Source organism: Diabrotica virgifera, chromosome 4 (assembly GCF_917563875.1).
Source record: "Diabrotica virgifera virgifera chromosome 4, PGI_DIABVI_V3a".
Taxonomy (NCBI): domain Eukaryota; kingdom Metazoa; phylum Arthropoda; class Insecta; order Coleoptera; family Chrysomelidae; genus Diabrotica; species Diabrotica virgifera.
In genome coordinates, this window is record NC_065446.1 from 104,497,072 (window position 1) to 105,437,303 (window position 940,232).

Below are 940,232 nucleotides of genomic sequence, written 5' to 3' on the forward strand. Positions count from 1 at the left end.
TCTTTTCTTTTCTATCCCGATTAGGAACCATTAAGAAATATTTGAAGCCACGAAAGTAAGTAATTAATTTATAATTCGCCCTGAGATTGAAAACATATTGATATGTGATCTGGTTAATTAATTAGATTAGTATTAATACATTGATTAAATTAAGTGACATATAAGAATATTATCTCATATCAATAATCAAGATCACATCAATATATATATATATATATATATATATATATCAAATGAAATAGAGAATGTGGAGAAATCCCCTTACGAATAATTCACACATCCACCATTTTGGGTTGGGAAAATTTTTTGAATAGAATTAAAAATCCAAACACTAGTTCTTAGAAATGTGTTTCGCCCTCTTCAACCTCTCTGGGCTCATCTATATATATATATATATATATATATATATATAAATAAATAAGCAAAATCATTGGCTAATACTCGTAAAGTGAATGTGAATTTAGTTGGAAATTATTGGCTAATACTCGTATTATATTATATTATATATATATATATATAGTAAACTCTTTCTTTTTTCTTCTTTTTTCCTTTTTTCTCTTTTTTTTCCTTTTTTTCTTTCTTTCTTCTTTTTTCTCTTTTATATATATATATATATATATATATATATATATATATATATATATATATATATATATATATACATATATATATATATATATATATATATATATATATATATATATATATATATATATATTAAGTGCAGTTGACCCACTATATGGTAAACATCAGCCATTGTTTGTTGAGTACTAATACCTCAAAAATAGTGAATTAGCATCGTTTAAAAATAGTGAAAGTGGTCCAGCAAGAACATTACACTATCCACTAGCTGGGTAAGTGTTTGCCAAATTCAAAGTGTCCAAATAGACTATTAATTAGAATTAGAATTACACAAAGACTATATGTATAGACTTTTTATCAGAAATTTATTTTCAAATGTTTTTATTTTATTATTCTTGGGTGCGACTCAATTGCACTAGACAAGAAATATTAATCATCCATTTATAAAAATGTTTTTGGCTGGAAATGGGAACGGATCCGGTCCAGTCAACAATATATATAATGCACAAATGAATCAACCCTCAAATACAATGATACCAATGCAACCAAATCATCAATATATGCAACAACACAACTCTGTATCAGCAGACATGATGCACTATTATCAAAATCAACTCCCAGCTCTTCCAAATATGTACACTCATCCATCTAATTTCCAAAATTTATCCTTACCTCAAATGAGCCAAAACTCAGTTCCTCCGCAGCCAGAGATACACTCAAAAACTTTCGAAGAAGGAATAGATTATTCCCTACCGTCCTCATCAAGTGACGATGAAAACATGGAAAGTGATGCAAATGCTTGTCCGTGGCAACAACTAAAAGAGTCGAGATCAAAAAGAAAACGTAGAAAAATAGCAGAAACTACTGAGCAAGGTGCTTCAGTAAGCACATCTAATAGGTTTCAAACTCTCTCAGAAGAAAACGCAGATACAAACCAAATCCATACCAGTAAAAGAAACGATGGCAACCCAAATACCCAAACGAAAGATCCCAAGCCGCCCCCTATTTATGTTTGCGGAGTAATAGACTACAAAGCAATGACTGACTCTATAGCGCAAGTTACTGAAGATGAAACATATTTTACTACCACTCTTCCTGAAAATGTTGTTAAAATAAATGCTAAAACACCTGATTCTTATAGAAAAATAATAAATTACATGAGAGAAGAAAAAATAGTACACCATAGCTATCAACTCAAACAAGAAAGAGCATATAGAGTCGTCCTAAGAGGTTTACACCATTCTATACCCTTACAGCAAATAAAATCTGAATTATTAAGGCAAGGCCACACAGTCAGAAATGTTTTAAACATCCGGCACAGAGTAACAAAAGAGCCCCTACCATTATTTTTCGTCGATTTGGAACCAAAAAACAACAATAATAAAGTTTTTAATGTGGAATTTATATACAATACCAGAATTAGAGTAGAAGCTCCGAAACACAAGAACACCATTGTGCAATGCACTCGATGTCAGGCATACGGACACTCTAAGTCATACTGTTATAAACCTTATAAATGTGTTAAATGTGGAGGATCACACGACACCAAAAGTTGCACAAAGCCGAAAGACACACCTGCAACATGTACTCTTTGCAAAGGCAACCACCCAGCGAACTATAAAGGCTGCACTGTTTATCGAGACTTATTAAAAGCAAAGAACAGGAATAACGACACAACTGGACCTAGAAACACACAAGCATACATAAATCCCAATCCAGCACTGCACCAAATGACTCAACAATATGCGCAAAATGGAATGAATTATGCTCAAGTAACCTCAGGAAACATCAACAGACCAAATAATGGTGAAGATTTAACACACATGATGTCAAGCTTCTTAAATGACTTCAAAAATCTATTTAATCAACTTCTGAACCAAAATAGCATGATCCTGAACATGCTAACATCAGTCATTAGTAAAATAACGAATTAATGGCTCCATCAATTAGAATAGCCGCCTGGAACGCCAACGGGCTACCAAACCATGTACAGGAAATCACAGCATTTTTAAAAGTAAATAAATTAGATGTTCTTCTCATCTCAGAATCACACTCAACCGAAAGAACAGTAGTAAAAATCCCTTTATACACAACGTACCTTACTCATCATCCAGATGGAACTGCTCACGCAGGAACAGCAATTATTATTAAATCTTCTATTAAACACTATTTCCTACAAAATTAAGCCACACCTAAAATACAAGGAACCATACTAAAAATAGAAACATTTACATGGCCACTTGCCATTGCAGCAATTTACTGTCCTCCTAGACACTCCATATCAATTGAAGAATACGAGACCTTTTTTCAAGAACTAGGACCCCGATTTATAGCAGCTGGAGACTGGAACGCCAAACACACCGTATGGGGATCGAGGCTTATAACACCAAAGGGTAGAAATTTATTGGCGTGCTCGCAGAGAAATAATTTAAACTTCCTTTCGACAGGTCAGCCAACGTATTGGCCGACCGATCAAAACAGGATTCCTGACCTGCTAGACTTTGCCGTTATCAAAGGTATCTCAAATATACATTACAAAATAGAACCCAGTCTTGATTTAAGTTCAGATCACACCGCAATAATCATAACACTAAGTACAACTGTAATTTGGAAGGAACCTGTGGCAAAACTCTGCAATAAAAGAACCAACTACCAACTGGGAACAATTTCAAGCTATTATTAACACAAATATAAACTTAAAACATCGAATTAAAGAACCCCATGAAATAGAAAAAGCAGTGCAACATTTAACAGAAGTAATACAAGATGCTTCATGGAAGTCAACTCCAGATGATAAAAAAATTACCACCCATGATCATAACATTCCTTTACAAATTAAAGAAATTTTAAATGAAAAAAGAAGAGCTAGAGCCAAATGGCAGCGGTCAAGGAATCCCCGGGATAAAACACAATTAAATCGGTTAACACATCAACTGCGTACAGCTTTAATCCAGGCCCGTAATGATACTTTTAAATATTACGTCTCCAACCTAACACCTAATGACGAAGCTAGGACAAATAATCCCCGGACAAATAATCTCGGACAAAAAATCCCCACAAATTATCCCCGGACAAAAAATCCCCACAAAAAATCCCCACAAATAATCCCCACAAATAATCCCCGGACAAATAATCCCCGGACAAAAAATCCCCACAAAAAATCCCGGACAAAAAATCCCCACAAATTTTTTTGGACAAAATATCCCCACAAATAATCCCGGACAAAAAATCCCCAACAAATGTTTTTGCTACCGAATAGTTCTCTAAAAGTTTTCCCGTGAATGTAATCGACGCAAATGTTTTTCAGCTTCAGTGCATGAGAGTTATAGCAATCGCCATGAAACCAGTTTTCTGCACGAAAATAATGATTAGCGATTAAAATTAAGCATACATTGTAATTTCGATTAACAAATGTCGAATTCCAATTGTGAGTTTTTTCAAAAATCGTGGAAGATATGTGGAATAAGCTAAGGCTTTGGGAATCATGTTGTACTTATTGTCTATTCGTGATGATAACTGCTGGTCCAGAAAACGATAATCTTGATTGTAATGCAAAAAATTCTGTTCCTTTTTGTAAGTTTAACGTCAAAAATATTTAGTCATCATCATCATCATCAATGGCTATAACGTTTCAACCTTTTTCTAGGCCGCCAGACTGCATCTTTCCACCTTTTTCTAGGTCGCCAGACTGCATCTTTCCATCTTTTTCTAGGCCGCCCTACAGACCTTCTCCCATCTTGCCTCTCCCCTATGCAGCCATGTCTGATTTGATTTGTGGGTAAATTTTTCATGTTTTTTTATGGATGCACACAGATCCTCAATTACCTTTTCTAAAAACCTGATATCGAATATTAATGAACATAAATTTGTTTCCAAAACCAACAAAAAATCAAAATAATCGAAAAGCTTTGTATAACTTTCATGGCGATGCGATGCGTGGAACGGATTTTTCACATTAGTGTAATCAAGATTATTGTTTTCAGTATAGTTATCAGTTATTATCATGAATAGACAATGTTTTAAACAGAGTTACTCAAAGCAGAGTGATCAAAAGATTTAAGCCAATTACAACATGATTCCCACAGCCTTAGCGTATTTCCCATATCTTCCACCATTCACGGGAAAACTTTTAGAGCTATTAGACAGTAAACATTTCATGGGGATTTTCTGTCCGGGATTTTTTGTGGGGATATTTTGTCCAAAAAAACTTATAGGGATTTTTTGTCCGGGATTTTTTGTGGGGATTTTTTGTCCGGGGATTATTTGTCCGGGGATTATTTGTGGGGATTATTTGTGGGGATTTTTTGTGGGGATTTTTTGTCCGGGGATTTTTTGTCCGGGGATAATTTGTGGGGATTTTTTGTCCGGGATTATTTGTCCGGGGATTATTTGTCCGGACCCCCTAATGACCATTCATTATGGCAAGCGACCAAAAAATTCAAGAGACCAATAACATCTATTCCACCAATTAGAAACCATGTACACCAACAGAGATCTGGAAGGCCATAAATAAAATAAACCCTCATAAGGCTCCAGGTTATGACTTAATTAATGGTGATGTACTAAAGCATTTGCCTAGAAAAGCGATAGTCCTGCTAACTATTGTATATAACAGCATGATAAGACTGTGTCACTTTCCTATTCAATGGAAATACGCACAAATAATTATGATTGCGAAACCGGGCAAACCGCCTACAGAACCCTCCTCCTATCGTCCTATAAGCCTTCTACCAATAATGTCAAAAATTTTCGAAAGACTTTTTTTAGTCCGAATTCTCGAAAGAATAAACATAAATAACATAATACCTGACCATCAATTTGGCTTTCGACAGAACTACTCAACAATACAGCAGTGCCATAGGATTGTAAATTATATAAAAGAAACTTTAGAGGGAAAGAAAATGTGTGCGGCAGTATTCCTTGATGTGGAAAACGCATTTGATAAGGTGTGGCATAAAGGCCTGTTGTATAAAGTGAAAAAGAATATGCCTAATGAAATATACCTGATATTAAAATCATATCTGAACGAGCGATTTTTCCAAATCAAAGTAAATACCTCACTTTCCAAATATCATCCTATACAATCCGGAGTACCTCAAGGTAGTGTCCTCGGTCCCTTCCTTTATCTCCTTTACACTGCTGATATACCTGCTGATGATGACATTACTATGGCCACATTTGCCGACGATACAGGAATCCTTACATCAGACGATAACCCAGATAGAGCTTCTAACAAACTGCAAAACTATTTAAGTTCACTTCAAACATGGTTAACAAAATGGAAGATTAAAGTAAACGGTGAAAAGTCTTCACAAATTACGTTCACAACAAGAAGGATCGACTGTCCACAGGTTCATATTAACAACATTCCTATCCCCTTAAAATCAGATGTCAAGTACCTGGGACTCCATTTGGACCGAAAGCTGACATGGAAGAACCATATCAAAACCAAGAAAGCTCAACTAAATTTAAAATTCAGACAAATGTATTGGCTGCTAGGTAAAAGATCCCAGTTATCATTAGAAAACAAAGTATTATTATACAAAATTATACTAAAGCCGATATGGAGTTATGGTATAGAGTTATGGGGCTGCAGCAAACCGAGCAACACTAAAATACTGCAAACTTTTCAATCAAAGACGCTGCGCATGATAGCGAATGCACCATGGTACGTCTCCAATATAACCATCCATAATGACCTTGGGATACCATTCATCGAAGATGTTATTAGACTACAGGCAACCAAAGCCCAAGAAAGAAATTTTGCCCATGAAAGTCAAACTATTCAACAACTCTACCAGCCGCCACTTGTGGGAAGAAGACTGAAAAGGACATGGCCAGAGGACCTAACTAATTAGGTGTATTGGAGAACCATCGATGGATGGTGCCCAAAGCATGCCATGATTCAAGACTTTGCTACTATTTGCTAAATACTCTGTGTTGTAATTGGAGTAGATTGTAAATTTGCACTTAATAAAATGAATATATATATATATATATATATATATATATATATATATATATATATATATATATGAAATAAAACGAAAAGATTTCTCTGGTGTACAGAAGAAACCTTTTGAGTAGCGGCCGTGACCATGTGAATTCAAAGTCTTGATAAAGACGATGAAACGACAAAAGATACCTCTTTGTATCACAGATTTGTCTACAAAGCCACGTTATTCGCTACGCATTCCTCAATACGGAGAAACCGTGGTAATATGAAAGAAACGGCGATTGCATTTTATTACACTTCGACCACCACCGACATTCTACACGACGTGTTTCAAGGTAATATCAACCTCTCGTCAGGAATGTCTAGGTGGACAGTCGAAGCGGAATAAAATGCATGGGGCCTTCCTGGTGATAATAAAACAATCAGACTTCAGTACACTAGGTACGACATCTATATGAAATAAAACGAAAAGATTTCTCTGGTGTACAGAAGAAACCTTTTCCGTAGCGGCCGTGACCATGTGAATTCAAAGTCTTGATAAAGACGATGAAACGACAAAAGATACCTCTTTGTATCACAGATTTGTCTACAAAGCCACGTTATTCGCTACGCATTCGTCAATACGGAGAAACCGTGGTAATATGAAAGAAACGGCGATTGCATTTTATTACACTTCGACCACCACCGACATTCTACACGACGTGTTTCAAGGTAATATCAACCTCTCGTCAGGAATGTCTAGGTGGACAGTCGAAGCGGAATAAAATGAATGGGGCCTTCCTGGTGATAATAAAACAACCAGACTTCAGTACACTAGGTACGTGAACGGAAATGTGCTTTTTTTTATTTAACTGTAAGATAACTGAGTGAACTAGATTCTACAGCTCATATAGATTAAACGAAATGACTGAGCAAAATACCAAAACGTACAAATAAGTCAATTTGCATAAATTTGTTATTTCCTTAATTGAAAATACAGCTGTTGATAATTCCTATATAAACATACTTGTTTTTGTAAAAAAAAGTTAAATAACCGCGTCCAAAGTTATTAAAGTAGTAATTATACTTTGTGGTATTTTACTAAGTACCTATAAAATTAAAATTTAGAAAAACAAAAAACTACATATCTTAATTGGCAAATAAACCTGGACTATTACTCCAATTTATTTTTGTGCAGTATGCTGCAATATATGCTGCAAACTGTTTTCTCCATTACTCAGATAATTGAAAAGAAAGTTGCTCATGTCCAAGAAGTCCATCTGATGTTTGTAGACCTTAGAAAAGCATATGATAGTGTCCCGCTGTTTAAATTATGGGAGGCACTGGAGAAAACAAATGTAAATATAGAATTGGTTGAAACCGTAAAAACGTTGTGCTACCAACAAACAACAAAAATTAAAACGGGAAATCATAACACCTGGATTCACAGTAACTAAAGGACTAAGGCAAGGATGATGTATCTCACCAACACTATTTAAAATATACCTCGAAGTAGCACGCAACAAATGGAAGAAAAAATGTACGAATATGGGCATACCACTAACGGACTCAACTTTGGACACGCTGTGTTTGCGGATGACCAGGTGATCATCGCACAGGACTCTAAAGATCTTAGATACATGATGCGAAAACTATTAGAAGAAAAAAAAACAAAAAACTAAGTTTTCAATCTAATAGCACATAAAACAACATCAAATAATGCTATTGTACATCCTACCAGAGTGTAAACAATGGGAACCTTCTCTGGTAACACCTCTGAGGCTTCTACAATTTGCAAGCCATAACGGATGCTGAGACTAAGAAGGATGAGGGAATTTTACAATTTATAATTCACGTCCCATCTCCTCAGCGCGGTAAAGTTCCAACGAAAATGGTTCCCTTCGTACTCCAATCGGAGTAAACATGTAAATCAAAAATGAATATCCATTTTCAATTTCGTTGCAACACGAAACTACAGCCGCATCATTATTCCAGTTCAATCAGAGAGTGCACCAAGCACCTCTACCGGTTTCGAAACTTATTAGTCTCTCATCAGGAGGCACATATGCTGCTCTCTCTGACCCAACTAGGACAAACCCCGGCGTGCAGTCACGGATTGCAACGAACGAAATGGCAGGGATGCCCTAGCGGCAACTGCTATAAAAAACTAAGTTTTCAATCTAATAGCACATACAACATCAAAAAATGCTATTCTACATCTTACCAGTTTCTTGATAGCAGTTGCCGCTAGGGCATCCCTGTTATTTCGATCTTTGCAATCCGTGACTGCACGCCGGGATTTGTCCTAGTTGGGTCAGAGACAGCAGCATATGTGCCTCCTGATGAGAGACTAATAAGTTTCGAAACCGGTAGAGGTGCTTGCTGCACTCTCTGATTGAACTGGAATAATGATGTGGCTGTAGTTTCGTGTTGCAACGAAATTGAAAATGGATATTCATTTTTGATGAACTATTAGAAGAGTTTACAGAGTGGGGTTTAGAAGTGAATATGGAGAAAACTGAATACATGAGTATTGGAGGAGACCAACAAATCCTCCGAGTAGAGGAAAATCAAGAAATAAAATTATGTGAAGACAACAAATACCTGGGAGTAAAGATCACTAAAGACGGAAAATTAGATGCAGCTATTAAGGAACGAAATATACAGGGAAGGAAAGGCATATCCTTACTGAACAGCGTACTGTGGGATAAAAACACCTCTAAGGAAAATAAAAGAAGAATTTATAACACCATAATAAAAAGCATCACAACATATGGATGCGAAGTTTGGCCCCTAAAAGACAGAACAGAGAAAACGAGAGAGTCCGACAAATCATGGGGGTTACACATACTATTGTTGACGACATTCGGATGAAACAACTCAGATGGTACGGACACGTAAGGAGAATGCCGGAGAATAGAATACCAAGACAGATCCTCGAATGGCAACCAAGAGGAAGGCGCAGACCAGGAAGGCTCAGAAGAAGTTGGAGAGAAGGAGTTGATAGAGAAATCAGGGACAGAGAACTCGAGGACTATGGAATGACAGAACGAGATGGAGATTGGAAATCGGAAGACGTCCAAGAACGTTGTGAACCTATATTATATATCTATATATATATATATATATATATATATAATATCACAATCTATATATATATATATATATATATATATATATATATATATATATATATATATATATATATATATATATATATATATGCTTTCTGTTGTTTTCCGGGTTTGACTCCGCGTTGAATAATTTTGGTTTTGAGAAAAACCATTATTTTGACGACGTTTCGGCAAGATCTCACTTGCCATTGTCAAGTCAGGTAGTTCCGCTTCTCGCTGTTGCTGGAAGTAGACTGAATTTTTATTCACGATACCGTCACTTATGTAGTTGATCCTGATGCTGCTGCTGCTTGCCCTGCGCGAACTCTGGCTCTTGTTATTGGTCCGGTGTAGGTTGCAGTCGTCGGAGGGATGTTACGCGTGGATGTTGCGGCCTGATTTATTTTGGTCTTTTTCTTCAGTACCGTTTTCCATGTTGTAGGAAGCCGCTGCGCATCATCTCTTTGGTTTAAGCCGTTGGGATTTCTTTCAATTTCTATCGATTCTCTGATTTCCCGTTTTCTTTTTACTTCGATGTTAGCTAACATCGTTGTTTGGTTAAGGTTTATTGTGTGTCCTGTATTTGCGACATGTTAAGCCAGGGATGACGTGGTTTCTCCCCTTTCGATAGCATTTCGGTGTTCTTCTCGTCTTACATGGATTCTTCGGTTGGTCTGTCCAATGTACGACTTTCCACAATCCCCACACGGAATCTCGTATACACCTTGACTTTCTAACGATATTTTGGTTTTTGGTGTTGGTAAAATAGTTGAGATATTTCTGTCCGTATTAAATATCGTTTATATGTTGTGTTTTCTCAGCACTCTCCCTATTTTCTCTGTCGTACCCTTCACATATGGCAGAATGGTTTTGCCGATCGGTTTATTGTCTTCTGTAGGGTCCTTATCTCTTCTTCGAGCAATTTGAGCTTTTTCGATGTTGTATGTTGAGAAGCCGTTTTCTCTTAACGCTGTTTTCACGTTATGCATTTTTTCATTTTGATGTTCTTGGTCTGTCAGTCTTTCGGATCTTGTAATCAAGGTTTTGATGACTGAATGCAATTGTGCAGGATGGTGGTGTGAAGCAGCATTTAGATATCTATCGGTATGTGTCGGTTTCCGATACACTGTATGGCCTATGTGTCCGTCTTGTTTCTTTATTATTAACACATCTAACAATGGAATTTGATCGTTTTCTTCCAGTTCCATGGTAAACTGAATTTTATGGTGGATATTGTTGATGTGTTCTAAAAAAGCCTTTAGTTTTTCTTCTCCGTGGGTCCAGATTATAAAAGTATCATCCACGTATCTAAGCCACAGTTTGGGTTTGTATTCAGCTGTTTCTATTGCCCGCTGTTCTATTTCCTTCATAAACAAGTTCGCTATTACTGGTGACAGTGGGGAACCCATCGGTGCTCCCTCAACTTGTTTATATCTTTGTTCCTTATAGATGAAATAAGTGTTATTTAAACAGTGTTTGGTTAGATTTAGTGTATCCGGTGATATTGGATACTTTTTGCTTATGATGTCCAGTGATTCATCTATAGGAACATTCGTGAAAAGTGAGACTACATCGAAGCTGACTAGCAAATGTCCCGGCTCAAGAGTCCATGCCTTGTGTACCTTGGGTAGGATTACCACTGCGACCAATTGTGAGCTCCATCGGATCTCCTTTACAACCGCTGGCGAAATTTCTGGCCCAACAGCTGCAACCATACGCGGAAGAAGCAGATTCTTAGACCAGATACACAGATACAGATACACTAATGAGTCAGAAACACGTGTCTGCAGTTGCATTCCATCTTTTTTATATTGTTGATTTTGTATTCACATTCACATTGCGAGTTATTTGCCAATGATTTTTCTTTTCTATGTTTATAGTTCTACTCGCTTACTTAACATCCTGTATTTCATACGGTTTTGGCTTTTCTTTCGTCAGGTAGCTTTACCTCCGTGACTGTGTTGGTCGTCGCCCTGAAAGGCAGGGTCTTCTGACATTGTTGTTACACATGGTAACATTGCTCCTGTAGTGATCCTTTCCCAAGTTAAACTGCTTCATCTTCTAACTTGGCTATACTGGATGACGACTAATGAGTCAGAAACACGTGTCTGCAGTTGCATTCCATGTTTTTTGCCAATGATTTTTCTTTTCTATATTTATAGTTGTACTCGCTTACTTAACATCCTTTATTTCATACGGTTTTGGCTTTTCTTTCCTCAGGTAGCTTTACCTCCGTGACTGTGTTGGTCGTCGCCCTGAAAGGCAGGGTCTTCTGACATTGTTGTTACAAATGGTAACATTGCTCCTGTAGTGATCCTTTCCCAAGTTAAACTGCTTTATCTTCTAACTTGGCTATACTGTACTGATGACGACTAATGAGTCAGAACCACGTGTCTGCAGTTGCATTCCATCTTTTTTATATTGTTGATTTTCTATTCACATTCACATTGCGAGTTTTTTGCCAATGATTTTTCTTTTCTATATATATAATGATGTTGAATAATCGAGTACAAATATAAAAATAAATAAGCAAAATTATTGGCTAATACTCGTAAAGTGAATGTGAATTTAGTTGGAAATATATAAAATGATGAAGGGTCATCATTCCATACATTTCTGTGCAACTATATACACAGGTGTTTCGGCCTATTTGGGCCTCATCAGTATGGTGTAGCAAGTTAAAAAAGTTGTATGTTAATTTGTAAAAGGATTACTACAGGAGCAAGGTTACCATTTTTGGTCATATTGTTAGAAGACCCGCATATCGCAAGGCTACAACTAACACTGCCAAGGAGGTAAGGCTACCTGAGGAAATGAAAAGCCATAACATTATTAAATAAAATGATATTGAATAATCGAGTACAAATATAAAAATAAATAAGCAATATTATTAGGAAAACGTAGGAAAACGCCAGAATTCGTGGCTGAAATACCTGAGCAGATGGTTTGACCGCTCATTCGCAGAAATCTCTCATGCAGTGCAGTGGTTTCCAAAGCTACAATTACTATTTGGATCGAAAACCTTTGAAAAGAGACGGTGCAATAAGAGGAAGATAGACTCCGTCACGGAGACTTGTCGCATCAAAGAAAAGTGAAGTATGGGGCTTCGAATAATTGAAGAGAAGACGAAATACATGCTCGTACCCAAAACTCCAAGACCAAGAGTAGCAAAAGAATATAAATATATATGGGCGGTAATCACAGATGACAACAACGTAGAAAAAAGGTCTCAGTTGTCTAGTTGTTACATATGGAATTGAAACATGGACTCTGCATCAGCGGGAAATAAATAAGCTGCTATTTGAAAGGACAGATCTCAGAATTATATTTGGCCCTCAAAAAGATGAATTGACAGGAGAGTGGATAACGCGTCATAATTCTTAATCGGTGACTCTGTGTGGTACTAAAAACATCGTTAGACGTACAACAGCTAACCGGATAAGATGGACAGGTCATGTGTTAAGATCAGAGGAAGACATAGTGTTAAAGACAGAATTTTTTGAGAGACCAGACGGTAGAAGATCAGTACGTAGTATGCTGTCCCAGAAAAAGATGGAAGTATGAATGTTGAAGCCGATTTATCTAGGATTGGGGTAAAACAATGGGAAATGGAAGTGCAAGTTCGTAGAAGATGGAGGGCTATAGTGGATACGGCGAAGACTCACCCCGAGTTGTAAAGCCAGTCAAGAAGAAAAAGATATAACAAATATTCCGGACTTGGATATGTCCCAAAAGTGCCTGTATTGCCAATCCTGTATTGTTCTGAAGCTATTTTTATATCAGTTTATGTTAATTACTATCATTAATGGCAATTAAAATAATTTAGTAAAAATGGATAATGCCTACCTGTAAAACAACATATATAAACATAATAAGCTGAACGAGTTTTCACATTATCCACAAAATTCGTATTCAATTGATGATATACCCAACTTTTCAAGTTGCTGTCACCCATTTCTAATTTTTTTGTGTACTACACAAGAATGTGACCAAGAATATTTATAAACAAGAATATTTTATGACCAAGAATATTTTATAAACATTTATTTTACATGCCTGCAAATTTATAATTTACTTAGTATCGTATTTTGTTCACAAACATTTTTATCAGAATATTTTTTCAGAAACAAATTCTAATTAACATAATAAGTAAGCTATTTAGGTTAAATGATAATCATTGCATTATAGCAACGGGAATTAACAGCAAGAATTGCATTTATATCGGCAAGAAAGGATATTATACCTTCACTAAAGTAGGTACCTATACTTATCAAAATGAAAAAGAAGCCACTAACTTAATTTAAGGGGAGGGCATGGTTTGAAATCAACATTTCAAGCACATTTTTGTGATTTTTTTGAAATTATACTTCTTTCATAGGCGTAACCAGGGGGGTTTGGGGGTTATAACCCCCCCATTGTGATGTACTTTGAGCTCTATATGCTTAACACACCATTATGTGTTGCTGGCAAATTAAGCCAGTTTGAATTTGTACCCCCCCCCCCTCCTTGGGATCATCCTGGTTACGCCGTTGACTTCTTTAGGCGCGTTTGGGAGTTAATGTATATGTGCGCGAATTCATCAAAAGTCTTGGTCCTGGGCGCAGCTGAAACGGTATACGTGCTCTGATTGGGTAATTACAATGACCTGTCAATAATTGTTTAATATGCCGGTTATGGGTAAACAAATGTTGTGTATATTAGTTTTTATTGTTGTGAAGACAAAGAAAAGGTAAGTTTATAATTGTAGTGACTTTTTAAATAGTTTTTAAAAGCAACAGGTACGTAATTGTACAGAGAGCAGAGATGGAACTGATCACAGACTGGTAATGGCAGAGATGACATGGCGAAAACCTGTACAACAAGAACAGATATAATACAGCAGAATAGCAATAAAAAAGCTAAAAGATTAACAAAAGATAAGGAGATATTAAGAAGAAACTGATAAGGAGTTCAAAATGGAGGAAATAAATGGAGGAAGAAAGAAAATAGAAATGGATATGGAGGAAAAATGGGAATAATTTAAAGAAGTAATAATAAATCAGGCACAAGAGATATGCGGCAATCTAACAGTCGGAAAATTAAAGAAAAAGACGGAATGGTGGAATGCAGATATACAGGAAGAAGTGAGGAAAAAGAAAAAAGCATGGAAAAAATACAATAGCACAAGAGAGGATCAAGATAAAAAAGAATACCAAAAACACAGAAACATAGTGAAAGAACTAATAAGAAAGGGAAAAAAAGAGAATTGGAAGAAGTTCGGTGAATCACTAAACCAAAATTACAGAGATAACAACACATGCTTCTGGAATAAAGTAAGGAGTCTAAGAGGAAAGAAAAGAACTCAGAGGAGTAAAAGACTAACACAACAAACTAAAGGCAAATACAACAGAGATACTAGAGGTGTGGAGAGAATAAGTACAGAAGAATTAGAAGAAGCGATAAGTAGAATAAAAATAGGAAAAGCGAGGATAGGGAACGAAGGAAAGAAGTGGTTGCTGGAAATAATGAGAGAAGCATGGAGAACAAACAAAATGCTGAGAGAGTGGGAAGAAAACTTACTGATCCCAATTCACAAGGAGAAGAATCCAACTGTGGAAAGTATAGAGATATATGCCTCTCATCAGTAGTGTTCAAACTATATACGAGAATAACAGAAAGAAGATTAAGAACAGAGGTAGAAGAAAAACTAGAAGACGAACAAACAGCATTCAGAGCCAAAAGACAAACAGTTGACAACATAAGCATACTACAAAATATAATAGAAAAAAATAATGATCGGGGAACAAACATATATTATAACCTTCATAGACCTTAAAGCAGCGTTCGACTCAGTAGACCGGAAAGTATTGTGGAATACTATGGAGGAGCTGGGAATACCGAGGAAACTATTAGAGATAATTAAAAGTACGTACAGTAGAGTGGTGGAAAAAGTACAAATGGGAGGTAGCAGATCACTAGAATTTAGAATGAACAAGGGGATAAAACAGGGAGATAGCCTCAGCCCACTCCTATTCGTCATAATTATGGGTCAATTATTTAAAAATGTAAAAATAAGGACAAATCAGTTAAAAACAATAATAGGCTACACACACCTAACACCAGTTATGATAGAAGGATTACTGTATGCGGACGACGTCGTTCTCATAGCAGACAATCCGAGAAAGATGCAACGGCTAATTGATGTATGGACTGAGGAAATAGAGAAAATGAAATTAGAAATAAACATCAGCAAATGCAAGATGATGAAAATAGGTCAGGAGGAGCAGGAGATTGGAGGCGAAACACGGTAGAGGACAAGAATTGGAGAGGGTGACGGCCTACGAATACCTGGGCACGATAATATCAAATGACAGAAAGCTAGACTTAGAAATTGCCAATAGGACAAAGAAAGCTACGAAAATATATTATGCGATTAATAATACGATACTGGGAAAAAAGAAAATCAGTCAGAAAACAAAAATACATGTATATAATACAATCACAGTACCAACTCTTCTATATGCAAGCGAGACATGGGTCACAAATAAAAGACATGAAAGTGCCATAAATGCAGCAGAAATTAAGCAGCTGAGAAAAATAGCTGGAAAGACGAAGATGGACAGAGAAAAGAACGAAAACATCAGAAACGTGCTAAGCCAGGAACCAATAGAGAAAAAAATTGAAAAAAGAAAACGGAATTGGTTTGGACATATAACTAGGATGAACGAGAACAGACTAGTAAAGAAGGTGACAGATGCCACAAGACAGGGGAAAAGAAGAAGGGGCAGACCTAGAAAGGGGTGGATGGAGCAAATCGAGGAAATCGGGACAAAGAGGGAAAACAGTGCAAGAGATGAAGGAAATGGCAGGAGACCGGAAGGAGTGGAAGAAATGGGTAAAAGATGGATAGGTGATACCAAAGTCCGACGCTCTTATAGGGCATAAGGACAACGAGAAGAAGAAGAAGTTAAAATTTTTACCAACAGTTATTGTTCAGAAATCACTTCTTTGTGGCATTTTTCAATGTGTTTGTGTGTGTTTTATTCTTTTATATTTTTCAATTTTGGTATTGTTTTAATAAAAATTTTTGGTAAGTAGTAAGTATTAAAATTAGTTTAATATTTAAATAAAATATAAATAAAGTCTTTAAAGTATATTAATTTCGTTGAAATCATATATAGTCTGGGCTGATTATCGGAGAATAGGCCATTTTTGGGAAAAGTTATTTACCAGCAATTTTATTGCAGGAATCGAAGCTCATGATTATATATATATATATATATATATATATATATATATATATATATATATATATATATATATTAAGGCTATGGGTACATAATTCGCAAATATTTTACGTGTATCCCTACTTTTTCTGTCTTTACACGGCAAATTACGCGTAGTAAAATTCACACTGGTATGGATATGTAAACATTACTAGAATGTCATTCTACTTGAAAATGTTATTATTAATTTCAAGAGATGGGTTTTGAATGTTCTTGGATAACTGTTATTTTTATAATTGGAAATTATTAATTCAGTTAATAAATGTGATAATTTTTTCACTAACTATGTATTCAGTGATTGTAATAATTTATTTGTACAACAAAGACTAATACTCAATCGAGAAAAGAGGAAAAGTGTTAAAGTGATTTTTTAATAATATATTGTTATGGAACGCTAACCATTTTGAACATCTTTAACAACAATATACTTTGATCACAGAATATATTATCCTGATGTATTCTCTGCTTGGATCTTCCACAAATAATACACAATAAATAACTTTTTATTAAGTTCACGTGTTAAATCAATTATTTATCAAATACACTATATTTCAATAATATTTAATCAATAACTCAACATATTCCCGATGCAATGTCAAATATTTAAAATTGTCACTGATTGTCAGTGTCTGACTGACAATATATGCTGACAATATTATATTCGGCTGAGTGCGTTGTAAGACAAAGATAGATTTGGAAAATATTACCACGGCATTGTGTTTATTTTTTTCGAATCCTGAAAAAACCAATAAATATTTTGGAAAAATTTAAACGCAGAATGAAAGACTAAATTATTACCGAGGGCCGAAAGTCCCTTAGAATAAATAAAAAGTTTATTTTGAATGATATATTTGAAATTAAAAATCACACTAAATTTTCTCTTAGTTTTTCACCCCTGTAACTTATTAAAATAAACATTATAGAAGTTCTCAGGGACTTTCGGCCCTCGCTAATAACGTGATCTTTCATTCTGCGTTTAAATTTTTCAAAAATACTTATTAGTTTTCTCAGGATTCGAAAAAAATTAATCCCCATTTGAATTGCATTGCAGCCGAAAATACGTACCGATCCTCTTAATAATATAGGTATCTGCTCCGACGACAATGTTCATCGGAAAATGCGGGTTTTCCCAACAAAATCTTTAAATTTCAAATAAAGTTTTATATAAGTAATTATCTACCAATAATTAAATAACTCGGTGACATAAAAGCTTTCTTGGTTTAGATTATAGTTCCAGAAGCCGGTGAAAAAGCCGACGAATATTTTAGCAACAATTCATTTGTTAATTAATAATTTACGGTCGCAATAATAACCAAAATAATTATGATACACTGATCAAACTTTGAAATCTTATAAAGATGAGATGCCTATTTAATATTTTGTCGACGAAATATAAATTTTTTATTTTTTTTGCATAATCTTTAAATGTTTAAAAAAATAGTTATAAACAAATTAACGTTTCTCAGAAAGTTTTTATTATATTCTAATTTTAAAAAATAGGTAAAATGCGTATTTCAAAGATCTTGAAAATGAATGCTTTAAAACTTTTTTGCAACCATTTGCAAAGTAAACATACGATTACTACGTTGTTTATAATTTTTTTAAATTCTTTCAAAGCGTAAAAGTGAGTTTAAAGTACAAGCTAATTACTTACAAAAAATATCGAATATTAGTTTAATGGTTATATTTTAATTAAATATTATAAATATTTTTTTTGTAATTTACACGCGCGAAAGTAGACTAATACAGTACCGTAGCTAAAATTTTCACCCGAAGCGACGACCGCCGCGCGACGTAGAGTAGTTAATAAATAAAATTATGTATTATAACTCGTCCACATACACAACTCGCGCGAGTTTAAAGCGTGTCAGTCGCTTAAAGTGAACATTTTAGCTCCGGCTCTGTATCAAGCCTACTTTCGCGCTAAAAATTACAAGAAAAACATTTTTAATCTTTGATTAAAATATAACCATTGAACTAATGTTTGATATTTTTTGAGAGTAATTAGTTTGTACCATAAACTCACTTTTAAGCTTTGAAACAATTAAAACAAATTATAAATAACGGTGTAATCATATGTTTACTTTGCTGTTTCATAACTTTTTTGTAAATGATTGGAAAATTTTTTAAAACATTCATTTTCAAGACCTTTGAAATACGCATTTTAAGTATTTTTTAAAATTATAATATAATAAACAATTTCTGAGAAATGTTAATTTGTTTATAACTATTTTTTTAAACATTTAAAGATTATGCAAAAAAATGAAAAATTTATATTTTGTCGAAAAAATATTAAATAGGCATCACATCTTTATAATCTTTCTAAGTTTAATAAATGTCTCATGATTATTTTGGTTGTTATTGCGACTGTAAATTGTTAATTAACAATTGAATTGTTGCTAAAATATTCGTTTAACTTTCACCGGCTTCTGCAGTTATAATCTATACCCAGAAAGCTTTTATTTCACCAAGTTATTTAATTATTGATAAATAATTACTTATCAAAAAAATTTATTTGAAAATTCGAGATTTTGTTGGGAAAACCCACATTTTCAGAGAAAAATTTTCGTCGGAGCAAATCGGGAAAAACATGCCTTTATGTAGAATTAAATTGGGGTGAATTTTTATTTCAGTGTTTTTGGTGTAAAGTTAAAATCTTCATTTTGTTAATAAAAAAAGTAGCACACTGTCTGCGGACTTTGCATCCTTATATTATTAATATATAGGATCATAATATTCGATTCCAGCAATAAAATTGCTGGTAAATAACCTTTCTTTGTACTTTACTAATTAGACCAGCGTATTATAATTTTTTTTTCAAAATTTAAAGATTATGCAAAAAAACTAAAAATTTATATTTTGTCGATAAAATATTAAATAAGCATCTCATCTTTGTAATCTTTATAAGTTTGATCAATGTATCATGATTATTTTGGTTATTATTGCCATCGTAAATTGTTAATTAACAATTGAATTGTTGCTAAAATATTTTCGTTTAATTTTCACCGGCTTCTGGAATTACAATCTATATATACCAATAAAGCTTTGATGTCACTAAGTTATTTAATTATTGATTAATAATGACTTACCTAAAACTTTATTTGAAAATTAGAGATTTTGTTGGGAAAACCCGCATTTTCCGAGGAAAATTTTCGTCGGAGCAGATCGGAAAAAACATGTCTTTATGCAGAATTTAATTTCGGTGAATTTTTATTAGGGTGTTTTTGATGTAAAGTTAAAATCTTCGGAGTTATAGAGCAATAATTGAAAAAAATACGATTTGTCGGCACCATTTTGTTTATAAAAAAAGTAGCACACTATCTGCGGACTTTGCATACCTATATTATTAATATATAGGATCTTATAATTCGCTTCCAGCAATAAAATTGCTGGTAAATAACTTTTCCAAGAATTTTGCTAATTAACCCAGAGTAATAATAGAAGTATAACTTCTTACATGCGTACAAAGTACTCACATTCTTTTTTTTTAAACTATCGTACAACTATTTTATTTTTATATTAAATAAGCATATTAAATCCAATTCAAAGAATATTCAAAAAAATTTCAAGGAAAAATATTGAAAAATAAGCCAGCGTGGCAAATTTTTACAGACACCTCCAAAAAAATGGATTTGGTGGTGGACATCAGAACTCGCCACTGGATCATGCGAAATAAAAAATTCAAAAATATTATAAGTTTCTCGAGGTAACGCGGTCGAGATTTTTAATTTTACCGATTTTTGAGTTCTTGGTATCACTCGAAAATCAAAAAAGCGAAACTTTTTGTAAAAAAGGGAGAAAATCAACATATTCTTTATTGTTAAACAAAAAGTAAACATAAATCCAAATATATCTCGACAGCGTTACCTCACGAAATGTCCAAAGAAAATCTATGCAAAATTTAAGGTGGATTGGCCTAGCATTTTTTGAGTTACAATGTCCACCGCCTTTGAAAAAGCAGTTTAGATTGCAGTTAAAGAGTTGACAACCTTTATTTTCAATTTCTTTTTGACTGTCAAATCGGAAAGTGATGTACACCCGAATATGTGTTTTGAATCGCGGAATAATTTACAACAGAGAGAGGGAACATTTCTCACTACACTCAAGCGTGCTGACGCGAAACCGCGGCAAAGCGAGTCTATGGTGGGGATATTCAACATGCTGTATCTCTGGTAATTTTACTCCGATCAAACTGAAATTTTCAGAGAGTATTCTTGTAGTTATGCTCTCTCATTTACGGAATAAAAAATCGAAAATTTTAAACTATACCCCTTACCTCCACCCCACCCCCATGGTGTAGCATGGACACAGAAGAAAACGAACACGGAAGTATTGCGAGAAATGAGCAAAGAATACGAAATAATAAAAAATAAAAAAGTTACAATATCTGGGACACGTAATGAGGGGACAGCGATATGAAATGCTAAGACTGATAATGCAGGGAAAGATAATAGGAGAAAGGAGAGTGTCATGGTTGAAGAATTTATGGGATTGGTTTAAATGCAGTTCTATAGAACTCTTCAGTGCCGCAGTGGCAGTAGATAGAGTGAAGATAGTGATGATGATATCAAACCTCCGATTGGGAGACGGTACTTAAAGAAGAAGGAACTTAAATATGTACGTCCACCCAGTAGACACATTTCTTCTTTAAGTGCCATCTCCGCGACGGAGGTCGGCAATCATCATAGCTATTGGTATTTTAGAGACGGTTGCTCTGAAAAGTTCATTTGATGTACATCCGTACCTATCATTCTTTCAGGTTGCGCAGCCACGATATTCTGCGTCTCCCTATGCTTCTCTTTCCTTGAATCTTTCCCTGCATAATCAATTGGAGCAAGCTGTATCTCCACGTGTAATATGTCCGAGATATTCTAATTTTCTTGTATTGATGGCATTTAAGATTTCAATTTCTTTATTCATCTTTCTCAGAACCTCTTTGTTTGTGACGTGTTCTGTCCAAGATAATTTCAGAATTCTTCTGTACACCCACAGCTCAAATGATTCTTCTTTTTTCATTGATGCGGCATTCAAGATCCAAGCTTCCATTCCGTAAAACAGAGTCGAGAAAACGTAGCATCTAGCCAACCTAACTTAGGTCCAACTTCAAATCTCTTGTGCAGAGCACTTTTCTCATTTTGTTAAAATTCGCTCTAGCCTTTTCTATTCTAATTTTCTGGAAGTAGTCATTGGTGGAGTTGATCATTGTTCCAAGATATGCATATTGGTCGACTCGTTCGACATTGGGTCCGTTTATGAAGAGATTCTCGTTATTTCTTTGAGTTTTCGATATTCTCATAAACTTTGTCTTCTTGACGTAAATTGTTAGACCGTATTCTTGTCCAAACTCCGCTATTCTGGTCACCAGCCTCTGAAGATCCCCAATATTTTCGGCTCAAATGACAGTGTCATCCGCATATCCAATATTGTTAATGGGAACTCCATTTACCTTTATTCCAGCTATTACACCCTCAAGAGTTTTTTCAAGATTTCTTCCGAGTAGGCATTAAAAAGAATTTGCGACGACACGCATCCCTGTCTCACCCCACGTCTCATTTCAATTTCCTCTGACAGCTGATCGTTAACACATACTTTTGCTCGTTGGTTATAGTATAAATTCGATATAATCCTGAGGTCATTGTATTCTATCTTCTTCGATTTCAGGACATTAATTGTTTATGTCGTACTTTGTCAAATGCTTTATCATAGTCAATAAAACACGCATACATATCTTGACTGACGTCCAGGCACCTTTGTATTAGTATGTTACGTGAAAAAAGAGCTTCACGAGTTCCTAGATACATATAGTTTTTTATAATGAAAAAAAAAACAAGTTTCTTATCTTCGTTTTTTCCTGTATTCAATAAAAAAGCAAAATTTGATAACATTATTTAAAGTTACAGGGGGAATTTCTTCTTAATTTAGAACAGATTTTCATTGCTTGACTTTAATTTTCCATTCCAAAAACCAATCTTGTATTCTATTAAGATACGCTTGAACGAGATGCGAGACATACATAGGGTCAGCATGTGAGGCTAGGATTGCAGTTGCAGTAATGCAGTATCGTCGGCAAATGTTCCTAGCATCATTTCTTAATTTAGTAATTGCTGAAAAAATGTTAATATCAGTATATCACTGTTAATTATCTTGTAGCATATAAAAAAAACGAACATTTCCATTCAATTCTTTATTATGTAGATATTTTTACAGATATAAACCTTCGATTACAAACAGGTGCTCTGTTGATAAGTACAGTTTGGTATTGAAATTGACACAGAAGGCCATCAGCTTTAACCAGATCTCCATCCAAATCCTGCTTCATATCATATCAACATTTCAACAGAAATAATCAGCTAAAAAGTCTATCTAACATCGATTAAATCTTAGGACTAGTTTATAAATCTAAAGACTTAAAACCTGCCCACGAAGAAAGTCACCGGTACAAAATAAATACAGTACATTCAGTAAATTTGCGCCCTGAACAAAACGTATACAAACGTACAGATAAGGGTACATCATTGGTAGGTAATCTATGAAAAGTACCGAGTTGTTTACAGATACACTTGGTGATAGAACGACATGCTCTTTTTCCATATGGCGATATAGGCCTTTTCATCAGACATTTTTTTCGTACTGTTTACTATAAACAAGCATGTTAGGTTAGGTTGCTGACAAGTAATGAATGATACCTAACCTCTCAATTCTAGATTAAAACAGTACGACAAACATAGCAGATGCGCACTCGCTCCTCACATGATGAAAAGGCCTATTGTCTACTGCTGTCAGTACTATCTGTCATCTGTACTATCCTACTTGACACCTATACGCACAGAATAAGCCTAAAAGCAGATAGGAGTAGCTTTTAAACAGGCAATTAACGGTTGTGATTAGATGTGATCTTTTTCAATATATTTTCAACGCTTCTTATTTGTTTCGGGAACTTGTCATACGTTGTATAATATTAATATACGACAAATGAAAAGTGCCCGAAACAAATGAGAAGCGTTGAAAAGCCCTATATGGCGATTATGATATTGTTTATCTACTGTCAGTACCGTCTATCACAAGTCATACGTCACTTAACTTTAACCACGAAGAATAATCTTAAACGTAGCGTTTAAATAAGCAACTTAGTATACATGTTCATTTTAAATTGAAAGTAAATGTTTTCAAATTAAAAATACGCTAATAATATCGAGATAGCAATCTCTGCATTCTCTGAAGAACCACTAAAAAGTGGTGAAGTCGTCGATAAGAGTGCTGGTTGCGCTCTCTGAACTAAGTAAAAATTAAGACAGTTTTGACTTCGTATTGCAACTGAATAAAAATGGTATAAATTTTTATTTTATATTAGTATTACTCCTTTGAGTAACATAGGTCCATTTTGCGTTGGAATTTACCACGCTGAACAGACGGGGTCGTGAATTGCAAGTTTTAGAATTCCCTCTTATCTTCTTCGCTTCAGCATCCATCTGGCTTGCAATTTTTAGAAGCCATGGAGGTGTTACCAGCAAAATGGTCCAATAAGTTTTCAATTAAATATCTTTTAAAAACATTTTTAAATATTTTTATTAGGATGGAAACTTTGACTTTTAAAAATACCCTATTTTTTTATTTAATTTGATGGCTTTGGTAAAGACCAATTAGCAAGAAAAATACTCTATTAGAAAGGTACTCTTTCAATATGTCAGGTATGGTATTTCAGTTCAGTAAAGATTGTGATTTTTAATTGAAAGACCTTCTTTTAAAATAAAAAATATTAAACCGTGTTCACTGTGACACTTAACAATTGTTACTAGAAACATTCTCTTTCAATATAGAGACGCTGATATTGTCTGTCAACTGTCAGTGTCATATGTCACTTATTATATCATCATCATCATCAGCCTCTCAATCCACTGCTGGACATAGGCCTCCCCTGTTTGCACAAGCACAAGATAGAAAACACTTATTATATGCCGTGTTCTTTATCACAATTTCTTTTTTGGCTATGAGTTTCGACGGTAGCGCTCTTTCGCGGTTTGAAACTTGTATTTTTCTGATAAAATTGGTGTTTGTGAAATATACAAAACGAGAAAAATAGATATTTATCTAAAAAAAACATGGATTATGAACTGAAATATTTTTGTAACCTGATTACTGAACGAATACACATAATTAATAGTAAAAGTAATTATGTTTTTTTATTTTATTTATTATAATTTTAATATTTAATATATAAATTCGTGCGACTGGATGACTGCTTACGCAAGAGGCCATTGAGAGAAAGAAGAAGTTTATGTGAAATTTAGAGGTTACCTCTGTTTTTATTGGCTGTAAGTTTCGTCGGTAGCGCTCTCTCGCGGTTTGAAACTTGTACTTTTCTGATAAAATTGTTCAAATGCTTTTCTCAATTTTTTTTTTGCCTTCGCATTGCAACTGAATAAAAATGGAATTTTTATTTTATTTTTATATTGGTCGTTACTTCTTTGAGTAACTAGGTCCATTTTCTGTTGGAATTTACCAGCTGAATAGACGGGGTCGTGAATTGTAAGTTTTTTGAATTCTCTCTTGTCTTCTTCGCTTCAGCATCCATCTGGCTTGCAATTTTTAGAAGCCATGGAGGTGTTATCAGGGAAATGGATCAATAAGTTTTCAATTAAAAATCTTTTAGTAATATTTTTAATCTTTTTCATAATTATTATAATTTCTATTAGGTTGAAAACTTACTTTGCCTTTCAGTTGCCAGATGACGCTAGTCACCTACTCCATAAACGTCAGTTGCAATGCGGGGATAAGCTTTCGTGATTTTGTCACTTCGGGCAGAGAGCAGCAGGCCTACTCCTCTCTGATGATGACTCCAAATAGAGTCGAAAATCGTCGATTTAGAGTGCTGGTCTGCGCTCCCTGTTCTAAGTGAAAAATAAGACGGTTTTGCCTTCGCATTGCAACTGAATAAAAATGGAATTTTTATTTTATTTTTATATTGTTCAAATTCAATGCACAAAACTGCCACTAACAGCGCTGGCGAAAACTGTCAAATCCCCTCTACTCATCGGCTCACAGCGAATATGCGTAATAGGGCTTTTCATTCACAGTCATTTGTTTCGAGCTTCTGTCATATGTCGTATAATCCGTGTATATTAATATTATACACAGATTATACAACATATGACAGAAGCTCGAAACAAATGACAATCGATGAAAAGCCCTATTATTTCAAGATGGAAATAACTGGTCAGTTAAAAACATTCGTTTTTTTCTGAAGCGGCTTATATTCACTGAATGCATATTTAGTTATTTTTACGGCCATTAAAACTATTTATTGCAAACAATCTTACATTGTTTTAGTCAAAGTGTTGAGGACAGGTCTTTGTTTAAACTTAAGAAATCTGGTGAAAGAGATTCTACAAGACGTTCTCAACTACTACAAAAAATAGTCAATGAAAATCACATCTATAATAAAATATGTCTATGAATAGTGGAGATTGCTATACAATATTATCCAAAAATAAGTATCACACTATCATTTAACTAAGTACTCTTTTATAATAGATCATCTAATAAGTAACCAAAGAACTTTTCTCAAGACAAGTTCGTCCAAAGAACAACTGGTTGGTGCTGCTACTATAGAGCTATTATTCATAGCCGCCATTTTTTTTCGTACACTTGACATATGATGTATATTTATATAATATTAAACGTCATATTACGTCAAGTGTACGAAAAAAAAAATGGCCACGATGAATACCCCTATTATGCGGGGGTTAAAACGTTTAAACATCTTCCTATTAGAAGTCGCTATCATGTGGGATTCAGAAATTTTTATCAGATTCTACTGAGCATTTCACTCAACTAAGCTTTATTTTTAAACCAAGAGGAGTAAACTAAAAAGACAGATTCACACCCAGGAAAGTCATTAGAAATATCACCAAATACATCTTCTTTTTTGGTTGTCATAGGCCTTTGACGGTAATCCATAAATATTATATTATACTAATACATCATTAAAGAGTTCTAAAAACAACCGTTTTTTTATATAACAACAGACTGAAAATCTAAAAATTAAAGGAATAACGCAGAAAATACAAAAAACCGCTGATATAACTTAATTAACCTATGAAATGCCAAAAGTGTCAAAATTTTATAAATGTCATTAGTGTCAAAATTTGATAACAGTGGAGTAAACTTGCCTGGAGTTGGACCAATTACAAACAAGCTTTTACAAACAACCAATTAAAAACAGACTATAGTTTGTAATGATTTTATTAAATTTTAGTGGATGATACGCACACAGAAGAATGCGGAAGTATTTTGGACTAAAATTTCAGCTATAATATCAAATATCTCTTTGGAAGTACACCACAGTTATACAATAAATTGATTATTTGACGTTTCCGATTCTTGACTGCAAAGTAAGTCACCGAAAAGGCCAATATTGTATGGAAGAACCTATTTCCACCATAAAACTCTCCTCTCTGTGTTATTACGATGAGAAAAATAGTTCTTCACATCAGAAAGAAAGCAGAAAAGTTAAAAAATATGCATTTAGTAGTGTATGCATGTAATTTAAAATAACATGAAATACAAAACCGAAATTAACAGGCAAAGAAAATTCTTGATTGATATAATGAAATGGTCGATTGATATATTAATCGATTAACATCGATATACCATGTACGTCATTCGATATATCGATACTAACACTTTTTTGAGTCAATTTTTCGTCATGTAGCAGCCGTGAAACTTAAAGCATTTGAGATGTGGCTTTATAGAAAAATGCTAAGAATATCATGGACAGCAAGGATCACGAACAAGGAAGTCCTAGGAAGAGTGAAGAAGGAACCGGAGATTGTATTTATGAGAAATCAGCACCGTTACTCACTGCTGCAGTCCATATTGCAAGGTAAAGTCAAAGGTAAGCGAGGACCCGGTAGAAGGAGAATATCATGGCTGCGGAATTTGAGAACATGGTTTAAGAAAACCTCAATGGAACTGTTTCGAGCCGCAGCCAGCACGGTTTTGATTGCCAATATGATTTCCAAGAACCGAAACCGATAGGAACCAGAAGAAGAGGTAGTAGCAGCCGTAAACCAGTTCTTCCGCCGACAAAGACCTCCAATCATCTAAACGTTCCAAAAAATATAACTTACTCCACTATGGTGTAATGTTGACAATATTAAGATTTTATTTTCAAGCAGGTACATCTCAAACTAAAATTAAAAAAAGTTAAACAAGAAAAATAATTTACAATACTGATTTTATACTTTTGCAGCGAAATTATTTTTTAACGTCTATTAAACTCTTCAGATTTTTATCTCATAATTAAAATATTACTAACAACTTAAAGAGATATAAGTGAAAATAATCATAACTCGTTAGTCTACTTTGGAAGATATACTTTTATGAGAAACTAGAAATGTTCGTTTCGTCGAAAATGTCAATCGATCACCATCCAAATGGTACTTCTATATACTTTTTATATGCGAGAGGCATACTAGAGCTATTCAAAGAAAGTGGTGTAACCTTTTCAAAAAAATCATTCTTCTTGTAGACGGCCTATGTCAAAATTTCAGTCGAATTGGACTACGAATTGCTGTTCCATCCACCGTATTCTCCAGATTTGGCCCTACACGACTTCTTTTTGTTTCCAAACTTGAAGAAGTCACCCACCGGGCAGACATTTAAGTCGAATGAGGAGTTCATCGCCACCACGGAAGCCTACTTTGCGGACCTCGAACAACATACTTTTCAGACGGGTTAAAGAGGTTGGAGCATTGCTGAGTCAAGTGTATCAAGATTACGTTCAGAAGTAAATCACCGCTTTTCCAAAAATTTTGTTTTCCTTTGGTAGGCTAAGTACTTATCGGACCGCCCTGGTAAAAGCTTGAGAAAAAGTCAAAAAAGTAAAAAACCTCTTTTTTAACTGGTCTTTGAAAGGCCAAACCAGCGCAAGAGATTTTATATACCCTGGATATATCATTTAAAACTTCCCTTCCGATCTCATGGAAAGAAACAGTACGAAATAAATACTTGAAAACATCCACAAATTTATCATTTTCCTCTGTCATATAAAACTGACAAGAATACGCAGCTGATTCGGCAGATACCCAGCTAACTCACACTCATTGTCAATTTTTTTGTGAATTCCTAAATTAATAATACCTTCGAAAAGTAGACTAACGAAACAGTATTAAACAAAAATATTACAAAATGATCAAAAATGGTAAAAATACTAAGTACCTAAAACGTAATAGAATAAAATCACACTTAAGCTTTTCCGTTCATCGGCTTTCCATTGAGGTTGCCATGATTCACGTTGTTGTATAGCTGTTTCATATTAGAATCACGGTTTTCTGACGTTGGATATTTCGAAAAATCCGAATCTGAAAATAAAAAACATATATAAAGGTTTATTTCCTATGTAAAATCCAGAGAATTCAACATCGCAATATATCTGTGATTCATACATTATAATAGTAAAGCTTTCAACTTAGTCAATTGGAGTTAAATGGGACAGGTGTTGTCTGAAATGGGATCCCGAATCATCTGATAAACACTGCTAATTAAAAGCCTATACAATAACAATTATGCCAGAGTTAGAATAAACCGAAAGTTTCTGGGTCACTAAGGGCGTGAGGCAAGGCTGCATACTAAGTCCAATTCTATTTAACATATACATAATATGGTGAAGGGATAATGCGGAAAGTCACTCAGGACTGGAACGGTGGCGTCATTATCGGCGGGAAGAAGATTTGCAACTTGAGATATACAGATGATACAACCATCCTTGCTAGTTCCGAGGTTGAACTGATTCACTTGCTATAACGTTTTGAAGAAGTAAGTTTAACGATGGGTCTCAAAAATAAACAAAGACAAAACCAGAATCATGATATCTGACAGAGCTAACAACAATCAAAATCATCTAACGATGATGAAAAATATCGCTGTTGTAAAGTTGTGTATCGGGGCTCTGTAATTACTAACTAGGGGGCTGCACTGAAATTAATAAAAGTTTGGAAAATACATATTATATTTTTGCGCTACAGATATCGGAAAAAGTTATTTGAACAAGTTGTTCCAAATAATATTATAACCCCACATACCAAATTTCATAACAAAATTCGCACTTTTAGTTTTTTCATTATTTTTACTCAGGACCCTAAAATTCGTTATACCGAGATGCACGCAACTGAGGCGAGAAGCTAGCCAGCCTCCCTTAGAGCAAGGGCACACCAGGCGGCGCGCGTCGAGTCGACGTCGAGGCAGCTCAATTACACATGGCGCGGTGTAACAGCGGCAGCCAAATTTAGTCGCGTGTTGGCTGCTGTACGATACGATGTCTGAAAGTTATGACGATTTGTCTTTTGTAATAAATGCAAGTTTACTTTACCTTAGATTAAAGAAAAAAAGAAACGCAGATATTGGATACATTCTATCGTAAAGGAACGAAAGTATAAGGAATTTTTTACACATTATATAACGAAATTAATATAATAAAGGCACAGAAGTTTTTTAATTTTACAAGAATGTCTAAAAAATCTTTTCAGGAGTTAGTAGTAAGTATTAAAGAGCCATGTTCAAGAAATAACACCGTTATGAGGGAAAGCATATCGCCTAAGAAAAACTATTTATAACGCTAAGAGGCTGTCTATTCTATGGTACGCCACTGAGCAAATACAGGTGTTAAATTGATGCCCCTTTATTATACCCCATTAATTGGGAAATAGTGATGTTTCACAAATTAATATTAATAAAAAAATTATTCAAAATAAAGTCAAAGTACGTATCGAGAAAGACGAAAACCAGAATATGCAAAACCGTAATAAGAGCAACAGTCACCTACGGATGTGAGACATGGGTGGTAAATAAAACAGAAGAAGAAATGATAGAGAGTTGAGAACGGAACGTACTGAGAGCTATTTTCAGGGGAAAAGAATGCAGATACAAAAGACGCCTGGCATAGAAGCACCAATCAAGAATTAAGGATGCTTTACAAGGAACCAAGTATAATAAGATACACAAAGTCATAAAGAATCAGGTGGGCAGGTCATGTCGAGGGGATGGATAAGGAAAGAATGCCAAACATGGTACTGCTACGAAGACCAATTGGGACTAGCAGACGAGATAGACCAAGAAAAAGACTGCAAGAAAGTTTCAGGAATATATAGTATCGGTGGAAATTATACATTGGAAAGAGAAGGCGAAAAATAGGATATAGTGGAGAACCATAGTTCAGCAATGTTTACATAATAGACATAAAATAAAATTATATTTATAAGTTATTAGTATAAACTGTATTATGTAAAATTGTAAATAAGTACAAGGCCCGTAGAGCATAATAAATAAAATAATAAATAAGGTAAGATAACTGTTTTTTATCTTTATTTTTATGGAGTCAATAATTTTATCTTTATTAAAGTCAATCCTTCTGACAAATAATTTAAGTCAAGTCAAAGTGGTCAATGGTTACAGATTTGAAAATTCTTTTCGACTGTTTGTGAAATTAGGTTCAAAGAGTTTGAAAAATAATTTATTTAGTAGATTATTTTTTTTTTCCAGATAGAAATGTACCTAATTAAGTTGCCCTTTAAGCTATAAGGTAAAAAAATTAAAAATACAATGAGTCCCATATAAAAATAATTTGATATGGGAGTAAAAAATTCAAGTAAAAATATAGTTTGAGTCTGTAATTTCCATCATTTTAAACAAGATTTGGCAACACTCACAACAAAATTCGCTAGAAAACAGCTCAAACGTCTGTGTTGTTGCCGTCGAAGTCGTAAAACCGACTGGCGACATATGGTTTCTAGGATGGGTCGCGGTAACGCCGCTGCAACGAAAATTTTAAGAGCGCCTGGTGTGTGTCACTGCATCAAAGTATAGTAGGGGATGCGTCGCTTTCGACATCTCAGCGGGGGTTCAGTCGACGTACGCCGCCCCGTCTGTGTTAGCGCTTAAACACTACCTCCCGACCGAGTCTCCTTAAACGCGGCCGCGCTGCGCGGAGCATTAGCAACGGAGGCTGGCTGGCTTCTCGCCTCCTTCATGCATCTCAGGATAACCCAGGGTCTTGCCTACAATAATGAAAAAACTGAGACGCCATCATGCTTTTTATTTTTAATGCTAATGCTCCGTGCGTATGGATATTTAGTGATAATGTGGAATTTACACGTTGTATAATAGCGTTGATTGATAAATACGTTAAGATACGAAACCCTAAGCATTATTTTGTTGTCTTTAAAACCTGCCCGTATAGTGGCGCGCCTAGCTTAAATTTGTTGGAACTAGCCTTAGAGGGAAGTGTAAAAGTCTCCCTACTCAAGGAACTAGCCAAGAACACGCGGTTATTTTACGTGGCCCGTATTCAAAATTTTAACGCAGCAGTCACTATCATATTAATCTGTATTAATTTTTTTTGTTTTTGTTTCTGCAAAAATGTTGAAAATATAAATTGACTATAGAGTTTTTTTCACTAGTCTTGACCTCACAAGTAAATACTTTTCGAGTTATTTGCGAGTGAATATATTCATTTCTCATAAAATAGTACGTTTTTAGACGGATTTTCGCAAATAACTAAAAAAGGAAGTATTTCACCAAAAAAACATTCATAGCAAAAATACAGCTTATGAAAAAGTGAAAAAAATGTTTTATATAAATATGACATATTACGAAGTCGTAGACCCAGTAAAAGCAGAGTTGTAGCTAATGAAAAGTAGGTTCTTATTATTTGTCAAATTCAAAATTGAATATTTCTACATGAAATAACCAAAAAATTAAGAACTTTTCGGGGAAAACTCATCATAACTTTTTTAAAAAGTTTAAAATAAGCTTTATTTTTTTGAGTTTCTAGTATCAGAAGTAAAAAAGTTGCGCACAAAATAAAGTTGATCCTTTTTTTTGTAAAAAAATCTAAAAATCACCTCCTAATTAGCATCTCAAATGAAATTAATCAGTAGCGCTTCATAAGTTACTTTACGTATGTATGCTTATTATAGAGGATCTGTAAGTTTCATCGGTTCATAGTGCTTATTTTTGAAAGGCTGTAGTTAAAAAGGCTTCAATGAGTCACTAATCACGAGTATATGCAAATTCGGAATAGCCATATCTTAACCAATTTTTGTATTACAGAAAAACAAAATATTCAGAAAACCAAAATCTTTACACTTTGGGATATTTCGTATCACAAGTTATTTAAAAAAAAGGCATTTTTTTCAAAATAAAAAAAATACTGTAAAACTAAATTTACGATGAAACTTACAGATCATATGTATTATAAACAATACATAAGTAAAGTCACTTGTGAAGCGGTAACAATAATTTGATTTTATTCGTCTTGAAGGGCCAAACGAAAAACACAAACTATTTTTTTTGTTTTTAAATCGTGTTCTGTTGTGATTTATAGCAAATTTATAGCACCTCTTTCGAAATAAAAATTTTATGCAAGTTCCCTTTTAGAGGGTGATTTTCACGCTTTTTTAAAACTATTTTTACAAAAAAGGAGCAACTTTATTTTCAGCGTAACGTGCTTACTTTATGCTAGAAACATTTTTAAAAACAAAAACAAAGCTTTTTAATCACTTAAAAAAAGTTGCGATGAGTTAGCAAATTTATAGCATCTCTTTCGAAATAAAAATGTTATGCAAGTTCCCTTTTAGAGGGTGATTTTCACGCTTTTTTAAAACTATCTTTTACAAAAAACGACCAACTTTATTTTCAGCGTAACGTGCTTACTTTAATGCTAGAAACTTTTTTAAAAACAAAAACAAAGCTTTTTTAAAGAAACGTGCTTTATTTTTTGGTTATTTCACGTTGAAATATTCGATTTGGAATTTGACGAATAAGAACTTACTTTTTTAGCTACAACTCTGCTTCTACTGGGTATAAAGACTTTATACAGACATTTTTTTTTATTTTATATAAAGTATATCTTTATTGAATACTTTTTTCGATAAAATACTTACTTATTAGCGCAGTCACTTAAGGTTTTCACCTCCGATTTCGTTGAACCTCCATCGATTTTCATGAACATAGGTGAGTAATTAGAAGATACCTCAAGGAACAAAGGTGACATGATGCCAACTTGCGCTTTTACCCTGGGGGTGGATGCCACCCCTTCTCGGGGTGAAAATTATTTTATTAAAAATAATACCATAATTCGATAGAGGGGCAAATTATAAGCAAAATTTGTTATATAAAGTTATTAAAATAAATCAACACTTTTTGAGTTATTAAAGACCAAAGATTTTATTTTTTCGTAAAAAAATGCATGTTTTAAATCGGTGTTTCACGTATAAATCAAAAACTATAAGCTTTTACAAAAAAGTTATTATAACTGAAATTGAAGATAATAAAAAATTGAATACATTCCTCACATAAAGAACTAAACTAATGTTAGTTCAAAGTGAGTTATTGGCAATTGAATGTGTATTTTTTCGATGAGTACTCAAATCGTAAGTATTCAAGCTTAAATAACGGGAAAACGATTCAATGTATAAAATATGCCTGCTAAACATTTGCCAAAGTACTTTGGAATACCTATCAAATGAGCTTCAGAACAAGGTAATAGCGTCAAAATTAAGCAAGTTATAATGAAAATAAAAGAACGGTTTCGAATTTTTTAGGAAAAAGTGAAAAATAAAACATACGCCATTTCCACGAAAATTAAAATTTATAGTAATCCTTACTAGAACTTCTTTATATTAGCATGAGTAATGTTTTCGATAATTTTGACCGGTTTAGAATGCATATTTAAAAATTATATATAACCAAATTTTAGTTTTTTCTGTGCCAAATATTTTACCTATTTTACTATTTCTATAGGGTAAAAAATAACCGAGATAGAAACGTTTAAATCCTAAATTTTGCTGTGGGAACCATGCAAACGGGGTCATTTAACCTTTTATTTAAAAAAAATAAAAGGTTTAAAAGACTAGATTCAACGTGCTTAAATAGCACTTAGAATTAACTTTCAAACAGTTTTTAGATAAACCTAATATCGTAAACAAGAACGGAGTTATTAAAAAAAAAACAATAACTTTTTTTGGAAACATTTTTAAAAGATAAATTTCGAAAAAATTTTGGAGCATAAGTTTTAACGCTATCAACATCTTCGGGGGCTCATTTAATAGATATTTTTAAGTACTTTGACAAATGTTCAATAACTTTATATTATAAAATGCATCAATTTCCCGTTATTTCAGCTTGAATACTTAGAGTTTTTTACTCGCGGAAAAAATATATATTCAATTACCTTATAACTCACTTTTAGTTAACATTAAAAGGTTTTTGTAGTAAGGGGTTTATTTCATTTTTTTTAGTTTCAATTTTGATAATAATAACTTTTTTGTAAAAACTTACACTTTTTGAGTTATTGATGAAAAATTGGTTAAAAACATGCATTTTCCTCAAGAACAATTAAAATCTTTGATCTTTAATAACTCAAAAAGTTTTGATTTATTTTAATAACTTTATATAACAAATTTTGCTTGAAATTTGTCCATCTATCGAATTATGGGATTATTTTTAATAAAATAATTTTCACCCCCGAGAAGGGGTGGCATGCACCCCCAGGGTAAAAGCGCAAGTTGGCACCATGTCACCTTTGTTCCTTGAGATATCCTCTAACCACTCACCAATTTTCATGCAAATCGATGGAGGTTCAACGAAATCGGAGGTAATAGCTCATATCCACCTTCAGTGACTCCACTATATTGTGTTATTTGCGTAAAACCGTCTAAAAACGTGTTTTTTTTTTGTTAAAAAATGAACATATTCACTCTCAAAAAACTCGAAAAGTATTAGCTTAGTCAAAAAACTCAATGGAACAAAACTTGCTACAATTAATCAGTTTATCCACTTGATAGATACTATTAGATAGTATTAGACTTATTGATATTATAGCTACCTAGCCTTATACAAAGTGGATTTAGAAAGTCCACATCTACATTAGACAGCCTAGTGGATATTGAATCTGTAATTCATGGGTCATTTGGATGTGATAAAGTATGTTTGGCTTATGGCTATCTTTTATTATATTTTATAACGCGTGCCATTTGGGGATTAGATATAAGAATTCTATTAAGTTGGCCAATTCCAGGAAATATAAAATTTATTAGTAATTTCCTATATAGACGAAACTTATTCGAATAGATAACGTTCTTTTAGACTCAAAAATCCAATTAAATGACATTCCTCAATGGTCTACTCGTTGCACTTTTCCTTATTGCAATCAATGACATCGCTAAATCACTTAACCCACTAGTCTTTTAGAAATTAGAGAATTGGTCAAACACTACTGGCCTAGAATTTTCTCCCACTAAAACGAAAACAATAATCTTCAGTAAAACTCCAAAGAAGCACATTATACTACCAAAAATCTACCTAAATAATTTCTTCTTCTACTTTTTCTTTTATATAGGCAGTACTGCCTGTTTTTCTTCAACGGTGCCTTTCATTCTGTCCCTAAATTGTCATTCCATCTTTTCCTTGGGCGTCCTATACTTCTTCGGCCTAACGGTGACGTCCCTGGCTATTCTTACTATCCTTGATTCAGACATCCTGCTTATGTGTTCATTCCACTCTTCTTTTCTGTTCTTTACCCAGGTATTTATATTGTCTACCCCACATATGCGTCGGATTTCCTCACTTCTTACCCTGTCCCGTAGTCCTTTTCCAGCAATCCTTCTTAAAATCTTCATTTTGTTGGTATCCAGACGTCTTTGTATTTTGCTTGCATCTGGTCTTGCTTCAGCAGTGTAAGTCATAACTGGTCTAATAACTTCAGTCAAATGATTTATATATTCGGTCCTTTGTTTCCACTCTAAGGTATTTGTTTTTTCAAATTGTGTCGTTTAGGCATCCGGCCGTTCTACTGGCTTTAATTATTATTAGTCTTTAACCTCTTCTTCGATATTATTGTCGGCTGATAGATTAATTCCCAGGTATTTACTTTTATTGCCAAGTCCAATTGGCATGTTATTGGTTCTTTGGATGTTACTAAGCTTTTTGTTTTTTGGGCTGATATTTTCATATTCATTTCTTTTGCGTTAATGTTGAATTCGTGCAGTAATCTTTGTAGGTCGTCTTCGCACTCTGCTACTAACACGGTGTCATCAGCGTAACAGAGTATTTTTATCTCTTTATCGCCCATTTTTTACCCTCTTTTTTTCTTCACTTGTTTTATCATTGCATCCAGCGTTATGTTAAAGGGTAGAGGGCTTAGTTAATCTCCTTGCTTGATTCCTGTGTTTGCTTCTATATGGGTTCTGTTATTATTCCATTGACTTTCATTTCTATTTTATTTCGTACATAAATGTTTTCAATCAGTTTTATAATATCCAGTGGTAAATTTTTGTCATATAGTAGGTGTATCACGTCTTTTCATTGCATTCTATCAAACGCTTTCTCTAGGTATATAAAACAGAAAAACCCTCGCTTGTTATACTCTAATGATTTCTCCGCTATTTGTCTTATCACAAAAACTGCATCGTTATGATCTTCCCCTTCTAAATCCTTGTTGTTCAACCGATATATTTATGCACGCCATTATTTTCTTCATCAGTATTTTTGTTGGGAGTTTCAGTATAGTGCTCTAATTCAGTAATTTATCCCTCTATAATTACTGGGGTCTGCCCTATCACTTTTCTTAAATAACGCTATCATCTGAGTGGTACTCCATTCTTCTGAAATTCTTCATGTATTTATTATTTTACTTATCAGGATATTCAGTTCTTTGTGAAGTCTTTCTCCTCCGTATTTTGAAAGTTCATTAGCTATTCCATCTTTCCCTGGCGTTTTTCGATTTTTCATCTATTTTAAGACGTTCGTTATATCTTCCTCTTTAATTTCTGTTTGCTCATCCGATTCTAATCCTGGTTTTCCAGTTCTTCATGATTAGCTGTTTGATACAGGTTTTCTAGGTAAGTTGTCCATGTATTTGTATCAATATGTTTTACTTCTATCAATTCCTTCATCTCTGCTGTTTGACCTCTTATCATTTTCCACATTTTCTTTTGCATCCCGTATAAGTCGTGCTCCATCTCTTTTGAAAATGCTTACCAATGTTCTGTTTTCTTCCTTCTTACTATTGAGTTTAACTCATTTCAAACTCTTTTATATTCTTCACATATGTTTGTCTCGTTCTTTTGAATTTGTATTCTAGCTAGATTTTCTTTTTTCTTGGCATTTTATTTTTATTTCTTCACAGATCCATGGGGTGTTCTCCTTTTCTTTCGTATATGTTTACTTATCTTACGTTCTCCAAGTGCGTCCGTTGCTGCCATTTTCATATTATCTCTAATCTTCCTCCAACTTTCTTCTATGTCTTTATCTGGTGTTATGTAGTTTTCGTTCACTACTTTTTGCAGTCTTCTCTGGTATAGATCTCGTGTTGACAAGTCTTGTGGCTGTTCTACCTTTATTCTTGTCTCACATTCAATAAGGTCTTTTTTCCTGTTTTTTTGTAGATGTATTCTGATTTTTCCAAGTACTAGGTTGTGATCACTTCCGATATTAGCTGCACTTAAACATCTTATGTCTAGTACTTGAGAATGATGGATGTTTCTGTTTGTCAATATATAATCAATATCGGATCTGTGTGCTCTTGTATTTTTGAATGTATATTTTTCTTGATCTTTGTGTCTGAAGAACGTATTGTTTATTCGAAATTCGTTCTGAGAGCAAAAGTTAATAAGTAGTTCCTAAAGAGTTTATAATAAATTATTCAGAATTGATTAACTTCTTGGGAATAAAACAGGATAATCGTCTATCTTGGTAAGACAATATACACTCACTCCGACTGTAAGCTCAAACGGGCTCAACTTAATTAAAAATGTCTCTCATAAACAATGGGATGTCGACGTCCCAACTCTTAGGCAGGCCGCACATCAAAGAAACATGAAACGTAAATTACGTTTCATGGAAATAAACCACTGCTAAACAAATATATATCCGGCCATTTATGAAACTCTCCGAAAATAGAAATGTGTCATGAGCATGAATCATGCTCGTTTCATTGGTAGGCGGACTTTGAGATTTGTTTAGCAGTGTTTTCTTTTCATGAAACATGTTTTTCGTTTCATGTTTCATGTTTTTAGTTTCATGTTTCTTTGGTGTGCGGCTTGGTTTATGACTGTTCACTGAAATTTGGGTTTCAACCTGAGATACAGTCGGAAAAATGAAAGAATACCCATGAACGAACATATAAAACACGCTGTATTTTCCTGTCATCATGTCGCAAAGAAAATTGTCCAGCGCAAGTACATGTAATAATAATTATTACATGTACCTGTGCTGGCCAATTTTTTGTGTGACACGGTGACAGGAAAATACAGCGTGTTTTTTATATTCGTTCATGGGTATTTTTTCACTTTTTCTACTGTACAATACGCTAAAGTGTTACGTTTGGCTTGTTCTCTTGTATGTAATGAAAGCATGGATAATAAAGGCCAGCTCCACTAACAAACTTGAAGTCTTTGAAATGAGGTGCCTGCACCGAATGCTTAAAATATCATGGACATACTTAGGGACATATTGCGAGGAGAACGATATACTTGTCGGCAACTGGAACTCGAAGGAAATATAGAGGGTAAGAGAGGTCTAGAAAAAGATGTCATGGCTGGGTAATATTCGGCAAATGATATTAATGAAATTACTCTTAATAGAATAATGTAATCGTGACTATCTAATATCTCACCTGACAATACAATGCACGGTGGACGCCTACGCAAAAATACACGGCACCTTTAAGAAGTAAAGTTAATAAGAAATAATTCAATAATTATACTTAGTCACTATTTTCCCCCTAACTCGGAAAATATCGACGGCACGAAAAAACTTGGAAGAAATTGTTGGAAATCGCGATTGCAACCATTCACGAGTCCTTACCATTTTTCTCTCGAAGAGTTTAAAGTGGCCGAGCGGGTTACTAAGTCAATTTCATTTAAGTAAATACGTTTGCAATATCTTCAAACAAAATATACAATTATCAGAAGAGACTGTAATTATTAACGAAAATAACTACCTATTTTTTTATCGAGATTATGAGGCAAATAAGAAATGTACAATATCTAAAATCACCGAGTGAGTATTTTTCTCGTTAAATAAATTTTTTATTAAATAAATTATATTATTATATATATTATATAAAATTATTAAATAAACTTTAGAATATTTAATGATTTGTTTCAAGAATTCAAATTAGAAGACAAATTACAACTACAAAATTATTCTTGCTAATTTAAAAACGAGTTTAGAAAGTAATACATAGGTACACTCCAATAATTATTTTAAAGATTGCTATTGTTATGGTTTAATGAGAACTCAAATTTAAATGCATCAAAAGAATTAAATAATTTTTATTTTAATCCGATCGACCCGACCGACCCCAAATTCCGATAACCAAAGCTACCTGAATACGTCTCATCGTTGTCTCAGGTAAATTCAATCTCGCACCTAGAAAGCTGCTAACGCCATCTATTTCTAAAACCACTGGTGTCGTACATAAACGATCATTTAGTTTCGTATCTTCCAGTATATTTATCAGTCAACGATAATAGTATAATAGGGCTTTTCATCGATTGTCATTTGTTACGAGCTTCTGTCATGGGTCACATAATATTAATATATCTCCGTCATACGTCTTTGATTTGTATCATTGGTATACTATACCAATAACGTATGATGTAGATATAGTAATATTATGTGACACATGACAGAAGCTCGAAACAAATGACTGTGATTGAAAAGCCCTATAGTAAGAGTGCTTGTTGTTTTTCGCGATTCAAAATAAACAAAAAAGTGTAGCGTGTGTAAAAAATTTATGGGGAGGCTAAGCCTCCCTTGCTTCCTCTGACGAGCAGCCACTGGAAATAACTATGAATAAAAAATTAACTCTGGTACGAAGTCTAGTTTTTCCACTTTTCATTTATGCATTGGAATGCTGGACCCTTATGGAGAAAGATAAAAAGATTATAAAAATGTATTTGAGACGTACTGCAGAAGACAACTGCTGATAATACCATGGATGACCCAAAGAACAAATTAATGTATCTATCCTGAACTAGCTAAACATAAAGAAAATACTAAGAACACAAATATCAGAACAAATAATACTCTATTTTGGATGTGTGCTTCGAAGAAATGGTCTTGAAAAACTTACCACCCAGGAAAAGGTAGAAGGCAAAAGAAGTCGAGGTAGATCTACCACACGATACACGGACCATAGTGTTGCTACTATGGGCGATCCATTGTCAGAATGTGCTAGAATGGCAGAATATAGAGATACATGGAGGAACATTGGAAAAATCAGCTAATAGCTTCATGATATCACGATACCTACATCAGGTTAACGACTAAAAATAAAAAGATTTCCTGGGTGTCAAAAAGACCTCACACTGTCTTGTAGATGCCATGACTGATGTCATGAGGTCTTTTTGACACCCAGGAAATCTTTTTATTTTTAGTCGTTAACCTGATGTAGGTATCGTGATATCATGAAGCTATTAGCTGATTTTTCCAATGTTCCTCCATGTATCTCTATATTCTGCCATTCTAGCACATTCTGACAATGGATCGCCCATAGTAGCAACACTATGGTCCGTGTATCGTGTGGTAGATCTACCTCGACTTCTTTTGCCTTCTACCTTTTTCTGGGTGGTAAGTTTTTCAACTTTTTCAACCTGGGTGGTAAGTTACATATATGTAGATATTACCAAATACTATTGACTGCAATACATCCAACTCCCACAGAAATCTGAAAGCACGTTGCCACTAGCGCCACTGTCGGCTTGAGTTGAACTACGTTTTGACAACGTAAAATTTGATGTAAACATTCAAATTTAATTTTATAAATTTTTGAATAACGAGCTAATTTTGCTAAATTAAATTAAAATAAAAATAGTTCAAACACTTATACAAAAACAATAATAAAGCAATTTTATAAATGTAAGGTTAGATTGCTCTGGTTATCCTACTCATACCGCTAGATGGCGCTATTTTTTTGCTTCCTCAAAATTAATGGGAAATGTCAAGAGTTGTATCTATTACAGTCTATAGTATTTGATATTACTAACCTGTAACTGATCTGCAGAACTTTTTAGATGTCTTCCAGTCTTCCCTTAGTGATAAGTTGAACATGGAATAATCTGGATTACCCGTCACTTCCTTCTTGATATTTAAGAAGCTTGGTAGAGTTTTTAATAACTGCTGGTCATCCAGAGCTGAGTAGGTTTCCAAGAGGATCATACCTCGGCATCTAAAAAAGATGTTTTTTTATTACCGATATTACTTATGCGCAAGTACTAATAATTACCAAACCAGGGTTGGCAGGTTATAAAAATAAAAGTTGTTTTAATCATTCTTTTTTTCATTGTTTATTACTATTATTTTATAAAATAATTTATTGATTTTTGAAGTATTTAGACTTATAACTTTGTATCAAATAAACCTGGTTTAAGCCAAATAAACCCGATATAAACCAAAAAACGTTTTTTGGTTATTTTGCAAAATAATTTATTGCCAGCGACTAATTTTTCTAAGTTCTAAACACAGGTGTATGGAGATGGGCCCAATATTGATTCTTCTTCTTCTTCTTATAATAGGCCTCTTGGCCTGTTCCTTACCGATTTTGAGCTTGTATTCATAGCTGTGATGTTGACTGCCAGCTATCTCGCCACCTTTTAAAGGGCCTTCCTATTGGTCTCTTGCCTGTTGGTTTCGAATCCCTGGCTATATGGGCTATTCTCTCGCTGTCCATTCTCGTCACATGCTGATTCCACTCTCGTCGTCTCTGTCTTCCCCACCGTACTATATCTTGTATGTTACAGAGATCTCTTATTCTGTCGTTCGGTATTCTGTCTCTGTGTTTTGTTTTCCCAGTTATTGACCTCAACGTTCTCATTTCTGATGTTCTCAGTATCCTCTTGGTTTCTGCTATGTCACATCTTGTTTCTATCGCGTACGTCATGATCGGTCTTACACATGATTTGTATATGCGTACTTTCCCTTCCAGCCTAATATCTTTGTTTCTCCAGATGACACGTAATTGACACTCAGACATCCTGACACGTAATTGGCTTTACTTGCTTGCTTTCGGACGCTCCCTTTAACATCTCCATAACTACTATCGACTCCCAGATATTGGAATCTCGAGACTTGTTCAATTAGTCCGTTGTTAATTACTAATTTGCATCTTATGGGTTCCCTCGACACTATCAGTCATTTTGTCTTGGCTGTTGATATTTTCATGTTGTAATTCGCTTCGCCACTGTATTGAAAGTTTGTGCCATACCTACAAGATCCCGAAAAAATTTTTGTCATTATTTTATTACTAAGCTGTTATTTTTAAGTAATAATATTGAGCGCCATGCACGTGGTAGGCGGCCGTAAATGCGAGTGCAAGTAAGATGCAAATTGGACTGCCGGAGTGGCATCTCTCTCGCACTCAGCTTTTACGGCCTACTACCACGTGCATGGCGCTCAATATTATTACTTAAAAATAACAGCTTAGTAATAAAAGAATGACAAAAATTTCTTCGGGATCTTGTAGGGGGGGCATTAAACTTTGATTTAGTCACTGCACTTTCTAGTGCAAAAGTGACTAGTCACTTTTCTATAAGAAAGGATCTTATATCCTTTTCCAGTACCTTTAATGTTTTCTATGATTTTGTCCATTACTAAATTGAAAAGCAATGGGCTCAAGCAATATTTATTTGCCACCACATAAAATTTAAAAAAATAATTTTTTTTTAATGTTTATTAGGTTATAACATATAACAATAGGCACATTTTATCTGAGAAATAATGGCATGAAGAGATTGTGACCAGCGCCACACATCTCAAAAAATAATAATATTTAAACTACACTTTTATTTATTTAATTTCTTCCTTTTAATTTAATTTTGGCATAAAAATTACACATATTAACTGGTCTATAAAAATATTCACTCAAACTGTCACTGTCAAACCCAGAAGTGACATGACAACATAACCTAACTATTTTATTTTGATTTGGAGCATTTTACCGGGTTTATGAAATGCATATAAAAACAGTTGAAAATAATGACCTTAATAAGAATAATTGATTGGACGTGTATTCTTTTGATATCGATAATATTTGCCAGCCTAATTACGTATTTGTTAGCAAAATTGCACTTCTATTTCCGAGGAAAAACGGATATAATTGAAAAATTATGTGCAGCAGTCGCAGACAAAAGTATCTTACAATGTATTTTTTACTTGGAGAAATATCCTGAGTACGTAAATTCGTTTTCTAAAAGTGGTTACACACCATTCTTAATCGCATGTGCCAAGGGAAACACACAGTTAGTCAGGATAATGTTGAAAAAAGGTAAGAAGAAATAGGATAACTGTATTCTTAAATATTTTTTTAGATGCCTATATAGATAGAATAATAGCTATTTTTATACAGAATAGCCTTAAGATGAAGTTTAAAGAATCTAATCTAATATTGTAAATATTTGCTGTTAAAGTCTCTTCTTATTATCTCCACCATCTACTTGTATGCAAAAACTACTTTTTTATCTCCATCCATCCAATGACACTACAGCCCAAATCGGGCCTTGCTTGATTGCTTCAGCAAGCTTCTCCAATCACTTCTATTTCGTTCTTTTTCATGAACCCATTGTTACGTGGTTTTGGCATCCACATATACTTCGTCTTCCCATCGCTATTTTGGTCTTCCAACAGGACTTTTTCCTTGCATTAAGCAAAATTCCGGGGATTCTATTCTATTTTTTTTTCATAATGCATGCGGACCACGTGCCCTGCCCACTGTAATCTCTGCAGTTTAGTGTATTGTGCTAGAGTTGGTTCAATGTATTGTTCGTATATTTCTTTATTATACCTAATTCACCAGTTGTTAGTTTCACTTATTGGGCCCAGTATCCTACATAATGGTAGGGGAGCCCAAGCGGGGATTTTTGCATTTACTCGAGCGCATCAGATTATCATATCGGGAGAAACCTGGTGCCCTGCAGATGTACCTCTACCATATAGTATCCTTAAAAATACTCGAAATTGTCAGATTAAGATAAGGTAAGTTAAGGACATGCAAGACAGTGTATATTTCAAAAATCTGAAATGGGCATAGTTAAAAAGTTTCACAAAAAAAGCGAATAATTCGCGAAATGAATGTTAGATCGAAAAACTAAAAAATACTTGTCCAACATTTTTCAAAAATCTATCGAATGATACCAAACATGACCCCCACGGACAGGGGTGGGGGTAAATTTAAAATACAATACAAATACAAATCCTGCGATATTTCGCAAAATAAACATTAGATCGAAAAACTGCAAAATACACTTAATCAATATTTTTGAGAAATCGAATGTTACCAAACACGACCCCCCACGGAGGTGGGGTGGGGGGTTACTTTAAAATCTTAAATAGGAGCCCCAAATTTTTATTCCAGATTTGGATTCTTTAAGTAAAAATAAGCAACTTTTATTCGAAACATTTTTTCAAATTATGGATAGATGGCGCTATAATCGGAAAAAACGATTGTTGGAAATGGAAAATTAAATTTAAAATGGAAAACTTTACTTAACTTTTTTGGTTTTAGGACCTACTCTCCACAACCCAATAGGTCCCCAAAGCGCTCGAGTGACTGCACATTTAACATACTTCACTCCCCTACTATAATAATTTTCTTTCAAACACGTCTAATGCATTGGCAGATTTTTGTGTCAGAATGCATGTTTTACAACCATAACTTACTATTGGGACCGTGCAAGTTCGGCAAAGCGACCCCTATTTCTATGCTCTATACTAAAATTCGCACTTTTAATTATATTGGCCAATTATATTAGTCCTGGTTACTGGATAATTGTCAAGGCCATAGTCCAAAAAAATAATAAGAAGAAAAAATAAGATTCAGGTTATGTTATGAAAACGTCAACAATTGTATTTAGTAAATAAAATTAGCTATTAAAATGCAGTACTGCAAGCAAAATAAAATTAATTAAATTTACCTTTATATAATAATTGCATATCATATCAATATTGTGGAGCAATATATAATTTTTCTACTTCATTGACAGAAGGTATGAAATATACGTCAATTTGACAATTTCAATTGACAATAAATTATTTAAGATAGTTGCAATATTTCTCCGCGACTCGCGCAGGGTCGTTTCTCGTTTCCCCTTCCAAGTACTTGCACACCGCGAATAGGCATGATAACGACATACAATCTCTGATATAGTCGGTTCGCTAAACTCAGACACAACTGGTTAGTGATTTTAGTAAATAATTTTGACAATTTGGTAAAATTGGCAAAAAAATAATTACTAAATAGTTAATAATTACGAAATAGTTAGTAATTTTGCCAATTTTGGCCAAAAACAAGAAAATTACCTACTAAAATCACTAGCCAGTTGTGTCTGAGTATAGCGAACAGACTATACATATTGCAAGAAACAGAGAGTTAATGGAAAATGTGATCACTAACATCCATTAGTGGATTTGCAACTGAAGAAGAAGATGATTGTTTTATAGACCTGGAGGTTTGTTTTCCGGTGTACATCTCACAATTTGAATATGTGGCCCATAGCAAAATAGGCTTTATTTGCCAGCATAAGTCTTCTATTTATTTCCGGTTCTTTTTCATTGTTTGAGACCAGGTCCATTCCCAAGTACATGACTTTTCATCTACCTATTTCAATTAACGTTCTGCCTAAATCTGCTAAGTACTTTTTACATATTGATACATTTTTGGCATTTTAACGTGTCACAAAAAACGATTTTGTAGAAAAAGCATGTTTCTTTTCATGCGTTTCTTATGCAGGTATGATTAAAACAATTCTGGACATACGTTTTTAAAATAGTTAAAGAAAAGGTTTAAAGTAATTCTAGGCTTACTACACTTTGGCAGTACCTTCTAAACAATAATAGAGTAAATGTCACGTTACTTTGCCAAAAATGTATCGAACAAGAATGAAACCTTTATTGGTGTTTATCTCAAAATGTGACATTTCTTGTTTTTCCCCTGTACTCTTCAAATATTTTACTTTTATGATTTTAATATATATGTATTATTAGGTGCAGATGTAACCCTGAAGTCCAAGAACCATGAATCTGCATTCTACTTAGCAGTCATACACTGCATGGCACACCCTCATTCTCGAAATGCTTCCTGTATTCGAGAACTGTATTATGCTGGAGCCAACATAGACGAACCCAATGACAAAGGTTTAACGCCTCTACAAATCACAGCCTTCTTTGGACAAACTCCTCTCGTCATTTGGTTGTTGAGGAAACATGCATCTACGAACGTGTTCCCTAGTCCGTATGCTATTGCAAAGTCACAAGGACATCTTGACACCGCAGATATTTTGAGCAAAAAATATAGACTTTTTGCAATTCAATTTTAAGTTTAATAGGTATGTTCACTGTGCTAGAATTCTTCCTCTAAAGACCTGACCAAGTTTCGCCTCGCAGGTTTTAAAAATGGATCTTTCAATGATGTTGCATATGAGCTGGTAAAAATGATGATTATGTTGCTACTTATACTTGTTAGAAGACCTCATTTCTGTAGGTTCATCATCAGAAAATGAGTGCAGATTTTTATCTTCATCTCCTGAACTAGAATATGTTACAAACCTATTTGCTGAGACAAATCTGAGTGTTTATGACTCTCAAAATCAACAAACATAACCTCAAGAAATAGTGACTTACTTTACTTTTATTCTTAACAAAATAAACGTTTTGTAGAGAAAGAAAACTAGTGCTGCTCATAGTGACTAATTATAGTACTATTGTAAAAGCCACTTTCACTCTAAATGGTACTGTCAGGAGATTTTCAAAATGAACTTATTCATTTTTTGAAATTTTATGACTTATGCCACTTTGATTCTAACCGGCTCATATGTGATATAATAAATTCAATAAATAGATGTACTTAATGTTATCTTCACTACTATAGTTCTGAAGATAATTGGTTTCTTTTGTGAAAGATGTTTGTGAAAGCAACTATGATTTAGGATACTCTGTATATACTGTATAGATAAGGTTAGAAATCTTTGAATATTTATTTTGTTAATTATTTTTGATATGAAGATACCGTTTATTGAATAAAAACCATTCCAAAGTAATTTTAACTGTTTAAATTTATTTCAGCATTCGTGAAAGGTTCTGCCAGTTTGACTGATTTAAGTTTTTGGACAGTCAGACTACATGTCAGTTTGTACACAGTTCTTTGTAATTACTTTTTCTGACACAAACTGTATACAAACTAACATGTAGTCAAAAACATACAATTGAGCACCAGCTAGCCAATCAACTTATAGGAGAACATGTAGTAGCAGTCGAATGGGGCCATTTATCAATAAAGGAAGATATATGTCGGTAAATTTGGCAAAATAATTACGAAAGAAGGCTACCAGCATTGTTGGAACAATAAACCGAGCAAGAAAGAATATTCCGCCATCCATAAAAAAAAAAAACGAAAATATGGAACTGTACAAAACAAAAATGTTCAAACACGAAGACTTGACGCTATCGGTATACCAGGGAAAAACGAACAAAGATGTTCTAGTGGTGAGTTCTCTACACTCAAATAATAAATAAGAACAGATAAAAAGAAGAAACAGGAAACCATTACCTTCTATAACCACAAAAATGCGGATTATAAGTTAGAGATCTGATGACCAGGCAGTATTCAACCAAATCAGCTACAAGAAGACTAAGGGCAGAATAACATCAACAAGGGATACAAAAAAGTAACCAAATAAAAAAAGAATGTGTGTGTACTTTGTACGCACGTAAGAAGTTATACTTCTATTATATAATTTCAACGAAATAAATATACTTAACAGTTACAATACAAAAAATTAACAATAATTACCAAAAATTAACCAAAACATAACAATGCAAAAAAAAGTGTATGAATCGTCCGGGATTTGAACTCGTGATCTCTCGATTTCTGGTCCAATGCTCTACCAATCAGGCTATCAAGGCGCCTGTTATTGATGTTTCGGATATACATAATTACACATCACAGTGACAAGTGAAATATAAAAATAGATATTTTATTATTTTAAACCCAAGGAAGACAAATCCAAAGACACAAAAATTATAATAAATATGTAATACATTTACTAAAAAACACTAATATATTATTTTAATGGCTTATTTGCGCTGATACATAATTTGAAAGATTAGGAACTAAACGCCATACTGTCTGTGTGCGCATGCGCGCAGTATTATGAAATTTTACTCTCAATCGCGCCTAAAGAAGTATAACTTCAAAAACATAGACTATGCTATAAAGGGAACTGCAACAAAAAAATTTTGTTATACCTATATGTAAAAAATTTGTATGTAGGTCTTGTACAAGCAAAATAATTAAAAAATTTTGCTGGTTCATAAATTTATGCTTGAAATAAAGTAATTCGTATAAATTAATTAAATCATGTATTTTTTCAAGGTAGGTATTAAGAGGATCGGTACGTTTTCTCGGCTGCAATGCTATTCAAATGGAGATTCATTTTTTTCGAATCCTAAGAAAACTAATAAGTATTTTTAAAAAATTTAAACGCAGAATGAAAGATTGCGTTATTAGCGAGGGCCGAAAGTCCCTGAGAACTGCTATAATGTTTATTTTAATAAGTTACAGGGGTGAAAAACTAAGAGAAAATTTAGTGTTATTTTTAATTTCAAATATCTCATTCAAAATAAACTTTTCATTTATTCTAAGGGACTTTCGGCCCTCGGTAATAATTTAGTCTTTCATTCTGCGTTTAGATTTTTCAAAAATATTTATTGGTTTTTTCAGGATTCGAAAAAAATGAACACAATGTCCGTGGTAATTTTCCAAATCTATCTTTGTCATACAACGCACTCAGTCGAATAGAATATTGTCAGACACTGACAATCAGTGACAATTTTAAATAATTATTTGACATGAATCTGGAATATTTTGAATTGTTGATTAAATAATATTATATATAGTGTATTTGATAAATAATTTATTTAAAAGTTGAACTTTATAAAAATTTATTTATTGTGTATTATTTATGGAAGATAGAAGCAGAGAATACATCAAGATATATTCTGTGATCCAAGTATTTTGTTGTTAAAGATGTTCAAAATTGCAAAAAAGTTTCCGTTAAAAGTTATTCCGTTTATTAAAAAATCACTTTAACACTTTTCCTCTTTTTCGATTGAGTATTAGTTTTTGTTGTAGGTACATATAAATTATTACAATCACTGACTGAATACATAGCTAGTGAAAAAATTATCACATTTATTAACTGAATTAATAATATGCAATTATACAAAAAATAACAGTTATCTAAGAACATTCAATAGCCATCTCTTTAAGCTAGTTATGACATTGTCAAGTAGAATGACATTCTAGTAATATGTACATATCCATACCAGTGTGAATTTTACTACACGTAATTTGCCATGTAAGGACAGAAAAGGTAGGGAAACCCGTAAAATATTTGCGAATTATGTACCCATGGCCTTAACTCAATATATAAGCTTTTTTCAAGTAAACAAGAATGCAAAAACGTCTGGCGATCGAAAATTTTAATAACCGTCATTTTGACCGCTCTGGTGCTTCTAGGTATGCAAAAATGCTGGTGCTTCTAGTGTTGACAAATTTTCAGCTTGCTATTAAACTTTTTTTTGGTACGCGGGATCCAGGCCTATAACTTTTGGATCTTTTCCTAGACGGATGAAGCGAAATGTGACTGCATATTGTAAAGTCCTTTTCGTCTTCTTTATTCGTCGTCTCTTGTCTTATAAAATTGTAAAAGTCAGAGATTTAGGATGTTACCAGAAAGTAGTTCCATGAAAAGTTCAGATTTAAATTATTATTTATTATTTTTAATAAATTTTGTATCTGCCTTAAGCTTTCTTAAGGAACTATCCTAGAGTAAAAGTACGAAATTTATATTATACTTTTTTTGGGAATTTCTAAAATAAAAAGTACTGTACCAATTGTTTTGAAATTTTGCATGAGCATTTACTATAAAAAGAAGTATACAGGGTGATTGATTAGTGTGAGGAAGCTTAGATCTGTTATAGTAAAAATCACAAAAAAAAGTTATTGACAAAAATTGTAGGCAGCTTTAAACTCCACATTTTAAAATTAGTTACAATCTTACAGGGTGTTTTTTAAATGGACAAACTTATGTTTTTTAAATGGAACACCCTGTATTTTATTTTAAATTTGAAATCTGATTCAGTTCCACATCACAACAATGTAAAGTTTTATTATAGTATACCGGGTATTTAAAAAGTTATAACCAATATTACCTGAAAATCGTATCAAGTTTAACTCCCTGTATAATTAAAAAGGAGTATAGGAACATTGATCTATTGCAACCATAGTTTTTTAATAATTCTTAAAAATTATAAAACATATTCGTTTTCATAATATTCGTTAAATCAAATACAGGGTAAGTCAAAATGCAAGTACATTATTTTCTTGGTAATTTTAAATAGAACACCCTGTATTTTATATCACTATCGAAAAGTACTAATATCGTACTTCAAATTTTATTAAGTACTCCCTATACCTAAAGTTATCAGTTTTCTAGATATTTTTATTTTTCCATCAAAGTATTAATTTGGTAGATATTTTAACGTTTACCAATAATTATTATTGTGAGTTGGCCATGATTGATTTGACAGAAACTGACAGTTTGACATTATTGTTTATTAATTCAATATTGGGATACACCGCAAATTAGCAACAATTATTATTTAGTAATTCAGTAATTAATTCAATTTAAATTAGCAATAATGAATTTTACTACTGATGAAATGGTAGATATAATCTGGATTTTGGGGGAATGCAATAAAAATTCATTACTATCAGCTAGCATTTATTAAGAACGGTTTCCAGATAGGCGGCAACCTAGACAAGATACATTTGAAAAATTGAAAGATCGATTTAACCGCACTGGTTTAGTGAATTATGAAAAACATAAACGAACAAAAAGTAGTGTGACAGAGGAAAACGAAATGAGTGTGTTGATGGCAGTTATAGAAAACCCACACACAAGTATAAGGAGTATTTCCAATGAACAAGAACTTAGTTACTACTCTGTTCAAAACATTCTATCTAAAAACAAGATGCACCCTTATATTCAAAAGCACCAAGAATTAAATAATGATGATTTTCAGAAACGAATAGTATTTTGTGAATGGGCCTTAGAAAAAATTAATGAGCAGAGGGATTTTTTTGATTATGTCCTATTGGGTGATGAAGCTACATTCCATCGAAACGGTTCTGTTAATAGGCATAAATTTCACTACTATTCAACAAGTAATCCATACCACATAGTAACACATAATCAAACAAGATGGTCTCTAAATGTGTGGGGAGGTATCGTCGGTAACCATGTAATAGGACCATATTTTTTTGAAGATAACTTAAATGGTGAGATTTATTTAGATTTTATCGTAAATCAGTTACCGATATTATTAGAAGAGGTTCCACTTAATATACGTGAACAAATGTGGTTTCTACATGACGGTGCTCCTGCGCACCACAACGAATTTATACGTGGTGAACTTAATGATCAGTTTGGTGAAAGATGGATCGGACGGGATGGACCGGTAAGGTGGCCCTCAAGGTCACCAGATTTCAATAAAATCATTTTTTTGGGGTTACGTTAAGAACGAAGTATATAAAATACCTCCAACAACAAGGTATGATATGAAAAATAGAATCCGAATTGCATTTCAAAATATTTCTTTACAAATGCTTAGTAATGTAAGCAACTCTTTCAATGACCGCTTTCAAGAAGTATGCATAGATGTTTTGGGAGGTCATTTTGAACACCTTACTTAAGTAAGATAGGTTAAAATTACTAATTAATGCCAAACTGTCAGTTTCTGACAAATCAATCATGGCCAACTCACGATAATTATTGGTAAACGTTAAAATATCTACCAAATTAATACTTTGATGGAAAAATAAAAATATCTAGAAAACTGATAACTTTAGGTATAGGGAGTACTTCATAAAATTTGAAGCACGATATTAGTACTTTTCGATAGTGATATAGGGTGTTCTATTTAACATTACCAAGAAAATAATGTACTTGCATTTTGACTTACCCTGTATTTGATTTAACGAATATTATAAAAACGATTATGTTTTATAATTTTTAAGAATTATTAAAAAACTATGATTGCAATAGATCAATGTTCCTATACTCCTTTTTAATTATACAGGGAGTTAAACTTGATACGATTTTCAGGTAATATTGGTTATAACTTTTTAAATACCCGGTATAACATAATAAAACTTTACATTGTTGTGATGTGGAAGTGAATCAGATTTCAAATTTAAAATAAAATACAGGGTGTTCCATTTAAAAGACATAAGTTTGGTCTGCCACCATCTTATGGAACACCCTGTAAGATTGTAACTAATTTTAAAATGTGGAGTTTAAAGCTGCCTACAATTTTTGTCCATAACTTTTTTTTGTAATTTTTACTATGACAGATCCACTGAGCTTCCTCACACTAATCAATCACCCTGTATATGTAAAACAATTTTCATAAAAAAATATTGAAAATTAAACGATTTATGCGCCATCTACTGACACCGTGAAAATAAAAACATAGCTCCACTGCTGCAGTGATTGGGACTAATAGAGACCCTGAAACATAAAATTTCCAAGATATTATTGAAACATAAGTTATTTTCAATAGTAATACCACTAGTGATTCAATTTTCGCGATAAGTCTGTCGATTTACTTCTAAACGAAACTGAAGCGGTGTTTTCTTTAAGCAACTCAGTTGAGTTTAGAAATAAAAGACAGACTTATAAGATAAATTAAATCACGAGTGGTATTTTATTAGACTATTTCACGAACAAAGTGATAGGTCAAAAATTCAGTAGAATGAGAGGAAGGAATTTAATAATAATACATTTGATCTAGGTAACCCAAATCTACCCATTTTTTGAATAATTCACAATTAGTCATAATCATGAAATATTTATTATAACTATAAATAATTTGTTATAATTATTTTTTACCTATAACAATAAATAATTTGTACACGAAAAAAATACATTATTTTCGACTATAATTATTATAAACGGTGCAATTGTAAAAATTTTGAATAGTATGACCGTTATTAGGTGGATACAATGTATTGTTGCTATTATTACTTGATGTACTTGGAGTATTCCTAAAAGTATTCACTATGTTCTGATGATGTTCGGCACTATGATGTAAATTCGGTTTCATCGAGTTCGAACTTCCATGTCCAGTAATTTTCATAGCTTGTTGCTCACTAACGCCAGATTGTAGTAACTGACTAACTGCAGTGGCACGATAAGAGTGATTCGTTATTTTCACTTTTTTAGTGTCTAATCCTATCTTTTCTGCAGACATTTTTGTCCATTTGGATATTGTATTAATACCAATAGGACAATTCTTGTACCAATTACTATTATTATATTTATTCCACTTGCCATTCACAGTCAGAAAAAGTCTATCATTGGTAATAGTTTCCCTTTTCGATATAAGTTTCCGGTATAATCTCACAGGACACATTTCAGGATTCTTCAAATTTTGAGTAAGCCATTTATTATCTGCACAGTTTTTATCACCACCTTGGCGGGTTTTGGAGAATATCGGGTTATATGCAATTCTGTTTGTTAAACAGCCTTTGTTGTTAGTCTCTTCCTTGAAAAAATGTAACATGGAAAAACTTGCTTCGTTACCTCTCCAAGCTAATTCTACGGCAGCTATATGAAAAAACTTCTTTTGGGTCCCTCTGGCGTGTCTTCGTCCCAATGTAAGCACATATTTTTATATTCATCCGAAGTCATAGCGACAGAACTCATTTTCCTTTTATCGGGTACAGTTTGCAACAATTTTCTCTTACTATCACGAGCCGCTCTCGCTTCCTTGAAGGTTATATCTTTGAAGGGATCAATATGTCTCTGATACTCACAGAAATATTTTTCTTGTGCCAATTTTGCAGTAGTGTTCCATATGGTTTTAATAACACTCTCCTTGTAATCACTACCATCAATTTTTCGCATGTTGAAGGCCCAGTCTTTTAGAATGAATGCTAGTCTTTCGTTGTTATTTTCTGCATCTAATTTGTAGTTGCGATCCAGGCAGAACATCATAAATTGTCTCCATATATAAGATTTAGATTTTCTTGTGTTACTCATATATTTTCTTCCATGTTTTGGTTTATAACTTCGTTTGAAGTACTACCGAAACGACTCATTTTGACGTATACAGCTACAATAATTTTTTTGGCAAACGTCAAACTTTGCTTTGCGATCGGTATCCATGGTTACGTCGTTGAAAACACGAAGCTGATAGACCAATCAGAATTGAAAGACAGTTGGGTGCTTTCGCGATAACACAAGCTGTCTTATGGTTTGTAATTGGTCAGATTATGTGAAAATTTTAAGATGAATGAAATAGTCTATACCATCAACTAGGAGTTTTTTGATCGGATAAAAAAATGTCAATTTGGCGGTTTTTGAAACTGAAAATGTTTTAGCTATCCGCTGTGAGCTCGTACGTAGAGGGGATATTTATAAATTCGTGAGCGCCAGTCGTGACAAGTCTGTAAACGTTTACCGGAAATTTGACATAAATGTCAAAGTGATTAATTTAAAATTAAAATCAAAAACATTAATTATAAAAAATATTAGTTGATCAAAGCTGTGGTATATATTTTTACCTTAAATATACTTATGTTTTAAATACTGAATTTGCGTTTTTTAATGTTCTGTAATATGTAATTATAAATTAATCTTGGCGCCATCTACATGATAATTGTGAAAGTATCCGAAGTAAGAAATTAATATTTTCATCAATAGAACGTCAAAATGATTAGCAAAATCTTAAAAAAATATATCACAATTTAATTACTTTTTAGCGTTGTAAATATTAAACGATAACAATTAAATAATAAATTTAAAAATTACCGGTGAAAGTTGAATTAGTAACCGCTATGAGCGACACCAGCGAAGCTCAGAGCGTATATTTAAAAAAAAATTTCAACACTTTTTCAACACGTCATTTTTCCAAATTTTAATATTTTTCAAAAATCCTAGTTGATGGTATAGGAAATAATTTATATTTCAATAAGAACTTTGAAATTTTATGCTTCAGGATCTCTATTAGTCCCAATCACTGCAGCAGTGGAGCTATGTTTTTATTTTCACGGTGCCAGTCGATGACGCATAAATAATTTAATTTTCAATATTTTTTAATGAAAATATTTTTTGTTTTACATGTACTTCTTTTTATAGTAAATGCTCATGCAAATTTTTAAAACAAAAAAATACACTTTCTTCAAATAAACTTTTTTATCCGATGCCTAGATTTTGTGTCATTTTGGAACTACTAAAATTTTTTATTTCATTAGTAGTTCCAAAATGACACAAAATCTAGGCATCGGATAAAAAAGTTTATTTGAAGAAAGTGTATTTTTTTGTTCTTCTTAATGGCGGTACAGGCTCGTTTTTTAATATTGTATTAAATTACAGAGTAATTTCCACATATTAATATATTTTTCAAATTGGGCTCTGTACCGCCATTCTTTATTATATTACGAATACGTGTGCCAAATATCTCGAAAAAATATTCAAAATTACAGCCGCAATCTTAGAACGCGTTTTCGCTACCTGTTGATCGCTACTGTTTCCTCTTAAGCTTATTTGCCTTAAGCTATCTTTATTAGAATCTATGAAAATTGATAAATTAAAAAATACAGATATAATTCTGAATGACCAACTTGAGTCAAACAGCTCCCCACTCCTCAACCTATTCAGTTAGAGACTTTAAAGTGCAGATACACAGTAAAATATATCACTCGAGAAAGGCACATTAACTTATACATATGGCATGAAATACCTACCTCGGATGACTTGGCTGTTCATAGATATCCAATTGGAAGTACTGATTATTCTCGATAAAGCATCTGCGTCTTTTGTAGATCGTGAAATGAGTTTTGTCCTTTTGTGTCAATAAATTGATGTAGTCACGATGAGCTATCTGCGTTTTCACCTCGATAACTTGTCCCCCAGGATGATTTTGTCTGCGCACAGTGTGAATGTAACTGTAGTGACCTAAAATAGAAGCTCATACTTTAAAACTCTTGCAGACATGTTTATACCCATCAAATTAGGTGTAAATTTATATAATCTTATATAACGGGCGTTTTAAGACGTACAGAACTTTAAAGTTGGCAACATGATTTTCAGTGAAATCTACTTTGAGCTGCCATGTCATTTATGTTTAGGTTGGTCTGCTATTTCATTTCGTGATTAGGGAAAAACGAATACAAGAAAAAATCAAACTAGAGTCCTTAGAATTTGAAGAAGTAACACTGTGAGTAACAATAGGCCAAACCAGAGAAAGAATGCCAGAAATAAAAAACATACTGGTAGCGAATAAGTTTATTTTGCAAATAAAGAATTACTTAAAAGCAAAATACTGACTAATAAAACTAAGATGGACATTTATAACATCTTAATTAGACCAATATTATTATATGCAGCAGAAATAATTACAATGACTATAAGAGATAAAGAAGACTTAAGAATGGTGGAAAAAAATCATGAGAACCATACCGGGACCAATCAAAACAGATCAAAATGAATATAAAAGCAGAGATGAACATTAATAAAATTAAAAAGTAGAGAATATAATAGAGAACTAGATGGCTAGGTCATATCTGACGAGCAGGAGATGAAGCAGTGACATACGCGATAATAGAATGAAATCCAGGAGGAAAAAAGAAAAGTGGAAGGCCAAGATCAAAGGGACTAGAAGACCTGCGTGTGAGTTTTAAAGTTCTATACATTTTAAAAAGTTCTATACGTCTTTGGGACTAAATATAAATGTTCAAAAGAACAAATATATAGTCCGTTCGCTATAACTTTTCCCATGCGGTACGATTCATTTTCAATCAAATTAAGTCAAAATAGAAAGTAAAACGTACGCCGATGTGGCTAGTATATAGTATACAGTATACAAAATGTATAGAGTGATGAGCTTGCTAATAACCGGCAAAATAGCGCAAAAGATGGAAAACGTATTAAGTTGTGAGATAAAAAGAAATGAAACTAGTCGAGCTGGGAAATTTAGCGATATTAACCTAAAAATTTACATTATATTGATTGTTTCCCACCTTTAGACGTATCGGACGAGTTTAGCAACTGCCACTGTCACAGTGACAGTTTTAGTTGACATACTCCTCTGATATGTATAAAGGTGGGAAACAATCAATATAATGTGAATTTATTTGTTAATATCGCTAAATTTCCCAGCTTTCCTAGTTTCATTTCTTTTTATCTCACAACTTAATACGGTTTCCATCTTTTGTGCTATTTTGCCGGTTATTAGCGCGCTCATCACTGTATACACATCGACGTTTGTTTCAATTTATGTTTTGACGTAATTTGATTGAAAATGAATCGTACCGCATGGGAAAAGTTATAGCGGACGGACTATGTGTATTGCACCAGATCAAGCAACCCGACACCTACAAGAATAATAATTGACGACCTAGAACTGGAAGGTGTCGACACCTTCATATACTTATGCTCGCTGCTAACTAAAGATAACAATGTCAGTGAAGAAATTAAAAGAAGAATAGTGCTCGCCAAAAAGTGTGAGGCTACCTGGCTTAAGAAGACAGATGGATTCAAAAATACCTAGAAAAATTAAACTGTCTACAAAACACTAATAAGACCAGTGGTAACATATGGTTCAGAAACTTGGTCACTACACAGAATGATTAAGAACTGCTCAAACGTTTTGAGCAAAAAATCCTAAGAAGAGTATATATTGAGGGATAAAAGAGCAAGGTTTGTGGCGCAGGCGTTACAACTTTGAGTTGTATAGAAGTTTTGGAGAACCTGACGTAAAATTCATTAAAGTACCACGCCTTAGATGGATAGGACATGTAATAAGGCCAGAGGAAGATGCCATAGTCAGAAAAGTTGTTGACCGAAGAGGGCCGATGGGACAACGAGCAAAATGAAGACCGAGACTTAGGTACCAAGATAACTTAGAGAATGATTTAAAATCTTTTGAAATTAGAGCATTGAGAAGAATTGCCAGAGACAGGGGCGAATTGAGGATTGATCTGAAGAAGGCTTTGGCTCATATAGAGCTGTAACGCCACTGATGATGATACATCTTAAAAAACCCCGGTTAGTACTAAACAGTTTTATCAAAAAGCATATGGTTGTCAGTTTTTCGGCCTGCCTACGTGCTAAAGCGTCAAATACGTGGGCTATAGATGTAGTTATTGTTCTGTGTAAGAACTAGCTATTATGGAAGATTTTAGTTGACACTTACCACACAGTAGTAGACTAAACAATGACAAAGGCAAGTTCAGAACTGGTATCGTTATAGGTTTTATGAGCTGAGTAAGCTCCGAAAAACTTATTTAATTTGTTAAAAATAATTTATCATATCCTTCATATCACTCAACTCACAGTGGCGATACTCTTGAACAGTTGAACGATGCTCTGTTTACGCCTATATATTTCAGTTCCTAACTAGGTCAGCTGTCATTTTCGCTGTCGTTTTAGCTGTTAGCTGTCGTTAGCTAAAAGTGGTACTTATATGTGTAGGGGCGAATTGTTAGTGTGATGAGGAAGTTAAAAGAAAATACCTGATCACACGCAGTTCCTCATATATTTGTATCAACAATAAAAATAATCATTTGACATTTCTAACAAGTTATATATTGGAAGATATACGATAACATAAAAAACATTTTTTTACCAATGACTAAAGTGAGCGGCTTTTCAAAGGAGGACGCTAGACAATCAATAAAGATAACAAGATTGAGTTAATCTTCAAAGACCATGTACATCCTCTTTAGTAGCAGGAATCAACCAATCCTATAATTAACCCCAGTCAAAATTTTGTCAAACGGGTTACTACATGGTCAATCGTGCTTGACACAACCTTCTCAGCAAAACAATTAAATCATCTAGAGCCTCCTTAATTCTAGATCGGAAAGAATATGATTGGCCTAACAAGTATATAGAAAATATAAGCAACTATAACACATCTTTAGTTGATATTTATTTTTTTTGGTTTATATATTCAGTTTTGTTTTATTTTGTCAATATAATCTCTACAAATGCAACCAAAAGTTCCGAAACTAATGTTTGTTCGTTTATGTACTAAGAAATACATAGAAACACAAAAGAATACGATTACATAAAAAAATTAAACATGCCAGAGTATGTTGAGAAATTGACAGAATTGACAAATAATATCAGATATGCGGACGATAGTCGTATTTGCCAGTAGTATCGATGAACTTCAGCATCTTATGGACAGGGTACAAAGTGGTACAAAGAGCGAGTGAAGAAAGAGGACTTAAACCTCAACATAAATGGATGCTGGTTAGCAAAACTCAAAAACCTGCCAGACAATTGAAAATGGAAAACCAATTGATTCAACACATTGACTGGTATACAATCCGTCTAATTTACTTACCGTTGTACGTCATTATTTACGTTAGAGATCTAAGTTGACATTGTTGCCCAATTACAAAAAATTCTTGAATTCATTTTAAATCAAATACATCACATAATTTTTGCGGAAGTGGATTATACAGCAAAACAAATTAATATGCAATGAAAATAAATAAAAACTTTAGAAATAGAAAACAAGAATTAAGTTGTAATCTAACGTTAAAGTACATAATAAAAACAGTAAATATAAAGAAACAAATACTTATATGGTTCTTTTCATGAGATTTTTCAGTGCGTCACAGTTTTTCGATTTCTCTCTAACGCATTAAATTGTATGTGACAGAAAAAAACGCACGTCGCTGATTACATTTCGCCGGTGACATTTATAACATTTAATCTAGTTGTCAATAGATGGCGCTAATAATATAATATTAAATAATATTATCTTATTCTATACAAAAAAATTTAATCTGTACAATTTATAAGACTATACAAATCAAAGAAAATACCATTTTATAAATGCAATAAACACAATTGATTTGTTTTTATACCAAATTGCAAATAAAATGTGATAACTGTCAGATTTAACTAAAATGTCATGTTAGAATAAATGTCATAAATGTGTATTTATCACGGACTTTTTTTCTATCATTTGTGACGCACTGAAAAATGCTCATGAAAAGAACCATAGTAAAGAATAAAAACAAATATGAAGTGTCATCACCGCAACTGTCAAATAAATGTTAAATTTATGCCAAAATATCACCTTCCTTCGATTACAGTTACAGTGTGTTCCGAACAAATGTGCTTCATAAAACTTCATAAAAACGCTTTATAATCCATTTATACAAATTAAATGAAAAATATTATTGTGTATTTCTTTAAGTTAACATTAATAGACATATTTAAAGATTATTTCTACGCGTACGTAATAAAATATGTCTAGTGACTCGGCAAATGCCAGTGTACTCGGCAAAATGATTCTAAAAAAGAACACACCTACCGCCTAAATATTTCGTGTTGATATCATGTGACGTCACGGGCTATGACGTGGATGATGTGCAACGGTAAGTATATTAGACGGAGTATATATACCTTGGAACGGTCGTCGACACGAAATGGGATCAAACAACTGAAATACGATCAACCTGAGAAATATATTCATCCATTGCGACACATTTCTCCCACTAAAAATACGGCTGCTAAAATGCTATGTATTTCCAGTCTTGCTGTATGGCGCAGAGGCCTGAACAATAACGGAAACATTAATGAGGAAGCTGGAGGCATTCGAAATGTGGGTGTAATGGCGTATCCTCAAAATATCCTGGACAAATCATACCACCAACGTAGAGGTATTACGTCGAATAAGAAAACAAAAAGAAATCTCTTTCACAATTAAGAAACGAAAACTTGAAGAGCTCGGTCATATTATGAGACATGATAAATATCGCATACTTCAACTGATAATACAGGATAAAATATAGAGCAAATGCGGACTCGGGGGAAGAAGACACTCATGGCTTCAAAACTTACGCCAACGGTTTAGACTAATATCGATTGAGTTATTCAGAAACGCCGCAAACAAAATTAAAATTGCTGTCACGATAGCCAACGTCCGCAACGGACAAGGCAGATGATGAAGAAAAAGAAGAAGTATGTCAAACTCGACTTATACTAGATTTACATAGAAGATGCAGTCGAAATAAACAAACCAAGACGTTAAATGCTACTAGGAGCACTCCCGAATCATAATTTACAATGTATAAACTTTGGAAATCATGATTTTGATTTACAATGTATGTATATACATTGTAAATAATGATTCGGGAGTGCTCCTAGTAGCATTTAACGTGTCTTGGTTTGTTTATTGCTACTGTATCTTGATTGTAAATTTAGTATAGGTACGTCGGTACGTATCTTCGCCTTTATTGGTTAAAATTTGACACAGAACGTAATATCTTATATGACAATTGGCGTAGAATGTGACATCTTATGTGACATTTTATGCAGAACGTGACATTTATGTGAAACGTAACATTTTGAATACTTTCTTAGGTAGGTTTTGGGACATGTTTTCATTTCAAAAACATATTCTTTTATGTTAGAGCAGTGGATTATAAAAATACTGATATTAAAAAATGCGACTTTTACTTAGATACGATTTAAATATCTATTTGATACCAACCAAAGACGGTGTTCTTTGGACATAATATACTTAAACGATATATCATAAATATCTTGCTTTACATAATTTGCTTCTCTCACCTTTCTGGCCTCTCTTCCTCAATCTAACTTGATTAGGCGAATTAGATTGTAGATAGTTATGCACAACTTCGAAGTCCTGAAATGGAGGAAAGAGCAGGTCGTCCGGTAAAGGTCCCTCGACCAAAAACTTGTGTTTTCTTGAGTTTTTCAGTAATCTGTCGCCGGTATCCAAGCCGATTTTATGGCACACTGATACGATCATCCTTCTGATTTTTCCCTCGAAGTCCGTGGAGTTGTCGATGACGTCGAAGTACGGGTGGCCAACCCAGGCAGCGGCTGCTTTGGTATCAAGTTCTCTGGCTAGTTCCACGCCTTCTGAGCGACAGTTGTGATCCTAAAACAATAGAAGGTTTATATTACGTACTGCACCCATACTCTGGGCTAATTAGCAAAATACAAGGAACAGTTATTTACCAGCAATTTTATTGCTGGAATCAAATTTTATGATTGTATATATTAATAATATAGGTATGCAGAGTCCGCAGATAGTGTGCTACTTTTTTTATAAACAAAATGGCGCCCGAAAATCGTGTTTTTTTTCAATTTTTGCTCTGTAACTCCAAAGATTTTAACTTTACACCAAAAACACCCAAATAAAAATTCACCGTAATTAAATTCTGCATAGAGACGTGTTTTTCCCGATTTACTTCGACGAAAATTTTCCCCGGAAAATGACGGTTTCTCCAACACAATCTTTAATTTTCAACTAAAATTTTAGATAAGTAATTGTTTATCAATAATTAAATAACTTGGTAGCATAAAAGCTCTTTTTGCATAGATTATAATTCCAGAAGCCGATGAAAATTGAATGAACAGTTTAGCAATAATTGAACTATTAATTAAAAAATTTACGGCCGCTATAATAACCACAATAATTATGATACATAAGAATAACTATGATTTTTGTATAAAAAGACACTGTACCTATCTGATGTACTTTACAGAATTGAAATTGGACTATTTAAGCGGCCTCAGGAATATTTTAAAATTATAAACAATTTTTTGGCTTATAAACAAACAGAATATCTCGGGAAATATTAAATTGAATTAAATCACGAAAACGACATTGGAAAAAAAGCGGCAGGACGCTTCTTTTAAAAGAAAAAACGTTTAATTGTGATGAGTGATTCCTGAGATACAACCGGTCAAAGTTGACCGGCATTTACGGCAAAGATATAAACAATAGGAGGCTAATTTTCGAACCATCACCTTTTTATTTTTATCCTCTCTCTTCACACAAATTTTTATTTCTTTAAAATAATTATAACATATTATATTATTATAATAAAAACTATCGATATTACGAGTGAAAATTGCCAAAAATAGCAAAATTCCAATCAAAAATTAGGTTGGAGAAAATGTAATCTCAAAGTTCAAAATCGGTATACGTTAAAAAAATTCATTTTCTCGGCTTCCTATGGAGCAATTTTCTTCATTCATTTTTTGTTCCCAAGTAACTCGAGTGGAGCCATCTAACTAACGCATTATTAAATAACGTTTTGTTATAATAAATTTATTTATTGTACCAAAATTTTTAATTTGTTTAAATAAATACCTATTGTTTAAATAATTATACAGCCTTCAAATGAGAATATTTGTTTTTTTAACGTTAAAAGGTACACTTGTAGTAAGTTTATCTAAAAAAAAGTCTACAACTGGAAAAAATATGTAGATTTCTTTTCTTATAAATAAATTAATCTATTATAATAAAAGTTTATTAGATGGCTCTACTCGAGTTACTTGGGAACAAAAAAAGAATGAAGAAAATTGCTCAATAGGAAGCCGAGAAAATGAATTTTTTTAATGTATACCGATTTTGAACTTTGAGATTACCTTTTCTCCAACCTAATTTTTGATTGGAATTTTGCTATTTTTGGCAATTTTCACTCGTAATACCGATAGTTTTTATTGTAAATATATATGCTATATAATATAATTATTTTAAAGATACAAAAATTGGTGTGAAGAGAGGATAAAAATAAAAAGGTGATTATTGGTAATTATGGAAAAAATTATTGGTACATACTAGAAAAGGTAATTATGATCATATTGTTTATATCTTTGCCGTAAATACCGGTCAACTTTGACTGGTTGTATCTCAGGAACCACTCATCACAATTAAACGTTATTTCTTTTAAAAGAAGCGTCCTGCAGATTTTTTTTTTTCAATACCGGTTTCGTGATTTAATTTAATTTAATATTTCCCGAAATATTCTATTTGTTTATAAGCCAAAAAATTGTTTATAATTTTAAAATATTCCCGAGGCCGCTTAATTAGTCCAATTTCAATTCTGTAAAGTATTGTTTATATATATATTTATATATATATAAATAATCAGATAGGTTCAGTGTCTTTTTATACAAAAATCATAGTTATTGTTATGTATCATAATTATTGTGGTTATTATAGCGACCGTAAATTTTTAATTAATAATTCAATTGTTGCTAAACTGTCCATTCAATTTCCATCGGCTTCTGGAATTATAATCTATGCAAAAAGAGCTTTTATGCTACCAAGTTATTTAATTATTGATAAACAATTACTTATCTAAAATTTTAGTTGAAAATTAAAGATTTTGTTTGAAAAACTGGCATTTTCCGGGGAAAATTTTCGTCGAAGTAAATCGGGAAAAACACGTCTCTATGCAGAATTTAATTACGGTGAATTTTTATTTGGGTGTTTTTGGTGTAAAGTTAAAATCTTTGGAGTTATAGAGCAAAAATTGAAAAAACACGATTTCACTTTGGTCTTATTTCGGGTCCATGTATTTTTCTTTCTATCAGTTAGCTTGATACCCAGCATCTGCCTTTCCATTGCCCTTTGATTCTTGGCCTTCTTTTCAATATTTTCCTTTGTGAAGGTCTGTGCTCCATATGTAAGTACTAATAGAACACATTGATTATATACTTTTGTGCGGAGGTATTGGGCATATTTCTGGTTTTTCAGGATATAGCTCATCTTTCCAAATGTCAGCCATGCTAGTCTTATTCTCCTTCTTATCTTTGCTGTCTGATTCTTTGTACTCAGTTTCATTATTTGCCCTTGACTTTCTGTATTGTACTTGTTCCTATTTGCATGGTTTCGTTATCCTCTTCTACGTTTGTCATATATTTAGCAAAATATAAATATATTGCAAGATACAAAGATATTATCTGGATCCTCTCTCTCTCTTTAATGGAAGTTGACATTGTATGCTAACTGTTGTTTTCCTTGATATGACTATAGCTCACACTCGTATAGTATTGTCATCAGCTTCCCTATTTTTTCATGCAGTGTTGTCAGGTTCTGTTAAATAAGTCTTTCCCGGGTGGCTTGTATACAGAGCACATAGTAAGAATTTTTACATTGTTGAGTTCAGACGTTAACTTGTTCTTGTGCAGTCTTCTTCTTTACGTGACGTTTATCTCCGCGACGGAGATTGGCAATCATCATTGCTATTCTGATCTTATATGATGGTGCTACTCTGAATAGTTCGATTGATGTGCATCCGTACCATTCCCTCGAGTTACGCAACCATGAGACTCTTCTCCTTCCTACACTTCTCTTGCCCTGGATTTTCCCTTGTATAATTAATTGAAGTATGGTGCATCTTTCATTACGCATAACATGCCCCAGGTATTGCAGTTTTCGTGTCTTGATGGTTTCCAATATTTCCGTTCTTTTGTTGACTCTTCTCATGACTTCGTTGTTTGTTATATGCTCGGTCCATGGTATCTTCAGGATTCTTCTATACACCAACAGTTCAAATGTTTCCAACTTTTTAGCAGTCGACGCGTTAAGTTTTCATGCTTCTATCCCGTAAAGCAGAGTCAAGAAAATATAACACCTTTCCAGCCTAACTCATCAAGTTTAATTTCAGTTTATTTGCACAAAGTAGCAACTATCTTGTTCATTAGCTTTTGGAGGTCTTGGAGGTTGTCCGCTATTATGATAGTATCGTCTGCATATCCAATGTTGTTAATTGGCATTCCATTGACCTTTATTCCTGCCGTTTCTCCCTCGAGAGCTCTTTTCATAATTTCTTCAGAGTATGCATTGAATAGTAGTGGTGACAATACACACCCCCTGTCGCACTCCTATTTTAATTTTGAACTCTTCTCATGTGTGCTCGTTAATCCGTATGTGTTCCTGCTGTTTATAATATAGATTTGTTATAATTCGAAGGTCATTGTAATGTATTTGTTTTGCTCTCAGCAATTCATCATTGCATATGCTTTCCTGACGAGAACAAAAGAGTTCGAAATGGTCCATAGAAAGATGGTAATGATCTCTGAATTGAAATTAAGTATAATGCCTTTTATCTACCCACGGTTTTACTCACGTATCGAGTACGAGGAAGCAGATTTGTTGATATTTACCTCGGTGAATTGATATGTTGTGGAGTGCAACTATGTAGACTCCCCATGTCTCTACATTCATCACCCTTTTCCTTGCAATTTTTAGAAGGATGGGGAATAGGTATAAGAGAGAATCTGCTTCCGAACCAAGAAATCCAAAGATTTTATTATTTTTAAACATTTATTTGTTTAAAGATGAAGTCTTTTGGGTTTCGACAGTTTATTAACATAATTATTTATAGGGAGAATATTAGTACTTACATATGGAGCACAGACCTTCACAAAGGAAAATATGGAAAAGATGGCCAAGAATCAAAGGGCAATGGAAAGGCAGATGCTGGGTATCAAGCTAACTGATAGAAAGAAAAATACATGGACCCGAAATAAGACCAAAGTGAAAGATACAGTGCGTCCATAAAGTAACGCATAAATTCATTAACAGCTAAATAAACAACACTATGAGAAATTTCCGAAACAAGTTGATTTTTATTTTGAAATTACGATTTTTTGACATATACAATATACTAGTTATGTCATCCGTCTAGGCGTGATGACGTAATCGATGATTTTCTTAAATGAGAATAGGTGTCATGTGATAGCTCATTTGAAAGGGTATTCAATTCTCTATTCAGTAATATAAATATTAACATAATTATTTATAGGGAGCTTGCAAAAATAATTTTTTTAAACTAAATTAATTTACACAAAAAGAAGAATGTATGTAATTTATTTAATCATAAATACATTTTACTACTGTCAGAAAACAGAAAAAAAAAATTATTTGGAAAATAAACATTGATTTTCGCTTAAGTGACATGTTCAAACTGCCAAGAGTAGGTGGGTGGCAGCTTTAACATTGAATTTAAGCTAAAAGCAATATTTATTTGTCAAATAAACATTTTTTCCTATTTTTTACAACAGCAAAACGTATTTTGAATTAAATAAATTACATACATTCTTCTTTTTGTCTCAATTAACCCTCGTAAGGTGGTGCTTAGATTCTTACGTAAACAACGGTGCGGGGTGCATTTGCACCCATCTGTATATCCATTTTTTTATATGTGAATGTCGGGGAAATTGATTTGAAAGATAATTAGGACTTGTTTATTATACCAAAAACATAAATTTACAAACAAAGTACTCATTTCTCCTTTAAAAAAAAATTATTATCATTGCAAGACAAATACATGAAATTTTTCGCATGGTGAGCAACACAAAGTTTTTACACACAATACAGTTATGCGGGGACTTTCGGTCTTTTTTCTCTGACATAAGTAATAACACCGACCTTGTCCCGTAGCTCTATTAGCTCCAGGTGGAACATAAGAACCGTCGAATTCAGGATATGAAATTTTCATCATTTGCACCCTACAGTCAGTTTTTCAAAAAAAGCACGTAAACGCAGAGTTTTAAATGCTATAATGGGTGGAATGCGTTTAGAATTGCATTTAATGCGAATAAAAAAATGGACAAAAATAAAAAAAAATTATTAAAAACGATAGGTGAGAAAAACAAGATCTGGGGTGCACCTGCACCCCGCACCGCCTTACGAGGATTAATTTAATAAAAAAAAAATTTTTTTTGACACCCTGTATAAATAATTATATTAATGTTTATATTACTGAATATAGAATTTAGTACCCTTTCAAATGAGCTATCACTTGACCCCTTTTCTCAAAAAATTCAATTTCGTCATCACGCCCAGATGGATGACCTCACTAGTATGATATGTACGTCAAAAAGTCGTAATTTAAAAGTAAAAATCGACCTGTTTCGGTAATTTCTAAAACTGTTGTTTATTTAGCTAATAATGGATTAATGCGTTACTTTATGGACGCACTGTATAAACAAAAACAAACATGTAGCAACTCTCAAATGGAAATTTGCAGGATACACCAGCAGACAAAGAAACGAAAGATGGAATGAAGCGATAACTCACTGGAGACCTTGGGACTACAAAAGAGGAAGGGGTAGACCACATATGAGATGGTCGTCACCTGAAAAGATACGCAGGGACCAGATGGGACAGCATTAGCACTGAACCGAGAAGAGTGGAAAAATAAGGGGGAGGCCTACGTTTTTTTCTTAGAATTACTTTTTCCATCGAATTACATGTAGTCTTGTCGCCAGGGGGGGTACAACGGCCTTCTTAATTCAGATGGACTTACCCAAGTTTTTTTATGTATTTTGGCCCGTAGAATACGAATTTTTTGGGTAACAGTTGATCCGGATGTCGATAAGATTGTTATAAACAAAGAAGTTGAGGAATTACATGACAGCGATTTCTCGCAAAACAAAACATTTTTTTGTATTTTTTGGGTCATTCTAACCAAAAAATGTTCCTACAAGTTTTTTCGTAGGATGCATAGTTTTCGAGATAAACCCGGCTGAACTTTCAAAAAATCGAAAAATTGCAATTTTTGAACCCGAATAACCTTTGAATAAAAAATAAAATAGCAATTCTGCTTACCAGCTTTAAAAGTTTGAGTCAAATTATATGTGTTTTGAATATTTGCATTGCTACAAATTTATTTTTTGATTGTTAAAAAAAGCTATAAACACATAGTGTTTCCCGTGCCTAATACATGCGTTTTAATGCATGCTACGTAGAAATAGCCCCGCTTGCACTCTCATCTCCTCTACCTACTCGTTTGATTTTAAATGAGAAATCATTGAAAACATCACTCAAGCACTAGGTGTTTATAGCTTTGTTTTAACAATAAAATAATAAATTTTTAGCAATACAAATAATTAAAACCGATATAATTTGACTTGAACTTTCAAATGCGGTAAGCAAAATTGCTATTTTATTTTTTAATCAAAAGTTATTCGGGTTCAAAAATTGCTATTTTTCGATTTTTTGAAAGTTCAACCCCGCTTATCTCGAAAACTATGCATCCTACGAAAAAAATTGTAGGAACATTTTTTTGTTAGAATGGCCCAAAAAATACAAAAAAATGTTTTGTTTTGCGAGAAATCGCTGTTATGTGATTCCTCAACTTCTTGGTTTATAACAATCTTATCGACATCCGGATCAACTGTTACCCAAAAAATTCGTGTTCTACAAGTCAAAATACATAAAAAAACTTGGGTAAGTTCATCTGAATACAGGAGGCCGTTGTACCCCCCCTGGCGACAGGACTAATGGTTAAAATGTAATAAAAAATTCCCACCCTCGAGATGGGGTGGCAACCACCCCCAAGGTTTTAGCGTATGATAGCGGCATGATATATAAAATGATCCTTGGACTATTCCCTACCTTCTGTGAAAATTTCAAGTAAATCCATGCTGGACGAAAAAATTGTGAGCCAAAATTCTTCATTTCCTCAATCGACTATTGGGGCCGACCGACCGGCTCTGTACCGTCATACAAATGACCGACTATAATAACTTTTATTTATATTTAATTTAGAATATGTGTACTGATTTTCAGCCTTAGTAAATGGATTTAATTAGCTTCGTAGGAAAGCAACTTTGATACCCTCTCAGTAACCCCTGTTCTACGTTTCGCTTGACCGACCGCAGTATGTTTCTCTACACACTCACAGTAATCAACTGTGAAAAATCTAGCTTTAATAAATTCAAAGAAATTTTTCAGCGCTGCCTCTCCGTCTATTATGAAAAATAACAAGCCCCTGGTGTTGCATATAGAGCAAATCAAGAAGTTTGGACGAAAAACGTTACATTGAGTTTAGAAATTACTTCTCGTTTTATGTATTGAGAAAAGACGAAAAATTCATTGTGGTTTTAGGCCAGAGAGATCTTGTACATATTGAAACTCATATCCAACACATCGAAGACGGGTATTAAAGACGCCAAATATCCATCTGGGGCAGTATTTGTAAATAAAGATATAACAGCAAGAAACACCAACAGACGACTGGAAGTTGAGTGTACTGTGTCCTCTACACAAAAAGGGAGACATGATGATGTGTGATAATTATAGAGGCATCACTATACTCAACTTAGCATATAAAGTGTTGTCCATCGTATTGTACAAAAGACTCCTCCCCTACACCGAGCATATAGTGGGAGGATATCAGTGAAGTTTCCGGCCTAATAAATCAACAACGGACCAGATATTCACATTGAGATAGATCCTTGAAAAACCCTAGAGTTCGGCGTCGACACCCACCACATATTCGTGGAGTTGAAAGCCGCATACGACTTAATTAATAGAGGTAAACTTCTACTTGCTATGGTAGAATTTCAAATAACGCTTCATCTTGTCCAATTAACTGAACTTACACTCACATAAGCAGAGAGCATGGTAAAAATCCAAAACGGTTTTTCAAGAACCTTCCATTGCAAAAAGGGACTAAGATGGACTATCATATCTCTTATTTAACCTGGCATTAGAAAAAATAATTCGAGAGTGCCAAATTAATACGAATGGTACTATCTTTAACAAATCAGTAGTTAGGCTTTCTGATAAACTACAGATAACAATGTCAATGAAGAAATTAAAAGAAAAATAGTGCTCGCCAAAAAGTGTGGCACCATGGCTTAAGAAGACAGATGGCCTCAAAAATACCTAGAAAAATTAAATTGACCCTCTACAAAACCCTAATAAGACCAGTGCTAAAACATGGTTCAGAAACTTGGTTCATCATCATCAACCCGTACGCGTCCACTGCTGGACATAGGTCTCCCTCAGCTCTTTCCATCTTTCTCTGTTTTGTGCGGCTTGCATCCAGTTGCCGACAATACGTTTCAGATCGTCAGCCCATCTGGTTGGTGGTCGTCCTCTGCTCCGTAGTGCTTCTTCTCGTGGCCTCCACTCGACAATACGTTTTGTCCATCGGTTGTCTGACAATCTGGCGACGTGTCCTGCCCAATTCCACTTGAGCGATGCGATTCTTTCGACGGCGTCCGATGTTTTTGTTCTACGACGTATTTCTTCGTTTGGGATTCGGTTCCTCAGGGAGACACCCAACATCTGGCGCTCCATAGCCCTTTGAGTTATGCGAATCTTGTTCACTACCTTTTTTGTGAGTGTTAATGTTTCCGCTCCATAAGTGAGTACAGGCAATACACACTGGTCAAAGATTTTCCTTTTCAGGCATATGGGTAAGTCCGATTTAAATACATAGCTCAGTTTACCAAACGCTGCCCAGGCTAATCCTATGCGACGTGGGAGCTCGCACGTCTGGTTATCTCTTCCCAATCGAATTTCATGTCCCAAGTACTTATAAGATGCAGTCTGCTCAATATTCATTCCATCAAGAACAATATTACGATTTAGCACCAGATTAGTCATTATTTGCGTCTTGTTGATGTTAATCTTTAGTCCGACCTCTAAGGAAGCGTGATATAACTTGTTCAACATTATTATTGCATCATCCATACGATCGGCTATAAGGACGATGTCATCTGCGAATCTCAAATGACTGAGCTTCTCTCCATTTATGTTGATACCATATTCGTTCAGATCTGCCTTCTTAAAACTGTGTTCTAAAAGGGTTGTGAACAGCTTTGGTGAGATGGTGTCTCCTTGCCGTACTCCTCGCTGTATACAGAATTTATTTGTTTGTTGATCAGATAGTCTTACGCTAGCCGTTGCGTTGTGGTAGATATATTTTATCATGTTAGTATAGCGATAATCTATTCGGCATTCTGTCAATGCTTTTAACATTTTCTGCTGGTTTATGGTATCGAACGCTTTCTCGTAGTCCACGAATATCAGTGCCAATGGTTTGTTGTATTCCGCAGACTTCTCGATCAAGTTTTTTATTACCAGTAAGTGGTCGTTAGTGCTGTATCCGGATCTGAAGCCAGCTTGTTCTCTAGGCTGATAGAAGTCTAACTTAGCCTCCAGTCTCTTTTTGATAATTTTTGTGAAAAGTTTATATACGTGTGATAGCAGACTGATAGGACGGTAGTTTTTTAGATCTGTTATGTCACCTTTTTTGTGCAATAAAACAATGACTGCATTGTTCCATTGAGAAGGCGTTTTTCCTTGGTAAATGCATTCGGTGAAAAGTTTGGCCAAAACCTGGATAATTTTATTTCCACCTTGTTTGATTGCCTCGATCACTACTCCGTCATCGCCAGGGGATTTATTATTTTTCATTTCTGAAAGTGTCTTTTTAACTTCGTATGGTGTTACTTCTGGCATTAATTCTGATCCCTGGTTTGTGATTTTGGACAGGAGCTGATCTTGCCTTGCGTTGGTGCTCTCATACATTTCGCGATAAAACGATTCGACAACCTTAAGGATTTCAGCTCTATCCGTAGCAATGCTGTTGTCTTTATTTCTTATTCTGTACATATTTTTGTTGCCAATGTTATTCGTATTTCGCCGCAAAAGTTTTAAACTTTTGTTTTCTTGAATTATTTGAGTTATTTCTCTTGTATTGTTTTCTCTTATGTCTTTTCGGATTGACCGGTGGATATCTTTATTTAATTTCTTCAGTGTTGTGTAGTTGGAGTCGTATTTTTCCGTCAGTTGTCTTCTTTTACTTATTAACTCTTTGGTATTTTGGCTTAATTTTTCTTTATGGGTCACGACCGTCGGGCAGCACTCCCTTTCGGTTTCTTTAAGTGCCTCCGTTATGAGATTATTTGCTAGTTCGATGTCTTCTATTTCGTTTTCTAAGTCTTGTATACGTCTGGTTAGTATATCTTCATAGAGGTCGTTGTTTTCTGGGGGAATCCATTTCTTCTTTCGTGTTTTGAAGATCATCTTTGTTCTTTCCAAGTTGACATTTAATTGTATCCTTGCTCGGATTAATCTGTGGTCGCTTCCTATCGAAAATTTGTTAAGTACTTCAATATCTTTAATTATTTCTTTTCTGTTCGTTATGATAAAATCTATCTCATTTTTGACACTGCCATCTGGGCTTATCCATGTCCATTTACGAGGCTTTTTATCGAAAAAAGAGTTCATCACGGATAAATTTTCCTGGTGTAAGAAGTTAAGCAGCCTTTGCCCTCGTTCATTTCTTTCGCCGTAGCCATACTTGCCCATTGCTACTTCTGCATCATCTTGTTTAAAGCCCATTTTCGCGTTAAAGTCGCCCATAACTATTGTGTAGTATGCTGGTGTAGTATGTAATGCTGTTTGTAGGTCGTCATAAAATATTTCAGTTTCTTCATCCGAGTGGCTAGTCGTTGGAGCATATGTCTGGATTATCTTAAGGTTATATCCTGCATTTAGTTTGAAGATGAGGTACACAATCCTGGGACTTATGCTGTTAATTTTAGTTATATTTTGGGCGTGCTTTCTATGTATAATGAATCCTACTCCACCATTTGAAGTGTCTTCTTCTCCTCTAAAATGAAATAAGTGCCCCGATTTAAGGGTAATTTGAGCTTCTCCTCTTCGTCTGATTTCACTGAGGCCGATGATGTCCCATTTTATTGTTTTCAGTTCTTCCTCCAGTTCCATCATCTTCTGGTCCGATATAAGAGTTCTAACATTATATGAGGTGATATGCATTTGTCGTTCTTTGTGGTAGCCTGATCTTTTCCGGGGATTCATACAGCCAGTTTCCGAAACGTTATTCAAATCTCCGATCATCTAATCGGCTGTCAGATTTGATCAACTGTTAACCTGTGATGGGTTTCTCAAACGCCAATTATTGTAAAATTGCATGATCATAGATCATGTAATCGATGATCTGACATACGATTTGGTAGCGATACTGTCACAATTGGCTGTTATCCTTCAAAATTTCAATTATATTAACCTCTAAATCCAAACTTGTATCTTTAAATTCTAAAGGTGCATTCTCTCTTACGTACTGTCACTTTTGTTTGGAGCAAGAATTGAACGAGAGCATTTTAAAAATGAGGCTAGGTAATGTGACGAGAGTTAGAGATATAAAACAGTTTATTTATGATCTATAATATTTTATAATCGTATTTTTATTTTTGGTCTATATATTTACTTTTATATTTATTTTTAATTTATTTACCGTTGTTTTATTGTCTTCAAAGTTAGCTGCTATAATTTCTCACACGTTTTCCCTCTTATTTACATCGCATAATCATTATGTTCTGCATTTTAGAGCTCTGGCCTCTCAAAAAATAGCTCTATGAGTCTAGCATCCTTGTTATCTTACATTTTTAAAAGAAAAAAAATATAAATTATATAATCAAATATAAAAAATGTACGAGATATCCATGTTCTGCAAGTTAAATAAATATTTTAAATTATTTCTTCCATAAAAAAATCTTATTTTTATTGAATAATATCATTTATATATGTGTTATTTGACAATTTTTTCCCGGTATTTTTTAATTACAGTAATTAAAAAACTAAAAAAAACTCTTAACAGTCCGTTAATCGACGGATAGTCGCAGATTAGGTAACAGTCCATTTTTACCGCCGTTTGACAAGCGAAACTGGTTAATCGACCTTTCGGAGACTCAAAACACTCATGATCGGCTGTTAACTAACGATTAATCTTTTGTCAGGTGATCGACTGTTGTTAAAACCAGTTTGGTTGACGTTTCTGACGCATTTAATCTATTGTTAATCGTCGATTACATAATTTTTGAGATGATCATCCTTTCGGAAACCGGGCGTTAGCACCCTCTGCTCCAACCCTTTTCCATCCGCTACCTTGGCTGGGGGTGTTGGAGCCGCCGGAGACTGAGGGCCGTTCAGTAGTTTCGTCTTTCATGGAAATTTGCCTTTGGGGTTTTAGCCATTAAAACGCTACGCTTGGCTAGTGCGTGTTGGCGAGTTGGTTAGGATGTGGAAGGAGGAAATGGTGGAGATGGGAATGCTTTGGGTTTGGACATGGTTTCCCCGGTAAAGGGATGTTGGGGAAATCCATGAGCTCGCGTAGGGCAGGTGTGCTATTCCTGAAGTAGATCTATTCCCTACCGGGATCGCAGAGAAGTATCTACCCGCTACCGCTTGGTAGAAACTTGGTTACTTACACAGGATTATCAAGAACTGCTCAAACGTTTTGAGCAAAAAATCCTAAGAGTATATATGGAGGGATAAAAGAACAAGGCTTGTAGCGCAGGCGTTACAACTTTGAGTTGTATAGAAGTTTTGGAGAACCTGACGTTGTAAAATTCATTAAGGTAGCACGCCTTAGATGGATAGGGCATGTAATCAGGCGAGAGGAAAATGCCATTAGTCAGAAAAGTTTTTGACCGAAGAGAGCCGATAGGACAACGAGCAAGAGGAAGACCGAGACTTAGGTATCAAGATAACTTGGAGAATCATTTAAAATCTCTTGGAATTAAAGTATGGAGAAGAGTTGCCAGAGACAGGGGCGAATGGAGAATTGTTCTGAAGAAAGCTTTGGCTCATAGAGCTGTAAAACGACTGATGATGATGATGTAGAAAAGAAACACTTACCTCTGTGGAATAAAATTCTTCCGCACCCTTCGCTGCTGTTACCATGTGTATTATTTGGTTATATCTGTTATCCCTTAATTCTACATTATTCCAGGCGTTACCTCTCATGATAGTCTCCCATGTTTCTTTGGCAACAACTAAAAAAATATATATTATAAAAAAGAACAACGTTTTTTTCAAGATGTAATAAGGACTCGTATATCTTGAGTAAACATAATAAAAAACGACACGTGTCACTTGGGGTGATTGTACGTCTGTTTATTACTGAATTGTTAATATTTTTTGTTTTTACTAACATTTGTAACATCAGATATGCAGAAGACACTGCCATAAGGACAGAGAGTCTAGAAGACCTTCAAACCCTGTTGAACGCTATAAAGAACGAATGGGGCTTAACAATCAACGTAAAGAAAACAAAATGGAGGGAGGTCTGAAAAATTAATATCAAAGACTCAGTACTTATTAGATAATAAAATCCTGGAAAGGATGGAATACTTTAGCTGGGTAGCTGGATTGACTGTAGGGTGGAAAGTGACAAGGAAATTTTAACCAAATAGAACTTGCACGAAAAAACTTTAATAACTAGCGTTCTGTATTGTGCAGTAGAAGTTTGTCATTAACCACACGTTTGAGAATAATGAGGTGCTACGTCTGGTCTGCTTTGTTTTATGGATGTGAAACTTGGACAACAAAAATAAAAAATCTTAGAAGCGTTCGAGTTGTGGTGTTACCGTCGCATTGGGAATACTTAAGCCACAATAAGTTAAGTTTATTTTAATGTTTACATTTCCACTTCGAAGATCGTTCTCAAAATACAAAAAACGTTTTTGTAAAACATCAACAAATTTGAAAAAAAACATTGTTATCCAATGTGCTACATTAATTTTAAAGACAGGTTTATTTAACCGAAGTATACAAAACAAAAATAAGTATGAAATAATTTAGTTGTCACAAGGTTTTTTCTATACCTATTAGTCAAGTTTCTCAACTGTTCACCTTGTACTTGGCAAATAATAGTTAATAAGACCAAAATAAAAATATTTTCTAGATCAAATATTTTTAAAGGTCATGACTAACATTTATAATAATAAAGACTGAGACGGATTTGGAACAAATGATCACCTACAGAGCATTAAAACGGTTATAGAAAAGGCTGGCTTTTGCAGATTTCCATTAAGCCTTTGACACGGTAGAATTTGACAAAATCCTGGAAGCACTACAAGCATACCGCATTGACTACCGATAACCGATAAAGGTTAATTTACAATACATACAAGAACGCAACTATGTCGATGAAGCTACATAAAAACACGGATCATAACCCAATTGCCAGAGGAGTCCGACAGGGCGATACCTTATTCACATAAACTGTTTACGGCAGTACTAGAATATGCTTGTAAAAAAACTTAACTGGGAAGAGAGAGGCATTGACGGTAGAAGATTAACAAATTTGAAATTAGCAGACGACATAGTTTTGTTCTTTGACAACCTCAACGAGATATGTACAATGCTACATGAACTTCAGCTAGTGTGTGCCAGTGTGGGTCTTAAAATAAACATCTCCAAAATAAAATGGATGACAAACCTAGTACCTAGCGGAAATATCAATATAAGTAAATATCAAATATCAATATAAGACAAAGAAGTAGAGCTGGTGGAAAAATACATATACCTTGGACACGAAATAAAGATCACAAGAGCCAAACAAACATGCGCACTACGAAGAAGAATAATCCTAGCATGGCCAGCCTATGGAAAACCCAATACCAATTTCTTTAAAACGTAAAACATTTGACCAATGTGTGTTACCTGTGATGACCTATGGTGCCGAAACTTTGACATTGACAGCTACAACTTCTAAAACGCTGCAAATCGCTCAGAGGATAATGGAAAGGTCAATGCTGAGTATATCGCTTCGTGACCGAGTTAGAAATGAAGACTTAAGACGAAGAACAGGAGTTAACGATGCAATTTCGCGAATTGCCGATTGAAATGGAACTGGGCCGGACACGTCGCCCGAATCAGTGATGAAAGCTGGATGAAGAGATTACTTGAGTGGAGGCCGAAATTAGACAAAAGAAGTAGAGAAAGATCTCCTACTCGTTGGACTGACGATCTCAAGAAAATGTCAAGAAATTGGATGCAAAGTACTCAAAATAGAGCACAATGGACAAAAATAAGGGAGGCCTATGTCCAGCAGTGGACGCAAAGGGCTGGGCGATGAGAAGGATTTCTTCCACAATTATTAAACTCTCGTTTGTTTATATTCGAGGCTATTAATACAATTTATAAAATATTATTTAAGAATGAAATTATGTATTATTGATCAGTAAGTATTACAAACAATGTTACATTCTTTGTAATTGAAAACTAATCGAGGAAATGTACAACTATAATTGAGAGAAGGTTAGATTAGATTCGATATCAGATTAAAATGTTCAAGCAATGTTTGTGTCATCGTAAAACAATCTAGCCAGATGATTTCTACCGAAATTCGAGAATAACTTTTAGGAAATTTATTAGCTCTTTAGGAAGGCATAGTCAGTCGCGTATGGAAGCGAAACATGGACGCTAAAAAATAAGAGAAGTAAATAAATTGGTGATGTGGGAACGTAAAATCCTTCGAGTGATATATGGAACTTGCAAAGACAGCGTAACAAACGAATGGAGGCGCACACACAATAACGAGTTAAAGTCTCTCTTCGGAAAGGAAAATCTAGTCAGATATATAAAGGGCAATTGACTAAGATGGGCAGGGTATGTGATAAGCAGTAACGATAATAAGCAATGTGTTTTGGGAAAGGTCAGATGGGAAAAGATGCAGTCATAGAAGATCTGGAGAAAATGGGAGTGAGACAATGGGAAATAGAGGCACAGGAGCGACAAACATGTAAGGCAATAGTAAACGCGGCAAAGACTCACGAATAGTTGTAACTTGTAACACCATCGATGATGATCAAGGTATTCCTCCTAAACTGCTGGTGAAAAGCTAAGGATATCGTTTCAAAGTGTTCAACAAAATCATTTTCTTCCTCTTCACTCCAGGGCTTAGGAATTTCTTCTCAGTATCTATTCTTGGTGACTTTAACACCAAGGTGGGAAAAACTAAAAATGAACCACGTTTGAGAGATATTGTCGGGTCATTTGGCTTGGGCATTAGAAACAACAGAGAAGAACAGTTTGCCAGTGAAAACAATCTAGTGATAACAAATACAATTTCTAAACACCTACCAAAGGCAGAAGGCTAAAGACCAACAGGAAGATCTCCAACACGATAGGCAAAATAAAGAATCTTGTGGGAAAATCCCTACATGAAGCTGTCCAACAGGCACAGGATTGCAGCCAATGGGACATCAAGCTAACAATATTTAGGGCCAATTTCTCATATCGAGTCCAACTCCAGTTTAACCTGAACTTTTAGTGAACGTCAGTTTGAAGTCAAAATCGTCTTTCTCAATTCACGTTCAACCGATGGCAGTTTACACTTGAACGATGCTTGAACGCTGGAATTCGGCCGTTCAAAGATTTCTGAACCCAGTTCAGATGATTTCATGGATTACGCATGCGTTGTATTAACACGAAACGCTGTCATAATATAAATACATATAACCTATTTTATTATATTAAGCCTAACGATAAAGGATAACATTATTTTTGTTTTTATAACATTTATTTATAACTATTAAAATGACTATCTGACTATAAATACTTAAATTTAACTTTATTCAAAAACAGCATAAAAAAGGTAGTTCAAAATGGCGACAGTTTTTTACTTTTTGCAATCTATTGGCATTTCTCGAAAGCTGTAGAACGTGCACTGACATGAACGTGCAATGAGAAATGCATTCCAAACAAAACCGAAGTTCACCGGTGAACCTGGTTCAACTGAACCATAGATTACCGCAGGTATGAGAAATCGACCCTGTCAACGCGTCGAGTGTCAATGCGTCCTGACAAGGAATAAAAAAGTGAGGAGGAGAAAACCAAATCTGGATCTTTATTTTAGCTTCTTCTTTATTTGCCTTGTCCACTGCGGACGTTGGCTATCACCATAGCAATTTTAATTTTGTTTGCGGCGTTTCTGAATAACTCGATCCATATTAGTCTAAACTATTTCGTCCGCGTTTGCTCTCTATTTTACCCTGTATTATCAATTGGAGTATATGATATTTATCATGTCTCATAATATGACCGAGGTATTCAAGTTTCCGTTTCTTAATTGTGAAAGAGATTTCTTTTTTGTTTTCCCATTCGGTGCAATACCTCTACGGTGGTGGTGTGAGTCGTCCAGGATATTTTGAGGATACGTCGGTACACCCACATTTCGAATGCCTTCAGCTTCCTTATTAATGTTTCCGTTATTGTCCAGGCCTCTGCGCCAAACAGCAAGACTGAAAATACATAGCATTTTAGCAGCTGTATTTTTAGTGGGAGAGATATGTCGCAATGGGTGAATATATTTCTCATGTTAAATGTTGCTCTGGTCTTTTCAATTCTAGATCGTATTTCGGTTGTTTGAACCCATTTCGAGTTGACGACTGTTCCAAGGTGTATATACGAGTCAACGTGTTGAATTAATTGGTTTTTTATTTTCAATTGTCTGGCAGGTTTTTGAGTTTTGCTGACCAGCATCCATTTTGGAAAGCCAACAATATTCCTGAAACGTGAAAGAGTGTCAAAATGTCCTCACAAGGGATAAAAAAGTGAGGAGGAGAAAACCAAATTTGGATCTTTATATTATCATATATAAGATCTAATGGCATTAGAAAACAAAAACATCCAGAATATCTGGAAATGAAGTCCAGATGTTGAGAATGTTGTCTTCCAATCCTAATATAATGTCACTCGTCCCAGATCACGATATAATTAGTGTGAATATTTGTTTTAGTTGATAGAAAACGATTAATTACGCTACTTTTAAACTTATACTTACATGCTGAAGCATCCATAGCCCCCCTATCACAAATTATAAGACAGTTTCGTTTGCAGGTTTTTCCAAGTTCAAAAAAGGTATCTTCAATTTGCAGCATACTTTTCAATAAATTTTCCTGGAATTTCACACCTGTAATAAATAAATATTTACAATAATTGTGTAATCCAGTGAATAAAAAATGGGAATGTATATACAGCTATTATTGTTTGTGGCGAGTATATTTATTGCGCATAAACCACAATTTTTTTTATGAAAATCGATTTTAGTTTTAGTGGAGGATCTTGTAACAAGATAAAAAGCAGTGTATCAAGCCCATCATCTGGCAGTTTGTAATAATAATTTTAAAATATGACAAACACAACAGAAAAAAAAACAACTTTTCAGGTTAGAATTGATTATAGTAGATTTATTTATCGTAGATTATGGCAGTGCCCATTTACGAGCTGTTCAGATACTCGGACTTCCTAAGGCGGGTCCATTGTATCACCCCTATAATACGGACTAGGCCAGTGGTCGGCAAAGTGCGGCTCCGGAGCCGCATGTGGCTCTTCGGCTGCTTAGGTGCGACTCTGGCACAAATATCCACGGAAAGCGCAATAATATTTTCCTTTCAAAAATTGGTAGGAAAAACATTACATCTTATTCTGATAAATTAGCTTTTATCACACTTACAAACTTTAGCATTTGTCAAAAATCCTCTTAATGCTACAACAGAGTTGAAATTTTGAAATTGGCATTCCTTTTGAAATTGGCATTAATAGCTTTGAAATACAATTTCTGGATTTGAAAACAAGGATGTATGACCCTCTAAATTCGAACGTCTTTGTGATGAATTGGAAATATTGAAGAAGAAAAATATTCACAACACAAGAAGTGGTCTGCTTTGAATGACCTGGAGAAGGAAGACATGATCATTTTCAACGCTTAGAATAATATTCTTGATTCTTGTAATCAGCTAAAAAAGCTCACGTTTGCTATTCTTTCCCTTTTCGGTTCTACATATCAACATTTAAAAAAAAAATGGATTTTGCGCCAACAATTTTGTAAAAAATACAGTGTTGTAGGAAATAAAACCCTACAAAACGAAAGAAAATAGAAGTTTCTACGATGATTAGAAACGAAGATACCACCAAAAAAACGAAAAACACATTTTCATTTTTTGGGGGGTTATGGATGGGGCTAGGGGTTTAAACATTTTTTTGGTCGAATACTTTTTGATGTAGAACATGTGGTTCTTTTATTTTTGAAATATCGCTGGGAGCATTTTTCACTATCTTAACCGACTGACTAGACCCTTCAGTTTTATTTAGCGTAATAAAAGCTTGCCGAACAAGCAGATTTGGCTCCCAATTTTTTTTAAATTGTTGTAATGTTCATATTTGGCTATTTGGCTACAAAGTTTGCCGGCCACTGGACTAGGCCCATAAGAGCCTGGCATTCGGTGTTTTGGGTGCCCAGGCTGTTCCGGGCTGTCATATTATCATCTGATAGAATCAGCAGCTCTTCTTACCGTTCCGAACGTCTAAGATCCGTTCACATGAGAGGCGCTTAACGCGCCATTACAACTACATCCATTTTACTTGAGACCGTTCACATGCTAACGCGTGTTTTAATGACGTAAAACGCGCGTTAGCATGTAATCGGTTTCAAGTAAAATGTATGTAGTTGTAATCGCGGGTTATCAAAACGCGCGTTAAGCGCTCCTCATGTGAACGGGATCTAATCCTTTAATAACCGTATGGCCTCACAGAACGTTACCACTCTTTGTGCGTAACTTTTTATTTTGCTCGGTTGCATAAAGGCCGAACACAGAATCTGCCACCTCTGGTAGGCCAGTGCCGGACACTTCCAGAGGACATGTGAGGAGGTTTCCTCATCCTTATCGCATAGACAGCACCGTAGACTATCCGCCAATCCAAGCAGATGTAGATACAGCCTGAGTCTACAGTTTCCGGTAAGCATCCAGATCGCCAGAAAGCATCTTCTACGGTCTAGAAGGAAAAATTGGGCGGTAAGACTTTTGAATGGCCCCACTATGTGGAGCCTAGCCTGTCTCATACCTCCACCACTGGCCCAGGAGTCCTGGAAGTTGACCTTGGTCAGCGCAACATCAGCCAGTGCACTCTGCATTCAAGAATCTGCTTCGAGATGACTTTGAGTGCTTCCAGAACAAGCAGAAGCGCTGCTTGACTGTCATATCACATAGAAATTTTCCTGTCTGAATAAGCCGCGGCCGGAATATCATCTTCTGAGCACATACCAGAATCACAAAGATCTCGGTCTGGAAGACCAGGTGAGACTGTCCTGACGAATCAGTGCAGGTTCTCGTTCCAACTACTCATTCCAGTCAGGAAATTGAACCAAAAAGGAGGATGAGAAGTCAAATTGGGGGGTCATATTGTCCTGTACCGTAGAAAGCACATGATAACACCCGATCATTTTCATTGTAATATAAAATAAAACTAGACTTGACTGGATTCTCAAATATAGGCATAAAAACATACTTTTTATAGTAGAATATCAAACATTTGTTCTAGAATAACTTAATTACTTTCAATCACGATTAGATAATAAAAACATAATTCAAATAATATCAAAAACCGCTATATTTTATATAGCTATAATAGTTTCGTTTAAATATTGTCTTGTCAAGCCTGATCGGTTTTCGTGTTTAAATATAATTTATCTATATCGACATTGGAAATTGCTTTGCTTTAGTCCAGGCTGTATGCTCGCCTCCGTTAGATAAATTATTCCGATTCGATTTGTTTGCACAAACTTACTCAAAAAGAGGTCTTTATATTGTTCGTCCACTCTAACTTTTCCCATGCGTCACGATTCATTTTCATACAAATTAAGTCAAAACATAAAGTGAAACGAACGTCGATGGGTAGATATATACATTTTGTATATGTACTGTATACTATATACTATACACATCGGCGTATGTTTTACTTTATGTTTTGATTTAATTTTGTTTGAAAATGAATCGTGCCCCATGGGCAAAGATAAAATGGATCTACTATAACGAATCCACGGGGTACCAGGCGATACCGTGGTCGGAAAATTGTTTAACCTTCCGATGACCAACCTTGTTTGTTACACGGATGACCAACGGGGGTCAAAAATGACAATTGACAAAAAAATTAAGTTGTTTTAAGAAATAAAATAATGTAAACGTAATTGTAATGTTACTATTGTATCAATAAATGATAAATAAACATTACCAAAACATATTTTTAATTAAAACTGAATAAAAACAGGAATTATCATCCTGAACTTGGAACTAAAGAAATTTTAAAATAGACACTAATTTACGTCGCCACAGGTTTAACAAACAATTTTTTTTTCAATATTGGAATGTTTCTTACATACAATTCCACATAATAGAAGGTATTAACTTAATATAAAATTGGACCATGGAAGGCCAAGGGAGTTCGTCTTTGACCCCAAATTCAGAAAATATTTTCTTTTTCGTAAAATATGGGGAATTTTTTTTATTACAAAATATGAGGGTATCTAGAATGATATTAAAGTCAAATAAAATAATAATGAGTTTAAAATTGACTATTTTACTAGACTGTTTTTAACTGATAAAACGGCATAGCAACGCTTCGTTTCCTAGTGACAAAACTCCTTAACGACGTGAAATCTCAGCGACAAAATTATGACAGATAATAAATAAAGATAAATAAATAAATAAAGAAATAAAGATTATATTTCGTTGATATGGTGCATTAATTGTCTCGTGAAATAGTCTTGTCGAATATCATTCGAGAGAAAATTATTTCCGGCAAAATTTTCTCCTGGTTTCATTCAAGTTCGTTGCCTTTTGGTAATTTTCGCTTGTGAAATTTTGACAAAATCACTCGACTGACGTCTCGTGATTTAAGTCAAAATTTAATTCGCGAAAATTGCCAGGCAACAAACTTTCATACCAGTCGAAAATATTGCCGGCAAAATTTTCTCTCTTGTGATATTATATACGAAAATATTTCTGAATTATTAAATAAAAACTTGCATTGGGGTCAAAATTTACCCCCTTGGTCATACGAAGGTTAAACAATTTTTTTCAAACAAATTCGAAAAATAAATTTTATCACTTCGTACAAATTTTTCTTAGGATCTTTCGTTTATTATTATGAGCTCTTGTGATTTTTCTCTAAAATTGATTGTTGTTGAGTTATACGCGATTTAAAATTTGACAAACACGAAAACAGCCATTTTCAAGGCTTAATAACTCGGTTAAAAATTATTATTATGGAAGTCAGAAAGTGACCAAATTAAAGTTTAAAACTTTATTTCTAAAGTAACTAAACCTTATTTTTAATCATTAACAATGAGGGCTAAGCGCGTCAATGGTGAGTGCGAAAGAGATGCACCATTCCGTCCGTCCAATGGTGCTGGTGCATCTCACTTGCACTCACATTGACGGCCGTTAATAATTAAAAATAACAGCTTAGTAATAAAATAATGACAAAATTTTCTTCAGGATCCTATAGGGGGGCTTTAAACTTTGATTTGGTCACTTTCTGACTTTCATAATAATAATTTTTAACCGAGTTATTAAGCCTTGAAAATGGCCATTTTCGCGTTTTTCAAATTTTAAATCGGATATAACTCGACAACAATCAATTTTAGAGAAAAATCACAAGATACCTTTTTTGCTCAGAATGACCCAAAGAATCTAAAAAAATATCCGAAGTGCAAAAATTGATTTTTTGGCACCCTGAGGATTTGTTATAAGAACCTCTTTTTGAGTAAGCAAAAAACGAATCGGAATAATTTACCTAACGGGGCGAGCATATAGCCTGGACTACTTATTTATATAGATATTAGCAAGTAATGACGTACATTTTTTAATCTGATATTAAAATAACATTGTTAACATATAGTCCATTTTTTCACGGTTTTTGCTCTAAATTTTAAAGAACCGCTTGGATTGACATGAAATTTGGCATACGCATAGATAACATGTTGAAGAAAAAAAGTGATATGGTGCCGATGTGTGCTTTTGCCCTGGGGGTGAGTTTCACCCCATCTCGGGGGTGAAAAAATATATGTTCGAGATAAGTCCCGAAATGGATAAACTGACTAATTTTAAGTAACTTTTGTTCTATAGAGCTTTTTCGCCAAGTCAACACTTTTCGAGTTATTTGCGAGTGAATATGTTCATTTTTCAACAAAATAACCACATTTTTAGACGGTTTTTTGCAAATAACTCAAAAAGTAAGTATTTTGTCGAAAAAACCGTTCTTAGCAAAAATATAGCCTATAAAAAAGTAAAAAAAATGGTGTAAGCGTTAGGTCTCTGGATCTCGTAGAACCAGAGTTATAGCCAATGAAAAATAGATTCATATTTACCAAATTTCAAATAGAATTTTTCGACGTGAAATATCAAAAAAAGTAAGCACTTTCTGGGGAAAACTCATTATAACTTTTTTAAAGTGTTTAAAAAAAGCTTTATTTCTCTTTTTACAAGAAGTTTCTAGCATTAAATTTAAGCAAGTTACGCTCAAAATAAAGTTGGTCCCTTTTGTTTTTGCAAAAAAAAAACCGGGAAGACCACCCCCTAATTAGCAATTTAAATGAAATTAATCGTTACCGCTCCACAAATTATTTTACTTATGTTGTGTTTATATGATCTGTAAGTTTCATCGATTCAAAGTGCTTATTTTTGAAAAAATTTGGTTTCAAAGTAAAATTTTTAAAAATTTAAATTTTGAAAAATATGCTTTTTTTCAAAATAACTTAAAAATTGTTAGAGATACAAAAAATCTCGAAAAACAAAAAAAGTCAGATTTGCTTTTCTGAATATCATGTATTTTTTTGTTTTTCTGTTAGACAAAAATTGATTAAGATTTGGTGTTTCTAAATTTGCATACATTCGTGATCAGTGACTCGTTCAACCGCTTTTAACTACAGCCCTTTCAATAATAAGGACTTTGAACGGATGAAACTTACAGATCATATAAACAATATATACACGAGTCAAGAAACTTGTGAAGTCGTAACGATTAAGTTCATTTAAGATACTAATTAGGGGGTGATTTTCTCGATTTTTTTACCAAAACCAAAAGGGACTAACTTTATTTTGAGCGTAACTTGTTTAATTTTGATGCTAGAAATTTTTTTTTATAAAACAAAAATGAATATTTTTTTATACACTTTAAATAAGTTGTAATGAGTTTCCCCCGAAATGTGCTTCATTTTTGGTTATTTCACGTTAAAGTATTCCATTTAGAATTTGACGAATATGAACCTTTTCTTTCATTAGCTATAACTCTAGTTCTACTAGGTGTAGAGACGAGATATATACACCATTTTTTTTAAATTTCTTACAGGCTATATTTTTGCCAAGAATGTTTTTTCGACAAAATACTTACTATTTGAGTTATTTGCGAAAAACCGTCTAAAAGCGTGGTTATTTTGTTGAAAAAATGAACATATTCACTGCCAAATAACTCGAAAAGTATTGACTTAGTAAAAAAACTCTATAGAACAAAAGTTACTTAAAATTAGCCAGTTTATCCATTTCCTGACTTTCTTTGGACGAATATTTTTTCGCCTCCAAGAGGGGGTGAAAACCACCCCCGGGGCAAAAGCACATATCGGCACAATATCACTTTTTTTCTCTGACTTGTTAGCTAGGTGTATGCCAAATTTCATGTCAATCCAAGCGGTTCTTTAAAATTTAGAGGTTTTGCAATATTTTACCGTTAAAGAACGGACTAATAGTTCTGACAGATAATAAGAAATAATGACTAACAATTTGGATTGGGTTTCTAATTTATCTTTAATAAAAGATAAAAACCAAATCAGGCCAGCAATCTTAAAGTAATTTTTTTATTGTTTACATACACGTAATTTATAATTTCGTAACAACTTTTGCATTTTTTCAACTGTTTTATTTATATGTGAATATAAAAATTGCATCATTCAAAAAATGTCTAGTCACGTCCTGTAGTTATTATTAAAGACATATGATACCTTGTTCCATTTTTGTTGTTGTTTTTTAATTATTGTTTTCAGTTTACAAGTAAACTGGACAAAGGCTTGATTTGCTTCTTATTTTCGAATACGGATTTAGATGAATATAAAATAAGCATCAGAAGATTTGGAAGTGATGCGTTGAAGAAAATAAAATTCTGCTAATAATTTTCATGGAGCACTAGAAGATATAACATAACGGAAGGTGAACTCTACGTCAACCAAACCCCAGTAGAAAGAATGATGCACTACAACTACCTCATCATCATAATAAATGAGGGGTCCGGCAGTAAAAAATGGTAAGGGGCAGTAAAGAAGTTTTGAGTTTTGAAGTGTTGAATTTTGAAAAAAATATTCTTATATTTTTTATTAAAAAATATAAGAGTATGAAGCATGTTAAAACTAGCTGAATATGTTGTTAATACGCAGGGCTGCTTTATCCATTAGGCAATATAGGCAGTTGCCTAGGGCGGCAAAAATACTGTACAAAAATATTTGTATATTGAAATTAAAATCGAATAACATTTAAGTACATAGTACATCCACCAATAGAATATAAGTGGGCATTCATTTCTAGAAAACAAATTGCATTTTCTTAACACTATTCATTCAAAAAGGACAGAAGTCGTAAATTTATAGATTATTGGGCCGTCGGCAGCACCGCAAAGGCGACGGGCGCACTGTTCTATATGTTTTTAACTGAATTCTTTTGGGTTATTCGTGGTTGAAAATTTGCCATTTTCATTGAAAAATGTCGTCTTTTCGGACGGTTTTTTGCGAATACCTTAAAAATTATGCATTTAACAAAAAAAAAACTATAAGCTTACGAAAAATCAAAGAGATTCGTTCCTTCATAAGTCTTCTAGTGATAACCTAAAAAGAGATATTGTAGGTGAAAAGAAATTTTTTTTGTGCATGCTCAAATGGATGTGTTCAACTTAATAACAGAGAAATGGTCGATTTTAAGGGTATAATGCTATCAATATCTTTTGTAAGTACTGCCCGAAAAGACCTTTAAAACGACCGCACTGTTAAATTTCTAATACATTCAAACTAAGCGAGACATGGTGCAACAAAAAAGGATGACTAATTTATTTTAAGATAAAATGCGAAGTATGTATATTTATTTTAACCCCTCATCCACCAGATTTAAATGCATCGTTTTGCATCGTAATGTGATACAGTAATGAAAGAAAAATAAAATTGTTATCTAAAAGAAAACCTACATTTTTGTAAGGTATTTTTTACGTATCTCTTATCACTTTCGAATTACATGGAGAAAAGGGAAGATTTTTAAGAAAATTTAAAAATGCGCTCTATAATTTGATCTTTTTCTTTTCAAAAACCATTCATTTTAAACCCGTCCAACTTTTTGAATATAGAAATAACATTATAGTAGAAGGTATTCTAGAAGAAAAATGATGCATTTAAATTCTGGTGGATGAGGGGTTAATTTTAATGGTCTCATTTTGCCTTAAAATACATTAGTCATAAGTTTTTTTGTACCATATCTCGCTTAGTTTGAAGTAACCGACATTTAACAGTTCTCGTTTTAAGGTCTTTTCAAGCACTACAAAAGGTATCGTAGCATTATACCCCTAAAATCGACAATTTCTCTGTTATTTTAAGTTGAATACACCGATTTGAGCATGCACCAAAAAAAATCTTTTTCCACCTACTTCTCTTTTTATTAAAACTAGAAGATTTATGAAAAAATGAATCTCTCTGATTTTTCATAAACTACAAAAATGTTTTATATAGTTTTTTTCGTTAGATGCACAACTTTTATGGTATTCCCAAATAAATAGTATCCGAAAAGTGTCATTTTTCAATGAAAATGGCAAATTTTTAACCACGAATAACTCAAAAAGTATTGAGTTTTCATAAAAATTTATAAAACAGTTATTGCTTAGAATTAGGTTTCTCTGGCCACTTCCAGTGTTAGTTTGATAACAAAAATTCCACCCCCGAGAACGGGTGGGAACTACCCGTAAGTTAAAAGCGTCATAGGATATAGCGTAGACTTTGTTTCTTGAGCTATTTCCTACTTACAGTGAAAATATCAAGTAAATTGATGCAGTAAGATGGAATTCGGAGCCAAATACCCTCACTGACTGCACTAATAGATACCTACATCATTCATACATGAATGCATTCACTTAAAGGTTCATTTGGATACCACGATAAAATCACCAATCACCAATAATTGACATACCTAAATATTTAAAGAAGAGTGGATTGAAAGATATTTTCCCTAATTTTGATATTGCTTTGCGCATTTATTTGTGCCTCCCAGTTGCCAACCAACGTGTCCGCTGAAAGGTCATTTTCGAAAATGTTAAGAATTTAAAATAGTCATGAAAATAATTTCCGATCAAGTATGACGCAAGAACTACTTAACAATTTGTCGATTTTGTCCATAGAAAGTGAGGTAACAAAGGTGATAAATTATATGACGACATTATAGATGATTTTTCCAAAGAAAAATCAAGAAAGAAATCTGATATGATCGAACTGGAATGACAATTTTTATGTATTCTTCTTTAAATAAAAAAATCTGCTTTCAATTTTTTTTTTCGCAAAAATGGTACATGCTTGAAGGGCGGCTACTAGAGAATTGCCTAGGGCGTCAATTGACCTAAACGCCAAAACCAAATATTTTTTTATAATGATTAATTAGAAAAGTATGAAAATATGAACTACAACTTAACATTGTTTACCTAAAATATTTGAAATAGTTTAACGTAACGTGTTAAGTGGTGTTGACTTAACATAATTTGGTAGGTACAAACAGCTGGTATCAATTCCCAAAATGATTTTACATCTTTCAGGTTTTCTAAAACGTTTAAATAAAAATAATAATACAGCGCTGGAGAGAATTTATTTTCATGTTTGCAAGTAAAAAATGTTAAGTTTTTATGCAAAGTGAACGTGGATGTAAACAATGTTAAGTACATCCCTCACCATTTTTTACTTGCGATCATTTATTCTAAGCATATAAAGAAATTGTCTTCTTTGTAGAAACTTGACCAAGCTCTTCACTAAATATTTGAAATTCAGGATCTTTATCTGAGTTGCAATCATCGTAGCTTTCAGAATTGTCACTGATAACAGCAAAAAATTCATTTAGATTTGAACAACCTGCATTATTATGGACACATAACATTATTTTCATGCTTATGCATGTCCCTTAACAAATTTTAAGAAATTAATTTGGCTCCATCTATTATTAGGAGGATAAACTAAGTAAAATTTTCTGCTTTGCCATGTCCCTTGCCATCTTTTACATACTATTTCGCGAAAAATCAAAATTTGTCCCTTACCATTGTTTACTACCGAGCCCCTCAAATGAAGAGTGGACCAACAACCAGGAGATAAGAGTGCGTATCGGAAAAGCTAAATCCACCTTCATCCGGATGGAGGCCTTCTTCAAGAGCCACAACCTCTCTCTTGGTATAAAAGTAAGAATGCTCTGATGCTACGTCTTCTCTGAGCTTTTTATGGCGTTGAATCGTGGACCTTTCACGAATATGTGTGCAGAAGATTGGAAGTATTTGAGATGTGGCTGTATCGAAGAATACTGAAGATTCCGTGGACTGGCCGAGTCACACATGGCTATGTGAATAAAGATCTAGAAAAATGAAGTACCGAGAGGTACTAACTGACCACCATCAAATCTCAAAAATTACAATACTTCGGACTATACTTTAAATTCAATAGGATTGTCAGGGCGGACATTCTGTATTTCGTAAATACTTGATGGTAAGCGGCTATATATTTAATTTTTATTGGCCCTTATTTTCCCTTATTTTAAAAATGTTCACACCCCGATTAAACTACACTCGTCTCTCGTCTCAGGCCTCTCCAGAGGCTATCATTTTTAAGCGATACCCTGACAATCCTATTGAATTTCGACTTTATAGTGTTGGAAAATTCTCGAGAATGAAAAATCGGAGAATATTTTCGAGCATATTCTCGATATGGAGAATTTTCTGAGAATGAACCCCATGACGCACTTAAGAATATTGTTGAAGATGAAAAATAGGGTTTTAAAAATCATGATCTTATATACAAAGTTATGAGACGAAACAACACTGTTCTTTGTATATAAAAAAATACAAAAACAACAGAAAACACAAAATTTCTTTGATAAGAAAATGAAATTTTCTTCTTAACAGAAAATAATCGATGTGGTATGATAAAAGATGAGACCTCAGATTCAGAATCTATTTCTATCATTAGCTCATCCTAGTCATCTACAATCTGCATTTCAATGTACTGATGAGTTGTGGAATTTTGTTTTTCACGAGTGATTAGCTCAGTCATGGATTGGTCTACGTCTAACAATTTTAAATTGTGAGCAATAAAAGTTACCTTACGAGCCCGTTCAGCAGTGAGTCGGTTTCTTTAGAGGAGTGGATAAAAAAACCATAAGTACTGAAACTTCTTTAAGTCGCTGCACTGGATGAAGGCATGCTTATATCAACTACTATTAGTTAATTTGGTTCCGAAACATGTACCTTTTCACCATATGATTAAGTCTAGTTTTTCAATTGATTTTACAACGTATAGTTTTCCAAAAAATCCCTCCTTAGACCGATAAAGTGCCAAATCTGCCATTATTTCAGCCGACTCATCACCATACTTTAAAGTTGCTAAATTATCTACAAACTCAGTTTCCTCAACTTGTTCTTCTCTGTTTAAATGAACACCATTCTAAATATTTGCACGTTAGTATTGCACCAATACTAATAGTAGCACAATTCAATTCTCAAATAAGAAAGATAACCATTATTCAATGTTACGCACCGACAGAGGTAAGCGCAGAAGATGAGAAAGAAAATTTCTACCAACAATTAACAGATACTATCGGAAAGGTGAACAAAGGAGATATACTAGTAGTCATGGGAGATCTGAACGCGAAAGTTGGCAAAGACAACAAGGGAGTGGAAACATGCATGGGAACACATGGACTAGGGAATAGAAACAACAATGGAGAGAAACTCATAGAACTTAGCCTAGAAAACAATCTTGTCATTGGAGGAACGATTTTTCCACACAAAGACTGCCACAAAATAACCTGGATATCACCAGATAATAAAACGCAAAATCAAATAGACCACATTTTGATTAATAAAAAATGGAGAAGTAGCCTTCTAGATGTACGAAATAAAAGATCAGCAGATGTAGGAAGTGATCACCACCTACTAATAGCAGAAATAAAAGTAAAAATTAAAGCAAAACGCGGGAGTAAACAATATAACAAACGAAGAAGATACAATATACAACGACTGAAAGACAGTGAAACCCAAAAAATGTGGAGTAACAAAATAAAGTTGAACACAGAAACTGTAAACAACACACAGACAAATATAGCAAACAAATGGGAGATGATCAAAGAGGCTGTACACCAAACCGCACAAGAAGTGTTGGGCTACAACGAAGAAAAGAAATCAGAGTGGCTAAGTGATAACACATGGCAACTGATAAAAAAGAGGAAAGACTTAAAAGCCGAACTAAGAGTATTAGTGTGATTGTAAACATGTGCACATGGGCTCCAGAAAATACGTGATTTTATTGTGAAATACGTTAAATTTAGAGGAGAAACTTATACCTATCAAAAGGAAAATTCCAGGACTTTCTTATGAAAGGTTGAGCTCAAAAATATAATAAGATTTGACATCAATATTGTAAATATTAAGCAAGTATTAAATTGATAGTAATTAAGGAAGACTGATAACAACTGACTAAAAACTGATCTGACTTTTTTGTGTCATTACCAATTTATTTGAAGATAATTAGAATTAGGCCAGGAGTTGAGGTGACTGATTATTAAGATAATAAGACATTATATTTGGAAGATGGCAAGTGTGTGCATTTGTTTTTATTGTGACCGGGAGGTTAAACCAAAGCAAATTTCCATTGAGTGTATCACTTGTTGCTCATGGGTCCATAAGGGATGCACGGGTTTGACTAAAAGTGAATATGAAAAAATCTGTGCTGACTTTCGCAAAACTAAATCGCATAACTGGGAATGTAAAGTATGCAAAGAGACGGTGGTGAAAAGATTATCTTTGAATTCTGCTTCAAATAGCCGGAAAAATTCGGTATCAAAAGAAAGTGCTGACAATGGAAAACAGGTGCCCAATGCTGATTTTTCAAGTCTACTGTGCAATACTGTGGATGCTGTAGAGAGTGAAACTGCAATCAAGGATGAAATAAATAATTTATTAAAGAAAAGTACCACTACCAATAAAGATGTACTAGTAGTTATTGTTCACATAATTAACCTATTGTTAAATCAGAGGACTGAAGTGCAGGCAACAATAGATACAATTAAAGCGTCTGTAAAATCTAATGAGGCGAAAGTTGAAACTTTAGAAAAGAAACTTGAAGGGTTACAAGAAAAAATTGAAACCATGTGTGGAAATGGAAGTGAAGAGATAAGAAATCAAAGTGTATCTATTATCAAAGATGAGCAAGATATGTTCCTGGAATTAGAAGATAGAAGTAGTCGATCTAAAAATATACTAATCTATAATGTTGATGAGAGCCAATCTAAGGTTACTAATGAGAGAATAGATCATGACAAGGCAAATATTCGAGAAGTACTAACGAAACTGGAGGTTGGAGCAACTGAGTTTAAGGTTTTGAGGGTAGGACGTGGTAATAGCAGTAGTGACAGGCCAAGACCACTTAAGGTAATTTTTCAAAATAATACCACAGTGATTCCATGTCTTAAAAACAAACATAAGTTGAAGCCATCGAGCATATTGATTAAATCAGATCTTACTCAAATGCAACGAAATCATCTCAAGAAATTATATGAAGAACTTGATAGGCGTAGAAGAAATGGTGAATCAAACTTGGCAATACGATACAAGAATGGTAACCCGTTTATTTCAAAGGTAAAAGAACAAAACCACCAGAATCCAAAAAACTCCCAAATGCGAACATAAGTATGAATAGTCTATCACTTTACTACCAAAATGTGCGTGGTCTGCGTACGAAGCTAAAGGACATATATTTGACATCCTGTTCAGCAACATATGACGTTATTTTCCTAACAGAGAGTTGGCTTGGTCCTGAAATTAAAAGTAATGAAGTTTTCTGTGATTTATATACCGTATACCGTCGGGACCGTGATCATATTTCCAGCGAGAAATCAAGAGGAGGTGGAGTGTTAATTGCAGTTAGAAGTGATATCAGTTCTTGTCTAGTGGAAATTGCCAGTTCAAATGTAGAACAGGTTTTTGCTGGAATTACTATTAATTGCATTAAATATGTTTTTGGCTGTGTCTACATTCCGCCCAGATCTAGATTGGATGTTTATTCCAATCACATTGATACTGTAAAACTAATTATGAATAAGTATAAAGATTCTAAACTAGTATTATTTGGGGATTATAATCTACCAAATCTGATATGGGACGGTGAGACGACTGCTAAAAATATAAGTAATGATACTGAAGTTTTGTTTTGTGATGAGTTCAATTTTTTAGGATTAGGTCAATATAATTATTTTAAAAACCAGTATGACTCAATTCTTGATCTGTGTTTCTCTGATACTTATTTAAATCTAAAAAAAGCGGAAGCTTTAATGACGTGTGACAGGTATCATCCCTCACTTGAAGCATTAATATTATTTGATAATCAATATATCAGTTTGGAAACTAATATTTATTATAACTTTCACAAGGCGGATTATGGTGCCTTGAATAATTATTTGCTTCAGATCAATTGGATTGAGTTGTACTGTTTAGAGGATGTAAATGACATTTTAGATGCTTTTTATTCCATTATTTGGAACGCAATTGAACTTTTTGTACCAAAGATATCTGTAAAAAGATCGAATTTTCCTGTTTGGTTCTCATCTGAACTTAAGAGTAAAGTCATTGCCAAAAAGATTGCGCATAAAAAATATAAAACTACAAATAAGTATCACCACTATATTGAATTTAAAAATTTGAGAGATGAATGCTCATCACTCACTGAGCAGTCTTACAATGCTTACGTTTCAAAGATGGAAGTGAGAATAAATGAGAACGCTGGTGAATTTTGGAAGTTCATCAAAAATAAAACCAACGGACATGGTGCTCTCCCTGGCTCTATGTTTCTAGGTGAGGAAAGTGAGAATGACGAACAAAAAATAACAGAGTTGTTTGCGAAACATTTTGGTACTGTATACAGCACTTTTAATGGTAAATCTCTGGATAACCTGGAGAGTAATGAAATTTTCTCACAACAGCTGGAGGTGGAAATTAGTAACCTCGAAGTCACTTTTGACAATTTACTGAATGTGTTGTTGTCATTAAATGTCAATAAAGGGGCTGGCCCTGATTTGATACCGAATTTGTTCCTAAGAGAAAGTGCAGTGTCCTTGTGTGAACCATTAGTATATGTTCTTAATAAATCTCTCCAGACGGGAATTTTCCCGAACAGATGGAAACATTCCTTTGTGTGTCCTATTTTCAAGGCAGGAGATCATAGTGATATCAAAAATTATCGGCCAGTTTGTATTCAGTCAGCCTTATCTAAAGTATTTGAAAAAATGGTTTTGCCAAGTTTGGATAATTGTTTTAGGAACATTATTACGGACAACCAACATGGATTTGTAGGCGGACGTTCTACTCTCACTAACCTCTTTTTGTATATCGATAGTATAGGTACAGCAATGGATGAGGGTTACGAGGTGCACTCTATATACACCGATTTCAGTAAGGCCTTTGACCTACTAGATCATAATGTCTTAATTGCAAAGCTGAGAAACTTTGGTATCACTGGTTCTTTATTAGCTTGGTTTACTTCGTATTTGCAAGGAAGAACATTGCAAGTAAGATCAGCAGGCTGTGTTTCTAATGGATTTGAAGCCGTGTCAGGGGTTCCGCAGGGTTCCCATTTGGGTCCTAAGCTTTTTCCGTTGTTGGTAAATGATATTGGTAGGAACTTTAAATCTGAATATCTGATATTTGCAGACGACTTGAAGATATTTAAATGCATTAGGTCAGAATCTGATTGTGAGGGTTTGCAGAGAGACTTGGATTCTTTAGTACATTGGTGCCAGGAAAATAATCTTAGATTGAATGCTTCGAAATGCTCATATATTATTTTTTCACGTAATAAGACCACCAGTGATTTTAAATACAAGATAGGAAATGTGGATTTATCTAGGGTTCAGGTAATTAAGGATTTAGGTGTGTTGCTGGATAGTAAGCTAAGTTTCGTGGACCATTATGATGCCATTATTGCGCGTGCTAATCGGACATTAGGGTTAGTCATCAGAATGTCATATGATTTTAATAATTTGTTTGTAATTGTGAGATTGTTTTTGAGTTATGTTCGTTCATTAATAGAGTATTGTTCAGTGATTTGGAGTCCAAGTTATGAGAATCACAAATATCGAATTGAATCGATTCAAAATAAATTCGTTAGATATCTGCGGTATAGATTAGGTACTAGAGGAATGCAATTGAATTCCAGTCAGGTCATGCAGATGTTTCATTTGCACCGTCTAGAGGATCGCAGGCGATACTTTGACCTTAATTTCGTATTTAAGGTGTTAAATGGTATTATTGTTGCACCTAGCATTCTGGGTCGAATAGATTTTTATGTTCCAGCTAGGAATTTGAGAAGATGTCCCTTGCTATCCGCTAGATCGTGCAATACACGTCATGTAGAAAATATGCCTTTAAATAGAATTGTTTCTAGTGTAAATGAGTTTCCAAATATAGACTTTATGGGAGTCACACTAAATGCTTTTAAAAGGACTATTTCACGTGAATTATTTTAATTTGATTTTAATTTTTTGATGTCATTAGTTTAATTGTAAGTAATGTAAGTTAACTTGTGTTCAATGTTTAATTTTGACTTTTAATTTTAATTGTAAAATGGAGTTTTCCGTCAATAAATATTAATTTAATTTAATTTAAATAGAATACAAAAATTAGAAGATAGAATCAGAATAACCCAAGATTATGCAGATACAAATAAACAAGTAAAAAAGAGCGCTAGAAATGACAAAAGAAAATGGACAGAGAAGATGGCGCGCTTAGCAGAAGAGGCAGCCGAAACAAATAATCAGAGAGAGCTATATAGAACCACTAAACGTCTTGCAAACAAGAACTTCAACAGTGACAAACCACTAAAAGACAAACAAGGACAACTGCTTACAACAACTGAAGAGCAAACACGAAGATGGCATGAGTACTATAGCGAGCTTATGACAGAAGAAGAAAATGAGCCGCCGTTCCAAGAGGGTAACGACGTAGAGCCAAATGAAAATTATCTAAGGATAAACGAGGAAATTCTAACGAAAAAAGAAATAGCTGAAAGCAATCCGGCACCTGAGGAACAACAAAGCAGCGGGAATGGACGATATCCCAGCAGAACTGTGGAAAGCGGACACTGAGAGAACCGTGGACCTAATAGCACCATTATTAGCAGATGTATGGACTGAAGAAATCCTACCTAAGGAATGGAATAATGGAATTATAGTCAAGCTTCCAAAAAAAGGGGACGTACAGCTATGCGAAAACTGGAGAGGAATAACGCTGTTATGTTCCATAAATAAAATATTAGCATTTATTGTTCATCAAAGAATCAACAATATAATAGACAAAACTCTCAGAAAAGAACAAGCGGGTTTCAGAAGGGGAAGATCCTGTATAGACCAAATCTCGACGGCAAGAATCATCGTAGACGAAACTATAGAGAAGAACGCAGCCTTGATAATGGCCTTTATAGACTTTGCTAAAGCCTTCGACAGCATAAAACATACAGCCCTGTGGAAAATCTTAAGACTAAATAGATTACCTCCAAAGATCATTGGAATAATCAAAATGATGTATCAGCAAACAACATGTCAGGTATTGCATAAAGGGCAAATGACAGATAAAATACCAATTGAAGTAGGTTTAAAACAAGGTTGCATACTGTCACCTTTGCTCTTCAATATATGTCTTAATCATATACTGGAAAAAACAATTGAAAGAAAAAATGGGATCCCTTGGAACTACCTTCAGAACAAGAAACTAGCAGATATGGAATACGCAGATGATATCTGTTTCGTAGCGAACACAATAGATGATATGAAGAACATGTTAAGGAAGCTAGAGGTGAAATCGGCAGAAGTGGGTCTTAAAATCAACACGAACAAGACAGTAGAGATGAGAATAGGAGTAACTAACTGTGACAAACTATACATCAACCAACAAGAAATAAAACAGGTTCAAGAATTTTGCTACCTAGGCAGTATAATCAGTGCAAAAGGTGGAGCTCAAGCAGATATTAAACAAAGAATACGAAAAGCACAACAAGCCTTTGGAACCCTCGCAAATATATGGAGATCAACACAGATCAGCCAAAATAGTAACGTGAGAACTGTGCTACTTTATGGGAGTGAAACATGGGCAATAACTGACGGAAATGTAAATAAAATCCCAAGTTTTTGTAAATAGATGTCTACGTAAAATTCTAAAGGTATACTGGCCCAATATCATAACAAATGTAGCACTATGGAAAAAAACCAAACAAGAACCCATCAGAACAACAATAAAGAGGAAAAGATTTGGAACTGGCTGGGACACACACTGAGGAAAGAAAATGCAGACATAACAAAACAGGCACTCAAATGGAATGCAGTAGGACGAAGAAGCAGAGGACGACCGACCAAAACATGGAGGAGTACCGTTGAAGAAGACCACAAAAGTATGAAGAAAACCTGGGGAGAAATAGCAACCATGGCCAGAAATAGAGGAGAATGGAGAAGCTTCGTGGATGCCCTATGCTCCTTCACGGAGTAACAGGATTGGATATATACAATATTGCACCAAAACAATAAATATTGACATTGTAAACACCCTTGCTAGTGGTTCATGGGATTGGCAAAAACAATATACACTAAGCATTAAAATTAACGCACCACATTAAAAATGGGACATTTTTGATGTCTCGTATTTCCTAAACTTGTTGTCCGATTTGAGTGATTTTTTAGTATATTATAGCTTTATTCTTTAAGAATATCGATGTAATAATATTGTTGCTAAACAGGTTTTTTCCTCAAAGTTTGGAACACCCTGTGGAATATTCTAGCGTATATAAAATATTAAAATTAAAACTCAACTGTAGCCTTAGGGTCTTAGGCTTTCTTAACATTTTGCTTTTTGATTCATTCGCTTATGTTGGATAATAAAAAAGTTAGGTACTTTAACAACTAGCCATGTTCATCAGTACAGGGTATTTCTAAATAAGTGCGACAAACTTTAAGGGATAATTCTACATAAAAAATAATGGTCGTTTGCTTTATAAACATATGCCCGCAAATGCTTCGTTTCCGAGATACGGGATGTTGAATTTTTTCTTACAAACTGACGATTTATTTATTGCTCTAAAACCAGTTGAGGTATGCAAATGAAATTTGGTAGGTTTTAAGAGGTGGTTATTGCACATTTTTTTACATACAATTAAGAATTTTATATTCACTATTGGCGTGCATAAGGGATGTATCTAAAATGGTTATACCCGTATGCACGCTAATGGTGAATATAAAATTCTTAATTGTATGTCAAAAAATGCGCAATAACTACCTCTTAAATCGTACCAGATTCCATTTGCATATCTCAACCAGTTTCAGAACAATACATAAATCGTCAGGTATACAAATAAAACTTTGAGGAAAAATCACATTATCATTGTTACACCCGGTACTGCCCGGTAGACAATGACACTTAACTGTTTAGCAACAATATTATTACATCGACATTCTTGAAGAATAAAGCTATAATATACTAAAAAAGTCACTTAAATCGGAAAACAGGTTTAGGAAATAAGAGACATCAAAAATGTCCCATTTTTAAGGTGGTGCGTTAATTTTGATGCTTAGTGTATCTACATATTTTTTAAATAATAATAATTTGACCCGTACCTAGTTTTTATTTTTGTCTCGGTTTTTGAAAATATAGAAAATTTTTGCCGAGAATATTCTCGAGAGAATTTTCTGGCCGAGAATATTCCCGAGAATATTCTCTTCTAACATCACTACTTCGGACACATTATACTAAATGAACGCAGATATGCCACTCTACAAGGAAAAATCTCGTCAAAATAAGAATATTGTTCATATGTGTTTTCGGTGTTGCTGTATGGGGTGGAGGCCTGGACCTTGAAGAAAGAAATAAGCGATCGACTTGAAGCATTCGAGATGTGAACCTACCTAAGAATATAAAAAATAAGTTGGGTAGACCGAATAATAAATGTTGAGGTCCTCAGAAAGACGAAAAAAGAAAAGGAAATCATACAATTAAGATTAGAAAGTTATAATATCTCGGCCACGTTATGAGAGGGGATAAATATGTGATGCTACAAACCATAATGCAGGGAAAAATACAGGGAAAACGAAGTATTGGAAGAAGACGCATGTCCTGGCTCAACAATCTGAGAAAGTGGTATAATTGCAGTTCCATCGACTTGTTCAGAGCTGCAATATCAAAAGTGAAAATACCTGTGATAATTACTAACCTCCTTAGAGGAGACGGTACCCAAAGAAAAAGAAGACAAGGAAAAATATTTGGAAAACGAAGGCTTCAGGAAGAAGAATATGCTGGTAAAAAAACTCAGAATCTGGTTAACACAAAATATGTGCAACTTTTCCGATAAATATTGCCATGATAATCGCCAACACTCACCAGAAGTAGGCACATCAAGAAGAACTAGAAGTAAATACAGAAGTTCGAAGATAAAAACGGAGAAAGACAAGAATAAAGATTGGCAAGGAATCTACGAGTACATCGAACAATATATAGAGGAAATCTTCTTTTCCGAGGCATTCGCCTGGTTCGGACACATTGGGATGTACTTTCAGCTCTACCTATACGCTTAACACCCCGATTAATTCCATACCCCACAGAGACCCTCCAGTAGTTGTAACCCCCCCCCCCTTTAGGATCATCCTGGTTACGCCGTTGTTCGGATATCCTCCATTTTGAATTCTTAATGATCTTTCTTGATTTTTTCCATCTTTCTCCGTTTGCTGCAACTCTGAAGCAATGGTTTAGTGGGGCTCCACTGTAAGGTTTGTAATGTAGTCCACATATCTTGTGTGTTCTTCCCCGGGTTCTCGCTTCTTGCACCGTTCCCTGCAACGTCAGCCTCCAGCAGAATTGTCTGGAGAAGCTCAACGAGCTTTTCTTCCTATTTTAAGTAGTCCACATATCTTGTGTGTTCTTCCCCGGGTTCTCGCTTCTTGCACCGTTCCCTGCAACGTCAGCCTCCAGCAGAATTGTCTAGAGAAGCTCAACGAGCTTTTCTTCCTATTTTAAGACCTATTTGAAGGATTTGCTGAAGATGGGAATGAATGTGAAGTCATAAAACCATACAAAAGAGAAAACTGGAATATCTAGGCCACATAATGAGAGGGGAAAAGTAGTCCCTGCTAAGGCTCATAAACCAAGGAAAAATCTCGGGAAAAAAAATGTGGGAGGTAGGAGGAAATTTAAGGGAGTGGTACGGGTGCAGTACGGGATAACAAGGTTAAACTGAACCTCTTTTCCAGTGACTACCGTTGATAAATAATGTTTTTATGTGATCTACCATACTCTTGTACATTCTGAAGTAGTCTCCAAAATTTCAGACATTCATTTACACTTAATACATTCGTAGGAGCAATTTTTAAAAACAACGAAGTCACTCAGAAATGTGTCTCATTAACACGTCCTCTTATTAGTGCGAAAGCGAGTGGCTTTCTCACTTACATCTTTGAAGAGATGAGAATGTGGCACGATACAAACGAAAGAAACATAATTGTCATAATAATTGACCCTAGATGACGTCACGAAACAGAAAAAACTACACAATGCCTCAACTTCTTACATTAATCTTGTGCTATACAAAACTAGAAACTCTGAAAGGGTTATATAAATAGAAAGGTATTTCTTTTTAATCCTGTTAGAAAGATTCAATCGATACTTTAAAGTATGTTAAATTAGATCTTAGTATTACTAGCTTAGGCTGATTTATTTACTTACTAATGTGGGGAAGTCCTCGAAATTACAATTTTAAAATATTTTGCATATTTAAGAATATATTTTTACAAAACAACAATAACACGAGACACGAAGTGATTATTAATTGTCTACTATTTTAATTCATTAAATCTGAATCTGGGTTATGATAAAGTAACCCGTTTTATCTTGTCTACTTCTGATTTAGACAATAGACACAAGCAAGCTTAAACAACAAATAAAAATAATACCTCCAACACGAACTACATATAAAATGTAGTAAACTGAACATACATATACACCAATGATATTGACGAGCACTGGAATCGACTAAGACTTTGTCTACTAGAACCGTGCAAAGAAATACTGAAGACTTCCGCAAAAAGAAAAGAGGAATGGATGATCGACGATATACTCAATATGATGGAATAACGGATACAGTGTAAGAACAAAGATAACAATAAATACAGGGAGATTAACCACGAGATAAGAAGGATGATAAAGCAGGCAAAAGAAAAACGCCTTGAAGAGAAATGCAAAGAGATAGAGGACCTTCAAAAAAGATACGATTTATTTAATCTACACAAGAAAGTCAAAGAAATGGCAGGATTAAGACAACAAAATCTCACTAGTGCACTTCTGGATAGACACGGGATTACTATAACACAGACCGATGAGAAAGTACAACGCTGGGCAGAATACATAGACGAACTGTTTGATGCAGTGCCGGTTTATCCACTGGACGCTTGGGGCGGGCGCCCAGGGGCCCGGGCCCCATAGGGGCCCGTTCCTTTTAATTATAAATAAATAAAGTCGCTAAATAATTAACATATTCTCCGAAAAAAGTCTCATACGCAGATACGTCAGTACACTGCAAACGCCTTTGTTCTGTTACATCTCTTCACGCCTATACACAGTGTCGTAGCCTAGCCCCACAGGGGCCCCGTGTCAGTGTTTGTGGCTGGGCCCTTTTCCAAAAACTACAGAAAGTTGTCAGATTTCGCCATGTCACTGTTTAAAAACTACCCAGGTAGTGGGTAAAAACTGTGTAGGTTATTAATCAATGGCCATGTCTCGAATTGTATCCAAAATAATCGCACAAACGGATTTTTTTAGTTTCTAATAATTTCATTTTGAATTGGGGGTTAAATATTAATTTAAGTCACTTTTCGGCTTTAAAATAAGTTCTTTTAAAATAGGAACAAAATAAGTCCTTTAAAATAGTTAAACGAAAGACAAAAATAGATATATAATATATAAATCTAATTTATAGATAAAGAATAGGTTATTCTCGAAGATGCCAATTCCCAAACAATAGGTACACACTCTTTCAAACATTCAAAAGTAAAGCGATTACAAAAATTGCAATTTGACATTATACAGTGACCTCTAAGGCTAGCACTCCACTTGGGATTTGTAGTCGCAGCGACAAAAAAATCGCTGTCGCAGAAAATCTAGAGTCTAGAAAATTAGTCGCTGTTTTCAAAATCGCGAATTAAATGCTATAAGGATTATAACATCAGCTTTTAGATGTTTTTTTAATCTAGAGTTAAAGAAGAAGTGAAGACGTCAATTAATATCTACTTTATGCGAGAAACATAAAAACGATGTTGATGAAACCAAAGAGCACTTGCATAATGAAATTACCCATTTTGTAACGGTATGCCAAATTTTGACTAAACATCATTTATGAAAATTCATGAATTTATGAAAAATTTTATTCTTCCAGGATGTAAATGCAACTTTTCCCAATATTTTAACTTTACTGCAAATTTATTTGACGATACCAATTTCTAATGAGTCAGGCGAGCGGTCTTTTTCGGCTTTAAAAAGAATAAAAACATATTTAAGGTCAAATTTGGGCAAGAAAACCTGACGCATTATCACTATTGTATATAGAGAATGAAGAACTGGAGAAACTGAATTGTGATAATGTTATATGGCAGTTTGCGAATGCCAAGTCAAGAAAAAAAGTGACCTAATTTTTGTCTTTATGTTTTTTTATAATGTTTTCTTGCTTGTCATGTGTTGTTTTGTGGAACTTTCTGTTTTTTATTTATGTTTTTAAATGTATTTTTTGGATTATTTTTTACGTTTGCTATTCTTGTAAAAAAATATTTTATGGATTTTACAATAAACCTTTGCAGTTAATGCATGTGTTTTCTTGTTAAAAAACTGACAACGAATAACAATTAAGGGGCCCCTAAATCTCCAGCGCCCAGGGCCCGAAGTTAGGTTAAACCGGCACTGGTTTGATGATGAAAAAGGAGACCTGGAAAACATAGAACTTACTTCAGAAGAAATAGGTCCAGATATTACAAGAGAAGAAATAGCGCACACATTGAAAACAATGAAGAACGGGAAAAGCCCTGGACCTGGCATGCTTCCTACCGAATTAATAAAAATTATAGATGAGCAGCATATTGATGTTCTAATACTCTTGAACGAAATGTATAGCTCAGGCGTATTACCCAAAGAATGATTAATGTTGATCTTTGTTTGTCTCCCCAAAAAGAAAAACACAAGAGAATGCGCCGATTACCGCACCATTAGCTTGATGTCCCATGTGCTAAAGTTGCTACTGAAAGTTATCCATAACCGAATATATCATAAACTGGACATAGACATCAATAATGCACAATTTGGGGTTCGCAAAGCCCTAGGAACGCGTGAAGCTCTTTTCTCACTTAATATCCTAATACAAAGGTGCCTAGACGTCAATCAAGATATATATATGTGTGTGTTTTATTGACTATAATAAAGCTTTTGATAAAGTACGACATGGACAATTAAAGAATGTCCTGAAATCAAAGAAGATAGACTACTGTGACCTCAGGATCATATCTAATTTATATTATAAGCAACGAGCAAAAGTACGTGTTAACGAACAGAGGAAATTGAAATTCCACGTGGGGTGAGACAGGGATGCGTATTGTCGCCAGTTCTTTTTAATGCCTACTCGGAAGAGATTATAAAAGAGGGTGAAACAGCTGGAATAAAGGTAACGGGAATTGATATTAACAACATTAGATATGCGGATGACACTGTCATCCTAGTCGAAAATATTGAAGATCTTCAGAGACCGGTGAACAGAACAGCGATGTATAGCCAAGAATACGGTCTAACAATGAACATCAAGAAGACAAAATAAACGGAACAAATGTCACACGAGTAGATCAATATGCATATCTTGGAACAATGATCAACTCCACCAATAATTACTTCCAGGAAATTAAAATTAGAATAGAAAAGGCTAGAGCGAATTTTAACAAAATGAGAAAAGTGCTCTGCATAAGAGATCAGAAGTTAGAGCTAAGAGTAAGGTGGGCTAGGTGCTACGTTTTCTCGACTTTATTTTACGGAATGGAAGCTTGGACCTTGAATGCGCATCAATGAAAAAACTGGAATGATTCGAGTAGTGGGTGTATACAAGAATTCTGAAAATATCATGGACAGATTACGTCACAAACAAAGAGGTTCTGAGAAAGATGAATAAAGAAATGGAAGTCTTAAATATAATCAAAACGAGAAAATTGGAATATCTCGGACATATTACACGTGAAGAGAGATACAACTTGCTCCAACTCATTATGCAGGGAAAAATTCAAGGAAAAAGCAGCATAGGGAGACGCAGAATACCGTGGCTGCGCAATCTGAGAGAATGGTACGGATGTACATCAAATGAACTTTTCAGAGCAGCCGTCTCTAAAGTCCGAATAGCTATGATGACTGCCAATCTGCGTCGCGGAGATGATACTTGAAGAAGAGACGATCAATTTCAACTGAAGTTTTTTACTTCGATGTTAAATTGGTATACAGCCAACTCCCGGAAACCAGAAGAACTTAGAAGAAATCTTTCATCCTTCAGTGAATAACGGTCATTACGAGCAATATTTATAGAACAAGAAAATACTGAAAATTTAATAAAGAATCTTTTCGAAAATCTTTCAATGACATCCAACATTTACAAAAGAAAATCAATAAGCGCCTGAACTAATCTAAACGACGACAAGGACGTAGGCGAATTGGTTTTTTTTATGATTATTTTAACGCAAATCGATCATCTGACTCATGATGTCAGAATTACCGCAAGTAACAAAAGCCAATATCAATATTTTTGTTTTTACTCCGATGATTACATACACAAACCAATAATCATTACTTTTAAACGAAACCGATTTTAAATGTTTGTTTTTGTTAAAAATAAATACTCGTATATCGGCTACATACATAGTTATAATAGTTATTTATGAAACAGTTCATTAAGTATGCTTTTTTGCGCACGCACGCGATATTTAGAGCACGAGCGACAACGGAGCGAGTGCTATACAAAGCGTAAGTTCGCAAAAAGTACTTCACGCACAGTTTCATACAATATTTTATCTATGATGAACAAATAAAAAAACTGTAACTCATCGTCACTGGAATTTATTTCTATTCTACAATTTTTAGAACTTTGACATTTAAAAATTCTAACTTCTTTCAAACCACAAAACTGTCAAAACTTTTGTCGTAATTTATTGCTCATTATGTCATCACCATGACAACACGAAAGTTAAGGATATTTAATTATATGAAAGTGTATCAAAAACAGTGCGAAAAAGTAAGTCCCATTGTTACTTCACGCATTGCTATCTATAATTATATAATGACAGTTTTCACAAATTAAAAACTTATACACAATATGACATAGAGTAGATAAAGTATTTTATCGCACATTTTCAACTGTATCTACATCTACATACATTTTACAATTTAGATAAGGTGTGAAGGGCATATGACAGTGTAAACAGAAACGCATTATACAAAGCCATGATAGAATTTAATATTCCAATACACTTAGTGAGATTGGTGAAAGCATCCCTCTCAACAGTCGAGTGTAGGGTTAGATCCCCCGCAGACTGCAGACTTTTTATCGGCCGATAGTTTGGTCGGCTTCTTAATTAGTACAGAGAGGTTGCATATGCGCACATTACACCGATTCAGTATCGGCCGATAAAAAAGTTTGATGGGCCTCCCGATTGCCTTCAAACTAATCTGTCGGCCAACTATCGGTCGACGGTTTAATCAGTATTGGCTAAGTAGGACTTATCACACACGCCGATTATTTTATCGGCCGATAGTTCAATTCTCTCCTAGTTTTGGTGTCCGATACTCGTGCCGAGCGAATATTTTTGTCTGTCTAATTCACAACCGTTAATTGTAGAAACTGGGTGGTCCAATTAGCATGACTAGTTCATTTAGAAGCACTACAATAACGATTAGTAAATAGCATCAAGTCAGTATAAAATATAGACTACAAATGAACGTTAAGAAAACCAAGTTCATGATTTTTTCTAAGCAACACACAGTAGGAAGGCTAGATATCGAGGGAAACACGAGACAGAGTGAATAACTACAAATATCTGGAAACCTGGGTAACAGAAAACAACGACCAAGGTAGAGAAATCAGGACACGCATCGAAATTGCAAGAAAGGCACTTATAAAAATGAAAAAAATGTTTCTTAATCGAGACCTTCCTCTGGAGCTGAAAATAAGCCCTAAGATGCTACGTGTTCTCGACTTTGTTGTATGGAATGAAAAGTTGGACACTAAAGGTCGACAACATAAAGAAGTTGGAAGCATTTGAGATGTGATGCTATAGAAGGATTTTGAAAATACCATGGATCCAACGAGTTACGAATGCAGAAGTCTTAAAAAGGCTACAAAAGGATTGCGAGGTGATAAAGAACATCAAAACAAGAAAGCTGGAATATTTGGGCCACATTACTAGAGGTGCGTAATATGAGATTTTAAGAATCATAATATGTGTGTGTGTGTGAGATCCTGGCATCAGACAAAATCTATTTGCCACAAACCATGTAAATTTTTAATTATATTAATAGTTCTTAGGCCCCCATATAAAATTATTATTTATGACCCGTTGAAACTTTTTGTACTTGTTATTTGGGTGGAGTCGGACAAATTTCGAGCTTAGCGCATCATGGCAGTGGGGCGTTTGTCTGTCAAGCGGTCACGAAGTTGTCAATTTTATGCAAGAAAAAAATTTATAACCACATTGGTCATTTTATTTTAATCAATGGTTTTTATCATATAAACAGCGAAAATAATTTTGTCGGACAAAAATATTGGGGCATATGACGCGTCGGACACGCTAAAGATGTCAAATTTATGAAAAAAATAAATCTATTACCACATGGATAATTTTAACGGTATCTACCATAAAACCTTTTTACAATAATGTGGTAACCTTGTCGGACAATTTTCACGGGGCATATGCGCAGTCAGACGCGCCGAAGATGTCAATTTCCTGAAATTTTTTTATTTACAACCATTTTTCCGACAACATTAGTAGGTTATAAGTAATTATATTCTTAACCAAAAAATCAAAGTGTCGGACAAAAATATTGGGGCAAATCGACAGTCGGACAAAAAATTTAATTTTTATTAGTAAACTATACTTTCAAACAATGCTGCGTTCGTGCATCCCTTATCTTTACAACCATTTTTCCGACAAAAGTAGTAGGTTACAAGTAATTATATTCTTAAACAAAAAATGTAATTGTCTGACAAAAATGTTGGGGCAAACGAACAGAAAACTTAATTCTTTTAGGCTATCGACGAGGAGGTATTATCAAAAAAAATTTTCAAACAGTGGTTCTCGGTTACTTTTCAATCGATTTAGCTGATAATTGGTACACACACTAAGTAAAACATTTAAAAGGGTATGACGTAGATCTGAACCCAAAATTTTCTTAAAAAATTTTCCGACAAGAGGGTCTGATAATTTGTGTACATACTCCTTGAACAACGACAAAGATCGTTCTGTAGTTTTTTTTCTCGAATTAAAAAAGAAATTCCGACACATGTATCAGGTTATAAGTAGTTATATTCCAAATCAAAAAATCTAAGTGCCCGACAAAATATTGGGGCAAATCCAAAGTCGGACAAAAAATTTAATTTTTATTAATAAATTATACTTTTAAACTATGCTGGGTTCGTGTATCCCCTATCTTTACAACCATTTTTCCGACAAAGGTAGTAAGTTACAAATAATTATATTCTTAAACAAAAAATCTAATTGTCTGACAAAAATGTTGGGGCAAACGAACAGAAAACTTAATTCTTTTAGGCTATCGACGAGGAGGTATTATCAAAAAAAAAAATTAAAACAGTTTTTCTTGGTTATTTTTAAATCAATATAGCTGAAAATTGGTACACACACTAAGTAAAACATTTAAAAGGGTATGACGTAGAGCCGTACCCAAAATTTTCCTAAAACATTTTCCGACAAGAGGGAAAATTTTAGAAAAATTGTGATCTGATATTTGCGTACATACTCCTTGAAAAACGACAAACATCGTTCTGTAGTTTTTTTTCTCCAATTAAAAAAAATTTCCGACACAAGTATCAGGTTATAAGTAGTTATATTCTAAATCAAAAAATCTAAGTGTCTGACAAAAATATTGGGTCAAAACCAAAGTCGGACAAAAAATTTAATTTTTATTAATAAACTATACTTTTAAACTATGCTGGGTTCGTGCACCCCTTATCTTTACAACCATTTTTCCGACAAAGGTAGTAAGTTACAAGTAATTATATTCTTAAACAAAAAATGTAATTGTCTGACAAAAATCTTGGGGCAAACGAACAGAAAACTTAATTCTTTTAGGCTAGCGACGAGAAGGTATTATCAAAAAAATTTTTAAAACAGTTTTTCTCGGTTATTTTTGAATAGATTTAGCTGAAAATTGGTACACACACTAAGTAAAACATTTAAAAGGGTATGACGTAGAGCTGTACCCAAAATTTTCCCAAAAAATTTTCCGACAAGAGGGAAAATTTTAGAAAACTTGTGATCTGATAATTTGTGTACATACTCCTTGAACAACGACAAACATCGTTCTGTAGTTTTTTTTCTCAAATTAAAAAAAATTTTGCGGCACATGTATCTGGTTATTAGTAGTTATATTCCAAATAAAAAAATCTAAGTGTCCGACATAAATTGTGGGGCAAATCCAAAGTCGGACAAAAAAATTTAATTTTTATTAATAAACTATACTTTTAAACTATGCGGGGTTCGTGCATCCCTTATCTTTAAAACCATTTTTCCGACAAAGGCAGTAAGTTACAAGTAATTATATTCTTAAACAAAAAATGTAATTGTCTGACAAAAATGTTGGGGCAAACGAACAGAAAACTTAACTCTTCTAGGCTATCGACGAGGAGGTATTATCAAAAAAAAATTTAAAACAGTTTTTCTCGGTTATTTTTGAATCGATTTAGCTGAAAATTGGTACACACACTAAGTAAAACATTTAAAAGGGTATGACGTAGAGCTGTACCCAAAATTTTCCCAAAAAATTTTCCGACAAGAGGGAAAATTTTAGACAACTTGTGATCTGATAATTTGTGTACATACTCCTTGAACAACGACAAACATCGTTCTGTAGTTTTTTTTCTCAAATTAAAAAAAATTTCCGGCACATGTATCTGGTTATTAGTAGTTATATTCCAAATCAAAAAATCTAAGTGTCCGACATAAATTGTTTGGCAAATCCAAAGTCGGACAAAAAATTTAATTTTTATTAATAAACTATACTTTTAAACTCTGCTGGGTTCGTGCATCCCTTATCTTTAAAACCATTTTTCCGACAAAGGCAGTAAGTTTCAAGTAATTATATTCTTGAACAAAAAATCTAATTGTCTGACAAAAATGTTGGGGCAAACGAACAGAAAGCTTAAGTCTTTTAGGCTATCGAGGAGGAGGTATTATCAAAAAAAATTTAAAACAGTGTTTCTCGGTTTCTTTTGAATCGATTTAGCTATAAATTGGTACATACGCTAAGTACAACACTTAAAAGGGCATGACGGTGAGTTGTACCCAAAATTTTCCAAAAAGATTTTCCGACAAGAGGGAAAATTTCGGAAAATTTTCTAAAATTTTGGAATGTTCTCTACGTTACGTCCTTGTAAACATTATAAGGAGTATTTCTACAAATTTTCAGTTTGATCTATGTAGATCTAATCCAATCTTAAAATATAGGAAAAGAGAAATATGTCAACCATCCATTTTGGTACAAGGGTGTGGATTTTACGGCCATTCCCATTTAGGGTCTGTTTTTCGTTCTCGTCCCCAAAACTCCCAAAAATTTCGAAAATTTAAGTCCGACTTTACGGCTTCTTATAGTACTGAACATTACCTTTCCAACGCATGTTTAATTTTGAAAATTCTTCTCTTCTTCTTCTTCTTTTTATATAGACATTACTCTGTCTGTTTTTCGATGTGCCTCCAGTAAGTTGTCATTCCATCTTTTTCGTGGTCTTCCCACTGATCGTCTTCCTATTGGGGAACCGTCTCTGTCCGTTCTTACTACTCTATTTGTTGTCATTCGGCTTATGTGGTCGTTCCATTCTACTCTTCTGCTTTTCATCCAGTTATTAATGTTGTCCACCTTGCATCCCCTTCATATATCTACACTTCTAGCTCTATCCCACAGCGTCTTACCATTGATTTTTCGCAATGTTTTCATCTCTGCTGTTTCTATAGCTTTTTTTTGTCCTTTCTTTATCAGGTTGTGTTTCTGCCGCGTATGTCATTATTGGTCTGATGACTCTTTTGTAAATTCTGCCTTTCACTTATTTTCTGATGTTTTTATTTCTCCATATTGTTTCATTCAGGCAACCTGCGGCTCTGTTTGCTTTATTCAATGCTAATAGGAAAATAAAAATTTTAATGTCAAAATTATACAGAGTGAGGGATAAAAAAAATTGAACGTAATAAATGAGTGCTGAAAGGCGTATGTGGCGCCCTCTGGGCAATGCATAATATTTGGTAGGGAATTTAGTTTCCTCGACCCAAAAAACCCCCACATACCAAATTTCATGTTGTTATCTCATACTTGTCAGGAAATATTCAATAATAAATAAAAAAAAAGTTTAACTTTGACACCCTGTATCTCCAAAACGCCCCATTATTTTTGTCCGACAAGTGATCCAATATGCATTACACATGTAAAAGAACAGTACAAAATAAAAATGACATCTGTGGTAATAAATAAAAAATTTTCAGGAAATTGACATCTTCGGCGCGTCCGACTGCGCATATGCCCCGTGAAAATTGTCCGACAAGGTTACCACATTATTGTAAAAATGTTTTATGGTATATTCTGATAAAATTAGCAATGTGGTAATAAATTTATTATTTTCATAAATTTGACATATTTAGCGTGTCCGACGCGTCGTATGCCCCAATATTTTTGTCCGGCAAAATTATTTTCGCTGTTTATATGATAAAAACCATTGATTAAAATAAAATGACCAATGTGGTTATAAATTTTTTTCTTGCATAAAATTGACAACTTCGTGACCGCTTGACAGACAAACGCCCCACTGCCATGATGCGCTAAGCTCGAAATTTGTCCGACTCTACCCAAATAACAAGTACAAAAAGTTTCAACGGTGTGGTCATAAATAATAATTTTATATGGGGGCCTAAGAACTATAAATGTTTTCATGTTGTCTATTTCTTTAAACTATACCGTTATTTTTGCATTTCTAATAAAATTAATGATGGAATCTAGTACCGATTTACCGATTTATCTGAGGAAGAAAGGAGAGCTGTAATATTTGGCGGCATTGGACACTCGTGATGAATTAGTACTTGATACAGAATTGAAGAAGATTGAGAGTTCAGAAAACATTCTAGAAATATATGATTTAGATCACCAATGGATACATTGTCACAACTACAGACAGGAAAGTTAAGAATTCCAATTTTATATAAGTGAGATGGAAAGCGACCATGGTTCAATTTTAAACGAGTCAATACTGACCTTTATTTGTGCTCTTTTATAATTAAAGGTGAAATGAGGAATGTTTTTTGGAAGTGAAGGGTGAATACTGAAATAATGGTTTGTAGATTTATTTGCAATTCTTTTGTAAACAGTTTCCCATTTCCTTCTAATATTAGGTTTGAGAGCATTATTCAAATCTTTTAAATTAAATACTTTGTCAATATGGTGGCAACTGTGAATACTTTTTGCCGCTATATCCGCAATTTCATTACCTTCTACTCCGCAATGTCCTTTCGTCCAAATACACGAAACAGTTACATTATTTTGTTTAAGATCCATAATTAATTTTTTAATGTTCAAAATTATATGTTTAAAGCTCATAATGCAGGGCAAAGATCCATTAAGGGGAAAAGATCCATAGGTAGAAGAAGAATTTCCTGGCTGAGAAACTTAAGAATGTGGTATAGTTGCAGCTGAGTAGATCTTTTCAGAGCAGCCATTTATAAGGTACGGATCTTTTATAAGGTACGGATAGCTGTGATGATAGCCAACCTCCGATAGGAGAAAGAACTACAAGAAGAAGAAGATCATTGAAGCTGGCTATGAGCTATGATCATCCGATAAAAGGCGAAAAACTTTTTTGGGTAATCAAGTAATTTAGAACACATTGTGTAGAATGTTCCAATAAATAATAATCTATCACCCAGAATTCATCATCATCAACAGCTGTTCCATCCATCGTCGGAAGTAAGCCTCCCTTAGGTGTATTCATTCATTTCTGTTTGTTGTTTTTTTTTTCATCCATGTGTGGCTAGCCATTCAGTTGATGTCATCAGAACATCTTGTTTGAGGTCTGCCTCTACTTCTCTTGATTATCCTTGGTCCCCATTCAAGAATTCGCTTCATCCAACGGTTGTCTTCCATTCTTCCTATGTGTCCTGCCTAGTTCCATTTTAACATGGCAATCTTCTGGATTACATCTGTTATTTTTAATCGTCTTCTTATTTCTTCCATTGTGAATGGGATGCAGTCAATACTCTCGGAATCTCTTGGTTTTCCTCATCCATTGTATGAGAGCGATAATAACATTTCTGGATAATTTTTGCTTTGTGTGACTACTCACTTGAATGGTCAAATACCAACTTTAGTACTAAATCGTTCGAGAATAGTTGGTCGACAGTTGGCTAGTCTGCGCCCCTTTCACCAACCCGACTGTTTAGTTGGCTCGGTATGCGCACTAACAGCCCAACCCGACCAAACTATCGGCCGATAAAAAGTCTGCAGTCTGCGGGGGCTCTTAGAGTGCAGAATAGAATATCAAGAACTTTCCAGATACAGACAGGACTTCGACAGGAAGATAGCCTATCGTGCCTTCTATTCAACATTGCCCTAGTAGTCCAGTCGGGTTAGACGAATAACAGGCCTAACCTTGCATTAGGAGCTGCCCCAAATTTTATTTTTCTAATCTTTACGGAGGGTCAATATTAGTATAAATTTAAAATCTCGACTGAATTCCACCGTTGCGTTAGCCGCCATCTTGATTTTAAACGAGAACCGTTTTTGCTCAATATCTCCGCCATTTTCAATTTTTTGACAAAAAGTATAGAAACTGAAATTGTTGAAAATACGATTTTCTATAATTTCATTTATTATAATTTTTTTCGTGCGGTCGATATTTTCCGAGTTATGAGGGGAAAATAGTGACAGTTGGAGTATAATTATTGAATTATCTCGTTTATTATTAGTTTTACAACAAATATGTACCTGTACAAAAATGAAGAAAATTAAATTGTACACAATTTTGATCTCTTTCATTTTTTTGCTAAAATTAATATTTAAGGTAGTACGTATGCGGTAATGGCGCGAGCGTAAGATCGGATTGATTTTATAGCAATTGTTTTTGTTCAATATCTACGCCATTTTCAACTAAAATTGTTCAAAATATAATTTCCTACAATTTCTTTTTAACAATTTTTTTCATGCGGTTGATATTTTCCGAGTTATATGGGAAAATAGTAAAAAGTGGTGGGGGGAGCATAATTATTGAATTGAATTTTGTATCCGAGCTGCCCCAAATTTTATAATTATATCCTTTAGGAGAGATCAATAGTAGTGTAAATTTAAAATTTCGACTGAATTCCGCGGTTGCATTAGCCGCCATATTGATTTTAAATGAGAACTGTTGTTTCTTAATATCTCCGCCATTTTCAATTTTTCGACATAAGTGGTGGGAAAGAAAATTGTTGAAAATGCAATTTCCTACAATTTCTTTGGCACAATTTTTTTATACGATCAATAGATATTCTCCGAGTTAAGAGGAAAAATAATGGAAGCGGAGGGGAAGCATAATTATTGAATTGTCTCATTTATTATTAACTTTACAACATAATTGTACATAAACAAAAATAAAGAGAATTATATTTTATACAATTTTTGAAACTTCCAATCAACCAAACTAAGTATATAAAAGACATAAAAAGACATTATATACATTAAGTTCACTTAATTTTATTAACTAGCGGGTTTTATTGGTTAAATTTGTCTGTCGATATTTTAAGTTTTATGTCAGCTAATATATCGTGATGTTCCAACAATTTTTTTTCCCATTCCTCCCTTGTAGACCCGCCACTGGTTCTCTCGAAAAATTGTAGTAAATCGTAATTGCAACAATTTCAGTTCAAGCGTCGTTTAAACACAACGATAAGTCACAGCAACTAGTTGTGATGACAAGTTGAAACGCTGTTTAGACGCTGCGATTCAATGCGATACCACCTTCAACCCAACTCCAACTTTGATAAGTTGTGCGATGCACCGTTTAAGGATCGTTTAAACACAGCGATATATCAAACAACTTATCAAGGTCAATCGAGTTGTTGCAACTTATCATTGTGTGTAAACGGTGCATCGCACGACTTATCAAAGTTGGAGTTGGGTTGAGGTTGGTATCGGATTGAATCAACTTGGATTGAATCGTCGTGTCTAAACGGTACAGCGATTTATCATTGGGGTTGGGTTACCGGATTAGAATTTATTTACATATCCAATTAAATGTACAGGGTGATTGATTAGTGGGGTAAAGCTACGTAGATCCGTTGATAGTAATAGATAGCAATAAAAGTTAATAACAAAAATTGTAGTTAACTTTGAGATTCACATTTATAAAATTAATTAGAATGTTACATAGGATGTTCGATAACATAGTGGCAGACCAAACTTATTTTTTTTTTATTGGAATACCCTCTATTTTATTTTATATTCAAAATCTTCTTAACTTCGCCATTACAAATGTATAAAGGATTTTTATGTTATACAGGGTATTTTACAAAGTTATAACCAATTTTATATGAAAATTGTAACAAGTTAACTCATTGTATAAATAAAAATAAGCACAAAAGCAATGGATTATTGATGCCATTTTTTTTATTTATTTGTGTTTTGTGTTTTATTAGCACTGGTTTTTACAACCAACTGGCCAGTCAATTTCATAATAATTTGTTTTAGCCTATAACTTATTATATTACTAAGTCAGGGGAGTAATGTGTAGTGTGTGTGTTGAGTAAGTGTCTTGTTACTTTGCAAAGTCGACGTCATTATTGTCTTTGCAAAGAGACGCTAATTGTATCCGAACGTCTGCGGTCACTCCGGTGAGTACCGAGATCCCACAAGGACAGCAACTAGTTTCATTTATGTATTAATTTATAATAAACGAAAAATTTCTGACCCTGGTGAGATTCGAACTCACGACCATTCGGACCTTTCGAGCGCTCTTACCACTGAGCCACAGAGGGGGTCTTTACAAATATTAAATGACGCAGAATTGTCACCCAATTTTATAAAAAAAGTTCCATAAACTACTAATTTATCGTTTTATTTGGCACTGGTGGTATTTTTAAAAGACTAAAATAAATGATTGAATATCGATACAAATACGATGAACCCAAATTCAATAACCTGAAACTCTAAAAGCCTTTTCATTACTAGTGTATTCGTAATTATTTGCAGTCCCAGCTGTAGTTAAGTGGTGCAATAAAACAATAAACTTGGGTCTGGGCATATCAATATCTTGGGTGAGAAAAGAACGTGAAATATCACGTTTTGCCGTTTTGCCCATAAAGGGATTACAAAGTAATGATATTTGGCCCACCTTTACTTGATAGTATTTTCAATATTTTCTGTTTGTGTTGTTGCGCGGTCAAAGAAAGACAGAGTTTCCGTTTCAGTCTATCTTAGTTTTTAAAGGCGAAATGGCAGAAGAATTAAAACAACCTACTCCTCGAGAGTTTTTGACTGAGTTTATTGAACTTTATAGAAGTCATACGTGTTTGTGGCTCGTTAAGAGCAAAGATTACTCCGACAGAAATAAAAGAGATATTGCATATGCTGAGCTCGTAAAAAAATTCCAGGAGTTTGATTCATCGGCAGACCGAAATATCGTTATCAAAAAAATTAGTGCATTACGTACGGTGTATAAGAGAGAACTGTCAAAAGTTGTCAAATCGGAAAAATCCGGGACGGGCCAGGATGATGTGTATAAACCTAGTTTGTGGTACTTCGACCTTCTGCATTTTCTGAGAGACCAGGAATCTGCAAGACCTAGTAGGAGTACCATGAGTGATGGCAATCCAGAAACAGAACAATATGTAAGTAAAATCAAATTTTTTTAGGTACCTTTAACAAAATTTAGACTAGGGCGGATCTGTGAAAAACTGTCTATTTTTGGATGTGAGAGGTGGCATTCGGATTTTTGCAGAAAAATTTAGGTGATAACTTCAATAATAATAATTGACTTATGCTGCCTTCCAAATATGCCCGAAACATTAATAAAAAAAAGTAAAATATTTAAAAATTACTAAAAATATGGATTTTTTTCTATTTTCTTTTCTTATAACTTTAAACCGATTCATTTTGGAGCAAAGTAGTAGCAAAATAAAATAAAGGTAATTAAATTTCCTGTGATATGCGCTGGTTAAAAATGTGTTAATAAAGGGGAACGGTGTAAAATGCAAAGTTTTGACGCATGTCAAAATTTTCAATGTGTTTTAAGGTACCTATTAATTTTTTTTCGAATCCTGAGAAAAGTCATACGTGTTATAATTCAGGAATTTTTGAAACCTATCAGATGTTGTAAATGTCCATGTGAGGAATAACTTCTACTAAAATGTAACCAAAAATTTTAGAAGCTTTTTTATTTATCACGTTCTTCTTGTATTAAATTTGCAATTTGTGAAGATTTTTAATTTTGCTGCTAGGATATTCATTTTAGAGAAAAAATTAGAAATAAAAAATTGTATTAAATTAAAAACCTAAAATTTTAGCTATGGTAAGTTTAATTTCGTTAATTATTTATTGCAAAACAGCCTGCGAAACGTCCAAAATGGCCGTTTTTGCAATTGCATTATTTATTATAAAAATAACTTTTTTATTCTTTAAGGCTGTAAAATTAAGATCTTTCAATTCTTAACATAAAAAATATTTGTAAAGCCCGATTGGTGAATTTGTTGCTTAGATATTACAAATTGTTTATTTCGAGAAGTCAAATATCGAAGGCTATAACTTTTTTGAAAAAAATCGTAGTGTTAATTAGATCCACTCTCCTGCTAAAGACTTATATTTTCATATTCTGATGTAAATAAATGCCTAAAACATTTTTCAACCTCTTATTTCGGGTTTGAAAATAAGGGCGCAAATTTCGTTATAAACATTTACACCTGAAGCGGCCCCTGTACAGTACATCCCATTAGTTTCTAACTTGCAGATTACTGTTGCTGAAGAAAAAACGAAGATTTAAACCAAAATAAAAATTTTCTATGACCAACTTAGCAGAGATAATTGTTTTTGTCAATCTAAGGGCCGGTTGTTCGAACGCTAATCAGCAATGATCACTATCAAATATTTAATTACTGTCACCAAAACTGTCAATGTCAACTTTTATTGGATTGCTGAAAACATAATTGATTAAAATTATGAGATTAGTTAATCAATTAACATAACAATTATTAACATAATTGATTAAGTAATTTCATATTATGTTTTCAGCAACCCAAACAAAGTTGACATTGACAGTTGGTGACAGTAATTAAATATTTGATAACGATCATTGTTGATTAGCGTTCGAACAACCAGCCCTTAGTGACTTTATTTATAACAAATAAAAAATATTTCACAGTCATTGACTGAAGATAGACTTATACAGGGTGTTTCATTGGGAAAGTAACATACGTTAACTGTAGAAAGAGGACACTTTGGCGGTTTCAAAATTACCATACCTACTCAATGGGTCTTCCTTCATTAATAACAGAGATACTGGGTGTTTTATCTATTTTGCCATTTTCTTATTTGGTTCATAACTTTTTAACCACACTGTATATTTATTTGATATTTGTCACGAAAATATTCTTTAAGGTGTACAATCAATTAATTTATTTACAATTGTAAAAAATCCAGGTCCGGATTAAAAAATATTGGAAAAATATCCCGACCCAAAAACAACACCCTATATATTAAAATTTTTTTTTAAATATATTTTGCACATGAAAAAAAGGATAAAAAACTAAATTTAGTGATTTTTCTGGTAAATGATTTTTCTGGTAAAATTTTGAATTTGAATTCTGAAATTATGTGAATTGCGAGAGCTCGAAGTAAAAAAATTAAAATGTAACTTAATTTTAATTCATACCATTATTTAATCTAAACTGGTAAAATGTTAACATTTCAGTGTTTTTTTATTATGGCGACAAATTATTCATAAGAAATATTCACCTTTAATTAACGAATAAATAATGAAGAGTCCACAAAAAATACACAACTTTATGTATTCAACGAACTATCGTAAAAATTAAAAAAAAAACAGAAAATTTTTTCTGAAAAATAACTTACCAAAACTATAGTAATTGTTCAAAATGGCCACCACCTTGTTAAAGGAAAAATCTTGCTCATTTTGTTATTTATCTGGCTGACTTCCTAATCTCGTCAGGGTTATTCTTCATTTCTTGAAAGGCGTCTGGAATCCGGTCAAGAAGTTCTTCCCTATTATTTATTTCCTCGTTATAAACTTTGGATTTTAAATATTCCAAAGTTATTTTACAGCAAATTTTTTCTGTTTTTTTTAATTTTTAAGATAGTCCGTTGATTAAAGTAATGTATTTTTTGTGGACCCTTTATTTATTATTCATTAATTAAAGGTGAATATTTGTTATGAATTATTTATCGCCATAATAATAAAAAAAACACGGAAATGTTAACATTTTACCAATTTAGATTAAATAATGGTATTAATTAAAATTATGTCACATTTTAATTTTTTTACTTCGAGCTCTCGCAATTCAAAATTTTACCAGAAAAATCATTTTGCCGAAAATTAAGTATTCCACTAAATTTAGTTTTTCATCCTCTTTTCAAATGCAAAATCCATTTTTAAAAAAATTACTGTACAGGGTGTTTTTTGGGTCGGAACATTTTTCCAATATTTTTTAATCCGGCCCTGGATTTTTTATAATTGTAGATAAATTAATTGATTGGACACTTTAAAGAATATTCGGTGTTAAATATAAAATAAATATACAGTGTGTTTAACAAGTTGTAAGTCGTATTTCAATTTTTTTTCTACTTCGAGCTCTCGAAATTCGTATAATTTCTGAATTCAAATTCAACATTTGACCAGAGAATTCATTTTGCCGAAAATTCAAAGTATACCACTAAATTTAGTTTTTATCCTCTTTTCAAATGCAAAATCTATTTTAAAAAAAATAATGTACAGGGTGTTGTTTTTGGGTCGGGATATTTTTCCAATATTTTTTAATCCGGACCTGGATTTTTTACAATTGTAAATAAATTACTTGATTGTACACCTCAAAGAATATTTGCGTGCCAAATATCAAATAAATATACAGTGTGGTTAAAAAGTTATGAACCAAATAAGAAAATATCTCGGCAAAATAGATAAAACACCCAGTATCTTTGATATTATTGAAGTAAGACCTATTAAGTATGGTATTTTTGAGACCGCCTAAGTGCCCTCTTTGAGTGTTACTTTCCCAATGAAACACCCTGTATTATCTTAAAATAAAAATTATTTTAATTTAAAATAAAATTACATTAAATTCTAAATTATTGTGTCGGTTGCCTATCACCTAACTTGTTCTGCAAAAATCGGAATGCCAGCTCTCACATCCACCTCAAAGTAGATCCCCCATGGTATATTATAATAAGTACAGGTCGATAACAAAAAACATATTGAAGAACATCCCTGGGTCTCAAATGATCTTCTAGTTTACTTAATATACTTTTCACTAATTAACTATAAATGTCAAACCTTCAATGCAAATTTTTCTTGCCAAGGAACTGATCCCTCCCCGTTAAAATACGTACAGAACTTTTCTCGAACGGTTTTTGCTTGTTGTAAAACTTGACCTCCTGAACTTCTATCGAGATTGTGGAATTTATCGGGATGAGGCCTTGCACCTAGTTGCTTAGTACCATCGATAATATCTTCTCGATCATAACTTTTAGGAGAGGAGTAATTACATGATTTTTTCATCAAGAAGTTGTGCAATGCACAGCAAGCAAGAACTAGTGATTCGATGGTTTTCACATTTAAGTTTATTGCAGTGTGAAAAATACGAAATCGTGAAGCTAAAATTCCAAAACTGTTCTCAACAACTCGCCGTGCCCTCGATATACGATAGTTGCATATTCTTCTCTCGTTATTAAGGGACTCCCGACCGTATGGCTTAATAAGATCAGGTCTTAATGCAAAGGCATCATCCCCGACAAAAACATATTCCAGGTCAAGATCAAAGCTAACTGGTTCGGGCCCAGGAATGTTTAATTGATGGTTTATAAGTTTTTCGTAGAAAAGAGTGTTATTGATCACACCTCCATCAGATATTCGACCGTTCGTTCCTACATCACACAGTATAAATTCGCAGTGAGCGTTTGCTATGGCCATCAAGACTATACTGTGTGTCTTTTTGTAGTTGAAGTAATAGGAACCACTATCCTTTGGTGGAACAATCCGGATATGTTTACCATCGACAGCGCCCAAACAATGAGGAAATTGCCACTTCTCTTCAAAATCTGAGGCAATTTTTAACCAGTCATCGGCAGTTTTAGGGAACTGAAAAACAAAAATCAATACAAATTTTAAATTACCAATTAAAATATAAATAAAAGTTTTAAATACAAATTGAATATAAATTCATATACAACGTATCTCAATCCATTTCCTCGACCACAACTGAAGAACTCTTTCTGTCACATGCCAAATATAGCCGTTCATATAGATCAGGCGGTATCTGTTTGAGTTGGGTAAATTGTATAGGATCTAAGTTTTTTGCTTTAATCGCTTCCAAATAATATTGTCCATTAACTCACGGTACAATATTGCAAAACCTCCAAATTTTAAAAAACCGTTTCCATTGACATGAAATCTGTCATACACATAGCTAACATGTCAAATAAATATAGTGATACTGGGCCGATGTGTGCTTTTGCCCAGGGGGTGACTTTCTCCCCTTCTCGGGGGTGAAAAAAATTACATTCAAAATAAGTCCAGAAATAGATAAACTGACTAATTCTAAGCAACTTAACTTTTGTTCTATAGAGTTTTTTTTTTCACTAAGGCAATACTTTTCGGGTTATTTACGACAATATGTTTAATTTTCAACAGAAAACCTCGTTTCTAGACGATTTTTCGCAAATAACTCAAAAAGAAAATATTTTATCGAAAAAAATATTCTTAGCAAAAATATATCCTATAAAAAACCAAATAAAAATATGTATATATGAAGTCTAGATACCCAGGGTCGCAGCTAATAAAAGGTGATTTCTTATTCGTCAAATTCAAAATCGAATATTTCGACGTGAAATAAACAAAAAAAAGCACTTTTTGGAAAAAGTGTTTAGCATCAAAAGTAAACAATTACGCTTAAAATAAAGTTGGTCTCTTTTTTTTGATAAACAAATCATCTCCTAATTAGCATCCCAAATGAAATTAATCGTTACCGCTTCACAAGTTACCTTACTTATGTATTGTTTATACCATCTGTAAGTTTCATCGGTTGAAAGTGATTATTTTTGAAAGGGCTTGAACAAGTCACTAATCACGTGTGCATGTAAATTTTGAAAAGCCATTTCTTAACCAATTGTTTTGTATAACAGAAAAATAAAAACCCAAAATATTCTTAAAAGAAAAATCTAAATTTTTTATTCTTTGAGATTTTTGGTATTTTTTCAAAAGTAAAGAAAACAATTGTTAACCCTTTACAACCAATTATTTTCAAAAATAAGCACTTTCAACTGATGAAACATACTAATAAGCAATAGGTACATAAGTAAAGTAACTTGTGAATCGGTGACGATTAGTTTCATTTGGCATGCTAAGTAAGAGGTGATTTTCACGATTTATTTTACCAAAAAAAGGGATCACTTTATTTTGAGCGTACATGGAGCTTACTTTTGATGATTCGTGAAACTTTTTTAAAAAACAAAATATAAAGATTTCTTAAACGCTTTACAATAGTTCTATTGAGTTTCCCCCGAAAAGTGCTTCATTTGTTGGTTATTTCGCGTTGAAATTTTCGATTTGGAATTTGACGAATATGAATCTACTTTTCATTAACTATAACTCTGCTTCTTCTGGGTCTACAGACTTCATAAATACATTTTTATTTAAATTTTTTACAAGCTTTATTTTTTGCTAAGAATGTTTTTTTCGATAAAATATATCATTTATATATAATCGATAAAATATATATTTATTATAATTTATTATAATAAATATACATATTCACTTACAAATAACTCGAAAAGTATTTGACTTGGTGAAAAAACTATATAGAACAAAAGTTGCTTAGTCAGTTTATCCATTTCTGCCCACGCATTGGCCCAAGCATCAGTTTATTTCTTTGACATGTAAGCTACTATGTGTATGACAAATTTCATGTCAATCCAAGCGTTTCGTTAAAATTTGGAGCAAAAACCGTGTGTAAATGGACTATTTATTAAAAATGATACTACGAGTATTATCACTATGCGTATGCTTCAAAAGGTGGGCTAAATTTATTATTAAACAATTTGTGAAAAAAAAATACTTGAAAATTCAATTTTTTTCTCCTTTTCATTGCTATATCTCGGATGATACAGCCTTTTTAAATTTTAAAAATTTTCTACAAGGTCAAGTATGATTTACCCAAATGAGGGTATTTTGGAACAGATACCGCCTGCTCTAATAAGTTTAGTGGAAACTGATAATGTTGTTTTATTTCGAACAGGAGGATTCAGAACATATGCATCTACCCCATTCCCAAGAAGGAGAGGTGGCTCTTCCAATGTCAGGTGATGATAGATGTAGCACGTCACCATCACCAAACGCTAAGTCTAAAAAAAAAAAGATGCTGAGTTCGGCAGATGAGGTGATAGAGCTAGCGGGAGAGCGGCTAAAAAATATTCATCCTGATGATGAGTTCGAAGCCTACGGAAAGTATGTAGCCCATAAGCTACGTTCCCTTAAACGAACCCAGGCCATATTCGCGAGAAAACTCATAAATGACGTGATTTTTGAGGGGGAGCTTGAAACACTCTCCAAAGATTATAAAGTAATGAACAGTCAGCCATATAACCCCCAACTTTACCACCAACAACCCTACCCCCTACCCTACATCTCGGGAATGCCAGACCATCCTTGGCCTTTCAGTTCCAGTAACAATATTTTACAGCATCCAAACTCTGCCACACTTCCCTACCCCCAAACTTTCAACCGTGATACACCCGATGTATCCAACATGGCACTGCCTAACGATCCAACAAACTCTGCCACACTTCCCTACCCCCAAACTTTCAACCGTGATACACCCGATGTATCCAACATGGCACTGCCTAACGATCCAACAAACTCTCCCACACTTCCCTACCCCCAAACTTTCAACCGTGATACACCCGATGTATCCAACATGGCACTGCCTAACGATCCAACAAACAGTCCAAAACAACCCTGACCCCTGAACAACCAATATAAATTTCGACTAATCAATTGATAACAATGTTTCAAGCTTCTTTTCAAAGTTATCGGTGTAGTAGGACATTATTTTTCATATTCGATGATTTACTACTTTGTTCTATGATTATTGACTTTATATTGTATCTTTATGTTATCTTTTATTACGTTATGTACTTTTTTATGTTTTACGATTATTAGTTTTATAGTAGGGGAGGAAAGTAGGCTAAATTTGCAGTTAATCGAGCGTTATGGGGAACTACTGCGTTGTGAAGATTAGGTCATAAAACCAAATAAAGTTAAGTAAAATTTGTCATTTAAGTGGGGACTTTCCATTTTAATTTAAGTTTCCATTTCCAACAATCATTTTTTCCGTTTACAGCGCCATCTATGCATAATTTGAAAAAATGTTTCGAATAAAATTACTTATTTTTACGCCAGGAATCCAAATCTGCAATATAAAATGGGGGCTCCAATTTAATATTTTAAAGTAACCCCCCACCCCACCTCCGTGGGGGGTCATGTTTAGTGTCATTCGATAGATTTTTCAAAAATAATGAATACGTGTATTTTGCAGTTTTTCGGTCTGATGTTTATTTCGCGAAATATCGCGGGGTTCCTATTTGAAATTTTAAATTGACCCCCACCCCTCTCCGTGGGGGTCGTGTTTAGTATTATTCGATAAATACTTAAAAAATATTGAACACGATTTTTTAGTTGTTCGATCTGACGTTTATTTCTCGAAATATTCGCATTTATCTTGTGAAATTTTGTGACTCGCCCATATCCTTACGCCCCGCTCAAACTGGATTTTTGGATTTTTGAAATATACACTGTTCTGCATGTACTTAACTTACCTTATCTTAATCTGACGATTTCGAGTTTTTCTAAGGATAGATTTTTTTTCGGACCCCCGTTAACGAACTCCTCTGTATTAAAATCCAATATATGGTAGGGGTACATTTACAAGGTACAAGGTTTCTCCCTATGTTATAAACTGACGCGCTCGAGTAACTACAAAAATCCCCGCTTGGGCTCCCCTATCATTATAATGTATTATATTTCATTATTTTAAAAGAAAATAGAAAACTGTTCTGTATAGAAAAAAATGTTCTATAATAAATAACACATACCTGGATAAATTGTTGTAGTACTTTATAAATAGCTTCACAGGTTTCTGGGATTATTGAGCTCAGAGATGGTTTAGAAATGGCAGTTGAATATTCTATGTCCTTCAAGGTTCTTCCGGTGGCAAGGAATCGTAAGGTAGCTGAGAGTCTTTCGTGTGGGGATATCGCTTTTCTCATTAAAGTATCATGTTTCGTAATAAACGGAGAAACTAAGCTTAACAACTCATGATACGTCCCCTCGTCCATCTTCAAATAATTTCGCCAGTCGTTTGGCTCATTACTCAATTCTTGCATTAACTTCACATGAGAGAATTCCCTTCTCATTAGTAACCACTTGCGGCTCCACTTCGATCTGGGTTTTCGCGAGTTTTCCCTTTTCTTTACTACTAAACATCCGACTAATACTGACAGTAATACTTCCTCCATGGCTACGGCTTTACTGCGATCGATAGTTGTCAACAACGTTTAGGAATAATCTCGATAAATCACAGCAACATATGGCAGCGTCTAAACAACGTTTGTAACCCCAAAACATCAGTCCAGTTTAGTAAGGTACTAGTACACTTTAGAAAACCAAAAATAACAATTTTTTTCTCAGAACCTTTATTAAAAATGAATATAAAACGTTTTACATATTAATACCTAACTCTTATAGAGAACAAAAAATATATCTTTTATCATTTATGCACGTATACTAATATTGTAGAGGGCGCAAAAGTCGAGGCCTCGAAAAATGATGGCCAACAGTTAATCTCAGGATTGGAATATCCGAAATAAAAAAATCGTACAGCATTTGAAAAAGGAAGGTTTCTTACGTGACAATTTACCACAATTTGACCAAAAAATAAAAAATATAAATATTTTTTAACCATGAAAAACTGAAAAAAAAAACGAGCGATTTTTTCACAAAAATTTTTCAGATTTCCGTAAAATCTTTTTTTGCGGAATTTTTCACTAAAGGTGGTAAATTGTCACGTAAAAAATCTTCCTTTTTCAAATGCCGTACGGCCTACAAGCACTAAAACTTCAGTCAAACAGTCAGAATTCGTGGTAAACAGTTGTTGGTAATAATCCGATACAACTTCTGGGAAGTAAGTACCTAATCGGACTCTTCGACTGTTATTTTTCAAGAAGCAGGTACCTGATCCCTTGATCACGCGTTTTTATTACTTTTTCTTTTGCGTAGACAGACGAATAGGAGGGAGTGTTGTATACAAATTAAAGTACGGTAATGGTACTTTTTAATAGTGATATAAAATACAGGGTATCCCATTTAAATTTTACTGAAAAAATAATGTACTTGAGTTTTAACTCACCCTTTATTAGATATAAAGTAAATTAGCAATATCAATCATTTTTAAAAATTTTGACAATAAATAAAAAAATATGGCATCAATAAACCATTGCCGTTGTGCTTATTTTTATTTATACAGTGAGTTAAACTTGTTACGATTTTCATATAAAATTGGTTATAACTTTGTAAATACCCTGTATAACATAAACAACCTTTATATTTTGAAAGTAACAGGATCTATTTGTTTAGGATTAAAACTAGTTGTAATTCATTGAAGGGTCTAAAAGGGTCTAGGTCCCCTCTTCAACTTGTTGTGGTCAACTTATCACAGCGTCTAAACAGCGTTTCAATCACAGCAACTTGTCATCACAACTAGTTGCTGTGACTTATCGCTGTGTTTAAACGACTGTTTAGACGCTGCGATTCAATGCGATACCACCTTCAACCCAACTCCAACTTTGATAAGTTGTGCGATGCACCGTTTACACACAATGATAAGTTGCAACAACTCGATTGACCTTGATAAGTTGTTTGATTTATCGCTGTGTTTAAACGACCCTTTACACTTTTTATCGAAAAGTTGAAAATGGCGGAGATATTGAACAAAAACAATTGCTACAAAATCAATCAGGTCTTACGCTCGCACCATTACCACATACGTACTACCTTAAATATTGATTTTATCAAAAAAATGAACGGCATCAAAATTGTACAAAATTTAATTCTCTTCATTTTTGTATAGGTAAATATTTGTTGTACAACTAATAATAAACGAGATAATTCAATAATTATGCTACAACTGTCCTCATAACTCGGAAAATATCGACCGCACGAAAAAAATTATAATAAATGAAATTATAGAAAATCGCATTTTCAACAATTTCAGTTTCTACACTTTTTGTCAAAAAATTGAAAATGGCGTAGATATTGAGCAAAAACGGTTCTCGTTTAAAATCAAGATGGCGGCTAACGCAACGGTGGAATTCAGTCGAGATTTTAAATTTTTACTAATATTGGCTCTCCCTAAAGATTAGAAAAATAAAATTTGGGGCAGCTCCTAATGCAAGGTCAAATGCTATCCCGACTGGGCTATAGAGAAAACTATTACAGAATTTGGAATAACAACAAGAAGGGCCATTATTAATAGGAGTGTACAAATACTAGCGTATTGAGATGACATTGATATCATGGCAAGAAGAAAGGCGGACCTGTGTCAATCGTTCACGGCACTGGAAGCAGCAGCAAAAAGAATGGGGAAAGTTAATATTAATAAAACTAAGTATATGAAGGTCTCAAATAACAATCAAGAAGCAGAACCTGAAGATCTAACGGTTGGAACATATACTTTCGAAGGAGTAAGACAGTTCCTATATCTAGGCTAACAAATCAATCAAAGTAATACAGTAACTGCAGAAATTAACAGAGGTATATATATATATATATATATATATATATATATATATATATATATATATATATATATAGCAAACAGAGCATACTATGGATTAAAGAAACTTTTAACATCCAAAATAGTCACAAAAAGAACAAAAATATTGATATACAGAACTCTAATCAATCTCGTTCTCACTAATGTCAGAAACGTGGACGATAACAAAAAGTGATGAAGAACGGTTAGGCTTAGGTTAGCTTTACCACCTTTATAGTGAGCCTAGTAATGGTAGATCTATCAAAATAAACAGGTGGAAGACGACTTGCGAGTGTTAGGAGTAAGTGATGTTGATTGTAGTTTCTTTCCAGTATTCGTTACAAATCGTTACTTTGATTACTATGATTACTTTTGTATTTAAGTACCGGTAATCATATCGAGAATCGTATTTCTCAGTAGGTAGGTATTTTGTATAGGTATTCCGATATAACAACGACCTTCATCGATCAGTTTAAGGGATAAAAATGATTTGATTACTTTTGTTACTTTTGTATTTGGGTACCGGTAATCATATCGAGAATCGTATTTCTCAGTAGGTAGGTATTTTGTATAGGTATATATATATATATAGATCTAGATAAAAATATAGGGTTCTCGAATTCGATCTTTGTTAATGACATACATTACATATTTTATCTCCATTATATCCATTTCATCTTATATCTTCTCCTCACCCTCACAGTGTGAGGCTCTGAGGCTCACACCCTTAAAACGCTTCATACAGATAACGATAATTGATAACACTCGTAAAATACCGGTCCCGTCTGTTACTCGCTGGGATACGATTGGTAGAAAGTAATCAAGTGTACTGGTTGTAGACACAATAGTCGTTACTCGCTCTGATACGATTGGTACGAAGTAATCAGAGTAATCAAAGTAGATACAATAGTCATTACTCGCTCTGATACGATTGGCACGAAGTAATCAGAGTAATCAAAGTAACGATTTGCCTCTCTGTATAGTAATCGTTACTTTCGGTATTCGTAAGTAACGAGTATACTTTGCAACGAATAGATACTTTTTCAACATCTCTATTAGGAGTACGAAATTGGGAAACCAATGCGAAGAAAAGAAGGAATGGAAGCTGATTCTGGAACAAGTCAAGATCCACCATGGGTTGTAGAGCCAATGATGATGATGTGAAAGGGATATATGCGCATATTTGCTCCGTTTTCTGTTGCTAGCCAAAAGTCCCCTCCCTCCTCGTATCTCGTTTTCTGCATTGATATGTATGGTCAATACTTTTGTAAGGAACGGAGGCCTGGACATTCAACATAACACTGATGAATGAGTTTGAAGCCTTTGAACTCTGGCTTTATTGAGGGAGCTTGAAAATACCTTGGACAACCCACACCACCAACGAAAATGTTCTGAGGAGAATAGGTGCAGATAGGGAGCTGCCCAAGTATCATAAAAGTTACAAAAGTTAGCTACCTGGGACACATAATGAGAAACGAAAAGTACCGCCTCGTGCAACTGATCATCCAGGGTAGGATTGAAGGAAAGGTAGACGCCAGACTTCATGGCTTAGAAATATCAGAGACTGCACCGACCTTCATTTAACATCTTTGTTTAGAGCCACATTGGACAGAGGCAGATTTTCCAGTATTTGCCTCCACTAACGGAGACACTACCACAAGAAGAAGATACTTATAATACAAAGATACTTATAATACATAGTGAAATTTTGAGGGAGAAAATAAACGGACGTATTGTTCTCAAATAGTCATAACAGGTGACGTAATAGTGACAGATGACGTTATAGAGCCACTTTGACCGATAATTTTAAATGGGACCTTTTGGCAAGTGATATCCACAATACCGTCCTTGGCTCAGGATCAAGATATCAATTTCTCCGAATGGTTAAAAGCCCAAGTACAGGCTATGAGAGATTCAATGATAATCTACTATTAAAAGTCCCTTACAGAGCTACATCAAAATCACAGAACGTTTTCGATCTAAAAAGATCACCATCAGTGCTGCTAACAGGTTTATAACATGCTGCGGCACCAAAATATGTGGGTAAAACCCTTTAAAAGTTGAACAATTATGAAAAATTTACGTTGTTTTAATAAAAATTATGGTTAAAATTGTCCTAGATATACCCGGTTGCAAAAATTTGCAACTTTTCAGTTCCTCAGTTGTACTATCCGTAATGTGAAGACATATCCTCCAGACTTGAGCAACCTACCTGTTATGTGGGAAGTCCTGTGATGCCTGGTGCTATATCTAGGACAATTTTAACCATCACTTTAGATTAAACATAACAATGTAAATTTTCATAATTGTATAACGTTTAAAGGTTTTTACCCACTTATTTTGGCGATTCAGCATGTTATACACCTGTTAACAGCACTGCTGATAATCTTTTTACACCGAAAACGTTCTGTAATTGTTATGTAGCCCTTTAAGAGACTTTTAATAAATATATAGATACATTTTATACAGTTGTAAAGAAGCAGGGATCGACGGAATAGATGTTGAAATTATTGAAATATCTTGGACAACAAGGTAAACAAGAATTAAATGACCTACTAAATTTAGCGTGGACAAACAAAAAAATCCCAGAGGATTGGAACATTGCAATAATACTGCCTATACACAAAAAGGGAAACACTAAAGAGTGCAGTAATTATAGGGGTATATAACTTCTCTGCTCAGCGTTGAAAATCTACGAAATTAATCTAGAAAAGAATCTACGAGAAATAGTCGAGCCTCGACTAGCAGATATACAAAATGGAATAGACCATCACACAGCGTACAAGATCATACATTTACACTACAGCAAATCACTGAAAAAACACTGTTAAAAAACGATACACTGTACCTGGCGTTTTTAGATATGAAAAAGGCGTTTGACATGGTCAATAGGGAAGGAATATGGCAAAGCCTGATAAACAAGGAAGTAGACGAAGAACTTGTAAGTGTAATAAAGAGTTTGTATGTCAACACAAAAAACCAGATCAGGACAAGTAACCTAATGTCAGGCGAGTTTTCTAATAACGATGGGGTTAGACAAGGTGGAGTGCTGAGCCCACTGTTATTTATTTCTGTTATGGATGAAGTTATTAAAAAGTGTTGGAAAAAACTAAAAAATGCACTAAAGGGTATAGAAATCTGCAGCAAATAAAAATTGAAGCCTGTGCATTTGCTGATGACATTGTTTTAGTTGCAAGAACTGAAAAGCCTCTCGCAGATAACATAGGAATCTGGGCAGAAGAACTAAAAAATTAAAACTTAATAATAAATATGGAGAAAACTAAAGTAATGACAATAGCCAACAAAGAAGCGACTGTAAAAATTGAAATCGAAGGGCAAAAAATCGAGCAAGTAGACCTCTTTTAAGTATTTGGGAATAATGTTAAACAACAAAGGTACACAAGAAGATGAAATTGGAAACAGAATAAAATTGGCAACGAGAACTTATTATTCACTGTATAAAAATTTCCTAAACAAAAAGGACATATCGAGAAAAACCAAAATGACAGTATTAGGTCTGGATCCCGCGTATGAAAAAAAAGTTGATTAGTAGCAAGCTGAAAATTTGTTAATAGCTTAAGGGTGTCTAGTCGGCCAAACTTTGATATATAGGAATACTGGAACAGGGGAAGTTTTAATTGTGGAACAGGTTAAAAATTTGGAACGGTCAGACCACGAAAACGTCACATGTATATTGTCCGACAGAACTTCCAATTGATTTGTTACTCTTTCATTAAACTCTCATGCAAAAATCAGGCTGCTATTTATCACCAAATGGGAATTATAATGAGTGGAACACGTAGAATATGTCAAATGACAGGAATTATGACAGGTGATAAATATAGCAGTCTAATTTTTGCATGAGAGTTTAATGAAAGGGTAACAAATCAATTGGAAGTTCTGTCTGACAAAATACATGTGACGTTTTCGTGGTCTGACCGTTCCAAATTTTTAACCTGTTCCACAGCTAAAACTTCCTTTGTTCCAGTGTTCCCACATATCAAAGTTTGTCCGACTAGACACCCTTAAGCTATTAACAAATTTTCAGCTTGCTATTAATCAACTTTTTTTCATACGCGGGATCCAGACCTGTATATAAAACCGTATATATGCCAATTACAATATATGGGGCAGAAAACTGGGTACCTACTAAATGACAGACAAAGAAAAAGATTACAAGCTACAGAAATGAGATACTTGAGAAAAGTGGTGGGAGCAAGAAGATTAGACAAAAGAAGAAACGAAGATATAAGACATGAACTACAGGTAAAATCGCTCAACGAAAAAGTTGAAGAAAAGAAGTTAAAATGGGCTGGACACATGATAAGAATGAGTGGTGACAGATAAGTGAAAATGACATGGAAGGCCAAAGCAGTGGATAAAAGCACGAGGGGCAGACCAAGGATAAGCTGGAACACTAGTGTAAACGAAATACTTAAGAAAAAAGGAACATCGTGGCAAGAAGCAAAAGTTTTAGCAGCAGATAGGAAGACGTGGCGTAAATTTGCAGAGAGTATCATATAAAGGAGAAATCCTCGACACCTAACGGTAAAAGAGGCAATCGATTATGTATGTATTTTATATAGGATTTTACTAAATAAATTTTTTGTGATTAATGGTATACCTACAGCCAGCTACAAGAAATTATTTTCTTTGTGGATTTTGCTTATGTTAATATCTCAAGAAGTAAGTGATTAGCCACATTAAATTCTAGTGAATAGCTAGAGAATGGAATATATATGCAAAATGCATCTTTTGCATATCTGGCATATTTTGCATAAATTTCATATTTTTACAGAAAATTGCATAATATTTATCTGCATATTTTTATAAAAAAAAAATGTGTAATGCCAATATTTTCTGAATATGTCGACCTATTGTCGAGGTTTTAAGTAAACTGGGAACAAGAACAATTAACAGTCCTAATTCGGGTTTTCGGCAATTTTAATTCATTTTGTGCCCGTTTTTCGTGCCGGTGAGTGTATTTTCCAGATTCTTGCATCTTAAACGAGATGCTGTGCATATATTTTACGTTTACAAAAAATTGATGATATTGAATAGGTTGATTGTGTGTTTGTTTTTCGTAAAAATCCCAGAATGTGCCTCTAAATTTCCAACTAGTGTCTATCATACAATAGTTTACTTAGCAAACTTTCAACGTGACTTCTAAAAATACGCTCAATGACTTGACAGCCTGCCAATGGGATAAGGATCTTATTTATATAATTAATTGTCTCAGACACTGACCTTCCCATTATTCTTTTTTTTTTGTTTATAACAATCGCAACTGTTTTATAACGACATTTGAAGGCGGGGGTTTTTCGATAGTCCAATCGATGGTGTAGATAAAAACTGGATCATTTGTCTGCCTTTATTTCTGTCTGTCTGTCGTTTTAATCCCATTTAAGAGGAAAGGATGCGGTTTTCTTGATATAGATTCTATTTATGGAAAGTCGGCGGTTTACGAGTATTGTAAAAATACCTACTTTATGTAAAAACACATTTGATATTGACCCAGACAGTGGAGTCAAAAGATGATCCTATAAATACAAAAAAATTATACTGAATAACAACGAATTGGAATACCCCAGAAAACAAAGCCAAACTTGCACTTGCAAGCACATGTAGTATGTTCTTTAAAGGTAAAATATTGCAAAACCTCTAAATTTTAAAGAATTGCTTGGATTGACATGAAATTTGGCATACACATAGCTAACAAGTCAAAGAAAAAAGTGATATTGTGCCGATGTGTGCTTTTGTCCTAGGGGTGAGTTTCACTCCGTTTTGGAGGTGAAAAATATATGTTCGAAATAAGTCCGGAAATGGATAAAATGACTTAATTTCAAGCAACTTTTGTTCCATAAAGTTTTTTAACCAAAATAATCGCGTTTTCAGACGGTTTCTCGCAAATAACTCAAAAAGTAAGTATTTGGTCGAGAAAAACATTCTTATCAAAAATATAGCACGTAAAAAAGTGAAAAACATGGTGTATATATTAGGTCACTATACCTAGTAGAAGCAGAGTTATAGCTAATGGAAAATAGGTTCATATTCGTCAAATTCCAAATCGAATATTTTAACGTGCCATAACCAAAAAACGAAGCACTTTTTTGGGGAAAACTCATTTTAACTTTTTTAAAGTGTTTAAAAAAATGCTTATTTTTGTTTTAAAAAAAAATTTTAGCATCAAAAGTAAACAACTTACGATCAAAATAAAGTTACTCCCTTTTTTTTTGGTAAGAAATCGGGAAAATCGTCCCCAATTAGCATTTCAAATGAACTTAATTGTTACCACTTCACAAGTTTTTTACTCGTGTACGTATTGATCATATGATCTGTAAGTTTTATCGGTTCAAAGTCCTTATTTTTGAAAGAGCTGTAGTTAAAGGGCTTGAACGAGTCACTTATCACGAGTGTAGGCAAATTTAGAAAAACCGAATCTTAACCAATTTTTGTCTTACAGAAAAACAAAAAATGCAAAATATTCAGAAAAGTAAAGCTGACTTTTTTATTGTTTACGATTTTTGGTATCTTGAACAATTTTTAAGTTATTTTGAAAAAAAGCATTTTTTTAAAATTAAATTTTTTAAAATTTTACTTTAAAACCAAATTTTTTTAAGATTAAGCACGATTGTATCGATGAAACTTACAGATTATATAAACACAACATAAGTAAAGTAACTTGTGAAGCGGTAACGATTAATTTCATTTAAGTTGCTAATTGGGGGGTGATCTTCCTGATTTTCTTTTGCCAAAACAAAAGGAACCAACTTTATTTTGAGCGTAACTTGCTTACATTTGATGCTAGAAATTTTTTTTATAAAAACAGAAATAAAGCTTTTTTAAACACTTTAAAAAAGTTCTAATGTGTTTTCCCCAAGAATGCTTCACTATTTGGATATTTCACATTGAATTATTCTATTTGGAATTTTTCGAATATGAACCTATTTTTCATTAGCTTTAACTCTGCTTTTGCTAGGTATAGAGACCTAATATATAATACACCGTTTTTTTTTTCACTTTTTGATAGGCTATAGTTTTGCTAAGAATATTTTTTTCGACAAAATGCTTACGTTTTGAGTTATTTGCGAAAAACCGTCTAACACCGTGGTTATTTTGTTGAAAAATGAACATATTCACTTGCACATAACTCGAAAAGTATTGATTTGGTGAAAAAACTCTATAGAACAAAAGTTGCTTAAAATTAGTCAGTTTATCCATTTCGGGACTTATCTTGGACATATATTTTTTCACCCCCGAGATATGGTGAAACTCACCCCCAGGGCAAAAGCACACATCGGCACCCTATCACTGTTTTCTTTGACATGTTAGCTATGCGTAAGCCAAATTTCATGTCCATCCAAGCGGTTCTTTAAAATTTACAGCAAAAACCGTCAAAGAATATACTATTGAAAAATCGAAAAATTATTGACCGTTACCTTTTAACTGGAATAGCTGGAAGAAGTCAATAGAAAATGTGTACATCTCGTGGGTATCGAAATTTTTATTACTTATTTTTTCATTAATTTCAATATTGTGAAAGAACTACGCATTTTAGATGGAAAAGTTCATGAGACCACACAGGTAGAAGAGTGTTAGGAAGACCTACTACAAGATGGATTTCAGATTACAGGAATCTGCTAAAAACAAATGCCGAACTGATTTTTGAAAGAAATGATCAGAGATAGAAATATTTGGAAATGGACACACGACCTGACGAGGACCACTACTCTTTCTCTCTCTCTCTCGATCTCTCTCCGGGGGCTTACGACTGAAGAGACAGAAAGATGGAAACCTGTCCATCAGGATATCCTATACCAGAGTCTCCTTTGACCTTTGGGGTGTACAAGCAGTATAAAAAGGGTATGACGATGACCAGAGGTTGTAAGAAGTGATTCTTTCCCGAAGAAGTGATTGACAATGACCAGATGGTTGTAAGAACTCATCTCTAGATTTCTAGATTACCTCTAGATCTTTTCTTCTTTTCCCAAGAAGAGTTGTCACCTATTTAATCCAGAAGAAGTGATCAACAGTGACCAAAGGGTAGCTGAAGAAGAGATCTACAGCTAAGCGATCACTTCTTACAAGCCTCTGATCATTGTCGAACACTTGTTCGGGGTACGTATAATACATCATACAGGCAACAAATAAATAGATGACGACTCTTCTTCGGAAAAGAAGAAGATATCTAGAAATAAGCGATTAATTCTTACAACCATCTGTCATTGTCAATCCATTTTTCGGGAAAGAAGAAATGTAGAGATAAGATAAGAGTTCTTACAACACTCTGGTCATTGTCGATCACTTCTTGTATACCCCCAAGGTCAGAGGCTCTTCTGGTCATCAACATCGCAGACTCTGATGGACAGGTTACCAAAGAGCTCCAGCTCCAGAGCACCCACTTGCTAATCTACTGATGGATAATGTGATTCCATGGGTCCTTGCATAGAATATTTCTTTTTATTTAAACAAAGCGAAATCTAAAAGACAGAAGTAGGTACTATAGATTTCTTCGGTCGGAGAGCAAATTTTGATTAATACCTTTAATGTGAGCGTTCTACAATTTGCAAGGCACGCAGAGCGATAAATAGCATACATGAGAGAATCTACACTATGCATTCTACGGTTCATCTCGTACTGTACATCTCGTAACGCGACAGTTCGTAACCGGACAAATAGTAACGGACAATTCGTAACAGCGACAGTTCGTAACGGCGACAGTTCGTAACTATACAAATTCGTAACGTCCAAATTGAATTATTCAGTTTATTTTTGTTAACGTGGAAACTAACTGACTGTGAATTATTACAGTTATAAATGAAATTATGTTTATCAATTTAACCAATCAGTATCATCAAATCAGTATCACAAGGTTTATCATAATAACAGGTATTATAATCTTTCTAATAATAAAACACTGAAAACGTTTGTTTTCTATATTTCCACAGAATTTATTATAACTAAGTGACTACAGCTGTTTCGGCAGAGTGCCTTTCTCAAGTGATAAAGTTTACAATGTGTTTGCCTTTTTAAGTCTTCAAGTGAAGAGGTTGAGGAGTGGGGAGCTGTTTGTCTCGAGTTGGTCATTCAGAATTATATCTGTATTTTTCAGTTTATTAATTTCCATAGATTCTAAAAAAGATAGCTTAAGGCCTTTATTTTGAATATGCAGAATTTGAAACTCTTCATTGAAAGAATGATTATGATCTAGAAGGTGAAGTGCGTATGTAGAAGTGTCTGTTTTTCTATTGTTGAATGCCCTTTTGTGTTCTGCTATCCGTTTGTCAAAAGTTCTGCCAGTTTGACCGATGTACGTTTTCGGACAGTCACCACACGTTAGTTTGTACACACCACTCTGTAGTTGCTTTCTCTTTCGGCTTTTATTGTTCTTAATATATTTGCTTAAGTTGTTGTTAGTTCTGAAAGCTGGTGTTATTCCTTTCTTTTTTATGTACCTGGCTATTTTTGTTGTTATCTTGCCAGTATATGTGAGAGAGCAGAAGGTACTGGGTTCTTTCTGTGGTGGTGGATACACTAATTTCAGGGCTTTCTTATGGAGTTTTTGGTTTACAATTTTGTTAACTGTTTGTTCGTTATAGCCGTTGTTTACTGCTATTTGTTTAATGTTTAGTTCTATCTCGAAGTTATTTTTTGTCATGGGAATTTCTGTCAGTATATGTATCATGCTATGGTAGGCTGCTAATTTGTGTTGTGTAGGATGGGATGATGAATTGTGTATAGTTGTGTCAGTATGGGTAGGTTTATGATATACGGAGAACTCATGTTTGTTGTGTAGTCTGGAAATCGTTACATCTAGAAAGTTTATGGAGTTATTCTGTTCTGTTTCTATTGTAAACTTAATATTATTATGAAGTGAATTAATATATGATAGAAATTGGTCAAGTTGTCTGTAAGTTCCTGTAAACCATACTAGTATATCATCCACATATCTCCACCAATATAAGAACTGTTTAAATACGGGATGTTTAGAAATTGTTGTTTCAAGTTGGTTCATAAATATATCTGATAGCAATGGTCGAATCCATTAATTATTATAATCTTTCCTTTACAAAATGTTTACTTAGAAAGTTGGGAATGTTTAAAGACGGTTGTCGGCTTAAAGATTTCACGAATTAGTTCATTATTACTTTGTTTAGGTATATGCAAATTTAAGGAACAATAATAATAGGGATAAACAAAAATATTGTTAAAAGTTTGTATGTATTTAAATATTTTCTTGTGTTTAAAGACTTTTATATATTCTGAAACACAAAATATAAAATGTGTTAAACATATTTATGCCGGTACTGATTCGTTAAAATGATAATAATTTCAATTATAACTGTAATAACAGTTAGTTTCCACGTAAACAAAAATAAACAGAATAATTCAATTTTGATGTTACGAATTGTCCGTTACGCATTTGAATAGTTACGAACTGTCGCCGTTACGAAGTGTTGCTGTTACGAACTGCCGCCGTTACGAGTTGTCCGTTACCACTTGTTCGGTTACAAATTGTCGCGTTACGAGATGTCTGGTCACGGCATTATACACCTGTCTACTTATCTGGTGTAAAATCTACTTGTCTATACTAAAATCACAATAAAAATGCACTAGAAATAAACAAACCAAGACACGTTGAATGTTACGAGGAGCACTCCCAAATCATGATTTACAATGTATATGTTATGGTAAGTGTGATTAATTGGAAATTATTAATAATTGCCGGCTACTATTAATACAAACCGAATAGCTAGGTAAAAGTAATAAATATGCCAGAATTAATCACATCGACCGGTAATTATTAATAAATCCCGGATTAGAACGGTAAATGTGATAAATTTCAATACCGTCAAGTGCGTAGAAGCTTGCGGAGTGTATTAGTCACTGCGACATACCAGAGCTAAATACGGCGCATAGCGCATACCACACCACAGTGTTAGTCAATTTGTAGTCGGGAGCGGCCCCTGTGTAATACGTTAGGTTTGTTCCAACTCGATACAAAACCGTTCTTGAATCGTGGCGCGCATGCGCAATATCGAATAATTATGCGCAGTAATACATTTTTCGTTACTGCGCATACTCGTAACCGTTCAAGAACGGTTTTGTATCGAGTTGGAACAAACCTACTATTTAATATAGATATTAAATCCATCCATCCAATGGCACTACAGCCCAAATCGAGCCTTGGCCTGCTTCAACAAGCTTCTCCAATCATTTCGATTTACCGCTGTTCTTTTCCATGAACGCGTTCCCAGGAAGTTCCTGGCATCCTCATCGATTTCGTCTTCCCATCTGTTTTTAGGTCTTCCAACAGGTCTTCTTCCCTGCATTCTTGCATTCATCAATTTTCTGGGGATTCTATTCTCATGCATGCGGACCACGTGCCCTGCCCACCGTAATCTCTGCAGTTTAGTGTGTTGTGCTAGAGTTGGTTCGCTATATTGCTCGTATATTTCTCTATTATACCTAATTCGCCAGTTGTTATTTTCACTTATTGGGCCCAGTATCCTACGTAATACTTTTCTTTCAAACACATCTAATGCATTGGCAGATTTCTGTGTCACCACCCAAGTTTCGCAGCCATAACTTACTATGGGCCTGATTATTGTTTTATATACCCGGAGTTTTGTTTTCCGGTGTACGTCTCGCGATTTGAATATGTGGCCCATCGCGAAATAGGCTTTATTTGCCAGCACAAGCCTTCTATTTATTTCCGGTTCTTCTTCATTGCTTGCAACCAGATCCATTCCTAGGTACGTGAATCTATTCACATGTTCTATATCGTCAATAAAGTGTTGTTGCGCCAACGTAGGTTTCTTCCGCTGCATTCATTGTTCTGCTCATTATGTTTATATCATCTGCGTATGCTGCTAATTGGGTAGATTTGTTTGTAAGTATGTTATTTCCGCTCACCGTCAACCGTCTAATTGCATATTCAAGAACAAGATTAAAAAGCGTTGGAGCCAGTCCGTCGCCTTGTTTCAGTCCTTGCGTTATCGTAAACGCATCAGTGATCTGTCCTTGAATACATACCTGTGCTTCTGTTTCTGTCATTGTCATTTGCACTAGTCGTATTAATTTTGATGGTATGCCAAATTCTTCCAATATATTAGGTAGAATTGTTCTATCTATTGAATCATAGGCTTGTTTAAAATCTACAAAGAGATTGTAAACGTCCATGTCATATTCCCATGCTTTGGCTAGTATTTGTTTAACTGTAAATAGTTGGTCAATGGTAGATCTATTTTGCCTAAACCCTGCTTGATATTCCCCGATGATTTTTTCCGTGAGAGGTTGAAGTCTTCGATTAAGGATGTTTGTGAATATTTTGTATCCCGAACAAAGTAAAGAGATGCCTCTATAATTCTGACACAACAGTTTGTCTCCTTTTTTATGAATAGGGCAGATTATACTTTTCTTCCATTGTTGGGGAATTTCTTCTTCTATCCATATCTCTCGTATTAGCTGGTACATCTGTTGTGTCAAATTCCTTCCTCCTTGCTTGAGTAGTTCTGCCGGTATTTTATCTATTCCCGGTGCTTTATGGCTTTTTTGTATGTGGATTGCCGTTTGGACCTCCTCTAGCGTTGGGGGTCTAGTTAATTCATTTTCTTCTCCATCTTCCCCCAGCTCTTGTTGTTGTACCTCCTGCCGTGCCTGCTGCTGCCTCTGTTGTTGTAATGGTGGTTGTGCCCCTTTGTTTAATACTTCCTTAAAATATGTCATCCAGGTTATCTTAATTTCGTCCATATTGCTAATGATTTCACCCTTCTTATTTTTGCAGAGGCTAGTCTTCGGTTTGTATCCCTGTCTTAAACGTTTAATAAGATGGTATGCACTACGTGTTTCGTTTTCCTTAAACTCACTCTCTATGTTTAGTATCCGTTGGTTTTCGTACTTTCTCTTTTTCTGCCTGCACAGTTTATCTGCTCTTCGTCTTTTGTTCTCAAATTCTGTTTTTCTCTCTCTAGTACGTCTGAGTATGTAATTCTTATGTGCTTCATTTCTTTCCTGTATAGCTTGTTTGCATTCTTCATCGAACCATGTTTCTTCTCTCCGTTGTGTCTTTGTTCCTAGGACTTCTTTCGCTGTGTTTAGTATGATACTGCTTATGGTGTTCCATTGATTTTCTATTGTGGAGTCTGCTCTGTTTTCTTCTAGTAATTTTTCATCCACTGTTCTCTCAAATCTTTCTTGTACCTCAGGGACTTTTAGGTTATCTAAGTTTAGTTTTTCTTGTTTTGGATATTTTTCCTTTACCTGTCGACTGATTTTGCATCTAAACCGTGTCTGCACTAGTAGATGGTCTGAGTCACAGCTTGCGCCACGTCTGCTTTTTACATCTAATATACTCGTCGCCATTCTTTTTTCAGTCAGTATATGGTCTATTTGATTTATTGTGTTTCCGTCAGGTGATATCCAAGTGCCCTTATGTATGTCCCGATGTGGGAAGCATGTCGAACTGATAATCATATTCTTTCCAGCTGCGAAATCTATTAGAAACTGACCATTCTCATTTGTGTCTCTATGCAAACTATGTTTCCCTATTACCCCTATGTGCTCTTCTTCTTCTTTTCCGATCTTGCCGTTTGTGTCGCCTATCACCATTTTAATGTCGTTTCTTGGTATTGAGTCATAGATTCGTTCTAGATCTTGATAAAAGGCTACCTTAGTGTCTTCTTCCTGTTCATTTGTGGACAATGTACATTTATAAGGGTTATGTTAAAGAAATGCGTTTTTATCCTAAGCTTGCAGATTCTTTCATTGGTGGCTTGAAAATCTGTTATCAGGTGCTTCATTTTATTATCTACGATAAAGGCTACTCCAAATTCTTTAGTTCCTTCATCTTTACCGCTATACAGTACAGTGTGTGTTTTAGTGTCCCGGATACCTTTTCCCAACCATTTAGTTTCTTGTACTGCAGTGATTCCTATTTTATATCTTTTCAGTTCGTGTAGAAGGATCCTCTGTGCTCCTGGTCTGTTTAGCGTTCTGACATTCCATGTCCCCAGCATAAATTCCATATTCCGTTGCCAAAGTCGTCGTCTTGATATTCGTCCATTCCGAGGCCTGTCTGAAGGTTTCGTAGTAGTACTTTTTTACAAGAATAGGTTACTGGCCTATCGCCTAACCCCCTTTTCGGAGGACCATTTCTCCCTTCCTCGTCAGCCCTGACCCTACTTTCCACTGGGGTTGGTTACCCAATCTCCGGTAAGGTTGCTCAGGTTCTCCAGGGATCACCCGTGCAGCCCAAGCCGCACTTCGTGGAGGTGAGGATAGGAATTGAGTAGGAGAGGCTAGAGATGCTAACTGGAAACAGCATCTTGTATTGCGCTTCACTACCCCATTTGAGATATTAAATACATAAGCCTAACGTAGGGTTAAAAACATCCTTACCTCCTAGTACCTTATCCGAAATCAAAAGAAAATTTATAGAGAAGCGATAATAGCCAGTACCGGCGCTAGGGTATAAGGCGCCCGCCTGCAAAACTAGCATAGGCGTCCTTCGGTTTCTTTTAAATTAGTATTTTGTATAGCACCAGAAGAAAAAAGCTCAATTTGGCGCCCCCCCAAACAGGGGCGCCCGCCTGCAGTGCATCCCTTGCAGGCCCGTTATCGCCGTCCCTGATAATAGCAGATCATTCTGATGACGCTGATGATGGAGCAAAGCACCGTGGTGATATGGAACTCAACAATACAACCGAGGATTCACAGTTAACGAATATTGAAGATAACACTAACAGCCCAATCGAACATAATGCGTGTGCGATAATTGCTGTCAATGAGGAAGACAATTTAAAGAAAATGGGGAGACGAAGAAGATGGCACTGCAATTGACAAAACTTCAAAACAAAATTCAGGAAACTCAGGATCTTGCTAAACAGTCACTTGTAAAAGAATCTGACAGAATCTTAAAGCATTATAATGATAGATACACTGTTAAAAAAAGGAGGTCAAAGTGTTAGAGTGCGAATTCCAGAAGTTAATAGAGCTAAGGCCGATAGCCGAAACATTATTGCCATTATTATTTCTGTTATAGATGAAAAACTATACAAGCTAGGCAATAAGCATGGCATTTAAACCAACTTCATGCAAGAAACGAATTTACCATCTGCTAGGAAACACTTATTTCAGTCAATGAAGCGCCTGATACTGAGATAAGTGAGATAAGTCTCAGTGAATGCGTTTGTAAAGATTCGAATTTAGGCAGTCAAGAATTCCGCCACTGGCGCCACTGCAATAATTGTAGTGGCCAATGCGATTAAAAACGCTGCAAATGCAAAAAATTAAGGGTTCTTTGTAATTCTAAACTAAGTGCCACAAGAGACTCCTATAAAAACAAGTAATTATAAAATAGTAACTTAAAGCCTAATGCGTGTGTATGAGTTTGTTTTTATTTATAACGTGTCTAGTTGAGTTTTTTTATTGATAAGTTATGTTTAAGTGTTTAACTTTATTATGAAATTTCATAAATAAACAATAGTGAAGCCCAAAATGCGTTTTTATTACATTAACCAGAATTGTTAGGAAAGTATTAATAATAGCCGGTAAATTTAATTATAAAGGCATTATTAATCACATTGACCAGCTGCTACGATTACTATTAATATTTACGGGTAATTATTAATACAGACCGGATTTATCACATCAACCGTAACATATATACATTGTAAATCCCAAATCATGATTTATAATCTATATACTCTATATACATTGTAGATCATGATTCGGGAGTGCTCCTCGTAATATTCAACGTATCTTGGTTTGTTTATTTCTATAATACATTTACAATCAAGATGCAGTAGAAATAAACAAACCAAGACACGTTAAATCAGTTAAATGCTACTAGGAGCACTCCCGAATCATAATTTACAATGTATATACATTGTAAATCCCAAATCATGATTTCAAAAGTTTATACATTGTAAATTATGATTCGGGAGTGCTCCTAGTACCATTTAAAATGTCTTGGTTTGTTTATTTCCACTGCATCTTGATTGTAAAATTAGTATAGTGCATTTTTATTGTGATTTTAGTATAGGTCTACTTATGTCTGTATGCCTTGCAAAATTTAGAAGGCTCAGATTGGGCAGTAATCAAAAATTTGCTTTCCGACCGAACAAAACTATACCTAGTACTTCTGTCCTTTAAATTTTTCTTTGTTTGAATGGATGTCGCTAATGCGTTCGATAGCAAATAATTCTTTATTATTTTGTTTACTAGACAGATGGATTTCATTTTGCTTCTGGGTACACCACAGACAGTTCTGACGACTCCAAAAGGAAGAAATATATGTCAATTGGTGGTAGCCCTTGAAACGGATTAAATCTTAAGTTGTCTCTTACTTACTTATTCCTCTTCACTCCATGCGGAGCATAGGGCGTCAACTGTCTACCTCCATTCTGTCCTGTCCTTTGCACTAATCTTTATTTCTGCGCAGGTTTTCCCAATAGCATTAATTTATTTTTCCACACTTCTTTTCCACGTTTCTACGGGTCTACCTGGTCTTCTCTTGCCATGTGGTGTGTATTCTAGGGCTTGCCTCGCTATGTCTGTATCAGGTCTTCTTAGTGTGTGCCACATCCAACTCCATTTCCTTTTGCATATTGTCTTAGATATAGGTACCTGGTTAGTTCTTGTCCATAACTCTTGGTTTGATATGCGGTTTGGCCAGTAAATGTTAAGAATCTTCCTTAGGCATTTATTTATAAACACTTGCATCTGTCCGATACATTTTCTACACACTTTCCAAGTTTCTGCTCCGTATAATAACACAGTCTTCACGTTGGTCTTGAATAATCTTATCTTGGTTTTACTTGTCATCTGACGTGAAGACCACATTTTCCTTAGCATATTGAATACGTTTTGAGCTATTCCTATTCTCCGTTTTACGTCCTCCTCCGTCCCTCCTTTGTTGTTCAAAATACTGCCTAAATAGTTAACTTTCTCTACCGTTTCTAATTCCGTGCCTCCCAGTGATATTCCCATTTCTCTTGGTGTATTTATTTTCATTATCTTAGTTTTTCTGACGCTTATGTTAAGTCCGACCTTCTTCCCTGCCTCTGCTACTTTTTCAGTTTTGTGTTGCATGTGTTGTCTTTTTTCTGTTAAAAGGCATATGTCATCTGCAAATTCCAAGTCCTCAAGTTGGTTAAAAACATTCCATCTTATTCCAGTCTTATTACTAGTAGCCTTAGTCAGGATCCAGTCGATTACTATACTATCAGGAATAAGGTTGGAGAAAGTTGTCTCTAGTTTCTTTTTATTTAAACTGCAATTTCTACCATCTATCTAAAAAATCGACAGATACATAACGAGTGCAACTAAAACTCAATTAAAGTGTTTGTAAAAAATATTATCTCTTACCAATTATTTATAACAGCTAAATATATTGACATTATATAAATGTTTTTTAGGTACAGTTATCTCCACAATATTATATAACACGGAGAAATGGCTGGTTTTGATTCGTATACACGTATCTTATGCAGCTGAAGGTCAGCCACAAAAAGGTTGACAAAAAAAGTTAACTCTAAAAAAAGAAATTTACTGGTGAAGAATTAATGTAATCAAAAGACAAACATTGATATGCATTACAGTACTTCGACCTTTTCTGTGAAAGTTGGTTTCGGTATTTTTGTATTTGTTAAAGATTTCGGATAATTTTATAAATAAAAGTGGAAAAAGTACATCGCATTCTTTCTCATCGGCATAGGGAACTCTTTTTTAGGAATGACCTTTATACAGGGTGAGTCATGAGGAACTGTACATACTCCTACCTCGTATAGAGGCCCCTATGGGGAATAACAAATGACCATTAAAAAGTGTCTGCTCCCATTGTTTAATAATATACAGGGCGAGTTTCGCATTTTGACCGAAATTTGTATTCGTCATAATTTTTGAACGGTCAGATCGATGTGTCTCTTATTTTGGTCAATCGTTACACTATTGCCACCTAATCAACTGATTTATTCAAACTAGAAAAAAATCAGGTCGGCTTTAAAAAATTAGTTCGTTTGGGTCTTAGAAAAAATTTCACCCTGTATAAGCTTTTTGAAAACTCTAATATGAATTTTACAAATTAGACAAATAGACAATTAAAATAACATATTTATTTTTTTCCGCACACGATTGCTTAATTTTTTATAAAAAATCAAATTTGATTATGAATTAAAAGTTTGGTAAAGTGAACCATAGATTTAACAAAATTAACTTTTAGTACCAAAATTAATTTTTTTTGAACACATATTTAATTTATGTTACCACCAATCAACTGATTTATTTAAACAAGAAAAAATCAGGCCCGGATTTAAAAAATAAGTTCGTTTTGGTCTTAGAAAAAATTTCACCCTGTATACGCTTTTTGAAAACTCTAATATAATTTTTACAAATTAGACAAATAGGCAATTAAAATGGCATATTTATTTTTTTTCCCACACGATTACTTAATTTTTTATATAAAAAAAATCAAATTTGACTATGAATAATTAAAAGTTTGGTAAAGAGAACCATAGATTTAAAAAAAATAACTTTTATTACAAAAATAAATTTTTTTTGAACAAATATTTAATTTATGTTATCACCCAATCAACTGATTTATTCAAACTAGAAAAAAATCAGGCCCGGATTTAAATAATTAGTTTGTTTGGGTCTTAGAAAAAATTTCACCTTGTATACGTTTTTTGAAAACTCTAATATGAATTTTACAAATAAGACAAATAGGCAATTAAAATGGCATATTTATTTTTTCCCCACACGATTACTTATTTTTTTATTAAAAAATCAAATTTGACTATACATAAAAAGTTTTTGCATAGATTTAAAAAAATTAACTTTTTTTACAAAAATTAATTTACAAAAACAACGTTTTTCTTAAAATTAAAAGTTTGACCATTTTTTTTTCTATAACACGTCTAGATCTAAAACTTCCCATAACACTTCTTTTGGACTCTATAGTTTAACATAGACGTGATCAAATTGATAAATTTTAAATTTTTCCACCTAATTTTTGCGATTTACAAGTCTTGCGATTTGCAACTTTTACAAGACGAAGACTGAAAGTCTACAACAATTTTCATAGTCTTCACAATGGTAAGAGGTATGTGCTGTAAAAATTTCAGAAAAAAAATATTAAAATGGAACAGAGTTGTAGCGAGTTAAACCGTGAGTTCATTTTTTTTTTCATTTTTAGGTTAAAATTCCGATTTTGACAAATTTGATTTTTTAATAAAAAATTAACTGGGGAAAGTTATATATCGTTATATATCATTTTAATTGCCTATTTGTCTAATTTGTAAAAGTCATATTAGAGTTTTCAAAAAGCGTATACAGGGTGAAATTTTTTCTAAGACCCAAACGAACTAATTTTTTTAAAGCCGGACCTGATTTTTTTCTAGTTTGAATAAATTAGTTGATTAGGTGATAATAGTGTAACGATTGGCCAAAATAAGAGACATCGATCTGACCGTTCAAAAATTATGACGAATACAAATTTCTGTCAAAATGCGAAACTCGCCCTGTATATTATTAAACAATGGGAGCAGACACTTTTTAATGGTCATTTGTTATTCCCCATAGGAGCCTCTATACGAGGTAGGAGTATGTACAGTTCCTCATGACTCACCCTGTACACATTATACAGGGTGTTAGTAAATAAGTATGAATAACTTTAAGGGGTAATTCTACAGGAAAAAATAATGACAGTTTGCTTTATAAATATATGTCCGCAAATGCTTCGTTTCCGAGATACGGGGTGTTGAAATTTTTATTTCAAACTGCCAATTTATTTATTGCTCTGAGACTGGTTGAGCTATGAAAATAAAATTTGGTGGGCTTTAAGACGTAGTTATTGCGCATTTTTTGACATACAACTATGAATTGTGTATTCATCATTGACGCGCTTACGGGTAATAGTCTGAATTTTTTTAAAGAAAAGAATAGTACGCCACTGAGGTATTTCAAACTAAAAATTATTTTGAAATGCTATGTTTAATTTATAATAAGATTCCTTTCTTAACTTTTTTTGATATGGTGTACCGGTTTTATTCCAAAAAAAATAAACCATTTTGGCGCGTATTTTTCACTTTCTAATGCGAAGTACATCATCAAGAACTATTTAAATACTAATCTAAAACAATAACAGAAATATTATTAATAAGATTTTAAATAGGTGCAAAGCTACAACAAATGTTCAAAACGACCTGCTTTAGAGGTGACAGAAGAACTGTATATTATTCATCATTGGTGCGCATACGGGTAATGGTCTGAATTTTTCTTAAGAAAAAAAATAGTACACCACTGAGATATGTCAAATTAAAAATCCTTTTTGAATTCCTCGTTCAATTTACAACAAAAAATCTTTCTTGTCATTTTTTCAAAAATCTTAACGTTTACAAAATATTTGAAATAAGTTTCTATGCATATGGAAACTACCTCCAATACTTTGTAAGCGTTAAGATGTTTTATTTTTTGTAAAAAAAACGGCTCTTTATATGAAAAAAAAGGCAAGATATATTTTTTGTCACAGATTATAGGAGAAATTCAAAAATGATTTTTAATTTGACATATCTCAGTTGCGTACTATTTTTTTCTTTAAAAAATTCAGATTATTGCCGTACGCGCGCCAATAATGAATATAAATTTCTTCTGCCATCTCTAAAAGACGTCATTTTGAACATTTGTTGTAACTTTGCACCTAATTAAAATCCTACTAGTAATAATTTCTGTTATTGTTCTAGTTTAGTATTATTATTAAACAGTTCTTGATAATGTATTAAGAAGTGAAAAATACGCGCCAAGATGTTTTATTTTTTGCATAAAAACGGAGGACCATATAAAAAAACTCAAGAAAGGATTTTCATCATAAATTAAACATATAATTTAAAAATAATGTCTAGTTTGAAATATCACAGTGGCGTACTATTTTTTTCTCTAAAAAAATTCAGACCATTACTCGTAGGCGCGCCCATGCTAAATACAAAATTCTTAATTGTATGTTAAAAAATGCGCAATAATTACCTCTTAAAACCCACCAAATTTTATTTTCATAGCTCAACCGGTCTTAGAGCAATAAATAAATTGGCAGTTTGAAATAAAAATTTCAACACCCCGTATCTCGGAAACGAAGCATTTGCGGACATATGTTTATAAAGCAAACTGTCATTATTTTTCATGTAGAATTACCCCTTAAAGTTTTTCATACTTATTTACTAATACCCTGTATACAGGGTTCTGTATGCAGTTGAGACATGGACCCTCAAAACATCACCAGGAAATAATTGATGGATTCGACCGTTACTTGATGGAAGTTCATTTTATCTCACAATAAAACACTGAAAAACGTTTGTTTTTCTATACTTCCACAAAATTTATTACAACTATGTTATTACTACAGCTGTTTCGGCAAAATGCCTTTCTCAAGTGATATATTTTACAATGTGTTTGCCTTTTTAAGTCTTTAACTGAAGAGGTTGAGGAGTGGGGAGCTGTTTGTCTCGAGTTGGTCATTCAGAATTATATCTGTATTTTTCAATTTATTAATTTCCATTGATTCTAAAAGTGATAGCTTAAGGCCTTTATTTTGAATATGTAGAATTTGAAACTCTTCATTGAAAGAATGATTATGATCTAGAAGGTGAAGTGCGTATGTAAAAGTGTCTGTTTTTCTATTGTTGAAAGCGCTTTTGTGTTCTGCTATCCGTTTGTCAAAAGTTCTGCCAGTTTGACCGATGTAAGTTTTCGGACAGTCACCACAAGTTAGTTTGTACACACCACTCTGTAGTTGCTTTCTCTTTCGGCTTTTATTGTTTTTAATATGTTTGCTAAGTTGTTGTTAGTTCTGAAAGCTGGTGTTATTCCTTTCTTTTTTATGTATCTGGCTATTTTTGTTGTTATTTTGCCAGTATATGTGAGAGAGCAGAAGGTACTGGGTTCTTTCTGTGGTGGTGGATACACTAATTTCAAGGCTTTCTTATGGAGTTTTTGGTTTAAAATGTTGTTAACTGTTTGTTCGTTATAGCCATTGTTTACTGCTATTTGTCTAATGATATTTAGTTCTGTCTCGAAGTTATTTTTTGTCATAGGAATTTCTGTCAGTCTATGTATCATGCTATGGTAGGCTGCTAATTTGTGTTGTGTAGGATGGGATGATGAATTGTGTATAGTTGTGTCAGTATGGGTAGGTTTATGATATACGGAGAACTCATGTTTGTTGTGTAGTCTGGTAATCGTTACATCTAGAAAGTTTATGGAATTATTCTGTTCTGTTTCTATTGTGAACTCAATATTACTATGAAGTGAATTAATGTATGATAGAAATTGGTCAAGTTGTCTGTTAGTTCCTGTAAAGCAGACTAGTATGTCATCCACGTATCTCCACCAATATAAGAACTGTTTAAATAAGGGGTGTTTAGAAATTGTTGTTTCAAGTTGGTTCATAAATATATCTGATAGTAATGGGCTTAGAGGATTACCCATAATAAATCCTGCACTGTTGTTTGTGTAAATTTGATTATTGAATTCAAAATAATCTTGATTTATGCAAATTTCAAGAAGGTGTAAAATTTCAGATGCAATGATCGGATTTGTACTATTATGTTCTAAAAGGTTTTTAACTAAAACAAAAGTTTCTGTAGGAGGAACACTAGGAAAAAGATTTTTTACGTCAAATGAAATTAGTCTGGAGTTGTTGGGCAATTGAAAATGTTGTATTTTATTAACTAGTTCTAGTGTATTTTTTACGGTGAATTTAGGTGAAAATTTAGTGTATTCTGTAATAATATCTGACAGTTTTTTTAAACCAAAAACTCCATAAGAAAGCCTTGAAATTAGTGTATCCACCACCACAAAAAGAACCCAGTACCTTCTGCTCTCTCACATATACTGGCAAAATAACAACAAAAATAGCCAGATACATAAAAAAGAAAGGAATAACACCAGCTTTCAGAACTAACAACAACTTAAGCAAACATATTAAAAACAATAAAAGCCGAAAGAGAAAGCAACTACAGAGTGGTGTGTACAAACTAACTTGTGGTGACTGTCCGAAAACTTACATCGGTCAAACTGGCAGAACTTTTGACAAACGGATAGCAGAACACAAAAGGGCTTTCAACAATAGAAAAACAGACACTTCTACATACGCACTTCACCTTCTAGATCATAATCATTCTTTCAATGAAGAGTTTCAAATTCTACATATTCAAAATAAAGGCCCTAAGCTATCACTTTTAGAATCAATGGAAATTAATAAATTGAAAAATACAGATATAATTCTGAATGACCAACTCGAGACAAACAGCTCCCCACTCCTCAACCTCTTCAGTTAAAGGCTTAAAAAGGCAAACACATTGTAAAATATATCACTTGAGAAAGGCATTTTGCCGAAACAGCTGTAGTAATAACATAGTTGTAATAAATTTTGTGGAAGTATAGAAAAACAAACGTTTTTCAGTGTTTTATTGTGAGATACCAGGAAATAAATTGGAGGCCTTTGAAATGTGGATCTTTCGGAGAATCCTAAAAATTTCATGGATATCGCATACCTCAAACGAAGCAGTGCTGCATAGAATAGGCAAGGAAAGAGAACTTATCAACACAGTGAAAGTTAGAAAAACATCATACCTAGAGGCAACATATTGAGAAATAATAAGTACCAATATGCCCAACTTATAACGAAAGGTAAGATCGAGGGAAGGAGAGGACTAGGAAGAAAAAGACTATCGTGGCTCAGAAACATCCGACAATGGACAGGGCTAAATTTTGAACAGCTGAAGACAGAGAAGAGTTTGCAATTGTAGTAGCCAACCTCCATGGAGACGGCACTTGGAGAAGAAGAATATACAGGGTGATTCATTAAGAATGTCCAACCTCTGAGTTGTAGATTCTAGGCCCCAAAATATTATAATTTAACCAAAATCACTTAAAATGTGGCTAGTTACTGAGTTACAACGTGTTTTATTTCAAAATTTATTAGGGCCATTCCATTTCAAATCACTCAATTTTGGAGAAAAAAAAATTTTGGACCTCCGATTTGTCTGAAAATTGGTATATAGCTTCTACGGGACGTAAAAATAAGATATTTAAGGTCAAAAAATTTTCTTCTTTTTTTCTGAAAATGTTATTTTATGCGATTTTACAGTGATTTGGTGTTTATTTATACAAATTTGCATTTTCTATCGAAAAGTATCAATGGAAAACATAATATTTTAATAGAAGTGACTCAAAAATGTCATTATATGGCATTATAACAAGTTACTTAGATTCAAAACAAGCTTTTGATCAAATTTTATAGTGTAGAAAACGTTAAAATACCGTTTTTAACATTTTTCTCCATTCCCAAAATACATCATAATCGATTTGGCTGAAAATTTGCCCACAGATAGACAAAACATAGGACTTTAAGTGGTGAGAAGGATTTGAATTATATTACAATACCAAAAAAGTTACATGCAATATTATAGTCAAAAATATAGGCGTCTACTGTAAGTACAATTAACTCGAAAATATCGACCTCACGACAAAAATTGTTAAAAAGAAATTGTAATATGTAATTGTAAATACGATTTATTTGGAACAATTTCAGTTCCTACCATTTGTGTCGAAATTTTAAAAATGGCGGAGATATTGAGCAAAACAGGTTCTCCTTTAAAATCAAGATGGCTGCTAACGTAACGGAGGAATTCATTCGTGATTTTAAATTTAGGCTACTATTGACTCCCCTAAAGATCAGAAAAATAAAATTTTGGGCAGCTCGGCATTCAAGGTCAAATGCTATCCCGACTGGACTAATATATACTTTTGAGTCTGATATTACTGCATGTAACTTTTTTGGTATTGTAATATAATTCAAATCCTTCTAACCACTTAAAGTCCTATCTTTTGGCTATCTGTGGGCAAATTTTCAGCCAAATCGATGATAATGTATTTTGGGAATGGAGGAAAATGCAAAAAACGGTATTTTAACGTTTTTTACACTATAAAATTTGATCAAAAACTTGTTTTGATTCAAAATAACTTGTTATAATGCCATATAATGACATTTTTGAGTCCTTTCTATTAAAATATTATGTTTTTCATCGATCCTTTACGACAGAAAATGCAAATTTGTTTAAATAAACACCAAATCACTGTAAAATCGCATAAAATAACATTTTGAGAAAAACGAAGAAGAGGATTTTTTGACCTTAAATATCTTATTTTTACGTCCCGCAGAAGCTATATACCAATTTTCAGACAAATCGGAGATCCAAAATTTTTTGCCTGAGTGATTTGACATGGAATGTACCATTAACTATTTTTAGCCAGTACTTAAAAACTATTTGACATATCCTTGGCATACTCGGCAGAAAGTGTAGTTACTGTACACCCTACTAAATTATGATAAACAAGTGTTACTACCAGAGGCGCACGACAGGGGACAGTGAATGGTTGATTCTTCCCAAATTCTACGCCACTTGCGGAATGGCTATTTTAGCGCCATATTTAGATTCTTCAATACTTTCTATGTAAATAATATACTCTTCGTTCGTAAAGATAAAGTCATTAGTTTTCGAGATATTTGAAGTTGAAAATGAACCGGCACAGCTATTTTGATTAATGTATCCCCTTCATGGATAGGTAACTTCAAATATCTCGAAAACCAATGACTTTATATTATGAATGAAGAGTATATTTTATGAATGAAGAGTATATTATTTACATAGAAAATATTGAAAAATCGAAAAACTGCGCTAAAATAGTAATTCTGGCATGGCTTAGAAGGTAGGAATGGTCTGGTATTAGCCAGAAACGTTTATTAACATAATTTAGTAGGGTGTACGTGTACAGTACCTAGACTTTCTCAAAGTATGATAAGGATATATGTCAAATACTTTTAAAGTACTGGATACAAATAGTTAGTATTTAACCCAAATCGCTTAAATAAAAAGTTAAAGATTGATTTAAAAATTATTTGAACTCCATCCTTATCGTCGTGACCCGTTAAAATGGCCCGGTCAAAACAGCCCCGTCAAAAAAGCCCGGATACAAAATAGCCTCGACAAAATAGCCCGTAAACAAAATAACCCCGACAAAATAGATCGCACACAAAATAGCCCCGGCGAAAACACCCTCGATAAAAAGTTTTAACTTTTAACGGAGTACCATTTATTTTATCATAACTTCAAGAATTTAATACATTCCCGTCCAAAACATTATTACAACATATCCCAAAAAATTAGTAAAACAATACTAACTAATAATTCGATAATGTTTCAATATAAAAATTAAAAAGTTCAGTATATTAATGACATTAATTCGAATATGATAAAAATAGTTATAAATAAAAAAATAATAAAGAATTGACGTTTATATTTACAGATTCTATGATATACTGCGAAACTGCGAAATCATCGTAATTTTCAATTCGTGTTTTAGCTCTTCGGTCTTTCAATGATTTCTGAAGGGAGGTTATTTGTCGGGGTTATTATGTGGGCGAGCTATTGTTCCGCGGCTATTTTGTCTGTAGGGTATTTTGTCGGAGCTGTTTTGTGTGCGAGATATTATGCCGAGGCTATTTCGTCGGAGCTTTTTCGACGGGGCTATTTTGACGGGGTACCCCTTATCGTACTTACCAAAAAGTGTAGGTACTGTACACCCTACTATATTATGTTAAATACATGTTTCTTGTTACTACCAGAGGCGAACGACAGGGGAAAGGGAGTGGTTGACTCTTCCCAAATTCTACGCCACTGACGGAATTGCTATTTTAGCACAATTTTTAGATTCTCCAATACTTTCCATGTAAATAATATACTCTTCATTCGTAAGGATAAAATCATTAGTTTTGGAGATATTTGAAGTTATACATGAAGGGGCTCAATACATTAATCAAAATAGTTTTACCTTTCATTTTCAACTTCAAATATCTCGAAAACTAATGACTTTATCGTTACGAATAAAAAGTATATTATTTACATAGAAAGTATTGGAGAATCTAAATATTGCGCTAAAATAGGAATTCCACCCGTTGGCCTAGAATTTGGGAAGGGTCAACCATTCACTGTCCCTTGTCGTACGCTTCTGATAGTAGCCAGAAACGTTTGTTTATTATAATTTAGTAGGGTGTATAATGACAAGGATATGTCAAATAGTTTTTAAGTACATACTGGCTAAAAATAGTTATAGACCAGTAGGGATCTGCGAAAAAAACGTCTATTTTTGGATGTGAGAGGTGGCATTCGGATTTTTGCAGATAAAGTTAGGTGACACCTTCAGTAATAATAACTGACTTATGCTCCTTCTCAAATAGCCCGGAACATTAATAAAAAAATTAAAATATTTAAAAATTTCGAAAAACATCGATTTTTTCTGCTTTCTTTGCTTATAACTTTAAAACGATTCGTTTTGGAACAAAGTCGTAGAGAAATGAAATAAAGACATGTACCTAATTGAATTTTGTATGATATACGACTGGTAAAAAATGTCTTAAGGTATTACCTTTTCTGCAATATAGGAATAAATACAAAATAAGGGGGCAAAATAAGTCTGTTGTTATTCAATATTTTTTAACCACTTTGGTGGCACTTAGAACCTTAGTAATTTGCTTAGGAAATTCTTTCTAACATACTTAAATCGTGTACCAAATTTCATTAAAATCGACCTAATAAATTTTGCATAATAAATTTGCAATCTAAATGTTTTTACAAAAGTTCAAATTTTTTATAATCTTTCTGAACAAAAAGTAGACCATTTAGAAGTTGGCTAATTTTTTTACATATAAATAGGTGCTCTACCTATTAAAATCGGATTATTTAAGGGGCCCCAGCAATGTTTTAAATTTATGAACAATTTTTTGGCTTATAAACAAATAGCTTTGTTTAATAATAAAAAAATTAATTTTTAGCAATGCAAATAATTAAAACCGGTATAATTTGACTTAAACTTTCAAATGCTGTCAGCAGAATTGCTATTTTATTTTTTAATCAAACGTTATTCGCGTTCAAAAATTGCAATTTCTCGATTATTTGAAAGTTCCACCGCGTTTATCTCGAAAACTATGCATTATACGATAAAACTTGTAAGACCATCTTTTGCTTAGAATTACCTAAGAAATACAAAAAAATGTTTTATTTTGCGAAAAATCGATTTTATGTAATTCCTCAAGTTCTTTGTTTATAACAATCTTATCGACATCCGGATCAACTGTTACCCAAAAAATTCGTGTTCTACGGGTCAAAATACATAAAAAAAAAACTTGGGTAAGTCCATCTAAATAAAGGAGCCCGTAGCACCCCCTCTTGGCCACAGCACTAATTTGTTTATAAGCCAAAAAATTGTTTATAACTTTAAAACATTGCTGAGGCTGCTTAAATAATCCGATTTCAATTCTGTAAAGTGCATTAGATAGGTGAAGTACTTCTTTATATGTAAAAAAATTGACAAATCTTTGTATGTTCTAGTTTTTGTTGTGCAAGATTTTAAAAAATTTTAATTTAAAAAAAAAAGTTTAGATTGCAAAATTATTATGCAAAATCTAGTAAGTCAATTTTAATGAAATTTGGTGTACGGTTTTAGCACATTACAAAAATTTTCTAAGCGAATTAGGAAGGTTCCAAGTGTAACCTAAGTGATGGAAAATCATTGAATAAGGACAGGCTTGTTTTGCCCTCTTATTTTATATTTATTGCTATTTTGAAACAAGGGTGATAAATTAAGACATTTTTAACCAATCGCATCTGATAGAAAATTTAATTATCTTTGTTTTATTCCTATAGGACGTTGTTCTAAAATGAATAGTTTTTAAGTTATAAGCAAAAAAAGTAGAACAAAAAACGAAATTTTTTGAAATTTTTAAATATTTTATTTTTTTTTATTAATGTTCCGGGCATATTTGAGAAGGAGCATAAATCAATTATTATTATTAACGAAGTTATCACCTAACTTTATCCGCAAAAATCTGAATGCCACCTCTCACATCCACCTAAAAACAGATCCTTACTGGTCTATTATTAAATTTTGAAATAAAACACGTTGTAACTCAGTAACTAGCCACATTTTATTTAAGTGATTTGGGTTAAATCGTAATATTTTGAGGTCTAGAATCTATAACTCAGAGATTGGACATTCTTAATGAATCACCCTATATTTTTTATTTTCTCTCTTTTATTTAATATTTTTTATATACTTTACTATTTTTATTGGGAATTAACCACAATTTTAGTTTAAAATTTGTTTATTTGTAAATTCGGAAATAATGATAAGAAAAACAATAGGTTAAGCGCATTATTTTTTGTAAATTGTTTATCTCTCTTGTTTATGTGTCCAAGATATAAATTGGACTATTAAACAAGATTAAATTCTTGATAATAATAATTGTCGACACAAACTATGTACAAATACATAAACTTAAAGTGTATTGTTCATAAATATAATTACGCTAATTTAACCTTGATTTACGGTCGCACTTACAGGTAAATTTTATCGTTCTCATGTAAATAATCATAAAATATATCTCTGTGTCAGTTAAAAATGTTGTGCGAGATTAACAACGATATATATAACCGTGATATGTATAGTTGGGTCCTAAAGTAACTGATAAAACTTGATAAATGTTAAAATAAAATAAGGGTGACCTCCAGTCATTTACATATCAGTGGCGGATCTACGGGAGGATAGGGGAAATCTCCTAAATTTGCATCGAACGAAAAAGAGCACAGCAATAAAAACAATAAAAATTCGAAAGTTTCAATATTCGGCCATGTAATGAGAGATTCAGAGAGGTATTATGTCGGTATTATATAACCTTCTACATCTCATAATACAGGAAGAAGAGGCCCATGCCGACGAACATCCTGGCTCTGAAATCTCCGAAAGTGGTATCAAGAGACATCTGCTAAACTATTTCGAGCTGCCATAAACAAAGTTATTATTGCCAATATGATTGCTAACGTTCGATAATCAGACAGGGTACTGAAATAAGAGAAGAAGATGTAATTTTTCGTTATCTTTTTTATGTCTTTTGCTTGGTGTTTCATTGGAAGTCCCCCTTCCAAGGAAAAATGTTCCTCCATATCTGACATCCAAATGTAGTACGGGCATTTATAATTTGTTTAATCTGTTTTGTCCTTTGTCCAGTGTGTGTTAAATGTTGTTGGTTAAATTTGCCATCACTCCCATCAAACACATGTCAAAAATGTTGCCATTTGTACTGACTCTCTAGATTCCTTATTATGCATTCAGAAAATATTTACTTATCATCCCCTTGTCCAAAATATCCATCACTCTTACTCTTACCACCACCTTTCTACATTAAGGGGATCGGTACATAGTTTCCGCTCCAATGCTATTCAAATGGGATTCATTTTTTTCGAATCCTGAGAAAACTAATAAGTATTTTTGAAAAATTTAAACGCAAAATTAATAGATTACGTTGTTAGCGAGGGCAGAAAGTCCCTGAGAACTTCTATAATGTTTATTTTAATAAGTTATAAGGGTAAAAAACTAAGAGAAAATTTAGTGTGATTTTTAATTTCAAATATCTCATTCAAAATAAACTTTTTATTTATTCTAAGGGACTTTCGGCCCTCGGTAATAATTTAGTATTTCATTCTGCGTTTAAATTTTTCAAAAATATTTATTGATTTTTTCAGGATTCGAAAAAAATGAACACAATGTCCGTTGTAATATTTTCCAAATCTATCTTTGTCATACAACCAGAGACATGTTAACCGTAGACAAGGCATACTGAGCAAAAAAGCGTAACGCGCGGCAGTCGATCGGTGGTCTATATATCTCTTTTTACTAAGCAATACCGCTCATATGACGGACAAAGATGGCTAGACCACTCAAAATGAATATTGACCAATGGCTTGATATCGGAGTTACACCTCGATGCACAGAGCGGCCCATAGCTAGCCTCATCTACAGGCTATTATATCTATGCATACAACGCACTCAGTAGAATAGAATATTGTCAGCATATTGTCAGTCAGACTGACAATTTTAGATATTTGACACGGCTTCGGGAATATTTTGAGTTGTTATTAAATAATATCGATAATGTATTTGATAAATATGTAATTGATTGAAGACGTGAAATTAATAAAAAGTTATCTATTGTTTATTATTTATGGAAGATCCCAAGCAGAGAATACACTAGGACAGCGGTTCTCAATCTGTGGTACATGTACCACTGGTGGTACATTTCATTTTTTGAGGTGGTACACAAAACGCAAAAACAGCCAAAATAAGCACCACTATTATAGTTAATTAGATCGCCTAGTTAGATATGTATTTCAGTTAAGTGGTACCAAAAATAATAAAAAGTATTTGGTGGTACATGACACAAAAAGATTGAGAACCGCTGCACTAGGATATATTCTGTGATCCAAGAATGCTTTTGCATGATTGCCGATTTCGATTTTTAATCGATAGTTGTTCAAGTAATCAATATTGAATAAGTACCTAATTACTAAATCTGTAAAGTTTTGATTTATGTTTCTTCTTCTTCTTCTTTTATATATGCAGTACTGCCTGTTTTTCTTCAACGGTGCCTTTCATTCTGCCCCTAAGTTGTCATTCCATCTTTTCCTTGGGCGTCCTATACTTCTCCTGCCTAACGGTGCCTTGTCCCTGGATATTCTTTCTATCCTTGATTCAGACATCCTGCTTATGTGCTCATTCCACTCTTCTTTTCTGTTCTTTACACAGGTATTTATATTGTCTACCCCACATATGCGTCTGATTTCCTCACTTCTTACCCTATCCTGTAGTCCTTTTCCAGCAATCCTTCTTAAGATCTTCATTTCGTTGGTTTCCAGATGTCTTCATGTTTTGCTTGTATCTGGTCTGGTTTCGGCAGTGTAAGTCATAACTGGCCTAATAACTGACTTATATATTCGGGCCTTTGTTTCCAATCTTAGGTGTTTGTTTTTCCAAATTGTGTCGTTTAGGCATCCGACCGTTCTACTGGCTTTAATTATTTGGTCTTTTACCTCTTCTTCGATATTGTTGTCGGCTGATAGATTAATTCCCAGATATTTGAAAGTTATTACTTGTTGTATAATTTGATTGCCTAACTCCAATTTGCATCTTATTGGTTCTTTGGCAATTACTAAGCTTTTTGTTTTTTAGGCTGATATTTTCATATTCATTTCTTTTGCGTTAATGTTGAACTCGTGCAATAATCTTTGTAGGTCGTCTTCGCACTCTGCTATAACACGGTGTCATCAGCGTAACAGAGTATTTTTATCTCTCTATTGCCCATTTTGTACCCTCTTTTTTTCTTCACTTGTTTTATTATTGCATCCAATATTATGTTAAACAGTAGAGGGCTTAGTGAATCTCCTTGCCTGATTCCTGTGTTTGTTTCTATGGGTTCTGTTATTATTCCATTGACTTTCATTTCTATTTTATTTCTTACATATATGTTTTCTATCAGTTTTACGATATCCAGTGGTAAATTTTTCTCATATAGTAGGTGTATCACATCTTTTAATTGGATTCTATCAAACGCTTTCTCTAGGTCTATGAAACAGAAAAAGGCTGGTTTGTTATATTCTAATGATTTCTCCGCTATTTGCCTTATCACAAAAACTGCATCGTTGCATGATCTTCCACTTCTAAATCCTTGTTGTTCATCCGATATATTTATGCACGCCATTATTTTCTCCCTAAGTATTTTTGTTGTGAGTTTCAGTATAGTGCACAGTAAATTTATCCCTCTATAGTTACTGGGGTCTGCCTATCACCTTTCTTAAATAACGCTATCATTTGAGTGGTTGTCCATTCTTCTGGAACTCTTTCTGTATTTATTATTTTACTTATAAGGATATTCAGTTCTTTGTGAAGTCTATCTCCTCTGTATTTTAAAAGTTCATTAGCTATTCCATCTTTCCCAGGAGCTTTTCGATTTTTCATCTTTTTTAAGGCGTTCTTTACATCTTCCTCTTTAACTTCTGTTTTCTCATCCGATTCTAATCCTGGTGTTTCCAGTTCTTTGTGATTAGCTGTTTGATAGAGGTTTTTTAGGTAAGTTGTCCATGCATTTGTATCAATATGTTTTACTTCTATTAATTCCTTCACCTCTTTGCTCATGCTCTTTGACTTCTTATCATTTTCCACATTTCCTTTTGCATCCCATAAAAGTCGTGCTCCATCTCTTTTGAAAATGCTTCCCAATGTTCTGTTTTCTTCCTTCTTACTATTACCCGGATAAAAGTGGAGGGTTAATAGGAGAGGTTAGCAACCTACCTATCGTAAAATGAAGCAATGCTCAAAGAACCAACGGGATGATTTATGTTTTATGAATATAATTGCAAAATACTACAGAATTTCACTTTCTGACATAAATTTAATTAATAATAACGTAAATTTTGTACAATATTTTTAATAATTAAAGTAAATAAATTTTAAGTTCACTCAAATAAATAATTGATTACTGCCATCGACCGCTTACATTCAATCTCAGTTAATTTGATTAATCGCGGCAGGTAAAGTAAAATTCTTCTTTCAGTACAATAAAGTGTTACTTAACTGCCGCAAATGGCGTCAAATGAGTAAAATAATGAATGACTTTAGTGACGGTTGGCGATAAATTATTTTAATCGCTGAATATATATATATTCACCGTTCTTAGGCGTCAACGCCCTTCGGTAGGGATCTATGGGGGAGTATAACCGAGCCGCAAGCCCTTATCCCTTGCCGTACAGCTCCCTCATAGGTCGATCAGATGCCCGCATATTCCAGTCTAAGCGCCAGATTCATATTTAGAATTTTATACTGACGCGTTAGCCTTTTTGTTTTTCCGATGGCCTGGCTTGGGCTTGAACTCTCGTACCTCACGGCGAAGTGAAGTGCGGGTCAGCCGCTAGTCGCACTGAGCTATCCGATCGACTGAATATATAGTTTGTGAAAAAAATTTCATATTAATTAACTGGATTAATAATTTATGCAATATACAAGTAACGGTTATCCAAGAACATTCAAAAGTCATTTTTAAGTTAATGGTGACAATGTCACTGTCAAATAATCTTTATGTACATAGCCATACCAGTGATAATTTTACTACACGTAATTTGCCGTGTAAAGAAAGAAAAAGTAGGGATAGCCGTAAAATATTTGCGCCTGTGCTCTTAAACACTAAGCTCACCTTCATATGGATTCCGTCTCACATTGGTATACCTGACAATGCACTCACAGATCAACATACTAAAACTACTTCAACAGATACCACGTCAACAAGGCATATCCAGATTAGCAAAGACTTAAAAACAGAAGCGTACAGATTCAATAGGAGATTATGGCAAACCCACTGGAGCTCCTTAAATACTTCATTCCGTGCAATCCAGCCGTCATTGTACAAGCCTCTATACACTGACCCACGGGACTTTCTAGACAAGACCTTTCAATTATAAGAAGAATCCGTATAGGCCATACCCACGGTTCTTAGACATTACTACGGTAGCCTAAATCGACTAACCAATGAACATTAAGGGTGAGATTACGTCACGAGAGTTTACTGTCATTTGAATCGTAATATGATTTTTTTCGAATCCTGAGAAAACCAAGTATTTTAGAAAAATTTAAACGCAGGATGCAAGATTACATTATTACCGAGGGCGGAAAGCCCCTTAGAATAAACAAGCAGATTCTATTGAATGAAATATTTGAAATTAAATATCACACTTCTCTTTTATTTTCAGCCCTGTAACTTATTAAAATAAACATTATAGAAGTTTTCAGGGACTTTCAGCCCTCGGTAATAATGTAGTCTTTCATTCTGAGTTTAAATTTTTCAAAAATATTTATTAGTTTTCTCAGGATTCGAAAAAAATGAATACAATTAAAACACATTGAGAATTTTGACATGCGTCAAAATTTTGCATTAACTCAATGTAAAATTCTGAACTGTTGAATTCCAGCTTCCCTAATAATTATTGTACATCAAAAGACATTAGAAACTATTTGTAGATGATTGAAATCTGTATTGGAAATAACTGTTAAAATTGGTCTACGTAATTAAACATATTCCAAAATTTTGTAAAAATGTAATATATTTTAGTTTTCAGCCCAAACTTAGGCCACACACAATGCAATAATGTTCACATTTTTAACCTGTCAATATTTTTATTTTATCATCTATTGTTTAAAAACAATACAGTTGATAAGATACCCTCAGTTGCGGAGAAAGGATTAATAATAAAGATTTTTTTATTCAGTCAATGGTGTGAGCACTGTCAGTTAAAAAGTAACGTGTGGCCTTACTTTTACACGCATACCTATTGTGGCAAATGTATCATATTTTTCAAAATTTTGGAATGCATTTAAATCGTAGAACAATTTTAACTTTTGATTTTAATACAGATTTTAATTCTCTACAAGTATCCTCTCATGACTTTTGATGTAAAATAATTAGGGATGCAGGAATTCAACAATTCAGAATTTTACATTGAGTTTCCTATGGCCCTTTTTACGATTCACCACCCGGTATAAGATAAAATGTGTACTATTTGTCTAATTATTTCATAATAACACAAATAATACACATATATACACAATAACACACATTCAACGATCGAAAATAATTTAAAAATATGGGAATGTAAACTCTTGTGACGTAAAGTCAAAAATATAAGTCTCCCCACCACCGTCGGACAAGACAACCGTAATAAAGTCTAATAACCGTGAGCCATACCAAACTATCACGCAGCTTCCTAATGACATCAGATGTCCGGCCTAACTGTCAAACATGTCAGTGCTACCTAGCAGTCAATTCCATTCTTACCGAATGTCATAAATTCAGTACAATAAGACGACAGCTAGAACTCAAACCGCAGCTATGTGAAATACTCAGTGACTCCAACCAGTTAGACAAAGTTTTCCAATTTTTTAAAAAAAGTACCACTATATCATAAACTGTAAAGCATTTTTATATAGTATTATGGTGACAACTTATTAATGCTACTATATTATGATAACTTATTAATGCTACTATACCTCTGTAATATTATTTGCCGAGTTGCATAGTTGCCGAGCACGTAAATGTAAATAAAAAAAAACGAATGTCACATTCTAATAGGATACCTTCCTGATTTGACGAAGCGTCCCTGATGATACTCTAGGAGCGAAAGTATACTTGGGCAAGATTTAAACTAGGTGCTCGATAAGTATATGCCTTTTATTTTAATCAAAATTAAGTTTATTTACGCAGAAAAAGTAAAACTTATACTTCTATTCTAAAAATTACAAAAATATAGTGTTAATGTTCGAACACCACTTGATCCTACTGTTCGTCAATGTCTTAAATAATATTTATCCCGTATATCAAAAGTTTCAACATTTATTGCTGTCTACGGTATGCTTCTGCACTAGTTAATGGTTGAGTTAGAGAGCAATGGACTCTTCAATGTTAAAACTACGTGCAAAAAATGTCTTTTAATAAGCCATTAAAACAAGTTTGGTTTTTTTTATGAAATGTTTTAGTAGCCAAAATGTATGAATAATAAAAAAACTTACTCTCTCTTTCATCTAGGTCTGCAAACTTGATGCCTCCGCTGAAAATAAAACAACAGATCAATTAATAACTAGGTATGTAAATAAATCATTGCATTCATCTAGAATAAACTGAACTTAAATTTGTGAAAATTCTTCGTTCAAAGCCTTGCACAATTGCCAATAATCTGTAAATTTAAATCAATTTAAAAATAGTAGGTATATATTTTCGCTTCTAAAATGTTTTTGATCGCTAAAATTCATTTATTTAACGTAATAAATAACGTAATAACGTAAATAACGTAAAAGATGGAACACATAATATATTGTGAAGTTAAAAGAGATGAAGGTGACTAGTAGAGGTGGAAATTATCGATATAAACGTATAAATTAACATTACATTACATAGTTTCCCACCTTTAGACGTATCGGAGGAGTATGACAACTGTCACTGTGACAGGAGAATTTTATAAAATATTCCTGTCACAGTCACAGAACTCTAAATGTGAGAAACTCTGTAATGTAATGTTAATTTATACGTTTATATCGATAATTTCCACCTCTACTAGTATCATCTTGTAACGTTACAAACATCACATCTTTGATATTTGTTTTTCGTTTCACTGGCGCCCAAGGCACTTGTCTTATCCGAAGAATTGAACGTTGAATTTTGGTTTGGTGCAAGCATACATGTTATGGGTCAGAAAACTACTGCCAATTTCAATAATTTAATATATATTTCAACATATTTAATTTAAATTACATTTACAGTTGCAAATATTGGTATTTTTAACATTTGGATACTTTTTACCTATTTTTTTTTGGCTAATTTTTATAGTAGAAATCTTCACTTAATGTCCACATGGCATTTTTTCTGTTTTTTTCAATTTAACCAGTTTTTTGGTAGTCTTCTTTCATTACTTTCTTATTTTGTAGTAATTTTTCAAAACCCAAGAGAATCTTTCCATATATTGTCATATTATACATACTTTTTATACGTACTTTCTTTTTACATTCTTTTTTTACACATACTACTGTGTACTCTAAAGTGCATTTAAATCTTGTGTTATTACCTATTTTCAATTAATTTTTACTTATTCTTGCATTTCCTAGTTGTTTTCTTATATTTATTACCCATTTTGTATAACTACCAATAATTTTTGTCATTCCGTCATACTTTTTGTTCAGATGGTATATACTACTTTACTTGTATAGTAAAGACTGGGACAATTTTCAAGTTCTTTTCTTTCATTGAGTTATTTTATTCTTATTCTTCTTCTTTACCTATTCAGAATATTAATTTAAACCGTACTTCTATTTGTGTTGAATCTCAAAAATTTTTGTTCGTAAAGCATGATATTTTACATTTTTCATCTTTTTGCATTATTGCACTTATTTAATTATGATAAACATTATATTTAACATAATTTTTCTTTAACAATGCCCTATTTATTTATATATTATTCTTTATTATTTTATTTTGGGTACTTGTACTGATTTTGATACGATTTAGAGCAAAAGCCTCATCCGGCACTTGTAAGTTGTGTATGGCTTATATAGCTGCATAGACACCTAGTGTTTTTTTTCCTAGGGTACATAAGTTATCCATACGGTTGGGCCAGATCTATTGACTCTGAGTTCCGTTTTTTGGTGTTAATGACTGTAGATATACAGTTTAATGCTGTATATTATTTTTAGGATGATGTCTTTTATAATTTTTTTTCTTTTGGAGTTAAAATAATTCTATGCATATCTACTTTTAGAAACCTGGTGTAGAATTATGGCGCTTTGAAGTATGATTGTAGTTTAGCTACTAGCATTTGTTATTTTTCATCATTTGCAAATCATATTTATGCATTTTTATACATACAGGGTGTTAGTAAATAAGTATGAAAAATTTTAAGGGCTAATTCTACATGAAAAATTAATGCCAGTTTGCTCTATAAACATATGTCCGCAAATGCTTAGTTTCGGAGATACGGGGTGTTGAAATTTTTATTTCAAACTGCCAATTTATTTATTACTCTAAGACCAGTTGAGCTATGAAAATGAAATTTGGTGAGTTTTAGGAGGTATTTATTACGAATTTTATGACATACAATTAAGAATTTTGTATTCATCATTGGCGCGCCTACGGGCAATGGTCTGAATTATTTTAAAGAAAAAATAGTACGCCACTGAGATATTACGAATTAGAAATTATTTTTAAATTTCACGTCTAATTTATGATAAAAAACCTTTCTTTCCTTTTTTTCATATGATGCACCGTTTTTATGCAGAAAAATAAAACATCTTGGCGCATATTTTTCATTTCTTAATACATCATCAAGAACTATCCAATATAATAATACTAAACTAGAACAATAACAGAAAATATTACTAATACCATTTCAACTAGGTGCAAAGCTGCAAGAAATGTTTAAAATGATCTCCTTTACAAGTAACAGAAGAATTTTATATTCATCATTGGCGCGCGTACGGGTAATGGTCTGAATTTTTTTAAGAAAAAAATAGTACGCCACTGAGATATGTCAAACTAAAAATTATTTTTGAATTCCTCGTTCAATTGACGACAAAAAATATTTCTTGCCTTTTTTTCATATGCGGAGCCGTTTTTATGCAAAAAAATAAAACATCTTAACGTTTACAAAGTATTTGAACTAAGTTTCTATGCATATGGAAACTACCTCAAATACTTGGTAAGCGTTAAGATGTTTTATTTTTTTCTCACAATAAAACACTGAAAAACGTTTGTTTTTCTATACTTCCACAAAATTTATTACAACTATGTTATTACTACAGCTGTTCCGGCAAAGTGCCTTTCTCAAGTGATATATTTTACAATGTGTTTGCCTTTTTAAGTCTTTAACTGAAGAGGTTGAGGAGTGGGGAGCTGTTTGTCTCGAGTTGGTCATTCAGAATTATATCTGTATTTTTCAATTTATTAATTTCCATTGATTCTAAAAGTGATAGCTTAAGGCCTTTATTTTGAATATGTAGAATTTGAAACTCTTCATTGAAAGAATGATTATGATCTAGAAGGTGAAGTGCGTATGTAGAAGTGTCTGTTTTTCTATTGTTGAAAGCCCTTTTGTGTTCTGCTATCCGTTTGTCAAAAGTTCTGCAAGTTTGACCGATGTAAGTTTTCGGACAGTCACCACAAGTTAGTTTGTACACACCACTCTGTAGTTGCTTTCTCTTTCGGCAGACTGTCCGAAAACTTACATCGGTCAAACTGGCAGAACTTTTGACAAACGGATAGCAGAACACAAAAGGGCTTTCAACAATAGAAAAACAGACACTTCGACATACGCACTTCACCTTCTAGATCATAATCATTCTTTCAATGAAGAGTTTCAAATTCTACATATTCAAAACAAAGGCCTTAAGCTATCACTTTTAGAATCAATGGAAATTAATAAATTGAAAAATACAGATATAATTCTGAATGACCAACTCGAGGCAAACAGCTCCCCACTCCTCAACCTCTTCAGTTAAAGACTTAAAAAGGCAAACACATTGTAAAATATATCACTTGAGAAAGGCACTTTGCCGAAACAGCTGTAGTAATAACATATTTGTAATAAATTTTGTGGAAGTATAGAAAAACAAACGTTTTTCAGTGTTTTATTGTGAGATAAAATGAACTTCCATCAAGTAACGGTCGAATCCATCAATTATTTTATTTTTTTGTATAAAAACGGCGCCTCGTATGAAAAAAAGGAAAGAAAGATTTTTTGTCGTAAATTGAACGAGGAATTCAAAAATGATTTTTAGTTTGACATATCTCAGTGGCGTACTATTTTTATCTTCAAAAAATTTAGACCATTGCCCGTACGCGCGCCAATGATGAATATAAAATTCTTCTGTTATCTGTAAAGGAGATCATTTTAAACATTTCTTGCAGCTTTGCATCTAGTTGAAATTTTATTAGTAATATTTTCTGTTATTGTTCTAGTTTAGTATTATTATATTGGATAGTTCTTGATGATGTATTAAGAAATGAAAAATACGCGCCAAGATGTTTTATTTTTCTGTATAAAAACGATGCATCATATGAAAAAAGGCAAGAAAGATTTTTTATCGTAAATTAGACGTGGAATTTAAAAATAATTTTTAACTCGAAATATCTCAGTGGCGTACTATTTTTTTCTTAAAAAAAATTCAGACCATTGCCCGTAGGCGCGCCAATGATGAATACAAAATTCTAAATTGTATGTCAAAAAATTTGTAATAACTACCTCCTAAAACTCACCAAATTTCATTTTCATAGCTCAACTGGTCTTAGAGCAATAAAAAAATTGGGAGTTTGAAATAAAAATTTCAACACCCCGTATCTCCGAAACTAAGCATTTGTGGACATATGTTTATAGAGCAAACTGGCATTAATTTTTCATGTAGAATTAGCCCTTAAAATGTTTCATACTTATTTACTAACACCCTGTATATTTTGTTCTCTAGTGTAGATCCCTGGTATGCATTTGATGGAAGTAACATTTGTATTATGTATCATTATCTCTCTTTCTTTATTAACTTATTGGTTAAGTCTTTTAGGACTAGTTTTATGCAGTTTTTTCAAACCCTTTGGTGTAGAACTTTGTCTTATTTGGCTTTCCATATAGTTGGTACTTATTTTTTAATGGTTTATCTATAGTTGCACTTGCATTTCTTTTTATTATCTTTTATTTATATTATCTTTATCTACTTATATGCTTTTACTTATCTTGTTATATTAATTATTATTTTTATTACCTTACTTTCGGTACTAGAGTTATCCAGAGTAGGTACTTGTTATTTTGTTATGAGATTCAGTTCTTAGTAGCTCCATTAGTTATTTATTTTTTTTTAGGATGTAATATCCATTTTATATTTAGTTAAATTTGGTTATATGCCTTTTATTTTATATATGTAGATACCTGAATATTTGCAATTCATTTTTATAAATACCTACATTATTTAACTTTGATTACTAGTTAGACTTTATGCTATAAGCGTTGACTGATAAATATACTGGGTTGACTATAAATATCCGTATTTATCAATCAACGCTATAAGTCTTAATAATTTTAAATTGATTACATTTATTTTTTTAAAAGTACATTTGTTTTTTTTTATCCAGAGATACTCTCTGAAGTCATTTATTTAAAATAAATGAATTATTTTAGTGTGATGAATACTATAATTCATTGGGTATTATTTTTATTTTCCCCAGAGTAACATCTGAAAATTATTTTGATACTTTAAAATTTTTTATGATTAATAATTTAAATTAACTATATACATTGACTTAATAATTACTTTATTATGAGTATTTATTTTTGATTTGTTCTGAACGATTACTACTGCATATATTTATTTCTGGTTAGAACTTTGTCTTCTTATTTTCTTTGAGAAAAATTTCTCACCTGTGTTCGAAATTTTTCTGATGAGTGGAGGGAGTGTGTAACATTCTTGTTATCTTTGAGAAAAACTTCTCACTTGTGTTCAAAATTTTTCTGATGGGTGAGAGGAGTGTATAACGTTACAAACGTCACATCTTTGATATTTTATTTTTAAATAATTATTTTACTTTATTTTCTCTAATATTTCATTAATAATTTTCTTCTATTTGTTTTACCTGTTTTCTTCGTTAAAAACTCGTTGGCGCCCTCTTTTATTATCTCCTTTTATTATCTTCTATTTACTATATCTCTTTTTATTTAAATCATCAACTGAACATACTGAACATACCCCGTATTCTTACTCTGTAAGTAACTGCTTTCAATACGGAACATGTCCGCCACTGCCTATGTCGCACTGTCATGAAGTGTCGTGAGCGGCCGTGGGTAACGGCATAAACGCTGGCCTCATACGCCAGTAGACGTGGGTTCGATCCCTGCCAAAGACAAACCATTTTCATTTCCAATAATGACACGAGCCGTCTCACCGTGCCTCGGAGAGTACGTTAAGCCGTCGGTCCCCCTGGGCTAGTGTACATCGACACTAGTTACTTGAAACAGGGTTAAAGATGTAATTGGCGCTGGAACTATCCGAAAGGATCTCCCCGGCAAAAATGCCATACGATATTATTATTATTATGAAAGTGGCACTTCATCCTTCATCCCTACCCGCTGACACAAAATGAAAATGGAAGGGACAGGGAAAATAAATCTATTTAAAGAGATGAGCCCATAAGATCCTATCTATTTCCAGACTTTCACTCTCTTGGGGTAAGAAATTATTATTATTTTTTTGTAATCACAGTTCAACATCTAACAGTCTTTCTAATGTTTTTTTTATATCTAACCTAACCTTCAAATGTTTAACCATGTGTTCTGATATTTTAGTTTTAAATATTTCTTTCTAATTAACATGTATGCACATTTAGTAATCAAAATTTTAACTATTCTCCTCATCTAAATTTCATTTAATTTATTCTTGTCATCTGCTGCTCTTTCTGACGATTAGAATGGCAGACGGCACACGTTGGTTATTAACTTTTTGATTGTTGATATGTGTTTTACTGTTACAGTTTTTGGATAAGATCAACCTTTCTCCCTCCGGGAGCCTCAAGAATCAAGCCATCCACACCGGTGATGGAACTAGGGCTATACAAAGATTGACCATGACATCCGGACTACAGCACCCAACATCTACAGCTGCAGGGGCCTAGGGCCGAAGATCCGCCCAGGCCTACAAGAAGTCTACAGCAGTACCATACGACATCAAGAAGTTACCATCAGCTACCAAAAGCCATAAGTATAATCCAGAATTGTTAGTTTTTGGCAAGAATTTGAATATATTTGTTAATGCAATTTACTAAGTCATATTTTTATTATATCTTTATTGAACAATAAACATGATTAGTTAAATATTATTGTTTTGTTTGCTTCCATTCTAAATTTTCAGAGTTCATATCTAAGGTTAGGACAAGACGAACACACACCTGAGTGACTGAGCTAAGCTAAGGGTGTAACGATGGCTATCTTGGATGATTGAGGTTGTTCGAACGCTAATTAAGAAGTTGATTATAATTAAGTCCCCTTAACAACCATCAAATAACAACACCCCTCATTCGTACGTCAATCAGTTGATTGTAATCAATTATGTTAATTATCGTGATAATAATTAAATAATTGATTGCTTAATTAATTATTAATTATCATAACAATTATTAACATAATTGATTAATAAATCTCATAATTGTAATCAATTATGTTTTCAGCAACCCAAAGTTGACATTGACAGTTGGTGACAGTAATTAAATATTTGATAATGATCAGTTGATTCCATTTTTGATTAGCGTTCGAACAACCGGCCCTTAATATCACAATTATAATTACATAGGGCCGGTTGTTCGAACGCTAATCAAAAAGTTGATTATAATCAAGTCCTCTTAACAACCATCAAATAACAGAATCCGTTGTTCGTACGCCAATCAGTTGATTGTAATCAATTATGTTAATTATTATCATTATGATAATTAAGATAATTTATTGATTAATGACATAATTGATTAATTAATTATTAATTAACAACAATTATTAACATAATTGATTAACTAATCAATTAATCTCATAATTGTAATCAATTATATTTTGAACTGTCAATGTCAAGTTGACATTGACAGTAATTAAATATTTGATAATGATCAGTTAATTCCCATTTTGATTAGCGTTCGAACAACCGGCCCTAAATGTATTATTAGACGTAATGCTAAAAAAATCAATTACTGATTGATTATCCAGGTTTTTACTTTTAATATTAAAGCAAGTAGTCTGTGTAACAGTATATTTAAGTATATTGATTATATTAGTTATTAAAAAGATGAAGTGTAAGAATATGAGAGATACCAAAGCATAGTGATTGTCCATTAAATATCCATAAGCACGAAACCTATTGTAAGTGCTTTGCTATTCACTATACAGTATGATTAGTGTGACCAACTCCAATTCAGTCGAATCCGGGACAAGGCTGAAAAAAGTACCTGAAATCCGGGACTTTTCAATAAAAATCGGGCCATTGTTTTTTTCAGAAGACGATAATTATAATACTTCTTCTTCTCGTTGTCCTTATGCCCAAGAAGAGCGTCAGACTTTGCTATCACCTATCTATCTTTTACCCATTTCTTCCACGCCTTCCGGTCTCCTACCATTTCCTTCATCTATTGCACTATTTTCCATCTCTTGGTCCCGATTTCCTGGATCTGTTCCATCCACCCCTTTGTAGGTCTGCCCCTTCTTCTTTTCCCCTGTTTTTTTGCATCTTTTTTCAATTTTTTTCTCTATTGCTTCCTGTCTTAGCACGTTTTTGATGTTTTCGTTCCTTTCCCTGTCCAGCTCCATCTTTCCAGCTATTTTTTTAAGCTGCTTCATTTAATATATTCTCGTAGCTTTCTTTGTCCTATTTGCAATTTCTAACTCTAGCTTGCCGTCGTTCAATAAAAATTAAAATTAAATTAAAATACAGAAACGAAAAAAGTCCGTCGTTTTAGTTTTCGTAGAACTATAATACCACGATATAAAATGCATGCGTTTTGGTTTTGGATGTAGTGCTAATATTACACTATAGAAATTGTCGACTTTTTTTCGTCCCACCAATTCAATTTGCTGTGAATTATTTGAAGAATAACGTATTTAAAATTTCAAAATAGAATTTTACCAAAACGTTGAAAATTCGGATGGACCGTAAGACTTGTCCGGGATGCCGGGACACGACTTTTTATTTCGGGCCGTGTCCCGGATTTTTCAGACTAGTTGTCACACTAAGTATGATGCAAATGTTTGGAATAAATTCTTTATTTCATAAGCCGACGAGTTCAAGGAAAAATCCTGAAACAGGTCGATTTTTATTTTTAAATTATGATTTTTTAACTTATATATCGTACTAGTGACGTCATCCATCTGGGCGTTATGACTTAATCGATGATTTTTTAAAATGAGAATAAAGGTCGTGTGCTAGTTCATTTGAAAGGTTATTCAATTCTCTATTCAGTGGTATAAGCATTAACGTAATTATTTATACAGGATGTTCAAAATAATTTGTTTTGAATTAAATTATTTGACACAAAAAGAAGAATGTATGCAATTTATTTAATTCAAAATACATTTTGCTACTGTCAGAAAACAGAAAAAAATGTTTGTTTGATAAATAAACATTGCTTTTAGCTTAAATTCAATATTCAAGTTGCCACCCACCTGCCTCTTGGACGTTTAAACATTTAAGCGAAAAGCTATGTTTATTTGTCAAATAAATTTTTTTCTGTATTTTCATAACAAGAAAATGTATTTTGATTTAAATAAATTATATCTTCTTTACGCGCCATCTCCGAGACAGATGTTGGCAATCATCATGGCTATTCTGATCTTAGATGCTGCTGCTCTAAATAGTTCGGTTGATGTGCATCCGTACCATTCCCTCAAGTTACGCAACCACGAGATTCGTCTCCTTCCTACACTTCTCTTGCCCTGAATTTTCCCCTGTATAATCAACTGAAGTATGTTGTATCTCTCATCACGCATAACATGCCCCAGGTATTGCAGCTTTCGTGTCTTGATGGTTTCCAATATTTCCAGTCTTTGGAATTCACTGGTTGACTCTTCTCATGACTTCGTTGTTTGTTACATGTTCGGTCCATCATATCTTCAGGATTCTTCTATACACCCACAAATGCTTCCAACTTTGTACCAGTCGACGCGTTAAGTGTCCATGGTTTTATCCCGTAAAGCAGAGTCGAGAAAATATAATATCTTGCTAGCAAGTCTCAAGTCTAATTTCAGTTCTCTTGCACAAAGTAGGTACCTTTCTCATGTTATTGAAGTTTGTTCGTGCTTTCTCTATTCGAACTTTGATTTCTTTGGAGTAATCGTTTGTGACTAATTATTGTGCCAAGATCGTACCGTCTGTACGTCATCACTCATCACGCACAGCCGGATGCCATCACTAGTATGATATATATGTCAAAAAATCATAATTTAAAAATAAAAATCGACCTCTCGGGATTTTTCTTTTAAAGTGGCATATTCTCGAAAAAATGAATTTATTTCATAATTTTGAACCTCTCTGTATACCTAAGTTTCGTTGTATTGATTGCAAACAATTAGGTACCAATCATTCTACGACTTATGTATTCAAATCAATTATTATTTTGCGTGATCAATTATAATTCAATCAAAACCACAATAAATATAAAACAACCCGGCAACAGTTTGACTTTGTTAACGTTTTATTATAATGACGCAGTCATCATTTTCAATTTATTGTTATCGGAGAGCCCACTAATCGACAAAATAAAAATATGCTAATAACTATGTTTACATGATACTATGATACAAGAACTGATATTCAGCGACATTCAGTCTATGAACTTAATCGTATCTAACAAATATTTATTGTTAATTTATTATTAATGATAAGAAGCATTATCCCCCATTATTATAGTACACGAGCGGCACACCGGCACACCCCTAATTTGAGGCTTAGAAATCGAAAAAGCGACCATAAACAGTGAAAGATATGAGATATGGACTGCTGCAACTAATCTTGCAGGGAAAAGTAGAAGGAAAGCGAGGACCAGGAAGGCGAAGAATTTCCTGGCTGAAAAATCTACGTACGTGGTTCAACAAAACCACTGAGCAGCAGCAGTGTGCACAGTATAGATTGCCATGATGGTCGCCAACATCCGAAACGGATATGTACTTCAAGAAGAAGACCATGATAGGTGAATGGCAAATTTTTATTATTTTTTATGTTTTCGAGGTCGCTGAATCCGAATATGTAGTTTATTTTTATCTAGAATTAGTGGAACATGTTCAAAAATCAAATTTTAAGCAAAAATGCAAAAAACCAATTTTGGTGATTTTTCAACTTTAACTCACTGAAAATTCAACTGTATCCTGGATCCAAATAGACCAGGGCATTTAGCACTAAAAACACCCGAATAAATAAATTTTTAAATACAGCACCTAGAGACTTGCAGTTTTTTGCATTATGTTCAGGATGACGTCAGGAAAAAAGTCTACTAAGTCAAAATCAGTAAACTAAGGAACAAAATTTATTATTGGGGTGGTTTTTGGGGTCAGACCTAACCCCCGGATCACCTGGTGCCCAAGGTCACGGCAAGAGACGTCATCTTCTGGAGTTTCGATGGTTTTCGGCATTAAATCGATGCAAACGGATTTCTCACGGGTTTTGGGGGTCGCTAAATACGAATATGCCATCATAATTGACATCCGGAGTACCTGGTGCCCAGGGTCTCTACTAAGGCACGTCATCTTCTGGAGTTTCGAGGGATTTTGGCACTAAATTGATGCAACTGGACTATTCGGGGGTTTTTGAGGTGGATAAACACGAATATGCCATCAGGACAGACCACTGGATCACCTGGTGCCCAAGGTCACTGCAATGGACGTCATCTTATGGAGTTTCGAGAGCTTTCGGTATCAAATTGATGCAAACGGATTACTTACGGGTTTTTGAGGTCGCTAAACACGAATATGCCATCAGAATTGGCCTCCGGGGTACCTAGTACCCGTGGTCGCTACTAAGGCACGTCATCTTCTGGGGTTTTGAGGGGTTTCTGCATTTAATTGATGCAAATGGATTCCTCTCGGATTTTTCGGGTCTCAAAACACGAATATGCCATTGGAATTGAATTCCGGAGTACCTGGTGCCCAGGGTCGCTACAAAGGCACGTCATCGTCTGGAGTTTCTAGCGATTTCGGCACTAAATTGATGTAACTGGACTACACGGGGGTTTTTGAGGTGATTAAACACGAAGATGCCCTCAGGACATACCTTAGGATCACCTCTTGTCCAAGGCCACTGTAAGGGACGTAATCTTCTGGAGTTTCGAAGGCGTTCGGTATCAAATTGATGCAAATAGATTACTTAGGGGTTTTTGACGTCGCTAAACACGAATATGCCATCAAAACAAACCTGTGCACCTGGAGCCCAAGCTCACTGCAAGGGGCATCCTCTTCTGGAGTTTGAGAGATTTCGGCATTAAATTGATAAAAATGGATTACTCGGGGGTTTTTGAGTCGTTAAACACGAAGTATACGCCATCAGATAATCACTAGATACTTCAGAATCCTTCATCTAAGTCATACTCGTGTTCAACAATCCCAAAAACCCAAAAGTAATTTGTTTGCATGAATTTGGTACCGAAAACTCACGCAACTTCAGAAGATAACGTGCCTTGGGCACCAGGTGCTCCAGTGTGTGTTCTAACGGCGTATTCGTATTCAGCAGCCCCAAAAAGCCATGAGTAATCCGTTTGGATCAATTTAGTACCGAAAACTTTCGAAACTATAGAAGACGTCCGGTGTCCGTTCTGATGGCATATTCGTGTTCAGCAACCCCAGAGACCTATAAGTAATCGGTTTGCGTCAATATAGTACCGAAAAACCTCGCCTAGGGGATGACGCAGGTGCTGCGATGGTCTGTTTTGATCGCATGTTCGTGTTTAACGACTTTAAAAACCCCCGAGTAATCCATTTTCATAAATTTAATGCCGAAATTCCTCAAAACTTCAGAAGATGACGTCTCTTGCAGTGACTTTGGGCACCAGGTGCACAGGGTGTCGGTTCTGATGGCATATTCGTGTTTAGCGACCTCAAAACCCTCCAGTAATCCATTTGCATAAAAGAAAATATATGCATAAGAAAAAAAACCCAGAAAATGAAGTGCCCTAGTAGCGACCCTGGACACCAGGTACCCGGAGTTCAGTTCTGATGGCATATTCGTGTTTACCGACCCCAAAAAAACCGTGAGTAATCTGTTTACATCAATTTAATGCCGAAAACACTCGAAACTCCAGAAGATTACGTGCCTTAGTAGCGATTCTGGGCACCAGGTACTCTGGAATTTAATTCTGATGGCATATTCGTGTTTAGCGACCCCAAAAACTCATAAGTAATCCCTTTGCATCAATTTAATATTGAAAGCATTCGAAACTCCAGAAGATGGCGTCCCTTGCAGTGACCTTGGGCACCAGGTAATCTGGCGGTCTATTCTGATGGCATATTCGTGTTTGGCGACCTCAAAAACCCCCCAGTAATCCGTTTGCACCAATTTAATACCGAAAGCCCTCAAAAGTCCTAAAGATGACGTTCCCTTGCAGTGACCTTGAGCACCAGGTGATCCAGAGGTCTGTTCTGATGGCATATTCGTGTTTAACCACCTCAAAACCCTCCCGAATAGTCCAGTTGCATCAATTTAGTGCCGAAATCCCTCGAAACTCCAGAAGATGACGTGCCTTAGTAGCGACCCTGGGCACCAGGTACTCCGGATGTCAATTCTGATGGCATAATCGTATTTAGCGACCTCCAAAACCCGTGAGAAATCCGTTTGCATCGATTTAATGCCGAAAACCATTGAAACTCCAGAAGATGACGTCTCTTGCCGTGACCTTGGGCACCAGGTGATCCGGGGGTTAGGTCTGATGGCGTAATCGTATTCAGTGACCCGAAAAACCCGCCAAATAATAAATTTTGTTCCTTAGTATACTGATTTTGACTTTATTTTTATATTTATGCAATTTTTGATGCATTTTATGCACTTTACAGTGCAATTATGCATTTCTACCCATTTTTGAATAGCAGACTTTTTTCCTGACGTCATCCTGAACATAATGCAAAAAACTGGAAGTCTCTACGTGCTGTATTTAATAATTTATTTATTTTGTGCTAAATGCCCTCGTCTAAAACATTTTGTCGTCAGATTTCGTTAATTTCATGTTTACTTAAAAAAGTTGAATGACAAACTTTTTAGTTTATAATCTTAACCAACACAGCATTAAAACATACGTCATGAATAAGTTTTCTGAAAAATTTCCAGTCAAAAGATGCAGTAGGAAAAAAGTTAAGTGACTTTATAGACGAGGGGCACATCCCAAAAAACGATTATTTCTCGAGATACTGACCACGGTGTGGTGAATGGCTAATTTTCGTCATGATGTTTTTCAGGGTGTTGAAAACGAAAATGAGGTTTATTTTGAATTGTATGTGGGAAACATTGTTAAAATCGCAATTTTACTCTAAAAATAAAAAAAATGAAATCACGTTTTTTTGCGTTTAACTCTTTGTTACAACTCTGTTCCATTTTAATATTTTTTCTGAAATTTTTACAGTATATATTTCTCATGACAATGGGAGACAAAATTTCCCTTTCTGAAGACAATGGGAGCTGTTTCAATCCTTAAGTCTTATTATAATAATAGGTATGAATTTTTTAAAGTAAAAGGTGCAGATTTCTGAATTGTAAATTTAAACACAAAAGTTGAGTGACAGAATTTGAAATTTAGAACCTTAATCAAGTTTATGTTAAAATATAGAATATAGAGTACAAAGAACAAAATGTTTTATAGAAAAAAAATGGTGCAACTTTTAATTTTAAGAAAAACGTGATTTCATTTTTTTTATATTCAGGGTAAAATTGCGATTTTGACAATGTTTCCCCACTTCCGATTCAAAATAAATTTCAGTACCACCGAAAACATAAAGTATGACAAAAATTAGCCATTCACCACACCGTGGTCATTATCTCGAGAAATAACCGTTTTTTGGGGGAGTGCCACTCGTCTATAAAGTCACATACCTTTTTTCCTACTGCATATTTTGACTTGAAATTTTCCAGAAAACTTCTTCATGGCCATGTTTTAATGCTGTGTTGGTTAAAATTATAAACTAAAAAGTTTGTCGCTCAACTTTTTTAAGTAAACATGAAACTAACGAAATCTGACGACTAAATGTTTAACAATTAACATCTCTTTTAATTTGTATAAACATCTCGGATAAATCTCATTGTTATTTAAATACTACAAAGATAATACAGTAAAATTTTCAAAAGGAAATATTTACAGCGACCAAAGATACAGCGGGTAAAAGTTGAAAAATCATCTAAATTGATTTTTCCAATTTTTGCATAAAATTTGACCAAAATTGGCCATTCACCTTAAAGTTGATTTTCGTGGTCGGTATAACGTCGTTTTAAGGGTTGCTGCCGCTCGCCTATAGAATCAGGAACGCTTGAAATGTATTACACAGTCCAACGAACCTGAGATTTACACCAGGGGAAATAAGGCAAAAATATACCATGTTTGGGACACTTGAGTAGCCAGGTTGCAAATGGGGTTTTTGGGTACTATATACCTAATACATTATAAATACAAAAATGCCCGTTACAGTTTGGACGAGAAATTTAGTTATTAACAAATAAGGGTCAAAAATGGGAGTTTTTTCGTTTAAATCGCTGCAGGTAAAAATAGGGTAATTAAATATCTCATTTAAAATATTTTTCTTTTAGTAAATGAGCCAAGGTTTAAAATAGAGTTTTTTGAATTTTGGCTCGATTATTTGTTGCTTCGGATATTGCAAATTAAAACTAAAATTTCGAAAATAAAAAATTTGCTATAACTTTTGCGAAATGAATTTAAGACTTTCATATTGCATGAAAAGTTGAGTCGAACAGTCCACACAATGCACAAAAAATTTTAAGACGATTCGTCAATGATTTTAAATTTTATTCAATTTGTTTATCCCAAAGAGCTTTTTTTCGCAATGTTATTGTTCAGAAAATAATAATGATATAGCAATTCTGTGGAAACAACATGAAAGAAGAATAGTAATATTTTCGACGCATTTAAAAAAATCATTAAATAGCTATTTGTATAACAAGGGAGGAAAGTGCTACTTTTCCTCCCGAGAATGAAGTTTACAGTAATCATTCAAGGGAGGAAAAGGCACTTTACTCCCATGTTATACATATGGTTTTTCCACTTTCCTCAAATAACAAGTAATTTTTTCATTTTTACTTAATTTATTTATGTAACTAACCAACAAAATTTATTAGAACTAAAACTAACAACAAGTAGGTACAATATAACTGTCAACTGTCAAATATAAGTCAAATTATTAATGTAAACATTGTTAAATCAAAATAACAATTTACTGTTTTTACCATTCTGCGAAATACAGGGTGTATTATAAATAAACGTTAAAATGTATAGATGCTTACGTAATAGAAAATAGATATTGTACAGGGCGTCAATAAGTTATATTTCATGAACGAAATACCATGACGTCAGTTTTACTTTTCCTCCCTAGGGAGGAAAAGTACAACTTTGCTCCTTACAATCAGTCCTTACAGTCCGGAAAAGTATACTTTCGGTAGAGGTAGGTGGAAAAAGTCATTTATACCACTCCGAAAACATTTTACTAAAATAGAGTCATTTTTGGCTTATAAACAAATTGAATAATTTTGTTAATATTGACTGTAGGCTAAAACTACAATGGGATTTGAAAAACTGGTATTTTTATACGAATTTTCAAAGAACAACTTTTCGCCTAGGTTAATTGCGGTCAAAGTTAGCCACTCTTTTTTATTTAATTGACGGCTACTTTGCTTATAACATTTAAGCAACCTAACTAGAGCCATTTTGAAGTTAAAGGTACATAGTTTATGTGTAAAAGCTTGAGTAAACTTTGAACCTAAACAGAGCGGTTAATAAAGTTTTAAAAATGGCGTCCTAACGGAATGGATTCGTGGTCGGTGGAGGGGAATTATTAAAATCCGTGCACTCATAAAATGAAACTGATTCTTCAAACATATGCTGCGATTAATATCGCCGGAGCTTGTTAATGGATTTTGATCATATTTTTTTTAAATTTGTATGTACTCGTAGTCTTATAGAGTACGTTATGTGTACACATCCCCACCTAACATTACAAAATGTTAGGGGGAACACCGCTTGTCAGTTAGGGATATGAAAAATAGATTACGACCGATTCTAAGACCTACCGATTATACATATATAATTTCGTAAAAATCGGTCAAGCGGTCTCGGAGGAGTATGGAAACTAACACTGTGACAGGAGAAATTTATAGATGTAAATATGTAGATGGCTATTAACAAATAGGGGTTGGTGATAGAAGAGTGAAAATTAAGGGTTGTATGTATTTTTTAATTCTACATCATATAAAATTAAGGTAGACAACTGTGTCCAAAAAAATAAAAAAATGTCAGGGGGGCAACCCCCCTTATAACTTATGGGCATAAAAAATAGATTAAACCTATTCTTCGTCTTATAGGATATACATGTAAAATTTCATAATCAGCCAAGCCGTTTCGGAGTAGTATGGTAACTAACACTTACAGGAGAATTTGATGTACATAATATATAGAAGTAACTGTGAATTAAATAATAAAAGTGGCTAACTTTGATCCTAATTAACCTAGGCAAAAAGTTGTTTCTGAAAATTCGTGTAAAAATACCAGCTGTTGAAATCCTAACATAGATTTACTCTATAGTCAATATTAACAAAGCCAACAATGAATTTATAATATATGAGTGTGATTTATATTTATAATATGAATAATATAATTTTCCGCAAATCGCCAGGAAATTTTGACATTCCTGTCAAAATTTCTTGAAGAAAAAGTCAGGACTTCCTTACTGTAAGGAAATGTCATTTCCTTACTGTAAGAAATGTCATTTCCTTACTGTAAGGAAATGATATTTCCGTACAGTTGTTAGTGTTCTACATAAATGATAGAAAACACATTGCTATTAAAACCTTGTAAATTACCTTAATCATTAAATTTTCTTTATCTGGAGCTTCCTGGATAAATTTTTCAATTTCTTCCTTCGTTAAAATCTTAGATTTCTTTGCCCTATAACCTTGAGCTTGCCGTTTCAATAAAGAACGAAGTTTTGAGTATGTAGATATATCTACATTGTGTTTAAGTGCAAGGGTTGACTTCAGCATTGAATAATTGGCCCATAATGTTGAAGATTTCATCTTTAAACAAAGGTCTAGGAAGTATGCCATTACAACATTTTCTGAGAAAGAACTCGTATTTTTACTCATGCGATAATCCATAAAACGTCTGTATGCATTTTCGTACTTTTCTCTTGATTTCTTTGGCAATAATTCTAATGAAGCAGTATTCACTGCCTCAACCAGCTCTGGAGGAGTCCCAGGAATGGAAATTTCATCATCACTTATCATTTTACTTTCGAGAACACCAGCAATTAAATTTATAAGCGTCAAGTTTGACAATTCAACCTCAATACGTTTCCATAGTAACCCAAGTAATTTTATTAGGAATTTCAAAGCACCATTTATTTGGGAATAAAATTATCGCGTTTTTTTTAAATCAATCAATATCTGTCGAATTTTAAACGATTTGCGGAAAAATAGTATGTTTACCTCGTAGGAAAAGCCACATTCCTGGACTCTGTGTTGCTAAGTCTCGGCTTGCGCCTCGACTTAGCAATCTTCACAGTCGTCCAGGAATGTTAAGCTTTTCCTACCCGGTAAACAATGTACTAATATGAGTTTATAAGCCAACACTGAATTTATTTTACTAAACTGTTTTCGGAGTGATAAAAACGACTTTTTAATGATTTTTTTCAATACATACTTTGAAAATATAACTATTCTTCTTGCATGTGGTTTCCACAGAATTGCTATATCATTATTATTTTCTGAACACTAACATTGCGAAAAAAAGCTCTTTGCGATAAACAAATTGAATAAAATTTAAACTAATTTACGAATCGTCTTAAAAATTTTTGTGCATTACATGGAATGTTTGACTCAACTTTTCATGCAATATGAAAGTCTTAAGACCATTTTCGCAAAAGTTATAGCACATTTTTTATTTTTGAAATTTTAGTCTTATTTTGCAATTTCCGAAGCAAAAAATGATCGGACTAAAAATTCAAAAAGTGCCATTTTAAACTTTTGCTCATCTACTAAAAGAAGAATATTATAAATAAGATATTTAATTACTCTATTTTTACTTGTATGTTAATACTATGTTAATAATTAAGTTTTTCGTCCGATCTGTGACGGGCATTTTTGTGTTTATAATGTATTAGGTATATAGTACCCAAAAAATCCATTTGCAACCTGGCTGCTCAAGTATCCCGACAAAAACCTTATTTCTCTGGGCTAATTCAGAAAACAGAGTATACTTTCGCGAATATTTTTGTGCGATGAATACGAAGCTCGAAATTGCCGAATTGGCTCATGTTTATGAGATATCCTAAGTTAAAAGAGCAAAAATAGCGGTTTTTAACTCTCGTCATTAGAAATGGAAATCTCCATTCTTTTAACCCTTAACCACTGACATGCGGTATGCCATACCGCACCGAAAATATATTTTGTTGTAAAACGTGTGTTATAATGTTATAAAAGATTCCTAGAACACCATCTTTGTACCTTAAATGGTGTGTAATTGTACCTGTACCTGCTCTCAGGAAACATCCATAAACTACGTCGTAAAAAAATAAAATAAAATTCCATTTTTATTCAGTTGCAATGCGAAGGCAAAACAATCTTATTTTTCACTTAGAATACGGAGCGCAGTCCAGCCCTCTGAATCGACGATTTTCGACTCTTGTTGGAGTCTCATCGGAGAGAACGTAGGCTTAGAGTATAGAGTATAGAGAAGCAGGCCTAATTTCTCTCCGATGAGACTCCAACAAAAGTCGAAAATCGTCGATTCAGAGGGCTGGACTGCGCTCCGTATTCTAAGTGAAAAATAAGATTGTTTTGCCTTCGCATTGCAACTGAATAAAAATGGAATTTTTATTTTATTTTTATATTGGTCGTTACTTCTATGAATAACTACGTCCATTTTCTGTTGGAATTTACCAGCTGAACAGACTGGGTCGTGAATTGTAAGTTTTTTGAATTCCCTCTTGTCTTCTTCGCTTCAGCATCCATCTGGCTTGCAAATTTTAGAAGCCATGGAGGTGTTACCAAGGAAATGGACCAATAAGTTTTCAATTTAAAAATCTTTTTAGTAATATTTTAATATTTTTAAATATTATTAATATTGCTATTAGGATTGAAAACTGCTTCATCTTTCAATAGCCAGATGACGCTAGTCACCTAGCTCATTCACGTCAGTTGCGGTGTGGGGGATAAACTCTCGGTGTTGATCGCTTAGAGTATGGAGAAGCAGGCCTACGTTCTCTCCGATGAGACTCGTCAACAAGAGTCGAAAATCGTCGATTCAGAAGGCTGGACTGCGCTCCGTATTCTAAGTTGAAAATAAGATTGTTTTGCCTTCGCATTGCAACTGAATAAAAATGGAATTTTTATTTTATTTTTATATTGGTCGTTACTTCTTTGAATAACTAGGTCCATTTTCTGTTGGAATTTACCAGCTGAACAGACGGGGTCGTGAATTGTAAGTTTTTTGAATTCCCTCTTGTCTTCTTCGCTTCAGCATACATCTGGCTTGCAAATTTTAGAAGCCATGGAAGTGTTACCAAGAAAATGGACCAATAAGTTTTCAACTTAACAATCTCTTAGTAATATTTTAATATTTTTAAATATTATTAATATTGCTATTAGGATTGAAAACTGCTTCATCTTTACGTCGTAAAAATTTTGGACTTCTTAATACCCTCCCCTCCTTCTGTCGTAAAGCGTCGTTTACAGTTGACCCCCCCCCCTCATACCGAAGTCGTAATTGCAACTCATAACCCCCGCCCCCACTTTTTAGTGATTTTTTTTTAAATTCCATGTTATTTCTGGATTTTTTAAAGTTAGCTATCAAAGTTTATTTAAGAAGGTATCCAAATCAGTATTACTATCTAGTTCATTAATGTCCGCATACTTTTTTCTCTCAATTCACTGTACAACTAATTAGCTTTATTGGGACAAAAAACAATACTTTTATCGGAGTTCCTATGCTTTCTTAACTGCATCATATAAATCTTGATACTTATTTTGTTTTGATTTCAATACCATTTCTTTTATTAAGTTTAAATACAATGTACTAACTAAATAAAATAGAATATTTTATTTCTATTCTTGTAGAATTGTTTCACACAGAGTATTCAGTAAATAAATGAACAGTTTAATATTTATTGCTTCCAGACGTTGTTCTGTACCGGGTGTCCCAATAAGAATGGCGCTCGGCCATATCTCAGGAACCGTTTATAGTACAGCTTTGGGAAAAAAAATTTTATAAGAAAAGTTGCCTCGAGAAAAGCCTGGAAATTATTTTCATAATTGTAAGTCCACCGCTAGAGGGCGTAATTGAATATCAAAAATTAAAAAATCGAAATTTTACAAAATTTTCCTAATGAAAGGGCACTGGAAATCCGATTATCGTATTCTTTATAAAATTCTGCGCATATTTTATTTCACAAGTTTAAGTCTACCTGTGGAAATAAAAGGTGGGGGTGAGTGGGAACTTTGTTATGAAAAAATCGCTGTTAGTCCGGTTCTGCTTAATCGACTTTTGCAAACTTAGTCTTGTTCAAAACAGCTCTTTTTCGTCAATGTAATAGTTATAATTTGGAAACAGCCTATTACGTAATATGCCGGCTAGGAGGCGCTATTTATTTTCTTTTTAGAAATCTAGTTTTCTTTGCAAAATATTAAATACAAGTATGTATTTTTTTTCCTGTATTACAAAATTAGACCAAATTAGCAACAGAATACCGAAAACGGCATGTCTATAGCTTTTTTCTATCTCGAGATATCTTAAGAAACGTGTAAATTTTAAACATAACTGTTGCTGTCATATAAGTGGAAATATATAGAAGCAAGCAGTGTGCTATGAAAAAAAAACAAAGAAACATTTTTCAGATGTCACTGTTTATAATAAATCAAAACAAAATATGAAAAACTCTACTACTGGGGTGACGTCTTTGGGGATATTTCATTGCATATATTCTAGCCGCAACAGTTGCATTTCTTATGCATTCAAAGAATGTGGCTATCATGTAAATGCTTCTTAGTTTGTAAGAATCACCTTGAATTTCACTCTGTATAAATTTTATATAAAATTTAATAGAAACAAACCGCAACAAACCATCAATGCACAAATTTTTATGTTTTACTGATTTGACACATAATTTGACACATGATGACTTCTTGAAGTTAATACTTCTAATAGTTCTATTTTTTCCATAGCACACTACTTGTTTCCACTTTGACTTCCTTAACTTAGTTTACCGGTGACAATAACAGTTATGTATTTATCTTAGTTGGGAATAGGATAATTGATATTAAAGTATAATGAAATAAAAATTAAAAATTTGTGTAGAAAATCTGACGTTTTTACATTTTCTACGATTCATCGAGAGAAAAGCAAATGCGCGGAGGCAACAATTCATAAAAATTTACATATTAACGCTATTTTTTTGGTATTATTTTAAGTATTAAAATTAGTGTAATATTTAAATAAAAACAAAATTAAACTGTTTAAAATATATTTATTTCGTTAAAATCATAATAATAGAAGTATAACTTCTTACTCGCGTACAAAGTACACACACCTTTTTTTTGTTATATTTTATAGTGTTATTTGTCTTATTGTTGTTTTGATTCATTATATACGGTGACATCTGGACAATGTTCCTTTGATTTTTTTCATAGCACATTACGTGCTTCTATATATTTCCACTTATATGACAGCAATAGTTATGTTTAAAATTTACACGTTTCTTAAGATATATCGAGATAGAAAAAAGGTATCGACATGCGGTTTTCGCTTTTCTGTTGCTAATTTGGTCTAATTTTGTAATACAGGAAAAAAAAATACATACTTGTATTTAATATTTTCCAAAGAAAACTAGATTTCTAAAAAAAAAATAAATAGCGCCGTCTAGCCGGCATATTACGTAATAGGCTGTTTCCAAATTGTAACTATTACATTGACGAAAAAGAACTGTTTTCAACAAGACCAATTTTGTAAAAATCGATTAAGCAGAACCGGACTTACAGCGATTTTTTCATAACAAGGTTCCCACTCACCCCCACCTCTTATTTGCACAGGTAGACTTAAACTTGTGAAATAAAATATGCACAGAATTGTATGAAGAATACGATGACTGGATTTCCAGTGCCGTTTCATTAGGCAAATTTTGTAAAATTTCGATTTTTTAATTTTTGATATTCAATTACGCCCTCTAGCGGTGGACTTACAATTATGAAAATAATTTCCAGGCTTTTCTTGGGGCAACTTTTGTTATAAAATTCTTTTTCCCAAAGCTGTAGTATAAACGGTTCCTGAGATATGGCCGAGAGCCATTCTTATTGGGACACCCGGTACAGAAGCGTTTGTTTAAATACATAGAACAATGTTTTATTGTTTGTTATTCTGTACAAAACTGCTAGCAATATTATTAAGGCTGTGAGTGATAAAAACGAAATGAAAAGTATGCGATACAAGTAATATACCTACTAATTCTTTTTAATTCTAAAATAGGGTATATTTTTTATATTCGTGAACATCAACCGACGTCGGATGTACACTCATGGCCCCCTCCCCCTGTCGTATACCGTCGTAATAAGCAAAGACCCCCTCCCCCTTTTCAACGACGTAGTTAATGGATTTATGGATGTTCCCTCAACTGCTGCACTTGCAGTATGGTTTAGTCTTTGAGCTACGTTGACGTAAAGTATTCTTGCGGTATCACGTACCGCATGTCAGTGTTTACGTTTCTATAGGTAAAAGTAGTCCAGTGTATTCTTTCACTGACTTTCTCACTAATGTCCCAGATAAGACATTTTCCGGTGTTTAACAGTCTTTAGCAGTTCTCTATCTTTGTTGACTCTCCTTAGTACTTCTTCATCAGTTTTTCTTGCTGTCCAAGACATATTCAGCATCCGTCTATCTATGAATTCACATTTCCAATGCTTCAATTCTATTCATGATCTATAATTTTAGTGTCCACACTTCTGCACCATACAAAAGTACAGACCAAACATAGCACTTAACCATCCCATGTCTTAGTTCTAAACTGAGATGATTATTGCAAATAAATGACTTCATTTTCATAAAAGTAGTTTTAGTCATTGTTATTCTACGTTTTATTTCCATATCTGGATCTAGCTGGTCTGGACCAGTTTCAAATAAGCGTCGTTTAGACACAGCGATAAGTCACAGCAACTTATTGTGATGACAAATTGCTGTGATTTTTTGATGATTGAAACGCTGTTTAGACGCTGCGATATGTTGCTGCGATTTATCGCGATGTGATTGACCACAACAAATTGAAGAGGGGAGTATTGTGTACACTTTACACCCTTGAAAAAATTATAACGAGTTTTCATCCTAATTAGTGTTGCCCAAAATCAGTCTTGGTCTTGTTCTTGCGTTTTTGCAAGACCAAGACCAAGACCGCCTAATTTGAGCAAGACCAAGACCAAGATTTACCGTGCAAAATTTGAGCTAGAACAAGACTAAGCCTGCAAGACTCTTGCGTCTTGCAATTAGAACTGAGAGTCGTTTTATGAAGTATATTAGTTCGGGTATATTCTTAGGTAGGTACTCTATGAGAAGCAAAAAAATTGTAAAATTGGACTTATGCGCCTTACGAACAGTACCATAAACAAACATACATTCTTCGCTCTGAAATTAATTGACCAGGTTTTGAGAATAGCCGTCCTCTATTCTCTATTCATAAATTAATGAATCGAAACTTTTTAAAAATATGTAATATGCTGATAAAAAATATACCTACCTAATAACTAGTTCATTTTTTTCCTTAAACAGTTTTCTTGGAATTTAAACACCACAAAAATCATATCGATATATAGAATAATAAGACTATTATGTATATTTTTCTGCTGAGTGTGACTACGATAACGAGACAGGCTAATAATAATAACAGATAATGCCGTGCCGGCTATACCGTGTAACCAAATACCCAAATATTTAGTAAAGGTATACTGTCTACGAGGCATTCAACAAAGAAATATTTACAGTGAAATACTTGGAAAACAAAAGGACGTTTATAAGCTGTTTTTTCTGTAGGTAGTTAAATTAAATTGGTCATTTGTTTTATCAATCGACTGTTCTTTTGTAACTCTTTGGTTGATATACACTACTCCAATTTGATTTTTTATTTATTTGATTTTAATGTTTGATAATAATATAGCCTTAATCTGTATAAATATCGCTGTAATAATATTGTTTCTAGACAGGTAAATTGTCATTGTATACCGGGTGTACCAATCAAACTGTATTTTTTTTTCTCAAAGTTCGCATCACCCTGTGGAATATTCTATCATTTATAAAATATTGAAATTAAAACCCAACTATAGCCTCATATTTTCTTAACATTTTGTTTTTTTATTCATTCGCTTATGTCGGATAATAAAAAGTTATGTACTTTTTTAACTAGCCATGAATTTTCATCAATACAGGGTGTTTTTAAATAAGTATGGCAAACTTTAAGGGGTAATTCTGCACGAAAAATAATTTGACAGTTTGCTTTATAAATGTATGTTCGCAAATGCTTCATTTCCGAAATAGGGGGTGTTAAAATTTTTCTTACAAACTGACGATTTATTTATTGCTCTAAAACCGGTTGAGATATGCAAATACAATTTGGTGGGTTTTAAGAGGTACCTATTACGCATTTTTGACATACAATTAAGAATTTAATATTCACCATTGGCGCGCATACGGGTAACATGACCCGTTTGTTTAGAATTACTCCTTAAAATTTGCCATACTTATTTAAAAACACCCTGTATTGATGAAAAACATGGCTAGTTGTTAAAATACCTACTTTACTGTTATCCAACATAAGCGAATGAAAAAACAAAATGTTAAAAAAATATCAGACTGTAGTTGGGTTTTAATTTCAGTATTTTATAAATGCTAGAATATTCCACAAGATGATGCTAACTTTGAGAAAAAAACACAGTTTGGTTGGTACACTCATACCGATAAGGTATCCGGTACCTATACAACAACAATTTAACTTCTAGCAACAATATTATTACAGCGAGATTGTTAACGAATACGGCTATATAATATTAAAAAATTACTTAAATCAGATAACAGGTTTAGGAAATTCGAGACATCAAAAATGACCCATTGTTAAGGAGGTGCCTTAATTACTTGGAGAAGTGTATAATTCTCGGTTTGGTATACTGTACCAAAATGAGAACTGGCATTATGAAGGGCTATGGGAAAGAACGATGAATGTTTATCTGCAAGAATTTTCGGTAAAATGAAAAATAAAGTTACATATTCATTGTTTTTACCCCTTGCGTCCAATCTTGTGACGTGATTTTAAGACGATTATCATATTTATTTCCCCTTGTCCATTCCCAGGTTGACAGTACTCTTTCTAAGCTAATCGATTGCACAAAAATCTCAAAATGACCAAAAATTGACATTCATCCTTTTTCCCTCTGACCCTTCATATTGTGCACATCTGTCACCGAATTAAATGCTTTTCAAATCACACATTGTTAATGGTAAATACTCTAAAAAATACGTAAGTTCCTAATAAACTTTGGTTAGTTGGAACATAGACACGGATCGCTTAGATCGTAGGTTCAAACCCCACCCGGTGTCAGTTGTTTAGATATTTATTAATTTATGTCCATGAACCTAGCAGAGCAAGGTTAGCAGAATGGAATCAGACCAAGTGCATAATTAGGTGCTAATTAAGTACCCCAATCGCGAATTTAGTGCTCCTTTTTTTTTAAATTATGAAGTGTTCTGCCAGGTACATATGAACTCAGCAGAGCACAACCATAAAAAACATCAAATCGAAAAGTGACCAAGCTTATAATTAAGTACTAATTAGGTGCTAATTTAGTACCCCAATCTCGAATTTAGTGCTCCTTTATTTTTTAAGTTATGACATGTTCTGCCAGGTACATATGAACTCAGCAGAGCACAACCATAAAAAACATCAAATCGAAAAGTGACCAAGCTTATAATTAAGTACTAATTAGGTGCTAATTTAGTACCCCAATCGCGAATTTAGTGCTCCTTTTTTTTAAATTATGACGTGTTCTGCCAGGTACATATGAACTCAGCAGAGCACAACCATAAAAAACATCAAATCGAAAAGTGACCAAGCTTATAATTAAGTACTAATTAGGTGCTAATTTAGTACCCCAATCGCGAATTTAGTGCTCCTTTTTTTTAAATTATGACGTGTTCTGCCAGGTACATATGAACTCAGCAGAGCACAACCATAAAAAGCATCAAATCGAAAAGTGACCAAGCTTATAATTAAGTACTAATTAGGTGCTAATTTAGTACCCCAATCGCGAATTTAGTGCTCCTTTTTTTTTTTTAAATTATGACGTGTTCTGCCAGGTACATATTAGCTCAGCAGAGCACAACCATAAAAAACATCAAATCGAAAAGTGACCAAGCTTATAATTAAGTACTAATTAGGTGCTAATTTAGTACCCCAATCGCGAATTAAATGCTCCATTTTTTCTTTCCTTTAAGCCATGTTCTGCCGGGTACATATGAAGTCATTAGAGCACTACCTCAAAAAATCAAAAAAGTCCAAACATACCTATCTTAAATTTAGGTGCTAATTAGGTGCTAATTAAGTGCCCTAATAACGAATTTCATGCTCAGTTTTTTTTCCAAATTTTGGCGCTTACTGCATTCAAGTTTAAGCGAGGTCAGTACAAAGTCAAGCTGTTGAAAAAATCATCAATACAGTTGCTGGCCTATCTCACATTTGAGTGCTAATTAGGTGGAGTAGACATAATGTAGTGTATCTCGATAACCGCACTACAAAACTGTACATATGACGGTATAAAAGCAAGAAATAAAAGGAGCTCTAAATTCACGTTTGGGGTACTAAATTAGCACCTAATTAGTGCTTAATTATAAGCTTGGTCACTTTTCGATTTGATGTTTTTTATGGTTGTGCTCTGCTGAGTTCATATGTACCTGGCAGAACATGTCATAACTTAAAAAATAAAGGAGCACTAAATTCGCGATTGTGGTACTAAATTAGCACCTAATTAGTACTTAATTATAAGCTTGGTCACTTTTCGATTTGATGTTTTTTATGGTTGTGCTCTGCTGAGTTCATATGTACCTGGCAGAACACGTCATAATTTAAAAAAAAAAAAGAGCACTAAATTCGTGATTGGGGTACTAAATTAGCACCTAATTAGTATTTAATTATAAGCTTGGTCACTTTTCGATTTGATGTTTTTTATGGTTGTGCTCTGCTGAGTTCAGATGTACCTGGCAGAACACGTCATAATTAAAAAAAAGGAGCACTAAATTCACGTTTGGGGTACTAAATTAGCACCTAATTAGTACTTAATTATAAGCTTGGTCACTTTTCGATTTGATATTTTTTATGGTTGTGCTCTGCTGAGTTCATATGTACCTGGCAGAACACGTCATAATTTAAAAAAAGGAGCACTAAATTCGCGATTGGGGTACTAAATTAGCACCTAATTAGTACTTAATTATAAGCTTGGTCACTTTTCGATTTGATGTTTTTTATGGTTGTGCTCTGCTGAGTTCATATGTACCTGGCAGAACATGTCATAACTTAAAAAATAAAGGAGCACTAAATTCGCGATTGGGGTACTAAATTAGCACCTAATTAGTACTTAATTATAAGCTTGGTCACTTTTCGATTTGATGTTTTTTATGGTTGTGCTCTGCTGAGTTCATATGTACCTGGCAGAACATGTCATAACTTAAAAAATAAAGGAGCACTAAATTCGCGATTGGGGTACTAAATTAGCACCTAATTAGTACTTAATTATAAGCTTGGTCACTTTTCGATTTGATGTTTTTTATGGTTGTGTTCTGCTGAGTTCATATGTACCTGGCAGAATACGTCATAATTTTTTAAAAAAAGGAGCACTAAATTCGCGATTGGGGTACTAAATTAGCACCTAATTAGCACCTAGTTATGCACTTGGTCTGATTCCATTCTGCTAACCTTGCTCTGCTAGGTTCATGGACATTATTAATTTGGTTGGTCTTTACTATGGCTGTGATATTCTTCTTCTTCTTCTTATGCAATTCACTAATGGATGTTCGCGATCACGTTTGACCATTTTTCTCTATCCCTTGCAGTATGTATTAGGTCTCCTATGTTTTTTAGTCCTGTCCATTGTTTGACATTACGGAGCCATGACATTTTCTTCCTGCCCACTCCCCTTCTTCCTTCGATCTTTCCTTCAATTAAGGTTTGCAGAAACTGATATCTTTCATTTCTAATTATGTGTCCCAGGTATGCCGTTTTTCTCTGTTTAATTGTGCACATCAGTTGTCGTTCTGTACCAATTCTTCTCAGGATTTCTTCATTTGTTATTCTTGCGGTCCAGGGAACTTTAAGGATTCGTCGATAGATCCACATCTCAAATGCCTCTAGCTTATTCATTGTGTTTATTTTTAAAGTCCATCCTTCCATGCCATATAGGAGCACCGACCATATATAGCATTTTGTGAATCTTATTCTTAGGTTTAGGTCAAAGTCAGAGTTCGTAAAGACGTTTCTGAATTTCATGAATGCACTTCTGGCTCTTTCTATCCGACATTTAATTTCCATATCCGACATCCAGTCTTCACATAGCCAGGTTCCCAGGTACTTAAACTTTCTTACGCGCTCTACATCTTGGTTGTTATATGCTAGTCTTGCATTTTGATGTTGACATAATTGACGGCTGATTATAAGGAACTTTGTCTTTTTTATGTTGATGCTAAGTCCCATGTTCTCGCTATGCTCTCCAATTTTATTAAGAAGGTTTTGGAGGTCTTCTATATTGTCTGCTATTAAGACCGAATCATCCGCATATCGTATATTATTGACCCAGGTACCATTCACTTTGATGCCGCTTTCGCATTCCTCAAGAGCTTCCTGGAAGATACTTTCTGAATATAGATTGAACAGTAGTGGGGAGAGAATGCATCCCTGTCTTACACCTCTGAGAATTTTTTGAGCTTGCGTTGTTTCATTGTCCACCTTGACGACAGCTGTTTAATTCCAGTAAAGAGCCTCTATGCAACGAATGTCTTTTTGATCTATGTCGAGTTGTTTCAGTATATGTACGAGTTTATGATGTTGTACTCGATCGAAGGCTTTTTCATAATCTATAAAGCACATCATTACATCTTTCCTTTGATCGTAGCAGTTCTGAGCTAGCACTTGGGTTGCAACTAGTGCTTCCCTGGTACCCAGGCCTTTTCGAAATCCAAATTGTGAGCAACCAATAACCTTATCGCATTTTGTGGAGATTCTGTAGTGAAGAACTTTGAGGAATATTTTTAAAGAGTGGCTCATCAGACTTATCAGTCGGTGCTCTTGACACTTTGTTGCGTTGTTCTTTTTTGGCAAAGGGATAAAGGTAGATACAAGCCATTGGACAGGGAATTTTCCTTTTTTATAGATTTGGTTGAAAAATCTTTGGAGTATCGTAATTCCCTCTTCATCTAACAATCTGAGTAACTCAACAGGAATTTTATCAGGTCCAACTGCTTTCCCGTCTTTCGAGGTATTTATTGCTCTAGTAATTTCTTCAATTGTGATCTCGGGACCAGATAGGTTGTTAATATCTATCACTTGTTCCTGAACGACTTCTATCTCAGGCCTCTCGTCTGCAAAGAGATTTTTGATGTATTTTTCCCATATGAGTTTCCTCTCTCTATCATCTTGTGCCATTTTTCCTTGTTCATTTTCTAAGTTAGAAAATTTCTTTTTTCTGTATATTCCAGCTACCTCCTTTAGTTTCTTATGTAGGTTGTGGTCATCATGTAGTTTTTGTAACTGTTCCATTTCCTCACACTGTTTCTTTAGCCACTTATTTTTTGCCGTTCTTATCTCTCTTCTTATGCGTTGTTGTTGTTCTCGATATTTGTCTCGGTTCCCTTGGTTTTTATGTTTTCTTCTTTCTTCGAACATTGCCAGGATTTCGTCAGTCATCCAACTTTTCTTTTGTAGTTTTTGTTTATAACCTAATTCTTTTTTAACTGTATCCGTCATTGTTTCCTCTATGGCTCTCCATGTGTTATCCAAATTAACTTCTCTTTCTAGTTCTACTTTTGTATTCTTTGTTAGTTCTTTGTTTAATTTCATACTTAATTCTCTTCTGGTATTCTCATCTTTAAGTTTAGCATAGTCTATTGTTGGTTCTGGTTTAGGTCTCCTCATATTAGTGATTTTTATTTTTATTTCTGCTAAGAGAAGGACATGGTCTGAAGGAACATCGGCTCCAAGGTATGTACAAGTTCTAGTTATTGATGATCCAAATCTTTTGTTAACCATTATGTAATCGATCTGGTTTCGAACTATACTCTCGGGGCGGTCCGCTGGGGCTTTCCATGTATATAATCGTCTAGGTGGTAGCTTGAACCAGGTATTAGATATTTTCATATCTTCCTCTTGGCAAAATTGATATAGTCGTTCGCCTCGGTCATTTCTCTCTACCAGGCCGTACGGGCCTATTAAATCGTCGTCTCTGTCTCTCCCTATCTTGGCATTAAAGTCGCCCATTATGAGGTTTACTTCATGTCTTTTCACGTTACTAAGCAGTTGTTTAAGTTCTGCGTAGAACATTTCTATATCTTCTTCTGTTGAGTCCGATGTTGGGGCATAAACCTGAATTATGTTGATATTGACTGGACTGGCTTTCAGTTTGAGTAAGGCCATACGGTCTGAGAGTGGGAAGAACTGTATTACCGATGCAGATAATTTGCTCGTGATTATTATACCTACTCCCTTTCTGTGGTTTTTATCCTGGTTTCCAGAATAGTACATAACTACCCCTTCGACAGCACACCTTCCTACATCTGGCCACCATGTTTCTGCTATCCCCAAGACATCTATCTTCAATCTCTTTACTTCTTGGATTACGTTAGTCAGCTTCCCAGCTTCATACAAACTTTGCACGTTCCATGTTCCGATCTTCATTTTACTTCGTAAGTTCAATTGGGTTAGGCTTTTATCATTTAACTGCGTTTCCCCGGAGATCCGATTGGGGAACTGTTTATAACTCCGGAAATTTTATAATTAAATGACGTCATTGTGATTCTCTTGGGATAATAAGTAATGAAGGTGGTATCCCGTTGCCTTCCTTCATGCCATTTCTTGGCTTGAGTTTCGGCCGCCCACTCTGGGTCAGACGCCGTTTGTAACCGCCCACTCTGGGTACAGACGTTACAGTTTCACCATATCTGGTTACCCTCACTTAGTTTAGTCTGCAGACCAATGCAGTTGCCCGGGGTGTGGCACGTGGAGCCATAAGTGAGAGTTAGGTGTCTTGCGAGGACCAGTTATCAAGAACCATCTCCTGTCTATGACACTCGATGTGGTCGTTCCGATAAAAGGTACTACCTCTGCAACACAACCCTACAACCCTGTGATATTAAAGCTTAAAATTGACCTACTCTGTTACATTGTTCTAAGATATGTAATAGGCTAGTGGGCAACTGCGAGACTTGCAAGACTCTTGCTGCAAGACCAAGACGAGGTGTACTGTCGCAAGACCAAGACCAAGACTCTCTAGGTCTCGTCTTGGTCTTGCATTTGGGCAACACTAATCCTAATAGATCCTGTTAACTTCATCACAAAAATATAAAGGTTGGGTATGTTATACAGGGTATTTACAAAGTTATAACCAATTTTATATGAAAATCGTAAAAAGTTCAACTCACTGTATAAATATATAGCACAACGGCAATGGTTTATTGATGCCATATTTTTTTATTTATTGTCAAAATTTTTAAAAATGATTGATATTGCTAATTTTCTGTATATCTAATACAGGCTGAGTTAAAACACAAGTACATTATTTTCTCAGTAAAATTTAAATGGGATACCCTGTATTTTATATCACTATTGAAAAGTACCATTACCGTACTTTAATTTGTAGGTATACAACATTCCCTATGTCTAAATTTATTAGTTTTCGAGATATTTTCATTTTTCAATGGACCAGTAGCGTGGCTACCCAGATCACTAGAATTTAATAAACTGGACTGATTTTTTGGGGTTTATTTAAGGATGAAGGTTATAAAATGCCTCCAACAACAAGAGAGGAGATGAAAAATAGAATACAAATTGTATTTCGAAGTGTTAATTTCCAAATGCTTCTTAGTGTAAGTAACTTATTCAATGACCGTTTTTAGGCATGCATATAATGTATTAGGTGGTCATCGGTCATTTTGAACAACTTTGTAATTACATAAATATTTAAAACATAATTTTTTCAAAAATGTTGTGTTTTGTGTTTATGTCTTTTTGTAAAATTTTTTACTGATAAATTATTTTTCGTCCTTTATTTGTTACATTGGTACATTTACATACAAAAGTAGTTTTTTTGTTTTCACAAAATGTTTGTTTTGTGTTTTTTTTGCAAAATTTATAACTAATAAATTATTTTTCTTGTGTTTTTTTTTGTAAAATTTAGTACTAATAAATTATTTTTTTTTCTTTATTTGCTACATTGTTACATTTATTACCAGATTGATAATGGTAGGGGAGCCCAAGCGGGGATTTTTGCAGTTACTCGAGCGCGTCAGATTATCATAGGGGGAGAAACCTGGTACCCTGCAGATGTACCTCTACCATATATTGGCTTTTAACACAGGGGAGTTTGTTAAGGAGAGCCCGAAAAAAAAATCTATCTTTAAAAATACTCGAAATTGTCAGATTAAGATAAGGTAAGTCAAGTACATGCAAAAGATTGTATATTTCAAAAATCTGACGATTTGAGCGAAAAAAAGAGAATTGTTTCACAAAAAAAGCGAATATTTCGCGAAATGAACGTCAAATCGAAAAACTAAAAACTACATGTTTAATATTTTTAAAAAATCTATCGAATGATACCAAACATGACCCCACACTGAGAGGGGTGGGGGGCAAATTTAAAATTTTAATTACAAATGCCGCGATATTTCGCAAAATAATAAATAATAATAATAATAATAATGGAGTTTATTCGTAGCAAATAAATTATACAATAATAAACTCAGTTCCTCACTGAAGTTGTACGTAAAAATAAACATCAGATCGAAAAACTGCAAAATAAATTTATTCTATATTTTTAAAAAATCTATCGAATGATACCAAAGACAACCCCCCACGGAGGTGGGATGGGGGTTACTTTAAAATCTTAAATAGGAGTCCCAAATTTTTATTACAGATTTGGATTCTCTACGTAAAAAGAAGCAACTTTTATTCGAAACATTTTTTCGAATTATGGATAGATGGCGCTATAATCGGAAAAAACGATTGTTGGAAATGGAAAATTAAATTAAAAAATGGCAAGTCCCCACTAAAATGGAAAATTTTACTTAACTTTATTTGGTTTTAGAACCTAACAATCACAACCCAATAGGTCCCCACAGCGCTCGAGTGACTGCACATTTAGCATACTTTGCTCCCCTACCATAATGAGTAATCGTAAACTGTCAGTTTTAGACAATCCAGTCATGGCTTACTCAAAATTTGGAAAGTTTTAGACCCGTAATTATTATTAATAATTTGCTCTGAAAAATGAAAATATCTCGAAAACTAATAAATTTAGACATAGTTTTATAAATTTTTATAAAATTTTTTATAAAACAATAGTTTTATAAAAATTAAAGTAGATACGGTAATGATACTTTTCGATAGTGATATAAAATACAGGGCGTTCCATTTAAAATTACTGAGAAAATAATGTACTTACTTGCGTTTTGACTCACCCTGTATACAATAGAAAGAAAATTAGCAATATCAATCCTTTATGAAAATTTTGACAATAAATTAAAAAAATATGGCATGAATAATCCATTGCTTTTGTGCTTATTACCAGAGAACGGCAGTTCTCGCCAGTGGCGCACACCTACACCCCATACACGCGACACTATATAGGGTGAGGCAGATAAAGGGTCTATTAGAAATATCTCGAGAACTAAACACAACTGAATTATGAAAATTGGAACAAGGGGGTTTTGAAGACTGATCTATTTAATGAAAATATTTTCATCTACTTGGTACTTCCGCTTATACCGGAAGTTGCTTATAACTTCGTTTTTTTTAATGGGACACCCTGTATATTTTTACATTTTTGGATTCTCTTCGATTTCTTCTTTCTTAAAATATAAGGTTTTGTAACATTATACAGGGTATGCTAAAAGATAATTACGTTTTCTTATTAATTTCGTAGCAATATTCACACCCTGTAGGATTGTAGTAGTTTGACATAATAAACTGTATTTATGTTCAAATGATTTTTAATATAGTCTAATATTGTTAACAATTATTAGTATAGCTAAATTTTTAATTTTAGTATACAGGGTGGGTCGAAACTCGGAATGAGTATTTTCTGAGTTTTCTTAAATGGAACACCCTATATTTTAGTATTGTAATAAAATGATATTTCACGGTACTTTTTTATTTCTTAAGCATTCCCTATACCTAACTGCTTTAATTTGTGCTTAATTGTTAATCGTACCAACAATCTTAACTTCGATGGTATTTTGATAGCTCAACCATTATTGGCAATTTTAAGTATCAGTCTAGATTAATATGTATTTACTTCCAAAAAATTATTTGTGATTGAATATTTTCACGGCCAACCTAATACAATTTCACATATTTTGTATTGCAATTAATGTTGGCTTGAATCACCAATAACTCACGAATTAAAGCAGTTAGGTATAGGGAATGCTTAAGAAATTAAAAAGTACTATAAAATAACATTTTATTACAATACTAAAATACAGGGTGTTCGATTTAAGAAAACTCAGAAAATACTGTTACAATTAATGTAACATGTTTAATTTTTGTTTAAATTTAATTTCAAATTTCTTAAAAATATTTTCAATATTTCGAATTAATTGCTATCCTTTGTAGTTAATCGTAGACAGTACCACTTTCTGTCAACTTGTTCCGATTCTGGCTTTAAACACGTGTCGCTTCGGCTAAGAATTTAGTTGTGTTCTATCAATTCACGGTGTCTGTAAGTATGCTAAATTTAGATTTGTTTCTTTGCTCTAATGAGTTTTGTTTTTTCCCGTAGAAAAAACACCAATCAGGTAAGGGGGCGAGACCTATATTCGTTAAGGCCGTTAATTAGCCTAATCCCGAATCCCGTCTCTGGATATATTTTTGAGGATTACCTACTACCGGTATTATAATTATATTCTGGATGGAGTGCCTCCATATTATTTCTGGTTTCTTCCCGTATTGAAGATATTTTGTATGGTTTCTTCCCGTATTGAGGACATTTGGTAGGAGTTTGGTTTGGAATATGGATTTTATGGCTTCTACCCAGCTTTGAGCCCGATTTTTTTTATGTTTGGTTGGGTCCACGTGTCATGGAGCATGGCAGATATATTCAAGTTAAGTACAACATAGTGTGTTAATTTTGCGAGCCTGTTAAAATTTAATCTGAGTTTTTAATTACAAGTTTTTTTAAATATATGTATAGCTATTCTGTGTGCCTTAACATATGGTAACTTTTTATTGAGGTAATTTTTATCGAGTGCCCAGGCAACAAATTATCATATAATTTTTTTGTCTGGTTGTTATAAGCAATTCAAAGGTTCAATATAGATTTGTACCAATCAGCCTTGTAATTACCTTGTTATATATTGAAAGATTTTTACGTTTTTGTTTAGATTATTTGCCATTAGTTGTTGTAAATTTCATATTAAATTATTTAACACTTTTTATACATTTCATTTTCCATTCAGGAATTTATATATTACTTATAGTCGAAAGAATATTTTTATTTCTCAATAAATATAGTGTTAATTTTCTATGAAGGTATTTGTTTTTTTTTATCTAACCCTGGACGTATTTGTTCAATAGGGATCCAGGAACCATAAATATTCTTTTTGAGTTTTGGTTTAGAGTAGAGATTTAGTCAATTTTAAGTACCTTGATGGTATTCTCGGGGTACAGTTTTTTTTTAATAATTGAATACCTGGCGCCCTTGAAGAATATTTATTGGTGAAGGGATTCTTTTGAACCTCTTGAGGAAGAAGCAATTTCCCTAAGAGTATACTCCCCTTGGAGATGTAAGAGTACTCAGTAAACTTTCAGTTTTATAGCCGGAGCTTTTAAATTGTCCAGTTTTGAGTAGTAAATTTCTTCTTTTGTAACAGAAATTTTTTATTCCGTAACAATACTCATTCCGAGTTTCGACCAATCCTGTATACTAAAATGAAAAATTTAACTATACCAATCATTCCTAACAATAGTAGACTATATTAAAAATCATTTGAATATAAATATAGTTTATTATGTCAAACTACTACAGTCCTACAGGGTGTGAATGTTGCTACGAAATTAATAAGAAAACGTAATTATCTTTTAATCTACCCTGTATAATATTACAAAACCTTATATTTAAAGAAAGAAGAAATCGAGGAAAACCCAAAAATGTAAAAATATACAGGGTGTCCCATTTAAAAAAACGAAGTTACAATCAACTTCCGGTATAACCGGAAGTAGCAAAGAGACCAAAATATTTGTATTAAATAGATCACACCTCAAAACCCCTGTATTCCAATTTTCATGATTTTCTTACCTTTAGTTCTTGAGATATTTCTAATAGGGCCTTTATCTGCCTCACCCTGTATATACACGAAATTTCCGATTTTCTAAATCTGACTGAATTGAAAATTGGGCCAACTTCCATCTTAAAGTTCAGAAAAAGACTCACCCATTCATGTGTCAACCATCCATTTTGGTCCAAGGGTGTGGATTTTACGGCCCTTCCTATTTGGGGTCTGTTTTTCGTTCTCGTCCCCAAAACTCCCAAAAACTTCAAAAATTTAACTCCGACCTTTGCGGCTTCTAATAGTACTGATCATTACCTTTCCAACGCATGTCTAATTTTGAAAATCGGTTACACCGTTCAAAAGTTACCGAGCTCAGAAATATGAGTCAATTTTTATTTAAAAAAGGGAAAATGTTTGTGGATATGTATGTATGTATGTATGTGTGTGGAAAAGTTAAACCGATCTGATTTTTTTTCTGTGTTTAAAGAGGGGGTGAGGGCCGATTCAGAACCGGTGTAGTTTGTGAGTTTTGACTACCCATAAGCCAGCTATAGGACTTGGTAGTTACAAAACGGCATATTTTTTGGCGGTATATATCTTCGGTTCAAGAAGAGACAGGAGACAGTAAATACACCAAATCAATAGCGTTGAGTTAAGCTTTCAAATGGTGTCTAAGCTGTCAGGATCAAACATACACACGGCTCAGTATAGCCGAAAAACTAAACTTTGAAAATTTTGGTTTTTCGACAATTGCTCAAAATTTCAACCTCGAATTACGCCAATAACTGAGTGTTTGTAGAAGGACTCTAGACGAATCTAACGGTGTATACCTTATATCCGGGAAAATTCGAATTTTTAAGTTATAGGCTTCATAAGTATGATCAAATCTATTTCTTATGAGGAAAACGGTTTTTCAAGCTCAATAATTCCTGTAATAGCTTCAGTTATCCTACTTGACCTTAGATGCATAAGATACTACTTGTCAATACGTTTCAAACTCATGTTTAGTGAACAAAATCGGTTAAGCCGCTTAGAAGTTATTAAGCTACAAAAGTATAATCCAATTAACGATTATTCCCTAAATGGTTTATGTAGTTGTAGTGGTTACGACGCTAATTTGATCTGGTAACGGGCAATCCGAGTTCATTTACCGGCCATCCCAATATTTTTTTCAATATATTTCGAATAGAAAAAAATCTAGTGTACATTCGATGCACACTAGATCATTTGGGAGATAATGCGACAAAGGCGATCATTTATAAAGCTTAACGTGTACTCGAGAAACATTGCAATCAACTTTATACATTTAATTTATAAATAACTTTGAAAAACTCCTGATACAAGAATAAAAAACCGCTAAACGCCGTAAAAATGAGTGGCGCATACAATATTCTAGCTACAAAAGATCTTATATTAATATTATGTGGCGCGAAAATGTATTTTCATTTTGATGCAAAATAAAATTTTAGTTCTATTTTAAACGATTTTTCCATAATATTTGCTAAATTTGAAGTAAACGTGCCACAAAAGAGTTTCAAAATTCAAACTGTATTAAAGTTACTCTTTTGTGGCGCGTTCTACTTCAAATTTAGCAAATATGGAAAAATCGTTTAAAACTAAAATTTTATTTTGCATCAAAATGAAAATACATTTTTGCGCCACGTAATATTCATATCAGATCTTTTGTAGCTGGAATATTGTACGCGCCACTCATTTTTACGGCGTTTAGCGGTTTTTTATTCTTGTTTTTATTTATACAGTGAGTTGAACTTGTTACGATTTTCATATAAAATTGGTTATAATTTTATAAGTATTGTCCTTTTCATGAGCATTTTTCAGTGCGTAACAAATGATAGGAAAAAGGGTAAGTCCGTGATAATACAAATTTATGACATTTATTCTAACATGACATTTTAGTTAAATCTGACAGTTGTCACATTTTATTTTCAATATGGAATAAAACAAATCAAATGTGTTTCTTGCATTTATAAAATGGTATTTTCTTTGATTTGTATAGTCTTATAAATTATACAGATTATATTTGTAATATTATCTAATTAAAAAATATATTTTTTTTATTATGGCGCCATCTATCGACAACTAGAATAACTAGAATAAATGTTGTAAATGTCTGTAATCACGGGCGTGCCTTTTTTTCTGTCACATACAATTTAATGCGTTAAAAAGAAATCGAAAAACTGTGACGCACTGAAAGATGATCATGAGAAAAAGAATACCATGTATAACCGTTGTATAACATAACAAACCTTTATATTTTTGTAATGGAGAAGTTAAGATGATTTCGAGTATAAAATAAAATATACTCGGTGTTCCATTAAAAAAACATAGGTTTGATCTGCCATCGAACACCCTGTAACATTCTAATTCATTTTGAAATGTGAATCTCAAAGTTGGCTACAATTTTTGTCATTAACTTTTATTGCTATATATTACTACAACGGATCTACGGAGCTTTACCCCACTAATCAATCACCCTGTACATATAATTCTTATAGATGATAAAAGTATTTATTATTGTTGATTAATTGGCAAAGCCACATACTATCAAATTATAATCATTATCAAATAAATGGTATCCATTTAATTGGATATGTAAATAAATTCTAATTCGGTAAGATTCTCCTAAATTGATTCAACCCAACTCCAATTCCGATAAATCGCTGTACCATTTAGACACGACGATAAATTAAAACAACCCGATGTCGCTGCGATGCACCGTTTACACACAACGATAAATTGCAACAACTGGATTGATATCGATAATAAGTTGCTTGATTTATCGCTGTGTCTAAACGACGCTTTTAAGAAACCATATTTCTAGTTAAATATCAATAGAATACAGCTTTATGTTTCTAGTATCGATTTATTTTTATAATTCCTCAAAAATAGTAATTTTTAATGATTTCAAAGAGGGGCGGCACTTAAGTTTATAATTAAATATTGTTTTGAAACCTATTAAGTGATTTGATATATTGTATATTGTATTTCCTGATTCACAATGAATTTTCGTCATTTTGGGAATTCCCATTGTGTGATAAAATATTTCTGTTTTGTAAATATTTAAACATCATTTGTGGAAATTAAATAAAGATACTGGATTATAAAACGAGCGCTGCTACGTAAGTTTTGTGATAGACATCTAAAAACAAATAATACATATTTTCGAAAATATTTTCAAAATACTTTTCTCGATTCTCTCTCTAATTAGTTGGCAAATAGATGTTAGAACAAATAGACCTTCTACACGTTATGTAATTGGCGAAATGACAAAAGACATCATTGCGATTTAATCCCGGCGAATCCACATGGGAGCAAAATGGAAAAAATCACACACCATTTATAACAAAAAATATTCGAGAACCACTTAGTTAGTTAAAGTAGAGAACAATTAGAAAGAATTTTCAAGACAGTAACTAGAACTACCATCTTAAGGCAAGCCGCACACCAACGAAACATGAAACGTAAACCATGAAACATGAAACGTAAAACACGTTTCATGAAAATAAAACTCGGCTAAACAAATCTTGAAGTCCGCCTACCAATGAAACGAGTGTGATTCATGCTCATAAAACATTTTTATTTTCGGAGAGTTTCACAAATGGGCGGACGTCTATTTGTTGAGCAGTGTTTTATTTCCATGAAACGTGATTTACGTTTTATGTTTCTTTGATGTGCGGCCTGCCTAAGCCAAGCCGCACACCAAAGAAACATGAAACGAAAAACATGAAACATGAAAAGAAAAACATGTTTCATGAAAAGAAAACACTGCTAAACAAATCTCAAAGTCCGCCTACCAATGAAACGAGTGTGATTCATGCTCATGACACATTTTTATTTTCGGAGAGTTTCATAAATGGCCGGATATAGTATATTTGTTTAGCAGTGGTTTATTTCCATGAAACGTAATTTACGTTTCTGAAACGTAATGTACGTTTCATGTTTCTTTGCAGCCTGCCTAAGAGTTTTAGTTTTAGACCGATCAAATAAAATTAGAATACATACATGCAAATCAAAATGTAATTCCATACAGGTTTTTCATACATTTTTTTTATCAAAGTTTAGGTCAAAACAAGAAAGAAAGAAAGTATATGATTCATATGAGGGGATCATTGTTTAAATAATTAAAAATGGGTAATTTTTGTTCAAAATTTATTTTTTTAACTGCTGCGGTAATTCATGTTTTTATTAAGGTTTTTACAATTTTTTTTCTGCAAAGCTGAAAAAACAATCTTTTATATAAGACATACTAAATTAAATTTGACCCATAATTTATTTAAATAATTGTAAATACAAATTGAAAAACAAATTTTCAAAAAAATTTTATTTGCATTATAAATAAGCACTATAAAACATTTTGTTTTTCAGAAAAAGTTGCGCTGTGGTACCGGTATAAATTGAAAAAAAAAGTGTTTGATAAATATTGAGTAGTTTATGAGATATTTAATTTGTTTATAAAAAATTGCCATTTTTTTAATTGCGAAAACGCGATTGTTGCCGATAGAGTATACAAGTTTTTAAGGTCTCATTTTTTTTGCTTTTATGCATATTTTCGATAAATGTATTGACAAATCGAAATTTCAATTAAACACTCCTCCAAAATGGCGTTTGAAAATTGGTGTAATTTGTTTAAAATTTGTTTTTTTAATAACATTACCGGGATTAAAACTTTTGAAATTATTTTTCGATATTATTGTTGGTAATTTTTTGACACATTCACAAAAGAAAAATGATTTTCTAGAACCATTTTTTGCCGAGATAGCTTTTCCAAGTTTAAAAATTCATAATTTGTTTATTTATCAATATTATCATTTAAAAGTGCGTGATTACATATATTAATCCTACTGCTTAACAATGCCATTTATACATATAATAAAACATTGTAGAATATTTAGAAAAATAATGATTTTCATAGTACATTAAATTAAAACTTTTTGCCTGAAAATTGGCGGAGGAGTAGTTTGCAATATATCCGTTAATAATGAGCCAATTTCATTTTTTTTTTTTTTAGTAACATCTGCATGACCATTTTTGCAATAAATATTCATTAATTTGTTATAAACAATATTTTTTTCAAAAATTTTTTTCTCTAATATTATGATAAATAAAAGTTGGCACCAAAGATAACCACAAAACAGTATAAAAACAAATTTTTATTTTAAGCGTTTAACAAAACAGTAAAATTTTGTTAAAGAAACATAAAAACCTTTTTCTTTGTACAAATCATTGGCAAAATCTCGCAAAGGTAATGTGAATACAAACGAAAATATATAAAAAAAAATGGAGGACAACCTCTATATAAATATATGTATATAAGTGAATAAAAATTAACAAATATATACACTATATACACAATGTTTAGTGTACTACCTGTTATAAAGATTATAAAATTAAATGTAAAATACATAGGCATATATTTTAATATTGTACAAAGAAAAAACTCTAACAAATTTTTAATGCTAATTCAGTATTTTGTTATTATTTTATAAAAAATCTTTTGTGTCAATTTTTATTTATCACACCTAGAGAAAAAAAAATTGTTTATAACAAATTGACGAATATTTATTGTAAAAAGTGTCACTTACATGTTATTATTTTTATATGCTACCCTGAACTAAAAACAACATTAAAATAGGTCCATTATTAACGAAGATATTGCAAAGTACTACTGCACCACTCTTGGCAAAAAGTTTCATTAAATGAAAATTATTATTTTTTAAAATATTCTAAAATTTTAACTCTATGTATAAATGACATTGTTGAGTAGTAGGGTTGATAGATGTACTCACACACTTCAAAATGTTAATATTGATAAATAAACCAATTATGAATTTTTAAACTTGGAAAAGCTATCTCGGCAAAAAATGGATCTACAAATTTTTTTTCTATTGTAAGTGTGTCAAAAACTACCAGGGACACGAATATCGAAAAATAATTTTAAAATTTTTAATCCCGGCGATGTTATTAAAAAAACAAGTTTTAAACAAATTACAATAAATTTGTCAAAAATATACATAAAAGCAAAAAAATGAGACCTTAAAAACTTGTATAATCTATCGGCAACAACCGCGTTTTTGCAATTGACAGAATGGTAATTTTTTATAAACAAATTAAATATCTCATAAACTACTTAATATTTATCAATTTTAGCGCAACTTATTCTGCAAAACAAAATGTTTTATATTTTATAGTGCTTATTTACAATGCAAATAATATTTTTTGGAAATTTAGTTTTTAATTTTGATTTACAATTATTTAAATAAATTATGGGTCAAATTTAATTTAGTAAGTCTTATATAAAAGATTGTTTCTTCAGCTTTGCAGAAAAAAATTGTAAAAACCTTAATAAAACCATAAAAATCGCAGTAGTTAAAAAGGTACATTTTGTGCAAAATTTACCCATTTTTAATTATTTAAACAATGATCCCCTCGTATGAATTATATACTTTTATTCCGATGGGTGAGTTGCTGGAATTTAATTAAAAATTAATATAATAAAACAAACGGTAATTTTATTGTTGTAACGAAAATGTGTTTTCGTTTAGGTCTCTCGGAGAGGGTCGAGTCGGTGTGTGTGTGTGTGTGAATCGTTCGAATGCTGTGTAGTAACTAAAGAAAAAACCACAAACGATAAATATGTTTGTGTTTCTTTTACTTTGACCAGCTGTCAATAAATCACTAGGTCTGGCGTACACTTTCGCAGTTTTAAGAAAACAATTTCGATTCATTCTTTGTTGACATAATGGTCTGATATGATAACTAATTTATGTGGGTGAGGAAACAGATGTTGACAGAGTAAAGCCATTTCACTCTTAGCATTTTTGTGTTTAATTTAATGTGAATTTCGAATGACTAAGCTGTTCCGCTTTTGAGAAAAAATATTAAAATTAAAATTAGCGGAATAGTAATTCGAGCGTATCGCTATACTTTCTTGAAAATATCTTTTGTTTGGACCTAAACTTTGATAAAAACATTATTCCAACCTGTACGCAATTACATTTTGATTTTATTTTATTGAGCTATTTAAACAGTTTTAGTTTCTATATGGGTAGGGTAGAATGAAAAAACTTATGCACATTCATCCAAATTTTTTTTGTCTACTTTTATTTATTAACACTTTAAGTAAAACAATTTGCAAAAGAAAGCCTGATATTAAAGAATGAAGTTAAATTAATAAATGAAAGATTAGAAAACAGAAAATAGAGATAGAATGAATAACAGTAATATCTAACAAGCTGCCTAAAGCAGGTCAGTCACGATACTGCGGTGTCGTTCGACAAAATCGTCGATGATATCAATTCTGCAGTACTGCAGTATAGAAACCAGTTTCTCTGTGGTCAAATTGTACCGACTTTGTTGGATGCACGGTCACACACGATCAAAATTTTTGTCAATTGAGATGTGGAATTTTTCGAGATGTGAAATTCCATAAACAAAGGATCGACCTATTTTATGAAATTATCCCTTGTTTATATAATTTCACAACTCGAAAAATTGCACATCTCGATGAACTGAATATTAACGATTGTCTTAGATACTTTGTTAGAATATACTACAAGGGCTAAGTACTAAGAATAATAGAGCACAGCAGAGAGATAGTGGATTCCATCAAAATAAGAAAACTACAATATTTGGGTCATATAACACGGGGTGACCCATATCAACTCTTAAAATTCCGCAGGGAAAGATTCAAGGAAGGCGCAGCATAGGTAGGAGAAAAATGTCCTTGAGTACAGCTCAACTGAACTCTTTCGGGCTGTAGTGTCAAAATTTAGAATAGCAATGATGATTGCCAACCTTCGTCGCGGAGATGGCACGTAAAGAAAAAGACTACAAGGGATACCAGGAAATGAAAACCTTTATAGAAAGAGAATTAGATGCACAGGTCATCATCATCATCATCATCAATGGCGTTACAACTCTTCGTGAGTCTTTGCCGCGTTTACTATTGCCTTCTATGTTTGTCGATCTGTGCCACTAATTCCCATTGTCTCACTCCCATTTTCTCCACATCTTCTTTGACTGCATCTTTCCACCTTTTTCTAGGCCGTCCTACAGGCTTTTCCCAGAACACATTGTTTATACGGCGATTGTCGTTTCTGCGTATCACATGCCCTGCCGATATAAGTCTATTGGCCTTTATATATCTAATTTTCCTTTCCGAAGAGAGGCTCTAGCTCGCAAATTGTATCTGCGCCTTCATTGGTTTGTTACGCTGTCTCTGCAAGGGCCATATATCATTCAAAGGATTTTACTTTCCCACACCAGCAATTTATTTACTTCTCTTTTTGTTACCGTCCATGTTTCGCTTCCATACGTGACTTCTGGTCGTATTATGGTCTTATACAGGGTGAGTCATGAGGAACTGTACGTACTCCTACCTCGTATAGAGGCCCCTATGGGGAATAACAAATGACCATTAAAAAGTGGCTGCTCCCATTGTTTAATAATATACAGGGTGAGTTTCGCATTTTGACAGAAATTTGTATTCGTCATAATTTTTGAATGGTCAGATCGATGTGTCTCTTATGTTGGTCAATCGTTACACTATTACCACCTAATCAACTGATTTATTCAAACTAAAAAAAAATCAGGCCCGGCTTCAAAAAAATTAGTTCGTTTGGGTCTTAGAAAAAATTTCACCCTGTATACGTTTTTTGAAAACTATAATATGAATTTTACAAATTAGACAAATAGGCAATTAAAATGACATATTTATTTTTTTCCCCACACGATCACTTAATTTTTTATAAAAAAATCAAATTTGAGTATGAATTAAAAGTTTGGTAAAGTGAACCATAAATTAAAAAAAAATAACTTTAATTACAAAAATTAATTTTTTTTTAAATATTTAACTTATGTTACCACCCAATCAACTGATTTATACAAACTAGAAAAAAATCAGGCCCGGATTTAAAAAATTAGTTCGTTTTGGTCTTAGAAAAAATTCACCCTGTATACGCTTTTTGAAAACTCTAATATGAATTTTACAAATTAGACAAATAGGCAATTAAAATGGCATATTTATATTTTTCCCCACACGATTACTTAATTTTTTATAAAAAAATCAAATTTGACTATGAATAATTAAAAGTTTGGTAAAGTGAACAATATTTACTAGAAACCAGATTTAAAAAAATTTACTTTTATTACAAAAATTAATTTTTTTTTGAACAAATATTTAATTCATGTTACCACCCAATCAACTGATTTATTCAAACTAGAAAAAAATCAGGCTCGGATTTAAAAAATTAGTTCGTTTTGGTCTTAGAAAAAATTTCACCCTGTATATGCTTTTTGAAAACTCTAGTATGAATTTTGCAAATTAGACAAATAGGCAATTAAAATGGCGTACTTATTTTTTCCCACACGATTACTTAATTTTTTATTAAAAAATCAAATTTGTCAAAATCGGAATTTTACCATAAAAATAAAAAAAATTAAACAACGTTTTTCTCAAAATTAAAAGCTTCACCATTTTTTTTCTATACCACGTCTAGATTTAAAACCCACTTCTCTTTGGACTCTATGGTTTAACATAGACGTGATCAAATAGATAAATCTTAAATTTTTTCACTTAATTTTTGCGATTTAACTTTGAAATTCACGAATCTGCACCTTTTATTTTTAAAAATTCATAACTTTTATGAAAAGAAGACGGAAAGTCTACAACAATTTTCATATTCACAATGGTAAGAGATATGTGCTGTAAAATTTCAGAAAAAAATATTAAAATGCAACAGAGTTGTAGCGAGTTAAACCGTGATTTCATTTTTTTTTTTTCAGTTTTAGGTTAAAATTCCGATTTTGACAAATTTGATTTTTTAATAAAAAATTAAGTAATCGTGTGGAGAAAAAAATAAATATGCCATTTTAATTGCCTATTTGTCTAATTTGTAAAATTCATATTAGAGTTTTCAGAAAGAGTATACAGGGTGAAATTTTTTTCAAGACCAAAACGAACTAATTTTTTAAATCCGGGCCTGATTTTTTTCTAGTTTGTATAAATCAGTTGATTGGGTGGTAACATAAGTTAAATATTTGTTCAAAAAAATTAATTTTGTAATAGAAGTTAATTTTTTAAAATCTATGGTTCATTTTACCAAACTTTTAATTATTCAGTGTCAAATTTGCTTTTTTTATAAAAAATTAAGTAATCGTGTGGGGAAAAAATAAATATGCCATTTTAATTGCCTATTTGTCTAATTTGTAAAATTCATATTAGAGTTTTCAAAAAGCGTATACAGGGTGAAATTTTTTCTAAGACCAAAACGAACTAATTTTTTAAATCCGGGCCTGATTTTTTTCTAGTTTGTATAAATTCCAAATGTTGATTGGGTGGTAACATAAATTAAATATTTGTTAAAAAAAATTAATTTTTGTAATTAAAGTTATTTTTTTTTTAATTTATGGTTCACTTTACCAAACTTTTAATTCATACTCAAATTTGATTTTTTTATAAAAAATTAAGTAATCGCGTGGGGAAAAAATAAATATGTCATTTTAATTGCCTATTTGTCTAATTTGTAAAATTCATATTATAGTTTTCAAAAAGCGTATACAGGGTGAAATTTTTTCTAAGACCCAAACGAACTAATTTTTTTGAAGCCGGACCTGATTTTTTTCTAGTTTGAATAAATCAGTTGATTAGGTGGTAATAGTGTAACGATTGACCAAAATACACATCGATTTGACCGTTCAAAAATTATGACGAATACAAATTTCTGTCAAAATGCGAAACTCGCCCTGTATATTATTAAACAATGGGAGCAGACACTTTTTAATGGTCATTTGTTATTCCCCATAGGAGCCTCTACACGATGTAGGAGTATGTACAGTTCCTCATGACTCACCCTGTATATCTGGATTTTTGCACTTCGTGAGAAGTTTTGAGTGAGAGAAGTTTTGACTTCATTAGAAGTCGCATTGCAAAGAAAGATCTGTTTCCTGTCATTGTTCGCGGCACTAGATGAATCCCAAAGTAGTTTTAGACCAGGTAGATTGTATGCAATATCATAATTTTACGATCAATGGAATAATCAACAAAAGGCTATTCGAGAGGACAAAAGACACACCGAAGATTCGAGGTTTTTGGGATGCCACAGGCCACAAGTATTATTAACTTAATCTTCTTGTTCTTTAGATACAAATCCACTATTAATGGATGTTAGTGATCACATTTTCCATTAAATCTGTTTCTTGCAATGTGTCTCAGAGATTGTATGTCGTTAATCCCTGTCTATTGCCTTATGTTACGGAGCCAGTACATTTTCATGCGTCCTATTCCTCCTTTGCTCTTGATTTTAAGTTGAAGGAACTGGTATTTTTCGTTTCGCATGATGTAGACCGAGACCGAGAGGTGTTAGACAAGGATGCGTGTTGTCACCTGACTTATTTAACATTTATGGTGAACATGTCATGAGGATGGTTTTAGAAGGACGGGCCGGCGGAGTAACAGTAGCTGGTAGGAAAAAGATTTGCTGATAACACTACACTTATAGCAGCAAATGAGCAAGAAATGTTTGATCTTATTCGAAGAGTTGAGTACGAAAGCAATAAAGTTGGTCTGAAAATCAATAAAGCTAAAACAAAAATAATGGTGGTAAACAGATAGTAAACACCTTTGTCTATCTCGGGTCTAGTATAACTAACGATGGTAACTGTGAAGCAGAAGTTCGGAGACGTTTTGGTATGGCAAAAAATGCGATGAGTCGCCTAACTAAAGTTTGGAAAGACAGATCTATCTCTCAAAATATCAAGATGAGACTGAATGCCCTTGTATTCTCAATATTTCTATACGGAGTAGAGACTTGGACTCTTCGCGCATGCGAGCGCCAAAAAATTGATGCCTTTGAGATGTGGTGCTGGAGAAGAATGCTGCGCATACCTTGGACAGCTCTTAGGACAAAAGTTTCCATTTTAAACTAACTCAATATTAAAAAAAGGCTGTCCACAATATCTCTGCAACGAATTCTGCAATTCTTTGGTCACGTGGTTAGCAGAGGTGACGACAGTTTGGAGATAATAATTGTTTCTGGAAACGTTCCGGGGAGAAGATCAAGAGGACGATCACCAACTAGATGATCTGACCAAATAAAGCATTCCGCTGGAAACTCATTCTACGAAGCTTTTAGAGCAGCTGAAGATAGAGACCAATGGAGAAACATTGTTAGGCATATTGGAAGAAATCACGATCCTCAGTAATGGGGAAACGACAAGAGAGAGAGAGATGATGTACCCAGATACGCCGTTTTCCTTTTCTTGATGGTTTCGAAAAATTGGCGTTTCGAAAAATTTAAATTAGAAATTACAGTACCACGAATAGCATCTAAACAAGCATAAAGAGCTAACTATTTATTAAATGGATCTGAAGAATATTATAAAGTGTCCCTGTTTATCCCATATATGGACTCTATAATACCGAAATGGGACGTTTCATCTCCGACAGTTCATCGACAGTCCATTTCATCGTCGTCCGTTTCATAGCCGTCCGTTTCATCGCCAGTTAGTCAGTTGATTTTGTATTATGGGAGATGACACGACACGACGTTAAATTCAGTTCAAAACTTATGACAATTAAAAAGATAAAAAATATTATTATATTAATTTACTGTTCTATTTCTACTTCCCCTAAATTTGATACTAAATAGTATTATTTGTAGTGTTAAATGGCCTTGTAGAAATATATATGTTCAAATTTATGTAGTCTCAGGTTAGGTTAGGTTAGGTCATCTCCTAGAATTCCTAATTAATATTAAAAATAAAATATAAATGTAACTGCAGAAAATTGGTCGGAAATTTGGAAATCAATCAGTTAGCGATTAATTAACTGTCCTAGACCGCTATAATACAGTCTATTTCTCACAGATTCTCTGCCGATACTTACTAGTGCCTCATTCTTGCTCTTGGCAATACATCCCAGAAAATTAGGAAGAGAACTCATACTTAAGCAAGATGAAATTTCTCAGAAATATAATCTTGATAACTTTTCATCAGAAATTGAAACGTGGATAGAACTTTGGAAAACAAAGACAATTGATGAAAACCTAGGATTTCAAGAAATTCTAAATCATTGAAGTAAATTTTTTCCCATCAATTAAAAAGGCGATAAATATATTTTTGGCGTTGCCGCCAAGGAGTGTTACCATTGAAAGGTCGTTCAGCACCATGCGACGTGTTAAAACCTGGTTACGGTCAAGTATATCAGAAGATAGTATCTGGTTTGTGTTTGTTAAGTGTAAAAGTGTTTGTTAAACATAATTTTATAAACAAGGTTATTGATAAATTTGGTCAAGATCGAAGGAGATTAAAGTTTTTATTTACCAATTAATCTTTTTTTGTATTAAATATGATTATTAAAATATAAATTTTTCTTGTTCTTTCATTCATTTCTAGAATAAAAAAGCGACTTAAAGATTTTGACACTCCCTAAATTTTTTTCTGGCGGCGGCGCTAGTCACAAATTAAGACACTGTCATCAGCATATAGCATATCGTATGTTGTTGATCAATAGGGCTTTTCATCGATTGTCATTTGTTTCGAGCTTCTGTCATATGTTGTATAATCCGTGTATAATATTAATATACACAGATTATACAACATATGACAGAAGCTCGAAACAAATGACTGTGAATGAAAAGCCCTATACTCCATTCACTTTGAACTTTGATTCCCATCTCTGCATCTTCCAAAGACTCTTGAAATATGGCTTCCGAATAAATGTTAAATAAAAGGGAAAAGCACACATCCCTGTCGAACACCCCTTCATATATATATGGGTTTGGATAGAGAATTGTCTATTTTTTTTTTAATTAATAATATTAACTTAATGGTTAGTTTGTAATGGGGTTTATAGGGGTTTATGATGCTCAGGTCAGATTTGACAGTTCTATACCGATGTTGCCATATCTCAAAACTTATTTAGCAGCTCCCACAATTAAGCCATAAATTTAATTAGTGCGGCAGATTCGTGCAAATATTATAAGAATTGTGCATTTAATGATAGAAGCATATAATTTGGACCACATATACTACACATATAAAAAGGTTGAAAAATAGATAGGAGGCCATCTCAGATTTTGCCTTTTACAAAAATGGCGGGGATTCAAAATGGCGACTATGCATATGTGACTAATAGCACGATAACTTTTGAACGAGACTTCAGATTTCAACCAAATTTGGTATATAGGTTCTTTTTTTGATGTGTAAGATCAAGGTCTTGAACCGGAAGAATCGGTTTACCAGACGTTGTGTCTTTCCTGGTTTTTATGTAAAAAAATGTTGTTTTTTTTTCAATTATTTCACCCTGTATGTATTAATGTTTCAAATAGTGAATACGGCCATTAAAAAGAGCGTAAAAATATTTTTTAGGAAATATTTTTAACTTTTTAGTTGTGTTAATTACCATTTATTAAGTGCAAAACTTATCTTCACATGTACCTATGTGCGGCAGATTCGTGCAAATATTATAAGAATTATTGTGAATTTAATGGTAGAAGCATATAATTTGGAGCACATATACTATGGGCCATTCCACGAACATACGCCTGTTTTGGATTATTTCGACAACGAATATTTTACTGTGCAACATAAAAAGTACGAAAGTAAATGGCGCTAATAATTATTCCAATAAACAACAATGTAATTTGCAATTTACTTTCGTTCTTCTTATTTTGCACAGTAAAATATTCGTTGTCGAAGTAATCCAAAACAGGCGTATGTTCGTGGAATAGGGTATACACATATAGAGGTTCAAATTTAGATACGAGGCCATCTCAGTTTTTGTTCCTTTTACAAAAATGGCGGGCATTCAAAATGGCGACTATACATATGTGACTAATAGCATGATAACTTTTGAACGGGATGTCAGATTTCAACCAAATTTGATATATAGCTTCTTTTTTTGATGAATAATATCGAGGTTTTGAACCGGAAAAATCAGCTTACCAGAATTTGTGTTTTTACTGTTTTTTTATGTAAAAATATGTTGTTTCTTTTTCAATTCTTTCACCCTGTATATATTAATTTTTCAAAAAGGTGATACCGGCGTTGAAAAGAGCGCAAAAATATTTTTAACTCTTTAGTTATATTAATTACCATTTAATACATGCATAACGTATCTTATCTTCACATGTAGGTACCTATGTGCGGCAGATTTGTGCAAATAATAATATAAGAATTATTGTGCATTTAATGGTGGAAGCATATAATTTGGACCACACATACTACACATACAAAGATTCAAATGTAGATATGAGGCCATCTCAGATTTAGTCTTTTACAAAAATGGCGGGCATTCAAAATGAATCTGCCGTCCATAGGTACATGTGAACATACGTTATGCATTTATTAAATGGTAATTAACACAACTGAAAAGTTCAAAATATTTCCTAAAAAATATATTTACACTCATTTCAATGGCGTTATTACCTTTTCGAAAAATTTATATACACAGGGTGAAATAATTGAAAAAGAAACAACATATTATTACATAAAAAAAAACAGTAAAAACACAAATTCTGGTAAACCGATTCTTCCGGTTCAAGACCTCGATATTATTCATCAAAAAAAGAACCTATATACCAAATTTGGTTGAAATCTGACGTTTCGTTCAAAAGTTATCGTGCTATTAGTCACATATGTATAGTCGCCAATTTGAATGCCCGCCATTTTTGTAAAAGGAACAAAAACTGAGATGGCCTCGTATCTAAATTTGAACCTTTATATGTGTAGTATATGTGGTCCAAATTATATGCTTCTACCATTAAATGCACAATAATTCTTATAATATTTGCACGAATCTGCCTCATATAGGTACGTGTGAAGGTACGTTTTGCATTTATTAAACGGTAATTAACATAACTAAAAAGTTAAAAATATTTCCTAAAAAATATTTTTACGCTCTTTTCAATGGCAGTATTAACTTTATGAAAAATTAATACATACAGGGTGAAAGAATTGAAAAAATAACAGCATATTTTTACATAAAAACCAGGAAAAACACAACTTCTGGTAAACCGATTCTTCCGGTTCAAGACCTCGATCTTATACATCAAAGAAAGAACCTATATACCAAATTTGGTTAAAATCTGAAGTCTCGTTCAAAAGTTATCGTGCTATTAGTCACAATGTATAGTCGCCATTTTGAATCCCCGCCATTTTTGTAAAAGGCAAAATCTGAGATGGCCTCATATCTAAATTTGAACCTTTAAATGTGCAGTATAAGTGGTCCAAATTATATACTTCTATCATTAAATGCACAATTGTTTCACATATCGGCTGCACTAAATGTACTGTAAATCTAAACGCCCTTTATAATGCATGTTCTATAAATCTTAATAAAATACTGTGCTATTTGAAACAAGATATTTTGTTTGTGCAAATGATTCATACACAAGTAATAATAAATCTAGATTATCTCTGCCCCTACCCAAGGCGAAAAATATTATTATACAAAATCCGTAAAATAGAAAAATATTGCAGTACATTATGTCAAATTCTACTTATCTGCTCTTTAATTGTTTAGACATAACAAAAAAATGGGATGTTTTATAAACATCTACACACGATTCTAGACTTCATTTTTCTTGACTTCGAGATAACCCCAAAATTTATATGTAAACAGTATAAATGGATCTTCCTAAATGCTTAGATTGTGTGTCTCTCTTTTTATTTCTATTAATTAAATGAAATATATATGTCAGCACAAAGTCTAATAGTCTAATAGATTTTTCCGGTTATGGACTTTTTTATGACTACAAAATTGCTTAGTTATCAATGAAAATATGTAAAAAATAGCCACTAAGATATAAACTGGAACAACTTGCATTTATGAAAAAAACAAAAATTAATTTCTACATTTCTTTAAGAAGTTAACGCACCACCTTAAAATGGGTCATTTTTGATGTCTCGAATTTCCTAAACCTGTTGTTCGATTTAAGTGATTTTTTAATATGTTATTTATAGCCTTATTCTTTAATAATATCGCTGTAATAATATTGTAGCTGCTAGACAGGTAAATTGTCATTGTATACCGGGTGTACCAATCAAACTGTGTTTTCGTTTTCTTCTAAAAGTTCGCGTGACCCAGTGGAATATTCTGGCATTTATAAAATACTGACATTAAAACCCAACTATAGCCTTATGTTTTCTTAAAATTCTGTTTTTTCATTCATTCGCTTATGTTGGATAATAAAAAAGTTAGGTACCTACTTTAACAACTAGCCTTGTTTTTCATCAATACAGGATGTTTTTAAATAAGTGCGACAAACTTTAAGGGGTAATTCTGCATGAAAAAATAATGACAGTTTGCTTTATAAACGTATGTCCGCAAATGCTTCGTTCCGAGATAGGGGGTGTTGAAATTGTTCTTACACACTAACGATTTATTTATTGCTCTTAAATCGATTACGATATGCAAATGAAATTTTTTGGGTTTTAAGAGGTAATTATTGCGCATTTTTTGATATACAATTAAGAATTTAATATTCACCATCGGCGCACATACGGGTAATATGACCCTTATGTGTGGCAATGGTGAACATAAAATTCTTAATTGCATGTCAAAATATACACAATAACGACCTTTTAAAACCCACTCAATTTCATTTGCATATCGTAGTTAACCGGTTTTAGAGCAATAAATAAATCGTCAGTGTGTAAGAAAAATTTCCACACCCCCTATCTCGGAAACGAAGCATTTGCGGACATACATTTTCAATAATGACATACTGTCATTATTTTTTTCCTAACTTTTTTATTATCCAACATAAGCGAATGAATCAAAAAACAGAATGTTATAGTTGGGTTTTAATTTCAGTATTTTAGAAATGCTAGAATATTCCACAGTGTGTCGCGAACTTTGAGAAAAAATCAGTTTGATTGGTACACCCGGTATACAATGACAATTTACCTGTCTGCAACAATATGTACTATTACACCGATATTGTTAAAAAATAAGTCAATAACATGTTAAAAAAATCACTTAAATCGGACAACAGGTTTAGAAAATTCGAGACATTAAAAATGACCAATTTTAAAGGTGGTGCGTTAATTTCTTGGAGAAGTGTATGTAATAGTATAAAGGGTATTGAAGTTATAAACATATTTAACATTCTGAGAGTTTCTGAAAATGTTTTCTTGTTGCATGTTGTAAGTTGAATATTTTATTTATATGTGATTAACCCACAATTAAAGAAGAAATACAAAACACACTGAAATAACTAAAAAATGACAAAGCCGCTGGAAGTGACAACCTGCCGATATATTTAATAAAGGCCAACGCAAACGAATCAGTAGAAAAATGTTCCACAAACTCGTTAACAAGATATGGGCCGACGAGGAGCTACCAAAGGAATGGAACGAGGGTGTAATCATACAAAAAAATACAAATAAATATTTGTACAAATAAAGGGGCGATCTAAGTAGATACGGGAATTGGCGAACAATAATATTGCTGAGCGCCACATCCAAAATATTGTCCAATATTATATTGAACAGGCTGAAGGTAGACAAGAAACTAAGAACCAACCAAGCAGGCTTTAGCGCTAAATGCTATACTATCGACCACATTTGTACCCTAAGAATTATCTTAGAACAAGCTACCAAATTGCAAAGAAATATAAATATAATGTGTATATTGATCTCGAAAAAGCCTTTGATAGTGTAAACAGACAGCAAATGTGGAAGATTCTGAAACTATATGGACTACCGATGAAATACAGATTATTCTACAAGGAAAACAGAGCCAGACTGGAATATGTGGGAGAAATGGTAGAAGATATAAGATATAGCTATACAAAGCAGAGTTAAACAAGTATGCCTCCGACACTATTCCAAATCATAACGGATTGGATCATGGAGAAGGCAAGCGATAAAAAACAGGAATTAGACGGAACTTGCAGAATCAGTTAGAGGACTTGGAATTCTTGGACTTCGCAGACATTTGTCTCCTAACCTAAATACTGCAGTGTAATGGGCCTTAAGATAAATACAGAAAAAAAAAGGAATTCAAAAAACAACAGCCACGAAACTAAAATTAAAATAAATGAAATACAAAGAGAGGAAGAAGATAACTTTACATAAATATCTCTAATCAATCAGCGAAAAAAGGTAATAGTAGATCAGATGTAGATTGTATAGCGCAGAATCTTGGAGACAGGAAAAAACAACAACCAAAAAATCATAAACCTTTATAAATAAATCGTTGATAAAAATCCTATAAAAATATAGTGGCCTGACAAAATAAACAAACAAAAAACGATGGAGAAGAACAAAACAATAGAAAATAACGAAGTAATGAGCTGGCAAGGTATGGTGAAGTTGTACTGATATTGTACTCCTAGTTTTTACTAAAAACAAGTGGTATTATTAAATAGTTTTTTAAAATTAAAGTGTTTATCTACTAGATACTACTACGTAAGTCATCTATACGTAATTATTACTTTATTATTGTGAAAAGAAAACGTCAAATAATAAATATACTCCACCGTTCAATCATTTTGTGAGGTTAGCTAGCATGAGGTTGGTTTGTCACTTACCAGAGCCGGACTGAAGCTTTCGCCACCGCAGCTAAAATGACTTCACACAATGTAAACACACCTTCCGATCTAACCAGTCCAGTAAATCAACGTTCGAATATCACAAACAGTTATGCATCAGCCGCTTCAAACTCTTTTCCGAGTAAGACCCAAGCAATTGTATTTAGTTGTATCAATAATCACAATAATCAACCCAAAAAATATTATTTTTTCATCTAGATTATCTCATAATAGAATCTGCATGTATTTGGCAAACAAAACCGTAGTAGATAATTTCATGCAACAACATGGCTCTATAGAAGTACTCGGCGAAGTTGTAACAGCACGGAGACTTGTCTCTCCAGCAGAAAGACTAGTCTTGTCTGGTGTCTGCCCGTCAATTCCTCATCAAGTATTAGTTGAAGAATTACAGAATATTGGTTTAAAGCTTATTTCCCCAATAACATTTCTGAAAATTAGCTCAACTCTTCCCGAATATAGTCACATATTGAGCTTTCGGAGGCAAGTTTATGTAAGCCCTATAACATCACCAATTCCAGATTCTATTCTAATAAATTTCGACCAAACACCTTACCGCATATTTTTGTCACAAGGTACACTCACCTGCTTTATTTGCAAAAATACAGGACACATATCATCCCAATGCAATAACAGTTCAGTAACGGAATCAACTCATATTGATTCAAACAATGAAGTACCAAATCAAACAGATCCAACAAGTATATTACACAAGTTACCAAACACTCAGCAGTCATCAAGTTATGCATTATCAAATCCGAGCATATCACCTACACCTACAAATCTCCATGACCAAGAAATTACTAATACTCCTACTCATAGCAACACTTTCAGTCATCCACATTCAGCGGCAATACCGTTTTCACAAACTCCTAAAGCAATATCCTCCAATCTATCAGCACCTCTTCCATTAGATACAACTGCAGAAAACTCCAATAAAACTGATACATCACCACAATTTTCCGAAACAACCATTTCAACCAATCTTACAATCAAAACTTCAAGCTCGACTTCTGTCATTACCAATGAGTCTGCTCCAGTACTTCCAAAGGTAATAAAGCCACAACATCTAAGTGAAAACTCTAATAGCACTTGCGAAAACGCAAGTTCTTCCATAAAACGCAGTATTGGTGAGATCGATACTCCTCCTTCAGACTCAGCAATTTCATCACAAAATCTGTTTGCAAAACCCAAATCTTCTAAACCAAAAAAACCGCGCTCATCTAAAGTCCCATCTACACGGGAAACTCTTGAAAATTTTATTGATAATCATACCCCACCATTCGTTTTAAATTACCACCAATTGTCCTTACTGATTGATAATGTCCAAGGCTCCCCCGACACTATTAGCGTCGTTAAAGAATTTACAACTGATATGCCTGGTTTACTCTATCTTTTACAAAGCAGCTATCAATATGCAAATGATAGATCTACAAAAACGAAGTTTACAAAACTTAAAAAGAAACTTCTTAACCATTTAGGGAAAGAGATTTCTGACTTAGACAGTGACTCTTCTGTAGATAATTGCTCAGTATCATCTAACTCCGAATCTGTTAACAACATTCAACTCGATACTTCAATGGAACATTGATGGATTTTTCCATCGTCTTCCTATGCTACAGCTTCTTTTATCCGAATATTTTCCAGATATTATTTGTCTACAGGAGACAAACTTAAAGACCAATCAGTTGTACAATTCAAAACATTTCAATTGTTTCCGCAAAGACCGTACAGATGCAGGTCGTGCAAGCGGTGGTGTAGCGATACTAGTAAACAATCTTCTTTTCCGTTTACCCCCAGCATGTAGCACATTTTCAGCTGAACTCTACGCCATATACCGTGCTGTGAAACTTCTTAACGAGCTTACACTCACCAAAGCCCTGATCATAACAGATTCCCTTAGCTCTCTAAACTCATTAAAACACATTTTTCCGAAACATCCTTTTGAAAAGTTGCTAAAATACCAGCTTTCCCAAGCTCATGAACATGGAAGAAGCGTTCAATTTGTATGGGTTCCCTCACACGTCGGAATAACAGGAAATAAAGAAGCTGACAGGTCTGCACGAGAGGCAATTTTAAGTGATTTTTCGGAGCCGATAGACAAGTGTGTCTCCAGTGACTTAAAAGCTTATTTTAAAAATAAAGTGTTGTGTTTGTGGCGAAATGAGTGGTCTCAATCTAATTCTAAGTTAAATAAAATAAAAAATAATGTGTCTCAGTGGTTTCCATCGTCGCGCAATAGACGAGAACAAATTGCGGTTGCGCGTTTACGTCTAGGACATACCGGGTTAACGCACTCTTACCTTTTCACAAAGAGTAATCCACCTATATGCGATCAGTGTAACGTCCGATTAACAGTCGAACACTTTTTAATAGTTTGTAGTAAATATGACCAAGAAAGACAGCGCTACAAGATCCCAAACGCTCTACCACAGGCTCTAGGTCAAAACTATTCCTGCGACAATATAGTTAATTATCTAAAATCCATAAACATTCTGTACAACCTGTAGTTGTTTACTTTTGTTATTTATATTTTGTTCCGTCGCTAATAACCTTTTGGTGGATGCGACTTCTTTTTCTAATAAAAAAAAAATAGAAAATAACAGTCACAATTAAAAGAAAGAAAATGGAAATTGATTGGACATACACTAAGGAAAGACCAAAATAATATTATAACCAGGCAGGCACTCGAATACCAACCAGACGGAAGAAAAAGAGGAAGACCGGATAATAGCTGGACAAAAACTAACAATAGATAATGAAAGAATTGGCTTGAAATGGAGAGAGATCAAACAAAGCGCGAGAAATAAAGAGGAATGGAAAAGAATTGTAGGGGAAATTTCGAAAAGATAAAACAGACAAGGATGTATTGATCCAGCCAATCGGTCATCTTTCACTTTTGGCTAAAAAACGCAAGAGCAAAGGATTTTGATTTGAAAAAGATTTAAGAATTTCAAAAAGAAAAAATTACAGGATGATCTATTTGAAATAACAAAGTTACAGCGTTAAGGCCATGAGTACATAATTCGCAAATATTTTACGGCTATCCCTACCTTTTCTGTCTTTACATGGCAAATTACGTGTAGTAAAATTCACACTATGGATATGTAAATATTACTAGAATGTCATTCTACTTGACAATGTCATAACTAACTTAAAGAGATGGCTTTTGAATGTTCTTGGATAACTGTTATTTTTTGTATAATTGCAAATTATTAATTCAGTTAATAAATGTGATTATTTCATTCATAGTTGATTCTGACCAATAGAAAGCTACAGAAATCTGAATTAAATCGATAATTTTTGATAATTGACCGTCGTTACGTATATTACGTCAGATGCCCTTCGTTGCTACGAAAAATACATTCAGTGACATTAATGACAATTAATGTTTTAAAAATTATAAAAGTGATGACTTTCAATAGTCAAATATTTATACAGTCGGTAAAATGAAAGAATACCCATGAACGAACATATAAAACACGCTGTATTTTCCTGTCACCGTGTCACAAGAAAATTGCCCAGCGCAAGTACATGTAATAATAATTATTACATGTACTTGCGCTGGCCAATTTTTTGTATGACACGGTGACAGAAAAATACAGCGTGTTTTATATGTTCGTTCATGGGTATTCTTTCATTTTTCCTACTGTAAAAACTTTGTGTTTAATTGTACTAATTTGTATGTACTTACATAAATAAATTACAATAAGATTTTGGTTTTGAACAGTTTTATTCATGAAATAATCGAAACAAATTGCACTCGAACTCTAAAATTAATATAGAATTTTTGCCCTCGGGGCACTTTGGACATAATTTCACTCGCCTTTGGCTCGTGAAATTGAAATTGAACTGTCAAAGTGTCACTCGGGAAAAATTCAATAATTTTAGAGCTCTTGTGCAATTACTACTGATAATTTTTTCACTAACTATGTATTCAGTGATTGTAATAATTTATATGTACCTACAACAAAAACTAATACTCAATCGAGAAAAGAGGAAAAGTGTTAAAATGATTTTTTAATAATATATTGTTACTATGGAACGCTTACAATTTTGAACATCTTTAAAAACAAAATACTTGGATCACAGAATATATGGTTCTTTTCATGAGGATTTTTCAGTGCGTCACAAATGATAGAAAAAAAGGTAAGTCCGTGATAATATACATTTATAACATTTATTCTAACATGACATTTTAGTTAAATCTGACAGTTGTCAAATTTTATTTGCAATTGGGCATAAAAACAAATCAATTGTCTTTATCAATATATAAAATCAATTTGTATAGTCTTATAAATTGTACAGATTATATTCGTAGATATATTATATAATTAGTAAATAATTTTTTTTCTATTATAGCGTCATCTATCGACAACTAGAATAATCACCGAACTAGAATAATTACCAAAGTAATCACCGACGTGCCTTTTTTCTGTCATATACAATTTAATGCGTTAGAAAGAAATCGAAAAACTGTGACGCACTGAAAAATGCTCATGAGAAAAAGCATATCTTGATATATTCTCTGCTTCTATCTTCCATAAATAATACACAATAAATAACTTTTTATAAAGTTCACGTCTTAAATCAATTATTTATCAAATACACATCAATATTATTTAATCAACAACTCAAAATATTCCCGATTCATGTCAAATATTTAAAATTGTCACTGATTGTCAGTGTCTGACTGACATTATCCTGACAATATTCTATTCGACTGAGTGCGTTGTATGACAAAGATAGATTTGGAAAATATTACCACGGACATTGTGTTCATTTTTTTTGGAATCCGGAAAAAACCAATAAATATGTTTGAAAAATCTAAACGCAGAATGAAAGACTAAATTATTACCGAGGGCCGAAAGTCTCTTAGAATAAATAAAAAGTTTATTTTGAATGAGATATTTTAAATTAAAAATAACACTAAATTTTCTCTTAGTTTTTCACCCCTGTAACTTATTAAAATAAACATTATAGAAGTTCTCGGGGACTTTTGGCCCTCGCTAATAACGTAATTTTCCATTCTGCGTTTAAATTTTTCAAAAATACTTATTAATTTTCTCAGGATTCGAAAAAAATGAATCCCCATTTGAATAGCATTGCAGCCGAAAATACGTACCCATCCTCTTAAATAACAACATTATATTTCCAGAAAACCGGAAAATCTGGCATCAATGCAAATACTAGCGTAAGATAAACTGTGTTACAAAAGCTTCACAACCAAACAGTCTTAAGATAATTGAGGACTCTTATAGTTTGTAGAAAAAATTCACAAAATGTTTGAAGTTATATTTCTTTAGGCGCGTTTGGAAGTAAATGTATGTAAAAATAAAACTATGTTTATTTTTAATAAGACAGCATTTAGTTATTTTAAGTTATTTATAGTTTTAGGCGGCATGACTATAATTTTAGTTTTATTGACATTTTGTAAATTATTTGATAGTTGTCAAAAGTAATAGCGTAAGAAATAGCATTGTTCTTGATTCTCTTTTTAGGTTTATATTTGTTAAGTTATTTTAGTTTAATTAACTTTTTAGATGAATTCATACTGCTATCTCTTGCAAGAATAAGAGTATGAAACTACTCTAATAAATCAAGAACTTAAGCTGATCAAGCAAAAATAGTGATTTTTTGGCACAGGCATTTGCCATTCAGCCAGTCACAGCTTTATAAAATATAAAAATAGTGATAAAGATAGGTTTTTAAGCCGTTATTTGGAGATATTAAGGATGAATATTACGTCAATGAGAATTTGCATTGCTCTAGAAGTAAGCAGTAATGGTAGTAAGAAGAATGTATATAAATTTAAGTGGCTGAAGCCAACAGGGTCCCGTTTTTAATAGGTTTGTTCTAGCATCAGTTTCAAACGGTTTGAAACCATCAGCGAATAGCGGACCAGCGCGAGTAGAGGGGATAACACTGGTTATGTTCTGTATTATGTTCTCTCACTGACCAACTGTTTGCTGACGGTTTCTGACTAGTTTGACTGTTTGCTAGAACAAACCTATTATGAACTGCCTGCTGAAAATCAACTTCAAGATGATCATTGTGAACTATTCCGTCTGAAAAAAGTAAACATTTTAGCATCTATGAAATCAAGTGGATGCTTTAGCTTTAGGACCTGTACCATTGCATTAGATGATAATTTGAAAATGATTTATCTTGATTCAGATGGTGATGTGGTTTATCAAAATGAGTACCTACAACAGACCTTATTACCAGAGTGTAAGAAGACAGAAGCGATTGAACAATCTCCAGCATTAGTCCAGTTGCTCCAGAATAGTGAAACAGGAATACCTAAAGTTCAAAAGAAAAACTATACCTAAAAAAATAAAAGATGATTTTGTACTTCGAAATTTTGATGGGAAAAATGTTCCAATGAATTCATGGCTCAAGACCTTCGAATCAGAATGTTCGCGATGTGAGGTTGATGCTGATAAAGACAAGATTTTGCTTCTACGTCTGTTTCTTGATGGAATAGCACAGGAATGGTTTGAATCAAAAATAATAACACTAGGCTTAAATAACAGTTTTGAGGTATTGATTTTTTAGATAGTTTTTGTGAAACAGGATGACATAACCATAGGAAAGCTTATTCTTTTAAGTATATAGATGGTAGTCTTGTTGATTATGCATTTCGCAAAGAAAATTTATTGTTAAATGTCAAGAATGATTTTCCTATTGATATACTAATCGCTTTAATTGTGACAAATTTGCCAATTCATATACAAAATAATATTAATACAGCTGACGTTACAACAATGGAAAAATTGATACGTGAATTACGAAAATTGGAACGTTCAGTTATAAGAAAGAAAAATAAATTAAAGAAAAAACCAAATTTTGAACAAATACCAGAAGAAAAAAAAAAGTTGTCAATATTGTGATAAAAAAGGATTCCCTGGGAGGTTTCATCCAGAGGCAATGTGCCGTTTAAAACAAAAAGACAGAAAAACAATACAAGAAAACAAATCAAATGATATTAAATATGTTACTAATATTGCTATACAGGAGACATTAAATGAAACGATAACCGACCAAAAAAACTGAATTTGCTGCCATTTCAAATGGCAGGCAAAAATTTCAAAATACCACTATGAAGAGAGAGGGATCCCATGTAAGATATAAAAAACTTTGCATGCAGTTTTTAATGGTAGAAAAAACCTTGTCAGAATTCTGCATGCTGACAACCTACACTTCATATGGTAAGGTTTTTTGACCTTACCATGATCAAATCTTTGTAATCTGTAATGTAATTTTTTGTGTGAGAGTCCTTTGTGCCCGTATTTGATGTTTTTTAATGTTCCAACTACAAACTGACAACACCATTGGACAGTTTTTTCCAAAAGCCAGACAAGGTTTTTTCTACCATTAAGCCATCTGAAGATGGCTTTATAAGCCGAAAGCGCTCAGCTAGGATTTATACATTTTACACACTTCAAAAGCACGCTTCTCCCTGTCTTTCAGTATTTTATAAATGTAAAAATAAATAAATGTATGCAGGCCCGGCCCCAGGGGTGGCCGAACTGGGCGGCAAATTCAGAGGCGGCAAATTTTAGAGGATAGCCAATTTTTGAAATTGAAGAAATAATAATTTATGTTTTTAATATTATAAAACATCAATATTAGGTACAAAATCGGCAAAAATGCAACTGTAAAAACGACAATTAAGTAAGTGAAACAATAACAATTATTGCAAGCTTCATTCAAAGGAAAATCGACAACACCGCCTTCTTCTTCATCGCTTCATCGCATAAGAATAGTAGGATCAGAACTAAACTAAATTCACTGAAATTCAAAAAGTTCTAAATTCAGAAACTGGTCATTGGAAAACTGTAATACAACGACTTATATCAATAATACAGTTCTTAGCACAACAGTGTCTTCCATTGAGGGGCAATTCTGATAAACATTTTTATCAAAACAATGGTAATTCTTTTGAGCTTTTTGAGGAGCTCTTTAAAAATTTTGATTCTGTTTAACAAGAGCACATTAGGAGAATAACTAATGGGAGTAACAAGCAGCATCACTACGTGGGAAAACGTATTCAAAACGAAATTATTCAGCTCCTCCATGACCAAATCAAAAATGAAATTTTAAACTTTTTGAAATCACCAAATAGGGAACTTGCATAAATTTTTAAATTGGAAAAAAATGTTATAAATCACAACAGAACATAATTTAAAGCATGTATCAAAGATAAAAAAGTTTTGTTTGTCTTTCGTTTGGCCCCTAAAGACGATTAAAAATTCAAATTAAAACAGGTGGTCCAAAACGCATAGTGACGTCATATAGTTGTGCATGTACATTCTGCACCAACAAAGTAAACAAAATTGTATATAATTTTAAATTAGACACTATAAACGTCAGTAGAAAATACAGTTATGTAACGTCACAAGCGTTTTTGATCGTTTGAACTATTTTACATTGGCTAAGGGTTCTTCTAAACCAAGGCCAGAAAACAGAAAAAAATATATAGATTTTAAATTATCTTCTAGTTATTATGAGGTTTTACCGCGTGAAAGTTTGGAAATATTATTTTTAAAGGAAACTGAATAATATTACGTAATAAAAAAATGTGTAAGTTCCCTCATAGGTTTGGCATTCGTTTTGACACTGACACTAAGTTTTATAAATATATTTGATAATTTCTATTTCTGATATATTTGAGTGTTTTTAAGATATATTTTTTAAAATGACCGAAGAGGGTTTTTGTAAAGGGCAGTCTGATAACTTACCTATAGTTGATATGTGTATGGTGGCTACATATTTTCAAAAGAGTGAAAATTTTTCCGTCGGAGAAGTTCGGGGAGTTAAAGCAGATAAGTAAGTACATATATTATGTATATTATACTCCCATTATACCTACTAATTTTATACTGTGATTTTATTCTGATTATTATTCTCATAAGTATTTAACGATAAAACTTAGTAGGTACACACTTCCTATTAAGTATAGTGATCAAAAAATGTCATTACAATATAAATATTTTCCCATATTTCGCGACGATGCTGTGGCCAAATACCCAAGTAGGTGGAGGCCAATAAACTAAAGAAGAAGAAGAAGAATATACTTACATATAACCCTCCCACATCACTGATATAACCATATAAAAAACTAATGTAAAACTATGTGACGTCACGGGCCGTCTGAACTACTTTAAAATAAAGAAGTCTTTAAATTTGTATTTCTAAGTTATTATGAGTTTTTGAAGCGGGAAATTTTGGAAATCTCATTTTTATACAAAACTGAACATTATTATGTAATAAAAAAAAAATGTGCAAGTTCCCCATTATTATAGCATAATTTTAGAGTATATATCTGATATTGCTGAGGTGGAACAGATGACTATTATTGTTGTACATTTTGTCGATTTAGGTTCTTTTTAACAAAGTGTTGAAATTGAAGAACAGTTCTTTTAGATTTGTGCCTGTAGTGGTAACCACTGGCTTGGAAGTTACAGAGTCCCATAATGAACTGGGAATACCTTTGGAAGATATGAGAGGACGAGGGTATAATAATGGGGCAAACATGGAAGAAAAGAACTTGGGAGTTCAAGACAGAATTTTGAAAATGAACCCTATAGCATTTTTTGTCTCATGTTCTCGCCATTCTCTTAATTTAGTCGTGAACGATGCTGCTAAAGCCTCACAGTTTGCAGTTTCTTTCTTTTCCTTAGTGACAAAAATTAACTTTTTCTAGCATCTATTCATCGTTGGACTATGCTGAAAAATCATATTTCTAGCCTAACATTGAAACCTTTGTCCGAAACTAGATGGGAAAGTACAATAATTGATGCAATTACTCCCATTAGATACCAAATTGAAGAAATTTACGATACTCTTGCAGAAATCACTGTGAATAAAAACAACGATAAAATAGTTGCTCATGAGGCAAGCTGTTTGGCAAATCAAATCCGTGAATATAGTTTTCTTTGCTCTGTGGTAATATGCATGACCTTTTACTTCACATCAACGTAGTAGCGTATGTAGAGTATTGATATGGGAGCGCAGCAAGCTATCAGTTTATTAGAAAAATCGGAAATCCATTTTAAGTCTCTCGGAAGTAATTTAAAATTCCAGAGCTATTTGACAGACGCAAGAGAACTCATCAAAGTTAGAAATTGAGAACCCGAAAAGGAGGCACAGTAATAGCCAGAAAGAGGAAAGTGAAAAGACAATTTGGCCATGAGGCTGAAGATGAAAGTATGGACCTAGATCCAGAAACACGATATAAAGTTGACTTCTATTTAAAAATTATAAACACAACCGTTAATGCATTAACTTTACAAATTAAGTGATAGATTTCAGCAAATTAAGATCCAGGGTGAAATTTTTGAGTTTTTGGGTATACCAGGGGGACGGCGGTCGCCGATCTTGCCCAGGGCGGCAAAATCCCTAGGGCCGGGCCTGAATGTATGTACTGATTAATTATTTGTTTCAATTTAATTAGGAGGGGACGATTATAGTATTCACAACTAACTGGTGAAACCTGTCTAAGGGGACGATCATTGGGAAAAAGGTTGGGAACCACTGGTTTAAAGTATATTAATTTCGTTGAAATCATATAATAGAAGTATAACTTTTTACGTGCGTACAAAGTACACACACACATTCTTTTTTTTATCCATAATTGAATAATCCAAAGAATTAAAATATCACGACGTGTTTGTGTTTTATTGACCACAACAAATCTTTTAATAACGAAAATATAGGAATTCTTTTCCTAAATGGAAAAAATTATCATTGATTAGGTATACCGATTTGTAAATTATAAGCCAACTGATGGAAAAATACAGGAATAAAGAAACAAACGCTCATATGGTATTTCTTGAGAAAGTTACGAAAGAGAAAGATACGAGTTCCTTGAGAGATTCTATGGTGGGCACTCAATAAGAAAGGAGTCCCTGGTGAATATGTAAAGATTGTGAGAGATATGTATGAGGGAGTAACGACTAGTGTTAGGACAGGTGTGGGAGAGACTGATAAATTTCATGTGAAAGTAGGATTGCACCAAGGGTCTGTGCTTAGTCCTTATTTATTCTCATTAGTTTTGGACCAGATAACAGCGAAACTACAGGGTAACATTCCATGGTGTATGCTGATGATGTAGTGTTAATAGGAAATAGTGAAAGAGACTTAGAACAAAAACTAGAACAGTGGAGACAAGCTCTGGAGGAAAAAAGGTTTAAAACTTAGTAGGACAAAAACGGAGTATTTGGAATGTTCATTTAAAAATGGAGTTACAACAAATAAAATGGTATCTGTGGATGGTGAAATGATTGTGAAAAGCAATAGTTTTAAGTACCTAGGATCAGTATTACAGAGTAATGGAGAAATATATGGAGATGCATGCAGTAGAATTAGGGCTGGATGGATGAAGTGGAAGGAAGCGAGTGGTGTGTTGTGTGACAGAAAAATTCCAATGAAGCTGAAGGGAAAATTCTATAAAACAGCCAGAAGACCGTCTATGATGTAGGGAAATGAATGTTGAGCAGTGAAAAAGAAAGAGAAACAGTGGAGTGAAAAAAAAAGGATAAAATTAGAAATGAGTATATTATGGGAAGTCTAGGTGTGGCACCAATTGATGCCAAAATGAGAGAACATAGGTTAAGATGGTTTGGTCATGTTCAGCGTCGAAAAGTTAATCACCCAATACGAAGAATTACTGAAGTGCAGATTCCTGGAAAGAGTAGGAGAGGAAGACCAAAGAAGACCTGGGGGGAGACGATTAGGCAGGACATGTTCGTAAAGGGGATTAATATTAATATGACCCAAAATAGAATTGTGTGGAGAAATGCAATTAGGGAAGCCGACCACCGCATAGGGATAAGGCCAAGTGAATGATGATGATGACCGATTTGTAAATCATCAATAAAAATATTTTTTTTTTGTTTAACCTTTAACTACACGCGCTGGCGTATTTTGTACGCCAGATATAAGAATTCTACTGCAAATATATTTAAAAATTTAATTTTTGACCTTGTGTATGTCTCTAACCTATCACTGGAATGTGCTTTACAATTTGGTTTTAGTTTCGTTATAATCGGCGTTCTGGGAAGATCGTAATTTACAGTTTATTATTTGTTGTTTCCGGTGGTGGACAATACCTATGCGCCACGATTATATTAATATAAGTAGTAATATAAGTACATATTTCAATTGTTTTTTAGTCATTATGGCACAAAATATATTTTTCTTTATAAACAATACTTTTTCTCCCGTAAAAAATCACATTTCAAAAAATTATTAGCAATTTTATTTATCATGGAATCCAGTTATTCCATGATTCCAGTTATAAATCTTAATTGGCTTACTGAGAAGGAACTCCAAGTATTCACTGATACCGAATAAGGTTTATAACAAACAACTAAGTGTATTTTTGCAAAAAAAAAAAATAAACAAATCCGCTGTTATTGTGTATTTTCTTGTGGCGTATAAAGTACGCCACGCGTGTAGTTATGTGATAACTTGATGCGCGGGTAGTTAAAGGTTAAATAAGAGTAAATAAAAAGCCCACATATTTTGGGCTCCTTTAAGAAAACAATAGTGTAGTCGATTCACTGAGCTTGGGAATATTTTGAGAGAGTCAATCACACAAAAATTCCTACCAGTTCTTATTATTATCTAAAATAAACAATGCTGTTGACTTCTTAAAATTGAAAAAAAAAAGAAAAATCATGAATAATGGAAGAATATATTCATTCATTTTGATTAAAAGCTCCCATTTTTAAATACTAATCTATAAACGACTATAAAAAATATCAAATATAAACTTTTGTTTTATTGTTTTAATTGATGCAGATTTATTCTGTTCATAAAGTGCTTGTGAATAATTTTTTGCTTTTAACTTACAATAATTAATATTGGCTATGAGCATGTGTGCTTGGTTTTATAATAATTTCTAGTTATTTCCAGTCAAATTCAAAATTTGACCAAGCAACGTCGCAAAAGATTAATTCTTAAATTTATTAGGCAGTTGGGACTAGATTTAATTAGTAAATAGAGTATACGTAGAAGGGGGTATGGTTTGAAAATTTTGAAATTTTCGATTTTTTATTATTTTAAATGAAAGTGCATAACTTCAAGAATACTTTCTGAAAATTTCAGATAGATCGGAGCAAAATTACCGAAAATACAGCATGTTGAATATCACTACCTAAAAGAAGTTTTTATGGAACAGATGGTCACGTTTATTTGTCACGTAATAAGTATCAAGCATCTAAAAAAAGTTGCTCCCACTCTTCCATATTTTAGAAGCAAGCTTGTTGACGAGGGATGTTGCGGCCGCGGTGGTGAGGAGATCCGCAAGCTCCGTAGTCGTTGTCAGGTCATATGCACCTACTCAGTAGGAACACAAAATCCTATGCTAAAACGGTACAGGGCAGTACTCTTCTAGGAGAGTATATATTCTTTGTCCCTATCTTTGTACCCTACAGCTTCGCGCCAGCACGCTCGAGCGTAGTGAGAAACGTTTAACAGCCGTTCCCCTTCTCTTTTGTAAATTACTCCTCGATTCAAAAACATATTCCGGTGTGCGTCACTTTACGATTTGCCGGACAAAAAATAAATTGAAAATAAAAGTTGTTAAAACTTTAAACGCGTTTTTCTCAAAACTGCTTTTTTCAAAGGTGGTGGACATTGTAACTAAAAAACTACTCGACTGATCTACCTGAAATTTTGCATAGATTTTCTTTCGACATTTCATGAGGTAACGCTGTCGAGATATTTTTTGTTTTCTGCTTACCTATTTTTTGTTTAACAATAATAAACATATTGATTTTCATCCTATTTTTTACTTCTGAGTGATACCAAAAACTTGAGAATTGTTAAAACTAAAAAACTCGACAGCGTTACCTCAAAAAACTCATAAGCTAATAATTTTTTTTGAATTGTTTGTTTCACATGATTCAATGACGAGTTCTGATGTCAACTCCAAACTTTGGAGTGTCAGCAAAAATTTTTTACCATTGGCTTATTTTTCAATATTTTGCATTGGTAATTTTTTTTAATATTCTTTGAATTGTACTGAATATGTTTATTTAATTTAAAAATAAAATAATTTTAACATAATTTAAAAAAATAAATTGACAAAAATTTGCTTGAAACGTTAATTTCATACCATACCTCCCCTTATCTCGTACAAATATCTTTAGAGCTTTGCTTTGTTATCTTTATAATCTGCATCTGTCTTCCATATTTTAGGTATAAATCTTTTTCAGTTTATAATATAAACAATAAAGAGCAAATGTTCAATTTGTTATTATAATGAACCAAAAAATTAGGTATAAAACATACCCCAGAAGGACTGAAGCTGTTTCAGGTACTCGGAAAACCTGTAACAAGGATATAATGGCAAAAAATGTTGTTACACCCTAAACAGAGGGTGTTCAAAACACTAATACAAATAAATTGCCAAGAAATGCTCACCTTCCATCCTAGATTTTCGAAGAAGGTACACAGTCTTGCCTGGCCTGTTGTTTTGCCTCCACATGGACCTAAAAGATAAGAAAGGTGTAATAGTTAACTAAAAATAATAAAAGTTTTTATTGATCGTAGAGAAATGCTTTAAATATTTTATTCATACATAGGTTCATACAGAGAAAAGAGAGAAAACAGAAAAAATTGTTAAAAACAGAGTTGCGAAACAAAGGATGTTGGGACACAAAATACCTACAGAGTTTCTAAACGTGTGTTTGCAAAACAAAGTGTTCCCCAAGTATATACAATTAAAAACCAATAATCCAAGGTTTACATCACAGCAAGACCAGATGGCTCAAAGACGACACAAAGACCCAGTATAAAAAAGAAGATATTGTAGATGTTTATTGTTTATCTTAAGGTATATAATTCAGAATCGAATTAAGAGATTAAATAATATAGAATTTGACATCCTACATTCCCCTGTATTCAATTAGTTTTTATATTGGTGGAGATACATGGTTCATATTATATTGGTTACCATTTACAGGAATTAACAAGCAACTTGACCAATCTTTATCTTACGTTAATTCACTCCTCAAAACGAATTTACACTAGAAACTTTTTTTTTTTTTTTATTAACTCCATTGAGTACAACAATCTGCCCATTGGGCATTAAGCATTTGTTATGGTAAAAAATATAGACATGTAGAGAGTTACTCCAGTGAGTAACCTCTTTACAATTCTAAAACTAAAATTTTATCAGTCTGAATACACTTTTGATTACGTTCAGTTGGTTAAGTCGGACGGCAGTTGCCGTTTTAGTCTACGCACTTCAAAGACGTCCCGCACATTTAATTGTCTGGCAAACGCATTAGGATGCACTAACACTCGTTCAAAGTATTTAACACTAAAACGTTGTATGGCTTCTTTCACGGATTCTAGGGGGATGTCGTGTTGAATCACCTCGTTGGATACATAGTATGGCGCATTGACTATGGAACGCAGCACCTTGTTTTGAAATCTCTGTAAGATGTTTGTATTGGAGACGCTAGCAGTGCCCCATAGCTGAATCCCATAAGTCCATATGGGCTTGAGGATGGACTTGTAGAGTAAAATTTTGTTATCCAGAGATAGCTTGGAATTGCGTCCAATGAGCCAATACATATTTCTCAATTTAAGTCCAAGCTGTTTTCGTTTTGTAAAAATATGTTTTTTCCAAGTAAGGCGGCGGTCCAAGTGCATGCCAAGATATTTGGCGTCCTCGGATTGAGGAATTAGACAATTATCAATATATACAGGGGGGCATGTTTCTCTGCGTAGCGTGAATGTTACATGTAATGATTTAGTTCCATTAGATTTGATGCGCCATACTTTCATCCATTGCTGAATTCTATTTAGGTTTGATTGAAGATTCCTTGATGCTGTTGTTGGATCTGTGTGGGATGCCAGGATAGCAGTGTCGTCTGCATACGTTGCAACTGTAGTTGTACTAGATGTTGGAATGTCCGCTGTGTATAAAAGATACAGAATTGGGCCGAGAACGCTGCCTTGTGGGATGCCTGAGTGAATGGGATATATCTTGGTGTGCTCGGTACCGTGCTTCACAAGGAAGTGTCTATTTTCTATGTAGGATTTTAAGAGCTGGAAGTGAGGATAGGGTAGGAGCTTCTTTAATTTTATTTGTAGCCCTATGTGCCATACCTTGTCAAAAGCCTGAGATATGTCAAGGAAAGCAGCAGAACAGTATCTTTTGGAGTTAAAATCCTCGTTTATTTGGTTGACTAGCCTATGCACTTGTTCTACGGTTCCGTGCTTGTCTCGGAAACCGAATTGGTGTTCTGGAATTATTTTATTTTCGTCTATTATCGTTTTCAACCTTTTTACGTACATTTTTTCAAAGACTTTGCTAATCATAGGCAAAAGGCTTATAGGCCGGTATGAAGATGCATTTTCCGGTCTTTTTCCTGGTTTAAGGATCATTAGGATTTGTGCCACTTTCCATGAACTAGGGAAGTACTTTAGACGCAGAATTGCATTAAATATAAAGGTGATTAGTTTTATGCACTTATCCGAGACTTCTTTTAGAATCTTGCCAGAGATTAGGTCAAATCCAGGGGCTTTTTTGATGTTGATTTCATCTATTATTGTTTGTTTTACTTGGTTGACTGTAAATTTCGTGTGGGGCAGATCCATTTGAAACGGTGCTGTTAGGAATCTGGTTAGTTCTGTTTCTTCCTCTGTAGATACTGTAGAAGGGTATGGCGTAAATACTTTTTGAAGGTGCTTGCCAAAAAGATCAGCTTTTTCTTTGTCGTTCCTAGCCCAGGTGTTTGCCTCATCTTTGATTGGTGGGTTATGCTGTTGGGGCCGTTTGAGCTTTTTCGTGGCTTTCCAGAGTGAATAATCTGTAGCCACACTAGAAACAGAACAGAATCAATTCATAGATTTTTCAGATTTAAAAATTATCAGACTTGAAAACAAACATGAGTTCTCTGTATTTGATAAACCTACTAATACTGACACAACTATACACAATTCATCATCCCATCCTACACAACATAAATTGGCAGCCTACCATAGTATGTTACATAGATTAATAGAAATTCCCATGTCAAATCATAACTTCAAGATAGAATTGAATAGCGTTAAACAAATAGCAGTAAACAATGGGAACAAACAATAAACAAAATTTTGAATAAAAAACTCCATAAAAAAGTCCTGAAATTAGTCTTTCTACCACCAGAGAAAAAACCTAGTACCTTCTGCTCGATTACATATATGCTTTTTCTCATGAGGATCTTTCAGTGCGTCACAGTTTTTTGATTTTTCTTTCGCATTACGCATTAAATTGCATGTGACAGAAAAACGCACGTCGGTGATTACATTTCGTCAGTGACATTTATAACATTTATTCTAGTTGTCAATAGATGGCGCTATAATCGAAAAAAAAATTATTTACTAATTATATAATATATCTACGAATATAATCTGTTCAATTTATAAGACTATACAAATCAAAGAAAATTCCATTTTACAAATGCAATAAACACAATTGATTTGATTTTATGCCAAATTGCAAATAAAATGTGACAACTGTCAGATTTAACTAAAATGTCATGTCACTAAAATGTATATTATCACGGACTTACCTTTTTTTCTATCATTTGTGACACACTGAAAAATGCTCAAGAAAAGAAGCATACAGGCAAGATATCATCTAAAATAGTTAAACACATAAAAAAGATAGGAATATCACCAGCTTTCAGAACAAACAACAACTGAAGCAAATATATTAAGAACAAAAAAACCAAAAGAAAAAGGACTTACACAGTGGTGTATGTACTTACATTGGTCAAACTGGTAAAACCTTTAGCAAATGTACAGCACAACACAAAAGGACTTTCAATACCAAAAAAACTGATTCTAGGTTCTAGATACACACCTCACCTTCTAGATCATAATCATTCTTTTAATGACCAATTCAAATTCTCTATATTCAAAATAAAGGCCTTAAGCTACCTTTAAGTCTTTAATATTTACTATACTAAATAAAAATGTAAAAACAGGTGAAAAAATCAACAAACATTGTTCCTTCTATTTGCTTAAATGATATTAGGTATGTTTCTACAGAAAAGTATTTTTTTATTTGAAGATATGTGTTCTTGTATTTACTAGGGAGATTAAAAAAGCTACAAAAATAAGCAGAAACATGTATGACAAAATCATAAGATCAAAAATAATATAGGTACCTTTCCCAAAAGAAATCTGAAAGACATGTGATATAAACCTACTATACTCCGTCTAATATACTTACTGTTGCACGTCATCTGCGTCATAGCCCGTGACGTCACATGATAGCAACACGAAATATTTAGGCGGTAGGTGTTTCTTTTTTAGAATCATTTTGCTGAGTACACTGGAATTACAGCCGCTAGACATATTTTATTATATACGAGTAGAAATAATATTTGAAGATTTCTATTAATGTTAACTTACAGAAATACACAATATTATGTTTCATTTAATTTGTATAAATGAATTATAAAGCGTTTTTATGAAGCACATTTGTTCAGAACACACTGTAACTGTAATCGAACAAAGGTGATATTTTGGCATAAATTGGTAACATTTATTTGACAGTTGTGGTATTGACACTTCAGATTTGTTTTTATTCTTTACTGTAAGTATTTGTTTTTATTATTTTGATTATTTACTTTAACGTAAGATTAAAACTGAATTCTTGTTGTCTATTTGTTTTTATTTACTTACATTGAATATTAATTTGTTTTGTTGTGCACTCCACTTTTGCAATAATTATGTGACCCATTTGGTTTAAAATGGATTCAGGATTTTTTATACTTTGGCAACTATATCAACTTAAATCTCTGACGTAGATAATGATGTGCAATGGTAAGTATATTAGACGGACTGTACAAAGAAAATAAACTATGATCAACAAATATTGTCTATATTCATTCCTATTATTATATGAAAGTAACCTCATGACTGTGGTTCCTATCTAATAAACAAATAGAGCTGCTATCCTGACTCACAAGTATGGAGCAGCTTTCCAGAAAATACATCAAATATTTAAAGCAAAGAGAGTAACAAGTATATTATGAAATTCATGTCTACTGTTGTACTGTGTCCACTAGTCATAATATAAAACAGTAAAACACAAAGAAAAAAATGTCAACAAAGCAGACTATCCATCAATACAATTAAGTATCTTTATTAATTATATCCCCCTTTTAAATTCAGTTTATACACAAAAATACTAGATATTTTCAATAAAATAATATCTGTTTTTTGTGGCAATTTAAATGTTATATTTATATGGGAATTAGCCATTGTTATTGTCATTACAACTAATCTGTGGCTAATTCCATATAAACATACTGTTTATTTAGAATCTGTACCAACATAAAAAAGGAAAATCGTTAAGGGCATAACAAGAAAAGTAAAAATTTGCCCTGTTCATATTTTAAAGGTAAATTACAAGTGTATTATGTAATTTACAAAATTTTTTGTCATATTGAAAATTGGACATAAAAAGAGAGTTGAGAAAATTCTTCAAAAATTGATACCGAGCTTAAATTGTCATTAAATTTAGAAAAAAGTGTAGCCACAGGGGTGCAAAAATGGATGTAAGTAGCAAAAACGTGTTCATTTTATTGCTTTAAAAAATGAATGAAATCGATATATTTACCTCCAGTAAGTACCAATTTGTAGAGGATACGGTTATCCTTCGGGTCTTCCATACTGATAAAAAAATGTAATCCTTCCAAAACTTTAGAAAATACTTTTTGATTTTTTAAAATTTCATTTGAAAGATGGTATAAAAAATAATTTCTTGTATAACAAAACCGATCTTATGTTGATGTACAAATAAATGTAAATGATGATTAATTTGAAGAACTGGAGCACATGACTAAATTTTATAAATTGTAAAACGCATTTTGGATTTTTCGCGAGTCTTTGCGACGTAAACACCGCACAAGGCGGAAAAACGTTGTCTGAAAAGACAAGCAACAGAAAGACCCGTTTTTGTCGTTTTTAGCCACGGAAACGTAATGCGCAAACGCACATGCGAAAATGCATAACAATCCCTTCTACTATTCGGAAGCAAAACACGTGTATCCGCAATGACATGCGTCGTTTGAACTATACTATTTTCGACATTCGCATTCGATTATTTTCCAAGGGGTGCAGAACCCCAGAGGGGTAACAGAACATCTACAATTTTCGATCCATGAAAACATGAAAAGTCTTTTCAGTAGAGATTATAAAGAAACGTGAAATAAATAAATAAATGTGAAATAAAGTTTAAGAACAAAAACTCGCAAATATAAAAAACTTTCTATTCTTAAACTAGATGTGGCAACACTGCCGAGCTGTCAAATAGAGGGCCTATTTATAAAAAAATTTCAAAGAGAAAGATGTTCTGAAACTGTTAATGTGTTGAAAAAAGGTGTGTATAACCGCCAGTTGTTCTTGAGCTCCACAATGACAATCATTTTATAATTATTGTCGAAGCGAAGATCGGTGGAATATGCGCATTTTATCAATGAAATTCGATATTTTTAAGATATTCCAGAAGCCGCTACAGATAAAATGTTTTATAACGACCTATTCATCATTCAGAATTACTCAACGGATATTAGTACAGTTAAAATAATTAAGACGATATCCGGACAACATTGATTTAATGAGTAAAATTTAGTTTTTTTTACTTTAATGACAAAAAAAGCAAGCCCATTAGCAGAACCCAATTAAAAATTATTTTGCACATCATATTTGAAACATTATTTGGTTGAAAAATCTCATTTTTGTTGGCAAAAAAATATATTAATTTGTTTGGACTAAATTATAGTTGTGCTTATCTTAAAAAGGATATGTTACTATCAACATTCGCACAGTGTTGCCAAACTGAATTTTGTTATTTTGGGTGTAAATTTTTTCCACGGATCTCCGAGGGTACAATACAATAATTAATAAATTTAGCAGTGGGTAACGTGAGTTATTTTTATTTAATTAAAAATATTTCAAACTATTGAGTTAACATTGTCTTTCAATGTTTGACAAATAACTGTTTTGTCATTTGTGATTTAAAAGGGGAGTAAAATATTTTAAAAAGAGTAAAATGAGCCTAGGGAGGCTATGAAACAAACTATAGTATGTGGTTGTATAGGCGATCTAGGAATACATTCAATCAGTAACGTAGGAAGAATAAGAGTGAAATTGATAACAATTTGAATTTTGCCATCTGCCATAGACGGAGGTACTCCAGAGGTGCTCTCATTTAAGACTGTTATGTAATGCCACAATAAATTGTTAAAAAAAATCTTTTTCTGTAGTAATAGTCCATCTACGATATTTTGTCATCAACGGCTCTACACTTTAACTATCTGATTATTTTCCGATAGTATTTTTTATTAATTAATACTATTAATAGTAATAATTACTAACTATTATAATAAAAACTGATACCATTTCTTAATTATTTCTGGCTTCGGCTTAGGCATGATACTATAAATAACATGTTATTTATATTATCATGCTTCTAGGTACAGGTAAAATAGGTCTTGAGAAGAAATCTATTTTTTGTTGATTATTTTCAAAAACACGTGATTTTTCGCCTGACAATTAATGAAGTCCTAAATCTGGGGTGGAGCATTTGGTTGAAACAGGCTGCCAGACGTGAAATGAGCTCTAGCTGCACCCTATTTGATTTTTATGGATTGATGCCAATTCAGATTTTGTTTTACTTAAAGTTAAAGATAGGAAGCGCTTAATTGAGGGACAACAGACGTTCAAATACAATTAGCGTATCTTTGTAAAGACAATGAAGTTGACTTTACTAAGTAACAAGACATTTAGGTCCTTAACACACACACATCACACTATAATCTGATTGCGAAATCAACTGTATGACCTTAGTTGTCGAAGCATTTAAGCTAAATAAAAAAAATTGAAGACCAATTCTGGACCTCGGAGGTAAACTACACTATATCATTTCGAGCAATTGTGTAGTAGAGCCCTTTGAATGATACTTATATATCTAATTATTCAACGATTTCTTTTTCTGTTTGGAATTATTTCCTTTCGTTGTGTTTTTTTTTAAATTTATTTATTTTTTTTATTATTTTGTTTTTATTTATTTTTTTTTTCATTATCTTTTTTTGAATGATAGAATGATAAAAATCTGATATATCCCATAATTGTTTGAAAGACACTGTGAATGTGACCATATTTTAATGATAATATATAACCAATTTGTATCATCCAACTGGTAAATCATGTAATGTAAAGTCGACTTTAAAATAAGTGGATTATCGTTACAAATTTATATTACTAAAAGAACTCCCCTAATTGTTTTTCCCCGCCTCTGTCCAATATCTGCACCTAACCAATAAACCTTAAATATGACGTTTAAAATGTTGTGGTTGGGTTCCTAACTTCACGTTACTCAAGAGGTCAAAATTGACCTATTTTTATCAAATTATTTGTGCGGTTAACGTTAGTTAATTTTACCAAAATGTTATGGAGACTGGGAGTGCTTTATAGGACAATACCAAAATTAACAATCCCGCCTAGCATAAATAGTAACGTTGTCCGATATGCCGTAACAAATAAACACGGAGTAGTATTGCAGGAGCCCCATCGAACCTCTTTTGGAGTCTTCAAAATATTCGTTACAGTTACATCAGGCTTGCTTATAGGAGCTGCAATTAGTAAAAATATAGCCAATTTCCTAGAGGAGAACGACCTTTTTGTACCATCTGATGATGACGATGATGATGACTAGTTAAATAACTGGTGTATGTAGTCTAATCAAAATCCTATTTATGTACATTACCTCCGTACCTTGTTTTATTTAATTATATTCTATATATGCTAATTTTATTTTTTTAATGTATTCGTTCCAGTGAATAAAAGCTTTAATCAATTCAATCTCAATACGGTTTTCATTTCCAATCTCTTTACAAGTAGGTATGAGAAAATATATTTTCTGTGATACAGAATGCATTGTTAGTTAATACATTGGAATACAATTAATAAAAATATAGTGCAAATTCCCTAGAAGAGAAAGACCTTTTTGTACTTTCCGATGATGACTAGTTTAATAACTGGTGTATGTAGTCTAATCAAAATTTTATTTATGTACATCTCCGTACCTTGTTTTATTTAATTATATTCTATATATGCTAATTTTATTTTTTTAATGTATTCGTTCCAGTGAATAAAAGCTTTAATCAATTCAATCTCAATACGGTTTTCATTTCCAATCTCTTTACAGGTAGGCACGAGAAACTATATTTTCTGTGATTACAGAATGCATTGTACGTTAATACATTAGAATGCAATTAATAAAAATATAGCAAATTTCGTAGAAGAGAAAGACCTTTTCGTAACTTCCGATGATGACTAGTTTAATAACTGTTGTATGTAGTCTAATCAAAATCCTATTTATGTACATTACCTCCATACCTTGTTTTATTTAATTACATTCTATATATGCTAATTTTATTTTTTTAATGTATTCGTTCCAGTGAATAAAAGCTTTAATCAATTCAATCTCAATACGGTTTTCATTTCCAATCTCTTTACAGGTAGGCACGAGAAACTATATTTTCTGTGATTACAGAATGCATTGTACGTTAATACATTAGAATGCAATTATTAAAAATATAGCAAATTTCGTAGAAGAGAAAGACCTTTTCGTAACTTCCGATGATGACTAGTTTAATAACTGTTGTATGTAGTCTAATCAAAATCCTATTTATGTACATTACCTCCATACCTTGTTTTATTTAATTATATTCTATATATGCTAATTTTATTTTTTTAATGTATTCGTTCCAGTGAATAAAAGCTTTAATCAATTCAATCTCAATACGGTTTTCATTTCCAATCTCTTTACAAGTAGGTATGAGAAAATATATTTTCTGTGATACAGAATGCATTGTAAGTTAATACATTAGAATACAATTAATAAAAATATAGTGCAAATTCCTAGAAGGAAAGACCTTTTCGTAACTTCCGATGATGACTAGTTTAATAACTGTTGTATGTAGTCTAATCAAAATTTTATTTATGTACATTACCTCTGTACCTTGTTTTATTTAATTATATTCTATATATGCTAATTTTATTTTTTTAATGTATTCGTTCCAGTGAATAAAAGCTTTAATCAATTCAATCTCAATACAGTTTTCATTTCCAATCTCTTTACAAGTAGGTATGAGAAAATATATTTTCTGTGATACAGAATGCATTGTAAGTTAATACATTAGAATACAATTAATAAAAATATAGTGCAAATTCCTAGAAGAGAAAGACCTTTTCGTAACTTCTGATGATGACTAGTTTAATAACTGTTGTATGTAGTCTAATCAAAATTTTATTTATGTACATTACCTCCGTACGTTGGTTTATTTAATTATATTCTATATATGCTAATTTTATTTTTTTATTGTATTCGTTCTGGCGAATAAAAGCTTTAATCAATTCAATCTCAATACGGTTTTCATTTCCAATCTCTTTACAGGTAGGTACGAGAAACTATATTTTCCACCTACCTCTACCGAAAGTATACTTTTCCGGACCTGATTGTAGGGAGCAAAGTTGTACTTTTCCTCCCTAGGGAGGAAAAGTAAAAGTGACGTCGTGGTATTTCATTCATGAAATATAACTTATTGACGCCCTGTACAATATCTATTTTCTATTACGTAAGTATCTATACATTTTAACGTTTATTTAAAAACACTCTGTATTTTGCAGAATGGTAAAAAGCAGTAAATTGTATTCTGATTTAACAATGTTTACATTAATAATTTGACTTATATTTGACAGTTGACAGTTATATTGTACCTACTTGTTAGTTTTAGTTCTAATAAATTTTGTTGGTTAGTTACATAAATAAATTAAGTAAAAATGAAAAAATGACTTGGTATTTGAGGAAGGTGGAAAAACCATATGTATAACATGGGCGTAAAGTGCCTTTTCCTCCGTTGAATGATTACTGCCCTCCGCTACGCGTCGGGCAGTAAACTTCATTCTCGGGAGGAAAAGGAGCACTTTCCTCCCTTGTTATACAAATAGCTATTTCTGTGATTACAGAATGCATTGTACTTTAATACATTAGAATACAATTAATAAAAATATAGCAAATTTCCTAGAAGAGAAAGACCGACTAACTTCCGATGATGACTAGTTTAATTGTTGTATGTAGCCTAATCAAAATCTTATTTTATGTACTTACCTCCGTATATATATATATATATATATATATATATATATATATATATATATATATATATATATATATATATATATATATATATATATAATGTTCTTGAACTCCTAAGTGGAGCATAGAGCTTCAGTGAAAACGCGCCATCGGGTTCTATTTTGCGCTAGGGCCTTCACCTCATTCCAAGACTTTCCTTGACTTCTTATCTCGTCCATGATGGATCTTCTCCAAGTTTGTGCTGGGCACTTACCTCCGTACCTTGGTTTATTTAATTATATTCTATATATGCTAATAATCTTATTTATGTACATTATCTCCGTACCTTGGTTTATTTAATTATATTCTATATGCTAATTTTATTTTTTTAATGTATTCGTTCTGGTGAATAAAAGCTTTAATCAATTGAATCTCAATATTATTTTCATTTTCAATCTATGTAAGTTATACTGAAGTCTATAGTCCGTCCCACCTTTACAGTTTACAGTATAGGAAACATAGACAATGCAGTCCTTACGAGAGTTTTTAGCGCGGTGATGCCGATTTTATCAAAAAGAAGTTCTAATCGAACATTAGAGAGATTAAATTAAAACTGTTTTAGAAAGATAATCTACAATTTTAGGATTCTTATGCGTTTAATTTTGCAAGGAAAAGTGGAAGGAAAGCGAGGACCAGGAAGGCGACGGATATCCTGGCTAAAAAATCTACGTACGTGGTTCAACACAACAACCACAAAAATTTTTAGAGCAGCAGTGTGCAAAGTACAGATTGCCATGATGGTCACAAACATCCGAAACGGATAGGCACTACAAGAAGAAGAATGCGTTTAAGTGTATTTGATATACTAGAGTTATTACGCGTATGAATCCTAAAATTGTAGATTGCCTTTCTAAAACGGGTTTAATTATTTAATCTCTCTAATGTTCGATTACAAATTCTTTTTGATAAAATCGGCATCGCAGCGCTAAAAACTCTCGTAAATTGCCTATGTTTTCTATACTGTAAAGTCAAGGTGAGACGGACATTAGATAGATATTATTGAAGCATATATAAAGATATTTAATATACAGACATACAATTGAAGGATACAGTCAAATAAGGTGCTAGGTCAAAATAATAAGTTTTGAGAAAATAGTTTTAAAGGTCAAGACTCTCTGGTGTATCCCAGGCAACCAAATAACGTTTACAAAACGTTGAAAAAACGTCATAATTATCACCAAACCACGTCAGCTTATCGCGTTTTTTCGACGTCGAAAATCACGTGAATATGTCCCACCTAATTGACGTCATTTTTATCACCTTTTAAATATACGTGATATCAAAAACATAGTTTTTATGTCATTTCTTGAATTATGTTTCATTTTATGGTTTTAAAGATACACAATAATTATTCGTATGGGCATTGTTGGTATCGCAATTTTTCATTTAACCGTTTTAAATTTAGCCCATAGGCTAAAAGTAAAACCAAAGACTCTCTAAAATGTATAGAATCACAATACCCTTAATGCAACATACCTATAAGTATAGAATTTTCACTTTTTATATACCTATACTTACTGTGTCAAAATTGAAACAACATATAAACTAATAAATAATTTATTGTTAATTTAATTAAACTCGATAACACATAATTAGTTCATTAACAGAAAATAAACACCAAAACAAATTAAAACATAACCTCAAACAGTTTGAAAATTATTGTATTAGACTTACTCACTTGAGAAAAACTAATGTTAATCTCTTAATTAACACGTTTCTTCAACTAAATATCTAAATAAAGAGTCTTATTTTACCACACAAAGCACCTAAACAATAAATGAAACACTTCTTATGGAAATTGTTTGGAGTCATAAGCATTAAGTCTTTAAGCTCCTCCCAATTTTGTGACGTCATACTCTCAGACTTAGGCTGCCTGAAATGAAAAAGTGTTTTTAGGCGCACCTATTTTAACGTCATTAATCTTACGTATTTAAAAAGCACCTACAAAAGACGTTTATACGACGTAATCTTCAAACACGTATATATATTCAACCAAAAACTGACGTTTCCTCGACGTTCTTGACGTCACTTGGTTGCCTGGGATGTTTATTATTTATGCACTGACAACTCATTTATTTGCTGGAATTACAGTGATGGCATCAGCCTATGTGTACAACATAACATAGCACTTTTTTCGCCAGGACAACGCGCACTTGTCACCTTCTTAGCCTGACTAGAGAAATTAAAATATATGTTGTTATTCCTGACTGAACACGATTATAGCGGTGATTGATTTATAGAATGGTAGTCGAGATTGCTGGCTAACAGAGGTGACCAGAAACTCATTTTCTGCAAAAATTGACACAGCACCTTCTTTGCCTGTACCTACCCTTCAATAATTGTGTTCCAATTTAAAACAAGAATATTACAAAACACTCTATTTAAAAACATTAAAACTATTATTTGAAGTTTTCTCGACGTTTTAGTCTCAAAGAAGGATACTGGATATGAGACTCAAGTGTACAGAAAACCAACACACACCAACAGATATCTCAATTACAAATCAAATTACAACAACAACGTTAAAAAGAGAATCATTAAATCCTTATATGATAGAGCCAAAATTATTTTTCTAACGAAAATTCATTCTTGGAAGAAAAACAAATGTTAACATCTGTTATGTTAAAGAATGATTATCCTTTATCGTTTATAAATAAGGAATTCTCAAGATTGGATCGAATGGAACAGAACAACTTAGAACGGGGTCCTATAGCATTCACAAGAAATAATACGAGGAAAATATCAAGACCTTATATAAAAGGACTATCCGAGAAACTTAAAATAATAGGAAATAAATTCAACATTTCAACAACATTTAAAACAACAAACATATTGAGATCTATTCTATCTGAAACTAAACCCAACAGTGAACAAGAAAGAACAAAGAATTGTATTTACAAAATACCTTGTGAATGCGAACAATTTTATTTAGGTGAAACATCAAGACCATTAAACATTAGAATAAGTGAACATCAGTCTTATATTAAAAATAGAGAATTTGATAGATCTCAAATATGTCAACACGCATGGGATAATGAACATAGAGTTCAGTGGAGAGATTCAAGTATTAGTCCTGAAAGAAACAGATACTAAAAAGAAAAAAATCAAAGAAGCGTCTTTAATTATGCTAAATGAAACCAATTTGTGTCGCAAATTCCTCGGTAGAATGCAGTAGGATGTGGTTACCCATACTGAAAGAGGAAGTCAATAGAAAGAAAATACCAGGATTAGTAAGTCAATAACATATCGAGTTAGTACATATTTTATATTTTAGTATTATTTATATATCTATGTATTATAAATATTATTTATAATTTAAAATAACATATACAGGGTGAGGCAGATAAAGGGCCTATTAGAAATATCTCGAGAACTAAAGCTAAGAGAATCTTGAAAATTGGAATACAGGGGTTTTGAGGTATGAACTATTTAATGAAAATATTTTCTTTTTTTTTGTTACTTCCGGTTATACCGGAAGTTGATTGTAACTTCGTTTTTTTAAATGGGACAACCTGTATATTTTTACATTTTTGGATTCTCCTCGATTTCTTCTTTCTTAAAATATAAGGTTTTGTAATATTATACAGGGTAGGTTCAAAGATAATTACGTTTTCTTATTATTTTCGTAGCAAAATTAACACCCTGTAGGATTGTAGTAGATTGGCACAATAAACTCTATTAATGTTCAAATGATTTTTAATATAGTCTACTATTGTTAAGAGTTATTGGTATAGTTAAATTTTTAATTTTAGTATACAGAGTTGGTCGAAACTTGGAATGAGTATTTTCTGAGTTTTCTTAAATAGAACACCCTGTATTTTAGTATTGTAATGAAATGCTATTTTATGGTACTTTTTAATTTCTTAAGCATTCCCTATACCTAGCTTCTTTAATTTGTGAGTTATTGGTGATTCAAGCCAAACATTAATTGCAACACAAAATAGGTGAAATTGTATTAGGTTGGCCGTGAAAATATTCAGTCACAAATAATTTTTTGAAAATAAACACATATTAATCTATACTGGCACTTAAAATTGCCAATAGTGGTTCAGGTTTCAAAATACCACCGAAGTTAAGATTGTTGGTGCGATTAACAATTAAGCACAAACTAAAGCAGTTAGGTATAGGGAATGCTTAAGAAAGTAAAAAGTACCATGAAATATCATTTCATTACAATACTAAAATATAGGGTGTTGCATTTAAGAAAACTCAGAAAATACTCATTTCGAGTTTCGACCCACCCTGTATACTAAAATTAAAAATTTAGTTACACTAATAATTGTTAACAATGGTAGACTATATTAAAAATCATTTGAACATAAATAGAGTTTATTATGTCAAACTACTACAATCCTACAGGGTGTGAATATTGCTACGAAATTAATAAGGAAACGTAATTATCTTTTAACCGACCCTGTATAATCTTACAAAACCTTATATTTTAAGAAAGAAGAAATCGAGGAGAATCCAAAAATGTAAAAATATACAGGGTGTCCCATTTAAAAAAACGAAGTTATAAGCAACTTCCGGTATAACCGGAAGTACCAAATAGATGAAAATATTTTCATTAAATAGATCAGTCTTCAAAACCCCCTTATTCCAATTTTCATAATTCAGTTGTCTTTAGTTCTCGAGATATTTCGAATAGGCCCTTTATCTGCCTCACCCTATATACATATTAAGGTCAGAATTTGGTATTAGTTTTGCGAGTAAACTAAAGTAAGACCTAATACTTACAATGTCGGGATAGCATCACAAGGTTTTTTCCTGGTTTTCCCTCGTGATTTACTATGGAATCTCTAACGCGAGAATTTTACTGTCACCGTTGCATGTGGTTGTCTTTTTAAAGACAGATCACATGCTATGATTTTTTTGAGTTGGGGTTGATTTCATGTAATCGAATGAACTATCTTTCAGTAAAGTCGTCCCAGGAACGCAACTCATAAATATTGGCAATATCATTTTAAAGTCTTCTACTTTAAAATGTATCATATGTACGAGTATCCGAATTGCCGATATAAATGAGTCAAATTAAATAAATTATTAGAAGAACTTTTTACTAAGCAACAACATTTTTGTTTAATTCATTAATATTTTTTGTATTTTGACAACGGCATCCGATTTGGACGTCGAAACGTTAATACAATCATTTTTTTAGTAAAATTATGTGCCAATAACCGAACATGTAACAGGTGTTAGGTTAAATAAAATACATTTTACTGTTAAATTATTATATTTAAAAAAATTGTAAGTACAGTCGAACATCCATCAGTCAGGTTAAACTTTAAAACTGTTATAAAAATCTACGGAATCAATTCGACCCTAAGACTAAAATAAAAGGACTTATTTATCTTTTGTACATACTATTACAATACTAAAAACAGAAAGAAAAATGTGCAACTACTTCATTGGCAGTATAATCAATTTTGAGATGTTTTAATAGCAATAACATTTTAAATTTGGGCAAATTTATGACAATATTCGTTCAGGGCAAAATTTTGCCCTCAGCAGAAAATACTTACCTACTCATCCTGAAATCTCAAAATGATTTTATTTTGAGTTTGTCTCATCCGGTGCTCATCAAAATTTCTTTAATTCTTTCTAGGTCTATATTTCTATTATAATTTTACTTAAAGGGTATAGGTAATAATAGTCTTTTTTCCTTTTACATTTTTGTTACTTTCAACAAAATATTTGTTTGGGGCAAAATTATGCCCTCATCAGAACATACGTATCCTTAAATAATCTCAAAGTTTCTATTTAGAGTTTGTCATGTATATGACATCAAAGCAAGTTAATGAACGATGAAACTAGGTTGACTATTTGGACAAAATATTTGTTTATTCAATCTGATTTTTGTTTTGTTTTCTAGGAAAACCAAACGCCAAACTTTGTTCTTACCTCCTAACGATAGGATTTTGGATTATATCCCACATAGTGCACATTTTTCTTCCTTATATATAAATATAATACATGTAAATATAAATAATAATGACTCAGAAGTAAAGTTACTCGAGGGGTTTTTTATGGAGACCCCAACCATGGAAGCACTTGGTGAATCTTCTCGATTCTTTGTTCTTGAGCGTCAAAAACAGTTTTCTCGGTCTTTCAGGTTGCTTTGCGCGCGTGTGCTGAATGTATACCTAGAAAGAGAAATACATGAATTATAAATGTAATATAACTAGGCATGGCAACGATGTATCGATACATTAAATATTTCGTTTATTATTTCGATTATTTAGATAATCGTTTATTATTACTGTGGAAAATTTTTTAAAAAATCTTTTATTATAATTAGTTGGCTGTGGTAATACAGGGTAACTTCTACGTCACGTTGTCGGTTTGCTTTTTTTGACACCTTTCAGAAACATCACTCATTTTGCATTTAGTTCCCATTAAGTCATTGGAATGTAAACAACTCAATTTGTATCCCACGTGTTGGGAAATTCAATAGATTACCTTAGAGCATTATCCTAATTGCCATGTGACCAGCATTTTATTAAAGTATGCACTTTTAACGCATCTATGCTATATTTAAAGGGTTTTTACCCGGATATTTTTCTTTGGTGGCTCAGCTAGCATCCAGTTTGTAAGTATAACCAACTTGCTCTAACCTTAGTCAAAATTTAAATACCAACTTTACATTCATTAAATCGGTTATAATTATTTTTAGATCTAACACTGATGATGGTTTTTTATAAAAATAGAAAACGTTTTGTTGTGATGTAGCCCTTTAAAGGGATTTTTATAAAATTTTATACCTTTTACAAAGGATTTTTTTCAATTTTTACATTAAATATATCGATATATGTATTCTAAAATTTTTGTGATATTTTTGTATCGATATTCAACTTTCGATATATCGGAAAATATGTCGATATCTGAGGTGCAATGTATCGCCCACACATGATTAATATACCATATTGGCACGATATAAAATTATAACAACGTCAAAACATAAATTGTATCCTTACATTTTTGAAATGCTCAGTATACTTGAAGGAATATTTCATAACTACCCTCAAGTACATTCCGTGAAATTTTGTGTATGGATATATTGCATATTAGGCTATTGATTATATTCAAAATAAGATAGCTAAAAGGAACTACAACGTTAACGGGGTTTTATTATTTGATCTGGTCAATGGACATCTATATATGAAAAAACCGCGGAGTGCTACCATTTAAAGGGGTGCGTTTTTGAGAAATGGGTGAATTAGTCCCTGGGCACAGGTTACATTAGGGTGAGTTCTATGCACTTTTGATACAAATACTTCTACATAAAAATTGTTCCTGGTTAAATTTCCTATCTAAATATAACTTTTTAAAGTCAAAGATACTTTTTTTTACAAAAATATATTCAAAAGAAAAAGCACAAAGAAACCCAAAAGAAAGAAATTTTGTTTTTTGTCCCATAACTTTTGTCCACGGGGATATAGGTATAGACATTGCTTCACAGAAAGAAAACTTACATATTTTCTCTTTAAAATGATGTTTGGTAGAGGTCATTAGGATTTACAGTTTCCGAAATATGATTTTTCAAAGTTCGCCACTCACAGCAATTTTGGGCAATTTTCCTTGTTATTTCGCAAATATTGTTCTGTAACTTTTTTCTACGTAACTTTAGGTATATGCAATGGTACACGTAATAGGAATAGAAATCAATTACCTTTAAAATGGTCTACTGTATAACGTTGTACGACTTTTTTTTAAAGAGATTGTGGTTTGTCAAGGTTTTATACTTTTAACGATTTTTTTATAATATAATATAAAAATAAAGCAAGATTATTATATAATATATTATATATTATATAATACCTAATATAAAAAAAATATTATTTTTTACATTTTTTACGATTATTTTTGAAATTTCTCATTATAACTTTTTTTCTTGTACATGAATATACTATCTATATATTGCGCAACAAAGAGGGCTTACTTTCTGTTCTTTAAAATGGTGTATCATCTATATTTAAATACATAATGGAAACCGAGTGATTCTTTGATATTTTTTTACCTGTATTATTTAAAATATTTCTTTTACAAAAATTACAAAAACATTAGTCTTAAAAAACATCACTTTAGTTAAAATTATTTAAACGTTGACATTTAAAAAAATTTCAAAATCAAAGTCCATCTCTTCGTTAGCATTAGCTTCAATATCTTCCTCTGACACCTCAGTTATCTTAGGCAGGCCGCACATCAAAGAAACATGAAACGTAAATTACGTTTCATGGAAATAAACCACTGCTAAACAAATATACGTCCGGCCATTTATGAGACTCTCCGAAAATAAAAATGTGTCATAAGCATGAATCACACTCGTTTCATTAGTAGGCGGACTTTGAGATTTGTTTAGCAGTGTTTTAGTTTCATGAAACATGTTTTTCGTTTCATGTTTCATGTTTTTCGTTTCATGTTTCTTTGGTGTGCGGCTTGGCTTAGAGTTCCCACAATTAGTACCCATGCACATGCACTCTTTGCAGAATATTGAACAACTAATTCCTATCTTCCTACAACCGCAGTTTTTTGTACATCCTTTGGTACATTTACATGCTATTTTTTCAATCAAAGCTTGTGGTGCAGGAGCTTTGACAGTAAATATTGGAATTAATCCATATTTTCAAGTTTGCCCGGCCGAGTCAAGTGGATCAAAAGTATTACCTATAAAAAATAAGATTCAATCATAACACATAATCACATAAAAAAGTTATAATGGGGAATTTAAAAAATAATCCTAAAATCAAAAATCGTTGCAAGTACTTATTACAATTTGAAAAAGCATATCTTATTCAAAAATAACCCTAGAATTTTTTTTAATACACCATTTTATAGTAAACAGAATAAGCTTTCTTTTTTATTATATAATATATACCATATAGAAAAAAAAGTTATAATGGGAAATTTAAAAAATAATCGTAAAAATATAAAAACTCGTTAAAAGTCTTGAAAAAGATAACCTCTTTAAAAGAAGTCGTACAACATTATACATTAGACCATTTTAAAGGTAATTGATTTCTATTCCTCTTACATGTACCATTGCATATACCTAAAGTTACGTAGAAAAAAGTTACAGAACAATATTTGCGAAATAACAAGGAAAATTGCCCAAAATTGCTGTGAGTGGCGAACTTTGAAAAATCATATTTCGAAAACTGTAAATCCTAATGACCTCTTCCAAACATCATTTTAAAGAGAAAATATGTAAGTTTTTTTTCTGTGAAGCAATGTCTATACCTATATCCCCGTGGACAAAAGTTATGGGACAAAAAACAAAATTTCGTTCTTTTGGGTTTCTTTGTGCTTTTTCTTTTGAATATATTTTTGTAAAAAAAAGTATCTTTGACTTTAAAAAGTTATATTTAGATAGGAAATTTGACCAGGAACAATTTTTATGTAGACGTGTTTGTACCAAAAGTGCATAGAACTCACCCTAATGTAACCTGTGCCCAGGGACTAATTCACCCATTTCTCAAAAACGCACCCCTTTAAATGGTAGCACTCCGCGGTTTTTTCATATAGAGAGATTCATTGACCATATGAAATAATAAAACCCCGTTAACGTTGTAGTTCCTTTCTATAGTACATAATCAATAGCCTATATATAGTATTTTTACTACAAAAACGTTATTACGTAGGTCAAAATTTTTGACGTAAGAGAACTGTCAAAACATTAGAATGTGACTTTTCATTATTGCTATGTTTATTATAAACACGGCAATAATGAAAAGTCACATTCTAATGTTTTGACAGTTCTCTTACGTCAAAAATTTTGACCTACGTAATAACGTTTTTGTAGTAAAAATACTATATCGATATATTTTTTCCGATATACAGGGTCCCAAAAAGACTGGTCATAAATTATACCACACATTCTGGGGTCAAAAATAGTTCGATTGAACCCAACTTACCTTAGTACAAATGTGCCCATAAAAAAAGTTACAGCCCTTTGAAGTTACAAAATGAAAATCGATTTTTTTCAATATATCGAAAACTGTTGGATATTTTTTATTGAAAATGGATGTATATCATTCTTATGGTAGGAACATCTTAAAAAAATATAGTGAAGTTTGTCCACCCCATAAAAATTTTATGGGGGTTTTTTCCCTTAAACCCCCCCAAACTTTTGTGTACGTTCCAATAAATTCATTATTGTGGTAGCATTAGTTAAACACAACGTTTTAAAAACTTTTTGCCTCTTAGTATTTTTTCGATAAGCCAGTTTTTATCGAGATGCGGCTTCTTTTTTAATATATGTATTTACATTAAAATTGTATGGGGGTTTTGTTAATTCAAACCCCCAAATGTTTGTGTACGTTTCAATTAAACTATTATTGTGGTACCATTAGTTAAACACAGTGTTTTTAAAACTTTTTTGCCTCTTAGTTTTTTTTTGACAGGTCACCTTTTTTCGAGAAGTGACTTCTTTTTCAAAATATACCTAAAAATGTAAATTATAAATAAATTTTCAGATTATTAACAGGTCTCTATAATCGTATTGGCATCTCGTCCTAAGCAATACGCCCTCTGGAGGATATTGCAGTAACCGAGCTAAGGGACCATTGTTTATTTTCTTTCACGTTGACGGATGAAGGCATGGCATCCGGCATATTGTTTAGGTTGGGAGAATTTTTTTGTTTATGGTTTAATCACGATTAATTGTTGCTGTATATTACTCGTTTGTTGTTATTTATTTTGTTTGTTGTTTCGCGTTAAAGGTTAATTGTGTTTTGTGTACAAAATATAATTAAATTTAAAAGAAAAAAACAGATAAACGAACAAAACTAAAACACAAAACTAAACATACAACCAAATACAACATACAATATGTAAACAATGGGACGTGGCGCCGGCAGTTTCTCCACTGTCATCAATACGACTAACTTCACACTTCACAATGGCCCCTTAGCTCGGTTCAATTTGATACCACATTGGCGCTGCGATCTTAATGCGAATCGCCAATAGTATTTTTGTATTTTTACTTCAAAAGCAAGATTACGTAGGTTAAAATTTCTGACGTAAAAGCACTGTCAGAACATTAGAATGTGACTTTTCGCATGGCCACGTTAATGTCATTACTTGTCAGATATTTTTCTTTGTTTTTGTTTACTATAAAAAAAAATCTATAATTCTTTATTCTAATTAATGATGTCAATCGGATTTCATCAATTGCCGAAATACATTAATCATAATATGCCAAAATATTTGTTAATGTTAACGAAAATAATGAACATAACATCAACTCTAGAATTGAAATTTGTGTAGCACAGCTAAAATACGACACCAACACGGAACTGCCCGATCTTGTATAAGCGTGCACATGGTATTTTAATAAAAAAAAAACGTAATCGCGATTACATTGAGAATTTTAGAATTATATTAATTAAATAACCAAAAACATTTATTATTATCAATAATATAAATTTTCTAAAACAATTATTTAAGTTCAATATTCCAAAAAATAATAATTTTAGTTAAATATTTTAAACATTCGTACACTACACTCATACATTCAAACGCAAATGACAGTTCAGTGTTGCTGGTTGCGGTCAATTATGCTGTCAGCTGTGAAATAATATATTTTAATGATTATACCTAACACTATGATAATATTGTTGCTAATTAATATATTTCGGCAAGTAATGAAAACCAATTGACATCATTAATTAGAATAAATAATTATAGATATTATTTTTATAGTAAACAAAAACAAAGAAAAATATCTCTGACAAGTAATAACATAAACGTGGCCATGATGAAAAGTCGCAATCTAATGTTTTGACCAGAGACATGTAAAGCAAATAGACTTGGCTAGGGATATGCCACTCAATGCATCGGGGTGTAACGTCGATATCAAGTACGGTGGTTTAGCTATCTTTGTCTGTCGTGCGAGTGTGAGCGTATCTACCAAGAGGTGGGAGTAATGGAACGACAGTGACACACAGGCGGCGGCCATCATATGCTAGAGAGAGAAAGCTAAGCGCCGGTAGATGGAGATAGATAGACCACCGACCCGAACTGCTCCGCGTTACGCTATTTTTCCGAGTTGGCCAAATCTATGTGTATAAGATCTTTGGTTTTGACAGTGCTTATCATTGATATAAAAACACCCGGTGCTTATACGTCAAAAATTTTGACCTACGTAATCTTGCTTTTGTAGTAAAAATACTATACTTAACTATATACAAATATGTGGTGGATTCGACAAATATTCAAAATATGTAGATAAACACTGGCTTATCGAAAAAGTACTAAGAGGCAAAAATGTTTTAAAAACATTGTGTTTAACTAATGGTGCTACAATAATAATTTAATTGGAACGTACACAAAATTTTTATGGGGTGTACAAATTTCACTTTAATTTTTTTTTAAGATGTTGCTGCCATAGGAATGCTACATACCCATTTTCAATAAAAAATCTCGAGTCGAAAAATTTTCGATATATGAAAAAAAATCGATTTTCATTTTGTAACTTCAAAGGGCTGAACTTTTTTTGTGTGCACTATTGTATATAGGTAGTGAGGTTCAATCAACCTATTTTTGACCCCAGAATCTGTGGTATAATTTATGAGCAATCTTTTCGGGTCACCCTGTATATCGTATATCAATATTTTCATTTATTTTGATACGATATACAATTTGTTTTGGCCATCCCTAAATATAACAAAAGATTAGGAATTCATTGTCCCAAAATGTAGACATATCGCACCTTTGGGGAAACACTGACGTAAGTGCAAAGCTAATTGTTGAGAAAACGCATTTAAAGTTTTGAAAGTTAATTAAAGCCAAAAATGAGATGCAAATTACAAGTGAAAGTAAAAATTTATTGTCCACGGTTTTAGTTATTACCATATACTATAATATATAAAGTTTTCTTAGGATTATTCTTAAACATTACCTCTTACAGTCTCCTGAAAGGGGAGACAATTAGCAAATATGTCATTGTTTATCCAAAAATTTCATAATTTTATCATTGTGCACAAATGTTGTAATACGCACAACTGACAATCTGACTATGTTGCACCAAGAGAGCAGGTAAAAACGAAAATTCAACAACGACATACACGCCATCTAGCGCAAAAGGTAGTTACAATTCTGACTATTTCCCCAGACAACAACAATATGAGTATTAGAAATATTTATTTATTTATTTTACGGATACATATACCATTTTTACAAAAATATAACGTCAACCTTTACCTTATAGGTTACGTTAAAAAATACAAACCAACATTAAAATTAAACAAAATTCAATTAAATCAGTATCTTAAGTTATTAAGTAATGTTCAAAATCTCAACTGATTTCTTAAATGTTGTTGTAGATATTTCAAATAACTCTAAAATATTGCTGTGCTCATTGGTAGTTCGTAAAATTCTTGTAATGGATAGTTTTGACCATAATTTGTAGTATGAAATGGAATGTTGAAAATCTCAGTGTTACGAGTTCTTCTAGTATTAACATTAAAACTTTTAAACTTAGTAACTCTGGATCTTGAACATATCCATTTATAATCTTAAAAAGGAAACATAAATCTGCTTCAAACCTTCTATGTAGTGCTGATAACTCAATTTGTCACAAATTTGCACTTGTGTCAGTGTTTCCCCAAAGCTGCGATATTATTTCATATCCTCGCCCACAATCACCAGCGTTTGTCATATTGCTGTATTTATTTGATGTATTCGGTTGTATAAGGACGAGCGACCTAATTTCGTATTCCTATAAACTTTGGTAACAATATACGTTTGAAATAAAACAGAGATCGCGAAAGACTCTTTGATATATGAATGATCTACACTTTTCTGCTATAAGGGAAAAATAATTATTAATCGTAGCTACACAAAAATGGCAAGTAAACACAGTACGAGATAACTCGTAGTTGGCAACCTAGATAAGAACGCAATCTACGAGTTATCTCGTAGTTGACAGTCAACGTGTTAATGCCCAAAAGAAATGCAGTGCCAAAAAAAATTTTTGAAGTGAAAACTTCTTTAGGGACGTTGTGCGATTTTTGGATAGGGGAAAAAGCATTGAATTCGCGACCGTCATCGCGACCGTCATCTTTAGGGACGTTGTGCGATTTTTGGATAGGAGAAAAAGCATTGAATTCGCGACCGTCATCGCTTATGCTATATAATATGTGTATGTATATATAAATTGTGCAGAGGTATTAGAATTTAAAATAAATGTGAAACCTATTTTAGGATGGGGAAAAAGGATTGATTTCGCGACCGTCATCGCTTCGGCTAAATAAATTTTGTACATATATAGGTATATTATGTGTATGTATAATATATAAATTGTATAGAAGTATTTAAATTTAAAATAAATGTAAAACCTATTTTAGGATGGGGAAAAAAGATTTATTTCGCGACCGTCATCGCTTCGACGAAATAAATTTTGTACGTATATTATGGTAATGTACGTATAATAATAGTAATATTATTGAAGTGAAAACTTCTTTAGGGGCGTTGTGCACTTTTTAGATGGGGAAAAAGTATTAAATTAGCGACTGTCATTGGTTCGTCGAAATAAATTTTTGAAGTGAATACTTTTTTAGGGACGTTGTGCACTTTTTAGATGGGGAAAAAGTATTGAATTAGCGACCGCCATTGCTTCTGCGAAATAAATTTTTGAAGTGAAAACTTCTGTAGAATCGTTGTGCTCTTTTTAGATGGGGAAAAATTGAATTAGCGACCGTCATCCCGACCGTCATTGCTTCGACGAAATAAATTTTTGAAGTGAAAACTTCTTTATGGACGTTGTGCACTTTTTAGATGGGGAAAAAGTATTGAATTAGCGACCGTCATTGCTTCGACGAAATAATGTTTTGAAGTGAAAACTTCTTTAGGGACGCTTTGCCCTTTTTATTTGGGGAAAAAGTATTGAATTAGCGACCGCCATTGCTTCTGCGAAATAAATTTTTGAAGTGAAAACTTCTGTAGAATCGTTGTGCACTTTTTAGATGGGGAAAAAGTATTGAATTAGCGACCGTCATTGCTTCGACGAAATAATGTTTTGAAGTGAAAACTTCTTTAGGGACGCTTTGCCCTTTTTATATGGGGAAAAAGTATTGAATTAGCGACCGTCATTGCTTCGACGAAATACATTTTTGAAGTGAACACTTCTTTAAGGACGTTGTGCACGTTTTAGATGGGGAAAAAGTATTAAATTAGCGACCGTTATTGGTTCGACGAAATAAATTTTTGAAGTGAAAACTTCTTTAGGGACGTTTTGCACTTTTTCGATGGGAAAAAAGTATTATATTAGCGACCGTCATCGCTTCGACGAAATAAATTTTTAAAGTGAAAACTTCTTTAGGGACGTTGTGCCCTTTTTAGATGGAGAAAAAGTATTGAATTATCGACCGTCATTGCTTCGACGAAATACATTTTTGCAGCGAAAACTTTTTTAGGAACGTTATACACTTTTTAGATGGGGAAAAAGTGTTGAATCGTCATCGCTTCGGCGAAATACATTTTTGAAATGGAAACTTCCTTAGGGACGATGTGCACTTTTTGGATGGGGAAGAAGTATTGAATTAGCGACCGTTATTGCTTCGACGAAATAAATTTTTGAAGTGAAAACTTCTTTAGGGACGTGCACTTTTTAGATGGGGAAAAAGTATTAAATTAGCGACCGTCATTGTTTGACAAAATAAATTTTTAATGTGAAAACTTCCTTAGGGACGTTATGCACTTTTTAGATAGGAAAACAGTATTGAGTTTGCGACCGTCACCACTTTGCCGATCTAAATTTCGTACGTACATATATTATGTGTATGTATACATAAATAGCATAGAACGTACGCAACGCGTATATAATATAGGTATAGCACTTCTTTTTTGATGGGAAAAAGCATTGAGCTCGTAATTTATATACTATAAGAAGTTTTCACTTCTGTCGGCACTCCTATGAGTGCTTTATTTTTTTTTAATTAAATTAGTTGATACAAAAAGAAGAATGTATGTAATTTTTTAAATGTAAAATACATTTCTAAATTTTCTAAATTTCGTACGTACATATATTATGTGTATGTATACATAAATAGCATAGAACGTACGCAACGCGTATATAATATAGGTATAGCACTTCTTTTTTGATGGGGAAAAGCATTGAGCTCGTAATTTATATACTATAAGAAGTTTTCACTTCTGTCGGCACTCATATGAGTTCTTTTTTTTTTTTTTTAATTAAATTAGTTGATACAAAAAGAAGAATGTATGTAATTTTTTAAATGTAAAATACATTTTACTGCTGTCAGAAAACAGCAAAAAATGTTTATTTGAAAAATAAACATTGCTTTTCGCTTAAATTAAATGTTTAAACTGTCAAGAGGCAGGTGGGTCGCAGCTTTAACTTAAGTTTAACCGAAAAACAATATTTGTTTGTAAAATAAACATTTTTTTCTATTTTCTGACAGCAGTAAAATGTATTATATTATTACATACATTCTTCTTATACATATTAAATAAATTACATACATTCTCCTTTTTGTATAAATTAATTTAATTCAAAAAAATTGTTTTGTTCACACTGTATAAATAATTATGTTAATTTTTATACTACTGAGAGAATTAAATAACCTTTCAAATGAGCTATCACACGACCCCTATTCTCATTTAAAAAAATCATCGATTACGTCATCACGCTCAGATCAATGACGTCACTAGTATGATATATATGCCAAAAAAATCGTAATTTAAAAATAAAAATCGACCTGTCTTGGGATTTATCTCCAAAATCGCCCATTCTAGAGAAAATGAATTTATTCCAACCTTTACGTCCTGACTGTATATAATAAAAATTATATCTTCTTCAAGTGCCATCTCCGCGACGGAGGTCGGCAATCATTATAGCTATTCGGACTTTGGAGACGGCTGCTCTGAAAAGTTCGTTTGATGTGCATCCGTACCATTCTCTCAGGTTTCGTAGCTACGATATTCTGCGTCTGCCTATACTTCTTTTTCCTTGAATCTTTCCCTGCATAATGAGTTGGAGCAAGTTATATCTCTCTCCACGTGTAATATGTCCGAGATATTCCAATTTTCTGGTTTTGATTGTGTTTAAGACTTCCATTTCTTTATTCATCTTTCTCAGAACCTCTTTGTTTGTGACGTGTTCTGTCCATGATATTTTTAGAATTCTTCTATATACCCACATCTCGAATGATTCCAGTTTTTTCATTGATGCCGCATTTAAGGTCCGAGCTTCCATTCCGTAAAACAGAGTCGAGAAAACGTAGCACCTAGCCAACCTTACTCTTAGCTCCAACTTCAAATCTCTTGTGCAGAGCACTTTTCTCATTTTGTTAAAATTCGCTCTAGCCTTTTCGATTCTAATTTTAATCTCCTGGAAGTAATCATTTGTGGAGTTGATAATTGTTCCAAGATATGCATATTTGTCTACTCGTTCGACGTTGGTTCCGTTTATGAGGAGATTCTCGTTATTTCTTTGAGTTTTAGATATTCTCATAAATTTTGTCTTCTTGATGTTCATTGTTAGACCGTATTCTTGGCTATATGTCGCTATTCTGTTAACCAGTCTCTGAAGATCATCAATATTTTCGGCTAAGACGACAGTGTCATCCGCATATCTAATGTTGTTAATGGGAACTCCGTTCACCTTTATTCCAGCTGTTTCGTCCTCAAGAGCTTGTTTTAGGATCTCTTCCGAGTAGGCATTAAAGAGAACTGGCGACAATACGCATCCCTGTCTCACCCCACGTCTAATTTCAATTTCCTCTGACAACTGTTCGTTAACACGTACTTTTGCTCGCTGCTTATAGTATAAATTAGATTCTGTACCATTTGATCAGATGATGTTATGCCCATTTTTACTATTTTATAGGAGAGACAAAAAACCGTTTATGGGAGTTTGTGTTTAAGGTTTTACCTAGGAATTAGCAATTTTCAGAATAAATAGATATGTGAATATAAGCGATATGTTACAATTTATTCTACGGACTCGAAAAAGTGGAACAAGAGTTTGAAAATAAAAAAGAAATTTGAAAAAATTGCAAATTATCATGTTTTGACCAAATGATTATTGTTAAAGAATATCACTTATTATCTTCCTATTCTGGAATTATTTGACTTTTTTGTGGAATTTCTTCTTCCTCTTCTTCTGTATGTCATCTTTATGTCTTCACTATGTCTTCATCTGCGATGAAGGTTGGCAATCATCACTGCTATTCTAACTTTTGACACTACAGCACAAAATAGTTCAGTTGAGCTGCATACACACCAAGATATTTTTCTTCTACCCATGCTGCGCCTTCCTTGAATCATTTCCTGCATTATTAATTTAAAGAATTCATAACTGTCACCACGTGTCATATGATCCAGATACTGTGGTTTTTTTATTTTGGTGGAATCCAGTATCTCCCTGTTGTGCTCTATTTTTCTTAGTACTTTTCATTGGTTATTCTGTCTGCCCAGGAGATTCTCAGCAATATTCGGTATGTCCACATTTCAAATGGTTCCAATCTATTATTACATTGTTTAATAAGAGTCCATGTCTCCACAACATACACAAGAATAGAAAATGCATAACAATAATTTATTACTCGTTTTCTAAGATTTAGGCTGAGGTCTCTACTACAAAATATTTGTTTCATGTTATTGAATGCATTTAACAATGAATTAATACAACTTGATTCCACAAAAATACTAATTTGTGACTTATGCACAAGTGACTTGTACCACTTATCACTATTTGACCATAAAAAATGAAAAATGTATTTTGATCATTGTGTGATAACAATACTTAAGATAATCTGATCACGCATAAACAAAAAAATGTGCACTTATCATTGAATAACCAATGCTGCCAATCAAATTATATCCGTTGTGCATTTAGCAGCGTCTGCCTAAACGATAAAGAATGTTGTTTTGATTATATGTGTGCACTAAACACAAAATGACTAAAAATGCAGTTAGCACCGTCTGACCAAATGGTACTGATATGATCCTGAGGTCATTGTAGTCTATCTTCTTTAGTTTCAGGACATTCATTAATTGTTCATGTCGTACTTTATCGAAAGCTTTATAGACCAGTAAGGATCTGTTTTTAGGTGGGTGTGAGAGGTGGCATTCAGATTTTTGCGGATAAAGTTAGGTGATAACTTCGTTAATAATAATTGATTTATGCTGCTTCTCAAATATGCCCGGAACATTAATAAAAAAAATAAAATATTTAAAAATTTCAAAAAATGTCGTTTTTTTTCTACTTTTTTTGCTTATAACTTTAAAACGATTCATTTTGAAACAAAGTCGTATAGGAATAAAACAAAGATAATTAAATTTTCTATCAGATGCGATTGGTTAAAAATGTCTTAATTTATCACCCCTGCTGCAAAATAGCAATAAATATAAAATAAGGGGGCAAAACAAGCCTGTCCTTATTCAATGATTTTCCATCACTTAGGTTACACTTGGAACCTTCCTAATTCGCTTAAAAAATTTTTGTAATGTGCTAAAACCGTACACCAAATTTCATTAAAATTGACTTACTAGATTTTTCATAATAATTTTGCAATCTAAACTTTTTTTAAAAAATTAAAATTTTTTAAAATCTTGCACAACAAAAACTAGAACATACAAAGATTTGTCAATTTTTTTACATATAAAGAAGCACTCCACCTATCTAATGCACTTTACAGAATTGAAATCGGATTATTTAAGCACCTCAGCAATGTTTTAAAGTTATAAACAATTTTTTGGCTTATAAACAAATTAGTGCTGTGGCCAGCAGGGGGTGCTACGGGCTCCTTTATTTAGATGGACTTACCCAAGTTTTTTTATGTATTTTGACCCGTAGAACACGAATTTTTTGGGTAACAGTTGATCCGGATGTCTACAAGATTGTTATAAACAAAGAACTTGAGGAATTACATAACATCGATTTTTCGCAAAATAAAACATTTTTTTGTATTTCTTGGGTAATTCTAAGCAAAAAATGTTCTTACCAAGTTTTTTCGTAGGATGCATAGTTTTCGAGATAAACGTGGTGGAACTTTCAAAAAATCGAGAAATGGTAATTTTTGAACGCGAATAACGTTTGATTAAAAAATAAAATAGCAATTCTGCTGACAGCATTTGAAACTTTAAGTGAAAATATACCGGTTTTAATTATTTTGCTAAAAATTAATTTTTTTTATTATTAAACAAAGCTATTTGTTTATAAGCCAAAAAATTGTTTATAAATTTAAAACATTGCTGGAGCCCCTTAAATAATCCGATTTTAATTCTGTAAAGTGTATTAGATAGGTAGAGCACCTCTTTATATGTAAAAAAATTAGCCAACTTCTAAATGGTCTACTTTTTGTTCAGAAAGATTTTAAAAAATTTGAACTTTTTTAAAAACATTTAGATTGCAAATTTATTATGCAAAATTTATTAGGTCGATTTTAATGAAATTTGGTACACGATTTAATTATGTTACAAAGAATTTCCTAAGCGAATTACTAAGGTTCTAAGTGCCACCAAAGTGGTTAAAAAATATTGAATAACAACAGACTTATTTTGCCCCCTTATTTTGTATTTATTGCTATATTGCAGAAAAGGTAATACCTTAAGACATTTTTTACCAGTCGTATATCATACAAAATTCAATTATCTTTATTTTATTTCTCTACGACTTTGTTCCAAAATGAATCGTTTTAAAGTTATAAGTAAAGAAAACAGAAAAAATCGATGTTTTTCGAAATTTTTAAATATTTTAATTTTTTTATTAATGTTCCGGGCATATTTGAGAAGGAACATAAGTCGATTATTATTACTGAAGGTGTCACCTAACTTTATCTGCAAAAATCCGAATGCCACCTCTCACATCCAAAAATAGACGTTTTTTCGCAGATCCTTACTGGTCTATTATTATAGTCAATAAAACAGACATATATATCTTGATTGACGTCTAGGCACCTTTGTATTAGGATATTAACTGAGAAAGTGAGAAAGAGAAAAATTATATACACTGATAATACTTAATTTAATAAAAAATATATATTACCTGTGCCGATTTTAAGGCTAATTTTATTTCCACTTCGCTACACTTGGCTCCTAACCATAAAAATACTTGTTCGCCGTTGTCGAGGATCATTATATCATCATCTGCTAAATCATCCTAAAAACACAATTTGGTTTTAAAAATAATGCCAAAATAACATTCATACTACATACTACGACATTTTTGACATCACTCTGTTTACCGAAACCCCACTCATACCCCTCATTCACAAATTAATTCAGACATTAATACCTTTGTCTGCATTTGCAATGATGCAAGTAGATCCACTAAGCTCTCTTGTTTAAATCAAGCCCTCATCCAAAATGGTTATGGGGAAAATCTCATCAATAGGGACATCCACACTATCCACAGTACTCCAGGGAAATAAGGCAAAATATACCATGTTCGCGACACTTGAGCAGTCAAGTTGCAAATGGGTTTTTGGGTACTATGTATATAATACCTAATACATTATAAATACAAAAATGCCCGTCACAGTTCGGACGAGAATTTCAGTTATTAACAAATAAGTGTCAAAAATTGCAGTTTTTTCGTTTAAATCGCTACAGGTAAAATAGGGTAGTTAAATATATTATTTATAGTATTTTTCTTTTAGTAGATGAGCCAAGGTTTAAAATGACAGTTTTTGAATTTTGGTCCGATCATGTTGCTTCTGAAATTGCAAAATAAGACTAAAATTTCGAAAATAAAAAATTTGCTAGAACTTTTGCGAAAATGACCTCAAGATTTCAGATTGCATAAAAAGTTGAGTCAAACAGTCCATATAATGCACAAAATTTTTTAAGACGATTTGTCAATTATTTTAAATTTTATTCAATTTGTTTATCCCAAAGAGCTTTTTTTTCGCAATGTTATTGTTCAGAAAATAATTTTGATATAGCAATTCTGTGAAAACCACATGAACAAAGAATAGTCATGTTTTCAAAGTATTTAAAAAATTATTAAAAAGTCATTTTGATCACTCCGAAAACATTTTACCAAAGTAGAGTCATTTTTGGCTTATAAACAATTTGAATAACTTTGTTAATATTGACTGTAGTCTAAAACTACAATAGGATTTGAAAAGCTGGTATTTTTACAAGAATTTTCAAGAAGAAACTTTTCACCTAGGGTAATTACGGTAAAAGTTAGCCACTTATGTTATTTAATTGACGGCTACTTTGTTTATAACAATTAAGCAACCTAACTAGCGCTATTTTGAAGTTGAAGGTATATAGTTTATGTGTAAAAGTTTGAGTAAACTTTGAACTTCAATAGAGTGGTTAATAAAGCTTTAAATTGACGTCCTAACGAAATCCATTCGTGGTCGGTGGAGGGGAATTATTAAAATCCGTGCACTCAAAAAATGAAATTGATTCTTCAAACATATGCTACGATTAATATCTCCGGAGCTTGTTGATGGATTTTGATCATAATTTTTTAAATTTGTATGTACTCGAAGTTTTATAGAGTATGTTATGTACACATATCCCCACCTAACATTACAAAATGTTAGGGGGAACCCCCTTATCACTTAGGGTTATGAAAAATAGATTACTACCGATTCTATGATCTAGCGAATATACATGTATAATTTCATAAAAATCGGCCAAGCAGTCTCGGAGCAGTATGGCAACTAACACTGTGACAGGAGAATTTTATAGATGTAAATATATAGATGGCTATTAACAAATAGGGGTTGGTGATAGAAGAGTGAAAATTAAGAGTTGTATGTATTTTTTAATTCTACATCATATAAAATTAAAGTAGACAATTTTCCAAATAAATAAAAAAAAATTTCAGGGGGGTGCAACCTCCCTTATAACTTATGGGTATGAAAAATAGATTAAAACCTATTCTCAGTCCTATAGGATATACGTGTAAAATTTCATAAAAATCGGCCAAGCTGTTTCATAGTAGTATGGTAACTAACACTGTTAAGGGAGAATTTTATGGATATAGAAGTATCTGTGAATTAAATAATAAAAGTGGCTAACTTTGACCGTAATTAACCTGGGCGAAAAGATTTTTTTGAAAATTCGTGTAAAAATACCATCTTTTGAAATTCCCAAGTGGATTTACTCTACAGTCAATATTAACAAAGCTGTTCAAATTGTTTATGAGCCAAAAATGACTCTACTTTAGTAAAATGTTTTCGTAGTGATAAAAATGACTTTTTAATGATTTTTTTTAATATCTTGAAAACATAACTATTCTTCTTTTATGTAGAACAACATTATTCTTCAGAACAACATTCTTTTATGTATTTGCCACAGAATTGCTATATCATTATTATTTTCTGAACAATAACATTGCGAAAAGAAAGCTTTTTGGGATAAACAAATTGAATAAAATTTAAACTAATTGACGAATCATCTTAAATTTTTTTGTGCATTATATATTTGACTCAATTTTTCATGCAATATGAAAGTCTTGTGGTCATTTTCGCAAAAGTTATAGCAATTTTTTTATTTTCGAACTTGTAGTCTTACTTTGCAATTTCCGAAGCAACAAATGCTCGGACAAAAATTAGAAAACTGTCATTTTAAACCTTGGCTCATCTACTAAAATAGGAATATGATAAATAAGAGATTTAATTACCCTATTTGTTCCTGTAGCGATTTAAACGAAAAAACTGCCATTTTTGACCCTTACTTGTTAATAACTAAAATTCTCGTCCGAACTGTGACGGGCATTTTTGTATTTATAATGTATTAGGTATATAGTACCCAAAAAACCCATTTGCAACCTGGCTGCTCAAGTGTCCCGACAAAAACCTTATTTCCCTGGACTACAGGCTTCTATCTCAACTCAAAGACACATACTCTCATCATAAGAAAGCTTTTCTTCCTTATATCACAGTATATATATTCTTATATATTTCCTCCTTATATCCCTGTCTTGTCCGATCAAGAACATTCCAAATTAACAACATCTTACATAGGCCAAACTAATCGTAAAATAAAAAAAAAAGATTTATGAACATTCCATTTCTGTTCGCAATTATTAAAGTTTTCGTAACTTACCTGACAAAAGTCCGAACACTTCTCCGAAACAATGAAATATCCTTTTTCGTTGGAACATCTAAACAATCTCGTGTATTCCATAAATTCGGCATCTTGCTCGTACGGCTTCTTCCCGCCGAGACCCAACCAGAAGAAGTTATCGGGTTCTTCGCCTTCGGTTAAGACTTGCAGCGTCACCCACGGACTGTTGAACATCTCTTCTGCGATTTCTTGAACGATCCTGGCCTCGTCTGGGTCGCTTTTGGATCCTATCCAGACGTAAACGATGCCGGAGTCGTCGTCTTGCTCGAATGGAACATTAAGAATGTAACTGAAAGGATAGCAAGAAGTATAAGAACATTTACTATAGTAAAAGAGCAGATTATAATAACATATTATAGGAACATATTAACAACAGTGCAAATAAACTGTTAAAATTATAACTGACTGGACACTACCAGGTCCCAAAAATGACATGAGAATAAGATATTTGTAGGTACTCGTCACGTAACAATCCTCGTTGGATGCGTGAATACCACACACAGTATACAGAAAACTTTTTTCATTGAGGGTCCCTTTTTCATTGAGGGAAACTGAATTAGTCCGTGGTCTATAGATTGATTGGAAAACAGGATTATACCTGAGTTAGCTCAGTTGTTTCCATATAGACCAGGGCGGATCTGTTTGGAGGTGGATGTGAGAGGTGGCATTCGGATTTTTGCAGGTAAAGTTAGGTGACAACTTCAATAATTATAATTGACTTATGCTCCATCTCAAATATGCCCGGAACATTAATAAAAAAATTTAAATATTAAAAAATTTCGAAAAATATCGATTTTTTTCTACTTTCATTGCTTATAACTTTAAAACGATTCATTTTGGAACAAAGTCGTAGGGAAAGAAAATAAAGATAATTGAATTTTGTATAATATACGGCTGGTTTAAAATGTCTTAAATTATTACCCTTTCTGCAAAATAGCAATAAATAGAAAATAAGAGAGCAAAAAAGACTGTTATTATTCGATGTTTTTCCACCACTTTGGTTGCACTTAGAACCTTCATAAGTCGCCTAGAAAATTCTTACAACATATTTAAACCGTCCACCAAATTTCATTAAAATCGACCTAATAGATTTTGCATAATGATTTTGCAATCTAAATTTTTTTAAAAAGTTCAAATTTTTTAAAAACTTTCTGAAGAAAAAGTAGACCATTTAGAACTTTGCTATTTTTTTACATATAAAGAGGTTCTCTACCTATCTAGTACACTTTACAGAATTAAAATCAGATTATTTAACCCGCCGTTACACGCGTTTTCTATTGTGACGTGGTTGCACGCGTATGAGCGTCGCCCTCACCTACATAAATTCGACTTATTTCGAGAAAGAATGACTGTCAACATTTATAAATATAAAATGGGTTGTACTCACATATTATAGAAAGTCTCGTAAACCAATTTTTTTTATTAATTTAACAAAACAAAAGTAAAAATAATATAGATCAAAAGCAAGTTTTCTTAATTTTCAATTTCAGCAAGCCACTGAAGAAATTAACGTTCTTTACGCGAATTCATTTTACTAAAAATACAAATTAAAATTAACAACTGTTCTGAAGCTATTTCTTTGTGGCATTTATGTAATTATTATTTTCTATTTTGATAACGACGTCCGAGGTGGAATTCGAAACGCCAATAAAATCAATTTTTCAAGTTAAATTGTGGCTTATTTCCCAATTAGAATAGGTAAATTTAAAAATGGGTTCTTAACCAGTGGCGCACCTAGAATTTTCCTCTGGGGGAGGGGGGTTTGCTTATGCACTGAAAGTTTTTTGTATTATTTGTGAAAGACAAGTTACATTTTCCTACCTTCTTTTATATATATTTTTATATGCTCTGGGTGGGATTTTAACCCCCAACCCCCCTCGGTGTGCCACTGTTCCTAACCTAATCCAAACAATAATATTTTAATTAAACCTACCTAAATATTAAATAAAAACCTAAAAGTTTCTTTGAGATAACAGAAACGTGATTTCACCGTGATTGCACGCGCAGTGAGGAATTCCCTCACTTGAAGAGGGATGTCTCTTCTTTCAACTATCACACAGCACACTGACCCCCACCCACTCTTCTATGACACTGACCGTCTGAAATATTCTAAAACATTTTCATACCCTCTCATGAACCATGCTAAAGGCATTCCTGGGTGCTTAAGGTTATCCTATTAGTTTACACAATTTCATTGCTTATAAACAAATATGGTGAGGGATTCCCTCATAGCGCGTGTAATGGCGGGTTAAGCGGCCTCAACACTGTTTTAAAGTTATAAACAAAGTTTTGGCTTATAAACAAATACAGTGAGGACGTTTGAGTTGGAATAAATTCATTTTCTTGAGAATGGGAGACTCTGGAGATAAATCCGGAAACAGATCGATTTTTATTTTTAAATTATAATTTTTTGGCATAAATATCATACTAGTGACGTCATCCATCTGGGTGTGATGACGTAATCTAAATATTGGAATTAATTTAATTCAATTTTTTTTAATTCAAACCCTGTATAAATACTTATGTTAATGTTTATATTAGTGACTACAAAATTGAATAGACGTTCGATTGAGCTAGCACACGGCACCTATTCTCATTTAAAAAAATCATCGATTACGTCATCACGCCCAGATGGATGACGTCACTAGTATGATATATACAGGGTGCGAGAACCTCTGGTTTTCTTTGATTGCGGCTAAATTATGGGATATACAAATAATGTTTTTAACAAAATTATTGTATATCGAAGCCGTCTATAATTTAAAATTATTTTCGATTATACAGGGTGAGTCGGAACGACGGTACGAACCAAACTTGTGTTTTTTAAATAGAACACCCTATATATTAAATCATTTTTGAATATATTTTTTAAAAATATTAAGAATTTATATAAGGTATTATAGGCCTAAAGTTGTAAAGAAAAATGGTGATATTCAAAGGGCTGTGAATTAGGCTTTCAAGGTAATAAGAATTTAAATAACATGTCAAAGTTTTTTTAGTATACTGTTATTTTTAAATAAATTAACATATTTGACATATAGTCATAAAATATACAGTGTGATCACTATTTGCAAATACAAAATTTTCTTATTTTTTTAATGGGACACCCTATATATTAGTATTGCCTTTTGTAGTAAATATTACAACCTTTCTTTTGGTATAAGGTTGTATGTACCTAGCATGTTTCGCTTTGTAGATATTAAAAAAAACTATAGATTTAACGTTTTTGTGGATTTTTTATTACAAAATTTTTTTGCAAAAAAAATTATTATAATCTGATTTTAGAAACATACAGTAAAATATCAAATACAAAAATAAAAACGTAATTAAGGATTAAAATAAATCATATAATAGTAAATAACTATCGTATAATAGTAAATCGTATAATAAATAAATTGTAAAATAACTTAAAATTATTTTACAAAAAATATTTGACAATACTAATGAATGCATAAATTAGTTAATAAATTAAATAAACAACCAAATTTGATATCCACCCTAGTAATTTTTCTACCACAGCAACTTTCTTGTACCAAATTAATTATTGTTAGTTATATTGTATTTACGAGTAAGATCAGTTAAACTTTTAATTTACCTTTTTTTACTTACATCTTGAGAACATAATTATAAAGTATGCTTTGAAACAAATGAATGTTAAATGTATCAGTCAAATTATTTATTAATATAAATAGTATTAACTGGTGTTACAAAAGCTGGTAATACTTTTGTAGTTGAAATTTTTGTAACAATTTTTTATATTTTAAATTTTAATTTTTCAAGCAAACAATTGGTGGATATGACAGTTGTTTTGGGCGAAACCATTAGAAATTATTACCAGCTTTTGTGACACGATTACATATATACTATTTACTTCATAATATATTACTATACCGTTCATTTGTTTCAAAGCATACTTTATACGTTCTCAAGATATACGTAGGTAAACTAAAAAGTTATTAACTGATCATACTCGTAAATACAATTTAACTAACAAAATTTAATACAATAAAGTTACTAGGGTAGAAAAAATTCTAGGGTAGATTTTAAAATTAATTGTTTAATATAATAATTAATTTATCCATATTAATTACTTATTAGTACGGTAAAATATTGTTTGTAACATTTTTTTTTTGAAACGTTTATTCAGCAATCTGTTAGTTATAAAAATTCTAACAATAAGCGTCTTTGGGGTTTGAAATAAAAAAGAATTGACGTTAGAGAGGTCAGTCCAATGACTGGACCTCTAGTATGGAACAAAAATGACATTCCGATAATATGCTACATACAAACATACATTTTACATTTACAAACAATACATATATCTATGTTTGTAACATAATTTTAAAGTTATTAAATTCAATTAAGTTGCACGTGCATACGTTTTATTTTAATCTTTAATTACGTTTTTATTTTCATCTTTGATATTTTAGTGTATGTTTCTAAAATTAGATTATATTTTTTTGCAAAAAAATTCAATTTAAATTATCGCGGATATAAAATATCCGCGAAACGTAAAATCTATAGTTCTTTTTTAAATATTTACAAAACCAAACATACTATGTACAGCTGGTTCCTAAAAAAACTGATACGACTCTTAAGGTGATACAGTAGCGATCAACAGGTAGCCAAAACGCGTTCCAAGATTGCGGTTGTAATTTTGAATATTTTTTCGAGATATTTGGCACACGTATTCGTAATATAATAAAGAATGGCGGTACAGAGCCCAATTTGAAAAATATATTAATATGTGGAAATTACTCTGTAATTAAATACAATATTAAAAAAACGAGCCTGTACCGCCATTAAGAAGAACAAAAAAATACACTTTCTTCAAATAAACTTTTTTTCTACGACCGTTTAATAATATGCTCATTATTCGCTATTTTTTCATAGATAATAGCACCCATTACTGTACCCGTGAGTAATAATTCATTACTCACGGGCTGAAGTTATTCACGGGTCATTACTCACAGGCTGAAGTTAGATTCAAGTGGCGCATGCCACTTTTAGTATTAATCGAATATAAACTGCAAACAAAATTACTTAAACTTGTTTATTTAATACAATAATTATTGTAATTTATACCAATAATTAACTTCGAACAATTTTTAAAGGAATTTTAACTGTAACAATGTCAGTATTTTTTTTTACGTTTATATCTTGTTTACTAAAAATTTTGACGTTTATCATTTAATTTAGTGACAGTGACATTAGCGCATTTTGTTTATGTTAATTGGAATTTATAACTAATATTGTGTTTGTTTTTCAAGATATATTGTGTTAAATATGTTATAACATATGTAACATGTATAGAGGTATATTATTATATTATATTTATATAGTTAAATGTAAATATACAGTATAAATATACAGTATAAATATATATATATATATATATATATATATATATGAAATACGTCCACCGACAACAGCCATTTCCTATTTATTAGATTCACTGACAGTAGATACAAATTTAAGGTTAATATTTTTTCGGAAACGAATAGAACTTATTTTGACTATTTCTAGTTGTATTTTTACAATAAATAAGAATTTAGTAATAGTAGGCAACCAATTATTCAGCCACGTACTAGGGGTAAATAGCATTTAGGTATTTTTGTAAATTATTATAATTTAAATCTCGAGTAGTTAATAATTAAATTATTTACTAATTAAAATAAAAAAGGTCGTAGAAAAAGTATAGTATTCTACTCGCATGTAATGGCTATTACTCACTCTGATGAATTACGTGAAAACTTCATCATCGTGAGTAATAGCCATCATTACATGCTCGTTGGATAATATACTATTATCCGATGCCTAGATTTTGTGTCATTTTGGAACTACTAATGAAAAAAAAAATTTAGTAGTTCCAAAATGACACAAACTCTAGGCATCGGATAAAAAAGTTTATTTGAAGAAAGTGTATTTTTTTGTTCGTCTTAATGGCGGTACAGGCTCGTTTTTTTAATAATGTATTTAATTACAGAGTAATTTCCACATATTAATATATTTTTCAAATTGGGCTCTGTACCGCCATTCTTTATTATATTACGAATACGTGTGCCAAATATCTCGAAAAAATATTCAAAATTACAGCCGCAATCTTGGAACGCGTTTTTGCTACCTGTTGATCGCTACTGTTTCCTCTTAATAGTATAGTATTGTTGATCCAAAAGATGGCATAACCCAGACATCCAAAGTGAAAGTTATCCTTCAACACCAAATTGTTCTATATGGTCCACACAATGTCCAGAAAAAAGTCACACCATTTTGAGCGTCGGGTTTGGGGGGGAGAGGGGGGATAAATCGGTAAATTCGTAGTTTTTTAAGTTTTTCGCCAATATTTCTAAAACTATGCGGTTTAGCATGAACAACCCTCTATACAAAATTGTTCTACATTAAATTTGAAATAAAAAAGGCCCTATGCATAATCTTTCTAAAATGAATGGTTCCAAAGTTACGGAGGTAGTATAGTATAACTGGTCCAAAAAAAGGCCTAACCCAAACATCCAAAGTAAAAGTTTTCCTCCATCACCAAAATGTTCTATATGGTCCACATATTGTTCAGTAAAAAGTTACACCATTTTGAGCGTCCTGTTTGGGAGGAAGATGGGAGAGAAGCCGGTAAAATAGTAGTTTTTTTATGTTTTTCGTCAATATTTCTAAAACTATGCTTTAGCGTAAACAATGTTATATACAAAAATGTTCTACATAACATTTAAAACAAAAAATGTTCTATACATAATTGTTATAAAATCAACGGTTCCAGAGTTACGGAGGGTGAAAGGTCGAGGTGTTTGATACTTTTTATATTTTTTGGGCAATCGCTGTTGGGCGTGAAAAAGGGGACAAGTCAATTTTTGATGAAAACGGGATTAACTCAAATATAGGTTGAAAAAAGTATGTTTTGATTGTGTGTAAAAGGGGACTAGTCAATGTAGCTGAATTTGTATGTAAAGTTGATTGTTCCAAAAGAGGCACTTACAAAATAGTACATAAAGTTTAGTGTAAAAAGGGATATGTTAACATATTCCTTTTGGCACTGCCCATATCAGTATTTCTCTTAGTGAATAATGAGACAACTTGACTTGCCCCCTTATTCACGGTTAGCTTTTAATGTAGCGAGCAACCAACTTAACACACATAACCTATAAATTAGTATGCAAAACGAGTCATAGTTGTAATTATTATTGCAAAATAAAAATATTTGTTTAAATTTAGTAATACCAATATAATAAGTGAAAATTAAAAAATGTCTAGAGGAAAACAAATTCTAAATATGCTAAATGCCGATGGTAAGTAAAATCATAATTTATTTTCCACTGGTAGTGGTAGAATATTTTTACTGTAATCTAAAATTATCCAGTTGTTTCTGTATGTATAATGTGTACACAGAATAAATAAAATAAATGGGATATTGTTTTACAGATGAACAAGAGAATGTTCGTATATATTGTTCAGATAAGGAAACTGTATTAGAAAATTGCAATAAAAGATGTACAAATGCTGACAATTACTTGGAAGGGATTATACCAATGCAGAAAACCTTTCCTTCTGGTAAGTAATAAATAATTTTATTAAAAGTGGGTACACGTAATACAAACTATGGAAGAAATTATATGAACAAAAACAAAATGCGCATTTAGTGTCGTTCTTTTGTTGTTTGCTAATAAAAATTTTATTAGCTAATTTTATTTTTGTTGCATTTTAGAGCAACATGCCCGAGATGAGTCTGAGATGTCCTACGCCAGTAGCGTTGCTGCATCACTTCCAGATGAAATTCAGGATCTATTAGATTTTTCATCAGATGATAGTATTGCAGATCCAAATTTTGTCCCTGCGCAGGATGAAAAATATGATAGCTTTGCCGCGGACAGCGATATAGTAGAAAGAAAAAAAAGAAGAGCCAATTCAGAAGAAGATATAAATAATACTGCAGTAGACAAATATAACTTAGACGGGAAAGTTCACGAGAAAGTTAAAAAACGCACGAACAAAGAAACGAGAAAAATGAGACAAGAGAGACGAGAAAAACGAAATTTTGGTAAGGCGTATGTTACAAGAACTGGAAAAGAGATTAAAGAAAAAACTATGCAAGAACTGAAATTATGTAGAAATAGTGCAAGGAAAAAATAAAGGACGAAGTTCGCTTGCAACTTTTTAAAGAATTCTGGGAAATGGGAAGCTACAATCGTAGGTTAGAATATATAGCTGCTCTCATGGATGTTAAAGAGAAGAGTTCTATGCGAATTAGGTGTTCTGACCCAAGCAAACAACGGTACCGACAACATACCATAATTTATCATTTCCCTCTTCATGGCGTTCGTTCTGTTGCTTGCAAGGACTGTTTTATGAAAACTTATATTAGTAAGAAATTCATAGAAGTTATAGTAGCGAAAAAATGTTCTCAAATATCAGGCGTAATGGCATTAGACCAACGAGGATATCATGAAAATCGGAAGAAGGTATCAGATGATGAAAAAATAAGGGCAAGGGATCACATTTTATCCCGTAGATTTAGAAAAGAGGGGAAAAGCGGCTATAAATTTATTACCCAAGGAGGCATATAACAAGCCTGTGCCGATAACGATAGAAAAGAAAAAGCACCTGATGGACTTACTGCCGTATATATCAGAATCACTGTGGGACTTTTACAAAAATCTACCCACAGATAAAGACTTAGCTGATGTGCTCCCGGATTCATCAACTTCTGACGACGATTAAAAGTTTGAAGTATCTTGTAGCTAGATTTGTATGCATAAGTAATTTATGTTTAATGTTTTTAGTACATAAATATAATGTAGCACTTAAGTAAGCTTGTATTAACGTAATAAAATTTTCCATTATCCTGTGTTATCGTTATTATGTTCAACTACAAAGGGGGTAAGTCATGTGAGTATTTGTGAAAAACGAGGTAAGTCAAACAAATATCGTTTTAAACATATTTTTTTCCCAAATACTCAGCAAAAAAATCTTAATCCATGTAGGAAAAGTACATGTAAAAACAAATTTCAAGTAGATTATCATTCAAAACATCTGTAAAAAAACATCATTTTTTTGTAAAATTTTAAATAGTGTTTTTCTCGTTTTCACATTTTATGACTTGTCCCCCTTTTCACGCGCAACAGCGTTATGATATAACTATACCAAAAACCCAGACATCCAAAGTGAAAGTTATCCTCCAACACCAAATTGTTCTATATGGTCCACATAATGTTCAGAAAAAAGTCACACCATTTTGAGCGTCGTGTTTGGGGGGGAGAGGGGAGAGGGGAGAGAAATCGGTACATATAAAAAGTATCGAAAACCTCCAATTTTCACCCTCCGTAACTCTGAAACCGTTGATTTTATAACAATTATGTATAAAACCTTTTTTGTTTTAAATTTTATGTAGAACATTTTTCTATAGAACATTCCTTACGCTAAAGCATAGTTTTAGAAATATTGACGAAAAACTTAAAAAAACTACTAATTTATCGACTTCTCCCCCATCTCCCCCTTAAACCGGACTCTCAAAATGGTGTAACTTTTTACTGAACAATATGTGGACCATATAGAACAATTTGGTGTTGAAGGAAAACTTTTACTTTGGATGTCTGGGTTAGGCCTTTTTTTGGACCAATTATACTATACTACCTCCGTAACTTTGGAACCGTTCATTTTAGAAGGGTTATGCATAGGGCCTTTTTATTTCAAATTTAATGTAGAACAATTTTGTGTAGAGGGTTGTTCATGCTAAACCGCTTAGTTTTAGAAATATTGACGAAAAACGTAAAAAACTACGAATTTGCAGATTTCTCCCCCCCCTCTCCCCCCCCCCCCCAAACCCGACGCTCAAAATGGTGTGACTTTTTTCTGAACATTATGTGGACCATATAGAACAATTTGGTGTTGGAGGATAACTTTCACTTTGGATGTCTTTGGACATCCAAGATCGTTGGTCACTATCTGCTGTAGCGAACCATTTTAACGTAAGCAGAACAACAGTTTTTAATATTAATAAAAGATGGAGAGAACAAGAAACTCTCAAAAGAAAGCAATGTTCTGGAAGACTAAAAATATCTACCGCTCATGAAAATCGTATGCTTTTGGAGAGATTAGAAGACAATCCTTTTGAATTTTGAAGATGCAAAAACTGCAAGAATTATGTCACAGTTTCCGGGAAGAAAGACAACAACTTTCAGAACTGCAGCACAAAAACAAGCTCTTACACCACAGCAGAAGCAATCAATACTTATATTTGCTTTAAACCATCAGCTACAAAATCAAGATTTTGAGACAGGGTAGGTATTATTTACAGATGGGAAAATTTTTCAATCTTGTTTAATGATGAAATATTCAATTCTTGGTTTAATATATTGTTGAGTTACGTCGTTTGTTTTATTCCTTAATAATAATAAAAAATAATATCAACAACCCTATTTTATGTAAAAACTATCAGTTATATACTCTTTATAAAATGCAGGAATTCAAAGTAATATCAAAATTTAGACTTTAATAATAATTATTACAATTTATGAATTAACTAACATACACAGTGCGTCCATGAAGTAAAGCATAATTTCAGTATTTCGTAAACCGGAGACTTTAAGGAAAAATCCCGAAACAGGTCGATTTTTATTTTTAAATTACGATGTTTTGGCATACATATCATACTAGTGACGTCATCCATCTGGGTGTGATGACGTAATCGATGATTCTTTTAAATGAGAATAGGGGTCATGTAATAGCTTATTTGAAAGGGTATGTAATTCTCTATTCAATAATATAAACATTAATATAATTATTTATACAGGGTGTTCAAAAAATGTTATTTTAAATTAAATTAATTGGTACAAAAAGATGAATGTATGTAATTTGTTTAATTCTAGATATATTTTATTGGTGCCAGAAAACATAAAAATGTTTTATTTAAAAAATAAACATTGATATTCGCTTAAGCGTAATGTTAAACTTCCAAGAGGGGGGTGGGTGGCAGCTCTAACATTGAATTTAAGCGAAAAGCAATATTTATTATTTGTCAAATAAACATGTATTCCTGTTTTCTGACAAAAGTAAACGAATTTTAAATTAAATAAGTTACATACATTCTTCTTTTTGTCTCAATTAATTTAATTAAAAAATTCTTTTTGGACACCCTGTATAAATAATGATGTTAAAGTTTGTATTAGTAAATAGAGAATTAAATACCCTTTCAAATGAGCTATCACATGACCCCTATTCTCATTTAAAAAATTCATCGATTACGTTATCAAGCCCAGATGGATGACGTCACTAGTATGATAATATATATGCCAAAAAATTGAATTTAAAAATAAAAATCGACCTGTTTCGTAATTTATCCTTAAAGTAGCCGGTTTACGAAATAATAAATGTATGCGTTACTTTATGGACGCACTGTATGTAATCAGTTGTTTGTTTATAAGTGGCGGCTGGTCAGAGGAGGCAAGGGAGGCTTAGCCTCAATATAATTTTTTTACACACGCTACACTGTTTTGTTTACTTTGCTATTTTGCTTCGCGTTAGAGATATCGCAAAAAATTATTTGAACAAGTTGTTCCAAATAATATTCTAACCCCAAATACCAAATTTCAGCACAAAATTCGCACTTTTAGTTTTTTGAGATTTTTCGGCCAGCAGCCTCCTCTGCGGATTTTAGGATCCTGACTACAAATAATGAAAAAACTAAAAGTGCGAATTTTGTGATGAAATTTGGTATGTGGGATTAGAATAATATTTGGAACAACTTGTTTAAATAACTTTTTCCGATATCTGTAATGTAAAGCAAAATATCGGTAATTTGCATTCGCAGAGTAAGCCGCTTTTAGAATTAAAAAAATTCAGTTCAGTATCTTAAACAATGTAAACCTTCAACCTGTATGGACTGCAAAACTTACAGAGATAGAATTGTTAACAAATAAACAACACAAACTTTGGTAATACACTTTTACAATTATACTAACTATTTTTAAAATGATATGATATTATGAAATAATTATGAATTATGATATTATAAAATGTAAATAAAAATGGTCAAAAAAATGGGGCCTTAAATTAGATTTTTTTGGCGGATTTTTTTTTGCTAGTGCAAATTTGTCTAGATAATTTACAGTTAGGTATAGCCTCCCCTATTGAAAAAATCACGAGCCGCCACTGTTGTTTATTTTATTATTTGTCTGTCATAATAAATATATAATGTCAGACCAATCAAATACACTGCTCAAAATGATCAAATCTTACTAAGAGTCGTATCAGTTTTTTTAGGAACCAGCTGTACATACAACCGTATACCAAAATAAAGGCTGTAATATTTACTACAAAATGCAATACTAATATACAGGGTGTTCCATTAAAAAATTAGAAAATTTTGTATTTGCAAATAGTTATTACACTGTATATTTTATGGCTATAAGTAAAAGATATTAAATTATTTAAAAATGACACTATATTATAAAAACTTTGACCTACCACTTAATTTTTATTACCTTGGAAACGTAATCCACGGCCCTATAAATATTACCATTATTTTCAATAAAAATGTAAATATTTCGAAAACTGTTAACTTTAGGCCTATAAGACCCGATACAAATTTTTCATATTTTTAAAAACTATATTCAAAAATGATTTAATATATAGGGTGTTACATTTAAAAAAATAAAACTTTGGTTCATACCGTCGTTCTGACTCACCCTGTATAATCAGAAATAATTTTAAATTATAGAAGGTTTTGATATACATTAGTTTTGTTAAAAATATTTTTTTTATATCCCATAGTTTAGCCGTAATCAAAGAAAACCGGAGGTTTGGCGCACCCTGTATACCAAAAAATTAGAATTTAAAAATAAAAACCTATTCTCGAGAACATGCATTTATACCAACTCAAACTTCCTCACTGTATTTGTTTATATAAGCCAAAAAGTTGTTTATACCTTTAAAACAGTGCTGAGACCGCTTAAATAATCCGATTTTAATTCTGTAAAGTGTATTAGATAGGTAGAAATGTAAATCTCTTTATATGTAAAAAAATTAGCAAACTTCTAAATGGTCTACTTTTCTTTAGAAAGTTTTTAAAACATTTGAACTTTTTTTAAAAAATTTAGATTGCAAAATTATTCTGCAAAATCTATCAGGTCGATTTTAATGAAATTTGGTGAACGATTTAAGTATGTTGTAAGAATTTTGTAAACGAATTACGAAAGTTCTAAGTGAAACCAAAGTGGTTGAAAAACATTGAATAAAAACAGGCTTATTTTGTATTTATTGCTATCTTGCAGAAAGGGTAATAATTTAAGACATTTTTAACCAGTCGTTTATCATACAAAATTCAATTATCTTTATTTTATTTCCCTACGACTTTGTTTCAAAATGAATCGTTTTAAAGTTATAAGCAAAGACAATAGAAATAAATCGATGTTTTTCGAAATTTTTAAATATTTTAATTTTTTTATTATTGTTTCGGACATATTTGAGAAGGAGCATAAGTCAATAGGGAACTTGCATAAATTTTTAAATTCGAAAAAAATGTTATAAATCACAACAGAACATAATTTAAAACATGTATCAAAGATAAAAAAAAGTTTTGTTTGTCTTTCGTTTGGCCCCTAAAGACGATTAAAAATTCAAATTAAAACAGGTGGTCCAAAACGCTTAGTGACGTCATATAGTTGTGCATGTACATTCTGCACCAACAAAGTAAACAAAATTGTATATAATTTTAAATTAGACACTATAAACGTCTGTAGAAAATACAGTTATGTAACGTCACAAGCGTTTTTGATCGTTTGAACTATTTTACATTGGCTAAGGGTTCTTCTAAACCAAGGCCAGAAAACAGAAAAAAATATATAGATTTTAAATTATCTTCTAAGTTATTATGAGGTTTTACCGCGTGAAAGTTTGGAAATATTATTTTTAAAGGAAACTCAATAATATTACGTAATAAAAAAATGTTTAAGTTCCCTTATAGGTTTGGCATTCGTTTTGACACTGACACTAAGTTTTATAAATATATTTGATAATTTCTATTTCTGATATATTTGAGTGTTTTTAAGATATATTTTTTAAAATGACCGAAGAGGGTTTTTGTAAAGGGCAGTCTGCAAAACATTGATATTCGCTTAAGCGTAATGTTAAACTTCCAAGAGGGGGGTGGGTGGCAGCTCTAACATTGAATTTAAGCGAAAAGCAATATTTATTATTTGTCAAATAAACATGTATTCCTGTTTTCTGACAAAAGTAAACGAATTTTAAATTAAATAAGTTACATACATTCTTCTTTTTGTCTCAATTAATTTAATTAAAAAATTCTTTTTGGACACCCTGTATAAATAATGATGTTAAAGTTTGTATTAGTAAATAGAGAATTAAATACCCTTTCAAATGAGCTATCACATGACCCCTATTCTCATTTAAAAAATTCATCGATTACGTTATCAAGCCCAGATGGATGACGTCACTAGTATGATAATATATATGCCAAAAAATTGAATTTAAAAATAAAAATCGACCTGTTTCGTAATTTATCCTTAAAGTAGCCGGTTTACGAAATAATAAATGTATGCGTTACTTTATGGACGCACTGTATGTAATCAGTTGTTTGTTTATAAGTGGCGGCTGGTCAGAGGAGGCAAGGGAGGCTTAGCCTCAATATAATTTTTTTACACACGCTACACTGTTTTGTTTACTTTGCTATTTTGCTTCGCGTTAGAGATATCGCAAAAAATTATTTGAACAAGTTGTTCCAAATAATATTCTAACCCCAAATACCAAATTTCAGCACAAAATTCGCACTTTTAGTTTTTTGAGATTTTTCGGCCAGCAGCCTCCTCTGCGGATTTTAGGATCCTGACTACAAATAATGAAAAAACTAAAAGTGCGAATTTTGTGATGAAATTTGGTATGTGGGATTAGAATAATATTTGGAACAACTTGTTTAAATAACTTTTTCCGATATCTGTAATGTAAAGCAAAATATCGGTAATTTGCATTCGCAGAGTAAGCCGCTTTTAGAATTAAAAAAATTCAGTTCAGTATCTTAAACAATGTAAACCTTCAACCTGTATGGACTGCAAAACTTACAGAGATAGAATTGTTAACAAATAAACAACACAAACTTTGGTAATACACTTTTACAATTATACTAACTATTTTTAAAATGATATGATATTATGAAATAATTATGAATTATGATATTATAAAATGTAAATAAAAATGGTCAAAAAAATGGGGCCTTAAATTAGATTTTTTTGGCGGATTTTTTTTTGCTAGTGCAAATTTGTCTAGATAATTTACAGTTAGGTATAGCCTCCCCTATTGAAAAAATCACGAGCCGCCACTGTTGTTTATTTTATTATTTGTCTGTCATAATAAATATATAATGTCAGACCAATCAAATACACTGCTCAAAATGATCAAATCTTACTAAGAGTCGTATCAGTTTTTTTAGGAACCAGCTGTACATACAACCGTATACCAAAATAAAGGCTGTAATATTTACTACAAAATGCAATACTAATATACAGGGTGTTCCATTAAAAAATTAGAAAATTTTGTATTTGCAAATAGTTATTACACTGTATATTTTATGGCTATAAGTAAAAGATATTAAATTATTTAAAAATGACACTATATTATAAAAACTTTGACCTACCACTTAATTTTTATTACCTTGGAAACGTAATCCACGGCCCTATAAATATTACCATTATTTTCAATAAAAATGTAAATATTTCGAAAACTGTTAACTTTAGGCCTATAAGACCCGATACAAATTTTTCATATTTTTAAAAACTATATTCAAAAATGATTTAATATATAGGGTGTTACATTTAAAAAAATAAAACTTTGGTTCATACCGTCGTTCTGACTCACCCTGTATAATCAGAAATAATTTTAAATTATAGAAGGTTTTGATATACATTAGTTTTGTTAAAAATATTTTTTTTATATCCCATAGTTTAGCCGTAATCAAAGAAAACCGGAGGTTTGGCGCACCCTGTATACCAAAAAATTAGAATTTAAAAATAAAAACCTATTCTCGAGAACATGCATTTATACCAACTCAAACTTCCTCACTGTATTTGTTTATATAAGCCAAAAAGTTGTTTATACCTTTAAAACAGTGCTGAGACCGCTTAAATAATCCGATTTTAATTCTGTAAAGTGTATTAGATAGGTAGAAATGTAAATCTCTTTATATGTAAAAAAATTAGCAAACTTCTAAATGGTCTACTTTTCTTTAGAAAGTTTTTAAAACATTTGAACTTTTTTTAAAAAATTTAGATTGCAAAATTATTCTGCAAAATCTATCAGGTCGATTTTAATGAAATTTGGTGAACGATTTAAGTATGTTGTAAGAATTTTGTAAACGAATTACGAAAGTTCTAAGTGAAACCAAAGTGGTTGAAAAACATTGAATAAAAACAGGCTTATTTTGTATTTATTGCTATCTTGCAGAAAGGGTAATAATTTAAGACATTTTTAACCAGTCGTTTATCATACAAAATTCAATTATCTTTATTTTATTTCCCTACGACTTTGTTTCAAAATGAATCGTTTTAAAGTTATAAGCAAAGACAATAGAAATAAATCGATGTTTTTCGAAATTTTTAAATATTTTAATTTTTTTATTATTGTTTCGGACATATTTGAGAAGGAGCATAAGTCAATAGGGAACTTGCATAAATTTTTAAATTCGAAAAAAATGTTATAAATCACAACAGAACATAATTTAAAACATGTATCAAAGATAAAAAAAAGTTTTGTTTGTCTTTCGTTTGGCCCCTAAAGACGATTAAAAATTCAAATTAAAACAGGTGGTCCAAAACGCTTAGTGACGTCATATAGTTGTGCATGTACATTCTGCACCAACAAAGTAAACAAAATTGTATATAATTTTAAATTAGACACTATAAACGTCTGTAGAAAATACAGTTATGTAACGTCACAAGCGTTTTTGATCGTTTGAACTATTTTACATTGGCTAAGGGTTCTTCTAAACCAAGGCCAGAAAACAGAAAAAAATATATAGATTTTAAATTATCTTCTAAGTTATTATGAGGTTTTACCGCGTGAAAGTTTGGAAATATTATTTTTAAAGGAAACTCAATAATATTACGTAATAAAAAAATGTTTAAGTTCCCTTATAGGTTTGGCATTCGTTTTGACACTGACACTAAGTTTTATAAATATATTTGATAATTTCTATTTCTGATATATTTGAGTGTTTTTAAGATATATTTTTTAAAATGACCGAAGAGGGTTTTTGTAAAGGGCAGTCTGATAACTTACCTATAGTTGATATGTGTATGGTGGCTACATATTTTCAAGAAGAGTGAAAATTTTTCCGTCGGAGAAGTTCGGGGAGTTAAAGACGATAAGTAAGTACATATATTATGTATATTATACTCCCATTATACCTACTAATTTTATACTGTGATTTTATTCTGATTATTATTCTCATAAGTATTTAACGATAAAACTTAGTAGGTACACACTTCCTATTAAGTATAGTGATCAAAAAATGTCATTACAATATAAATATTTTCCCATATTTCGCGACGATGCTGTGGCCAAATACCCAAGTAGGTGGAGGCCAATAAACTAAAGAAGAAGAAGAAGAATATACTTACATATAACCCTCCCACATCACTGATATAACCATATAAAAAACTAATGTAAAACTATGTGACGTCACGGGCCGTCTGAACTACTTTAAAATAAAGAAGACTTTAAATTTGTATTTCTAAGTTATTATGAGTTTTTGAAGCAAGAAATTTTGGAAATCTCATTTTTATACAAAACTGAACATTATTATGTAATAAAAAAAAAATGTGCAAGTTCCCCATTATTATTGTTGGAGTCGTCACTTAACTTTATCTGCAAAAATTCGAATGCCACCTCGCACATCCAAAAATAGACGTTTTTTCACAGATCCGCCCTGGTCTAATATCCAAGTAAGTATTTTCAATTACATTAGACATTTAATGTAGACATTTCTTTATTCGAAACTTTCAGACAATAACAATATCCCAATCGACAATATTAAGCTGCAACAAGATGGTGCTTCACCTTACTATGCGCGTGTGGTGAAGCAATACCTCAATAATGTGTTTTTCAAACATTGAATTTGAAGGTCTGGTAATCTTTTTCTCATGGGCACTTTTCAGTGCGTCACAGTTTTTCGATTTCTTTCTAACGCATTAAGTTGGAAGTGCCAGAAAAAAGGTACTTCCGTGATTACAGTCATTTCTAACATTTATTCTAGCTGTTGATAGATGGCGCTATAATCGAACAAAAAATGATTTACGAATTATATATACGACTATAATCAGTACAATTTATAAGACTATACAAATCAAAGAAAATACATTTTATAAATACAATAAACACAATTGATTTCTTTTTATGCCAAATTGCAAATAAAAGGGTTATACTGCCATACCCTTTTCATATTTGGCTGATTACGATCCTGACAACTGTCACTGTCAGATTTAACTAAAATGTCATGTTATAAATGTGTATTATCACGGACTTACCTTTTCTTCTCTCACTTGTGACGCACTGAAAAATGCCTGTGAAAAGGACCATATTATCGAATGGTTCCGCGATCACCCGACAAGAATCTTTTAGACAGACTATTTCCTGTAGGATCACTTAAAACATCGTTTATAAAACAAAACCTGCCAATATCCAGGAATTAAAGAAAACGATTACCACAGAAAAAAGAAGAATTGATTAGTCAAGGATGTCGCCAAATACCGGGTGTCCACTTATATTTTCCCCCATTTTAACTGCCTATACTTCTAAACGGCTCAAGATAGAAATATGCGGTTTTCGCTGAAATGTTTTATTTTAGTAAAAGTTCTGTTTGAATGTATTGAATTTTTTTCAATTTCGAAAAAAAAATGGCGGATTTTTGAAAAAAAAAACGTCGTTGACTTTCTTTTAATGAAACACCCAGTATTATTTTTTTGTAAATTGAAAGAACGGTCATTCACCTATCCAGCGACATAAAGTTTTTTAAAATCGGTTGTCAAATGACTGAGTAATTAATTTTTAAAATGAGGGATGCAATGTGGAAATCATATAACAGAATATCAATCTGCTTAGTTATTTTAATCATAGTAGGTAGCTGTTACATGTTCTAAATAAAAATAAATTGATATTCTGTTATGTGATTTCCACATTGCACCTCTCATTTTAAAAATTCATTACTCAGTCATTTGACAACCGATTTTAAAAAACTTTATACTTATTGCTGGATAGGTGAATGACCGTTGTTTCAATTTATAAAAAAATATACTGGGTGTTTTATTACAAAAAGTCAGCAACGTTTTTTTTCAAAAATCCGTCATTTTTTTTCGTAATTGAAAGCGATATAAAAAATTCAATCCATTCAAACAAAACATTTACTAAAATAAAACATTTCAGCGAAAACCGCATATTTCTATCTTGAGCCGTTTATAAGTTGTAGGCAGTTAAAATGGAGGGAAATATAAGTGGACACCTGGTATATTGCTAAATTTTAAAAATAGCATGACTTGCTGTATTGAAATAGACCGACAATATTTTGAGAATCTTCTGCAATTGCCTTAACTAGTCTTTTAAAATTCCAAATTTTTCTACTACTCAAATATTGACATAGCTCTCACATGAATTTGTTTGCAGCTGCTGTAGGTTTTCTAAGCTATAATTTTGCTAAATCTTTTAATGCACCAGTTTCGTTTAAACTTTTTACTAATTTATTGATAGTAGACCTTGTTGTGATATTATTAGCATGTAGCATTCCGAAATTGTAGCATTTAGGTATAAGGAACATTACATGAAAAATAATCAATGATCTTAAGGACTTCAAAAGGTTATAACATTGATATGATATAACATTCCGTTAACTTCTAATCATTTTTATTGTTATGCGATTTAAATTTTAATAATGTTCTGTTATTAAATTCTACTTGAAACAATTACTAATAAATATTTCGTCTTTCACTGACGTCATCACAAACCTATAGATTAGCAGACCTGTACGTTTTGTACCTTGTGTACTCCTGGCGGTAAACCCATGAACCGTATTGTGACATGGTCGGCGTAGAACGGAAAATAAGATATCACTTTGGTCGGAGACTTCAACCGAATAAGTACCTAGTGGCAGATAACCTATCCACGTAAAAGTGGCGAATATTTCATTCTTGTTTCAAGTCATAGTATTATTTTGAAAAGAAATTATCCAAGTTTATTACGTATATGTTTAGTGGGCTGAAGAAACGAGGTTGGAGGTTCGCAGCAGTGATTTGTGGTTTATCTGGTAAATAATTTTTTGTTTTTACACGCTACTATAACGCCATATTTGTTTTTTGTCTTATTTGACGTCTTCAAAAAAATTTTACTATTAAATCTTGCAGTGAGCTTATTAATTCAGGCTGGTATCTTTTAACTATTTCATTGTCTGGAATATCCACTAAGAGGGAAAGTATTTTGTCATAAATCTTAAAAAAATTATCTCTCTTAATTTGTGGGGTTATGTTACATCACATATTACCCAATTCCAATTTTATATATTATAATCATGAAGTTCTGAAACATAGTAAATTCCGTACATCATATCCACCGATCCTGTTCCGATATTTGGTATTTTCATAAATTTTTACACTACTTTGGCATTATTCCATATCATTTAATAACTATACTATTTTTTTATGAAAAGCTATTTCCAAAATAAATATATTCAGTATTTAAATTTTAGACTTACTTGTCTACATATTATCGAGTCAAGGCCATTTTATATGCCAATCTTATGACAAGGTCACCAAACAGTCTAGTGGAAGATTGTCTTTTCCTTTCTAATGAGATAGCTTTTTCTGATTCTTCTTTATTCTAAATAAAAACTTCCTGATTTTTGTTTTTCTTTCTCTGACTTTTCCCTACATTATTACAAGGAAGTAAAACCAGGATTCTATTTTTTTTAGCCACTGGGGAAAATCTTTTAACTACTCCTACCACCTGAGAAGGACCGCTTTTCGACCAAGTCACCTAGGGGACAAGTACTAGAGGAACATGTAATTTTTGTTCTTCATTATCCTGCATTTTGGAGAATTGCCGTGTTACGGTTGACTGCGTAGCACCATTCTGTGCTTAAGACTTTACTGAGAAGTAGTAAGGAAAACTTGTGGGGACAATATCAGGTCAATCGGGTTTGTTTCGGGAACTTTTTATATTTAACAGTGCAATAGTTATCTACCTATACCAGTACACTTATACACTTATTTTTTTATAATATCCAGAACATTTAAGTAATTAACATACACATAGTTCAATAGCGCTCCCACACCTGTATGTCTCTTTGTAAAAGAGGATAATTTGGGCCCAAATAACCTTTTCCCATACAGTAGTTCCTTACATTTATTTTTTATTAATATTATTAGACTTGTTTCCCATATTTTTCATATAACTATATATATATTTTAATATTATTAGCGTGTTTCTTGTAATTTAAATTCCCAATTTGTTTGCTTAACTTAAATTCATTTGTTATTAAATTAAATTCAATCCCTAATCCCTATCCCTTCAGGATAGCTATTAGTTTTACTTGGTCATTATTAAAAACCACGAGTCAGAAAAAGGATCTTTATCATCCAGGACTGCGTTGGTTCAGTTAGGTGTTGCCTATTCAACTCATTGAGTTATATATATATTTGTATGGTTCATCCTAGGTAGGTATTTTAGTGTTGATTTCTTGTAGTATTTAACGTTGCTGTACGTATTACAATCGTACGATTATTTGGTGAAGGTTGTTGTTTAACCTTAGTGTAAGTTGGGGGTACGCTCCATATAAGAGCTACCCCAGTACTAATGTAATTATAGTTGTATACTTATATTCAGATAAGTAGTTAAGTCAAATTGTCATTTTAGAGTTACATAGGTTGTATTTTTTCTAACTCAGAGGTTGTCAATAATCTAGGTAGTTATATTTTAATAAATATTTATTTGTTTGTATATCAATTATTTTTTTTCCCATTTTTGAATTTAATAATTTAATATATTGAATAATTTACAGCAGTGTAAGATACCTGGGAGTTCGGTCCATCCCTACTTCTGGCGCCCGCAATTTAGTCTATTTATCTCTTATATTTTTCTATTTTTATTATATTAATATTTATTCTATCTATTTTATAAGCCTCTCTTTTTATATTCATATTTCTGGTTCTAGTCATCATCCCTCTTTAGTTTAAGCTACTGTTCTTCGACAGGCATGCAAACGAGCCGTACCCATCCTTGAGTGTCAAGTCGTTCTCTTGCATTTCTTGCTAGCCAATTCTATTTAGTTTGCCTCTGTCTCCCCATACTTCTATTATCAGTTCCTCGCCCACTCACTCATTTCACCTTAGCATTCTAGTTCTACAAATACTACTGCAAAGTAGTATTTTTTGTTACAAAAATATACAGGTTGATCTATATGTATATGAAATAAGAAAGTTCATTAGACTTCTAAAAAAACGGAAGATCTGACAACAATGTAAATACCACCGTAATATTATACACATTAGGGAGTTTTTATAACTGCCTAACGTAACGTATCTCCCTATACGTAAAGCACTTACGTATCGTAAGAATGATGAACCTCCCTATTAGGGAGTTTTTGTAACTGCCTAACGTAACGTAAAGTCATTTTTAAATTCCGTTGACATTAAAAAAATAAAACAATGTTCACACAATATACAATTCATATACAAAAATGTAAAAAAAAATATAAATGTGAATGATGAAATTGTATGGTTTTAATTGCTTCTATTTAAATATAAAAATACTATTTTTCCTTGCTTTTCAATTTTTTATTTTTGTTTATACCTACTTTTTAGTTGTAAATTATTGTACTTACATCAGAATTCCAGTATAATGTAAAGAGTTGGTTCATATTTATTTGAAAATTTTACTGAAATTAGGACATTTGTTTGTTTCGCTTTATTAATAGACAGCTTAATAAAAAAATATGAAAAAAAATTTAAGAAACGCTTTTCTTAAGTCACGAGTAACTAAAATTAAACATATAAAAAAATCAACCAAAAAGCAAAAAATAAACAAAAATAAAAAAAATTGAAAAAATCTAACACATTCGTCAAAGAAAAACGTGGCGCGTCTTCATCGAATTAACGGTTTTTGCTCCACTCTTTTCTTTAACGAATGTGTTAGATTTTTTCATTTTTTTTTATTTTTTGCTTTTTGGTTGATTTTTTTATAATATGTTTAATTTTAGTCACTCGTGACTTAAGAAAAGCGTTTCTTAAAAATATTTTTTTCATATTTTTTTATTTTTTACTTTTTAGTCTTACACTTTTCAAACATTAAAATATATCGTCATGTTTATTAAAATATGTATAAAACATATTATGATGGACAAACATGAAAAGTAGTCGGAATCGGCAAAAAATTTGAAACTTTATTGTTTATTTATGAAGCATAACGTAAACAATTAACGTAAAAAGTGAAATTATGTATAGTTCATATAACTAGCTACAATCTGTAAAAGTTTCAAGTTTCTTCACTGTAAAAAACAAGAGAATTTATCCATTTTCCGTTAAAATAGTTTTTTTATTTAAACAATTAATAAACAAAAAATTCTTTATTGACTAGTCGTGTATTGTTCCCGCGAATGCATATGTCTGCAAATTTTTAGTCACTTGCATTGAAGAAAAGGCATTCAAATTAACGTCCAAAGATTTGACCCAAACGATTGAACTAAAGATAAGCGTTTAATTAATTAATACGATAAAACGAATTCTAATGTTAATTATAGCACAAAACGTCTCTACCGGTGGTTTTTCTAATTTTCTAAGACTACGATAAAAACACGATTTTTTTTAATTCGAGTTTTGGTTGAAGTTTTGTTTCGTATCGTATTGAAATTTGACACGAATAAACGCCGATTTATATATAAACAAATATATGAGCGTTCAAAATTTGAAACTTTATTGTTTATTTATGAAGCATAACGTAAACATAGAAAGCGAAATTATGTATAGTTCATATCATTAGCTGCAATCCGTAAAATTTCAAGTTTCATTATTATTAAAAACAAGAGAATTTAAGCATTTTCCATTAAAATCGTTTTTTTTTATTTAAACAATTAATAAACATAAAAAAATTTAATTGACTATTCGTGTATTGTTTTCGTGAATGCATATGACTGCAAATTTTCATTCATTTGCATTGAAGAAAAGTCAGTCAAATTAACGTCTAAACATTTTATGCAAACTATTGAAGTAAAGAAAAGCGTTTAAAAAACAAGCAAATTTTAAATCTATTATGAAGTTCCACTTTCCAATAACAAGCAAAGAATAATTTTACTCAAATAGACTAAACCAATATAACCTTTAATGTTAAATGTTTATACACGCCATATACGGGCGGTGCGCTGACGAAATGTTGATTTGGTAATCGGGCAAGATCCCCTTGTGCATTCGGTAACTTTCGTCTCGATAGGGATGCGTCTGAACGTACGTATCAGAGCGTTACGATAGGTAATACGTATCTCGACGTTAGTTCAACCATTAATGCGCATGCGTATATGTCAAAAAGATACGTTACGTTTAGGTATTTGTGTGCACAAAAACTCCCTATTAATACCATCGGCCGTATCACACACAAGACCCATATACACCAAATCCCCCTGTTATTTAAAATATACTCACCAGAAAGCAGAGTTGAGCAAAGTAGCATCTGGTTTTATTTGTACTAATCTTGTGTATAAGGCACTTCCATTTGATCTCAAATGATAAAACTCAACGTCTTTCTTATCGATCTTCTTGTTCCTCTTTCCTTGCTTTATAATAAACTTCCTTTTGAAATGAGCCATGAACTTCATGTTTTCTTGTTGTTGATACGTCCTGAGTACTTCTAATTTGTTTTGGAATAGTGCTTTGAACTTCTTTTGGAGAGTGAACGTGAAGGTGAGCCAGCCCATGTTGGAAGCATCTCTGCCTTGCCAGAAGTAACAAACCCATTGGAAATCGTCCATTTCGTCTTCTGGCATATTGTCGTCAGTATCGTCCCAGTAACGGCAAAGGAATACGTAACAATCTTGAGAATAGAATGTTCCTGTAACGTAACAGTTTAAACAGTTACAAGTGTACAGAAATATCTGAAACTCAAGGAGAGGAGGCTGAACGCCTTGGTGCAAAGAGTAAACATCCATTTAAAATGCATTGTGCACACAACCAGTGGTTTTGCGACATTGCCAGATAAAATCACACAATTATAGAATTGTTATCTATTTTACTGTGAAACAGGTAACAAATAAAAAACCCAAACACCTTTGAAACTCGAATGATCTGACAACGTAGCGTAACCAAAGCTTTCGATCGGTCTCACCTTAGCGGGATAAATTATTTAAAGTAGGATTAGAGAATTAACATATCGAAAAAAAAACGGGAAAAATTGGGAAAAGCAGGTTTTTTTTCGTTTTCTTCCAGACCATTGGAAAAAATGGGAAAATTTGAAAATATTTTTTAATTGAGACTTAAGTGTACTTAATCTAAGAGACTTTAATTGAAGACATAAGTGGATAAAGGTCATATGTCACATTTTTTGAAAAAATTGTTTTATTAGGTTTTTGTTCTTCTAATATGTTGTTTTACCTTTTAAAATTTTAAAATAACCTATTTTTAGTTAAATAAAAATAACAGGAAGGTATTAAAGCAATATGTCCCACTAGATTTTCGAATTCTAGTGGATAAAGGTATTATGTCCAAGATTGCATTTGGACATAATACCTTTATCCATGTGAAATGTGTAAATATGGAGAATTTTTCTACTACTTTAAGGATCTGCTGACAAACCTCTATTTACGTAAAAAGCAAACAACCACTTCAAATCAAAAGGTTAATTTTCGTGTTACGTAAAATGGATAAGAGTGGACGAATTTGGCTTCTATCTCTATAAGACATAGATACCTTAATGACTACATGCCATTTCAGCAAGTAGATTTAAGAAAAAAAAAAAGGTCAGCACATCTGACCACAACTGAATATAGACCAAGAAGACTGGAAAATAAAACTGGTAGTTTGAGTTTGGAAAAACTGGGAAATTTAAGAGACCGAATAAAATTTGTTCCCAAAGAGTATAGATGGTTTTATGAAAACGCGATAGAGGAAAATGAAGAAAATAACAAAAAGAAAAGAAGAACCTACTAAAAAATATGTTTTTATTAATTTTACAGTTTGTATTGCAATTTTATTTGACAATAAATGCCCATTTTTGATACTTAACTCTTTTATCCACCTAACCCTAACATTTTTTAATTATTTTTCATGGACGTATAAACACAGATGAACTCTGTGTTTATACGTCCATGTTATTTTTACTATGTGGATAAAGGTAATATGTCCACAAAATTTAAAATATTAGGCTTAAAGTAACTTTTTTTAAATTCAATTTAATGTGTGAAAAAAGTACCTTCAAATGCCTGTTTAAAAAAGTATAGCAATGCAAATTTATAAAATAAATAACTAACTTGGAACAAAAGACACTAAAATGCACATTACTCAAAAACATTATTTTGTGACATATGACCTTTATCCACTAATGTCTTCAATTGTAAGTGTCAAAACCGAAAGTTCAAAGGTAGAAAGCACATTATTTAACGAAATTGCTCTGTGGTATATTTTTATCTGAGTCTGAATCTTCAGACCAAGCATCTGATTCAGACTCGATCTCCGCTTCACCATCCTGAACGGATAACACAACATGATTTTTGTCAGTCTCTTTTAAAAGTGGGTCTGGTCTAGTATCGTAAATAAATATCTGTTTTTCGTTTATAACCAAATTTAAATGAATAGCAACAACTTATAAATTTTATCCTGTGATAACATATTTTTTTTTGGTTGTATATATGAGGCCGTGTAAAGACCAGTTTCTTTCTGAAGAGGCGGAAGATGGAGGTCCATTTAAAATTCGGGAGGCAATTGACATAAGTGGCTGCGATGTACATAAACCTTGCTACCATATAACGGGATTAGTACTACATATTTGCACTATCCCATAAAGAATTTCGACTAAAAAATCCAGTTTTTGTTCTAAATTGGGCTAGACTTGCCACCACCTTCCCTACATCTAGGTTTAGGCCCAGTCTTTTCACCTCCGAATAAATAGTTATCGGGAAGTTTATCCGGCAGATTACATGTAAATCTGTCAAATAAACTTCCCGATAACTAGATATTCGGAGGTGAAAAGATCGGGCCTTAGTGAACAAGCCATTTCAGAAATGAAGTCTATGGCTTCCATTAGTTGGTCTTCATTCAATTACTCTTCTTTAAAGCGAGCATCAAGAGGCTGCAAAGTGAATCAGCTTAGAACAAAATTCGTAGCGTTTTTCAACATACATATTTTAGCAACCTTCCGATAAGAGAACTTGTCTGGTTAACTTGTTGGGGAATATTTTTTAATATTGTGTCTTTTATATACCTACTTAAAGACAAAAGGCACTTCTAATAATATAGATCTATCGAATTCTACTAAATTTATCGATTTTGATACGGGATGCAGAATTTGTTTAGTGTATTGTAACAAATGTCAATTTTTCCGTATTTTTTAATTTTTTTAAATTTTGAATCTCTAAGTAGGATCTAATTTTTATATTAACCTACCTAGTTCTTCTTCTGGCAATCGTATAAACTTCTTTCCTTCTAAAACAAAAGCCTCCATGGCTTCCAAGTCCTCGTTCCATTCTTCCATAAGTTGTTGAGCTTCTGCAGACGGCATTGGGGGTTGTCTAGGCGTGAACAGAGCCGTGAGGTCGGCCTTGGTCTCTTGTTTCTGTGCCCATTTGATCAGGTCGACACCGGTCTTTTTGACTGACTCGGCTGTTCGTGTGAAATCTACAGCTATCACCTCGTCCCAACCGATGAATTTAGACTTAAATATCTGCACAAACACAAAAAAATATTACTAAATAACTACACAGATATACTAAATAAGAAGATACTAAAAGTATTACTAAAAAGATTACTACTATACACCGAAGAAATAGTTGGTGATAACCAGTGTAGTTTCAGACCTGGATGATCGACTATTGATCAAATATTTACTATGTCGGTTCGCTAAACTCAGATACAACTGGCTAGTGATTTTAGTAAGTAATTCTGCCAATTTCGTAAAATTGGCAAAAAAAAAATTACTAAATAGGTAATAATTACTAAATAGTTAGTAATTTTGCCAATTTTGGCAAAATTGGCCAAAAACAAAAAAATTACCTACTAAAATCACTAGCCAGTTGTGTCTGAGTTTAGCGAACCGACTATATTAGACAAATGCATGAAAAGTATTGGGAGTATAATCAAGACGTGCATCAGAGCTTTATAGATTTCAAGCAAGCTTATGATTCAATAAATCGTAGAACACTATGGAAGGCAATGGTCGAGCTGGGCCTACCCAAGAAACTAACTGCGGTAACGCAAATGTATGTAAGTAACTCCTTTGCATAAGTTAAAATAGGGGGAAAATATCAAATTATTTCTGGACTGAGACAGGGAGATCCGTTTTCGCCATTGTTGTTTAACCTGGCCTTAGAATATGTCATGCGAAAAGGACCCCGCCGAAAACTTATGGGAAATGGCTCTCTGTCAAATGCTCTGAAACTTTGGGTTCTGGTAGTCCTTGATGTGTAGAACAACAGACTCAATGGGCGCATAACTCCAAAAAATCATGGTTTTAAGATATAAGCCTCTGAAGATATAGGTACAGTGAGGACGTTTGAGTTGGAATAATTTCATTTTCTCAAGAATGGGTGACTGGAGAAAAATTATAAATCAGGTCGATTTTTATTTTTAAATTATAATTTTTTGGCATATATATATATATATATATATATAACAAGGAGAGGTTAGCGCGAGTTAATAAATATCGGCATGGCTCGCAATAAGTATGAAAAACAAAATATGCACAAGATGGAATGCAACCATAGACACGTGTTTCTGACTTATTAGTCGTCATCAGTATGATATAGCTAAACAGGAGCAATGCAACCAATTTGTGGCTATAATGTTAGAAGACCCTCAGGATTCGAGAGCAACAACTAACAAATCCACGGAGGAAGCTACAGCTACCTGAGGCAAGGAATGCCAAACGTTTAGAACGTTTTAAACAATCAAACAAGGAGAGGTTAGCGCGAGTTAATAAATATCGGCATGGCTCGCAATAAGTATGAAAAACAAAATATGCACAAGATGGAATGCAACCATAGACACGTGTTTCTGACTTATTAGTCGTCATCAGTATGATATAGCTAAACAGGAGCAATGCAACCAATTTGTGGCTATAATGTTAGAAGACCCTCAGGATTCGAGAGCAACAACTAACAAATCCACGGAGGAAGCTACAGCTACCTGAGGCAAGGAATGCCAAACGTTTAGAACGTTTTAAACAATCAAACAAGGAGAGGTTAGCGCGAGTTAATAAATATCGGCATGGCTCGCAATAAGTATGAAAAACAAAATATGCACAAGATGGAATGCAACCATAGACACGTGTTTCTGACTTATTAGTCGTCATCAGTATGATATAGCTAAACAGGAGCAATGCAACCAATTTGTGGCTATAATGTTAGAAGACCCTCAGGATTCGAGAGCAACAACTAACAAATCCACGGAGGAAGCTACAGCTACCTGAGGCAAGGAATGCCAAACGTTTAGAACGTTTTAAACAATCAAACAAGGAGAGGTTAGCGCGAGTTAATTGGCATTCCTTGCCTCAGGTAGCTGTAGCTTCCTCCGTGGATTTGTTAGTTGTTGCTCTCGAATCCTGAGGGTCTTCTAACATTATAGCCACAAATTGGTTGCATTGCTCCTGTTTAGCTATATCATACTGATGACGACTAATAAGTCAGAAACACGTGTCTATGGTTGCATTCCATCTTGTGCATATTTTGTTTTTCATACTTATTGCGAGCCATGCCGATATTTATTAACTCGCGCTAACCTCTCCTTGTTTGATTGTTTAAAACGTTCTAAACGTTTGGCATTCCTTGCCTCAGGTAGCTGTAGCTTCCTCCGTGGATTTGTTAGTTGTTGCTCTCGAATCCTGAGGGTCTTCTAACATTATAGCCACAAATTGGTTGCATTGCTCCTGTTTAGCTATATCATACTGATGACGACTAATAAGTCAGAAACACGTGTCTATGGTTGCATTCCATCTTGTGCATATTTTGTTTTTCATACTTATTGCGAGCCATGCCGATATTTATTAACTCGCGCTAACCTCTCCTTGTTTGATTGTTTAAAACGTTCTAAACGTTTGGCATTCCTTGCCTCAGGTAGCTGTAGCTTCCTCCGTGGATTTGTTAGTTGTTGCTCTCGAATCCTGAGGGTCTTCTAACATTATAGCCACAAATTGGTTGCATTGCTCCTGTTTAGCTATATCATACTGATGACGACTAATAAGTCAGAAACACGTGTCTATGGTTGCATTCCATCTTGTGCATATTTTGTTTTTCATACTTATTGCGAGCCATGCCGATATTTATTAACTCGCGCTAACCTCTCCTTGTTTGATTGTTTAAAACGTTCTAAACGTTTGGCATTCCTTGCCTCAGGTAGCTGTAGCTTCCTCCGTGGATTTGTTAGTTGTTGCTCTCGAATCCTGAGGGTCTTCTAACATTATAGCCACAAATTGGTTGCATTGCTCCTGTTTAGCTATATCATACTGATGACGACTAATAAGTCAGAAACACGTGTCTATGGTTGCATTCCATCTTGTGCATATTTTGTTTTTTATATATATATATATATATATATATATATATATATATATATATATATATATATAATACTAGTGACGTCATCCATCTGGGCGTGATGGCGCAATCGATGATTTTTTTAAATAAGAATAGGGATCGTGTGATAGCTCATTTGAAAGGTTATTCAATTCTATATTCAATAATATAAACATTAACATAATTATTTATACAGGGTGCTCAAAAAAAATTTTTTAATTAAATTAATTGAGACAAAAAGAAGAATGTATATAATTTATTTAATTCGAAATACATTTTACTGTTGTCCGAAAACAGGAAAAAATGTTTATTTATTTTTTAAGCAATTTTTTTAAATTAACATTTTTTCTGTTTTCTGACAGCACTAACATGTATTTCGAATTAAATAAATTATATATACACTCTTCATTTTGTCTCAATTAATTTAATTAAAAAAAATTTGGGCACCTTGTATAAATAATTATGTTTATGTTTATATTGGTGAATAGAGAATTAAATAACCTTTCAAATAAACTATCACACGACCCCTTTCGCTTAAAGTAAATGTTCAAACTGCTAAGAGTCAGGTGGGTGGCAGCTTTAATATTGAATTTAAGCGAAAAACAATATTCATTTATCAAATAAACATTTTTTCCTGGTCTCGGACAACAGTAAACTGTATTTCGAATTAAATGAATTATATACATTCTTCTATTTGTCTCAATTAATTTAATTAAAAAATTTTTTGGGCACCCTGTATAAATAATATTGTTAATGTTTATATTATTGAATAGAGAAATTAACAACCTTTCAAATGAGCTATCGCACGACTCCTATCCTTATTTAAAAAAATCATCGATTGCGTCATCACGCCCAGATGGATGACGTCACTAGTATGATATATATGCCAAAGAATTATAATTTAAAAATAAAAATCGACCTGATTTGTAATTTATCTATAGAGTCGCCCATTTTCGAGGAAATGAATTTATTCCAACTCAAACATCCTCACTGTACCTATAACTTCAGAGGCTTATATCTTAAAACCATGATTTTTTGGAGCTACGTGCCCATTGAGTCTTTTGTTCTACACATCAAAGACTACCGGAACCCAAAGTTTCAGAGCATTTGACAGAGAGCCATTTCCCCTAAGGTTTCTGCGGGGTCCTTTATCTAAAAATCAAACCAGAGATAGCTGCTCGGGGAGCAAAAAATCGTACTCGTCTTTGCCAATGACATATGCAGTGGCACAATCAACATTACAAAAGTAAATTTATTCGAGCTTTGAAGAAACTGCATTAAATATCGGTCTAAGAATAAATGAAGACAAAATAAAATACATGGTCGTCTTAAAACAAGAACGACGGCGAATAAAGCAAAATATTATTATTAAACGATCATAACTTCGAAGTGGTTAAAGAATTTAGACATCTAGGAGCAGAACTCACCAATGACAACAAAATAGATCGAGAAGTTAAAACGCGAATAATGGCAGGAAACAGATTAATGAAGTCAAAACTTCTCTCCCGAGGTGCAAAAATCCAGATACATAAAACCATAATACGACCAGCAGTCGCGTATGGAAGCGAAACAAGGACGCTAACAAAAAGTAAATAAATTGCTAGTGTGGGAACGTAAAATTCTTCGAATGATATACGGCCCTTGCAGAGACAGCGTGACAAACGAATGGAGGAGCAGATACAATAACGAGTATCAATTCGGAAAGGAAAATCTAGTCAGATATACAAAGGTCAATAGACTCAGATGGGCAGAACATGTGATACAAATTAACAATAATCGCCTTATAAATAATGTGTTTTGGGAAAGGCCAGATGGGAGAAGGTCTCTAGGACGGCCTAGAAAAAGGTGGAGAGATGCAGTCAGAGAAGATCTGGAGAAAATGGGAGTGAGACAATGGGAAATAGTGGCACAGAACCAATAAACATGGAAGGCAATAGTTAACGCGACAAAGACTCACGAAGAGTTGTAACGCCATTGATGATGATGATGGCGGCAAACACAAAAGCCATTGCAGAGATAACATTGAACATAATTTCCTCAAAATTATTCCTCCAAGCACAAGAAATTGCACGAAAATAATGAAAATTCACTAACCTGACTTTCAGTTCCTTCCCTTACTCTCGTTACCCGAGCATAGTCAGGTCTGTCGATCATATTAAATAATTCCTCAGATAATTTCACAGCTGCTGCATTTACAAGCCTAGTAGACTTTTTACCAATCCTAAAAATGTATAATAATCACCATAAACGTTAATATAATCACAAATAGAATAAAAATTTGCTTTACTGTCACTGAAAATTTTACAATTTTATGGACGAAGCTTATAAAGAGTTAGAAAATAACAATAACAAATATTGTCCAGGAACCGAAGCTTTTTACCTCGCAATTTTTACAGAATGGATCGATCTGCTGGAAAATTTGAGAATAAGTAGTGGATAGTCCAAGGATCAAAATCTATATGATGACGGAAGGCGCTTCTATCATGGGGGTGGTTGCCACCCCATCTCGGTTGATAAAAACATTGATAAATACATTCATTCTAAGCAAAAAATGTTCTATACATCTTTTTGATAAAATTAATAGTTTTCGATTTATTCACTATCGAAAGTGTTAGTTTTATATCGAAAAATCAATGTTTTTCGATATATACTCATTTACTATTCACTCAATTTTTGCCATAGAAAAAATTTTGTCAAACCACGTTTTTGGGAATTAAATAACCTACAATTTCATATTTAAACATTTTTGCGTATCTCTGATTCTAATCTTTCTATTCTGAAGAAAATCGCATTTTTTACCAAACTGCCAAAAAGTTATTCGCTTTTAACTCCAATTTTTTAAAAACTAATCATTCTAAGGCAGTCCAACTTCTAGAATCTATTAATAATAGATATATAAAGAAGAATGAATAAGGCCAATGACGAGAAACAGCGCTAACTTACATTATTATGCTTCCAATTGGATTTCTCCTTTTTTTTTTCAAACAAATAATATATTGATTTTTTAACCGTAACTTTTTTATTTTTATCTTAAAAAATTTGGTAAAAAAGAATTTTGTAGGTTTTTACAAGGTCTATAAGGCTATTAATATTAAATTCTTTTAAAATCCTCAGTCGCAGAAAGTAGTGACTTTGAAAGGGTTGGTAAAGGTGGTTTTTGCATGTTATTACAAGATTTAATTGTCAATAGCTCACTCAATTTTTGCTGTAGAAAAAATGTTTGCAAACTAAGTTCTTGAAAATTAAATAAGCTACAATTTCATATTGAAACATTTTTTCGTATCTCGGATGCTAATCTTTCTATTCTGAAGAAAAGAGCATTTTTTACCAAACTTCAAAAATTCGTTATTCGCTTTTAACTCCATTTTTTTTAAATAATCATTCTAAGCCGTTCAAACTTCTAGAACCTATTAATAATACATAAATAAAGAAGACCATTATAAGCTCAATGACTAATTTTAATTAGGGTGGTGATTAGGTGGTTGCTTCCGATCACTTTTTCACTGAAAAAATAGATAGATAGAAGATAGATATTTTTAAATACTTTAAACTAGTTTGAACAAGTTATCCTCGAAAAATGCATAGTTTTCCCGTCTTTTGACCTTGAATCTACAATATTTAGCATTTGACGAAGAAGAGCTAACAGATAATAAAATATAGCTCGATTACTATTGGTCTTAAAGAAAATTAAAAAAAAAACGGTTTTGTTTATTTTTTCAAAAGGTACATTTTTGTTAGGTAAAGTTGTTTTGATAAAACGAAAACTTTTTGAGTTATTAGCAGAAAACTGATTAAAAACATTGATTTTTTCGATATAAAACTAACAGTTTCAATAGCGAATAAATCGAAAACTATTAATTTTATCAAAAAAATGTATAGAGCGTTTTTTGCTTAGAATTAATTTTTTTATCAACTTTTGTGGTCAAAATTTTCACTCCCGAGGTGGGGTGGCAGCCACCCAAATGGTAAAAGCGCCTTTCGGCATCATCTAGATTTTGACCTTTGGAGACTATCCACTACTTATTCTCAAATTTTCAAGCAAATCGATCCATTCTGTAAAAATTGCGAGATTTGTCCTGTTTTAAGCTTAAACTAATACAATACAAATAAAAGATAATGAAAATAAAACAAAAACAATACATTGACAAAAGACCCCGCAGAAACCTTATGGGTAATGGCTCTCTGTCAAATACTCTGAAACTTTGGGTTCTGGTAGTGCTTGATGTGTAAAACAAAATACTCAATAGGCGCGTAGCTCTAAAAAATCGTGGTTTAAAGATATAAACCTCTGAAGTTACAGGTACAGTGAGGACGTTTGAGTTGGAATAAATTCATTTTCTCAAGAATGGGCGACTCTGGAGATAAATTACGAATCAGGTCGATTTTTATTTTTAAATTTTTTTTTTCATATATATCATACTAGTGACGTCATTCATCTGGGCGTGATGACGCGATCGATGATGTTTTTAAATAAAAATAGTAGTCGTATGATAGCTCATTTGAAAGGTTATTCAATTCTCTATTCACTAATATAAACGTTAACATAATTAAAAAAAAATGAATTAAATTAATTGAGATAAAAAGAAGAATGTATATAATTTATTTAATTCGAAATACATTTTGCAGTTGTCCGAAAACAGGAAAAAATGTTTATTTGATAAATAAATATTGTTGTTCGCTTAAATTCAATATGTATTAAAGCTGCCACCCACCTGCCTCAGCCGTTTGAACATTTAATTTAAGCAAAAAGCAATGTTTATTTTTCAAATTGACATTTTCTTCTGTTTTTTGACAGCAGTAAAATGTATTTCGAATTTAATAAATTATATACATTCTTGTTTTTGTCTCAATTAATTTAATTCAAATATTTTTGGACACCCTGTATAAATAATTATGTTAATGTTTATATTAGTGAATAGAGAATTGTATAACCTTTCAAATGAGCTATCACACGGCCCCTATTCTTATTTAAAAAACATCATCGATTGCGTCATCACATCCAGATGGATGACGTCACTAGTATGGTATATACGCCAAAAAATTATGACTTAAAAATAAAAATCGACCTGATTCCTAATTTATCTCCAGAGTCGCCCATTCTCGAGAAAATGAATTTATTCCAACTCACTGTACCTATAACTTCAGAGGCTTATATTTTAAAAACATGATTTTTGGAGCTACGCGCCCATTGAATCTTTTGTTCTACACATCAAGGACTACCAGAACCCAAAGTTTCAGAGCATTTGACAGAGAGCCATTTCCCATAAAGTTTCTGCGGGGTCCTTTAAATAAATTACAAACTGCATGATACAACCTTAGGAACTAATAAGTTTAAGCTGCTGCATATGACACCCAAATATAGATAAAAGTACTTAGTTACTTGTACATAAAGATACTGTATTATTATTCATTAAGAAACTCTTCTACTGAATAATATGTCGTTCAGATAGATAGGCTTTTGTTATTTTACGGAACTTGGGGAAAGATGTTGCAGATTTAAGTAGTAAAGAGAGCTGGTTGTATAGTTTTTTTGCAGAATATAATATAGATTTCTTTACTAACTCAGTGGAAGGGATCGATAAATAGACATCAAAGGTTGAATTTCTGGTGGAGTGGTCATGATTAGATCTTGCTGGAAAGCCATGTACGTACGTGTTTACGAATTAATGAAACAGTTTGTAAAATATACAAGGTGATTCAGTGAAACGGTACGATTTGGCAACGCTGCTGACGATAAAATAGAGGTGCAACCATTTGCCGCCCGCGCTGCAGTTCCGTCTAACATGGCTGTGAAAACTTGGGTTAGGAAATTTGAAAGTAGTAGTTCAACATCACAGAAAAGAGGTGGCAGTGTCAGAACTGCTCGCACACCATAGAATGTTGTTCTGAAGCTATTTCCTTGTGGCATTTTTATAATCAACTGTTTTCAATGGGAAATAAGCCACAATTTTACCAACACAATGATTTTATTAACGTTTCAATAATTTATTCAACGTTTATTTTATTAATTTTTATTATAACCATAGAATATTGAAGCGATGCGAAATTCATTACACGCAAGTCTTCGATGACTCCGTGTAATGAATTTCGCACCGCTTCAATATTCTGTGGTGTGCGAGCAATTCTGACACTGCCACCTCTTTTCTGTGATGTTGAACTACTGCTTTCAAATTTCCTAACCCAAGTCTTAATAGCCATGTTAGACGGAACTGTAGCTCGGGGCGGCAAATGGTTGTCTAAACGAAACGATCGTTGTACACGCACAAAACTTTTACCATTTTTGTAATAAGCCTTCACAGCAAATGCGCGGTGTTCACCCGACCACGTCTCCATGATAACTAAACTTCCCAATATCTAAATTCACAACGTTTACGTCGCAAGCCCGCGGCACCTCTATTTTATCGTCAGCAGCGTTGCCAAACCGTAACGTTTCACTGAATCACCTGTTATAAAGAAGGAAATGTTAAAATTCCGTGATCTTTGAAGTAGCTTCTGAAATGTATTGGTCTTCTGAGGGCAAACAGATATATTAATGCTCTTTTTTGTAATTTAAAAATAACGTCGGATTAGGCAGCTGTACTAAAACCCCAAAAAGGAAGACCATATCAAAGATGAGAGTCGAAAAAAGAAAAATATATGTTATATTGGAAGATGCTAAATTGATTTCCTTCCAAACAGCTGAGGCTAGTTTCTTACTTAACAAATCGATATAAAGGGACCACTTAAGGTTTCTGTCTAGAAAACATACCAAGAAATTTTACAGAATCAATGTGTCTTATTCACGTTAAAAGAAAGTAAATTAGAGTCGGACCAGGTTTTTATTGTAAGTAGATCATAAGTTATAGTGGCATGAAGAGTTGCAATATTTGAATTGCTCCAAGTGACCCTAGAAGCAAAACGAAAAATTTTCCCATCGATTTTTAAAATTAGTGGTCATTTATAAAGACAAAGAAAAGTAAAGGACCCAATACTGAACCTTGTGGTACCCCACCTAGAATGTTTTTGAGACAAGAGTCAGTATCATTTGCTCTAACCAGTTTTTCCTATTATCCAAGTAAGATTGGAACTAATTCAAAGAAATAGCTCGAATTCTGTAGAAATTTAGTTTTATTATCAAAATGTTATTTATATAATCAAAAGCTTTGTCATAGTCACAAAAAAACAGTGGCAGTGTAAAGATTATTGTTTAGTACTTGGTAAACCTTATGTGGTACAACACATGACATCAGCGGTACATTTTTTATTAGTTAAAAAGCCGAACTGATTTTATGATAAAATGTTGTTTTCAACGGGAAAGGACAAAAGTTGGGGTTTTATTAGTCTCTCAATAATTTTGGAGAGTACCGGTAGTGAGGCAATAGGCCTATAGTTGCAGGCATTAGGTTTTTCACCACCCTTATGAAAAGGAATAATAATGGCTGCCTTAGGCACGCTGGAAATTTACATTTCTCAAAACTTACCACACAAACACATCCAAGTAACAGTCTAATATGTACACATTTTTGCTGATCAACGCTGTATTGACTAGTTTTCCCTGTTGAAGTTCTACTTGAGGTAATTCTAAATAACCCATTCCTAATTGCACTTGGTAAAGTCGTGGGGAAACTGATACGAAATCCTCGTCCACGTGTTCCTGCAAAATAAATCAGTCATTTAATTTAATCAACTATTTATAATGGGAAATAAGCCACAATTTTACCAAAAAAAGATTATTAACGTTTTGAAGCCCAAATCGGGTTTCGTTGTCAAAATACAAAATACTACTTATCAAAATACAGTAGTATTTTGTATTTTGATAACGAAACCCGATTTGGGCTTCGAAACGTTAATAAAATCTTTTTTTTGTAAAATTGTGGCTTATTTCCCATTATAAATAGTTGATTATAAAAATGCCACAAGGAAATAGCTTCAGAACAACATCATTTAATTTAATTATGTAGAACTATATCAGAAAATAGAATATAAAGTTAAAAAAAAACTGGAAGGGATATCAGAATTACAATTCATACATTAAAAAAGAAGATGTAACACTCACGAGTGAAAAAGAATAAGTGATGACGTGATGAGTATATGGGAGAGACATTTTAGTTAACTACTGCATGGGTAAAATACAGATGAGAATGAGAATGAAAATTTACTTATAAAAGTTGATGGCATAATAATATAACTGCCCAGTGAAGGAGAAATTAAAAGTATAACCAATGGGCTCCGAAATAACAAAAGACAGGGATAAAACGAAATAGCGAAATAGTGACGCTGAATAGCACACGAAATCATGTAGTAGCGCTGTTTCACATTATAAGAATTTTGACCGTACGATGGTTGAAATTTACATAGTGGCTCGAGCAATCATATGGAATCTTTCTCCCTTCGCCGAACGTTTCAAGCGGCGAAGGAAGAAAGATTCCGAGCCACTATGTAGATTTTAACCATCGCACGGTCGAAATTCTTATAATGTGAAACAGCGCGTATGGAAAGGATTCCCATCGTATAAATTTGAAATGAACAGAAGTCTATACAAGGAGATCAGTTATCCACGGCGCTTTTTAATTTGGTATTAGAAACAAAAATCAGAAACAGTCGAGTTAAAACGATCGGATCTATCTTCAACAATGAACATCAATGTCTGGCCTTCGCTGATGATCTTACTGTTCTAACGGAAACAAGAAAAGAATTAAAAAATGTTATAAAAATATTAGAAAAGGATTCAAAACATTTTGACCTAGTAATAAACCAGGAAAATTCAAAGTACATAATACTCGGAAATTCAGAGCAAAAAGAAGAGAGGCAGTTTACTTTCATATCTAATGAATCAAGGGAATATAATTTCGAGAGATTGATCCATTTTACGTATCTGGAGGTTATTATAGAAGAGCAAGGTCGGGAAGAATGGACACTGAATATCAGATTGGCAAAAGGAAATAAAAAGATGGGAATCCTAAGACCACTGATGAAATCCAAATATGTATCGAGAAAAATAAAGTCAAGGATATGTAAAACGGTAATAGTGCTCACAGTGACGTATGGTAGCGAACGATGGACAATGAAAAAACAAATACGGCGAAATTGGAAAGATGGGAAAGAAAAATGCTCAGAGCTATACTGCCCGCTTAGTAAAAACGTCCGATCTACAATTTTCGTTTTTTCGTGATAAAGTTATATTCCACTACTACTAGACATTTAGCATCTTATTGCTTAGTCAGAAAGTCGTTTCTTATACCTCAAATCGTACAAAATCATAAAGGGCCTAGCCGGGTAAGATGATGAAAAGTGCCCCCAACTCGATTCGAATTCCATATAGGTCACCGGTTAGCATATGTAGTGAAATTCACTTTCTGAAATTTTTAGCCCCCTAGGTGGTCATGTGACCCACCTAGAGCCTAATTAGGGGTTTTATGTTTTTATTTTTTATCTCAGCCGCATCTAGAACTAGCGAAAAACTTTAAACAAAAAAGTTGTAAGATTTAAAAAGTTATGCACGAAAAAATTTTTTTTTTAATTTTTGGCGGGAAATTTAAATTTTAGAACGATTTTAAAACTTTATATATATATATATATATATATATATATATATATATATATATATATATATATATATATAATCTAAACCTTTCTACCTAACGGTGTAAGGTGTTTACAAATACATTTCATACATCTACATCATATATAAATCGTCTCCAATCTTGCTTATTCTTGGCCCTTCGTTTCGCTTCAGTCCACGTTGTATTTTTCGTCCTCAGAATTTCTACCACTTCATCGTTCCAGGTTTTCTTTGGTCTCCCTCTTCCTCTTTTGTTTTGTACTTTTGCCTCCCATATGCGTTTTACCTGTCTATCATCGTTCATTCTACACAAATGTCCAAACCATTTAAGCTTGTTCCTATCTAATATTTGTGTTATTGGTTCGACTTGTAGTTCTTCTCGCACACTGCTGTTTCTTATTCTATCACGTCTTGTAATTCCTTTTACTTTTCTTAGGTACTTCATGTCCATGGAGTTTATTCTGCTTTTCGATGATTGTGTTAGCACCCAGCTCTCACTACCATAGGTAAGGATTGGCCTGAAGATTGTTTTATATACCATCATCTTTGTCCTGCTGCTTACTTCTCTCTTTCCAATGAATGTTCTGTTTAAGCTGTGGTACATTCTGGACGCCATGGTTATCCTTTCGTTGACTTCTTCTTCTGATCTTCCTCCATTCTCTATTTTCACACCCAAGTATTTATATGTTGTTACTTGTTCTAGTTTCTTGTTATTTATCTCTATATTTACTTGTTTATCTTCATTCCCCATGACCATTATCTTTGTTTTCTCCATGTTTATTTTCATATTTCTCTCTTCCAGCTCCTCTTTCCACATTATTAGGTTCCTTTTGAGGTCATCTTCGCTGTGTGCTAGTAACATCAGGTCGTCTGCAAATGCACATACTGAAATTCCTATAGGTTCTAGTCTGTGGTAACCAATGTGTAATTTGCGTGTCTTTGCTTCCATTACTTTTATGATGTCATCCATGAGTACGATGAATATTGTGGGGCTCAGTACTCCTCCCTGCTTCAGTCCATCATTTATCTCAAAAGTTTCAGAATGGGTATTATCTTTCCTGATGTAGCATTTGTTACGTTTATATAAGCTTTGTATAGCCTGCCTCAGTTTGAGATCAATATTTCTTCGTTCGAGACTTTCCCATACTTTGTATTGTGAAACTTTATCGAATGCTTTTTCTAAATCTATAAATGCTGCATATACTTCATTTTTAGTAGTTCTCGTTTTTTCTGTTACTTGTTTGATCGTAAAGATGTGGTCTTGGGTACTCCGGCCTTTCCTGAACCCACTTTGTGGTTCTGCTAGGTTGTGTTCAACTATTGAACTAAGTTTTTTGTTTAAAATATATTCGTACGATTTTGACACCACACTTAACAACGTAATACCTCTGTAGTTGCCGCAATTTCTTGTGTCCCCTTTCTTAAAAATGGGCAATATAATTCCTCTTTTCCAATCTTCTGGTACAGTACCCAAGTGCCATGCTTTGTTGAGAATTTCTGTTAACATCTCTACCCCTGACACCCCTAGATTTTTCAGCATTTCTGGTGTGATCTTATCATGGCCTGCTGATTTTCCTACTTTTAGATGCGAGATGGCTTCCAGTACTTCATTCTTATCGATATTTTCGTCTTCGTCGTCGTGTTCTACGTTGGGGGTGGTCGTTTGTTCATGTGACTCATTACTGGTGGTTGTTCCATTTAGTAGATCTTGGAAATGCTCCTTCCATCTTTTCATAATTTCGTCTTCATCTGTCAGTAGTACATTATCTTTTGATTTGATCTGTCTTATGTTTGGTTGTTTGTCCTTTCGTAGGTTCTTCAAAACTCTGTAGAGTAACTTCTGATTTCCTTGGCTATTTTCTTCTAATTTTGTTCCAAATTCTTCCCAGGATCTCTGTTTGGCTCGGGTTACTAGTTCTTTGACATTAGTACGTTGTTCTTTATATAGCGTGTAATTATTATCTGTTCTGTCTCCGAGGTATTGTTTCCATAAACTTTTCTTTCTTTTCACTTGATCTTTAATTTCTTCGTTCCACCACCTTGTCTGTTTTATATTTTTATTTACTACTATTGTACCACATGTTTCTTTTGCTGCCTTTAGGATGGTATCCTTAAATTCTAGCCAGAGTTCTTCTAGATTCAGACTTCGCCATATTTGTCTTCTGTTTTCGATGTGTGTTTCTGTAGTGTTTTTATATTGTTCAGCAATCTTTTTGTCTTGTAACTTATAGGATCTGATTGATTCGTTCCTATTCTTGTTCTGGCTTGTCATTTTTGTTATTTCTTGATGGTTATTATGCTCAATTTTCCACTTAGCTACTAATAAGTAGTGGTCACTGTAGATTTCTGCGCCTCTATTAATTTTCACGTCAGTTATTTCTTTTCGATTTTGTCTGTTGATTAGTACATAATCTATTATTGATCTTTCATTTCTGCTTCTAACTTCTCTGGTATATTTGTGTATATCTTTGTGCATGTAAAACGTATTCGTTACTATCAAGTTGTTCTCCATGCAAAAATTGATCAACCTATTTCCATTATTGTTTCTGGTCTCCTCTCCATGCATTCCAATTACATCTATTGTGTTATTTCCTTTTCCTACTCTACTGTTAAAATCTCCCATGATGATTAGTCTGCCATTTAAAACTTTAAAAGAGTATAAAAAAATAACTAAGACATTCGTTTTCACGAAAAAAATATATAACGTGTATTTTTGCATAATATTTCACCCTGAATTTTTTTAAATTTTTAAAATTGGTGAAACGCACCTTTAAAAATAAAAAACCGCATTTTTTCGGTTTTTTTTCGTTTTTTGATAAAATTTTATACATATTTTCCAAAAAAGGTAACACCGTCACTAGAATAGGTAAAAAACTGAAAAATAATTGGGGTTTGCTTAATAAAAATTTTTTGTAATGCCATCCATTTTCAAGATACAGGGCGTTGAAGAAAACAAAATTTTACAAATTTTTTACGCTTTTGCCGAAACTACTAGCAACATTGTAATAACATTTGGCGAGTATTAAGAGGTAGTTGTTGTCCAATTTTTGACATACAATTAAGAATTTTATATTTGTCATTGGCGCGCATAGGGGTAATGGTCTGTACTTTTTAAAGGAAAAAGATAGTACGCCACTGACATATTTCAAATTAACAATCGTTTTTGAATTCTTCGTTCAATTTGTAACAAAAAATATATCTTCCTATTTTTTCATACGACGCGCCATTTTTATTCAAAAAATAAAACATCTTAACCCTTACAAAGTATTCGAACTTCTAGCAGTTTCTACATCTACATAATAAACTCGTATTCTTTTTCTCATGATCATCTCTCAGTGCGTCACAGTTTTTCGATTTCTTTCTAACGCATTAAATTGTATGTGACAGAAAAAAAGGCACGTCCGTGATTACAGACATTTACAACATTTATTCTCTAGTTATTCTAGTTGTCGATAGATGGCGCCATAATAAAAAATATATATATTTTTTAATTAGATAATAATATTACAAATATAATCTGTATAATTTATAAGACTATACAAATCAAAGAAAATACCATTTTATAAATGCAAGAAACACATTTGATTTGTTTTTATTCCAAATTGAAAATAAAATGTGACAACTGTCAGATTTAACTAAAAGTCATGTTAGAATAAATGTCATAAATGTGTATTATCACGGACTTACCCTTTTTCCTATCATTTGTTACGCACTGAAAAATGCTCATGAAAAGGACAATACATCTATTATAAAAACTAATTCGAATACTTTGGAAGCGTTAAGATATTTTATTTTTTACAGCAAAACGGCGCGTCGTATGAAAAAATGAGAAGATAGTTTTTTTATCGCAAATTGAACGAGAAATTCAAAAATGATTGTTAATTTGTAATATGTCAGTGGCATACTATCTTTTTTTCTTTGAAAAGTTCAGACCATTACCCCTATGCGCGCCAATGATGAATATCAAATCCTTAATTGTATGTCAAAACATGCACAATAACTACCTCTTAAAACCCGCCAAGTTTTATTACAATGTTGCCAATAGTTTCGGCAAAATCGTAAAAAATGTGTAAAATTTTGTTTTCTTCAACGCCCTGTATCTTGAAAATGGATGGCGTTAGAAAAAATTTTTATTAAGCAAATCCCAATTATTTTTCAGTTTTTTACCTATTCTAGTGACGGTACCTTTTTTGAAAATATGTATAAAATTGTATCAAAAAAAGAAAAAAAAAAAACCAAAAAAATGCGGTTTTTTATTTTTAAAGGTGCGTTTCACCAATTTTAAAAATTTGAAAAAATTCAGTGTGAAACATTATGCAAAAATACACGTTATATATTTTTTTTCGTGAAAACGAATGTCTTAGTTATTTTTTTATACTCATTTAAAATTTTAAAATCGTTCTAAAATTTAAATTTTCCGCCAAAAATTAGAAAAACAATTTTTTTCGGACATAACTTTTTAAATCTTACAACTTTTTTATTTAAAGTTTTTCGCTAGTTTTCGATGCGGCTGAGATAGAAAATAAAAACATAAAAACCCTAATTAGGCTCTAGATGGGTCACATGACCACCTAGGGGGCTAAAATTTCAGAAAGTGAATTTCACTACATATGCTAAACGGTGACCTATATGGAATTCGAATCGAGTTGGGGTCACTTTTCATCATCTTACCCGGCTAGGCCCTTTGTTTGTTCTTTCTACAACTAACAGCTGTTGTGCTTAGAAATCTTAGAATAAACGTCCTATATGCTAACTACTTAGTTAAGTTGTCCTATCTGCATCAAATTGTGCACATAGGACTTTTTCGCTAAGTAAATCATATTGAAATCATCCAACTGGTGAAATTAATGTTGACCTAGTGCTTATACGAAATATAATATGACTAGGGAAATACTGTTTTGGTTAAAAATCTGCATCGATTTACGTCCACATGTTCGATAAATCGACACCAACGAACTGCACAGTCACATCGCTACGTTAAATCGTTATCGTGTATACGGGCTATATCAGTTTTAGTGAACACTAAAAATGGAAAAGTAAAAAACTCACATACCTGAGGTGGTTCTTCGGGACGCGCACCATCTTCAATACCCAAATTAATCCAGAACTCCTTACTTTCACTACCAGCCGCTTCGGTTAAAATCTCGGCTTTATTTTTCCTCTCGTTCTTGTTGATCTTCTCGCACATCAGTCTCGATTTTGACTTCAGTGTATTTTTAGCCTTTTTGCCGTTCCACACGAAGATGTTCATGCCGGTATCCAAAATGAAAACGTAGCGAGGATCCAAAGAATCGACACTAACTGAAACTGGCTCCAAATGGATAGAAGGGCCTGCTGGGTGGACTCTGTAAAGTCTTGTTTCGAAGTTCTGGAACAAAAATTAGCATTAAAATAAATATATCACAAGGAAAAATTCCTGTAACTGGATGTATATCATAAATCGCAAAAAATAAAAACATTATCTTGTAAAAGGTATATTTAAAATCCCTAAAAAGGTTATATCACAACAGAACGTTTTCAGAATTAATATTAAGTCGTCAGTGCTATCACCTAAAATAAGTATAACTGTTTAAATAAAGCAAACGTGAGGTTAAGTTTTGACTTTGGCAAAAAAGTTAATAGATAGTTATACTTACAGGTTTACATGTTTTAAGCCACCAAAATATACGGGTAAAAACCCTTGAGTTGTTTTAAAAAATGGTTAAGGTTACATTATAGTATACGATTTTTAAAGGATGTTAAAAATATTTCCAGATTAACCCCATAGTATATTTTTCCATCCTGCATATTCAGGGTAGATTAATTTTAATCCCAACAAATGTTTGTTCACTACTGTTATTATTTTAAATATTAACGTAAAATTTAAATTCTTTGGCTGAATTAATTAAACATATTATTACAGTTTGTCAAGCTACATTGACAGCCTAGTGTTAGCATCGTTCAGAGAGCCAGTCAAGTTCAGTTGTCATCTAAATTCAGTCATGTAAGATCCTAGCTTCAATATTCCAACCAATATGGTTGATGTCATGTGATGCCGGGGGTTAATCTGGAAATATTTTTAACATCCTTTAAAAACCTTATACTATAATGTAACCTTAACAATTTTGAAAACAACTTAAGGGTTTTTACCCGTATATTTTGGTGGCTTAAAATATGTAAGTACATATAACTATCTATTAACATTTTTACCTTAGTCAAAACTTAACCTCACGTTCGCTTTATTTAGAGTTATACTTATTTTAGGTGATAACAATGATAATGGAATATTGATCCCGAAAACGTTCTGTTTGTGATATAACCCTTTTTAGGGATTTTAAATATACCTTTTACAAGATAAGGTTTTTTTTTATTAAAATAAATATGTTACAGTAATAACAATACTAAATATTCCATTTATTATTTTGTGTCGATGAATTTATTAACTAACTTTACTGAAGACTTGTGATTGTAAATAAACTTTATTTATAACTGGTATAAAACGGACTCAACCTCAACATTGCACAATAAATGGGCACATTTTAGAACAGGTCAATAGATTTAAGTACATGGGATGTTGGATCGATAGCAGTCTAAATCCTGATCTAGAATAGAACAGGCCAGAAAATCTTTCGAAAAAATCAAAAAACTGCTTTGTGATTCTCGAATAAAACTCGAAATTCGACTACATTTATCAAAATGCTACGTCTGGTCGACTCTTCTCTATGCAATTGAGACATGGACCCTTAAATCATCAACCGTAAATAAATTGAGGCCTTTGAAATGTTAATAATAAAAATAAAAATTCATCTACCGGAGAATCCTCAAAATTTCATGGAAATCGCATACCTCAAACGAAGAAGTGCTGCATAGAATAGGCAAGGAAAGAGAACTTTTCAAAACAGTGAAAGTTAGAAAAACATCATACCTAGGCCACATACTGAGAAATAATAAGTACCAATATGCTGAACTGATAGTGAAAGGAAAAACCGAGGGAAAGAGAGGACTAGGAAGGAAAAGACTATCGTGGCTAAGAGACATCCGACAATGGACAGAGCTAAATTTTGAACAGCTGAAGACAGAGAAGAGTTTACAATCGTACTAGCCAACCTCAATTGAGGAGAGGACACTTTGAGAAGAAGGTATAAAACGAAAAACAAAATATTGAATTACAGTTATTAATAAAAGGCACGCATTCTGTTCGATGGTCGAAGATAGTCTCTGCCGGCAGATGCGCTGCTCCAAATGCCGGTACTCATTTGACGCACACTGTTGCCACGTTGTTTCTGTGGCGACACGCTTTGATTACTTCTTCTTAACGTGCCCTATCAAGTCCCCTTGACGTTGGCGATTAACATGGCGAAACTGTCTCTGTCTCGAGCTATTCTAAATAGGTGTTCTGCTTTCTTTATTCCTGTCCACTCCCGGATATTCTTCAACCAAGAGGCCTGCTTTCTACCAATTCCTCTGCGTCCTTCGATTTTACCCATCATAATAGGTTGAAGAATATTATACCGGTCTCCCCTTACTACGTGTCCAAAATAGGCCATCTTTCTATATTTGATGTTATCAAGCAGCTCGCGGGTAGCATTTGCTCTCTTAAGGACTGCCACATTTGTCAGCATAGCCGTCCATGGTATTTTCAGAATACGTCTGTGAAGCCACATTTCAAAGGCCTCCAAACGGTTAATGGTGGATATTTTTAATGTCCATGCTTCAACACCATACAAGAGGACTGACCAAATGTAGCATTTAATCATGCGCTTTCGAAGTTGAAGTTGCAAGGTATAATTACAGAAGAATGACCTCATTTTTAAAAATGTCGTGCGGGCTATCTCGATTCTACATTTTATCTCTTTATCTGGATCTAGTTGTTCAGTAATATGGCAACCAAGATATTTAAAACTAGGTACTCTTTGAATTATATGACCATCAACATATAACCGTGAATCTTGATGGGCCAAACGGCTAAATACCATGTATTTTGTTTTTGAACAGTTTATATTTAGGCCAAACTCTCTTCCCACTGTGTCAATGGCATTTAAAAGGTGTTGTAATCCATTCATATCATCACTTAAAATAACTGTATCGTCTGCATATCTGATTGTATTTATCAGAATTTCATTAACCTTCACACCCCATTCCAAATTATGCAGCGCTTCCTTAAATATTCTATCTGAATACAAATTGAACAACAGTGGAGACAGTATACAACCCTGTCTGACACCTCTTTGTATTTTGCATATTTCTGTTGATTTTCCATTTATGCAAGCTGTCGCTGTTTGACGCCAGTATAATTTTTCTATGATTCGTACATCTTGACTATCAACTCCTTTATCCTTTAATATTTTAATTAATTTGTGATGTTGTACTCGATCAAAGGCCTTCTCATAGTCAATAAATACAGCAAAGACGTCTTTCCTTTGATCTCGGCATTTCTGCAATAACACATTTAGTGCAAAGAGTGCGTCCCGGGTTCCCAGTCCATTTCTGAAGCCAAATTGTGTTTCATCCTGGTCTTCTTCACATTTATCTCTGATTCTACTGTGGATGATACGTAGAAAGATTTTCAAGGCTTATCATTCTATAGTCGCTACAGTTTTTCGGACGTTGTTTTTTTGGTAGGGTTATGAATTCGGACTTTAACCAATCTTCAGGGATATCACCAGTCGAATAAACATCACTGAAAAGTTTGACTAGTATTCCAATGTTTTCCTCATTTATGAGCTTTAACATTTCTGTAGGTATGTTGTCGGGACCAACGGCTTTCTTATTTTTGCCAATTTTATAGCATGTTGTATTTCTGATTTTAGTATTTCTGGTCCTTCACCTTCATCTAAAGTGTCCAGTTCTTCGGGTCTATCATCATTATACAGTTCATTTATACAGGGTGTCCCGAAAAGATTGGTCATAAAGTATACCACACATTCTGGGGTCAAAAACAGTTTGATTGAACCTAACTTACCTTAGTACAAATGTGCTCATAAAAAAAGTTACAGCCCTTTGAAGTTACAAAATGAAAATCGATTTTTTTCAATATATGAAAAACTAATATATATTAGAGATTTTTTATTGAAAATGGACATGGGGCATTCTTATGGCAGGATCATCTTAAAATAAAATTATAGTAAAATTTGTCCACCCCATAAAAATTTTATGGGGATTTTGTTCCCTTAAACTCCCCCAAACTTTTGTGTACGTTTCAATTAATTCATTATTGTGGTACCATTAGTTAAACACAACGTTTTTAAAACTTTTTTGCCTCTTGGTATTTTTTAGATAAGCCAGTTTTTATCGGGATGCGGCTTCTTTTTTAATATGTTTACATAAAAATTTTATGGGGGTTTTGTTCCTTTAAACCCCCCAAATGTTTGTGTACGTTCCAATTTATATATTATTGTGGTACCATTAGCTAAACACAGCGTTTTTAAAACTTTTTTGCCTCTTAGTCTTTTTTTGATAAGTCACCTTTTATCGAGATGTGGCTTCTTTTTCAAAATATACCTAATAATTTAATTATAAATAAATTTTCAGATTATTAACAGTTCTCTATAATCGTACTTAACCATATATGTACAAATATGTGGTGGATACGACAAATATTCAAAATATCTCGATAAACACTGGCTTATCGAAAAAGTACTAAGAGACAAAAAAGTTTTAAAAATATAGTGTTTACCTAATAGTGCAACAATAATAATTTAATTGGAACGTACACAAAAGTTTGGGGGGGTTTAAGGAAACAAAACCCCCATAAAATTTTTATGGGGTGAACAAATTTTACTTTAATTTTTTTTAAGTTGCTACTATAAGAATGCCACATGTCCATTTTCAATAAAAAATCTCTAAGAGTTTTCGATATATGAAAAAAAATCGATTTTCAGTTTGTAACTTCAAAGGGCTGTAACTTTTTTTGTGTGCACTATTGTATATAGGTAAGTTAGGTGCAATCAACTTATTTTTGATCCCAGAATCTGTGGTATAATTTATGACCAATCTTTTCGGGACACCCTGTATAATTATACCAGGTAGTTCGAATTTCGTGTTCGTCTATTATCATTTTTCCCGACGAATCGGTTATAGTATGTGGAGTTTTCTTATAATAAAGACCAGCTACTTCTCGAACTTTTTTAAACATATTAAACATATCATGTTTTTCATTCAACTTTTCTAATTCCTTGCATTTATCCTCCATTCATTTTTCTTTAGCTACCTTTATTTTTTGTTTAATTAGTTTCTGTTTTTCTTTGTATTCTGTTTTGTTATCTTTCAGTTTTCTTCTCTGCTCCATCAATTCCAGGATTTCATCAGTTATCCATTGTTGTTTTTTGTGCCTCTGCATCGTTGTTGTATATTTTTCCATTGCTTTCCAGGTAAGATCTTTAAACGTGTTCCATATTTCTGTATTGTTTTCATTTGTTGAATTCTTTAGCTGATTATTCAGGTCATTTTCTATTAGCGTTTTGTTGGATGCTGATATATGTAATTTTGGTGTTTTGGGGCTTTCTTCGACTTTCTTGAGCTTCACTTGCATGTCAGCTATTAGAGGGTTATGGTCTGAACCGATATCTGCACCAGGATATGTCGTTGATCTCTTGACACCATTCTTAAATCTCTTGTTTACTAGAATATAATCTATCTGATTTCTAATTATATGAAGTGAGTTATCTCCTGGTCCCTTCCATGTATATAATCTTCTTTTGTGTAAGTTGAACCATGTATTTGCGATTATCATGTCATGTTCTTGACAGAACTGGTATAATCTATCGCCTCTTTAATTGCTCTCCCCTAGGCCATATTCACCTATCAGGTCAGATCTTCGTCCTTGACCAATTTTCGCGTTAAAATCTCCAATAATATATGTGATTTCGTTCCTTTTTAGATTGTTAAGTGTCTGCTTTAATTGACTATAGAATGATTCAACATCACTGTCATATTTCTTTTCTGAAGTAGGGGCATATATCTGAATAACATTGACATTAAATGGTTTACTATTTAATTGGAGTATCGCTAGTCTGTCGTTTACAGGTACAAATTTTTTTACATATTTCTTGAATTTAGATGTTATAAATATGCCAACTCCATTCCTATGATGTACGTCATCTTCTACACTTCCAGAATAGTATAGTGTGCCTTCATTTTGTTCACATGTTCCCGCTCCAGGCCAGCGGAGCTCACTGATGCCCATTATATCAATCTTTAAGCGTTTAACCTCTTGAACTAAGTTACTGAGCTTGCTTGCTGCATAGAGGCTTTTAACATTCCATGTGCCTAATCTGATTGTACTGCTAGACATTTTTAAAGTTGTCGTACTTTTTAAATTGTAGGGGTTTCGTGTGGTGACGACCGGGAAGGCCCTACAGTCTGGTGCGCACCCTTCCCTGCCGGATCTTGGTTTCCGAGATCCATGATCAGTAATACTCTGATTATGTTTGGATTGCGCCATGTTAACTTTACTCGGGAGAAATAATTGGAGTGGTTTCCCGTTGCCTTCCCCAATGATGTTTCTGGCGCATTAGGTTTACTCCTGTGGGTTGGATAATCGGAAAGGATTTTTGGATATTTGGTAGGAAACTTTGATCGGGACATGACCTCCCCTATTTGGGTTTGGGGGATAGCCATGGCTTGCGTGAGCAGGGTCGCGTCCCTGAAATAGATCTGACTTATACCGGGATCGTATAAGTGTATCTATCCGCTACTACTACGCTTTGATTACTATTTTTCCTAATTTTATTTTTTAATAACTTTTCTCAAAACAGTCATATAAATTCACATCTAATATACAAACCAGATGCTAAGAAGTTTTACGAACCGAAATGTATCCCTAACCATAATATGTTTTTGGTGTGTTCAGTTTAACAAACTGAATTCCTCATAAATTAATTACCTTATCAGACTTTATGTCAACTTCTTAAAATACAGAAAGATTCTCAACTTTTAAAACGCCAGATGTAATAATTTATTGCCTTTTCTAGCAATATTGTAGAAACACAAACATATTAGCGTTTGTGGTTTTTTTCAGCCAGTCAGTCGATACACAACCACGGGTCGATTTACAACCTCCCGTCGGCAGTCACACCCCAGCAGGCGTCGGGATAGACGTGGTACGTCAAAAACACACCCTTTCGAGATAAGCAAAACACGTTTTTTGATCGACACAAATAAATATATTATTGTTCATTGTTTACACTTATTTTTAATTGATTCCGTAACCTACCATCGGAACATTTCTTTAGTCCGTGGATTCAAAACACTTTAGTATATTTAGTCCAAACATTTTATAAATAAAAAATAACTTTCATCTGATCAAGAGCTGATTTGGAATCTTTGTAAACACATTTAGTCACCAGAATTAATAGTAGTTGCTTTGAAATTTAATGTTATTGTACAGTTTATTTTCATCTAGAAATCGTCTTCAATCACCATTTACTTAGCATTTAGTTCTACAATCTACACTATTCCCTAAACAATAACTGGTATCTCAACAACTTACCATATCCTCAACGGTATAAAATCCGCTACAGGTTCTACCGCCTTCGATATGTGTGATCGGAGAATCGAATAGTCCCAGAAATTCATCAGATTCATCACCTTGTTCTTCTCTAATCGTTCTGCATTGTGCTCCTAGGTAGTTTCTTAAGTTGACGGCATGAATGGCGGAACAAGCCTTTTTATCAAGCTGAAAAATAAAGAAGACACGGCTCTGAGAGCAATGGTTTGCTGCAAATAGGTTGGTTCTGAACAACAAAACAAAATAAGTGATTCTCTCAATGAGAGAGGTGGATGATATGAATGATGGAATCAGCGAGATGGGGTTTTAGGAGTTAGTTTATACCCAAAATCACAGCGGAGTCCACTGTCAATTACTTGTGCAGAAAACTAAATAAGGTCTCCTTATTTTAAGAAACCTTTCAAAATGCCTCTCACTGAGACTATGTGTACTATGTATCACTTCTTATTCCAGCCACATCTTTCAAATTCTTTTCTAAAGCTGAAAAGTCATGCAGCTGATACTCACAGAGTATTTGATCTGCAGACAAAAGCAGTGACGGTCCTTGTTGGTTTCGGATTTAGGAAGGCCTGTTGTCAGGCTTATGAAAGACCGGTAATCCTTACAGTACCGGTACAGCGCATTCCAGAAAACCTTCGATTCATGAAGTCTTGAATCTTAACTTACCGAAGCCTTTTCTCCTATCCAGAAATAAATCTGCCACGAAACCGACTGGTTTTCATCGAAAAATGTCTTCAATACGATATAACAATCTCCTTCGTAAAATTTTCCGTATGCTACTTCATCTATTCTATTCGGAAGGAAATTTTCTATTTCCCATATAGTCAAACCAGGAAACTGACCAGCATCCTCTTCAAAGAATTCTGAATAATCCAGTGGAGGTTTTTCTAAAGATTCATCCCAGCGTTTTGGCCTAAAACAGACAAAAATGTCTTACGCTGTTAATATACATATTTAAATGATTAACAATTACAATTTTAGTTGTTCATAATATATAACATACCAGCAAACAAATGGGAAAGATACTTGACGGAACTGTTTAAAGGAAAGGAAAATAAGATAAAAAAGGGGGTTCAAGGCAGGTTTTGTTTATATTCGATTCAGAGTTGGACTACCATCTCCATATAGTAACTATTTCAGCATCCTTATGCATCATCAGTGAAGATTATGCAGTCACAACTCTGAAGGGAATACAAACATTCTGCCTCTTTTAAAGCAAACCATCGCGATGCGATGAACCCGCCTTTTGAGACGCAATACAGCGACATCTCTCGTATTACGAGGAAAACGAAAAGCCCTAGATACAAAGTTTACTACTTTTTAAACAATTAGAATAATTGAAATAAAAATATAATAAACAATATTTTAAATCCAAGACTTTTCGTTAATAAACTGCTTTCTGGCTGCATCCCATATCTCCGGATTTTACAATATATAATCACATAGAGACGACGAAATAGGAGAAAGCAAATAGAGGACACTTAGGCCACGCATTTACCTTCTCTTCGTCTAGGAAAAGGACCGAAAGACAGTTTCTAAATACTCACAAATTGAGTAAAAATGAAAAAGATAAAAAAGGGTTCAAGGCAGGTTTTGTTTATATTCGATTCAGAGTTGGACTACCATCTCCATATAGTAACTATTTCAGCATCCTTATGCATCATCAGTGAAGATTATGCAGTCACAACTCTGAAGGGAATACAAACATTCTGCCTCTTTTAAAGCAAACCATCGCGATGCGATGAACCCGCCTTTTGAGACGCAATACAGCGACATCTCTCGTATTACGAGGAAAACGAAAAGTCCTAGATACAAAGTTTACTACTTTTTAAACAATTAGAATAATTGAAATAAAAATATAATAAACAATATTTTAAATCCAAGACTTTTCGTTAATAAACTGCTTTCTGGCTGCATCCCATATCTCCGGATTTTACAATATATAATCACATAGAGACGACGAAATAGGAGAAAGCAAATAGAGGACACTTAGGCCACGCATTTACCTTCTCTTCGTCTAGGAAAAGGACCGAAAGACAGTTTCTAAATACAGTGGAACCTCGATAACTCGGATTAATCGGGACCGCGGCCGATCCGGGTTATCGAAAATCCGGGTTAGCCGGAGAATATAGTAAAAATTAATAAATAACCTCCATTACAATTACAAAAACATGAAACACATATGCACAGTACACATCTAAATTACGTATAGTTGTATAGAGTGTAGAGTTTTGTTCATTTCTTGGTAAAAAACTCAGTCATACTGTAGAGATGTACCGACACCATAATATGGTAGGTCTGGATCCTGCGTACAAAAAAAATTGATAAATAGCAAGCTGAAAATTTGTTATTAGCTTAAGGGTGTCTAGTCGGACAAACATTAATATATGGGAACACTGGAACAGGGGAAGTTTTAACTGTGGAACAGGTTAAAAATTTGAAACGGTCAGACCACGAAAACGGCACATGTATTTTTTCCGACAGAACAGACTTAAACTCTCCGAACAGAGATTAAACTCTCATGCAAAAATCAGACTGCTATTTATCACCAAATTGGCGTTTCAATGAGTGGAACATGTAGAATATGTCAAATGACAGGAATTATGACAGGTGATAAATAGCAGTCTGATTTTTGCATGAGAGTTTAATCTCTGTTCGGAGAGTTTAAGTCTGTTCTGTCGGACAAAACAAATGTGCCATTTTCGTGTTCTGACCGTTCCAAATTTTTGACCTGTTCCACAATTAAAACTGCCCCTGTTCCAGTGTTCTCATATATCAAAGTTTATCCGACTAGACACCCTTAAGCTATTAATAAATTTTTAGCTTGCTATTAATCAACTTTTTTTTCATACGCGGGATCCAGACCTATGGTAGCATAATATCATATTATGATGCTGCAATACATTTGTTTTAAATATTCGTCTTTATCAATCCTACCTAATGTTTCTAGTTTCTTTTCCATTGTCACTGCAACATTTTTACGTTTTGTTACCATTACGTAGACAAAGCAAACACAATCTGAAGCACGATTACATTACAGAACGGAAGTGATTAATAGGCTGTACTACACACAATACAAGAATTTTTAAATAGTCACGTCTTTTTTAAACAATGCTAAGACAGTTTGACATAAATAAAGAAAAAGGAATACAGACAGGTGTCTGTTCTTTCCGATAAGCTGAGACGGTCGCTCTGGCTGCCGCCGTGTGCATGAATCATTTTTACTATTGTACTTATGTGTTCAAATTACACAAATACACATTATCTCTGAAATATTATTTGGCCTACATACATTTTTATTTGATAAAATTGTTAAATTGTTTATTTGTTAAATTTTTGTCTGATGAAAATCGGTCCGGGTTAGCCGGACTTCCGGGTTATCGGGGGCCGACTTATCGGGGTTCCACTGTACTCACAAATTGAGTAAAAATGAAAAAGATAAAAAAGGGTTCAAGGCAGGTTTTGTTTATATTCGATTCAGAGTTGGACTACCATCTCCATATAGTAACTATTTCAGCATCCTTATGCATCATCAGCGAAGATTATGCAGTCACAACTCTGAAGGGAATACAAACATTCTGCCTCTTTTAAAGCAAACCATCGCGATGCGATGAACCCGCCTTTTGAGACGCAATACAGCGACATCTCTCGTATTACGAGGAAAACGAAAAGCCCTAGATACAAAGTTTACTACTTTTTAAACAATTAGAATAATTGAAATAAAAATATAATAAACAATATTTTAAATCCAAGACTTTTCGTTAATAAACTGCTTTCTGGCTGCATCCCATATCTCCGGATTTTACAATATATAATCACATAGAGACGACGAAATAGGAGAAAGCAAATAGAGGACACTTAGGCCACGCATTTACCTTCTCTTCGTCTAGGAAAAGGACCGAAAGACAGTTTCTAAATACTCACAAATTGAGTAAAAATGAAAAAGATAAAAAAGGGTTCAAGGCAGGTTTTGTTTATATTCGATTCAGAGTTGGACTACCATCTCCATATAGTAACTATTTCAGCATCCTTATGCATCATCAGTGAAGATTATGCAGTCACAACTCTGAAGGGAATACAAACATTCTGCCTCTTTTAAAGCAAACCATCGCGATGCGATGAACCCGCCTTTTGAGACGCAATACAGCGACATCTCTCGTATTACGAGGAAAACGAAAAGCCCTAGATACAAAGTTTACTACTTTTTAAACAATTAGAATAATTGAAATAAAAATATAATAAACAATATTTTAAATCCAAGACTTTTCGTTAATAAACTGCTTTCTGGCTGCATCCCATATCTCCGGATTTTACAAAAGGAAAATAATAATCAAAACAATAACCTACCTGAATTAAGACACGAAATAGAAATCAGTTTTCAGGAAGTAGAGATAGATAAATTCACATAAACTCACTCAAAAATAGAAAGTCGCCAGGACCAGACGGAGTAACCAACGAGCTTCTAAAATACGGAGGAGAAAGTATAACCCTAGTGATGACAAAACTTATACAAAAACTAATATTGCACTGCAAGACACTAGACGCATGGAGAAACAGCATAATGATACCAATGTTCAAGAAAGGAGACAAAGAAGACCTCAACAATTATATAGGTATAAATCTACTGAACACCGCACTTAAGCTAACCACAAAAGTCCTAACCAACAAAATCAATAAACTAACAACTTTATCAGACGAACAACAAGGATTCAGATCCGGAAGATCCTGCGTAGACGCCGTATTTGTACTGAGTCAAATCACAGAAAAGGCCATTGAGTACAATAAACCAGCATATATATGTTTTATAGACCTGACAAAGGCTTTCGATCGCATCCAAGTCGAAGACGTCTTCCATTTACTGTATAGAAGAAACATACGAATCAATATTATACAAATCATCGAAAACATCTACTTTCATAATCGAATACAGGCAAAGATAAATGGAAAACTAACGCAGTTTATACCAGTACAAAGCGGAGTCAGACAAGGTGACTCGTTAAGCCCACTGCTCTTTAATATAATAATGGACGAAATAATAGAAGCAGTACGTAAAGGTCATGGTTACAGAATGGGGAACAAAGAAATCCAAATATTACGTTATGCAGACGACGCCGCATTAATCGCCGAGACAGAAGACGATCTCTAAAGATTAACACACATCTTCAATACAACAGCCAAGAAATACAACATGATAATATCAGCAGAAAAAACCAAATGTATGACAACATCTAAATACCCACTACGATGTAAAATCGAAATTGATGGGAAAATAATAAAGCAGGAAGCAAGGTTTAGATATCTGGGAATAGATATAACCAGTTACGGAGATGTTGAAGAGGAAGTACGACAACAAAGCTTAAAAGCAAGTAAAGCGGCGGGATCTCTTAATGACACAATCTGGAAGAACAAACACCTAACACAAGACACAAAAGCAAGAAACTATAAAGCAGCAATTAGACCTATATTGACGACTACTATAGACGACTATTGACCTATAGACGACTACTAGAAACAACAGAGATGAAAATACTCCGACGAATATCAGGAAGAGAGAAGCGAAAACATAAGAAGATGTAGAAGACATAAATGGATGGGTGACAAAACGGAAGCAGGAGTGGAACGAACACATTAGTAGAATGGCAGAGGATAGAATAGTACGAATAGCACGAGATAAGTCACCAAATGGACGAAGAAGTATTAGCAGACCAAGAAAAAGATGGTGCGATAACTTAAACAATTTAGGAGGCTAATATTGAAGAAGAAACAGGCTTTAAAGCTTACATACAAGAAGGAAGATAATATATAACACTCAAAGAAACAACGAGAATCTTTTTATAAATGGAACCAATGTCGAGCGAACAGACCAATATGCATATCTTGGAACAATGATCAACTCCACAAATAATTACTCCCAGGAAATCAAAATCAGAATAGAAAAGGCTAGAGATTTGAAGTTGGAGCTAAGAGTTAGGTTGGCTAGGTACTACGTTTCCTTGATTTTGTTTTTTGGAATGGAAGCATGGACCTTGAATGTGGCATCAATGAAAAAACTGGAATCACTCGAGCTGTGGGACCATAGAAGAGTTCTGAAAATATCGTGGACAGAACATGTCACAAGAAAAGAGGTTTTTCTGAGAAATATGAATAAAGAAATGAAAATCTTAAAAATACAATCAAAACAAGAAAATTGGAATATCCCGGACATATTACACGTGGAGAGAGGTACAATTATTGATTATGCAAGAAATGATTCAAGGAAAACTAAGTATACAGGGACGTAGAATATCGTGGCTGTACAACCTGAGACAATGGTACGGATGAACATCAAATGAACTTTTCAGAGCAGCCGTCTCTAAAGTAAGAATAGCTATGATGATTGCCGACCTCCGTCGCGGAGATGGCACTTGAAGAAGAAGAATATATAAAAGTGCAAAACAAGCAATTTTATCGAATTTGATACTATAGTAAGATGTTCACACGAATCGACAGGAGGGATAGGAGGACAAGAAATTGAAGTGAAAGAACGAATAAATAAAGCAACGAAATTATACTTCGCTATAGACAATACATTTATTAATAAAAAAGAAGTGTCTAGGAAAACCAAAATAAGTGTGTATTGTCACGGTCCCAGGCCGGTCCTGTCAACGCCAGAACTCTCTGGCGCCGAAGTGTCTGAAACCCTGTTCGTCGGCGAGACAGCTATTTACGTATCGGCATATCTAGAAGAATCACCGAATACACCTTTTTTTTATTGCTTTGTAAATAATACATATCTTTCGATTTTTTTCTGGAAATCAGTAGAATAATTTTTATAACTATATAAAGAGACATTTTTGAAATTAGAGTTAGTTATAAATTTGTAGTCGTCGGTCGAGTAACATTTTTCGATGTTCGGACGCGAAATAAATGTAAATGTAAATGGTACATATTAGACATTTAGATAAATTGTTGTTTTAGTGTAATCTTTAATAAAGCCGTGGTTATTTTGTAACGAATAAAAATAATGTAGTATTTTAATGTTAAGTTTGTAAATTAGTGTTATTAAAGGATATAAATTCAGTGTTCTTTATTTCTTTAAGTGTAAGTTATTAAAAATAAATAAAGTCAATTAAATTAAACTTAGTGCCTAAAAACATAAACAATAAAATAGTAGAGTCAACCACGTAAAAAGACAATTACGCCACAAATGGTGCAGAAGTGAGGATACTTGAAATAAATCAATTCAACGTAAATTTTCGGTTTAAATAGAGTGTGGAACCTTTAAAAATAAATAAAATATAAATCGTATTAAATAAAGTGTGTGATCATGTCTACCTTGTGTAAGCTAAAAATTGCAGACCTGAGACTTGAATTGGAAGAAAGGGATCTGAGTTCTACTGGAAAAAAGGCTGATCTAGTCGAACGTCTAAAGAACGCTCTTCAAGAAGAGGGCCAAGATCCAGAAACCTATTTGTTTGAAGACAAGCATGCTGCTGTGATCTCGTCGATTTCGAAGGTTTCGACAGACATTACATCGTTAGAGAACAAAGTATCGACAGACATTACATCTTTAGAGAACAAAGTTTCTAGTGAAATCTCCCAAGTTTCCTCGGATGTTTTGAAAGTTTCGACACGACATTGCATCGTTAGAGAAGAAAGTTTCGGGTGATATTTCATCCCTTGAAAGCAAAATGACTAACGAGATTTCTGCTAACATCTCTAAGGTCACTTCGGATTTTGACGACAAGATATCGTCCATAAAATCTACTTTTGAAGAAAAGATCAAGGAAATAGAAAAGAAACTGGAGGAAACTGAAAAAGTGGACAAAGTGGTGGAACCCATCTTAACAGATATTAAAGATGATGAAACCAAATACAAATTGGAGCCACGGTCGATAGTTGAAGGGAGTGTAGGTCATGCTCGTGTTAAGGTGCCAAATTTCGACGGAAAGTCATCATGGAACAACTACATGAAACAGTTCGAATCTGCGGCCAGAGCGAACGGATGGTCCGAAAAAGAAAAAGCTGTAAACCTCACTATTGCTCTTCGAGGCGACGCTTTGGATGTCCTCCAGACCATAGCCGTAGAGGAGACAGATGACTTCGAGCAGCTGAAGAAGAGACTGAATATGCGATACGGGCACGAACATTTAGAGCATGTCTATCAGTCGCAGTTTAAAAATCGAAGACAAAAGAAAGATGAAGCTCTTCAAGAATACGAGGTCGATATTGCCAGGTTGGTACGATATGCATATCCAACAGCTCCCGAAGACATGATGGAAAAGTTGGCTGTTCAAACATTTATTGATGGCCTTCGTGATCATGAAATGCAAAGAACACTGCGATTAGCTCGTCACAAGACGCTGGTCGATGTCTTGTCTGCCGCCCTCGAATACGAATCAGCTACCCAGGCCTCTGGTGGGTACAGTAAAGTGAGGACTGTGAAAGAGGAACAGGATGAGGACAAACTTGACCAGCTTGTTAATATGATGAAAGACATTGCATTCAAGAAAACGAAGACCATAAGGTGCTGGAACTGTGGTGAAATGGGACATGTACGGGGTTCATGTAAGTACCCTAGGTACAATAACAATCAAGAGACTCACCAGCAGGAAAACTAGAACGGGTCGGCCTTAGGGGGGCAGCTTCAACCCGCAACTTTTCCAAAGACCCTCTCATACTAATAGCTTCTTTGAAATGTCGTGAAGATAGTGTATATGTGGATGGAGAAATAAATGGTAAAAAGTATACATTGTTGGTGGATACCGGAGCGACCAGGACCATTATACGACCGTCAGTTTTAAACAGCCGTAAGAAACTCTTACCAACGAGGTTGCGACTGCGGACTGCCACAGGTGAAAACGCCAACACCCATGGAGAAATCCAGATACAATTAGGGATTGGAGCAGAAAAGTTCGTCCATACTGTCATAGTTGCAGACATCGAAGAAGATGTTATATTAGGAATGGACGTAATGAATTTGCATGGATTTCAATTGGATTTTAAGAATAGGGTAATCAAAGTTGGCAACGAGGAGGTATTTCTTCATCCACATGATGACAGAACTGTGCTAGCAGCCATTAAAGAAGATACAGTTGTGCCTGCGAGGAGTGAAACGATCATCGTAGCGCGGCTACAGGGAACTGTAGAAGAAGGAACGCCTGTTATGATGGAGCCATGGAACCACGACGAGGAGGTTGGCCGAGGAATCATAATTGGAAAGGAATTGGTTACTTCTGCTAAAGAAATTCCCGTGAGATTGATTAATGTCAATGACTACCCAGTGACCATCAAGAAGGAGACAACAAAAGTAGGAACTTGTGTACCCGTGACGTCCATAATCCGTCAGACGACAACATCAGATAATTCCAACGACAAGTTCGACCAAATGGTTGCAGTTGCAGGCCAGTCTCTAAATCAAATGGAAAAAAGGAAATTAAGGGAATTTCTTAGGCAATATCGTGACATATTCGTACCGAAAGGAGGAAAGACAGGAAGAACGACAGTTGTCAAACATAAAATTGACACTGGTACCGCTAGGCCAATTCGTCAAACAGCTCGACGATTACCACAGGCGAAGAGAGAGGAAGCTGAAAGGATTGTTCAAGAAATGAAGAAAGACGGGGTGATAGAAACTTCTACGAGCCCATGGGTCTCTCCGGTGGTCCTGGTCAAGAAGAAAGATGGAACTACGAGGTTCTGTGTGGACTACCGTTTGTTGAACAATGTTACCAAGAAAGATAGTTATCCTCTGCCTCGGATCGACGACACGTTGGACACATTGGCTGGAAGTAAATTGTTTTCTACGTTGGACTTGAAGTCTGGATATTGGCAGGTAGAGATGGATCCAGTGGACAAAGAGAAGACGGCCTTTACGACAGGATCTGGATTATGGGAATTCAACGTTATGCCGTTTGGACTCTGTAACGCACCTGCGACATTTGAGAGGCTTATGGAAAATGTGTTAAGAGGGTTATCTTGGAAGACGTGCCTGGTGTATTTAGACGACATAATCGTTTTGGGGGAGACGTTTGAAGACCACCTGAAGAATTTAGAAGACGTTTTTAATCGACTTAAAGCTGCCCAGTTAATGTTAAACCCCAAGAAATGCCAGCTATTTCAAAGTAAAGTCAATTATCTAGGCCATATAGTCAGCAAAGAAGGAGTGGCCGTGGACAAAGGAAAAATCGATTCCATTAAGGAATGGCCGGAACCAACTGATAAACATCAAGTGAGAAGTTTCCTGGGACTATGTACTTACTACCGGAGATTCATTAAGAAGTTTGCAGATATCGCTAAGCCATTAACGCGACTTACAGAGGAAGCAAGGGATTATTGCTGGGATAGAGACTGCCAAACGGCCTTTGAAACTTTGAAGAGGCATTTAATTACAGCGCCAATATTAGGGTATCCACTGCCAGAAGGAGAGTTCATCTTAGATACGGATGCAAGCAATGTGGGAATTGGAGGAGTGCTGTCGCAGATCCAAGGAGGACAGGAACGAGTCCTTGGATATTTTAGTAAAGTGCTTTCAAAACCTGAACGAAATTATTGCGTCACGAGAAGAGAACTTCTAGCAGTAGTAAAATCAGTGGAACACTTCTATCAATACCTCTACGGAAGGAAGTTTCTAATCCGAACCGACCATGCCGCCCTTAAATGGTTAATGCAGTTTAAGAATCCAGAGGGTCAGATAGCCAGATGGATTGAACGACTTCAAGAATATGATTTCAAGATCGAGCATCGGGCCGGAGTTAGCCACAGGAACGCTGATTCTCTATCTAGAAGACCGTGTCCAGCAGAATGTTCCCATTGCAACAAAACAGAGTCAAAGGAAGCAGCAGTACTAAGAACAACAGTGGTCAACGACGAGTGGACGCCTACCAAGATCAAGGAAGAACAAGAAAAAGATCCAGTTTTACAGAAGATTCGACAATGGAAAGAAGAAAATCGTCGACCATCTTGGCAAGAAATATCAAGCCTAGGCTCAGTAGTTAAGACGTATTGGGCCCAGTGGGACTCATTTATCTTGGAAGACAGCTTGCTTAAACGAGTAATAGAAAATGATGATGGTTCGGTGAGGAGAACACAGTTGGTGATTCCAAAGAGCAGAGTAGCCGAAGTACTTCGTCAGTTACACGACAGTCCATCAGGAGGGCATTTTGGTGTAAAGAAGACCCTTCAGAGAATTCGGGAACGATTTTATTGGATGAATAGTTCCGACGATGTGAAGGACTGGTGTAAGAAATGTACTACCTGTGCTACAAGTAACGGGCCCTACCGGAAAAGAAAGGCTCCTATGAGACAGTACAATGTTGGAAGTCCGTTTGAAAGAATAGCTTTGGATATTGCCGGGCCATTTCCAGAAAGTGACAATGGATGCAAATACATGTTGGTGATAATGGATTACTTCACGAAGTGGGTGGAGATCTACGCAATTCCAGACCAGAAGGCCGCCACTATTGCAGATGTGTTAATCAAAGACTGCATCAGCCGATTTGGAGTACCTCTGGAGATCCATAGTGACCAAGGAAGGAACTTTGAGAGCGATCTATTTCAAGGAATCTGTGATAAACTAGGCATGAAGAAGACAAGAACCACGGCCTATCACCCGCAATCGGATGGAATGGTGGAGCGTATGAATAGGACAGTCGGCAAGTATTTGACAAAGATGGTGTCCAATCATCAACGAGACTGGGACCAGTACCTTCCGTTCTTCGCAATGGCCTATAGATCTGCTGTTAATGAATCGACTGGCCAAACACCAGCAAAAGTCCTATTTGGACGTGAGATGCGTCTACCCTGTGATCTAGAGTTTGGATGTCGACCTGGAGAAGATGTTGCTGGTGAGGATTACGTGAATGAATTACGAAGAAGAATGGACGATATACATGAGTTGGTCCGTTCTAATCTTCAGATCGCTAGCAACCGAATGAAGAAACGATACGATACCCAAGCTGAAAAGGGATGTTTCAAGGAGAACGACAAAGTCTGGCTTTATAATCCAAAGAAGCGAACAGGCTGCTCTCCCAAGTTGCAGCAGTTCTGGGAAGGTCCGTACCTCATTGTCAAGAAAATCAATGACGTTATCTACCGAATAAGCAAGATTCCTAGGGGAAAGCCGATGATAGTCCACCATAACCGGTTGGCGCCGTACGAGGGAGACCACGACGTAGATGAAGCGAGATTTTCTCGCACTTCCCGATGACTATTCACTGGCCCATACCATCCCGGCCAGTATCAAAGACGCACGAGGGTTGGCATCCGCCTTCCGAATGAAGTTTGGTCGAGTTGCAGAACTTCAATGCCAACTGCCAGCTCCTGGCAAAGCATTGAAACTCCAAGATGCATCACGTTACCTATTCTATCTGGTAACGAAAGACACTGTCCATGACCAACCTACCTACCAAGATGTATGGGATGCATTAATTCAATTGAGAGAGCACGTGTTGGAGTCCGACGTGCAAAAGTTAGCCATGCCAAAGTTAGAATGCAGCCAATTAGACTGGAGAGTTATCCGAAATATGGTAGAAGAAATTTTCCAAGACACCGAGGTCCAGGTGTTAGTCTGTTGCAATCCGCATAGTTACTGGTGCGGAGAGAAGACCGTCCCCTGTCACTTTTATACAACTGGGAGTTGTAAAAGAGGGTCCAGTTGCAGATACCAGCATCCAGTTCCAGTCCCGACAAGGTTCCAGGAGGAACCATCTTTTGAGGAGGGGGGCAATGTCACGGTCCCAGGCCGGTCCTGTCAACGCCAGAACTCTCTGGCGCCGAAGTGTCTGAAACCCTGTTCGTCGGCGAGACAGCTATTTACGTATCGGCATATCTAGAAGAATCACCGAATACACCTTTTTTTTTATTGCTTTGTAAATAATACATATCTTTCGATTTTTTTCTGGAAATCAGTAGAATAATTTTTATAACTATATAAAGAGACATTTTTGAAATTAGAGTTAGTTATAAATTTGTAGTCGTCGGTCGAGTAACATTTTTCGATGTTCGGACGCGAAATAAATGTAAATGTAAATGGTACATATTAGACATTTAGATAAATTGTTGTTTTAGTGTAATCTTTAATAAAGCCGTGGTTATTTTGTAACGAATAAAAATAATGTAGTATTTTAATGTTAAGTTTGTAAATTAGTGTTATTAAAGGATATAAATTCAGTGTTCTTTATTTCTTTAAGTGTAAGTTATTAAAAATAAATAAAGTCAATTAAATTAAACTTAGTGCCTAAAAACATAAACAATAAAATAGTAGAGTCAACCACGTAAAAAGACAATTACGCCACAGTATAAATCAATGTGTGACGATAATATAATTTTATCGTCTAGAGTACGCCAATGAATTAATAGGCTACTGATTATGTATTTTAGAAAGGAACTACAACGTTAACGGGGTTTTATTGTTTCATATAGTAAATGGACCTCTAAATATGAAAAAACCGCGGAGTGCTACCATTTAAAGGGGTGCGTTTTTGAGAAAGGGGTGAATTAGTCCCTAGGCACAAGGCGAATTAAGGTGAGTTCTATGCACTTTTGGTGCAAACACGTCTACAGGGAAATTGTTCCAGGTTAAATTTACTATCGAAATATCACATTTAAAGGTCAAAAATATTTTTTTTTACAAATATATATTCAAATGAAAAGCAAGAAAAAAACACGAAAGATAGCAATTTTGTGTTTTGCCCCATAACTTTTTTCCACAGGGATATAGCTATAGGCATTGCTTTACAGAAAAAAAAGTTCCATACTTCCTATTTAAAATGACGTTTAGTAGAAGTCTCTATGATTTATAGTGATTTTGGCCCATTTTCCTTGTTACTTCGCAAAAATTGTTCTGTAATTTTTTTCTACGTAGCTTTAGGTATATGCAATGTTACATTTAATAGGAAAAAATGTCAATTACCCTTAAAATGGTCTATTGTAGAAGGCGGTATGGCTATTTTTAAGCAAGATATGGTTTTTCAAAATTGTATACTTTTAATGATTTTTGATATATTTTACGATTATTTTTAAATTTCTCATTATACCTTTTTTTATTGTATATTTAGGTATATACACTGCTAAATACAAAAGAAAGCGTATTTTATTTATTTTAAAATGGTGTATCGTAAAAAGTTCTAGGACTATTTTTAAACGAGATATGCTTTTTCAAAATGTGACATATACACAAGCAATAGGTTCCACTAAGTTGGAACCATATGGAAAACTTTTTTATTATCAACTTTATGAAAAAAAGTTATTCTTTATAAAATGCTCTGCATAGTCTAATACCCAAGATTCAATCATCAGGTATAAAATTTTATCAATAGTGTACGAGGTATGTTAAAAAATATGAATTTCGTTCAAGAGTAAAATACCTTTATATTTCACAATATCGAAAAGTGTTATTAGGAAAAGTTATTTGGAATTAAAAATTATGTTACAATATGCAATCATACTTTTCTAATTGAAGAAATAAAAAATTTTTAAATTTTTCTCAAATTACGGATACTCTTGGATATTCTACGGATACATTGTCTCAAAATAGTCCTTAAATTTTTTTGCAATACACCATTTTAAAGTAAAGAAAATATGCTTTTTTTTGTTTAACAATGTGTATACCTAAATGTACAAGAAATAAAAAAATATGAAAAAAATTTTTTTCAGAAACGCTTCTCTTTAGTTACGAGTTACTAAAATTAAAAATATTATAAAAAAATCAACTAAAAACCAAAAATTAAAAAAAAAAATTTAAAAAATCTAGCACATCCGTCAAAGAAAAGCGTGGCGCGTGTTCATCGAATAAACGGTTTTCGCCCCACGCTTTTCTTTAATGAATGTGTTAGATTTGTTCAATTTTTTTTTTAATTTTTGATTTTTAGTTGATTTTTTTATAATATTTTTAATTTTAGTAACTCGTAACATAAAGAAAAGCGTTTCTTAAAAAAATTTTTTTTCATATTTTTTTATTGTTTGCTTTTTAGTCTTACACTTTTCAAACATTAAAATATATCGTCATGTTTATTAAAATATATTTAAAACATATGATATACTAACATGAAAAGTAGTCGGAATCGGCAAAAAATTTTAAACTTTATTGTTTATTAATGAAGCATAACGTACACAATTAACGTAAAAAGTGAAATTATGTATTGTTCATATCATTAGCTATACAATCCGTAAAAGTTTCAAGTTTTTACATTGTAAAAAACAAGAGAATTTAAGCGTTTTCCATTAAAATCGTTTTTTATTTAAACAATTAATAAACATGAAAAAAAATTTTATATTTACTATTCGTGTATTGTTCCCGCGAATGAATATGTCTGCAAATTTTCATTCATTTGCATTGAAGAAAAGACAGTCAAATTAACGTCTAAACATTTGACGCAAACTATTGAACTAAATAAAAGCGTTTAAAAAAGTCAGAATGAAAATTTTTTAAAATAATCATAAACAATATCAAAAATCATTAAAAGTATAAAATCTTGAAAAACCATAACTTGCTTAAATATAGTCGTACAACCTTACACAATAGACCATTTTAAAAGTAATTGACTCCTCTTTCTACTAAATGTACCATTATATATACCTAGAAATCCGTAGAAAACAGTTACGTAACAATGTTTGCGAAATAATGAGGAAAATGGCCCAAAAATGTTGTGAGTGGCGAACTTTGAAAAATCATATTTCAGAAACTGCAAATTCTAGAGACTTTTACTAAAAGTCATTTCAAAAAGGAAGGATGAATGTTATTTTTCGCTGAAGCAATGCCCATACCGATATCCCTGTGGAAAAAAGTTATGGGGCAAAAAACAAAATTGCTTTCTTTCGTGTTTTTTTCTTGCTTTTCTTTTGAGTATATTTTTGTAAAAAAAAATATTTTTGACTTTAAAATGTGATATTTTGATAGTAAATATAACCTGGAACTATTTTCCTGTAGACTTGTTTGTACCAAAAGTGCATAGAACTCACCCTAATTCACCCTGTGCCTAGGGACTAATTCACCCCTTTCTCAAAAACGCATTCATCTAAATGGTAGCACTCCACGGTTTTTTCAAATTTAGAGGTCCATTGACCATATGAGATAATAAAATCCCGTTAACGTTGTAGTTCCTTTTAGCTCTCTTATTTTGAACATAATCAATAGCCTATAAGTAAAATATCGTCTTGGACGATATAAAAGTCGGATCGAAAAGCCTAGTTGATTATTATTCTTAGAGCGTTGATCGAAGAATAATAAACAACAGCGAGGTATAAGAGGTGAGTTTATGTAGGTAGTATTTCCCGACCATTTTCCGCTGTTGTTTTGGCGAGCTGAGCGAATCCGACAGTTTTCCTCTTACCTATCATTTTACCTATCATTATACGAGCGGTGATCGTATATCCCTAATATACCTTTTCACCTGGCGAGCTGAGCGAGATTCCCTTTCTTCTCTTTCCTTATACATTCATGTCGTATTAATAAAAGCAATTCCTATTTCACGCGATCGTCAAAATCATTCATTTATGTACAAAATATCGTCACATCGGCCCGAACAGCAAGCTCGATGCGTAGATTATAAATATATTTTATTAACGAAATTAACGAGTAATTAAGGCTAATTATCTTATCTTTTGTATGTTTTGATTCCAAATAAAAATGTCTTAAAAAGCGAACTCTTCTCTTCGACTGATTTAGTTACCTGGAGCAACAACGCAACGACCTCGTTACAAATGTAAATGTACAGACCAGTACTCACCTATAAATGGATGTGAACCCTGGGTGTTTCAAAAATAATAAAAAGTCAAATACAAGCTGCAGAGATAAAATACTTAAGAAGAGTTAGAAGAGTGACTAGAATGGATAAAATGAGAAATCAGCAAATAAGAAATGATATAAAAGTACAACCAGTTTTAGAATTTATAGAAGAGACAGCTTAGTTGGTGGGAGCATCTCCAAAGAATGGACGGCAAGCGACCAACTAGAACAATATGGGAAGCAAGAAGTGACTCACGAAGAAGAAGAGGAAGACCAAAAGAAACATGGGATGATGCGATAGCAAAAATATTAAAGAATCGTGATCAGCCTGGGAAGAAGCCAAGATGTTAGCTAGGAACAAAAAGGAATGGAGCAGACTTGTACATAAGCATTAAAGAGTTGTTTATTATCTCTACACCTTACGGTAGGAGGGATTATGATTATATATATTATATAGTAAGATGTTCACTTACTTTACAGATTCAGTTTTAGGATCTTCAAGCAAATTTCGTTCCTTTTCTTTCGCTATGTCTTTCATACCCTAAAATATTAAATTAACTCATAAAAATCATAATTTTAAATGATACACCATATAAAACCAAATATGGAATTAGAGTTGAAAATATCAAAATTAAAGTTCTTTACAGAAAAAATTGTATTAAACTAAATTTTTAATAAGTAAGCAAGTTGTACCTTCAAAATTTTTGCTTGATCTTGGTCAGCTTCTTCGTGGTCCCTTCGTCCTTTTCTCAGTCTTAACTTCCTTGCAATCGGATCTTTACTGGGATCTGAAATATATTAATTTTTTTTTCATTCTATTAACGTCAACACATTTTATTCATTTTTGTAGGCTTTGTGATGTACATACATCTTATGTTCTGATGGTATACAGTAAGCACCACGCTACTAGATACATGGGTAGGTATCTAATTACTATGCTTATGGGCTAATCCGGTCCGTTTTCAGATTAGACTTTCATTTCTGTCATGTTACTCTCAAGAAACTATTCAAAATAATTGTTTTTCCATACAAAAAATACATTAATTAATACCAAGAATATTACAATACTTTAAAACTGTTACAACTTTAACAAAATGACCAACTATAAGCGTCAAATACAGCAGCTGATCTATTAATTGTCAACTTTCTATGTTAATATTCAGTTTCTATACATTTTCTGACGTTCTTAACGTCACTAGACATAAAAATAAACATTGCAATGAGTGAAGGATCCAGAGCACGCCAAATAGAATTCTATTTTGCTGACGTCACAAAATAGAATTTCATAATGGGAGAATCGACGGTTGCTGGGCAACGTGACGTCACTAAAATAGAATTATATTTGACGTGCTCCCGCACCAGGGCTGTAAAAACTCATGTGTCTAGTAGGGTGGCCGTTACTGTATATGATGATATATACTAGTTTCATCTCTTTTTAGTTCACAATGTATTATGTTTTCCATCATTTGCGTAATTGTGCCAGTTATTAGCGCGCTCATCACTGTACTCGTATATCTCAGTGATGGGCAAAGTATGGCCCGCGGGCCAACTCCTGCCCGCGAAAGTATTTAATCCGGCCCGTCGTGGGTCTATGGATAGTATACATAAAGCTTTAACACAAAATGCATTTTTTCTATAATTCTGGCCCTCCTATAGAATTTCTTTAACCCCCCATTAAAAAGTTTGCCCACCACTGAGCATACCTGATCAAAGGTTTTTTGTTCAGACTGTTGTTAGGGGAAGAGAAAAATTAAAATAAAAATATCTACCAAAGTATAGAGATAATTTTATAGAGTTAATTTTTTTGTATTGTATTTAAATATTAAACTAATTTTAGAAAGAACAAAAAGAATACCAAAAATTAAAAAAAAAGGATATCACTTTGTAGGGATTTGAACAATTTTGAACAAACCTCTCGATCCCTAGGCGAATGCTCTACCGATCAGCTACCAGCGTTTTTGTATTCAGTCGATCATTTCTCGGACATAATTACAATCACGGTGACAAAATTTGTCACCGTGATCAATCAAAATGTATGTAATACATTAATTGAAAATAAACATTTTCAATAATGCTTATTAGGAGGAAGACAAATCCACAGACATAAAAATTATAATAAATATATTTACTAAAAACACTAATAATATATTCTTTTCACGCACACCTTATTTGCGCTACGGCTAAGCGCTACATAACTTAAAAGATGTAGCGACTAATACCGTACTGTCGGTGTGCGCATGCGCCAGGGAATGTAAAAATTCACCCTCGTGCCTAAAGAAGTATAACTTCAAAAATCTTTCTATTGTCCAACAGATTTAAAACTTAATAAAATGCATTAAAAACTTACTTTGAACAGGTGTTGGAGCCGGCACATGTGCACCTGCAAGTCTCAATTGGTTTTGCAAAGAAAAATCGATGTTATAGAATTCAATTCCGGCACCTCTGGTGGCTTCCACAGGCTTTGGAGGCATGATTAGATCTGGATTGTTTCTCAGGTCCAAGTTTACCAAGTCAGTGAGAAGATGAACAGCATCTGGTAAAGTTATCAAGCGATTTGAACTAAGATTGAGTTTCTTTAAAGAACCACATCTGAAAAAAGTTAATTGTATTAATAATAAATGAATAAAGTAATTTAAGTTATTCTTTCTGTGCCAACTTCTTTAAGAAGCTTTACAATCAACACTGTAAATCCATGCTTGATGCTGCTGCTGTGAACAGGTGAATGGAACTTCATTAGGAAATGTGTCTGTTTCCACAACTCCTTGTGGAGAAATGTACAGTATATGTCCAATGCTTTTTCTCTCCAATTATCAATATTACTTTTTTGTAAGTCTTCATATACTCTGTCCTTCTATCTGCTTCTTGGTCTACCTTCTCTTCGTTTTTACTTTATCGTACTACGAGTATATACGTAGTATAGTATAATATTACTTTATCGTACTATATACGTAGTATAGTATAATAGATAAATTTATAGGATCGTGCAAAAAAAATTTTTTTCAGATTTCACTTTTTTTTGACGTTTTAATTCTCTTGAGTCTAAAAAGCAAATAAAAAAAACATGTCGGAAGTATGTACGTACGTACGTATGTCGCCACCGCCCAGCAAAAACTACCGGACCGATTTTGATGAAATTCGGTATGAGTAAGTTTAAGAGAATTTTGTCGAGAAACTAAGCTTTTAAAAAACCTCTTAAAGGGGGGCCGAAATAGGGGGGTTATTTAGGGCCCATTTTTGCAAATTTTGACCGAAATGAATGAAATTCAACTCAAAGTAAGCTCATCAATAGGTAAATAAAAATACGGAATTTGACATTTCCAAATTCAAAATGGCGGCCAGCATGGCCGACCGCCCACCCGACACATTTCCCTACCTATCTAAAAACTTGTTTAAGATAAGTTTAATTTGAAAAAGTCGTTATATAGCATAAAGATGGGGCTATAGGAAGGATGTTATCGTTTTTCAGAAAAAGTTACAGGTTGCCTATATTTAAGGGGTCAAAATTTGACATAAATTTGAACTAGATTTTCTCAAAAATGGCTCCAAGGAATTTTTTTATTTTTTGATATATTTTTGATATCCTTTCAGTAAATTGAATGACATTAGTCAGATTTCTTAACTCCCCATAGGAGGGGAGTTACGAATTTTTTATAAAAAAATATTCTAGTGTCCGTAACTTCCTTCTTAATAGAAACTAAAATTTGAAATTTTGCAGACATATATGGTACTTTATTATCTATTATCACAATAAATTTTACCAAAAATATGGCTCCCGGTTAAACCGGAAATGAATAAAAAATCTTAATTTTTTTAGATACGCCCTGTATATTTTTACATATTTTGAAAGAATGCAAAATTACCTTTCCAATGACATAAAATTCATTGCTGTAGCTCAAAAACTCGAAAAGTTACGGTAAATAGAAATTTTGCTATAATCTTATGTGTGTCCTCTCTCACGCGATCATAGCAGAGCATTATTGTAGGGCAGTCAATGAGGGTGTTTGGCTCCGAATTCCATCTTACTACACTGATGTACTTGATATTTTCACAGTAAGTAGGGAATAGCTCAAGAAACAAAATCTACCCTATATACTATGGCGCTTTTATCTTGGGGCGGTTCCCACTTCTTCAAGGGGGTGGAAAATTTGTTGGTCAAAATAAGCACGGAAGTGGCTAAAGAACCTATTTCTAAGCAAAAACTGGTCCATACTTTTTTTTGAGAACTCAATAATTTTTTAGTTATGCGTAGTTAAAAATTGGCCATTTTCCTTGAAAAATGACACCTTTTCGGACGGATGTTTTGTGAATACCTTAAAAACTATGCATCGAACTAAAAACACTATATAAAACATTTTTTTAGATTATAAATAATAAAGAGATTCGTTCCTTCGTAAATGTTCTATTTATAATACAAAAAGAGATATGGTAGGTGAAAATAGTTTGTTTTTTGGTGCATGCTCAAATTGGTGTATTCAACTTGAAATAACAGAGGAACGGTAGGTTTTAGGTGTATCATGCTACCAACACCTTTTGTAGTGTTTGAAAAGGCCTTTAAAACGAGCACTGTTAAATGTCGGTTACACACAAACTAAGCGAGATATGGTGCAAAAAAAAAATATGACTAATGTACTTTAGGGAAAAATGAATAGTATATACATTTAACTCCCCATCCACCATAATTTAAATGCATTGTTTTTCTTTTGCAATACCTTTTAATATAGTGTTATTTCTACTTTCAAAAAGTTGAACGGGTTTAAAATGAATGGTTTTTGTAAAACATGTGATCAAATTATAGAATGAATTTTTAAATTTTCTTAAAAATCTTCCTTTTTCTCCATGTAATTCGAAAATAAAAAATATTTCACCCCTGAGAAGTGGTGGGAACCTCCCCCATGATAAAAGCGCCATAGTATATAGGATATACTTTGAATTAGGAGATTAGACTACTCCCAAAATTTCATTAAAATCCATGCAGTAGGATAGAATTTGGAGATAATATCGTGTTCTTAATCTCGCGCATTGACTGGCTAATCGAAATAGAATGAAATGCAAATATTGTAAACTATTAATTTCTCAGAAAAAGGAACTAATTTGAAATGAAGGTATGACTATAATATTCTATTGATTTATGCAATAATCTATACATCTATAGTGTGTCCCCGAAATATGGCATCGAACATTTTCTCAAATGCAAGAATTAATGATGCGTAGAACCATAAAATACTTTCAAGTACAGAATGTGTTTCTAAAATATCAAAATAACGAGTAATTTTGTTATTTTTATAGAATGCCAGTATCTAGTACCATAACGATAATAGATCGGTACGATAAAGTTCTCGGGCGGCCCTTCCGTCCAGCGTTTTGTATTGTCTTTCGTGTTAGTACCATTTTTGACATTTTTTCCTTTCCCATTCTTTCAATGTGTCCTAAATATGATATTCCCTGTGCGTTGATTACTGTCATTATTTTTGGTTCATTATACGGTTCTTTATTATTACTTCTCGGCTCTTTGTATTTTCCTATCCCATCTTTCTAAACGGTCTATTTCTGATTTTTTAAACACCCAAATTTCGCATGCATATGTAACTGTGCTGTAGACCTGATAACTTTGTAGATTCTAATTTTTGCTTTTCTCGAGACATATTTGGAGTTCATTAATGATCGCAATGCTCCATTCTTTTTGTTTCTTTTTGCTATTATTGCCTTTATCTCCTTGCCTTGCTTATGTCCCTTTTCATCTAATTTTTCACCCAGGTAAGTAAATTCTGAAACTCTTTTAAACATGCATGTATTTTCTTCTTTCCTCTCCAATGTGAAATTGTATTCTTTTTATTATCTGTTTCTCCCATTATCATGTATTTTGTCTTTTTTTATTTATTACAAGCACAAATTTTTTTGCCTCTTTAATTATAGCGTTCATTAATCTTTTTAGTTCTTTCTTACTTGTTAATAGTGTTAGATCGTCTGAGAATGCTTTAAATTGATGGCCATTTTTAAAGATTCTTTCCTGCATTTTTCTTTGCTTTTGATTTTTTATCCTTTGATATATGATTTGATTTATGATCCTTCTATGCCATTTCGTTTGTTGTGTTATCTATAGTAATTTTTACCATCCTGATAATTTGACTTGGTAGGCCCATCTCTTTCATTAGTTCGCACATCTGCTATCTCTTTACCCTATGGTAGGTCTGCTTAAAGTCAACGAACAGGACATATACTGCTGATAATACAAGAAAAGCAAAATATATCAATAAAATAATGAAGAATGCATGAAATTATGTACTATTAATATAATTTCAAATATAACATCTTGTGGACAATCTATAATACACAATAATTGACATACCTGCATAGACCTTCGGGAATCATTTCAATTCTGTTGTTGGCCGCTGAAAAAAGTTCCAAGTTACTAAGTTTTCCAATACCAGATGGTATTCCTTCAAAATCTAATTGATTGTCATTTACATATAATCTTCTTAGTGCTACTAGTTTACAGAGAGATGCAGGAAGAGATGTTATTTGATTGTAAGATAGATTAAGGGTTTCCAGTTTTTGCCAAACTTCCAAAGCTAAAAATTATTATTACGATTAGCTACATATACAACTAAAACCTCTATTTGATGGATCCAAAAAAGGTTTGGCAATAAAACAAAATACCATACTGAAGTAAAAACTTCGTTTGTACAATGGTATAAAAAGTTTATTGAAAAACTATTAAAAGGTCATCCAAAGATTACAGTTGAAAATGAAGATATTGCGAGGAAAATATTAATAAACTCTAATAAACTTAAAGCAAAGAAAAATTACAAAAATATAGGGATTTCTGCGGATCGTACTAGACGGCAATTAGAATATTATAAAAAAGTTAAACAAGAGCTATGCTATAGGAAAAACTCTGGTGATATTAACTGTCGGATAAAATATATCAACGATGTTCCAAAAATAGTATCTTTAAACTAAGTCAACCCAACAGTATCTGTAAGCCAAGCCGCACACCAAAGAAACATGAAACGAAAAACATGAAACATGAAACGAAAAACATGTTTCATGAAAAGAAAACACTGCTAAACAAATCTCAAAGTCCGCCTACCAATGAAACGAGTGTGATTCATGCTCATGATACATTTTTATTTTCGGAGAGTTTCATAAATGGCCGAACATATATTTGTTTAGCATTGGTTTATTTCCATGAAACGTAATTTACGTTTCATGTTTCTTTGATGTGCGGCCTGCCTAACGAAGAAATCAAAGTTTACTATCAAAACGTCAGAGGACTTAACAGTAAAATAGACATGTTCTCTTCAAGTGTGAGTGATTGCGAATATAGTGTTGTAGCATTAAGTGAAACCTGGTTGAAACCGGAAGTAAATTCTAGTGAATTATTTCCGGGTAACTATGAAGTTTATCGAAGTGATCGTAAATTTGATCAAGTTGGGTTAACTTGTGGTGGTGGTGTACTTTTTGCTGTAGCTACTAGTATTAAGTCTGAGTTAGTTGATACGTCACTGTTTGCTGAAAATTTTACCGAAATCGACTTCTTGGTGTGCAAATTGTATGTATCTTTCAAATCTTTTTATTTGGCAGTTATTTACATTCCACCATCTATATCGCTTGATGAGTTTAACAGTTTTTTTAGAAGTTCTTGAGGATTGGAATATTTTGAATTCGGTTAGTGTTATGATAATTGGTGATTTTAACTGCCCAAATTATGTGCAAAATAATCTTAATGATCGTAAAACAAATTCCATTAACAACTTATTAGCGTTTTATAACATGAAACAATACAACAATATTCCAAATAATCACAATAAATTACTGGATTTAATAGTTTCAAATATTGATTGTTCTGTATCTCGTGATGCTCTTCCACTGGTACACGAAGATGCGTACCACCCCTCTTTATCAATTGAACTTAAAGCTATCTTTACTAAACAAAACAATTTTGATGCAAGCATGAGTGCTAAAACTTATAACTTTAAAAAAGCCGACTATATGTCAATGTATATTGAATTCTTTTACACCGACTGGGCTTTTCTGGAAAATTTCAGCAACGTCAACCAAGCATTGCGAAATTTCTATGATAGGTTTTATGAAATCATCGATTGCCATGTGCCAGTTTATAAAAATTTTAAGCATAAATATCCTAGTTGGTATTCAAGTGAGGTCATAAAACTTATTAAGGAAAAAGCTAAATTACATTAAAAATTTAAAAAAACCAAAAATAATGATTATTACGTACAGTTCAGTAGAGTTAGGCTACTAGTAAAACAAAAAATTAAGGAAGCATATTCACTTTATTTACAACCGGTGCAAATGAAACTAAAAGATAAACAAAATTTTTTTTGGAAATTTGTAAATAATAAAAAGTCTTCTAGAATTCCTGGACAAATGGTTTATAATGATGAAATATTTAATACTCCTCAGAGAATAGTAAATGCATTCAGAACATTTTTTGAAAGTGTGTATTCTCTACCTGAGATACATGAGGGAAATTTAGGTTTCAATTTTGATCCCAATACTTTTTTAGATATCAGTTGTGAACCTATAAGTGAACTTGAAATTTTAGCAGCTGGAAAAAAATTGAAGAATAAATTTACTTCAGGACCTGACAAAATACCTTCATTTCTATTAAAAGATTGCCTGCATGTACTAACTAGGCCACTTTGTACACTTTTCAACTTGATTCTAAAATCATCAGTTTTTCCAGATGTATGGAAAACAGCTAAAGTTTGTCCTATATACAAATCCGAAAATCGTACTAACATCTCTAATTATAGACCAATATCCATTTTAAATAATTTTGCTAAAATCTTTGAGTCTGTTGTGTACTCCCGCATATATCTGTCAGCTAGAAATATAATATCTGTTCATCAACATGGATTTATGAACGCACGATCAACTGTCACCAACCTAACCGTGTTCAGTCAGTATCTATGTGAAAATTTAGACGATAGAGGACAAGTTGACGTGGTATACACGGATTTCTCGAAGGCTTTCGATAAAATTAACCATTCAATACTACTTCAGAAACTTAAAATTCTGGGTATCAATAATACATATTATAATTTATTACAATCCTACTTAACACAACGTAAACAGTGTGTTTGTTATAATGGTTTTTGTTCGGACACTTATCTTGCTACAAGTGGGGTTCCCCAAGGGTCTAATCTAGGACCATTGTTATTTATAATCTTTATAAATGATCTATGTAACGTACTTGAGGATAACAAATTAATGTTTGCAGACGATCTGAAGTTATATATGTCCATTTCCTGTTTAAATGACTGTATTAGGTTGCAGGGGCAAGTTAACTTGTTGCAGGAGTGGTGTCTGAATCATCATCATTCTCTTTGCCTTATCCCTATGCGGGGTCGGCTTCCCTAATTGCATTTCTCCACACAATTCTGTCTTGGGTCATATCAATGTTAATCCCCTTTACCAACATGTCCTGCCTTATCGCCTCCCCCCAGGTCTTCTTTGGTCTTCCTCTCCTACTCCTTCCAGGAATCTGCACTTCAGCTATTCTTCGTATTGGGTGATTAACGTCTCGACGTTGAACATGACCGAACCATCTTAACCTATGCTCTCTCATTTTGGCATCAATTGGTGCCACACCTAGACTTCCCCTAATATACTCATTTCTAATTTTATCCTTCTTTGTCACTCCACTCATCCATCTAAGCATTCTCATTTCCGCCACATGCATTCGTTGTTCCTCTTTCTTTTTCACTGCCCAACATTCAGTTCCGTACATCATAGCCGGTCTTATGGCTGTTTTATAGAATTTTCCCTTCAGCTTCATTGGAATTTTTCTGTCACACAACACACCACTCACTTCTTTCCACTTCATCCATCCAGCCCTAATTCTACTGCATGCATCTCCATCTATTTCTCCATTACTCTGTAATACCGATCCTAGGTACTTAAAACTATTGCTTTTCACAATCATTTCACCATCCAAAGATACCATTTTATTTGTAGTAGCTCCATCTTTAAATGAACATTCCAAATACTCTGTTTTTGTCCTACTAAGTTTTAAACCTTTTTCCTCCAGAGCTTGTCTCCACTGTTCCAGTTTTTGTTCTAAGTCTCTTTCACTATTTCCTACTAACACGACATCATCAGCATACATTAAGCACCATGGAATGTTACCCTGTAGTTTCGCTGTTATCTGGTCCAAAACTAATGAGAATAAATACGGACTAAGCACAGAGCCTTGGTGCAATCCTACTTTCACATGAAATTTATCAGTCTCTCCCACACCTGTCCTAACACTAGTCGTTACTCCCTCATACATATCCCTCACAATCTTTACATATTCACCAGGGACTCCTTTCTTATTGAGTGCCCACCACAGAATCTCTCGAGGGACTCTATCATATGCTTTCTCAAGATCAATGAATACCATATGAGCGTTTGTTTCTTTACTCCTGTATTTTTCCATCAACTGCCTTATAATGAAAATTGCATCTGTTGTTGATCTACCCTGCATAAAGCCAAATTGATTCTCGGATATTTCGGTCTCTTCACGTATCCGTCTGTCAATTACTCTTTCCCATATTTTCATGGTGTGGCTAAGCAGTTTTATAGCCCTGTAGTTTGTACATTGTTGTATATCTCCCTTGTTTTTGTAAACAGGTACCAGTATACTGCTTCTCCATTCGTCTGGCATTTGTCCGACTTCCATAATTCTATTAAATAGACCTGCTAGCCACCTTGTTCCTGTCTCTCCCAATGCTCTCCATACTTCCCCAGGAATATCATCTGGTCCTACCGCTTTTCCTTTCTTTATTTTTTGAAGCGCTTGAGCCACTTCCTCGTTGGTTATTTTGGTGACCATTGCTGCTACTGTCTCCGTTGACTCTACAGGCTGTCTGTCAAATTCTTCATTTAATAAGCTGTCAAAGTACTTTCTCCATCTCTTTTTGACTTCCCTTTCGTGAACTAGTATTTTATTATTTTCATCTCGGATACATCTAATCTGATTAAAATCTTTTGCTTTCCTTGCTCTCTGTTTGGCTATTTTATATATCTTCGTTTCGCCTTCCCTGGTATCAAGTTGATCATATAGGTTTGAATACGCTTCTGCTTTGGCTTTTGCTACTGCTACTTTCGCTTTCTTTTTCGCCACCATATAGTTTTGAAGATCTGTGTCGGATCTGGTTTCTTGCCACTTTTTATATAATTTTCTCTTCTCTTTTATTTTTCCTTGTACTTCGTTTGACCACCACCAAGTCTCTTTATTCTCAAACTTTTTTCCTGACGTTTTCCCAAGTATTTCAATAGCAGTCTCTCTAATACTACTGGCCATTTTTCTCCAAATTGTATTAGGGCTTCCTTTCATGTTCCAACATATTTTTTCTACTATTCTTCTCCTGAATAGACCTTCTTTCTCATCTTTCAGCAGCCACCATTTGATTTTTTGTGGTCCTCTCCGATATTTTTGTTTAGTTTCGCTTTTTACTTCGATGTCCAGAAGAAGCAGCTTATGTTGTTGGCTTACTGTCTCACTCACTATTACCTTGCAGTCCTTGCATTCACGTATGTCTTCTTTCCTTATCATGAAGTAGTCTATTTGGGATTGATGTTGTCCACTTTTGTAGGTAATAAGTTGAGTTTCTCTCTTTTTAAAGAATGTGTTAACAATCGCCATATCCAATGCTGTTGCTAATTCAAGCATGTCATCTCCAGCTTCATTTCTAGTTCCAAAGCCTAATCCCCCATGTATTGTTTCATATCCTGTCTTGGTTTGGCCCACATGTGCATTGAAATCACCTCCTGGAGTGGTGTCTGAATAATCACCTTTATTTAAATATTTCTAAATGTAAAATTTTAACATGTAGTCGTAAAAATAATCCAGTCGTGTATCGTTATACGATTGACGATACAGTACTGGAGAGAAGCAACACTGTTAATTTAGGAATTTATTTTGATTCACAGCTTACTTTTAACGAACACATCAATGTAATTGTCAATGCTGCATATCGTACGTATGGATTTGTTACTCGTAATTGTAAAAATGTTCATAACCTGTTTGCACTAACCTCACTATATTGAAGTTTAATAAGACCGAAATTAGAATATGGATCAATTATTTGGAACCCAATATACATTCAATATGCATCCACTATTGAGAAAGTTCAAAAGAAATTTTTAAAACATTTAAGCTTTAAACTGACAGGAGTTTATCCTCCTAGAGGTTGTAGTTACTTGAACTTACTCAATCAGTTTGACTTTGTCTCGTTAGAAAAGCGTAGAAATCAAGCTTCTGCCATATTTCTTCATAAATTGTTGAACAATAAAGTAGATTGTGCTAAGTTACTTTCACAAATTAATATATGGGTTCCTAGATTAACATCCAAACAACATAATATATTTTTATGTAACAGAGCACAAACTATATTTTGTACAAATCACCATTAAATCTAATGTGCCGTAATGCTAATAAATTAGTATGTGTTTGTGATATATTCACGTGCAGCGAATGTGAACTTAAAAATAAATCACGGGCACATATTTTGAATGTGTGAAAGTAAGTTACAAATTTATGTATTTTATTTTTTCTGTTTCTTTCTTTATTTTAGTATTCTTTTATTTTTCTTTACTTTAGTATCTTTATTCGTGTGTGCTGTTATAAAAATCCTTGTAAAATTTGCTCTGTAAATGGGAAACTGTTGGGCAATAAAGGCTATTATTATTATCCAGATTTAGCCATACGGCTCACACTCCCTCTAAGGGGAAAATTGACTCATCCCAGATACCTACGGTATCAAAAGGATTGAGCTCTGGTGGGACTCTTTCCGTGTTATCGAGCCCTAGGTGACTTGGTATGCAGGTGTATCTCCCAAAAATTTTCGTACACATCTGGCCGTTGCGAGTAGTACTGCTTTCTGCATGGTCTTATAAAGATGTTTATTAAGACCCAGCTTCTTTATGCTTTCGAGGAGGGTCTTCGGAATGACTCCAGTAGTAGACATAATAATCGGTATCGTCTGGGTACTTTTCATTCTCCATTTTCTCCGTATTTGAATTTACAGATCTCTGTACTTGGCGATCTTTTCAGTAAATTTAGTACGTAGATTATTGTTGTTAGGAATCGCCACATCAATGAGGGTTGTTTGTCTCGTTAATTTATTGACTAATACGAGATCTGGTCTATTATGCGCCACTGTTTGGTCTGTGAGCACAGTGCGGTCCCAGTATAGCTTGTAGTTGCCATCCTCAAGCATACTCTCAGGGACGTATTGATAATATGAGAGATGGTCGGTTTGGAGAAGTCCCAGCTTGATAGCTATCTCCTGATGAAGGATTTTTCCCACTGCGTCATGCCGTTCAGCAAAGTTGCAGCAAATGCCTGGCAGCCCCCTGTAAGATGTTGGATGGTTTCTTGGGCTTGACATCCATATCGGCATCTGTCGTTTTGAACATGAGGGTCTTTGATGATATATTTCAGGTAATTTCTGGTTGGTATAACCTGATCCTGAATGGCCAGTAATGAACCCTCCGTTTCAGGGAACATCTTTCCTGAAGTCAACCAGTAGTTCGACGCTATATTGTCGACATAATCTTGGCTGACCTCATTGGGATGTCGCCCGTGCAGAGGTTTACCCATCCAGGCGCGCACTTTTTCGTCCTTAGTAAGGTGGTTTATGCGCAGTTCTGCTTCCCTCAGTTTTATCGGTGTTGTGTCATCTACTGCGCAGATAGCGCGATGTAGAGTAGATGTTTCAGCCTGCATCTGAAAATAAGATCTTAAATTAGCAATTTGTTTGTCTAATTGCTCACTTATATCCATAAGTCCTCTTCCTCCTAAATTCCTTGGTAATGTCGTTCTTTCTACTGCACTTTTTGGATGGTGTTTTTGTGCCTTTGTGAGGTGCGTTCTTACTTTTCGCTGAAGATTTTCTATATCTGTTTTTGTCCACTTAACAATACCAAATGAATAGCTAAGCGCGGAACAAGCGTAGGTGTTTAGTGCCTTAAACAAATTTTTACTGTTAAGCTGTGAACGAAGCAGCTGTTTTATCCTTCGTATAAACTCAGTAGTTATTTCAGTTTTCAATTGCTTATGGTCAATTTTCCGCGCCTGCTTTACTCCAAGATATTTGTATATATCGTTTTCACCCATGGCCTCGATGTTCTGGCCATTTTGCATATCGAATCCTCCGGGCTGTACTTTTCCTCTGACTATATTTAAAATACGGCACTTGTCTAGTCCAAAGTGCATATTAATATCATTAGAGAATGTTTCTACTGTTTCTAGCATCTCTTCTAGATTGTCTCGAGTAGAAGCCATCAATTTCAAATCATCCATATACAACAGATGATTAAGCTTCGCTACTACAGTATTGTTGTTTTTAATGCTAAAACCTGAGTCAGTGGAGTTTAATAGCTGTGATAGAGGGTTCATAGCCAAACAGAGCCACAATGGACTCAGCGAGTCTCCTTGAAACAGGCCCCGGTTGATTGCGATATTTTCCGTTTCGATATTGTTTTCACCAGGTATTTGGAGGAGAATTTTAGTCTTGCAACTTGCCATTATATGACTTAAAAAGGTCACTATGTTATCATCCTTTTTGTATATTCTCAATATATCTATAAGCCATTCATGCGGCACTGAATCAAAGGCCTTTTTGTAGTCAATAAAGGCAGTAAAGAGGTTCCTTTTTTTGGTGAATGCCTGGTTAGAAATGACTGAGTCGATGATCAGTTGTTCTTTGCAACCCATAGAACCCTTAGCGCATCCTTTCTGTTGAGGCTCTATGATATTGTTTAGAGCACAGTGTTGGTAGATACGCCGGTTTATATTCGCGGTGTGCAAGTACTTGGAAGGGAAACGAGAAACGACCGTGCGCGAGTCGCGGAGAAATATTGCAACTATCTTAAATAATTCATATTGTTAATTGAAATTGTCAAATTGACGTATATTTCATACCTTCTGTCATTGAAGCAGAAAAATTATATATTGCTCTACAATATCGATATGATATACAATTATTATATAAAGGTAAATTTAATTAATTGTATTTTGCTTGCAGTAGGTACTGCATTTTAATAACTAATTTTATTTACTACATACGTTTACGTTTGCATAACATAACCTGCATCTTATTTTTTCTTCTTATTATTTTATTGGACTATGGCCTTGACAATTATCCAGTAACCAGGACTAATATAATTGGCCAATATAATTAAAAGTGCGAATAAAAGTACAGAGCGTAGAAATAGGGGTCGCTTTGCTGAACTTGCACGGTCCCAATAGGATGTGACCAATTTTTCACAAAATTGGAAGACATGTAATTGGGCGGTACTTGGCTGGATCTTGGGTATTATTTTGATCCTTCGGTATTAAATAAGTGGTTCCCTGAGTTAGAAATGATGGAATTTCCTGCGGGTTAGAAATAACATGATTAATTAACGTTGATAAGCACTCATGAATACTCCAAAACTTCTTAAGCCAGAAGTTCTGAACTCCGTCTGGTCCAAGAGACTTCCAGTTATGAAGCTCTTTGATGATATTTGAGACCTCATCGGTAGTGAATGGTTCGTAGTTAGCTGTAACGTAGTGGCGACAGTTGTGCGTCGTATCTTCTATCCACCCAGCATTGTTGTTAAGAGCAGCTGGAGTGGTAAGTTGATTTCCCCAAAACTCATGAATCTCTTCTTGGCTTGGGTAAGACTTGTCGGCACTTTCTACGGTGGAATTGAGTTTTCGGTAGAACGCCTTCTCAGAGTTCTGAAAAAGTGCATTGTCACATTTTCGGTTGTTACTAACTTTATATCTTCTTAATCGTCCTGAATAGACGGAGAGTTTTTGTTTTAATGTATCCAGACACTGTTGGGCTGTGTTATTTTCTGGATCGTATCTTGAGTGTCTTGCAGTGCTCCGCATTATTTCTTCAGCTCTCTTAATGACTTTTCTACTTGTTACACCTCTTATATATTCTGTAACTTGACTAATATCCCTACGCAGTAATTCAATTTTTCCGAGAAGTCTTTTTTCCCAGGGTGCAATTCTGTTACCAGTCCTTCCGTTATTAGTACCCCGTCGTGTTCTGATCTTAACGCCCATTACATTAGCAATTGCTGTTGCTGCACAGTAGATTAGCATATGCAGATATTCCAATGTGTGGGCTTCTACGACATAATTGGGTAGGACTTCAGTGTTCACAATTTGTAACAGCGCACCTAGTTTCTTACAAGAGTTTATTCGTGAAAGCGCTGGTCTGCTAAGTGGATTTGTTCCATTAAACTCTTGTACAGCACGAGCCATTTCGTTTGCTAGACTATCGCGCAACTCGTTGTTTTCCTGCTGTGTATTGTCAGGTTGAGTTTCTGGTATGGGAATCTCAGGAATCTGCTCATCAAGGATTTCATTAGGGACTTGATCTAAATCTAGCCCTTGGTTGTTAATCTCCCGTTCGACTTCGGTTTTGATCGTATTGCGTCTAGCCTCTGGGATAAGGTTGTTTCTTATGATTACCCGGTATTGATCTGATACTCTTTGCTCCGATACTTGAATATCTGGGTACTTCCTGCAAAATTCGGCATACAGCTGTTGTCTGTAGCCGATCGTTTCTTGACCGAGGTTTGTCACCTTATAATAGAAGCGCAAAATGCTTTCGTTAATGGACACAGTCCATTTCATGCGCTGCCTCGGTCGTCCCGCTTGAGTGAGCGCCGGCTGATGTTCCAGCGCAGCACCTTCAGCGGGTGGAGCTCTTGCTGTTATTTGGCTCGCTTGTGGTTGTTGTTGTTGTTGGGCTGTAGCTGATTGTATGACAGGGGCCCGCCTCCTCAACACCCTGCCACCGACGTCCCGCATGCTGTCACGTCCAGCGCCGGCTCCAGACGTGCCCTGGCGATCCCCAGGCAGCGATCCTAAACATAAATCAATATTCTCCATATTAATGGGTGTGCATTTTATACCTACTGCCAGGTGTCAGTTTTTGTTCCACGGCGAGTATCCCTGCTACCCTCTGGGTATTGGCGCCACGCCCATTATTATTATTATTATTATTATTATCCAAAAGGATTCGCAAAACGTTTTCGATCTAGATCAGATCATCTTCAGTGCGTTCTGCTTAGTAGATGAAACTAGCAACCCTATCAAATAGGTGACATCGAGAAATATGATTTACATGTTAATAATCTGATGTTAGTAGCGACTCTAAGTCGATGTTAAAAGATAAATTTGTTAAGAGTGTTCAAAGGCAACATGATTCACTGCTCGATAAGAACGTGTGGTTCTTGCCAGTTCAATGGACACAGACCAATAAAACAAAATACCTAATATGCTCAAGAAAAAATACATTTAATGTGACAATATTAAATATTGGTGAATATGAGTTTGAAATGGTAGAACGCTTTAAATATCTTGGGGTCTCAGTTAATGCAACCAATGCCAGAAGCATAGTAGTCAATGAAAGAATCCTAGCAGGAAACAGAACCTACTGGAAATACAACAACTTCCTCAAAGATAAGAATCTTAATCAGAATACCAAACTGAAAATTTACAGAGCAAAAATTAGACCAATAATCAGATATGGTGCTAAAGTAATGTGCTCGACACAGAAAGATGAAGAAAAATTGAGGATACTAGAGATTCATTAGGAGAATAGCAAGCCCACTAAACTTAGGTAATAATTAATTTAGAAAACTGACGAACTATGAAAAGAGAACTTTTTAAAGGAGAAGACATTGTCAGATTTATCAAGGCACACAGACTCAATGGATGGGACATATAGAAAGAAGAAATCCAGAAGCAGTTATCAAGAAAATCACCAAATGGACATCAGCATCAGGCAGGCCACGAGGAAGATCAAAAACGAGATGGCGAGAACCAGATAATTTAAGATGGGAGTTAGAGAATGGATAACCATAAGCAAAAACAGGAACGAATGGAGAAATATTGTAGAAGACGCCAGTGGCGTACTGAGCATGGTTCCGCGGAACCAGGGCCTGCTCTAATGCGCTTTTTGCTTCTTTTGTTTCTAATTTGATGGGGACATTTTGAACTACACAAGTACACACTAGGAAATGTAACTGCTTAATAAATTTTAATTTTTGTGTAGGTACTTATAAATAAAAACGAAGAATACCTATTCATAAAAAAATTTTAAAACAAAATTTAACACAGGGAACACTTTGGTAAGGTTCCTTACTCGTTTTACCTGCTTACCGAAGCCCTTGTTTCAACACTTGTTTAAAGACTACTCGCCGGTGCCTGCCTACACGTGCAACTCAAACACTTGTAGTTTTTTATATTAGCGCGATCCATGAATAAGTTGTTGATATTTCTGGTTGCAGATATTCGGAAGCTGATCAATGCAAGTTTTGTACGGTGGGTCATAAAAATAATCCCAATGCACTAGGCTCGATACTCGTGTTTATAGAACCCTCATCTTTCAGCCTGTAATTTTAGGTAACTCTTAATAACTGAAATTAAATTTTAAATATAGACAAACCGTGTGGGACAGCTTAATAAGAAGAGGTGTTAATGAAAAGCTAGTTGATATCATCAAAAGTTTATATAAGAGAAAAGAGAAATAGAAACTACATTCAGAGGAAGGCAGGACAAAGATATTCAAGAGAGAATTAGTAAAATATCAAAACTATTCCATGCAATAAAAAATAGCTTCTTAAACAAGAAAGAAATTACAAGGAAAACCTAGTTAGCTATGTGTAATGTGTAGCTATGCCAAATTTCATCTTAATCCGAACGGTTCTTTAAAATATACAGCAAAAACCGTGAGTAAATGGACTATAAATTAGCTTGAGTTTTTATAAAAATATAATATATTTTATGATATATGATGATTTATATTTACTGTTTATTAAAAACTTTTGATATACAATGTGTGTTTTTATTGGATGTACGGGCCTGCATCCCAACTGGAACCAGTAGTGGGAGCACGCAAAATAGAATTCTATTTTAGTGACGTCACGTTGCCTAGCAACCGTTGATTCTCCCATTATGAAATTCTATTTTATCACGTCAGCAAAATAGAATTCTATATTGCGTGCTCTGAGCCCTGGGCCCGCTGGTCTATCGGTACGCCACTGGAAGACGCCAAGTCACACAACCGATTGTAAAACCAAAATGTTTATGTGGACTGATTCCCCGCAATAAATCGGAAGAGCCCAAAAAGGGCGACAATGACTCCATTAGGAGTGTAGATGCCATGATGATGATACAATTAAAAACTCAGTATATAAAATCAGAAATGCTCTGTTCCAAATTAGTTTAATCACAAACTTACCTGAAGATAACTCGGTAATTTCATTTTCACTCAAATTCAACCTTTTCAGATTTGGTAAAGCATAGAGAGAATCGGGAACCCTTGGCAAATTATTCTCTGCCAAATCAATATCGGTAAGGTTTACAAGACTCTCTAAATTTGTTGGAAAGTTGTTCAAATTCCTTTGTGTGTTTCTCATATGTAAAGTTTCCAAATGCAGCAACGAAGGTAGTTGTCTTAGTTGGAAGTGGCCCAAAGGATTGTTATTTAAGATCAAGGTTTGTAGATTTGCAAGTCTTCTGGTTTGTGGTGGTAATGTTTCTAGATTATTCTCACTTAGATCCAAAAATAATAGGTCTGTTAGGTTTATAAAGAGTGAGTTTGGGATTGATTCGATGCTGGAAAATACAAAAAAATATATACAGCTGCGTTGACATTGGTAGTGAATCACGAATGTGAGCCACGCTTTTTTAAGCGTTTGTTTAAATTATTACATTTGTGAAATACAAAGAGTTAATTCTTTTCACGAATCGAAATAACTATGAATGTGATAGAATCAAACTTGCTTTATTTTTGGATAGTGTAGTCAGTGGTGAGCAGTGCAATGACGAGGTCAATCTCCATGTAAAACTAGGTTGGTCATATTATGTTTATAATAAGTATTGAGTTTCCTTTGATATTTATATTTCGTTTATATTAGGAAAAAAATTGCAGAACAAATTACTAACCTTATTTAAGAATATTATAGAAGAACAGATAATACAGAGCGAATGTAAAAACAGCATAAAAATAACTATTTTCAAAAAGGGAGAGAAAACACATACAAAAGACTATAGGGGAATAACACTGCTTAAGGCCATGGGTATTACATAATTCGCAAATATTTTACGGCTATCCCTACTTTTTCTGTCTTTACACGGCAAATTACGTGTAGTAAAATTCAGACTGGTATGGATATGTAAACATTACTAGAATGTCATTCTACTTGAAAATGTCTTGATTAACTTAAAGAGATGGCTTTTGAATATTCTTGGATAACTGTTATTTTTATAATTGCAAATTATTAATTCAGTTAATAAATGTGATAATTTTTTCACTAACTATGTATTCAGTGATTGTAATAATTTATATGTACAATAAAAACTAATACTCAATCGAGAAAAGAGGAAAAGTGTTAAAGTGATTTTTTAATAATATATTGTTACTATGGAACGCTTACAATTTTGAACATCTTTAACAACAAAATACTTGGATCACAGAATATATTATCCTGATGTATTCTCTGCTTGGATCTTCCACAAATAATACACAATAAATAACTTTTTATTAAGTTCACGCCTTAAATCAATTATTTATCAAATACACTATATATCAATAGTATTTAATCAACAACTCAAAATATTCCCGATGCCATGTCAAATATTTAAAATTGTCACTGATTGTCAGTGTCTGACTGACAATATTCTGACAGTATTCTATTCGACTGAGTGCGTTGTAAGACAAAGATAGATTTGGAAAATATTACCACGGACATTGTGTTCATTTTTTTCGAATCCTCAAAAAACCAAAAAATATTTTTGAAAAATTTAAACGCAGAATGAAAGACTAAATTATTACCGAGGGCCGAAAGCCCTTAGAATAAATAAAAAGTTTATTTTGAATCAGATATTTGAAATTAAAAATCACACTAAATTTTCTCTTAGTTTTCCACCCCTGTAACTTATTAAAATAAACATTATAGAAGTTATCAGGGACTTTCGGCCCTCGCTAATAACGTAATCTTTCATTCTGCGTTTAAATTTTTTAAAAAATACTTATTAGTTTTCTCAGGATTCGAAAAAAATGAATCCCCATTTAAATAGCATTGCAGCCGAAAATACGTACCCATCCTCTTAACAGCACTCTCAAAGCATTCACAAAAACTATACTGGAAGAAATCGCCAAAACTATAACCATACTGGAAGAACAACAAGGTTTCTGGAAAAATAGATCTACCATTAACCCTCTAGTGCCCAAATTTTTTTAGTACCTCTACCACATATCACACTAAACTGAAAATTATAGGGTAAAAATCTGTCTGATCGCCCAAATTTTTAAAAGCTGGATGCTTCTGCGATCTATTCCAGAGGCTGGTTTGGGTATTGCAGCTATAAAATACTCAAATAAGTCTGGAAACTTTTGTTACAGTCCGCCTTAAGGAGGAGTAGGGTACTAGAGAGTTAATACAATATTTGTTATCAGACAGATAGTGGAAAAATCCATAGAATTTAATAAACCTGCATATATGTGTTTCGTCGATATGACCAAGGCTTTTGACAGAGTGCGATTAAAGGATGTGTTAGAAATAATGGGAGAAAAAGGGCTAAACCACATGCTAATTAACCGAGTACACATTAACAAACAATGTAAAACAAAAATAAGAGTAAGTAGGACATTTGACAACAGAAGACATAGTTATAAACACAGGAATCCGTCAAGGCAATTCACTGAGCGCTTTCATAATAATGGACAAAATAATAGAAAACCTTCCAAGAACAGCTGGATTTAAGATGGGTAACACATTCTTTAGAGTCGTTTGCTATGCTGAAGATGCTGTCCTTATCACCAATTCTGAAGACAATCTCCAAAGGCTACTGCATCCATTTAATTCTAAAGCTAAAGAACTAAATATGCTCATCAACACCGAGAAGACTAAGTGCCTAGTAATTTTCAAAGAACCGATAAGATGCAAATTAGAAATTGACTCCAAAACTGTGGAAAAGGTGAATCACTTCAAATATATTGGAGCGGAAATAACAAGCTATGGAATACCTACTTTCAAAAGAGGGCAGATAAAAACAATGAAAACAGCTAGAATCTCGGGATGCCTGAAAGAAATCGTATAGAAGAACAAATATCTAAATACTGAAAGCAAAGTCAGATTTATATATAAAACAACATTAAGACCTATTATAACATATGGCAGAAGCAAGACCAGACACAAATAGAATGTTACAAATGATGAGAACAGTTGAAATGAGAACACTAAGAAGTATACAAGGCAAAACTCTACGTGCCAGAATAAGAAGTGAAGACATGACACAAAACTGTGGAATACAGGACATAGGCAGGTAGGTCAGACAGAGACGAAGATATTGGAACAAACATAATAAAGAGAATGGAGGACAGCAGCAAAAATCAATAACCAAGTAGGTCCACAAGGTAGACCACCAAAACGATGATGAGAATGCTGGACCTCATCATCCGGGGAAGACTTGATGGCAATGAACTGGCAGTAGCCTACTAGTATGATCGATCATGCTAGAAAGAAGAAGAATAAGTTTATTATTGAGTGTTTGAGCACAGTGTAAATATTGTTTTGTAGTTAATAAAATAAGAAAGACAGAAAGTTTTCTATAATTCTAAAGGTCCTGCCAAAAATAATATAAAACTGACTCAATAAGTTGTTTAAATATTTCTCTATTAATGACAATAACAAAAATTTGATTGAGCCCCACATTGTGAAGGATACCAGAGGACGGCGCCCGTAGATGTCCAGGAAGAACTCTTTGAAGAAATCTGCTACACATCAAGACAATAAACAACTCTATTTAAATAATCATCTGTATTGTAGCTAATTGACAGTGATATTGTGATTGCTGCCACATACAAATATATTTTTTTAAATATTGTATTGTATTAATATTAACAAAAAACATCTCTCTCTCTCTCTCTCTCTCTCTCTCTCTCTCTCTCTCTCTCTCAAGGTCATGGATTGAAAAGCAATGCAGTGGCTGATTAATATAAAACAGATAATGTAGAGATTTGTAATATTGCAAACCTCCTATAAATTTACTTATTGATCATTTGGGGACTCTAATTAAGTGAGGGGAAAACAATCGGTGATAGAAATTTCATGGGACATCTAGTATTTTCATGTACCTTGTTATAAGCGAAACCTCGTAACAAATGTGTTTGTTATAATAGAGAGAGTCTATCGTATTAAAAAAATTGATTATTTTAACCAATATTACGTATTTTTTCATAATTTAATTGTAAAAATCAGTTATATTTATTATGTTTCAGTTACTCTTTTTTATTAAGACATACTATATACTTTTGTTTGGTTATTATTACATTTTTTGATTTTTTTTCTAAGTATTTCTTGATTTTTGGGCACTTTTACTAGTTTCCCCCAAAGAAAACAGTAAAATTTCACCTTTTTTTCACTTTTTAGTCTAAGTCCATAAAAAACTTGGCATTTTCAAGGTCTACCCTTTTTGTAAATTTTTACGGTTCTAGTTGCGAACAAGGGTAGACTTTTTATTTACAAAAAAATTTACATATCTATAACTATAACTTTACTACTATACCATCATTTTTGAGAGGTCATTAGCATAATCAAGGCACTGTCTGTGAACCTTCTATAACAATATACAGGGTGTCCAGAAACTCTACCGACAAAAGAAGACTGGAGATTCCTCAGATAATTTTAAGAGAATATTACCCAATTCACCTAGTCCGAAAATGCTTCCTAAGGGAGCTACTGCTATTTGAAGATGGCGTCTGGTAATTAGTTTTTCTTAAATATCTCCAGAACGCTTCTATTTCGAAAAACGAAAATTGGTACACATATTTACCGTCCAGAGATAAATTGATTTCATCCATTGTGAATTTCTAGTACCAGTCACATGCGTCCGTTTTGGGCAGGGCAACAGTTATAATATTATAGTATAACATTTTTGTTTTTAATTTTTAAGCATTTTTGACTATGGATTATTAACATGTAAGGTATTCTAGTACCTAAAGGTACTCTCACTTTAAGTCAATAAGATACACAGATAACAAATTTTAAAAAAACTATTTAGAAAAACGAAAACGGGTACGTTTATTTATATTCCAGAGATAAATCGATTTCATTATTTGCAGATTTCTAGTAACAGTCATATGCGTCCCTTTTGGGTAGGTCAATGGTTATTTTATCACATAACTTTTTGTCTTTAATTTTTTAAGCATATTTGACAGTATTTATTTATTTATTTTCAACGGGCTGCTGCCCAATTTGATTACAAGTTTATAATATTTCAATATACTTAGCTATGTGTGTCAATAATTATTAACATATAAGAAAATATGTAGTTATAATAATGCAATAAAATATAAATATCACAAACAGATTTACATATCACAACAATGACTATCCATTCCACAAGTACTCAAATAAACATACGCCTGAGGCCCGAAATAAATTCAGCTTTCGGTGCAAAAAAATCTAGATCAGGGTGAATATTTGCCCATCTTAGTGCTTGAGATAAAAAGTTGTTATTAGTTGGTTCTGTGAATAGGAACATAGAAAGTTTGGTTTAATCGTTTTCTACGGAGAGGTACATGGAGACCAACCTGCTCAAGTAGCTGAGGACACAAAACTGTTGAATTAACTATGCCATAAAGCATCTTTAATTATTCGTCGGTTTCGCAATGAGAAAATGTTAAGTTGGGTTTCAATTTGATGATAATTTACTTGATGTAACTCAAAAGGTATACCCAGTTTATATGCTACATATTTCAAGAACTAGTGTTGGACAGTCTCGATTTTTGATATGTAAATATTATAAGATGGAGACCATATACAAGAACGATACTCTAGATGAGGTCTAACTAAAGAACAATATAGTAGTTTAATTGCTTCAATATTCTGAAAGTCTCTAGTACATCTTTTTATAAAACCAAGCATTTGTAAAGATTTGGAAATTTTTGACGTATAATGTGATTCAAATAAAAGTTTACAGTCTAAGTTAATTCCCAAATCACGAATTTCAGTAACCCAGTCAACAGGAATATTCTGTATATTATAATTATATTCTATTGGGTCTCTCGATCGTCCAAAAGAAATAGCATGACACTTGGATGCATTCAGGGTCATGGCATTCCATAGGCGTAACCAGGATGATCCTAAGGGGGGGGTTACAACTACCTAAAAGGGGGGGGTTACAACTACTGGAAGGTCTCTGAGGGCTATGGTGTTAAGCGTATAGAGCTCAAAGTATATCCCAATGGGGGGGGTTACAACCCCCAAAACCCCCCCCTGGTTACGCCTATGTGGCATTCAACATACACCACTCACTCAACTGATCAAGATCATGTTGACAATTAATACAATCTTCTGTATTGTTGATAATTATGTAGAACTTTAGATCATCTGCAAAAAGAAGAGGTGAACTGTGCCGGAAGCAGTGGTGTATATCATTGATGAATATGTTAAATAACAGGGGCCCCAAATGCGAACCCTGAGGTACTCCTGAATGAACCTTAATCCCACTGGAAACAAAATCCCTGATACACACCATCTGAACTCGGTAAGTAAGTAGATTATTAAATCATGAGGTATTCTAGTACTAAAAGTTCCTTTTGCTCTAAGTTGTTAAAATACACCGTTTTTTCTTGAAATTTTTTTCCAAATTCAAGAAACCAAAAATTTTAATCGATTTTTCTAGGAAATGGTGTGTCCTACTGACTTAAAGCAAGAGTACCTTTTAGTACTAGAATGCCTAGCAATTTAATAATCCAGTATCTAAAATGCTTATAAGTTAAAGACAAAAAAGTTATGCAATAAAATAACTGTTGCCCCACCCAAAATGGGCGCCTATGACGGGCACTAGAAATTCACAATGGACGGAATCGATTTATCTCTGGAAGATAAATATGTGAACCAATTTTCGTTTTTCTAACTAGAAGCGTTCTGGATGTATTTAAGAAAAACTAATTACAAGACGCCATCTTCAAAGAGCTCTAGCTTCCTTAGGAAGCATTTTCGGACTAGGTGAATTTGGTTAAATTGTCTTAAAATTATCTGAGGAATCTCCTGTCTTCGATTATCAGTACAGTTTCTGGACACCCTGTATATTTTTTGGGCAATACTTACTGATTATGGCTTAAATTTAACACTAATAAAGATTTAGCTTTATCTAGACCTTCAGGAACTTCTTTCAAATTATTGTGGCTGAAGTCTAAAGTGCTGAGCTCATCTAAATGGAAAAGTTCGACTGGTATACCCGAAGATTTTATTTTGTTGTGCCGTAGATTTAATGTACGCAAGCAATTTAGTTCAGTCAATTCACCATATAATTTTTCAAGATTGTTTCTGGTTAAGGACAGGTGTTCTAGTTTAAGAAGATTGCCCATTTCTTTCGGGATCTGCTCTAAATTTGTGCGATCTAATTTCAACCATTGCACGCCAGTCATAGAATTCACTGCGTAAGGAAATTTATCCCCCTGAAATTTCAACATTAAATTTTGCTTTTATAATAGTATAATTAAAAAAATAGGACAGGCACTTACACTAAAATCATTTCTGGTAAAATCTACCCCTCTTACGAAGGGTAAAACTCCTGTATTTGCCATTATGGACTTTACATTAAATAACTATTTCACTAATTTCACGTCGTTTCAATAGTAATATTATTATTCCATTTTTCTTAGATAAAAACACCTTAATCTTAATCTAATCCTAACAGTAAAATTAAAATCTAATCAAATGTCATTACATGTCAGGATATATGTCATATACTGACACCTGTCAGTGTCAGTTACTAAAAAAGCGATTTTGTATTTCTTCTTTTTTATTATTGTTTTTGAAAATACTTCACTCAAGTACAAATAAGTTTTACAAAATATTCCAATTTTTATAACGTGTTATTAAAATTATATGTGTCAAATTTTGAAGGTTTCTTGAACGAAAAAGTAAGTAAATGGAAAAAATTATTTTCAAATATTTTATTAATTCAAAATGCGCATGTTCAAATTCTTCGAATTATGCCCATGCGCATTACTTCAACTCGAATCAGTCCTTCCATTAATACTGATTTAGGTGTTAATGATAAATTTAGTTTTTATTTGATACATTGGTACATTCGTTAAGTTAAAATTAAGTTAATTGGTCAATTGTTATAATACACGTATTTTTTTCTTATGGCACCAGCTGAAGAAAACGAAAGAGACAGCGGAATGGAATCCCAAGAAGGTTCTCAATCTCAAGAACCAGAGGAAAATGTTACCAATACTAGCCAATCTATTTCTGGAGAAAAGAAAAGACCTGAAATTGAAGACAGTTACGATGATGAGGTAAGATATTACGATGATATAACTTAATAATTTGATGGTGATTTTTCCCATAACCTTACTTTGAACACCTTGCTTTGATGGGAAAAAATAGGTCAAAATAAAAGATTGGTTTAAGCAATGATGTAATTTCTTTTTATTTACAAACACATTAATGAATGATATTGTTACTACATCTATACAATACGGGTTACTGAACTTTACTTTTTTTCACATAGTTTAATGAGACTGAAATAGATTAACAAATCAAAATAAAGGAGGTATTTTCTTCTCTCTGTCAGTAGCTATTAGCCTATTACATACGCCTAGATTCAATATACATTTACAAGTAGCAGGGTATCTTGTTGAGTAAAATAAATATATTTTGAGTTATTTTTGGAATGGGCTCAATGAGCTCTGTGTTTTAGTCTCAATGAATGTTTTACATTATCCAGTCCTCAGTTTGTTTGTGGTGTATATAAATGAAATAAGTTTCAAAAAACTGAACCAAGAGTATTTACTCAGGTAAGGGGGCTGTCTCATGACTAATTTTCAAAATATCAATTCTTTGGTTTTTCCATATCTGTACCTCAGAGGTAAACTACAGCAGGCCCGGACTGGGCCGCCGGCCCACCGGCCAACGGGCCGGTGCGCCTTTTGCCTTCGTTAGTATATATCCATTAAAAAAATTAAACGCTGTTTAAAACTGTTTTTACTGAATGAAGAAGATGCTATAGAAACTTATATAATGAAGCCAGTTGGTACAACAAAGTATAACTTTTACCAGGTACAAGATAATCAAATAGCACAGATACGCGCGGCGCCCTCATAGACCATTTTTACGATTCGGACGCCTTTCGTAGGTATCAATATCCGGTGTTTCTATTATAATACATAGGTAGCTTAGATTCAACGAGCGGCGCCCTCAAAGACAATTTTTACGATTTGGGCGCCTTCCGTAGGTATCAATAATTTTCGCTGTTTCTGTTATAATAAATAACTTAGATACGACTCGCGGCGCCCTTGAAGACCATTTTTAGATTCCTTTATCTTTTGTAGAAATCAATATCTACTGTCTCTATTATAATAAATAGCTTAGATACGACGCGCGGTGCCCTCGAAGACCATTTTTAGATTCTGGCGCCTTTTGTAGGTATCAATATCCGCTGTTTATATTAGTTTATATTATAATAAATAGCTTAGACACGACGCGCGGCGCCCTCGAAGATCATTTTTAGATTCTGGCCCCTTTCGTAAGTATCAATATCCGCTGTTTCTATTATAATAGGTAAATAGCTTACATAGATACGACGCCCGACGCCTTCGAAGATAATTTTTACGATTCGGGCGCCTTTCGTAGGTATAAATTTCCGCTGTTTCTATTATAAAAATGGTCTTCGAGTGAGCTGCGCGTTGCATCGAAGCCATTTAATTATCTGATACTTGATACAAACAGTGTTACATCCCACAATTGGCCTATAATAGACAGGTGTAGTTTTCTGCTCTCCATAACTACATTATACATATAGGATTTTTGCGCCCCTGAATCCTAAATAATGAAGCCATTGGGTACAACAAAATACAATTTGTCAACTTTTATCAGGTATTAGATTGTTGCGCCCCAGAATCCTAAATAATGAAGCCATTGGGTACAACAAAATACAAATTGTCAACTTGTATCGGATATTAGATAATCAAATTGCTTAGATACGACGCGCGGCGCCCTCGAAGACCAATTTTACGATTCAGGCGCCTTTCGTAGGTATCAATATCTGCTGTTTCTATTATAATATAAGAGTGTTACATCATCTCACAATTGCCCTAAAATATATGAGTGCATTCTTCTGCGCTCCATAACTAGAACCATACATGTAGGATTGTTGGGCCCTAGAATCCTACATAATGAAGTCCGTGGGCGTAGTAGAAACGCAACTTTGTCAGAATGCGCAAAAAGTGGCCATTTTAATGTTTGGTATAAATGTTTAAGAAATTCGATATGCATCCTTTAAAAATAAGAGCTTGACGATATTGCAACATCCCATTAATAATTTACATCCCATTATACTCCGGGCACTGAAGTGAGTCAAAAAGTCGCCTCACTACTGGAATCTCGTGCCTGATGGCCTCCCTGGCCACATCTGTAGCAGGAGCCGCTCTGTTTTCTCCCTTGCAGTCGGTTTTACCATGACTGAACTGTAGGCATCTGAAGCATCGCTGGACATGCAGTCTCTCTTTCGTATCTTGCACGAGTTATAGCCAATATGTTCTTTTTCCAGTGCTTTTTTGGCTGCGCGCGTCAGTCTGACTGTGACGTTTGTGTTGCCTTCTCTATTTTCCCTTATAGAGACGAGTTTGATGTGTTAGATTTTCTGCTGCCGGTATACCTGCGATCCTGTCTCAGGATTTCTTCCTTTTTGGCATCACTGTCTATATTAAATATATCCAACTGGTCCCGATAGCCCTGGACGTTCTCTACTTCGTTTTCCTCCGTGCGGGCCACGCTTATCTTCTTCAGGTGTTCGGCCTGTTCTTTCCATGCCACTTCGAGCTTTAGGTCCCTCTACCTAATCTTCTTAGCGCTTTTGACACCAATTTGACTCTTCCTCTTGTCTGCACTGCCTTTGTTTAGCTTTAGCAACTCGGCATAGGATTTTCCACCTCCCTTCACTATCACCTTCTGCGTCACCACGTTTATACTCCTCCAGCGAGAGGTGGAGGTCCATGCCCATAAAGGTGACTTCGAGGAGCTTCCTGAGGTTCCTACCTCTGTAGCCCCCCCCCCCTATACTGTTAGGGACGCCTCTCTGGTCTCCAGTGTCTATGTCTTCCCTCAATAATTTAGAGATAATTGCCAGTAGTCTCTTGTCCCCTTCCATTTCTGTCACCCCTTTCTCTACAGGGATCATGAAAATAGTCTGACGCTTTCCCCGGTTCTCTTTTTCCTGACTCTACCTTCTAATTGTGATCATAGAATTAAGTGGGAGATCTCTTGGTCTGCATGTACCTACTGCATTTACTACCAGTTTCGGTTTTTCCTGGTCAGGTCGTTGGACCTTTCCCCTTCACCTAGAAGTCCAGGTTCCAAGACCATTACTAAGTGGTCTGGAGATTTATTTCCTCTTCCAGGTGTGACGACCGTAAAGTAAAGTGATCTTCCTATTCGAATTTATAATGTTAATTTTTTCAAAGCCCCTTTCCCTTGAGTTCAGGACCGTTGCGATCATTTGTATCTTTCTTTCACTAAGTTATTCGGGAAGGAACTCTTCGAAGTCCATTTGTGTGGACACGCTTGCCGCCTCTTAGTCGTTCCTTCCTCACCGCTTTTCTCCACTATTATGTTTCGGTTCTCAATGCTGCCGAGGGCGACTTCTCTGGAAGTTCCCTCCATGTCTTCGGTAGACAGTAGTCTTCGACAGTTTAACGACAGCACGAGACGGTTCTCAATAGGAAGACGATCAGTGGAAAGACCACGAAAACGATGGAACGACAACTTACTAGAAGCATATTGAAAAAACAGACAGTCATGTCTATACAAAAAGAAGAAGATGTCTTTGGTGACTCTTTTAAGGTTTTTTACCTCATTCTTGATTTCGACTTTCGTGTTCTTATGGTCGGACATTAGTTTCACTAAATTATTTGTAACTCTGGTAAGTTTATTCATTGCTCTTACCATAGCCGTTATTTCGGAACTCTACTCCTCCTCTCTAGATCTTTTCTCCCCAAGTGAGGAGCTCCTTTGCAAGGTTGCCTCCGCTGGAAGCTCCGTCTTGTTCAGGTCCCTACCCCTGACCGGAATTCTTCCAACAGAGCCCCTTTTTCCGAAGTCTCCTTCCTCTTTTTTTCTTCGCTGAATACTTTCCCTTTGTTCCCGTCACTACTGATGAACACGATATTATCATCTCATCATAGCTTGTTCCAGCTTGCATCATCACCGGTGACTCGCTCCATTGTCCCTTCGTTTTGTTTTATTTTTTCCTGCGTGATTAAATACTTATCCATATAGTTCCCATGAGTATGGGCGAATTATACTGTCCGGCGATGCAGTGCGCCCTTACCCACGTTAAGGCTTGAATTTCAAATTTCAAAGGGTTTCGTCAGTTCTCCGAGGGCTCCGTTTGCGGCTGTCTGATCTAGGTCATTCACCACTTAGGCACGGATCGCCTGACACTGTGTGGTTGCGGATATTTTATCTAGGTTTACTCTTCTATTATATGGAGTGTTAGAGCGGTCTAAAAATTTGAAAAAATTCAAAAAGTGAGTTATATTGAACACAAATCATGATTGTTGTTAATTGTTTTTGAACCAGTAGATTCCTCTGTAGAAGCAGCTGAAAAATTACTCAAACTTTTCAAAAATTTGTTTTAAATCTCCAGAGATCATCAAAAAATGTAACGGAGTAAAAGGGATACTGGGAAACTGAAGCTATATTTTTATGGCATCTTAATATAATTTACTGTTTCCAATAAAAATAGTAAATTACTTTATGGATTTAAATTAAAATAAACTTAAAAAAATCACAATATTTATAGAGTTACTTGAAAATACATGCGTTAGGATTTGAAAAAAGTTTGATGTAAAAAAGGGTGGGGGGCCTGGCGCCTTTTTATGATTTGGGTTGGCGCCTTTTTTATGTGCCAGTCCGGCCCTGAACTACAGTATGTCATTTCGAGCAACTGTGTTTAGTTTGAGTTGAAATTTGCAAAGTAGAATATGGAAATTGCTGAATTTCTTTCAGTGCTTATCGTTTATGGAAACAATAAGTTTTTTAATGTTGTTCTGAAGCTATTTATTTATTTTATATCTAAATAGTTAATAATAAGTTTTTTAACATTTGTTTTAACCATGTGGACGACGACCATGGATGTGGTGCCACATTTCATATGCATCTGTAAATGTAATGTGTCATAAAATCTACCGATTTTTTGTCACAACTTGATATTTTAAAAATGTTGTCTATATACGTTGTGCCACATTACATCAATGGAAATTGTGACATCTGCAGGGTGATTGATTAGTAGGGTAAAGCTCAATAGCTCCGCTATAGTAATAGATAGCAATAAAAGTTAATAACAAAAATTTTAGCTACCTTTGAGCTTCACATTACAAAATTAGTCAGAATGTTACAGGGTGTTCGATAACACAGTGGCAGACCAAACTTATGTTTTTTTAAATGGATCACCCTATATTTTATTTTAAATTCAAAATCCTGTTAACTTCTCCATCACAAAAATATAAAGGTTTGTTATGTTATATAGGGCTTTTACAAAGTTATAACCAATGTTTTATGAAAAACGTAATAAGTTCAGCTCCCTGTATAAATAAAAATAAGCAAAACAACAATGGTTTATTAATGCCATATTTTTTAACGCATTGTCAAAATTTTCAAGAATGGTCGATATTGCTAATTTTCTTTATATCAAATACAGGGCGAGTCAAAACGCAAGTACATTATTTTCTCAGTAATTTTAAATGGAACACCCTGTATTTTATATCACTATTGAAAAGTACCATTACCGTACTTTCAATTTTTAGATAACATTCCCTATGTCTAAATTTATTAGTTTTCGAGATATTTTCATTTTTCAATGGACCAGTAGCGTGGCCACCCAAATCACCAGTGTGCTTATTCTTGAATTGAGAGAAAATTTTACTCCCTACTACACTAGCTCGCTTTTCTACACCTTCATAATTTCTCTCGATTTTAAAAAGCTGTATTCTTGAATCGAGGGAGTAGAAAGGAATGAGAGAAACTGCGAACAGTGTTGCCGGATTGTGGCTTTTAATTTATTTGCATATACATGCTGTGATAATAGTATTGTTTACCAGCTTTGCACCTTTATTTTATTTCTTTGTTGAGGTTTCTTAACCTCGACATTAAACTGTGCTTAAACCGGCCTTTATTTTCTCTTTTTGTATGTACACAACGTTGACAAAGATTTCTCGTGCTCTCACTAACGTTACATGATTTGTATGTTATTCAGTGTGTCTATTGGTTGTTGTTTTTTTAGATATACAATAACTATAACCTACCTAACTTTGTAGAATAAATAAGTAACCAACAAATTAAATTCATATTTAGTTTAAAATCATTTTGTTATACAGCAGGATAAAATAATACAAATGATTTTAGTAGCACAAAAAATATGATTACAACTTGGCCACATGATATACTATACATAGTGTGACCAACTCCAATTCAGTTGAATTCGGGACAAGACTGAAAAAAATACTTGAAATCCGGGACTTTTCAATGAAAATCGGGCCATTTTTTATTTTTTAAATATAGGACTTTAATATCATCATTTTATTGATTATTTAAAATTTTATGTTGATAATGATATTTTTACTAGGATTAAGCCACAATTGGTTATAATGATAATTATATTTTTGTTACTTTTTGACTTTTCGACTTCCAATCATTCTCAAAAAAGGAAAAATGAAAATAAAGTGATGTTGGATTTCCATGTGTTATAACCTTAGGTTAATACAAAAATGTAATTATCATTACAACCAATTGTGGCTTAATCCCATCAAAAATATAATTGCCAAACAGGTCACAAGAAAACAGCTTCAAAACATTTAAAAATCAATCCATTCATATTTTAAATTGACCTCAACAAACAAAATAATAATATTATTATGATGTATTCTTGCAATGTAATTCTTTACATTGCTTATTTTGTAAAAGCATAATTATTATTCTCGATTTTTTTTTCGTCCCAACAATTTAATTTGATGTGAATTTTTAAAAGAATAACGAAAAAAATAGAATTTTACCAAAAAGTTGAAAATTCGGATGGCCCGAAAGCCTTTTCCGGGACACCGGGACACGATTTCGTAATTCGGGCCATGTCCCGGATTTTTCGGGCTAGTTGGTCACACTAACTATACACTATGCTAAAACAAACAAATGAGAGATTATACACTTTTGTATGTATAAAAAAGAATATTGTGAGGGCAGGAATATCTGTACACCCACTTACATAATTATTTATTGATAATAAAATTATACATTGATTAAACCAAAGAATATAAACGTTAAACGAATATAAATGGAGAGTATATTTATATTCTCTGTTATAACTGATTAGCATGTATGAGAAGTATGATATCAATATTTGCTCGCTATCCTCTTGTTCTCCCGTTAACATTTGTACTTTAGAACTCCTAAAAAAAATATTTTTTTGTGTAAAATTGTGTAGTGGGCTAATTTTTCTACTTTAACAATATGCACATCATTCCATTTCATTGTTTCCTCGCTGATATTTTTGGTATAGTTAGCTGTGTTTTTAACTAAAGCTTTAATATTCATGAAATCTCAAAAGATAATAGTAATATAGGGTTTTCCAGTTTTCTTTGCCAAATTTATTATAGGTTTTAGTTGTGAAGGCACATACAGTGGTCCTCCTTTCAGAGCATTTTATTTTTCACGTTCTATAAGAGCATGCATTATATCGCCCTAGTTTTGGATGTGTTCTAAAACAAAGAACTTACGAGTAATGCTTTCAATATATGTGTATTTAAGACAATGTATGATTAAAGGGCATATATAAACTTATTTTTATTTTGCCCAGTGCAATTATCTGAGTAAAATATGACGTTTCTGAGCCCAACACCGAAAGGTACAAATGGGTTTAACTTTTTTTTTATTTTTATTTTTTTTATTTTATTTCCACGGGACAAGCCCAATAAAGTTACAATTGTTTACAAATTGATTAAATAAAATAAAATATGACATTTTACTGTAACATGATCCCTCAAATATTTCTAGTAAACAACCACCTATTTTGTTAACACCCCTACAAGCTACCCGTCATGCCATAAAATGTAATATCCTTGTTTATTATGTATATCGTAAATTGTGTAATTGTAACAGGCAAGCCCTCTTTTATAAAAAAATCACTTCTGTCTGTTTGGAATAACCTGAACTGCTAGCAAGTTTTTTTTTTCAATTCAGTTTATTGATGTCAATATACAAAGTATTTACAAAAGTCAAAGTCTGTTAAAATGCATCATTGAAATACATTGGCAAGCTAACACTTAATAAGTAAAATCTATAAAATTTTATCACCTAGTCTAAATACTTAACACAAAGTTAGAATATTAGCATAAAAACACAAGAGCACACATAACATTTAAGAGAGCTGTAGGACTATCACAACAGAGTAGCCCCGAGATATTCCTCCTGAGAATAGTAAGCACCCACCAAAAGAAGTTCTTTGATTTTTGTTTTGTATGTATCTAAGGGCAGTTCTCGAATTATTTGGGGTAATTTATTAAAGAAATGTATAGCCAGACATGATGGGCCATCTCTGCACCTCTCCAGCCTACGAAACTTTGGGGCAAGGTTCCCTCTAAAGCGTGTGTTAATATTATGAATCTGTTCATGAGTCTGGAATTTATGCATATTGCATTTTACATATATAAGATTATCATATATATACTGGCAAGGTAATGTTAATATTTTCCAATCTATATAAACTTGTCTGCAATCGGCTCTATATGGCAAGCCTGCGACAATGCGAATGGCCCTTCTCTGCAGTCTGAATACATCCAAGTCAAAACAAAATACTAGAGTTTTGTCGAAGAAGACAGTTTTAAATCGTTTTCTTTTCTAATTGACCTTGACCATTTTTTTTTGTTGAAAAAATTTAAATATTGTACTCAGTATTAAAAATATGTATTTCCATATAAATTCTTTTTAATAGACTGACAATTATTTTCTGTGCACTGCTTTAGATAAAACCGATACATTTCAGATAAGTTCAAGCCCCCCTGTAAATATATTCTCTGTGTGCGAGCTAAGCAGTAATGAGATTCCATTATAGGAAAAGAATATATATTATGCCTTCTTGTGAAAATATTAATTTCTTTCATAATCTGTCCTTGGACATTCAGTCTTTGAATTTTTTTTAACGTTCAAAGCCAACTCTGAAGAGTAAAATTTAGAAATCTGTTTGCAACTGAGAAAATAAAACGCTTAGGAAAAAATCAGTTACAAAATGAAACAACTCGAATTGTTACACTTTGGAACTAAAATAATTACCGTTTTATGACAAAATATATGTGTGACATCTTCACTGAACGTTATTATAGAGTTATTACCATTTGTAATTCGTAAATATTGGTTTATTGAAGCACTTCCCAACATTTGCCGTGAAACCACTATAATTCAACTTGTTACTCTTTGATAGATAGAAACATCCATAAATCTGCATATGGAAGTTAGATTATAAAATCTACATGTGGATTGAAGGATAAGTTTCAGTGTAAAATGACAAGATCTGACATTGGGAACCCTCTCAATAAAAAAATCTCTCTAAATTGTAATTAAAAACCAGAGTTCCATACAATTGGATCAGCTGAGATATTTCAGACAGAAATGATTTTATTATGTAACAGAGAGATGCATAGAAGAAAGCAGATAGAAATAAAACAGACGGTTTTGAGACTTCTCTCAGTTCTCTCCGCTTTTCTAAGGTTATGTATTGTTATCTTCACTCCCATTTTCAATTTCTCTTACATACTACCAGTAGAAATTATTACTCCCTCAGGGAGTGACATTTCTCTCAAAGATTAAGAGAAGTTTTTTCAAGAATACAGCATTTTCGGTTTTACGGAGCCACGCCTACTTTTACGTCACTTTCTCTTACCATTTCTACTCCCTGAAATTCAAGAATACGGGCCCAGAATTTAATAAACTGGACTGATTTTTTTGGGGTTACGTTAATAATGAAGTTTATAAAATACCTCCAACAACAAGGGATGAGATGAAAAATAGAATACAAAGTGTATTTCGATGTGTTAATTTACAAATGCTCCGTAGAGTAAGTAGCTCATTCAATGATCGTTTTTAGGCGTACATAAATGTGTTAGGAGATAATTTTGAACACCTTATGTAATTAAATATTAAAAATATTTTATTAAAAGTAGCTTCTCATTTTTTCAAACATGTTTTTTTGCAAAATGTATAAAAGATAGTTTTTAATTGTTTCAAAAATGTTGCATGTAGTGGTTGTGTTTTTGTTTGTAAAATGTATTACTAATAAATTATTTTTATTTCTTTATTTGCTACAGTGTTACATTGATTACCGGATTGATAATCGGTAATCTTCAATTGTCAATTCAGTCATGGTTTACTTAAAATTTAGATAAATTGAAACACCTAAAATAATTTGCTCTGAAAAATGAAAATATCTCGAAAACTAATAAATTTGGGCATAGGGAATGTATATAAACTTATATATGTTATATATACTTTTCAATAATGATATAAAATACAGGGTGTTCCATTTAACATTACTGAGAAAATAATGTACTTGCGTTTTGACTCACCCTGTATTTGATATAAAGAAAATTAGCAATATCAATAATTCTTAAAAACTTTGACAATAAATAAAAAAATATGGCATTAATAAACCATTGCTGTTGTGCTTATTTTTATTTATACAGGGAATTGAACTTGTTACGATTTTCATACAAAATTGGTTATAACTTTGTAAATACCCTGTATAACATTACAGACCTTTATATTTTTGTGATGGAGAAGTTACCAGGATTTCGAATATAAAATAAAATATAGGGTGTTCCATTTCATCATCATCATGGCTTATTCACTCCTGGCGTTTGCCGCCCTTTTGGGCTCTCTGATTCATTTGTTGCGGAGAATCAGTCCGCTGTTGTCTTTTATTATTATAGCAGCGTGTGTGACTTGGCTTTGTCTACAACTTTCCTCCATTCTTTCTGGTCCTTACAACGCTCCTTCCAATTGTAGATTCTCAGCTTCTTTATGTCTCCTAAGACTTGATCTCTCCATCTTGTTTTTGGTCTTCCCTTTGGTCTCTTTGTTGTTGGTCTCCAGCCAGTTATTCGCTTTAGCGTAGAGTCTGGGTTAGCTCTTTCTGTGTGTCCCAGCCACCTGAGCCTCTGCGCCTTCACGAACTTGATTATGTCTTCACCCTGGATGACTTCTTTAATTTCTTCATTTGTTAATCTTCTAAATTCGCCTACACTTATCCTCACCGGTCCCATTATTCATCGAATTATCTTTCTCTCTAAGATTTCTAATCTCATTTCATCTTTTTGTGTTAGGCACATCGTCTCTACACCATAGGTGATCACTGGCATGATTGCAGTCTTGTAAATTTTTAATTTTGTTGTCTTACTAATGTGTTTTTCTTTCAAGAATTTTTGGTAGTTCCAATAGGTTTTATTACCCAGTAGGATGCGTTCATTTATTTCATCCGTTCTATCATTTCTGCCATTCACCATCACTCCCAAATATTTGAAACGGTGTACTCTTTCAAATGTATATGCTCCAAGCTTAATTTCTTTCTCGATGTTCGTATTCTCTCTTGAGCACTTGAGATATTTCGTTTTGCTTTGGTTTATTACTAGCCCTCTCTTCTTTGCTTCTTTATCTAGTATTAATATTATATTCTGCATGGTTTTTAAATCTCTAGTAACCAGTGCAATATCGTCTGCATACGCTATCAGTTGGGCTGAAGATTCGATAATTGTTCCCCTAATTTTGGCTGCTTTTACTGCACCCTCTATGGCAATGTTAAATAATGTTGTTGATAGGGAGTCTCCCTGTCTGACACCTACCTCCATTTGTACTTCATCTGATGAGCCTTCTCTTGTTAAGATTCGTGCTTTGGATTCCTTCATCGTCATTTTCGTGAGACTTAATAGTTTTTCTTGAATGCCTAGTTGCTTCATATCATTAATTAGCTCCTCCCTTATTACACTGTCAAAGGCTTGCTTGTAGTCAATAAACAGATGTAGATCTATTCCATGCTCGTAACTTTTTTCAACGATTTGCGTTACAATGTGTATTGCATCTATTGTTGACTTACCTTCTCTGAATCCATATTGGTATTCACCTATTTTTGTTCTCGTTTCTTTTTCTATTCTTTGTCTGATCAAATTAGTTAATATTTTGTACATTGTATTTAATAGCGTGATTCCCCTGTAGTTAGTGCATTTCGTCTTGTCACCTTTTTTAGGGATTGGTGTTATCAGACCGCAATTCCAGTCGTTCGGCATGCGTTCTTCTTCCCATATTCGTTCTATCAGCTTGTGGATTGTGGAATGCTTCGTTGTATGAGGGAGGCTCTGATTGTTCTACATTCTTATTTTCTGTTTGTTCTTCATTCTCTGCATTTTCAGCATTGCCATTCTTTTTGAACAATTCTCTATAGTGTGTTTCCCATTCCTTTTTTCCAATATTTGTTGGTATCTTTTTCTTAATCTGTGCTTTTATGTGTTTATATAGTCTTGCATTATCGTTACTATTAGCTTCGAGTTCCAGCAGTAAGTCTTCAATCCATTTCTTCTTTTTAGTTCTGCAACATTTGTCTGACTCTTTCTTTTTCTCTTTATAGTGTAGGAGATCTTCTTGTTTCCCTGTGGCCAACCACGTGTGTCTTGCTTGGTCCTTGCCCTTACTAGCTTGCTCGCATTCTTCATCGTACCAATATTTTCTTTTATTGTCTTTCATTAGTCCTATCGTCTCCTCTGCTGCTGTTAAAATACTATCTTTTATGTCTTCCCATGTTTCATCTATGTCCGATGGTTTTAGGATTAGTAGTTTTTCTTCCAACTTAGTGCAGAATTTTCTGTTTGCATTATCTGTGTTTAGTTTTGATCTATTCCACCTCTTTCTTTTCTTTCTGTCGTTTTTGTCTTTAAGTATCTTCAATTTCATGTCGCCTATCACCAAAATGTGATCCGAATCAGGGTGTTCCATTTAAAAAAACATAAGTTAGGTCTGCCACTGTGTTATCGAACACCCTGTAACATTCTAACTAATTTTGTAATGTGCTCAAAGGTGGCTAAAATTTTTGTTATTAACTTTTATTGCTATCTATTACTATAGCGGAGCTATCATAGGCGTAACCAGGATGAGCCTAAGGGGGGGTTACAACTACTGGAAGGTCTCTGAGGGCTATGGTGTTAAGCGTAAAGAGCTCAAAGTACATCCCAATGGGGGGTTATAACCCCCAAGACCCCCCTGGTTACGCCTATGGGAGCTATTGAACTTTACCCTACTAATCAATCACCCTGTATAGATGTTATGTCTGCCAATGTGTTAATAAAAATCTGATATATCCTATAATTGGTTGAAAGACAATATGACCTTATTTTAATGATAATATATACCCAATTTATACAGAGTGAGTTTTATGTATGGAAACACTCAATTATCTCGAAAACGGCTTCCACGATTTTTATAGATTTTGGTAGGTAGGGGTTCTCTAATGCGGCCGATATTATAGTGCTAATTACATTGTTGTCATATTTTCCGTTTTTCTGGAAATCTAATGAACTTTGTTATATTCCTAAATGCCATAAGTTCAAAGTTATTGCTACATTTATTAAAAAAAAAAAAAAAAAAAAATTTAAACAAATTACAAAAATCAATTTTTTTGGCCCGGGTAAACACTATTTTAGGTTGTTTGGATCATTGGGAACAAAAAAAATCTTTTGTAATTTTTCTCTAAAATTAATCGTTTTTCGAGTTATAAACAATTTAAAAAAAAATCAAATAATGACGATTTTCAAGGTTCAAGAACACAAATTAACAATGTTATTTTTGAAACTTCGAAGTACCCAAATTCAAGCTCAAGGCTTGTTTTATCAGTTACCGATAAGTAATTTGAGATTGTTTCATTTTAAAACATTGTTTTTTAGTTGTTAATGCAGCTCGATCGCCCGTCCTCTCATATGCACTTCATTAAAAATTAAAAAGCAATGTTATACAATAAAAGGAGGCAAAAATCTTATGGCAAGCTATTAGAAGAAGAGTTGGGCTTGAATTTAGGTACTTTAAAATTTTAAAAATTATATTTTTTACTTGTGTTCTTGAACCTTGAAAATCGTCATTATTCGATTTTTTTCAGTTTTAAATTGTTTATAACTTGGAAACGATTAATTTCAGAGAAAAATTACAAAATATCTTTTTTGTTCCCAATGATCCAAACAACCTAAAATAGTGTTTACCCGGGCCAAAAAAATTGATTTTTATAATTTTTTGTTAAATTTTTTTTAAAAAATAAATGTAGCAATAACTCCGAAATTATGGCATGTAGGTTAAGGGAATATCATAAAAAATAATCAGTATCTCTTAAGGACTTCAAAACGCAAAAAATATACAGGGTGTTCCATTTGAAATAAGAAAGTTCATTAGATTTACAGAAAAACAGAAAATATGACAACAATGTAATTAGCACTATAATATCGGCTGCATTAGAAAACCCCTACCTATCAAAATATATAAAAATCGTCCAAGCCGTTTTCGAGATAATTGAGTGTTTCCATACATAAAACTCACTCTGTATAATCCAACTAATAAAATAAAAGGATTAAAGAAACTTATTCAAAACAACACCATGTCGACATAGTGTATTTACCTCTGAGGTCCAGGTATATAGTTTCCCAACATATATATATATATATATATATAGGTCCAACAAAACTACAAAGGTCTTGGGTTTAAAGTGTGTGTCAGGTGTTTGTATGGTAGAAAATTCATTGATTCTTCCCAAAGTATAACTCAAAATATGTTTTGGTTTATTTTAAGTCCATAAACGTAGAAGCCGAAAGGGCCTCTGAATTGAATTGAATGAAAAAACAATGAATTATGTATTTTAAAGGCGTATTGTCTAGTTTTGAGTCTTAAGCACTTTGAACTTACCGAAAAATTTTCATAGAGGGTACACAAAGTGCCTGACAGTAAAAAACACACTTTTTGCCAGATGCCATATACAGCAGTAAAGTGAAATTAAAATTCCAATAAATAATAAATTTTGTTAATAAAATATAATAGTTTCTTTTTAACAAAAAATTCATGAGAAAGTCCCTGTAATAAAGATTATTTGATTTAACAGTAATATTTTTTGTTTTTATTTACAGCCTGATGAAACCTTCTGTGAAAGATTATGGGGTCTGACAGAAATGTTTCCAGAGTCTATAAGAAATTTCACGTGGTCTACAGTTGTAAACACTAAAGAAGGCATCAAATTTGCTTATAGTTTTTCAAGGAGCGCAACGTGGGTAGTCTTTAGCACATCTATTATACTTTTCGCACCCATAATATTTGAAGTGGAGCGAGCTCAAATGGAAGAAATGCAAAAGAATCAACAGAAACAAATATTATTAGGACCTAATTCAGCGATATCAGGGGGAGTGCCTCCTCCTATCATGCCTCCCATGCCACAGCAGAAGAGTTGAGATACATAGTTGTTATTAAAGCATTCACTTAAAATTGACTGTATATTATATTATCTTTTAAAGATTATGTAATTTCAATCTGTTGTCTAATGCATTTGCAGATTGTTACTCATAGAACAATATTGTAGAAACATGTTTTTATAGTTTGCAAAATTATTTGTGATACAGGGATGGTTACTGGCAATAGTACATTACAGATTTTGTGAATTACATAAAATATGTTATTAGTGAAGGTTATTGTGTTATTACTTATAGTTTTCCCTCACAATCCAGTTTTTTTTATATCGGCATCAAAATTCTGTTTGTTTGACTACACTATTTAACCTGAATGCTTCTTCTTCTTCTGGTAGCACTACAACCTGGGGTGGGTCTTGGCTGACTGCATAACTCGCTTCCATCTCGAACAGTCATCCATGATAGTGGGGTCAGTGAGTAGCCCCATTGTTCTTAGAGCTAACCATATATTGTCTCTCCATCGCATTCGTGGGCGTCCTAAGGACCCTCTTCCTATGGGGGCTTCCTCCCAGATCAGTTTGGCAAGGCGGTTATTAGGGAGTCAATGGACATGTCATATATGCAAATCTAATGAGGTAAAACTGGACACCAAAGTAAAAATTTTCAATAGTAATGTAAAGGCAGTACTATTATATGGATCGTTTAGCTGATCAAATCAACAATTATTTTATTAATGCTGTAAAAAATAATGAACTATCAGTTGTTAACCGTACTATACAAATTGACCAATTCAATTCAAGTTGCTTTTTATCACCAACCACTGAAAAAGAAGTTATATCTATTGTGTTGAAAACTGCTTCTAAAACAGCTGCAGGGGTTGACGAAATTGATGGAAAAGCTTTGAAACATGTTGCCACTTATATAGCTCTACCACTATCTTATCTCATAAATGAATCATTTACATGCGGAATATTTCCAGATATAAAGGAATCAAAAGGAATCCCTAATTTTAAAAATAAAGGATCTGCAACTGATATTGCAAACTATAGGCTGATTTGTGTGTTAAGTCAGTTCTCTAAAATATTTGAAGCAGCCTATGCAAAGAGGTTAACAGATTATTTAGAACAGTTTAAAATTCTTCCTGTTATTCAAAACGGGTTTAGAAAAAAGAAATCTACAAATACTGCTATTTCTGACTGTCTTCAATTTATTTATAAAGCATTAAATGATAAATTAAATGTATTGGGTCTTTTTTATGACCTTAGTTGTGCATTTGATACGGTTTATTGTGAACTCTTATTACAAAAATTGTAGGGTATTGGAGTAAGTGGTATATCGTACATTTGGGCCCTATCTTATCTAAGTAATAGAACTCAAGTAGTCACACTGGATAATGTAACGTCGAGGCCACTTCAATGTACGATGGGTGTACCTCAAGGCTCAATACTGGGGCCTTTATTTTTCATTATATTTGTAAGTGACCTAAACACGTTTTGTTCAATGCCAGATAAAATTGTTCAGTATGCTGATGATACCAACATTCTCATGTCTCACAGTGAACCCATAAAACTGGTGGAAAATACCAATTTTGCGTCTGCTGAATTTAGCACATATTGTAAAAATAATGGACTCAAGCTCAACGTAACAAAAACACATTTTATGCGTTTCTTACCAAAAAACCTAACTCCCAATTCCGACTTTTATTTACATGTGGATGGCAAATCAGTAGAAATTTGTACTACAACGAAATTTTTGGGGGTAACCCTAGATCATAAACTTACATGGGAAACTCGCGTGAATCATGTATCAGCAAAGTTAAGTACATGTAGCTATATAATGCGTAATTTAAGAGAAACTGTCTCATTTGATATATTGCGGATGATTTACTTTAGTTTAGTCCAGTCTGTACTTCAGTATGGCTTAATATTTTGGGGTTGCTCATCTCATTTTGAACGGGCATTTATAGCTCAAAAGAAAGTTTTAAGAAGTATGTATGGCGTTCCATTTTCGGATAGTTGCAAGCCACTATTTAAGAAGTCTAATATTTTAACACTACCTAGCCTTTTAATTTTCCAATTAATATTGCACATTGAGGAAAACAAGCTTAAGTTTGACAGAAATTAGGACATTCACTCACATGATACTAGAGGTAAATCAAATTTTCGACAACCTTTCTCTAGATTAGGTGTATCCCAACATGCACCTGAATATATTGGAATAAAATGTTACAATAAAATAGTCAATATATTAAATCTCAGTAATTCTTCACATAAAGGTTTTCGCCAAACTGTGTATTCATTTTTATTGGACAACACATTCTATAGTATTGATGGATTTTTAACATTTTTGCAACAACAGTTCTAAATTTTTATTTGTAACTTTTATTTCTTATTTATTTTATTGTAATCACTGTTTTATTTTAATCATATGTATTTTTACTATATATTGTACTAAAACTTTGACTAGTCCGATAAGATTTATACATTTTTTTTTTGTAAGAATTGTGTAAACTTTGTGGATGAATAAATTCTATTCTATTCTATCACAAACTTGGAGAATAACAAAACACAACACTGGAAAGATTCAAACCTTCATCAATAAATGCTTACAAAACATTCTAAGAATATTTTGGCCCAACAGAATCACAAACTCAGATTTATGGAAAAAACGAAGCAAGAACCAATACATAAAGAAATAAGAAAGAAAAGATGGAAATGGTTGGGCCATACTTTGCGGAAACCAGACACAGACATAACAAAACAAGCATTGGAATTCCAACCTCCAGGAAAACGGAAACAGGGGAGGCCGATAATACATGGAAGAAAATAATTATTAAAGAAGCAGAAAACGTCGGCCTAACCTGGAAAGAAGTTAGAGAAAAAGCACAAGATCGGCAAAAATGGAGTATGACAATTCAATGGCTTATGTTCCAGTGGGAACGAAGAGGATAAGTAAGTAAGTAATGGATATGGCCAGCCCATCTTAGACGCTGAGATCTAATTTCTTGGACTATGTCACTCGCCCTATACAACTGCTTGACCTCAGCATTTGTTCTCATTCGGTATTGGTTGCTATTAGGGTCGTGATAAGATCCAAAGATTCTTCTGAGGATTTTTCTCTCAAAACATCATAAAGTTTTCTTTCAATTACTTTGGTCTTACGTCTCACACCCATACATGAGCACTGGTCTAATCACTTTTATATATTCTGATCTTTGATGCTCGTGTTAGGCTCTTAGATTTAATAGTATTGTGGAGGCTATACATATATCTGTTTGCTGCCTGAATTCTTCCTTTAATCTCTTCCGTGATATCGTTATCTGCAGTGATTGTTGCTCTATCGTTGCAGTGTTATATGGGTCTATCATAACATTTTGCCCTATTCTATCTCGTCCCTTTTGTCAGTTGATGCACATGTATTTGGTTTTCTCTTCATTTACCCTTAAACCAGTTTTCTTTGCCTCTACCTCCAATTTATTGAAAGTTTCCTTCACATTGGTGACTGTGTTTCCCACAATGTCAATGCCATTCGCATATGCTAATATGTAGTAATTTTGGTCCATTTACTGTCAGTAATTCTGTTCTTACTACTTTCTCCAGGATTGTATTAAAAAGAAGAGGTGACAGCGCATCTGTCACCTTCTGCTTATTTCGAACGATTTTGAGAGTTTGTTACCTATCCGTACTCTGGATCTACAGCCGTTTACGCATATCTTAACAAGCTGGATAAGTTTTTTGGAACTAAAAGTTCTGCCATTGCATTCCACATCTGATCCCTTTTAATGCTATCGTATGCTTGTCGGAAATCTATGAAGAGATTATGGATAGTTCTATTGAATTCCCATACTTTTTTAAGTAGCTGTCTTAGAATAAAAATCTGATTTGGTTTTGTCTCCCTTTTTATGGATGGGGATTATTACACTTTTGTGCCATTTTGTTGGTATTTTCTCTTATTTCCATATAAGTATTATTAATTTGTGTATTTGTCTATGTAAAGTTTCTCCTCTGTACTTAAGGAACTCATCATCATCATAAGTGGCTCGACAATCCATTGTGGATCTTGGCCTGCTCACAAAGAAGTCGCCACTCCTGTCGATTCCTGGCAACAATGTGTCCAGCCCATCTAAGTCTCTGCACTTTAACGAATTTCAGAATATCTGGATCGGTGTATAACTGATACAGTTTAAAGTTGTATCTTCGACGCCATAGCCAATTTTCATTTACTGCCCCAAAAATCTTTCTAAGAATTTTTCTCTCAAAAATACCAAGAAGTCTTTCATCACTTTGAGATGGGGTCCACGTTTCAGCTCCATATATCAAAACCGGTCTTATTAAGGTCTTGTATATATTAAGCTTTACTGCACGATTTATATTTTTATTTTTTAAATGTTTATGGAGACCGTGAACAGTTCTGTTTGCTATTGCTATGCGTCATTTTATTTCATCGCTTGTCGTGTTTATTGAGTTTACTAGCGATCCAAGATATGTGAATTCCTTGACTTGCTCAAAGGTGTGAGTGTTAATTTGAATTCTCTGTTGGATATTTCGGGAGGTTTTAGAAACCAACATATATTTGGTTTTTTCTGGATTGCTGATAGGACTTGAGGAACTCCGGCGGTAGATTGTCGGAGCCTGGAGCTTTTGCGTTCTTTAATTTGTTAATTGCTTGCAATGTTTCGTCTATGTTTTTGTCTTCTACCGGTGGGTCCACCCCAATATATATCGCCGCCGCCTACGAAAAGTATAACTCCGAAAAATGCCGTTAAGAGTAGAACTTTCAATGAACGCCGCGAAAAATATTATTCTCGATTATATGATTGTGAAAAATTATAATCCATAATTAAGTGTTAGCGAAAAAATTTATTTTTTGAGGAGTAGGTATCGTCAAAAACATCATTTCTGTTTGTGGGTCCACGAAAATTATAATTAGTAAAAAGTTCTCAGAAATAATTGTTTTCGTGGGCAGAAACAGAAACTGAAAGGTAAATAATTGTTTTCGTCGGCATCTATTATGAACTAAATCTTTTCATTATAAATATTTTGGGAGTTATAATCTTCGCGGATACGCATATAAAAAAATTGTAATCGCCAATACTTATCAAAGATATATTATTTTCACTGAAAATGTATTAGGAATCACATTAATCATAGGTACCAGCGATATATCTTCTCCATGTTCTTCCTCTTGCTGTATGTTTAGTAAATTGTTGAAATATTCTTGCCATGTTTGGAGCAGTTCCTCTTCGTTGATTATTAATTCATCATTTTTTTCCGAGTACAGACACGCATTTAGGTCTGAAACCTCTCTTTTCGCTTGACACTGATTTGTAAAATGCTTGACTATTTGACTCTTGTCTATTCCTTTCCATTTCTTCATATTGCTGTTGTTCGTATTTCCTTTTTTCTCTCTGATTAATTTTCTTGATTCTCGGCGTGAAGTTGCATAATTTTCTTTACTTTCTGTTGTTTCTTGTTGAAGCATAATGTTTCGCTTTTTCTATTTGTCTTGTAGTTTTTCTTGGCATTCTCTATCAAACCATTTCCTTGTTCTCTTCCTGCTTTTCCCTATTATTAATTCTGCCAACTCCGTAATTGAATTTTCCATTTGTTGCCACAGCCTTTCCACATCATTGCTCTGTATTTAGTTTCGACTGTTTGATTTCCTGTTCGTAATTTTCTCGGATTTCCTCATTCTGAATGTAAATAGCTTGGCTTCTATATAACAGAAAATGGGACACTATATTGAGAAATTGCCCTCAGGATACTGGCTGGTAGGTTTAACAGCCCGTTCACACTTGTGTGTCAGATTCGTATATTAATCGGATGTCGGCGTTTCTATTCACACTTAAAATAATAATCGGTTATTGCTTGTCGCCAAGGTCAAAACTGGTGCAATTTTTTAACAATCTATTATACTTATATTTAAGTGCCGATAACATCATGAATCCTCACAAAACAAAACTAGGTTTACCTATTATACACTAATCACAAAAAGTATCGCATAATTTTTGAAACAGAAAAAAAGGTTAAAAATAATTTTTAATTTTTAGCAGAATGTTATAATACTCGTCTATCGTCTCCTTTAGGGGTCTACAAATTCATTACATTTCAAGTTAAAGCGTATTTTTGCTGAAAAAAAGAACAGTAAACAAAACTTTGTTAAGGAGAATATTTATTTTGGACATTTGTGTTCGAGAATTTGATCTGTGCATTAAGTCTGCTCGATTTTTCAATGAAGATATGCGTTCTTACAAAAAATAAAATGAGTAATTTAACGCCAGAACAAGCAGCCCAAATTGTAGAGATGGACGATCGCAGCAATATCTTGCTGATGTTATGGGAATCCACCAATCCAGCGTTTCAAGTGCTTTAACAAGGTATACAGTAAGTGGAGGATACACAAGAAGATCAACTCCAGGACTTCCCAGGTGCACGAGCCTCGCAGGTGAATGTTATTTACATCTGCAGACTTTGAGTACACATGTTATAGCTAGACAACTGCGAAATGATTTTCCACAGCCCATAATGTTTGAATTAGTGCCAATTTGGTTAGAAAAAGATTAAGAGAATTTGGAATCAGAGCCAAAATGACTACTACTGTTCCACTGTTAACAAGGGCACCGCGTGTAGCACGTTTAAGGATTGCACCAGAACATATGTCGACTGGGCTAATATTCTTTTTACTAATGAGTCAAGATTTGCGCTTTGTGGATACGACAGCGTAGAGTGTACACTTTACGTATATTATATTAATACACATGTCGCTAAAGAGTTCTAAAAACAACTGTATTTTATGTAAAAGTAGAATAAAAATATAAAAATTAAAGGAATAACGCAGAAAACACAAAAATTCGCCGATATAACTTAATTGATATAGCATAATAACCTATGAAATACTAGTAGTGTCAAAATTTCATAACAGTGGAGTAAACTTGCCCGAGCTTGGACCAATTACAAACAAGCATTTCGGCGCGGTAAATTTGAATTACTCTTGGTTTAAAAACAGACCATAGCTGTGAATTGATTATGAATTATGTAGTGTATGATTTTTTACCAACAACGATAAGCTTCGGTTTTTGAGTGTTAAATTTGTGGTCATATTCTTGACTCATTTCTGCTACGCTGAGTAACTAGTATCCGTAGACCTTGTATGCAGTGCCGGTTTAACACATTCTGCCGCCCGGTGCTGATACGGATGCCACGCCCAGGCTCAAAAATATTTCTTAACTTTATTTCATTTCAACAAAACATATTTTGAATACAAGTTAATTAAAATATGGAAAACAATTATTACAACGTTTTTTGGTTTCAAACTTAAATGAATAGGTACTAACAAAATACAAGAAAAAATTAAGGGCGAACTTCAAAAAGTAAAATAAAAATGTACCTAATAACATTCAAAGAGGTAACATGAGGTAGGTAATCAAATACCTTTACTATTGAAAATCTTGTTTTCTTGCTTTTACTGAAGCGAAGTTTTCAATGATATCATTTATATTTAATTCATTTAGCAGGTCCTCGTTAATTCGTGCTAAGGAGTTCAAATTTTCTTGGGAAATTGCATTTCTTAAGTAGGTCTTTACCTTTTTTGTATCGAGAGAGAGCGTTCGCCACTTGCATTTCCGACTATTATGGAGAAAAAATACGCAGGCAAATATTAACGTTTTTAAATGAAGATATTAGTTTATTTTGGTATAAAACCTGTACCAATTCTAAAGGAGTGTCTATTTTTAATTGGGAAGAGACGTTAACATATGCTTTAAATGAACACATTCTTGGAGAAAATACTCATCCAAATCCTCCTTGTATTTTTGTTGTAATTCGGTTGCTGATCTGAAAATATTTTCGTCTTACGTAGTTTTTAGTTTAAACAAAAATTAAAATGCTCTTGAACAAGATTTATAACTCTCACATCGGCGAATAATCTCCGACTTTGATTGTCTGTTATAAAAACATCACATTGTATTCGCACTTTTTTTTGGCTTAAACTTGCCTCCTCATGCAATTGCCTTAAATTCTTTTCTCGTAATGCATTTTTTTGATAATTCTCTTCTCAGCATAATTTTCGTTCCCTGTTAACAACATTCCTAAGACCTAGTAGTGATCAAAACGATTACGTAAGAAATCAAAGTAATCTGCTAAAGATTGCTGCCAGATGAGCGGTTATGCTTAAATCCATATTTTCCTTTTGTACTGCTTTATTCACCTCATTAACCCTTTGTAAAACGTCAATACAGAATGATAAAATTATTCTGTTTTCCAACAAATCAAGTTTTTCTGATAGAGAAGCTGCTTCAATTCGTACTACATCTCTTTATTGCACGGGACAATAACTCCCACATGTGTGTAGACACGGAGAAAAAATTGTAGATAGCTTGTACCAACATAAAAAAGATGTTGCTTCCAAACAACAATCTGCTGCATTTTGGACAATCAAATTTAAAGAGTGAGCAGCACAAAGAGAGCTAAATCATTGTAATTTTTAATACGTGCTTGCAAACCAGAATACTTGCCACTCATATTACTGGCATTGTCGTAAGACTGGTCTCTACAGTTCTTAATATCTAATTTTAAAGACTCTAACATCCCAATAACTGTTTCCTCAAGTTCTTATGTGAGCTATGCCCAGTGTTTTTACAAAATCCCACGAATTTGTCCACGGGATTCCCTTTATTGTTACAATATCTCAAAATCACTGTTGAGAAGTTGAAGTTGGTCATGGTGTGTTATAGTGCAGTCACTGAAGGCTTTCACCTCCGATTTCGTTGAACCTCCATCGATTTTCATGAAAATTGTTGAGCAGTTAGAGGAAACCTCAAGAAACAAAGGTGACATGATGCTAACTTGCGTTTTTACCCTGGGGGTGGATGCCACCCCTTTTCTGAGGTGAAAATTATTTTATTACAAATAATACCATAAATCGATAGAGGGACAAATTCTAAGCAAAATTTGTTATATTAAGTTATTAACATAAATCAATACTTTTTGAGTTATTAAAGATCAAATATTTTATTTTTTCTTAAAAAAATGCATATTTTAAAGTTTTTTTCACGTGTAACTCAAAAAATATTAGCTCTAACAAAAAAGTTATTCCTACCAAAATTGAAGACAATAAAGAATTAAATACACTGTTCACTCAAAGTACTAATGTTAATTCAAAGTGAGGTATGGGTATAATATACGGGAAAACGATGCATTTTATAAAATATACCTGCTAAACACTATCAAAGTACTTCGGAATACCTAACAAATCAGCTCCAGAAGAATTTAATAGCATCAAAATTAAGCAAGTTATGATGAAACAAAGAGAACCTTTCGAATTTTTTAGGAAAAAGTGAAAAATAAAACATACACCATTTTAACAAAAACTAAAATTTATAGTAATCCTTACTAAAATTTCTTTGTATTAGCATAAGTAATGATTTTAACAATTTTCACCGGTTTAGAATGCATATTTTTGAAAAAAAAAAAAAATTAAAAAAAAGAATTTTTAAAATTATCGTCATTTTCATTTTCTTTTGATAATAACTATAAAAATACTCAATATACGTAAAAAATGGCAAATAACCAAATTTGAGTTTTTTATATATAAAATATTATACCCGTTTTATTATTTCTGTAGGGTGACAAATAACCGAGATAGAAACGTTTAAAGCTTAAATTTTGCTGCGAGAACTATGTAACCGTGGCCATTTAATCTTTGATTCTTAAAAAAGTAAGGAGTGTAAAAGATTAATTTTAACGCGTTTTAATAGCATTTGGAATTACCTTTCAAACCGTTTTCAGGTGAACCTGATATCTTAAAAGTTAACGGAGTTATTAGAAAAAAACGATAACATTTTTTGGAAAAATTTTTAAAAGATTAAGTTTGAAAAAATTTTGGAGCATAAATTTTATGTTAATAACTTGTTCTGTATCTCATTTGATAGATATGTTTAAGTACTTTCACAAATGTTTAATAAGTTTATGTTATAAAATGCATAATTTTCCCGTAATTTAAGCTTGAATACTTAGATTTGGGCACTCGCCGAAAAAAATATGCATTCAATTACCTATAATTCACTTTTAGTTAATATCAAAAGGTTTTATTGTTAAGAAGTTTGTTTAAATTTTTATTAGATTCAATTTTGGTAATAATAACTTTTTGTAGAAACTTATAGTTTTTGAGTAATCTATGAAAAATCGGTTAAAAAATTTTCTTACGAAAAATTAAAATGTTTGATCTTTAATAACTCAAAAAGTTTTGATTTATTTAATAACTTTATATAACAAATTTTGCTTAGAATTTGTCCTCCTATCTAATTGTGGGGTTATTTAAAAAAAAATAATTTTCACCCCGAGAAGGGGTGGGATCCACCCCCAGGTTAAAAGCGCAAGTTGGCACCATGTCACCTTTGTTCCTTGAGATATCCTCTAACTACTCACCAATTTTAATGCAAATCGATGGAGGTTGAACGAAATCGGAGGTAATACCTCATATCCACCTTCAGTGACTCCACTATTATGTCAGGTGTTGAATCTACACTTATAAAATAGTATTTGTTTGCCTTAATTTGACTAACAATTTCATCAATGACTCGATTTGACAAAATATTCAGTAATTCCGTATATCTTTTGATAGATATGACGTTTTGCCCTTACTAAATTTGCTCGTTTATTAATATGATCATTTAAAAATGGATCATATTCTGACAATACTTCCACTAGTAATCATGTGGATCCGTATGCAAATTTTATTTTACCATAACCATAATTACGGAACAGCACGCGCTTCGCGTGGAACCTTCAACCGCTCGGTGCTACAGCCCCGAAAAGACCCTTGGTTAAACCGGCGCTGCTTGTATACTATGTAAGAAGGTGATTGTGTTGTCTGCAAATCTGAAATATATCCCCACTCAATATCCCAGAGCTGTTTTAAATAGCTCTTGTACGTAAGCCTAAAATGTAACTCTGTTTTCATTATGTTGTAGTGAAGCCCGTGTGGAAATTCTGTGGGGATGAATAAGGAAAAATAAAAAAACATTATTTTGTTATACACGAACTTTATTTTGTCCTTGATGATGCCGCTGCTGATACAAAAAGGGTTCAAGAGGCCAATACATTTTTGAGGGAAGCTCACACTTACCACAGTAACGAATTTTGAGCATTGATATGACAAATTCAACAATAATACATCAAATCTGTTCCTTCACATTTTCCACTCCCGATAGAAACACTGCTACAGTTCCAGAATTGCTCTGTTTAGTATATTTCACTGAGCTTCCAAATGCATTAATACAAAATGATATTTTGTAAGAATGTATTTGAGTTATCTTTGAAAAAAATCGTTCGTGGATTTTTCATTTTAAACACTACGATTTCGAATGTAAAGGAATAGATTTTGTTTATGAGGCCATAGGATATCAGGTTTCTCTTAAATTGCGTAAAATATAACAAAAAATTGTATAAGAATCTGTAATTAACTTCGATTTCTGCATTTAATTACAATTTAAGCTGTTAATATGTGTCAAGATAGCAACACAAGAGACAAGCATCAGTCATTTTGCAGACTCGACTTCATACGCCGAAGAATCATGTATCTGCGTCTTCTTAGTTGACATGTTTGCGTCGAGTGAAGACGTGGTTTTAATATATATGTCGCTAAAATTTTGCAAAAGGAAGAATTGTAACAGTATGGTGAGTACGATTTAGAACAAGAATTAGTCCTATTACATCAAAACTCAGAACTATGTCAGAGAGTTACTCCTTTATTACGTAAGTAGAACACAAATTACAGGAAAGCTGTAGGTGCTAATAATCTGTAACTGTGAATACCAATGCCTGTCATGGCACACCGAAGATTATCCATTCGGGTGGCACCACACTTCGCTGTGTTATTTGTTATGCGCCTTATTCGGCCGCATAGGACGAAGTATGGAGGGTTCATTCGTCAATATTCGCTTGATGCGCGCGCATAGCCAGCAAGCACGCATAGTAAATACGCCATCCGCCCGGTTGTCGGTTTTGACACACTTCAAAGGACAAATATTTGGGCGCATACAGCGAAGACGCATAACAAATAGCACATAGCGATGTGTGGTCAGCCAGAAAAAGAAAGTGCAGTGCCATGGCGGCGCAATCTCAGGGAGTGGTTTAATTGACTATCTAATCAATTTTTTTCTATTCGCACTGGATAAGCTTATAAAATCAAAAAATCTTACAAGAAGTTCCGAGATCAAAATCTATAAATCCATCGTCACACCTGTACTAACATATGGATGCGAAACGTGGACCATGACCAAATCAAACGAAGAAAAGCTCAGACGTTTTGAACTAAAAATACTTAGAAAAATTTTCGGACCTCACCACGACATTAACACAAACCAGTATAGGATCAGAACCAACATCGAATTAAAAGCACTCTACAATGACACCGAGATATTGTCCAAGAAATTAAATCACAGCGACTAAGATGGGCAGGCCACGTGCACAGACTTCATAACGAGAGACTTGTAAGACTGGTATGGGAGGAGATTCCTACACGCAAAAGACCACTCGGACGTCCCAGAATACGATGGAGAGATAACATCCAATCAGATCTCCGAAAAATGAACATTCCATTTGACCCTAGGTTGATGGAAGACCGAACAAATTGGAAGAAAGTTGTACAGTCAGCCAGGACCCACCCAGGGTTGTAGCGCTACGTGATGATGATGATGAATCAATTTTTTAGAGCAAGTAGATCTGCAAACATTGCCATATCTTCCTATAAGTCTTTAGATACTATGAATTCTCATATAATTTTTAGTATAACACATAGACCATACAAGTTCGTCCTGTAAGAAATAAGAAGAAACTATCTCTTATGACCTCTTTATTTACAACAAATACTTGACAAAAGTGTCAGAGCAACTATGCTTTAAAATGTATACACATGACAAATTACAAAGTAAAATGGTTACAATAAAATACATTTATGTACTATAGTTTGTAAAAATGTGTGTATTAAAAACTTGTGTCTAATTGTTCTACACCAGTGTGTCACTATGTCCTAAAAATCTACAATCTACAGGCTCTTATTGGTGGCTTTTCTTAAGGGTATCGCTAAGGAAGAAATTTAAGGTGTTATGACAAAAACTACGCTGAATTTGGTGGTACATTTAAGACATTTTTTGGAAGGGGTGACAAAACCAACTGTTAGTACTATCTCATTAACTGATTAAGGTCGTGTACTCTTTTAATCGTATCAACAAAGACAAGACCGTTATTTACTGCATGTTCACATTGCTAAAGCAATTTCTACTTTTGAGTCATCAGTGACATTCTCCGTTCCTTTATTACTAATTAGCACTACCAAGAGATTCTTATTTTTATATTGAATGTGCCTTATCGATTAATTAATCGAATTATGACCCTAAAGTGGAATTGGGCTGGACACATAGCTAGAATGTCGGATAACAGATGGACACAGCGAATAATACACTGGAGACCAAGACAAGAAGCATATCGAGGTAGAGGTCGTTCGCTAACCAGTTGGCCTGATGTCATAAAACGGATCGACAAAAATTAGATGCAAACAAACAGAAATGCATGGAAAAGACCGAGGGAGACCTATATCCAACAGTGGATAGATCCGGGTTGAATGATGTGCCTTATCGATAGGCAGGTATCACATCTAGATTTTCGCTGAAACAAGCGCAGCTTGTTGTTGATGAGCGCAGCCACCTGTGCCGAGATCCTCACCTGTGTCTTTGTGTCTCTGTTCAGCTGCTCCATTTTGGTTCCGATTTACACTAATTAGTTACAATTAATTCAACAACTCTGGTTTTGAAAAATTGAGGCTTTCGAAATGTGGCTTTATCGTCGAATCCTGAAGATATCTTATACCGATCACGTAACTAACCAGGGTGTTGAGTATGCAAAAAGAAAAAGAGCTGTTAACACGTTGACGGACAGTACGTCAAATGTATAAGCAATTGTTGTGACCATATATTATGTATTTTGCAAAGTAGAATAGGGAAAATGCAACGTCTATAGACGTTGTGTCACATTACATCAATGGAAATTAGACGTCTATAGACGTTCTGTCCGTCAACGTGGTAACCACAATAAAAACAGCCAAAATCTAAAGGCTTGGTCACATGATGAGGAACAGCGAGATATATGGACTGCTGTACCTAATTTTACAGGGAAAAGTAGAAGGAAAACGATGACCAGGAAGGCGAAGGATTTCCTGGCTGAAGAATCTACGTACGTGGTTCAACACAACAACCGCAAATCTTTTCAGAGCAGAAATGTGAAAAGTACAGATTAAAATGATGGTCGCCAACATCTGAAACGGATAGGCACTACAAGAAGAACTCTCGGTTGTTTAGAACCGATTCTAATCTGAAAGATATACTCGCTACAAGTTTCATGATTTCCATGACTTCAATTAAATCCACTGTTGAGAATAGCGTCTTCTTCAACTTTGGAAGGAAACTTTGCCCGTGGGTGCTCTAGATCCTAGGCTCGGAACCCAGATTTCACGATGCAAGTCAAATTTAAAGCATGGAGGTATTCAGAGGATGACAGATATGATTCCGGCTATACAGGAACCTCGAGGAAGACCTTGCCTTACGGCTGTCGCTTTAAAGAATCGAGAATATTATCTTACATAAATAAATGAATGAGTAATTCATTGCAAATTCCGTTTTCCTCAAAAACAAGTCAGGGTTAGTGTACTTGCAGAACTAGCATCTAGCTTAAAATCTGTTAAATTATCCAAAAAGGATACTATGAAACATAAGGGAATGGAAAAACTGGCAAATACGATCGGTTAGTAAGATTAGCAGCATAGCCATCAATCTTCTTCTTAATACGCCATACCCAATTTTGAGAGTAGACAACTCCTCTGAATCAATACCTTTTACAATAATTGAAATATCGTAAGATGCTCTTTATTCCACTGAGAGTTATATGTGATGTATGATGATGAACCTGCTGCAATTATAGCCACTATACTATCACGAAAATGGGTGAACTATGGGTGACCAACACGGATAATCTTAATTATAGTCTAGTTATAGTAGATAAACTACTAGAAAGATGAATATTAACTCTACTCTTCTTCTACATTGCTTACCGTAATGTCAACAATAGTTTTTTATTCAGATTCTGATGCTCTAGCAATTTAAAGGTACATAACTGCCCCGTCTTTGCAGATACTACCCTTACTTATTACCCCATAAAAAGCCTACAATTACAGACATCTACAATCTAACAAACGAGGTATTTCTTTACAAATATTGTAGGTACGTTCTTGAGTTACTCTCCCCAGTCGGTTACTTATCTTTTTTATTTTAATTTGTAATTTGTTCGTTCAAAATGACATCAATGAAAATTACAATTCAAAAGGCAGTCTGATATGATTCCTATCCTATATCCTGAATTTATAAGGACTAGCTGTAACCATTTGTATATTATAAATAACCTACGCGCTAAAATCGAAACTAAAATATAAAAAAATAGAAAACAGATTAACAATGTCATTGGCAGACTGGCCGTAAATAAGTTACATTTCTTAGGGTTCGAAAGTGTTAGGTTTCATAGAAAATATTCGGTTTCAGATTATCCATTAAGACGTAATACGATCTCTGTGCAAAAACGATCTGTCTATGGTAAATTTTATATAAGTATCCTTTTTTTCATATTATGTTGGATTGCAAGGACCACCTAGAACGTCAAAAGACTTCTTTTTGGTTAACTGTATTTAAAAAAATATTACAGTAAATATATACAACTGAACCACAAAAGACACTTTACATTGACAAAATTAATTTTAAGGTTATGTTAGGTTAGGTAAAATTTAAGAAAATGGCAAGTATATAAAGAGAGATTTAAAAAGAAAATTCCAAATATCAAAAAAGGAAAAAATAGCTTAATTGTCAAAAAAACGAAGTTAACAGATTTATTAACAAGTACCTAGGAATTTGCTGGTCAAATATCGAGACAAACTGATACAGTGTGGACAAGAGTCATACATTGAAAACTATAGAAAACTACGACAACTTAAATGCTCAGATGACAGGAAGAAATGAAATAAAGACAATATGTATCAAAATATGTTGCACAAAGACCAATCTGCATCTGCAGCTTACAATATTTGAAATGGTGTGATCATGTTGAGTCATTAAATGAGCTAGAACCGGAGTTGGTGGCCAGTGTACATTTTAAAGATCTCATTCTGAAATGATCAGATCCATGCAAATAGGCAATTCTAAGCCAGTATGGGATTGTACAGCTGCCCTAAATAAACTAGGAGGCCTTAGCAACATTACGGAAGCCTGGGTACCAAGACACGAGGATCATAAGGGCAATGAACAGCTAGAATGCCCAAACAAGGCTCATCAATACTATTCGTTGGACCAGAATCCTTCTGCGGCGTTGCAATGGCAGTAACAAGAACGTCTACAAGAAAATGGGTAGCTCACAAATTGCTGGAATGGTGGAGGAATTCAACAGGGCAAAGACTGACGAAACAGTTCATTATACACCATTCTCCAAAATTTACGGCAGATCTAATAAGCAAAGACAGGAAACCAGTCAAAGCCATACTAGGCCTTAGCAGGGCATTGTAAGCTGAATAGGCAGTTGAAGTTGATGGGATTGGTAGATGATAACTTATGCAGATTTTGTCACCTAGAAGAGGAAACAGCATATTTTATCCAAATATTGATTGCATTGCACACGAATAACTGTTCCATTCTCTCCAAGTAACTACTAATATCGTGTTCCTTTAGCTTGGTTCACTTATTGATTGGCTGCACATAGACGGTTGCACACACAGTCATGTTTACTTTTCTGTCAAAAAAACGACACTTTGGCATTATCCTCTTTTTATCACATCCTCATCGCCGGTATGTTACGTATTAATACGACTTCAGACATTATAATTTAACGTCAAGAACGACTAACAAGGATGGATCACCATGATAATCAAGACAAAGAACTCACTGAAACATGAAAACTCTTCTAACTAGAAGAATGACAACGGTACAAACTACTTACCCCTGCCTCTATTATAGTTCCGTTCACGGTTCCTAGTGACAGGGTACTTATTATCCATAATACTAAAGATCATTTTTCAGAGAACTTGCTTGAAGATGTTGGACTGTAGTTGAATCTTTCATATTAACTATGGGGGCTGTTGTGTTAGTACGTTTCTGTATAACGGCATGGTTCCGTAGCGTTGTTCAAAGAGCGTTCCGTAGCATGTCTTGTTTTCCAGAGGCCAAAAGCTGCTTCTTACCATCACACGTAGTATAATACGTACAAATAGAAGAAGATGATGACTATAAGACATGTGACCGTTAAATATTCCTCGAGTTTTTTCTGTAGTAATTGTTTATTACTTTGTTCATGTTAGATGTGAAAATGTGTAGTTGATCAAGTGCTTTCTCTTCCAATTTTGCAACTAGTTTTTTTTTCATGCAATCTTTGATATTTTCTGAACCTTCATCGGCTTCTTCGGCAGAAGTGTTAGCTACATCCAGTTGGACATCCCCATGTTTAAGTTGAATGAGTTTTCCATAAACTTCGTAGACTACTTCTACTAATTTCACCTTGCATGTGTCGGAAAACATGTCATCAACCCTGGAATTGTCCATCTAGATAACTATTTTTATAGATCATTCGGATTGATGTTGTTGTCAACAATAACTTGGGATTTTCTATGTGACAGCCTAGCAAATGTGCGATTCTTTGTAATGTTAGACGAAGAAAAGCCTCCGGCAAAGATCTACATGCAATGCTTAGTAAATTATTAGACCTTTTAAAAAGGGTCAAGAGAGAGAGAGAATATTACGGGTAGAGCAGATAGAGGACCACAACAGATCTGAAAAAGTCGCAGTGGAATAGGCCAAAATCCACCTCATTGAAACTATCTAAATACAGTGCACATATTCTAAAGGTGCCGGTGGGGGGATGGCGTCTATGCGCAGTATCATAGTCGATGTATGAGAGAGAAAGTATTCGAAATAATGAAATAGCAAACAATATAAAATCTGTTATTTCATTATTTCTTTCTCTCTTTTCACTGAATATAATACTGCGCATAGACGCCATCCCCCAGCGGCACCTTTAGAATCCATGCACTGTATCTACCTATCTATATGGAAAACAAATAAAACTGTATGGCAAAGAACATTACACCAAATCTTCAAGTACAGGATTAATGTCTGGTTGCACCAACAGATATTAAGCTTAAGACGTACCTTAAGCTTAAATATAAATGTAAATCCTCATGCTGGGGCTATACTAGCGTCTAATACCGTTAATAGTGGCATTATTTGACATATTTCTAATGCAAATAATGCGATAATTTACGATATTAGACGCTGGTGTGGCCACAGCATTAAAGTATAAGCTGAGCTGGGCTAAGCTGGAGCTTAAGATCTGTTGGTGCAAACAGGCACTAGCAAATCAAAAAGTACCTAATTGGCACAAAAATCCATAAACTGTATATATATTATTTTGATAAAAACAATAGAGAACAAAAAATTGTTTTGCAATTCTAGCCTAGTGCTAGCCAAAAGAGCTAACCCCCCATCATATCTTTTGAACGTTCTACTAATAATACTGAAATTTGGAGGCAGGAAAAGGAGGCATTTTTTAAGGAAAAACTCGAAGAATATTTTTTAACGATCACATAAGTCTTATAGTCATCTTTTTCTATTTGTACGTATTGTACTTCTTCCTGTGGTAATATCTATTATATTTGGATAGTAAGTACCCTATCACTAGCAACCGTGTACGGAACTATACTAGAGACAGGGTCAAGTAGTTTTGACCGTTGTCATTCTTCTAGTTTTAAGAGATTTCATGTTTCAGTTAGTTCTTTGTCTTCATTATCATGGTGATCCATGCTTGTTAGTCGTTAATGCCTGAAGTCTTATTAATACGTAACATAATATTGGCGACGAGGATGGGATAAGGAGAGGATAATGCTCTGGAACGTCATCTGTCACTATTACGTCACCTGTTATGGCTATTTGAGAAGCCTACGTCTGTTTATTTCCTCCCTCCAAATTTCACTAAAGTAGAAGCCACAGTTACAGTCAGTATGCAGTGCAGGTAGCATAGGGCAACGTATTTCTTACCGGAGAACGGCCGACCACGTTACCGGATTGCCCCGAGCGGTGCATTAGGACCGGATTTAAGAATCATAGCACTGGAGTATACGCGCACACAACAATTGCCTACGGTTGTATACACGCACCTACCACTGTGCCGACATGAGCGACATCCATGCGCGCCGTAAAACTAACACTGCATTCTAAATTCTAACTGTGGCTTTTAGTACAGTATAAGTATAACCGTTCAAAAGATGCGAGGGGGAGGGGACTTTTGGCTAGCACTGTATATATTTTGATAAAAACAATATAAAATTGAATAATACATTAATACGCTAATACTTTCGAACCCATCGGTTGACTATTTCCACTACTGTTACGAAGTCACATAAAAAAATCTAAAAATTATTGCGCCGGATCGTCCATCTTGGCTATCTAAGGATGGAATATACACTCATTTAAATCCAATGAACATCGATGTAGACAAAAAATCACTAAGACTTGTGCAACTTAGGCTCCGCAGTGGGCCCATGTCTGTTTCTTCAATTTCTTCATTATAATCACTTCGAACAATAATTTTTGGCACTTCACTTAATTTAAAGAGTCTTTGCCTTATCTAGTAATTCATTTATGAATTTCTGAAACAGAAAAAAAAAATATATTAGAAAACGTGACGAATACTTAAATTTTAATTGTTTAACACTTCACTCAATACTCAATAACCTCCGGAATTAACTTATACATTTAACATTTTTTGTCAAACTAGACCTTATCATTCCCTAAAAAAACAAGGGAAAAATAGCCCAATACTGGCTAGAATCAATATTCATCCCACTGCCAAAAAAGCCAAACCCACAAAACTGCAACGAGTTTCGTCTGATAAGTCTTATGAGTAACGCAGTAAAAGTCCTATTAAAAGGCGTACATAACAGACTATATAAATATAAAGTGTAAAAGTGAAAGAAGACCTGCTTAGTTTATTACTAATTCTGTACCACGTTCTGTTCCACGTCCTCAGAAGTAGAACAGGAGAGGAGTTAGACAAGGATGTGTTTTGTCACACCTGCTATTTAATCTTTATTCCGAGTTTCTATTTAAGGAGGCACTGGAGTATTCCAAGGATGTAGTAAAGGTGACTGGCGTAAATATAAGCATCAGATACGCTGATGATACGGTGTTGATTGCGGATTCCGACTTGGGTATATAACAACTCGTCGACAGGACCAACTTGGTCTGTGGGCAATTTGGTATGAAAATAAACATTAAGAAAGCCAACGTGATGTCAATTCGAAAAATATCAAAATATACCTCAACTTTGCACAATAAACGGTCACATTTTAGAACAGGTTAACAAGTTCAAGTATCTTGGATGTTGAATAAATAGCAAAATAGCAGGCTAAATCCTGATCTAGAAATAAGACCGAGAATAGAAGAGGCCAGAAAATCTTTCAAAAAAATTAAAAGACTGCTATGTGATTCCCGAATCTTCTTCTTCACGTGCCATATCAGAATTATTCGACGTTGGCGATCACCATTGCGAAGGCTTTTCGATCTTCTGCAATATGGAATAATTGTCCTGCATGATATCTGAGTCCATTCACGAATATTTTTGAACCAAGAAACTTGTTTTTTTCCTACACCTCTACGGCCCTCTATTTTGCCTTTAAGGATCAGTTGTAATATTTTATATCGACTTCCCCTCACTATATGTCCCAGATAAGACATTTTTCGATGTTTAACAGTCTTTAGCAGTTCTTTATCTTTGTTAACTCTCCTTAGTACTTCTTCATTAGTTTTTCTTGCTGTGCAGGGTATCTTCAGCATCCGTCTATGAATCCACATTTCCAATGCTTCAATTCTGTTCATGATCGATACTTTTAGCGTCCACACTTCTGCACTATACAAAAGTACGGACCAAACATAGCACTTAAGCCTTCTATGTCTTAGTTCTAAACTGAGATGATCATTACAAAGAAATGACTTCATTTTCATAAAAGTAGTTTTAGTCATTGCTGTTCTACGTTTTATTTTTATCTGGATCTAGTTGGTCCGTTATCACAGTTCCCAAATATGTCATTTTGTGAACTTTCTCAACTTGGACCCCGTTTAATTGAAGCTTTGCATCGGGATGTGGGTCACGACTAAATACTAAAAATTTGGTTTTGTTTGAGTTTATTTTATTGCCCATTTCCTCTTCTACCTCGTGAATACGATCAAGCAGAATTTGGAGACCTTCAATATTATCTGACAGAATTACTGTATCGTCTGCATATCTAATCACACTAAGTAGTTCCCCGGTGATTTTTATTCCATATGGCTGTCTCTCAAGTGCCTTTAAAAGTGCTTTTAACTGGTTCGAGTAAACATTGAACAATGTTGGCGACAAAATGCAACCTTGTCTGACTCGTCGTTGTATGGAGATTTCATCGGTGTAGTTATCTCCAATTTTTACGATAGCAGTTTGATTCCAGTACAAATTTTTAATGCCACGAATATCCTTGTCGTCTATTCCGATATTTTTCAGTATTTGCATTAATTTTACATGTTGTACTTTATCGAATGCCTTTTCGAAGTCCACAAACCATGTAAATACATCTTTTCTTTGGCCACGGCATTTTTGTAATAGGATGTTAAGCGCAAAAAGGGCCTCCATGGTTCCCATAGTAGACTAAGAGCCGCTATAGGTGAAATTTCTTAATCATTTTAGGCACGATGGGACCCTATAACTTAAATAGTAGAACCTAAAAAAAAGGTTTGAACACTGTGCCGTCACTTTTCAGTGGCACATGCGTCGACAGTGGCGCATCAAACTTTCCACTTATGGACGGGATAAATAAATTAAAAATTACCCTCTGTTACTAAAAGAATTCAATTTTTTTTATTTTTTTAAGTTCTATGTGATTAACACATAAGATTCAGCGTAATTTTAACCCTCCACCCACTTCCCCCTATCCCCATCATCAAAAACTTCATTTTTCGTTTTTATTTTTTTTGCTGGGATGCAATCAATTTTAAAATTTCAAGACATTTACACGCATAGCTGAGGCTTTTATAAAACATGTCTATTTTTTATAGACCCGTAGGTAGAGTGTACATAACCTCAAATAATTTAAAAAAATAATTTTTTTCAAAAAAGCGTATAACTTTTTTTGAGGAATAGCTGCAGGTCTATTTTTTTCTTAATCTTGTGTATTTTATTAAACACTATATTGCTAATTTTTTTCAGATTTTTCCGTAAGGCCCACCTTCAAGAATACAAAAAACTGTTTTTTGGGGGGTTTTTGGGGATTTTCCCTATTTTATAGACTTCATAATATATTAAATCAATTTCTACTTTGTAGGTTATATGTAACTTGAAGTAACTGAGTCCATTAGAATATTTATAAACGGGAGAAACACGTTCAAATCCCCCAAAACCCCCTTAAAAAACAGTTTTTTGGATTTTTGAAGGTGACCAGCGTCACAGAAAAATCTGAAAAAAATTAAAAATATAGTGTTTGATAAAATACACAAAACTAAGAAAAAATTAGATCAGTAGCTATCCCCAAAAAAAAGTTATGTACTTTTTTCCAAAAATTTTTTTTTAAATTTTTTGAGGTTATGTACACTCAACCTACAGGTCTATATAAATGAACGTGTTTTATAAAAGCCTTAACTATGCGTGTGGATTTTTTGAAATTTTAAAATTGATTGCATCCCACCAAAAAAAAAATAAAATCGAAAAATAAAGTTTTTGACGGGGGGCAGGGGGAAGGGGGTGGTGGGTTAAAATTACGATGAATCTTATGTCTTAATAACATAGAACTTAAATAAACGAAAAAAATTGAATTCTGGTAGTGAGGGAGGGTATTTTTTAATTTATGTATCCCGTCCAAAACTGGAAAGTTTGATGCGCCACTGTCGACGCATGTGCCACTGAAAAGTGACGGCACAGTGTTCAAACCTTTTCTTTTAGGTTCTACTATTTAAGTTATAGGGTCCCATCGTGCCTAAAATGATTAAGAAATTTCACCTATAGCGGCTCTTAGTCTATAGCATTTCTAAAACCAAATTGGGTATCTTCGAGATCTTCTTCACATTTGCGTCTAATTCTGTTGTGAAGTACTCTTAGGGAAATCTTAAGAGTGTGGCTCATTAGGCTAATTAATCGATATTCTGAGCATTTTCTCGCGTTGTGTTTTTTAGGTATTGCGACAAAGATGGATTTGAGCCAATCTGTGGGAATCACTCCGGTGTTAATATATTGAATTAAAAAGTCTTACTACTATTTTTATGTTGGTGTATCATCTGGACCACAAGCTTTTCTAATTTTAGCATTATTTATAGCGTGTTCTACCTCGCACTTCATAATTTCTGGGCCGTCAGTACAGTTTTGGTAGAATTCGGCAATATTATTCCTGTCATCTTCAAACAACTCTGATATATACAGCTGCCTTTCTTTCCCGAATAAAACTCGAAATTCGACTACGTGTATCAAAACGCTAAAAACTTCAACCATAAATAAATAGAAGGCCTTTGAAATGTGGATCTACCGGAGAATCCTCAAGATTTCATGGACATCGCATACTTCAAATGAAGAAGTGCTGCATAGAATAGGCAAAGAACGAGAACTTTTCAAGTGAAAGTTAGAAAAACATCATACCTGGGCCACACACTGAGAAATAATAAGTACCAATATGCTCAACTAATAGTGAAAGGAAAGATCGAGAGAAAAGGGGGACTGGGAAGGAAACCACTATCGTTGCAATGAAACATCCGACAATGTACACGGCTAAATTGTGAACAACTAATAAGAACAACTGAAGACAGAGAAGAGTTTGCAATTGTAGTAGCCAATTTAATTTGAGGAGAGGGCACTTAAAGAAAAAGACTTTATCGAGAATGTTCTAGAGTAATATATTGATTTCAATGCTTTTCAAACAATTCGATATGTTTTTGCTATAGAAAGATTAGTTGTTGGCCTCAAAATACGCATCAGTCTCCGCAATAACTCCATTTGGTCACAATTTCTTCTTCTGGAACTTTTTTTTTTAGGTCTGTAAAGGGTCAGTAATCACAGGGAGCCAGAGAGGCCAGAGCTTTTTAAACCAGTAACAAAGCCAATGAGCTACGGCCTCCACAATACGGTGGGTAATAATAATATTGTAACGTGACTATTGCAATTACTTATAATTACAATAAAACTAGCGGTTCGTAATTTATATACGACTTTATTTATATAAGTTACAGACGAATTTATCTTATACACTTTAGCTTAAGACTAAACTCTATTCACAAAAATTATGCCTTATATATCCTTGTCGTTATTCTCGATCATTCCGGGCTAAGCCAGCTCTCCGACTATCGTGTGACCTTCCAACAACCGCGCATCGGTTCCACGTATAGCGTGCTTCGATCTAGACTTTTCTCGGCTTACGCCTTGCGGCTGGTGACTCATTGTTTTGCTACATTGCTCCCCTCTTAAGATCTGAGCGTCCCGATCAGCAACTCTAGATGAAGGCCCAGGATGGCGGAATCTACACGACTCTCCAGCTTTGCATACACCCTTAAAGAAGAAATAACAGTCTACTGTCTTTGAAGGATCCGACATCTTCGGGTTCATGCAACACACAGTAATTCGTACGCCAGTTTCTCTGAAGACCACTTCAAGCATGCTTCTCACAATCTTCCAATCCAGATTTTCTACTGCATGGCCTATTTTTGGTAAAGCCAAATCTTTGATGTCATAATTACACACGATTTTCTTCAAATTACTTAGAGCACGCCATATGTTCTCATAGCTTGGCGTGTCCGTATAAGACTTCCTGGTCACCATATACAGCAAAGATCGAGGACCATCTTCCAATCGCAGTACTCTTCCAATTTTAGGCTGCTGATTTCTTAACTCGTCCAGGCGGCCGAACTTTCTATTGAATACGGACGAGATTCCTTTAGTCATCTCGAGGTCTTGGGCAACACAGTGGGCTAGAGAGACGTTTTCTGGAACACCAAACAGATCTTGCTGAACTTCTGTGGTCACGCCGAATCTAGCACTCTTTCTTTCTGCGTAATTTGACATAAATTCCTTAAAACTTGGCTGTGGTGCATCTTTCATCTCCTGTTCGAGGACTCGGGCTTCCTCTGTTTCATTTGAGCCAGCATATGGTGCGAGACGATTTATGTGAATAACTTTTGGTTTACCGTTTGGTAACTTCTTAATTCTGTATATTACGTCATTTATTTTCTTCTTAACTTCATACGGACCTTCCCATTGTCTTTGCAGTTTAGGACACAGGCCTCGACGACGTTGTGGATTATAAAGCCAGACAAGATCACCTACTTCGAAGCTTTCATTCTTGCAGCGAGAATCATATTGATCTTTCATTCTGCCACTGGCTATCTGGATGTGTTGTCGGGCAAGTTCATGAATGTTGTTCATTCGTAACTTCAGGCGGTCGACGTATTCTTCGCCTGCAACATGTTCCTCGGAAGGTCTGCAGCCAAACTCTAGGTCGCAGGGCAAACGAACTTCACGACCCAACATCAGGCAGGTTGGAGTTTGACCTGTAGTTTCATTTACGGCCGAGCGGTAGGCCATCAGGAATAAATGAATGTGTTGGCCCCAATCTCGCTGATGTTCAGATACAACTTTGGACAAGTGTTTACCCATCGTTCGGTTCATCCTCTCGACCATTCCATCTGATTGAGGATGCAGGGGTGTTGTTCTGGTCTTATTGGCACCAATCAATTTACAAACGTTTTGGAAAAGAGCTGACTCAAAGTTTCGCCCTTGGTCGGAGTGGATCTCCAAGGGAACACCAAATCGGCTGAAGAATTCTTTAACAAGTACCTCTGCAACGGTAGCAGCTTCTTGATTCGGTAATGCATAGGCCTCGGTCCATTTCGTAAAATAGTCCATGGCTACCAGAATGTATTTATTTCCAGCATCGGTTTCTGGAAATGGACCTGCAATGTCGATTGCTACTCTTTCCATAGGACTTCCAACATTGTACTGTCTCATGGGTGCTCTCTTTTTACCAACTGGACCATTACCGGATGCACACAGTTCACATTTCTGGCACCATCTTCTTACATCATCTTTACAGTTCACCCAATAGAACCGTTCTCGAACCTTTTGCAGAGTCTTCGTAATACCAAAGTGTCCACCTGATGTACCGTCATGCAACTGACGCAATACTTCTGACACTTTACTTTTAGGTACAATCAACTGAAGCTTAGATTCTGTACCATCATCGTTCTCAAAGGTTCTGTACAGAAGATCATCTTTTAGTATCAGGCAATTCCATTGGCTCCAGTAGGCCTTGACTTCCGGACTACATGCACTAATGTTTTGCCAACTAGGTCTCTCACCTCGACGCATCCAATCCAATACTCTTTTTATACATGGATCGTCTTCTTGGGCTTCTTGTAACTGTTGTGGCTGCCATTGCTCATTAACGACGGTAGTTCGTCTCACAGGGCAAAGCTGTTCATCTAGTTTAAGCCGGTGATTACAACTTTCACTGCATGGCCGTATCGAGGAAGCATCTGTATTTGAACCAACTCTTCCAGCCCTCTTCATGCGTCTCTTCGGCATCGTGTCACGAATCACCCTCCGTACCATTTCCACCAAACGTTCATCTTTTCTCTTATCGCCTTTTTCCACGGTTATTACTCGATTGTTTCGTGAAGCTTGGCTAGCTGCTTCGTGTTCCAAGGCAATAGCAAGTGCTTCATCTAAAACTTTCGGTCTTGCTAGTCGTAAAGCTTTCTGTAGTTCATTATCTTTCAGCCCATTGACGAAGGTATCTACTGCAATTTCTTCTAAAACGCTGTCTGGCACCTCTGGATAAGCCAACCGCACCACACGAGCCACATCTGCTTCAAATTCTTGAAGATTCTCACTTGCTCGTTGACTTCTACTTCGCAGTTGTGCTTTGTATACTTGTTGTAGATGGGCATCTCCATAGCGTTTTTCTAGACGAGTGAACAAGGTCTGGTAACAATTTTCTTGACCCTTAGGAATTGATCTTAATATATCTGCAGCATCACCTCGCAAAGCAGCAGTCAAGGAAACAGCCTTTTCCTGTTCGGTCCAATGATTGGCGGTCGCAATAGCTTCAAATTGTCTAAGATATATGGACCAAGAGGACTTTCCATCGAATGGTGGTAATTTTAATCTCATATTATGCGACGTTTCGTCTCTCGGTAGTTCATCTTTCACTACAGGATCTAACGCTGCTGCATTAACTGATGGTTGTACTTTTGTATCGGTTATCATGCTCTCTAGTTGTTTGATCTTTTCTTCTACGGTCTCTACACTTTTCTGCATCTTATCGAATGTTCTAGAAACTTCTTCAAATTTCTCGTCATTCTGTCTACAAACGTCTTTAATTACTTGAGAAACACTTTCAAATTTCTCATCGCTTTTTCTAGAAGTTTCATCGATCTTTTGAGAAACACTTTCAAATTTCTCGTTGTTCTGTCTACTAACTTCCTCAAGTTTCTCGTTGTTCTGTCTACTAACTTCCTCAAGTTTCTCGTTGTTCTGTCTACTAACTTCTTCAAGTTTTTCGTTGTTCTTTCTAGAAGTTTCATCGATCTTTTGAGAAATGGTTTCGAATTTCTCATTATTTATCTTAGAAGTATCATCGATCGTTTCAGAAACAGTTTTTAATTTCGATAAGATTACTTGTTCTGCTGACTGGAAGTGGAACGTCTTTGGGTCTTCTCCGTTCTTCGTGAGGACATCCTCGAGTCGTGCTTGTAGGACTATCTTGAGCCCACTGCTGTCCAGATCCCGTTCCTCTAGCTGTTCACGGAGCTGTTTTACTGTAAGTTCTTGTAGCAACATCTTTGGTCGGCACACACGTACTTTCCAAAATGTCTTTTAACAGTCTTTCCGAATACCGAACAATCAACGCACTTTAACTATTCCCGACGAATAAAGTCCAAAGTCTTTTAAAGTCTTTCCGAATACCGAACAATTAACGCACTCCGGTTATTCCCGACGAATAAAGTTCAAAAGTCTTTTAAAGTCTCTCTGTAATTCACTTATTTATATCGCACTAAGTTAACCGAACACCGACACCAACTGTAACGTGACTATTGCAATTACTTATAATTACAATAAAACTAGCGGTTCGTAATTTATATACGACTTTATTTATATAAGTTACAGACGAATTTATCTTATACACTTTAGCTTAAGACTAAACTCTATTCACAAAAATTATGCCTTATATATCCTAGTCGTTATTCTCGATCATTCCGGGCTAAGCCAGCTCTCCGACTATCGTGTGACCTTCCAACAACCGCGCATCGGTTCCACGTATAGCGTGCTTCGATCTAGACTTTTCTCGGCTTACGCCTTGCGGCTGGTGACTCATTGTTTTGCTACAATATCGTATGGCCCGGGAGATTCTTTTTGGACAAAATACGGCGTCAATTGCGTCTAGTGCCGGATTAACCATTAGGCAAAGTAGGCAGTTGCCTAGGGGCCTCGGCCCCGAAGGGGGTCTCGCAGGGCCCAAAACAAAAAAATAATAATTAGAATTAAATAAAAACTATAAATCATATTATGTTGAAAAATTCAAATATCGCGCAATACTATAAAAGTGATGGTGGACGTATAAAACTACATTACAATGCATACTTTTGTTTACATAGAAATCCTATGTTGTGAGAATAAAGCCAAGCGTCCACAGACCCGCATCGTACGCATCGTACGCAACGGATTTTAGTTTGCCTTGTATTACAGAAACTTATGTAACCGCGTCCACTGATCCGCATCGTACGGATCGCATTATCGGCAATCATTGTAAGGCAAACTAAAATCCGTTGCGTACGATGCGGGTCTGTGGACACTTGGCTTAAGTCGCCAATGAATGCCGTTTGGTAGAAGAAACAGTACTTACTACCTGTCAGTCTGCTGTCTTCACGATTTCTTAGAAAAGTAGTAAGAGCAAGAGGAACAATGAGTCGGCGCCCCCTCCCTACCTTCTCCTCCACTACCCAAGCCTTTCGCTCTAGTTTCATTGAGGAATTGATCATTTAGCCTCTTATATCTTCTTAGTTTGGTTACTTAACAACAGTATATTTGGATTGGAAAAATACTTCTTATAGAATGAAGTCACATGAAGAGAGTCAAGCTCACCGATCATGTGTAAAAACACTTATGCAGCGCCTTTATGGTCGAATTGACAACTCTTTGGAAATTCAATTTAATCAAGAACGAGATTACTGGATACAAGTTCTGAAAAGAGTAGTCTCTGTGGTTAAGTTTCTATCTTCCCGAGGACTAGCGTTTAGAGGTCATACAGAGATCCTTGGTTCACAAAATAATAGGAACTATTTAGGCATTTTAGAGCTACTTGTAGAGTACGATCTTTTTTAAGCTGTCATTTAGGTATGGCAATATGGGTACTGGAAAACCTTATTTATCTTCAAAGATCTGTGAAGAAGTAACAGAAGTAATGAGAAAACACGTTTTGAAAACAATAGTTGAAGAAATTAAGGAAGCCGAATACTACTCCTTAAGTGTCATTTCAACATCAGGTTTGTCTCATATTGACCAGTTAGGTAACTATTATTATGTTAGTTCACCTGATGGTAAAATGCTACATTTTACCATCTACATGTGAGAAAACACAATGTTTTCTCACATTCCTACCCATAAGTAGCCATAGTGGAGAAAATCTTTCTTCTGCTGTTTTAATCTTTTTAAACGACTGTGGTACTGATGTTAAAACGACATGAGAGGACAATCATACGACAATGCAGCAAACATGTCAGGCAAATACAATAGTCTCCAGGCTCATTTATCTAAAATTAACAAACTTGCAATTTACATTCCTTGTGCCGCACACTCACTTAATTTTGTTGGAATAAGTGCTACTGAACGTTGCGTTGCACAGTGGTTCCAAAAGCTGAAAACCTGGCCAGGAGGCGAAAAAAGGAGTAACCTTTTAGGAGTAAGTTTTCTTATACTATCGTAGAGTCCTAATAGTCAGGTATGAGGATCACACTGGATGTATTCTGGTTCACAACTCAGGAACAAGTGGGCCACGTCCGGGGTTATTTTGGCCGGCACAGAAAGTGAAAAAGAACTCGTATATTGAAAATGCTCTAAAACGTTTTGTAGTTTATCAATTTTATCGCTGTAAAGCAGATTCTTCTTTTTTAAGTATGTAGTAATGTAAGATTTAACTTAAATCAACATTCATTAACAATAAATGCCTTAAATTTGTTAATGCATAAATAGTGAAAATATACTTGAAATAATTAAAAATTTGTAAAGATGCATTCCAAAAGTACAAAATTCTGCATAATTCTGCGACTAATGTTTATTAATCTTAAAATATATAGTAAGGAGATACAGAATCACTTTGGTGTAGCTGCCTATAACTGCCTATGCATTGCTGGCAGTTGTTTGAATACAAAGTGGGAAATGCCGTATAATACATGATTCTGGCGATTGTTGAGTATGTATGGGCAGTTGTACATAAGTAATAGGTTCTGAATATTGTACTTCATAAAGAAAATTAATTGGTAATCAGCAATTTCAAAAAAATCCCTTATAATATAAAATTTTAAAAATATGCGTTTTAAATAAAATTTTCGAACTTCTTTCGTCCATACTGGATCCGCCATTTTGTCTAAAAAAAAGTAATGTTAGATTTGTAATCAGCTACCTTGTGCTACCAAATTTGACAAAAAATTTTCCTTTTTGATTGATATTTTCAATTTCTTTACACCATGTTGGATCCGCCATTTTGTTTTTCAGAAATAATAATGCCAGATTCGTAATCGGCGATGCCAAAAACCCTTAAGAACGAAAGTAATTCCAAAATGTATAAACAATATACGCTTTTAAAGGTTCATGACCACGTTTTCGGCATTTGGAACCACTGTGCGTTGGAGCAATATCGTATTTTGGGTTTGTTCAGTCCGTGTACAACTTTTTTTCAGCCTCTGCTTACCGTTGAGAAGTTATGATCAAATGCTTAAATGAAACTCGATTAAACAATCCCATTGGCCACGATCTAGTCCTTAAAAAACCAAGCAGCACTAGATAAAATTATCCACTTGTCTAAGGAATACCGCTCGGAGATGAAGAGGTTATCCGAGGTTTTGGAAGGAGAAGGCACAGGTTTCTTTAGGGGCCTCCGGGCTTCATAGCATGGTTTGCCCAGGGGCCTCAATATTCTTAATCCGGCACTGATTGCGTCCTTAACCCTGTTTCAAGAAGTTAGTGTCGATGCACGCTAGCCCAGGGGGACCGATGGCTTTAGGTACCCTCCGAAGCATGGCGAATCATTTTTAGAAATGAAAATGTCGTTGTTGGAGAATAGTTGAAACTTTGAAAATATTTTTTTGTTGCCCATTTAAATTACCCAAAATCTGTAGATAACATAGTTTACTTACTTTTATATCACTTTGGGATCCTTTGGCATTTATGAGTAGATTCTGAAACAAAAAAGAACGAATCAAAACTACGGTTCACATTTTAAATATCTTTATAAACCTTTTTTATCTTAATCAATTAATCACTTGATCGTCTGCGAAGAAAATATTTCGTCTATTGGATCTATTCTGAAGACTCTGTAATTTATTTCGCAATGTGGTCTTTCTTCCGTCAATAGGAATTTGTAATATTCTTCCCACCCTGACATACTTATGAGGTTTAATCTTCCTGTTCCTTTGTGACCTTTACTGTTGTTTCCTATAAACTTCCATGCTTCAGATAGGTACTCGAGTTCCACCCATATATCTGATTATTTCTTTATTATTATTTCTTTTAAAAATTATGAAATAAGTTATGTTATGATCCCCCTTGTTTATCATCGCTTGTCTAATTTCACTGAGAGTTATTTCTGGCATTAGACAAGCGATGAATAAAATGAAATCCAATAAATCACCAGGAGACGATGGAATAGTGATCGAGGCTGTTAAGAATGGCGGTGAACCTCTAATGAGAAAAATAAAAGATCTCTTTAATCTATGTTTGACAAAGAAATCCATACCATCTGAATGGAATAGAGCCAAAACAATTCTTCTGCACAAAAAAGGAGAAAAAACTGATCTGGAAAATTACCGACCAATCAGTCTGTTAAACCATCTTTATAAACTTTTCACGAGAGTAATTACCACAAGATTAGACAAGAAATTAGACCTGTATCAAAGTAGAGAACAAGCTGGATTCAGAGCAAACTTTGGAACCAACGATCCCCTCCAAACAATAAAACAACTCATCGAAAAATCCATAGAATATAACAAGCCCTTAGTTTTAGCATTCGTAGATTTCCACAAAGCATTCGACTCGGTAGAACTCGACAGTGTTATAGAAGCACTAAACGAGAGCCGCATTGATAGCCGATATTCGAGGCTAATATGTAATATATATAAAAATGCGACAAGCTCGATACAACTACACGCTAACAGCAAACAAATAAAAATCCAAAGAGGTATCCGTCAAGGGGATACGTTGTCACCTAAACTTTTCATATCGGCTCTAGAAAAAGCGATCAAAACCCTCGAATGGGGTGATAAAGGAATAAGGCACGGAATAAATGTGGACGGAGAGATGCTACACCACCTAAGCTACGCAGGCGATATAGTCCTGATTGCAGACGATTTGGGACAAATAAAGAAAATGTTGGAAGAACTTGGTACGGCATGTCATAAAATAGGCTTAAAAATGAATATAACAAAAACAAAATATATGACGAACTTAGTACCAAGTAAACACCTTGAAATACAAAATGAACAAATAGAACTGGTAGACAAATATATATATCTGGGTCACGAAATTAAGATAGGTAAGGACAATCAAACAACAGAAGTATTCAGAAGAATAATACAAGGATGGGCAGCATACGGAGCTCTTAGGGACATTTTTAAGAGTGACATCCCAACTAACATGAAGAAAAAAGTTTTCGACCAATGCGTGCTACCGGTGATGACCTATGGTGCAGAAACATTATCGCTCACAAAGAAAAACGCACAAAAACTAAGAGTAGCGCAGAGAAGAATGGAGCGATCAATGATAGGGGCCACTCTGCGAGACAGGATTAGAAACGAAGATCTACGAGCTAAGACCAAAGTCATAGACGTCATTGAAAGAAGCTGTAATTTAAAATGGAAATGGGCTGGACACGTTGCCAGAATGAAGGACGGAAGATGGACTCGCAAACTAGTTGAATGGAGACCAAGGGCCGATAAACGTAGCAGAGGAAGACCACCAATACGATGGCAAGACGACTTACGAAAGACAACAAAAAACTGGATACATAAAGCACAAGATAGAACACTTTGGAGACAAACAGGGGAGGCCTATGTCCAGCAGTGGATTGAGAGAGGCTGATGATGATCCCCTACCCAAAAAGGATTTTTGGGTGAAAAAGAGCTCAGAATTTAGAATAATTTGCCAAAGTCATTAAAACTTTTATGATCACATCGCAAAATTTATACATAAACTATCATTCTTCCATATCTCTTTTATCTATTTTTTTCAATAAAAATACAGATACCTTTATTGTATATATCACCCCTACAGCGATATGTTTCTGGAAAGGGGTTTGAATGACTAGTCAGGGCTGGACGTAAATAAAATTTAAAAATAAAAATCTATACTCATGAACATAAAATTTAATATGGCAATCATACAAATGAAAAACAGTAAACCAGTTGAATCAGATGGGATAACAGTAGAACTGGTTAAGTATGCGGCCAAAAAAACCTGGAAAATTTTAGCAGATATATTTATGAACTGCCTAAGATCAAAATGCATACCAGACCACTGTATTACACTATTACAGCAAATATAATTCTCATTCATAAGAAACGTAACAAAGAGGATTTCAAAAACTACAGATTCACAAGTCTACTACGAATCAAATACAACATATTCACAAAGATCATCAACAGTTAAAATTCTTCGTTCCATTTAATTCTAACGTATTTTTCTATTTCAAAATGTTTGAGTTCTTCTGCCGATATTGCTAAGTATTCTGTTTTCTTCCTATTTATTTCCAGGCCCACCTTTCTGTATTCCTCTTTTAGCTTTCTTACTATGGAACCGATATCTTCCCCATCTTGAGCCATCACCACTTGGTCTTCTGCAAAACGGGTCCCGGTGAATTCGTAACTATTTTAATCCCCCATCCTAATTACAGGGCAACTGGTAACTCTTACGCGCAGGTAATTTTGCGGTAACCCATCAAGTACCGGTGAATTTGTAACTTTCTTTTCTAAGTAACTACTAACGATGTTGATAATCTAATACCGGTATTCCAGATATGTACTTGTATAAATTACCCTCTTTGAAGGTGGTGTAAAAGTTATTCATCATTTATGTATTATCTCTTGGACGAGTTACATAAGAAAGTCAAAATAAATTTTGTTAAAATGGCTGAAATACGTAGCAGATCTCGTAATGAGTTAACGTGGATAAAGTTAGGTAAAAATATGCTCGGAACATTAATAAAAAAATTGAAATATTAAAAAAATTTGAGAAACATCCATTTGTTTCTACTTTCATTGCTTATAACTTTAAAACGATTCATTTTGGAACAAAGTCGTAGTGAAATAAAATAAAGATAATTGAATTTTGTATGATATACGACTGGTTAAAAATGTCTTAAATTATTACCCTTCCTGCAAAATAGCAATAAATACAAAATAAGGGGGTAAAATAAACCTGTTTTTATTCAGTGTTTTTCAACCACTTTGGTTGCATTTAGAACCTTCTTAATTCTATTATAAAATCCTTACAATATACTTAAATTGTCCACCAAATTTAATTAAAATGGACCTGATAGATTTTGCATAATACTTTTGCAATCTAATTTCTTTTTAATTTAAATTTTTTAAAAACTTTCTGACCAAAAAGTAGACCATTTAGAGGTTTGCTAATTTTTTTACATAGGGAGCGTTCAAATATTACGTAACGCGATTTTTGAAGATTTTTGACCCCCTTCCCCCCCTACGTAACGCACTGTAATGAGCGTTTAACTATTACGCAACGCAATTTTTGTAGATTTTTGACACCCCCCCCCCCCCCCAACCAACGTTACGTAATACTTGAACGGTCTCATATAAAGAGGCACTCTACCTATCTAATACACTTTACATAATTAAAATCGGATTATCTAAGCGGCCTCAGCACTGTTTTAAAGTTATAAACAATTCTTTGGCTTATAAACAAATACAGTGAGGACGTTTGAGTTGACATAAATTCATTTTCTCGAGAATGGGCAACTCTGCAGATAAATCCGAAACAGGTCGATTTTTCTTTTTTTTAATTATAAATTTTTTGGCTTATACATCAAACTAGTTACGTCATCCATCTGGGTAGGGTGACGTAATCCAGTGGTTCCCAACCTTTTATGTCTGGCGACCACCTTTTGAGGTTTTTTCATATCACTCACCCATGACGATATATAATGTACGCTACTCAGGTTCTCAGCTACTGTAAGAGCCACGCCGGGACCCACCTGAAATCTGCCCGCGACCCACTAGTGGGTCACAACCACGACCCACCGGTTGGGAGACGCTGACGTAATCAGTGATTTTTTTTTAATGAGAATAGGGGTCGTATGATAGCTCATTCGAAAGGATATGCAATTCTCTATTTCCTAATATAAACCTTAACATATAATTATTTATACAGGGTGCCCATTTTTTTTTAATTAAATTGAGACAAAAGAAGAATGTATGTATATAATTTATTTAATTCGAAATACATTTTACTGTTGTCCTAAAACAGAAAAAAATGTTTTATTTGATAAACAACTATTGTTTTTCACTTAATTCAATATTAGTTGCCACTCTCCAGCCTCTTAGCAGTTTTAACATTTAATTTAAGCGAAAAACAATGTTTATTTTTCAAATTCACATTTTTTTCTGTTTTCTGACTGCAGTAAAATGTATTTTGCATTAAGTAGATTACCTACATTCTTTTTTTGTCTTAATTAAATTGAATCAAAAAACTTTTTTTGGGCACCCTGTATAAATAATTATGTTAATGTTTATATCAGTGAATACAAAATTGAATAGCCTTTCGAATGAGCTATCACACGGCCCCTATTATCATTTAAAAAAATCATGGATTTCGTCATCACGCCCAGATGGATGACGTCACTAGTATGATATGTATACCAAAAAATTAGAATTTAAAAATAAAAATCGACCTATTTCGGGATTTATCTCCAGAGACACCCATTCTCCAGAAAATGAATTTATTCCAACTCAAACGTCCTCACTGTATTTGTTTATAAGCCAAAAAATTGTTTATAACTTTAAAACTGAGGCCGCTTAGATAATCCGATTTTAATTCTGTAAAGTGTATTAGTGTATGTAAAGTTTTTAAAAAAATTTAACTCTTTTTAAACAAACAATTTAGATTGCAAAATTATTATGCAAAATCTATCAGGTCGATTTTAATGAAATTTGTTGGACGATTTAAGTATGCTATAAGGATTTTGTGTGCGAATTACGAAGGTTCTAAGTGCAACCAAAGTTGTTGAAAAACACTGAATAAAAAGAGGCTTATTTTGCCCCCTTATTTTGTATTTATTTTACAGAAAGCTATTTTTTGCTATTTTACAGAAACTACAGTATTGCCCATAATAAACAGTACTGAAACTGAAACACAGATGTATCTTTGTGCGCGCTGTCATATTCAAATTAACTAGTATAGACCTGTCGAGTAATCTTTAAATAATTACTTATTAAGGCCTAATTGTTAAAAATGGTGTTAAATACAGAGGAGAAAGTGTTTCTCGTGGAGCATTATTTTCGCTCATACGGAATCGGCCGACGTAATGGTGCAAGTATGCTATACGTGTGTGATCAATTCACACAATGTTTTAAAGGGGTGATACACACGCGAGTAAGTACGCGAACTTATGGCTCGCGACCTTTTTCGCGCGTGTATCACCGCAAGTACGCGTACTTTAAGTCCGCCGCGCCGAGTAAGTACGCCGTCGATCCAACAAGTTTGAAATCTTACTCGTAACCCGTACGTGTATCACTGCCACGAGCCACGAGCCTCGAGCCATCATGTTATTGCGTTTAAAGTTACACTTATATTTTCACTAATTAAGCAAATTGCCTAGAAATAATTAAATCGTTTATTGTTGAAAGGAGACAAGTTACATTTTATAAGTTTTGAGAAAACCGTAAAACACTATTTTAAGCTATACTAAATTATTTTGATTATTTATTTTTGAGTAAACCTAATTATTTATAGGCTGTTTTATCCTCCTGATGAAAATATTATCATCTTATCTATGATATTTTGTTTGTTTATGCCTACCTTGTATTAAATTAAAATAGATCAAAAACAAGTGCTATACTTCACATCATGATTTTGACAGCTTACCACACTTATAAAAAATCAAATTATTCTTCTATTTAACAAAACCTGATCAAAAAAATAATCAAACTCTACTAAAAAACATAAGATTTCAGCAAAATTAGATACACAGAAAATAAAAATTTAACCACGAGGACAGTTTCTAAATTTTTTGCTACCGACGGCGACCGCGATCTTTAAAACCGCGTACTTTAAGTCTGCCGTGTATCACCGACGGCGAGCCGAGTAAGTCCGCGATCTTTAAACCCGCGTCACAGCATAATAAACGAAACCAGCAAGGACACTCCCTGATGCCGCCTTTGAAGTTGAAAAGTACAGGGTCGCCATTTTTCGCGTAGTACATCTCAGTGGTGATGTGATGTGTTGGTTCATCAGTGTTGCCGATGTCACCAACTTTATTACCCGTAAGAGATTCTTTTTGAATAATTTCTGGAATTTATGCAAAAGATTAACAATACAATCGCCATTCATCATCAATATTTTGTGTTATGTCCCAATTATTGACATAATTCCCACAGGCATACGTATAAAATTATGTTAAAAAATATGAATGTCATAAAAAATGAGTAAATCTGATAATTATGTACAAATCGGCAACACTGTCGATTTTCTACATTGTCTGGTACTACGCACAAAATGGCCGACGATCTGCGCAGTAATAGTGCGCGAACTTTTCCCACCTACTAGTGTGTCACTGCTGTTGCGTTTTCTATGCTGTGCCCGCGTACTTAAAGATTGCGTGTGTATCACGCGCTTTAATAAACGTTGTCCAAGTAATGCTGTAATTTTGAAGGTTGTTGAAAATTACAGCATTATAACGTTTATTAAACCGTTGCGTTGTGTGAATTGATCACACACGTATTGCAGACTTGCACTATTACGTCGGCCGATTCCGTATGAGCGAAAATAATGCTCCACGAGAAACACTTTCTCCTCTGTATTTAACACCATTTTTAACAATTAGGCTTTAATAAGTAATTATTTAAAGATTACTCGACAGGTCTATACTAGTTAATTTGAATATGATAGCGCGCACAAAGATACATCTGTGTTTCAGTTTCAGTACTGTTTATTTTGGGCAATACTGTATTTTACCCTTTTTTACAGAAAGCTATTTTGTAAAATAGCTTTGCTATTTTGCAGAAAGGGTAATAATTTAAGACTTTTTTAACTAGTCATATATCATACAAAATTCAATTATCTTTATTTTATTTTCCTACGACTTTGCTCCAAAATGAATCGTTTTGAAGTTATAAGCAAAGAAAGTAGAAAAAAATCAATGTTTTTCAAAATTTTTAAATATTTAAATTTTTTTAATAATGTTCCGGGCATATTTGAGAAGGAGCATAAGTGAATTATTATTATTGAAGTTGTCACCTAACTTTATCTGCAAAAATCCGAATGACACCTAGCACATCCTCAAATAGACGTTTTTTTACAGATCCGCCCTTGTCTATACATATAATATGTTTTTAAGCAAACCAAGAACCATTCGCTTATGACATAATAATGCTATATGCCCCGTGTTGGCTTAATCCGTTACTGTTCAAATTTATTTCTTACCTTTTAAATTAACTACCTGTGGTATTAGAATTAAACAATGGTTTCGAATTCACCTGTATAAGTTGCGAGTTGGGAGGGTCAGGTAGTAAAAAAGTTACGAATTGGCTGGTGTACATTTTGATTTGAAAAACTTTGTCATTAAGAGTTACGAGTTGGCGCGTGTCCCTGCAAAACACAATGTGTAGAGATAATTGCCCCTTATCGGTATTCCCATACCCCTACATTTTGATTTCCAAGCTGTTAGTGCGAATTCTATAAATATTTTAAATAAAATTGGTGATGTTGGGCATCCTTGTAGTAGTCCTTTTGTTGTGTTGAAATTGGCAACTATCTTGTTTACGATTTTTATATATACTTCACTTCCTCTGTAATTATATGTTCTTGATTGCTTGTGCTCGGTAAGCTTGTATCCCTATTTTTGTCACTGCTTTTGTATAGTTTTTTTCCTTGGCACGGTGACGTCTTCCTAAGGCCTAAGGTCTACAAACGCCATGTGTACATATCTGTTCTTAGCTCATTTCTTCTCTATTGTCTGTTGTATAGTTGTATTGTATATGATATAGACATGATTTTCCTGCTGTGAATCCTGCTTACTCTTCATCGATTTTACCTTCTACACTTTTCTCTATTTTGTTCCCGAGTATCCTGCCATACAGTCTTCCCATTGTAGCGATGACGCTTATTCCACAGTAGTTTTCGCATTCTTTTCTATTTCCTTTCTTATTAACGTTATAATAATATAGGCTGCCTGCCATTGTTTAGGAATCTCTCCATTTATTGCGCTTTCCACGATTCAGCATATCATTCTTCTTAATTTTTTTGTTCCATATTTGATTAGCTCGGACCCAATTCTTCCTGGTCCTCCAGCTTTATTGTTCTGCATGGAATTTGGTGCTTGTTTCGTCTCTTTGTCTGTTGACAATTTTTTCCTCATCTGTGATCATTTTTTGTTCGTCTCCATCAATGCTAAATTCTGGCATTTGATCTATCAGTAGATTTTTATAGTGGTTCTCCCATTCGTCGTCCAGTATGTATTGTATAAAAGTTTTCTGTTTCTTGTTAGTTCGTAATGATTTCACAATTTTCCAGGTTTCTTCTAGACCGGGCAGTATCGTCGCCCCCGCTAGCGCAATTATTCCGATTCGATTTTTTTGCACAAACTTACTCAAAAAGAGGTCCTTATAACATATCCACAGGGTGCCAGGAGGTGCCGTGGTCGAAAATTTTTTTAAACATTTTTTTTAAACAAATTCACAAAAATAATTTTTTTATTTCCAAAAATTTTTTTTTAGATAATTTGGGTCATTCTGAGCAAAAAAGGTCTCTTTTCATTTTTCTCTAAAATTGACTGTTGTCGAGTTATACGCGATTAAAAATTTGAAAAATGCGAAAATGGCCATTTTCAAGGCTCCATAACTCGATTAAAAATGATTATTATGAAATTCAAAAAGTGACAAAATCAAGACTCAAATACCTTCTTCAGCGTTCTGAAGAGATTTTTGTCATTAATTTATTACAAAGCTGTTATTTTTAGTTATTAACAATTAGCGCTATAGTCCAACTGTATCGTCGCCCCCGTTAACGAAACTATTTCGATTAGATTTTTTTGCACACTTACTCAAAAAAAGGTCCTTATAACATATCCACAGGGTGCCGGGCGGTGCCGTGGTCGAAAAATTTTTTAAACAATTTTTTTTAAACAAATTCACAAAAATAATTTTTTTATTTCCCACAATTTTTTTTAGATAATTTGGGTCATTCTGAGCAAAAAAGGTCTCCTGTCATTTTTCTCTAAAATAGACTGTTGTCGAGTTATATGCGATTAAATATTTGAAAAATGTGAAAATGGCCATTTTCAAGGCTTCATAACTCGATTAAACATGATTATTATGAAATTCAAAAAAGACAAAATCAAGATTGAAATACCTTCTTCCGCGTCCTAAAGAGATTTTTGTCATTATTTTATTACAAAGCTGTTATTTTTAGTTATTAACAATTAGCGGTATAGTCCAACTGTATCGTCGCCCCCGTTAGCGGAACTATTTCGATTAGTTTTTTTTGCACAAACTAACCCAAAAGTAGGTCCTTATAACATATCCACAGAGTGCCGGCTGGTGGTCGAAAAATTGTTTAAACAATTTTTTTAAACAAATTCACAAAAATAATTTTTTCATTTCCAACAATTTTTTTTAGATAATTTGGGTCATTCTAAGCAAAAAAGGTCTCTTGTAGTTTTCGTCTCAAATTGATTGTTGTCGAGTTATACGCGATTTAAAATTTGAAAAATGCGAAAATGGCTATTTTCGCATTTTTAAAATTGTTAATCGCGTATAACTCGACAACAGTCAAGTTTAGAGAAAAATGACCAAAGACCTTTTTTACTCACAATGATCCAAATTATCTAAAAAAAAATTGTGGGAAATGAAAAAATTATTTTTGTGAATTTGTTTAAAAAAAATTGTTTAAAAAATTTTTCAACCACGGCACCGCCCGGCACCCTGTGGATATGTTATAAAGACCTCTTTTTGAGTAAGTTTGTGCAAAAAAATCTAATCGAGATAGTTCCGTTAACGGGGGCGACGATACAGTTGGACTATAGCGCTAATTGTTAATAACTAAAAATAGCAGCTTTGTAATAAATTAATGACAAAAATCTCTTCAGGACGCTGAAGAAGGTATTTGAATCTTGATTTTGTCACTTTTTGAATTCCATAATAATCATTTTTGATCGAGTTATGGAGCCTTGAAAATGGCCATTTTCGCATTTTTCAAATTTTTAATCGCGTATAACTCGACCACAGTCAATTTTAGAGAAAAATGACAAGAGACCTTTTTTGCTCAGAATGACCCAAATTATCTAAAAAAAATTGTTGGAAATAAAAAAATTTTCGCTAAAATTGAAAATAAAAAAGTTTTTCCTCTTGGGCACCCCAATCGTGGACACACTGTATAATACTAGTGACCTCATCCATCTGGGCGTGATGACGTAATCGATGATTATTTTAAATGAGAATAGGGGTCGTGTGATAGCTCATTCGAAAGGTTATTCAATGCTCTAGTGGCTAATATAAATATTAACATACTTATTTATAAAGGGGGCCCAAAAAATTTTATTAATTAAATTATTTGAGACAAAAAGAAGAATGTATAGGTATAATTATTTATTTAATTCGAAATACATTTTACTGTTTTCCGAAAACTGTTTATTTTTATATTCTGTGTATTTTTACTGTTTTCCGAAAACAGGGAAAAATGTTTATTTGATAAATAAATATTGTTTTTCGCTCAAATTCAATATTAAAGCAGTAACCCACCTGCCTCTTGACAGTTTAAACATTTAATTTAAGCGAAAAGCAATGTGTATTTTTCAAATAAACATTTTTTTCTGTTTTCTGACAGCAGTAAAATGTATTTTGCATTAAATAAATTACACACATTCTTCTTTTTGTCTCAATTAATTTAATTCAAACACTTTTTTTTGGGCACCCTGTACAACTAATTCTATTAATGTTTATATTAGTGAATAGCCTTAATAACCTTTCGAATGACCTATCACAAGCACACGACCCTTATTCTCATTTAAAAAAAACATCGATTACGTCATCACGCACAGATGGATGGCGTCACTAGTATGATATATACATATTCCAAAAAATTATAATTTAAAAATAAAAATCGACCCGTTTCGGGATTTGTCTTCAAAATCGCCCAATATCGAGAAAATGAATTTATTCCAACTCAAACGTCGTCACTGTGTGTACTATTTTGCTTTTGCAAAAACAAGATCATCCTACTCATACTTTAGGTATCCTCTTTATGGGAATCCACCCCTGCACATGTTTCCAAGTAAAATTGAAAAAGTCCCTTTACGATCGCATTTACTGGTGAACTATGCAGTATAGGGGTGCCCTGAAGGGTTTTGATATGTTTACGAATGGCTTTCATATACCAGAACTGGAGATGTGTGTACTTAAAATCCTCCCGCTTCCACTTGTTTCACCCTTTTCAAATAGAACAGAAAACAAAAGTAGTGGATTTTCGAATCAGCAGGTTTTCTACATCAAGCTTAACTTTTATGAGGTTGGATCTGTATAAAAAGGGTGGTTTTTAATTTTGTACTTCTGTGTCTGTCATGAATAGATATCATGTATGAAAGTTTTGAGCAAAAATCGATTAAAAGTGCCAAATAGTGTTGAAGCAAATCAGTAAATACATATAATATAAACTGCTGCGATTTTGACATTAACTCATAAAACTAACAATAGTTATTGAAAAGTTTATTGAAAAGTTTTGTAAAATAATTTTTATCGCCAACCGTCACTAAAGTCATTCATTATTGAACTCATTTGCGGCAGTAAAGTAACACTTTATTGTACTGAAAGAAGAATTTTACTTTATCTGCCGCGATTAATCAAATTAACCCAGATTGAATGTAAGTGGTCGATGACAGTAATCGAATGGCGAGTATTTGAGTGAACTTAAAATTTATTTACCTTAATTATTAACAATATTTTACACAATTTGCCTTATTATGAATTAAGTTTATGTCAAAAAGTGAAATTCTGTAGTATTTTATAAATATATTCATATAAAATAAATTAAAACTTTACCGATTTAGTAATTATTCAATATTGATAACTATCGATTAAAAATCGAAAGCGGCCATCTTGCAAAAGTTATCTGTCATCACTGTCATGGAATTATTATGACGTCTAAAATTTAAAAAGTTCTTAAATTGTAAATTGTAAGTGAGTGTTAAAACCAATATCAAATTATTATAGAGAAAGTGAAATTGTAGATTTATAAAATATATTTTGGCATTATTCAAGCTGTCAACCTTTCAGTACTTCATTCTCCAGTTTTTAATTCAGGGATTATTAAAATTAAAGATGATTAATTTTATGAAATTATGAAGATAATCAAATTAAAAAAATTGTGTAGTGTTATAATGAGATTTTAAAGAAGTTAAATAAACGACAGATTTTTATTCATTTTTTTTTATAAATTTTATATTATTTTTATACAGGGTGGTTCATCTTATTCGCCTCGGTGTCTGTACGGAAAACCACTTGATATTTTTAAAAAATTTCTTTACAGTAATATACAGGGCCATTAATACTACAATCTAAAAATAATGTGAACTATACAGGGTGCTCCAAAAAAGAGTGGTATACCAAAGTCATATGTTTTCTTATGGAATGCCCTATACAGCGTGTCTACTTGAGTTGGAAACATATGGGAAACTTTTTTATTATTAATTTTACGAAAAAAAGTTATTCTTTATAAAAAGTTCTGCATGCCCCAAAACCTATGATTCAATTATCAGATATCAAATTTTCTCAATATTATACGAGGTATGTCAAAAAATATGAATTTCGGCTAAGGGTAAAGTACCTTTATTTCTCTCAATATCGAAAATTCTTATTATGAAAAGTTGTTTGGAAATAAAAACCAAGCTCAAATATGTAATTACATGCTTCTATGTAATTGGAAAAAAATATTTTCCAAATTTTTCTCAAATTTATTGATACTAACTTCGTTTTTATTCATTACACATACGATAACTCTTTTATTATTACTTTTATGAAAAAAAGGTATTCTTTATAAAAATCTCTGTATGTCCTAAGACCGAAGATTCAACCAACAGATATGACATTTTATTAATTTTATACGAGTTATGTCAAAAAATATGAATTTCACTCAAGAGTAAAGTACCTTTATTTCTCACAATATTGAAAACGGTTATTAAAAAACTTGTTTAGAATTAAAAACTATGTGTCAATATGCAATTACATCCTTCTAATTGAAATACTGTGAAATATAAAGGTGCTATAATATTGAGCGAATTTCATATTTTTTGACACACCTCGTATAAAATTAATAAAAGCTGATATATCATGGTTGTGTCTTAGATTTTAGACCATGCAAAGTTTTTTATGAAGAATAACTTTTTTTCGTAAAATGAATAATAAACGAGTTATGATATTTGTAATAATTAAAAACGATGTTGGGTATCCATAAATTTGAGAAAAAAATTTTTTTTCAATAAGAAGCATGTAATTGCATATTTCATCTTAGTTTTTAATTCCAAACAACTTTTTATCATAAGAATTTTCGATATTGAGAGAAATAAAGGTACTTTACCCTTAGCCGAAATTCATATTTTTTGACATACCTCGTATAATATTGAGAAAATTTGATATCTGATAATTGAATCTTAGGTTTTGGGGCATGCAGAACTTTTTATAAAGAATAACTTTTTTTCGTAAAATTAATAATAAAAAAGTTTCCCATATGTTTCCAACTCAAGTAGACACGCTGTATATGATGACGTTATTTAATTGACCTTAAAAATAAGCTATACTTTCATAAGGGTTCCCTATACCTAAATACAGGGTGTTTTGATTTATTTCGATTTTTATAAAAATGTAAGGTTTTAGAAAAAAATAAATATCTACGAATCTAAGAATCAGTAACAAATTCTTTCTTGGATCTTAATAATTGACTATATAGTATACTTAAGCAGATGCTTATTGCAACAAAGTTTCTTACAGGGTGGTCAAAATATGAGATTGTTCTATTAACAAATTCAAGCTGTAATAACTTACTTAATTTAAATGGAACACCCTGTATCTTACTAGTCTATCGCGTAGAAAATATACTTAGCTTTCAATTTGTATTAGAGTTTCCTATACCTATCTTCTATTAACAAATTCAAGCTGTAATAACTTACTTATTTTAAATAGAACACCCTGTATCTTACTAGCCTATCGCGTAGAAAATTTATTTAGCTTTTAATTCTTCTTAGGGTTTCCTATACCTATCTCCCTTCATTTGTTAAATATTTAAAGATTTCCTAATTTGCAAGCTTTAAAAATTAGAATGAAGTAAATATGTCGTGGTTACATATTATGTACAATTGTACAACACATCACCAACACCGGCAATATATTTAGACATGATACTGTCATTAATAAAATTTTCATTGTTATCATGTAATTACACAGAGTGTTGTATTATTTTAGTTGATTTTGGCCTACATGTGACATTGAATAACATGTTTATATTAAACTGCATACCCTGTATTAGATGCCGTATTCTGGAAGATATTTAAATTATATTTCATTCCGTATAAGTATTTTCCATATCTTAAACCAACGGTTATTAAGTAAATTTTAGAACACCACTTTTTGTTTGAATCTTTGAATCGCAATTACAAACAATTAAATGCAATGGCTACTATGACGAAAACGAGCCTATTGTACAAAAATATGTAAAAATGGGTATTTACAGAATAATATGGAAATTTACATTTACAGAATAGCATGTGTATTGAGAATGTTTACATGGAATTGAAGTGATTTTAAATATCTTCCATTATAAAGAATATAATATCGATTATGTCATTTAAAATAAGAACACTCTGTGTGATTAAATGATAAAAATATGAATTTTATTAACGAAAGTATCTTGACTAAGATATTTAAGTATATTGCCGGTGTTGGTGATGTGTTGTACACTTCGCGTCACATAAAACTGGTACACTTTTTTCCCCAATGTAAACCTGTGTTCAGAGTGACAATTATTGTTCGTGAATCACTTCGTTGTTGCCATTACAGATAACGGAATTGCACAATAAATCTAAATACAAAAAAATAACGTTTAAAATGTATATTTCGAATTGTAATAAATATATTTAAATTCCACACTTGTTCACTGTAAAAGTTATTCATTTTGTATTAATTTCAAACTAAATTTTGAATTTTTTCAGTGTGTATTATTTATTCTACACAACTTAATGCAGTTTTGTACTAAAATTTACGAGAAACCAATCACACCTCTCGATTTGACATTAAACATAATAATTTAAAGTCATGTCAAGATTTATTATCTATCATTATTTTTGAATTGAAATATTTTCATAAATTATAATAAAGCACGAATTAATGTATGAATACTTATGAGATGACGGAAAATTACAATTGTTTTAATTTTTAGCAAGTTTTTAGTATATTAAAAAATGCGGTCTCTCGCACAGCCCTGCTTTTACCTAGTTTGATATAATATTTTCGTTGAACTGGCAACGTTGCCCTAGAAATTAGAATGACACTTGTGACAAGATCAACTTACACAACTTGAAAAACACGAGTTTCGGTCATAAGGGTTGTACCAGTTTTTTTTGACGCGAAGTGTACGTAACCACGACATAGGTACTAAATTCTAATTTTTAAAGCTTACAAATTAGGAAATCTTTAAATATTTAAAAAATGAAGGGAGATAGGTGTAGGAAACCCTAATAAGAATTGAAAGCAAAGTAAATTTTCTACGCGATAGATTAGTAAGATACAGGGTGTTCCATTTAAAATAAGCAAGTTATTACAGCTTGAATTTGTTAATAGAACAATCTAATATTTTGACCACCCTGTAAAAGATAGGTATAGGAAACCCTAATATAAATTGAAAGCTAAGAAAATTTTCTATGCGATAGACTAGTAAGATACAGGGTGTTCTATTTAAAATAAGTAAGTTATTACAGCTTGAATTTGTTAATAGAACAATCTCATATTTTAACCACCCTGTAAGAAATTTTGTTGCAGTAAGCATCTGTTTAAATATGCCAAATAGTCTTTTATTAAGATAGAAAGAATTTGTTACTGATTCTTAGATTCGTAGATATTTATTTTTTTCTAAAACCTTACATTTTCATAAAAATCGAAATAAATCAAAACACCCTGTATTTAGGTATAGGGAACCATTATGAAAGTATAGCTTATTTTTTAAGGTCAATTCAGTAACGTCATCAGATATAGGGCATTCCATAAGAAAAAATATAACTTTGATATACCACTCCTTTTTGGAGCATCCTGTATAATTCACATTATTTTTAGATTGTAGTACTAAAGGCCCTGTATATTTCTGTGAAGAAATTTTTTTAAAATATCAACTGGTTTTCCGTACAGACACCGAGGCGAATAAGATGAACCACCCTGTATAATTACAAAGTCCAAACTCTTACGTAGTCAACTTTAAGGTGCGAATCATCGGAATTCAAATTCCAAGTTGATTTCCAATCAAATTATGTTGGCGATAAAATTTTGTATGCACCACGTCAGTAAAGACTCTTTATCGAACTCGTCTGTTACTCGCCTCGCTCGCTGTTCTCGTAATATCAGACTCGTTCGATAAAGAGTCACTTTACTGACTTGGTACATAAATAACTATTTTAACAACTAAAGGTGACAGTTTTATGTGTTTTTAAAATCTCTACAATAAAGATGGTTTTCAATGAAAAAGAGCGAATCACTGATTTAATGATGAGGGGCTATGGCGATAGAAAAAGATCTATATATTAGTAAAGTTGCCCATTTTTTCAGCAATACTTTCTCAAACAGTTTGCAGTTGCTATTTATTTGGTAATAAATTAAGACATTTTTAATCAGTCGTATATCATAGAAAATTTAATTATCCTTATTTTATTTCTGTACGACTTTGCTCCAAAAGGAATCGTTTTAAAGTTATAAGCAAAGAAAGTAGAAAAAATCGATGTTTTTCGAAATTTTTAATTTTTAATTTTTTTTTATTAATGTTCCTCCTTATTTTATTTCTGTACGACTTTGCTCCAAAAGGAATCGTTTTAAAGTTATAAGCAAAGAAAGTAGAAAAAAATGATGTTTTTCGAAATTCTTAATTTTTTTTTTATTAATGTTCCGGGCATATTTGAGAGGTAGCATAAATCAATTATTATTACTGAAGTTATCACCTAACTTTATCTGCAAAAATCCGTTAGCCACCTACCGATCACATCCACCTCAAAACAGATCCGCCCTGGAAGAGTGGGTACTCACTTATTGGGCCGTTTTTTATTCAGGATGTTTCATTGGGAAACGGAAATACTTTAATGGTGAATAGAGGTCACCGAGGCCGTTCTAAGTATACTAAATTTTTTGTCCTACCGACTTTTATATCCGAGTTACAGGGTGTTTTATCGATTTTGCTCATTTCTTTCCTAAGCCATAACTTTAGAACCACCCTGTATATTTTTTTAATATTTGGTGCACATATGTCTCATTCAAAACCCAAACGACCGACATACTAATCACAAGAAAAATCCAGGTCCGGATTAACAAAAAATTATAAAGTAATTTTGACCTTAAAACAATACCCTGTATATTGAAATTTTGAAAATCTGTTTGCATATTTGAAAAGAGCACAAAAAACTAAGTCTAATGGCGTGCTTCGATTTTTCGGCCAGACAATTTTTTGATTTTAATTTTGAAATTATATTGAATTTTTTAAGAACTCAACATTACAAAGCAGGTTTTATTAACTTTTAATGATAAATTATTAAAGTTATTGAATAAATACTCAATTTAAAATGAATCAACACTTATTTACCACATATTAATCACAAGAAAAATCCAGGTCCGGATTAACAAAAAAACAGAGTAATTTTGACCTTGAGACAACACCCTGTATATTGACAGTTTTAAAATTTGTTTGCACATTTGAAAAGACCACAAAAATCCGAGTTTATCGGTTTACTTTGATTTTTGTGCAAAAATTTATTAACTTTAATTTTGTAATTAAATATATTCAAATTTTTAAGAACCCTGAAATTAATAAGCAGGTTTTTAAAGCACTTTTAATAATAAATCATTCAAGTGAACAAATAAATACTAATTTTAAAAATAATCAGTTATTATTTACTGCGTTAGAAGGACTCACTTACTAATCACAAGAAAAATCCAGGTCCGTATTAACAACAAAATACAAAGTAATTCTGACCTTGAAAAAACACCCTGTATATTGAAGTTTTTAAAATACGTTTGCACACCTGAAGAAAAACTAAGCTTAATGTCCTGCTTGAATTTTTTGCGCACACAATTTAATGACATTACCTTTGAAATTATATCGAAATTTTTATTATGAGTTCCCAGAGTTCTTAAAAATTTCCACATAATTTCAAAATTAAATTTATTAAATTATCTGGCCAAAAAATTTAATCGAACGATTAAACTTAGTTTTTTGTGCTCTTTTCATACCTATGTTCAAACGGATTTTGAAAATTTCAATATTTGCTTCAAGGTTACAATTACTTGATATTGTGTTGTTAATCCGGACCTGGATTATTGTTGTGATTTATAAGTGGGTCGTTCGAATGTCGTAAATAAGTATTGATTATTTTTAAAATGGGTATTTATTTAATAACTTTAATAATTTATTTTTAAAAGTGGTTTAAAAATATGCTTTTTAATATCAGCGTTCTTTCAATATATTTAATTTCAAAATTAAAGTAATTAAATTTCCTCCACAAAAAATTAAAGCAAACCGATAAACTCAGATTTTTGTGGAGTTTTCAAATGTGTAAACAAATTTTCAAAATGTCAATATACAGGGTGTTCTTTCAAGGTTACAATTACTTTATGTTTTTTTGTTAATCCGGACCTGGATTTTTCTTGTGATTAATAATTGGGTCGTTCCAATGTGGTACATAAGTATTGACTAATTTTAAAATAAGTATTTATTCAATAGCTTTAATAATTTATAATTAAAAGTTAATAATACCTGCTTTTTAATGTCGGAGTTCTTAAAAAATTCAATATAATTTCAAAATTAAAGTCATAAAATTATCTGGCCGAAAAATTGAAGCAAACGGTTAGACTTAGTTTTTTGTGCTCTTTTCAAATATGCAAACAGATTTTCAGAATTTTAATATACAGGGTGTTGTTTTAAGGTCACAATTACTTTATAATTTTTTGTTATTCCGGACCTGGATTTTTCTTGTGATTAGTATGTCGGTCGTTTGGGTTTTGGATGAGACACATGTGTACCAAATATCAAAAAAATATACAGGGTGGTTCTAAAGTTATGGCTTAGGAAAGAAATTGGCAAAATCGATAAAACACCCTGTAAGTCGGTTATAAAAGTCGGTAGGGTAAAAAATGTAGTATACCTAGAACCGCCTCGGTGACCTCTATTCACAATTAAAGCATTTCCGTTTCCCAATGAAACACCCTGTATAAGCAAATTTAAGCGATAACTATCAAATGTTATTAGAAATGACATTGTACCTACCCCAAAAAACAAGTTTGAAGCCAATTTTAATGAGACATGGTTTCAGCAAGACGGAGCTATAGCTCATTTTGGAGTAAATGTTTGGCGTTATTTAGATTAGAAATTTTCTGAACGATGGATTGGTAGATTAGGTATTATTGTATAGCCTTCTCGTTCATCTGATTTGAGTCCTAAAGATTATTTTTATTGGGGATATTTGAAAAGCAGAATTTATAAAACCAAACCAGCAAGTGTTACTAAGGTAAGGCAAAGAATTATTCATGAATCAATATTAATTTCTCTAGACACATGGAGAAATGTAGTACAGTAGACTTGCGATTATCCGAGATATCTGGGACCGTGACTACCTCGGATATGGAAAAACTCGGTTAACACTGAGATTGGTTATGTTGATAGAAAAACACGTAAATAACCATAACTGTGGATATTTTAGTCACAAAACTAATAACTTTGACTCTCTATAAAAGATAAAAACATTCACATTATTAATGTAACTGTTTAAAAAAATATTTGATTGATTTTTGCGTAAGCTTCATTCCTGTTTTTGAGGCGGCGGTGTTGCGCTAAGGTTGAAAGTTGTAACTCACCAGTTATGACTTTTGCCTCGGTTAACCGAGGGGCTCGGATAACCGAGACTCGGATAATCGCGAGTCTACTATATAAGTATTCTACCATCGTTAAGGATACTGTCAAATTAACCTTTTGAACACTTAAATTGGGTGTACGTTATTTTAGCAATGTAGTAAAATTTTAGTTATTATGTTCAAATTTAGTTGTGATTAGTTTGAATCAAAAAATTTATTGAGACAATTAGGCGTTTCTAAGCTTTTGTTTTATCTATTTAAGATATTTGTAACTACATAAAATCGAAAGTGTTGTTTACGGTTGAACCGATATTGAAGTAGAGATTTCATTCAATGAAGGTACAATATAGAGGGCAGAGGGTGTTGTATTTAAAAATCAAAGTGATTAATAATATCAGAAAGATCTGGCAGCGTTACATCAAATTTCTAATTTTCATATTTAGTCTAGGCGCCAAATAGATGTCACCGTGTCCTTTTCAATTCTGATGGACAAACTCAACGGTTTCTTATAGATTTTTGGCTGCTGATTACGAACTTCGAGGGTGGATTTCTGGCTCATAAACTAAAAGAGATACAAAACAATGTTTCAAATAAAATTTGTTCCCTAATAAAAAACGAAGAAAAGATCGTTTACTAAACTCAAATCCAATAATTAGAACTCAAGATACTCGAATATTAGTGCACAATGCAAATTGGAAATTGCAAAATAAGTATTTTTCGAAGCTTTATCGATCGTAACTCGGCTTTTACGCATGCAAATGAGCCTTAGAAGGTCTTATTTTAAAGCTTTATTAATAGGCTTTCAAACAAAGTTTGCTAAATTACTTTGTCTTCATTTGTTTTAAAGTTAAACCCTTTTGAAATTATAATTTTCTTTAAAAAATTGGTCATTAATTTGTTTATAAGGGTTTCAAGCAAATTTGAGCCATAAACCTTTATAATTTATTTAACAATAATGATAGAAGAATTCAAAAGGAACAATTTGAGCTTATGAAAATATTCGTAAGTTTATTTTTGGCCAAGATATCGATATTTTAATGGCGCGCTGTGAGGAGCTAGATCGGCTCATGCTCACAGTGTAAAGGTTCACGTGCTATCTTCTCCATGCAAATTATAATTTCTATGTATATATACGTTATCTTCATTTTTCATTTTTGAAGATCCTAATACAATTTTATATAATTCTTATATTAAATCATCATACTGTACCTCGTATAACCTTTCATTCTATTTACTTTGTCTTCTATTTTTTGTACTAAATGAGAAATAAAAACATTAAAAACTAATATATCAGAAATATATCTAAAAAGTCAGCTGATATTATTTATTAAGAATAGGCAAGGCCTCCTGAGCAAAATAATATAACACGATAGCAGTCGATCGGTGCCTTTACCGCAATATTACTTGACTGTGAGCCGATCTTGCAGCTAATAGCGCGCGATGTATGAATATGGATATCTTGGCCAAAAATAAACTTACTAACATTTTCATAAGCTTAAATTGTTCCTTTTGAGTTCTTGTATCATTATTGTTAATTAAAATATAAATCTTTATGGCTCTTTGCTTGAAATCCTTATAAACAAATTAATGTACAATTTTTTTAAGAAAATTATAAATTCAAACGGGTATAACTTTAAAACAAATGAAGACAAAATAATTTTATGTTTAACTATGTTTGGAAACCTATTAATTAAGCTTTAAAATGAGACCTTCTAGTGCTTATTTGCATGCGTAGAAGCCGAGTTACGATCGATAAAGCTTCGAAAAAGACTTATTTTATTTTGCAATTTGAAATTTGCATTGTGCGCTAATTTTACAATATCTTGAGTTCTAATTATTGGATTTGAGTTTAGTAAACGTTTTTTTCTTCGTTTTTTATTAAGGAACAAATTTTATTTGAAACATTTTTTGTATCTCTTTTAGTTTATGAGCCAGAGCCTTATAAACAATTAAATTGTTTATAACAATGTTTTGACCACTCGGATCGAAATCCACCCTCGAAATTCGTAATCAGCAGCCAAAAATCCATAAGAAACCGTTGAGTTTGTCCATCAGAATTAAAAAGGACACGGTGACCCCTCTGGCGCCTAGACTAATTGTAGAATAGGCGTGTCCCGGTTTTTGTACAATTCGAACCATCCATTTAAGAGATAATCAGTCATTTTTAGACTTTTAGTCCACTCTGTATATCCATAAATACATTTATTCTCATAAAAATTAATGAACATTTTCATTTCGTTGCAAAACGAAACCAAAGCCGTCTTTTATTTCAATTCGCTTAGAGAGCGCTATAAGCACTCTGACCGGTTTTAAAACATGTTAGTTTATCATTAGAGAATGCCTATGTAGCTATCTCTGAACAAACTAAAATAATTCAGGCCTACTAGCCTCGAACTGCAACTAACGAAATGACATGGGTGTCTTAGCGATATCTGCTAGAAACAAGTCAAAGCTTTCAATCTAATAACATATAAAATAATATTAAATAATTAAAAACCTTATTGGGACCATTTTTCGGGTTACACCTTCGTGGCTTCTAAAAGTGCAAGCCAAACGGATGCTGGAGCAAAAAGAAGATGAGGGAATTCTACAATTTGCAATTCACAACTAACCTGTCCCGCGAGGAAAAATTCCAATGAAAAATGGACCCTTATACTCAGATAGGAGTAAAGTAATAGAAATAAAAATGAATAAACATTTTCATTTCGTTGCAAAACTAAATCAAAGCCGTCTTATATTTCAGTTTGTTCAGAGATATATTCTCATTTTGAGTTTATTTATTTTGAAATATTACCTGTAAATGCCTCCGTCGCTCGTCGTCACTGTCCATATCTAGTAGTTCGTCTATATCTACCTCAACTTCGTCACTATTTACAGGATCTACTTGTTTCTGAAACAAAGAAGAATATTTTTAGAATGAATCATTCGCGTTTCCTTTTTCAGTTTACCAAGATCCAATAAAACAGTCATTAAATCACACCGGTTCGGTGATAAAATCCACATAACAAATAAATTAGTGTTTTACATAAAAACAGTGGCGCAACAATTATAATTATATTATTAGGAATATATGAAATTATAACATGAAAATGATTATTGATGGATTCGACCGTTACCTAATGGAAATTCATTTTATCTAACAATAAAACGCTGAAAAACATTTGTTTTCAATACTTCCACAAATTTATTATGTATAACTTAATGTCGCTACAACAGTGGGAGCACGCAAAATAGAATTCTATTTTAGTGACGTCACGTTGCCTAGCAACCGTCGATTCTCTCATGAAATTCTATGAGAGAAAGACTAATTTCTGGGCTTATGCAGTTTTTGGTTTAAAAATTGTTTATTATTTGTTAGTTGTCGAAGTTCTAAGTGGTTATAAAATGATTATAAGTAATTATAACGTTGAGATAGCGGAATAGTTCTATATCACACACGGTAATAGCTATTTGTATAACAAGGGAGGAAAGTGCTACTTTTCCTCCCGAGAATGAAGTTTACTGCCCGACGCGTAGCGGAGGGCAGTAATCATTCAAGGGAGGAAAAGGCACTTTACTCCCATGTTATACATATGGTTTTTCCACCTTCCTTAAATTAATAACAAGCCATTTTTCATTTTTACTTAATTTATTTATGTAACTAACCAACAAAATTTATTAAAACTAAAACTTAGAAGTAAGTACAATATAACTGCCAACTGTCAAATATAAGTCAAATTATTAATGTAAACATTGTTAAATCAGAATAACAATTTACTGTTTTTTACCATTCTGCAAAATACAGAGTGTTTTTAAATAAACGTTAAAATGTATAGATACTTACGTAATAGAAAATAGATATTGTACAGGGCGTCAATAAGTTATATTTCATGAATGAAATACCATGACGTCACTTTTACTTTTCCTCCCTAGGGAGGAAAAGTACAACTTTGCTCCCTACAATCAGGTCCGGAAAAGTATACTTTCGGTAGAGGTAGGTGGAAAAAGTGTTATACCTACAAATTAGAATTACACCCAACTTCAGATACAGTGTGGACACAAGAGAAGTACTATTCGGTTTTAATGTTCATATCCAAAGGTATTTAGATATTAACAAAAACTCTTATGTCTGCATCATGGACTAGAATAAAGCCTTCGATAGAGTCAAACTAGATGACAACGGCCAGAAACTACAACCTGAACGAACGATATATAAGAAAAAAAATACAAAAAACTGTTTCGGCCACCAAAAAAATGAATGTGTGTGTACTTTGTACGCACGTTAGAAGTTATACTCCTATTATATGATTTTAACGAAATAAATATATTTTCAACAGTTTATTTGTATTTTATTTAAACATTAAACTACACTGCGCGCCAAAATTAACGCATAATTTTAAAATTTTAATTTCAGTCGTAATGAAAAAAAAAAAAAAAAATGTTTGTTCTTTTGTGCTTTAAGGTTGCTTTTACAACATATTTCTTTTTTACAAAAAAACGTATTGAATTTAACAATCTAACATCATAAATCTAAATATCCAAACAAACATCTAATAGGTCTGGATCCCGCGTATGAAAAAAAAGTTGATTAATAGCAAGCTGAAAATTTGTTAATAGCTTAAGGGTGTCTAGTCGGACAAACTTTGATATATGGGAACACTGGAACAGGGGAAGTTTTAATTGTGGAACAGGTTAAAAATTTGGAACGGTCAGACCACGAAAACGGCACATGTATTTTGTCCGACAGAACAGACTTAAACTCTCCGAACAGATATTAAACTCTCATGCAAAAATCAGACTGCTATTTATCACCAAATGGGCGTTTTAACGAGTCGAACATGTAGAATATGTCAAATGACAGGAATTATGACAGGTGATAAATAGCAGTCTGATTTTTGCATGAGAGTTTAATCTCTGTTCGGAGAGTTTAAGTCTGTTCTGTCGGACAAAATAAATGTGTCGTTTTCGTGGTCTGACCGTTCCAAATTTCTAACCTGTTCCACAATTAAAACTGCCCCTGTTACAGTGTTCCCATATATCAAAGTTTATCCGACTAGACACCCTTAAGCTATTAACAAATTTTCAGCTTGCTATTGATCAACTTTTTTTTCATATGCGGGATCCAGACCTATAATCTAAACAAACTAACATTATAAATAAATGACGGATTTGAAATTTTTCAAGATCAAGAAAATTAAACTAGTACCGAGTATTGGCTCTTCTGTCATTTATTACTGATTTACAACGATCTCTCATACTGAGAATTACCGTTCTTATTTTTTCTTCTTGATAAATTTGATCCCAAGTTTCAACTAATCGCAAAAACAGTTGATCTAATGTATTTTGTGCATTAAATAGTTATCGTAGTTATCTCCCTACGATGCCCAAATATGTTCTATTGGGTTGAGGTCAGACTCTTACTTAGGCCAATCCATGGTAGGAATCCCAACCTCCTGACGATATTGCTGCACAATTCTTGCCATATGTTCCCTGGCATTATCTTGCATAAGCATGCAATTTTCCCCAATAAATGGTGCAAATGCCACAACATGTACTTCTAAAATGTCTGTAATATACCTGTGTCACAGTATATAGAGGTTCCACAGTAAAATCACCTTCTGTCGGCGCTTTGATCTCAGGAAGTAATACCGGCAGTACGCAATTGGTAATTCACCAGTGGTGAATGCGGGTTTTCCCTGTTAAAAGACGTACGTTTCTATGCGAATAGCAATGCGAGAGTGGGGCAAAAGCGACTGCTAACATTGCGCGGTCGCCATGCGCGACTACATATTTTACTTCCAATTTTTCGGAGAGTGGTTCTACTGTCCCTCTTTATACTGTGCCTGTGTGATGTAAGCTGTAAGCCACCCGCGATCTGTTCTAACTAACTCCGTACGAGCCTCCAAATTAATCCCACTCCACACCATTACCGAGCGCCACCCTATACTGTACAGTTCCTACGGTGTTACACTGTGCCATTGATTATAAACACACACTGGTGTTTTTAATCAATGACTGTGCGTAGCGTTCCTCAGGCATTCTGTACACCAGGGGTCACCAATTATGTTCCCTGACGGTCCGTTTCGAAAACCTATGACACTTCCGGGGTCCGGACTTAATGCTACCTATGTCAGGTTGTTCTGTTTCGGTTTCTTTGCGGATTCTTGTTAAAAAATATCATACCATGATAATAATAACAAATCAGAAAAGTGCCGGGCGAAACTTCTAGACAGAAATTGTTCAACACTTTTTTTGACAAATTGAAAACATCACGTTTTTTGCTCCCGAAAATAGCATTTTTGGGCCATCTTAAACAAAAAAAGATCTTTTGCGATTTAAAATCTGAAAAATGCGAAAATAAGGATTTTCAAAGCTTGAAAACTTATGTGTAAATTATTATTTTTGATGTTGTCAAGGGCCTAAATTGAAGTTTAAACATTCAATTTCAAGATTCTGATGAGTAATCGGGTCATATTTTAATTTAAACCGTTGTTTTTTATTTTTATTAATTATGCGCGTCCTCTCGTCCCTTAATCCGCCACGGGTGGCGTCGCGTCGCACTATGTGGTGCGTATCGCGTTATATGATTGGCGTATTTTATCAGCACATTGGCAATAATTTTATTAATTGATTAAATAAATAAATTATTTAAAAAAACTATGTTCGTAACATATAAAATTTTAATAAATCTCACGTACGTATAATATGCATACATGCGACAGAGACGCATCATAAAGTCACGACGCCCGACGATTAACAATTAAAAACAACGGTGTATATTGAAATAAGCCGCGATTACTCGTTAGAATCTTTGGAACACTAATAATTTACACATGAGTTTCGTATTTTCGCATTTTTCACATTTTAAGCCTATACGCTGTGAGCTCGTACGTAGAGGGGATATTTACAAATTCGCGAGCGCCAGTAGTGGCAAGTCTGTAAACGTTTACCGGAAATTTGACATAAATGTCAAAGTGATTAATTTAAAATTAAAATTAAAAACATTAATTATAAAAAATATTAGTGTGTCAAAGCTGTGGTATATATTTTTACCTTAAATATACTTACGTTTTAAATGCTGAATTTAAGTTTTTTTAATGTTCCGTAATATGTAATTATAAATTAATCTGCGCCATCTACACGATAATTTTGAAAGTATCCGAAGTAAGAAATTCATATTTTATCAATAGGGCTTTTCATCGATTGTCATTTGTTTCGAGCTTCTGTCATGTGTCACATAATATTAATATAACTACGCCATACGTCTTTGGTTTGTATCATTGGTATATAGCAATAACGTATGACGTAGATATATTAAAATTATGTGACACATGACAGAAGCTCGAAACAAATGACTGTGAATGAAAAGCCCTATAGAACGTCAAAATGATTAGCAAAAGCTTAAAAAAATCGATTACAATTTAATTAATTTTTTGCGTTGTAAATATTAAGCGATAACAATTAAATAATAAATTTAAAAATTACCGGTGAAAGTTGAATTAGTAATCCACCAGGAGCGACACCAGCGAAGCTCAGAGCGTATAACTCGATACTCGGAAACTAATAACTTTTGAGAAAAATGAGAAGAGACCATTTTTTGTTTAAAATCACCCAAAAAAGTCATACATTTTTTTGGGGAAAAAAGATAATTTTGAATTTATTTGAAAAAATATGTTTCCTATTTAAAAAAATGTACAACCTGTCTGCAGTCTAGAATGAGTTTAGTGCAACTGATTTTCATTAGGGAGTTGAGATTCATCTATTAGCTGAGATCTGTACCGATTTTTAATAAAGCGCACTTGAAAAAGCAGCTTCGCACATATAAGTTGAGCCAAACATAGTACACAATTTCATGGCCAAACATTTTGAAAATTGCAAAACACTATATTCTGAATTTAATCCTCTAATTGGTGACCCCTGCTGTACACTATGTTCCGCCTGTCATCAGAAAAAAGGAAGTCCTGGATTCATCGGTGAACAATATAGCCCGGGAGGTAGTGTCAAATTTGACCGGAGCATTTTAGCATGGCTGGTTTCTTCTTATTTAGGTAGGTGTTCCAAAGCTTATTAACAAATGATGTTTCAGCTGGCCCAAAACCGGGGATTTTAGACAAGAAAAGGTAAAATATGAAAGCTGATGGACAAACGCTACAACTTAAATGTCAAATATTTATACACGTTATTCAGAACATTTGATAGCCTTCCTTACTTGGCTCCTACCTTTCACTCAGGAGATCCAGGTTCAAATCCTGGCGCGGAAAATTCTTTTTGTTTTTTAAATTGACATTTTCTTTTGAAAAATAATTATTTTTATAATACCACATTTTTATTATTTATACGAGACAATATAAAAAAAATCTGTTTGTCTTTTATAGAATCGCAAACTATGCATTTTTGGTCATGATATTATGATTGATCTTAATAAGCAAATTTGTTGTACATGAACCTCTGAAGGTTCCTGAGTTGATAAGACCAACAATCTAAGTGGAAAGGGAGACATTATTTGTTATTTTTTTGGAAAAACTGTTTTTTCTTAATTTTATATGTTGTAGAACCGAAAGATACAACCCTAAATTTTCACTTTTCTCTCACCAACCCCCATTTTTTAATAGCAATCTAAATATTTCCCTACTCTCTATAATACATAAAAATGAATGTTTGTCTGTACATATGTCCCTTATAGAATCGTAAACTATGCATTTGGTAGAAATAAGTATAGGTACGCAATATTTTTTAGTATTTTTTGGCTTTCTGGTAATTTTTAGGTATTAAACTTTCAAACATTATTTAGTTTTAAGGCGGTACGAAGTTTGCCGGGTCAGCTAGTTAATAATAAAAAAATATTCTTTGACTAGTGTGGCAAAGATTAAAAAGTATGAATCAATAATTTATGAATTTTAGATTGTAATAAAAAAGCGTCAGCTGCATCATGTACGTTGCAAAAAATGTTAGCTGGCCACGTGGACATGCCGTGGAATTATAAAAAAAACTATTTTTCAAAATAAAATGTCAATTTAAAAAACAAAAACGATTTTCCGCGCCAGGATTTGAACCCGGATCTCCTGAGTGAAAGGTAGGAGCCAAGAAAGCAAGTCTATCAAATGTTCTGAGTAACGTATATAAATATTTGACATTTAAGTTGTAGCGTTGGTCCATCAACTTTCATATTTTACCTTTTCTTGTCTAAAATCCACGGTTTTGGGCCAGCTGACACATCATTTGTTAATAAGCTTTGGAACACCTACCTAAATAAAAAGAAACCAGCCATGCTAAAATGCTCCGGTCAAATTTGACACTACCTCCCTGGCTAATATTCTTCCCCAATCGTCATTATTCCAAACAACATGTTCACGAGCAAAATGCAATCTTTGCCTTCTATGGTCTCTGGTCAATAATGGGCTAGTGAGTGCTCTTTCAGGGTGTAGGTCGTTATCGGCAAGTCTTCTTTTTATTGTATTTTGGCTGATTTTCAAGTTATAACGATCTAAAAATTCATTCTGTAGAGAAGTACTGGTAACAAACCTTTGTCTCAGTGTACGAAGTGTCAAAAACCGGTCTTGATTAGGAGTTGTAACCCTTCTACGGCCTTGACCGGGTCTTCTCAAGTTACTTCCCATAACAGAATAACGTGTTAACACTCTTGAAATGGTTGACTAAGTGACGTTAAAACGTTCAGCGAGTTTAACTTGACTGTATCCTTCTTCGCGAAGAGTGACGATTCTAATAGTCACTTTGTGACAAATTTAGATTTTCTTGCTGCTGGTGGTTAATTTCAGGAAAAAAAAAGGAAAAAACATTGAATAAACTTGAAAAACGATTTTAAACACAGCACAACGTATTCCAACCCAACTAAATTCGAATAAAAATGAAGCACAACTAGCATGTTTTTAATTATTTTGCAAAAAATGATAAAAACATCAATGTCTTTTACCGTTCTTTTGATAAATTTTACTATATACCGTAAGTAACAATAATATATTATCACAAACATCGAAAAAATAAAATTATTTGATTTACCAGGATTTTTAAAATTATGCGTTAATTTTGGAGCGCAGTGTAATTTTAATACAAAAATTAAAAAATTAGTTATTTTAGTTAAACTCTTATTCATCTTAAACTAAAAAAATTAGCAACTAACTTCATGCTGTCGGTGTGGGCGTACTTCATATTGTCTTTTTTTATAAAAATTCCACTCAAGATTCTTTCCAATCACGCCTAAAGAAGTATAACTTCAAAAAAAGTAACAGTCTGAAGTCATTCAGATCTCAGTAGTTTTAAACAGAATGTGTTACAGATAAGTGTATAAAATATCCTCAATCATGGCGTTTGAACTGATCCTAGCGTTGTTATATTCTTTCTTATATTCCTTCAGTAAAAACAAAACAAGTAATTGTGGCATTAGCCATTAAAACGTTTTAAAACAAAGACAAGGTGGTAGCAGGATCATCTGCCATCAAACGCATTATTCTGCGATGACATGACTCGTAACCAAACAAAGGAAGATTAAAGTGTGTACTGGAAATAAATTGTGTTTGAACGACTAATGTTATTTAATCCCAGATTATAGATATAAGATTAAAACGAGTGTACTAAAAAACCTGGCATATTGTGTTTGACTGGATATGGCGCTTAATCCATAATTACATAAACTGTTTGATATTCCATTGGGGATTTCAGATTGTTTATCCACGCAAATAAACTACAACGGTATAGAAGTCATTGATCTGTTGCATATATTTTATTTATCTACTCTATGTCACATTATGTATAAGTTTTTAGTTTGTGAAAACTGTCATTATAGATAGCAGTGCGTGAAGGATTTAAAGTGTGCGTGAAGTAACAATGTATTTTAAATGGGATTTACTTTTTCGCACTGTTTTTAACTTTCGCGTTGTCATGGTGATGACAATATGAGCAATGAATTACAACAAAACTTTTGACAGTTTTGTGGTTTGAAAGTAGTTAGAATTTTTAAATGTCAAAGTTCTAAAAATTGTAGAATAGAAATGAATTCCAGTGACGAAGAGTTACAGTTTTGTTATTTGTTTATCGTAGATAAAACATTGTATGAAACTGTGCGTGAAGTACTTTTTGCGAACTTACGCGATTTATGGCATTCGCTCCGTTGTCGCTCGTGCTCTAAAAATCGCGTGCGTTCGCAAAAAGCATACTTCACGAACTGTTTCATAAATAACTATTTCAGTCCGTAAAAGATTTTTAGATCGTTTGTAACGTAAAAGTTTAAATTCAGTATTTCTTTGGCATACTTCAAATGAATCATATTTGTTGCCGAAACCTAAAATCGAAATTTCATGTTATAAGTTTTGAAGATTATGCTCAACAATGCAAATTCCATGGCGATCTGGGCCCTGATTCTAATCGACTCAAAACAAGTCGCAATCAATATGGCGACGTTGAAATGCGACTGTGCGAGCTTTGTGGATTTTAGTTGAACTAACGAAATGACGTCACAAAATAGCGACTATCGAAATTAATAGCAATTCCAAAAAAGTGGTTGATATTATTTATAATTTCGAGTCGAAATTATTGTGACACGGACATTAATGAATATGAATGGCCGAAAGCGAGGTTAGGTTTAGTTTAGGAGATGTGTTTTGTTTGTTTCTTGCAAGGAAAACTAAAGCAAAAGATATTAATATGGTTGGGTTTTATGAAATTTGCTGGTTTTGGAGGAATTAGATAGTATAGTATTAAATTAGAAATATAACAATTGAGAATTTCCGCAACGTGAATTTATCAACACAATGAAAGATTTAAGGTAATAATCTTTAAAAACTAGTATAAAACAAGGAAAATTATGTACCAGCTATTTTATTGCTGGACATGCTGGAACAAATCTTAAGATTTCATATATTAGTAATACAGCTATGCAAAGTCCGCAGAAAGTGTGCTATTTGGTTTATAAACAAATTAGCGCTCCGAAATCTTTTTTCAATTATTGCTCTGTAACTCAGAAGATTTTAACTTTAAACCAAAACACTCACATAAAAATTGACAGTAATTCTGCACATTGATAATTTATTCCAATTTCCTTCGACGGAAATTTTCTTCGGAAAATTCGGGTTTTCCAAACAAAATCTTTAATTTTCAACTAAAATTGAAGATATGAAAATTTGTATGTACAAAGAGGACCGGAATTAAAAGGTATCTAATGGTTCAAAGATTAAAATCCTGTTGTTTATAACTCTGTCGCAAATGCCGGTCAAATTTGACCGGTTATACCTGGAATCACTCCTCGCAATTCAATTTGTTTTTCTTCGAAAAGGACACAGAAGCCGTGCTCTTTTCAACAGCGTTAACTTAATTTAATTTAATCTAATATTTTCTGAGGGGTTCTATTTGTTTATAAGCCAAAAAATTGTTTCTTTATAACATTCCTGAGACCGCTCAAATGGTCCAATTTCAATCCTGTAAGGTACGTTGAATAGGTATAGTGCTTTTTTATATGAAAATCATAGTTATTCTGGTGTATCATAATCTTTCTGGTTATTATTTCGACCGAAATTTTTTAATTAACATTTTAATTATTGCTAAACTATTGGTTAGATTGTCGCCGGTCTCCTGATATACAGAGAGGGGCTAAATTATGGAATAAATTCATTTTCTCTAAAATGGACGATTTTAGAGAAAAATCCCGAAACAGGTCGATTTTTATTTTTAAATTAAATTTCTTGGCATATATTTCAAACTAGTGACGTCATCCATCCGAGCGTGATGACGTAATTATTTTTTTAAATAGGAATATGGGTTCGTGTTGTAGCTCATTTACAAAGGCGTTCAATGCTCTATTCAGTATTATAAACATTAATATCATTATTTATACAGGGAGGCCAAAAAAAAATTTGAATTAAATTAATTGACGCAAGAAGAAGAATGCATGTAATTTATTTAACTCAAAATACATTCTATTGCTGTCAGAAAATAGAAAAAAATGTTTATTTTGCAAATAAACATTGCTTTTAGCTTAAATTAAAAGTTCAAACTGCCAATAGGTAGGAGGGAGGCTGTTTGTGATTTAATTTAAGCGAAAAGAAATGTTTATTTGTGAAATAAACCTTTTTTTCTATTTTCTGACAGCAGTACAATGTATTTTGAGTTAAATAAATTACATACATTCTTCTTGTTGCGCCAATTAATTTAATTCAAAATTTTTTTTGGCAACCCTGTATAAATACCTAATGATATTAATGTTTATATTACTGAATAGAGAATTAAACGCCCTTTCAAATGACCTACCACACGACCCCTATTCCCATTAACAAAATTATCGATTACGTCATCACGCTCAGATGGATGACGTCACTAGTATGAAATATATGCCAAAAAATTGTAATTTAAAAATAAAAATCGACCTCTTTCGGGATTTTGCTCCAAAATCGTCCGTTTTAAAGAAATGAATTTATTCCATAATTTAGCCCCTCTGTATAATCTACTATAATAAATCTTTCATGTCTTCAATTATTTAATTATTGATAAATAATTAGGTACTTCCCTAAAATTTTAATTGAAAATGGCAGATTTTTTGGGAAAACTCGGATTTTCTGAGTAAAATTTTTGTTGAAGGAAATCGGAAAAAAAATAACTTTGTGCAGAACTAAATTACGGTGAATTTTTATTTGAGTGTTTTTGGCTCAAAGGAAAAATTATAGGAGTTACAGACCACTAATTGAAAAAAAAAAAGAAGATTTAGGAGTGCTAATTTGTTTATAAATAAAATAACACACTTTCTGCGGACTTTTCATACCCCATATTACTAATATATGCAATCTTAAGATTCGATTTTAGCAATAAAATAGCTGGTAAATAATTTTTCCCAAAAATGGTATTTTTTCGATAATTTTCCCAGACTATCAACAAAATCCAAGAAACCGAAGCGCCAACCCAAATTCTGAGCAGTCTCAACATGATAAGGTTAATATCCCCAAGAATCGCTATACTCTCCGGCTGTCATGGCGGTGTCGAAATAAAATTGCGACTGTCGAAATGAATTAGAATCAGGCCCCTGATTACACGAGCTAATCTCTCCCGCCCCAATGAATTGTAGCACCCTTGAAATCAGTATTGACCAAAGAAATACTTGTTTATATCAAGAAATATTTATTTTCAAAGAGGAAAATAACTGTTCCTTTTTCACAAGAGGAAACTTTTCAGAGTGCCCTCGTATACTTCGTATTGGCATATATTTTGGAAACGTTCTTCTAAAGTTCTTTTATATGTCATAAATAATTATTATTATTAATTATAAGTAATATTTTATATACATAGTTACATAGTTATATAGTCCGTCCGCTATAACTTTTCCCATGCGGAACGATTCATTTTCAATCAAATTAAGTCAAAACATAAATTGAAACGAACGTCGATGTGTATATACATTTTGTATACTGTATACTATATACTACACACATCGGCGTACGTTTCACTTTCTGTTTTGACTTAATTTGATTGAAAATGAATCGTACCGCATGGGAAAAGTTATAGCGGACGGACTATACAACTATACATATATACATAATAAAATGATTTATATAATAAAGTAACAGTCTGAAGACATTCAAATCTCAGCAGTTTTAAATAGAATGTGTTACAGATAGGTAAAATATTCTCAATAATGGCGTTTGAACTGATCCTAGCGTTGTTATATTCTTTCTTATATTCCTTCAGTAAAAACAAAACAAGTAATTGTGGCATTAGCCATTAAAACGTTTTAAAACAAAGTCAAGGTGGTAGCAGGATCATCTGCCATCAAATGCATTATTCTGCGATGACATGACTCGTAACCAAACAAAGGAAGATTAAAGTGTGTACTGGAAATAAATTGTGTTTGAACGACTAATGTTATTTAATCCCAGATTATATAAGATTAAAACGAGTGTACTAAAAAACCTGGCATATTGTGTTTGACTGGATATGGCGCTTAATCCATAATTACATAAACTGTTTGATATTCCATTGGGGATTTCAGATTGTTTATCCACGCAAATAAACTACAACGGTATAGAAGTCATTGATCTGTTGTTCAGATGTGATCTGCATACATTTTATTTATCTACTCTATGTCATATTATGTATAAGTTTTTAGTTTGTGAAAACTGTCATTATAGATAGCAGTGCGTGAAGGATTTAAAGTGTGCGTGAAGTAACAATGTATTTTAAATGGGATTTACTTTTTCGCACTGTTTTTAACTTTCGCGTTGTCATGGTGATGACAATATGAGCAATGAATTACAACAAAACTTTTGACAGTTTTGTGGTTTGAAAGTAGTTAGAATTTTTAAATGTCAAAGTTCTAAAAATTGTAGAATAGAAATGAATTCCAGTGACGAAGAGTTACAGTTTTGTTATTTGTTTATCGTAGATAAAATATTGTATGAAACTGTGCGTGAAGTACTTTTTGCGAACTTACGCGATTTATGGCACTCGCTCCGTTGTCGCTCGTGCTCTAAAAATCGCGTGCGTTCGCAAAAAGCATACTTCACGAACTGTTTCATAAATAATTATTTCAGTCCGTAAAAGATTTTTAGATCGTTTGTAACGTAAAAGTTTAAATTCAGTATTTCTTTGGCATACTTCAAATGAATCATATTTGTTGCCAAAACCTAAAATCGAAATTTCATGTTATAAGTTTTGAAGATTATGCTCAACAATGCAAATTCCATGGCGATCTGGGCCCTGATTCTAATCGACTCAAAACAAGTCGCAATCAATATGGCGACGTTGAAATGCGACTGTGCGAGCTTTGTGGATTTTAGTTGAACTAACGAAATGACGTCACAAAATAGCGACTATCGAAATTAATAGCAATTCCAAAAAAGTGGTTGATATTATTTATAATTTCGAGTCGAAATTATTGTGACACGGACATTAATGAATATGAATGGCCGAAAGCGAGGTTAGGTTTAGTTTAGGAGATGTGTTTTGTTTGTTTCTTGCAAGGAAAACTAAAGCAAAAGATATTAATATGGTTGGGTTTTATGAAATTTGCTGGTTTTGGAGGAATTAGATAGTATAGTATTAAATTAGAAATATAACAATTGAGAATTTCCGCAACGTGAATTTATCAACACAATGAAAGATTTAAGGTAATAATCTTTAAAAACTAGTATAAAACAAGGAAAATTATGTACCAGCTATTTTATTGCTGGACATGCTGGAACAAATCTTAAGATTTCATATATTAGTAATACAGCTATGCAAAGTCCGCAGAAAGTGTGCTATTTGGTTTATAAACAAATTAGCGCTCCGAAATCTTTTTTCAATTATTGCTCTGTAACTCAGAAGATTTTAACTTTAAACCAAAAGGGTCGCGGACGTTTCCCCAACTGTCATCAATACGACTAACTTCACGCGTAACTTTGATACGAGAATTATAAATAAAAATGCATTGAAATCCAGATCCCGTAATTCGTTAAGCGTGATAAAGTGAGTACAAAGACATACATATTTCTTTCTTTGTAATTACAGCTTCAATTTACCGTAGGTACACTTCTCGTAGACTCTGCCGATAAGGTAGAGTCGTGTGGGGAAAAGTCGCGCGCCCAAACCAAAAACACTCACATAAAAACTCACTGTAATTTAATTCTGCACATAGATATTTTTTCCGATTTCCTTCGGCGGAAATTTTCCTCGAAAAATTCGGGTTTTCCAAACAAAATCTTTAATTTTCAACTCAAATTTTAGGGAAGTAATTATTTATCAAAATCCACAAGGAAAAAGTTTTCCTGTAGTTGGCTGTATACCATGTGATACAAAAAAACAGTAAATCCTGTATAAAAGGTATATTTAAAAAACCCTCAAAAGGGCCACATCAAATTCACATAACTAGTTTTCGACTGGTTTACCAGTCATCATCAGTGCTTACCTAAAATGAATATAACCTGATAAAAAGGGCAAAGATGTTGAAATTTTGACTAGGGTTAAAAAATATTAGGTTATACTCACGTGCAATGTACATGCTAACCACCAAGATAGTATTATACAAAAATATGTGGGTCAAAGCCCAGTAAAAGTAGTCCGTCAAGGAAACATAGGTATAAAATGCTACCTTAAGCCTGGATGTTTAAAATATTATCTAATTTGCAATAGGTAACATCTGAGATCTAGGTATGACTTGCTCACATGTTGGAAGTGAGACGGCAAGTGAAAATGAAATGGTTGGGAACCTCGGAACGATGACAAGACAAACGACAGTTCCACAGGTAGTTAAAAATAACCTGTCATATTTAAGAGTAAGGTATGCAGATTGTTAAAATTAGAAATGATGTAACAACACACCCAATGTGAAAATTATCATTTAAAATTCATTAAACTAGTTGTTATACGCTGTAAGCTCGTACGTAGAGGGGATATTTATAAATTCACGAGCGCCAGTAGTGGCAAGTCTGTAAACGTTTACCGGAAATTTGACATAAATGTCAAAGTGATTAATTTAAAATTAAAATTAAAAACATTAATTATAAAAAATATTAGTTGGTCAAAGCTGTGGTATATATTTTTACCTTAAATATACTTACGTTTTAAATACTGAATTTACGTTTTTTTAATGTTCCGTATTATGTAATTATAAATTAATCTTTGCGCCATCTACACGATAATTGTGAAAGTATCCGAAGTAAGAAATTCATATTTCATCAATAGAACGTCAAAATGATTAGCAAAATCTTCAAAAAATCTGTTACAATTTAATTACTTTTTAGCGTTGTAAATATTAAGCGATAACAATTAAATAATAAATTTAAAAATTACCGGTGAAAGTTGAATTAGTAATCCGCCAGGAGCGACACCAGCGAAGTCAGAGCGTATAGTAAAATGAATTCACGTAAACTGTAAGTGGAACTAGTTAGGCAAACCACATTACACAGGAGTTTAGTGTTCGACAACTAAATACCGTAATAAAATCTTATTATCAAGAGATCGAAGATTTAAAAAAGCAATTTTGTGGCGATTTAAAGTTATCGAATTTATTTAACTTATTAGTAGCTGTTGGAATTTGTGTAAGTGTGTAAGAAATCACAATGGGGGTGTCTGAGGTGTAAAAATGTCTTAAATATTCTAGGGGATGTATCATTAAGAAAGCACAAACTCAGATCCCTAAGGGTCCAAAAACCAAAACCGTAATATGATGATGACAGTAGGGGCTGGGGGGGGGGGGGGGGGGGTATGAGATGTCTGTGATGAAATTAGTGAAAGGAACAAGAACGAGACCCAGAAAGAAAAAATTAAACTGTTGATTTGGTTTTGCTAGAGATGAGTATTATATGTTGGTGATGACAGATGAAGTAGGTATGGTGATAATAGTCATATGTAGAAATATAGTGGTGGGTTGTATGCAGATGAAAATTTGTTTAAAATGGATGTTTGCAGATGATGATATCAGTAATTTATATGTATGTTATGAATAGATAAAATTGGTGAGATGGCTGAAGATGACAAGTCCCGATTGAACGAAACATGGCGGTTGACACAATTCGGACATTTTTGTTTTTCTTTGATTCTAGGTCCTCGTACAAGTCTAATTTTAAGAAGTCTTTCTGTGGGATGTTGTGAAGTAGAGCAACATCATCTGGGATATTCAACGTATGGTTTTTTGTTTAAGATGTTGTGAAAAGGTAGAGGTGTTCTCTCTTTTGGTGTGTTCAAGAGAGCGAGAAGCAAGTGATCTACAAGTTCTTCCTATGTAAGTAGCATCACAGTCAGAACATTGTAGTCTATAAACACCACTACGATTCATGTAATTGATGCTATCTTTGGAATTAGATAGAGATTGTCCTAAGTTGTTGGATACTTTAAAGGAAATTTGGATGTTGTCTTCTGATCTTTTGATTATGTTCGAAATATCCCCAGATAGCCTATCTTAGTGAAAGGGTATGGAAGCATAAGTAGGTTTGGTTGTCGAATCCCTAGGGAACGCAGCATGTCGTAAGACTTTAAGCTGTCTTTTATGAATGAGTTTGTCTATGATGTGTGGATCGTAACCGTTATTAGAAGCTATTTGACGAAGTATGTTTAATTCTTTATTGTAATTAGATTGTGACGGGAATGGTTTTAAGACGGTGTATGTAACTGTGAAAGGCGGCAAGTTTGTGTGACATAGGGTGGTTAGAAGATAGAGGTATGACATGGTCAGTCTGTGTCGGCTTCCTAAAGATACTGAAATCGAAGTGGTCATTTAATCTGGTAATAGTGAGGTCAAGAAAGTTAATTGATTGGGATGACTCTAATTCCATGGTGAATTTAATATTGGGACGGATTTGATTAATTTTAGAAAGTAATAAGTCAGCTGTATTTGAGTTACCTGAGATGATCAATAAACAATCATCAACATAACGATACCAATGTAGAATTTCAGGATTTTTCATGATATGTATGGATTCTAAATGATCCATAAAAATATCAGCTAAAAGAGGAGATAGGCAACTACCCATGGCTAAACCATCAGGTTGTCTGGAATATTTATTGTTGAATACAAAGAAGTCTTGAGCTAGACAAAATTGTAATAATTGAATCAGTGGTGGAAATGGTAATGGAATTTGCTCTTAGAAGAGAGTGCACCAGATTAATAGTTTCTTGTTTTGGGACTGAAGTAGAAAGATTGCTAACATCAAATGAAAGCATGGTAATGTTAGGGCGAAGTTGGATTTGTTGGAGATTGTTGACAAGATGACTTGTGTTTTTAACAGAGAAACGAGGGGTGAAGTTCGTCAAGTTGTTAATAAGATTGAGTATGAATTTTGAAAGAATGGAAACAGGAGTGTTTATGAAGCTAACAACTGGACGAATGGGGATTCCCTCTTTATGTATCTTAGGTAAGCCATAAAGTCTTGGTGTTAAAGGATTACTAGGTATTTTATAGTAAGGTGCAAATTGTTCAGAGAAAAATTTGGTAAATGGTTTGAGGTTATCTTTGAGTTTGTTAATGAATTTTTTGGAGGGATCTTCTGGGAGTGACACGAAGTTATTATCAGAGAGAAAAGTGGTGACTTTGTCAATATAGAGATTTTGGTCTAGAATAACCAGACAATTGCCTTTGTCTGCCTTGCTAATTATTAAGTTATTGAAACCATGCAAAAAGGTTGTTAAAAATGATCTACTTTTTTTGTTTGAAACATTTTTTTCTACACTGTACAGATTCCTGGTAAATCTTGGTAAAGCTCAGGGGTAGGAGTGGCATAATTTTTTGAATCTTTTTTGGGGTCCCAAAAATTTACATTCTCAGCAAAATTCAGCTTGTTCGTATGATTTTTAGTTTAGAGGTTCAGTGCCATTTTAGTCTCTGATGACTGGAGTATTAAGATACTTGCTTAAATCAATTCACAAATGCTTCAAAATACATAAAGGTGTTTTGAAATTTACCTGCTCCGAAAATGTTGCCTAAAAATGTAATTTGTTTTTTTAATATAATTTTTTAAATTTTACTTACTTAATTTTTCAGATTTGTAGGTTTAAAGGGAGTAGGAAAGGTACATTTCGTTCTTAGTTTTAAAACTATAGATATGTAGCGACAAGGTACAATTACTATTTTTTAATTACTAATTTTTAATAACTTTTCTCCCTAAACGAAATAATACGTCTCATTTAAAATTTACATTTGTTCCGCTCGTAATATACAAAACCGTATTTATATTTTTAATTACCTAAACCCCTTTTCAGTTTTATGTATTCGAAACGAAATACCATAAATTACATCATCCAGCCCCTTACATCAAAAACAGTTTTAAGAACCTTCAAATCTTGATGATGACAAAATTAATGAGTTCAGTTCAGTCACACATTAGCGGTTGGTCGCGGAAGGTCAAAACACACCCTCTCCGAGAAATAAGCACGCTTTGTAGCGAAATAAATAAATTATTGACAGTTGTTTTACGTTTTATTTAATATTATTTTATTTGTTTTCGTGGACAATAAAGTTATCACACGAATCCAACGCAACGACGGAACATTGGTGACCCCGCGAACATTTAAAACAATAGTGTTCATAAAAGTGTTCTTTTGTCGGTTAAAAACAGTGAACAGTGAAAGTGCCAGACAGTGCAAATAATAGTGCTTCAGGAGTTGATCGGATAGCAGTTAAAATCCCACCGTTCTGGGCCAACGATCCTGAAATTTGGTTCCTGCAAGTAGAAAACCAATTTGCACTAGCAAATATTACAAGTGACGTGACACAGTTCAATTATATAGTTGCTAATTTAGAAACAGCATATATATCCGAAGTTAGGGACGTCACTGTGTCACCAACAGTTACAGACAGGTATGTAAAGTTAAAATCAGAATTAATTAAGACACTTAGTGCATCACAGCAACAAAAAATTAAAAGATTACTTGAGCATAAAGAATTGGGCGATCGAAGACATTCCCAATTCTTACATTTACAGTCTTTAGCAGGCACAACGGTACCAGACAATATTATAAGGTCTCTGTGGTTAGGTAGACTGCCATCGTCTACACAGGCTATATTAGCTACCCAATCAAACGCTGATTTGGACACAGTTGCGGAGCTAGCTGACACAGTTTTTGAAGCCATAGCTCCTTAAACCCAAATTTCAGAAACGTCCAACGCACTTGAAAGCTCCATCGGGAGATTATCAACCGAATTAGCTTTAATAAAAATTCAACTAGTGTTCATAAAAGTGTTCTTTTCAGCTGATGTTCATAATTCATATAAATAATATATTATCAAATACTTAAGCACAAACAAATACATACCGTCGTAACCGCAGCACCTCCAGAAGAATACCGTATCCTAGAAACAGAAGCCACAGCAGGGAACGTAATAGTGACGTATGTTGGTATCACTACCGTTTTGGCGACAGAGCTCAAAAGTGTACACCTCCGTGCAAGCATCAGGAAAACAACGCGGGCAATCGGTAAGTACGGCAACCGATCCACGCCCAAAGTCTCGCCGCCTTTTCGTAACAGACTTTGCAACTATAAAACAGTTTTTAATCGACACCGGTGCCGATTTGTGCGTGTTTCCGTGAAAATATGTACAGGGTGTGCGCGAAAAGACTACATACGAACTATACGCTGCCAATGACACTAAGATCGCAACATACGGTTATGTTAACTTGACATTAAATATCGGACTAAGGCGTGATTTTACGTGGCGATTCGTAGTGGCGGACATTTCAAAGCCTATTATCGGAGCTGATTTTTTTTCACATTTCGCTCTCCTAGTGGACATTGCTAACCAGTGCTTAATAGAACGTGCTATAACTCATCGAACGAAGGGACTCGTCAAAGATTGTTTCGATAGCAACGTAAAGACAATCGCGAAGGTGTCGCGTTACCATACACTGTTAGCTCGATTTACGGAAATCATGCGACCCGCCGGTATCCTAAAAGACATTCAACATCAAACCAAGCACCACATCGATACAACACCAGGTCCACCCGTTTTCTCTAAACCTCGACGATTGGCACCTGACAAATTGCAATCGGCTAAAAAGGAGTTCGAAAATCTTCTGCGACTAGGCATCATAAGACCTTCAAAAAGTAACTGGTCTACACCACTACATATTATGGTCCCGAAGAAAGGTGAGGAATGAAGACCCTGCGGAGATTATCGATGTCTAAACCAAAGGACTATTCCAGATCGATATCCAATTCCGCACATAGAAGATTTCGGTCAGTCGCTAGCTGGAGAGACAATCTACTCCACAATAGATTTAGTTAGAGCATACAACCAGATACTAGTAGCCGCCGAAGATATACCAAAAACTTCCATTACCACACCATTTGGACTGTACGAGTATTTATAATATATGCCTTTTGGTTTACGAAACGCAGGACAGACCTTCCAGCCTTTCATAGATGAGAATTTACGTGGTCTAGGTTTCGCCTACGCCTACATCGATGGCATTCTCATTGCATCAGAATCCGAAGAGCAGCATATGTCGCATTTAGAAAAAGTTTCAAAAGGGTTAAGCAATTTGGCGTTGTGATAAATTCAGCAAAGTGTCAATTCAGCAAAAACGAAATTACCTTTTTAGGATATACAGTATCAGCAGGAGGACTCAAACGTCCCCAAGAAAAAGTAGCAGCTGTACAAAATTTCACTCATCCCAAAACAGTGGAAGACCTGCGCAGATTTCTAGGTATGTTGAACTTCTACCGAAGGTTCATACCTAATGCAGCTGAGCTACAAGCACCACTAGGTACATGATACCCCAAAAGGAAATGTCAAAGAAAAAGCACCAATTGAATGGACACCACAGCGAATCCAAGCCTTTGAGCACTGCAAAAATAGTTTAGCTAACGCTGCTCTACTGAGCCACCATGTAAACGATGTTGATATCTCCATCACTTGTGATGCTTCCGATTTTTGTGCTGGAGCTGTATTACAACAAAAAACGGATACAGGTATTAAACATCTAGCTTTCTTTTCCAAGAAATTCTCACCTAGTGAAAAGAAATATAGAGCGTACGACAGAGAGTTACTGGCTATATATTTAGCTATAAAACATTTCAGACATATTTTCGAAGGCAAAGACATAACCATTTACACAGACCACAAACCAATCAGCTTCGCCTTTATCGAGAAGCTAGACAAATGTAGTTCTAGACAATTTAGATATTTAGACTATATAGGACAATTTTGCATCAACATACAACACATCTCTGGGTTAACGAATATTGTAGCAGACGCACTATTTCGAGTCGATAGCATCAAAAAAGATATCGACATCATGGACTTAGTTCTCGCACAAGAAACATATCCAGAAGTGCAAACTTTCTTAAGAGAGAAAACATCGTTGCAATTAGAGAAAATACGGTTTCCCGAACCAAACGTGAGTTTATACTGTGACGTATCAACATCTACAGCCAAACCATTTGTACCGAAACCACTTCTAATGGAAATTTTTCGCACCATGCATAATCTAGCACATCCTGGAATCAACAGTTCTGTGAAGATGATCACACAGCGATATGTTTGGCCTTCCATTAAATCAGATGTGAGAAAATGGACTCGAGCGTGTCTACAATGGCAAAAATCAAAAATATCGCGCCACGTTGTTTCACCTACTGGAAGTTTCCTACCACCTTCCAGCCGATTCGAACATGTTCACATAGACATTATTGTGATGCCGATTTCAGAAGGAAACAGATACATACTGTCTAACATGTGTCGACCGTTTCACACGTTGGCCAGAAGCTTTCCCAATGCCTAATCAAGAAGCAGACACAGTAGCCAGAACATTTTTTTCTGGTTGGATATCTCTTCTTTTTTTCTGCATCTCTTCAAATCAATTTGCAAATTAACTGGAACTACCCATTTAAGAACAACCGCCTATCATCCTCAAGCAAATGGCATGGTAGAAAGATTTCATCGACAGTTAAAAGCAGCAATTCGATGCCATGAGAATATCCGATGGACCGAAAGCTTTGTTACTGGGCGTACGAGCAGCGTGGAGAGAAGATTTAGGTACTTCAGCCGCCGAACTTGTATATGGAGAACCATTGTGTTTACACCGACGACAGTGCTCACATTTACTTAAAAAAACTTCGAAACCATTTCGAAAATCTCCGTCCTAAGCAACCGTCGCAACATGGGTCCAAAGGCACTTTAATTTTCAACGACATGAAAACCACCACTCACGTTTTTGTCCGCCGTGACATAATCAAAAACGGCTTAGAAAACCCATATCACGGACCTTTTCCTGTAGTCAAACGAGGAGACAAAACATTTGTCGTCCATGTAAACGGAAAAGACGTAACAATTTCCATCCATAGCCTGAAACCTGCGTACGAGGTTAACGAAAACATATATCAAGAGCCAGAGAAAATAACAGTGTCCAGCAAAATTAACACAGACAATGAGAACAGCAGACCGCAGCGAAAAACAAGATTTACTGGAAGATATCTAGCAAATGTCAGTTAAAACATTGTGTTGTGTTTTCTGTTATATTCAATTTGCATTGTGTATGTATTGTTATACTCTACTTTATCTCTTTATTTAGATTGATTAGCAAATTCTTAATTCAATTAATTAATCAATTACTTTAATCACTGCCTATGTAAAACAAAAACTAAATTCAAATTAAATATTCCAATAAATTTTATTCTCATGGCTAATTATGTATTTGATACAATACCTATGATTTGTGGCTTCTACTCTTTCTAGTTGCTTACTTCTTCCAGGATGGAACAGAGAAATTAAAAACATTCAATATCATATAAATGTAATATATTATTCATTTACCAAATAAACCGTGTACATATGATTTAAAAATACTAAATTTAACTTTGTTGCAACAATTTCTTACTTAATAAATCAAACTTTAATTCTGATATCTCTTTGTTTTAACAAAAAAAAATTATTTAAATAAATTATTATTTTCTCATACTAAATTTAATAAATTTTACTTTTATTCATTTGAATTGAATTCTTAAATTTGAAATGACTAATTGCGTTATAGTAATGTTCAATAAACAAATAAGCAAATATGGTTCTGATATGAACAAATTCTCTCCCTTCCGACAAATGATTTGACTAACCTTTTTGTTTCTTCACTTCCTCTTTTTCCGGATTGCGTGGTCCTCGATGCTCCCAACGTACTCTCTGGATGTTGCGAAAAGGTCCCTCTCGTCCAAACTGCTTCCAAAACAACACACAGGACTTGCTCGAATTCTCTTACTCAATTTTCTCTTTGTTCGATATCTTGTGCAAATAGATATAATCAGCCACTCGTTCTAGACAAAACAAAGGAATCTCCCTCGGACCAGGAAAACTAACTTTTCAACCGGTCGACAATTCGGTTTCAACTTGATTCTGCTCGCAAAGGCCGATCACAACACTATACACTGATCTCTCACTTTTGGAAACTCGACTGATCTCCTCAGATATCCATTATCCACTGACTCTTCTCTCGCAAATTCAGACTCCAACTTTCTTATCCCTTCTACCGATCTTTTCCACCCAATCAAAAACAAGCCTCTCTCAAAACCTTTCATACCACATTTCTGAAGAACCAAATATTTTTCTATATAACTTTCCAATTTGTCAAATCTTAAGAAATATCATAATTAGATTTTTCCTACATACTATTTTTACTTCTAAAAACTAAAACAATATGTTTACCATCATTAAATCTTCCCGGAAACATTTTAAAAACATTATTGTTCTCGCCAAACGAAATGTCCACTTTCTAATCACGAATTGTTTGTTACTGTACCAATTCATTTCGTCGAATCATTATCACTAATCGTTTTCACCTTCCCGAAACACTGTCTAATAGCTAAATTAGATTGGGATCAGAATCTATGATCTAATGGTCTTTGATATAAATTTAATTTTCTTTTTAAATGATGAACTATAATTTTTTTTTAATAAAAAAAAACAATTATACAACAGTATGTATTATCAATTGTCTTATGTTCTCGAACGGGGGTGTTGTAGCGGCAAGCTACAATTACTATTGTTGAATTACTAAATTTAATTACTAATTTTTAAATACTTTTCTCCCTAACGAAATAATACGTCTCATTTAAAATTTACATTTGTTCCGCTCGTAATCGTATTTATATTTTTAATTACCAAAACCTCTTTTCAGTGTTTTGTATTCGAAACGAAATACCATAAATTACATCATCCAGCCCCGTACATCAATAACAGTATTAAGGGCCTTCAAATCTTAAACCCATGTGATGACAAAATTAATGAGTTCAGTTCAGTCATATTTTAGCGGTCGGTCGGGAAAGGTCAAAACACACTCTCTCCGAGAAATGAGCACGCTTTTTACCGAAAAAATATATTATTGACAGTTGACAGTTGTTGTACATTTTATTTAATATTATTTTATTTGTTTCCGTGGACAATAAAGTTATCACACGTATCTAACACAACCACGGAACAAATATTACGTACCGAACTATTGAAACTCTCCAGAAAAATTTGTTCTTTTAGTTTGAACTTTTCATATAATTTGATGAAAAGAAAGTACCAACTTTTATCAAATTTGACATAACAAGGCATCCCTGGTAATGTCCTAGATTCCATTTCTGTGAATCCACATTACACAAATTAAGTTTTTATTCTTTGTGGTAGTTCGCTTTAAACTCGGTGATACATTCGGGCTTTTGGCATGTTGCCAACATTATATTTATTTTCATCGGGTGCTCTAAAATGCCGCAGGAACGAGACGTGGCATAGTTACTGCTGCAGAAATTTTAAAGTTAACTCAAAAATACGTACAAGTGGAGGATCTTGAAAATGGCTCTTCCAAAAAAACGGAAATAAATCTTTGGTGGCAGGTTTTAACACGTACCTCAGGATTTATATACGCGGTATATTTTGTTTTCGAAAAAGTTGGAGCTTACTGCAAAGCTTGCTTTTTTGAAAAACAGGTCGTATAGACAAAATACAAAAACTATTATACGGGGTCTACGTTAAAAGATGTTACCATACGAGTTAAGGAAATCATTGTAAGTTACAGAAGCAGGAACGAGCATAGGCATAACCAGGGGGTGGTTGTGGGGGTTATAACCCCCCCTTTTGGATGTACTTTGAGCTTTATACGCTTAACACCATTATTATTCCATACCCCCCAGAGACCTTCAAGTAGATGTAACCCCACTTAGGATCATCCTGGTTACACCTCTGGAAACGAGAGCGGACTAAAAAATAATAGAAATGAATTTTGACTCAATTCAAGCTTTCTGCTTAACCCAGGTATAACATACCAAAAGGCACCGCCAGGAAAACATTCCACTTTGCGGTTCAGAGAGCCCATATGAAACGAGTCTTTGTACTCTATGCAGAGTATGGCATTAACAAAATAAGAAAATCTACGTAGATTTTGTCTACAAATAAGTGCCACTAAAATTAAGGCACATATCCCATTGTTTCACCAATCGATATAAAATATATGTATACCCTTCTTAAAGAATTCATGTACTTCTTTCCGACTGAAAATGATTATCTTTTAAGACTTATTGCTTATTTTAGAGAAGGCAGGGCATTTACAGATATGGGAAAATACATCAAAAAATTGTTTATGGATCACCGTCATGCAATTTTTCTTGCAGTGCCGATCCGTTTTGGATGTTGGCGACCACTATGGCAATCTGTACTTTGCACGCTGCTGCTCTGAAAAGATTTGTGCTTGTTGTGTCGAACCACGTACGTAGATTCTTCAGCCAGGAAATCCTTCGCCTTCCTGGTTCGAGTTTTCCTGTTTTCCCTGGAAGAATATTTGTTGCAGCAATCCATATCTCTAGCTGTTCCTCTTGATGTGACCGAGGAATTCGATTTTGTCTGTTTCTATTGTGGCTAACAGCTCTTTTTCTTTTTGTATTCTTAATAAAACACCCTGATTAGTAACATGATCGGCATAAGGTAATCGACTAAAAAGCCATTTTTCGAAAGCCTCAATTTTATTGCAGGTGGCTCTGTGAGAGTCCACGACTCAACTCCGTACAACAGTATAGGAAAGATATAATGTCGTAGTAACCTGATTTTTATGCATATTTTGGAATAGAGCCATTTTTTGAAATGCAGATCTAGTCCAGAGAAATAAGATTTTTCTCGTGACACATCCCCCTCCAGGCCAAAACCAAATTTTTTGAGTAGTATGGACATCTATATTAATAACCTTTATGTTTCCTGCAGCCGATTTTGATGATATACATAGTTATAAACAAATGAAGATCAAAAACGGTAAATTTTCGCTTTTTTCGTCTCTAACCAAAAAGTTAAGCATTTTAAACAAATTTGAGAGTCAGAAACTCATAAATCGTCTAAAAAATTTCAATATGGCGTTCGCTGAATATGTCTACCCTTATCGGTTGCTTAGAAAATTGCAAAATAAATCATAAATTTTTAGATTTTATAAATATTCATAACTTATGTAAAAATTAACTTAGAACCTTCTTATTACACGAATTGCTGAGACTTCCGGTGCTTAAATTACATTTTAAATTTCAAAGCAATTGGTCAAATTGTTTAAAAGTTATTTAATTTGTTTATCCCAAATTCATTTTTTTTGCAACATTATAAGTCAGAAAATTATGAGGTTACAGTACTTCTGACAGTTTATGGAAGACAAACATTTATACTATTGACTTAATTAAAAAAAAAAATGACAAAAAGTAATTTTAAACAGTGTAAAATTATTTGACAAAAACACGTCGATTTTTTGCTTACTTATAAACAATTAGAATAACTTTTTAACCGTTACCCGTAGAAAAATTATTTTTTCATATTTAGAAAGACTGAATTTTTATACACATTTAGAAAGAAAAACAATTGTCCTAGGACAATTAGGGACGAAGTTAGCCCCCCTTTTTTTAATTCACATGTTTTTGCAAAATAATTTTGCAGTATTTAGAATTATTTTTTGTCATTTCTTTTTAATTAAATTAATAGTATAAATCTTCTTCTTTCATAAACTATCCAAAGTATTATCTAGTGTAACTTCATCATTTTCTGACTTACAGGGTTGCAAAAAAAATTAATTTGGGATAAACAAATTAAATACCTCTTAAACTATTTGACCAATTGCTTTGAAATTTAGGGTATGATTTAAGCACCAGGGGTCTCAGCATTCCGTGTAACAAGAACGGTCTAAGTTAATTTTTACATAAGTTATGATTATTTATAAAATCTCAAAATTTATGATTTATCTTGCAATTTTCTAAGCAACCAATAAGGATTGACATATTCAGCGAACGCTATATTGAAGTTTTTTATACGATTTATGAGTTTCTCACTCTCAAATTTGTTTAAAATACTTAACTTTTTGGTTATAGACGAAAAAAGCAAAACTTAACCGTTTTTTGATCTTCATTTGTTTATAACTATGTATATCATCAAAATCGGCTGCAGGAAACATATAGGTTATTAATATAGATGTCCATACTACTCAAAAAAATTTGGTTTCGGCCTGGAGGGGGTTGTGACACCAACAGGATATTTTTTTCCTTATTTCTCTGAACTAATCGTGCTTTCTCTATCCTACATTTGATTTCTAGGGAATGATTCCAATTTTCATTGACCGTAGGAGTATGTTTTCACTTTTTCCATTTGTTGATCGTTCACACTGGTTCGTCCAAATTGCTGTTTATTCTTAGAGATTATCATACATTTTGTTTTCTTAATGTTTAGTGAAAGTCCATGTCTCCGCCTTACTTCTGTGGTTCTATTGATTAACTCCTGGAGGGATTCAGAGCTGTCACCGAATACCACCGTGTCGTCTGCGTATCTTATGCTATTGATACATTTTCCGTTAATTCGAATTCCAGCTTCAACATCACCTACTGCTTTTTTAAAGATTTCCTCAGGGTATATGTTGAACAGTAATGGTGATAGTATAGATCCTTGTCGGGCCCCACGTAATGCAATTAACATTCATGAACTGGATATATCAAGATTGAAATTGATTTAAAAGTGAGCTAATAAAAGCACCAGAACAAACAAAAGATGTTAGATACTCTCTACACTGCTTTACAGAGCGGAAGGGTGCTCTAAAATGCCGCAGGAGCGAGACTTGACATAGTTACTCCTGCAGAAATTTTAAAGCTAACTCAAATACGTACAAGAGGAGGATCTTGAAAATGGCCCTTCCAAAAAAAAATGGAAATAAATCTTTAGTGACAGTTTTTAACATGTAGGTACCTCAGGATTTATATACGAGGCATATTTTGTTATCGAAAGTTGCGAGTTGCGAGCTTGTTTTTTTTGAAAACAGGTCGTATGACAAAATACAAAAACTATTATACGAGGGCAACATGAAAAAGTTTTAACATATAACGAATTATAGAAATTATTCGAAGTGACAGAAAGAGGTACGAAAACAGACTAAATAATAGACGTCAACAGGTCAGTTCGAGGCCTTTTGAGTTGAAATTCTTTGGCCTAGAAAAAAATGATTGGCAAATATCTACAAATAATTACCACTACATTATTTATTATTAATATTTTTTTTAATTCGACTTTGCGTTCGCAGTTCGTCTCGCATACGTGTACCCAGCTTAATAACTGATTCTTATGCCTCTTCTACACATTGGCAGACGCGTCTACGGATGTATCATCACGAGCTGACCACACATCTGTAGGTACACATCTGTAAATCGTTCAGTCTGTGTTAATTCTCAGGTGACGCAATATCTACTTCCAATTCACTGCGAAAACTAATGCGTCGTAGAGGTCAGATGTGTGGAGAGGCATCGGGCGTTCGCACCGAAACCTTTGATCTGTGCTAGGAAAACCGACAACAATCGGATATTTTGCAGTCGCTTCCGCCGACGTGATATATAAACAAATAACGATCAAATTACCGCATCTACACATCTGCGGATGCATACGCAGATGCTGTCCGCGGATGTGTACGCAGATACCCTCCGCGGACGCCTCTGCAGATGTGTAGAGGAATCATTAGAAGTGTCGATTGGATAAACAACATTGATCATATCTTTTGGAAAAAAGCTGATGGATGCGACTGGAGATCCAAGATTGTGTGAATTATCATCGCAGATAGTGTAGTGTTATTTGGTGCTATAGTTTATTTTTTAACCAGGAGGAGTAAACTAAAAAGACAGATTCACACCCAAGAAAGTCACTAGAATAATAACCAATTACATCTTCTTTTTTGGTTGATCTAGTCGGCCCTCAACGGTAATCCATAAATATTATGTTAAATTAATACGTCGCTAAAGATTTACAAAAATAACTGCTTTTTATCTAAAAGCACACTAACAATCTAAAAATTAAAGGAATAACACAGAAAACACAAAAATCACCGATATAACTTAATTAACCCATGAAATGTCACTAGTGTCAAAATTTAATAAATGTCATTAGTGTCAAAATTTTATAACAGTGGAGTAAACTTGCCTGCGGTTGGACCAATTACAAACAAGCAATACAGCGCGGTAAATTTGAATCACTCCTCCTGGTTAAAAAACAAACCATAGTATGTAGTTATTGAAATAGTATGAGGTAATCAACTATTTGCCGACAAATTATTCTTCAGAGATCTGAGGTGCAGTTTGCCGGTAAAAAGTGTATTTGAAGTCTACGAAGTTTTTGGCGAAAGCAGGACAAACGTAAGTTATAATATTTTTTGTTACGTTTTTCTGTTTGATGGAGCACATATTTTTAAAGTCATTTGATCAAGCGATTTTTTTAGTAAATAACAAAAACTTGTCAGTGTTTTGGTGTGTTTTTTTGTATGATGCTCTCCTAATTAAAAGGGAATTCGTGTCTTTTTATTATTCGATTAAAACTGCATGAAGATTGTAAGAAGCAAATTTATGATTCAATACAATATAACAATTTTTTTAGTTCAATTCTGACCATTTTCTTTTTTCTTCAACAAAAAATAATTACTAAAAGTTTTGCTGAACAAACATACAAGTTAGGTGTAATTGTTTCTTTGTTATTTATTTATATATCTACGTATTTTGGTGTAATTATTTCCTTTTATTTGGCTAGATATGTATTTTAGTTTTAAGAGTTTTCTTTGTTGCTCTAAAAAGCGAAAAAAGACAAAGTGGCTCCCTTTTTGGCAAATTGTTTATGACCTGTTTCCTTTGTTTCATTTATTCAGTATTTCTGGCTTAGCTCTAGTAGCTATTTATTATCTTATAATTTCTTTCTTTTTCTCCAATTTCATCTTGTTTAAATATCCAAAGAACCACCCTCGCCATGGGCGCCCATACCCATGGGCAGGGGGGCCTTTATAAAGTAAACAAAATAATATAATGTGCAACATCTTCACGTCTGCCCCCCCTAGGAATTTTTATATGGGCGCCCGTGACCCTCACATCTCTTCCAATTGAAAAAACACTACCTGCTACGCTATAATTTATCGAAATCTGAATAAGTTTCTATTCTAGTATTCTAACGTATCTTTCATATGATTACAAAACTAGAAAGACTCCTGTTTGGTTTTTAAAGGTATTTAATTCAGAATAAAAAATTTTAATACTCTTAAAACCATTAAAAATAAAATGTTCATCGAACGGTAAACATAAAAGTCACAAAACTAAGTGTCACAGCTAACACATCATAAAAATGATGCAACAGATAGGGGGCAACAGCCGCAGGAGAGATTTAAAAAAATAACTTTTAGTAGAAGGCTCATTTATTTTCATACACGAAGAACCCATCTAATGACGGTGCCACATGTCAAATTAAATAAGAAAAAGAGTTCAGTGTCTTCATTATATTAAACTGGGCCTAATTTAGACATATTATGTCCTGTTATGTAATACATTTAGGCCAGAGTAGGGGTTACAGATTGTTTTTAATCCCAAAAAAGGCAAATGTTTATACCAAGTGACGAAAAAAATACGGTAAAAACAACAGAAAGAATATTTAATGGGATTTATTTTTGTTAATAGTTAATATGAATAATCTATGCAATTATCTTGTTAAAATTTATTTCTACGGGATAATCCCATAACAGCAAAACTACAAAATGATTGATAAAATGAAAATAACATTAAAGGTTAAAAAATTAAAGAAAAACTACAACAAAATGACAAATGCACAATAAAAAAATATGGATGAATAATCAATGATAAAAAGTGGCAAAAGAAAAACAACAAATACTCTGAAAAAAAAAACGCTGAATCTAATAATAAGAATATTAAGGCAAGAGATTTTTTTAAATGGCAATGTTATGTTAAATAAATCAAAACTACTGCATCAGCAGACAGGAATGTGGCATGTATGGAAGACTTCATTAGAGAAAATTGTCGAATTTCAATCAGAGCAATTTCAGAAAATTTCTATGGTGTGAGTATAGGATCTGTCCATTGTATAGTAGATGGATTATTGAAACTGGATTAGACAAAGTTGGTGCACTATCAGGGCCCCCGCTACCGCATGTGCAAATTGTGCAATGCACACAAGCGCCATCCTTTAGAGGCGCCAAAACAGAGGGTCAACAATTGCAAAAAAAAACAAAAATTCATTTTAAAATAAAAGATGAGAAATTTGAGTACAACATTTTCAATTTATTTGTAGAAGGATTATTTGGCATGACGTTTTATTTCATATAAATATTGTCCGCAAACAAATGCAAAGTGCTACAATTATATTAATATCGTTACCACAATAGCTATTTTTTATTTTTCTATTGTACCTAGCTATCCTTTTTTGATTTTATAACGAAGTTACCTAATCTAAATTCACAATCAAGATGCAGTAGAAGTAAACCAACCAAGACACATTAACTGTTACAGGGAGCGCTCCCGAATCATAAATTACAATTTATCTACATTATAAATCCCAAAAATGATTTACAAAGTTTATACATACATTGCAAATCATGATTCAGGAGTGCTCCTTGTAGCAGTTAACGTATCTTGGTTTGTTTACTTCTACTGCATCTTGATTTTGAATTTAGTGTAGGTATTTTTTATCAGAAATATCTACATATTTTTTAAAAATATTTATGTGTACTTATATGTATAATATGTAGACATGAGGCAATATTTCAGTTCTTTCTAAAAAATATGTAATTTTTAGTTGTGGGTTATTTTCCAGTACTCTATAAACAACGTGTATGTACCCAATTAGTTAGTAAATGCTTTAAAATGGGTGTGAACAAGAATTTATTTTGATATATTTTGTTATAATTTTATTCTGTTGTTTCATTGTGATATTTTAGTCTACTATTAAATATGACTAAAGTTCAGTTTTTGCTTTCTTTTAAGCACCTACCTACCTTCAATAAAATGAATAAAAAAACATGATCTAAAATGCCTTAAGAGGCGCCAGTACAGTAGCCCTTACGTGGGCCCTGTGCACAATGGGTTCCTCGCCTTTTTCAGAGAAGCAAAAAAGCTTACAAATGGGTTCATTTTCACAACATCTCACGGAATACCGGCAAACAGTAATGAATCAAAATCAATAATTGCTGGCGACGAATCTTGGTGTCATTATTTTAAACAATCCAGTAATGTCATCGATGTAATGGCAACACGACAATTCTCCACTACCAAAGAAATTTAATGTTTAATCTTCTGTAACCAAGGTCACATAAACCATAAAAAAGGTGACATTTCAGATCTGAAGAACTACAGACCTATTAGTTTGCTCTCCCATACATACAAACTATTCATGAAGATAATAACAAAACGGCTTGTGAACAAACTGGATAGTTACCAACCTTGTGAACAGGCTGGGTTCCGCTCCAGATACGGAACAAACGATCATCTACAAGTTATAAAAACGCTAATAGAAAAGTGCACGGAGTATAACAAGCCTATCTTTCTTATATTCGTGGATTATGAAAAGGCATTCGATACTATAGATCATCATAAAATGCTTCGAGCATTGGCGGACTGTCGCATTGACTACCGATATATCGCCTTGATTAAAAGTATCTACGAAACTGGTACAGCTTGTGTTCGACTTCATGAAGATACCAAGAAATTTAGAATAGAACGTGGAATTAGACAGGGTGATACTATCTCCCCGAAATTGTTTACAGCTGTTCTTGACTATATGTTCAAGCAAATGGAAGGAGAGGATAATATGGGAATCAATATAAACGGGAAGGATCTGAACCACCTAAGATTTGCCGATGACATCGTTTTAATATCTGATAGAGTTGATAAAGCTACAAAAATGCTGCACACGCTCTATAAAGTGTCAAAAACAATTGGTCTTAAAATTAACACCTCAAAGACAAGATTTATGACCAACCTCGTAGTCAGCGATAAAATTCAGATTGAGAGTCATAGCATCGACCAAGTAATAGCTTACAAATATCTAGGGCATGAGATTCGCTTAGGCCGAGATAACCAGACAACTGAAATACAAAGAAGGATAGGTCTCACATGGCCTTCGGTAGATTAAATAACATTTTCAAGTCTAATATTCCAGTTTGTTTAAAAAGAAAGGTTTTTGACCAGTGTGTTTTGCCGGTTCTTACATATGGTGCAGAAACACTAACTCTGACAAAAAGAACAATAAATAAAATAAGAGTTACACAACGCGCTATGGAAAGATCAATGTTAGGTATTACCATCAGAGATAAAGTACCAAACCTAGAAATAAGAAGAAGAACAGGAGTCACGGAGGCAGTTGAAAGAATAGCCATGGCTAAACGGGCTTGGGCAGGACATGTTGCCAGACTGACGGATGACAGATGGACCAAAAAGATTCTGGAATGGCGACCAAGGCAGGAGGCATATCGAAGCAGAGGACGACCACCGACTAGATGGACGGATGATATCAAGCGCATCACCACAAATTGGATGCAAGAAGCTCAAGATAGAAATAGGTGGAAATTTTTACGGGAGGCCTACGTTCAGCAGTGGACAAATATAGGCTAGTTGATGAACCAAGGTCATGTTTTTGATGAACATTTTTTACAATTAAACATCAGGGCTCATAAACAACTTAAAGTTTACAGAATCTAGAATGCATATCAAGGCAGACCTGTATAATGAAACTTTCAACAAGATTCATAAAGCAATCAGACGACAACGTCCAGAGAAGCTCTTCTTACGTAGTGTCATTTTGGTGCACGACAATGCTCGTTTTCATGTTGCCAAAGGAGTGAAAGAGTATCTACAACGAAAGAAATGGAGGATATTAGAGCATCCAAAATATATCTATATATAGGGTGTCCCAAAAGTAGTGGAACGGTCGAATATTTCGCGAACTAAACATCGGATCGAAAAACTGAAAAATATGTGTTCAATCATTTTCAAAAATCTATCCAATGACACCAAATACCAACCCCCACTACACCCCCTGGAGGTGGGGTGGGGGGTAACTTTAAAATCTCAAATGGAAACCCCTAGTTTTTCTTACAGATTTGGATTCGTTACGTAAAAGTAAGCAACTTTTATTCAAGACATTTTTTCGAACTTTGGATAAATGGCGCTATAATTGGGAAAAACCATTTATCCTGATACCATAGGTAAATTATAGAAACAGTCTAATATCTCGAGAAATACACTTCCAAATGAGAAACCAAAAAAAAGGTTTTTAATATTTTTCGAAAACCTATCGATAAACACCAAAAATGACCCTCCAACCCACCCCCTGGAGACAGGGTGGGGGGTAAATAAATATTAAATAGCAACCCCCACTTTTTATTGCAGATTCGAATTCGTCATGAAAAATTAAGCAACATTTATTCGAAACATTTTTTAAAATTGCTGATAGATGGCGCTAATAAATTGTATTTTTCCAATTAAAGCGCCATCTATCAACAATTCTAAAAAATGTTTCGAATAAATGTTGCTTAATTTTTCATGGCGAATCCGAATCTATAATAAAAAGTTGGGGTAGCTATTTAAGATTTTAAAGTTACCCCCCACCCCATCTCCAGGGGGTGGGTTGGAGGGTCATGTTTAGTGTTATTCGATAGGTTTTCGAAAAGTATTAAAAACCTTTTTTTTGGTTTCTCATTTGGAAGTATATTTCTCGAGATATTAGACCGTTTCTATAATTAACCTATGGTATCAGGATAAATCGTTTTTCTCAATTATAGCGCCATCTATCCACAGTTCGAAAAAATGTCTTGAATAAAAAATGCTTACTTTTACGTAACGAATCCAAATCTACAAGAAAAACTAGGGGTTTTCATTTGAGATTTTAAAGTTACCCTCCACCCCACCTCCAGGGCGTGTAGTGGGGGTTGGAGTTTAGTGTCATTGGATAGATTTTTGAAAATTATAGAACACGTATTTTTCAGTTTTTCCATCCGATGTTTAGTTCGCGAAATATTCGACCGTTCCACTACTTTTGGGACACCCTGTAGATATCTTTGTTTAGTGTTTGAATATAGTATCAAGGATTAGAAATACCCCGTATTATATCACTATTGTTTTGCAATTTAAGGATTCTCATGTTACATAATACTAATACTCGTGTAATAAATGCAAACTAAAATAATGAATCCCTATTGAAGACACGAGGCGCGAAGGAAGACTAGGGGCCACGATTGCGAAACTCCGCCAGTTGACTTGTGTACACTGAGAATATCCATGTCGATCCTATCACGCCCTTCTTATAGCGTTGTTCTAAAATTAATTATGGTACAAAATAGAGGACAAAAGGAGTGTGAAAAGTCGAATATTTTCGCCGAATACTCTCTAAACCAATATTATTTTTGGAGTTCAAAACAAATCGTCAACAGGTACATAGTTACTTCGAAAGTTACCATGATGATTGTCAATTTTCGTAAGGGACATGGCACTTGAAGAGCATAATTTTTAATTCCAACACATACTGATATGAATATCCTAGGCATGTAAGTTTTATCCGTCTGTTAATACTAACTTAGCCCCAAATAGTTCAAGATATAGAGAAATATGGATTATTTTGATAGTAGATTTAAAAACAGCTCATAATGAAGATATCATCATCATCATCCAGCCCTTTCTGTCCACTGCTGGACATAGGCCTCCCTCATTTTGTCCAATGAAGATATACTTATTCGTTATTGACTGCCGTATTTTCGCTAAAATGTTCTAAATTTTATTTTATTCTAACGTATAAAAAAACATAAATCCATTCTTATCGTTTATGATAAAATAGCCATCTTTTACACTTCACAAAGTAAATGTTTTATTATTATTTTCCTTTTTCGATAACAATCTGGTTGAATATTCAGACCGAAAAACTGCGCGTAAAAAATATAAAACTCCGTGAACCGTAAAAACCACGTGCTCGGCATACCAAAACATCCTCTTTCGCTTTGTTTTGAGTTCATCGTAAAAAAGAACACTAGAGATAGTAGTCATCAAGGTGTTAATCGCTTGAACCAGTCTTCTTAAGTACCTACTCACTTAATGACTAAGAGGTTGAGAAGCCGTGACTTCATCGACCAGACGAGTCATCGAGAGTAGTAGTTGTGCAACAGCACAAAGAAGAAAAAACTGGGGTTAACCCCGTTTAAAATACGTTCCCACACTCAGCTCTGCCGCAATAAAACAATCGTAAAATAGTATAAATCATTAGCGGTCAAAACAAATATAATACATACATTCACGTACAATAAGACTTCAGGCAAATAGGCAAAATTTAAAGGGGTTCCGAGCATTTCAATAGCCAGGTATTTGACGAGTTTTTCCATTAATATACTGGGTTGGGATAAAGTATGGAACCAAGCAAATATCTTTGAAACGAAAAGAACAATATTTATGAAACTTTGCATGCAATTACAGTGATGCAAAAGGCATCTGTTGCCATATTTTTTGTTACTATTACCCGGTTTCACCGGAAATACCCCTAACTTATTTTATTTAAATGGGACACCCAATATATTTTTGCGGATTTTAATAGAACTTGTTATTTTTAATTCATACATACCAAATTTGGTAGAGAAAATTTGTTAAAAAGTGTCTGAAATTATTTTTTGTATTAATACAACGTAGGTAATAGGAAATAAACGAGTACCATCTATACTGTAGACTAAAATTGTTGTTTACATGCACTGCATGACTTATTTGAATTTAGTATATAGTAGGTAAAACTGTAACTGAACTAATTGACAGAAATAAGTTGTATTAAAAATGGTTCATTTAAGTGGAAAGATCGTATTGAAATATTAATGATAATAGGTTATGGTGAATTTTCATTTTTTGGAAGCGAATTTTCCAAATCCATGGAATGGACGTAGAGGATTCATAGAGTGGCCCGCTCGTTCTCCGGACCTCAGCCCGTTAGATTTTTTTCTTTGGGTTATCTAAAATTACGTGTTTACGTTAGGCGACCAACATGCTTGCAGGATTTGAGACAAAGAATAATAATTGATGAATGTGAACTAATATCTACGTGGAGAAATCTTGCAAAAAGTGACTCACGAATTTATTTATAGGCTTGCACGTTGTCAGGAGGTGAACAGCAAACATTTTCAACATTTGAAATTATTTTTTTTATTTTTATTATCATTGGTCTAACGTCAATAAATCAACCTATTTTTTAACTGTAAAGAGATTTATTTCTTGTTTTAATAGTTTTTTCTTCCAAACTTGGTATGTATGAATTAAAAATAACAAGTTCTTTTAAAATCTGCAAAAACATACAGGGTGTCCCATTTAAAGTAAATAAGTTAAGGGTATTTCCGGTGAAACCGGAAGTGGAGTAGTAACAAAAAATATGGCATCAGATGCCTTTTTCGTCACTGTACTTGCATGCAAAGTTTCATAAATATTGTTCTTTTCATTTTAAAGATATTTTCTTGGTTTCATACTTTATCCCAACTCTGTAAACCTATAGTGAGCAAATCTAGACGGTTTCCACATAAATTTCGGCGTGGGTTTTAATTATTTTTAACAATTTATCATTTTCTCCCAAAACCTAGTCAAATTCGTGCAAAATTTTCCAAAATTTGTCTCTTGTAATGTTTGGTAAAGTAAGCAAAGTACATTAGAAGTCCTAGTATTAGGAAAGAAACTGCGAACGAATAAATACCTATCTAGGAGGAACCAGAAGCATAGAAAGCTGAAAATTGATAAAAAAATTGAGAAAAGAAAAAAATAAAGACATCCGCGGTCCGCATCCGGACCGTGGGCTAGTCTTGTGCGGACCGCCATTAAATTTAGAATAAAGTGTTTAACAATTTTGAAAATGTTTGGCCATGAAATTGTGTACTGTTTGGCTCAACTTATGTGTGCGAAGCCGCTTTATCATGAATGAACTTTATTAAAAATCGGTACAGATCTCAGCTAACAGATGAATATCTCAACTCCCTAATGAGAATCAGTTGCACTAAACTCACTCCAAACTTCAGACAGGTTGTCCATAGTAAAAAAAATGTCATTTTTCTCACTGATAATTTAATTTTGGAAACAGTTTTCCCCTTATGGTAGGGGAGCAAAGTATGCTAAATTTGCAGTCACTCGAGCGTTATGGGGACCTATTGGGTTGTGAAGAGTAGGTACTAAAACCAAAAAAAGTTAAGTAAAATTTTCCATTTTAGTGGGGACTTTCCATTTTTTAATTTTCCATTTCCAACAATTATTTTTGTCTCGAATAAAAGTTGCTTATTTTTACGTAAAGAATGCAAATCTGCAATAAAAATTTGGGGGTCCCATTTAAGATTTTAAAGTAAACCCCCACCCCACCTCCGTGGGGGGGCGTATTGGGTACCATTCGATAGATTTTTGAAAAACATTCTGAAAGTGTATTTTGCAGTTTTTCGATATGATGTTCATTTTGCGAAATATTGCGGGGTTTGTATTTAAAAGTTTAAATTTACCCCCACCCCTCACTGTGGGTGACATGTTTAGTACCAATCGATAGATTTTTGAAAAATATTGAAGACGTATTAATTTAGTTTGTCGAAGTCATGTTCATTTCGCGAAATATTTGCTTTTTTTTTTGTGAAACTTTTTGACTCACCCATTTCCTTACGCCCCGCTCAAATCGTCAGATTTTTTAAATATACACTCTTTATATATTTTTTTTCGGGCCCCCCTTAACGAACTTCCCTGTGTTAAGAACCAATATATGGTAGAGGTACATTTACAGGGAACCAGGTTTCTCCCCATATGATAATCTGACGCGCTCGAATAACTGCAAAAATCCACCGCTTGGGCTCCCCTACCAATTAGTGTTGCCCAAAACCGGTCTTGGTCTTGCAGTCTTAAACATTAAAAGAACATTTGCACATTTTATACGTACCCGGAGGTCATAGGTACAATGTAAAAATAAAACATTTTGAGCATTCTGCCCCATCAGCCGATTATTTCTTCACTCTGAAATTAATTGTCCAGATTTTGATAATAGCCGCCACAACATTTTATGGTAGGGGAGCCCAAGCGGGGATTTTTGCAGTTACTCGAGCGCGCCAGATTATCATATGTAAAGAAACCTGGTACCCTGCGGATGTACCTCTACCATATAGTCTCTCTTAACACAGGGGAGTTCGTTAAGGGGGGCCCGAAAAAAAAATCTATCCTTAAAAAAACTCGAAATTGTCAGATTAAGATAAGGTAAGTTAAGTACATGCAAAAGAGGGTATATTTAAAAAATCTGACGATTTGAGCCGGGCGTAAGGAAATGGGTGAGTCCCAAAGTTTCACACGAAAAGAGCGAATATTTCGCGAATTGAATGAGAGATCGAAAAACTAAAAAATATGTGCTCAATATTTTTTAAAAATCTATCGAATGACATCAAACACGACTTCCTACGGAGAGGGGTGGGGGGTAAATTTAATATTTTAAATAAAAATCCCGCGATATTTCGCGAAATGAACATCAGATCGAAAAACTGTAAAATACACTTATTTAATATTTTTAAAAACTCTATCGAATGTCACCAAACATGACCCCCCACGGAGGTGTGGCGGGGGGTTACTTTATAATCTTAAATAGGAGCCCCCATTTTTTATTGCAGATTTGGATTCCTTACGAAAAAATAAGTAACTTTTATTCGAAACATTTTTTCGAATTACGCATAGATGGCGTTATAATCGGAAAAATCGATTGTTGGAAATGGAAAATTAAATTAAAAAATGGCAAGCGCCCACTAAAATGGAAAATGTTACTTAACTTTTTTTGGTTTTAAGACCTACTCTTCACAACCCAATAGGTCTCCAAAGCGCTCGAGTGACTGCACATTTAGCATACTTTGCTCCCCTACCATTAAACATATTATGTCATCTCAGCTTAGCTGACAAAAAACTAAAAAATATAATACATACCTATTACAAATTTTATCGGCCTATAGACTAACATTGTTTGTTCTGAGTGTGCGATATCGGTTACACACCAAAATTTGCTGAAAATGCGCGGCTATTTTCGACTAACTATCAATAACAGTCTATTTCTATTATATTTTAACATAATGAACAATAAACAATAAGTTTCTTTCTTTGATATGCATATCTTTCGGCCAGGGTTACCATGTCTAGGGATTTTCCCCGAATCTAGGGATTTTTTGAAGCTTTTGGAGCGCTGGAGGGATTTTTTTTGAAATCTAGGGATTTATTAAACTGTGCTGGCGCCATTTTTTGTTGTTATTAAATATCTTTTTGTTCAAATATTATTATTATTGTCATTATTTATTGTTCCCTGACATAAATATTCCTAAGTAAACATTAAAACATTACCTAATCAATGATTAAAGTGGATTAAACATAGTGTTTAATAGGTTATAAATTAAATTGACAGCTGTCATCTGTCAATTTCTTCTTTTTTAGGTCAAATTAATACGATTTAGGGATTTCTAGGGGAAATTGAAGCTCCCGTCTAGGGATATTCTGAAATTTCATCTGGCAACCCTGCTTTCGGCGTTTGTGACACCAAAACATGTCTAACAGACACATCATGTCTGTTAATCGCGAAACAGATTATGTTACCTAGTATTCAGTTTTCGGTATGCTTATCTTTGACAAAGAAATTTAAACTCATTATTCTTTTTAATCGCGCAGCAGACTACAAACCAAAAATTTACAGTTTAAATAAAATGAATTTCATTCACACTTTCGCATTTTAAACTTACAGATGAAGTCTCTATTTTCATGCTTTTGTAAGTTACTTTAATCATTGTAGTATTTGATATTCAAAAGTAACGAGACAAATTAACAGATAATTCCGACTACTCTATAAACAAAATACAGAAATATTTAAAGTAACAAAATAACGGTAGGGTATTGGACTATTGACTATTGGACTAGGAAAAGTAACAATATCCTACTTAGGCTATTGGATAGTAACGAGTATAAAAAATTGTCGTCATCATCAATAGCCTTACAACTCTTCGTGAGTCTTTGCCGCGTTTACTATTACCTTCCATGTTTGTCGGTCCTGTTTCACTAATTCCAAAGTACAATTGAATTGCACTTTGAATTAATTCCTGGTCAAAAAAAATTAATATATACATAAAGTCTTAGTAATAGTAACTTCAAAGCAATTGCGTACTGTTCTGTAATTTAATTTGTATTGTAGTTTATTTCTTATTTAAATAAATGGCAAATTGTATAAGTCTTTTATTCCATCTCATATAAGGTGAGGGCATAGACGTAACCAGGGGGTGGTTTTGGGGGTTACAACCCTCCCCTTTTGGATGTACTTTGAGCTTTATACGCTTAACACCATTATTATTCCATACCCCCCAGAGACCTTCAAGTAGATGTAACACCCCCCCCCCCCCACTTACACCTCTGGGTGAGGGTCGATCAATCCCTTTCTAGGCAGATAATGGTCTTTGAAATACAGTCAACTTTATGTCATTAATTTGGTTTTTTGTATTTTAACCATGTTTTGGCACATGTAAGCTTATTAAATGCAAACGTTTATTAAGAAATTGACTCCCGTGGGTCGTGGGCGTGGGCCATGGTTAGCTCAGTTACTCAGTTAGAGCATTGGCACGGATCGCTTAGATCGTGCCGATCGTGGGATCATACCTTACCCAATGTCAGTTTAGACATTTATTAATTTTATTGGTCATTACTATGGCTATGTTAATTCAAGATTAAAATGTGCCTACTCTGTTACAGTGTACAGATTCTAAAGGTGCCGGTGGGGGATGGCATCTATGCGTAGTGTTATCGTCGGTGTAAAGAGAGGGCGTATTCGAAATGATAAAATAGCAAATAATATAACATTTGTTATTTCATGATTTCGAATAGTTTCTTTCTCTTACACCGACTATAATACTGCGAATAAACGCCATCCCCCACCGGCACTTGTAGAATCTGTGAAATGTACGTTGTAACTACAAGACTTGCAAGACTCTTGCTGCAAGACCAATACCAAGACCAAGACCGAGAGTGCAAGACCAAGACCAAGGCCAAGACCAGGTGTATTGGCGCAAGACCAAGACCAAGACTCTCTAAGTCTCGTCTTGGTCTTGCATTTGGGCAACACTACTACCAATAATCATTAATTTTGAATTTAAGTAAACAACTGTAAACTGTAATATAAAATTGTCATGTACGGATTTTATATGTATTCATTTCCTCTCTACTATAAATATGTTACGTGGGAGTACTTTCCAGCTGTGTATTTAATTAAAATAGTTTTCAGATTTAATAAGTTTGCAACAAAAAGCTTGCATTGAAACTAATGTAAAAAAACGGGGCCCGGGGTGCCGGGCAAAACAATTTTTTTAAACAAATTCAAAATTACCTTTTTGGACCAAAAAATATATTTTTAGGTTTTTTTGGGTACTTTTAAACAAAAACGGTATCTTTTCTTTTTTCTCAAAAGTTGATAGTTTTCGAGTTATAACCGATTTAAAATCTAAAAAATGCGAAAATAAGGTATTTTCGAAGTTTGAAACCTCAAGTGTAAATTATTATTTGCTGTTGCCAAGTGCCTAAATTGAAGTTTAAACATTCAATTTAAAGATTCTGGATTTTGCGGTGGACATCAGAACTCGACATTCGATCATATATGAAATAAAAAATTCATAAATATTTTATTAATTTTCTCTGTTTATCCAGGTAACGCTGTCGAGTTTTTTATTTTTAATGATTTCTGAGTTTTGGGTGTCACTCAGAAGTCAAAAAACAAATTTTTTGGTAAAAAGAGTGAACTTCAACATATTTATTACTGCTAAACAAAACATAAGCATAAAACAAAAATATCTCGACATCGTTACTTCAAGAAGTGTCCAAAAAAATCTATGCAAAATTTCAGATGTATCGATCAAGTAGTTTTTGAGTTACAATATCCACCGCCTTTGAAAAAATGATATTTTCAATACTCATATAGAATAAACGATTTTAAAGTGATGCAAACTGAAATATGTTTTTGAATCGCGGAATAATCTACAAAAGAGAAGGGGAACAGCTATCGACAGTTTCTCACTACGCTCGAGAAGCTGCTGCAAAGCGAGTCGAAGGTAGGGTTATTCAACATGCTGTATCTCCAGTAATTTTGCTCCGATCAAACTGAAATTTTCAGAGAGTATTCTCGAAGTTACGTACTTTCATCTACAATATTAAAAAATCGAAAATTTCAAAATTTTCACCACTTTCCCTTAACCCGGGATCAGTCGCGCTGTTAGAAAAAATCTAACATTTTACCCTTTACCGTGATAACTGAACGAAAAATTTGGCAACAAGCTCGAGGAAGAGTGTAGTAATGCCCATGTTCAAGGGTACCGGACAACGTGACTAAATATTAGTAGAATTGGCTGAATGAATTTGTTAGATAAAATCTAATGACGCCACTGAAAACGTAGGGCAAAACTTTCAAGTATAATTTTCTAGTATTATGTCTTTTTGTACTCAGATATCTATATAGTTCTGCAAGAAGTGCTTTGTAGTTATTTGCCTAAGTACAAACTTAAGCCATTAATAGCGCTATGTGAAGTCCGCTTTTAATATCGAAGGAAAATACCTCCTTTTGATATTCCCTTGTAGAGATGTATCAAGTCAAACTAGTTTGATTTTATTCAACAAACTTGACTTGACAACCAAACTTTTTTTGTAAAAAAGTTTGACTTGACTTGAATTCGATATCTTTAGGTTTGACTTGAAATCAAACTTCTTCAAACAGTTTGAAGTTTGAATATCATGTTGCGCAACGTGTTTATTTCCAATTCTAATTAAGAGCGTACCGACTTTTGTTTTGACTTACAGTGGAACCTCGATAATTCGGATTAATGGGGACCGCGGCCGATCCGGGTTATCGAAAATCCGGGTTAGACGGATAACCTGGTAAAAATTAATAAAATAAAATACGGTACACTTACAGATAAACTCCGTTATAATTGAAATAACATGAAATATACTTGCACAGTATACATCTAAATTACGTATAGGTATTTGTATATAGTATTTTTCATTTCTTGGTAAAAAACTCATGGGTAGACAAAAAAAAACGCAAACACAAACCTATCTGAAGCACGATTACAGAACGGAAGCGAAAAATAGGACTGTAATACTACACACAATAAGGTCACAATTGGAACAATGTTATGTTATTTAAGAACAGTGGAGACTAAGACCATAGTTTAAAAAATAATTTTTTAAATAGTCTTTTAGTCTTTTTTGAACAATGCTATGACAGTTTGAAATAAATAAAGGTATACAGGTGCCTGTTGTTGCCGATAATCCGAGGAAATGAACGTCGCTCTGCCGCCGTGTGCCATGAGTCATTTTTACTATCGTATAGGTAGTTCAAATTACACAAATACAAATTATCTCTCAAATATTATATTACATACATTTTTATTGTTGAAATGTTTGTCTGATGAAAATCGGTCCGGGTTAGCCGGACTTCCGGGTTGTCGGGGCCGACTTATCGGGGTTCCACTGTATTTGGGTAGGTCTGAATCTGTACTCTGCTACTCCGCAAATTAGTTTGTAGTTCATATTAAGAAGTCTATGCTTGGCTTGTTTATTCGTTCGTTCGTTTTGAAACGTGTGCTTTGTGAAAAAATAATATCTCAACCTGAATATTATTCGGCTCAGAATAAGTACCAGAACAAATTGAGTCTGATTGTTAAGGTATTCCCACTGCAAAAATTAAAAGAAAAAAATCTGTAGTCGAAGAAGAATTAATTAAGAAAAATAACTATTTTGATTTATTTTGATGTTGCGGCAGGTGATTTCAAGACAATGAAAATTGCAAAGTGCCACATTTGGGCAAAATACTGTATATGAGTATTTAAAATACAAAATACAAAAATACTCTTGCATTTGTATTTCAAATACAAAATACAAAATAGTATTTTGAAAATACTTTCAAAATACAAATACCTACTTCCTGGCGAATTTTATTCAAAATAGAATGCAAAGCAGTTGCGGATCTAGACATTTGCCTTGGGAGGGGAAATTTGCTTTAGGGGAGAACTTCCAATGAAACACCAACCAAAAGACATAAAAAAGATAAACCCAAACTACATAAAAGACATAAACAATAACTTATATGTATTAACTTCCCTCGATTTTTCTAATTAGCGTGTTTATTGGGTTGACTTTGTCTGTCTGCGGTTTAAGTTTCAGTCATGTAATATACTTGTATGTTTCAACCATTTTTTCTTTAATTTTGAACCTTGTTAGGGGGAAATTTCCTCTTTTTCCCTCCCCGTAGATCCGTCGCTAATGCCAAGAGGTTACAATCTGGTGTTCTTTATCAAGACTTTTTTGGAGGTTCACCTAAAATTTTTTCAAAAACAAAAAACCGAAAATGAAAAACTTGTTTGTTTGAATAAAATATTATTTTAAATGACATACATTTAGGTACATACATTCTAACACATTGATCGCCGTTGACTTTTTATCGAAAATGATTAAAAATTTTTTTGAAGTTATACTTCTTTACGAGCGATATGAGGGTGAATTTTTATATGTTAAAACCTACGATCCGGGCGCATGCGCATTATAACTTTGTTCTGATTGGATGTTCAAATGACATGTCAAAAATTATCCAATATGGCAGCTGTAGCGCAGCTGTGGTTTGGACGGTTGACGGTTTGGTTATGTATGGTTGTTGCGTTTTAAAATTTGTGGGAAGAGAAACAACAAAGGTTAGTTAATAGTTATACTGCCTTTTTAAATAGTTTTCATATTATATTTTTGAAGTTATACTTCAAAATGTTTTAATTTATGTATGTATCAGTCCAGAAAAGGTGTGGAAAGAATATATTAGTGTTTTTAAATATATTTTTCTACAAACGTGTTAAAAATGCAATTTTTAGGACTCCATAGGAGCGTTAAAAATGCTACTTTAAGGCACTAGTGCTTTAAAAATTTTAAGGCACTGCAGTTCAAAGTGAATTGTCAAATTGTGAAACGTCAAAATATTTATATTTCATTTATTAACATTAATATTAATAATACAACTTGCGCAATTTGAAAAAGGTGGTTTAAAAGGTTTTTTATTATAATTTTGTGTCTTTGGATTTGTCTTCCTTGGGCGTAAAGTAATAAAACATCTATTTTTATATTTCACTTGTCACCGTGATGTATAATTATGTATATCTGAAAGGTAAGTAGCATGCGGCTTGATGGCCTTATTGGTAGAGCATTGGACCAGAGATCAAAAAATCGCGAGATTGCGGGTTCAAATCCCGGACGATTCATACTTTTTTCTTTTTTTTTTTTTATATTTGGCATTGCTAAGTTTTGGTTCATTTTTGGTAATTATTGTTAATTTTTTTGTATTGTAACTGTTAAGTAGGTATATTTATTTCGTTGAAATTATATTATAATAGAAGTATAACTTCTTACGTGCGTACAAAGTACACACACATTCTTTTTTTTAATCTTAGGTTCATTATATTTCGAAATGTAAATTTCAATTGATTTTTCAATCTTTCTAGTTTTTTTTAGACAAAAACCCATAGGTATTTTAAGTATGCGGTCACCGGTGCCCGTCATTCTTTCGAAGCTCCGGGCGGGGCGGGTCATCTGGCCGGCCACATGTCTGACGACGAAAATGCAAGAAGTGAATAATAGGACTATTAGTTCATGCTGTACTTTATGGCTTTATTGCTTTAGTAAATATCATAATCATAACTATTGTTAGACTAGTTGTGCGCAACTTGTAGAGACAAGAATAAAATAATCCAAAATGAATTGCTACAAAAAAAGCCATAAACTAAATTGCTGGGATCAGGTTTATGACCCATCTTCTAATCCTACTCCCCTAATTCCAATTCCAGGTAACCGCCGCAAAGAGGTGATTCATCGTAACAGATAAGCATTACAAGATATCAAAATTTTCAAAATACTATTTCGAGTATTTGAGATACAAAATACTTTCGCCTCTGGTTTTTCAAATACAAAATTCATTAGCGTATTTTAAATAGTATTTGAAATACAATGTATTTCAAATACGCCCCAACTCTGAAAATGCATAACTACTTGTATTATGTAAAAATAAAGAACAGCGTTATAAAATGACAAATAGTGAACTCATTCTTTAAAACGACATTGCAAAGCCGCAAAAAATTCATTAAACCTGCTCTATCAAAAATATAATATTTTGTTGTTCCTTCATAAATTTTTGTTAAAGTAGATTAAATTACGCTTGGTATGATAAAAAACCATCTAACGAATTCTTTGTTTTAATCTAGTAACACTCAAATAAAAATATAAAGTGATATCGTTAAAACAAAACTTGCCAGCAAGCAATTCTAAGCATACAGGAATGAATCATTTTCAAGAAATTTACGACCCTATTTTGAGTATAATCGCTTCTTGTATCAAGTTACTTCTATATGGCACTCATTGTATTATTAAGTTTCTTATCTTAATCGGCAACTAACATATTATTATCTATCTAGACAAAAAAGTATATCTACTAAATAAATTATTTTTCAAACTAGTTTGACAAACAGTTTGAATTTTCAAACCTGTATAATTGACCAGTTTGACTTGACTTGAATTATTTGTCAGAAGGATTGACTTGAGTTTGACTTGAAATTAAGTTAAACTCAAGTCAAGTTCAAACATTCAAGTCAAACTTATGCAACTCTATTCCCTTGGTCCTTGATATATTTAATTAACACTTTTCTCAACGTTTAATAGAGATTAAAATAAAATCCTACCAAATATACTTTTAAAAAACTCTTCGCATCTTAAGTATCACATTACAAATCCATTACGTTATTACCTCAAAGTTAAATTCCAATTTGTGTTTTAATTTGGCCTAATCTCCTTCGCCTCCATTTGATTAAATAGGCCGGCTTCCACAAATTGCATTCTAATTATAAACTAATTACGCGTTGTACTTTCTTATATTTTCACTTGGCGTTCGTCCAGATAAATATTTCTGTTTCCTACTCGCACAGATGTTCACATTAAATAAAAAAGCATCTGCTAATTCCGTTATGTTTCTTTTATTATTAAGTTAGTTAATATGTCTAAACAAAAATATAAGACTATAAATGTAGGTACATATATACAAACAAATAACAAAAACAATAAAAATTCGAAAGTTACAATATTTCGGCCATATAATGAGACATCCAGAGAGGCATAACCAAGATGCAAGATCGCACAGGAAAGAGCGCACAGGCCGAAGAAGAACATCCTGGTTCCAAAATCTCCTAGAATGATATCCGGAGACATCTGTATTTTAATTTCAAAGCAATCATAATTTACTTGATTTCTTGTAATCGAATGAATTATCTTCCAATAAGTCGCCCCACGAACGCAACTCAAGAATATTGACAATATCATTTTAAAGTCATCTACGGGGGTATACCGTAATTAGTACACTAAGTCGACTGTAGACTAAAGAATGTTAAAAGACCTCATATGTGAAGGGTACCATCCATGCGAATTAAGATAAACAAAACGGGTATAGGCAGGTAGATCCACAATAGACAACATTTTCTGTATAACCCAAGTAATAGAAAAAAGGGTGTCAAAGAGCTTAAGTGTTGTGAGTTTACTTATGGTAGATCTAACGGAGGGACATGACACAGTTCTCATTGATAGACTATGCGAACTACTAGAAAAGCCAGCATAAATGTATTCTATCATACAGGCGCTGAAAGAACTATATAGAAACTCAACATCCAAAATTAAAATTGGAAATAAATATCAAAAGGTTTCTTGGTCACTAAAGATCTAAAGCAAGGATTGATGAAGCCTTGAGAGAGTGGAAGAACTGCAATGGAATGGGACTACCGATAGGAGATACACGCTACACTATGCAAATGACCAAATTGTAATTGTACAGGACAAGAAAGATCTTGAATATATGGCAAGGACCAAGGAAACTAATAGAGGAATATAGAATAAATATGGGGTCTGGAGGTACCTATATACCAAAAAACGCAATATCTCTGCGTGGTGGGAATGAAAGGAACGGATAATCTGAACCTGGAACAGGAGAAAATTGCAAGGTGCAATTACTATGTGTATCTGGGAATAAAACGAGTACAGGACGAAAGGAAGAAAATATTAAAAGAAAGGATAGTAAAGGGAAGACAGGTGATGGGAGCCCTGAATTCGGTACTGTGACAAAGAATATAAGAACACAAACTAAAAAAACGAAACACAATATTAAAACCAGTATTAACCTATGGATCTAAAGTCTGGTAATTACACAAGAAGTATAACACTAAATTACTAGCCACTAAGATGGATTTTTGGATGAGGTCTGCAAGAAGATCTACACTAGAACACATAATAAATGACGACATTCGACAACAAACGGTATTTCAGTCTGGTGGGATGTAGAGTAACATTATGTTATTTTATATGCCATTAGATTGAAAACTTAGTCTTGGGAATAGAAAAAACAATCATAGATGACATTGAAAGACAACAATTAGTATAGTACGGGCACATAGGACGAATGTAAGAAAGAAGATCCCAAAAGATGAAGAACCCCCCACAGAAAAACAAAAACGAAAAAGACCAGCAACCACGTGGATGAAGAGCATCTCCGAATCGATGTCGGAAAGAAATTTAGGAGATGAAGACTACTACATCAGAAAGAAGTGGCGATTAGGAACGGAAAGGCGTAGAACGCTATAAAACAGGTATAATAATTATAATATATAATATACTTCAAAATGTATAATAAATGTCTGAATTGTCAATATGAATGAGCCAGATAAAATTAAATTTACATAATAAATACATTTTCAAAATAAAACAAGCAATTGGACTTCCGGTTGCAACTCTAAAACAGGAAGTCCGAGGTAAAATTTCTCCCCTCTACTATCATTTTTGGGTTATAACCTCTTATTGGACACCTCATTTGTCATTCTATCAATACTAACAACGTAGGAGTTATGTTTACGGACAAACAGACGAACGGACAGACAGGCATGAAACCGGAGGTGTATATTTGTTCTCGTCTTGTTAAGGCGCGTCGAGTAATATATCGGTTGTAATTTTGGCGACTTTAAAACAGTACTTCCGGTTGTAACTCTAAAACCGTTAGTCCTAGGTAAAGTTTCTCACCTTTAATGCCATCATTGGGTTATAAGCTTTCATTCGATACCTCATTTGTCATTCTATCTGGTCTAATGACGGAGGACCTGTGTTTATAAAGGTTTTCACATTTTTTCAAAATGGGTGGAAAAAATTTCGATTTCGAAAACCATCGGAAAATATTTTTCCAATTGGCTTTTCTGTAAAGGCATGTATCCACTATATTCGCGTTCCTCTTGCGCTCCGGGCTCTGCAACTGAGCAACTGCTCCACATAGTGGATACGTTGGTGCTCCCGCTCGGCGCTCACCCTCGGCGATCCAATCGGTGGCGGGTTATATGTAGAGGAGCGCATGCCGTATCCATGGAGCAGTTGCAGGGAGCGCAAGAGGTTCGCGAACATAGTGAATACGTGCCCTAAGAACTCGTATCTCCTTCTTGCCTCGATCTATAATACCAGGCAAAAACGCCTAATTAGCTGCTTTTAGAAGTATTGCAATCATTCTACAATGTTGTTCCTCCCTCATCGTAATCTCTTCATTACTTCAATTTTATCGAAATCTTTTTTGTGTCTAAATAAGAGAAATCAGTTAAAAAGACAACTAAACAGGTTTTATACAATGAAGTAAATGATTTTTAAAACATTTTCTTCATTTTTTTTTTCATTAAAAAACTCATTATATTCGTTAATATACAAAATAAAGCAGTATTTTCCAAAAAAAATATAACATTTAACATCTTTGCATTATTTTTCATGTAACATTCATAGTTTGTATTTATCCAATAAAATATATTTATGTAAATAAAACTTTGGAAGTGTTTATAGTCATTTATTCGATTATTGTTTCATAAGAATACTATAAAATAAACACTTGGTAAAATATGATTATGCTACTGATTACATAAATTTGTTTCAAGCAGCAATGTGGGATCTCGTTCTCGCATCGATTTCGATCTATTTCGCTCGCCACTCAATAGAGGTCCCCACTTACATACCTCGTTGACGCTCGTTATTTTTCACCGTGCATACCAACACGTGAGATTTTATTTTCGTCTTCAGTAGGGTCTTAACTGATCCACTGTGGCGGATGAAGATCTCAGGATATGATTTCTGATTATAATCCGCTCATCGGCAAACGATATCGCAACCGTTTGTCGGTGATTATCTGACGCCACAAACAAGACCAACATTTTTAAAAAAACAAACAAAAACTTGTTGTTTTATTATTTTTACATCCTGTTCCTGTTGCTAATTTTAAGTTTGGTTTAATCTGTTTAGTTTCTATTTTCTATTTCTAAGTTCTCATTTCATATTTCATTACCAATTTGTGATTTTTTAGTTTCGATTTTTATAATGGTAAAATCAAAGATATTTTTTATAAATCATAATGAGATTATACAGGGTGCAGGGAGGGGCAAAAGGCAAAATTATGGAATAATTTTTTTTTAAATGGAATAAGCGACTTTTGGGAGAGGGAGACAAATCTCGAAACAAGTCGATTTTTATCTTTAAATTATAAATTAATATAAAGTCTGTCAAGTATAGGTAGTATACAAAGAACTACAAAAGAAAATATTTCCAACTCTTCGAGAAAAATGTTTTAGTCCATTCTTTCACGGTTTTTGCTCTAAATTTTAAAGAACCGTTTGGATTGACATGAAATTTGGCATACGTATAGCTTACATGTCAAAGAAAAAAAGTGATATTGTGCCGATGTGTGCTTTTGTCCTGGGGGTGGCTTTCACCCCCTCTTGGGTGAAAAAATATATGTCCAAAATAAGTCCGGAAATGGGGAAACTGACTAATTTTAAGTATGTAACTTTTGTTCTATAGAGCTTTTTCGCCAAGTCAACACTTTTCGAGTTATTTGCGAGTGAATATGTTAATTTTTCAACAAAATAACCACATTTTTAGACGCTTTTTCGCAAATAACTCAAGAAGTAAGTATTTTGTCGAAAAAAACGTTCTTGGCAAAAATATAGCTTATAAAAAAGTAAAAAAAAATGTTGTACGCGTTAGGTCTCTGGATCTCGTAGAACCGGAGTTATAGCCAATGAAAAATAGATTCATATTCACCAAATTTCAAATAGAACATTTCGACGTGCAATATCCAAAAAATTAAGCACTTTTTGGGGAAAACCCATTATAACTTTTTTATAGTGTTTAAAGAAAGCTTTATTTTTTTTACAAAAAGTTTCTAGCATTAAAGTTAAGCAAGTTACGCTCAAAATAAAGTTGGTCCCTTTTGTTTTTTCAAAAAAAAAAAAAAATCGGGAAGACCACCCTCTAATTAGCAACTTAAATGAAATTAATCGTTACCGCTCCACAAATTATTTTACTTATGTTGTGTTTATATGATCTGTAAGTTTCATCGATTCAAAGCGCTTATTTTTGAAAAAATTTGGTTTCAAAGTAAATTTTTAAAAAATTTAAATTTTGAAAAATACGCTTTTTTTCAAAATAACTTAAAAATTGTTAGAGATACCAAAAATCTCGAAAAACAAAAAAGTCAGATTTGCTTTTCTGAATATCATGTATTTTTTTGTTTTTCTGTTAGACAAAAATAAGATTTGGTGTTTCTAAATTTGCATACATTCGTGATCAGTGACTCGTTCAACCCCAACTTGTGAAGTCGTAACGATTAAGTTCATTTAAGATACTAATTAGGGGGTGATTTTCTCGATTTTTTTACCAAAACCAAAAGGGACTAACTTTATTTTGAGCGTAACTTGTTTAATTTTGATGCTAGAAATTTTTTTTATAAAACAAAAATAAAGCTTTTTTTAAAAACTTTAAATAAGTTGTAATGAGTTTTCCCCGAAATGTGCTTCATTTTTGGTTATTTCACGTTAAAGTATTCCACTTGGAATTTGACGAATATGAACCTATTTTTTATTAGCTATAACTCTGCTTCTACTAGGTGTAGACACGTGATATATACACCATTTTTTCGACAAAATACTTACTATTTGAGTTATTTGTGAAAAACCGTCTAAAAGCGTGGTTATTTTGTTGAAAAAATGAACATATTCACTGCCAAATAACTCGAAAAGTATTGACTTAGTGAAAAAACTCTATAAAACAAAAGTTACTTAAAATTAGCTAGTTTATCCATTTCCTGACTTCTTTGGACGAATATTTTTTCACCCCCAAGAGGAGGTGAAAACCACTCCCAGGGCAAAAGCACATATCGGCACAATATCACTTTTTTTTCTTTGACTTGTTAGCTATGTGTATGCCAAATTTCATGTCAATCCAAGCGGTTCTTTAAAATTTAGAGATTTTGCAATATTTTACCGTTAAAGAACGGACTATTTACCAAAGCCAAAAATGGGAAATCCAACAAACACAAAATCGTAAAATACATTTTGATATAATTTCTTAATTTATAATGTTTTTTGAAAAATATTTCCGTATGGGGGGCCGAAATGTCAAAACTAGATATAAAATGTAAATTACTCTTTTCGGGATTCGGGAAGTGAATTCATTATAGGTATAAATCTGTGGTAGGTACTTACATGGTTATTGTTTTATATTTGAACGTGTTTTGTTTTGACATTTTTTGACAAAACCTGTATACCTACAACTGAAAAAAAAATGGATTTATGTTAAAATTGTACTTTAGGTTTATTTAACGATGTATGTACTGATATAAAAGAATCTTTTCCGCGACTTCGTTCCGAATTGATAAAACACATTGTTCCCATATTCAAAACGACTCAACGTGTACTTAGCATAGGTCACAGTTCTACTGGATAAACATAACCGGGTGAACGATATGATAAGATATTCTTACTCTAGTTTACGGTGGTTTATTGACCCGCTGTTAACGATCTTACACATACATACAAATACGTTCCACATGCTCTTAGTCACTATAATTATCCATTGTTTAGGTTTCAGCAAGACAAGTCAACATGTGTAACCAGATTCGAATACATATATGAAGTCAAAATCAACAATACCTGCAGTGTTTTCCGATTTTTACCGATATTTTGGGTTAATATAGCCAATGGGTTTGGCATTTTTTAATCACGTTGCATGATTTTACAAAAAATATGATTACATATTTATTAAACTTCAGTTTATACGTCGATCACTTTTACTTTATAACAGAAATAATCAAGAAGGCGACATATAATCACGATCTTCCTCTTTACGTGCTCATTGCTTAATAAGGCCGCTTTTTACAGCTTGCAATTATACCTGCAAGACGCAAGAAAGTTGCCTAAAGGCATGCTCAGTTGATTATTGCCTGCAACTTCTTGCAATTGCGCGATAATCGGTTTGGTGCCATTTTCTCTGCAAGTTTTCATGCAAGTCTAGGGGAATCTGTAGGAATTTTGATTTTTCCACAATGTCAAATGCCATAATCACTGATTGACACGGATTCACGGATACATGCCGATCAGTTGTTTTCTGTTTGTGAAATATCAACATTTTTTCCCACGCGGCCAAGCATTTCTAGCTTGATTTGTTGATTATCATTATCCGGGTTATCTTATAATTTACTTAAACCAACATTGAGATTCTGAGATTCTATAATTAATTGTACATTAAGCTACAGAAGCTCTCTCCTGTAGCTAAATACCTTAGGGTAACAATTAAGAAATTGTTCTATATGGTCCACATATTGTTCAGTAAAAAGTTACACCATTTTGAGCGTCGGGTTTATGGCGGGGGGGGGGGGGGGGAATTAGTAGTTTTCACGCTGAACCGCTTACGTTTAGAAATATTGACGAAAAACGCAAAAAACTATATTATTAATTTACCGACTTCTTACCTTCCCCTCCCCCAAACCCGATGCTCAAAATGGTGTAACTGTTTACTTTGGTGTTGGAGGAAAACTTTTATTTTGGATGACGGGGCTAGGCCTTTTTTTGGACCTGTCGTTTTAGAACGATCATGCATAGGACCTTTTTTGTTTAAAAGTTAATGTAGAACATTTTTGTATAGAACATTGTTCACGTTAAACCGCATAGATTTAGAAATATTGACGAAAAACTTTAAAAAAACTACTAATTTACCGACTTCACCCCCGTCCCCCGCAAACCCGACGCTCAAAATGGTGTAACTTTTTATTGAACATTATGTGGACCATACAGAACAATAATTTGGTGTTGGAGGAAAACTTTCACTTTGGATGTCTGGGTTATGCCTTTTTTTGATAAATTGTATCATACTATAAAGGATTATTTTATTTGTTGTTGAAATGTTGAATGGGATTATTTTATTATTTTATAGATAATATAAGATTATTCTTCGTAACAAGTAACCTTCATCTTTCTACGCAATTACATCTTGTAGGAGGTAATAACAGTTGTAGTGTAAGTTATCGTGAGGCAAGTGATATTACTACTTCCCGTAGAGGAATATTTTTTACACAAAATTATTAATTAAATTAATAAAATAATAGCCCCAGCCTTCGGAACTTCCGATGAGTGTTATTTAAAAAGTCCCAAACAAGTGTTTTAGTTTCAACTGGAAATATTTTGTTAAATCAAGAAAATTGTATCTAGTGCATGCCAGAAAATAAACAAGATCTATTTCCTAGCCTAGATAATTGATAGTTTGAAATCACATATATACGTAGCTTTCTGTGGCTTTCTCGTGTTTCATCTCCTTTAAGGTTTGTCGTATCTCTTCCATACTGATTGGTTGTACTACGTCTTCGTCTATTGGACCTGTTTTGAAGTATCTGTAATTTATTTCGCAATGTGGTCTTGCTTCCAATAGGGTTCTGTAATATTCTTTCCTACTTTGACGCCCTACGATGTTATATCTTCTCAATATTGTATTACGGAGTTGAATCCTGGACACTCACTGAAGCAATGGAGAAAATTCAAGATGTGGCTATACAGGCGAATCCTAAGGATATCATGGACGGACAAGATAACCAACGAGACCGTATTACGAAGAGTGGGTAAAGAAAGAGAGGTGATGTATACCATTAAAAGGAGAAAGTTGGAATATCTCGGACACATAATGAGAAACGGCACTAAATACAGATTACTGAAGGTAATCCTTCAAGGTAAAGTATTCGGAAAGCGAGGATATGGGAGAAGAAGAATATCATGGTTAAAGAACTTGAGTAAATGGTTCTCCACAACAACAACTAATCTATTTAAAGCATCAGTTAATAAAATAATTATAGCCAGAATGATCGCCAATATTCGAAACGACTAGGAACTAAAAGAAGAAGACTTTCACGCTAACATTGGGTGTACAGATAACTGAGGACGGCAGCGAGGAGGACCAAATACGGAAACGTATAATGCTAGCCAACAAAGCATACTTCTCTCTGTCTCAGATGTTTGGATCCAAAGACATCTATAGGGAAGTAAAAACTAAAAAAAGTAAAGTTTAAAATATATAAAACCATCATACGACCAACAACAACATACGACGCGGCGTAGAAACATAGATCATGGCAGAAAAGACAATAAACCATATTAATACTTTTGACAGAAAGATATTAAGGATGATACCCATTTTCGGCAATGGTATATGAAGAATAAGTTTCAACCACGAGTTATACCAATATTACAAAGAACCCTCTAGCAAATTATGCAAAAATACAAAGATTGCGCTGGGCAGGTCACCTTATAAGAATGGATAATAACAGAACACCTAGTAGAACGCTTAAAGGAACTACGGTGGGACGTCGTGCGTCGGCCAGTAGGAAGAGATGGATAGACGAAGTGAGAACCGATTTTTAAGAGATAATGAGCGTGGATAACCGGAGGAGAGCAGCCAGGGACAGAGATACTTGGAGGAGGATGCTGGGGGAGGCCAGTGCCCGACTTGGGCTGTAGCGCCATTGGAGAGATCATTTTCTTTCCACTTTAACATACTTATGGGGTTTAATTCCCCTGTTCTTTTGTGATCTTTCCTGAGATTTCCTATAAACTTCCATGCTTCAGATACTTGTTTGTTTTATATTTGTTCGAGAAATTTGTAATTCTATATAAAAAGAATTCTTGAGTCCAGCATCCATTTCAATTGCATTTAATATCGCTAAAAGTGAACATTAGCCTTAAAAGGGTCCATCGAAACAAACAGGATAAGTATCAAAATTATTGATTCCCTGAAATGTAGGAGCTGGAGACAGAATAGGTAATACTATTAGCGCTGACCTACATCTAGATGTTTTCGAACAAGTTTAAAAAATATCGTTAGTTTTAAGGTCACGACGTGGTAAATAACGTAAAAAGACGTATATTACACGAAGAAATCAATCAGAATGGTAAACAAACGCTAACCCTATAAAACACATTCCTTAAAAACAACTTAAGAACAATAATCAATATGTTTTTAACACGTACCGGTAATAACTACATTCAAAATTTAAACTTAATAGCCCGGGAGGTAGTGTCTTTGACCGGAGCATTTTAGCATGGCTGTTTTCTTTTTATTTAGTTAGGTGTTCCAAAGCTTATTAACAAATGATGTGTCAGCTGGCCCAAAACCGGGGATTTTAGACAAGAAAAGGTAAAATATGAAACTTGATGGAAAAACGCTACAACTTTGTCAAATATTTATCTCCGCGACTTACGTGTATTATGGACTAGAATACATAGCTACTGGCTTTCACCCAGGCAACTCGGGTTCGTTTCCTGGCGTTTTTAGCGGAGCTTTTTTTGTTAATCATTTTTTGATAATACCACGTTTTTATTATTTATACGACACAATATAAAAAAGTCTGTATGTCTTTTATAGAATCGTAAACTATATATTTGATCATAATATTATGATTGACCTTAATAAGCAAAGTTGTTGTACATGAAACCCTGAAGCTTTCTGAGTTAGTACGACCAATCTAAGTGAAAAGGGGAGTTGCCCCCCCCCCCGACATTCTTTTTTATTTTTTTGGACAAACTGTTTTTTCTTAATTTTAAATGATGTAGAACCAAAAGATACCTACAACCTTAATTTTTCACTTTTCTATCACCAACCCCCATTTTTTAATAGCAATCTAAATATTCCCTGTTCTCTATAATATATAAAAATGAATGTTTGTGTGTATGTCCCTTATAGAATCGTAACCTATGCATTTGATCATATGATGACCTCAAGCAAAGTTGTTGTACATGAAGCCGGGAAGGTTTCTGAGTTAATACGACCAACCTAAGTAATCATTATTTACGCAGACACCAAAAAAAATCAATATTGTTTATTAGTAAAAAGTATACACAATATTTTTGAGTATTTTTTGACTTTCTGGTAATTTTTATGTATTTAACTTTTAAACATTATTTAGTTCTAAGGCGGTACGAAGTTTGCCGGGTCTGCTAGTTAATATTAAAAAAATATTCTTGGACTAGTTTGGCAAAGATTAAAAAGTATAAATCATTAATTTATGAATTTCAGATTGTAAGAAAAAAGCGTCAGCTGCATCATGTACAACAACTTTGTACATGAAGAACGTACATTTGGAAGCTTCAATACAACAACTTTGCTTATTAAGGTAAATCATAATATGATCAAATGCATAGTTTACGATTCTATAAAAGACATATATTGTGTCGTATAAATAATAAAAACGAGGTATTATCAAAAAATAATTATTTTTCAAATCAAAATGTCAATTTTAAAAACAAAAAAAGTTTCCAACGCCAGGAATCGAACCCAAGTCCGAGTCGCCTGGGTGAAAGCCAGTAGCTAGGTATTCTAGATCATTATACACGTAAGTCACGGAGATAAATATTTGACATATAAGTTGTAGTGTTTTTCCATCAAGTTTCACATTTTACCTTTTCTTGCCTAAAATCCCCGGTTTTGGGCCAGCTGACACATCATTTGTTAATAAGATTTGGAACACCTAACTAAATAAAAAGAAAATAGCCATGCTAAAATGGTGCGGTCAAATTTGACACTACCTCCCGGACTATAACGCCAAAGTCGATATATCGCTGTTTTTAATAAGACCGATAGAGTTTTAGGAGCATTTAATGGTTGGGCAGAAACCTTGTTTTTTTAACTATATGACATAGGAGAGATTAGTGAGCAAACGAATTGAACACAAATACATAATATGTATAACATAAATAAATACATAGGTATACATCGCTTGTATGGGGACACACGTGGAAAACAAACAGACAAAATGCTTAAGAGAAATAGCGAAAGTGTCCAGATACGTAGCTGAACGCTTCCTGTTCAGAGACCTGAAACAAGTAAATACTGAAGATAATGGAAGAAAAAGCCAAATTCTAGTGATTTCTGTCAGAAGAAAGAAGAGGTCAAAATATAGTGTGGGTCCCTGCCAATCCTAAGAGCTCAATACTTATCATATCATAATACCATATCATAAGGATTAAGCTCTCGAGTCTAGAGTCTAGAGGGACTCTATTATTCACTGGAATGAGTTAAATCGGGAGAGAAAAGATAAGTCATTTATCGCTACTAGACCAGGGCATTTTGGAAAACATATCGATTTTTAAATACAGCACCTATTGACTTGCAACTTTTTGCATTGTGTTCGTGATGACGACGTCAGGAAAAAGTATACAACATAAAAATACGTAAAAATGGATAATTGCATTTACAGTGCATAAAATGCACCCAAAAGTGTATAAACATGTCAAAATCAGTGTACTAAGGGCCCGTTACTCGGGGTTTTTGGGGTCGCTGAACATGAATGAGACATCAGAACCGAACCCCGGAGCACCTGGTGCCCAGCGTTTTACTGCTAAGGCACGTTATCTGGTGTTTCAAGGTTTTTCGGCACTAAATTGATGCAAACGGATTACTCGGAGGTTTTAGGATCGCTAAAGACAAATACGTCATCAGAACCGATCTCTGGAGCACTTGGTGTCCAGGGTCACTGCCTATGCACGTCATCTTCTGGAGTTTTGACGGCTTTCGGCACTAAATTGATGCAAACAGATTACTAGGGAGGTTTTGGGGTTCCTGAATATGACATTAGAACCAACCCTTGGAGCACCTAGTACCCAGAGTGACTACTATACACGCCATCTTCTGGAATTTCGAGAATTTCCGAAAATAAATTGATGTAAACAGAGTACTTGCGGGTATAAAAAAATAGCAAAAACCACCCAGTAATCTGTTTACATCAATTTAGGGCGGAACCCCCTCAAAACTGTAGAAGATGACCTGTCTTAGCTGTAACCCTGAGCACCAGGTGCTTCGGGGTCCGTTCTGATTGCGTTCAGCGACTCCAAAAACCCCCGAGTAATCTGTTTGCATCAACTTAGAGCCGAAAGCCCTGGAAACTCCAGATGGCGTGCCTTAGCAATAACCCTAGGCATCAGGTGCTCTGGTAGTCGGTTCTGATGCCGTATTTATGTTCAACGACCCCAAAAACTCCCCAGTAACAAAAAGTGGCACTTAATATACTGATTTTGACATGTTTATGCACTTTGGATGTATTTTATTCACTGTAAATGCAAATATGATTTTCCACCAATTTTTCTATTGTATAGACTTTTTTCCCGACGTCATGCGTCATCCCGAACACACTGTAAAAAGTTGAAAGTCGATAGGTATTTAAAAATTGATTTATTCCGGTGTTTTTTGTTCTAAATGCCCTTGTCTATATTGTTGGGGTTTAATGCAGTTATTATTATTAAAATATCGATTTGTATGCTTTGCTTCTACAAAATAAATGTGTGAGAGAATGAAGAATACAAGAAAAAACTAATGTTTTCAACTTTCGTTGGGACAAGAGCAAAAATATTATAGCTGATTTTGAGAATTGATACAATCCTCACTGTTTGAGCCCCCACATACTGCAGACTTTTTATCGGCCGATAGTTTAATCAGCAGCGTTTAATGTTAAGCCGCGTTTACACGATGACAATTGGCGAGATAATTGTCATTGAACAATTTCATCACGTGGTTGCGGATTGTCGGAGGCCAGTCCAGTTGAACTAGAAGATGTTTATACGGGGCCAACTATTGCCATGGCAGTAGACAGCTAAAACATGGCCGACTGCTCGTCATCTGTTGTGTCCGGTGAGGACTTAAAACTAATGTTAAATCAGCTTTACCGGCCTACACCGTTCACACGGCGCCAATTGTCGCGACAATTGAGATTTCGAGTGGTGGGGGGCTCACTGGGCGCAGCTCATTGTCCTCAGTCTACTCCCGGAGACAACTGAATTTTGGGCCAATTGTGAGGGCAGTTGGCAAGGCAATTGGCCTGAAGTGTTTATGGCTCCAATACACGTTGGGCCAACTAGTTGGCCAATGAGTTTGGCCAATAAGTTGGGCCAAGTAAGAACAGTGAATACATGGTGATTACACGTTGGTGGAGTTATCAGTCTGCATTAACCTTTCTTAGTGGATAAACAAAAAACAAACTCTGATTATGGATATGGATGTGGAGACTGTAGCAGCTGACGCAATTAATTTGTACAATGCGTTCAATGCTTATAGAAAAGTGTACAAAACAAGAGTGATTAAAAAAAATGGCGCAAACGACGGTGCTTTTACACCGAAAAAAGTATTCATATTTAAACACAACCTTAAAATTAATACTTATAAACAGTTAGTCCAGAAAGCCACTGCGCATCCGCTAGGAAAAATATTCTAATTCGGATTTTTTGCACAATCTTACTCTAAAAGGACTCCTTTTAACAAATTTGCATGTTGCCAAGACCAAAAGGTGGTCAAAAATTTTTTAAACGTTTTTTTTTGTTTTTTTCCTAAAATTATTTTTTTTGCATGGAAAAAAGTTTTTTTTAGGTTTTTTGGATCATTCCAAACAGAAAAGGTCTTTAGTGACTTTTTTCTAAAATTGATAGTTTTTGACATATAAGCGATTAAAAATTGAAAAATTGCGAAATCGGCCATTTTTAACCCTCAAAAACTATAATATAGTTATAACTGTGTATTATATAGTGTTTTATAGTGTAATATAGTGTAATATAGTTTTTCATATTATGAAAAACTAAAAATTTGAATGTTGCCAAGGTAGGTAGATATTCTTTAAACATCGATTGATGAAATCACGAAGAGTTTTTTGCAATACAATATTCAAAACTCCTTTGTTTTTTAATTGAGAATCAAGCGTGCACGACACTATTTTCCACCGACAGTATGGTGCAAATGAAAGTAATAAATTCGTTATTTCGTAAACCGGCGACTTTAAGGAAAAATCCCGAAATAGGTCGATTTTTATTTTTAAGTTATGTTATTATGGCATATATGGTATACTAGTGACGTCATCCGTCTGGGCGCGATGACGTAATCGAAGATTTTTTTAAATGAGAATAGGGGTCGTGTGGTAGCTCATTTGAAAGGTTCTTTAATTCTCTATTCAGTAATGTAAACATTTATATAATTATTTATACAGGGTGTCCTTCTACTTCTTTTTTTGTCAAATAATTTAATTTAATAAAAATCTTTTGGACACCCTGTATAAATAATTATGTAAATGTTTATATTACTAAATAGAGAATTGAATAACCTTTCAAATGAGCTAGCATACGACCCCTATTCTCATTTAAAAAAATCATCGATTACGCCATCACGTCCAGATGGATGACGTCACTAGTATACCATATATGCCACAATATCATAACTTAAAAATAAAAATCGACCTGTTTCGGTATTTTTCCTTAAAGTCGCCGGTTTACGAAATAACGAATTTATTCCTTTCATTTGCACCATACTATCGGTGGAAAATAGTGTCGCGCACGCTTGATTAGCAATTAAAAAACAAAGGAGTTTTGAATATTGTATTGCAAAAAACTCTTCGGGATTTCATCAATCGATGTTTAAAGAATATCTACCTACCTTGGCAACATTAAAATTTTCAGTTTTTCACATAGTTTTTGAGGGTTAAAAATGGCCGATTTCGCAATTTTTCAATTTTTAATCGCTTATATGTCAAAAACTATCAATTTTAGAGAAAAGTTACTAAAGACCTTTTCTGTTTGGAATGATCCAAAAAACCTAAAATAACTTTTTTGCATGCGAAAAAAATTAATTTTAGGAAAAAACAAAAAAAAAACGTTTAAAAAATTTTTGACCACCTTTTGGTCCTGGCAACATGCAAATTTGTTAAAAGGAGTCCTTGTTAAGTAAGATTGTGCAAAAAATCCGAATTAGAATATTTTCCCTAGCGGATGCGCAGTGGCTATCTGGACTAAGTATCAGTATTGTGAGAACAGAAAACAAATATTTTATAACTCAACGACAACAACGTGTTCAGTCTTCATAACCAAACAGCTGTTTGGCAGATCGCGCAAGTCCCAAAAATCCTTTGATTTGTGCACCAAATACCGACAAGATTCGGTTTGTAGACCAACGCTGACCGCCAATCGCAAACTCATGCGAAGTGGTCCTGTACACGTTGGCCCAACTCCTTGGCCCAACTGATTGGCCCAACGTGTACTAGCCCCATTAGATGAAGACAATAATTTCATGCCAGTCAGTTGTCTTCTGACAATTGTCTCTCCAATTGTCATCGTGTAAACGCGGCTTTGTGCGCATACCGAGCCAACTAAACAGTCGGGTTGGTGAAGAGGGCGCACACTAGTAACAGCCGACCGACTATTCTCGAACGATTTAGTACTAAAGTTCTTATTTGACTGTTGAAGTGAGTAGTCGCACAGTGCAAAAATTATCCAGAAATGTTATTATCGCTCTCATACAACGGAGGAGGAAAACCAACATTCAGAGAGTATATTAAGTGCATCCAATTCGCAGTGGAAGAAATAAGACGATGGTCACATGTAACAGATGTGATTCAGAAGATTGCCATGTTAAAATTGAACTAGGCAGGACACATAGGAAGAATGGAAGACAACCGTTGGACGAAGCAAATTCTTAAATGGCGACCAAGGATAAGCAAAATAAGTAGTGGCAGACCTCAAACAAGATAAACTGATGACATCAAGCGAATGGTTGGTCACGAATGGATGCAAAAATCAACAAACAGAAATGAATGGAAACACCCAAGGGAGGCTTCCTTCTGGCGAAAGATGGAATAGCTGTTGACATAGGCGTAACCAGGGGGGTTTTGGGGGTTATAACCCCCTCCCATTGGGATGTAATTTGAGCTCTATACGCTTAACACCATACCCCTCGGAGACCTTCCAGTAGTTGTAACCCCCCCTTAGGATTATCCTGGTTACGCCTATGGCTGTTGATGATGCTGATGATGAATTCTCAGTGATAGATTATTTAGTGGAAAATTCTACACAATGTATTATAAATTACTTGATTACCCAAAAAAGTTTTTCGCCATTTATCGGATGATCTTAGTCAGCTTCAATGAACTAGTCATGCTAATTGGACCAAGCATGTTTCTACAATTAACGATTGTGAATTAGACGATGCCATTTTTTCGCAAAATATTCAAAAAATATTCGCACGGCACAAGTATTGGACACCAAAACTAGGAGAGAATTTAACTATCGACCGATAAACAATCGCCGTGTGTGCGTAAGTCCTACTTAGCCAATACTGATTAAAGGCAAGCGTCCACAGACCCGCATCGAACGCATCATACGCAACGGATATTAGTTTGCCTTGTACAGAAACTTATGTAACCCCGTCCACTGATCCGAATCGTACAGATCGCATTATCGGCAATCATTGTAAGGCAAACTAAAATCCGTTGCGTACGATGCGGGTCTGTGGACGCTTGGCTTAAACCGTCGACCGATAGTTGGCCGACAGATTAGTTTGAAGGCAATCGGGAAGCCCAACTTTTTTATCGGCCGATACTGAATCGGTGTAATGTGCGCATATGCATACCTCTCTGTACTGATTAAGAAGCCGACCAAACTATCGGCCGATAAAAAGTCTGCAGTCTGCGGGGTATAATTCTGGGAATTAAAGAAGCCTTGTCGATTAGGATGAACATATCGCCGGTCCGTAATAAGAATGACGTAACTGCAAAAAGCCAAATTTCTCAGGAGAACAAAAAAAAAACGATTGTCAAATATTTAAAATAGGGATTAAATGAGAAGTAATCGTCCAGAAGCATCGGTATGGCGCTTATTATTACAAAGGTGGCTTTTATTTTTATCCCTATTGGTTCGAATTTCATTATCTTAATTTAATCCCTCCATTTTCAACCCTTTTACAGTTGCGTCATTCTTCATCTAAAAATTTTTAAATATTTAAAATAGTGATTAAATAAAGAGTAACCCCAAGGAGCATTGGTATCGCCTTGATTCTGACAATGATAGCTTTAGTTTCATCCCTATTGGTTCGAATGTCATTATCTTAATTTAATCCCCCCATTTTCAACCCTATCTACAGTTGAGTCATTCTTGATCTTAAAATTTTTCTGTACAAAAAACTATTTTTAAATATTTAGTATGCCGTTTTTTCTTACAGCGTTGGATTTTATTTTCATCTCTATTGGTCCGAATTCCATTATCTTACTTTAGTCTCCCCATTTTCAACCCTATTTACAGTTGCGTCGTTATTCATCTGACACAAGGTCTAAAATGGTGCGTATTTCAATAACGAAGCAACTACGCTGTAGTGGCTCAGCACATAGTTACAGTTCTGTCGCTTTTGTATCATCTTTACACAGTCTTTTAAAAGTTAATTACGCAATAAACAGATATTTGATTAGATGATATTTCAATATTAAAAAATAGATAATTTGGTGTAAAGTTTCTACAGATTTGACGTAAATATAACATTAGATAAAATTTACTGTTACTATTTACCCGAAGAAAAACGGATCTGGTATATCATGCGACTTACCGCACTTTTACATTCATAGAGTTTCTTCATCTCTTCGTACAGCCACATTTCCACGGCGAGCCGCTTCCTGATGAGACTCATTTGGTGGTGTCCGTACTTGGCGGTGAGAAACTTCTCCCGCTTCTCCTTGATTTCTCCCTTGTCCTTGAAATTGACGTGCAAGCCCGTCTTGGCCGGTGACCTTTCCGACCTCACGTCTGCGAGAATGCCGCCCCCTCCTCCGCCGCCCCCGGGCGTAGTGCCGTTCGTGTAACTCGCTCCCGTTACGCCGCACTCCATTTTGTTAAGGTTCGGGGGGTGATGCTGCTGGAAAGAGAACAAAGATGTGTATTAAAGACATGATATGTGTAGGCAAATTCAGAGCGTATACATATTATACATATGAAGGGTACAGGGGAAAAACAGCCAAAGTCACAAATTTGTTGTTTGGGGTAATTCTATTTTTTTACTTTAAAACGGCATCCCCTTATTTACAAGTAACTAATCTAAAATTTGAAAATAAAGTATGCGGCAAAATAAACAGTACCGAAATGAATGTTGAAAGGTTTATGATTATTTATACAGTGCTAGTCAAAAGTCCGTACCCCCCCTCGTATCTTTTGAACGGTTATACCTATAATAGTGAAATTTGGAGTGAGGAAATAAACGGACGTAAGCTTCTTAACTAGTTATGACAGGTGACGTTACAGAGCCACTGTGACCGATAATTTTAAATGGGACCTTATAGCAAGTGATACCTCGTTTGAAAGGTATTTAAAATACCTATTCAGTCATACTAATTTTTTTGGGTTTAAGTTGATTTTGATTTTGGTGAATAAATTAAATAAATATAATATTGTAGTTTCGAATTTAATTAATAAAAATTCAAATGTCCGCCTATGGATTTTTTGTCAAAAAAGTTGACGTTTTTTAATTCTCTAGTAGTTTTTACGTCAACGTCAACCTGTTTGACAAGTAATCATAGGCGGAATTTTGAATTTTTATTAATTAAATGCGAAACTACAATTTTATATTTATTTCATTTATTCATCAAAATTTGCTTAAACCCAAACAAAATTAGTATGACTGAATAGGTATTTTAAATACCTTTCATACGAGGTATCACTTGCCATAAGGTCCCATTTAAAATTATCGGTCACAGTGGCTCTGTAACGTCATCTGTCACTATGACGTCACCTGTCATAACTAGTTAAGAAGCTTACGTTCGTTTATTTTCTCCCTCCAAATTTCACTATTATAGGTATAACCGTTCAAAAGATACGGGGGGGGGGGGTACGGACTTTTGACTAGCACTGTATATCTAGTATAGTAGTATGTATACATGATATAGCCATGCAAATATTATTCACGACGAACGACGTTCCCGATAAAACAGATGTTAAAGATGCCCTCTGGCCAGCGGCGAATCTACTAGGAGGGAAAATGAGAAAATTTCACCCTACCCTTACAAGGTCCAAAATTCAAGAAAAAAATTGTTCAAACAAAAATATATTAGGTAACATGAACCCGAAACCACCGAAAGACAAATTCAATCCAATAAACACGCTAGTTAGGAAAATTAAGGGAACTTAATGCCTATAAGTTATTATTTGTGTCTTTTATGTAATCTGAGTTTATCTTTTTTATGTTTTTTGGTTGGTTTTTCATTGAAAGTTCCCCTTCAAGGCAAATTTCCCCTCCCAAGGCAAATTTCTGGTTTCGCCACTGCCTCTGGTTCGAAAAATCTTTAATTCTAGTCCTCAATTCAGAAATGGCAGACGGTGGATTTGTCTGACTCCTTCAGCATTCTCCATATGTACGCATCAGGTGGAATTAGTTCTGGTGAGTGGTAACTCCTAAGATGATCGCACAGTATTCAAAGAGACACCCTAGCAGTGTGACAGGTTGTCCCGTCCTGCTGAAACCATTGTTGATTTTAAGCTTGGACCGTTTTCGTGACCTTTTCCGTATGACCGAAAATAGTACTCCACCATAAAATTTTTTTTTGCAAAACTGAAGACCCTTCTGAAGCACCTAACATTATCACGAGATTCACATACGCTATAACGACGGACGTTCGGAAACCACTCAGTATATTTCGGCGCCTCACACATACAAATTTATACACTGAGGCATACGAATTTCAGTACTGTTTATTTTGCCGCATACCGTATTTTTTTTCAGTGAGCATTTTTTTATTAGCCTATTATAATCAAAACTAATGTTTAAAGTATTAATTTTTTTAGTAACTTTTAATTTTGATGGTTGTTTCCTTTCTACCTGTGGACTCTGGCTGTTATTTGCCTGTACGGTATATTTTCAAACGTTAATAACTATGGACTAGTGATGTAGCGAATATTCGTATTCGCATTCGCGAATATTCGCATATTTTTCCATATCCGCATTCGCATTCGCATCCGCGAAATTTTTGCGAATGTTTTGCGAATATAAATTATCAGAAAAAAAATAATTTGAAGATAATATTAGGTTAATAAAAAAAATCTATTCACTGCTCATCTTTTCGAAGTTATACTTCTTTACGCGCGATATGAGGGTGAATATTAATAGGATTAAAACCTTTGATCCCGGCGCAGTCGCATTACAACTTTGTTCTGATTGGATGTTCAAATGACATGACAAAAATTATCCAATATGGCAGCTGTGGCACAGCTGTGGGACTGTGGTTTGGTTATGTATGGTTGTTGCGTTTTAAAATTTGTAGGAAGAGAAACAACAAACAAAAAGTTAGTTAATGGTTATGGTTATACTGCCTTTTTAAATAGTTTTCATATTATATTTTTGGACTTATTAACATAGAAGAGATGATTGTTGCATGCCAATGTGAAAGCCCATCAAACTGTGACTAGTATGAGTGCCGCAAAATTACTGATAAAGAACCTATTAGCTCGAAGGCGTAGAGAACTGTGGATAACAACAATCAACCGGGACGATCTACGATCTCGCTTATTCAAAGCTAAATAATCTTACACTGGTAAGTTGATCAAATTTTGTTATGATATTTGAACATAGCCACTTTGCACGATGCAAGTGATTGCGAAATTTATTAGTCGTTATACGTGCTCTGATTGGGTGTTGAAATGATCTGTCAATAATAAATAATTGTTCAATATGAAGGTAAACAAATGTATAATATATTAGTTTTATTGTTGTGAGGACAGAAACAAAAAAGTTTATAATTGTAGTGATTTTTAAATAGTTTTTAAAAGCAACAGGTACGTAATAATTGTAAATGTATCATAGGTACCTACCTATTTGAACCTACCAAAATACATAGTATGTAATACTTTTATTTACATAATTTGATTACCTTCAAAATTTTTATCAATATTCACCTAATATATTGTTTTCTTACTCTATGTTTTGTTGTATTTTTTCAATTCTAAATCATTTCAATTCAAAATCAAAATAATTTGATTTACATAATTCAAAAATGTCAAAAGTTTAATCCGTTTAGTTAGTCGATCTTCGCACATAATGACACACTGTCTCCGTGGCGAAGCGTTTAATGCGAGTGAACCCCAATACAACGCCAATACCAGCCGCGCTGGTAAGTTGGTTCGAATCCCAATAGAAACTTGTATTTTTTTATTTTTTTTTTATACATTTTATGATTGTAAGTATATTTATTATATAATTTTATTTTCAGAAAATACGTATTTAGTTAAAAAATTTTCCGATAATTAATGTTCAGAAATCATTTGTGGCATTTTTAATGTGTTTGTGTGTGTTTTATTCTTTTATTATTTTAATTTTTGGCACTGTTTTAATAAAAATGTTTGAGAAGTAGTAAGTATAAATTAGTTTAATATTTAAATAAAATATAAATAAAAAGTATATTAATTTCGTTTATATTCATATAATCATATAATAGAAGTATAACTTCTTACGTGCGTACAAAGTACAGACACATTCTTTTTTTTTATATTAAGAAAAGGTAACTTAACCTCGTATACCTAGTCATATTATCAGCCTTCACTTTATTTTATTATTTGGTATTATGTAATAATATATAGCTTAAGATTTAGGTTCATTTACACTAAATATCAAATAAGTTCTCATTAGAAATTTAGAAAACATTACAAAAATGGAAACAAATTTGAAAAATCTTAATATTTGCATTCGCATCCGCATTCGCGAATGTTGGTAGCAGATATTCGCATTCGTATTCGCGAATGTTCACAAAATGACATTCGTTACATCACCACTATGGACTAAGGCATTTTTTACAACTAGACTAGTGACTTCTGATGGTTTAGTACAGAATGGCGCGAATAACTCAATTTTGAAAAAATGCTACTTTGGCTGTTTTTCCCTGTACCCTTCATATATTAAGGCTTGAAAAAGTTTAATCTGGTTAATAAAATACGAAGCGTTTGCCATTTCGTTTAATATGAAAAATTATTAATTACTAAACAATACCATAATAGTTGTAAACAATTCTTATGGGATTTTCAGATTTTCAAATTTCTCAATCAGAAAACATATAAATAACAAGAAATTCGACTTTGTAAGTCCTAGGTTTTCACAGAACGTTACGGGAAGTAGAACTGGTCGATATTTGAACTCTTCGCGTAATTTTGGGTCGATTGATATACGATTTCACTAATTTTGAGTCATTTTAGTCAAATTAATTTTAGACAGTCATGTTGTTAGACTTTAAAACAGTACTTCCGGTTGTAACTCTAGAACTGGAAGTTCGAGGTCAAATTTCTCACCTCTAATACCACCTTTGGGTTATAAGCTCTCATTTGACACCTCATTTGTCATTCTATATGTTCTCATAACGGAGGAGTTGTGTTTAAAGAGACACGAATAATTGAAGGTTTTCACATTTTAATGTAAAATGGATGAATACAAAATATAATAATGAATAAAATTTTTTTCCCTTTCTGGGCGAAAAAATAAAAAATATAATATAGTAAAAATGAAATATACTAAACTACTATTGGGACCGTGCAAGTTCGGCAAAGCGACCTCTATTTCTACGCTCTGTACTTTTATTCGCACTTTTAATTATATTGGCCAATTATATTAGTCCTGGTTGCTGGATAATTGTCAAGGCCATAGTCCAAAAAAATAATAAGAAGAAAAAATAAGATGCAGGTTATGTTTAGCAAACGTAAACAATTGTATATTGGCTCCGTGTGTCTCCCCTCTACTTACAGTCACATGACACGCTGTCAGATTTTGTAAGGACGTTTTAACATTGAGTCTTATGGGATTATTTTGTTAAACTTGAATATTTTATTTTGTAGTGATAATAACCGAATACAATTGTTAGAATTCATTAGTTATTAATTTATACTGTAATTTATAGTGCAACAAAAATATTTTCTTTTTCGTTAATAAAGATTTATTGACATAAACTGCGATAGTGAGGTTATGTATACAAAATCAAACTGATAATCAATATTGGAAAGTGAAGAATTTATATCAGATTAAGTGCGTTTTTATTTTCTGTTTATATTAATACATAGTATCACTAGCGTGACACGGCATTTTTTTTAAATATCTCATTTAAACATACACAAAGCGTCCTTATAAAATTTCAAAAAACCGCCACCATGAGCAGGTCGGTCGATTATGCTTTGACACTTTGTTAACGCTCGGAGCGAATAGTAAATAAAATTAGTTATTAAAATGCAGTACTGCAAGCAAAATACAATTAATTAAATTTACCTTTATATAATAATTGCATATCATATCAATATTGTGGAGCAATATATAATTTTTCTGCGTCAATGACAGAAGGTATGAAATATACGTCAATTTGACAATTTCAATTGACAATATGAATTATTTAAGATAGTTGCAATATTTCTCCGCGACTCGCGCACGGTCGTTTCTCGTTTCCCTTCCAAGTACTTGCACACCGCGAATACCATCAAATTCGAGAATGTTGTGGGGTCATTATGGTCTTGGCACAAGAAACGAAAGAGGAGAAAGGCTGATACAATTCTGCCAAGAGACGGATATGGTTGTAATGAACACATTTTTTAAATTACATCTAAGAAGGCTTTATACATGGAAATCCCCGGTGATACCCCAGGGAAAATCATAAGAAACCAAATTGATTTTATCAACATAAACAAAAGGTTTAGAAATTCTGTCACATCAACAAAAACATATCCAGGCGCCGATGTCTTCTCAGATCATAGTCTATTAGTTGCAAATATCAACATACGACTCAAAATAATTCATAAGAAAATGAGACCCAAAATAGGTATAAAACTACTGAAAGAAAATAACATCCCGTAAAAAGTAAAACCAGAGATTAATAAGAATTTTGCGAAAATAGTTGAAGAGACTCCTAGTGGAATAGAAGAACAATGGAACGAAATGAAGACATCTATTAACACACTTTCGCATGAATATCTTAAATCAAAAAGAGAAAAGAAGCAAGAATGGATGACAGATAAAATATTACAGATGATGGAAGAGCGAAGGAAATTAAAAGGTAGAAATGACAATGAATACAAAAAGTTGCATAAGAGTATAACTAAGGGAAATAAAAGGGGCAAAAGAAGCATGGCTGATGGAGAAATGTAAGGAAATTGAAACACTACAACGCAAACATGACGATTTCCATATGCACAAAAAGATTAAAGAAGTACAGAACATCAGAAAACAACGCAATAATACAGGCATAGTAGTAGACGTCGAAGGTCAGATTTTGACTACAATTGAAGATAAATTAAGAAGATGGAAAGAATATATGCAAGAATTATTCGACGATGCTGCACGAAGATATATGAAATAGACAATCCCTACGGCCCAGAAATAGCAAACGAAGAAGTAACTATGGTCATTAAGCCGATTAAAGATGGGAAATCACCAGGACCTGATGAGGTCCATGGTGAAATTTTAAATCTATTAGAGGCACACCAAATTACAGCTGTTACAAAGTTATTCAACAACATATACGAGACTAGATACTTACCAAAAGACTGGTTATTATCAATATTCATTCCACTTCCCAAAAAAACCAACGCTAGAAAATGTGAAGAACATAGATTAATTAGTTTGATGAGCCATGTACTTAAAATACTCGTTACTATCATTCACTCACGCATATACACCAAATTAGAAAAACAGCTGAGTGAAGTTCAATTTGGATTCAGAGCAGGACTCGGAACGAGGGAAGCACTTTTCAGCTTGCAAGTTCTAATACAGAGAGCTAGGGATGTCAACTGCGATGTGTATGCATGTTTCATAGATTTCGAGAAGGCATTTGATAAAGTCCCACATGGAAAACTAATCGATATCCTAAAAACCTCAGGACTCGATGGTAAGGATATAAGACTCGTCTCAAACTTATATCTCCAACAAAAAGCAACAGTTCGATTCGAAAATGAACTGTCCGAAATCTTCACAGTTGAAAAAGGAGTTAGACAGGGTTGCATACTGTAACCAGCATTATTTAACATATACTCTGAAAACATCTTTAGAGAAGCCTTGGACGAATCAGAAGATGGTATTGCAGTAAATGGACAACTTATAAATAATATTAGATATGCAGACGATACAGTATTGCTGGCAGATAGTGCGCAGGGGCTCCAAAGGATCATGGATAATGTTGTAGAAGCATGTAACAAATACGGCCTAAAACTAAACTGTAAGAAGACAAAAATAATGATCATTAGTAAAAACACCAACATAAACGCCCAAATTACCGTAAACAATACACCCCTAGAGAGAGTACAGAAAATATGCTATCTCGGCTGCAACATTAAGGATACTTGGAATCATAGCTACGAAATAAAAACTCGTATTGAAAAAGCCAGAAGCTCTTTTAAGTCTTACGAAAATTCTGTGCAACTTGTCTTTAAGTATCAATATACGCATAAGAATTCTTAGATGTTACGTCTTTAGTGTCCTCCTCTACGGAGTTGAAAGCTGGAGCCTGACAGAAGATGCCATAAAACGGTTAGAGGCGTTTGAAATGTGGTGCTACCGACGTATGTTGAGGGTCTCATATATACACCACACAACTAATATAACTATTCTCCAGAGGCTAAGAAAAGACAAAGAAATAATTAACACCGTAAAGAACAGAAAATTGGCTTACTTCGGCCACATTATGCGTAATGAAAAATACCGACTGCTACAGTTGATTCTACAAGGCAAGATTGAGGGCAGGAGAGGCCCTGGACGTAGACGTATATCTATATCTTGGCTGGCCAATCTTAGAAAGTGGACTGGTCTAACGTCAACTGATCTATTTAGAGCTACCGTAAATAGAATAAGATGGGTCAATGTGGTCGGCAACATCTCCAGAAGATAGGCACTTTTAGAAGAAGATGGACGTACTAACATAAAATTTAAGGCTCCTTGGTCAATGCTCTTTGCGGATGGTATCGTAATTATGGAGGAGAGCAAAAAAATGTTGGAGAGTTAAAGAAAGGATATTGAGTATGGTGGAGTTATGGTTGGCAGGTCAAAACACGTAAAACTTAAAACATCTTGATACACAGCAGAAAATAAAATTGGAAAGGTGTGCGTTTCTATAGAAAAATATTTAAATAAATAAAAACACTGTTACTTCGTGTTTTCTGTACGGTCTTAACGGTATTGGGACAGAATCGGTACATTTTTCGGTAAACCTAAGGATTATAGTGGGTGGATTAAGGGATTAGTTTGAATATTTGCAAACAAAAGCCTGCAGCTTAACAAAGTTAGTCAAAACAGATAGGCATAACAGAAGTTTTATTAGCATGCCCCAAATTTCATTCGTTTACCAGCAGTGGAAGTATACGGATGTATGTTTTGATTTGTTTTCTTGTGTTTACAAGTTTTGTTATTTGTTTTGATTTATGTGTTGTGAATACTAGCTGTAAGTGTTTCAATTTTTATTACCATCATCACATCGACCTAGTTAATTTTTGCACATCTAACCTTGAAAATGACGTACACTTGTGAACATTGTCTTACACAATATTCTGACTCGGATAAATACAACCAGTTAAGATGTAATGGAGATTGCCAAAGAAACTTCTGTATGAAATGTACAAAATTAAACAAGACCATCACTAAAGCCCTATTGGACCAAAAGTCTTCTCACCTTAGATTCTTTTGTACCGTATGTGACTCTCCAAGTTTAAATTATTTAAATGACAAAATTACAAATTTATCAAAAAATCAAATACATTTAGAGAACTTTGAGGCCTTAATTCAAGTTACTAAAAAACTAAATGACAATTTGCCTGTTTTCATCGAGACTTATGACCTATTAACTAAAAATGACGGCAAACTGGACTATCTTATGAAAAAAATTGACGAGATCCACAAACTAAACAACCTGCTGAATCCTGAGAAGGTTTTAAAATCTGTAAGGCAGATGGAACACGACATTTTTAATTTATCGTCAGTTTTTTTCGGCTCTTCTTCAGATGAGACTATCAAGGTTGAAATCCAAGACACAAATTCAACTGAGATTAAGTTGGGATTAGAAAGGCTCTCTTCAAATATCGGTGAAATGTCAAATCAAATGAGCAGTCTTACAAAAAATCTATCTAATATACCAACTAAAAAAGAGATATTGAAGAAAAATACATCTTATGCCACCGCAAGTACCCAAACTGAAGAGCCCCGATATCTCGAACCAAGTCCAGAGCAAAAGCCAAAAATTACAGAAGATAAATGTCACTTTGTAGTTATTAGTAACTTGACCCCAACGTACACCCCTATACAAGTTGTGCACTATATCAAAGAGAGGCTAGGCATTAAGGAATACATTAGATGTTACACACTCCTTAAAGATGCCGACACAGAAACTGGCTCTTCGTTCAAAATAGGTATAAAATCTAGAACAGCTATTAACCTATTATTTAATAAGGAAATTTGGCCACCTGGTGTTAACATCAAATGGTCTATAGAATCATCCAATTCTGAACCAACGCTTTCATCTGAATCACATAAGAATCCGAAGAATCTCAGAAGTCCTGTCACCTTGGAAAATCCAACTACCAATTCTCGCAAGAACAAAGATGAAGTAGAAAACACAAACATACGTACAGACAAGCAGGCCATCGAAGTTTGTAAATCTAAGAATCCGTTCCATTCACCTGTAAATTTCATTAAGAAGGATACTTTAGAACCTTCGATAAATCTGGATCCTTTGACCCCACCAAGAGTTAGATTAACCAATAACTCGAATAGTCGATATCTTCTAGCCAGATTAAGGGAACCGGATATCTTAAAAGCCATTAAACTTCATCTTGCTTATCTACACGACCAACCAGCTTCAGTGTTTTACGATGGATTTACCAATACAAGCGTTAAACTCTTTTTGGCTTCCGAGGGACTTCCCACTAAGACTGAAGATCTACGACGAATTCTGCTGGAATTTAACAATGCCTATGGGATTGGTCCAGATGAGGTGGAAGCTGATCTTGATGCTTACAGATCCTTTCTCACTTCTGAAAGAATTATTCACCTGCAGAAATCAAGGGAATGTCACCGAAATTACTATTCCGCTGCCTCTCCAAAACGAAATTTTTAAACATCACGACGTGTTCTGAGGGACTAGAATCCTCAAATTGTTTTAGTGATAACAACTTTAGCATGGTTCTGATTAATATTCGTTCTATAAGGTACAAAACTGATGAATTATTTTTGTTCCTAGAGGAATTAGGATTTCCCTCGGTAGTTGCGGTTACAGAGCACTGGCTTGAAGTCAACGAGCCTTTTTTTGTAGAAAAATACACCACAATTGCTAGGTATGATCGTCCAAGCTCAGCTTACGGAGGCACCCTAATTCTATCTACGAGCAATGATTTTTCTTCGGTAACAAAATATGACTTTCTGCTAAGTGAAGCCTTCTTTGAGTTTTCGTTAATTTACAATAAGAATCTTAATCTTTATATTATTTGCATTTATAGATCACCTAACTCCTCCGTGGAACTATTTTTTCAGAACCTGCTAAATTTGTTAGATGACCTGCCCCATAAAAGTAGAAAAATTTTATGCGGGGACTTTAACATTGATTATGCTGCTGCTAGTGCTACACAAATATCCTTGGTCAACATATTTGAATCGTATGGTCTAACAATGCACGTTGATTCTCCTACAAGGATTACAAAAACTTCATCTACCATAATTGATTATACTGTCTCAGATTTTTCACCCCTCGATGTCCACTCTACAATTATTAATGCTGGACTATCTGATCATGAAGCAGTTTATACGAAGTTTAATATCTTGAGCAAACCCTCCTCGAAAACCCGACGTTTAGGCAGGATTTTTTCCACCCGGAACTTTCGTAATTTCCAAAATTTATGCTTAACCTCTGAGTGGCGCTTTCCTGCTATGGACGTGGATAATAATTTCAGTACTTTTTTGGATAAGCTTGTCCGTATCTTCAATAAAGCATTTCCTTTAATTGCAATTAAGCCAAAACATCGCAAACCCTGGACTACTAAAGGTATCCGAATATCTTCCAAGAATATGCGTTCTCTTCTCTATATCAGGAAATTTACTACCAACGTTTCTATCACTGAATATATCACAAAGTACAGGGCAACCTATCTTAAACTTATAAAATCAGCTAAAAAAGACTACTACCATAACCGTTTAGGAAGCTCAAAAAGTGTTGCAAAAGAAACTTGGTCCATAATAAACGATCTTCGAAATAAAACCCACACTGCTAAAACAATTTCCCTTCCAGACCCTGAAAATCTAAATGAGTACTTTGTTAATGTGAGTAAAAATATTACATCAACTATTTTGCCACAACAAGATCCCATTGCTTATCTCCCTAATTCAAGAAAGGTCTCGAATTCATTCTTTATAAAACCAGTCGATAAATCTGAACTGATCCAAACAATCAATAGTATCAAAAGCAAATCCTCCTGTAGTACTGATGGTCTATCGATAAAAATTTTTTCTAATCTCCCAGAAAATGTGTTAGAAGTCCTCATCTCACTAATTAATGATTCCTTTGAGAAAGGTAAATTTCCAGAGTGCCTGAAGACAGCCATCATTATTCCTCTTCATAAGGGTGGTGAAATATCTAATACCTGCAATTATAGACCTATTGCACTACTACCGGTACTCTCCAAAATTATTGAGAGACTCATAAAAGCCCGACTTATGTCCTTTCTAGTTGAAAACAAAATTTTATCACAAAATCAGTTCGGCTTTTTAAATAATAAATGCACCACTGATGCCATCTTTTCTGTACTACATGAGGTTTATCAAGCACTGAACAATAATCTTCATACTGCCACCGTTTTTTGTGACTACGCCAAAGCTTTTGATTGTGTAAATCATAACATTTTGATAAGAAAACTAAATTTCTACGGAATTCGAGGTATTTCTTTAGATTGGTTCCAATCTTACTTGGATGATAGGAAACAACTGGTTAGAGCAAATGATACAGACTCTAGTCTCAAAAACATTGTATGTGGGGTACCTCAAGGTTCAGTATTGGGTCCTCTACTTTTCCTTATCTTTATTAATGACATCACTAGTTTAAAAATCGATGGAAAAATCTTTCTTTTTGCTGATGATACCAGTATCACTTGGAGCAACTCAAATATTGCAACTCTTCATGCTACTATAACTTCTGATCTACTTACAATAAAAACCTGGTCTGACTCTAATTTACTCTCGTTTAACGTAGATAAAACAGTAGCATTGTCTTATAAAGGAGTCCTTCAACCCTTACCTCTTAATAACAGCCAGATCAGTACCGTTGATTCTGTGAAATTTCTTGGTATTTTTTTAGACAACAACCTTAAATGGTCCCACCATATCGATTTGTTAAGGAAGAAACTATCCTCAGCTTGCTATGCTATAAGATCTGTTTCGAATGAACTCAATTTAGCATCTTCCAAAATAACATATTTTTCTTTGTTCGAGTCACATCTTCGTTATGGTCTTCCTTTTTGGGGTTCTGGTACAGCTGCCCAATTCGATGTTATTTTCAAATTACAAAAAAGAGCAATTAGATATCTGTTTGGCCTCAGAAGAACAACACATTGCAGAAGTTACTTCAAAGATCACAGAATTTTAACCCTTCCATCTTTGTATATTTTAGAAACTGTTTGCTTAATTCGTAAACATCTACATGTCTTTCCACCAAGACCTAATCATGACTACTTCACGAGAAATTCTACGTTTGACGTCTATATGCCGACCCCGTCCTCTGAGTTAGTAAAGAAATCTATATTATATTCCGCAAAAAAACTTTACAACCATCTCCCTCTACAACTTAAATCTGCAGCATCTTTCCCCAAATTCCGTAAACTGACAAAAGCCTACCTATCTGAAAGACCATATTATTCAGTAGAAGATTTTCTTAATCAATAACTAAGAAATTACAGTACCCTTTGCACAAGTAGTATTTTTATTATCATTTTTTTTTGTCTATATTTGGGTGTCATATGCAGCAGCTTAACTTTTAAACTTATTAATTACTAGGTAGACTATGCATTTGCAATTTACTTAAATTTTGCAATTGACTACTTCTGTTTAACTTCATTATTATTGTTATTATTGTAAATATATTGACGATTTATGTAATTTTAGTAAATTGGATTGTTATTGTTTTGTTGTCTTGACTTTTTATAAGCTTTGTCGATAAAATTGTACAATTTTTCATGACAATAAAGCATATTTCTATTCTATTCTATTCTATTTATTTTTTAGGAAATTTTTACAAAAATTAAATTTATACCTATACCGGATTTTTTATAAATTAATAAAATAAACGAAAATTGGAAGATGTAAGATACCGGATTTTTAACATGTTACAGTATTTAAATGAACACAAAAAACGCTATAAATTGTCAATGACTAGATTGACGATAAGAAAAAGAGACGCGACGTCAAAAGAATCAAGAAGTCTCAAGACTTTCTAAGATCACCTTCTTAAAGTTCAACGAAGCAAAAGAAACAGCAGACAGGCAATGTCACTAAAAAGTAATAAATACCTAACTAAGAACAGGAACTTAATGAAGTGCTAAGTGGAGGTGCAGATAATTAAAAACTTCTAAATGAACAAGTAAGACCAGGAACGACTACTAAACGGTTAATTGGATCCATACTAGGTAAAACTCTTCACTGTTCACCTCTTCCTGAATTTGACCTTTTTATTCATTATAATATAGTTCAACTTGAAACTAATAAGGGACCAAGATTGTGGAATTATTACGCTGAATTATTTATGTTGCAACGGATTGTTCTCTCGTGACAAAAACTTTGTGTTTAGATCACGCGACTTTTCATGAAACACATTCTAGAGCTTTCGATGACCTAGTTCGATCTTTCCGTAATTTTAAACCTAAATTAGGTTTATCCGAGTATCACGAAAATAATAACAAGTTTTTCTATCTTTATTGAAAATGCAATTAAAGTGGCCGTTATTTAATATTCAACTCACAGCAGGTTTTAATTAATTTTTAAATAGAAATAAAAATGAGAATATAACACGTCGATCAATTAGTCCCGGGTCTAACTGATAAAACAACATTTTGTTTGCAAAAATTATTCTTTTCGTACTTCCGGGCCTAAAGTGACAACTTCACTCCCTTGTGACAGGTACTAAAGTGTCACATTTAATCCCTCCGGGATTAAATATTGACGAAACTCCCGGAACGATTAAATCACAAACAAACGAATTTAAGGGATATTTTATTGAAAAATATAATTAATTAGAATGGTAATTAACGTTAATATTCAAATTAATATTGTGACAGTTCGTCATATTGACCAGTCTTTCCTGGGTTAATGCAGCAGGTAACTGACGAGTAACAGATAGGTCCTTTTCATATTGAACTGGTGTTTGTTTCGAAGATCCTGCGGAAACAGGAAGCGAGAATGAGGACTGTGGCATAACTATAGTGGACGAATCGGCGACTTGACCAAATATTTTATCTGAAATTTTTTGTTTATTTTTAATAGACGATTCAATATATCCCTCGGCCACGTTGGAGGATTTCCATCCTCCATGTCTCTTCAGCACGTCTATTGTTGCTCCCGAATCAGCTAACAAAGACGCAGATGTGCGTCTAAAACAATGTCCCGTATAAGACGTCGCATTTTCTAATTTCAAGAAAGCTGCTATTTGCCGTGGAATTGTACCAAACATGTTTTTTCCTACTACTCGCGTAGTACATTCTTTGTTGATGTATTGAACAAAAAATTTTGAATGAGTTGTCCCTGTCTTTCGCAATGCCACATATTTCCGAAATATCGCCACAAAACTGATGGCACTGTTTTCTGAATTTTTGATCACAAAATTTCGGTCAATTTTATTTTTGGTGTTTCTAATCGCAATTAGGAAGGAATCGCCCAAATCTCTCACATCGTCGATTTCTAAATCAACCAACTCTTTTCCACGACAAGCTCCCGCAACGCCCAAAATAAGTGCAACCTACAAAAAAATTGATTTCTTAAAATTTCTGAATATAAACAAATTTCCAAATTTACCTTAAGCATTAAATATTTATCATCCGGAGCCTCCCGTAAGAACTGATCTACCTGCTCAGACGTGAGAATTCTTGACTTCTTTGGCTTAAATCCCTCATTTCTTCTCTTCAAAAAAGCTAATAATTTTGGAAATTTACTTATATCAATATCTTCTCTAATGTTAATAACCGATTTCAGCATTGAGTAATGTGCCCAGAGAGTTGAGGCACAAACCGCTTTTGATTTATCATCGAAGTAGACTAACAGCGCATTTTCAGTAGGTTGTCTCACATTTTTTAAGCGGCACCACTTTTTAAAAGCATCGTACTGCTGCTCGTATAGTTTTCTAGATTTCGGTGGTAACAATTCTTCACCTACTTCGGCTGCTCTTTTATCAATATCAGATACACCTTCTTCACTCATGATACCAATAATTATCAATAACAATGTTTCTTTACAATGACACTAGTAATGACAATGTTTCTAAATTATAATTGTCACAACGCAATGTTACTATGGTAACTTATTTTAAAGACAGTTTATTAAATGAGTTGAAGAGAGAAAAAACTGATTGAAATTATTGAAATAATTAATAAAATCATACCGAAAGTACGAAAAGTATCGTATATACCTTGCGACTGAAGTACATTTAATCCTTCAGGTAAATTATGGCCCTCCCTGCGGTCGGGCCATAAACTTTACCTTCAGGATTAAATGTACTACTTCAGTCCCGCGGTATATAATGTACTATTATTGATCAAGATTATTTCATTCATAGGAGATTCTGACCAATAGAAAGCTACAGAAATAAAAATTAAACTGATTATTTTTTGATGATTTTAACTTCCAATCGTATAGTAAGATATTTGATCACGTGTTTAATTCTGTCCAATCAGATTAAAATTATACTGAGAATTATCTACTGTAGAAAATTACCGATAGAATCTTTTTAAGTAGATTGTTTCTGTTTAATGGCAACCAGTTTCCTAGTTTTGACAACTGTCACATTTAAGAAAATATCCATAATATACGTATTAAAAAATAATCTTACGAATATCACACGACAGTAAGAATAAATAAGAAAATAATGCTTCATTTTTATTCAAATTTGTTGTCATTGGGCAATAGCCACTCGAGCCCTGTGGGCTCTCGTGTCTATTGCCAGACAACAAATTTTCGAAAAACTGTCGCATTATTTTCAATTTATTCTCACTCTCTTGTGAGATTATACCCGATAATTTTTGATAATATCCCGTCGTCAGGTATATTACGTCAGATGCCCTTCGTTGCTACGAAAAAATACATTCAGTGACATTAATAAGAATTAATGTTTTAAAAATTATAAAAGTGATGACTTTCAACCGTCAAATATTTATAACAACTGTGTGTTTAATTGTACTAATTTGAACTTACATAAATAAATTACAATAAAAATTTTGGTTTTGAACAGTTTTATTCATGAAATAATCGCAACAAATTGCACTCGATCTCTAAAATTATTATCGAATTTTTGCCCTCGTGACACTTTCGACATAATTTCACTCCCCTTTGGGTCGTAAAATTAAAACTGTCAAAGAGTCACTCGGGAAAAATTCGATAATTTTAGAGCTCTTGTGCAATTACTACTGATAATCTCATTTAGTAGCAATGCAATCATTCCAAGTCTTTTTTATTTTTTTTGCCGCCCTTGTAAGACGATTTAACTTTGCCTTCAAAATAGGCTTCCGATTCGGTGATTTCTTCCTCATCGGAGCGATATCTCTTACTATGGAGCATTTTTTTTAGATCGGAAAAAAGGTGGAAAAAAGGTGGGTACTCGCAGGAAACCAGACCTGGACTACACCATGTATGCGCGAGCAATTCAAAGCCCAATCCTTGCATTTTTTCAATCATTTTCATTGACGTGTGAAACAATAATTATTATCTAGAATCTAGGTGAAACAGCAATTTTTTCTTGAAGAAAAGGGGCCTTTTCTTTCCGGTTTCGGTCTTCAAATGCTCCAATAAACCAATATACAAGGTGTCCCATAATTAATTGGACATTAGCTAATGGGAGATAGAAGACATCAAAATATTAAGATTTAACCAAAATTGCTTAAATAAAATATGGCTCCTTAAGTTACAGGGTGTTTTATTTAATAATTTCAAATTATTTTTGCTCAGTATTTTACAATTATACGACGTATCCTTTACACTTTACATACTTGACAGAAAGTGTAGGTATTATACACCCTATGAAATTATGATAAATAAACATTTCTGGCTACTACCAGTGGCGTACGACAGGGGACAGCGAATGGTTGACCCTTCTCAAATTCTACGCCAGTGGCGGAATTGCCATTTTAGCGCAATTTTTCGATTTTCCAATACTCTCAATGTAAATAACTTACTCTCTACTCATAACGATCAAGTCATTAGTTTTCGAGATATTTGAAGTTAAACATGTAACGGCACAGATATTTCGATTAATGTATTGTGCCGCTTAATTTTAAACTTCAAATATCTCGAAAACTAATGATTTTATCGTTAAGACTGAAGAGTATATTATTTATTCTTAACAATAAAATCATTAGTTTTCGAGTTATTTGAAGTTTAAAATTAAGCGGCACAATACATTAATCAAAATATCTCTGCCGTTACATGTTTAACTTCAAATATCTCGAAAACTAATGACTTTATCGTTATGAGTGAAGAGTATGTTATTTACATAGACAGTATTGGAGAATCGAAAAATTGCGCTAAAATGGCAAGGGTCAACCATTCGCTGTCCACTGTCGTACGCCACTGGTAGTAGCCAGAAACGATTATTTACCATACTTTCATAGGGTGTATAATACCTACACTTTCTGCCAAGTATGAAAAGGATACGTTGAATAAAACACCCTGTAACTCAGTAAAGAGCCATATTTTATTTAACCGATTTTGGTTCAATTTTTATATTGTGATATCTTCTATCACCCATTAGGTAATGTCCAATTAATTATGGGACACCTTGTAGTAGTTGCTGTTGATTGTTTTTCCATTTTCAAATGGTCAATGAAAATCATTTCTTGTGAGTCCCAAAATACAGTCCATAAGTTCATAATCTTTCCGGCGGATATTGCGTCTTTGGTCGCTTTGGACAGCTTTTCTGAGTACCGCCCACTCAGATGGCTGCCGATTTGATTTCGAAGTGCAGAGATGTATCCATGTTTCATCCATTGATATTGCCATACCGATGCAAAAACTCCCGACTTATTACTAATAAACATGTTCAAACAGTGCCGAGATTCATCAATACGTTTTTGTTTTTGCTCTGGTATGAGAAAACGCGCACCCATTTGGAAAATATTTATATTATACCCCAATATTCATGCGTAATAGGCAAAATGCTACCCTTTGATGACTTTAGAGTGTCAGCTATCTCTTGCACTTTGAGGTTTTAGCCCAGTCGGGATAGCATTTGACCTTGCATTACGAGCTGCCCCAAATTTTATTTTTCGAACCTTTAGGGGGGTCAATAGTAGTATAAATTTAAAATCTCGACTGAATTTGACCGTTGCGTTAGCCGCCATCTTGATTTTAATGGAGAACTGTTTTTGCTCAATATCTCCGCCATTTTCAACTTTTCGACAATAAGTGTAGAAACTGAAATTGTTGAAAATGCGATATTCCATAATTTCGTTTATTATAATTTTTTTCGTGCGGTCGATATATTTCGAGTTATGGGAAAAAATCGTGACAGTTAGAGCATAATTATTGATTTATTGAATTATGTCGTTTATTATTAGTTTTACAACAAGTTTGAACCTATACAAAAATGAAGACAATTAAATTTTGTACAATTTTGATCTCTTTCATTTTTTTGATAAAATTAATATTTAAGGTAGTACGTATGCGGTAAAGGCGCGAGTATAAGACCCGATTGATTTTATAACAATTGTTTTTGTTCAATATCTCCGCCATTCTCAACTTTTCGACAAAAAGTGTAAGGACTGTAATTATTGCAATTACGATTTACTACAATTTTTCGAGATAACCTACGGGAGGGTGGGATGGGATAATTCCCCCCAACAGGACCCAAAATTAAAAAAAAATTCTTGAAATATTAAAATATGTTAACTAACATGAAACTTAATTATCGACAGACAAATTCAACCAATAAAACCTGCTAGTTAATAAAATTAAGTGAACTTAATGCATATAAGTTATTATTTATGTCTTTTATGTACTTAGTTTGGTTGGTGTTTCATTGGAAGTTTCAGAAATTGTACAAAATATAATTCTCGTTATTTTTGTTTATGTACAATTATGTCGTTAAGTTAATAATAAATGAGGCAATTCAATAATTAATACTTCCCCTCCGCTTCCACTATTTTCCCCCTTAACTCGGAGAATATTGATCGCATAAAAAAATTGTGGAAAAGAAATTGTAGGAAATTGCGTTTCCAACAATTTTAGTTCCTACCGTTTTTGTTGAGAAGTTGAAAATGGCGGAGATATTAAGCAACAACGGTTCTCTTTTAAAATCAATATGGCGGCTAATGCAACTGCGGAATTCAGTCGAGATATTAAATTTACACTACTATTGATCTCCCCTAAAGGATAGAATTATAAAATTTGGGACAGCTCGGAAACAAGATTCAATTCAGTAATTATGCTCCCCCCACCACTTTTTACAATTTTCCCACTGAAAAAAATTGTTATTAAATTGTAGGAAATCATATTTGGAACAATTTAGTTGAAAATGGCGTAGATATTGAACAAAAACAAATTGCTACAAAATCAAGCAGGTCTTACGCTCGCGCCATTACGCATACGTACTACCTTAAATATTAACTTTAGCAAAAAAATGAAAGAGATTAAAATTGTGTAGAATTTAATTCTCTCTATTTTTGTATAGGAACATTTTTGTCGTAGAACTAATAATAAACCAGTTAATTCAATAATTATGCTCTAACTGTCACTATTTTTCGCCATAACTCGGAAAATATTGATGACACGAAAAAATTGTAGGAATAGAAATGATAGAAAATCACATTTTCAACAATTTTGGTTATACTTTTTATCGAAAAGTTGAAAATGGCGGAGATATTGAGCAAAAACGGTTCTCGTTTAAAATCAAGATGGCGGCTAACGCAACGGCGTAATTCAGTCGAGATTTTAAATTTACACTACTATTAACCCCCCTAAAGATTAGAAAAATAAAATTTGGGGCAGCTACTAATGCAAGGTTAGGCTGCCTTTAGAGTGTCAGCTATCTCTTACACTTTGAGGATTTCCATAATAATTTTAGGCATTTTTTGGATGTTATCGGGAGTAACTGCATTATTTGGTCTTCCTGAGCGCTCAGCATCATCGGTGTCGGTACGATCGCATTTGAATTCTTGATGCGAGTACTATTTATTGGTTGAGAATGGTTGTACTTGATGGGAGTACTATTTATTGTTGGTAGGAAAATATTTTATTACATTACAAGAAAATATAAACATATTGTATGAAGAGCTAAAAATCAGAAACATGAAAATAAACAAAGAAAAATAAAAAACAATGATAATTGGAAGACAAAACGGAAAACACAAAATAGAAGTAGATGGCAAGCAACTTGAACAGGTAGACAGATATAAGTATTTGGGGGCAATCATAAGCCGGAATGGAAAATTAGAAGATGAGATAAATGAAAGAATTGGAAAGACTGGTAAGCTGTACAATAGTATTAAGAGTAACTTTTTGAAAAAGAAAGAAATACCTAAGAATATAAAGACCGAAATAGTAAAAAAGATTGTGAAACCCACTCTAACCTATGCCTGTGAATCTTGGGCATTAACAAAAAGGCAAAAGAATAGACTAATAAGCACAGAAATGAGATTTTTGAGAACAATAGAGGGAAAAACAAGGAAAGATAAAATTAGAAATCAAACCTTTAAAGAAAATCTGAAAATACACCCAGTTACAACAACAATCGAACAAGGACAACTTAGATGGCTCGGACATGTACTGAGAAGAGGAGAAGAAAAAATAGTAAGACAGATATATGAAGCGAGAGATATGGGAAGAAAGAAGAGAGGAAGGCCAAGAAAGACGTGGACAGAAGAAGTGAGGGAAGCGGCCGACAAAAGAGGAATAAAATGGGAGAAAACAAAAGCATTGGCCATGGATAGAAGGAAATGGAAGGAAATGTGGAAGAAAATGACGGAGAACCTAACTCCGTAACTACTCACACCGAAAGGTAGACGAGTTCTGGATTAAGTAAAGTAAGTAGGAAAATATTTTGTCGGTCACGACGGCTCAGTTGGCAGAGGCGCAGTCGATCGACAAGTTTAGTGGATTTGCGATCGACGGTTCGAGCCTCAGCCAGGTCATTAAATTAATAAAAGGCCAACGTCGGTAGTATAAAATTCAATAGAATCTACGACTTGGTCTGGAATAACTGGCGTCTGATCGGCCTATGGAGGAGCGGTACGGCAAAGGATAAGGGCTTGCGGCTTGGTGATACTCCTCCATAGTTCCCTACCGAAGGGCGTTGACGCCTAATAACAGTGTATATATAGGAAAATATTTTGTGGCTCTTTTAAAACTGTGAAATCTTGTAAATTGTAATTTTTGACTCGTCCGATCCAAAAGGTTATCGATGACTGCTCTAGTTACCTGTGACAACTCTGAACTATCATCTGTAAGAAATTTAGTGGCTCCTCACTTAATTCTTAGAATTTTACCTGTAATTTAGACAAAACAACTCTCCAGAACTATCTTGTCCACCTTTCTTGTGCACATGGTATTTCGGATGTAAATTAATAGCTTCTAGATAATTCAGTAATTTGGAAAAAAAGGAATTGGTCTGCAATAAATATAGTCCTCCAAGGAAACTAAGAGAGTCATTCATATTCAGCTGGGTGGGGTACTATTGATGTACGTGTGTAGTTAAATAAACAAGGGATCATTCCATAAAACAGGTAGATCCCTTGTTGATAAAATTTCACACCTTGAAGAATAGCACCCCGCTGAGCTGAATATTAATGACTCTCTTAGTTTGCTTGCAGAACTTTACTTATTAAACAGCAATGATCAGAGAAGATAATGCATAGGCTCTTTTGCGGTATTTGTTCACTTTTAGATAAACATAATTTTGTCACATACCATTACAAAAACGAAAATGACAGCTACGAAAAAGAGCCATAAACGACACACCTGCACGTAAAAGCTCACTAATAACGGCCCAATGTCTGTAATATAGGGTCTTTAACCAAGTAATATACGTTTAAATATCCTAGCGAGGGTCTGAAGCAATTACAGGAGCTACCAACGAAAATTATGCGATGTATATACTCAACTTTTACTTAGGCTGTGTAATTTATTGTGTGACGCAGGATCACGCGGTTGAAATATTACATTCTTAGTACATTTGTTAAATAAAGTCTCACAGAGGTAGAAAGATCTATAAAGGTAACATTGTACAGTGATGAGCGCGCTAATAACCGGCAAAATAACGCAAAAGACGGAAAACATAATACATTGTGCAATAAAAAGAGATGAAACTAGTAGAGATGGAAATTAAGGATATAAACGTATAAATTAACATTACATTACATAGTTTCCCACCTTTAGACGTCTGTGACAAGAATATTTTATAAAGTTCTCCTGTTATGGTGTATTACACGAATATCGCGACCTGTTTTGGATTATCGCGACAACGAATATTTTAGTGTGCAACATAAGAAGTACGAAAGTATTTTGCTCTAATAATTACTCCAATAAACAACAAAATAATTTGCAATTTACTTTCGTTCTTCATATTTTGCACAGTAAAATATTCGTTGTCACGATAATCAAAGAGGGTCGTATATTTGTGGAATGGGGTATACAGTGACAATTGTCATACTCCTCCGATACGTCTAAAGGTGGGAAACTAGGTAATGTAATTTTAATTTATACGTTTATATCGATAATTTCGTATATTTTGTAGAAATAAATTCCACAAAATTTTATGGGTTTTGTATACACTCCCACTATTTCCAATAATTCTTCTTTTTTTAATGAAAAAGATATATATTTTCTTGTATATTTTAAGAGATTTTTTTAATAAAGATAGTGGATAAATGTTAATAGAGTGAGGTAGGAATTTTTGTGCTGTACGTTTCGAATTAGTATACATATTATGTTTTCCATCTTTTGCGTTATTTTGCCGGTTATTAGCGCGCTCATCCTTGTATAAAGAACTTTGCGCTTTTGTATAAATTCAATTAGCAAATTTGCGACGTAGAGTAAAATTCAGTATTGAAGTAAAACAAAATATCACAGAAACCTCCTCCGTGACTCAGCATTTGGATCCAAGGGCTGTGAGTTCGAATCTAACCTGGGTGGAAAATTTTTCATTTATTAAAAATTAATAAATGAAAATAATATCCACCCTTGTGAGATCGGTACTCACCGGAGGGACCGCGGCCGGATACAATTAGCGTCTCTTTGTAAAGACATTTACTCAACACACAACTACACTTTACACTATAACCTGATTGCGGAATCAACTGTACCATGCCAATAGCCTTAGTTTTCGAGGCATTTAAGCTAAATAAAAAAAAATGTCTAAGAAGTATAACTGTGCATGAATTAATCATCGTCATTAGTGGTATTACATCTCGTTCTGAGCCTTTTTCATAGAGTTTCACGATATTCGATAAAAATATCGATATTGTGTTGATATCGTATCGAAAAGCAATACGATATCGATACAATACATACCTTAGCCATATTAATGTCGATACGATACTCATTATCTGAACTCAATACAATACTCTTGTATTGTCGATACGGTTGCCTCGATATCATTGAGGATATCGATAAAAAAAAATAAAACGCCACGTGATTGCTGCATAAGGCCTAGTCTACAGTTAAAATATTATAAGAGTTATAAGATGCACAAGCACGTATGTTCTCCATTAGTGCGAGAGAGAATGACGATAAACCCAAAAGTAAATCAATTTCGATATTTTATTTTTAAAATCATCAGATAATATGGATGTTTTTGAAAAGGAAACTGAAAACTAGTTGCAATCTCGAATACCTGAACCAGACACAAATATTTTATTATGGCGGAAATCATATAATAGTAGTGTTTTCCCCGTTTTATCTCGATTGGCTGGGGATATTTTGTATGTCCAAACGACGTCCGTACCAGTCGAGCGGCTTTTTTCTGAAGCAGCGCTGATACTAACGAATAAAAGATGCCCTTTAAAAAATACAATTATCAAAGAACTCATGTTTGTAAACAGATAGATGAAAAGCTTTTTAAAGGATAATATTATTTGTGAAGTTTCAATGTATTTTATCCTTCTTGTAAATTTTAAGAGATTTTTTTAATAAAGATAGTGGATAAATGAATAAAGAATCATTTTTTATTAATTTAATCCTTTTTATGTCGATATTTTATCGAGTATTGTATCGATATCGTATCGAAATCAATGTCGATACGATATTTTTATAAGAAAGTATTGCCGATATCTATACACGATACGATACTTCATTGGGATAACCAATACAATACTCAATACTTAAAAAGTATCGATATTGTATCGTATCGTGAAGCTCTACTTCTTCAGAACAATCCTCCATTCACTCCTGGCTCTGGCAACTTCATGTTCTGACTCCAATAGATTTGAAATCGTCCATTAAGTATCCTTTTCATAGTTGACAGGAAGTATAGGTACTGTACAAACTACTAAATTATGTTAAACAACCGTTTCCGTCTATTACCAGAGGCGTACGACGGGGGAAAGTGAAAGTTGACCCTTTCCAAATTCTATGCCACTGGCGGAATTGCTATTTTAGTTCAATTTTTGAATTCTCCAATACTTTCTATGAAAATAATATATTCTTCATTCGTAACGATAAAGTCATTAGTTTTCGAGATCTTTGAAGTTAAAAATGAAACGACACGGTTATTTTGAGTAATGTATTGTGTCGCTTCACGTTTAATTTAAAATATCTTGAACACTAATCATTTTATCGTTACGAATGAAAAGTACACACAACGCAAAAGTCTAAGGATATTTTAATAATTTGACAATACCAATGACAGAAATTTCATGACCATATAAATTTGCTTGTACTATAATTGTTGATACAGACACTCACTTCTTATCAAAAAAAAAAAAATTATAAAACTAATAGCAATACGTGTTTTAGAATGTTTTTTTATAAGGGACAAAAAAATCGACATTTTTATGTTTTGTCTATTTTTAATTTTAGTCACTTTATACCATTCTTGCTTAATAGGTGAGTTAAAGATATTGTCTTTTTACCATGCAACGACAACATTTAACGTTGGACGAGATGAATAGAGCCGTGGGCCTCCTTCAAGCTGGTATGCGACAAACTCAAGTTGCTGACCAGCTGGGTGTCTCCCAAAGCGTCGTAAGTCGTTTGTGGCGTCGGTTTAGAGACACTGGGAGTCCAGCCGAGCAACATCCAGGACGTGGTCGCTCTAAAACCGTCGCTCAAGACCGATATTTAATTTTAAATGCCAGAAGGCTGCCAACAGTCACAGCACCCGAGCTGGTTAATGAATTACAGCTTGCACATAATGTAACAATTAGCCGCAGTACTGTGAGGAATCGTCTCCATGAAGCCAATCTTCGTATTCGGCGACCACTGAGATGTCCACCTCTATCTAGAGGCAATCGCGCTTCAAGATTAACCTGGTGTCAAGAGCTTCAGAATTGGACTGACAATGACTGGACCACAGTTTTGTTTAGTGACGAGCCTAGATATGGATTTCATCCAGATTCTCGTCGGACAAGAGTTTGGAGACGACCCGGAAATGGAGAACGATTACGACATCTTCAAGAAGTGTATGCATACAGAGGTGGTAAATTAATGGTATGGGGCGGAATCATGATTGACGGAAGAACTGACCTCATTTTCCCACGTGGCTTTCTCAGAAGGCAGCAATATTTGGACACTATTCTTGAACCTGTTGTGCGCCCGTTTGCTGCTGCTGTTGGAGAAAATTTTTGCTTTAGGCATGATGACGCTCGACCACATGTTGCGCATATTGTAACAAACTGGTTGGATAACGAGGGTATTGATGTATTGCCGTGGCCAGCACAATCACTGGACTTGAATCCCATTGAGCATGTATGGGACATGCTCCAACGAAGAGTTACTCCACATATGGGCAATATCTACAATGAGTTTCAATTAAAAGAGCTTCTGAGAGAACAGTGGACACAACTACCTCAAGCAGACATTAACAATGTAATTCGGAGCATGAACAGTAGATGTAGAGCTGTGATAAACCAACGTGGTGGCCATACTTTATTTTAAGTTTATATTTCGTATTTTTGACATTTTATGGTGGTATGTGAAACATGGGTGATTTGCAATATATTTTTTTTTCTCCAATTTTCTGTTTTTTTTGCAATTTATGGTTTTTGACATATTAAACAACAATTTAAACTACAAATTTTGTATTACTTTTTTTAAGTTGATTACAGATAAACAAAATACGTCTATTTATAAAAATATCCCTAGACTTTTGCGTTGTGTGTATATTACTTACATAAGAAGTATTGAAAAATCAAAAAATTACACTAAAATAGCAATTTCGTCAGTGACGTACAATTTGGGAAGGGTCAACCAGCCACTATCCCCTGTCGTACGCCACTGGTAGTAGCTAGAAACGTTTATTTAGCTTAATTTAGTAGGGTGTACAGTACCTAAACTTTCTTCCAAGTATGATAAGGATACGCCAAATAGTTTTTAAAGTACTGGGTACAAATAATTTTTAAATTTTAATCATATGAATCATATCATAAAATAATCAAAATAACTGTGCCGTTTCATATTTAACTTCAAATATCTCTAAAACTAATGACTTGATCGTTACCAATGAGGAGTATATTATTTACGTAGAAAGTATTGGAGAATATAAAAATGGCATTAAAATAGTAATTCCTCCAGTGGCGTAGAATTTGAGAAGGGTCAACCATTCACTATCCCCTGTCGTACGCCTCTGTTAGTAGCTAGAAACGTTTGTTTATCATAATTTAGTAGGATGCATAGTAGTCGCACTTTCTGCCAAGTATGAAAAGGATACGTCGAATAGTTTTAAAATGCTGAGCAAAAATAATTTTTAAATTTTTAGATAAAACACCCTGTAACTCAGTATAGAACCACATTTTATTTAAGTGTTTTAGGTTAAATCTTCGTATTTTGTGCTAAGATTTCTCAGTTACTATATGGACAATTATTAATGAAACACCCTGTATACATCTCAAAGGCATCTAACCTCTTTTCCGTTTCAGAATCCATTGTCCAACTTTCACAGCCATATAGCAAGACAGAAAACACATAACATCTGATCTTTCGGATTCTGAGCTCCAGACTAAGGAATCTTGTATCTTGTAAAAAATGTTTACATGTTCATGAGTGTTTTCCTCATTTGTTCGATTCTTGATAGGATTTCTTTTTTGGGTTACACTGGCTATTGACATTTCCTCCCAAATATCTTATGATGGAAGTTACTTGCTCTGTCCTTGGCATGTACGTTTATTGGTGTCTTTGAGAATACTAAAATTTTTGTTTTGGAAACGTTTGTAAACCAAACATTTCGCTATGAAGAACTACCGCATTTATGATATTTTGTAGTTCTTGTGCATTGCTTGCTATTAGGACGGTATCATCGGCTTACCTGATGTTGTCTATGCTGGTTACGTTAGTTTTGATTCTACCATGAACCTCGTCTAATGCTTCTCTGAACATACACTCCGAATACAGATTAAATAATAGCGGTGATAAGACGCAACCCTGTCGCACTCCCCGTTGTATTTGTATATCTTCTGGTGTTGTATGCTCTATTTCAATTGTTGCTGTTTGGTGCCAATATAGTTCTGAGATAATTCGCAGGTCTTGCTCATCAATTCCAGTTGTTCTTAGAATTTCGATCATCTTTTGATGGTTAACGCCGTCAAATGCTTTTCGATAATCAATAAAACATGCGTAAACACCTACCTCCATGTCTCCGCATCGTTGTGTTGGCACATTTAATGCAAAAAGTGCTTCTCGTGTTCCCAATCCGTTTTGAAATCCGAACTTAGTATCACTCATCCTTACAACGTTCATCATCATCATCACAGCCAAAATTTGGCATTGTCATTGGACACAGCCAAATTTGTCCACTGTCGGACATAGGCCTCCTTAATATGTCTCCACCCTTCTCTGTCCTTCGTAGCTGCAATCCAGTTTGTCTGTCGCTATTCTTTTAATGTCTTCGGTCCATCCGGTAGGTGGTCTTCCACGACTTCGCTTGTTCGCCCTTGGCCGCCACTCTAAAATCTTCTTTGTCCATCTGTTGTCTCTCTGTCTTGCGACATGTTCTGAACATTTCTACTTCAACTTCGTAATGCGTTTTAGGATGTCTTCCACTCCAGTTCTTCGTCGTAACTCATCATTTCGTATTCTGTATAACGTTAGGTTTCCCAAAATTTCTATACTGCTTGCTCTTATATTCCCCGATATATCCTTGTTATAATTTTTCGCTAGAAATTTTTAAGCAGTTCCTGTCGTCAGAAAAGGCAATGGAAAGGGCAATGTTAGGTATACGACTGTCAGATAAAAAGAACGACTGGGTAAGATCAAAAACAAAAATTGAGAATGTAACAACAAAAATTACCAAACTCAAAAGGAGCTTCGCAGGCCACACTGTTAGACAAAAAGATCAACGTTGGAATGCTACAATATAACATTGGAGACCTTACAAAGGTAGAGGTCCAGGAGGAAGACCATAGATGGTTAGATGACATAAAAAGAATAGCCGGAACGAATTGGAAGTATGTTTCTCAGGATAGAGATCGATGGAAGGAGTTGGAAGAAGCCTATCACTGGCGAAGCGTCCATGTAACCACTGTTACCATTGGTAACAGTTAAAAATCTTGCAAATGAATATTTTATGACGATGAATAATTCTATTTACCAATATTTTTACCAATAGAAATATATTATTATATTATGTGGTAATAGTACCTAACTCAGTAAATAGCCAACTACTCGTAGACACGAAAATATTGGCGAGTTTATGTGACTCAGTTGCACTTTATTATACTCTGTTACCAGACTCATTTCTGGTTACAATGGTTATATACCCACGCTGGCGCTCGGGACCGGCTAGTGACTGAAAATTTTGAAGAAGCGACGGCATAAGCGCGCTGTGTATCAGTAGCCCTGTTACCAGATTTAAAATTGGTGACATTACCTATAAAAAGTGTGCGTGCAGTTAACCATGGATGAGTGTCGCTTATTAATCGATCAACTACTTGAAAAGTAATTCTCCTTGTATGCTTTTGAAGAAAAAAATGAGATTAAAAATGAAAGACCTATTTTAAACAATTTAAAAAAGGAATCAACAAAAGTAGTTCGATATTTTAAATTTAGTTGGTACAGTGAAAATCCTTGGTTATATTATGGTTGCAAGAAAAATATACTGTATTGTTGGCCATGTCTTCTGGTTTCTACAGAAAAATGGGTGGACCAGGTTCACGATTTAAATAGTGTTAGATTTTTAAAAAGGAGACATGAAATTTCTCAGTTACCTACATGTAAGATGTATACCCAATTTGATTCAGTTTGGCAAAACAAAAATCAAAAGTGCTCTTAACCAAGCTTTTAAAGCAAATATTGCTAAACATAATGAGTTTGTTAAAAAAATAGATAGGTATATCCTTAGCACACTTATAATAGATACTGTATGTTTTTGGGCCAAACAAGAACTAGAGTTTCGTGGTCATTTTGACTCTGACAATCGAGGCAATTACAGGGAATTGTTAACATTAATTGCCAAAAAAGATCAAAAATTTTGTCAACATCTAGAAACATCTGTTTTTTCGAGAGTTTCAAGTGATATACAAAATGATATTATTGAAGCTACATTCACCGGCACAAAATTCCGCCACCCAAAATTTTTGATTAAGTTTGACAATTTATAACTTTATTATTTGTGCTCCGATTTTCAAGATTCTTGTTAATTTTCTTATTCTTATTTAATTCCCTATTCAATAATATAAATATTAACATGATTAATTATTTAATTATACAGGGTGTCCAAAAAAAATTTTTTTAATTAAATTAATTGACACAAAAAGAAGAATGTATGTAATGTATTTAATTCAAAATACATTCTACTGCTGTCAGAAAACAGAAATAAATGTTTTTTGAACAAATAAACATTACTTTTCACTTAAATTCAATGTTCAATCTGCCACCCATCTGCCTCTTGGCAGTTTGAACATTGAATTTAAGCAAAAATCAATGTTTATTTGTGCAATAAACTTTTATTTCTGTTTTCTAACAGCAGTAAAATGTATTTTAAATTAAATAAATTACATTCATTCTTCTTTTTGTGTCAATTAATTTAATTAAAAAAAAAACATTTTTGGACACCCTGTATAAATAATTATCTTAATGTTTATATTACTGAATAGAGAATTGAATTACCTTTCAAATGAGCTAGCACACGACCCTTATTCTCATTTAAGAAAATAGTCGATTACGTCATCACGCCCAGATAGATGACGTCACTAGTAGGTTATATGTCAAAAAATCATATTTTAAAAATCGAAGAATTTTTGTATTTTACATTTTTTCCTAATTCTGTAAATAAAGGAGTTTACAGGGGGGTCAAAATATAGTGAATAACCCTGTACATGTATTCATATTGTTTGGTATTATTCCGGTAACAAAAAATTTTGCTTGCATGTCATTGTACAGGGGTGAAAGGAAGCGTTGTATTTTCTCCTAATTTTAAAAAATTCTGTGGAAAAATGGAATAGCTGATTTTGTTTCATAGTCCTGTCATATTTTCCCGGAGACATCACCAACATTTTGTTTTTTGAATTCTCCGAATATCTTTTTTCTTGTAAGAGCTGTACCATTTTTTGTAAATAAAAACACTGATTGACTCATACAATTGAGGTTGGATTGATAAGATTAGAATGGCCCGCAAGCAGCCCAGATCTCAATCATATTGAGCATTTATGGGATGAATATGGGAAGCTATTTGCCGTCATCCTAGGCCTCCAGAAAATTTGGTACAGTTATGGCCCTGGTAGAGGAATATCGGGCTATTCCCCAGGCAAGGAAAACACATCTTTATTAGATGCTAAACAGCTTGCGAGCAGTCGTTGCTGCAAGAGGTGGACATAACCGCTATTGAATTGTTTTGTTTTGTTGTTAAATTTGTTTTGTTTTGTTAATTTTAGTGCGTTTGATATTTTTAATTAAATAAACCTTCAAAGCAGTGTTTTTAATTACAGCTCTTACAAGAAAAGAGATATTCAGATAATTCAAAAAACATGACCTTAGTGATACCTCCAGGATAATACAAAAGGAGTATGAGACAAAATCAGCCCTCCAAATTTTTTCACAGAATTTTTTAAAGTTAGGAGAAAAAACAACGCTTACATTCACCCCCGTATAATGCCATCTAAGCAAAAATTTTTTGTTACCGGAATAATAGCAATTGACATCAATACATGCACCTACAAACTCGTGCAAGAATCTTGAAAATCGAAGTACAAATAATAAAGTTATAGATTGTCAAACTTAATCAAAACTTTTGGGTGGCGGAATTTTGTGCCGGTGGGTGTATATATACATTTAGCCATATCTCCATTTTTTTAAATAAGATTTTTTGCATCTGGTTTTGGTAACACTTCAGAAAAAGTCACGCGTCGCCACTGAAGCCTATGTCCAAAATGGACGATAGATGGCTAGGAAGAAGACAAATTTTAGAAAAGTCACTAGACAATAGAATATGATACACATTCCAGATAGGAAACATTAATGTTTTATATTTTGAGAACAAGTTTCGAAGTGGAAATCAAAATGTCAAAATAAATTTATTTTAAATTAAATTTGTGGTAAAATTACTAAGCCAACAATACGAATTGCCGTCATGATTAACAACATTTTAGAGGAAATGCCATATAGAGATGATAAGTAAATATTTTCTTCTAAAACAGAAATATTTACATCAAATACTACAACAATCGGAAAAGTCGTTATATTAGCACATCTATGATTATTTGCTGAGTGAGCTTGGTCGTATAAAAGCAGTCAATAACGCTCAATGTACACAGTTTAACTCCGAGTCTCATATCACGAATACAGAGCAAACAAGTATTCTCGTGGAAATGTTGATAATGGCTTATTAACTAAAGCACCACAATAAACTGTAATATCATCAGCTTAATGAAACCGCTATAAGTTAAGCGAAATCTATAGGGGGAGAGCTCGACAATGGCTTGACAATTACCAACTGGAAATAAGAGTGTGTGACGTAGGCCAATTATTATTATCTCTATTGTTCTGGAGTTGGAGAGAATACAAGTCGTTTTGAGTTTCTGGGATGATGCTGATATCGTGTTGGTGAATATGATAAGTCCTTTGCAACAATTAATAATGTATTAACATATTTTAAAAGCATTCGGAAATCTTTGAGAAAATCAGGGTAATGAGGAAAATGGAGATGCATGAAGTAGAATTAGGGTGGAATCGATGAAGAGAGAGGTGTGTTGTGCGACAGAAAGATTCAAATTAAACCGAGGGAAAATTCTATAAAACTGCCATAAAACCAGTTATTATGATGAGCGGAACTGAATGTTGAGCAGTTAAAAAGAAGGAGGAATAACTAATGCATGTCTGGGAGATGAGAATACTTCGTTGGATGAGTGAGGTGACCAAAAATTGGAGTATATTAGGGGAAGCCTACCGGTGTCACAATTGATACCAAAATTGGAGAGCATAGGTTAAGATGATTCAGGCATATTCAATGTCGAGGTGCTAATCACCAAGTACGAAGAAGTGCGGATCTGCAAGTTCCTGGAAGGATTAGGAGAGGAAGACCTAAGAAAATCGGAGGGAAACGCTTAGGCAGTGCGTGACTGGGAAGGGTATTGATACTGGTATGACCCAAGATAGAAACTTAAAAAAATGCAATTATGGAAGACGATCCTGCACGTAGGGATAAAGGCAAAGAGAGTGAGGATGATGAAGCTGCACATCCTTATAATTGGGGAACTACGGATGTTAGTTCTGGGTGTAGGTGTATAAAACAAAGAAAGATAGCGTGGTTCAATCCTGTGTATCTATACCGTATTGTGCAGAATATTATACAAAAGACATACCTACTGTTGCGTCTAAAAGCATTTTAATATCAAATCCTTTTCAAGAATAAACATAAAAAGATTTGAATGATTAGAAGAAGCAAGCGTAAGACCCAGTATAACTCATTAAAAACTGCAGAAGAAACATTAGGACGAAGAAAAATGTAAGGAGCAGAGTAGAACAAGCCAGAATAGGCTAGCGGCAGGCACCCCCAAAATGACCAGGTATTGACCACGGAGAGGTGAATGGCCAATTTTAGACATACTGTATGTTTTTGATGGTACTGAAAACGAAAATGAGATTTATTTTGAATTTCAACAAGCTGAAAATTTATTAATAGCTTTAGGGTGTCTAGTAGGACAAAGGTTGATACATGGGAACACTGGAACAGGGGAAGTTTTAATTGTGGAACAGGTTAAAAATTTGGAACGGTCAGACCACGAAAACGGCACATGTATTTTGTCCGACAGAACAGACTTAAACTCTCCGAACAGAGATTAAACTCTCATGCAAAAATCAGACTGCTATTTATCACCAAATGGGCGTTTTAATGAGTGGAACATGTAGAGTATGTCAAATGACAGGAATTATGACAGGTGATAAATAGCAGTCTGATTTTTGCATGAGAGTTTAATCTCTGTTCGGAGAGTTTAAGTCTGTTCTGTCGGACAAAATAAATGTGCCGTTTTAGTGGTCTGAGCGTTCCGAATTTTTAACCTGTTCCACAATTAAAACAGCCCCTGTTCCAATGTTCCCATTCATCAAAGTTTATCCGACTAGACACCCATAAGCTATTAACAAATTTTCAGCTTGCTAATAATCAACTTTTTTTCATACGCGGGATCCAGACCTATTATCAGCGCGGTTGGTATTGGGGTTCATTCGCCTTAAACGCTTCGCCACGGAGACAATGTGTCATTATGTGCGAAGATCGACTAACTAAACGGATTAAACTTTTGACATTTTTTAATTAAATTAAATTATTTTGATTTTGAATTGAAATGATTTAGAATTGAAATGATTTAGAATTGAAAAAATACAACAAAACATAGAGTAAGAAAACAATATATTAAGTGAATATTGATAGAAATTTTGATGGTAATCAAATTATGTAAATAAAAGTATTACATACTATGTATTTTGGTAGGTTCAAATAGGTAGGTACCTATGATACATTTACAATTATTACGTACCTGTTGCTTTTAAAAACTATTTAAAAGTCACTAAAATTATAAACTTTTTTGTTTCTGTCCTCACAACAATAAAACTAATATATTATACATTTGTTTACCTTCATATTGAACAATTATTTATTATTGACAGATCATTTCAACACCCAATCAGAGCCCGTATAACGACTAATACCATACTGTCGGTGTGCGCATGCGCGCAGATTAATATAAATTCACCCTCAATCTCAATCGCGTCTAAAGAAGTATAACTTCAAAAATAGTGCAACTTTTATTACCGACATTAGAAGTCCCAATATAACGGTTATTTTTCGAGATACTGACCATGGGTGGTGAATGGCTAATTTTGGTCTTAGATTATGTTTTTGACGGTGCTGAAAACGAATGCAAAGTGCAGCATTGCTACAAATTATAGTCGTCAAGTTCTTTTTGAAGAGAAGCTGCTACACTGGTGTTGTATTACATTTTGTCTATAGTAAAATGCTGAGGCGAGCACCACGGAAGTAGCGTCACGACACGGCGTCACGGATGTAACGGCACGACACGAACGAAAGCGCTGTATGCTATTTGTATATGATATACAGTGATGAGCGCGCTAATAACCGGCAAAATAATTCAAAAGATGGAAAACATAATACATTGTGAAATAAAAAGAGAAGAAACTAGTAGAGGTGGACATTATCGATATAAACGTATACATTAATATTAGATTACATGGTTTCCCACCTTTAGACGTCTGTGCCAGGAGTATTTTATAAAATTCTCCTGTCACAGTGACAGTTGTCATACTCCTCCGATACTAAAGGTGGGAAACTATGTAATGTAATGTTAATTTATACGTTTATATCGATAATTTCCACCTCTACTAGTTTCATCTCTTTTTATTTTACAATGTATTGTTTTCCACCTTTTGCGTTATTTGGCCGGTTATTAGCGCGCTCATCACTGTATACATTATGAAGGGTGAGAAATATAGAGAATTATGATGTACAGTGATGAGTTCGCTAAGAACCGGCAAAATAACGAAAAAGATGAAAAACATTTTAAGTTGTGGGATAGTACGAGATAGCTAGTTCTTATACGTGGCTAGTTGACTTCAGTCATAATTATACGTATGACGTTAAACGAAAAAAAAATTATTCTTGATCAATAGTTTAATTTTGGATTAAACAGTTACTACTAATTAAACCGTTTTTATTTACATTTATTTGCTTTATTTTTATAAAAAAAAAATGTTAATGTTCGACGTCATACGTATAATTATGACTGAAGTCAACTAGCTGTGAAGCTAACGTCTCAGTGGCGGATCCAGGGGAGGGCGATCTGCCCCACTCTCTAACTAAGTTATATATAAAAAATATTCACTTATTCATTTATTTTTCATAGAAATTTAGAAAATCGGCCCCCTCTCTTGAAGATACTGGATCCGCCACTGTAACGTCTTAAGGTGGAAACTATCGATAGTTGTAATGTAATGTAAATTTATTGGTTTCTATGGATAATAATTTCCCACCTCTATTAGGGTGTCCCGAAAAGATTGGCCATAAAATATACTACAGATTCTGGGCTCAAAAATTGGTTGATTGACCTCACTTACCTATATACAATAGTGCACACCGAAAAAGTTACAGCCCTTTGAAGTTACAAAATGAAAATCGATTTTTTTTCATATATCGAAAACTTTTAGAGATTTTTTATTGAAAATGGACATGTGGCATTCTTATAGCAGGATCATCTTAAAAAAACAACAGTGAAATGTGTACACCCCATAAAAGCTTTATGGGGTTTTGTTCCCTTAAGCCCCCCCCAAACTTTTGTGTACGTTTCAATTGAATTATAATTGTGATACCATTAGTTAAACATAATATTTTTAAAACTTTTTTGCTTGTTAGTATTTTTTCAGTAAGCCAGTTTTTATCGAGATGTGGCTTCTTTTTTAATATGTTTACATAAAATTTTTATGGGGGTTTCGTTCCTTTAAACCCCCCACATGTTTGTGTACGTTCCAATTAAACTTTTGTTGCGGTACCATTAGCACATTGTTTTTAAAACTTTTTTAAGTTTTTATTATAAAAATGTACATTATAAATTTTTCATATTATTACCAGGTCTCTATAATCGTACTAACCAATTAACCATACAAATATGTGGTGGATTTGACAAATATTCAAAATATCTCGATAAAAACTGGTTTTTCGAGAAAGTACTAGGAGGCAAAAAAGTTTTAAAAACATTATGTTTAACTAATAATACTACAATAATAATTTAATAGGAACATACACAAAAGTTTAGGGGGATTTAAGGGAACAAAACCCCCATAAAATTTATATGGGGTGCAAAAATTTCATTCTAATTTTTTTTTCAAGATGCTCCTACCATAAGAATGCCACATGTCCATTTTCAGTAAAAAATCCTTAATAGTTTTTGATATATTGGAAAAACTTTATTTTCATTTTGTAACTTCAAAGGGCTGTAACTTTTTTTATGTGCAAATTTGTAGTAAGGTAAGTAAGGTTCAATCAACCTATTTTTGAACCCAGAATCTGTGCTATAATTTATGAACAATCTTTTCGGGACACCCTGTATAGTATAAAGCTGCGTGCTAGTTTACAGTACTGCCTACTGTACTACTTTTTTTAATGACATATTATTAATTGAATGTTGTGTTATATGAAAATAAATGGACTAAGCTGTTGGTCACAAGTTATTTAGGTACACAAAGACCGTTGACACGGAATGTAGAATTACATGAGAGAAATATCCAAATACCAAATCATAATCTAACGTTAGAAGTTGCACTTTTATTACTAAAATCCATCTCGTCTGATATTGTTTTCAGTATATTCGTGAAATACGCTTCATACTAGGGCTTCAAATCCCGCAAAACCGAGATCTCGGTATTGCGGGATCCCGCGTAATTTTCCAATCCCGCGTGATGCGGGATTACAGGCGCGGGATCCGCGGGATTTGCGGGACTAAAAAAAGCGTACATTACTGCTGTAGCTACGCTCAAAATTATCAAAAAACTGTCTTTGCGCCGTATTTTACAATGACATAGAAATGTGACTGCACTACTGATTTATCTCCAAAAGCCTCATTGTTACCAAGCCTCGTGTGACGATGAAACTTTTCCTCCCACCGAAAAGTTTACTTCGAAAAGAAATTAATGATTTTGTAACGGGAATGAACTTCAGCCTTTAAATTCATCTGAGAGCAATTATGACGAAGAGGCTGATCAAGTAAGAAACACGTGAGAAACAATGTAGAGGTTCCATCATCGGGTTCCGATCTTGATCTTACATTGGAACAGGAGTAGAGTTAACTATATCGTCAGCATGTAATGTATTTACTTTGCCCGTCGCCATCTCGAGCTAATACACTTGAGTCCATTATTAAAATAGAAATAACTCTCTACGAATCTGGGGAGTCAATGGGAAAATATCTTACATTTACATATAAAGCCTAAAAAGGAATACCGTCGACGTATTGAAACCGAAAGGGCATTTTCTGCTGCTGGCTATATTGTGTCTAAAATATGCAGGAGTTTGGCAGATGACAGTTTAGATTTAGATATTGGCTCGTATGAATAAAAATGAGAATGTAGTTTATACTCCAAATTTTGGAGTACATACTCCACGCGGTAGTATCTACTCTTATGTACGGTGAGTAGAAACCAGAGACATGTTAACCGTAGACAATGCATACTGAGCAAAAAGCGTAACGTGCGGCAGTTGATCGGTGGTCTATCGATCTCTTTTACTAAGCGATACCGCTCATATGACGGACAAAGATGGCTAGACCACTCAAAATGAATATTGATCAATGGCGTCCTTGATATCGGCGTTACACCTCGTTGCACAGAGCGGCCCATAGCTAGCCTAATCTACAGGTTATTATATCTATGGTAGAAACTCATCACATCAACATATTTTTATTTATGTGAAATGTAGTATAAACTTATACATTATGCTCATACTCATGAGAACGTACTCGGAGTTTATGCTCCCGGTTTTAATTGAAAATGGGTTTTTTCGGTTGATTTTTAAAATTTTGTTGGTGTATTTTTTGAAGAAGATAGATTTTTTGTTTTTTCAGTATTTGTTATTGTTTGAATATATTATGACTGTATGAAAATATGACTATTTTCAATATGCGGGATCCCGCAAATACCGAGATCCCGCGGGATTGAAAACTCGTAGTCCCGCAAATACCGAGATTAAACTCAGGCTGCGGGATTGGAAGCCCTACTTCATACGCTCCTTTCGACTAAGATAAAAACAAGTCTTAGATTGAAACTTACCTCAAACCTTTGAAATTTGCCTCTACTATAATGCTGTAATTAACGTTACGACTCGAATGCTTACCCAGCCTCAAACCGACGGTGATATGCGTGTATACATTATACATAAAGAGTTAATGACCCGTCTGTAGCGTCGAGACGCATCGCGTTTATTATCAAGTCTCTTGGTTCCCTTTTCATTCGATCTCTCATAGACTACGGCGACGGCCGACGTCGCACAGCGGTTCTAAATAGGTTTTTTGCAAGTAGAAACTTTGCAGTCTAGCAAAAAGCAGACAATCATCAGAACGATGACATTTGATTTAATGAAAGGAGAAAATAATCTTTCTCGATGGTTAGAATTAGTTTAAAAAAATGCTATCGTCACTTTATAAAGATTGTATTTCAAGAATGCATAAAAAGGCATAAGGGCTTCCTAAGCCAAGCCGCACACCAAAGAAACATGAAACGAAAAACATGTTTCATGAAAAGAAAACACTGCTAAACAAATCTCAAAGTCCGCTTACCAATGAAACGAGTGTGATTCATGCTCATGAGACATTTTTATTTTCGGAGAGTTTCATAAATGGCCGGACATATATTTGTTTCGCAGTGGTTTATTTCCATGAAACGTAATTTACGTTTCATGTTTCTTTGATGTGCGGCCTAAGGAATGGAAAACATATACATAAAAAGGGTGACAAGAACATTTATGAAAATTACAGAGCAATTAAGTAGCTAAAATTATATCTATGAGTAGAATGTATGGGAAGGTTGTGAAGAATCGAATCGAGAAAGAATATTTAGATTATGAAGCAGAAGAAAAAGCAGGATTTTATACGGGACGATCGACTATTGACCACATTTTCTCCTTAACCAAATAATAAAAAAAACATGGCACGGAATCAAGAAATTCAAATGTTGTTTGTCGACCTACGGCAAGCATACGATAGCGTTCCACTGAAGAAGCTGTGGCAATCGATGGAAAAACGATTATTAATATAAAACTGGGACACAAATAACAACAGGATTTATAACATCAAAGAGATTGAAGCAAGGATGTTGCCTTTCCCCTGCTGTATTTCAAATATATCTCCAAAGCGCTTCAAAAAGATATGAAACAACAATGTAGAACAATCGGGATACCACTCACAAGCACTGTATATACACTCAACTTTGCAGACAATCAAGTAATATTGGCTCAAGATTATGACAATTTAAACTATCTTCTTCTTCTTCTTTTGCCCTTTAATTCGTCCAATTTTGACCGTAGGCTTCCCCCAATTTCCTCCATTTTGTTTAGTGCTTTCTGTTTCCAGTGCGTTCCTCCATATCTTTTTAATGTCGTCTCACCATCATATCTGGGGTCGTCCTCTTGCTCTCTTTCCTGTCCATGGTCTCCATTGTTGTATCGTGGTATCAATAGGTGGAATACCACGATACATTTTAAACTATATGATCCGAAAATTAATTGAAAAGTATGATATATGGGTCTAGAAGTCAATAAAAACGAAACCGAATACTTGTGCAATGGAAAACAACTAAAAGATCTCATATTACACGATAAAACACTGCTACGAATATTAATATCTGTATAGGTATCAATATTTCGCATGTTGGAACATTAGGTAGTCAAAGCCAAGGTAAAAAGAAATGCGGCAGGCAGAAAAGCTATTACAATGTTAAACATTATTTTATGGGACCAATCCATCAGCAAAGAAAATAAAAAGAGGATTATTATATAAGACTATAGTGAAAAGTCTCACTATATACAGCTGAGGCATGGCAACTCAAATAAATAACATAGACAACGATGTTTGCTTGCTGCTATTCGGAATAGTCCGGGTGCAGATGATTTGAACCACTTTCTCAGGTTTTGTCGCCAATATATTCCTTATATTGCTTATATTTTGTCTGCCTTATAATGAAAATTGCATCTGTTGTTGATCTGCCCTGCATAAAGCCAAATTGATTCTCGGATATTTCGGTCTCTTCACGTATCCGTCTATCAATTACTCTTTCCCATATTTTCACGGTGTGCCCTTTTCAGTTTTATAGCCCTGTAGTTTGTACATTGTTGTATATCTCCCTTGTTTTTGTAAACAGGTACCAGTATACTGCTTCTCCATTCGTCTGGCATTTGTCCAACTTCCATAATTCTATTAAATAGACCTGCTAGCCACCTTGTTCCTGTCTCCCCAATGCTCCCCATACTTCCCCAGGAATATCATCTGGTCCTACCGCTTTTCCTTTCTTTATTTTTTGAAGCGCTTGAGCCACTTCCTCGTTTGTTATTTTGGTGACCATTGCTGCTACTGTCTTCGTTGACTCTACAGGCTGTCTGTCAAATTCTTCATTTAATAAGCTGTCAAAGTACTTTCTCCATCTCTTTTTGACATCCCTTTCGTGAACTAGTATTTTATTATTTTCATCTCGGATACATCTAATCTGATTAAAATCTTTTGCTTTCTTTGCTCTCTGTTTGGCTATTTTATATATCTTCGTTTCGCCTTCCCTGGTATTAAGTTGATCATATAGGTTTGAATACGCTTCTGCTTTGGCTTTTGCTACTGCTACTTTCGCTTCCTTTTTCGCCACCATATTGTTTTGAAGATCTGTGTTGGATCTGGTTTCTTGCCACTTTTTATATAATTTTCTCTTCTCTTTTATTTTTCCTTGTACTTCGTTTCTTTATCCTCAAACTTTTTTCCTGACGTTTTCCCAAGTATTTCAATAGCAGTCTCTCTAATACTACTGGCCATTTTTCTCTAAATTGTATTAGGGCTTCCTTTCATGTTCCAACATATTTTTTCTACTATTCTTCTCCTGAATAGACCTTCTTTCTCATCTTTTAGCAGCCACCACTTGATTTTTTGTGGTCCTCTCCGGTATTTTTGTTTAGTTTCGCTTTTTACTTCGATGTCCAGAACAAGCAGCTTATGTTGTTGGCTTACTGTCTCACTAACTATTACGTAGTCTATTACGTATGAAGTAGTCTATTTGGGATTGATGTTGTCCACTTTTGTAGGTAATAAGTTGAGTTTCTCTCTTTTTAAAGAATGTGTTAACAATCGCCATATCCAATACTGTTGCTAATTCAGTTGCTAATATCCTCTTATCCTCATATCATACGTATATGTTATCTGTCTCTTAAATGTTTAAAACCACTGAGGGACAGGCTGTCATCGAATCGGATGATCTGTTGAAGTATCCTCTTCTCTCATCCTTTGGATAAAATCAATAGAGCAATAAACTTCCCAAACATCCTTATGTAATATAAAACAGTCAATTTTCTGTTGCGCTGATGTTGGCGAGCGGAAAATTAGAAATTCTAATTTTTTACATGGTCCACTTAACATGCAGCCATATGCTTCGGGTTAGTTTTTGTAGTTTGGTGTGGATAGGTCGGTGACGCCACACGCTATTTTAGTCGTATGTTTGATAAAAAGGTCTGCATGTTGAGGTTGTAATTTATGCAAAAATGTTTTATGCTGGGCACTGTAACATAAAATATATAGGGTGAGGCAGATAACTGGCCTATTAGAAATATCTCGAGAACTAAAGGCAACAGAATCATGAAAATTGGAATAAAGGGGTTTTGAAGGATGATCTATTAAATGAAAATATTTTCATCTCTTTTCAACTTCCGGTTATACCGGAAGTTGCTTATAACTTCGTTTTTTTAAATGGGACACCCTGTATATTTTTACATTTTTGCATTCTCTTCGATGTCTTCTTTCTTAAAATATAAGGTTTTGTAATATTATACAGGCTATTTTAAAAGATAATTACGTTTTTTTATTAATTTCGTAGCAACATTCACACCCTGTAGAATTGTAGTAGTTTGACATCTAAAACTCTACTTACGTTCAAATGATTTTTAATATACTCTACTATTGTTAAACATCATTAGTATAGCTAAATTTTTAATTTTAGTATACAGGGTTGGTCGAAACTCGGAATGAGTATTTTCTGAGTTTTCTTAAATGGAACACCCTATATTTTTGTATTGTAGTGAAATGATATTTTATAGTACTTTTTTATTTCTTAAGCATTCCCTATACCTAACTGCTTTAATTTGTGAGTTATTGGTGATTCAAGCTAAACATTAATTGCAACAAAAAATACGTAAAATTTTATTAGGTTGGCCGTGAAAATACTCAATCCCAAATAATTTTTCAGAAATAAATACATATTAATCCAGACTGGTCCTTAAAATTACCAATAATGGTTTAGCTATCGAAATACCTACTTAGTTAAGATTGTTGGTGCGATTAACAATTAAGCACAAATTAAAGCAGTTAGGTATAGGGAATGCTTAAGAAATAAAAAAGTACCATAAAATATCATTTCATTACAATACTAAAATACAGGGTGTTCCATTTAAGAAAACTCAGAAAATACTCATTCCGAGTTTCGACCAACCCTGTATACTAAAATTAAAAATTTACCTATACTAATGATTCTTAACAATAGTAGAGTATATTAAAAATCAATTGAACGTAAGTAGAGTTTTAGATGTCAAACTACTACAATTCTACAGGGTGTTAATTTTGCTACGAAATTAATAAAAAAACGTAATTATCTTTTAAATTACCCTGTATAATATTACAAAATCTCATATTTTAAGAAAGAAGACATCGAAGAGAATCTAAAAATGTAAAAATATACAGGGTGTCCCATTTAAAAAAACGAAGTTATAAGCAACTTCCGGTATAACCGGAAGTTGCAAAGAGATGAAAATATTTTCATTTAATAGATCATCCTTCAAAACTCCTTTATTCCAATTTTCATGATTCTGTTGCCTTTAGTTCTCGAGATATTTCTAATAGGCCCTTTATTTGCCTCACCCTGTATTCATTTGACAATTTAGTCAACCTTTTTTTTATATTGAGATACTACTCGTATAATAATATGGAAAGGGGAAATAAAACATAAAACAAGGAAAGAAAATCAAACTCCAAAAATAATCAGAAGAATAAAAATGACTTAAATAGCAGATAGCAGTAGGTAATAGCTATTTGTATAACAAGGGAGGAAAGTGCTACTTTTCCTCCCGAGAATGAAGTTTACTGCCCGACGCGTAGCGGAGGGCAGTAATCATTCAAGGGAGGAAAAGGCACTTTACTCCCATGTTATACATATGGTTTTTCCACCTTCCTCATATAACAAGTCATTTTTTCATTTTTACTTAATTTATTTATGTAACTAACCAACAAAATTTATTAGAACTAAAACTAACAAGTAGGTACAATATAACTGTCAACTGTCAAATATAAGTAAAATTATTAATGTAAACATTGTTAAATCAGAATAACAATTTACTGTTTTTTACCATTCTGCAAAATAGAGAGCGTTTTTAAATAAACGTTAAAATGTATAGATACTTACGTAATAGAAAATAGATATTGTACAGGGCGTCAATAAGTTATATTTCATGAATGAAATACCATGACGTAATTTTTACTTTTCCTCCCTAGGGAGGAAAAATATTTTCCTCCCTAGGGAGGAAAAGTACAACTTTGCTCCCTACAATTAGGTCCGGAAAAGTATACTTTCGGTAGAGGTAGGTGGAAATAGTTATTTTCCTAACAAGTGCAGAAAGTCATTCTTTTCCGCACGCGACTGCAGTTTGTCGAACGACGCGCAGCGGGAGTTCTGCTTGCCGAGTGCGGAAAAGAGACTTTCTGCAAGAGTTAGGAACAATATTTTTTCTAAGAGTCTTTAAAAAATTACCAAAATTAATTTAATTAATATGACAATACATACACAAATTAATTCTTTGACAAGGTTGTCAAAACCAAACTTTCAATATAATTAGTTAGCATGAGGACGTTAGCAAAACGACTGTTATTGTCTACTGATTTGACTTTCGAATATTATGTCAAAATAATTTTATTTCATCGAATTGTCGCGTTAATTTCATTAAAACAGGAACACAATAAAATATATTTGAAATAAATTAGTAAATAACATCTAAATATTAGTTTATTGCATGTATTATAATTACTTTAAGGCCATATTAACATATCTAAATTAACACGCGTGCGGAAAAGTAACACGCGTGCGGAAAAGTGAAACTTTCTAAACTAAAATGCGTGCGCGAAAGTAGACATTTTTGACGCTCGTAGAAAAAATAAGCTTTATTATAAAATATCCAAAAATCCCAGTTAATTTAAAACGAAAGGTTTTTGACACATGTATCCTTCCTGTCATGACTTATGGAATGGGGCCATGACACTTACTAACCAATCTCTCAATAGGCTTATTCGCAACAACTCAAAAAGATGTTGAGAGACTTATGATAAATGTAAGCTTAATATACCATATGACAAGCGAAGATAGGAGTAAACGATGTTATCGAAGCTATCGCAAAATCTAAATGGAAATGGACAGGACATGTGGCAAGAGAAAGAGAGGAGTGGGCAAAGAGAATAACACAATGGCGACCAAGAGCACATAAACGAGGCATAGGAAGACCGCAAAAAAGGATTGGTCGACGACATTAAAGAAATTACAGAAAGAAGCTGGCACCAGATAGCTCAAGACAGCGAATATGGAAAACACAAGGGGAGGCTATGTCTAGAACTGGACCAGAAGAGGCTGCTAAAGTAGAGAAAGAAGATTGAGATACTACGAAAAACACAAGGAAAACTACTACGGAAAACACAAGGGGAGGCCTATGTCTAGAACTGGACCAGAAGAGGCTGCTAAAGGAGAGAAAGAAGATTGGGATACTACAGGTCGTTTAAAAATGCTAAATTTCTTTTCGTAACGTACTGCACTTGGTGCAGTCTGATTCCAGCTTATACCACTATATACTGTCAAGGTCCCACGCCAGCTCTGTCAATTCCGGAAGCTTCTGGCGGCAAACTGTCTGAGACCCTTTCTGTGGGCGAAACAAAAGAAACTTGTTTACAATCGGCGTATCTAGAAGGCCATCGATAAATCTTTTTTATTGTTCTGTAAATAATATACCTTTCGATTTTTCTGGAAATCAGTAGAATAAGTGTACATAACTATATAAATAGACATTTTTGGAATTAGAAGTTTAGTTGACATTAGTTGTGAATTTGAATACTTCGGTGTACTTTAATATGTATCGGGCGCGGTATATTTTTGAATTTGTAATTATGTAGATAAATTATTAGATTTAGTGTATATAAATAAATTAGATATCGTAGTTTGTAAAATAAAAGATATAAATTCAGTGTTTTTCATTTGTTTAGTTGTAAGTTATTAAAAATAAATAAAGTCAACTAAAATTAAACATTAGTGCCTAAAAGATCATAGAAAAGTCAGTTTTGTAACAATACCATATAGGTAATTTTACCAAAGATATTTTACTTTGTTTATTTATGTTTTTCTTCTCCTTACAGTGCCTATTCGTTCCGGATGTTGGCGATCAGCATGACTATATCCCAACTTGGCTTGCAGCTATTCGGAATAGTCCGGTTGTAGGCATTGAACCACTTTTCAGGTTTTGAAGCCAATATGTTCTTCTCCTTGTCCTATTTTCCCAAACCATACGAGAGCCTCTATCTTCAAATAAATACTATAATGTTAATCTCTTACTATTTCCTCATAGCAAATATTTTTCATTCAATGTCGAGTCGTGACACTTTGTGTAATTTGCTGAATGTACAAGGTTACCATCGTGCAAGGTTAGATTATGTTTATAACCTATGGTAACGTATTATACAAAACAGTACATTGTGTAATGTTTACAATAAGTATTTTAATAATAATTATTTTGAAATGAATGTCGACTCGATTCAAGTTCTATGTTTAACTCAGGTATGACAATACCAAAAGGCACAGCTAGGAAAATATTCCAATTTGCGGTTCAGAGAACCTGTATGAATCGAGTCTTTGTACTCTAATACAGAGTATGGCATTATTAAAAATTGAAAATCTACGGGTTTTTTTTAAATCAAAACGAAACCGTAGATTTTCTATTTTTAATAATTATTTTACCACGAATTATCGTTATAAATATATCTAAGTTATAATCTAATTTGCTATAATAATAATGCCACACAATAGCTGGATTTCTGTACATTGATCTCTTTGTCGTCTTTTTGTATAATGTCGTATCCTGATTTTTGAACTTTCACCTCTCCTGTATATATATCATAATATCTCTTTTGTCATCCACGATTGGTTCTTCATTTTTGGTGGTTTGAGGAATTTCTCTTGTATATCTTTTGAAACTCTATGCAACTTTTCAAACTCCTGGTCCGATAGGCTCGCTGCACATTTGCGTGTTTTTAAGCTGCGTGCCCTCTGCGGGCGATCGCTGGCGGGTCAGCAGTACATGAGTTGAATTTATTCACTGCACACTCGAGCTGACCAGTGGCGTGCACGCGAGCGTGCAGGATAACAGGCCAATAACATCAACTCATGTAGTGCTGACCCGCCAGCGATCGCCCGCGGCTTGCCCGCAGCGGGCACGCAGCTTGAAAACACGCAAATGTGCAGCGAGCCTTACATCCTTTTGAATATCGTATTCAAGTTGTTCTGTATATATATTGTTTTATACTCTTGTTCTGTGTGTTGGTATGTCAGTAGCCTGATGTATTTTCCACTACGTCGAATCTTCTTTAGCCTGCACCTAATTTTGCCAATGGGTTATGGTCTGACTAGATATCGTCTCCTGGGTACGTATTGACCGATGTTATGTTGTTACGAAATCTTCTATTAAACATAATGATTTGATTTCTCACTATGCGGCCTGGAGTATCTTGAGGTATTTTCATGTGTATAATTTTCTGAATGGGAGCTTAAAGTAAGTGTTATTAATCACAATCCCTTCTTCTGATACTTTGCCCAATCGGTTTCCTTGCTAATTTCTTTCTCCAAGACCAAACTGTCTTATGAATTCTCTAGATTGTCCCTTAACAATATTGGCATTTAGATCACCATAATCAAAGTTAAATCATTTGGAAGACTTTTTAGTGTGTTGAGTAATTCATTATAGAAGCTAAACTTATGTCATCTGATTTATCAGCTGTAGGAGGAATACCTGAATCATCTTAGTTGTAATTGGGTAGGTACCTATTGAGTTGAAGGAGGAGTATTCTTTCCGATTATCTGTGTTAGTGGTTTTAATTTATTTTAATTATTTGGTAAATACTTCTTTTCTTCCGGATATATAGATGAAGGTACTCTATTATGCTTCCCTTTATTATTAAACCCTCTCATCTAGCGTTGACTTTTTGATTGTGAGAGTAGTCTCAGCAAATAGCCCGATGTTTCTAGTTTTAGCATAAGACATTGTTGTCAAACCCATCTGACTAAACTAGTTTTTGAGTATAAGTGCCTTTTTCATCCGTTTATTGGCACATGTGCAAATTTATGCATACTTCGTTGTCCAAATATCCAATTAATATAAAATGAATGGTATTAACGTGGATCATAAAATACGTAACAAACTGATTCACAAACACCTTAATACTTTGCTGGTATTTTTGTACATACAAAATTAACTTTGATCCTATAATTCAATTACAGAACATTTTATCCAGCTTTATGATTGATTTAATGCAGTTATTTTCGTTTTATTTGCATTTGAACTTGATACTCAGCGCAATTTGATACGATGCACCCGTTGTAATTATTGATTGTGTTTTATTTATAGGATCTGTGATGTTGACTAATGACATTACACACGTTTTTCGCAATAAAATGTTTAGGGTTATCAGTTGGTGGGCTTTTGTTTACCTCTTTAATGATAAATGATGTGTTCTTTACGGGATTTTGCAAACATTTTTGTTTGTTCGATATTGGAAATGAAAAAGTATGTTACATATTATGTGACAGTCCGTTAAATGAATATGTCTGCAGAATATGTCTGAACCACTAATGATAGTTTAATATTTATTGTTTTTCATTATTATGAAAGCTGCAGTAGCTGACAGTTAAAATGAAATGTCCTATTTTATTTTTGTTTGTAGTGCAGCTGTTATCGGAGATTGGAAGTTATCAAGATTATTTTGAACTTAGTAAATGTTGACAAATCTAGAGTCTAGAGATAAGTATTTACTCACAATCCAAAATATTTTTTATGGCTGGTAAAAAGGGGGCGACCAATTTTTAGATTTTACCATATATCCCATCATCAGGTTTTCAGCGGAAGAAATTTTATAGGATATGATCATCATCATTGCTGCTACAGCTTATGGTGTAGCGTCGACCTTCCTTAAGCCTGGGTTTCCTCGAAAGCGGCACCGACAAACTGCGACCGTAACACTGCGATGAATTACGTCAGATTACGGTGAAAAATCCAATGTTCTTCACTGCGGCAATGGAATGTGCAAACTCAGCAAGAGGTGGCTTCCAACGCATCCTTGGAAACCACCGCTATTATTTTGCGTGGCACAGTTTTTTATGACGTCATTCATCGCAGTGTTACCTACGCTCGCAGTTTGTCGGTGCCGCTTTCGAGGAAACCGAGGCTTTGTCTATCTCGCCAGTCGGGGTTCGGACAAATAATCTCCGAACAAATAATCCCGGACAAAAAATCCCCACAAATTATCCCTGGACAAAAAATTCCCGGACAAATAATCCACGGACAAAAAAATCCCCACAAAAAATCCAGGACAAATAATCCCCACAAAAAATCCCCAAGAAATATTTGCTGCCGAATAGTTCTCTAAAAGTTTTCTCGAAATTTTACCAAATTTCGAATTCTAATTCCATGCCGAAAACTTCAAATTTTACATGACAAAAAATGTGAGCTTTTTCAAAAATCTTTCAAAGCTGTTCGGGGAGAGGCCAGATGGGAGAAGGTCTTTAGGTCGGCCTAGAAAAAGGTAGAAAGATGCAGTCAGAGAAGAGCTGGAAAAAATGGGAGTGAGACAACGGGAAATAGTGGCACAGGACCGACAAACATGGAAAGCAGTAAACGCGACAAAGACGAGTTATAACGACATTGATGATAATGATGACTAAATATTTTCGACATTAAATTTACAAGGTTTTTTGCATTACAATCAAGATTATCGTTTTCAAGGCCAGTGGAAAACGAACAGGTTTTTTGCATTACAATCAAGAGTATCGTTTTCAAGACCAGCAGTTATCATCACGAATACGCAATGTTTTGAACACATTCATTTTTTTTGGAATCCTGAAAAAACTAATAAGTATTTTTGAAAAATGTAAACGCGGAATAAAAGATTACATTATTGCCGAGGGCTGAAAGTCCCTTAGCATAAATAAAAAGTTTCTTTTGAATGGCATATTCAAAATTAAAAATCATACTAAATTTTCTGTTTTTCACCCCTGTGACCTATTAAAATAATCATTATAGAAGTTCTCAGGGACGTTAGACCCTCGATATTACTGTAATATTTTATTCTGCGTTTAAATTTTTTAAAAATACTAATTAGTTTTCTCAGGATTCGAAAAAAAAAATGAATATGATAATAGACACAAGAAAACTTCCTTCCAGTACGGACTACACTTGGAAACGAAATGAAATTATTCGGCACTGTTTAACAAAGAATTATTTTTTAAACAATGGTAACACAGAGAAGCTGGGGGTATCACGATAAGGAAAAGCATCACAGTATCACATTTCAAATGATCAAGCAAAACATTTATTGTTTTAACAACTGCGTTTATTGTTACCATGAAGGCATTGATTGTGATTATTAAACGCAGTAGTAGATTGATTAATGCATTCGTTGTCATAACAATCAGCTTACATCTATGGAATAATCAAATATTACTCTATATTAACAACATTTTTGTACCTTGTTTTAATGAAATCTGTACGTTGTCACGATAAACCAAGGTAATTGCTTATCATCTACGAAATCAAGAAAGTGTTTTGCTGTCAGAATTACAAATATTTATTAAATATACGAAACTAACTTATTGGTGGAATAAATGGAGTGTTATTGATTAATGTACTCTAGTTATTTTCACAATTATTATTCAGTCATTGTGACAATAACCAAATACATTGATCAATGTCTAAAAGTTCGTTGAAACAAAAAATTAAATTGTTGTTACAACGAAATACTATTCAATAATCACTGTTAATCAATATTACGAACTAAATTTTTTTGAGTGTAAGGGAATGGTTTAGTCTGAGCTCTAACTAACTATTTAGAACCGCTGTAAGTAAAATAAGAATTGCCATGTTGATTTTCAACCTTCGATAGAAGATGGAACCTTAAGAAGAAGGATGTGGTAAGATGAACAAACACAATGCCGCAAATACTGGATAGATCATGGTGACAGAATGGACCCTGGAAAAATCGCGAAATAGACAAAAAAACATAAACTTAATACAAAAATATCATTAAGAAAACCCCCTAAGAGGTGGTTTGAGAGCTGCACATCGACATCATAAGAGCTGAGATGATAGAATAAACAGTACCAAGTCCTACAAGAAGAAGACGAATGAGACTTGAGCTCAAGTAGTAGAATGCAATCAATCTAAACGGTAGGATTCTATATCAAAAGAGCTGGAATGATAGAATAAACAGGACCATTTTCTACAAGAAAAAGACGACTTCAGCTGAAGTAATAATGCAATCAAGGATTCTACTCAACGGTACGGTTCTAGAGGTACCTATTATACATTATATGTTTCCATTTGTTTATAAAAGGTCACCAATGCTGATAACACTATCTTAAAGTAGTCTTCTTCTTTACATGCCATCTCCGCGATGAAGGTTGGCAATCATCATTGCTATTCTAACTTTTAACACTACAGCCCGAAAGAGTTCAGTTGAGCTGCATCCAAACCATTCTCTGAGGTTTCTCAGCCAGGAGATTTTTCTTCTAACTATGCTGCGCCTTCCTTGAATCTGTCCCTGCGATATTCAGTTTAGGAATTCATATCTCACCACGTGTTATATGACCCATGTATTGCAGTTTTCTTATTTTGATGGAATCCCGTATCTCCCTGCTGTTCTCTATTCTTCTTAGTACTTCTTCATTGGTTATTCTGTCTGTCCAGGAGATTCTCAGCATCTTCGATATGTCCTCATTTCAAATGATTCCAATCTATTGAGACGTTGTTTATTAAGAGTCCTTGTCTCCACACCATACAAAAGAACAGAAAATACATACATAACACTTTAATATCTACTCGTTTTCTACGATTTAGGCTGATATTTACGATGTCTCTACTACATAATATTGCAAAGTAGTAACTTAAAGTAGTAGGGTATTGCAAAGTGTATCCATGCTCTTTCTTGCACCATTTTCCAACTTGCAACTTTGACTTTCTTGTAAAATTTACGCTCAACGTGGTGCGTTGTGTTAGAATGTCTGTAATAATCTCGGCTACCATTGTTTTTTGGAAATATAGATTCCTTAAACTGTGTTGATTCATCAAAGAGTAACATATGATCGGTCTTGAGTGATTCTGAAATTCTTTTGGTGATTCCTATCTATATATTATAGGTATACCTGTCCATTTTGGTGGAACAAATTGGCTAATTATAGGATACGACCTCGCCATGCTCGAAATTAATGGCCGTAACTGCAGAAACGCCTGTCTACAAGCAACGTTTACACGACGTGATATATGATACGTTCCAAAAGATACAAAACGTAAAAACGACGCTTCCGAACGAAAACAAGAAAATAAGAAAAAGATAATGGGGCAGCTGCGTTAATGTAAATTGTATTAGGTAGTTATAAACCCACCTACGTATTAGCAAGAAAACAGCTGGAATTAAAGGATTAAGAACCGGAATGCATTATTTGCGAATACAATGCATTCGAGACTCGAGATTGGAGAAATCTGACGACTAGGTCCAAGCGCGTGAAGCGACATTCTGAGTGAAATAGAAAAATGTAACAGAAAAAGATAAAAACTGAAGACCGGATTAAACCCAACGTGAAATACATTAAACACAACATGGAATAGAGAAATTTCTCCCAAAATTTTGTGATTTACGATCCTTAAACAAATACAAATGGTTATTTATGATTATTTATGGTGAGCGTTGATTGACTTGGGATGGCGGTACAGGTATACATTTCAAAGACTGTTTCAGCTGGGCAAATTAGGGAATACATCAGTGTCGTCGTAATTTTTGGTCTAATTACGTTGGGTTTTAATTTTTATCATTGTGTAAATTAAACAACTACTAATATTTTTAACGGCCCCACTGGCGCGGTGTAATAAATATTCTTGATGTCCAACCAAGTGTCTGACCCATCTTATCACAAAGTAAATATTACTAATTTTACAGTCCTGTGGAGTTGTACTGTGCTCTCTGTCGTTCTCACTATTATATATATTATTATCTCTCTTTGCCGACGTCTAAATTTTTAAATACCTGAATCTCGTATCAACACGCGCTTCGACCTAGTCATCAGATTTCTCCATTTTTACATTGCTTGAAGAATGTTAGGGAAAACGTTTTTACAGGGAAAAGTACCTACATATATCCCTTTTTCTAACAGCTTGTTTACATGGGCGGTTTGCCAACGTTTGACGCCGCGGTTTACCTGAAAAACCCAACCGCCGCGGTTCGTACACATGAGAGCGATTGACTGGCGGTCTCATTCCTCCCCTAGTAAACTTACAACCGCCGCGATTTGACGACGGAAAGGTTGCATGTGTACGATGTTGAGCGGTTGCATTTGTTTCTATGTTAAACTTGAACCGCGGCGGTTGGGTTTTTCAGGTAAACCGCGGCGTCAAACGTTGGCAAACCGCCCATGTAAACAAAGCGTAATATCTACAGGGTGAGTCATGAGGAACTGTACATACTCCTACCTCGTATAGAGGCCCCTATGGGGAATAACAAATGATCATTAAAAAGTGTCTGCTCCCACTGTTTAATAATATACAGGGCGAGTTTCGCATTTTGACAGAAATTTGTATTCGTCATAATTTTTGAACGGTCAGATCGATGTGTCCCTTATTTTGGTCAATCGTTACACTATTACCACCTAATGAACTGATTTATTCAAACTCGAAAACAATCAGGTCCGACTTTAAAAAATTAGTTCGTTTGGGTCTTAGAAAAAATTTAACCCTGTATACGCTTTTTGAAAACTCTAATATGAATTTTACAAATTAGACAAATAGGCAATTAAAATGGCATATTTATTTTTTCCCCACACGATTACTTAATTTTTTATAAAAAAATCATATTTGACTATGAATTAAAAGTTTGGTAAAGTGAACCATAGATTTAAAAAAATAACATTTATTACAAAAATTAATTTTTTTAAACAAATATTTAATTTATTTTACCACCCAATCAACTGATTTATTCAAACTAGAAAAAAATCAAGTCCGGCTTTAAAAAATTAGTTCGTTTGGGTCTTAAAAAACTTTCACCCTGTATAAGCTTTTTGAAAACTCTAATATGAATTTTACAAATTAGACAAATAGGCAATTAAAATGGCATATTAATTTTTCCCCACACGATTACTTAATTTTTTATTAAAAAATCAAATTTGTCAAAATCGCAATTTTACCATAAAAATAAAAAAAATTAAACAACGTTTTTCTTAAAATTAAAAGTTTCACCATTTATTTTCTATAACACGTCTAGATCTAAAACTCCCCATAAAGCGTCGTTTAAACACAACGATAAGTCACAGCAACTAGTTGTGATGACAAGTTGAAACGCTGTTTAGACGCTGCGATTCAATGCGATACCACCTTCAACCCAACTCCAACTTTGATAAGTTGTGCGATGCACCGTTTACACACAATGATAAGTTGCAACAACTCGATTGACCTTGATAAGTTGTTTGATTTATCGCTGAGTTTAAACGACCCTTAAAACTTCTCTTTGGACTCTATAGTTTAACATAGACGTGATCAAATAGATTAATTTTAAATTTTTTCACTTAATTTTTGCGATTTAACTTTGCAATTCACGAATCTGCACCTTTTATTTTTAAAAATTCATAACTTTTAAGAGAAGAAGACTGAAAGTCTACAACAATTTTCATAGTCTTCACAATGGTAAGAGATATGTGCTCTAAAAATTTCAGAAAAAAAATATTAAAATGGAACAGAGTTGTAGCGAGTTAAACCGTTATTTAATTTTTTTTTTCATTTTTAGGTTAAAATTCCGATTTTGACAAATTTGATTTTTTAAATTAAAAAATTAAGTAATCGTGTGGGGAAAAATAACTATGCCATTTTAATTGCCTATTTGTCTAATTTGTAAAATTCATATTAGAGTTTTCAAAAAGCGTATACAGGGTGAAATTTTTTCTAAGACCAAAACGAACTAATTTTTTAAATCCGGGCCTGATTTTTTTTAGTTTGAATAAATCAGTTGATTGGGTGGTAACATAAATTAAATATTTTTTCAAAAAAAATTAATTTTTGTAATAAAAGTTAATTTTTTTAAATCTATGGTTCACTTTACCAAACTTTTAATTATTCAGAGTCAAATTTGATTTTTTATAAAAAATTAAGTAATCGTGTGGGGAAAAAAATAAATATGCCTTTTTATTGCCTATTTGTCTAATTTGTAAAATTCATATTAGAGTTTTCAAAAAGCGTATACAGGGTGAAATTTTTTATAAGACCCAAACGAACTAATTTTTTAAAGCCGGACCTGATTTTTTTCTAGTTTAAATAAATCAGTTGATTAGGTGGTAATAATGTAACGATTGACCAAAATAAGGGATACATCGATCTGACCGTTCAAAAATTATGACGAATACAAATTTCTGTCAAAATGCGAAACTCGCCCTGTATATTATTAAACAATGGGAGCAGACACTTTTTAATGGTCATTTGTTATTCCCCATAGGAGCCTCTATACGAGGTAGGAGCATGTACAGTTCCTTATGACTCACCCTGTATATCTATTGGGACTAATATACCAGAGAAATAAAGTGTTCCGGTGACTTTGATCCGACCCGGTATCTGACCATTTTTTTTCGTTTTATGTTTTATGGACCTCGACAACCAAAACCATTTAAAATCGTTTAAATTATTAACCATTTTATTATCAACCCAAGGCCAAAAATGCATTATTTTAAGAACTTTTTTTCTCAGTAAAACGTAAAGAAATTTGATGTATTTATTTGATAAAACATTTACGCCTGGTTGCACCAACAGATATTAAGCTTAAGACGTACCTTAAGCTTAAATATAAATGTAAATCCTTATGCTGGTGCCACACTAGCTTCTAATGCTGTTAATTATCGCATTATTTGACATATTATTTCTAATGCAAATAATGTGATTATTTCATTCATAGGAGATTCTGACCAATAGAAAGCTACAGAAATCTAAATTAAACTGATAATTTTTGATAATTTCCCGTCGTCAAGTATATTACGTCAGATACCCTTCGTTGCTACGAAAAAATACATTCAGTGACATTAATGACAATTAATGTTTTAAAAATTATAAAAGTGATGACTTTCAACCTCAAATATTTATAACAACTGTGTGTTTAATTGTACTAATTTGTACTTACATAAATAAATTACAATAAAATTTTGGTTTTGAACAGTTTTATTCCTGAAATAATCGCAACAAATTGCACTCGATCTCTAAAATTAATATAGAATTTTAGAGCTCTTGTGCAATTACTACTGATAATTAACGGGATTAGATGCTAGTGTGGCCCCAGTATTAAAGTATATGCAGAGCTTAGATAAGCTGGAGCTTAAGATCTGTTGGTGCAACCATGCATTAAAGCGTTAAAAAAGAACTTACAATGATCCTAAAGATAGCATAAGCAAGAGACAGAGTAATTATATCAAAAGAATTTAAAACAAGTTAGAAAAAACATTTATAACGTTGCAAAACTTATTGCAAAAACAATGCTAGTTTTTGCAACATTTAGAAAATCTTTTTCGCCATTGCCTGGGAATATAGTTATTTTCGATTTTCCTGACTAGTGCGGAAAGTGATACTTTCCCGCAAGAGACTGCCGCTGACCCGTCGAGTTCGGGAAAGACACAGAGTTAAGAACAATATTTTTTCTTGGGCCGTACGTTTGGAAAAAAGCCACAACAAATAGAGTTATATCAAATTTTATTTAGGAGTGAAAATACACAAATTAATACGTTCTTTGACAAGGTTGTCAAAACCAAACTTTCAATAAAATTAGTTACCATGATGACGATATTGGTTTCCATGACGACGATTCAAAACCATTGGTATTGTCTACTGATTTGACTTTTGAATATTATGTCAAAATAATTCTATTTCAAAGAATTATCAGTAGTAATTGCACAAGAGCTCTAAAATTCTATATTAATTTTAGAGATCGAGTGCAATTTGTTGCGATTATTTCATGAATAAAACTGTTCAAAACCAACATTTTATTGTAATTTATTTATGTAAGTACAAATTAGTACAATTAAACACACAGTTGTTATAAATATTTGACGGTTGAAAGTCATCACTTTTATAATTTTTAAAACATTAATTGTCATTAATGTCACTAAAAGTAATATACTTGACGACGGGATATTATCAAAAATGATCAGTTTAATTTTTATTTATGTAGCTTTGTATTGGTCAGAATCTCCTATGAATGAAATAATCGCGTTAATTTCATTAAAACATGAACACAATAAGATAAATTTGAAATAAATTAGTAAATAAGTGCAACTTTCGGAAACCAAATGCGTGCGGGAAAGTGGCTGTTTTAGCACGGCCGTAGAAAAAATTATTTTTTCATAATTCGAAAAGCTGGAATTTTTTACAAATTAAAAAAGAAGTTGTCCTCGAACAATTAGGGACGAAGTTAGTCACTTTGTTTTTAAACTCGTAGCTTTATACCAATTAAGAAACCAAATAAACGGCATTTGAAAGATCTAGGACTGAAGTTTTATTGTTAGACCAGGGCGCATCTGTAAAATATTAATACATTTGGACGTTGAGAGGTGACTCAAATTTTTTTGTAGAAATTGTCCGGAACATTGTTTAAATAAACAAAATGTCAAAAAATTAAGTAAAAATTCGATTTTTTTCTTCGTTTTTTGATTATAACTTTAAAAGTATTCATTTCCGAGAAAAGTTGTGTAATTAAATTTCCTACAATATAAAATTGGTTAGAAATTTAAAAAATAGTCACCCTTGTTGCAAAATAGCAATAATTGCGAAAAAACCATACAAAAACAAGTATTTGCATTTTACGTTTTATAACCATTTATGCTACACTTAGGACCTTCATATTTCACCCAGAAAAACTTTATGGTACAGTTAAACAATACTGTAAATTTCATTAAGATCGGTTTAATAGATTTTGCAAAATAAATTTTGCAATCCAGCTTTCGCAAAAAAAATTCATTTTTTCAAAATGATACAGGACTTAAAATAAAGCAGATAGCAAGTTGAAATTTTTTTTGCTTATAGAAATGTACGGTACCTTTTACTTTCAATTTGCAAAACTAAAATCGATTAACTACCACGGCGTTAGGAATTTTTTTAAATAAACGTTAATTATTGGTGCTACGCGCAGGACAGCGGATAGTTTGCTCTGATTGGGCATTCCAATGACCTTTGAAAATGATTGATACATTTTAATTTTTATAACATTTCGATATAAATAAATAAATTTGTTTATTGCAAAATAAAAACACATACTCTATCCTTTGAAATAACACTTTTTTTAGCAAACACTTTCTTTCTTCATATATTTTAACTTAGTGAATAAAAGTTTATTATTTTTAAACATATGCAATTGTTTAAACAATATTACACAAACAATAATAAAATTAGTTTGATTTTTGTGGGATTAAAATATTAAAATACAACAAAATATAGAGTAAGAAAATAATATATTAGTACTCTGGGCTAATTAGCAAAATAAAAGGAAAAGTTATTTACCAGCAATTTTATTGCTGGAATCGAATCTTATTATTGTATGTATTAATAATATAGATATGCAAAGTCCGCAGATAGTGTACTACTTTTTTTATAAACAAAATGGCGCCCGAAAATCGTGTTTTTTTTCAATTTTTGCTCTATACTTCCAAAGATTTTAACTTTAGACCAAAAACACCCAAATAAAAATTCACCGCAATTAAATTCTGCATAGAGACGTGTTTTTTCCGATTTAATTCGACGAAAACTTTCCCCGGAAAAAGCGGGTTTTTCCAACAAAATCTTTAATTTTCAACTAAACTTTTAGATAAGTAGTTGTTAATCAATAATTAACTAACTTGGTAACGTAAAAGCCCTTTCCGTATGTATTATAATTCCAGAAGTCTATGGAAATTAAATGAACAGTTTAGCAACAATTAAAATGTTAATTAAAACTGTACGGTCGCTATAATAACGACAATAATTATGATACATAAGAATAACCATGATTTTTTCATAAAAGACACCATACCTATCTAATGCACTTTACAGAATTGAAATTGGACCATTTAAGCGGCCTCAGGAATATTTTAAAATTATAAACAATTTTTTGGCCTATAAATAAATAGAATATCTCGGGAAATATTAAACTAAATTAAATTGTGAAAACGATATTCGAAATACAGCGGCAGGACGCTTCTTTTAAAAGAAAAAACGTTTAATTATGAGAGTGGTTCCTGAGATACCACCGGTCAAAGTTGACCGAAATTTACGGCAAAGATATAAACAATAGGATCATAATTTTTAAACCATCACCTTTTTATTTTTATCCTCTTTCTCCACACCAATTTTCATATCTTTAAAATCCTCATAACATATATTATTATAATAAAAACTATCGATAATACGTGTGAAAATTGCCAAAAATAGCAAAATTCCAATCAAAACTTAGGTTGGAGAAAATGTAACCCTCAAAGTTCATAATCGGTATACGTTAACAAAATGCATTTTCTCGGCTTCCCATGGAGCAATTTCCTTCATTCTTTTTTTGTTCCCTAATAACTCGAGTAGAGCCATCGAACTAACGTATTATTAAATGTCAAACCTGCTTTTGTTTTGTTATAATAGATTAATTTATTTATAAGAACAGAAAATTACATATTTTTTCCAGTTGTAGGCTTTTTTTTAGATAAACTTACTACAAGTGTACCTTTTAAAGTTAAAAACATAAATATTCTCATTTGAAAGCTGTATAATTATTTAAACAATTTTTATTTAAAACAAATTAAAATATTGTGTTATAGTCAATAAATTAATTTATTATAACAAAACAAAAGCAAGTTTGACATTTAATAATGCGTTAGTTCGATGGCTCTACTCGAGTTACTTGGGAACAAAAAAAGAATGAAGGAAATGGCTCCATGGGAAGCCGAGAAAATGAATTTTTTTAACATATACCGATTTTGAACTTTGAGGGTTACATTTTCTCCAACCTAATTTTTGATTGGAATTTTGCTATTTTTGGCAATTTTCACACGTATTATCGATAGTTTTTATTATAATAATATATGTTATGGAGGATTTTAAAGATATGAAAATTGGTGTAGAGAAAGAGGACAAAAACAAAAAGGTGATGGTTTGAAAATTATGATCCTATTTTTATATCTTTGCCGTAAATTTCGGTCAACTTTGACCGGTTGTATCTCAGGAACCACTCGTCATAATTAAACGTTTTTTCTTTTAAAAGAAGCGTCCTGCCGCTGTCTTTCGAATACCGTTTTCACAATTTAATTTAGTTTAATATTTCCCGAGATATTCTATTTGTTTATAATTTTAAAATATTCCTGAGGCCGCTTAAATAGTCCAATTTCAATTCTGTAAAGTACATTAGATAGGTATAGTGTCTTTTTATGAAAAAAATCATAGTTATTCTTATGCATCATAATTATTGTCGTTATTATAGCGATCGTAAATTTTTAATTAACATTTCAATTGTTGCTAAACTGTTCATTCAATTTCCATCGGCTTCTGGAATTATAATATATACGGAAAGGGCTTTTACGTTACCAAGTTATTTAATTATTGATTAACAACTACTTATCTAAAAGTTTAGTTGAAAATTAAAGATTTTGTTGGAAAAACCCGCTTTTTCCGGGGAAAGTTTTCGTCGAATTAAATCGGAAAAACACGTCTCTATGCAGAATTTAATTGCGGTGAATATTTATTTGGGTGTTTTTGGTCTAACGTTAAAATCTTTGGAGTTATAGAGCAAAAATTGAAAAAAACACGATTTTCGGGCGCCATTTTGTTTATAAAAAAAGTAGCACACTATCTGCGGACTTTGCATATCTAAATTATTAATATATACAATCATAAGATTCGATTCCAGCAATAAAATTGCTGGTAAATAACTTTTCCCAAAAATGGCCTATTCTCCGATAATAAGCCCAGACTATAGATAAAGATTGGAAGAAATTTTGGTGGAAATCAACTTGTGTGAATCGAACACCGCTGTCCTGCGCGTAGCACCAAAAATTAATGTTTATTTAAAAAATTTCCTTACGCCGTGGTAATTAATCGATTTTAATTTTGCAAATTGCAAATGAAAGGTACAGTAAGTACACTTCTATAAGAAAAAAATATTGAACTTGCTATCTGCTTTATTTTCAGTCCTGCAACATTAAAAAAAAAATGATTTTTTTGCGAAAGCTGGATTGCAAAATTTATTTTGCAAAATCTATTAAACCGATCTTAATGAAATTTACAGTGTTGTTTTACTATGTCATAAAGTTTTTCTTGGTAAAATATGAAGGCCCTAAGTGTAGCATAAATGGTTAAAAAACGTAAAAGGCGAATACTTGTTTTTGTATGTTTTTTTTTCGCAATTATTGCTATTTTGCAACAAGGGTGACTATTTTTTAAATTTTTAACTAATTTTGTATTGTAGCAAATTTTAATTACGCAACTTTTATGTCAGTACAACTTTTCTCAGAAATGAATAGTTTTAAAGTTATAATCAAAAATCCAATAAAAAAATCGAATTTTTCCTTCATATTTTGACATTTTGATTATTTAAACAATGTTCCGGACCATTTTAAGTGGGAGGATAACTCAAATATTATTATTTGAGTTATTTTCAAGCAATTTCTACAAAAAAATTTGAGTCACCTCTCAACGTCCAACTCAAAACAGATGCGCCCTGGACTATGTGCACAATTTGAAAAATATCATTGCCTTTGAACTGATTCGTCCACAAAGGTTCAAAATCTGGTGATTCAATATATCTCCGATTCTTGTTGGATTTTGACGTTTTTGAAGTTACACTTCTTTAGGCGCGATTGAGAGTAAAATTTCATAATACTGCGCGCATGCGCACACAGACAGTATGGCGTTTAGTTGCTATCTTGCTATCTTTCAAGTTATGTATAAATATATCAGTGCAAGAAAAGGCGTGAAAAGAATATATTAGTGTTTTTAGTAAATATATTTATTATAATTTTTGTGTCTTTGGATTTGTCTTCCTCAGGAGTAAGATGAGTATTATTAAAACATTTTATTGTATATTTTTATCATACATCACCTTGTCTGTTTGTTACCATGAATTGTCCGAATCGATACAGACACAGGCCTCGTAGCGTATTTGGTATAGCATTTGGCCAGAGATCGAGAGGTCTTAAGTTCGAATCCAGTGCAATCCTATACTTTTTTTTTGAAAGCGGTAAGCACAAAATTAGTTTGGTGTTTAAAAAAAATTAAAACAAACTGTTTAAAGTATATTTATTTTTAAGAAATCATATAATAGAAGTATAACTTCTTATGTGCGTACAAAGTACACACACATTCTTTTTTTTATATGTTTATATGTAGTCTTTTCGTAAAATTATGAATGTGCCTTTTTCTAAAAATTGTTTAAACAATTTTCAAGGTTAATTTATTAAGAAAAAAATTTCCCTGGGGAATAGCTAAAAAATTATTCAAATTGTTTATAAGCAAAAAATTGCAATTATTTTGCAATTTTGGAAATGTTTTTTTAACTCTTTTAAATTATATTTATTAACCCGTTCTAGACGTATTTAAATCGCCATTATGTGCAATGTTATGTGCAAAGTAGTTCCCCGTTGATTTTTATTCTGTCTCTCAAGTACTTTTTTAAACAACTGGTCCGAGTAAACGTTGGACAATGTTGGGGACAAAATGCAACCTTGTCTGACTCCTCATTGTACTAGTGTACATAGGACATAAATAATTCTCCTATGTAATTGTTATTCCTGCAATTATTATTTTATATAATCGTTTCAGTTTGCACAATTACACATATACCTATATATTTTCCATACTGTTCAGCGATTATTGATATGAAATATACGTCACAGCTGCTAATAGTGTTATGAGTGGTTCAATATGACTACACATGTTGGTAAACTATTAACGCATATATTATATCGATAACATTCACGCGATAAAATCAAAATAACGTTGTTAATTATTGCGCTTTGCGCTGTGCATTCTATCAAATCATTGTTAATATGAAAGTTACTTAACGGTTTTTTTTTCTATAAAAATGTTATCATCTTGATCTTTGACACTGTTAGTAATTATTATGTGAATGTGAATATTAGCTTTCCATTTCGTTCTATTTTGTTTTGTATGAGACGTAATATGGATGCTGTGTTGTACAATATTATATTTATGAAACCCTTATTTTCATGTTTTCGGGTGCAATGAGATCGTGCCACACTGTAGTTTAAAACAGACGAACCATTCTGCAGCGCCACTCTGTGGATCCACAAAGTGGCTGAAACAGTCGATTTTTGTAGCCCCAATGATTTTGTACTGGACGCCACAGTGGCGAGGATCGGCGGCAGTGGCTGGCCGCTATCGCTTGTCTGGGATGGCACGTTTAATTTATACCCTTTCAGACTAAGACACTGGTGTCCGCCACCGGTGTTCAATTGCAGAAAAGCATTGGTGAGCCACTAAAATCAGCCAGACACTCAAAAGTGGCTCGTCTGTATGTAGTCGTTTATTTAAAACAATGCTTTGCTGCAGGTGGCGGACACCGGTGTCAGACACCAGTGTCTTAGTCTGAAAGGGTACTTACATAAGAACTTACGGCTAAGTCGGCGAACATAGTGGAAGCGATTTCCGCTTACGGTCAAACCGCGCGGACCCGTTTTTAAACGTTTTGAAAATGATTGCACGTCTTTAAATGTACACGAACATAGTCAAAGCAGGTTCACGCGGGCCAACCGCTTTTAATCGAATGAGAATTTAGTTTTTTCCGCGCGGTTTTAATGTTTGTACAATAAATAAATAGGCATTAATTGCTGCCGTTTTTGAAAGATCCAATATTTGGGACAGGAGGGAGAACGATATTTTACTTTCTTTCATTATCTTATTTTAAGTTTTGAAATACAGTGGAACCTCGATAACTCGGATTAATCGGGACCGCGGCCGATCCGGGTTATCGAAAATCCGGGTTAGCCGGAGAATATAGTAAAAATTAATAAATAACCTCCATTACAATTACAAAAACATGAAACACATATGCACAGTACACATCTAAATTACGTATAGTTGTATAGAGTGTAGAGTTTTGTTCATTTCTTGGTAAAAAACTCAGTCATACTGTAGAGATGTACCGACACCATAATATGGTAGGTCTGGATCCTGCGTACAAAAAAAAATTGATAAATAGCAAGCTGAAAATTTGTTATTAGCTTAAGTGTGTCTAGTCGGACAAACATTAATATATGGGAACACTGGAACAGGGGAAGTTTTAACTGTGGAACAGGTTAAAAATTTGGAACGGTCAGACCACGAAAACGGCACATGTATTTTTTCCGACAGAACAGACTTAAACTCTCCGAACAGAGATTAAACTCTCATGCAAAAATCAGACTGCTATTTATCACCAAATTGGCGTTTTAATGAGTGGAACATGTAGAATATGTCAAATGACAGGAATTATGACAGGTGATAAATAGCAGTCTGATTTTTGCATGAGAGTTTAATCTCTGTTCGGAGAGTTTATGTCTGTTCTGTCGGACAAAACAAATGTGCCATGTTCGTGTTCTGACCGTTCCAAATTTTTGACCTGTTCCACAATTAAAACTGCCCCTGTTCCAGTGTTCTCATATATCAAAGTTTATCCGACTAGACACCCTTAAGCTATTAATAAATTTTTAGCTTGCTATTAATCAACTTTTTTTTCATACGCGGGATCCAGACCTATGGTAGCATAATATCATATTATGATGCTGCAATAAATTTGTTTTAAAGATTCGTCTTTATCAATCCTACCTAATGTTTCTAGTTTCTTTTCCATTGTCACTGCAACATTTTTACGTTTTGTTACCATTACGTAGACAAAGCAAACACAATCTGAAGCACGATTACATTACAGAACGGAAGTGATTAATAGGCTGTACTACACACAATACAAGAATTTTTAAATAGTCACGTCTTTTTTAAACAATGCTAAGACAGTTTGACATAAATAAAGAAAAAGGAATACAGATAGGTGTCTGTTCTTTCCGATAAGCTGAGACGGTCGCTCTGGCTGCCGCCGTGTGCATGAATCATTTTTACTATTGTACTTATGTGTTCAAATTACACAAATACACATTATCTCTGAAATATTATTTGGCCTACATACATTTTTATTTGATAAAATTGTTAAATTGTTTATTTGTTAAATTTTTGTCTGATGGACTTCCGGGTTATCGGGGGCCGACTTATCGGGGTTCCACTGTAGATGATGATATTCTCCATAAATTATTTTTTCGCGATTAAGAAAATGTATACCAACTTTTTTTCTTTTCAGTTTAGTCAAAACAGAATCAAAAGCAATCATATCGTCATCAGAAGACGAAATTTTGCTGTAAGTTATAGACGCAACCACTGACAAATTTGAACGATTTCTCTCGCTTTTACCCGTCTTCACTGTGTTACCATTCCCGCGCGCGACAACCGCTCAGATTCGCGCGATTTGCCCGTAAGCGGAACCCGCTTCCACTATGAGTGCCGCCTAATCATCGGAAGCTACTTTGTGGATCCACAGAGTAGCGCTGCAGTGCAGAGTGGTTTGTCTGTTTTTGACCTTAGTTTAACTCACTACTCCAGTAGTGAGTTTAACTTTAAAAATATTGTGCGTAAAAAAAATCTTTTTACATATTCAAAAATCTGGTCTTTTACACGAATTTTCAAAAATGTAGTTTAAATGGTGACTAGTGTTGGTAAGTGAAGGGGGAGCTGGGAGCCTATAAATCCACGAGTTCAAAAACTAAAAATGCAACTTAAAACTTTATTTTCTATATCTCGTGATCTACTGAATGGATTTTGATCTTTCTTGTTTTAATTTGTATGTATTTTTTGTATATGTTACAGTTCAAGTTGATTCTCAGTTAGAGTTGACTCCAACTAGTTGGAGTCAACTCCAACTGAAACGAGCAGTAAAAGTTGATTTTACAAATTTAAATCAACTTTTACTAGTTGGAGTTGACTCTTCCTGGATCGATTCAGTAAATGTTGATTATACGAGAATCTCAAGTGCATTTTTAATGAGTGTACGTTTCTTTGTTTTGACCGTTTCAACTACTTATTAGTATAGTCTGTAACGTCGCCCCCGTTAGGTAAATTATTCTGATTCGATTTTTTGCACAAACTTACTCAAAGAAATACATCCGTATGACAATCCGTATAACAAATACACAGGGTGTCACGCGGTGCCGCGGTCGAAAAATTGTTTAACCAATTTCAGTAAAGTCAGTCAGTAAAGTGACACTTTATCGAACGAGTCTGATATTACGAGCAGAGGAACAGACGCGTTCGATAAAGAGTATTGAGGTGGTGCGTACAAAATTGTATCGTCAATCATAAAAAACATTAACACTTACTTACAACTTTGAGAAATTTTTTTTAATTTTAGACGAAATAAAAAATTCCTATGACAGTAATGACAGTAATCACATATGACTTTTGCATGATGGCCGGTTTTGATGTTTAATCGATAGTTTTATCAATATTGTATACCTACCTAATTACTAAATCTGTAAAGTTTTGATTTATTTTGTATGAATATATATGCGAAACACTACAGAATTTTACTTTTTGACATAAATTTTATCAATAATAAGATAAATTTTGTACAATATTTTTAATAATTAAAGTAAATAAATTTTAATTTCACTCAAATAAATAATCGATTGCTGCCATTGACCACTTACATTAAATCTCGGTTAATTTGATTAATTATCGCGGCAGGTAAAGTAACATTCTTCTTTCAATACAACAAAGTGTTACTTTACTGTCGAAAATGAGGGCAAATGAGTACAATAATGAATGATTTTAGTGACGTTTGGCGATAAACAAAGATTTTAAACAAATTCGCAAAAATACACACACCGGCAAAATTAGCCGAACACCTTAAAAATGGGACATGTTTGATGTCTCGAGTTTCCTAAACTACTGATCCGATTTGGATGATTCTTTTAGTATGTTATAGCCTTATTATTTAAGAATATCGTTGTAATAATATTCTTGCTAGACAGGTAAATATCATTTTATACCGGGTGTACAAATCATGCTGTGTTTTTTCTTAAAGTTTGGAACACCCTGCGGAATATTCTAGCACATGTAAAATATTAAAATTAACACTCGATTGTAGATTTAGGCTTTCTTAACATTTTTCTTGATTCATTTACTTTATGTGTGATAATAAAAAAGTTATGTGCGTTAACAACTATCCATGTTTTTCATCAATAAATCCTCATAGTAGGGGAGGAAAGTATACTAAATTTGTAGTTACTCGAGCTTTATGGGAACCTATTGGATTGTGAAGAGTATGTGCTAAAATCAGAAAAAGGTTAAGTTAAATTTTCCATAAAGTGGGGGACTTTTCATTTTTTAATTTAATTTTTCATTTGAAACAATCATTTTTCTCCGATTATATTGCTATCTATCCATAATTAGAAAAAATGTGTCAAATAAAAGTTGCTTATTTTTACGTGAAGAATCCAAATCTGCAATAAAAATTGGGGGCTCCTATTTGGGATTTTAAATTAAATCCCCCACCCCACCTCCGTGGGGGTTCGTGACATCCCACGGAGAGGGGAGGGGGTAAATTAAAAAATTTAAATACGAACCCTGCGATATTTCGCGAAATGAACATCAGATCGTAAAACTGCAAAATACACTTATTCAATATTTTTCAAAAATCTACCGAATGGCACCAAACACGATCCCGACGGAGTTGGGCTGGGGGGTTACTTTAAAATCTTAAATAGGAGACATCTGTACAAACTGCAAATTTAGCATACTTTCCCCCCTACTATGAGGATTTATTGATAAAAAACATGGCTAGTTGTTAAAGCACATAACTTTTTTATTTTCCAACATAAGCAAATGAATCAAAAAAGAAAATGTTAAGAAAGCCTACAATCGAGTTTTAATTTTAAAATATTATATATACTAGAATATTCCACAGGGTGTTCCGAACTTTAAGAAAAAAGACAGTATGATTGTAACATCCGGTATAAAATGACATGTACCTGTCTAGCAACAATATTATTACACCGATATTCTTAACTAATAAGGCTATAACTTACTAAAAGAATCACTTAAATCGGACAACAGGTTTAGGAAATTCGAGACATCAAACATGTCCCATTTTTAAGGTGTTCGGCTAATGTTGCCGGTGTGTGTAATTTTTTCAACTCGTACAAATTTTTTTTAGATCCGTTGGGCCTTTTTTTCTCTAAAATTGACTGTTGTCGAGTTATTAGCTACTTAAAATTTGAAAAACGCCAAAATAACCATTTTCGAGGTTAAATAACTCGGTTAAAGATAATTATTGTGAAAGTCGAGCGAGCGGCCGTGGAGTAACGGCATAATCGCTGGCCTCATACGCCAGTGCACGTGGGTTCGAGCCCTGCTAAAGACAAACCATTTTCATTTCCAATAATGACACGTGCCGTCCCACCGTGCCTCGGAGAGCACGTTAAGCCGTCGGTCCCCCTGGGCTAGTGTACATCGACACTAGTTACTTGAAACAGGTTTAAAGATGTAATTGGCGCCGGAACTGTCCGAAAGGCAAAAATGCCATACGATATTATATATTATGAAAGTCAGAAACTAAAAAAAATCAAAGATTAAAGCTACCTCTATAAGATCCTGAAGAAATTTTTGTCATTATTTCATTAATAAGATATTATTTTTAATTATCAACGCGAGTGCGAGTGAGATTCGCCATTGGACGGCTGGAATGGTGCATCTCTTTAGCACTCACCATTGACGGCCGCCTAATACGCACTTAGCGCTCATTGTTAATAATTAAAGATAAAGCTTAGTAATAAAATAGTGACAAAAATTTCTACTGGATCTTGTGGAGGGGGCTATAAACTTTGATTTGGTCACTTTCTGACTTTCATAATAATGAATTTTAACCAAGTTATTAAGCCTTGAAAATGGCTATTTTCGCATTTTTCAAATTTTAAATCGCGTATAACTCGAGAACAATCAGTATTAGAGAACAATCACAAAATACCTTTTTTTGCTCAGAATAAATTTGAACATATTCAGTAACATTTGATTTCTAGAATCGGCTGTTTGTGTGAATCAGAAACAACTTTTACTAAATGGCATTGGGAAGAGTATACTTTTCCTAGTTGGAGTCTACTTTTACTAGTAAATGTTGAATATAAATCTTCATTTTATATTTATAATCAACTTTTACTGAAACCAGCCGTTAGAGTTGACTCCAACTAGTTGGAGTCAACTCCAACTGGATAATCAACTTGAACTGTAACATATACATTACAAATATGCAATTTTTCTGGACATTTATTAATTAATAAACAGTCTAATTTGTTTGAACAATTTTTGAAAAAATCATTTTTTTCCAAAATCTATTTTTTTAATCATAATACATCATTATTAATCATAAAAAAAGTTCAAGTACACTTTAATAGATAAAATAATAAAATAATTATTTATTAAAAATAATTTATTTATTAAAGTGCAATTTAACTTTTTCTATGATTTATTAATGATACTATGATTAAAAAATAGATTTTTGGAAGAAAATTATTTTTTCAAAAATTTAAAACAAGTTAGACTGTTTATTAATTAATAAATTTATAAACAAATTGCGTATTTGTACTTTACGTAGAAATTACAAACAAATTAAAAAAAGAAAGATCAAAATCCATTTAGTAGATCCGGAGATATGGAAAATTTTAGTAGTTTGAAATTGCTTGTTTTGAACTCGGTGGATTTGTAGGTTCCCCCTAGTTACCATTTGAACTACATTTCTGAATATTCGTAGAGAGTCCTGTGAAGAAACAATGTTTGTGCAAATTTTTTAACAAAAAAATACAAATCCCATTCTTTAAAATGGCATCAATAAAGTTCCTTAATTATTATAAACACATTAGCTGTGAATTAAAAAAAGACATGGCTAACTTTGGCCCAAATTGACATAGGCCAAATTTTTTTATTTGAAAATTCGTGTTAAAATACTAGCTTTTCGAGTATGTAAAAAGATTTTTTCTACGGACAATGTTATTTTTAAAGTTAAAGTTATTCTAAAAAATAGGTTGTGGATGGAGTCTCGTTCTCTTAAATCTTTAAATATTTATATGGTATTTGCTTGTTTGTGCAGTAAGTATCATATCTATCTATTATTTTATCAATTGAATATTTTTAAACAGTATAAAGTAACTGATAATAACTAATTGTTTGTCATAATATTTATGATAGTTTTTATCTTGAGATAGGGATGTCTCATCTATATTTAATGTCTTTATTGTTTGTTTGCTGTGGTATTCTTAATATTTACTACATGGGAGTGGTAAGATAACAAATTAGTAAAGGATCCGATATAAGGTCGATTTGCACCGTTCTGTTTAATGGATAAAAATTATTGGATATGTAATTTAGCATGTTAACAATTACAAAAAACAAGGGTTTCCCGATCTAATCTTGTTCTAACATTAATTAATAATTAAAAAATTACATTTTTTTTATGAATTTGAAAAAAAAAATTCGATCCGGGCAGATATTATATCAGATTTTTTGGATCATTCTAAACCAAAAAAGTCTTTTGTAATTTTTCTCTAAAGTTGATCGTTTTTGAGTTATAAACAATTTAAAACTGAAAAAAGAACGAAAGTTGATAATTTTCAAGGCCCAAAAACATAAGTAAAAAATATCGTTTTTGTAATCATCAAGTACATAAATTCAAGTTCAAACCTTTTTCTATCAGGTTTCGATAATCGTAAATTTAAGTACTTCGTAATTTCAAAAATGATGTTTTATACTTATTTTTTTGAGCCTTGAAAATCGTCATCTTTCGTTCTTTTTTCAGTTCTACATTGTTTATAACTAGAAAACGATTAACTTTAGAGAAAAATTACAAAATATCTTTTTTGTTTAGAATGACCTAAAAATCTGAAATACTATCTGCCCGTGTCGAAATTTTTTTTATTAATTTATAAAAACAAGGTTATTTTTTAATTATTAATTGATTATAGTTATTAATAGAACAAGATTAGATCTGGCAACCCTTGTTTTTTTTTGTAATTGTTAACATGCTAAATTACGTATCCAATAATTTTTATTAATTAAACAGATCGGTGCAAATCGACCTTATATCGTTTCTTAGACTAAATGAATCTAAACCAATAGGCACATTAACTATTTTTAATGGGAAATAAGCCACAATTTTACTAAAAAAAAATATTTTATTAACGTTTCGACGTCCAAATCGGATGCCGTTGTCAAAATACAAAAAATATTAATATTAAACAAAAATGTTGTTGCTTTTTTTTAATTCAAATTTATATCAAATTTTATTAGATTGTTTAATGCGACGATAGCCAACGCTTGAAAAAAAGCACGGAACACAAAGAAGAAGAAGACTAAGGAGGGTCAATAAAGATAGGGAAGAACTAAAATAATTATTTATAAAACACTGCTGAGGCCGGTTCTCACGTATGGGACAGAAACGTGGACCCTAACGTAGAAGGATGAAAGACTTTTGGGAATATCCGAGCATAAAACACTGCTCAAAATTTTGAAGCTACAAATGACCAAGGGTAGTAGCGCCAAAGATATAACTTCGAATTATACCAACTCTAATGAACCAGACGTCGATTGCTTTTGTGCAAATACCATTAGCCCAGTAAATGACCGTTTTGGAGTGTAATTTTCAGGGTCAACTCCGAATTGCATGAAAATTTGCATTTAGGTTCTACTTACCCTCCACTTCAAAGTTGAACTTACGCCGTTGGTTGCTTTTACTTGGGGGTGACAATCACCCCTTCTCGGGGTGAAAAAACGCGCGTTTAAAATAAGTCTGGAAATGAATAAATTGACTAATTCTGAACAACTTTCGTTCTATAGAGATTTTTAAGAAAGTTAATAGTTTTCGAGCTATTTGCGCTTGCAAATTTTTAATTTTTGATAAAAAAAAAACACTTTTTCAGGTGGTTTTTCGCAAATAACTCAAAAAGTAAATATTTTTTAGAAAAAAATGTTCTTGGCAAAAATGTAGATTATAAAAAAAAACGAAAAAAATGATGTATTAATGAAGCCTATAAATCCAGTAAAAGCAAAGTTGTAGCCTCATGAACAGTACGTTTTATTTGTCAAATTCCTAATCGAATATTTCAACGTGAAGTAACCAAAAAATTAAACAATTAAACAAAATCTCCCCCAATTGAGCACCCTAAAGAAAATTAATCGTTACCGCTTTACCATTTACTTTATATGTATGTATGTGTATTGTTTATACGATCTGTAAGTTTGACCGGTTCAAAGTGCTTATTTTTGAAAAAAAAATGGTTTTATAGTAAAAACAATTTTTCTAAAAATTTTGGAAAAATGCTCTTTTTTCAAAGAACGTAAAAAGTATTAGTGATACGAAAAATTTCAAACAGTAAAAAAATATAAGTTTTGCTTTTATAAATACATATGTATGTTAATTCAATTTTGTTTTTCTGTAAAACAAAAATTGGTTAAGATATGGCTGTTCAAAATTTGTATACACTCGTGATCAGTGACTCGTTCAAGCCCTCTCAACTATAGCACTGAAAACGGATACCCTTTCCCTTTGCAAGATAAGCACTTTAAACGGATGAAACTTACAGTTCATTAATATAAAAAAATACGTAAATAAAGTAAATTTTTTGTAAAGCTGTAACCATTAATTTCATTTGGAGTGCTAAATGGGGGGAGATTTTCACAATTTTTTTACCAAAAAAGGGGCCAACTTTATTTTGAGCATAACTCGCTTAGTTTTGACGCTGAAAACTCTTATAAAAAATAAAAATAAAGCTTTTTTAAACACTTTAAAAAAGTTTTAATGGGTTTTTCCGAAGCATGCTTAATTTTTTGATTATTTCACGTTGAAATATTCGAATTGGAATTTTACGAATAAGAACTTTTTTTCATGAGCTACAACTTTGCTTTTGCTGGGTTTATAGACGTCCCGAATACACATCTCGTTTTGTTTTTTTCTATGCCACATTTTTGCTAAGAATATTTTTTTCGACAAAATAGTTAGTTTTTGAGTTATTTGCGAAAAACCGCCTAAAAACGTGTTTTTTTTGACGAAAAATAAACATTTTCAATCGCAAATAACTCGAAAATTATTGACTTACTTAAAAATCTCTATAGAACGAAAGTTGCTTAGAATTAGTCAGTTTATCCACTTCCGGACTTATTTCCATTTTTATATCCATTTTTTCACCCCCGAGAAGGGGTCACTGTCACCCCCCAAGGAAAAGCAACCAAAGGCACACTTTCAACTTTGAAGTGGAGGGTAAGTAGAGCCTAAATCCAAATTTTCATGCAATTCGGAGTTGTCCCTGAAAATTACACGGTAGTTTCGCCGTATTTCCCGTTCATTTACGGGAAAATGAACCTACATATGAAAATGGAAAAATTAATTTGAAATTCTGATAACTTCAATAAATAACGGTGGTAGTGCGTCCCAGGAACGTGGATTATTACAAGTCCAACGCATTTGTATATGAAATATTTATTATTGACATTTTTATTACTAAATAAATACTACTAAAACTCACGTAGCTACGTGACAAAATAATTCGTAATCTTTTAGACAATAACAATAATTCCCAACAATATCAACACGATTAGGGATACATTGACAATAATAGATTATAAAGTAAAGATTTATCGAATTTCGAGTACTTCAACGTACTATTTATTGTAAGTATTCTTTAGCAATGTTCACTTTTAATTGACAAAATTCAAATAATCTTTGAAGTAGCCGCTTGGAACGTGTATGTAGATGACCGTTCAAATCTTCTTCTTCTTCTTTTTGTATAGACATGACTCTGTCTGTTTTTTCAATGTGCCTCTAGTAAGTAGTCGTTCCATCGTTTTTGTGGTCTTCCTGTGGACATTTTCCGATATTTTTATTTCTCCATATTGTGTCATCCAGGCAACCTGCGGCTCTGTTTTAGAGATGTTGAAAAAGTATCTATTCGTTACAAAGTACTCGTTACTTACGAATACCGAAAGTAGTGATTACTATACAGAGAGGCAAATCGTTACTTTGAATACTCTGATTACTTCGTACCAATCGTATCAGAGCGAGTAACGACTATTGTATCTACTTTGATTACTCTGACTACTTCGTACCAATCGTATCAGAACGATCAGAGCGAGTAACGACTATTGTATCTACAACCAGTACACTTGATTACTTTCTACCAATCTTACCCCAGCGAGTAACGGACGGGACCGGTATTTTACGAGTGTTATCGATTATCGTTATCATGAAGCGTTTTAAGAGTGTGAGCCTCAGAGCCTCACACTGTGAGGGTGAGGAGAAGATAGAAGATGAAACAAACAGAGGGAGGTATAATGGAGGTAAAATATGTAATGTATGTCATTAGCAAAGATCGAATGCGAGAACTCTATATTTTTATCTAGATCTATATCTATACCTATACAAAATGCCTACCTACTGAGAAATACGATCCTCGATGTGATTACCGGTACTCAAATACAAAAGTAACAAAAGTAATCAAAGTAACGAATACTGTAAATGATTACTTTATACAAAAGTAACGATTTGTAACGAATACTCGAAAGTAACTATAATCAACATCACTACTCTGTTTGCTCTATTCACTTGATCTTCCACTTCTGTTTCAAGCCTTCCGTAGCTAGATAGTGATGCCTAGATATTTAAACTCCATGACTTTTTCTATCATCTGATCTTCCAGCTCTAATTTACATTTTATTGGATTTGCTGTTATAACCATGCATGTTGTCTTTTTTTTTGGGGGGAAATTAATATGTTAAATTTTCTGGCGGTTATGTCAAATTGACGCAGCATACGTTGCAAATCATCTTCACTTTGAGAGATTAGTATTGCATCGTCTGCATAGCAGATTATTTTAAGTTGTTTTCCTCCCATTTGGTATCCTTTCTTAGTTCTTACTTTTTTAATTATTTCGTCCACGATCAGGTTGAACAATAAAGGACTCAAAAATCCCCTGTCCTATCCAATTGGGGGCTTCACTTGGGTCAGTTAGTTCATCTTCCACTTTTATTTTGTTGCTCTGGTAGATGTTTTCGATCGTTTTAATTATTCCTAGAGGTACCTCTCTTGAGTATAACGTTCAAATCAAGTTATCAAATTCTTCAATCAAGGCTTGAAACTAAAAAAGAATAAATCAAGAACTACTGCAGCTACAATTGATAACAGAAAAGGTCAGGATGTAAACTTCCAGTGAAAGAACTTAAAAGACACTAGAATACAAATAAGTAAAGATGAACTCGATAAGAAGAGCAAGAAAAAGAAAAAAGACTGGATAATCAACGAAATACTTAAATAACAGAAGGATCGTTAAAACTGTAAAACAAGATATGCCAAGATATACGGAGAAATATAAAAGAAAATAAGGGAAGCAGAAGAAAGTTGGTTGAATAAGAAATGCTATAAACTAAAAAATCTACAAGAATTACACTCGTTTAACATACATTGACATACGACAAGATTAGAGAGCCATAGCTTAACCTTAGATTCCTGAGGTTAAAATAGGTCGATTTAAGCTAACTTACTTTAGTGCGAAAGCTGATAATAACCGAAATACAGGGTGTCAAAATGAAACTTTTATTTTATTTATTTTTGAATATTTACTGACAGGCATGATATAACAACACGAAATTTAGTAAGTGGGGGTTTTTTGGGACGAGAAACCTAAATTCCGAACCAAAAATTATATATTACCCAGAGGGCGCCACATACGTCCTTCAGCCCTCATTTAATACGTTCAATTCTTTTATCCCACACTCTACATAATTTTCAGATCAAAACTTTTATTCCCCTATTATTTTTACTTAAAAAAATATACTACATTCATCTCGCTAAAATCAACCGTTTTCGAGATGCAAAATTCAATTTTTTGCATTTCATTGTAGTTACTAAAAACCATTTGACATATCCTTGTCATACTTGGCAGCAATTGTAAGTACTGTACACCCTTCTAAATTGTATTAAACAAACGTTTCTGGCTACTACCAGAGGCGTACGACAGGAAAAAGTGAATGATTGACCCTTCTCTTTCCCCCGTCGTACGCCTCTGGTAGTAGCCAGAAATGTTTGTTTAATACAATTTAGAAGGGTGTACAGTACTTACAATTGCTGCCAAGTATGACAATAATATGTCAAATGGTTTTCAGTAACTACAATGAAATTCAAAAAATTGAATTTTGCATCGTAGATTTAAAATGCGTTTATCTTGAAAACGGTCGAGTTAAGCGAGATAAAAGTAGTATACCTTTTTTAAGTAAAAATAACAGAGAAATAAAAGTTTTGATCTCAAAATTATATATAGTGGGGGATAAAAAAAGTTGAATGTATTAAATGAGCGCTGAAAGACGTATGTGGCGCCCTCTGGGTAATATATAATTTTTAGTGGGGAATTTAGGTTTCTCGTCCCAAAAAACCCCCACTTACCAAATTTCGTGTTGTTATCTCATAGGTCTGGATCCCGCGTATGAAAAAAAGTTGATTAATAGCAAGCTGAAAATTTGTTAATAGCTTAAGGGTGTCTAGTCGGACAAACTTTGATATATGGGAACACTGGAACAGGGGCAGTTTTAATTGTGGAACAGGTTAAAAATTTGGAACGGTCAGACCACGAAAACGGCACATGTATTTTGTCCGACAGAACAGACTGAAACTCTCCGAACAGAGATTAAACTCTCATGCAAAAATCAGACTGTTATTTATCACCAAATGGGCGTTTTAATAAGTGGAACATGTAGAATATGTCAAATGACAGGAATTATGACAGGTGATAAATAGCAGTCTGATTTTTGCATGAGAATTCAATCTCTATTCGGAGAGTTTTTAAGTCTATTCTGTCGGACAAAATAAATGTGCCGTTTTCGTGGTCTGACCGTTCCAAATATTTAACCTGTTCCACAATTAAAACTGCCCCTGTTCCAGTGTTCCCATATATCAAAGTTTATCCGACTAGACACCCTTAAGCTATTAACAAATTTTCAGCTTGCTATTAATCAACTTTTTGTTCATACGCGGGATCCAGACCTATCAGACCTGTCAGGAAATATTCAAAAATAAATAAAAATAAAAGTTTAACTTTTTTTACCCTGTATTTCTGTTATTATTAATTTTCGTAATAAGGTGAGTTAGCTTAAATCGACCTATTTTAACCTCAGAAATCTGAGGTTAAGCTATGGCCCATTCTTTACCAAACACCCTGTATAGAAGGTCTCTTTCAAGAAGAAAGACTCGGTCCAACAACATCAGAGGAACCAGACGGCGGACCAATGACAATAAATGAAGATGTACTATACGCGCTCAAAAATATGAAACACGGAAAGACGCCTGGTCCGGACGAGATGTCTGTTGAACTATTAAGTTGCTAAACGAAGAACATATACATGTTATTAACAAACTTTTTAATAGAGTCTCTAGAGATCTTTAATGATCGCCAACCTTCTAAAGAAGACTGCACCTTAACCGCTTAACGCACACATTTATTTGCAAAAATACGTCAAAAAATTACCTATTTATTTTATTACAGTAAAATAAACTACTAACAAGACTATTGTCACTAGATATAATCTAAAGTAAAAAAACGCATATTTTCTTACAAAAATATACAATAACAAATACCCTCATGCGCTCACCCGAGTTAACTCGGTCGTAACTTTTTACATACAAAATACTACAAGTAAGAGAAGAAAATCACAATTATTCCAGTATAATAATGTCAAATATTGCTAACAGTGTGATACACTCTAAAACAAGGGGTTACACACAAAGGTACGTCACAGTCAGGGCAGAACGTAACGTCAGCAAAATAGAATTCTACTCATCGTGATCCCACCCCAGTCGGCAGTCGATCGTAGAAAGTTTAAAATTAGAAACGAGAAAACAAGTGGGCACGGGTGCCCATATAAAAATTTTTAGGGGGGGGCAGACGTGAAGATGTTGCAGATTACATTTCGTATACTTTGGATAACCATATATAGTTTAAAGCACCCGAAAAGCTAGGGAGGAGGGCCACGGCCCCCCCTGCCCATAGGTATGGGCGCCCATGCAAGTGGGGATACCGTTATTTAGCGCTAGAGGAGTTAAAACGCGTAGGCGCCTTATATATCGTACAAATATTTTAAACACGAGTTAACTCGGTTAAGCGAAAATAGAAACGTAGTTTAAAACCGAGTTAACTCGGGTAAGCACGTTAAGCGGTTAAGAAGAATAAGTACCTATTAAGGCTTGAACGAAAAATCGTAAAAAAACGCGAACCTAACTCAACGAGACCGAATAAACTACGAAATAAAATAGTAAGAATAATAACAAAAATACAAACAAATTGTAAAGCATGTGATTATTGACTGCTCTTCAACATTATATCTAAGAAATCCACAAGGAAAAAGTTTTCCTGTAGTTGGCTGTATACCATGTAATACAAAAAACAGTAAAATCCTTTTTAAAAGGCATATTTAAAATCCCTCAAAAGGGCTACATCACAATCACATAACTAGTTTTTGACTGGTTTACCAGTCATCATCAGTGCTTACGTGCAATGTACATGCTAACCACCAAGATATTATTTAACAAAAATATGTGGGTCAATGCCCAATAAAAGTAGTCCGTCAAGGAAGAAACATCGGTTTAAAATGCTACATTAAGCGTGGATGTTTAAAATATTTTGTTATCTTTTGCTAATAGCTAGTCAAATCCATAGCTCAGATGTTACCTGGGACATATTAGCAAAATATTTTAAACATCCACGCTTAATGTAGCATTTTAAACCGACGTTTCCTTGACGGACTACTTTTACAGGGCTTTGACCCACATATTTTTGTTAAATAATATCTTGGTGGTTAGCATGTACATGTACAGTTACGGCCAGTGAATAGTTTACAGGCTGGCTTATCTAGGAGCCGATTTTTTAAATTTTTACTTCGTTTAAACGCACCACTTGCGTCAAAGTGACGTTGCCAGTGGTGTACCTAGAATAGGTTGATTAAATTTAAAAAATCAAAATAATAAAAATAAATTTTACAAAATTTATCAAAATGGAAAATATAGAAAGAAGTTTTTTTGAATAAAATGGATTATGGTCTTAATATGGTTTAGTTTCTTATTTTATTTTTCAACACTCACGAAATTTTTGACAAGCATTGACTTTTTGAGATTTTTTGACTTTGACATTTATCAAATCCGTACGACACTGCAATTTTACAGTATTACAATATAAAAATTACAGTGTAAACTATTCAGTGACCGTAAGCACTGATGATGACTGGTAAACCAGTCGAAAACTAGTTATGTGATTTGAGGGATTTAAAATATACCTTTTATAAAGGATTTTACTGTTTTTTATTATCTAAGAAATTTTATAAAATATATGAAACGATGTCACTCACAAGATTATGGTACATTTGAAGTAGGTACTTATCGTCCACAATTAGAAGTACATACCTGAAACAAAAAAGAGAATCTGTGTTAAAAGGTCAATGAGCTGATCTAATAAAAATTATAAATAATTTCATTATCATACTATATAATATCATATTAGTACTTCCTTAATAAAAGAAGCATAGACAATGTCAGATGTAATTTTGACTACACATCTACAAACATCTCCCAATTTAGATGAAATAAACCAAACTATCCTAAGATATGATTTCCTATAGCTTATAATGCAAAGAAAGTTTGGTGGACAAAGAAGACTGGGCATAGAAGAATTTTTTGGTTGCGAAACCTTCGTGAATGGTTCCGAATGACGTCAGCCAAACTATGTGCGTATAAAAAATTGTTCACACAGGTGTTTTCAGGCCAGACTGCTGGATCAATAGCTTTTCTGAAGGTTTCTTCTTATAGTCAGACTTTAAAGGATGACTACAGATTTGGATAGCGAGCCTCCATATATCTATTCACAAAGCATTTCTGGGAAATAGGTTTCAGTAGATTTTCATTGCAGTCACATTAGTGCTGGGATCAATGCAATATAGGGTCGATTTCTCATACCTGCGGTAATCTATGGTTCAGTTGAACCAGGTTCACCGGTGATCTTCGGTTTTGTTTGGAATGCATTTCTCATTGCACGTTCATGTCAGTGCTCGTTCTACAGCTTTCGAAAAATGCCAATAGATGGCAAAAGGTAAAAAACTCGCCATTTTGAACTACCTTTTTATGCTGTTTTTGAATAAAGTTAATTTAAGTATTTATAGTCAAATAGTCATTTTAATAATTATAAATAAATATTATAAAAACAAAAATAATGTTATCGTTTATCGTTAGGCTGAATATAATAAAATATAATATATTTATATTATGACAGCTTTTCGTGTTAATACAACGCATGCGTAGTCCATGAAATCATCTGAACTGAGTTCTGAAATCTATGAACGGCCGAATTCCACCGTTCAAGTTTAAACTGCCATCGGTTGAACGTGAATTGAGAAAGACGATTTTGACTTTAAACTGACGTTTACTAGAAGTTCAGGTTAAAGTGGAGTTGAACTCGATATGAGAAATTGGACCATAGTCATCCAGATCCACATATTTTGGAAGACCTTTGATTGATTCAGTACCACCTCCAGTGCTACTTCCAACGACTAACTCTCTTCTTCTTTGGTTTCTGTGCGGAACTTTCTGCCATGGAGCTTCATCATTTGTAGCTCATTTTGTAAGATTCAATACAGATGACATAGTACTATCATCTAATCATCTGTAGCAAATTCTGTGAGTAGCTTGCTGGTCAATGCTTATTTAATGTTTTTTGTTGCATTAGTTAATTGTCTGGTGGCCTATTGAGGAATTTCAGGGGTGGATCTAAATCTATACATCCTATTAACCAATATAAAATATAGAACTATACTTGTATAGCTATGTACTTTGTTACAGGGCAGGGGGTGCAACTGCACCCCTTACACGTATTTAGTTCTTCATCCAATTGCTTCGTTATTTTGGGAGCTATTTATTACTGATAGCTTGATTAGAGAGTTCTGAGATGATACGTGTTATCGTATTATCAATAAAAATAAGAAAGTTACAATATCTGGGACACGTAATGAGGGGACAGTGATATGAAAAAATTCTAACGCTGATAATACAGGGAAGAATAAGAGGAGGCAGGAATATAGGGAATAATGAAGTGTTAAGGTTGAAAAATTAAAGGGACTGATTTAAATGCAGTTCTATAGAACTTTTCAGAGCAGCGGTAGATAGGGTAAAGATAGTGATAATGATATGATAGCCAACCTCCGATTAGGAAGATTAAAGGAAGATAATTTGATTTCATCCTTCAGCAGTTGATTAAGAAGTTCCACTAAGAAGAAGTTCTGTGTATTAATTATCGTTGAGTTTTGATTTTTGGTTATGACAAATACAGAAAAATGGTCCTACCCCCCATCGGGGCGCGTCAGGTTTCCCCAACACGACTCTACTTATCGGCAGAGTCTACGAGAAGTGTACGGTAAATTGAAGCTGTAATTACAAAGAAATATGTATGTCTTTGTACTCACTTTCATCATTCTCTTTGCCTTATCCCTATGCGGGGTCGGCTTCCCTAATTGCATTTCTCCACACAATTCTATCTTGGGCCATATCAATGTTAATCCCCTTTACCAACATGTCCTGCCTTATCGTCTCCCCCCAGGTCTTCTTTGGTCTTCCTCTCCTACTCCTTCCAGGAATCTGCACTTCAGCTATTCTTCGTATTGGGTGGTTAACGTCTCGACGTTGAACATGACCAAACCATCTTAACCTATGCTCTCTCATTTTGGCATCAATTGGTGCCACACCTAGACTTCCCCTAATATACTCATTTCTAATTTTATCCTTCTTTGTCACTCCACTCATCCATCTAAGCATTCTCATTTCCGCCACATGCATTCGCTGTTCCTCTTTATTTTTCACTGCCCAACATTCAGTTCCGTACATCATAGCTGGTCTTATTGCTGTTTTATAGAATTTTCCCTTCAGCTTCATTGGAATTTTTCTGTCACACAACACACCACTCGCTTCTTTCCACTTCATCCATCCAGCCCTAATTCTACTGCATGCATCTCCATCTATTTCTCCATTACTCTGTAATACCGATCCTAGGTACTTAAAACTATTGCTTTTTACAATCATTTCACCATCCAAAGATACCATTTTATTTGTAGTAGCTCCATCTTTAAATGAACATTCCAAATACTCTGTTTTTGTCCTACTAAGTTTTAAACCTTTTTCCTCCAGAGCTTGTCTCCACTGTTCCAGTTTTTGTTCTAAGTCTCTTTCACTATTTCCTACTAACACGACATCATCAGCATACATTAAGCACCATGGAATGTTACCCTGTATTTTCGCTGTTATCTGGTCCAAAACTAATGAGAATAAATACGGACTAAGCACAGAACCTTGATGCAATCCTACTTTCACATGAAATTTATCAGTCTCTCCCACACCTGTCCTAACACTAGTCGTTACTCCCTCATACATATCCCTCACAATCTTTACATATTCACCAGGGACTCCTTTCTTATTGAGTGCCCACCACAGAATCTCTCGAGGAACTCTATCATATGCTTTCTCAAGATCAATGAATACCATATGAGCGTTTGTTTCTTTACTCCTGTATTTTTCCATCAACTGCCTTATAGTGAAAATTGCATCTGTTGTTGATCTACCCTGCATAAAGCCAAATTGATTCTCGGATATTTCGGTCTCTTCACGTATCCGTCTATCAATTACTCTTTCCCATATTTTCATGGCGTGGCTAAGCAGTTTTATAGCCCTGTAGTTTGTACATTGTTGTATATCTCCCTTGTTTTTGTAAACAGGTACCAGTATACTGCTTCTCCATTCGTCTGGCATTTGTCCAACTTCCATAATTCTATTAAATAGACCTGCTAGCCACCTTGTTCCTGTCTCTCCCAATGCTCTCCATACTTCCCCAGGAATATCATCTGGTCCTACCGCTTTTCCTTTCTTTATTTTTTGAAGCGCTTGAGCCACTTCCTCATTGGTTATTTTGGTGACCATTGCTGCTACTGTCTCCGTTGACTCTACAGGCTGTCTGTCAAATTCTTCATTTAATAAGCTGTCAAAGTACTTTCTCCATCTCTTTTTGACATCCCTTTCGTGAACTAGTATTTTATTATTTTCATCTCGGATACATCTAATCTGATTAAAATCTTTTGCTTTCTTTGCTCTCTGTTTGGCTATTTTATATATCTTCGTTTCGCCTTCCCTGGTATCAAGTTGATCGTATAGGTTTGAATACGCTTCTGCTTTAGCTTTTGCTACTGCTACTTTCGCTTCCTTTTTGGCGACCATATAGTTTTGAAGATCTATGTCCGATCTGGTTTCTTGCCACTTTTTATATAATTTTCTCTTCTCTTTTATTTTTCCTTGTACTTCATTTGACCACCACCAAGTCTCTTTATCTTCAAACTTCTTTCCTGACGTTTTCCCAAGTATTTCAATAGCCGTCTCTCTAATAATATTGGCCATTTTTCTCCAAATTGTGTTAGGGCTTCCTTTCATGTTCCAACATATTTTTTCTACTATTCTTTCCCTGAATAGACCTTCCTTCTCATCTTTTAGCATCCACCACTTGATTTTTTGTGGTCCTCTCCGATATTTTTGTTTAGTTTCGCTTTTTACTTCGATGTCCAGAACAAGCAGCTTATGTTGTTGGCTTACTGTCTCACTAACTATTACCTTGCAGTCCTTGCATTCACGTATGTCTTCTTTCCTTATCATGAAGTAGTCTATTTGGGATTGATGTTGTCCACTTTTGTAGGTAATAAGTTGAGTTTCTCTCTTTTTAAAGAATGTGTTAACAATCGCCATATCCAATGCTGTTGCTAATTCTAGCATGTCATCTCCAGCTTCATTTCTAGTTCCAAAGCCTAATCCCCCATGTATTGTTTCATATCCTGTCTTGGCTTGGCCCACATGTGCATTGAAATCACCTCCTATTATAACTTTCTCCTCCGCTGGAATATCACTCAGTATGTCTCCCAATTGATCATAGAAAGCTCTTCTTTCATTCTCACCCAGACCTGTTTGAGGAGCATACACACACACAACATTCAATACCTCTTTATCAATTACAAATTTCACTGACATCATTCTATCACTCGTTCTTACAACTTCTACTACGTTATCTTTCATTTCACTATCAGCAATTATACCAACTCCATTTCTAGTGTTACTACTCCCTACATACCACAATTTATATCCATCACCTAGTTCTTTCGCCCTTTGTCCTTTCCACCTAGTTTCTTGAATACAAGCAATTTGAACTCTTCTTCGTTTGAGCGCATCCACTAACTCCAGACTCTTACCTGTAAGACTACCAAGATTCCAAGACCCTATCCTGATTTTTCTAACCTGTAATGGTGTTCCCCCTGAGATAGTCCTCACCCGGAGATCCGAATGGAGGCTCATTTTACTTCCGGAACATTTTACCTCAGGAGATGCCATCATTTCAGTATAAGTTTTTATTTCGTTTGGAGAAGGTCTTTTCATTATTATGGCCTGAAAAGATTTTTGGATATTTGATGCCTGAATGCCTTTTCTATCAGCACCATACCCTGCCCTGTCCTGCACGTTTAGCCAATACACCACCAATGCAACCAAAGTGCAGTATTACCCGACACCCGCCTGCATTTTTCTGTATAGGCCAGGATCCCTACTGTAAGGACTGCCCTATAAGCCAATGTATTGTTGCCCGTATCCCGCCACTAGGAGGCACGTACTTCATTCGGGATACTGTCTTTGTACTCACTTTATAACACTTAAAAAATTACGGGATCTGGATTTCAATGCATATTTTTTTTATTCTCGTATCAAAGTTACGCGTGAAGTTAGTCATATTGATGACAGTTGGGGAAACATCCGCGACTCCTTCATCGCTTCATCGAACTGTCACAGATGTAGTGTTTTCTAATTGAGCTATTAGGTTTAACATTACAATTCATGGCACGTTACACGCTTGTTTATACAAAAAGTATTTTAAAATTTAAGAAGCTGTTTTGTATTACAAAATGATAATGAAACGTGTTATAACACAACAGAGACCGATTAATGAATCATTATAAATTTCTACACGTTAAAATCTCATTAAATTCTACAAAGCCAGGTCATTCCATTGTTTAACATTGCTCGGTAATACCAAAACAAAACGATACATTTGAAGCATTATTTGAAACAAGTAACATATTAATCATACATTATTCATAACTGATATTTGTGAGACTAAAGATCAGGCACGTTTATTTTACCAAGCTATTTGTTTTATTTGTCATTTATGGCAAGGTTACAAATTGTGTACCGCAACGTGCCGCAACTATAAGTTGATGGCTCTAACAAAGGATATCAAAGGTTTCAGATCAACACCGTGGTAGACAATTATTATTATTGATATATGAGTACAATCAGCATAGCAGTTATATAGTATGAGTTGTAGTAGGACGAAAAGAAAAGGAAGACATCTTGTACAAATTTCGTTATTTAATTATATTTTGAAGTACTTCCAATTCTCCAATAAAACCTTTTTAAAAAGTTACCGCTGTTTGAACCTTATTGTTGCCTTGTGTGGTTATTTACCTAAACGCTGTTTTGACTAAAGTTGTCGGTAGTTCTCTTGTGTTTGCAAATAAGTATGGAAGATAATCCCTCAAGAAGAAGTGTCGAGAGATTGTCCCGTTAGATGGAATCTATATTAGATGACACAAATGAACGGTATTTTGTTATTTGGATATTTTCCTATAAATAGGTCTACTCGCTATTCTACTCATTCTCCCGTTAGAAATTGAGTTAGTGAAGATCAGTTTCAGTGAAGAACATTTGTGTCACCGCCTGTGTTAATTAAATTACCCAATTTAATTTGGTTCATATTTATTTCTTAATATGTCCTCTTTATTTTTTCTACTTTCACTTTTCACACTTTTCTTTATTCTTCGTCTCTCCGTCGATCCGACTCTTATTTTTTCTATATTTTAGGGTTCAAGATTTGACTGGTGTAACAAGCCAATTTCTTCTAAAATTAAGACTCGTACTCTTCGCTAGTCCAGTCTTCATCATAAGAAGTTGACTACACAGCAGATCAACGGCCAGTTGATTCGCTTTACAGCTCAATCTGAGGTAATGTGAGTACATATCCATTTTTGGCCAGCCGAAGTGAAGTTCTTTCTTAAGAAAGTTACAAATAGAACAAGAGACTAAATATACGTAGTTACTTAATCGAAATTAATGCTCAAAATCTATAATTGAAATAGTGTATATTTCATTATTTTTTATTACTATTAGATATTTAATGTTACTTAATATCCTTGGGATTAACTATATACAGTAAATTTTATATTAAAGTTATACTTCTTTAGGCGTGATTGAGAGTGAATTTTTATTATCCCACGCGCATGCGCACACAGACACTATTGAGTTCGTTGCTAAATCCAACTAAATCTTTCAGGTTATGTATGTATCAGTGCAAAAAAGGCGTGGAAAGAATATATTAGTGTTTTTAGTAAATATATTTATTATAATTTTTGTGTCTTTGGCTTTGTCTTCCTCGGGAGTAATATAATACTTATTAAATAGCTATTTGTATAACAAGGGAGGAAAGTGCTACTTTTCCTCCCGAGAATGAAGTTTACTGCCCGACGCGTAGCGGAGGGCAGTAATCATTCAAGGGAGGAAAAGGCACTTTACTCCCATGTTATACATATGGTTTTTCCACCTTCCTCAAATAACAAGTCATTTTTTCATTTTTACTTAATTTATTTATGTAACTAGCCAACAAAATTTAATAGAATTAAAACTAACAAGTACGTACAATATAACTGTCAACTGTCAAATATAAGTCAAATTATTAATGTAAACATTGTTAAATCAGAATAACAATTTACTGTTTTTTACCATTCTGCAAAATACAGAGTGTTTTTAAATAAACGTTAAAATGTATAGATACTTACGTAATAGAAAATAGATATTGTACAGGGCGTCAATAAGTTATATTTCATGAATGAAATACCATGACGTCACTTTTACTTTTCCTCCCTAGGGAGGAAAAATATTTTCCTCCCTAGGGAGGAAAAGTACAACTTTGCTCCCTACAATCAGGTCCGGAAAAGTACACTTTCGGTAGAGGTAGGTGGAAAACATTTTTATATTTATACTTCACTTCATCTATTTGTTACCGTGATTTGTCATTATGTCCGAGAAACCATATAAAAAGTCCGGTCGTGGATCATTGGTATAGCATTCGACTACAGATCGAGAGTTCCCTGGTTCAAGTGCGGTAAGTAAATATTAAATTAGTTTACTATTTAAATAAAATAATATGTTTAAAGTATTTTATTTACAAGGTACACACACATTCTTTTTTTTTGTTCTTCTGGTATATTTTAAACTGAATAGTATATTTCTCATTTTAAAATTTTTTTTAATACAGCTAATCCATTAAAGGAAGTACTTAGAAGATAGTTATTTAGAGTTTAAAGACAGGAAATAACTTTATCAATGTCTGATATGTTTTATTACGATATTACCTTATTTGAATATTTTACTTATATTAAATTTACAATCAAGATGCAGTAGAAATAAACAAACCAAGACACGTTTAATGCTACTAGGAGCACTCCCGAATCATAATTTACAATATACATTGTAAATCCCAAATCATGATTTCTAAAGTTTATACATTGTAAATTATAATTCAGGAGTGCTCCTAGTGGTAGGGGAGCAAAGTATGCTAAATGTGCAGTCACTCGAGCGCTTTAGGACCTATTGGGTTGTGAAGAGTAGGTCCTAAAACCAAATAAAGTTAAGTAAAGTTTTCCATTTTAGTGGGGACTTATCCATTTTTAATTTAATTTTCCATTTCGAACAATCGTTACTTATTTTTACGTAAGGAATCCAAATCTGCAATAAAAAATGGGGGCTCCCATTTAAGATTTTAAAGTAACCCCCACCCCACCTCCGTGGGGGGGGGGGGGGAGGTCGTGTTTGGTGCCATTCGATAGATTTTTCAAAAATATTGAAGAAGTGTATTTTTCAGTTTTTCGATCTGATGTTCATTTCGCAAAACATCGCGGGATTCGTATTTAACATATTAAAGTTACCCCCCCCCTCGCCGTGGGAAGTCGTGTGTATCATTCGATAGATTTTTGAAAAATATTGAGTACGTATTTTTTAGTTTTTTTATCTGTCATTCCTTTCGCGAAATATTCCCTTTTTTTTCTTGTGAAACTTTGGGACTCACCCATTTCCTTACGCCGCAAATCGTCAGATTTTTGAAATATACACTGTTTTGCATGTACTTATCTTAATCTGACGATTTTGAGTACATATTTCTAAGCATAGATTTTTTTGGTCCTCCCTTAACCAACTCCCCTGCATTAAGAGTCAAAATATGGAAGAGGTACATTTTCAGGGTACAAGGTTTCTCCCCATGTAATAATCTGACGCGCTCGAGTAACTGCAAAAATCCCGCTTGTTCTCCCCTACCATAGTAGCATTTAACGTGTCTTGGTTTGTTTATTTCTACTGCATCTTGAATGTAAATTAGTATAGATATTGTATGTCCTATACTATATATTAGTATATATGTACCTATTTTGTGATATTTATCATTTTAATATTTTTTTAATTTTTTAAATTATTCTAATTATTTTAATTATTTTTTTAACTATTTTATTATTTTAATATTTTTTATTGCGGAGGGACCGCAGACGTTCGGATACAATTAGCGTCTCTTTGCAAAGACAATGACGTCGACTTTGCAAAGTAACAAGACACTTACTCAACACCCACACTACACATTACACCTGAGTTAGTTGATAAGTTATACAATTACGTGGCTAAAGGTTCTAGTTCTAAACCAAGGCCAGAATCAGGGAAAAAATATTTTTTTTAATATAATAGTTGATATATTCACGGACAAAAATATTGCATATTATGCATGTGGAATGAAATTTTTTGTGCTGCTATCCTTAGCCCAACTGTATCATAGGAATAGGATTTATTTTTCGAATGCGATGTTTTAAAGTATCACATACATGCTATAATCGGATTTAAATCTGATCTGGGCTATGTACTGGCCAGTATGATTTTTAAATTGAATCAGATCAAGGTAAGTATTCACTATTTCATATCCAATATGGCTTTCAAATGGCAAAACGTGATCTTCTAAAATGTTTTCAAAATGTACATATCAGTTGGCATAAATCTTGCTTCCAGATGGTAAACGGTATGACAGATATAACCTCATACAGAGTGTTAATTTTGGTGGTGGCGACATAGTGCTATGGAGTGGTATTTCTTGGAAAGGAGATACCGAACGTGCGGAGGTGATTGGGTGAATGACAGCTGATATGTACATTAAAAACATTTTAGAAGACCATGTTTTGCCATTTGCCAGTCATATTGGATAACAAATTCGTGTTAATGCACCATAACGCAGGTCTTCATGTCGAAAGAATAGTGAATACTTACCTTAATGAGATTCAATTTGAAAATTATATTGGCCACCATATAGCCCGCATTAAATTTAAATCCGATTATACCATTTATATGATAAGTTAAATCATCGCATTCGGAAAAGAAATCCTATTTCTATGACACTGGGGGCAGCACAAAAATTTTATTTCACACTTCAAAATATGCAATAATTTTGTCCGTAAGTGTATATTGAATTTTACCTTTTTTATTTTAATGATATTTGCATTCTTCCTTTTTGATTTGTGAATATCCCATTTCTGTTTTTTTGGAATTCAACTATAAAAATAGTGGCGTCCTTTTCGAAGAGTTGTTCTCTTCCTTATTTCCTTTTTTTGTTTTTATTATCTATTCTGTATTTCTCTCATCTCTATGAACGACCCTGCCCATAACCTACCCGGACTGAGCAACGGCGCCTTCGAGCCTATTGTGTTCCGGTGTTATAAAATTAGTTCACTGAAATCTAGGTCACTATGGTACTATGGTACAATCTGGGACAGGAACCACTTGCAAAACTGACTAGGGAAAGTCGAGGTTTAACTAGGACTATAGTAGGTATCTGAAGGGTTATCTGAAATTAGATGGAAGGGATGTGGAAAAACAAGAATTGAACACGCCAAAACGGTTATATACTCGGGAAAATGTGGCGAAAAAGACCGACACGAGAGTGGTGTTGCATTCATGATTTCAAAAGAAGCAACAAATGCCCTAATAGAATGGGAAGCCATCTCGGATAGAATAATAATGGCTAGATTCAAAGCGAGATATAAAAATCTAATAATTGTTAATGTATATGCACCAACAAATGAAAATGAACAGGACATAAAAGATGAGTTTTACCAACAGCTACAGATGGCATACGATAAAATACAAAATAAATATAAAAAAGATATTGTGATGATAATCGGAGATATGAATGCCAAAATAGGAACGAATAATAGTGGAAGAGAAACTGTAATGGGGAAAGAAGGATTGGGACAAATTAATGAGAATAGTAACATGTTTATAGATTTCTGCACCCAAAATAGTTTAGTCATAGGTGGAAGTATATTTCAACACAAACGCATACATAAAGTAACATGGACATCCCCCGATGGACAAACACACAATCAGATTGACCACATAACCATAGATAAGACATGGAGGCACTCACTCTTAGATGTTAGAGCAATGAGAGGGGCAGACATAGGGTCCGACCACATGTTGATTAGAGCCAAAATCAAACTCAAACTAGCCAGAAGTAAGAAAACGCCAATGGAACAACGAGAAAGATATAACGTTCACTGGCTCAAAGACGGAAATGAAAGTACTGAAGAATATAAGACCAAGTTAAGAGAATTATATAATAAAACTTACAACACAGAAAATGCCACGATAGAAGAGCTGTGGGATAAATGCAAGTATGTACATACACAAGCAGCAAAAGAAACGATAGGAATACAAAAAAGAAGTAATAAACCATGGCTATCGAGAAGCACGTGGGAAAAAATAAACGAAAGGAAACTACTTAAATGTAAAATGCTAAAAAATGATCTAAGAGATAGGGAACAAATGAAGAGAGAATATAGAGAGAAAGATAAAGAAGTTAAAAAAAGTGCGAGAAACGACAAAAGACAATATAACGAAGAACTGTTAATAGAAGCAGAAACAGCAGCAAAAAACAACGACATGGGAACTCTATATAAAACGACGAAAAAACTAAGCTCGCGCGGAAAAATGAACGTTGAGCATGTAAAAGACAAGAACGGGAAAATATTGAAGAATGAAAAGGAAATAGTTGAGAGATGGATCGAACATTTTAGAGAAGTATATGCCAACAGAATAATAGAACACGAAATGGAAAATGAAGAAATAAAGGAAGAACTAAACTTCACCGAATCGGAATTCACAAAAAAAGAAGTAAGTAAAGCAATACAACAGCTGAAAAGAGGGAAAGCAGCTGGTATAGATAACATTACCACAGAACTACTGAAAGCAGATAGAGAAACATCGGAAGAAATCCTGTATGTACTAATAAACAGAATATGGCAGGAGGAGAGAATACCTGATGATTGGAAAAAAGGTATAATTGTAAAGATACTTAAGAAGGGAGATCAAACGAATTGCAACAATTGGAGAGCAATAACACTACTTTCTACAGTGAGTAAAGTCGTGACAAGGATGATACTAGAAAGAATGAAAGAAACTATAGACCAGTTGTTAAGACCAAACCAAGCGGGCTTCAGAAGTAATAAAGCATGCACAGATCATATTAACACATTAAGAAACATTGTAGAACAAACAATAGAATGGCAGAGCAAAATCTATATAAATTTCATTGACTTTAGACAAGCCTTTGACCGGATTAACAAAGAAAAAATGTGGGAAATATTAAAGAGATATGGAATTCCATTAAAATATATAAGAATTATCAAAATATTCTATGAAAACTATACCGCACAAATCATGCACAATGGGAAACTCACAGAACCAATCAACATAGACAGTGGAGTCAGACAGGGGTGTATTCTATCTCCAACCATATTTCTGATCTTAATTGACTGGGTCATGAAGAAGGCAACGAAAAATAAAACAGGAATTAGATGGAATGCTTTCGGTCAGCTTGAAGATCTAGACTTTGCAGATGATATATGTCTGGTGTCCGAAAAAAGACAACATATGCAGAAAAAAAACAGAAAAGGTGACAAAAGAAGCAAGGAAAATAGGACTAGAGATTAACACAAGAAAAACCAAACTTATGAAGATAAATACGGAAAGAGAAATGGGTATATTCATTGAAGGAGAAGAAGTAGAAAATGTACAGAAGTTTTGCTATCTGGGAAGCATAATTGACGCTAGCGGTGGAATAGAAGAGGAAATTAATGGAAGGATAACTAAAGCCCAAAATGCGTTCTATATGCTGAAGAAAACATGGGAGTCCAATAGATTAACAACCAAAACCAAAATCAGGATATTTAATACAAATGTAAAGAGTATTTTGCTATATGCAGCAGAAACTTGGAAAATAGAGAAAATATTATACAAAAGGTTCAAACATTTGTAAATAGATGCCTTAGACGAATATTGCAAATATATTGGCCAAATCGGATAAGTAACAAGGAACTTTGGAGAAAAACTAATCAAGAGCCGATAGCCAAAACGATAAACAGACGCAAATGGAAGTTTATTGGACATACATTAAGGAAAAATGAAGATGATATAACCAAACAAGCTCTGGATTACCAACCAACTGGAAAAAGAAAGTAAGGCAGACCAATGACATCCTGGAAAAGAAATATTACCAGAGAGCTAGAAGACAATGGGTTAACATGGAAAGAAGTGAAAGCCCTGGCGAGAAACAGAGATGAATGGAGGGGGACTGTAGAGGCCCTATGTTCCAAATGGAATCAAGAGGAGTAAAGTAAGTAAAGTATAGTAGGTATCACTAATGATGCCGATTATGCTATGTCTGTTAGTGACTTATCGTTCTTCCCTTCTATAACGAAGGTTAGTGTATATTTTAAAAGTTTCTGTGAGAATTTTCAGTAACATTAAGTTGTTTCTTCTTGCACAACATAATGTTTAATATATTCACTGTTAATTTCTACATCTGAACATAATTGAAAAGTAAACACTCACAAGTGAAACCTGAAGATAAACCAAGGAGAGTTATTGTATTCAGTTCATTATTTTTACGAATAAAAGTAATTCATATGTTAATTCGATAGCGAGGGAAATAAAAATTTTAATAGTTAAACTCGCCTCTGGGAGCTTTATAAATCTGCTACGTAATGTTTTGAAATGCTAATACTTGGCTTAACACAGTCGTAGCCGAAGGGTATTGAGCGCTTCTAGGCTTGGAATATATCTATATGTTAATCTTCGAGTATGTTCTTGGTAAACAATCTCATATGGGTTTTCCGGTTGGCCAAACTTGAGTTGAGAGCAATAAAACTGTTATAACTTTATATTCAGTATGGCTAATAGAACTTTGTAGCTTCAAACTATTAGGCGAGCGGGAGATACCCCTAAAATGACCAGGTACTGACCACGGAGAGGTGAATGACTAATTTTATTCATACTTTATATTTTTGAAGGTGCTGAAAACGAAAATGAGGTTTATTTTGAATTTTATGTGGGGGAACATTGTCAAAATCGCAATTTTAACGTAAAAATAAAAAAAAAGAAATCACGTTTTTCTGCGTTTACCTCGCTACAACTCTGTTCCCTTTTAATATTTTTTTCTGAAATTTTTACAGCATCTATTTCTCACCTTTCTTAAGAGAATGGTGATTACTTCAAGTTTCAGTCTTATTCTAATAAAAGTTATGAAATTTATTTTAAATTTTATTTGGGGGAATATTGTCAAAATCGCAATTTTACCATAAAAAAAGGGAAATCACGTTTTTTTGCGTTTAACTCGTTACAACACTGGTCGATTTTAATATTTTTTTCTAAGGTTTGTACACTATATGTGGCTCACTTTTTTGAAGACAACGGTATCTGTTTTAAGATTTTGGTCTTATTCTAGTAAAAGTTAGGAATTTTTTAAAGTACAAGGTGCAGATTCGTGAATTGCAAAGTTTAATCGCAAAAGTTGAGAGGCAAAATTTAAAATTTATCTTATTAATCACGTTTATGTTAAAACATAGAGGACAAAGAAGTTTTCTGGAAAGTTTTAGTTACAAATGTTTAATAGAAAAAAAGGCGCAACTTTTAATATAGACGTTATACATCCCCGAAATAACACTTATTTTTCGAGATACTGACCATGGGAGGTGAATGGCTAATTTTGGTCTTATTTTATGTTTTCGATGGTGCTGACAATGAAAAAGTGGTTTATTTTGAATTTTATGTGAGGGAACATTATCAAAATCGCAATTTTAACCTAAAAATGAAAAAAAAAGTGAAGTCACGAATTTTTACGTTTAACTCACTACAACTCGATTCTATCACCTGCTTTGGTAGTCTTCCCTGGTCCATTCTGTTAATGTGTCCATACCATTTTAATTTTCTTTTTTGTATCTTGGTTATTATCGATTACTGTTTCAGTCTTTGTCTAATTAATATCTTCATTTCTTATTCTGTCCAATTTCGTTTTTCCTGCTATTTTTCTTAGCTGCTTCATCTCCGCTGCGTTTATTGTACTGTCTATTTTTGCATTGTTTACCCATGTCTCACTTGCATATATTAAAGTTGGTACAGAGATTGCGTTGTATACCTTCAGTTTTATTTCTTTATCTATTTCTTCCTTTCCAAATATTGTTTTATTTAGTTCATAGTAGATCTTATTTGCTTTTTTCGCTCTGTATGAGATTTCTTGATCTATCTTTCCATCCTCTGATATTATTACTCCAAGGTATTCAAACGTCGAGACTGTTTCTATTATTTCGTTTTTGCACCTAAATATCGTTTGGTTTATTTCTTCCCTTTTCTTTTGGGTTACTATATATGAGGTACAAAAACATAATCTGAGACCAAAATTAGCCATTCACCACCCATAGTTAGTATCTCGAAAAATAAGCGTTATATTGGGGAATTCTAATGTCGACATTAAAAGTTGCACTATTTTTTTTATAAAACATTTTGATCTAAAACTTACCAGAAAACTTTTTTGTACTCTTTACTTTAACATAAACGTGATTAGGAAGCTAAATTTTAAACTTCGTCACACAACTTTTAACTTTTGCGATTAAACTTTGCAATGCACAAATCCGCACCTTTTCCTTTGAAAAATTCATAACCTTTATCAGGATAAGAATAAAAGCTTGAAACAGGTACCGTTGTCTTCAGAAATGTTAGAGCTATATACTGTAAAAATTTCAGAAAAAATATTAAAATGAAACTTAGTTGTAGCGAGGTAAACGCAAAAAACGTGATTTCATTTTTGTTTTAGGTTAAAATTGCGATTTTGACAATGTTTCCCCACATAAAATTCAAAATAAACTTCATTTTCGGTTTCAGCACCCTCGAAAATATAAAGTATGAATAAAATTAGCCATTCACCCCTCCCTGGTCAGTATCTCGAAAACTAAGCGCTTTTTTGAGGGTATCCCGCTCGTGTAAATATATTTAATCGTTATCACCAAAAATTTCCATTCTTAGCAGAATGTTTGCGACTCTTTTCATAGAGCTGTTCTTATTCGCTCATTGCGGTGAATTACTTTGAATTCTGCTTTCAGTCAAAGACGTGTTTCAAATTTGCTTTTTCTAAATTCATAACATATTGTTTCGATGAAATACATTTAAAACATTCGCTGTCACCTGTCACCAAAAGGCGTTTTGCGTGCGTGAGTCAGGTGCTACTGTCGTCAAAAGGCACTTTGCCTTACTTCAGTGAGGTGCCACTATCGCCTTTTGGCTTTCACAAATTGTGGAAAAAAATAGGTTCTTTTGTCAGTCAGCTCTACGCATAATTACTTCTTGTTTTGCAGGCACCTAGGTATGCATTCATACATTTTTGACACTGGTTTTTTAAGTCCAAGGTAAAAGTAATATACAGTCTTCAATTTTCGTATTGGCTCCCTACTAATGTCACTGAATATACAGGATGTCCAGAAACTTTACCGACAAACGAAGACAGGAGATTCCTCAGATAATTTTAAGTCAGTTTAAACCATCTCACCTAGTCCGAAAATGCTTCCTAAGGGAGCTAGAGCTCTTTGAAGAAGGATTCTTGTAACTTGTTTTTTCCGCGCTAGGTTTACCATGCATCTCTGTTTCTTTGGAACCTGTTTCGGTTATTAAATTGTTGTCTTGAGTTTTCATTTGTGTTTCCGTTGTCATTATATTCTTCTTTTCTTCTATCTAAGTTGTTTTTGTATCTGTACTTTCACCGTCTTTTCCACCTCTAAAGGTACGTTTTCTTCAAATGTACACCGGGTGTCCCAATAAGAATGGCTCTCGGCCATATCTCAGGAACCGTTTATACCACATCTTTGGGAAAAAAAATTTATAACAAAAGTTACCTCGGGTAAAGCCTGGAAATTATTTTCATAATTGTAAGTCCACCGCTAGACTAAGGCGTAACTAAATACCAAAAATTTAAAAATCAAAATTTAAAAAAATTTGCCTAATGAAAGGGCACTGGAAATCTGGTCATCGTATTCTTCATAAAATTCTGCGCATATTTGATTTCACAAGTTTAAGTCTGCCTTTGCAAATAAGAGGTGGGGGTGAGTGGGAACCTTCTTATGAAAAAATGGCTGTAAGTCCGGTTCTGCTAAATCGATTTTTGCAAACTTGGTCTCGTTGAAAACAGCTCTTTTTCGTCCATATAAGAGTTATAATTTCGAAACAGCCTAGTAAGTAATATACCAGCTAGGAAGCGCTATTTTATTTTTTTTTCAGAAATCTAGTTTTCTTTGGAAAATATTAAATACAAGTATGCATTTTTAATCTTGTATTACAAAATTAGACCAAATTAGCAACAGGATAGCGAAAACCGCATGTCGATACCTTTTTTCTATCTCGAGATATCTTAAGAAACGTATAAATTAGAAACATAACTGATACTGTTACCGGTAAACGAAGTTCAGGAAATCAAAATGGAGGCAAGTGGTGTGCTATGGAAAAAATTAGAGCGTAGCACTTGCGGAGTGCCGACAGAGGTGAATATTTCCTATAGATTCGATTATATTCGGTTCGATTCAATTCGATTCCATTCAATTAGATTTAATTTTATTTAAGAATATACCAATTATGCCTATAATTTAATTTATAATATATACCCAATTTAATACACAATATTATATGATTTGTCAAACATAGCAAAGAGTTTGAAAATCTTACAATCACCATGAGGCGTTATGGCGATTGTGAGATTTTTAAACTCTTTGCTACGTTTGACAAACTGCTAGTGATTTTATCCGTTAATTTAGGATTAACAAACTTAAAAAAATTTATTTCAAATTTGATAGTGAATTTAATTATTATGTATTATATAAAATAAACAAAATGTTTAAAAATACAATTTGAGGATATGTAGGTTAAAAGGAATAATGTATTAACAACTTTATAAAGGTCACTTTTGTATAAGCCTCCCCTTTAACGGGAGTCCTATCTAATAATAAATGAACTCTTCCATGCGTTATTTACGATTCAAATTTACACGAAGTATTTACTAAACTTCATCAGTAATTAAATTTTTCGCCAAATTGAAAAAAATATTGGTTACTTTATTAAGAAAAATAATTTAAAGCTTTATATAACTTTATATTTATCAAACCTAAAATTAACGGGTAAAATCACTAGTATATATTATGATGTATTAAATTGGATAATATTAAATAAAGTTAAATCTAATCGAATGTAATCGAATTGAATCGAACCGAATATAATCGACGATATAAGAAGTATTCACTTCTGTCGGCACTCCGCAAGTGCTACGCTCTATTTTTTTCCACAGCACACTACTTGCTTCCACTTTGATTTCCGGAACTTTGTTCAAAGCATGTACCGGTGACAGCATCAGTTATGTTTAAAATTTTTTACACGTTTCTTAAAATATCTCGAGATAGAAAAAAGGTATCGACATGCGGTTTTCGCTATTCTGTTGCTAATTTGGTCTAATTTTGTAATACAGGATTAAAAATGCACACTTGTATTTAAGATTTTCCAAAGAAAACTAGATTTCTGGAAAAAATAAAATACCACATCCTAGCTGGCATATTACTTATTAGGCTGTTTCGAAATTATAACTCTTACATTGACGAAAAAGAGCTGTTTTCAACGAGACCAAGTTTGCAAAAATCTATTTAGCAGAACCGCACTTACAGCCATAATTTCCAGTGCCCTTTCATAAGGCAAATTTTGTAAAATTTTGATTTTTAAATTTTTTATATTTAGTTACGGCCTCTAGCAGTGGATTTACAATTATGAAAATAATTTCCAGGCTTTTCCCGAGGCAACTTTTGTTATAAAATTTTTTCCCCCAAAGCTGTACTATAAACGGTTCCTGAGATATGGCCAAGCGCCATTCTCATTGGGACACCTGGTACTACATACCTATATGCACATGTAATTTCTTCTGTTAGAGTTAGACTGTTAAAATTTCTTGCTATTGTTGTTGTCTTAATTCTCTCATATCTTAATCCATTTGTGAATAAGCTTATTGCAATTTTTTCGTTTACCTTGGCTTGGCTAGTACGTGTTCTGCTTTTTTGTTTCCCTCTGCATGTGCAATGGTTAGTTTAACCTTGCGGTCCTCTAAACTTCTTCCAAATTTTTCTATTGACTTACTGGCTGGTTTAGCTGAGTTGATTTCGGCTGAGAGTACAGGCCTTTGAGGTATAACTACTTCTCAGTCTTAACTTTTCCTTCTGTGTTAATTTAACCTTGAGGATGTATCTTATAAGCCGCGTTTTTTAATTACTGCTAATTCCATTGTAAAAATTATGAAGAATTACGAAAAAGACTATAACAATATTCGATAAAGATGAGATCTTCCAAGAAAATAATTTTTAAACATAAAATTTCAATATTTTCAATTTCAATATGTTTTATATTAAGTATCCAGGTACCGGTAGCATCTAAACATTCCATATATTTATGTATTTGGCACCTAGGATTTATCTATTGATTCTTTGCGACACGCGGCCATATTTTAACCAATAGGCGGAGATGTGCCAAACACGTATATGGAATGTTATTTGGTGCGAAATTCATAAATGGAATGGTATACATTAACGAGGCATTATTTCTTTCTTTTACTATAAAGGTAAAGGAAAAGGTAAAGGAAATTGAAATTGGAAATTGATCTAGATATAATAGATACAATCGAAGCCAAAAGACTCAACTGGTATGGACACCTTCAGAGAATGCCTGAAAATAGATGGCCGAAAAAATAGAAAAATGGACTCCACCCACTAGAAGAAAACGAGGTAGACCAAGACGATCCTGGGGAGAAAAGATGTCGAAGATGCAATGACCGCCAGGGACCTAAAAACTGAAGATTGCTTTGACAGAAAATGCTTTGATAGAAGACTCGTTTATTATATACTATAAAGGTTTCACTTTCGCGGCATTTTTAATTACTTGTAAATTAAATATTTACAACAGGAAGATATATTAAATTATCTAAAAATTTATACTAAGTTCCTAGTAAGTAAAATAATAGTGTGCTTTACGTAAAGCAACAGGATATAGCAACCGGATTTTGCAGCTGCGAAATTGGAAGATTGGGTGCATTTTGCAAGCATCAAGCTGCGATTGCACACTTTTTTAATAGGGCTTTTCATTCACAGTCATTTGTTTCGAGCTTCTGTCATATGTCGTATAATCCGTGTATATTAATATTATACACAGATTATACAAAATGTGACAGGAGCTCGAAACAAATGACAATCGATGAAAAGCCCTATATATCTTTTTGCAACGTTCCAGCTACTAATCCTGAATATTGATACGAAGTAGCTAAATTAGTTTTTGGAGAAAAAGTTAAACATTTTTCATTTTATAGCAGGCTTGCAGGATCCATTAAATATATTACAGAACAGTATAAATATTAATAACAGCATTAATAACATTGATGAAAATAATGTTAGAGAATATATTATTTTAAACAAAAATGAAACAGCTGAACAACAAGAATTTTCTTTTGCAGTTTTTATTATTACGCTACAAGATAAAAATGTAACATTTGGAACTGATTCATCAACATTAAAATTATATGGGAGTTACTAGAAGGTCAAAAAGTTTACCATTTGGAAGACCACCTAAAGATGAACCTTCTAAAAAAAGGTTAAAAAGGCATCAGAATCTTTCGTCCAACATCGCAGCAAATCAAACAAATGCAATTAAACATGGCGAAGGACATTTAGTCCTGTCGCCAGAGGGGGCACAACGGCCTCCATAATTCAGATGGACTTACCCAAGTTTTTTTATGTATTTTGACACGTAGAACACGAATTTTTTGGGTAACAGTCGATCCGGATGTCGATAAGATTGTTATAAACAAAGAACTTGAGGAATTACATAACAGCGATTTTTCGCAAAACAAAACATTGTTTTGTATTTTTTGTGTCATTCTAAGCAAAAAATGTTTTTACGAGTTTTTTCGTAGGATGCATAGTTTTCGACATGAACGCGGTTGAACTTTCAAAAAATCGAAAAATTGCAATTTTTGAACCCGAATAACTTTTGATTGAAAAATAAAATAGCAATTCTGCCTACCGCATTTCAAAGTTTAAGTCAAATTCTATCGGTTTTGATTACTTTCATTGCTAAAAATTAATTTTTTTATTGTTAAACAAAGCTATAAACACCTAGTGATTGAATGATATTTTCAATGCATTTCCCATTTGAAATCGAACGAGTAAGCGCGCATACAGACAATTTCTACGTAGATTACGTACATTAAAACGCATGCATTGGGCACGGAAAACACTATATGTTTATGGCGTTGTTTAACAAATAAAAACTTAATTTTTACCAATTTGAATAATCAAAACCGATAAAATTTGACTTGAACTTTCAAATGCAGTAAGCAGATTTGCTATTTTATTTTTTAATCAAAAGTTATTCGGGTTCAAAAATTGCACTTTTTCAATTTATTGAAAGTTCAACCGCGTTTATCTCTAAAACTATGCATCCTACGAAAACACTTGTAAGACCATTTTTTGCTAAGAATCACCCAAAAAATACAAAAAAATGTTTTGTTTTGCGAAAAATCGCTGTTATGTAATTCCTCAAGTTCTTTGTTTATAACAAACTTATCGACATCCGGATCAACTGTTACCCAAAAAATTCGTGTTCTACGGGTCAAAATACATAACAAAAACTTGAGTTAGTCCATCTGAATTAAGGAGGCCGTTGTACCCCCCTGGCGATAGGACTAATTGAATTTCTCATAAATATTACATTTTTAAACATTTAATTTTTTTATTAATTTTGTGAATATATTTGGTTTTATTTCCTATTGCATTTTTTTATTTTTCTTTAACTCTTTAATAATATTATTAACAAATATTTTAAAATCAGTCTCCTTTTAACTGACTTTAATAAAAAGTCGTTTTTTGGTCTACGAATATTTAACATTCCGTATATGAATTTCGCACCAAATAACATTCCATATACGTGTTTGGCACCTCGCCGCCTATTGGTTGAAATATGGGCGCGTACCGCAAAGAACCGATAGAAAAGTCTTAGGTGTCAAATACATATACGGAATGTTTAGATGCGTACCGGTAAAAGAAACTTAATATAAACGAATATTTCTCAGCAAAATCTCCATCTTTAAGAAGAACCGGTTTGACACTATCCCTTTCTACGCCTCTGCTTAAAAGTTATGAATGAAAGCAATTCATTAATCCGTGGAAGAGAGCACGGTCCAAAAAATGTACTGAATACTAAACCGAAATGAAGAAATTAAAAGCCCAGTTTATCAACAGCATTACTCAATGACGTTCATTCAACCCGAGGGCTTGAACCCGAACGATTCGTATTCGTGATCTTATAATGTGGTCAATGGAAACATAGTGGGACTTCAATAATATGAGTAGGAGTTTGGTAATGGCAATGTTATGTCTACATTTTAATGTTTAAACATAACTGTTGTACATTATTTTTGCTTCATGATATAGATTGTTTTGAATTCATATTTGTCATTCTTGCCAATCAGATAAAACAAATAATGCAGAGATCTAGATAGGTGGCGTGTCCGAATTAATGTTTAATAATGTTTTGTCTATAAAATTTTATGAAATGATCATAAGATAATAGAACGCTAATAGAAAAGTGCACAGAATACAGTAAGTATAGGTACCTTTCTTTTAGTTGTAGACTATGAAAAGGCATTTGATATTTCTTTTTAGTCGTTAACCTTAGGCAGGTATCATGATATCATTAAGCTATTAACTGATTTTCCAATGTTCCTCCATTTCTCTTTATGTTCTGCCATTCTACAACATTCTGAGAATGGAGCGCCAGTAGTAGCAACAATATGGTCTCTGTATCATGTGGGAGATCTACCTCGACTTCTTTTGCCTACCTTTCTCTGAATGGTAAATTTTTCAAGACAATTTCTTCGAAGCACATGTCCAAACTAGCCTATTATTGGTTCTTATATTTTTGTGTTCTTAGTCTTTTCTTTATGTTTAAGTGGTTCAGTATAGATTCATTTGTTATTTTGGGCCACCCATGGTATTCTCATCACTCAATGAGTGATGTGATTTCAACTAGCGAAAATGGTTGGAATAAACTACAAATTACCATAAAATGCTTCGAGCTTCGAATTAGTTGACTGGTGCATTGACTACTAGACCTGGATCCCGCGTACCACAAAAAGTTGATTAATAGCAAGCTGAAAATTTGTTAATAGCTTAACGGTGTCTAATCGGACAAACTTTGATGTATGGGAACACTGGAAGTTTTAATTGGGGAACAGGTTAAAAATTTGGAACATCAGACTACGAAAACGTTCCATGTATTTTTTCGGACAGAACTTCCAATTGATTTGTTACCATTTCATTAAATTCTCATGCAAAAATCAGCCTGGTGTTTATCACCAACTGGGCATTTTAATGAGTGGAACACGAAGAACATGTCAAATGACAGGAATCATGTTGGTTAGTAATAGCAGTCTGATTTTTGCATGAGAGTTTAATGAAAGGGTAGCAAATCAATTGGATGTTCTGTCCGACAAAATACATGGGACGTTTTCGTAATCTGACCTTCCAAATTTTTAAACTGTTCCACAATTAAAACTTCCCCTGTTCCAGTGTTTCCGTACATCAAAGTTTGTCCGACTAGACACCGTTAAGCTAATAACAAATTTTCAGCTTGCTATTAATCAACTTTTTTTGGTACGCGGGATCCAGCGTATTAAATATTGTATTTATATGGAATTGAACCACAATAATTGTTTTTTATGTTTTTGTTATTTTTGACGTTTCGATTTTCAATTCGGAAATTGTTATGTTAAAAACATATAAATTAAGAATTAAGAAATTGTTAACCACAAAGAGATATCGAGATGGGTTTTTCAGAAAAATGTTGAGAAAAGATGAACCTATTTCGGAATATTAATAAATTGTAGCGTTTGTTCCTAATAAATTCTACAGGGTGTTGTAAAGTAAGATGAAAAAACACAACTTTATTTTTAGACCCCGTATATAAGTAAAACGTTGACATTTCTCAGAATATATTTGTAATATTGTTCTGAAGCTATTTCCTTGTGGCATTTTTATGATTAATTATTTATATGGGAAATAAGCCACAATTAAAATGAAAAAAATTATTTTATTAACGTTTCGACGCCCAAATCGGGTGCCGTTGTCAAAATACAAAATACTACTGAAAAAAAAAGTAGTATTTTGTATTTTGACAACGGCACCCGATTTGGGCGTCGAAACGTTAATAAAATTATTTTTTTCATTTTAATTGTGGCTTATTTCCCATATAAATAATTAATCATATTTGTAGTAATTCCTTAGAAATGATCTAGAATCTAGACTGTAATGTAATCATCGAAATCCAATCAACAGTTCAGACGAAAATAGCTTCAACCTAATGGTATATTTAAGCTGGTGCATTAATTTTGGAGAGTAGTGTATTTGAAGTAGTTTTAACGTGTCGATCTTTTTGATCAAACTAATAAATGCACAGTAAAATATGGTTTTTGCTTGTTTTCGATTCAGAGGGATGCACAATCCCATGACAGCTGTTTCTGCCTTATAGGCTTCCTCAGCAGAGCAGCGTGCACACCTCTGAAGCCAAAACCAGCCAGCCCATCTATTTAAGGGAAATTTCAAAGATCATTGAAATCCCATTGGGACGCAATTCAGCCACATTTCTTAAGCCGGATTTATGTTACAACGGGGACGTGGACGGGACGGAGCACGTTGAAGGATCGTCCGATATGAAAAGCATTGGCTCATTTATGTTACGACGGAACGGGGCGAGACCGGGAAGTGCCAAGGACGTGCGCTTTCTATTCTTCTACGCGCCGTGCCGTCCACGTCCCGGTGTAATATAAATCAGCCTTTAAACAAACTGAGAAGTCTCAGATGCAGAATTCACCATTATAATAAAAATTAAAACGGTAAATGGTTGTTTAAATCTGAAACTTTTCTTGTTGGAAGTTCTTTCTAGTACATCCTTAATCTGCGACTTTTACAATTTATAAGACAGCAGACGACGAATATAGAAAACAAAAAGGACTCTACTATATGCAGTCACATTCCGTTTTCATTCGTCTAGGAAAAGGACAGAAAGAAACTTCCTAGTACTCAAACCTGAGTAAACATAGAAAAGAAAAAAGGGATTGTGCATACCTCCGAATCGAAAACAAGCAAAAACCATCTTTTACTTTTCTATCTTTATTCAGATTTGAGTACAGTAAAACCTCGATATAACGAACCTCTATTTAACGGGCTTCGGATATAACGGACAAAAAATCAGATCAAATGTAAAAACAATTCAATGCAAACAAATATGAAAAATCGGATTCTGGAAGAAAAATCAGCAAGGACAGGATCTCGGTACTGCTTTGTGCTAACACCGATGGATTGCATCGATTAGCTGCTATAATTGTTGGCAAATCTCGTAAACCAAGAGTTGTTAAAGATATGTATAATGCATCATCTGCTCGTTTCATATTATAGCTCTAATAAGGCACCATAGATATTTTATACATATTTTCAAAAATTGGTTTTTTTAAAGAATTTGTACCTGCAGTGAGAAAATTTCAAGAGAAGAAACAGGAAATACCGTCGAAAGAGGTAAAATGTTTATTGATTTTAGACAACGCTCCTGCTTATCCTCCTGAAAATATTCGACATTCAGAAGTTTTTAGATGAAGTAGAAAAGTAAAAAAGTAGCAAACAAAACTTGATACCTTTTTTAATTTACAGATGCGTTCACTGTATCTAAATACAGTTGGCATAATTATCAAAATAAAATTTTTTGTTGTTTTGAAACCTATTTTTATATAACGGACTTTCGGCTTTAACGGACATTCCGTCCCCCCAATGAGTCCGTTATATCGAGGTTTTACTGTACTAGGAAGTTTCTTTCTGTCCTTTTTCTAGACGAATGAAAACGGAATGTGACTGCATATAGAAGAGTCCTTTTTGTTTTTTATATTCGTCGTCTGCTGTCTTCATCATCATCATTCTCTTTGCCTTATTCTTTGCGGGGTCGGCTTCCCTAATTGCAGTTCTCCACACAATTCTATCTTGGGTCATATCAATGTTAATTCCCTTTACCAACATGTCCTGCCTTATCGTCCCTCCCCCCCCCAGGTCTTCTTTGGTCTTTCTCTCCTACTCCTTCCAGGAATCCGCACTTCCGCTATTCTTCGTATTGGGTGGTTAATGTCTCGATTTATGTCATTTTGGCATAAATTGGTGCCACACCTAGACTTCCCCTAATATACTCATTCTAATTTTATCCTTCTTTGTCACTCCACTCATCCATCTAAGCATTCTCATTTCCGCCACATGCATTCGTTGTTCCTCTTTCTTTTTCACTGCCCAACATTCAGTTCCGTACATCATAGCCGAGGACGTTTGGCTGTTTTATAGAATTTTCCCTTCAGCTTCATTGGAATTTTTCTGTCACACAGCACACCACTCGCTTCTTTCCACTTCATCCATCCAGCCCTAATTCTACTGCATGCATCTCCATCTATTTCTTCATTACTCTGTAATACCGATCCTAGGTACTTAAAACTATTGCTTTTCACAATAATTTCACCATCCAAAGATACCATTTTATTTGTAGTAACTCCATCTTTAAATGAACATTCCAAATACTCTGTTTTTGTCCTACTAAGTTTTAAACCATTTTCCTTCAGAGCTTGTCTACACTGTTCCAGTTTTTGTTCTAAGTCTCTTTCACTATTTCCTACTAACACTACATAATCAGCATACATTAGGCACCATGGAATGCTACCCTGTAGTTTCGCTGTTATCTGGTCCAAAACTAATGAGAATAAATAAGGACTAAGCACCGAGCCTTGGTGCAATCCTACTTTCACCTGAAATTTATCAGTCTCTCCCACACCTGTCCTAACACTAGTCGTTACTCCCTCATACATATCTCTCACAATCTTTACATACTCGCCAGGGACTCCTTTCTTATTGAGTGCCCACCACAGAATCTCTCGAGGAACTCTATCATATGCTTTCTCAAGATCAATGAATACCATATGAGCGTTGGTCTCTTTATTCCTGTATTTTTCCATCAGTTGCCTTACAATGAAAATTGCATCTGTTGTTGATCTGCCCTGCATAAAAATCTGTTGCCAAATTGATTATCGGATAGTTCGGTTTCTTCACGTATCCGTCTATCAATTACTCTCTCCCATATTTTGATGATGTGGCTAAGTAGTTTTATAGCCCTGTAGTTTGTATATTGTTGTATGTCTCCCTTGTTTTTATAGACAGGTACCAGTATACTGCTTCTCCATTCGTCTGGAATTTGTCCAACTTCCATAATTCTATAAAATAGACCTGCTAGCCAACTTATTCCTGTCTCTCCCAATGCTCTCCATACTTCCCCAGGGATATCATCTGGGCCGACTGCTTTTCATTTCTTTATTTTTTGAAGCGCTTGAGCCACTTCCTCGTTTGTTATTCTGGTAACCATTGCTGTTACTGTCTCCGTTGACTCAATAGGCTGTCTGTCAAATTCTTCATTTAATAAACTGTCAAAATACTTTCTCCATCTCTTTTTGACATCCTTTTCGTGAATTAGTATGTTATTATTTTCATCTCGGATACATCTAATCTGATTAAAATCTCTTGCTTTCTTTGCTCTCTGTTTGGCTATTTTATATATCTTTGCTTCGCCTTCCCTGGTATCAAGTTGATCGTATAGGTTTGAATACGCTTCTGGTTTAGCTTTTGCTACTGCTACTTTCGCTTCCTTTTTGGCGACCATATAGTTTTGAAGATCTATGTCCGATCTTGTTTCTTGCCACTTTTTATATAATTTTCCCTTCTCTTTGATTTTTCCTTGTACTTCATTTGACCACCACCAAGTCTCTTTATCCTCAAACTTCTTTCCTGGCGTTTTCCCAAGTATTTCAATAGCCGTCTCGCTAATAATATTGATTTTTCTCCAAATTGTGTTAGGGCTTCCTTTCATGTTCCAACATATTTTTTCTACTATTCTTTCCCTGAATAGACCTTCTTTCTCATCTTTTAGCATCCACCACTTGATTTTTTGTGGTCCTCTCCGATATTTTTGTTTAGTTTCGCTTTTTACTTCGATATCCAGAACAAGCAGCTTATATTGTTGGCTTACTGTCTCACTAACTATTACCTTGCTGTCCTTGCATTCACGTATGTCTTCTTTCCTTATCATGAAGTAGTCTATTTGGGATTTATGTTGTCCACTTTTGTAGGTAATAAGTTGAGTTTCTCTTTTTTTAAAGAGAGAAACGTCGTCTGATGTCTTATAAATTGTAAAAGTCGCAGATTAAGGATGTACCAGAAAGAACTTCCAACAAGAAAAGTTTCAGATTTAAATACAGTAAAACCTGCCATATCCGGATCAATGTGGCGACAGACCGATCCGGATATGAAAAAATCCGGATATCAAGACCACTACTTCTTTTACAGTCTCTGAAACGTTTTCTCCTTCATACATTCCAGTAATCAACGCCGTCAATAACTTTCGTCGATAGACACGTTTTATAGATTCTATAATACATTATTTCGCCATCTTTTAGTTCTTCTTTTAGTGCGTTCTCCAACAGCAGGACTGCCTTTCTCGGTAGTTTTCGGTAGATCCGGACGGCGCAGAACCGTCCGGATATGGAGAGGTCCGGATATGACAGGTCCGGATATGGCAGGTTGTACTGTAACTACATTGTATTTACCATTTTAATTGTTATTATAATGGTGAATTCCGCATCTGAGAGTTTTCAGTTTGTTTAAGAGATGTCGCTGAATTGCGTCCCAATGGGGATTTCAATGATCTATGAAAATTCCCTTAAATAGATGGGCTAGCTGGTTTTCGCTTCAGAGGTGTGCACGCTGCTCTGCTGAGGAAACCTATAAGACAGAAACAGCTGTCCAGGGGTTGTGCATCCCTCTGAATCTAAAACAAGCAAAAACCATCTTTTACTTTTCTATCTTTATTCAGATTTGAGTACTAGGAAGTTTCTGTCCTTTTCCTAGACGAATGAAAACGAAATGTGACTGCATATAGTAGAGTCCTTTTTGTTTTCTATATTCGTCGTCTGCTGTCTTATAAATTGTAAAAGTTGCAGATTAAGAATGTACCAGAAAAAACTTCCAAGAAAATTTTCAGATTTAAATAACTATTTACCATTTTAATTTTTATTATAATAGTGAAATCTGCATCTGAGACTTTTCAGTTTGTTTAAATGTTTAGCAATTTTTCCTTAAACCAATTGACCACTTAACTGCTCTGGTTTATTTTACATGACACAACAAATACTGCGAAAGCTAAGGAAATTACCGAACCTAACCTAACCATAATTTTCAATTAAGTCGTGTGTTGTTTCCTTTAAATATACGCAACTGTTAAATATTCAGAAAGTAGTCCATAATTCGGAACATTACTCCGCCACCTAATTTCTTGTAATTAAAAAGAACATTCCGCACTTCAACCAAATATTCCGCTGCAATTATTATGCTTTCTGCTTTTAAGCAGTGGCGTAGTTATCTTTAAGCGTAAGATAAGGTAAAATGATATTTATGATCTTGAAGTCTGTTAATGAAGCTAAAGAAAATATTTATTATGCAACTCGTTGAAATATTGCAGCCATACCTACACCAGCGAACATTTAGAGTTAAAATGAAAAACGAATACTCTGAGTTAAAGCCAATAAATGCAGGGTTAGAGGATAAATGCCTGAAGAGTGGGCCAGAGCCTGGATAATCCCATTACATAAAAAAGGGGATGCAACGATGCTGCAGAATTACAGGGGTATTGCTTTGCTGGACGTGTGCTATAAGATATTTGCTAGGATTGTAAGAGAAAGATTAGAGGTATACGCAGAGAAACTAATAGGAGAATACCAAGCAGGCTTTAGAAACAATAGATCGACGACAGAGCAAATATTTAACATAAAAGAAATCCAAACAAGCTGCTACGAACATAAAATGGTTTTATATGCACTATTCATAGATTTTAAGCAGGCCTATGACAAAATTAATAGAAAAAAAATGTATGAAGCCCTACGGCAAATGGAAATACCAGAAAAACCAATCAAGTTAATAAGAATTACCTTAAATATGACATCTAACGAAATAGTGTGGAACAGTCACAAATCGGAAGAGTTTATAGTCAAAAAAGGACTTAGACAAGGTGACCCTCTATCAACTGTGTTATTTAACCTAGTTTTGGAAACAATTGTAAGGAACAGCAGAATAGAAACACAAGAAACGATCTACCGTAACGAACATCAATGCATGGCCTACGCCGACGACCTTACACTGCTAGCAAAAACTAATACCGAATTAAAGAAAATCATGAGAAAATTGGTCAGAGAGGCAAAAAAATTCGGCCTAGAAATAAATGAAGAAAAGACGAAGTATATGGTGCTAGGCAACACAGAAAGAGAACCTGTAGATATGCTAAAGTTAACAGCGTTCGATGGAAAAGAATATAAATTTAAACGAGTAAATCACTTTACATATCTAGGTGCCATTATAGATGAAAAAGGACACGAGCAAAACGAACTAAAGCACAGGATAGCTAAAGGTAACCGAAAGGTCGGCAGTTTAAAAAAATTATTAAAGTCAAATTATGTATCAAGAAAGACGAAAATTAGAATATACCAAACTGTAATAAGAGCAACAGTCACCTACGGATGTGAAACATGGGTACTAAACAAAACAGAAGAAGAAATGATAGAGAGATGGGAACGCAAGGTACTGAGGACTATTTTCGGGGGAAAAAATACGGCAGATGGTTGGCAAAGAAGAACTAATCAAGAATTAAGGATGCTTTACAAGGAACCAACTGTAACAAGATACACAAAGGCACAAAGAATCAGGTGGGCAGGTCATGTCGAGAGGCTGGATAGGTCAAGAATGCCAAAGAAGATACTATTAAGAAAACCAGTTGGGACAAGGAGACGAGGTAGACCAAGAAAAAGATGGCACGAAAAGTTTCAAGAAGATATAGGATCGATGGAAATTACAGACTGGAAAGAGAAAGCGAAAAACAGGATACAGTGGAGAAACATAGTGCAGCAATTTTTACATAGACATTAAATCAAATTATATAACAAATATAAGACATTAGTATATATTGTCATTTGTATTATGTAAAATTGTTATTGTTAAGTTGTAAAGCCCTAGGCCTCCAAGGCCTGTAGAGCATGTTAAATAAATAAATAAAATGCAGGGTTTCCACAAGGTAGCGTTCTTGGACCAGAACTATATACCTTTTGTACACATCTGACATTCCGGAGAGGGAAAACATTCAACTAGCCACATTTGCTGATAATACAGCAGTACTGACAATAGGAGCAACTATAGAGGAATCTACGATTAACCTACAAAATGTAATTAATGGCATATAATGCTGGTCCAAAAAATGGCGTATAAAGTTTAATGAACAGAAATCAGTTCATATTAACTTCACTAACAAGAAAATCAATAATCTTCCAATTATCTTAAACAACAACATTGTTCTTAATAAGAAAACAGCGAAATACCTGGGTTTAAATCTGGACGTCAAACTCAAATGGAAGGAGCATGTTAAAAAGAAAACTGAACAGTTGAAGATAAAGTACAAAAATATGTATTGGCTAATAGGTAGGTACTCTCAACTTTCCATCCAGAACAAAGTACTGATTTACCAATAGATATTGAAACCGGTGTGGACTTATGGCCTACAATTATGGGGATGTATCAAAAAAAAAAGCAATTACAGAAATTTAGGAACGCTCCAGAACCGAATATTGTATGTGCTCCTTGGTATGTTCAGAATGACGATTTGCGTAGAGACCTTAAAATCGAATCTATTCCAAATGAAATCAAGAAAGTCGCCAGGAGACATAAAGAGAGGCTCCATAAGCATCCCAACCATGAAGTACTTCAGCTTCTTGTCAACCAACCCCAGATGCGAAGGCTCAAGAGGACTAAACCGTTCGAGCTTGTGTAATGTATGAAGTTATGCCGGGCTTAGTTAGTGCTGTGCATTGTATTGTAGCCACAACAAAGACGTGAGCAGTTAGTAAAAAGCAGAGTCAGTGCTGTGCTGTCTAGCCACAACAAAGAAGTGGACATTTCATGTCAAAAAAAGCTAGGATGGACCAGGTGACATCTTAGTTTAAAAACATTTTTAGGGAAGTTAGGTTAAAGAAAAAATAAGTACTAATTAATCTTAAAGATTAGGTGTATTTTATTGTTTAAATAATAATAAAAAAATATCTTGAATGAGAGTAGGTATGTATTTGCCTCCAATTTTTAGAATCAAGTATTGTATTGAAGTATATCAGATAAACCTTTTTATATATGAGTACAGTATTGCGTTCCCAGGGTCTTTTGTTTTATTTTTCCTTTGATAAATTTTTGCATAATATGCTTTAAGGCTTGGACATACCTATCATGTATGACAGGAGAATTCACTGTGTCTTGCGAATGTCGCAGACCACACGTGTCCGACGGCGACGCGTGACCAATCCTACTTCCCCCATCTCCATTATACAGCGATATTGCAGACTATTCCTATTCTTACTGCGGGACGCTTGCCGTTTGGTGTTTAAGTTTTGCACGGTACTCTTTTCTGTCGTTCATTGGCAGTAGGGTAGGTTAGGTTAGCGTTAGCCTAACGTACATGTCTAAAATACAAGAATTGTAATAACAAAGAAATAAAGAATCCTCAACAAGAACAAAAACCCAGAGTTAGCACCAACAATAAAATAAACCACTACAGAAGTAAAGGATGGATACCTTGAAAAAAATAAATTTGCCACTAGATAGAAATCAGGTATACACTAACGAATGATAGACGCTGAAGGTTTACATATTTCACACAAAAAATAAAATTTTTAGAATTAAAAACTTCTATGTCACTTAAGAGACTAAATCAGGGCGTCATCAATATTTTTTTTTTCGAAAGTTCTGCAAACTTTCAACTGTGCGGCAACAGTGTGTCGGCAGTACGACAATGCTATCAAAACGAAGGCACAGTATTATGATAACAATAATTATTATACATACTCATAGACGCGCTAAATGTTGCCAAGTCAGTCAAGATCGATTTCTTGATCGATAGATAAATCGATTTTTAGTAATTCCAATGTGACACAATTTCTAGGTATGGGATGAAAAAGATATTTGAAGAAAGTGTATTTTTTTGTTCTTCTTAATGGCGGTACAGAGCCGATTTTTTAATATTTTAGTTTTCCTTCGATTTTACCATTCATAATCAGCTGTAACAACTCGTACTTATCATTTCTAAGTATTTGCCCCAAATATGCTGTTTTTCTCCTTGTAACTGTAGTCAAAAGTTATCTGTCTCTTCCCAGTCTGTGCAACACCATTTCGTTCGTAATAATATGATCGGTCCATGGTATTTTCAAAATTCTCCTAAAAAGTCACATCTCAAAAGCTTCTAGCTTTATCATTAACACTCCAAGCTTCGGAAACCACAAAGAAGAATATAATGGATATAACATTTTACGATACGATAACGGATTTTAGATTGTGTCTTTGGTAACTCAGAAATTTCCTCATCTTCGAAAAGGCTGCTCTTGATTTAGACGAAGAGCTAGAGCCGAAAAATCATCGTCATAAGTAATATGGAGTTTTTCCTGTGAAATGTGTCCATTTTATATTAACAATTATGACCCCTTTCAGGCTGACACCTCAGTGGATACAGGAAGTAGCAATAAGGAATGAAAGGGGAAAGTTAGTGTAGTCTTTAAAGGTTTTCACCTCCTATTTTGCTAAACCTCCATCGATTTGCATGAAAATTGGTGACTAGTTAGAGCATACCTCAAGAAATAAAAATGATTTGGTGCCAACTTGCACTTTTACCCTGGGGGTGGATACCACCCCTCCTCGGGGGTGAAAACAATTTTATTAAAAATAACCCCACAAATCGATAGAGGGACGAATTATAAGTAAAATTTGTTATATCATGTTATTAAAATAAATCAATACTTTTTGAGTTATTAAAGATCAAAGATTTGTCTGTTTAAGAGCACATGCGTGAAGTTACGGATGATAAAAAGAACATATTAATTAATTGTATGTTAGTAAAATATTATTTTTATATTATTTCGATATTCAATTGAATTTTTTCTGTCAATATAAACTGAATATGTCCAGATACTGGGGGTGTCCAATAATGGGTACATTTGACATATTCGAATACAATTTTGCTAAATTTATAATATCGAAATAATATAAAAATAATATTTTAGTAACATACAATTAATTAATATGTTCTTTTTATCATCCGTAACTTCACGCATGTGCTCTTAAACAGACAAATCTTTGATCTTTAATAACTCAAAAAGTATTGATTTATTTTAATAACATGATATAACAAATTTTACTTATAATTTGTCCCTCTATCGATTTGTGGGATTATTTTTAATAAAATAGTTTTCACCCACGAGAAGGGGTGGTATTCACCCCAGGGTAAAAGTGTAAGTTGGCACCAAATCATTTTTGTTTCTTGAGGTATGCTCTAACCAGTCACCAATTTTCATGCAAATCGATGGAGGTTTAACAAAATAGGAGGTGAAAACCTTTAAAGACTACACTAACTTTCCCCTTTCATCCCTTATTGCTACTTCCTGTATCCACTGAGGTGTCAGCCTGAAAGGGGCCATAATTATCAATATACAATAGACACATTTCACATGTCAAACTCCATATTACTTATGACGATGATTTTTCGGCTCTAGCTCTTAGACTAATTGCTCCATTATCGATCGAATTTCTGATTTCGGATATTTATATTCGCGGTGTGCAAGTATTTGGAAGGGATACGCGAAACGGTCGTGCGCGAATAGCGGAGAAATATTGCAACTTTCTTAAATAATTCATATTGTCAACTGAAATTGTCAAATTGACGTACATTTTATACCTATTGTCATTTAAGAAGAAAAATTATATATTGCTTCACAATATTGATATGATATGCAATTATTATATAAAGGTAAATTTAATTAATTGTATTTTGCTTGCAATACTGCATTTTAATAACTAATTTAATTTACTACATACAATTGTTTACGTTTGAATAACACAACCTAAATCTTATTTTTTCTTCTTATTATTTTTTTTGAACTATGGCCTTGACAATTATCCAGTAACCAGCACCATATGATTGGCCAATATAATTAAAAGTGCGAATAAAAGTTCAGAGCGTAGAAATAGGTGTCGCTTTTCCGGGTGCCGCAGGTTGCCTGAATGACAAAATATGGAGAAATAAAAATATCGGAAAAGAAATGAAAGGCAGAATTTACAAAACAGTCATCAGAACAATAATGACATACGCGGCGGAAACACGACCCGACACAGAGAGGACAAAAATATTGTTAGAAACAGCGGAGATGAAAACCCTTCGAAAAATCGATGGTAAGACTCTGGGGGACAGAGCTAGAAGTACAGATATACGACGGAGATGCAAGGTGGGTAACATTAATAACTGGGTAAGAAACAGAAGAATAGAATGTAATGACCACATAAGACGAATGACAACAAATAGGGTAGTCAGGACAGCGAGAGACGGTTCCCCAATAGGAAGACGATCAGTGGGAAGACCACGAAAACGATGGAACGACAACTTACTAGAGAAACCAGACAGTCATGTCTATACAAAAAGAAGAAGAAGAAGAGGATATTAATATCTTCCGTAATTCAGACTCCCTAAGTATTTCATTTTGTCCACTTCGATGATTACACTTTACCCCTCTTACTGATAACTAGGGAGCGGATTTATATGCGATCAATTTTGATGAAATATGCGCATATATATGCAGTAAAAAATTACGAAATATGCGCAAGATATGCACAAAAATTCAAAAAATGCGCATTTCGAGAAACCACAAATTTTCTGTTCTGCTCTATTCTAGGGGCGGCAATCTTATTTATATTTAATAAAATCATTATTTTTTATATATGCAATTTATTCACATTTTTTTACAAAAACTGATACCACTAGTTACCTATTTAAAATAAAACAACAATATCAGTATATATGTATATCTTTTTTATTATTATAATTCCCTACAATGTGTTTTTCCAAATTTTTGGGGAAAAAGAGATACCGGAGAAAGTAAAAATGGTAATCTTTAGATCACTAGTTAGACCAACAATCATGTATAGCAGCGAGACATGGACATTGACGGGGAGACAAAAATCCAGAGTCAATGCTATGGAAATGAGATTCCTGAGGAAAATAGCAAACAGAAAGAGGACAGACAACGTACAAAACGAAACAATCAGACAAAAACCTAAAACTAGAACCAATCAATGAAAAAATAGTAGATGGACAACTTAGATGGTTCGGGCACGTGTGTAGAATGTCGAACGTGAGACTAACAAAACGATGGTTCGAAACGAGAGTGCAGGGGAAAATCAAAAGTTTCCTGGAAGACCAGGAGTTATGTGTGTAAATGAAATCAGAAAAGAAGTAGAGAAGAAAGGATTGACATTGGAAACTGCAAGAAACCTAACACAAGATCGGTTAACATGGAGGCTACAATGCCAAATTCAACTTCCACCAGCCTTAAAGGTAGAAAGGCTTAGGACTAAGTAAGTAAGTAAGTAAATAAACTTTAATGAGGAAGCAGCCAAATATTAGGCATTTATTAAAGAAAAAAGAGGAAGAAAGCAATCTTAAAACTCACCATTTTACTACATGCTTTGCAGAATAAGTTTTCATTGCTGTAATGAAGCTCGGGATAGGTTCTGATCCAGGAATAAACCAGGCTAAATTCTTTCGGCATATTGCACTATTCACAAACAGAAGTATTAAACAAAAATTAAACATTCGCATTGACCGACTAAAGGTAAATAATTTTACTGATTTACGGCATCTGATTTAAAGCATTAATATTTCAATTTCCGTTAGAAAATTGTAAAACTATGGTTAAAGGTGTAAATTCTGTTAACAATATGGGATTTAAAAGAATCACCGGAATTATAGGTACCTACTAAATATAATAAAAGTAAAATAAAATTCTGATTTCCCGGTAAACCATCCTTCACCATTTTAACATCATACAATCATTTTATAACGGCGTACTATAAGCACTATAAGTACTTTTTGTAAAGATCGGGTATTTTCTAAGAAAAAATGAAAAGGCAGTGAATGAGCCATCTCTCATTCTCTCTTCAGGTAGTTCTCAAATTAATAGATACGATAACCTGTGCGGGGAAATATTTTGTGTCGAATTAAAAAATTCAAAAATTTTTTTGGACCTAAATATTTTTAAATAGGCACAAAATATGCATGTGTCTTTAAAAATATGCAAAATTTAGTAAATTTCTCAAATATGCGAAATATGCATGCAATATGCATTTAGCATAAAATCCGCTCCCTATTGATAACCGTGATTTTTTTGTAAATGAACACTAAATATTATGAAAAGAAGTAGGAACAGTATTCTTATAGAAAGCGAAGATATTGTTTTGTAGCGGAGATATTACCAGACTATGGTCCAGAAGGAAGAAAAATATAGATGATTTAAACGAATTCAACGTAACTGAATTAAGGACATACTGTCTCAAATGTGTGACAATATTTTGAAGTTAGAAACCGTCGACAAGCGTTTATTGAAGTTTGAAGTATATTTGAAAACACCAGCGGAAAACCTGGTTTTTTACCGTCTTTTATGTCGGTACAACAACTCTGAAGAAATCAAGATCAGAATAGAAAAAGCTAGAGCTACTTTTACCAAAATGAAAACAGTTTTATGCGGAAGAGAGCTAAGTTTAAATCTTAAAATTCGCCTCATGAGATGTTACGTGCTGTCAGTTCTTTTCTATGGAATGGAAGCTTGGACACTGAAAAAGATCGATACAAGGAAAATAGAAGCATTCGAGATGTGGATGTACCGCAGGATACTGAGAATATCGTGGACAGAGAGAGTGACAAACATGGAAGTGTTGCGAAGGATGCAGAAAGAAAAAGAACTTGCGCTTACTATTAAAAAGCGCAAACTGCAATACTTGGGACATATAATGAGGGGACAAAAGTACCAGCTACTACAATTAATTATTCAGGGAAAAATAATAGGTAAAAGATCCATTGGCAGAAGAAAACATTCATGGTTGAAGAATTTAAGAGATTGGTACAAGTGCAGCAGCTGCCAATTATTTAGATCTACGGTATCAAAAATACGCATAGCCTTGATGATAGCCAAACTTCGGAACGAGGACGGCACCTGAAGAAGAAGATGTCGGTTACGGTATACTGACATACGGATGTGAATCTTGGAAACTCCTGAGACAATAGGAAAGAAGGAAAATAGACGCCACTGAAGTGTTCTATTGGAGACAAATGTTACGAATTCCTTGGGCCGACCGTAGGATAAATAATTCAATTTTAAGAGAAAGACCACATGGGCGATAATTTACGGCGCCGTAAGAGCAGTAAACCCATTGGTTTAAATTATCGCCCGCGTGGGCTTAGCCTAAGCGAGCTAAAAGTTAGCCAACGACTCTCCAGTAAAGTGCATATCCAATAATTAAAATACTTTGGACATGTTATGAGAACAAACACAGAAAACATGGAAAGACTCATTATACAAGGAAAGGTGGAAGCCTGAAGATCACGAGGAAGATCCCCAACAATATGGATCGATCAAATTACAGGAATATACAAAAGACCTATGCATGAGTTAAAAGAAATGTCCAAGAGATCTTTGGAGACGGACAATACACATATACACGACATCACGTCGACCACGGGGGGTCAGAATTGAAGAGAGAGATGTCGGTTTCGGAAGAATTCAGAATTTGCTATTCGTAAAGAAAATTTTCAGCTATTTTTCCTGTCCTGTCCTATAACTTTTTATCTATTTTAACCATTTTTTTACTACTATGAAAGTTTTTAGGCTGCTGTTTGTAAAACCGATTATAGAAACGGATTCAATACATTTTCTGCACGCAAACAATCAAACAGATATTAATATTTACTAAATAAATCACCAAGGTTACTCATTAGGAAATTCCCATTGGAAATTTAACCAAAAGGTTGCCAACAATTTAAAATTTGAATGAACACACGCATTTTAACTCTATTTTTAGGTGACGTGGGATTACCTGGCTCGGTCAACATAAAAGTAGAAGTTTGTTATAGACGAACTGAAGGTATACAAACATTGGTTCTGTTTTTAATGTGTTATGTTACAAATTTAGAAATTTATCCAAAATAATCAGCCAGTCTTTATTTATTTTGGTATAATCGTTAAAGTTAAAACTGATAAATCAACATGGGCTTATATTAAGACTGAGAGGCTTATCGAACAATAATAACCAACAGTTATCAAACTTGAAACGAATTTACAACATTTATGAACATTTAAAGACACATATAAACAGACACATACAAACACAAAATACATACACCATTATTCAATTCAAAATAAAAACATTGTACAGTAGACTCCCTCTATAACGAGAACTGAAATGGCGGACTAATTACCTCGTTATAAGCGGATCTGGTTATATCAGACAACAATAATATTGAAATGTTTTGATGCCTCTTACGTAGTTTATTAGGTGTCGATGTTCGACCTGCGTTGTGCCCGCATAACACGCAAGCTATAAGAAATGTATACCACCTTCTCAAATGCCTAAAAAAATATGGACCTGCAAGTAAACGAGGAGAAAACTAAGTTGATGTCATCAACAACAAACAATAGAGCCAGAATCATCGGTCACCAATTCACGGTTGATAACTCTACCTTTGAAGTGGTGGACAAAATCACATACTTAGGCTCCCTGATCACCAAGGAGAACATCATGACGGAAGAAATCAAGCGAAGGATAATCCTAGCAAACAAATGCTACTTTGGACTGAGTAGACAAAATGTCTACTCATATGAGAAGCAGAAACTTAAGCGTTCTTCTTCTTCGTGCGACTAGTATTACTTCTATTTGTCTACCTCTTATTCTGTTTCAGTTGTTGTTGACTGTATATTGCCTTTCCACCTTTTCGGCGGCCTTCCAATGGGTCTTTTGCTATACGACCCTGGCCTACCCGAGCCCAGCTTCAGGTATTTCTGTACCTGACTGCTTTCCTCCAATTATCCACCCTCAATATCTCTTTAGTATCGGTTCCTCGTCTACTGATTTACTGATGGCATCCTTAAACCTACTGAAATACTAAAAATCGTATACATATTACCGAAATCTACCAATTTTTTGAGGAGACATCTGCCTCCCCCTGATTCTACTGCTTTTTCGAAGCGACATCTAGCTGTGTACGTATAAACGTAAATTACTCCACCGACCGAACCTACCGAATTCTACCGATTTCTTGAGGCGACTGCTTCTACTGATTTTTCGAGGCGACACCTACTTACTGATGATCAGAAAAATCATCTGGGAACACTGATCGGTTCTCACTTCGTCTATCCACCTCTTTCTTGGTCTTCTTACTGGCCGACCTCCCACGATAGTTCCACTAAGCGTTCTACTAGGTGTTATCTCAATATCTTTCTTTCAAAAGTATTGATAAGGTGTCTTTTGTCTTTTCTGTCATGATCCGTGATAACACATGTTACAAATATAAGTCTAAACGAAAAAAAAATTAGCCCCTATAGAAACCGGAAATATAAAAGTACATAACACCCGCATTTTTTGTCCAATTAAAAAAATCAACAAATGGAATATCTCGTAAACTGATTAATATTTTTTCACCAAGTTTTGTAGGTATCTTAAGTGTATCGAAAGTCATCTTGTGAGACTAGTTTTGAAATAATTTATCAATTTTTGTTTACTCTAGTGCCAATTCTAATTTCAACTGTTTTTAAATTATTTAAATAAATTATGTAGGTACACTCACGAACAAAAATATTGCATATTTTGAAATTAACGTGTGAAATAAGTTTTGGTGCTGCCCCCAGTGTCATAGGAATAGGTTTTTTTTATTCCGAATGTGATGTTTTGCAGTATCATATAAATGGTATAACCGGATTTAAATTTGATATGAGCTATGTGGTGGCCAATATAATTTTTAGATTCAATTTCATCAAGGTAAGTATTCACTATTCTACCGAGATATAGACCTGCGTCATCGTGCATTAACACGAATTTGTCATCCAATATGGCTGGAAAATCGCAAAACATAATCTTCTAAAATGTTTTTAATGTACATATCAGCTGTCATTCACCTAATCACCTCCACAAGTTTGGTATCTCCTTTCCAAGAAATACCTCTCCATAGCACTATGCCGCTACCACCAAAATTATTACTCTGTATGAGGTTACATCTGGCATAGCGTTCATCATATGGAAGTAAGATTTGCATAACTTCGTCTACAGAAGAGTTGGCAAACAGTATGTCAGTTGTTGTAACCTCATACAGAGCGTTAGTTTTGGTGGTGGCGGCATAGTGCTACGGAGCGGTATTGTTTAAAAGGACATACCGAACACGTGGAGGTGGTTAGGTGAATGCCAACTGATATGTACATTGAAAACATTTAAGAAGGTCATGTTTTGCCATTTGAAAGCCATATTAGAGATGACATATTGGTGTTAATGCACGCCTTCATGTCGCTAGCATAGCGAAGAGTTACCTTGATGAGATTCAATTTAAAAATTATACTGGCCAGCATAAAGCCCAGATCAGATTTAAATCCAATTATAGCATTTCTATGATACTTTAAAACATCGCATTCAGAAAAGAAATCCTATTCCTATGATACAGGGAGCTAAGGATAACAGCACAAAAAATGCCATTCCACATGCATATGGAAAGCCTAAAAAGTTAAAAAAAACTTCAAGAAAATAAAAAGTACATATAAATTTTTATGGGTACGACTTTTTTTAAGAAATCTAAAATACTTTTTTTTTGGTAATTTTGACAGTTTTTTTAGCGTTACCTCCTGAACTAATGCAATATTAAAGATTTGGGACGAGAAGAATTTTGATTTTTAGTTTAGGTCACTTCTTGTTAAACTGTTTTATAAACACATGTTTTGTTAATATTCTCAGGCTTATCATATTTTTACTAATCGACCGTCGCGTCGGCGTCGGGTTGTTTTATTCAACAGGTTATGGGCCTAGACACAGTATTTTTGAGATTTAAAAAGTAGCCTGTAGAGTTCAGAGGGTAAAAAGTTTAGTTATTGTCACGTTTAAGTCATGAGATTCGTTCGGGTCGTACCAATTATAAAATAAACACTCAGTGAAGTGCAAACAATGGCAACAGCTGGGCAAATTGATTCTGGGAAATCACCAAGTTTGAGGGCTCAAATTTTCACCTATGGAAATTTTGTTTAAAGCAGAGAAGCTTTTTTCAGTTCTGAATGGAAGAGTTACTGTTCACTAAACTGTGAACACTAAATAGTAATCACTATCCATGTTTGCTACGCTGAAAGACCTAGCATCTAAAAGGTTGGAACGATGTCTTGCATTAAAGACTATATGATCTAAAAACTACCTTTCCCCCTTTTACTATATGATCTATTTGGTTAATCGTTTCATTATCAGAAGATTTCCAATTTCCCATAGCTTTTACATGTCTAAAATATGCGCAACCGTCTCAGACAACAAAAAACTGCTTTAAAATGACTGTATTATATTTAAGTTAAGTTAAGAAACAGGCCATCCCATTCGAAGTTCCTGCTAGAATACTAATATAACATTCTAGGAATAAACACTAACCTTCAATAATTGTATGTATTTACTTGAAGAAATGAAAATACTCAACATTTATAAATACGTCAGTTACAGGATATGATGTTATGATTCATGTTCTAGATTTCTGTACCGGTATTTTTTAATTGTTCGATATATTCAGTGCGTACAATGTTTTACAAAATATTTTATTTATATGGTTCGAAAGTGAATTTGTGCGTATTTCTGTAAAAATGTTACTCTCTAATCTGATATTGTAACTGTTATTAGGAATACAGTAGACACAAGACACATGTCTGTCCTTCTGACAAGTGTCACTTAAAAATAAATCACACACATGGTAAACCACAGAGTTTTATTAAATAGCCTATGTAGAGGTCGAACTCTCTATGATTTCTATTAACATTTTTTTCAGATTTGCCCACTGATGTCAGAAGTAACCCAGACTTGAAAACCACATAGAGGAATTGAAGACGACACGGAACACGGACACGACATGGAAGATCAACACAGAGAAGATCCAGTTCATCATCTTTACACAGCAGACCGTACCAGCCAGAGAAGAATTAACGATGATATGAAATAGAATCCAGTCAGAAAAGATTGTCAAGTACCTAGGTTTCCATTTCTACAGAAGCTTAAACTTCGCAAAACACACCCAGGAAGTCAAGGAAAAGGTAACAGTGTCGAAAAGATTGATTCAATCAACCCTACATATACAGAACCAGTTCTCTATCTCATGCCAAGAATAATAATTATACCAGGCCTACGTTAGAAGGCTAAATAGATAGGCATATTTATAGGTTAGGATAGATTTCTGCACCCAGAATAGTTTAGTGATAGGTGGAAGTATATTTTAACACAAACGCATACATAAACTAACATTGATCTCCTCCGATGGACAGACACAATCAGATTGATCACATAACCATAGATAAGACGTGGAGGCACTCACTGTTAGATGTTAGAGCAATGAGAGGGGGAGACATAGGGCCCGACCACATGCTGGTTAGAGCCAAAATTAAACTCAAACTAGCCAGAAGTAAGAAAATGCCAATGAAACAACGCGAAAAATATAACGTTCAGTGGCCCAAAGACGGAAATGAAAGTACTGAAGAATATCAGACCAAATTAAGAGAATTATATAATAAATATTAAAACACAGAAAATGCCACGATAGAAGAGCTGTGGGACAAATGCAAGTATGTATATACACAAGCAGCAAAAGAAACGATAGGAATACAAAAAAGAAGTAATAAACTATGGATGTCGAGAAGCACGCGGGACATATAGAATAAAGAAAACTACTAAAATGTAAAATTCTAAAAAATGATATAAGAGATAAGGAACAAATGAAGAGAAAGATATAGAAGTAAAAGAAGTGCTACAAACGGCTAATATATAACGAAGAACTGTTAATAGAAGCAGAAACAGCAGCAAAAAACAACGACATGGGAACTCTATATAAAACGACGAAAAAACTAAGCTCGCTTGGAAAAATGAATGATGAGCAGGCCAAAGACAAAAATGGGAAAATATTGAAGAATGAAAAGGAAATAGTTGAGAGATGGATCGAACACTTCAGAGGATTATATGCCAACAGAATAATAGAACACGAAATGGAAAATAAAGAAATAAAGGAAAAACTAAGCTTCACCGAATCGGAATTCACAAACAAAGAAGTAAGTAAAGCAATACGACAGCCGAAAAGAGGTAAAGCAGCGCAAATAGATATCATTACTACAAAACTACTGAAAGCAGATAGACAAACATCGGAAAAACCCTGTATGTACATATGTTCTGTACTGTATGTTTATACTAACAAACAAAATATGCCAGGAGGAGAAAATACCTGATGATTTGAAAAAAGGTATATGTAATTGTAAAGATACCCAAGAAGGGAGATCAAACGAATTGCAACAATTTGCGAGCAATAACACTACTGTCTACAGTGAGTGAAGTCATGACTAGGATGATACCTACTAATAGAAAGGATGAAAGAAACTATAGACCGGTTGTTAAGACTAAACCAAACGGGCTTCAGAAGTAATAAAGCATACACAGATCAAATTAACACATTAACAAACATTGTAGAAAAAACAATAGAATGGCAGAGCAAAAACTATATAAATTTCATTGACTTTAAACAAGCCTTTGACCAGATTAACAGCGAAAAATGTGGGAAATGTTAAAGAGATATAGTTGTTCCATTTTAACTTTGCCCATGCGCCATGATTCATTTTCAAACAAATTAAATTAAAACATAAAGTGAAACGTACGTCGATGTGTGTCGAATATGTCATCAGAATAGACCACCGGATCACCTGCTGCCCAAGGTCACTGCAAGGGACGTCATCTTCTGGAGTTTCTAGGGCTTTCGGTATTAAATTGATGCAAAGGGATTACGGTGCAAAGGTCTGTCATGATGGCATGTTCGTGTTTAACCACCTCAAAAACCACCCGAGTAGTCCAGTTACACCAATTTAGTGCCGAAATCCCTCGAAACTTCAGAAGATAACGTGCCTTTGTAGCGACCCTGGGCACCAGGTACTACGAAGGTCAATTCTGATGACATATTCGTGTTTAGCGACACCAAAAACCCGTGAGTAATCCATTTGCATCAATTAAATGCCGAAAACCCTCGAAACCCCAGAAGATGACGTGACTTATTAGCGACCCTGGGAACCAGGTACCCCGGAGGCCAATTCTGATGGCATATTCGTGTTTAGCGACCTCAAAAACCCGTAAGTAATCCGTTTGCATCAATTTGATACCGAAATCCCTCGAAACTCCAGAAGATGACGTCTCTTGCAGTGACCTTGGGCACCAGGTTATCCAGAGGTCTGTTCTGATGGCATATTCGTGTTTAACCACCTCAAAAACCCCCGAATAGTCCAGTTGCATCAATTTAGTGCCGAAATCCCTCGAAACTCCAGAAGATGATGTGCCTTAGTAACGACCCTGGGCACCAGGTACTGAGAAGGTCAATTCTGATGGCATATTTGTATTTATGGACCCCTTAAACCCGCGAGTAATCCATTTGCATCGATTTAATGCCGAAAACCATCGAAACTCCAGAAGATGACGTCTCTTGCCGTGACCTTGGGCACCAGGTGATCTGGAGGTCAGTTCTGATGGCGTAATCGTATTCAGTGACCCCAAAAACCCCCAAACAATAAATTTTGTTCCTTAGTATACTGATTTGGACTTTATTTTTATATTTATGCAATTTTTGATGCATTTTATGCACTTTACAGTGCAATTATGCATTTCCACCCATTTTTGAATAGTAGACTTTTTCCTGGCGTCATCCTGAACATAATGCAAAAAACTGCAAGTCTCTAGGTGCTGTATTTAAAAAATTACTTATTCGGGTGTTCTTAGTGCTAAATGCCCTGGTCTATAAAATATATAAGAATTATCAAAAATGTTCTATGAAAATTATACCGCATAAATCATACACAATGGGAAACTCACAGAATCAATCAACATAGACAGTGGAGTGAGACAAGGGTGTATTTTATCTCCAACCATATTTTTGATCTTAATCGACTGGGTCATAAAGAAAGCAACGAAAAATAAAACAGGAATTAGATGAAATGCTTTCCGTCAACTTGAAGATCTAGACTTTGCGGACGATATATGTCTAGTGTCTGAACAAAGACACCATATGCAGAAAAAAAAAAGAAAAGGTGACAAAAGAAGGAAGAAAAATAGGATTAGCGATCAACACAAAAAAAACAAACTTATGAAGATAATTACGGAAAGAGAAATGGGGATATTCATTGAAGGAGAAGATGTAGAAAATGTACAGAAGTTTTGCCATCTGGGAAGCATAATTGACGCTAGCGGTGGAATAGAAGAAGAAATTAATGGAAGAATAACTAAAGCCCAGATTGCGTTCTATATGCTGAAGAAAACATGGGAGTAACATAAATTAACAATCAAAACCAAAATCAGGATATTTAATACAAGAGCATTTGGCTATATGCAGCAGAAACTTGTAAATTGAGAAAAAATAAAATATATTGGCCAAATCGGATAAGTAATAAGGAACTTTGGAGAAAAACTAATCGAGAGCCGTTAAGGCCTGGTTTGTCTGACAAGATCGGCCTGAAATATTTCGTTGATATAGCACGAAAAAGATCGCTCTATCTCAGTGAATTATTAGAATAGAAATATGCTTTATTGTCACTGAAAATTATACAAATTTTATGGACAAAGCTTAATATAAAGTCAGAAAAAATAAATAAATAATATCTAACAATAACAATAACAAATACAATTTTCTGAAATTTGATAAATCGTCAATATAAAAAAATACAAAAATACAAAATATAAATTAATAAAGTAAAGAAAAAAAAACAAAATCGATATATTGCAACAATTTATAGAAATTGCAAAGTGAACATACAACAAAGTAAACTATAGACATAGGAACTAATAAGTTTAAGCTGCTGCATGTGACACCCAAATATAGATAAGTTTGGTTACTTGTACATTACTGTAATTTCCTAGTTAGTCATTAAGAAAATCTTCTACTGAATAATATGGGCTTTTAGATAGATGAGCTTTTGTCATTTTACGGAACTTGGGGAAAGATGTTGCAGATTTGAGTTGTAAAGGAAGATGGTTGTATAGTTTTTTTGCGGAAGATAATATAGATTTCTTTACTAACTCAGAGGACGGGATCGGTAAATAGACATCAAAATTTGAATTTCTGGTGGAGTAGTCATGATGAGGCCTTGTTGGAAAGACATGCATGTGTTTACGAATTAAGCAAACAGTTTCTAAAATATATAAAGATGTAAGGGTTAAAATTCCGTGATCTTTGAAGTAACTTCTGCAATGTGTTGTTCTTCTGAGGCCAAACAGATACCTTATTGCTCTTTTTTGTAATTTAAAAATATCTAATTGGGCAGCTGTACTAGAACCCCAAAAAGGAAGACCATATCGAAGATGAGACTCGAACAAGAAAAAATATGTTAGTTTAGAAGATGCTAAATTGAGTTCTTTCGAAACAGATCTTATAGCATAGCAGGCTGAGGCGAGTTTCTTACTTAACAAATCGATATCAAGGGACCATTTGAGGTTGCTGTCTAAAAAAATACCAAGAAATTTTACAGAATCAACGGTAGAAATCTGGCTGTTATTAACAAGCAGGGGTTGAAGAGCTTTTTTATAGGATAATGCTACTGTCTTATCCACGTTAAAAGAGAGTAAATTAGAGTCAGACCAGGTTTTTATCGTAAGCAAATCAGAAGTTATAGTTGCATGAAGAGATGCAATAGTTGAGTTGCTCCAAGTGATACTGGCATCATCAGCAAAAAGAAAAATTTTTCCATCGATTTTTAAGTTAGTGATGTCATTTATAAAGATAAGGAACAGTAGAGGACCCAGTACTGAACCTTGTGGTACTCCACATACAATGTTTTTGAGACTAGAGTCAGTATCATTTGCTCTAACTAGTTGTTTCCTATTATTCAAGTAAGATTGAAACCAATTCAAAGAAATACCTCGAATACCTATTCCGTTCAGAAGTTTCGTCTGTTTTTGGTTTGTATAGATGCAGTCATTTAGTTGAGATCTACTTAAGTTTCAGTGTCAATTTAATGTGTATTTAAAAGAAACTCGTCCTAAAAATAATATATGCAAATGACTTTGTTTATCGCTATGGTCTCAAAAGAAGAACAGGATGACGACGATGCGTCTGCGTTATTAGAAATATGTAATAAAAATAATACAAGTCTGAAAATGTTTGAGAATAAATCCAAAGAAAGTATTTACGGAGTGTTTGGACCAAACTAGCAACGTCGGAAAAAAATCATTTTAAGACGGCTGATTCTTTTATATATTGTTCCCTATGCTTCCTCGAACACCGTACCGGCCATCTGGCTACTGATACAGGAGGTTGCGTTCATTACTGCGCAGCACACTTGTATTACAGGTAAACATATCGAATTTAAAATTATTGTAAGACGAGAAAATTTTTTGTCATTACTTTTTAAACATTATTAGAAATATGAACTGTAATTGCCAGACATTTCTGTGGTTTAAAAGGTAATGACAAAAAATTTTTCGTTCTAAAATAATTTAAATTCAATATACAGGGTGATTGATGAGTGTGATAAAGCTCAGTAGATCCGCTATAGTAATAGATAGCAATAACAGTTAATGATAAAAATTGTGGTCAACTTTCAACTTCACATTACGAAATTAGTTAGATTGTTACAGGGTGTTCGATAACATAGTGGCAGACCAAACTTTTGTTTTTTTAAATGGAACACCCTATATTTTATTTCATATTCGAAATCCTTTTAACTTCCCCATCACAAAAATATAAAGGTTTGTTATATTATATAGGGCTTTTCAAAGTTATAACCAATTTTTTATGAAAATCGTAACAAGTTCAGCTCCCTCTATAAATAAAAACAAGCACAACAGCGATGGTTTATTGGTGCCATATTTTTTTGTTGATTGTGAAAATTTTTAAGAATTGTTGATATTGCTAATTTTTCTCATATCGAATACATGGTGAGTCAAAACGCAAGTACATTCTTCTCTCAGAAATTTTAAATGGAACACCCTGTATTTTATATTACTATCGAAACATATCATTACCGTACTTTAATTTTTGTATAATATTCCCTATGCCTAAATTTGTCAGTTTTCGAGATATTTTCATTTTTCAGAGCAAGTTATTAATTAGGGTGTTGTATTTAAAATTACTGTGAAAATAATGTACTTGCGTTTTGACTCACCCTGTATTCGATATAAAGAAAATTAGCAATATCAACCATTTTTATAAATTTTGACAGTCAACAAAAAAATTTGGCACCAATAAACCATTGCCGTTGTGCTTATTTTTATTTATACAGGAAGCTGACCTTATTAAGATTTTCATAGAACATTGGTTATAACTTTGTAAATACCCTGTATAACATAACAAACCTTTATATTTTGTAATGGGGAAGTTAAGAAGATTTCGAATATAAAATAAAATATGGGGTGTTCCATTTAAAAAAACAAAAGCTTGGTCTACCACTATGTTATCGAACACCCTGTAACATTCTAACTAATTCTGTAATGTGAAGCGCAAAGTTAGCTCAAATACTATGGACAGTCTATAGTATTTGGTTAGCTACAATTTTTGTTATTAACTTTTATTGCTATCTGTTACTATAGCGGATCTACTAAGCTTTTTCACACTAATCAACCACCCTGATTTTGTGTTTACTTGTACAGGTGTGCTGCGCAGTAATGAACGCAACCTGTATCAGCAGCCAGATGGCCGGTACGGTGTTAGAGGAAGCATAGGGAACAATATATGAGAGAATCAGCCGTCTTAAAATTATTTCTCGAAAACGTTGCTAGCTCTTAGACCAGTTGGTACAGTCGGAAAAATGAAAGAAAACCCATGAACGATCACATCAATTACTTATTTTGTATTTGCTGTCTTTTTCTATAACAAACGTTTGTTATTTATAGAAAAAGACAGCAGATACAAATAAGTGATTGATGTGATCGTTCATGGGTATTCTTTCATTTTTTCGACGGTACATCGAGTTTTCACGGTTTCAAGTGATACCAAGTTCAAAGAATTTTTCGTTTAACTCCGCAACTGTTCCATACTATACGGAAATATTATCTTTCATTTTCATATCTTTGTAACTTTTAGTTTCTTTGCATACAACGGACGATTTTTGTACTTCTTCTATTCATATTTCATCCTCTAATGCAGATAACTCTAATTTATGATATTTCTTACCGATGGACATCTTTAAGACATTCAAGGTAGTCTGCACTAACAAAGAGATACAGATTTTATTTAAAAAAAAAAGAATGTGTTTGTACTTTGTACGCACGTAAGAAGTTATACTTCTATTATATAATTTCAAAGAAATAAATATACTTAACAGGTTATTTGTATTTTATTTAAATATTAAACTAACTTTTTTACCTACCACTTTTAAAAATTTTTTATTAAAACGATACCAAAAATAAAAAAAAAAGAATATGAATCGTTCGGGATTCGAACCCGGAACCTTTCGATCTCCGGTCACACGCTCTCCCACTGAGCTATATTCCCTTCGCTTTGACAGGTTACAAGATTTCTCATACATACTGACAAATTTAATAGACCAAGTGAAGTATACAAAAATACTTTAAATATACTTACTATTATTATAAAATATCTTATTCCCGAGGAAGACAAATCCAAAGACACAAAAATTATAATAAATAATACATTTACTAAAAACACTAATATATCCTTTTAATGACTTATTTGCGCTGACAGCGCTGATACATACATATCTTGAAAGATTAGCAACGAACTACATACTGTCTGTGTGCGCATGCGCCCGGTATTATAAAATTTCACTCTCGATCGTAAATAAGTATAACTCCACAAATACATATATTCTGTAAATTTGTGCCGTTTTTAAATCGTTGAAATCAAAACGCGTTTGATTTAAACGAACTGTTGTTCACGAACAATCGTACAGTAACGTACTCTGGTCAGACAAACCAGACCTTTAGCCAAAACGATAAATAGAGGCAAATGGAAGTTTAAAGAGGCAATGGAACACCATAAGCAGTATCATACTAAACACAGCGAAAGAAGTCATAGGAACAAAGACACAACGGAGAGAAGAAACATGGTTCGATGAAGAATGCAAACAAGCTATACAGGAAAGAAATGAAGCACATAAGAATTACATACTCAGACGTACTAGAGAGAGAAAAACAGAATTTCAGAACAAAAGACGAAGAGCAGATAAACTGTGCAGGCAGAAAAAGAGAAAGTACGAAAACCAACGGATACTAAACATAGAGAGGGAGTTTAAGGAAAACGAAACACGTAGTGCATACCAACTTATTAAACATTTAAGACAGGGATACAAACCGAAGACTAGCCTCTGCAAAAATAAGAAGGGTGAAATCATTAGCGATATGGACGAAATTAAGATAACCTGGATGACATATTTTAAGGAAGTATTAAACAAAGGGGCACAACCACCATTACAACAACAGAGACAGCAGCGGCACGGCAGGAGGTACAACAACAAGAGCTGGGGGAAGATGGAGAAGAAAATGAATTAACTAGACCCCCAACGCTAGAGGAGGTCCAAACGGCAATCCACATACAAAAAAGCCATAAAGCACCGGGAATAGATAAAATACCGGCAGAACTACTCAAGCAAGGAGGAAGAAATTTGACACAACAGATGTATCAGCTAATACGAGAGATATGGATAGAAGAAGAAATCCCCCAACAATGGAAGAAAAGTATAATCTGCCCTATTCATAAAAAAGGAGACAAACTGTTGTGTCAGAATTATAGAGGCATCTCTTTACTTTGTTCGGGATACAAAATATTCACAAACATCCTTAATCGAAGACTTCAACCTCTCACGGAAAAAATCATCGGGGAATATCAAGCAGGTTTTAGGCAAAATAGATCTACCATTGACCAACTATTTACAGTTAAACAAATACTAGCCAAAGCATGGGAATATGACATGGACGTTTACAATCTCTTTGTAGATTTTAAACAAGCCTATGATTCAATAGATAGAACAATTCTACCTAATATATTGGAAGAATTTGGCATACCATCAAAATTAATACGACTAGTGCAAATGACAATGACAGAAACAGAAGCACAAGTATGTATTCAAGGACAGATCACTGATGCGTTTACGATAACGCAAGGACTGAAACAAGGCGACGGACTGGCTCCAACGCTTTTTAATCTTGTTCTTGAATATGTAATTAGACGGTTGACGGTAAGCGGAAATAACATACTTACAAACAAATCTACCCAATTAGCATCATACGCGGATGATATAAACATAATGAGCAGAACAATGAATGCAGCGGAAAAAACCTACGTTGAGTTGAAACAGAGTGCAGAAGCAGTAGGGCTAGCAATAAACACAAATAAAACAAAACTACTCATACAAACCAGATCAAATAGACCGGCGCAACAACACTTTATTGACGATATAGAACATGTGAATAGATTCACGTACCTAGGAATGGATCTGGTTGCAAGCAGTGAAGAAGAACCGGAAATAAATAGAAGGCTTGTGCTGGCAAATAAAGCATATTTCGCGATGAGCCACATATTCAAATCGCGAGACGTACACCGGAAAACAAAACTCCGGGTATATAAAACAATAATCAGGCCCATAGTAAGTTATGGCTGCGAAACATGGGTGGTGACACAGAAATCTGCCAATGCATTAGATGTGTTTGAAAGAAAAGTATTACGTAGGATACTGGGCCCAATAAGGGAAAATAACAACTGGCGAATTAGGTATAATAGAGAAATATACGAGCAATATAGCGAACCAACTCTAGCACAACACACTAAACTACAGAGATTACGGTGGGCAGGGCACGTGGTCCGCATGCATGAGAATAGAATCCCCAGAAAATTGCTGAATGCAAGAATGCAGGGAAGAAGACCGGTTGGAAGACCTAAAAAGAGATGGGAAGACGAAGTCGATGAGGATGCCAGGAACTTCCTGGGAACGCGTTCATGGAAAAGAACAGCGGTAAATCGAAATGATTGGAGAAGCTTATTGAAGGAGGCCAAGGCTCGATTTGGGCTGTAGTGCCATTGGATGGATGGATGGATGGAAGTTTAAAAAGAAAACACACATTAGAGAAAAATAAAGATATACAGGGTGTCCCGAAAAGATTGGTCATAAATTATACCACACATTCTGGAGTCAAAAATAGTTCGATTGAACCTAACTTACCTTAGTACAAATATGCTCATAAAAAAAGTTACAGCTCTTTGAAGTTACAAATTGAAAATCGATTTTTTTCAATACATATATCGAAAACTATTAAAGATTTTTTATTGAAATGGACATGTATCATTACTATGGCAGGATCATCTTAAAACAAAATTATAGTGAGATTTGTCCACCTCATAATAATTTTATGGGGGTTTTGATCCCTTAAACCCCCCCAAACTTTTGTGTACGTTCCAATTAATTCATTATTGTGGTACCATTAGTTAAACACAACGTTTTCAAAACTTTTTTGCCTCTTAGTATTTTTTCGATAAGCGAGTTTTTATCGAGATGCGGCTTCTTTTTTAATATATTTACATAAAAATTTTATGGGAGTTTTGTTCCTTTAAACCCCCCAAATGTTTGTGTACGTTCCAATTAAACTATTTTTGTGGTACCATCAGTTAAACACAGTGTTTTTAAAACTTTTTGTCCTCTTAGTCTTTTTTTGATGTCACCTTTTATCGAGATGTGGCTTCTTTTTCAAAATATACCTAAAAATGTAAATTATAAATACACTATTATAATACATAGTACATACATTACATTATAATCGTACTTAACCATATACAAATATGTGGTGGATTCAATAAATATTCAAAATATCTCGATAAACACTGGCTTATCGAAAAAGTCCTAAGAGGCAAAAATGTTTTAAAAACAGTGTGTTTAACTAATGGTGCCACACTAATAATTAAATTGGAACGTACACAAAAGTTTGGGGGGGTTTAAGGGAACAAAACCCCCATAATTTTTTTATGTGGTACACAAATTTCACTTTAATTTTTATTTAAGATGCTGCTGCCATAAGAATGCCACATGTCCATTTCCAATGAAAAATCTCTAAGAGTTTTCGATATATGACAAAAAAATCAATTTTCATTTTGTAACTTAAAAGGGCTGTAACTTTTTTTGTGTGCACTATTGTATATAGGTAAGTGAGGTTCAATCAACCTATTTTTGACCCCAGAATCTGTGGTATAATTTATGACCAATTTTTTCGGGACACCCTGTATATACACACCGTTCTTAGGCGTCTACGCCCTTGGCTAGGGCTCTATGGAGAAGTATCACCAAGCCGCAAGCACTTATCCCTTGCCGTACCGCTCCTCCATAGGATGATCAGACGCCAGTTTATTCCAGACCAAGTCGTAGATTCTATTGAATTTTATACTACGGCGTTGACCTTTTTATTAATTTCAAATGACCTGGCTGAGGCTCGAACCTCGATCGCAAATCCACTTACTTACTTACTAATAAGCACGGGTACTAATTATTATGTATTTTAAAAGAGAAAATTATTTAACATTTCATTTTATATTGTTAGAGCTATAGCCCAATAAATGACCGTTTTGGAGTGTAATTTCCAGGGGCAACTCCGAATTGCATGAAAATTTGGATTTAGGTTCTACTTACCCTCCACTTCAAAGTTGAATTTGTGCCGTTGGTTGCTTTTACTTGGGGGGTGATATTTACCTCTTCTCGGGGGTGAAACACGCTTGTTTAAAATAAGGTCGGAAATGGATAAACTGACTTATTTTAAGCACCTTTTGTTCTATAAAGTTTTTTACGAAGTCAATACTTTTCGAGTTATTTGCGATTTAAAATGTTGATTTTTCGACAAAAAAACTACGTTTTCAGACCGTTTTTCCCAAATAACTCAAAAAGTAAATATTTTATGGAAAAAAATATTTTTAGCAATAGTGTAGCCTACAAAAAAAAAACGAAAAAATGGTGTACCAGTAAAGTCTACAAATTGAGTAGAAGCAAAGTTGTAGCTCATGAAAAATACATTCTTATTCGTCTAATTCCAAATCGAATAATTCAACGCGAAATCACCAAAGAAAGAAGCGTTTTTCGGTAAAACCTTAATAACATTTTTAAAGCATCGAAAAAGGCTTATTATTTGTTTTTTACAAAAGTTTACAGCATCAAAAATAAACGAGTTACACTGAAAAAAATTGGCCACTTTTTTTTGGTAAAAAAAAATCGTGAAAACCTCCCTCTATTTAGCACCCTAAATGAAATTAATCGTTTGGCTTTACCATTTATTTTAACTGTATGTGTATTGTTTATATGATCTGTAAGTTTGGTTGGTTTGAAGGGCTTATTTTTGAAAACATTTGATTTTATAGTAAAATAAAATTTTAAAATTTTTTGAAAAATTTCATTTTTTCAAAATAACTTAAAAAGTATTAGTGATAAGAAAAGTCTTAAAGAGTAAGAAAATGTAGATTTTGCTATTATAAATATGCTAGTTTTATTTTGTTTCTCCGTAAGACAAAAATTGGTTAAGATATGGCTGTTCAAAATTTGCATACACTCTTGATTGGTGACCCATTCAAGCTTTCTCAATTTAAACCCTTTCAAAAATAAACACTTTAAACCGGTGAGACTGAGAGATCATATAAAAAATAGATAGGTAAGTAAATTGTTTGTAAAGCGGTAGCGATTAATTTCATTTGGGGAGCTAAACACGGCGAGATTTTCATGATGTTTTACAAAAAAAAAGAGGGCCAACTTTATTTTGAGCGTAACTCGCTTATTTTTAATGCTAAAACTTTTGTTTAAAAATTAAAACAAAGCTTTTTATAAACACTTTAAAAAAATTTAAATGGGTTTTTCCCGGAAAGTGCTTAATTTTTCGGTGATATCACCTTGAAGTATTCGATTTGGAATTAGACGAATAAGAACGTATGTTTCATGAGCTACAACTTTGTTTTTGTTTGATTAATAGACTTTACTGACACACCATTTTTTGGGGTATTTTATAAGCTACACTTTTGCTAAGGATATTTTTTTCGAGAAAATATTTACTTTTTGAGTTATTTGCGAAAAAGCGTCTGAAAACGTAGTTTTTTTGTCGAAAAATCAACATTTTCAATGGCAAATAACTCGAAAAGTATTGGCTTACGTAAAAAACTCTATAGAACAAAAGTTGCTTAAAATCAGTCAATTTATCCACTTCCGGTCTTATCTTGAACGTATGTTTTTTCACCCCCGAGAAGGGGTGACTGCCACCCCCCAAGTAAAAGCAACCAACGCCACAATTTCAACTTTGAAGTGGAGGGTAAGTAGAACCTAAATCCAAATTTTCATGCAATTCTGAGTTGCCCCTGAAAATTACACGGTATCGCCGAATTTCCCGTTCATTTACTGGGCTACTATACTTACTGAAATGGACGTTTGTAGTGACTTAATAATATCTATTATTATATGAAAGTAAACTTGAATTGAAGATTTAAATATGAACTATATATTGGCAAAAAAGAAAAATAATTTAATTCATGTTAGAAATTTTATTTAGAAAATTAGTTCATATTAAATGGTGAATACTTTTGTTTAGAATCAAAAAATAAAAAAAAACAGATGTCCATAAATAAAAAAAACCAGAAATAAATGTTTTAAATGTTTATATGTTAAAATTAAACTTGACCAAAACACAGTATTTTTTATTGGAGTAAAACAATGAACTGCCAAACAATTTAAGAAAATTAAATCTAAATGAATGTTAAAAAATAAAATTAAGTTGTATTATATTGTAATACTGCACAGTTACATTGAAATGAAATATTTATAAAATATACGTTTATTACGTAAATTAATAAATAAATGTAAATAAAATTTATAATGATAAGTTATGAGCAATCCCTCGAAGAAAATCTAAAATAGGTCTACTTGGACGATTATTAAAAACAGTCATTCTGTTTTCTCTTTCAATTGTTTTTTTTTTCTACGTTTTGGTGCAGGTTCTCCACGAAGTACACATTCCACTTCTTGATAATCGGTTTGTTGTTGTTCTTTTTGAAATTCTGAAATTATTCTGTACACTCCATGTGTCGGGATTTTGGCTTGTCGGGATTCTGGCTTGTGGGATTCTGGCCTGTCGGGATTTTGGCCGTAGGGATTTTGGCCGTAGGGATTTTGGCTGTCGGGATTTTGGGGTAGACCCGGAATAAACATCGTCTCGTTTTAACATTTTCACAAAAGCCAATGAATATTGCCAGATATCAGAATGGGCTCTTTCGAGTGGCCAACCCTCATCATCATCATCAATCAGCCCTTTGCATCCACTGCTGGATATAAGCCTCCCCTATTTCCGTCCACTGTCTTCTGTCCTGGGCGCTTAGAATCCAACTAGTGGTCATTCTTTTTATATCGTCCGTCCATCGCGTGGGTAGTCTTCTTCTGCTTCTTGTATCGGCTCTTGGTCTCCACTCAAGCAACCTTTTAGTTTATCTCCCATCTGTCAGACGGGTCATATTACCGGCCCAGTTCCATTTAAGTTTACCCACCTGATATACAACATCTGTGACTTCTGTTCTCAATCGTAGTTCTTCGTTTGTTGCATGGCCCAGCAATGACACACCAATCATCGACCTTTTCATCTTACGTTGAGCAATTCTTAGCAGATGCGGTTGTTAATGTTATAGTTTCAGCACCATAGGTCATAACCGGCAAAACACATTGGTTAAAGACTTTCCGTTTTAAGCAGATTGGAAGATCACTTTTGAATCTCTGAGTTTACCGGCCCACCCTGTATATAAATTATTGTAGAAATAGATCAAGTTCAATCCCATCATTAAAGCTAAGACGATTACAATTATTAATAATTTATTTAAATGTACCATCTACCGCCTACCGATAAAATTACCAACCACGTTACTTACACAGCCAATTATATATGTTATTAAGTTATATGCCATTAACAATTTGTTTTCGAAAGGAGAAGGAAACGATTACCCATTTATTAAAAGAAAAGACGAAGAGAGCAGTCTCCCGTGTCGGGTAACCCCACAATAAAAACGCAAAATACACCGTCATCGTATCTGTTACATTATAATCTGCAAGAAGAACTGCAGTCCATAAATATAGATTGCGTGTATTTAGCATTGTGCATTGTTTGAAAACCTAAGAAAGAAGGAAAGTTTTGCAGCGGTGTTTGTATGAGAAATTTACAGCCAGTGAACAATTAACTTTATCTATGGAATTACTTAAAACTAATAGTTTGATTAATTAGTATTTTATGCTTTAAATAAAAACTATGAAACTTATATTATGGTTGAAATCTTCCCATTTTAATTATTTTTTTATTTGTTTGATCAACAAAACTACACGACTAGCAAGAAAGTTTATTTACATTTTTGCAAGGCTTTGTTATATTGTTTTTGATTACTAAAACCCTTCACAATATCCCAGTTATACCAATACCAATGTGTAATTCTCTTTGGATGTTGCTAGAAAAGTCACCAATGGATATATATGTAAATTTGTAGATACTGCGAACGGCAGCTAGATAGTTGGTGGAGAGCGGGTCGTGGGTTCGAAACTATCTTTTGGAATTGGTATTTGGTCCAACAAAATAGATACCAGAGATAAGATCAAATGCGATAGATAGATAGATCGATAGATAGTAGTGATGAGCGAGACTGGTCTTGGTCTTGGTCTTGCAGCAAGACCAAGACCAAGACCAAGACTGCCTTTTGATTGCAAGACCAAGACCAAGACCAAGCTTGCAAGAACAAGACCAAGACCGAACCCTGCAAGACTACGCAAGACCAAGACCAACCTGCAAGACTCTTGCACTTTTTTGAGAAAAATTGGTTTTTATTATTTAACTTTATTTTTTTAGTTCAATAATATATACTGACATTGTACAAACAATATCGAATTTTTAAAACACATATTTTGATTATATTTTTAAGTCGTTTTGATTAGGTCAAACGGTTTGCATTTTCTCAACCTTCAAAGTGTCCAGAAGGCAAGTTTTCAAACGGCGACAGTCAAGGACAATTGAAATTACTTGTAAGACAAAAAAATGTAATTATAGATAGGGTAATCCATTTAAAAAAAAATGCAATTAAAAACGGTTTTTATGTACCAGTAGTTTTCGCTTTTTTGTCTAATAAAAATACTGACACTTATTTCAATTCTTTTCGCATAATCGAGGAAAAATGTAGGTCGTTAAATTTAAAATTACATAATACAAAAAATATCATAATAGATTTTGAAAAGGGATTCACAATGCTGTGAAAGCATTGTGGCCTGAATAAAAAATAACTGGTTGTCGATTGTAATGTGTCAAACTTGGTATCGCAAAATCCAAAGCTTAGGTTCAGTTTCTGAATATAATGACAAAAATTCCGATACTGGGAAATTTTTAAAATTATTTTTTGGATTAATTTTTTACAATCAACGAAAGTTGGAAGTTGAATATTTGTGAAAATCCCGGATGACAAACGCGTAAAGAATTTTACTGATTTCATAGTTGAAAACTATTTGGAAGAATCTAGGTTTTCCCCAGCAAGTGCCTACAAATAGTATGTGCCGCACTTGAAATGCGTGCGCATCATTTCAGTGTGTTTTAAATTCTAGTTTTTACTACCCACATCCGAATATTTTCAACTTTTTAAATGTCATAATGGGTATTCAATCCAAAAATATGTGAAAATAAAAAATGCGAATAACTCGTTACGAGAGCAATGTAGTTTATAACAGAATTAAGCGTTTATAACTCCCCATTAGGTTTAGTTATTATGTTATAGTATTAGGTCTATAAATAGGTATGGTAAATATGTACGTATTTACTAAAAAGTATGTTTTAGTTAGTTTATAAAAAAAGTTAATTATATTAAATAATAATTAAATAGAGTAAAAAATATTTGATTTTTGTGTTCTCTTAAAAAAATTTAATTTATGTTCTTAAATTTGACCCTCGTAGGATAAATACTACAGTGTTCGAGTAAAAGGAGCAGATCATTATCTCTTAACAACTATAAACCGTTTATCCCTTTTCGTAAAATCCGTGAATTGAAGGTCCCCGACCATGTGCGGCACCTTTAAGAAGCTCTTTTTCGTTAATATTTTATTAAAATACAGGGGCAATAAACAATAATCCAGACTCAAGACGTGGTCTGAAGGCAGGCGGCAGGTTAGGTCGTCTTATTATTATGAAGGCTATATTAGGTATTGGTCGACAGTATGCAAAACACAACGTGACACAACCGAAGGCCGGCAATTGCAACAAGGGTTGTAAATGCAGGTTTTTCCTACTGATAAACATTACCATTATAAAAATATACTCTAATCTTTTTATATAAAGAGAAATAATTAGGTCATTAGGTGAATGTATAATGTTAAAATTGGTATCCGTTTGAAACTACATTCTACATTCTGTTAAAATTTTAAAGCAAAAAATATAGTTTCATTCTTCACATCTTTATTTATTTCAATGTACATTTTATTCGAAATTGTTTGGTGCAAATTATTACTACCAAACAAGCAAGACCAGCAAGACTCTTGCAGCAAGACCAAGACCAAGACCGGCTAGTGCAAGACCAAGACCAAGACTGCCTTTTAGCTGCAAGACCAAGACTAAGACCAAGCTTGCAAGAACAAGACCAAGACCAAGACTAGCCTGGTCTTGGTCTTGTTCTTGTTTTGCTCATCACTAATAGATAGATAGATATGGTAAAATTTCCATAGATAAGTAGATAAAGATAGAAACAGGGCGCTACTTAACTTATTCTTCTAAATATAAGGGGAAAGTTAAGAAACCTTAGACCTCGAAGAAAGATAAGAAAGAGCAAACAATGTTCTGAAAAATGCCAGAAGAGTGGACGATAGCAAGGATATGCCCTATACATAAAAAAGGTGATAGAATGCTATGCGAAAACTATAGAGGCATCGCACTACTAGAAATAGTTTACAAAATCTTGGCACAAAGTAGAAGAAAAAGGCTAAATCAATATTCGGAAAAATATTGGGAGAATACCAGGCAGGTTTTAGAAACAACAGATCAACGACGGATCAAATATTTGCCTTAAAAGAAATACAGACTGCCTGTTACGAACATAAAACAGTACTATATGCTTTGTTCATCGACTTTAAGCACGCCTACGACACAGTAAACAGACAGCAGATGTACGAACTGATGAAAGAATTGGGTATACCAAGTAAAATTGACAGGATGGTAAAGATGACGATGGAAAACACAACAAACGAAATAGCATGGAAAGGATATACATCCAAAAAGTTTGAAACCAAGGAAGGATTACGACAAGGAGACCCACTATCAACAACTGCATTCTATCTAACATTGGAAGGAATAATCAGGAAAAGCAGAATAAACATGCAAGAAACGATATCTAAAACGGCCACCAATGCATAGCATTTGCAGATGATCTGACACTATTAGCAATAAGCAAGAAAGAACTACAATAGTTAATGAAAAACATAATAACAGAAGCCAAAAAATTGAGACTTAAAATAAACAAACAAAAGTCAAAGTATATGATAATGGGAGAGATCCAAAAAGAAAAAGAAAATAACACCATAGTAAAAATGGATGAAGAAAAAACATACTTGTTCAAAAGAGCCAAAGAAATTATCTACCTGGGAGCCAAAATAGATGAAAATGGGCATGAGGAAGGGGAGAAAAAGGCAAGAATAGCTAAAGGAAATAAAAATTATGGAACATTACGCACATTAATGAAATCCAAATACGTATCAAGAAAAACAAAAATAAGAATTTATAAGACTGTTATCAGACCTACAGTAACATACTCATGCGAAACATGGGTGCTCAAAAAGTCAGAAACAGACCTTTTAGAAAGATTGGAGAGAAAAATGCAAAGAGCAATATATGGAGGTGTGAAAATAGAAGGTCAGTGGAGAAGAAGAACCAACAAAGAATTGGAAGAACTATACATATAAAGAGCCAACGATCATGACGACTATCAAAGCACAGAGAATACGATATTTGAAAAGAATGCCAAAAATGGTACTCTCACGAAGACCACAAAAGAGAAGGAAAGGCAGGCCAAGGAAAAGATGGAAGGACAGTGTGTACGAAGACTTGAAGAAACGTAACATTGAGAGATGGAAAGAAGTAGCATTGGACAGAAGGAGATGGGGGGAGGTGGTGAAGGAGTGTATAAAAAGACTGAAGTGTAATTAAATAAAATTTATAAGTTATGTAAGTTGTATTAAGTTATTTATTATTTATGTAATCATAAATGTAAACATTTTAGCCATAGGCCTACAAGGCCTGTTGCGCTTAATAAATAAATGTTCTGAAAACCAGAAATATAAAAGATATGTAAGTTACAATAATTATTGATTAAACATTGTCGCAACACTCTATAAATAAATACCAAATGTTCGGTGGAAATAGTCCATTCATTTATAAGGCGAAACATGGAACTTCATTCTGCATCAATTTTATTTGTAAGTAAACAATTAAAAATGAATATACATTAAATTAAAGAAAGAAAGCTACAGTATCTCGGACATGTGATGCGGGGCGAGAAGTATGGCATCCTGCGACTCATAATGCAAGGAAAAATAGATGGCAGAAGAAGCATCGGAAGAAGACGAATTTCATGGCTGAAGAATCTGAGAGAATGGTTTGGATGCAGCTCAAAACAACTATTTAGAGCTACTGCCTCAAAAATTAAAATAGCTATGATGATTGCCAACCTCCGTAGCGGAGATGGCACCTGAAGAAGAAGAAGAAGATACAGTTTAAAAAATATGTAAATTTGTGACCTTACAAAGAGAATGAGACTAATTATTGTATATCAAATATAATTATTGGTTAAAGACTACTCACCGATCGGCCTCATCTTTTGCACATACAGTCACATAAAAACTTACATTGTTAAATGTATTTTTAATACCGGGTGTCCACTTATATTTTCCCCCATTTTAACTGCCTATAACTTCTAAACGGCTTAAGATAGAAATATGCGGTTTTCGCTGAAATGTTTTATTTCAGTAAAAGTTTTGTCTGAATGGATTGAATTTTTTATATCGCTTTCAAATATGAAAATAAAAATGGCGGATTTTTGAATAAAACGTTGTTGACTTTTTTTAATGGAACACCCAGTATATTTTTTTGTAAATTGAAAGAAATGTCATTCACCTATCCAGCGATATAAAGTTTTTCAAAATCAGTTGTCAAATCACTAAGTAATTAATTTTTAAAATGAGAGGTGCAACGTGGATATCACATACCTAAATACGAGTACCATAACGAAGCAAATTGATATTATGTTATGTGATTTCCACATTGCATCTCTCATTTTAAAAATTAATTGCTAAGTCATTTGACAACCTATTTTAAAAGAATTATTTCGCTGGATAGGTAAATGACCGTTTTTTTTTCAAGTTACGAAAAAATATACTGAGTTTTAATAAAAAAAGTCAACAACGTTTTTTTTTAATCCGCCATTTTTTATTTAAAAGCGATATAAAAATGGTCATTTACCTAAAAACTTGAAAAAACGGTCATTTACCTATCCAGCGATATAAATATTTTTAAAATCGGTTGTCAAATGACTGAGCAACTAATTTTTAAAATGAGAGATGCAATGTGGAAATCACATAACATTAATATCAATTTGCTTAGTTATGCTATTTAGGTATACCTCGTCCAATTTACTTACCGTTGCACGTCATCCGCGCCATAGCCTGTGACACGATACCAACACGAAATATCTAGGCGGTAGGTGTGTTCCCCTTTAGAATCATTTTGATTCTAAAAAAGAACACACCCACCGCCTAAATATTTCGTGTTGCTATCGTGTCACGCTATGGCGCGGATGACGTGCAACGGTAAGTAAATTGGACGAGGTATATGTGATATCCACGTTGCACCTCTCATTTTAAAAATTAATTACTCAGTGATTTGACAACCGACTTTGAAAAACTTTACATCGCTGGATAGGTGAATGAAATTTTCTTTCAATTTACAAAAAAATATACTGGGTGTTCCATTAAAAAAAAGTCAACAACGCTTTTTTCAAAAATCCGCCATTTTTATTTTCGTATTTAAAAGCGATATAAAAAATTCAATCCATTCAGACAAAACTTTTACTAAAATAAAACATTTCAGCGAAAACCGCATATTTCTATCTTGAGCCGTTTAGAAGTTATAGGCAGTTAAAATGGGGGAAAATATAAGTGGACACCCGGTTTGTTTTATTGTTTATAAGTGCAGTCATTGAAGCGTAAAATAGGTTTTTACCTCCGAAATTTTTTACTATGAATCGATTTACATGCGATTTTGGAATTAAGCTTATCTTACCCTTAACTTTAAAAGTGATATTGACCCGAACTCTGTTTTTTATTTTTAAGGGGTGAAAACAACCCCTTAATGGAAGAATTTACATTGAGCCGTTTTATCGCCAGAAAACGTGTTTAATAATAAAGAGTGACATTGTGAAGTGTTTTCTAACACAATAACCTCATGTTAAACTTATTTTCATCCCCTTGAAAACCGTACAACCCTTGCAAACAACACCTAAATCGAAAAAATTTACAAAAAATTAATTTAGTATGACATAAAAAGATTTAAATATAGAGTAAATTATATTTTACTTTCTCTATCTTAATTATCATATTGTTAACCCCCTTTCAACCCTTAAAAGCAACCGTAAATAGAAAAAAATTACAAAAAATTAATTTGGTTTGGCAAGAAGACTTAAATATAGAGTAAATACTATTTTACGTTCTCTATCTTAATTATTTAATTGTTAACCCCTTTCAAACCTTAAAATCAACCCTTCGATTAAAAATTGTATAAAAAATTTCTTTTGATAAACTAAAAAGGATTTAAATATCGTTCCACGTTCTCAAAAAAGCTATGGTGGAAAATCATATGCTCAAGTTCTTTAACCCTTAAAACTACTCCTAAATTAAAAATACGATTAGTTTTTGGGCCATAACTACTTCAATTTTGAAGCTATCACAACTTATAAAAAAACCATTTTGAAGGTGATTAAAATAGCTACAACTTTTTTCAGTATATGTAGTGAAAAACCTTGGGATATTATGAAAAAAGGTGTTTTTTTTTAATTCGAATTTTTTTTTCTTAAAATCGTGATTTTTTCGAAAAATATGTGTTCTAAAGCAGCGAAACTGCTAGAATCCATCAAACTCTTTATATTAAAGTTGATTCTAGATGGAATACGATTAATTTTAATTTTGGTGGAAATGGCACTTATGAAATCCATTGGTTTAAAAAAAAACATTAGATGTTCCTCCTTTTTTCATTACAACTCACTTATTTTACGTGCAAAGGACTTTTAACAGTGCTCATTTTAAAGCTTATTTTAAGCACTATAAAATCATTTCTCATTAGAATGCATAAAATTTATTCGCTCTCCGCTAGATGGCATTGAATACATCGATTAAATTTCCACAAAATAAAAACGGCTTTGATCTTCAATATCTCGCTCAATATTGCACTTAGAACAATTTTTAAAAAACCAATTTGTTCATTTTTTTACCTGCTACAATTTTGTTCATTATAACATTATCTATATTTGCAAAAAACTGTTGAAAATCGTGAGAAAATTCCGAATTTTCAATTGCCAATAACTTGAAAGCATTGGGTTTTTGAAAAAACTTTATACAACATTTTTTGCTAAAAATTAGGTCTTCCATAGATATCTGAGGTTATTTTGAAAAAAAAAATTCCACCACCGAAAAAGGGTGGCAACCACCCCCAGGGTGAAAACGGAGTTTGGGTCAATATCACTTTTGAAGTTAAGGGTAGGATAAGCCTAATTCCAAAATTTCATGTAAATCGGTTCATAGTAAAAAATTTCTGAGCTAAAAAGCTTCAATGACTGTATAGTCCAGGGCGCATCTGTTTTGAGATGGACGTTGAGAGGTGACCCAAATTTTTTTCCAGAAATTGCTTGAAAATAAATCAAATAATAATATTTGAGTTATCCTCCCTCTCAAAAAGGTCCGGAACATTGTTTAAATAATCAAAATGTCAAAAAATGAAGGAAAAATTCGATTTTTTTCTTCGTTTTTTGATTATAACTTTAAAAGTATTCATTTCCGAGAAAAGTTTTACTGACATAAAAGTTGCGTAATTAAATTTACTACAATATAGAATTGGTAAAAAATTTAAAAAATAGTCACCCTTGTTGCAAAATAACAATAATTGCGAAAAAACCATACAAAAACAAGTATTCGCATTTTACGTTTTTCAACCATTTATGCTATACTTAGGACCTTCATATTTCACCCCGAAAAACTATATGATACAGTAAAACAATACTGTAAATTTCATTAAGATCGGTTCAATAGATTTTGCAAAATAAATTTTGCAATCCAGCTTTCACAAAAAAAATTCATTTTTTCAAAATGTTACAGGACTGAAAATAAAGCAGATACCTAGTTGAAATTTTTTTTGCTTATAAAAGTGTACTGTGCCTTTCATTTGCAATTTGCAAAATTTAAATCGATTAATTACCACGGCGTCAAGAAATTTTTTAAATAAACATTAATTTTTGGTGCTACGCGCAGGACAGCGGTGTTCTATTCACATAAGTTTATCTAATATATTATTTTCTTACTCTATATTTTGTTGTATTTTAATATTTTAATTCCACAAAAATCAAACTAATTTTATTATTGTTTGTGAAATATTGTTTAAACAATTGCATATGTTTAAAAATAATAAACTTTTATTCTCTAAGTTAAAATATATGAACAATAAAGTTTTTGCTAATAAGAGTGTTATTTCAAAGGATAGAGTATGTGTTTTTATTTTGCAATAAACAAATTTATTTATTTATATCGAAATGTAATAAAAATTAAAATGTATCAATCATTATCAAAGGTCATTGGAATGCCTAATAAGAGAAAACTATCCGCTGTCCTGCGAGTAGCACCAATAATTAATGTTTATTTAAAAAAATTCCTGACGCCGTGGTAGTTAATTGATTTTAATTTTTCAAAATTGCAAATGAAAGGTACAGTAAACTTCTATACGCAAAAAAAAATTTCAACGTGATATCTGCTTTATTTTCAGTCCTGTAACATTTTGAAAAAATGAATTTTTTTGCGAAAGCTGGATTGCAAAATTTATTTTGCAAAATCTATTGAACTGATCTCAATGAAATTTACAATATTGTTTTATTGTATCATAAAGTTTTTCTGAGTGAAATATGAAGGTCCTAAGTGTAACATAAATGGTTGAAAAACGTAAAATGCGAATACTTGTTTTTGTATGTTTTTTTCGCAATTATTGCTATTTTGCAACAAGGTGACTACTTTTTAAATTCTTAACCAATTCTATATTATAGGAAATTTAATTACGCAACTTTTATGTCAGTACAACTTTTCTCGGAAATGAACACTTTTAAAGTTATAAACAAAAAACCAAGAAAAACATTTAATTTTTCCTTCATTTTTTGACATTTTGATTATTTAAACAATGTTCCGGACCTTTTTGAGAGGGAGGATAACTTAAATATTATTATTTGAGTTATTTTCAAGAAATTTCTGCAAAAAAATTTGAGTCACCTCTCAACGTCCAAATGTACTAATATTTTTACAGATGCACCCTGGTCTAGTACTATTATTTTGATTATTTCAATCATAGAGATTCAGCGGTTATTTTAACTTCCAATCGTGTGCAAGATTTTTCATCACATGTTTAATTCTGTCCAATCAGATTACAGCGGTAATTGCGGATTACAGCGGTAATTGTGTACTGAACAAAATTACAGTGTGAATTTTTTTAAGTAGATTGTTTCTGTTTAATTGCAACAAATTTTTTAGTTTTTACAACTGTCACATTTAAGAAAATATCAATAATAAACTTTTAGTTCTGCATTTAATGTTAAATTGTCACAAGGAGAACACAAATCGGCAAATTTAAGCGCTTGAGTTTATTTCGGTAAGATTATTTCATGAATAAAACTGTATTTATAAATAATTGTAACAAATATTTTATTAATATCTTCGTCTAAATATTTGCTAAACTGTGCTGTTTACTTGGACAAGTTGTTGAAAAATGTGTCACATTAATTGTGATCAATGTCACTGAATGTTTTTATACAAAGACTTGAATTTTGTATATAAGTATTAAAAAATAACCTTACGAATATCACACGACAGTAAGAATAAATAAGAAAATAATGCTTCATTTTTACTCAAATTTGTTGTCATTGGGCAATAGCCACTCGAGCCCTGCGGGCTCTCGTGTCTATTGCCAAACAAGTTTTCGAAAAATAATTGTCTCAGTATTGTCAATTTGTTCTCACTATCTTGTGATATTATTGCCGATAATTTTTTTCGATAATTTTACATCGTCAAGTATTACGTCAGATACCCTTCGTTGCTACGCAAAAATGAACATTCAGTGACATTAATGACAATTAATGTTTTACAACTTGTCAAAGCAAATATTCAGGCGAAATATCAATAATATATTAGTTAAAATGATTAAAAAAACAGTTTTATTCATGAAATAATTTTACCGAATTAAGCTCGAGCTCTTAAAAATTACCGATTTGTTTTGCCCTCGTGACACTTTTACATAATTTTACTCCCCTTCGGGTCGAGAAATTAAAACTGTCAAAGTGTCACTCGGGATACAAATCGATAATTTCAGAGCTCTCGTGTAATTACTACTGATAATTATAAACAATCGAAAAAATGCTTTTTTTGGGTTTCATAACTTTTTTGTTTAAAAACATTTTTTTAATTCAGAAAATCTTTTTTAGAAAATTTTAAAGGGTATTCTCTGGTATCGTTTTCATCTCTACAATGCATAGTTTTTTCACAGTATGAATGAAAAAAGTCGCTTTTTTTGCTTAAATGTTAATAAAAAAAACCATTTCGATACCCACCAAAAGCAGTAAAAATTTCGATACACACGAGATAGCATGCCTTTTCTATTGACTTCCCTCAGATATTTTAGCTGAAAAATAGCGCCCAGTAATTTCTGGATTCTTTAAGTGCATTTTCGACTTCGTTTCCTGGGATATGTATATTTCTACATTACATAACTGACATGATCTCTAATAGATTATTGTTTTTTTAATCATAGGCGATTATCATGAAATAAAGTATTTATCTCTAAATTTGATAACCATTTCTTTACTTATCATAATTTTGCAAACGTAGCTTTTTATTTTAGACAATGTATAAAAAGCGGATTAGTCACTATCATTATAATTCAGTATAGCATGAATGAGAATAATTATAATTTGGCAACATTTGTAGATTTTCTTATGTATTTTATTACATGTAATTAAGTAGATAGGCGCCCATACCCATAAGCAGGGGGAACCGCGCTTTTCGAGTGCTTTAAAAACTGTATACTCGTATTGTCATCCAAAGTATACAAAAAATGTCTACCCCCCTAAAATTTTTTATATGGGCGCCCGTGATTAAGTACGTATACCGCTTATGCAAATATTAAACCGGATGATGGATGCAATAGTTACACGATCATGAACCTCATACTCTCTGAGGACTATGGGAAGAGTCACAACAGTTCCAAACATTACTGCTCATTCATAAAAAACTTTTAATATAAAATATGCCAGGATGAATGTAACCTTCATCAACCATCAAAATTGTAAGCAAAAAAACAAATAATGAGATATGCTTGCCAAATTATTATTACCAGAATTTGAGGAGAATGAGGTTCAAGATTAAAGATCTTTCTTATTCTATAAAGATTCAAAACGATGCAAGAAAAAACAACAGAGAGTGAAAACACAACGAACAAAGAAAACGAGCCAAAAGAATCATAATATAAAAAAAAAAAGAAAATAAAATGATAAATTGAAATTCATAGAAGAAATTTTTAAAAATAGAAAAATTGGAAACTTATCTCAAGGGGCAAAAAATGAGAAAAGAATTACCAAAGAAAATCTGCATCTACACTAAAAAAATTAAAAATGGAAGGAATTTAGTAAGTAACAAGAAAATATTGAACAGATAGAAATACTACTTCGATGAGCTTTTATGAAATATCCACAATCACAACAGAATATTATGACATAATTTTATCACCTGACTGTTCTCAGCTCCTTGCCTATTTATTAAATTTAATAGGCCCGATAGCTTTTTGTTTACCGAATTTGATTTATGCATTTAAAAGGGGGACCTTTTTAACAGGTACCTACCTCGATATTTCTTTTTAATTCTAGAAAATGCTTTTTTGATATTTATATAAATAACCCTTCGATTGTTATTCTAGAATAAGATGAATTCTTTCTTATTCTGGAACATTGTAATAATGTATAAGTAAATGGGGGTTTTTGGAATTAGTAAGGCACATGTGAATTTGAATACGTCGGTGTACTGTGATATGTATCGGGTGCGATATATTTTTGTAATTGTATTTATGTAGTGTCTTATTCAGTGTCTTTCATTTGTTTAGAAGTAAGTTATTAAAAATAAATTAAGTCAACTAAAAATAAACTTATTGCCTAAAAACATAAATAATAAAATAGTAAAGTCAACCGCGTAAAGTCAATTTTGTAACAATATGAAAGTGAAGAAAATACCTATCAAGAACAAACAGAGGAAAGACCAACGAAAAGACTAATGAGAGACTAACGAAAAAGAAATAATAAAGAAAAATAAGAGTCCAGGAAAGGTTGAAGTGACAGCTGAAATGTTCAAATATATAATTAATAGACTAGTAATTACTAAATTAAAAATTTGGAAAGATTTTTGAAAGAAATATGGTAACAAGAACACATACGGAAAGAATATATTGAAGCCATCGTCTGCTCAATTCACAAAAAAGGGACAAAAGTTTATGCCATAATTACAGGAGAATAGCGCTACTAAATATTTCATATAAAATACTTGCAGTATGTACCGGGTGTCCCAATAAGAATGGCGCTCGGCCATATCTCAGGAACAGTTTATAGTACAGCTTTGGGAAAAAAATTTTATAACAAAAGTTGCCTCGAGAAAAGCCTGGAAATTATTTTCATAATTGTAAGTCCACCGCTAGAGGGCGTAATTGAATATCAAAAATTAAAAAATCGAAATTTTACAAAATTTGCCTAATGAAAGGGCACTGTAAATCCGATTATCGTATTCTTCATAAAATTCTGCGCATATTTTATTTCACAAGTTTAAGTCTACCTGTGCAAATAAGAGGTGGGGGTGAGTGGGAACCTTGTTATAAAAAACAGGGTTCTGCTTAATCGATTTTTGTAAACTTGGTCTTGTTGAAAACAGCTCTTTTTCGTCAATGTAATAGTTATAATTTGGAAACAGCCTATTACGTAATATTCCGGCTAGAAGGCGCTATTTATTTTCTTTTTAGAAATCTAGTTTTCTTTGGAAAATATTAAATACAAGTATGTATTTTTTTCCTGTATTACAAAATTAGACCAAATTAGCAACAGAATACCGAAAACCGCATGTCTATACCTTTTTTCTATCTCGAGATATCTTAAGAAACGTGTAAATTTTAAACATAACTGTTGCTGTCATATAAGTGGAAATATATAGAAGCAAGTAGTGTGCTATGGAAAAAAAAAACAAAGAAACATTTTCCAGATGTCACCCTATATAATAAATCAAAACAAAATATGAAAAACTCTACTACTGGGGTGACGTCTTTGGGGATATTTCATTGCATACAGTCTAGCCGCAACAGTTGCATTTCTTATGCATTCAAAGAATGTGGCGATCATGTCAAATGCTTCTTAGTTTGTAAGAATCATCTTGAATTTCACTCTGTATAAATTTTATATAAAATTTAATAGAAACAAACCGCAACAAACCATCAATGAACAAATTTTTATGTTTTACTAATTTGACACATGATGACTTTTTGAAGTTAATACTTCTAATAGTTCTATTTTTTCCATAACACACTACTTGTTTCCACTTTGACTTCCTTAACTTAGTTTACCGGTGACAATAACAGTTATGTATTTATCTTAGTTGGGAATAGGATAATTGATATTAAAATATAATGAAATAAAAATTAAAAATTTGTGTAGAAAATCTGACGTTTTACATTTTCTACGATTCATCGAGAGAAAAGCAAATGCGCGGAGGCAACAATTCATAAAAAATTACATATTAACGCTATTTTTTTGGTATTATTTGAATTATTAAAATTAGTGTAATATTTAAATAAAAATAAAATTGTTGTTTAAAATATATTTATTTCGTTAAAATCATAATAATAGAAGTATAACTTCTTACTCGCGTACAAAGTACACAAACTCTTTTTTTGTTATATTTTATAGTGTTATTTGTCTTATTGTTGTTTTGATTCATTATATACGGTGACATCTGGACAATGTTCCTTTGTTTTTTTCCATAGCACACTACGTGCTTCTATATATTTCCATTTATATGACAGCAACAGTTATGTTTAAAATTTACACGTTTCTTAAGATATCTCGAGATAGAAAAAAAAGTATCGACATGCGGTTTTCGGTATTCTGTTGCTAATTTGGTCTAATTTTGTAATACAGGAAAAAAAATACATACTTGTATTTAATATTTTCCAAAGAAAACTAGATTTCTAAAAAATAATAAATAGCGCCTCCTAGCCGGCATATTACTAAATAGGCTGTTTCCAAATTATAACTATTACATTGACGAAAAAGAGCTGTTTTCAACAAGATCAAGTTTGTAAAAATCGATTAAGCAGAACCGGACTTACAGCGATTTTTTCATAACAAGGTTCCCACTCACCCCACCTCTTATTTGCACAGGTAGACTTAAACTTGTGAAATAAAATATGCACAGAATTGTATGAAGAATACGATGATTGGATTTCCAGTGCCCTTTAATTAGGCAAATTTTGTAAAATTTCGATTTTTTAATTTTTGATATTCAATTACGCCCTTTAGCGGTGACTTACCATTATGAAAATAATTTCCAGGCTTTTCTCGGACAACTTTTGTTATAAATTTTTTTTTCCCAAAGCTGTAGTATAAACGGTTCCTGAGATATGGCCAAGAGCCATTCTTATTGGGACACCCGGTACATAATATAAAAAATAAGATATCACAAAAAGTAGATAATGACCATAGGCGTAACCAGGGGGGTTTTGGGGGATATAACCCCCCCACTGGGATGTACTTTGAGCTCTATACGCTTAACACCATAGCCCTCAGAGACCTTCCAGTAGTTGTAACCCCCCCCTTTCGGGTAGTTGTAACCCCCCCCCTTTCGGGTAGTTGTAACCCCCCCCCTTAGGATCATCCTGGTTACGCCTATGATAATGACAGAAGAATATCGATGTGAATTCAGAAGAGGACGCATCACAGTAAATTAAATCTTCCTGCTACGCGAAATACAAGCAGAGGGCTATGAATATGGTATAGTTGCCAACAAATTGTTGCAGAAAACCTTATTACAAAATTATTTGAATTTGAGTGTTGCCGTTAAGTTTCGAGAGGTAAACATACTGAATAGCAGGTATAATCATAATCATTAAACGTACCATGGATTTTTAACACTTATTACTTTCTAGCTGTGCCGGAAACTTAACGACACCACTTAAATACAAATGATTTTGTAATAAGCATAAGATAAGGTTTTCTGCAATAATTTGTTGGCGACTATAAATCTACAGTGGTCCTATTCATCGACATTAAACAAGCTTTTCTAAAAGAATACTGATGAGATTTTACTGAATACACTCTTTTTACTACCTACAACCTATACTAATCTTTACTCTTTTACATAGAATACGAAAACAAAAGTATAAAGGAGTTATATTCAGTGATTAGAAATTTCAAAATTGTAAATAAAATAAACTTGACTCCCAAAAGTTTTGCACCGATAAAAATTATGCTCATTTTTATAGTTGATTTTCTCGTGAAAGCAAAGTGATTTTTTTTATTATTTAAATTTTTCTCTGCTATTTACACTGTTGTGCAAATGATTACTCAAACTTTTTTTTTAACTTATACCGGGTGGAAGAAAAGAAATGTTTTTCTTATGTTAAGTTTGAGACACCCTGTAGGGAGGAAAAGGTACAAAGGTGGGTATATATTTAATTAAATCATGTTGTAGACTCATGCTTTGTGAACATTTTGTTTTTTGAATTGCCCTGATATCTTTAAAAACAAAGAAAATAGACTGTTTGAATTCCCATAAAATTCATTTGGTTGTTTAAATAGTTCGAAATCATATCCCTTTTCCGCTACCCCTGTGTTCCTCTTATCGATATCGCAGTTGAGGAATGTGAGATCGGTCGAGCGGGTATACCACACTTGAAATCCAAGATTCTTCCCCTATATCAGTGGCGCTCGTGATTTTTACAATAGGGGAGGCTATCTCTAACTGTAAAATATCTAGACAAAGCACTAGCAAAAAAAATCCGCTAAAAAAATCTAATTTAAGGCCCCATTTTTTTGACCATTTTTTATTTACATTTTATAATATCATCATAATTCATAATTTCATAATATCATATCATTTTAAAAATAGTTAGTCTAATTCTAATTGTAAAAGTGTATTACCAAAGTTTGTGTCGTTTATTTGTTAACAATTATATCTCTGTAAGTAGATATGCATATCAAAATAAATAGAGATTTGAAGTTTTGCAGTCCATACAGGTTGAAGGTTCACATTTTTTAAGATACTCGACTGAATTTTTTTAATTCTAAAAGCGGCCTACTGCGAATCCAAAAACACGGTAAATTACCGATATTTTGCTTTGCATTACAGATATTGGAAAAAGTTATTTGAACAAGTTGTTCCAAATATTATTCTAACCCCACATACCAAATTTCATCACAAAATTCACACTTTTAGTTTTTTCATTATTTGTAGTCAGGACCCTAAAATTGGAGCGGAGGCTGCTGGTCGATTAGCCGCCCTTGGTAACTCTCCGGGGAGCGTGTGCGTTAAGTGATAATGCAGCGCTAAGGGAGCGTTCAAGTATTACGTATTATCTTTTTGAAGTATTATCTTTTTGAAGATTTTTGACCCCTCCTCCCCCCTACGTAACGCACTTTAATGGGCGTTTAACTATTGCGTAACGCAATTTTTGAAGATTTTTGACCACCCCCCCCCCCCCATCTGCATTACGTAATACTTGAACGGTCCCTAAGGAGACCGGGTCTCCTTAAACGCTGCTGGGCTGCGCGGAGCATTAGCAAGTGAGACTTTCCGTCTAGTTTTAGGATCCTGACTACAAATAATGAAAAAACTAAAAGTGCGAATTTTGTGATGAAATTATTAGGTATGTGGGGCTAGAACATTAATTGGAATAACTTGTTCAAATAACTTTTCCGATATCTCTAAAGCGAAGCAAAATAGCAAAGTAAACAAAAAAATTTGGAACAACTTGTTCAAATAACTTTTTCCGATATCTATAACGCGAAGCAAAATAGAAAAAAAAACAAAACAGGGTAGCATGTGTAAAAAATTTATGGAGAAGCTAAGCTTCCCAGGCCTCCTCTAACCAGCCGCCACTATATGATATAAGAATCCAGATGCCTTCAGAACTCGTAACAGTGTCGTTGATGGTTTGATTGTAAGTTTTTACCTTTTATTTGTTATTACCTATAAATATATCTCCTTTGTTTTCGTTTTTGAAATATTTACCAACCAATTAATTTGAATTTGTGTATATTATTGTATTGCGCTTTATTATGGAGAAGTTAAACTTTCTCTCAATATTGGCTATCAGAAGGTATACATGTATTAGCAGGTGTTGTGTTTATTGCTTGTTTTTGATTTTATTAATTGTCTCGTACGTACCTGCTATTGGTTGAGATGTGTTTCAACTGAAACACGACTAAATTAATAATAAAAAATAACAAAACAGTTAACAAAACTTTAAAAACAGAAAGAAATATACCGTAAACGTAAACTAATATCGCGTGTTGTCCCTCTAATCCTATAAGTGATCAATACGATTAATTTCGGGGCTGTGAGAGGGCCAATTCAATATCTGAATATGTACATCACTTAAATATTGAGTAATGACAGTAAATCTGTTTTTGCTGTCAAGGAAATTCCTCCCCAAAACATCACAGAGCCTCCATTAAACAATCTCGTCTATCTTATGTTGCGATGTGATGTGCATACTGCTCACCTGGTTGACAAACTCGTAAGTGTCGATCAGAACGTGTCTTTCTGTTTTTAAAGTTTTGTTAACTGTTGTTACTTTTTATTGTTAATTTAGAATTGTTGTAATGGTAAAGAATAAAACCGTCTTTTGTCTTTGACTTTAAAGCTATCTGGGGAACTCAAAAAACAAAATGTTCACAAAACATAAGACTATTACAACGATTTTGATGTATAGTCCAGAAAAGATTTTTCCTGTGACACATCCCCCTCCAGGCCGAAACCAAATTTTTTGAGTAGTATGAACATCTATATGAATAACCTATATGTTTCCTAGAGCCGATTTTGATGATATACATAGTTATAAACAAATGAAGATCAAAAAACGGTAAATTTTCGCTTTTTTCGTCTATTACTAAAAAGTGAAGCATTCCAAACAAATTTGAGAATAAGAAACTCATAAATCATATAAAAAACTTCAATATGGCGTTCGCTGAATATGTCTATCCTTATTTGTTGCTTAGAAAATTGCAAAATAAGTCATAAATTTTGAGATTTTATAAATGTTCATAACTTATGCAAAAATTAAGTTAGAACCTTCTTGTTACACAAAATCTCAAAAATAGAATAGATTGGAAGCATTTGAGATGTGGACGTATCGAAGAATGCTGAGAATCTCCTGGACAGACAGAATAACCAATGAGGAAGTACTAAGGAGAATACAGAACAGCAGGGAGATACTGGATTCCATCAAAATAAGAAAACTTCAATACTTGGGTCAGGCCCGGACTAGCACGCCGGCCCACCGGCCCTCGGGCCGGTGCGCCTTTTGCCTTCGTTAGTACCTATCTATTCATAAAAAAAATTAAACTGGAAAAATTTTTTTTGAAGCTTTACACAAAGATGATATCATTCTCCTAAAACATGTTTTTACATGCCTCAGTAATCAGAATCCTACATAATGAAGCCAGTTGGTACAATAAAAGACAACTTTTATCAGGCATCAGATAATCAAATAGTTTAGCTACGTCCAACGGCGCCCTCGAAGACCATTCTTACAATTCGGGCGCCTTTCATATGTATCAATATCCGCTATTTCTTTTATAATAGCTTGGATGCAACTAGCGGCGCCCTCGAAGACAATTTTTACGATTCGGTCGCCTTTCGTAGGTAATTTCCGCTGTGTGTATTATAATAAATAGCTTAGACGCGGCGCCCTCGAAGACGATTTTTACGATTCGGGCACCTTTCGTAGGTATCAATATCCGCTGTTTTTTTATAATAAATAGCTTGGATGCAACGAGCGGCGCCCTCGAAGACAATTTTTACGATTCGGGCGCCTTTCGTAGATATCAATTTCCGCTGTTTCCATTATAATAAAAAGCTTAGACGCGGCGCCCTCAAAGACAATTTTTTCGATTCAGGCGCCTTTGGTAGGTATCAATCTCCGCTGATTTTATTTTAATAAATAGCTTAGATGCAACGAGCGGCGCCCTCGAAGAAAATTTTTATCGACGCCCTCGAAGACATATAGGTATTAATTTCCACTGTTTCTAATATAATAGAAATTGCGGATATTTATACCTACGAAAAGCGCCCAAATTGTAAAAATGGTCTTCGAGGGCACTGCGCCTCGCATCTAAGCTATTTGATTATCTGATATCTGATATAAAGAGTGTTACATGGTACATCCCACAATTGGCCTAAATTATACAGGTGTATTTTTCTGCGCTCCATAACTACGGTATACATACTGGATTGTTGCGCCCCAGAATCCTAAATAATGAAGGCAGACAATGAACAAAATACAACTTTTCAACATGTATCAGGTATCAGATAATCAAACAGCTTAGATGCGATGCGCGCCGCCCTCAAAGACCATTTTTGCGATTCAGGCGCCTTTCGTAGGTATCAAGTATCAATCCCCGCTTATTCTATTTTAATAAATAGCTTAGATGCAACGAGCTTCGAAGACAATTTTTACTTCTACATTATACATATAAAATTTTTGCCTCTAGAGTGCTACATAATAAGGCCAGTGGGTACAACAAAATTCAACTCGTTCAACTCATATCATGCATTCTTTATCTAATCTGCTACCTTTAAAGCTAATCTGATACCTGATACGAGTTGAATTTTGTTGTACCCTTCTTACTCTACAATTAGTCCTCAGATATTCATGCCGCTCATTGCACCAGTATGGTTGTTTCCTTTTATACCTCCCGTTTGACTTCACATAAGCCAACTGTGATGTCGCACTTAGACCCTCGATCAACTTACTTACATCCTCGCATCTCGGACCAATCAAGCCAAAAGCATCCATAAAAACCTCCTCATTTAAAAGTCTCTTTAGATCGATATATCTATCTTCCTGTTTCTTCCTCTTGCTCGTTATTTCAAAACTCACATATTTATGTAAGCTGAGCGATTCTTCTTCCAAAACAGTCTAACTTATGACCCTGTTTAGAAGTGACGTTGAAATCAGTGAGATGTTCAGAAAGGATTCACTATTATCTTTCACAAACGTAGGTGCCTTACCGTCATTTAGCAAAGTAATCCCTGTGGCGTGGATCCATTCTGATAGGTTTTTCCCTGTCCCATCAGATCTCCTATGTTTAATGATTCTTTGTCGAGAGACCAACTTTACATTGGACTCCTGAAAGAGGATCACGTCACAACTTTCTCTTCGTGCAAGTGTTTCTGCAACATCGCGAGCGGTCCTCGCCCTTCCCAGATTTATTTGAAGTAACTTCGTATTAGATGGTTTTTGTCTGATTCCTGGTCCTAGGTGCTTTCATCCACCCTTTCTTCGTCCCTTGTGGCAGGGTTTCTCTTGAGGTACCGCTTTTCCAGGATCAGTTTTTTATACTCCGAGAACTGTAAGCTGTCGGCTCTGTAACCGGACTTTACACGTAAGGCAGAAAGTCGCCTCACTACTTTAATCTCGTGCCTAGTGCCCCCTTGCCTTATCGGTAGCAGGAGGCCGATTTGTCTTTTCCCTTGTAGTCGGTTTTATTATGCCCGAATTGCAGGTATCTGAGGCACCGCTGAGGCACATGCAGACTCTCTCGTATCTTGCACGACTTCCGGCCAATGGGTATATGTTCTCTTTCCAGCGCCTTCTTGGCTGCGATTCCGACTGTAACGGTTGTATTGCCTTCTCCATTTTCCCATAGAGACTAGTTAGGCTTCCTGCTGCCGGTATACCTCCGAACCATCTTCAGGATTTCTTCCTTTGTGACATCTCCGTCTATATAAAATATTTTCACCTGGTCCTGATAGCTCCGGACATCTTCTACTGTGTTTCCCTCCGTGCGGGCCACAATAGTTTTCTTCAGGTGCTCGGCTTGTTCATTTTCTGCCACTTCGAGGTTGAGGTCCCCGCCCCTAGTCTTCTTAGCGCTTTTGACGCTAATCCCCTCCTTCGTCGTGTCTGCGCTACCCTTGATTAGAAACTCGGCGTAGGATTTTCTACCTCCCTTCACAATCAACTTCTGCGTCCCCGCGTTCGTACTCGTCAGTGAGAGGTGGATGTCCATACCCATGAAGAGTACTTTCAGGATTTGCCTAATGTTCCTACTTCTATAGCCCCCCATTATTAAGAGTAATGTAGAGCCCCCTGAGTTCGGGACCGTTGCGATCATTTCTATCTCTCTTTTGTCTTATGTAGGATTTCTCCTCCTTCTCTCTAGATCTTTTTTCCCCAAGTGAGGAGCTGCTTTGCAAGGTTGCCTCCCCTGGAAGATCCGTCTTGGTCAGGTCCCTACCCCTAACCGGATATCTTCTTACCCAAGACCCTCTTCTTCCGAAGATTATAGTTTCCTCCTTCTTATTTTCCTCTTTGCTAAGTACTTGCCTTTTTTCCCTTCACTACTGATGTTGATGTAGTTGATGATGTTCCATATCATCTCATTCATTCATAGTTTGTTCCAACTGCACCACCACTGATGACTCACTCCAATGTCTCCGGACTAAAAGGGATACTGGGAACCTGAAGCTATATTTTTGTGCTTAATATAATTTACTATTCCCAATAAAAATAGTAAATTACTTCATGGAGTTAAATTCAAATTAAACTTAAAAAAATTCACGAGTAATGTTGATTTACTTTGCATAAAAAGTTTGATGTAAAATCTTAGGAGGGGGGTCCGCCTTTGTTTAGATATTAGGTTGGCGCCTTTTTTAGAATTTGGGTTGGCGCCTTTTTCATGAGCCAGTCCGGCCCTGACTTGGGTCACATAACACGTGGTGACAGATATGAACTCCTAAAATTAATTATGCAGGGAAAGATTCAAGAAAGGCGCAGCATAGGTAGGAGAAAAATGTCCTGGCTGAGAAATCTCAGAGAATGATTTGGTTGGATGCAGCTCAACTGAACTCTTACGGGCTGTAGTGTCGAAAGTGAGAATAGCAATGATTGCCAACCTTCGTCGCGGAGATGGCACGTAAAGAAGAAGTTACACAAAAGGCTGAGTTTCGGCCTGGAGGGGGTTGTGTCACCAACAGGATATTTTTTTTCCTTATTTCTCTGAACTAGTAGGACCAGTAAGGGTAATTGGAAACAGTACTCCATACCGCTAGAAATGAAATATTGGAACAATAACACATACACAGAATTACAATTTCATCTTTGCTTATTCTGTGGAATGTTATTCAGTTGTTTACAAGCCAAGTGAATGTCCATTCTGTGCAAGTTAAATTTTATTGTTTTTAAACAAATAAATCTATTTAGAACAGTGCCAATTTTTTACAAATTTCATCTCTCTGTATTTAATTAGGTCAGTATAGTGATTATATAATTTATAGCTTTACTACATTAATGTTTATATGGCCAAAAATGTTAATTTGAATGTTACTACAGGAAGTAAGTACAGTAAGTGTTCACAATTACCCCCTTAAATATTGAGCATGGGGTAAATAAATACACCTGTTAGGGGTAAATGGAAACAATGTGAGGTAAATGGAAATCAAATTTTTATTTTAAGGGAATTGTTTTATTAGGTACAAGTCTTGGCATTTTCAAAATGCTGAGCAAGTACATACGGAAGAAAGAACCAATGAAATACTCTTTGAATGATTTAGAAAATGCGGTGGTAGACGTTAAAGCAAAAAAATTACATATAGGGAGGTTGCAGTCATGGGCATGGGGCCTATTGTTTTATTTACAACTGCGAAAAAAGGGTAGAAGCATTACCACCTGATAAGATGGAACTAGCATGTCCACTGCATTGCATGGTCAACCAAAACTGAAAACCATATACCTATTATTGTTACACGTTTAAAACAATGAGATTGCTGTTTACTTTTACCGCCTTTTTTAGTTTTTTTTTTTAATTTCTGGGGTAAATGAAAACTTTGAATATCTTATTTTTTGTGACTTTTTCTTATTACTTTTTAAGACATTCTACTGCAGACTTATTACTTATTGTATAATAGCCAAAAGCTTTTATTTTCTTATAATATGAAAGAGTACCTATATTTTTAAATAAATTTCAAATGCTTAGATGTCATGAAATTTCAAATAGTGCTTCCAATGATCCACATTAATCCTATACTGTATAAACTTTTGCGGTGAAGTTTATAAACGTTTATTTTATGATTTAAAAAAATATACAATAAAGTAATTAAAAAACGATTTAGCACAAGTTACCTATATAAAAAATAAACGTATCCCCCTAAATAAATATATCCAGATTTGTTTAGATTTATGTATAGATAATGTTTTCCGTTTGTAAAAAGAAGAAATTTAAAAGTTTATACTTTCTTACAACTTAAAAAAACTAGTTCTTTAAACACTTCTTTTCCTTTAGAGAAATTTTCACTTAATTAACTCACAATTAATCAACTAAATTGACTGTATAGGAATCCTATAGTCGTCGTAATGATTTTTATCTCACAATTCATTGATTGATGCTACATACATCAACAACTAATAATGATCTAAATTTAGATCAATTACCTTTAATAATTATCGATAGAGATAAGGTGAGCAGTGTATGGAGAAAAATCTATTGTAAACACCACAATATAGAATGAATGATTTTTTACCTATAATGTGTCTTTAATGAAAGAACGACTTACGTTTGATATAAACAGGTTATTTTAGTCGGAGCAGAGATGAACCACCGCCCTGAAATAACACAAACACTGGCACAGAGTCCACAGAAAGTTCAATAATAAGATAAAGACAGCTCAATTTCGTGCACTAAAGACGACGAACCGCGTCAAACGCTTGCGTTCAAATGCGTCTGCTTCTGCTTCTACTTGTGCCTTGTGCTTCTGCTTCGTGCGCTCGTGCTTCAGCCGGTCCGTGAAAAACACTTGTATCTCGCGACAGCGATTTAGGATCCTGATCACCAGCGTTTATAGCTGATGCCAGCCGAACTCTCATACGCGCTTGTTTGAAATATGACATCTTAAGAGGAAACAGTAGCGATCAACAGGTAGCAAAAACGAGTAAGTAATCTTGTATATCTGGGTACTCATATTACTGAAAGGTGGAACCCTAGTACAGAAATAAAAAGTAGGAATTGTCAAAGCAAGAACAAGTTTTATGAAATTTAAGAAAATCCTGTGCAGTCATGATCTAAATTTGGAACTTTGCATAAGAATGGTTCGATGTTATATATTCCCAGTACTACTTTACGGAGTTAAAGCATGGACCCTGACAGAATCGCTTTTAAAAAACCTAGAAGCATTCACTGGCGAAGCGTCCATGTAACCACTGTTACCATTGCTAACAGTTAAAAATCTTGCAAATAAATATTTTATGACTACTATGAAATAATTCCATTTATATTTTTTACCAACAGAAATATTTGTTAATACGTAGTACCTACCTAATTCAGTAAATAGCCGACAAGACGCACGAAAATATTGCTGAGATTACCATGTGAATACATTTGAATCCGTTGCACGTTATTATACTCCGTTTTACCACTTCTAGTTCTGGTAACGAAAGATGATTCTCGATATCGCTCGGGACTGAAAATTTTGAAGGAATGACGGCTCCAGAGACGGCGCGTTCACGCTGTGTATATCAGTATTGTAACCATTTTACAATATGGTAACGTTAGGTTAGTAGCTATTCGTGCATTTGAACATGGAAGAATGTTGCTGCGTAGTCGATCAACTACTTGAAAAGTCATTATCCTTGTATATTTTTTTTATATATAATTTTGAAGAAAAAAATGAAATTATTGAAAATAGAAGATTTAAAATGTAAACACTAGTTTTCAAAATATGTTCTGTTCCCTACTTGTTTATTTTTGATGTTAATTTTATTGTAGAATAATCTGTTTAGTTTGTTTATTATTTATTGTTATACCTATTACATGCATATAATACATGTATACATAATTACATGCATATAATTTGGGAATAGTGATTTGTTTAATGTTATCCCACAGGATTGAAAACAAAAACTTATATTTGGGAGGTTCAAAATAATTTTTATCTACTTTATTTCATAATATGAATTATACATAATATTATTATGTATAAGTTTTTAGTTTGTGAAAACTGTCATTATAGATAGCAGTGCGTGAAGGGTTTAAAGTGTGCGTGAAGTAACAATGTATTTTAAATGGGATTTACTTTTTCGCACACTTACAATGGGTTTTTTGGCACACTTTCATATAATCAAGTATCCTTAACTTTCACCTTGTCATGGTGATGACAATATGAGCAATGACTTACAACACAATTTTTGACAGTTTTGTGGTTTGAAAGTAGTTAGGATTTTTAAATGTCAAAGTTCTAAAAATTGTAGAATAGAAATGAATTCCAGTGACGAAGAGTTACAGTTTACAGTTTTTTTATTTGTTTATCGTAGATAAAATATTGCATGAAACTGTGCGTGAAGTACTTTTTGCGAACTTGCGCGATGTATAGCACTCGCTCCGTTGTCGCTCGTGCTCTAAATATCAAGTGCGTTCGCAAAAAGCATACTTCACGAACTGTTTCATAAATAACTATTTTTCAATAAGATTTTTTTACATCTAGTTTTGGTAACACTTTAGAAAAAGTCACGCTTCACCACTGGAAGCATTTGAGATGTGTGTCTACCGCCGTATTCTGAAGATCAGTTGAGTAGAAAGAGTCACAAACGAAAGGGTTTTGCAACGTTTGCATAAAAGTTGCGAAGTAGTGAACACAGTTGAAAGGCGCAAATTGGAATACTTTGGTCATATAATGCGTCACCCAGAAAAATATGACATACTTCACCTTGTCATGCAAGGTAAAATAATGGGAAAAAGAAGTGTGGGCCGCCATGCAACTTCTTGGCTTAAAAACCTACGCCAATGGTTTGGGAAAACTAGCACTGAACTATTTCGTGCGGCTGTAAATAAGACAGTGATTGTTAATATGCTGGTCAACATGAGAGCCAACGATCGACAAGCCGTCTCGGCACCTTAAGAAGAAGAAGATATCCCATAAATGAACAATAATCCATTCGTATAATACCGCATTTATATAGAGGTATATCCGCAAAAGCACGACACCGCTCCTAGCTGGCGTCGACTATAAACGCTTGTTATCAAGATCCTGAATTGCTGTCCCGAGACCAAGTGAGAGACGGGTGGACTTCGGCTCGCGATAATGTACGACGCGATGTTTCGGATGTTCTGCATAGGATGATGGTTTGGTTTCGCGCGCTTCATTTGTAAATGAAGTAAATTGTTTAAAAAACAAACTTTAACACGTACAGGATCATGGTAATTTATACAAAATAAAAGTATCTAAAAATAAATGAAAAGTCACTGGAAAAATCTCCCTATTGTGACAACAAAAGAGAGTTTTCACCTTAAGAAAAAATAATGAAAAGTGTCTCTCTATAATGTGGTTTGAGAAGTAAACGATTGCATGAATCTCTAGTGAAACCATAACTTGTAAAAACAAAATTTATTTAAAAAGTTCGACATATTTATGTCATCTGCAGCTTTATTAGAAATCCAAACAAAAAGATCAAAAGTATTTAATTTGACAGCAGTGGCGTAGCGTAGTGGGGGCGGCACGGGCGGCACTTTTTAGGGGGCGGCAAAATTTAACAATAAATAATAAAAATATTTTGTGAATATTTGTACCATTTTATATTTTCATCGCAACTACAAATTCGGACCGATTGAAAGGAGCACGGAATCTTTAAAATCAAAAGGAGGCACAATCACAATACGGCTTACTAAGGAATGGTTTTACCGGACATTAACGACGAAAAAGTTTTACGTACTTGGATGGATTATTCTCCATCTAATCTAAAGCATCATTATTTTGTTTTTGTTGTCATTTATTTGAGAACGTAAATACACCAAATGGATCTAAATTTTGCTCATCTGATAGATTTAATACTTGGTGGAAATTAAATCCTAATATACAGGGTGTAACAAAAATACAGGTCATAAATTTAATCACATATTCTGGGACCAAAAATAGTTCGACTGAACCTAACTTACCTTAGTAAAAATGTGCAGATAAAAGAAGTTACAGCCCTTTGAAGTTACAAAATGAAAATCGATTTTTTCCAATATATCGAAAACTATTAGAGATTTTTTATTGAAAATAGACATGTGGCATTCTTATGGTAGTAGTATCTTATGAAAAAAATATAGTGAAATTTGGCCTCTCCATAAAAATTTTATGGGGGTTTTGTTCCTTTAAACCCCCCCAAACTTTTGTGTACGTTTCAATTTAATTATTATTGTAGTACCATTAGTTAAACAAAATATTTTAAAAACTTTTTTGCCTCTCGGTACTTTTTCGAAAAGTCAGTTTTTATCGAGATATTTTGAATATTTGTCAAATCCACCACATATTTGAATATGGCTAAGTACGACTATGAAGACTTGGTAAAAATATGAAAATTGATTTATGATTTACATTTTTAGGTATATTTTGAACCATATTAAAAAAGAAGTAATATCTCGATAAAAAATGCCTTCTCGAAAAAATACAAAGAGGCAAAAAAGTTTTAAAAACACTGTGTTTAACTAATGGTACCGCAGTAAAAGTTTAATTGGAACATACACAAACATTTGGGGGGTTTAGAGGAGGTTTAGAGAAATAAAACCCCCATAAAATTTTTATGTAAACATATTAAAAAAGAAGCCGCAACTCGTTAAAAACTGAATTATTGAAAAAATACTAAGAGGCAAAAAAGTTTTAAAAATATTGAGTTTAACTAATGGTACCACACTAATAATTTAATTGGAACGTACACAAAAGTTTGGGGGGTTTAGGGAACAAAACCCGCATACAATTTTTATGGGGTGCATAAATTTCAATATAATTCTTTTTTTAAGATGTTCCTGCCATAAGAATGCCACATGTCCATTTTCAATAAAAAATCTTTAATAGTTTTCGATATATTCGAAAAAATCGATTTTCATGTTGTAATTTCAAAGGGCTGTAACTTTTTTTATGTGCATATTTGTACTAAGATAAATTAGGTTCATTCGAACTATTTTTGGTCTCAGAATATGTGATTTAATTTATGACCTGTATTTTCGTTACACCCTGTATAATATAAGGTTTCAAGTCACGAATCATGTGCACTACACATCCAAAATTATTGCAAATGGAATAATGGAGTTACAAAATGGAATTGCAAATGGAGTTGGAGAGCAGACTTCAAAAAGGGACAATTGACAAAAAAGAGCAAGACATAGTGGCAAAAGAAATAAAGAAATGGCAGGAAATTCTTATCAGAATGTTTGATATTACAAAACGACACCAGTACCAATAGAGGAAACTTTTTAGAATTGGTTAATTTAATTGCAAAATACGATCCTGTACTTCGTGAACATCTTCTAGGTTCTAAAATGTGTGGCAAAATTTCAATCACTTATATGTCACCACAATTACAAAACGAATTTATTGCCATTTTGGGAAATAATGTTCGTCAACATATCATCGGGCAAATAAAAAAGGCTAAGTATTATTCAATTATATTCGACAGCACTCCAGATCTTTCTCATAAAGATCAAACGAGTCAGGTATTAAGATACGTAGTAATTGAAAATCAGGAAGTAAAAGTAATGGAATCTTTTATAGATTTCATTTAAACTAAAGACAAAACTGCTGAAGGAATTTCAAAGATGATTTTGGACAAGATTCAAGCTGATGGCCTAGACATAAGCAACTGTAGTGGCCATGCATATGATAATGCTGCTGTTATGGATGGAAAGTATACAGGAGTTCAGCAAAAAATTCAAACAATAAACCCTAAAGCTGAATTCGTACCTAGCTCAAATCATTCGTTAAACCTAGTTTATTCACACGCTGCCTCAGTAGAGGTGGATTAAGTAAATTTTTTCGGCACTTTAGAACGTTGCTCTTCTTTTTTTCCTCATCGGCACATCGTTGGGAAGTTATGATAGCAGCTACAGGCAAAAGCTTCTTAAAAAGATTTCAAGACACGCGGTGGAGTGCAAGAGGCGATGCCGTAGCTGTAAATATGACATGGCATCATTACAAAGATATTCTCGTCACTTTGGAAAAACTGACAGAGGCATGTGAAAGCTTAAACACTAGAACAGATGCAGGTGCTTTACTAGTTTCGATACAGTCATTTTCATTTCTTTGTTTTTTGCAACCGGTGCTACATGAAGTGAATGATGCACACAAATATTTACAAACAAGGGGACTTGACATAAAATTGTGCGCTCAGAAAGTAAATGCTTTGTAGATAATATTGACAAAAGACGTGATTGTAAAACTTAGATAAACTTTTTTATTTAAAATATAACCTGTATAATGCAAAATACCTAATGAATGACTGTTCTCGCCGAAAAGTTCTCTATAATTAATGTATGTAATGCATAGTATACATTAAATTAAAATACCTAAATAAGAGGGCGGCAAAATTGTCCTCCGCCCCGGGCAGCCAACACTCATGCTACGCCACTGAATATGACAATCTCAACTCATACAATACCTTGGAATCAGACTGTCCAGCTATAGAGACCTGGACAAAGAAATAAGAGATCAAGTACAAAAGATAAATAATAGACTGGCAGGATGCCTTTAATACTACTCCGTGGGAGATCGCGTTAGGTGTCATTCGATAGATTTTTCAAAAATTTTGAATACGTGTATTTTCAGTTTTTCGATCTGATGTTTACTTCACGAAATACCGCGGGATTCCTATTTGGTAGGCGACACCGACCTACCAACCTACTACATGGCGAAACTAATCTAGCAAACTTGATCAAATTGATCAAATTGTTTACCTTGGATATCGGTGAAATTGTAACGCAGAGAGTCACGACGAAATTAGATTCAAAATTGAGCATACCTGAGCCGCTTTTAGAAGGATGTCCAAAGTATGTATTATCTAACAGAGATCTAAAATTGGCAATGCGGATCCGCCTAGTTCGCTGCTACGTTTTCTCGGTCTAGCTTTATGGTGTCGAGTCTTGGACTGTGAATAAAAGTGATCTAAATTGCCTTGAGGCCTTCGAAATGTGGTGCTATAGAAGAATCTTACAAGTTTTTTAGGTGTAGAAGACTCGAAACTCCACAATACAAGAACGTCTCAGCAAGACTACTAGATTATAAAACGCATTAAGAAGAGTAAGTTGGAGTACTTTGGTAACTACAAAATATTATGCAAGGAAAAATAGCAGGCAAACGCAATCCAGGACGAAGAAAGATTTCATGGTTGAAGAACTTACGAGATTGGTATGGTATTGATACAAGCATGCTATTTAGGCTGGCGGTGAATAAAATTAAGATAGCTATGATGGTAACCTACGTTTTGACAGGACATGGTACATGAAGAAGAAAAAACCAACATATGAACACTTAGATGAAGTCAAAAAGCCAGTGTAGCCACAAGCCAGAATTTATAAGACCAATAATGATATATGCATCAGAAACAAGACCCGACACAGCCACCATACAAAGACTTCTGGAAACTTATTATCTTGACCTTGCATAATCAAACTCGATTTGATCTATCTACATATAGAAATGCACAGATATTTTTTCATACATCTGTGCAACTAATATCAATATTTTTATAGGATAACTCTTACAGTTCACGCAGATCATTGCGCAAGCCCATTTTCATCGATTCAATTCACATGATTCAAGTGACATTTCCGCCATTCAACCCATATAAATAAGTTAAGACACCGTATTTTGTATTTTGATAATTCTATCGTAGAAAAATGTTTTCGGATCTAGTAAAATATTTAGTACTCTTTACTTTTCTGTTGTTTGTCGCTAGTGACAATATCGTTAGGGTTAAACGCAATGACATTGATCTGCCGATGTGCATCGAGAAGTTCAACGTACATAGAGACAAGATTATCAGAACGCAGGATTCCCAAAACATGGGGGCGAAATATCTAAACGAATTAGATCTGGGCTCCAGGGAGGAATGTTTGCATCTGTGCTGTGAGACTGAGAATTGTGATGTTTTTGTTTTCGAAGAAAAGGTAAGTTCATTTTTGACTTGGTCATAATAAATATAGTTGTCGGAAATAGTCACCGGAAGTCAAAATAAGCACGTATCTATATAATCACGAAATTTTTCAAAAATAAACAAAATATTTCTGAATTAAATAAGTAAACATCGATAGGAATCTGAATAAAACACATTAACATATTAACTTTTTTTGGTAAATATTTGTAAGAAAGATAATTATGTAATTGTATATACAGGGTAAGTCATGAGTAGGAACCGGAATATATGCAACAGAAAACAGAGCAAATATGCGCATATCTTCTTCTTTTGGAATCATAGACCTGGATGGGTCTTTGCCTGTCTAGATATGCCCTTCCATTCATATTTCTGCTGTGCCCTTCTTCTATTCCTCTTCTTCTTCTTCTTCTTCCTTCTTGTATGTAGGCCTTAAAACCTGTATCTTCTTCAATATTAACCTCCTAAATTGTTTAAGTTATCACACCACCTTTTTCTTGGTCTGCCAATACATCTTCGTCCATTTGGTGACTTATCTCGTGCTATTCATATTATCCTACCCGCTGCCATTCTACTAATGTGTTCGTTCCACTCCCGTTTCCGTTTTGTCACCCATCCATTTATGTCTTCTACATTTCATGATCTTCTTATGTTTTCGCTTCTCTCCCTATCCAACAGACTTTTCCCTGATATTCGTCGGAGTATTTTCATCTCTTTTGTTTCTAGTAGTCGTCTCGTTTAAGATGTGTCAGGTCTTGTCTCCGCCGTGTATGTCAATATAGGTCTAATTGCTGCTATATAGATTCTTGCTTTTGTGTCTTGTCTTAGGTGTTTGTTCTTCCAGATTGTGTCATTAAGAGATCCCGCCGCTTTTCTTGCTTTTAAGCTTTGTTGTCGTACTTCCTCTTCAACATCTCCGTAACTGGTTCTATCTATTCCCAGATATCTAAATTTCGATTTTACATCGTACTGGGTATTTAGATGTTGTCATATATTTGGTTTTCTCTTCTGATATTATCATATTGTATTTCTTGGTTGTTTTGTTGAAGATGTATGTTAATCTTTGGAGATCGTCTTCTGTCTCGGTGGTTAATGCGGCGTCGTCTTCATAAGATAATATTGGGATTTCTTTGTTCCCCATTCTGTAACCATGACCTTTACGTACTGCTTCTATTATTTCGTCCATTATTATATTAAAGAGCTGTGGGCATAACGAGTCACCTTGTCTGACTCCGCTTTTTACTGCTATAAACTGCGTTAGTTTTCCATTTATCTTTGCCTGTATTCGATTATGAAAGTAGATGTTTTCGACGGTTTGTATAATATTGATTGGCATGTTTCTTTTATACAGTAAATATAAGACGTCTACGACTTGGATGTGATCGAAAGCCTTTGTCAGGTCTATAAAATATAGATATGCTGGTTTATTGTACTCAATGGCCTTTTCTGTGATTTGTCTCAGTACAAATACGGCGTCTACGCAAGATCTTCTCCGCCCTTCTTCTCCATTGTCTTATATTCATGGTTTTTAGGTTATCTTCCACGTCATACAACCATCTCGTTCTGGGCCTTTCTTTCTTTCGTTTTCCCATCGGCTTCCATTGTAATATTTTCTTTGCCGTTTTTGCATCTTCTTGTCTCCGGACATGTCAGCCATGACAGTCTTTGACTTTTCACAAATTTTACAATGTCATACCCTTCATTCAATTCATTAACCTCGTCGTTTCTTCTGATTCTCCATGTGCTCTCTTCCTCTTGCACCGGGCCATATACTTCTCTCATTATCTTTCTCTCGAATGTCCTGAGTTGGGCTTCATCTTTTTATGTCCTTACCCAGGTTTCACAACCATAGGTTACTAGGGGTCTATTCAATGTTCTGTAGATAGCCATTTTGGTTCTTTTGCTAATACTTTAGTTATTTTATCGTGTTCGGACAAGTCATTCACATAATTTCGGCCCAGTATCGGGCTGCGTTGGTCCCATCTTTGTTCTGCCGTCCTCAATTAAAACACGGTATCTGCAAAAACATTGAAAATCAAGTTTTTGCTATATGTGGTTTCCTTGTGACCTTATTTATGCTTCTGCAATGTCTGAAAGCCGTATCATTGTATCTACTACCAAAATAAACAAATTGGAATATGTCGTATGTGCTAAATTTCAATAGTTGCTTAATTAAAATGCGGTATCTAAAAAGCGGTATGTGCTAGCGAGTATCATGTACTTGCCGTGTTTTAATTAAGCACAGCGCATTTACCGCGTTTTTAGCGAGACTCGTGTTGCGACCTCGTATTTTGAACATTTATGACATGTAGGTTTTTTTGCGTATATAACAAACAATTGTAAGCTATTTATTTTTCTTTTTTGGTAACTATTCTTCCATGTAAAAAATCCTATTTGTAAATAAAATGCAGATACGGCACTATTTCTGATCCAGTAATATGTCCGCTGCTCAATTAAAACGCGGTATATGATTTTTTATTTACAGCTTTGATAAAAACATGATTCTTTTTAACAATGTATTTTTAAATAATGTTCAACTATCATTAGAATATGTTTTGTGTTAAAAAGTTGTCAAAACATATAGAGTTCTGAGAAAAAACTTTGAGAGCTGATTTCTCGGTTTTAAGTTGGCTGCACATACCGCGTTTTATTTGACGACGGCAGTGTTGGCGAGCCACAAATCTTCGAAGGTACACCGATGAGGACAGTTTTTTCATGTAAGAATATTCTATATTTCTCCATAGTCACAGTTCACATCATCCTGCTGTATTTTGCCCATTTTATCATTTTTGATTTTACTGAAGCGATCTCTGTTTTCATCCTATTCATTTTCCACGTTTTAAAGTCTACAGATTGGTTGGTCCACTAAACCTATGGAAGAGGAAAATACTCTGGAGGTTCATCGTGCCCTGTTCCAAAGAAGCTTTTCCTGGATTTTAGTCTTAGTCGCTTTCGTATTGTTCGAGCTTTGTATAGGGCATGCGGCATGCCGCTCATCTGCGATCTGTTTAATTTTCTCTATGTGCTCTTTCGTCTAATAGTTTCTATGTCATGAACCTTTTATTAGCATAGTATGTACGATTCCTTGCAGAGGGTGACACTCTGATATACACTTGTCTCGTCCATTCTGCGCATATGTCCATACCAGAGTAATTTTCGCTTTTCTATTTCGTCATTCAGTTTCTTCTTCAAAACACCAATATTCTGTCTTCATTTTTTTATTTGTCATCCACGTTTCTGAGCCATAGAGTGAGCAGCTTTCTACTATTGTCTTAACGATTTGGTCTTTAGTTTTGCTTGTAATACCGTCGCTCCATATAATCAAGTGTAATTGTCGTATTATTGTCTTTCCCTTCTTTATTTTATTTATTATATCGGTTTCATCTGATCCTGTCAGTGGCGGATTTTAAAATTTTCTTGGGAGGGGAAATTCGCTTTATGGGGGAGCTTCCAATAAAACACCAACCAAAAGACCCAAAAGATAAACTGAGACTACATAAAATACACTGCAATTACATAAAAGACATTAATAATAACGTGTATGCATTAAGTTCCCTTCATTTTCCTAACTAGCGTGTTTAATGGGTTGAATTTGTCTGTCTGTGGTTTATGGTAGGGGAGCAAAGTATGCTAAATGTGCAGTCACTCGAGCGTTATGAGGACCTATTGGGTTGTGAAGAGTAGGTCCTAAAACCAAAAAAAGTAATTTTCCATTTTCAACAATCGTTTTTTTAGATTATAGCGCCTTCTATCCATAATTCGAAAAAATGTTTCGTATAAAAGTTACTTATTTTTACGTAAGGAATCCAAATCTGCAATAAAAAATGGGGGCTCCAATTTAAGATTTTAAAGTAACCCCCATCCCACCTCCGTGGGGGTCGTGTTTGGTGCCATTCGATAGATTTTTCAAAAATATTGAATACGTGTATTTCTCAGTTTTTCGATCTGATGTTCATTTCGCGAAATATCGCGGGATTTGTATTTAAAACATTAAATTTACCCCCAACCCCTCTCCGTTGGAAGTCGTGTTTGATATCATTCGATAGATTTTTAAAAAATATTGAGCACGTATTTTTTAGTTTTTCGATCTGTCATTCATTTCGCGAAATATTCGCTTTTTTCTTGTGAAACTTTGGGACTCACCCATTTCCTTACGCCCCGCTCAAATCGTCAGATTTTTGAAATACATATACACTGTTTTGCAACTTAACTTACCTTATCTTAATCTGACGATTTCGAGTTTTTCTGAGGATAGATTGTTTCGTCCCCCCTCTTAACGAACTCCCCTGCATTAAAAGCCAATATATGGTAGAGGTCCATTTTCAAGGTACAAGGTTTCTACCTATGTAATAATCTGACGCGCTCGAGTAACTGTAAAAATCCCGGTTTGGGCTCTCCTACCATTAAGTTTCATGTCAGCTAATACATTTTTATGTTTTTTTTTATTTTTTACCTTGTTAGGGGAGGGAGAATTTCCCATTTTTCCTTCCCTGTAGATCCGCCACTGGATCCTGTATTTCTTAAAGTTAACCCCAAGTATTTATATTCATATTTGTTTGTTTTATTGGTTTGTCATTTATCTCCTGTTTTTTGGGGTCTTTCCAATGATCATGTACAGTGAAACCTCGATAAGTCGTAATAATCGGGACCACGGCCGATCCGGGTTATCGAAAATCCGGGTTAACCGGAGAATATGGTAAAAATTAATAAAATACGGTATACTGACAGATAAACTCCATTATAATTGCAAAATTATGAAACACATATTACGCCAGTCAATGGGAGCAAGAATAGGATATTACCTCCGAATTCTATCCTACTGCATGGATTTTAATGAAATTTTGGTAATAGCCTCTACTTATCTCCTAATTCAAAGTCTACCCTATGCCGATGTGATTTTTCAAAAATCTTGGGGGTGGTTCCCACCCCTTCTCAAGGGTGGAAAATTTTTTGGTTAAAATCACTACGGAATTCGCTAGAGAATCTAATTCTAAGCAAAAACGGTTCCATAATTTTTTTTTTAAACTCAATACTTTTTGAGTTATTTGTTGTTGAAAATTGGCCATTTTGATTGAAACTTAACACCTTTTCGAACGGTTTTTTGCGAATACCTTAAAAACTATGCATCTAACTAAAATAACTATATAAAACATTTTTGTAGGATATAAAAAAACAAAGAGACACTTACCTTCATAAATCTTCTAGTTATAACACAAAAAGAGATATGGTAGGTGAAAAGAGTTTGTTTTTTTTTTTGGTACATATTCAAATTGGTATATTCAACTTGAAATAGCAGAGAAACGGTCGATTTTAGGTGTATAATGCTCCCAATATCTTTTGTAGTGATTGAAAAGACCTTTAAAATGAGCAATATTAAAGGTCGATTATGTTCAAACTAAGCGAGTAATGCTGCAAACAACAAAATTGATAACTAATGTATTTTAAGAAAAAATGAGAAGTAATTTTAACCCTCATCCACCAGAATGTAAATGCATCGTTTTACTTTACAATACCTTTTATTATAGTGTTATTTATATGTTCAAAAAGTTGTATAGATTTAAAATGAATGGTTTTTGAAAAAAAAAATAAGATTAAGTTATAGGGCGCATTTTTAAATTTTCTTAAAAATCTTCCTTTTTCTCCGTGTAACTTGAAAATGATAAGAGATACAGAAATGAAATATAAAAACGAAATTTTTTCTAAAAAGCCCTTTATTTTTGTCTCTTTTTCGTATCTCTTATCATTTTCGAGTAATATGGAGAAAAGGGAAGATTTGTTTAGAAAATTTAAAAATGTGCTCTATAATTTATAAACCAGTCCAACTTTTGGAACATAGAAATAATACTATAGTTAAAAGTATTGTAGAAGGAAAACGCTGTATTTAAATAATTCTGATGGATGAGGGCAGGGCCGCTGCTAAAGTGTTGGCCGCCCGTATGCAACTTAAAATTTGCCGCCCCCTTCCAACACTTTAGTCGTTACATAGTCGTTGTTAACATAGGTACTAGTATTTAAATAAATGTGCAGGAGACCGTAACGCGTATACGAATAATAATTGCTCTGATCTCGACGTTACTTTTAGACCTGGATCCCGTGTATAAAAAAAGTTATTATTGTCAATAATATGTCAATAATAATAATTATACAGGAATGCGATCTTGCACTATTTAATATCTACATGTGTAAGTTTTGTTTACAAGACTACTTACAAGTGGGCCTGGATCCAGCGTACCAAAAAAAAGTTGATTAATAGCAAGCTGAAAATTTGTTAATAGCTTAACGGTGTCTAGTCGGACAAACTTTGATGTTTGGGAACACTGTAACAGGGGAAGTTTTAATTGTGGAACAGGTTAAAAATTTGGAACATCAGACTACGAAAACGTTCCATGTATTTTGTAGGACATAACTTTCAATTGATTTGTTACCATTTCATTAAACTCCCATGCAAAAATCAGACTGGTGTTTATCACCAACTGGGCATTGGGCATATTAATGAGTGGAACACGAAGAACATTTCAAATGACAGGAATCATGTTGGTTAATAATAGCAGTCTGATTTTTGAATGAGAGTTTAACGAAAGGGTAACAAATCAATTGGAAGTTCTGACCGACAAAATACATGGGACGTTTTCGTAGTCTGACGTTCCAAATTTTTAACCTGTTTTTTCCCATACATCAAAGTTTGCTCGACTAGACACCGTTAAGGAATTAACAAATTTTCAGCTTGCTATTAATCAACTTTTTTTTGGTATGCAGGATCCAGGACTATTTGAAATACAGTAGTGTGTAAAATAAACGGGCACACTACTATAATTTATATTACCGTATATTACAAACAAAATCGTGTATCAAAAGCGTGTCTAAAATCATCAAATTCTCAACTTAGTCTGAACTATAACCCATCTATAACAAAAGACCGATAAGCATAAAGGAACAATATTATAACAGAGCAACCATCGAGTAATAAAAAAGATTGTTTTACCATCGACTAATAAAAAATACTTTTATCTACTCTATGTCATATTATGTATAAGTTTTTAGTTTGTGAAAACTGTCATTATAGATAGCAGTGCGTAAAGGATTTAAAGTGTGCGTGAAGTAAAAATGTATTTTAAATGTGATTTACTTTTTCGCACTGTTTTTAACTTTCGCGTTGTCATGGTGACAATCCTTAACTTTCGCGTTGTCATGGTGATGACAATATGAGCAATGAATTACAACAAAAATTTTGACAGTTTTGTGGTTTGAAAGTAGTTAGGATTTTTACATGTCAAAGTTCTAATAATTGTAGAATAGAAATGAATTCCAGTGACGAAGAGTTACAGCTTTTTTATTTGTTTATCGTAGATAACATATTGTGTGAAACTGTGCGTGAAGTACTTTTTGCGAACTTAAGCGATTTATAGCACTAGCTCCGTTGTCGCTCGTGCTCTAAAAATCGCGTGCGTTCGCAAAAAGCATACTTCACGAACTGTTTCATAAATAACTATTTTATTACTCAATGAGAGCAACTTAACGAGCACTTATCTAAATTCTCGGAAAGTATCCTATTATTGTCGTATCGTACTCTCTTAACAAAACATAAATGTTCAGAATTTGAAAAAAATCGCATATTATGAACCACGTAGATAAAAATATCTTAAGTCCGAAAGCCGCCAGCAACTTTGAATTAAAAAGCTTTCCCGGAACTACTTTATGACTGCAGCTTCAAAAGGGCAGTTCATATAATAAATAACATTTTCTGGCATTTTTGTTTAGATTGTTTGGAATATTAGAGTTTATAGAAATATCTGACTCATTACTATTTAATTTTTTCAATTTATTTTCATTTTAAAAAAAGGATTATTATCAGTAGCCTGCTTTTGGCCGCCCCTATAATCGGCCGCCCGTGTGCGATGCACACTTTGCACACATGGTAGCTGCGGCCCTGGATGAGGGGTTAAATACGTCTCATTTTTTCTTAAAATACATTAGTCATCAATTTTTTGCAGCATATCTCGCTTGGTTTGAATGTAATCGACATTTAATATTGCTCATTTGCGACATTAAAGGTCTTTTCAAGAACTACAAAAGTTATTGGTATCAGTATACACCTAAAATTGACCGTTTCTCTGTTATTTCAAGTTCAATACACCGATTTGAGCATGTACCAAAAAAACAAACTCTCCTCACCTACCATATCCTTTTTTGTATTATAACTAGAAGATCTATGAAGGAACAAATCTCTTCAGTTTTTTATAAGCTACAAAAATATCTTATATAATTTTTTGTTGGATGCATAGTTTTTAAGGTATTCGCCAAAATCCGTCCGAAAAGGAGTCATTTTTCAATGATAATGGGTAATTTTCAATCGCGAATCAAAAGTATTGAGTTTTCAAAAAATAATTATGAAATAGTTTTTGCTTAGAATTGGGTTCTCTAGCTTCTTCCGTGGCTATTTTAATTAAAAAAATTTTCACCCGCGAGAAGGGGTGGGAACCACCCCCAAGATAAAAGCGCACATCGGCATAGGGTAGACTTTGTTTCTTGAGCTATTCCCTACTTACTGTGAAAATATTAAGTAAATCGATGTAGTAGGATGGAATTCGGAGCCAAATAACCTCATTGACTGCCCTATATGCACAGTACATCTAAATTACGTACAGTTGTGTACAGTATTGTTTATTTCTTCGTAAAAAACTTTTATCTGATGAAAATCGGTCCGGGTTAGCCGGACTTCAGGGTTATCACAGGCCGACTTATCGGGGTTCCACTGTATCATTGCGTTTAAGAACGCAGGCGCAAAATTTCGGACGAATACTTTTTAAATGTATTCATTTTTTTCGAAACGCATAATGAAAGATTACATTATTACCGAGGGCCGAAAGTCCCTTAGAATAAACAAAAGTTTCTTTTGAATGAGATATCTATTTGAAATTAAAAATCACAATCAATTTTATCTTTTTTTCTCACACCTGTAACTTATTAAAATAAACATTATAAAAGTTTTCAGGGACTTTCGGCCCTCGGTAATAATGTAAACTTTCATTTTGCGTTAAAATGTTTCAAAAATACTTATTAGTTTTCAAAGGATCCGAAAAAAAGAATGCATTTAAAAAGCATTAGTTTTAAGACAAACTTTCCAGCCAGCTTCCAAATTTTTTTCCTTCTTTTTTACCATGAAGACGATGTCATCTTTCCACATTTATTTTTTCAGTTTTTTTATTGTTTCATCTATATATATATCTGTTTATATCAAGAATAAATAAATTTTTAAATACAGAACCTAGAGACTTGCAGTTTTTTGCATTATGTTCAGGATGACGTCAGGAAAAAAGTCTACTATTCAAAAATGGGTGGAAATGCATAATTGCACTGTAAAGTGCATAAAATGCATACAAAATTACATAAATATAAAAATAAAGTCAAAGACAGTATACTATGGAACAAAATTTATTATTTGGGGTCACTGAATACGATTACACCATCAGAACTGATCCCCGGATCACCTGGTGCCCAAGGTCACGGCAAGAGACGTCATCTTCTGGAGTTTCGATGGTTTTCGGCATTAAATCGATGCAAACGGATTATTCGAGAGTTTTAGGGGTCGCTAAATACGAATATGATATCTGAATTGAACTCCGGAGTATCTGGTGAACAGGATCGCTACTAGGGTACGTCACCTTCTGGAGTTTCGAGGGTTTTCGGCATAAAATGGATGCAAATGGATTACTCGGGGAGTTTTTGAGGTCGCTAAACACGAATATGTCATTAGAATAGACCCACCGAGCACCTGGTGCCTAGGGTCACTATAAGGGACGTCATCTTCTGGAGTTTCGAGAAATTTCGGCATTAAATTGATGCAAATCGATTACTGAGGGGTTCTTGAGGTCGCTAAACACGAATATGCATCAAAACCGAATCACAGAGAACCTGGTGCTCAAGGTTATTGCTAGGGGCGTCATCTTCTGGAGCTTTGAGAGTATTCGGTACTAAATTGATGCAAACGGATCACTCAACGGTTTTTGGGTTTGCTGAAAGCGAATACGCCATCACATCTCACCTTCGGAGCACCTGGTGCCTAATGCAGGTCATCTTCTGTAGTTCCGAGAATTTTAGGCATTCAGTTGGCATTGTTGAACACGATTGCGTCATCAGAACAGACACCAGAGCAACTGGTACCTAGGGCACGTAATCTTCTGGAGTTTCGAGGGTTTTCGGTACTTAATTGATGCAAATGGATTACTCATGGGTTTTTGGGGATTCTGAACATAATTATGCCATCAGAACAGACACTGGAGCACCTGGTGCCTAAGGTACGTTATCTTATGTAGTTTCGATAGTTTTTGGTACTAAATTAGTGCAAACGGATTACTCTTGAGTTTTTGGGGTTGCTGAATATGAATATGCCATCAGACCCAACCCATGCAGCATCTGGTGCTTAAGGCAGGTCATCTTCTGGAGTTTCGAGTGTTTTCGGTATTACGGTACTAAATTGATGAAAACGGATTACTTATGGGTTTCTCAGTTACCTGAACACGAAAACGTCATCAGAACAGACACCGAAGCACCTGGTTCCTAAAGCACGTTATCTTTTGGAGCTTCGAGAGTTTGCGGTACTAAATTGATGAAAAATGGATTACTTTTTGGTTTTGTGGTTGTTGAACACGAATATGGTTTATATGAGGAATTCTGGAGTATCTAGTGATTACGGTAATCACTAATAATGTCAACACGTAATAAAACTCATGTAAAAAAATTAAATAAATCAACATAGTAGAGTTCGTATTCCGTAAACCAAAAACCCATGAGCAATTCGTTTACATTAACTTATCCGTTTGTAATCCTTTTGAATATAGTTAATGCCGAAAACCCTCGAAACTTCAGAGTATAACGTGCCTTAGGCCCAGATGCTCCGGTGTCTCTTTTGATGGCGTATTTGTGTTTAGCAACCTCAAAAATCCGTGAGTAATCTGTTTGCATCAATTAAGTACCTAAAACTTGCGAAACGCCAGAAGATGAGGTGCCTTGGGCACCAAGTCCTCTGGTGTTTGTTCTGATGGGGTATTCGTGTTCAGCATCCTTAAAAGCCTATAAGTAATCTGTTTGCATCAATATAGTACCGAAAACCTCGCCTAGCGGATTACGCCCCTTGCAGTGCCTCTGGAATCAAAGAAAGAGTGCCTCAAAAACCCCCGAGTAATTTATTTTCATCAATTTAATGCCAAAATTCCTTAAAACTTCAGAAGATGACGTCCCTTGTAGTCACCTTGGGCATAAGGTGCACAGGGGTTGTCTGTGATGGCATATTCGTATTTAGCGACCTCAAAAACCCTCCAGTAATCTATTTGCATCAATTAAATGTCGAAAGCCCTCGAAACCCCAGAACCTGGGCACCAGGTATTCCCAAGTTTAATTATGATGGCATATTCGTGTTTAGCGACAACAAAAACCCGTAAGTAATCCGTTTGCATCAATTTAATACCGAAAGCACTCGAAACTCCAGAAAATGACGTCCCTTGCTGTGACCTTGGGCACCAGGTAATCCGGTGGTCTATTCTGATGGCATATTCGTGTTTGGCGACCTCAAAAACCACCGAGTAATCCGTTTGCACCAATTTAATAACGAAAGCCCTCGAAACTCCAGAAGATATGACGTCCCTTGCAGTGACCTAGGGCACCTGGTGATTCGGTGGTCTGTTCTAAAGGCATATTCGTGTCTAACACCACAAAAACCCCCGAGTTATCCATTTTTATCAATTTAATGCCAAAATCCCTCAAAACTCCAGAAGAGGACGTCCCTTGCAGTGACCTTGGACTCCAGGTGCACAGCGGGTCAGTTCTGATGGCATATTCGTTTTTAGCGACCTAAAACACCCTTCAGTAGTCCATTTTCATCAATTCAATGCCGAAAACCCTGGAAACCCCAGAAGATGACCTGCGCTAGTAGCGACCCTGGGCACCAGGTATTTTTAAGTTCCGTTCTGACATCATATTCGTGTTTACCGATCCCAAAAAACCCATGAGTAATCCATTTACATCAATTCAATGCCGAAAACACTCGAAACTCCAGAAGATTACGTCCCTTAGTATCGATCCTGGGCACCAGGTACTCCGGAATTCAATTCTGATGGCATATTCGTGTTTATCGACCCCAGAAAAACGTAAGTAATCCGTTTGCATCAATTTAATACCCAAAAGCACTCGAAATTTCAGAAGATGACGTCCCTTGCTGTGACCTTGGGCACCAGGTAATCCAATGGTCTATTCTGATGGCATATTCGTTTTTGGCGACCTCAAAAACCCCCCGAGTAATCCGTTTGCACCAATTTAATACCGAAAGCACTCGAAAGTCCAGAATATGACGTCCCTTGCAGTGACCTTGGGCACCAGGTGATCCAGAGGTCTGTTCTGAGGGCATATTCGTGTTTAACCACCTCAAAAACCCCCCGAATATTCCAGTTGAATCAATTTAGTGCCGAAATCCCTCGAAACTCCAGAAGATGACGTGCTTTAGTAGCGACCCTGTGCACCAGGTACTGCGGAGGTAAATTCTGATGGCATATTAGTACTAAGTGACGCCTAAAACCCGTGAGTAATCCGTTTAAACCCCTTAGTATACTGATTTTGACTTTATTTTTATATTTATGCAATTTTGGATGCATTTTATGCACTTTACACTGCAATTATGCATTTCCACCCATTTTTGAATAGTAGACTTTTTCCTGACGTCATTCTTAACATAATGCAAAAACTGCAAGTCTCTATGTGCTGTATTTAAAAATTTATTTATTTTGTGCTAAATGCCCTCGTCTAATAAGGTTGGTGACAGGCAACGTCCTTACCAAAGTCCTTTATTTACTTTAAACTGTTTGAGTAGTTTTGTCCCACTTTTATTCTTTATTCATTCTCCTATCTTAATAAAAATCTTAATTTTTTTGTTTAAAAATTTTGTTTAATGATTTCAGTAATTTTCATGTTTAAATATAATATAGATTAATATATTATTTACATTTTCATTATATCAAATATTTATGTTTAATTACTTAATTTTGATTATTATTTTATTGTAAAAATAATACCACTGGTTTGTGATGAATAAAAGAAGATTATTTTATTTTAATGTAGTCTACTTTATTCATCATTAATTTATGTTTATTCAATATCTTATTACATAAAGTCTGTTCCAACAAAAATTTGACCCCCTCCGAAACCCCCCCTTGCAACAATTATGGCATAAACATTAATATCAAAAAAACCAAGTATATGGTCTTCAGTAAAATCATGACACAACCAGCACATATTAGTATAAACGGCATTCAAATTGAAAAAGTATCAAGTTACAAATACTTGGGAACTTTAATAAACGAAACTGGAGACCAAAACAATGAAATAAAAAGACGTACCGAAATTGCCAGGACCACCTTCATAAAGATGAGAAAATTCTTTTGCAACAGAGATATAAGCATCCCTCTACGATTAAGAATGCTAAGAGGCTACGTATTTAACACGCTATTATACGGTGTAGAGGCCTGGACTCTCAAACAGAACAACATAAAAAATATTGAAAGTTTCGAGATGTGGTGCTACCGTCGAATGCTGAAGATGAGTTGGGTTGAAAGAATCACAAATCTTGAAGTAATACGAAGGATAGAAAGAGACCCAGAAATTTTGTTAACGATAAAACGAAGAAAACTCGAGTATTTGGGTCACCTGATGAGAGGCCATAAAAACGCATTACTTCAAAATATAATGCAAGGAAAAATAGAAGGAAAACGGAATCCAGGCCGTAGAAGAATGTCATGGATGCGGAATTTGAGAGAGTGGTTTAGCTGCACCACTAATGAACTTTTTAGGTCAGCTGTAAACAAGGTCAGGGTAGCCTTGATGATTTCCAATCTCCGATAGGAGTGGCATAAGAAGAAGAAGAAAGGAGTATAATATAACTGTTTCTATGAAAACAACATTGTTGTTTTTAGAATTTTCTTTACAATTTCATCACATTTTCTCACCTTTTAAACCTTATTTGAACTTCTACAAATATTTCAAAATTGAAATTAGCCAAATCGGATCAGTCATTGTGAAGCTGTTATACAAAATATATAAAAACATAAAAGAACGTTGTAACAGACCAAACCCTTACGCGGCGCCTCTGGAGGGTGGTCTGTGATATTAAAATTGTCAACTACCCACACATGGCTTTTCAAAATCCCTGTACATTGTGAACATTGTGAACATAGAACATACAGACAGTATATTAGCTTTTGCTTTTATTTAGTTAACGATCAACCTTTGTATGGAAAACACGAAATACACAGCTCCATCCAATATAGTAATTTTCATTGTAAAAAACCCTAAACCCTCTGAGATTAATTATTAGTAACATTGCATTATATGTTTGCCTACCCAACGTATATTATGTTATAACGTTTATTAAACGTCGTTTAATGTTTATATACCTATATATTATGGAGTAATCGTCCCGGGCACACTGCATTTCCGCTTGACGTATCGTCTTAGCCTTTTAGGTATTCTATTGATTCGTAAACTTAATTTTATCCTTAACCAACCGTAGACTTACCAAAAATGTATGTACCTTTCTTACTAACTGCACTGAATAATTCAACATAGAGAAGCATCAAACAGTTTCATTATTAATCACATCGTTTGTTTCAGAACTCCGGTAGTTGCTACTTGTTCCAGTGTGGTCCGCCAGAAGACTTCAAGTGCAAATTTACCCATCACGTGAATTACTCGAGCGCTATATTGTCTATAAATAGGCACTTGCCCGATTTAGAAAGCCAAATAAAGCTTACGAAGCACGAACAAGATTTGAACAAACTAAGGTTGGTTAATTATTTAATTGATGCGTGTATAATACGAATCAGATGAAAGATAATTTTGTTTAAACAAAGTTATAAATCTTTAACGTAATTTGTACGAAACCAGAGATGGCTTCTGGCGAAAGGCGCGTTCTCACCAGTCTAGTTTGACTAGATTAATTATTGTTCACATATATTTCAATTAAAATTCTCATTTTTCCTCTTTATAAGCAATTCTGCTCGTTCATTGGCGGATTGATACCTCTGCTCTGTGAAAGGTTGTCACTCCATCTTTTTCGCTGTCTGCCGATACTTCTACCTATTAGTGATTTATCTCTTGCTATTTAGACTATATGTGTGTACCCCGTTCTGCCTATGTGATTATTCCATTATTTTTTTATATTTAGTGTCCATTCGTTTATACACTTTACTTTACATTGTCTTCCAATGTCTTCACTCCTTTTTCGATCTCTCAGCGTATTTCCTGTCAGTGGCATGCTGGCCATATAAATGAATCGGTGCAATCACCGAGAGGCCGCGGCCTCTTGAGGCCGGTCAAATAGGTTTTTTTCACAAAACATTTAGATGTAACAAAAAAAATATTTTTTTAATTTCAAAAACGTTTCAAAAAATGTATTTTTTGTATTAAATTTGTATTAAAAAAAGAATTTTGAAAAATATTGAAATTATAAAAGATCGAGTTAAAGATGAATATGTTCAGTATACAGAAAATAAGAAGGATGCTATTATTGATCTAAATGATAATGAACATGAAGTAACAAATGACAATGTTGTTGATATCGTGAAAACTTCCTCCGTGTGGTACTAAAAAGTGTAAAGATTGTATAGCTTGCTGTTACGCTGTTTTGCATAAGTACGACTTATATCAGTGTGCTTATCCAAATTTAAATATAGTATATAAGCATTTATTAACTCTTTCAGTGACACATGTATCTTGCGAAAGAAACTTTTCAACGTTGAACTATATAAAAAATCTTTTAAGAAGTAGGTACTCTACCACAAGTCCACTTGGAAACATTTATGCTAATGGCTATAGAAAAAGAAGTATTGGCTTTGTATGAGCTTAAAAATGATGAAATAATCGACGAATTTGCTCAAAAATCTACTTTAATGCGGAAATTATTGATCGAGAGTTAAGTAATTATTTTATAAAATAATTGCAAAAAAATGTTTAGATTATTGCGTTGTATTAACATTTAAATATTGTTAAATTAAAGTATTTGCACTGTACTTGTATTTGTACTCTCTTGTATAATAATTATAACAATTATTGATTTACCAAAATTTAACTTAATACATAATTGAAAAATTCTCAACATTTTTTTTAACATTTATCTTAATTACATTAAATTCCTATATATTTATTCAGGAAATTATGATTTCTGCCTTACTGTATACAATATTATCATACATGTAATTTACTATTTGTGACATTGCTTATTCTTAAATAAAAAAATGTAGCAAATTAAAAAAAAATCATTGAATTCAAAATTTTATGTTTGATTTAAAAATAATTTATTTTTTTGTTTTTGTTTATTTTATAAATAACTAATAAAACATCCTGATAATAGAAGGTAAAAGTAGGATGGGAGGCCGCTTTTCTATAAAATCACCGGACCGCTTGAAAAGTTCCAGCACCCCACTGTTTCCTGTAATTCTTCTCAGTACTCTCATCTTTGTTGTTTCCATTAGTCTTTGTGTTGTGGCTGTATCGGGTCTTGTTTCTGATGCATATGCCATTATTGGTCTTACACTGGCTTTATAAATTCTTGACTTCATCTTAGTGTTAATATGTCGGTTTCGCCATAGAGTGTTATTAAGAACTAAGACATCCTGCCAGTCTATTTGCTTGTTGTACTTGATTTCTCACCTCTTTGTCCTTTGTAATTCCAAGGTATTTTATTTCCATTACTTGTTCAATACTGATGCCATCAATTTCTATTTTGCAAGTGATTGGTTCTTTACTGATAACTATTCTTCTAGTTTTCTGAGATTATATTGTCATATTGAATTATTTTGCTCTTATATTAAATCTGTGGACTAATCTTTAAAGACTATCTTGGGCTATCAATCTTTCGTCGTCTGCGTAACAGAGTATTTTTACTTCTTTTTTTCTCATTCTGTATCCTCTTCCTTTTTGACGCTTTTGGTGATTTCATCCATGCTTAAATTGAAGAGCATAGGGCTCAATGAGTCACCCTGTGTTATTCCTCTGCCTATGTCTATAGGTTATGTAAGTTGACCATATATTTTGACTTCCATTTTGTTGTTTTGGTAGATGTTTTCAATAGTTTTTATGATATCTAGGGGAATTTCTCTATTATACAGGAGATGGATTATATATTTGAGTCTTACTCTGTCCTCTGTCAAATGCTTTCTTCAAGTCAATCAGATATAGAAATGCTTGTCTATTATACTTTAATGATTTTCAGTAATTTGCTTTATGGCGAATATTGCATTTGTACACGATCTTCCAGTAGTTCCAGCACAAAAATCCTGTTGTTCAACTGCTAAACTTATCCTCTGATTCATTAGGTAGTTATTGTAAAATTTGAGTGGTAAGTTTTAGAGTCGGTACTTTCTGTCCCGATTTAACCCCGGTTAGCTTTAAAGGAATAACAGATTTAATAAATGCAATTATAATTATTCTCTATAATTGTAATAATAGGTAATTATAATAGCGCAGCTGATATGTGAAACAATTGTGCATTTAATGATAGAAGTATATAAGTTGGACCACATATACTACACATATAAAGGTCCAGATGTAGATATGAGGCCATCTCAGATTTTGCCTTTTACAAAAATGGCGGGCATCCAAATGGCAACTATACATATGTGACTAATAGCACGATAACTTTTGAACGAGACGTCAGATTTCAACCAAATTTGGTATATAGGTTATTTTTTTGATGTATAAGACCGAGGTCTTAAACCGGAAGAACCGGTTTACCAGAAGTTGTGTTTTCCTGGTTTTTATGTAAAAATATGTTGTTTTTTTTCAATTCTTTCACCCTGTATGTATTAATTTTTCAAAAAGTTAATACCGCCATTGAAAATAGCGTAAAAATATTTTTTAGGAAATATTTCGAACTTTTTAGTTATTTTAATTACCATTTAATAAATGCATAACGTATCTTCACATGTAGCTATATGCGGCAGATTCGTGCAAATATTATAAGAATTATTGTGCATTTAATGGTAGAAGCATATAATTCGGACCACACATACTATCTATAAAGGGTCAAATTTAGATATAAGGCCATCTCAGTTTTTGTTCATTTTACCAAAATGGCGGGCATTCAAAATGGCGACTATATATATGTGACTAATAGCACGATAATTTTTGAACGAGACTTCAGATTTCAACCAAATTTGGTAAATATGTTCATTTTTTGATGAGTAATATTGAGGTTTTGAACCGGAAGAATCGGTTTACCAGAAGTTGTGTTTTTACTGTTTTTTATGTAAAAATATGTAATTCCTTTTTCAATTCCTTCACCCTGTATATATAAATTTTTCAAAAATGTAATACCGCCATTGAAAAGAGTGTAAAAATATTTTTTAGGAAATATTTTAAACTTTTAGTTATGTGAATTACCATTTAATAAATGCATAACGTATGTTCACATGTACCTATGGGCGGCAGATTCATTTTGAATGGCCGCCATTTCTGTAAAAGACAAAATCTGAGATGCCCTCATAGCTAAATTTGAATCTCTGTATGTGTAGTATGTGTGGTCCAAATTATATGCTTCTACCATTAAATTCACAATAATTCTTATATTATTATTATTTGCACGAATCTGTCGTACATAGGAAACTACATGTGAAGATACGTTAGGCATTTTTTAAATGGTAATAATTAATATCCTTTTTGAAAAATTAATATATACAGGATGAAAGAATTGACAAAATAAACAACATATTTTTACAAAAAAATCAGGAATAATACAACTTCTGGTAAACCGATTCTTCCGGTTCAAGAGCTCGATCTTACATCAAAAAAACAACCTATATACCATTGTTTATATAGGGATAGTTGGTCAGCCCAATAGGAAAATTTGTTTGATTCAAATTGAGACAGTCACCAGATGTCCCCACAATTTCTGTCAGGGTTGCAATGTCAAAATGCATAGACACCAAGTTGGATACGATAAAATCTCAAATGGAAACCCCTAGTTTTTCTTGCAGATTTGGATTGGTTACGTAAAAGTAAGCAACTTTTATTCAAGACATTTTTTCGAACTGTGGATAGATGGCGCTATAATTGGGAAAAACGATTTATCCTGATACCATAGGTAAATTATAGAAACGGTCTAATATCTCGAGAAATACACTTCCAAATGAAAAACCAAAAAAAGGTTTTTAATATTTTTCGAAAACCTATCGATAAACGCCAAAAATGACCCTCCAACCCATCCCCCGGAGACGGGGTGGGGGTAAATTTAAAATCTTAAATAGCAACCCCCACTTTTCATTGCAGGTTCAAATTCGTCATGAAAAATTAAGCAACATTTATTCGAAACATTTTTTAAAATTACTGATAGATGGCGCGAATAAATCGTATTTTTTCAATTAAAGCGCCATCTATCAACAATTCTGAAAAATGTTTCGAATAAATGTTGCTTAGTTTTCAAATGTTGCTATTTAAGATTTTCAAGTTACCCCCCACCCCACCTCCAGGGGGTGGGTTGGAGGCTCATGTTTAGTGTTATTCGATAGGTTTTCGAAAAGTATTAAAAACCTTTTTTTGGTTTCTCATTTGGAAGAGTATTTCTCGAGATATTAGACCGTTTCTATAATTTACCTATGGTATCAGAATAAATCGTTTTTCTCAATTATAGCGCCATCTATCCACAGTTCGAAAAAATGTCTTGAATAAAAGTTGCTTACTTTTACGTAACGAATCCAAATCTGCAAGAAAAACTAGGGGTTTATATTTAAGATTTTAAAGTTACCCTCCACCCCACTTCCAGGGGGTGTAGTGGGGGTTGGTGTTTGGTGCCATTTGATAGATTTTTGAAAATTATTGAACACGTATTTTTCAGTTTTTCGATCCGATGTTTAGTTCGCGAAATATTCGACCGTTCCACTACTTTTGGGACACCCTGTATAAAGTAAATGATAAAGCGCTAATAATTAAGGCTATGTATAGAACAAAAGTTGCTTATAAATTAGTCAATTCATCCATTTCCGGACTTATTATACGTATGTCTTTAACCCCCGAGAAGGGGTGACTTTCACCCCACAAGTAAAAGTAAATCCGTCGTCATTTACTAAGCTATTAGTGTATTCATGTATTGTTTATGACAACTCGGACATGTAATGCGGGGCGAGATGTATGGCATCCTGCGACTAATAATGCAAGGAAAGATAGATGGCAGAAGAAGCATCGGAAGAAGACGAATTTCATGGCTGAAGAACCTGAGATAATGGTTTGGATGCAGCTCAAAACGACTATATAGAGCTACTACCTCAAAAATTAAAATAGCTATGGTGATTGTCATCCTCCGTAGCGGAGATGACACATGAAGAAGAAGAAGAAGTATTACATAGCATCATTTTATGAGATGAGCATAATGAACAACTTTCTTCGTGCACTACTATCAGCGAATATAATCTACAATTTTATTAATATAATATATTATGTCTGATGGGCGACTTTATTTTCAATACTACACTGCTTAAAAAACGTTGCGTATGTATGCGTAAAAAAATATAACAACAAGAATGTGTGTGTACTTTGTACGCACGTAAGAAGTTATACTTCTACTACATATTATGTGATTTTTAAGACAATACCAAAAATTTAAAAAAATAAAAGAATAAAACGCACACAAACACATTGAAAAATGCCACAAAGAAAAAATGATTTCTGAACGATAATAATTGTTGGCAAAAATTTTAAATACGCATTTTCTGAAAAAAAAAATTATATAACAAATATACTTACAATCATAACATGCATAAAAAAATAAAAAAATAAAACTTGCATCGGGAATTGAACCCTTGAATTTCGTGCCGCTTCGACTCATAATAGAAGCGTAGACTCACTCGTCCAATCCCACATTATTTATCATGTGGAAAAATACGGTAACTGAACGTTTTACTGTTTGTCAGTTGTTTTGAAAATTAAATTATTTAGTTTAAATTTTGTGGAAGAAAATATAAAAATATAACAAAACAGTGAGAAAACAATATATTAGATGAAGATTGGTAGAACTTTTGTTGGTAATCAAATTAAGTATGTAAATCAAAGCATTACATACCTACTAGATAAATAAATCTACGCCAAAAAATCATAATTTAAAAATAAAAATCGAACCTAATTTGGGATTTCTCTCTAAAATCCGCATTCTTGAGAAAATAAATGTATGTATTTCAACCTAATCCAAATGTATAATTACAATATGATTATAATAAAAACTATTTACCAAATTAGAATGAGTTTTCCTTGTCCAAAATAGTCCAAAAGTCCAAAAATATAGGTATAAGATAACTATTTAAAAAGGCAGTATAACTGTTAACTAACTTTTGTTTGTTGTTTCTTTTCACACAAATTTTAAAACGCAACAACCATAAATAATCTAACTACAGCTGTGCCACAGCCGCCATATTGAATAATTTTTGACATGTCATTTGAACATCCAATCAGAACAAAGTTATAATGCGCATGCGCCCGGTCGCTAGGTTTTCCCATATAAAAATTTACCCTCTATCGCCGGTAAAGAAGTATAACTTCAATAACACATTTTTACATATATAGTAGAAAAGACAAGATGGGGCCCCTGACATATTGGGGCCCCATCAGGCTTCATGCTGCGGGCGGGGGCCTCTGTTACGCGTCGGTCTCTGAAAAACCAAACTTCGGGCGGCCAGCATCGATTCACAAAGAAATAACCTGATGGTGTGGGTATCGTAACGACATCTGCTAAAGACAAATGTAAGTTTTACTTTTAATAAAATTAAAAATAATATCAAAAATAAAACTATTGGGACCAATCTTCTGGTAACACCTTCGTGGTTTCTAAAATTTGCAAACCATCGAATTGCCGGAGCAATGAAGGCCGGGGAAGATCTAAATAGTTGAATCTCACTTCCCGCCTGTCCAGCTGGTAAAAGCTGGCCGTCCGAAGTTTGGTTGTTCAGAGAGAACCAAATATGCGCTCTCTGAGGAAATATCCTAATAAGGATTGAAACCGGTCAGAGTGCTTTTGGCGCTGTCTGAACTAATCAAACTAGCAGGCAAACGCATTCCAGATTGGTATGGTGTTGATACAAGCATGCTATTTAGGGTGGCAGTGAATAAAATTAAGATAGCTATGATGGTAACCAACGTTCTGAAAGGACATGGTAGGTACATGAAGTAAAAGAAGAACTAACCCAAAATAAGACGGCTCTTGTTTCGTTTTACAACGAAATAATTATTTATTTAAATTATGGTCTAGAATATGATTCGGCTGTATTTTCGTTTTGCAACTAAATTGAAAATGGTTATTCATTTTTGATTTACATGTTTACTCTGATTGGAGTACGAAGGGAACCATTCTCGTTAGAACTTTACCGCGCTGAGCAGATGGGACGTGAATTATAAATTGTAAAATTCCCGCATCTTCCTTAGTCTCAGCATCCGTATTAGTCGAGGAAATGAAGTTGAAAAAATGGTAAACCCTCGCAATTTTTTCGTCCAGCATCGATTTGTACAAAAATTTGGGATTGGGCTCATTACACCCTCTAGTTCATTTTCTATATCGAGCCGTTGTACGCTTTTGGTTTTGTAAGGGTGAAAACTACCCCTAGTTGTAAAAAAATATAAAATAATTTGGTTCTTATTAGTTACATAATGAATGTTTTATGCTTTAAGATATACTATCATAATATTTCAACCCTTAAAACCACCCTTGTTGGAGCTATATATAAAAAGTTTACTTATCCTAAAAGAATAATTTCGGCTGGCATCGATTTACATAAAAATTTGGGATTAGAATCATCTCACCCTGTACTTCATATTCTATACCATGCTTAAGGGCGTTGATTATTTTTAGGGGTGTAAACAACCCCTTATTGTCAAAAATTATATAAAAGCATTGTATACTTTAATATGGGTAAAATTTGGTTTTGATTGGTTAAATAATAATTGTTTTATACTTTACGATATAATATCACAATATTTCAACCCTTAAAAACCACCCTTAATAACATTACAGTTTTTATAAGTAGATATTTTAATAGGTCTATACAGAAAAAAAAAGTAGAATTAAAGAATTACAAAAACATTTATTTACAAAAAAATACGAATTTACAAATATGTACAAATACAAATACAAATAGTTTTTTAGTCATCTTCCAGTATACGAACGGGTTCTGTGGTATTATACATACATTGAAAATTATCCATAAGCGGACTATCCGAATTTTTCGAAAAAAAATTCGTTTTATAAACATAGCTCCTTCATTTTTGGCGGTGAAAAGATTTTTCAAAAATGACTTTATAGGATTTTTGAAGAGTTATAGGACTGTGTAAACTAAATTCCGTAAGATCCCTCAGTTTTTAATTAGGGTGGGTTTAAAGGGTTCGAATAAGGGGGTGTTTGCTCGTAAATAGAGGTTTTAAACAGCTATATATAGCTAACTGTTCACTATAATGAAAATCTATGGACAAGGTAATTTTAGTTACTAAAGAAGCTACAATTTGGTAATCTATCATTTTTTTCGTAACTCCAGTATTTTCGGAGATATTTTGAAGTAAAAGGTAAAAAATGGGAAATTCCAAAAAATTAATTTTTCTTTAAACTCAAATTTTTCTAAAACTAGACGTTCTAAATAGGTCAAACTTCTTGGATGTATTGATAATATAAATATAAAAGGAATTACAGAAAGGTGAAGACCAATTTTTAATCAGGAGGGTAGTTAGGGGGTTGTTTTCACTGATTTTGTCATAGAGAAAAGCAGGTACCGACCTTTTTTTGATCATAAGTCGCTTACTATTCAGACTAAAAACTTTTTATTATTTTTTTTGGAAAGGCCTAACTGTATACTTGAAAAAAGATTATTTAAGTTTTCCTCGAAAAATGCAAAGTTTTTCCGTTATTTTACTTTGAATATTTCAAATTATGCATTTGACGAAAAAAGCTAACTTTTAACATGCCGTATCTCGGTTTATGTTGGTCTTAGCGATATTATAGAAGAATAATTTGGTTTGTGTTACTAAAAGAAACAATTTTGATATCTACAATTTTTTTGATTAAATGCTTATTTTTCGAGGTATTCTCAAAAAACCCTCTAAAAAAGTCGATTTTTTCATCGAAAAACTGTTACTTTCAAGCGCGAATAACTCGAAAAATATTAGTTTTACGAAGAAAATGTAAAAAACATTTTTTTCTTATAATCACTTTTTACATCGATTTACATAGTTAAAATGTAATAAAAAATTACCGCCCCGAGATGGGATGGCAACCCCCCTTAAGGTTTTAGCGTACAGCGGCATGATATAGAAAATGGTCCTTGGACTATTCCCTACCTTCTGTGAAAATTTCAAGTAAATCCATGCTGGACGAAAAAATTGCGAGCCAAAATGCTTCATTTCCTCGAGTATATGGCTTGCAAATTGTAGAAGCCTCGGAGGTGTAGCTAGAGAAGGTTCCCACTGTTTTCAGTCTGGTGGGATGTAGAGTAACATTATGTTGTTTTATATGCCATTAGAGTGAAAACTTAGTCTTTTATTTATTAGTTTACTCCTATTCTGAGTATGGGGGATTAATCTTCGCTGGAATTTTTACCATCTGGACAGGCGGGAAGTGAGATGCAACTATTTAGATCTCCCTCAGGCTTCTTTGCTCCGGCAATTCGTTGATTTGCAAATTTTAGAAACCACAAAGGTGTTACCAGAAGATTGGTCCCAATAGTTTTATTTTTGATATTATTTTTAATATCATTAAAAGTAAAACTTACACTTTACTATAAATAATGTTTAATTTATTTCCATAAAATACTCTGCTGAAGCCTTTACTGTTTAATGCTTCTTTATCGCTTATTAAGTGGATTATTCCGACAGTTTGTTCGAAAAGTTAATATTATCTTTTCTCCTAATTTTTCATTCTTGGAACGTGAGCCAGGGAATAAGTTTTTTCTTTATTGACATAATTCCGGTATAAAATATTCAAAATGAGATTTGTAGTCTTTTACTTTAGTATAAAAGCAGAATAAAGGTTTATAATAAAGGTAGTTGGATCTTTTAAAAGCATTTATTAATTATTTATTCGTTATCTGGGTATTTTTGTATAATTCCATAATTTATAAATGAGCCCAATGGTAATTCTTTTATATTGTTTTGAGTTAATGGGATTGAGTGTTGTGTTTATATGGGATAAGCCACAGTTTAGTTGTAATGATTATTTCATTCATAGGAGATTCTGACCAATAGAAAGCTACAGAAATCTGAATTAAATCGATAATTTTTGATAATCTCCCGTCGTTAAGTATATTACGTCAGATGCCCTTCGTTGCTACGAAAAAATACATTCAGTGACATTAATGACAATTAATGTTTTAAAAATTATAAAAGTGATGACTTTCAATCGTCAAATATTTGTAAAAACTGTGTGTTTAATGGTACTAATTTGTACTTACATACATAAATTGCAATAAAATTTTGGTTTTGAACAGTTTTATTCATGAAATAATCGCAACAAATTGCACTCGAACTCTGAAATTAATATAGAATTTTTGCTCTCGTGACACTTTGACATAATTTCACTCGCCTTCGGCTCGTGAAATTAAAACTGTCAAAGTGTCACTCGGGAAAAATTCAATAATTTCAGAGCTCTTGTGCAATTACTACTGATTATTTCATTCATATGAGATTCTGACCAATAGAAAGCTACAGAAATCTGAATTAAATCGATAATTTTTGATAATCTCCCGTCGTTAAGTATATTACGTGAGATGCCCTTCGTTGCTACGAAAAAATACATTCAGTGACATTAATGACAATTAATGTTTTAAAAATTATAAAAGTGATGACTTTCAATCGTCAAATATTTATAAAAACTGTGTGTTTAATGGTACTTACATAATAAATTACAATAAAATTTTGGTTTTGAACAGTTTTATTCATGAAATAATCGCAACAAATTGCACTCGACCTCTGAAATTAATATAAAATTTTTGCTCTCGTGACACTTTGACATAATTTCACTCGCCTTCGGCTCGTGAAATTAAAACTGTCAAAGTGTCACTCGGGAAAAAATCAATAATTTCAGAGCTCTTGTGCAATTACTACTGATAATTACATTATTACCTAAAAATAATGACGTTTCGATTTCCACTACGGAAATTGTTTTCAAAGAAAGATTAAAGAGAATTTTGTTAAAAGATGTGTGTATCTGTCATTTGTTGTTGTTTAGGTTATGTCGCATCACAATCAAAACAAAATCGAGGCTTAAATGTACTCGCCATGATGGTTGTAGGTAACAGCCAGCTTTGGCTGAAAAGATAAGGGTGGATATTTTAATGCCCTATGATACATCAAATACATCAAATTCTGATTATTCTGTGTATTTTGTGCAATAATTCTTTGTTATGTGATTCTGTGTTCGTAATAAAGAGTTTTTGGGTTAAAATTGTAAATTGTGTTATTATGTATTGTGTGTTGCCTGTGAGCCTGTGCGTAGTATAGGATGATAGAGACATGTGCTTTACATTTTTTTATCCTCTATTGTTGGTATGTTCTTGTTATTCATCTCTTCTTTAAGTATTATGTTTAGTTTTAAATATAGATTGCCGTTTGAGATGGACTGAGCAAGTTAATGCAATAAATACAAAATTAAATAAATCCTTTTATGCTATTTTTAGAATAAAAGATAGTATGCCGATATCAGCACTGATCAATATCTATTACGGTCTTGTTTACAGTCATATGAGTTACAACATACTACTGTGGGGAAATTCTATTGACAGCTGTAAAATTTTTGTAACCCAGAAAAAAATTATTCGAAAAATATTCGGGCTAAAATTTCGGAAAACTTGTAAACCAACGTTTATAAAATACAAAACCATGTCATTCTATAGTCTGTACATTTACCACACTCTTCTGTTTGTCAAAGAAAATTTCAATCAATTTGAAACTAATGCTCATCGACATGATTACCATACAAAAAATTCTAATAAGCTCCGAATACCCCAGTATAAAACATCAAGATTAGAAAATAGTTTTAAATTTATGGGAATGAAATTGTACAATAAACTTCCCTATGAAGTGCAGGAGATTGCTTGTTTTAACAGTTACAAGCCAAGTTCTACTATTTGCCAAATGCTACTATTCAGTCAAAGAATTCCTTGATGATACTCTATTTTATTTTATTTTATTTTTACTACTATTTTATTTTTTATGTATAAATTGTTGTGTATATATATGTTATGTTTGTCTAAATATGTTATCAAGTGGTAGGTGTTAGGTATACCTATATACAATTTGTAACTGAACAATGTTAGCCTGGAACTGTTCTACAATGTAGAATTATCTCTGTGACCTGTCCCATACATTTGTAAAAATGTCTAAAGGATTAATAAATATTTCTATTTCTATTTCTATTTCTATTAAGTAACAAACAAAGGCTGATGCATACTGCTGATGGATTTGCTACACATTTTTCTTCATTTAGTAGAACGAGGACTGCTTCTTTGACTTTTCTCTTTTTCATTCCTGTTTCCTTGATGATTATTGATGCATCTTTTCACTGTGGTCTGTGTTCATTGTCCCAGGCATATTTGCATATCTGGGATTTGTCGAATTCTCTGTTTTTAATGTATGTTGCATGCTCTTTATTTCTGACGCTTAGTGGTCCTACAGTTTCTTCCACACATAAATTGTTGAATTCACAGGGTATTTTGTAGATGTAGTTCTTTGACCTCTGTTTTGTGTTGTTGGGTTTAGATTTGGACAGGATAGATCTGAATGTGTTGGTTGTTTTAAATTTTGTTGTTATGTTGTACCTATTCCCTATCCTTTTTAATTTTTCTGATAAACCCTTTACATATGGTATGGTTGTCATCCTTGAGTCCCTTGTTTGTATTGTTTTGTTGTTTCCTTTCTTCTATCTTGTGGAATTCCTTGTTAATGACAATGGGTAGTTATTTAGTCATTTTTTGTTAAAACCTTTGTTAGCAGGTTTTTTTCTTCTTGAAATGACTTTTCATTGGAACAGGTGTTTTGATGATTCCTTTTTTGGTGTTTACATTGTGATAATGTGGAAATTTAAATATTTGTCGGTGTAGGTTGACTTTCTGTAAACTTTGGTTGCAAATTCTGTAACTTTTTTGGTGTCAGCACATCCAGAAACAGAAGTGAATTGTTTTGTTCCTTTTCTTTGGTGAATTTTATTGATTCTTCTTTATTGATGATGTCAGTCAGGAATTTCTAATTTGTTTTGTCCAATGCTTCTGGTCCGTGAGGCCAAATGGAAAGACAACAGTTTCAGAATCTTACTAATGGAATTGACCTAGGAAAAGTAATAGTCATTGTACTCTTTGTCTTTATATCTATGTGCGGTCGACTTCCTTAATTACATTTTTCACTGAATTACTACCTGGAGTCATACCAATCTCAGGACACCAGAAAGTAACGTGGTGGAAATGAAAGGATAAGGATTTGGCAAGAATGTTTAAGAGTAGAGTGCTGGAAGAGCTTAAGGAAAAAGATACGGTCAATGAATGGTTGGAAGCCAACGGAAAATTATGTTATGAGTGGAAGAGGAAGTGCTAGGAAAAACATAATAAAGAACTTTCTAAGGACAAAGAAACTTGGTGGTGGAATGATGAACTGCACTAGAAGGTTAGAGAAAATAAGGCTAGAAAAAGGTATGGCAGATCTAAAAGAGAGGAAGATAAGGAGATATTAATGTTTAAATGAAGAAGACATGATGTACAGAAATGAGTGACGATGAATATTAAGAAACAGCGACCCCTGAAAAAGAAAACGCTGAGGAAAAAGAAGAAGAAGAAGAATAGATAGGCTTAGATAGCTCATAGCTTGCTTTTCTTCTAGAAAAAAGTAGTTATTTATAAACAAATTTTGAAACCTGTACCAAAGAAAAGGAATTATAGATAACTAGAAAGGCTCCAAGCCAGAATACTAAGGAATATTGTAGGTGATCCTTGTTTTGTTCGAAACGATTTACATAGTCTTTTCAATCGAATCTGTTCCAAATTAAATTAAGAAGTTCGCCAGGACACAAAGAAATCTACACAAACATTTCAACCTTGAGATGCACCAGTTTCTTGACAACCAACCTCAGGTGCGAAGGCATAAACGAACTAAACCGTTTGAGCCGTTTGTGTAAATGATAACTTGGTCACAGTATATAGAGGTTCCACAGTAAAATCACTCCTCTGTCGGCGCTTTGATCTCAAGAAGTAATACCGGCAGTACGCAATTGGTAATTCACCAGTGGTGGATGCGGGTTTTCCCTGTTAAAATCCGTACGTTTCTATGCGAGTAGCAATGCGAGAGTGGGGCAAAAGCGACTGCCAACATTGCGCGGTCGCCATGCGCGACTACATATTTTACTTCCAATTTTTCGGAGAGTGGTTCTACTGTCCCTTATTATACTGTGACTAGGTTTAAGGTAGATTACAGTCTGTGATATTATGCTATTTACCTGTTCTTGGGCTATCCCTCTAGTCATACAATTTCATTAAAAACTTTTCACTTTTTCCTTAGTTTTCTCATTAATTATTGTATATATTTAAGAGCGTAGGCGCAAAATTTCGCGCCAATGTGTTTTAAATATACATATTCATTTTTTTCGAATCTTGAAAAAATAATAGATACCTAAGTATTTTTGAAAAAAAAAAAAATTAAAAGCAGAATGAAAGATTACATTATTACCGAGGGCTGAACGTCCCTTAGAATAACCAAAAAGTTTCTTTTGAATGAGATAATTGAAATTAAAAATCACACTAAATTTTCTTTTCTTTTTCACCCATGTAACTTATTAAAATAAACATTATAGAAGTTATCAGGGACTTTCGGTTCTCGGTAATAATGCAATCTTTCATTCTGCGTTTAAATTTTTCAAAAATATTTCAACTTAGTTTTCTCAGTATTCGAAAAAAATGAATGCATTTAAAACACATTGGCGCAAAATTTTGCACCTTCGCCCTTAAATGAAATATTTATTTTTATTTCTATAGGAAATCCGATATGGAACCAGAAGCTCCGGCGCATTTGGTACCGGACGTTCGAACAACACCTTCAACCACAACCACAACGATTTCACCTATCAGGGAGATAATTCCCATAACCAAGAATTCTAAAGTCACCGCAGAAGGTAAGAGAGTTAATATTTTTATTATATTTTACGGTATTACTTATTGATGATTATTTGCTTCCAAATACACTAGGCGCAAAAAAATTCGATACATGCATTTTTCCTATACATACATTTAGAGAAACATTCGTATTGGGACCGTGCAAGTTCGGAAAAGTGACACCTGGTTTCATAACTCAGCAACATTTTTCGCACTTTTAATTATATCGGCCAATTATATTAGTCCTGATTGCTGGACAATTGTCAAGGACATATCCCAAAAAAATTATAAGAAGAAAAAGTAATATTAGGTTATGTTATTAAATGTAATGTTATTGTATGTAATTAGGTTATGTAAAAAGGTTATGTTATTAAAAGGTAAACAATTGTATGTAGTAAATAAAATTAATTATTAAAATGCATTACTAATGCAAAATACAATTAATTAAATTTACTTTTATATAATAATTGCATATCATATCAATATTGTGGAGCAACATATAATTTTTCTTCTTCATTCACAGTAGATATGAAATATACGTCAATTTGACAATTTCAATTGATAATGAATTATTTAAAAAAGTTGCAAGATTTCTCCGCTATTCGCGCACGATCGTTTCTCGTATCCCCTCCAAGTACTTGCACACGGCGAATAATTACAATTCTTAATTTCTGTGCAATAGAATAGAGCAGCGGTTCTCAAACTTTTTGTGTCATGTACACCTATAGTTCTTTTTATTATTTTTGGTACCACCTATATTTTTAGATTGTTTATCAAGAGTTGCTAAGTAGGTTCTACTATTTTAATTTTTTGTGTGTTTTGTATACCACCGCAAATGATGATATGTACCACATATTGAGAACCACTGAAATAGAGGCATGTACATAATACTAGGGCAGTCCGATAAGTACTTAGCCTCTCCGCCCGATGGCGCCACTATCGCAAATAAAGTGTACTGTCATTTAATGCGTTCTCGTTCTCGTAGACGGCTAATGCTTAGACAAGGAAAAAAGAGAGGACGGGTAACACTCATTTAACACACACGTTCCAAAAGTGAAGCCAGTTTTTGGTTTGTTTGTCACCAAAAACATGGCGGTCATGTCAAAAATAACAATGGGTTGCCAGTGGTGGGTGTTCGTTGAAGGTTAAAATTTCATAAAAAATAAAGTAAATCTTCATCTAAAATTCGTAATAAAAACATATGTATGTATTGAAACATATGTACGTAATATGAGCAACTTAATAAAACATTTACCGTACACAAATTCTTTATTTTAAATACATTTATTTTAAATATTCAATGCATAACAATACCCCAAAGATACGTCGATGATCAAAATCTCTGGTGTCGGTTTGGCTTCACTTTTGGTCATAGGATTACTCGTCCTCTCTCTTTCTTTGTCTAAGGGCTAATGTCAAAATTGCAGCCAAATCGAAATTATAGTATTGTTGTGATTGCGTGTGAGAGTCCGCGGATTTTAATAAAATGGAAAAAGAGCAATATCGGTCGGTGATTCGATTCTTGTTTTTGGAAGGGAAATCACGCAGCGAAATCAAAGAGCGCTTGAATGCTGTTTACGGTGACTCTTCTCCTTCGATGGCAACTGTCAAAAATTGGTTTAATGAGTTTCAACGTGGACGAACTTCGGTTTTTGATGAGCCACGCGTAGGTGCCCCGAAAATGGCTACCACGGAGAATAACGTGACAAAAATCCACGACCTTGTATTGGCAGACCGCCGACTGAAGCCGGATTTATGTTACAACGGGGACGTGGACGGGACGGGGCACGTTGAAGGATCGTCCGATATGAAAAGCATTGGCTGATTTATGTTACGACGGAACGGGGCGAGTCCGGAAAGTGCCGAGGACGTGCGATTTCTATTGGTCTGCGCGTCGTGTCGTCCACGTCCCGGTGTAATATAAATCAGCCTTGAAGGTGCGCGAGATAGCTGACACAGTAGGCTTCTTAACAAAAAATCGCGTAGGTAATATCCTGCATGAAATTTTGTCCACGAGAAAGCTGTCGGCGAGATGGGTGCCGCGTTTGTTCACTTCAGACAATAAGCGCAACCGTGAGAACACTTCAGAGCAGTGTTTGACGCTATTTAAGTGTGATCCAAAGGAGTTTTTACGTCGTTTCATAACCGTCGACAAAACATGGATTCACTGGTATACACCAGAAACCAAGGAATAGTCGAAAGAGAGGACAGCACCCGGCGAACGTGCTCCGAAGAAGAGGAAGACTGTCTAATCGGCCTTAAAGGTGATGGCCAGCATTTTCTGGGATTCACAAGGTGTGATCTACATCGACTATTTGGGGAAGCGCAAAACGATCACAGTGCCGTATTATGCCGAATTATTGGGCGAATTCGACGCCGAATTGAAGAAAAAACGACCCCGATTGGCAAAGAAAAAAGTGCTCTTCCACCATGACAACGCACCGGCTCACACCTCCACCGTCGCCATGGCCAAATTGGTCGAATTGGGCTACAAACTGTTGCCCCATCCACCGTATTCTCCAGATTTGGCCCCGTGCGACTACTATTTGTTTCCAAACTTGAAAATGACACTTGCTGGGCAGAAATTAAAGTCGAATGAGGAGGTCTTCGCCGTTACGGAAGCCTATTTTGTAGATCTCGATAAAAGGTATTTTTGAGGCGGGTTAAAGAAGTTTTAGCATCGCTGGGTCAAGTGTATCGAGCTAAAATGAGACTATGTAGAGAAATAAATTTCCACTTTTCGCGTACTGAGAGAGATGTGTTGCCTTCGACGGCCAACAGTCAAGATAGGTCTTTAGCCTTCGGCGGTCAACACAAGAGAGATAAACTTTCGTTTTGAAATGTCTAAGAATGCCTGTACATAGGTAGGGAGTGAGGTGGAGTCAGTAGTAGGAATTATTAATAAGGTTTGGATTAAGGAAACGTTTAAAATATGAGGATTATAATTATGGGGATTGCACACTAATGACTCATACACTTTTCATAGCAGCTTGGAACTCAAACAGACTTTCAAATCATATACAACAGATTATTATTTTTCTGAAAATGCACAAGATTGATATACTTTTGATTTCTGAAAGTCACAGCACCGACAGAACTGTAGGTAAAATACCCAACTATGTGACATATTATGCCACCTATCCAGATGGTGGAGCTTATGCAAGATATGCTGTAATTATTAAAAACTCTATTAAACATTATGAACTGCAGCCATATATTACAAATAAAATACAAAGTGCAAGAATAAAGATACAAAGTATATGATCTCAACTGAAGAATATAATGAACTTTTTTATTCTCTAGGCTCCCATTACATAATTGCTGGAGATTGGAATGCAAAACACACTACCTGGGGTTCAAGACTTATTACAATCAAAGGAAAACATCTGGAAACAGTTCAACAAAAAAAATCTCAACTATTTATCAACTGCGAGCCAACTTATTGACCCTCTGACAGAAATAAAATTCCAGACCTATTAGATTTTGCTATAATAGTATGGTACAACTAGATCCAAACCCAGACATCCAAAGTGAAAGTTATCCTTCAACACCAAATTGTTCTATTTGGTCCACATAATGTTCAGAAGAAAGTCACATCATTTTGAGCGTCGGGTTTGGGGGGGAGGGGGAGAAATCGGTAAATTCGTACTTTTTTAAAGTTTTTCGTCAATATTTCTAAAACCATGCGGTTTAGCATGAACAACCTTCTATACAAAAGTGTTCTAAATTAAATTTGAAACAAAAAAGGTTCTATGCATGATCCTTCTAAAATGAACGGTTCCAAAGTTACGGAGGTAGTATAGTATAAGTGGTCCAAAAAAGGCCTAACCCAGACATTAAACGTAAAAGTTTTCCTCCAACACCAAATTGTTCTATATGGTCCAGATATTGTTCAGTAAAAAGTTACACCATTTTGAGCGTACAAAAATGTTCTACATAAAATTTAAAACAAAAAAGGTCCGATACATAATTGTTATAAAATCAACGGTTCTAAAGTTACGGAGGGTGAAAAGTGAAGGTTTTCGATAGTTTTTATATTTTATGGGCAATTTATAATATTATTACTGATTGAAAGAAATTTTTTTAACAGGATTTTTCTATTTCAGTGGCCGATGGTATGTTAGTGATAAGTTTTTGAAGAAACGTCAACCTCACCACTAAAAATCATCATCAATTGCCCAGAAAATATAAAAAGTATCGAAAACCTCCACATTTCATCCTCCGTAACTCTAGAACCGTTGATTTTATAACAATTATGGATAGGACCATTTTTTTTTAAATTTGATGTAGAACGTTTTTGTATAGAACACTGTTTACGCTTAAACATAGTTTTAGAAATATTGACGAAAAACCTAAAGAAACTACTAATTTACCGACAAAATGGTGTAACTTTTTACTGAACAATATGTGGACCATATAGAACAATTTGTTGTTGGAGGAAAACTTTTACTTTGGATGTCTGGGTTAAGCCTTTTTTTGGTCCAATTATACTATACTACCTCCCTAACTTTGGAACCGTTCATTTTAGAAGGATTATGTATAGGACCTTTTTTTATTTCAAATTTAATGTAGAACATTTTTGTATACAAGGTTGTTCATGCTAAACCTCATAGTTTTAGAAATATTGACGAAAAACGTAAAAAACTACGAATTTGCCGATTTCTCCCCCCTCTCCCCCCACACCCGACGCTCAAAAAGGTGTGACTTTTTCCTGAACATTATATGGACCATATAGAACAATTTGGTGTTGGAGGATGATAACTTTCACTTTGGATGTCTGGGTTATGTCATTTTTTGAATCAATTCTATCATACTATAATCAAAAGTATACCATTCCATCAATGTGATATTAAATCAAACTTTTACCTTTTAGCTCCGATCATAGTCCCGTCATCATCAATGTGAGTAGTGAAATTCTGCAAAAAGTTTTCCCTCCTAGACTATGTTCTAAACGAACTGACTGGATAGAATTTCAAGAAATCGTAAACACCAACCTAAATCTCAAAGTAACGCTAAAAACAGAAGAAGAAATCGAGACAGCAGTTCACGATTTCACAAATCTGATGCAAAACGCGGCCTGGAAAGCAACACCTGTACATCATAACAGATAGACAGAATGCTCCCCGATACATTAAGGAGTTGGTAACCGAGAAGCGTAGGGCACGCAGAATCTGGTAGCACACAAGAAACCCAGCGGACAAAACCAATCTCAACAGACTGACTCACAGACTACATTCAGCACTTCAAGAATCCAGTAATGCATCCTTTCAATATTTCATCAAAACCCTGACTCCCAGTGTTCGCTCATTGTGGAGAGCGACCCAAAAAATAAAAAGACTCGTCGTAACAGCTTCTCCATTAAGACAGAACGATAATGCACGGGCTAGATCAAATGAGGAAAAAGCAAGAGTTTTTGTGGAACACCTTGAAAAAGTGTTTGCACCAGTAGATTTATTCGAAGATGAAGAAATAAACAGCTATTTAGATGCTCCCTGTCAACTATAACCACCTGCTAGATCAATTACTCCATCAGAAATTATGGAAGAGATAAAGAAAATAAACTCCCATAAAGCTCCAGGTTATGATCTAATAGTGGGAGAGATTCTCAAACATTTACCAAGAAGAGCTATCGTGTTTCTCACTTCTTTATACAACCGAATTCTTCATCTTTCCTACTATCCAACGCAATGGAAATTTGCTGAAATTATCATGATCGCCAAACCTGGAAAGACTCCAACAGAAGCTGCCTCTTACAGCCTATAAGCCTGCTGCCTATACTTTCTAAAATATTTGAGCGACTACTGCAAAGTTGAAGAAACAGTATAACCTCGATTAATAATTTAATACCAAACCATCAATTTGGCTTTAGGGAAAAACACACCACAACCCAGCAATGCCATAGCATAGTAAATTTAATCAGAGACGGTTTGAAAAACAAGGACATTGACACAAACCATGAAAAATCGGCTCACATAACATTTACGAACAGGCATGTAAATTGTCCATATGTTACAATAAATCACCAAGTTATCCCAATGAAGACCGAAGTCAAATATTTAGGTATTCATCTTGATCAGAAACTAACATGGAAAGCGCACATTAAAGCTAAAAAACAACAACTCCAATTTAAAAACCAGACAAATGAATTGGCTGCTTGGTAGAAGATCACAATTATCCATAGAAAACAAACTGGCAATATACAAAATAATGCTAAAACCTATACGGACCTACGAGATTGAACTATGGGGATGTACGAAACCATCAAACACCAAAATTCTGCAGACATACCAATCAAAAACTTTAAGAAACATTGCAAATGCACCCTGGTATATTTCAAACCAAACATTACATGAAGACTTAAAAATACCATTAATAAAGGACGTGGTAGGACTGCATGCGACCGAACATAGAAAAAGAAGTATCAATCACAACAACGAGCTGATTTCCATGCTTACCAATCGTCGGTAAGCATGGTATAAAAAAAACCAATTTATATTTCTAATACGTATATATAGGGTGAGGCAGATAAAGGGCCTATTAGAAATATCTCGAGAACTAAAGGTAACTGAATTATGAAAATTGGAATAATGGGGTTTTGAAGACTGATGTATTTAATGAAAATATTTTCATCTACATACTTGGTACTTCCGGTTATACCGGAAGTTGCTTATAACTTCGTTTTATTAAATGGGACACCCTGTATATTTTGACATTTTTGGATTCTCCTCGATTTCTTCTTTCTTAAAATATAATGTTTTGTAACATTATACAGAGTAGATTAAAAGATAATTAGTCTACTATTGCTAATTGCTCTAATTAGCTACTGACCGAAAGGCATGGAGACGTCTGATATCTCCACTTACCTCGACACCGTAAGGTACAAGAGGACGGCTTAAGTAAGTAGTCTACTATTGTTAGCAATTATTAGTATAGCTAAATTTTTAATTTTAATATACAGGGTGGGTCTAAACTCGGAATGAGTATTTTCTGAGTTTTCTTAAATGGAACACCCTATATTTTAGTATCGTAATGAAATGATATTTCATGGTACATACTTTTTTATTTCTTAAGCATTCCCTATACCTAACTGCTTTAATTTGTGCTTAATTGTTAATCGCACCAACAATCTTAACTTCGATGGTATTTTGACAGTTCAACCATTATTGGCAATTTTAAGTATCAGTCTAGATTAATATGTATTTATTTCCAAAAAATTATTTGTGATTGAATATTTTCACGGCCAACCTAATACAATTTCACATATTTTGTGTTGCAATTAATGTTTTGCTTTAATCACCAATAACTCACAAATTAAAGCAGTTAGGTATAGGGAGTGCTTAAGTAATTAAAATGTACCATAAAACAACATTTCATTACAATACTAAAATACAGGGTGTTCCATTTAAGAAAATACTCATTCCGTGTTTCGACCAACCCTGTACACTAAAACGAAAAATTTAGCTATACTAATAATTGTTAACAATAGAAGACTATATTAAAAATCATTTGAGGATAAATAGAGTTTATTATGTCAAACTACTACAAGCCTACAGGGTGTGAATGTTGCTACGAAATTAATAAGAAAACGTAATTATCTTTTAACCTACCCTGTATAATGATTAATTATTTATATGGGAAATAAGCCACAATTAAAATGAAAAAAATAATTTTATTAACGTTTCGACGCCCAAATCGGGTGCCGTTGTCAAAATACAAAATATTACTAAAATAAACTAAAGTGTTGTTGCTAAGCAAAAAAATTCTTCTAATAATTTATTTAATCTCACTCATTTATATTGGCAATTCAGACATATATTATACATTTTAAAGTAGAAGACTTTAAAATGATATTGCCAATATTTATGAGTTGCGTTCCTGGGACGACTTACTGAAAGATAGTTCATTCGATTACATGAAATTAACCCCAACTCAAGAATATCCGTCATAAAAAATTATAGCATGTGATATGTCTTTAAAAAGACAACCAAATGCAACGACAGTAAAATTCTCGCGTTAGAGACTTCATAGTAAATCACAAGGGAAAACCAGGAAAAACCCTGTGATACTATCCCGACATCGTAAGTATTTGGTCTTACATTAATTTACTCTCAAAAAATAATACCAAATTCTGACTTGTAACATGTTTAAATTATAAATATTATTAATAATACTAGATATATAAGTAATACTAAAATATGTACTAGCTCGATATTATTGACTTACTAATCTTGGTATTTTCTTTCTATTGACTTCCTCTTTCAGTATGGGTAACCACATCCTACTGCATTCTACCGAGGAATTTGCGACACAATTGGTTTCATTTAGCATAATTAGAGCCGCTTCTTTGATTTTTCTCTTTTTACTATCTGATTCTTTCAGGACTATACTTGAATCTCTCCACTGAATTCTATGTTCATTATAATGAACATGACAACATATAGTCCTGAAAGAATCAGATAGTAAAAAGAGAAAAATCAAAGAAGCGGCTCTAATTATGCTAAATGAAACCAATTGTGTCGCAAATTCCTCGGTAGAATGCAGTAGGATGTGGTTACCCATACTGAAAGAGGAAGTCAATAGAAAGAAAATACCAAGATTAGTAAGTCAATAATATCGAGCTAGTACATATTTTAGTATTACTTATATATCTAGTATTATTAATAATATTTATAATTTAAACATGTTACAAGTCAGAATTTGGTATTATTTTTTGAGAGTAAATTAATGTAAGACCAAATACTTACGATGTCGGGATAGTATCACAGGGTTTTTCCTGGTTTTCCCTTGTGATTTACTATGAAGTCTCTAACGCGAGAATTTTACTGTCGTTGCATTTGGTTGTCTTTTTAAAGACATATCACATGCTATAATTTTTTATGACGGATATTCTTGAGTTGGGGTTAATTTCATGTAATCGAATGAACTATCTTTCAGTAAGTCGTCCCAGGAACGCAACTCATAAATATTGGCAATATCATTTTAAAGTCTTCTACTTTAAAATGTATAATATATGTCTGAATTGCCAATATAAATGAGTGAGATTAAATAAATTATTAGAAGAATTTTTTTGCTTAGCAACAACACTTTAGTTTATTTTAGTAATATTTTGTATTTTGACAACGGCACCCGATTTGGGCGTCGAAACGTTAATAAAATTATTTTTTTCATTTTAATTGTGGCTTATTTCCCATATAAATAATTAATCATAAAAAATGCCACAAGGAAATAGCTTCAGAACAACCCTGTATAATATTACAAAACCTTATATTTAAAGAAAGAAGAAATCGAGGAGAATCCAAAAATGTAAAAATATACAGGGTGTCCCATTTAAAAAAACGAAGTTACAATCAACTTCCGGTATAACCGAAGTAGCAAAGAGACCAAAATATTTTCATTAAATAGCTCACACCTCAAAACCCCTGTATAACAATTTTCATGATTTTCTTACCTTTAGTTCTCGAGATATTTCTAATAGGCCCTTTATCTGCCTCACCCTGTATTTTTATAATAATTCACATATTAATACATAACCAGAACTACTAAACTAGTCTGCTTTTTGATGGAGCTGGTGATATTTATGAATCTTTATTTTTGACTGTAGTCAAAGTAACAGTCTTGTTACTGATATCTTGTAGTTTGTAATTTATGGAAGACTATAATATGTACTGGGTCTGATGATGAGGCAAATAATGTAAGCTTCGAAACCGGTTGCCCCACAATTTGTAACATCAAATAAATACAAACTCAAAGATTGCGAGTATTGATTCAATTTATATCCAATAGTATAATGCTAATGGACTCGAATTGGCGACCCTTTCATCATTTAATTATTTCTGAAATATTTTACCTTTCGGCACATCTAGAAGAAGAAAGAGATACACTTGCACTAATTATTTTTACTTAACTCTTCTAAATCTGGTTGACGGAATTAATGAATTTTTACACTGTCCATCACGCCATGACCGTCGGTTTTGGACTGATAATTTCACTTCTTCAGCGTTTCACGCTTCCGCTAGTTAACTTCCGTGAAAATTTAAACGTTTGCATTTTTAGATATGCACCGTCAATTAGATGGGTCCCGCTGCTACGATTCAATTGTTACACGAATGATTATGTTTCACTTACGCCTCCACAACAAAAACACCTGAATCAAAATGGTTTTAATTGAAGAGATGTATTGTCGGTTTATTCACTGGGCGCTTGGGACGGGCGCCCATGGGTCCGGGCCCCGGAAGGGCCCGAAGAGACCCGTTCTTTTTATTAATAAAAAAATAAAGTCTAAAGCTAAATAATCTACATATTTTCCGAAATAGAGAAAAGACGACGAAATACCTGCGATTTCGAAATGGCCTAATTTTAAGACTGATTACTTTATAAGAACTGTGATAACTTTTAAACCAAAGAGTGATCACTTAGAAAATTGTAAAAAAAATGTATTAATATGGAGACAAAGCTTATTATAAAAGATTAAATGAAAGCAACTTTTATAGAGTAAATCCCTATGGAGGCAAAGAAAAGAGAGATTGGCTAATACAGTGGTTCCCAACCTTTTTCCCATGATCACCCCCTTAGACAATTTTCACCAGTTCTGAATACTATAATCGCCCCCCCCCCAATTAAATTGAAACAAATAATTAATCAGTACAACATTTATTTATTTTTACATTTTATAAAATGATAAATGGTTAGTAATAATTGATAATGACTTCCTCGGGCCTGGTGTCCCTCACATAATTTCTTTATGTCTGGCTCAATGTTGGTCAATAGTAATTTGATTGCATTCCACAAGATTGGATACACTTCTTTTATCCGCGGCCAAAATTTTTCACACCCACACTCCTGAAACATACTTTCAGAAGGACATGGCGTTGAAAAAATCCACAAGGAAAAGTAAAACTTTTCCTGTAGTTGGTTGTATACCATCAATCACAAAAATTGGAAAGATCCTTTGTAAAAGGTATAACATTTTTATTAAAAATCCCTTTAAGGGCTACATGACAACAAAACGTTTTCGATTTTATAAAAAATCATCATCAGTGTTAGACAGATTGGATGCCAGCTGAGCCACCAAAGAAATATTCGGGTAAAAACCCTTTAAATATTATATGGATGCATTAAAGGTGCATACTTAAATAAAATGCCTTAGGATAGATACATAGCAACAAGGATAATGCCCTTAGGTAAGGTATTGAATTTCCCAACACGTGGGATGCAAATTGAGTTGTTTACATTACAATCAGTTACCATTTTGTTTGTTGTTGCAGTTTTGTTTTAACGTCTGCCACCGTATTTTCTAAATCATTCAAGAGTATTTCGTTGGTTCTCTCTTCTGTATGTACTGGCTCAGCATTTTGAAAATGGCAAGACTTGTAATAGAATAATTTCCTTAACATAAAAATTTGATTTCCATTTAACTCACATTGTTTCCATTTACCCCTAACAGTTGTTTTCATTTACCCCATGCTCAGGAGCGTCATTTGAAATTTTGATAGGGGGGGGCAAGCATTATATATACAATACATTTATATGCAAACATAATACAAAATTGATCTATTTTTTTGTAAATTTCAGTAATTTTCAGGATTAGGGGGGGGACAAATGCCCCCCTGCCACCTATCAAATGACGCCCCTGCCCATGCTCAATATTTAAGGGGGTAATTGTGAACACTTACTGCACTTACTTCTTGTAGTAAAGAACATTCAAATTAACATTTTAGGCCATTTAAATATTCTTGCATTAGCTATAAATTATATAATAATTATACTTAACTAATACAGAGAGATGAAATTTGTAAAATATTGGCACTGTTTCTAAATCGATTTATGTGTTTAAAAACAATCAAATTTAAGTTGCACAGAATGGACATTCACTTGGCTTGTAAACAACTGAATAAAATTCCACAGAATAAGCAAAGATGGAATTTTAATTCTATGTACATATATGATATTGTTACCATATTTCATTTCTAGCCGTAGTAGGGAGTACTGTTTCCAATCACCCCTGTTCAGTGGCGTAACAAACTCCGTCGCCCCCCCCCGCATAATTGGAAATGGGGCCCCCTTTAAAAAATTACTAAATGCGACATGTGTAACAAATACCTATATGTGTTACAGCCCAGTAAATGAACGTAAAATATGGCAATACCGTGTAATTTCCAGTGCCACCACCAAAGTGGTCAACTCAAAACTTTTAGAGTTATTTATGAGTAAAAATGTTTATTGTTTAGCAAAAAAAAAAACACATTTTTAGGCGATTTTTCGCAAATAGTTCAAAGAGTAAGTATTTAATCGAAAAGAACATTGTTAGCAGAAGTAGAAATGTAGCTCCAGTAAAAGAAAAGCTGTAGCTCATGAAAAGTTTTTCTTATTCGTCAAATTTCAAATCGAATATTTCAACGTGAAATAAGCAAAAAATAAAATAATTTTCGGGGAAAACTCATTAGAACTTTTTTAAAGTGTTTTTTAAAGCTCTATTTTTATTTTTTACAAAAGTTTCTAGCGTCAAAACTAAGCCAGTTACGCTCAAAATACAGTTAATCCCATTTTTTGGTAAAAAAATTGTGAAAATATCCCCTATTTTAGCATCCGAAATGAAACTAATCATTATCGCTTTACAAACTTCTTAACTTTTTTATATGACTTTTAAGTTTCACCGGTTTAAAGTGCTTATTTTTGAAAGCGTTCTAGTTGAAAGAGCTTGAACGAGTCATTAATCACGAATATACGCAAATTTTAAACAGTCATAATCAATTTTTGTCTTACAGAAAAACAAAATAAAGCCAAAATATTTATAAAAGCAAAACCTACATGTCTTTACTCTTTGAGACTTTTCGTATCACTAATACTTTTTATGTTAAAAAAAGTGTTTTCAGTCTGGTAGGATGTAGAATGACATTCTTGAATGTTGTTTTATGTGCTATTAGATTGAAAACTTAGTTTTTTGATAGCAGTTGCCGCTAAGGCATCCCTGCCATTTCGTTCGTTGCAATCCGTGACTGCATGCCGGGGTTTGTCCTAGTTGGGTTAGAGAGAGCAGCATATGTGCCTCCTGATGAGAGTGAAGTTTTGAAACCAGTAGAGGTGCTTGTTGCACTCTCTGATTGAACTGGAATAATGATGCGGCTGTGGTTTCGTGTTGCAACGAAATTGAAAATGGGTATTCATTTTTTCATTTTTTACTTTTTATGTTATTTTGAGAAAAGGCATTTTTCCAAATAATAAACTTTTTTTACTATGAAACCAATTTTTTTCAAAAATAAGAACTTCGAATCGGTCAAACTTACAGTTCATATAAACAATAAATATTTAAAGTAAATGGTGCAGCTCTAACGATATATTTATTTGGGGTGCGAAACAGGCGGAGATTTTTACGACTTTTTTTACCAAAAAAGGGACTAACTTTATTTTGAGCGTAACTCGTATAGTTCAGGCGCTAGAAACTTTTATAAAAATTTTTTTTAACATTTAAACAAAGTTTTAATGAGTTTTTTCCGAAAAGTGCTTCATTTTGGTTATTTAAGGTTGAAATATTCGATTTGGAATTTGACGAATAAGAATAATTTTTCATGAACTTCAACTGTGCTTTTACTGTGTCCATAAACCTCACGAATAAGTACACCTTTTTTTGTATATTCTAAGCTAAATTTTTGCTACAAATATTTTTTCGATATCTAATATTTAATTCGATAAAATACTTACTTTAGAGTTATTTTCGAAAAACTCTTCTGAAAACCTGTTTTTTTTTTTGTTGAAAAATAAACATTTTCCTTTGCAAATGACTTGAAAAGTATTAACATAGATAAAGAAACTCTATAGAAAAAAAGTTGCTTATAATTAGTCAATTTACACATTTCCTGACTTATTTTAAACGTATGTTTTCACCCCAAAAAGGGATGTGACCCCCTGAAGTAAAAGCAACCAACGGCATAAGTCCAACTTTGAAGTGGAGTGTAACTAGAACCTAAATCCAAATTGTCAAGCAAATACGTCCATCGTGACGCTGAGAATTTCACACCAAAACTGTCATTTACTTGGTATAGAATGGCTGAATGGCCTACTTCTTGGTATAGAATAAAATAGAACAAAAATTACTAAATGATTACATTAGTATTATTCTATGAGATGAACAACTTTCTTCGTGCACTACTATTAGCGAATATATCTACAATTTTATTAATTCGGATGGGCAACTTCATTTGCAATATTGCCCTGCTTAAAAAAGGTATGTATGCGAATAATATAACAACACATTTTTACATATATTAGACGACAAGATGGGGCCCCTGACATATTGGGGACCCCCGTAAGCTTCATGCTGCGGGGGCCTCTGTTACTCCTCTAGATAATTATATCAAAATACTAAACGTAGATAAAGATGAAAGAGAAACCCAATTTTTAGATTTAGAAATATTGTTCTAAAATTCGGCAAATTGCAATTCTCAAATCTTTCAATAGTCACGTACAAAGCATTGTAGTTTATTGTCGTCACAATAAAAGTTCGAGAGACCGGAAAGGATTAAGTTTCTAGATATGAGATGACTCACTTGCTGAATACGCCTATTTAGAAATTTACGTTTTTAAATTTAACCACACAACGTAAAATAATATATAACATATTTTTACATAATATGAGACGACAAGATGGGGCCCCTAATCGATCGGGTCCCCCGCAAACTTCATGCTGCGGGGGCCTCTGTTACGCCCCTGCCCCTGTTTCCAATTACCCTGACTGACACTACAAAAAATTTCTTTTTGGGTCTAAAAATATGGTTTACGAAAATGATGCGAGGTTTAAGGATGATTGTAAAGTGTTTTGTAAAATGAAAATAAAATTAAGGGGGTCAGTAGCTGCATCATCCTTCTGCGGAATTTTTTTTATGGATACACACAGAGGAGCACCTGCCCGCGGGCCAGTCGCCGCGGGCTAGTCCGGTCTTGTATCCAATCCAACTCTGTAGGTATTTTAAATATTTTTAATCACAAATCTTTATTATTATTTTGTAATATCCTACAAAACCAATTCAATGTATATATGTTAAGGTTACCAGTAAGCTAGTATCTAGTGAAACAATGGCAGCAGAAGTCAACTAACGTAAAAAACATCTCCAGAGCCATTATATTCAGTGGATAATTAATATACTTTCCGTTTCTAAGGCAATTAAGCGTAATTGTATGTGAATTCAGGCAATGGTGATTTCCAAATATCATAACACCGAAACATTCACCATTGTCTAGTTTCAACATTCTGAATTTCTAATTAATATAAGGAGGAATTGAATTCTTTACGTTTATTATATAAATGTAAGAAAGTTATGTCAATTGAAAGAATATACGAACGCGTGAATAGAAATGTTATGAAACGTTACTTGTTAGAAGTCTTATGAAATTTTTAATATATCACTGATATACATAGCGTAGTAATAAGTTATTTTGGATTTCCTTCTTTATAGTCAGGCACTGAGAACCTTAAGGCATGTATCCACGATGTTCGCGCTCCTCTTGCGCTCCACGCTCCTGCAACTGCTGCACATAGCGGATATGTTCGCGCTCCCGGACCGTGCAGCGTTCAACGGTGCGCGCTCCGCCTCAGCGCTCCAATCGGTGGGGTCTATACATATGTATGTAGAGGAGCGGATGCCGTATCCATTGGAGCAGTTGCAGGGAGCGCAAGAGGTTCGCGAACATAGGGGGTACGTGCCTTTACACGTGTACAGGTACACATGACAGCGCTTAACGCTGCGTTTTTCCTGATAAAACCCTTGATAGTCCAATCAACAGCCATTTTCTCGTGGAATTTTGAGAACCAAGGTCGATTGCCTTGAAAATTTGGATTTAGGTAGTAATTATAACCTGTCAAAATCTACCCTACGCCGAAGTGCGCTTTTGCCCTGGGGGTAAAAACAACCCCATCTAGGGGATGAAATTTTTTCAATCAAAATAAATATGGAAGTCGATAGATTGATCAATTCTGAGTAAATTTTATTCTATAAATTTTTTCTGCAAATTTGATACTTTCCAAGTTATTAAAGATTGAACCTATGCATTTTTCATTGAAAACACTCACGTTTTATAACTGTTTTTCATGAATAACTTAAAATTTAATTTTATAGAAAAAATCATTAAGAACAAAATTGTAGCTAATAAAAAAAAAACAAAGAGATTCGCGTCGGAAAGGCTTATGTAAGCCCAGGCCTGCTTTATCCATTAGGCAATATAGGCAGTTGCCTAAGGCGGCAAATTATGAGAGGGCGGCAAAAATACTGTACAGAAAATATTTGTATATAAAAATTAAAATCGAATAACGAATCGAATGTAACTCGAAAATGATAATGAGATACAGTAATGAAAGAAAAATAAAATTGTTATCTAAAAGAAAACCTACATTTTTGTAAGGTATTTTTTTTACGTATCTCTTATCACTTTCGATGGAGAAAAAGAAGATTTTTAAGAAAATTTAAAAATGCGCTCTATAATTTGATCTTATTCTTTTCAAAACCATTTATTTTAAACCCGTACAACTTTTTGAATATAGAAATAACACTATAGTAGAAGGTATTCTAGAAGAAAACGATGCGTATAAATTCTGGTAGATGAGGGGTTAAATATACTTCTCATTTTTCCTTAAAATACATTAGTCATAAGTTTTTTTGTACCATATCTCGCTTAGTTTTAATGTAACCGACATTTAACAGTTTTCGTTTTAAAGGTCTTTTCAAGCACTACAAAATGTATTCGTAGCAATTTCTCTGTTATTTTAAGTTGAATACACCGATTTGAGCATGCACCAAAAACATCTTTTTTCTCCTACCATCTCTTTTTTTATTAAAACTGGAAGATTTATGAAGGAACTAATCTCTTTGTTTTTTTATAAACTACAAAAATGTTTTATATAATTTTTTTCGTTAGATGCACAATTTTTATGGTATTCCCAAAAAAACATATTATGGTCTCCGAAAAGTGTCATTTTTCAATGAAAATGGCAAATTTTTAACCACGAATAAGTCAAAAATTATTGAGTTTTCAAAAAAATTTATAAAAAAGTTGTTGCTTAGAATTAGGTTCTCTGGCCACTTCCGGTGTTAGTTTGATAAAAAAAATTTCACCCCCGAGAACGGGTGGGAACCACCCCTAAGTTAAAAGCATCCATAGGATATAGCGTAGACTTTGTTTCTTGAGCTATTCCCTACTTACAGTGAAAATATCAAGTAAATTTATGCAGTAGGATGGAATTCGGAGCCAAATACCCTCACTGACTACACTAATAGATATCTACATCATTCATACATGTATGCATTCACTTAAAGGTTCGTTTGGATACCACAATAAAATCACCAATCACCAATCACCAATAATTGACATAATATCTAAATATTTAAAGAATAGTGGATTGAAAGATATTTTCCCTAATTTGGATATTGCTTTGCGCATTTATTTGTGCCTCCCAGTTGCCAACCAACGTTAGGTTTAGTGAAAGGTAATTTTTGAGAATGCCAAGAATTTAAAATAGACATGAAAATAATTTCCGATCAAGTATGACGCAAGAACGTCTTAACAATTTGTCGATTTTGTTCATAGAAAGTGACGTAACAAAGGCGATAAATTATGACGACATTAAGATGATTACTTCATTCATAGGAGATTCTGACCAATAGAAAGCTACAGAAATCTGAATTAAATCGATAATTTTTGATAATCTCCCGTCGTTAAGTATATTACGTCAGATGCCCTTCGTTGCTACGAAAAAATACATTCAGTGACATTAATGACAATTAATGTTTTAAAAATTATAAAAAGTGATGACTTTCAATCGTCAAATATTTATAAAAACTGTGTGTTTAATGGTACTTACATAAATAAATTACAATAAAATTTTGGTTTTGAACAGTTTTATTCATGAAATAATCGCAACAAATTGCACTCGACCTCTGAAATTAATATAGAATTTCAGAGCTCTTGTGCAATTACTACTGATAATTTTTCCAAAGAAAAATCAAGAAAGAAATCTGATGTGATCGAACTGAATGACAATTTTTATGTACCTATTCTTATTTAAATAAAAAAATCTGCTTGCAATTTTTTTTCGCAAAAATGGTACATGCTTGAAGGGCGGCTACTAGAGAATTACCAAGGGCGTCAATTGACCTAAACGCGGCCCTGTGTAAGCCCAATAACGACAACTGAGTTATTGCTCTTTAAAGGACGGTTATTTTCGAAGAACCTCGAAATGGAGAACCTTCAATCTCAAATAACTCGAATGTAGTGCAATTTTTTGGGAAAACTTAGGAAATATCTTTTAAAGTTCATTCAAAACCTTTCAAATGAGCTCTGATGAATGTTTTGCATAAGAACTGACTGACTTATGATGAAAATAAAGTCACTCTCTGCTGTTTTTTGTTTGAAATCTAACAATTAATCCTTCGTCATTACAATCCTAATAAAAATAAATAGCTTCCCACTTGAAATTAAATATACTTAGATATAATTGATACGATCCATGTGATTTGACATGTTTGGAATGCTTAGTTTAGAAAAAATAGTTGATTAAATCGAAAATGACATTTTTATAATTTACAAAAAAAGTGCATTTTCCTTAAATAAACCTAAAAGTATTCATGATACAAGAACAAAAAAAAAATCAAAAGTTTCATAAAAATTCTACAATTAACATTTTAAACATTTTTTCATATTATGAATACTTTTAGATTTATTTAAGGAAACTCCACTTTTTCTTTAATTATAAAAATGTCATTTTCGATTTAATCAACTATTTTTTCTAAACTAAGCATTCCAAACCGATCAAATCACTTGGATTGTATCAATTATACCTAAATAAAGTTAATTTCAAGTATGAAGCTTTTTATTTGTATTAGGATTGTACTGAAGAAGATTAATTGTTACATTTCAAAAAAAAAGCAGGGACCTACTTTATTTTCGTTATAAGTCAATCACCTCTTATGGAAAAAACTTTTATCAGAGCTCATTTGAAAGGTTTTGTAATGAATTTCAAAAGATGTTTGTTAAGTTTTCCCAAAAAATTGCACCACATTCGAGTTATTTGATACTGAAGGTTCTCCATTTGGAGTTTTTTCGAAAATATCCATCCTTTAAAGAGCAATAACTCGTTATTTTTTGGTTACATACGTGGTTACATACTCGTCGTTATTTGGTTTACATACGTCTTTTCAATGCGAATCTCTTTGTTTTTTTATTAACTACAACTTTGTTACAAATTTTAAGTTATTCATGAAAAACGGTTATAAAACGTAAGTTTTTCAAACGAAAAATGCATAGGTATGTACAATCTTTAATAACTTGGAAAGTATCAAATTTGCAACAAAAAATTTATAGAACAAAATTCACTCAGAATTGGTCAATATATAGACTTCCATAGTTATTTTGATTGAAAAAAATTCATCCCCTAGATGGGGTTGTTTTCACCCCCAGGGCAAAAACGCGCTTCAGCTTAGGGTAGATTTTGAAAAAGAGGGCCAAGCGAGCTTAAATCCAAATTTTCATTAAAATCGGTGTTGATTCTCAAAATTCCACAGTTTTACAGTTGTTTTACCGCTGATGAGTGGTCTATGAGAACCTGTTAAACAAAACATTACAGGCAAAACGCGGATCATCAATAAAACCATGTTTTCCATCCGCATGCAATATAATACAGTAGAGCGTCGATTATCCGAACGTCGATCAACCGAACAACCGCTTATCCGAACTCCCAACTGGTCAAGTAAACACTCAATGGAGAATACCTTAACGTACATTTTTTGTCCTTTCTATGAAAGATTAATCTGAGATAAATAAACGGTTAGAGGAAGGTGAATCTGAAATCAAGTTATCCAATGAATAAAAAGTTGGTATAAGGTGGTAAGTAACTTTATGAAATACGAGCAGAAGTAACTTTATGCCACAGCTTGATTCTTCTGACGGATCCAAGTCGTAAAACAGTGAAACTTGCCTCAAACACGGATTTAGATGATGCTGTATATAATTGGTTTACCTAAAAAAGATCCCAGGGAGAACCTATTTCTGGTCCTATTCTGTGTGAAAAAGCAGTTCAATTCAACAAAAACTCGGATGGCCGTCAAATTTTCAAGCAAGCACAAGCTGGTTAAAACGATTTAAGTCAAAGTATGGCAATCAAGTACAAGAAGAAAAACTGTCTGCTCGTTGAAAAAGAAAATTAAAAACTGAAAGTTATGTCTGAAATAACCAACTCAATTGCGACGTATGCGAGGAGAAGTTTAACTGTATGGATTTCGAAAACGAGCAGGCTTTCTTTGGCAGACGAAAATTAAAGATTTTTAAGCGCGATTTAAATTGACGCTTAAAAAATATTTATTTTGTTGCAAATATGGCACTTTTTTTCATAATTCCTATCCATTTTTCATTAAATATAAACATAATAATGTAGATATGTAATAGGCTATTGATTTTGTACTATAGAAAGGAACTACAACGTTAACGGTGTTTTATTATTTCATATGGTCAATGAATCTCTATGTATGAAAAAACCGCGGAGTGCTACCATTTAAAGGGGTGCGTTTTTGAGAAATGGGTGAATTAGTCCCTGGGCACAGGTTACATTAGGGTGATTCTATGTACTTTTCGTACAAACACGTCTACATAAAAAATGTTCTTGGTTAAATTTCCTATCTAAATATAACTTTTTAAAGTCAAAGATACTTTTTTTACAAAAATATATTCAAAAGAAAAGGCACAAAGAAACCCAAAAGAAAGATATTTTGTTTTTTGTCCCATAACTTTCGTCCACATGAGTATAGGTATAGACATTGCTTTACAGAAAAAAAACTTACATATTTTATCTTTAAAATGATGTTTGGTAGAGGTCATTAAGATTTACAGTTTCCGAAATATGATTTTTCAAAGTTCGACACTCACAGCAATTTTGGGCAATTTTCCTTGTTATTTCGCAAATGTTGTTCTGTAACTTTTTTCTACGTAACTTTAGGCATACGCAATGGTACATGTAAGAGAAATAGAAATCAATTACCTTTAAAATATTCTACTGTATAATATTGTACGACTTCTTTGAAAGAGGTTATCTTTTTCAAGACTTTATACTTTTAACGAGTTTTTATATTTTTTACGATTATTTTTAAATTTCCCATTATAACTTTTTTTCTACATTTAGTTATATATTATACAGAGTGTCCCAAAAGTAGTGGAACGGTCGCATATTTCGCGAACTAAACATCGGATCGAAAAACTGAAAAATACGTGTTCAATCATTTTCAAAAATCTATCCAATGACACCAAACACTAACCCCCCTACACCCCCTGGCGGTGGGGTGGGGGGTAACTTTAAAATATCAAATGGAAACCCCTAGTTTTTCTTGCAGATTTGGATTGGTTACGTAAAAGTAAGTAACTTTTATTCAAGACATTTTTTCGAACTGTGGATAGATGGCGCTACAATTGGGAAAAACGATTTATCCTGATACCATAGGTAAATTATAGAAACGGTCTAATATCTCGAGAAATACACTTCCAAATGAGAAACCAAAAAAAAGATTTTTAATACTTTTCGAAAACCTATCGAATAACACTAAACATGACCCTCCAACCCACCCCCTGGAGGTGGGGTGGGGGGTAACTTTAAAATCTTAAATAGCAACCTCCACTTTTTATTACAGATTCGGATTCGTCATGAAAAACTGAGCAACATTTATTCGAAACATTTTTTAGAATTGTTGATAGATGGCGCTTTAATTGGAAAAATACGATTTATTAGCGCCATCTATCAGCAATTTTAAAAAATGTTTCGACTAAATGTTATTTAATTTTTCATGACGAATTCGAATCTGCAATAAAAAGTGGGGGTTGCTATTTAAGATTTTAAATTTACCCCCACCCCATCTCCAGCGGGTGGGTTAGAAGGTCATGTTTGGTGTTTATCGATAGGTTTTCGAAAAATATTAAAAACCTGTTTTTTGGTTTCTCATTTGGACGTGTATTTCTCGAGATATTAGACCGTTTCTATAATTTACCTATAATATCAGGATAAATCGTTTTTTCCAATTGTAGCGCCATCTATCCACAGGTCGAAAAAATGTCTTGGATAAAAGTTGCCTACTTTTACGTAACGAATCCAAATCTGCAAGAAAAACTAGGGGTTTACATTTGAGATTTTTAAGTTACCCCCCACCCCACCTCCAGGGGGTGTAGTGGTGGTTGGTGTTTGGTGTCATTGGATAGATTTTTGAAAATGATTGAACACGTATTTTTCAGTTTTTCGATCCGATGTTTAGTACGCGAAATATTCGACCGTTCCACTACTTTTGGGACACCCTATATAATAAAAAAGAAAGCTTATTCTGTTTACTTTAAACTGGTGTATTATAAAAAATTCTAGGATTATTTTTGAATAAGATATGCTTTTTCAAATTGTAATAAGTACTTGCAACGATTTTTGATTTTAGGATTATTTTTTATTCTTCATTATAACTTTTTTATGTGATTGTGTGTTATGATTGAATCTTATTTTTTATAGGTAATACATACTTTGGATCCACTTGACTCGACCGGGCAAACTTCAAAATATGGATTAAGTAATTCCGATATTTACTGTCAGAGCTCCTGCACCACAAGCTTTGCTTGAAAAAATAGCATGTAAATGTACCAAAGGATGTACAAAAAACTGCGGTTGTAGGAAGATAGGAATTAGTTGTTCAGTATTCTGCAAAGGTTGCATGTGTACTAATGTGGGAACTCTAAGATAATTGAGGTGTCAGAGGAAGATATTGAAGCTAATGCTAACGAAGAGATGGACTTTGAATTTAAAATTTTTTTAAATTTCAACGTTTAAATAATTTTAACTAAAGTGATGTTTTCTAAGACTAATATTTATGGAATTTTTGTAAAAGAAATAATTTTAAATAATATAGGTCAAAAAATATCAAATCACTCGGTTTCCATTATGTATTTAAATATAGACGATACACCATTTTAAAGAACAGAAAGTAAGCCTTCTTTATTGAGCATTGTATACTATATTCATATACAAGAAAAAAAATATAATGAGAAATTTCAAAAATAATCGTAAAAAATGTAAAAAATAATATTTATTTTTATATTAGGTATTATATAATATATAATATAATATTATATTATATATACTATATATAATATAATATTATATAATATATAATATATTATATAATAATATTATTTTATTTTTATATTATATTATACAAAATCGTTAAAAGTATAAAACCTTGAAAAACCATAATCTCTTTAAAAAAAAGTCGTACAAAGTTATACAGTAGACCATTTTAAAGGTAATTGATTTCTATTCCTATTACGTGTATTTCGTATACCTAAAGTTACGTAGAAAAAAGTTACAGAACAATATTTGCGAAATAACAAGGAAAATTGCCCAAAATTGCTGTGAGTGGTGAACTTTGAAAAATCATATTTCGAAAACTATAAATCCCAATTACCTCTACTAAAGAACATTTCAAAGAAGAAATATGTAGGTTTTTTTTCTGTAAAGCAATGTCTATACCTATATCCTCGTGGACAAAAGTTATGGGACAAAAAACCAAATTTTTTTCTTTTGGGTTTCCTTGTGCTTTTTCTTTTGAATATATTTTTGTAAAAAAAAGTATCATTGACTTTAAAAGTGATATTTAGCTATGAAATTTAACCAGAAACAATTTTTATGTAGATATGTTAGTACAAAAAGTACATAGAACTCACCCTAATGTAACCTATGCCCAGGGACTAATTCACCCATTTCTCAAAAACGCACCCCTTTAAATGGTAGCACTCCGCGGTTTTTTCATATATAGATGTCCATTGACCATATGCAATAATAAAACCCCGTTAACGTTGTAGTTCCTTTTAGCTGTCTTATTTTGAATATAATCAATAGCCTATAAATATGGCATTCCCTGTAGATAAATATGTGTGACTATATCGATATATTGTTCTGGAGCTATTTTCTTGTGGCATTTTTATAATCAATTAATTACTTTTAATGGGAAATAAGCCACAATTTTACCAAAATATTTCTAAATATAAAAATTTAATAAAAAATTTCCCATTAAAAGTAATTGATTATATCGATATAGTTCGATTATCCGAAAAAACCGATTTTCCGAACACCCCTGTCCCCCAATTAGTTCGGATAATCGACGCTCTGCTGTATGTCTTTTTCTCTCAGTATCGGTGTACTTTATGGATTTTATACTCTCGTCCTGCCAAATCCATTTTATTCCACTTTTAGCAAAAATCCACGTTTCGTCTAAATAAACAAATGAAGCGTGTTCTTTTTTTTAATTTGTTATAATTTCGTAAAATCTAGATTCTATTATGAACGATACTGTTTCCTTAAAAATAGGCATTCCTATTATCTTCTATTTTGAACCTGTCATATTAGAATGTCATTTAAACATAAATAATATAAACGACCTTTATAAGGAATTAAAAGATTTAAAATGTTTTTTCCCAATAAACCTTAATACTTTAATATTTACAAGTGATATGGAAATTCTTCATCTCATTTATAAACATGTTAAATTATCTAAATAAAAGTTGTAAACGTAATATAATAGGCATAATTTGTTAATGTGGTTTGAAAAAATTTAAAAAAATAATATATAAAAAAAAACGAAACAAAAATAGAAACAAAAATAAAAAAGAATAGAAAAAAAAGAAGTAAAAGAAGTGTTTCGCACAAATTAAAATATATATTAAAAAACAGTAAAATAATTTAAAAATACAAAATAAAAAAAGCTACACAATGTACCAATGTATCTATAAAAATAATATTGTAGAATGTACTTATGTTTATAAGAAATGTATGACTATGAATCTGCAATCAATCACAAACAAGTCTGGCTAATTGGCTCTGCAAAAGCCATTTTTCAAAAAAAAACCCGATATGTTTAAAAACTCTCCAGAGACTTGTCGTCGAAATTTCGAATGTATTTTGCCTTTTAATTTTTTTAACACTCTACAGAAACGTGTTCTTTGTTCACGCATTTTATATTATAATGTCTCGGATTTCAATCTTACAACCCTCACGAAGATCTTTAGCCTTAGGGTGTGTACTTTACTTAGGTTTATATTGTGCGACATCTACTTCACTATTTACACTTTTTCTGTTTTTCAAAATTGACTTAAGTTTTGTCTCACTAATACACAATGGATCACATACACGTTTATGTAAGGATTAAATTTATCACAAAGGGACTCCATTGGCTTTTTCAGTATTAAAATAAGTGTTGTAACAAACTAAATGTGTACTTAAGCTGCGCCCCTGGAGGGTGACGGTAATATTATGATCGTCAAACCCTAACCCATGGTTTTGCAAAAGCCCTGTGTTTTGTGAAGTGGCCTATATAGGGTGAGGCAGATAAAGGGCCTATTAGAAATATCTCGAGAACTAAAGGCAACTGAATCATGAAAATTGGGATAAAGGGGTTTTAAAGACTGATCTATTTAATGAAAATATTTTCATCTATTTGGTACTTCCGGTTATACCGGAAGTTACTTATAACTTCGTTTTTTAAATGGGACACCCTATATATTTTCACATTTACGGATTCTCCTTGATTTCTTCTTTATTAAAATATTAGGTTTTGTAATATTATACAGGGTAATTTAAAAGATAATTACGGTTTTTTATTAATTTCGTAGCAAATTTCACACCCTGTAGAATTGTAGCAGTTTGACATGAAAAATTGTATTTTTTATATCTAAATGGTTTTTAATATAGTCTACTGTTGTCAAGAATTATTAGTACAGCTAAATTTTTAATTTTAGTACCTATACAGGGTTGATCGAAACTTGGAATGAGTATTTTCTGAGTTTTCTTAAATGGAACACCCTGTATTTTAGTATTGTAATGAAATGCTATTTTATGGTACTTTTTAATTTCCCTATCTACACCTAACTGCTTTAATTTGTGCTTAATTATTAATCGCACCAACCATCTTAACTACATAGGTATTTTGATAGATAAACCATTATTGACAATTTAAAGTATCAGTCTAGATTAATATGTATTTATTTGCGAAAAATTATTTGTGATTGAATATTTTCACTGCCAACCTAATAAAATGTCACGTATGTTGCGTTGAAATTAATGTTTGGTTTGAATCACCAATAATTCACAAATTAAAATAACATTTCATTACAATACTAAAATATAGGGTGTTCTATTTAAGAAAACTCAGAAAATAGTCATTCCGAGTTTCGACCAACCCTGTATACTAAAATTAAAAATTTAGCTATACTAATAATTCCTAACAATAGTAGACTATATTAAAAATTATTTGAACATAAATATAGTTTATTATGTCCAACTACTACAATTCTACAGGGTGCGAATTTTGCTACGAAATGACTAAGAAAACGTAATTATCTTTTAAACTACCACGTATAATATTACAAAATTTCATATTTTAAGAAAGAAGAAACCGTGGAGAATTCATAAATGTGAAAATATACAGGGTTTCCCATTAAAAAACGAAGCTATAAGCAATTTCCGTTATAACCGGAAGTACCAAATAGATGAAAATATTTTCATTAAATAGGTCAGTCTTCAAAACCCCTTTATTCCAATTTTCATGATTCAGTTACTTTTAGTTCTCGAGATATTTCTAATAGGCCCTTTATCTGCCTCACCCTGTATATCGTGTGTGTGGTCTTTTGACCGTTGTTTCTCTTTTAATGTTTAGCAGATGGAATATGACACAGACAATATTCTTAGCGTCTGTTAGACGGAATACAACGATTGATCCTCTATCTGAGATTAGCTATTATTAGTAACATTACATGTAAGTGTTCGGTTACCCAATATATTTATGTATTGATTCGTCACCTATCGCGTCGCTTGTACATCTTATAGTGTGCGAATTAAATATTACTTGATTTATATTAGGGAGCTGAGCGGCCGTGGAGTAGCGGCATATTCGCTGGCCTCATACGCCAGTGCACGTGGGTTCGAGCCCTGCCAAAGACAAACCATTTTCATTTCCAATAATGACACTAGTCGTCTCACCGTGTCTCTGAGAGCACGTAAAGCCGTCGGTCCCCCTGGGCTAGTGTACATCGGCACTAGTTACTTGAAACAGGGTTCAAGATGTAAATGGCGCCGGAACTGTCCGAAAGGATTTCCCCGGCAAAAATGCCATACGATATTATTATTATTAGGGGGCTCAATGCAGATTTTGACTTCGGAAAAAATCAAACAAGATAGAACTTTTTGTAATTTGATTAAGAAATGTTTAATAAACAACCTATCAAAAAGTAGGTGCTTTTTTTTATTAAACAAATGAACTACGAAATTAGTTGTTTGTTTTAAATAACTCCGAAAATATAAATCTTAGGGAAAACTGACTTAACCTTTAAAAATCCAGAAAATTTTACAAAAAAAAAACCTTATATAAAGATTTTTCTAAAATTAAATCTGTAGCTTCTATAATTTTTTATTTATAACGCGTCTTCTAACAAACATTGGCGTACTGTAAACATCTTACTAAAAAATGTTTCATTCAAAAAAATTTAATTGAAATGATACGACGTCTCAAAATATGTAATTTTTGAAAATTTCGTAGTTTTACAAGTTTACTAAAAAAAAATTACCACTTTAAGACGGTATTACTCAAGTTTGAACAGATTTATTACAATTTTATAGGTGTTTTTTTAAAGCGTAGGATGTAATCTTCAACATGAACTTAATGATTTTACTTTAAAAATGAAATAAACAATTATTTATTTTTTAGAAAATTAAGAAAGATAAAAAATGTAATATAAAAATCAAAAATTACCAGCTAAAAAAATGTTTATACAAAGTGATCAAAACTTTTTTCTTTTCTGTAATACTTACTTAAAATACATTTAATAATAAGCTTCAACAATAATAAATGTTCAACAAAAATTTTTTTTGCGCTCTTATACAGTATGTCTGCGTAACTTGGAACCTATTGATAACTGTTTTATGATTAGTTTTACGAAAAAAAAGTTATTCTTTATAAAATACTCTGCATCTTATAAAATCTAAGATACAACCATCAGATATCAAATTTTATTAATTTTATACGAGGTATGTCACAAAAATATGAATTTCACTTAAGAGTAAAGTACCTTTATATTTTTCACAATATAGAAAATTGTTATTAAAAAAAATTGTTTGGAATTAAAAACTATATTTCAATGTTCAATTACATCCTTCTAATTGAAATATTATGAACTACAAAGACACTTAACTGTTAAACGAAATTCCTATTTTTTACATACTTCGTAAAAAGTTGAGAAAGTTTGGTATCTGTTGGTTGCATCTTATATTTTAGACCAGGTAGAGCATTTTATGAAGAATAACTTTTTTCGTAAAATTGGTAATAAAATAGTTATCATAATTGTAATAAAATGATGATGGGTATCCGTAATTTGAGAAAAAATTGAAACTTTTTTTTTCAATTAGAAGGATGTAATTGTATATTAAAACATAGTTTTGAATTCTAAACAACTTTTCATAATAACAATTTTTGATATTCTGGAATGAAAGGTATTTTACTCTTTAACGAAATTCATATTTTTGACATACCTAGTATAAAATTGATAAAATTTGATATCTGATGGTTGAGTTTTAGATTTTAGACTATGCAGAGTATTTTATGAAGAATAATTTTTTTCTATTTGTAATATGTATTTTTCTAATAAAATTGATAATAAAAAAGTTTCGCGCGTAACTAACATTCAAAATGGCCGGTAGCCTCAATCGTTGTTGCCAATAATAATAATAATATCGTGTGGCATTTTTGCCGGGGAGATCCTTTCGGATTGTTCCGGCGCCAATTACATCTTTAACCCTGTTTCAAGTAACTAGTGTCGATGTACAGTGCCCAGGGGGACCGACGGCTTAACGTACTCTCCGAGGCACGGTGAAACGGCTCGTATCATTTTTAGAAACGAAAATGGATTGTCGTTGGCGGGGCTCGAACCCGCGTGCTCTGGCATATGAGGCCAGTATCATGCCGCTGAGCTACGACAGTTCACATTGTTGCCAAAATAGCTTCAAATGGAAAACCAGTGCATCCCTAATAGAAGAAAAGGGAGTGCAAAACATTACCACAAAACGGTAATTTAAAAAAATTTTAAGTAGAGCATCGACAGTATTTTAAATCAAAAGAATTATATACCACTATAATATGTATTTTTCCTGAAGGCAGAGGCCTCTCCGAAGAGAAGGCATTTGAGTTTTCCTTAGTTTACAGTAAGAATCTTAATCTTTATATTATTTGCATTTATAGATCACCTGCCTCTTCCGTGGAACTATTTTTTCAGAACCTGCTAAATTTGTTAGACGAACTGCCCCATAAAAGTAGAAAAATTTTATGCGGGGACTTTAACATTGATTATGCTGCTGCTTGTGCTACACAAATATCCTTGGTCAACATATTTGAATCGTATGGTCTAACAATGTACATTGATTCTCCTACAAGGATTACAAAAACTTCATCTACCATAATTGATTATACAGTCCCAGATTTCTCACCCCTTGATGTCTACTCTACAATTATTAATGCTGGACTATCTGATCATGAAGCAGTTTATACGAAGTTTAATATCTCCAGCAAACCCTCCTCGAAAACCCGACTTTTAGGCAGGATTTTTTCCACCCGGAACTTTCGCAAATTCCAAAATTTATGCTTAACCTCTGAGTGGCGCTTCCCTGCCATGGACGTGGATAATAATTTCAGTGAATTCTTAGATAAGCTTATCTGTATCTTCAATAAAGCATTTCCTTTAATTGCAATTAAGCCAAAACATCACAAACCCTGGACTACTAAAGGTATCCGAATATCTTCCAAGAATATGCGTTATCTTCTCTATATCAAGAAATTTACTACCAACGTCTCTATCACTGAATATATCACCAAGTACAGGGCAACCTATCTTAAACTTATAAAATCAGCTAAAAAAGTCTACTACCAGAACCGTCTGGGAAGCTCCAAAAGTGTTGCAAAAGAAACTTGGTCCATAATAAACGATCTTCGAAATAAAACCCACACTGCTCAAACATTTTCTCTTCCAGACCCTGAAAATCTAAATGAATACTACTTTGTTAATGTGAGTAAAAATATTACATCAACAATTTTGCCACAACAAGATCCCATTTCCTATCTCCCTAATTCAAGAAAGGTCTCGAATTCATTCTTTATAAAACCAGTCGATAATTCTGAACTGATTAAAACAATCAATAGTATCAAAAGCAAATCTTCCTGTAGTACTGATGGTCTATCGATAAAAATTTTGTCTGATCTTCCAGAAAATGTGTTAGAAGTCCTCATCTCACTAATTAATGATTCTTTTGAGAAAGGTAAATTTCCAGAGTGCCTGAAGACAGCCATCATTATTCCTCTTCATAAGGGTGGTGAAATATCTAATACCTGCAATTATAGACCTATTGCACTACTACCGGTACTCTCCAAAATCATTGAGAGACTCATAAAAGCCCGACTTATGTCCGTTTTAGTTGAAAACAACATTTTATCACAAAATCAGTTCGGCTTTTTAAATAATAAATGCACCCCTGATGCCATGTTTTCTGTACTACATGAGGTTTATCAAGCACTGAACAATAATCTTCACACTGCCACCGTTTTTTGTGACTACGCCAAAGCTTTTGATTGTGTAAATCACAACATTTTGATAAAAAAAACTAAATTTCTACGGAATTCGAGGCATTTCTTTAGATTGGTTCCAATCTTACTTGGATGATAGGAAACAACTGGTTAGAGCAAATGATACAGACTCTAGTCTTAAAAACATTGTATGTGGGGTACCTCAAGGTTCAGTATTGGGTCCTCTACTTTTCCTTATCTTTATTAATGACATCACTAATTTAAAAATCGATGGAAAAATCTTTCTTTTTGCTGATGATACCAGTATCACTTGGAGCAACTCAAATATTGCAACTCTTCATGCTACTATAATTTCTGATCTACTTACAATAAAATCCTGGTCTGACTCAAATTTACTCTCATTTAACGTAGATATAAGAGTAGCATTTTTTTATAAAGGAGCTCTTCAACCGTTACCTCTTAATAACAGCCAGATCAGTACCATTGATTCTGTAAAATTTCTTGGTATTTTTTTAGACAGCAACCTTAAATGGTCCCTCCATATCGATTTGTTACGGAAGAAACTCTCTTCAGCTTGCTATGCTATAAGATCTGTTTCGAATGAACTCAATTTAGCATCTTCCAAAATAACATATTTTTCTTTGTTCAAGTCACATCTTCGTTATGGTCTTCCTTTTTGGGGTTCTGGTACAGCTGCCCAATTCGATGTTATTTTCAAATTACAAAAAAGAGCAATAAGATATCTGTTTGGCCTCAGATGAACAACACATTTCAGAAGTTATTTCAAAGATCACGGAATTTTAACCCTTCCATCTTTGTATATTTTAGAAACTGTTTGCTTAATTCGTAAACATCTACATGTCTTTCCACCAAGACCTAATCATGACTACTTCACGAGAAATTCTACGTTTGACGTCTAATTGCCGACCCCGTCCTCGGAGTTAGTAAAGAAATCGATATTATATTCCGCAAAAAAAATGTACAACCATCTCCCCCTACAACTAAAATCGGCACCATCTTTCCACAAATTCCGTAAACTGACAAAAGCCTACCTGTCTGAAAGACCATATTATTCAGTAGAAGATTTTTTTAGTCAATAACTAAGAAATTACAGTACCCTTTGCACAAGTAGTATTTTTATTATTTTTTTATCTATATTTGGGTGTCATATGCAGCAGCTTAACTTTTTAACTTTTTAACTTTTAAACCTTTTTTATTAATTATTAGGTACACTATGCATTTGCAATTTATTTAAATTTTTGCAATTGATTATTTCTGTTTTAACTTCATTATTATTATTATTATTTAAATATATTGACGATTTATGTAATTTTAGTAAATTGGATTGTTACTGTTTTGTTTTTTGACTATTTATAAGCTTTGTCGATAAAATTGTAAAATTTTTCATGGCAATAAAGCATATTTCTATTCTATTCTATTCTATTCTATAAAAAATTCTTACCTCTTGTGTATTATGCTGAAACAAACCTTATAACGTTAAAAAAAACTGAAACTTCAGTGAAAAACTGCCTAAATTTCAGGTCTTAATGTTTATAAATAATTGCGCTGTAAATTAAAAAAATTATATTCCGATTCTATGCGCCGTACAAACTTTTTTTTTGTTTTTTTTTTGCGAAGAGAATGAGACCAAAAAACCCTTCTAGGTATCGACAAAGCACCTGTACAGCAACTTGAAAATGATCTTTTTTCCCCTAAAGGCATAAACAAATAGAATTGTTTAATAACTACACGACCGATCGGACACATCTTTTGGACATATACATATAATAACTACATAAATAAAAACTCACATTGCAAAATATGTTTTAAATACAGTGGAACCTCGATAACTCGGATTAATCGGGACCACGGCCGATCCGGGTTAGCCGGAGAATATGGTAAAAATTAATAAAATACGGTATACTTACATATAAACTCCGTTATAATTGAAATACGACTGTACTACACACAATAGGGTCACAATCGGAACGATGTTATGTAATTTAAGAACAGTGGAGACTAAGACCATTGTTTAAAAAAGAATTTTTTAAATAGTCTTTTTTAAACAATGCTAAGACAGTTTGAAATAAATAAAGGAATAACAGGTGCCTGTTGTTTCCGATAATCCATCCGAGACAATGAACGTCGCTCTGCCGACAAGTGCCATGAGTCATTTTTACTATCGTATAGTTCAAATTACACAAATACCCATTATCTCTCAAATATTATATTACATACATTTTTATTGTTGAAATGTTTGTCTTATGAAAATCGGTCAGGGTTAGCCGGACTTCCGGGTTATCGGGATCCGACTTATCGGGGTTCCACTGTATTTTTATTGTTTATTTTAATAATTATAAACAATTGAAAACAATATTTACTTTCGGGTTTAATTTGCAATAACTTTTTTGTTTATAAACATTTTTTAATTTTATTTTAAAGATCAGGTATTTTGTTGAACGTTTTCATCTACAATGCCTACTTATTTCACAATATTTAAATGAATGATAAAGTCGCTTTTTTGCTTAATAGTCCAAGAAATGAAGCGTTTTGGCTCGCAATTTTTTCGTCCAGCATGGATTTACTTGAAATTTTCACAGAATTTAGGGAATAGTCCAAGGACCATTTTCTATATCATGCCGCTGTACGCTAAAACCTTAAGGGGGGTTGCCTCGGGAGTGGGAATTTTTTATTACATTTTAACCATGTAAATCGATGTAAAAACTAATTCTAAGAAAAAAATGTTTTTTACATTTTTTTCGTAAAAATAATATTTTTCGAGTTATTCAAAACATCGACTTTTTTAGAGGGTTTTTTGAGAATAGCTCGAAAAATATGCATTTAATCAAAAAAACCGTAGATGTCAAAATTGTATCTTTTAGTAACACAAACCAAATTATTTTTCTATAATATTTTTACGACCAATACAAACCGAGATACGGCATGTTAAAAGTTAGCTTTTTTCGTCAAATGCTTAATTTGAAATATTCAAAGCTAAAAAATTGGGAAAACTTTGCATTTTTCGAGGAAAACTTAGATAATATTTTTTTAAGTATACAATTAGTACTTAAAAAAAAATAGCAAAAAGTTTGTAGCATAAAAATTGAGCGACTTATGATCAAAAAAAGGTCGGTACCTGCTTTTCTCTACGAAAAAATTAGTGAAAACAACCCCCTAACTACCCTCCTAATTAAAAATTGGTCTCCACTTTTCTGTAATTCCTTTTATATTTGTATTATCAATACATCCAAGAAGTTTGACCCATTTAAAAGGCCCAATTTTCGAAAAATTGTAGATTAAAGAAAACTTGATTTTTTGCAATTTAGTATTTTTCACCTTTTTCTTCAAAATATCTCCGAAAATACTGGAGATACGAAAAAATTATAGATTAATAAATTGTAGCTTTTTAATAATTAAAATTTATTTTTACATAGATTTTCAATACAATGAACAGTTAGCGAGATATAGCTGTTTAAAACCTCTATTTATGAGCAAACATCCTCTTATTCGAGCCCTTTAAACCCACCCCAATTAAAAACTAAGACATCTTACGGAATTTAATTTACATACTCTTATAGCTCTTCAAAATCCTACAAAACCATTCTTGAAAAAACTTTTTATCGCCAAAAATGAAAGAGATAAAGTTTATAAAACGAATTTTTTTTTTTCGAAAAATTCGAATAGTCCCCTTATAGAGCAACTGGAAGATGACTAAAAAACTATTTGTATTTGTACATACATATTTGTAAATTCGTATTTTTGTGTAAGTAAATGTTTTTGTAATTCTTTAATTCTACTTTTTTTCTGTATAGATCTATTAAATTATTTACTTATAAAAATTGCAATGTTATTAAGGGTGGTTTTTAAGGTTTGAAATATTACTATATCCTAAAGCATAAAAGAATAATTATTTAACCAATCAAAACCAAATTTTACCCACATTAAAGTTTACAATGTTTTTATATAATTTTTGAAAATAAGGGGTAGTTTACACCACTGTACTTTATATAGAATATAAAGTACAGGGTGAGATGATCCTAATCCCAAATTTTTATGTAAATTGATGCAAGCCGAAATTATTCTTTTAGGATGAGTAAATTTTTTATATAAAACTCCAACAAGGGTGGTTTTAAGGGTTGAAATATTATTATATTATATCTTAAAGCATAAAACAATCATTATGTAACTAATAAGAAGCAAATATTGACAATATTAAAGTTTAAAATGTTATTTTATAATTTTTTACAATTAGTGGTAGTTTTCACCTTTAAAACACCAAAAGCGTACAACGGCTCAATATAGAAAATGAACTAGAGGGTGAAATGAGCCTAATCCCAAATTTTTGTACAAATCGGTGCTGTACGAAAAATGGCGAGGTTTTTTCATTTTTTCAGTTTTATTTCCTCGACTATAAATGTTAATAAAAAACCATGATTGAGTAAAAATTTTGATATTCACGAGATGGTACTTCTTGTCTATTGACTTCCCCCAGGTATTCCAGTAGAAAAATAGCGGCCGGTAATTTTTCGATTTTTAAATGCTTCGTTTTTTGGGTAATACACTATTTTATAATAATATATTTTCCCTGAAGACAAACTAATAAAAAATGTCTTACCTCTTGTTTGTTAGGCTGAAGGTAAAAATCAGCATTTATATAGGAAAGCATCGGTTGTCGTTTGAGTTTCGACATTGCAGTTGCAAAAAATATAATTTTCCTCAAACCTTGTAACAAACACACTTTCGAATCCTCCGAAATCGTCCGTTCGAAAATTGAACGCACCAATAAACAAAAACTATCCAACCGACGCGCGCCGTCGCCAAGCGTCTCTCTTGTCTCAAATTCGCAAGACAAGTGACGATCACTGTAACGATGTTACTAACGAAGAAACTGTACTTTGGTAGGAAAAACAATAGAATTTCACGGAGTAATATTCTTATTGTTGGAGATGATTAAATTGTACGTGACGACTACAAAGCTACACGAAACTAACGCGCATTGTCATTTGAAAACGTTAAGTATCGTATTGTTTTGATGGCACTAATGGAGATATAAAAACGGAGAAAAGAAGGTCTTTAAAACATTAATGTAGGGCTTTCGTGCCTCTTGTAATGATGCTAGGTTAAGTATTTTAGAAATATCAAAGAATGCACCAAGAAATACAATACAAATCTCATCCTTCTTCTTAGGCACCGTGTCCGTATTCAGACGTTGATCGGCATCATGTTTACAATTTCCTGAACCCTTTCCTTATCTGCTGCTGCTGCTAACAGGTTTCTGTTACATGAAACTGGTTTCCAGATCATAAAAGTCGTACGTGATATTTTTGGCTTGGTTATTATCTTTTTATCAAAGTCACAATTTATCATAGTCACAAATTGTTAAAAAGTAATGATCTATATGAATCAATATGAATCAATTGATCTATATGAATCTTTCCAACTGTCATCCACTTGCTATGTTTTTGAAATGTTAATTTTAAGGGCTCACCGATTCACCGATCCGATAACTTGCTTCACTGACTAGATTTACTAATATCTGGAGATCTTGTAAATTTTCTGCAAGAATGGCTGTATCGTCACCGTATCTGATATTGTTGCTTACTTCTCCGCCTAGTCCTACTCCCTTTTGTCTGTCAACCAAAGGCATCCTAAATATTTCTTCAGAGTATAGATTAAAAATACTGAGTGACAAAACACAACATTGTCGTACTCCATGTTTGATGTATATCTACTCCATCTATATTGTACTCCATACAATACTAATAGCAGAAAATATTACAAATCTACAACGAATTTTAGATAAGGTTTTTGCAACTAGTGAAGAATTTGGTTTGTCACTAAACATAAAGAAAACACAATTCATGGTTATATCAAAGAAAAATATTAGAAACATAAATCTACACGTAAATAATAAGACGATAGAACGAGTTCAGAATTATAACTATTTAGGGACAAACATTGGTGAAACAAACGATTATGCCAAAGAAATCCGAATTAGAATAGAAAAGGCTAGAAGTGCATTCACTAATATGAAACAAATATTATGTAGTACAGACCTCAACCTAAATCCTTAAAAACGAGTACTAGTCTTATATGTGTTCTGTTCTTTTGTATGGTGTGGAGACATGGACTCTTAATAGACAATGTCTCAATAGATTGGAAGCATTTGAAATGTATACATAACGAAGAATGTTGAGAATCTCCTGGACAGACAGAATAACCAATGAAGAAGTACATACTAAGAAGAATAGAGAAGAGCAGGGAGATACTAGATTCCATCAAAATAAGAAAACTGCAATACTTGGGTCATATAACACGTGGTGATAGATATGAACTCCTAAAATTAATAATGCAGGGAAAGATTCAAGGAAGGCGCAGCATAGGTAGAGGAAAAAGTCCTGGCTGAGAAATCTCAGAGAATGGTTTGGATGCAGCTCAAGTGAACTCTTTCGGGCTGTAGTGTCACAAGTTAGAATTTCAATGATGATTGCCAACCTTCGACGCGGAGATGGCACGTAAAGAAGAAGATGTTTGATGGGTAGTTTTCAGTACGACTATATCCAATTTAGATAGTTTTGTAATACTTGATTGTAATATAAGTATTTTAACAATCTTATATCGTAATTGTCAAGTCCTGCTGCCCGCAGGCAATCGAAAAATGTATCGTGTTGTACTGGTCGAATGCCTTCCCGAAGTCGATAAAAGAAACATAAACATTATTATGGAACTCCAAATTTTATTGTAAGAGAACGTAATTTTATAAACAGTGACTCCAACCAATCATCTGGTATATTTCCTTCGTTATAAATGTTATTTATGTAATAAAGAAACAGCACATGACACAACAAATGAAAATGGGACAAGAATGGGCAATCTAGCAACAGATATGAATATGTTTGTAGTAAGTACTAAATTTCGGCACAAGCTAGAGCATAAAATAACGTGGCTTATTCCAGGAAGAAATACAGGAAACCAAATTGATCATGTTCTAATAAATAAAAAGAGAACAAGAATGATCCAAGATGTAAGGTCATATCGAGGCGCGGATGTGGGATCTGATCACTTCCTTGTAATAGCAAAGCTTAAGCTAAAAATGATAGATCTGGAGAAAAAAGAAAACAAAAGGAAAAGATGGAGAATAGAAGAGTTAAAAACAAAGAAACGGCAATATCAACAAGAAATGGAACAACAACTATTGGAAAATGTAGAAAATGAAAACATTGAAACAGACTGGGAAAATATACGAAGAAGTATAGAAAACACAGCAAATACAGTGCTAGGAAGAAAATATGTAGAGAAAAGGAATGACTGGTTCGACAATGAGTGCGAGGAAATATTAAAGAAGAAAAAATCAGCAAGACTCAAATGGTTAAGAACGGGATGCACAGATGATTACAGAATATACCAAAAAATTAGAGGTGATACCACAAAACTAATAAAACACAAAAAGGTGAGGTGGATTGAAGAAACCATGGATGCACTGGAAAAAGACACAAAAAACAACGGCAAGCTGTATAAATATATTAACAAGCAAAATAAAAAATTAAATATGGCAACAATAGAAAAGAAAGAGTGGCAAAATTATTTCAAAAATCTCTTAACGCAAGAAAACATACAAGCAAATGAAGATGAAGTTTTGGAAATAACAGAAGAAGAACGGCCTGAACAAAACATACCAACGGCAGAAGAATTTAACGAAGTGATAAGCCAACTAAAACAAAATAAAGCAGGGGGAACAGACTGTTTAGTTAATGAGTTGATTAAACATGGAGGGACAGCAATACAGCAAAGATTGTATAACCTGATTAAACAGATTTGGATAAAAGAATCAATGCCTAAAGAATGGGAAAAAGGGTTAATTATTCCGATATTTAAAAAAGGAAACCCAAAAGTTTGTGAAAACTACAGAGGCATTACTCTTCTAAATGTGGTTTACAAGATCTTGACCACAATGATAAATAAACGATTGATGGAGCGTACAGATATAAAAATAGGGGATTATCAAAATGGTTTTAGGAAAGGAAGATCTACCGTAGATGCCATACACATAGTGACTCAGACAGTCGAGAAATTCTATGAATATGACATGTGGCTGAATATCCTCTTTATTGACTTCAAGCAAGCATTTGACAGTATTAAGAGGCCAGAAGTAGTAAACGATATGAGGAATATAGAAGTGCCTGGAAAGATGATAAGACTCGTGGGAATGACGATGAAAGAATCAAAGGCATCCGTATTAACGCAGGAAGGAACAACAGAAAAATTCGAATACAATGCAGGAGTAAGACAAGGAGATGGGCTGTCAACTACGCTCTTTAACATAACTTTAGACGCCATAATTAAGACGTGCAAACTCAATGGGACGATCACCAACAATTCAGTCCAGATAGTAGCATATGCTGATGACCTAGCGGTGCTGGCGAGAGACAAAAGAACCTTAGATGACATAACCAGACAAATTGAAAAGGAAGCGGTGAAAAGAGGCTTAACAATAAATGAAGAGAAAACTAAATACATGAAAATAGAGAGGAAAAACAAAGATACAGAGGAAAGAAATATAAAAATCGGGAATTATAATTTTGAAATAGTCAGTAATTTTCAATATTTAGGAGTCACAATTAACAACAAAAATGAAAGAAACATAGAAATTACCAACAGAATACAAGCGGGTCATAGAGCATATTATAAGTACAAAAGTATTTTAAAAAACAAAAAAATCAGCAGGGTTACGAAAATCCGAGTATACAGAACAGCAATTCGAACAGTGGTGATATATGGGGCAGAAACCATGAGCCTAACAAAGAGGGAAGAAGAAATGTTAAAAATATTTGAAAGAACAATGGTAAGAAGAATTTATGGACCAAAGAAAACAGTGCACGGAGATCATGAAAGGCTCTTGAATTTAGAAATAAGAGACATACTAGGAGGTGAGGACATAGTGAAAGCTATAAAAACCCAGCGACTACGGTGGTATGGACACTTAAGAAGAATGGGAGAAGAAAAAGATGTAAGAAAAGTTACAATGTGGAACCCAAATATAACAACGGCGAAAGGAAGACCAAAAAGCAGGTGGGAAGACCAGGTATTGGAGGACATAAAAAGATTGGAAGTGCCAAGATGGAGACAGAAAATACAGGACCGGGATATATGGAGGAAAATAACACAGGACGCAAAGAGGAACCCTAGATTAGACTAGTTAACTTGAGAGAAGAAAGAATGTGGAGTGACTCACCGCAATAAATGAGTCAATGAGCTCAATAAGAGTGGCTCCAACTCCGCACGGAGTGTATAGCCTGTATATATATATATATATATATATATATATATATATATATATATATACTTACTTACTTACTTAAGCCGTCCTCTTGTACCTTACGGTGTCGAGGTAAGTGGAGAAATGAGACGTCTCCATGCCTTTCGGTCGGTAGCTAGTCTTTCTGCTTCTCTCCACCCAATATTTCTTTTTCCGCAAGCCTTTCCAATATTTGCATTCCACGTTCTTGCTGGCCTGCCTCTTCTTCGTTTGTTGTCAGATGCCGCTTTCCATACCCTCTTTACAGTTCTACCTTCACTCATTCTCGCCATATGTCCGAACCACGATAACTGTTTCGTTTCAAGTATGTCTAAGGTCCTTCCAACACCGCACCTTTCACGTATGTCTTCATTTCTTATACGATCACGTCTGGTCACCCCGGATACCGCACGTAAATATCGCATTTCGCATGCTTGGATTTTACTACGGATGTTGTCGTTCACTGTCCACGTTTCACTACCGTAGAGTAGCACCGGCTCGTATACGGTTTGAAATACTTTCATTTTTGTTTTCAGGCTTACTTCTTTCTTCCTAATAAAACTTTTATTTAGTGCATAGTATAATTTTGTTGCACTCATTACCCTGCTGTTTATTTCTGGTTCTATATTTCCTTGCCCATTCATTGTTGATCCTAGATACTTGAAGTCCTCAACTTGTGTAATGGTCTCATTATTCAACTTAACATTTATATTTTCTTCTGTTTTCGATATTACTAAAGCTTCTGTTTTTTCAATATTTATTCTCATCCCAAATTTCTTAAAGGCTTCATTCCAAACATTCACATTTACTTGCAAGTCTTTTTCTGATTTTGCCACAATAACCAGGTCATCGGCATATATCAACTCTGACACGCAAACTTGTCGAAGTTTATACACCCCAACCCTAGTTCTTTTTACCTTACCCCTGCATTCTTTTGCAATTTCGTCCATTAGAGTGATAAATAACAAAGGACTCAGAACACCACCTTGTCTTACACCTGTCCTTGTGTAGAATTCAAGAGATGAGCAATTGTTCGTTCTTACATTATTACGTGTACATTTATATATACTCTTTATTGCTTGGATTAACTTCGGTTTCACATTTCTACGGTTTAATATTTCCCAGATCTTGTTACGTGGCGCCCGATCAAATGCTTTTTCCAAGTCCACAAAACAGAGATACAACTTACTGTTATGCTCTAGGGCTTTTTCTGATAACTGTCTCACCGTGAATATGAGATCGGTTGTACCTCGCCCTGGCCTAAAGCCGCATTGGCTGTCATCCAGTGTGGCCTCGATCTTTTCTCGCAGCTTTTTCTCTAGTATTATTTCGTAGATTTTACTAGCAACTACCAACAATGATATTCCTCTATAGTTAGAACACTTATGTTTATCGCCTTTTTTGTGTAATGGTAGAATAGTTGCAAGCGTCCAATCTCTAGGTATGCATCCGGTACGCCAACAGCTCCTTATGATCTTCCATAGTAATTGTAATCCTTCTCCTTCCATATATTTAATTAGCTCAGCCTTAATATTATCGTGTCCTGCAGCCTTGCCATTTTTTAATTTTAAAATTGCTTCCCTGTATTCTTCGTATGTTATGTCATCATCATCTTGTTGTTCATTTAAATTGTACTCCTCCCTGTCATTCTCTATTTCGTTGTTGTCTCCCATTAATAACTCCATAAAATGTTCTCGCCATCTTTCGGTAATCTCTTCATTTTTTAATAATATGTTACCATCTTTGTCCTCTAAACCTGTTAATCCGTTTGATTTTTTTTGTCTTAGATTTTTTAAAGTCCTATAAAGCAACTTCGCATTCCCCTTACTATCACTTTCCATTTTATTTCCAAATTCTTCCCATTGTCGATTCTTAGCTTCTTTAATTTTATTTTTAACCAGTATTCTCTGTTCCTTATATTCTTGATAATTACTTTCACTTTTATTGCTTATATACTTTTTCCACAATTTTTTCTTCTTCGAAACTTCCAATTTTATGTCATTATTCCACCAAGCTGTACCTTTCAGATATCTTCCTTTCGTTACCCCACATACTTTACTCCCAGTTGCGTACACCAGCTCCTTAAAAATGTTCCATAGTATTTCTATATCCTCCTCATTTTTCCAATTTGTTTTTTGTATTTCTTCATTTAATTTACGACAGTATTCTTTCCTAATATTTTCAGACTGAAGTTTGTATACTTTAATACTTGGTTGTTCGTAGCGATTTTCTTCATTTTTAATATTAAATGCCTGTTCTCTCCTTGTCTTTACTTTAGTTTCAACGAGAAAATGATCCGAGCTGATCTCATAGCCTCTTTTAACACGCACGTCCGCTATTTCATTTTTGTATCTGTTCTGTACTAATACTAGGTCAATAACGGACTTTTCGTTCCGCGAATCCAACACTCGTGTGTATTTATGAATCTCCTTGTGTTGAAAAAATGTGTTACTAACTTGCATATCATTCATGATGCAAAACTCGATGACTCTTTGTCCATTATTATTTCTGACCATTTCTCCATATGGTCCTATAGGGTAGTCATATTCATTGCTTGACCCCACTCGCCCATTAAAATCGCCTACTATTATGACCTTATGATTTATTTGGTCCATTTCGTCCTGCAATTGTTCCCAGAAGCTATCTTTGAGTTCCTTGGCTTCATTTTCCGATGGTCCATACCCAACAATAATTGTTGTCTTCTCGTTTTTACTCATATCTATTCTAAGGAGTCTTTCCGAAATATTTTTCCATCTAGTGATATTTTTATGCTCATTTCTGTGAACCATTAGGGCAACTCCTGCCCTCGCACGTTCTATATATATATATATATATATATATATAATGTTATTAAATATAGTGGTTAAGCAAGTAATGTTTTCCTCATCAAAAAGTTTAAATAGCTCAGCAGGGATTTGATCTTTGGCTTGCTGGATTGCTTTTTTTACTGATTTCAGTATACTGGGCCGGCGTAGCGCAGGCGGTAGTATGCTTGCCTCGAGTGCTGGTAGGCCAAGGTTCAAATCCTAGCGCCGGCAAGAACAACTAGACATTTTTAAAAATGTCTATAAGCCCCAGGTCGACTCAGCCTGAATAAAATGAGTATCTGGGGTAAAACCAGGGGTAATAATAGGCCGTTGAAGCGTAGCACTGGCCCTGTTACCTTCCTTGTATACCGTAGGCCCTAGATATAGCAGACTACCCTACTATAATCCCAAAGCCGCGTCAGCGGTAAGGGCCCCCGTAAGGACTACTGGCGCCTGTGAGCAAAAAAGGATTTTGGCGCCCCTTATGGCATTTTGGTTCATGTTTATTTATTTATTTTTTTGAAGGTAGGTAGGTATTTCAGGTAGGTTCTTGAAATAAGGCAAAAAACTGAACTTTAGAAGTCATAATAACTTTTAATGAGTTTTCCCCTAAAAGTGCTTCATTTTTTGGTTATTTCACGTTGAAATATTAGATTTGGAAAATAGGTACGAATAAGAACGTGTTTTTCATGAGCTTCAATTTTGCTTTTACTAGGTCTATAGACTTCATGAATATACAATTTTTTGTTTTTTTATACGCTACATTTTTGATAATAATATTTTTCTCGATAAAATAGTTTTTGAGTAATTTGGGAAAATCCATCTAAAAACGTGTTTTTTTTGTAGAAAAATAAACATTTTCACTGGCAAATAACTCAAAAAGTATTGATTTAGTTGGAAAACTCTATAGAACAAAATTTACTTAGAATAAGTCAGTCCATTTCCGGACTTATTTTAGACCTATATTTTTTCACCCCCGAGAAGGGGTATCTTTCACTCTCCTTCACTTTAAGTGAAGGGAAGTAGAACCTAATTCAAATTTTCTTGCAATTCTGTGGTGACCAGGAAAATTACACGGTATCGCCGTATTTCACGTTCATTTACTGGGGTATAGGTACAATATTAAAATAAAAAATAGCTATTGTAATAGCAATATTTTCCGAGACTTTGCTGTTGTTAATTAAATCACTAAAATTTATATTATCAAAAATTTCTTGTTCAATTGATAATTTTGTTAGCCCAGGCAATCTTTCTTTAAGTATTGCCCTTAAATGATTTTTAATGATTTTTAATGGTTAGTTGACTGGTAGAATGGTAAAGTTAACTTCCAGAAAAAGATCTAGCCAAAAGCTACAGATATAGGCAATGTCAAAAGAATTCTTAAGAAAGAAATGCTTACGGCTTACGTTTGAAAGGGTGGAGATTAAATTGTTTTCAAAGTAATCAAATAACTTAAACGCTTTAATTTCATTAAACAAATAATGATTTGATTCGATATCCTTAATATCCTGATCTGTCAGTCATTCTTCAAGAACAAAACAACGTTTTAAAAGATCGCTGTCACCTAAGTTAAATATGTTTCGTGTGCATTTATACCTGATCCTATTTAATTTCTCAACTTTTGTATTAAAATAAATTTTTTTTGCAATTTTTTTTTCAATTTTTGATCCTGGGTTTTGGCGCCCCTAAAGGATGGCGCCCGTGTGCATAGCACACTTGGCACATATGGTAGCGGGGGCCATGTCAGCGGTATAAAACGGGAGACTATTATTATTATCATCAGTATACTGGGACCTCTGGATAACTGGTTGTCGTAGGTATTAAGTTTATGTGTAGCATTTTCTCGATAAGCATCAGTAAAAAAAGTCACTGATGTATCTCTCCCATTGGTTGGACTATTGTTCGTGATCAGATATTTTTCCGTCTGCGTTTTTAAGTACGTGAGCATTTTTCAGTTTTATAACTCCGATGGTATATTCAAGTTTTTTGTGAAGGTTGAAACTGTCGTGTTTTTTTGGAGGACTTCTATTTCTTTACATAAGTTCTCGATTTCAGGTATTTGTTAATATTTGTATTCTTATGTTTCCGTCGCACTTACATCAGGTCTATGATTTCCTCTGTGCTCTCCAGTCATTTTTTGCATATGTTGTTGGTTTTTTCAAATACTCTAGTACTTCCTCTAAAATTGAGTTTATATGATGTCAAAACCTTCGTTGATGGTTCTATTTTCGACCCGTGTTGAGCTGGCCCCCCCACTTACAAAAATCAAAAAACAAATAGCCCTGATTTATGAGCTCTCATATTCCGCAAACTAAAAATTTTGAGCTCGTTCCACTGAGCAGGAATTTGATACTTTAGTGGGGGGCTGAGTCAGCCCCCCCACTACTTAAAAATAGGAATATTGAATCGGTTTTTGCGGCAGAATTACGAGCTATTTATGAGCTCTTGAAATTATATAGTTTCGATTTTTGAGCTCATCCCCTTCACCCCCAAACAACCCTTTAATTGATTTAACTTACGAAAAAAATGCTGAGAAAACTTAAAATATATCGTATTGCGGATATAATTCCTATAGCGTATATACTCTAAGAATAAACTATTAAATTACGTGTATTTCGATTATTGAGCTACAACCCCTTCGCAAGAAAACCACCCTATCTTCCCGGCTTAAGAGAAAGTTGTACTTCAAATGCATTAAATTAATTATTTGGCGACTACATATCATTTAATAATTTATAAGGTTCCAAATTACGCGCATTTAAATCAGCAAATTGCCATTTATTTTGTATAGTGCAGTCACTGAAAGTAAAAATCAACGATTACCTTCAATTTCGGTGAACCTTCATCGATTTTTACGAAAATTGGTCAGTGGTTAGAGGATACCTCAAGAAACAAAGGTGACATGGTACCACCTTGCGCCTTTACCCTGAGGGTGGATACCGCCCCTTCTCGGGGGTGAAAATTATTTTATAAAAAATAACTACACAAATCTTTAAAAGAACAAATTATAAGCAAAATTTATTTTATAAAGTTATTAAAATAAGTCAATACTTATTAAGTTATTAAAGATCAAAAATTTTAATTATTCGTGAAAAAAATGCATGCTTTGAAGCGGTTTTTCGTAAATCACTGAAACACTGTAAGTTTTTACAAAAAAGTTAATAGTAGTTTTATTCGTATAGCTTATATTCTAAGAATAAACTCTTAAATCACGCGCCTTTCGATTATTGAGCTACAACCCCTTCGCAAGAAAACCATCCCATATTCCCGGCTTAAGAGAGAGTTGTACTTAAAATAATTTAAATTAATTATACGGCGACTATATATCGTTTAATAATTTATAAGCTCGCTAAATATACGCATCTCAATTATTGAATTGCCATTTTCTTTCTATAGTGCAGTCACTGAAGGTAAAAATCAACTATGACCTTCGATTTCGGTAAATCTCCATTCATTTTCACGAAAATTGGTGAGCGGATTTTGATGCTATTAACTTTTTCTAGAGCTCATTTTTGATAGGTATTTCTAAGTACTTTGACAAATATTTAGTACCTAAGTGTTATAAAATGCATCTCTTTCCCGTTATTTAAGCTTGAATCCTTAGATTTGAAGAGTCACAGAAAAAAATATACATTTAATTACCATTAACTAACTTTAACTTAACATTAAAGGGTTTTTCAAGTAAGCAATTTATTATATTTTTTATTAGCTTCAATTTTAGTGATAAACACTTTTTTGTAAAAACTTACAGTTTTTGAGTTATTTATGAAAAATCGCTTTAAAGGCATTTTCTTTCACAAAAATTAAAATATTTGATCTTTAATAACTCAAAAAGTATTGATTTATTTTAATCACATTATATAACAAATTTTGCTTACAATTTGTCCCTCTCTCGATTTGTGGGGTTATTTTTAATAAAGTAATTTTCACCCCCGAGAAGGGGTGACATATACCCCAGGTTAAAATCTCAAATTGTTATTGTTAATTCGTGAAAATGAATGGAGATTTACCGAAATCGAAGGTCATAGTTGATTTTTACTTTCAGTGACTGCACTATAGAAAGAAAATGGCAATTCAATAATTGAGATGCGTATATTTTGCAATCTCATAAATTATTAAACGATATGTAGTCGCCAAATAATTAATTTAAATTATTTTAAGTACAACTCTCTCTTAAGCCGGGAATATGGGATGGTTTTCTTGCGAAGGGGTTGTAGCTCTATAATCGAAAGGCGCGTGATTTAAGAGTTTATTCTTAGAATATAAGCTATACGAATTAAACTACTATTAACTTTTTTGTAAAAACTTACAGTTTTTCAGTGATTTACGAAAAACCGCTTCAAAACATACATTTTTTTCACGAATAATTAAAATTTTTGATCTTTAATAACTTAATAAGTATTGACTTATTTTAATAACTTTATAAAATAAATTTTGCTTATAATTTGTTCTTTTAAAGATTTGTGTAGTTATTTTTTATAAAATAATTTTCACCCCCGAGAAGGGGCGGTATCCACCCTCAGGGTAAAGGCGCAAGGTGGTACCATGTCACCTTTGTTTCTTGAGGTATCCTCTAACCACTGACCAATTTTCGTAAAAATCGATGAAGGTTCACCGAAATTGAAGGTAATCGTTGATTTTTACTTTCAGTGACTGCACTATACAAAATAAATGGCAATTTGCTGATTTAAATGCGCGTAATTTGGAACCTTATAAATTATTAAATGATATGTAGTCGCCAAATAATTAATTTAATGCATTTGAAGTACAACTTTCTCTTAAGCCGGGAAGATAGGGTGGTTTTCTTGCGAAGGGGTTGTAGCTCAATAATCGAAATACACGTAATTTAATAGTTTATTCTTAGAGTATATACGCTATAGGAATTGTATCCGGTACTTATATTAGGTACTTAGTGTCATGTGTAGTGTGTGTGTTGAGTAAGTGTCTTGTTACTTTTCAAAGTCGACGCCATATTGCCTTTGCAAAGAGACGCTAATTGTACGCGAACGTCTACGGTCCCTCCGGTGAGTACCGATCCCACAAGGACATAAACTATTTTCATTTATTAATTTATAATAAACGAAAAATTTCTAATCCTGGTGAGATTCGATCTCACGACCACTCGGACCTTTCGATCCAAAGGTAGGCGCTCTTACCACTGAGCCACAGAGGGGGTTTTCTTTGATTTAATTTATATTTTGGAGCAGAGTAAATTATGGTTTGAGTTTATATCGGCACCGGGGTGGGTTTTTACATCTTTAATATTGTTTCGAGATCGGTCCATCTTAGGGGGATTTCCACGTGTAAAGATGACTTCTCGGAAGTTGAAACCAGGTATTTGTCATAATGAAGTCATTTTCTTGGCAGAATTTGATTATTCGCTCACCTCTTTGATTTGTCTCTTTCAAGTCCCAAGCCAACGTTTCCTGTGATGTTTTGCGTTATCTTCTGTCCAACTTTAGCGTTAAAGTCTCCCATAATTTTACTGTTTTGTGTTTCTTTGTTGTTTTTATCACTTCTATTTGATGGTTGGGTTGAGATGGCTGGGACACCTAGAGAGAAGGAAAAACGACTTACTGATTAAGAAGATCACCAGATGGAAACCAGAAACTGAAAGACCAAGGGGAAGACCCAGAGAGAGATGGGAGGACCAGGTCATGAGAGATATCAAAATTCTGGAAGTGAAAAATTGGAGGAAACTATGCACATATCGAATTGAGTGGAAGCAAATTGTAACGAAAGCCAAGTCATACAACACTTTGACAACATACAAGTGGAATGTGGAGTGATTCACCGCAATAAGCGAATCAGAGAGCTCTAAGTAAGAGCGGCAAACATTCCACCCAGAATGAAAAGCCCTGATGATAATGCTTTGATGGTAGATTTCTTCAATTTTCTGCTCATCTGCGTCAGCAATGGGTGCATAAATTTGGATTATATTTATATTTACAGGTTTAGTATTCAGCTGTATAAAAACTACTCAGTCTGCATTGGGATGAACTTAGTGACATACACACTAATATGCTGTTTCATAATTATTAATACTCCGTTCTGATGCATATGGTCTTGGTTTCCAGAAAAATAAACGGCATATCCGTTTGCTATGAAATTCCCTGTATTTGGCATATTGTTTCACTCACTCCCATGATATCTAGTAAAATCTCGTCCAGAATCTTTTGAATAATAAAACGCTTCGCAAGGAGCATCTTAATTTGACATGACTAGAAAGGTCAACGAGCAGTTATTTCCCATCCTTTGAATCTTGTGTGACTTCGGAAGATCTATAAAAGCGTTTCAAGACTAGGTTGAACTATCTGTTAAATATTTTCCTCTTGGGGTAAAGTTGGATTAGGTTATCGCCTCTTTTGTTGCACTGCTTAGTTGGGTTAGTATTACTGTTCCGATAAATTCTGGCCACTGCATTTGAAACCAGCTATACTTTTACAGAACATCTGCAGTGATTGCATACACTCGTTGATAGCTTTGTTTAATGTTATTTATGATATAAGTTATAAATAAAAAGGATTCAAAATATGCGTGATTATTTTTATTGCTTTATTTCAGATCCAAAATGTACTCGTTTTCAATTTGAATGTCGTTCAACCCGAGAGTGTATCGCTATCTACAACGCCTGTGATGGAATCCCCCAATGCGCCGATGGAAGTGACGAAGGTCCAGAATTAGGATGCCCGGAATCTTCCATAACCACAGCTACAGCTCTTCCTGTTGTACATGTCAATAATGTGCCTATACAACCTCTACTTCAAGTCAGATATGACGCTAATGTAAGTAGAAAGACTTTATTTTTGAGAAGCATAAAATTTATAATTCGTGTATTATACATACATTCTGTATATTCAGGGCCACCGTAACCGGGCGTGCAACGCGTGCGACGCACGCGGGCGCAACCCCCAAAGGGCGCAAAACCGACGGTTTGGTAAATAAGAAATATTTATTTTAAATGGGATAATCATTTTTTCAATTTTAATTTTAATTTTTTCATGAACACCTAGAAGAGAAGTCTCAAAAATCAAATATTGTGGTATTACTGAAAAAATAAATAATATTTTAAGTATTCTATATTTGGTGTTAATAATTACTAATTACTACTATTGTATTGTTTACTTTTTACTATGTTTCTATTCCTCCATAAAAGATGAAATATTATAAACTAGATGTTCCTCAGTTAAATCTAAAACCCCTAAGTGAAACAAGATGGTCGAGTAGGATAGAAGCTATCAAGTCCTTCAAATTTCGTATAATTAAAATTTGTGAGAATCTTACAGATATAGCAGATTATGATACCTTTTACCTTTTACATAGAAAGTAGACAGTGTTAGAATAATAATTGATCAAGTAGGTACTAATTTCGTTAAATAGTAGATTTGATATGAGGTTATTGGTTTTTTAGTACATTAAGTGTACTAAATATAGACAGATATTTTGTCTAAAAACTGTCTTGTTTTGTATAAAAACTAAAACTGTCTTGATCTTCAACAAATGCTAACTGATCCAGTCAGAACAGAGGCGGATATTGGTGAAACTGCTTTATTTAGTGAGATAAAAGCTTTAAAATTATTTTCATTGCACGACGCATCAAATCCTCTTCATAATCTTCAATATATATTTGAAAATATTTAACTTCATCTTTACCAAATATCAGTATTTCATTCAGAATCCTCCTCACTTTACCTGTGTCTGTTGCTTCTGGTGAGAGATCATTTTCAAAATTTTAATTAAAAATTATTTGAGGTCTACTATGGCAGAGAAAAGATTATCTAGTTTGGCAATATTAGTTATAAAGCAAAAACTAATCAATAAAATTAACTTTAAAGATACATATTATAAAAGAATTTGCTACAGTCATATCTAGAAAAATACCCATTTCAGGGGCGTCATTTGATAGAGTCAGGAGGGGCATTTGCCCCCTCTCTATAATATTGGAATTTACAAAATGACTATAATAATTTATTTGTAATAATTAGGAACATAAACTTTATAATATATACTAATGATTCATTACTAATGGAACAAAATAACTACAGTATCAATTTGTAAAGTAAAACAGTACAGTACCTCTGTACTGGTACTGTATGTGATGTATACCTACAGTAAAAATTTCATCCTTCTTCTACTGCTTGTCCCCCCCCCCCAATCAAAATTTGAAATGACACCCCTGGCTCATTTAATTCGATTTAGATTTAAGGTACCGATTTCTAGATTTAATTAACATATGAATGTTTTATTTGTTTCTTTTTGCCATCATTAGCAAATTAGTTACAAGAAAAGTAAAATTTGAGTTCTTGCAATTTCTGTTGTTTTATTACAAGTAAAAAATTAAAAAATATAGATTTTTTTTCATAACTGTATATACAGTGCGCTGGAATAAGTGTTACTTGATAACTTATTAATTTTTAGCATATAAGCAAAACGCTCGGACAGGTCGATCTTTAAAATTATCATAGTATATTATAGCATCAATGTTTCGAACTTTACGCGGTCCCTCTTCAGGTGACAGTGGTAACGTTTAAAAACAATTCGATCGAAATTTTGCGCCTACGCTCTTAAAAAGGATTAAAGTATTATACATTTTTGTAATCAGTATTTCAAACAATTTTAAATGAGCTATCACATGATGTACTTTCCTATTTAGAAAAATCAAAGTTTTGCCTATCATCTGAAGAGGGATCGCGTAAAGTTCGAAACATTGATGTTATAATATACTTTGATTATTTTAGAAATCGACCTGTCCGAGTGTTTTGCGTATGTGCTAGAAATAAATAGGTTATTAAGGAGGGGTAACACTTATTCCAGCGCACTGTATGTAGTGGATTTAAAGGGCGCTAAAATATGTCCCGCACGCGGGCGCCGCTCAACCTTGCGGGGGCCCTGTGTATATTTCACCATAAAACCTTAGAAGTAATCACAAAATAGAAATTATTTATTAATTATACTACATATATAAAAATGCCAACATTACGTAAGACAGATGAATATAAGAAAGATGAATAAACAACTTTCTTTTAACTTCTACCACTTTTCGTATTTCTCGCTGTTATTTTTGTGCAACCTTTAATATTTTTCTGTTTCCTCTTTACCTACAATTGTTTTCCTTTTTATCTGATTGTAAATTGCATCTTCTATTATGTGTTATGTCTGTGTTGTTAACACAGACAGCACCATGTTGTTAACAATCTTTTTATATTCTTGGGCGAGAATATTGAGCCTGCGAAGGTCTGGTAGCGTAACGTCGCTCGCAGCAATGGTACCTAATGGGTTAATGGGCCAATGGCCAATGGTGTAAACAAATCTACACCAGCAATCATTCTCGTGGTGTTATAGCTGGACATTAATCTTTTGAACGTGAGCAATTTTGATCCATATTGGTGGGCAATATTCAGCTACAGAATAAACAAGGGTTAAGCCTGAAGACCTGATGACCGAGTGTTGATGCCATCCCATGTTATGCCGCAGATCTTCTGAATTATGGTATTTTTGGATTTTAGCTTCTCGGCAACTGTACTTAAATGTTTTCTAAAGCTTATTAATTTGGGTATTTTGGGTGTTTATTGTGGTCAAGTCGTGTATTATCAAAGTGAACTTTAAGTATTTTTGAAGCCTAATTGTTGTTCAGATGGAGGCAGGTTACTTTGGTTTTAGAGGCATTGAGTCTAAGTCTCCATTTTTGAAAGTAGCTTTCCTTAACTTCTAGGTCTTCTGTCAGAATCTTTTCAGGTTCTGGATTGCCCTTGTGTTAATAAAGCCCAGTCATCGACATGTCAAACTTTGTTGTGGTTGTCAGCATGTCTACGATATAAAGGCTAAAAAGTAGTGGTGCGAGTACCGAGCCTTGTGGCAAACATTTTAAGTTTTATAAGGGTGCTTATTTCTGATCCCATATCTAATTATTTGAAATACCTTGCCGGTAAGAAGATTTTCTATTAATCTGACAGGGAATTCGCAAGGAATAGTGCGTAAGGGTTGATAAATCATCCCTTCTCGCCAGACTGTGTCTGAAATAAAGCTGCTGGCAGATCTATAAAAGCAGCAGAACTATCTAGTTTTCTTTGAAAACCGGCTTCTATGTAAGTACAGAGAGATAAGACCTGATGGGTGCAACCTCGATTTGGTCTATAACCTGCTTGTTCTTCTTCTTCTTCTTCTTCCTTTATTGGGTTATATCCCTCGGGATAATTCGCCCAGCTTCCACCAGGGAAATACTCTTGTCTTGCTCTGGGCAGTCGAATATTTCCAAATATATATGTTAAAGCCTCAATTTTTTTAAATATATATTAGCAGGAACATCTTCGTATAGGGCCAGACAGTCCCTACAGGAAAGGCAATATTATACCATAAGGGTTAAGACTTTTATCATTTGGAGGTCCAATATCTTTTTATATCTTTATCTTCTTAATTTTTTTAATTCAAATTTGGGAATTGATTAATTTATAAATTAAGTTTGGCTAAGTTAAGGAATTTAAGGATCAGGTTAATCCTACGTGGATTAAGGTTGGACATAAGTAGGCAAATTTTAATGGGAGTAGGGATATTTGTCTTGGCTAATTCTTTATATAGGTCAAAATTGGGTGACATATTTATAGGGCACTCAAAAATCAGATGATTTAAGGACCGAACTCGGCCACAGTCACAATATGGGTCATCTTTTACTCCTATCCTGAATAGGTGAACTGGAGTAGCACAATGACCTGTCCTCATTCTAATAATGGTGGTTATATGTCTTCTGTCTTGGTATGCAAAATTGTGGTACCAGGGGAGTTTATCTATCTGACCTACAATTTTAGAGTAAAATGAATTATTTCGATTTTTCCCCTGCCATTCTTGCTTCCACCGATTCCAGATGGAATGCTTGATGTCTGGTAGAAAGTTGGAATAGTGAAGAGTGATACCAGCAGCTACATTTAAGGTTCTACCTATATTAGCTAGTTTATCAGCCACCATGTTCCCTTTAATATTCGAGTGTCCTGGAATCCATGCCAGACTAATATTAACGTTATTTTCTTTCGCTTCAATGATGCCTCTCTTGGTCATGAACGATGAATGTTCTGTTTCCATAGAATAGGTTGATCTACCTATTTTCTGTAAGGCACTTTTAGAGTCCGAGCAGATAATTGCTTGTTTAATCCCATTTTTCAAAATAATTTGGAGGGCATGATTAATTGCGACAATCTCAGCCGTACATATTTGGGTATACTTAGGTAGTTTACTGGTATAAGAATAGTTGATCTCTCGGCTAAAGACACCAAAGCCTGCTGATCCTTCATCATCAACTGAGCCGTCCGTGAAGAATTTGGTGTGACTAGGTTTATTTAGAATTATTTTTTGGAGTTGAACTGAGGCAAGTTCATCTGAACGATTAGATTGGATATTTATGATTGGAATTGTTGATAATTGATGGTCTAGTTCAAAGTTATGGCATGGGTATAAGTCACTTAAATATAAGTTGGGATAAGTACTTTTAAATTTGTTTTTTAAAAGCACTAGAAATGGAATACTTCTGTTTTTCCAATGATTTTGGTTCCTTTGAATTGCCAAGTCTAACAGGTCGAGAGCGGAAATAATTGGGTTGCCAATTAACATTAAATTTTTTAATATAAATTTAGAGTTAAGCCATTCCCATCTAGATTTAAGCGAGATCTGACCACTTTCACTTAAGAGAGCATGAATTGGGGTAGATTTCATGCATCCAGTTATAATTCGAATACTTTTGTATTTTAGTTTCTCCAATCTTTTAATTAAGGAAGTTGGACAATCGAAAATTACCTGGCAGCCATAGTCCAGATGGCTCTGAATCAGACCATTGTGTACAATTTGTAAGGTTTTTGGATCACTTCCCCAATAAGTCCCACAAAGAGCTCTCATCACATTCAGGCCACGATTTACTTTTAGTTCTATTGAGTTTACATATGAATTCCACTTTAAGTTTTTTTGAATATTTACCCCCAGGTATTTGACTGAATCCACCCAACCAATATTCTGGTTACAAAATATTACGTTAGGGGGAGAGATTTTCGTGTTTCCTTTTGTAAATAATATTGCAGAAGATTTGTTCTTAGACAGATTTAAATTGTGGTCTAGCAACCATGATTCCATCTGAATCAATAATTTATTTACATTAATTACCAATTCATTAATATCACTCCCTCTAATCAGAAGAACCAAATCGTCTGCATACTGAATTAGTTTGCATGAAGAGGGGATTAAATTATACAGGGAAAGACAATATAGGTTGAAGAGGATAGGGCTTAATGGGGAACCTTGGGGTAGTCCCAGACTTGATTTTCTTGGGCCATGGGTTTGTCCCAGTTTGTCTTTGACAAATAGCTCTCTATCATTTAGAAGGCAGAAAATCAAATTAGCCAGTTGGGTTGGAATGTTATACTTTAATAATTTGGAATACAAGAGTGATATATTGACATTATCATAAGCAGAAGAGATATCTAGAAATATGCCAATAGTGTATTGATTTTGAGCGAAGCCTATTTGAATTGTTGAGGTGAGGTATGTAAGGCATTCCGTACAACCTCTACCCCTTCTAAATCCTAGTTGTAGTGGATTAAAAATCTTATTATGTTCCACAATCCACTCTATTCTATTCTTTATAAGAGTTTCGAGCTTTTTGCCTACACATGAAGAAAGAGCTATTGGTCTAAAGTTTAACGGATTATTACAATCTTTATCTTGTTTGATTATAGGTAAAATTACTGATTGTTTCCACTGAACAGGAACTATACCCGTTCTAAGACTTTCATTGAAAAGTTGAATTAATAACAAAGATCCAACAACGGGAAGATTTTTTAACATTGAGTAGGAAATCTGATCCAAACCAGGAGCCGAGTCAGATTTAATTGAGAAGGAGTTCTGATACTCGTCGAGAGCAAATGGCGGTTCTAGGGCTTAAGGAGATCTAACCAATACTTTATTGACAGCGGAAAGGGGGGTTAAGCAACATAGAATTTCCTGGGATATAGGAGTAGAGGGCAATTGTGTATATATTGAAGGTTTCGAAGCCGATACCTTATTAATTTTCTCCCACACAACTTTTAGAGGAGTGTTTCTATTTAATTTACTGCAAAATAGTCTGAAACTATTTTTACGTTTTGATTTTAGGAATTTTCTTGATTTGGCTATATTCTTTTTAGCCTCGATATAGTTTTCCATTGAGGGGATATTTTTAAATTTTTTTAAGGCAGACACTCTCGCAGAGACGACTTCAGCACATGAGTCATCCCACCATGGAATGTGGTATTTGGAATTATTAGGAGGGTGAAGCCAAGGTATTGTTTCATCAGCTACCGATGATATGGAGTTAGTAAAAAATTAGTAATCTTCCCTGGGAGAAGCTAAGAAAATGCTGTTTAAATTGTTATGATAAGTAGACCAATCAGCTTTCTTTAGATTTCTTCTTTTACATGAATGCGGGGGAGATTGAGGACATACACCTATCTGACATATTATGGGGAAGTGGTCACTAGTTCCAGTATCTGAAATAGTGGACCACTTGCCCACACTGGCTGCCACATCGACTGATGCCATTGTTAGATCTACTACCGACTTACTGCCTCCTGGGGCCACCAGTCTAGTTGGGGACCCATCATTGAGAAATACTAGCTCAAGTTCCTCCAAAGAATCAAAAATAATCCTACCATTGTGACTGTCTCTAGAACTACCCCATGCCTTATGATTACAATTTAGATCACCCATGATTAAAAATGGCTTATTAAGTAATTTAACAAGGGAAAACCAGTTGGATTTGGAGATAGAGTTGTCTTGTGGACAGTATATATTAAGAATATTCAAATTAAAGTTAGGGAGAAATGTGAGTTGGAATTGGACATCATGATTGAAGCCTGGATTGGCAATTTGAATTTCCCTATAATCAATATTGTTTTTGATAAGAGTAATTAATCCGCCATAGCCATCCTCTCGATCTTTTCTGATTATTTGATACCCTCTACATCTTATAACATGTTGGTTTGAGAGCCAAGATTCGCTAATAAGGATTATATCTGGGTTAAGGTTTTTTATAAGGATTTTTAGATTGTCAGAATTAGTGTTATACGAACGTATATTCCACTGAATAATAGTTATCGGAGTGTTAGGATTCATTATAAAGAGTATGTTTGCTAGACCAAGGAGTCAAAAGATCTCGAATCCTCAGGCTCGAGATCCTCTATTCCCCTCCGACCCTGGTTTACATTTGTATTGAAAGGTGATACACTTTTGTTTATGCTAGTCTTTAGATCTGCCAGATTGTAAGGAATGGAGTATGATTTTGAGTTTATTAAGCCCCCAATAAAGGTCATGACGAGCTCCCTGTGAGATTGGTTCAGCATAGACATGGCCTGATTGAAATCCAAATGAAGTTGGGATAAAGATTGTGAGTTAGTGATTTGAGAATCAGAGTGAGCAGGATTGAATTTTGAAGTCGAGGGCTCATTTATTCTTCTACCTGATGGATTAATAAGTAGTCTTTGGTGGGAGATTTTATCATAACCTGTATTTTCTTGTATTGAATGTCTTCTTCTTTTTGGTGGAAATTGAGTGACTTGACTAAAAGGTTTTGAATATTGAGCTGAGGCTGCAGACCTCCTCTCCTGTGGTAAGATGCCATTAGAATTATTCTGATCGCTATGTAAGGGGGGAAATCGTTTATGTTTAAAGATGAAATATTATGGATCCTAGGAACCTGCTGACTTGCCTCATAAAAAGATAGATTAGAAAAGGACATTAGATCCTTAATATCTTTTTGTCTGACTCTATGTCTACAATTACGACTACTTGATTCATGGTCAGAAGATTTGCAGAAAATGCATTATTTTGTACACGTATTAGATGAAGAATCCTCATGAGAAGTTCCGCATCTAGCACATTTCTTTTTTCCTCTACATTGGTTCGTAGAATGGCCATAAAGTAAGCAATTTCCACATTGAACAACAGGGCTGATGAATGGTGTGACCCTCATTGGTAGTTGATATATGGAAATTTCTTTAGGAATAAATTTTCCTGAAAAAGTTATGCTAATAGTTCCCGTGGAGACAAATTCAACCTTTGAATCCACTTGTACTCTCCGGTTCATTCGCTTTACACTTAATATCTTACATAAAGCCAAGTTGGTTTCTGATGCCTCCTTTATTTCTTCCTCTGTGAATCTTTTATTAACTCCCCTTACTATACCCCTACAAGAAATCTGATGAAATGGAATGAACACGTCATACCCTAGGGCTTCCCAATCTTTCCTCACAACGAAATCGTTGGCTGCTTTTCTAGTGGCAAATAATACCCCTATCCTGTTTTTACCTTTTCTACTGATTTTCGTGATGTCTTTAATTTTTAAAACAGAAATAGATTTAGCTATACTTAACACGTGGTAATCTCCAATATTTTTATCCTGACCCTGGACAAATACTTCATAAGGACCTATGTCGGTCTCCGAATATAGTATTTGTTTTTTCCTTTAAGACTTTTCTGAATAATTGGAGGTTGAGATTGACATTCATGTTGGTTGATTTTATTAGGAGGGTCAGGTGGTGGAGGAGGATCGGGAGGAACTTCTTCCTCCATCTTATGCGGCAGATTGACGAATTTAAAATCTATGCCAGTCGATGCAAATTAGAAATTAACAGGGAAATATAGATAGTTTTGGCCCTTACCCTTTGGATGAGTTTCAAAAGTCGTCCGTTCACCTCGAACGATAATCACAAATTTGTCTATTTTAAGTTTTCTTCCAAAAAATCAAATGTCAAACACAACAAAATTCACAACAGATATTCACTGCGAAAAGAAGCCGAGGCTGTTCATCCCAGCGGACCTCGACTTCTTATCAACGATAAATAAAAAATTAACAAGAATTAACAACTGTTTTCAAACTAAATTAGGTTTGATGAGGTTTTTTTAGCAAAAATTAAAAACTGTCAACTGTGACGTTTTCAACCAGCACGTTGAGGTTAAGATTTCAACCTGCTTGTTCGATTGGAATAGCTTTGGAGAGTATTGGGCTTATTCTGATAAAAATTAGTATTTCAAGTAGTTTATACATTATAGATAATGGAGCAATTGGTCGATAGTTTTTGGGTGGTCAGCTGGTTGACCGGCTTTTGGTGTTGCTATAACTTTGAAATATTTAAATTTCCATGGATTTCTGACGGTCTGAATGATATTTGTGAAGAAATGTGCTAGCCAGGTTTTCGTGAATTTCCCGCAATTAAGTAGATAGATATGAATTCGGGGTAGATGCAGTTGAATCCTGAGGCTTTTCTAGGAGAAAAGTTTTTCAGAGCGTTCTATTTCTCCGCTTGTGACAGAGCGAGAATGTTCAGTCTCGATCAGAGAATCGAATTTGATATCAATACGGAGGGTAAAACATCACCCTTAGAATTTTAACTCAAAACATGGCTATTTACCTACAAATATTCAGACCAAATAAGTCAACTGTCAAATAATAAACATGGACAGGTTTAGACTCATAGACTTACATATACGCTGTGAGCTTCGCTGGTATCGCCAACTAGCGGATTACGAGTGCAACTTTTGCTGGAAATTTAATGAGAAAAGTATTGCGAATAATAGCAAATACTTGTTTAAAATTTATTATTTAATTCTTATCGTGTAATATTTACAATGTAAAGAAGTAGGTAATTAGATTATTTTTTGAAATACTTTGCCTATTATTTTGACGTATTGATTGGCCAATATTAGTTTCCCTCTTTCCTACCTCTGATACTTTGACAATTATCGTGTAGATGGCGCTTAGATTAATAGATTAATTATATTATGAAATGTAAAAAAACCAAATTTTAATATTTAAAAGTATATTTAAGGTAAAAATATATGCCACAGCTTTGGCCAACTAATATTTTTTCCTATTAATGTTTTTAATTTCAATGTTTTAAATTAATCACTTTGACATTTATATCGAATTTCCAGCCGAAGTTCACCAATCTGTCACTACTGGCACTCACGAACTTTTAAATATCTCCTCTACCTACGAGCTCACAGCGGATAGATTTAAGGTTTGTTCCAACCTAAGGTTTTTGTTTAGGGTAAGTTTTTGTTTAAGGTTTGTTAAGGTTTGTGTCATATTATCGTTCTCGGAATTGTTACGAGTATGCGCAGTAACAAAAAATGTTTTACTGCGCATACTTATACGTTATTGTGCATACGCGTACCCATTCGAGAACTGTAATGTGACGGGTTGGAACAAACCTATATCAGCCTATATTAACATAAACAGAGTGTCATGTTGATGTTGAGTGAAGTGACGACACCATCTTTTTTTTTGGCTCAGTGCCGTTTTACTCTTACGCATAGTAAAGCTGCGACAGTAGTCCTCCCCTTCCGTGCCCAAACCGCGGGTAATTTGTTTCTCGATACAATGTGCTAGAAAGAGATACTGCAAACCTGTTCAAGAGATCTAGTCCATTCTTTCACGGTTTTTGGTCTAAATTTTAAAGAACCGCTTGGATTGACATGAAATTTGGTATACGCATAGCTTACATGTCAAAGAAAAAAAGTGATATTGTGCCGATGTGTGCTTTTGACCTGGGGTGACTTTCACCCCCTCTTGGGGGTGAAAAAATATATGTCCAAAATAAGTCCGGAAATGGGTAAACTGACTAATTTTAAGTAACTTTTGTTCTATAGAGCTTTTTCGCCAAGTCAACACTTTTCGAGTTATTTGCAAGTGAATATGTTCATTTTTCAACAAAATAACCACATTTTTAGACGGTTTTTCGCAAATAACTCAAAAAGTAAGTATTTTGTCGAAAAAAAGGTTCTTAGCAAAAATACAGCCTATAAAAAAGTAAAAAAAATTTGTACGCGATAGGTCTCTGGATCTCGTAGAACCAGAGTTATAGCCAATGAAAAATAGATTCATATTCACCTAATTTCATATAGAATATTTCGACGTGAAATATCCAAAAAAATTAAGCACTTTTTGGGAAAAGTCTATTATAACTTTTTTAAAGTGTTTAAAAAAAGCTTTATTTCTGCTTTTACAAAAAGTTTCTAGCATTAAATTTAAGTAACTTACGCTCAAAATAAAGTTGGTCCCTTTTGTTTTTGCAAAAAAAAATCGGGAAGACCACCCCCTAATTAGCAACTTAAATTAAATTAATCGTTACCGCTCCACAAATTATTTTACTTATGTTGTGTTTATATGATCTGTAAGTTTCATCGATTCAAAGTGCTTATTTTTGAAAAAAATTGGTTTCAAAGTAAAATTTTTAAAAACTTAAATTTTGAAAAATATGCTTTTCTTCAAAATACCTTAAAAATTGTTAGAGATACCAAAAATCTCGAAAAACAAAAAAAGTCAGATTTGCTTTTCTGAATATCATGTATTTTTTTGTTTTTCTGTTAGACAAAAATTGATTAAGATTTGGTGTTTCTAAATTTGCATACATTCGTGATCAGTGACTCGTTCAACCCCTTTTAACTACAGCCCTTTCAATAATACGGACTTTGAACCGATGAAACTTACAGATCATATAAACAATATATACATAAGTCAATAAACTTGTGAAGTCGTAACGATTAAGTTCATTTAAGATACTAATTAGGGGGTCATTTTATCGATTTTTTTACCAAAACCAAAAGGGACTAACTTTATTTAGAACGTAACTTGTTTAATTTTGATGCTAGAAATTTTTTTTATAAAACAAAAATGAAGCTTTTTTTAAACACTTTAAATAAGTTGTAATGAGTTTTCCCCGAAATGTGCTTCATTTTTGGTTATTTCACGTTAAAGTATTCCATTTGGAATTTGACGAATATGAACCTATTTTTCATTAGCTATAACTCTGCTTCTACTAGGTGTAGGGACGTGATATATACACCACTTTTTTTAAAATTTTTTACAGGCTATATTTTTGCTGAGAATGTTTTTTCGACAAAATACTTACTATTTGAGTTATTTTCGAAAAACCGTCTAAAATCGTGTTTATTTTGTTGAAAAAATTAACATATTCACTGCCAAATAACTCGAAAAGTATTGACTTAGTGAAAAAACTCTATAGAACAAAAGTTACTTAAAATTAGCCAGTTTATCCATTTCCTGACTTTCTTTGGACGAATATTTTTTCACCCCCAAGAGGGGGTGAAAACCACCCTAAGGGCAAAAGCACATATCGGCACAATATCACTTTTTTTCTTTGACTTGTTAGCTATGTGTATGCCAAATTTCATGTCAATCCAAGCGGTTCTTTAAAATTTAGAGGTTTTGCAATATTTTACCGTTAAAGAACGGACTAATCTTGTCTACAGGAAGCGCGGAGGGTAGGCTCAGTCTATGTTATTATATAGGTATACGTCTATCGTTAAATTCTGTTACGATAAAACCGACACGACAATTTCTATTTACAATAATTCTTTCTTCAGAACGATTTCCGGATTTCAAAGCGAAAAGCCGAAAACAAATGTAAAATGTAATTTTTATTACAACCAATTGTGACTTAATCCCATATAAATAAAATATTTGATTTATACTTCTTGTTTATGGCAATGCTCCGAATAAAATTAAACAAACAAAAAAAAATACCTTAAATACCAAAAACTCTGGATATTCCTTATTTGATTTAGACAATCGCATTTCTAGTCTGTTACTATCGCTTCTAAGAACGATACTCATTGATTCAACACGGCAAATGCATGCAAAGGATTAATTATTCCGGTCTCAACTTTACAACAAACAAGGAGCTTGTGTTAGTGCTTTATTAACGTTGAGAAATCCCTTGAGATCGCTTAGTTAGTGTTTGATTACGAGATCAGAAATAAACTTTAATTAAGTAAGTTTTAGTTTACGTTTTATTTTCAATTACTATCTAGGGTAGTAGTCCAGGCGGGATCTGTTGAAAAGCAGCACATAATGGATATTTTCCATAGGAGTCTACTTTTGTGTTAGAATCACTTTAGCATATGTATCTAAAGTATAACATATATGTAAACCTTGTATCAATAATGACGATATAGTACATTCTTTGACGGTTTTTGCTGTAAATTTTAAAGACCCGTTTGGATTGACATGAAATTTGGCATAAGCACAGCTAACATGTCAAAGAAAAAAAGTGATATTATGCCGATGTGTACTTTTGCCCTGGGGGTGAGTTTCACCCCTTCTCGGGGGGTGAAAACCATACATTCAAATTAGGTCCGGAATTCGCTAAAATGACTAATTCTAAGCAACTTTTATTCTATAGGTACAGTTTTTTCACTAAGTCAATACTTTTCGAGTGAATATGTCCATTTCTTAAAAAATATGTTCATTAAACAAACACGTTTTTAGACAATTTTTCGCAAATAATTTAAAAAGTAAGTATTTTATCGAAAAAAACATTCTTTACAAAAATATAGCCTCTAAAAAAGTGAAAAAAATGGTGTAGGCGTAAAGTCTCTATACCTAGTAGAAGCAGAGTTCTAGCTAACGAAAAATAGTTAACTATTTAGATATTAAACAAGCCACAATTAAATTAAAAAAAATAATTTTATTAAAGTTTCGACGCCCAAATTAGGTGTCGTTGTCAAAATACAAAATACTACTAAATTAAACAAAAATGTTGTTGCTTAGTAAAAAATTCTTCTAATAATTTATTTAATCTGACTCATTTATATCGGCAATTCAGACATATATTATACATTTTAAAGTAGAAGACTTTAAAATGATATTGCCAATATTTATGAGTTGCGTTCCTGGGACGACTTTACTGGAAGACAGTTTATTCGATTTCATGTAATCGAATTCGCCCTACCAGATAGACTTACCTATACAAAAAATCACCACTAAAGAAGTTAGAAATATTATCCAGCATGATATCAGTCCAAAATAAGCTCCAGGGTATGACCCGATCAACGGGAAAGTACTGCAGCAATTGACATGCAAAGGTCTGAAAATGATAACGCAAGTATTTAATGCAATATTTAGGCTAGGTTACTACCCAGAACAATGGAAAGTTGCTCAAATTATTCTCAAACCTAAGCCAGGGAAAAATAAAACTCAAGTGACTTCATACAGACCAATAAGCCTGCTACCTGTTCTATCAAAAATCTTGGAAAAACTTCTCCTTAAACAATTATCCCCAGTTATAGAAGAAAGGAAACTAATTCCTCAACACCAATTTGGGTTCAGAACATAACACGGAACGATAGAACAGGTACATAGACTGGTAAAATACATCAGAAGTGGTCTAGAAAATAAAAGGTATTGTTTTGCTGCATTCCTGGACATTGGTCAGGCCTTCGACAAGGTATGGCATGCTGGTATGCTCTTTAAACTAAAGAAAAACTTTCCTCATCCTTTTTATCAAATCCTAAAAAGCTATATTTTCAACCGACATTTCCAAGTCAAGCAGGATAATGAATACACAAGCCTAAGACCAATAAAAGCCGGAGTACCACAAGGAAGTGTCTTGGGACCGATAGTGTACTTGCTCTACACTGCTGACCTACCCACAAGTAACAGAACAACGTGTGCAACTTTTGCTGATGACACTGCTGTACTAGCCTCTCACCATGATCCAAATACAGCATCCAGAACCCTTCAGAAAGATTTTAATAATATACAAAGATGTTTTAAAAAAATGGAAGATAAAGGCGAATGAGAGTAAATCCATCCATGTAACCTTCACCATGAAAAGACAAACATGTCCATCTGTAACACTAAATGAAACGCAACTCCCACAAACCGATACTGTCAAGTACCTAGGAATCCATCTTGATAGGAGATTAACTTGGCAAAAGCACATTTTTACAAAAAGAAAACAACTAGGAATAAAATTCCGAGAAATGTACTGGATCATCGGTCGTAAATCTCAACTATCGCTTGAAAACAAACTGCTGATATATAAAACTATATTAAAACCAGTGTGGACCTATGGTATCCAACTTTGGGGGACAGCCAGTCAAACTAACCTAGAAATACTGCAGAGATTCCAGAACAAAGTCCTTAGAACAATGCTGAATGCCCCTTGGTAGGTGCCAAACTATGTGATAGAGCAAGACCTCAATGTGCAATCCATAAAAACAGTAATAACAGAATATTACAAAAAATATTCCAAGAGACTAGAATCTCATCCAAACTAGTTAGCCATCAACCTCACTGATGACCACAATGATGTACGACGCCTGAAGAGATTCAAAGTAGTGGACCTAGCAAGAAGATTCGAATAATCTGTGATAACTAAACTTATTTTTAACTTGTTTTAATTTAATTTATGTAAAGAGGGTGATCACTGGATCTCCCTCTACAGGTAAAATTTTCAATTTTTGTCAAAGAATTTACCTATTGTTCTTAGTTAAGGACAGATTGTAAATATTACAACATTAAAAAAAATGTAATCGAATGAACTATCTTTCAGTAAAGTCGCCCTAGGAACGCAAGTCATAAATATTGGCAATATCATTTTAAAATCTTCTACTTTAAAATGTATAATATATGTCTGAATTGCCGATATAAATGAGTCAGATTAAATAAATTATTAGAATAATTTTTTACTAAGCAACAAAATTTTTGTTTAATTTAGTAGTATTTTGTATTTTGACAACGACACCCGATTTGGGCGTCGAAACGTTCGTACAATTATTTTTTGTCAATTTTTGTGCCTTATTTTCCACCTAAATAGTTAATTATAAAAATGCCACAAGGAAATAGCTAGAACAACATAAAGAAAAATAGGTTCATATTCGCCAAATTCGCCAAATTCCAAATACAATATTTCAACGTGAAATAACCAAAAAGTTGAAGAACTTTTTGGAGAAAACTCGTTACAACTTTTTTAAATAGTTTGAAAAGCTCTATTTCTGTTTTTATAAAAAAATTCCAGCATCGAATGTAAACAAGTTACGCTCAAAATGCAGTTGGTCCCTTTTGTTTTGGCAACAAAATCGGGAAAATCACCCCCTAATTAACAACTCAAATGAAATTAATCGTTACCGCTTCACAAGTTGCTTTATTTATGTTGTGATTATATGATATGTAAGTTTCATCGATTCAACGTGCTTATTTTTAAAAAAGAATTGGTTTTAAAGTAAAATTTTTAAAAATTTTAATTTTTAAATTTTTTTTTTCAAAATACCTAAAAAATTATTAGAGGTACCAAAAATCTCAAACAATAAAAAAAGTCGGCTTTGTTTTTCTGAATATCTTGTACTTTTTTGTTTTTCTGTAACCTGTAACACAAAGATTGGTTAAGATTTGGTGTTTCTAAATTTGCACACTCGTGATAAGTGACTCGTTCAAGCCATTTCTGTTATAAAATGAGTTAGGTGAGCTAACTAGCTAACTAAATGACCATCAACGATTAAGAATTTATTCTTAATTACAGGACAATAGAAAAACATTTTTCTTGAACATAACTTGTATAACTGACATTATATTTTCTTGACATTACATTACTTCAATTATCAATACTGTCAAATACATAAAGTGGCAACCATAGAGCAATAGCTACTTTTTATATTGTATATTCTAACACTCTCCCTCAATATGAAAAGTAGATAAGCTAAACATTAGACCCTAAAACAAAATCATTATACAATTTTGGTTTATTTCTAAAACGCGTAGGGTAACGCCTAAATTCTTCAACACTATCACTATTTCTTTCTTCTCTATTCACTTCTCGATTTTCACTCGCACTTTCTACACTTTCAGTATTCTCAGATTGCACAATTTCATTCATACCAGTTTTCACTTCTTCGGAGTTTTCATGTACACCAAAACATTCCGACTGATTCTGGTTCACTGATTCGGCTTTAACCTCAAAAATTCGCAAATTACATGTAACCTCAGGTTTAAATCGTACGTCGTGGCTCGATACGATTCTTCTTTCAGATGGAATCCATATTCTAAAACCATCCCTGTCATTCACGTAACCAACTAAATAACCATGTATCGCCTTGTCATCAAATTTACTGCGAAAATTTTTGTTTACGTGAACATAACATTCAGTGCCAAATATTCTTAAATGTTTCAAACTCCCAACTGGCTTTCCATACCACAATTCATAGGGACTTTTATTCTCAATTGATGACTTTCCTGTGCGATTCAGAAGATACACTGCAGTATTACATGCTTCTGCCCACAATGCTTTGGATAACTTGCATGGGTTTAACATGGAACGAGCACACTCTACAATGGTACGGTTTTATCTTTCAGCAACACCATTCTGCTGAGGTGTATAGGGTGGAGTGATAAAATACTCTATACCTCTACTCGCAAGAAGTTCAGATACCTTTCTATTGTCAAACTCTCTCCCTCCATCACATCTCAGTTGCTTTACTACATGGCCATTTGTTTTTGCTTCATTTAAAAATTTTTCTAAGAAGGTACATACCTCACTTTTGTGTTTCATAAAGAAAACTTTTCGAAACTTACTAAAGTCATCTTTAAAACATACGTAATAACGTGCTTTTCCCAGTGATTCTATAGACATGGGTCCATTCACATCTGCATGGATCTGCTCACCAGTGACTTGTGGCCGATTGATTCTAGTTTTAAATGGCAATCTATGCATTTTTCCAATTGCACATCCATCGCAAAAGCTTTCTTTGCACCCATCAATGTCTATATTCATTTTCTTCAAGACTTTCTTTACGTGTTGCTTATGCTGATGACCAAATCTTTCATGATACACTTGTAACATATCTGTTGACTCTACTAAGTTCGCTTGAATGGGATTGGTCGGTTTCATAACACGTATATCAAGTGCATACAGGCCATTACTGAAGTACCCAGTCATTACAGATTCAAGAGTATTTTTATCATGTATATTTACACCTTTATCGTCGAGTACTGTAACGAACCCTCTTTGTGCAGCAGCTTTCACAGAAAACAAATGAGCGCCTGCTTCAGGAACATAAAAAACATTCTTCAGTTCAGCATCTTTCCATTTATTATTCAGACGCGTTTGAATTTTCACCGTTCCTTGTCCACAGGCTAGCATACATACATCCTTCTTACCAAGTGATATCTTTTCGGGTTCAGCAAACTCTGTATAAGATGAGAAATATTGCTTATCTGTAGTGATATGATTTGTGGCTCCACTGTCACAATACCATTTCCCAGCTTCAACACAATAATTGTTAGATGAGGCACTTACAGACAAAAAGGCAGTATCATTACTTTTATTCTTGTCTAAATTCTCAGCAGATTTTTTTAATGGACACTCTCTCGCCCAATGGCCTAATTTCTTGCATCTGTGACAAGAAAATTTTTCTTTTGCACGATGTACATTTTTCTTTGACTTTGTAGTAGCTGTACTTTGGCTCTGTTTGTATTTTTCTGTCGGGCTATTGCGTGCAACAAACGCAAAAGATTCTGTGGTACTTTGGTCACGTAATTCAATGGCACACAATTTCTCAATCAATAAATTCAAAGTTTGATTCTTCGATGGTATCGTGTCCCACAAATCTTTGAAATTATCAAAGTCCTTACCCAAAGTTGATAAGATCCGACCATTTAACATTCTTTCGGATAAAACATTTTCATCATGCTTCAGCAATTCATCATTCAAATCTACAAACAGTTTCTGCAACTTCGCAACATGTGTGCTAATATCTTCTTTTTCATCACGCTGGACTCTAAAAAAGGCTTCAATTAACATGTTTAACCGTTGCGTACTGCTACGTTCAAATCGCGCACGTAATTTGTCCCATATTTCACTAGCATGAGCACATGTCAACACCAGCTCGGCGACAGTTTTTCCTAGCGTACCTGCTAACAAACTTGCCGCTTTTGCATCGTCTTTTAACCATTGTTGATGCTTCTCTACTTCCAATGAAGTTGAATTTCCAGCAACCTCGGGACACTTACACGTACCGTTCACAATGTCTTCAAGTGCATACGCTCGTAATAACATCGAAACGTGCCATTTCCATTTTGCCCAGTCTTCAGGACCCTCAAGTTTATCGACTTGAATTTTATAATCGTTATTTCTGGTCGCCATATTTTTTCACCTGTTCACAGTTCACGTGAATTGGGCCCGTAACCTGTTATAAAATGAGTTAGGTGAGCTAACTAAATGACCATCAACGATTAAGAATTTATTCTTAATTACATGACAATAGGAAAACATTTTACTTGAACATAACTTGTATTACTGACATTATATTTTCTTGACATTGACATTACTTCAATTATCAATACTGTCAAATACATAAAGTGGCAACCATAGAGCAATAGCTACTTTTTATATTGTATATTCTAACACTCTCCCTCAATATGAAAAGTAGATAAGATAAACATTAGACCGTAACAAAACAAACATTATTCTAAATTTAAATGCTGGCAAATTAACTGCAATTTCTTTGAATTCAACGACTTGGTCAACATATCAGCCACCATTTCATTCGTCGACATATGTTTTAATTTAATATCATTGTTAGCTACTTTTTCACGAATAAAATGATACTTGACATGAATATATTTAGTTCTCTTATGGTATACTTGATTTTCCGATAACTTTATGGCACTTTGATTATCATTAAATATAACCATCGGAAAACCTTCAAACAAAAACTTACAATTCACATTGTTTTCAAATATTTCTCTACATAAACAGGTTAATATAAATATAACGATATAATATAAATATATAATATAAATATAACGATTCTTTTGCTGCCTCAGTTATGCCAATATATTCAGCTTCAGTTGAACTTAAAGCCACGGAAAAAAAAATTAAATTAAACTACAGTCCGTTCAAAAATAGGAACCGATGAAGGCGATGAAACTTACAGATCATAAAAACAATACATACACCAGTAAAGCATCTCGTGAATTGGTAACGAATAAGTTCATTTGAGATGCTAATTAGGGAGTGATTTTTACAAATTTTTTTCCAAAAAAAATGGACCAACTTTATTTTGAGCGTAACTTGTTTACTTTTGATACTAGAAATTTTTTATAAAACAAAAATAAGGTTTTTTAAACACTTTAAAAAAGTTGTAATGAGTTTTCCACCAATGAGTGTTTCATTTTTTGGTTATTTCACGTTTAAATATTCGATTTCTAATTTGGCGAATATGAACCTAATTTTTTTTAGCTAGAACTCTGCTTCTACTAGGTATTAGGTCTAGAGACTTTACGCATACACCATTTTTTTCACTTTTTCACAGGCTATATTTTTTCGCTAAGAATATTTTTTAGACAAAATACTTACTTTTTGAGTTATTTGCGGAAAACCGCTTAAAACCGTGGTTACTTTGTTGAAAAATGAACATATTCACTCTCAAATAACTCGAAAAGTATTGACTTGATGAAAAAACTCTTTAGAGCAAAAGTTTCTTAGAATTAGTCAGTTTATCGAATTCCGGACTTATTTTGGACGTATATTTTTTCACCCCCGAGAAGAGGTGAAACTCACTCCAAGGGCAAAAGCACACATCGGCACGATATCACTTTTTTTTCTTTGACTTGTTAGCTATGTGTATACCAAATTTCGTGACAATCCAAGCGGTTCTTTAAAATTTAGAGGTTTTGCCTTATTTTGCCGTTAAAGAACATACTAACATGCGCCAGTCGCAAACCTTGTGCTTAATTTTTTATTTGACAACATTTAAAAAAAAATCGAAAATGTTTGCTTTTTCTTCCATATTTTCTCCTATAACTCGAGGAGATCCAACAAAAATTATATTAGATTAAAGTTTCGTTTTTCAATTTTACATAATATTTGACTGGCTATAAATTGAAAATTTAATGTTTATTTTTTTTAAAGAGCAATAATTGGGAAAAGAATGCAAAAAATGTAGTTTTTGCTTTAAATTTTTTCGACCCCTTAGACAGCCTTCATGTTCTACGTAGAAAAACTTTATAATACGACTGAAACGTGAGCGAAAATTCATTAAAATTATGGTCCTAAAATAAACACTTTAATAACTCGAAATTTTTTAACACATAAAAAAGGCTCAAGCTTCCAAATGCACTTTGAAAAATTGAAATCGGACATCTAGGAGAGCCCGGGGAATTTTTTAAAATATGGTGGTGGTGGTAGCATCAACGCGCTTTGCTTGGCGCGCGGAGGGGCTTCCCCGCCACCATAAATTTAAAAAATTCTCTAGGCTCTCCTAGATGACCAATTTCAATTTTTCAAAGTGCATTCGAAAGCCTTTCTTTATACGTAACAAAATTTTCGACCACTTTTACAAAAAAACTTTTTGTGCTGTTCTGGATGTTTTTTTAAGTTTTTTTTTTAATTGTTTTAATATTAAAATAAAACATTTCAACCTCCGACCAAGTTTTAAAACTACTTAAGAAATATTTTTTCAATTAAAAAAATGGGATCTTCTTTTTAATGGTACCTTTGACGTAAGTTAAATTTTATTAAATTTAAAATTAGTACCGCATAAGAGATATTTTATTGTAGTATAGTTCTGAAAAGCTTTGTAAGCCGAAAATGCTCAAAATTTAAAGGCAGATCTTCATCATCATCATCTTCTTCTTCTTCTTCTTCTTCTTCTTCTTCTTTTTCTTCTTCTTATATTAGGTCTCTTGGCCTGTTTTTAACTGATTTTGAGCTTGTATTCGTAGCTGTGATTTTGACTGCCAGTTATATCGCCATCTTTTAAAGGGCCTTCCTATTGGTCTCTTGCCTGTTGGCTTCGAATCTCTGGCTATACGGGCTATTCTCTCGCTGTCCATTCTCGTCACATGCTGATTCCACTCTCATCTTCTCTGTCTTTCCCACCGTACTATATCTTGTATGTTACAGAGATCTCTTATTCTGTCGTTTGGTATTCTTTCTCTCAGTGTTTTCCCAGTTATTAACCTCAACGTTCTCATTTCTGAAGTTCTCAGTATCCTCTTGGTTTCTACTGTGTCACATCTTGTTTTTATCGCGTACGTCATGATCGGTCTTACACATGATTTATATATGCGTACTTTCCCTTCTAGCATCATATCTTTATTTCTCCAGATGACATCCCTCAGATATCCTGACACGTAATTGGCTTTATTTGCTTGCTTTCGGACGCTCTCTTTAACCTCTCCATAACTACATATTTCGACTCCCAGATATTGGAATCTCGAGACTTGTTCAGTTAGTTCGTTGTTAATTTCTAATTTGCATCTTATGGGTTCCCTTGACACTACCAGGGATTTTGTCTTAGCTGTTGCTATTTTCATGCTGTAGTTCTTCGCCACTGTATTGAAAGTTTGTGCGATTCGCTGTAAGTTATCCTCGTTATCGGAGATTAAGATTGCGTCGTCCGAGGATTTTTATTTGTTTTTCTGCCATCTTATATCCTTTTCCAGTACTTTTAATATTTTCTATGATTTTGTCCATTACTAAATTAAACAGCAATGGGCTCAAGCTATCCCCTTGTCTGATTCCTGAGTTGATTTCTACTTCCGATGTAAGTTCATTCTAGACTTTTGTTCTGGTTTTGTTCTTCGTATTTATGTCTTTAATTATCCTTATCATCTTGTTGGGCTGATTTTTCTCCTTTAGCAATCTTAGTACATCTTCTAATCTTGCACAATCGAAGGCTTTAGTCGAATCTATAAAGCACATAAATGCAGGTTTATTATATTCCAGTGCTTTCTCAGCAATTTGTCTGGCTATGAATATGGCGTCTATTGTGGACCTATTTTTCCGAAAAATTTAGGCAGATCCACATCAATAAAAATTTATGTTGTGCGTTGTATTTGACGCAAATTTGCTGGTGTGCGCTGAACTTTTATTGATGTGAACTGTGCGCCGCATAGAAAAACGCAAAAATATTTTCGTGACGAACAACGCACGCTATCCGTCGTGCTGTCGGTTTTTCAGTCGACTTAAAAGAAATTTGCGCCGCACGGCGATGTTAGTGTGGACTTTATTATCCACTTGTCGCTAAGTGCGGTACAACACACGAACTAAATATTTACGTGGTAAAAATACTTCACCAGATTTAAATGTGTCCCACAAATATTTTTTCTGTATTTTAAAATACAACACATACACAAATTTTTATTGATGTGGACCCGCCTTAAGGTAATGGAGTGAGGTAAACCCACACTGTATACGTGAAAACCATAGTCAAAGACCACAAAAACTAAATGTATGGTTGGCTATAGTGGCTACTTAGTTAGTTGGGCCGTTTTTTATAGAAGCGATAATTATGAAGTATTACTTAAAAATGAAATTGCACCCACCCTGAGAAACAAGTTTGGTGACAATTTTAATGAGATATAGTTTCAGCAGGACGGAGCTCCAGCTCATTTTGGTGTAAATGGTAAATGTTAGGCTTTATTTAGATCAGATGATTCCCGGACGATAGATTTGTAGATTATTTAGTATTGAGTGAACTCCTCGTTGGCCGTATTTTAATCCTAAAGATTATATTTATTGGGGACACTTGAAAAGTGAATTTATAAAATTAAACCAGCTCAGAGCTCAGGCAAAGAAGTATCAATTAATTCATATTAATTTATAGAGAAACAAGGAGAAATGTAATAGACACATTCTACCATCGTTTAAGATACTATCAAATTAACAACGGAGGACATTTTGAACACTTGATTAGGTAGACATTAATTTAGCAATGCAGTAAACGGTTAATAACTATTATGTTTAAATTTAGTTGTTGTACATAGTTTGAATTAAAAAAAATATTGGGACGATTATGCGTTTCTGCTTTTTTTTTGTTTAATCTTTTTAAAATGTTCCTGGCTATATAAATTCCAAAATATTGTATTCGCGGTGTGCAAGTACTTGGAGGGGATACGAGAAACGATCGTGCGCGAATAGCGGAGAAATATTGCAACTTTCTTAAATAATTCATATTGTCAATTGAAATTGTCAAATTGACGTATATATCATACCTACTGTCATTGAAGAAGAAAAATTATATATTGCTCCACAATATTGATATGATATGCAATTATTATATAAAGGTAAATTTAATTAATTGTATTTTGCTTGCAGTACTGCATTTTAATAACTAATTTTATTTATTACATAAAATTGTTTACGTTTTAATAACATAACCTTAATCTTATTTTTTCTTATTATTATTTTTTTGGACTATGGCCTGTCCTTGTGGGATCGGTACTCACCGGAAGGACCGCAGACGTTCGGATACAATTAGCGTCTCTTTGCAAAGACAATGACGTCGACTTTGCAAAGTAACAAGACACTTACTCAACACATACACTACACATTACTCCCCTGAGTTAGTGATAAGTTATATGTCTAAAAAATCATTATGAAATTGACTGGCCAGTTGGTTGTGAAAACCAGTGCCAATAAAACACAAAACACACACACATACATTGGACTATGGCCTTGACAATTATTCAGTAACCAGGACTAATATAATTGGCCAATATAATTAAAAGTGCGAAAAATGTTGCTGAGCGTAGAAACCAGGTGTCGCTTTGCCGAACTTGCACGGTCCCAATACGGTTGAACTGGTATGAACCGGTGAAAACAGAAGGGACTAATGATATCGGAAAAATAGTAGGTACATTTGACAACGCTACAAACATCAAATTTCAAATTTCATATTGCAAAATATGAAATTTGAAATGTTTATGTTTAATTTGGACCATCCATTTAAGAGATAATTAGTCGTTTTCAGAATTTTCTTCTCCTCGTATATAAATCTGTACTGTCGGCTAATAAATCTGTATTTAAAGAAATATTTACGGAGTCGTATTTGTCAAGAAATCAGCTTCTGCTTTACTTTTTGTATTTTCACGGTCGATAAAGATATTTCTTCTCAAAGGTAACGTGAAATCACGTATATGGTCAAACGAGTAAATACATAAAGTATCCTCTTCGTTTTTTTAGTAAGGATTCTTCTCCCGTGTGGTCTGTACAAGCGTGATAAAGTTATTGGCCAAGAATAGCCAATGGCATTGATTTTGTTGCATTTTACGTTTAGTTTAGTAAAATTTTATATCATGTTAATTTATTTCTGTTTGAGTTCTTGGGAATCCTGAATGAAACTTGCATTATCAATCAAATCCAAAACAATAATACTAACGAAACTAAAAGACATTTTAGTGCAAATAATAGGTACTAAGAAAAACAAAACAATGCTCTGATCAAGTACTATACTAGACAAGGGCGCATCTGTAAAAATATTAGTACATTTGGACGTTGATAGGTGACTCAAATTTTTTTGCAGAAATTGCTTGAAAATAACTCAAATAATAATATTTGAGTTATCCTCCCTCTCAAAAAGGTCCGGAACATTGTTTAAATAATTAAAATGTCAAAAAATGAAGGGAAAATTCGATTTTTTTCTTCGTTTTTTGATTATAACTTTAAAAGTATTCATTCCCGAGAAAAGTTGTGCTGACATAAAAGTTGCGTAATTAAATTTCCTACAATATAGAATTCACAAACCATACATACTCATAGACGTTTCACGACCATGTTAATCTTTTGGATCGAATTAACGCCATCTCTTGATTGGAATGGGAACTAAATTGACAAATTTTAGTTACATGGGAATTTCAAATTATAAATTTTGCGGGATTTTTGATGAAATTTCGCAGGAAATTAAAACAACAGAAAGACAATTCAATGTTTTACTGAAAACTTCAAATATTCCAATTTGTTTTCAAAATGCTAAATACTACTGCCATGTGTTACGTGAAAGCACTGATGTAATAGTAATATTGAGTTGAATGAAAATTTTTGAAAGAATCTTGTAGGATGATTGTTTAGATAAATACCTTATAATCTTTTACAAACTTCCAAAAATATATAGGCCCGAAATGTTGATGACATACTTGTCTATTGGAATAAACTGTTTCAGGATCTATTATATTGTTTTTTTAACCCAGATATGCCCATTATGTCTACTTGTGATTTTAATTATTTTTTTTCTTATAATTGTTTAATTTAGGGTAAACTAAAATATATTAGACGAAAATAAAATTTATTTTTTTGATAAATATACAAAATTTTGGGTGTCCTATATGTAGGACGATGGGCACTTAAGGGTACCTACATTAACTATACACTTTTTGTATGGTATACCAAAAAACATTTGACGTGGTTTTGAACCATGGTCGCATTTTGAACATCTGGTGGTTGTTTTTTCATGGCAATGTGCACAGCGTGTTTGCTTATTTTGAGTAATTACCAAATGATCCATACGATCAAACCTAATGTCTAAACCTTCGGTAGATGACTTATTACCTTTAGAATGTGTTTCTTTTTTTTATTTTGTAATAATAGCGTAGTGGCTACTCGTCTTCGGAACCTTAACTGGTCAAGGTCCCCACCTCTTTGTCTATGCAACTGCCAAGCATTTTGCAGAGCTACATCAATACAGTGTGCCACTAGCGGGAAATACCATTTCTTGCTCCTCAGTGAAATTCTATAAAGACTCAAATTTTGGTCACATCTGTCTACTCCGCCCATGTTTGCATTGTACAAGTTTATCAGATGTGGCTGCGACACCTAAAATATTATAAAATGTCATGAAACTAAGCATGTTGTTGAAAATAAAAAATAAATGCTTTTGTAATAATAATCTAAAAAACTATAACTTACCTGAATATTTGTCCGTTCTTTTCGTGAAAATCTTTTCACCCTATGCAGAAGGTTTACGCCTACTGCATTTGAGCACAGGGTGACAATGCTGTTGTCATGCCACTTCACGACAATAATGTTCTGGTTTTCTGTTTTTTTGAAATCGAAAACGCCTCGAGCTTCCTTTTTTATTTCTTTTGAGTTTGTCAGTGGCCCATTAGATATGCGATTTTCACGTATTGTTCCGGTAGCGTTAAAATTTTTCTCCGATAGCAATTCTAACAAAGATAACGTGGAAAAGAAATTATCAAAAAATAGGTGCATCCGTTTATTAGGCCACCTAGTACTTAAAACGTCAGCATACTCCAAAACAACAGATGGCCCTACTCCATAATCAATATACTTTTCGCTAATATTTGTGGTAGCACCTTGGTAAGGTTCCATCCAATTTACGTAGCCTAATCTACTTGCTCCTACCCAAAGTTTGTAGCCATAGCGAATTGGCTTATTGTGAATAAATTGTTTGCAGCCATGGCGGCCGTAATATGGTACCATGGCTTCGTCAACACAGTGCATTTCCTCACATTTACCAAATTTTAAAAATGCAGCATTGAGGTGATCGAACAATGGCCTAACTTTAGCAAATTTGTCGGATGTATTTATAGTGAGGTTGTCAGTTAGGTGAAAGTGAGATAAAATATATTCAAATTTATTTCTTGACAAAGCTTCAGAAACCAGTACATTGTGACTGTCTCTTTCGTTTTCCCAGAACATTCTCCGCCTCGAAACTGGCACATATCCACTGAGTAATAATACTCCCATGAATGCTTTTATCTCATGTTTTTCTATTTTCAGGCAATGGTTTTGTTGCCCTGCATATCGATTTGATTCGACAACTATTAGTTCCAATATTTTGTCATCAAAAAATAAAGAAAACATATCTAAAGGGGTTTGCAGAGGCATTTCTTCTTCATCGTTACTAAATTCTTCACCATCATACACCCAATCTTCGGTTTCCCATTTATAAATCTTTTTTCTCTTTATTGTTTTTGTTCTCTTTGATGGCGTTTCATATTCTTCCACTGATGGGGCATTTTTGTCATCTTTTAGATTAGAGGAATTAGAGGAATTAGAGGAAATGTTTTGCCTTGTATTATATTTATGAAAATTTATTTCAGCAGGCGCTCGAAGCTGTTTAGCAGGTAGATTATTTATGGTAAGCGTGTCTTCGTTACCAGAATCTTCATCAGTTTGAGAATCCGTGGCATTTTCGGGCGGAAAAATAGTCAATGACTCAACGTGCTCTATCATATCTTCCTCCTCCTCCAGCATAGCCAGTGCATCATTTAAAGAAAAACCCCTGGAAGTGTAAATATACATGACATATGCTAAAATATTGATATATTTTGTATAAAAGCATGTAATTTACGCAAAAATAAAGTTATATATGTAGTACTGTTATGTGCCCAACGTCCTACATGTAGGACGCTGTGGAAAAGAGGTTCAAAAATATATTATAACATAGTTGTACATTACGGTTGATCCTATATTGCTAAATATACTTCTTTTTACGTTAAAATGCACATATTAAAATATTATTTATATAGCTTTAAAAATACAAATTTTGCTTACTTTGCGAACGAAACACCATACTCCGTCATTTTAAAATTTACACAATTTTTGATGTTAACTACACAAATATTATGGTGTAACTAAATAGTCGTTTTATATTTTATTACATCGGGTGGTTCCTAGAGATCGATTACCTGTTTTCAGCATTTAGTTACTGGGCAAGAATGAGACAGGATCGGACTTGCTTCAGGCGTTCTATATGTAGGACGTTGGGCATATCTGGGTTAAATGTGGAGAAACACAACACGGGATGATCAATGTAAACTAAAAATTCTACTCATAAAAACGGAGAGGAGGTTAATACAATTGATTTAAATTGAGATAATCTAATTAAAAACGTAACACCACTATAATAAAATAATTAAGCCACAAACTGTAAAATAAAAATAAATAACAAATTAATTTAATTGTCAACTGTCAGTTGTTAAATATGACAAGAGAATTGACTGACAGCGACATCTCTGGATTGGAATGGTAACTAATTTGCTGTCTTGACCTTGACAATTTATGTGAAACGTCTATGAGTATGTATGGTTTGTGATAGAATTGGTTAAACATTTAAAAAATAGTCACCCTTGTTGTAAAATAGCAATAATTTCGAAGAAACCATACAAAAACAAGTATTCGCATTTTACGTTTTTCAACCATTTATGCTACACTAAGGACCTTCACATTTCAAGGATAAAAACTTTATAATACAGCAAAACAATACTTTAAATTTCATTAAGATCGGTTAAATAGATTTTGCAAAATAAATTTTGCAATCCAGCTTTCGCAAAAAAAATTCATTTTTTCAAAATGTTACAGGACTGAAAATAAAGATTTTTTTTTTGCATATGGCAGTGTACTGTACCTTTCATTTGCAATTTGCAAAATTAAAATCGATTAACTACCACGGCGTCAGGAATTTTTTTAAATAAACATTAATTATTGGTGCTACGCGCAGGACAGAGGGATAGTTTGCTCTGATTAGGCATTCGAATGACATTTGATAATGATTGATACATTTTAATTTTTATTACATTTCGATATAAATAAATAAATTTGTTTATTGCCAAATAAAAACACATACTCTATTTTTTGAAATAACATTTTTTTTAGCAAACACTTTCTTTGTTCATATATTTTAACTTAGAGAATAAAAGTTTATTATTTTTAAATATATGCAATTGTTTAAACAATATTTCACAAACAATAATAAAATTAGTTTGATTTTTGTGGAATTAAAATATTAAAATACAACAAAATATAGAGTAAGAAAATAATATATTAGATAAAGATTGGAAGAAATTTTGGTGGAAATCAACTTGTGTGAATCGAACACCGCTGTCCTGCGCGTAGCATCAAAAATTAATGTATATTTAAAAAATTTCCTGACGCCGTGATAATTAATCGATTTTAATTTTTCAAATTGCAAATGAAAGGTACAGTACACTTCTATAAGCAAAAATTTCAACTTGCTATCTGCTTTATTTTCAGTCCTGCAACATTAAAAAAAAAGAATTTTTTTGCGAAAGCTGGATTGTAAAATTTATTTTGCAAAATCTATTAAACCACAGCCACCTAAAGTAAGCTTTAGGTGACTGTGATTAAACCGATCTTAATGAAATTTACAGTGTTATTTTACTATATCATTAAGTTTTTCTGGGTAAAATATGAAGGTTCTAAGTTTAGCATAAATGGTTGAAAAACGTAAAATGCGAATACTTGTTTTTGTATGGTTCTTTTCGCAATTATTGCTATTTAGCAACAAGGTTGACTGTTTTTTAAATTTTTAACCAATTTTATATTGTAGGAAATTTAATTACGCAACTTTTATGTTAGTACAACTTTTCTCAGAAATGAATAGTTTTAAAGTTATAATCAAAAAACCAATAAAAAAAATAGAATTTTTCCTTCATATTTTGATATTTTGATTATTTAAACAATGTTCCGGACCATTTTGAGTGGGAGGATAACTCAAATATTATTATTTGAGTTATTTTCAAGCAATTTCTGCAAAAAAAAATTGAGTCACCTCTCAACGTCCATCTCAAAACATATGCGCCCTGGACTATACTCTGTTTTTAAACCAGGAGGAGTAATTTAAATTAACTGCGTCGTAATGCTTGTTTGTAATTGGTCCAACGACAGGCAAGTTTAGTTTGCTTTTATATAAAAGAAGTTGTTTTTAGAACTCTTTAGCGCTACAACCCTGGGGTCCCTGGGTGAATCATGGATGACTGTAGAACTTTTTTCCAATTTGTTATCAACGTATTATAGTCTGTTTTTAAACCAAGAGGAGTATTTCAAATTTCCCGCGTCGTAAAGCTTGTTTGTAATTGGTCCAACCTAAGACAAGTTTACTCAACTGTTATCAAATTTTGACACTAATGACATTTATAAAATTTTGATGCGATTGGCATTTCATAGGTTAATTAAGTTAGATTAGCGATTTTTTGTATTTTCTGCGTTATTCCTTTAATTTTTACATTTTTAGTCTGTTTTATATAAAAGCAGTTGTTTTTATAACTCTGTAGCGACGTATTAGTACCTATAATATAATATTTATGGATTACCATCAAAGGCCGATATGATCAACCAAAAAAGAAGATGTATTTGGTGATTTTTCTAGTGACATTATTGGGTGTAAATCTGTCTTTTGAGTTTACTCCTCCTGGTTTAAAAACAGGGTAGTAGAGATCATCAATGCTCTAATCAAGAACTAGTGGAGATGATTAAGAGAATAATATTGAGATATTTATCGACATATATGATAAAAGACATCACAGAAAAATTTCTTAAGATTGATATACATTCACTGCATTGCTCAAAAAACAATACAAAATTCAAAACAGTTCAAACTCATACCATGTCAGTCAAGTGAGTGATACGCTAAAAATATTCCTTAAAATCATTCAAAATTTCTAGAATTTGAATTCTAATGTACTTCAAATCAAATAACTAAACCATCATATACCATATACCATATATCATATAAACATTCTAAAGGTAATATCTTAAATCGTTTTTTTTCTCCTTCTTATTTTGGCCTCATAATCCTTGGTGGTCTTTACCTATCTAGTTATATCGTTCCATTCAGACCCTCTTGTGTTCTTCTTCTCCATTGTCTTACGGTAAAATTTTCACGTCATCTTTTACCATCGTCATCCAATCAGTTCGTTCTGGGTCTCCCTTTTTTTCGTCTTCCTGTCCTCTTCCATTGTAACATTTTTGTTGTTGTTTTTATATCATCTTGTCTCCGGAGATGTCCCAGCCATGGCAGTCTCTATCTTTTTACAAATCGTGCATTATCGTGTTTTCATCCAGTTCATTAATTTCATAGTTTCTTCTGTTTCACCAAGTGCCATCTTCTTCTTGCACCTACCATATTACTTTTCTAATTATCTTTTACTTGAATGTCTTGAGTTGCTCTCCATTTATGACTATGACCCATAGGTTAATATAGGTTATTAAAAGGTTAAAACAAACCCAGTAGAATACAAGCGAATTAATAAAATCATTAAAAAAAGTGCAGAGAAGCTAAAGAAAATTGGATGTCAGCAAAATGTCTAGAAATCGAACAACTTCAGGAAAGATACGACACCTTTAATGTTCATAAAAAAGTGAAAAAAATGACATGTAGACGTAGAAGTAAACAAGCAACAATATTAAGAAATAGTAACAACGAAATAATTATAGGCACTGAAGACAAACTGAAGAGATGGAAAGATGCAACGCTAAACTCGGCATTGGAAAGGAAAGATAGTCGAAGTTAGTATGCAATTTGAAAGAAAGTGAAGAAAGTATAGAATAGAGCAGAAGGAAGGACGAAGAATCGAATAGAGCACGGATTCCAGAGGCAGAAAACATATTTATTTCTGAAATAATTTGGGCGTGAAAGAAGGAGAGCTGGAAGAATAAAACAGAAATTAGATCAATCAAACCAGATAGAGATCCTGAACAAACTAAAATGGAGGGCGCCAGTCTTACTCTTCAGCAAATTAACAAATATGTATATAGATTAACTAAACTTTTCTAATATAAAATTTATGTTGTTTCATCCTAAACCAACTACCCTTTGAAGTGAAACTGGAAAGAGATATGTAATAAGCAAAAACGAATTTTACTAAATTATTTATTACAATTTTCACAAATATAGTACAATTTACAAAAGAAAATATAGGTACAATGTTACAATGTGATACATATAGTTGGTAAACAAAATTGAAAATAAACAGTCCTAGTGAGATTTGATGGTTTAAAAATAGAATAACCTATCAGTTTTTATGTTTGTACTGTTCATTGAAATTTAAATAAACCCAAAAAAATAACATACCGAAATATTTGAGATATACAGGGTGTCCCGAAAAGATTGGTCATAAATTATACCACAGTTTCTGGGGCCAAAAATTGGTTGATTGAACCTCACTTACCTATATACAATAGTGCACACAAAAAAAGTTACAGCCCTTTGAAGTTACAAAATAAAAATCGATTTTTTTTCATATATCGAAAACTCTTAAATATTTTTTATTGAAAATGGAGATGTGGCATTTTTGTGGCAGCTTAATTTAAAAAAAAATTTAAGTTAAATTTGTGCACCCCGTAAAAATTTTATAGGGGTTTTGCTCCTTTAAACCCCCCCAAACTTTTGTGTACGTTCCAATTAAATTATTATTGTGGCACCTTTAGTTAAACACAATGTTTTTAAAACGTTTTGGCCTCTTAGTACTTTTTCGATAAGCCAGCGTTTATCGAGATATTTTGAGTATTTGTCGAATCCACCACATATTTGTATATGGTTAAGTACCTACGATTATACATAGAGACCTGTTAATAATCTGAAAATTTATTTATAATTTACATTTTTAGGTATATTTTGAAAAAGAAGCAACATCTCGATAAAAGGTGACTTATCAAAAAAAGACTAAGAGGCAAAAAGTTTTAAAAACACTGTGTTTAACTAATGGTACCACAATCATAGTTTCATTGGAACGTACACAAACATTTGGGGGGTTTAAAGGAACAAAACCCCCATAAAATTTTTACGTAAATATATTAAAAAAGAAGCCGCATCTCGATAAAAACTCGATTAGAGAAAAAATACTAAGAGGCAAAAAAGTTTTAAAAACGTTGTGTTTAACTAATTGTACCACAATAATGAATTAATTGGAACGTACACAAAAGTTTGGGAGGGTTTAAGGGAACAAAACCCCATAAAATTTTTATGGGGTGGACAAATTTCATTATAATTTTGTTTTAAGATGTTCCTGCCATAACAATGATACATGTCTATTTTCAATAAAAAATCTCTAATAGTTTTCGATATATTAAAAAAAATCGATTTTTTTTGTAACTTCAAAGGGCTGTAACTTTTTTTATGAGCACATTTGTACTAAGGTAAGTTAGGTTCAATCGAACTGTTTTTGACCCCAGAATGTGTGGTATAATTTATGACCAATCTTTTCGGGACACCCTGTATATTTTACCGCTTTTTGACCAGTAGCGATAGAAAATCCTGGATAAAGTCTCCCTGAAGACTTTAGCTGGCTGATATTTACATCAGCGATCACCACATCGTGATGGAGAGAAGTTCAATGGAACGTGACCCATAAATTCACGTCCGATAGAAGGGCACCATTCGATTTTCGGAAACGTCTAACCATAGACCATTCCAGACAGCCTCCAACCAGAAAGTAAGCCTATTTACTTTGCAGAAACGGAAAGTTTCCAGGTATGGAAAATATGCAGAAAAGCCAACAAAAGTGGAACCAAAACCATACGACCAAAATCCAAATTATAAACTCCAAAAACGGAAAACCAAAATTAAAGCGAAAACCAAACCTCCAAACGGAAAACCAAAATCCAAACGGAAACCAAACCTCCAAACGGAAAACCCTGAAACAATAGAATATTGTTTAGGATTTAGAAAACTAAAGTGACAATTTTTTACCGGGATGGAAAAAGAAATCAAATAATTTTTACCTTGTACAATGGATCTACTCACAAACCACTGCTTGTCACGACAGCAAAATGAAGACAAAATCAGATATTAGTGGTCTTTCAAAAACGAACTTTACAAAACTTACCGACGTATAGAGGTGGGAACGGATATATTTTTGGTAGAGGCTTTGTAACTGTAACAAAGTATACATTCAAACACTGTTTGACGACGATAGACCTTGTTCTACACCATCTACAAATTATCAATTAAATGAAAAAGGTCTAAAAATAACCAAAGAAGAGTAAAGTATTCATGCAGTAAAAACTCAGAAAAACGGAAAAGCCACTGGTCCAGACAATATCAATGTCGAAATACTTAAATTAATTGCTGACAACGAAAGTAAAAGCCTTGACTTGATAACGGCACTCTTCAATAAGATATATGACACAGGTAAAATACCATCAGACTGGCTAAAATCAACATTCGTAACATTACCGAAAAAATCCAATTCTTCACAGTGCGATGATTATCGAATATTAAGCTTGATGTCTCATGTCCTAAAAACTTTTCTCAGAATAATCCATATTACAAGAAGTGTGGGTTCCAGACCCGTGTTGAGCTTTCCCCCCCACACATGCAAAAATTAAAAAACAAATAGCCCTGATTTATGAGCTATTTATGAGCTCTCATATTCCGCAAATTAAAAATTTTGAGCTCGTTCCACTGAGCAGGCATTTAATATTTTAGTGGGGGGGCTGAGTCAGCCCCCCCACTTATTCTTAGAATATATTCTTAGAATATATTCTTAGAAGCTTATTCTTAGAATATAAGCTATAGGAATTAAACTGCTATTAACTTTTTTGTAAAAACTTACACTTTTTCAGTGATTTTCGAAAAACCGCTTCAAAACATGCATTTTTTCACGAAGAATTAAAATCTTTGATTTTTAATAACTTAAAAATTATTGACTTATTTTAATAACTTTATATACCAAATGTTGCTTATAATTTGTCATTTTATTGATTTGTGCAGTTATTTTTTATAAAATATTTTTCACCGCCGAGAAGGGGCGGTATCCACCCTCAGGGTAAAGGCGCAAGGTGGCACCATGTCACCTTTGTTTCTTGAGGTATCCTCTAACAACTGACCAATTTTCGTGAAAATTGATGAAGGTTCACCGAAATTGAAGGTAATCGTTGATTTTTACCTTCAGTGACTGCACTATACAAAATAAATTGCAATTTACTGATCTAAATGCGGGTAATTTGGGAGCTCATAAATTATTAAATGATATGTAGTCGCCAGATAATTAATTTAATGTATTTTAAGTACAACTCTCTCTTAAGCCGGGAAGATGGGGTAGTTTTCTTGCGAAGGGGTTGTAGCTCAATAATCGAAATGCACGTGATTTAATAGTTTATTCTTAGAGTATATATGCTATAGGAATTATATCCGCAATACGATATATTTAAGTTTTCTCAGCATTTTTCTCTTAAGTTAAATCAATTAAAGGGTTGTTTGGGGGTGAGCTCAAAAATCGAAACTATATCATTTCAAGAGCTCATAAATAGCTCGTAAATCTGCCGCAAAAATCGATTCAATATTCCTATTTTTAAGTAGTGGGGGGCTGACTCAGCCCCCCCAATAAAATATTAAATTCCTGCTCAGTGGAACGAGCTCAAAATTTTTAAGTTGCGGAATATGAGAGCTCATAAATAGCTCATAAATCAGAGCTATTTGTTTTTTAATTTTTGCAAGTGGGGGGGGGGGCAGCTCAACTAGGGTAAGTTCCAGATGAGTGATACTCAGTTCGGGTTTCGAAACGGATTAGGATCACGAGAAGCTCTTTCTGCTTCAAATGTGTTAATACAACGATGCAGAGACATGAATGTACATGTGTATGTGTGTTTTATTGATTATCGAAAAACATTTGACTGCGTTAACCATCAAAAGATGATCGGAATTCTAAGAACAACTGGAATTGACGAGCAAGACCTGCTAATTATCTCAGAACTGTATTCGCAACAAACAGCAACAATTGAAATAAAGCACACAATATCCGAAGATATACAAATCCGACGAGGAGTGCGACAGGGTTGCACCTTATCACCGCTATTATTTAATCTGTATTCGGAGTCTATATTAGAGAAGCATTAGGCGAGGTCCAAGGTGGAATCAAGATTAACGGAACCAGCATAGACAACATCAGGTGCGCCGATGATACCATCCTAATAGCAAACAACGCACAAGAACTACAAAATATAATAAATGCGGTAGTTCTTCATAGCGAAATGTTTGGTTTACACTTAAACGTTTCCAAAACAAAAATTTTAGTATTCTCCAAGACACCAATAAACGTACATTTTTATGCCAAGGGAAAAATAATAGAGCAGGTAACGTCCATAAAATATTTGGGAGCAAATGACAATAGCCAGTGTAAAAAAAAAAAAAAAAAGAAATCCTATCAGAATCGAACAAGCAAGGGAAACACTCATGAACATGTAAACATTTTTTACAAGATCAGACCTTAGTCTGGAGCTCAGAATTCGAATGATCAGATGTTATGTGTATTCTATCTTGCTATATGGCTGTGAAAGTTGGACAATGGACTTTGAAAAATAAAAGAGAATAGATGGCTTTCAGATGTACAGGGTGTTTGGTAAAGAATGGGCCATAGCTTAACCTTAGTTTCCTAAGGGTAAAATAGGTCGATTTGCTAACTTACCTTAGTACGAAAATTGATAATATCCGAAATACAGTCAAAGTTAAACTTTTATTTTATTAATTCTTGAATATTTCCTAAGATGCATGGGATAATAACACGAAATTTGGTAGTCGGGGGTTTTTTGGGACAAGAAATCTAAATTCGCCACCAAAAATGATGTATTACCCAGAGGGCGCCACATACGCCTTTCAGAGCTCATTTAATAGGTTCAATTTTTTTATCCCCCAGTCTATATTGGTACTTTTTGAGTCAAAATTTTTATTCTCTTAACATTTTTACTTAAAAAAGGTGTACTGCATTTATCTCGTTAAACTCAACCGTTTTCGAGATAAACGCATTTTAAATCTGCGAGGCAACATAATTTTTTGCATAATATCATTGTAGTTACACCCGAAAAATAACTTAAAACCATAAAAATTTACAAAAATGTATCGCAAATTTGTTCAAATGGAATTTGCGATGCAATGACATAAATATGAAAACTGGCACAATTATTATGGTTTCAAGTTTATTTTTTGGGTCTAACTACAATGATATGCAAAAAATTATGTTGTATCATAGATTTAAAATGCGTTTATCTCGAAAACGGTTGAGTTTAGCGAGATGAATGTAGCATACCTGTTTTAAGTAAAAATATTAAGAAAATAAAAATTTTGATTCAAAAAGTATGTAGAGTGGGGGATAAAAAAAATTTAACGTGTTAAATGAGAGCTGAAAGACGTATGTGGCGCCATTTGGGAAGTACATCATTTTTGGTGGCGAATTTAGATTTCTCATCCCAAAAAACCCCCGCCTACCAAATTTCGCGTTGTTATCCCATGGCTGTCAGGAAATATCAAGAATAAATAAAATTCAACTTTGACACCCTGTATTTCTTTTATTATCAACTTTCGTACTAAGGTAAGTTAGCTTAAATCGACCTATTTTAACCTCAGGAATCTAAGGTTAAGCTATGGCCCATTCTTTACCAAACACCCTGTATACAGGGTGTCCCCGAAAATAGTGCTTTCCTTAAAGGTATAGGTAGAAGGCACAATGTAGAGCAAAAAAGTCTGATAACATTTTTTTCTAAATTCATCCGTTTGACCAAAAAATGAAAATACATTTTGATATGCAAATTGAAGTCTGGCAACAACGCGCAACTCCAAAGTCTAAAGATTAAAAAAGTAGGTTTGTAGGTCAGTTGCATCTGGTAGGTAAAATAATATAAATTTCAACTAAACCCTTAGGGCTTGTCCATATGTGGGCGGTTTGCCAAGTCGACTGCGCCGTTTACCTGTTTTACTTGATCTCACCCTAATGCCTCCTTTGAAGTTTCACCCCTAAGAAAAACAGGGAGAAAACAAGTAAACTGTGACGTCTACGTTTGCAAACGGCCTGCATATGGACAAGCCCATATCCATTATTTTGCAGGTAGGTACCTACCATGTCAACAACCCCAAAAATCACACCTTAAATTAATACATAGTAAATAAACAAGGGGATATTGGGTTAAATTTCCAGTCACAGCAAGTTCTTCTAGGCTACGTTGCCATGTCACTCAAGTTTATGAAAATAAAAATTCACTTATATGGAGAACAATGTAATTTTTTTCTTAGAAACGGTTAACTTTAGAAAAAAATGTTATAGGACTTTATTGTTCTAAATTGTGTATTATATCCATACCTTAAATTAAAGGAACGCACTATTTTCGGGGACACCCTGTATATACAGACGGATGCTGAGAATTCCATGGGTACAAAAAGTTTCTAAAAATGAGGTACTTCGGCGCACGAACAAACAAAAAGAATTACTAAGAATAATCCAAGACAGAAAGATACAATACTTGGGCCATGTGTTGAAAGGGGAAAGATATGAACTACTTTAAATAATATTGGAAGGTAAAATACAGAGCAAAAGATCAGTTGGAAGATGCCAGAACTCGTGGCTGAAGGACCTGAGAAGATGGTTTGACTGCTCATCCGCAGAAATTTTTCGTGCAGCAGTTTCCAAAGCTACAATTGTCATTTGGATCACCAACCTTCGAAAGGAGACGGCGCAATAAGAAGAAGAAAAAGGTTAATATGAGTTATAACATTTTTGAAGACCTGTTCTCTTCCCAGTTTCTTTTTTGTAGTTTTATATCTATTATTTCTTGTGTTTCTCATCTATATGAATGACCCCGCCTATAATCTACCAGTACTGACCAACGGAACCCTCCAACCTATTATATACCGGTGTCATAAGGCTAATTCTGCAAAATCTACAATTGAGTTGAGAGCAAAATAATCGACTCACTTGCTGAATTGTACACGTTAGAAATCTCGAATTTTCTAAACGTGTTGTCCGATTCGAGTGATTTTTTTAGTATGTTACAGCCTTATTATTTGAGAAAATCGATGTAATATTATTATTGCTTGACAGGTAAAGGTCATTTTATACCGGGTGTAACAATCATAAGGTGTTTTTTTCTTAAACGTACCTAACTTTTTTATTATCCAACATAAGCAAATGAGTCAAAAAAGAAAATGTTAATAAAGCCTAAGCCTACAATTCAATTTTAATTTAAATATTTTTGAAGTTATACTTCTTTAGGCGCGATTGAAAGTAAAATTTCATAATTCTACGCGCATGCGCACACAGACAGTATGGTATAAACGTTATACGGGATCTGATTGGGTGTTAAAATCATCTGTCAATAATTGTTCAATATGGAGATTTTGGATAAACAAATTAATGTTGTGTATATTAGTTTTTATTGTTGTGATGGCAGAGAAAAATGCAAGTTTATAATATTGTAGTGACTTTTTAAATAGTTTTTAAAAGCGACAAGTACGTAATAATTGTAAATGTTTCAGTATCCTAATAAAAAATTTCATAGGTAGAACCTACCTATTTGGAAAATTTAAAAAGAACCTACTAAAATAGTATGTAATGCTTTGATTTACATAATTTGATTACCATCAAAATTTCTATCAATATTCACCTAATATATTGTTTTCTTACTCTATGTTTTGTTGTATTCTAATATTTCTTTCAATTCTAAATAATTTCAATTCAAAATCAAAATAATTTGGTTAAATTCAGAACCGTCAAAAGTTTAATCCGTTTAGTTAGTTGATCTTCACACATGATGACACATGGTCTCCGTGGGTAAAAGTTTAAGGTGAATGAATTTCAATACTAATTGCGCTGATAAGCGGGTTCGAACCCCAATGGAAACTTTCATTTTTTTTTATTTTTTCTATACATTTTATGATTGTAAGTTTATTATATAATTTTTTTTTCAGAAAATACGTATTTAGTTAAAAATTTTTCCTACATTGTTCAGAAATCATTTGTGGCATTTTTCAATGTGTTTGTTTATGTGTGTTTTATTCTTTTATTATTTTAATTTTTGGCACTGTTTTAATAAAAAATTTTGAGAAGTAGTAAGTATTAAAATTAGTTTAATATTTAAATAAAATATAAATAAACTGTTTAAAGTATATTAATTTCGTTGAAATCCTGTAATAGAAGTATAACTTCTTACGTGCGTACAAAGTACACACACATCCTTTTTTTATTTTTTTATACATTTTATGATTGTAAGTTTAATATATAATTTTTTTTTCAAAAAATACGTATTTAGTTAAAAATTTTTCCTACATTGTTCAGAAATTATTTGTGGCATTTTTCAATGTGTTTGTTTGTGTGTGTTTAATTCTTTTATTATTTTAATTTTTGGCACTGTTTTAATAAAAATTTTTGAGAAGTAGAAAGTATTAAAATTAGTTTAATATTTAAATAAAATATAAATAAACTGTTTAAAGTATATTAATTTCGTTGAAATCATATAATAGAAGTACAACTTCTTACGTGCGTACAAAGTACACACACATTCTTTTTTTATATGCTAGAATACTCTACAGGGTGTTCCGAACTTTAAGAAAAAACCCAGTATGATTGTTACACCCGGTATAAAATGACCTTTACCTGTATAGCCACAATAATATTACATCGATTTTCTTAAAAATATATATATATATATATATATATATATATATATATATATATATATATATATATATATATATATATATATATATATATATATATATATATATATATAATGATGTTGGATAATCGAGTACAAATATAAAAATAAATAAGCAAAATCATTGGCTAATACTCGTAAAGTGAATGTGAATTTAGTTGGAAATATATAAAATGATGAAGGGTCATCATTCCATACATTTCTGTGCAACTATATACACCAGTGTTTCGGCCTATTTGGGCTTCGTCATTTGACGAAGTAGTAAGTATTAAAATTAGTTTAATATTTCGCCTATTTGACGAAGCCCAAATAGGCCGAAACACCGGTGTATATAGTTGCACAGAAATGTATGGAATGATGACCCTTCATCATTTTATATATTTCCAACTAAATTCACATTCACTTTACGAGTATTAGCCAATGATTTTGCTTATTTATATATATATATATATATATATATATATATATATATATATATATAAACAGTTGGTTTTTAATTCCTGGGTTTGCGGTCTGTTATAAATAAAACACTTGATTTTGCTTAGACGTTTCGGCTCTTTGCCATTTTCAATAAGCACTTTTAATTATTAAACATTACACTGTTAACAAACATATTTTATATACAATACACGTAATATTTTGAAAATTTAAAAAAAAATTTCTTTTCTTAAAATTTCTTTCAAAAAATTGTAAATTTCTTATTTTAATTGTATTTAATATCTCATTTTTCTTTATTTCATTCGGTTACAAAACGTGGTTGTCTCTTAATCTTTTGAACCAAGGTTATTTTTAAAAATCTTCTATATGCCCACATATCAAATACTCTGTTCTATTATAATGTTCTATCATTAATGAATATCCTTGTTTTAGCGTTCAAGCCTCTGTTCCATATAAAATACAAAAAAAAATTCGCACCTCAGTATTCATATTTCGAGTTACATACTCAGATCACAACTACAAAAAATCTTGCTCCCATTATTAAAAGTTAAACATTAGTCAGATTTATTTCTTTCGTATATTATGTAACTTGATCTCCTGTATATTATCGTTTTGGTTTTACGACCACCATCCAAAACCGTTGTGAAGTGCTTTTACCATATGCCCAATGCCCATGCCTGGCATTCTCTCATAACATCTTAGAGAAACACGATGTGCATTTTTTTAAATTTTCAAAATATTACGTGTATTGTATATAAAATATGTTTGTTAACAGTGTAATGTTTAATAATTAAAAGTGCTTATTGAAAATGGCAAAGAGCCGAAACGTCTAAGCAAAATCAAGTGTTTTATTTATAACAGACCGCAAACCCAGGAATTAAAAACCAACTGTTTAAAAATTCACGGTCAGGAAATAAGCAATATATATATATATATATATATATATATATATATATATATATATATATATATATATATATATATATATTATCGGTTTACAACGTTCTCCGTCTTCCGATACCCGTTCGCCATTCCTCTCTGTCCGCACATTGATCTACTTGCAGACCTCTTTCAGCCATGGCTTTGTTTATTCCTGCCTGCCAACTTTTCCTCGGTCTACCTCTTCTTCTTCTACCTTGCGGTTTCCAGTTTTGTGTTTGTTTTGGAAGTCTGTCTTCGTGCATTCTTTGTACGTGACCAAATCATCCTAGTTGTATTTCATTGATTTCGTCATTTATTTTATGTGTGACCTTCATTATTTCTCGTATTCGTTCATTTGTGACAGGTTCTCTTCTTGATCTTCCTGCAGCTCTTCTTCAGAAATCCATTTCGGTGACCTCTAACATTCGTTTTGCTTTTTCCTTCATAGGCCATACTTCGCAGCTGTATGTTATGATGCTTTTCACTACGGCGTTATAGATCTTTTTCTTGTTTAGGTTGTTTATCTGCTTGTCCCAGAGTACTGAGTTTAGGAGCTCTCATTAGGAGCTCTATTATTTTGCTCTCAAGTGTAGATCACTAGGTATGATACAGTATAAAAGTACGAGTAAGAAAATTAAATTTTATTAAATAAAATTAGCGAATATATAAATATATTAAATTAGAGCTTTGTTAAAACTTAAACATAACAGCTGGAGTCTCTTGCATTTCGCTTTCCGTCTCAAACTCCCCATCAACAGCAACCAGAATGATCTCGTAATTCACGCAGGCGTTGAAGTTTTCCAAAATCAGATAGTCCTCTTCCAGTTCTGGACCAGCTTTCAAATATTCCTGTTCTCCCTTTATCTTATATTTGATGTAAAAGTGCTCTCCAGGGTTGTTATCGATATCGGGTATCCATTTTATCATAGTATTTACCAAGCAGTTGGTGTTGATATGGACCCAGTCTTTGTGGGTTACGTTGTGGGTGGTGGGTCTCTTTTCGTTGTCGTTCGGATAGTTTATCTCTCCGGGCGCAGATGTGGCATTGAAGTCATATAAGTAGAAAGATCTTGACTTGTGACAGTTATCTTTCGTTGCTTGTTTTAAGTCTGTCGAGTTGAAGTCGATGGTGTATTTAAATGAAGGCATTGCTGGTGCGTATGGAATGTGCATCTCTAGATCGACTTCAATAGATTTCCTAAAAAAAAATGAATCATTTTTAAGTTCTCAAAAATTGTATATACAGAGTGAGTTTTATCTATGGAAACCCTCAATTATCTCGGAAACGGCTTGCACGATTTTTATAAATTTTGGTGGGTAGGGGTTTCCTGATCCGGTCAGACGTCATTGTTGTCGGCCATTGTTGTCAGATCATCCGTTTTTTTGAAAATCTAATTAACTTTCTTATTTCAAATGGAATACCCTGTATATTTTTTGCGTTTTGAAGTCCTTAAGTAATACTGATTATTTTTCATGTTATATCCCCTATACCCAAATGCCATAGTTTCGGAGTTATTGCTACATTTATTTAAAAAACAATTTTTAAACAAATTGTAAAAATCAATTTTTTCGGTCCGTGTAGACATTATTTTACATTCTTTGGATCATTGGGAACAAAAAAGGTCTGTGTAACTTTTCTCCAAAGCTAATCATTTTCGAGTTATAAACAATTTAAAACTGAAAAAATCGAATAATGACGATTTTCAAGGTTCAAAAAAACAAATAAAAAATATTATCTTTGAAACCGCGGAGTACACAAATTCAAGTTCAAGCCTTATTTTATCAGTTACCAATAAATAATTTGAGCTTGTTTCATTCAAAAATATTGTTTTTTTAGTTTTTATTGCATCCCAATCGCCCGTCTTATCATAATGCACTTCATTAACAATTATTAAAAAGCAATGTTTTACAATAAAACGTGCCAAAAAGTGTTATAGCGAGCCCCTAGACGAAGGGTTTAGCTTGAATTTGGGTACTCCGCAGTTTTAAACATAATATTTTTTAAAAATGAATAACCATTTTCAATTTCGTTGCAAAACGAAAACACAGCCGAACCATATTCTAGTCCAATCAGAGAGTGCTGCAAGCACCCCTACCGGTTTCGAAACTTATTAGTCTCTCATCAGGAGGCACATATGCTGCTCTTCCCGATCCAACCAAAACAAACCCCAGCATGCAGTCCCGGATTGCAACGAACGAAATGGCATAGATGCCCTAGCGGCAACTGCTTGCAAAAAGACTAAGTTTTCACTCTAATGGCATATAAAACAACATAATGCTATTCTACACCCCACCAGAATGAAAACAATGGGAACCTTCTCTGGTTACACCTCCGAGGCTTCTACAATTTGCAAGCCATACGGATGCTGAGACTAAGGAAGATGAGGGAATTCTACAATTTACAATTCACGTCCCATCTGCTCAGCGCGGTAAAGTTCCAACGAGAATGGTTCCCTTCATACTCCACACAGAGTAAATGTAAATCAAAAATGAATAACCATTTTCAATTTCAATGTAGAAGCCTCGAAGGTGTAACCAGAGAAGGTTCCCATTGTTTTCATTCTGGTGGGGTGTAGAATAGCATTATGTTGTTTTATATGCCATTAGAGTGAAAACTTAGTCTTTTTTCAAGCAGTTGCCGCTAGGGCATCTATGCCATTTTGTTCGTTGCAATCCGGGACTGCATGCTGGGGTTTGTTTTGGTTGGATCGGGGAGAGCAGCATATGTGCCTCCTGATGAGAGACTAATAAGTTTCGAAACCGGTAGGGGTGCTTGCAGCACTCTATGATTGGACTAGAATATGGTTCGGCTGTGTTTTCGTTTTGCAACGAAATTGAAAATGGTTATTGAATTGATGGGACGTGAATTGTAAATTGTAGAATTCCCTCATCTTCCTTAGTCTCAGCATCCGTATGGCTTGCAAATTGTAGAAGCCTCGGAGGTGTAACCAGAGAAGGTTCCCATTGTTTTCATTCTGGTGGGGTGTAGAATAGCATTATGTTGTTTTATATGCCATTAGAGTGAAAACTTAGTCTTTTTATATTTTTTATTTGTGTTTTTGAACCTTGAAAATCGTTATTATTCGATTTTTTTCAGTTTTAAATTGTTTATAACTCGAAAACGATTAATTTTAGGGAAAAATTACAAAAGACCTTTTTTGTTCCCAATGATCCAAAGAACGTAAAATAATGTCTACACGGGCCGAAAAAATTTATTTTTATAATTTGTTTAAAATTTTTTTTAATGTAGTTACTCCGAATCTGTGGCTTTAGGTATAGGGAATATAAAATAAAAAATAATCAGAATTTCTTAAGGACTTCAAAACGCAAAAAATATACAGGGTGTTTCATTTGAAATAAGAAAGTTCATTAGATTTCCAGAAAAACGGAAGATTTGACAACAATGTACTTATCACTATAATATCGACCGGATTAGAAAATCCCTACCCACCAAAATATATAAAAATTGTCAAGCCGTTTCCGAGATAATTGAGGGTTTCCTTATATAAAAACTCACTCTGTATTTATAGAGGTTGGAATGATATAAGAAGTGGTAGGAATATGTAACCCTAATTCGTTTTTACTTTTTTAAGATTTTATCTGCACCACAAATGAATTACGTATTAATAATACTTTTTCCCTCACAAAGATCAATACAAGTATACCTTTGAAAATACCAGAGGACAAAGATATGTGATCGACTATATTTTTTAAAATAGAGAGCTACTTCCTTTCCAAATTTTAGATGTAAGGTAAGGATCAAATTACTAAAAAACTTGTACTGGAACCAAAACGCCAGAGTTAAGATCGAAGGTTTCACATCCGCAGAAGTAGAAATTAGGAGGGGAGTTAGACAAGGATGTGTTCTGTCGCCTCTGCTGTTTAATCTTTACTCTATTTAAACTTTATATGGCACTGGAGGATTCCAAGGATGGAGTCAAAGTTAATGGCGTAAATATCAACAGCATCAGATACACCAATGATACGGTGTTGATTGCGGATTCCGACTTGGGTCTACAACGACTCATCGACAAGACCAACTCGACCTGTGAGTAATTTGGTATGAAAATAAACATTAACAAAACCAAAGTAATATCAATCCGTAAAAACCGAAACGTACCTACACCTTGCACAATAAATGTGCACATTTTATAACAGGTCAATATATTTAAGTACCTAGAATGTTGGGTCGATAGTAGCCTAAATCATGATCTAGAAATAAGATCGACTACGTTTATCAAACTGCTACGTCTGGTCGACTCTTCTCTATACAGTTGAGACATGGACCCTTAAAACATCAACCGTAAATAAATTAGAGACTTTTGAAATGTGGATCTATCGGAGAATCCTCAAAATTTCATGGACATCGCATACCTCATACCTCAAACGAAAAACTGCTGCATAGAATAGGCAAGGAAAAAAGTGAACTTTCAACACAGTGAAACTTAGAAAAACAATATATCTAGGCCACATACTGAGAAATAATAAGTACAAATATATAAATATTTGAAATTGAAAATGGTTATTAATTTTTGATATAAATATTTGTTTTTTGGACCCTTAGGGATCCGGGCAGCCTGCGAGTTCTTTAAGAATTAGTCGCCTAAGTTTGAGCTTGTGCTTTCTTAATGATACATCACCTAGATTATTTAAGACATTTGTACACCTCAGTCAGCCCCATTGTGATTTCTTACACACTTACCCACACAAATTCCAACAGCTACCATTAAGTTAAATAAATTCGATAACTTTAAATCAACACAAAATTGCTTTTTTAAATCTTAGATCTCTTGATAATTTTGTTTACTGAATTTAGTTATTGAATACGAAACTTTTGTGTAATGTGGTTTGCCTAACTGCACTTACAGTATACGTGAATACATTTTTAATTATAACATATTTAATTTTAAATGATAATTTTCACAATGGAGTGTGTTCTTACATAATTTCTAATTTTAACATGCTGTACACCTCAGTCTTTAAATATGACAGGTTAATTTTTAACTTCCTGTGGAACTGTCATTTCTGTCTTGTCATCGTTAGGAAGTCCTATCCATCTCATTGTCACTTGCCGTCATACTGCGTCATACTTTCAACATGTAAATAAGTCAAATCCACAGCTCAGATATTACCTGGGGCAGATTAGCTAAATATTTTAAACATCCATACTTAATGTAGCTTTTTAAACCAATGTTTCCTTGACGGACTTCTTTTATTGCACTTTGACCCACATATTTTTGTTAAATACTATCTTGGTGGTTAGCATGTACATTGCACGTGAGTATAACTGATAATTTTTTAACCCTAGTCAAAATTTCAATATCTTTGTATTATTTTATCAGGTTATATTCATTAGCATTGTTAGCATGTACATTGCACGTGAGTATAACTGATAATTTTTTAACCCTAGTCAAAATTTCAATATCTTTGTATTATTTTATCAGGTTATATTCATTTTAGGTAAGCACTGATGATGACTGGTAAACAAGTCGAAAACTAGTTATGTGATTTTGATGTGGCTCTTTTGAGGGTTTTTAAATATACCTTTTATACAGGATTTTACTGTTTTTTTTAAGTACAAATATGTTCAACTTATTGTGACTTATTGTGAAAGGAAAGATCGAGAGAAAGAGAGGACTAGGAAGGAAAAGACTATTGTTGCTGAGAAACATTCGACAATGGACAGGGCTAAATTTTGAACAGCTAATAAGAACAGCTGAAAACAGAAGAGTTTGCAATTGTAGTAGCCAACCTGCATTGAGGAGAGGGCACTTTAAGAAGAAGATTTAAGGAAATTATGAGTGCCTTACCTGGGAAATAAGACACACATACTTGTAAGACCAATTAAAAAGGGACATTGGGAACGCTTAAAAAAATGGAACACTTCAGGGTTTACAAAAGGAAATATGGTGCTTTATAATATAAGAAGTCAAAGAGCAGAGGTGAAGGAGTTAATACACCTAAAACACATCGAAAAGGATGTATGGATTTATATATACGATAGATGATGATAAATCTTCTAGTCGGCGAAGATATATGCGTAAGACAAAGATCCGTAGACCAGGTAATTGCAGATACATACCTAGGTCACGAGATTCGCATAGGAAAATTCAAAATATAACTGAACCGTTGAGCTTCTCCGTTGTATAAGAGTGACTTGGGCAGCCATCGGCAAGTAGAACCACATTTTCAAACCGTCCGACACACCAATATGTCCACCCACTCTTCTATGAATATGTCTTAAAAAACCTTTAACCAGTGTGTTTTACCCAGTGATGTGGGAGGGAGTTTACCAGTGTTGAGTTACCGATCGGAAACGTTGGCCATTATAATGAGAATAATGCAAAAGATCCGTGCGGCTCAAAAGGCGATGGAGCGTGCAGTGGCGTAGCTGAAGATTGGGGGGCCCTCCCGCTACAATTTTGGTAGGCCCCCGTATTATAAACATAACGTCACCAAATAACAGTATAATTACTAAAATATGTGTAAAGGACAATATTTGACCTTCTTTTAATAAGTCTTCATCCGTTAGTGTTAATAGATTTTTTGGGAATAGACATGAAAACCTATTATACATGTCTCTTAATCCGAAAAACCTATTATAGATCGGGCTGTATCGTCGCCCCCGCTGGCGAAATTATTCCGATTCGATTTTCTTGCACAAACTTACTCAAAAAGAAGTCCTTCTTATAACATATCCACAGGGTGCCGGGCGGTGCCGTGGTCGAAAAATTGTTTAAACAATTTTTTTTTAAACAAATTCACAAAAATAATTTTTTCATTTCGAGCAAAATTTTTTTAGATAAATTGGCTTATTCTGAACAAAAAAGGTCTCTTGCCATTTTTTTTCTAAAATTGATTGTTGTCGAGTTATATGCGATTAAAAATTTGAAAAATGCGAAAATGGCCATTTTCAAAGCTTAATAACTCGATTAAACATTATTATTATCAAATTCAAAAAATCACCAAATCAAGTTTCAAATACCTCCTTCAAGGTTCTGAAGAGATTTTTGTCATTATTTTATTAAAAAGCTGTCATTTTTAATTATTAACAATTAGCGCTATTGTCCAGGATGTACCGTCGCCCCCGTTAGTGAAATTATTCCGATTCCATTTCTTTGCAGAAACTTACTCAAAACAAGGTCCTTATAACATATCCACAGGGTGCCGGGCGGTGACGTGGTCGAAAAATTGTTTAAACAATTTTTTTTAAACAAATTCACAAAAATTATTTTTTTCACTTCGAACAAATTTTTTTTTAGATAATTTGGGACATTCTGAGCAAAAAATGTCTCTTGTGTTTTTTTTTTCTAAAATTGATTGTTGTCGAATTATACGCGATTTATAATTTGAAAAATGCGAAAATGGCCATATAACTCGACAACACTCAATTTTAGAGAAAAATCACAAGAGACATTTTTTGCTCAGAATAACCCAAATTATCTAAAAAAAATCATTCGCAATAAAAAAAATATTTTTGTGAATTTGTTTAAAAAAAATTGTTTAACCAATTTTTCGACCACGGCATCGCCCGGCACCCTGTGGATATGTTATAAGGACCTCGTTTTGAGTAAGTTTCTGCAAAAAAAATGGAATCGGAATAATTTCACTAACGGGGGCGACGGATACATCCTGGACTATAGCGCTAATTGTTAATAATTAAAAATAACAGCTTTGTAATAAAATAATGACAAACATCTCTTCAGGACCTTGAAGAACGGGTTTGAAACTTGATTTGGTCACTTTTTGAATTTCGTAATAAGAAATGTTTACTCGAGTTATTAAGCCTTGAAAAAGGCCATTTTTGCATTTTTCAAATTTTTAATCGCATATAACTCGACAATAATCAATTTTAGAAAAAAATGACAAGAGACCTTTTTTGCTCAGAATAAGCCAATTTATCTAAAAAAAATTTGTTCGAAATGAAAAAATTATTTTTGTGAATTTGTTTAAAAAAAATTGTTTAAACACTTTTTCGACCACGGCACCGCCCGGCACCCTGTGGATATGTTATAAGGACCTCTTTTTGAGTAAGTTTGTGTAAAAAAATCGAATCGGAATAATTTCGCTAGCGGGGGCGACGATACTGCCCGGTCTATTAGCAAGTTGTTGCAATATTATATCTTTTACATTGAAAACATTAACTTCAAAACTTTTTTTGCTATAAGTTATTTTTTCGTCGTAGCTGAGCTCATCGTAAAATTTTTTTATACGTTTTATCCGTTTATTTTTTAAATTCTATTATAATACCCAACTATCCTGCTATTCCTGCTGCTTCTGCCAAAGTTTCGGAAAACGAATTTCTCATTTCTCGAAGATTATCACGAGTTTTTTCAAAAAGTTGAAGGATGACCGTTAACTCTGCCTTTTCAGATTGCAAAAGTTTTGATGTTCGATTAATAAAGTTGAGTATTTTAGATTGAATAGTAATGTTAATGGCAAATTCAAAATTATTCATATTATGCTCTAATAATGCATTAGCTTCTAAGTTTTCATATTTTTTTTTTAGATAGCAATGAAATTTTCGTTAAAGATTTCATTACTTGTGGGAAAGCTCGACGCAAAGCCGTAACATCATGTCTGGATGACCACCGGATTTCACATAACCTTTTAGTCCAGGGCGCATCTGTTTTGAGAGGTGACTCAAATTTTTTTGCAGAAGTTTTCTTGAAAATAACTCAAATAATAATATTTGAGTTATCCTCCCACTCAAAATTGTCCGGAACATTGTTTAAATTATCAAAAATATCAAAAAATGAAGGAAAAATTCGATTTTTTTATTGGTTTTTTGATTATAACTTTAAAACTATTCATTTCTGAGTAAAGTTGTATTGACATAAAAGTTGCGTAAGTAAATTTTCTATAATATAGAATTGTTTAAAAATTTAAAAAATAGTCACCCTTGTTGCAAAATAGCAGTAATTGCGAAAAAAACCATACAAAAACAAGTATTCGCATTTTACGTTTTCCAACCATTTATGCTAGACTTAGGACCTTCCTATTCTACCCAGAAAAACTTTATGATATAGTAAAACAACACTGTAAATTTCATTAACATCGGTTTGATAGATTTTGCAAAATAAATTTTGAAATCCAGCTTTCGCAAGAAAAATCCATTTTTTTTAAAGTTGCAGGACTGAAAATAAAGCAGATAGCAAGTTGAATTTTTTTTTGATTATAGAAGTGTACTGTACCTTTCATTTGCAATTTGCAAAATTAAAATCGATTAATTACCACCGGCGTCAGGAAACTTTTTAAATAAACATTAATTTTTAATGCCACGCGCAGGACAGCGGTGTTTGATTCACACAAGTTGATTTCCACCAAAATTTCTTCCAACCTTTATCTAATATATTATTTTCTTACTCTATATTTTGTTGTATTTTAATATTTTAATTCCACAAAAATCAAACCAATTTTATTATTGTTTGTGAAATATTGTTTAAACAATTGCATATGTTTAAAAATAATAAACTTTTATTTTCCAAGTTAAAATATATGAACAAAGAAAGTTTTTGCTAAAAAAAGTGTTATTTCAAAGGATAGAGTATGTGTTTTTATTTTGCAATAAACAAATTTATTTATTTATATCGAAATGTAATAAAAATTAAAATGTATTACTCAATATCAAAGGTCATTGGAATGCCCAATCAGAGTAAACTATCCGCTGTCTTGCGCGTAGCACCAATAATTAATGTTTATTTAAAAAATTCCTGACGACGTGGTAGTTAATCGATTTTAATTTTGCAAATTGCAAATGAAAGGTACAGTACATTTCTATACGCAAAAAAATTTCAACTTGCTATCTGCTTTATTTTCAGTCCTGTAACATTTTGAAAAAATGAATTTTTTTGCGAAAGCTGGATTGCAAAATTTATTTTGCAAAATCTATTGAGCCGATCTTAATGAAATTTACAGTATTATTTTACTATATCATAAAGTTTTTCTGGGTGAAATATGAAGGTCCTAAGTCTAGCATAAATGGTTGAAAAATATAAAATGCGAATACTTGTTTTTGTATGGTTTTTCGCCATTATTGCTATTTTGCAACAAGGGTGACTATTTTATAAATTTTTATCTAATTCTATATTGTAGGAAATTTAATTACACAACTTTTATGTTAGTACAACTTTTCTCGGAAATGAATACTAATAAATTTCGAATAAATAAATAAAAAAAATAAAATCGAATTTTTCCTTAATTTTTTGACATTTTGATTATTTAAACAATGTTCCGGACCTTTTTGAGAGGGAGGATAAGTCAAATATTATTATTTGAGTTATTTTCAAGCAATTTCTGCAAAAAAATTTGAGTCACCTCTCAACGTCCAAATGTACTAATATTTTTACAGATGCGCCCTGGTCTATTTTAAGTGTTGGCAAACGCGATAAATCCAAAGTCATAATATGTAGTGCATAGTACATCCCATCTTTTAATACTTGCGCTAAAAAAACATATAATCTCTTAATCAGATCATAAAAAAACCAACTCCTGTTAGGGATGGTCACTAGCTCCAGCTTAGCTCGGCTCAGCTCGTTTGAGAAGCCGAGCTTCGAGCTCAAGCCGGCTTGTTTCTTGCGAACCGAGCCGAGCTGAATTCGAATTGAGCCGAGCTTTCCTTAACGAGTTTTTCAATATTTTAGCTAATTCTTAATACTTTTTCTAATTCATTTATTTCTGCTACGCCTGATACTTTTGTTTGAGAATAAGTAACTCAGACTACAAATAATATGTGTTTTTAATACATATACCTACATTGTTTATGTCCGTAAAATATGGAATAAATTCCAGCCGGCTCGAAATATTCGAATCGAGCTGACACGAGCCACAAGCTTATCCGGCAGCTCGAAGTTCAAGGCGAGCTTCTATCTTCTCAAGCTTGTGAAAAGCTCGGCTCGGTTCGAGTCCATCCCTAACCCCTGTACATCAGCAACGGCATCATTCAACACTAGGTTCAGATTATGGGATGCACAATGAACATAGGAAGCTGTTTTTTCAATGTCAGTTATGCGCCTTTGTACGCCTGAATATACACTACTAATAACGCTTGTCGCAGGATACCCCTTTACTCTGCAGTTGTGTACGGAAAGGTGATTTGATTGTATAAATTTTAAAATTTTATTTACAAGACCGCCTGCACTTTGGTCCAAAATGCGAATAAATCCCAAAAAACTTTCAATAACTTCTGCTTTGGAAGGTAAATTATTTTCAGCGCAAGTTAGTTTTACAGAACGGAAAATAAAACTAAGCTGATCGTGTTTTGAAATATCTTGAGTGGTATCAAGAATTATCGAATAAAAACAACTTTTTTAATTAAATTGATCAATTTGTTTTTAGTTTTTTGAGCCAGCAAATTTATAACTTCGTTTTGTATTTGGGGGCTCAAGTAATTTGTTTTTAAGTTATTGTTTTTATCGATTAATTTAGCTGAAATAAGATAATATTGAGCTAGTAAAAAAACCACCGCCAAAAAATTACCTTTTTGGGATTCACTTTCATCTAAACTACCAACATGTCCACGAAACGCTAAATTGCACCCAGAAAGGTAAGAATTACGTCAATTATCCGCTTCATTACTTCCTTCCAAATTCCCTATTTTGATGCTTATTAGGAAAATATGTTTTGGTCCCTAATTTAAAGAAAGTAGAAGTATGAAGCTTGAAAGCTTTAAGGGCTTCAAGTGCTTTAAGGGGCCCCTCATAACCTCGGCCCCCCCGCCTTGCGAACCCTGCGAGCCTGTCAGCTACGCCACTGGGAGCGTGCTAGGTTGGACGTTACACTGCGAGACAAGATACAAAACCGCCAGCTACGACGAAGATCAGGAGTGACTGATGCTGTGCATCAGGAGTGACAAGCGAAGATTGAACGATAATTAATCTAACCTAGCGTAACCTAACCTTACCTTAAATACTAAAAATTTACCTTTCACTTTCTCCCGCGCAATTAAGAGCTCCTATTTCCACGAAGTATTTCGTTCCCTCCTTCAGTCCAGTTAATTTTGCTTGGAAATTATCTACTCCAGTGACAAAATATCTAATAGTTGATTTTTCATTGACGATGTCGCCGTCCATCTCACTACAATAGATATTGTAACCAAGTAGAACACCATTTGGTTGAGTGGGCTTGTTCCATTGAAGAAGAACTGAACTTGCTCCCAGTTGAAAGTGTTCGAATAAGAATGGCATATTCGGCTCTAAAAGTGACAACATTTTATAAAATTAGTATACTGCACAGCGTCAGTTTTTAACAATCACATCTACGATGCAGATCACACAAATAAATTAACACCAAATAACACACAAAAAACAGTCAAAATTTCGTTCTTTTGCACAAACTTACTCAAAAAGAGGTCCTTATGATAAATCCACAGGGTGCCAGGAGGTACCGTGGTCAGAAAATTGTTTAAACAATTTTTTAAAACTAATTCAAAAAATTAATTTTTTCACTTTCAACAATTTTTTTTTAGATTCTTTAGGTCATTCTGAGCATACATTGGGTGAAATGCATAAAACGTAGTACCTGCTAATGTTTCAAGTATGTACTACATTTTTGAAGATTGTAGTAGAAAAATGTAGTACATACTTGAAGCATTAGCAGGTACTACGTTTTATGGATTCCACCCAATGTCTCTTGTGATTTTTCTCTAAACCTGATTGTTGTCGAGTTAATATGTGATTTAAAAGTTGAAAAACGCGAAAATGGCAATTTTCGTGGCTTAATAACTCGGTTAAAAATTATTATTATGAAAGCCAGAAAGTGACCAAATCAAAGTTTAAAGACCCCCTTACAAGATCCTGAAGAATTTTTTGCCACTATTTTATTAATAAGCTGTTATTTTTAATTATAAAACAATGAGTGCTGAGCGTGTATTAGCCGACCGTCAATGGTGAGTGCGAAAGAGATGCACCATTCCGGCCATCCAATGGTGAATCTCACTCGCACTCACAGTTGACGGCCGGCTAATACGCACTGAGCGCTTAAGCCGATGCCGCACTGCAGGATGCTAGATGGTGGCTTGGAGGGTGGATTTTATAGGTGGATGGTGGAGGGTCGCTGCATCCTGGACGCAGTGAAAGAGTGAAATGAAGTCAGAAGTCAGTATCCAACTGACTGCTGAGGAATCGTTTGTTTCATTTGTTACGTTACATTTGGTTTGTTTTTTAGCATATCGTCATATTATAGGTAAAACTCACTCACTAAATTTTTCAGCAAGTGGAGAAAAATCGATTTAAAGGCAAAAATTGTTTTTTAAGTTCACCTGACTTGAATATTGGATTTTTTTTAATGCAACTGCAAAGAATAAATAAAACAGATATTTTAAGCCATGTTTCGTCACATAGTGGGTCTGCTGGGTCCCAAATTGCCCTTCATTTATATACTGCACTTATTAAGCTTTCATCCATAGCGAGGCTACCCGGATGGATTATCAAACACGACTGATATGGGTGGATAGACGCCTGGCGGACCACCGGATGGTTAGATGGTAGTGGGAGGCCACTGCTGCTACCGTCGTTGTATTATTCGTGGTATAAGTAGCTAGATGGTCGCCAGGCAGGTGTCTACCATCCACCATCCTACCAAACTTCCTGCAGTGCGGCATCGGCCTTATAGTTAATAATTGAAAATAACAGCTTAGTAATAAAATAATGACAAAAAATCCTTCAGCATCTTGTAGGGGGGATTTAAATTTTGATTTGGTCACTTTCTGACTTTCATAATAATAATTTTTAACCGAGTTATTAAGCCATGAAAATTGCCATTTTCGCGTTTTTCAAATTTTAAATCGCATATAACTCGACAACAATCAATTTTAGAGAAAAATCACAAGAGACCTTTTTTGCTCAAAATGACCCAAAGAATCTAAAAAAATTGAAAAAGAAAAATGATTTTTTGAATTTGTGTAAAAAAATTGTTTAAAAAAATTTTCCGACCGCGATACCTCCTAGCCCTAGCACACTATGGATTTATTATAAGGACTTCTTTTTGAGTAAGCTTGTGCAAAAAAAAAAACGAATCGGAATAATTTACCCAACGAGCATACAGCCTGAAGTATAACGCAATAACATCATTTCAAACAATGTCTGTTCAACTACAGATTGCTAGAGTTTATAAGATTGAGACCATAATTTCATTTGTTTGAAAAGTACAAGTACACATATCCTAAAAAGATCAGGTTATGAAATTTCCCAGAATTTTCAAACAAATTTCTTTTTAAATGTTGAGAACGATTATCGGAGTGGAAATCGAAACGTCCAGTAGTTAATTAAAAAATGTACTTTTCATTACACCAACAATTGTGTCTCAGTTCATATTACCATAATATTAAACCCTGTATAAGGCTAATCTTTACCTGTTTGTGGAGCATCAAAACTAATGGCATTGCTTCTTGGTCCTACATACTTATCATTCCTGACAGCTACGGTAATAAAATTTCGTGAATAGGGATAGAACTGAATGGCAGTTTTGTTCATTTCGGGGGGAATAGCATAGACTTGGCTCCAAACGTGGTTCCATATCCTCACCAAGTATCCTTTAAAGGTGCCTCGAACTGATGCTGGTTCTATACCATCCCATTCTATTAGAACGTCTTTCTCTTCAAATTCGATAAGTCTTAGGTTTCCTGGAGGATCCAGGGGAATGAGCTCTCCTAAAAGAATGCATGTAGGGAATTTAAATAGTGACCAATAAAAAAATTACATTTTCTAAAAACGATAGACTGTTAACTTAATTACCACGTTATTTTAATTTATATTTCTACTTAATTTTCTGCATTATCCCCCTAATTCTTTCGTTTGTCACCTTTTCCATTCTTGGAATTTACAGCAACTATAACTTGCTATTATACGAATAACAATTGATGTGAACATAGAAGGCAAAAGTGGAGTAGGTAAAAGAACAATGTCATGGTATTAACATTCAACAGTTACTAAGAGTGGTGCAGAATAGGCAAGATTATAATATATTGATCGCAAACCCATATAGAGCGTTTCACGTTAGAACAGAACATTGCGGAGATAGTCCCATGTATTTCTTACGGACGATAGAAGCGCGCCGATGCCACGCCGTACTGAATGAATCGTATATCAGCAGTCGAGTATCCACCCGTGCGTGAGAGATTTGGCAACACTGATCTCCGTAAGCGTAACGTTCTACTCTTAACGTGAACCAAAGTATAGTAATGAAATACATCAGAAGCTGGCAGACTATTTCATGACACGAAAAGACGATATACGTAAATGTAAGGACAGCAACGTAATAGGCAGTGAAACTATAAGCCAATAACATTAATTGCTGGGTTGGACTTGTAAGAAGCAAAACAAAATATCGGAAAGGATTACAAAAACTAAAATGGTGATTTTAAAAGATAAGAAAGAATAAGAAAGGTAAGAACTACAAGTAAAAGTTAAATTAAGGAATGCCGCAAAGATTGGAGAGAATCTCTGCGTTATAGGAACAGAAACAATGATAGAAAAACAGAAGAAACAGACGAAAGAAGAAAGAGGACAAGGATACAAATAGCATACTAAAAGTTAACAGAAAACGGTAGAGAATGAAGATGGAATGAAGAGGAGCAGCTATACCAAATAAAGAAAGAAGAAGATGCACAAGGAGTGTCAAAAACTAATAAATGTTAAAAAACAAATGAAAATGGTTACCAAATGGCTACGATAAGTGCAATGATTTTAGATGGAAGGAAAAGAAGATTACCAAGTGTTTGAATTCCATTAAAATTGATTTGGTTGTTTAAATAGTTCGAAATCATATCCCTTTTCCGCTACCCCTGTGTTCCTCTTATCGATATCGCGGTTGAGGAATGTGAGATCGGTCTAGTGGGTACCCCACTTGAACCCGAGTTTCTTCCCCCATGGCATAAGAAAAACAGAAGAGATGCATCGAGACCAGAAACGTGTGTGCACACATCGACATCGTTGTTCGTTAGTTCCCTAAGGTTTAGAATTCGACAAGTTATCGGTAAGTGGGTTTAATTACCCATATTATTTTTCCTTTATTATATTTCCTTTGTTATCGTTTTGAATTATTTGGCAACAAACCAATTTAAAGTTGTGTATTTATTGCGCATATGGAGAATTTCCATTTAACTCACCAATAGAAGCTATCAGAAGGCATTAGAAGGTGTTGTAATTAGTATTTTTATTGCTTGTTTTGATTTTATTACTTGTTTCGTTCAATACTTGCTATTAGAAAACAAACACCAAGATAGGAAACAAACAAATTGAAAATGGATTGAAACTGGAGACATGGAACCTAAGAGACCTACAAGGAGCATTAAGAAATGTAGATGAAATACCTGAGAAATATAGAATCGAAATAATGACCTTACATTAAACCACGCAGCTGGGAAGTAAGATAGTGAAACTTAGAAAAAGTACTCTTTTTAAAAGCGGCGGGTAAAATAGAAATTTGGGGATGGGTTTAAGGTATCAGAGAGAATAAGTGGAGTAGGTAGTAATTGGCTTTCAAGCAACATCAAGAAAGACTGTGCGTGCTATTTCAGATTGCGCGAGAAATATAGAAAAATCAGCATAACTGATGACATGCTTCTACAGAAGAAAAAGACATGAAAATAAATAATGAAATTGAAAAAGTACGAAAATATGGCCTAAAAATAATTGCGGGAGATATTAATCCCAAAGTAGGATGAGCAAATATTTATAAGAATATAACAAGTGGTTAAAACCTGCATAAAGAAAGTAAAGACAATGGAAAAAAACTAATAGAATTTTTAATGGAACATAACGTTACACAATTTTATCATAAATATGTACATAAAATAACACGTTCTCATTAGAAAACACAACAGATCCGTGACTGATTGTAGAAGTAAGAGAGGAGCAGATGCCGACAATGACCATATGTATTGACCACAGTCAAACCCAAGCAAGAAATTCCCAAACAACAAAAAACGGAAAACAACTGAAAATATACCAAGTAGAGCAGCTCCAAGATAATGAGGTTGCAAAGAGAAGAGAAGAAAAAATAAACGAGGGATTGGTAAAAATCACGACGGGGAACCAAGAGGAGGAATGGGAACTAATTCAAAAAGCCATGATACAAGCTTCATATCTTAGCATTAGGAAAGCAGAAAAAGAAATGAAAGAACACAGGTTGATGAGGACTGCACAAGAATCCTAGAGGATAAAATGGAAAATATTAGATGTAATACAGAAAAAAGTCAAGAGCATTTTAACCCCAAAAGTAGAGAAGATATATGATTATGCAGGCAAAAGAAGAGAAAATTACTAGAAAAACTACTAGAAATAATAGAAGGCTAAGAATAGATGTCCAAAAAGTAGTTATAAATTTTTATCAAGAAGTAAAAAGACACAAGTGACACAAAACAAAACCACAGTGTTTTACAGAAATAAAGATGTATTTAAGATGAGACAAGACAGAAAAATTACACAAATGGATAGAGTATTTATAACGACGAATTATTAAACGATATAGGCCAAACAGACACAGAAATACAAGGAGCACAAGAAACAGAACAACAACAAATAAAGAACCGACATAAAAGGGAGTAATAGACGTAATAATGGACCTAAAAAATAATAAAAGTGCAGGAGAAAGCGAAGTGTCAGCCTAAATATTAGAAATAGGAGAAGATATGGTGCAACAAAAGATAGCTCGACTTATCTAAAAATATTGCAAAACAAAAAAAAAATCCAAAGCAGTGGAACACAGCACTCATCTGTCCAATTCACAAGAAAGGTAATAAAATTATCTGTGACAATTACAGGGAAATCGCACTATCAGAAGTACTATATAAGGTAGTAACACACATTATAAGAAGTAGAATAAAAACCTACGAAACAGAGATAATAGAAGAATACCAGGCTGGTTCCAGACAGGGAGAAACAAGAATCCACCAAATTTTTATGCTAAAATTATTGCAAAACAACAGTTATCAACAAAATGTAGGTTTGCATATATTCTTTATTGATTTTAAATAGGCCTACGACTGTGTCTCACAAAACGGATTATATGAAGCAATAAGATCACTAGGAATACCAGAGAAACAAAAACAATTAGTTAAAATGTCGCTAATACAGTCAATAAAGCCATAATAGAAAGACGTTTTTCAAATCAGTGTAAATTCAATAGAGGATTAAGACAAGGAGAGCCCTGTTAACAGACTTATTCAATCTAGTACTAGAAAAAATAATTAGAGGAGTCAAGATGCAGACAAGCGACACGATTCTGAACAAAGGACAACAGTACATATGACTTCTTCTTCTTCTTCTTCTTCTTTAGTTTATTGGCCTCCACCTACTTGGGTATTTGGCCAGCTCATCGTCGCGGAATAAGGGAAAAATCTCTTATTCACTTACAATTTGGAGTTAGTATATTGTAAAATTTTCTTCTTCTTCTTCTTCTTCTTCTTCTTATTCTTCTTCTTCTTTAGTTAACTGGCAATTTTGGTTGGTGTGGGAAAAACATGACAAGATAAAAAAAAATTCACGCTAGGGGTAACTGTCTATCAATAAATAATCTTCTTTTTCTTCTTTGATTTAGTAGAAATTTTGAGTTGGCATGGGACAAATACAACAACTAAACTTTTTTCAACGAATTAAACTTTTTTCTCTCATGGGCAACTGCCGACTACTACACAATCTTATTCTTCTACTTCTTCTTTAGTTTACTGGCAATTTTGAGTTGGCATGGGACAAATACAACAAAGACACAAACTTTTTGCTTTTAGGAGCAACTGCCGACCATTACACAATCTTATTCTTCTACTTTTTTTTTGAGTTCACTGGCAATTTTGAGTTGGCATGGGACAAATACAACAAGACACAAACTTTTTGCTCTCAGGGGCAACTGCTGACCATTTCACAATCTTATTCTTCTACTTTTTTTGAGTTGACTGGCAATTTTGAGTTGGCATGGGACAAATACAACAAAGACACAAACTTTTTTCTATCAGGGGTAACTGCCGACCATAACACAATCTTATTCTTCTATGTCTTTCTTAGTTTCTACATATGACTTCTGTCTGATATGTATTCTGACATGTTCAAGAATAGACATGTATTCAAAAAATGTTCACAAAAATTGAAGAAGAATCTAGAAAATATGGCTTGACTATAAATCAAGAAAAAAATAAGTATAGGGAAATTATACGGGAAAATACAGAAGAAAATTAATGAGAAAGAGTATAAATTTGAGAAGGTAACAGAATTTGAGTACCTTCGAGTAACAGTTACAATAGGGGAGGCAAAGAGAGAGAAATAGATAAACGGTTGTTGAAATGTAACAAAGCAGTGGGATCATTTAAACGCACTGTTGAAACAACTTGAAAAACAGTTCCAGGGGAGCGAATGTTTTATGCATGTGAAACTTGACAATGAAGCAGAAAGAAGAAAAAAAGTTAAAGATCTGGGAGAGGAAAATCTTTGGAAAATTTTTTGGTGGTATAAAGGAGGCAAATGGAAAATGGTGCAGAAGAACAAACCAGGAGCTAAAAGAGGTGTACGAGACCCAAAATAACACAGTTAATCAGGTCACAGAGAGTTAGATGGTTGATATATATGTTAGGAATGCCAAAAGAAAGAAACATCCATCCAAAAGTTGTGCGCGCAGAAGAACAAGGGAAGAAGAGAAGAGGGAGACCACGTGGAAAGTGGTTGGATGACGTCCAGACTGACATAGATGAAATGGGACCAAGGAATTGAGAGAACAAGTGAAGGATCGGTAAAGTGGAAGATATTAGTCAAGACTAGCAAATGCAAGGGCCTCTAAGTTTTATATAAATAATTAATAATATAAACCACTCCAGTAAACATTTTTAGCAAATAAGTAAAAAAAAACAAAAATAAAAAGGGGCAATATTTTGGTCTGTTAATTATTACCGGTAAATAGTTATTTTATTGCTGTTGATAAATGAGCTCCAAAATAATATTAAAATTGTAATTAATATATTTTTAAAAATTGTATCATTTTTGAAAAACAATGAAACTACCTACTATTGGCATAACACCCCACTAGTTTTACTAAAACAAGACACACCACCACATCAGTCCTCCACATCTTCTCGCTGATAAACAAGCACGTTCGGAAATCTAAGAAACCACTAAATAATATTTTAATCTTGCACAAAACGCGAGCCTTCTTCACTTTATGCCGTAATCAACAATTTCCTCCAAGTTTTTATTATTTAATTCGGAAATCGCGATAACAAGTGATGTGGTCATACACATTTACAACTACCAGAAATCCATGTGGGACGGTATAGGTTGTAATTTCAGACATTATGGCATTGAGCTCGCAGCGAAGTCCATTTATGCAGAATTTTAATTCAATTTTGTAGCCTGTAACATATAGGCCTGGATCCAGTGTACCAAAAAAGTTGATTATTAGCAAGCTGAAAATTTGTTAATAGCTTAACGGTGTCTAGTCGGACAAACTTTGATGAAGGGGAACACTGGAACAGATGAAGTTTTAATTGTGGAACAGGTTACAGGTTACGAACGTCAGACTACGAAAACCGAAAACGTCGCATGTATTTTGTCGGACAGAACTTCCAATAATTGATTTGTTATCCTTTCATTAAACACTTATGCAAAATCAGACTGGTATTTATCACCAACATAATTCCTGTCATTTGTAATGGTCTTCGTGTTGGACTTATTAAAACGCTCAATATATTTGTCGGACAAAATGTTTTTCATAGGTACCGGGTGGACCAAAGTCAGTTAACCGTTTTGTATATTAATTAAAATCAAAAATAACTGAAGTAAAAAAACGTTTATTGTTTATTTTTTATTGTAAATAAGTAGGTACAAAGAAGTGCATGCTCTACATTTTATGTTCAAAATGTAAACCACATTCATCAATACATTTTTGGCAACGCTTATACACAGTAAAACAAGTCTTTCTACAGACTTCCAAGTTGGCACGGAGAACTTCAAATTGGCAAAAACTTATCTTTAAGTGCTCCCCACAAGGCAAAATTACAGGGCGTCAAATCTGGCGAACGCGCGGGCCATTCAGTTGTGTCTCTTCTCCCTATAATCACTAAACTAGTCATTTAGAAACTCACGAACTTGCAATCCGTAATGAGGCGGTGCACCGTCTTGCTGAAAATATCGAATACTTTGTAACTGTGGATTATTTGCAAGACCCTTCACAGAGCATGATATATTTTCTTGGAGACGCCGCAAACTTGCGCGTTACTTTTTTTGATAGCGTTAACTGACTTATGGTCCACCCGGTATATTCTATAAAGTTTGCTATTGAATAAACTCACAAACAACCTGCTAGTTTTCACAATCATAAACTTGTCAGGATGACACGTTCAACAATTGAAATCACGTTCCAAAATTAAAACTTCCCCTGTTCCAGTGTTCTTCTACATTAAAGTTTGTCCGACAAGACACCGTTAAGCTATTAACAAATTTTCAGCTTGCTATTAATCAACTGTTTTTTTGGTACGCGGGATCCAGGCCTAATAGTTTTGCATTGAAAAAATCATGGAATTTAATATTTTTACCATCAGAAAAATTTAATATTTCGTAATAGGGCTTTTCATTCACAGTCATTTGTTTCGAGCTTCTGTCATATGTCGTATAATCCGTGTATATTAATATTATACACAGATTATACAACATATGACAGAAGCTCAAACCAAATGACAATCGATGAAAAGCCCTATTGTGGAATATATATTTTCTATGTCCTATGTCAACTTCATTTTGGCATTTAACTTACTAAAGTATTTCTAATGCATACATCGACCCTCGCAATCTCTTTCAATTGTTTCAAGAAAAACAATATGTTTGCAAGGATTTTTTACAAATTTGCTACTATTTTGGATTAGGGATGAAAATTTTGAATTAAATGGTCTGCTTTGCTGAGAAAGTTAATAGCCAACTCTCCCAATATTTGAAACTAGTGTTGCCCAAAATCGGTCTTGGTCGTGCAGTCTTGGTCTTGTTCTTGCGTTTTCGCAAGACCAAAACCAAGACCAAGTCCGCCTAATTTTAGCAAGAGCAAGACCAAGACTTACCGTGCAAGACTTAAGCAAGAACAAGACTAAGCCTGCGAGACTCTTGCGCCTTGCAGTTAGAACTGAGGGTCGTTTTAGGGAGTATATTAGTTCGGCTATATTCTTAGGTACTCTATGAGGAACAAAAAAAATTGTAACAAAAATTTTGAACATTGGACTTATGCGCATTACGAATAATACCATAAACATATATAGCGAATCAAAATATCCATTAAAAGAACACTTGACACATTTGACACGTACTCAGAGGTCATCATTACAATGTAAAAATAAAATATTTTGTACATTCTATATATCCCAGCAGACGACTTCTCTGAAATTAATTGAGAATAGTCGCCTTCTAATCATAACATTCTTGCGTAGCGACGCCCGAAGCCGATAGTAAAAAATAATATCGAATATCATATCCAAACTTTTTAAAAATTGTTACCTTATCTGATAAAAAATATACCTAATAAGTAATTAATTTTTTCATTATTAGTTTTCTAGGAATTTAAACACCACAAATCTTATCGGTATATAGAGTAGTAAGACTATTATGTATTGTTTTTGCTGAATGTGCTATGAGATCACTCACACAAAATTTGCCGAAGCAACGCGGCTAATATTTTTTAAAAGTATGATAACGAGACAAAAGAACCAATATTGCCGGATACCGTGTAAAGAAAATACCAAAATATTATTTAATAACGATATACACTTCTCCAAAAAATTTACGCGCCACCTTAAAAACGGGTCATTGTTAATGTCTCGAATTTCCTAAACCTGTTGTCAGATTTAAGTGATTTTTTTAATATGTTGTCTTATTCTTTATAAATATCGCTGTAATAAAATTGTTGCTAGACAGGTCAATTATTGTCATTTTATACCGGGTGTACCAATCAAACTGTGTTTTTTCTCAGAGCTAGCATTACTCTGTGGAATATTCTAGCAATTATAAAATACTGAAATTAAAACTATAGCCTCATATTTTCTTAACATTATGTTTTTTTATTCATTCGCTTATATTGGATAATAAAAAAAATACTTTTTTAACTAGCCATGTTTTTCATCATTACAGGCTGTTTTTAAATAAGTATGGCAAACTTTAATGGGTAATTCTGCACGAAAAGTAATGACAGTTTAGTTTCAAACAGTGGGTTCAAACCTCACCCGGTGTCAGTTGTCTAGGTCTAGATATTTATTAATTTGGCTAGTCTTTACTATGGCTATGATATTCAAGCTTAAAATGTACCTCTCTGTTACGTTGTTCAAAGATCTGCAATAGGCTAATGGGCAACTGCGAGACTTGCAAGACTCATGCTGCAAGACCAAGACCGGGAGCGCAATACCAAGACCAAGACCAAGACCAGGTGTACTGGCGCAAGACCAAGACCAAGACTGTCTAAGTCTCGTCTTGGTCTTGCATTTGGGCAACACTATTTGAAACACTGTCGAAGACAAGCAAAAATACGGTTTTAACTGATAATGTATTTTAAGAAAAGATTAAAATGCTGAAGTGCTCCTGGTGCATTTATGCCGCCTACTTTCATTTTTCCGATATCCAGAGTAAAGCCTGAGTTGCTAGATGAGGCTCCCCTTGCAAGTAAAGTTTTTTACCATTCGTTAGGATGGATGCAAAAGGAGATTTTTTCAAAATGGTTTAACAATTTTATTGGGTTTTCCAATGCCTCCATAGGATATCGTGCACTCTTACTATAGGACGGATATATCACCCAAACCAAAAATTTGGAGGTTATACAGAGTATACAGAGAGTTAGAGGTAGCGGCGTTAGGAATGCCATGCTTTCCACTGCATATTACACACCGCTCACAACTTCTAGATGCCAGTTTCATGTCCAGTAAGCACATAAGTAAGTGAGCCAAATATTGCCACCTTAACGTTTGGTCGTAAGTAAAACATACATTTTTATTAATAAATGAAAACAAATTTGGGTAGTAGTAAAGAAATGTATTGCCTTTAACAATATAGTTTAATTATATCAAAAAACTAAACAGAAACTAAATAAAGAATACTTTTTTATTGAGGTTACGAATGGCAATATTAGGACTACAGCTCTCCTATTATTGCCACCCATGTCAATATTACGCACTGCAGAACTGCAGTTAAAAGTAACACATTTTTCTGAAGAAAAAAAAAGACAATTAAGTAATATAAACTTAATAAACATGTCTGTTAAATATAACTTAAGAACATTGAGGGCAAATAAAGTTTTCTTTGTCCTCTTTAGTTAGTCCTACACAGGCCTCGTGAACATATCGACAGCACACTATGCACAAGCGCATATCTTCTTTACTGCAGACTTTACAAAGGAAACAAAATCACGATTCTTCTTTTCTTGATATTTTTGGCACATTGCTTGTTGTTTTTTTGACAACTTTAACTGGATTAACCAATTTTGATTTTGGTGCGAACAAATCTTTGGTAACTTGCTGGGCTTTGCTGTTTAAAGCGGGCTTCCTCTTCACGGTGGGTAATTTAATTTCCGGTGTTATCAGCAATCCTGTATCTTTAAAGGAACTGTTTAAGCATTTGGAGTCAGAAGTTGTTACTTGGTTAGACCCCGGAATACATTTTTTTGTTTCTTTTGTAACCGTATTGCCTGTCTGTTTATATTTTAATTCTCTTAGTGGACTGCCATCTTCAGAGCTGCTGCTCCTTTTAGATCTTTTCATTGGTTCATCTTCACTAGAGACATCATCAAGTGAGTCATCGTGAAGACTAAAATCTGATAATGATTCATTACTTGAGACAGAAATTAAGCGCTTCTTTTTTTTTGTTATTAGTTTTTTCTAGCACTTTATATCCGCTTGTACTCGCCTCGTTTTTATCTGCGGGTTCAATTGACTTGCTAGAACTTCTAACGACATCTGATAAATCTTGGCAAGTACTGTGGTTTACTATGTCTTCTTCTCTGTGCTTCTTTTTTTTTGTTATTAGTTTTTTCTGGTACATTATATCTGCTTGTACTCGCCTCGTTTTTATCTGCGGGTTCAATCGACTTGCTAGAACTTCTAACGACATCTGCTAAATCTTGGGAAGTACTGTGGTTTACTATGTCTTCTTCTCTGTGGGTGATCAAACTTGGTGCAAAGGCAGCTTCAGGTATAGCGTCTGGTCTAAACGGATAAATACCGGTGGCTGCAAAACCGGAGATAATGTTTGATGGTGTCATTGCTTTTAGCAAAACTGGAGTAAAAATGTGTCCAAACCTCATTTTGGTGATCGCCATGCCAGGGTTTGTTGTTAAAAGCTGTAGGACTTCTTGGTCCCAAAATATCTCAAAGCTTTTAAACACTGATTTATCCATAGGTTGCAGCTCGTGTGATGTGTTGCTAGGAAGACAAAACAAAGTTATGTCCATGCGATTAGCTGCTTCAACTATGGAAATATTTAGGTGACTTTTAGCTCCATCAAATATTAGTAGGGTAGGACCAGGGTTTTTGAATGAAGAGAAATGGTCAAGCCACGAAATAAATGCTTCACATGTCATACTACCTTTATTTGTGACAATAGCTTTTGAGCCAGGGGGCAAGTGATCAGACCATTCAGGTTTAAACCTTTGCCCTTTAAATAGCACAAAAGGTGGTATCGCTTGACCAAGTGCATTTCCGCAACCTACAATTGACACGTTTTCTCCGTGTTCGGGTGCGGTTAAATGTACCCGTTTTGCTCCCTTTCTAACAAAAACAATTTGTTGCTTATGGATTGTCAATCTGCACCCTTTTTCGTCAATATTATATATGCTACCAGGTTTGTCAAATAGATTTAGCTTTTCTATGGCATCTCTCAATTTATGAAAGTAGTCATCGACGATTGTTTTATTCATTTTTTGGGCTCGAGCCATATTACGTCTGGATGCCTGCACAAGAATAACTTAAGCCACTTTCTACCAGCTTTATTTGACTCTTTAGAAAATGGATTTGGAATGCTATTTGTTATAGCGAAAGAAAACACACTTTTCATTAAAACCTTGCTAGTAATAGGCATTCCTACCTCAGCTAATCTGTGAATCCTTTCCACAAGATCATTTTCTTGTGCTGCAGATAACACCGGTGATTTTCCAAGCTTTTTTACTGGATTTTGCGTTCTGTGATGAAGACCTAGCGTTGAGCGAGGAATGTTGTAACTCTTGGCAGCACCTTTGATGGACATTCCGTCCGCTATGGCTTGCAGCGCCGAGCGTAGATCTTCTTCTGACCATTGAGCTCGTTTTCTTGGCATTCTGCAAAAAAGTTTAATGTTTAGTCCCTAATATTGCCACTGGCAATAATAGGAAATATTAGCGATGGCAATATTAGGAACAAATGGCATGCAGACAAAAACATCCATAACTTAAAATTACATTTGAAATAATTAATGAAATTCATAAAATAAGAACCACTGGAGTGTACTTACCTAAATGTAATTTAAAAAATCCAGGCAACTTTAATATGTCTCGCGTAGGGTCAACGAAAAAAACAGGTTTATTTATACCGCAGACACCAAAAACAAATAGCATGCTCCTTCATCCGACGATTACTGTAGACTAAAACTGCCGAATAAAAAACCGGTTGCTAATAGACAGAGACACTCGCTACTGTTGTCACCTTATTTGCAGCGTCGATAATATCTGTGATATATAGGGAGTGGCAGTATTAGGAACAGTGGTAGGCTCCTGGAATCCAGGAGGAATATCAACAAACCAGAACATCATGGATGAAATCGCAAGTAGATACGAGATGGACATCGTAGCAATCCAGGAAACCAAGTTAACTAACAACTTTAACTTAAAATTCCCTGGATACGACGTATACAGGAACGACCACACCAGAAGATCAGGAGGAACGGCCATCCTAGTAAAAAAGGGAATCAGACACACCAGATTCACGACTCCACCACTGGTCAACATGGAGGCTACAACAGTAGAAGTGAAAATGAGGCAAGGAGCAGTAAGAATCACATCAGCTTACGTAAGACCACAAGACCCTTTAATGGACGATGACCTAGATGCTTTCCTAAACATCGCCGAACCATCCATCATAATAGGAGACCTGAATGCAAGATCCCCCATCTGGAACGACAGAGCTACGAACCGAAACGGACGACTACTAAATAGATACATAGAAAACAATGAAGACACAATAGCAATGGGCCCAGAAGAACCTACCCACTACCCAGGAAATGGACTTCCAACCCATATCGACATAGTTGTGGCCAAAAACCTAGGACTGCAATCAGAATTAATTACGCTGAACGAAGGATCAACTGACCACCACCCCATCCTACTAGAGATCGGAACATGGGAAGAGACAAACCCACCAAAAAGAACAAAAAAGAAAATAAAGTGGACAAACTACAAAAGACTAGTAAGTGAAGGAATAAATATAGTGCCAGTGATAAACAATCCAGAAGAAATAGAAGGAAAAGTCCTAGAGCTCGAAAACATCATACAAGAGGCAATCAGAAGCAGCACAACAGAGGAAGAAGTCGAGATTTACATGGGAAGGTTCAAAGATATTCCACAAGAAACACAAGATTTGATAAGGGAAAAAAATAGAGCAAAACAAACAGCAAGAAGAACAAGAAATCGAGTAGACAAATCCTGGGCAAATATTCTAAACAGAGAGGTCAAAACGGCCCTACAACTCCACCGTAGTAAAAAATGGGACAACTTTGTACAAGAGACGGAAGAACAAGACTCAAACATGAAAAATGTGTGGAAACTACAGAAAATGTTGAGAAGCGACAGAAAACCCATCCCCCCACTACATGGAAGACACGGTATGGTATACACCATAGTGGATAAAGCAGAAGCGATGAGGGCTACACTCGAAAGGGAATGCGACCTAAACTACCACCAAGACGAAGACGACGACTTCCTGGAAGAAGTTGAAGAACAAGAAGAAGGACCAGAAGACCCAGAGGACTTCATTCCCCCAACATCACCGGAAGAAATCAACGAACACATCAAAAACAGTTCGCCGAGAAAAGCGCCTGGCTTAGACGAAATAACAAACAGAGCCCTAAAATATTTGCCCAGAAAAGCTATAGTGTACTTCACAAATATAGTGAACGCAATACTAAGATACAAGATATTCCCAAACAGATGGAAAGAGGCCCATATCATCATGATCCCAAAACCTGGCAAGAACCACACATTCCCGCAGAACTACAGGCCAATCAGCTTACTTCCAGCGATCAGCAAGATAGTGGAAAGAATCATTCTAAGCAGACTGCAAGCGGAAACGAACAGACTAAATATCATCCCAGAAGCTCAATTCGGATTCAGAGCAGAGCACTCCAGCGAGCTACAAGTACTCAGACTAACCGAGTACATAGCAGCTGGTTTCAACGACAAGCAGTACACTGGAGCAGCGTTCCTGGACGTAAGTAAAGCGTTCGATAGAGTCTGGCACAAGGGGCTCTTATACAAAATGCGAGATTACGGGTACAGCGGGGCGATGACGAGACTAATCTCGTCGTACTTGGGCGGCCGGACTTTCAGGATTCGGATAGGACAAGTCCTGTCCGAGCTCGGAAACCCGGAAGCTGGGGTACCCCAGGGAGCGGTCCTGTCACCCCTGCTGTACACGATATACACCGCTGATGTACCTAGAACACCAGGTACCCTCATGAGCCTCTACGCCGACGACACAGCGATAGCGGCCAAACATAGAAATGTAGATATAGCAGTGACCAACCTGCAAACAGCGTTAGAAGAAATAGAAGAATGGAGTATAAAATGGAAGATAGCCATCAACTCAGATAAAACGCAAGCGGTTCTATACAAGAAAGGAAGACAACAGCCAGAGGAACAGCTGACGGTGCAGAACAGACCCATCGAGTGGAAAAACGAAGCTAAATACCTAGGAGTAATCATGGACAAAGGATTAACCTTCCAACAACACATAGAAGCCACAGTCCGGAAGGCCAACATAGCAAAAGCAACACTAAGAGGACTCACAGGCAGGAAAAGCAAACTAAGACTGAAAACAAGGTTAAGACTGATCAATAGTATAATCCTACCGGTATTAACATACGCGTCTCTCGCATGGGGACATGTAAGTAACACACACAAGAAGAAGATCCAAGCAGCCCACAACAACAGCTTGAGGGAGGCCGCCAGAGTCCCAAGATATGTAGCTGAAAGATTCCTGTTCAGAGAACTCCAACAGGTGAGAGTCACCGAAATCATGACAGATAAGGCAAGGACCAAATTCGCGGAACTGGAGCACCACCCAAATTACATACTGCGAGAGACGCTAAGGTATGATGAGTTCCACCGATGGAAGCACAGACGTCCGAAGCAACAAATAGTGGGATAAGAGTATAAAAGTGATAAGTGATAGTGGTGAGTTCGTAGCTCGAAAACAAGTGCCGAAGACAGCGTTACATACGAAGATCAAGTACCACGATCGCCTCTAAGGTAAGTGAATTTTAGAAAATTACAGAAGGGCATAAGCCCCCAAAAAAATATAAATAAAATAAAAAAATGGCGAAAGCCCCCAAAAAAATTATAAAAAACCATAAAACACATACAAACTCGAGCAACGAGTCATCGGGCGGAGCCCACTAGGGCTCAGCACGATGACTCGGGGCCCAAGCAAGCAATTTTTAGTTCCGCGGATAAGTAAGAAAGAAGATAAAGGCATAGAGCGCATCACGCTGGCCTAGTTTTTGCATTCGATTAGGGTACCACATTGGAATCTTATTACCCAGGATTCCATTGTGAAGAGCATTTGGCTACGATAGTTGTGCCCCCATCGCGCATCAGCGTGCTATGGGGGGGGAAAGGGATGGCCTGGGGCATTGGAGCGAGGTGGGGTGATCCATGTATATACTCGGGTCAAAACACCTCGCCCCAATGAATTGTTACACCCGAATGTACTCTTTCGAGAGGGTGGACATTCCCACAGGTCGGGTTAAATCAAATTGCTTGCTTGCTTGCAGGAACAGTGGCAATATTTGGCGAACCTACTTATTACACATCAGAAGTTCAGAAATGGATGTTGCAACATCCAGGTTGGCCAATTACAATCTGCCAAATCGGAAAGCTCTTTGGAAGCGCATATACAAGAGCAGCTAGCATCCAAACAACAGTGAATAGGTTTAGAAAAACAGGCATTCAACCTTTCAATCTGAAAATCTTGGAAGACTGGATGTTTGAGCCAACGACAACACAGATATGTCGGTGAACAACCTTGAAGTTGTCCAGTGAAGAAAAGATAAGTGCTCTTCACCACGTACATCATCATCAACACCAACACCACAAAACCGAACTGCAGTTGAAAAAGAAGCAAGGCATGCTCTAGAAAATATTGGCGATTCTCCCCGAACACCACTTCCCGATTCTTTAACACCACAAGCAAACAAAAAACTTCGCATAACACCCTTCGCTCTGTTTCCTACATTAAATTCTATAAAAATACGGCCCCCCTTGTTCGTACATTAACACAAATATTCAAGTATCTAGCACGTCAACCAATAGTTATTCATTACGCAGAAAGGAAAATTAATGCTGAAGATAAAATAATAGGGAAAATGGCTGTGCTAACATTACACCTTGCAGAGAAGAACTCAAAGCATGCGTACCTAGAGAAGAAGCCAATTAAAAAGTCCAAATTAAACTTGGAAGAAAATCAAAAAGTAGAAAATACCAAAGAAAAAAATAAAAATAATAAATGTGTCACTAACCGAAGAAATGAAAAGAAAAGAAGAAAGAAAAGAGACAGCAGGTCAGAAAAAGAGGACAATGATGTAAATTTCACTTTTTCTTAATGGCATAGATATTAATCATTCAGCCAGTCACAATCAGATTATAGGTAATGTGTAGTATGTGTGTGTTGAGTAAATGTCTTGTTACTTAGTAAAGTTGACTTCATTGTCTTTACATAGAGACGCTTATTGAATCCGAACGTCTGCGGTTCCTCAGGTGAGTACCTGCCGATCCCACAAGTGCACAAAAAGATTAAAGAAGTACAAAATATCAGAAAACAACGCAATACAGGCATAGTCGTAGACGTCGAAGGTCAGATTTTGACTAAATTGAAGATAAATAAATAGAACAATTCCTACGGCCCAGAAATAACAAACGAAGAAGTAACTATGGCCATTAAGCGGATTAAAGATGGGAAATCACCAGGACCTGATGAAATTTTAAAGCGATTAGAGGCACACCAAATTACAGCTCTTACGAAGTTATTCAAAAACATATATGAGACTGGTTACTTACCAAAAGACTGGCTACTATCAATATTCATTCCACTTCCCAAAAAAGCCAACGCTAGAAAATGTGAAGACCATAGATTAATTAGTTTGTTGAGCCATGTACTTAAAGTACTCCTTACTATCATTCACTCACGCATACAGGGTGGGGCATTCGTGTGACAAAGTCCAATTACTCGTTTGTCGTAAGAGATACAAAAAAAAGTTATTTAGGTAAAAGTTGGGCACACATAGTACCATAATTTAAAAATATTTTCAAATATACAGGGGCGTCCCTGTTAACAGGGTGACACAAATTTATGTTTTTTTAAATAAACTGCGCGTCATAGAAAACGGGCACCCTAAAAAATGGGTCATTTTTGATGTCGCGTATCTCCTAAACCTGTTGTCCGATTTAAATGATTTTTTAAATATGTTATAGCCCTATTCTTTGTCAATATCTTTGTAATAATATTTTTGCAAAACAGGTAAATTTTCATTGTATACCGGGTGTACGAATCAAACTGTGGTTTTTTCTCAAAGTTCGCAACACCCTGTGGATTATTCTGGCATTTATAAAATACTGAAATTAAAATTCAACTATAGCCTCAGGCTTTCGTAACATTCTGTTTTTTTATTTATTCGCTTATGTTGGATAATACAAAAGTTATGTACTTTAACAACTAGCCATGTTCTTCATCAGTACAGGGTGTTATAAGTCTAAAGTGTTTTAGGGACTAAATAAGTTCGACAAACTTTAAGGGGTAATTCTGCATTAAAAATAATGACAGTTTGCTTTATAATCATATATCCGCAAAAGCTTCGTTTCCGAGATACGGGATGTTAAATTTTTTCTTACAAACTGATGATTTATTTATCGCTTTAAAACCGGTTGAGATATGCAAATGAAATTTGGTGGGTTTTAAGAGATGGTTATTGCGCATTTTTTGACATTCAACTAAGAATTTTATATTCACTATTGGAGCGCATACGGGTAATATGACCGATCATATTATTCGTATGTACGCCAATGGTGAATAAAAAATTCTTAATTGTATATCAAAAAATGTTAAAAAATTACGTCTTAAAACCCACCAAATTTCATTTGCATATCTCAACCGGTTTTAGGGCAATAAATAAATCGTCAGTTTTTAAGAAAAAATTCAACATCCTGTATGTCGGAAACGAAGCATTTGCGGACATATGTTTATAACGCAACCCCTTAAAGTTTGTCGTACCCTGTACTGATAAAGAGCATGCCTAGTTGTTAAAGTACATAACTTTTGTATTATCCATCATAAATGAATGAATCAAAAAACAGAATGTTAAGAAAATCTGAGGCTATAGTTGGGTTTTAATTTCAGTATTTTATAAATGCTAGAATATGCCACAGGGTGTTGCGAACTTTGAGAAAAAAACACAGTTTGATTCGTACACCCGGTATATAATGAAAATTTACCTGTTTTGCAAAAATATTAATACAGTGATATTAACAAAAAATAGGGCTATAACATATTCAAAAAATCACTTAAATCGGACAACACGTTTAGGAGATACGCGACATCAAAAATGACCCATTTTTTAGGGTGCCCGTTTTCTATGACGCGCAGTTTAGTACATCCTGTATATTTTTACATTTTTGGATTCTCCTCAATGTTTCCTTTTTTAAAATATATGGTTTTGTAATATTATACGAGGTAGTTTAAAAGTTAATTACGTTTTTTAGTTAATTTCGTAGCAATATCTACACCCTGTAGAATTGTAGTGATTTGACATCAAATTTTCTATTTATATTCAAACGATTTTTAATACAGTCTACTACTGTTAATCATTAACAGTATAGGGAAATGTTTAATTTTAGTATACAGGGTGGGTCGAAACTCGGAATGAGTATTTTTTGAGTTTTCTTAAATGGAACACCCAGTATTTTAGTACTGTAATGAAATGATATTTTATGGTACTTTTTTATTTCTTAAGCGTTCCCTATACCTAAGTATTTTAATTTGTAAGTTATTCGTGATTCTTTAAGCCAAACATTAATTACATCAAAAATTACGTGAAATTTTATTAGGTTGCCGTGAAAATATCCAATCAAAAATAATTTTTCAAAAAAAAATACATAATAATCTAGCCTGATCATTCGTAGTTAAGGTTGTTGGTGCTTAAAATATAATCAAACATACAAAATTCTCATTAGTTGGTTATGACACAAAATTTGCTTAAACATTTGACATTATACTATTTATATAGTTCCAATTGATTTGTTACCATTACTAATATTAATTTTTCTAATCAGGAACTGATTAGAATGGCTTTGTGCTAGGAGAGTATAACAAAAATTAGCTACTTGCAATAAAAATTTATCATCGGTAATTCCCTGATAGACGACAACCAAAAAGAGAAACTTTTGAAAGTAGACTAAAACGGTTTCAACAGACTAGATACCGTAAACATGGCCTACTTTGCCCAGTGGGTTCAACTTTGCCCACTGTAAGGGTTATAATATTTGTAAAAAAAAAATACTTGGCAACATAACAAAGTACCACAGACGTTTACGCGCGCACTAAGAAACATGCATAAATCAAGACAGTGTAATCTAACCTGTGTGAGTGAAGTGTAATGCTTGTAGTAAGGTAAGAAATTTGAACACGTGTTTGTAGTTTTTTTAGGGTAAAAGCTAAGCACTGCTGGATACACACCAGTAGGAATATTAACTAAATATTTGTTTATACGTCTTATTTAGTATTGTTTTAACTGAATTTGAGATGAAACGTTTATCAGGGATTGCATGTTTCTTCTTTATAAAATAAAATCCAAGTGGGCAATGTTGTCCTGTCAGTTGTCTTTAATTTTTAATTTTTTATTTTTTTATATAAAATGTTTTAGAGGCATTTAAAAGGAACGGAAGTGTGCTTTTGAGTTTAACGCCACAAAGTATTAATTTTTACGTAAAACAGCATGTCAGTATTTACCTAATTGTTTTTTTTTTCGTTAAAGGACCAATCAAAATGCCAAGAAAAAGCAGAAAAAAATTGGGAGCAAGGCAGTATGTAAGCTGTGGAAGCAGTGAGAGGAGGTTTAAGTTCCCGTCAGGCAGAAGAACGTTTTAAGGTGCCACGCCGAACTATTCTGAATAAAATTAAACGAATGCATGTTTCCTCCATTGGCCATCCCCTTACACTCACTAAAATAGAAGAACGTCATTTAGTGGATGTTGCAAGTGCAGAATATGGTGCTCCTTGATGCATCAACTTTCCAAGACTGGTTTTTTAAAGTTGTTTTACCTTGTTCAAAACGGGATAACAGCACAAAGGTTTTGATTAGAGACAACTTGTCCTCACATTTGAATATTGAGATAATAAGGGCTTGTCAAAGGGCAAATATAAGGTTTGTATTTTTGCCACCTAATTCTACAGGGCTTACACAACCACTTGATGTTGGATTTTTCCGGCCTTTAAAAAGAGCCTGGAAAAAGATCCTTACTGATTTAAAAACTAGTCAACCCAACTTAAATTCAGTTGAAAAAACCATCTTTCCTCAATTGCTAACAAAACTAATAGACGTGATTAAACCAAATTTTCAAAAAAATCTTCAAAGTTCATTTCGTGCAACTAGAATTTGTCCCTTTGGCCCACATGAAGTGCTAAAAAAGATGCCAGATGAGAGATTTGCCAAAAGAGTAAGTTCTGAAATTGATAATGCATTATTAAATTTTTTTACAACAAAAAAAGAAAGGGAATACCATTAACAAACAAAAATAAAAGTTGCTTAATACTGAACCCGGTCAATCAGTTCAATTTGAAGAAATTGGTCAGAATCAGGAGGGAAGTGGGAACGAGGATTTAGAAGAAGAAATAGAGATGGAGACGAGTGACAACGAAAATTTAGCAGAAGAAATGGAGATGACTAACAGTGACGATGATATTGGTGGGGAGGCAGATGAATTACATCAAGAAGAGCAGGATGAAATGGTTGAAAATATCGAGTCTGATGAAAATATCGAAGTAGATGGAAATAATCTAAAAATTGGTACTTTTGTGGTGGTCCAATTTCTTACAAAAAAAAAACCGTTAAACATTTCATCGGAATTATAGTAGTAATAAACGACGACAATAGGTACATACTGCACCGTAAAATTTTTAAGAAAAAATATAAATGGTTTTTTTATCCAAACATATTAGACATATCGGACGTCAATTTTGAAGACATTATAAAAATATTAAAGGAACCTTCCAAAAGTAGAAGAGGATATTTTTCTTTTAAAGAAAATTTAAGTTTTTTTCAGTTATAGTTTGTCGTGTTTTTTTTTTAATAAAAGTGTAATATTTTTTCTATGTTTATAATAAAAGTGTAATAATTTTTTTTCTAATTTTTTAATAAAAGTTTCTCCGAAATTAGAGAAAACTCTGAAAAATAGAGCTTTTTGTTCTAGTTTTTATTAAAAAATAAAATTAAAAACGTATATCGTGGGATTAGTAGACAAAATAAAACGTATGCCATGGGCGAAGTAGTCCTATTACGTTTTAATTTTGCCCTACAGTGAATTTAAAATCGGTGGGCAATGTTGAACTTTTCCGGGGCAACTTTGCCCACCTTGTATTTATTTTTTTTCTCGGCTGTGTTACAGATTTTTATAAAAAATGATAAGAACATTCTCGATTAATATTTCGAGAGTTCTCAAAATAATTTTTGTATTTATTTATATGTACTAAGAAAAGAAATATTTAAATAAAACTGAAATTTGCTGGGCAAAGTAGGCCATGTGTACTACTTAGATTGTAAGAACGGTTGTACTAATATGCAGATCCTCAGAGACACTAAGGATTACATTTAATTCGTCTTTTATTCACTTTCAATAGTTTTTGTTCGATCAGATTTATCATAATCTAAGTGTCCAGTTCGTTGAAACCGTTCTAGTTATTTTTATACGTTTCTCTTCTTGGTTGTCGTCTATCAGGGAATTTCTGATGAAAAATTCTTATTGCTAGTAGCACATTTTTGTTATACTCCACTAGCACAAAAATCTTATTAATCTGTTCCTCATTAGAAAAATTCATATTAGTAATTGTAACAAAGCAACTGGAACTATAAAAATAGTTTAATGTCAATTTTTTAAGGAAATTTAGTGTCATAGCCGACTAGGTAGAATATTGTATGTTTTTATTAATATTTTGCGCACCAACAATCTTAACTACGAATTTATTTGGATATCTCATCCAATATTAATAAACTAAGGATCATGCTAGATTATGATGTATTTTTCTTCGAAAAATTATTCTTGATTGAATATTTTCACGGCCACCTAATAAAATTTCACGTAATTTTTCTTGCAATTAATGTTTGGCTTAAAGAATCACAAATAACTTACAAATTAAAGCACTTAGGTATAGGGAATGCTTAAGAAATAAAAAAGTACCATAAAATATCATTTCATTACAATACTAAAATACAGGGCATTCCGTTTAAGAAAATTAAGAAAATACTCATTCCGAGTTTCGACCAACCCTGTATACTAAAATTTAACATTTCGCTATACTGTTAATGTTTAACAATAGCAGATTATATTAAAAATTGTTTGAACATAAAATAAAAATTTGATGTAAAATCACTACAATTCTACAGGGTGTAAATTTTGCTAGGAAATTAACAAAAAAACGTAATTATCTTTTAAAATACATCGTATAATATTACAAAACTATATATTTTAAGAATGGAAACATTGATGAGAATCTAAAAATGTAAAAATATACAGGGTGTTCCATTTAAAAAAACAAAAGTTTGTGTCACCCTGTCAATACGCACGCCCCTGTATATTTGAAAATATTTTTAAATTATGGTCCTATCAGTGCCCCAACTTTTACCTAAATAACCTTTTTTTCGTATCTCTTACGATAAACGAGTAACTGGACTTTGTCATACTAATGCCCCACCCTGTATACACCAAATTAGAAGAACAGCTGAGTGAAGTTCAATTTGGATTCAGAGCAGGACTCGGAACAAGGGACGCACTTTTTAGCTTGCAAGTTTTAATACAGAGAGCCAGGGATGTCAACTGCGATGTGTATGCATGTTTCATAGATTTCGAGAAGGCAGTTGATAAAGTCCCACAGGGAAAACTAATCGATATCCTAAAAACATCAGGACTCGATGGTAAGGATATACCTAAGACTCGTCTCAAACTTATATTTCCAACAAAAAGCAACAGTTCGATTCGAAAATGAACTGTCCGACATCTTCACAGTCTAAAAAGGAGTTAGAGAGGGTTGCATACTGTCACCAGCATTATTTAACATGTACTCTGAAAATATCTTTAGAGAGGCCTTGGACGAATCAGAAGATGGCATTGCAGTAAATGGACAACTTATAAATAATATTAGAAATACAGACGATACAGTATTGCCGGCAGATAGTGCGCAGGGACTCCAAAGGATCATGGATAATGTTGTAGAAGCATCTAACAAATACGGCATAAAACTAAATTGTAAGAAGACAAAAATAATGATCAATAGTAAAAACACCAACATAAACGCCCAAATTACCGTAAACAATACACCCCTAGAGAGAGTACAGAAAATATGCTATCTAAGCTGCAACATTAAGGATACTTGGGATCATAGCTACGAAATAAAAACTCGTATTGAAAAAGCCAGAAGCTCTTTTAACAGTCTTAGGAAAATTATGTGCAACTTGTCTTTAAGTATCAATATACGCATAAGAATTCTTAGATGTTACGTCTTTAGTGTCCTCCTCTACGGAGTTGAAAGCTGGAGCTTGACAGATGTCATAAAACGGTTAGAGGTGTTTGAAATGTGGTGCTACCGACGTATGTTGAGGGTCTTATATATACACCACACAACTAATAACTAATATAACAATTCTCCAGAGGCTAAGAAAAGACAAAGAAATAATTAACACCGTAAAGAACAGAAAATTAGCTTACTTTGGCCACATTATGAATGAAAAATACCGACTGCTGCAGTTGATTGTACAAGGCAAGATTGAGGGCAGGAGAGGCCCTGGACGTAGACATATATCCTGGCTGGCCAATCTTAGGAAGTGGACTGGTCTAATGTCAACTGATCTATTTCGAGCCGCCGCAAATAGAATAAGATGGGTCAATGTGGTCGCCAACATCTCCAGAAGATAGACACTTTTAGAAGAAGATTAAATTTTTAATAAAGAAAAACTTAGTACCCAGCTGTGATTCGAACTCACAACTCTTGGGCAAAAAGGTAAGCTCTCTTACCACTGAGCAAAAGAGGGGAGTTTGAATCAAAGAACTTTAGCTATCCGTTTTTGACAACTCTCCCCTAATATCTAGGTACTTACTAATAAATTAAAAAGATAATCTTTTCTACTTCTTTTACTACTTGTTTTATACACACACTAATTAGATGAAAGAAAATAAAAAATTGCAACAAAGATTTAGATGACTGTATAATAATTATAATACATGTTCTACTTATATGCCTCCACAAAGAGTCTTCATTCTCCGGAGGAGTCTAGACGGGACATTACAAATTAACATTCCTTTTAAATGAATCACTGATGCTATTATTTATTTCACCATTTATTTACGAGTTGTATCACGATCCTACTATACCGTTAAAGACATTAAAATAATAATAATCTTTAAATAATATTTGGCATTACTTTTTAGATAGGTATTAAAAAAATTATGCCTTAATTATGCATTAAAAAATTATTAAATGAAGATTTGAAATATATTACTATAAACGAAAGAGTTTTGATTCAGAAGCATCTTATGAATGTTGATCTTTGTCGATAGGACACTCTGATCAAAAGATGTCGAATGTTTACCGTGATTGATACATATTTTATTTAAAAATTTATTTGTCTGTCGCTTCAAGCGTTGTTTCTGAGAGAACGGTTCATTCTATCCGCTGGAAGGGTTAACGTGGAGGGGATATGACATGTCGTCAGTACTTCTCATGGTGGCATAATTTGTAAGCCGTCCCCCACTGCCGATAAATTCAGTTCTTTTTCTTCACTATATTTTATTACCTTAGTAATGAAATCCTCCTCTTCTTTTCAACCAGATCCTTTGGAAACACAAAGAATCTACATATCCCTCTTTCACTAGAGTGTTTACAATTCGGGGCAAAGCAAGAAAATTTTATTATACAAAATACAATGGTTCACAAAATTTCCTAACCTTTGCTTGGTGAATATCACCAAAAAACTATATTTCATAGAAATTTAAGACCGAATTAGGGTGGTATTCAACACACTGGTGGTTAAAACACTAAGTATACCTACATAAGCAGAAAAGCAGCAGAGGAAGCAAAATTTCGACTTTCTAGGAATTAAAAATCTTGAGATTGGGCAAATCCTGGCGTTTCAACCTTTGTTTACAAATAACAATATGAAAGTCGTGACGTCACACTTCGGCTGTAAGCCTTAAAATCTCTTCGTATTTTTCTATATTTATGTAGGTATTATATCAGACATTTTCTACCGCATAGAGAGTATTTATAGCAAACTTCTATTAATGTATTGATCTTCTTCTTTAAGTGCCATCTCCGCGACGGAGGTCGCCAATTATCATAGCTATTCGGACTTTACAGACGGCTGCTCTGAAAAGTTCATTTGATGTACATCCGTACCATTCTCTCAGTTTGCGCAGCCACAATATTCTGCGTCTCAGTATGCTTCTTTTTCGTTGAATATTTCCCTGCATAATCAATTGGAGCAAGTTGTATCTCTCTTCACGTGTAATATATCCGTGATATTCTAATTTTCTTGTTTTGATGGTATTTAAGATTTCCATTTCTTTACTCATCTTTCTCAGAACCTCTTTGTTTGTGACGTGTCTGGCCAAGAAATTTTCAGAATTCTTCTGTACACCCACAGCTCGAGTGATTCTAGTTTTTTCATTGATTCCCCATTCAAGGTCCAAGCTTGTATTCCATAAAACAAAGTCGAGAAAACGTAGCACCTAGCCAACCTAAGCCTTAATTAGCTCCAACTTCAAATATCTTGTGCGGAGCACTTTTCTCATTTTGTTAAAATTATGTATTGATACATTAGCACAAAATGAATAGTAATATTTTAAATAATCTCCTACTTTTGTAAATCACACATAAAACATACACATACGATCGTCCCCCGAGACGTCAGAGTGTACGACGTGACCTATAATCATAGTAAACGCTCCCAGCCAGCGGATAGAAAAAGTTTTATGGAAATTGGTAAACAGTAAGACTAAGTGCCTATTACTTATACTCCGTGTCGTTACCCCAGGGCCGGTTCTAGGGTTTTGAGCGCCCCGGGCAAAACAAAATTTGGCGCCCTTTCATACGTAATATTATATACTGCAAATATAAAAAATAGTAAAAAAGGCAAAAAATCAAAATTTCATTATAAAGAACTATGTAACAAGATATTCAATCAAAAAATAGTACAATAGTCAGTTATTATTTATAGCTGATGCAACATATGGCATAGCATAACGAGCGTATTTGAAATTCAAGCAACGAAGGAGCGAGACAAAAGATAAAGATAAATGCACATTGCCAACAAACAGAAAAAATATATGAGGTAGTGGGATCCACAGCATAAAAAATAAGGTGAATATTATTTGCAAACACACCTTTATTTCTTCCCTTCATGTTAGAGCTGTTGTCATATCCTTGGCCTCTACCTACAGTCATCTAAATTCAATTGAAAATCATTCATTGTTTTATTATATAATGAGTAGGCCTATGCCTCGATACCTAAAACTAAGGTTATGGGAAACTATGGAAGACCTCTAAGTTCAACGAATATTAATAAAAGCAGTATAAGCACTAAACAAAATGAACAAAGTAGCTATCAAAACGGGCAATAGAATAGGCAGTCCATTTAAGACGAAAAATGGACTGTTACAGGGCTGTTCCATATCCCCTATCCTATTTTAAATATTCCTGGAAAAAACCGTGAAAACATGGAGAAGAAAGTTCGAAGGAATGGGTATACCAGTAACAAAAGAATAAGATGGAAATAGACGAAGGTAAACAAATCAAAGGAACAGACAAGTACGAGTATTTAGGTTTCATAATATCAAACAAAGGAACAACTGAAGAAGATAATATTATAAAACATAGACTAGGACAAACAAGAGACTGCATATGAAAATTTTGAAAATTAATCCGGTATTGTTGGACAAGAACATCAGTATAAAAACAAAAAGAAGAATATATCACACCATGACAAGAAGTATCCTGACTTATGGGTGAAGAAAACCAAAAACAAAAAAGAGCAACACAGATGGAATTCCTAAGGAAAAGCTGTGAGTAACAGCTAAAGCTAAGAGCAACAAAAAGATATAGAATAAATAACAAAGAGATTAAAAAAAGAATGGAAATGAACTCAGATAATATTAGACTACATAGAACAAAAGGAATTAACCTGGTACGGATCAGGTTAAGAAGTTTTCTTAACACATTCACGGACACGCTTCACATGTAGCCATGTCTTCTTATGGAGTAAGTGACTGCATATACAGTCGTGTCCGTGAATGTGTTAGGAAGAAAAGCAGACAAAAAACCGTTGGATCAACAGAATAACAGAGTGGAGCCCGATAGGAAGAAGAAAGAAAGGCAGACCCGAAGATCTTTCAGAGGTGAAGTGGACGAAGCAATGGAAAGGATAAATCTGCAGGAAGGGGACTGGCAAAACAGAAAGACCTTCAGAGAACGGTTAAGTGAAGGAATACACTGAAAACTGGAAATTAGAAAGGATACAGGGTGTTTCTAAATAATTGCGACAAATTTTGAGGGATAATTCTGCATGAAAAAATGATGACAGTTTGCTCTACAAACGTATGTCCGCAAATGTTTTGTTTCCGAGAAACGAGGTGTTGTAATTTTTCTAACAAACTGACGATTTAATGATGTTTCAAATAAAAAATCATTTTGGAATTCCTTGTTCAATTTGTGACAAAAAATTTACCCTTTTTTCATACGACGCGCCGTTTTTTATGAATAAAAAAAAAATAAAACATCTTAACGCTTACAAAGTATTCGAAATAGGTTTCTATACATTCATATGAAGAAGAACTTGTCATTCCTAATTCTTACATACCCAGATTGGTAGAAAAAATTTTTAAAAGAAGAAATAAATCACTTTACAATGAAAGAATAGGTAAATTTAATTACTAAGACCGATGAGAATAATAAATTTAAAAAATCACTTCAAATGTTCAAAATTCTCGTCGTTTTCCTCATGACCCCATGTGCAATAAGTTAATATTAGGATTTCTTACCATAAATTTAATTATTCATTTATTTTTTTATTACATGGATCGCTACTTACCGAAATTTATGTAACGGGAAAATAATAAAAATTTATTAATTCCACAACCAATATTTTTTACAAAACTTTTTTTATTCCACTTTAAAGCACACGCGCCAGTGTTAATGCAAATTTACAGAAAGACAAAATTATTCAACCAAAAAGTTTTACGACAGTAGGTATATAGTATCACTGACTATTCATAATTTTGTTGATAATTTAAAATTTGATCTTCGTCCATTTTTAAAGTAGATTGTGGACATACGTGATACCTACGTGACAAGTGACCCAAAAAAATGAACAACCTTTTTAGATCGTAAAAAGAATTTGCATTAATTTTGTACGAGTGATAAAAACCATAACATTTCTTAGGTTGCATTATATTTATTAGTGAGCTTTGGCTTTAGTCTATTAATCTTTTTTTTGAGTTGTGAATTCTGACTATAGCTAGAAATATTTTTCTGATAAATAATATTAGAATTATTCAAACAATGTAATAGCAAAAATGTTCCAAGTTAATATGTAAAATAAAAAAAAAATAATGAATGAAAAAAAAAAAATTTTTATATCGGCGTCCTTCAAAATTTGGCGCCCCTCAAAATTTGGCACCCAGGGCAGTCGCCCGGCTCGCCCGCCACTTTATCCGGCACTGCGTTACCCATGTACCTAATATGAAATAAATCTTCAAGAACTTTCCCTGGTCTCCCCTAAAAAATATCATTATTTGTATGCTCTATATTCACGAGACCAAAAGGGCCATTAAATGCAAAAACAATTATTTCTTTATCAATTTACGACGTGGTGACGTGTTTGTAAACGTTAATTACCCTTTTATATTGATACCTTTATCAGTGTGTAATAAAAAGGGTCCTAAATAAAATATGTAAATCAGGTAGAGCTTTTATGTTGTTAACACCTAATGAAAGTTTTTATTTTCTTTTTGAATAACTAGATTTGATCGATTGACTATTTTAAAAATAGTAACAGGTGTGCCAATAAAGGGGTATTAAAGGGGTACGTTCAATTACACAACCATACAATATATTTTTTTTTATGAAAAAAGTGTTAATTTTAATAGGTGTCCTATAGTTAATGGGGCAATACAAAAGAAGAAATATTGAAAAGGTGGGTGGAACACTATAAAGAACTACTTACTATCGAAGTAGAAGATCAAAATCAACCACCCCCAGGAGCAAGCAACAATACACCATTAGAGCCTCCATCAATTCAAGAAGTATCAAAAAATAATAAATCTCCAGGAAGTGATGGTATACCCGCGAAACTTATTAAATATGGAGGTGCTACTCTGGCTAATCAAATATATAAAATAATACTGAGAGCCTGGAATGAGGAACAAATCCTGGAAGAGTGGTGTATTGGAATCGTTTGCCCACTACACAGAAAGGTAATTCCCAATTGGAATGTAGAAACTATAGGGGAATAACCCTCCTTAATACAGCCTACAAAATATTTTCGAGTATTTTATATAGTCGCCTAAGTGCACATTCAGAGGAGCTTCTTGGAGAATATCAAAGTGGTTTTAGGCCTGGTCGATCAACAACAGACCAGATCTTTGTGCTAAGGCAAATACTGGAAAATACTAATGAATTCAATACCGACACATACCATCTTTTCGTAGATTTTAAATCGGCCTATGATATTGTTCTAAGAAATAAATTGTATGAAGCCATGGAATTCCACATCCCTGATAAACTAATAAGATTGGTTAAGGCTACAATGCGTAAAGTTGTTTACAAAGTCGAAATACAGGGCAAACAATCACAGGCGTTTGAAACGCATGTTGGGCTGCGACAGGGAGATGCGCTGGCGTGTCTCCTCTTCAACATAGCCCTGGAAAAGGCAGTCGGAGATGCCCGAATAGACAACAGAGGAAATATTTTTAATAAATCATCCCAAATTTTGGCATATGCAGATGATGTGGACCTAGTTGCCCGCATAACACGCAAGCTAGAAGAAATGTATACTACCTTCTCAAAAAATTTGGTCCTGCAAGTAAACGAGGAGAAAACTAAGATGATGAAATCAACACCCAACCATAGAGTCAGAAACATCGGTCACCAATTCACGGTTGATAACTCTACCTTTGAAGTGGTGGACAAATTCACATACTTAGGCTCCCTGATCACCAAGGAGAACGTCATGACGGAAGAAATTAAGCGAAGGATAATCCTAGCAAACAAATGCTATTTTGGACTGAGTAGACATATGAAAAGCAGAAACTTAAGCCAAAAAACAAAAATAACTATATACAAAACCCTTATACAACCAGTGTTGACATGGATCAGAGGCATGGACCATCTCCAAGGCAGATGAAAACCTTCTGCTTATATTTGAACGAAGGATCCTGAGAGGAATATTCGGTGGTATCTGTGAAAATGGTGTTTGGAGGAGGAAGTACAACTACGAGGTATAGCATAGATATAAACAAAAATGGGCCGGCGTAGTCAAGTGGTAGTGTGCTAGGCTAGCGTGCCGGTGGTCCAGAGTTCAAATCCTACCGCCGGCAAGAACAACTAGACATTTTTAAAATGTTTATAGGCCCCAGGTCGACTCAGCCTGAATAAAATTAGTACCTTGGGTAAAACCAGGGGTAATAATAGGCGGTTGAAGCGTAGCACTGGCCCTGTTACCTTCCTTGTATACCGTAGGCCCTAGATATAGCAGACTACCCTGCTATACTCCCAAAGCCACGTGAGCGGTATAAAAGGGGAGACTATTATTATTATAAACAAAAATTTAGTGGTAAAGACGTAGTATATCTTATAAGAATAGCAAGACTAAGATGGGCAGGACATCTAGCAAGATCACAGCAGAACAACCCTCCTAGAAGAATCCTTATGTCACAACCTGTGGGAAGTAGAAATAGGGGTAGGCCAAAACTCAGATGGAAGGATGGTGTAGATGAGGATGGGAGAAAAATAGGCGCAGCAAACTGGCAACGGTTGGCAATGTATATACATAATAGACTTAGGAAGGTCGAGGCTCTTTCATAGGGCTGTAGCACTAGTTATGATGATGATAGTTAATGGGGTTTACGGGGTGTGCTGATCACGATTCTGTGCTTAGTTTTTTCCACGATGTCAAGGTTTTCAGTGAAAGTGTGTTTGAAATTTTTCATAGAAACTGCCAAAAATACTGAGAAAATATTTATTGAAACTATATTCAATAGAAAATTACACTGCAAAAATGAGTAATTCATAAAAAATAATGCAGTATAATTTATAGTTACCGTTAACGATTATCTACAGTAGGAAAAATGAAAGAATACCCATGAACGAACATATCAAACACGCCGTATTTTCCTGTCACCGTGTCACACAAAAAATTGGCCAGCGCAAGTACATGTAATAATTATTGTTACATGTACTTGCACTGGACAATTTTCTTTGTGATACGGTGACAGGAATATACAGCGTGTTTTATATGTTCGTTTATGGGTATTCTTTCATTTTTCCGACCGTATATAATCTATAGATAATCGTTAGTTTATTTAACAAATTTCTTTTATTAAAAAAAATTACTCTTTTTCCGTGAACACTGCGTTTTGTAGTTTTATTATTGTGGATTTTTGTGAGCGAGTCTCTCTTGAAGGTCCAGCAGTAATTCGCCATCATTCTAAAATACCATCTTCCTAGGGAACGTCTCTTTATCTCATTTAGGCCTTGATGGAACGAACCTCTCCCCCTGTTCCTCACTCTCAGCTCCAAGATTTTTGGAGAAATACTCAACGTGCGAATCCAGAAAATGAAGTTTGATGCTCATATTGGATCCTAGTTTTTTATAATTTTTGACCACGCTAGCTACAATTTCTCTGTAGTGATGTAGTGTGGAGATTTGTGTACTAAGAAATCGTCTATGACGAAAGAGCTTCAGGTTTCAGATTCATCCTAAGTCGTTGTATTCTGGAACAATCTGTCCGATTTTAAGGTTCAAATTTGAGGGCTTACAAAAATTCTTTCTTTAAATTGAGCTTCAGAAAGAGCAGGAAATTTGAGGCGCACATATTTACTGCACCTTGTTTATTTAAAGCTTTAACAAACTAATTCATCAATCCTAACTTTATATGAAGTAGGCTATTGATTATGTTCAAAATAAGAGAGCTAAAAGGAACTACAATACAACGTTAACGGGGTTTTATTGTTTCATATGGTTAATGGACCTCTAAATATGGAAAAACCGCGGAGTGCTGCCATTTAAAGGGGTGCGTTTTTGAGAAAGGGGTGAATTAGTCACTAGGCACAGGGTGAATTAGGGTGAGTCTTATGCACTTTTGGTACAAAAACGTCTACAGAAAAATTGTTCCAGGTTAAATTTACCATCGAAATATCACCATTTTAAAATCAAAAATAGGTTTTTTATAAAAATATATTAAAAAAACCAAAAAAAAAAACACGAAAGAAAGCAATTTTTGTTTTTTGCCCCATAACTTTTTTCACTGAGATATAGCCATTGCTTCCTAGAAAAAAAAATCCATCCTTCCTCTTTAAAATGTCGTTTAGAAGAAGCCTCAAGGATTTACGGTTTCCGAAATATGATTTTTCAAAGTTCGCCGCTCACTGCAATTTCTTGTTATTTCGCAAACATTGTTCTCTAACTGTTTTCTACGCTACCTTAGGCATATGCAATGATACATTTTAATAGGAAGAGAAGTTAATTACCTTTAAAATAGTCTATTGTATAAGGTTGTACAACTATTTTTAAGCAAGTTATGGTTTTTCAAAAATGATTTTTGTATATTTTACAATTATTTTTTAATTTTTTCCTTATAACTGTTTTGTGCATTTAGGTATATAATAAAAAATAAAGCTTATTTTCTTGACCTTAAAATGGTGTATTGTAAAAAATTCTAGGACTATTTTTCTAATATATCCGTAGGATATCCAAGGGTATCCGTAATTTGAGAAAAAATTTGAAATTTTTTATTTTTTTCAATTAGAAGAATATAAATGTATATTATAACATATTTTTTAATTTCAAATAACTTTTCTTAATAACACTTTTCGATATTGTGAAATATAAAGGTACTTTACTCTTGAGCTAAATTCATATTTTTAACATACCTCGTATATTATTAAGAAAATTGTATATCTGATGATTGCATATTAGGTTTTAGACTATGCAGAGCATTTTGTAAAGAATAATTTTTTTTTATAAAGTTAATACTAAAAACGTTTTCAATATGGTTCTAACTTAGTGCGAGATATTACATATGTATATGTCACACTTTGAAAAAGCATATCTTGTTTAAAAATTATCCTATAAATATATCATGTTAAAGCAAAGAAAATAAACTTTCTTTTTTATTTGACGATGTATATACCTAAATGAACAAGAAAAAAGTTATAATGGGAAATTTAAAAATAATTGTAAAATATATCAAAAATCATTGAAAGTATATAACTCTGAAAAACCATATATTGCTTAAAAATGGTCATACAGACTTTTACAATAGCAATAGACCATTTTAAACGTAATTGACTTTTGTTCCTATTAAATGTACTATTGAATCTACCTAAAGTTTCGTAGAAAAAAGTTACAGAACAATGTTTGAGAAATAGCAAGGAAAATGGCCCTAAATCGCTGTGAGTGGCGAACTTTGAAAAATCATATTTTGGACACTGTAAATCCTAGAAGAGATCTCTACCGAACGTCATTTTAAAGAGGAAGGATGAAATTTTTATTTCTTTGAAGCAATGCCTTTGCATACCTGTATCTCCGCGGAAAAAAGTTATGGGGCAAGAAACAAAATTGCCGTCTTTCGTGTTTTTGTTTTATTTTTTTTTAATATATTTTTGTAAAGACGTAAAATTTTTCTGTAGACGTGTTTGTACCAACATTGCATAGAACTCACCCTAATTCACCCTGTGCCAAGGGACTAATTCACCCCTTTTTCAAAAACGCACCCCTTTAAATGGTAGCACTCCGCGGTTTTATCATATTTAGACGTCTATTGACCATATGAAACAATAAAACCCCGTTAACGTTGTAGTTCCTTTCTAAAGTACATAATTAATAGCCTAAAGGGGAGACAAAAAACTAATTTTGGGTCAACTAATGCATAACGATGCACATTTGTTTGTCCCGGTATAAATCTTCCTCTGAGTAGCCATTCCTTCTTAATGTACTGTAAATTTCGTGCTCGACTGTCCCACTCACAAAAAAAATATGGATACTCTGTTATTCCAGACTGCTGACCCAAAAACATGGATAATATCTTCAGATCTCCACAGAGTTGCCAATTCTCTAGGAATGAGCAACAGGCACCGAGGTATAAGTATTACCATTGTGTAACAAGACCCTCTTCAGACTTCTCTTAGAAGAATCAATAAATAACCGCCATGATGTGGAATCGTAATTATTGAGTTCCATGACTATTTCAGGAATATTATTAAAATACACCAGTGTCTTGGTAAAAATATTGCGCGAACTCTTTTTCACGATGCCTATACCGCGGCATGTAATTACTGGAGGTAACAGGTTTTTATCTTTGAGTCTTAAGATTTGTGCAGCACTAAGTCATTTAGTTCAGCTTGGATAAACTGTTGAGGTTAGTCTATATCAAGATTGAATTCGTCTTCATCGGTATTTTCGATTGAACGTTCATTAGATGATTGCTGTTTGATGGTGTGAAGAAAAGGCGGAGGAATGGATATTGCTGGTCCATGAGATACAGGTCGTTTAGCAGATGGTAAATCAGGATTACTGAGTTGTTTCTTTATTTTTAGAATTGAAACACTTGCCATCGCAAGAGCAAAAGTAACTATCGTCTCTATGATTTTTGGTCGCTATATGGTATTCTTTTAGGAACGCTTCGGTATAAACCCTCAATTTCTCATGCAAGATCATGTTCAATCCAGGATATTTTTAACTTGTGGCGGAATACCTAGATACCTCTCAAAAGCTTCTATTTTATTTTTGTCAGCTATTTTCAGAGTCAACGTTCCGGGGGCATATGTGGCTATGGGAAAGATTAGTGCTCTTACAGTTTCTTGTCTAGATAAATTTTAAAAAAATATATATATTTATAATGATACAAGTTCTTTTTTTCAGATTCAACAACCGCAGCTTCCCATCCCCCAACAAAACATGTACCTGCAACAACCCCAACTTCCCCGTGACCAGCCCCCAATCCTCACACCATCCATCCAGCGCAATTCCCCCGAAACAGCTGATTACATGCATTCGAGCGGAAGCATGAACGTCAACCCCAGATTGCAGTACGAGTCCCCCCTTCAACCGTACGTGCCCCAATTACCGGCCATGCAAGGACAACCCAATTGGATCGGACATCAATCAAATCAGATGCCTCCACAGATTCCTCAGTATGCTGGTAAGTGATTCTAATGAGTGTGTTATTTCAATATTTTAACCTTGATTTAATAAGATAAACGGAGAGTGGCAAAATATACCGAAGAAATTATAATATATCTTTGTTTCTCAGTGGTAATTACATCTTTTTGTAGAAATTGGGCTGCCTTAAGTATTATTCGCATTTGACAAAGTAAGGCATGAAAAATTAGTCCAAATTCTAAATAGGTACAAAAAACACAGACAAAAGGGACTTAGGTACGAATAATAACAAATCTTTACTGGAATCAAAAACACACATTGTAATAGATAACGAACCCAGTTCAGAAATTGAAATCAGAAGGGGAGTTAGGCAAGGATGTATTATATCACCATTTCTATTCAAAGTATAAGTGATTCCATTTTTGAAGAAACATTACTATCTGAAAGTGAAGGAATAATAATTAACGGAAAAAATATTAACAACATAAGAAATGCAGATAACACTGTCATTATGGAAAGCTCTGCTGAACAACTCCTACTAATATAATATATACTACTGAAACACAATTAATTTTATGAAACAGCCCCACGCATGGAAGCCATTTTATGAAACACGACAAAGAATGGAAGTCATATGGGGCCATTTTAATGTAAGACAAAAGATAGCCCCTGTTGTTTTATGAAACATGACTAATTAAGAATTGGACAAAATTCGTGCTACATAATTTATTAAGTACCTCGGTTGCTACTGTCTCAGAGATTTTAGGGAGTGGATTCTTTAATAGATGTTATGATATACTCTTATTAGCTTAGAAAAATTAGAAAGATAGAAAAATCGAAATAAGGATGTGAAATAAAAAAATAAAAAAAAATAAAATATTGGGCGCCATTGGTTACCTAAGGGAAACCAAACTTTATACAAAAAAAAACAAATATTAAAAGAAAAATGGTATTAAATCAAAATAAAACAGAAAATAGTCAAAAAAAATATACATAATATACAGAATATTATAACGTAACTTACCTCCTTTACTTTATACTCAAAATTATATACTCAGTCAATGTTTTATCGTTCTTACGATTCAAGAGACAAGGGAAGAAAATAAATTATATATTGAAAATCAAACATTATTTATTAAAAACAAAAAATTAATCTCTGATCTCTCTGTTATAATTAGAGACCAGATTACCAATTAATCAAAGATGAAACGAACAGTTTTACAAATATAAAAATTATACCTTAACAATTAGTGTCCTGGCTTCTTCCTCGTAGCTTGATTCGAAAGTCCAAGGCGCTATTGCACTCGCGAAACACTTACTTCACTGTCGTTAATTACAGCAAACAGCAAACAGTACATTGTTTATAAACAAACATTATTATAGAAAAATTCAGCTTTCACTTGAAGATAAATAGTTTAAAAGTTCGTTAAACTTTGACCAAAATAAAATATGTGAGCATACTACATGTTTTAACTGCACTGTTAAACATAGCAATGAAAAAATTGAAACTCTTCTCTCCTACTTCTTATTCTGACTGCTTAAATGAAATTAGTGGATACCAAAATTGGTATAAAATGATAACGACGATTTGCTTAGAAACAGCGGGAAAATCGCCGGAGTTCACGATACACCATCACATTCACCGGGCTGGAATTAACCTAGCCGGCTGGGAAACTACATTCCGAAACACTTAATGGAACTCAACTCCATGACGATGGCCCTAAGGGAACCAAAACTCAACTTAACTCGATTATGGCCCTGGTGGAACTCAACTCTACATGATGACGGCTTCTACTGAACTCAACTGAACATGATGATAGCCTATACGGAACTCCTTCTAGGACCGCTAACTCGATCCTTCTAAAACTTGGGTTCCTCTCCCAAAAAAAGTGACTTCCTACTTAGACCAATAGGAATCATACCAGATATTTCCCTACCAATCAAATGGTCAGAAAAAACTCTCAAGACATCCCTCGAACGCCATGATGGTCCTACCTTCAACCAATTACAAGTACTTAAACTTCGCAATAACAAAATCTCTCGAGTTTACACGAAATGCGATGAATCACTCATACAATTACAGTTAGTTTTTAGAACCAATATTTAAGAGCTGAAAAAGCAATCGACTAATCCTTCCTGCTCTAATACAACCCTCAATAAATTTGTGTCTGAGAAAGTCATAAAAATCTTTCATCTTCTAGACTGCAACAGTCTAGAGCATAGCAGGGGTTCTTCCTCTAGCTATTTGGATATACCGACGAACACATAACCGACAAACCAAAACTGTAAATATCATAAAAACCTTTTAATACTCTGAGTCCCTACTTAACGTGGAACCTCTTTGAAAAATATTCCGTTTACAATTTTGTAGGATATAAACAATTTGGGGCACCTTTGTACACCAATTTTCAAAGAATTGTACGAACAACGAAACCAAGCATCCCAAACCCGTGAGAAGTGGATAACGCCATACTCTGCATTATGCGGAAGATCGATATACAGGGTGTAGCGAAAGTGTACAACTTTAAACTGAGTCGGAATTTTCAAATATTTAGACGGAGGACTTTCAGCGTGTTTCACTGCCTCCCCCACGATTTCAACGTCGTGCAAACCAGTTTGAAATCGGAACCAAACACCAAAAAAAAATGAAACGGTCAAAACAAAAAAAGATTAACCTAATGCAATCTTAAAACAAAAAAAAAAACTGGACATTCGACTTGACGAGTCGACTCCAGGAACGGTTCGTTGGCTCAAGACCTCTAAAATATTTCAGTAATGACAACACGACAGTGTTGTCCCAAAACACAAATAACTAATTCGTCGTGTAATTGCTCAGAGACCTTAGGCTCACGCTAACAAATACACTACACAACTCATCGACAAAAACGAAAACATAAAATACAATAACGCTACACGTCATCTTAAGCTCAAATAAACTCAATCGTGATCGTACAATACGACCGCACTGCGCGTCATCGTTAACAAAATAACGCACAAAAAAACGACGACGACGCTCTGCGTCATCATCAACAAAAATCTAGCCAAGGTATGTTATCGTTTTTTCGGAAGCAGAGGTTTCTTTCAACCTTGACTAACACCACGAATAACATACGAATAATGATGATATACATCATTAACGCCATAAAAAAATAACATGTTGTCCTTGTTTTGGATGCGTAAAGTCTTTCATTTACGACTAACACCAAGGACAACATATAATGGATGCATAGGAGTATCTCATCCATGACTAACACCATAAAAAAAATACCATGTTGTTTTGGATGCGTAAAGTCTTTCATTTACGACTAACACCAAGAACAACATATAATGGATGCATAGGAGTATCTCATCCCTGACTAACACCATAAAAAAATTACCATGTTGTTTGGATGCGTAAAGTCTTTCATTTACGACTAACACCAGGGACAACATAGTTTGATAACGCTATAAGCTGTTATCAAAAAAAACAAACACACATACACACAAAAAAAGGAGTTACCGATAGTTTACGAACCATTCTAGTTCTTAAGAGCTAAACTATCGTTGGAAACTGGACAAAGATATTTACAAAAAGGGTGGTGGATGTTTAGATTAGTTGTGATAACCAGAATAGATGATATCTAACGCGTTATCACTCGCCTAATAATAGGTACATTTTCGGTAAGTCTTAATCGGGTAGTTACATGATCAGTAGTGTCTAATATTCCGGGATACACAACAAAAAAAAATAACCATATTCCACCAAAGATATAGAAAATTAAAATGAGACTAAGTTTTACTAACACCCTTAAAAGCAACAAAAAGTTTGGTCGGGGTAGCAAGAACTTAAATCTGACTAAACTATATACAAATATTTACAATAAATAGGACAAAGTTCACCTAAGTGTAACTTTTCCTCTAACACGGACAAATAAAAATATCGAAGCTGAAGTACGCAAAGGCGTAAACAGAATAAAAAAGAAAATAAACGAAAGAAATAAGCAAGCAGTCAAAGGAAACGATAAAATCAAAAACTAAAAGGAAATAAAGAATACTTTAAGAACTATTCTTCACAACAAAACAGATTTAAAATAGTCGATTACGGTCCTGTCCAAAAATAAAAATTGTGATTTTACACATACAAAAAATAACTGAACAGCAAAACATTTTCACAAACTGGTTGGATTCAAAGACATGCTTGTGATAAGTTTACCAACAGAGCGCAAGAATTCCTAAAAGCACCGGATCTATTGCTGAATTGCAACCATGAATGACTTCTCATTCCGACGGGTCAACTGCCGAGTTTATCCCAAATGAAATCCCTAAGCTTCCCCAGTGTCTGGTCATTCACACTGCCAAACAACAACTCCTAACAACAAAAAAATCGGAACTCATAGGCCCCATAAGCAATAGCAAACCAAAGCAAACCAAAAGCAAAAAAAATGTTTACCATCCGTCGGCAAAACTTAAAAAAAAAGTAAAATAAAATAAAGAACAGTATTAGTTCCTTCTGAGTCAATCTAATGTAGTACAAAAAATAACAATGTGGTCCAAACATAAGGTGAGTTGACTAACAAACAAACACAACATAGGCTGTGGGCTATACCCAAAAATTTGTTCTAATAACAACTCAAACAAAATCGATTGCCAAGAATGTCAGACGAACTTGCATCGAACCAAAATATCGAACGTGTAGACTTCTTTCGAAAGTCCACCATCGAAACTAATATACCGAACGTGTAGAGTGTATCTACCCCACCTTTGGGAAATAATTATCGAACGTGTAAATTCCTAATGGAAATTACCATCGAAACTAAAATCTCTTAAAAGACTGTAAGCCCTGAAAATTTTCAGAAAATCTCTTAAGAAAACAAAAATTTAGACCACACATACTGATGTAAGAAAAAATAAAATAAGTACTACAATCTACCATACTAAAAACTTTGACTTATAGGAAAGTTCGCTATTAAAGACAAAACGACGTTTATCAAGCTGATCTCCTACAAAAAATAAGAAAAAATAAACAAAAATTTCGGACCGTAACACAAAATAACTCAAAAAAAAAATAATTTTCAATCCTAACAGATTATTAATCCGTCGAACATCTTAACAGATTCCAAAAAATACGTAAACAAAATGGCAAAACAAAATATATAAGCTTTACCTAATAGTTAATCTGTTAAATGATAAGAAAATATTTAAAAATCGTTATTCAAAAATAAGTTAAAGTCGAAAATGAAAATATTAACGACAAAAAAATGAAAATTAATTTGAATTACGTTGTTTTAGACAAAAAAGGTTATTGTCTAAAATTTAAATTGCTGAATGTTTCTATTTAATCAATTACAAAAAAAAGTTTTAGTTTTCTTCGTTATTTTAACGAAAAAACATTTTTTACAAAACATTGTAAAACATAAACACAAACAATAAATTATCCTTCCTCTTGATCGTGAGACATTGCTGAGTAGGTAAGTTACAAACAAAAAAATAATAAAATTTGAAAATAATTGTATTTATTTTCATAAATCAAACACAAAATTATACCAAATGCAACGGGGTAAAAATTCAACAACTGTTTGTCATACCCTCGTAATCGAATAGGATTTTCGCCGGTCGGCCAGAGCATCGGCTGACGGCTGAGATCGAAGATTTGCGGGTCTAGGACATTTCGGCGTCGCCGTTTCGGCGTGGCCATTTCGGCGTGGCCGTTTGGGCGTAGAGCCGTTTCGGCGTAGGCCGTTTCGGCGTCGGCCATTTCGGCGTCAGAGATTTTATTTTAGTTGACTAAATACCTACATTGGAGTCTATTAGTAAGACATTATTTTGAAAAAAATCTTTTAATATAGTTATTTAAGTAGATACATTGGAGTCCATTGATCACAAAATTTTAATATTAATGGTAGATTTGTATATGTCAATTTTATACTTATGTGTGTGTGCTTGTTATTTAGCTCATAGTTAATGTAATATCTGTAATTGGCTTCTAGCTGTAGATATTATATATAAATAAATGAATAAACAAGATTTTGGAAAAATGAATATTTTATTTTAGTTTAACAATATTAAAATTCTCCGTCTATATACCATATAATGTATGTCTAATTAAAGTTGAAAAATGTCAGTTATCATCTAATTAGCTCTGGGACAATTAAGAGAACAGCAATTATTATTAATATGCATTAATAAAAAATCCAATATAGGTATTTGCAGAATAAAATATAACAAAATGTTTATAAAAGAAATATATTTAGTTTATTTTTCTACTTGACCATTAATGTTAAAATTGTGTGACCAATGAACTCCAATGTATTTAAATAACTATATTAAAAGATTTTTTTCCAAAAAATTGCCTGACCAATAAACCTCAATGTAGGTATTTAGTCAACTAAAATAAAATTTCTGACGCCGAAATGGCCGACGCCGAAACGGCCTACGCCGAAACGGCCTACGCCGAAACGGCTCTACGCCCAAACGGCCACGCCGAAATGGCCACGCCGAAACGGCGACGCCGAAACGTCCCATTCCGAAGATTTGCTGTGCTATGCGGACGACTCGAGGTCTCTTGCCGCGTAAAAATATGGGTTACAGCTGATCGTAAGCACTACGATCGAACGAAGGCAAATAAAATGTAACTAGAATCAAATATGCTAAAAGATAGATAGAAAATACTATAGAATGCTAATTAAGAGTAAGATGTCCCAGGTTGGCTGCGTCATTTTTGTGTAAGACAAGCTAATAAGAATTAGACAAAAGATATAGCTCGCACGTTGCGCGCCATTTTTATGAAACACAATTAATTTTATGAAACAGCCCCACGCATGGAAGCCATTTTATGAAACACGACAAAGAATGGAAGTCATATGGGGCCATTTTAATGTAAGACAAAAGATAGCCCCTGTTGTTTTATGAAACATGACTAATTAAGAATTGGACAAAATTCGTGCTACATAATTTATTAAGTACCTCGGTTGCTACTGTCTCAGAGATTTTAGGGAGTGGATTCTTTAATAGATGTTATGATATACTCTTATTAGCTTAGAAAAATTAGAAAGATAGAAAAATCGAAATAAGGATGTGAAATAAAAAAATAAAAAAAAAATAAAATATTGGGCGCCATTGGTTACCTAAGGGAAACCAAACTTTATACAAAAAAAAAACAAATATTAAAAGAAAAATGGTATTAAATCAAAATAAAACAGAAAATAGTCAAAAAAAATATACATAATATACAGAATATTATAACGTAACTTACCTCCTTTACTTTATACTCAAAATTATATACTCAGTCAATGTTTTATCGTTCTTACGATTCAAGAGAGAAGGGAAGAAAATAAATTATATGTTGAAAATCAAACATTATTTATTAAAAACAAAAAAATTAATCTCTGATCTCTCTGTTATAATTAGAGACCAGATTACCAATTAATCAAAGATGAAACGAACAGTTTTACAAATATAAAAATTATACCTTAACAATTAGTGTCCTGGCTTCTTCCTCGTAGCTTGATTCGAAAGTCCAAGGCGCTATTGCACTCGCGAAACACTTACTTCACTGTCGTTAATTACAGCAAACAGCAAACAGTACATTGTTTATAAACAAACATTATTATAGAAAAATTCAGCTTTCACTTGAAGATAAATAGTTTAAAAGTTCGTTAAACTTTGACCAAAATAAAATATGTGAGCATACTACATGTTTTAACTGCACTGTTAAACATAGCAATGAAAAAATTGAAACTCTTCTCTCCTACTTCTTATTCTGACTGCTTAAATGAAATTAGTGGATACCAAAATTGGTATAAAATGATAACGACGATTTGCTTAGAAACAGCGGGAAAATCGCCGGAGTTCACGATACACCATCACATTCACCGGGCTGGAATTAACCTAGCCGGCTGGGAAACTACATTCCGAAACACTTAATGGAACTCAACTCCATGACGATGGCCCTAAGGGAACCAAAACTCAACTTAACTCGATTATGGCCCTGGTGGAACTCAACTCTACATGATGACGGCTTCTACTGAACTCAACTGAACATGATGATAGCCTATACGGAACTCCTTCTAGGACCGCTAACTCGATCCTTCTAAAACTTGGGTTCCTCTCCCAAAAAAAAGTGACTTCCTACTTAGACCAATAGGAATCATACCAGATATTTCCCTACCAATCAAATGGTCAGAAAAAACTCTCAAGACATCCCTCGAACGCCATGATGGTCCTACCTTCAACCAATTACAAGTACTTAAACTTCGCAATAACAAAATCTCTCGAGTTTACACGAAATGCGATGAATCACTCATACAATTACAGTTAGTTTTTAGAACCAATATTTAAGAGCTGAAAAAGCAATCGACTAATCCTTCCTGCTCTAATACAACCCTCAATAAATTTGTGTCTGAGAAAGTCATAAAAATCTTTCATCTTCTAGACTGCAACAGTCTAGAGCATAGCAGGGGTTCTTCCTCTAGCTATTTGGATATACCGACGAACACATAACCGACAAACCAAAACTGTAAATATCATAAAAACCTTTTAATACTCTGAGTCCCTACTTAACGTGGAACCTCTTTGAAAAATATTCCGTTTACAATTTTGTAGGATATAAACAATTTGGGGCACCTTTGTACACCAATTTTCAAAGAATTGTACGAACAACGAAACCAAGCACCCAAACCCGTGAGAAGTGGATAACGCCATACTCTGCATTATGCGGAAGATCGATATACAGGGTGTAGCGAAAGTGTACAACTTTAAACTGAGTCGGAATTTTCAAATATTTAGACGGAGGACTTTCAGCGTGTTTCACTACTAATATAAACAAAACAAACAGTTTCTGTGAAAAATATGGACTATAGTCCAGAAAGCCACTGCGCATCCGCTAGGAAAACTATTCCGATTCGGATTTTTTGCACAATCTTTATTACTCAAAAAGGACTCCTTTTAACAAATTTGCATGTTGCCAGGACTAAAAGTTGGTCAAAAATGTTTTAAACGTTTTTTTTTTGTTTTTTCCTAAAATTATTTTTTTTGCATGAAACAAAGTTTTTTAGGTTTTTTGGATCATTCCAAACAGAAAAGATCTTTAGTGACTTTTCTCTAAAGTTGATAATTTTTGATATATAAGCGATTAAAAATTGAAAAATTGCGAAATCCGCCATTTTTAACTCTCAAAAACTATGTGGTGAAAACTGAAAATTTGAATGTTGCCAAGGTAGGAGGACATTCTTTAAATATCGATTGATGAAATCCCGAAGAGTTTTTTGCAATACAATATTCAGAACTCCTTTGTTTTTTAATTGCTAATCAAGCGTGCGCGACACTATTTTCCACCGTTGCATGTGTATACAGTATGGTGCAAATGAAAGGAATAAATTCGTTATTTCGTAAACCGGCGACTTTAAGGAAAAATCCCGAAACAGGTAGATTTTTATTTTTAAGTTATGATATTGTGGCATATATGGTATACTAGTGACGTCATCCATCTGGGCTTAATGACGTAATCGATGCTTTTTTTAAAAGAGAATAGGGGTCATGTGCTAGCTCATTTGAAAGGTTCTTCAATTCTCTATTTAGCAATATAAACATTTACATAATTATTTATACAGGGTGTCCAAAAATTTTTTATTAAATTAAATTATTTGACAAAAAAAGAAGAATGTATGTAATTTATTTAATTCAAAATACATTTTACTGCTTTCACAAATCAGAACACAAAGTTTATTTCACAAATAAACATTGCTTTTCGCTTAAATTAAATGTTCAAACTTACAAGAGGCAGGTGGCTGGCGGGAGCTGGCTTAAATATTGAGTTTAATCGAAAAGAAATGTTTATTTGTGAAATAAACATTTTTTAGTTTTCGGGTAACAGTCAAATGTATTTTGAATTAAATAAATTACATACATTCTTCTTTTTTTTTTCAAATAATTTAATTAAAAACTTCTTTGGACACCCTGTATAAATAATTATGTAAATGTTTATATTGCTGAATAGAGAATTGAAGAACCTTTCAAATGAGCTAGCACACGATCCATATTCTCATTTAAAAAAATTATCGATTACGTCATCACGCCCAGATGGATGACGTCAATTTATCTTCTTCATGTACCATGTCCTTTCAGAACGTTTGTTACCATCATAGCTATATTAATTTTATTCACTGCCACCTTAAATAGCATGCTTGTATCAACACCATACCAATCTCGCAAGTTCTTCAACCATGAGGTTCTTCTTCGTCCTGGACTGCGTTTGCCTGCTATTTTTCCTTGCATGATATTTTGTAGCAACCTATATTTGGGACCTCTCATTACATGTCCGAAATACTCCAGCTTTCTCTGCTTGATGCTTTTTATGATCTCAGTAGTCTTGCTGAGAAGTTCTAGTATTGTGGAGTTTCGAATTTTCTCCACCCAGGAAACTTTTAAAATTCTTCTATAGCACCACATTTCGAAAGCCTCAAGGCGATTTAGATTGATTTTATTCACATTCCAGGACTCGACACCATAAAGTAAGACCAAGAACACGTAGCAGCGAAGTAGGCGGATCCTCAATGCCAATTTTAGGTCTCTGTTACATAACACCTTGGACATCCTTCTAAAAGCGGCTCTAGCCTGACGTCACTAGTATAGCATATATGGCACAATATCATAACTTAAAAATAAAAATCGACCTGTTTCGGGATTTTTCCTTAAAGTCGCCGGTTTACGAAATAACGAATTTATTCCTTTCATTTGCACCATACTGTATACTAGTGTATATGTTATAGTCAAAGCCCGAATTTCAGACACTCCTAGGTTTGACTAGGCAATCCTCAGGTCTGACTGACGGTCTTAGTCAAAGCCCGAAATAAATTACAGTTTCGGCCTTTGACTAGTCAAACCTAGGAGTGACTAAGTTGCTCAGGCAAAGGTCGAAATTTATTTTATGAAATCGGGGTTTGACTAGTCAAAGTCCCCCGATCAGTTATTATAATGTTGTAATTTGTTAGATTAGGTTTAATAAAACGTCATTTTTTAATTTTAATGCTAATTATTTTTATATTTTCGTAATTAAAATAAAAAAAATTAGTGTTTATTCCCACATGTTGAGGCATTATGGCATGTAGAGAGTTGCACAATACGTTAGACCTTTTACACTTTCATAATTTTGAAGAGCATTTTTTATTGCAGCAGCATTTTATAAAGCTTCTCCTAATTTATAATCTTTTGTACCTACTAATTTCTCTTAGAAAATTCTCTCTGCATTCTCTTATTGTTTCTTGAAAAAAGTGTGTTTATTGTTTCGTATTTCGTATCAACTCTATATAAACCGTCAATAATTATTTTATCTTGTATGATACCCAAAATATTTCAAGCATCTCCTTTGGCTCTATCAACGCTGGGGATAAGTAGGTATTGTTACAGTTTTTCCGATCGAAATTGGAGGAATTTTTTTTTCACTTAATTGTTTCAGAGCATTAGCCTGGGCATGAAGATCTTCAATCGCCTTTCCTTTATTTATTTAGATAGAACCAAAGGAGATGCTCGAAATATTTTGGGTATTTTGGGTACAAGATAAAACAATTGACGGTTTATTTAGAGTTGGTACGAAATACGGAACAATACATACAACTTTTTTCAAGAAATCAAATAAGAGAATGCAAAGAGAAATTTCTTAATTTCGAAGATGTTCCAGACGTTAAGCTGTCTCTAAAAGAAATTAGTACAGAAGATCCTAAATTTACAGGTCAAGGTTTTATAAAACGCTACTGCAATAAGAAATGCTCTTCAAAATTATGTAAGTGTAAAAGGTCTAACGTATTGAGCAACTCTAAACGCCATAATGCCTCAACATGTGAGAATAAACACTATTTTTTAATTTTAATTACAACAATATAAAAATAATAACTACTAAAATTAAAAAATGACGTTTAATTAAACCTAATCTAACAAATTACGACATTGTAATAGCTAATCGGGGTTTGACTAGTCAAACCCCGATTTCATAAAATTAAATTTCGACCTTTGCCTGACCAACTTAGTCTCTCCTAGGTTTGACTAGTCAAAGACCGAAACTGTAATTTATTTCGGGCTTTGACTAAGACCGTCAGTCAGACCTGAGGATTGCCTAGTCAAACCTAGGAGTGCCTGAAATTCGGGCTTTGACTATAACATATACACATGCAACGGTGGAAAATAGTGTCGCGCCCGCTTGATTAGCAATTAAAAAACAAAGAAGTTTTTAATATTGTATTGCAAAAAAGTCTTCGGGATTTCATCAATCGATATTTAAAGAATATCTTCCTACCTTGGAAATATTCAAATTTTTAGTTTTTCACATAGTTTTTGAGGGTTAAAAATTGCGGATTTCGCAATTTTTCAGTTTTAATCGCTTATATGTCAAAAACTATCAACTTTAGAGAAAAGTCACTAAAGACCTTTTCTGTTTGAAATGATCCAAAAAACCTAAAAAAAACTTTGTTCCATGCAAAAAAAAATAATTTCAGGAAAAAACAAAAAAAAACGTTTAAAAAATTTTTACCCACTTTTGGTCCTGGCAACATGCAAATTTGTTAAATGGGGTCCTTTTTTAGGTAAGATTGTGCAAAAAATCCGAATCGGAATATTTTTCCTAGCAGATGCGCAGTGGCTTTCTGGACTACTAAGAATGAATATGAAAAAGGCTAAATATATGATAATAACTAAGAAAACAAATTGAATATACAAACAAACATACATCTGGGAAATGTACCGATAGAAAGGGTTGATAAATACAAATACCTGGGAACTTGGATTTCAGAAAATAATGATCAAACAATGGAAATAAGAGCCATAATAATTCTCTGCAATAAAAATATTAGATTAGAACTGAGAGTAAGAGCTATTAGACAGTACGTACTTTCGATACTACAATATGGACTTCAAAGCCGGACACTGAAGCAAGAACACATAAATAAGCTACCATTATTTGAAATGTGGTGTTATAGAAGGATGCTTAGAATAGCATGGACACAGAAGAAAACCAACACGGAAATATTGAGAGAAATGGGCAAAGAATACGATATAATCAACACAATAAAAATAAGAAAGTTACAATATCTGGGACACGTAACGAGGAGACAGCGATATAAAATGCTAAGGCTGACAATACAGGGGAAAATAAGAGGAGGAATATAGGAAGAAGAAGATATACTCTGTCGGTCGATAGAGTAAAGATAGTGATGATGATATCCGACCTCCGGTTAAGGGACAACTTTTAAAAAACAAGAAGAAATATTATTCAATATTAATAAATAATTTAGTCCACTAATACCTACTGTTTCTTGTATATTTCTGAGTTTGTCTAATTGTTTATGGATTTTGTCGATAATTTCTTTTGTGTACAATCTGAGTGGCTTCCACTTCACTACATTTTTTGCTAGTTTTCGAAAAGGTTATGATATTAGAGCTTAGAGAAAGACAGCACGAAATAAGGTCGCATCAAGGCTCAGTGCCTTTCCTTTATTTATTCTGAATAATATTCGATCAGATAACACCGACTAGGTACCATTCCTGCTTAATATATTTATGTGTCACATACCCCTAATTGCGGCCCTTAGAATTCTCTTCTAGAATTTCAAATTTTCGCGTGGATTCGATTGTCGCCCGGTAGCATATTTACAAATGCTCCTATACTACGGCACCAGAGTGCTGAAATCGATTAGCCTTTGATATACAATATTACGCTACAAACCCTCATTGATTTTGGCACCTATGGCTTTTTGGCAATTATTATTATTGTAAGTATTGTATATTTTCATTTATTGTATTCAAATAGAAATGTCAAAACTGCAATAAACCTAGCATACTTAAAAATGTGTTTCTTGACCCTAACACGAGAAACAAATAAAACAAAAATTAAAAATAAAACGCCAATGAGTAAAAATAAATAAATATTTTTTATTTTTATTTATTTATAAGTACAGATATAATTATTCGTATACAGTGCGTCCATAAAGTAACGCAAATATTATTCATTATTAACTAATTAAACAACATTATTAGAAATTACCTAAACAGGTCGATTTTTGATTTTAATTTATGATTTTTTGGCATATATATCATACTAGTGACGTCATATGTCTGGACGTGATGACGTAATCGATGATTTTTTCATCTCAAAGGCAATTCAATTCTCTATTCAGTAATATAAACATTAACATACTTAATTATTTATACAGGGTGTCCAAAAACAATTTTTTTAATTAAATTGATTAACACAAAAATAAGACTTTGCGTAGTTTATTTAATTCAAAATACAGATTACTGCTGTCAGAAAACAGAAATAAAATGTTTATTTCAAATATAAACAACATTACTTTTTGCTTAAATTCAATGTTTAAGCTGCCACCCACCTGCCTCTTGACAGTTTGCACATTTAATTTAAGCGAAAGCGAAAAGCAATGTTTATTTGCCAAATAAAAATTTTATTTCTGTTTTTTGACAGCAGTAAAATGTATTTTGAATTAAATAAATTACGCAAATTCGTCTTTTTGTGTCAATTAATTTAATATAAACAAAAATTTGGACACCCTGTATAAATAATTATGTTAATGTTTATTGAATAGAGAATTGAATTGCCTTTCAAGTGAGCTAGCACACGACCCCTAATATTCTCCTTTAAAAAATCATCGATTAAGTCATCACTTCCAGACGGATGACGTCACTAATATGATATATATGCCAAATATCATAAATTAAAATCAAAAGTCGACCTATTTCGGTAATTTCTAATAATGTTGTTTATTTAGCTAATAATGAATTTATGCGATACTTTATGGACGCACTGTATACGAGTAATTAAATCTGTACCTATAAATAAATAAAAATAAAAAATATTTATTTCTTTTCTATTCAATGGCGTTTTTTTATAATTTTTGTTTTATTTGTTTCTCGGCTTAGGGTCAAAAAACACATTCTTTAATATGCTAGGTTCTAGGTTTATTGCAGTTTAGACATTTCTATTAAAAATTTCGACATTTCTATAAAAAAAAAATAAAAGTAAAGCAACAAAATGTACCTATGTATCTATTTATATAAAAATAATATTGTAGTACTTTTGTTATCAAATTAGAAATTTATGACTATGAATCTGCAATCAATCACAAACAAGTCTGGCTAATTGGCTCTGCCAAAGACATTTTTCAGAAAAGAAAAGATATTTCTATTCCTAGAATACTAGAATAGTTTTTCAAGCAATAAATTGAAATATAAATATACAATACTTACAATAATATTAATTGCAATAAAAACTTAGACACCAAAATTTAATAAATGTCTTATAATTTAATAGGTGCCGAAATCAATGAGGGTTTGTTGCGTAATAGTGTATATCAAAGGCTAACCGATTTCAGCACTCTGGTGCCGTAGTATAGGAGCATTTGTAAATATGCCGCCAGGTAAGCTGTTTTCGTTTCGTTTTTAGAACATTTCGCTCTTATTAAAGGTAAATATAAGCCAGTTGAGGTGGACATTATACAGGGTGTCCCTAAAAGATTGGTCATAAATTATACCACAAATTCTGGGGTCACAAATAGATTGATTTAACCTCACTTACCTATATACAATAGTGCACACAAAAAAAGTTACAGCCCTTTGAAGTTACAAAATGAAAATCGATTTATTTCATATATCGAAAACTCTCAGAGATTTTTTATTGAAAATGGACATGTGGCATTTTTATGGCAGCAACATCTTAAAAAAAATTAAAGTGAAATTTGTGCACCCCATACAAATTTTATGGGGTTTTGTTCCCTTAAACCCCCCAAACTTTTGTGTACATTCCAATTGAATTATTATTGTGGCACCATTAATTAAACACAGTGTTTCTAAAAGTTTTTTGCCTCTTAGTAGTTTTTCGATAAGTCAGTGTTTATCGAGATATTTTGAATATTTGTCGAATCCACCACATATTTGTATATGGTTAAGTACGGTTAGAAACCTGTTAATAATCTGAAAATTTATTTATAATTTACTTTTTAGGTATATTTTGAAAAAGAAGCTACTATTCGATAAAAGTTGACTCATAAAAAAAAGACTAAGAGGCAAAAGTCTTAAAACTGTGTTTAACTAAAGGTACCACAATAATAGTCTAATTAGAACGTGCACAAACATTTGGGGGGTTTAAATGAACAAAACCCCCATCCAATTTTTACGTAAATATATTGAAAAAGAAGCCGAATCTCGATAAAAACTGGCTTATCGAAAAAATACTGGGAGGCAAAAAAGTTTTAAAAACGTTGTGTTTAACTAATGGTACCACAATAATGAATTAATTGGAACGTACACAAAAGTTTGGGGGGGTTTAAGGGAACAAAATCCCCATAAATTTTTTATGAGGTGGACAAATTTCACTATAATTTTGTTTTAAGATATTCCTGCCATAAGAATAATACATGTCAATTTTTAATAAAATATCTCTAATAGTTTTCGATATATTGAAAACAATCGATTTTCATTTTGTAACTTCAAAGGGCTGTAACTGTTTTTATGAGCACATTTTGTACTAAGGTAAGTTAGGTTCAATCAAACTATTTTTGACCCCAGAATGTATGGTATAATTCAGTGATACTCAACCTGCGGCCCGCGGGCCGCATGTGGCCCTCTAGCGTTTTTTATGCGGCCCAAAGGCTTACTAAAGGGCCTTGTGATCAAATTATTTGTCAAATTTCACGTGTTTTACAAATTATTTCATAGTGTGCCCATCTGTTTGAGGCGTGTTTGGGCGTGAGTTAGACAACTTAATGACTTTAATTTTAAATTATATTGAAATTTTTATGAACTCTGATTAAAATTCAGGGTATTAATAACTTTTAATAATAAATTATTAAAGTTAATGAACAAATACTCATTTTAAAAATAATCAATACTTATTTACCACATTGCAACGACCCATTTATTAATCACAAGAAAAATTCAGGTCCGGATTAACAAAAACAATTTAAAATAACTGTGACCTTGAAACAACACCCTGTATATTAAAATTTTCAAAATTCGCCTGCACATTTGAAAAGAGCACAAAAAACTAAGTTTAATTGCTTGCTTCGATTTTTTGCGCAGATAATTTGATGACGTTAATTTTGAAACTATATCGAAATTTTTGTTTTGAAAGTTCGAGTTCTTAAAAATTTGGACATAATTTTAAAATTAAAGTAATTGAATTGTCTGCGCAAAAAATGGAAGCTCCATTAAAGCTCTTTTCAAATGTGCAAACGGGTTTTGAAAATTTCAATGTACAGGTTGTTGTTTCAAGGTCACAATAGATTTATAATTTTGTTTAATCCGGACCTGGATTTTTCTTGTGATTAGTAGTTGCGTGGTTTGGGCTCCAAATGTGACATATTATGTGTACCAAATATGAAAAAAATATACAAGGTGGTTTTAAAGTTATGGGTCCAGAAAGAAATAAGCAAAATCGATAAAACACCCTCTAACTCGGTTATTAAGGCCGTGGAGCAATAAATTTAGCATATCTAGAACCGCCTCATTTACCTCTATTCACCACTGTAGTGAAGTATTTTCATTTCCCAATGAAACACCCTGTATACTACTTCATCTTGATTGCGGCCCGCAAGCTGTAGCAATAGCTACTATGTGGCCCAGGAAAGAAAAAGGTTGAGTATCGCTGGTATAATTTATGACCAATCTTTCCGGGACACCCTGTATAACTAGTATTGGCGATACTACTTATCAGTGCGAATTATTTTGTAAGGATATGCTTTCTTCTTCTTCTTAAGGTGCCTATCCGTTCCGGATGTTGGCGACCAGCATGGCTATCCTAACTTTGCTTGCTGCTATTCTGAATAGTCCGGTTGTCGATGTATTAAACCACTTTCTCAGGTTTTGAAGCCAAGATATTCTTCTTCTCCCTGGTCCTCTCTTTCCAAATACCTTGCCTTGAAGAATGAGTTGCAACAAGCCATATCTCTGTTCATTCCTCATAACATGGCCAAGATATTCTAGTTTGCGCTCTTTGATTATGTTAATAATCTCGCATTCCTTGCCTATTCTACGTAGAACCTCAATATTAGTCACACGATCCACCCACGAAATTCTCAAAATGCGCCTGTAACACCACATCTCAAATGCCTCGAGTTTTCTCAAAGAAGCCTCGGAAAGTGTCCAGGCCTCTACTCCGTATAATAACGTAGAAAATACATAGCATCTGATGATAGAGATTTTGGTAGCAAGAGGTAAATCGTGGCTTCTGAAAAGAGACTTCATCATTATGAACGCTGATCTCGCTTTTCCTATGCGTTGTTTTATTTCACTTGAGTGGTCCCACTGGCTGTTTATGTTGGTACCAAGGTATGCGTAGCTGTCGACCCTGTCAATTAGTTGTTGGTTAACCAAAAGCTGTGTATTTAATATTTCGCGCTTACTGACTACCATATACTTTGTTTTTTTCGTATTGAGATCAAGTCCGTATTCTCTACTTATATCTGATATGCGCGACATTATTCTTTGCAAACCATCTAGACTGTCTGCAAAAACTACAGCGTCGTCGGCATATCTAATGTTGTTCAGACGCACTCCGTTGACTAATACGCCTTCCTGTAGTTCTCCCAGCGCTTGCTCGAAGATACATTCAGAGTATATATTAAACAGCACCGGGGACAGAATGCATCCTTGCCTCACTCCTCTATCTATGGAGACTGCCTCTGTTAATTGGTCTTCCACTTTAATATTGGCAGTTTGGTTGTAATACAAATTATATATGATTCTCAAGTCTCTATCATCTACTCCCGCTTCTTTCAAGATGTTTATGAGTTTATCATGTTTTACTCTATCAAACGCCTTTTTGTAGTCGATAAAACAAATATACACTTCACAGTCAACATCCCTGCATCTTTGCATAAGCACTTGGACAGCGAATAGAGCCTCTCGGGTGCCTAAGGCATCGCGGAATCCAAACTGCGTCCATGATATCTGTTGTTCGCATTTTTTATATATTCTGCCATGTATCACCTTCAGAAACGTTTTGAGTAAGTGGCTCATTAGGCTAATTGTTCTGTAGTCTTCACATGTTTTGGCATTTACTTTTTTGGGTAAAGTTACGAAGGTCGACTTTAACCAGCTTTGGGGTATTTTTCCAGTTACGTATATTTTGTTGAATACGGTTGTTATCCATTTTATTCCTTGTTCATCCATAAGTTTTAGGAATTCTACATAAAACTGGTCAGGCCCTACAGCTTTACCATCTTTAGTTGTTTTAATAGCTGACGTGACTTCTTCAATGGTAATCGGGGGTCCTGTTTGGCATTCAATGTCTTCAATGGTATTCTGCCTTTCATCTGCAAAAGTTACTTCCACATATTTCTTCCACGTGTCTAGTTTTTCTTCCACACTTAACAGTGGTTTGCCTTGGTTATCTGCCAAACACCCAACTCTTCTAGGTTTGTATAAGCCTGCAGCTTCTTTAACTTTTTTGTGCATATTGAATGAATCGTGTTTATGTTGCAATTGCTGGATTTCCGCACACTGTTCTCTTAGTCGTGTATCCTTAGCTATTCTAATTGCTTTTTTGATATCTTTATCTATTCTTTTGTATAATGACATGTCCTGATCTTTGGACTTTCGCCTTTCTTCCATCATATCTAAAATCTCGTTTGTCATCCACGATTTCTTCTTTATTTTTGGTGGTTTGAGGAATTTCTCACGTATGTCTTGTGAAACTGTATGCAACTTTTCTATCTCCTGGTCCATTACATCCGATTGAATAACGGTATTCAAGTTGTTCTGTATATACCGTTTTACACTCTGTTCTGTGTTTTGGTCTTTTAATAGCCTTATGTCGAATTTTGGATTGACACTACGTCTAACCTTCTTTAGCCTGAGCTTAATTTTGCCAATCAGTGGGTTATGGTCTGACTTGATATCAGCTCCTGGGTATGTCTTGACTGATGTTATGCTGTTACGGAATCTTTTATTAATCATGATGTAATCTATTTGATTTCTCACTATGCGGCCTGGAGTGTCTTGAGGTGATTTCCATGTATATAATCTTCTGTAAGGGAGTTTGAAGTAAGTGTTAGTAATCACAAACTCTTCTTCTGCCACAAATTCACCCAGTCGGTCTCCTCGCTCATTTCTTTCTCCAAGTCCAAATTGCCCTATGAATTCTCCCGATTGTCCCCTACCAATCTTAGCATTTAGATCACCCATAATCAAAGTTAAATCCTTTTTGGGGAGGCATTTTAAGGTGTTGGATAGTTCATTATAAAATGCTTCAATTATCTCGTCCGGTTTGTCAGCTGTAGGGGCATATACCTGGATAATGTTAGTTGTAATTGGGTAGGTATTAAGTTGAAGGAGGAGTATTCTTTCCGATATAGGTACAAAATTTTTAACATGTCTGGCAGTTTCTTAATTTAAGATTATACCTACCCCATTTTCGTGTCTTCCATTAGGGTTACCTGAATAATATATGTGATGATCATTAATTTTACATTGCCTAGAGTTCGTCCATCTCATTTCACTTATTCCCATTATGTCTACTGATAGTCTATCCATCTCCTTGATTGCATTATGAGTCTTACCTGCCTCGTATAATGTTTTAACGTTCCATGTGCAGATCGTGAGGTTTATCTTTACACTATATTGGCAAGGATTTCTTCTGCTGGCGACCGAGAAGGCCTTGCCGTCTTGTGATTGTCCTTCTCTGCCGGATCTTGGTATCCGAGTTCCATGATCAGTAATATCGTTTCTATGATTTGTCGTAGTCATGCTAATTGTACTAGGGGTACTCTCCGAGTCTTTAATGCAGTGGTTCCCCGTTGCCTTCTGCATCTTTATGCCGTTGACCGTTACGTTGTTATTAGGTTCATCCGCCTTCGAGACCGATTTATCAATCTCAGGACAAAAAGGTGCCCTTCCACTTATCAGCTCATCCGCCCGAAGCCGTTGGCCAGTAAGTGGGGGGATTGCTTATACCGGCAATCGCTCGGACGTCAGAGCCTCGTTTGTTATCTGGCAGGATGCACCGAAAGGTCAGTATCAAGACCATTACACGGGCAGGTGAGGTTGACATTTGGATAGGAGAGGCTATACGTTGCGCATCACTATCCCTTACATCACTAAGGATATGCACTAATAATTATTAATTAGTACTAGTGATATTTGAATTTTTGAGTTGAAATTAGTTAAACCACGTTGTACTTCACTTAATTAACCCTCTCTGAACCCACAGAAAAATGTAACAACTGGTGTCAGAAGTGGGTTAAGTGAAAGAAGTAATTTTTTCGTGAATATGTATGGTCAAAAAAAAGGGAGACCAAGATGAAGAACATTCGAGATATGATTACCGCAATAGAAAAACAACAAGAAGAAAAAGGAAAATGTCGGCAAGAAGCTGAAGAGAGACGTCGCGGGTCGTCAGGAAGAAAAGGAAGTTGAAGAGAGACATCGTCGGAAGAAAATGAAGCTGCAGAGAGAAAAATCGATTAAGATTTCTGTTAAACTTAATTTGAAAACTAGAACATATTGTTTACCTTATTACTTAAAGTGAATAATTATTTAAATATAGTCCGTCCGCTATAACTTTTCCTATGCGGTACGATTCATTTTCAATCAAATTAAGTCAAAACATAAATTGAAACGAACGTCGATGTGTATATACATTTTGTATACTGTATACTATATACTACACACATCGGCGTACGTTTCACTTTCTGTTTTGACTTAATTTGATTGAAAATGAATCGTACCGCATGGGAATAGTTATTTTTCTACAACCACTACTCAAAGTGCACTTTTCTGCACGGTTTTATGTTAGCAAACTTGATATTTTCTCACAGTATAAGATATTTGACATTAGTGTGCAGAAAAGTGACGTTTCTGTGCCGCAAAGTGACGTTTCTGTGCCGCAAAGTTCTTTTCTGCACAGTTGACTACCTCATTCTGAGTAACGTTATATTCTGTTTACATCCGTGGACTACCGCATTCTGAGTAACGTTATATTCTGTTTACATCCGTGGTTAAACTTTAGACAAATATATAACCTATAAGACAATTATTATATTTAACTATAGCATAGAAACTAAATTATGGATGTTACAACTGTTTTATTTTACAATTTTATTCTTATTAAACATTTTATAATTATCAAATAACCAATAAGGATTTAGCAACCTGTGCAAGAGACGTCGAATGAAGTAGGTTTTGTGTATATCCGTGACTGCATAAATATGATGTCAATAATGTGTAATAATTGTTTAAATTTAAACAAATTAAGGCAGTGCATTAATTTTTTAACTGATTTCTGTGCAATTTATTTAGGTATAAGGAATTTAAATTGATTAGTAGGTATTAATTAAATACAGTTTAAAATTTATCACATAGGTACTATTATAATTAATCGTCGTTTGGAAATTGTGATTTTTATTTTTAGGAAAAACTGTGCTTGTAGAAAAAGTATAGTGTGAAACACGTGCAGAAAGGTAATTTCTCACTCGTTTGAATTGCGGCACTCGCTTGCGCTCGTACCGCAACTTTTCAAACTCGTGAGAAATTAGTACCTTTCTGCACTTGTTGCACAATATACTATTTCCTAACAAGTGCAGAAAGTCATTCTTTTCCGCACGCGACTGCAGTTTGCCGAACGACGCGAAGCGGGAGTTCGGCAAGCAGTCGAGTGCGGAAAAGAGACTTTCTGCAAGAGTTAGGAACAATATTTTTTCTAAGAGTCTTTAAAAAATTACCAAATCTTAATCAATTAATTTAATTAATATGAAAATATATACACAAATTAATTCTTTGACAAGGTTGTCAAAACCAAACTTTCAATATAATTAGATACCATGACGACGATCTTGGTTTCCATGACGATGATTCAAAACGACAGTTATTGTTTACCGATTTGACTTTCGAATATTATGTCAAAATAATTTTATTTCATCGAATTGTCGCGTTAATTTCATTAAAACAGGAACACAATGAGATATATTTGAAATAAATTAGTAAATAATATCTAAATATTAGTTTATTGCATGTATTATAATTACTTTAAGGCCATATTAACATATCTAAATTAACAAGCGTGCGGAAAAGTAAAAACCGCGTGCGGAAAAGTAACACGCGTGCGGAAAAGTAACACGCGTGCGGAAAAGTGAAACTTTCTAAACTAAAATGCGTGCTCGAAAGTAGACATTTTTGCACGCTCGTAGAAAAAAGTTATAGCGGACGGACTATATTTCATCATTATATACAGCGTGCTTATTTCATAGCGATATCGAAATAAAAATGGTCGTAACTCGTCAGTGGCGTAACCAGGGGGGTTTTCGGGGTTATAACCTCCCATCGAGATGTACTTTGAGCTCTATACCCTCTTATCTGGGGGTATTCCATACCCCACAGAGCCTCCAGTAGTTGTAACCCCCCGCCTTAGGATCATCCTGGTTACTCCGTTGTAACTCGTTAAATACCCTGTTAAGTAGTGTGAAACTTCGTCCTGTAAGAACAGGAGTTATGAGAGGAATTTAAATATTACAAAATATACAGGGTGTCTCATTTAAAAAAATTGTTTGCTTTACCACGTACTTATTAACTACCCTATATAATTCGACATAATATTATCCAAGGCTGGAAAATATCATTGCTTACATTTTTTCTAAATAATTTTTTTTTGTATATTCTGTATCATAATGGAATTATCGATCAATGTCGTACTGAAAACTCACCCTGTATATGTCAAATGCGAGATTTATTGAGTTATGTGTATATTGTTTGTTTCAGATAAAGCCAGTCGCATATTCAATCATAAGGAGAGCGGTTTTCAAGTGCCTGATGGACAAGAGATCAGGTATAATAAATATAAAGGGGCTATGCAGTATCTGCATCGTGCCCTTGGATATTCAAGCGCTAGTCTTAATACCGCAGGGTGAGAGACGGTTATCCGAACAAGTAGTGCAGTCTTAGACAGATTATTGGCAAATAGAACCAAAATAATCAAAAGCTTTGTAGACAGCATCCAATTGAATAAGATTACTTAGAAATAAGATAAATAATTTATTAAATGAGAGAGGTATTGGAATATTGCAATCTTGGCAATAGTTTTGTGTATATAGGTCCCTGAGACCCATTCCTTCCAAAAGCCAAGTCTGCACTTTCCACCTTCGCGCAAAGGAAGCCAAACGAAAACTCCAAATTGCGTGGGGTGGTAATTTATTAGAACACACAGATCAACCTATATATCTTGGAGTAACTTTGGACCAGTCCCCAACCCAGGCGCGGATACAGGGGGGTCAAAGGGTCCATGGACCCCCTATTGTATTTAGTCTATACTTCTTAAGTATTTTTTTATTATTTATTATTTTTTTCTGTTAACTCTAAACTTTAAGCCATCAGTACAATACTAAATTACACGACAACCGCTTCCAAAGAATTGAAAGAAGCCATAAAATCTAATAAAACACCCTTCTCTGAAAAATAATATGCCAGCGTATTTGATTTGGTACCGGTGGAACCATAAACAACGGAAATATTTTTCTCAATTCAAAGACTAACAAAAATGATATTTTAAAATGCAAATACACTGCGGTGCAGAAAAATCGATCCACTAAAAATTTGGTCATTTTTGATGTTTTGAATTTCCTAAACCTGTTGTCCAATTTAAGTGATTTTTTACCACATTATAGCCTTACCCATTGACAATATCGATGTAATAATATTGTTGCTAGACAGTTAATCTGTCATTGTATACCGGGTGTACGAATCAAACTGTGTTTTTTCTCAAAGTTCGCATCACCCTGTGGACTATTCTAGCATTTATAAAATACTGAAATTAAAACCAAACTATAGCCTCAGCTTTTCTTAACATTTTGTCTTTCGATTCATTCGCTTATGTTGAATAATAAAAAAGTTAGGTACTTTAACAACTGGCCATGTTCGTCATCAGTACAGGGTGTTTCTAAATAAGTGCGACAAACTTTAAGGGATAATTTTACATGAGAAAATAATGACAATTTGCTTTACAATCATATGTCCGCACACGCTTCGTTTCCGAGATACGGGATGTTCAATTTTTTTTTACAAACTGACGATTTATTTATTGCTTTAAAACCAGATCAGATATGCAGATCAAATTCGGTGGGTTTTAAAACGTAGTAATTGCACATTTTTTGACATACAATTAAGAATTTTATATTCACCATTGGCGTGCGTACGGGTAATATTATCGGTCGTAATACCCGCTTGCGCACCACTGGTGAATATTAAATTTTTAATTGTATGTCAAAAAATGTGCAATAACTACGTCTTAAAACCCACCGAATTTGAGTTGCACATCTCAACTGGTTTTAAAGCAATAAGTAAATCATCAGTTTTTAAAAAAAAATTGAACATCCCGTATCTCGGAAACGAAGCGTTTGCGGACATATGATTATAAAGCAAATTGTCATTATTTTCTCATGTACAATAGCCCCTTAAAGTTTTGCGCAAATATTTTAGAAACACCCTGTACTGATGACGAACATGGCCAGTTGTTAAAGTACCTAACTTTTTTATTATCCAACATAAGCGAATGAATCGAATAACAAAATGTTAAGAAAACCTGAGGCTATAGTTGGGTTTTAATTTCAGTATTTTATAAATGCCAGAATAGACCACAGGGTGATGCGAACTTTGAGAAAAAAACACAGTTTGATTTGTACACCCGGTATGCAATGATAGTTTGACTGTTTAGCAACAATATTATTACAGAGATATTGTCAATGAATAAGGCTATAACGTGGTAAAAAATCACTTAAATCGGACAACAGGTTTAGGAAATTTGAAACATCAAAATTGACCAAATTTTTAGTGGATCGATTTTTTGCACCGCAGTGTACATTACACTGGATATAAACCTTTTCTCATGAAAAGTCACGTTTCAAATTTGCGATACAATAAAGATATAAAAATTTGTATTTTACTAGATAATCCATGCGTACCTACCCATTGATGGTAGAAAGGTTAATCTTTATGGTAAAGAACGACCAGTGAGATTAATAGTCGTGAATTATCTATCAATACTTTTGATACCGTAGGTATTTGGGATTTTAATATAGTGTATTTTATCCTTAGAGTAGGTAAGTGTGAGTCGTATGGCTAAATCTGGAAAATATAATTATTTGAGGTAAGTCTGACCCCCCCCTATTATGAATTTCTAGATCCGCGCCTGCTCCCAACTACAGATAACATTGCATAAAAACGAGAGGGAAAGTAAAAACTAGGAACAGCATACATAGAAAGCGAACGGGAAGTAAATGGGGTGTATGTCCTGGTGTCTTAAAAAAACGGCACAGGTATTGTGTTTTTCAAATGCTGAATTATGCGTCTCCCGTTTGGAGCAGATCTGCCCACGCCAAACAAGTTGATACTGCGCTAAATGAGACATGCATGAGTAACGTGGTGAATGAAACCGACACCACTCTCAAATCTATATAAAGCAGCGGGTTTTGCAGAGCCCTCAACATGCAAAGGTGTTGCAGGGTACATAGAGAAAATGGACATCTTGGATATTAAAGCACCCTATGTAACGCACAGCTGAATGTGGCTGAATTTTTATGTTTGTGCGTCACAGTGTTGCCATGCTGTTTTCTATATATTTCTTTCATAATTTCAATCAATGTTAAATGTACCTACAAGAATAATAGAATAATATCGTTTACTTCTCCGTCATTATACTAGGTATAATGACAAATGAGGTGTCAAATTAAAGCTTATAATCCAAGGATAGTACTAAAGGTGAGAAATTAGACCTAGGTTGTCTGACACCTAATTTGTCATTCTACCTGGTATAATGACGGAGGAGTTGAGTTTGCAAACAGACAGACAAGACGGACGGACGGACAGACGGACGTGGACAATTCAATGTTTTCACATTTTTTCAAAATTGGTGAAAACAACAACATAATAAACTTTACTTAATTGGTGTTTCAAAACTACTTACTTTTAACACATTACACAATATTACAAGGTTTCTAGCAAGTTAAACGTCACAATGATTTAAAATAATCAAGTAAAAACCTATATATACATAACATATTAGAACATACCTAAAATACACAAAAATGATACATTTCACACACAAATATAATATCACAAAAAATTGTAACGTGATAGTATGGAAAAATAGAGGATACGGCAACGGTGTTACATGTGACGGTCGGATCCAATGCCAATATCTACACAGACATATAAGGGTGCGCTAATATCCAAGATGTCCGAGAAAATTAAACAGATCGCGGACGAGCGGCATGTCCTATAGAAAGCTCGAACACCGCGATAGCGACTAAAATCCAGAAAAATCTTCCTTGGAACAGTGCTTGATGAACCGCCTGAGTTATTTTCTTCTTCCACAGGATGAATGGACCGGCCAATCTCTGGACTTTAAAACGTGGATAACTATGAATAGGTGCAGAACGGGGGTCCCTCCAGTAAAATCAAACATGGCAAAATGGGAGAAAATAGACAAGATGATGTGAACTGTGACTGTGGTAAAAAGGTAAAATACAGAATCGTCGAAATAAGAATACTTAGAAGTGGAATAACAAGAAAGGATAAAATTAATAATGAGCATATCAGGAAAAGTTTAGGCGTGGCACTAATTGGTGCCACAATGAGAGAGCAAAGATTAAGATGGTTCAGTCAGTTCGAAATTTTATTCACCCAATACGAAGAATGGATTAGGTGCAGGTTACTGGAAGGAGTAAGAATGGGACACCAAAGAGGGGGCTGGTAGGAAACGCTTAGATATGACCTGTCTGTAAAATGGATTAATATCGGTATGACTCAAGATAAAAACTTACGAAGAAATGTAATTAAGGAAGCCATAGGGATAATAGGGAAGGCAATGATGGTTTCAAGTTTCAAGATCTTATAACAAAGCTTTTCAACCACATTTAATGAAAAAGTTTTCAAAACTATTGAATCTTAAAGTGATCATAGCTCTGTTCGGAATGAAATATGATCGAATTACCTAAATATAAACTGAAGTATTCTTTTTAAATTTATGAAAGTTTTCGATGATGTAAAAAATCTTATTCGATTGGATCTACAGCATGCTTTCACACAATAGATTTAGAACTGTAAGTACTTCTCCACCTCTGCAAGCTTACTACAATTCTTACTGACTTTTGTATATATGTTTATCCCCTTTATTCTTTTTGGTGGGTTATTTTTCACCCTTTAATAACTAAACGTACTTATATTCAGAAGTAACCTAAAATATACAGGGTGTTTCATTAATAATTGTCCATATAGTAACTGGAGAAACCTTAGCACAAAATACGAAGATTTAACCTAAAACACTTATATAAAATGTGGTTCCTTACTAAGTTACAGGGTGTTTTTTCTAAAAATTTAAAAACTATTTTTGCTCAGCATTTTAAAATTATTCGACGTATCCTTTTCATACCTGGCAGAAAGTGCAACTACTATACACACTACCAAATTATGATACACAAACGTTTCTAGCTACTACCAGAGGCGTACGACAGGGCATAGTGAATGGTTGACCCTTCTCAAATTCTACGCCACTGAAGGAATTACTATTTTAGTGTTATTTTTAGATTCTCCTCTAGAATACTTTCTACGTAAATAATATACTCTTCATTGGTAACGATAAAGTCATTAGTTTTCGAGATATTTGAAGCTAAATATGAAACGGTACGGTTATTTTGATTAATGTAGTGTGTCGCTTCATTTTTAATTTCAAATATCTCGAAAACTAATCATTTTATCGTTACGAATAAGGAATATATTATTTACGTAACAGGTATTGGAAAATCAACAAATTACACTAAAATAGCAATTTCGTCAGTGGTGTAGAATTTGGGAAGGGGCAACCAGCCACTATCCCCTGTCGTACGCCTCTGGTAGTAGCTAGAAACGTTTATTTATCTTAATTTAGTAGGGTGAATAGTACCTACAATTTCTGTTAAGTATAATAAGGTTACGCCAAATAGTTTTAAAGTACTGACTACAAATATTTTTAAATTTTAATCATATGAATCATATCACAAATTAATCAAAATAACTGTGCCGTTTCATATTTAACTTCAAATATCTCGAAAACTAATGACTTTATCGTTACCAATGAAAAGTATATTATTTACATAGAAAGTATTGGAGAATCTAAAAATGGCACTAAAATAGTAGTTGCTCCAGTGGCGTAGAATTTGAGAAGAGTCAACCATTCACTATCCCCTGTCGTACGCCTCTGGTAGTAGCTAGAAACGTTTGTGTACCATAATTTGGTAGTGTGTATAGTAGTCGCACTTTCTGCCAAGTATGAAAAGGATGTGTCAAATAGTTTTAAAATTCTGAGCAAAAATAATTTTTAAATTTTTAGATAAAACACCCTGTAACTCAGTAAGGAACCACATTTTATCTAAGTATTTTAGTTTAAATCTTCGTATTTTGTGATAACAAATTGCACTTTAACTCATAAAAGGTACCTATTAAAAATTAGAGTTTTGTAAATGTATTTTGGCCATGTGTTGAGAGGGGGCCATGTGTTCAGATTCCAAATCACTGTAAAATCGCTTAATATATATATATATATTGAGAAAAAAAGAAGAAGACAAAGACGGTGCGACCTTAAATGTCTTATTTTTACTCCTCCCGGGGGGTAAGCGGGTCCACCGAAACCAGTAAATTTTTCCGACACTACTTCAGCCCTAACCCAACATCATATTCAGACAGGTCAGACAGAAGTTTTTCAGTCATTTATGAAATACCGCTTTAAAACATGCATTTTTTTCACGAATAAATTAAAATCTTTAATCTTTCATAACTCAAAAAGTATTGACTTATTTCAATAACTTTATATAGTAACAAATTTTGCTTATAATTTGTCCTTCGATCGATTTGTGGAGTTATTTTTGATAAAATAATTTTCACCCCCGAGAAGGGGAAAAAAATCCACCCTCAGGGTAAAGGCGCAAGGTGGCACCATGTCACCTTTGTTTCTTGGGGTTTCCTTTAACCACTCACCAATGTTCGTGAAAATCGATGAAGGTTCACCGAAATTGAAGGTAATAGTTTATTTTTACCTTCAGTGACTGCACTATATGAAAGGAATTGCAATTTAATGATGTAAATGCGCGTATTTTGGAAGCTCATAAATTATTAAATGATATCATATTATGTAGTCGCCAAATAATTAATTGAATGCATTTTAAGTACAACTCTCTCTTAAGCCGGGAAGAAGGGGTGGTTTTCTTGCGAAGGAGTTGCAGCTCAATAATCGAAATGCGCGTGATTTAAGAGTTTATTCTTAGAATATAAAACCTATACAAATTATATCCGCGATTCGATATATTTTAATTTTTCTCAGTATGTTTCTCTTAAGTTAAATCAATTAAAGGGTTGTTTGGGGGTGAAGGGGATGAGCTCAAAAATCGAAACTATATCATTTCAAGAGCTAATAATTAGCTCGTAATTCTGCCGAAAAAATCGATTCAATATCCCTTTTTTTAAGTAGTGGGGGGGGGGGCTGACTCAGCTGACTAAAATATTAAATTCCTGCTCAGTGTAACGAGCTCAAAAATTTCAATTTGCGGAATATGAAAGCTCATAAATAGCTCATAAATCAGGGCTATTTGTATTTTAATTTTTGCAAGTGGGGGGGGGGGGCAGCTCAACACGGGTATAGTTTTCGCAGTTTTTTCTATTTCCCTTTTTATATATTGATGTTAAATAATACGCTTGATTCCATTCTGCCAGTAAGTCTTCTCCATTCAGTGCTCTCTCAAACATTTTGTGTATCAGGCTTTGAGGCCTTCTGCTTTTTTGTTCTTTACGATTTTGATGGTAAGTCTTTTTGGTTAGAAATTTTTTATAGTATTGTTGCCACTCATTTTCTTTGATTTGATCGATCTTGATTTTCCTCTGTTTTATTTCTTTGGAGAGACTTTAAGATACGCCATCACTCTGAGTTTCCCGTTCCTCCTATGTGCTGTTCTATCTCTGTACATGTTTTTCCCATAATACTCAAATAAAGTGTTTAAATTTCGCAGCGTTTAATTAAGATTTTTCTATTGCTCGAGAGATCAGCAACATTTAGTTCGATCTCGATGTTATAAAAGATCATTATCTTATTTATAAAATGTAATTAATATTCCATCCTAATTTAACTAACGATGTACCAATTAATTAAACTGTATATTATATTATAGAGTAGAAAAATTCTTCACTTTCTTTTACTACCATGTAAACAATTGCCTATAAATTTTTTTAAAAAAATAATTTCACTACTTTGCGAGAAACTCTCGTAAATGCTAACTAACTAATTTCGTTCCCACATTAAGAAGATTATAAGTTACGCCAAGGAAAAATAAATTAACACATTGTTAATAATGATGTTGGGATGAAAATACTTCCTTAAAAAAGAATCTATTGAAAACATAATTGAAAAGTTTACGTTGAACCAGGAGATCGAGTATAAGAAATAGTTTCTGAAATGAAATAGAGTTCACGTTTTGAGAGAGACATTAAATATTAAAATGTAACAATCAATATTTATTATGGAAAATATGTTTTTTCATACTGCTGATGTTAAAATATACCCAGTGAATCTAACTACACAGAAGGTAGTTTCGTTCATTTTTGTTAAGCTCAGGACGTTACATTGCTTCATAAGTTTCTATCTTGGATCATGCCAATAGCAATCCCCTTTTCCGACATGTCTTGCCTAAGCGTCTTCTACAGGTGTTCTTTGGTCTTCCTTTCCTACTCCTCCCAGGAACCTGCAGATCAGCAATTCTTTATGTTGGGTGATTAACGTCTAGACCAGTGATACTCAACCTGCAGCCCGCGGGCAGCGTTTTTTATGCGGCCCGAAGGCTAACTAAAGGGCCCTGTGATCAAATTATATATCAAATTTCACGTGTTTTTCAAATTATTTGATGGTGTGCCGATGTGTTTGAGGCGTGTTCGGGCGTGAGGCAGACAATTTAATGACTTTAATTTTAAATTATATACATTTTTAAGAACTCTGATTAAAAAGCAAGGTATTATTAACTTTTAATAATAACTTATTAAAGTAAATGAACAAATACTTATTTTAAAAATAATCCATACTTATTTACTACATTGCAACGACCCCCCATTTAGTACTCACAAGAAAAATTCAGTTCCGGATTAACAAAAAAAATAATTTAAAACAATTGTGACCTAGAAACAACACCCTGTATATTAAAATTTTCAAAATTCGTCTGCACATTTGAAAAGAGTACAAAAAACTAAGTTTAATTGATCGCTTCAATTTTTTTTGCGCAGATAATTTAATGACATTAATTTTGAAATTATATTATATTTTTGTTTTGAAAGTTCGAGTTCTTAAAAATTTCGACATAATTTCAAAATTAAAGTCATTGAAATAAAATAAAAATTTTATTTTTAATTCAGTTGCAATGCGAAGGCAAAACAATCTTACTTTTCAATTAGAATACGGAGCGCATTCCAGTCCCTTGAATCGCGATTTTCGGCTCTTATTGGAGCCTCATCGGAAAGAACGTAGGCTTGTTCTCCATACCCCAATTGATCCGCACTGAGAGGTTTTCCCACCCATTGCAACTGAAGTGTAAATATTAGGTGACTAGCGTCATCTGGCAATTAAAAGATGAAGTTTTCGATCCTAATAGCATTATTAATAATATTTAGAAAATATTAAAATATTACTAAAAGATTTTTAAATCGAAAACTTATTGGTCCATTTCCTTGGTAACACCTCCAAGGCTTCTAAAATTTGCAAGCCAAATGGATGCTGAAGCGAAGAAGACAAGAAGGAATTCAAAAAACTTACAATTCACGACCCCGTCTGTTCAGCTGGTAAATTCCAACAGAAAATGGACCTAGTTACTCGAAGGAGTAAAGACCAATATAAAAATAAAATAAAAATTTTATTTTTAATTCAGTTGCAATGCGAAGGCAAAACAATCTTACTTTTCAATTAGAATACGGAGCGCAGTCCAGTCCCTTGAATCGCGATTTTCGGCTCTTATTGGAGCCTAATCGGAAAGAACGTAGGCTTGTTCTCCATACCCCAATTGATCCGCACTGAGAGGTTTTCCCACCCATTGCAACTGAAGTGAAAATATTAGGTGACTAGCGTCGGTCGTCTGGCAATTAAAAGATGAAGTTTTCGATCCTAATAGCATTATTAATAATATTTAGAAAATATTAAAATATTACTAAAAGATTTTTAAATCGAAAACTTATTGGTCCACTTCCTTAGTAACACCTCCAAGGCTTCTAAAATCTGCAAGCCAAATGGATGCTGAAGCGAAGAAGACAAGAAGGAATTCAAAAAACTTACAATTCACGACCCCGTCTGTTCAGCTGGTAAATTCCAACAGAAAATGGACCTAGTTACTCGAAGGAGTAAAGACCAATATAAAAATACAATAAAAATTTTATTTTTAATTCAGTTGCAATGCGAAGGCAAAACAATCTTACTTTTCAATTAGAATACGGAGCGCAGTCCAGTCCCTTGAATCGCGATTTTCGGCTCTTATTGGAGCCTAATCGGAAAGAACGTAGGCTTGTTTTCCATACCCCAATTGATCCGCACTGAAAGGTTTTCCCACCCATTGCAACTGAAGTGAAAATATTAGGTGACTAGCGTCATCTGGCAATTAAAGTAAGATTGTTTTGCCTTCGCATTGCAACTGAATTAAAAATAAAATTTTTATTTTATTTTTATATTGGTCTTTACTCCTTCGAGTAACTAGTAACTAGGTCCATTTTCTGTTGGAATTTACCAGCTGAACAGACGGGGTCGTGAATTGTAAGTTTTTTGAATTCCTTCTTGTCTTCTTCGCTTCAGCATCCATTTGGCTTGCAGATTTTAGAAGCCTTGGAGGTGTTACCAAGGAAGTGGACCAATAAGTTTTCGATTTAAAAATCTTTTAGTAATATTTTAATATTTTCTAAATATTATTAATAATGCTATTAGGATCGAAAACTTCATCTTTTAATTGCCAGATGACGCTAGTCACCTAATATTTTCACTTCAGTTGCAATGGGTGGGAAAACCTCTCAGTGCGGATCAATTGGGGTATGGAGAACAGGCCTACGTTCTTTCCGATGAGGCTCCAATAAGAGCCGAAAATCGCGATTCAAGGGACTGGACTGCGCTCCGTATTCTAATTGAAAAGTAAGATTGTTTTGCCTTCGCATTGCAACTGAATTAAAAATAAAATGTTTATTTTATTTTTATATTGGTCTTTACTCATTCGAGTAACTAGGTCCATTTTCTGTTGGAATTTACCAGCTGAACAGACGGGGTCGTGAATTGTAAGTTTTTTGAATTCCTTCTTGTCTTCTTCGCTTCAGCATCCATTTGGCTTGCAAATTTTAGAAGCCTTGGAGGTGTTACCAAGGAAATGGACCAATAAGTTTTCGATTTAAAAATCTTTTAGTAATATTTTAATATTTTCTAAATATTATTAATAATGCTATTAGGATCGAAAACTTCATCTTTTAAAGTCATTGAATTGTCTGCGCAAAAAATGGAAGCTCCATTAAAGCTCTTTTCAAATGTGCAAACGGGTTTTGAAAATTTCAATATACAGGATGTTGTTTCAAGGTCACAATTGATTTATAATTTTGTTTAATCCGGGCTTGGATTTTTCTTGTGGTTAGTAGTTGGGTGGTTTGGGTTCTAAGTGTTACATGTGTACCAAATATCAAAAAAATATACAAGGTTGTTCTAAAGTTATGGGTCCACAAAGAAATGGGCAACATTAATAAAACACCCTGTAACTCAGTTATAAATTTGGTGGAGCCATAAATTTAGTATGTCTGGAACCGCCTCATTTACCTCTATTCACCATTAAAATATTTCCGTTTCCCAATGAATCACCCTGTATACTACATCATCTTGATTGCGGCCCAGGAAAAAAAAAAGGTTGAGTATCGCTGGTCTAGACGTTCAATGTGATCAAACCATTTTAACCTATGCTCTCTCATTTTGGCATCAATTAGTGCCACCACTAGTCTTCCCCTAGTAGGTATACTCATTCTTAATGTTATCCTTTTCATTTCATTCATCCATCTAAGCATTTTTATTTCTGCCACATGCATACGTTATATCTCTTTCTTTTTAACTGCCCAACATTCAGTTGTGTACGTCATAGCTGGTCTTATGGCTATTTTATAGAATTTTTCTTTCACCTTCTCTTTCACCTTCCTATTTCCACATTACACTTTAATACTCTGTTTCCAAGAGCTCCCGACTGTTCCAGTTTTTGTTCTGTCAATTTCACTATTTCATACTAACACTAGATCATTAACATACATTAAGCACCAGGGAATGTTATTCTGTAGTTTCGCTGTTATCTGATTCAAAACTACATAATTTATCACATGCGTCCACATGAAACTTCTCCTACACCTGTTGTTTAGTCCATGTGGTGAGACCGCTCCCGTCTGAAAAAATTTCTGATTCGGTTTCTTTGGATTCCTAAGTAGTCAAAAATGTTCGCTTTAAGGCCATCGGTACATAATTCGCAAATATTTTACGGTTATCTCTACTTTTTCTGTCTGTACACTGCAAATTACGTGTAGTAAAATTCACACTGGTATGGATATGTAAACATTAGTAGAATGTCATTCTACTTGACAATGTCATCATTAACTTTAAAGAGATGACTTTTGAATGTTCTTGGATAACTGTTATTTGTATAATTGCAAATTATTAATTATTATAATTTTTTCACTAACTATGTATTCAGTGATTGTAATAATTTATATGTACAACAAAAACTAATACTCAATCGAGAAAAGAGGAAAAGTGTTAAAGAGATTTTTTAATAATATATTTATACTATGGAACGCTTACAATTTTGAACATCTTTAACAAAAAATACTTGGATCACAGAATATATTCTGATGTATTCTCTGCTTGGATCTTCCATAAATAATAAACAATAAATAAATTTTTATTAAGTTCATGTCTTAATAGTATGGTATAGTTAGACCCAAACCCAGACATTCAAAGTGAAAGTTATCCTCCAACACCAAATTGTTCTATATGGTCCACATAATGTTCAGAAAAAAGTCACACCATTTTGAGCGTCGGGTTTGGGGGGGAGAGGGGGAGAAATCTGCAAATTCGTAGTTTTTTACGTTTTTCGTCAATATTTCTAAAACTAAGCGGTTTAGTATGAAGAACCTTCTACACAAAATTATTCTACATTAAATTTGAAATAAAAAAGGCCCTATGCATAACCCTTCTAAAATGAACGGTTCCAAAGTTACGGAGGTAGTATAGTATAATTGGTCCAAAAAAAGGCCTAACCCAGACATCCAAAGTAAAAGTTTTCCTTCAACACCAAATTGTTCTATATGGTCCACATATTGTTCAGTAAAAAGTTACACCATTTTGAGCGTCCGGTTTGGGGGGGGGGGGGATGGGAGAGAAGTCGGTAAATTAGTAGTTTTTTTAAGTTTTTCGTCAATATTTCTAAAACTATGCTTTAGGGTAAAGACTGTTCTATAGAAAAATGTTCTACATAAAATTTAAAACAAAAAAGGTTCTATAGATAATTGTTACAAAATCAACGGTTCCAGAGTTACGGAGGGTGAAAAGTGGAGGTTTTCGATACTTTTTATATTTACCGATTTCTCCCCCCTCTCTCCCCCAAACCCGACGCTCAAAATGGTGTGACTTTTTTCTGAACATTATGTGGACCATATAGAACAATTTGGTGTTGGAGGATAACTTTCACTTTGGATGTCTGGGTTTTTGGTATAGTTATATTATAAATATTGCCCAAAAAATATAAAAAGTATCGAAAACCTCGACTTTTCACCCTCCGTAACTCTGGAACCGTTGGTTTTATAACAATTATCTATAGACCATTTTTTGCTTTAAATTTTATGTAAAACATTATTGTATATAACATTGTTTACGCTAAAGCATAGTTTTATAAATATTGACGAAAAACCTAAAAAAACTACTATTTTACCAGCTTCTCTCCCATCTCCCTCCCAAACCGGACGCTCAAAATGGTGTAACTTTTTACTGAACAAAATGTGGACCAGATAGAACAGCGGTTCTCATTATTTTTGAGTCATGTACCACCAAATACTTTTTATTATTTGTGATACCACCTAACTGAAATACCTATCTAGCTAGGTGATTTAAATAACTATAATAGTGGTGCTTATTCTGGCTGTTTTGCGTTTTGTGTACCACCTCAAATAGTGAAATGTACCACCATGTACCACAGATTGAGAACCTCTGATATAGAACATTTTGGTGTTGGAGGAAAACTTTTACTTTGGATGTTTGGGTTAGGCCTTTTTTGGACCAGTTATACTATACTACCTCCGTAACTTTGGAACCATTCATTTTAGAAAGATTATGTATAGGGCCTTTTTTATTTCAAATTTAATGTAGAACAATTTTGTATAGAAGGTTGTTTATGCTAAACCGCATAGTTTTAGAAATATTGAAAACTTAAAAACTACGAATTTACCGATTTCTCCCCCCCCTCTCCCCCCCCCCCAAACCAGACGCTCAAAATGGTGTGACTTTTTTCTGGACATTGTGTGGACCATATAGAACAATTTGGTGTTGAAGGATAACTTTCACTTTGGATGTCTGGGTTATGCCATCTTCTGGATCAACTATACTATACTATTAAATCAATTATTTATCAAATACACTATGAATATTATCTAATCAACAACTCAAAATATTTCCGATGCCATGTCAAATATTATTTAAAACTGTCACTGTCTTGTCATCATATTCTATTTGACTCAGTGCGTTGTATGACAAAGATAACGAATGTTCGATTTGGAAAATATCACCACGGACATGGTGTCCATTTTTTTCGAATCCTGAAAAAACTAATAGATATTTTTAAAAAATTTAAACGCAGAATGAAAGACTACATTATTATCGAGGGCAGAAAGTCCCTTAGAATAAATAAAAAGTTTCTTTTGAATGATATATTTGAAATTAAAAATCACACTACATTTTCTCTTAGTTTTTCACCCCTGTAATTTATTAAAATAAACATTATAGAAGTTTTTAGGGACTTTCGGCCCTCGGTAAGAACGTAATCTTTCATTCTGCGTTTAAATTTTTAAAAAATACTTATTAGTTTTCTCAGGATTCGAAAAAAATGAATCCCCATTTGAATAGCATTGCAGCCGAAAATACGTACCCATCCCCTTAAACAAATCTGAAGGGTGCCGAACGAAATTTTTGGGCAGAAGGTTGCTTAAACAATTTTTTTAAACGAGTACAAAAGATGACCTTTTTTTGCTCAGAAAAACATTTTTTTAGGTTTTTTGGTCATTCTTAAGAAAAGCATCTTGTAATTTTTCTCAGAAGTTGATAGTTTTTGAGTTATAGGCGATTTAAAATCTGAAAAATGCGAAAGTGCGCATTTTAGAGGCTTAAAAAATTTAAATTAGTATTTTTGAGGTTGCCAGTACTTGAATTGTAGCTTAAACATTCATTTTAAAGATTCTGGAGACTGACCCTCTCTAACTTCAATTTTGGCCGTTGTTATTTAATTGTTAATTATGAGTGTCCATCCGATTTTTTTGCCGGTGCGGCGCACTCTATTTGAACGATCTCCTATTTTGCTTCAGGTTTTCTGGGTCATTGTAAATAAAAATGAAAAATCTTATCATTTTTCTCAGAACTTACAGATTTCGAGTTATAAGCGATTTAAAATATGAAAAATGGAACAATACGGATTTTCGAGGCTTGAAAACTCGTATGTAAATTATTATTTTTAAGGTTACCAAGTGCCTAAATTGAAGATTAAACATTCAATTTTAAGATTTTGATGAGTAATAGGGGCTTATTTCAATATAAACCGTTGTTTTTTAATTGTTAATGCGCGTCCACTTCGACTGTAAGGCCCTTTCACTATAGGGTGTTTCTCTGTCGCGCTATATGATAGGGGTATTTAATTGGCACATTAGTCATAATTAATTTAATAAATCAATAAATTATTTAAAAAAACTATGTTAACAATAATATACAAAATTAATGTGAAGTACTCAATATTCAGAGTATCAATTATTCTCTCCCATATTTTTATGATACCTATGACTAAGTAGTTTTATGGCCTTGTAGTTTGTATATTGTTGTATATCTTCCTTGTTTTTGAAAACAGTTACTAATATAATGCTTCTCCATTCGTATAGCATTTATCCCACTTTCATAATTGTATTAAATAAACCTTGTTAGCCAACGTGTTCCTCTCTCTTCTAATGCTTTCCACACTTCTCCAGAAATATTATCTGGCCCAATTGCTTTCCTTTTATTTTTTTTGACGTTCTTTAACACTTCCTCGTTTGTTATTTTGGTTACCATTGCTGTTACTGTTTCAATTAACTCAAATGGTTTTCTGTCAAATTCTTCATTTAATATACTGTCAAAGTACTTGTTTCATCTCTTATTGTGAATCCTTTTCGTGAATTATTATTTTATTATTTTCATAAATATAGGATACATCTAATCTGATTCAAATCTATTTTATAATCGTTCTTTCTCCTTTTTCTCGTACCAAGTTGATCGTATAGATTTGTATATGCTTTTACTTTACATTTTGCTACTGATACTTTCGCTTCTTTTTTATCGACCTTATCTACACTTTTGAAGATCTGTGTCCGACCTATCACTTACCGTTTATTGAGAATGACTATCACTTACGGTTTGAATCACCAAATAAAAAATTGTAAATAAACTTATCAGTATACAATTATTAAATCTACAAAAATCACTTTTGAAAATGTGAATTTTTCTGTAATTTACTTCAGCATTCTTGACGTGAACCTATATTCAAACTCACTTTCAGATTATCGTCTATATCATATACAGGGTGTTTGATAACCTTAGATTTCTGAGCTGAAAATAGGTAGATTTAAGCTAATTTACCTTAATATGAAAGTTGATATTAACCGAAATACAGGGTGTCAAAGTTAAACTTTTATTTTATTTATTTTTGAATACAGTCGAACCCGCTTATTGGAACAGCCTTTGTGCCAGGCAAAAATATTCTTAAAACCGGGATATTCTAATAACCGATCATTGGTGGCTGTCTGAAATAAGTGTAACGAATATACGTAATAATAGTATTTACATACTAATGCCAATATGTAGTTTTACATACTATGCCAATATCTATACCTATAATATACATAATCAGTATATGTACATGGTTTTAGGTCTTTTAATGTCAATAATACAGTGTAGTGTAACTACTACTTATCTATGTGTTAAATAACAAATTACATTATATGTATGTGAATGAATACAGTACCTAATTAATCCGAAATGTATGCAATATGTAGATATGTAAATATTTTCTTATTAAAGTGTATATATAACAAAATAACTTATTTTGTCTTCAGAAATTATCGGCAATTATAGCTTTTTGTTGTTAATCCGTGTGGTCATCCTTAATCCATTGGTTGAATCGAAGTTGTATTGACGGCAAGAAATGGATTGTTACATTAGGGTCGATTCCCACTATACCTCCCGTTTACTTTCCATAACCATTCCATACACCTCCCATTAAAATTCTATTCTCACTATACGTTCCGTTTACTTCCCATACACCTTCCATTAATTTAACCACCATTCTCACTAGACGTCGCGTTTACTTTCCCCACACACATTTTGTACCGGTTTGGTAACATTTTACCCTAAATTTTTGATTCGAATGCACGTGTTTTTTCCGGCTTGATGAAATATGTGGTCTGAAGAAAATTTAATAATAGAAATGTAAAATATACATGCGGACCAATGTAAAAAAATGTTATTTCACATTTATTTTCTTACCGGCGCGCCGCGGCGTGAGAAATACAAAATAAGATTTAAGGCTTACTATTTTATTTGGGCATAAGCCACAATTCGAGTTTGAAATCAAGTTTACTTGACGTTTCGACTTTCACTTCGAAAATCGTTATCAATATAAAAAACATTCATAAATTAAAAATTTAACTGTGTTTCTGGTGAAGCAACGCAGTTGGAACGAGCAGATAATATATTATAATTGTGTCACCGGAAAGCGAAAAAGGTAACGCACAACTTGGAAGAACCTATAGTTTTCTATCTTCGTTTCTGGTGAAGCAACGCAGTTGTAACAAGCAGATATATTATAATTGAGTCACCAGAAAGTGAAAAAGGTAACGCACAACTTGGAGGAGCCTATAGTTTTCTAACTTTGCTTGTGGTGAAGCAACGGAGTTGAAACAAGCAGATATATTATAATTGGGTCACCAGAAAGCGAAAAAGCTAACGCACAACTTGAAGGAGCCTATAGTTTTCTAACTTCGCTTGTGGTGAAGCAACGGAGTTGGAACAAGCAGATATATTATAATTGGGTCAACAGAAAGCGAAAAAGGTAACGCACAACTTGGAGGAGCCTATAGTTTTCTAACTTCGTTTGTGGTGAAGCAACTGAGTTGGAACAAGCAGATATATTATAATTGGGTCACCAAAAAGCGAAAAAGGTAACGCACAACTTGGAGGAGCCTATAGTTTTCTAACTTCGCTTTTGGTGAAGCAATGGAGTTTGAACAAGCAGATATATTATAATTGTGTCACCGGAAAGAGAAAAACGTAACGCACAACTTGGAAGAGCCTATAGTTTTCTAACTTCACGTGTGGTGAAGCAACGGAGTTGGAACAAGCAAATATATTATAATTGGGTCACCGGAAAGCGAAAAAGGTAACGCACAACTTGGAAAAAGCTATAGTTTTCTAACTTCGTTTCTGGTGAAGCAACGCAGTTTAAACAAGCAGATATATTGTAATTGTGTCACCGGAAAGCAAGAAAGGTAACGCACAACTTGGAAGAGCCTATAGTTTTCTAACTTCGCTTCTGGTGAAGCAACGGAGTTGCAACAAGCAGATATATTATAATTATGTCACCGGGAAGCAAAAAAGGTAACGCACAACTTGGAAGAACCTATAGTTTTCTAACTTCGTTTCTGGTGAAGCAATGGAGTTGGAACAAGCAGATATATTATAATCATTATGTCACCAGAAAGCGAAAAAGGTAACGCACAACTTGAAAGAACCTATAGTTCTCTAACTTTGTTTCTAGTGAAGCGACGCAGTTGGAACAAGCAGACATATTATAATTGTGTCACCGGAAAGCGAACAAGGTAGTCCCTGAAATGTTCAGGACTATATATCCCAGGATGTATAAACGAATGGACACTAAATAGAAGAAAAAATAATGGAACAACCACATAGCAGAATAGAGAGACACGTGTGGTCAAAATAGCAAGAAATAAATCACCAATCGATAGAAGTATCGGCCCAACAAGCCAAAAATGGAGTGACAATATTCGGTAGAGGTTATCAATCCGCCGATGAACCAGTGGAATTGCTTAAGAAGATATTGGATGAAGAAAATATTTTAATTCCTTGGCAACAGCCGCCCAAAATATTGCCGTCTTTAAATGTATTATCACTGTACTTTTTATTTTCAAAATTAAAAAGTCATGTCAGACAAGTTTTATAAATTTTTTATTGTCCAAATTTTTCTCACCATGTATTCCCCCAATCCATACTCTACCCGACAAGTCACACCTTGTCGTAGAAAAAAATACGTGACTGAACCGCGAGGTAATAGCAATATTCACATTATCCATAGGGTATCCGAGACGTCGCCGAAAAATACGTGGCCGATATTGAACGCAAAGATTCGGGAATGGTAGGTAAACGTAACGGAAAGTGGGCATATACTATATGATTTGTATTTAATAATATTTTATGGAAACGAAATGCCATGCGTATTGAAAGTAAACGGGAAGTATAGTGAGAATCGACCCTTACTCAACCTCACGTTGCGTCGGGTTAAAGTAAGATATTTTCTTTACGAATTTAACAAAGCCATAATTCACATCTTGCAAACAAGTAGGTACTTTCTGGGCGAATTCTAAATAAACTGCTTCTAAAAAATTTATAACAGGTAACTAAGTGGGTGAGAATATGTACAGAACTTTGTAGACAAATAAAAATTACTTTATGACCCATGTATTAGTGGGCTAAATATCGAATTGGTACTCGTAACAAAGTAATACATGTTTATTACCCTAATAATATTATACTCCAGCACTACAGGCCCTTAACGACAAACCATAATACCAAACATAATTTAAATTGTAAAAAAAATTATTCGTTTACCTGAAAAATATTCTAATAAGCGGTATTATTTAATTAAAACATATTCCAATAAACAGATAAATTTATTAAGGAGTAAATGGAAACGTTTCGGGACCTCGAATTTATATTCCATAAACCGGCTTATTCCTATAACAAGGATTCTAATAAGCGGGTTCGACTGTATTTCCTGACAGGCATGGAATAACAACACGAAATTTGGTAAGTGGTTTTTTTTAGGACGAGAAACCTAAATTCTCCACCAAAAATTATATATTACCCAGAGGGCGCCACCATACGTCGTTCAGCGCTCATTTAATACGTTCAATTTTTTTGATGCCCCCTCTACATAATTTTGAGATCAAAATCTTCTTCTTCTTAAAGTGCCTATCCGTTCCGGATGTTGGCGATCATCATGGCTATCTTGACTTTGTTTACCGCAGCGCGGAACAGTTCAGTGGTAGTGATGTTATACCACTTTCGTAAATTTTGAAGCCAGGAAATGCGTCTTCTTCCCGGTCCTCTTTTACCATTTACCTTCCCTTGGAGAATCAGTTGGAGAAGGCCGTAACGTTCTTGATTTGTCCTAGATATTCTAATTTTTTGTTTTGATGGTTATGAGAATTTCACACTCTTTCCCCGTTCTACACAGGACTTCCACATTAGTAATTCGGTCAACCCAGGATATACGTAAGATGCGCCTATAACACCACATTTCGAAAGCTTCGGGCCGATTCATAGATGCAACAGTTAGTGTCCACGCTTCCATTCCGTAGAGCAGAACTGTGAATATGTAGCTTTTCGACAGACGGTATTTTGTTTTTAATTATATGTCTCGACTGTTGAAAATGGGTCTCATTCTAACGTATGCTGCTTTCGCTTTTATTATTCGCTGTCAAAATAGAGATCAAAATAGAGATCAAATTTACTTTTTTAAGTAAAAATAATAGGAGAATAAGTTTTGATCTCAAAATTATGTAGAGTGGAGGATAAAAAACTTAAACCTATTAAATGAGCGCCGAAAGACGTATGTGGCGCCCTCTGGGAAATATATAATTTTTGGTAGGAAATTTAGGTTCCTCGTCCCAAAAAAACCTGACCAAATTTCGTGTTGTTATCCCATACCTGTCAGGAAATATTCAAATATAATTAAAATAAAAGTTTAACTTTGACAGCCTATATTTCGGTTATCAACTTTCGTACTAAGTTAAGTTAGCTTAAATCGACCTATTTTATTTAACCTGAGGAATCTCAGGTTAAGCTATGGCCCATTCTTTACCAAACACTCTGTATAGTCAGGGCCGCACTGGCTCATGAAAAAGGCGCCAACCCAAATTCTAAAAAAGGCTCCAACCTAATCTCTAGACAGACCCCCTCGTAAGTTTTTGCATCAAACTTTTTATGCAAAGTAAATCAATATTAATTGTGAATTTTTTTAAGTTTAATTTTAATTTAAAACTATTAAGTAAATTGCTACTACTTTTATTAAGAATATGTAGTAAATTATATTAAGATGAGACAAAAATATAGCTTCAGTTTCCCAGTATCCCTTTTATTCCGTTACACTCTTTGGTAGGTACTCTCTGGAGATTCTAAACAAATTTTTGAAAAGTCTGAGTAATTTTTCAACTACTTTAACAGAAGGACCTATTGGACCCAAAAACATTTAACAAAAATGTGGTTATTGGAATAACGATCAAAAGGAAGAAACAGGAAGATAGAGATACCGATCTAAAGAGATTTTTAAATGAGGAGATATTTGTGCATGTTTTTGGCTTGATTGGTCCGAGACAGAGGTGTAACCAGGATGATCCTAAGGGGGGCGGTTACATCTACTTGAAGGTCTCTGAGGGGTATGGAATATCACATAGTCAATTCCCCAGAAGGGAAAGCCGAAGCATTCAAAAATTCGCTTCAAAACAACTTTCAAACCCCAGACAACCCGAACTTTGATCACTTGTTTAAACTCAACACAGAATACATAGTAAATGTTACTCTCAATCACCACGTTCCAGTCTATGATCCTATCATGGACCCCCTCACAAACAGGGAAACGGAGAGCTTTTGCCAAATAGGTAAAAACAGCGCTCCCGGACCTGATGGCATCAACCGAAGATGCCTCAAAAAACTTCCAGAGAGTATCATCCCTCTTCTAACTAAAATATTCAATGCATGTCTCAAAAACAGCCACTTTCCTACTCCTTGGAAAGTGGCCAATACCATCATGCTTTTGAAAAAAGGCAAACCCCCAACCAACGTGGAATCCTATAGACCAATTTCTTTAATCAACACTCTGGGCAAAGTTCTTGAGCTAATCCTAAAAGAGAGGCTCAATGACTTTCTCGAAAACCATAATATCATACCAAAATTTCAATATGGATTCCAGTCAGGTAAATCTACCAAGCATGCAATAACTGATTTCACCACTAAAGTTACTCAAACCATCAACGATGGTTCATTCGCCATAGCCACATTCCTAGATGTGCAGAAGGCTTTCGATCAGGTCTGGCACGACGGACTTGTTCGGAAACTTCTGGACATCGGGCTACCACTGCAATTTACCAAAATTGTACACTCATACCTCCACAACCGAACTGTCAGAGTGAAAATAAGTGATCAAAAGTCTACCCCCTTCACTCCACAAGCTGGAGTTCCCCAGGGTTCAGTCCTAGCACCGCTGTTGTACATCATCTACAACAGCGATATCACTAACCAAAATATCCCAGGCACTCGGCTGTTTCTCTATGCGGACGACACGGCTCTGCTCTCAACAACCTCTCGATACAACCCAAGACTCCTCTTCAGAAGAGCCCAGGCTCTGTTGGACGGTGTCGGCGAATGGTGTTGTAAGTGGAGAGTCACGCTAAACGCGAACAAAACAACAACAATTGTGTTTCGCGCCCCTTCTGTGTCACATAGAATCATAATTAATGAAGACGACCAATATCCTCTGAGACTGCTGGGAGAAAGGCTTGTTGTTAGCCCGACTGCGAACTATTTAGGAGTTCTGTTCGCCAGGACTCTTAACTGGAACGCAGATCTAAAGGCAACTTTAGATAGGGTAAGGAACAGGGCCAGACTTCTCAACTCTCTCTCTGGACGAATTGGCAAGACACACAAGAAGACTCTCATTCACACTTACAAGACCTTTATTCGACCCGTCATGGAGTATAAATCTTGCCTTTACTCTCTCTGCGCTAGAGCAAAACAGGAGTGGTTGTTGAGCGCTGAACGTCGAATCTTGCGTAGATGTAACTATGAGCACTGGCGATATCCCTCAAACGAAATCCATAACATCTCGAACATCCCCAAAATCACCGAGAGAATAAACTCTCTGAACAGGAACTTCACAATCAAAGTAATCAACGGCCCCCCCTCCGACACACAAGAATCTCTCAGATGTTCCTGTTCATCTTCCGGCCACGTACTCCACCGAAAGCCCAAACGCAAAAAGATTCATTTACCGTCCGCTCTAATGCAAACATGCATTGACGAACTCCCGGCGGAGTACGAAAACATCCTCGAGGCTACCCCGTTAGCCTACCGTACCCACCTCTAACATTTCCTCTTCCCTACCCCGAACAGGGAGAAGTTGGTTTTTTGCGGTTTCCCAACTTCATTGCACAATTATACCTGTTCGTCCCAAGAAAATAGCCGCAACTATTTTCTCCACTCGAACGCACACTGTCCACGCTACGCTCAAAGCCACCTCCTGACCGCCGACGAGGGACGCAGGTTCGCCTGTCGTTGTACAATGGTTTCTAGGGAGACTGGTCGAGAGCAAAGCACGGACAGTACACGTAAATGTCTATGGAACCAACATCAATCCATCAAACTCTTCTCTGTTGACTTCTTAGCCTTCTGGACACCACCGTCCGGCATAACCCAGGATCCAAAACACCAGGACACGGCGCTTGCCCCAGTGTGTTTTTCGGACTGTTTGCTTTTGCTGCCAACACTACACATTCACTACAAACCCTGAAGAGGACAAAATCCTAAACGGGGACAATCATTGATCGCATTTCCACATAGCAATTTTTCTATACACGCAAAATAAAACAATGATAGTAGTATGGAATATAATGGTGTTAAGAGTATAGAGCTCAAAGTACATCCAAAAGGGGGGGGGTTATAACCCCCAAAACCACCCCCTGGTTACGCCTATGGTCCGAGATGCGAGGATGTAAGTTGATCGAGGGTCTGAGTGCGGCACCGGAGTTGGCTTGTGTAAAGTCAAAAGGGAGGTATGAAAGGAAACAACCATACTGGTGGAATGAGCAGCATGAATATCTGAGGACAAATTGTGTGAGAGTAAGAAGGGAGTGCAAGAGGTTAATAAGAGTGCAAACAGGAGATTTGTAAGAGAGAATGAACGAGTGCAGGAAACTGCAGATGTACATTAATTTAATGCCAATGCAACGATGGCATTAAACAGCAACAGCGGAGATACCTAAAGGCGCCCGAATCATAAAAATGGTCTTCGTGGGCGCCGCGTGTTGCATCTAGGTTATTAACATAAAACCCAGAGGCCTTTTTCGAGCTATGTGTTCTAGCATTTGATTATCTGATATCTGACACAAATTGAATTTTGTTGTAGCCACTGGTTTCATTATGTAGGAGGGCGCAATAATCCTATATGTATTATTCAATTATGGAGCGCAGAAAACTGCACTCATATATTTTAGGCCAATATCGTGAGATGTAACACTCTTATATTATTATAGAAACAGCGGATATTGATACCTACTAAAGACGCCTGAATTTCAAAAATGGTCTTCTAGAGCGCCGCGCATCGCACCTAAACTATTTGATTATCTGATACCTGATATCAAGTAAGTTGACAAGTTGTATTTTGTTCGTTGTCTGGCTTCATTATTTAGGATTCTGGGGCGCAACAATCCTATATGTATAATGTAGTTATGGAGCGCAAAAAACTACACCTACCTACCTACAAAGATGTAAAACTGTTTATATCAGGTATCAGATAATCAATTAGCTTAGATGCGACGCGCAGTGCCCTCGAAAACCATTTTTACAATTTAGGCGCCGCCTTTCGTAAGTATAAATATCCGCTATTTCTATTATAATATTATGATAATAGAAACAGTGGAAATTGATACCTACGAAAAGCGACCAAATTTTAAAAATTGTTTTCGAGGGAGCCGCACTTCGCATCTCAGCTATTTATTATAATACAATCAGCGGAAATTGATACCTACGAAAGGCGCCCGAATCGTAGGTACGAATTATCTTCGAGGGCGCCGCGCGTCGCATCTAAGCTATTTATTATAATAGAAACAGCGGAAATTGATACCTACGAAAGGCGCCCGATTCGTAAAAATTGTCTTCGAGGGCGCCGCTCGTTTCATTCAAGCTATTTATTATAATAGAAACAGCAGATATTGATACCTACGAAAGGTGCCCGAATCGTAAAAATGGTCTTCGAAGCCGTGCGTCAATTCTAAGGTATTTGATTATATTTTATAATACCTGATACAAATTGTATTTTGTTGTATCCACTGGCTTCATTATGAAGGTTTCTGGTGCGCCCTCGGCGCTAAACGGCAAAATTAGAAGCAAGTAAAACATTTTTTAGGGGAATAGTATCTGCATCATATTTGTGTAAAGGTCCAAAAAATTTTTTTTTCGGAGTTTAATTTTTTATGGATAAATACTAACGAACGCAAAAGGCGCACCGGCCCGAGGGCCGGTGGGCCGGCGGGCCAGTCCGGGCTTGGATAAATGTAACACTTTTGTATGGATAGGCTGTTTGTTGTTAGTTCAGAGAAATAAGGAAAAAAAATATCCTGTTGGTGACACAACCCCCACCAGGCCGGAACCAAATTTTTCGAGTAGTATGGTCATCTGTAATAATAACCTATATGTTTCCTGCAGCCGAGTTTGATGATATACATAGTTATAAGCAAATGAAGATCAAAAAACGGTAAATTATCGGTTTTTTCGTCTATTACTAAAAAATTGGGCATTTTAAACAAATTTGAGAGTAATAAACTCATAAACCGTATAAAAACTTTAATATGGCGTTCGCTGAATATGTCTATCCTTATTGGTTGCTTAGAAAATTGCAAAATAAATCGTACATTTTGAGTTTCTATAAATATTCATAACTTATGTAAAAATTAATTTAGAACCTTCTTATTACACAAAATGTTGAGACTTACGGTGCTTAAATCATATCCTAACTTTCAAAGCAATTGGTCAAATAGTTTAAAAGTTATTTAATTTGTTTATCCAAAATTAATTTTTTTTGCAACACTGTAAGTCAGAAAATGATGAAGTTACAGTAATATTTTGGATAGTTTATGAAAGAAGAAAATTTACAGTATTAATTTAATTTAAAAAAAGTGACAAAAAATAATTATAAATATTGCAAAATAATTTTGCAAAAACATGTGAAATAAAAAATGGGGGGGGGCTATCTTTGTCCCCAATTGTCCTAGGACAGTTGTTTTTCTTTCTAAATGTATATAAAAATTCAGTCTTTCTAAATATAAAAAAATAATTTTTCTACGGGTAACGGTTAAGAAGTTATTCTAATTGTTTATAGGTAAGCAAAAAATCGACATGTTTTTGCAAAATAATTTTACACTGTTTAAAATTATTTTTTGTTATTTATTTTTAATTAAGGTAATAGTATAAATGTTCTTCTTTCATAAACTGTCCGAAGTATTATTGTAACCTCATAATTTTCTGACTTATAGTGTTGCAAAAAAAATGAATTTGGGATAAACAAATTAAATAACTTTTAAACTATTTGACCAATTGCTTTGAATTTTAAAATATAATTTAAGTACAAGAAGTCTCGGCATTCCGTGTAATAAGAAGATTTTAAGTAATTTTTACCTAAGGTATGAATATTTATAAAAACTCAAAATTTATGATTTATTTTGCAATTTTCTAAGCAACCAATAAGGATGGACATATTCAGCAACGCCATATTGAAGTTTTTTGTACGATTTATGAGATTCTTACTCTCAAATTTGTTTAAAGTGTTTAACTTTTTGGTAATAGACGAAAAAAGCGATAATTTACCGTTTTTTGATCTTCATTTGTTTATAACTATGTATATCATCAAACTCGGCTACAGGAAACATATAGGTTAATAATATACAGTGCTAGTCAAAAGTCCGTACCCCCCCTCGTATCTTTTGAACGGTTGTACCTATAATAGTGATATTTGGAGGGAGGAAATAAACGGACGTAAGCTTCTTAACTGGTCATGGCAAATGACGTAATTATGATAGATGACTTTACAGCGCCACTGTGACAGATAATTTTAAATGGGACCTTATGGCAAGTGATACCTCGTTTGAAAGGTATTGAAAATACCTATTCAGTCATACTAATTTTGTTTGAGCTTAAGCTAACTTTGATGAATAAATGAAATAAATATAAAATTGTAGTTTCGCACTTAATTAATAATAATTTAAAATTCCGCATATGATTACTTGTCAAAAAGGTTGACGTTGACGTAAAAATTACTAGAGAATTGAAAAACATCAACTTTTTTGGCAAAAAAACCATTGGCGGACATTTGAATTTTTATTAATTAAATGCGAAACGACAATATTATATTTATTTAATTTATTCACCAAAATAAAAATCGACTAAAATCCAAAAAACTTAGTAAGACTGAATAGGTATTTTGAATACCTTTCAAACGAGGTGTCACTTGCCATAAGCTCCCATTTAAAATTATCGGTCACAGTGGCTCTGTTACGTCATCTGTCACTATTACGTCACATTTCATGACCAGTTAAGAAGCTTACGTCTGTTTATTTCCTCCCTCCAAATTGCAATATTATAGGTATAACCGTTCAAAAGATACGAGGGGGGGGGGGGGGTACGGACTTTTGACTAGCACTGTAGATGTCCATACTACTCAAAAAATTTGGTTTCGGCCTGGAGGGGGATGTGCCACGAGAAAAATCTTATTTCTCTGGACTATGTATTGTGCTGACATATTCGATTTTCGGCTCAGGACTATTTCGGGGGAACACAAATGAGTGGAGTGACCAAAAAGGATGACATTAAAAAATGGGTATATTAGGGGAAGTACAGGGATGACTTCATTTGATGTCAAAGAGACGTTAATCACCCAATACGAAGAAAGGCTGATGTATAAAGACAAAGAGAATGATGGCGATGCTGAATGAAGCAGATAAAATTAAAGTATAAGAAGAATTTTTTTGTATTGCCTACTAATAAACTATCTAATATATAACAACATACCAAATACCAAAATAAAATATTTTGTTTAATTTTTATTTTGGGAACCATCTCCGAAGTGAAAATCGAAAAGTCAAAATAAACGTTTTTCCACTAAAATTATGATTAATTTCCATTAAAGACAGTTAAGAACATAAATAAAGCATGCCACAAGAAAATAGCTTCAAAAACATATTAGGAATGCTATATTATTATGTAACAGAAAAATTAAGCATTTATTCTCGAAAAAATACGTCAAGAATGCTGAAATATATTTTAATAGTGTAATCTGCACCAATAGAAGTGAGGCATACTTCCAATTATGAGTTAATTTAAATTTGAGTGTTAATTTTTCAATCTCCAACGTTTCACTTCTCTTTTTAGTTCTGGTTCTGCAGCCTATCCAAAAGGCGGAAATTACTACCCGGAAAACACTTACAGACAACCAATTCAACAAGAAAATTGGCCATCAGGTAGGAAATTACAAAGTTATTTTATTAATGCGACAGACGGAAATATTTCTAACTAAAAAACATGCCATATCTGCAGTAGTGTGATTAACTGTGTGTGATTAAAATTTGACCATCCGGGACCCTTAACCACTAACCAATTATATTGGATTTTTGAAGTAAAGTAAAAAAGGTTACTTGTAAATTTCTAATTTTTTTTTTTCAAAAAAATATAGTGTTAGTCAAAAGTCCTCTCTCCCCCTCGTATCTTTTGATTCCCCTTCGATGACGTTAAAGAGCCACTTTGACCAATAATTCCAAATGGGCCCTTATGGCAAGTGGCCCTTATGGCAAATGAAGGAACTATTCAATCATATCTACTAATTTTGTGTGGGTTTAAGTTGATTTTGATGAATAAACTATATAAATTTAATTTATATATACCTAATAATTATATAATAAATTATATAAATATATAGTGAAGCTTATTGTGTTATTCCTTAGAGCTCTCCTTCAGAACCTAGTTTATTATATATCCGCATCATAGCTGATTGTTTGACTACACCATAGTATAGTACACCATAGTTGACTACACCAAAGTGGAAGAACTACATATACAGTATGTCCCTGTAAGTTGTATCCATGTGGAAAACTTTTTCATTATTAATTTTATGATGGTCGAAAACCCAATATTCAACCATCAGATATCAATTTTTATGAATGTTATACGAGGTATGTCAAAAAGTTTAAATTTCACTCAAGAGTTAAGTAGCTTTATTTTTCACAATATTGAAAATTGCTCTTATGAAAAGTTGTTTGGAATTAAAAACTATATTCTAATATGCAGTTACATCCTCCTAATTGAAAAAAATTTTTTTTTGAAAAATTGTGGATAACTAACATTATTTTCAGTTATTTCAATTCTGATAACTCTTTTATTATTAATTTTACGAAAAAAAGTGATTCTTAATAAAAAGTTCTGGATGGTCTAAAACCTAAAATACAACCATCTTATATCAAATTTTATCAATTTTATACTAGGTATGTCAAAAAAGATAAATTTAGATCAAAAGTAAGTACCTTTATAGTTCAGAATACTACAATTAGAAGGATGTAATTACATACTGAAACATAGTTTTTAATTCTAAATAACTTTTCATAATCACAATTTTCGATATTGTGAAAAATAAACGTATTTTACTCTTGAGCGAAATTCATATTTTTTGACATACCTCGTATAAAATTGGTAAAATTGGTAAAATTTTACATAAGATGGTAGTATTTTAGGTTTTAGACCATGCAGAACTTTTTATTAGGAATCACTTTTTTTCGTAAAATTAATAATAAAAGAGTTACCTAAATTGAAATAACTGAAAATAATGTTAGTTTTTCATAATTTTTCAAAAAAAATATTTCAATTATACTAGATTGAAATTGCATACTAGAATATAGTTTTTAATTCCAAACAACTTTTCATAATAGCAATATTCAATAATGTGAAAAATAAAGCTACTTTACTCTTGAGTGAAATTCAAACTTTTTGACATACCTACCTCGTATAATATTCAAAAAATTTGATATTTGATGGTTAAATCTTAGGTTTTGGACCATGCAGAGCTTTTTATGAAGAATAACTTTTTTTCGTAAAATTAATAATAAAAAAGTTTTCCATATGGATACAACTTACAGGGACATACTGTATACAGGGTGTTTCATTAATAATTGTCCATATAGTAACTGGAGAAACCTTAGCACAAAATACGAAGATTTAACCTAAAACATTTAAATAAAATGTGGTTCCTTACTGAGTTTACAGGGTGTTTTATCTACAAATTTAAAAATTATTTTTGCTCAGCATTTTAAAACTATTTGACGTATTCTTTTCATACTTGGCAGGAAGTATAGGTACTGTAGAGACTACTAAATTATGTTGTATGATACTCCACCATACTTTGGAAACATGGTGATGGTGGGTGAGTTGGGTAGGCCACGTGCTACGAATGATGGTAGTGGGAAAGGAGAAGATGGGGATGACCCATGCTCTGACATCAGGACGATGAACAGGAAGATTTAAAAGTGATTGGAATGAGGAAATGAAGAAGACATGCACTCGACACGGACAGAGAAGGATGGAAGGATGTTTTAAAGCAGGGATAGCTGTAGCGCCATCTGATGATGATGCAAGTGTTTTATAAAAAAGTTTCCAATATTGGTTGTTTTTAAATACAGGGTGTTTGGTAAAGAATGGGCCATAGCTTAACCTTAGATTCCAGAGGTTAAAATATGTAGATTTAAGCTAACTTACCTTAGTACAAAAGTTGATAATAACCGAAATACAGGGTGTCAAAGTTAAACTTTTATTTTATTTCTTTTTGAATATTTCCTGACAGGCATTTGACAACAACACGAAATTAGTAAGTGGTGCTGATACTGTATATCCTACTAAATTATGTTAAACAAACGTTTCTGGCTACTACCAGAGGCGTACGACGAGGGAAAGTGAATGGTTGACCCTTTCCAAATTCTACGCCACTGACGCAATTGCTATTTGGACAATATTTGGATTCTCCAATACTTTCTATGAAAATAATGTACTCTTCATTCGTAACCATAAAGTCATTAGTTTTCGAGATATTTGAAGTTGAAAATTTAACGGCACAGCTATTTTAGTTAATGTATTGTGCCCCTTCATTTTTAACATCAAATATGTCTAAAAATAATGATGGTATCGTTACGAATGAGGAGTATATTATTTACATAGAAAGTATTGGAGAATCTAAAAGTTACGCTAAAATAGCAATTCCATCAGTGGTGTCGAATTTGAAAAGGGTCAACTATTCACTTTTCCCTGTACGCCTCTGGTAGTAACCAGAAACGTTTATTTAACATCCAATAGTAGAGTGTAGAGTATCTACACTTTTTGACAAGTATGATAAGGATATTTAAGATACTTTTTAAGTACTGGGCACAAAAATTTTTTAAATTCTAAATCACACATACCTATTACATACATATTAACTATGTGTCCAGTATTTTAAAAGTATTCGACATATCCTTATCATACTTGGTCGAAGGTGTAGATACTGTACACCATACTAAAATTTGTTAAATAAACCTTTCTGGCTACTACCAGAGGCGCACGACAGGGGAAAGTAAATGGTTGACTCTTCCCACGTTCTACGCCACTGGCGGAATTACGATTTTAGTGCAATTTTTAGATTCTCCAACACTTTTTATACAACTAATATACTATTCATTCGCACCGATAAAATAATTAGTTTTCGAGATACAGTCAAACCCGCTTATTAGAATACCTCTTAAAGGAATATCCCGGTTTAAGGAATAAAAATTTGAGGTCCCGAAACATTTCCACTAGCGACCAATGATCGGTTATTATAATATCCCGGTTATAGGAATACTTTTGATTGGCACGAAGGCTATTCCAATAAGCGGGTCCGACTGTATTTGAAGTTAAAAATGAAGAGGCACAATACATTAACCAAAATAGCTATGCCGTTGCATTTTCAATTTCAAATATCTCGAAAACTAATGACCTTATCATTACGAATAAAGAGTACATTATTTTCATAGAACGTATTGGAGAATCCAAATATTGGACTAAATTATCAATTCCGCCAGTGGTGTAGAATTTTGAAAGGGTCAACCATTCACTTTCCCCCGTCGTACGCCTCTGGTAATAGCCAGAAACGTTTGTTTAACATAATTTAGTAGTTTGTACAGGACCTATACTTTCTGCCAAGTATGAAAGGGATACTTCGAATAGATTTAAAATGCTAAGCAAAAATATTTTTTAAATTTTTAGATAAAACACCCTGTAACTCAGTAAGCAACCATATTTTATTTAGGTGTTTTAGGTTAAATCTTCGTATTTTGTGCTAAGGTTTCTAAAGTTACTATATGGAAAATTATTAATGAAACACCCTGTATAAATTGTAGTCTCGCTTCGCATTAAATTAATAAAAATTCAAACGTCCGCCTATGATTATTTGTCAAAAAAGTTGAAGTTGACGTAAAAACTACTAGAGAATTGAAAAAAGTTATCTTTTTTGACAAATAACCATAGGCGGACGTTTAAATATTTATTAATTAAATGCGAAACTACAATTTTATATTTATTTAATTTATTCATCAAAATTAATAGGTCTGGATCCCGCGTACCAAAAAAAGTTTATTAATAGCAAGCTGAAAATTTGTTAATAGCTTAACGGTGTCTAGTCGGACAAAATTTGATGTACGGGAATACTGGAACAGTGGAAGTTTTAATTGTGGAACAGGTTACAGGTTTCGAACGTCAGACTACAAAAACGCCCCATGTATTTTATCCGCCAGAACTTCCAATTTATTTGTTACCCTTACATTAAACTCTCATGAAAAAATCAGACTGCTATTTACCACCAATATACTTCCTGTCATTTGACATGTTCTACGTGTTGGACTTATTAAAATGCCCAACATATTTGTCAGACAAACATTTTTTCATATATTATAGAAAGTTTTCTATTGAATAAACTTAAAAACAACCTGCTATATTTCACAATCATAAACTTGTCAGTATGACACGTTCCACAATTAAAATCACGTTCCACAATTAAAACTTCCCCTGTTGTAGTGTTCCCATACATCAAAGTTTGTCCGACTAAACACCGTTACCATTAAACTATTAACAAATTTTCAGCTTGCTATTAATAAACGTTTTTGGTACGTGGGATCCAGGCATAGATATAATACCACATAGATTAGGCAAGGTCCGAAAAATAGCGTAACGCGGAGCAGTTCGGGTCAGTGGTCTATCTATCTATCTCTACCGGCGCTTAGCTTTCTCTCTCTAGCATATAATGGCCGCTGCCTCTGTGTCTGTGTCGTTCCATTACTCCCACCTCTTGGTAGATACGCTCACACTCGTACGACAGACAAAGATAGCTAGACCACCTTACTTGATATTGGCGTTACCTAGCCTGGTCTATCGTTAATATGTCTATGGATCCAGGCCTATAACTTAAACCCAAAGAAAATTAGTACGTTTGAAAGTGGCTCTGTAACGTCATCTGTCACGATTACGTCACCTGTTATGAGTATTTGAGAAAGCTACGGCATTTCCTCCCTCCAAATTTCACTATTATAAATATATCATAGAGCATCCCAAACTCTTTTTTCAGTGCGTCACAGATTATCGAATTCTCTCTGACGCATTACAGTTGGAAGTGACAGGAAGTGATACTCTAAATAGGTAACCAATTAATGATACGAATAAAAATAATTTGACACAAAAGTAATCTATTGTCACAGTATTACCACAAGTACCCCAGGCTGTGGGTGAAAAAACGTGATATAATTCAGGAATTTTTGAAACCTATCAGGTGTTGTAAAGGACGATGCTAGGAATAACTTCTACTAAAATGTGACCAAAAATATTGTGCGCTTTTTTTTTATTGCGATTTTCATTTGTTAAATTTGCAATTTTTAATGATTTTTAATTTTGCAGCTTAGGATATTGATTTTGGAAAAAAACTTTTTAATAGAAAGTTGTAGTAAATTAAAAACCTACAATTTGAGGTATGGTAAGTTTAATTTCGTTAGGTGGTTATTGCAAAACAGCCTGCGAAAAGTCCAAAATGGCCGTTTTTTACAATTGCATTATTTATTGTACAAATAATTTTTTTTATTTTTTAAAGCTTTAAAATGGAGTTCTTTCAATTCCAAACATAAAAAAAATTGTAAAGCCAGATTAACGAATTTTTTGCTTAGATATTATAAATTGTTTATCCCAAGAAGTCAAATGTCGAAGGCTATAACTTTTTGAAAAAAAAATCATAGAGAGTTGGTGAAACATCCAATCTCCTTCTAAAGAGTTATGTTTTCATATTCTGTTGTAAATAAATGCGTAAAACATTTTTAAAACTCTAATTTTTGGGTTTTAAAATAAGGGGGCAAATTTCGTTATAAACATTTAGAGCTGAAGCGGCCCTGTACATCCTATGAGTTTCTAACTTACAGATTATTGTTGCTAAAGACGAAACGAAGATTTATAAAAAAATAAAAAATTTCTACGACCAACTGAAGCCGAGATAATTTTTGGGTTTGAAAATAAGGGGGCAAATTTCGATATAAACATTTAGAGCTGAAGCGGCCCTGTACATCCTATGAGTTTCTAACTTACAGATTATTGTTGCTAAAGACGAAACGAAGATTTATAAAAAAATAAAAAATTTCTACGACCAACTGAAGCCGAGATAATTTTTGGGTTTGAAAATAAGGGGGCAAATTTCGTTATAAACATTTAGAGCTGAAGCGTCCCTGTACATCCAATTGAGTTTCTAACTTACAGATTACTGTTGCTGAAGACGAAACGAAAATTTATAAAAAAATAAAAATTTTCTACAACCAACTGAAGCCGAGATAATTGTTTTTTTTTTCTTAAATCGTAATGCCTTTATTTATAACAATTAAGAAATTATTTTAAAGTCATTGACTAAAGAAAGACTTATATTATCTTAAAATAAAAATTATTATAAAATATAATTACATTTAATTATTAAAAATTATTTTAAAATCGGTGCTTTTGCAAGCGGCCGAATTTTGCAAATCCGCGCGCTCGGAAAATTTTTACGTAATTGTATTAAATTTTGACAGAAAACAATTTAATAATATTACTATTATAATATACAGTCTATTTACCACTGTATTTGTTTTTCTTGATAAACTTTTATATGTGAAATTTCATTTCTGAAGAAATAATATTACAAAAATGATACATATATACATATATATGAAATATATAACTATATGTTTAATTTTTTCAATGTTATATAAATATAATAATAATAATGTTACTTCTTACTATAGTATACAATATAGTATACTTTTTCTTCTTGTAGTGACTATTCGTTTTGGATTTCACATATAAAAGTTTATCAAGAAAAACAAATACAGTGGTAAATATACTGTATATTATAATGGTAATATTATTAAATTGTTTTCTGTCAAAATTTATTACAAAAAAGTAATATTTTTTTTTCAAAAAGTTATAGCCTTCGACATTTGACCTCTTGAGATAAACAATTTATAATATCTAAGCAGCAAATTCGTTAATCTGGCTTTACAATTTTTTTTATGTTTGAAATTGAAAGATCTTCATTTTAAAGCTTTAAAAAATAAAAAAAATTATTTGTACAATAAATAATGCAATTGTAAAAAACGGCCATTTTGGACTTTTCGCAGGCTGTTTTGCAATAACCAATTAACGAAATTAAACGTACCATACCTCAAATTGTAGGTTTTTTAATTTACTACAATTTTCTATTAAAAAGTTTTTCTCTAAAATCAATATCCTAAGCTGCAAAATTAAAAATCATTAAAAATTGCAAATTTAACAAATGAAAATCGCAATAAAAAAAGCGCACAATATTTTTGGTTACATTTTAGTAGAAGTTATTTCTGGCATCGTCCTTTACAACACCTGATAGGTTTCAAAAATTCCTGATTTATATCCTGAAATCGACCTATTTTTCACCCACAGCCTGGGGTAAAAATCATATGGTAAAATGACAATTGTAATTTCTAGGTTAGTATTTTTCAGCGACGTAAATATAAATATTTTATGTCATTGGTATATTCGGACATTGTATAGTGAAATTTGATTTTATATTTATTTATTTTTACATTAACATATTTTAAATATAAATATTCTGACAACTGTCATATGTAACTAAAATGTCATGTAATGATTTGCGACATTCTTAAAATCCTATATGACGTCAAAATTAATAACGCACTGAAAAATCGCTCCGTGCATGACTGACGTGACACCTAGCGTAGTCGCCTGAAATTTTTGGCGAACACAATTTGACGTCAAACATGTGATACACATATGACATATTTGATGTTAATGTAATATTCATTTACCATTTTTGATAAAATTGATTATACAAACAATAAGTTCGAGTGTCAAATAAACGTCAAATTAAAAAGCGGATATCTGGAAGTTCTCTGAAGAAAATATCAATTTTAAAGGTTTTACTTCACTTTTTCGTTATAGTTTAGTTGTCGGTGTTAACATTAATTAAGTGTACATCGAAAGCAATAGGGCTTTTCATCGATTGTCATTTGTTTCGAGCTTCTGTCTTGTGTCACATAATATTAATATATCTACATCATACGTCTTTGGTTTGTATTATTTTGTATACCAATAACGTATGTCGTAGATATATTAATATTATGTGACACATGACAGAAGCTCGAAACAAATGACTGTGAATGAAAGCCATATTAGTCAGCGTGAATTAGTATTACCAGATTTTAACATTAGCTGGGTCTATTGAACTATTAATTTTGCGGTGTGTGTAACACAAAATGAAAAAAGATGACGATAGGAATATACCACCAGATCGGGGAAGGAAAGAACGTCAGTATGAAAATATAAATATAAATAATAAAAATCAAAACTGCATTAATAGGGTAAGCGAAATATGTATTGAAAAAAATTATTATTCAATCATTATTCGCCAAAGTTGTCATTTTTGCCACTACGGGCGCTGGCATAGTTTCGTGTATCCCCACCATGGTTACGCACGGAGCGAATATAACCGTTCAAACGATACGAGATAGGACATTTGACAAACACTGTATATAAATTTTAATTCCTATAAATAATCGTAGGTATATTTGAAATTCAGGACAACGTGTAGATACTTGCTTGTAATATTTGTGTTAAAAAAATGAACATCAGATTTTGGCGCCCTGGCATTTCCAGAATAAGAAAAAACAGTGTATAAGTTTCTACTTTAAATTACAAGTTGTCTAATACTTCTTTCTTTTAGATGATGGTATTTATGAACAACGCAGTGCACAGGAGAATATCCAAAATAGAGGTAAGAGAAAGTACTTATACGTGTGGTAAAGAATGGGCCATAGTTTAACCTTAGATTCCTGAGGTTAAAATAGGTCGATTTAAGCTAACTTACCTTAGTACAAAAGTACAAAATGTATCCCGAATGAAGTACGTGCCTCCTAGTGGCGGGATACGGGCAACAATACATTGGCTTATAGGGCAGTCCTTACAGTAGGGATCCTGGCCTATACAGAAAAATGCAGGCGGGTGTGGGGTAATACTGCACTTTGGTTGCATTGGTGGTGTATTGGCTAAACGTGCAGGACAGGGCAGGGTATGGTGCTGATAGAAAAGGCATTCAGGCATCAAATATCCAAAAATCTTTTCAGGCCATAATAATGAAAAGACCTTCTCCAAACGAAATAAAAACTTATACTGAAATGATGGCATCTCCTGAGGTAAAATGTTCCGGAAGTAAAATGAGCCTCCATTCGGATCTCCGGGTGAGGACTATCTCAGGGGGAACACCATTACAGGTTAGAAAAATCAGGATAGGGTCTTGGAATCTTGGTAGTCTTACAGGTAAGAGTCTGGAGTTAGTGGATGCGCTCAAACGAAGAAGAGTTCAAATTGCTTGTATTCAAGAAACTAGGTGGAAAGGACAAAGGGCGAAAGAACTAGGTGATGGATATAAATTGTGGTATGTAGGGAGTAGTAACACTAGAAATGGAGTTGGTATAATTGCTGATAGTGAAATGAAAGATAACGTAGTAGAAGTTGTAAGAACGAGTGATAGAATGATGTCAGTGAAATTTGTAATTGATAAAGAGGTATTGAATGTTGTGTGTGTGTATGCTCCTCAAACAGGTCTGGGTGAGAATGAAAGAAGAGCTTTCTATGATCAATTGGGAGACATACTGAGTGATATTCCAGCGGAGGAGAAAGTTATAATAGGAGGTGATTTCAATGCACATGTGGGCCAAGCCAAGACAGGATATGAAACAATACATGGGGGATTAGGCTTTGGAACTAGAAATGAAGCTGGAGATGACATGCTAGAATTAGCAACAGCATTGGATATGGCGATTGTTAACACATTCTTTAAAAAGAGAGAAACTCAACTTATTACCTACAAAAGTGGACAACATCAATCCCAAATAGACTACTTCATGATAAGGAAAGAAGACATACGTAAATGCAAGGACTGCAAGGTAATAGTTAGTGAGACAGTAAGCCAACAACATAAGCTGCTTGTTCTGGACATCGAAGTAAAAAGCGAAACTAAACAAAAATATCGGAGAGGACCACAAAAAATCAAGTGGTGGATGCTAAAAGATGAGAAGGAAGGTCTATTCAGGGAAAGAATAGTAGAAAAAATATGTTGGAACATGAAAGGAAGCCCTAACACAATTTGGAGAAAAATGGCCAATATTATTAGAGAGACGGCTATTGAAATACTTGGGAAAACGTCAGGAAAGAAGTTTGAAGATAAAGAGACTTGGTGGTGGTCAAATGAAGTACAAGGAAAAATAAAAGAGAAGAGAAAATTATATAAAAAGTGGCAAGAAACCAGATCGGACATAGATCTTCAAAACTATATGGTCGCCAAAAAGGAAGCGAAAGTAGCAGTAGCAAAAGCTAAAGCAGAAGCGTATTCAAACCTATACGATCAACTTGATACCAGGGAAGGCGAAACGAAGATATATAAAATAGCCAAACAGAGAGCAAAGAAAGCAAAAGATTTTAATCAGATTAGATGTATCCGAGATGAAAATAATAAAATACTAGTTCACGAAAGGGATGTCAAAAAGAGATGGAGAAAGTACTTTGACAGCTTATTAAATGAAGAATTTGACAGACAGCCTGTAGAGTCAACGGAGACAGTAGCAGCAATGGTCACCAAAATAACCAATGAGGAAGTGGCTCAAGCGCTTCAAAAAATAAAGAAAGGAAAAGCGGTAGGACCAGATGATATTCCTGGGGAAGTATGGAGAGCATTGGGAGAGACAGGAACAAGGTGGCTAGCAGGTCTATTTAATAGAATTATGGAAGTTGGACAAATGCCAGACGAATGGAGAAGCAGTATACTGGTACCTGTTTACAAAAACAAGGGAGATATACAACAATGTACAAACTACAGGGCTATAAAACTGCTTAGCCACACCATGAAAATATGGGAAAGAGTAATTGATAGACGGATACGTGAAGAGACCGAAATATCCGAGAATCAATTTGGCTTTATGCAGGGTAGATCAACAACAGATGCAATTTTCACTATAAGGCAGTTGATGGAAAAATACAGGAGTAAAGAAACAAACGCTCATATGGTATTCATTGATCTTGAGAAAGCATATGATAGAGTTCCTCGAGAGATTCTGTGGTGGGCACTCAATAAGAAAGGAGTCCCTGGTGAATATGTAAAGATTGTGAGGGATATGTATGAGGGAGTAACGACTAGTGTTAGGACAGGTGTGGGAGAGACTGATAAATTTCATGTGAAAGTAGGATTGCATCAAGGTTCTGTGCTTAGTCCGTATTTATTCTCATTAGTTTTGGACCAGATAACAGCGAAAATACAGGGTAACATTCCATGGTGCTTAATGTATGCTGATGATGTCGTGTTAGTAGGAAATAGTGAAAGAGACTTAGAACAAAAACTGGAACAGTGGAGACAAGCTCTGGAGGAAAAAGGTTTAAAACTTAGTAGGACAAAAACAGAGTATTTGGAATGTTCATTTAAAGATGGAGCTACTACAAATAAAATGGTATCTTTGGATGGTGAAATGATTGTAAAAAGCAATAGTTTTAAGTACCTAGGATCGGTATTACAGAGTAATGGAGAAATAGATGGAGATGCATGCAGTAGAATTAGGGCTGGATGGATGAAGTGGAAAGAAGCGAGTGGTGTGTTGTGTGACAGAAAAATTCCAATGAAGCTGAAGGGAAAATTCTATAAAACAGCCATAAGACCAGCTATGATGTACGGAACTGAATGTTGGGCAGTGAAAAAGAAAGAGGAACAGCGAATGCATGTGGCGGAAATGAGAATGCTTAGATGGATGAGTGGAGTGACAAAGAAGGATAAAATTAGAAATGAGTATATTAGGGGAAGTCTAGGTGTGGCACCAATTGATGCCAAAATGAGAGAGCATAGGTTAAGATGGTTTGGTCATGTTCAACGTCGAGACGTTAACCACCCAATACGAAGAATAGCTGAAGTGCAGATTCCTGGAAGGAGTAGGAGAGGAAGACCAAAGAAGACCTGGGGGGAGACGATAAGGCAGGACATGTTGGTAAAGGGGATTAACATTGATATGGCCCAAGATAGAATTGTGTGGAGAAATGCAATTAGGGAAGCCGACCCCGCATAGGGATAAGGCAAAGAGAATGATGATGACCTTAGTACAAAAGTTGATAATAACCGAAATACAGGGTGTCAAAGTTAAACTTGTATTTTATTTATTTTTTAATAGTTCTTGATAGGCATGGGACAACAACACAAAATTTCGTAAGTGGTGCTGGTATTATCCACCTTACTAAATTATGTTAAACAAACGTTTCTGGTTACTACCAGAGACATACGACAGGGGAACGTGAATGGTTGACCGTTCCTAAATTCTACGCCACTGGCGGAATTGCTATTTTAGTACTCTTTTTTAATTCTCCAATACTTTCTATGTAAATAATATACTCTCTATTCGTAACGATAAAGCCATTAGTTTTCGAGATATTTGAAGCTAAAAACGAAGCAGCATAATACATTAATCAAAATAAGTGTGCCTTTTCATTTTTAACTTCAAATATCTCGAAAACTAATGACTTTATCGTTACGAATGAAGAGTATATTATTTGCATAGAAAGTATTGGAGAATCTAAAAATTATGCTAAAATAGCAGTTTTATCAGTGGCATAGAATTTGGGAAGGGTCAACCATTCACTTTCCCCTATCGTACGCCTCTGGTAGTAGCCAGAAACGATTATTTAACATAATTTAGTAGGATGTACAGTACCTACACTTAGAATAGAATAAATTATTAAACAAAAAGAATACTTTAAAATAATTTGACATATCCATGTCATACTTGGCAGAAAGTGTAGACACTGTACACCCTACTAAATTATGTTAAATAATCGTTTCTGGCTACTACCAGAGGCGTACAACAGGGGGAAGTGAATGGTTGACCCTTCCCAAATTCTACGCCACTGATGCAACTGCTATTTTAGCATAATTTTTAGATTCTCCAATACTTTCTATGCAAATAATATACGCTTAATTTGTAATTTGTAAAGTCATTAGTTTTCGAGATACTTGGAGTTAAAAATGAAAAGGCACACTTATTTTGATTAATGTATTATGCTCCTTAGTTTTTAGCTTCAAATGACTTGAAAACTAATGGCTTTATCGTTACGAATGAAGAGTGTTTTATTTACATAGAAAGTATTGGAGAATCAAAAAATTGCACTAAAATAGCAATTTTTTAATAAAATAGCACAATAGTGGCGTAGAATTTGGAAAGGGTCAACCATTCACGTTCCCCCGCCGTACGCCTCTGGTAGTAGCCAGAAACGTTTGTTTAACATAATTTAGTAGGATATACAGTACCAGCACCACTTACCACATTTCGTGTTGTTGTCAAATGCCTGTCAGGAAATATTCAAAAATAAATAAAATAAAAGTTTAAGTTTGACACCCTGTATTTCGGTTATTATCAACTTTTGTATTAAGGTAAGTTAGCTTAAATCTACATATTTTAACCTCTGGAATCTAAGGTTAAGCTATGGCCCATTCTTTACCAAACACCCTGTATTTAAAAAGCACCAATATTGGAAACTTTTTATAAAACACTTGCATCATCATCAGATGGCGCTACAGCTATTCCTGCTTTAAAACATCCTTCCATCCTTCTCTGTCCGTATGGAGTGCATGTCTTCTTCATTTCCTCATTCCAATCACTTTTAAATCTTCCTGCTCATCGTCCTGATGTCAGAGCATGGGTCATCCCCATCTTCTCCTTTCCCACTACCATCATTCGTAACACGTGGCCTACCCAACTCACCCACCCTGTTTCCAAAGTATGGTGGAGTCTTATCTACCCTTAATACAATTAATATAAAAATATATTTTACGCCTAATTCTGAATAAAACATTGGTGCATAACCTGACTTGACAGTCAAGGCTAAAGGCCCTATGATACTATGCATTTTCTTGTATCATTTCTTATATCGTTTCTTATATAACAAAAAATTGGATAGTGTCATACAAGGGTATAGTTTCTTATATCAGAAACGATACAAGAATTTGTGTCCGCTACAGTTTCTTGTTTAAGAAATGCACCAATTTGTGCGCAAAAGCATAAAACATCTAATGTCATAATGGCGGCTGAAATGCGATCATATGATTAATGTCTTGATGATTTTATTTGTGTTTTTGTAGGTATTATTTGTAAAAATTTTATTAATACTTAATATGGACGACTGTTCTATTAATAACCATAAATTTAGCTCCTAGTAAAATTCAAACTTTAACTTTGGCTTGCATCGTGTTACTGTTCAAACTAAAACTTTGCATCAAACTAGAGGAAAATAAAATAGTTCCTGAATTGGATCAAAATGAAGATAATTCTAATGCAAATAATTTAGCACAAATATCACACAAATAAACACAAATAATCAACCTTATCAAACAGTCAACGTAAAAATTCTGGTTAAATTTTTTTATAAAATCCTTAAAATCAGCTGCAGACGCTACCATACCAATAAGTGTGTTCGTGGAGAGTCAGGGATTAGTCAACAAGTGAAGCATGCGAACTTTAAAATAATATGTAATACCGTTGGGCGTTGATAGATAAATATACAAGGTATGTGTATTTACTATTAATTAATATTGTTAATGAATTATTAATTATTAAAAATAAAAATGTATACCATTTTTATTCATTCAACTAGGTCCATTTTCCGTTGGAGCTTTACCACGCTGCAGACGGGGGTTGTGAATTGCATAGTGTAGAATTCCTTCCCTTTAGTCTTCACTGCAGCATCCATTTGGCTTGCATATTGTAGAAGCCTTGGAGGTTGTCACCAGGAAATGGGCCAATAAAGTTTTTCAATTAAAAATCTTTTAAAAATATTTAATTTACAAATATTTTTATTAGGTTGAAAAACTTAGTCTTTTATTAATGATTAATATACTGGTATATTTATCAGTAAACGATAATACATTAAATAAATAGAATATTGAATTAGAGTGGACATGCGTTGTCATGGACTAAAAGTCACCGACAGACTCCGTGAACGCACATACCTAAAAAGGTGCATTTAAATCAAAGCGAACACGAACGAACGAACGAATTCTCTCGTTAAAATTATTGTATTTGTACAGCAAATCAAACACGACCGAACGAATTGGTTCGCATTCGCACATGTTCCAACCAATGTCGGTAATAGGCCTGGATCCCACGTACCAAAAAAAGTTTATTAATAGCAAGCTGCAAATTTGTTAATAGATTAACGCTGTCTAGTCGGACAAATACTCTGGGCTAATTAGCAAAATTCATGGAAAAGTTATTTACCAGCAATTTTATTGCTGAAATCGAATTATAAGATCCTCTATATTAATAATATAGGTATGCAAAGTCCGCAGATAGTGTGCTACTTTTTTTATAAACAAAATGGCGCCTACAAATCTTATTTTTTTCAATTATTGCTCTATAACTCCGAAGATTTTAACTTTACAACAAAAACACCCAAATAAAAATTCACCGCAATTAAATTCTGCATAGAGATATGTTTTTCACGATTTGCTCCGACGAAAATTTTCCTCGGAAAGTGCGGGTTTTCCTAACAAAAACTCTAATTCAAATAAAGTTTTAGGTAAGTAATTATTAATCAATAATTAAATAACTTAGTGACATCAAAGCTTTCTTGGTATAGATTGTAATTCCAGAAGCCGGTGAAAATTAAACGAATATTTTAGCAACAATTCAATTGTTAATTAACAATTTATGATCGCAATAAAAACCAAAATAATCATGATACATTGATCAAACTTATAAAGATTATAAAGATGAGATGCTTATTTAATATTTTATCGACAAAATATAAATTTTTCTTTTTTTTTTGCATAATCTTTAAATTTTGAAAAAAAAATAGTTATAATACGCTGGTCTAATTAGTAAAGTACAAAGAAAGGTTATTTATCAGCAATTTTATTGCTGGAATCGAATTATAAGATCCTATATATTATTAATATAGGTATGCAAAGTCCGCAGATAGTGTGCTACTTTTTTATAAACAAAATGGCGCCGACAAATCGTATTTTTTTCAATTATTGCTCTATAACTCCGAAGATTTATACTCCGAACTTTACACCAAAAACACCCAAATAAAAATTCACCGTAATTAAATTCTGCGTAGGGACGTGTTTTTCCCGATTTACTCCGACGAAAATTTTCCTGGAAAAATGTGGGTTTTCCCAACAAAATCTCGAATTTTCAAATATTTTTTTGGGCCAGTAATTATTTATTAATAATTATATAGCTGAAATAAAAGCTTTCTTGGTATAGATTATAAATTCAGAAGCCGGTGAAAATGAAACGAATATTTTAGCAACAATTAAATTGTTAATTAACAATTTACAGTCGCAATAACAACCAAAATAATCATGAGACATTGATCAAACTTAGAAAGAATATAAAGGTGTGATGCCTATTTAATATTTGTCGACAAAATATAAATTTTTCATTTTTTTTGCATAATCTTTAAATGGTTAAAAAATTGTTATAAACAAATTAACATTTCTCAGAAATTGTTTATTATATTCTAATTTTAAAAAATACTTAAAATGCGTATTTCATAGGTCTTGAAAATGAATGCTTTAAAAAAATTTTCCAACCATTTGCAAAAAAGTTAGGAAACAGCAAAGTAAATATACGATATCACCGTTGTTTATAATTTGTTTTAATTATTTCAGAGCTTAAAAGTGAGTCTATGGTACAATCTAATTACTCACAAAGAATGTCAAAAATTAGTGCAATGGTTATATTTTAATCAAAGATTAAAAATACCTTTTTTGTAATTTTTAGCGCAAAAGTAGGCCTGATACAGAGTCGGAGCTAAAATGTTCACTTGAAGCGACTGACACGCAGCATACATTATTTATTAAAAGTGTACGTCGCGCGGCCGCCGGTCGTCGCTCCGAGTGAAAATTTTAGCTACAGTACTGTATTATTCTACTTTCGCGCGTGTAAATTACAAAAAAATATATTTATAATCTTTAATTAAAATATAACCATTAAACTTATAATCGATATTTTTTTGCAAATAATTAGCTTGTACTTTAAATTCACTTCTACGCTTTGAAAGAATTAAAAAAAATTATAAACACCGTAGTAATCGTATGTTTACTTTGCTGTTTCATAACTTTTTTGCAAATGGTTGCAAAAAAGTTTTAAAGCATTCATTTTCAAGATATTTGAAATGCGCATTTTAGCTATTTTTTAAAATTATAATATAATAAAAACTTTCTGAGAAACGTTAATTTGTTTATAACTATTTTTTTTAAACATTTAAAGATTATGCAAAAAAATTAAAAATTTATATTTTGTCGAGAAAATGTTAAATAGGCATCTCATCTTTATAAGATTTCAAAGTTTGATCAGTGTATCATAATTATTTTGGTTATTATTGCGACCGTAAATTATTAATTAACAATTGAATTGTTGCTAAAATATTCGTTCAATTTTCACCAGCTTCTGGAACTATAATCTAAACCAAGAAGGCTTTTAAGTCACCAAATTATTTAATTATTGGTAGATAATTACTTATCTAAAACTTTATTTGAAAATTAAAAATTTTGTTGGGAAAACCCGCATTTTCCAAAGAAAATTTTCGTCTGAGCAGATCGGGAAAAACACGTCTCTATGCAGAATTTAATCACGGTGAATTTTTATTTTGGTATTTTTGTTGTAAAGTTAAAATCTTCCGAGTTATAGAGCAATAATTGAAAAATACACGATTCTCGTGCGCCATTTTGTTTATAAAAAAAGTAACACACTATCTGAGGACTTTGCATACCTATATTATTAATATATAGGATCTTATAATTCGATTCCAGCAATAAAATTGCTGGTAAATAACTTTTCCCAAAAATGGGAAACAGGGGAAGTTTTAATTGTGGAACAGTTTAAAAATTTGGAACGTCAGATTACGAAAAGGTCCCATGTATTTTGTCGGACAGAACATCCAATTGATTTGTTACCCTTTCATTAAACTCTCATGCAAAAATCAGACTGCTATTACTAACCAACATGATTCCTGTCATTTGACATGTTCCTCGTGATCCGCTCATTAAAATACCCAGTTGGTGATAAACGCCAGTCTGATTTTTGCATGAGAGTTTAATGAAATGGTAACAAATCAATTGGAAATTCTGTCCGACAAAATACATGGAACGTTTTCGTAGTCTAACGTTCCAAATTTTTAACCTGTTCCAAAATTAAAACTTGACCTGTTTCCTTGTGTTCCCATACATCAAAGTTTTTCCGACTAGACCACTAGACACCGTTAAGCTATTAACAAAATTTCAGCTTGCTATTAATCAACTTTTTTTGGTAAGCGGGATCCAGGTCTATAAGTCAGCAAATCATCAAAGGAAATTCGGTTTCTGTGTGAACAGTGGATAAAGCGTAGCGAACGAATTCGTTGACAAGAACTGATTTTTCTTTGCAAATTAGTTTGAGAGGGCTGTTTGTTGTTAAGTCGTGAAAGCTATGACTGACCCATCTTAAATACATATGCGGGCAACATGCATCCCCGAAATTGTCCTGTTAAGTCCTTTTGTAACAAATTTGAACACCGCACTATCTTCTTTCTTTTTTTCGGCATGTCCTGCAATAACTATAAAATTAGTAGCGCTAATGATTACTCTGTAATGGTTTTACGTGTTTTTACTTTGTAACGAACGAATAACCAAGCGAACACCTATGAATTCGTTCCTTCGTTCGTTCGTTCGTGTTCGCTTTGATTTAAGTGCGCCTTAACGTGACACAGGGTAGCAAACAAAATTTCGACCAATCACGTGCCAAATTACATACAATTTTCGGTAAAAGAATTTGCAATGTCATACAGGGCACAAATGTATGTGCAAGAACGATTGAACGATCCAAGAAAACTTTCTATATCAGAAACGGTATAAGAAATTTACAAGAAAATGCATAGTGTCATACGGCCTAAGTCAGTGGCCAATAAAAATATGGATGGACCCTGGCCGTGCGTGATTGCTCTACGGCGAGCGTGGATATAAAAAGACAACATAGAATTAGGAGTGCAATAATAGTATGTCAAAATAAGTTCAGTGTATTTTATTTTTGTTAAAGTATTGTGTATAAATAAAGTCGTTGCTACTTGTAACATAAACTGACGAATGATTAATACAGTAGATAAGAGTACAGTACAGTTTTTATGAGACCATACAATTTGATCCAAATTGTATGGTCTAATAAAATTTGCGAAACCAAAATTTGGTACTTGAAGATAGGTAAATGGCATGTAGCCTTGCGACTTCCCCTATCATTCGGATTTGAACCCTATCCTATTGAATCAGTTTGAAGAACTGTCTATCTACTACTAATCCATTTTTTGAATAGGTTAATTGCAATAAGGAACTTGCATAAAATTTTAAATTAAAAAAAATGCTATAAATCACAACTGAACATAATTTAAAACATATATCAAAGAAAAAAAGGCTTTTTTGTTTGGCCCCTAAAGACGATTAAAAATTCAAATTAGAGCAGCCAGCCCAAAACGCGCCCTCATTGGTCGTGACGTCATATAATTGTAGTATTTGATGTCCTCGCCCAATAATTAATTAGGTTTGGCATTCGTTTTGATACTGACACTCAGTTTTATAAATATTTTGATAGATTTTCCAATCTCAACAAACTGGTACTTACATATTATTACAATGACACGCAATAAATGTCATTAAAATATAAATATAACCATAAACATAAAAAAATTTAAGGCACTCGCGGGAGTGCCGACAGAAGTGAAAATTTCTGGCGAACCAAGCGTCTTCATGTACACACGCTATCCCTCTTCCAACCTTTATAACTTCGGTCGACCTTATAGGCAATTCAACTTATAGTATATAAATTACTAATATATCGCCGTAGCGATGACGGTCGCGACCTCATCCAAATGCTTTTTCCCCATCCAAACAGAAGTGCTATACCTATATTATATACGCGTTGCGTACGTCCTGGGCAATTTATGTATATATACACATAATATAAGTACGTACAAAATTTATTTCGGCGAAGTGATGACGGTCGCAAATTCAATGTTTTTCCCCCATCCAAAAAGTGCACAACATCCCTTAAGAAGTTTTCACTTCAAAAATTTATTTCGCGGAAGCGGTGAAGGTTGCGATAACGGCAGCTAATTCAATACTTTTTCCTCATCGAAAAAGTGCACAACGTCCCTAAAGAAGTTTTCACTTCAAAAATGTATTTCGCTGAACCGATGACGGTCGCTAATTCAATACTTTTTCCCCCATCCAAAAAGTGCACAACATCCCTAAAGAAGTTTTCACTTCAAAAATTAATTTCGCGGAAGCGGAGAAGGTCGCGATAACCGCTGCTAATTCAATACTTTTTCCCCATCTAAAAAGTGCACAACGTCCCTAAAGAAGTTTTCACTTCAAAAATTTATTTCGCCGAAGCGATGATGGTCGCTAATTCAATATTTTTTCCTATCTAAATAGTGCACAACGACCCTAAAGAAGTTTTCACTTCAAAAACTTATTTCGACGAATCGATGATGGTCGCGATGACGGTCGCTAATTCAATAGATTTTCCCCATCTAAAAAGTGCACAACGTCCCTAAAGAAGTTTTCACTTCAAAAATTTATTTCGCCGAAGCGATGATGGTCGCTAATTCAATATTTTTTCCTATCTAAATAGTGCACAACGACCCTAAAGAAGTTTTCACTTCAAAAACTTATTTCGACGAATCGATGATGGTCGCGATGACGGTCGCTAATTCAATAGATTTTCCCCATCTAAAAAGTGCACAACGTCCCTAAAGAACTTTTCACTTCAAAAATTTATTTCACCGAAGTGATGACGGTCGCGATGAAAGTGGCGAAATAAATCCTTTTTCCTCATTCTAAAATAGGTTTTACATTTATTTTAAATTTAAATACTTATATACAATTTATATGTACCGGGTGTCCCAATAAGAATGGCTCTCGGCCATATCTCAGGAACCGTTTATAGTAGAGCTTTGAAATAAAAAATTTTATAACAAAAGTTGCCTCAGGAAAAGCCTGGAAATTATTTTCATAATTGTGGGACCACCGCTAGAGGGCGTAATTGAATATCAAAAATTAAAAAATCTAAATTTTACAAAATTTTCCTAATGAAGGGGCACTGTAAATCCAATCGTCGTATTCTTCATAAAATTCTACGCATATTTGATTTGACAAGTTTAGGTCTACCTTTGGAAATAAGAGGTGGGGGTGAGTGGGAACCTTGTTATGAAAAACGGGCTGTGAGTCCGGTTCTGCTTAATCAAATTTTGCAAACTTGGTCTTGTTGAAGACAGATCTTTTTCGTCAATGTAAAAGTTATGATGTCCAACCAACTTACTGAGTAATATGCCAGCTAGAAGGCGTTATTTAATTTTTTTCAGAAATCTAGTGTTCCTTGGAAAATATTAAATACAAACATGCATTTTTAATACCATATTACAAAATTAGACAAAATTAGCAACAGAATAGCGAAAACCGCATGTTAATACCTTTTTTCTATCTCGAGATATCTTACAAAACGTGTAAATTTAAAAACATAACTGTTACTGTCACCGGTAAACGAAATTAATTAAAAGTAGTGTGCTATGGAAACAACAAAGAAACATTTTCCAGCTGTCAACGTATATTAGGTCTTTTCAACGCTTCTCATTTGTTTCGAGCCTCGTTCATATCTCGTATATTAATATTATACACGGATTATACGGCATATGAGGTTTGAAACAAATGAGAAGCATTGAAAAGCCCTATTACAAAGAAATAAAAACAACTATTTAGTGATGACATAAACGTTCAAATTTTTGCCCATCATTTTCGTTGCAAACATTTACTCTTTCAAGAGTAGATTGAACAGCAGTCTCAATTTCTGCTTTCGATATGCTTTGAATGGCATTTAGTATTCTCTGGATAATGTATCCTAGAGTAGTGTATGATGGGCAACAATCTGAATATTTAGGTCGTCACTAAGTAGTTCTTTTTGTTCTGTGTTATATTTAATTTTAATAGTATTGTCTCTCTTTATATTGTTGTTTTAATTAATTATATTTTTATACGTTGACATCTGGAAAATGTTATTTTGTTTTTTCCCATAGCACACTACTTTTCATTAACTTAGGTTACCGGTGATAGTAACAGTTATGTATAAAATTTACACGTTTCTCGAGATATCTTGAGATAGAAAAAAGATATCGACATGCGGTTTTCGCTATTCTATTGCTAATTTAATCTAATTTTATAAAGTATGATTAAAAATGCATACTTGTATTTAATATTTTCCAAAGAAAACTAGATTTCTGAAAAAAATTAAATAACGCCTCCCAGCTGGCTTATTACTTATTAGGATGGTTCAAAGTTATCACGCTTACATTGAAAAAAAAGATCTGTCTTCAACAAGACCCAGTTTTCAAAATTTGATTTAGCAGAACCGGACTTACAGCTATTTTTTCATAACAAGGTTCCCACTCACCCCCACCTCTTAGTTGCAAAGGTAGAGTTAAACTTGTTAAATTAAATATGCGCAGAATTTGATGAAGAATACAATCATCGGATTTCCAGTGCCCCTTCATTAGGAAAATTTTGTAAAATTTTGATTTTTTTATTTTTGATATTCAATTACGCCCTCTAGCGGTGGACCCACAGTTATGAAAATAATTTCCAGGCTTTTCCTGAGGCAACTTTTGTTATAAAATTTTTTATTTCAAAGCTCTACTATAAACGGTTCCCGAGATATGGCCGAGAGCCATTCTTATTGGGACACCCGGTACATACACATAATAAATATACGTACAAAATTTATTTCGATGAAGAGATGATGGTCGCGAAGTATAAATATAATATATACTTACCTATATAATATTTATACAAATAACTAAAATGTATATGTACCTACTTACTTTTTAAGTAATATTGTAAAATGTACTAATTACATTCTCGTATGCAATTTGAATATGTAAATATGATTTGGTAGAACCTAGGATGAGATTAGGTGATGCTGAAAACATACTTCTGAGCAATATAGCACTTGCTTGGAATATTTTTAAAAGTATATTCTTCCCACATACAAAAAAGATGTGCGGTAGTATATTCTAAGTATATAAATAGAAGGTTTATAGCACTTGCTTGGAATGTTCTAAAAAGTATATTCTTGGTATATACTGAAAAGAAGTGCGACAGTACATTTTAAGTATATACATAGAACGTTTAAGTACTGTAATGTAGTATATACTCAGCATCTGCTCTGCACATTCGTAATGGTAATTACGCATATTCTCAGTATATACTTTTTCTGAAAAGTATGTTCTATGAATCTACTAAGAACATGAAATTGTTATGTGGGCGTGAAGGTCCTAACGCAAAATAGAACCCGATGGCGCGTTTTAAGTAAAGCTCTATGCTCCACTTAGGAGTTCAAGAACATGGTATACCTATAAGTTATTAAGAGTTTTTGAAGCGTGAAATTTTGGAAATCTCATTTTTAAACAAAACTGAACATTATTATTAGAGAGCGGAATATACGCAAAGTGCATATAGATGCATATATTGCATATTTTCAGACAACAAACACAACATTGCATATTTAAGCTAAACACGATTTATTTTGCATATTTTAAAAATAAATTATTTTCTATTAATAATAAATTAAAAGTTTAAAATTTTCCTCTCTTAGTTGGAATTTTATAACTTCGATATGAACGAGCTCGTTATTTATCTATCGCTCATCTGGACTTTCCCATTACTACCTGAATTTAACAATTATAGGTTTTCCCAGAAAAATACTATTTTATTAGCGTAGCAAGTCGTAGGTACCTACCTGCTTTTAAGGGTCTAATAATTATTTTGTCAGTTTCCGGCCAACATTTGTTTAAAGTAAACGTTGTATCGTATTTAGTGTTTTTGAAGTGATTGGTATATATTAAATTTATATATGTCTACCATTCAAAAAAGTGCTTGGATAAAGTGTTTTTCCGAGTTAAAGCTAAGTGGAGACAAAGTATTTTGCAAGGCCTGTTCCAAAATCGTAAGTTACATTCATTTTCACATTTCATTTTTTAAATGAGGAACTGACAAACAAAAGCATCATGTCCCATAAAAGAAATTTTTCTGGAAAGAGTGTTTTTATTCGACAAATTCGCTTTTACTTTTATAAAGACGGACATAGAGAGAAGCATCAAAATACAAAAATCCATCAAATTGTAGACAATTCCGCTTTTGTTTTTCAGCTTAAGTAACGTACTTTGTTCTTTAAGTAACGTACAAATTGCTAAAGAACTTATGTTCATAAAAGTTAATTTTAGTTTTTTACCAGATCTAAGTCATTAGAACAAAGGAATTTACAATTAAGTGATTCGGTTAATCTTGTTAACAATTTTTCTGCTCATTGTCAAAAAATTCCCGGAAATACAGGGATTACAATTAGAAATAAATTAAAAAATGTTTTAGAAAAAAATGAGGGCTTCGATTGTTTGAGGAAAGTTGTACGTATTTTTGAAGGCAACTTTTCTGAAGATCTTACGACTTAATATATTGTTTTATTTTTGAGTATTTTTAATATGCATTTGCATATTTAGACAAATTTAGAAAAAATACCTGCACATTTGTAGTAAAAGTAATGCATATATATGCGCATATTTTGGTAATGTTGTGTTGCATATATTCCGCTCTCTAATTATTATGTAATAAAAAAATGTGCAAGTTCCCTATCTATACCGACATAAAGGTACTTATATTGTAGGTATTATTTTTTATTATGTACCTATACATATAAATTTTTAAATTTTCACTTTGAGGGACACAGTTTATTAAATTTAAATTCAAATAATTTTGTCTTCAATAAGTATACGTTCTAATTCAAAATAAATATTTATTTAACTTCTTGGAATTTTCTTGAGTTTAAGGAATCGGCCGGGCCTATATTGAAACGATGTTGTATAGTTGTATCCCATTTTATATGAATACTACCCAGGGCCGCCCCCGCCGCATCCGCTACCATGTGTGCTAAGTGTGCATCGCACACAGGCGGCCAACAATAGGTGCGGCCAAAAGCAGGCCACTGATGATAATACTTTTTTTAAACGAAAATATATTCAAATAATTAAATAGTAATAGGTCTGGATCCCGCATAAGAAAAAAAGTTGATTAATAGCAAGCTGATAATTTGTTAATAGTTTAATGGTGTTTAGTCGGACAAACTTTGATATATGGGAACACTGGAACAGGGGAAGTTTTAATGGTAGAACAGGTTAAAAATTTTGAACGTCAGACTACGAATACGTCAGATGTATTTTGTCGGACAGAACTTCCAATTGAGTTGTTGCCCTTTCATTAAACTCTCATGCAAAAATCAGACTGGTGTGTATCACCAACTGGGCATTTTAATGAGTGGAACACGAAGAACATGTCAAACGGCAGAAATCATGTTGGTTAGTAATAGCAGTCTGATTTTTGCATGAGAATTTAATGAAAGGATAACAAATCAATTGGAAGTTTACATGCATTTGACGTAATCGTAGTCTGACGTTCCAAATTTTTAACCTGTTCCACAATTAAAACTTCCCCTGTTCCATTGTTCCAATATATCAAAGTTTGTCCGACTAGACACCCTTAAGCTAATAACAAATTTTCAGCTTGCTATTAATCAACTTTTTTTGGACGCGGGATCCAGACCTATAATGATTCAGACAATTCTGTAAACTCTAATATTCCAAACAATTATTATTATTATTACCTGATAATACTGAAATGCGTTTCATTTATCATTTATATAGTCCTTTTTTTCATCCTAACTGTCAAAACGAAAGTATTGGAAGGGGGCGGCAAATATTAAGTTGCACACGGGCGGCCAACACCTTAGCCCTGATACTACCTTTCTTCAGGTCACGAGCATCTAGCTAAAATTTGACCGGCAATCTTTATAGTGTTTTGTGAAACTTTTAATACACTTTTGTAAAAATAATATTTGTAATCATTTATTCTGTAATTTCCTATCCTTATTAACGTCTTATTTGTAATTTCAGATCAAAAGATAGACTACAAAGCTAATTTAGGAAGGCAACAAATATCAAACACTGTAAGAAACGATGGTAAGTTCTATTAATTAAGAAATCTAGTTACTGGATTTGGTAATTCACATTAATGTTATTATGTGGAAACATTTTTCTTTTTTCATTGGTTAGTTATTATCAGTTTAGCCGTTTCATGTCTTGAATAAAATTTGTTGCTTTGCCAAGTTGCTAATGTTACAAATACTGATCTTTTTCTTTTCTTCTTTCTCCATTTTTTGGGTACTTTGTTGTATTGTAATATTTTGTTGATGAGCCTGGCTATTCCAACCATGCATACAGCCATACAGCTGTTCTGTTCTTTAACTTTCTTTGTGCTTCCCCCCACTTCCATTGTGCTTATTCTGGTTTGTTTATTAGTTTTAATTTCCGGTGTTTCTGATTCCGCTGGTGTCGGTTGATCTTCTAAGCACAGTCTTTTTAAGTAATAGATATTATATCAACGTATTTATCTCTATGCCTTTAACTTCTACAGTTTATTAAGCTATATTGCAGAATTTTTAATTTGGAATATTCTAGAAACAAATATCTTGGGCGAGAAGAATACTTTATTAAAAAATAAAAAGGTTTTTGTTCTTAGTATTTTAGAGGCTACGTAATTAACGAGCAATTCCTTCATAATTTAATTTATCTATTTAAATAAAGAATAATATAATATTGATCGAGATAAATATTTAACACGTCCGTGATAGATTACTAATATTTTTTACAGAAGGAACGAATCCTAAACACGTTCAGGAACAACTGGCCCACGACCTGAAACATTCTAAGGAAAACATGGAACACGCCAAAATTGACAACAGTAAAGTGAAGATAACGAAGCACTCACACCACGAAGAAGAGCAGTACCCGGACGTAGTGGCTTACAAATTAAGTGGAGCTGATGATCTAGAGGACGGAATGGCGCATACGCAGAAAGGTGCAGTTCTATCTGTATCGCTTGGTGAGTATATCTGTTAGAGATTTTACTTCATCTTAGCCTTCCATCGTTCATTTTTGGTCATAGGTCCCTTCCGACTCCTTCCTATTTTTTGATGACATCTACCCATCTCATACGTGGTCTTCTTTTTGGTCGTCTAACTTTGTAAGGTCTCACAATGTTATATTGTGGCAGGTCAACGTTAGTATTTTTGTCTAGCAGTGTGGTCTGCGAAACTCCATTTGAGCTTGGCAATTTTTTTGTGATATCCTGCATGCAGATGGTACCATAAACAAACATTTTTAATGTGTTTTTGTGAAGTCTTTTAATGTGCTGTCTTCTAGGAGTTTTTTGATAAATTTCCAAGTTTTTAACTTTTGAAGAAGAATTTTTGTATATTTTCACCAATTGGATCTCTCTTTAGTATCTAGTGGACTTTTCAATTTTGACCTGAAGATGGCCTTGTAAGCCGAAAGCACTCAGCTAGGAATAAAATATTTTACACACTTTTAAAATACATTTCTTTTTCTATTCATTCATTCTTCTTCTTCTTGATGTGCCTATCCCTGACGAATGTTGGCGATCATCATGGCAATCTTTATTTTATCTGCATCAGTGCGGAAAAGCCGCACAGATATGTTGAACCAGATTGTGAAGTTCTTTAACCAGGATATTCTTCTTGTTCCTGTACCTCGCTTCCCAAATATTTTTCCTTGCAGGGCAGCTTGTAACAGGTCGTAAATATCTGGATTCATTTCGCATTAAGTATTGTGACCTTTTAGTTCAATCTTAATTATATACTAAAATCACAATAAAGATGCACTAGAAATAAACAAACCAAGACACGTTGAATGTTACGAGGAGCACTCCCAAATCATGATTTACAATGTAGATTGTATAAACTTTGTAAATCATGATTTGAAATTTACACTGTACCTATATACATTGTAAATTATGATTCGGAAGTGCTCCTCGTAAAATTCAACGTGTCTTGGTTTGTTTATTTCTAGTGCATCTTTATTTATTTATTTATTAACGGGATAAACCCAATAGATACAAAATACAACAAAGCAGAGTTTTCGTCATAATAATGAAAATATAAAAATCAGATACACGTAAAACTACAACTATAAAACAAACATAAAAAATAAAAAAGAATATAAATTATTTTCAAATGATGAAAATAACTGATTCAATTACAGTCGGAAAAATTAAAGAATACCCATGAACGAACATATAAAACACGCTGTATTTTCCTGTCACCGTGTCACAAAGAAAATTGTCCAGTGCAAGTACATGTAACAATAATTATTACATGTACTTGCGCTGGCCAATTTTTTGTGTGACACGGTGACAGGAAAATACAGCGTGTTTTATATGTTCGTTCATGGGTATTCTTTCATTTTTCCTACTGTACAACAGTTAAATCTATTTAATTTTTTTTTCAAATTCAAAATTTAAGACGCCCGAGTTCTTGTTTAATAGAGGAAATTGAAGAACCAAACAGATCTATTAGATGACTAAACTTGTTTCCATACCGGCCAATCTACTAATTGGTGCATATTGACCATAATTTGTAGCATGCCGTTGTTCCTTGAATATTTGTGGATTTCGTGTCAATTTAGCAGGTATATTAAAAGCACACAAGACTTATCAATTCTTCGAAGTTAATAATACCAGAGATAATTTTGCGAAGATCACAAATATCCAACATGACTCTTCTGCGTTCAAGAGTTTGTAAATTTAATCTCATTAATATATTGTCATAAGTATAATTTCCAACTGTTAAACCCATCTTAAAAGCTGCAAAACGTAAAAATTTGTTTTGAACCTTTTCGATATTCAGGATTTGATATACATAACTAGGTGACCAGACAAAATTGATCTCACGATACTGCAATATAAGATTTTTATTGTGTGAATTGACAAATCTTTTGATGAACGTAATACAAAACCCAACATCTTAAATGCCTTCGAAACAGTATGGTCAATGTGAGAGTAAAATGTTAATTTACAATCAAATATTATACCTAATACCTAAATCCCGAATTTCATTCATACGTGTGACAGAAGTATTATTAATAAAATATTGATGGTGAATAGGCGAATGGGATCTAGCAAAAGTTATTCAAAAGCATTTATTAATATTAAGTTCCATATTATTTCTACCACACCACTCATAAAAATCATTTACTTGTGACTGAAGCTGAGAAATGTTATCTTCATTTTTGACAGTCTTATATATTTTAACATCATCAGCAAACATTAAAAAGTTAACTTCCTTAAAAATAGAGTGAACATCATTCAAGAACAAATTAAATAAAAGGGGACCACCGTGGGAACCTTGAGGTACTCCAGATGTAGCTGTAAAAGCATTAGAAAGAAAACATCCTATTTTTACACTTAAACCTCGACCAGTCAGGCAACTTTGCATCCAATCAAAGAGACTTCCAGAAATACCATATGCTGCAAAGATATTATGATTGACCCTATCGAATGCTTTAGAAAAGTCAGTATAGATGGAATCTACTTGTAACTTGTTTTCCAAAGCAATAACAATGTAATTCTGATAAAGAAGTAAATTAGTTACTGTAGATTTACCCTGTACAAAACCGTGTTGTTCATTCACCAGAATACTACTGAATTCACAAGTAAGCTGCTTAGTAACTAAATAATCTAATAATTTTGGAACTGCTGATAAAGTACAAACTTATCTTAGTTTTCTGTAGTTTTCAACATTTGACTTTGAACCAGATTTAAATATAGGTTTTACGTAACTACGTTTCCAGCAATCAGGGAAAACCCCTTCTTACAAAGATTTATTGAAGAGTATATACAATGGCTTAGATATAGTACAAACACATTGTTTTAATAGATAGTTAGGAATGCCATCAGGGCCAAAATTTAGTTTAGGAGACAATTTATTGTGATTTTAGCATAGTTTTATAAAACTGTAAAATTTTATTTGAATTTTTGAAAGTTTGGTGGAGGAGTCAGGTAAAGGCTAAAAGCACTTTGGTCATAATTTAGTTCTCCTCTAACAAATAAATGATGAAAGTGGGATAAATGCCAGACGAATGAAGATGCAGTATAATATCTACCATCGTATCAAATAAAGGAGATATACAACAATGCATAAAAATTTTGAAAAACTAAAATCTTTACCCAGTTACCCAGAACTTACAAAATTCTTTGAATTTGGAAACAATATAAAAACGAGACGAAACATGGATCAAAACATAAAGTGAAACGAACGTCGATGTGTATATACATTTTGTATACTGTATACTATACAGTGATGAGCGCGCTATTAACCGACAAAATAGGGGAAAAGATGGAAAACATAATACATTGCTAAACAAAAAGAGATGAAACTAGTGGAGGTGGAAATTATCGTTAATAACGTATAAATTAACATTACATTACATAGTTTCCCACCTTTAGACGTCTGTGACAGGAGTATTTTATAAAATTCTACTGTCACAGTGACAGTTGTCATACTCCTCTGATACGTCTAAAGGTGGGAAACTATGTAATGAATTGTTGATTTATACGTTTATAGCGATAATTTCCATCTCCACTAGTTTCATCTCTTTTTGTTTCGTAATGTATTATGTTTTCCATCTTTTGTGCTATTTTGCCGGTTATTAGCACGCTCATCACTGTATACTACACTACACACATCGGCGTACGTTTCACTTTATGTTTTGACTTAATTTGTTTGAAAATATATCGTGACGCATGGGAAAAGTTATAGCAGACGAACTTTATTTCTGTTTTGTCTGCATGGTCTGTACCAGACATTGAAAGTATTTTATAAGTTACAAAACCTACAAAATGATATCATTTAGTTCATTGGAAAGCAGTGAAATTAGAAAAATCAGTGCTACAATAAATAATTGTCAAATTACGAGGATAAACATTTTTTTATTTTCTTCCTAAAGTGGCCTCTATCAATGTAGATTGGCTACTACAATTGCAAACTCTTCTCTGTCTTCAGCTGTTACAATTCACGAAAATGCTTAAATTCTCTTGTTTTTACAATGTAAAAACTTAAAACTTTTACGTGTTGTAGCTAATGATATGAACTATACATAATTTCACTTTTTACGTTAATTGTTTACGTTATGCTTCATAAATAAACAATAAAGTTTCAAATTTTTTGCCGATTCCGACTACTTTTCATGTTAGTACATCATATGTTTTATACATATTTTAATAAACATGACGATATATTTTAATGTTTGAAAAGTGTAAGACTAAAAAGTAAAAAATAAAAAAATATGAAAAAAAAAATTTAAGAAACGCTTTTCGCGCCACGCTTTTCTTTGACGAATGTGTTAGATTTTTCAATTTTTTTATTTTTTGCTTTTTAGTTGATTTTTTTTATAATATTTTTAATTTTAGTCACTCGTAAATAAAGAAAAGCGTTTCTTAAAATTTTTTTTTTTCATATTTTTTTATTTACGGTTGTAGTTAAGGGTTATGTACGCTTTTTAATAAAACTTTTACTTCATGACTCGTAAGGCTTATCAGACGGAGCTCTTTAAAATGTTGTGGGTTTTTCTTTCTCGGTAGTGGTATGAACATTGATACATTTAATTTTTTTATTTCACGAATACAAATGAAAGCTACTTCACTGATTAGTGTTTTTTTTAATTTTCAGGCTTAATCATAACATTTATAATGGCCGTCTTGATTGGATGCAGATTGAAGGTGGTCCGAAGAAGAATAAGAAAAAATGGCAAATCATACGCTCACGACGCTGATTTCTTGGTTAATGGAATGTACTTGTAAACGTCTACTAAACAAGTTCCCACCGTAGTTTAAAAAAAATTATGTTTTTGCTATAATCATTTTTTAATGTTTACAGTTTTTATGACTGCTAATCTAATTTGTGCATAAGTTATAGTCAAAGCCTGAATTTCAGGCACTCCTAGTTTTGACTAGGCAAGGCAATCCTCAGGTCTCACTGACGGTCTTAGTCAAAGCCCGAAATAAATTACAGTTTCGGCTTTTGACTAGTCAAACCCCGACCAGCTATTAAAATGTAATTTGTTAGATTAGGTTTAATAAAACGTCATTTTTTAATTTTAATGTAAATAAAAAAAATATGTGTTTATTTTCACATGTTGAGGTATTATAGCATTTAGAGTTGCACAATACGTTAGACCTTTTACACTTACATAATTTTGAAGAGCATTTCTTATTGCAGTAGCACTTTGCCTGGTCTTCCAAATTTAGAATCTTGTGTACTATTTTCTCTTAGAGACAGCTTTACATCTGGAACATCCTCTAAATTAACATCCTCTTTGCATTCTCTTATTTGATTTCTTGAAAAAAGTGTGGTTTTATCTTGTATGATACCTACCCACAATATTTCGAGCATCTCCTTTGGCTCTATCAAAGCTGGGGATATGTATTGTTAGTTTTTCCGATCGAAATTGGAGGAAATTTTTTTCACTTAATTGTTTCATGGCATTAGTCTGAGCATGAAGACCTTCAATCGTCTTTCCTTTATTTATTTTAATCTTTTCTGTCTGTGCACAACGCATGCATGTAACTTTTCTTTGGTTTGACTATATACTTGGCCAAACCAAATTACGTGTAAATAATAATCAAACTCCGTTCACTCAACTCAGATACATTTTGATAGATTCAGAATTCAGAGTAGAAAACGTACAACACAAAATTTCCTACCTCACAATATTAACAGCTCAAATAAAGTTTCATTAAAAAAAGAAGGATTATTGGAAATATTGGGAGTGTATACTAAACTCATACAATTCTGTGGAATCTATTTCCTCAAAATATTTTTATTCTGTGTAAAAAATTTAATATTTTTAAATATTTAGGTAATGTTAAATAATTTTCTCATTTGTTATGGTGTAAACAAATTCTAATTATTTAAAAAACTGTAACAATAAGGGAAGGTGGGGGAATACCGCGCCCTTAAGCGGAAAAGGTGATTACGAGCAACTAAAACTGATTTTGAAAATAAAATTTGCATTGGCCTGTTGGCTATGGTATTGGCCAAAAATTGGCTATGCTCAATTTATTTCTATTCAAACAGCTTAATAATACTAATATTTTTTCTATACTAGTGCATTTGCGCGATATTCCCCACCCGTGGGGTAATTTCGCGCACAGAGAGGGGTAATATCGCGCGTTAAAAATGTATGATAGATTCTATGATATTTATGTAAATACGTATTAAAAAATACAAAATATTTGCAAACTGTTTAAATCAATTTTTTAAACAAACAAAAAACTTAAATCTTTAATTAAAACTGAGCAAAAAACTTATTGTCTACTTTGATAAACAATTATTGGTAATATAAAAAAATAAATTAATAACATAAGCTAAAAAAGGCCCAAATAAAAGCCATTAATCAACAAAATCTATGTAAAGTGAAAAAATAAAAAAATAAAGTATTATAAATATTTTGCCACATAACTCAACACGGGTAAAAACCGCGCGGTATTACCCCTCACGTATATTTTTCAAACAATAATAAATATAAAAAAGTGGGGTAATTAATGTAAGATAAATTATGGTTAAACAAAGGCTAAAACACCATAGATTTACACAAACTCAAAAACAACTAAATAATTTAAACACATTGGCTTACCTTGCTTATTTTGTCGTAGCAAAATATTATTACGGCCACATTGCAAACAGATAAACGCATATTAGCACCACGGGTGGGAACTTTACAGAATCTGCAATAACCGACAATATTTGGTTGGTTGACCGCTAGAGATCAGCACTAGCCGAAATTTTATAATTTGATAGAGCCAAAGGAGATGCTCGAAATATTTTGAGTAACATACAAGATAAAATAACTGACGGTTTATATACGGAATACGGAACAATAAACACACTTTTTTCAAGAAATCAAATAAGAGAATGCAAAGAGAAATTTCCTAATTTCGAAGATGTTCCAAACGTTAAGCTGGCTCTAAGAGAAATTAGTATAAAAGATTCTAAATTTGGAGGAAAAGGCTTTATAAAATGCTAGTGCAATAAGTATTTCTCTTAAAAATTATGTAAGTGTAAAAGGTCTAACGCATTGTGCAACTCTAAATGCCATAATGCCTCGACATGTGAGAATACACACAATTTTTTTATTTTAATTACGACTATATAAAAATAATAAACATTAAAATTAAAAAATGACGTTTTATTAAACCTAATCTAACAAATTACATTTCAATAGCTGATCGGGGTTTGGCTAGTCAAACCCCGATTTCACAAAATTGAATTTCGACCTTTGCCTGACCAACTTAGCCTCTCCTAGGTTTGACTAGTCAAAGGCCGAAACTGTAATTTATTTCGGGCTTTGACTAAGACCGTCAGTCAGACCTGAGGATTGCCTAGCCAAACATAGGAGTGCCTGAAATTCGGGCTTTGACTATAACATATACAGAAAGCTGGGATCCAACAGAACTCCTTGAGAAATAGTGTGTGTGTTTTGTGTTTTATTGGCACTGGTTTTCACAACCACCCGGCCAGTCAATTTCATAATGATTTTTTAGACTATAACTTATCACTAACTCAGGGGAGTAATGTGTAGTGTGTGTGTTGAGTAGGTCTTGTTACTTTGCAAAGTCGACGTCATTGTCTTTGCAAAGAGACGCTAATTGTATCCGAACGTCTGCGGTCCTTCCGGTTAGTACCGATCCCACAAGGACAGAAACTATTTTCATTTATTAATTTATAATAAACGAAAAATTTCTGACCCTGGTGAGATTCGAACTCACGACCATTCGGACCTTTCGATCCAAAGGTCCAAAACTTACCACTGAGCCACAGAGAAAAGACCTGCATCAACGCAATTTGAAATAGCGTTATTTCCCTCAGAATTTTTGATTTATGGCCGATTGAACCCTCTATTTATACAAACCCATCGTTTGTTGGTAAATGAGCACGGTTCAAAGAGACCCTTCCAACTCGGCTAACGGCTGGTACGGTCAGTGCCGTGGTAATTTTGTGGTCTAACGCTATGTTGGGATTTTTATCATTGTATGAATTAACTAACTTACTAAAATGTCTACCGCCAACACTGGTTGTGTACCATCGATACTCTAGGGGAAAAGCATGGTCCGACCGATTTTATCAAAAAGTAAATATTTATTAATTTCACAGTAACGTGGGTTGCCAACCGTGTTCTCTTTGCTTTTCACTATTATATATTTTCTATTTCTCTTTGCCGACGTGAACTAGTGAAGCGTGCCACGCCACACTCCATTGGATATGGGATCCCGGCTTGAGAGAACGGTAAAGATTAAAGAGGGACTTTGATTTAGTATTTTATATTCAAAGGGCCTAGCCGGATAAGATGATGAAAAATGTCCCCAACTTGATTCGAATTCCATATAAGTAACTGTATAGCACATATAGAGAAACTCACTTTCTAAAATTTTTAGCCCCCTACGTGGCTAAATCCCAATTATTTTTCAGTTTTTTTACCTATCCTAGTGACGGTGTTCCCTTTTTTGAAACACACTGTATAAAATTGTATCAAAAAGCGAAACAATGCGGTTTTTATTTTTAAAAGTACGTTTCACCAATTTTAAAAATCTGAAAAAATTCAGGGTGAAATATAATGCAAAAATACACGTTATATATTTTTTTGGTAAGAACGAATGTCTTAGTTATTTTTGATACTCATTTAAAATTTTTAAATTCGCTCTAATTCGCCGTTAAGATAGGCAAAATGCCCTCACTCCCAGAATTCAATTTTTTTACGTTCTATGCGATTAAAAAATGAGATTATGCGGATTTTTAGCTCGCCACCCCCCTTACCCCTCCCCCCACAGCCAAAAACGTAGATTTTTAGATTTAATTTTTTTTAGTTGGGTTGCAATTGATTTCAAAGTTTCAAAAAATTCACACATGTAGCTGAAGCTTTTACAAAACATGTCCATTTTTTATGAACCCGTAGGTCGAGTGTACATAACCTCAAATTTTTTTTATATTTTTTTAAAGCTTGTAACTTTTTGTTGGAGATGGCTGCAGGTCCATTTTTTCTGAATTTTGTGTATTTTATCAAAAACTACCCCTCTGATTTTTTTCAGATTTTTCCGTCAACTGCGCCATCTTGAAAAATCCGGAAAACTGTTTTTTCAGGGGGTTTTTGGGGATTTTCTCCATTTTATAGACTTCAAAATAGATCAACTTAAGGTTTTGTTGATAGATTATGTATAATTTGAAACGATTAAGTATTTTATAATATTCAAAAATTGGGCGAAACACTTTTAAACCATGTTTTTTTAAGTTTTGTAAGGGTTTTTACGGGTTTAATGCTATTTTACGATCGATACAGTCTTTTTCATTTCTTTACGTTATATGTGATTAAAAAATAGGACGCATCGCATTTTTAGCCCACCACCCCCTCCCCCTTCCCCCACAAAAACGTAAATTTTTCTATTTTTTTTTTGTTTAGTTAAGTTGCAATTAATTTAAAAATTTTATGAGGCTTCTACAAAACATGTTTATTATTTATGGACCCGTAGGTCGAGTGTACATATGACCTCAAAATTCCTTTTTTATTTTTTTTAAACGTATTTTTGACTTCCAATCGTTATTTTTTTAAAATGTCAAATGAATGGTACATCTCTCTTGTGGACGGCCGTCTCAATACGTGCTTAGTTAATTATTAAAAATAATAGCTAAGTAATAAAATAACGACAAAAATTTCTCCAGGCTCTTTTAGGGCGAGGAGCTTTAAACTTTGATTTGGTCACTTTCTGACTTTCATAATAATAATTTTTAATCGAGTTATTAAGCCTTGAAAATTGCCATTTTCGCGTTTTTCAAATTTTAAATCTCGTATAACTCGACAACAGTCAATTTTAGAGAAAAATCACAGGAGACCTTTTTTGCTCAGATTGATCCAGAGAATCTTTGTCCGAAGTGAAAAATTGATTTTTTAAATTTGTTTAAAAAATACAATTTTCCGACCGTGGTACTGTCTGGCAACTTGTGTATTTATTATAAGGATCTGTTTTTGAGTAAGTTTGTGCAAAAAGAAACGAATCGGAATAATTTACCAAACGGTGGCGAGCAATTAGAATATGGATAATGTAAGGTAATATTAGGGTACCTACTAAATACAAACTAATGAACAAAGAACAAAATGTTTTGATTCACAAAACGACAAGAAGTATGATATATTAAAATGTATTTTTCTTAAATTGATTATTCTGTTTTATTTTTGTTTTTTGTATCCTACCCAAAAAATATGAAAATGACACAGGTATCTTTATTTTATATAAAAATATTGCAAAAATTTGAAATTATTTTCTTAAACGTAGTTTACTTAAGGACACACTGAGCAACAGATATACTGAGAAAAAAAATGAACACGAAAAAATTATGTTTTAGTGGGCACGTTGAGGGGGTAGAGGGCTAAAATTGGGCTAAGGCTTATTCTTTAAACACATAAAACGAAAAAAAAAAAAAATAAAAAAAATATTCAGGCTGTATCCATCTCAAAAAATATTAGGCCTGGATCCCGCGTACGTACCAAAAAAGTTGATTAATAGCAAGCTGAAAATTTGTTAATAGTTTAACGGTGTCTAGTTGGACAAACTTTGATGTAGGTATGGGAACACTGGAACATGGGAAGTTTTAATTGTGGAACGTGCCATCCTGACAAATTATGATTGTGAAAAGTAGTAGGTTGTTTTTAAGTTTATTCAATAGTAAACTTTATATAATATATGAAAAAAATGTTTGTCCGACATATATGTTGGGCAGTTTAATAAGTCCGACACGTAGAACATGTCAAATGACAGGATTTATATTGGTGGTAAATAGCAGTTTGATTTTTGCATTAGAGTTTAATGAAAGGCTAACCAATCAATTGGAAGTTCTGTCCAACAAAATACATGGGACGCTTTCGTAGTCTGACGTTCCAAACTTGTAACCTGTTCAACAATGAAAACTTCCCCTGTTCCAGTGTTCCCGTACATCAAAAAGTGTCCGACTAGACATCGTTAAGCTATTAACAAATTTTCAGTTTGTTATTAATAAACTTGTTTTTGATACACGGGATATAGGCATGTATGAGTAACCGCTGAGAAAACTTTAAAAGATTTGAAAAAACATAGTTTTTGGGGGGTTTAGAGGTGTTTTGCACAATTTTTGAATATTCCTAAAAACTTAGTTATTTAAAATTATACGTAACCTATAAAAAACCTTAAGTTAGTCTATTTTGAACTAGGTATATAAAATGGAGAAAATCCCTAAAAACCACAGAAAAAGCCAGTTTTGCGGATTTATGAAGATGGCGCAACTTAAAATCTGAAAAAGTCAAAAATATAGTTTTTGATAAAATACACAAAACACAAAAAAAAATTAGACATGCAGTCATCAGCCATCACCAAAAAAAAAAGTTATACGTACCTATTAAAAAAAAAAAAAAAAATTGAGGTTATGTACACTCGACCTTCGGGTCCATAAATATAGATGGTTTGTAAAAGCGTCAGCTATGCGTGTGGATTTTTTGTAATTTATAATTTAATTGCAAACCAACTTAAAAAAAATAAAATCGAAAAATTGATGTTTTTGGCTGTGTGGGAGGGGGAAGGGGGTGGTGGGCTAAAATTGCGGTGAGTATTAATTTTTTAATCACATATAATGTAAAACAATAAAAAAAAATATTCAGGCTGTATCGACCTCAAAAAATATGATTAGACCCGCAAAAACCCTTACAAAACTTAAAAAAACATGGTTTTTTGGGGGTTTAAAAGTGTTTCGCCTAATTTTTGAATATTATAAAATACTCAGTCATATCAAATTATACATAATCTATCAACAAAACCTTGAGTTGATCTATTTTGAAGTCTATAAAATGGAGAAAATCCCCAAAAACCCCCTAAAGAACAGTTTTCCGGATTTTTCAAGATGGCGCAGTTGACGGAAAAATCTGAAAAAAATCAGGGGGATAGTTTTTGATAAAATACACAAAATTCAAAAAAAAATTGGACCTGCAGCCATCTTTAACAAAAAGTTACAAGCTTTAAAAAAATATGAAAAAAATGTGAGGTTATGTACACTCGACCTACGGGTTCATAAAAAATGGATATGTTTTGTAAAAGCTTCAGCTACATGTGTGAATTTTTTGAAATTTTTAAATCAATTGCAACCCAACTAAAAAAAATTAACTCTAAAAATCTACGTTTTTGGCTGTGGGGGGAGGGGTAAGGGGGGTGGCGAGTTAAAAATCCGCATAATCTCATTTTTTTAATCGCATAGAACGTAAAAAAATAAAAAAAATTGAATTCTGGGAGTGTAGGCATTTTGCCTATTTTAACGGGGGTACCCTTTCTAGCCAAAAATTAAAAAAAAAATAAAAACTCTACCTAGGGGGCTAAAAATTCAGAAAGTAAGTTTCTCTATATGTGCTAAACGGTGACCTATATGTAATTCGAATCGAGTTAGAAGCATTTTTCATCATCTTACCCGGCTAGGCCTTTTGGCGCCTGGTCATGGAGGAAGATTTTTAGGGATTCTAAGTTGGTGAAATGCCTTTGTTTGCTTTGATGATTGCGTAAAATTTATGCTAGTGGCAAATATTCGTGAAAATTTTCTCGATTTTTACTTGTTGGAGTTTCAACGGGAGTAGAAAGGGTCTGAGGGTTAGATTCCCTGTTCTGTGGGAATCTAGAGGTGTAGGATTGCTGCTTGTGTTCTTGATTTTGGGTTGATTGGGTCTTTGTGAGGTTTTCGTAAAATCTTATGCGCATTAGTGGTTTTGACGTTTGATTTTCGAATATTTTGTAATATATTCGACTGAAGATTCTTGGGCTGTATATGACTTAAAATTCTCGGAGGAAATTTAGTGACTGTTTTTCGGAATTGAGGAAGCTTTCGTGGTCTTTATAGACTAAGAATGGAGTTAAGCTCTTATGGCTTCGTAGTGGTAATATTGCGACCATTGAGTCATGGCGTGGATTTGTTTTATAGCGGTGCTATCCCACTGAGCAAAGCATAATGGAAAGGGCGGAGTAATTGTATACCAAGACTTTTTTGATCTGCAAGTGAGAGACCCCCTCACCAGAAGACGCGCTGGAAAGAAGATGCAGTTCGTGAGTTATCTGGAGCCCTGTTCGCGCGTTAATGGTGAGAATTCCTTTGTTTGTCTTGATGAACCAGAGTAGAAGCCCTGCACGCTGCACGACATCTTCATACTTGGGCAAGATGCCTCACTTTTTTTCTTCTTTTTCTTATTATCGTGAGCTAGCAAGGTACTCTTGCTAGCTACTTGCCGTAGCTAGCAATTGCTTCTATACGTATATAGATTTGTGGACTTCGTCTCCCAAAAATACATGAGAGCTTTGGATGTCTAGGAATCACTGTGTGGTTTATGGAAGTGTTGACCACCCACTTATTCGTAATTTTTGTGATAACAAATGCCTTTGTCTGTATTTTTCTATAATACTCAATAGGTAACTAAGTTTCTTTCTATAATTTTCTCTTTAGCCATTCTATGTATATTTTCGTGATATAAATTTAGCTTCTGCATCCATGGCATTTATTCTACTTCTACAATCCACTTTATAAAAATTTGCATTTTTCTTCTTTCTTTGATCCTATACAAAAGTTTGTTTATAATAATTCTAAAGAGATCTAGAGGATGTGGTACTCATTGTTTCTTATCACATGACTAAAATATGTCATTTCCTACATGTGCAGCCTAGTTATTGGTTTTGAACTATTGTTCAAAATAGGTTGCTTCTGTTAAAGTCCACGCTTTCCTTTCGTACATGTAACAGAGTTTAAATATATAGGAATAAGTAAATTCTTGAATTATAACCTGTACTTTAAGATATCGGTTGTGAAGAACACTTTTCATTCTATAAAATATACTTCTGATTGTTTGGATAATATATGAATCATTTTTACTGGATAGTATGTTTGCTAAAAAAAGATAGTATAGTTTTACTGAATAGGATGACGGCCTTAACCTCTTCCACAAATATTTGCAATCTGTCATTTAACAGTGTACCTATTTATTCCAGCACATCGCAATTTCATCCGTTTCTTAAAATTTATAAATATCAATGCTATAAAATAGCTTACAGCTTTTTATTTAGGAAAATTATTGAGTCTTCGGTGGGAACTTGATAAACGTAAAACAACTTACACATATTTTTACAAATATATATCAATGTGTATGACACATATGTTTTAGAAGGTTGTTATTTGAGCATATTGTTCAGAAATGTAAATATATATGACTATGTACGAATATATAAGACGTTAAAGCTGATTTTTTATTCGTTTCATAATGATCATTAATCATGTAATTTATGGATATTGTCTGAACTGTTTCTTGTAATAAATTGCTTAGCAAATTTGTGTTTTATTCGTAATTCTCCCATCCTTTTTTGAATTTATAGAATCATGGTCATATATAGTCTATTTAAACCACATAATCAATAAATAATTATAATTGATTAAACTACAGAATAATTTGATTAAGTCGTAGAATAAGAAACACTTTATTTCTTATCCTGTTCTTGAACTTTCATTGATGTAGGTTGTGTATTGTTGGTTGCATAAATAGATAATTAAAAACTTCTACGTCTAGGCAAATAGCCCGATCGAAGAACAATCTGACCCCCAAAAAAAATAAAGAAAGAATGAAAATTTGGGAATAGGTAGTTGAAATTGTCTATTATTATATAAGAAAAAGTTTGCAATTCTACATCCCCTCCATTTTACAAAAATGGAGGGGAATACCCCCTCTCGAAGGTGAAAAATATACATTCAAAATAAGACCGGAATTGGATAAAATGACTATTTCTAAACAACTTTTGTTCTATAGAGTTTTTTCGCTGAGTCAATACTTTTCGAGTTATTTGCGAGTGAGTATGTTCATATTTAACAAGAAACACCATGTTTTTGGACGGTTTTTCGGAGATAACTCAAAAAGTAAGTATTTTATCGAAAAAAATATTCTTAGCAAAAATATAGCTTATAAAAAATTGAAAAAATGGTGTATGCATGAGGTCTGTAGACCCCGTAGAAGCAGAGTTGTAGCTAATGAAAAGTAGGTTCTTCTTTGTCAAATTCCAAATCGAATATTTCGATGTGAACTAACCCAAAAACGGAGCACTTTTCGGGGAAAATGCATGTAAACTTTTTTAAAGTGTTTAAAAAAAAGGTTTATTTTTGTTTTTTAAAAAAACTTCTGTTACTTTGCTTATGTATTATTTATATGATCTGTAAGTTTCATCGGTTCAAAGTGCTTATTTTTGAAAAAGCTGTAGTTAAAAGGGCTTGAACGTGTAACTAATCACGAGTTTACACAAATTTTG

At 33.6% G+C, this 940,232-nt stretch overlaps 14 protein-coding genes and 1 long non-coding RNA gene across 23 annotated transcripts; 8 read left to right on the forward strand and 7 right to left on the reverse strand.

Annotated features, from left to right (window-relative positions):
- Nucleotides 1–23,064: 23,064 nt before the first annotated feature.
- On the reverse strand, nt 23,065–243,114 carry LOC114328131 (TRPL translocation defect protein 14). 2 transcript variants are annotated; one of them, XM_028276908.2, is made up of 10 exons: nt 242,769–243,114; nt 237,566–237,633; nt 237,434–237,471; nt 166,328–166,365; nt 81,205–81,333; nt 76,272–76,408; nt 62,612–62,945; nt 56,761–56,971; nt 41,945–42,126; nt 23,065–29,257 (listed from the first exon to the last, which is right to left on the reverse strand). In XM_028276908.2, the coding sequence occupies exons 1-10, from the start codon at nt 242,818–242,820 to the stop codon at nt 29,142–29,144; spliced, it is 1,305 nt and encodes a 434-aa protein (XP_028132709.1). In that variant the 5' UTR covers nt 242,821–243,114; the 3' UTR covers nt 23,065–29,141. The 2 variants fall into 2 exon arrangements, with proteins under 2 accessions (XP_028132709.1, XP_028132710.1); XM_028276909.2 differs by lacking the exon at nt 237,434–237,471 and having other exon boundaries at nt 242,769–242,966.
- Nucleotides 43,875–47,986, forward strand: LOC114328132 (ankyrin-1-like). The gene is made up of 2 exons (XM_028276910.2): nt 43,875–44,220; nt 46,935–47,986. Exons 1-2 carry the CDS (start codon nt 43,932–43,934, stop codon nt 47,264–47,266), a joined length of 621 nt encoding a protein of 206 aa, XP_028132711.1. The 5' UTR covers nt 43,875–43,931; the 3' UTR covers nt 47,267–47,986.
- On the forward strand, nt 93,813–95,267 carry LOC126883080 (uncharacterized). The gene is made up of 2 exons (XM_050648309.1): nt 93,813–94,919; nt 94,964–95,267. Exons 1-2 carry the CDS (start codon nt 94,056–94,058, stop codon nt 94,973–94,975), a joined length of 876 nt encoding a protein of 291 aa, XP_050504266.1. The 5' UTR covers nt 93,813–94,055; the 3' UTR covers nt 94,976–95,267.
- Nucleotides 118,199–127,111, forward strand: LOC126883079 (uncharacterized). The gene is made up of 2 exons (XM_050648308.1): nt 118,199–118,627; nt 125,258–127,111. Exons 1-2 carry the CDS (start codon nt 118,232–118,234, stop codon nt 125,978–125,980), a joined length of 1,119 nt encoding a protein of 372 aa, XP_050504265.1. The 5' UTR covers nt 118,199–118,231; the 3' UTR covers nt 125,981–127,111.
- Nucleotides 121,776–127,728, reverse strand: LOC126883078 (putative nuclease HARBI1). The gene is made up of 2 exons (XM_050648307.1): nt 127,113–127,728; nt 121,776–123,102 (listed from the first exon to the last, which is right to left on the reverse strand). Exons 1-2 carry the CDS (start codon nt 127,533–127,535, stop codon nt 122,293–122,295), a joined length of 1,233 nt encoding a protein of 410 aa, XP_050504264.1. The 5' UTR covers nt 127,536–127,728; the 3' UTR covers nt 121,776–122,292.
- Nucleotides 243,115–245,476: 2,362 nt separating the features above from the next.
- Nucleotides 245,477–246,019, forward strand: LOC114328127 (essential MCU regulator, mitochondrial). Its single transcript, XM_028276905.2, has one exon. It carries the CDS (start codon nt 245,598–245,600, stop codon nt 245,865–245,867), a length of 270 nt encoding a protein of 89 aa, XP_028132706.1. The 5' UTR covers nt 245,477–245,597; the 3' UTR covers nt 245,868–246,019.
- A 7,546-nt stretch (nt 246,020–253,565) lies between these two features.
- Nucleotides 253,566–368,695, reverse strand: LOC114328125 (protein flightless-1). The gene is made up of 17 exons (XM_028276902.2): nt 368,457–368,695; nt 368,041–368,390; nt 361,161–361,537; nt 348,245–348,467; nt 344,246–344,487; nt 342,592–342,686; nt 342,372–342,439; nt 325,860–326,106; nt 325,176–325,361; nt 317,760–318,074; nt 310,626–310,798; nt 305,260–305,386; nt 300,044–300,320; nt 297,092–297,497; nt 272,385–272,694; nt 269,362–269,475; nt 253,566–254,494 (listed from the first exon to the last, which is right to left on the reverse strand). The coding sequence occupies exons 1-17, from the start codon at nt 368,517–368,519 to the stop codon at nt 254,360–254,362; spliced, it is 3,708 nt and encodes a 1,235-aa protein (XP_028132703.2). The 5' UTR covers nt 368,520–368,695; the 3' UTR covers nt 253,566–254,359.
- Nucleotides 279,639–280,693, forward strand: LOC126883084 (uncharacterized). The gene is made up of 2 exons (XM_050648313.1): nt 279,639–279,962; nt 280,117–280,693. Exons 1-2 carry the CDS (start codon nt 279,815–279,817, stop codon nt 280,539–280,541), a joined length of 573 nt encoding a protein of 190 aa, XP_050504270.1. The 5' UTR covers nt 279,639–279,814; the 3' UTR covers nt 280,542–280,693.
- LOC126883085 (uncharacterized) lies at nt 292,651–294,398 on the forward strand. The gene is made up of 2 exons (XR_007697491.1): nt 292,651–292,710; nt 293,372–294,398. It is a non-coding gene; the product is annotated as an uncharacterized LOC126883085 (long non-coding RNA).
- A 237-nt stretch (nt 368,696–368,932) lies between the features above and the next one.
- LOC114328126 (mitochondrial import receptor subunit TOM22 homolog) lies at nt 368,933–384,681 on the forward strand. The gene is made up of 2 exons (XM_028276904.2): nt 368,933–369,239; nt 384,132–384,681. The coding sequence occupies exons 1-2, from the start codon at nt 369,087–369,089 to the stop codon at nt 384,447–384,449; spliced, it is 471 nt and encodes a 156-aa protein (XP_028132705.2). The 5' UTR covers nt 368,933–369,086; the 3' UTR covers nt 384,450–384,681.
- A 17,052-nt stretch (nt 384,682–401,733) lies between these two features.
- On the reverse strand, nt 401,734–402,030 carry LOC114328136 (translationally-controlled tumor protein homolog). Its single transcript, XM_028276912.1, has one exon. The coding sequence runs from the start codon at nt 402,028–402,030 to the stop codon at nt 401,734–401,736; it is 297 nt and encodes a 98-aa protein (XP_028132713.1).
- Nucleotides 402,031–402,040: 10 nt separating this feature from the next.
- LOC114328122 (protein phosphatase 1 regulatory subunit 14B) lies at nt 402,041–739,605 on the reverse strand. Of its 7 annotated transcripts, XM_050648315.1 has the most exons (6): nt 666,805–666,999; nt 584,273–584,327; nt 504,535–504,837; nt 438,869–438,964; nt 415,900–415,941; nt 402,041–404,132 (listed from the first exon to the last, which is right to left on the reverse strand). In XM_050648315.1, the coding sequence occupies exons 2-6, from the start codon at nt 584,285–584,287 to the stop codon at nt 404,091–404,093; spliced, it is 498 nt and encodes a 165-aa protein (XP_050504272.1). In that variant the 5' UTR covers nt 584,288–584,327; nt 666,805–666,999; the 3' UTR covers nt 402,041–404,090. The 7 variants fall into 7 exon arrangements, with proteins under 7 accessions (XP_050504272.1, XP_028132699.2, XP_028132698.2 ...); XM_028276898.2 differs by lacking the exons at nt 584,273–584,327; nt 666,805–666,999 and adding an exon at nt 739,516–739,605; XM_028276897.2 differs by lacking the exons at nt 584,273–584,327; nt 666,805–666,999 and adding an exon at nt 739,516–739,605 and having other exon boundaries at nt 504,535–504,840.
- Nucleotides 673,815–933,686, forward strand: LOC114328120 (uncharacterized). Of its 2 annotated transcripts, none has more exons than XM_028276894.2 (11): nt 673,815–674,162; nt 688,802–688,971; nt 704,164–704,300; nt 753,567–753,787; nt 845,722–846,001; nt 869,689–869,833; nt 897,704–897,792; nt 906,606–906,656; nt 923,936–924,001; nt 924,693–924,923; nt 929,566–933,686. In XM_028276894.2, exons 1-11 carry the CDS (start codon nt 673,893–673,895, stop codon nt 929,694–929,696), a joined length of 1,791 nt encoding a protein of 596 aa, XP_028132695.1. In that variant the 5' UTR covers nt 673,815–673,892; the 3' UTR covers nt 929,697–933,686. The 2 variants fall into 2 exon arrangements, with proteins under 2 accessions (XP_028132695.1, XP_028132696.1); XM_028276895.2 differs by having other exon boundaries at nt 869,689–869,755.
- On the reverse strand, nt 779,946–781,282 carry LOC126883083 (piggyBac transposable element-derived protein 3-like). Its single transcript, XM_050648312.1, has 2 exons — nt 780,503–781,282; nt 779,946–780,409 (listed from the first exon to the last, which is right to left on the reverse strand). The coding sequence occupies exons 1-2, from the start codon at nt 781,253–781,255 to the stop codon at nt 780,119–780,121; spliced, it is 1,044 nt and encodes a 347-aa protein (XP_050504269.1). The 5' UTR covers nt 781,256–781,282; the 3' UTR covers nt 779,946–780,118.
- LOC114328121 (neuroglian-like) lies at nt 796,765–816,295 on the reverse strand. The gene is made up of 4 exons (XM_028276896.2): nt 816,127–816,295; nt 810,489–810,785; nt 808,061–808,331; nt 796,765–797,336 (listed from the first exon to the last, which is right to left on the reverse strand). The coding sequence occupies exons 1-4, from the start codon at nt 816,188–816,190 to the stop codon at nt 796,829–796,831; spliced, it is 1,140 nt and encodes a 379-aa protein (XP_028132697.1). The 5' UTR covers nt 816,191–816,295; the 3' UTR covers nt 796,765–796,828.
- Nucleotides 933,687–940,232: the final 6,546 nt, after the last annotated feature.

Bases quoted from the DNA above. Each gene is read 5' to 3' on its own strand.
- LOC114328132 (XM_028276910.2), top strand. From the start codon at position 43,932: ATGACCTTAATAAGAATAATTGATTGGACGTGTATTCTTTTGATATCG. The intron at 44,221-46,934 runs GTAAGAAGAAAT...ATGTATTATTAG, and splicing joins CAGGATAATGTTGAAAAAAG to GTGCAGATGTAACCCTGAAG.
- LOC126883080 (XM_050648309.1), top strand. From the start codon at position 94,056: ATGGCAAGTGTGTGCATTTGTTTTTATTGTGACCGGGAGGTTAAACCA.
- LOC126883079 (XM_050648308.1), top strand. From the start codon at position 118,232: ATGGCAGAAGAATTAAAACAACCTACTCCTCGAGAGTTTTTGACTGAG. The intron at 118,628-125,257 runs GTAAGTAAAATC...TATTTCGAACAG, and splicing joins ATCCAGAAACAGAACAATAT to GAGGATTCAGAACATATGCA.
- LOC126883078 (XM_050648307.1), bottom strand. From the start codon at position 127,535: ATGGAGGAAGTATTACTGTCAGTATTAGTCGGATGTTTAGTAGTAAAG. The intron at 123,103-127,112 runs GTATGTGTTATT...TTTGTTTTTCAG, and splicing joins TACTACAACAATTTATCCAG to TTCCCTAAAACTGCCGATGA.
- LOC114328131 (XM_028276908.2), bottom strand. From the start codon at position 242,820: ATGGAAGACCCGAAGGATAACCGTATCCTCTACAAATTGGTACTTACT. The intron at 56,972-62,611 runs GTGAGAGAAGCA...CTTCTATTTTAG, and splicing joins GAGGAAGAGAGGCCAGAAAG to GTCACTACAGTTACATTCAC. The intron at 29,258-41,944 runs GTTAGTAATATC...TTTTATTTTCAG, and splicing joins GTTCTGCAGATCAGTTACAG to ATTCGGATTTTTCGAAATAT.
- LOC114328127 (XM_028276905.2), top strand. From the start codon at position 245,598: ATGTTATGGAGACTGGGAGTGCTTTATAGGACAATACCAAAATTAACA.
- LOC126883084 (XM_050648313.1), top strand. From the start codon at position 279,815: ATGGGATATTGTTTTACAGATGAACAAGAGAATGTTCGTATATATTGT. The intron at 279,963-280,116 runs GTAAGTAATAAA...GTTGCATTTTAG, and splicing joins GCAGAAAACCTTTCCTTCTG to AGCAACATGCCCGAGATGAG.
- LOC114328125 (XM_028276902.2), bottom strand. From the start codon at position 368,519: ATGGCAAATACAGGAGTTTTACCCTTCGTAAGAGGGGTAGATTTTACC. The intron at 368,391-368,456 runs GTAAGTGCCTGT...TTGAAATTTCAG, and splicing joins TTACCAGAAATGATTTTAGT to GGGGATAAATTTCCTTACGC. The intron at 272,695-297,091 runs GTGAGTATATTT...CTATCCTTTCAG, and splicing joins TTGCTCAACTCTGCTTTCTG to TTACATTCTTAATGTTCCAT.
- LOC114328126 (XM_028276904.2), top strand. From the start codon at position 369,087: ATGGCACCAGCTGAAGAAAACGAAAGAGACAGCGGAATGGAATCCCAA. The intron at 369,240-384,131 runs GTAAGATATTAC...TTTTATTTACAG, and splicing joins AAGACAGTTACGATGATGAG to CCTGATGAAACCTTCTGTGA.
- LOC114328136 (XM_028276912.1), bottom strand. From the start codon at position 402,030: ATGGACAATTCCAGGGTTGATGACATGTTTTCCGACACATGCAAGGTG.
- LOC114328120 (XM_028276894.2), top strand. From the start codon at position 673,893: ATGTTTTCGGATCTAGTAAAATATTTAGTACTCTTTACTTTTCTGTTG. The intron at 688,972-704,163 runs GTTGGTTAATTA...TTATTTCTATAG, and splicing joins CAAGATTTGAACAAACTAAG to GAAATCCGATATGGAACCAG. The intron at 906,657-923,935 runs GTAAGAGAAAGT...TTGTAATTTCAG, and splicing joins GGAGAATATCCAAAATAGAG to ATCAAAAGATAGACTACAAA.
- LOC114328122 (XM_028276897.2), bottom strand. From the start codon at position 739,590: ATGTCGAAACTCAAACGACAACCGATGCTTTCCTATATAAATGCTGAT. The intron at 438,965-504,534 runs GTAAGTCGCATG...TCTTTGTTTCAG, and splicing joins TCTATGAATGTAAAAGTGCG to AAACAAGTAGATCCTGTAAA. The intron at 415,942-438,868 runs GTAATATTTCAA...TTTTTGTTTCAG, and splicing joins AGCGACGGAGGCATTTACAG to AATCTACTCATAAATGCCAA.
- LOC126883083 (XM_050648312.1), bottom strand. From the start codon at position 781,255: ATGTTCTGGGAAAACGAAAGAGACAGTCACAATGTACTGGTTTCTGAA. The intron at 780,410-780,502 runs GTAAGTTATAGT...ATAATATTTTAG, and splicing joins AAGAACGGACAAATATTCAG to GTGTCGCAGCCACATCTGAT.
- LOC114328121 (XM_028276896.2), bottom strand. From the start codon at position 816,190: ATGTGGAGGACTGATGTGGTGGTGTGTCTTGTTTTAGTAAAACTAGTG. The intron at 810,786-816,126 runs GTAGGTAGTTTC...GCATTCTTTTAG, and splicing joins AGTGGGGTGTTATGCCAATA to GAGAGCTCATTCCCCTGGAT. The intron at 797,337-808,060 runs GTAAATTTTTAG...ATTTTTTTTTAG, and splicing joins TGCGCGGGAGAAAGTGAAAG to GAAATCTATTGAAGTCGATC.